The 1,153,433-nt window shown below is 38.1% G+C and overlaps 10 protein-coding genes, 2 long non-coding RNA genes and 2 pseudogenes across 12 annotated transcripts; 10 read left to right on the top strand and 4 right to left on the bottom strand.

The window, feature by feature from the left end:
• Positions 1-100,960: 100,960 nt before the first annotated feature.
• On the top strand, positions 100,961-101,332 carry LOC101285062 (small integral membrane protein 12-like). The gene has a single exon (XM_004285508.3). It carries the CDS (start codon positions 100,978-100,980, stop codon positions 101,254-101,256), a length of 279 nt encoding a protein of 92 aa, XP_004285556.1. The 5' UTR covers positions 100,961-100,977; the 3' UTR covers positions 101,257-101,332.
• A 62,316-nt stretch (positions 101,333-163,648) lies between these two features.
• MAGEB16 (MAGE family member B16) lies at positions 163,649-164,721 on the top strand. Its single transcript, XM_004285512.3, has one exon. The coding sequence runs from the start codon at positions 163,649-163,651 to the stop codon at positions 164,690-164,692; it is 1,044 nt and encodes a 347-aa protein (XP_004285560.1). The 3' UTR covers positions 164,693-164,721.
• Positions 164,722-186,037: 21,316 nt separating this feature from the next.
• LOC101288633 (DNA endonuclease RBBP8-like) lies at positions 186,038-189,038 on the bottom strand. Its single transcript, XM_033416148.2, is given in 1 exon segment — positions 186,038-189,038. A coding segment is annotated over 1 exon segment (2,670 nt). The 5' UTR covers positions 188,787-189,038; the 3' UTR covers positions 186,038-186,116.
• Positions 189,039-191,577: 2,539 nt separating this feature from the next.
• On the top strand, positions 191,578-192,924 carry LOC101285327 (60S ribosomal protein L4-like; annotated as a pseudogene).
• A 38,684-nt stretch (positions 192,925-231,608) lies between these two features.
• LOC125963070 (uncharacterized) lies at positions 231,609-243,662 on the top strand. The gene is made up of 2 exons (XR_007474831.1): positions 231,609-231,668; positions 241,702-243,662. It is a non-coding gene; the product is annotated as an uncharacterized LOC125963070 (long non-coding RNA).
• A 98,766-nt stretch (positions 243,663-342,428) lies between these two features.
• CFAP47 (cilia and flagella associated protein 47) lies at positions 342,429-883,537 on the top strand. The gene is given in 61 exon segments (XM_049704952.1): positions 342,429-342,563; positions 364,867-364,893; positions 364,895-365,019; positions 368,695-368,810; positions 374,309-374,447; positions 376,632-376,860; positions 377,213-377,373; positions 379,381-379,505; positions 382,116-382,351; positions 457,485-457,674; positions 458,415-458,628; positions 461,273-461,425; positions 462,008-462,191; positions 462,292-462,388; positions 467,242-467,458; positions 467,758-467,765; positions 467,768-467,998; positions 479,080-479,210; positions 482,242-482,364; positions 483,638-483,769; positions 487,765-487,842; positions 491,067-491,211; positions 502,832-502,926; positions 516,859-517,000; positions 528,797-528,891; positions 534,529-534,688; positions 552,064-552,259; positions 558,324-558,526; positions 560,400-560,452; positions 593,688-593,774; positions 594,681-594,809; positions 632,161-632,353; positions 636,096-636,283; positions 637,559-637,693; positions 641,174-641,290; positions 649,724-649,882; positions 660,086-660,174; positions 672,139-672,225; positions 680,419-680,489; positions 681,348-681,463; positions 697,718-697,829; positions 698,581-698,807; positions 704,828-705,002; positions 736,371-736,567; positions 737,037-737,180; positions 737,934-737,960; positions 737,962-738,160; positions 744,650-744,712; positions 764,351-764,491; positions 771,199-771,296; positions 787,277-787,452; positions 790,560-790,668; positions 794,639-794,743; positions 798,629-798,785; positions 809,630-809,728; positions 850,029-850,188; positions 852,076-852,170; positions 855,526-855,678; positions 869,076-869,247; positions 882,457-882,625; positions 883,481-883,537. Coding segments are annotated over 61 exon segments (8,346 nt in total).
• Positions 402,811-404,332, top strand: LOC101284560 (melanoma-associated antigen B2-like). The gene is made up of 2 exons (XM_012538957.3): positions 402,811-404,002; positions 404,037-404,332. Exons 1-2 carry the CDS (start codon positions 403,136-403,138, stop codon positions 404,202-404,204), a joined length of 1,035 nt encoding a protein of 344 aa, XP_012394411.2. The 5' UTR covers positions 402,811-403,135; the 3' UTR covers positions 404,205-404,332.
• Positions 420,643-421,680, top strand: LOC125963094 (melanoma-associated antigen B3-like). The gene has a single exon (XM_049704934.1). It carries the CDS (start codon positions 420,649-420,651, stop codon positions 421,678-421,680), a length of 1,032 nt encoding a protein of 343 aa, XP_049560891.1. The 5' UTR covers positions 420,643-420,648.
• LOC125963095 (melanoma-associated antigen B4-like) lies at positions 427,664-429,290 on the top strand (annotated as a pseudogene).
• On the bottom strand, positions 431,247-431,623 carry LOC125963065 (ubiquitin-conjugating enzyme E2 D3-like). Its single transcript, XM_049704807.1, has one exon. It carries the CDS (start codon positions 431,613-431,615, stop codon positions 431,247-431,249), a length of 369 nt encoding a protein of 122 aa, XP_049560764.1. The 5' UTR covers positions 431,616-431,623.
• Positions 440,199-442,691, top strand: LOC101278963 (melanoma-associated antigen B4-like). The gene has a single exon (XM_004286684.3). The coding sequence runs from the start codon at positions 440,802-440,804 to the stop codon at positions 441,846-441,848; it is 1,047 nt and encodes a 348-aa protein (XP_004286732.2). The 5' UTR covers positions 440,199-440,801; the 3' UTR covers positions 441,849-442,691.
• LOC101282889 (melanoma-associated antigen B4-like) lies at positions 602,130-603,195 on the bottom strand. The gene has a single exon (XM_004285843.2). It carries the CDS (start codon positions 603,183-603,185, stop codon positions 602,130-602,132), a length of 1,056 nt encoding a protein of 351 aa, XP_004285891.2. The 5' UTR covers positions 603,186-603,195.
• A 14,527-nt stretch (positions 883,538-898,064) lies between the features above and the next one.
• On the top strand, positions 898,065-917,175 carry LOC117198819 (uncharacterized). The gene is made up of 5 exons (XR_004480061.2): positions 898,065-898,218; positions 898,342-898,458; positions 900,047-900,156; positions 911,976-912,075; positions 917,028-917,175. It is a non-coding gene; the product is annotated as an uncharacterized LOC117198819 (long non-coding RNA).
• Positions 917,176-929,902: 12,727 nt separating this feature from the next.
• On the bottom strand, positions 929,903-931,766 carry LOC101282381 (T-complex protein 1 subunit zeta-like). The gene is given in 2 exon segments (XM_033416685.2): positions 929,903-931,175; positions 931,177-931,766. Coding segments are annotated over 2 exon segments (1,575 nt in total). The 3' UTR covers positions 929,903-930,190.
• Positions 931,767-1,153,433: the final 221,667 nt, after the last annotated feature.

The following is a 1,153,433-nucleotide window of genomic DNA, read 5'->3' on the forward strand; positions in this document are numbered from 1 at the left end:
ATTCAGGGAAGGTCAAGGAGACTGCATGAAGCCTGTTTCCTACAAACAAGAAATGGGACCATGGAAAGGATTGGTACCCAGGAAGGCCCCGCAGGGTCCTGCTCAGTTTCAATAAGGTTTTTGTTTTTACTACTATTCCATTGTGATATTTACTCACTTCCCTTTAGCTTTCCATTTGCTAACTGAGATGGAAGCACTTTACAGGCTACTTGAGAATTCTTGGGACTGAAGATAGGTTAAAATGATCTGGAGTGAAGTGAGTGACATTTAAGACTCAAGTGACCATCTTCATGCCAAGGTTAATTACATTTGGGATGAAGACTGTGAAAGAAGTTGAGGAACTTCTTTGTCAAATAAAGCAGGGGAGGAGCATACTGTGTGGGAGGTTGTACACAAAGGAACTTAAAATTCAAACTAATGGGAGATGTAGGTAGAAGGTAAAGTGCAGCCTTCAAGAATGGGTACAACAGTGAAACATAAAAAAAGAGACAGAGGACATTTATGTTGGGACTCTCTGATCCATTGAGAAATGTGTGTTGAGTATATGGCAGAGGTTTTGATAGTGGACTGTGGATATGGATGGCCTGGATTGGAACCCTAGTTCTATCAAGAGGCATGACTTCAGGTCATTTACTTAACGTGTACCTCAGTTTTCTCGTCTGTTAAATGAACTTAACAACCCATGTAAAGCCATCACATTAGTGCTTGATGTGAAAAGTATCGAGGATTAACCAATATTACTATGGTCATTATTGTTGTTATTGTTTTAACATTTCATTACCAGTGCTATGCATGATCTAATAAATGAGAGATGAATAAGACAGAGTGTCCATTCTCAAGAAGCTCAATCTAGTGCAGTATTTTAAATCATTGATTTAAAAGCAAATGACCAAAAAATTTCTTACATACATATCTAAAATGTAAAAGATAAATGTAAGGTATGTAAAGTATAAGTGAATTGTTGCCATTAAAGTTGTAATAGGGATCCAATCAGGAGATGTTGTTGTAATGTTTATTTTCTAGTTATCTAGTCATTAAGAATAGAGTTTGTAGCTTGGGGTAACCTAGTGCTTCCTAGTATTTTGCTGAGATGTTTTCATAATCCGGGTGTAAGAAGTTTCCTGCCTCTGACTAATTTCACTATGTGTGATTTCCAATCTTTTACAGTCCAACAGAAAAATATGCAAAATATCCAAGAAACTTAAACAAATAAAATCTTAACTACAAAAAAATTAGGAACTGAAAAGTCCGATAGATCTAGTACATAAGTATTAGTGACATAAGAATTACTGATATCAGAACTATATTCAGATACCCATGGGTTCTATAGCGCATCTCTATAATAGGTTCATGAATAATAAGGCTTCTTTATTAACAGTTTTAAAAATTAACATGTTAACGTGCAGGAGGAAAAGTAATTTTCCCTCTACCCTTCTCGGTTATTGGCTGAGACACCCTGTAATAAAAGATTAAAAAGAGAAAAACAGAAGTTTAATAACATGTATACCTCCTGTATACATGGGAGAGCCCTAGGAAAACTGGGTAACTCTGAAATGGCCCCGGCCACCACCTTAAATACCACCTTTAGCTAAAGACAAAGAAGATGGTGGTGGGGGCTGGGGAGTGGGGGGGGGAGCCAGTTTGGGGAGGTAACCAGGAAAAGCACAGTAAACAATGGTAAGAGTCACCCTTTTCTTCCTGGTACAGAGAGGGAGACGCCCTTACAAATGGACATTTCCCTTATAAATGTAAATGTCTCTTACAAAATGGGAACTTGTACTCAGTTTTCAGATCTTATCCTGTATCTGCTAATTTTTTTTTAAAGTAATCAAATTACCTAAAGTAATCCTCATGCCAAAAAGGCATATTTTGGAGTGATATATTTTCTTCCCCTTCATTAATAAGAAAGCTTTGTGTTATTTTAGCAGAAACTTAAAATTCGGTATTCTAAAAAGCAACTGTTTTTAGAAAACTATGACCCATTCTTCTGTATTTCTTAAAGTTGAGGCACAGAAACCAAGTCTGGGATCTTCAGGAAAAAAATGTTTATGATGTTAAAAACAAAATTCAACTGAGTAAATCTGAGGATCTAATTTGCTTTATTCAACAATATGTGAATCAGGAAGCATTACATCTAGCAAGTAGATAGGTGCTCCAAGGAGCTGTACAAAATGAAGATTTTTAAAGGCAGAAAGGGAATGGGGCAAGAAAGTAAAAACAAAAGAAAGGACTATTTCAGGCAAGGTCACCTTCCTTTGGGGGAAGGGTGGGAGTCTGTCATGCAGATTACCTCACTAGTGTTGATTAGGAAATTCCAGACTGATTGGTTTAAAATTTCACTTGTGTAAAGACTAAAACTGCAATTATGTTAGGTATTAAGTTGTGGTTTGCTGACATGGGGCCTAGCACAAGTGACTCCATTTGGGCCCTGTGGTTTCTTTTTTTAAACAATGGACATCAGTGAGCTATGCAGTTTGTTCTTCTTTAATACATTCTGCTATTTTGTTTTTTAAACAAAATCCAAGCAGAACATTAAGGCTATGCCTGGAACTGAGAAAAAACATCATTGATGAATGGCTCTATGCATGGATAATAAAAGTAATAGCCATCATTTATTAAACTTCTGTCACATCAGATTTTAATCACATCTCTTAAATGAACTTGGAAGAAAGCTTTAACCTGAAATGGGGACAATTTAGACTGGTTTTCAGGAGGGAGAAGGGCAGACAGAAGCCTGGGGTCTAGAACTATATTTCCTAGGGGAATAGAAGAAACTACAAGTATACTCTCTTGATAATGAGTGAGATGGGCTGATGGATTGGGAGATTTAGTCCCAGGCTAGATACGGTTGTCCGCCCTTGACACACAATAGCACCTGCTGGTTGTGAAAGCAGTCATCACCACTTGGGGAGAAGTCATTACCTAACAGTGGTAGCACAGTGTTCCATTACTCTCTCCATTATTGAACTGAGGTTCGGCTGCTTACTGCTAGAAAGCCAATACTCAAGAGACAGATGTTGCTTGGAAAAGAATGTTTGCTTTGTTTAGGACGTCGGCAACCAGGGAGAAGGTGGACTCGTGTCCAAAACCCAACTCTGAAGATTCTGCTTGACTGTGGAAGTTTTTAAAAGGGAGAAAGGGGAAGTTAATTGCAGTTAATCATTTGGGGAGGGCGTCAGAATCTTTGTTATCTTACAGTGTGTGCAGACTCTCTTCTGATTGGTTAGTGGTGAGGTAACAGGGCAGTGCTCTAGGGATCTTGTGCTCAGCCTGAAGTTACCTTCCTCCACCTGGGTAGGGGCCTTAGTTGCTGAAGAAGAGCTCAAAGATATTGTTATGTATATTCCTTGAGGAGGAACCAGGATCCTGCTTTAATTACTGCACTATTGTTTCTTGACTGCTCTTCCCTTGTTTCTGCTTTCCCTCCCTTCCTTGATTAGCAACTGTTTGAATCTGCCCTTTGGAACTCAGGGAAGGTCAGGGAGGCTGAATGAAGCCTATTTCCTACAAACAAGTAACAGGGGACATGGAAAGGATTTGTACGTGGGAGGGCCCCACAGGGTCATGCTTGGTTTCATCTCCTCTGTGGTTATGCATGTATGCAAGCTTCTCCAGGCTCCACTGGAATCCTTGGCTCCTGTCAAATGAGGAGAAAGCCTGAGCAGGGGTGGCATTGGCCTTGAGGAAGGCAGAAATATGAACAGACAAAGGACTCTTCAGGAAGCTCACAGGGCCTCAGAGCCATGTCCATCCCCCAAAGGCAGCATGGGAAGGGGAAGAGGATGGCAAATATGAGACACCTCAAAAATCCCCTCCCTTTTAGAGCTAGAGAGAAGAAACAGAAGGGTCCCAGACTCACGAAAATAGATGTGTTATAAATATATATCCAGCCTATAATCTTAAATTCAGGTTTTACACAGATCCCTGTCACACAGACAGCTACCAGCATATTAGTTATTATTATAGTTTTTCCATTATGATGTTCAGACCTAGTTGCTTAATGATAGAATTATCTAGATTTCCTTTGTGAGACAAATCTTTTTAAATACCTGCTTTTAAACTGACTTCCCAATTTACACACATTTGTTCCCTAGTACTGACAGATATGGTTTGTGTAGTCTCAGGGATTCATGAGCAGCATTGACATTGTACTAGCAGAGTGATTTGAATAGAGACAAACATTTGAATTATACAGACTGAGGGAAAAGTAACAAGTCACTGAGCCTGTCCTATCCTAGAGCAACCCTAGCAAAATAATGTTCTGTCTTAGTCGTCCCACATGCAATAATAAATCAGGGTTTTATTTTGAAAGTACGTCAAAAATTAAAGATGTCAGCTATTGCTGATGATGGGAGAGGGTAAAAATCGAAGCAGTTAGTCAAATTTGACTTTTAGAAGAAATACAGAAATGCTGGTTGCATTAGATAAGGCAGTGTCGAAGCAGTAGCTTCAACTTGTTATGTATGATGTGAATGGGCCTCCTGCAGTTATAGTGAGGGAACAAAAAAATAGGGGGTTTTCTGAAATGACTTTGGTGGATGCTCTGGTTTATGCAAAATATGCTCATCCAATTAAAAAAAACAAAGCATTAAAGAAAATTGGAGAGTCATTTTAATTGAAGTTCGGGAAATGTATAACTTTTCAAGAGAAGTACAATTCCAGAGACACTCAGCAGGTATTCCTCTATCATCATTACTTCCACTTCATTACAATCAGCTAAGTTCATCTTTAACCTCACTAGAGTTATAATATGCTATAAGATTGGGTGTGAAAGTGGCAAAATTCGTTTCAATCGATTTACAGAAAATGTATCCTATATTTATAGAATCATTGAGAGTTTTCAGAGATTGATTTTTTTTGTTTGTTTTGCTTACATGTTACCATAATTTATGGGGGAAATGATATGCTGGAGTTATGGTCACAATATTGGAAATGCAAGAACTTAAGACATCCGCATCTAGAATATTAAGGGCATGTATTACCTCTAGTTATTTCATTTACTGCCAAATATACTGAGTCCCTACATTTGTTACATATCCCTAATGGGGGATAGTAACAAATAGAAGTGTAACAAATAGTTCCTATATTCAAGTAGCTTGGACTCTACTTGGGAGAATGAGCCATGTAGACAAATACCTATAAAAAAAGAACCAATTAAAATTTGAAAAGATACCATATATCAACAACTAAATAAATGCTATAGAAAATAAGGATTTTAGGAACTCACAGGGGAAAGGAATCTATGAGGTAGACTGGTCAAAGAAATAGTAGAAACTTATACTTTAAAAGAATCACTCTGGCTATTCCAAGAATAGACTAGGTAGAAAAAGAACAGTGAAGAAACTTTGCAGTAATACAGGCTGAAGATGTTGGTTGTTAGATCAAGATGGCAGTAGTAGTAGTGGTGAAAAGTACTTGGGTTTCTTGTCTATTTTGTAGCTTACGTCGACAAATTTGCTAATGGATCAGATGGGGAGTATCAAAGTTTGCTCAAAGTTTCTTAGAATGCAATAATAAAATTGCCATTTACTGAGATGGGAGGACTTTTTAAAAAAAAATCACTTTGGGGAAAAATTCAAGAATCTGTTTTTGGGCATGTTATTGATAAAGATGAATATTAGCATACAAATAGTGATGTTGAATAGGTAATTGGTTATATGCGCCTGAAGTTCAGGGAAGAGGCCTATACTGCAAGTAGGATTTTTTGTTTCTCCAGAGTACAGATGGTAAAGTCATTAGACTGGTGAAATCACCTAGAGAGGGAATGTGGATAAAACAAAAGTCTGAAATTAAGCTGTGGGGCATTACAAATGTTACAAAATTAGGGAAATAGGAAAGGATAACTGATGGAATCTGAGAAAGAGTGGCAGTAACAGAGGAGGAAATCCAAGAAAGTGTGATGCTTTGAGGGTGATATGAGCACAGTGGTTCAAGAAAGAAGGAGTGGTGAACGGTACCAGATGATGGACACAAGTTAAGTGAGATGAGGAGTAAGAATTGATCTTTTATTGAAGGCGTGGAGAGAGTACAACAGCCCAAGAGGCAGTGGTACTTGGATGCCTCATCTCAGGGGATGTTGAAGTCATGGAGAACCATGCCAGGGATGGTTCAGGGGAGTGACACTGAACTAGGTGCTAAGAGGGAGTTATTACAGTGTCTTTAAAATGACAGTATCAAGAAAGAGTAGAGGTGGGAGACAATGTAGAGTGAAGTTACCTGCCCAACACCAGGCCCAGTGATCTTGGAGTCATGGGGATGGGAGGTTTAATACTCCTCCTCCAAGGCTTTAAATGTTTGTAATACCCAACCAAACACTCTCCCATGAATTTTTAAGTACCCTCTAAGAGGGGTATAATGACCCCTGGTTGAAAACCACGGGACCTAGTTCCAAAGTTCATTTGCTCGCTTTTTGTTGGCGCTGCCTCAGCTCTGTGACCTTTTCAAACTTGTACAGTTCTGTGCACATCTACACCAAGATTATTTTTACATAGCAGCAACAGTCTGTTTTAATTGGGGTTGCCATGGTTTCCGGGAGATTCTCCTTTTTTCACCTGGTGTTTTGCAAGACTTCTGTTTTATTGATTTACGTTTTTAGCCATGGACTCCTTTGTTCAAACAAGTTATGTAGAAGACAAATGAATAAAACAAATGAAATAGTGCTTTTATTTTTAAATACTAATGGTTTGTTTGTGTTTTGGTGGTGGGGTTGGTTGGGGGAGAGAATAGGGTAGCAGTTTTTTAAAATAGCAACCTTAATACAAAAGATTACACTCCGAAAGAAGAATTGCAGACACAGTATGTGATGACAGATACTGATAGAAATTATCCCTTCCTCTATGTGATATTCCTTAAATTATACTGCTCAGCAGGATACCTGTTCTGCCAACATCTGCCAAAGCTAATGCTGGAGAGACCTCTAATGGAACAGGGATGCTAAATAGCTTTCTCGGTGATTTTGGTATTGAAAAGATAGCTGGCAGATCTCCTGTGTTCTTTAGTCTACTACAGATAAGAATGGTCTGAATCTGAAATTCACAGAACACTAAGCTAGAGTAGGGATGTGAATAGGGGTGTTTCTATTGAAATGGAGCTGGAGGGAGGTGACAAAGACAGTCCTTGACCAAACTTTAGACAGGTTCCTCTGTGCCCTCTTCTCAGCTAGGACTTTACCTTGGGCTTCCACATCCATCCTTGCTGAGTCCAATCCTAGAAAGAATCCTGCTAAGTTGGTTTAGAGAGAATCTTCCACCCTTGCTATCTCATCACCTTGGCCTGCCTTCAGTAAGAATCCTGTTAAGTCAATTTAGCAAAATTCCCCATACCCTTGATGTCTCCTCTTAGTAATTCTTCATCCACTGACCCTGTCACCTTGCTCTTTGTCTATAAATTCCCACTTGTATTTGTAATTGAGCTCATTTCTATACCAAATTATCTTTTTCCCTATTGCAATAGTTTCTGAATAAAATTGGTCTTTACCACTTTAACTAGTATCTAGCTCCGGTTCTCTTTAACAATTTCTTGGTGTTGTGACTCGGATCTGGATTGGAACCACCATTGGACCCTCAGACATGACAACCAGACCTCCCAGCATGCACCGAGGCCTTTTGTCTCCAGTCTGCTTGCTTATTTCAGTGTCCGGTGGTGAATCTGATTCCAAATCCCAGTGTTCCAGATAAATATCCATCCAAGCATGGCGAGAACAGATGGATTTTAAGAATCAAATATGCTCTAGACGTTGCATTAGAGTCTCAGGCAAATAAAAGCTAGTCCTAGGCCTCTCTGTCCATAAGCATAAAGATATCATTAGTCAAGAACATGGAATATTCTTAAATTATTAAAAACCACCCCCCCCTTCTCAAACTCTTGCTGACTATATGCTTAACCACTACACTCTAATACTATCCACTTTCTTTCTCCCTGGCAAAGTTTACTAGACACTCATTTGAGCTGCAGTGGCCCCTCTGGGGTTTCTGGGATATCTCCAAATTAATCCACCTGAAAGGAGCCCTAGAGTAAAAGGTACAAAAATCTTGGACACAAAATGGTCTGCTTATTTCTCTTGGTATGAAGAAGCTGAAAAATGGCTAAATAATTCAAGCCTCCCTCAAACTATTGAAATTTCTACAGAAAAAAGTTTTTCTGACCCAGTAAGCTGTCTAGACTCCCTTCCCCTTGGCACCCAAATATTTCCCTCCTAGTTCTCCTCTGAATCCTTCTTTTCCCCAGAATATCCTCCATCATTCACACTCCAGCCCTTCAACTCCCTGTAACCATGAAGTTCACAAGGCCCCCATCTTTTGCACATGAAGCCTAGGGACCTTGGTTTTGCTTTGAATTACATGCCATCACCAAAGGCTTCTCTGACTTCCGAAAGGAAAGGGAAAGATTTACTGAACAATTTAGAATTGTTCTAGGAACATGTTCTCCTGGATTCCCCAATTTATATCAACTTATACACCTGTTGGTTGGACCTGGAGATGCCTCCCTTTGGTTTAAAAAGCCAAAAGGCCCACCTTTAAAGACCTTCAGAGGTCTCAGACTACTTGATTCCCATTGGAAACTGAGGGAAGTAAAAGAAAAATTACTAGGGGACATTCCACAACAAAGAGATAAAACTATGGCTATCACCATTGATTGAAGAGAACATGGAAAGGCATTCAGAGCTAGAAATGACTTCCCAAACAGCCTCTGACCACAAACTTCATAAATGGTGTCAGACCAGAGCTCCATGGCACATTATAGGAAGATATTAACTGGCAAAATGCAAACACATCTGAGGTCCAGACATTAGCCCAGCATTACGAAAACAGTGTTTCTGAAAACAGAGAATAAACACAATGCAACCTTTTGGCCTTGCAATTAAAACAGTCAGAAAAACCTGAAAAATTTAATCTATGGCAAGCTGCAAAATCACAGTTTCTCACTGATCAAGACACTTCCCAAAATTTTAAGGAAAAAAGACACTGAGTCTGGGATTGTCTAGACCTCAAGAGGAGGGGGAAGCTGGAGTCTTTTTCTCATCAGAGCATGATTGACTGTCCTCGGAGGAAGTAAGTGCCCACTGCCCTCAACTATCACTAAACTTGCAAGAGAAAAATAACCCTGCAAGTTGAAGAGCACCCCGCCAAGTTTCTCATTGATATAGGAGCAGCATGTTCCACTTTTAACATCACTTCATTTCCTGCCCCCCTTCCTCAGAGTCCAAAACTTTAACAGTGATGGGTTTGATAATTTACCTCATGATTTCTTCTGTTGCAATCTCTTAGTATTTCTACAGGACCTTTTAAAGCTCAAAACAACTTCCTTCTCAGTTCTACCACCCAAGTAAATCTGTTAGGGAGGGATCATCTTATGAATTATTGTATCAAAATTTATTGTGCCTCTAAAAGACTCCTTCCTACAGGTCCTCAATTCCTCCCCTTCATGTGTATGTCCCCTAAGGGCTTTGTCCAACTTGCCTGAGTTCCTTTGCCCCCTTCAACCTAACTTATTTGAGCGAAGGTTTAAATCAACTGTTAGATAAAATTCCTTCTTATTTATGGGCAACAAATTCCACTAATATTGGACACATACAGAATGCAGAATCCCTCAAAGTGGAAATATATTCTTTCACACTCTTCCCCAGGATTCCTTAATATCATCTAAAACCAGAAGGGCTTGAGAGGCTTTGCCCAATATTCCAGACTTTATTAGACAAAAAACTTTGTCTTCACTTTTGGTCCATGCAATACTTCCATTTTGGCTATTAAGAAAACTAATGGGAAAGGTTATCAGTTAGTTCAAGGTCTAACATCTGTCAATAAAATCGTCAAATTTAGATTTTCCTTGTTGCCTAATGCTAACACCATCCTCTCTGCTATCCCTTACAGCACCCAATATTTCACAGCCGTTGATTATGTTCAGCATTTTTTGTATTCCCTTTCACAAGGAATCCTAACACTTGCTTGCCTTCACTGGGGAAACCAACAATATACCTGGCCTGTTATGCCTGAAGAATTTACTGAGGCCTCTACCTTCTCTTGCATACCCTAAATGTCAATTTGAAAGACTTGAAAAAAAAATCCCAGGAGACTCCACAGTAATCCAGTACATAAATGACTCCCTTATATGTTCTGACAGTTATGACAGGTCCCTTCTGGACACTGAATACCTTCTTAAGACATTAGCAAGAATGGGTCACAAGATGTCTAGAGACAAAATTCAGTTATGCTCTCTGTATGTCTGATATCTTGGCCATGACATCTCAGCCACAGGAAAAACTGTCTCCGCAGACCAAGAATTTACCATCCAACATTTTTTTTTCTCCCTGAAACAAAATGACATCTGAGAGATTTGGGGGGTCTTGTGAGATATTATAAGGTATAGATACCTAATTTCCCTATGATTGCTTCACCTCTCTATGCTGTGACTAAGGAATCATCCCCAGACCCAGTAATCTCGAATCTCCTATCCGAAGATGCTTGTGAGAACCTTATGGGATCTCTGCTTTCACCTCCCACCCTTGGACTTCCCAGTTGCTCTCTGCCTTTTCCCTTGTTTGTTGATGAATGAGAGGGTCATGCCATTGTAGTATTATCCCAGAGGCCAAATGGATACCAGAGACCCATGGGGTATTATAGCTTGGCCTTAGACCCAGTAGCTGAGGCAGCCCTCTTGCCTGTGAGCTGTGGCCACAACTGCCAAAATTGTCCATGCTACCTCTGATTTAGTATTAGGTCATCTGCTTGACGTAAGTGTTCCTCATGGTATATAAACCCAATTTCTTAATGAATATACACAGTACTATTCCACATCTTGACTTACTATTTCTTCGTCTCTGTCATCACCATACATTCCTGTTAGAAGCTTAACCTTGCCACCCTGTTTGCTTTACCCACTGACAGAACCTCCATGATTGCTTCACTAATACCAGATAATTATCTTATTGTAGGCTAGATTTATCAGAAAATGTCCCCCAAGTTGATCTCATTATTTATGTTCGTGGTACTTCCCTCCAGAAGGAATATGGGACCTTCCAGGTTGGGTATGCCCTCAATGATCAACACAAATCTCTTGAATATAAAGCCCTGCTAAATGTTAAATCAGCTTGGATGGCTGAATTAATTGATATCACTCAGACTTGCATAAAAGCAGAGGGAAAGAAGGTTCACATTTATACTGACAGCCGCTATGCCTTTAGGGTAGTTTATGATTTTGGTATGTTATGGAAACAAAGGATTCATGACAACAGCTGGTATCCCAGTCAAAAATAGACCTGAAGTAATAGAACTTTTAGAAGCCTTGTTATTACCTCAGCATATTGCTATGGTTAAAACTGAGGGGCATGGTATAAAAAACTTAGACAAGGCCCAGGAAAACAAATTGTCTGATAAATATGCTAAACTAGCAGCCTCTTCCCATACCACCTAAGATATTCAAGTGGCTTCCGACTTGGGACTATGCCCCTGGAGTCTGTTTCAAGGCCCTGCCTGGTGGAATTATTCACCTTTCCTTGAGGGAAACAAATTCTTTAGAATGACTCCCAAGGAAATAATAGCAGATATCTGCATGACTCATATAACAGCTTCAGCCTCAAAAAGAACTGGATGGGAAAAGTGGGATGTTCAGTCTACTTGGATAGGCTTTGGAAACACCAAGATGGCCACTGGATGGCTCTTAAGTCTGCTGCGCAAGTCGTTGTGTATAGTTTACGTGATATGACTCACCACGGAAAGGACAAAATGCTGGATGTATTAGACAAACAATAGTTTGGGCCATTTAGCTTTTATTTGAACCAAATAGTTGCCACTTGCTTCATATGACAGAAGCATAATCCTGGAAAAACTGTGTGTCCTTTGTGGAGCAAGGAAGGGAAGTAGATCTTCCCCCACCAGACCTTCCTTCATTTGCAAATAGATTACATCAAATTACAAAAAGCACAAGGCTACCCATGTATACTACTCTAATCTGCATGTTTTCTAAATAGAGGCTGTCCCCTGCCACAATACCTCAGCAACATCAGTTGCCAAAGTTTTTGTAGAATGAATCTTCCCCTCTAATATATCTAGTGACAGAAGATCCCATTTCATTGACAGAATTATACAGGAAATTGAAAAGGCAACACACATTAGTCAAAGTCTCCGCTGCTCTTACCATTCTCGGTAATCAGGCACCACAGAAAGAGCCAACCGTACCTCGAGACCAAACTAGCTAAAATATCTGAAGAATGGAACTTACTATGGCCATGAGAGCTTCCTCTTGCTCTTATGACTCTCAGAATTTCACCCCTATCTATGCATAAACTATCTCCTTTCAAAATTATCATGGGAAGGCCCATGAGGATGCCTTATTCATTTTAGCCTGCAGAAGATTCTATCTTGACACAGTCTGTCATCCTTAGATACTCTCAAGGGTTAATAAAATATACTCAATCCTATATCAGCAAATGAAGGCTGCCTTCCCCTTAGAATTTCCTGATTATCCTTTACATGACTTACAAATAGGTGATCTGGTATTCTTGAAATGCCACCACTGGAAAACCCACCTTGAGCCCAGATGGAAGGGATCTTATTCCAGTTTACTCTGCTAAAACTCCTGTCAAATTATCAGTTATTCAACCTTGCATTCATGTTTCACAGTTAAAGAAATACAAGAGCTATTCAGACTGGAGAAGTATTCTAACCAGAGACCTGAAACTGAGGCTATATCAGGAGTTCCAGAAGCAGACAACAGCCAGAAGCAGTCAGTCATCCCAAGAACCTCCGAATAAGTAGACTGATATCATAAGGTAGTCAGCTTCTGCCCAAGGTCAGAGAACAAGACTCACCTGGATTCCCCTTCCGTATCCCCTGCTTCTTTTTCCTTGTCATTTGCCTAGAGACTCTCCTGCTCTTTCTAACTCTTTTATCAAGATGTGTTTCTACCCACAATAACTTTCTACCTTCAACATGACCTTTCCTCACCTTAAACTTTATTTTTCTGCCCCTAAATTTAAGATTTTCTGCTCCTCCCTCTACTCCTTCCCCTTTTCCTACCTCTCAGTAAGACTTTTTCATCCACAGAATCTTTGGCAACCCTGGGCCAAACTTCACTAAAGTGAGCATACTCCATTGTAGCAGGCCTGCATATCCTTAACTCTTTTCTCATTGAAAGGTGGGCCCTATGTTCCTTCTCTTCATTGTAACTAATAGAATGTGGCTGAAGTGATGCTGCCTAACTTCTGTGTCTAGGTCCGACAATGTCCTGTGTCTTCTACCTGGTTCTCTTGGGAAATATACTCTATGGGAAACCAGTCATCATGTAGAAAATGCATCTACCTGAAGGATGAAATACATGTTAGACTATATGTAGGCATTTTTGTTGACAGTCCCAGCTGAGCTGGCAGCCAACGACCAGCATAAACTTCCATTCATGAGAGTTAGCCAGTCAAACCTTAACCTAACTGTGGACATGACCAACAAGGGATTGCAACCCTAATTATGAAAGAACCTCAATAATGAAAATGCACCAAAAATGCACTCCAAGCCTACGCATTGAATGTAGTTAATGAGGAAAATCCCATTTGCTACTGAATATTTTTTAGTCTACCAGTATCAGTATGTATAAGGCTTGCATTATTACATTCTCAGAGCCAAAGTTATACAAAATTAAAGTCTTTATAAAATATTCTGCTGGCACTCTGGATTACTTGGTAATTCTAAGTAATTCACTCAGTATAAAAGGATTATCAGAGTTCAGGGCAGAAGAAACAATTTTCTTTCATATTTTGAATTCCTTTGACATATATGATTTGATATCATAGAATTCCTGATAAATGCATTCTTTCCCTAGGAAAATGTTTATTGAAAATTAATGAAGTAGGTCTATTTCATATTTCTTTTGAGAGTGTTTTTAAAATTAGCACTTGCATAAATACCCCAGAATAAAAGATAAAAGTTGCTTCTAATTTGAAACAAACACCTCACAGTATATTAGGGATATTAATTAAAAATGAACTCAGCCATTAAGTATGAAACAAAATTGTTGCTTTCTTTTTGTTTCTTCCATACAAATATTTTGTCATACTTGCTTCTTTTATTCTTTTAAAATGATACCAAGGGCATAAGGAAGCAGACGTTATTGCATCAGAAACTGAATCTTGTGTCATATATTTTCCAGTGGTACCCATAACTAAGGTACCACAAGGACATTAAAAACATGAAGATATTCAGTGAAAATATAAAATTAAACCAAATGCCAATCTGAAGAAATTAATTTTTAATTGTCTTAGTGTTCTCTTAAAGGCTTAGGGAATGTAGAAAGGTAATCCGAAAGTCAACTTAGAATTGGATTGAGAAGAAATGAATAAATGTAGGAGAATAAAGAAAGCAAAAGTTGAGCTTCTAATTTATTACTCTGAAAAAACTGATCAAGACATGGATTCAAAATTATCATTTATCATAGAAAATAATATGTTCAGCATATCTGTAAAATATTAACATCAGTCTTATTACTACTACAGTAGAGTCTCTCGAAATTAGGATGATACCCCCCTAAATTGAAAGCAAGTCTTACTGGAATCTGAATTAAACTATATATTCAATAGGATGTGATATGCCCCCGTTCTTCCTCATCTTCTTTCTAAACCTAAATATGGGCCTGTGTTCTATGTCTCCAGTTAACTAACTCCAGGCAGAGTTCCCAGTCACATTTAAAGACAAATTAGACTACTGAATTTTTTTCAACTTAAAAATAATCACGATAGCATTCTTGCAGAAAAAAACATTTCATTTCAAATCTTTATTGAGAGTTTTCCTTTGTGTCAACCAGAATTTTGAGACTTGTGTTGATTGTAATCTCTTATCACTGATGATTGAGTTACTTAGTTTTATCTGTCAAAAGCAATCACAAGGAAGCAATAGAGGATGGAACTTGTGTTATTTTAATAGAAATTATTTGGTTGCTCTGTTTTCATCAAATTACATGCAGTATACTATTACAGGATGATTAATTAACAAGGACACAATATAATAGCTCAGTTACTCTGAACTCTGTGGATTATTTTCTACAACCAGGAAAGAATAAAGAAATTTTTACTTGTTAAAGACCCATAAAAGTTATGAAATCAGTTTATTTTATTATATTTTAGGTGGAATACATCTGGTATATGTTTAGTTAATTTTCACCTACACTAGAAACTTGTGATATAGAACATCTAAAATACACTCCTACTAGCAAACTCTCTGAACAAAATCCCAAGTGTTATGTAGGCCAGATGAACATACAGAACTGAATGAAGGAAAATCGATTTCCCACCCAAGAGGCATATTTCTCAGAGTAAACAAGTATAGTACAATCTACTGACTGCCAAATAAGTAGAAATTCATTTTTGCACTCCTGATTGCAAAGGGAATATTTTCAACCTGAACAAACTGGGAAAGTTATGCAGAACATTTCATCAGTTAGTGAAGGAGCAGAGCTCTCATTCATGCCCATAGCTGTGTTTCTTTGGAGCTGATTAACCCATTAAAAAATCCTGTTGTTTATGATAAACAATATACTTTGAAAAGACTTCATATATATAGATGTACTGGCTTTATCCAGTAAATAAGGATAAGGGGTTGCCAGAACATAAAACAAAACAAACATACAACTGCTTTTTAAAAAATACTTGAAGTTTTTCAAAATCTCTGATTAGAAAAAGTCATTAATTATATATGTCAGTAAATTCCCAGAAACCCAAGAAATATACCAAGGCTCTCTTTTTTCCCAAGAGTACTTCAAGGCAGATTTATATTCCAGGCAGATTTATATTTAACAACAATTAGCATCACCAACTTGTTTGTTACTTATTGTGGAAACCAAGGTGCTTGGGGATTTTCATTCTTTCTAGGTATACTTATTAAGCATCTCTTACATGCTTCGCACTGTGTTGGTTGTTGGGGATACAGTGGTTGAACAGGGTGACCATGGTTCCTACCCTCATCAAACCCAGGCGCATGATGATAGCAGACATTGCACAAGTAAGGACAACAACATGGATCATTACGAAAGAGAATGGTGGTGTGGTGGTGTTATAGGAACATACTTCTAGCTCTCCAGTATGCTTCCAGAAAGAAACAACATTTAGGTTGAGACCTGAGAAATGAGTAGAAATCAGTAGGTGCCGGGGACACTGATGTTCTGCCCGGGTCACCTTTCATGAATGAAGGACTTACTCCCCCAGCTGGTGAGAATGTAGCACAAAGCTGTCAGGCCTCTCCAGGAAGTACCCTCATCTGAAGAGAGCTACTTTATCCAAAGACACTCCTCCTTCCTTGGGAGACTACCTGCTAGTGACTAGCCAAGGGAGAAAGAGAAAAACGAGGCCTTCTTACTCCAAACTGGGATAAATGAGAAGAGTTAAGAGCCTGGATGAATCTCTGTTGGGTTTGCATCATAGAGCAATTTCTCCCTCTGGTAAATCCTGCATTTTTTTCTTTCTCCAACGTGTGTTGATTCCCGAGAACACTCTTTTGCACCATCTGGTTCTGACTGGCCTCTCCAGCAACTTGCTGCCTTTGACATTTCCTTAGCTTCGTTCTCTCAGTCACACTGGCCTTCAGTGGTCCCATGTCCATGTCCTGCTCTCTCCCCACCAAAGGACCTTTACCCATGTGGCTTTTTCTGCCTGCAGTCTTCTCCTCTTCCTTCGCCTTCTTACCTCTCTACAACCCTCAAATCTCTTTTCCTGGTAGAGTTTACCTGACCTACACGGAGGAACCAAATTTCCTTATTATACGTATTCAGAGCACCGTTCACTTCTTGTCTTAGTTATCACAGTTAAACTTTCACATTCTTTGTATGATATGTAGTTAATACATTGATTGACTAAATTAATGAATGATAAAATAATTAATGGCTCACACAGGACAATTTTTTAAAATTTTTTCTTCTGCCGAACCTGGGTGAGATGATTTTAACTCTCCTTATTCTGCTTTTGACGTGTTTCTAGATGGCTTAGAACTTTTCAGTGACCTTACAATGCACAATTCAGAATGAATCAATTATTGATATGTCTCTGAGCAGCAGTGTTGAAGCTACATGCTTCAAAATATCCAGATTTTTCTTCCTTATTGTTACGGCCATTTTTTCCAAATACTTGTGATTTCTACATAATTAAGTTCTTCCTTATGGGATAGAACTAACTGCAGAGGGTAGTAACCATTCTGAGTATAAACCCATCAGCAAGACAGTTAATTTAAGCAATATGGATAATAGTTGTTACTGCTCTGTCTTGTTTCCTGCCATTTTTTATTATCAGCACAAGGAAGTTACTTCCCATGGCTTATGACCTGCCAAGTGACCTATAATGTAATTGCTTTTCTCATTTCTTAAGCCAAACAAGTTGAGACCTGTTACCACACAAAAAAAGTTATGCCTTATTATCTATTCATATATATTTGCCTGTTCTAAATATTACCCATTATTTTCGAGAAAAATCTTATGGTTTGAGGTTCTGTTTGTCGCATGTGGTATAAATTGATCCAAAGTATGTTTTTGAAAAAAATTAACATAATTCCTACTATAATCTAAATTAATATTTATATCCTGTTCTTTAATAATGACAAAGGCTAATAACTTTAAATACTTCTCAAATAGATGAATGATTTTTTTAACCTAAGAAATGACATTCTTCCACCGCGGTCTCTTTTTTCTCAGGTAACCACAATGATTCAGACTTGATTATACTTTTTGGGGGAATATTAAGGTTCCACACAGCTGTCAAATGTCTACCAGCAAATTACATCTCACCAGTGAAATTGCCTCATTTTTGTTGCTCTTCTCTAAAAGCACACAGAAAGTTGATCACATGTTCATTTTGCTGTGAAAATTTTCAAGGTGCAGAGAAATCTTACCCACTTACAGCCTTCTCACAGTTCCAAATAGCCATTTTTAATTTACAATTTATAAAATAGTTTTTAAAAAATCAACAAGTACCCAGATATGTACTGAATCTATAAAGCAGAAAGAATTGAAATATATGAAAAAAGTTATAAACTGTGTATAAATATAGGATATATGTATGTTTTCTTCCTTTTGTGATTTTTAAATACCTGATTAGGTTGATCCTCAAGAATGATCTCTTCATTCTAATTTCATAATTTTATTTGTGAACTGACTAATCAATATTTCCCAAATCTTAATATGACTCATTTATTCTACTAGGTGTTAGGTCTTGTGCTCTAGGAACTCATATTCTTGTCAGTGAGAGAAATAAGTATGATAACAGGTAATATTTGCTGTAGCTATAACAAAGACCTTATGGGCACAGAGGACTAGAACAGGAGTATGCGTAATAGTTCTTTATTGAATAAATGAATGAACAATATTGCCAAAATCAGTTGCCTTCTTACCAGGCCTGACAAGTGAACTAATCACAGACTCTGGGGGCCCATATACTCATGTTGTTAAGGACTTCTCAATTAAAACTTATCCAGGCTCATCTGCTCCCAGTTTCATTGTGGTAAATAAATTCCAATAAATAGAACTCTCTGTGGTTATTCAAATAGAACATATTGTTTCATGTATCTTATGTCATATGTACACACTGTTCTCTCATCCTGAAATTCCTTCATCATCCTCCTGTATATGCCTTGCAAACAACTATTTAATCTTCAAACCTGAGCTTTAAATGTCTGTTGACTGAAAGAATATATTGAGAAAGTAGGTGGTGAGTTTGCAGATATGAACAATATATAAACCCAGTGGAGCTCACATTCTATGGAGTTGTGGCAGATTATTTTTGCCAAAGCAGGCTGTAATAATCTTTCAACATGCTCTTGCACAGTATGATTTGGGCACCTCATCCTTTGAGAAGAAGAGTCTAAGACTACATCCCTTGAATCTGGGCAACCTTGTGACTATTTTGACAAATAAAGTATGGTAAAATGATGCTGTGTGATTTCTGAGGCTGAGTAGTAAAAGGAAATTCAATCCTGAGATAGTCATAGAACTCTGATACACTATGTAAGAAGTCTGGCTACCTCAAGGCTTCCATGCTTTGAGGAAGCCTGGGTCACATGGGGAAGCCACAGGTGATGATGTGGTAGATGCTAAAATCCCAGCTGACAGCTAGAATCAGCCACCAGGTATGAGTAAACAAACATCCAGATGACTTCAGCCCCAATCATCAAGTCACTGCCAGCCTTTCAGTCTTCCCAGTTGAAACCCCAGACATGGTGGATGGGAGATGAGTCATCTGCACTCTCTGTTCAAACTCCTGACAGAATAAACATAATAGAACAATTCTTTTTAGGGCACAAAGTTTTTAGCGGTCTGTTATACAACAATAGTGATAACACAAAGAGTAATACATATTATTATTGTTCTTCCTTCTTGTCTGATTTTCACAAAGCTTCGTCTTCTTTGTATTTGTCTTTAGTAACTAGCATAGTACCTCAACTAGATTAACATCTATTGATTACCCACTATAAGTCAATAACTTACAGATATTTTTTAAAACATAAAAAATTGCATAGTTCTTTAAATTAATGGCCATATCATAGTTTTGATTTTGGTTTATTTTCTGATATTAAAGGAGAGTGACATCTTGTGTTTCTTATACATAAATATAGCAAATTTTTCTAATATTAAGATTATATTCTATTTGACTAAGTAGAACTTTTATCTTGGAATTTTGTTGAATAAATCAAAGAATGAATTATTTCTAAATTATTTTTCATGTATTGATTTCAAATGCTAGATGATCTAAGATTACAAAAGATAGTGATTAAATTACAAAGAGAAATTGTATCTGTTGCCTAAGGAATGTTTCTAACTGGCTGAGGATATAAGTCATAGTCATTAAAAGAAAAGAAAGAAGTTTTCATTTCAGTTATAATAAAATAAGTAGATTCAAACCTCTACTCCAACTGAATGCAACTAAAAACCCTGAGTTCATTAAGAAGTTATTGAAATAATCTGAAAAGTAATCATAGCAGGTAAATTGGGGTAGGAAACCCAAACTCAAAGTAGTAGAGTTTGCTATTTGTTTTTTGACTCTATTAGGCTTAGCCCTGGAGCCAAAGACAACCAAAAACCCAGAATTAAGCAGCGCTTCTGAACAGAAATAGCTCCAAGGAATCCTCTCTTTTTCTTGTCCAAGAAATGAGCAAGAGTGCCACTGAGGGTTAGAAAAAGTGGAGAAGATGTGAAGTTTTATTTTAGTTTTTTTACCACTCTTTTCTATCACCCATGCAATCCTAAGGCAGCAAAGGAGGTGGCAATGGTGAGATCATTGGCACAAGATAGGCCTTACAATTCAGAAGGAAGGGAACCTTTTTCTGTGACCAGAGGAAATGTGATGACTATGGGGAAAATCCTCATTGCTTTTCCCTCACTCTCCTCTCCCAGTCCTTGGAAACAGAGGTAGACACAAGACCATAGAAGTGTATGAAAGAGTCCCAGTTTCTAACTAGACAGCCACAGAAGATGGCCACTTCGAGCTGGGAAATGATAGTGAGGAAGGAGTTCAACAAAGCAGTGACACAAAGTTTGGTATAAACTCAAGGACTCACTACAGAAATGCTATCATTTCAGTATGATTATAAACAGTATATCAAAGGCTTTTAGATTGTACTATGGGATAGATGACCAGCCAGGTCCAGACTGTCCACTGGGTGGTATACAGAACTGAAGATCACTGCAGGCACTTTGAAAAATGAACTGACCTAAGACTATCAGTCCATAGAATACAGTTTGGAAGTTGCAGTCTGTACTGAAATAAAACATCCTACTAAAATGGCAACAATAACAACAAACAATTTCTATAGAAATTAAACTAGACCTATAGACTGATAACATAGTATTCAAAATGTCCAGGATAAAAACTAAAATGACTTAACATAAAAGAAACAGGAAAATTTCAAAAACTTTCAAGGGAAAAGACAATTAACAGAAACCAATACTGACATGAAACAAATGTTGAAATTAATAAAGAGTTTAAAGCAACCATTATAACTGTACTATAAGTAAGAGAAGATACTTTTGAAATGAATTTAAAGGCAAGACATCTCAACATGCAAGTAGGTGTAAAGCAAGAGAACAGTAACAAAAATTCACTTGAAATCCTCAAGAGCAGGATGGAAATGACAGAGTAAAGAACCAGTGAACTTGAAGATACATCAATAATAATTGTCCAGTCTGAATAACAAGGAGAAATAAATTGAAAAACAAAAACCAGAGCTTCCAAAACATGCAGGGCAACACAAAGACGTCTAACATTTGTGTCATTGAAGTCCTAGGAGGAAAGGAAAAAGAGTTTGCTTCATAAAACATATTTGAAGAAGTAATGCCTGAAAATTTTACAAATTGGGAGGAATACAAAAACTTACAGGCTCAAAAACTCAACAAATCTTAAGCAGAATTAACCCACAGAAACCTATGCCCAGGACAATTTATAATCAAACGGCTGAAAACTAAATGAAAATAAAAAATCTTAAATGTAGCCATAGAAAACTGATGCATTGCATGTAGGGGAATAACAATTTGAAGGACTGTAAACTTTTCATCAGAAACCATGGAGGTCAAAAGGCAGTGCAGATGTATTTATGAAGTGCTGAGTGAAAATAAATGTTAACTCATAATTCTGTATCCATAAAATATAAATGCCAGGAATTAAGCTCCATTAAAGACATTCTCAGATGAAGGAAACTAAGGGAATGCTATAAGAAATTTTTCAAAAGAGAAGGAAAAAGATACAGGAGAGAAAATTGGAACATTATGAATGAAGGGAAAGTGACAGAAATGGTATATATCTGGGTAAATGTAGTAGACAATTCTTTTCCTTCTGAGTTCTTTAAAACATGTATTATTGTTAAAAGCAGAAGTTACCACTGTGCTTGATGTAGTGTTCAATGTCTGTAGATGTAATTTATATGACAGCTACAATATAAAGGGGAAGAGTGAAGGGATATATATTGTGGTAAGGGATCTATATTTCAGTTGAAGTGGTAAACTATTCTATGGAGATTATGAAAAGTAAAATGCATAAAGTAATCTCTAGAGAAACTAGTAGTGTTTTCTTCAAAAATATATAGTGAAAAGGATTATATATTTTTATATATAATATAAAAGGATATACTAAAATATTCAACTAATCTAAAAGAAGACAAGAAATGGGAAACACAGAAAGAAGAAAAGAAGAAAGAAGAGGAGTAGAAGGAGGAGGGGGAGGGGAAGGGAAGGAGGAGAAGACCACCACTTCCATGACCACCACAACCAGTAGCACCTGAGGGATCAAACAAAATAAATTTTAAAATGCTAGACCTAAGTTCAAATACTGTGATTATATAAGTGTAAAATGTCTAAACAGACCAATTAAAAGACAGAAATTGTTGGAATTAATTCTAAAACATGTTATCTATAAGAAATCCACTTTAAACATAATGCTATATGTAGGATCAGAGTAAAACAACAGGAGAATGTACCATGCAAAAGCTAAAAACTAATTAAATTAAACTTGGTTGGAATAGCTATATTAAAATCAGACAAAGTAGCCAAAGGCATTGCATAACAAAAAAGGGTTAATTCACCAAGGACATAATAATATAAAATGTGTATACATCTAAAAACAGAGCTTCAAAATACATGAAACAAAAATTGATAAAATGAAAAGGAGACTTGGACAAATTCACATTATATTTGGAGAATATATCAACGCCCTCTCAGTAATCAATATAGTAAACAGAAAATCAACAAGGATATATTTGAACTAAAAAAGATTATCAAACACTAACAATGAATCATCCTAAAAGGAAATAAAAAAAAATTCCTTAACAATAGCATCAAAAATAATAAAATACTAACAACGAATTTAGCAAGGAGGTAAAAGACTTGTACATTGAAAACTACAAAGCATCCGTGAAAGAATTTAAAAAGACATCCTAAAATGGAAACATATCCTGTTATCAACAAACTCCAACTAGAAAAAACACAAAGAAATCTACACCTAGACATATCACAATCAAATTGTGAGAAGACAAAACAGAATCTTGAAAGCAGCAAGAAAGAACTGACTCATCAGATACAAGGGTTTTAACATAAGGTGAATAGCTAATGTTTCACCAGAAATAGTAGAGGCCAAAATGCAATGGGATGATGTATTCAAAGTGGTAAAAGAAAAAAAAGATTGTAAACCATGAATTCTATTTCCAGAAAATCTACCCTGCAAAAATGAAGAATTTAAGATATCCCCAGATATACAAAAACTGAGACCCGTCACTAGTAGGCATGTCCTATAAGAAATACTAATGGCCTGGGGGGTGGAGGGGGTTCCATGCAGGCTGAAATGAAAGGACATTGAACAGTACCTTGAATCCACATGGAGAAATAAAGAACACTGGTAAAGATACATACGCAGTCAAATATAAGATGCTGTATAAATGTATTTTGTATTTTAATTTTTTCTCCTATCTCATTTAAAAGACACCACATAAAGCAATTATAAATCTTTGCTAATGGGCACAAAATCTATAAATTTTTATTACAATAACAGCAGAAAGGGGAAATGGAGGTACACAGAAGCAATTTTTTTGTACAGTATTGAAATTAAATTGGTATTAGTCCAAACTACATTGATAAAGGTTAAGATGTTGATAGTAATCCCTAGGGCAACCACTAAGAAAATAGCTCAAAAATACATAGTAGAAGAAACAACAACATTTAAATAGTACACTAGAAAATATCTATTTAACACAAAACAGAACAGTATGGAAGAATGGAGGGTAAAGAAATACTAATCATACAAGAAACAAATAGCAAAATGACACATATAAACTCTAACTTGTCAGTAATTAAATTAAAAGGATTTAAACACACCAATTAAAAGGCAGATAGAATTGATTTTAAGAAGGATGATCCAGTGGAGCGGAATAGAAAGCCCTGAAATAAATACACTCATTTGCAGTCAACTGGTCTTCAACGATGGTGCCAAGAACACACAACTGGGAAAGAAATAGTGTCTTTAGCAAGTGGTGCTGAGAAAACTAGATACCCACAGGTAAAAGAATGAAGTTGGACCCTTTATCTATTACAGCCATTTAATTTCTAGTAATAAAAACGTCCTTTCCCACCCCCAGAATACTTAAGGCTAGATAGTTTCACTAGTGAACTCGTCAGACTCGAAGAAGAAATAACACAGATTCTACAAAATCTCTTCCAGAAAAGAAGAAAAGGAGGGAAAACTTTCCAACTCATTTTATGAGGCCATAATTATCCTGATACTAAAACCAAAGACAGTATAAGAAAAGTAAAATAAATACCAATATCATTCATGAACGTTGACACAAAAATCATCAAAAATATATTACCAGTGAAAATATGTGAATGGCAAATAATCACATCAAATGAAGTTCACCGTCATTAACAATTAGGGAAGATACAAAGTAAAACCACAAGGAATAACCCGTACATACCTATTAGACTGCCTAAAATCACTACCACCATCATCATCTAAATAACTGACAATACCAAGTACTGGGAATGATGTGGAGCAACTGGAATTCCCACACTTAATGGTGAGAATGCAAAATGATAAAGCCACTCTGGATAACAGTTTTTTTATAAAATTAAACGTAAACTTACGCAGAAATAGGGTCAAAACTAGAGTGAAACAAGTGAGACATTCATCTGAAGAACAAAATTTAAGGGCATGTCAAAAAACGCAGTAATTGCAATAAATATTATTTTAATATAATATTTTAAAATATCAAAATTAATTCCAAAATGCATAAAGAACAAAACATCAAAATTTGAACTAGAGAAAGGATCAGTGTTACTGATTATCCCTTAGGCCTCTGGCTCCAGTGTGTCTCAGCATAGCCCTGCCCAGCAGTCTCACACCCAGGTAATTATCCCAGAAAAATGAAAATATGTTTACACATAAACCTGTATACAAATGCTTATAGCAACTCTAGTCATAATTGCCAAAAACTGGAGACAATACAAAAGTCCTTTAAAGAGTGAATGGATAAATAAACCACGGTAAATCCATGTACTGGAATACTACTCACAAATGAAAAGAAGCAAGCCATTAATACATGTGACAATTTAGATGAGTCTTAAAGGCATTATGAGGAGTGAAAGAAGACAGTCTGAAAAGACTACATGCTATATGATTTCATTTATATGATCTTCTAAGCAAAGCAAAACTATAGGGATTGAGAACAGATTAGTGGCTACCAGATATTAAGGATAGGAAGAGTGTTTACAAATGTGCAACAGGAAGGAGTTTTTAGCAGTGATGGGATTTTTCTGTATCTTATTCTGGTGACAGTTACAGGAATATATACCTTTGTGAAACTCAGAACAAAGCAACCAATAATAAATAACTGAGCTATTCAGTAAGTAACTACACACATACATACATACATACATAAAACAAGTTAACACTATATTGGCATTATAAAGTGAAGTGTGAAACTTGAAAAATAGAATTTAAGTACCAATAGATGGAAAGGAGGTAAGAAGGGAATTTTAGGAGCCTAAAGAAATGAAGGCAGCTGAGAGGTAGTGATGCATGAAAGAGGCTCTGGAAATAGTGACCCTTTGCATAGATTGAAGCAGAGGGTCTGTCTTAAACATTGGAGAGGAAACCTGGAAAGTCTGAGTAGCCTGGTACTATAGACAGCATTTATAAGTGGAACACTACTCTGCGTAAGTGACAGGGAAACTTTGAATGATTTTGATAAGGGAAGTGACGTTATAACAACGTACCTGTAAGGGAGATTAGTTTTATGACACTCTGTAAGGTGGATTAGAGGTGAAAGAGAATAATTGCATTAGCTCAAACACGAAGAGAAAAGCATCCAAGCTAAAATATTATTGTGATTGAATTTTTTTTAAAATTAGAGTGACAAATAGTTTCAACATCGGATATAATTTTAAAAATATAATTTCTTGTGACCTGTTTCAACTGTTCTTTGTTAATATTGATATTGCAAAATGTTTCTAACATTTGTTCTGAGGATCACAATGATTATTGGTAAAACCAGTTGAAAATATTTCCCTAAGCCTGAAAAACTCTTTTGAAGGTAGTAAATATATTTGGATTAAAAAAACTAATTTGCAATATTTGTAGCTAATTGAAAGAAAATGGTTTAATGACAATACGGTAACATATTCAAAATGGCTAACTGAGAGCCTTTGCTATCAAAGATGAGAACTCCAGTTTTAATATTGATAGGCGATTGGACATTTCACGGCTCATTATTTTTGACCTAAGTCCATAGAATGCATTCATACCTACCCAGTGTCTTTGTAAAGTTCATTTCTATGGTAGATAGAGACCATCCTGAGATACCACAAAACACAGACAGGCAAGTCATGCCAAAACCATTCTTCTGGCAGTTGTAAAATGAAGAAAATCAATAAATTAGGTACTGCCCTCCCAAACTCATACATCTCCCACCTTGTCTGGCACCAATGAAGGAAGTATTCAATTATGACTTGGGGACATGAACCTCTTATTTCTCCACCCACTAAAGTTTAGCAGTCTGTGTTGAGTGGACACAATTAAACCTTATTAGGGAAAAATCTGCCTTATTCAAACAAAATACCATTTCTCTAGCATGTGGCAAAGAAACTTAAAATAATTAATACCAGTTCCTAGTCAGCATTTCAAATATAACAGGGAGCATTTATAGTCAACCAAAGTGTACTTAAAATATACTGTACATGTGCATGTGAGACGGGCTGAAATGTTGTCACGTAGCGTATGATATTACAAGTGCAATAAGGACAGTTATAGTAAAACAGGAAAATAAGATAGAAAATGGAATTAACGTGTCACCCAATCATCTCCACTTAGTTAAAGCATTTCATAAGATAACACTTTTAAATCTTACTGGAAAAAAGCCCACATATGTTAAAAAATAAAATGCATTGGGTTGCCCGTTGAAAACCAATAGAAAAATTTTCCTAAAGAATCAATATCTAGTTATTTCCTTTTGCCTCCAACTTTCTTTGGTATTTACTTTGAAGACACTATATTTTAACACATATACTAAATGTATAAAGTTTGAGCATAGAAGCTATGCTGCTCTGGCTTAAATTAAGCAGGAAAAGAAGACATAATAGGATTTTCCATCTTAAATTTTGTTTCACAGTTGAGTGTAAATTGCATTAGCAAAAATGAGCCACATACTTTTTCTTGATACATTACCTTCTCTGACTTGTCAGCCTAGAGCCAGTAATAGATTACTTAAAGAAGCCGAGCCTTTCAGTGTCAATGACACCATCCACTTCAAGTTCAGTGACGACCAACATTATGGGAAACTTCCAGATCGTATCATGCACTCTATTATCAGTGTGACTTGAGACACTGAATAAAATAAGAGATGTGTAAAAAATGCTTGTGAGGAAAACAAAGCAAACCATAGCATGTTAAATCAGTATCCACGGTGAAAATGTAAACCTTGAGATTTTGGCATAGCCATTGTGAGTTTTCTTTAAAAAATGCAGGTGGCTATAAACTTGATTTCAGAAGTAATTTTTATGCTACAGTTTAAATTGTTATGTTCCCTTCAGGGTAATCATTTTGTAGGGCATCTTATCTAGGCTCCATTTGTTTACTAAGAGCTGGTAGCTTGTATCTAATGGGTGCCACAAGTATAACCAGCAGAAACTTTTATAAAGAATACAAGGAAAGATTTGGAAAATAAGCCAAGTATTTGGATAATAGGCAGGATATATGAGGGTTTTTTGTTTAAAATGGCTAGTTGTAAAATAGTCATTTTAACTCTTTCATCTCTTCACATAGAAAATGCATATTTTCTGTGAATACTTGCAAAGCCTCGTGACATTACCTAAGGAAGATTTCTATTTTTTAAATTAAATCACAATGACTGATGACCACAGACACATACTAGCATAACACCCTATTGTTAATATCACTTCAATGTGTTAAGGGAACTGAGAGTAGAGCCCACTGTACAGTAGGGCAAGACATTGTTTAGTTAAATTTGGCGGTTATGGAAAAAGGGGAAGAAGAAATGTGTTTGTTGACTGTTACCAGCTATGGAACTGATGGCTTTCTGCAACATCTTTTTAGGGACAACGTTCTTATCCTAAGTTCACATTCCTTTGTGGACTTTCATACACATACTACTGAGACACAGATCCCCAAACATGGACAGTAGTCTGTGATGTCAAAGCCTAAGGGCATGAGGGGAAGCTGCAAACAACATGTTTGGCCTCAGATGCAAACAGTATTTTCCCTACTGATCTGTCTGCCGTGGAAAATTGCCCCAAGAACTCTCATCAGTGTGGCAGGTTGGGTTTTGTGTAAAGTAAGTGCTTCAAGTACTGGCTTAGCCTAGCCAGGTATTTAAGGTTTGCCAATATCTCCCATCACATCTTTTAAGCCACACTTAAAAGAGAATCCCTTTTATAGTGACATTTTGTGATCGTCCTTGTAACTTCTCTGTGTCTTCTGTGGGTGAACTGCTAGTCATGTCAAGGTTGGGAGGAACTAGAATTTGAAATTAGACAAAGATGGATTCTAGTTTTTGACCTACTGTATGCACCCTTAGAAAAGTTACATAATTCCATGCAGTCTCGGTTTACTCATATTTATATCAGAGATTTGTATGCAATTAAGTGGTATATGTAACACACACACAATGTTTGGCATATCATGAATTCTCTAGATATGTTAGCTTTCTTCTCTTTCTCGTATCTTTTCTAGTGACAAAAACAAAACACATCAAATTGTAAGTAAATGTGAAGCTTAATTTCTGAATATGTAAATGAGTACCATCTGTGTATCTGTGAATCAAATTATGAATTTGACCTCAATCCCAGGTTATTGACATTCCTGATATAATTAAAATGGCTTTGGCAAATGGATGCCTTCCTTAGCTACCTTTCACTTTCTTTCTTTTTCTTTCTTTCTTTCTTTCTTTCTTTCTTTCTTTCTTTCTTTTTCTTTCTTTTCTTTCTTTCCTTTCTTTCTTTCTTTCTTCTTTACTTTTAAAAACTGAGGTACATTTTGCATCCGCTGAAATAAGTTTCTTCATGCCCCTTCCCAGTCAATCACTCCATCCACAGGCAGCCTCTCTTCTGATTTCAATTATCATGATTTAGTTTTGCCTGTTTTACAGCCTCATATGAACGGAACCATACTCCTCTATTTTTTTTCACACAGCATGAAATGTTTGAGATTCATCCATGTTGATCCACATAACACTAAGTTATTGCTTTTTATTGGAGAGTGGTATTCAATTGCATAAATATATCAGAATTGTTTATCCATTCCCCTCCATTTTTGCACTTATTTCTTTGTTAGTGTTTCAGTTTGGAAAGTACAGTTGATCATTTGAGCAGGTAAAAAGTTACAGGGATTGTTAAGATAACTAGTATTTCAGAATATATTCCAAGACAGATGATATGTATGGGTCAAATCTGGCACACCACCTGTTTTTATAAATAAAGTTTTATTGGAACACAGCTATGCTTATTCGCTTATGTATTATTTATACCTGCTTCCATGCTACCATGGAAGCATCCACAAAGTCTAAAGTATTTCTATTTCACTCTTTACAGAAAAAGTTTGCTGATCCCTGTTCTAGAATGATTATCAGACTGATTAATGCTATATGCATCTGCACCTAATCAAAATGTTTTCACTGATTTAGTTATAATATTACGTCTTTGATTTTTATTTAAAATCAATATAAAATGACCAAAGGCCATGGAAATAATATTCCTCCATCTTTAATTAAAAAACATAATTTTAGGTCATTGACCATTATTATGTAATGGTATCTTAAAATACTCAATACAATACAATGTATCTTAAAATACTCAAACTAAAAGTTACCTAGAATTTATCAAAGAGATACATTGTTCTGAAGCAATGGTACATTTTCCTTTACCAAACCATGAAAATATGTAATGCATAGTGTTTTCTACCTTGCCATTCAAGAAGAGTTAAATTTAATACTTTATGCTGAGGTTTCATTATAATTATTTATTCTGATTCTTTCAAAATTTTGAGCTATCGCTTTTATATTTACTGGTGTTATTTATGTGTATCTCTTCCAGTGAAGCAAATCAAATACATTTGCAACAAGGAATGACAGAAATCAATTAATATGTAAATATATGCATACAATAGAATTGTTAAAATACATCAAACCGTCACACAACACTCATAGAAAATTATGAATCTCATGCACACAAATTGTCCTAACTTGGTTTCCAAATTCTTACCAAGGAGCTGTAGATCCAAAAAAATTTGAGTATAAATATGGGCATTGACTCTGCCCATATTTACCAATATTATCTCCTCCTCTTCTAGTATTTGCTGGTGTTTTTTCATCTCACTAAATTAACACAATTTTTAAAAGTGTGAACAAATACTAAAAGTTAAGCACAGAAAACTATGAAAATCAAAGATAAAATGGGGATAATATTTCAGGTGTAGAGCAAAGTGATTCAGTTTTTTGTGTTTTTTTTTTTTTACATCTTTATTGGAGTGTAATTGCTTTACAGTGGTGTGTTAGTTTCTGCTTTATAACAGTGAATCAGCTCTACATACATATATCCCCATATCTCCTCCCTCATGCGTCTCCCTCTCACCCTTCCTATCCCGCACAACGTTGTAAATCAGCTGTACCCCAATTACAAAAAAAATATGTTGGGGCTTCCCTGGTGGCGCAGTGGTTGAGAGTCTGCCTGCCAATGCAGGGGACACAGGTTCGTGCCCCGGTCCGGGAAGATCCCACGTGCCGTGGAGCGGCTGGGCCCGTGAGCCATGGCCACTGAGCCTGTGCGTCCGGAGCCTGTGCTCTGCAATGGGAGAGGCCACAACAGTGAGAGGCCCGCGTACCAAAAAAAAAAAAAAAATTTCAAACTTAAAAATAAATTAATTAAATAAAAATAAAATTTTAAAAATGGGGGTAATACTGACATTTATAACTTAAGTTCTTTGTGTGTGTGTGTTTTTCTGAAAGAGTGTGATTCACAGAGTGTTAGAACAGAAAGACATGTTAGAAATTCTGCAGTTAATCCCCTCATTCTATTAGATGAAGAAGACAAAGCCCGGCAGATGTTCCCTGGTGCACCAAAGTCAGTGGGAACACCAGGGGCAGAATTAGAGCCGGTTTGTACTGTAATAGTTTATTATTATACCTTGTTGCCTTACCCTTCCTTCCTTCCTCCCTCCTTCCCTCTCTTCCTTCCTTCTTGAAGTATAGTTGAGTTACAGTGTTTCAGATGTACAGCAAAGTGATTGTTATATATATGTGTAACATTCTTTTTCAGATTCTTTTCCATTACAGGTTATTATAAGATATTGAATATAGCTCCCTATGCTATACAGTAGGTCCTTGTTGGTTACGTATTTTATATATAGTAGCATATATGTGTTACTTCCAAATTCCCAATTTTCCCTCCTCTGTCTTTTCCCCTTTGGTAACTACAAGTTGGTTTTCTATGTCTGTGAGTCTATTTTTGTTTTGTAAATAAGTTCATCTGTATCATTTTTTTTAGATACACATATAAGTGATATCGTATGATATTTGTCTTTTTCTGTCTGACTTACTTCACTTAGTATGATAATCTCTAGGCTCATCCATGTTGCTGCAAATGGCATTATTTCATTCTTTCTTATGGCTGAGTAATAGTCCATTGTGTGTGTGTGTGTGTGTGTGTGTGTGTGTGTGTGTGTGTGTGTGTATATATATATATATATATATACACACACACACACACACCCCACATCTTCTTTATCCATTCATCTGTGGATGGACACTTAGGTTGCTTCTATGTCTTGGCTATTGTAAATAGTGCTGCTATGAACATTGGGGTACATGTATCTTTTCGAATTGGAATTTTCATCTTTTCCAGAAATATGTCCAGGAGTGGGATTGCTGGCTCATATGGTAACTCTATTTTTAGTTTTTTAATGAACCTCCATACTGTTTTCCATAGTGGCTACACCAGCTTACATTCCCACTAATAGTGTAGGAGGGTTCCCTTTTCTCCACACCCTTTCCAGCATTTATTATTGTAGACTTTTTAATGATGGCCATTCTGACTGGTGTGAGGTGATATCTCATTGTGTTTTTGTTTTTTTTTTTAAATATTTACTTATTTATTTATTTTGCTGTGTCGGGTCTTAGTTGTGGCATGCAGGATCTTTAGTTGTGGCATGCAGACTTTTAGTTGCGGCATGTGGGATCTAGTTCCCTGACCAGGGAACGAACCCAGGCCCCCTGCATTGGGAGTGCAGGTCCAGTGGTAGTGGGAATCTCAGCCACTGGACCACCAGGTAAGTCCCCTCATTGTGGTTTTTGATTTGCATTTCTCTAATTATTAGCGATGTTGAGCATCTTTTCATGTGCCTGTTGGCCATCTGTATGTCCTCTTTGGGGTAATGTATGTGTAGGTCCTCTGTCCATTGTTTGACTGGGTTGTTTGTTTTTTGATATTGAGCTGTAGGAGTTGTTTATATATTTTGGAAATTAATCCCTTGTCAGTTGCATCCTTTGCAAATATTTTCTTCCAGTCCATAGGTTGTCTTTTCATTTTGTTTATGGTTTCCTTTGCCATAAAAAGCTTTTAAGTTTAGCCCCATTTATTTTTGCTTTTGTTTTCATATAATTTATGTTCTTCTTGAAACTTGATTTTATTGCTGCTTTCTAAATATTATTCTGGTATCATTTAGTAATTAGGTATATATATTCAAGGCCATTTTAAGTACATTCATGACCACATTAATAGATACTTTATAGTCATAATTGAAAAACACAATAGATACTTTTGATGTTTTAGGGGATAGGAAAGTTCTTGCCCACCAATCCTACCACTTACTTTTCAGAAAGGATAAAATACCACATCACAAAATATATCAGGGCATTATGCTTAGTGAGATAAGTCAGACAGAGAGAGACAAATACTGCATGTTTTCACTTATATGGGGAATCTAAAAAATGAAGCAAATGAACAAATATAACAAAACAGAAACAGATCACAAATAAAGAGAACAAACTAGGGGTTACCAGAGGAGAGAGGGGTAGGGGTAGAGACAAAATAGGTGAATGGGATTAGCAGGTACAAACTACTAGTTATAAAATAGCTGAGTTATAAGAATATAATGTACAACACAGAGAATATAGTTAATATTTTATAATAACTTTGTATAATGTGTAATCTATAAAAATATCGAATTATTTTGTACACCTGAAACTAATTTTATATTGTAAGTGAACTATACTTTAATTAGAGGAAAAAAAAAAGTACAGGTGAGAATGAGTTCCCTCCATTGAACAGGTCAGGAAAGGTCGCATATCCCTGAGCCTGGGGGACAAAGCTATCAGAAATTCTTCTGCTGTTGGAGGAGGAGGGTTCTGAGAAGAAAGGACTTAGACATAAATGATAATTTTGCACCCAAAGAAGTCCAGATGCATCCATGGATCTTTTCATGACACCTAAAGTGATAGAATGGCTCAGTAATGGAGGGCAGCTTGCCATATCCTGTGACACTCTATAGGAAAGGCAAAGGAAATCACACAAGTATCTTCCTTAACAGTCCCATATTCATGTTGTCTGTGGTGATTAAGTGTTCACAGTGTATCATTGGCCATATTAAATTAGGGTTCTTAATTTGAATGTTTTGGTTTGGTTGTTTTCTTTTTATTGAATTCATAAACTGATTATTTTTATAGCCGCATAAAAGCTGTAAGCTAAAGATATGCTTTTTTAATATATTTGTTTGAACAAATTTAGTAATTGGCTAGTAGAAATAATTGAAGCCCACAGAGGGAGACGAAAATAACTTTTTTCTTTTCCTTAAATTGTCTGAACAGTGACCAAGTTTGAGAAGCGTGGCTTTCAAAAAGTGACAAATGCTATTAAGATGGTCCCCTTGAAAACAGAATAATAAAAAATTGTCCTGTTAAAACAAGCTTGAAAATACAAATGAAAACAACACTGAGACATTTTCCCTCACCTATCAGATTGGCAAAAAAATAATCAAAGTTTGACCATTCACCTTTCTGTGACATTATGAAGTACTAGGCACTGTCGTACATTGCTAGTGTCAGTGCAAAGTGGTACATCCCTATGGAAGAAAATCTGTCAATATTTATCAAAACTACCATTTGATCCAGCAATCCTACTTCTAAAAGTCTACCCTACAGATACACCTGCATATGCACCAATTGACAGGCTTTTAGCTAGATCAATAATTCTGAAAGGAGGGGGAGGTGATTTTTGCCTTCCCCCAGGGAATATTTGGTGAAGAGTGGAGACTTTTTTGGCTGCTACAAATAGGGGAGGGGGTGCTATTCGTATCTAGTGGGCAGAGGCCAGGGCTGCTGCTAAACATCGTACAATGCATAAACTAGCCCCCCGAACAAAGAATTATCTGTCCCAAATATCAGTAGTGCCAAAGTTGAGAAATCCTGATATAGATCAATCCTTTTATTTATATGATAAACTATGCTACTTTCTATAATTCATATCTTCTGTTTTGCTTTCAGATTTTAGGGACAGCTTTTACGGTTCTAGTCAGCATTTATGGTTTAGGTTTGTTTTGCTTTGATTCCTCTGTGATAATGGTGAACTTAGATTAAAAATATCTAGTAAGGGACTTCCCTGGTGGTCCAGTGGATAAGACTTCACCTTCCAATGCAGGGGGTGCAGGTTCAATCCCTGCTCAGGGAGCTAAGATCCCACATGCCTCAGGGCCAAAAAAAACAAAACATAAAGCAGAAGAAATATCTAGTAAGTTAAAATATTTTAATAATTACAGCATCTCAAGGGGGAATAAAGTCTACGTGCCGAAACAAAAGCAATTGTAAGCATTTACTTGCTGCCTCTTACTTAGCTTTTTGTATCCCTGCACTGAAAATCTAATTTAGAGCTTTGAAATCAGCAAAGTACAATTAGATTTTCATCAGATACACAGTCTATAGGGTACTATGTTACTATACCAGAGTTTTCTTTCTGTGAATATTTAAACATTTCTGGAGGGTTCCTTGATACAAATGCTGCCTAAACAAAGTGACAGCAGCTTGAGGCAAAGAGGTCATGTACCTTCACTGAAAATTGTGAGCTGTATGATTTGCACATGTGATCACTGTACTTGGAGCCCAAAATCTTTTCAAATGTTTATGAAAAACAGCTAACACATAAAACATCAGAAAAATATAAACTGTTTTATGAAAGTACTGTGCTATGATAACTAACACATAAAGTTTACATCTCTGCTTCTCAAAGAATGTGTATATATTTTATACTTGAAAAAATTTTAAGATCCTTTATCTTTGTTTCTCCAAAAATGGATTGTACAAAATCCTGTTTTTAGGAGATAACTTTCTCACTCTCTATAGAAAAATATTTTGAAATTGAGAAAACCTCCACAAAAAAAATCAACCACTCCCTCATTTTCTTCCTTTCTCTTACTTCTGGATCTTTCCATTTCCCTTCAGCCTAATATTTCTATTGGATATACTAATCTACTTCCAGAGACATAAGTACTTTATATAGTTGATATCTGCATGTATTTCTGTTTAATTATTGAAGCCTTTATGGGCCGTGTCAAAATGAAGCTAAGAAATGAGAAGCTAATTTTAGTTTCAGAAGTATTGAACCTCCTGTGGGGATCTGTCTCTATGGCTGTAATAATTCTGATTATAAGAATATCCACTGGCAAAAGTAGAGATGTGATTGTCAGCTGCGGGCAGAGGGTGAGGCAAGTAATAACCAAGCGAGTATATTTTCATGATACATACATCCCCCTTGTCTATAACTCAAATATATTGGATATAAGCCCCTAAGAAAGAAGGACAGCATCACAATTGACAAAACTTATGATAAACTGACATTTCACATTATGTTTTAAAATTGATCGTTACAGAGTTTCAGTATTTTATTTGAAAAGTCATATTCTTACTTAAGATGTATGCCATTCACTGTATTTCTATTTGGCAGAATCTATATAGTGTGTGGATTGGGTTGATAACAGCTGTCATTGAATTATCATCTGGTTGTTAGATAAAATCAATCTTTTATGATAAACATAGCTGACAACTTTAAGAGAATAAATGTAGGTTTCTAAAATAGTACTTTTAAAATTCAATTACAAGTCAACAGTCCTTAGTACTACTGTTAACAAACCTTTTAATATTGGAGAAAATTTCTGCCCATCTTTAGCAAATCCTTAGAAAGACACTTCATGAAATATGTACTCAGAATAAGTATATATTTAACCTCAGTTGTGTTTGAACAGGGGTATAAATATTTAACAACTTCTTTGTTTTTCTATCTTACAATATAGAATGATTAGCACTGGCTTCTCTCCTCAAAGCACCGCCCATTGTCAGTTGTCTCCCATTCTCTGAAGAGCTTTAGGAACCACTGACTAAGACCTATAGATTCCACCACAGTTAAACTTTCTTATTGTAGCTAAATTCATAAATATGGGATAGATAATTCTGTTTCTACAGCCAATATCTAAACATACTTTTAAAACATATTTCTTATGATTTATATTTTCATTCCTTTATTCATTCAGCAGATAGTAATTGAGGGCTTTCATTGAAATGAGAAGTATCATTCTTGCCCTCATGGAGCTTATGATCACTAGAAAAGAAGTGACAATAAACTGCCAGTAACGCAACTTGTTTTAGAATGATTACTGTGGAAATAAATAAATAAATAAAAAGATGACTGTGATAACTGTTACCATGAACAAGTCAAGGAGGCTATGAGAGCATAGGTCCTGGGATGCTGACTACTAAAGATCCACGATGAGAAGACCAATACACCAAACCTGAAGGGTGAGTCAGTGTTAGCTGGATATAGAGACAGAAAAAATAGCCTTCTAGGCATCAGAGAAGCATGTGGGAATTTTTCATGGTGGAAACCAGCTTGGCCCGTTTGAGCAAGAACTTATGTGGGTGGAGCAGAGGGAATAGAAAGAACTTGTCAAGAGATAAAGTAGGCAGGGACTTCCCTGGTGGCGCAGTGGTTAAGAATTCGCCTGCCAATGCAGTGGACATGGGTTCAAGCCCTGGTCTGAGAAGATCCCACATGCTGCGGAGCAACTAAGCCCGTGTGCCACAACTACTGAGCCTGCACACCACAACTACTGAAGCCCATGCGCCTAGAGCCTATGCTCCACAGCAAAGAGAAGCCACCGCAATGAGAAGCCCGTGCACCGCAACGAAGAGGAGCCCCCACTTGCCGCAACTAGAGAGAAAGCCTGCGCACAGCAACGAAGACTCAATGCAGCCATAAATAAATAAATTTATTTTTTTAAAAAAGAGAGAGATAAAGTAGGCAAAGTTGGCAAGACCATGCAGGGTATGGTAAAGATTTGGGACTTCTAATAATAGTGGGGGCCACAGAATGTTTTAAATATGAAAATAATAGGTTCTTTTAATGGTAAATTGAGTAAAGGAGATTCAAGGAGAGAAGTTAATGAGGTTTCCACAGTAGTTCAGGCCAAGTAGTGGCTTGCACAAGGGTGAGAGGAACACGTTAATTAAGATCAAGTAATGCCCTGCTATGTATGAAGCAGGTGCTACGTGAGCAGTCATGACCGGTAACTAGAATCATCAATCATCATAAACTTATCACTTCAGTACTGAATTCACACCCTTTATACATATATATATATATTTTAATCAAACAGGTTTCAGAGAATTGCAGAGTTATGTATCTATCTATCTAACAAAATAGTGTCATAAAACAATAATGGTAATAATCATTTGGATGTGCCAGCCAACTCACTATACTGCATAAAAGGGGTAAGTCTCCCACCCAGATATTGTCCCTGCATAATTAGTATTCAACCTAATGTGTATATCATAGTGCCAACATATCATGCAGTAGGAGCTATATTGGCCAAGAGTGCCTGTTATTTGGGTGAATCAGGAAGTGTGATTGAGTTTTAATCAATACAGTAAAATATTAGTAATTATAAAAAACAGAGTACTTGATTAAACATGATAAATAATTTTGTTAACTTTTATTTATTTATTTTTAATTTATTTTTGGCTGCTTTGGGTCTTCATTGCTGTGCACAGGCTTTCTCTAGTTCTGGCGAACGGGGGCTACTCTTCGTTGTGGTGCACAGGCTTCTCATTGCTGTGGCTTCTCTTGTTGTGGAGAATGGGCTCTAGGTGTGTGGGCTTCAGTAGTTGTGGCACTTGGGCTCAGTAGTTGTGGTGCACAGGCTTAGTTGCTCCGCAGCATGTGGGATCTTCCCAGACCAGGGATCAAACCCGCGTCCGCTGCATTGGCAGGCGGATTCTTAACCACTGCGCCACCAGGGAAGTCCCTGTGATAAATAATTTAAAATTCTACTGAATTATAAAAAAATTATTTACAAAATCACTAAACATTTTAATCTGTAATAAATATTTTTTATGGCAAACAACAAAAATATCTCAATGATGGAGAAATAAATGTCAAGGTGTAATGGAAATTGTTATCCATGTAATTTCCCTGAATTTCTGTTGTTTTCTATGCTGTAATATAAAGCATATACATTTGTTTAACAGGAGAACTTAATAGGCATATAAGAAAAGAATGGAATCACTGAAGGCACATTTGAAATAAGATAAAGATTACAAGGTATTCAGAGAAAATAGAGGATGGTGGATGAACTACAAGAAGTTATTTTCTTTGAATATATAATTAAGTAATGCCACCTATATACTCTTATTATCTTTACAAAGTTGTGTATCTTTTTCAAGAGGTATTTCATTTACATGTTTTTACTTCACTTTCATAAGGTCATTTGAAAGACCAGACATTTTGATTAACTTAAAATAACTACATTTTCCTCTGCTATGGCTGTAAGAACAGTAAACAACAAAATAAAAATTGAGAGAGAAAAGTTGCTACACAACTAATGCTCTTCTTACATGTTTTCTGCTAAAAAATGATACTAGAAATGAAAGATACGGGGACTTCTGAAACATAAATATTTTATCGGAGCTTTTAGCGATTAGCATCCAATTTCAGACTCTATCCACGACTTAGGCTTCATGTTTTGTACTTTATTTTCATAGAGTATTCTGTTGTGTAATTCTGAGAAAACTTACCAAAATTGGAAGGTGGGCACTCTACTACATCACTGTCACAGATTACCAAACTAGAGCTTAAATGATAATAATGGTAATATGTAACACTTAGGGAACACTCACTGGGAACCAGGACTTTCTAAGGATTCCATATGCATTTGCACCTTGAATATCCAAAAATAATCTTTGTAACAGATTGTATCATCATCTCCCCATTACAGTTGAAGAAACTGAGTTTATAGTGAAGAAATTTTCTTAAGGTCCTACAGAGACCAAATGGAAGAACCCAAGGCGTCTGACTTCAGATGTCACAACCTAGGATACCAGGCCTGTCATATGGCACAACTGCTAAGAAGATGCCATCAGCATCATCATTAAATGTGCAGGATGTAACCTGTAACCTGTGCAATGGAGCATGGTGGCCCTCAGGATCAGAGATCAGAGGAAGAGGTCTGAGATCAGAGGAAGAGGAATAGAAATGGAGAAGGGACAGCCAGGGTGATATTTAATAAAGCTAGTCATGAAAGCCAAGAACAGAAAGAACTTCAGCTGGTCAAACAGTAAATACTGCTGATGGGTTGAGTGAGCTCAGAACACAAATCTGACCCTTGGATTAGAGGCATAATAGACAAAGTTGGCAGTCTTGTCAAGGGCAGTCCTACTAAAATGAGGAGGACGGGAGCCTTAACAAAGTGAATTGATGAGAGGAAACAACGTGAGGGGGAGTGGAGCAAAGGGTCACAGTCTGGAGGCCAATGTGGGGTCATGGGAGGACCAATGACAGGTTTCTCAGGAGCTGTTTGTGATTACAGACCAAACCCGATGTTGGAGATTACATTCAGCTTGCAAACAAAGCACAAGAAGATGACTGGCCTTGAGTGAAATGAGACCAGCATGACTCATAAATCAGCAAATCAGATGCAAAAAGAGACAACAAATTAGTCAAAGAACAATGTCCTCAAGCTACAGAACACCTGGGAAATGAAAGAAGAGTCATGAATCTGACATACAGTTAAACAGTAAAACCACTCCCACAGAGAACATCCCACAGAGAAAAGTAACTGAACTAATCCCCAGGGAGGCACAAAGAACACCTGGACCAAGAGTTACTTAGGAAGAAGAAATACAAGTATAGGGGAAATTTTGCCTGCAGAGAATGATTTGTAATCTTAAAGAAGTGACATGGCGAAACAAAGTCTAAATGTTTACCGAGAATAATATCCTGGCAAGGAAATGCCAACTGATTTAAATAGAACGGACGCATAAGTAAAACATGTTGGAAAGATGTTCATCAAACCTCTTGACAACAGAGTCTGTGTTTTGTTTATTTTAGCATCTGAGACTGAGCATAGTATCTGGCAGCAAAGATGCACACTCAACTGTTGTTGAATGATAACAGTGTTAAAATGATCTATCCTGGTTAGTGCAAGCACATGTGTGTGAGGAGTGGGGATGGAGAGAGAGAAGAGGGGTCCTGGCATTTTCATTAAATGAGGCTTGATAGTTTTACTGGACAGATGGAACAAAGATGATGAAGATAAAGGGAGGCTGATGGAAAAGGAGTGGTGAGGATTCTTATCTCCTGCTTACCACATTTACATATAAGAGCCTGTTCGCTCAGGAGGGGGAAAAGTATAGGAGAAAAAACAATCCCAGCTTCAACCTGCCTCCTCCCTCATGATTCCCCATGGGAGAAAAAGCTACGTATCAGTTCAGTGAATTTGGGTGAAGGAATGAAACATGAGCGGATGATCGGAGCCTTCTATTTCTTTCCCAGTAACTTGAATCCAGGAATCTATCTTTTCTCCTCCTCCTCCTTCATGTGCAAGTTTTTTTGTTTTTTTGTGTTTTTTTCCTGCAAGAAGTCTACAACTGGCCAGTTTGGTGTGAATACTTTCAATTTTGGTGGAAAGTATTAAGAAGCCAGTTGTGTCCAAAGTGCCAAACCACCATCCAATTCATCTTTATAAGTAATTAGCTGACATTTTAATCTTCCTCTACCTTATTTCTACATCTACTTCTCAGTTGGTTTTACGCTCAGGTGAGGTAAGCGTGTCATTAGTTAGTCGTAACACCTAATCACAGTCCAAGCCACAGAGTGAAGTATTTTAATTTCTACCATAAGGCATTTAAGAGACTATAAAAAGTACAAAATTGCATAGACAACATTACCCTTTTGGACACTAATGTGCTGAATAAACTGTAATTAAGTTATACTCAAGGGGGAGTATAGCTGGTTTGCCTCTGCATATACTAAAGAATAAAATCATATTTAGAGTTGTGACCAAACTTGTCCCTTCATACAAAAAATAGGTATTTTAGTATCCACATCTAAGCAAAAATACACAGTATTTGTCTTTCTCTGTCTGACTTATTTCACTTAGCACAGTACCCTCCAGGTCCATCCGTGTTGTTGCAAATGGCAAAATTTCATTCTTTTATGGTTCATGGGTTTATTCCATTGTATATATATATACACCATATCTCCTTTGATCCATTCATCTCTTGATGCACACTGAGATTGCTTCTATATCTTAGCTATAGTAAATAATGCCGCTATGAACATTGGAGCGCATACATCTTTTCTAATTAGTGTTTATGGTGTTTTGGGTTTTTTTTTTAATATATACCCAGGAGTGGAATTGCTGGGTCATATGATGGTTCTATTTTTAGTTTTTTGAGGAACCTCCATAGTGTTTTCCACAGTGGCTGCACCAATTTACATTCCCACCAATAATGTAGGAGAGTTCTCTTTTCTCCACATCCTTGCAGTGTTTGTTATTTGTGTTCTTTTTGGCAATATCTATTATGACAGGTGTGAGGTCATATCTCACTGTGGTTTTGATTTGCATTTCCCTGATGATTAGTGATAATTGAGCGTCTTTGCATGTGCCTGTTGGCCATCTGCATTTCCTCTTTGGAAAAATGTTTATTCAGTTCTTCTACCCATTTTTAAATCAGGTTGTTTGGTTTTTTGATGTTGAGTTGTATGAGCTATTTATATATTTTGGATTTGAACCCCCTATCAGATATATTATCTACCAATATTTTCTCCCATTCTGTAGGTTGTCTTTTCATTTTGTTGATGGTTTCCTTTGCTGTGCAAAAGCTTTTAAGTTTAATTAGGTCCCATTTGTTTATTTTTGCTTTTATTTCCATTACTCTAGGAGACAGATCCAAAAAAATATTGCTGTGATTTATGTCAAAGAGTGTTCTGCCTATGTTTTCCTCTATGAGTTTTATAGTGTCTGGTCGTACATTTAGGTCTTTAATCTACTTTGAGTTTATTTTTGTGTATGGTGTTAAGGAGTGTTCTAATTTCATTGTTTTACATGTAACTGTCCAGTTTTCCCAGCACCACTTGTTGAAGAGACTGTATTTTCTCCATTGTATATTCTTGCCTCCTTTGTTATAGATTAATTGACCATAAGTGTGTGGGTTTATTTCTAGGCTCTATCCTTTTCCATTGATCTATGTCTCTGTTTTTGTGCCAGTACCATACTGTTCTGATTACTGTAGCTTTGTAAAATAGTCTGAAGTCAGGGAGCATGATTTCTCCAGCTCTGTTCTTCCTTCTCAAGATTGTTTTGGCTATTCGGGGTCTTTTGTGTTTCCATACAAATTTTTAAATTATTTTTTCTCGTTCTGTGAAAAATATGATTGATATTTTGATAGGCATTTCCCTGACAACATGAATGGACCTGGAGGGTATTATACTAGGTGGCATAAGGCAGACAGAGAAAGATAAATACCGTATGTTTCCACTTATATGTGGAATCTAAAAAACAAAAAATTTGACAAAATAGAAACAGACTCAAAGATACAGAGAACAAAAGAGTGGTTACCAGAGGGGAGTGCAGTGGGGGGACGGGAAAAATAGGTGAAAGGGATTATTAAGAGGTACAGACTATGAGTTACAAAATAAATAATTTACAATATGTAATGCACAGCACAGGGAATATGGTATTTTATAATAACTTTGTATGGAGCGTAATCCATAAAAATATCAAATTACTCTGTTGTACACCTGAAACTAATGTAACATTGTAGGTCAACTATACTTTAATTGAAAGAAAAAAATAGGGCTTCCCTGGTGGCGCAGTGGTTAAGAATCCACCTGCTAATACAGGGGACACGGGTTCAAGCCCTAGGCCAGGAAGATCCCTCATACTGCGGAGCAGCTAAGCCTGTGCACCACAACTACTGAGCCTGTGCTCTAGAGCCCAGGAGCCGCAGCTACTGAAGCCCGCGTGCCTAGAGCCCGTGCTCCACAACAAGAGAAGCCACCACAATGAGAAGCCCGTGCACCACAACAAAGAGTAGCCCCTGCTCGAGAAAGCCCGTGTGCAGCAACGAAGACCCAATGCAGCCAAAAGTGACTAAATAAATAAATTTATAAAAAAAAAAAAGAAAGAAAAAGTAAACCAGTTGGTGGGGGGTGGGGATCATAAGGAAAGGGTAGAAGGGGGACTTACTAAGAGTGCAGGCAAGTTGATCACACCCTTAGAATAAGGGTAGGGAAAGGAATCACATTATTGCCAAGTGCCTTTAAGGAACCCAGACAAGGCAGAGGTCAGCTGATTTATCAAATATTCAGGTACCATAAAGACAGAGAAAATATTATAAAGTCAGGTGGGGACTGATCAAATCTACTTCCATATGGCAAGACATAATTTAGGAGAACAAAAACATTCACAAATTAAAGTGTCTTTAGCCATAAAATAATGAGCTTGTTGAATTTGGTAGCACCAGGCAGAGAAAGAAGTATTTCAGAGGGAATTATGGGTGAAGATATGCCTGTACTGTTTCCATATAGTTATTTTTAGCATTTAGTATTATTTTTCATTATGAAAAGCAATGAAGCAGTAAAATTAGGACATCAAAACATGTATTTTCAAGAGCTATTTGAGATTATTTTTCTGTTTTGCCTTTCAAATTTTCAAAAATGATATTGGAATTTTCCTTATAGATCCTGTTATCTAGGAGAAAGTACAGTGTTTTTTAGGTAGTAACATAAAAAAAATTTTTTTTAAGTTTTATTGAGATGGCTGGGGAGGGAAAAATTTCCCCATTTCCCCTCTTGAGTTCTTGTGGTTGGACTAATAATAAAATTGACACAAGACAGATTAACAGAAGAAAAAGAAACAAATTTTAACACATGAGCATGGAGGTCGATAAAAATTGGACCAAAGCAGACAGGTTTTATACTTTTTAGACAAAAGAGTTTGTGATGAAGTGACCAGACAAAGAAACTTAGGTTTTGGGTGCTTAATTAGTGAAGAATCTAAACAGAGTTTGGGTTTGGGGTAGTCAATTAAAGAAGTAACAAGGTTTGTATATATAGGCTTCTCAGCCCGAATTCCCCATCTCTGGTGATAAGGATGTTCTTTTACCTGCAGATGCAGGGAGTGCATCTTTCACATGAGAGATTTTGTTTCCTGCTTTCAGGGAGACAGAAGTGTCAGAGTGTCCTTCTTGCATTGGCCGTTTCTTCAGTAACTGTAATTCAAAATAGTAAATATGCCATTGAGGTACATTCGGGGGTGGCCTACCGTGGGCCCCAACAGAATATAATTGACATAGAGTACTGTGTAAGTTTAAGGTGCACAGCATAATGATTTGAGTTAAATATATTTGCAAAATGATTAACACAGTAAGTTTAGTTAACATCTATCATCTTATATAGTTACATTTTTTTTTTCCTTTTGATGAGAACTTTCAGGATCCTACTACTCTCTTAGCAACTTTCAAATATTTTAGGTAGTAACTTTTAATCAATTTAGCAGATTTAATATTTCTTTAGTTTACAACCTGAAAGCGTACAAGGCAGTAGTGAGTTACGATGGTTCCTACATACAAACATTCATTCTACCTTCCTTTACATATAGAACTGTTTTCCTTCATCAGGATAGGTTTACCAATAGAAATAAAGCCTTGAACACTTAACCCCAGTTAAGTTTCTATAATGAAATTTAATCAACCATTAAACTTCACTTAGGTGTAGCAGGATGACACAAAACAATCTTTTCACATCTGAATGAGACTGGTCATTCCTGGGGTACTATAAATGTCGTTTGTCTGCTTATTAAAATTTGTTCCATTTTAATCATGAAATACTTAAATTTGTTTTAGCCTGTATAATTGGCAGTCAAGTGTTATACATTTGAACTAGGAGGCAATCCACTGTAATATCTGCTTCCCTGATTTGCCTATTAATCCGTTTTTGGTGTTAGTTGAAGAAAGGAAGGCTTACAGGGTTCCATTTATTAAATATTGTATTTATAAAATTTCTCTAATTATTTTACTAAAGCCAGTTCTGGATCCAGGTTATAATATTTCCAAGATAGGAGAGATTGGTTTCTATCTGTCCAATTTTAATTTGAAGAAATAATTCCATACATTAAAGAGTAAGTGAGAAAGTTGGCAATAGAATAGTCTGTACTTTCCATCTGCATATAGTCCAATTTTATTTATAAATTTAAGCCCTATGTGATTAATTTGGCCCTATTTACTCAAACAGATTAAAAGAAATAACAACTATTAAAATTTAATTGTACACCCTAACAATACTGTTTCCTTTTGCAAAATGTGTATTAGTATTATCTAGTTGGTAAATAAAAAGAATGTAATTTGTGTGAGTTATCAAACTTTTTGTGAAATTTCTAAGAACCTATGGGTTATAATTGGGTGCATATAATAGGAGATTTTCATTTCATGATTCTTTCTCCACTTTTAAGAAAAAATAATTATCTGTTTCAGTAAAGATGGGAGGAGGATTATTCTGACAACTTTTTTCATTTATTTACCTAACGAAATTTAATAGTTCCTAAACTCTACCATGTGTATTGTCAAGAGTATAGTTTGCAAGAGACAGCACCCACTGAAAGTTCTGTGTCCTGGGAAACATTTTATTCACGAGGAAACTGGGATTACTAGTCACCCTATTCCTATTCCAGTACACTGGAGCTTAGAAAAGATTTCTTATCTCAGTAGGGGTTTTGACATACTGACCAGAAACTGACTGGGACTCTATCCTAAAGAATGGGGACACCAACTTTGATGGTTGGAACGAGGTGGGAGTTTGTGAAGGCAAAAGCTTCCCTCACCATCATGTCACCAGGCACAGAAAAATACTTCATGTATAATAGCTTCTTAATAAGTACTTTTGGATAGATATATAGATTTTATAAATCCATAGTAAATAAAGTATGACAGATTCTGCTAAATGTTTCCACAATATTTATTCCCTTCCTTCCCCTTTTTAAATATAGAGGGTCCCTCTATATTTATATATATGAGGGCATGCCAAGAGACAACATTTCCCAGCCTCAGTTGCAGCTAGGAGCATCCATATGACTGAGTTCAGACCAATGGGATGCAGGTAGAAATGATGTATGCTTCTTCAGGTCATAGTTTAAAGGGAACCAGCTTGCTCTTCACTGCAGATGTGACTGTACAATTGATCATGTGGGTGAGGACAACTTAGTAGGTGGTGGAGCAATAAGAGAAAAGGAACTAGAATCCCTGAAAATCTCAAGGGGCAGAGGCACTACATTCCCTAACCCATGCACAAGTCCAGGCTTTGGTGTGAAAAAGAAATAAGCCTGTCTTATTTGTCACTGGTTTTTGGTCACTTAAAATAGCTGAAGTACATTCCTAACCAACATGTACCGTGACTTATTTGTTTTCTGTTTAAAAAATGTTCCTACCTCTCAAGTATTCATGGAAGCATGGAAGATCATGTGCCTAATTGTTTATGGTGTAACATTATCTGAGTTGGACTGGATTGAGTTGTGGGAGGAGGGAGCTATCCATATTACTTCAGCAACTTCTTGAATTGTTAAAAGTGAAAATTTTAGTAAAGTAATAGAAGTAGCCATTATTATAAAATATTAAAACTACTATCTCTCATAACTCCTTCAGTTATGTCTCATTTATTTTCTTTTATCATTGAAATACTTAGAGACAGTGTTAATAAAACTAAGGTCAAAGTAAAACAAAATAGATACAAGTGAAGCAAAGTAGGGAAGATACTTGTGTTCTTGCAAGGAATTGTATGTTCAATTTTATGGTCAGCTTGCTTTTTACATAATATATAACCATAGATTTTTTCCCCTTGAATTTAATGAAATACTGCTATAGGAATATCCCTTTTGGTGTGGATTAGGCTCATTCCAGTGTAGTTCATCTGGAAATCAATTGAAAAATAAAGTTTGCATCATTGGGATTTGATTTTGCCAGATGATTATATTAACTTTTTGAGAAGTGTTAAGACTAAATGTCAGAGGGATTATGGGGGACCAAGTTCGCTGTCTGAAATTCAAATCAAGATGGTTTTGTCTTTCTGTACTTGTGTGTGGTTTCTGTCATTACTAAATTCACTTTTAGTCAAGTTTGGCCAAAAACCCTGAATCCTAAAGCTGAATTTGTTTAAAACAGACCTTTAACTAATTAGTAGCTTCTATCTGTAGCTTAAAAACAAATGCTGCTTGCTGAGCACTATACAGACCTCAGAAGAAAGATCACTTTAGATACCAGAGGGAGAAAGTGATTGCCTTGCTGGTATCTTAGCACTTTGACTTTTATTTACCTTTTTACTGGTATTATACTAAACACAAACATTATGGTATTAAGCTTGACTTCCTAGCAGGCATCAGGCACATCTAGCAATAATGACTTCCACAAACATAAATCACTCCACTACTCCCAGGGTCAAAACATTTCATTACCAAAATGCTTACCTGAAAAGATGAAGTGCCCCAAATCAATATCTTGATATATATTCAAAAGTACAAAACTTATAAGAGCAATCAATAGCTTGTTCAAAATGCTTTGTCTTCCATGTGGTTGGTAGTATATTTTTTTATTTCAAGTGAAAAATCTCATATTTGGAAAATTAGGTAAAGTATTTCAAATTATTTACAGTCAAAATTAGATACCAACTTTATGAGTAAAAAGCTATAATTTAAATGTAATGTATGCCTTATACTTAATTATAAAAAATGTTTGGGCATTATATCTCATTTGTGTCCATTTTTCTATTTCGTTAAATAAGAGGCATTTTATCCAAGCTTGTACTTCTAAAATTAAGGCTGCGACATATGGCCTCAATCATGTTCCTTAAAATCAAAAGGAAATCACAAAGAGAAAGGAAGAAATTAAAGTAGGCTGGAAGTAGAAATTGCAGTTATTAGATTTTCCTCTTTTCACTGCTGACAGAATCACAGTCTGTGTCTAATAAACCTGTTAATAATTTTAATTGCTGTCATTTGGGGGTGTGACCATGAAGTGAAGACAGCAAATGTAAGAACTGAGCACTCATTAAGCACTACTCAAATGATGTATTATATAAAAAAAGTAAATGGACAGTACTCTGCAACTCAAGCAAACTGTGTTTTTAATGGCTTAAAAGAAGATTCATGATTGTGATTCTCTTACCCTTGACATCTTCATTACAATTATCTGAACTCCTTTAAAAAACACTGCACAATCTGTCAGTTCTGAGATAAAATTGTTCAAAAAAAAATTCACCAGTGTGACTTCTACAGTATTCTCCACCTGATTCCTAGAGAGAAATTTTTCCAGTTACTTTGACTCTTAGTTTATATGATCATACTTGAGATATCAGAAAATAAACTATGTCATGAACTATAAAACTTCCTTGGTATGTGTTATCTGGTCATTTCCTGTGGTATTTATACATAAATACACAAATAACTATTATACAAGTATAATAGTGGGCCAAAAGTTTCGTCCAGTGTTTTCTGTAAGATGGCTCCAGTAGTACTTAGTTGTCTTTAACTTCAGTCAAAACAATTTTGTTAGATTGTGTGTGACAGCTGTCATATCAAAATGCATTTAGAAAAAGACTTATCAAAATTGGTGAATCTTTGTGTAGCCATTTTAATATTGAAGTTGGAAGAAAAAAAGCAACATTTTTGGCATATTACGCTTTATTATTTCAAGAAAGGTGAAAATGCAACGGAAATGCAAAAAAAAGATTTGTGCAGTGTATGGAGAAGGTGCTGTGACTGACTGAACCTGTCAAAAGTGGTCTGCGAAGTTTCGTGCTGGAGATTTCTTGCTGGATGATGCTCCACGGTGAGGTAGATCAGTTGAAGTTGATAGCAATCAAATCAAGACATTAATTGACAACAATCAACATTATACTACACAGGAGATAGCTGACATACTCAAAATATCCAAATCAAGTGCTGAAAATCATTTGCACCAGCTTGGTTATGTCAATCGCTTTGTTGTTTGAGTTCCACGTAAGTTAAGCGAAAAAAACCTTCGTATTTTCGCACGCGATTCTCTACTTAAACGTAATTAAAATGTTCCGTTTTAAAAATTGTGACGGGCGATGAAAAGTGGATACTGTACAACCATGTGGAATGGAAGAGATGGTGGGGCAAGCGAAATGAACCACCATCAACCACACCAAAGGCCCGTCTTCATCCAAAGAAGGTGATGTTGTGTATATGGTGGGATTGGAAGGGAGTCCTCTATTATGAGCTCCTTCCAGAAAACCAGACAATTAAATCCAACAAGCACTGCTCCCAATTAGACCAACTGAAAGCGGCACTTGACAAAAAGCGTCCAGAATTAATCCACAGAAAACGCATAATCTTCCATCAGGATAACGCAAGACCGCATGTTTCTTTGATGCCCAGGCAAAAACTGTTACAGCTTGGCTGTGAAGTTCTGATTCATCTGCCGTATTCATCAGATATTGCACCTTCAGATTTCCATTTATTTTGGTCTTAACAAAATTCTCTTAATGGAAAAAATTTCAATTCTCTGGAAGACTGTTTAGCACCTGGAACAGTTCTTCGCTCAAAAAGATAAAAAGTTTTGGGAAGATAGAATTACGAAGTTGCCTGAAAAATGGCCGAAGGTAGTAGAGCAAAAGGGTGAATGTGTTGTTCAATAAAGTTCTTGGTGAAAATGAAAAATGTATCTTTTATTTTTACTTAAAAACCGAAGGCACTTTTTGGCCCACCCAATATATATATAAATATAAATTTATATATAAATATATGAACACACACACACACATTCTGCCTGCAAAAAAAGGGATAACTGGTAACTGGTAAAGAATATACAGGATTATGGAGATGAATACTAAATAATATATAAAAAAGATGCTACTACAAAAAATATGTATGAAAGATATGGACTAGATTAAAGAAGACCAGATTAATACATAGGAAATCTGGTCCAAAAATACAATTATATGACTAATTCAGCTGGTCACTGTGAACATATGAATTTTGTCATTGTGAAAATAATAACCTCTATTTTTATAATAACTTTGCATTGCTTAGTGTGACACTATAACAAATGTGCTTTATGTTTTTATGCTTTAAATATTTTTCTTATTCAAATAATTCCTTACTCAAACTACTTATTCAAATGCACCTTATTAATGTTTATTTAAACTAATTTTGTAAAATATTTTAACTTTTTATTTTTTGAATTGCTCTTCCACTTATAAAATTAACAGACTATTATGTTTTTAATTGTGAAGAAGCAAATATAGTTGTAATTAATTATCTCAAAAGTAAGCTACATACAAGATTACATTTTCTGTTTTTTGATTTGTCTTGTTTTTTGGCTGTACCTTGCAGCATGCGGGATCTTCCCTGACCAGGGATTGAACCCATACCCCCTGCAGTGGAGGCACGGAGTCTTAACCACTGGACCGCCAGGGAGATCCACAAGATTACAGTTTTAGGGAATGCATATATATATTTCTATGTAGATGGAGGAGAAATTGTCAGTGATCTTGTGAGAAATAAAAACATAATTTATCTGGACAGACAGTAATTACGCAAAGACATGGTATTAATATTTTCCTTGTGCCTTAGCTCTCAAGTATTCTGGAGCCATGTTAGAGTTCAAATAAATACGAATATGGTTCCTCACCAATATGTCAGGTATTATACTTTTATTAAGTCAGATGCACAGAAAATATAAATTCATTCTGTGGGAAAAGGGGAATTATAATACAGATAAGAGATTTTGAATTTATTATACTGTGTTTTGTGGCATAAATAATCATATATCCATCTAAACTGCAGAATTGCTAAGTGTGCTCAAATTTACGCATATTTGCAATATGTAGCACATTTGTAATATAATATCTAAAATTTATATTTATTCTAAAATTTACAGGTTGATATAGAACACTCTAGACCTAGATTAAATATGTGAAATAAACAATAAAGATACAGTTATATGTAATTTGGGAGGATTGGAATGGCTGAGAATATGTATAAGCTTTTCTGATTATAATTAGCTTCACTGGCTTAAAGCATTAAATTGAAAATTAGTGTGATGAAAGTTACAGTTAGTATCATGTCACTGATCTTTTCCTGTAAGTCCTTAAGAAATTAGTGCCCTGACAATGAAAGCATCCACTCAGTCATAATGAATTCATGTTTCATTGTATTTCCACTGTGACAGGCAATAAGTCCTTTTCCAATAATCTCTCCCATTGGGCAGAAGATAAGAATGCACAAAGAGAAAAGGTGGCTCACAAAACAAAACGAAATAAAACCAAAAAGGGACCTTGGACCCCATGTTTGCAGATAACATACGTGATAGATACATAGAAATAAATAAATAAATAAAATATCAACAGATGATCCAATTTGAAAAGGAAAAGTACACAGCTAATCTCCAGTGATCTACTAAGTAAATACTGGGGACTGGACTCTACAGAATGTCTATGATACATATCTGTACAGTTACATCAGTGTGCTTCTTAAGGACATTTGTAGATTAAAAATTAATAATATATCTTTCAGTTCTTTGATAAAATGATTTAATATCTAGTACACAATCTATTTCACAACACTGCCATTAATGCTTGTTTTTGCTACTATAATCCAGCATAGCCTTGATAAAGACCTCACATTTAATTTTATAATCAAGTAATTACCAAGCCAAGTGAGTAAAGGGAACATGTCTACATTACCTATAACTTTCTGGACCTTGTGCTGAAACTTTAATGTAAAATGATGTGCAAGAAATTTATACTTTTGTGTTCTCATTGGCCTTGTTTTAGATGGAAATTTTCTCGTTTCATTTTTAATATGGGAAAAACAGCGTCTTCAGAAGACATAAGCAACATTACTGTTAAAATTCCAGTAGAGCTATAGCTAGGGTCTATTATATCACTTTGATTAGATGACTCAGTATTATAAATTTAAAACTTCTTCTCTGTGGAAACTATACAGTTATCTTCTAGAGAAAAAAGAAAAACATTTTGACCTGTTTCTGAAACATCTTGAAAATAATCTAGTAGTTATGAAATATTTATATATGCTATATGTTTATTTAGCCCAAAAGTAAGAGTACTACAAGTAAAAAAAGTGATATTATTGTCAAAAGTACTGCTAGAAATGTGGATTTTCACTCCATTTGTTAAAATTAAAACTATATAAGCAATGGTTTTGGCTTCCATCCACGCTGGCTTTTAGAGAAGTTGAAAGGAGTGCTGCTTCCGGAAACCCTTACAGTAAAAAAGAGCCAGAACAACTTCAAATTACAAGGCATTTCTTGAGCTACCAGAAAGCTGCCGTCACTGGTTGCAAATACAAGGAAAGACCATGACTGCAGGGAAAGAGAAGAGATGAACATGCACTCACCTGGGGTAGACATAATCAGGTCCCAATAAGAAGAGTTCAGCTACAAGCAAGGACAATTGGTGAAGACCAAGTGTGGCCTGTTGAGACAGTGTGAAACCCCTGAGAGCATTGGAAATTGGCAGGTGCTTGCAGAAACGATTGGAAAGAGCCCTGAGGAATATCCACTGCAGTGCAGGCCCTAGAGGGAAGCAACAGTCATATGGGAGGGGCAAGAAACTCTACCAGTGTTCTTTTCCTGGAGCTGCTATACAGAACAATAGCCTGCCTCTGGGAGGAGAAGGACAACAAGCATCGTTGATCTTAAAGAACTGGTGGACAGTCATGACATGTGGAATAATTGAATAGGTGTAAAAACCCTACTCATGGAGAAGAGGAATGATGACACATTCAACTTACGGCTGCAATTTGGAGACAGGCAGGATAACCAAGAAACCACATCCCTGGCACTCGAGTAAATTGTACATGCCTCTGACCCTTAGTCACAACAGCACCACCCCCATTGCCACGGTAAGACATTTTAAGTAACAAGTGACAGCGGACTACAGCTGGAATAGGACAGGAGAGGAATAAGTGTGCAGAGAAAGTTTCTCTGAGTCACAGAGTGACACAGTATCCCCTAGTCATGGCAGTGTTTCATTAGGATTTCCATCACTTGGTGAATGCCAGCATCAGAAGTCTTATACTTTTCCCAGACATACCTGTTTGAGGTTGTTCTCTGGATACTGATTATTTATTGTCTTAGTAGACACTAATATCCCAATTTAAAAGGAATCTTCTTGTATGTCTCTGACTATGATTTATTGGGAATGATACTGACAGTTGAACTTGTTCATCACTTCAAACCTAAAATCAGCAATGGAACATACTATACTCAAAATAACATATTTTCCCCTTCTGAGAATATAAATCTCATCATTTAAGACATCATGAGATAAATTCATCACCACAAAATCATGAATTTTATATTGTATATGCATAGCATGTAAAAGAAACCAATCAGATCAGTGTTAAAATAATTTCACCTCGATATTCTTATTTAAATGTTTTATCTCTATAACCAGTTCATCACAATTGTAAATTTACCATTTGCACTCATCATCTGAATAACTACCAGTGTTTTGTATAATTTCATAAAGTTGGAGCTAAATAATACCAGAGTATCTGTATTCTTGGAGGTAGTACATTTACATCTGTAAAGCATTAAAAATTAATTTTAATGTGATAAATATTTGCGGAGTACTAATCTAGCAGCAGTAGTAAGTAATCTACTTCCTTTAGAGATTATCAATGTATCAAAAGCACTTTTAGATTCATCTGGATATTTATCCAAAAGAATAGAAATCAGGATCTTGAAGAGATATTAGCATGACTATGTTCATTGCGGCACTATTCACCGTAGCCAAGGTATAGAAACTATCTAAATGTCCATTGATGGATGATCGGATAGAGAAATTGGGCTATATACAACGATGGAATAATATTCAGCCTTAAAAAAGTAGGAAATTATGCCATGTGCACCAACATGGAGGAACGTTGAGGACATTATGCTAAGTAAAATGAGACAGTCACAGAAAGACAAATACTGCATAATTCCACTTATATAAGGTGTCTGAAATAGATTCATAGAACCAAAGTGTGAAATGGTTGCCAGGGGCTGGGAGAAGGGGGAAATAGGGAGTTACTAATCCATGGGCATAAAATTTCACTTAAGCAAGATGAATAAACTCTAGAGATTTTCCATACAATAATGCAACTATAGTCAACAATAATAATGTGTTGTGCACTTAAAAATTGGTTAAGAGGGTAGATCTCATATTAAGTATCCTTACCATAATAAAATAATATTTTTTTAAGAAATTGGTTTTAAACAAAAATTACAGTATGATAAATTGCAGGTGTTCTGTTACCATTTTATCTCAAAAGATATCAATCAGCCCTATTAGAAAAGAGTCAACCCTTATTTCTCTGGGAAATGTCATAAGGGACAGCTGGGGTTTCTGAGATAAGGAACCGTAAAACTCATGAGTCTATCTCGCTTCACAGAAAGAGAAATTTCATCCAAATGCATTAAAGAAAAAACTTTTGTTTCTGGTGTATGTATTTCCACTCTAAAACAGGTCTGGGTCTCCATTTGAAGCCTCAAAATTGCTGTCAGTATCACTGTTCATTTCCTTGACTGATCCAAGATGGAGATCAAAGGTTATTTGTAGGGCTTCCCTGGTGGTGCAGTGGTTGGGAGTCCGCCTGCCGATGCAGGGGACGCGGGTTCGTGCCCCAGTCTGGGAGGATCCCACGTGCCCCGGAGCCTGCGCGTCCAGAGCCTGCGCTCCGCAGTGGGAGAGGCCACAGCAGTGAGAGGCCCGCGTACCGCAAAAAAAAAAAAAAAAAGGTTATTTGTAAAAGAAAGAGGAAAATTCTCACTCTTGTGAAAGCCAGAATGCAGAATGATTGATAGCAGTTTCTTATGTCATACTAGATTAAGGTTTCTTAAACTTTACTATGTATAAAAATCACCTGTGGAGCTTGCTAAAAAGAAAGCCTGATGAGTCCCACCTCCTGAGATTCTGATTCATTCAATCTGGCTGGTGTCCAGGAAGCTGCCATTTTTTAAAAAATTTTCTTTACTTATTTGTTTTTGGCTGTGTTGGGTCTTGTTTTGCTGCGTGCGGGCTTTCTCTAGTTGCAGAGAGCAGGAGCTACTCTTCGTTGTGGTGTGTGGGCTTCTCATTGCGGTGGCTTCTCTCGTGGAGCACGGGCTCTAGGCGTGCAGGTTTCAGTACTTGTGGCACACGGGCTCAGTAGTTGTGGCTTGTGGGCTCTAGAGCGCAGGCTCAGTAGTTGTGGTGCACGGACTTAGTAGCTCTCTGGCATGTGGGATCTTCCTGGACCAGGGCTCTAACCTGTGTCCCCCGCATTGGCAGGCGGATTCTTAACCACTGCGCCACCTGGGAAGTCCCGAAGCTGCCATTTTAAGGTGCAAATTTAATTACAGGCTAAGAGATTCAGAATCAAATGATCATGGGGGCGTACTGTGAAAAACAACATGTTTTTGACAGGTATTTAGAGGTTGCAGAAGTTAGGAGTTTTTTTACTGTCAGTTAACAGTGGGAAATTAAAAAAGAATGACATCTTCCTTCATGATACTAAAGTACTGTTGGCTGTATTCTTCTCGTAGTCTTTCTAATAAGACATACGGTATTCAGAGACATTTCACCAAAGGTGATACCTTTTACTAAACCATTAATAAAGTCAAAAAAAGAAAGAAAAATTTTCTCCAACTTAACATTCTTATAATCCCCCTAAATGTTAACTTTATTCCTTAATAAATGCAAATTTGTCAAGTTCACTATTACTAAATATACCACAGATAGTAATTAATAGTAACTAATTATTAAGTCCTTAATATGTGCTGGTCTCTGTTGTAGGTATTTGACTTATATCATCTCATTTAATTATCAGAAAACTTCGTATGAGTTAAGTGCTATAATTATTCCCATTTTATAAATAGGAAATTGAGATAGTAAGATTAAAACATTTGCATAATGTCACAAATCTTGTAAGATACAGTAATTATATAGTTTTTTCAGAGATATCAATAAAAGAGTATGAGGTTAACTAGCATATCTATATAAGGCTTTTTATCTTCCAATTTGTCTTTATAAGCTCTATATTTTTCATGAATCATTGTTTTGTGAGATACCATACAGTTAATAAAAAGGGAACATTTTTTTCTGAAAAATAAACATGGTATAAAATAATGTTTGTCATTAAATTATACATGCACTAAAATCTTGGTATAGATCTGTAAGACCCATTTGACTCTTAAACCTTTTTTTTCCATTTTAATCAACATTTTACTTATGATTCTTGATCATTCATAGCAAAATAAGAAAGACCTTTTGTTAATAATTTAAAGTGTATAAATTCCCTTGCAGAGTTATGAAAGAATAACGTAGTTGACTTCATATTTCAAAGGTCACAAGTACAAATCTGATGAAGTATATAGTTTGTGAAAAAATCCGCCTCTTCTTTTTTCATTATACTACAATAATCGGTTCTTTTTAAAATATTTTTGGAACACAAAACAGCAAGAGCTGATTCAAGTAAACCATGCATCTCAAAATAATCAAGTTTAGAAAATATCATTTAAACTGACAAGAGCTGTTTTTCACTAAAAACATACTTTGACATTTATTTAATCTAAGGAGACAAAGCATAGATAAGAAGGTTATCCATTCTTTATACCATGTTTGCTTGTAATAGTTTAATTAAAAAGCAGGATATGATGATGTCAAGACAAATAAGCTCATTTAAGTAAAAATCCAGTAACATGTTTGTGCCTATATCTATTTGCCACATCTAAAAGGAGAATCATAGTTTTCCCGTGAATTTACCATAAGACTTCTTTAGTTTTAATTATACTCTTAAAGGGTAAGAGTCAGTCTTCTTGCTAACCTGTGAAACTGTAGTTCAATGTTCATAACTTCTGAGAAATAATAGTCTTAAAATTGAAGATAACTTCGAGATTTTATCAATTTCATTTAATATCTCACTAATAAATATTCCATAACATCTGTGTATTTTCTGTTCTTCTCTTGGCAACATTCTGAACAGGAAAGTGGAGATGGGGATAATTTTGATGTAATATAAATGGAAGAAGTCAGTAGGCATGCATGTGTTCTAACAGTGAATAACAAAAGCAACAGGACAACATGGAGATCCTGAAATGCTATTTGAAAGACATTGAAAATTGTAAATCAAATAGATTGCAAACTAAAAAAGAGTTGAAAGAATTAATCTGAGATATGTTATGTTTTTTTTCAAAGTAAAATATGCTTTTTCAAGGGAAAGCATGTCTTCTTAGCTGTTTTAAAGTCTTTCAGTTCAGAGTATGGCACATAGTATGCCCTGAAAGAAATGGATGAATGAATTCATGAGAGCTCTGCCTATGTGAGATCAACCTGATACTGGCAGAGTTTGGAGAATAAATTGGAATAGTATTTGGAAATTTCAGAATGCTTTTGAGATCTTTCATTATCTCATCTTCATCATTATGAACATCATTTAGATTGTACTCCTAAGAAGACAGATGCATAAAAACTAATTAAGACCTGGTAAAATAGCAAATAAACTTCCTAAATTATAAATATATATTAATGTAATATGGGAATGGAGGATGTAGATCACCACACAGTAATTACACAGGCAAAATTCTCATAATAAGTGATGTTTACATTCTACCTGGCTTGAAAGTCACACTAAAATAAATAAACTCACTGTTGAGCATGGTTATTATCTCCAGAAAACCAGGGTCACAATGAGAATTACAGGAGTGAATGAAGATCCTGAAAAGTGTCTCTTCCTCTAACTTTTACTTTAAATATGAATGTATTTAAGTTGTTTTCACCTTAAGAATCTCAATAAAACTGGAAGGAAAAAAAAAAGAATCCTTGGGTGGAGAAGACAGCAGCCAGAAGTAAGGGAGGCTCACCTACATTTTGGATAATGCACATTAATCTACCTACAGTAATACGGTATGCCTGGCTTTATAATTCCAGGCTTGGGAAGGAGACTTCAGGGAATTGAGGAAGTACTATTGGATAGGAAAGTAGTCTGCATGCTGCATGCAAACAGTGGAAATTGGAATGAAGAAATTAAATGGAAAGAGATGAAATGAACAAATCAAAATGAAGATTGTCAGGTGGGATTTAAAAAAACACAACCTATATACTGTTTACAAGAGATACATCTAACATATATGGATACAGAAAAGTTGAAAGTCAATGTATAGGTTAAAAAATTCTCTGTAAATATGAACCAAAAAGAGTTTGTAAAGTTAAATTTATAGAAGACAAAATAGACTTTAAGGAAAAATGATTACTGGAAATAAATGGGACTATTTTATAGTTATTAAAGATTAAATTGATGAGGAAGATATAATTCTAATTTATTAAAAAATCAATATCTGTAAAAAACTTAACAAAACTATCAGGGTACATAGATACATACATAATGAGGTTGGAATATATTAACAAACCTCTCTCAGTAGGCTTTCCTGGTGGCGCAGTGGATAAGAATCACCTGCCAATGCAGGAGACACGGGTTCAAGTCCTGGTCCAGGAAGATCCCACATGCCGTGGAGCAACTAAGCCTGTGGGCCACAACTACTGACCCTGCACTCTAGAGCCCACAAGTCACAACTACTGAGCCCGCATGCCACAACTAGTGAAGCCCGTGCACCTAGAGCCCATGCTCCACAACAAGAGAAGCCACAGCAATAAGCCCATGCACCACAACAAAGAGTAGCACCCTCTCACCACAACTAGAGAAAAGTCCACGTGCAGCAACGAAGACCCAGTGCAGCTAAAAATAAATTAAATAAATAAATAAGTTTATAAAATTTTTTAAAAAACCTCTCAGTAGCACATACAACCAGCAAGTTAAAAATTACTAAGGGTTGGGACTTCCCTGATGGCATAGTGGTTAAGAATCTGCCTTCCAATGCCGGGGACATGGGTTTGATCCCTGGTCAGGGAACTAGATCCCACATGCATGCCACAACTAAGAGTTCACATGCCACAGCTAAGGAGCCCATGAGCCACAACTAAGGAGCCCACCAGCTGCAACTAAGAAGCACACGTGTCGCAAGTAAAGGAGCCGGTGAGCCGCAACTAAAGGAGCCGGTGAGCTGCAACTGAAAGAGCCGGTGAGCCACAACTGAGGAGCCCACCTGCTGCAACTAAGACCACCGGCACAACCAAAATCAATACTAAAATAAAGATTTTTTTAAAATTACTAAGTGTTTAGAAGATATAAACAATGGTATTAAGAAATATAACCTAATATATCTGTATGGAATACCATACCCAACAATTCCTGAATTCATGCTTTATAAGCACATAGGTAGTATTAACAAAAATTTGTCATATATGTCTCCATATAGCAAGTCTCAAACAATTTCAAGAGATAAAACTCAGAGTAATTTTCTGATTGCAGTGCAATTGCAGTAAGAATCAGTAACAAAATTAGAGGCAAAAATCTCCAAATGGTGATTAGCAGGGGCTAGAGAGAGAGCGAAAAGAGGAATTGTTTTTAGTTGGGTATAGGGTTTCAGATTTGCCAGATGAAAAAGTTCTGAGGATCTGTTTCATAACACTGTGAATATACTTAATGTTAAAGAACTTAAAAATGGTTAAGATGATAACTTTCATATTGTATTTTTTACCACAATAAAAAAATTTGTGGGATAAAACTAAATCATAAATTAAAGACTATTAATTTTATGTGAGAAAAGGAAGGCTGGATATTTTTTTAAAAATCTGTTGCCACAGGACAGGAATAAAGATGCACACAGAGGGAATGGACTTGAGGACACAGGGAGGGGAAAGGGTAAGCTGGGATGAAGTGAGAGAGTGGCATGGACATATATACACTACCAAATGTAAAATAGATAGCTAGTGGGAAGCACCTGCACAGTACAGGGAGATCAGCTCGGTGCTTTGTGTCCACCTAGAGGGGTGGGATAGGGAGGGTAGGAGGGAGATGCAAGAGGGAGGACATATGGGGATATATGTATATGTATAGCTGATTCACTTTGTTATACAGCAGAAACTTAACACACCATTGTAAAACAATTGTGCTCCAATAAAGATGTTTAAAAAAAATCTATTGCCAAATCTAAGGTCTTGAAAATTTACCCCTATATTTTCTTATAAGACATTTGCAGGTTTAGCTAGTTCATTTGGGTCTTTGATCCATTTTGAATTAATGTTTGTACATAGTGTGAGCTAGAGGTCCCACTTTATTCTTTTTCATGTGGATATCCTGTTGTTCCGGTGCCATTTGTTGAAAAGACTATTTTTCCCCCATTGAATGGTCTTGGCAGTATTGTCAAAAATCATTGTATGTATGGATTTATTTCTGGACTCAATTCTATTGTGTTGGTCAATAGGTCTATCCTTATGACAGTATGAAGCTGTTTTTGTTACTGTAGCTTTGTAGTAAGTTTAGAAGTCTGGGAGAGTGAGCCCTCCAAATTTTTTCTTTTTCAAGACAGTTTTGGATATTTAGGATTCCTTATGAATTCCATATGAATTTTAGGATCAAGTTTTCCATTTCTGAAAAAAGATCATTAGGATTTTATGGGAATTGCAAAGAATCTGAAGATAACTGTGAGGAGTATTGCTATCTTAACAATATTAAGTTTTCAGTCCGTGAACCCAGGGTGTCTTTCAGTTTATCTAGGTCTTCTTTAATTTCTTTCCCATTTTTTTGTAGTTTTCAGTGTACAAGTCTTACATCTACTTGGCTAAGTTTATTTCTAAGTACTGTATTTTTTTGGTTGCTGTTATAAATAGAACTGTTTTGTTACCTTCCTTTTCAGATAGTTCATTGACGGTATACAGAAATGCAACTGAGTTTTTATGTGCTACTATTATATCCTGCAACTTCACTGAATTTATTTATTAGCTCTAATGGGTTTTTTTGTGTGTGTGCATTCTTTAGGATTTTCTATATATACGGTCATATCATCTGTGAATAGAAATAGTTTTCCTACTTCCTGTCCAACTTGGATGCCTTTGACTACTTTTTCTTTCCTAATTGCTCTGTCTTGAACTTCCAGTATAATACTGAATAGAAGTGATGAGGTGAAGTTCCTCATCTTGATCTTAGAGGAGAAGCTTTCACCATTAAGTATGATGTTAGCTGTACGCTTTTCATAAATGCACTTTATCATTTTGAGGAAGTTCCCTTCTATTCCCTAGTTTGTGGACTGTTTTTATCAAGAAAGAGTATTGGAGTTAGTCAAATACGCTTTCTGCATCAATCTAGAAAACATCATGGGTTATTTTTTCCCCTTCATTTCACTAATGTAGCTCCAGAGTAAAAGAGATGATCATCTGTGAAGTAAGATAAGTATGATTTAATAATTGAATTTGCCAACATGGGAATCATAGTGACCTTAACAATAGTTGGTTTGATGAAATGTAACAAATCTTGACTGAATGCAGGCTCAACAGGAAATGAGAGGTGAGAAATTAGAGCTCTCAGCTCTTGAGGTCTCTTCAACTCTTTTGAGGAACTTTGCTGTAAATGAGGGGTTAGGAAATGAGGAGGTATCTTGAAGGAGATGCAGTGGGTATGAGTTCTTTTTAAAGATAGGGGAAATTATAGCATTTTATATGCAAATAAGAATGATTTAGAAGGGGGGGAAATTGATGAAGCTAGTGTTAAAGGAGAATCACTGGAGCCAGTAAGGATGGTATCTAGTGGACAGGTCGAGAGAGTGACCTAAACAGAAGTTCTGAAAGTTTCTCCACTATAAAAGGAGAAAGACCATATGGTCACAGGTACATGTGTCTGAGTTACTGAGATTGTGAGCGTTTTTAGATGTTCTCATTTGATTGCCTCTGTATTCTCAGTAAGTTAGAACTATCAACTGTTGAGACTGAGGATGTGGGAAGAGGTTTTAGCTGTATGAGGAGAGAGGAAAAGGTGTGAAATGGTCAGAGGGAGAAAGCTCAGGAAATGTGATATGATTGTAAGGTGTCATTTGACACCTGATATATATTATACAATATATACAAATATACATTATATACTTTATAGAATTCTGTGTATTATGTATATAAAAATCTATATAAAAATTATGTATATACATATAGAGAAATATGTGTATATATAATATATTATGTAATTATTAATGGTTCTATATTTTTTATATATATATATATATATATATATATATATATATATATATATATGTATGTGGAGAGTTTGCTAATGTACCCAGGAATTGAGTGCTTGGTACAAGATGAATGTCTCACCATTTTTGTCCTTTTCCTCCTATCAATTTTCCTTATGATAGAATTTGTGGTAAATATCAGCACATCATTTACATGTGGTAAAAAGATAAATATAACTCAATGATTACTCTGTCTACATCTAACAAGGAGGCAGGGGTCCCAGTACCTGCCCAGTTTCTATAGGAAAGGACATCTATTTTAGCTACCATAATTAAGGAAGAATAAACAGGAACAAAAAGTCATGAGTCGTTGTGCCCATAGGAGGGAAATCTGAGAATATATTTTTAAAAAATAAAATGTATTCACTATTTCCCTTATATGAGATGGCTAAAAAAATGTGAAACTAATCCATTCTGTAAGATTAAATTGACTTGCTCACAGAGCTGGTGATGGTAGAATTTTTAATTTGTGTGAATTCTTAGATACGACACAAAAAGCCAAACCTCTATTATCTAAACCCCAGCTAACCCACACTTATGGGTTAGTGTAAAATCTTGTCGTTCTAAATCACAGTTTTAAGGTGTTTTTAAAATTTTTTGTAGCACATTTGTAGCAATAACTGATGGAGCCACTGGGAGGACATGATCTTACTATTGAGATACCTACAGTATTCCACACACAGTGCTCTTCTGTAGAGGCCTGATGACTAAACGAATGAACAATTAAAAAATTAAAACTTAGCTTCCACATTTAACTAACACCAGTTGTGATTCCAGGAATCACATCTCTAATATAAATAACGCCCTTGAATTGTACCCCAGCTACAATGTTCCTTAATTAAATACTATTCATGTCCATTATATAAGTATCTGAGTTAGAAAATGTTACCCTTTTTTATCTGATAATTTTGTACGTATATTACTGGCTAACTTTATTTTTTGTTTTATTAAACATTTATATTGAGCTTATATATTAGATACTCTTCTAAGTAACCATAAAAATATTGATTTCCTCCTCGTAGAATTGTCTGTGTTAGGTGTTGTTATCATTTTTATTCTAACGATAATTAAACTGAGGCTCATAAGTTTAAGCAGTTTGTCTAAAGTAATCAGATATTAAGTATTGAAGCTGGGTTTGAGTACAGGCAGTCTGGCTTCAGGATCTGGGCTCTTACCCAATAAACAATACTGTTATAAATAAAATATAACAGTAAAAGTGGGTAAATAACTAATAAAATAAAAATGTAAAACATTAGTCTGTGTATCACTCAGAATTATCTTAATTAACACTGTTTCATGTCAGGGAGCATGCACTGAAAAGGAGATTAGTTTCCAAGAAGTTTATTAAGGAGCAGCACCTGTTGGGGAAGAGAATGAAACAGGATTAAGCAGAAGGTGGTCTGTGATGCAGTCACAGGCAAAAAAGTCTTAGCTGACCTCACGTGAGGAAGCTCTGAATGTACAAAGACTCTTCAAAGTAGTCCTAAATTGAGGTGTTGGAATCAAGATTTTATATCCCTGCTTCAACCAGTCCTTGGATACAGTCTGCCGGCGGAAAAAAGTCCTAACCTTGTGCAAGGCTGCTCTCTTCAATCAAGGGCAATTCTCCAAAAGGGCTGACAACTGCAAGTTCTCTCTCAACAGATAGTACTTCCCACTAGCTGGGTTTCCATTTTGAAGAGTTTGCTGGGTGGTACATAATAGCCTCCACTACAACTTCCTCAGGTATAGGAAACACATTTTGGGTAGTGTTGGCCTAAGCCATGATCTTTTAGAACACTATATCACACCAGGTCAAGAGTAATCTGTATTTTGTTAACCACCCTTTTTTACACGGGGGTAGTGAGTTTGAGGGATTTCGAGGCTGACCGAAAAGGATCTGATCAATAGGTGGCAGTAGCATATAAGGAGCTGTATTCAGGCAGCCTTTGGATTCAAGGGGAAGTCCCTTACTGCAGGCCACCTTCCAGAGGCAGCAGTGCAAGGGCTGCCCCCAGAAGGGGAAAAGGACATGGGAACTCCTGGGGGAGATGGGGAATCAGGAGGTTTATGTGTGTAGGTGATACTGATTGCTCAGCAGCAAGGTGGGGAGTCTTTCACTCAGAGAACTCTGAAGGCAGCAGTGACTAGGGTCTTCTAGAGCTACAGAGCTTATCTAGATATAACAGATGTTGGGTGCAGTTTTGTGGAGGTATGCAAAACAGGAAAGCTCTCAATGGCTAACAGTCTGCTTTATTTGTGGTATTTTAAAAATAATCAGATGTATAAAAATTTAAGTTTGGTGCCGATAGGCTTTTGGCTACTGTAAGAAGCAAACAATGTAGAGCTAAGGCGCATAAGCCATCTTTGACTCATTTATATAATACCTGCCATGGCCTTTATCCAGATACTAAAGCCTATATAACAAGACCACCATATGTACGACATTCAACTTAGTGGAATACAATTCCTGTATTTTTAAATTTAATATGAAAATACAACCAATGTAATGACATCAGAATATTTTTTAGAATGCTACAAATGAATATTCCATGTGGCTTAAGTTGTATTCTTTATTATAAAGTGTGTAATATATCCATATGATCTACATTATTGATTTGGTGTTTCATGTACTAGAGCCTTATTGAAGTATTAAAGTATCATAATATTAGTGTGTTTTTATCTTTTATTTTCTCCTCGTATCCCCTGTAGTTGCTCTGTTTTTAGTGCATAGTTATTCATAACTATTATATATACAATTTGATTGTGACTTTAGTATTAAAAAGTGCCATTCTTTCCCATGAATAATGCTTTTGACTCAAATTATACTTTATTTGATATCAGGTATTAAATCTTTGATGATTGCTTATTGTTTCCTTTTGCCTAGTACATCTTAGCATATTCCTTTATTTTGGCCTTTATGAATCACTTTGTTTAATACAGAATAAACTTGTATCTTAGATTGTAAGTCAGATTGGATATTATATTTAATACATGCGTTAAGCCCATAGTGTTTCTGACAGAGTTGAATTTGAACATGTTTTGACTCCTCGTCAAGTGCTCCTTGTAACTCTATCAGTGGCTTCCAGCCCTGGATCCTTAGAACCCTGGATGTCTAGGGGTACTTGAAGGAAGAAATATGGGCATTATTTTAAAAGCTCAAGTAGAAATCAGTTATCCATTTCCCCATAAAAAGGCCATGTGGGTAAATGAAAAGGTGAAGTGTGGCAGCTGGAATTACAGGAACTCAGTGAGGAACATAGCTATTCCCTTACTCTTGAGAGAAACTCTATTGAATGATTTCATATTATAATAAGAATAGGTAAATGAGGATTAACCAGTAAACACAACTTTTTTGAAAGCCAACATCTTTCAGAACACCAGGAAAAATCAAAATAAAGGTCATCTTGGTTGAAAAAGAGTTGTGAACTGTTACACTGAAATATGCAGACCATTTTATACATTTTATTTTTACTGTCATGAAATATATATATAACATGAAATTTGCCATTTTATCCATTTTAATGTACAGTTCAGTGGCATTAATTACATTCACAATGTTGCATATTTATTATCACTATTTTCACCTCAAACATAAATCATGTAACCATTAATCAATAATTCTGATTCCCCCTCCACCCAGCTCCTGGTAACCTCTAATCTACATTCTGATTATATGATATTTTTTTCTTTTCCAGATATTTCATATAAATGAATCATATAATATTTATACCTTTGTGTTTGGCTTCACTTAGCATAATATTTTCAATATTTGTCCATGTTATAGCATGTATCAGAACTTCATTTTTTTATTATTTAGGACTGAATAATATTCCATTGTATGTACATCCCACATTTGTTTATCCTTTCATCTGTGGATGAACATTTAGGGTTTTTCTACCTTTGCCTATTATGAATGATGGTACAATGAACAATGGCACACAGTGTATGAGTGTTTTTGGTGATTTTGTGTATATAACTAAAAGTGGAATTTATGGGTAGTATAATAATACTATGTTTATGTTTTAAGTATTCAAGTCCTTTGCACATTTTTTTAGTTGAGTTGTTTGTCTTTTTGTTGAATTGTAATATTGTTTGTGTATATATATATTATAAAGCTGTATATATATATACACATACAAACATATATGTTCTAGATATTAAAACTTTATCCAATACATGATTTATAAGAATTTTCTCTCATTTTGTGGGTATTTTCACTTCCTTAATAATGTCTTTCGAGGGACAAAAGCTTTTAATGAAGTCCAGTTATCACTTTTTTCATCTTGTGCCTCATGCAGATTTCAAAAATAGTTCAGCAGATTCAATGACAGAACTTTAGTTAGCAATATTGTTGGAATTCTGAAGTTGCACAGGACTGATAATGCTATCTTATGCTTTTAATTGATGTTCAAATCATGACTTTTCCAGTGCCAGATTATTTCTATGGGCCCTAAGGGCCTATGTCTCTGTGAATCAGCATGCTTGGCATGCCATAATTAAGCACAAAATATGACAAATAGCTGTCATTCATTTTTACCAAAATATTTTTCTGCATACTGCTGACTTCATAAATGGGGATACAATTAAAAACCCAGGAAGGCAATTACAGAGAAACATAAAGTGATAAAGTTGTGATGGAAGTATTAACTAGTTTAAAAGTAATATCTTGTACTCTGATTGGCACCCTGTACATTACGTCTGTTAAAATCAGACTGGCAGTTAGAATTTAAGAAAATAGGTTTGACAGCATAGCCAAATGCTCACCGATTACACAGATGACTCAATGTGTAACTTCCTGGCATTTTGATAATTGCTGAGATTAATAAAGCACATCAGTGATTACCATAAATAATATAAGAATGTATTTTGAGCACTTATAGCTAGCTAGATTATCAAAAATTATTATACAGCTATTATAAACAAAGTTCTGTGCTGTCTACCCAGCCTATTTTCGGGGCTGTAAGTAGGCACACCCTTATAACTTGATGTATACACACAAACGCACATGTACACACACACACCCGTACTAAGAACATACTTGAATAACGTAAGATAAAATGAGGTTTATGCACTTAAATGATTACACCTAGTGGTCATCCAAGAGCAAGAAGCTTTGCATGCATTCTGTCATGCTTCAGCACCACAACCAGCTTGGAAGCGAAATCCCCCAAATGAATAGTCCAGAAGATAAATATTTGGTTATGGCTTATTGATGCATCCTTGAATCTCCATCCAGGCACCCCATCCCATTCATGTTTTGTAGTTGGTAGGCATTAAGGCATGTGTGGACCCCTGAAACATAATATTTTCTATACATTGCCTTGCATAATGCTCAACTGAAATTTCTTTCAAGAGCTTGCTATGTTTCTTTTGCTTTAGTTTGTACATGTCCTTGCCTGGCGTCTTCTGTTCCTAAAGTGAATAAGACAGGAAAAATCCAAAAGAAGTTGAGAGCTGCAGTCCACTCGTATTGGTTTATCATGTCATGGGTAGGATATTTCCACAGCAATCAAAAGTTTTGAAATTGTGGTGCTGCTTGGCTCATATATGCATTTACTTATGCTTCATCTGTTACAAAAACTTTTAAAGGTATCACAAAGATATAAAACACAAGAAAAAATGAATTACAAGTGATTTTTTAGGAAGTTGAAACAAGATTAGAGACATCACGTGCAGTCAGGGATGAGATATAGTATGGTCACGTCACTTGCTCTGGAGAAGCCAAAATGGAAAAATGAAGAGTGGCACAATCATGCTCCATGGGATAAAAACCAGCTAATTGCTTCAAAGAGTCAACTACTCTTCCTGACACTAACATCTCAAAGCCATTTCTCCCTAAGTTTTCATTGAAAAGACTGAAAAGCCTTTGATAACATCCTTACCTAAACATCAAGATGAATCCCTTAGAATATTTCTGTATCATCTGAAGTTGTGGGTAGATGACATTACAACACAGTATTCACTGAATGAAATCTTAGTGTGGTTGGGAGAAGACATAGTAGATTTTAGGTACAGGGCTTTTGGCTCAGTTGATGTAATCATTGAGTAGATTTTAGAGCACCTAGAGGAATAGATTGCAAGACTTTCCTCTAATCATTTACTAGTATTACTTTTTCAGTAGAGATTTTAGGTTTTGTGTATACCTAGGTGAGCAGTTAGTGAGATAGTGTGCTGTCTGTTTACTGAGAGACCATGTGCAAAGTGATTCAGAGACCCAGCTTTGCAGTCTTGGGTTTTTATGCCAGCAACATCACTTGATACCTCTGTGATCTTGAGCCAGTTGTTAAGCCTCGCTATGCCTCAGTTTTCTTATCTGTAAAAACAGAGATATTGCCTATTGGAAAGGGTTCGTGCCCTGGGTAGGCTGAGCAGGCTTTGACATCCTGAGAAAGCTCCTAGGAAATGAGTTGTGGTTCTTGGCAGTTGGAAGATGGCCCAGATAACTTCCATGCAGGAAGCCAAAAATGTCCTAGGATGAAAATGAAGGGCTCTGTAGAGTGCCTGTCATAATTCCCATCTTAAATATCAGCTATTGTATATCACCTAAATTACAGCCGTTCAGTTACATGTAAACAATATATACCGTAACTAACAGTTGAGTTAGAGGTTGAGTTCACATCCTCCTGTGGAAATTGAGGCGCATAATAAGGATTTATGCATAAGTGGAAGGCAACCCATCCCACTCAGGAAGTTCTTGTGAATGGGGTCAAAATTCTCCTTAGGACGTAATTGTGAGCCTGCTTTAATGCACAGACCAGTGTGTGACCAAGGTCTCCAATTTCTGCTCCAAAAGCATAGCCAGGAAAATGTTTAACTTGGATATTTTTTTTTAATTGTGGTGAAATTGACATAACATAAAATTAACAATTTTTAAAGTGTACATCTGGTTGGTATTTAGCACATTCACAATGTAGTACAGCCACCATCTCTATCTAACTCCAAAACTGTCACTTCTACAAAAGGAGATCTTGTACCCATTAAGCAGTTACTCCCTAAGGTCCTCTCCTCCAGCTTCTGGCATGCACCAATATGCTTTCTGTACTATGGATTTACCTCTGCTAGACATTTCATATAAATGGAATCATACAATATCTGATCTTTTATATCTGGCTTCCTTCACTTAATGTTTGCAAGGCACGTTTATGTTGTAGCATTTATCAGTACTTCTTTTCCTTCTATGGCTGCAAAGTAATGCCACACTTTGTTTATTTATCCATTGATGGGCATTTGGGCTGTTTCCACCTTTTGACTATTGTGAATAGTGCTATGTGAACACGTGTATCAAGTATTTTTTTGTGTATCCTTTTTTAATTGTTTTGTATTTAAACCTGGAAGTGGAATTCTTGGGTCATATGGCATTCTATGTTTAGGTTTATAAGAGCAGCTAAACTGTTTTCCCAAGTGGCTGCTCCATTTTACATTTCCACCATCTGTTTACAAGGGTTCCAATCTCTCCACATCCTCACCAATACTTGTTATATTCTATTCTTTTTAGATTACATGAAGTGGCATATCATTGTGTTTTTGATTTGCATTTCCCTAATGGCAGTTGACATAAATCATCTTTTCATTTGCTTGTTGGCCATTTGTATATCTTATCACATATATGATTTGCAGATATTTTCTTCTATTCTTTAGGTTGCCTTTTCACCTTCTTGCTAATATCTTGTGATACACAATTTTTAAAAATTTTTGTTAAGGTCCAATTTATCTATTTTTTTCTTTTTTTGCTCATGTTTTAAGGTCTTATCTAATAATCCATCACTAGGATTTCTTCTAATATTTTTTATATTTTTAGCTCTAATACTTAGGTTATTGGTCCATTTTGAGTTATTTTTTTGTATATACAGTACTATAAGGTAGAGTTCCAAATGCATTCTATTGCATGTGGATATCCTTTTCTCTCAGCACCATTTGTTGAAAAGACTACCTCTTCCCCATTGAATGGTAAATTCTCTCTTTCTCTCTCTTTTCCCCTAATGACCTGTGCATCTTTCTCATATACCTACTCATGCTCTTCTTCTGCCTTCAGTTCTTTTCCCCACATTTTCATCTGCCTAACTTTAGTCACCCTGTCTTCAGGTACCATCCTGTCTTCAGGTACCATCCTGTCTTAAGGTACATGACATCTCTCTCCAGATCTTCTCTGCATCTGCTAAGCCTGGAATGATTACTTCCCTTATTGGAATCATGTGGCAGCTGATACACACCTTTATTGCAATATTTGTCACTGTTATTATAGTTAATGTTTGTCTTTCCCACCATATTGTGAGATCTTTTGAAGGCAGGGTTTGTGTATTAGGCACTTGTATAGCAAATGGGAGAGAGCAGTCCTTCAGTACTTCTCTGCTGGATGACTGGACCATGAATAAAGTATTATAAATATCTAGAACTTAGAGTTAACAAAATAGAAATAAAGTGAAAAAGATTACTTGATTTTCAAAGGGCAGTATTTCTGGGACAGGTGATAAAAGTGGAAATAGCCAAGATGTCAGGAGGAAAAAAGATGTTAGAGAAATATGGAATCTAAAAGTTTGATAATGAGTTTGCAACTCCAAAAATTGATTTCTTGGAAAAATAGTGGTGTGTGTGTGTGTGTGTGTGTGTGTAGAAGGGGGGCAGTCAGGCAAGATGCAGGATCTGAAGTACTGTGAGATCACTCACATCCACAAATTTCCCATTTGCTGCTATATCATGAACCTTACTATCAACCTGCCACTAACAGAGATTCTGTGATTTCTGTACCATCTAAAGGCACATTCATATTGTCTGTTGAAAGACAGCAACAGAGAACATAGTCCTCTCTTGAAATAATGTTAAGACATTTACAAGTATTTAAATGAGAAATGATTAATTTAGTTGCTTTTGTAATGAGTACATTTGGCATATATGTTAAACATGTTTATTCTTCCTGGCATCATGTTTCCCTATAGCCCTTTGACAATGCAGGCCACATTATGAGGCTTTGTCACCAAAGAATATGAATACAACACGATATGTAGTTGGTGCCTAAAGAAAAAACAAAAGACAGAAAGTAAGTTATTAGAGGGAGATATCATTACCAAGAAAAGGTAAGGAAGATCCTTTTCATATAGAAGAGAGAAGGTATCGGAGGTTGGTGTCTTTCTTTTCTCTCATTCCTTATAGTGAATTTCAGAGGGGGAAGGCAAATGAGAAGATTAGAAAACCAAGATAACTGTTGCAGAAAAACAGACCTCAGAGGCAATTTTGTGCCACATTGAGTTTGTGAATCTAGGTGAGGAGCACCTCACGGTGAGCACCCTGTGAACACATGGTACCCACATCAGAGTGAAAGTAAAGTGTGAAAAGTAGAATTTCAGGCAGAAGGAAGATGAAATAGAACCAAAGGGTCTCCTGTGGCAGCTGTGTGCAATTGATCCATGAGTTCCTTATTGCCATATTGAGGTCATATTAAAATAGCTGATGGTGTAGGCTAGAGGTGCAGGGAGATCAACAGAGTGCGTCAAAGAGCCCATCTGTTTGAAAGCTACTGGGCCAGTTCATGCCTGTTCAGTGGTTCCGATGGGCGTTATAGTCAACCTCATGGGATTTCTCATGCTGAGATAAAGCCTGCTCAGCCCTTAGAACTTGTCTATGACAAGAGAATAACTCAAACCTTTCACCAGCCTTGGATTTAAAGAGAGAAGACCACCAAGGACCACAAGAATAGTAAGAGGATTCAGCTATGAATCTAGAGCTACCTCTCCCATCACCAGAAAAACACTCCAGCAGTACACTGTTCATTCCTACCCACACCACTATATGAAGAAAAAGGGAGGAGAAACTCTGGGAGTCTGAGCATTTACCCTAGAGATAGTGAGTTTACTGGAAAGAAACTTTTGAACTTGAAAAACGTTGGTATTCTTTTGATTGGCAAGTTTACTCTTTTTTCTAGCTATGAAGTAGAAAGCAGTTTAAACCAATTGTGAGAAATTAAAAAGACAAACTATTTCCCAATTTATTTTAAATGTTAACATACTGATCCAACTGTATTTTCATAAATTTCATATCCATATAATGCTTTATTAAGTATTTGATCTCTTTGTTAAAAGTTTCCCCACAAAACATCTAAAACATTTAAGATAGTAAATCATATTTGGTTACTATCAGATAGTTTAAATTATTTGTGTATATGATGCTAAGTGTGCATTTATAAAGTAACATGTATAAGTGAGATGTCCACCATCAAGAGAATAAGGAAGGAGCTGGCACACTAGGGCCCAGGGGTCAAATCCAGCCCACTGCTGGTTTTTGTAAATAAAGTTTTATTGGAATGTAGCCATGATCATCTGTTTAAATATTGTCTATGTCTGCTTTTGCACTAAAACAGCAGAGTAGTTGCAACAGAGCCCATGTGGGCTGCAAAGCCAAAAATATTTACTATCTGTCCCTTTACAGGTAAAGTTTGTTGAGCCCTGGCATGAGGAATCAGTCATTGCAGATATTTGACATATTTTTATTTTATTGCAATACCAACAGTCTGTCTCTGCAGCTTCTATTTGTTAAGGAGCCTTAACTCACAAATATGTTAAGATATTTTTAGAAGCACACTGAGTATCTGCATAATTATGTGAAGGCTTAGGTATAATTAGATAACAAATGGTTACTTACTTTTTGGGTATTTTATGAAATAAATCCTGTATAACAGAAATCACGTAACTTGAAACCATCACAATGACAAGCTACAAAAAGAAGAAAGTCATGTTTTCTTGTTTCCCCAAGTGTCCTGGTATAATGGAGTTTTTCTGTGCTTCTCTGCTAAGACACATTCTGCAATTGAACACAATAAGCAGTGGAACACTAATATCCACTAATGCCCTAGCCATTGCTTAAATTATCCACTTGGGTGTAGAGAAGAAAATTAAAAAGTAGCCCGGTGAGCATGTGCATTTTTAAAAAATCAAGTAACATTTTTAGCCCATCTTAATTGCAGTCTTCTAAAGGAGAGGCAGTAAAATCTTTAAAGCTTCAATTCCATTGTTTCTAAAAGCTAAAACAAGTAGAGGCAGAGAGAGCAAATCTGGCTTACACATTGAGCAGAGCTCCAGGATGTCAAAACGTGCTGAAAATCAACAGAGCTTTGCATAGACACAGGCTGTGAGGACCATAGACTCAAGCTGGGTTATCAAAACACTTTGATTGTATATCTTCTTCCCTCATTTTTGCTATTCTGACCTTTAGGTGAAGAGAGTGAAACAATCAAGTAAGAATCAAATAAATAATGCCGACTCTTTGGAAATTAAAAATGGAACAACTGAAGACCAAGAAAGAAAATATCAGAATATAGTGTTTCAGACCAAAGAGAGCCCCCAATTCCCACATTTGTTGTTTATTACTGTTCCTTTTACCCTGTTATGCAGTAATGCAGTCTCATTTAGAGACTCTGGTAGCATAATAGGAGTTCATGATATTTGCACTTGTGATATCTTAACCAAATTAATTTCAAGATTCAAAATCTACACAAAACAACTCTAGCCTAAAGATTTTGCAATGCAGACATCTTTACGTGAATCCAAGCCAGAAACAAATGAAGCGAATAGTAATCCATAGCCATTTTCCCTAGTTCAGGCAAGAGGCATGATCAGAAAAAGTTAAAGCTTATCCTATAAGCACTGCCATTTGTTGATTTTAGATTAGTCAGTGATTCAGATGTATGTGTCAGTTCAGATGCATTTAATCAGTGAAATCAAGAGAAGAAATACAATCTGAATGAGTTTTTTTTTATAATGGCTAAAAGTTATTTCAGACTCTTAGATCTAGAAAAATAAACCCTGAAATTTTATTTTAAAAAGCTCCATTAGATGTCTGCACTTACATGATATATACTATATTTTCAAAAGTTCATTCAGTTAACACTTTGCAATGAACTGCTTTTTGTTTGAAAAGAATGCCAACTAAATGAATTAAATAAAAGAAGAAGACCAGAATGATTCAGGGATGAAAAGGGCAGGACAGATTGCAAAGGTTAGAGCAATACATTGAAAAGGTTGAAGGAGTTTGCATACAGCAGCTGAAAGGATAAGTTATTGATTCAAGTCCAGCTTCAGATGAATTGTTGGAGATTCGTTACAACTCATGAGAAGATACTCAGAATGAAATCAAGTACCAGTACTCAACTGGTCCACAAAAGATTTGAGTTGATTATTTACTTGTTTGATTTCTTTTGTGTTTGGTAGAGAATTTCAGCTTCCAGATTAAGATCTCCTAATGCTATTAATATTCAGAACTGATAATCACCCTGCTGATCTATCTATTTGTATAAAAAAGTAATCTCTTCTATATTTTCCCTTCTGTATGAGGATTACTGTTTTATTGTTTTATTTTTTGGACAATCAAGAATATTTCTAAAATATTTGGTTGAGGTCATGTATAAATCAGTTATCCGTTAGTCTCAAAACAATTCTTCTAAAACATAATTTGGAAAAGGCAACATTTCAATTACCCACAAGCTGTGCACTGATTTTAGGACTCCTGTATTATATTTGATTGCACTGCCTCTCAGATGTCAGAGTTATTAGAGTTCTTTGGTGTTCTCCGAGATATAAAGTGCGTTCCTCCATTGACTTTCTTCCCCATTAAGATTTAAAGAAAAAAATGAATAATAATACCTTTAAGTACTGTCTACATTTTTCATTAGCAGTAAGAGAGTTACAATCGCTTGGCAAACTGTAGGTACCTGTGAAAAGTAGTCGTGAAAAGAAACTTAAGTCAGATATCCTGAGTTCAGGTCTTGGCTCAGACTCTTACTTGCTGCCCGATCTTAATTTCTCTGTGTCTCAGTTTCCTGATCCATAAAATGGGGTTGAAAACAATACTTCCAGTATAGGATTATAGTGAGAACGCACTGAGAAAATTCTTAGGCTGGTATGTAGCACCTTTAGAGATGCTCAAAAACTGATTAACTATTGTTGTTTTTAAAAATTATTATTCAAGCATACTGTGCAGAAGAAATGGAGTGAAAGGGCTTCCCTGGTGGCGCAGTGGTTGAGAGTCCGCCTGCCGATGCAGGGGACACGGGTTCGTGCCCCGGTCCGGATAGATCCCACATCTGGGCCCGTGAGCCATGGCCGCTGAGCCTGCGTGTGCGGAGCCTGTGCTCCGCAACGGGAGAGGCCACAACAGTGAGAGGCCCGCGTACCGCAAACAAAACAAAAACAAAAAAGAAAGAAATGGAGTGCAAAATCATACTCTCTACATTTTTATATTTATGTTCATAAAAAGTTGAATAGTAAAACCCAAGCCAGAAAATTAACATAAATGCCAGCAATTTTGCATTTACATTATAATACCTATCTTTTAAATCTGAGTATAGATTCTGGTTGATTCAAGCAATCTAGTGATACAAATATTTATTTATTTTAAAATTTAATTAATTGACTTGGTCTAAGAATACACTGTCATATCTTAGCATAGTGGAAGTTGATTGGAGCCTGATGAATAACCTTCCTGAGTACAGAAAGATGAAACTGAACAGATACCTCCACAGCGAAGTGAAGAGGTATGAGCAACTGTGCAACTATGGAGAGAAGCAAAAGAGAACAAAAATCAATACTTTTGTTTGTGTCAGCATCTTTGTGTACTAGGTATAGGCAAGGTTGACGTTCATGTGATTAATGTCTTGCCTTGCACACATTCTTCATTCTCAGCAGGCCTGCTCAGGATATTGGTAAAGCAGCCCTTGGTAAACAGTGTTCAGTGGTGTTCGAAGCACACTGACCACCCAGAATTACTGGATATATAAAAGGAAGTCAGGATTAATTTTTTAAGCTGATTCAGAGGCCCCGATAGAAATGTACCTTTTATTTTGAAGCCCATAGTGCACCGCTGGTTCTTCATATCCATGGGTTCTATGTCTGTGGATTCAATCAACAGTGGGTTGAAACTATTAAGAAAAAAAATTCCAGAAAGTTCCAAAAAAGCAAAACTTGAGTTTACAGCTATTTACATTGTATTCACAGCTATTTAAATAGCATTTACATTTTATTAGGTATTCTAAGTTATCTAGAGATGATTTAAAGTATACAGAAAGAAAAGCATAGGCTATATGCAAATGCTACAGCATATTATATAAGGGACTTGAGAATCTGCAGATTTGGTATCCTTGGGGGTCCTGGAACCAATCCCCTGTGGATACCAAGGGATGACTGCATCATTCATCCAATGGTACATATCAAAGCACTGGGAACCAAAGGCTTGATGAAGTCAAAAGATTCTAAGCATAGATATGACTTTCATTTTTACTATGCAATGAAGTTTTCCTTATTCTCCTATCACATACACATTCAGGGTGCAAATGTGATCAGCTGGAATAAATTGAGACTGTATGGTGTTAAATTAAGTTACCACTTTAGAAGTTGTGAAAGAAGCCAGCAACTCCATCACAACATAATGAGAGCGAGAGTATCTTCTGTCATCAAAATGCTACAGTGGGGGGCTTCCCTGGTGGCACAGTGGTTGAGAGTCCGCCTGCCGATGCAGGGGACACGGGTTCGTGCCCCAGTCCAGGAAGATCCCACATGCCGCAGAGCGGCTGGGCCCGTGAGCCATGGCCACTGAGCCTGTGCGTCCAGAGCCTGTGCTCCGCAACAGGAGAGGCCACAGCAGTGAGAGGCCCGCGTACCGCAAAAAAAAAAAAATGCTACAGTGGGCATAATATAATATTTAATATGAACATTTACAGAATGAGTGATACATGTTTGAAAAGTAAGCCAATTATTTTTCACTAATGTGTTTTGTCAGATAACGTTTCAAAAAATAAAATTACAATTTAGCAGTATAATTCAATCTTTGTAAAATATAGCACTTGATACTCAAGAAACTTTGATAATTATCATGAAATACAAAGAAAACTAAATTTTTTATTTATAGCAGTGTCATTATGTATATGAGTGGTTTATCTACAGCAAGTATTTTTACCTCATGCTAGCCTCCCTCTGACACCTAAAATACTACAGGGTTATCAGTTAGTATACACTTCAGGAATATAAATTAATTTTCATATCAGTCTTAGCCAAAAAAAGTAAATAAGAAAATAATTGCACTCCATATATTCTTGCAGCTTAGCTAATATGAAAAAGAAAGTTGTGTGTGTAGGTGTCTTTCTCTGTCTCTATCTCTTTTTGTTTTTCTGTCCATATCTATCTATATTTACTTATAGAGAGCCATCTGTTTCATTGCAAAGAAGATAAATCACTACATGAACCTGTATTTTATTCTAGTTCTGCCACTTGTCAACCATGCAGTTTAAGTACTTTACCCTCTATGGCCTCAAGTGCCACCTCTATAACTGTATGTGAGAGGCCTATGGTGTAGATTAACTGAAGTAGTGTATATAACCCATCAGTAGTTCAATCAAAATCCTTTATTTTTGCTAAAAATTCATTGAAATTCACTGAAAATATATCTTCCATGGTTTCAAGGAAAGAAAGGTAAATACCATTGGCAGCAAACTACTGGATTATTGAAATGGGCTATATTTAAGGTTCTAAATGTAGGAAATTTTTAAACCTTTAAAAATATTTTATTAAAAATAAGTGTCAAGAAGTGACATCAATAGATGGTAGAGTAAGAAGACCTGGACCCTCCTTCCTCCCACAAACATACCAATTCAAGGGCAGTTCCCTTTGGAACTTTCTCCCTTCTGGAAAAATCCAGAATTGGATTGAAAGGATCCTACATCCCAAGTGAATGCAAAACCAGTCTTCAAAGCCAGCAGAGAGATTCAGGACACCCCCTCACTGGAGTCCTTTCCCCTGGCATAGTACCATACAATCAGGAAGAGACTCCCTATCTCCCAGATTCACCAGGGGAGGAGGGGGGTTTGTTCACATGTCCAGTACCCCAACTTTTCCCAGAGGGCTCCCTAGAGGACTGGCGTATGTTTTGCCAGTCTTGGAGCTCTGATGAGTGCAGCACAGTCTAGCCACTCAGGGTAGAATATAGATGGTGGCTGGGGCTGGTAGATGTCATAGATCACCCCTTTCTCTGCTTAGAAAAGAAAGAAAAGATGAAAACTCCCATCTCTCAGCTTTTCCCTTGGGAGGGAAAGGGTTGATCTAGATGTCCTGTGTCCCAATTTCTCCAGAGCTGCCCAAAGAATTGTCTGCTGGCTTGCATCTGAACTGGCATCTTGAAACTCTGATACATATGGCAAAATCTAGACACCTGGGGAGAACATAGATGATGGTTTAGACAGGTAGATGCCATAGGTCCCCAACCACTGGATCAGCACAGAGTGAATAGACATGACCACAGCTACCTGCTTCCTCCTGGAGAGGGAAGGAGTTTGGAGGGGGTGGGCAGAATCTCTGGCTGGACTGATTGGTGAAGATCTTGTCCTGTATGAGGCCAGGACGGCTGGGAGAGGTGCCTGTTTTGTGTAATTTGCAGAGATCAATACAGAAAGTCAAGAAAATTGAAGAATCAGGCAAAAATGTTCCAAACAAAGGAACAAGATAAATCTCCAGAAACCAATCCAATGAAAGTTATGATGTACCTGGCAGAGAATTCAAAATAACTGTCATAAAGATGCTCACTGAGGCTGAGAACAATGCATGAACATTGTAAAAATGTCAGCAAATATATAGAAAATATTAAAAGGTACCAAACAGAAATCATGGAGCTGAACACGATAATTGAACTGAAAAATTTACTAGAGGGGTTGAGCAGCAGACTAGATGGATGGACCTACCTTAAATGAAATGCTAAAAGTTCTTCAGGTTGAAAAGGAAAGGGCACTAAACAGTAACATGATAGCATAAATGAGTATAAAGCTCACTGATAAAAGTAAGTATATAGACAGATACATAATACTGTACTAATGTAATTGTAATCAGTAAATGAGTTTTAATTCAAATTTAAAGTTAAAGCACAAAAGTATTAAACATTACTATAATTAAAAAAGTATATTAAAAGATAATATGAATAGTGTAAATGGTGCCAACAATAAGATAAAATATAGATGGGGGAGAAGTTAAATGCAGAATTTGTATACAAGATTGAACTTGAACTTGTTTTTTTCAACTGAAGTAGATTGTTATAACTGTGAAGTATTTTATGTAAGCTCCAAGGTGACCACACACACATACACACACACACACACACACACTCACACTCACTCACTCACTCAGTCTTATACATCTAGTAAATGAGAAAATACCCACATCACCCACATCAAAATGGAGAAAAAAGCCTAAGACACTCACCATAAAACCCTTTCTCAGCATAATGCCATACAATTGACAGAAGACTCCCAACTCCAAGTGCCTCCCCAAGGAGTGAAGAATTTTGGGCACCACATCTAGAGAGGCCCAACTTTTAAAACTCCCATCTTAGGGACAGGACCCCACAGCACTTAGCTCTGAAAGCCCATGGGGCTTGTGTCAATGAGGCCCACAAGGCTGTAGCAAACAAAGAAACAGTTCTTAGAAGGGCTCATGAGGACTTGCTGGGGCTCTAACCTCAAGGCTCGGAGCAGTCTCCCTGAAAGAGGCCTACTTACATGCCTTAAAAGCTACTGCCTGAGGCTTAGACTTCTAATTTAATATGCATCTAGGGACTAAGCGTGATTCTCCCAAGAAACCGAGGAAGACAGCGAACTCCACCTTTGCCTTCTCCCTTGAACCTGCCCCAAGTCTCCAATATCTTTCTGGAAGGAGCTTGCACACATCTGGCAGCCCAGCTTTTGTACCTGCTGCCCAAAGGATGGACCCCTAGATCACCTGGCTCTGATAGCCAATGGGGCTTGCATTCACCGGTCCCATAGGACTATGGTAAACAAAGAGAGTTCTTAATCAGCTATCCTCACAGGGCTTGGGAGAGGGAACAGTCTTTCCCTGAAAGAGACCTATTTGCACACCTTAAACTGAAACTTCACTCCTAAGGCGGGACTCAACCCAGCCAAAACTCAGTTTGGGGCTGGGACTTGAACCCACCCGCACCTCAGATTGGGACTTGAACCCAGGATCCTGACTTAGGAGGGGACACAAACCCACTGTCTTTTTTTTTTTTTTTTTAATATTTATTTATTTATGGCTGCATTGGGTCTTTGTTGCTGCGCCTGGGCTTTCTCTAGTTGTGATGAGTGGGGGCTACTCTTTGTTGCGGTGCTCGGGCTTCTCAGTGTGGTGGCTTCTCTTGTTGTGGAGCACGGGCTCTAGGCGCACGGACTTCAGTAGTTGTGGCACACGGGCTCAGTAGTTGTGGCTCGCGGGCTCTAGAGCACAGGCTCAGTAATTGCGGCACATGGGGTTAGTTGCTCTGCGGCATGTGAAACCCACTATATTTTAATGGAAATTGCTCATCTGGTGTCAGGGCTTACTGAAGCTCAGGTACTTTTTGTCTAATTGCAGAAAGAATTCAGCATGAGGCAAAGTGGCAGGCAAAGAGTGAGTTTATTAGCATAGGACACTAGTGAGAGATTCAAACGGACAGCTCTGTGCTGAAGACTGAGAGGACTTTATTTTTTGTATCTTTTTTTTTAGATTCCGCATATAAGCGATATCATATATATGTCTTTCTCTGACTTACTTTGCTTAGTATGATAATCTCCAGGTTCATCCATGTTATTGCAAATGGCATTATTTCATTCTTTTTTTTTAACTTTTTATTTTATATTGGAGTATAGCTGCCTAACAATGTTATAATGGTTTCAGGTGCACAGCAAGCGACTCAGCCGTACATATACATGTATCCATTCTCCCCTAAATTCCCCTCCCATCCAGGCTGCCACATAACATTGAACAGAGTTCCCTGTGCTATACAGTAGTAGGTCCTTGTTGGTTATCCTTTTTTTTTTTTACATCTTTATTGGAGTCTAATTGCTTTACAATCGTGTGCTAGTTTCTGCTTTATAACAAAGTGAATCAGTTATACATATACATATGTTCCCATCTCTCTTCCCTCTTGCGTCTCCCTCCCTCCCACCCTCCGTATCCCACCCCTCTAGGTGGTCACAAAGCACCGAGCTGATCTCCCTGTGCTATGTGGCTGCTTCCCACTAGCTATCTGTTTTACATTTGGTAGTGTATATATGTCCATGCCACTCTCTCGCTTTGTCACAGCTTACCATTTTAAATATAGCAATGTGTACATGTCAATCCCAAACTCCCTAACTATCCCTTCCCCGCACCCTTCCCCTCTGGTAACCATAAGTTCATTGTCTAAGTCTGTGAGTCTGTTTCTGTTTTGTAAATAAGTTCATTTGTTAATTTGTATCATTTCTTTTTAGTTTCCACATAAAAGGATATCATATTTGTCTTTCATTGTCTGACTTACTTCACTTAGTATGATAATCTCCAGTTTCATCCATGTTGCTGCAAATGGCATTATTTCATTCTTTTTAATGACTAATATTCCATTGTATATATGTATCACATCTTTTTTATCCATTCCTCTGTCAATGGACATTTAGGTTGCTTCCGTATCTTAGTTATTGTAAACAGCACTGCAATGAACATTGGGGTGCATGTATCCTTTCAAACCATGTTTTTCTCTGGATATATGCCCAGTAGTGGGATTGCTGGATCATATGGTAGCTGTATTTTTAGTTTCTTAAGGAACCTCCATACTGTTCTTCATAGTGGCTGTACCAATTTACATTCCCACCAACAGTGTAGGAGGGTTCCCATTTCCCTACACCCTCTCCAACATTTACTGTTTGTAGATTTTTTTGATGATGGCCGTTCTGATGGGCGTGAGGTGATATCTCATTGTAGTTTTGATTTGCATTTCTCTAATAATTAGCAATGTTGAGCATCTTTTCATGTGCTTCTTAGCCATCTGTATGTCTTCTTTGGAGAAATGTCTATTTAGATCTTCTGCCCATTTTTTGATTGCATTGTTTGTTTTTTTGATATTGAGCTGCATGAACTATTTGTAAATTTTGGAGACTAAATCCCTTGTCAGTCGCATTGTTTGCAAATATTTTCTCCCATTCTGTGGGTTGTCTTTTCATTTTGTCTATGGTTTCCTTTGCTGTGCAAAGGCTTTTGAGTTTCATTAGGTCCCATTTGCTTTATTTTTGTTTTTATTTCCATTGCTCTAGGAGGCGGCTTGAAAAAGATATTGCTGCAATTTATATCAAAGTGTTCTTCCTATATTTTCCTCTAAGAGTTTTATAGTGTCTGGTCTTACATTTAGGTCTTTAATCCATTTTGAGTTTATTTTTGTGTATGGTGTTAAAGATTGTTCTAATTTCATTTTTTTTACATGTAGCTGACCAGTTTTCCCAGCACCATTTATCGAAGAGACTGTCTTTCCTCCATTGTGTAGAGAGAGGACTTTATAAACAAAAAAATGGGGAGGGGGAGAAGACCACCTTCTTCCTTGTTCTTGGGTAAATGTCAAGGCTCATATCATTAGTTCCTCCTTTGACCCTATATGGTTTAGCCAGGACTGTCTTGTCGCTATTTAAATCATATGTAAATTAGCAGAAGGGTGGTAACATATACTAAAATATGGTAATTCATCTCAGGATTTGGTATAATGTCCCCTTTCACCTATATTTTTGTCTTGGCTACGTGCAGAAATGCTACTCTTCAAGGACTAAACTCCCTGATTTCATGTAACAAGAATCGGACCCCATATCTGTTGTCTTGTGTTTTAACTGTCAGGGTTTGTGGCTTGAATGTGTCTGGCACTTGGATGCACCTGGTCTTCCTTCAAGGTAGTATAGATTGTTGCTAGGTTACTGGATTCTTTTCTTGAGTGGTCATTAGCTTACAACAGTCTCCCAAACTCCCTTAAAATTCCCTTTCTGTCTTTAATCCCCTAGTGTGATTTCTAAACTGACTATTTAATTATCCTACTCTATCCCTATCAAAACTGCTACCTGAGGGTTTGGCTTCTAATTTAGCATACATCTACTGGCTCACCGTGATACTCCCCAGAGACTAGGGAAGCCTATGCACACCTCCCCTGCCCTCTCTATCTAGCCTGGTCCAAGTCACCAGTTTCTCCCTGAAAGGAGCTTATACATGCCTCTGGTGCCCCAGCTTTTGTGGATATATACCCAGAAGTGGAATTGCTGAATCATTATGCTAAATGAAATAAGCCAGTGACAGAAGGACAAATACTGCCTGACTCCATTTATATGAGTTATCTAAAATAGTCAAATTCATAGATGCAGAGAGTAGAATGGTGGTTGCCAGGGGCTGAGGGAAAGGGAAAATGGGAAGTTGTTGTTCAAAGTGTATACAGTTTCAGTTATACAAGATGAGTAAATTCTAGAAATCTGCTGTAGCACATTGTGCCTATAGTTAACTATAGTGTATTGTACCCTTAAAAATTTGTTAAGAGGGTAGACATTTTTTTATTTTATTTTATTTTATTTTATTATTATTTTTTTTTTGCGGTATGCGGGCCTCTCACCGTTGTGGCCTCTCCCGCTGCAGAGCACACGCTCCAGACGCGCAGGCTCAGCGGCCATGGTTCACGGGCCCAGCCGCTCCGCGGCATGCGGGATCCTCCCGGACCAGGGCACGAACCCGTGTCCCCTGCATCGGCAGGCGGACCCTCAACCAGTGCGCCACCAGGGAAGCTCTAGACATTATTTTAAGTGTTATCACCACAATAGAAAAAAATGAAAGTAAAAAGTCACTTGCTCAGAGAAGACTGTCTCATTGGCTAATAAAGAAAAATCCTTTTATTCACATTTCTTCGAGAAACATTAAATGAATGAAAGCAACATTTTAAGCCATTTTTCCTTTTCATGTTTTTATTGATCCTGAAAGTAGCAACTGGAAGACTAAAGTTCAGTGGAACTATCAGCTAACTCGTAAGTCTGTGGCGTAGGGGAAGGCATGATTTCAGGGTCAATCATGGAGGATGAATCCTAGAAGCGACTTCAGACTTTCCACTGGAACCATGAAATAATCCCCTCTGAGATTAACAGTATAAACTTCAAAGCATCTCAATTCCTGATTGAATTTATGTGATTTGGACTGCTGGCTCACCTCTCTTAGCTGATTGCTCTGTTGCATTATTATTTTTTTTTTATGGCATGAAAAGAAACTATTCTCCAAGGTCACAAGTTACTTCTGGTATTGTGGTTGGTTGTCGTATTTCAGGAGTCAATCTCAGTAAATATCTCAACTCTAAACCTTTATCAGGCTGAAAACAAAACTAGAGGAGATACATGTATATAATCTTCTCATTACATGTAGTTTTCATAATAATTTTGATATAAAAATGAAAAATTGTTAGAATTATATGGTTTAAGGTACACTGTTGGTAAATGCACTGTGACACGGTGCTCACTGTGATGTATTTTTTAACATTTATTTTATGGTGAGGAGATTACTTCATCATTTCTTATTTAAGAAAAATAGTGAACTTGGCATTAACACTTGTTAAACTTAAGGAATTTTAATGTATTGTCTGAACTAACACAGGAAATGTAATTAAATCAAATTTGGTTTCTTGAATTGAATGCATGTATATGCATTTATGTGAATGTTATCAAGTGACATATATTTCGGGAGGGCTCCATTTATAATCAACATGTGTTCAGCTCCAGTGGAGAGAGCCTGTGACACACTAAAATCTTAACTGTGCTGGTATCCCAGCTCCATCACTATTTATTTGTACAAATTTGGACAAGTAAATTAAGATCTGCAAGCCTCAGTTCCATCATCTATAAAATGGGATGATGCATTCATACCTCTTATGAGTGCTGTGGGAATTTTCTGTGTGTGTATGTGTAAAATATATGCCACAATGAAGATAACAGAGTAGACAGTCGATAAGTATTAGGTAAAACTGTATCTTAATGTAGGCTGATAAAGAAAATACAAGATTTGCTCTTTGCTCACAAAGTTCATACAATCACATTGGGGAGATGCAGTTGAAAGCCCCCGCCCCCCAGCCCAATGATATATCTGTGTCAAATTCCTGGAACCTGTGAATGTTACCTTATTTGGAAAAAGGATATTTACAGATGTAATTAATTTAAGGTCTTAAGATAAGGAGATCTTCTTGAATTATCCCTCTAGGCCTTTAATACTGTAAGAGTCCTTATAAGAGAAAGGCAGGGGGATATTTGAGATAGGAGGGAAAACAGAGAGAAAAGAGGTTGAGGCAGTGTGACCATGAGACAGATTGGAGTGCTGGAGATGCAAGCCAAGAAATGCCAGCAGCCAACAGAAGCCAGAAGCAGTAGACTCTCCCTTAGTGCCTTCTGAGGGAGTGTGACCCTGCTGACACCTTGATTTCAGACTGTTGGCCTCCAGAACTGGGAGAAAATAATTTTTTTAATTAAAATTTTTATTTTGAGATAATTGTTGATTTCCATGCAGTTGTAAGAAATAATACAGAAAGATTCTATATACCCTTCATCCAATCTCCCCCAATGGTAACATGTTACAAAACTTTAGTATAATATCACAAACAGGAAACCGACATTGATACAGTCAAAATATAGACCATTTCATCATTCCACATTCCATCACCATGAGGACCCCTCATTGGGAGACAATAAAGTTCAGTTCTTTTGAGTCACCCAGCTTGTGGCAGCTCTAGGAAACTAATATGGGAGATGAGACAAGGCTATATTTCTAGTGGCAATTTATCAGAGTGCCCATTATAATAAGTTATATCCTTGGGTGTTTTTTTTTGCTTCAAATTACGAGCTAGTTTTAGCCTTTAAAACTTGGCAAATTAAGTCATTTATTCGTGCATTTAAGTGGTAATTACATGGTTCTGATAATATGACAGATCAGTGCTAGGGGAATAGATATGAATTATTATTATTCTGAAAGAGCTTATAAACTAACAAAGGGTGTTTTCGTGGAATAAAATTAAATTCAATGTACAAATCATACCTAAGTCACTTGTGGACTTTAAAATAGCAGTAACTAATTTAGAGATTAATTTTGAAACACATATCATAAAGTTGATTTTATTAAAGTAATTGAATTACTCACGTGTATATACACACATACACACATATATATGTGTGTGTGTGTCTTTTCACAAGTAAATTTTTCACAAACAAATTATATGCTGAAAGATCACCTGCTAACATTTTTTATTTAAATTTTTTCTTGTTCTCTAAACGGGCACTGTCTGATTACTGGAGAATTTAAGTGGAAATTAATTTTCATTAAGGGAATTGAATAGTCTCATCCTTCTCATATAATAATTTTCATTTGGTTCTATTTTTCATTCTCAGAAAGTGAAATGGAAAAAAGGGGGGGCATAAATAGAAATTTAGGAATTATTTAATTCAGTATTCCATAAGGCTATTATTAGGCAGAAATCATTTTAATTTTAAGAAAGACCAGTTGTACATAAATAACATTTTAACCTAAGAAATAAAGAAGAGTGGCATTTTGGATATAAATCAGAAGTGGTAATGGATATAATTTAGAACAAAGAGATATTTTGACATTTATCAAATAACATTACAGAGGTGACAAGACAACTTTGATAATAAGGTGGTGACAGAAGAGATATTCACAAAGCACATCTTCAAAATGACCATTACAGCTTGGTCCGTAGGTATTTCAGAAGGCCCAACTCCCAGAAAATGTGCTTGGTTACCTCTGCAAATAAATAAGTGGGCGAATAATACGTTTTAGGAGATTAGAGACAAAATTTAGGGCAGTGAATAACATCTGGTGAGGAAAGATGGAAATCAAGAATATACACAAGTTTACAATTCAACTTGAGCAATTATAATTTATTATAAATAAGTTTTAATTGTAAAAACAATGGAAAAGTGCTTTCTATAATAGTTATAGGTGATATTAGAATCATGGGTTCATAAGATAAATGGGCACTCAAAGAACTACAGTAAAATATTCAATGCTTATAATTGTAAAGAAGCAAAAATAAAACTATAAAAGGCAAAACACTGGGCAATGACTAATTTCCTCGTCAACATAGCATATTTTATAAAACTGGTATAGGATTAGGCCTCCAAGGAGTATTTCAATGGTCAAGCAAATCAACAACTAAAGCAAAGGAATATGCCAGAATAACAAACACCATCAACCATATATTGCCCTAGAAACTTTGCCTAGGGTTTAAGAGAGAAAATGAGAAAATTAAAATGATATATTTGTGCCTAGGCATTTGTTCTGGTTTAATATTCAGATATTTATTAGAGAAGAGCAGTGTCAGTTCAAGAGAATGCTACAGCTTCTTCACGAAAGTGAAAATGCCAATGATTTTCAAAATGTTTTCACCCCAAAAGTATCACAAAATAATTCCTACCCTTACCACATGTGATGTTCTCTGATATTTTCCATTCTCTTTTACTGTAGTCTATTTCTTCAAAAATAATGCTACTTTTGATTCACTCATGAATTGACACCTGCATATTGTAAAATCCTCGTCGAAAGAGGAATAAAATACTGGAATATAGAATTGACTTAGGTCTTATCACTTTTATAAGCCTTGAACACAAAATAAAAGCACTAAAACCTACTCTTTTCTCTGTGAGCTGCAACCTATTTAATAGGAGCATGCCCTCATGGTACAAAGGTGTTACAACATTCTATGGTTGGCTGAATCTTAAGAGTAGGAAATGGGGATAGCAACTATGGGGCACTTATGTCACAGCTGTTCCTTGGCATCCTTGCCACATCCATGGCAAACATCACTAACTGATCACTCTAATCAGTAGGTCTGGTTACCCCTTCAAAGTCCTTCACACAGCAGCCCTTCAGATAGCCAGTGTTGATTATTAGAGCTGCCAGCACAGCAATCTCTTGGGAATCCCTGGAATCTAATTCTCTAGGGTTTCTAAATAAGAAAGAGACTCACTAGAAAGAAAATTTTTCATTATAATTAAAAGTTGGGCTTCCCTGGTGGCGCAGTGGTTGAGAGTCCACCTGCCGATGCAGGGGACACGGGTTTGTGCCCCGGTCCAGGAGGATCCCACATGCCGCAGAGTGGCTGGGCCCGTGAGCCATGGCCGCGGAGCCTGTGCGTCCAGAGCCTGTGCTCCGCAACGGGAGACGCCACAACAGTGAGAGGCCCGCGTACTGCAAAAAAAAAAAAAAAAAAAAAACCAAAACTCTACATTGGGCTTCCCTGGTGGCGCAGTGGTTGAGAGTCCGCCTGCCAAATGCAGGGGACACGAGTTCGTGCCCTGGTCCGAGAAGATCCCACATGCCGCAGAGCAGCTGGGCCCGTGAGCCATGGCCGCTGAGCCTGCGCGTCCGGAGCCTGTGCTCCGCAATGGGAGAGGCCACAACAGTGAGAGGCCCGCATAATGCAAAAAAAAATAAATAAATAACAACAAAAAAGTTTAAGCTTGTAATTACAGTGACGTCAGCATTTGGTAGAATAGGAAGCTCTCTCCCCATGGAAACAACAATTTAACAACAATTTAACAACAATGCTAATCGCCTGTAGGAGAAATCCAGTAACCGGTTAAGAAGTTCCTGCACCTCAGGTGACACATAGACAAGAAGAACCATATTGGGTCCAGTAGGAAAAGTTGTGGCATTTACTCTCTATAGTGCCTCACCACAGGATAGCACTACATGATTGGGAAGAAATTCCCAATTCCCAGCTTCTCACTGGAGAGGGAAAGAGAAGAGTGGAACATACATCCAACATTCAACATTCTTACTTTTTCAGTGCCTGCCTAAGGGACTAGTTTCAGTCTTGCCTGAACCTAAGTGCTGACAGGAACATGCAACAGGTTGGGGGCTTCTGAGGAATAAGATCATTGCACCTTAGACTAGCACCAGAGAGCCTGCAGTACCACAGACACACACTAGCCAAAACAAGTTTGAAAAAGATGATAGTCGGAGCCCTCACACTTCCTGTTTTGAAAACATACTACAGAATAACAGTAATCAAGATGGTGTGCTACTGGCACAGATAGGCCAATGGAACAAAACAGTTCAGAAATAAACCCTTGTGTCATGTGGTTAAATGATCTTCAACAGGGGTGCTATACAATGGGGAAGGACAAATGGTGTTAGGAAAAATGGATATCCACATGCAAAAGAATGAAGATGGACCCTTATCTCAAACCATATACAAAAATTAACTCAAAATTTTACATCATATGCAAAAATTAACTCAAAATGAATTAAAAACCTAAACATAAGGCCCCAAACTGTTAAATTCATAGAAAAAAAGCATAAGGAAGAAGCTTCACAGTATTGGGTTTGGCAAGGATTTCTTGGATATGACATCAAAAGCATAGGCAACCAAAGTAAAAATAGATAAATAAGACTACATTGAACTTAAAAACGAATTAGATCAAAGGAACAATTGATAAAATGAAAAGGCTCCCTGTGGAATGGGAGAACATATTTGCAAATCATAATCTGATAAGGGGTTAATAACCAGAGTATGTAAGGAACTCCTACAACTCAACAGAAATTTAAATAACCCAATTAAAAAATTGACAAATGACTTTAATAGACATTTCTCCAAAGATGATATATAAATGACTAAAGAGCATATACAAAGATGCTCAACATGACTAATCGTATGAGAAAAGCAAATCAAAACTGCAGTGAATATCACCGCATACCCATTAGGATAGCCACTATCAAAGGAAGAGACAATAACAAGTATTGGCAAGGATGTGGAGAAATTGGAACCCATGTGCACTGTTCCTGGGAATGTAAAATGGTGCAGCCATTATGGAAGAAATTAAGGCATTTCCTCAAAAAATTAAAACTAGAATTACCATATGATCCAGCAATCCTACTTCTGGGTACATATCCAAAAGAATTTGAAGGAGGATCTCGAAAAGATGTTTACACACCCATGTTTTCTGCAGCATTATTCACAATGGCCAAGAGGTGAAAGTAACCCAAATGTCCATCAAGGAACAAATGGATAAAGAAAATGTGGTATAAACATACAATGAAATATTATACAGCATTTAAAAAAGATGAAAATAATGTTACATGCTATGACATGAGTGAACCATGAGGACATTATGCTAAGTGAAGTAGTAAGCCAGTCATGAAAGGACATAGACTATATGATTCCACTCATGTGAAGTATCTAAAAGTCAAAATCATAGAAACAGAAAGTACATAGGTGGGTGGGTGCCAAGGGCTGGGAGAAAAGGAGAATTAGTGTTTAATGGGTATAGAGCTTCAGTTTTATAAGATGAAAAATGCTAGAGACCTGTTGCACAACAATGTGAATATACTTAACACTGCTGAACTGTACACTTGAAAATGTTTAAGATGGTTGTTGTGATTTTGTCAAATTAGCACTTATTATTATGTGAAGCATAGGGTACCAGATGGTGACCTGTAGTTCAGTAATAGACCACAAGAGGAATTGAAATAGAGAAATTCACTATTCACAATACCTGGCAACCTCTAGGGCCCACACAGGGAAGTCAAGACAGAGGGCAGACAGAGAGAGGCAGGACCTGGAGCATATGCTTTTTTTTTTTTTTTTTTTTTTGAGCATATGCTTTTATTAACGTCCATGGGTGGAGTGCTCTGAGGTTTCTTGGCTAAGGCTGGACTAGTCAATTCAAACCAAAAGAGCAGGGTTTTGGTAAGACCCATAGGGCTCTTATCTTAGGGATGCATAAGGCACATAGGTTGCCAGAAGGCTGGGGAGACTGTCGATCACAGTGGTTGTTGGGGAAGCCATATCAGAAACATATTTACTTGTGACTCTTCTGGCTGCTACATAGGGCATGTGCTTGTATGAGGGGCTAGTGCCAACTTAAGGCCATTGTAGGCCGCTTGACCAAACAAAATGGATGCTGAAGCAGCAATACCATGGCGTAGCTTAGCTAAACTCTTGACAATGGTAAATATGTAATGCGTTTTCTACAATTAGAAAAAAAAGTTTATTCCTTCTAATTAACCCTAATGAATCTCTATGAGGCTAAAACAAAGTCAAACTTAACTATAATATTATAAAAATAATTTCTAAATTTAATTATGGTTTGAATATTATTTTCTTCCAAGTTTGAATATGTAAACGTATCTAAATCACACTTTTAAACTATGTTATTATACTAATAACTTTTATAATAAATATCCATCTGCCAAAACGTTCTCACATCAAAACTAATTTAGGCAATGTTAGTTTCCTAACCAACAATATTTTTAATTCTAAAAAAAAGACCCTTTAGTTTAATGTATTTATTAGACTCAGTAAGTAAATGAGAATGACATTTTGTTATTCATCATTTTATGAGATGGCCAAAATATATATAAATTCATTCTTGGAACGTCTCCCTTATGTTAACTCATTCCAGAAATGCAGAAGTATCTTGAGCAAACACCATGCAAAATAAAATTTATAAAGAAAATTCCATATGCAAAAACAGTTTATCTTGTTGTCTAAGGTATCCTGCCTCCACCCCATTTAAGAGAAATGGGTCTCACACAGGAAGTACACCAAATACAGTCTTTTGAATTTCTGTGAAAAGTTTAATATGTTTGAATATTTGGCTAGTATCTTGGCTCACTTTGATGAGTGGGCTTTTATTCTTCCATTTGATGAGTGTGCTTTTATTGTTAATTTATGTTTATGACTGTTAGACCAATTTTTTTTAATACAGGTAGAATAATAATGACTGTACGTGGTGACTTCAGAAAGTGTATTTCATCTTCATATGGACTCTTTTAGGTTCAATGATAGAGTATGTTGGGGCTCAGGGTGGGCTGCCCCAAAATATGCTGCAATGACATATTGATTATTTTGAATTAAAGTTACTTAAGAAACGACCAGTGCAGAAGGGGCACGCTGATTCTCCTTTGTCTCCCTGAAAGCAGGAAATAAATCTCCCATGTGAAAGGTGCACTCCCTGCATCCGGAGGTAGAAGGACACCCTTATTGCCAGAGATGGGGAATTCAGGCAGAGAACCCTGTATAAACAAACCTTGCTACTTCTTTAATTGACTACCCCAAGCTCACACTCTGTTTAGATTCTTCACTAATTGAACACCCAAAACCTAAGTTTCTTTGTCCTGTCAATTCCTCATAAATTTTTTGTTTCTTTGTTTGATAAGTATAAAAGCTGTCTACTTTGGCCACTTCTTAGGTCCTATTTCTATGAGACCTCAATGAATTTGAATTAAAATTTGTTTCTTTTTCTCCTGTTAATCTGTCTTGTATCAATTTTATTATCAGTCCAGCTATGAGAACTCAAGGGGGGGCAGAGGGGGAAATTTCCGGCTCCTCATCATGAACATTCCTTTGTAAAGCGTTTTTCTCTTACATGTACTTGAAGAGTAAATTAACCAGCATAATGACTTAACATTCTGTGTGAAAGAATTTCTGCTTGTTCAAAGAAATTGCCTCTATTTCTCATAATCCTTAATTAAAGGACTATACCATGTATATTCAGTCTTGTGGCATAGAAGGGCAGATTTTAAAACAAGGACATTCAAAAGATATTGAATTAGAAAATTGAAAAAAATTCAAGTAATCAGAAAAGATTGGGATACTATTTTAAAATATGAACAGACATGTATCAAACTTTGCAAGCTATAAACCTTTTCAGTAGAAATTTTAATACCTTATACATTTTTAAATAGATGTAAGGTATTTGCAGCAATTAAAATAGTATAATTTTTGTTACTATTTTCTTAAAGACAAGAAACATTTGAGAGGTAGCAGACTCTAGACACATATTGAATTAAATTACCCAGCTACAGTTCCAGGGAACACAGTTAAGGAAATCCTGTGCTAGGATTTTTTTTTTTTTAAGTTGAGTTCATTTTAATAGAAGTGAATGTGACTTCTTGATCATGCAAGTTTTTTGTACCACAGCCAGATTAAAACCCAGGTTCCTATATTCCCAGGCCAGGGATCTTCCTGCTACTCCACATTGTTTAAAAGTTTTAACAAAGAATTCTAAGCTGTTAGAAGAGCAGATTGGAATTCTCATCTGTGGCAAAACTGCTTTTGGTATTTCACATTTATTTTCTGCCATTTTATCACTTTGCTAATTACATGTAATTGCTCTTTCATGCATGATGATAAATATTGTTACATAACCATGGTTATGTGGACATATAAATTATAATTGTGTTATTTTAAATATATTATCATATTTATTCATTTGTTTAGTCAGTAAATATTTATTGAATTCTGCTCTGTGCAAGGTGTTGTGATAGACACTCAGAATAGAGCAAATCAACTGGACAGTAATGACCCTGTGTTAGTGGCACTTACATACTAGCAAGGGAAACATTAAATATAATGATTAGTTTAATTATAATTGGAATTATTTAACTAGAGCAGTGATAAATTACAAAGGAAAAGTGCAGGCTGGTATGAGGGCATTCAACAGGGGATGCTGAATAAGCTGGAGAGTTAGGAACGGCCTCTTGGAGGAACGGACCTCTAAAGGATGAATAGTAGACAAAAAAGTAGTAGGGAGGGCTTCCCTGGTGGCACAGTGGTTGAGAGTCCGCCTGCCAATGCAGGGGACGCGGGTTTGTGCCGCGGTCCGGGAGGATCCCACATGCCGCAGAGTGGCTGGGCCCGTGAGCCATGGCCGCTGAGCCTGCGCGTCCGGAGCCTGTGCTCCGCAGCGGGAGAGGCCACAGCGGTGAGAGGCCCGCGTACTGCAAAAAACAGTAGTAGGGAGCAGGGAAAATTAGAGCAGAGTTAAGAAGAACATTCATTTCTAGGAAAAGCTCCATAAAGGTGCTGTGGCTAGAGTTGGAGACAAGGGGGAATGATCACAAGATTTTATGTTGGTGAGATGGGCAGGGGCTTTTAGGAAATATTAAAGAGTTTGATGTTTATCCCAAGAACAATGCAAAGTCATTGCAGTGTCTTAAGAAGGAGACCCTCATCATTAGATGGATTATTTTGAAGCAATATAATGAATGCTACATGGAAGATGAGTTGGAAGGAGGCAAGACTGATTTGATTGGATGTAGATGGTCAGGACAAGGGTCCAATTCAAAATATTTAATGATTGGTCCATGGGTGCTACCAATCAGAACAGATATCACCAATAAACAATAATCATGGCAGCATAAGTGTGAACCTCCTGGATATAAGACCAGGCTGGTGAACTTCATTGCATAGCTGTATCTCTTGCTGAGATGGGAATAGTGGGAATAATTTTGAGGAAACAGGTAAAGGCTTAGAATAATGACTATTTTAAAAGCAAGTTAAAGAGACAAAGTAAAAGTATAACTGAGTTCTCTATTCATTCTGCTATGAAAATTCCAATCAAGGAGGACACTGAAAGGCTGAATAAACCATATTCCATAATAATCTTGTTTTTAAAAGGAGACGCTTCTTCTGAAAATTTCTGCTTGCTTAATATTCACTTCAACTAATTAAGCCTCTTGAGAGGGGATATTTTTCCTAAAAAAGAACTTAATCATTTTTGCACTAAAAATATTATGTCTATTATTTTTATAAAATTAAACAAAGCTATATGAAGCCATATTAACACTGAGTTTAACAATGACTTTAGAGGTCACTGAAGAAGTCATTTCTAATTAAAAATTACAAGTTTAAAAATTACAGCATAGGATCCAAAGAAAAGTAAAATTTCAAACTACTTTGCTTTAAAAAATTAATATCCCAATATTATATCACTTATAGTTCCATGAAGTTTTCTCTCCCTTTCTAAACATTTGTTTTCCTTAAAAATTCTATTGTATGTTCAGATAAATTCATGTTATCCCTAAAATAGCCAATTTGGTACTCTATAAACATTTGACAAATAAATGAAGCAAATGTGTTTTTTACACTATTTTTTTCTCCCTCTAATAAAAACAACGTAGAACTCAGAGCATAGCAATCACACTCAGAAAGCCTCAGTAACAGTAGTTGCACAGTATATGTGAACCACAGTTTCCTGATTTGAACACAATACCTACCTTTAAGGGATATTAAGCTGTACAGATCTTTACAGAATATTAATTTTTGTTATTATCCCTCCAGATGACTGAAAGGAATTATATTTACTGGTGTTAGCACTAAGCTCTCAAAGAACCATTGTTCCCACTCCAAATTGTTACCCAGAAACTTGTATAGCCCTCAAAAAAGGTAGCTACATGTTCAAGTTGGAACAGTAGAAAAATCACTTTGATTTTTTGCATGTGGACGTTGGTAGAGAAAGTAGAGCCAATAAACTGTGACTCCTCAAAAAATAAACAAACACACACATTCAGGGATTGTTTTACCTTTTTTAAATTGTTGGTAAAGATCATAAATTCTGAGCATGTGCTATCCAATACTATAGCCATATGCTCTGTTAAAATTGAGACAACAGGCCCAAAATGGAGTCACTTATGCTAAGCCCCATATAACCAAACCCAGACAACGTAATTACAATTTCAGCTTTCCCAGAAATGGAATCTTAAACCAGTCAATCAGGAATAGCCTGATCAGCACTAATTAGGTAATCTGCCTCATAGACACCTGCCATCCCCTAAAGGAAAGTAACCTTGCAATAACTGACCTGCTTTTTTTTCCTAGTTCCTAGCTTCCCTATTTTTGCTCCCTTCTGTCTATAAAAGTTTTTCATTTTGTATAGCTCCTCTGAGCTCCTTTCTGCTGTACTAGCTGCTGCCCAATTTGGATTGATTTTTGCTCAAATAAAATTTTTAATATGCCTCAGTTTATCTTTTAATTCTTAGCATTTGAAACATGACAAAATTGAGATGTATCATAAGTCCAAATACACACTGAATTTCAAAGACTTAGTATGAAATAGGAATGTAAACCATCTGCTGAATAATTTTAATGTAATCAACATCATATTGGATTATATTATTAATATATATTAATATAGTGAAATTATAGCAGTGTTATATTGAAATTATAATATTTTGGTTATGTTGGGGTAAAGTGTTTTTTGAAATTAATTTCACTTGTTAATTTTTACTTTTTAATTGTAGCTACTAGAAAATTTAAAATTACATATTAAATTATATTTTTATTGGGTAATACTGTTCTAGAAGGCACAAAGGATAAAAAAAGAGGCCCCTACTTTTCTTCAAGCTGTGCCTTATACACCATCATGCCCAATTGTTGGTTTATACTAATGCTCTTACAATGTTTATATACATACATGAAGCATAATAAATGCATCTACATGAATTATGTTAATACCTAGAGATATTTTTCATGAAAATGTCCTCTTCAAAATTATGTATATTTTAATTCTGATAATAATCCCAAGAGTTTACCATTTTATCTTTAAATATCTCCTTGATTCGAGGTGAGAAGAATATGTGTGCAAACAGAATAAAATGCATATTTTAGTTAATAAATTGTTCGCACAGATATTTTAATTAGGAAACTTTGTCATAGCTTTTCCAATGCTGAAGACTTTGTGTACTTTTCATTCTGACTGTTGGGTAAATACTCTAACAAAGAATGTGATAGTAGAAATGATCTCTCGTAACATAGCTGTCTCTATGTTGCTGTGATGGTAAAGAAGACAGTCTGATCCTGACATCAGAACTCCTTTGACAGATGTATGATCTTACCAATATTAATAAAATGACCTTGGTCAACTCATCTCACCATCTGATACATGTGGATACATTAAGCTTGGTAACTTCTCTACCTTTGAGTTTATATGGCCCGCTCCTATGCAGAAGTAAGGGAGTTTTTCATGCAGGTAGTGACGTTATCTGGGGATCTCAATTTTCATAATAGAATGTCAACCCTACACCTGGCATAAAATTCTTCAATAGAAGCTCCCATCAAGAAGTACAATCTCAAATTCTCTGCTATTCAGCCCCCATCAAAAGTTTGATACAGGAAAGTAAAACTTAGACAACTTTATATAAAGCACTAGTTCTCAACTGCATATATTTTATGAAAAAAGTATAAGAATTATTATCGTTAATTGATAATAGCATACACCAATACTGCTGATAATAATATTTATTTCTAGAGTTGCTAAACATAAAATAATTTTGTTGCCAAGGAAGTTTTTTAAGAAAATCCATAGCCTGTAGTTCTGTTTTACTCAATCTACTACCCAAGGCTATTGCTAATACGCCATGATGTACTATGATAGGGTATGTATGAGAATTGTTTGAGTTAGTAAACATGTGAATAATTTGTACATAAGATCAAACTGTAGTAATGACAAGTATAAAAATAGTTTGTCATGGGGATTCTTGTTTTTTTGTTTGAATTCTAAGGATTTTTGCTTCAGACCAATGCTTTTAATGTCAGTCAGGTGATCCATGAGTATATAATGAGCCAAGAGAGAGGGACTTGGTGAGCTGAACAGAGACAGAGGGAATTATGTCATAGTAAAATTTCTAGTTCTATTAAAATATCAGTTGAACCTACACAGTAACATTTAAAAAAAAATTTTTTACATCTTTATTGGAGTATAATTGGTTTACAATGGTGTGTTAGTTCCTGCTTTATAACAAAGTGAATCAGTTATACATATACATATGTTCCCATATCTCTTGCGTCTCCCTCCCTCCCACCCTCCCTATCCCACCCCTCTAGGTGGTCACAAAGCACCAAGCTGATCTCCCTGTGCTATGCGGCTGCTTCCCACTAGCTATCTGTTTTACGTTTGGTAGTGTATATGTGTCCACGCCACTCTCTCACTTTGTCACAGCTTACCCTTCCCCCTCCCCATGTCCTCAAGTCCATTCTCTAGTAGGTCTGTGTCTTTATTCCTGTCTTACCCCTAGGTTCTTCATGACATTTTTTTTTCTTAAATTCCATATATATGTGTTAGCATACGGTATTTGTCTTTCTCTTTCTGACTTACTTCACTCTGTATGACAGACTCTAGGTCCATCCAGCTCATTACAAATAGCTCAGTTTCGTATCTTTTTATGGCTGAGTAATATTCCATTGTATGTATGTGCCACATCTTCTTTATATGTTTCTGCTTCCATCTGTTTCTTAGAAGTATCTCAGAATTAATACAACAGTACCTAAACCTGTATTTCATTTCCAGTTAGAATTTGATAAAGAGTGAATTGAATGATCTCCAAGATTTCTTTAATGACTATGATTCTAAGATTTTTCTCTAAAGATTTGATTCTCCATTCCCATTGCTACCCAATGCATAAAGTGTCTCCAGAGAATTCTTGCTGATGGCCCTTCCTCTGTATTTCTCCTTCCCCTTCTATTGTCCAATTTTTGACACATAATGTAGTGAGGACTTTACCTTGATGTCATTTTGAGCTTTTCACTTAAAATTACTCCAGGTATTCCTGTTGCCAGAAACTCTTCCCTTAACCAAAGGGTCTCTTATTCTACTTGATTTGGGACCATCCACCTCTTACTGTATTTGGCAGTACTGCAAGCCAACCCCCATATAAACTGTCCCCTCTTTGGCCTCTATATCACTGAGTATGCCACTTAATTTGCCTAGAATGTCATCCCCATTTTGCAGTGTCAAATCATCTTGCCTCACTCATTAAAAACTTTCTCAAGGCCAATGATCCTAATTATACAATGAAACCTCTTTATCCAGCCTTTTCACCAGTCTAAACACTTAAGCACTTAATGGGAACATCTGTAATTGTCTCTATAAATGTTTTCTACATATGCATAATTTTCTTTGGTTCTTGTATCTCTCTCATTAAGCCAAACAACTGACGTCAGGAAACTTATCTTTTATTTCCCTTGAAACTCTTCACTGCATCCAGCAAAGGGTTCAGCATTCAGAAGATGTCTAACAAATATGTTGCCTAAGAAAATCAGCACTAGACCTTGATAAACTATGGCTCTCTGTGCTTCATTTTTTTTTTGCAGTTTACAAAAAAGAATACTGTGAAGGTAATTTACCATTAGAAAAGTGTTTTGAAATCCTTGAACAGAGAGTACTCTTCAGCAATTGCATGAAATACTGCTGCAATTACAATGATTTCTGGATGCCACTCTGCTACAAATCTGCCACCTCAGAACAAAAGAAAATGCCGCTCGAAGAAAACTGGTTAACAAAGTGCTGTGCAAGGCCAAATGCCACCTCCTCCACCCTACATCAAAAGTAGACTTGGCTTTAGTTTCCTGATACTAGAAAGAAATAATTTTAAGAAAATTTTAGCTAAGGAAAAACTCTTTGAAAAAAACAAAAGTATTCTCTACAAAGAACAACTTGGTTCCAGCCTGGAATGCCTATTTTCTTTTTTTCTAGATAATCTGATAGAATTTTAAAATTTCTAACAGATGGACTCTCTACTGTAAATCAGTTTAAATAAGTGGTCACTTAACACTATAAAAGTCTGTAAAATTTTTTGAATGAGTAGCTAGGAAGACATTCTACTAATCTAATGACAAGGAAATAATTAGAAGAGAAGATTTCAAGGGCTTCCGTGGTGGCGCAGTGGTTAAGAATCCACCTGCCAATGCAGGAGACATGGGATTGAGGCCTGGTCTGGGAAGACCCACATGCTGCGGAGCAACTAAGCCCATGCGCCACAACTACTGAGCCTGCGCTCTAGAGCCCATGAGCCACAACTACTGCGCCCACGTGCTGCATCTACTGAAGCCCGCCTGCTCTAGAGCCCATGCTCCGCAACAAGAGAAGCCACTGCAAAGAGAAGCCCGTGCACTGCAATGAAGAGTAGCCCCTGCTCGTGGCAACTAGAGAAAGCCCGCGTGCAGCAACGAAGACCCAACACAGACTAAAATAATAAATAAATAAAAATAAATATTAAAAAAAGATTTCAATATTAAATGCTAACTCAAAATTGAGCAAATGATGCAATCAATTCATTACAATAAAAAAGGCCTCATTCTTGATTTTATAAAGAATACTTAAATAATTAATATGATGGTTTAATAATTAAAAAATGTTGACAGATTCTTGAAAAAACTACTGATTTCCATTATTTAAAACAATTCTAATGCCCTGTAATGCAAAATATTTGGATAATACCTCTGAATTGCTCTTATTATCAAATTGCTTTTTTTTCTTTCTGGAAGGTTCCATATGTTTCACTCTTCCCCAGATTAACTCCTTCTCATCTTTCTGATCTCAACCTGTTGTCACTTTCTCAAATTGGCATTTTTCTTAGCCCCCAAATATAACCATTTTTTTCCTGATATCCTCTTCCATTGTATATTCTTTCAAAACACTTATTGCAATTTATGATTCTGTATTTATTTTGTATTTATTTCCTTATTGAATTTCTCTCCAACTAAACCTTAACTTCCATGAAGGTATCTGTTTCGCTTTTTTTTTTTTTTTTTTTGACGTTCCAGACCATCTAGCACAATGCTCGGCTCTTAGTTTGTGATCAGGAAATACTTGTTGAATGAACTGAAGAATAAAAAAGTGATAATCCCTCACCTTGTTATCTGATATTTCCAAAACACTAATTCATTTTGAGAGAGAAAAATGTAAATTAAAAAGAGCAGTATCATATGATCCCGCAATTCCACCTCTGGGAGTATATCCAAAAGAAACAAAAACACTAACTGGAAAAGATATCTGTATCTCCATGTTCACAGCAGCATTATTTACAATATCCAAGATCGCGGACGCCAGTGGGCGGGGTCTGGGGCGAGGCCCCGAGGGCCGCTGGGACTGGCGGCTTCGGTGCTCCGGAAGTTGGAGCGCAGGCGAACGGTGGGGGCCAGACAGCGGGGTGTGAGCTGCGGCGCAGATGTCATGTGGCCTGTGCTTTGGACTGTGGTGAGTACCTATGCTCCCTATGTCACCTTTCCCGTGGCCTTCGTGGTTGGGGCTCTGGGCTACCACCTGGAATGGTTCATCCGGGGGAAGGATCCCCAGCCTGTGGAGGAGGAGAAGAGCATCTCGGAGCGCCGGGAGGACCGCAAGCTGGATGAGCTGCTAGGCAAGGACCACACCCAGGTCGTGAGCCTTAAGGACAAGCTGGAACTTGCCCCTAAAGCTGTCCTGAACAGAAACCGCCCGGAGAAGAATTAATGGAGGACACAGGGCCCTATGGGTCCTTCTGGGGGCCAAGACTGGTCCTGCCACCATGTCGACCCAGCAACCAGAACCCACATCTGATTTGCTTTATTGCTTCTTCTGGCCCCTCCCGTCCCACACAGCCACACACATACTGGCTGCTCTGCTATGGCCAGGCAGACACACTAGTAGCTGAGGGGCCAGTGAAGAGGAAGGCCCGTGAGGGTTCTGGCCTGAAGGCTGCCTCTGCTGGATGGTGGCCACAGCTGCTCAGGCTTCTGCGCTGCTAGGTGCACCACTGGGAGGAGAGTGATGAAGTGAACATTGGCCGTCAGTCCCTGTGGGGAGGCAGTTTGGCCTCAGGTGGGAGTGGCTGGGATTGGGGTGATGCCTTTAGGAGGGGTACCTACATGCCTGGTTCTAGTTTGCACTGGGAGGAGTTCAGAAATCTACCTGGCTCCCTTAACTAGCTTGCTTTGTCCTTCCTGCTCATTCTCCCTGAAATCCTATCAGCTCAGGAAGGGGATTCCCCTGGGAAGGAAAGCAGTTTTCTGTTCTTGGGAGCCCAGGCTGTTCACCTTGGGGCAGGTGAATTTGCTTGAAAACAATCACCGTCTTTCACCCCCACCCCATTACTGTGTAGTGCAAAACTTGATTAAAGTTGCGTCTGAGAACCATTTTGGTCTAATCCTATCTTCCAGGTGGTGCTGCGGTCTCCTAGGAGTTATGCAAAGCAGTCATCTCCGGGTAGGATAAAATTGGCCTTTAACTAAGGACTTTGGGGCCCTGGAAGCTTTGTTTTACTAGCGTGGCTGCACTGGATCCTGGAGGCGGTGAGTCCTGGAGGCGCAGGTTCCCAAGGGCCTTTTTATCATGATAACATGAGGCTTATATACTTTCGAAGTCTACATTAAGAGTAGACCAGGGAGCTTAACAATTGCTATCAAATTTTCCAACTTCATACACACATGTACACATACTTTTCCCTATAAAAGTAGTATATGTACGTTAAATTTGGTAGGGGTTTAAAAAAGGTTACCCACACTCTGAGGGCTCTAGTACAGATAAAATGTTAACATTTTGGTATCTTTCAGTAATTCTTGGATTAGTTTTTTTAGATATTTATTACTGTACATTTAATTTTATATTCTTCTTTTTACATAGTGTTTCATATCATAATCACTTTCCTATCTTATCACATGGCCTTCATAATCCTAATTGTTTTCATTAGCTGTATAATTGCCCATCAAGTGGGAATATAGCATAGTTTGTTTTTAACAGTTTCCCTATTGCTGGACATTTGGGTTGTTTCTGGTTGTTCACTAGGAGAAATATTGCAGAGTATCTTATATAAGGATTTTCCTGCATTTTTGGACTAAACGGTAGGAACAGTAAATGGCATTTTGGATGAAATGGGACGAACGGTTTTAAGGGCCTCAATGCATAATACTAAATGTCTTTCCTGAAGGGCAGTAGGAGCTTATACTAAATGCTGCCACTAAGGATGTTGTCGGTGAGGTTGGAAGGGGTGAGAGCAGAGAGCAGACCTGTTGCCTCACGAAGTCAACTGACCTTTAACCTGAGTGAGCAAAGGCAAGTAATGAGTATTTGATGAAGAATGAACCTGCCTTAAAAGGGGGAGGCTGTTTGCCCTGCCGCTTACCTCAGGATCTGAGGCCCAGTGGTGTTAACAGGTGGGTGAAGGTAGAATTACTGAACAGGTAGAGATGCCGGCTGTGGAGTGGGAGGAGTGGGGGGACGTGGAAAGTGGTAGCCAGAGAAGGAGGGGCAAGTTGAGTCGGTGGCTTCCCCTCAGTCGCCGAGCCCTGCTGGGAATGTTGAGATGAGCTGCTGTTGCTTCTCAGGGCATATATCCAATGGGGAGTGTGGGGAAGCAGGGTCTGCTGCTGAAGTGAGGATGAGGTTTCTGGTTCTGAAAGGATGTGCTAATAAGCTTAGCTTGGTCACAGGCTCAGGCTGACGCAGGCCTCATGGGCAGACCAGTGCTGCCCCCCTGTGGCAGTCCTGAGGACGACCAAGCCTGGGATCCCTTCACTAGGTGAAACCACCAGTAGCAAACTCTCTTGCCTACAGGGGTCAGTCAGGTGGCTTAAATGAGCGGCCAGGCCAGGTACTAGAAAGCACAGGCCTGCCTAAAGTGGGCAGTGGCTGTGCAGCTTCTTCCAATTTGTGCTGCTTGCCCAGAGATACCAGATTGAACTTCTGATTTTTAAATGTTGACAATTTATTTTTAAAAAAATTCTAAGCATGCTAACATACCCATAGGGTTAATTTGACCCAGTGGCGGCCAATACGCCACCTGTCAAGCTGCCCCTTGCCTTCTTATGAAATCTGAGAGATATGCTTTGTTTTTAAGCAATCTAACAACTGTGGCAAACATTAGATCCCAGGATTGGTTTCCCTCGAAACACTTTCAGGCATCCTGCACATATGTAGTTTAATATCAAGCTAATCAAAACATTACAGGACAGAAAACCTACAGAAATAACACACAAAAAGTTTTCCCACAGACTAAGACATTTTTGGGTTTTCAGATATTTTAGAATAACCCTGCCACCACTGATGTATGTCCTCCCGGTGCCTGATGGAAGAAGCACTATCTTTGGAAGTCCAAGTTGCTCCCTTTTTCTAGTCTCACTTTGTGCCTCTTTTAAATAATTTTATTTCCTCGGGCTTGCCCTCACTGAATTTTTGCCTCCAGCAAGTCTATTAGTATTCTCAGCTGGCTCTTTCTTTCCCAGGGCTGGCTGAGCTCTGCTGCTACTGTGGGGCTATGAGATAGAGCGTGCTTTCTTGCCTCTGCTCAGGTGTCATCAGGCAGCAGGGTTTCTGTGGGTGGGGCAAAGGTGGGCCAGGCTTGCTGGGACCAACAAGGCATGGACTGGTTTTCTTCCACTCTTGCTGATTCGCCTTGGAGGCACGTGACCCTCTTTTGGGTTGGCCCAGCAGTCACGATTCACTGAAACACAGGAGTAAGTAGATGTGCTTGGGGCTTTTACTCACCCCTCCCGGCCCCCGCCCCGGGTCTTTTCCCAGCCTGGTGATAGTAGTGGCTTTAGAGCTGCGTTATCCCGTCTGAGCATGGCCGGGATCACTTCTCTGCCCTCAGTGGCCCAGGGTCTGGTGCTTTTCCACTCTCTCTCTCGAGCCTTTCCTGTGCCTGTTGCTGTGTTAGCTCAAGTCAGCTGGGCAGCTGCCAGGACAATCCTGCCAGGGGGCCCTTTGACTCCTGTCAGCTTCCCAGGGCCCCAGGCTGGTGAGGCCGTCGGCCGAGTGAAACACCATGGGATCAGCGTCCCCAAAGTCGCTTGGGAGCCAGGCAGTGAAAATGAAAAGGCTTGTGCCTTGCCTCACTTTTCCTTTTCCACTCTGGTGTGGGTCTCTAGGCACTTGTAGAGTGGTGAGCTAGGGCGGTATGGTACAGTGAAAATAAAGTGGATTCTCGAGCCTGACAGACTTATGAGTACTGCCTCAACCACTAGCTGAATTACCTTGGGCAAGTCACATAGCCTTTCTGAGCCTCAGGTATCTGTTATCCTCATCTGTAAAACAGGGATAAGAGTACCTATTTTTGCTGGGTTGTTGCAAAGTTAAGGTAACATATGTAAAGTTCTTAGCAGAGTCCATGGCAACAAGTAGGTGCTCAATAAATGTTGGCTGCTGGAGTTTTATTGCAGGAAAAACAGTTCCATGTAGCCTTGTGATCCTAGTGAGCTAGGGATCTGGAGGGGAGAGCAGCCATGGTTGGGAGGGTGATCACAGGGACCCACCCTCACAAGGACCCTCTCAGGCCTGGTGGTTGAGGGCTTCTTAGGAGTATTTTACAGGAAAGGCTGCCTTGTCCAAGAACCAGGCTGGCCATGGGGGTGCAGGCTTCAACCTGTGCTGCTAAGTAGTAGCCGCATCGGTGCCATCTCAGGGTCAGAGACAAGACGGGCGGAGTGAGGTGTGGGGGAACGCCCGAGAGTAGCATGCGTCCGGATGGGTGGAGGTGAGAGCCTTGGACTTGGAGGCAAGAGACGAGTGGCCTGGGACATGCCCCTTCACCTCTTCTGGCCTTGGAAGATTAGGGGTACTGATGTCCTTCCTGCTGTAGTGTAAAAAGAGTGAGAAGCCAGCTTAGAGCTTCAAAAACATGCGAGTGCTGTTCTATCCCAGTAAAATCTCCCTTTTATCGAATCAGGATGGCAGCCAGTCTGAATAATGGAATAGACCTAAATGCTCCTTTATTCTTTTTCTGAGCAGTCTCTTAAAGTATTTGCTAAGTAGAAGTCTTTGGGGAATCAGCTTTAAGAGTAAAGAGGAGTAATTAGTGTGTATCATTTTGCATCCTGTTCCAGTGGTACCTTGATGTACTTAAAAACAGTCTATTCTTTTATAATTAAATTGGTTAACATTAGTTATCTGTTTATCAAATCCCTTTTACACAATGAAGAGATGAACCTTGGCTTTGTTTTTTTTGTTTAAAAATTCCATATGGGTCCTCCAAATCTTTTTGAGATTTTTAAACATCTTTACTGGTGTCCCAGAAAGGGAAGTTCTTCTCTCTAGAAGAGTCCAAAGTCCCTTGTACCCTTATTCCCCTCTCTACTGCTCCTTTTCCTTCACTTCCAACCCCAGGTCCACTGTCCATTTCTGTTTGCTTCTGGGCCTGAACTGCCCAGTGCAGCTAGAGAATTTTGCATAACTGTGTGGCCTGACACTCTCCGTATATGGGTTCAGATGCAACCTTCAAGGTGATTTCTTATTTATTTGTCTTTTTTGGACATGCCGCATGGCATGCAGGATCTTAGTTCCCCGGCCAGGGATCAAACCCGTGCCTCCTGCATTGGGAGTGTGGAGCCTTAACCACTGGACCACCAGGGAAGTCCCTGATTTCTTTTTTCTACCAAGGTTGTCAAGCCCTCAGCCCCATCCCTGCATTCCTCTTAGACCTTGCTACTTGCTCTCCACTTCCACCACTAAAGTGGTGAAGCCAGTTTGGCTAAAAGCCTTTGTGATTGCAAATGTGGTATCCATTCCCAGTCATACTAATGCTTTGCAGTGTCTGGCACTCTTGACTGAATTCTGTCTTGACTTCACCACCACCTCTGTTTCCTTTTCCAGCTGTCTCCTCTGCCACTGGCTCCTCCTGTTCTCCTAACTGTGAGTGCTCTTCCAGTTTCATCCTTGGCTATTTTCTTGCTGCACAGTTTTAGCCTCACCTGTGGCTTCAACCACCTGCTGATCTACCAGATGTCTTATCTGTAGTCGTGAGTTTTCCCCCAAGCTCCGAAACAGCTCCCTATATATCTTTGTCTAGATGTGTATGACAGTTAAAGGTGTTGACCTGGGTTTGAAGCTTAACTCTGTAATCTAGTTGCGTGACCAGAAAAGTCACTTAACTTCTCTAAGCGTCATCTGTACAATGAGGACGATTCTTGTGAAGATGGAGAGTGTTTGTAAAATACCCGGCCTGGTGTTTGGCATGGATTCCGTCTCCTCTCTCCTGTTGCTCAACTTGGTTCTGACTCCCCCTTCCCCCAACCTGTGGTGACCCACTTCTTCTTCATCTGGAATTCATCCTCTGTTCTCCATCTCACTTCCCTGCCCTCTTATTAATCTCTTTCCTAAACTTTTGGTCTCTTCCTGAAAATTCTTCCCGTTTCTGGCAGCATTTTCTCTCTAAAACACATCTTTAATGAGCTCACTCCTTAAAGACCTCCATGGCTTCTCTCACCAAAGCCCCTTGTGTACCATGCAGATTCTTTCATCATCTTGCCCTAGCCTCCCTCCCGTCATCCCCAGGACAGAACCTACTTTGTATTGATACCATTTCCTGAACACGTTGTGCTCGTTCAGATCCTGATGCTTCCGGGTGCACTATGCATCGGGCCTCCTTGGCTGCCTGGTGAACTCCATTACACCACAAGACAGCCTAGGTAGCTAAGCAGAGACTGCCATTCCCTCTGCCTCTCTAACCCTGTGTCTGCTCTCCTACTGCAGCATTTACACAAGGCACTGTGATGGTCATGTGTCTGTTTCCCTAGACTGTGAGTTCCTTGAGGGCAGGGACCAAGCCTTGCACAGAGTCATTTCTAATACATGTTAAATGAATTAAGAGGAAAAAAAATAGCCAAGGTGTGCAAAAACCTGTGTCTATAGATGTGTCTACAGATGCATAAATCCTTCAAGAAATTGATATCGATATATATAATTCAGCCATAAAAAATTGAGAAAATCGTACCATTTGTGACAACATGGATGGATCTTTAAGGTATTGTGCTAAGTGAAATAAGTCAGACAGAGAAAGACAAATATTGTATGATCTCACTAATATGTGGAATCTGAAAAAAACCAAACAAACTCATAGAAAAAAGACCAGACTTGTGGTTACTAGAGGTGGACGGTGGGGGGAAGGGGAATTGGAGAAAGATGATCAAATGATACAAACTTCCAGTTGTAAGATAAATAAGTACTTGGGATGCAATGTACAATATGATGACCATAGCTACCACTGCTATACAATATATAGGAAAGTTGTTGCGAGTAAATCTTGAGTTCTCAACACAAGGGGAATTATTTTCTCTTTTTTCTCTTCTTTTTTCTTTTTTTTTTTTATTGTATCTGTGTGAGAAAATGAACGTTAGCTGCACCTATTGTGGTAATCATTTCACAATGTGTAGATCAAACTATCATTCCTTAAACTTATAGAGAGAGGTGTGCCAATTATTTTTCAATAACACTGGGAAAAAATGTATAATTTGAACTCTGTTTCTGATTTAGGAAGGATTATTCGGGCCCTAAGATAGTCTCCAGTGAATGGTACCAATTAGATGGGCAACCTGTTCCACTTTCCCTTCTCATTCTTTTCAAGCCTGTCATAAATTGCCTCATAAATTGGTTTATAGGGTGACAGTTTTAGCTATGCACTTTTTATATAAACCTTTAGAAGCTGGATTTTATTTATCACAGAAATTTTCCTCTGGGAACAGGTAATGCAGTATTCTTACTGACAATTTCCTACCCTCCTCCTGGGTACTCCTGCAAAAATAGGAAAAATGGATTTCAAGGTTGAGTGAAGCCACTACAGTACTATCTAGGCATTGCATCTCGTGCTTTGCACTTTTGTAATTGGCACTATAGCAGTTGCTATGCAGATTCCAGAGTTAAGTAATCGGTGATATTCTGGGAAGCTTCAATATTATGCAACTCAGTTCTCTCAATCTAGTATATACCAGTTCAGTCCAACCTTTCATGTTTAGCCTATTTTTTTCTCTCCTCTAATACCTGGCTCATCTAACTAGGAAGAAAAAACAAGCAGGGGAAATAAACATATATTTTCTAATTTCCTACCATCTCCTCACTTTTGCTGTTTATTTTGATAACATTTTTATTTAGAAGCCTGTGGGATCAAAACATTTGCAAAAATGGCTAGGATTTACCATATATAAATACACACATTGACATTTAGCATGTAGAAGATAGTTTTTTTAAAAAATCATCAGGATTATAACATATATATATATAGAGAGAGAGAGAGAGAGAGAAGAAGGAGATATTATTCGATATTATGTTACGTTGGGTAATGGGAAGCCCTTTCACTTAATACAGTTGGTAATCATCAACAACGTTTTCTAGATTGCTAACAAAAATTCTATACACCATGAAGATTAGGAAATATAATTTAAGTTTTAAAACATAATTTTAGTTGACAGAGATCCCCATGATTAATATAACAAATGATTGGAAAATAATATAAGAAGTAATGAATGCTATCTTTTCAAAATAAAGGAGTACCAAAACTAGACATTTATAGTACTTAAGACAGTTTCAATTAATGAAACATATAGTTTGATATCTGTAAGGATTTCACTCAGTTGTTTACAAACACATGTTCTAACTTGCTCACTTTTTTTTCTTAAAATTAATCAGTACATTTATAAGACAAAATTCTAGTCTCCCTATATGTACTATAGAGCTGTACTGTCTAATACTGGAGCCCCTAGCCACATATAACAATATACATTTAAATTAATAAAAATAAGTAAAATTTAAAATTCAGTTATTCTGTTGCCTTAGCCACATTTCAGGTGCTCAATAGTGATAAGTAGCTAGGGCAACCATTTTGGTGATACTGTATTTTTGTTGTTGTTTTATATTTTTTATACAATTTTAAAGGTTACTTTCCATTTACAGTTATTACAAAATATTGGCTATATTCCCCATGTTGTATAATACATCCTTGTAGCCCATCTTACACCCAAGAGTTTGTGCCTCCCATTCCCCCACCCTATCTTCCACCTCCCTCCCCTCCCCACTGATAACCACTAGTTTGTTCTCTATATCTGTGAGTCTGCTTGTTTTTTGTTATATTCACTAGTTTGTTGTACTTTTTAGATTCCACATATAAGTGAGATCACGCAGTATTTGTCTTTCTCTGTCTGACTTATTTCACTTAGCATAATGCCCTCCAAGTCCATCCATGGTGCTGCAGATGGCAAAATTTTGTTCTTTTTTTTGCGGTACACGGGCCTCTCACTGCTGTGGCCTCTCCCGTTGCGGAGCACAGGCTCCAGACGCGCAGGCTCAGTGGCCATGGCTCACGGGCCTAGCCGCTCCGCGGTATGTGGGATCTTCCCGGACCGGGGCACGAACCCGTGTCCCCGGCATCGGCAGGCGGACTCTCAACCACTGCACCACCAGAGAAGCCCAAATTTTGTTCTTTTTTATGACTGAGTAATCTTCCATTGTGTATATATACCACTTCTTTATCCATTCATCTGTCAATGTACACTTAGGTTGCTTCCATATCTTGGCAATTGTAAATAATGCTGCTATGAACATCGTGGTGCATGTATCTTTTCAAATCAGTGTTTTTGGTTTTTTTCGGATATATGCCCAGGAGTGGAATTGCTGGGTCATATAATGGTTCTATTTTTAGTTTTTTGAGAAACCTCCATACTGTTTTCCACAGTGGCTGTACCAGTTTATATTCCCACCAACAGTATACAAGGGGTTCCCTTTTCTCCACATCCTCACCAGCATTTGCTATTTGTGTTCTTTTTGATGATAGCCATTCTGACAGGTGTGAGGTGATATCTCATTGTGGTTTTGATTTGCATTTCCCTGATGATTAGTGATGTTGAGTATCTTTTCATGTGCCTGTTGGCCATCTGCATTTCCTCTTTGGAAAAATGTCTATTCAGTTTTTCTACCCATTTTTTAATCAGGTTGTTTGGTTTTTTGATGTTGAGTTGTATGAGCTGTTTATATATTTTGGATATTAATCCCTTATCTGTCATATTATTTTCAAATATTTCCTCCCATTCTGTGGGTTGTCTTTTCGTTTTGACAATGGTTTCTTTCCTGTGCAGAAGCTTTTAAGTCCCATTTGTTTATTTTTGTTTTCATTTCCTTTACTTTAGGAGATGGATCCAAAAAGTTATTGCTGCGATTTATGTCAGAGAGAATTCTGCGTATGTTTTCCTCTAGCAGTTTTATAGTATTTGGTCTTACATTTAGGTCTTTAATCCATTTTGAGTTTAGTTTTGTATATGGTGTTAAAGAATGTTGTAATTTCATTCTTTTACATGTAGCTGTCCAGTTTTCCCAGCACCACTTAACAAAGAGACTGTCTTTTCTCCATTGTATATTTTTGCCTCCTTTGTCAAAGATAAGGTGACCATATGTGTGTGGGCTTATATCTGGGCTCTCTGTCCTGTTCCATTGATCTGTGTGTCTGTTTTTGTGCCAGTACCATACTGTTTTGATGACTGTAGTTTTATAGTATAGTCTGACATCAGGGAGCCTGATTCCTCAAGCTGCGTTCTTCTTTCTCAAGATTGTTTTGGTTATTCAGGGTCTTTTGTGTTTCCATATAAATTTTAAAATTATTTCTTCCAGTTCTTTGAAAAATGCCATTGGTATTTTGATAGGAATTGCATTGAATCTGTTGATTGCCTTAGATAGTATGGTGATTTTAACAGTATTGATTCCTCCAATCCAAGAACACCATATATCTTTCCATCTGTTTGTGTCATCTTTGGTTTCTTTCATTAGCATCTTATACTTTTTGGAGTACAGGTCTTTTGCCTCTGTAGGTGGGTTTATTCCTAGGTATTTTATTCTTTTTGATGTGAAGGTAAATGGGATTGTTTCCTTAATTTCTCCTTACAATACTTTGTTGTTGGTGATAGAAATGCAACAGATTTCTGTATATTAATTTTGTATCCTGCGACTGTACCGAATTCATTAAAGAGCCCTAGTAGTTCGCTGGTAGCATCCTTAGGTGATACAATGTTTTATGTGAACATTTTCATCATCACAGAAACTTCTGTTAGAAAGTGATGCTATAGAGTTGATTTAGTGATAATCTAGGCATATGAACAATACGTTTTAATGCATGTTTATAGCTATTAATAACAATGTAAGATTTTTCTGATGTATTGCTGTTTGGATCAGTACTCAATTCTGATGTGTGTGTGGGGTGCCTTCACACCACCAAACAACTCAATTCTGACACTATTTACCCAGAGATAGCATCAGATTCCACAGGTTAAGTGCTCAGTCCCAGCAGACTGCCCACCCCCCCGCGCATTTGTGTGTGCGCGCGCGCGCGCGCGCACACACACACACACACACACACACACACACTTCTGACACCACTTGCAAATCCAGGTTGTTATCTGTACTTCTGACTGGCTATAAAGCTGAGGTTCCCACAGCCCCCTCCTTGGGTTTGATTAATTTGCTAGAGTGGCTCACAGAACTCAGAGAAACCTTGTACTCACTAAATCACTGATTTATTATGGTTTATTATAAAAAGATATAACTCAGAAACAGCCAGGGTGAAGAGAGGAGTATAGCAAGGTAAGGTAAAGAGCACGAAGCTTCCATGCTCTCTTTGAGTGCCACTCTCCTCAAATCTCCACGTGTTCACTAACTGGAAGCTCTGGGCTCAGTCCTTTTGGGTTTTTGTGGAGGCTTCATTATATAGGCATGAATGATTAAATCATTGGCTATTGGTAATTGATTCAACCTCCTGCCCCGCTCCCCTCCCCAAAAATCAGGGGGTGGGACTGAAAGTTCCACCCCTCTATTTGTGGTTGGTTCCCCTGGCAGCCAGCCTCCATCCATCCTTAGGTGCTTTCCAAAAGTCATTTCGCTAACATAAACCCAGTTGTGGTAGCAAGGGACTTGTTATGAATGATAACACACCTATTTCACTTTTATGGCTCTGAAGGGATTTTAGGAACTGAGGGCAAGAGACCAAATATTATAACAAAAGATATTCCATTGCTATTTTCTCAGGAAATTCCAAGGATTTTGAGAGCTGTGAGGCATGAACTGTGGATGAAGACCAAATATATATGAGAAATAGAATTTGGTCATCTGAATGACCAAATATATATTTCTTATAAGTCACAATATTACAGTTGCAGAGTATAGAATTCACAAATTTCCATTACTTGGGAACATAATTTAATTTTACAGGTAAAGTTTTATACAAGCTCTTAATTGGACATCGGATTTTATTATAAATAATACGAGAGTCTTGACAAAATATATTCACTCTTATAAATACATTGATTCTTTCCTCCAAAGGAAGTTTAAGAAACTAGTTGTGATCCATCAAGAAAAAAGAAAAAAGGTATTATATCCATTTTTAGGTCCTGTGTCTACCTACCAAGGACAACATCTCAGGTAACCAGAACCTTCAAGATACTAGTAAATCTCAAACTTGGAAGTTTGCCAACAGTCCACAGCTTTCAGCTATAAGTAACATAGTGTCAAACATTAATTTGGATGATTTTATACAATTGTAGGCATAAAACCATAGTGATAAATATAGTGGTGGTGTACTTATGAATTAATAATATGGATCTGAAAAACAAAAGCATACTTAAAAGTAGAATAAGTATCTATTCTGGAAACCTGAAAGTAAAACAGTTGAAAAACTTTCTTTGCCCATGAAGAAAGGTAGATGTCCAGTTTCCAAAATGCCTCATGATACATCTTTATCTTGGTGAATTAACTACAGTATTACCTATGCCCCTTGGTTTTACAACATATAAATATTTAGACTCACTATAGAAATATTTAAAATCACAGAGACTAAATTTGCTAGGTCAACTCACAAGACTCTGATGGCAATGAAGGGGAACAGAATTTTTCCACTCCAAAATATGCCACATCCCACATCGGCATGAGATTTGTTAATGCAAGTTCGTGTACCGGATGCACAGTGAGGCCAAACAAACTGAAACGTCGGAGTTTGGAGCAAGGAAAGGTTTATTTCAGGGCCATGCAAGGAGATGGATGGCTCATGCCCTGAAAAGCCTCAGGCTCCCCTAAACGTTTCAGCAAAACATTTTTAAAGGCCAGGAGAAGGAGGGTCGCAGGGTATATGATCAGCTTGTGCACAGTTCTCTGATTGGTTGATGGTGAGGCAGCAGGGTGGCATCACAGGGGTTAACATTACCAGTCCTTAGGCTCCAGGAGGCCTGGGACTATGTACTCATGGTCATCAAGTAGTTAACATCTTCCATTTGGTGGTGGGGTTTTCACATCTGCAAAACAACTCAGGAAATGTGCATCAAATACTATTATCTAGGTACTTCAGAGAGGAGCTAAAGCAGAGGATATGGTGGAAGGCCTGTCCCAGGAAGGCCCCATAGGGTCCTGCTCAGTTACAGATTATTTTGAGCTAAAGACAATGAAAACCCAGCACATTCAGGAAAAATCCTTTACCTCCCCATCCTCAACTGCCAAAATTTGCATTGGAAAGGGGGCCTATACCAGGGAGAGAATTATTAGAAATACCTTTTTACTTAAGAAACTTATCTGCATAACAGGGCAACCTTTGTTTTCCAGACACCTCCTCTGCCTTCCTGTGAATGGCCTTCTTTTCTTTGTATCCCCAGACCCCACTCCTTTTCTTATTAGCTAAGGATGTTATATAAGCTTCAATCACCTGGCTGCCTTTTGGGTCTCTTATTTTTATGGGAATCCCATGTGTATGAAATTACATTTGTTTTTTTCCTGTTAATAACATTTTAATTGTTTGACCTTCCACAGAACCTGGAAAGGTAAAATGAAAAATTTTCCTCCCCAGCAACATATTATGAGGAAAAAGAAACTGTCCAGTGAAACAGAGATTTGCACTGAATGATAAGATTAGCACATCCCCTTTCTTTAGATGGAAGGCAAATTGTCTGAAGGTTGCTTGATTGATACAAGATCAAGTTCAAGAGGAAATAGTGGCTTGATACAGGCATTTGATGGCATCAGTCTCTGATAGATTAATATGCACATCTTTAGTCAGGCCAGTTGGGATTCTGTATCCACTTGCTGGAGGGGGCGGGGGGAGAGGGGCATCACCTTGTGCTTTGATAGACACTGTGATCATCTGATTCTTGTCAGAATTCTTGTCAGAATTCTCTGCCTTTTGAATGGAATAGTCTTTCTCTGTGCAAGCAACTTTGTTATTTTGGTTTTCACCACAAACACATTTTCTTTCTTTTGTAGAACTTTTTCTATCTCTAATTTGTTTTATGTTGCCTTTATGCTACCTCTCAGAACAAATGCGTGGTTGCTTATAAAACTCCTCCACTTCTGCTCTGCATACACATATATCCAAATAACTTCTCCAGTGGAAAGTATAATAAAAGTGTCAATGCTGCCCAAAAGAGGGATGTATTTATAAAATCAGTATCAAACTATAAAATAGACACTTCTGAAAAATTTCCTTGAGATCTGGTATTTCAACTAGGATCAACAGTCTGTGTTTCTTAATTGTAAGATCGGATCTTAACAAACGGCACCGCGAAACAGAGGAAAGCTTCAAGTGAGCTTTATTAGGGAGCGCTCCCGGGCGAGGTTCAGTGGTCCAAGAGAAAGGGGCCAGAGAAGTCACGCCCGGGCGAGGGTTTGGGCAGAATTTATAGGGGAAGAAGGGAAAGGGGTGTGGTGAATCCGGGAGGGCTCAGGTTATTCCTTATTTGGTGGTCTCTTCGGGTATCCTGGCAATATCCGGTGCCGCTTGCATCAGTCTTGGGACCGTTAGTCCCGCCCCTCGAAAGGCGGGAAGGCTGGGCCGGGTGGAAAGTCCCCAGGTCAGTTTCTGGAACTGGGTGGTCCGGAAAGTCACCAGGTCAGTTTCTGGAACTGGGTGGTCCGGAAAGTTTCGGTCTGATGCAACCTGTGAGTCTGATTGCGTTCCCCTGCCTCGGGCCAGTTGGCCTTACGTTAATAAGTCAAATATAAAACTACTGATGTTTATTCCATCAACACCATAATTAATTAACATTTGTGAATATTTTATATGTGCATATATTTTTGAAACACACCCTTCTCTCACCAAGGAGTTTATGTTTGAAGATAAACATGTCATGATTAATGGGAGATGTTTACTGGACAGAGCACTGGATTGGAAGCAAGGGCTTTTGTTTCATTAGATGTAAAATGAGGAAGCTGGGCTTCATTATTCTTGTCACAGCTTCTAACATTATGATGTTATAACCTTAATAAGAAAAAGAGACAATCACAAGACACAGGGTTAGAAAATCAAAGTCAAATCAATAAAATGAGTGTTATTGTACCATCACATAATTCTGTTCCATCTTGAGGATTTTAGTCTTTGTAGTATCTTCTAAGTAAATCCTAATGAGTAAATAAATCAGACTCCCTTGTGAGCTAAGGTGTTCTGCTCAGTGTGTTAATCTTCTTTCAGAACTCTAGGGAATCATTTATTCAGGAAAATAATGTTCTAGGAGGGTAAATGATATTCTAGTGGCCTTAATCTGTACAATCAAATTTAAGTGTGGAGAAATGTCATTGAGGCTTATGAAAACAGTCAGCAAGAACATTTAAGGAGGAAAGCAATTTTTTTTTCTTAAAATAATGTATAGAAAAACTGTTGATAAAAGAATAAAGCTGGATAATTTATTTTAGAAAATCTAAGCCTTTTAATAAGAACTTTTGCAAATAAGAACACTGACATATGAAGGGAAACAGAATACACCACCCCCAAAATATGCCACTTTGGCATGGGGATTATTTTGAGCTGAAAGCAATCAAGACACTGCAGGTTCAGGAAGAGGTTTTTAGCTCTCCTTTAACATCCTAAAAGTATTTAAATAGGTGGCCTGTACCAGAAAGAGAACTATTACCAGAGATTTTTTTTTTTTTTAGAAATACTTACCTGCATGGCATGGCAAACATTTGTATACCAAACATTTACTCCTCTCATCTTCTTGTGAATTGTCTTCCTCTCCTTTGAAGTTCTAAAACCCTACCCCCCTTCTCCATAGCTCAGGATGGTATGTAGGCTTCAATTACCAGACTTCCTGGGGGTCTTATATCTTTGTGGGCTCCCATAGGTACATAGTTAAATTTATTTTTCTCCTGTTAACCTTTCTTATGTCAATTTCATTATTAGACCAGCCAATGAACCTAGAAGGGAGGAAGGGAAAATATTTCCTCCCCAACACATGTTATAAAATCCACAAAAGCATTTTGGGGCAAGGGGAGTTAGTCTGGAAAATAACTCCTTTCAGTTTGACAGTTCTCCTAGCTCAGCTCTAGAAACAACTGCAAAATTCTTCTCTCTCTGACTGGCTCTACCAAATCCTTATACTGGTGGAAATTTTGACTAACCTATGAAGGCCTAATATTCACACATGATTTGAATGGGCAAATGACTATTGAATCTGCTGGCTTTCCCCTCTTTGTCATTCATTTTTCAGATGATACACTCCAAAACCTCGTAGTAGTTCTTATCCATTCTCTTTGTTGTTACAAAAGCCTTTCTTGGTCACAGTGTTTCCTCATCAAAGGGCTGTGACATGGACTTAAAAAGTCTTAAAAGGCACATGAAGGCATCTAGAAGCAACTGGTACCTAAATAACTTAATCACTTCTGTGGAATTAGGACTCACGAGCATCCCTGAAAAGTGTACTTTAAAACCCTCCTCTTCAGCTTTTCCTTACAAAGGACTGCTTATTGTGGAATGTGGGTTGTCATGGTGACTGAATGAGGTAGGATTTAAAGATTTTCAAGGCATTGTTAGTAGCTAAGAGCACTGACTTCTGACTTCAGAGCCAAGTTCCCTGAGTTTGAATCCAGGCTTAGCCATTTACTAGTTGTGTGACACTGATCAAATCACTTAATTTCCCTGTGCCCCAGTTTTCTCATCTGTAAAATGAGGATAACGGTATTACCTCAAAGGGTTATTGTAAGAATTAAATGAGTTACTATTTGTAAAACATTTAGAATAGTGTTTGGCATATAGTTAGTGCTGTATAAATACATATTAAATATTGATAAAAACTAAAAATTGGAAAAAACATACAAATATACAAAATAAATTGGAAAAAATATACCAAACTAAAAATTGGAAAAAATATACAAAGTTATATTCCTTCTCTGAATGTAACTTGAAATGGGGCAGAGCTTGATTTCATGGTCCTGGAGAGCATTGAGAGCAATAAAGCATCCTAAAATTCAGTGTGCCTAATGTCCGTTGTTTTTTTATTGGATATCATAGAACATTAAATGATGATGGCAAGGTGGGGATTGAGGAAATGATTTGGTCTTATTAAAAATTTATACCTTAGATTAGATAATATTTTTACAGAGAACATAAATTTCACTCCTACATTTACAAGTTATCACAAAGCATAAATTAATGGAATCCAAATTAATGAGGTTTAGCTGAAATATTTTAAGCTAGCAAGATCTGACACATTAAATTGAAATTATACATAAAATTAAAGCACACAGAACTCCTTTGGGAAATGATTCATTCTTTTTTGTGTGTTGCCAAGGTTCTATTTAGCACATCAAAGAAGACTTTGCCAATTATTAGACTTTGGGAGAATTACTCAGATTATCTAAAGTCTTTTCTTCATCAGTAAAATGGAGTTGACAACAACTCCAGAGCTTGTCCCTCAATCCCCACCACACCCTACATCTCTCAGAGGGCAATTAGGAGCATAAAACAGTAGAACTATATGCATTAAATTGAGTGTGTATCTTAGTTTGGATCTTCCTAACAGCAGAGCATGCAGCAATTTGAGGGAATAGGATATTTATTTGGCAGGTTATCCATGGAAGGATAAAGGAGAGAGCAGGGAATGTAATGTCAGACTGGAAGACCAATAAGGAGCCGGTTTTCCCCATGAACAAATATGCTGTCTCCCTGTGTACCTTATGAGGAATTATATAGAATTCCCTATGGAATTGGCTTCCTGCATAGGAGTGGAGGCTGGAGCATTTCACTACAGACTCCCATCCTACGCTGGTTGATGTGTTTCCTTGAGAGCACTAAAACCCTGATTGGACTTATCATCAGTCAGGAGGAAACCTTGAGGCAGAAAAGCAGAGAGACAATGGTGCCCTTAAATTGGCATCCTGGGAGTTTGTAAAGTGTAGTCCACTATAGCTTTAGATGAGGTGAGAGGTGAGCGGAGGAGATGTGGTCCAGACAGTAACAGTATCTGCCACAGTGTGTATTACTATGCCCTTGTGAGTAGAATTAAATTTGAGGTATGGCATAGGGGGTAATAAGTCACTCTGGTCCATCAGTGCCTTTTTGTTTGCTGGGTTCTATTGCAACAAAGTGCTTACCCACTCTATTCTTCAGAGCAAGGCCAGGCTTCTCTCATCAGTTCTATGATCCTTTAATTCCTCTAACTTCTCAAGACAGATTCTTCCACCCTAACATGCAGGACACCAAATTTAACAAGTCCACGTCTGCTAGCATCTGCCTTGCCCTGGCCACCATTATTAAAACTGGGATTTGGCATTATGTATTTACCTAGCTTTCCTCTGTTTTCATGATATTTATCATATTCTACTGTAGAAAGATATTTGAATTTCTACTTTTTCTTTCCCAACCTCGATCCATATTAGACTGTGAACTATTAGAAAGCAGTATCAATTAATTTTAAATGCAACCAACTAAATTTTCTACAATCTTCAGAATATTTTAAAAATCTATGTGGTGGTTAATTTTAGCTGTCAACTTAACTGAGCCACAAGGTGCCCAGATAGTAGATTAAACATTATTTCTGTGTGTGTCTGTGAGGGGGTTTCTGGATGGGATTAACATTTAAATCAGTAGGCTAAGCAAAGCAGATTGCCCTCCCCAATGTGGGTGGGACCCATCCAATCAGTTTAAGGCCTGAATAGAATACAAGGCTAAGTAAGGAAGAATTCTCTCCCTCTGCCTGACTGTTTCTGAGCTGTAATATCAGTCTTCTCTTGCCTTGGGACTCAGTCTTGAACTCAGCTTGGAATTTGCACTATCAGCTCTCCTGGGTCTGGACTTCTCTGCTTCCATAATCAAGTTAGCCAATTGCTTTAAAAAAAAAAAATTATACACCCACACACATTCTATAGGTACTGTTCCTCTGGAGAACCCTGACACATGCAGTCTACTTTAATTTCCAATAAGATTGAATAAGTTCCTCACTGACCTATAATCTTTTATGGTCCTGGTTTTATTTTGTGAAAAATACCTATGGGACTCTAAGTAATTCTGCTTTATACCAAAAGGAAATATGTCTATATCTCCTAAATACTCCTTGATTTTATGTTCTTTTTTACCCTCAAAATAGCCCATTCAGGGCTTCTCTGGTGGCGCAATGGTTGAGAGTCTGCCTGCTGATGCATGGGACATGGGTTCGTGCCCCGGTCCGGGAGGATCCCACATGCCACGGAGCGGCTAGGCTCGTGAGCCATGGCCGCTGAGCCTGCGCGTCCAGAGCCTGTGCTCCGCAACGGGAGAGGCCACAACAGTGAGAGGCCCGCGTACAGAAAGGAAAAAAAACAAAAAATAGCCCATTCAAAATGAATGGGGAGTGTTAGAGCTGCTTTTATATATTAGCTAAAATTCCCAGCCAACAACTTCATTTCTTTGAATAAACAAATACCTCTGGGACCTTTAGCAGGAAGATGGAGAATATATTTCTTCTTTTAATATTTTTATAGCACAATATTCTGTTAAAAAAGCATGATAAATATTCAAACAAATACTCTGAAGTTATAAACTCATGATGTAAGTGTAGAAAGAATTAAAATTTGGAAAATTACTAAATAAAATACAGTCATTAGTTGAAATTATTAGTGGACATCTACATAAAAGCAGGGATGCTATTTCGTGTTTCATAAAAAACAAGAGATGTCTGGCTGGTGACTAAATAAATTGAAGGTGAGTTATAGATGACCAGTGTCTTCTTTGTCTAATTTCATATTCATGTTGTATATTTCAAAGTATTACAGGGAAGTGAAACACTTTGGGATCAAAATTGTAAATACTTACCTGGAAATCAAATATTAATTAAAAAAAAATAAATGTCATATTTTAAAAGTATCTTCAAGACATATGGTAATGATTAAGATCACAATGTTAGCTGCATCCAGTCAAGAATTTTTCCTTTGAAAGATTACCAAATATTTCATCATTAAAATATGTTTAAAGGTAGAGCATCTATCTTTTTGTATGCTATATTACCCTCCAACAGATATGCAAAGTTTATAAACACTATAAAGTTTAGATTTATTACTCTTATCTTACCATAAACTCTGATAATTTTAAGCGTATAAACATGAGTGAAAACATGGATTACAAAACCATTCAAATACTATTATCCTGGATGGTGTGGCAAGTGGAGTAATATTCCCCCAAAGATGCCTATGACTTAATCTCCCAAACCTGTGAATATGTTCCTTTATGTGGCATATCTTTCAGATATGATTAAGTAGAGGATTCTGAGATGGGAAGATTATCCTGAATTATCTGACTGGACCCAATGTGATCACAAGTTTCCTTATAAGAGAGAAGCAGAAGAATCAGAGTTAGGGAAGGAGATGTGATGATGGAAGTAGAGATTGAAATGATGCTGCCCATGCCAAGGAATGCAGGCAGCCTCTTGAAACTGGGGGAGGCAAGGGATGGATTCTCCAGAAGGAATGCAGCCCTGCTGACACCTTAATCTTAGTGCTATGAGACCTGTTGTGATTTCTGACCTCCTGAATTGTAAGATAATAAATTTCTGTCGTTTTAAGTAACAAATTTGTGATAATTTGTTACAGCAGCAATAACAAACTACTATAGATAGAGGAATTAAACCTTCCATATTACAGTAGCAGTTTTTAATATTTCTAAAGATATCTTGCTTAGCTTGATTCAGACCCTGTACAGATATGAAATATATAATTGTTAGAATTCTAATTAGCAATCACATGGTTATAAAAAACACTCACTCAAACTACTTAAAATAAATAGGGAATTTATTTTACTCTCTAGTAGGAGGAGAATCTTACAGGGCCCAATATTTGGAAGTGTAGCTGAATTTTACAGAAACTAAAAAATCATCAAGCATATAGTCTTACACTTACTCTTTCACTCTCTGGCTCTTTCTCTTGCTCACACTCCCTTATCATCTTCCCTCTCTCTCATCCACAGTGTGCCATACCTTTGTTTTTATTCTGCAAGCCTACCCCAGCCTCCTTTCTGAACACTGACTTGCCCTGAAGATACTTAGGATTTGCTACCCCATTACTTAGGTTTGTATAGAGCTTTAAACTTCTATACTGCCAAATCTAGTCTTGATTCATTATGGCAGGTCTGATATCTGCAGACACAGCCTAAAATGTTCTTATTCCAAATTCCCCAGAGAGGTATTCCGGTTGTCAAGTGTCCACTCTTGATCCAATCAGCTGTAGCCACAGAGATAGACTCATTTACCCCAAATATGGCTAAGACAGAATCTTTTATAAGAAGGGATGACAGTTGAGCCAATGGTATAAGTTTGACCTACAGATATTTTATAAGCGTATTTACACGGTAAGTATATTTTTATAGGTACAATGTGTATTGTGTTACTCAGCTACAGCTAATTCATTGAACCTTAATTATGTGAATTGATGCTAAGCTATTGTGAATAGCAGCAAGCACTGGCCTGCCAAGAATAGGACAGTAGTACATACCATAAATGTTTTAGTATAGAAGCTAGTCATCAAAACAATGGTGCAACTTTAATTGCTTATCATGTTACAAGTTATTCTAGTTAGATGATCCTCTCACAATGTCTTCTTCACTGGTAACAACATAAAACTATTTTCTAGGACAAAGGTAAAAGAATTATTTGGCAGCCTACAGTAAGCAAACCTTTGCTTCTGCCTGTAAAGTAGGGACATCCCCTGCAGATACAAAGTAATAATAAAATGACTCACTAATTCCATGATGGAAAGAATCTTTGATAATAGTAACACCCAGAACGTATACATCAGTGCCTATCATGGGTCACAACCAAGCAATGGAATCATTTATAAAATCTCTTTTAACATTCTCAACCATTCTTTAAGATAGCTATTTTTTAGTTCACATTTTATAGAGGATAAAACAAAGGCTTGGGAATAAAACAACTTGCTCAAAGCAAAATGAGTAAGAGGTATAACCCAGTTCTGAACAAGATCTGCCTGATTCAAAGCTAATATTCTATCCCGTATATTAAAATACTCAATGTTTGTCACTGTACTGATGAGAACATAATAGATTCTCCTTGTTGGTTATAAAAAATAACATACACAGCTTAAAATGTACAGATTGTCATTCAATGCTATTATAAATGTATTACAAAATGGACTAAAATAAAAAGTAAGATCAAGATCAACATTTTTACAAGATTTACTATGGTATAGTTACGCTACTCTCAAGTCACTTACTTAAATTATAGACTTAAGTACACCATCTCTCTTTGCTTTCAGCCTAGTTCCATCCTTGTCCCAGCAGTGGCAATGAAATGGCTACGAGACGAAAAGCACAGTATGTATCTAGAAAATTGGCAGTTCTGTTTAGGAGCTTAACTATGCAGCGGATGTTATAACAAAGGTAAGTAAGGCTGTTCTCACACTTGTAATCAGGTGCACTCGGGAGAAATTCAGGTTTTGTGGCGCTTGAAACTTGTATGATTTGCACAGCTTCTTTAAGAGAAGAGAATATAAAATTGAAACTAAAAAGGTATTAAAAGGACTATGAAAATGGGAAAAGAAATCACAACGAATTATAAATTTTGAAAGGTGATAAATACTGCAAGTACCACAAAGTTCAGAAAAATAATATAACTTGATCAACTACTTGAGATACCTGTGAAATGCTTTTATATTTGTTATTTCTTATCTGTGTACTTTTTGATTCCCATGGCAATGGTTTTGTGGTATCATTTTCTAAACATATTCCACTTGTGCTGGTTAATTTTATATGTCAACTTGAATGGACTAAGAGATGCCCAGATAGCTGTTTCTGTGAGGGTGTTTCTAGAAGAGATCAGCATTTGAATTGGTAGCCTGAGTGAAAGAGATTGCTTTCACCTTTCTATGTGGGCATCATCCAATCCACTGAGGGCCTGAATAGAACTAAAATTTGGAGGAAGGGTGACTTTGGTCTCTGCTTGAGCTGGAACGCCCATCTTTCCTGCCCTCAGAAATTGGTGCTCCTTGTTCTCTGGCATTCCTGGAACTGAGGCATACACCACTGGCTCCTCTGGTTCTCAGGTCTTCGGGTTTGGACTGGAACTACACCGCCAGCCTTCCTGAGTCTCCATTTTGCAGATGGCAGATTGTGGGACTTCTCAGCCTTCATAACTGCATGAGCCAATCCCTCATAATAAATTTCTTTCTGTATATCTATCTATCTATGTATATCCTATTTGTTCTGTTTCTCTAGAGGATCCTGTCTAATATACCAGTCATTCCACTAGCATGACTAACTTGTCAAATATGTTTTAGTCAGGTATATTTCATGAGTATTGAATGCAATAGTGCTCATCTGTTTGGAGCCCCACTGCACTGTGGTGATGGCTTCCTAAGCTTCCATGTAAAGTTTTAAAGTTTCAAAATTGTTGAAGAATCTTCCAACCTTACTGATTCCAATAGGCTATGTTTAATTTCTCATGTATTAGGAAAGCATTTTTGAAGAGTGCTTTGAATTTGAAAGAGTATCTAAAAAAAGGATGATGTATGAATAAAATAGTTTATAATAAACCCCTATATCTGAGATTCTTAAGTAAATGCTTTACATCAGAAAAGTTTATCAAATCACATTTTCATTTAACTGTAAATAACTGGTCACAACATAAAAAATTCTTTTTTTTTTTCAGATCGTTTTCTTTTACAGGTTATTACAAGATATTGACTATAGTTCCTTGGGCTACACAGTAAATAGTTGATGCTTATCTATTTTATGTACAGTAGTTTGTATCTGTTAATCCCATACTCCTAATTTTTCCTCCCCCCTTCCTCGTTGATAACCATAAGTTTGTTTTCTATGTCTGTGAGTCTGTTTCTGTTTTGTATAGAGATTCATTTGTATTATTTATTAGATTCCACACATAACTGCTTTCATATAATATTTGTCTTTCTCTGACTTCCTTCACTTAGTATAATATAATCTTAAGTCTAGCCATATTGCTGCAAATGATAATATTTCATATTTTTATGGCTGAATAATATTCCATTGTGTGTGTGTGTGTGTGTGTGTGTGTGTGTGTGTATTTTTTTTTTTTCCGTAAACCAATCACCTGTTGATCGGCACTAGGGTTGTTTTCATGTCTTGGCTATTGTAAACAGTGCTGCTATGAACACTGGGGGTGCATGTATCTTTTCAAATTAGAGGTTTTGTTTTTTCTAGGTACATACCCAGGAGTGGGATTGCTGGATCATATGGTATCCCTATTTTTAGTTTTTTAAGGAACCTCCATACTGTTTTACATACTGGCTGCACCAATTTACACTGCTACCAACAGTGTAGAAATGTAACAGAGGGTTTCCTTTTCTCCACACCCTCTCCAGCATTTATTATTTCTAAAGTTTCTGATGATGGCCATTCTGACCAGTGTGAGGTGATACTTCATTGCAGTTTTGATTTGCATTTCTCTAACAATTAGCGATGTTGAGCATCTTTTCATGAGCCTGTTGGCCATCTGTATGCCTTATTTAGAGAAATGTCTATTTAGGTCTTCTGCCCATTTTTTGATTGGGTTGTTTGTTTTTGTGATATTGAGTTGTATGAGCTGATTATATATTTTGGAAATTAACACCTAGTTGGTTGTATCGTTTGCAGATATTTTCTCCCGGTACGTAGGTTGTCTTTTTGTTTTGTTGACAGTTTCCTTTGCTGTGCAAAAGCTTGTAAGTTTAATTAGGTCCCATTTGTTTATTTTTTGCTTCTATTTCCATTGCCTTGGGAGACTGACCTAAGAAAATGTTGCTATGATTTATGTCAGAAAATGTTTGGCCTATTTTCTCTTCTAGGAGTTTTATGGCATATTGTCTTATATTTAAGTTTTTAAACCATTTTGAGTTTATTTTTGTATATGGTATGAGGGAGTGTTCTAACTTCATTTGTTTCTATGAGGCTGTCCAGCTTTCCTAACACCACTTGCTGAAGAGGCCGCCTTTTCTCCATTGTATATTCTTGCCTCCATTGTCGTAGATTGATTGACTGTAGGTGTATGGGTTTATTTCTGGGCTCTCTATTCTGTTCCATTGATCTGTATGTCTGCTTTTGTGCCAATGTCATGCTGTTTTTTTTTTTTTGCTCTTTTTTTGGCAGTACACGGGCCTCTCAGTGTTGTGGCCTCTCCCGTTGCGGAGCACAGGCTCCGGACGTGCAGGCTCAGCGGCCATGGCTCACGGGCCTAGCCGCTCCGCGGCATGTGGGATCTTCCCGGACAGGGGCACGAACCCATGTCCCCTGCATCGGTAGGCGGACTCTCAACCACTGCGCCACCAGGGAAGCCCCATGCTGTTTTTTTGTTTGTTTTTTTAAAATTTTATTTTAACATCTTTATTGGAGTATAATTGCTTTACAATGGTGTGTTAGTTTCTGCTTTATAACAAAGTGAATCAGCTATATGTATACATATATCCCCATATCTCCTCCCTCTTGCATCTCCCTCCCACCCCCCCAACCCCCCCAGGTGGTCACAAAGCACAGAGTTGATCTCCCTGTGCTATGCGGCTGCTTCCCACTAGCTATCTATTTTACATTTGGTAGTGTATATACGTCCATGCCACTCTCTCACTTTGTCCCAGCTTACACTTCCCCCTCCCCGTGTCCTCAAGTCCATTCTCTATGTCTGTGTCTTTATTCCTGTCCTGCCCATAGGTTCTTCAGAACCTTTTTTTTTTTTTTAGATTCCATATATATGTGTTAGCATACAGTATTTGTTTTTCTCTTTCTGACTTACTTCACTCTGTACGTCATGCTGTTTTGATTACTGTAGCTTTGTAGCATCATCTGAAGTCTGAGAGGGTTGTGTCTCCACCTTTGTTCTTTTTCCTCGAGATTGCTTTGGCAATTCTGTGTCTTTTGTGGTTCCATATAAATTTTAGTATTATTTGTTTTAGTTCTGTGAAGAATGTCATGGGTGTTTTGATAGGGATTGTATTAAATTTGTAGATTGCTTTAGGTAGTATGGTCATTTTAACAATATTAATTCTTCTGATCCAAGGACATGGGATATCTTTTCATTTCTTTGAATCATCTTCAGTTTCCTTTATCAATGTTTTATAGTTTTCAGTGTATAGGTCTTTATCTCCTTGGTTAAGTTTATTCCTAGGTATTTTAATTTTTTTTGACATGATTTTAAACAGGATTTTTTTTTACTTGCTCTTTTTAATATTTCATTGTTAGTTTAAGAAATGAAACAGATTTTTGTATATTAATCTTGTATACTGCTACGTTGCTGAATTCATTTATTAGTTCTAATAGTTTTTCTGTGGGATTTTTTGGGTCTTCTATATAGAGTATCATGCCATCTGCAAATATAGTGACAATTTTACCTTTTACCTTCCATTTTGGATACCTTTTATTTCTTTTTCTTGTCTGATTGATGTTGCTAAACCTCCAATACTATGTTGAATAGAAGTGATGAGAGTGGGCATCCTTATCTTGTTCCAGAGTTTAGCAGGAAGGCTTATAGCTTTTCACCATTGAGTATTATGTTGGCTGTGGATTTGTCATAACTGGTTTTATTATGTTGAGCTATGTTCCCTCTATACTCATTTTGATGAGAGTTTTTATCATGAATGGATGTTTTTTTTTTTTAAAGGTGTTGTTTCTTTTTTTTTTTTTTTTAATTTATTTATTTATTTGGGGCTGTGTTGGGTCTTCGTTTCTGTGCGAGGGCTTTCTTTAGTCGCGGTGAGCGGGGGCCACTCTTCATCGCGGTGCACGGGCCTCTCACTGTCGCGGCCTCTCTTGTTGCGGAGCACAGGCTCCAGACGCGCAGGCTCAGTAGTCGTGGCTCACAGGCCTAGTCGCTCCGCGGCATGCGGGATCCTCCCAGACCAGGGCTCGAACCCGTGTCCCCTGCATTGGCAGGCAGATACTCAACCACTGCGCCACCAGGGAAGCCCGGATGTTGACTTTTATCAAATGTTTTTTCTGCATCTGTTGAGATGTTCATGTGGTTTTTGTCTTTTCTTTTATTAATGCGGTATATCACATTGATTAATTTGCGTATGTTGAACCATGCTTGCAACCCTGGTATGAGTCTAACTTGATCACGGTGTATGATTCTTTTTATATATTGTTGGATTTCGTTTGCTAATATTTTGTGGAGGATTTTCACATCTACATTCATCAAAGATATTGGCTTGTAATTTTCTGTTTTAGTAGTGTCTTTGTCTGGTTTTGGTACCAGGGTGATGTTGGCTTTGTAGAATGACTTTGGGCGTGTTCCCTACTCTTCAGTCTTTTGGAGAAGGATAGGTATAAGTTCTTCTTTGTATGTTTGGTAGAATTGCCCAGTGAAGCCATCCAGTCTTGGACTTTTGTTTGCAGGGAGTTTTTTTTTGGGTTTTTTGGGTTTTTTTCAATTACAGATTCTATTTCACTTCTAGTGACCTGTCTGTCTGTTCAAATTATCTGTTTCGTCTTAACTCAATTTTGACAGGCTGTTTTTAGAAACTCGTTCATTTTCTGTAGGTTGTCGGTTTTGTTGGCATATAACTGTTCATAGTATTCTCTTATGATTTTTTGTATTTCTGTGGTATCAGTTATTATTTCTCCTCTTTCATATCTTATTTTGTTTATCTGGGTCCTCTCTCTTTTCTTCTTGGTAAGCCTGACTAGAAGTTTGTAGATTTTGTTTATATTTCAAAAAAACCAGCACTTGGTTTTATTGATCTTTAGTATTGTTTTCTTGATCTCTATTTTATTTATATCCTCTCTGATATGTATTATTTCCTTCCTTCTGCTGATTGGGTTTTATTTGTTCTTCTTTTTCTAATTCTTTTAGGTGGCAGGTTAGGTTGTTTAGATTTTTCTTGTTTTTTTGAGGAAGGCCTGTATCGCTATGAACTTCCCTCTTAGAACTGCTTTTGCTGCATCCCATAGATTTTGTAAGGTTGTGTTTTCAGTGTTGTTTGTCTCAAGATATTTTCTCATTTCCTCTTTGGTTTCTTTGTTGACCCATTGATTTTTTAGTAGCATGGTGTTAGTCTCCATGTGTTCATTTGGTTTTCCGTTTTTCTTTGTGGTTGATTTCTAGTTTCATACCATTGTGGTCAAAAAAGATGCTTGAAATAAGTCACAATTTTTTTTTGGATTGGCTGTGCAGGACACACACACATACACATATACACACACATGCATGCATGCACACACACACAAACAGTTTTATCTACTCAATATAATTGCAAAACATATATTGGCAGTTCAACATTCCGATATAAAGACTTTAAGCAGAATGTCTAGGATTGAGTCATCAGCCACTAGAACCTTCTTCCTAAAGCAACCTGAATTTATATTCAGTAGAGCATCTACAGCCTGCCTTGCACTCCCAAGATGAACTATGTCCCTAACACATGATCAAGAATTACAAATTAATAGTGTGCCAGTTAAATGTGGGTTTCACAGTAAACACTAGAATTGCAGGACTGTCTTTCCCTTCAGCTGGACAGAGTAGATGCAGTTGTCAAATTTATGCTTTTCTCCAAGTTTACAAATCTTCCTTGATCGTGTTCTTGTATTTTATTGCCCTCCCATTACTGCACTACTGAATACATCTTTTAATATTTAGAAACAATTTTATTTTTGAACTGTATTTTTTCTTTCACTTAATATTGACTGGATACCTGCTGCTGTATGCCAGGTGTTGGTCTAGAGGCCAATGCTGGACTAGTAGATAAAGGACAGATCATCTTATGTAAAAACAGAAACTGCAGGATACATCATCACTCACTGATTTATTAACATGAATGAATTTATCTCTAGCTGGTCATCTGAGCTGAAGTTGGGTTACAGTTGGTATACATCTTGATTTGATGGACAAGGGCAGGAGGAAAAGTTCTAGTGCTCACAAGCTCTGGAGGATAACACCATCATGAAGGTGGCTAGAGCTATCATAAGACATCAGAGCCACCTGAGAAAGAAGAGATGGTGAAAGCAAAGAGGAGGGTCCAGAGGACCATGGCAGGATCCAAGCATACCTATTCTAGTCTCTCTGAAGTTCTTCAAAGCCCTGCTTTTGCAAACCATTCTTGTCCTCTACAAAAGCATGAAATGGTTTGTACCAACCGATACTTCAAAGAGTAGTGGCACCTGATTGGTTTTTATGCTCCTACATCTATGTGACAGACCACACTGGTAATAGGGACAATACAGCAAAATACAAATTTGATTTCAGCCAAATCTTGACATTATGCTTCCTGGCTTTCTTATTGAGACAAGCTAGGAGAGGGTGGAATACAAACGGAGTCCAAAATCTACCATATACTTATATCATGTTAGAGAGTTTTCATAAAAGGAATGTATAGCCATCTGGCCATACCTTTTAGGTGTTTGTTTGCCAAACTAAGAAGAGAATAGTGAGGAGAAGAAGACAGAAAAAACAGAAGTTTACATTAGATAATACCTTATCATTTTCTGTGGTCTGTGGTCACTAGCTTTCTTTCAACATTAAAGAGAGACAATATGGCACATAGATGCAGAGCAAAGACTGTGGAGACAAACTGCCATGGTTCAAATCTTTTTTCTCCCACTGATGAGTTACGTGAATGTCAACAACTCACTTAAGCTCTTTTGTGCCTCAGTTTCATCCTCTTTAAAACAGTGGAAATAATCTTACCTATATCAAATGTTTGTGGGGATTAGTAAGGTAGATAAGATACAGATATAGTGTTAGTAGTTATTGTTAATAAAGGAGCCATGTGTTGTTCAAATAGTTATTAGAACACATGAAAAAGTGAAACTGATCATCATAAGCAGATTTCTCATGAGCTTCAAATGATACACAGAGTTTTTTTCAGCGGTACAAGTAAGTGGTAGTTTTACATTTGTACCATTCATCTTCTAAGCCAGTTTCCAAATAGATTTTCTCTAGGGCTTACTTTATTTAAAAATTAAAGAGTAAATTTCAGTTAACCCAGTGTTAGCATGCAAAGGATGTCCCCTACATGATTTTTTTTTCCATGTTGAAAAAGACTGTGTTACCAAATGTGAGGGCCAGAGATGGGGTGGAGATGGGAGTTAGCATGTTAAATAAGAGTGATAAACATTAATTGAGCCCTAGTAGTTGTGTGCATTTCACTTATTCTCATTTACTGCCCATACCCATCCTGAAAGGTTAAATATTATCTGTATTTGACAAATAAGAAACCTGACATTTAGTGAGGTTAATTAGTAACCCAAGGTCACACAACCAGAGAATGATATAATTGGGAACTGAAGTCATGTTTATTTGATGGTGTAAAATAATGAGGAGACCTAGCATTTATTTAGTACCTTCTGCATGTTCTGTGTTAGGGGCTTCATAGCACTATCATCCATTGATGGTATAACAGCTGATTGACGTAGGGAGTATTTATGTTATCATTTATGTTATCAGGTCCCAGAGACAGGAAGTAGTAGTTAGGAGATTCAGAGTCTGTTCTTCACGTAACATGGAATTATAAAAAGTGATCATATTTTGATGATGTCTTTTGATTTTTCAAAAGCTACATCTTTGAGACAATACTATATATTCTTATGATACATAAAACAAACTAAAACTAGATTTTATGTAAAGTGATTCTTTGTTGTTATAATATTGTTGGAAACCTTGAAGTAGCTGTATGTCAATTTAAATGACAGAAATCAAAGGATGGCTTGCTCAAGATATAAAAATTAGTGTGGCTTATATTCAAGAGAGAAATCTCTCATTAAAAAGAAAGTTTACTGATTTATTGATATTTTATAAAATATTTAAAATATATTTTATAAAAGTAAAAATGGAATAAGCCTATTATATATGCTTTATGTTTTTTAAAAAAGCCTTTCTCAGGCCAACTATTTTGGTTATGGAATATTGTCTTAAGAAAAAGAATAAGGCTAAAAATCGATTGGAATATATAACCTTGGCTTTACCTTGAAATGTTTTCAAAGGGATATTTTAAGGCATTGAAAATGAATTATTTGACTTCTGAATAAGTTATTTTTGCAATAACAGTTAAATAGGAAATTGTGAAATACAAGATGTGCAATTTTCCTGTTACAATGTGGTGGATAGAATAAATATTCCTTCCCAAAGTTAAATGAAAATGCAAAATTAAATGGTAATACTTTTGTTGGCATTGCTTTCTAAAAAAGTGCAGGGCAAGTAGTACTTCATATCACACATAATACTAGAAATCAGATTTTGAACTGAATTTGTCATTTTAAAGATGGCAACTGGTAATAACTGTGTTTCTGGAAAGTGTATTATTTCAGAGAGTGGCAGAATGTTGACTATAAAAACTATTTCTATCTTGCTTTAATATAGGCCTAACATAAGAACAACTTTTTTGTGCTCACATTAAACATTTTATTTAGACATTAAACAGAAGTTTTCTGATATCGAGGCTTTACCAAAGCTGAATAAAAGCTTGTTTGCAGTGGTTTGGATGAGGCTTTCTTGTGCTACTGTCATAAAAGATTTCTTTCCAGTGTGCTAATTTCTGAATTGCAAATTTTTAGAAATGTGTCTTAGCTATAATTCACACTTGTAAGAAGTAAATGAATAAAATCACTTTCCAGCAAGTAAAAAAGCACTTATAGCTGCTATTGAGCAGAAATACAGTGTATTTGTTGATGATGTTAAAACATCATTGTTACTTATTTTCTGGAGCTACAAGCTTAATTGACTATTTGTTACTGTCAAAGGTCATGAATAATAGGATTGAACTTCAGACTAGTATATTAAGAATGTTCAGGGTAGAGATTAAATTTACTAATAGGACTAGAAACCACCTTAATTGTAAATTCTCAGTATTTAGTTTTCTAATGAGGAGTAAACAGTTAAAGCACCTTGATGACTGCATTGAACTATGTCCATATAATGTTCTGTAACATCTAAAGATTTGCCCCTGTAAGTAAATGCTATATAAAAATATTCTTGTTGTTCAATGTTTGGAAATTATTTTAGGCCACCAGCCAATATCAACATATTAAATTCTTAGAGTCTGTCCTTTTCCAAAATAATCTACAGGTTCAGTATAATCCCAATCAAACCTAAGCAAGTTATTTTTTGGATATCGACAAACTGATTCTAAAATTTATATGGAGAGGCAAAAATCCAGAATAGCCAACACAATATTGAAGCAGAACAAAGTTGAAAGACTGACACTGTGTAACCTCAAGACTTACTATAAAACTACAGTAATTAAGACAGTATGATATTGGTGAAAGAAAAACAAATAGTTCGATGGAATAGAATACGGAGCCTAGAAATAGACTCATGTAAATATTGTCAACTGATCTCTTATGAAGGAGTAAAGGTAATGCAATGGAGCAAAGACAGTCTTTTCAAAAAATGGTATGGGAACCACTAGACAGTCACACACAAAAAAAAGAATCTAGACACAGACCATACACCCTTCAAAAAAATGAACTCAAAATAGATCACAGACCAAAATGTAAAACACAAAACTGTAAATCTAGAAAATAACATTGACAAAAACCTAAATGACCTTAGGTATGGCAATGACTTTTTAGATAAACACCAAATGTATGATAAACTGGACTTCATTAACATTAAAAACTTCTGCTCTGTGAAAGCAAGTCAAGAGAAAAAGACAAGCCACCGACTGGGAGAAAATATTTGCAAAAGTCACATTAGATGAAGGACTGTTACCAAAAATATAAAAAGAACTCTTAAAACAATACAGTAAGAAAACAACTGAATTGAAAAATGGACCAATGATCATAATAGACACCCCACCGAAACAGAAATACAGGGGGCAAATAAGCATACGAAAAGATACTCCACATCAATTGTCATCTGGGAATGCATATTAAAACAATGAGATATCATTATGCACCTACTAGAATGGCCAAAATTCAGAACACTGACAACACCAAAATACTGGCAAGATTGTGGAGCAACAGGAACTCTCATTGCTGGTGGGAATGCAAAATGGTATGGTCACTTAGGAAGACAATTTGGCAAATTCTTTGTCTTTTTTCCCAGCTTTATTGAGATATAATTGACATATAACATTGTGTCAACGTAAGGTATACAGTGTGATGATTTGATATACGTATATATTGCAAAATTATTGCCACAATAAGGTTAGTTAACACATCCATCACCTCACATAGTTACCATTATTTATTTTCATGGTGAGAACTTTTAAGATTTACTCTCGGGTAATTTTCATGTATACAATACAGTACTATTAATTATAGTCACCATATTATACATTAGACCCTAGAATTTACTTATAACTGCTTACCTTATGTGAAACTATGCTATTACTTTGTCTCTTGTGTTTTGGGATTTTCTTTCACTACTTCTCTGCTCCTTCTCCACGTAGCACTCCCCCAAAGTTTTGTTTTTACCTCTCTGCTCTTCGCTCACTCTGCACATTGTCCTTCAGACGTCTTACCACACTCACTCACAAATCCAAATATCATCTTGTTCCATATAATTCCCAGTCTCCCACCCAGAACTTCAGTTCAAGACTAACAAGTACCTGTTGGACATTTCCTCAGCCATGATAGCAAATAGTGAACATTTAAAATAAAAGACATAATGTGTCCTCCCCAAATATATTTTGACTGACTTCTCTGCTTCTGTTTACATTGAAATAATTTTCATATTGCCTGACTAGAAAACATTATTAATGAGAACTTTGATTCTTTATCCAAATTCCACATTCATCAAGTCTTGGTAATACATCACACTACCTGGTAATTTACCCCTCCTTCTTAAGGGGGGACAGTGACAGTGATAACGCAACCCATACTTCCTTCTCACGCTTTACTCAACCCCCGCCTCAGTTTCAAGCCATCTTGTTCACCACTAACAGGGTTATAAAGCTAAACCACTGCTCGGATCATAGTAGCATGCTATCAGAAAAGTATCAAAGGCTGGAAAATGTCTATGGATTGAAGTCTAAGCTTCTTGTTCTCGAATTTACATTCCTTCACCATCTGGCCTCACTTACATCAAAGAAATGCCCTCAGGGGAAGGATTTCATCAAAGTGGACTGTGCAGAAGAACCACTGGACTGACTTGTCAACACCAAACTCACCACACATGTGGCTCTGGCAGAGGGCAATAGAGCAGGGTGTGCCATGGGTTTCTCACCTAGCAGCCATGGTCCCCCAGAGGTTCCCATGTATAAAATTCAGGGGATGGGGAGGATGAAGAACTGGATGGAAAAAAATGACTTTTATATTTTCATGAATGCCTTACTGAAATGTGTCATTCCCTTCAAGTATGAATATGGGCAACCAACCTAATAGGTAAGAAGTACCTATGACCAGGTCACCAGTAAACATCCCAGGTATTTTTAAACCATGCAACAGTCATATCACACATATTGAGATCATGAAAATTATGAAATCACCCACTATATCTTGTTGCTCAGTGCATTAAGGAGCATATATGCTCCTACATCACAGATGCATTTCATAGTTATTTTGACAGCACTATTTTAAAATTACTGGTTTCCTTTGCTATCTTTTTAAAAAATTTTATTTTATATTGCAGTATAGTTGATTTACAAAGTTGTGTTAGTTTCAGGTGTACAGCAAAGTGAATCAGTTATACATATATATATATTAATTCTTTTTCAGATTCTTTTCCCATATAGGTTATTACAGAGTACTGAGTAGAGTGGGAACTGTTATACAGTAGGTCCTACTGCTATACAGTAGGTCCTTATTGATCATCTACCCTATATATAGTAGTGTGTATATTGTTAATCTCAGCCTCCTAATTTACCCCTCCCCTACCACCTTTCCCCTTTGATAACCATAAGTTTGTTTTTTAAGTCTGTGAGTCTGTTCCTGTTTTGTAAATAAGTTCATTTGTATTATTTTTTTAGATTCAACATACAAGTGATATCATATGATATTTGTCTTTCTCTGACTTACTTCACTTAGTATGATAATCTCTAGATCAATCCATATTGCTGCAAATGGCATTATTTCATTCATTTTTATGACTGAGTAATATTCCATTGTATATATGTACCATATCTTCTTTATCCATTCATCCACTGATGGACATTTAGGTTGTTTCCATGTCTTGGATATTGTAAATAGTGCTACAATGAACACTGGGGTGCATGTATCTTTTTTTTTTAATAAATTTATTTTTATTTATTTATTTTTGGCTGCATTGGGTCTTCGTTGCTGCACACAGCCTTTCTCTAGTTGCAGTGAGTGGGGGCTACTCTTCGTTGTGGTGCACAGGCTTTCTCATTGTGGTGGCTTCTCTCATTGTGGAGCACGGACTCTAGGCGTGCAGGCTTCAGTAGTTGTAGCACGCGGGCTTAGCTGTTCCATGGCATGTGGGATCTCCCCGGACCAGGGCTCGAACCCATGTCCCCTGCATTGGCAGGTGGATTCTTAACCATTGTGCCACCAGGGAAGGCCACATGTATCTTTCTGAAGTATGGTTTTCTGTGGATATATGCCCAGGAGTGGGATTGCCGTATCATATGATAGCTCTATTTTTAGGGTTTTTTAAGATTTTTTTTTTTTGCTATCTTATATATTATTATTTATATACAAACAGTATTCTGAGTATATTTTTTTAGACTTCCAAAGGTGTCTGTGTCAGAAAATAGGTTCAAAACTGCTACACTCTATACGGCATGGTCTAGAAGTAGGTAACTGATAACACACAAGAGTGGTTCTGGAGGTGGTTCTATAAATTTAAACCCATTAAATTTATCTGATTGTTGTTATTAAAATTTTATTTTTAAGGATATATTATGGACCTGATATTCACAAGCTGGAGGGCCTTGAGCAGATTGGAGTGACATCCTCCTAAGAAATTTAGAACCGTCATGCCAGAGATACACCTCAGACATATGGCTTTTATATATATTATTAAAGAGCAGCTAGAAAAAATTATTAGAAAAATGATGTGCAAGTTATACCACATTATACAACCTTTAACTGGTACAAGTTAATTTTCATAATACTGCATTAGGAGTGAGTTGTCTCTATCTTATGAACATGCATGTTTTATAGCTATCTCTAAATTTTATTTATGAATCGTATTATTGCAATCAAAATAAATTTAAGAATTGCTGTTACTAAAATATAAGTTAACCACTTAGGACAAATTATCTTCATCTAAATTTCAGTCTGTGCAAAACAAACTTCTTCCTGAAGAAAAGTAGAAATGTACTTGCATATTTCACTACTTCATCTAAACAACTGGTCACAGCATTGCATTTCTACACTTTGTTACATATCAATCCTGTAATAATGTATGGTAAAATGAGCTTTTCAAATTATAATTTTTATCCAGACCAGAGAGCTATATGTGTGGTTATGCAGGAAAGAATCTTAACTTTCATCATGTCTCAAAGCATGATATCATTAACATTATTTCTATCATGACCTTAAGAAAAATAGACTTCACACATAGTGTATTTGTTTGCTTGCTTTTGCTTCTTTTTCTCATGGAGATAATGTTAGGTTTATAAAATTAGTTTCCATATTCTCATGTCTAGATCAACTTACTTAATTTTTTTTCTGAAATGTGTTGGCAAAAAAGGTAATTTTGATCTCAACATTTAACTGGGTTTTTAATCCCTTTTTCCCTCTTTATATTGTGTCACCTTCCTAGGGTTTCTCAATATCATTATCATATTTACCTCTTTTTTCTTCTTCGTCTCCCTATATCCAATTATCACCGAATGTACCTGTGGTGGATACTCTCAGCCATCAACCAGGAATTATCTCCTCAGCTGGTGGGGTCCTGTGGAAAGATAGCTTTTGGCTGTCAGTCTTCTCTCAGGGTTTCCTTAGCTGAAGAAAACTGCTTCACCCAAAATCATGCTTCCTTCCAAAGCTAACCAGCTTCCAATAACCAAACAACAGAGGGGTATAAAGACCTGACCCCCTTGCCCCAGCTCAGGATAATCCTGAAAGGTCAGCTCAGCTATAGCATTCCCCATGAGGTTGGCTGAGCCCTTTATTGAGGCTGCATCACAGCTCAACATTTACTTTCTCCAGTTCTATGTTACACCCTTTTCCCCCAACACACATACTTGTTGATACCAGTAGCACTTCCTAATAAACATCCTGAGTGCTAAATTCCCATGGAACCCAACCTGTGACAGAACCATTTTACCTTTTTATTTCTCTTGAAATTCTCTTCCTTTTTCTCACTGATCTAGTTCAATCTACCATTAACTTTCATTTTGAATGGTCATTCTTTAATTTTATTCCTTGCCAAGTGGGCTTTAAAATAAATATTGGTCCCACAGACACATGAATTTTGACTGGAGCTCACTGAAGGCATACATTTCAACTTCACCCTTTTCTTAAAACATTTCCCTACTCACCTATATGGCATTACACCCACTGAAGCATATACAGTTGGTTCTCTCTATCCATGGGTTCTACATCTGTGGGCTCTGCATCTGCGGATTCAACTGACCGTAAATCAAAAGTAAATTTTTTAATCCAGAAAGTTCCAAAAAACAAAACTTTTTGCCACAGGCCACAACTATTTATATAGCATTTACATTGTATTTACAACTATTTACATAGCATTTACATTGTATTAGGTATTATAAGTAATCTGAAGGTGATTTAAAGTATATGGGAAGATGTGCGTAGGTTGATGCAAGTACTATGCCATTTTATATAAGGCACTTGAGCATCCAAGGATTTTGATTTCCATGGGGATCCTGGAACCAATCCCTTGCAGATACCGAGGGGCAACTGTACTGTTCTTAGCCCATATATCCTCCATAATGGTTCCCATACACACTCATGTCTTCCTGCATCTCTGCTTGAAGGCATTGTTTGTCATGGGAACATACTTAGTCTGTTTATGTCAGAAACATCTGGGAGATAATATCTCAAGAGTGTTTCTCAAATAATGAGGCATGGATATAGTGAATACATACCCAGCTTCCTCACCCTACGATGTGACAGTTCTACATAGGGATATTCTACATAGTCTCTAACAAGGTCCTCAGTGAGGTACCCCACGTTTCAGTAGCAATCTGTTTGTAATTCTATCCTTTATTGTCTTTCACTCTTCACTGTCTTAATTTCCCACTTCAAAGGGTTTCCTAAGATTACCTTCCAGATAAACAGATCCTTGTTTCAGAGTTTGCTTTCTGGGGAAACCAAATAAGTTACTTATGTTGATAAATGATGACCTAGGACAGGAGTCAACAGGCCTGTGTGCCAAATCTGACCTGCCACCTATTTTTATAAGTATTGGAACACAGCCACTCACATTCATTTAGGTACTCTCTGTGGCTGCTTTCACACTATAACAGCAGAGTTCAGTAGGTGCATTAGAGACCAGATGACCCACAAGCATAAAATATTTACTATCTGGGCCTTTACAGAAAAAAAAAAAAATTGTTACGTGATCTGAATTATTGCCAAAGGGCCCTAAATGATCACCCAGATCTAGCTGCCTTACTTCTCCCAGCCCATTTGTTTTATATATTACCTATAGATTTCTCTTTCAGAAACTATTGACTCATGCCTTTTGCCTCCTCCAAAATCTTCAATGGTTCCCAGTGCAATAAGAAGTAAAACAAAACTTCCCTACAAATTCTGCCTGTATTCCTAACTGTATGTCACTCTGCATTCGCTACCACACACACACTCCAGATGCACCCTTCTAGTCATTATCTATAGAAATTGTCTTCTCTGTAATTGTAATAGAAATTGTCTTATTCTACAATAAGGTTGTTTCATCTGCTAAAATGCTCTCCTCCACCCATATTAGCTCATCATTCAAGGTCCAGATAAAACCCACTATCTCCTAAGAAGCCCTCTCAGACCCCCACTGTTGTGATTAATCTCTTTCCACCATGCTCCACAGCATCATGTTGAAATTTTCAGTCTATCAGAGTGTACTTTGTATTCAGAAGATTTATGGATGTCTGTTTCCACCACCAGATATGAATTCCTGGGAGGCAGGAGCCATATCATATCTATCTTTGTATCCATTGCTAATATTTGAAATAATTAACAAACATAGATTAGAGTTCTTACCAATCTGAAAGGATGCCTGATCAAAGTCCTGAGACTCCCTGATATACTATGTGTTAACTCCTTAGCTGTCACTGAATTATTGGGAGATGCAGGGGGCTCTGGGGGAGGGGACAAAGTAGTTAGAGGGCCAAGGGTTATACTGTAGTAAAAGCCACTGTTACGATATTTTAACAAGCAGAGCATAATGCTTGAATGCCAGCCTTGTTTATAACTGCTATGCTTATCAAGGATTTCCTAATTATAGGCCCTCAGTAAATAACTGTTGTATACTTAAGAACAGAACTGAAAATGAGCACTTTTTTTTAAAGACTGCTCCCCCCCCCACACACACACACACAAGCTGATGCATATCTTTGACCAGCATGAATAGGGAAAATTTCACATATGTGTGAAAAATTTATAGTGTAATTTTCCTTATATTATTTCAGATTAGTTAACAGCTGTTCAAAAACAATTACACTTACGGTGTTTAAAAACTTGTACAAGTCTTCCAATGGTAACATCAATAAAAATGGAATTAGCCCTTCCTTGACTAGCTCTCTTTTTCCAGAGCATAATGGCAACATTAATTCAACTCTGAGGGAAAACTCTGGGCACAGCCATCATAAACATGTTTTGCAAATGTTTTTCAAAATGATGAAGCCTGTAAAACCTCTTATGTAACCACCAGCACTTACCCTAATCCACCCTCACTTTGCGTTGGGCCCTGATTCGCCTTTAGTTCCCTAAATTCCTTGTAAAATCTTTCATACAATTATGTTAAAAGAGCACATATTTGCTTACTGTAAATATATCTTGAAATGTATAGCCTCACAATTGCTGGTAAGGCCAATACAAACAAGGTTATACAAAGGAAAAACATATTAAATCCACTTATTTAATTCCTCTATTTATTTCAATAACTCCTAGCCCAGGAGTTTCTTTCAAGGCTGTCATAAACATTCCTAATTCAATAATGTTCCACAGTTCACGATGCCTCTTATGTTTCTTCTCCTAAGTAGCAGACCTTGCTGCCTTATATACAGTAGGATACTGAAGTTCATTCACTATGTTTTGTCTAAAAATAATCATGCCAATTCTGAGGGACATGTTGTTCGTTACAAAAGAATAGTTAAATTGCACAGCTGTCATTTGATGATCAAGATTAAAATTGAAATACAGGTTAATTTTTTTTATTCTTATAAAATATTCCTTCATTTTATTTTATTTTATTTTTAATTAAAACATTGGATAAAATATTTCTTTGTAATTAAAAAATACATTGTACTATTTACTAAGTGAAAAAATCTTCTGAGGCAGAAAACCAAGTGAAAGAGAGAGCAGTTTCCCTAGTCACTTGATGAATTTTCTTTTTTATACAAAAAAGTTTGTTGCATAGTGAACCCTGAGTTTTGAGTTTTGCTTTTTTAAACTTTTTTTTTATTGAAGTATAGTTGATTTACAATATTGTGTTAGTGTCAGGTGTACAGCACAGCAATTCAGTTTTATATATATATTGTTTTTAATTTTTATTTATTTATTTTGGCCACACCTTGCGGCATGTGGGGTCTTAGTTCCCCAACCAGGGATTGAACCCATGTCACCTGCATTGGAAGCACAGAGTCTTAACAACTGGACTGCCAGGGAATTCCCCTATATTGTTTTTTAGATTATTTTCCATTATAGGTTATTACCAGATATTGTAATAATTGCATCTATATTCATCAAAGATATTGGCCTGTAATTTTCTCTTTTGGTAGTGTCTTTGTCTGATTTTTGTATCAGGGTGATGGTGGCTTCATGGAATGACTTTGGGAGTGTTCCCTACTCTTCAGTCTTTTGAAAGAGTTTGAGAAGGATAGGTATAAGTTCTTCTTTGTATGTTTGGTAGGATTCCACAGTGAAGCCATCTAGTCCTGGACTTTTGTTTGCAGGGAGGTTTTCCCCACACACACACAGATTTTATTTCACTTCTAGTGACCTGTCTGTTCAAATTATCTGTTTCTTCTTGACTAAGTTTTGGCAGGTTGTATGTTCCTAGAAACTCGTTCATTTCCTGTAGGTTGTCCATTTTGTTGGCATATAATTGTTCATAGTATTCTCTTATGATTTTTTGTATTTCTGTGGTATCGGTGGTTCTTTCTCATTTTTTCATTTCTTATTTTGTTTATTTGGGTCCTCTCTTCTTTTTGGTGAGCCTGGCCAGAGGTATGTTGATTTTGTTTATTCTTTCAAAAAAACAGCTCTTAGTTTTATTGATTTTTTTCTATTTTTTAATCTCTATTTTATTTATATCCTCTTTGATCTTTATTATTTCCTTCCTTCTGCTGATTTTAGGTTTAGTTTGTTCTTTTTCTAATTCTTTTAGGTGGTAGGTTAGGTTGCTTACTTGAGATTTTTCTTGTTTTTTGAGGAAGGCCTGTATTGCTATGAACTTCCATCTTAGGACTGCTTATGCTGCATCCCATAGATTTTGTTTTGTTGCGTTTTCATTGTAATTTGTCTTGAGGTGTTTTTTGATTTCCTCTTTGACCAGTTGTTTTTTTTTTTTGGTAGCATGTTGTTTAGTCTCCATGTAATTGTTTTCTTCTTGTTTCTCTTTCTGTGGTCAATTTCTAGTTTAATACTGCTGTGGTCAGAAAAGTTGCCTGAAATAATTTCTATCCTCTTAAATTTGTTGAGGCTTGTTTTGTGTCCTGGTATGTGGTTTTCTTCTTGTTTCTCTTTCTGTGGTCAATTTCTAGTTTAATACTTCTGTGGTCAGAAAAGTTGCCTGAAATAATTTCTATCCTCTTAAATTTGTTGAGGCTTGTTTTGTGTCCTGGTATGTGGTGTCTCCCAGAGAATGCTCCATATGCACTTGAAAAGAATGTGTATTCTGTTTTGGGGGGGATATCGTGTCCTGTAGATGTCAATTAAGTCTACCTGTTCTGTTGTGTCATTTAGGATCTCTGTTGCCTCATTGATTTTCTGTCTTGAAGTTCTGTCCATTGATGTCACTGGGGTCTTAAAGTCTCCTACTATTACTGTATTCCGGTAAATTTCTCCCTTTATGTCTGTTAGTATTTGTTTTATATATTTAGGTGCTCCTATATTGGACGCATATATGTTAATCAGTGTAATATCCTCTGCTTGTATTGATACTTTTATCATTATATAGTGTCCTTCTTTGTCTTTCTTTATGACCTTTATTTTGAAGTCTGTTTTGTCAGATATTAGTATTGCTACCCCTGCTTTCTTGTCATTTCCACTTGCATTAAATATCTTTCTTCATCCTCTAACTTTCAATCTATGTGTGTCTTTCACAGTAAAGTGGATCTTTTGTAGGCAGCCTATTGTAGGTTCTTGTGTTATTATCCAGTCTGCCACTCTGTGTCTTTTGATTGGAGCATTTAGTTCATTGACATTTAAAGTAATTATTGGTAAGTATGTATTTACTGCCATTTTAAATTTTGTTTTCCAGTTGATTTTGTGTTTCTTCTTTGTTCCTTTCTTCTTTTTGTTTTTCCTTTTGTGGTTTTATGGTTTTCTTTTGTACTATTCTTGAATTCCTTTCTTTTTGATTTTTGCCTCTTTGTTGTATGTTTTTGATTTGAGGTTACCCTGGTTTCCAAGTATGTTGACCCATTACTATGTCTACTTGTTTTAGACTGGTAGTCATATAACCTCAAGCACATTCTAAAAGGTCTACATTTTCTTACTCTCCTCCCCTGCATTTTGTGATTTCGATGTCCTATTTTACATCTTCATGTTTATCTTTTTGCTGTTCATTGTAGGTATAATCACTTTCACTGAAATGTTTTTTATTGTTTTCTTAATATATGTGCTGGCTTATTTAAGTGATCTTCAATCCTTTTATATATTTGCCTTTACTATTGTGATTTTCCCTTTCCTATAGATTCTTGCTTCTTTTCCATTTAGAGAAGACCTTTCAATATTCTTTTAGGATAGGTTCAGTATTGCTGTATTCTTTTAGTTTTTGCTTATCTGAGAAATTCTTAGTTTCTCCTTCTATTCTAAATGATAATCTTGCTGGGTAGAATATTCTGGGTTGCAGTTTTTTGTCTTTCAGGAATTTGAATATGTCCTGCCACTCCCTTCCGGCCTGCAGAGTTTCTGTAGAGAAATCAGCTGATAGCTGTAAGGGGTTCCCTCGTAACTGACTCTTTGTTTTTCTCTTGCCATCTTCAGAATCCTCTCTTTAACTTTTGCCGTTTTAATTATGATATGTCTTGGTGTGGGTCTGTTTGGGTTCATATTGTTTGGGACCCTCTGTGCTTCTCATACCTGGATATCTGTTTCCTTTTTAGGTTTGGGAAGTTTTCAGCCATAATTTCTTCAAGTGCGTTTTTGATCCCCTTTTCTCTTTCTACTCCTTCTGGGATCCCTATTATGTGTAGATTGGCACATTTAACATTATTCCGTAGGTGTTGTATATTGCTTTCTTTTTTTTTTTTTTTTTTTTTTAAGTCTTTCTCTCTGCTCTTCTGATTGGGTGATTTTCATTATTCTATCTTCCAGATGAGTTATCCATTCTTCTTCATTATTTAGTTTGCTATTCGTTGCCTTTAGCTAGGATTTATTTCAGCAATTGAGTTGTCTAATTTTGATTGGCTCCTCTTTATAGCTTCTAGTTCCTTGTTCCAGTGATCTGCATTTCCATTGATAATCTTTTCTAATTCTTTAGCATTTTTATTACCTCCGTTTTGAACTCAGCATGTGGTAGACTGGTGAAGTCTATTTGATTGTTTGTTCTTTCAGGGTATTTCTCTTAGTCTTTTAATTGGGAATAGTTACTCTGCTTTTTAATTTAACTTATATTTCTTTGACTCTATGAATTGAGGAAAAACATTTATCTACTGTGGTCTTTTTTTTTTTTTTTGGCCACACCACACGCAGCTTATGGGATCTCAGTTCCCCGACCAGGGATTGAACCCGGGCCACAGCAGTGAAAGTGTTGAATCCTAACCACTAGACCACCAGGGAACTCCCTACTGAGGTCTTGAAGGGCTGTTTTTATGTGGGAGCATCTCTTTGTAGACTGTGTGAGTCTGAAATATTTGGTGTGAGAACTGTTTTTGGTATGGACGCCTCCCATGTCTTTCCTTATCATGTGCTGGCCATTGTCCCCTTGATAGGGGTGTGTTTATTGTTGTGGTTATTAGAACCTGTACTGGATATTCGGTGGAGCCTCCTCTTTGCTCTGTGCTTGTCACAGCCCTGTTGGGAACAGGATCTGCTTCCCAGTTCTTGAAGTAGAAGCCCCAGATCCAGTTCTAAGCTACAGTTGAGTTAAGCAGGACTGGAGCACTCCCACTGAGAAAGGAGCTGCTGCATATTCCTCCGCAGGAGCTGTCTACAGGGACATGTGCCTCTGTGATATCACCTGCCACCTGGTGTGTGCATCCACAAAGTCCACTGTTGCTGTGGGAGTGCTGGTAATTGGCTCAGGTATGTGTACACTCCCAAAGTCTACTGGTGGGAAAACCCACTGAAACCACGCCCCTGAAGCCACCAGGGGAGCTCTAGGAGTCGGCTGGTATTTCAGCCCCACTTCCACACGTGCACTCCCAAAACCCGCTGCTGTCAGAACCATGCCCTGATGTGAGAATGCTGACAGTGAGACTGCTGTGGTGGATCCATGCCCCTCCCTTCACACGTTGATAATTGGACTTCTGTGACAGACCCATGCTGTGTCCTCTTGTACCCTCAGTTTCAGCCCAGACCACACTCCCAGCCCTTCAGTCTGTCTCCATGCAGCCAAACTGAGTCCTCTCCCCAGGTTTGTCCAATGAGGCCTGAGTTTCAGCACCCAGCTGTTTTGAACACGAACAGGCTTCCAGTGAAGCCTGAGTTTCAGCACCCAGGCATGTGTTTTGGTCTGGGAAGTGTGGCAATGTGGCAAGGACTGTCGGTACTGGTCTCTTTGTACACTGCCTGGCCAGAAGCCACCTCTCATACTGTCCTCTTAAGCCTCTGAAGCTCCCTATCTATCCCTGCAGACCTCCCAGCCAGTGAAGGAGGTTCCCAGGGTGAGGGGACCTTTCCTCTTTCACAGCTCCTTCCCAGGGGCACAGGTCCCATCCCAATTCTTTCTTTTTTTCTTTTATCCTACCCAATTACATGGGGATCTTTCTTGCAGCTTTGGTTGTATGAAATCCTCTGCCAGCTTTCAGTAAGTATTCTGTAAGAATTGTTCAACGCGTCGATATATTTTTGATGTATTTGTGGGAAGAGGTGAGATTCATGCCCTTCTACTTCACCATCTTGATCTCCTCCCAAAATATGGGTTAATTTAATTAATTTTATATCCCAGATTATATGCAAAATGGTGAAATATACTACTTCATTGAAATATTTGGAATAGGTTTACTATAATCTATGATGAATTCTTAATGGACTTTGTAAAGCAAAATTCTTAAAAGTGATGGGAAGATTTCAGAAGATGCTAATGACTATTGCTGTGGTGACGTTTGACGTCAAGCACACTAGAAGCTGAGGAATGAGCCAGTGGACTCTTCCATCACAGTATGTTTTGTTGCAGTGGCAGTGAATCATGGAGTCAAGCAGAGCTCCAACTTTATGCCAAGTTTATGCCTTTTAAGAATTTCCTTTCTACTTGCTAATAGTATTTAGATTCAGTCTGCTATCTTTGCACTTCTTTCTTTGCTCTGGTTCTCTACACCTTTTATACCAGGTGTGGACTGTGCCCTCAAACAATCTTTGGTTCTCCCATTCTTACCTAGTTCAGTTCCTCAGTTCTCTGGTATCTTCCTGCTCATCCTGCTCAATACGCCATGTAACTTTGTTCCGAGTCACCCATATCTTCCCACTTAAGCTTGAACTGCTATTTCCTCAAACATTTCCTCAGTCCTCTCCAAAATATAATCTGTTTTCTACCCTTTCAGACTCAAAAGAAGGCAAACAGGATATGCATGGACCTTCATAGATAATTTCAGACCATTATTCTTCCACTGTCATTCATCAAAGACTTTAGAAATTCATAACCTGAGATTATCCCTTTCTTTATCATGTGTTTACTTCTCTACCACTCATTTTTTTAAAAAACACAAAATCCAAGCCCAGAATCAAGGTTTTCCTTGACTTGTCTCTTGCCATCATCCTTGGAAATTCAAGATAATGTAGTAATAAAAATTTCTGACAAGTCGCCTTGATAATTAACATGGATCTCATGGCCAGCTATTCTAAAACTGCCCTTAAATCTCCTACTTATTTGATCTGTTTCATTGATGCCATGGAACTTATCTAGTCTAGGCTGACCTTACCCTCCCATTGATTTTTTCATAATTCCTACAAAATGGTAAGGAAGTCACAAATAGGGGTTAGCCCTAAAATTTGGGGTGCTCTAACTGCCCTTTTTACTCCTGCTTAGCCATATTTTATCAATCTCATATTGCCCTAACATGGCATTTTCCAAAGGGCTCTTCACATCTTTCCCTAAGGCCCTTTAGTTCCCAAGTGCCATCTCTTCTCATCATGTTGAAGAAATGGTTTTGCTACCTATTTTCTGTAGTAATTACATATATGCAAGATTTTGTACGTGAATGTTTACCTGGCCTTAACTCTGGACAGTTGGTTTAAAGAATAAGAAGTTCCCTTCATACACACACACGTTTCCACAGACTAGACCTGATCTCTCTCAGCATGGGTTGCATTAACCCCCAAGCTGGTGGACCTCTGAGAAACTCTGAAAACCTTGAGGAAATATTTATACTCATATTTGTATCCTCAATCCAGTTTATGTCCTTTGAATTATTTAACTTATGTGAAAGTAAAACAAACTTGGTTTAAGTAATCATTTTGAGAGTCTTTATAACTGGATTAGTGTTTGTAGGCTGGCCTGGCATACAAGTCCTACCAAATATACTTTTATTTATTTATTTGTTTGTTTGTTTGCCTCTGCCCCTATTTGTCCATATCTGTCCTCACCACTCTTGTCCATGACTTTGTGACTTCATGGCTAGACTACTGAAAACATCTACCATATCGATTCCATAAACTCAAAATAGTTTCTCTCTAATGTTAGACTGCTATATTAACTTCTGGAAAAATATTTTTATGTTATACTGCCACATAAAAATTTCCTATGACTCCTCACTATTCGTTGAATGATGCAAAAAATCACTGACACAAGCCTACCTTTACAGCCCCAACTCCCCAAGTTTCCCAAAGGCTCAGTGTCCCGGTTAATTGGGAAAACTCCATATTCTGAGAATTTGCTTTGTCGTCCACCTTCCCTGAATTTATAACCACATCCAAGTTTACGTATAAATGTACTACTCATTCTCTAAGTCTCAGTTACGATGGTAGCTTTTTTAGATAGTCTTTCCCTAATAGTCTAACTAAAAGAGATTCATCATCTTATGGATTCTTAACATTTATCACTTCTATGGTACTTGCCTTTTTCTAGGGAGCTTCAACAGAACAGTACTCTAAAGGACTCTTGGCCACTTATTCTGGTGCATAAAAACAATATTTGGACTTTAAAAAATATTCAGGCAAGTGGGGATGAAGAGACAGCACTCATCTGGAATTTGCTGCTAGATGTGTGTTTCTCACATTACAAGTTTGCCTCTGTTAACTTTGACCAGCCTTTGATCTCAGTCCCTAAGGCTCTTTCAAGGTTATATGTTTTATTGCATTACTCACCTAACCAACTTGCTTTCCTCTGAAGCCATCAGTGCTTTAATCCAAAGGAAACATGGACATTTTAAGATCTCTTGAAGCTTGTTGGAGAAGTAGATTTATACAAAGATGTTTTGGTAACACTGATATACCTACTTAAGACAGGCTGTAATATTGGCTGGCCAGAAAAGCTCGGTAGTTTGGCACTTGAACTCTCTATTTAGAAATATAGTAATATAGTTTACTGGAGCATGAGCATCCCTGAGAAGCATTTGTTATATTTCTTTAGTTAGCATAAGATAAAAAAATTGCATTACTATTGGAATATTCGAAGTCAGCTCAACCACTGATGCCTGGGGGAAAAGTAACCTGTGAAACTGAGGCTGAGAGAGGGCAAGTAAATTGTTTCAAATTATATAACTAGTATTTCGCTCCAAGGTCAGTGCTTTGAAATCTTTGTGATAAATCAAATACAGCATAGTATCCTTTCTTATATGCTTAGGTGTTTTCTTTTTACTCTGATGAATTAGTAATAATAACAGCAGCAACAACAATAATAACATTGAATTAGCATTTATCATGGTCCAGACGCTGGCTTAAGTGCATTAAGTATATCATCACATGTTCTTCATTGAACAATCCCTGTCCCCATATGAGAAAACGGACTTGTCCCAGGGATAGTAAGTGCTGGTGCTCAGGTTTGAACCTTTTCCTGCTTCTGTTCTGCTTTACTGTCTGCCAAGCAAAAGGAAACATCCTGCTGTTAGCTTTTATGAAGTTAATATTCTCCTTGTTTGCTCTCTCATTACATTATAAACTTGACGCAAATTTAAAAGGAGAACAGTTACATTACTAATATTTCAACTTTATTAGGTTTCACATATTAGGTTTAACTATCTTCGAAATAAATTGCTTTGTTCTCTCATAAGGTCAAGATTAATGATCTGTTAATTTGAAAATTATTATTTTATCTGCTTTTGTTGAGCAAAATGTTATACGTATTGTGGAATGTTATTTTAAGTATGTCGTTTTTTGCACATAATTACTCTTAATTAAAAAATTTACCTTTAACCAAAATTCATGAGTATATTTTCCTGTATGCAGTTTCATCCAATTAGAGTAGTACAGGAAACACTAAACATGAGCACCATACTCAAATTTTGCTTCAGTGTGTACGTTTCATTTTAAAGAAAAAATTTACGGTGTTATGAAATTCACCATGCGATGACATTGCCCTGTGTTTAAAATTAAGCATATAGTTAAATGTAGTCAGATAAGATAAAGAAAACATGTTTCTCTCGAAGAGGAAGAATAGAAAATGTTATTAAATAGGTACACTAGAAGGGGTGTTTGAAAACTCCAAACAACATTTCCTTCCTCACCAAATATGATCTTTTTTCATAGTCACACTCTTGAGTTTCTTCGTATTCTTCTTCCTAATTGCAGGATGCGCATCACTCAGTTTGCCATCTTCAGTTCTTAGTTCCTTCTTTCCCTAGAGAGAATATGGAGAATTATTGCGTACCTTTATTGCCCCTGGATTAACCTATCATAATTATACAGTTTAGTTTCTTGAAAGTGCTTAAAGTTCAATATGTCTGACTTCTTTTTAATCTCCCATCTGTGCAGCAAAATCTTGGCAATTGCTGTTTTCTCAGACACAATTTCTGATTCCCACCATTTGTCCTCATTGTACATTTTGGCATGTCTAGTGCCAAACACAGACTCTGGCACATATAAGGACTCACCAACATTAATTGAATGAAAGAATAAATAATGAATGAATGAATAGTTGATTTTCAGCATTTTAGCACTGCATTCAGAAATTTCTGCCCCCTGGTCTGATCTTTGTTATACAATTTTCTAATTGGACTGTGGCCCCAAAGGATCCTCCAGCACCTATAAGATAAACCCTTTCTACAATTTCCCAGTGACTTTGGCATTGATCTCCCCCACCCCGCCACTGTCCTACTTTATCTTCACCATAATATCTTAGGAGATTTTACTTTTCCTCCACTCCAGATTCTTGTTTTCCCTCTTATATCTATGCAAACTATACTTTTGAGTATAGCACATAAATAATTTAAAACGCTGGTTTAATCCAACTGAGAGCAGGAGACAAGAACAATTTAATGATCTATTTTTATTAAAGTGTGCTATTATTTATTTTAAGGAGAAACTCTGTCTTCAAGTCTCACTTCTAGACCACTCACAGGATGTCCAGTCTCTGCAGACATGAGTGTATGTATTCTTTCCTCCAAATATATCTTAACTAATACATAATTTATATCCAGTATGTATCCAGAGATACTCAAATGAAGTTCTTCCTCCTTGATAGTTTTTTATATTTTGTATTATCTAATTCCATACTAAGCAAGGAAACTGTCAAAGAATTTATGGCAAGAAGCCAGTAAGCCTCCTCCATTTAAGTAACTGTTATTCACCATCCTGAAGCACTCAGAAACATGCATACTTGTTAAGCCCAGCTAAGCTGCTGAGCTGAAATATGTTAAATCTTGGATGATAGAGAATGAAGCATATAAATTTGGTCATAAAAAGTGCTTTGTTCACTTTCCAGTTTTCTTCAAGTCTAAGTCTACAACAGACTATCTGAATGTCTCAGATTACTGAATAATGATCCCTTTCCTTTAACGAACATGGAATTTGCCAGAGGGAGCAGAGCATGTTGCTAAAAAGGGTAGAAGGTGTAACAGCTGGACAACATAACTATAAAAAGTTATCTTGCTCTACTGAAGACTTTTTTGTTACCCTGCTGTTTATCCATGGAGAGCTTTCCTGTTTCTTTAAGGCCCTGGAGCTGGTTAGGCAGGCTATCCTTTGTTTCATTTATCTATGCTGGTCTTTTCCTTTCAAGCAATGTCACTTTTCTCTGAAGGTTTCCATTTTTCTAATCTTAATGAAATCAGAGCATAGTTATAAAAACCTTCTCAACCCTAAGGTAGGATACAGTATAAAAGCATAATACAAATTTCACTATTGCACTTATCTTTCCATTTGTTGCCAATATACGTAAGTAATCAATACATAACAGCAAATAAGAAAAAAGTGTCCTAAGGCTTAATTCCATGTAAGGAAATTCTCCAGAAAACTAGAAAAACAAGTCAAGCATATCAACCAGACAAGTAGCATGACAATGAAACTAAATGGATATGATTTTAATTCACTACTGTGAGAAGCATTTAACAAATCAAATTTTAAAGATGGCACCTTTGTTTTCAAATGCACTGAAGTCTATGTGTCAAGAAAATAAGTCACTCCTGCAAGAATATTAAGTATGTTAAATCCTTTGTAAGACAAATTGAGGGTTTCTGTGTGTTTATGTTTTATATATGTACTATATTTTATCACAAATTAATTACATTATACACATTAATTATACATTATATAGCACATATTATATATGATGTGCTGCTATATACATATTCCACATTATAATTTTATATTATATACTAAAACACATTGGCAGTGGACCATAGTTGAAATTCATACTGTGTCTAATCAAAACCCCAAGACTCTCAGCTGGCTATGGGGCAAAGAAAGAGTTACTCTCAAAGATTGTCAGAATATTGCTATTTTTATTCCATCCTACTCAAGTATAAATATAATTTTAGGATATAATTTTCTCTTGGCAAAAAAGGACTCCAGGTACATTTTGTCATCTTTGTTCACTGATTACTTTCATTCTCAGAGAAGTACTTGGGTTGTGGCAATCTCATTAGAGCAAATCAGGAGAAAGAATTGTTTGATCAAAATGTGTTGTTTTATTAGTAGAAATCTAGGGGAAAAATGCCTGATTTTTCTTGTGCTTGAACAGATTGAAAAAAACATTCAGAATAGGAAATTTAAATAAAATGAAATGTTTAGAATAGGAAATTTAAACAACTCAACAGGAATTATTAATGTTATCAAAGACAAAGAATCACTAGCTTTTTCATAGTATACAAAAATAGAAATGTACAAGTTCAAGTATAAAGTCTCTGTCAAAAGCTTTATGTTATACACTATTTCCTTTTCCCTGAAAATATTCATTTCCTAATGATATGGAATCTGAAAGTGAAAGCCAACGATCTTCTTAAGTGTACATTTTCCAACTCATGAAATGTTCGTGAGCAAAGACCCAAAGGAATGCACAATGCCAGCCCCCTCCGTTACAAGTCCATAAAGAAATCCATCATAATAGTGGAATTCATGGAAAAGATGGTTCTGTCTTTGACGATGTATTGATAAAACAATATTTCTTTTCTTAAAATCCAAAATAATTTGATTCACATAAAAAACATAAATAGGAAGATTTTCATATGTTATAAATCAGAAGCCACTTCTGGGTTAAGAGGTTCATCAGCCAGTATCCACATCCCCTCAGATGTAAAATAGCAAAGGTAGAAACTATTTTGATCCTTCGAAGCTTGGAAATTTTTCCTGGCCACATTGTGCCACCATACCATCATCTCTTTTAGGGACATGTTTTCTCAAAGTTCTTTCCAATTCTGATCTGTAGCAGATGTCATCCATGCCCTGCCATGTCCTTTCACATTTAAATCTTCCCTGTAGGTCAGTGGCTTCATGAAAAACTGCTCCTTTCTCCTTGAGGGCTTTCTCTGTTCTCAGGAGGGTGCTCAGTCCTCACAGGCCTCAGGCCAGAAGTTGCAGTTAAAGCCCGTAGGAGCAGTCCTCAACCAATGATGGATGGAAATTGGTGGAAAAATAACCCATCTTCCTTGCCCTTTGGTTGGAATAACTCTGAGGTGAATTATTCCAGAGGTCCACAATGGGAATAAGCCCCAGCTGCCCACGGTGGTAACCTGCTCATTAACACCCATTGAATTAGTCTCTTCTCTTCACTCTTAGTACAGAATGTCTACCAGTTCACATGGCGGAATAAACTTTTATTGTATTAAGCTCTTTATATTTCAAATTTTGTCTATTATATCATTTAGCAGTCACTTTTTCTGGCTAAAACACAGCTACTCTTTCTGGTGTTAGGCTTATTTAATATTTTAATTACTAAGGTAACTGTAAATACATTCTTGTTGCAAGAAATTCTAACAATTGTCTCCCTTTACAATTGTAAATTCTAACAATTGTCTCCCTCAAAAATTCTGTTCCTTCCTCAAAGGTAAACACATTTAACATCTGAAATATATTAATTTAAAGCTCATTCTAGTTATTTGGTTTTTCATACATAGATATGCCATAAAAATATGTTGTGCTGTTTTTCACATACATGGGTTCACTGATCCTTTTTATTGTTTCAGTATCCAAACCAATGTATACTTTTATCTCAGACACAGTAGCTTTACCTCTTCACATTCATTCTGAATCTTCTCGTATCTTCTGTGTCTCCAACCCACTTAATTTTTATGTTTATTGGGCATATGAAATATAGTTACGATAACTGTTTCAATGTCCTTGTCTATGCATTTTATCACATGTATCATTTCCAGGTCAGTTTTGATTGCTTAGTTTTTTCCTAATTATTGGTTATATATTCCTGCTTCTTTGCATGCCTGGCGATATGTGATTGGATGCCAGACCTTGTGCAATTGTGATTTTGCCTTGTTTACACTTGTCCAGAACAAATGCACAGGTTTTTTTTTATTTCAATATATCAGTATTCTTAAGCTCTGTTTTGTAGTGAATATTAAGTTACTTAGAAACAAAATAATCTTGTCAGTTCTTGCTTTCCAGCTTTGTTAGTTGGGACTAGAAGAGCATGAACCATGGCTTACCTCACCTCACTTCTGAGTACTCTCCCTGATGCCCCATGAATGATAAGGGTTTATCACTTTGACAGGAAGTACTCCCTGCCCTGTGTGGGCTCCACAGTTCTTTCTCTGTGCAGCTCTCTCCTCTCTGGTACTCTTTCTTAGGAGCTCTAGCTGCATCGTCCTCTCACCACTCTCAGCTTCATCTTACCAACTCAGAGATACCACAGGCTCCACTTGAGCTCCAGGCAGCAAGCTGGGGTAATTACAGGCTCAGATCCATTCTTTCTCATGTCTCAGGGATCACTGTTTTCATGGTCTGAAGTCCAGTATATTGAATAATGTTGTCGTGTATTTTATCTATTTTTTAAAATTGTTTCAGACAAGTGGGAAAATCCAGTCCCAGTTACTCCATCTTCAGCATACTAGAAGTTGTAAAAGTCATAAGTAAGATCTAAATTGTTGCAGCACACAAATGTCATGAAAAAGTAAACCAGCATTCCAAACACATTAAAATTAAAATTGGAATATGAAAGACTGTGGCAAACACACAAACACATATACCTATATAATTTTAGCCTTTTGAGAATTTTATGTAAATGAAATTATAGAGTAGATAAGGTTGACCTTTAAGATTGGCTTTTTTCATTCAGCATTATTTCTGAAGATTGATTCCCATTGTAATATGTATGTTTGTCCCCTTCTTTTTTGTTGTGGTATAATATGAATCACTGTCTTTTATCAATTCCTCATCATAGGTTGTTCGGCTTGCTTCTGCTTTTTGGCTATTACAAAGCTTCTATAAAAATTCAGATGCTGTTTTTTTTGTGTGAGTGTAAGTTTTCATTTCTCCATGAAAATATCCAGAAGGGGCCTTTTCAGACTTAAGTAATAAGTTAGTTTTATCAGAAACATCCAAATGGTTTTCCAAAGAGCCTAGCTCATTTTGCATTCCCAAATCAATGTATGAGAGATCTGATAGCTCCACAACCTCACCAGGACTTGGTATTTTTAGTATTGTCTTTTTTAGCCATTCTAATAGATATGTAGTGGCATCTCATAGCAGTTTAAATTTACATTTTCTTTAAATGTAATGATGTTTAATGTATTCTTATCTCCTTATTTGGCAGCCATAAATCCTCTTTGGTAAGCATGTATTCAAGTTTTATGCCAATTTTCTAACCGAACTCTGTCTATTACTGTTGAGTTTAGAGAGTTCTTTCTATTTAGGGAACAAGCCCTTTTTCAGATATGTGATTTGCAAATATTTCTCACAGCCTTTGTATGGTAATTTCTTTTTCTTATCATTGCTGTTCACAGAGCAAAAAATGTTTTAAATTTGATTAAGTCTAATATAGTGGGATGAATTGGGAGATTGGGATTGACATATATACACTAATAGACAACTAATAACCTGCTGCATAAAAAAATAAAATTCAAAAGTTCAAAAAAAATAAGTCTAATATAGATAGGTTTGATTTTATGGATTAAAGTCAGGTGTGAGAACTTTTCACAATAGATGGACCGGGCATGCTATGCAATTGTGGTGAGTCTGTAATCTACAACAGAAGAGAGAAGACAAGATAGATTAGAGGGAACATTTTAAAGTTCCCCCTTAGTTATTCCAAGTGTGACTTGGTTCAGTGGATTTCTGTTGCTTCACTGCAGGAATCTGAGGTGGTACCTGAAACCACAGCTGCCATCAACCATCAGTAAGGTCATTTCAGTAAAGCATAAAAGTTTGAGTTGCTTGAGGCGGTATGACTCCGGAGTGTACAATAACCACCTAAAGCCTCTTTAATGGGTGAGAACTGGCCATTATTTTTATTTTAATAAAATGTAAAGAATAGACTAGGAATAGAATTGAGGATATCAGAGTAAATCACACACAATAAGGCTAGGTCTTTTTTTATGAAACTCAGATAATGTATGTATACATACACACACAAACTCTTGTTAGACATTGCTTAATAGTTTATATATATTCTCATTATGAAGGATGGTAAAAAAAAAAAAAAAAAAGTCACTACACTAGACAATGCAATGTAAGGTAATGCCCAAAATTTAGGGGCTCACAAAATCCTGACTATCAGATTCTTCCGTATAGTAAGTACATCTTTAAGAACTGAAGGTCCTCAAGAGGCTAATTCTACAGGGTAAATGGAAGGAATAGATCAGCCTGTTTTTTCTCTGACAGCCCATCCTCCATTCTAAGGCTCCTACCCTGTGCTGCAGCTCCTCCATTGTGCTTAGATCCTGATCCATTTTGTGTAAGAGTTGGGCAAAAGTCTCAGAGCAGGCAGGAAGGTAATATTATCAACAGAATAAACTAATTAAGGAGCCGGAATTCCAAATACAGATATAGACCACCATGAGAAAGATCTGAAAGGACCACGTGCTCCAGAACTTGGGTAGCAAGGAGCAGAGATCTGTTCCTGCTTTCAATCTGGAGAGGCTGTGGGCTGCTCCAGAAGCTGTAGGCTTCCTAGATATAGCTGAAGTGACATGTAGAGTTTGGGGGGCGGGGGCGGGTTTCAGACTACCACTGTAGCTGAAGAAGAGTCCCACTCTTCTGGCTCTTATCTTTTCAAGGGTATTCCCCAGACTTACCTGTTTTGGGGACACCTGTGATTCTCCAGGGCCCTCCGAGAGCCCCCATCCACCATCACTACTGCTGTAGCTGTATCATGCACAAGAAGCAATAAAGGAGCTAACAGAGTCAAGAAAAGGAAAATTCTAGCACTTCATAGGCCCTGCCTGACAATAAGTGCTTGTGTGCAGACCCTGTATCTAACAAGGTGACTTTTTTAGTGTCGTTTCTGTTGCTCATTGATAAAATGAAAGCGCCCATCACAAAGACACATATGCTAACGAATGTCAACAACAGGACCACTTCCCTGAAATCAGGATAGCTTCTGAGTAGATGGAACTGGGTTTTATCACTGATTTGAAGAAAGTTGTCTCCATGGAGTGCTTCCATGCCCTTATTAGCAAAATGGACCTCACCTTTGATAGGAAACTGAGTAATGACAAGGACGTGCCCAAGGCCGGCCACTAGATTACTAAGGACAACTGAGTCACTGAGGAGGAAATCTGGGAAGAGATTAATGTAATGAAGGTATGTGTTGAGAGGAATCACTTCTCTACTAAGAGCCCATGAATCTCATCTGATTCATGGATGGAAGAAAATACCTGATGCGCTGGAAGATTCTCAGCAGTGATCTGCATGCTGTTGAATACGTGTGGATTCCAACAGTCCATGCCGAAATCAACACAATGAAAGTCTTGGTATTTTCCACCAGGGCCCATGTTATAGTCCCCACTGCACTCCTTTCCTGATATGAAGAGGCTCTAAGAGATGAGGAGGGGAAATCCCAAGGCAAAATTGCAGCCAGGGTTGGCTCTACTGCCATATAGTCAGTGTATATTACAGGGCAAAGTTCAACAGCTTCTCCTGAGGCAGACTTTTCATTTAGTGTTTAAATACTAAGGTCAATACTCTTAAGTAGCTGAGGTCCAGCATAGGGCTGGAGGGAAAATTTTATGTCATTTTTGTATTCCTGATTTATGTGGTAACTTGGAGTTTTTCCTTCCTTCCTTCCTTTCTTTTCACACTTCCTCCCTTTCTTCCTTTTCTCCTCTCTCTCTCCATCCCTACTTCCCATGTAGCCTTGCTTTCTTCTTTCATTTATTTTTCAAGTGCTGTTCTTTTTATACATGTTTAAATAGCTTTAGAACCTATGTTTATGTATAATTTTGGTTGAATATTTACTGCTTTGTATCAAGATTGAGTAGGACTTTTGTGACTGTAAAACGATGTTTGCAATCCAGAACAGGGTAACCTGGTATTGCAGTCCATGTTTCGTAGGAAATCTGAAAGAACTCAGTAGTAAAATCATTTACCCCAAGAAATTGATGCAAATAAATTAAATGTTGGTCAATTCTTGTCTTTCCTAATGCTTTTTACTGTCATTTTGTAAAACCAAAGGTATCTATTTGTATTTAGTTATAAAGAATATTGGAGAAATTAAATATTAATAATTAGATACCAAGTTCATTCGTTCATTTATCTCCAAAACATTGAACATCTGCTCTTTGGGAGACACTGTACCATTGCTTGAGTTGCTCAGATTTTTGTGTGTAGAAGTTGGAAGAAGTGAGGTAGCACGGTAAACCAGAGGGACAATTTTTAAAAAGGAGTTAGGAGGCATGAGTTCAAGTTAGAATAGTCATCTATAAATGTCCCATTGCATGGCCTTTTGCACATTCAGTAAGCTGCATGTCCTTTGTGAGAGTGAAGTTTAAATTTAGCTTTGGAGTGGGCAAATCAAAGGTGTTGGATTGTTCAACAGATAACAGGTCCCTCAGATGGTATCTCACAGTTGAGAGACTAAAGCCTGGAATGCAAAATGGGTCTCAGCAATTAGTCTTGAATCCTGGATACACTAGGGGGGTAGGAGTTTGGCCCCTGTCTCTATACATTTGAGGACAGTTTGCAAAGTAATTGCATTGGATAATCAGTTATAAACACATATTCCCTTCCATAACAAATGAAGGATGACTTCAAGGAGAAACCTAGAACCCAGAGAGTGGCATTTGGAAATTTATCTGAAGGCCTTAAAATCTAATCAAGGAATTCACAATATATGCCCAACAGGCTTTCACAATGCTATGGGCCAGGGAATGTTTATACCTTCCACTTTTCCTGTTTTGAATAAGAATGTCTATAGTTGCTGTCCTTTCCCTGTCCCACTATTATATATAGGGTGTGTTGGGGCCTGATAATTTGTTTCTTTTATTTCACAGGTCCACAGAGAGAGGAGTATTGTGCCCCATTTGGTATACTTAACTGTATGTTCCCCAAGAGCCTCATCTGCAGAGGAGCCTATTTTAGGTGATGAGATTTAGATTTTAAATTGCTGTTGTAGTAGATTCAGATTTGGGGGAATCTTGGGAGAATATTAATGTATTTTGGATGGGGAAGAGACTTGGTTCATGGAGTTCAGAAATAAATTGTGGTAGACAGAGTCTAAAGTAGTTACCATGATCCTGACCTTTTGGTATTCACGTATCTGTATACTACTCTTGAGTATGGGCAAGGCCTGGGACTTGACTGTAACCAACAGAATATGGAAAACTGATATGTCACACCCATGATTACATTACATTTGATGCCAAAAAAGATGGGACATCATTCATTTGATTACAGATACCATATATGACTGTGTTTTGCTAAAGACTTGCTCTCACTTTCCGGCTGGCATTGAAGAAGAAATCTGCTATGTTGAGAACTTCCTATGGAGAGGGTCACCGGCCTGGAACTACAGGCTACTTTTAACCATTTAAACTGATTTTGCAAGAGTTTTTTTTTTTTTTTTTTTAATTAAGCTGTTAGTTCTTCAGACAAGAGGAAATGAATTCTGCCAACAAACTGAGTGAGCTTGATACTGGATTTTTCTCTAGTCAAGCCTTCAGATTAGAGCAGAGCTCAGTAAATATGTTAATGTCAACTAGGAGAAACCCTGAATCACAGAAGGCAGTTGAGCTATTCTTGGACTCCTGATACACAAAAACCATGAGAGAATTAAATTGTGTGTGTTTTTTTAACTGGTATGTTTGTGGTAATTTGTTACGCAGCAAAACAGAACCAATGCATGAAGGATAGTGTATGATATTCTTCTGGATATAAACTCTTCTTTTTTCTCTTTCTTCATTCCTATATTTCATGTTTCAAACCTAAAGTGGTTATCTCGTGACGAGCAGAAATAGATTCATATAATGTTTGAGTAAGTAAGGATTGTTCCTTGATCTCAAGGGTGAAGGGAGCTGGAATGAAGTGTGTGGAGTAGAGATGGGTGTGTGCCTTGCTCTGGGCTAGTAATTATCATGATTGACGATGATCTAGATGGTGTCCCTCCTCTTCAAGTTCCCCTCAGCTTAGGACTCTGTGGAATTATTTCTTGGAGTCCCCTTTGACATTTCAGCATTGACTGTCAGACTAAACTCTCAAACCAGGAACCGAGAATACCATTTAGATGGTGGAAGTTTCTCATTTAGGCACTTTCAGGACCTAGCCTGTCAGGAGTGGTGATAATTTACTTTATGGATGAAGAGTCCCTCCCTCTGGGTTCACTAAGAGCTGCCTGCCCATTTTGGAATTAGCTCAGGGTTCCTGAGTCCTGCCCTCTCTTAAATCAGACTCTCCTTAACGTCAGCAAGTAGAGAGACCTGTGCCTTTCACATTAAAATACTCCATAGCCCAGTCAGGGGCCTCTATAAGGGGGTCTCTGTGCTAAACCACAGAATCTTCAGGACACTTTCACTTGGAAAATAAAGGAGAGAAGCCCAGTCCCCCAAATTCCTAACTTCCAGAAGGAACACTCATCCTGGTGGAACAACAGGTGGGATTCTATTCCCATCATATCTGGACACCCTGGCGTGGCACTGCATCTAGGTCAGTAGTGACCTCTTGGTTCTCAGTGTGTCTGTAATCAACAGGCTATCCCCTGGTGTCTCTTCTCTGGAACAGTACAGTTCCGAGCATATAATTCTTGGAGGTGCAGAGCAACACAAGTCAGCATGGGGGATGATGTAGTGGGAGGTGAAATGAACATATCATTGGCTCAGATAGCATTCTCCCAATGCAGCATTCTCCCAAGTCCCAGTTGTCACATTTTGAAAGTAAAGGCCCAAGAAGAAAAACTACGTGTGGCACATGAGGAAGGAGAGCTGGCATTTCTTCTTCTGTCCAACTCATGTCATCTCACGTGCTTATGTTACTGACCGATAGATGTTCCCAGACTTTTCATTCTTTCTCCTCCAGATTTATTGATGTGCTCAATGACCAGTGTTGCCGGCTCTTTACTTGATAGAACATGTGAAGATTTTGTATGTTGTTTCTTCTGTTATGTAAGATCTATATGACCAATAATTTATAAGTATTACCAATTACAAAAGAAACAGAAATAAGTAATAATAGTTAAAAATAGTGTATGAAATATAGGTGCAGAGAGTTAAGTATTTTAAGAGAACACTAACAGTATTTTAAAACAATACCTCAGCAAAAAGTGGCAACAAGGAAAGGTTTATGCCTATAGAAAATTTCTGTTAATAATTTAAAGATATGGTAGAATGAGAAAATTACCATGCTAGCCCACAGTGGAGAATGGAGAATGGTCATAATTATCAGAGTGTGAAGATCACAAAAAAGGAAGACACATAGACATTATATATCTCCTAATGGAAGTATAAAGTATCACCTGTGGAGTGCTCTTGCCAAAAAAACAAACACATTGACCAAAAAAATACTGATATGATCAGACTTATAACTATTGATGATGGTTATGATGAGTGTCAGGGAAACAGGGTTCATAGTACTGTTTTGTGTAGTACACTAAATGTCAGAGAATTTCTATGCAAAATTATTTATTATAAATATCATGCCTTTAACTTTGAATACCCAAGAGAAATGAAGAGAAATGCTGTTTTTCAGCAAAACATATACTGCAAGGGAGGCCCATTAATAATAGAAAATTGAAATCAGCAATCACAAACTGAAACAGTAGGCTAAAGCCACACAGATCACATAAGGCTTAGAGGCTACTTGCACCATATAATCAGGGAAAACTAATCAGCATGTTCTGTAAACTTTTCCAAATCACACAAAAATATTTGAAATTACTCCACACATTTTAACAAGCAGGCTCCCCTTGATACAAAAACCAAATAGATGAGGAGACTCAAGAAAAGAATATTTAAGCCACTGTTTTAAACTGGACTAGAAAACAAAGCCACAGAGATAAGAATAGAAAAATAAACCAGAAGTATAAAAATGCAAATAGATAACATTCATCATCTTCATATGATTACTGCATGTTACAGGTGTGGAACAGCGTCATAAAACAGGGCCTTTCAAAATCATTCGTCTCAGTTCCTCCATGTACAAAGTAAACTTTTTAGTGGATAACCTATGAAAGTGGCTAAGTCTGCCTGGTGAAAGCAGGAATAGATGGCTATGACTTTTCTCTGACAGCTCACCCCCCTGTCCTGCCGCCTTCCTGCCTTGTGCTCCAACTTCTCCATTTTCCATTTAGGCTGGAACATGACCCATTCTAAGCGCTGCAAGGATTGCAGTAAGTGAACTCATCAAGGCTTTGCTGGGATCAGGCATTTCCCTGAAAGCCTGAAGTCATGAAAAAGGAGCCAAAAGAGAACCCCATAAATGAGGACCCAGGAGAACAACAACAAAGAATAAAGGGGTGGGGGTGGGGGTCACACGAAGATGGGCTAGCGGCTGCTTTTCACCTTAAAGGCCAGGCAGGTCTGTCTGGTTGAGATACGCCCTCAGTTACTCTTCAGGGTTCTCAGTGGCAAGAGGACCTTGGCATGAGCGTCAAGACCTCAGCTCAACATAGGGAGGCAGCTAGAGCTTGGCAACCGAAGTGAGGGCTGGGAGCCGGACCAGCAGGCACCACCCCTCTGAAACTGAGCGCTACGTGCACAGCGTGACCTCGCTACTGGTGACCCCGGAAAGACCCAAGCAGTCCTCACTGGATGCCACGCCCCCTGACTTCCGCCTCCGGAGCTAACGGCTGCGAGGGCTTCAGTTTGAGGCGCAGACTCCAGTCAGCAGTGGGAGCGGCCCCAGGTGCCGCTCGGTGTCAGGTGAGACTCTAAATGAAGACTGAGGGGGACCGCCGGCCCCAGAAAGGGGGATGCCCACCTGGTCAGAGCCCCACCCCGACCCCGGGAGGCGCGGACAGGTTCAGGCTGACTTACCATACGCTACCTGTTGGGCCGTCTGATTGAGGTGGTGGCCTTTGTGCGTGGGGCTCAGGGTCCCCGACCTACGAGTCTTCAAGCAAAGGCCCGTGAGTGAGATCTGAGGGGACTGTCTCCCACAATAGTAGCGACTCACTGAGCCTCGGCCGGGAGGTCGGCCTTGGGAGGCCCCGGGCAGGAGCGGCCGGAAGTGGTGCTAATGACCGCGGCCACTGGAGGCTGAGGGAGGGGAGGCCTTAGTCTGGGACAGGCGTTGTCATGTCACCAAAGGAAGGCATCTCAGGCCCTGCAGGAATCCTGGTGAGGACCCCGAGTGAAGCCTTAGGAATCCTCAGACCCCAGGACGGAGGGTGTGCACAGCATTCGTCCCTGTTGTCAGCCGTGGATTTCCCGTCATGAGGTTCTCCTCACTTCCATTTTGGGGGTCTCACAGAGATGCGGCCTTGACTGGAGGGGGGCCTCAGGCAATAGATGGCGGCGGGCACCTTACCAACCAGAATCTAATTTGAGAAGCGTATGTGAGGATTGTGGGGCTAACCAACCCATGGCAGAGGGGGCTCCACAGCCCTGAGAGGTCCAGGGAGTGAAGCTGGCAGAGGCCACCCCTCCCTTCCTCCTCTGGGTCTCAGGAAGAGCCGCCACAGTTAAGTTTACTAGCTGAAGCCACTCACATATGCCCTGTTTATCTTAGGTGGTGAATCTCATTGCCCACCCTCCTGTCCACGTACTGCTACCCACAAGAGTCATCATGTCTCAGCGTCAGAAGCGTCCTCAGCACTCATATGATCAATGCCATCAAACCTTCAGAAAGTCCCAGGGCCTGGAGATTGAACAGGTCTCCAAGGCTCTGGAGGAGACCCATCTCTCCTGCCATCCTCTAATGCCTGGCGATTTGAAGGAGGCTCCTGGGGCTGGTATATCCAGCACTCCTGAGGGTCCTCAGTGTTTCTACTCCTCTTCCATTGCTATCAAAGCCACCTCACCCACCAAATCGGATGAGGGGTCCAATAGCCAAGAAAGAGAGTATACTCTGAGCACCTCACAGGCTGTGCTAGGCCCCAAGAATGCGCCTATAGATGCTCTAGATAAGAAGGTATCTATGTTGGTAAATTTCTTGCTATTCAAGTATCAAATGAAAGAGCCAATAACAAAGGCAGATATGTTGAAGATTGTCATCAAAGACTGTGAAGTCCACTTTCCTGAGATCTTCCTGAGAGCCTCTGAGTGCATGGAGATGGTCTTTGGCCTTGATTTGATGGAAGTGGATCACACCAATCACCACTATGGCCTCTTCATCAAATTGGGCCTCACCTATGATGGGATGCTGCACCGTGAAGTGGGCATGCCCAAGACCGGCATCCTGATACTTATCCTGGGTGTGATCTTCATGAAGGGCAACTGTGCTACCGAAGACGAAGTCTGGAAAGTTCTGAATGTGAGCGGGATATATGCCGGGATGAAGCACTTCATCTCTGGGGAGCCCAGGGAGCTCATCACCAAAGAATTTGTGAAGGAAAAATACCTGGAGTACCGGAAGGTGACCAACACTGATCCTGCGCAGTTTAAGTTCCTGTGGGGCCCCAGAGCCCACGCTGAAACCACCAAGATGAAGGTCCTGGAGTTTCTGGCCAAGGTTCATGGGACTGACCCAAGTTCTTTCCCATCTCAGTATGAGGAGGCTCTGCAAGATGAAGAAGAGAGAGCCCGAGCCAGAATTTCAGGCAGGGCTGTCTCTCCTTCTGTAGCCACTGCCAGTTCTAGTGCCAAGGCTAGCAGCTTCTCCCACACCTAGGGGAGTCAGGGATACTTTCTTCATGCATTGTTGGAAGACGCAGTTAGTGCTGGTAGAATTTAGTTCTGAGGTGGGGGCAGAAAGGAAGACAGTGTATTTGCCTGTGTGTTCCTGTTCTGTATGTATAACTTGTAAGTTTATTCTCTTTTTTGATGTATGTATTACTCATATTTTTTAATATGAATTTAACTGTTTCAAAATATAAAGATTTATGAATGATACTGATCATACATTTACTACTCATGATGTTTAAAGCAAGAACTTTGTTGTTTTGTGAAACAAATTGTGAAACTATCCATTTTACCTTCTGGAATAAGAAGATGGCATTGCTATAGGCATTTATTTCCTTGCACACGTGAAAGGTCAGCTTTAAGATAGCTGGGATCAATAGAAAAAATCAAGAATCTCTAAAAGATATTCAAAATTTGCCTTTCGTATTCTTTTTAGTTCTTGTTCTGTAAAATTAAATGATATATGCGTGGATTTGCTTAAGCTCTTTAAAGAATGTATAACATGTTAATGAATTAGACCTCATATTCACTGGATCATTTATTCCACAAACCTTTATTGAACAGCTGCTCTTTGAAAAGAACTGTAGATAGTATTGGGAATGCTAGGATTAATAACTCAGGGCCTGCTCATAGCGTTTTAACATATAGGAGGAAGAATCCTTCATGGACAATAATGAGATCTTCTAATTCCTAAGGGACAAGTAAAATGAAGAAGTGAGTAGGTAGAGGTGGACAGTCCTGTGAGACTGTCAGCGTGGTAATGCAGTTAGGCGTGGCCATTTGGGGCTTTGGGAAACTTCAAGTCTTTCAGTGGGAGTTAATTTTACATGAAACTGGGTGGTGAGCAACATGAGGCTGAGGGCATTATGAGAGGGACCAGACCCTCTAATGGTCTGTCTGAGTTGAAACCCAAATGTCTGGAGTGGTAAACTGCTGTTAGCTGTTACTTTTGGATCACAAGTAAACCAGAGAGAAATTCTCACCTGGAACAGGAATGGAAGGTTACCTGAATCTTATTCCTGTGCAGCTGAACGCATGCACAAAGTTTTTTTGTATATGTCACCTCTAAGGAGTTTCTGAGAAAGATAAATACTTCTTTCGAGATCAGACACCCAGAAGCTACTGGGCTGACAGTTGGCCATCGCCTAGGAGAGCCAGCGCTTACTTCATTCAAAAGAAAATTTAATTAAGCTGTCTTCAGTCTAATTTGGAAAAAAATAAGCTAAAGCTTAATTTTTGGTGGGGATGAAATGAATGAAAAAGTGGGGCAGGGTTGCAAGCAAGGTGTAAGGGAGGAAAAGTAATTTTCCCTCTATCCTTCTTGTTCTTGGCTGAGACCCTCTTGTAATAAAAAGAGTAACAGGGGAAAAACAAATTTAGTTTTCTATGTCTGTATGGGAGCCCCACAAATATATGAGACTCAAAGAAGTACCAGAGCAGGAAGCCTTTTATACCTTTTAGACAAAGAAACAATGAATTGAAAAGAACTGACAAAGGGGTTTAAACCGGGGCAAGTCAAGAGTGAAACAGTAAGAGGGTTTGTTTATATAGCCCTATTGGCCCTAAATTCTCTGTTTCTGGTGGTAAGAATGCCTTCTACCCTCTTGGTGCAGGGAGGGTACCTTTCACATGGGATATTTATCTCCTGCTTTCAGGGGAACAAAGGAGGGTCAGAGTGTCCTCCTTTCACTAACTGTTTCTCAAGTACCTTTAATTCAAAGCAACCTGTATGCCAAAGTGGCATATTTGAGGGTGACATACAGTAGCCCTTCCTTACCCCAGTTTTGCTGTCCAAAGTTTTACTTACTGCAGTCCACCATGGTTTGAAAATATTAAATGGAAAATTCCAGAAATAACAATTCACACATTTAAAATTTTATGCTGTTCTAAGTGCTGTGATTAAGTTTCTTGTGGTCCTGCTCCATCCAGCCTGAGATGTGAATCATCCCTTTGTCCAGCGTATCCCATCTGTTAGTCACTTAGTAGCTTTCTCTTTTATGAGATTGATCAAGGTTTTTCAGCACTTGTGTTCAAGTAACACTTATTTTATTTAATAACAGCCCCAAAGTACAAGAGAAGTGATGCTGGCAATTTGGATAGTCTCTTACTGTGCCTAATTTATAAATGAAACTTGATCATAGGTATGAATGTATAGGAAGAAACGTAGTATATATGGGGTTCAGTTCTATCCACAGTTTCAGTCATCCACTGAGGTCTTGGAACATATCCCACTCTGAGAAGGGGGGACTGCTGTATTATGAACCCCTACAAACAGCAGCTGGGAGGGAGGCAAGGAGTTTGTCCTTGACACGGTATCTAGGACATTTGAATTACATCCAGATGGGGAAGACATTCCAACACCCAAATTCAAGAACATAAACTCTGAGGGTAAATTTTTACAAATTTTTTTTTTTTGCTGAGGAACATTTTTGTCTGATTTGATATACCATAGCACTGTATGTTTTCTGAGAAAGTGTAGATTTAGAGAAACACTCATACACACACATACACAGGTGAGGGGGTAGGATTTGGAATCAACAGTCACAGCAATAACTCTCATTCATTAAAGCCCTGTGATATGCCACACACTGTGCCATGTGTTTTGTATACTTAATACACATTATAGTCCCAGAAGACAGGACTTATCAAACCAAATTCACATAAAAGAAGATCCTCAGGCTCAAAGACCTTGTGATCGTACCTGATTTCACATGACTAGACTGTGACAGAGCTGCCACTAGACCTCTTCTCTGAATTCATCTGGAACTCACTAGGTTCCACTCTTCCCAGCCTGAGTCAGACCTTCTGACCCTTTATCTGTCTTCTCACTACTCCTTAATACCTCTCAGGATACAGAAAGAATGTAGTAGGCAGGAACTTAAAGCAGGTATAAAGAAAGAAGTTTGAAATAAGAAACACAATTTGGGGATTGTCTCTGAGCTTCATTTACCAATGTCTTGAGAGCTGACTCTGCCTAGGGGCTGGCATTTCTATCAGCTTCTGCTCTCTGTGCAACATAGTGCCTTTCCCCTGGGTCTTCTCCAGTGAGCCTTCTTGTTCACACTGGAACCTGACCTGCTGGCTAGCTCTGCAGTCCTCCTCTGAAAGCTGTACCTGCTCCCATTGGAACAAATAGGGCAAAATTCACCTGCCTCCCCCTGACTTGGAGCATTCCAGTTCCCTGGTGGTCCCCTCTCTCACCTGTACCCCTGTGATAGCAACATCCTGTTCCACATAAAAGGTAACCTGATGTTGAAAGTTAGACCTGGCCACCAGTTTTGAGCATCTCTGTCTCAGTCTCAAAACGTTTTCCAAAGTGCTGGTGAATTTAGTCCAATTTGTCATAAAATCTACTAATTTGGGGGATAGAACCCTGAAGTTGGAGAAGGAATTTTGAAAGTACCTTTATATTGCAAAAGAATTTTGATGAGTATATATTTTTTTGCGACTGGCCATTGAACACATACACATATGTAGTTACCTATGTGGTTAATAATCAAAGCTTTCTTGGGACTTCCTTGGTGGTCCAGTGGTTAAGACTTTGCTTTCCAATGCAGAGGGTGCGTATTCGATCCCTGGTCAGGGAGCTAAGAACCCACATGCCTCGCGGCCAAAAAACCAAAACATAAAACAAGCAATATTGTAACAAATTCAATAAAAACTTAAAAAATTGTCCATATCAAAAAAAAAAGTTCTCTTCGTAAGTGAGAAGTGCAAGAGAATTAAAGACCATGGAAATCACCGCAAAGCAAGCATCTACTGAGGATTAACTTCCTTAAAGACCTGCAGTCCTTCCAGGAGGTGAAAAATTGTTTACTGACAGACGTGCTAACTTTGGGTGGCAGAGATAAAAATAATTCAGCATCCTTCTACTGCCTCTTGTCTAACTGCATGATCCGCGAGAAAATTATGGTTTTTCCTTGCGCCTAATGACACTTGTACAGTGTTGAGCTATATTCAGTCATCTTGAAGGTGGCAGAAATTCATAGATTTTGACCAGGCACCAACAGGAAGAAGAAAACTCTCATCCCATTAAGATTTTAAAAGTTAAGTTTTATAGAGCCTGTCATACAGAGTGAAGTAAGTCAGAAAGAGAAAGACAAATACCGTATGCTAACACATATATATGGAATTTAAGAAAAAAAAAATGTCATGAAGAACCTAGGGGTAAGACAGGAATAAAGACACAGACCTACTAGAGAATGGACTTGAGGATATGGGGAGGGGGAAGGGTAAGCTGTGACAAAGCGAGGGAGTGGCATGGACATACATACACTACCAAACGTAAAATAGCTAGTGGGAAGCAGCCGCATAGCACAGGGAGATCAGCTCCGTGCTTTGTGACCACCTAGAGGGGTGGGATAGGGAGGGTGGGATGGAGGGAGATGCAAGAGGGAAGAGATATGGGAACATATGTATATGTATAACTGATTCACTTTGTTATAAAGCAGAAACTAACACACCATTGTAAAGCAATTATACTCCAATAAAGATGTAAAAACAAACAAACAAAAAAGTTAAGGTTTAGGTCAGTGCAGGAAGGTACTACTGAGTGAAGAAGGCAAAATCTTTCTTCTGGTATTCTACAGGATCCTTTTTGAAAATTTGATGTGAGTCTGTGTCTGGAAGCAACTGTCACATAGTAGGACCTCAAAAAAGTTGAAGAATTTCAAGGAAATTGGGCCTCCTCAGAAACTCTAACAGGAAATGAAGAGGGCCGTTGCATAAATTTTACTAGTTGCATTTCTTCTATTGAGCACTTACTTTGTAACACTTAATGGGGGAGACTACAAGTGCTTATCCATATTTTGCCTTCCTCTCCTTCCTGGGCTCCTCAGGAGATTATATTACCAAGTGCACTTGTAGTTATAAAGGATCATGTGCCCTAGCTCTTGCCATTGATCTGTGAGCAGAAGCAGTATTTGTCAATTTCAGGCCAAACATTTGATATCCACTTTACCACTTTCCATGTTTTTCCTTGCATTCATCAGTAAACGTGGAAATCATGGGTTTATGGGTGAACGTACAAGAAGGACATAGCCTGGACCCCTGCATCACCTGTTAGTACAGAACGTCTGCTAGTCTACATGGAGAGAGAAATGTTTATTGTATTAAGTTCATATTTCAGGCTCTGTTATTTATCAGTCACTTTCCTGGCTAAGACACAGCTACTCTTTCTGGCGTTGGGCTTATTCAAATATTTTAATTACTGCAATAACTGCATATGTTGTTATTGCAAGAAATTCTAACAATACTGAGAAATCACAGTTGTCCCTCTTTATAACTCAGAAATTCTGCCCCTTCCTCAAAGGTAAATATAACTAACATCTGGTATATATTATTTTAAACCTGATCCTAGTTTTTATTCCATACATATGTGTACTATAAAAATATGTTGAGTATTTTCACATACATGTCTTCACTAATCTTTTTTATTGTTTCAATATCCAACATAAAAACATATCTGAGACGTTGTTTTCACCTCTTTAGGTTCACTTTGAGTCTTTTTATATCTTCTATGTCTCTAACCAGTTGAAGTCTTTTTGTTTTTTGAACATATGAAGTACAGTTATAATAACTGTTTTGATGTCTTTATTTACTCATTCTGTCAACTGTGTTATTTCCAGGTCAATTATGAGAGATTAATTTTCTCCTAATTTTTGGTTACATACTGCTGCTTCTTTGCATGCCTGGTAATATTTGATAGGATGCCAGAGATTGTGAAATTGTGATTCACCCTGTTCACATTTGTTGAGAACTAATACACATTAAACATTTTTTTTAATCTGAAATATGGTTTACATACAATATTATGTTAGTTTCAGGTGAACTACATAGTGAGTTGACATTTACATATGTTAGGAGGTGATCACCATGAAAAGTCTAGTAACCTTGTGTCCTGATAGAAAATTATTACAATATTGTTGACCATACTCCTTATGCTGTAGATTATATCTCTGAGGCTTACTTATTTTGTATTTGTTTTTTTTGTTTTTTTGTTTTTTTTAACAAGATGTTGGGGGCTTAGAGGGCTTAGAGGGCTTAGAAGACGTTTTTCCAAAGACATACCTATGGCCAAGAAGTATAGGAAAAGGTGCTTAATGTCCCTAATCATCAGGGAAATACAAATAAAAACCACAATGAGATATTACCTTACCCCTGTTAAAATAGCTATTATCATAAAGACAATAGGTAGCAAGTATTGGTGAGGATGTGGAGAAAAGGCAACCCTTGTGCAATGTTCGTAAGAACGTAAATTAGTATAGTCACTAGGGAAAAAAGTATGCAAATTCCTCAAAAATTAAAAATAGGACTACTATATGATTGAGCAATCCCACTTCTCGGTATATACCTGAAGGAAATGAAAACACTTATCTCGAAGAGAAATATCTGTACTCCAATGTTTATTGCAGCATTATTTACAAGAGTCAAAATGTGGGAACTACCTAAGTGTCCATCAGTGCGTGAGTGGATAAAGATGTGGTGTGTATACACACATACATATATACACACACAATGGAATATTATTCAACCTCGAGAAAGAAGGAAATCCTGCCTTTTGCGACAACATGGATGGACCTTGAATACACTATGCTAAGTGAAATAAAGAGTAGAATAGTGGTTGCCAGGAGCTGGGGGTGTGGAGGAAATGGGGAGATGTTGGTCAAAGGGTACAAACTCCCAGCTATAAGATGAATAAGATCTGGGGCTTTAATGCATAGCATGGTCACTATAGTAACTGGTGCTGTGTTATTTACTTGAATGTTGTTAAGAGGGTAGATCTTAAATGTTATCACCACACACACAAGAAAACTGGCAATTATGTGATGGGATGGAGGTGTTAGCCAATTATTTTAGTAATCATTTTGCAATATATACATGTAACTAATCATCACATTGTACACCTTTAACTTACATATGTTATCAATATCTCAATAATCTGAAAAAAATAAAGAATATAAGAGGAGGTGGGATCGGTCAGAAATAGAAGTTGGGATGAGGCATGGGAATGATTGAGCTTTTCAATCAGTGGTATCTCAGTGTCACCCTCATCTCTGTTGTTAGCTGTCTTAAATATAACTGAACCAAGTAGGGACAATCAAGGCTACTGACTTTTTGACTCTTGTGAGTCCTGGAAACAGAAATGCAGACGTATTGTCTGAATTATGGCTTTCACCTGCGGGCTTCCAGAGCAACTTCTATTTGAGGATACTGTTGGTCACAAGGTATAATCCCATACTTCCTAAGACTTCCTGCTGCCTTCAAGTCACCTGTACTGGTTACTCCACTAACGTGGCAGCCCATGCTGAAAGTACAGACCAGAATTCTGTTCTCAACTCTTTGTTGCTCTCACCAGAGGGGCACATGTGGATGTCAAAGGGAAGAAAGTGGAGCTCCAGTCTTGAAGTCCCTTTCACTCCCAGGTAAAGAGTATGTATGGGACAGATGAACTCTCTGATCAAATTGGACTTAACTTCTGGACAAAACATGAAGGAAGCAGAGCTTGTCTGAATGTCATTTCGTAAGTACTGTTTAAATAAAGCAGCTGTTTCAGTTAGTGATGAACATTTGGGGATCAATAAAATTGCTCAAAGCATTAGCACACAAGATTAAAAGATGATACGTACATTTGTTAAAGGAAGTATCGGTGACCCCAGCTCAACTTTTAAAAGAATGCATAATGGCTACCCTTATTAAAGAATTTCATTACAAAGAGAGCTTGACTGTGGTTAAAAATTAGCCAGTTAAATACATAGCAAAGGAGTCACCAATGAATCTTCAATTTTTTTATGTACTATAATAGTTCATAGTACAAGATATAATGGAAAATTTGAACTGGAAATAAAGGACTGTTCTATGTCTTAGTATATACATACACATCTTTGGAGTGGTTTGAAAATATATCCACAATTTCTTTAATACTGCCTTGAATGTGGTGGTATGCTGGGCCAGCTTTAGTGACAAATAGTATGCTAGAACATCCTAACAAATAGTATGCTAGAATTCAGCAGAAGTGAAGCAATGTGATTTCTGGTACTAGGTCAGGAAATTTTACAAAATTTCTGCCTAGTCTTCTATCTTTTTGGCTTACTTGACTTTAGAACCAAATTGCCATCCTGTGAAATAGCCCGGGCTACATGGAGAGGCCACCTGTAAGTATCCAGGCAAACAATCCCTGCTTGAGATAATTTGCTAAGTAGCCATAGGAGACTGATAAAATCTCCAAAGCTCAGTTTGTTCAACACTTGCAATCTCCATTACTTCAATCTTTTTTATCATAGTGAGTAGAAAACCAGACTAACTTAAGCTTTATCTCCATTACTTTTCTTTACCTATTTTGTTGGCAAGCAGCTAATGAAAGTGGTTTTTTAAATAAATCAAAAAATTGCTTCATCCCCAAAGGAGCCTCTCAAACCCAGGAAACAGAATTAAGTGTACTATAGCAAAAACAGGTTAGAAAATCTTTGAGAACCTAAGACTTTGTATTTACCTGTTTACAAAGCTAATTATTATCATTAGTGTTACTTAAGAGATGCCAGAATAAAACTTGATGAAATATTTTGTTTTGGGAAAATTCTGTTTTTACTTGATTAATGTTCCTGGGTCTAGAATGTCAGTAATGAACATATCTTGTTTATAAAGCCAGTATCATATGTACCCTGAAGGTGAAACAGAAAACACCTTCCTGAATAGTGATATGAGATGAAGTTTTAGATTCATCCCATCTTTTACGTGTCCAAAAGTTCAGAAAAGAGACAAGTAGCCATCTAGAGGACAGTAAAAATGGATGTTTCCTGCATTTTGTACTGCTTTACCTCTAGGAAATTGAGGAGTATCTTAAGCAAGGAGCCCTAACCTGTAGTCTAAGAACAAAGTGGATATGTGAAATTCCAACTTTATTTTTACTGACTTTTAATTGCATTATAGCATTCCCAAACCACAGTATTATTAGTTGTACCTGTAACTTGGCCACCGTAGAATCACAAATGTTTATATCACATTTCTGTTGTTTGAAATATTGTTTATATTCATCACTACTTTGAAAGTACGACAGTCATTAGATCCACCATTAGATCTTATGCATTGTGTTAATGAAGAAGTCTACATTTTATATATTTTTTTACTTTTTGATAGTCTATTGGAATATTAGCTTCTTCCATAATTCTTGCCTCTTGTTTTATGTATTTTAAACACCCTATACTGTGAAGAAGCATAGGCTTCATCAAACTACCAAAGAGGCTGATGGCATAAAAAATAATTAAGTAACTCTGATCTGGAGTGAGAGGATCAAGGCAGCTTACCACTTAGTATATACACTTGCCTGTGATTTGTTCTGGTTAACTTAGAGACTTGCCTAATTCAAATTGCTAACTCAGTGCAATAGAATGAAATATTTTAAAATTGTGGCTCTCCAGGATCCAGCTTTTGGTGAGGCTTTAGTGAGGATCAGGGCCCACGAAAATATCTCCATGAGGGCCTTTTTTCAGTTGACTGAGTATTCTGGATCAACCTACTCTGGGATACAAGCCTGAATGATGAAGCCCCTAAGTTCATGTACCATACTGTCTGCCATAAAATGCAGGCCTGCAAGAAATAATTACAATGCAGAATGATAAATACTTTAATATCTTTTCAACCTTCATTCACACTCTCCTATGTTGACCCTGTGGTCCATATGTACACACATATGGCTTGTGCTTCCCTTTGGCTACCCCCAATGCTTCTGTCATCCCCTCTTTCCATGTTCCCTTTTATTGTATGGAACTTATTCCCCTTCTCTAGACTATGACCATCAAGAGCTTATTTGTTTTTTGGAGCCCGATTTGTATATGATAAATAAAAGGAACAGAGTACAGTGTATATGTGAGAAAAAGGCTTAGTACCTCTTAATTCTTCTTAAATGTCCTCTCCTCTTCCATGAAGTTCTCTATCAGATCTAAATAGTGATATTCTTCTCCTGTCAACTCATAGAGCATTTTTTTTTCATATAACGTATGATACCAAATGCATCCTGCCTTGTACAAATGCAAACATTGTGTAATTGTTTTTCTACTTGATGGTGGGCTATTTGAGGACCAGATCTGACTTATTCATCACACTATATGTTTCCAGTACTAAAAAGAGTGCTTGGGGTGCCAACTAGTATGTATCTGTTGAATGAGTACATAACTCAATATTGCTGGTAAGAACAGCAGATCGTATCAGTGTGGGAAATAATTTTCAAAGGATTCATTTCTGAGAATAGCTCATCCATCGATCAATTTTAAATTGTGGCTAAAACCAGTCTTTTATACTGATCCTTGCCAGCCAGTTCTTTGGGGATTAATTAGAATAAGAATTTGCTAACTGTTCTTGCTTATGCTAATGCTTCATATTCTCATAAAGTAAAATGTGTGATGACTATAAAGTTTACCTCTCACACCATTTAATAAAGAACAGGTTACAGATACTTTAAAATTTTTCTTAATAATGGCTTCTATTATATTTGTAACAGCACCTGAAAGATAACTTCAATACCATAAGGCTCATTTGGGAAGAGGAAATTTATTCTTTTGAGACACATTATGTTGCAGTAACAAACAACACCCCAAATCAGTGGATTTGCATAATAGTTGATTTCTTCCTCATACTACATGTCCATTATAGATGGAGAGGGTACAATCGGAGACCTATGCTGAGGGAGACTCAATTTCTGCATGTGCTTCAAAACTCATTACAGCTGGGGAAAGGAATCTGAAAAATTGCCCAGTGGCACTTAAACGTGGAAAATAATGTACAGCACTTCTCACATGTTTTTGGCCAAATAAATTTTATGTTCACACATAACTTGAGCATTGGTGAGGAAATGCAATATTACCATGTGCCTAAAAAGAGAAGAACATGAATATTTTTTAAAAGCACCAGAAGCAATCCAGTCAGTTTGTGGGGAATTTTTTTTTAACCTTTTCTTGTCTCCCAGCGTAACCCTGCTGGTTAAACCTAGAGACCAGACCTGGGGTTATTAATGAGACAATGTCATGTTATTACATTTTAGATTACGTAAGAAAGTTAACTATAGAGGTACTATGCAGGACTTCCATTCTAATTATGATTTTAAATGTACGTTCTTATATTTTATTTGTGCCTGGAATTCTCTTCAAAAATAATAATGAGAGCTTTGAGAAAAACGTGATATTGTAACATTACTGTTATTTTATTAAGAAATATTTAAATATCAGAAGGTCTCATTATGCCTACATGACCAGATACCCCACTAATCATTTTACCTTTCCTCCTCACTGACAAAACTTTGACTTTATTTAGGCATGTGAGCATAGGTTCAGTCATCTGATTAAGATTTAGCCCATGGGCTACAAGCAGAAGGGCTGTGTTGTGTTTCTAGAGAGAAGGCACACTCTTTTCACTGCCCTTCCTATTTTTCTGCTGTCTAAAAGGTGGGTATTATTGTTGGAGTTCTGGAAAGTTTCACTGAGCCTTGAGTAGGTGCATAGGACTTTTCCTGTTACATGACCCAGAGCCTGGAGGTGCCGTAAAAAAATAGTCAGGATCCCAGAAAAAAAAAGAGACTCTTTAGCCAGCCTTTTTAGTGAACTTGTGACTACTCTATTTTAATTCATCATATGGATTTCGGGCTCAGCAATCTATGCCAGTTGCCAAATCAAGGATTTGTATAAATTGACCAACGCCTTTTCCTTGAGAAATCCTCCTGTGGCTTTTGCCTTTGTAAGTCCCACCCTTGCCTTTGATCTGGGGGACAGTCTTCACAAAGGTATATGGAATAAATCCTCAATCCTTTAAACTAATGGCTCTGACTTATTCTCTGGGGGTTATTTTGCAGAATAATGACTCCTCTGTGTTGGATCATGTTCTTTCTGACTTCTGTTAGATCATGACTCCTTCACTCAGTGTTTCAGCAACTTTATGTTTCTTTTGTCTCAGGGAGGGTTGAGAGAAGAACTGAGATATTCAGTATTATCACTGTAAATGGAAGAGACTATATGAGAAAGAATAATCAATAAATCTTGAGACCATAGTAGATGCACTTCTTAACCTGTACTTTAAACTGAGTTTGTAATTATTTTAGATAAATACTTCTAAGGTTTCCTTTCCTGCCAAAATTACATTATAAATGTTTTTATACTCCATTTTGGTTTTGACTTGGCACATATGCCATAAAAAGAAACATACTTCTGCCTGTAACTTTACTGTCTATGGTTTCAATAACTTTGGACTTTGGATCTAGTCAAACACATTCCAGAACATTATGTAAAGAAAAAAAAAAAGTTACAGTCTGTGAGACAGAATTCTTATATTGCATTCCAAATTGTGAAAGTAGACTCAATTTTGCTGTTCATTAAACTGAGTCAATTTTTTTGTTACTTGTGCTCACAGATACCTACAGCGTTGCTTTGAAGTTCACCTCTAGTTTAATAAGTGATATCATAAATTATTCAAAATAAAAAGTAAAGAAAATCTTTTGAGACAATTCAGGCAAAATCTACATGACAAAGCAACTGTTTAATCAAGAAGATGCAAGGGACTAAAAAGTTAGATTTCTAGAAGAACTGTTTACTAGTGTTTGGGAATAATAATATTTGATATCTACAAATAAGTTAACATAAGATGCCTAGAATTGCCTGGTATGATATGGTATGGTATGGTATGGTATGGTATGGTATTATAGGGGCGGAAGGCAGGCTGCCCCACATGTTGCCTCAGTGGCATATTAATCATTTTGAATTAAAGTTACTTAAGAAATGGCCAATGTGAGAGGGACACTTTGACCCTCCTCTTTGTCTCCCTGAAAGCAGGAGATGACTCTATCAGGTGAAAGGTGCTCTCCCTGCATTTGGAGGTAGAAGGACACCCTTATCACCAGAGACAGGGAATTCAGGCCAAGAATCCTGTATAAACAAACCTTGTTACTTCTTTGACTACTCAAAGCCCAAACTCTATTTAGATCCTTCACTAATTAAGCACCCAAAGCCTAAGTTTCTTTGTCCTTTGGGTTTCTTTGTCCTGTAAATTCCTCACTTTATCATTGCTTTGTCTAAAAAGTATAAAAGTTGCCTACTTTGGCCACTTCTTAGGTCCTGTTTCTATGAGACCTCAGTGTGCACAAATGAAAATTTGTTTCTTTTTTCTCCTGTTAATCTGTCTTGTGTTAATTTTATTGTTAGTTAGTCCAGTCACAAGGACTCAAGAGGGGTAGAGGGGGAAATTTCCTCCTCCCCAGCAATGTGGTATAGTATTAAAGGTCAGCTCATCAATTAGTGTTGTACTGATTATTAAAGCTGAGTGAGAAAACAAGGCTTTGAATGCCCAAGTTAAGCATAACATGACCATTGATAAAACAAATACAGTGAGACCAAATGGCATCTTCTTTCACAACTTTTCTCACAGAACAACCAATAAGGAAATCAAACATAATATATATAATTTTTTTTTTTTTTTTTTTTTTGCGGTACGCGGGCCTCACTGCTGTGACCTCTCCCGTTGCGGAGCACAGGCTCCGGACGCGCAGGCTCAGCGGCCATGGCTCACGGGCCCAGCCGCTCCGCGGCACATGGGATCCTCCCGGACCGGGGCACGAACCCACGTCCCCTGCATCGGCAGGCAGACTCTCAACCACTGCACCACCAGGGAAGCCCTATATATAATTTTTATACTTTCTTAAAAATATTGGCTTGAGTACACTTCACTTTCGGAAATTAAAATACATTTATTTCAATCTTAGCAAGATTGGCCCAAGCATTGTAATGATTTCAGATAACTTTCACAACCCATGTTGTCAAAATTGCCCCAATTTTTACCTGCTGAGCCTTCTTTACACCTAAAAGGATCACACAGACAGAGGCAAACAAAAGTGTAATGTAAACTAACAGTATAGCAGTAAAGGTTAATATATAAATCCATTTCATTAATATAAATCTGCATTATTTTCTTTTGCCCTGACATTCCTTAACTGTCATAGCACTACTTTTTATTGCTTTACTGTGAATAGATTTCTGTAGTTTAAAAGATGTTAGAATTAAAAGCAATCTAAGTTTTAAAAACTTCGCTTCTATATCCTGAATTCAGACTCTTTAAAAAAATCTATAAACATTGACCTCACAAATTAGATGGAAGAAATTTAAATATTAATGCTGTCGAGTGCATATTTATTCAATTACCATGCACATGAACCTAGTAACACATAAAGAGATATATTTGAATAAAAATGTGAATAATATAAATTAACCATTTTGAATAAATTAAAACAAATATGCAAATTTATAGTAAATTTATTCAGTGCAAATTATAGTGAATTCCCTCTGATAATTAAGAATTTATAAAATACAAATATTTACAGTGGTTCATGTGGTTAACTAATTGGCCAGGTTTAGTTAATTGTTATAGTAAAGTTAAAAACGTTGAGGATTCCACCAAAATGACACCAAAATAAACGAAACAAGATTAGACGCAAGAGGGAAGAGATATGGGAACATATGTATATGTATAACTGATTCACTTTGTTATAAAGCAGAAACTAACACACCATTGTAAAGCAATTATACTCCAATAAAGATGTTAAAAAAATTTAAAAAAGAATTATTTAGAATTCTGCTTCACAGAAATCCACACAACCACAAAAAAATTCTTCCCTTTTTTTCCACCATTCATGAAAACTAATTATAGTCAGAATAAATTACAGTTTAAGGAGTCTAAGTCTTCTCATTCTACCACTCAAAACTTATGTTAGAAAAAGAGAAAGCACAGATTCCCAGGCCCCTCTTCTGGGAAGTCTGATTCAATTGGTGGAGAACGGGACCTAGAAATTTTTTTAAAAATAGACATCAGGACTTCCCTGGTGGCGCAGTGGTTAAGAATCCACCTGCCAATGCAGGGGACATAGGTTCGAGCCCTGGTCTGGGAAGATCCCACATGCCGCGCAGCAGCTAAGCCCGGGCACCACAACTACTGAGCCTGCACTCCAGAGCCTGTGAACCACAGCTACTGAGCCCACGTGCCACAACTATTGAAGCCCGTGTGCCTAGAGCCCGTGATCCGCAACAAGTAAAGTCACCGCAATGAGAAGCCCGCGCACCGTGACGAAGAGTAGGCCCCGCTCGCAGCAATGAAGACCCTATGCAGCCCAAAATTAATTAATTAATTATTTGTTTAAAAAGCCATATCAGCTTCTTTAAAAAAAAAAAAGAAGTAAAAATAAAAGATATATCGTAAAATAGCCTTATCAGAGAAAGTTAAGAAAAAACGAGCCAGCCTCAAGAGGACGTTCTGGGAAAACCCATAATCTACCTGACCCAGGATTCCAAAAGACAAGCTCCCCCTGTGCTTAGAATGCCAAAGCCACCTCTGTGCCTCAGACAATCACTCCTCGCCTTGTTCACTCCTGCCAGAAGAAAGATCTAAGGGTAAGTGGAGAAAGTTGCTTTTTCCAGCCAAGTTTCTCATAGTCATTTCACTATTCCTCAAGCCAGTATTCAAAGAAAAAGAAAAAAGAAAAGAAAACGGGGAAGGAGAAGCAGTAACATATATATACATGATGTTATGCTATACCAAGACGCTTAAATGTTGAATTACTCATATCACCAGTTTATATTGTATATTCTTTAATAGCTGTACTAGCAAACATTTAGAATAAGTAATATGATGACTTCTGAATGTAGAAAAATTGAATCAAAAACCAAGCCAGTAATAAGATTAAAGATTTTTTCACCCTTCTTAACACACACATGTGCATGCACACCCACACCTGCACAACTGCAATATTTTTGTATATCCTGACACTTGAAAACTAACATCAGATTCTCTCCTTTTGTTTTAACTTGATATTTCTAATGCTTTCCTATTTGACTTGTAAGATGTACCAATAGTGTATACCAGAAAATGTCCAATATATAAAATTAATCATAGTAAAAGGCAAGCTATGAATGATGCAAGACACATGACAGAATTTCAGAGGTACCTATATCACTGTAAAGTTACAGTTAGGCAAATATATAAGGAAGTGATCCTCTCCACAGAGTAATTTAAATTTAAAACCAGGCACTGAATTCTCATTTAAATTTCATAAAATTATGAGGCAAAAAAAGTCTCCAATGCTTCTCTTGATTTAAAAAAAAAACCTACTTGATGACTGCAGTTTCTAAGGCAGTAGTTCTCACATTTCAATGTACATAATAATCACCTGGGCTGCTTGTTTAAAGTTCAGATTCCCAAGGTTTTACCTGACAGGATTCTGATCAGATAAATCTGACATGGGTCCCAGGACCCTGCATTTAAAACAAGCTCTCTAGGTGCTTTTTTTTTTTCTTTTTTAACATCTTTATTGGAGTATAATTGCTTTACAATCGTGTGTTAGTTTCTGCTTTATAACACAGTGAATCAGCTATATGTATAAATATATCTCCATATCTCCTCCCTCTTGCGTCTCCCTCTCACACCCCCATGGCACCCCTCTAGGTGGTCACAAAGCACCGAGTTGATCTCCCTGTGCTATGCGGCTGCTTCCCACTAGCTGTCTGTTTTACATTTGGTAGTGTATATATGTCCATGCCACTCTCTCACTTTGTCCCCGCTTACCCTTCCCCTCCCCGTGTCATCAAGTCCATTTTCTATGTCTGCGTCTCTATTCCTGTCCTGCCCCTAGGTTCATCAGAACCTTTTTTTTTTTTTTAGATTCCATATATATGTGTTAGCATATGGTATTTGTTTTTCTCTTTCTGACTTACTTCACTCTGTATGACAGACTCTAGGTCCATCCACCATCACTACAAATCACTCAATTTCATTTCTTTTTATGGCCGAGTAATATTGCATTGTATATATGTGCCACATCTTCTTTATCCATTCATCTGTGGATGGACACTTAGGTTACTTCCATGTCCTGGCTATTGTAAATAGTGCTGCAATAAACGTTGTGGTCCATGTCTCTTTCTGAATTATGGTTTTCTCAGGGTACATGCCCAATAGTGGGATTGCTGGGTCATATGGTAGTTCTATTTTTAGTTTTTTAAGGAACCTCTATACTGTCCTCCATAGTGGCTGTATCTATTTACATTCCTGCCAACAGTGCAAGAGGGTTTCCTTTTCTCCACACCCTCTCCAGCATTTATTGTTTGTAGATTCTTTGATGATGGCCATTCTGACTGGTGTGAGGTGATACCTCATTGTGGTTTTGATTTGCATTTCTCTAATAATTAGTGATGTTGAGCATCCTTTCATGTGTTTGTTGGCAGTCTGTATATCTTCTTTGGAGAAATGTCTATGTAGGTCTTCAGCCCATTTTTGTATTGGGTTGTTTGTTTTTTTGATATTGAGTTGCATGAGCCGCTTGTAAATTTTGGAGATTAATCCTTTGTCAGTTGCTTCATTTGCAAATATTTTCTCCCATTCTGAGGGTTGTCTTTTCGTGTTGTTTATGGTTTCCTTTGCTGTGCAAAAGCTTTGAAGTTTCATTAGGTCCCATTTGTTTATTTTTGTTTTTATTTCCATTTCTCTAGGAGGTGGGTCAAAAAGGATCTTTCTGTGATGTATGGCATAGAGTGTTCTGCCCGTGTTTTCCTCTAAGAGTTTTATAGTGTCTGGCCTTGCATTTAGGTCTTTAATCCATTTTGAGTTTATTTTTGTGTATGGTGTTAGGGAGTGTTCTAATTTCATTCTTTTACATGTAGCTGTCCAGTTTTCCCAGCACCACTTATTGAAGAGACTGTCTTTTCTTCACTGTATATTCTTGCCTTCTTTGTCAAAGAGTGACCATATGTGCATGGGTTTATCTCTGAGCTTTCTATCCTGTTCCATTGATCTATATTTCTGTTTTTGTGCCAGTACTCTTCAGGTGCTTTTGATGTTACTTGTCCACGGATTCACCCCTGATAAATCCTGCCCTCGACCTGCCCCTCTCTAACTTAATTCTGCATAAAAATCCCCTGGGGATGTTGTTATTGTGCAAGTTCTGATTCAGTAGTTCTTGGGGGAAGTGTCTGAGGATTCTAACATGTTCCCAGGTGAGATCAATGCTTATGGTCCGTGGACCACACTTTGAGAAGCAAGGTTTTAAAACCTAAACCTTTGTTAAACATAAACCAAGACTCTCAGAGATATGAGATATGACAGCTATAATACTTACCAGTAAGTAAATTAACAAAGTACTGGTGGTGGTGGTGGAGGTGATTTGGAGGTTTTTAGCTAGAAAGGGGGTTACTTAGTGATTATGCTAATTAAGGATTGAAAACTAACACTTTAGAGAGGACTTGAATTGTCCATAGGTCTGTATGTATTTTGGGTAAAAAATAAATCCTGCTATTTGTTGGACAGAAAAGCCCCTTCAGTTAGGTCCAGTAAGAGTCATTAAAAGATAATGGTATTTTTTCAGCTTCAGCTGGTTAGAACATTTTTGATGAACCACAGTGTTCAGTTTTATACCACCTAGACAAATGCTGCTACAGGTAGGGATTTTTCCTTTTAACACTACTAGTGGAGAATTTGCCCAGCAAAACAGGGCAGATAGATGATTATGAAGTCATAAAAGTTTGGTTAGCAGATTTATTTTCTCAAGTGCCTTTTTTCCAGCATTATTAATTCTGTTTTCATTTACATTAAGTAATAGATTCAACAGTTGCTATAATTCAGTGTCAGTCCCTGGATTCAAACAACAAACAGACTTAATGCTGAGTATTATGTGTACGGTAGAGAAGGAACTCTCAGCTTACCGTTAATTTCCTTAAGTTGTACCAAGCAGACATGTTTAAAAGACACTTAAGTCTTTTAAACATGTTCAGTTGCCAGAGTATGTGAAATCCATGGTTCTTTTGGAAATCCATGAAATACAGATGCTAAGTTTAACTAATAATTTTATGCAATACCAAGGACTTTAGCAAATGTTAGTAAACATAAGTTTTGTTGTGTAGTGATAGTTTTTCAGCAAAGTGTTCTGCTGACTCTCTTAGCCAATATCAATCCTGGAAAAACTATAAAGAGTAGAAACATGTATTTCAGGAAATTAACCATCACAATAAACCTGGAGAGAGGGAAGGTTGTTTGGGACTGTTTGGGGATGGAGGGTCAGGTGAGAGGCTGCAGGTGGGAAGGAGGAGGCCATGAGAGGAAAGGTTGGAAAATCATATTAAGTTGTGTTCTTTGTCTGTCCCCTGAGTTGTCTAGGCACAAATGCTCCTGGTGAATGTAAGGTTCTTGTCCCATCACAGAAAGAATTCAGAAACGAGACAGGGAGGTCAAGAAAGTAAAGTGAGGATTTATTTAAGCAAGAATACACTCTCAGAAGGAGAGTGGGCAGACAGGTGAGTAGCTGCCCTGGGTTTCTTTGGCAAGCCGGGTATGTGGGGCATATAAATGAAGGGATGGAAAATGTCAAATACCAAGTATTAGATATATGTGTAACTTCCAGGTCTCAACAAAAGTATTGATCTGAGGATCTGATTTCTGAAGCTGAGTGAAATAGAGTTTATAGTATTAACATTTGATATTTTCACTTATAATCTATCTTCTCCCTCAGCATGTAAAACTGTAGGAATTTTGACAAATTCATTAAGAATAGATAAGTTATTTTCTACATTGTGTCCATAAATAATATTCAAGCATTTTATTTTTTCATCTCAAATCTATTGTTTTGTTGTTGTTGTTAATCTCAAGACAGGCACATGTACATTGAATGTGCCGTACTAATTAATCATGATGCCCTAAGTAAAAGTTCATTTCCTGTTTAAATCAATATTTCAGTTTTCATGTTTAACAGATGAAGTAAAATTAGAAGAAAAAAGGCTATTAGTTATAAAATTTTAAATATTGACAGAACGCTGAATCTCAGTTAGCAGAAAGACACGATTTATAAATCTGAAGTAGTCTGCTTTGTACAGATCAAACAACATTTCAAGGAAAATTGATTTGCCATGATTGTTTATTCATTTTTATCTGATGATGCTTATAAGTTTATAGAGCTATAAATACATATAATTTCTTTTCAAAGAGATGAAGAAAATTACATATTTCTCTTAAGAGTGAAGAATGCTAATTTCAGTGAGTTTATACCAAGACAACTTAAGTCCTCAGCAGTTTGGAAGGGGTTTTGACATTCACAGTGATTTCTTTCCATTGTGGTGTTTTGCATTTTATAACTTCCCAAATAACAAATGATTTCTCCCAAATTGACGTTCTTTAAAACTGATTTTGTTAATGAATGAACATGATTTTGAATTTGTAATTAATCAAGCATCTATATCTATATATCCCTAATATGTATGACATAAGAAAGAAGCTGATGTGTGTGTGTATGTGTATGAATACCTCTGTGTGTGAGCATGGCATGCCCGTGCTTATAATGTGGCTACACTGGCGTATTTGTACTGTAATAAAAGCACAGATATAAAATTAAAACTTCAGATTACCCAAATGACTTCCATGGAGGGAAACCTTTGAGGAATTCTGTATTTTTAGACTGATCATTTCTAAAATCTTCAGGTGTCATCTTCAGGTGTCAGCTTTTCTGCCCCAGAACCATGTTAATGACAGGCTAAAATCAGCTATGTCTCTTAGCCACATGTTTCAAAGCAACGTCTTGTTTCAGATAATTTCTTAGAGAGGGTTGAGAAGTATAAGTGTTCATTATTCAGGAGGAAATCAGAAGATCACAACACATATCTCAGTAACAATCAAATGCCCACTTCCGGTTTTGTCATTATCTAATCAGTCTGCTCACATGAGCATTTTGACACTTTCCTCACACATCTGGCCACTACTCAACCCTCCCAGTGTCATCCTCTCTGTTTCCCATTCTTGCACCTGCCTACCTAAAATTCTTTATAAATCTATATGAGAATCCAGTAACATAATGAATTTACTTGTTTTTTACCGTACACATCCATGGTAGAAGATAATATTTAGACAAGATAATGGCTACAAAAGTCAATCATGATAATGTCACAGTAATTTTATTAAGATTTTAAAATCCACCCCTCCTTGAGCTATAAACATTAGAACTCTGCCTGGAACATCATCACTTCTGCCTAAATGCCAGCATTAGCATTATATTTATAATGGATTTGCTCTACAGGACACTCAAGATAAATTGATGAACGCTCCTGTCAAAGAAGAGAAAAGTCTTCTTTTCTGCGTAAACCTCCAACTCTTAATCCAAACAAAAACACAGACAGGCTCAGGGACTGCTTTAACTTAAATCATAAGTCTCCATGACAAAAGGAAATATAAGTTGCTATGTGTATAGTGAAAGACTCCTTCATGAAAAGCACAAATGTAATCCTAAAAAGCTGACTTTAAAATAACACTCAATGCAAGTTCTTTTTTTTTTTTTTTCAAAAAAAATCAATGTTTAATACCAACTTTAACTATAAATAAAAAGAATATTGTCATCTCTCCTGTTCTTGCTGCAACATTTATGTCTTCTGCTCTTTGCCTTTTGGAGAAAATATTGCATTGTAAGGCTGCCGTCTTTTTGGACGAGGACAAGGATCAAGATCTTCTTTAATGTAACCTCTTTCCACACAAGTCTGAGTGGAAGGAAAACCAACTTCCCAGAAATTCTCTGGTGTGTTGGGTGGAATGTAGCGAAATCGGTGTCTTGAGCAGGAAGCCAACTTCTTTTCTCTTTCTTCTGCTGGAAAATCTGCATAATAAATTTCACATTCCTTACACGTGTGTCCAAGCAATTTTCTTCTCTCTTCTTTTTTCCGGACCACCTCAATATGAGGAAAATTTTGTAAGCTAGTCTCTCTTTCATCATCTTTAAAATATGGCTCCACAAATGTTTTCTGTTTGACTTTATCTTGTTTATCACCAGGAGAGTTTGGTTTTTTTGTAACAGTTGACGACTCCTCTTCATCTGCTACTTGGGGGAAGCTATCCACCAAACAGGATTCATATTCTTCATGTGTAGTCCGATCAAACATATCTTCCAAGCTATCATTCAGTTTTCTTTCTCCATTTGGACTTTTTTCTCCCTTCTGCTCTTGGTTCTTCATTTTTAAAAGCATAGTTTCACTAACCAATGTACAGTCCATGTCCACTGTCTCTCCTCCTGCTAATCTTGACTGACTGCCATCCTTTGTATCTACTACAGTAATATCCATTTTATACTGAGAAAGGTCTGCTCCTGGATCTATACTCCACTGGATGTTTTCAAAGGATACATCTTGGTTGTTTTGTAGAGACTTTGTTTTAGCAATTCTACATGGATTTAACTGAAGAACTGATGCAAGTTCACATGCTCCATGGACTGACCTGGTTTTTACTTTTATAGGCTCACAAGAACCAGCACCCTTCATGTCATCAAAAAGATTCTCTGTCTCCAAACTTTCACGTGGACGTAGAGGGATTTTAAAGATAGAATTTTCTTCCTTTATTTGTAACAGTGTTTTATTATCTGGAGATTTATTCAAGGACTGGAGGAGGGACTCCTGTAAGCTGCTGGGCTCTTCTGGGGAATCTCTGGTTAACCCACAGCTCCCACTCAAGGCCTTACGGCTTGAGGAAGAGCCCTTTGGAACAGGCTTCAAAACCTCAGAGAGAGTCACTTGCCTAAATCCGATTTTAGAGTTCTCACTTCCTTGGCTTTTCTCTTGACGCTGAATAGCTGAAAATCGATCAGACAGATCCAAAGGTTTATCCATCACATAGTCTCCATTCATGTAAGAATGACTATCCGGTGGAAAAGGAAAAGCATTTTCTTTATCAAAGGAGGCTTGGGGGCAGCTTACTTCATCTTCACTTTCTTCCTCGATTTTCTTCCTTTTGGTTCGGCCTCCCAGTGATTTCAGGGGTACCACATGTTTATCTTTATCAGTAACAGTATCTTTAATGTGATCAATACTATACTGTTCACTTGTATTTTTATTTATAAGCATCTGCTTATTAGAAGATGACTGGTTAGTGATCTTCTTCACTTCAGCCCCAATATTATGATGTGTGAAGAGGGCACCATCTTCAGATTTTAATCTAGGTTTCTCTGATCTAGAATTAGAAGTGTTGCTGAAAGGCATTGTTTTCAGATGGTTTTTTTTCCCAGTCTCTAAAAGAGAAGGGGACAAACTTGTATTCAAACCTAAACTACTTTTCACATTAGAGGTAGCTCCAAATACAGGAGATGATACCCGAGTAGTCAATTCTTCTTGAGGAGGAGGCTTTGAATTAGAATCTGAAAATCTTAAACTATCTTCACTATTTCTTCTAGATTCCTCAAAAGGTTTTTTGTGCTCTCCTTCCAGACAGTGGTAGAGCTCATCACCAACAGGGCTCATAGGACCTCGAGATTCAGACTCATCTTGAACACTAAGTCCAAGTGTTTCAGCAACAACTGTAGCTAAATTATCAGGAGGATAACTGCTTTTTCCATGTGTATTAGCCACTGGAGCTTGACTCTGATCACAAGTGTCAGCCACTAGAATTTCACGTTCATTATGTTTATGTGGTGGATGAGTTGAAGACTTTGGTATTTTTCTCAATTCCTGTGCACACCCAGAGTGCTCCAGTTTAGTATGTGTTTGTTCTACGTATCGGACGTGGAGGTTCTCCTTCCTTCGTAGTCGGTTAGCGCCAGAAAATGAAAAGGTTGTTATTGGTGAATCTGGAATAACATCTTCCTCAGTTTCAAGATCGGTTGCTTGATGTGGTTGATCATTCTCAATTTTCTGCTGCAGCTGTTCAGAAAGCTTTTTGTTTTCTTCCTGTAGAGTATTCTTTTCATTCATAAGCTCTGTGATAAGTTTAAGATTCTGCTGTCAAATATTTTCAAACTCTTGTTGTTTCTTCCGCATATGTTCTTCAGTTACTGCACAGCGATCACATAATCCTGCTCTTAATCGATCTTCTAAAACTTTAATGGTTTCATGAAGAACTTTCTGTTGCTCTCTAAGCTGCTGGTTTTTGGTGAAGAATTCTTCTAGTCTCTGTGCATCTAAAATTCGTTCCTTTTTCAGTTTGGTTACTTTTACTTGTAAACCTTGTACTTCTTTATCATGACACTCCTTTAGTTTTGTCCAAACATCCTTAAAGTCATTAGATACATCTGCAGAACTAGGGCTTCCACAACTGCTTCCCGGGACGTTCATCTTACTTAATATGCTCACACTTCTACTGCCTAATGTTTTCTGACCTTTTCTGTTACATTATACAGGTCTGAAGTTGTCTTTGGTCAGTTCAAATACGGCTTGCAAGATTGCGTCGAGATTCTCAAAAGCCCCAGCAGGAACGCGAGCACGCTCTGGAGAGGGGAAGAGACGGCCGTTCGCTTTTCTGCTCGTTCCCTCACTAATCTGCCACACCGCCAGCAGCCAAGCCGCCCCCTCGGGGCAGCCCGCGTTTTCCAGCCGCAAGTTCTTTTTTTTAAAAAATATTTATTTATTTATTTATTTGGCTGCACCAGGTCTTAGTTGTGGCATGTGGACTCTCTTAGCTGCAGCACACGGGATCTAGTTCCCTGACCAGGGATCGAACCCAGGCCCCCTGCATTGGGAGCGCAGAGTCTTAACCACTGGACCACAAGGGAAGTCCCTCAGTGCAAGTTCTTTCAACTTCTTTTATAAAACTGGAGACTTATTTCCACAGGAAGAGTAGCAGAGTAAGAATATCAGAGACACAAAAGCCAAGAATTGTGCACATGTAGGTATGTACTCATCTATGTGTCTGTACACACACACAGACACACACACACAGACACACACACACACACATACATCACATCTTTATCCATTCATCTGCAGACAGACACTTAGGTCACTTCCATATTTGCCTGTTGTGAATAATGATGTGATGAACAAGGGAATGCAGACATCTCTTCAAGATAGTGATTCCATTTCTTTACATATGTGCCCAGAAGTTGAATTGCTGGATCATATGTTAGTTCTATTGTTATTTTTTTCTCAGGAATCTTCATACTGTTTTCCATAGTGGCTGCACCAAAGTATATTTCCACCAACAGTACACAAGCGTTCCTTTTTCTCCACACCTTTGCCAACACTTTTATGCCTTGTCTTTTTGATGTTAGCCATTCTAACAGGTGTGAGGTGATACCTGATTGTGTTTTGTATTTCCCTGATAATTAGTGATGTTCAGCACCTTTTCATGTACCTGTTGGCCATGTGTATGTCTTCAGGCCTATTCAGGTCCTCTGCCCATTTTTTAATTGGAGTGTTTGTTCATTTGCTATTGAGTTGTATGAGGTGATTTGTTGTTAAGCTGGGTGGTGGAGAAGATACAGCTATGAGAGAGGTGAGCAGGAGCCACATTCTCAGATAGTATAACTCAGCGTTCAGAGATAAAAACCTGGAGGGAGAATTTCTAGCCGTTACTTTGAGATCATGAAGAAAGGCAAGAATGGAAGGTGTCCTGTGCTTTTGTCCCAGCACAGTTGAACACATTGCAACCTAAATGTTTTATGCACATTATCTCCAAGGAGTGTTTGAGAAATAAGTATGATAGTCCCTTGAGATGATATGTGCAGAACACACTGGGCTGGCACTGTATATGTAGGGCTTGGAGGGCCAGAGTCCACTACATTCATAGAACATTTTAATCAGGTTATCTTGAATGTATGTTGGCAAATCTAATCTGGGGCTAGATTTTTGGTAAGGGTGAAATGAATGAAAACGGTGGTTTGCATGGCATGCAGGGAAGGAGTTAGTCCTTGACACAAATTCTAGGATCATTGAGTTTCATCCAGTTGGGATGACACCTCCACACCTAAATTATATAATAGACTATTTGAGGGGAAATTTTTATTTGATTTTTACTTGCCAAGTAACAATTTTTATCTGATTCGATATTTCATGTCCTACAGCGATTCATGTACTCTGATACATCCTTGACTAATTTTTTAATTAAAAAAATAGGTAAAGGTGGTTCCGTTTGTGGTCAAAATAACCAGAGTAATAATTCCCATTCATAAAGATTTAAGATATACCAAGCACTGTGCCAGGCGTTTTACATACATTACATGCATTCCAACAGACTTTTGACATATTATTAGACCAACTTCAGAGATGAAGAAACTGAGGTTCATAGAGCTTGGGATGTGCCTGAATTAACAGAATAGTTTGTGACTATACTGGGACTAAACCCCCGATCTGAACTGGTGTACAGCCCACACTCTTCCGCTCCTGCCAGCCAGAGGTAAACCTTCTGTCTTTTATCAATAATTCATTTATCTTCCCACTATTCCATAATGTGTCCCAGGTGATAAAAAGAAGGACTCTATCACCAAAGTACTTTATGCAGGCTTAAAATAGGAAGATGAAAATGAGAATAAAGTATAATTTAATGGTATGTATAGTTTTTGTCCCCATCACATGTCATTGGACTAGCCCTTGCTGCTGACATATGAGAAAAAGCAGTTTGCCACTTTCAGCCCAAAGAATATGGGAGTCAGTATGCCACCTCTATGCTTTCTCTTTGATTCAGCAACATCCCGGAGAGTTTGTGTTGTGATGGTGGAACTAGAAGGTGGAACAGCCTGGATCCATGGGTCACCTGATAGTAGTGTGGCCAGGACAATGTACATCAGGTTTCATCTTCACAAAAATAAATATCTTTGTGTTAAGCCATTCAAAATTCAGGTTTTGTGTGTTGTATCATGCAGCAATCATTCTATCTTATTAACATACTCTATCTTATTAGTTACTTTCTTTGTTTGACCTATTTTAATATCTTAATAAGAAAGCTACTGATGCATATATTTTTGTGGCAAAAGAGTTTTAACAATATACATAAATCAAAGTTCTCTGCTTTACAGTATTTCTCCAAAATTCATGCCCTCACTGAGAGGTTACCACAAATTTAAAAGATGTATATAATTTAAAAGATGTGTATAATTTAAAAGATGTGTATAATTTAAAAGATGACTCTAGCTTTTCCTGTGGGAGCCGCCGGGTTGAGAGGAGCGTGGCCTTGTCCTCTCCCCGCCATGGCATGTGCTCGTCCACTGATATCAGTGTACTCTGAAAGGGGGGAGTCATCTGGCAAAAGTGTCACTTTGCCTGCTGTGTTCAAGGCTCCCATTCGACCAGATATTATGAACTTTGTTCACACCAACTTGCGCAAAAACAACAGACAGCCCTATGCTGTCAGTGAATTAGCAGGTCATCAAACCAGTGCTGAGTCTTGGGGTACTGGCAGAGCTGTGGCTTGAATTCCTGGGTTCGAGGTGGCGGCACTCACCATTCTGGCCAGGGTGCTTTTGGAAATATGTGTCGTGGGGGCCGCATGTTTGCACCAACCAAGACCTGGCGACGTTGGCACCGCAGAGTGAATACAACGCAGAAGCGATATGCCATCTGCTCTGTGTTGGCTGCCTCGGCTTTACCAGCGCCGGTCATGTCTAAAGGTCATCGTATAGAGGAAGTTCCTGAACTTCCTTTGGTGGTTGAAGATAAAGTTGAAGGCTACAAGAAGACCGAGGAGGCTGTTTTGCTCCTGAAGAAACTTAAGGCTTGGAATGATATCAAAAAGGTCTACGCCTCTCAGCGAATGAGAGCTGGCAAAGGCAAAATGAGAAACCATCGCCGTATCCAGTGCAGGGGACCCTGCATCATTTATAATGAGGACAATGGTATCATCAAGGCCTTCAGAAACATCCCTGGAATTACTCTGCTTAATGTAAGCAAACTGAACATTTTGAAACTGGCTCCTGGGGGGCATGTGGGACGTTTCTGCATTTGGACTGAAACTGCTTTTCCGCAAGTTAGAGGAGCTGTATGGCACTTGGCGTAAAGCTGCCTCCCTCAAGAGTAACTACAACCTCCCCATGCACAAGATGCTCAATACAGACCTTAGCAGAATCTTGAAAAGCCCAGAGATCCAAAGAGCCCTCCGAGCACCAAGCAAGAAGATTCATCACAGAGTCTTGAAGAAGAATCCACTGAAAAACCTGAGAATCATGTTGAAGCTAAACCCATATGCAAAGACCATGCGCCAGAACACCATTCTTCGCCAGGCCAAGAACCACAAAATCCGGATGGATAGGGCAGCAGCAGCACTAGAAGCCAAATCAGTTGAGAAGGGGATTCCAGGCAAGAAGCCTGTGGTGGGAAAGAAGGGAAAGGAGGCTGTTTGCGTTAAGAAGCTGAAGAAGCCAAAGAAGCCTTTGGTGGGAAAAATGCTGCAGTGACCAAGAAACCAGCAGCTGAAAAGAAGCCTGATAAAAAGAAGCCCACAGAAAAGAAACCCACCACAGAGGAAAAGGCTGCTGCATAAACTTAAATTTGTTTATTCGGTAAAGGTCAAATCATTTTGGACAGCTAATTTTGAATAAAGACCTGATCAAAGAGGCAGTGAGAAACATAAAAAAAAAAAAAAAAGATGACTCTAGGATTTACAATATAGAGATGTAGTATAGAAATACGTTCTATTTTTAATTTAATGGATAAAAGTAACATGTTTTTCTTCTTGCCCTTGCCACTTAATAAAATGAATGTGGATCTTTCCATGATAACACATATAGATAACCTCACTTATCTAACTATACCCAAAGCAAGTATGTGTCATAATGAGTTTAACTGTTCTCCTACTAATTAGAAACTAAGTTGTTTCCCATTTGTTAATATGATTTACAGAACTGAAGTCAACATTTTGGAAATGCATTATAGGGCCCATGTGCATGCTTTCTCAAAGGAAAGATAATACAAAATGTAAATTGGGTTAAAGTGGAGAAGATTGTATATTTTTATAAATATAGCCCAAATTTATTTCCAACATTTTTCTTCTAGTTCTGTCTCACAAATTAATGTATTTTAATACCCTACACATTTACGGACACTTTAATTTACCAATCCTTTAAATTATAGTCAAACTTAAGAGTGAGAAAATATTGTCTCACTAATATTTTGTATTTCCTTGTTTTCTAATTAAGTTTAGCCGAAAATTATATTACAACCTCACTCATATTAAGCTGGATTTATACAGTGATTTCCTGAGTAACAGGATATTTCTTGGAATGCTTTAAAATTCTGTTATGCCAACATGGTATTTCTCCTTCATGTGAGAAGCAAGGATTCGATCAGAATGACCAAGTGTCAAGGAATAGGGCCAGACAGGAAAATCTTAGCTAGTGAGGATCCAAGAGGACAGCATTATCCAGGGTCCATGAGAGTCACATACAAAGCAAGTCCAGGGACCCCAGTGTAGGATAGCTGTCAGGATTCTGAATCCAGAGCTCAGCATTATGTGGAGAAAGCACAGGAAGTAGAGAAGATGGGGAATTTGGGGGCAGGGGGGTGGGGAGGGTCCAGGACAAATTACATGAATAGGTTTGGGAAATATCACCATTGCCAGCTGAGCAGTAGGGACATCTCAGTGTGGTGAGTCTACTGGATGAAAGGAATAGAGACATGAAAGACAGCCACCTTACCTTAGAATACCCCCTACATACTGGGAGTCCAGTGCACCCCTCTTGGTGTTCCAGGGCTTGTGGCTGTCGTGTGTATGTGTGTGTGTGTGTGTAATAATAGCACTTAACGTGAAATCTACTGTCTTAAAACATTTTAAAGTGTACATTATTTTTTGATTATAGGTACAATGTTGTACAGCAGATCCTAGATCTTATCATCTTGCTTAACTGAAACTTTATGTTTGTTGATTGGTAACTCATTTCCCCTTCCCCTCAGCCCCTTGCAACCACCATTCCAGTCTTTAATTATGTGAATTTGACTATTTTAAATAACTCATACAAGTGGAATCATGCAGTATTTCTTTCTGTAACTGGTTTACTTCACTTAGCATAATATCCATGATGCTCATCCCTATTGTTGCATTTGGCAGAATTTTCTTCTTTTTTTAAGGTTGAATAGCATTCTATTGTATGTCTATACCACCTATGTTACTGACCCTTTAGAGTCGGGCCCCAACAAGGGCCCTTCTGCCTAGTGTCCTTCAAGTCAATAGGAGGCGGAGCTCGGTTCAGAAGCAAAGGAAAGCTTTATTCTTTAATCAAAGAGTGGAGAGGTGTGTGCTTGTGCTCTAGAGCACCTGCTCTCCCTGACAGGCCAGGGGCGGGGCTGCTTTATTGGGATCAGCGGGGAGGGGGCGGAGTTCGCACGGGAGGCGCAGACGTGTTGCTCATGCTCCAGATCCCAGCGTGGGCGCGGCGTCTCTGCACACGGCCCGCTGAGCTGAGGTGTCCGGTGCAGCCATCTTGAACTAAGAATGTGGTCTGAAGTGCCAGGTACAAGACCTCTGCACGTAGCACCATATGAGCAGGAGAAAGAAGACGAAGCACAGAGGAAAAGAAACAAAAAAAAAAAGGTTAGACTTTATTGTATTACCCAAATTCTATTTCCCAGGAATTGTTAATAACTTTGCTGGTGACAGTTCCCTCCTCTGCCTTTTGGCCGGCTTCTCATTCTCGAGGGGCGCTGAGGGGCGACGGTCTGTCTTCTGTGACTGTTTTCTGCTGATTTGGGGGGTCGTCATAACCCCAGGGAGAGGAGCAGAGCCTCCCACAGCTGCCTTTAGTTATTTTTGATTTTCCCCAGGCCTTAGCCCTGTTTGCGTTCCTGAGCAACCACCCTTGGACATTTTATAGATTCTAACCTTTTGGAGACAAAAGACGCAAGACAAGTTGATACATGGCCCAAGTGTCAGCAAGAGAACAATGGTTATTAAGGGGCCCAGGAAAAGTAGAAACCGGCGACCCAGGGGAGGCCTTGTTTTACCCGGCTCCACATTTGTTCGGCCGAGTGAGGCTGGCTGCTTTCTGTTTGGCAAGTTGCTGTTTCCGGTAGCCTGTCTGCACTTTCTTCAGTCAGGCCACTTGCACTGAAGTAAAAGCAACATGACGTATTGGCCAGCACACAGACCCTTCCCTGGTCAGCTAAGAGATTTTCAAATCTCTACTGCTCAGCAAGGCATATAGGGTTACTTATCGTTTGCCGTTTTTCAGAAAAGGAGTTTTAGGTTGGAGAAAGGTTCAGAAGAGGAGTCAGAAGGGTCCATTGTCTTAGGTTGTTTACTCTCAAGTGATGTACCCATGGAGTAATCCCCTGCAACAGAGTTGCGAGTCTCCATGGGCTGTTAGTCCAGATTCCCTTGCCGACCAGTTGACATTGGAGGGCAATAGGCAGTAAATGGGCTTGCGGCCAGGCCTTTTTATTCTGACTTTTTCTCCTCTGTGTCTCAGTTTTTAAATAGCCAGTGGGCAACCTTAACGAGGCAAGAGGTAGTGGTATCTGGTTCTGCTGCTTTTCCATTGTCTCTGTGGTCCCAGGTGGGTTCATTATCTGGGACCACTTAATTCCCTGGTCAGAAAATAACACAAACTACATTGTTTGTGTTCTCTTTGTTTGCTTCCTCTCTGGCTTTTAAAAAGACCTTGGCCTTTTCTTCCCCCATTAAGAGTACACTGAGGGGGCTCTACAGGTCAGCGCAGGTGGGGTCATGGGTCTGAAAGATTCCCATAATCAGATTCAGGAACTCCTCTGGATCTTCCATCAACCCCTTACTGTGACTTTTCCAGTGTTTATACAGATCAAAAGTGGTAAATGGGACATATACCTGGATGAGTTCTTCTTCTCCATCGGGGACCTGACTCAAAGAGAGTGCTTTTCTTGGTGGGTTGTTGGACCTTGGCTGGTCATTAGCAGACCCATAGACAGGCCAACTTTACCCATCTCTCAGCTGGTATTGGAGGCAGGCTGTATTACGTAGGAAGATTAAATGTTTTCAGTTAGGGGGTGATACCTGAAAAACTTCCATTTCTGCAGGATACACCCTAATGGGCTACCCTTCAACGTGGCAGATGTTTGGTTCCCCATACCTTAGGTGTTCTGTTTTGGATTTGTTACCGGTTACCGAGGGGGCGGTTGGAGTGATTTGTTGGCACACAAATGCCCCAAGGTTTGACCCAAATAAATTTCTGGTTTGGGAAATTTGGAACCAGCAACCAAACCATTAATGGATTCCTTAAGAGACCCAAATAGGCATGGGATCTGATACAGTTGGGGGTTCCCTTTGAATTCATAATGGCCTGTGCTTGAAATACTCAGTCCTTCCTCAGTCAGAATGTCCCACAGGAGGTTGGACAGGAGTGCCTCCAGGCCAGAACAGTTTAGCCATGTTGGCTCCTGACCACCTTAGTCCCTTAGGGAGTGGCACAGCTGTCTGAGACGGGGCTCTTCTCTTTCCTCCTTTTGGCTGAAGAGGAGGAGTTTTCAGGCTTCTTGCCGGGTGAGAGCTAAAAGCATGAGGGCTTCCCACAGGGTACTCACCAGATCACTGGAGTAGCTGGTATTCTGTGCTGATACCGGGAGGAGAGCCCGTGGAGCCTCAGTCGGTAAAGAATCACCCAAGGTTCGCCTCCCAAGCAGAGTGGGGAGGAGAGGTCGGGCAGTGGGTGTTTCCTATTCTTGCCAGCAGCTCACAGGGCTTCCCAGTAATGGTCTTGTGAGTGGCTCACAGGGCTCCCCAGCCCAGTTCAGAGAAACTAGCACTGACAAGAAGAGGTCAAGTCCCCAGTCGGATACCTACCTTGGGACCCTTTCACATTTGGGCGTCCTCGGTGCCTTTTCCTGAACTCAGATCGAGCGTCCTCATTCTGTTTTGTCAGGTGGTTCTTATTACCTGGGCCTTGTTCTGGTCTCACCTCTCGGCTCACGGGGCTGCCCACTTTTCCTTACCAAACTGAACGTGACTATGGATAATGCTATTGTTGACCCCTGGAGGTTGGGGAGGAGGGCAAAAAGCCCTGGTGTTACTGCTACTGCCTTGTACAGGGGTCAAGAGGTCAGCACTACTGGTGAGACAGCAGGCAAGACTGCCGTGGTTCCCTGTAGTCCACAGATCCTCACTGTCCCCAGGCGTCTTGTACCAAGGGAAGGCCAGCCAGAGGCAGCAGGAAGATACTCATTATTGAGTTTCAGTCTCTGATCCCCAAGGATGCCAGAGTATGATCCCCTCAGGGGGTCACAGTCTGGATTACTTTGGGAGCTACGCTGTGTGCACACCACATCCGGCTATTGGGTTGCTGGGCAGAGTTGTTCTGAATTCGGCCAAAGGCTACCGCCATTTTACCCCATCAGAGTGTAGTCAAAGATCACACAGTCATTCATCCTCACGTGAACCTCCCAAAGCCTCTGCCTTCCTCCCACTGGAGCTGGGATGAGCCCAGAGCCTAGTGGATAGGTGGAGGCAAAAAGGCCATGGTCCATCCCATCTGGATCACCAAAACTTGTTACTGACCCTTTCGAGTCAGGCCCCAATCAGGGTCCTCCTGCCTGACGTCACTTGCTCCAATAGAAGGAGAACAAGTTTGGTTCAGAAACAAAGGAAAGCTTTATTCTTTGATTAAAGAATGGAGAGGTGCACTCTCACTCCAGATTACACACTGTCCCCAAAAGGCCATCAGTAGGGCTGCTTTATAGGGTTCTCATCTGTGGAGGGAGGGGCAGAGTCCTTGAGGGTCAGGTGCAGCTGTTCTCCTCATGGCAGTTCAGACTGAAGCACTGGGTGCAGCATCTCTGCACACGGTATGCCACTGCCATCTTGAATTGACGTGTCCTGCTCAGTACTTTTGCACACAGCATGCCAATTGGGGTATCAGGCATGAAGGTTCTGTACTAGGAGCTCTAATCCGACATGTTAGGAGCAAGGCCTCTGCACATGGCCCTCTACTGGCAAGTGAAACTAGACTAAGCACAAAAGAAGTTAAACTTTATCTTATCACCTAGATTCCATCTTATTTTTCTCAGGGACCCCAGTGGGCATTGCTGGTGACACATATTTATCCATTCATCTACCCATGGATGTTTCAGTTGTTGCTGGGGATTGTCTTATTGCCTGCTGGAGATGGGTATTTCTTCTCATGTGGACAGTGGCCCTCCTCCCCTGATGCTGGGGCTACGTAATAGTTGATATTGGTGAGTGATGACAGGGAAGACAGGCCAGGAGTCCCATGAGTAGTGGAAGTGGGTGTGCAGGTTCAAGTATGTCTTGTTTTTCCACTTGGAAATTAGAAGGGGGGATACATGGGTGCTAATTACCTCAGTAACTCAACAGATGAAAGGCTGGATGTGGAAGACATGTCTTCTCAATCAATCCAGATGGTGTCTTCAGCTCAGACTCCTTTCCATGGTTTCTGAGAGCTTGGCACACTACAGAGTAGGTGTTCTGTGGCTTTGATTGCTGGCCTACATTGGCACCAGTTACTGCCTGGAGTAGGAAGTTGGCTCAAGGTGTAGACTTTGCAGGTTGGATGCAGAACCCATGAAGATGGCACATGTTCTTCTTAAATTGACTGGGGTAACAAGGATGTGTGTAGTGAAATGCAGAAAGCATAGTATATCATCCTGTTGTGCACACTCCCACCTCTGAGATGAAGAGTTTAGGGCCTGGGAATGAGATGTCCATTATGACATTCAGTGTGATAGTTTCACATGGGAATTCTCAAGTTAGATGAGCAGCTGTGTTGCGGGAGAGGGAAATGTCACATCCTGGGACCTGTGGGAGTCCTTAGGACAGACAGCCAAGTGAGGCTTCTTGGCTTCCTGCAGAAAAGAATTCAAGAGCAAGCCAAAGAAAAGTGGAAGCAAGTTTATTTGGTAAAATAGAGGGATACACACTCCATAGGCAGAATGCAGACCTTCTTAGAAGGTGAGAGCAGCCCCAGGGCGTGGGGGTCATCTCAGAAAGTGAGAGCGGCCCTGGGGTATGGGATCATTGGTTTTTATGGGCTGAGTAATTTCATACCCTAATGAGTGTGAGGAATAGTCTTGCTATTTCAGGGAAGGGTGGGGATTTCCCAGGAATTGGGCCACTGCCAACTTTTTGGCCTTTTATGTTTCATTTCAGAACTGTCATGGCATAAGGGGGAGTAATTTTGAACATTACAATGAAGGTATAATGAGCTAAATCTCAATGGCAGGACTCTTCTCAAAGCCACCCTGGTTTCAGTTGGTTCCAGCCAGTTGGTTCTAGGTTTTTATCGCATCCCAACAGCTGCGCCCCTTCTTCATTTACCTAACATTTGTGTCCTGCCCCCTTCCCTCCTATCTCAGCTGTAGCACTTTGAGTTTTTTCAGTGGAGGCAGAGGTAAGGCTCTACATTTTGAATCAGGGAATGTGACCCTTTAGTACTTTGATTGACTGATTGATTGATTCATTCAGCAAACACTGATTATATGCTGAGAGTGAAACATAGACAATGTGATCAGCAGGTGTAGAAAAAGGAACTTAACTACTTTCACAGTTTCACAAGAATGCTGGCAACTTCCGAAAAAAAAGTGTGTTATCAAAATTTCTACCTTCATTTTCTTGGGGATTTGGGCATCTTAGGCTGCTCACTTGTACATATCAATTAAAAAGGGGGCAAGGCTACCCCAGCAGGTTTTTCCTTTCAGTTAATTAACTAATTATTTTTCTCTGGTGTTCATTAAGAGACCAAGTAATTTTAAGCCTCAGACATTTATTTGCAACATTATTTAGGTTGCTAATTTCTATTTTCAGGAAGTTTTGGTAATCATACTAAACCCATAAATCATACTAAACTGAACTACTGCTGTTGGATAGTCCGTAACCACTCCTAAGACCTTAAGGAAGCCACTCTGTCTGATTGTGTCTGTGACACAAAGGTATTGTGCTCACCTCTCTTCAAACTGTTCCATCAGGATTTTTTGGGTTTTTTGTTTGTTTTTTTTTTCGGTACGCGGGCCTCTCCCCACTGTGGCCTCTCCCGTTGCGGAGCACAGGCTCCGGACGCGCAGGCTCAGCGGCCATGGCTCACGGGCTCAGCGGCCATGGCTCACGGACCCAGCCGCTCTGCGGCATGTGGGATCTTCCCAGACCAGGGCACAAACCCGTGTCCCCTGCATTGGCAGGCGGACTCTCAACCACTGCGCCACCAGGGAAGCCCCTGTTCCGTCAGTTTTAATAGCTATTACTTGAGGTTTCTTTTTAATCTGTTTAAGGGGTTTGAAAGTGTTGGTAAGAATGACATTCTGTGATTTAGGCACTACCATCTCATGATATTGGTTCACAGAGGTAAACTGTGCCAAAGAATCTCAGCAACTGAGGTTGCTGTGAGGTAAGGATTAAGACACACATGGACACTAAGTGAGTCATCATCTCTCTGCACTTCGATGAAATGAAGATTTGCTATGACTTAAAAGCATACTTTCAAATTAGCAACTGAAAATGATCTGGGCCTAGCCTGGAAATGCAAATGGTAAAATGTTAGAGGAGACCTAAAGTGCCACGTGGAAGGAATGCACTTGATGATGATGTTTGGTAGCAGTTATTAGAGAATAACACTATTCTCCCTGATAATCCAGTATTTCACACATTCTTATAAACTCCGCTCCTTCTTGTGAAGAAGGAAAGAGTTCTTTCACTTTTTTTTTGTCAATAAGCAGTAAGGTTTACCAATAAAAGTACCTGGGGAAAGGATTGTTAGTAAATAAATAAATAAATAAATAAGGTAGCTGGCCTGCCTCAGCAGAGTAGAAAGCTGCTTGTGATTATGGTTTGAGAAAAACTAAGATATATACCAGGACCCCAAAGTTTCTCATCAGTATTCTGGGATTCCACATTTTTCCAGTAGAGACAATATTAGGCAACAGACATAGGGAAATGATTGCAGAGATGAACAAAATCAAAAACAAAATAAAAGAATTTGATTCTAAAGTTCACTTTTGTAGCCTAAGCATGTAAATTTCAAAATGAAAAATATGTCCCTGCTTGGCCCAGTGTGATGGACCAGCCTATAGGTTTGATCCTAAGAGGTCTGTTTGGGGTGATGGGGAAAGTGTTTATTGGGGAAATGGGGAGAACCAGTAGCAGAAAACTCTGGCTCAAGCCTGGGGCTAATAAAATTCTTTTGAAACTTGTCTTAGTATACATGACTTAAAATAGATAACAATATAAAACTTAGTTCAAAAACGAATCTTTGAAAAGATATATATTGTGAGCATGCAGTAATTTGGTAAATGAAAGAAAAGTTTATCTTAAAGGAAAAATATACTTGATAATTAAGACTATACAGTGAATAACCAGATAAAACTCTTTAAATGAAAGAACATTCATAACTTTCCTTATGATACATTTCAATGAAAGAAGAAAAAAATTACATTTTTCTCCTACATTTAAAAAATATTAAACCCAAGTTTCTCCTAAACACAATTCGCTTGTGAATTATCTTTCGAAGCATAAAATTTCCCTATCTCTGTTTATCCAAAAAGAAGTTCTTTATCCAAAAAGAACTAAGTTGTTTAGATCTTTGATTTTTTTCTTCTTGAAGATAGTGTTTTGCTGCTGAACTAGTGAAAGACAGAAAATTAAACCAACAAATGAGGGGGAAAAAATCTTCTTAATAGAAAAGATGCTGGAGTCAAAATCTGGTAAACTTGAAGCAAGTCCTACTACTACACAGTACCATGACCTTGGATTGGGTGGTATTGAATTGGGTTTCCTAGGCCTCGATTTCCTCATCAGTAACTAGAAAAGGAAAGATGATCATGAGCTTCATGGTGGATTTTAATTTGCTGTGATTTCATGATATCACCAGCTTTCACACTTTACCTGAATTATAACTACCAGTACCCATTGATATACTGTAATCCTAGAGAGGACTCTGTTGATTGCCTTTTTTTTTTTTTTTTTTTGCGGTACGCGGGCCTCTCGCTGTTGTGGCCTCTCCCGTTGTGGAGCACAGGCTCCGGACGCGCAGGCCCAGCGGCCATGGCTCACGGACCCAGCTGCTCCGCAGCATGTGGGATCTTCCCGGACCGGGGCACGAACCGTGTCCCGTGCATCGGCAGGCGGACTCTCAACCACTGCACCACCAGGGAAGCCCCCTGATTGCCTTTTTAACAGCCATTTCTCCTTTCTTCTTCACTAATAATCCCAGTTTTTGTAGGTGTACCATTTCCTTTGTCAAAGCCTGTTTTTTTCCACAGACATGGTAAACAATTCTGAACAGTGAGATGCAAGGGGAACTCTGCTGCATGGCTACTGGGAAAGGTTTGCCTTCTGGAAAAATAGAAGCACAAGGAGAGATGCCGTTTGTCTTTCCCTAGGAATAGCTGAATGAAGGTGTTATGTAAGAACTTTGGTAGATTTTTTTTTGATTTATTAGTGTATATATTTAGAACAAAGCCATCAGGCTGGGAATAGCTGGACAAAAATAAATCCCTTATTTTTATGATAAATTAAATACTCACCTGATTACTTCTACCACCTGATTTAATGTACTACAAAATATTGAATTTTCCTTATTTTTAAACCACTTGTAATCATGAGTTCTGCTATTTTGGATGAAAAATCCTAAGTGACAAAAACAAAAATAGATCTTTAAGGGCAAAGTTAGAGTATCTAAGTATCTACCTTTAACAGTACCCAGTGATCAACATGTGCTGTGTACTAAAATCTGTGTAAATGTTTATTTATTTTTATATCTTTCTTCATGCATTTTGTGTATCCATACCTTCTGAGGTGAATCAGAATATTTTGATGAATTTTTTTGTCTTAAAGTATGAATTAGCAGTGAATAAGTGGAATTTGAAATTAAAAATTCAGTATCATTTACAGGAGCACCCTCAAAATGAAATACTTAGGTATAAATCTAACAAAATAAGTACAAGATTTGTATGAGGAAAGCTACAACTGTGATGAAAGAAATCAAAGGAGAACTAAATAAGAGGAGAGATATTCCATGTTCATGGATAGGAAGACTCAATAATGTCATGATGTCAGTTCTTCCCAGCTTGATCTATAGCCTCAATGCAATCCCAGTAAGAATTCCAGTAAGTTATTTTGCAGATATTGACAAACTGATTCTAAAGTTTATATGGAGAGGCAAAAGATAGCCAGCAAAATATCGAAGGAGAAGAGCAAAGATAGAGGACTGACACTAACTTACTTCGATTACTCTGAAGCTACAATAATCAAGTCAGTGCAATATTGATGAAAGAATAGTCAAATAGATCAAAGGAACAGATTAGAAAGCCCAGAAATAGGCACATGTAATATAGACAGTTGATCTTTAACAAAGAAGCAAAGGCGATACAATGGAGCAGAGATAGTCTTTGCAACAAATGTTTCTGGAAAAACTGGACATCCACCAAAAAAAAAAAAAAAAAAAACTAGACGACCTAGGCCTTATACCTGTCACAAAAATTTATTAAAAATGGGTAAATGTAAAACAAAAAGCTGTAAAACTCTTAGATGATAATATAAGAGGAAAGCAAGATGGTCTTTAGTGTGGTAATAAAATTAAGATACAACAGCAAAGGATTGATACATGAAGGAGATGATAAGCTGGACTTCGTTAAACTTAAAAATTTTTGCTTGGGGGCTTCCCTGGTGGCGCAGTGGTTGAGAGTCCGCCTGCCGATGCAGGGGACACGGGTTCGTGCCCCGGTCTGGGAAGATCCCACATGCTGCGGAGCGGCTGGGCCTGTGAGCCATGGCCGCTGGGCCTGCACATCCGGAGCCTGTGCTACACAATGGGAGAGGCCATAACAGTGAGAGACCTGCGTACCAGGGGGGAAAAAAAAAAATTTTTGCTCGGTAAAAAACATTGTCAAGAGAATTAGAAGATAAGCCAGAGACTGAGAAAAAATATATCCTCAAGACTTATCTGATAAAAGAGTGTTATCCAAAGTATTTAAAGAACTCCTAAAATTCAACAAAATATACTCAATTTTTTTAATTTAAAATGTTGGCTACCCAATAAAATAAACATATCTTGATTCAACATATCTGCAGAAATTTTATTAAAAAGCAAAGGAGTACACCATTGTAAAGCAATTATACTCCAATAAAGATGTTTAAAAAATAAAATAAAAAATAAAAGAATCAAAAAACTAGTAAGACACATAGGTCGCAAACTGACACCTATAGGTGAAAAAAAAAAGCAAAGGAATGAAACACAATGCAGGATATTTGCAATGAGTTTTCTCTTCCTCAAGGGAACAGCTTATTGTATATCATTGCATTAAGGGAAAGTAAAAAAGTAGATGGCTCAAAATACAGTAAGTATACAAAATATTTTAGGTCATTGCAATTGTGTACTGGATGTGAAAGCCCAAATAGAATTATAACTCAGAGGCCCAAATAAAATGAAACATACTATTACTGTAGAGATCTCCACACATTTTAACTTAAAAATATAAATGAGAAAACTGATATTTTAATTTTTTTCTACTGAATTAGGAAATAATTTTAAAATCTATATGTGTACAGCTCTGCTCTGTAAATTCATTCATAGAGTTGTGTTAATGTTAATAAAACACTCACACTTCATTTATATGTTATATGATACCTGGACCTTTCAACAGAATGGCTTCCTTATTATTTACAGTTGAGTAAATACACACACACACATACATACACACACACACATTTTTTGTAACGCAGTCAATTTCTATGGAATCATTTTTCAGTATCTATACTATAGTAATATCCTATTGAAACCAATAGGTGTGGTCTTGGGGTCTCCAAGGAGCCTGGTCCTTTATGTCTCATGGCAGAAAGAATTCAGTGAGAGGCAAAGTGATAGATAAGAAGTGGTTTATTACAATAGGATGCTTGTGAGGCTTACAAACGGGCAGGCAAGCATTGCACTGCCCCGAGTACTTAGTGGGTCACATTTTTATAATCAGAGGAAGAGAGGGGAGGGGAAGAAGACCTTTGTCTTTCTTGAGTAGACATCACATTTCCATCATCAGCTCCTCCTCCAGGGTGGACAGGCGAGTTTTCTTGTCCCTACATGGTCAGGCCAGGACTGTCATGGCACTTTGGAAAACTTATTTCAGGTCTCAGTACAATCAGGGTCTTTCACTTTGAAATGTCACCTTTCCATAAATGACTGTTTTTTGGTGTGTGTACACAGAGCATATCCTGGGGGTCATTAACTTGATGACACCACCGGCAGGTTGTAGGCCTTATTCTCCACTATTGTTTTATTGTTTTGGGGGCATTGTGCAAAGAGCATGTTCTAGGGGGTCAAAGAGCATGTTTTGGGGGTCATTAACTTACTGAGCTCACTGGGCAGGATACAGGTCTCATGCCACCATTGTTTTATTGTTTGGGGGCATGTCTCATGCTTCTGTTAACATGGTTTCGTTGCTAATCAAGTTGGCTTGATTTTGTTGTTAAGCAAGCCAGTCTGGCTTTGATGCTAACCAACTTGTTCTGCTTTATGAGTCAAGCAAGCCCACATTGTTTCAGGATTTTCCCATTACTTTCTTGAGTGATCATTAATCTTATTGTGGTCTCCCAAAGCCCCCTGAAGTTCCCTCTCTATCTACAGTCCCCTAATGGGGTTTCTAAGCTAACTATTTGATTATGAAATATGTTTCAATTCAGACTTCTGCAGTTTATGAGCAAAGTATTATTGTAAAGAAAGAAAGAAACAGGATACTCATAAAATGTTTATAGATTGCATGATATAAAGAATACACCTGTATGTCTGTGTCAAAGTAAATTTCACAGAGTGTTCACACTGTGGGGGAAGAAAAATAATTTTCCCTTCTAGGGTTCTTGGACGAGACACCCCAGTAATAAAAAGATTAAATGGAGAAAAACAGAAGTTTAATAATATGTATACCTGCAGTGTACATGGGATATACACAGGAAAATTGAGTAACTCTCTGAAATGGCCCAAGCCACCACCTTAAATATTACCTCCAGCTTAAAACAAAAGATGTTGGGGGTTGGGCAGGTCAGTTATAAAAGGTTACCAGGAAAACACAGTAAACAAGGGTAAGGTTGTTATGCAGATTTAGGCCCACACCTCCTGCATAGGTAAATAGGTTTGTAAAGATTGAGTCATCTCCCTCTTCCTGTACAGCCAGGGGTGATACCCTTACAAATGGAGATTTCCCTTATAAATATCTCTTACTAAAGGGTAACTTCTCTGTGGTTATCAGAGCCTCTCTCATGTCTGCTTTTTAAAAAAATGATCAAAAAAAAAATCAGCTTAAAATCATCCTCACGTCAGAGAGGCGTATTTTGGGATAAATTCTGCTCTCCGTACGATGATCAGGCAATTGTGCAGATACTGTTTAGGACAGTTCAGCCTTTTGCATATATCTACCAAATGAGAGTCTGGGAAATACAATATTCAGTCTTTTAGTAATAGAAGCAAATTGCTACTTCATTAGCTTTCTTTGTAGTTCATTGAAAAGGTATTTGAAGGTTAACACTCAGGCCATTTATTGATACATTAAATGCAAAATGCAAAAATAAATTAAAAAGCATTGATAGCATAGTTTGAGAAGAACTGTGTGTTTGGTAGAATTCACCTGTGAAGCCATCTATTCCTGGACTTTTGTTTGTCGGGTTTTTTAAATTACTGATTCAATTTCATTACTGATAATTGGTCTGTTCATATTTTCCATTTATTTTTGGTTCAGTCTTAGGAAACTTGCATTTCTAGGAACTGGTCCGTTTCTTCTAGGTTGTCTGTTTCATTGGCATATAACTGTTCATAGTAATCTCTTATGATCTTTCATATTTTTGTGGTGTTGGTTGTAACTTCTCCTTTTACATTTCTGATTTTATTGATTTAGGCCTGATCTCAATTTTTTTTATCTTTTCAAAGAATCAGCTCTTAGTTTCATTAATCTTTCTTTGTTGCAAGTTTTTTTTATTTTTTAAATTTATTCAAGTATAGTTGATTTACAGTGTTGTGTTAATTTATGCTGTATGGCAAAGTGATTCAGTTATATATATATATACATTATTTTTCACTTTCTTTTCCATTATGGTTTATCACAGGATATTGAATATAGTTCCCTGTGCTATATAGTAGGACTTTGTTGTTTATCCATTGTATATATAATAGTTTGCCTCTGCTAATCCCAAACTCCCAATCCTTCCCTCCCCTACCCCTGTTACCCTTGGCAACCACAAGTCTGTTCTGTGTGTCTGTGAGTCTCTGTTTCATAGGTAAGTTAATTTGTGTTGTATTTTAGATTCCATATATAAGTGATATCATATGGTATTTGTCTTTCTCTTTCTGACTTACTTCACTTAGTATGATAATCTCCAGGTCCATCCATGTTGCTGCAAATGGCATTTCATATTTTTTTTATGGCTGAGTACTATTCCATTGTATATATGTACCATATCTTTTTTATCCATTCATCTGTTGATGGACATTTAGGTTGTTTTCATGTCTTGGCTATTGTGAATAGTGCTGCTATTTTTTTGATGTGATTTTAAAAGGGATCGTTTTTTTACATTTCCTTTCCGATATTTCATCGTTAGTGTAAAGAAATGCAACCAATTTCTGTATGTTTATCTTGTATCCTGCCACCTTCCTGAATTCTTTTATCAGTTATAGTAGTTTTTGTGTGGAGTCTTTAGGGTTTTCTATATATAATATTCTGTTATTTGCATATAATTGCAATTTTACCTCTTCCCTTCCAATTTGGATACCTTTTATTGCTTTTTCTTGTCTGATTACTGTGGCTAAGACTTCCAATACTATGTTGAAGAGAAGTGGTGAGAGTGGGCATCCTTGTCTTGTTCCAGATTTTAGCAGGAAGGCTTTTAGCTTTTCACCATTGAGTATTATACTGGCTGTGAGTTTGTCATAAATAACTTTTATTATGTTGAGTCATTGATCTTTTCTCTTTTTTTTAGTCTCTATTTCATTTATTTCTGTTCTGATCTTTATTATTTCTCTCATTCTGCTAACTTTGGGTTTTGTTTGTTCTTTTTCTGATTCTTTTAAGTGTAAGGTTAGGTTGTTTATCTGAAATTTTTCTTGTTTCCTGAGGTAGACTTGTATTGCTGTAAGCTACCCTTTTAGAACTGCTTTTGTTGCATACCGTAGATTTTGGATCATTGTGTTTTCATTTTCATTTGTCTCCAGATATGTTTTGATTTATTTGATTTTTTTCGGTGATTCGTTGCTTCTTTAGTCATGTACTGTTTACCCTCCAAATTTCCAGTTATAAATAAGTACTTTGGATATAATGTACAACATGATAAATATCATTAACACGGCTCTATGTTATATATGAAAGTTAAGAGAGTAAATCCTAAGAGTTCTCATGACACGGAAAAATATTTTTTTCTGTTTCTTTAATTTTGTATCTATATGAGATGATGAATGTTCACTAAGCTTATTGTGATAATCATTTCATGGTGTATGTAAGTCAAATAATTTTGCCACATACCTTAAACTTATACAGTGCTGTATGTCAATTGTAACTCAATAAAACTGGAAGAAAAAATGTGTATGGAGTCTCAGAAAGGATGAGTTACTTGTAACTCTAAAGTTTCATTGTCGATTTCCCTCTTTGTTGAGCAAATTTTCATATATGTAGAGTAAGTATATGGAAGGCTTGGCATAAATAAGAGAAATTTTATGGCTTAAGGAAGGCAGAATTATTTGACTTACGAAAGACAAGGCAAAATTAAGGAAAATAAAAGGAATTTTCAATTACAGAAAGTATCACTACATAGAGATTGGAACAAAAAATGAAACCTTCTGAATATTAAATAAATATCTGAGTGGAGGGAGGGTAACTTAAATAGTGGAAATTACTGCCGAGTTGAGTGGGGGCATCTCAGTAGTTAAAGAGTTTCCAAATTAGCCTAGTTTCTCAATGGGATGAGATGATTTCTTATATGAATGTGAAGGAGACAAGTGGGTGATCTTCATATATCCACACAAATCCCATGAACCCTACTTGCTGTGAGGGAAAACGATAGAATATACTCATTCCATGTTGTGATATTGTGATTTATAAGAAATACATATTTGGTCTTCATTGGAGTTCCAGGCTCACAGCTCCTAAAACCCTTGGAATTTCCTGAATGATAAGAGGAATGGGAACATCTTTTGTTAAAATATTTGGTCCTTTGTCCTCAGTTCCTGAAAATGCTTCAGAGCCATGAAGGTGAAATGGGTATCCTGTTGTTCATAACAAGCCTCTTTCCACCAAAACTGGTTTATGTCAATGAGATGACTTTCAGAAAGCACCCAAGGATGGGGTGGAGGGGGTAGGGCTTGTTGCCAGGGGAATCAACCATGTGATTAGAAGGTTGGAACTTTCAGTCCTACTCCTTGAGGGGAGAAGGGTTGAAGGCTGAATCCATCATCAATGGCCAATAATTTAATCATTCATGCCCATGTAATGAAGCTCCACAAAAACCCAAAGGGAGGGAGTTCAGAGAGCTTCTGCATTGGGGAACCAGAATGCCTCCATGTGCCACCATGCCAGGTCTCACACTCCATGAGGACTGAAGCTCCTTTGTTCAGGACTTTGCCCTATGTATCTCTTCGTCTGGCTGTTGATTCCTATCCTTTAATATCTTTTGTACTAAATCAGTAATCCAGTGAGTAAACAGGTTTCCTGAGTTCTGTGAGCCGCTCTAGCAAATTAATCAAACTCAAGGAGGAGGTCATGGGAACCTCCAGTCCGTAGCTGGTGGGTCAGAAGCACAGGTAACAACTTGGCTTTGCAATTGGCATCTGAGGTGGAGGGCAGTCTTGTGGGACTGAGCCCTTAACCTGTGGGATCTAATGCTGTCTCTGGGTAGATAGTGTCAGAAATTAGTTAAATTTTAAGATACCCAGCTACTATCAGAGAACTGTTGGTATTTCCCCACACATTGGAAACTGGGTGACCAGAACCCTTACATGTGTATTAACTTCACAAATGAGGATTGCTTTACCCCTGAAATTTGAAGATTTAGTTTTCTCTAGAACCCCAAATGTCTTGGATGCTTCCAGAAGCAGTACTGGTTACTTTTTCATCTGAGGTGCCACACCCTTGAGAATTTGTATAACATATCATTTCAAAATCAGTCTACTCAAATAGAAGTTAAAATAGATAACCAACAAGACCTACACAATAGGGAACTCTGCTCAATATTCTGTAATAACCTAAATGGGAAAAGAATTTGAAAAAGAATAGATACATGTATATGTATAACTGAATCACTTTGCTGTACACCTGAAACTAACACAACATTGGTAATCAGCTATACCCCAATATAAAGTAAAAATTTAAAAAAAACACTAGAAGTCTTCAGCTAATATACAAAATTAGTTGAAATTCTATACTTTCTGTGTTTATAATTTTTTCCTGCTAGAAACCTATTAATATTTCTATGTCTAAGATATAATGCATCTCAAAGGAAATGATTTTAACATTCTTATTTCTATTTGGCCTAATATCTATGAACTACATGTTTCTTTTAATGTGTAATCAATATCCATGGCTTTCAATAACAATTGAGAGTTTCACTGTGTAGCCAACATTCATTTTCTGTATACTGAAAACAAAAATGCCTTTTGATTTGAAAAGAGCAATTTACTAGCTTTTTAAGGCCTTTACATATGACAGGAAGGTGATAGTGAATGTTAGCAGTAGGTATAGACTGTGTCCTCAAAATATACCATCCCTGCTTGCTGTCATCATTGTGTGAACTTAAATAATATTGAACCCAGTTGTTAGGATGAAATGTAGGTTTGTAGGTATTAACCAATTTATCCTCTCTCTTCTTCTTGCTCTCTCTGTTACCTGTATCTTACAGTCACTTTTGAAAAAGTATTTTATAGTCCCATGTATTTGTACATACCTCAGAGTTTATTGGTATATATATATATATATATGTGTGTGTGTATATGTGTGTGTGTGTAAATGTATGTGTGTATGTGTGTGTGTGTATATGTGTGTGTATGTGTGTATGTGTGTGTGTATATATGTGTGTGTGAATGTATATATATATTTGCCTCCACTATTCTCATCGCAGAGGAATATTGGAAACTTTACTATAAATCAATGAAGCTAATTTTCAGTTGTGGTTATATGATTATTATTGTTTTGAAGTCACATATAGTATATTAATGATTTTTTTTCAGCCTGAGGAGCTCAAAATTCAAAGATATCATACAGTAACTTAACCATTCTTGTAAGAACCAAATCCTATCCTTTTTGTAAACAGTTTTTCCAAGCACTTTCGCATCACTTCACTGTCATGATGGCCTCCTTAAGAATCCTAATTTAATCTGAAAACAAATATTTTTTGAGTGCTTACTATGTATCAGGCACTCTTTGAGGCTCTAGAATTATAGATAACAATCTCTGTCATCAGGTTGCAGATAGACTAGTGAGGAAGGCAGGTAAGCAAAGAGTTGCACTAGTTGTGTGTAAATTCTAAATGACTGACTACATACAAAGTCTTGTGGGAGCAGAGTGGCACCATGCCTAATCTTACCTTGATCTTATCTGTGTTAGTTATTTATAGCTGTGTAACAAGTTAACACAAATTTAGCATTTTAAAACAATGCACTTTATTATCTCACAGTTTCCTTGGATTAAGAGTCCAAACAAGACTTGGCTGAGTCATCTGCTTAAGATCTCACACATTTTCAATCAAAGCATCAGCCAGACTTACCTAGTATATAGAGGATCATTTATACATGAAAAATAATACAGAATATTAGATATGTAAAATAAACTTTAATTTTACACATACAATGATGTTGTATGGTAATAGTAAATCTTGTTTATCTTCTCCTTTAAAGTAACATATGACTTAACTAAATTCTCCTATATTAAACTTTGTGAAAAAAATAAACTACAATGTGATCAGTGGTTTAATCAGACGCTTCTGAATCCCCTTGTTGTGTTTATTCAAAATATAGCCTTAGAAAAATGCTAATAGCTTAGCTAATGCTCAGTGGCATAGTAATGAAGTCAATTTTATTCTTTCAGTTAGACAATTGGAATATTAATATTTTACTCCCTAACTTTATATCAGTCAAAATATAATTACACTTATTTTGGCATCTAAATGTATTAAAACATGTCTTGATCACATATACTTTGTCTTGGTAGAAAAAATATTAGGAAAAAGCGACAATCATAAAATTATATCGCTGTCAAATAAGAAATACTGCTCTCAATCTAATGAATTATATTGAATTACAAATATTTATGTGGGCAATGTATCTACTAATGTATGTACTCAATTATATTGGTAAGCATATTGAAAAATGCAATAATGCACTTAAATATATAATCAAATCAACATCTAAGTCCACCTAGTTGGCTCTTATTCTAATTAACTGTGCAATAACTTCTTTGCTATTAAGAACCACATGTTGAAACCTGTAAAGTAATTAGGCCTCTTTTTGATATCTTTACATATGTATAACAGAAACATTTCTACTTTACACTGCTCTAAGGAAAGGCCATTTGTTTCATTTTAGCTCTTCTATTTGAACTTTCAAATAATATTGAAATAATTTATTTAAAAGCTCTTTGAAAATAGAAATGGTTCTACAGAACTCCCACTGAAATTCATAGAAATTCTAAAATTAAGGGAAAACCTACAAAAGCCCTGAAAATTCATACTCTCAGATGCTACAAATCGAAACAAATTTCTGCTCATGTGTAGACAGGGGCAGATTGAATAGAGGAACCTGGAGCAGAATCATGACCCAGTCTCTGAGGAAATGCACTTTCTGGGAGGAGGTATTGACAGACCCACACACAGAGCACACAAACACTGCACAGCACAAAGCCATGTACTGACACAACCCTGGGACTCTGTCCTCGCTTTTGGTGCCCTTGGAACATCTGCTCTGTGTAGTCCTGGGTTCCAGAGTTGGAAACCACCCGCATTGCTGGGCTTATCTCTATGGGGAAGGTAGAGGGATCAAGTATGGGCATCAATTATTATCTGTATGCGGGGAAGGCAAGGGATCCTTGAGTTTGGGCTGGGTTAAGAGACGGTTCCAGTTTGAGCCATTTGCTGTGGCCTAACCAGCCCTTTCCCACCAAATCTTGGGCCTATCTTTAAGGTATAACTAGACTCGCCTTTCCCCCTGGTAGATTTCTCTTCCGTGCCTTTTCTGTCTACAAATGGTTGTCAGAAACAATTCCATTATGTTCATTGCTTCCATGAATTTGACTATTTTAGATACTTCGTATAAGTGGAACCATACAATATTTGTCTTTTTGTGACTGGCTTCTTTCACTTAGCATAATGCGCTCAAGGTTTATCCATGTTTGTCTCATATCCAGCATTTCCATGTTGTCTCCGATTCTAGCATTTCCTTCTTTTATAAGGTTGAATTCTTATTTTGAAGGTTTCCTTCTTATTTAAGCAATAATATTCTGTTGTATGAATATACAACATTTTCTTTATCCATTTATCCATCAATGGACATTAAGCTTGTTTTCACATCTTGGCCATTGTGAATAATGCTCCAATAAACATAGGAGTGCAGATATCTCTTTGAGATCTTGATTTCAGTTCTTTTAGATATGTACCCAGAAGTGGGATTGTAGAATCAGTGGTAGTTCTATTTTTAATTTTTAAGGAACCTCCATACTGCTTTCCATAACGGCAGTACCTCAAATACCTTATACTAAATTAAAGAACATTAGTTCCTATTTTCCCACACTGGTGTTAATTTTATGGACCCATGTACTCTTGAAGCAAACCATAGAATATGGGGAAAGACTGTTGCAAATTTTTAAGTTTGCCATTTCAAGTTGAATTCTCAATAAATTTATCATTGTGTTCACTCCTCCCAACAAAATTTAATTAAATAGGGAATGTTAATGAATGAGAAAGAGCATGAACCCTGCGCTTAAGTTTGTCACAATCAAGTGAAGAGGGCAAACTTACACAGTGCTTCCCCATGGAGTAGGTGCCTCCTCCAGGTGGATGAGAACAGCTTGCTGAGCATATATCAAATTTGCAAGAATAAGAAAAATACATCTCTTGTTTCGGTGGATGGAGCCTTGTGCTGGGACAACCTTGCCCTCAACAGGATGTCCCTTGTTAGGCATAATCTTTACTAGTGTACATGGCATCCCAGAACATGGTTACTAATTTCTGTAATACAGTCAACCAGACAGACTGACAATTTCTGGAATAGAAGAATGCATTTCTGTATGATGGTAGAGATGGGGATAGTTGATTAACAGAGGAGTTTGATCAAGGAAGATGAGTAGAAATTTGCCAATAAAATACTGAGATGGCAAGGGGCAGATGTGCTTGGGAGAAGACTGTAAAAAGAGCAGCTAAGCATGAAATTCCATGGACACTTGAGTGGATAATTCTGAGAATGGTTTACAAGAAGTGTCAATAAATTGGTTGCATGGGTAGGACAAAATGGAATTGAGGAGACCAGTAAATTTTAAATTGAATAACAGGTTTTGTTTTACTGAAAGCAGGAACTCAGTGAAAGGTATTGATCACAGGCAAAATCTGCGTTTTAGAAAGGGTCTCTGGATCCCATGTTGAGAGTACATTAAAAGTTTGGAGAAAGAAATCAGAGTCAGGCATACTGGCTAAGAAGCTCAGGCATTCTATTTCTACTGCCCTTTGGTTTTCCTTCTGTGATTCTGGCAAGGGCCACAATTTGATTACTAGCAGTAAAAACAAAGAAGGATGTGAAGAACAATAGTGAAAAAAGCAGTGACAGTATTGCACTTGGAGAAAGAAATAGGAAGAAGGACAGAGGAACAAGGGACAACTGTAAAGATGAATCTGGATATAAAGATTAATATTCCATAAAACCCAGCAATCCTACTCCTGGGCATATACCTAGAGAGAACCATAATTCATAAAGACACATGCACCCCAGTGTTCATTGCAGCACTATTTACAATAGCCAGGACATGGAAGCAACCTAAATACCCATTGACAGACGAATGGATAAAGAAGATGTGGTACATATATACAATGGAATATTACTCAGCCATAAAAAGGAATGAAATTGGGTCATTTGTAGAGACATAGCTGGACCTAGAGACTGTCATACAGAGTGAAGTAAGTCAGAAAGAGAAAAACAAGTATCGTATGTTAACGCATATATATGGAATCAAGAAAAATGGCATAGATGATCTTACATACAAAGCAGAAGTAGAGACCCAGATGCAGGGAACAAATGTATGGATACCAAGGGGGAAAGGGAGGGTGGGATGAATTGGGAGATTGGGATTGACATATATACATTATTGATACTATGTATAAAATAGATAACTAACGAGAACCAACTGTATAGAACAGGGAACTCTACTCAATGCTCTGTGGTAACCTAAATGGGAAGGAAATCCAAAAAGGAGGGGATAGCTGGGACGAAGTGAGAGAGTGGCATAGACTTATATATACTACCAAATGTAAAATAGATAGTTAGTGGGAAGCAGCCGCATAGCACAGGGAGATCAGCTCGGTGCTTTGTGTCCACCTAGAGGGCTGGGATAGGGAGGGTGGGAGGGAGGGAGACGCAAGAGGGAGGGGATATGGGGATATGTGTATACATATAGCTGGTTCACTTTGTTATAAAGCAGAAACTAACACACCATTGTAAAGCAATTATACTCCAATAAAGATGTTAAAAAAAAGGGGGGGATATATGTATACGTATGGCTGATTCACCTTGCTGTACAGTAGAAACTAACACAACATTGTAAAGCAGTTATACTCCAATAAAAATTAATTTTTAAAAAGATTAATCTTAATATCGGTTTGGTTGATATTCACAGTTGAAAGAAAGCAAATTTTAATTTACTTGCAGAGCAAATTGGTGGCATTTTTAAAAATAGAAACTCTTTTTTTTTTTTCCCCCAAGAAATGGCAACAGTGGGGAGGAAAAGTATTAATTTTATCACCACAATGACTTCTGCAGTCTAGACACAGTTTCCTGGTATTTGCTGAGATAATGTCATACAGCACAACACATTTTTATTAGGAAACCCATTTGTATGTTTTTCCATTTAAGTATACATTACCTTCTCAAAATGTCTGTGGAATCATCTCTGACGCATGCAATTAAGTTGGGTTAAGATTGTGTTCAAATTACTGAATTTTTCACTGCAGGCTTACAAATTTTTTTATGAATCTTTCACCTGCACTGAGTTTTCCAACACATTCCCCTGAGTTAATTATTATTAATAATTCAATTACAATTATTCTTTTCAAAATAACAGCAATTATTCTGCCCTGGTCATGTTATATATAATTTTTTAAAGTCAAGTAGTCATCTTGAATGGTTAATGGCCTTTTTCTAGAGTACGCAATTTAAAATTTTATACTTTCAGTTTAGCTCTCATTTGCCTATCTAGCCTTCAGACTCATGTAATTTGCCCACAGGATCTAGGCTCAAGGTAAGAGAATAAGTAGAATTTAAGATCTGTAAGAGAATATGGATATCTGTCTAGGAGAGTATCTTTTTATAAGATTGATGTTATTTGTATCTAGAGGGCATTCACAACATGTCCAAGGTTACCCAGATAATTAGTTACAGAGCTAGGATTAGACCTTTTCTGCCCATTAAATTTTGTGTCCTTCCTTTCTGGGTCATTAATAGTTGGTCTTCTTGCAAAGTTGCATGCAGCTGTGCTATTTGAGGAATGCAGTTACCTAGATACACAGAATGAACAAAATATTTTCTGAGTGTTTCGTAGCTTCTCCCCGGATAATATAATTACAGTAATCAAGTACAATAAAAATATGAAATTAAGAGCAGGAAGGAATTTGTACAGGTGACTCTAAGGACAGCTCACAGTGGCAAGTGTCTGCTATATTTAAGAGAATTTCATTTCTCTGGCCATGATCTCTAGACTTATAAATTAAGGAACTTTTTTCCCAGCATTACTGAGATATAATTGACATGCAACACTGAGTATGTTTAAGGTTTACAGTGTGGTGATGTGATAAATTTATATCTTGCAAAATAATTGTTACAATAAGATTAGTTTACACATCTTTCACCTCACATAGTTACAATGTGTGTGTGTGCGTTGAAAACTTTTAACATTTACTCTTAGCAACTTTCAAATATACAATACAGTATTTAAAAAAAAATTTTATTGAACTATATTTGATTTACAGTATTATGTTAGTTTCAGGTGTACAGCTTCAGATTATTTTCTATTATAAGTTATTGCAAAATATTGAATGTAGTTGTCTGTGCTATACAGTAAATCTTTGTTGTTTATTTTATATATAGTGGTGTATACCTGTTAATCCCAAACTCCTAATTTATGCCTCCCTCTCCTCTTCCCCCTTTGGTAACCATAAGTTTGTTTTCTATGTCTGTGAGTCTGTTTCTGTTTTGTAAATAAATTGATTTGTATTAGTTTTTTAGATTCTGCATGTAAGTGATATCATATTTGTCTTCCTCTGTCTGACTTCACTTAGTATGATAATCTCTAAATCCATCTATGTTGCTGCAAATGGCATTATTTCATTCTTTCTATGGCTGAGTAATATTCCATGGTATACCACACCTTCTTTATCCATTCATCTGTTGATGGATACTTAGGTTGCTGCCATGTCTTGACTGTTGTGAATAGTGCTGTTATGAACATTGGCTGCATGTATCTTTTCAAGTTAGAGTTTTTCTTTTTTCCAGATACATGCCCAGGAGTGGGATTGTTGGCTCATATGGTAGCTCTATTGTTAGTTTTTTAAGGAACCTCCATACTGTTCTCCATAGTAGCTGTACCAATTTACCTTCACACCAACAGTGTAGGAGAGTTTCCTTTTCTCCACACCCTCTCCAGCATTTATTATTTGTAGACTTTTTGATGATGGCCATTCTGACTGGTGTGAGATGATATCTTGTAGTTTTGATTTTCATTCTTCTAATAATTAGCAGTGTTGAGCATCTTTTCATGTGCCTGTTGACCATCTGTATGTCTTCTTTGGAGAAATGTCTGTTTTGGTCTTCTGCCCATTTTTTGATACAATACAGTATTTTAAACTATAGCCACCATACTGTACATTACGTCCCCAGAACTTTTTTTCTAATCAATTAATTATTTTATTTTTGGCTGCATTGGGTCTTTGCTGCTGCTCACGGGCTTTCTCTAGTTGAGGCGAGCGGGGACTACTCTTCATTGCAGTGCACAGGCTTCTCATTGCAGTGGCTTCTCTTGTTGCAGAGCACGGGCTCTAGGTGCATGGGCTTCAGTAGTTGTGGCACACAGGCTCAGTAGTTGTGGCTCGCGGGCTTAGTTGCTCGGCGGCATGTGGAATCTTCCCAGACCAGGGCTCGAACCCGTGTCCCCTGCGTTGGCAGGTGGATTCTTAACCACTGCACCACCAGGGAAGTCCTACATCCCCAGAACTTATTAATCTCATAACTTCCAACTGTCCTTTATTACATTTGCATTCCCTTCTTAGTCTGATCTTATTTCAAGAATAGTAGAGAAAAATAATTACGTCAGACTACAGATTAAAGTTGCCTGAATAACTTCTCTAACATTAGCAAAACAAGAATTATTTTCATTTATTTTAAGTGTTGTTATACAATAAGGAGAACATATTCAAGATGAACAAGTTAGGTAAAATAATTTTTAGAGAAATGTTAATATACCATCTGTGTAAGAAATGGAATTGAATGGAGACTAATTTATTGATATCTTCATAAAAATTGGCTAATCAATGGCTGGGAAGGAGTTTATCATTTGTATTAGATTTTGGAAATAACAGTTTACTCCTTTTATATAGACAGTCATGGTTTGATACTCATTTGCATGAGGTAGACAAACTTCAGGTTTCATTCAGCCACACACAAAAACACTGAAAATTAGGATAATATTTTAATCACTGAGTCTAAATGCTTATGAATAGTATATTTTGGAGAAAAACAACTGAACTTTAAATTAGAATAGGGATGCCATGACAATTCAAATAAAAGTAAAAGAACTATTTCTTGTTTTCTCAAGCCTCTGCTTTGTTGAGCTGATACTTCTCTATTCTAATTACTATTGAAAATTTTCCGTCATTAGCATTGATCAGTCAGCTATATTTGTACTTTAAAAAAATGGTTTTTGCACCCTGCAAAATACATGGCTGCTTAGGAAATATTCTATATTCAAATTATATAAAAATACTATGTATTTCCTGGAGTAGCTGAACTGAAGACAAATTGTGTATCTTAATTAATGAAATTCTAGGAAACTTGATCCTAGGTAAGTAGACCACTAAATAAATTGTAATATCAACAAGTATCAGTTTGGGAAGAAGGTAAGGAAGCTAGGAATATGACCTTACAAACAAATTATTTTCTACATTGTCTTCCTATTTAATTTTCAGTTTCCTGTGTTTTACTTCTTATCTAATATATTTATACTATTTTGGAATATTTAAAAATAGATTGCAGGGCTTCCCTGGTGGCGCAGTGGTTGAAAGTCCGCCTGCCGATGCAGGGGACACGGGTTCGTGCCCTGGTCCGGGAAGATCCCACATGCCGCGGAGCGGCTGGGTCCGTGAGCCATGGCCGCTGGGCCTGCGCGTCCGGAGCCTGTGCTCCGCAATGGGAGAGGCCACAACAGTGAGAAGCCTGCGTACCACACACACACACACACACACACACACAAAAATGGATTGCATACTTAAAGATATCCATGGAATACTCTCTCAGGCATGCAGTTAATAGTGTTTTAAGATTGCCTCAGGGCACTTCAAATGAGTTAAAAGCCCTCCTCAGAGTTGGATTTGATACTCTGTTGGTTCCCTCCTATAATAGTTATTTGTATGCCTGTTACAAGCCCATGTAGTTGCAAGATTCTACACTGTAGGCCCAAACGTAAATTTTCCAGCCTTTATTTTCATTGATCCTTTCTAATCTTGGTCCTTCTAGACCTTGTGTGTCAGAATCTGCATTTCACAAGATCCCCAAGTGATGTGTGTGCTCATGAAAGTTTATGAAGCCCTGCTCTCAAAGAATGGTTCCAGTCTATTTAAATGGATCCCTAAATACCTCATACGTGCCTGGAAAAGGGTTAGGTTTCTAATATGTGTTACTTCATGTAGTCCTTACCACATCCTTACTATCATTCTATTTCTTAAGATTTAAGGATTTTTTAAGTTAATTATTGAAAATATAAAATATATATAATTGTAGAGATAAAATAACAAGAAACCTCTGTTGTATCCTCTACCCAGATTCCATTGCATGGCCACACATTTTTCATGATTATTTTGAAGCAAATCCTAACCATCACATCATTTTATCCTTAAATAGTGCTGTGTTTCTAAAACAGTCTCTCTGTTTTTGACACAGCCATGATGCCATTACTACTAAAAATATTTCTTAAGTTATTCCTTAGTATCCTCAAACATCCAGGCATTGTTCATACCTCCCTAATTGTCTCATAATTGTGTTTGTCTTGTTGCTGATGCTTCTTTTTAAGTAACTGTTTCAATTAGCATCTAAATAAAGTTCATCTATTGTGATTGTATGTTTTGTCTTTGTCTCTGTCTCTCTCTGCAATATGGTGATTTATAAGAAATATACATTTTGTCATTCATGTTTAGCAGAAGAGAGTCTGGGGACCCCTCCTGCCAGGACCTCTGTTCCTGGTAAGGTCTCAAAGAAGAATCTGAGGTCTTACCGGTTGCAAGAGAGTTTATTGAAGATAAGGAGAGAACGGAGAGAACACCTCAAGAGAGAGGTGGGCCAGGCCAAGGAAGGCAATGGCCCTGGAGGCTGGGATGTAGAGTTTTTTGGGGTTTTTTTGCGGTACGCGGGCCTCTCACTGTTGTGGCCTCTCCCGTTGAGGAGCACAGGCTCCGGACGCGCAGGCTCAGCGGCCATGGCTCACGAGCCCAGCCGCTCCGCGGCATGTGGGATCTTCCCGGACCGGAGCACGAACCCGTGTCCCCTGCATCGGCAGGCAGACTCTCAACCGCTGCGCTACCAGGGAAGCCCTGGGATGTAGAGTTTTTAAGGCAAGGTCTTTGATTGACAGTGACAGCTGCAGGTTATATAACAAGAGGCTCTGCTGTGCATGTCCTTCCCATAATTGTCTGTTATAATCAGATGTATGTATTCATAGAATATTTATGAACATTTAATGAGCCTAAAGGCCACCAAAGGTTATCTATGAACATGATAGCGTGAGGTGTGCGCATGTGCCAGAGTGGGGAAGTCCCTCCAGTCGGCCATTGGGAGATTTTTCTGGTCCCCTGACCATGTTGGTGTACTGATGGGGGTGTGTTTGGGGCGGGGTTGGCAAATAGCTTGGCAGGATTTAGGCGGCTACTTGGATGTTCAGCCAACGGGGCCGCCTCTTGTCGCTCATGGCTAACTTCCTGCCTAACGTTCAGATGATCAAAATCTATTTCTCGTATATATTTGGTCTTCATCCACAGTTCCTGGCTCAGAGCTCCCAAAACCCTTGGAATTTCCTGAATGGTAAGACGAATTGGGAACATCTTTTGTTAAAATATTTGGTCTCTTGTCCTCAGTTCCTCAAAATGCTTCAGAGTCATAAGGATGAAATGACTATCTTATTATTCATTATGTAGGGGAGGAAAACTTTTCCTTTTTTCCCTTCTAGGTTCTTTAGCTGGTCTAATAATTAAATTGACATAAGACAGGTTAACAGGAAAAGCCAAGTTTAATTTTGTATGTACAGGAGCTCATAGAAATAGGAGCTCAAAGGAGTGACTAAAGCAGGCAGCTTTTATACCTTTTAATGAAAGAAACAATTTTTTTGTGAAGAATTGACAAAGGCATTTGGACTAGGGGTGGTAAATGGCGAAGAATTAACAAGGTTCGTTTATACAGTCTTCTTGGCTCTAAATTCCCTGCCTGTGTTGATATGGATGTCTTCTACCCTCCTGGTACAGGGGGGGTACCTTTCACATTGGAGATTTATTTCCTGCTTTCAGGGAGACAAAGGAGGGTCAGAGTGCCCTTCTTGCACTGGCTGTTTCTTGAGTAACTTTAATTCAAAATAATCAATATGCCAAAGTGGTGTATTTGGGGATGGCCTGTCCTGAACCCAATCAATAACAAGCCCATTTCACCACAGCCAGGTTTATGTTAATGAGGTTTGGAAAGCACCTAAGGATGGGGGCTGGTTCCCAGGAGAACTAGTCATGAATAGAGGGGTGAAACTTTCAGTCTCACCCCCTGACCTCCTGGGTGGGGAGAGAGGCTGCAGGCTGAATCAGTTGCTAATGGCCATGACTTAATTACTCATGCCTATGTAATGAAGCCTCCATAAAACCCCCAAAGGACAGAGTTTGGAGAGCTTCTGGGTTGGTGAACACATGGAGATGTGGGGACAGGGGAGCACCTAGAGAGAGCATGGAAGCTCCAAGCAATTTCCCTATACTTTGCCCTAGGCATCTCTTTCATCTGGCTGTTCCTGAGTTGTATCTTTTTATAATAAACTGGTAATCTAGTAAGTAAAATGTTTCTCTGGGTTCTGTGAGCCACTCTAAATTAATCAAACCCTAGGAGGCGGTTGTTGGAACCCCCCCATCTATGCTTACCCAGGACAAGTGACAAACTGGGCTTTCCACTGGTGTCTGCAGTATGGTTGTGTTTGGGGGTGGGGACAGTCTTGTAGGATTGAGCCCTTAACCTGTGGAATCTGATGCTATCTCCCAGTAGATAGTGTCAGAATTGAGTTAAATGTTAGAATACCCAGCTGGTGTCCCAAGTATTTGCTTGCTGTTATGGGGGAAAACACCCCCTCCATACATTAGAATTGGGCATGTAGAATCTAAATACTCTCCCTAAATCTCATTTAATTTCTGGGTTACTACAAAGGAAGGCATTTTTTATTCCAATTTACAGAGGACAAAACTGGAACTCAAATTAACTACATTGCCTGAGATTAAGTAGCTTGTAAATGGCAGTGCCAGAATTGAAACCAGGCCTGTCCGCTTCCATTAATTCTTCTCTACATCATGTTACTGCCCTTACATTGTCCCAGTTTTATTTCTTCACTCTCATGTAGCTCATTGACTTCTTGCCTTTTCATTCTTAAAAATTGTTTTGTATCCACACATGTCCATTTAGGAAGTCCACAGGTTATAGTCTAGTTTCCTGGGAAATCAGACACATGCTGAAATGTCACTACCCTCCAACAATAAGTTACAGAATGAGGAAAAAGGGCTGTGTGTGTGTGCGTGTGTGTATATGTTTTGGTTGCTTTCTGGATCATTAATTTTTTTTTTTACATATTTATTAGAGTATAACCGCCTCACAATGGTGCGCTAGCCCCTGCCCCACAACAAAGCGAATCAGCCACACATACACACATGTTCCCACATCCCCTCCCTCTTACGTCTCCCTCCCTCCCACCCTCCCCATCCCACCCCTCCAGGCAGTCACAAAGCACCGAGCTGATCTCCCCGAGCTATGCGACTGCTTCCCATTAGCTATCTACCTTACATTTGGTAGCGTATATATGTCCATGCCTCTCTCTCGCTTTGTCACAGCTTACCCTTCCCCCTCCCCATATCCTCAAGTCCATTCTCTAGTAGGTCTGTATGTTTATTCCTGTCATACCCCTAGGTTTTTCATGACATTTTTTCCCTTAAATTCCATATATATGTGTTAGCATACGGTATTTGTCTTTCTCTTTCTGACTCACTTCACTCTGTATGACAGACTCTAGGTCTATCCACCTCATTACAAACAGCTCAATTTCGTTTCTTTTTATGGCTGAGTAATATTCCATTGTATATATGTGCCACATCGTCTTTATCCATTCATCCGATGATGGACACTTACGTTGTTTCCATCTCCGGGCTATTGTAAATAGAGCTGCAATGAACATTTTGTTACATGACACTTTTTGAATTATGGGTTTCTCAGGGTATATGCCCAGTAGTGGGATTGCTGGGTCATATGGTAGTTCTATTTGTAGTTTTCTAAGGACCTCCATACTGTTCTCCATAGTGGCTGTACCAATTCACATTCCCACCAGCAGTGCAGGAGTGTTCCCGTTTCTCCACACCCTCTCCAGCATTTATTGTTTCTAGATTTTTTGATGATGGCCATTCTGACTGGTGTGAGATGATATCTCATTGTAGTTTTGATTTGCATTTCTCTAATGATTAATTATGTTGAGCATTATTTCATGTGTTTGTTGGCAGGCTGTATATCTTCTTTGGAGAAATGTCTATTTAGGTCTTCTGCCCATTTTTGGATTGGGTTGTTTGTTTTTTTGTAATTGAGCTGTATGAGCTGCTTGTAAATTTTGGAGATTAATCCTTTGTCAGTTGCTTCATTTGCAAATATTTTCTCCCATTCTGAGGGTTGTCTTTTGGTCTTGTTTATGGTTTCCTTTGCTGTGCAAAAGCTTTGAAGTTTCATTAGGTCCCATTTGTTTATTTTTGTTTTTATTTCCATTTCTCTAGGAGGTGGGTCAAAAAAGATCTTGCGTGATTTATGTCATAGAGTGTTCTGCCTATATTTTCCTCTAAGAGTTTTATAGTGTCTGGTCTTAACATTTAGGTCTTGAATCCATGTTGAGCTTATTTTTGTGTATGGTGTTAGGAAGTATACTAATTTCATTTTTTTACAAGTAGCTGTACAGTTTTCCCAGCACCACTTATTGAAGAGGCTCCCTTTTCTCCACTGTATATTCTTGTGTCCTTTATCAAAGATAAGGTGACCATATGTGCATGGGTTTATCTCTGGGCTTTCTATCCTGTTCCATTGATCTGTCTTTCTGTTTCTGTGCCACTACCATAGTGTCTTGATTACTGTAGCTTTGTAGTATAGTCTGAAGTCAGGGAGCCTGATTCCTCCAGCTCCGTTTTTTGTTCTCAAGATTGCTTTGGCTATTCGGTGTCTTTTGTGTTTCCATACAAATTGTGAAATTTTTTGTTCTAGTTCTGTGAAAAATGCCAGTGGTAGTGTGATAGGGATTGCATTGAATCTGTAGATTGCTTTGGATAGTATAGTCATTTTCACAATGTTGATTCTTCCAATCCAAGAACATGGTATATCTCTCCATCTATTTGTATCATCTTTAATTTCTTTCATGAGTGTCTTATAATTTTCTGCATACAGGTCTTTTGTCTCCCTAGGTAGGTTTATTCCTAGATATTTTATTCTTTTTGTTGCAGTGGTAAATGGGAGTGTTTTCTTGATTTCACTTTCAGATTTTTCATCATTAGTGTATAGGAATGCCAGAGATTTCTGTGCATTAATTTTGTATCCTGCTACTTTACCAGATTCATTGATTAGCTCTAGTAGTTTTCTGGTAGCATCTTTAGGATTCTCTATGTATAGTATCATGTCATCTGCAAACAGTGACAGCTTTACTTCTTTCTACATTTGCATTCCTTTTATTTCGTTTTCTTCTCTGATTGCTGTGGCTAAAACTTCCAAAACTACGTTGAATAAGAGTGATGAGAGTGGGTAACCTTGTCTTGTTCCTGATCTTAGTGGAAATGCTTTGTTTTTCACCATTGAGGACGATGTTGGCTGTGGGTTTGTCATATATAGCCTTTATTTTGTTGACGAAAGTTCCCTCTGTGCCTACTTTCTGAAGGGTTTTTATCATAAATGGGTGTTGAATTTTGTCAAAAGCTTTCTCTGCATCTATTGAGATGACCATATGGTTTTTCTCCTTCAGTTTGTTAATATGGTGTATCACATTGATTGATTTGCGTATATTGCAGAATCCTTGCATTCCTGGAATAAACCCCACTTGATCATGGTGTATGATCCTTTTAATGTGCTGTTGGATTCTGTTTGCTAGTATTTTGTTGAGGATTTTTGCATCTATGTTCATCAGTGATATTGGCCTGTAGTTTTCTTTCTTTGTGACATCCTTGTCTGGTTTTGATATCAAGGTGATGGTGGCCTCGTAGAAGGAGTTTGGGAGTGTTCCTCCCTCTGCTATATTTTGGAAGAGTTTGAGAAGGATACATGTTAGCTCTTCTCTAAATGTTTGATAGAATTCACCTGTGAAGCCATCTGGTCCTGGAATTTGTTTGTTGGGAGTTTTTAAATCACATTTCAATTTCAGTACCAACTTACATTTCTTCAAAAATCCCTACTTCCACCAGCCACTCCCCAAAGCCTAAATTTCTTTCAGTTTTCTCTATAGTTAGCATTTACTATCTGAGAGTAGTATATTTATGTGTTTACTGTTTATCTCCAGCAAGGGAATTTGTGAGAAGATATTTGTTTAGTTAATTCTCATATCACTAGTGCCTAGAAAAGTGTGCACTGTGCCAAAGGTAGTCACTAAATCTTTGTTCACTTAAGAAATAAATAGTAATTTAAAAACTCCTACTAGTTTAACATTAGCCTTAATCTACATAGGTTACAACAAAACCCTTGGCATCATAGGCATAGTTTCTTTTGTATTTGTGAGAATGCCAGAATCAGTACAGGGGGAAAACAAGTTTACCAACTATTAATGATGGCTTTTTAAGAATGTCCCAAAGCATCAAGGCCTCAGGTTCTGATGCTCTCTTGATTGATCCATCCATTCTGTGCTTCTAAGAAGCTGATGGCTCTCTTCAGCTTATATGTAAAAGCCTACTTCTACTATAGAATAGTGCATTTGGGAAGGTTTATGTTCAACTTTCAGTGCACTATTACAGTAAAAATGTTCAATGAGTGGCCATTTTAAACTTTAAGCCTATCTTAGAGTGCTTTCTCACTCTCCTTTTAAATTCATTTTCTTCATTCTTATCTCTTTTCAAGAGATTTTATTGAAATGGAAAAGGGTTGATGGAGATAATTTTGTAGAAGGACCAGCTTTCTATGATGAATGTACTTACACTCTGAATTTTCTCACTCTGTCTTTGACTCTCTCCCTGGAACCCCGTACACTTATTGTGTTAATTACTGTGTCATTGCATTGATCAAATTATGTTTTCTGTTGATTTGCTTTTACATTTACCTGTGCTGCCCACCAGGTTGTGAATTCCTAGAAATCTAAAGAGCTTTTCTTACGTATTTTTTTTGTCTCTCTCTCAGTGTTTTGTGCATGATATGTGCTCTGTCATTGTTTAATTGAATTGAACATATGCCTGAAGAAAAAATGGCTCTTTTAACCTACTTGACTCATACTCTTTGGGCTGGATTTGTCTGCAGTGTCGGAACGTTTTTGAACTAGATTATGTCTAAAGAAGCATTATGCATGGGGGCATTATGTGGATGGAAGTAAAAATGGTGGATGGAATGGTGGACAGAAGTTAAAATGTCTAACCTAGATAAGAATTTTGAACAGCTATGGAGGGGTGGGAACTAGTTGCTTTTACATATTTATAAAATTGTCATTAGTAAAAGAGGGGGACCCACTGTGTACTGCTAATAAGAATATGTCTGTTGGGTAGATATTAAGGAGCACAAGTTTCACTTCAAGCAAGAAAGCACTTTCACAGTACCATTCATCAGTAGAATGGTTTCCTCCCAAGTCGATGAATTCCTCAACACTGAAAACATTAGAGCAGGAACATTAAGCACCTCTTGATAAAGCGTGACTCCATTAGTTCTGTGAAATGTGTTGGTGTTATCTTCCAATAATTAAATAAAATTTTGGCTAAAGAAATTAACCAGTTTAAGCTCTTGATGGATCTTTTCTCCAAATATGAAGTCTAAATACATAACGCTCTTTTTTGTTTTGTAAGTAAAAGTTAAGAGAATTCCATTCGGATTTTACTCTGTTTATTTGCAGTCCTTTATCCTCTTTAATATCTCAAAGTTGAGGAAGCCTAAGCTCATTTTATACATGATAGAACTGAGCCTTCTAGGATATTTCAGTATCCCCAAGAAAATCTACATCCCTCAGATTCTGGAAATTCAAGCTGCCTTGTCTCAATACCAAGGAGTTAAACTTCAAAGAAAAGAGGTTATTAGTAACATGCATAATGCAGTACCTAGTACTGTCCCTGGTACTGCAAAGTACTAAGAAAGGAGAGATTATCTTCAGTAACAGGAGTTCGTAATATAATTGAGGAGAGATTCAGCTACCTGAATGCCAATTATTTATTATTATTTTTTTTTGCGGTACGCGGGCCTCTCACTGTTGTGGCCTCTCCCGTTGCGGAGCACAGGCTCAGCGGCCATGGCTCACGGACCCAGCCGCTCCGCAGCATGTGGGATCTTCCCAGACCGGGGCAGGAACCCGTGTCCCCTGCATCGGCAGGCGGACTCTCAACCACTGCGCCACCAGGGAAGCCCTGAATGCCAATTAATGATATTTTACATTATAAATAAGCAACACATTACATCACAATAACCTAAATTATATACTAATTTTGAGTGCTAAATACTGGTATTAAAATTTAAATATTTGTCTTTCTTAGAGAATAGTTATCTGATAAAGACCATGAGTACATTTTAAGAGAAGTGAGTTCTTGATCTGACAGGGAACTTGGTTACAGCAGTTGCGCTGGAGTTCAGGCTTAGGCTGGCTCTAAAGGATAGGAGGGATTTTGATGGCAAGAGTATATCAGAGGAGAATGATGGGTTATTTTTGAGTAATTTATCTTTGATCTGGACTAGAGCTTTTATTTATTGATTACTTACTTATGGTCTCCTGATGCCTCTTTATTCTGTTTTTTGTAATCTAGAAGGAATAAGCCAGATTTAATATAAATGTTGATATATTATTAAATACAAGTGAAAATACATAAACAATGTGGCCAAATATTTTTAACAATTCAAAATTCCTTTATTTTTTCTTACACTTCCTTCCAGACTGCTGCATAATAACAGAAACATAATTTATTCTCTTGGGCTACTCCTAGACTGTACAGTATATATAGTGTTATGGATTCTAAGCTATGTTTTCGCTACATTTGGTCTTGTTAAATTTTCATTTGTTATTCTAGGATGAGTTATGTTAAATATAGTATAGTTTCTAAGTCTGAAAGAGTGAAGGCTACAGATTATAAGTTACAGGGTATTCTGTTCACTTGAACTTCCCAGAGAAGTGAGATCCTAGATTCAAATGCTAAGTGGCCAGGTAGATAACAAAGATGTTAATATTAGGTCTAGTATAAGCAATAGGGGTGATGTAGCCTAGGGCAAATGGCAGATTGGAAAGTAGATGCCCTGACTGAATGTTCAAATTAAAAGAAAAACTAAAAGCTTGGGCCAGCCAAACAATGATGGGGTCATATTTAGCTCACCAGCTGCCAGTTTGGTATCCCTCATCAGCTGGTTTTTGTTTGTTTGGTTTGGTTTTATTTTTGTTTTTAAACTTGAAAAATGTAAAACTGCAGTTGTCCTACCAGACTTTGTCTGACTTCTGCTACAGGCCTCAAATAGACTAGACTCAAGAATTAGGGAATGCATCCAGAAATATCTACTTGACTAGGATAACAGGGATTCCTAGATATAGAGATAAGATTTGTGGAAAGTGTCCTAGTAAATAATTTACTCTAATTGTAGATAACATTGGTGTGAACATGTTGAATGTCTCCAGGTGGCCTTCAGTGCCTCCTTAAAAATGAAGTCATCAATATAAAATAACTAGGGAAAAGGTATAGTTTGGGAAATTACATTATGTCTGTAATGACAGGTGCTTTGGATAAGTGATGAACATTTAAACTGGAGCTGAATAATAAGAATGTCCAGGTGTTCAATTCAACACAGCCTAAAGTCAAGAGCAGCTTTAAACATTGAATGCAAGTTTCCAATTCAGTCACCCAAATCTCTTTACTGTAACAGTATTCTCAGTTATTAATCTGAAATTGTGGATAAATATTTGAGTCATTTATTCATTCAACAAATATTTATCGTGTATTGTGTGCCAGACTGTGTTTTAAGCACTCAGATTACATCAGAGACCAAAACAAAAATCCCTGCCCTGTAGAGCTTAGAGTCTAGCAAAGGGGTTACAGACAATAAACAGTACACATAATAAAAGGTAAATTTTCTTGTATGTGGGAAGTGATAAACACGAGAAGAAAAAAGAAAAGGAGCAGTGTAAGGTAATGGGGAGTGCCAGGGAGTGGGTGTAGTTGGCAGTATGATGTAGAGTGGTAAGGCAGGATCCCTTAAGAGGATGGGAACTGAGGGATGTGAAGAAAAGGAGTAAGTTAGTTAGATATCTGGTGGAAGTGTCTTACAGAAAGAGGGAACAGTTGTTATGAGATCATCAAGGGGGATGTTATAAGGAGGCCAGTGTGGCATAAGTGGAATGAGCAAAGAGAGAGGAAAGTAGGAGAAAAGGTTAGAAAGATAACTGAGCATTGGACCCTGTAGGGACTTTGAGGCTGGCTCTCTTAAGGATTTTTTTACCATGAATGAAATGAGGAGCTATTGCATGGTTCTGAGCTTGAGAAAGAATGAGGCGGCCACCAATTTATATCTATATCATCTATATCTATATCTATATCTGTATAAGTGATTACTTAAAAAAATTAACTGCTTTAACTTAAACTGTTGTCTGCTGATTTATTGAGGGGTAAGTTGTTTAAAAATGATTGCATGATTCAATAATTACAAAAACACAATTTACATTTAAAAAGTAAAAACGAGAATCCTAAACACATGCCAGACCCACAGAAGGTCCAGTAGATCCGGGTAGGGCAGGCAGGTGCCAGGTGTGGAACACTCTCAGGCACAGAATTGATGGCACCCGCACACTCAGTGTCTAGTCATGGTAAGTGCACATGCTATACAGTGTTGCCAAGAATATGTGAACCAGTTGGAGAGCAGAAAAAATCTTAAGAAAATACAAATTTAAGAAAATGACACCCCACTGTCCTCACACTTGCTCAGAGGTCCTGAGGCCACAGATAACAAGCTGTGTCTGCTGGCCACAGTAAATTACCAACTTTTAATGAGATATGGTAAAAAATCTGATTACTAAACATATAATACATGGAGGGATGATATTAATACATGTGCAGAATATCACTGCTGACCAAGGGCTGTGGGGCAACATAGAGGAGTATGTTAGATGATTCCACATGGTCAGTGCTGGGTTACCAATCATGGCATCTTCATTCACGGCCAGGGACCAGGGAGCAGTGTGGGTAGTGAAATGTCCCATCATCTGCTTCATGGCTCCCTTGGGCTCTAGCCACCTTCTAGCCCCAGGAGTCCTCTAAGACCCCTGGGATATTCATTGGCTAAGAATGGGTATTTTTATGACAGAAATCAGAAGCTGTGGGAGTGACTGAGAAGCAGAGAATGCAGCCAGACTTCCCAATAGCAAGGAGTAGTGAAACTTCCTGATTGTGATGAAGGATGGACAAATACACGCAAGGGACCCGGAAGAGTGGGCTAGGAGGTAGGGATGACTATAAAGCCCACTGTTGGTGGGCCTCTACCCATGACTAAAGAATTGTTAGAAAGACTTCTGCAGCTTAATGTGCAATAGCTAAGTGAATAAAAATACCACAGACTAACCTCTATTTTGCTCTGTCTTCAAAATCCTGGTGTTCATGAGAACAGTAAACACTTTCTTATTGTCCTAAGACTTCAGGAAAATAGCTTCAGAAAATAGGAAAAATCATATTGTCTGAGGCATTATCCAGAGAGGCCACATTGTATATAAAAAAGTTTCCTTCAAATGAGACATGGAATCATCCGTAGGCATAGTTGAGCACAAGCCCTAATAGGTATCTCACTTTGTTCTGAATAGGAGGTAGACTGAATGGTGGCCTTTTAAGGGCAAACGTAACAGTGTTGCCTCGTAGCTATGCAGAAGAATGGATCTTGTCTACCACTATTGAGCAGTATGACCTAAAACTGATCATTACAATAATATAATAAATATTTTCTTCCTTTTCATATTTACAAATCAATTCTACATTTCCTTAAACAATAATAAAGGTTCAGCATCAGCCTTGGCACTGACCTGACCATGAGGGGCCATAGATCAAGGAGCTTCAGGTGTCACAGGACAACTGCTGCAGGCCTTCTAGTGGGAGCTGGCTCTTCTAGGGAAGGGTGGACCTCAGTGGGCTGCTGAGGTTGGAGTTGAGTGTTTGTTGGAATATGAATGAAGCTCTTCGTCAAATTCCTGGTCAGGATTAAACATGCTTCTCAGAGGTGTGGACACTCCCATCTCTGAACCATTCAATGAGAACCTTGAAATGTACATCTTTTTTTTTTCTGGACTGAGCCTACTGAGAAAGATTGGCTGGAGCAGGACCTAGCCTTTCCTCCAGTGAGGGAAGCAAAACATTCAGAATGAGAGGCATGAGGACTTGCATTCCATCTCTAGGCCACATGTGAGTCATTTAATGGAAATTGGCTAGGTTGATATAGTTTTGGAGCTCATTTTGGGTCTCTAGGCATTGCTCACCCACATTGTAATCTCTCTTGCTCTGGAACTTTTGCAAGTATCTGACACCCTTAACATCTCCAGAGGACTTGTTGTTAAAGTAGATTAAGCATGGAAGCTCACAGTTGAGGAGGTTTGATGGTACATTAAGAGTTTAGTAGTCTTATCTTTCTCAGACCAGTTATTTGGACCCATTCCATAGTCTTAACATCATCATTAAGGTGTATTGATATCACACTCACTGTATACTGTGACATGGAGAGAGCAGTAACTATAAGTAACTATAGTTTGAGGGCCATATTAGCTCCTGCATGCTTGACCTTTGATGTGAGTCTACGTGCAATCCCATATGGCTAAAGCAAAACAGGTATTCCTCATTATTGAGCTCCACAGAACAAATGTCATCAAAAGATTACAGTGAGAGGAACATAACTGAGGGGCTGCTGGAACTTACCAGGCTTAGACATTGCCCATCTTCATGGATACTCAACAGAGAGAACCCAGAAGAGTAGCCAACACAGAGCTTTTCCTTGAACATTGTCATGCACTGTTCAGTTCCTGGAGCCACAGTTTCATTGAACTGTCTGTGAAAAGGTTTAGTTCTATGGATTTCGTAGCAAAAGATCAGGCATTTCACTGCTACAAGCAGACAGGTTGAAGAACTCTTCCTATGTGTTGAACTTAGGATGTCTAGGCAACCCTTTATTTCTGGAAGCTTGATGTCAAACTCCCTTCCACTGCCTCAAAGGAAGAGTACGGATAAAATGGAGCATGGTCCTGATAAATGGAATATTTATAAATGGAATATTTCCTGCCACATCAATAAACAAAGGATGTCACAGTCACCAATGATTGCAACCCTCCAACGTGAGCTGGTGAGCCCTGAGGAAACTCAGGGCTGAAAAGAATACCTGCCATCTAGCAACTATCAGACTGCAGCCACTCCCTGCAGTGAGCCCTGAGGAAACTCAGGGTGTGAAAATACAGGCCCTAGATAGCTAAGGTGCATATCAGAGAAATGATTTCAGTGAGTCCAGGCCCTTGCATCTTCCCATACATAGAAAAGCGCTAAATTCCTTAACTTGAGATATCTGGTTTTCTTTATTTAACAGTAATCGTTTGACCTTCCCAATTACGTGCTCTTTATTGCAAAACTCCTATATATCCTGGCCCCTCCCTTCGCCTCCTGGGCTGCAGCCCTCATTTTGCCCCAAATAAAACTTAACTCACAGCTCTCACGTTGTGCATTTTTTAAAAGTCAACAGTCCTAGCAACAAAGCTATTCCAATAACAGAAAAGCGTTGTAGTTTTCTTTTTGGGGAGAGAAAGTTCAGTATGGTACACTTTCTTACAAACAGTAGCTTGAATGATCACATCACAAGGTAATCTCTATTATGTACACACTTAGCTTTAAACCGACTGCAATCTTAGATGATTTTCCATAACAGGTGTCAGAATTGCTTTAATAAGAGACAGTATCCTGTCATAGGCTTCTAGTGGAATATGCACAACATGATTTTTCAGTCTGTTTCTATGTAGGATAGATTGGAGTCCTTCTAGAAACCTAGCCAATTTCCTCTTTTCTTTCTCATTTTCTGTTAGAATTAGTAAAGAACTAGTCTTTAAGTTGTACTTAAGAGAGAAGCTGTCACCCTGAATATACAAGGAATATCAGCTTGGATCACGTATAACAGCTAAAGCGAGGATAAAGCTCATCAAAAAATCCTCACCTCTAAGATGCAAGATTGGCTCACAATAACTCCAGGCTGGGTGGGTTTTCCTTCAGGCAAATCATACAAAGAGTAGACAGTTATATACCAATACATAAATCTTTGTCATCCTTTCTCCACACTGGTATGTTTTGCACCTTAAGGTAAACTTTGTAGGGTGTTCCTAGGCCTTTCTGCACATCCACTTTAAGAGGCCCCTGGGACTGCCTAGAGGTTGTACAGACCTTGGGAGCACTGTCTTTGTGGGATACACACCTCCAAGCGATAGCCTTGTTAAATTAGTCCAACCATGAGTGAGGTGCAATGGCTACAGCAAGTAGGACTGGAAAACAACTTGATGCTAAATCAATGACCTTTTGGCTTTGGTTCAACCAGTAAGACGGCCTGTGTGGTGACAGTGGCACAGCAGCTGGCCTTTGCTGCAGCCGAGACATGTCTTCTTGCTGTTCTGGGCTTATGGGCATGAAAATTGATGGGGACACTTCCGGGTTTGGAGTTTGTGTTTCTTACTAGCTCAGCTAGTTCTAAGTTTCAAATCAGTGCAGGAGATGCAGTGTTGAAATAGTTAAAAATAGAATCACAAGAATCTAGAGTTTTGAGTTCTGTATTCTAAATTTATCTCGTTTTATTCAAAATTTCCATATCATCTAATAATTCTCTCCTTGTTGCTTCAGAATCCTTTAGTTTGCTTCCAGAAGAGAGGTTTGTATTTAAAAGTTTCTCAGTTAATTTTGAACAAGTTCCTTGGCCTGGTTGCTTACCTCAAAAGCAGACTGAAAGCCCTGCAGACATGCTCAGCTTCTTACTATGATGGCCTTTCCAAAGTGGATCCAGCATTCATGATGCCAAACTAGACCTTTTCGGTTTCAAACTCTTTGGTCATTTTAGAAACAAGAGCTTCAAAATACTGCTGGACATCTTTCTCATTGCTGATCCAATTCATGGTTTCTGCAATCTAAGCTTCCCAGCAGGCTGCCTACTTGTAGCTGCCAAATCCATAACCTCAACTTCATATTGTGTATTTTGAGCTCTTAGGTTATCCGCAACAGGTCAAAGCCTTTCATTTTCACCAGTAATTTCTTGTTTTCTTCGCACCTCATTACACTTTCTTTTTCAAAAATACATCTTTCACCGTGTCTTCTGCCTCTTCCATTTCATTATGACATTCTTGTTTTTACTTTTGTTATTTCTCTTTTAATTTTTTTTTTTTTTTTCTGCAGGATAAGCTGATGGCTCTCTGAATCACACACCTTGGTTTTTTGCATTTTTTGCTTGTTTGGTTTTTGTGGGTTTTTTGTTTTTTTTGTTTTTTTGGCTTCTAAGACATAGAACATTTCATGTCCAACACATTCCTTTATATAAAACAAGACTTTCTCCTCAAGTTCAGATTTTATTTCAGAAATCTCTTGCTGGTATTCTGAAGTGGAACCTGGAATTTAACCTCCTTGGCTCGTTAGGGGGACCTCAAGCTCACTTTCTGTTTGTTTAGAGAGGTTCTCTCTGCTTTCATGAGGCTTGTGTTCCTGTGAAGCCTCAACAAAAGTATCCTCAAGCTGAGCTTCCAGGTCTTTCCTGAACATCTTGGTTTCAGAGATTTCCTGTTCCATGGAGTTACTTTTCGACATGGCCACTTCCATCTCTTCCTCTTTGTCATTAAGCTTTCAGGAAATCTTCTGCTTCTGTAAGCCATGCATGCTTCTATCTCTGAGAATTCCTGCAGGGTCAGCTTTTATTGCTGATGGGTATCTTTGTGGTTTTTTGGCTTGGGATTTTGGACTGTCTGAAGGTTCAACCAATTGCTTCTAAAATATCTTATTTTTCCTGCCTCATGATGTGGTACTGGTTTTCTAGGCCTTTCAGTCTAGGTGTGGATCTTCATGTTCTTGGCAAAGTGTTACTATATTCTCAAGTTGTTGCTTGAGCCTAGTTGAATCAGCTATTTATCCTTTAAATATATACTTTATTCATTTAATTTTTTAATTTCCTTTTTCTTGGTTTGAATTTCTATGGCATGAAGTGAACAATGTAGAGTCTGTGCATTCTTGTAACTTCTTATTCAGTTCCAGTTTCTCTTGGTCTAGTTTTCATACTCGTCTTTCATCCTTCTATCTTTAATTCTTGACTGCTATAGACCTGGCTGTTTTTTTTGGCACTGAAGTCAGGGCAATAAACAAGAGAGAGGAGCCCCTGCCCTCATGGAGCTTCTGTTCCAGTGGCTATAACAGAGAAAACAACAACAAATAAATAGGTAAATAATATGATATAACAGTCTAAAAAGGAAAATAAGTGAGTTCAAGGAGAAAGAGAGTAAGGGATAGCTCTGTGTGGCAGACAGATAAGGCATCCTGCAGATATATTTAAGCAATTGGCTATTGTGAAATTTAATGAGAATTCCTTTAAAAGTGCTATTAACAGTCCCTGGCTAGTTGTAATAACTGAGTCAATGTTCTAATATTGTCATTAGTAATAGAATTAGGATTTCAGCTTTCCAGAATGATCTCAATGGCTACTATAGAGATATGGGCTTTTTACTATTGAGAGTATTATTGGGTCCACCCTGGATTATAAGAGACGCTGTCATAGGGACAGAGAGTTTGGGCAGGAAGGGAAGAAGGGGCAGAGGCAGGAATGCAATTCATGGGGAGTGAGGAGTGCTTTGGATAACCTCCAAATCATTTACATTGTGTTTCAGAATTTGTTTTTATGTTGGAAAAATGTATCTGATTTGGGAATGCACCAAGATCACATGGTTTAACAGATGCCAGAGTGTTGAAATCCCCGATTTTGCACTGTGGTTTCCACTAAAGACAAGGGAAGGAAACATTATATCCTGAAGGAGCATGTAATGATCAGAATGAAGTCTTTCTGCCTCCTCCTATTTTATAATAAGTTCACTGCCTGACTGGTACTTTGGTTAGACCTTACAAAGGACTCAAGTAATATCTCTGGGTGATTATTTTTAGCAGAATTCTAAAAATTCCAAAGAAAGCATAATATTTTCTGATAATTAACCCCAAACCTAGGGTGTTTTCACAATTTTGAAAAGTCAAGAGTTGATTTCAGCTGTGTGTTTCAGGTACCATGAGGGTAACCTGAATTAGGAGTGCCTCCATGTTAAAATGCAAGCACAAGTCAAGTGTTCATAATTAGCAGAGGGGAGGTAAGAACACGAAGGTTTACAACTCATTATATTCTTCATCCCACAGACTTCTAAGATATATTCATTATATTGAAAACAGCTTATATAATCCCTACATTTTAGTACCCAGGTTTCGAGTGAGTAAATGTAGACCAAAAGAAAAATTTGAGGTGTTTTTTAAGAGAACGAAATAAGTTATTGGAAAATAAAATTTAAAGTAAATGATAGAATTCTGGATTATTTGACTAGATAATATAAAACATATATATGGGATGGTTGTTCAGATAATAACTTTTCCCATTCTAGAGAAATGGTCTCAACTTTGGCTTGGCTGGACATTGGAATCACCTGGGGAATTTTAAAACTACAAATGTCGGGCTTCCCTGGTGGCGCAGTGGTTAAGAGTCCGCCTGCCGATGCAGGGGACATGGGTTCGTGCCCCAGTCTGGGAAGATCCCACATGCCGCGGAGAGGCTGGGCCCATGAGCCATGGCCGCTGAGCCTGCATGTCCGGAGCCTGTGCTCTGCAATGGGAGAGGCCGCAACAGTGAGAGGCCCACGTACTGCAAAAAAACAAACAAACAAACAAAAAAAACTACAAATGTCTTCTTGCTACCCCAAAATGCTGATATTAATGATCTGAAGGGTGACCGAGAGTGCTGAAAGTTTTAACTGCTTCCCAGATTTTTCTAATGGAAAGCCAAAGTTGAGAACCCTTGCTCTAGAACACTGGTTCTCAAACTTTATCATGCATATGACTTACCTGGAGGGCTTGTTAAAACAGCTTCTGAGTCCCACCTCCTGAACTCCTGGTTTAGCAAGTCTTTGGTGGGACCTGTAAATTTGCCTGCTGAGATCGCTAGTTTGAGGAGAGACTTTGAGCTTGTTTGAAAGAGAATTTCAGGTCCTACTCCAGATCTAAGGAATCAACAGCATCTGTATTTTAAAAATATCCCTGGGTGATTCAGGTTCTCAGTAAAGTTAGTGAAGCTTGGGGACCTAGAAAGACTGGATAAGGGAAAATGCCATCAGGAGGGATTAGATTAAACATTTTGGCAGAAAATGACATTAGAAATGATGTTGCTCTGGGACTCTTTAGGCTTGATACATATCTTTATAACATTAGAGTAGATTTTGTTTCTGCTACTCATAATTCTGTCTTTGTATATAAACTAATGAAATACAAAAGCAAGTATTACTTAACTTTACCCTTCAAATAACTCCACGTTGTAAAGCATATAGTCCCCAAATTACAGAGAAAACAGAAACATTATTAGACTATTTACCTCTTATACTTTCAACCAGCTCTTAGATGAGCGAAGCTAGATTTGAAATCACGTTATTATATCTAGTACAACATTTTGCCGCCTCCTAACTTTTTTATCTTAATAAAATTTTATAATAGCTTTAGATGTGCAGAAAAGTTTTAGAAATAGTACAGAGAGTTCCTATACCCCTCACACCTAGTTTCCTCTATTGTTAGCATATTACATTAGTATGGTACATTTGTCATGACTAATAAATGTATATGGATACATTATTGCTAACTAAAGTTTCTACTTTTTCGAGATTTCCTCAGATTTTTCCCTAATGTTATTTTACTCTTTGAGGATCCTCACTGGGATCCCACATTACATTTAGTTATCATGTCTCTTTAGACTCCACTTGGTTATGACAGTTTCTCAGATTTACCTTGTTTTAGATGAGATGACCTTGACAGTTTTGAGGAGTACTTGTCAGCTCTTTTGTACAGTATTCCTCAATTTGGTTTTGTCTAATGCGTTTCTCATGATTAAACTTGAGTTATAGATTTTGGTGTAGAAGACCACTGAGGTAAAATACCATTATCATCCCATCATATCAAGGGAACATGCTATCAGCAGGACTCAGTGTTAACATTGATCACTTACCTGAGATATTATCAGGTTTCTCCACCAGAGTTACTTTTCCTCACTTTCTATACTGTACTCTTTGGAATGAAGTCATTACACTCTGCCTCCAGTTAAGGAGTGGGATTTAAGTGCTACCTCTTTGAGAGCCCTGAGTATTCACATAAATTATTTGAAATTGTTCTGCAAAGGAGATTTGTCTATTTTCTTTAGTTTACTTATTTATTTGACCATTGACTATGATCTTTCTTTATTTATCTGACCATAGTCCATTGACTGTGGACTCTTGGATATTTATTTTATACATTGGATTATAATTTTATACTGCTTTCTGTATTTTCTTGCTCAAATTGTTCCAGCTTTGTCTATTGAGAACTCTTTATTTTTTTGATTCCTTTGTCCCTTTGACACATCCTTATCTTCATGTTTGTTTCTGAGAATTTCTATAATTTCTATCACTGCAATATGGTCCACAGTCACTGTGTACATTTCTTGTCCCAAGCCTAGAGTTGGCCATTTCTCCAAGGAGTCCTGGTTCCTTTTGTTTGAGAATGTTTTTATTTTTTGGAGAATGGGTGCCAGGTGTGCTTATTGCAACTGGTGTGTCAATGCTTCTAGGCCCTCTCAGCTGACGGAGCAAGGAAATATATGTGTGTATACGAACCCCTACACATATACATCCCTATAAATACTTGTGTATGTATCCATCCATATCTGTATTAAGCTAAAACATGAGTTCTTTCTGGTATCTTCAATTCTAATCCAGTACCACGAGTCATTCTAACCTTTCCCCATTGCTTTTCTGTAACCTCCCAGTCCAACAATGAGAGACCTGTATCCATCATTTTCCATCTGTTTATTTAATTGTTAAATTTGGTTTACATGTATAGTACTTTCAGTGTTGGTAACCTGCACCACTATGAGAACCAACTTTATCAACCAGATTTTTTACTGCTTTTACATGACCAGTTTACTAAGAAACTTGTATAAAATTATTTTTGAGTTGTGAAAATCCATTACTTATATAGTAAGGCTTCAGTGTTTTAGTGGATTATGTTCCAAATGAGGGACCAATTAGAGATGCACAGTAAGAATCATATAGGCAATGTTTGGTAGATGACAGTGAACTAAACTCAGGGACGGTTTTCAGCTGACACAAAATGATATATATTTGCCAGTGGATAAAATCTTGACATACTTCTTTGTTAGTCGGTAACTAGCCTCTGTCCTTAGTGCCCACACCTTATGCCTGGGCTGTCTACCCACTCCCTCTGGACTTCATACCTACTCAAGACCTAGTAACCAAAGGCTTAATACCTGGCATAGTCAGGATTCTTCGGGGTCCTATGCTATTTATCTATTTTTCTATAGTTCCCTTTTACATTGGAGGATTTATTAGCATTAGAAGCTAACTATTCTGAATATGACCCTTTTCCATATGATACATGATCATGTTTCCAAAGACATAGTAGTTATATTTCTAATGCCATCAGGAGCAGTGGCCCTGCACATTCGCAGTTGGCTGGTGTGCAGTAGCTTCAGTGTCATTAACAGCAAAGCTGTCACTAAAATGTCTCCTCTATGAATTTCTTGCCACACCACTCTTGGGTTGTGCCTAATTTAATTACCCACTCTAAACTAATGTCATTAGTGCTTTCCCTATTCATGGGTGAGATATATTTTAGCAGAATTCTTGGACTTTTTCTTAAAAAAATATATGACACAATCTTGTTCATTTTGGAGTTGCTGGTGTTAAGGTACTGGATTATATAAATTTTTTCTGACTTTAAAACACATGTAAATGGAACTTTGCACATATATTTTAATATGTTAATAGGGAGTTTAAATGATAAAAAATTATAATTTAGACTTCATTTGTTGATATGATAATTAAGTATTCTGTTCTGGTTTTAAAGTTAAAGCAGTGCTTAAAAGTCTTTATCATAAAAGTGTAGAATATTATGTTTATGAGAAGTATATTTTAAAATATGTAAATCTGACGTTAAAACTGAGAATGTAAAGCTCTTAATTATATTTACTGTTTTCTTATATGGCAGACATTTTGTCATCCTTGTTATAGAATCATAAAACTTCTGGATGCATAATAAACCTTCTTATGCTTGTCTCATTAATATGATAAGGCATTGCCACTCAAATGGAAATTATGCTATTAAAAAAAATGTCAGTGCATACCATGGTATTTCTGCAGGGTGCATATGGGTATATTGGGTTGGATTCTAGTATTTATTAAAGTATTTTAAGCATTCCTCTTCTAGATACTTTACTGTTTTTGAAAGAGGAGGAGCCTGCATCACATAGAGCAGACCAGCAGAAAATGAATCAGACCCAGATTTAAACCACTTGGAATGCACTCAGGTGGGCAACAGCATAGTAACTGTAATGTAGGTAAAGTAGTATCTAGTTCCTGGGGAGGAGGTCAAGATGGCAGAGTATAAGGAGGTGGAGCTCATCTCCCCCCACAAACACATCAAAAATACATCTACATGTGGAACAATTCTCACAGAATACCAACTGAAAGCTGGCAGAAGATCTCTTATACAACCAAAGCTACAAGAAAGATGCCCACATAACTGGGTAGGACAAAAGGAAAAAGAAGAAAAAAAAGATATCAGGATGGGACCTGTGCCCCTGGAGGGAGCTCCAAAAGAGGAAAGGTTCCATCACCCTGGGACCCCCTTTGCTGGCTAGGAGGTCTGCTGGAACAGATAGGGAAATGGAGTGGCCTGGGCTTTGCTCGAGAGGAATGTGCAGGTGCTAGCTTGCTGGCAGGTGGGATAGAGAGGGATCAGCACTGATGGCTGCCACATCGTTGTCACTCTTCCCAGGCCAAGACATGAGCCTGCTGGTGCACACAGCAGCTGGGTGCTGAACCTCAGGCTTCAAAGGACAGATCTGTGGAGAGGACTCGGTTTGGCTGCATGGAGACAACCTGAACGGCCTAGTGTGTGGTCTGGGCCACCATTGCTGGTGCACACCAGATAGAGTGCGGGTCTGCCACAGAAGTGCCATTCTCAGCATGCTCCCAATGAGGTGCAGCTGTGGCAGTGGTGGGCTTTGGGTGCCCATATACACTGGAAGTGGAACTGACAGCTAAGCCAATTATCAGGGCTCCCACAGTGTGGGCAGGTCCAGGGGCGGTGCCAGCAGCAGCAGACCTTGTGGACACACACACTGGGTGGTGGATGATATCACAGAATCACATGTCCCCAGTGGACAGCTCCTGGGAAGGAATACACAGTGGCTCCTTTCCCAACAGGAGCACTGTGGTCCTGCCTACCTCACACCACAGCTTAGAAGTAGATCTGGGGGCTTCTACTTCAAAAACTGGGGAGCAGACCCTGCCCCCAATAAGACTCTGACAGCCACAGACCAAAGAGGATGCCCTGCCCAACATCCAGTGCAGATACCACAAAAGCCAAACACACCCCCTATCAAGGGGACAATGGCCAGCACACTCTGAGGAAAGACATGGCAGGCATCCATACCAAAAACAACCCTCTCACCAAAAATATTGGACTCACACAGTCTACACAGGGATGCTCCCACATAAAAACAGCCCTTCAAGACCATAGTAGGTAATTGTTTCTCCTCAATTCATAGAGTCAGAGAAAGTTCAATAAAATGAAAAAGCAGAGGAACTACTCCCAATTAAAAGAACAAGAGAAGTACCCTGAAAGAACAAACAATGAAACAGACCTCTCCAGTATACCATACTCTGAGTTCAAAAAGGAGGTAATAAAAATGCTAAAGGGATTAAGAAAAACTCTTGATAGCAATGCAGATCAGGGAATTCCCTGGCGGTCCAGTGGTTGGGACTTGTATTCAGCGCTCTCACTGCCGGGGCCCATGTTAAATCCTTGGTCGGGGAACTAAGATCCCACAAGCCATGCAGCATGGCAAAAAAAAAAAAAAAAAAAAAAGAAAGAAAAATGCAGATCACTGGAACAAGGAACTAGAAACCATAAAGAGGAACCAATCAAAATTAGTCAAGTCAATTGCAGAGATTAAAAACCAAGCTAAAGGCAATCAATAGGAAATTAAATAATGAAGAAGAATGAATAACTCGTCTGGAAGATAGAATAATGGAAATCACCCAATCAGAACAGACAGAAAGACAGATTTTTTAAAAATGAAAGCAACATATGAGATCTATGGGATAGTATTAAGCGTGCCAACCTATGCATAATAGGGATCCCAGAAGAACAAAAAAGAGAAAGGGGGATTGAAAATGTACTTGAAGAAATTATGTCAGAAACCTTCCTAAACCTAAGGAAGGAAACAGATATCCAGGTACAGAAAGCACAGAGGGTCCCAAACAAAATGAACTCAAACACACCCACACCAAGACATATCAAAATTAAAATGGCAAAAGTTAAAGAGAGGATTCTGAAGATGGCAAGAGAAGAGTCAGTTACAAGGGAACCCCCATAAGGCTATCAGCTGGTTTCTCTACAGAAATTTTGTAGGCCAGAAAGGAGTGGCATGATATATTCAAAGTCCTGAAAGAGAAGAAACTGCCACGTAGGATACTCTACCAAGAAATATGATCATTAAGAGTAGTAAGAGAGAATACGAATTTCTCAGATAAGCAAAAACTAAAAGGATGCAGAAATACTAAACCTGTCCTAAAAGAAATATTGAAAGGTCTTCTCTAAATAGTAAGGAAGCAGAAATCTATAGGAAAGGGAAAGACACAATAGTAAAGGCAAATATATTAAAAAATGAAGATCACTTTAATAAGCCAGTGTGTGGATTTAAAAACAAAATAAAAAAATTTTTGTAAAAGGAATTATAACTACAATGAACAGCAAAAGGATAAACATAACGATGTGAAATAGGACAGCAAAATCACAAAATGTCAGGGGGGAGTGTAAAAAATGTAGATATTTTAGAATGTGTTGGAACTTATATGATTACCAGTTTAAAGCAAGTAGATATAGTTATGGGTTAACATACTTGAAAATCAGGGTAATCACAAATCAAAAACATAAAATAGATTCACAAAAACCAAAAAGAAAGGAATGCAAGCATAATATTGATAGAAAAGAAAACCATCAAACCACAAAAGAAAAAACAAAAGAAGAAAGGAACAAACTACAAAATCACCTGGAAAACAAGATTTAAAGTGGCAGTAGATACATACTTATCAATAATTACTTTAAATGTCAATGGACTAAATGTTCTGATAAAAAGAGAGTGGCAGATTGGATAAAAAATAAGAACCTACAATATGCTGTCTACAAGAGACCCACTGTAGGGCAGAAGTGACACACAGATCGAAAGTGAGTGGATAGAAAAAGATATTTCATGCAAATGGAAATGACAAGAAAGCAGGGGCAGCAATACTCATATCAGACAAAATAGACTTTAAAACAAAGTCCACAAAGGAAGAGATCCATAAAGAAAGACAAAGAAGGATAGTATATAATGATAAAGGGATCAATACAAGAAGATAATATTATACTTGTTAACATATATGCACCCAATATAGGAGCAACTAAATACATAAAGCAAATGCTAACAGACACAAAGAGAGAAATTGGCAGGAAGAAAATAGTAGTAGGAGACTTTAACACGCCACTGACATCAATGGACAGATTTTGCAGACAGATCAATAAAGCAACAGAGATCCTAAATGACACAATACACAGTTGATCTTAATTGATATCTACAGGACACTATATTCCAAAAACCCCAGAATACACCTTCTTTTCAAACATGCATGGAATATTCTTTAGGATAGACCACATAGTAGGACATAAAACAAGCCTTAACAAATTTAAGAGCATAGAAATTATTTCAAGCATCTTTTCTGACCACAATGGTATGAAACTAGAAATCAACCACAGAAAGAAAAACGAGAAAAAGATTATGGGAGACTAAACAACATGCTACTATAAAATAAATGGGTCAATGAGGAAATCAGAAAATATCTGGAGACAAATGACATTGAAAACACAACCTCACAAAATCTATGGAACACAGCAAAACCAGTTCTAAGAGGGAAGTCCATAGCAATACAGGCCTTCTTCAAAAAACAAGAAAAAATTCAAATAAATAACCTAACCTGCCACCTAAAATAATTAGAAAAATAAGAACAAACAAAACCCAAATTCAGCAGAAGGAAGGAAATAACAAAGATCAGAGAAGAAATAAATAAGAGATAAAAACAATAGAAAAATCAATAAATCCAAGAGTTGGTTTTTTTAAGGGATAAATAAAATTGACAGACCTCTACCCAAGCTCACCAAGAAGGAAAGAGGAACCAAATAAACAAAATAAGAAATTAAAAAGGAGAAATAATAACTGATACCACAGAAATCCAATAACTGGACAAAATGAACAACCTAGAAGAAATGCACAAGTTTCTAGAAACATAAAGTCTGCCAAAACTGAGTCAAGAAGAAACAAATAATTTGAACAGACTGATCACTAGAAGTGAAATAGAATCTGTAATTTAAAAAACTCCCTACAAACAAAAGTCCAGGAGTCTATGGCTGCACTGGGGAATTCTACCAAACATACAAAGAAAAACTTATACCTGTCCTTCTCAAACTATTTCAAAAGATTGAAAAGGAGGGAACATTCCCATAATCATTCTATAAAGCCACCATCGCCCTAATACCAAACCAGATAAAGACATTACAAAAAAAGGAAATTACAGGCCAATATCTTTGATAAATATAGATGCAGAAATCCTCAACAAAATATTAGCAAACCAAATCCAATAACACATAAAAAGGATCATAAAGCATGATCAAGTTGGCTTCATCCCAGAGTCACAAGGATGGTTCAACATATGCAGATCAATTAATGTGATACACCACATCAACAAAAGAAAAGACAGAAACCACATGATCATCTCACTAGATGCAGACAAACTATTTGATAAAAATCAACATCAATTCATGATAAAAACTTACCAAAGTGGGTATATAAGGAGTATATCTCAACAGAATATAAGCCATTTATGACAAACTCACAGCTAATATAATACTCAAAGTTGAAAAGCTGAAAGTCTTCTGACCAAATTCTGGAACAGACAAGGATGCTCACTTTCAACACTTCTATTCAACATAGTATTACATGTCCTAGCCACAGAAGTCAGACAAGAAAAAGAAATAAAAGACATCCAAATTGGAAGGGAAGAGGTAAAATTGTCATTACATGCAGATGACAGGGTACTTTATATAGAAAACCCTAAAGACTCCACACAAAAACTATTAGAACTAATAAATGAATTCAGCAACATAGCAGAATACAAGATTAATATACAGAAATCTGTAGCATTTCTTTACACTAACAGTGAAATATCAAAAAGAGAAAGTAAAATAATCCATTTAAGAGAAACTAAAATAATCCATTTAAGATTGACCAAAAAAACAACTTAGGATAGGAATAAACCTAACCAAGGAGGTGAAAGACTTATACACTGAGAACTATAAAACATTGATAAAGGAAATTGATTCAAAGAAATGGAAAGATATCCCATGCTCTTGGATTGGAAGAATTAATATTGTTACAATGGCCATAATACCAAAAGCAATCTACAGATTTAATGTGATTTTATCAAATTACCCATGACATTTTTCATAGAACTAGAACAAATAATCCTAAAATTCATATGGAACCATAAAAGACCCAGAATTGCCAAAACAATCCTGAGGAAAAAGAACTAAGCTGGAGGCATAACCTCCCAACACTTCAGAGGATACTACACAGTAATCAAAACAATGTGGTATTCGCACAAAAACAGACATATAGATCAATGGAACAGAATGGAGAGCCCAGAAATAAACCTACACGCCTATAGTCAGTTTATCTTCAACAGAGGTGGCAAGAATATACAATGGAGAAAAAGTCTCTTCAGCAAGTGATATTGGGAAAGCTGGACAGCCTCATGTAAATCAATGAAGTTAGAACACTCCCTCACATCATATACAGAAATAAACTTAAAATGGTTTAAAAACTTAAGTATAAGACACACTATGCCATAAAACTCCTAGAAGAGAACATAGGTAAAACATTCTAGGACATAAATCACAGCATTATTTTCTTAGGTCAGTCTCCCAAGGCAAAGAAATAAAAGCAAAAATAAACAAATGGGACCTAATCAAACTTACAAGCTTTTGCACAGCAAAGGAAACCATCAACCAAATGAAAAAACAACCTACGGACTGGGAGAAAATATTTGTAAACGATGTGACCAGCAAAGGGTTTATTTCCAAAATATACAAACAGCTCATACAGCTCAATAACAAAAAACAACCCAATCAAAAATGGGCAGAAGACCTAAAAAGACATTTCTCCAAAGAAGGCATACAAATGGCCAACAGGCACATGAAAAGATGCTCAACATTGCTAATTATTAGAGAAATGCAAATCAAAACTATAGTGAGGTGTCACTTCACACGGGTCAGAATGGCTATCATCAAAAAGTCTACAAATAATAAATGCTGGGGGAAAAAAAAATAAAAAATAAAAAAATAAATGCTGGGGAAAGTGTGGAGAAAAGGGAACCCTCCTACACTGTTGGTGGGAATGTAAATTGGTACAGCCATTATGGAAACCAGTATGAATGTTCCTTAAAAAGCTAAAAGTAGAGTTACCATATGATCCAGCAATCCCACTCCTGGGCATATATCCAGAAAAGATGAAAACTCTAATTCAAAAAGATATATGCACCCCAATGTTCATAGCAGCACTGTTTACAATAGCCAAGATATGGAAGCAACCTAAGTATCTATCAACAGATGAATGGGTAAAGAAAATGTGGCATATACGTGTGTGTCTGTGTGTCTGTGTGTCTGTGTCTGTGTCTGTGTTTGTAGTGGAATATTACTCAGCCATAAAAAAGAATGAAATATTGCCATTTGCAGCAATATGGATGAACCTAGAGGTTATCATAAAGAGAGAAATAATTCAGACAGAGGAAGACAAATATGATATCACTTACATGTGGAATCTAAAAAATAAATACAAATTAATTTGTTAACAAATCATAAACAGACTCACAGACATAGGAAACAATCTTATGGTTACCAAAGGGGAATGGGGAGGGGGATATATAAATTAGGAGTTCGGGATCAACAGATACATACTACTATATCTAAAATAGATAAGCAAAAGGATTTACTGTATAGCACAGGGAACTATATTCAATATCTTGTAATAACCTATAATGGAAAAGAATCTGAAAAAAATGTATATATGTATAACTGAATCACTTTGTTGTACACCGAAAACTAACACAGTATTGGAAATCAACTATATTTCAATGCTTAAAATATTAGAAGACGAAAAGTAAACAAAGCCGTACCTGGTTCTTATGTGCCATTCTACGATATGTGGATTAAAAATACATTTTTAAAATATGTAAAGTGAGCTAAGTACATCTAAGGAACACTACCCCATAGCTATAAGCAACTTTTGAGTTATTCAGAGCTGGCTTAAGGATTAAGAAGAGCAATACTCTGGGATGTTTTCGTCTTTTGGAAACTCCATTCATTCATAGTGCAAACCCAGAATGTATTGAATATTTATATTTGCTTTTAAACATATCCTGGCTTCTAGGTTTGTTCATTCTGCATTTCAAATTCCTCCAGATGTGTTACTTGGTTTTGTTGATCCATTATTAGTAAAAAAAAAAGAGTCAGCTTTGTTCGGATACATCAGGTAGGGCCTATTGGGGTCTTCCTCCATTGACCACTGAGATTAGCTATCAACCTAATGTCTGTGTGTTTTGTCTATGGCTTTTGATTATAATCTTGGTTTAGGAATAATGTAGGGATATATTTATGCTAAAATCCCAATTCTAAACTCCCAGAAATAATTTCACATTGGCAAAGAAATTTCCAATCACTTACAAATTTATACTTAGTGGAAACCATACTAATTTTAATTTTCTACTACAGAGGAGTATGAATTAAGGACATCTTGGTTTACTGTCCATCTGTTGAATTTTTTTTTTGCTTATTTTTAAAAGTTTTTTTCCTTGAAACAACATAGAGAAAATGACTCAAAACATTTTAACAAATCATATTGTCAAATAAACCCTCCCGTAGCCACAACTCTTGTCAGGAAATAGAACATTACTGGCACCCCATATCTCTACTGTATATTGCTTCCCCATCAAACATGCTTTAAATTCTATAGTCATTGATTATCTATAATTATTTTTTCTATAATTTGGGGCATTTCACATTAGAGAGGTAATGTATTAGTCAGAATTTGATGGATACGTGTCATATATTTGTCCAAGCTCACAGAATGTATAACACCAAGTAAATAAGATAAACTATGGATTTTGAGTGATTATGGTGTATCATCATAGGTCTATCAATTATAATAAATGTATCCTTTGGTAAGAGATTTTGATAATAGGGGAGGGTATACATGTTTGGAGGCAGGGGATATATGGGAAACCTCTGTATCATCCTCTTAATTTTGCTGTGAAGCTAAAACTGCTCTAAAAAAAAGTCAATAAAAACAGAGTTCATTGGCATTTTGTGCAGAAATAGAAAAAAAAAATCCTAAAATTTATATGAAATCTCAAAGGATCCCAAATAGCCAAAAGAATCTTGAGAAAGAACAAAGCTGGAGGCCTCCTACTTCCTGATTCCAAAACATATTGTACAAAGCTACAGTAATCAAACCAGTATAATACTGGCATATAGATAGATAAATAGACCAAAGGAACAGAAAAGACAGCTCAGAAAGCAACCCTTATATCAAGCGAGCTTTGAAAATGCTGCCATTGACTAAACAATTGGGAAAGGATAGTCTTTTCAACAAATGGTGTTGGGAAAACTGGGTAAACATGCAAAAAAAATGAAGGGCTTTTATCTTACACTGTATAAAAAAATGAACTCTAAATCAACTGAAGACCGTAAGAATTGAATGTAAGATTTGAAACTATAAAACTCCTTGAAGAAAAATAGGAGAAAACCTTCATGACATTGGAGTGTGCAATGGTTTCTGAGATATTACTCCAAAAAGTACAGACAACAAAAGCAAAAATAGACAAATGGGACTACATCAAAATTCATAATTTTTGCACAGCAAATGAAGTAATCAACAGAGTGAAAAGTCAGCCTAAAAAATGGGAGAAAGTATTCACAGACCATCTACCAGATAAGGTGTTAATATCCAGAATATATTTTCAAAACTTCTGCAAATCAACAACAGAAAACCAAATAATCTGATTTAAAAATTGCCAAAAAATTTTAATAGATGTTTCTCCAAAAAGGATAAACGGCCAAAAAAATATGAAAAAAATGTTGAACATTACTAATCACTAGGGAAATGCAAATCAAAACCACAATGAGATATCACCTTACACCCATCAGTATTGCCACTGGTTTAAAAAAAGAAGTTTCATTGAGGACGTGGAGAAATTGGAATTGTGCACTGTTGGAGGGATTGTAAAATGGTGTAGCCACTATGGAAAAGAGTATGGAGTTTCCTCAAAAAATAAAACTACCATATGATCCCACTTCTCGGTATATATCCAAAAGGATTAAAAACAGAATTCTGAAGGGATATTTGTTCACCCATATTCATGCAGCATTATCCATAACAGATAAGATGTGGAAGCAACCCAAAAGTGCATTGATGGATGAATGTATAAAGAAAATGTGGTATATAAATACAATAGAATGTTACTCAGCCTGAAAAAAAATAATTCCTGGCATATGCTACATGATGGACGAAACTTGCAAACATTATACTAAGTAAAAAAACTCAATCACAGAAAGACAAATAATGCATGATTGCACTTCTTTAAGATATCTAAAATAAACTCATTGAAACAAAGTAGAATGCTGATTGCTAGGGTATGGGGGAAAGGGAAACAGTCGTTCAATGGGTATAGAGTTTGGGTCATGCAAGATGAAAAAGTTCTAGAGATCTGTTGTACAATACTGTGCACAGAGTTAACAGTACTGTACTGTATGCTTGAAAATTGTTGAGGGTAAATCAGTGTTATGTGTTTTCTTTCACAATTAAAAAAAAGTTGATTAGTGTGGAAGACATGAGCTGCACCTCCCAGTGCCTCTTCAAGGTAGGACATGTTGTCCAACTATGTGGAGTGTTGTCAGCTGACTGCCTCTATTTTTCACCTCCTACAAAGTCTGTCTCAGCCACCTAGCCTGAAGTTACGTCCTACTCATGCAGCCTCCTGTGAGGCTGAAGGTTACACTTTGGGGGGTCCTTGCTGATGACTACAAACAATCTTTTCTGGTATTTCAAATTTTTCTTAAATGAGGGTGTCACGCTCTCTTCATCTGTCTGTCCATCCTTCCATGCATCCTTCCATCCATCCATCCATCCATCCATCCATCCATCCATCCATCCATCCATATATCTAATTCCATATTGCATTCAAAATTTCCAAGTAACTTTTATGTGCTGTGTGCTGGTCTCTTCCTTCAAGGAATTTCTAACCAGATGGAAATGATAAGATTTTGAAGAACAAAGTGACTATGAAGGGAGAAAATGCAGAAGTCAGAGCAGTAAATAAACTCTACCAGATTGATGCTGTGAAGAGGTACAGGATCTACAGGAGTGGGAGTTAGAATGAATAAAAATGGGATGGATGGAAAAAAAGAGTCTTTTTAAAATTTATTTATTTATTTTTGGCTGTGTTGGGTCTTCGTTTCTGTGCGAGGGCTCTCTCTAGTTGCGGTGAGCGGGGGCCACTCTTCGTTGCCATGCGCGGGCCTCTCACTGTCGCGGCCTCTCATTGTGGAGCACAAGCTCCAGACGCGCAGGCTCAGTAGCTGTGGCGCACGGGCCCAGCCGCTCCGTGCCATGTGGGATCTTCCCAGAGCAGGGCTCGAACCCGTGTCCCCTGCACTGGCAGGCAGACTCTCAACCACTGTGCCACCAGGGAAGCCCAAGAGTCATTTTTGATAGAATAAATAATAGGATTGATGACAATGTAGGACATCTAAAATCCTTTGAAAGAACTAAAAAAGCATCATATATGCATGTGAGTAGGGCCCTATGCATTCATAGACCAATCTGTAGCTGGCTTTAAACCTCTGAAAAATTTAGTATTTAAAAAAAAGACCTTCAAGTCTTGATAACGCAAGTCACGTTCTGTTTCTAATCAGTACATGGTTTCAAAAATGGTAGGACTTTTTTCTTGTTTGTTGTGATTAATGAGTATTTCTTATATTTTTTTTGTTAATAACATACCATATATCTTACTAAATTCCTAAATAAAACCGTTGTAGTGAGTAGTAAAACTTCAAACCTTATCTTTCAATTGTTTGAAATGGGTGTACAAATTGATTTTTTGTTGTTGTTTTGCGGTACGCGGGCCTCTCACTGTTGTGGCCTCTCCCGTTGCGCAGCACAGGCTCCGAACGCGCAGGCCCATGGCTTACGGGCCCAGCCACTCCGCGGCATGTGGGATCTTCCTGGACCAGGGCACGAACCCGTGTCCCCTGCATCGGCAGGCGGACTCTCAACCACTGCGCCACCAGGGAAGCTCTGATTTGGTTTTATATTCTTTTTGATGCCTCTCTTTCTCCCACCTGTACTCTCTGTTATTCTCTTGATAACTGTTAACTTCAGTGTTTAAGTGATTATTTTCCAATTTCTCAGTTCAGCAGTAAATCTTAGCTCCATGATTTTAATAACCTATTCCCTGTAGCCATGAAAGTCAGTCTCCAACTGGATTTTGTAACCATTGATCACTTGGGTGTTTGTAAACTTTCACATCTGACCTTTTTCAGTGCCTTGCTAGACTTAGTGCTTTCTTATAATTATCAGAAAGGTCTACCAAAAAAAAGCATCAATTGCCGGAAGTTAAATTCATTTCACCCCTGTTGAGATGCAAAATGTAGTTAAGAATTCTAATTTTGGGCTTGAAGGTACAGTGATCTTCCATGCACTTTAAATGATCCTTATCTCAGTCTTACATAAACTAATGGGATCCTCCTGTGCTCTATCCTAGCCTTCATTCCAACTGAAGAGCAGTGGTTTCATACTTTTCAAGTACTGCAGACTCTTTTAACCTCAAACCATTTACCAGATCCTCTACATGAGAAAACATATGACCAAAAGTTACTTTAAATTCAGCATCTCTTTAAAGTAAAAATTTCATTTTATTAACTATTAGAGCATACATTGACATCTGTAAGATTATGTTTAAAAACATGTGTTAGGGGAACTTCCCTGGGGTGCAGTGGTTAAAAATCCGCCTGCCAAGGCAAGGGACACGGGTTTGAGCCCTGGTCGGGGAAGATCCCACATGCTGCGAAGCAACTAAGCCCGTGCACCACAACTACTGAGCTTGTGCTCTAGAGCCTGCGAGCCACAACTACTGAGCCCATGTGCCACAGCTACTGAAGCCCACATGCCTAGAGCCTGTGCTCCACAACAAGAGAAGCCACTGCAATGAGAAGCCTGTGCACTGCAACGAAGTGTAGCCTCCACTCGCCGCGACTAGAGAAAAGTCCGTGTGCAGCAACGAAGACCCAACACAGCCAAAAATAAATAAATAAATTTATTTAAAAAAAAAAGTTTTAAGCAAATTGTTTGTCAGACTGTTTGATGTTCATAAGGCAATACAGAACCAAAACCGTTTGCTGTGTTTCCACTGCCCCTCAGGTATCCACAGCCCAGGGATCAGGAACTGTTTTCAAAGATGATGGAAACCTGCTGATAATTTTACCATTGCAAGTCTATAATTGATATTGAGCAGAGATATTTTGGATACATGTCACTGACCTCTTATTGGAAAGCAACAAAACAATGCAATACAAACATAGTTTGTCTATTTTCCTATCATTGGCCTTACATCCAATGGGAATAGTCTGGAAAAGATCATTTATCTTTTAAAAATTAAGTGAGATAAGGCTGCCTTATGCTATACTTGGCACATCGTAGTTCCCAGTTAATTTTATTTTTTAATCTCCCTTCTAAGCCACTTCTATATGGTCAGGAGTCCCTGGGTAATCCCACCATCTGCAATTGTAGTCCCTCTGAAACTGATGCCAGACCATCTTCTGGCTTCTCAAGCTGCCCAAGCTGCTGGAGTCATTTGTTACAGCCTAACTGATCTCATTCCCTTGCTTAGGCATCAACATTTAACCTTCAAGCTACAAATTTATAATCAATACATCTTTAGCATTGCTCTAATCAATGAGAACACACACATGGTGGGATTTCAGAGACATTTGACTGAATGGTTGGGAAATGTATTTTAATAGGGGTTTCTATCAGGGGGAGCTCTATTATGACACAGAAGTCAGTGATGACTTGCTTTAATAACTTGTAAAGCCTGCTCTGACCTTAGCCTGTGCTACTGTTTGTTCCTAAAAGCTTCTTCAACAGAATAGCTTGATTCCAGGTATTTCAGGTGTAACTATGACTTCTTTTTGTTATGTTCATTAAAAAAAAAATCCAAAAATCTTGTAAGAGATAAAAGGGGAATATTCTATAAATATTACCTAGCCTGTGTTTTAGCTAGATCATGCCTGCCTTAAAATAAAATGCATTATACATATGAAGGGATAGTTTAATGAAAATGAGCTTACTGTGTTCATATGAGTTTATGTCAGCACAGAGGGAGCCTTAGTTTTAGGTTACCAGCAGGATACTGATATTGATTCACATAATATATTTACTGGCTTTTGCCTGTGCTCAGAATTCTTTGGGATTAACCATTAAAGATGTAAGGATGCAAACAGAAGAAAAGCTATTGGATCATACAGTTTACAAATAATTTTCAGACTCAGCTTTATTAGGTGTCATAAGGCTGATCATGTTACCAGAGCAGTCTACCATAGATCACATTTCTACTCTTTGGGCATGAAGGCAGTACTATTTAGTACTGTCTTAAAGTATTCTATATAGCTTTCCAAATACTTAAAGTTTAGATTTTGCCTTTGTATCTCTCTGTAATGATAGTTATTTACAGACAAAGAAAAAATTTGTAAATTTAGAGTGTACACGTACACCTACATAAAATACATACACATACATATGGGGTTTCACCCAAACATAAATATGTTTAGGGATTGGCAATTTCTCCTTTTTGTCACATTTCATTCCTAGAAACTACATTTTGAACTTTGTTAACAATAGATTATAGTATTTTTCTCCAGGAACACTTTCTTGAAAAGAAAATATATATTGGTAGATATTAATCAAAGGTAATGTTTTAAAATACTTAAAATAGGCTCTAAGATATCCAGGTTTCTCAAATGTTTTATAGAAATTGCAGTTTCTGCTTATTTTACCAGATTATTGGGTATCCAGCAACTGAGATGATTCATGTGAAAATAACATATAAATTTAAGTTATTGCTAAATGGATATATATTTCTATACTTGATGAATATCTACAGATCTCTTATGTGATCTAAAAAAATAATTTTCTGCCCTTATTTTGCTGTGATACAAATCAATGGAAGACTTTCACTTATGCAACATACTTCAGTGGATTTAGGAAGTTTTAGATTAAACCAAAAATCTATATTGAGGCACTAAATTAGTTAATGTATATTAGCTAGAATTAGTAATTTTCACAAATAACAGTGACTTTATGGCCTGCAGATAACATATATTCTGAGTTATTGCAGTACCTAGAAGAGTAGCTATAGCTCTACTCTGTTTTTTCCTCCCACTAAAGAAGGGATATTGAAAGATAAATAAGTGAGAGTCACATTATCATCAGGAATATTTGAGCCTGCTTTGATTCTTGAAAATAAATGAAAGAAATTAAAACTCTGGGACTTAATTCCTCATTAACAAAATGAATTGTGATAGAGACATTCTAATGTTTTACATCATGGATGAATTCTATCATTATAAATATACATTACTGCACCCAAATTAAAATTTACTTGTCTCATCAATTGACCTAACTTAAATATACTATCTATAGTAAGCGTTACATATTTAAATAAACATTAATTAACACTTTTGTGTGAAAGTAATTTTGCATGTGCATATTTGCTGCTAGTTATTAAACTGAGAAATATCTTAAATGTGAGTAGTACAGTCTGCTTTAGAAAGCTTCCTGAACAAAATTTGTTTTCTGTAATAACTTTCTCTGAAGCAAAGACAGTCATTCAAAATCATTCCATTAATTTTACATTTTTACTTAAATAGTAGATGGATAGTAATGAGCATTTGTTTTGGATGGTGATGTTGGTGGTAGTAAATTTCATAATATAAAGCATTTTCAAAGGGTTGACCCAGAATTTTTTCTTTTCCTTCTCCTATTTATGAGTGTATTTAGCCCTATAGAAAAACTTGTGGTGTATCAATGAAGCAGTGTTAGCAGTGAACTCTCCATTAACCATTCATTGCCACTGCTGGTTTTGTCACCCTTAATTTTTGGTTGAGTTGCCTTGTGGAGAAAGTTTAGACACACAATCATATTAAGACTAGAGGTTTGTTCCTAGAAACCACATCCTGGAGCCTTGCCCCTTCCTCTTGCTCTGACCCTATTTCTATGAATTAAAGCCACGTTCAGTTGAACTTCTTTTTGAACCCAAGATCTGTCTGTCATTAATTCGTATAGGAACAGAACTGTAGTTAAGAGCAGAAAGATATAAAGAATATCACAATGTTATGATACATATTTTCAGTAGGCCATCACAGTACTTTATATGCTATTGGAAAGCAATAAAATACTGCAGTTACTAAGCCCTTTATCACAAATATTTACTATAAAGCTTCAAAATTTCAACCCTAATCCTAACATAATTTGGAAAGACAAGGATAAGGGTCATTATCTTCACTAATGATGGGGAAAGACAGATATAAAATTTGAGTGTTATTGTTACCCAGTTAATGACTGAATGATAAATGGTGAGACTTTACATACCTTCTCTAATGTGTTACATATACTCATCATGTCATTAAACTTCAAAATCATGGTGCTTAAAATCATCATTTGCATTGTATCGGTTATTCTCTACTGTAAATTAAAATTTTTTGAGTGATTGATGTTTGTTTTTACCTTTAAATGATGTTTTTGTTTGTTTACTTTCCCCTCATAGGAAAGATAGTGACTTCTTTCCTACAATCTGGCAATGAGGAGAAATGGAAAATAGAATTAAGACAGTATTGTGTGCCGGGGCCTGGGGAGAGGGATGTGGTATTTATGTGTGCATCAAGTCTGTGTGTGTGTGCAGTATATTGGGGAGACAAATGTATTAGATGAATCAAATTAAATTGCCATTTACACAGTTGGCAATTTCATATGGTTCAACCCAATATTTAAACATTCATTTGATGCAAACAGCCTTAGCACTGATGTAATAAGTACCACTGCAGCTTCAGGGATAGTTCATAATTGTAGTATCCAGAAGTATCATTTTTTAATAAGAGGAAATAGAAGCCGAAAATAATATCATGAGGGTATTAAAATACAAGTGAATGAGAGTTGCACTATTATCAGGAAACTTTTGAGTCTGCTTCAATTCAATAAAAATAAATACATACTTCAAAAACTCATACTTTATTACTGACTAAAAAAATGAATTGTGGTACCATCAAGATTTTGAGATGTGTTTGAATATTGCAACAATCAAAAACTATTAATACTTACCTAGGATTAAACTGATAAACTGATTGAAAGTAAATATTAGTATCTCTATATATCAGTTTTGGTTAAAAATTACACAGACATTAGAACAATATATTAAATAACTGAAATCTTTACAAATAAAATTGAAGTAAATACATTTTCACTTTCATAGTAGTATTTTTAAGTGATTTACTAATTTATATAGCTCTTAAATTTCATTCAGAAACTGTGCTAATAAAGTATTCTAATCTGAAACAGATCTGAATGATCATTCTTTAATTACTTTATTTGTATAAAAGAAACAACAAAACACTCTAAGGCATGGGAATTATAAAGGCAGTGTCTCATAACCCTGATTTTCTGTGTTTAATAGGAGATTGAAAGCATCCATGCTATGAAAATGTAGTCATTAGAAGTGTATATTTTTAGAATCATGATATTAGAACTATCATCCCAACTGTAAATCAATGACATCTATTGAGTACTGATTTATACTGTGATTTTTGTCATAGAATCTTTAGCAGAAGTAGCCACGTGATTTTGTTGGATAACTAACTTAAATCCTATAAAATAGGAACTGACAAAAGATTAATACAATGTTTTTAGAAATGAAGTTATATAAAAAGGATGCATATTAAAATTATTAACATAAGAATAATTGATTTGTAGTGAATAAGATGAATTATCTTCATAATTCTTAGTTTCATGTGGTTCTGAAAGACTGCTATTCTTAATCCCTTGGAGGAGTGTAAAGGAGGTGATTTCCTATAGTTCTCCACCAGAGGACTATGTGCATGGCCTGAAGTATGTAGAAAAAGGCAATAATTTCTGACTGTGTTGCTTGAAAGCAGATATACTGGTTCTGTAAATTTGTATTTATAGGACATAGAGCCAGTTTACACACTCACTTCCTCATACTGCTATAAAAAGCACCTGTTTTCTTTTCTGTCTTCTGATGCTGCTGTCCTGCACTGCACTTTTCAGTTTGGGGATCTGGCTCAGTAGTGTTTAGCCCTGAGAACCACTGACCTAGCTGCTTGGAGGAGCCCTTCCAAAGGGTTTTATACAACCCAAACACAGAGTGTATACTTTATATGCAGACTATTAAGGAAAAGGCTGATAAGGAAATGAATGTTCACACAGTCTCAAAGTTTCACGTAGAGGTTAGTTATTAACTACTGAGGGAGAAAGCTAGCTTTAACATGAAGACATCTGGTGGACACCACCATAACCAGATGACCAAACTTAGCATCCCAAATAACTTGGCACTCTGACCTGCTGTGCTTCTGGGACACACTGAGAACTATACCACAGTACATATACAGTTTTCTTGCAGAAAAGTTTAAACTCCTCTAGTCACGAAGGGACAACCAGAGATTTCAGATAACTGGCCTCAACTCTTAAAAAAATGTCAGTGCCATGAAGGACCCAAACAAGGTTGGGGGACTGTCCTGGATTAAAGGAGCCTAAATTCAGTGGGTAATCCTGACATTATTGGGACTCTTGAACATGGACTGTAATTTAGATAATGTTGTTATGTAATTGTTAAATGTGTTGGTTGTAATGATGGAATTACTGTTATATAGGAGACTTTTTTTTCTTAGAAGATGCATGCTGAATATTTAGGGGTGTATGTGCCTGTGTGTGTGTGCACGTGTGCACATGCGCACATGAAAATACCTTAAGAAAATAAATCACAAATGAAAGAAGACGAGAGAGTAAGGGAGAAAGTAGATATGGCAAAATGTCAACTGGTGAACTAATGGAGGAATATGTGTTTCCTGTTCTAGTCTTCAACTCTTATGTAAATTTGGAATATTTTAAAGTACAGAGTTGAGGTGGGAAGAAGAAATCATTAATAAGTATTGGATGGGTCTGAACATGAAAAGCATAAAAACTAAATAGTGCATTCTGGATATGTCTTCCTATGTATTATGGTATTTATCATTTCATTTATTACACTGAACTATCAAGAGTTTGTACGTGAGAATCATATGTGAATCAGCATTAGACAGAAATTGGCCAGAATATCTTCTCATAGTCACATTTTATAGCATTTCTTAGTACTTCGAGAACTAGAGTACCTTTTGTTCTTCGAACTTTCTATCTTTGTAAGAATTTATCATGTGCTCCATAGAAGTATTTGGTCAAGTCAGTTTTGTAAGTATTGGTTATTCTTTCCTCTGGGGAGCATTTATATCAAATGTGTTTTCTTCCTGGGAACCAGGAGAATATTTATAGCTTCCAAAAAATGCTACTGTTTAAACTACTTTTTACTATGAACATATACAGTTGCATATTTTTAGAACAGCTAGAAATTATTAAAATGCATGTTAGTTAATGATAAAGTTGAGAAAATAAGTTAGTGCAAAAAGGTTATAAGTGTTGACATTCATCATTGTCTATATGGTTTTATTCAAACCTCCTAAATTTAAGCATCTGTGCAGCCACAGGTCTGGAAACTAACCATTTTCATGCAGTGACTAAGAACATAGCTTTGTTTCAGGCAGGTTGAACTTGAACCTAGCCCCACAATTTTCTACTTGTGGGACTTTAAACAATTAATGACTTTTCAGGGCCTTGTTATCATAAAGTCTGAGGAAGATATTACCATCTGCTCTCTGAGACTGTTAAGAGGATTTATAGAAATGAGATAGTGCACATTATGTATTCAAAACAGTATCTGACACAAATAGTACAAGCACATTACCACCACTTTTATCTACATCCACGCCAGATCATCCCTCTTGTTGTCATCAGGAATGTCCATCCTGATTTATGCCGAGTAGAAACAATCTAAATCATTTATGCCAGAAGTGTGTTATTTAAATCCCAGAATGGAGTTGAAAACCATGGTGTCATGTACCTTTTAATTTTACTGTCACTCTAATATTAAGTATTTTTGGAACAAATTCCTTACCACTAATTGTTCCTTTCTGTACAGATTGGCATAGGAAATCCATAAATGTTACCATTGTTTCCTGATGAGGTACCATAAATTATCCTATATTCCAGGAAATACTTTTACTAAAATAAAATATTTCACTTAACTTTAAGTTTTTTAAATTTAACAATATTTATTGTAATTTATAATGATATATTATTATGGCATAATATGTAAAATAAATATAAATTTATTTTTATTTAATATAAATTAAATTATAATTCATTTAAAATTAAAATATAATATTAAAACATACAGTATTAGTATTACCATCTGCATGTCCCTTTTCTTTTTTAACATATTTTTAATAATGATACCAATGTATAAAGTGCCCATGTAGCCATGCAGTATAACTTGTTAAATTTCTGTATCATGTGCTTCATGGAAGAATGTGGTCAAGTCAATTATGCATGTGTTGGTTATGAAACTGAGCAGGACCCTGTGGAGCTCCTGGGCACGGAAGCCTTTCCGTGTCCCTCATTTCCAGCCAGCCTCCATGACCTTCCCTGAATTCCAAAAGGCAGATTCGAACAATTGCTAATCAGGGAAGGGAGGGATGCAGAGACAGGGAGGAGACCACCTGAGGCCAGATTAAAGGCATGCAGGTTCTGCACACACCCTGATCCTTACCAGCAGCCCCGCCCTTGAACCATTACTATTAAACTCCTCACCAAATCCCTCCAGGTTGGGACACACAGTTTTTCAGGGCACAAGCCCTCTGTGTCACCCTTTGCCTGGCAAAGCAATAAAACTATTCTTTTTTACTTCACCCAAAACTCTGTCTCCAAGATTCAATTTGGCACCAGTGCACAGAGGCTGAGTTTTTGGCATCAGTTATTCTTACTCTGAGGAGCATCTGAAATCAAATGCTATCTTAATTAATAAACCGATTTTGTGAAATTTTATTCTCACAATAAAATTTTCAACTTTTTTCCTTTAGTCCTTTACCATTTTGCATCCATTCAATAGTGCTTCTTCCATTCATTCATTTGATAATTGTCATGGGTAGCTGCTTGTGAATTGTTGCTAAGTGTTGGAGGATTCATGGGTATGTGGTTTGTTAAGGAAATGATCCCAGGGGAAAAAAGAAGTAATGGAGTAGGGGAAACAGAACAGAGAATCAGTCACCCTAAATAAAAGTGACATTTCAGTCAAAGCTCAAGCCTCACCCTCATACTTGTGGTTCTCAAGAACTGAAATTGCACCACTGAGTTTTTAGACTATTTGAGGCAATGGAGCTGGACTTTTAAACTCCCATACTACATGGGCATTGGCTTGGACTTGCTACAGGGCACATAAACTTTCAGGCACTTCAGGCTTTGAACAGCTACAGTAGCCCAAGGGAAGTTCTCTGAAGAAGGTTAGAGGTACCCACTTAGGACTGTCGACAAAAAATTAATCAGTCAATCTAAGAAAGAAATGAAAATTTTATTCAAGCCATATTAGGATTATAACCCAAGAACAGCCTCTCAGAAAGCTCTGAGAACTGTTCCACCATTTAAAAGTCAAAGCACATTTATATAAGTTTTTGAGACAGAGGGCTGTACATTAAATGACTTACTGTTGACAGTTTACACAATCTAGGGAGTGGTGGGTCATGCGTCATCATGGCCCCTTTCAAGATTCAGAAGGAATGTTGTTTGTTTATGGTTGAGCAGGTATTCCTGCCGATGGGGGAGGTTTGGTCGATGCAGATACACAGTGCACAGTAGAGGGGAAAGAGGAGGCCAAAGAGCAGAGAAAATTTTTTATGTTTAAATTTTATTTCTTCTTCTGCCATAAAATATTAATTTTATTTTATAGGGCTAAACTTGTGGAAGCTGGAGGATAGGAGCATATCACAGGTGATCTGGGCTGAATATTGATAGCATTTACTAGAGTACTCTTTTTTTTTCCTGAAATTGGTAAAACAAAATTTTTTGATTCTATGATAGCAATGATGATGATGCCATGAATAAAATATTTTATTTGATCTAGATAATTATGGTTAAAAACATGCTCAGGTAGTAGAATGTTTAATCATTATGTTTAGCATAAATATACAGTAAGCAAAAGTAATTCCTGATGTCAAGGAACTTTAAGCTTTATTTGTAAAGAGGACAACACATGAAATGATTACATATATTTGTTAGTTTCCTATTGCTACCATACCAAATAAGCATAAACTCAATGGCTTAAAACAATGCCCACTTACTATCTCACAGTTCTATATGTCAAAAGTCCAATAGAGCATGGCTGTGTTCTCTGCTCAGGTCCCACAAGCTGAAATCAAGGGATTAGCTAAAACTACAATGGTTATCTGAGGCTTGGGTAGGTCCTTTGCTAAACACAGTGGCTGTTGCTAGAATTTGTTTTCTTGTGTTTGTAGGACTGAGGCCCCATTTTCTTGCTGGCTCTCAGGTAGAGGTGGCTCTCATCTCTTAAAGGTCTCATACTCGTAAGTCATCCCACAACATGGTACTTTATTTCTTCTTCCTTTAAGCCAGCAGGAACACATCTCTCTCTGACTTCTGCACATGCAGAGAAAGTCTTCTGTTTAGCTTCTCACCTGATTGAATTGGGCCCACCCAGATAATCTCCATATCTTAAGATAAACTGACTTGAGACTTTAATTACTTCTGTAAAATCTTCACCAGGAGGACATAAATTAGTGTTTGACTGAACAACCAGTGGACTGGAATCTTGGGGGACCATCTTTAGAATTCTCCCTGTCACAGTATACAAATGCAAATTAACACAACAAGGAAGTTTGATGTATGTGCTTAGGATGCAGAGAATAGAATGAATGGTTTGGCTAAAGGGTTTTAAAAAAAATTGAGTTTGTGGATTTTGCACAAAATTTTGAAGAATTTTAAATGTTAAAGATAAATGGATAGGGACTTCCCTGGTGGCGCAGTGGATAAGAATCCGCTTGCCAATGCAGGGGACACAGGTTCGATCCCTGGTCCGGGAAGATCCCACATACCACGGGGAAACTAAGACCGTGCACCACAACTACTGAGCCTGCGCTCTAGAGCCTGCATGCCACAACTACTGAGCCCACACACCTAGAGCCCATGCTCCGCAACAAGAGAAGCCCCCTCTTGACTAGAGAAAGCCCGTGCACAGCAACGAAGGCCCAACGCAGCCAAAAATAAATAAAATTAAATCTTAAAAACAATATAAAATAGAGTACATCCTTTAAAAAAAAAAAAGATAAATGGATAATGCACTTTGTAAGGAAGAAATAGCATATGTAGGACCATGAAAGAAATAACAATTTAGTTATTTGAAGCAGATGTATAGGTTGAATATCCCTGAGAACTTATATTTGAGCTAAGATTTTTTTTTTTGGTTCTGTGATGGGTGACTTTACGTAATGGTAGGAAGTTGGTGAGATTAATTTAGTTTTAAAATTGATAAAATAAGTTTACATCACTTTTCCTTCTGCAGTATGTGTACTGACTTCCTCTTTTCTTTCCCACATATGCCAATCATATGTGCATGTGCACGCAAATGTGGATAGTTGCATACATCTGTACACACCTACACATTCACTAACTAACACAAAAGAAGTTTCTTAGTCCATTGATTACACATCTATCACAAGGCATCCAGTTGGAAAGTCGTTCAGTGAAATATTTCAATAAATAGATCGTTTATCTGCTCAGTTACAAAATTTGTCAACCAATGGATGGCATAATCCACAACTGAAAAAAGATTGTTCTTATGTAAGGAAAAAGAGGAATGATAGGAATCAAAGGAAAGTTCTAGAGGAGCAACGTAAACAGAATTTGAAATTTTTCATCATGGCAGCAACAACATTGTAAATGTTGAAAGTTGAATTGAAAGTTGAATGATGTTTCTGAAGGGTATCAGAATATGCCACCACAAAATATGCCTCTTTGGTATAAGGATTATTTTGAGCTGATTGTTTTGAGAAATTGCAGACACAGGAGAAGCTCTGAAAACAGAGTAGAATTTACTCTTTTGTAAGGGGAATCTACATTTATAAAGGAAATATGCATTAAAAGGGGGGAATTACTGGAAAGAGTTATTATCAGAGATAAATTTTTCACCTGAGAGACTTACCTGCAGGGCAGGGCAACCTTTGTTTACCACACATTTTCTCCTTTCACGTTTCCATGAATTGCCTCTCCCCAACCCCCAACAAGGTATTTCTTTTGTCTTTAGCTGAAGATGGAATTTAAGGTGGTGACTTGGGCAATTTGAGGTAGTTACTCTGTTTTCCTGGGTATCTCCTATGTATGCAGGAGGTATACATGTTAATAAACTGTTTTTCTCTTGTTAATCCATCTTTATTACAGGGAATCTTAGCCAAGAATTCAGAAGGGTAGGGGGAAAATTATTCAGCAAATACTTCATTCAGCAAAGAATTTTTTTATCATCCAATGAGTATGAGGACTGGAATAAAATCTGGTTTAAAATTAAGGACAAGATAATGGCAGGGGAAGCAACCATCAGTTAATTGGAGGAGGGCAATGAAATTACTAAAATGTCAGTGAATTGTTTCAATCTGGCTAATGTATCTTATGTCTTAATGTAAATTAGTTTATAGACCAATTACTGTAAAATTCAGTGGACTGATTGGAAGATACTGGAGGACAATGGTGAATCAATAATTGTTTTCGAGTCCAGGTCCCTGTGCCAGACACACAGTGAGGTCAAATAGACCTAAATGTTGATGCCAAAAGCTCAGCTTCTCTGTACACCGGTGCCAAATCAAATCTCAGAGACAGAGTTCTGAGTGAAGTAAAAAGGATAGCTTTATTACTTTGCCAAGCAAAGGGGGACACAGTGGGCTCGTGCCTCGAAAAACTATGTGTCCCAACTTGGAGAGGATAGTCAGTTTTGTAGTAATGGTTCAAAGAGGGGCGTACTTAGTTCATGGACATTCTTCTGATGGGTTGGTGGTGAGGTAAGTAGGAATCAGCATCATCAACCTTCTGGTTCCAACTGGTCTGGTGTCTATCTGCTTCTGGGCAGCACGTTAATTTCTCACCCCTGGAGGGGGTTTCATTATCTGCAAAACAGCTCAAAGATATTGTTGTGTGTATCCTTTGATGGGGAACCAGAATCTTGCCCCAAGGCTGCACTATTGTTTCTCTTGACTGTTTGTTTCTCCCTTGTCTTGCATCCCCCTCCCTTCCCTAATTAACATCTGTTTGAACCTGCCTGTTGGAACTCAGGGAAGGTCATGGAGACTGCATGAAGCCTATTTCCTGCAAAGGAATGGGGAATACAGAAAGGCTTTGTGCCCAGGAGCCCCACAGGGCCCTGCTCAGTATCAATGTCTGAGTTTGGAGCAGGAAAAGGTTTATTGCATGGGCCAAGTAAGGAGAATGGGCAGATTGTTCTCAAAAGACCCAAATTCCCTGATGGTTTTCAGGGAAGAGTTTTTAAAGTCAACATTTAGAGTTGTTACCAAATGCAAGTTTGTGTGCCTGATGCACAGTGAAGCCAAACAAACCAAAACCTCAGAATTTGGAGCAGAGAAAGGTTCATTGCAGGGCCATGCAAGGAGAACGGGTGGCTCATGCCCCCCCGCCCCAAGCCCCAAACACCCCCAAGGGTTTCAGCAAAGCTTTTTTTTTTTTTTTTTTTTTTGCGGTATGCGGGCCTCTCACTGTCGTGGCCTCTCCCGTTGCGGAGCACAGGCTCCGGACGCGCAGGCTCAGCGGCCGTGGCTCACGGGCCTAGCCGTTCGGTGGCATGTGGGATCTTCCCGGACCGGAGCACAAACCCATGTCCCCTGCATTGGCAGGTGGACTCTCAACCACTGCGCCACCAGGGAAGCCCTCAGCAAAGCATTTTTAAAGGCAAGATGAGAGAGGGGCATCCCAGGGTATGTGATCAGTTCATGCACAATTCTCTGATTGGTTGATGGTGAGGTAACAGGGCTGTGTCACAAGGGTTAACATTATCAATCCTTAGGTATCAGGTCTGGGGGCTATGTGCTCATGATCATCAAGTAGTTAATTTCTTCCATTTGATGGTGATTTTTAGCATCTGAAAAACTCAGGAAATATGCAGAAGATACTATCATCTGGGTACTTCAGAGAGGAGCTTACAGCAGAAGATATGGGGAGAGGTCTGTCCAGGGAAGGCCTTATAGGGTCCTGCTCAGTTACAGGGTGACTGCTGCAGGGTGTTATGACTTTCTTCTGATTGGTTGATGGTGAGGTAACAGGGTGGGTTCCAGGAATCTCAGTCTTCTGGTTCTGGGGTCTCAGCATGTAGTTAACATTCTCCACCTGGGTGGGGGCCTTAGTTCCTGCAGAACTCAAAGATATACATCAGATTGTTATGTATATCCTTTGAGAAGGAACTAAGATTGTTTTTATCACTGAACTATTGTTTCTCGATTGCTTTTCCTTTGTTTCTGCATTCCCTCACTTCCCTAATTAGTAACTGCTTGAATCTGCTGTTTGGAACTCAGGGAAAGTCTAGGAGACTAAAGTCTGTTTCTACAAACAACAAATGGGGGACACAGAAAGGCTTTTGTACCCAGAAGAGCCTCACAGGGTCCTACTGTTAGAAGTCAATAAAGCCATAGAATAGACTTAGAATTGGGTTGTTAAAAGAGGAGGCCCTAGAAAAGAAATGACTGATTTTATCTGTTGTGATAAGTCTCTGTTTCCGTGATCCATCATATTAATTACATTTTTCTAACCAAATCATTTTATTTCATGAAGTATAAAGTTCTCATACATTATAGCTTCCTTAAGAAATCTGAAGTAAAGATAAAGCAAGGGCAAATAAATTTAGTTGGCTGAAAACAAAAAAAATAGATGTCAAACATAAAAAAGCAAATAGACACTGTGTGATGCAATTGCATCCAGAGGTTATGACAGCAAAGGTCAGGAATAACACGTTTTGAATATCCGGGCTAATTCTGTAAGTAATGTTGACAAGCACTCAATATCCTGAAGATTATTAAAATACCAAGATTGAGTTTAAATGAGTAGCTTTCAATGATTAGACTGTCCCCATATCCATCCCAATGATCATTAAGAAAGAAAAATGTTTTTATAAAGTACCTGAGTTGACTGGTCATGTTTATTAGCTGATGGATGACTTGGAATATTTAAATCATCAGGGTCTTTGGAAACTGGAAGTATGCAAAAAAAATCAATTAGGTTAACCAAAAGATGCAGATAATTTATGATTTATTTTGTAATTATAAATACAAAATATAATCCATTCCTTGTATAATTTAAAAGTTCATATAGATGTTTTCCACTTGGATGGCATTTATCATATATCTCTACATGGCTAATGTTTGTTATGTCCATGGCTTCCCTTTATTACGAGCCCCCATTGCATGTCCCCAGCTCATGGCTTCATTCTCAGCTCTGAATAACTTTCCCTCTACATCCATGACACATTTGGTGGGATTCAGTCTGTTAGGTTCACGTAAGCGATCTATTCTCAGAAAACAGCTCTGCAAAGAATATGAGTAAGTTTTGTTTCCATAAATTACTTGTCAGGGACCACGGACCTTTAGGACTTCCTACAGATAGTCAAATCAACAGTTTGTTAATTAATGCCAAGGCTTTTGTGATATATTCGCGTGTGTGTCTGTAAATGTGTGTATTTATATTGTAGTTATATGTCTACTGTATGGCAAGTAGGCTAATAAGAGTGCCAGTCGGAACCTCTACTCCAGCACTTAGTAACTTAAGAGCTATGTGATACCAGGCAATTTTTTAAATGTTTCTGTGCTTCAGTTTTCTTTTAAACATGTGGATGCAAATATGCTTATAATGAGGGTTAAATATGCAAATGTACATAAAGTGCATATTCTTAATGTTCAGTATGCAGTAAATGTTAAATAATAGATATTAATGTGTATATATAGCATGTTGTCATGTGTATATATGCATATACGTATGTGTAATAAACACAAATGTACATATAAAAGGACCAGAAAGAAATTAACCAACGTTAGTACTACTGTGTTTATCTGATGGGAGTTTTCATTCTTTTTTATACTTTGCTGCAAATTTCAAATTTTCAACAGTGTGCATTTATCACATTTATAATCAGAGAAAAATGATCAATATTTATTCACTTGGAAAAGAATGGTCTGACACATCAGAGAGCTGGTGTGGTTATCAAGAATAATTTCTTCATAATGAGATCTTTTAAATACTGGAATAGACTACTAGGTTTATGGAGTTTTGCTTTTTGGAAACCTTAACACTCTTCTCCTTTTTAATCCTAATTGAAGGAGGAAGAGTACATCTCAGGTTTTCAAAGCCTTGACAGCATGACAAATAGTTCTGTGGTTACAAACAAGTTAACTTCTATTACAAAAGGTATGTTTTGGGACTTCCCTGGCGGTCCAGTGGTTAAGACTCCCCTCTTCTACTGCAGGGGGCATGGGTTTGATCCCTGGTCGGGGAACCAAGATCCAGCATGCCACATGGTGTGGCCAAAAAAAAAAAAGTTATGTTTTATCAATCAACACATAAGGAAGCAGAACTACTAAAGTACCTGGGAAATTGATGTTCTTTTTTCTTTTTTCCAAGGAGTTTTCTTCAGAATTGATTGATAATAAGGAAGCAGGTGAACATTTTTTTCCCCTCATATTTAACTCAGAATGGATATACTTCCAACCATGAATATTCAGATATGATCATATATATACCCTTTAGCAGGGAGCATTTACTGAAGAAAACCACCACGGTTTAAAGACACAAACCAAGAAGATCATTTCAATTGGATCCTGGGTATTTCAAATATAATTTAAATAAGCTTGACCCAATCCAATAATTTCTGCATTTGATCTACTATAAATAATAAAGATTACAGTTTAGAAATAAATAGAGCCTAATATATAAAGACCAAAGAGACAACTAGGAAAAGTACTTTTTTTTCCCCATTCTGTCTTTTTGAACTGGTAAAAATAATTGAATGCAAAAAATTCTAAAAGTTACAACTGGTTAAAGATCATAAGTGCTTATGAAATTTGTCAACTCTTCTGGTACTGACACTGCTTGTATTATTTAAGAAGAGTATTTGTCATGTTTAACATCCATTGGTACATCATTTGGGATTTATTGATCCTGGAAGGAATATGTATTTTGCTCATATTTATGTAAATATGACTATTCTCTGGGATTCTTATGCATACTTTATTTTTTAATTTATTTGATTTTTATTAGTTTAATTGTATACATTTTGCATTTTTATGAATTTGCTCTTTTGTTGCAACGTATGAAATATTTAAGACACAAATACATATACAGAATAATTTAATAAGCACCTGTGTAACCAACACTAAAATTAAGAAAACATTGCCAATATTATTTAAGCACCCACTGTACCTCTCCCCAATAATACCCTATCCCCTGGCCACCTTGTCAAAGGAAAGTATTTTCTTGGATTTTGTGTTAAATATTCCCATTGTATTTTTATACTTTTACTATATGTGAGAATGTCCATAAAATTATACATAGTATTTGAACGTTTCTATACTCTATTTTTCTGGGGTTTGACTTCTCCATTGATATTATGTTACAGCCATCATCCATGTTGACTACGGGTGCTGCAATTAATTAATTTTCTTTGTATTTAATATCCCATTATATAATTGTAGCACATTCTCCATATAAAGGATACTTACTTTGTTTCCAAGTTTTTTAGTGTCACAAAGAGTGCTGCTAGGAACATTCTGATACATTCTCTATGTGCACATATGCCATAATTGGTATACATATCCCAAAGTGAATTTAATATGTCATAGGAATTTGCATATTCAAATGAACATGTTATTGGCAAATGTTTGTATCAGTTTACTCACCATCAACAATATTCTTTACCAATACCTATTATTATCAGACTTGCCATTGGGGTTTCTTCTTTGGTAACTGACTGTTCATGTCTTTAGCCTATTTTTTGCTATGGGATTGTTTGTCTTTTTCTGAATTGATTTTTAGATCTTTGTATACTTTGGCCATCAAGCCATTTTTAGTTATATTCATTAAAAATAGTTTTTCTTGGACTATGACTTATCTTTTCACATTATTCATAGCTTTTTTAAAAAATTCATTAAAAAATAGACTCAAGAGATGTTGCAAAAACAGTACAGAATATTACAATCACTAAGCTTAATCCATCTCTCAGCTTCTCTCAGTAGTATACAGTCACCCAGTTTCCCTAGTAGTGACATCTTATGTAACTACAGTACATTTATCCAAACCAGGAAATTGATATTAGTATAATGAAATTAACTACACTAGAAATGATACACACAGTTTGCCAGTTTTTGCTTGCAACTCTTGTTTTGGGGATGTGTTTTTGTATAATTCTACAATGTATGTCTAGGTTCGTATGTATATCTATATATGTGTTAATTCATATTAACTCCCACCACATTCGAAATACAGAGCTGATCCACTGGTACAAAGAAGCTCCCTCATATTATCACTTTATAGTCACACACTCCTTCCTACTTTACTAACTCATGGCAACAACTGATCTGTTACCCATCTCTGTATTTTGTCATCTCAAGCATGTTATATAAATAGAATCATACTGAATGTAACCATTTATTTTGAAATAATTACATATTATTGCAAAAGAAATTGCAAAGATTGTAGAGTTCTCAGGTAAATTTTACCCAGTTTCCCCCAATGGTGTTATCTTACATAACTATAGTACTTCAGTATAATGTATTGGTTTAGACCTATGTCCTTTTATCACGCATGTACATTTATGTGACTATCACAGCAGTCAAAATTCAGTATGGTTACCTAGTGTTACCCCTTAATAGTGGTCCCAACCCCCTTCACCCAACCATGCCTAATACATAGCAGCAACTAATTTGTTCTCCATTGCTATCATTTTATCATTTGGGGAATGCTATGAAAATGGATCATATAGTATGTGACCTTTTGAGACTGATTTTTTTCTTTCACTCAGCAAGTATGGCCTTTAGATCCATCCAAATTGTTGCATGTATCAATAGGGTTTTTTTCCCCTTTTCATTCCATTGCACAAATGTCCCAGTTTTTTTAAACGTTTACCTACTACAGGACATTTTGGTTGTTTCGCGTTTTCAGCTATTACAAACAAAGCTGCTATGAACAATTGTGTGCAGGTTTCTTTGTGGACATAAGATTTCATTTTCTAGGATAAATATCCAGTTGTGCAATTTCTAGTTCATTTGGTGAGTGTATGTTTAGTTTGTTTTTTTTTTTTAACTTTCCAACTGTTTTTTAGAGTCACTGTGCCGTTTTACATTGTGTTGACAGAAATAATCAATAAACCAATATACAGTAGGAATAGAAAAGAGTTTTATTTGAGCCAAACTGAGGGCTATAGCCCAGGAGACATGATTCAAGAAGCACTTAAATTGTGTTCCACCGGACTACAAATGGGGGAGGCTTATAAAGGCAAAAACTCACAAAATTACATAAGTTGTTTGTCATGAATTATAATTGGAGCTGGCAAGAAGTAACGGTGCTTGTTAAGCAAGGATTGGGGTCTGAAATGGTTGCATAGTTACACGGGGAGGCCCTGAGACCACAAAGTTGCAGCTGGAAGCTGCCAGCAGATATAGTTTTGAGAATGGCTGGTGGTGTCCTTGAGTCTGATACAGTCCAGAAAATTCAAGTTCTCAGTGATGCAGGAACGTGTCTGAAACCACATCCACAGTGGCCACTCAGCTCCATTTTGGATACCCGAACCACAGTTGCTCCATTTTGATTTTTAAATGCATTCTTTTCTTTAGTGGTTAAAAAGGATGTACATTGTATGTTTGATAGGCCACAAAGCAGGCTGTTCTAATTATCATAAGTTTAAGTTAAATCATGTATAAACCTGAACAACTTCATACCTCAACATGTGAAAATTTCTTCCATCTATTTCCACCAGCAATGTATGAATGATCCAGTTTTTCTGCATCATTGCCAACATTTGATGCTTTACTTTTTTTTTTTAAGCTGTTCTGATAAGTATGTAGTGATATCTCATCGTCATCCTTAATTCACATTTCCCTGAAATCTAGTGAAGTTGAACTTCTTTTAATGTGCTTATTTGCTATCTCTATGTCCTTTTCAGTGAAATCTTTCTTCATGTCTCTATAAGAAAAAACTCAGTTTTCCACCTCCTTGTGTGAGGAAAAACCCTGTTTGTTCCTACTGTGTGTTTCTTTCCTATGTGTCTCCTTTACTACTCACATAGAACACTCATACTTCTGACATTTCTAGTCACCAAATGTTTGGAAGTTTTTTCCCCCTCAAAAAGCAATTCTCTGTGATGACACCAGCTAGGTATCCTACAGTTTAACTAGGACACTGTCTACCTGGAGAGAGCATCAGATCCCACAGGTTAAGGGCTCAGTCCCACAAGAGTACCCATCCCCGCAACTCCAGATGCCAGTTGCAAGCCCAGGCTATCACTTGTGCTTCTGACTAACCGGCTATAGATCAGAGGTTCCAAAGACCCCTTCCTTGGATTTGATTAATTTGCTAGAATGACTCACAGAACTCAAGCAACCACTTACTTACACTTACTGGTGTATTAAAGGATTTGATAAAAGATCCAGATGAACAGCCAGATGAAAAAATATCAGTACATAGGGCAAGGCCTGGGAGGGTCCTGAGCATAGGCACTTCTGTCCCCATGGAGTTGGGGTGCATCACCCTCCCAGTGCAGATGTGTTCTCCAGCCTGGAAGCTCCCCAAACCCTGTACTACTAGAATTTTATGAAGTCTTCCTCATGTAAGCAGGATCAATTATTAACTCCATTTACAGTCCCTCTCCCCTCTCTGGAGGATGAGGGAGGGGGCTGAAACTTCTAAGCTTCTAATCATGGCTTGGTCTTTCTGGTGACCAGCCTCCATCCAGGAGCCCCCCAGACTCACCTCAGTAGCACAAACGATGCTTCTAGTGCTCTTATTACTTAGGAATTCACAAGAGTTTTAGGAGTCCTGGGTCAGGGATGGAGTCAAAGACAAATATTAGAACAGGAGATGTTCCTGGTGTTCTTACCACTTAGGAAATTATAAGGATTTTAGGAACTCTGTGCCAGGAACTGGGGGCAGAGACCAATATATACATATATATATATATATATATATATAAATAATTTATTCATTTATTACTTCATAATGTCTTTTGTCCATTTTCTAATTGTTTCCTTTTTTTAATTTTTCAGATGGCTTTAGATATTCTACATATGAATGCTTTGTACATATTTGGTTTGGCAAATATTTTCTTTGGCTTGTATTTTCATACTCTTGAAAAGATTTTTCATGAATAATTTCTTTTTATTTTGATGAAGTCTAATTTATCAATCTTTTCTTTTATGGATGGTGTTCTTGGTATAATGTCTGAAATCTTCAGTAGATCCCCAAAGCTTGCTCCTACATTTTCTTCTAAAAGTTTTATAGCTTTACATTTTATATTTAACTCTTCTGTAACATTGAATTTATTTTTGTATAAGATCTGAGATTTAGGTCAAAATGCATTTTTTCCCAGTGGATGTTCAATTGCTCCAGCACCAGTTTTTGTAAAGTCTTTCCTTCCTCCATTTAATTGCTTTTGCAACTTTGTTGAAAATAATTTCCATACTTATATGGGGGTATTTCTGTGGTCTCTTTTCTGATCTATTCGTCTGTATGTCCACCCAACCATCAATATCACAGTCTCGATTACTACAGCTAATCAATGTCTTGAAATCTGATAAAGAGATTCCTCCCATTTTTACTCTTCTTTTTAAAACATTGTTTTAGCCATTCTAGTTCCTTTGCTTTCCATATAAATTTTTAGATGAGATTAACTAGACATGGAAAAAAATCTTGCTGAAATTTTTATAGGTATTATGTTAAACCTGTTTTATCAATTTGACAAAAATTGAGATTATTACTATATTGAGTCTTTTAATCCATGAACATATTATATGTCTCCATTTATTTAGATATTCTTTTATATCATTCATTAGTGTTTTGTACTTTTCTGCATACAATGCCTGTACATATTTTTTTAGATTTATACTTAGGTATTTCAGAGTTGTGTTGTTTTTTGAGTGTCAGTGATATTGCATTTATAGTTTCCATGTGTTCATTACTACTATATAGAAATACAACTGATTTTTGCATATTGATCTTAAAGTCTGCAACCTTGCTGTGTTCACTTACTAGATCTAGGAGTTGTTTTGTAGATTTCTTGGGTTTTTAAATATACACAGTCATGACTTCTTCAAAGAGGGAGAGTATTATTTATTCATATATGATTCTTAAGACTTTTATTTCTTTTATTACCTTATTGTGCTGGCTAGACATTCCAGTACTATGTTAAATAGCAGTGGTGAGAGTGAACATTCTTGCCTTGTTCCTGATCTTATGGAAAAGTCAGTCAGTCTTTCACCATTAAGTATAATGTCAAATTCAGGTATTTTTAGATGTTCATTATCAAGTTGAGGGAATTCGCCTCTGTTATATCCTAAGAGTTATTTTGTTATACATAGGTGTTGAATTTGTCAGTAATAATAATTATCATCATCATTATTTTCTGTCTGTATGACATTCTGCTATTCATTTAGGACTTTGGTAACTTCTGTCTTCTCTCTTTTTTTCTCTGTCAGTCTTACTAGAGGTGTGTCAATTTTATTGGTCCTTCCAAAAAAAAAAAAAGCCCCCACAAAAAAAACACAAGCTTTTAGTTTCATTGATTGTCTCCATTTTTTTTGTTTTTTTGTTTACAGTTTCATTAAGTTCTGCTCTTTATCATTTTCTTTCTTCTCTTGCTTTTGGTTTAGTTTGCTCTTCTTTATCTAGGTTCTTATGGTGTGAGTTTAAATTACTAAACTGAGACTTTTCTGCTTATTTAATTTACTATGTTAGTGCTATAAAGTTCAGTCTCAGCACTGCTTTAGCTGTGCCCCACAAATTTTGAAATATTGTATTTTCATTTTAATTCAGTTCAGCATATTTTTACATTTCTTTTGAGACTTCTCTGACCCACGGATGATTTAAAAGTGTTTTTTAGTTTCCAAAGATTTAGAGTTTTCCTGTTGTCCTTTTGTTATTGATTTCAATATTGGCTCCATGATCATTAGAGAGTGCACTCTATATGATTGTAATTATTTTCAATTTGTTACGGTTTGTTTCATTAACTAGGATATGGTCTGTCTTGGTGTATGTTGCATGATGTCCTGAAAAGAATATGCATTCTCCTTTTTTTGTGTAGAATGTTCTATAAATGTTTATTAGATTCTATTGGTTGTTGGTTCTTCTATATCCTTGCTGATTTTGTACCTGGTTGTCTTATCATTTGTTGAGAGAGAAGAGTGTTCAACACTCCTGGTATGTCTTTGTTAAATTAACATATGTTAAAAGGAACACAAGTTAAGGATGCTGAATGGTGAGCGGTGGTCCAACAACAGACCACAGGAGAAATTGAAATAGAGAAGTTCGTTACTCACAGGTCCTGGGGGAAGTACATCCAAGCCTTCAGGGGCCACATGGGGGAGATCAAGGCAGAGTGCAGACAGAGGCAGAACCTGGGACACATGCCTTTATTAGGGTCTGTGGGTGGAGTGCTTTGGGATTCCCAGGCTAAGGCCGGATTGGTCAATTCAAAACAAAGGAGTAGAGTTTTGGTAAGTTACATGGGATCTCATCTAAGGGACATATAAGGGGGTGGCCCTGGGAGGTAGAGGAGACTGTTGATCACAAGGTCTATTGCAGAAGTCATATCAGGAACTTAATTTGCTTGTGACTCTGTGGGATGCTATCTAGAGCATGCACGTGCATGAGGGGCTAGTGTCAGTTTAAGGTCTCTGCAGGCTGCTTGGCCAAACAAAATGGATGCCAAGGCAATAATACCATGGAATAGCTTAGCTAATCTTTAATAACTCTAAACATAATTATAGATTTATCTGTTTTTCTTTTCAGTTGTATCCGGTTTTGTTTCACATATTTTTCAGCTCTATAGTTTAGTGAATCTACAATGAACACTGCAGTATCTTTTTGGTAGATTGACCCTAAAACTTGCAGAAAGTAATGTAGTCCTGTCAACACATTGATTTTTGCCTCACAATACTTATGTCAGACTTTGGAACTACAGAACCATAAAATAATAATTTGTGTTGTTTTCAACTGCTAAATCAGTGGTATTTGATAAAGCAGGAAAGGAAAACTAATATGCTAGTATAAGCAATTAGTGCTATAAATTCTTCTAATCACTGCCTTGCATCCCATAGATTTTGATATATTGCATTTTAATTTTCATTGATTCATTTGAACATATTTTTAAAATTTACCTTGAGAAGTCCTCTTTGACCCATATATTCTTTAGGGTTATGTTAGTTAATTTTCGATAATTTGAAGAGTTCCCTGTTGAGTTTCTGTTATTGATTTCTAGTTTCAGTCCATTACATTCAGAGTCCAATCGTACTCTGTGTGATTTCATTCTTTTACCTTTGTTAAGGTTTTTTTATTACACAGGGTCTAGCTTGTGAATATTCTATGTGTGCTTGAAAACAATGTGTGTTCTGTTGTGTTGGGTCGTGTTCTATAAACACTAATTGTATCCTGTTAGATTATGATGCTGTTCAGTTCTATATCCTTTATACCATATTTATATCCTCTAAACCCTTGATGAGTTCTTTTCTACTGTTACTGTTGATCCCTTAGGGAAAGGTGTTTAAATCCCTGACTCTAAGTGTGGATTTGTCTACAAGTCCGTCCGTTCAGTTCCCTCAGATTTTTTTTTTTTTTTTGTGGTACGCGGGCCTCTCACTGTCGCGGCCTCTCCTGTTGCGGAGCACAGGCTCTGGGCGCGCAGGCCCAGCGGCCATGGCTCACGGGCCCAGCCGCTCCGCGGCATGTGGGATCTTCCCGGACCAGGGCACGAACCCGCCTCCCCTGCATCAGCAGGCGGACTCTCAACCACTGCGCCACCAGGGAAGCGCCCTCAGTTTTTGTTGTAGTTTTTTAAGCTCTTCTTTGAGGGCCTACATATTAGGATTGTTGTGCCTTTATAATTTCTGTGGTCAGCCCTTGAAGACCCTGGGCCAGACTGTCAGGCTAAGCGTCCTATTCACTTCTTTATATCAGGTCTAAGGGGATGATGGTGTAGCCATTGGTCACCAAATGGAGTAGTCCCAGGAGCCAAGGTGAGGATGCTTCTTCAATAATTAGGAACCAAGTATCCCAGGACAAGGACAGAGAGGGAACAACAGAATAGTCAGTACTAGGTATCCCATGGTAGGGCTGGTGGCTGACACACCCCTCACTTTCTTTTCCTGGGGCCCCATGGAAGTTAACTGCTTTGGTTTGAAGTGTCAACTTCACAGCAGCAGAGAGGAGGGGACACCAGCCTAGTTAATATGATGATCTTGAATGTGAACTAAGAGTGACTCACTCTAGAACAGAGGGGCCCTGAATGCCAGCCCCTGCTCTCACCCCAGTGTACCTCAGGCAGGGCTGGAAGGCCTCATCCTAAGGCTCCGTGTAACTTCCTCCCTAGGTGTATTAGCTTCTAGGACTGCCAAGACAAGTACCACACATTTGGTGGCTAAAATAACCAGAAATTTATGCAAGAGTGAGTAGATATGGGGATATATGTATATGTATGGCTGATTCACTTTGTTATAAAGTAGAAACTAACAGCAACAACAAAAAAACAAAGGCCCCTTACTCACATTAGCAGTGGTCTCTTTATTAAATAGAACGTATGTTTTGACTTTTGCCACAGTTAAAACAAATCACCACATGTTATGAATTTTGAAACATAGACTAGGTTTTTAGTGTTTTTTTTCTTATTTATTTGTTTCTTAACATGGTTCCCAGCAACCATCTGTAGTTAGGAAAGGAAATTTATCCAAAATGGATTTGACTGCCTGGTACCTTGTGCTCTTGGGCAAGTCCACGGAAGGCTCAGGACTAAGATATTTCAATTGGTTCTCAGTTCAGCTGCCAGCTGGAACACTGGTTCTATCACAGTCTCCAGCTCATTCATCTCCCATGACTTTTCAATGCTGATATTTTAACAGTTGGTTTTCTTTATTTAGAAGTAAACAGTTTGCTTAAAATAACTGTAGGTCTATGAGTTATTCTTTGACATTCCAAACTGTCTTTTCTTTTTTTTAGATCTACTTCTCAACCCTTCTCTTCAAGAGACATCCTCTCAACTTTCTTATCCATACTGATCATCTCCAATCTTTAGATTTCTTCAGTGTTTATCATTTCTACCACTTGCTTTAGAGACTTAACAAATAAACAGCCCTGAGCGACCACTTATCTGTTTCCTGTGTACAGTTAAGTCCCTGATTGAATTGCAAACAGTGGAGACCATATATTATTATTTTTTTAATCTATCTCTACAATTTGAAGTGTTATTCAAAATAAATCTAAGATCAGGATTTTTGATGCAGCTGTTTTTGTTTTTAATAGTCACCTTCCTCAGCCTGTACTCTTCTTTTTTGACACATTATCTCTTGTGTCCTATGAGACTACTCTTCCCTTCCCTTCCTCCTTCTACCACTCTGTCTTTTCTTTCTTGCTCCTTCATGGAATTATCCTCTCCAGCTTTTCCATTCTCACTCTATATTCATCCTAGAATCTTTCCTTGGTGTTTATCAAATGACTCCCAAACTGATCCCAATAACTTCAACCTCAGTCCCACCTTTCAAACTGTTGCTGCATGGCTGTAGCTCCAATTCAGCATAGTCCAAATGGAGCTCATCATCTTCAGCCCCAAGTCAGTTCCTTCCTTTCACTCCTTCCAGTGACTTACTCCAGATAGCTCAAGCAGATCTTTGACTCTCCTTCATATTCTGCCTCCCAACAGTGGTGATGTTCCATAGATCTGGACTTAACAACCAGGTCCATGTTTGTTTTCTCTTTCCTGTCTCTAGTTCCACCATGAGCCCTCTATCAATATGCTCACTTATGTAATAGTTGTTGAGCTGATTGCTACAAGCCCCATCCAAATGCTCCTTCTTACTGCCAGTGGAGTAGTTAACCTATAATATGACTCTGATCCTGTACCTTCCTAATGAGTTAGTGAAAAAAATCTCTTTAGCAGTCTCCATAATGTAGTCTTAATTGATCTTTAAAATCTCTCTCACTACTTCCCATATTTGTGAAATGATTGAATCAATCTGTATTCTAAGCTGCCAGTTAAATGTGATGCAACTTCATTTACCACCTGCTCTTTGCTTATACTTATTTTTCTACCTCAAGTGATTTCCATGTAATCCCCACATGTCAAGATGCCATTGAGGCTCCTTCCAGATATTTCCACATCCAGGCATCTCTCCTTTAATCCTATAGTTCCTTGTTTCTACACTTTCAGCAGTCATTGTGTTTTCTGTATATTTCCCAGGTAAATACTTTATCCTGGGTTTTTATTTTTCTGATAGGGGTGTTTGGGGACAGAGACAAACTTACTCATTTTTCTAGACTCTGGAGGACCTTGCATATAGTTCCTCACATATGGAAGATTTTATTATATTGAAATTGAAGATACTAGAAGTATACTAGGAGAACGGATGATGAATACCCTGTACTTCAAAAGGAAAATGAAAGGCTTTTTGTCAGAAGGAAGAGTTAGAGGCAAAAATTAGAAGGCATAGGGCCATAAAGTGTGTCACTTGGCCTGCCAAACCAAAAGCTCATCTAAAGCAATTATACCATTGCATGTTTAAGGCAAGTGAGAGATGGTGAGAGAATCATGTAGCAAAAGTAGGTTTGTTAAATGTAGATCGTGCTTTGTTCTTTAGAATGCACTTGTGATCAAGAGTTCCTGAGTTTTCAATCATTAAAATCTGTCCTTCTAAGCAATCATATCTTGGCACACAGTTTTTTTTGTTTGTTTGTTTTGTTTTGTTTTTGCCGTACATGGACCACTCACTGTTGTGGCCTCTCCTGTTGTGGAGCATAGGCTCCGGATGCGCAGGCTCAGCAGCCATGGCTCACGGGCCCAGCTGCTCCGCGGCATGTGGGATCTTCCCGGACCGGGGCACGAACCCGTGTCCCCTGCATCGGCAGGCGGACTCTCAACCACTGCACCACCAGGGAAGCCCTGGCACACAGTTTTAATCCTGGCTGTTTCTAAGCAAAAATATATTCTAGTCCTAAAAAAAAAAATCACAATGATTTATTCCTTCTCTTCACCAGTCAGAGTTAGCCTGTTCATAAATTCTTTTCTAAAAATTAATTTTCTACAGTGAGAGACTGAGATGAAAGATTTTGAAAGCCCCTGATGTTTTGAGGTTATTAGAAATTGAATATGCACCCACTTTTCTTCTCCAGTACTATGTGGTCTCAGTTCATTTAATAAGAGTACCACTGTACACCTTATTTTAAAAAAACATCAAAACCCTTTCTCCTACAATTATTGTAAAAGAAAAGATAATAATTTCCTGTTCTGCCATGAAATCTGGAACATGACCACAGGTTAAGGGAGATTATCAGCAGTGAAACCAGTGGTAACATTAGTGACTGACTGAAGATAAGGAAGGGGTGCTGAGAGAGAGAGAGGGAGAGAGAGAGAGAATGGGGGAGGGGTAGAGAGCATATGAGAGAGAGAAAGAAAGAATGAGAATGAATGAGAATACTGTCACATCTGGGGGGGAAATGGTTCTCAGGGTTTAATGTACATTAGTAACACAATGGTAAATTTGTTAAAAAGGAGATTACCAGGTGATAAACCCAGAATGTCTAATTTAGACCGTCCTGGGTAAAGCCTCAGAATTGCATTTTAACAAGCATTCGCAAGTGATTCTGTGCCTGAAGTCTGTGGTGCATATTTTGAGTTAAAATTATTTTAGGTTCTGGCCTTGCACTAATTCCCACATCAGCACCTCCTAAGTCCTAGAGGCATAGTTCAATAACAGAAACCATTCCATTTACATGAAGATATATCATAGGTTTAATTTTTTAACCTGGACACTGAATATTCTGATGAATTTATTAAAAATCTCTCCATTTGTGTGCTCTAAATCACCTTCAGTAATTTTGCTCTAAAATGAGCAAGAGGTACAGCTAGTGTTGGCCACAGACCTGATTTGGGGCTTTTTACTTTATGTCATTGGAACTATATTTGGTTTTTGGCCATGGAAAAATGTTTAGAAAGAACCAATTTTAATATCATTCCATAACATTTTAAAATGTCCACTGAACAAGAATTCTGAGCTACCTAATCATTTTATTTTGTAATGCAGTCCATGGTACCTCCACTGGCATCTAGCCAACACACCCAGGCTCTTTAATCAGTACATAGTTAAATATATTTTAATGGCATGTCTATTGAAACTGTTATTATAAAATATAACTGCAACAGTTCTGGCTGTGAACAAATTTTACCTAATATATACTACATGGCCTATGTCAAAATAAAGTATTTGACAAGGGAGAGGAAAAAAGAGAGAAGAAAGAGAGAGATTGACTGAGATTTGTTCTGACTTTAAAGAAAAGATCAGAGTTATTTGATCTTGATCTCCAGATGGGAAACTACAGATTTATCTCTTATTACATGTACTTATTTTTCTGCAAAATCTGTGATGAATGAATTTTTGTGAGGACAGTCACATTTTAAGTTCACAAGAATGCTATCAATGGCTTCAGTAAAGATAATAATTATCCTAATTTTATATCTGTTAACCCCTTTATATATAAATCCACGTTTTAACTGTCAACTTTTTTTTTTTACAGCTAAATTTGTTTGTAATATTATTCTTTATTTCCTGCCATTTGTAGATATTCTCAACAAAGATAAACCATAATTTCACCATGGCAATGCCACCTTCCAAATTTGCCTGTCTGCCCATAACACGTCAAATTTTACTCCATTACTTTCTCGTCAAAGATACTGTGCTGGTGCAATACCTTGCCAAATAATATTGACTTGTTTAATGTTTGTTATCCTCATAGTATTTTTTTAAAGGAGGGACACCCAGGAGATGTAAAATTGTTCTTTGAAATTTTTGATAATTTATTTTAACTGAGCTAAAACTTACCTACAATTCACTATTTTAACAATTTTAAGGTACACAATTCAGTGGCTTTTAATACATTCAAAATGTTGTGTAACCATCATCACCATCCAATTCAAGAATATTTTCATCACCCCAGAAAGACAACCCATACTCATTAAACAGTCACTCACTATTCCTCCCCTCCCCTCAGCTACTTGTGACCACTAATCTGTATTCTACATCTGTGAATATGCCCCTTATGGACACTTCATATAAACAGAATCATAAGTTATGTGTCCTTTGGTCTTCTGGATTCTTTCACTTAGCACAGTATTTCTAAGACTGATTCATGTTGTAGCATGTATCAGTACTTCATTCCTTGTTATGGTTGGATAATATTCCACTGTGGGAATATACCACATTTTGTTTATTCATTTATCAGTTGAGTTGTTTCTACTTTTTGGTTATTATTCATAATGCTGCTATGAACATTTTTGTTTGAGCTCCTGTTTTGGGGTATATACCTAGAAGTAGAGTTTCTGAGTCATATGGTAATTCTCTGGTTAACCTTTTGAGGGAATTCCAAAATTTGCAGAGCACTTCACCATTTTACATTCCCACCAGCAGCAATGCATTAGTGTTCCAATTTCTCTACATCCTCACCAGCACCTGTTATTTTCATTTTATGTTTTTAATTATTGTAGCCACCCTAATGGGTGTGGAATAGGATCTCATTGTGGTTTTGATTACTTGCTTTTCCTCAATGGCAAATATTGTTGAGCATCTTTTTATGTGTTTTTGGGCAATTTGTGTATCTTCTTTGGAGAAATGTTTATTTAAGTCCTTTGCCCATGTTTAATTAGCATTTTTCTCTTTTTTTTGAAATTTTTATTGGAGTATAGTTGATTTACAATGTTGTGTTAGTTTCTGCTGTACAGCAAAGTGAATTAGTTATACATATACACATATCCACTCCTTTTTAGATTCTTTTCCCATATAGGTCATTACAGAGTATTGAGAAAAGTTCTCTGTGCTATACAGTAGGTCCTTATTAGTTATCTCTTTTATATATAGTAGTGTGCATGTGTCAGTTCCAGTCTCCCAATTTATCCTTCCCCCCACCCCCTGCTTTCTCCCTGGTAACCATAAGTTTGTTTTCTACATCTGTGACTCTATTTGTTTGTCTTTTTTTAAAAATAAAATTTAATTGGCATTTTTGTCATTTTGAAAATTGAGGTATAACTAATATACAAAAAACTGCACATATTTAATGTATACAATTTTATGAGTTTGGATGTATGCATACACCTGTGAAACTATCACCACAATCAAGGTAATAGACATATATATCACCTCCAAAAGTTTCCTTCTGTCCCTTCGAATTTTTTTATCATAAGAATAGTTAACATGAAATCTACCCTCTTAACAAATTTTTAAGTGCACAGTACAGTACTGTTAACTACTGCACTATGCCATAGAGTAGATTTCGAGAAAAATTTATCTTGCATAACTGAAATTTCATACAAATTGAAAAAACAACTCCCCATTTCCCCCTCATCCCCCTGTTCCTGGTAATCATGGTTCTAATCTCTGCTTTTATGAATCTCTGCTTTTATGAATTTTATGTACCTCATATAAGTGGAACCAAGCAATATTTGTCTTTCTGTGACTGGCTTTTGTTGTTGAATTGGAAGAATATTTAATATATTCTGGATACTAGATCATTATCAAATATATGATTTGCAAATATTTTCTCACATTCCATGGGTTGTTTTTTCACTCTCTTGATAGTAGTATCCCTTAATGTACAAAAATGTATGATTTTGATTAAATCAGCAGATCCATTTTTACCTAGTTTTCTTTAGTCACTTGTGCTTTTAGTGTCATATCTAAGAATCCATTGTCACATCCATTGTCTTGAATATTAACTCCTATTTTTTCTAAGAGTTTTATAGTTTTAGCTATTACCTTTATCTATCTTGAGTTAATTTTTGTATACGGTATGAGGTAAGGGTCCAACTTCATTCTTTTCCATGTGAATATTGGTTGTCTCAACAACATTTCATTAAAAAGACTATTCTTTCCCCATTAAATTGTCTTGTCACTCTTGTGGAAAATCAGTCAACCATAGATGTATGGCTTTATTTGTGGGCTCCCAATTCTTTTGATCTATATGTTTACCTTATGCCAGTACCACACTGTTTTGATTATTGTAGCTTTGTAGTAAGTTTTAAAATTGAGAAGTATATGTCATCTAACAACATTCTTCTTTTAAAGATTATTTTAGTTATTTGGAGTCCCTGGTAATTCCACATAAATTTTAAGATCAGCTTGTCCATTTCTGACAAAAAGGCAGTGGGATTTTTGGTACAGATTGCATAGAAGCTACAGATCAGTTTTGGAGTGTATTACCATTTTAACAATATTAATCGATGAATGTGGAATGTCTTTCTTTTCATTTAGTTCTTTCATTTATTTCAACAGTGTTTGGTAGTTTTCAGTGTACCAGTCATGCACATTCATTGTAAATGTATTCCTAAGTATTCCGTGGTGTTATTGCAAATGAAATAGTTTTCTTCATTTCATTTCAGATTGTTAACTACTGTAGAAATAAAACTTATTTTTGTATGTTGATCTTATGTACTGCAACTATGCTGAATTTATCTATTATCTCTGACAGTTTCTTAGTAAACTTTAGGATTTCCTCTATATGATATCATGTCACTTGTATATAGAAATTTTTTTACTTTCCAATTTGCTAATGACTTTCTTTTGATTACTTCATTTACCTGCCTAAAACTTCCAGTGCAATGTTGAATAGAAATAACAAAATGGACATCCTTATTTTGATCCTGATACTAGGGAGGGAACTTTCCATCTTTCTCAATTTAATATGTTGTTAGCTGTGGGTTTTTCAGAGATGCCTTTTACTGATTAAGGATGTTACCTTCTATTCTATTATTTTATTGAGTATTTTCTTATCAATAAAGGGTGTTGCACTTTGTCAAATGTTTCTTCTGCAGCAATTGAAATGATCTTTTTTCTTTCATTTTATTAATACGGTGTATTAAATTTATTTTCATATGTTAACTCACCCTTGTATTCCAGGGATAAATCCTGCTTGGTCATGGTGTATAATCCTTTCAGTATGCTGCTGGATTCAGTTTGCCAGTATTATGTTGAGGATTTTTGCATCATATTCTTAGGGGACATTGGTTTGTAGTTTTTTGTTTGTTTTTAATGATGTCTTTGTCTAGCTTTTGTACCAGGGTAGTACTGGTCTCATAAAATGAGTTAGAAGTAATCACTCCACTATTTTTAGGGAGAATTTGAGAAGGATTGATGTTAGTTCTTCTTTAAATGTTTGACTAGAAAAGCCATCTATCTGGTCCTGGGTTTTTCTTTGTTTGAAATTATTTGAATGCTGAGTTAATCTCTTTGCTTATTATAGGTTTGTTTATGTTCAGTTAATTCAGATCTGTTTTGTGAACAGGCAACTGATGGGGTTCAGGGCAGGCTGCCCTAGAATGTGCCACTTTGGCATGTGGATTATTTTGAGCTGAAGGCAATCAAGGCCCAACAGACTTAAGAGGAGCTTTTTACCTCTCCCTTAACTGCCTAAGGAGACTTTAGAAAAGGAGCTTATACCAGAAACAGAGCTATTACCAGATGAAACTTTTTACTTTAGAAAGATTTAACCTCATGACAGGGCAAACATTTGCTGTTCCCATCTTCCTGTGGATTGCTTTCCTCCCTTTGAAGTTCCAGATCCTTGCCTGCCCTCTTCTCCTTAGCTCAGGGTGGCATATAAACCTCAAGTGCCTGACAGGGAACTTTATATTTTGGGTGCTCCCGTACATACGAAATTTAATTTGTTTTTCTCCTTTTAATGTGTTTTATGTCAATTCAACTATCAGGCCAGCCAAAGAGCCTAGAAGGAAAGAAGGGGAAAAGTTTTCCTCCCCTACACAAAGAAAAAAGATGATAATTTGAATCTTTGCATTGTCAAAAAAATCTCTACTTTTACTTAGACTATTTAAGTAGCTGGCTTGATTTTACAGTATTATCTTGAATAGTCTCATTCTGGCCAGAGGAAATGATTAATTGCCAGTTTGCGACCTTTCTTTTAGACTTGGGAATGCCTGAGGGCTTGGCATTTAGTTGGAATCTCTTTACACCTTTAACTCCAGGAACTTATAGGAGTATGCCAGATCTAAGTTGAGAACCCAGTTGAGGATTGTGTACTGGGCCCAGCAACCATACTTCATTTTCAAGATTGTTTATTGAGGAATGGATAATTACTCATTACCCCAAGGGTGTTGCTTGACTATGTAAAAATAAAAACTGAAAGGATGTCAGACTTGAAGGCATTCCTGAGTTGAAATGATCCATGCCCCCATCTCGTGTGATCATTTGTGACTTGAGAATGGAGTGAATAAGACCCTGAAAGCTATGCCTTGAGTGAAGCACACTCCACTTTTCAATTGTTGTGCATTCTGTGTGGTTACCAAATTGTATAACCATAGGTCACTTAATATGCATTCAACAACCACAGAGATTGTCAATTTTGGTAATTAAAACAAGATTCAATATAATTTTAAATATTAGGGAAAAGCATTATTATAAAAATAGTGATCATAATAATAATGGCTTCATATCAGTGGGAGGAATGATATTGTTGGAGTCTCAAAACAGAACATATTTATTTACCTAGGTGGTGGATACATTGAGCTTGTAGATCACTCTACATATTCAATGTTTATGTTTCCATACTCTATTTCTACTAAGCATGAGAAAATACTCTCTCACAATTATGGGTTAACAGAATTGGTGGTTCTGGAAGATAGTTCTGGATATTCAAATGAAACATGAAGTGAAGAATTCTGTGGAGGTTTCTCATGGAAATCTACTATCCAGATTCCATCAGATGCTAAGCTGTGATGACAAGCTCAATAGCAGAAGGTAAAATAGAGCAGGATAGATAAAATAGGGATAGAGTGGCAAAGATAAGAATAATTTTCAGTGTTATTCAAAGTTACTTCAGATTCTGTTACCAGAACTTTATTAACCTGTACAAAACCCTTATATAATTTTTTTTATGTGCCTCAGTCCTCTCAGAATTGCCATAATCCTGTATTTACAGTTGACCCTTGAACAACACAAGTTTGAACTGATGTGTCCATTTATATGCAGATTTTTTTCAATGAATACATACTGCAATACTGCAGGATCCACAGTTGATTAAATCTGCAGATGTGGGGCCATAGATATAAAGGGCTGACTGTAAAGTAACATGCAGATTTTCCATTGTGCAGAGGGTCAGTGTTGCTCAAAGGTCTATTGTACCTGGTTTTACCTGATGGTATCTTTGTGCAAAGAAAGATTCATGTGTTCCTCTAGTCAGGCACAGCTTTAAATATGTTTATTGACTTAGCAAGTAGCATGTAGGCTAGATATCAACATTTATAACCTCAGTTGTGAATGAATGACATACCGATAAATAACAGTTATGTCCATTAAATATTTGGAATTTGTAACCTATATCTTCAAAGAGCAAATGAAAATATGTAACTCAGTATTCTCAATTTCACCATTTCATTAACACCAAATAGAGAAAACTAACTGCCAACATTTTCCTGTGGATAAGGTTTCAATTGCAAACTCCCTTATTCACATAAACACTCTCTTCCTTTCTAGCCTCATGGTTCATGCTCTATCGTACTTATCCCGAAGTCTCTTCTCTGTATCGTGCGTTCATTTTTAACTTCGTGACAGAAATGACTGGAGACATTTAAGAAAATGCTTTCACCAATTTCATCTTCTTCAGAATTATATTTTGGAATTGATATTGCAATATGAGGCCCATGTGTTATTTTTATTTTATTTTGCTTCATTTCATTTTTGCTACATTTTTATAAACCTCAGTATGCCTCTGTAGTTTTGTTACCGAGACCAAGCTCGCTCTGCTTGCCTCTCGACAGGCTAATGAATCGAAGACAAGGTGTTGTTGATGCAGAGAATACGACTTTATTCGGAAAGCCAGCAGACAGAGAAGATGGCAGACTAGTGTCTCTGAGAAACCATCTTATCAGGGTCTGGATGCTAGTTTCTTTAATAGCACAGAGATGGGGAGGAGATAAGGAAGTAAAGTAAAAAGGCCATAAGTTTTGCAAATATCCCCTGGAATGGCCAGCCTCCGTGAGGGGATGTGTTAGTTTCTTCTTTCTTGCAGCCATCCACAGGTGGGCGAGGTCAGATTGTCTCCCTGTGAGCTGAACAGCAGAGGGGCAGGGTTCCCTGAGGCAGGCCATTATGTATGATTAGAATAACCAAAGCAATGTAAAGCAAAGGTTAAAGTCAAAGAAACAGATCCAACGTGGAGTCCGATTTTGCTCTTCCCTGTTTGAGTTTTTGTCTCATCTCCCTATGTTCAGCAACAAAATGCATCAAATTAATTCTATAAAGCATAATTTAATACTGGTTCTGAGGAAATTTCATTGATTTACCGGAAGGATCCCTATTCTTTGTTTGAAAATATCTAACTTTACGATGGAATTGTGCCACTATTTGACAAAACTTTATAACAGACAATACGTGGAAGAAATTAGTCTACAATCTAATTAAACCTGCCTTTCAGATATTTATTGCTATATTCCCTATCACATTTTTCTTTTCTAGCTCCCTCTGTAAAATCATCATAGGCACAGATGCTCTTCTTTAATCACATGCAGATTTATCCTTTGTATTCATGTGGTAGCTCTATTTACATTCTGAATTCATGTGTTTCTGTTATCCTTTTTTCATCTCACTTGCGCTTCATGAAAAATTTTTCAGTTATCAATGTGCTTTTTGATGAATTCTGGAATATAATGCAAGACAATGGCTGTAATTGAACAAGCAAATTGAACAAGCAAAAATAACCAAATGACAAAATCAAATTGGGTGAGACAAGCTGTATCCTGTTATCTAAACTATTAGTCAAGGAGAACTGCAAAGACAGCCCTGGAAGGCATGCATGATCACTAGGAAAGAGACGGTTAGAACTTAAAAGGATTTGTGTCAGAATCACAACATTCCATGTCTTTTTCTTAGAATCACTTATTGAAGTGTGATATGCAAAAACTTGGACATTTGATGTATACAACTTGATCCATGCAATCGTCATTACAGTCTATGCCATAAACATATCCAACACCTCTAAAAGTTTTCTCCTGCCCTCTTTATTTGTAATTATTTTTGTGTGTGATAAGAAAACGTAAGTTCTACCCTCTAGCAAATTTTTAAGTGTACAATACAATATTGTTAACTACAGGCACTATGCTGTACACAGAATAAGTTCCATAGGACTTACTCATCTTGTGTAGCAAACTTTGTACTCTTTGATTAATACCTCCCCATTTTTCCCTCTCCCAGGCCCTGGCAACCACCATTCTACTCTCTGCTTCCATGAGTTTGACTATTTTAGATTCCTCATATAAGTTCCTCATGTAGTATTTTTTTGTCCTTCTGTATCTGGCTTATTTTGCTTAGTATGAGGTCTTCAAGATTCATCCATGTTGTCACAAATGTCAGGATATCCTTTTTTATGACTGAATAATATTCATGTGTGTGTGTGTGTGTGTATATATATCACATCTTCTTTACCCATTTGTCTGTTGATGGACACTTAGGTTGTTTCTGTGTCTTGGCTATTGTAAATAATGCTGCAATGAACCTGGGGTACAGATATCTTTTCAAATTAGTGATTTCATTTCCTTTGGATAAATACCCGTAAATGAGATTGCTGATCATATGGTAGTTCAATTTTTAGATTTTTGAGGAACCAACATACTATTTTCCATAGTGGCTGTACCACTTCACATTCCCACCAACAGTGCCTAAGAGTTCCTTTTTCTCCATATCCTCACCAACACTTATTATCTCTTGTCTTTTTGATAATACCCATTCTAACAGGTGTGAGGTGACCTCTCATGGTTCTAATTGAGCATTTTATACGATTTACTTTTTTTCCTTTCTTAGCATATCAACTGTACTTCTTTTATTTTTTAACTTTTTTAGTGTTTGCCTTGAGTTTGCAATACACATTTATAATTAATCCAAGTCCACTTTCAAATAACACTATACCACTTTACAGGTAGTGCAGGTACATTATAATAATAAAATGTTTCTAATTTTTCCCTCTCATCCCCTGTATTAGGTAAATATATATATATATATATATATAAATAAATATATATATATATATATAAAGTGATTTTTTTAAAAAAGACTCTAAGTCACAACTGTTGGGTAATGAATTCTGAATGCCCAATGAATGATTTCCTCCAAAATGAAAGTGCATTATTAAAAGCTACTTAAAATATGTTAAAATTTCAATAAATCAAACAGAAAATTGAAGTTAGAATTAATTCCTGGGGAAAAAATTCCCAGATTAAGGTATTTTTATTATCAAGTATTTAAATTTTCAAGGTATTTGCTGGTTAAATTTCCCACTGTATAGAAACTTGAAATATTAGTTCATTAAATCCGTGGAGCTGGGTTTGTCTTATTATTCAAAAATGGAAAAGAATAATATATAAGAAACATATAGAACTAGCTCAGTTTAGCTTGCTCTTGAATATAGATGCAGAAATTCTAAATATAGCCATTCTATTTATAGTGATCAAGACTCACATCTAATGTGTCAGCAGATTACCTTGGTGGTTAAAATTATGGTAGAGAACCTCTGACAACCCACCACACCTGCCATCTTGTAACTATCAATGGGACCCAAATTCCTATTTAAATTAACAATAAATATACATGGCTTGATGTAACCAATACAATGTAATTATTTTTGACATGCTAAGTAATAAAACAACACAATTAATTAATTGAGGTAAATATATTGTCAAAAAGAAGATAATATCAAAAAAAGGACTGCTCCCTGTTCATTAATACTATTATGTGTCTACTTGACTATATGCTAGATTTAAGGTGGATATTTTATTTCTATAGAAATGTGCAGCTTCTAAATTTTGCATGTTTAAAGGGACTCTTCTTAGTTCTAGTTCAACTTTCTCATTTTACAAGTGAGGAAACTGAAACTCAATTTTTCATTGCTTGCCTAAGTCACAAGATGTTTAGAAAAAATGAAAAGTATGTGGATATTAAACAATTTATATTTGCAAATTTTTGGTCTTCTTAACTCCCTCATAATTTATAGTTTAGCACAGAACAAATATAGAATAGAATAATAAAAAGAAAAGAAAACAATATATGTTTAAGATGATTCCAAAGGATACACTATATTTTATTATATGACACAAAGCAAGAGATTCGGAGAAAGGTGTAATAGTCACCTTCTTATTGGCTCTGGAATAGAAAGGGAGTGGAGTCTTTGGGGCCACCTTAAGTGACAAAATCAAGACTGAGCTGCATCTACAAGATTCTGAAAGAAATTATATGCCTTTTTTTGTCTTTTTTCTCCACCTCTTCCATAGATCTGTCACCTTCTTTCTTTGATGATTTATTTTCCTCCAAATTCAAATTTTCATTTAATATATCAACAACTAAGTACTCATAAGTATTGGTCAAATAAGGTTCCTTGAATATTATAAAATATTCTGTTATTACTACTTGTATGTGACAAATAGATCCCATTATACTTATTCTATGTTCTTTAAGAAGAAATTCTAAGTCAGTTAGCTGTATCTTAAAAGGAATATATCTCTTTTCAAAGATCTAACAGAAATGTCCAGAAAACAGGTTAATTTTAACAAACAAAACCATTTAATTTTTCTTATCATAATAGTATGTAGAAACATCCCCTCCAAAATATTCTTTTACATTCAAGTACTTTCAAAACATCTTGCAACTTCCTAGCATTCTTAATTAGCCTGAATAAGACTTTAGCTGCAGACATGACAGAGGCAAAAGCAGCTTCAGATTCAAAATAAGTTTATATCCAAATAAAATAGTTGAAACAGAACATTTTCTGAGTTAACAATATTTTCTAGACCAAAGTATGATTTAATCACAATGTACATGCACACACACACGTATGTCCATCTCTTCACAAGACAAGCAGTCTCCTATGTAGCTAACTCATAGTAGCTATAAACATAAGCTTCTCAACCTCTCTAGGATGTAGTTTCTTAGTCTGTAAAGTGGGATCAATAAGGTCATCTAATTCAGAGCTGTTGGGAGGGCTAAGTGGACCAATAAATGTAAGGCACATAGCAGAGCACCTCATACCAGGAAAACACTAAATATATATTAGTGATTATTATTACATGTATTTCTAAAGTTATTTTAAAATATTTAAGAATCATCATGTCCATCTTTAGAAGTATTTCTCCAAATGGATGCATTATTTTTAACCCCTAGACTTCTTTCCCAATAATCAAAGAAAAAGATTTTATCCATATAAGAATATTATTTATTGTAGTACAATTCCTCATTTGTTTTTGTGGAAGCATCTTATGAAAAATGTAACAGTAAAAAAGCAATAATAATAACAGTTTTAGCAGCAATAATAATAAAATTATAGTAATAACACCTTCCAACTTTTTACAGTCTATGAGTTCTCACAAAAGCCTTCAAATAAATAAAACAAACATTATAAATATCCTGTTACCCTACCTACCAATGTGCACATTTTGTTTTAATAACAGATGATAAATTTGAGGCTCTAAGGGATACAGATAAAATTATACAGCAGATTGGTGAGGTGAGCACACAAAATAGAATTTCCATCCAGATTCTGTAACTCTTCATCTATTGCTCTTATCACTGTTACCTGAAATCTTCCTTCTAGTATATTAGAATACAACATTAGGATTAGTCAGAAAATCCTTTTTATTTTGACAATGTTTGTAAAGTTGTGATAGGAATAGATATATAGATATAAAAGTCCCCTCCTGCCAGCAGGATTATTCAATAAATTACTTTAAAATCAATGTCCTATCATTCAGAACACACTATTCCACATAAAATCCACTCCCTTATGAAACTGCATTGCTAAAATATTCCTTCCTGGTAGTCCATAATTCAGACTATCCATTCTATAGCATTGATTGAATACATTTTATATGCTGGGCATGGTGCTAAGCACTATGGATACAAGGGAGAAAAGGGGAGATACGGTTCCTGCTGTCACTGAACTTACAGATTTCATTATTTAGAATGGATATGGATAATAGGACGGTTAAGTCACAATGTGGTTAAGGGCCATGACAGGAGAATTGCAGAGCTGTGAGGGTGCACCAGGGAAACATAAGACCCCTACATGCAGAGGTATGGTTCTCTTGTATATGTATAGGTTGTGGTAGGGGAAAATGCCCCAGTTATAAGAAAGACCATCAGCAAAAATATAGATGCTTGAAGAACTCAGTGAAGTATAATGTGGCTTCGACATAGAGGAAGGTAACCAGAAGTGAGAATGAAGTCATTGGCTGGGGCCATGCCATTAGGACCTTGTAGACTTCATCCTATTAGCAGTGAGCTTCTGTGGACAGATTTTAGGCGTGGTAATGACAAGACTGGATTTCAATTTAGAAAGGGCACTGTGTCCAGAGTGTGAAGGATGGTGTGGGAAATGTGGGGAACATTGTAGATGGCAGTAGAACAGTTTGGAGACCTTTACAGTGATCCTGGCCTGCCTAAATGTGGGGAGTTGCAGTGGAGAGGGAGAGAAGTGAATGCATTTGATAGATATTTAGGAGACAAAAGGGATGGGAATTGTGGACTGGAAGTGGAGTGGGAGAGAGAAGACATTGCTTAGGATGGCACTCAGCTTTCTGGATTGGATACCAGGAGGGATAGTAGGTATAAACGCAGGGTTGGGGTGTTTGGAAGAAGATGGTTTCAGAAAGGGGAATTCGTTTTGTGCCATGTTGTTGAAATGCCGGTGGGAATCCAAGGAAAGATATCCAGAAGGCAGTTGACTATAGATTCCTGAATCTCTGGATTGGGATCTAGGTTGGAGATATAGCCCAGGAATTATAACTGAGATCATGGAAGGGAGAAGAGAAAAGGAGCTAGGAGAGAATTCACATTGACATAAAGAATTTAAAAGGGCAGGTAGAGAAAGTGGATCCCATGAGGGATGCTCAGAGGAATAGTCAGAGAGATGAGAGAAACCCCAAGGCAGTATGATACGTGGAAGCCCAGAGAGATTTTGAAGAAAGAATAGTCACAGTATCAAATGCTGCTCAGAAGTCAAGTTATAATGGAGGGATGTGTTATCCTTACCTCTAACATTTCCTTCCAGTTAAAGGGGAGCTAAAGTATGTACTCTAACGGCCTCGTTCCTCTGCTAGCTTCCTCTTTCTTCCTGGGAAATACAGTGATTTATTTGATTGGTAAATTTGGAAAGAGTAAATTGGGCATGTATGGTTTGAATCAGCCCCCTTTCCTGTCTGGGAATGAGCCTGTCCACCGAGAGAAAAAAGTCACTTCTGTCCTTCCTGCTGCTATATCTGGACACTCTCCCAAAGAAGCCTAGATGGAAGCAGAAGTTGAAAGTTAAGAGTAAGCAATGATTTGAAACGAGGGCTTTGGGTAAAGGGATTCATTCCATTAGGGGAAGGAATGGCCTAGGGCAACAGACAGTTCAGCTCCCTGCTTTGTGACAAAAGCCAAAGGACAGATCATAGGTTTCAATTTGTATTTGGTAGTTGAAAATTCAGAGTATTCCTGCCTAGTGGTCTTTATTTGTTCTAAAATTTAGAGAAAAGGGCATCCCCTAAGCTTGAGGAAGAAGGATGAAAGAAATTTCGTAAGAGTGGTAAAGAGTTGAAGAAAGTATGGACAATCAGAGAAAACTGGATAAGAATACAGACACCTTCCAATCAACACTGAACATTCAGGCCTTGACAATCTACATTCTCAGCAGCTGGGAGAAGGTCTAAATTTTCAAAGATCCATGGGTGGAGTTTTACCAGACAAATGTGAGTAAAAACTGTGAAGAAAGGGGACTCATGTACTGTAAAGAGAGACAGTAAAGTGATAGGCAATGGAATCTAACTTGGCAAGAAATGGTGTTAGAAGCGAGGGATTCATAGGTAAGAGAACTGGAAAAATGGGAATTGCCCAATGAGAGTGAGAGGACAAGGGTTTGGAGTCATAAGTATGAAGGTATAAAGTATGAATGTAGTCTGTCATACAGAGTGAAGTAAGTCAGAAAGAGAAAAACAAATACCGTATGCTAACACATATATATGGAATCTAAAAAAAAAAAAAAAGGTTATGAAGAACCTAGGGCCGGGACAGGAATAAAGATGCAGATGTAGAGAATGGACTTGAGGACACGGGGAGGAGGAAGGGTAAGCTGGGATGAAGTGAGAGAGTGGCATGGACATATATACACTACCAAACGTAAAATAGCTAGCTAGTGGGAAGCAGCTGCATAGCACAGGGAGATCAGCTCAGTGCTTTGTGACCACCTAGAGGGGTGGGATAGGGAGGGTGGGAGGGAGGGAGACGCAAGAGGGAAGAGCTATGGGGGATATATGTATATGTATAACTGACTTGCTTTGTTATAAAGCAGAAACTAACACACCATTGTAAAGCAATTACACTCCAATAAAGATGTTAAAAAAATAAAGTATGAATGTATGATGTCAGAAATAGAGCAGTTCTGGGGAGAGGTGTGATCTACGATACAGCCATGGAATTGGTGGTGAAGTAGAACATTGACAGTTAATAAATTGAGGAACTGTGTTTAGAGTCCTAAAAGTTGCTATCATCTGGAGTGTGGCAGGAATCAGCATAAAGACACAGAGCAAATGTACAGCTAGTCATTCAATGAATGGAGTGAAGAGACTGAGTTGGTTGAATCCAGGAATGAGATTTGTAGAGGGCAATAGAGTCAGAGGGCTTGAGACAAAATGCAACAGGAGAATTTAGATAACATTAGAGGTGAGTTTGTGTGGAAGTAGCAGTGGAGTTTAAAGGGGAAGCTGATCCCACTTCGTGACGTAAGATATCTGAAGTTTGGGAAACAAAATGCTCACCTCATGAAAAGATGGCGTGTGACTTTGTAGAGGAGCTGGGGGAGGGGCGTGGAAGGAGCTTTCCATAAAAATTGAGGACCGAGTTGGTTCGCACACACATGTATATTTTAAAATTCAATAGCTTTGTGTGCCCATAGGCACTGTATATGTAGATAACTATATACAGATAGGCAGAGATAATCCAAAATACTAAAATATTAACAGTGGGTATCTTAGAAAGGTGGTGTTACGGTGAACTTTTCCTCTATACTTTTCTATAACTTCCAGATTGTTTACAATGAATATATACTACTTTTACAACCAGAAAAGTAATGCCAGGGTTTTTTTTTCTCAGTTTGTATTTATGAATTTCCATAGCAATATCGTCAACAAGATCGGTTACTTTAAATTTGTTCTAACTAAATCAAAAGTACTTGATTTGGATGTGGTTTACAAGAGGGTGTATGATAAATGCCATCCAAATAGTACAAATCTATATATGCTTGTAAATTACTCAGGGAATATATTACATTTAATATTTATAATTACAAAATAAATCATTTGCATTTTTTGGTTAACCTATTCTTTCTCTTTGCATACTTCTGGTCTCCAAAGCCCTTAATGACTTAAGTATGCTAAGCCATCCTTCAGACATAAACATGACCAGTACACTTCAGGTGCTTTATAAAAATATTTTTCATTTTTTATGATCACTAGGATGAAGATGGGGATGCTCTCTAATTAATGAAAACCATTCATTTAAACTCAATATAGATGTTGTAATTGTGTCTGTAGAGTATCGAGTGCTAATGAACATAGCTTATTACAAAATTAACCCAGAAATTGAAAACCTGTTATTCCTGACCTTTGCTATTATAGCATCTGGATCCTAGCATTTTGCTATTATATCACCAAATTTCCTATTCTCTTTTTCACGTATGACATCTATTTTTTTTTCTTTTTCTGTCAACTGAATTAAATCACCCTGGCTTTACCTTTCCATTAAAGATTTGTTCTTAAGAAAGAAAAAAAATGCATGAGAATTTAAATTTATACTTTATGGTAATAATATGTCTTGGTTAGAAAAATAAAATTAAACAGATGGTTCACAGAAATAGAACTTACCACAGCAGATCAAAGTAGTCAATTATTTTGTAGGGCCTCCCCTTCCTTTAACAACCAAATTCTTAATTCCAACAGTTCATCTTGTATCCCTGATTCAATATTGTCTTCAAATCCCCTCCAATTACTACTAGTCCATTGAATTTTGCAAGAATTGTTTTATTAACTAGTTTACATTAAGACATAGGCTTACACATTAGCCAGATTTCACACCATCATAATTATTTGAAAGAAGCAGTTCACACTGAGCTTTTAGTGATTTCATTGCTCTCCTTTATTTCCCTGCCATTTGCTTGTCCTCAATTTGGAGACAGGTTCTATTCCATTCCTCACACTCCTTTGGATGATAGCTAGTAAGTTCCTCTTTGTTGAATAAAGAATCATTCAGCTTCCAAATATTTTAAGAGATATTGATACTGTCATGATGAAAAATGTCAAATTCTGTTCACACTGTCCCTCTAGAGCATGCCTTTGATACCTCTCTTTCCTCTTTCTCCTTATGTGAGCAACGTCTGTTTTGCCAGTACTGGAGTATATCGGGTACTAGTTGATGGATTTTGTAACTGCACACAGAAATAATGTATTTATTAAAATGGTTCACTGAGTGATTCTGCAACTGGATGTCTTACTGTAGTTGTATAATTGGTGGGCTAAGAAACTTCCTTTGTGTTCCAGTTAGTGTAGGTGTATGTGTGTGCATGTGCATGCACGTGTACGCATCTATCCACATATATGTGTACATACACACACAACTGGTGTATGTCTGTGAGAAAGAGAGGAGAGAGATTAGTACACATAATACAGAAGGAAAGTGATTTAAGCTTATTCTATCTAATAATTTAAAAACTAAATTAATCTAATTTCCTAGCACTATATTAAGCCCACCTATCACAGAACCAAGAAAAATATCTTAGCTCAAATATAAATAGTTCTCAAGGATATTAAAACTATACATGTATTCCATATAACTGAATTGTTATTTCCCCCTTGGTCTGGCAAATATTTCTTCCTTGTAGAATACATTATTCATTTATTTTTAACATTTAAAACTCTTCAAAAATCTTTGCAAAATCCGCATACTTAAAGTTTTCCTTTTAAACCATTTATCCAAACCAATCATTCTATTCACTGCAGCCTAAGCACATACATCAGATTTCGTTGTTGAGTGCTAATTTGCATTTGCATACTGTAATAGGCAGAATTCTAAAGATGGTCCCCTAAGATTCTAGTCCCCTGGCTATTCAATCAGTGATGTATATCCTGCTGGAAAGAGATTTTATAGATATAATTAAAGTCCCAAATCAGTTTAGCTTAAAATATGGAGATTATCTGGGTGGGCCTGACTCAATCAGGTGAGAGGCTAAACAGCAGAGTTTCTCTGGATGTACAGAAGTCCGAGAGAGATGTGCTCCTGCTGACCTAAAGAAAGAAGGAATAAAATGCCATGTTGTAAGATGGCTTGTGAGTAGGAGGCCTTTAATAGCTGACAGCCACCCCAGCTTGACAGTCAACAAGAAAATGGGGCCTCAGTTCTACCAACACAAAGAAAATATTCTGGCAACACCCAGTGTTTGGAAAAAGATCCAAGCCTCAGATGAGCATTGTAGCCTGGTTGATAACTTGACTTCAGCCTGTGGAACCTGAGCAGAGAATGCAGCCATGCCACACTGGACTTCTGACCTACAGAACTGTGAGATGATAAGTGGGCATTGCTTTAAGCCATTAAATTTGTGCTAATTTGAAAAAAAAATTGTGCTAATTTGGTATGGAAGCAAAAGAAAAATAATACATATGTGTAATTATTTTGTGTGTTCTCCTATTTAAAAATGAAACTTGAAATTCTTCGATAGCAGGAATTATTGCTTAAACAAGTTGTGTGTTTATGCTAAATACTGATAGATCAAAAATTCTAGTAACTGACCAACTGTTTAACCAATAATTACCTCGATTATATACAGTTTCTTATTCACAGACATCATCATCATTGATATCATAGACTCAAAAGTATTATTTTGGTTTTAACAGTGATTCCAGAAGAAGGGGGAGAAAACAAGAAGGACAATTTTAGTAAATGCTTTGGATACTCTGCTCTTATACGCTTATCCCCTGGCATCCAGTTTACTTGTGCTGTCCTTTTATTGGGGAGGAAGAATTTTCCTCTACCATTCAAAGGTTCTTTTGGCAGGTCTAATAATCAAACCAACATGAGACAGATAAACAGAAGAAAAACAAATTTAATTTTATATGTACAGGAATCCCACATGCATGAAAGGGTCATAGACAGAAGGGTAAAATGAGATATATGTGTCATCCCAAGCTAAGGAATGGGACAGGGGCCTGGGGCTTCAGTGGTTCCACTGTGCAGGTACTGAGTAACTCTCCAAAATGGCCCGCATCATCAACTTAAATACATTTGTCCCCCAGTACCTGCAGGAGTTTGTTTTCAGGACCCCCTTGGAAACCAAAATCTTTGAATGCTCAAGTCCCTTATATAAAATAGCATAGTATTTGCCTATAACATATGCACATCCTCCTGTATACTTTAAATCATCTCTAGATTATATATAAATAGTTACCAGAACAAGGCAAATTCAAGTTTTACTTTTTGGAATTTTCTGGAATTTTTTTTTAAAAATATTTTTGATCCATGGTTAATTGAATTCACAGATGCAGAACCTACACATACGGAGGGTCACCTGTACCATTTCCAGCTGAAGACTGGGGGAAGTGAGGAGGCCAATTATGGAGGTTATCAGGAAAAGCACAGTAAACAAGGGTATGTTTGTTCTGCAGATTTAAATCATTGCCTTCTCCATTGATAAGAGTATTTAGAGATTTAGAGTCATCCTCCTCTCCCGGGTACAGAGAAGGAAACACCCTTACAACTGGGGATTTCCTTTGCAAATGTCTCTCACAAAAGGTCAACTTCTACTCTTGTTTTCAGAGCTTCTCCTGTGCCCGCTGTATATTAAAAATAATCAGCCTAAAATAATTCTTATGCCAAAGAGGCATATTTTGGGGTGAGAAATTCTGCTCCCCTTTAGTGGGTTACCTATAACTTTCTTCAGGGAACTATCATTGCACTGCTGAGGTTGCTCAAAACCAGAAGTAGCTGGTAGTTGATGTCTCCTGGGGCAGGACCAGAACCAAAGGCTATGTGGGGTGGGAGTTTGAAAGCCCAGCTCCCTTGCCTCTAACAGAAAAGAAAAAAAAAAAAAAAAAAGCCACTGGTGTCGTTTCAGCTCCAGAGAACACAATGGAATCAGGCTAGGGCTGATACAATGCCTTAAATCCCACATTTCTTTGGAATATCTGATTTGCTCTTCTGCTTCCATCCCCACTTACTTGTTTTTCCTGGAATCATTTCCTTAATAAATCACATATCATTGAATCCTCATGTAAAGATCAGCTTGAGGACAATCCTGTCTAAGAAAAATACAAAATGAGCAAACAAAAGAAGCATTGGAAATTCTATCATTTATAAAAAGTTAAAGGATTAATGAAAATAATGGTAAAAATAAGAATTTATTCTGAGTATCAAATGGGGAGTAATATACTAATATGTTGTTTTGGTTTTTGTAGAAAACTACTTTCTTGAAGATGATTGCATTTGATTTCAGATGCCCCCTCAGAGTAGAAAATGATTGACATATACAAAATTGACTTGGCCCTATTCTTCCATGTAGCACATGATACAGAAATTGAACAAGTTATACGGCATGGCTATATGGCCACTTTATACATTGGTGTCATTAGTATTGATAATATATTAAAACATAAAAGTGACCTGTAGTTGGTAATACTAATATTCTATATTTAAATAAAAATATTTCCTGGAAAATATATGATACCTCATTCAGGAAACAGTGATAATATGAATGGATTCCCTTTGCCTTTCCAAACAGATAGGAACACTAGCAGTATGGTCTTTACTGTAAAAATACTCAATTTAGAGTGACAGTGAAATAAGAGGATACTCTGACACTGTGGGTTTCAATACCATTCTGGAATTTAAGTATCAACTTTCAACCATTAATGATTTAGAATGGTTCCACTGTGCATAAATCAAGTTGGACATTTTGGGTGACAAGAGGGTTGATGATTTGACAAGATGTTAATGAAAGTGATGGAAATGTGCTTGTATGATTCATGCCAGGTACCGTGCTGAGCACTGAACATATATTACTTCATTTCCATAAATCCTCTCAACAATCTTAGAAATTATGTATTATTATCTTTCTCAGCCTTTAGTTATGATACCAAGGTCCTGAAAAAGTCAGTCACACAATAGAAAGGAAGGAAGGGAGGAAGGGAGGAAAGAAAAAGTCACACAATTAGAAAATAAAGGAGCCAGGTTCAGTATCAGCCTGTTTGAAAGAGTTTATATTCTTAACTACTGCATGGGAATGGTAAGCTACCAGATCTGTCTTGTGCATCTGCTCAAATTTAGGAAGTCTGTACAAAGCCGTATAGAAGATGAATTTAAGCACTTAAAACTTTTCACTAACTTATCAATTTGTCATTAAACAAAATACATTTTAATAATTTATCCCTGTTCTAATAATGTACAATCTTATTTGTTCATATTAGAAAGTAGTTTAAATTAAAGTTTCATTTTTGGAAGCTATAAGTATTGTTCTAGGTGCTCAGGAAGAAACATATTTGATTTCAGATGCTCCCCATAGTAAACAGTAAGTGGCAAATACAAAACCGACTTGGCCAAATATTTATATGGAGCACATGATAAATTCTTACAGAGGTGGAAAGTTTGAAGTTTTATACAGAAAAAGAGGTACACCATAACCATACGGAACATTGTTAAATAAATACAGAGGAAATCATGGCCAATTCCCATGTCACACTGCTTCAGATACAATTCTCATGAGCCAGTTACTGATATTTTAGCATAAAATTCAAAGAACAAATACTGTAAAAAATAGACATATATCAAGCGCACTATTTATTTTTTATCCTTTACCATTTAAGCATACGCAACACTTGTTATTAATATTCCCCCATCCCAGCTATGTAGTTTAAAATACTCCAAACTTAAAGAAAAATTGAAAGAATAGTATAATAAACACACATATATCCTTCACTAGTACACCAATTAACATTTTGCCACATCTGTTCTCTCTCCTCTCTCTCTTTTATTTGCAGTTTTCTTAATGTATATGCATGTGTGCACATGCACGCACACAGATTCACACCCAAATATTCAGCATGTATCTACTAAGAATGAGAACATTTTCCTATATAATAATAATCCCATCATCACAACCAAGAAATTTAACAATGATATGACAACACTGTCTAATTTATAGTCCATATTCAAGAGACCCAATTATGTCAGGGTCCAAATTAGAATCACCCTATAAATTTAGTCTCCTTTTTTTTTAGCTATGTATAATATGCTTTCTTTTTTCTTTCAATTTTATTGAGATATTATTGACATACATCACTGAACAAGTTTAAAGTGTATAGCATAATGATTTGACTTACATACATTATGAAATGATTGCCACAGTAAGTTTAGTGGTTATCTATAATCTCTTACAGACACAAAATAAAAGAAAGAAAATTATTTTTTCTTGTGTTGAGAACTCAGGATTTACTCTATTAACAAATTTCATATGCAATATATAGCAGTGTTAATTATATTAATCATGTTGCATATTACATCCCTAGTACTTTTTTCTCCTATAACTGGAAGTTTGTATCTTTTGACTACCTTCATCACCATACAAAGATATTACATTTTTTAAATTTATTTTAAACTTTTTAAACTTTTTATACAATTTTTTTTTTTTTTTTTGGCAGTACACGGGCCTCTCACTGTTGTGGCCTCTCCCGTTGCGAAGCACAGGCTCCGGACGCGCAGGCTCAGCGGCCATGGCTCACGGGCCCAGCCGCTCCGTGGCATGTGGGGTCTTCCCGGACCGGGGTACGAACCCGTGTCCCCTGTATCGGCAGGCAGACTCCCAACCACTGCGCCACCAGGGAAGCGCTTTTATACAATTTTTAAAGATTACTTTAAAGTTATTACAAAATATAGCCCTCCAAGTCCATCCATGTTGCTGCCAATGGCAAAATTTCATTCTTTTTTATGGATGTAGTATTTCATTGTATATATATACCATATCTTTTTTTTTATTGGAGTATAATTGCTTTACAATGTTGTGTTAGTTTCTGCTGTACAGCAAAGTGAATCAGCTATATGCATACATATATCCCCTCCCTCGTGGACTTCCCTCCCACCCACACCCCCCCATCTCAACAATCTAGGTCATCACAAAACACCGAGATGAGCTCTCTGTGCCATACAGCAGGTTCCCATTAGCTATCTCTTTTACACATGGTAGTGTATATATTTCAATCTTAATCTCCCAATTTGTCCCACCCTCCCCTTCCCTGCCCCGCCCCCCATGGCCACATGACCATTCTTTACATCTGCATCTCTATTCCTGCCCTGGAAATAGGTTCATCTGTACCATTTTCTACATTCCACATATATGTGTTAATATATGATATTTGTTTTTCTCTTTCTGACTTACTTCACTCTGCATGAAAAACTCTAGGTTGATCCATGTCTCTACAAATGACCCAATTTCATTCCTTTTTATGGCTGAGTAATATTCCATTGTATATATGTGCCACATCTTCTTTATCCATTCGTCTGTCTGCATTTATGTTGCTTCCATGTCCTGGCTATTGTAAATAGTGCTGCAGTGAACATTGTGGTACATGACTCTTTTTGAATTATGGTTTATGCTCAGAAGTGGGATTGCTGGGTCATATGGTAGTTCTATTTTTAGTTTTTTAAGGAACCTCCATACTGTTCTCCACAGTGGCTGTATCAATTTACATTGCCACCAACAGTGTAGGAGGGTTTGCTTTTCTCCACACCCTCTCCAACATTTATTGTTTGTAGATATTTTGATGATGGCCATTCTGACTGGTATGAAGTGATACCTCATTGTGGTTTTGATTTGCATTTCTCTAATAATTAGTGATGTTGAGCATCTTTTCATGTGCCTCTTGGCCATCTGTATGTCTTCTTTGGAGAAATATCTATTTAGATCTTCCACCCATTTTTTGATTGGGCTGTTTCTTTTTTTGATATTGAGCTGCATGAGCTATTTGTATATTTTGGAGATTAATCCTCTGTCGGTTGCTTCACTAGCAAATATTTTCTCCCTTTCTGACAGTTGCCTTTTCATCTTGTTTCTGACTTTAGGAGGTGGGTCAAAAAAGATCTTGCTGTGATTTATGTCATAGAGTGTTCTGCCTGTGTTTTCCTCTAAGAGTTTGATAGTGTCTGGCCTTACATTTAGGTCTTTAATCCATTTTGAGTTTATTTCTGTGTATGGTGTTAGGGAGTGTTCTAATTTGATTCTTTCACATGTAGCTGTCCAGTTTTCCCAGCACCACTTATTGAACAGGCTGTCTCTTTTCCATTTTATATTCTTGCCTCCTTTGTCATTGATTAGGTGACCATAGGTGCATGGGTTTATCTCTGGGCTTTTATCCTGTACCATTGATCTATATTTCTGTTTTGGTACCAGTACCATACTGTCTTGATTACTGTAGCTTTGTAGTATAGTCTGAAGTCAGGGAGCCTGATTCCTCCAGCTCCGTTTTTCTTTCTCAAGATTGCTTTGGCTATTTGGGGTCTTTTGTGTTTCTATACAAATTGTAAAATTTTTTGTTCTAATTCTGTAGAGAATGCCATTGGTAATTTGATAGGGGTTGCATTGAATCTGTAGATTGCTTTGGGTAGTATAGTCATTTTCACATTATTGATTCTTCCAATCCAAGAACATGGTATATTTCCCCATCTCTTCGTATCATCTTTGATTTCTTTCATAAGTGTTTTATAGTTTTCTGAGTACAGGTCTTTGGCCTTCTTAGGTAGGTTTATTCCTAGGTATTTTATTCTTTTTTGTGTGTCTGTGATGGTAGGTGAGATTGTTTCCTAAATTTCTCTTTCTGATCTTTTGTTGTTAATATATAGGAATGCAAGAGATTTCTGTGCATTAATTTTGTATCCTGCAACTTTACCACATTCATTGATTAGCTCTAGTAGTTTTCTGGTGGCATCTTTAGCATTTTCAATGGATAGTATCATGTCATCTGCAAACAGTGACAGTTTCCTTCTTCTTATCCTATTTGGATTCCTTTTATTTCTCTTTCTTCTCTGATTGCCATGGCTAGGACTTCCAAAACTATGTTGAATAAGACTGGTGAGAGTGGACATCCTTGTCTTGTTCCTGGTCTTAGAGGAAATGCTTTCAGGTTCACCATTGAGAATGATGTTTGCTGTGGGTTTGTCGTATATGGCCTTTATTTATGTTGAGGTATGTTCCTTCTATGCCCACTTTCTGGAGAGTTTTTATCATAAATGGGTGTTGAATTTTGTTGAAAGCTTTTTCTGCATCTATTGAGATGATCATATGGTTTTTCTCCTTCAATTTGTTAATATGGTTTATCACATTGATTGATTTGCGTATATTGCAGAATCCTTGCATTCCTGGAATAAACCCCACTTGATCATGGTGTATGATCCTTTTAATGTGCTGTTGGATTCTGTTTGCTAGTATTTTGTTGAGGATTTTTGCATCTATGTTCATCAGTGATATTGGCCTGTAGTTTTCTTTCTTTGTGACATCCTTGTCTGGTTTTGGTATCAAGGTGATGGTGGCCTCGTAGAAGGAGTTTGGGAGTGTTCCTCCCTCTGCTATATTTTGGAAGAGTTTGAGAAGGATAGGTGTTAGCTCTTCTCTAAATGTTTGATAGAATTCGCCTGTGCAGCCATCTGGTCCTGGGCTTTTGTTTGTTGGAAGATATTATATTACAGTTTCAATTTCATTACTTGTGATTGGTCTGTTTACATTTTCTAATTCTTTCTAGTTATGTGTCTGTTTCTTCCAGGTTGTCCATTTTATGGGCATATAGTTGCTTGAAGTAGTCTCTTATGTTCCTTTGTATTTCTGTGGTGTCAATCATAATTGCTCCTTTTTCATTTCTAATTTTATTGATTAGAGTCCTCTCCCTTTTTTTCTTGGTGAGTCTGGATAAAGGTTTATCAATTTTCTTTATCTTCTCAAAGAACCAACTTTGGGTTTATTAACCTTTGCTATTGTTTTCTTTGTTTCTCTTTCATTTGTTTCTGCTCTGATCTTTATGATTTCTTTCCTTCTACTAACTTCGGGTTTTCTTTGTTCTTCTTTCTCTAATTGCTTTAAGTGTAAGGTTAGATTGTTTATTTGAGATGTTTCTTGTTTCTTGAGATGAAACTGAATTGCTATAAACTTCCCTCTTAGAACTGTTTTTCTGTGTCCATAGGTTTTGGGTCATTGTGTTTTCATTGTCATTTGTTTCTATGTATTTTTTGTATCCTCTTTGATTTCTTCAGTGACATCTTGGTTATTTAGCAGAGCACTGTTTAGCCTCTAAGAGTTTGTGTTTTTTACATTTTTTTTCCTGTAATTAATTTCTAATCTCATAGAGTTGTGGTCGGAAAAGATGCTAATACAATTCCAATTTTCTTAAATTTTCCAAGGCTTGATTTGTGACCCGAGGTGTGATCTATTCTGTAGAATGTTCCGTGTGCACTTGAGAAGAAAGTGTATTCTTCTGCTTTTGGGTCGAATGTCCGAAAATATCAATTAAATCTATCTGGTCTGTTGTGTCACTTAAAGCTTGTGTTTCCTTATTAAATTTCTGTCTGGATGATCTGTCCATTGGTGAAAGTGGGGTGTTAAAGTCCCCTACTATGATTGTGTTACTGTCGATTTCCCCTGGTATGGCTGTTAGCATTTGCCTTATGTACTGAGGTGCTCCTATGTCGGGTGCATAAATATTTACAATTGTTGTATCTTCTTCTTGGATTGATCCCTTGATCATTATGTAGTGTCCTTCTTTGTCTCTTGTAACAGTCTTTATTTTAAAGTCTATTTTATCTTATATTTTATCTGCTACTCCACCTTTCTTTTGATTTCCATTTCCATGGAGTATCTTTGTCCATCCCCTCACTTTCAGTCTGTGTGTGTCCCTAGGTCTGAAGTGGGTCTCCTGTAGACAGCATATGTACGGGTCTTGTTTTGAATCCATTCAGCCAGTCTGTGTCTTTTGGTTGGAGCATTTAATCCCTTTACATTCAAGGTTATTATCGATATGTATTTTCCTATTACCATATTCTTAATTGTTTTGGGTTTGTTTTTGTAGGTCTTTTTCTTCTCTTGTGTTTCCCACCTAGAGAAGTTCCTTTACCATTTGTTGTAAAGCTGGTATGGTGGTGCTGAATTGTCTTAGCTTTTGCTTGTCTGTAAAGTTTTTCATTTCTCCGTCTAATCTGTATGAGATCCTTGCTGGGTAGAGTAATATTGGTTGTAGGTTTTTTCCTTTCATCACTTTAAATATATCCTGCCACTCCCTTCTGTTCTCCAGAGTTTCTGCTGAAAAATCAGCTGACAACCTTATAGGGAATCCCTTGTATGTTCTTTGTTGCTTTTCCCTTGCTGCTTTTAGTATTTTTTCTTTGAATTTAATTTATGTTAGTTTGCCTACTATGTGTCTAGGTGTGTTTCTCCTAGGGTTTATCCTGTATGGAACTCTCTGCACTTCCTGGAGTTGGGTGGCTATTTCCTTTCCCATTTAGGCTCATTTTCGACTATAATGTCTTCAAATATTTTCTCAGACCCTTTCTCTTTCTCTTCTTCTCTGGGACTCCTATAATTCGAATGTTGTTGTGTTTAATGTTGTCCCAGAGGTCTCTGAGACTGTTCTCAATTCTTTTCATTCTTTTTTCTTTATTCTTCTCCTCAGCAGTTATTTCCACCATTCTTCCTTCCAGCTCACTTATTCGTTCTTCTGCCTCAGTTATTCTGCTATTCGTTCCTTCTCATGTGTTTTTCATTTCAGTTATAGTGTTGTTTATCAGTTTTTTTGCCTTTAATTATTCTAGGTCTTAAACATTTCTCATATTTTCTCAGTGCATGCTTCCATTCTGTTTCTGAGATTTTGAATCATTTTTACTGTCATTTCTCTGAATTCTTTTTCAGGTAGGTTTCCTATTTCCTCTTCATTTATTTGGTCGTGTAAGATTTTGCCTTGCTCCTTCATCTGTAACATATTTTTTTTGTCATCTCGTTTTTGTTTTGTTTTTTTTTTTGCGGTACGTGGGCCTCTCACTGCTGTGGCCTCTCCCGTTGTGGAACACAGGCTCTGGATGCGCAGACTCAGCGGCCATGGTTCACGGGCCCAGCCGCTCCGTGGCATGTAGGATCTTCCCGGACTGGGGCACGAACCCGTGTCCCCTGCATCGGCAGGCGGACTCTCAAGCACTGCGCCACCAGGGAAGCCCTCATCTCGTTTTTTTTGATGGGTGGGGCTGTGTTCCTGTCTTACTGGTTGTTTGGCCTGAGCCTTCCAGCACTGGAATTTGTAGGCAGTTGTGTAAAGCCAGGTCTTGGTGCTGAGATAAGGACCTCCAGGAGACCTCACTCTGATTAATATTCCCTGGGGTCTGAGGTACTCTGTTAGTCCAGTGGTTTGGGCTCAGCACTCCCGCCACAGGAGCTCAGGCCCAACTCCCAGCCTGTGAACCAATATCCTGCAAGTCGCACGGCATGGCAAAAAAAAAAAAAAAAAGAGCAGAACAATAACAAAGAATGAAAAATAAAGTACAAATAGAAAAATAAAAATATATTAGAAAAAATAAAAATATAAGTGAAACAACAGCAGCAAGGTAAAACAGAGTCACGATAGCAAGAAAAAAAAGGCCAGAAAGGCCTTGGCTGTGAGGGGGTGGGGCTTAGGCGGGGGCGTGGCTTAGGCGGGGGTGGCATTTACATAGGTGTGGGGCCTATGTCAGGACCCACAGAGCTGGAAAAGACCCTCAGGGGTGGGGCTTAGACCCAGTGTGGCCAGAGGGGGCTTCAGACTGCGGATGTTTAGGCCCGGGACCCCAGCAGGCTCACTGGGGCCCAAGTGGGCATTCCCGTCCCGTCACTGCTGATTCCCTTCACCCTGAGTGGGCCCTTCCTGAGTGTGGCCCCTCCTCTCCCCAGGATGCTCCTCAGGGTCAGAGATCTGGTCTTGCCTCTACTTTTCCTCCCGCCCCCTCCATCCCTCCCACTCCCGCAGTACCCTTGCAGCTGGAGGGGCCCTTGGAGGGTGGAGAATCAGGCCTGGGACCTCAGCTGGCTCCTCAGGGCCTGAGTGGGCAGGGGAAACACTGGCTATGTTCCCTTCCGATCCTCTGATCCCCCAAGGGTCTCTCCCTGTCCCTGTTGATCCCTTCACTCTAAGTGGGTCCCTCTGAGCATGGGAACCCCTCCCCTCCCCTAGCCACCCCTCAGGGGCGCCACTCCCATCCTGCCTCCACATCTCCTCCCCCTTCACTCCCTCCACATCCTACCTGGTCGCCCAGGGGTTCCTCCTCTCCCCTTAAGTGTTTGATGTCCCCACCAGCCCCTAGTAGCTGCCCTAGTTGTGAGGAGATGCGAACTCCATGTCATCCTACTCTGCCATCTTGACTCCGTCCCCTATACCACATCTTTATCCATTCATCTGTTGATGGACACTTAGGTTGCTTCTATATCTTGGCAGTTGTAAATAATGTTGTTGTGAACAGTGGGGTGGATGTATCTTTTCGAATTAGTGTTTTTGTTTTTTTCGGATATATACTCAGGAGTGGGATTGCTGGGTCATATGGTAGGTCTATTTTTAGTTTTTTGAGAACCCCCCACACTGTTTTCCAGAGTGGCTGCACCCATTTACTGACTATATTCCCCACTGTACGTTTCATCTTGGGACTCATTTATTTTATAATTGGAAGTTTGTACCTCTTAATTTGCCTCACCTATTTCACTCACACCCCCCCCTTGTTTATTCTCCGTACCTATGACTCTATTTCTGTTTTGTAATGTTTGTTCATTTGTTTTATTTTTTCAATTCCACATATAAGTGAAATCATACGGTATTTGTCTTTCTCTGTCTGACTTATTTCACTTAGCGTAATACCCTCTAGGTCCATCCATGTTGTCAAAAATGGTAGGATTTCATTCTCTTTTATGGATGAGCAATGTTCCATTGTATATATGTACCACATCTTTATCCATTCACCTATCAATGGGCACTTAGGTTGCTTCCATATCTTTGAATTTAGTTTCCTTTAATCCAGTACAGTCAATTGTTTGATCTTTCATGGCATTGACATTCTTGAAGAGATGAAGCCAGTGCTCTGATTTTCCTCTCATGACTGGATGAGTTTAAACTTTCATGGCAAGAAAATTCCCTATGGGCTGTGGTAAAATTCACATAGCATCTCATCAGGAAGTACTGCAGGTCAGAGTGCCACATTATTAGTGATGCTGAGTTTTGTCATGAGGGGAGCAGAATTTGCCACCCCAAAATATTCCTCTTTGGAATAAGGATTATTTTAGGCTGATTATTTTTAATAAACAGTAAACACAGGAGAAGCTCTGAAAACAGACTAGAAGTTTCCCTTTTGTAAGAGACTTTTATAATGTATTTATAAAGGAAATCTCTATTTTGTAAGGGTGTCTCCTTCACTGTACCAGAAAGAGAAGGGTGGCTCTAAATCGCTAGAATCTCTTATCTGTGGAGAAGGCTGGGACTTAAATCTGTATAACAACCTTACCCTTGTTTAATGTGCTTTTCCCAGCAACTTCCCATAACTGGCATCCACCCCACCCCACCCCAGCATCTTCTTTTGTCTTTAGCTGGAGATGGTATTTAAAGTGGTGGCTCAGACCATTTCAGGGAGTTACTGTTTTCCTGGGTCTCTCCCATGTATACAGGAGGTATACATGTTATTAAGCTTCTGTTTTTCTCCTCTATGAAAGGATTTCTATCTAAAATGGAACCACAGGATTTGATATGGAGAATGTCATGCATGCATCCTCAGAAGAATAGAGTTTAAGAGCTGAGAGACTGATTTCCCATTAACACCTGATTTACAGAAGACTAAGCCTTATCTCTTGACCAGTGAACATCCACCAAAAATCTCTCCCCATCCTGAAGCCAATGAACTTACTGCTTACACTTTGGCTGGACTTGCCCTTCTTTTTGCTCCTTGCCCATAAATACAGCTGACCCCAAACCCTCAACAGACTTGCCTGTTACTTGCTACAGCACGCTTTTCCCAAATTGCGATTCCTCTGCTCTTCCCAGATAAACTTGATTTCAGGTCATTTGAGCTTCCCTCAGTTTACCTCTTTGCTTAGGTTGACACCTGTTAACTTGTCCTTTATTACAAGGGTGTCTCAGCCAAGAACCTAGAAAGGTAGAGGAAAAATTATCTTTCCTCCCCCACAGTTATCTGGTTAGGGTATAAGATAACAGATACCTTCATATTAAAGCTATCTTTTCTCTTGGTAATTAATAACTAACATGTGGATGAGACTTTGAGACTGTGTGAACATCCACTTCCTTATCAACTTTTGCCTCAGTGGTCCTGCATATAAAGTATATACTCTGTGTCTGGGTGGTTTAAAGCCTTCTGGAAGGGTTCCTCCAAGCAGCTAGGTCAGTGGTTCTCCAGGCTGAAAACTACCCAGTCAGACTCCAAAACTGAAAAGTGCAGGACAGCAGCATCAGAAGATGGGAAAGAAAACAGATGCTTTTTGGGAATTCCCTGGTGGTTCAGTGGTTAGGAATCTGTGCTTCCATTGCAGGGGGCCTGGGTTTGATCCCTGGTCAGGGAGCTAAGATCCCACAAGCCCCACAGTGCAGCCAACAAAAATAATAAATTAATTAAAAAAAAAAAAGAAACCAGATGCGTTTTATAGCAGTGTGAGGAAGTGAGTGTGTAAATTTATTTTATGCATTATAAATTTACAGAATCAGGCTTCCCTGGTGGCGCAGTGGTTGAGAATCTGCCTACCAATGCAGGGGACATGGGTTCGAGCCCTGGTCTGGGAAGATCCCACATGCTGCAGAGCAACTAGGCTCGTGAGCCACAGCTACTAAGCCTGCGTGTCAGGAGCTTGTGCTCCACAACAAAAGAGGCCACGACAGTGAGAGGTCTGCGCACCGCAATGAAGAGTGGCCCCTGCTCGCCACAATTAGAGAAAGCCCTCGCCAGAAACGAAGACCCAGTGCAGACTAAATAAATAAATAAATAGCGTTCCCTTAAAAAAAAAAAAAAAAATTACAGAATCCGTACATCTTTTAAGTAAAACAGCCAGAAATTATTATTACTCTTTTTATGAACTTCAGGCCCTGCATGTAGACCCTGCAATTTCTCTACTTTCCTCCAACAGGTTGTCTAAGAATACTAATATTTTAGAACCATATAAAGCTGAGAATTATAGTGATAATTGATCTATATCTATGCAAATCAATTATTCTTATGTTAACACGTTTACTATGATACATCCTTTCTGTATAACTTCACTTCCAAATATATTGTGTTAATCTTTTGCTGGTTAATAGTTTATAGGATCAGAGTTAGTTCATCCAACCAAATCATTTGGCTAAGTTCTGCTAAGAATTCATTGACAAGAATCTGTTGATTTCCAGTATAAATCAGTACACAATAAATGCCATTGACTCACAGTTGGGATGATAGTTCTAATATCACAGTTCTAAAAATGTACTTTTATAATTCTTACTTTTTCACAGCATGGATGCTCTCCATCTCCTGTGAAACTCAGAAAGTAGAATTAATGAACACTGCTTTTAGAACTCTCATGCCTTAAAGTAGTTATTTTTTTTACATAAATAATGCAAGAAGAAATTAAAATATGAAAATACAAATATATTTCAAATAGCATCAGTAACACATGGTTTCTGAATGAAATTTAAGAGCTATATAAATCAGTAGGTCATTGTATACTGCTATTATGAAAATCTGATTTCTTTGCTTCATTTTTATCTATAGAATTTACTATTTTAACATATTGTTCTAATGTCTATGAAAATCTTTACCAAAAACTGTACATTTTTAAAGTTTATTTCCTTTTTAATTGAAGTACAGATGATTTACAATATTATATTAGTTTCAAGTTTCAAATATTAGATTCAGTATTTTTATAGATTATATTCCATTTAAAGTTATTATAAAATATTAGCTATACTCCCTGTGCTGTACAATATATCCTTGTAGTTCCTCTTAATCCCCTACCACTATCTTGTCCCTCCTGCCTTCCCTTTCCCCACTGGTAACCAGTAGTTTGTTTTCTATATCTGTTTTGTTATATTCATTCATTTTTTGATTTTTTAGATTCCACATAAAAGTGATATACTTTTATCATAAAAGTGATGTCTTCCTCTGTCTGATTTATTTCACTAAGCATAATACCCTCCAGGTCCATCAAAGTTGTTGCAAATGGCAAAATTTCATTCTTTTTTATGCTGAGTAATATTCCATTTGTGTGTGTGTGTGTATATACCGTTTCTTCTTTATCCATTAATCTGTTGATAGACATTTAGGTTGCTTCTATATTTGGCCTTTTGTAAATAATAATGCTATGAACTTTGGGATACATGTATCTTTTCAAATGAGTGTTTTCATTTTCTTCAGGTATATAACCACGAGTGGAATGGCTGGATCATATGGGAACTCGATTTTTAGTTTTTTGATGAAGTTCCACACTGATTTCCATAGTGGCTGTGCCAATTTACATTCCCAGTGTACTAGAGTTCCTTTTTCTCCACATCCTCCCCAGCATTTGTTATTTGTGGTGTTTTTGGTGATAGCCATTCTGGCAGGTGTGAGGTGATATTTCATTTGGTTTTGATTTGCATTTCTTTGATGATTAGTGAAGTGAAGCATCTTTTCATGTGTCTGTTGTATATCTTCTTTGGAAAAATGCCCATTCATATTTTCTGCCCATTTTTTAATTGGGTTTTTTGTATCTTTGATATTGAGTTGTATGAGCTGTTTATATATTTTGGATATTAACTACATATTGGTCTTAGCAGTTGCAAATATTTTCTCCCATTCAGGAGGTTGTCTTTTCATTTTGTCAGTGGTTTCCTTTGCTGTGCAAAAGCTTTTAAGTTTAATTAGGTCCCATGTGTTTATTTTTCTTTTTGTTTCCATTACTCTAGGAGACAGATCCAAAAAATATTGCTACAGTTTATGTCCAAGAGTTTTCTGTTTTTGTTTCCTTCCAGGAGTTTTGGGGTTTCCAGTCTTACATTTAGGCCTTTAATCCATTTTGAGTTTATTTTTGTATGTAGTGTGAGAGAATGTTCTAATTTCATTCTTTTACATGTAGTTGTCCAGTTTTCCCAGCACCACTTATTGAGGAGACTGTCTTTTCTACATTGTATATTCTTGCCTCCTTTGTTGTAGATTAATTGACCATAAGTGCATGGGTTTATTTCTGGGCTCTCTATCCTGTTCCATTGATCTATGTGTCTGTTTTTGTGCCAGTACAATACTGTTTTGATTACTATAGCTTTGTAGTATAGTCTGAAGTCTGGGAGGGTGATAACTCCAGCTTTGTTTTTATTTCTCAAGAACACTTTGACAATTCTGGATCTTTTGTGGTTCCATATAAATTTTAGGATTATTTGCTCTAGTTCTGTGGAAAATGTCATGGGTATTTTGATAGGAATTGCAATAAATCTGTAGACTGCTTTGGGTAGTATCGTCGTTTAGCAATATTAATTCTTCCAATCCAAGAGCATGGGATATCTTTCCATTTCTTTGTATCATCTTCAGTTTCCTTTATCACTGTTTTATATTTTTCAGTGTATAGGTCTTTTACCTCCTTGGTTAAGTTTATTTCTAGGCATTTTTTTGGGGGGTGTTGTGTGTTTTTAAACGAGATTTTTTTACTTCCTCTTCCTAATATTTCATTATTAGTATCAAGAAATGCAACAGATTTCTATATATTAATCTTATATCATACTTTCTTATTGAATTCACTTATTAGTTCTAATAGTTTTTGTGTGGAGTCTGTAGGGTTATCTATAATAGAGTATCATGTCATCTGCAAATAATGAAAGTTTTACCTCTTCCCTTCCAATTTGGATACCTTTTATTTCTTTTTCTTGTTTGATTTCTGTGGCTAAGACTTTCAATACTATGTTGAATAGAAGCAGTGAGAGTGGGCATCCTTGTCTTGTTCCTGAGTTTAGTAGGAAGGCTTTCAGCTTTTCACCGTTGAGTATTATGTTGGCTGTGGGTTTGTGTAAATGGCCTTTATTATGTTAGGATACGATCCCTCTGTACCCATTTTGGTGAGAGTTTTTATCATGAATGGATGTTGAATTTTGTCAAATGCTTTTTTTTCTGCATCTATTGAGATGATCATGTGGTTTTTGTCTTTTTTTTTTTTTAATGTGTTGTATCACATTGATTGATTTGCATATGTTGAACCATCCTTGTGACCCTGGAATGAATCCAACTCATTCAAGGTGTCTGATCCTTTTTATGTATTGTTGGATTCAGTTTGCTAATATTTCTTTGAGGACTTTTGCATCTATATTCACTGGAGATATTGGCCTGTAATTTTCTTTTTGTGTGGTGTCTTTGTCTGGTTTTGATAATTGTGACCTCATAGAGTTAATTTGGGAGTATCCCTGGCTCTTCAATTTTTTGGAATAGTTTTAGAAGGATAGGTGTTAGCTTTTGTTTATGTGTTAGGTAAAATTCTCCTATGCAGCCAAGAGGTCCTTGATTTTTGTTTGCTGGGAGTTTTTAAATTACAAATTCAATTTTACTACTAGTGATCAGTCTGTTTATATGGTGTATTTCTTCCTGACCCAGTCTTGGAAGATTGTACTTCTAGAAATTTATCCATTTCTTCTAGGTTATCCAATGTCTTGGCAAATAACTCTTCATAGTACTCTCATGATTTTTTGTATCTCTGTGATATCGGTTGTAATTTTTCCTCTTTCATTTCTTATTTTGCTTATTTGGGTTCTCTCTCTTTTTCTTCTTGATGAGCCTGAGTAAAGGTTTATCAATTTAGTTTCTCTTAAAAGAAAAAAAAAATCTCTTGTTTTCATTAATGTTTTCTATTTTTTTGGTCCCTGTTTATTCATTTCCTCCCTGATCTTATTATTGCCTTCCTTCTGCTGACTTTGGGGTTTCTTTGTTCTAATTTTTCTAATTCCTTTAGATGGAAGGTTAGGTAGAGATTTTTCTTGTTTCTTGAGCCTGTATTCCTATAAACTTTGCTCTTAGACCTGCTTTTCCTGCATCACATAGATTTTGGAAAGTTATGTTTTTATTTTCATTTGTGTCAAGGCATTTTCTGATTTACTCTTTCATTTTTTCATTGACCCATTGTTTTTTTTGGTAGCATGTTGTTTAGTCTCCACGTGTTTGTGTTTTTTTCCCACTTTTCTTCCTGCAATTGATTTCTAGTTTCATACTGCTGTGGTCAGAAAAGATGCTTGATATAATTTCTATCCTCTTGAATTTGTTGAGACTTGTTTTGTGGCCTAGCATGTCATCTATCCTGGAGAATATTCCATGTTCACTTGAAAAGAATGTGTATTCTGCTGTTTTTGGATGGAATGTTCTGTAGATCTATTAAATCCAACTAGTCTAATGTGTCATTTAAGACCACTTTTTCCTTATTGATTTTCTGTCTCGATGATCTGTCCATTGATATAAGTGGGGTATTAACGTCCCCTCTTACTATTTTATTGTTATCAGTTTCTCCGTTATGTCTGTTAATATTTGTTTTATATATTTAGGTGCTCCTATATTTGGTGCATATATGATAATGTATGTTACATCCTCTTTATCATCATGTACTGCCCTTCTTTGTCTTTTATTGTAGACTTTGTTTTAAAGTTTATTTGGTCTCATATGAGTATTGCTACCCCAGCTTTCTTGTTTTTACCATTTGCATGAAATACATTTTTCCATTCACTCACTCTCAGTCTGTGTGGTATGTCTTTAGCTTTGAACTGAGCTTCTTGTAAGCAACATATAGATGGGTCTTTTTTTTTTTTTTTTTTAATCCAATCAGCCACCCTCTGTCTTTGAATTGGAACATTTAGTTCATTGATGTTTAAAGTGATTATTGATTGGTATGTAGTTATTTTCATTTTGTTACTTGTTTTCTGGTTGTGTTAGTCCTTCTTCTGTTCTTCTTTTAGTTTCTTCCCTTGTGGTTTGATGATTTCCTTTAGTGGTATGCTTGTGTTCCTTTCCCTCTTATTATATATCTATTTTAGGTTTTTGATTTGTGGTTACCATGGGGTTCATATATGTTGACCTATTACTATATCTACTTGTTTTCAACTGGTAGTCATTTAAGTTCAAACACATTCTAAAACATCTACATTTTTTACTCCTCTCCCACACATTTTGTGTTTTGATGTCATATTTTATATCTTCATCTTTATCCATTAACTGTTTGTTGTAGTTTTAGTTGATTTAACAATTCCCTCTCCCTACAACAGCACCTGTGCCCCTGAGGGGAGCAGGGCTGGAGCAAGACAGACTCAGTGTGGGCCAGGTCACACCAGTTAGCGCTTAAGACAGCTCCCAATTCAACACCTCTGTACACACAAGGGTAATGGCTGCTCTCACTCTGTTCAGATGCCATATCAGGTCATAGCCAGCTCTGTCCCCTACAACTGTGCACTCTCTTCAGCAACAGCAGCCTTTACCATGTTAGGGAGCTGCAGTGGAGCAAGAAGGCCTGGAGTGGGCACTCAGCATGGGCCAGGTCGCGTGCTGGGGCGATCCTGGTACATCATTCAGAGTTCCATACCACTCCCAACTGTTACCTCTGTGAACTCCAGTAATGGCTGCCCTCATCCCATTTGGATGCTGTGCTGGGTTCAAGCCAGCACTGTGCCCCACAGCTACGAACTCTCCTCAGCAGCATCAGTCTTTGCCTTCGTGTGTAGCTGCACTAGAGCTAGATGGGCTGTAGCAGGCACTTAGCATGGGCTGGGGCATGCACTGGAGCAGTTGCAGGAAACCCACCAGAGTCCCAGACAATTTTGTTTGTTTGTTTGTTTTTGTTTATTGATAGAGAGCCACTCACTTCTGTTTAACTACAAAGTTTACCTCTTTCAAGGAGTCTCTACACAGTCCATTAGACATGTTTCTGTTATAAATTTTTCCATTATACTGATTTAAAATCTTCAAACTTTGATGTCCAGACTAGAGACAGAGACTCATAGTGGCATAGGACAGAACAATCCATACATTAGTGGACTTTCATTCAACTTTTCTTTCATTATTCTTTTAATGCCCTTTAGTGAAAAGAGCTAACATTTGAGTGTGGACAAACTTGAGTTTGACTCCCCAGCAATGATACATAAAAGCTATATGTTCTATAGGCATATAGATATATATGCCTATATATATCTATATGTAGGCATATAGGCATATAGACATATATGCATATAGGCATATATGTAGGCATATAGGCATATAGGCACACAGGCTTCAGTAGTTGTGGCACACGGGCTCAGTAGTTGTGGCTCATGGGCTCTAGAGCGCAGGCTCAGTAGTTGTGGCACATGGGCTTAGTTGCTCCGCGGCATGTGAGATCTTCCGGGACCAGGGATTGAACCTGTGTCCTCTGCATTCTTAACCACTGCACCACCAGGGAAGTCCCAGAAATGGAATCTTAAACCAGGCAATCATGAATCACTTGATCAGTACTAGTTAGGTAATCTGCCTAATGGACCCCTGCTATCCCCTAAATGAAAATAACCTTGCAATAATCAATTTGCTTTTTGCCTAGTATAACTTCCTTGTTCCTGCTCCCTTCTACCTATAAAAGTCTTTCATTCTGTACAACTCCTTGGAGCTCCTTTTTATCTGCTGGATTAGATGCTGCTCAATTCATGAATCATTGAATGAAGCCAATTAGAGCATAGAGAAAACACCACAGCGGCTCATGTATAGACAGCCTTCATGCCCATTGCTGTGTGGGCCACTCAGAATGTTCACTGGAACACTGGATGACATCACCAGAGGCATTCAGACTGGGTTTATACTTTGCTCCAAACCTTAATCTTTGTTTTTCTTTTGTTTCCATAGAAATATCTCTTATTAAATACCTCACTGCTAGCACCATATAGGCCTGACTTTGGGAGCCCACCTGTAATACTGCCTTCTGAAATGAGACACAACTGTTTAACTGAACTGACCTATTTTCTCAAGACTAAGAGAATGGTTTAATGAAAATATGGAGTGATTTACCAACTCAGCTTCTGTATTGTGAAACTTCTTGGGAGTTTCAGAGGTGGAAATGAGGGGGAACAGAATATGCCACCCTTAAACATGCCTCTTTGGCTTGAGGATTTTGGGGGGCTGATTATTTTTAAGAAATAGCAGACACTGGAGAAGCTCTGAGAACATAGTAAAAGTTACCCTTTTGTGAGAGACATTTACATTTATAGGGGAAATCTCCATTTGTAAGGGTGTCTCCCTCTCTGTGCCAGGAAGAGGAAGATGATTAAATCTCTAGAAATCCTTATCAGTGGAAAAGACAGGGACTTAAATCTGCATAACAACCATGTTTACTGTGCTTTGCCTGGAAACCTCCTATAACTGGACTCCCCTTCTCCCTCCATCTTCCTTAGTCTTTAGCTGGAGATGCTATTTATGGTGGTGGCTTAGGCCATCTCAGGGAGTTACTCAGTTTTACTGGATCTCTGCCATGTATATGGTATGTATACATGTTATTAAATTTCTGTTTTCTCCTGCTAATCTGTCTTTTTATTACAGGCAGGTCTCAGACAAGAACCTAGAAGGATAGAGGGAAAATTATTTTTTCTCTCCTATGTATAAAACATTACAGAAATCTCATAAAGTCTCTCTATTCATCACTTCACTCATTGCCAGAGGAATACTAGCTCTCTAATCTCAAATCTCCCATCCTTTCTTCATGATTAGTGAAGATAAGAGACTTTGTCTTTGCAAATTATTTTAGGGATGGAATTTTGAAGTTTTATATTGAATTTCTATGATAAATGGCAGTTACAATATCATATGAAGTCCTGTGATGTACTGCCCACAATATGCCAAGTTCCATAAGATTGTTTGGGTATGTTTATCTTTCTGATCTTAACTAAGTTTATTCTCCTACATATACTGTTAGAAAACAGATCTTGTGTTCAAAAAATAGTTCTACTGAAAATGGTTTTAATTCATAAAAACAGAGAAAAGAAAGGAACAGGGTTTCATGGTGCAGCTTCTAGAAACACGTCTCTCTGGTCTTAATATGATTGCCTGTATAAACCTTTTTCCTCAAGGCTGCTAAATCAAAAATTACATGTTGGCAGAATTGCCCGTGGCTGTGAAGGATTAATGAAAGAGTTTACTGCTAACACTGCTTTGGATTAATAATTTACACCTCTATTTATAGAATTGAAAACAGTGAAAAATTGGAAAATAGAAAAAATGCTGGGTCAGCCCTTTGAAATTGCTATTCACTGTGAAACCCACTGCTACCAAAAAAACCATCTAAAAAGCAAGTTGCTTTTTACTATCCATATAGTTTTAAGTAAAGACTTACAATCAATGGAATGATTCTGAATGGCTGTACTTACTTAAGGGAGTGTAATTACATTAGACAAACTTCTTTTAGCAAGCTTTCCAAAGGTTCTTTTATAGCTATACCTATCCAAATTTCTTACTTTAACAACTGGTGACAATATTATTTGCATCTAACTTTATTTACATAAAAGAGCTCATGTTTCTTTAAATATTTAATGTAGCTAGTATATTTTTGTTGGTTAGGTCAATCTATGGGACAAATGAATTTTAATGCTGGTGATGTACTTTTTATATTTATAACTGTACAGCTCATCCACGATGTTGTAACATGCAAGAGTGTACCTATCATGTGTAAGGACATCAAAACTTGTTTTTTAGTCAGTGATAATCTTTCAGCGTTTCAGTACGTTTATTTCTTTTTAATGCATTAAAGACGCTCATAAGATTCCCTGTCATAATGTAACTGTTACTCATTTGTGTTTCAGTATCCTTGCATGAGGGAGATAAGAGTAGAGTTACAGCTACTCTTTTAGGCATTACAATAACCCAGACTATATGTTATGTGGAGCCCAAAAGATCACTGTTGTTTATGAACATGAACATTTCTTGACTAAGTGTTAATGTACTAAGTTAGTGGCCTAAAATTGTTTTTAAGTTTGATCTAAGTGTGCCTAAGTCCCTGCAAGTGAACATCTTCCAATGACTTTATTTAAGTCCCTGAAAGTGAAAATCTTCCAATGACTTCATTACAGCAGAAAAAGATCTTAGAACATGTCTTTAAACCATCTACAAGTTCCATAAATATTCACCATGTATAGTAATATATGTCCACTTATCAAAACTATAAATTATTTTCACACAAATCATCTCTTGTGTTGGATACCCAATAACCTGATAAGAAAAGACTACAATTTATGTAAAACATTTGAGAAATTGTAAAATCTCTGTTAGGGCCTACTTTCACTATTTTTAAAAAATATATATATTATTATTATTTTTGGCTGCGTTGGGTCTTCGTTGCTCTGTGTGGGCTTTCTCTAGTTGCAGCGAGCGGGGGCTACTTTTCATTGCGGTGCGCGAGCTTCTCATTGCGGTGGCTTCTCTTGTTGCGGAGCACCGGCTCTAGGTGTGCAGGCTTCAGTAGTTGCAGCATGTGGGCTCAGTAGTTGTGGCTCGCGGGCTCTAGAGCACAGGCTCAGTAGCTGTGGCACACAGGCTTTTAGTTGCTTCGTGGCATGTGGGATCTTCCCGGACCAGGGATCGAACCTATGTCCCCTGCATTGACAGGCAGATTCTTAACCACTGTACCACCAGGGAAGTCCCTACTTTCACTGTTTTAAATTATTACCTTTGATTAACATCTATCAGTGCATATTTTCTTTCCAAGAGAGTATACCTATGGGAAAAATTCGTAATCTATTGTTAACAGTTTAAAATAGTTTCCAGGAATGAATTGTGGCAAAACTGAAAAATTACCATTTCTTAAACATACTTAAGTTTGGGCCAAATCCTGTACATTGTGTGTATGTACTTGTATGTATACTCTAAATTTATAAACTTTTTGGCTTAATGTAATGGATATTTATAAATAAATATGATTACAAAAATATGCAAGGGCAAAACATATTCAGAAAGACATACAGATTACTGCAAAACAGTAAATATCATTGCCTTAGCTCTCAAAGAGTAGAACTTCTATATATGGTAGATTGCTCTCGTAATGCAATCAAACTTATAACATCCAATAAAGTTGAGTCGAAAAGTTATTTGTAAACCATATGAACCATTAGCCATTCTACTGTTTACATCTTTAATGGTTAATTCCAAAGAATTCTGAGCAGAGGCAGCAGCCTTTAAATATATTATGTGAATCAACATCCTCACCCTGCTGATAACAAAAAGCTGAAACTTCCACTGTGATGGCATGAACACATAAACACAGCAAGCTCATTTTCATTGAGCTATCTTTAGAAATATATAATGTACTTTAATTTTAGAAGACAGCCATGAACTAGCTAAAACATAGACTAGGTACTTTTCATAGTTTATTTTCATCTTACCTCTTAGGTTTCAGGATGTCTTCAGTAAGCACAGAAGAAGGGATAGTTATGTTTTGAAATACCTGAAATCAGTTTATTCTAATGCAGAGATTTTTAGAAACAGGTAGTAACACAGACTAATGTCAGAGCTGGACTTAAAGGAGACCAGCAACAAGGTGTTAAGATGGAGTTCCCTCTGATGGAATCCCTTGTTAAAATGTATTTCCTTAATCATCTGGGCAAATATCTGAAATATCACCATAAAATGTGTGTTCTCATTAGTTAGAGCAATGCTAAAGATGAATTTTTAGTTGACTGTAAATTACTAGCTTGAAGGTTAAAATGTGAATGCCTAAGCAAGGGAACAACTGGGCCATGATGAAATGAGCACAGGGACTTGGGAAACCAGAAGACTGTCTGGCATCACTTTCATAAGAAGTATGATTGCAAAGGATGAGGGCAACTGGGGACCCCTCATAACAGAGGAGTGGCTCACAAGGAAAGGGAAAAGGTAAATTAAGCACGAACTATGATGTACCAAGACATTGGCATAAGACACAAGCATAAGACATTGTTAGCTTATTTATCAATAATATTTCAAGTTACATGATCTCTTTCAGAATACTCCCATTGTATGTAAGTCCAATGTTAGGAAACTAGACAAATTCGTTTGTATTGCATTGTTTTGTACATTCCTAATAAGGTGTCAATGAAATCCATCCAAAATGTCTCTACTCAATAACAGACTTGTAATGGTAAAATTACCAACAGGTTTCCATCATCTATGAATATGGAGCCCTAACTCTAGGCTGCAGACAAATGAGGGGCAATAGAAATATAACCAGTTGAAGATCTGTATGTCCTTAGTTAGGCACAACAAATAGTCAAAAAAATAATTTATCAAATACATGTTTTTAAACATGTTACAAAATGTCAGTGCCTGCTCTAATAGTTAATAAAATGAAAATTTTAAGTGCTGATGAATTTAGAGTAACTTTTGGCCTATGTTTCTTCAAACAACGGAGTAAAATGGAAGCATTCTAATGTAGAGGGTCCAGTAAATGATTTGAGGCTAAAAGTGCTTATAGAACTTGAAAAACATGGAACCACTGCTCTTCAGTGTGAATCTAGTCTAAAATAAAGCACTATAGGATTCCACTAATTTATGGAAATCTGAGATAAAGATCATTTAGAATAGAATGAAGGTAAGTGTCATCACAAGGATTAATGTGGAATTCTGAACTACCTTTTGTATTTTAGTAGGGGAGAGATGAATTCAACTTCTTTCCATTGAGGTTTCTTTCTGACATATCTAGTAGTAACAGGAAAGCAGTACTATGTCTAGCAAGTTATTGGGAAAAGTCAGATTCCGATATCTACAAACAATTATGTGCTGGCTACAAAATGCAGTTGGAGACTGATACCCACAGTTACAGGGGATATGTTTTTTAACATCAGGGAGCTAACTTTTGCTGAACTTGGATACTGGAGAATAAAACCCTTAAAATATAATAAACTCTTGAGGTTAACTACCACCACTGTAGTTCTGTCCCTCTTTCCAGCATCAGTCTGGTTTATTTGCTATCAATCTTGCTTATTTATTTACAGATATCTCTACTACTGCCCTTTGTCCTTTCTTAGTCAACTTGCACATAAATATCTCTTCCATCTGGCTGAAAGCTCCTTAAAGTGAAAGACCAGCACAAGATAAAGATATTTGCAAAATGTATCAAAGGTGGATGGATGGATGGTTGGAGTTTGACATCGTCATTCAAGATAAATTTGAACTAGTAGAAAAGACTGCTTTGTAACCATCAGTAGGGAACCCCAAAAGTATAACATCTAATCCCTAATTGTCACAAATTGAGTTTACTGCAAGCAGAGAGAGTTTGAGGTGTAAGAAATTTATTAGGGATCAATTTCTGTGTAAGGAGTAGAGAGGAAGCAGATTGGGGCAGATTAAGAAATAAAACAGGGGCTTCCCTGGTGGCGCAGTGGTTGAGAGTCCGCCTGCTGATGCAGGGGACACAGGTTCATGCCCCAGTCCGGGAAGATCCCACATGCCGCGGAGCAGCTGGGCCCGTGAGCCATGGCTGCTGAGCCTGCACGTCCGGAGCCTGTGCTCCGCAATGGGAGAGGCCACAACAGTGAGAGGCCCGCATACCGCCAAAAAAAAAAAACAACAAAGAAATAAAACAACTACACAGACCCCATGAGGCCTTGGCCAACATGACAGGGAGCTCTGGATTGCCCTTCAAAGTATTTGGCACCAGTCTGAACTGTCTGAACTTCTAAACCCTGACAATCAGGCAGAGGATGCAGGCTTGCATGGTGGGGTGTAACCTAGGGCCAGGTGGCTGAGACACCCACTGTTGACAAATGGAGGCAGTCATCTGATCACACCCCACATGGCAGCATGTCCTACCTTGAAGGAGCTCTAGAAGGTACAACTCCATGTCTTCCATACTAATAAACCCATTTTTATCTTGATTTCCAAATCAGAAAAATCTAACCCATGAGATGATCATCTACTATATTATTTTTCCTCCCCCACGTAAGTCAGCCCCACTGTATATGTCACATATCACTCAGCTATTACAGTAAGTATTATTTGGATACTTAATAACTGAAGTGGTCCAGTATAGTATTTCAAACTGATGGTTTTATTAAGTGGGAAAAAACTTATGCAAATAGAGAATACTTTTATTCTGAAAGTAAGGGCATGAATAAGTCCTCCGAGGTTCTTTATTTTTTTTATTTTTTTGTTTTTTTGTTTTTTTGAGGTTCTTTAAATTGACATTCATCTTTGAGTAAAATCCAAGGATTTAAATAATGAATTTTAAGTAGTCTGCTGAAATTCTGAAACTCTTTTATTAAAGCATTTTTTGTATTGATTTCTATTCAGTTGGAATGCTGAAACTGTTCAGGCTATAGGTGAAGGTGAAACAAAATTAAACACTGTTATTAAATAAAATTAAAGGTTTTAAAATAAGATAGTTCAATATCCTTAATAAAAGTAATTAAATAAAAAGTAAAATACATTGCTTTATATTGAATAGATACTTATAAATAGAGCCAAATATTTCTTTCAGTTGTATCATATTCTATTTTTAACCTGAGAGAAGTAAAGAAAAAATTGATTTCCTATAACACTCTTTTTTTTAAAAATCAAAGTGTAGTTGATTTACAATATTGTGTTAGTTTCAGGTGTACAACAAAGTGCTTCAGTTATACATGCATATATTATTTTTTCAGATTTTTTTCCATTATAGGTTATTGCAAAATATTGAATATAGTTTCCTGTGCTATACAGTAGGTCCTTGTTGGTTATCTATTTTATATAGAGTGGTGTGTATATATGTTAATCCCAACCTCCCAATTTATCCCCCCTCTTTCACCCTTTGGTAACCATAAGTTTGTTTTCTATGTCTGTGAGTCTGTTTCTGTTTTGTAAATAAACGCATTTGTGTTATTTTTTAGATTCCACATATAAGTGATATCATATATTTGTCTTTCTCTGTCTTATTTCACCCAGTATGATAATCTGTAGGTCCATCCATGTTGCGGCAAATGGTAGCACTTCATTTTCTTTATGGCCGAGTGATGTTCTATTGTGTGTGTGTGTGTGTGTGTGTGTACGTACACACACACACACACACACACACACATATATATGTCACATCTTCTTTATCCATTCATCTGTTGATTGACACTTAGGTTGCTTCCATGTCTTGGCTTTTGTAAGTAGTGCTGCTATGACAATTGGGGTGCATATATCTTTTTGAATTATAGTTTTTGTATTTTCTGAATATATGCCCAGGAGTGGGAGTGCTGGATCATATGGTAGCTCTATTTTTAGTTTTTGGAGGAACCTCCATATTCCTTTCCATAGTAGCTGCTCCAATTTACATTCCCATTAACAGTGCAGGAGGATTCCCTTTTATATATACCCACTCCAGCATTTATTACTTGTAGACTTTTTGATGATGGCCATTCTGACTGGTGTGAGGTGATACCTCATTGTAGTTTTCATTTGCATTTCTCTAATAATTAGCAATGTTGAGCATATTTTAATGTGCCTGTTGGCCATCTATATCTCTTCTCTGGAGAAATGTCTATTTAGCTCTTCTGCCTATTTTTTTGATTGGGTTGTTTTGTTTTTTGATATTGAGTTGTATGAGCTGTTTGTGTATTTTGGAAATTAACCCCTTGTTGGTTACATTATTTGCAAATATTTTCTCCCAGTCCATAGGTTGTCTTTTTGTTTTGTTTGTGGTTTCCTTTGCCTTGCAAATGCTTATAAGTTTGACTAGGTCATGTTTGTTTATTTTTGCTTTTATTTCTTTTGCCTTGGGAGACCGATCTAAGAAAATATTTCTGTGATATAAGTCCGAGAATGTTTTGCCTATATTCTCTTCTAGGAGTTTTATGATGTTATGTCTTATATTTAAGTCTTTAAACCATTTTGAGTTTATTTTTGGATATGGTGTGAGGGAGTATTCCCTATAACACTCTTAATAAACATAAAACTTTAGGGGGGGAAATAATTTTTCCTTTACCCTTCTAGGTTCTTGGCTGAGACCCCCCTGTAATAAAAGACAGATTAATAGGAGAAAAACAAACAGAATTTTAATAACACGTATACCTCCTGTGTACATGGGAAATACCCAGAAAAACTGAGTAACTCCCTGAATGGCCCAAGTCACCACCTTAAATACCATCTCTGGCTAAAGACAAAGGAAAATGAGGGGGAGACAGGGAGACCAGTTATGGAAAGTTACCAAATAATACACAGTAAATTAGGGTAAGGTTGTTATGCAGATCTAAGTTGGTACTTCTTCCATTGATAAGACTTTCTAGAGATTTAGAGTTATCCTCTTCCTGGTATAGAGAGGGAGACACCCTTACAAATGGAAATTTCCCTCGTTAATATAAATGTCCCTTACAAAAGGGTGACTTCTACTTTGTTTTCAGAGCTCCTCCTGTATATGTTATTTCTCAAAATAATCAGCTCAAAATAATCCTATGCCAAAGAGGCATATTTTGGGGTGGCATAGTCTATCATCCTTCAGATTTTAGAAGACCAATAATGGAAATATGACAGGTTCAAAGAGCATATGCAGGAGGTGGTATTCCAAATATCACTTCAAAAGTAAGCCTAACTATGAAGAATAACAAATAAGCTGTTATACCACTCCTTTATGTATAAAAAAATAGTCTGAAAATGGCATTTAATATGCTTATTCTGGTATGGGCTATAAACTTTTAAAGGATTGAGGAAGGTGCTTTAAATAAAAGATACATACCAGTATGGACTTCATCAAAAAAGAGGAAAAAAACTCTCCTAGATGCTTTTTCCCAGCTACTTCCTCCTGCTCTTTTGCTCTGGTTTGCTTAAAGTAGCTAGTTGTCAATGCTGTCACTGTCTGAGGATTATTACATGGGAAATTCTGTATCTTTATGTAGCAGGATTTCTCAGCTTGAGACTTTTCTAAGCTATATGCACCCTAGGTGTTTGGCTTGTGAAACATTGGGGCTATTTACAAGAGAACTAAGAAGCTCTGAGAACAAGCTTTCCAAGGGGTGTGAAAGTCTAGCCACACAAATGTGATTCAAGAACAATAGCTCAGAAATGGAAGAGGTTGGAGATTTGGATACAGCTCAAGGTGGGTCATATAGGGGTTCATAAGAAGCCTCCCCAAAATGTGTCACTTTTACATGAGGATTATTTTGAGCTAAAGGCAATTGAGACCTTGTGGGTTCAAGAGAAACTACTGCCCTTCCCTTAGCTACCTAGAATTTAAATTGGAAATATTTTCCAGAAAAGAGTTATTACCAGAGATAAATTTTATCTAAGTGCCCCAGCTATATGGCAGGGCAAATATCTAATTACCAAACATATGCTCTTATTCTTATCATCCTGTGAGTGACACTGCTGTCCTTGGAAACTCCAGTCCCCTATCCCTTTCCTTAGCTAAGGTTGCTCTGTATACCTCATTTTAGCTTTGTGTCTCTGAACCTCTTGTATATGTAGGATTCCCATACTACAAAATTAACGTTGATTTTCTCTTACTACTCTGTCTCATGTCAACTTAATTCTTAGACCAGCCAGAAGAACCCAGGAGGGTAGAGGAAAGTTTTTTCCTTCCCCACAGTCACATATATATCCCTGTCCCAGCATTCTGGCCCCCATGGGAATCCAATGAAGGGGCAAGAAAGAAGGAGTGAAAAATAAAACCTACCACAGTTAAACTCCTGAAAGGCCTGAGAGTATAAGGCAGCCCTGCTTGGTGGCCAGTCTAACAGTCTAGTCAAAGTGGAGATAAAGTATATCTGGCCCCCTTAAGGATAATATTAATGGCAAAGGTTGCATCTACATATCAAAGGTTGTGTCTACAAGGCAAAGGAAATGGAACATTTCCATTTAAGGGGACATCAAGGCCTTGATCATGGCATGGGACAGGAGGTTCACATCACAGCCAGATTAGGAGAGGAGATAATGGCAAAACAGAAGCGTAATCACTCATCAATACATGCCAGAGGGAAATGGCAGATGATATATGATAGCTCAAAGAACAAGGGTAAGACTCCACCACGTGTAAGTGGAAGGAATTTTTAAGTCAATTAGAGACGCACAGTTCTCAGTCACAAGGGGAAGGGAGAAAATACACAAGCTCTTTTCTGTGCTATTTATGACACTATTTTTACTCCCAGGCTCTTGTGACCTGGGAGTGAAAAGGCAAAGTTATATTCATAATATTATTGGAGTCATGGTTTGAACACAAGTGGGATGTCATGTAAAGGGACTGGGGAGGGATAAAATTAAGGGAACTGGAAAACTGAATTTTAATTTTAAAAAGTAAAATGGTGCTGTTGAAGGTTGTTAAGTAAAGAATTGGTCTAGTCTAAGAGCTTTGGTTCTATTTCCCAAAACAAACAATTGGAAAAATATTGATTCATCTGAGGTGTGCAAATGCACAGAAATATTTCTGGTTTCTATGCTTTTTACAAGGGAATGACTGCTCCAATTTGTAACATGAAAGATGATGCATTTTTCAAAATCCTAAAGTGAGTTATAATTACATGTTAAATAAAAAATTAATGTTCAGGTTGTTCATCTGTGGCAATAGTACAGAGTTTAGTGAGAAAGGGCAACACCCAGGTCACTCCATCCTGAATCTAGGATGTATCCTTGCCTTGCCATCACCATGGTAACCAAGGTAGTTTATTATGACTGCTTCCGCCAGTGCCCCTGCCATCCTGTTCTCTGCCCTATTTCTCCAACACTTCAACTACCAGACTACTTTTCTGAAAGCATACCATGAATCTTTCAGTCTCTTGCTCAAGAACTTGAAATGGCTCCTAAGTGCTTACTAATCAATTATGGCAAATAAATGGCTTGATAATTCCTAATCAAATGTATTTACCATTTCCTAGCCCCTTATATTCATTTCCACCAAGTCCATTGCAAAGTTGCTTCCACCTATTCCACTTTTAGGACTGTTTAAAAACTTGCCCAACCTTTTTCCTCCACCTTCTAAATCTTGTCCAAACCTCCCTTTTTTCAGTGGATCATCTCTGATAAGCTGGGCTCTTTATACTGTAGGGGAGCAAAATTTGCTACCTCAAAATGTGTCTCTTTGGCCTGCAGATTATTTTGAGGTGAAAAAAATCAAGGCCCAAAAGAAGCAGGAAGAAACTTTGACCATCCCCCTAACTGCCTAAAAGAATTTCCCAGAATAGAGCTATCACCAGAGAAATATGCAAAGTACATGGGCTAGGTATGGTGGAGAAAACTCAGCAGGGCCTAGACATGAGAGTCCACCCTGTGTCTCATTGTCTCTGCATGGTCCAGCAAACATTTGTTTACCAAACATTTGCTTTTCCATTGCCATGTGAATTGCCTTTCTCCCCTTTGAATCCCCAAACCACTAACCCCAACATCCTCTTAGGTGAAGATGGTATTAAAGGTGAGGATTTCAGCCATTTTGGTGAATTAGTTCTCCTGGGTCTCTCGCATGTATATAAGTTATTAAACCTGTTTGATTTTCTCCTGTTAGTCTGTCTCATGTCAACTTAATTCTTAGACCAGCCAGAAGAACTTAGAAGGGTAGAGGGAAATTTCTTCCTCCCTGACACTTCCCTGTACTTCCTCTGTGGTTATGAGGAAATACCACACACAATAACAAGTAAGTAGTCTGAGCGTTTCAAGTTTACTTGGTTACCTCCGTACCAATTTCTTTAAAAACAATTGGAGGACAAGGACAAAGACTATTGTAAGGCCAACTGGCCTGAGGCAGGGGAACACAATCAGATTCTCAGGTTTCATCAGACCGAAATTCTCCGGACCACCCAGTTCCAGGAACTGACCTGGGGACTTTGCACCCGGCCCAGCCTTCCCGCCTTTCGAGGGGCGGGACTAACGGTCCCCTAGGATACCCGAAAAGACCACCAAATAAGGAATACCCTGCGCCCTCCCAGATTCACCACACCCCTTTCCCTTCTTCCCCTATAAAATCTTGCCCAACCCTCGCCCGGGCGCGACTTCTCTGGCCCCTTTCTCTCGGACCAGTGAACCTCGCCCGGGAGCGCTCCCTAATAAAGCTCACTTGAAGCTTTCCTCTGTTTCGCGGTGCCGTTTGTTAAGATCCGACCTTACAACTATATCTTACACGTTTGTCACAATCTATATGAAACCCAACACAATGCAAGATCCACTGTATTGAAGGGGAGCAGAATATGTCACCACCAAATATGCCTTTTGACCATAAGGATAATCTTGAGCTGTTTATTTTTGAGAAATAGCAGACACAGGAAACGCTGGAAACTGAGTAGAAGTTGCCATTCTGAAGGAGACATTCACATTTAGCAGGGAAATCTCCATTTGTAAGGAAGAGGAGGATGACTAAATCTCTGGAAAAGCTTTACCAATGGAGAAGGCAAGGGATTTAAATCTACATAACAACCATACCTTTGTTTACTGTGGTTTTCCTGGTCACTTCCCATAAGTGGCCTTCCCTTTTCCCAACATCTACCCTTGCCAATTAGCTAGAGAAGATACTTAAGGTTGAGTTTCTCCCATGTATACAGCAGATATACATGTTATTCAACTTGTTTGTTTTTCTTCTGTTAATCCGTCTTTTATTACAAGGGGGTCTCAGCCAAGAACCTAGAAGGGTAGAGGGATAATTATTTTTTCCTCCAGTATAAGGTACACATAGGAAATAATCATTTTTCTGGGCTTTCATTCCTTAAAGACCTGGCACTTGACTTTTTAGCTTCTTCCCTTTTAGTGGTGTTATGTCTCCAAGTTATAGCTTCCTCATAATTAAAATGGGCATAAGACCTATTCTCATCTGATGATATAATGTGACACTGTATGCCTGACAAAAAATGAGTGGTCAATAAATGTGCTCTTAGTAGCCTATAAAGACACAATTGAAACATTGTTTTTAAAAGCCTGGTCCAGTTGCAGGTGAAAAGAGACTTTTACCACAATCTCAACAGGTAATACATACCTACTGCTTTGCTCAAAGATGCTCTGGGGACAGAATCTGACAGATGTGAGAAGAATGGAGGTGGTTATATGGATATATGTAATCTGATATCAGTAAACCCTCTCCACTGAAAAATTATGATTCTCACAAGCAACTCCAGCCTGCCCTCCACATTGGGGGAAATATTTAGAAGGCATTTATTTGCCACAGTCCTGGTCAAAGTTGTCAAGAACTGGAACACAGGAGATAACATTAGGAGTAGACATAATGAATGGAACCAAGAAAGTCAACAAAGGAAGAAAGGACAGGACTTGCTGTTCCAGAAGTACTGCTTAGCACAGCTAAGAGATTAGCACTAAGCTAAGGGAAATATATCTTCTCTTGATTAGAAAATTGGAGAAGTTTCCCAGAGTATTACGACATTCAAGTCTTGGACTATATTCTAGAAATAAAGGACAGTGTTTACAGCAGTCACATAATAGTAATAAAATTATATTTCATTGCTGAGCTATCACTCTGTTCCAGATCTGTGCAATGTCTCTGAATCCTCACAACACCTCTAAGATGCAGTCACTACTATTACTCCCTATTACAAATGAAGAAACAAAGCCTGGTTTACAGAGGTTTAGTAATTTTCCTGAAGTCACATAGCTGGTAAATATTAGAGGCAGGACTTGATTCTGGGTCAGTCCTCCTCCAAAGCCTGCGCGTTAAACTGCAGTTATTACACTTGCCAAGTTGTATCAGGTGATTGGCTCAAATGGAAATTGTGATGCCCCACTGCTCATGGTTTCTTCATTTTTCTCATCTTTATCTATATGTGACTTTAAAGGCTTTACGTTTATGCAAGTTTTTCAAGCAGCAATAACAATAACAAACATTTATTGAGACTTACTGTGTGCCAGAGATGATAATGTTACTGAACCAAACTTGGGTCCACTCAACCGCACAAAGTAAAACCAATCTACTGATGTAAGGTCGGATCTTAACAAACGGCACCGCGAAACAGAGGAAAGCTTCAAGTGAGCTATATTAGGGAGCGCTCCCGGGTGAGGTTCACTGGTCCGAGAGACAGGGGCCAGAAAAGTCACGCCCAGTCCTGGGCGTGGGAGATTTTTATTGGGGTGTAAGGGAAGGGTGGTTTGCGGGTGGGGGGGTTTGCTATACAGGGTAATTCCTTATTTGGTGAGAATACAGCAGGGCCAGGTGTTGGTTGGTCTGTTGTGGGGCGTAAGCCCATTTCCCCTTCCCGTCAGCCCCATTGTTTTCTGGGCAGGAAGTTAGAGTCTCTTGTTGATTCCCAGAACAGGTGAGGTCGTTATGTCCCAATGCCTCTCCTTCCTCATACTGGTTGATGTTTTCTCTTACCCTCCCGGGCCTCCTTTCACCCGGGTCGACGGACCTTACAACTGACACCAGGTTGTGGTGAAGGAAAGTGCAGCATTTATTGTAAGGTACCATATAAGGAGTCCAGGAGACCTAGTGCTCAAAAAGCCCGAACTCCCTTATGTGTTTCAGCAAAGCATATCTAAAGGCAAGGTGAGAGACGGGTGGGGGGGGAGCAGGGTATGTGACCAGCTTGTGCACAATTTTCTGATTGGTTGATGGTGAGGTAACAGGGTGGTGTCACAGAGGTTAACATTATCAATCCTTAGGCTCAGTAGGCCTGGGGGCTACGTGCTCACGGTCATGAAGTAGTTAACATCTTCCATTAACATCTGTTAAACAACTTAGGAAATATGCATCAGATATTATCATCTAGATACTTCAGAGAGGAGCTAAGCAGAGGATATGGGGGAGACATCTATCCTGGGAAGGCCTCATAGAGTTCTGCTCTGTTACAATTATAGGTACTTTTTCAGTGTTCTTTTTTTTTTTTTTGCGGTATGCGGGCTTCTCACTGCTGTGGCTTCTCCCGTTGCGAAGCACAGGCTCTGGACGCGCAGGCTCAGCGGCCATGGCTCATGGGCCCAGACGCTCCGTGGCATGTGGGATCTTCCCGGACCGGGACACGAACCCGTGTCCCCTGCATCGGCAGGCGGACTCTCAACCACTGCGCCACCAGGGAAGCCCCTTCAGTGTTCTTTTGTTTAATCTTCACAGTCAACCTTCAATGTAGGCATCACCATGCATCATTGTTAACACCATCATTCACACTCAACAAATGAAGAAACTGATGCACAAAGAGATGTGTCATTGATAAGGACTCATTGTCAGATAGTGTTAGCACCAGTATTCAAACCCTGTCAGACTGATCACTAAACCTGTACTCTAACACACAAGACAAAAAATTATCTTGCCAGGATTTTGTCTTTTTTTTTTAATTCAATTTTGCCTTGTTAGTTTCAGTCCGTTATTCCAGTCCATCAAGAAGATTTGAATCTTGATTCTCTCATCCATCTATTTTATTAGGTAGCCTGCCAAGCTCTCCAGCATCTGCAAATTTGAGATTTAAGTTGCACTTTTTTTCCTTAGCTTTCTTGAGGTATAATTGACAATTAAAATTTATATATATTTAAGGTACACAGCATGATAATTTAAAATATATATACTGTATTGTGAAGTAACTACCACAATCAGGTTATTTAACACATCATCACCTTACATAGTTAACATTTGCGTCTGTGTGCGCACTTAGTAAGAATACCTAAGATTTACTCTCTTGGGACTTCCCTGGTGGCACAGTGGTTAAGAATCTGCCTGCCAGTGCAGGTGACATGGGTTCGATCCTTGGTCTGGGAAGAACCCACATGCCACGGAGCAACTTAGCTCGTGCAGCACAACTACTGAGCCTGTGCTCTAGAGCCCACGAGCCACAACTACTGAGCCTGCGTGCCACAACTACTGAAGCCCTTGCACCTAGAGCCTGTGCTCCGCAACAAGAGAAGCCACTGCGATGAAAAGCCTGCATGCAGCAGTGAAGACCCAACGCAGCCAAAAATAAAAAATAAATAAAGAAATAAATAAATAAATTTATATATATATAAAAAGATTTATTCTCAACAGATTTCAGGTATACAATACAATATTGTTAGCTATAGTCATCGTAGATCCCCAGAACTTATTCATTTTATTACTGAAAGTTTGTACCCTTTGCCCAACATCTCCCCATTTCCCCCACCCCCCAGTCGCTGACTACCACCATTCTAGTCTCCGGTTCTATGAGTTTGACTTCTTTAGATTTTACATATAAGTGAAATCATGCAATATTTGTCCTTCTGTGTCTGGCTTATTTCACTTACCATAATGTCCTCCAGATTCATCCATATCGTCACAATGGCAGTATTTCCTTCTTTTTTATGGCTGAATAATATTCCATTATATATCATATTTCTTTTTTAATAAACTCATTGATAGACACTTAGCTTGAATTGCATTTACTCTGCCTAGCAATAGAATTGAATTATGAACATTAATAAAGCCAAAATAAAATTCTCTCTCTCTCTCTCTCCTTCTCTCTCTCTACACATACACACAGACCCCATACTTAGACACTCATACACATGCACACAACAAACTAAACAAATCACTGGACACTTTAAGGTATAAGTGACTAAGATCTTGGATAATTTATCATTTACAATAATCACAAATTAATTTTATTCTATGTTTATATCTGACAAAATTCTGTATTAGAATCTAACAAACTGAGTTGCTAATGGGTTCCAAAATTATTCAGGTATAAAGCTACCATGACATCTCATTTCCTAAGGCTGAGAACGTATATTTTATATTTGACTTTTCGGACTTAAAGTATCTTCATTGCATCTCTCTATATATTAGGTTATTTGTAATATCTCTGTGATTTGGGCATTTGTTAGAGTATCTTAAAATAGATGATAGTGTTTAGTTTTGAACATATAATGATGTTCAAGTGACAATTGCTATGGCCTGAATACATGAACAAGCAATATGCTTTTATTTTTAAAATTTTTATTTGGAAATAATTATAGACACACAAGAAATCACAAGAATAATACAGAGGTCTGTGTACCCTTCCTCCCTCCAGATTCCCACAATGACTATATCTCACATGATTATAATTCAATATCAAAACCACAAAACTGACATTGGTACCATGCAATTAAGGACACTACAGGTTTATTCAGATTTCACCTATTTTTACATACATAGATTTGTGGTATGTGTGTGTATGTATGTATGCATTTTTTCAAACGTATAGATTCATATAACTACGATAACAATCAAGATTCAGAAAATCCCATCATGACAAAGAAATTCCCTTTTACTACCCCATTGTAGTCATATTCTTGCCTACATCCCTAACCCCTGGCAACCATTAATCAGTTCTTCATCTGTAAAATTTTGTCATTTCAAGAATGTTATATAACTGTAATCACACAGTATTTAACTTTTTGTCTGTACCTGTTGGCTTTTCTGGGCTGTGAACTTCTCTAGCACCCTGTCTGGGGAACACAGGAGGCAAAATGAAAATGAAAACCCAGGGAGCTCCCTGACATGCTGTTCTTCAAGCCCCAAGGACCCTAGCAAATTTGCCTCAGTCTCCCCAACATTTTGGAAGGTCTTTTTATGTTTGTTTAATGTATTATATATAGGGGTTTTAGCTGTAGGAAGAACAGAGAGAAATAAGTCCATTTTACCTTTTCCAGAATTGGAAGTCCAAACTTGCTTTTAGAAACAAAATTATATTTTCCCTTTGATAACAGCTCACACACACACAGATGCACGTAAGGAGAGCTGTTAACAGTGGTTTTGTTAGAGTGGCAAGATTATTCTTCTCTTTTACCAACGTTTTACCATGGCATTTACATTACTTCAAAGGAGACAAAATTAAATTTCTTTTTTTAAAAAACACTTTATTGAAGTATAATTGATGTATAGAAAACTGCATATATTTTAGTGTATATAGTTTGATGAGTTTGGACATATTTATAATGTGCTTCCAAAGTGTGTTTTATGGTTTTTATTCATCTAAATACTCTTTAGCTAGACTCAGCTTTGCTTACTTTCCTACCACCGGTGCCAACTTCTCTATTTAGCAGCTCACAGCTGATTTTTTTTTTGAGAACATTGATATATTTAAAGAAGTAAAATACTCCATCTTTTCTGGTGTGTCAGTCAAGGTCCAACCAGAGAGGCAGGACCAATAGGAATTAATGTTAAGAGATTTATTGCAAGGAATTGGCTTACACAGTTGTGGGAGTTGGCTTGGCAAATTCGAAATCAAAAGGGCTGACCATTAGGAAAGGCAGACTGAAACTCTGGAACATGACCTGAAGCTGCTGTATGCGGGCAGAATTTGTTCTTCTTGAAGGAAGGCCGAGCTCTGCTTTTAAGGCCTTTCAGCTGATTAAATCAGGCCCATCCCAGTTATCTTTGCTAATCTACATTATTTAAAAATCATCTGTTTATGGACTTAAATCACATCTACAAACTACCTTTATAACAACATCTAGATTAATGTTTAGATAAATGGGGACATTAGCCTAGCCAAGTTGACACATCCAAAAGACAACACAATGAATAATCTAATACAAAATTTGCTGCTAATAAATATTTTATTTCAAATATTTCAAAGCCAAGTATCAAAATTGTATCAGAGAATAGATCATGTTGAAAATGTTAGTTGAAAATGAAGAATGTTATTTAATCATTGTGTGTGTACAAGATGGGGCAGAAATTGAATTCTGGGATAACATATCTTATGGTTTTGAGATTTTTTAAAAACAGGAAAATGATATTGTGAAAAATGCCTACAAAATTTTCTTTGTTATCAATAATATTGTCTTAGCTATCTTTTTATCAAAATTAGTGTCTTATGTAATCTATGAAATTCAGTATTTTTAAAAAATTAATTTTAAACAATTACATTTAGGAAATATTTTAAATAATAACATGATTTTCAGTTAAAAATATAAGATGCAAAATTTTATACATATGTTATGAACTCAGTGCTAATAGTAATGTTAACTATTGCTAAAACCCCGTAATCAACACTTTATATTAGGCCTCCTAATATGTGCCAAGTACTCTAATAAGTGTTTTATATAAAATATATCTAATCCTCATAATAGCCCTATTAGGTATTATCATCTCCCTATTGAAGAGGAGAAAATTGAAACTCCAAGAGTTTCAGTAGCTTGATGGGATTAAATCTAATCCTTTCCATGTTATATGTTCTGGTGCCGATTATCAATTTATTACCTCTCAGTTCCAGATGCACCATTTTAGACTGCTCTGGGAAAATGAATGTGGGTAATTTTTCTTTTGCCGGCTGACACAGAATCTTTCTCAACAGAGGGCGCTAGAGATACACTGCAGGAGGAACCGTTTTGCTTCCGGGTTCCAGTGTGCTGGGTCCTCTGGCTCCTGTAACTACAGCACAGGCTGTTTCTCCAGCGCCCAGCTCTTGCAGTATGTGGTGGGCAGCAGAAGGCAGCAGTAAGTAGTTCCCCGCACCCTCCCTCAAGCAGTTGTGTAGCAGAGTGTCTGAAGAGCCACTAAGCCATGAACTACTTTTCTCCTCACCCTAGAGGGAAGATTTCCAGCAAGTGTTTCTGCCAGTGTCCTACAACAGCAGATTCTCTGCCATTTAGTGACCCATGCCTGCACTCTCTCCAAGAAGGTCTGGATCTCAGCCCTGGGGGAGAGGCAACTTCCTGGTGTGCTCTATCTTAGCCTTAGCATAGTGGCTGATTTTTTTTAGCATAGTGGCTGAAATTTATATATAAATTGTTATATTTTTTAGTTATCTTTCCTCTTTACTAGCTAATCCATCATCACACCAATCCTGTTATAGTTAATGATTCTTTATATTAATCTTTCCCTGTTCAAATTACTGTCTTGTTTCCTTCTCTTGGTTGAATCCAGACTGATACATACTTGGCACTTGGTAGTGATCCCAGGAGATAGATCCTCAAAGATAGGATTTTGGTTTGGTCATGCCTTTGGGCTTGGGCACAGTGCTGAGTTCTTTGTCAGTGGGAAACAGGATGCTAGTAAAACAGCATGCAGTGGCTTCACAATTAATCCAGCTTTCGCTTGTTGTTGATTGTGATGAAATGCCAAATGAAACTTGTGCTTTAGGGGCTCGAGTGGCTGCTGCACTTGATTATTATGGGAGTAATGACTACTGAAGGGACTATGATATGGGATAGATTCTTTTGAGTTCGCTTGTGTGCTCACAAAGAGAAAATGATGAGAGTTTCCTTGTCATTCCTAAAAGAAGCTTTTACTTCTGTGGTCACAGGGCTGATGCTGCTTAAAATCAAAAGCAAAATTTCATTGTGTGGGTTACTGAATCACACTGACAGTCAGAGGCTTACTAATTTCTCATGTGAAAGTCTGGGCACTGATTGACAAAGAATGGGATCCTGAAACTTGGAGTGAAAACAATAGGCTGGATCCATATGAAACTGACCATCTTGAACCCCAGCCTTGGGCTTTCTAAAGCATCCATCACAAAACCTGTGGGCAAGAGCCAACAAGCCAGGCTTGGAGGTGCATGTGATGAAAGGGACCATAGGCTACAGACTTTACCTGTAATGCTCTTTCAACATTTTCAGAGGTGGAAGGTATCACCTTATAGGATCAGTTCCAGAAACTTGTCAGTGGATAAGAAAACTCTGAGAGAGAGCATCTCTCGTGAAGAGAAAGGAGACCTGTCCTCTGTAGGATAAGTGGAGGAAGAACCCTGAGGAGGGCAGAGAAATAAGATGAAATAGGAGAAAGGGGTCTTGTGGAAGACAAGGTAGGAGGGTGTTTACAAATCATAGAAGGGGTCAATGGTATCAAATACCGCAGTAAATTCCATTAGCGAAAAGACTGAAAAGTATCCCCTGGATTTACCCTTGGTGACTTTTGCAAGAGTAGTTTAAGGAGAGTGGAGTAGAGGGTGGAATGAGAGATGAGGAGATAGGGATCCAGACTATAGAAAATTAACCCAGCTGTGATAAATACTCCCTTTGAGTTTGCCACATGTTTCTTCAACTGGCACAGTAATTCTGAAACACTATAAGCATTTCCTTTCAGGAAGGAACAAGGTCAGGATGCCTAACATTAACACAAGGATTCAACATAATTCTAGATATTCTAACCATAAAGACGAAGCAGGAGAGAAGAAGGGGAAGAAGAGGCAGAATAAGGAGGAGGAGGAGAAGAAACATTAGTTAGTTACCATTTTATGAGACTGATAAACTGTTTACTTAGAAAACCTTGAAGAATAACTGAAAATATGCCAGAACTAATCAGAGAAGTTCAGTAGGAGAATCAGATGCACGATGAAATGGAAATAAATAAATTAAGCTATCTTTTGGACTAGGAATAACTAATTTAAAAGAATAATGGAAAAATATTCTCTCAACACTTATGCATATAAAGATAAACTTAAATGGAAAAACATGCTTTCTTGAATGGGAAAACTCAGTATTTTAAATATATCAATTTTCCCAAACTTATACATACATAAGGTCATCCCAATTCAATATCATAAAGAGCCTTTTTTCTTGAAACAGGAAAAAAATATTCTATTGTTTATCTCTTTCATCTAGACAAGTAAATGGGTGAGAAGAGTCAAGAAATCTGTGTAATGGATGTCTTTGAGGTAAGAATTTTTGTACCAAGTAGCGAAGAAGAGTCTAAAATTGCTGTAATTCAAAACGAAAAATTGAAATGCCAGGATTTCAGTGGACTGATAGATCAAAAGATATAATTAATTCAGATTCTATAAACAGACCTAAGTACATAAGAGAATTTAGTGTATCATAAAGGAGTCATTTTAAATTACTGTAGACACTGAATGTTATTCTATAAATAGTGTGGGAATATCAGAGAAAATTTAAGGAACAAATATTGCTAGATCCCCACCCCACAGCCTCCATAAGAATAGATTTCAATATTTCTATTATAAATGTGTATGTGTATGAGTTTCCTCTAAGTTCTAAGAAATTAGTCATAAGAAAAACGTATAGAGAATTATGAAAACAAACGTCAATAAAAAGCTACTGATCGTGGTTCTAGTATAACACTAAATAGATGGAGACAGCCTAAATGTCCAAAGAGTGAATTGGTAAAATATATTAGGGTATATCTATAAAACTGAATAATATAGAGCCATCAAAATGATTATTTGGATATGTATATATACACATTTTTATAAAAATGTATATATTGAAGTATGTTTAGAAAAAATTCAAATGCTGATAGTGATTACAATTCAGAATGCTGATAGTGATATAATGCCTGTGATATTTGTGCAATTTCTCCCTTATATTTTTTGACATAACTTTTCATTTATATGAAGTAACAAATTTATTTTATAAATGACAGTAATACATTATATAGAAACCATTTTTGTCCATTAACAAAAGCTGCATTTCAGATTATCTGTAAAGAAAATATTTGTATTAGTTAGATATTGCTGCATAACAAATTATCCCAAAATAATCAATTACTATCTATCATAGTTACTATGGATCAGAAATTCGGGAGTGGCCTAGATGGTCACTTCTGCATTTGGGTCTCCTGTGTTGTCTCAGTCAGGACTCAGATTGCAGAGCTTCAGTCATGTGAAGGCTTGACCTGGACTGAAAGACCAGATTCCAAGGTGACTGACTCACATGGCTGGGAAGAGGGTGCCGGCTACTGGAAAGAGACCTTAGTTCCTTTCCTCATGGAATTTTCCACAGGGCTGCTTATGTGTCCTCCGTATATACCTGCCAGCTTCTCCCACAGTGAGCAATCCAAGAGCACAAGGAAGAAGCTGCAACACCTTTTATGACTTAGCTTGGAAGTCACAGTGTTGTATCCAAAGTACCCGCTGGGTCACAGGTTTGCCCTAGTCAATACTGGAGGGGACTACATAAAGGCATAAATGTTGGGAGGTGAGGATTATTGGGAGCCATCTTGGAAGCTGACTAACATAATTATATAAAGAAAAATAAAAATTAAAGAAATTTCTAAAAATCGTAAGATATAGAATATTTATGTTATACCAGCATAGCAAACTGATGAACCTTATGCATCAACTGAAATTATTAAAAGTGATAATTATAGAGAAAATATTTTTAAATTAATATTAGATAAATAAACATACATATAAATAAATATTAATATATAGGCTATTACCTACTATTTCAAGTGATCAGCAGACAAAGATTGAGGTAAAATGAAGAAATTCAAATGATTATATTTGAGGGTGGGATTATGGGTAGATAAAAATTTTTCTTTTCTACTTTTTTTTTTAATGTTGCATTACTATTTTTTTGTAAGTCATGTATTTAAAACAAAGAAAATGAGTAAGTATTATACTAGAGTTTGTCATTAAATATTAATTCTGTTACTCTATAGTTGAAGTAATGGATTAGTAATTCAAAAATATATTAAAAATACTTTAAAATACAGAATACTAAAAATCAATGGCATCTAATTTATAAGAAAATCTTACAAACATCAAAGAGCAAACATAACCCAGAGATACATATGAAAAAACCAATATTGAGTATGCTTCTACAAAATGTAAGGATTCATCTCTAATAGCTCTTTAAAATATGAGTTGGTCTCAATCCCCAAATTCTGACTGGAAATTCCCTCCCACACTCCAAGCTCCTTAGAGAAGAATTAATAATTGAGGAATTAGGCAGTCAGAGTAACAAAAGCCTATTAGTCTGCCTTGACACTGGGGGAAAGATGAAGGTGAATATTCTTTCTCTTTCTCTGTGTGAGGACTAGAGAGGAATTCTATCCCCAAATCTCAACTTTGGAAAGTTAATACCATTTACCAGACCCACTATTCTGGTGACTGACTTAATTTTCTTATGCATGTGCTCGTTTTATTTAAACCTAACACATTTAGGTTATGTTAAAATTAAGTTAAAAAAACCAACTCTGTAAGTCTTTCTTCATGGTTCCTTGGTCAGAGTCTAAAAGTAGGAGGAGGAAAATGAGAAAGAATGACACATATTTCAAGAGTGGGAAAAGGAAGAATAATAATACAGCTGACACACCTAAGCTTTCAAGATCATAATAAGCTTTGATGGGTTCAGAGATACATATAACTAGTGTTGTGCTATACTCATAAATTCTATGCTAACATCCTGAAAATTTTTTTAATAAAATGAAGAGCTAAATAATATAAAGGGAATACTTTCAGCTCCAGTCAAATGTATTGCCTACTGGGCAAAACAGTTGAGTTTTCATTTTTGTTTTTATTTAACATGAACTGGTCAATTCCTTCTCTTGTTATAGAAATTTTTGGAAATAGTTTGTTCTCATAATAGTTATAGAAACATAAAATATCAGTGCACTTATTACTAGTTATATAGTTCTTAAAATATGGCTATTCCAATGGAGGAACTACATTTTTTATTTCATGTAATTGTACTTAATCTAAGCTTTCATTTAAATTGTCACACATGGCCAGTGGCTACCATGTAAGGACCCACAACTCTATACACTGACCCAGGAGACATGCGAGTGACCCACAAGGAAAGGAGGGGCTTGAGTAACTTAGAGTAAACAAACCAGTCCAGCCACAATACCAAATACAACTGCAGTTGTCCACCAGTCCTTTTGATTGTACCCAAACCTGATGTAGCGTAGGAAATGAAAGGTTACAACGAGAAATAAATCAAGTCCTTTATTGCTGATGTGTCATTTTCCTGCTACACAGGTCAACCAAGAGAGCACCCACTGGCTATTTACACTTCCACAAGAAAACAACAGACAACTTATAGCTAGCTATAAATATAATGAAGGACATCTGAAACGACTAGAAACCAGATAATCAATTTGCCTCACTGGCACAAATTTAGTGAGCAAATTCTCACAGGGTGTGCTGTCTCTGCAGGATTTTTTATGTTCTTCTCACTGTCTGGCTGAATTACACTCTTATACATGAAGTAAATCTCCCTCTAGATGCACAACAAAAAATGGAATGATTTAGAATTTTGAGTAAAAGTGTGACACTTGCCATACAAAGTATTATAAACAAACGCATTGAGTTTCTTTATTTTGTTTTTACATCTCATGTACACTTTATCCAGATATCCCAATGGTAACATTTTGGGGTGGGGTAGGGAATTCCATAAAACTTTTACTTATTTGCATTTATTTAAAATTCTATTTTGTTTAAATTTTCTTTAAAATTTAAATTTTGTGTTAAGAGATTTGTAGAGTCACATGCAATTGTAAGAAATAATACAGAGATGTCTGTGTAATATTTTCCTAGTTTTCCTCAATGGTAACATTTTGCAACACTATAATATCATGACCAGCATGTTGACATTGATATAAGGCATTGATATTATTCAGATTGCCAGTTTTACCCATATTCATTTGTGTGTGTATGTGTGTGTATGTGTGTGTATGTGTGTGTAAGTGTATTCAGTTCTGTATAATTCTATCACCTGTGTAGGTTCATGTATCTACCGCTACAGTCAAGATATTGAACAGTTCCAACACCACAAGGATCCCTCCTCTTGCCCTTTTAGAACCACACCCAGCTCTCTTCTGCCATATCCCATACCTAACCACTGATATGCCCTGTATTTCTGTTATCACTTTAAACATGTTATGTAAAGGTTACATATACTATGTAACCTTTTGGAATGGATTTATTTCACTTACCATAATCCTCTGAAGATTTTTCCCAAGTTGTTGTGTGTATCAATAGTTTGTTTCTTTTCACTGTTGAGTAGTATTCCACAGTATGGATATATCAGAGTTTATTTGCCTGTTGAAGGCATCTGGACTGTTTCTAACTGTTATGAATAATGCTAGTATGAACATTCAGTTATTGTGTGAGCCTAAGTTTGCATTTCTCTAGGATGAATGCCTATGAATGCAATTTGTTGGTCATATGGTAGTTACATGTTTAGTTTAATAAGAAAATGCCAAACTGTTCTCCAGAGTGGCTGTACTCTTTTATATTCCCACCAGAAATTTATGAATGATTCAGTTGCTCTATTCTCACCAGCATTTTGTGTTGTCATTTTTTATTTTAGAAGGTGATGATTTAGTAATCTCATCAACCAGCTCACCAGCACATACATATGCCATTTTCCTGATATAGTTATATTGTAATTTCGTTTGGATCAATATTCTTCTTTTATATTATTATATCTCAATAAAAAATAATCACTTTTAAGTAATATTTTCATTTTCATACTAAGCTTTTCATTTTTCCAAGTAATTAATGTTATTTTTATGTTTTTAGTTTGCTTCTATGTGTTTTTCACTAATATATTCCTCCCAAACCTCCCCTAGTTGTTTAAATAATTTCTCAACACATTAAAACTCATCAAGCATTCTATTCATTCACTCTTCTTGGAGACATCTGTTCTGTTGCCCTCTGACCTTCAATCTTCACTGGATGCTTGCTAGGTTTGTTGCATATCTGTCATCTCCCTGAGGTTTTCTATCACCACTCTCTTAAGTTGGACACCTTATTTCCTGAATACTATTTTTGTTTTCCTTGGCCTCGTTTGAGTAGAACATAATCTCTTAGTTGGTTTCCTGGGAAAAGGGCCTGTGAGGTAAAGTTAACGCCTTGATTGACAGAAAATATTATCAGTTTACCCACACATTTAATCAGTAGTTTAATTTCGTATATAATTATCTCTTAAATCTTGAAGCTGTTGCTGCAGCATTTTCTAGTATTCAATATTCTGCTGAAGAAGACCAAAGCCATTTTGATTTCTTGTTCTTTGCATGTATACTTTCCCCCCTACCACCCACTTCGGAAACTCTTGGGATTTTCTCTTTACTTCTTTTCTTTGAAATTTCCACAGTTTTACCTAGTCATAGTTGTGTTTGGATCCATGGTGTTGAGAAATAATGAGACCTTTCAATCAGGAAAATCATATCCCTAAATTCCATAAAATTGTCTTGAATATGCCTTTGATTATGGCCTTTTTTGTTTTGTTTTTCCCTTCTTGGAACACCTACTATGTGGCCATTGGACATATGGATGTCTTCTAATCTTATTGTGTTTTTCTGCCCTTTTTTTCCATCCCTTAGGCTTTTGAAAGTATCTTCTAGGTTAAAGATTAGCAAACTGCGGTCCATGGGTTAGCCACCCATTTTTCTAAGTAAAGTTTTATGGGAACCCAGCCACATCCATTCTTTTATAACTGCAGAGTTGAGCTGCAACAGAGACAATATGCCTTGCAGGCCTAAAATATGTAATATCTGGTCATTTAATACAAAGTTTATTGACATCTCTTCTAAGAGATTTTTTTTTTCAATTTTGTCTTCCAGATTTTCTATCGAATTTCTCATATCTATGTTCATATTTTCAACTTCCATTAATTCTATTTATAGCATCCTATTCTTAAGTCATGGCTATAATATTCTCTATTATCTTTCTGAAGATATAAATAATTTCTTCTCTGTTCTTAAGATTTTATCATCCAGTATGGTCTCTCTTTCCTTTAAGTTGTTTATGCCTTATGTCTTTGATCTCTGTAATGTTAACACTTTTCAAATGATTATAGGAGAGTCTTGACTACTTGCTTATATTTAAGAGTGAGGCACTAAAATGCTGAAATTTCTGTACACATAGATGAATTTTGTAAATTGTGAGCTTTCCAGAATGGCAGTCTAGTAAGAGTGTTTTCTTAGGGAAATGCTGTACTCAAAGGCAATGCCCAATGGCAGTATTTCCCCTTTGAGTAGTCAGATACCTTCCAGCTTTTATAAGCTTGCTGCCATGATATCCAAATGAGGTAAGAGGACTGAGAGCTTTTAACACTCTTTTTAGTACAGTACTCTGCCCTCAGCAATGCCTGGTGCCCCTCAGTTGGGAAGTCTCTGTTTTATACTCCTCTGGAAATAAATATTCAATCTTATGCCTGAATACGGGTCAGGGTCAGGAGATCTAAATCTTGTAAATCCCTAGATTTAGACAAATCAATAGATCATACTTTGTTGGCCTGTTTTATTTTACCAAATTTTTTGTTAAATATTTTTTCTCCCATATTAACATTTTTCAAAGTATTTTATCCAGGTTTTAAGCTTATAGTATGTTAAACCTGAATGATGCTACCACTACCCTCCTAAACCAGGACACAGTCAATTCCAAGTATCAGAAAATTCAATGCAAGCAAAATTAAACAAAGGGCACTACTGACCAGCTATAATATAGCCCTATTTTTTTATTTGATTCAGTAGATCAAAGATTACAATAAATATGTGTAACTTATTTCAGCCCCAGCTTCATGATGTCAGTTGCGTCTTTAGAATGCCTTTCTTCTTGGTGACAAAATGTCTAGAGCAGCTCCAGTCATCACATCCACCCACCACAAAATCCAAAAGGGAAGAGCAATGATCCCTTCTGGTAATTCTTTCAAATAGCATAGACATTGTATTCCAAGAGGCCCTCAGCAAACCACTAGTTGAAACTTAATGACCCAAATAGAGTGCTGAACCAATCTTATCAACTAGGAGAATATCACAGATTAATTGACTTTCCTTGGGATATCTGAATCAGTCACTTTGGCAAGAAAGCAGAATAATCCTGATTGGCTTTCACCAATCACTGTCTGCTCTTAGAGCCTTGGATAGGTTCAATCACTTCCAAACCATGTGATTTTTATACCGTGGCACAGTGGGGTAGAGGGAAATGTATTTTTGGGAGTAATGACAATATTCACTTTACTCCCCATCTTTCTCCAGATCAACAATTATAGGTGAACATTTTAATACCTCTTGGCCAATAATTGATAGACCATGTAGGCAGAAAATTGGTAAGGATATAGAAGCCCTGAGGAGTGCTATCAGCCAACTTGTGCTAATTGACATTTATAGAACAATCTACCCAACAGCAGATTGCTAATTTTTCTTCATGTACACGTGAAATATTTACCAAGATAGGCCATATTATGGGTCATAAAAAAGTTTTATTCAATTTAAAGGATTCCATTCACACGAAGTATGTCCTCTGACCACCATAAAATTGTTAGAAATCAAAAACAAAAAGTCTTGAAAATCTCCAAATATTTGAAAACTAAGTAATATACATAATCCATGTATCAAAGAAGAAATCAAAAGAGAAATTAGGAAGTATTTTGACGTTTATGAAAATGAAAAAAAAATGTATTATACTTGTGTGATGCAGCTAAAGCCCTATTTAGTGGGAAACTTATTAAATTCCTATATTAGAAAAGAAAAAAAATGTCTCAAATCAATGTCTTCAGCTTCCACTTTAAGAAACTAGAAAAAGAAAAGCTAATGAATCATAAAGTAAGCAGAAGAAAGGAAATAATATCAGAACAGAAATCAATGAAATTTAAAACAGAAAAATATTAGAGAAAACCAGTGAAACTAAAAGCTGGTTATTTGAGATGCTTAACAAAAATGATAAATTTGTATCCAGGCCGATCAGAAAAATAGAAAAGACACAAATTTCCAATGTCAAGAATGAGAAAGGTGGCATCACTACAAACTCTACAGATATTAAAATGATAAGGAGTTATTATAAACAACTTTATGCTAATAAACTCAATAACTTATATGATTCTATAAGTTCCTGAAAGACAGAAACTACCAAAGCTCACACAAGAAAAATATAACCCGAATAACCCTATATCTAGGGTTATTTGTAGTTATGGAATTTGTAGTTAAAAAGCTTCCCACAATGAAAATCCCAGGTTAACATCAGTTCCCTGGTGAATTCTCAAACATTTAAAGAAGAAATAAAACCAATATCAATAATACCAATAATGCAAGAACTCTTTCCACAAATTGAAGAGGAGGGAATTCTTCTCAACTCATTCTATGAGGTCAGCATTAATCTGTTACCGAAAACTAGAGAAAGATACCATAAGAAAGAAAATTATAGGCCTATATCTCTTATGAACTTACTTATTCATTCTTTAGCTTTCAGGAAAACATTAATCACCTCTTTAGGGCAGCCTTTGTGATTTCTTTGACTAGTTAAATCTCCTTAATTTATCGTCTTGTAGCAACACATACCTCTTCTTCATTAGACTTATATCAAATGTATTTATTTTATGATAATATATAATTAGAATCTTTCTCCCACACTAGACTGTAAAGTTTTATTAGGGTGAGAATGTTCCTAGCCTGCTTCTGAACATTTTTTTCACAACTGTTTAGCAGAGTATCAGGCACATAGAAAGTGTTCAGTAACATTAAATATATATTTTTGAATTAATGAATGACAAGTTGTTGATGACATGCAATTGCCATCTATTATGCATAGTGGTGATCTAGGGATGTGTGTAGAATGGGATGAAGGTAGTGAATGAGCTAGGGACATAACTGGTTGGTTACCATTTTATTAATTGGGTAATTAAATTCAATATATTGAGTGCCTGGGATTTCTTTGGTGGTATTGATTGCATATGTTTTCTGATATAAGTAACAGAAATCCATACTAACAGGGTCTTAAACAAGTGTGGGTTTTCTCAAGGAACATGAACTCTGGAGTAGGCCATGCTGGCATTGATTCATCTGCTGAACTATCCCATCAAAGATTCATGCAATTTCTATCTTTCTGCTCTCCCATACTTAGTGTATTCATCTTTTTTCGTTATGCTTGTTGACTCATGGCTGAAAGATGGCTATTGCATCTTCAGCCACTGTACCCCATCTTAAGGCAGGAAGGATGAGGAAGAGTGACGCCAGTCAAATTTGACCCTTTCATAAGCAAAACTTTCCCAGAGGCCTCTATATTTCTTCCAGATTTACTCTTTTTTTTTTTTTTTTTTTTTTTACCGCCGCCCTGGTTGGGTCATGGTAAGCGCAGACAAATATTTTATTCAAAAGTGGTTAGAGAAGGGAAGATAAATTCTTAACCTGGATTTGTGTGTATAAAATAAATGGCTTAAGTTACTCATGTTAATAAGTATAAAACATAATAAGTAATAATAACATATTACTACAATATGTTATCTTAACAAGCATCAAGTAAGCCTATTGTATATCATAAATAGTGGTCAAAAATTACATGTATTACATTTTATGACCTCTGTCCAACACAATAAGACATGACATGCATAACATGTAATTCAAGGCAGGAAAATGTAGAAAAAGGTCAGTAAGATTTGAGCACTATTTCTGACCATAGTTTGGTGGGCTTGAGCTTTAATATATTAAAACCTTAAAATATCTAAGTAGGAACAAAGGCTGTTATAATCATGTTAAGTGATCAAGGGTAGTATTTTTTATATATATATATATATATATATATATATTTTTTTTTTTTTTTTGCGGTACGCGGGCCTCTCACTGCTGTGGCCTCTCCCGTGGCGGAGCACAGGCTCCGGACGTGCAGGCTTAGCGGCCGTGGCTCACGGGCCCAGCCGCTCTGCGGCATGTGAGATCTTCCCGGACCGGGGCACGAACCCGTGTCCCCTGCATCGGCAGGCAGACTCTCAACCACTGCCCCACCAGGGAAGCCCTATAATATATATTTTAATGCATAAGAATATGTATTAAGACTATGTATTGATATATGTATTGAGAATATACTTAAAAACATATTATGAATGCATATTATAGTGTATATATTTATAATGTTTAAGAATATATTGATCTCTCCAACTGGTCTTATTCATCGGATAAGTGGCTAGCTACCTACATAGCATGATTTATGAGATTTTAATAGGATGCTCCTTCTCTACTCTGACATAGTGGTTGTCCTATGGTAGGCAGCATAATGTAGTGATTATGGAGAACAAAGTCTAGAGCCATACCATCCAGCTACAAATCCTGGCTTTGCTACTTAATAGCAGTGTGACCTGGAGCAATGTATTTAACCTCTTTGTGCCTCAGTTTCCTCTTCTGTAATAGAGGGATAATAACAGTACTTCTATGGGGTTTTATAGAAGAGTAAAATAATTATTTTTTCATAAAGTACTTAAATAAATATCTGATGCACAGTAGGTACCATATAAATATTTGTTAAAAGAAATAAAATTTAAAATTTCATTAAATAATTGGTGGCAATATTAAGGTATACAGTCAGTTATTGGGACCTCCTGGTTGAGTGCTTATCCCATTACCCACCTACAAATTGGGGTCAAATTCCAATTGAAAAAGTTGGCTTTCATAGGGTGCTAGCCTTAGAAAGAGACAGTATTTATTTCTCATTTATGTAGATTGCATTTGGACTATATTAGTGACTTGCCAAGAACACTAATTTCCTCAACTGATTGCGTTCATCTGCAACATCTCATTAAATAAGAATTAAAAGAATGTAGTGAACTCTCTTCCATGTCCTCCCAATACAACGGACATTTAAGTGGAATAACTCTTTCAGTCCACTGAAATCAAACTTATTAAAATGTTGTGGATAATCACCTTACTTATTCCCTAGATGTGAATTTAGGGTCTGAGAGGACCCCGGTTCTATAGGCCTTTAAGTTTATGTCTGTGGCTGAAAAATTCCATAAGGGGACAGAGGAGGTGAAGGGAGGGCGATCTGGGAATCTCAGGAGAATCATTAGCCAAAGACATATGACATGACATATATACTCTTTTTAAAGGATAATGAAACCAATGAAAATTTATATCAAAATTATCTTAGTGCATGTGCATGCATTCACACACACACCCCAAAAAGAACCCAGTTCCCAGAACATAGCCACTTGTTGAATGTGGAGTAAGAACCTAAGCTAAGACAATTTCCTGTAAAAGTATCTCTTCTCCAGCTTTTTTTCAGAATTGACAAGTATACTGCCTCCTATGCTCCCAAACAATGTCTTAGTTTCTTTTCCTAAGGTCTTGCTTCCATTCTTCTTGTCAAGGTTGAGTATAACTCCAAGAGAGAACAGCTGGTGTGTGCTGTACCTACTCTGAAGACCTGAAGGAGGAACATTGCCATAGGTGATATTTGGAATATTTAACTGTGGTACAGAAAGGTTACCAATCAATCAGAATGGATGCCAGTTGGAATGAACCCCCTATGGGTAGGTGAAGACTGAAGTTTAGTTCCAGATAAATTAATTCCCAGCAGCACAAAGGAGATCCAGGCTGTGTTTTTAACTAGACTCTACTGAAACCTTATTGTTAGTGGAGATTGCTTTCCTGTTTTCTTAAAGAAGCCACTTTTAGGGCCCCAAGAACTGGTCTTGTTCTTAAGCTTCAGCCTCATTCCCTCAGGTCTTCACACAGGGTGCTGGCTCCGCTCTCACACATGGGATTCTCCAGGAAGCCTCACCCATGTGGGCGGCCAGGTGTATCTGTTCTTTGGCCCTACAGAAAGATGTAAATTCTTCCCTCTCTGCTGTCAGAACTCACCTCCTCCTCTATACTAGGATTATAAATGTTTAAGTACATCTCACTCTTCAATGGGATGTGGCTTGGCCCATTCATGGGTTGACCAGGTCAGTCACAATGATCAACAACGCATTTCCAAAAATCTGGCTTATTCAGCTTTAAATGAAACCATGTGTGGAACATCAACAGTTCAGAACATGATGTCCTGTGGCAAATGAAGTGAAATAACTTGTCAGAAGATTCCCTTCATCATGAGGAGAGAGAACATGAAGTCTGATAATATCAAATTGCTATTAATGTGTCTAAACTCTTCCTTTCAATTTCTGTACTTATCATGGACCAGGAACAAAATGTTCATGGACTGAACATTTGTTCAGTATGGTCCTTCCATGGACCATACTTTGAAATGCACTACTCAAATATCTTTATCTCTAATCAAATAGTTGGATAAGAGCACACACACACACATACAAGTTTCCCAATAATGAACAATTTTTCAGGTAAAGGACCGATTATAGGGGAAAAATTCCATTTTAGGAGGGGCAGATCCACCTAATTCCCATCACTAAATAAAGAAATTAACATCTCAGTTTGAAGAAGGATTATTTCACTGGTTCAGAAATTCCCTGCAAAGAGGCTTTCCAATCTATTTTCATATTGTGGCACACATAGAAAGTACTATCTGTAAGTCACTTTGAGATGTGATACCCTGAATAAAAACATTCTTGTCAGTGGGTAATTTGACTCCCTCTCCTCTCCCCTCTTCTCTTTCTCTTTGTGTGTGTACGTATGGACATGCAACACATACACACACACATATGTTTCTGTGGAACACTGGAGATAGAGTGAGAACTAAATTTTAAAGCTTCTGAACCCAGAAATATTTCTCTTTCTCTTTTTCCAGCAGCTTTTCTCTTATCAGAAATTTTAAAATTATTTTACTTAACATGTATCATAGGATCCCTTCACATTACATCAAGAAAGTCTTGGTATCATAATTTCTTTTTTTATTTTATTAATATAAAAGAAATGTCTGTCATTTGTGAAAACTGCATGTAAATCTGGTAGCAAGAGAGATTATTGAAGGTTAAGCTAAAAAAGCAAGAGTAATAAGGAGGAGAAGGGGGAGTGGGAGGGTTGGGGAGATGAGAAAGGAGAGACAAAATAAGAAAACTTTCAAAAGCTCCTTCATGGGGGTGGGAGGACAGAGGAGAGAGTTTCTGCTATATGCTTACAGGGTTGAAAAAGGTAGTTTATACAACATTGACTTATATGATGGATACACTACAAGTTATATTTTCTCCAACTATTTAACAGGAACAGAACTTACTTTTCTCACCCTCACCTCCCCATGCCTGCCCCAAAGTTGTAATTGCTGGAATTCCTGGCAGACTTTAGTCTCAAAAGTGTCCTTTTATTTATACATATTTTTAATATTTATTTATTTGGCTGGGCTGGGTCTTAGTTGCGGCCTGCGGGATCTTTGTTGTGGCATGTGGGATCCTTTAGTTGTGGCATGTGAACTCTTTTCTTTCTTTTTTTTTTTTTTAACATCTTTATTGGGGTATAATTGCTTTACAATGGTGTGTTAGTTTCTGCTTTATAACAAAGTGAATCAGTCATACATAAACATATGTTCCCATATCTCTTCCCTCTTGCGTCTCCCTCCTTCCCACCCTCCCTATCCCACCCCTCCAGGCTGTCACAAAGCACCAAGCCAATATCACTGTGCCATGCGGCTGCTTCCCACTAGCTATCTACCTTACTACGTTTGTTAGTGTGTATATGTCCATGACTCTCTCTCGTCCTGTCACAGCTCACCCTTCCCCCTCCCCATAACCTCAAGTCCGTTCTCTAGGAGGTCTGTGTCTTTATTCCTGCCTTACCCCTAGGTTCTTCATGACATTTTTTTTCCTTAAATTCCATATATATGTGTTAGCATACGGTATTTGTCTTTTTCTTTCTGACTTACTTCACTCTGTATGACAGACTCTAGGTCTATCCACCTCATTACAAATAGCTCAATTTTGTTTCTTTTTATGGCTGAGTAATATTCCATTGTATATATGCGCCACATCTTCTTTATCCATTCATCAGATGATGGGCACTGAGGTTGTTTCCATCTCCAGGCTATTGTAAATAGAGCTGCAATGAACATTTTGGTACATGACTCTTTTTGAATTTTGGTTTTCTCAGGGTATATGCCCAGTAGTGGGATTGCTGGGTCATATGGTAGTTCTATTTGTAGGTTTTTAAGGAACCTCCATACTGTTCTCCATAGTGGCCGAACCAATTCACATTCGCACCAGCAGTGCAAGAGGGTTCCCTTTTCTCCACACCCTCTCCAGCATTTATTGTTTCTAGATTTTTTGATGATGGCCATTCTGACTGGTGTGAGGTGATATCTCATTGTAGTTTTGATTTGCATTTCTCTAATGATTAATGATGTTGAGCATTCTTTCATGTGTTTGTTGGCAGTCTGTATATCTTCTTTGGAGAAATGTCTATTTAGGTCTTCTGCCCATTTTTGGATTGGGTTGTTTGTTTTTTTGTTATTGAGCTGCATGAGGTGCTTATTAATTTTGGAGATTAATCCTTTGTCAGTTGCTTCATTTGCAAATATTTTCTCCCATTCTGAGGGTTGTCTTTTGGTCTTGTTTATGGTTTCCTTTGCTGTGCAAAAGCTTTGAAGTTTCATTAGGTCCCGTTTGTTTATTTTTGTTTTTATTTCCATTACTCTAGGAGGTGGGTCAGAAAGGACCTTGCTGTGATTTATGTCATAGAGTGTTCTGCCTATGTTTTCCTCAAAGAGTTTGATAGTTTCTGGCCTTACATTTAGGTCTTTAATCCATTTTGAGCTTATTTTTGTGTATGGTGTTAGGGAGTGATCTAATCTCATACTTTTACATGTACCTGTCCAGTTTTCCCAGCACCACTTATTGAAGAGGCTGTCCTTTCTCCACTGTACATTCCAGCCACCTTTATCAAAGATAAGGTGTCCATATGTGCGTGGGTTTATCTCTGGGCTTTCTATCCTGTTCCATTGATCTATCTTTCTGTTTTTGTGCCAGTACCATACCGTCTTGATTACTGTAGCTTTGTAGTATAGTCTGAAGTCAGGGAGCCTGATTCCTCCGGTTCCTTTTTTCGTTCTGAAGATTGCTTTGGCTATTCGGGGTCTTTTGTGTTTCCATACAAATTGTGAAGTTTTTTGTTCCAGTTCTGTGAAAAATGCCAGTGGTAGTTTGATAGGGATTGCATTGAATCTATAGATTGCTTTGGGTAGTAGAGTCATTTTCACAATGTTGATTCTTCCAATCCAAGAACATGGTATATCTCTCCATCTATTTGTATCATCTTTAATTTCTTTCATCAGTGTCTTATAATTTTCTGCATACAGGTCTTTTGTCTCCTTAGGTAGGTTTATTCCTAGATATTTTATTCTTTTTTTTGCAGTGGTAAATGGGAGTGTTTTCTTGATTTCACTTTCAGATTTTTCATCATTAGTATATAGGAATGCCAGAGATTTCTGTGCATTAATTTTGTATCCTGCCACTTTACCAAATTCATTGATTAGCTCTAGTAGTTTTCTGGTAGCATCTTTAGGATTCTCTATGTATAGGATCATGTCATCTGCAAACAGTGACAGTTTTAATTCTTCTTTTCCGATTTGGATTCCTTTTATTTCCTTTTCTTCTCTGATTGCTGTGGCTAAAACTTCCAAAACTATGTTGAATAAGAGTGGTGAGAATGGGCAACCTTGTCTTGTTCCTGATCTTAGTGGAAATGCTTTCAGTTTTTCACCATTGAGGATGATGTTTGCTGTGGGCTTGTCATATATGGCCTTTATTATGTTGAGGAAAGTTCCCTCTATGCCTACTTTCTGGAGGGTTTTTATCATAAATGGGTGTTGAATTTTGTCAAAAGCCTTCTCTGCATCTATTGAGATGATCATATGGTTTTTCTTCTTCAATTTGTTAATATGGTTTATCACATTGATAGATTTGTGTATATTGAAGAATCCTTGCATTCCTGGAATAAAACCCACTTGATCATGGTGTATGATCCTTTTAATGTGCTGTTGGATTCTGTTTGCTAGTATTTTGTTGAGGATTTTTGCATCTAGGTTCATCAGTGATATTGGCCTGTAGTTTTCTTTCTTTGTGACATCCTTGTCTGGTTTTGGTATCAAGGTGATGGTGGCCTCGTAGAAGGAGTTTGGGAGTGTTCCTCCCTCTGCTATATTTTGGAAGAGTTTGAGAAGGATAGGTGTTAGCTCTTCTCTAAATGTTTGCTAGAATTCGCCTGTGAAGCCATCTGGTCCTGGGCTTTTGTTTGTTGGAAGATTTTTAATCACAGTTTCAATTTCAGTGCTTGTGATTGGTTTGTTCATATTTTCTATTTCTTCCTGATTCAGTCTTGGCAGGTTGTGCATTTCTAAGAATTTGTCCATTTCTTCCAGATTGTCCATTTTATTGTCATAGAGTTGCTTGTAGTAATCTCTCATGATCTTTTTTATTTCTGCAGTGTCAGTTGTTACCTCTCCTTTTTCATTTCTAATTCTATTGATTTGAGTCTTCTCCCTTTTTTTCTTGATGAGTCTGGCTAGTGGTTTATCTATTTTGTTTATCTTCTCAAAGAACCAGCTTTTAGTTTTATTGATCTTTGCTATTGTTTCCTTCATTTCTTTTTCATTTATTTCTGATCTGATTTTTATGATTTCTTTCCTTCTGCTAGCTTTGGGGTTTTTTTGTTCTTCTTTCTCTAATTGCTTGAGGTGCAAGGTTAGGTTGTTTATTCGAGATATTTCTTGCTTCTTAAGGTGGGCTTGTATTGCTATAAACTTCCCCCTTAGAACTGCTTTTGTTGCATCCCATAGGTTTTGGGTCATTGTGTCTCCATTGTCATTTGTTTCTAGGTATTTTTTTATTTCCTCTTTGATTTCTTCAGTGGTCACTTCATTATTAAGTAGTGTATTGTTTAGCCTCCATGTGTTTGTATTTTTTACAGATCTTTTCCTGTAATTGATATCTAGTCTCATGGCGTTGTGGTCAGAAAAGATACTTGATACAATTTCAATTTTCTTAAATTTACCAAGGCTTGATTTGTGACCCAAGATATGATCTATCCTAGAGAATGTTCCATGAGCACTTGAGAAAAATGTGTATTCTGTTGTATTTGGATGGAGTGTCCTATAAATATCAATTAAGTCCATCTTGTTTAATGTATCATTTAAAGCTTGTGTTTCCTTATTTATTTTCATTTTGGATGATCTGTCCATGGGTGAAAGTGGGGTGTTTAAGTCTCCTACTATGAATGTGTTACTGTCAATTTCCCCTTTTATGGCTGTTAGTATTTGCCTTATGTATTGAGGTGCTCCTATGTTGGGTGCATAAATATTTACAATTGTTATATCTTCTTCTTGGATAGATCCCTTGATCATTATGTAGTGTCCTTCTTTGTCTCTTTTAATAGTCCTTATTTTAAAGTCTATTTTTTCTGATATGAGAATTGCTACTCCAGCTTTCTTTTGGTTTCCATTTGCATGGAATATCTTTTTCCATCCCCTAACTTTCAGTCTGTATGTGTCTCTAGGTCTGAAGTGGGTCTCTTGTAGACAGCATATATAAGGGTCTTGTTTTTGTATCCATTCAGCTAATCTGTGTCTTTTAGTGGGAGCATTTAGTCCATTTACATTTAAGGTAATTATCGATATGTATGTTCCTATTCCCATTTTCTAAATTGTTTTGGGTTCGTTATTATAGGTCTTTTCCTTGTCTTGTGTTTCTTGCCTAGAGAAGATCCTTTAGCATTTGTTGTAAAGCTGGTTTGGTGGTGCTGAACTCTCTCAGCTTTTGCTTGTCTGTAAAGGTTTTAATTTCTCCATCAAATGAATGATATCCTTGCTGGGTAGAGTAATCTTGGTTGCAGATTTTTCTCCTTCATCACTTTAAATATGTCCTGCCAGTACCTTCTGCTTACAGCATTTCTGCTGAAAGATCAGCTGTTAACCTTATGGGGATTCCCTTGTGTGTTATTTGTTGTTTTTCCCTTGCTGCTTTTAATATGTTTTCTTTGTATTTAATTTTTGAAAGTTTGATTAATATGTGTCTTGGCATATTTCTCCTTGGATTTATCCTGTATGGGACTCTCTGTGCTTCCTGGACTTGATTAACTATTTCCTTTCCCATATTAGGGAAGTTTTCAACTATAATCTCTTCAAATATTTTCTCAGTCCCTTTCTTTTTCTCTTCTTCTTCTGGAACCCCTATAATTCGAATGTTGGTGCGTTTAATGTTGTCCCAGAGGTCTCTGAGACTGTCCTCAGTTCTTTTCATTCTTTTTTCTTTATTCTGCTCTGCAGTAGTTATTTCCACTATTTTTTCTTCCAGCTCACTTATTCGTTTTTCTGCCTCAGTTATTCTGCTATTGATCCCATCTAGAGTACTTTTAATTTCATTTATTGTGTTGTTCATCGTTGCTTGTTTCATCTTTATTTCTTCTAGGTCCTTGTTGACTGTTTCTTGCATTTTGTCCATTCTGTTTCCAAGATTTCGGATCATCCTTACTATCATTATTCTGAATTCTTTTTCAGGTAGACTGGCTATTTCCTCTTCATCTGTTAGGTCTGGTGCATTTTTATCTTGCTCCTTTATCTGCTGTGTGTTTTTCTGTCTTCTCATTTTGCTTATCTTACTGTGTTTGGGGTCTCCTTTTTGCAGACTGCAAGTTCGTAGTTCCCGCTGTTTTTGATGTCTGTCTCCAGTGGCTAAGGTTGGTTCAGTAGGTTGTGTAGGCTTCCTGGTGGAGGGGACTAGTGCCTGTGTTGTGGTGGATGAGGCTGGATCTTGTCTCTCTAGTGGGCAGGTCCACGTCTGGTGGTGTGTTTTGGGGTGTCTGTGGCCTTATTATGATTTTAGGCAGCCTCTCTGCTAATGGGTGTGGTTGTGTTCCTGTTTTGCTAGTTGTTTGGCATAGGTTGTCCAGCACTGTGGCTTGCTGGTCATTGCGTGAAGCTGGTTGCTGGTGTTAAGATGGAGGTCTCTGGGAGATTTTCGCCGTTTGATATTATGTGGAGCTGGGAGGTCTCTTGTTGACCAGTGTCCTGAAGTTGGCTCTCCTACCTCAGAGGCAGAGCCCTGACTCCTGGTGGAGCACCAAGAGCCTTTCATCCACACGGCTCAGAATAAAAGGGAGAAAAAGTAGAGGGAATTAGTAGAAGTATAAGGAAAGAAAGAAGGAAAGGAGGGAAGGAAGGAAGGAAGGAAGAAAGAAAGAAAGAAGCAAAGAAGCAAAGAAGGAAAGAAAGGGAGGGAGGAAGGAAGGAGGGAAAGAAGGAAAAAAGACAGAAAGAAAGAAGATACAGTAAAAATAAAATAAAGTATAATAAAGTTATTGAATTAAAAAATTCTTATTTAGAAAAAAAAGGGACGGATAGACCCTTAGGACAAATGTTGGAAGCAAAGCTATACAGACAAAATCTTACACAGAAGCATACACATACACCCTCACTAAAAGAGGTAAAGGGGGAAAAATCATAAATCTTGCTGTCAGAGACCACCTCCTCAATTTGGGACGATTCGTTGTCTAAAGGAGGGAAGGAAGGAAGGAAAGAAAGAAAGAACGAACGAAGGTAAAGTATAATAACGTTATTAAAATTAAAATTGATTATTAAGAAAAAAAATTTTTAAAAAAAACATGGACGGATAGAACCCTAGGACAAATGGTGGAAGCAGGACTATACAGACAAGATCTCACACAGAAGCGTACACATATACATTCACAAAAAGAGGAAAAGGGAAAAAAAATCATCTTGCTTCTAAAGTCCACTTCCTTAATTTGGAATGATTGGTTGTCTATTCAGGTATTCCACAGATGCAGGGTATATCAAGTTGATTGTGGAGCTTTAATCCGCTGCTTCTGAGGCTGCTGGGAGAGATTTCCCTTTCTCTTCTTTGTTCTCACAGCTCACAGGGGCTCAGCTTTGGATTTGGCCCCGCCTCTGCGTGTAGGTCGCTGGAGGGCGTCTGTTTTTTGCTCAGACAGGATGGGGTTAAAGGAGCCGCTGATTCGGGGGCTCTGGCTCACTCAGGCTGGCGGGGAGGGAGGGGCACGGAGTGCGGGGCGGGCCTGCGGCGGCAAAGGCCAGCGTGACTTTGCACCAGCCTGAGGCCCGCTGTGAGTTCTCCCGGGGAAGTTGTCCCTGGATCCCGGGAACCTGGCAGTGGCGGGCTGCACAGGCTCCGCGGAAGAGGGGTGTGGAGAGTGACCTGTGCTCGCACACAGGCCCTTTGGTGGCGGCAGCAGCACCCTTAGCGTCTCCCGCCCGTCTTTGTGGTCCGCGCTTTTAGCCGCGGCTCGCGCCCGTCTCTGGGGTTCGCGCTTTTAGACGCGGCTCGCGCCCGTCTCTGGAGTTCCTTTAAGCAGCGTTCTTAAACCCCTCTCCTCACGCACCAGGAAACAAAGAGGGAAGAAAAAGTCTCTTGCCTCTTCGGCAGGTGCAGACTTTTCCCTGGACTCCCTCTCGGCTCGCCGTGGTGCACTAACCCCTTCAGGCTGTGTTCAAGGCGCCAACCCCAGTCCTCTCCCTGCGCTCCGTCCGAAACCGAAACCCGAGCCTCAGAGCCTCAGCTCGCAGCCCCGCCCGCCCCGGCGGGTGAGCAGACAAGCCTCTCGGGCTGGTGAGTGCCGGTCGGCACCGATCCTCTGTGCAGGAATCTCCCCGCTTTGCCCTCCGCACCCGTTGCTGTGTACTCCTCCGCGGCTTCGAAGCTCCCCCCTCCGCCTCCCGCAGTCTCCGCCCGCGAAGGGGCTTCCTAGTGTGTGGAAACTTTTCCTCCTTCACAGCTCCCTCCCACTGGTGCAGGTGCCGTTCCTATTCTTTTGTCTCTGTTTTTTCTTTCTTTTTTTTTTTTTTTTTTTGCCCTACCCAGGTACGTGGGGAGTTTCTTGCCTTTTGGGACGTCTGAGGTCTTCTGCCAGCCTTCAGTAGGTGTTCTGTAGCAGTTGTTCCACGTGTAGATGTATTTCTGGTGTATCTGTGGGGAGGAAGGTGATCTCCGCGTCTTACTCTTCCGCCATCTTCAAGGTCCCCCCTGAATCATTCTTTATTGATTTTTGTGTGTACATGTTTTAACAATAGTGATGTGTTTATTTTGTAATAAAAGTGTACATCACAGGGACTATTAACTACTCTTTAAATCAAGAAGTACCTGATTACTCCAAACACTGTAAAATTCGGGGAAAAGTTTATTATTTCATTAACTCACTACATATTTATTGAACAATTGAATGTGTATCTGAAAATATTTTCTTTTAAAACTCAGGCTGGAAGCAAATCCCAGATGTGGGCAAACACTAGTTTATGGATGTCCAGGAGGCACTTGTATGGGTGGTTTTTATGCAGTCAGAAGAAAAATAATATAATTAGTTTTACTGTGGTTTTTATTTAGACCACAGGTCTTGACATTGGCAAGAGAATGGCCAGACAGGTTTACTAGTTAGAGGCCAAGGCCATGAGTTCAGTATCTGTTGCAAGATCATGATATGCACTCCTGGTCCTTCACAGGCATAAAGGGAATTAGGGAAGGGATAGATTAGCAAAAAGTATATTAACTGTCTTGGAGGAAGAAAGAAAAAATAAAAACAGGGTGCTACGTAAAGGGCATTGTCATCATCACTATTGTAATTATTTAGGAAATGATTCTCTTAACACACAGCAGTGCTTGTTTTCCACCCCGTTTTCCAAGATCCTGCCTTGCCTATGTATTGAGTACCCACTATGTGCCATATGCAGTGCTAATGCCACCTACTGTGGGTTGCTGTTAGAAAATTAAGACACAGTCTTTATCTTCAGTGTTTTGCTGACTTGTGTGGTCTTTGGTTCTGTCAGGCCTGTCTTACTTGTAATCGTCCTCTTACCCCCATGGCTCAGACTTCCTTTTCTTTTGACCCATGTTTTCATTCCTTCCTCCTGCAAGAATCACCGCCTTCCAAATCCCACCCATCTTTTAGGGTCAAAGTGAGTTCTCATTTTCTGAAACAAGTCTTCTCTTATATTATCTCCAAATTATTTCTCCCCTACTGGATACTAATTGCATTTACAGACATTCATTATAGCTTGGACTTGAATCCAGATGGCTCCTGGTAACTGTTACTTTCACCTCAATGGTCAGTTCATAAGCTCCTAAGAGAAGGGGTGGTGCCTTACACACCTTTGCAGACCACTCAGAGTGCTGAGAAACTTGTGGTTTGGGCACATGCTGCTGAAGTACTAGTTGCCCTTCTTATTTAAAGGAAGACGGTCAAACCTGTTATGTGGACTTCCAGCACCCAAAGACCTATGTGGGGAATAATCTAGCCCTTGTTTTCTTACTGTTTGGTGATGGATGGGGGTTGAGAGTTGGGCTGTGGTAGTTATGAGATGTCAGAATCATTGTTTGCTGGAAGTATGATGCTTTCAGACCAGTGGTATCAACACATCACTCCAGTTCTCTGTAGCTCTCATTGCTGGAAAGCCCTGCTTAGACTCAGTCTGACATTAAAAGCCCTGAATAATTAATTTCAACTTGACCTCCATTGTTACTCATGGAAGCTCTTTGCCCAGCAAGGCTAGCTTATTAGCTGCCTGCTGAGAGATTATTTTGCTTATTCTTTTCTCTGCATGTGCCTGAGATATTCCCGCCTCCATAGGGAGCACCTTTCTTGCTTCTTCTCTACCTTTTACATCCATCCTCTAAGCCTGGGTTGAGTGTACTCCTTCTTAGCCCACAGTAATCATATTCTCTCATGGATTTTCATGATACTTATGTCTGCATCACTCATATGACACTTGATTAGTCCCTGGCTTACATTATTTAATTTTCAAGGGGTATATAGTCTGCTTCTTTAAAGAGATTATATACTCAGGAGATTCTTTCTAGTTGTGGGGAAAGAGCTTAGTTTTAGAGTCAGACAGATGTGTGTTTTGAGTCCTCATTGACACAGTGACCTTAGGTATTAATTGCACCTACAGGTCCCAGTTTCTCATCTCTACACTGGGAGCCTTAATATCAGCCTTACAGGGCTGTAGAAGTGTATTAAGTGAGCTAATAGACATCGAATGCTTTACCTACCAGACGTACTCAACACAAAGCAGTTCTTCTCTTCCCCCTTCAGATTTTTCCTGGAGTCTAGCAAATGTTTTTCGAGAACAAAAGTTCTTTTTCCTCATTGGTCTATTCCTTTTTATATTTCCTCCAAGTTATGAAGTCCAAGTCCTTATGCAGTAAGTATATAAAATGATGTATGTATTTATGATTGTATGTATGTGTGCATGTTTATATTGTGTATGTATTTAGACTGAGTAACATTTTCATTAGATTGCTCTTCCCTTTTTTTCTGTATTCTAGTACCTCATACTTCTAAAGGAGCCCACAAGCATTTACATATTTCTTGACTGACTGCATTTTCAGTTTCAGTTTGTGTACCATTAAAAGCATATCTGAAGCATCTAGAATCTGATCGGTATAGATATGGTCATTAAGTCTTTGCCTTTAGGGCAGGAATATTGCTTATGTCTTGATATATCTCTTGAAATAATGTATACTCCTAACTACAGTTGCTCATACTATTTTCTTATTAGGACTTAAGATGTATAATTTGATTTTGTTTTCCTCCCACTGAAGTTCAAACTGATTTTGACCAATCTGGATTAAAGCACTTGCTTCTGGCCTTCAGACGACAGCTATGGTAGAATATCATCCTGATAAGAATGAAGACACTTTTGACCAACTTCTTATTTCAATAGGAAATAAAACAATAGAGATCCGTCTAATTGGGTATGTATTCTTCATATTTCATGCTAATATTTTGAGCACTCTTCAAATATTAAGGGTCATAGTAATATTTTGTATTTTCTATGACTAATAGGGCTTTTTGTATCTACAGTTTCCTTACAACTGAACTTAAAGAACAAATTTTTAGCAAATTGTAGTGTTCAAAGCAAATGGAAGACTAGTTTTCCATTCTTTTTTTATTAAAATCATTAAAAAATGTCCAACAATTGCATGTTTTCTTTTTTTCCCCGTGAACTCGCACCCTATTTTATTTCCACCATATTTTCTGTACCTTTTGATAGCAAGATTTATTAAAGAATGCTATTTTTGCTGTCTCTACAATCTTACTTTCCATTCTCACTCCAGCAAACTCCAGAGGGGCTGTTTTCCCCAGCTTTCCAGTGAAGTAGCTCTTGCATATTGCCAGTCTGTTGGTACCTCCTTTGCCTTTATCTTACTCCATTTCTCAGAAGCATTAGACACAATTAACCATTACTGCCTTTGTGGGCCACTTTATTCTCTTGATTTTCTTGCTACTACACCTCTTCAATGATTGTTCCTTCTCATCCTATGTTATTTTTTTTTAATTGAAATACAATTGACATATAACATTGTGTAAGTTGAAGGTGTACATGTTGATGTGACACATTTATATATTGCAATATATTACTACCATAGGGTTGGCTAACACCAGTATCACATTACATAGTCATCATTTCTTTCCTGTGGTGGGAACAATTAAGATCTAGTCTGTTAGCAACTTTGAAGTTTATAATACATTTTTGTTGCCTATGATCACTATGCTGTATGTTAGCTCTCTGGGACTTATTTATCTACTAGTTCCCAGTTTGTACCCTTAAACAGTATCTCTCCAATTCTCCTACCCTCCAGCCTCTGGTAACCACCCTTCTACTTTCTGTTTTTATGATGGATGTATTCCTAAATGAATTATTGTGAACCCATATTCACATTTTAATTTAATTTTAAATTATTGTCATATTTACTTCACAGAATTTTAAATAATGCAGATGTTTGGCTTCAAAAAATCAAAATGATGTTTTTTTGAGATTGGCTGAAAAATATGGACTGATATAATGAATATAATACAGAACTAGGTAACTGGTTTGCAGATTAACTTTAATACAAATAATTTTTTTAATACAAATAATTTATTTGACCAGGACATTGTGCTTTTCATTTTATATTGAAATAAGTATAGTTCTGTTCATTATAAAATTACCCGTTAGAGCTGCTGTTAAAATTTTTGTGTTTTTTTTCACATACATACATGCATGATCCTTCTTTTCCCCAGCAAAATATGATTCCATAGGTGTTATTCTTTTGTCTCTGTTTATCCGGCACCAGCAGAATTAATATTAGAATATTAATATTTAATATTAATATTGGTATTAGATATAAGTCTTTTTATAATTTCCCTTGCATTTTTTTATTTTCATAAACTAAATTTAGATGTGCAATTATTTGGGTTCTCAGTGTTGTTGAGAAGTTCTGCTTTCTCACAACATCCCATTCTGCATAGGAGTCAAACAGCTGACACATGTTAGGAAAGGAATAAGCTACTCCTTTGCATCATTGGAAGGTATTTATTTAGCTATCAGAGCATCCCCGAGTTTGGAGACCACTGGTACTTGGCATGAGTGTGTTGGTCATTCCCCTCTCCAGAATTTCCTTCAACTCTGATCCTTAGTCAGGGTTCAACTGGTAACTCATCTTGCAGAAGGCATTTGGAGTCAAGAGGCACTTCTTCTGATAGGTGGCTAGATACTTTATTGTCCTCAGAGGTCAACTGTCTTGACGTGTTGTGGTGCATATGGGGCCAGAAAATGTTTTTTATACAAGGAGAAGAGAAACCAGTAGGAAAGCCAGAGAAACTGTTATATATTGCCATTTTACCACACCCTTACTGCTAAGGTTAAACCATATATATGTGTATGCATGTATGTACATGTATATGTGTGTGTATGTGTGAAGATTCTTAAGAAATTCTTCTTAAGATACTTTTCCACATCTAGCTAGAGAAAAAGTTTGAAAAAACGTTCAACTTCACATCTTATATTGTTTGTGTAACTGGTTCCTCTTTTAGATCCTGTAAACTATTAATGCAATTATGTATACACATATAAATATATTGTAAGGAGATGTACAAGGTCATTGATCTTTTCCTGTCACAAAATTACAATCTCTATGAGAAGAACATGGGTATTTCTTAGACTATGCAGCATAAGTAGGACATTCCTGGCTGATCTCTGGAATGTCTGTACCTATCCAGTAATACACAAACACATATAAACACAGATCCCAGAAAGAAGGCCCAGACCACCAATGTGTAGGCAGTATTTGTAAATGTTTTGTTCGGGTATTTTTATTTATGAATTTTAGTGTGTTTGTATGTATATATGATTGTATGTATGTATGCATTTATGCTTTGGAGGTTGTATCCTAAGTGGAGTAAATTACTTAATTCATGTGTCTGGCACATAATCTTAGGACTCAATAAAGATTAGTTATTACTATATTTATTACTGATGCTGTTGTTATCGTTGTTAGGTTTCTAAGGTAATGTACTTGAAGTCTAACAAAATGGATTCAAGTTTAAGTTCCCCAACGTTATATCCAGATAATTCCTTAGATAAATCATTTAAGCTTTTTAAGTCTTTGGCTTTTCATCTGTAACCTAGGAGCCGTAATATTTACCTACCTTTCAGGAAATTTGTTAATATCAAACAGGATAATATACTTAATGGTGCTTTATAAACTATAAATTATCCAGATATAATATATATGTATATATATATATATCATTATGAGATGTGTATTTAGGATTAGAATGGATTTTTTAAATGCTTATGAAAACATATGCTACAGATACGCTACAGTGAGTCCTTTAAATTGGCGACACACATGGAAAATCAATTGTATCCTTTTGTTCTTAGGCCTTGTTTTAGTCCCCAAGTGATATTTTATAGTATCATAGCTCCTTTTATTTCATCAGATTTGGACCATCCAAACTAGTTTACTTTGTTCAGATAACTTGCACCCTTTTGGGGTCGGGGGGGGTGGGCAAAAGAATGTATTATAGGCTTAGTAGGAGATTCCAAAACAGAGTTCCAAATATATTTTGAGCTACAAAAATATTGAGATGTGTGGGTAACCTCTCAAGGTGAGTACTTGGGAAGGCATACCATGTACTTATGCATAAAGTCTGATTTCTTTATTTAAAATGTGTCTCATTATCTTTTTTTCGTGTCTTTATTTTACAGTTTGTTTTACTGACAGATGTGCCACCAGCAGACCTATAAGGAAACTGAAATATCTTTTTAGGAGTTAAGGTAAAAATATCTATATATGTCCCCCTGTGGATTTGACTATGAGGTTATAGTTGTTAAAATTCATCATATGGGGCTTCCCTGGTGGGGCAGTGGTTGAGAGTCCGCCTGCCGATGCAGGGGACACGGGTTCGTGCCCCGGTCTGGGAAGATCCCACATGCCGCGGAGCGGCTGGGCCCGTGAGCCATGGCCGCTGAGCCTGCGCGTCCGGAGCCTGTGCCCCGCAATGGGAGAGGCCACAACAGTGAGAGGCCCGCATACCGTAAAAAAAAAAAGAAAAAAAAAAGAAAAAAAAAATTCATCATATCATCCTCTTTTCTCCTCTTCTAGGTTGATTCTATCCTGTCAACTGGAAATTGAGTCAGAAGTTAATTTTGGGACATTGGTTGCCAATAGTAAAGTATATTGTAAAGAGATTAATATCATTAACCATGGCAGAGTACCAGGTAAATACTTTCTGTCATATAAATTAACTTAGACTTTTGGAAGAAAATTGGTACTGTTTGAAATATATACCTTCTGCAATTAATGGATTCTCTGATTCACCCTACCCCTCCAGAAGAATTATGTTATTTGAAAAGGCTCAAAACTGAAGGTCCTTAAGTAGGATGACTGTAAAAGACTGATAGGTAATATCAGGAAAGATGAAGCTACATCCTTATGATTCTTATTAATACAACCTGACTCTCAGATGACTGATGATCTCCCTGAGGATAGAAGGCAAGGTGGTGTCGTGGACGTGACATAGTCCTTAGAGCTTTCCAGAGATAGAATCAGGACACAGTGCCTTACTAGCTGTGTGATCTGGGGCAAGTATCTTTAAGGACATTGAACTTCAGATTCCTCATTTATAAACTGGCTAATAAAATATACTGTGGTTAATTATGTATGTACTTAAGGTTGTAATATGGTACTTGACTTATCACAAGCACTCAGTAAAGATTTGTTCTTTTTCTCGATCATATTCAACTTTGAATTCACATGATGATCCCTAGAAGGCTCTTACTAACATTTTGTTGAAAGGAAAAGTGCTTCTCTCTTCTCCATACTGGATTATTTCTAGACATTCTTAATGTGACCTAAGAGTTTCCATAAAGGGATAAGTGTGCCTGTGTCTGTGTGTGTGCACATGCATGTGTGTATGCACACTCTTCATTGATGATATACTGTAGGCATAAAATCACTTACCCTTTCATTCACTTGATTGGATGGTCAGCATCTGGGATGATAAGACTCACATTTTCCCCAAGCTGAGAAGAGGACTAGCTCCAGACAGGGAGGGCATTTCTCTCTGAGACTGCTTGTTGGATACATAAAACAGGTCTTAAATCCAAACCCGTTTTACAGTAAGTGAGGACGTTCTTCGGGGTTGCTTGAATGAGCAGTGGGAATTATTAAGACAAAGGCAGTCTGTCACTTTACTGATTTCTTCTGGGATATGAACAAATAAAACTGATAGTTGTTCCTCACTGAATGTTATTCATTTCACTTTCCATGCTTTGGTTTTTAAATGGCTGAATTTCTGATGCCTGTCAGACTGTGGAATATTAGGCTCATTTGTGGGCTGACTCCAGTGTTAAGGATGAACTCTCTTATGGTGATTGACTATAGGCTGTATGGTCCTTTAGATTGTCTGGTTATAGAGCAGTGATATGTAATTGAGAGAATTTTATTTGTATTCTTTTACTTTCCAAAATCTCTCTTAACTGTTGTCCATTCCAAAACCTTTAAAGTTTTGATCATATCCTCTCTTTATTCTAAAATCTCACCAAATTGTACAGTTTTATTACTTATAAAAACTCTCTATAAGTAAAAAATACATAATTTTAATTGAATATTTAATATTATTTTACTTAATAAAAGTATATGTGTGGACCTGAGTCCCTACATTTTAGGAAAAGTAATCCACATTGACTTTTAGTATTGTATTAATATTTTGTGTGTGCATAGTATTTGTAGTTAATACTATATTGGTAAATTATAATTGAGTATTATGAAATGTTAATTACTCTTACCTTACTAACTGAAACAAATTGTTATCAGTGAAACACATTTTCTTAGTGCTGACTTTGTCCCTCATTTTTGGAGTTGAATGATATTATTTTTTCCACCCTTACCAAAATTGATAGTATGTTTTATATTCACAGTAGCAAGTGCCCGTAAAGTGTCATAAAGTCCTCATTACCCACAAGCACAATATATAAATATTCATGAGAATTATAATGCATTTTCATGAAGAAAAACACTTAGGCAGAAAATAGATTCAGCAACCAAAGATGATTTTAATAAAATTTTCAAAAAGGATTTTATGTGACAAATATTTTATAGTTTTAGAGTCAAAGATCAAGAGTTTACAAACATGTGTGTACTTAAGAAGACATTAAAAAGCCACATTCAGCAGATTCATGATTTGTATAGCTTTGTTTTCTCTCTCTGGTAGTGTCACTGAGGTTATTATCTTCAGTTTTATAGAAGCCAAAGTTTATGTAACAACTTCATGATGTTTTATTTTAATAGTCTATTATGGAGTAACCATCCCTAGATTTAGCTGAAAGTTGTTGAATACATTTTGTTGTCTTGCCCCTTATAAGAATGTTTCCTAAATTTACGAAGTAGTGCTTGTCTTTTCATCTTGAAAAGACATGGTTTAATCTTTAAGATGTTTCTAATATTAGTGTTTTGTGAGCTGGGGAACTCCATGTTCTCTTTTATGCCTTTATTGTTTCTCAGTTTTTATCATTGAAGATTGAAAAAACATTATTTTAGCATGCCTTGAATTGCACACATTTCCCTCTTCCCCTCTTGAATCTTTGGGTACTTTTTCTACTACTGTGTTATGATGTAGAATAGTCTTTAAAGTCTCTAGTGTGATCTTTACATACCATTTCTGGGTTTGAACAGCTACCTTAGGACTCCTTTAGGTTTTGGGGGGTGATTTTGCCCCAAATATATGACCTTTCTCTTGCTCTTAATGTCTGCTGTCCTCCTTCCCCTGATCATCAGCATCATCTCTCTACATCAGTCTAGAAAAGCCTGGCATCATCTGTAAACCAGAAAATTTGCTAAATTGGACCAGACCCAGGAGTGGTCCTCAGAATCCTGTCTAACTACCCAGAGAAGCACCCACTACTTATTGTCAATGCATTTTTTTGTTTTGTTTTCGTGGAAACTGATGTCATGAAATCTCAACATACTTTTCATGCATAACACAATGTTAGGCATATACCAGGCATTCAGTAAGCCTTCATTTAACTGATTTGACCTGGAGCGAGGTGTTCCAGGTCCCAAATCTTGGTTACAATATTAACTGGCTGGGAGGCCCCAGACAAGGAATTTACACTTCCCGAACATTTATTGCCTCCCTTATACATTAAAGATAAACATAGCGCCTTCCTCCTATAATTGTGGTGATGATTAATAAAATGCTTAGCACACTCTCTGACATATATTAAGTGTTCAGTAAATATTCATTATTGATGTTAGAATTATTCTTCTTCTCCCTCCTCCTTAATTCTCTTTTGTGGACTGCTGTCCCTTTTTTCAGTACATTAGAAGTGAGTGTTGCTTAGGATTTGTCATAGACCCTCATGTTTCCTCAGTCACCCTGCTCTCCCTAGGCAATCACTTCCATTCCTGTTACTTCCCTGAAGTCTGTACAAGACTTTGCATTTCCTTCAGGTTTTTCAGAGTTAACACGTCTAAAACTAAACTCCTCAATGTCTCTCCCAAACTTCTCCTTTTCTGTTTTTCATTGAATGTCACCACCATGTATATGGCCAAGTCAGAAATTTGGCAAATCCTTGACACCTCCCTCCTTTTTACCCTCTACCCCCTTACTCAGTCAACTATTAAATCCTGTCTGTTCACTTCCTTATAGTGGGAGTAATCCTACTTTTCTCTGTCTCACTGTCACTTTTTTACAACAGTCCATAATCTTCTCTTCCCTTATAATTACATCAACCTAAATTATTTGTCTGGAGTCACCTCTTATCTCCTTCTAGTTCATTCTCCACACATCAGCCAGTTTCACATCTGAAAAGAAATGAAAATTTGATGACAAAAAATTCTTCAATGACACCCTTCTCCTAGGATGATGTTCTTGCTCCTGTTGTGAGCAATTAAAAAAACAGTCAAATATTTCATTATTACTAATGATATTAAAGTTACATAAGACACAGTAATGTTTGTGAGCTCACTGTTTTAATATATTTAAAAGATTGAACAATGTTCTTTTGTTAGGGGTTGTTCCTGAATAAGCTTTTGAACCATTCACTTAAAACTCTTTTGTCAAACTACAGAAAACTCTTTTGTCAAACTACAGAAAAGTGGTTACAGTATAGAAACTATTTCACTGACTCAGACTTAACTGAACTCATATAGTTTTCTTTTCCTGGAGAATTGAGTCAATAATATTGATTCATAATAGATATAATTTTACAGAGTTTTGTTTTATATTATGACAGAAAAAAATAAGCCTTAAATATTATGTCATTAGCAAGTCTCTAAAAATGATTGGATTAACAAATTTTGTTACTGTTTGCCTTTTTCATCTGGTCATCTCTGAACCTAAAGTTTTATTATCTTTTATATTTTCAGTACTTTTATTACGCTAATATTACATTCTCCTAAGTTAACTGAATAATTTTGGAAAATGTCATCAAATGTGATTTAAAACTGGTAAATTAGGAATTTTCAAAGTTGTTTATGTTGGCAGCATGCTCATTTGTGTTAATATTGTATAATGATATCAAAGAAACTCATAACTAGTTACCTCCCATTTATTGGACATTTTGAACACTGCTTGGTGCTAGGCACCATGTGGGGTGCCAGGACCACAACGATGAAAAAGAGATAGTACCTGATCTCACCTGCATGCTCTAAGATAGGCACCAAACATTACCATAAATTATGGACCATTTCTGCTTTCAGAACAAGAAATTTTTGTGGCCTCCTCATATGCTATTTGAGTCTAGAAACCCATTTCTTTCACCCTTTCCGTATGTGAACTGCATTAATTCGTTTATAGAGTAGTGGTAGTGGCTAGAAGTGTGAGCCCTGTGGTCGGAAACATCCAAGTGAAAATCCCAGCTCTATTAGTTAGTTACTAGCTGTAGTAGTCAACTATTGCTATGTAACAAACGACTCCATAATTCTATATCTTAAAAAAATAATTATTTTTTTAGTTTCTCATTTTTATGCAGATTAGCTGGAATTTGACTAATCTAAGCTGCATGACTCTGCTTCAAGCTGAGGCAGCTGGGGCTGATCTGTTACTCACTGCAGGTCTCTGAGTCAGCTGGGTGGCTCTGCTTCTCATTTGCCAATGCTGAGGCACAGGCCAACGGGACAGCAGTTTCTTAAAAGAAACACTTTCCATGGTAGAAGAGCAAGAGAACATCTGGGGATGAAGCTGAGATGTTGTCACTTCTAGTCCCATGCTATTTGCCAACGTAAATCACGTGATCAGGCCCCGTCAAGGGGTAGGAAAACATACTTAGTCCACGGGAGGGTAACAGTGGGGATGCAGAGAAGGTTAAAGAATTGGAGTTGATGATCTAATCTATCATAACAGTTGTGTATTTTTGGACAAGTTACTCAACCTTTCTAAGTGTCTGTTTCCTTATTTATAAAATAGAGGTAATGATTGAGCCAGAATCATAGATTTCATTATGAGGACTAAATAGAATAACATATGCACAGCTCTTAGCGTAAGTGTCTGAACACAGTAAGCAGACAGAAAATTTTAGCTATTGATGAGGGTTGAGTCCTAACACGAGGCTTACATTTATTGGATGACCCTAGAGACAGGACTTACAATCAAAGCTGTGATTCTTGGTCCACAATAGACCATAAACTCTGTAATGTGTCTCTGTCCTCTACTAAGAGTGTGAACATTAACATTATAAGGATCCAAATGTAAACCATCTGCTCTTGTTCTCCTTAGGTATGTTTAAAACAGAATACCAGGGCCAGTTACCCATTGTCACTTTTCCAACCAGTGGTATTGTGCAACCCAAGTCGTCAATGGTTATTAAAGTGGATTTCTGTGCAGACTGGCCCATAATTGTAAATGAAGTGGCAAAGTGAGTATATACTATGGTTCTTAATTCTAGTGTAGTGCTTAATACTTTCCTGTTTCACTTTTCATATATGCCTGTTGTATTTGAATGTATGTTAGCTTCTTCTTTCAGTCAGCATTCATTTATTGAGTATCTACTATTTGCCAAGCACTAGGGACTGAAAAATGGGAAGAACCAGAGAATGGCATATGGGTACACCTAACAGGAGCTCCTAGTTTGGATTTTGTTGGAGTCAGGGAGTGGATCAAGAAAGAGCTGCACTAAGGAGGTGATAGTTGAACCAAACACCTGTGGTTGAGTAGAAATTAGCCAGACAAAGAGCAGTGGTGTGATTTGGGCTGAGTGTGTGTGTGTATGTATGTGTGTCTGTGTGCAGGGGAGGTGGGTATTGGTGATGAGAGTGGGTTAAATGAGTGATTTCAGGCAGTGCAAGTAGAAGACTTGAATTCCTACAGGTTAATAGACAGTGTTACACATCAAGAGATCTGAGGCAAAGAGATGGAGGTGAGGAGTGATGAGAGATGAGACCAGAAAAACAGAATGGTGCAGGGTCCAGTTAAGGACCTCATGGGACAGCATTTTTTAATGCTATATGTCTCAGTTCATTAGCAGAATGTGCAATCACTATAATGGGTCACCACCAGTATTAAAACAATGAAATAGAAAACATCAGAATGCATCTCACATGGTAAGGGCAAGTGGCGTTTTGTAAAATTTGTTTCGTGTGTGTGTGTGTGTGTGTGTGTGTGTGTGTGTGTGTGTGTGTGTGTCCTGCATTGTAATGTAAAATGCATTTCTAACTGAAGGTCACAATTAAAAAAATGTTTGAGAAACAGTTGTGAGCCCTGATAGGAGCTTAGGTTCTATTGTAAAGGCTGTGGAATCTCAGGAAGGTTTTAAGATGGGAGTGTCTTGATTAGTTTGCTTTTTAGAAAGGTCATGTTGATAGCAGTGTACAAAATCGAGGAGTACAGATGTGGAGTGGATAGCCTGACTAGAAATTCTAATAGTAAAGCAGAAGAGAAATAATGAAGGCCTCATTTAAGGTACAAATTGGGAGTATGGAGGGAGAGAAGTGTGCAGATTGGAGATATGTTATGGAGGTAGATTTGACTACATTTAGTGACTGGTTATAGAAAGGGAAGGTAAGAGGAGGTTCAGGTCTGTGAGAGAAGATCTTGAGTTCTGTTTTGGAATGCTGGAATTGATTTGCTTTGCAGAATCCTGTGGAGCCTATTATATTTACTTATCTTGAGTCCCAGAAAAAAATTTGGTCTAGGTATATTGGTTTGAGAGTTGTCAGTTCATAAGTTGTAGATGAAGCATGAAATGTTGAAAATAACTTTGAGGAGGGTAGAGTATAAAAAAAGTAGGAGAGAAACAGCATTATTCATGGAATTTACAAAATATCCAAGTCTTAGAAGAATGAGAAGGCAGAGTCTAAATAAGTTAGAAGGAAAGCCATGAAAGTATGGTGTCAAGAAAGCTAAGGGAGGGGAGATGTGGAAAGAGATGGTATCAACTGTGCCCAATGTGACAGAGATACACAGAGATACAAAGTTAATGACTTTGGTGATGGCTGTGAATTGGTCAGTGATCTGTGGTATCTGACAGGGTGAGATTCAAAAGGATTGCATTTATGCCAGAGAGGGATAAATGCGGGATGGAGAGAAGTTGCAACAGTGAATTCAAATTAGTCTGGAAAGTGAAGTTTTATGAGGGAGGATATTCATTTCAGCAAAGAAGTGGAGTTTTGCTGAGATACTTTACTTTGTAGGGAATTAGGTTATTAGGATGGGGATGAAGTTGGCTGTTGGACTTGGGGGAATGGGATGAGTTAGAAAAGAATCTCAGAATTCTAGAACTACAGGTGACCATGTAAATCATTGGTGATATGGAAATATCAGTAAGTGATTTTTGGGGTCAATTCATGCAGTTGTTTTCCATCTTTGTTGTTTCCCAGAGACAATGAATTAGGTTGCACATATGCTATTCTACTTTGCAGATTCAGACAGACAGAAGGACATGACAGTCTCTGGCACATACGTGAAAGGAACTGCTCTTAGTCCTTTGAATTTTAATTATTATGTGATTTTATAAAATTTCTGTTTATATAAACATTTAGGAGAAAAATAAAATATATAGAATTCTAATTAAAATATGTATGTATAATTCATTATCTTGTAGAGTGAGTTTGCGAGATCGTCCAGACATATTCTTGAATGTCAAAGCTCATGTTGTTGAGCAGATTATTGAATTGTTAAACATGAGTAATGATAAAAAGTTGGAAGGCATAAGCTTTGGTCCTGTTTTCTTTGGAATGTCAAAGATTGAACATGCACTTCTATACAATAATAGCCCAGAACCTATAAATTGGGTAGCCATAATGCAAGATGATTCTGTTGGAGAAGAATTGGTAAGTAAGTAGTGCAACTTACTAATAACCAACAAGCTGTTTAATTTTTCTAAATATGTTTTAACATGAAGATAGATATGATTTCATTTCATGTGTCTCCAAGGGTGACCTAAAAAAGTTCAGTAAATTCAGCTGACATTGATAGTAATCTATATCTGTTCTTATTCATTTTTCAATAGTTCTTTTAATTTTATGAGGTGCCTTGATCAAATTTATGTATGTTACTGTTAAAACATACATATTCTCTATATCTAGACTCTGGAATTTCAATAATTATTTTATGACTTAATCTTAAAATATTTTATTTTGTGTTTTGCCTGAATATTCTTTTATTTCTGATTTTATATTACAGGGTACAAATATTCAACAAAGAACAGATGTTGCTTTAAATAATCTAACCTACTTAAGGAAAATAAAGAACATAGATATTACCACATTTATCTCCTATGTTCCTAATGAAGGGAGGTTACAGCCTTATCAAAAGATTGTAATTACATTTTGTTTCAGCCCAAAGTAAGCACAAATTAATACCAATATGATGTTACTTATTAATGGAAAGTATATTAACCATACATTCATCAGATTGATTTTAATAGTAAAACTTGGTGGGCTTCCCTGGTGGTGCAGTGGTTGAGAATCTGCCCGCCAATACAGGGGACACGGGTTAGAGCCCTGGTCCAGGAAGATCCCACATGCCACGTAGCAGCGAGGCCGCCACAGCTGCTGAGCCTGCGAGCCACAACTACTGAGCCCGTGTGCCACAACTGCTGAAGCCTGCGTGCCTAGAGCCCGTGCTGTGCAACAGGAGAGGCCACCGCAATGCGAAGCCCACGCACCACAATGAAGAGTAGCACCTGCTCGCTGCAACCAGAGAAAGCCCGTGCACAGCAACGAAGACCCAACACAGCCAAAAATAGATAAATAAAATAAATAAATTTAATAAAAAAAAAAAAAACTTGGCAGAAGGCACAAATTGGGTTTTTCTTATTATGGTTCTAAATATTTCTAACATGGTTAATATTATTTCCAATATTTAAAAATGTTTCTAAATACTTCATTTTAAATTAAAAATCTCTCCAGACCTTGTGGAAATGAGGTGATGGAAGTTTTGGGTTGCTTTGGATTTTGGCTGCAAACCAATCTGTTCAACCAAGACCTTGTTGTCCCTGCAGAAATAGTCAGGTGATGGCCAGGGGCATGCAGTATGTTCTAGATGCCTCCAGAGAGGATGCAGTGCTCCTGCCAGGGCCAAATGCTTACTGAGTATCAGGAATATTAAGCCTATAGCAGCTGCTGGGATCAATCACACTTGCTTGCTGAAACTCATACAGACGTTTAGGACTTTTGCCAATGTATATTTTTCCCTGTACTTGGTTTGATTATTTAGTTTGAAAATATATTTGGCAATGCTGTTTTAAATATATAGTAGCAATTTCAGCTACACTTGAGAGGTTGCAGTGTGTGACAATAACCGATCCAATTGTCAGTATGCTTACCCTTGTTTGTAAGAAGGCAATGTTTAATGTACTTTTCTCTGTGGCAGCAGGGTCACTTGGTGATACCAACTGTCCGATGAAGACTGAGTTGTGGTTTAATTTAAGGAGGGTAGTAAATCAAGTAATTGTTCTATTTGTACAACCTATAATTGCCTTGTTAATCATCTCTTCATGCAGGAAACTTCTTTGGTGAATCTGTAAGAGTCTGTTTAAGACACAATCTTTGAAATTCTAAATATTCTTTTCATGGCAACATGTTCATTTTATTTGAGAGTCTAGCATGAACACACAGGAATAAATATGATTTGTAGTCTTAGTTAAAGATGTTCTCACTATGCTATTTTGTTTCCTATGTAATATTTCACATCAGCCTTTTGTGTGTATGTTTGAGTATCCGCTGCTAAAAAGCTGAGCTCTAGGTAAGGCAAGTAAAGATTGCTAGTGCACAAGCCTGTGATGTAACCCATCTCTGTCTTTGGTCCTACTTCCCTTCTTCTCATCTTTCCTTTGCTTTTCTCCTCTGCCAAGGTTTGGCTGTTACCAAATCTTATTCTCCAAATTACTTGTTCTCCTCTAACAAGAATGTGGCTAGCAATATGTGCCTAGTCCATGGGAGGAGACAGGTACATACGAGAGGTTTGCAGTTTCACCCTGGTGTAAGAAGGACTATTGTAGAGAATTGAACAGAGACCTTAGCTAGCAATGAAGTTTGCCTGGAAAGAAAATCCTTTACATAGAAAGTGGCATTGGAGGCAAGACCTTGACAACTTAGTATATTTAAATTCCTCTTATCTTACAAATAACATCATGAAGTCATTTTTTGGATCTTCACATAATATGAGTATGGTCTTCTTTTTGGCAAGTCTCAATGTCTTGTGCAGTAATTTTGGAAAATGGATCACAGTCACCTTTTTATTCCTGAATTTCGTCTGTTTGCATAGATTTAAGTATTGGGTTGAAATTCCCTTTTGAGAGATAATAAAGTTATCATCTTTGCTTTAGAAATAACTGTGATTTTTTACAGGCTAATCATTAATGGTCAAAAGGATGATCCTTCACACAGGCAAGACTATGCTCTCTTTTTGAGATTTGAGTCTGTAGGAAGTAAAGATGGATTTTTGAGAGATGATAACAATAAAACCATCAAAAGTAAGTACGAAATGAACATTATCATCAAATGTATAGCTGTTTAAATTGTTTAAAAGTTTGGACAGCAATATTTGTAGAGGCAGTTTAATAAAAATGTATAATTCTGGACTACAATAAAAATGCAAACATTTGAGAGACCTTAACATGTCTTCTGTGGCACATTGAGAAAAGTCAGCCTCAGCATCATTTACATGATAATTTTCCAAGTTAGAATTTAGATGACTTTATTGTTTTATTTTATTATTTTTTTAAAAAATTATTTATTTATTTAGTTAGTTAGTCTTGGCTGCATTGGGTCTTGGTTGCTGCGTGCGGGCTTTCTCTAGTTGCAGCGAGCGGGGGCTACTCTTCGTTGCTGTGCGTGGGCTTCTCATTGCGGTGGCTTCTCTTGTTGTGGAGCATGGGCTCTAGGTGCAGGGGCTTCAGTAGCTGTGGCACATGGGCTCAATAGTTGTGGCTCGCAGGCTCTAGAGTGCAGGCTCAGTAGTTGTGACGCATGGGCTTAGTTGCTCTGCGACTTATGGGATCTTCCTGGACCAGGGCTCGAACCTGTGTCCCCTGCATTGGCAGGCAGATTCTTAACCACTGCGCCACCAGGGAAGTCCCAACTTTATTATTTTAAAATAACATTAGATAAACATGATGATGTAGAGTTAAGGGAATAAAAAAAGAAAACACACAAAAAAAACCCTGCCTTCTTTTCTTTGTAAGCCTAGGTTATCTCTTAGAGATTAATATGGGAACAAATGACCTATTTCATCTTTACCAAACCTTTTGCTCTGTTAGAAACTATATAAAGAGACAGTCACTTTATTTACTAGTCACCCTATTTACTAGAGCTCTAGTAAATAGAGCGTAATATCCTGCTATAGGATATTGATAAGTGCATGTGCTTTGCAGGCCACACGTAAAGATGCAAGACACTTTTTACATTTTTGGGTAACGTTGGATGCGTTGCAGTGAGAAAAATGGAATTGGACTTCAGTTTAGCAAGAAAGATCAAAGAGAAAAATAATAGGCAGATGACAGATGAAATCCAGAAAGATGAGCCATGGCAAGTCAAGAGTCTAGAAGATTTACATGTTGGTACAAGTGATGTCATTGAGCAGAGTTGAACTGTGTTCCTAGGGCAGAAATTGATTGCTCTGTTACTATTTATGCCGCGGTTCGTGATATGGAGCTCTGTCTGCTGATCATAGACAGAACATTTATTCTAGGCTTGCAAGTTAATCTAGTTTTCAATGGCTAGAGATACAGATGCTAGGTTTTCCTTAGAGTCTAGGATTGGCTAGTAAGACCAAGAGTGAAGAAATATAAACTCTGTTTATGGGATTATAGTTACATTGCTTTCTCTGCAAAACAGTTCTTTCACTTAATTAGAGCTCACAATTCATAGGTACTAGCTTCTTTCTAGTATCTCCTAAACTTCATATTTATGTTATTGCTCAGCTTATATTCCATCATCCATTATTTTAATCACCTTTTCCCTAGTATATGTAAATCTCTTGGCTCAACTCCCATTTTGGCTGAGTGGAAAACCTCTAATCTGATTAAATTCAACTCTTAGCCTACTCTAGCGCTGCACCTGGGAAGCTAATTGCGCTGGCGACAAACACAAAACCAGGCTGTGAGGTTTCACTTTATAACCACTAATCCCAACTGAGTCCTGGTGTTTGCCATTCCTGCTGTGTTCCTGCATGCATTCACTTTCTTTCGATTTGAGATTAGTGTCACACAGCTTCTCTTCTCCCCTCAAAACTCCAGTCCTTCCTCCTTCATCTTCACTCTAAGGTTACAAATATATTAAGTGACCTATTAAGACATTTCCACTTGGATGTCTACTAGACATCTCAAACTTAACATGTCCAAAAAAAGAACTATTGGTTTCCCTGTAACCTATCCCTCCTGAAGTCTTTCCTGTCTCAAGAAATGAAAATTCCATCACTTCAGTTGCTTATGCCAAAAACCTTAGCATTATCATTTATCGTGTTCAATCTCCTATTCTACATGCAATCCGTCAGCAAATTTTGTTAACTGTACCCTCAAAAGTGTATGTTAAGTCTGATCATTTCTCACCATTCTTCTACTGCTCCTCCCGCAGCCATACTTCGTTCCTGGGGGTTTTTTTTTGAGCATGCCAAGCCATTCCTAACTTAGAGTCTCTGTACTTGCTGTTTTCTCTGTTTAGAATACACTTTTTTTCTGGATTTTTCACATGATTTTCTTCCGGAGTCCCTTATATCTTTGCTCACACGTCTCCCTATCGGAGAGGTCTTTTGGGACTTCCCCATATAAATGAGCAGCCCCAAAACATTGTACGCTGTCTTACTCTACCTTATCTATTTATTTTATTGTCAGTGTCACCTCACTAGAATGTAAAACCCATGAGAGGAAGGACATTGTCTATTTTATTCACTGTTGTACCCCCAAGGCCTAGAAAAATCCCTGGCACAAAGAAGGCCCTGGCACTCAATAACTTTGCTGAAGGAAAGATTGAATGAGCTACCCATGTCTCATCAAGTCTTTCAGATGACACTATTTGGACTGAGCAAATATATTCTGGAGTCCCAAAACACTTTTAATGTTAAAAAGCTATTATTGCTTTTACAGGTGATCGATTTCAGAAAGTGGAATTAGCCCTGACAGGCTCAGGACTTCCTGTCTTATTACAGTTTGATCCGGGAAGGGTCCTTAATTTTGCACCTTGTTTCATGGGTGGACGTTCAGAGATTCAGTGTATTATGCAAAATCGATCCAAATCACGTCCTGTGATGTACCGCTTTAAAAAAACTGCACATTTTAAAGTTGATCCTCAAAAGGGCAAGATTGATGAAGGATGTATGCAGGTAAGATAATCATTCTGTGCTTTCACATGCTTTAAATATTTTAAGGTTGGCTAAAAAGCCATGCAGAGGATTAAAAGCTACGTTTGTTGTACCAGTGTTTATAAATTTTATCTCTTTTGTGACCTAGTTATGAATACTTTTGTATTGGTACCTATACAATACCCATAATTATTTGTTAAGTGCCTTTCATATGCCAGGAAAAGCACTTGACACTGTAGGGAATGTAAAGTACAAAACATAGTTACTGCTTCTAAGAATTTTTTTTTTTTTCTGAGAGAATATTTATTTACCTATGTGCCCAGGAGTTTGGCCCCTAAACTTAAATATCCAGCATGGAGCTTTGGCCCTCCCACACGAGGGTGGATGCAGGAATGGGTCCTGGAGCCCTTGTCTAGGGCAGTAGAACCCAGGAACCAGAGATGGGATGCACCTGAGCCAGCGGCTGCTGATAGCAGCAAAAGGTGAAAAGGTGGTGGGAACCAGGAACTCATCCCAACCGGAGAGCTGCCGAAGGTTGGTCAAGCTTGGGTGCACACATGTGGGAGAATTGGAAGTCCAGTGCCATGTGCAAAGGCTGGAACCCAGGTGTCCGCCCCAGTGCCAGCTAACTCAAGACAGGAGAGAGGGGGTGGTGGCAGTTTTGCCATCAAGAGGCCCAGGTCTTAACACTCCTGTGAGGTGAGGTGGTAGGGGGGAAAGCGGGCACTATAGTCTGAGTACTTGCTTACTTGCTGAGGGATGCATCCCCCAAGGCCAGCTCTTCAGAGGCTGGTGTGGAAGGCGCCCTGCAACCACTGGTCATGGGCATAGTGCGTCTGGGGCACAGTGAAGGGTGGCGGGTTGAGGGGCAGGCTGGTATCAGGAGGCTCGTCGTCATTAGGGCCAGTGTCGGGTGGGTAGGAGCTGAGTGTAGGGAGGGCCAGTCTTGTCACAGGTGCTTTCAATAGTTCAGGATTGACTCGTACAGCGCCCCCAGCTGGCACAGCAGGGACGCGTCCGCCCACCGCCGCCTAGGGCAGCGCGGCAGGCGGGGTCAAGGTGGGCGGCGTACAGGGGCTGGTCCCGGACGCCGGAGGCTTGGGCCCGCTGGTTGCGGCTGCGGCTGCGGCTGCGTGGGCTGTGGATGCGCCCCAGCTGCGGCCACGAGCCCCGCGCGGTGAGCAAACCTATGAGGCCGCGCGGTAGCGGCGGGAGCCTGGCCCGGACGCAGCTCGCGCCGACCGGCGCCTCGGCCAGGAGCAGCCCGTCATGGCCCGGCGGATGAACTTCTATGCCGCCTCCTTCCCTCCAGTGCTCCGCCAGGTAAGAATTTTTTAATGCATTAAGGAAGCGTAAGACATACAAACAGGTAGGGTTCAAGAATGCAAGGTATCTTAAAACAAATCTGTAACAAGGTGATATAGAAACTCCAGCCAGGTAGAAAGGTCTTCCATTATAGTAACATATGAGCCAGACCTTGAAGGTTCAGTAGAATTTTCTAATTGGAAACAGATGATACTTAATTGACCGAGGCCTTGTACTGCTGGTGCAGAGCAGAAAAGTTGACTGACGAAGCACACCTGTGAGCACCAGGACAGCTTGTGGATGTCAGAGTCTGCTTTGCTCTTTCTCACTACTCAGACAGCTCTTTCCCAGATCCTCTAAACCAGGGGTTGGCGGACTATGGTCCACAGGCGGCCTGCCGCCTGTTTCTTTTTTTGTTGTTGTTGTTTGTTTGTTTGTTTTAAGTAAACTGCTATTGGAACGTAGCCCCTCTTATTTGTTGCCTATTGTCTATAGATGCTTTAATGCTACAAGGGCAGAGTTGAATAGTTGTGAGAGTTGTATGGTTTCATAAAGCCTAAAATATTTACTGTCTGGTAATTAACAGAAAAAGTTTGCTGAGCCTTGCTCTAAACAGTAGCAAACATGAGTGCCTTCAGTTTCACCTCAGGTTCTTATGTTATCATCTTTCCTCCAATGCATAGTGATATGGTTCATAAAATTATTGATGGAAGCTTTCTCCCAGTTGCAGTTAAGAACTGTTGTATACATGTTTAAATGCATGCAGTTCATATGTATAACTCTTCCTGCTTCATTAGAATGACACTCGTCCCACAGTTTTAATAGAGCTAATTAGTCTTCACAGAATAACAAGTGTTAACCACTTTATGCAAAACGCTTTCTTTTTAATGGTTTCTTAGACTTTAGTCTAAGTCTCTTAGTCCTACCAGCATAATTCATTTTCTCCAGTAACCTGCATATCTTTCAAAACATAGCTGATTTTCTCTGATCAGAGAAACTGACAAGGATCACAGGAATCTGGTCAATTTCTCTTAGCAGTCAGCTCCAAGTGTTAAAGACTTTAAAAGACACGATTACCAATTTCCTACAGAAGCTCTTCACACCACGATAAGAGAGTGGAGGTGGAAGTTGAGAAAGAAAGTGGTGAGAGGAGCAAAATGAGTGAAAGACTGAAAATAGCAGTGCTACAGAAAAGATGGGAAATAATAGCACAAAGGAAACAAAGGCTAAGGTGAATTTATAATGTGGAAGGATATGTCCTACATCCTTTGTGTTGCTTTACTTTTGCTAGCTAAAATGTTTCAGAACCTGTTGTGGCATCCAACCTCAATTTGATTAGCATTATCTTAAGAAAGGGCTAAGTACCCAGGAAACGAGAAAATTTACAGCATGAAATATATAGTGGAAAATGATAGCAATAGGATGTTTTTTAATATATGGTAGGCATAAAATTAGTAACAGTAGATTAGGGATGGGCTGTTCCTAGTGGTTATGTTGAGAAAATGTGTAGGATGGCCAACAATTTAAGTGGACATGATATGAAAAGGTTAATTCAGTTTGAGTGTAGAGGGGGAGTCTGAGTGTTTAGAGAAGATACATGGGTGACAGCTGATAAATATGTGGCTGAGCAGATAATGAATCACTGTTGAGAAAGGAACATTTAAAGAGGGTATAATAAAGGGTCTTTCCTTTCATTATTAAATGAAAATTGTTCTATTCACAAAGGTTTTTAATTTCTGTAATGCAAGACAGACCTGAAGTATATTTGCCACTTAAATTTAGGTCAGCATATAATCTTCTGGGCATAAAAAGAAATATATACTTTTGTGCATCTCTGAAACCAATTTGGGAATTTCACATTGAGAGGGGCTCCTGGGAACACCATATGCTATATAAAATTTTCAAACTCAAAAAAGAACCCCATAAGGGACTTCCCTGGTGGTCCAGTGGTTAAGAGTCTGTGCTTCCACTGCAGGGGACATGGGTTCAATCCCTGGTCGGGGAACTAAAATATCCTGCATGCTGTGTGGCTTGGCCCAAAAAACCCCAAAATACCAAAAAACCAAAAAAAAAAAAAACCCCATAGCTGATAGTTAATTTCTTAACATAATTTTTAGCCCTCTACATTTCTGGATTTCTTGAGCACTTGTAAGTTCCAAATTACTAAAAAGTGAATGTAGGGAATGTGGGGGACACTGGAGAACTATGACTTCCACAGGCTGGTCAAATAGCCTTTGAGTATTTGGAAGTGTGGTAAGATTATTCTTTTCTTTTAATACCAGCTTTATTGGAGCATAATTCACACACCATAAAATTTACACATTTAAAGTATACAATTCAGTGGTAATTAGTATATTCACAGAATTGTGTGGCTATCAGCACGAATTCCACAACATTCTCATCACTCCAAAAAGAAACACAATGTCCATTAGTGGTCACTCCGCTTGCTCCCCATTTCTTAGCCCCTGGTAACCACTAATCTATTTTCTATCCCTCTAAATTCCCCTGTTCTTGACATGGCATATAAATACAATCATATAATATGTGGACTTTGGTTTCTTTGATTTAGCATAATATCTTCAATATTCGTTAATGTTGAAATAGGTATCATTACCTCATTCCTTTTTATGGCCAAATTATATTCCATGGTATGGATATACTACCTTTTGTTTATCCATTCATCAGTTGATGGCCATTTGCATTTGTTCCACCTTTTGGCTGTTGTGAAGAATGCTGCTATAAACATTCATATAGAAGTTTTTGTATGGGTAAGTTTCCTTATGTATGTATGTATGTAGTTTTTACTATAGAAGAAGTTACGTAATAAAACAAAAGGAAACGTTAGAACTTCTAATACAGATCAAGGTGCTCTGAAGGGATGTGGCAGTAAATATATAGATTATAATTGCCCCACACTTCCCCAGTCTTATCCTCAACATTTTTTTTTTTTTGTCCTCAGCTTTATTGAGGTATAATTGACAAATAGGAATTGTATATATTTAAGGTGTACAACTGTTTGGATATATGTGTACATTGTGTAATCATCACCACAATCAAGCTAACTAACATATTCATCACCTCACATTGTTACAGTTTGTTTTTAACCTCTTACCAAATTGCAGGTATACAATATAGTATTGTTAACTATAGTCATCATGCTCTACATTAGATCTGCAAAATTTACTCATCTATTTTTTTTTTTCTTTTTTTTTTTTTCCGGTACGCGGGCCTCTCACTGTTGTGGCCTCTCCCGTTGCGGAGCACAGGCTCCGGACACACAGGCCCAGCGGCCCTGGCTCACCGGCCCAGCCGCTCTGCGGCATGTGGGATCTTCCCGGACCGGGGAATGAACCCGTGTCCCCTGTATCAGCAGGCGGACTCTCAACCACTGCGCCACCAGGGAAGGCCTACTCATCTTGAGTAACTGAAACTTTGTACTCTTTTGACCAACATCTCCCAATTTCCACCCCCTCCCTGCGCCGGCAGCCACCATTCTACTCTCTCCTTCCATGAGTTTGACTATTTTAGATTCCATGTATATGCCACATATAAAATTCATGTACTATTTGTCTTTCTGTGTCTGGCTTGTTTCACTGAGCATAATATCCTCCAGGTTCATCCATGTTGTCACAAATGGCAGGATTTCCTTCTTTTTTAAGGCAGAATATTCCATTGTGTGTGTACTATATTATTTGTATTCATTAATTGGTGAACATTGAGATTGTTTTTGACTCTTGGCTATGGCAAATAATGCTGCAATGAACATGAGAATGCAGATAACATCTTGGAGATACTGATTTCATTTCCTGTGGTTATATACTCAAAAGGGGGATTGCTGGATCATAAGGTAGTTCTATTTCTAATCTTTTGAGGAGCCTTCATACTATTTTCCCTAATTGCTGTATCAGTTTACATTCCCAATAACAGAAAATAAGAGGTTCCCTTTTCTCCATAATCTCACCAACCTTTGTTATCTTACTTTTTCGATAAATGACCATTTCAACAGGTGTGAAGTAATAGCTCATTGAGGTTTTGATTTGCATTTCCCTGATGCTTAGTAATCTTGAGCACCTTTTCATATACTGTTTGTCATTCTTATGTCTTCTTCAGAGAAATGTCTATTCAGGTCCTCTGCCCATTTTTTTTTTAGTGGATTTTTTTTTTAACATCTTTATTGGAGTATAATTGCTTTACAATGGTGTGTTAGTTTCTGCTTTATAACAAAGTGAATCAGTTATACATATACATATGTTCCCATATCTCTTCCCTCTTGCGTCTCCCTCCCTCCCACCCTCCCTGTCCCACCCCTCTAGGGGGTCACAAACCACCAAGCTGATCTCCCTGTGCTATGCGGCTGCTTCCCACTAGCTATCGATTTTATATTTGGTTTTACTATATTTACGTTTGGTAGTGTATATATGTCCATGCCACGTTCTCACTTTGTCCCAGATTACCCTTCCCCATCCCTGTGTCCTCAAGTCCATTCTGTAGTAGGTCTGCATCTTTATTCCCATCCTGACCCTAGGTTCTTCATAACCATTTTATTTTATTTTATTTTTCTTACATTCCATATATATGTGTTAGCATACGGTATTTGTTTTGCTCTTTCTGACTTACTTCACTCTGTATGACAGTCTCTAGGTCCATCCACCTCACTACAGATAACTCAATTTCGTTTCTTTTCATGGCTCAGTAATATTCTATTGTATATATGTGCCACATCTTCTTTATCCATTCATGTGTCGATAGACACTTAGGTTGCTTCCATGTCCTTGCTATAGTAAACAGAGCTGCAATGAACACTGTGGTCCATGGCTCTTTTTGAATTATGGTTTTCTTCAGTGATCACTTCGTTATTAGGTAGTGTATTGTTTAGCCTCCATGTGTTTGTATGTTTTACAGATCTTTTCCTGTAATTGATATCTAGTCTCATAGCGTTGTGGTCGGAAAAGATACTTTATACATTTTCAGTTTTCTTAAATTTACCAAGGCTTGATTCGTGACCCAAGATACGATCTATCCTGGAGAATGTTCCATGAGCACCTGAGAAAAATGTGTATTCTGTTGTATTTGGATGGAATGTCCTATAAATATCAATTAAGTCCATCTTGTCTAATGTATCATTTAAAGCTTGTGTTTCCTTATTTATTTTCATTTTGGATGATCTGTCCATTGGTGAAAGTGGGGTGTTAACGTCCCTTACTATGAACGTATTACTGTCGATTTCCCCTTTTATGGCTGTTAGTATTTGCCTTATGTATTGAGGTGCTCCTATGTTGGGTGCCTAAATATTTTACAATTGTTATATATTCTTCTTGGATCGATCCCTTGTTCATTATGTAGTGTCCTTCTTTGTCTCTTCTAATAGTCTTTATTTTAAACTATTTTGTCTGATATGAGAATTGCTACTCCAGCTTTCTTTTGGTTTCCATTTGCATGGAATATCTTTTTCCATCCCCTTACTTTCAGTCTATGTATCTCTAGGTCTGAAGTGGGTCTCTTGTAGACAGCATATATATGGGTCTTGTTTTTGTATCCATTCAGCCAATCTGTGTCTTTTGGTGGGAGCATTTAGTCCATTTACATTTAAGGTAATTATCGATATGTATGTTCCTATTCCCATTTTCTTAATTGTTTTGTGTTCGTTATTGTAGGTCTTTTCCTTCTCTTGTGTTTCTTGCCTGGAGAAGTTCCTTTAGCATTTGTTGTAAAGCTGGTTTGGTGGTGCTGAACTCTCTCAGCTTTTGCTTGTCTGTAAAGGTTTTGATTTCTCCATCAAATCTGAATGAGATCCTTGCTGGGTAGAGTAATCTTGGTTGCAGGTTTTTCTCCTTCATCACTTTCAGTATGTCCTGCCAGTCCCTTCTGGCTTGCAGAGTTTCTGCTGAAAGATCAGCTGTTAACCTTCTGGGGATTCCCTTGTGTGTTATTCGTTGTTTTTCCCTTGCTTTTAATATGCTTTCTTTGTATTTAATGTTTGACAGTTTGATTAATATGTATCTTGGTGTATTTCTCCTTGGATTTATCCTGTATGGGACTCTCTGTGCTTCCTGGACTTGATTAACTATTTCCTTTCCCATATTAGGGAAGTTTTCAACTATAATCTCTTCAAATATTTTCTCAGTCCCTTTCTTTTTCTCTTCTTCTTCTGGGCCCCATATAATTTGAATGCTGGTGCATTTAATGTTGTCCCAGAGGTCTCTGAGACCGTCCTCAGTTCTTTTCTTTCTTTTTTCTTTATTCTGCTCTGCAGTAGTTATTTCCACTATTTTATCTTCCAGGTCACTTATCCGTTCTTCTGCCTCGGTTATTCTGCTATTGATCCCATCTAGAGTCTTTTTCATTTCATTTATTGTGTTGTTCATCATTGTTTGTTTCATCTTTAGTTCTTCTAGGTCCTTGTTAACTGTTTCTTGCATTTTGTCCATTCTGTTTCCAAGATTTTGGATCATCTTTACTATCATTATTCTGAATTCTTTTTCATGTAGACTGCCTATTTCCTCTTCATTTGTTAGGTCTCGTGCGTTTTTATCTTGCTTCTTTATCTGCTATGTGTTTTTCTGTCTTCTCATTTTGCTTAACTTACTGTGTTTGGGGTCTCCTTTTTGCAGGCTGCAGGTTCGTAGTTCCCGTTGTTTTTGATGTCTGTCCCCAGTGGCTAAGGTTGGTTCAGTGGGTTATGTAGGCTTCCTAGTGTAGGGGACTAGTGCCTGTGTTCTGGTGGATGAGGCTGGATCTTGTCTCTCTAGTGGGCAGGTCCACGTCTGGTGGTATGTTTTGGGGTGTCTGTGGACTTATTATGATTTTAGGCAGCCGCTCTGCTAATGGGTGTGGTTGTGTTCCTGTTTTGCTAGTTGTTTGGCATAGGTTGTCCAGCACTGTAGCTTGCTGGTCATTGAGTGAAGCTGGGTGCTGGTGTTGAGATGGAGATCTCTGGGAGATTTTCGCCTTTTGATATTATGTGGAGCCTGGAGGTCTCTTGTTGACCAGTGTCCTGAAGTTGGCTCTCCCACCTCAGAGGCACAGCACTGACTCCTGGCTGCAGCACCAAGAGCCTTTCATTCACACGGCTCAGAATAAAAGGGAGAAAAAGTAGAGAGAGAATTAGTAGAAGTAGGAAGAAAGAAAGAAAGAAAGGAAGGAAGGAAGGAAGGAAGAAAGAAGGTAAAGTATAATAAAGTTATTAAAATTAATTATTAAGAAAAAAATTTTAAAACAAATGGACAGATAGAACCCTAGGACAGATGGTGGAAGCAAAGCTATACAGACAAAATCTCACACAGAAGCATACACATACACACTCACCAAAAGAGGAAAAGGGGAAAAAATCATAAATATTGCTCTCGAAGTCCACCTCCTCAATTTGGGATGATTCGTTGTCTATTCATGTATTCCACAGATGTAGGGTACATCAAGTTGATTGTGGAGATTTAATCCGCTGCTTCTGAGGCTGCTGGGAGAGATTTCCCTTTCTCTTCTTTGTTCTCACAGTTCACAGGGGCTCAGGTTTGGATTTGGCCCCGCCTCTGCGTGTAGGTCGCCGGAGGGCGTCTGTTTTTTGCTCAGACAGGATGGGGTTAAAGGAGCCGCTGATTCGGGGTCTCTGGCGCACTCAGGCCGGGGGGCGGGAGGGGCACGGAGTGCGGGGCGAGCCTGTGGCGGCAGAGGCTGGCGTGACGTTGCACCAGCCTGAGGCCCGCCGTGCGTTCTCTAGGGGAAGTTGTCCCTGGATCCCGGGACCCTGGCAGTGGCGGGTTGCACAGGCTCCCCGGAAGAGGGGTGTGGATAGTGACCTGTGCTCACACACAGGCCCCTTGGTGGCGGCAGCAGAAGCCTTAGCGTCTCCCGCCCGTCTCTGGGGTCTGTGCTTTTAGCTGCGGCTCGTGCCCGTCTCTGGGGTCCGCGCTTTTAGCCGCGGCTTGCGCCCGCCTCTGGGGGTCCACGCTTTTACCGCAGCTCGCGTCCGTTTCGGTTCCGCGCTTTTAGCCGCGGCTCCCACCTGTCTCTGGGGTCCGCGCTTTTAGCCGCGGCTCGCGCCGTCTCTGGGGTCCGCGTTTGTAGCCACGGCTCGCGCCCATCTCTGGAGTTCTTTTAAGCAGCACTCTTAAACTCCTCTCCTCGCGCATCAGGAAACAAAGAGGGAAGATAAAGCCTCTTGCCTCTTCGGCAGCTGCAGACCTTTTCCTGGACTCCCTCCCGGCTAGTCATGGTGCACTAACCTCTTCAGGCTGTGTTCGCACAGCCAACCCCAGTCCTCTCCCTGCGCTCCGACCAAAGCCTGAGCCTCAGCTCGCAAGCCGGCCCCCTCCGGCGGGTGAGCAGACAAGCCTCTCGGGCTGGTGAGTGCCGGTCGGCACCGATCCTCTGTGCGGGAATCTCCCCGCTTTGCCCTCCGCACCCCTGTTGCTGTGCTCTCCTCCGCGGCTCCGAAGCTCCCCCGTCCGCCTCCCGCAGTCTCCGCCCGCGAAGGGGCTTCCTAGTGTGTGGAATCCTTTCCTCCTTCACAGCTCCCTCCCACTGGTGCAGGTCCCGTCTCCATTCTTTTGTCTCTGTTTTTTCTTTTTTTCTTTTGCCCTACCCAGGTACGTGGGGAGTTTCTTGCCTTTGGGGACGTCTGAGGTCTTCTGCCAGCATTCAGTAGGTGTTCTGTAGGAGTTGCTCCACGTATAGATGTATTTCTGGTGTATCTGTGGGAAGGAAGGTGATCTCTGCGTCTTACTCTTCCGCCATCTTCCCCTCCGCCTGATAAAGAGAAATTTTATATCAGAGGATAAGTTCCTGATAGTTCATGTGTTTCAACATAGTTCTGGAGCATGTTTATCTCACACCATCTAGAAAGGCGATATGTAGTACGGAAGAGCATGAGATTCCTGAACCAGACACCTGGTCTTTCACTCCCAGCGCTACCATTTACTAGTTGTGTAATCTTGGGTAAAATCCGTAACCTCTTTGTGCCTCTTTTCTTATCTGTAAAATTGTGATGATAATAATACCTAATTATAAGATTATTTTGAGAATTAAGTGTAGGGCATTCAGCACGGTGCCCACGAATTCATAATCCTTATATATGTGTTAACTATTATTTTATTATCAAAGCATTTTGCTGAGTTTTCATTGAAGGATTAATTGACATTTAATACAGGAAGAATATGGGCCCTATAGATAACCTTAACACTTAAAAACTACAATGTAGAAATCCTAACCTTCTGAGAGGGAATCTGTCACATCTGTAGTCCCTAAAGCACTATCAGATGATTTCCATTAATATTAATTAGGTCAATAAAAAGTATTAATGTTTAAATACAAGCCATGGTTATCAGAAAATATTATTAGCCTTAATACTTCACTCCCCATTTGTATAGGATAAATGAGGTAATTCAAAAGAGAGAGATTTTATTTTTTATCATTAGTAAATAGCTAAGCAGTGAAGAACTGAGGAACTCAGCTTTGACCACATCTTGGACTAAGTGAGATTTAAGGATTGTTTGGTATCCAAGGATACGTCTTTTTTTTTTTTTTTTTTTTTTTTTTTTTGCGGTACGCGGGCCTCTCACCGCTGCGGCCTCTCCCGTTGCGGAGCACAGGCTCCAGACGCGCAGGCTCAGTGGCCATGGCTCACGGGCCCAGCCGCTCCGCGGCATGTGGGATCCCCCCAGACCGGGGCATGAACCCGTGTCCCCTGCATCGGCAGGCGGACTCCCAACCACTGCGCCACCAGGGAAGCCCCAAGGATACCTCTTAATGTAATTTCTATAAATCTGAGAAGAAAAGAGATTGTGATGATCTCATTAGAGAGTAATATGTGGAAGAAGGACCGGAATACATTGGAAATGCTGCCTAATGAAAGCGTCGTTTTCATGTATATTTTATAGTTTTTAAGTGATTTTTTTAGCTTAATGTTTTCTAGCTGGAACATTTTATGTCATAATTACTAGTCTCATCAGAGATTTCATTTTTATTTATACAGATATGTGGAATCTATGATTAGATGTGTGCATTTAGGCCAGTTGGACCTCCTTTATTTTACATCAATGTACTTTTGGAATTTGGAATTCTCCTTTTTCAAGTATAATGCATATATATCTGGCACAGCTTCCTGCTTGACTCTATTGTTGTGCCTTATGTAAAATGACATTCAGTTTGCTTCTCATTGATTAGAATCAATAACATAAGTCATAATTATGTCCTGGAATAATATGCATTTCTAGTCTGGCTGCACTGTAGGTGATGGGATATGGCCTGGGAAGCTAATCATCCTTTATCATTTCTTTCCACTTGGGAGAGGACACCCAGAACGCTAAACAATCAACTTCGTAACTGAATATATAGGATAAAGTTGTTTATAAATTGGGGTCTCTTGTACTAAGGGGAAATATTAAGACCACTCTTTTTGCAAAACATAAATGGAGAACTAAGGCAAAGATAATTCAATCAGAATTTATGTCATCACCTCAAGATTTCAAGCCAAACCACAAGACTAGGACACTGTAATGTGTATATGTGTTGTGATGTCAATGTCCAATTCAAGTTAACTCTACATTTTATTGATCTGATGAGCACATTTGTTTGCTAAAGCCAAAAGACAATGCAGGTTCCCTGTCAGACTGTTATGATTGAGAGACCCCCTAAATTGTTTGGACTTATTGGCTTAATTATTCCACATTTGGGAATCCATGGAAGGGTCTCTGTTCTGGAACACTGATGCATGTGAGACTGTTGTGACTGTTCTCTTCTTTGCAAAATATTCTACTGCCTTGGCTTCTGTATTAGTCAACATAAGCTAGGTTATGTTAGAGTGTCAAATTAATCCTGAAATCTCAGTGTTTTACCATAACAAAGGTTTATTTCTCAACCACACTACATGTTCAATGGGTATGGGGGAGGGAGGGGCATTTGGGGGTTTTCTCTGGGGCTTACCTATTCACTGAGGCAGGGGAGAGTGGACAGAGAGTCTCTAAAGGGCTCTTCTCTGATTCAGCCAAACCCATCACTTCTTCTCCCATTTCATTGGCTGAAACCAGTCATAAATCCTCGGTTAGCCTCAAGGGGTCTGAAAAATGGAGCTCTCCATGTGCCTGAGAAGAAGGAATATAGAATTGGGTTTGGCGAGCACAGCCCTGTCTGCTACAGTTTTTAAGACACTGCCCTGTCCTGGTTCTTCTATCTCTCAACCTGTTTTTTCTCTGTCTCCTCAATGGACTTCTTTTCCGTCACCCCTTGGGGAACTGGTGCTCCCCAAGTTACCATATCCAGTCCACTATTTTTTTCTCCCCACATCTATCCCCAGGTAACTTCATCCACTCCTCCAGTTCTAACTGCAGACTATCTGCTGCTAACTTCCAGATCTATTATCCCAAGCCCTGACCTACCCACAAAGCTTTAAACATAAATCCAATAATGACTGATTCAAGGATGTCTCAAACTCAATGTGAAAAAATATAAACACATGATTTTTTTTCCAAACCTCATTCGTCCTCTTCCTGTATTCTTTGTCCCAGTTAGTGGCAGCATCGTATTTCCAAGTCTAGATTCCTCCCTATTATTCCCACCTCTTAATTTTGTACACCATCTTAGCTAGGCTGTGCTGCACAGTTGTTTAGTCAGTTATCAGTCTAGATGTCCACTGTGAAGGTATTTTTTAGATGCGATTAATAGTTACATCTGTAGGCTCTGAGTAAAGCAGATTGCCACCCATAGTGTGACTGGGCCTCGTGCAATCAGTTGAAGGCCTCAAGAACAAGGACTGAGGTTTCCTGAAGGAATTCAGCCTCAAGAGTGCAACACAGGGACTTCCCTGGTGGTCCAGTGGCTAAGACTCCGTGCTCCCAATTCCGGGGGCCCCGGTTCGATCCCTGGTCTGGGAACTAGATCCCACATGCATGCTGCAACTAAGAGTTCCCATGCCGCGACTAAAGATCCCGCATGCCACAACGAGGACCCGGTGCAGCCAAAATAAATATATAAATATTTAAAAAAAAAAAAAAAAAAGACTGCAACACAGAAACCCTGCCTGAGTTTCCAGTATGCCTGCCCTGCTATACAGACCTTGGACTCAAGACTGTAACATCTGAGTTTCTAACCTACTGGCTTGCTCTATGAATTTCAGCGCCCCGACTTCCCCCAGCTAGGGCCTCGGGGAGGTGAGGGCTTGGTTCGGAGGCTGGAGGACTCGGGACCATAGAGGGAGGGGTTCCCAGGCTCTGATAGACGGCACCAGCAGGACGCAGGGACCGCTGACCCCTGACCCCTGACCAGTGGGAGTCCCCGCAGAGTCCCGCCCCTGCCGTCAGCCCTCGGAGACCCCACGCCGCGCCGGATGCGGCTCCCCCGGATTTCCGCTTCGGAAGTGAGGAGCCCGACCGGGAGCCGCGGCGTTTGTTCGTCCGAGCGTGGGTTTTCGGGACTTGTCCGGAGCCACGGTGAGGACCTGAATGTAGCCTGAAGGGACCTTCCCTCCCCCCTCCCCGCATAACAAAGGTGACCCACCTGCATCCCACCCCTGCGATCTTGTTCTTCGAGGCCCCAGCCGAGCTATCGGGCTGAATTCGGCCTAGGATGTCTCAGGCAGAAGGCCTTGGTCTGTGAGAGTAGCGCTGATTCTACAAATGGAGAAGATCTAAGTCCTAGATGAGGGCCCTGAGTGCTAGTGAGCAGACCTCGACCCCCAAAGCGGGCCACAGTGAGCAGCGCCCCTGCTCTCAGCTCTAGGAGGCCCTAGCAAGGTAGACAGATGTTGAGTGACCTAAATTCCCCTCTAGTGACAAAGGGAAATGAGGGCTACCTCATGACTCCCAAACTCAGGAGAGGAGGCTCCGGGCGGAGCTGGCAGGCTGTGGTGCCCCCTCATCTCCTCTGGAGATGGTCTCAGGGAGATGAGAGCCTTGGTCTAATGGAATAAGCCCAATTCCGCAAAGGGACCTAGTCCTCAACAGCATTCATGGTTGTGACACCGAGTGAGGATGGGGGCCCCTCCCACAAGAAACGGGGCAGCATAAAGCACCAGCCCTGTTTTCAGGCTTGGGAGAATTGGGTATTTTTTTTTTTTTTTTTAAGGTTTTCAAAATAACATTTATTTCTTAAAAGTTAACATGTGCATAATAGGAAACCAAAGAACACAAGAAGCAAAAAACAGTCATTCATCATCACAAGCAATTTACCATTTGATGTGTCCTTCTAGGTCTCGTTTGTGTATTTAAACACAACTAAGCATTCATTTTTATGTAATTAAGATCATACAGTTATGTATCATACTTTTTCACACATCATGAATATTTACCATTTCAAAGTCCCAAAGCTATGAGTATTTTGATAACCAAAAATACACTACACCAACTCAATCTGGAAGGAAAAAAATGTAATCCTTTCTTGGCGACAAAAACTTCAGAGAAGACAAAAATGGCAACAGGCCTCTAGATAAAGATATTGGCAGAGTTATGATTAAAATACTACATTCCCTTAACGTTCAATTAAAAATGAGACATAAAGCAACAGAGTACCCAAAGTATAATGCTTTTAAGAGGATTCATTATCTGATCTATTAAAGTATTAGCAAGGAGGTATATTTCTACTGAATTACTTAACAATGTATTCCTATAGTACAGCTAAGAGATGCACACACATCAATGGTTATCATCAAAATATAAAAAGGAATACATCCACATACTTCCCTCCCTTTTATAGTTCCTTCTGCCCCTCTGCTGCCAACCTAATGAACAAGTCCTGGTGTACATTTCTCAGATGGTTTAACAATTCCATGTCCAAGATGCTACTTTTTTACCAATTATAACAAAGATATTTACAAATTGGTTAATTCACTAGCTCTACTTTTTATCATACATTGTCACCTCAGGACTCCTAAAAAGCCTAGATGTTGCAAAATAATGAATGAACCTTGTCCATAGTAAGCATTGGTACTTTACAAAAATGCACATTTAGACCTATGGTTATAACCTAAAACTGTCTTCTAGGTATGGAGATATTAGCTAAGAGCCCTTCCCTTCACCCTTCCTCCAGCATATCAGCAACTAAGTACAGGACTATATCTAGCTCCAAGAGGTGGATTAACATAGACGCTCCCAGAAGACACAGCCCTTCCTAAAAACCAACAAAAGGGCATTTATTAAGGGGTTATTTTACTACCTCTACTTTTAATATACTTTGGGCATTAGGACTTGCTTATTCTTTAATACACAGCAATATTAACTAAAACACACAAATAGAACAATGGTTAGACAATCTGAACTTGTCTAAAGACTCATGGGCACAGATCCCTTCTGTGTACTTCCTTCCCTGTCTGCTCCCCGCCTCCCCACCACCCAGTGAATAGTCAGCTTACGCTCCAAGACTCAAGTTTAACAATTTCCACTCCCCCAATACAACCATTCCTATGAATTAACAGAAAAAAAATACTTTAAAAGGTGTTACTTTTAACTATTTTCAACATATGTTGTGTACTTTTACACATCTAGAAAGATTAGATGTTTCAAATACAGATTTAAGTTTGTCCACTATGTATACACGTAGTAGCACTGAAGAAACTGCACACAAAGGCTATAGTCACAAAGTGTTTCCTAAACAGGAACACTCTGGCCTAGAAGCTTCCCCTTCTCATCTCTATCAACCTGGTGGACAAGAATAAGCATCTGTAATGCTTAGAGGGGATTTTAACAATTTTACTTCCTCCAGTTGTTTTCAGAAGTCTTTCCTATGAATTTTAACACAAAGTGTACACAATGTATTTATCGGCTATTTTTGTCATACACTGGCAACCTCTTTAACATCTAGGAAGACTAGATGTTGTAAATTTGGACCCTCTGTCCTTTATGTACACTATGTACACAGCCAAGTAAAACAAAATGCAGAGACACACCAGACAATGGTTAGTCTTGGTATAAAGCCCTTTACACTTTCTTCTTTCTCCCTGAACCAGCACAAATAAAATAATGTGTACTGCTCAGAGAGGTGGTTTGATCATTTTGATCACTCCATTTCTAAAAGACAGTATTTCATATGAATTTTAACAAAAGGATATATCTACAAAATATGTTACTTCACTACCTCTACTTTTAACATACTTTGTGCACTTCTAAACATCTAGAAAGACTAGATGTTTCAAATAAGGACTAAAGTTTGTCCACTATATACACAGTAGTGTTGAATAAACTGCACACATGTAACAATGGTTAGATCTGAAAGTGTCTTCTACATAGGGACATTCTAATCTAGAACACTTCATTTCTCCCAGTACCTCCTTTCTGCCATCCATCCAACATTGGGCAAGTACAGGCACAGTGTCAGGCACAGGTGTCACTTAGATGTGATTTACAATTTCACTTCCAAAGGCCCTTTTCAGAAGACGGCTTTTCAATGAATTTTAACACAAAGTGTACAAAATGTGTTAGTTTACTAACTCTACTTTTGTCATACATTGGCAACCTCTTTAATATCTAGAGACTAGATATTATAAAATGGGGACCCATTGGTCCAGTATATACAAAATATATACAGTAAAGTTAAACAAAATGCATGTAACATATAGAGAAATGGATAAGTTGAAATGTTCTAGTACCTGCTAGCAAAACATCTTTTGCAATCTTCCCTCCCACCTCCCTAAACCCAATGAACAAGCACAGAGTATACTGTTCAGAGAGGAGGTTTAACAATTCCATTTCCAAAGACAGTATTTCCCCAGTTTTTAAAAGCTATTTACAAGAAGCATTATTCTACTAAAACTACTTTTAAATACATCAAGCACTTCTAAACATCTAGAAAGAATAGATATTTCATATAAGAACTTACTTGTCCACTGTGTACACAGCACTGTTAAATAAAATTGCACACATGTAACAATGGTTATAATCTGAGGTATCTTCTAAATATGACCATTTTGGCCTGAACCATTTCCTCCCTCACTTCCTTCTCTCCACCACCAATCCAGTGGACAAGTACATGCATATGTAATGCTTAGAGGTGGTTGAACAAATTCATATCCAAAAGTCATTTACAGAGGACAAGCTTTCCTATGAATTTCAATAAAGTATACAAAATGTGCTAATTTTACTACTTTGTCATACACTGGCAACCCCTTTAACGTCTAGAGACTAGATGTTGCAAAACTAGGACTCAATTTGTCCATTATATACACTATATACACAGCAAAACAAATTGAACATACAAAAAATGGTTTTGTCTGAAAATGTCCAGGTATGAACACACTAGCATATTACCTTTTGCAATTCTTTCCATCCCTCCTCCAAACCACTGAACAAGTATAGACAATAGTATACTGCTCAGAGAGGTGGTTTAACATTTAACATTCCCAAAGACAGTACTTCCTGTGAATTTTAGCAAAAAGTTATTTACAAAGTGATATTTTACTACATCTACATTTAACATACGTTGGACACTTCTAAACATCTAGATGGACTAGATGTTTCAAATAAGGACTTAATTTGTCCACTATATACAGAGCAGTACTGAATGAACTGCACACATGTAACAGTTATAATCTGAAACTGTCTTCAAAATACCAGCATTCTAGCCATTCTAGGACCAACCCCCTTCTCTCTCTCTCCCCTCCACCAACCCAGAGGGCTATCACGCTCAAATTTTCAGAAACAATCTTTCCTAGAAATTTTAACACAAAATGTACAAAATGTATTATTTACTAACTCTATTTTTGTCATACACTGGCAACCTCTTTAACATCTAGAAAGACTAGATGTTGTAAATTAGGACTCATTTGTCCATTATATACACTATATACACAGCAAAGTGAAACAAAATGCGGGAACATAAAAAAGACAATGGTTAATCTTGCCTCACTATAAACACACTGGCACAGAGCTCTTTGCACTTCCTTCTCCTCCCCGCGACCTTGAACCAGTGCACAAACACAGTGCATACTGCGTACTGTTCAAAAAGGTGGTTTGGCCACCCCTCCCCCCCCAAACAACATTTCATACGAATTTTAACAAAAAGATCTTTACAAAATGTCTTTTTACTACCTCTATCTACTTTGAACAAATATCAGGCACTTTAGAAGATCTAGAAAGACTAGATATATCAAAAAAGTACTTATTGTCAACTACACATACAATAGTAAGGAGTAAAATGCACACACAAAACAATGGTTCTAATATGCAAATGTCTTCTGTGACCAGTCTGGCACAGAACCTTCTTTTCTTCCTCCTCAACGTCTTCCATTCCATGTCCTCTAACCCACTGAACAAACGTGGACCTCTGTGGCTCCTGACGTCGCCTCTAGAGGTGGTCAAACAACTCCATTTCGAAAAGTCATTTCCAGAAGGCATTTCTTTTCTACGGTTTTTTTTAAAGAAACAAATGGGCATTTACAAGACATGTGACTTTAACTCTATCATACGTCGGCAACCTCTTCACATCTAGAAGGCCTATATGTAGCGAAAAGTTTTCTTTCGAAAGGCTGGGGGGAAAGTTGAGAGCAGCTTTTTCATATTATATACACAGGCCTTCTATAAACGGCCAGTAAATCTTCCCAAAGGGTGGCGGGCACTTCCTATTGGCCGCATGTGGTACGTTATTCTACCATTTCTATCTTCCGACATCGAGGTCTTGGTAGAACGACGACCAACCGCCCGATGACCCGCTAACGTTCCACCCGTCGTCGACCGGGGCTCCGCTCACCTTCCGGGCCCGTTAAGGCCTTTGTCCGTCGTTGTCCGGACGAGGTGAGGTCTCGTCCAATGGGGCAGAGAGGTCACCTCAGGTCCCGGATCTGCGCGGGCTCCAAGGCCTAAGGGTGGCTGAGCTGGCGTCCACGTAGAGGCCCCTTCCCGGGCCCTCGAGGCTCTAACGGCCCTCCGCAGCGTTCCAGTGGCCGCCATTCTTCTCGCCCTGCCACGCCCGACGCCCAAAGGCGCCACGTCCTCGGTGGCCTGCCGGAGGCTTCGCCTAACCCCTGCAGCGTGGGGTCAAGAGACCCGGCGGTGGGCGGGATCTGGGCTCCGAGGGGCCGCCGCCATTAGGTCTCGGAGGTGGGGGTGGGGGAGCAGTTCGTTGCTGCTTCCAGGCTCGGGCCCTGCCAGTGGGCGGCTGCGGCGAGGGCTCTGGGGCTCGGTAAGACACAGCCTGAGCTTGTCCCGGGGGCCCCCCAGTTCACCTGCCGACCAGAGGCCGGAGGGCCTGGAGGGCCCCAGGCTAGAAGGCCGCGATCCGCTTCTCACCGCGCTCTCTGCCGGAACTCGAATTGGGTATTTTGACATGAGTTGCATTCACTTATTCCCAGGACATCTCAGGGAGGTGAGAGACCAGGTCAAAGGGGGCAGCCTCGGGTTGGCAAGGGAGGATTTCAGGTTATGCCAGGTGTCATGGTGAGAACCTTGAGGACTGTGGGGATGTCCCACATGAAAGCATTCAGGCCACAAAGAATCCTCACTATTAGCATCCCTGGGAGACCTCAAGCATAGATGTCAGGCAGAAATGCCCATCAGTTCCCACTACAGGCTAACAGGGAAATAAGGGTCTTGGTCTGAGGAGAGTGGTCCCATGTCAGCAGAGGGAGAAATCTTAGACCCTATCAGGAGGCACATTTAGACCTTGAATTGGGATCTTGTGTGGGACCACAAGGACTTCAGCCTGCCTGCAACAGCTTTCATTCTTGGGAGACCACGTTTAGTTAGATACGGTCATCTTCGCTTCCTCCTATTGGGACACAGGGTGGTTTGGCTCTTACTATCATATAGGCATCAATTCAGGCAAAAGTTGAGCTTCTCTACCAGGAGCCCAATTGAGAAACCTGAGTTAGGACTCAAAGTGTCCAGCCCAACCCTTGGATTTCAGCCCAAGAAATCTCTGGGAAGGACTGTCAGGTAGAGCGTCTGCTTCACTTCTTTATATTACGTCTAAGAGAGGTGAGGTCCTTAGTCTGAAGGTGCATCCACCAGTCAGCAAATGGAGAGTAGTGGTTCCAAGCCTTTTAAGGAGCCAAGGTGAGGACCTCGAATGATGATCGCAATGAACTCAGGATAGAAAGGACCCTACTGAGCTCGCAGCTCTGGTGTCCCCTGGCAGGGAGGTGGACTGAGGCACCCCTTCACTTCCTTCTCCTGGATCGCAGGGAGGTTTGAGGTGTCAGCTTAAGAGTAGCAGTGGGGAGGGTGCCCAGGCTCTGCAGAGACCTGACATGATAATATTGAAGATGAACCGAGAGGACCCCACTGCCAGCACCTGTTGTCACCTGAGTAAATCCAAGGCAGGGCTGATAGGATGTAGAGTAAAACTCTAAGGCCTCTGTGTTTCCTCTATGGGATTCTGGGAGGACAGGCTGACCGGGAAAACAGGAACCTTGTGGGTTCCCAGAGCAGTGCCCTCAAGGAAACTTGCAGAGGCAGCCTTTGATAAAGCCAAGGTGGAATCTCCCTACTTTAAGGTGCTCACGTCATCTCATTCTCCAGCCTCCAGGTGTCCAAATCACCTGTCATTGGCCCACACTCCTGTCTGCTGTCCCTGACCACAGCCACCATGCCTCGTGGTCAGAAGAGTAAGCTCCGTGCTCGTGAGGAACGCCGCCGTAACAGAGGTGAGACCCAAGGTCTTAATGCTCAGGCCACCACAGCAGGGGTAGAAGAGACCACTTCCTCACCCGTTTCTGTTTCTCAGGGTACTCTCCCGAGCTCCGCTGCTGCTGGCACTTGCCAGGAGCCTCAGGGAGCCCCAGCCACTAGCTCTCGTGATGCAGGGGTTTCGTGCCCAGGATATGATGTACGTGCCAAGGGCCAAGTTGAGGAAAGTAAAAATTCCTCCCAGGCCTCAACCTCCAGGGATCCTGGAAAGGATCTTGTAACCAGGAAGGCAGGGATGTTGGTGCAGTTCATGCTGTGTAAATATAAGAGAAAGGAGCCCATTAAAAAGGGAGAAAAGCTGAAGATTGTCAACAAAAGGTATAGGGAGCACTTCCCCGAGATCCCCAGGAGAGCCTCCGAGTGCATGGAGCTGGTCTTTGGCCTAGAATTGAAGGAAGTCAAGCCCAACAGTCATTCCTATGCCCTTGTCGGCAAGCTAGATCTCACCGATGATGGGCGTCGGAGCAGTGGCGGGCGGTTTCGGAAGAATGGGCCCCTGATGCCTCTCCTCGGTGTGATCTTCTTGCATGGCGACCGCGCCTCTGAGGAGGAGATCTGGGAATCCCTGAATGTTTTGGGTGTTTTTGATGGAAGGAGGCACTTCATCTTGGTGGAGCCCAGGAAGCTTATCACAGAAGATTTGGTGCAGGAAAGGTGCCTGGAGTACCGCCAGGTGCCCAGCAGCGATCCGCCATGCTCTGAGTTCCTGTGGGGCCTGAGAGCCCGCGCTGAAACCAGCAAGATGAAAGTGCTGGAGGTTCTGGATGCGGAACCAGAACCGTATCTCCATGGATCTGGAGATCCACGATACGGTCCCCACTGCCTTCCCACCCCACAATGAAGAGGCTTTGAGAGATGAGGGAGAGAGAGCCCGAGCCAGGGCTGCAGCCAGGGCTGGCACTACTGCCACTGCCGTGCGCGTTCCAGGGCCACATCCAGCCTCTCCTCACACCCCTAGTGAGGTCTGAAGCCCACCCATTCTTCACTTTGTGGTTGGAAAAGCCTGTTAACCAGTGTTCCTGATATGCTTAAATAACTTGTTGACTTTTTTCCTGCATTTTTAATTGGTGTTCCTTTCAACAGAAAGTTTATTTAGATTCAGAATATAAGTATATGAATGACATGGATCACACACTTACTGCTGCTTGTCAGATTTAGGAGTAAGAATTCTGTTTTTAGAAATACAAATTGGAAATCCTTAAATCACTTTTGTGGTCCAGAACAAGAATAACATCACTTTAGGATAAGAATATCCTCGGAAACATGAAAGAACACAACGCTAAAATAGGATCAGAAGATAGCTAGGTAGCTAGATGGAGAGATAAGATAGATAAGACAGATAGAGAGCTAAAGTCAAAGTTGATCAATTCTTGGTTTGCCTTACTCCATTTAGTCTTTCTTTTGTAAATTTAAAGGATATATACTGGATTTGCTTATGGTTTTCAAGAATGTTTGAGAATACAAATTATAGCAAATGATTTGTTCATGACTCTTATTTTACACAAACATTAACTGAGCATCTGCTCTTAAGAAGTCTCTGTGCTCATACTGGGGATGTTTAATCAAAAAAGTCCTAGCCTCTGCCCATGCAATTACAGTTTCTCAGAGAAGCTATTATTGTATGGAAAAGGGTGAGATACTCTCTACTTCAAGAAGAGCAAGTAAAAAAGCAGGGTAAAGAGAGGGTGGAGAGAACATATTCCTTAGTTTTCATTGTTAAAAGCAGAATTTTGGCTGATTGGGAGGATTTTTTCCGGCTAGAATGCTGCATATTCTCTGACATATCTTAGATGTAAAAAAAAAAAAAAAAATCCCAGCTGGATTGATGGTAACGTCTGAGGTCAAGATAATCATAGTAATAACCGCCATTCCCTAGCGTCTCAATACAAGACAGGCACAGTGACAGCTGCTTTCCATACATTACATATATTCCACCAGTCCTACAAGACAGGTCTTATCAAACTCACTTCACAGTGAAGATCCTGAGGCTCATAGAGTTAGAGTTTGGTCATGTGCCAAAATTCATAAGGCTAGTAAATGACAGGGGTGGGACTAGACTCCTGGTCTAAATTACTGTAGAGCTCGTACTGGTCTACTCCTCCTACCCTGAGACATCCTGTGTCTTTTATTTCAGTTGTTTTCTCAGTACTTCAAACTTTGTCTTAGGTGATAAAAAGAATGGCCTTGTGCTCAAACTACTGGATTGGAATACGTAGCCAGAGCAGTAAGAATACCAAAATATTTGAGAGGTATAAATAAATAAATAAATGAAAGAGACAATATTCGGTGACAGTATAAGCATCTACATTTGCGATGTTAGATAACCTCAAAAGACTAGGGGCTCTCAAAATCATCCTCACAGTCTCTTCCCTGTAGAAAGTAAATCTATCAGAACAGAAGTGACGTGGGAATCTTCATCTGGCTGATGAGATAGAATAGATCAGTGTACTTTTTTTCCCTGACAGGCTACCACCACCTGTTCTGGGACTCCTGCCTTGTGCTACAGCTTCCCCATCTCACATTACTCCTGGGCCAGGGACCCATTCTCTGTAAGGTTTGCAGAGCGAAAACTGCTCAAGAGTTTGCAGAGATGTGGAATTTCCTAAGCAGGCTTTAATCCAAGAGATAGAAAGCAAGATGAGGGCCCCGTGTAGGAGGACTGAGGAGACCAAAGCCCAGAATATTGGGGGGTGGTCATTGGGACACCAGTCCTGTCTGCTATCAGACACAGAGGGTCTCAGGCAGACCTGTTAGGCTAACCGTACCCTCACTTATTCTTCAGGCTTCTTGGGGCCATAAGAAATTTGTCTAAGGGCAGAGTTCTCAGGTTGGTAGAGGAGAGAGTGTGAGTCTCTCACAGAAATGACAGTGATAAACCTGAATAAAGACCCAGCCAGAACAGTAGGATCCCATAAAGTCCCATCCCCTTTGGCAGCCCCTTGAGGTCCAGAACAGTCCTGGCTGCTTGTGACTAACACTTTCAACTCAGGTCGTGGGAAGGTGGGGACTCTGGGGATCAGCAGAGCCCTCAGCCTTAGATCAGCAGAGAATGGAGCCCCAGGAAGTGTGCAGAGTCATAGTGAAGACCCTGTCTGTGGACATGGGGACCACTCAGTCCACCACTGTCAGGGCTACACTTAGCCCCTCCTCTGCTGTTAGCCCTGGGAGGCATAGGCAAGAGCTGGCAGGGTCAAGTGCCCCTTGACTTCTGCCTGGAGGGTGTCAGGGAGGGGAGGACCTTGGTTTATAGGCTGGCTGTTCAGCAGAGAGTGGAATCCCAGGCGTGACAGTGTCAAAGTAAAAGTCCTGTATGAGGAGTGCGGCAATCAACTACCCCGTTACACATACATCCTTAGAAAGTCCCGCGTCTGTAATTGGCCTGGGGAGGCAATAGACAGGGCTTTCAGACTAAGTTTATCCCTTATTGCCTGAAGGAAGATGGTTTCAGGGACTTAAAAGTCCTTGGACTGATGGAGGAGGCCTCATTCAGCAGAGGAAGGGTACCCAGTTCCTAACAGGAGTCAACATGATGACAGTGACTGACAATGAAAGGATCTCTCCCAGAAAGAAGGGGACCACATAGAGCACTGTCCCTGTTGTCAGACCTGAGGCTATGTCACTTAGGCATGGTGACATGATGCGTCATACTCACTTCCTCCCAGAGCTCTCATGGAGGTAAGGAACCTCATTAAAAACCAGTGTGCTCAGTGGCTCTCCTTAGGATCTCAGGGAATTGTTCCCTGTACATTTTGTTGACAACCTTCAGCATGTCTACCTCCATAATGGGCTCTTTTATATTTCTGCAGTAGGAATTGCCTGCCAATGCAGGGGACACGGGGTCGTGCCCCTGTCCGGGAAGATCCCACATGCCGCGGAGCGGCTGGGCCCGTGAGCCATGGCCGCTGAGCCTGCGCGTCCCGAGCCTGTGCTCCGCGACGGGAGAGGCCACAACAGTGAGAGGCCCGCGTACCCGGAAAAAAAAAAACAAAAAAACTCATATTTTGTTTTATTTGGGGTTGTAGTCAGAGCATAGTGCATAGTATACAGTAGGTACCTTATATTTAATCAATAAAGGCCGAAAGAAAGACTATAAATAAGGGAAAGATCGTCAATTTGTGGTTTGCCTAAATCCTTCTCATGTTTCTTCTTGTAAAAGTAGAAGTCATACACCTGGATTTGCTTAGAATATTCAGGAATGTAGGATAAATTAAATTTTAATGGATTAGGCCACATGCTTACTCCTTTTTAATTTCCCAATCATTAATTGAGAATGAGCTCTTAGGAAGGCATCATACTAGTACTGTGGATGCTTCCCCCCGCCACCCCCCAGAAAAAGCCCCCAAACAACAACCACCACAAAAACAAGATCTAGCCCCTGCCCATTGAATTTTAGAGTCTAGGAGCTGCTATTATATAAAAAGATGGTGGGATGCGCTCTACGACCTAAAGAACAAGTAAAAAGTAGGGTTAAAGAGGGCAGGCAGTTGGAGCTGAAAGCACGCAAGTGTAAATGGCCTGAGGCAAGGCAGTTTGGAGCCTTAGGAAAATGCAAAGCCTTCAGTGAGAAGTAATTTCAAGTGAGGTTGCCTGGTGGGCTAGATGAGACTGTGGGAGTGGTGAGCCCGGCCAGAGCCTCAGATGGAGGGCCTCAGAGAATCCAGAATCCACTGGGCTGGCAGTCTTTACCCTGGGTTGGGGGAGCCAGAGACCTCGCCATTAAAAGCGTACTCAATTATTCTATCTTGTGTGTAATTTGGCAAATTCTAGGCAAGTTCTAGATTTTTGTTGGTAGTTAAATAAGTGGAAATAATGGTTATTTAGAAGAAAGCGTAGCTGGTAGGGAAGATACTGGTCAATGACAAAAATTCTAAGGACTTTGAGTTGTTTCCAACTAGGAAAGATTCTCCCACAAGCGCATTATGTATTATATCCTCTGGTGTGGCTATTACATGATTGTCCTTGTTAGGCAGCATTTTAGTTAATTGCAATTTCTTTGTCTTGCTGTTTGGTTAATATGCTCAAGCTCACGGGGCTAGTGAAACAGCAGGTAAAACAATTGATCAGCTTAAACTGGTTTTGCCTCCTTAAATAGGTTGCTGATTAATCAAACCTTGTGTTATTTTACAGAGACAGAACTGCACATCTCCAGGAAGCAACCCATGACCCCAGGATGACCCTGGAACCAAGATCTTCAGTCTGCAGAACTCAGAGAATAGAAATGTTGCCTGGAGAGCCCGTGACAATCCTTCAATTAAGGAAAATCTGGCCTCCAGCAGCATGAGTAGCTTATATGGACTAATTCAAGACTAGCCAATTAGCTTCCAAGTTTGAAATTACCCTGACCCCTTAAATTTCACCCAGACCGCTGGATTGAGGTGAGATTTGAGAGCCTTGTCTCCTGTGTTAGTCGGCCTTGCAGTAAAGCTCTTTTCTCAAAAACTGTTGCCATAGTGTTGGCTTCTGTGCACACAGGGCACTGAGCCCTTGTTCAGTAAGTTTTGGCAACCCAGGTGAGATTTAGGTCTTGTGACTGCCTGCCTGAGGCACTGTAGCCCCTGGCAGAGCGTGGGCCCTCAGCACCAACCTTGCGTAGCCACCTAGACTGAATTTGTCTAGAAGGTCGGCTCTTGGGTTCCTGCTTCCCCGCCATGGCACTCCAGGCTCCTCGGGCTACTTCCACTTTTGAGAAAAGAAACAGCTCCTGGATCAGACGTCTTTTGGGTGAGTAACCTTGTTAAAATGTGCCTGTACCTAAATTGTCTAATAATCTCATCGGAATTGTGGGTTAGAGTCCTGCCTGGGGGAGTTTTTTTTTTGCTCGGGATAGAGTCCAGGTTAGAGTCCTAAGGCTAGGATCATGGGCTAGAGTTCCACCCTAAGAGAGACAGTACAAAAGGTTACAGCTGCTGAGGTACTCAAAGGATTGGGTTAAAGTCCCAGGCCTTTGGATTTGTTTGCCTATGTTTGTTTAGGTCTGACTGTTATATCTGTTAGGATTGGCTAATGGGAGTTGGCTATTGGATGACTGTGGCAAAACTTTATTAAACCTGATTGATATTAATGAGGGTCCTCTGACTCAGGAGATAAAAGACCTTGCTCCTGGACTGGAAACCTTGCTTTACAGGGTGATGGGGTTTTTCACCCATGCCTAAGATGATTGCCCAGAGGTGGTGTTACACGTGTATATTCCTTTTTTGTTTTTTTGTTGCTTTATTGGAGAATAGTTGATTTACAATGTTGTGTTAGTTTCAGGTGTACAGCAAAGTGAGTCAGTTATACATATACATATATTCGTTCATTTTCAGATTCTTTTCTCATACAGATTATCACAGAATATTGAGCAGAGTCCCCTGTGCTATACAGTAGGTCCTCGTTGGTTATCTGTCTTATATATAGTAGTGTGTATGTTAATCCCAAGCTCCTGATTTATCCATTCCCCCCCGCCCCACGTTTCCCCTTTGGTAACCATAAGTTTGTTTTCGATATCTGTAAGTCTGTTTCTGTTTTGTAAGTAAGTTCATTTGTGTCATTTTTAAAAATTAGATTCCACATATGAGTGATATATGATATTTGTCTTTCTGTCTGACTTATTTCACTTAGTGTGATAATCTCTAGGTTCGTCCACGTTGCTGCAGATGGCATTCTTTCTTTCTTTTTTTATGACTGAGTAATATTCCCTTTTATATATGTACCACATAGTTTTTATCCATTCCTCTGTCGATGGACATTTAGGTTGCTTCCATGTCTTGGCTATTGCAAATAGTGCTGCAGTGAACATTGGGGTGTGTGTACCTTTGCAAATTATGGTTTTCTTTGGATATGTGCACAGGAGTGGGATTGCTGGATCACATGGTATTTTTTATTTTATTTTATTGGAGTATAGTTGATTTACAATGTGTTAGTTTTAGGTGTACAGCAAAGTGATTCAGTCACACATATACGTATATTCGTTCATTTTCAGATTCTTTTCTCATACAGATTATCACAGAATATTGAGCAGAGTCCCCTGTGCTATACAGTAGGTCCTCGTTGGTTATCTGTCTTATATATAGTAGTGGGCGTGTTAATCCCAAGCTCCTGATTTATCCATTCCCCCCCGCCCCACGTTTCCCCTTTGGTAACCATAAGTTTGTTTTCGATATCTGTAAGTCTTTTTCTGTTTTGTAAATAAGTTCATTTGTGTCATTTTGTTTTTCAACACATTTTTTTAACATCTTTATTGGAGTATAATTGCTTTACAATGGTGTATTAGTTTCTGCTTTATAACAAAGTGAACCAGCTATACATATACATATAGCCCCATATCTCTTCCCTCTTGCATGTCCCCTACATTGGCAGGCAGATTCTTAACCACTGCACCACCAGGGAAGTCCCGGAATAAAGTGTTTATCTCAGAAGGCAGTGTGATAGTATTGGCTTCTATGCATGTCAGGCAGTGAGCCCTTGCTGGGTAACACTAGTAAATGACAGGCCTGGGACTAGACTCCTGGTCTGAATTCCTCTAGATCTCACACTGTTATACTCCTCTTGGCCTAAAGCAGAGCTTGTATTCCTTGACACTCAAATGTATCTTGGGATAAAGATAAGGACTGTGTGGCTAAAGAACGGGATTGGAATCTATCCAAAGCATTGAAGAATACCTCAGTAAATGCCAGTTAGGAATAAGAAGGAGGAACAGGAATAAGGAGAAGAAACAGATGCTGCTCAGTGGCAATAGGATCATCTCTATATGCAGTGTCACATAACCTCAATCAGGGGAAGCACAAAACCATCCTGGACAGCTCCTTTCCTTTAGAAGTATGCGTATATCTCAGACACTGTGGGTTGGATTCTAGGTCACCGCAATAATGCGAATATTGCAATAAAGTAAATCGCACGAAATTTTGGGTTTCCCAGTGCTTATAAAAGTTGTTAATCCTATTGTACACTTACTAGACAGTGTCTAAAAGAAATGTACACATCTTAATTTAAAAATACAAAACAGTGGGCTTCCCTGGTGGCGCAGTGGTTGAGAGTCCGCCTGCCAATGCAGGGGACACGGGTTTGTGCCCCGGTCCGGGAAGATCCCACATGCCACGGAGCGGCTGGGCCCGTGAGCCATGGCCGCTGAGCCTGCGTGTCCGGAGCCTGTGCTCTGCAATGGGAGAGGCCACAACAGTGAGAGTCCCGCGTACCGCAAAAAACAAACAAAAAAACAAAAAACAAAAACAGTTACAAGAATAACAAAGATAACTGAGCAGAGAACCATAAGAAAATAATGAAAAAGTTTAAAATATTTCAAGAATTAACAAAATGTGGCACAGGGACCCCACGTGAACACATGGTGTTGGGAAAACGGCACCCATTCACATGTTCAATGCACGGTAACCACAAACTTACAATTCATAATAAAACAGAATATCTGTGAAGCATGATTAAGTGAAATACGGTAAAAAGAGGTATGCCTATAAATCAATTAAAACAAGTCACAGAAGAGGCTAATTCTGGCTATTGAAAAGGACAGATTAGCATTATTTTTCTCTGGGAGCCCACCCCTGTCCTGGGCCCCCTGCCTTATGTTGCATTTTCCCCATCTCACGTCAAGTCTGGGACATGAAACTACAAGGTTTGCATTAGGTACACTGCTCAAGAGTTTGCAGGGATGTGGCATTCCCCAGGAACCTTTTAATCCAAGAGATAGACAAAAGGAACACCCCTTCCCCGAAATGAGTGAGGACTGGAGAGACAACCACGCCAAAATATAGGTCATTCAGAGGCCTGCCCAAACGTGCTCTCAGACCTAGAATGCCCAGGCAGGGCATCCTCTCTTATAAGTCTCATAGTTTTCAGTGAGGTCAAAGTCTTGGTCTAAGAACAGCCTCAGTTCAGTAGAGGGAGAAGCTCAGGTTGGAGGGTCAGGGAGGATCCGGTCCCGGGACTGGCCAGGAGTATGGTGGGGTCCCTGAGTGAGGAAAGAGGTATCACTAGACCCACAAATGAGGGGGCTTTACAGACCCCTGCCCCCATTCTTAACCACGAGAGGCCCCAGGCAGAGCCATAGGGATGAGAAGCCTCCTCATTTCTGTCTGTCTGGTCTCGGCGAGGGAAGGGCTTTGTCTATCAGGATCAGGTCCCAGTTCTGCAAGGGAAGGGGTCTTGGCCATAACCAGACAAACCAGGGTCAAGGTAAGGACCTCAGTGCTAATGAGAGCGTCTCTCTCCCAAGGAGGGAGGCTCACAGGGTGGCGCCCTTCTTGTCAGGCAGAGATGGTCAGAGCAACGCCCTGCCTTCCCCACTAGGGACTCGGGGAGGTGAGGGCTTTGTTTGGAGGCTGAAGGACTCGGGACCACAGAGGGAGGGGTCACGGGCTCTAATAGATGGCCCGGAGAGACCCGCGAGGGAGGATCATGGGACGGCTGACCTCTGAACCCCGGGATCCCATAAAGCCCTGCGCGTCCCGTCAGCCGTTGGAACCCCGCACGAGGCAGCCGCAGCCGGTAGTGGCTCCCACACTTCCGCTCCGGGGGCGGAGCCGGACGGTTGTTCACGGCGTTTGTTCGGCCAAGGGCGGATTCCCAGGACTGCTCTGCAGTCAAGGTGAGGACCTGAATGCGGACCCAAGGGATCCTTCCCCCCTCCCATAACAAAGGTTACCCCCACAAATCCCGCCTCTGTGATCGAAAGTGGAAGGTTCCTGAAAAACTGGTAGGCTGAGTTCTGCCTGGAAATTCTCAAGGGAGAAAGCCTTAATCTAAGAGAGAATTTCCTGATTCTGTAAATCAAGGAAACCTAGGCCCTAACTGAAGTCAAGGCGGGAGGTGGGGTGGGGGGCGGCAGGAGGGGCGGGGCCTGAGCGCTAATGAGGGAGTAGAGATGGCAACAAAGCTGCACCCATGCACTCAGTTCCCGGAGCCTCCAGGCCGGGGTGGTCATATATAGCAGGCCCAGACTTCCCCCCACCCCCAGGAGCTCAAGGAGGTGAAACTTGTGGGCACAGTTCAGTAAAGGGAGGAGTCCCAGGCTCTGACAGATTCCAAGATGGGCACCCTGTATGTAGGACCTAGGGACCACCGGCTCCAGAACACTGGAGTACCACAGACCCCCGCCCCTGCTGTCAGCTGTCAGAGACCCTGAGTAGTTGTGGCCGGATGTGAGTCATCCGGACTTCGGCTTCAGAGGTTCCAGGAAGTGAGAACTTTCATCTGAGGGCCATGCCTCCGGCGGCCAAGAGAAAATTTCCAGTACTGGTCTGGAGTCAAGGTGAAGACTTTGAGTGGGGAGTGAGAGGTGCCACTCGGCCCATAACAAACTGCACTAAGTCTCGCTGCTGCTGTAGGCCCTGGGAAGCCCCAACAGAGCCATCAAACTGAGTTCTGCCTGAGATGTCTCGGGGCTGGGAGGGCCTAGGTCTAGGGAGTAGCTCCATCTTGCAGATGGAGGATACCTAGGTCCTAACTGAGGTGAAGATGAGGGCCCTAAATACTGATGAGGGGGCCTCTCCCCATTTAGGGGTGGCATCACAAAGCAGCACCCCTACACTTGTGGGAGGCTCCAGCCAGGGGTAGTCATATATGTAGGACCCTGACTTCCCCCTCTAGGGACTCAGGGAATTGAGGGCTTTGCTCTGAGGCTGGACTACCCAGGTTATTGGTGGGAGGAGTCCTAAGTCCTACACAGAGTTCGGGTCAGAGACCTGAGTGAGGACTAAGGTGAACACCGACTCTAAAATGTAGGGTCTCATAAATTCTGCCCGTGTTCTGAGTAGAAACCAAGAGTATCTGTCAAGCTGAAGCACTCTTCTCATTTGTCTGGAGAGTTCAGAGATGTGAGGGTGTTGGACTAATTGAATAGCCTCAATTCTGCAGAGGGAAGAAACCCAGGGCTTTATAGGAGTCAGGGTGAGGACACTGAAAGAACAGTGATGATACCACTCACCCACAAACAGAGGAGACAACATGGAGTGCCCCCCTCCTTGCTTGCAGTGCTGGGTAGCCCAGGTATGGAAGTCAGGTGTGTGTGAGCCCTCCTTTATTTCTTTTTTTTTTTTTAATATCTTTATTGGGGTATAATTACTTTACAATGGTGTGTTAGTTTCTGCTTTATAACAAAGTGAATCAGTTATACATATACATATGTTCCCATATCTCTACCCTCTTGCGTCCCCCTCCCTCCCAACCTCCCTATCCCACCCCTCCAGGCGGTCACAAAGCACTGAGCGGATATCCCTGTGCTATGGGGCTGCTTCCCACTAGCTATCTACCTTACGTTTGGTAGTGTATATATGTCCATGCCTCTCTCTCGCTTTGTCACAGCTCACCCTTCCCCCTCCCCATATCCTCAAGTCCGTGCTCCAGTAGGTCTGTGTCTTTATTCCTGTCTTACCCCTAGGTTCTTCATGACATTTTTTTTCTTAAATTCCATATACATGTGTTAGCATACGGTATTTGTCTTTCTCTTTCTGACTTACTTCACTCCGTATGACAGACTCTAGGTCTATCCACCTCATTACAAATAGCTCAATTGCATTTCTTTTTATGGCTCAGTAATATTCGATTGTATATATGTGCCACATCTTCTTTATCCATTCATCCGATGATGGGCACTTAGGTTGTTTCCATCTCCAGGCTATTGTAAATAGAGCTGCAATGAACATTTTGGTACATGACTCTTTTTGAATTATGGTTTTCTCAGGGTATATGCCCAGTAGTGGGATTGCTGGGTCATATGGTAGTTCTATTTGTAGTTTTTTAAGGAACCTCCATACTATTCTCCATAGTGGCCGTACCAATTCACATTCCCACCAGCAGTGCAGGAGTGTTCCCGTTTCTCCACACCCTCTCCAGCATTTATTGTTTCTAGATTTTTTGATGATGGCCATTCTGACTGGTGTGAGATGATATCTCATTGTAGTTTTGATTTGCATTTCTCTAATGATTAATGATGTTGAGCATTCTTTCATGTGTTTGTTGGCAGTCTGTATATCTTCTTTGGAGAAATGTCTATTTAGGTCTTCTGCCCATTTTTGGATTGGGTTGTTTGTTTTTTTGTTATTGAGCTGCATGAGCTGCTTGTAAATTTTGGAAATTAAGCCTTTGTCAGTTGCTTCATTTGCAAATACTTTCTCCCATTCTGAGGCTTGTCTTCTGGTCTTGTTTATGGTTTCCTTTGCTGCGCGAAAGCTTTGAAGTTTCATTAGGTCCCGTTTGTTTATTTTTGTTTTTATTTCCATTTCTCTAGGAGGCAGGTCAAAAAGGATCTTGCTGTGATTTATGTCATAGAGTGTCCTGCCTGTGTTTTCCTCTAAGAGTTTGATAGTTTCTGGCCTTACATTTAGGTCTTTAATCCATTTTGAGCTTATTTTTGTGTATGGTGTTAGGGAGTGATCTAATCTCATACTTTATATGTACCTGTCCAGTTTTCCCAGCACCGTTTATTGAAGAGGCTGTCCTTTCTCCACTGTACATTGCTGCCTCCTTTATCAAAGATAAGGTGACCATCTGTGCGTGGGTTTATCTCTGGGCTTTCTATCCTGTTCCATTGATGTATCTTTCTGTTTTTGTGCCAGTACCATACTGTCTTGATTACTGTAGCTTTGTAGTATAGTCTGAAGTCAGGGAGCCTGATTCCTCTAGCTCCGTTTTTCGTTCTCAAGATTGCTTTGGCTGTTTGGGGTCTTTTGTGTTTCCATACAAATTGTGAAATTTTTTGTTCTAGTTCTGTGAAAAATGCCAGTGGTAGTTGGGTAGGGATTGCATTGAATCTGTAGATTGGTTTGGGTAGTAGAGTCATTTTCACAATGTTGATTCTTCCAATCCAAGAACATGGTATATCTCTCCATCTATTTGTATCATCTTTAATTTCTTTCATCAGTGTCTTATAATTTTCTGAATACAGGTCTTGTGTCTCCTTAGGTAGGTTTATTCCTAGATATTTTATTCTTTTTGTTGCAATGGTAAATGGGAGTGTTTTCTTGATTTCACTTTCAGATTTTTCATCATTAGTGTATAGGAATGCCAGAGATTTCTGTGCATTAATTTTGTATCCTGCAACTTTACCAAATTCATTGATTAGCTCTAGTAGTTTTCTGGTAGCATCTTTAGGATTCTCTATAGGATCATGTCATCTGCAAACAGTGACAGCTTTACTTCTTCTTTTCCAATTTGGATTCCTTTTATTTCCTTTTCTTCTCTGTAGCTAAAACTTCCAAAATTATATTGAATAAGAGTGGTGAGAGTGGGCAACCTTGTCTTTTTCCTGATCTTAGTGGAAATGGTTTCAGTTTTTCACCATTGAGGATGATGTTGGCTGTGGGTTTGTCATATATGGCCTTTATTATGTTGAGGAAAGTTCCCTCTATGCCTACTTTCTGCAGGGTTTTTATCATAAATGGGTGTTGAATTATGTCAAAAGCTTTCTCTGCATTTATTGAGATGATCATATGGGTTTTCTCCTTCAATTTGTTAATATCGTTTATCACATTGATTGATTTGCATATATTGCAGAATCCTTGCATTCCTTGAATAAACCCCCCTTGATCATGGTGTGTGATCCTTTTAATGTGCTGTTGGATTCTGTTTGCTAGTATTTTGTTGAGGATCTTTGCATCTAGGTTCATCAGTGATATTGGCCTGTAGTTTTCTTTCTTTGTGACATCCTTGTCTGGTTTTGGTATCAAGGTGATGGTGGCCTCGTAGAATGATTTTGGGACTGTTCCTCCCTCTGCTATATTTTGAAAGAGTTTGAGAAGGATAGGTGTTAGCTCTTCTCTAAATGTTTGCTAGAATTCGCCTGTGAAGCCATCTGGTCCTGGGCTTTTGTTTGTTGGAAGATTTTTAATCATAGTTTCAATTTCACTGCTTGTGATTCGTCTGTTCATATTTTCTATTTCTTCCTGATTCAGTCTTGGCAGGTTGTGCATTTCTAAAAATTTGTCCATTTCTTCCAGGTTGTCCATTTTATTGGCATAGAGTTGCTTGTAGTAATCGCTCATGACCTTCTGTATTTCTGCAGTGTCAGTTGTTACTTCTCCTTTTTCATTTCTAATTCTGTTGATTTGAGTCTTCTCCCTTTTTTTCTTGATGAGTCCGGCTAATGGTTTAACAATTTTGTTTATCTTCTCAAAGAACCAGCTTTTAGTTTTATTGATCTTTGCTATTGTTTCCTTCATTTCTTTTTCATTTATTTCTGATCTGATTTTTATGATTTCTTTCCTTCTGATAACTTTGCGGTTTCTTTTTCTTCTTTTTGTAATTGCTTTAGATGCAAGGTTAGGTTGTTTATTTGAGTTGTTTCCTGTTTTTTAAGGTGGGCTTGTATTGCTACAAACTTCCCTCTTAGAACTGCTTTTGCTGCATCCCATAGGTTTTGGGTCGTCGTGTCTCCATTGTCATTTGTTTCTAGGTATTTTTTTATTTCCTCTTTGATTTCTTCAGTGATCACTTTGTTATTAAGTAGTGTATTGTTTAGCCTCCATGTGTTTGTATTTTTTACAGATCTTTTCCTGTAATTGATATCTAGTCTCATGGTGTTGTGGTCGGAAAAGATACTTGATACAATTTCAATTTTCTTAAATTTACCAAGGCTTGATTTGTGACCCAAGATATGATCTATCCTGGAGAATGTTCCATGAGCACTTGAGAAAAATGTGTATTCTGTTGTTTTTGGATGGAGTGTCCTATTAATATCAATTAAGTCCATCTTGTTTAATGTATCATTTAAAGCTTGTGTTTCCTTATTTATTTTCATTTTGGATGATCTGTCCATGGGTGAAAGTGGGGTGTTAAAGTCCCCTACTATGAATATGTTACTGTCAATTTCCTCTTTTAAGGCTGTTAGTATTTGCCTTATGTATTGAGGTGCTCTTATGTTGGGTGCATAAATATTTACAATTGTTACATCTTCTTCTTAGATCGATCCCTTGATCATTATGTAGTGTCCTTCTTTGTCTCTTCTAATAGTCTTTATTTTAAAGTCTATTTTGTCTGATATGAGAGTTGCTACTCCAGCTTTCTTTTGGTTTCCATTTGCATGGAATATCTTTTTGCATCCCCTTACTTTCAGTCTGTATGTGTCTCTAGTTCTGAAGTGGGTCTCTTGTAGACAGCATATATATGGGTCTTGTTTTTGTATCCATTTAGCCAATCTGTGTCTTTTGGTGGGAGCACGTAGTCCATTTACATTTAAGGTAATTATCGATATGTATGTTTTTATTCCCATTTTCTAAATTGTTTTGGGCTCGTTATTGTAGGTCTTTTCCTTCTCTGCTGTTTCTTGCCTAGAGAAGTTTCTTTAGCATTTCTTGTAAAGCTGGTTTGGTGGTGCTGAACTCTCTCAGCTTTTGCTTGTCTGTAAAGGTTTTAATTTCTCCATCTAATCTGAATGAGATCCTTGCTGGGTAGAGTAATCTTGGTTGCAGGTTTTTCTCCTTCATCACTTTCAGTATGTCCTGCCACTCCCTTCTGGCTTGCAGAGTTTCTGCTGAGAGATCAGCTGTTAACCTTATAGGGATTACCTTGTGTATTATTTGTTGTTTTTCCCTTGCTGCTTTTAATATGCTTTCTTTGTATTTAATTTTTGACAGTTTGATTAATATGTGTCTTGGCGTATTTCTCCTTGGATTTATCCTGTATGGGACTCTCTGTGCTTCCTGGACTTGATTAACTATTTCCTTTCCCATATTAGGGAAGTTTTCAACTATAATCTCTTCAAATATTTTCTCAGTCCCTTTCTTTTTCTCTTCTTCTTCTGGAACCCCTATAATTCGAATGTTGGTGCATTTAATGTTGTCTGAGAGGTCTCTGAGACTGTCCTCAGTTCTTTTCTTTCTTTTTTCTTTATTCTGCTCTTCAGTAGTTATTTCCACTATTTTATCTTCCAGGTCACTTATCCGTCCTTCTGCCTCAGTTATTCTGCTATTGATCCCATCTAGAGTCTTTTTCATTTCATTTATTGTGTTGTTCATCATTGTTTGTTTCATCTTTAGTTCTTCTAGGTCCTTGTTAAATGTTTCTTGCATTTTGTCCATTCTATTTCCAAGATTTTGGATCATCTTTACTATCATTATTGTGAATTCTTTTTCAGGTAGACTGCCTATTTCCTCTTCAGTTGTTCGATCTGGTGCATTTTTATCTTGCTCCTTCATCTGCCGTGTGTTTTTCTGTCTTCTCATTTTGCTTATCTTGCTGTGTTTGGGGTCTCCTTTTTGCAGGCTGCAGGTTCGTAGTTCCTGTTGTTTTTGGTGTCTGTCCCCAGTGGCTAAGGTTGGTTCAGTGCGTTGTTTAGGCTTCCTGGTGGAGGGGACTAGTGCCTCTGTTATGGTGGATGAGGCTGGAACTTGTCTTTCTGGTGGGCAGGTCCACGTCTGGTGGTGTGTTTTGGGGTGTCTTTGGCCTTATTATGATTTTAGGCAGCCTCTCTGCCAGTGGGTGGGCTTGTGTACCTTTTTTGCTAGTTGTTTGGCATAGGGTGTCCAGCACTGTAGCTTGCTGGTCGTTGAGTGAAGCTGGGTGGTGGTGTTGAGATGGAGATCTCTGGGAGATTTTCCCCGTTTGATATTATGTGGAACCTGGAGGTCTCTTGTTGACCAGTGTCCTGAAGTTGGCTCTCCCACCTCAGAGGCACAGCACTGACTCCTGGCCGCAGCACCAAGAACCTTTCATCCGCACGGCTCCTCAGTTTGGGATGATTCGTTGTCTATTCAGGTGTTCCACAGATGCGGGGTACATCAAGTTGATTGTGGAGATTTAATCCGCTGCTCCTGAGGCTGCTGGGAGAGATTTCCCTTTCTCTTCTTTGTTTGCATAGCTCCCGGGTTTCCCCTCCTTTATTTCTGATGGTATCAGATTGGTGAGAGCCAAGGCAAGGACCCTGAATGAGGACTGAGGACCCCAAGGAGCCCAGGACAGAGTCCCATAGAGCTGTCAGCTGTGGGTGCCCCCTGGTAGGGGTGCTAGGCTGAGGTGCCCCTTCACTTCTTCTTAAGGTATCCCAGGAAGATGAGGATCTGGGTCTGAGGTATAAATTTAGAGCAGCACAGAGGAGGGGGCCCAGGCCCTGCCCAAAGTTGATATGATGGTCCTGCATATGAACTGAGGGGACCCCAATGCTCCAGAGTAGAGGGGGCTCCACAAGGACTAGATAATTGCCCACTGCTGCTCTCAGCCCCAGTAAGCACCAGGCAGGGCTGGCAGGCTGCAGCCTGAGGCTCACTTTAATTATTTCCACAGGGTTCTTAGAGGACAGGGTGATCAGAACAGGAGTCCTGTGTGTTCGTAGAGCAGGGCCCACATGGAAACCTGAAGAGCGGCCCTCTTAAAGGCAGGGTGGTACCTCCCTGCTGTAGGCACTCACTCCCTCTCATCCTCTCGCATCTCTGCCAGATCACCCCGCTGTCCTACCTGCGCTCCTGCCTTTTGTCCCTGACCACAGTCACCATGCCTCGGGGGCGGAAGAGTAAGCTCCGCACCCGTGAGAGACGCTGCCAGGCCCGAAGTGGGACCCAGGGTCTGACGGGTGCTCAGGCCACTGCAGCTGAGGAGGAAGCCGCCTCGTCTTCATGTCCTTCTCTTGGGGTTACTACTCGGAGAAAGCCGGGTGCTAAGTCACGTAGCACTCGCAAGAGTCCTCAGAGGGCCCTAGCCACCACCACTAATCCTGCAGGTGTTTCTCCCGCAAGATCAAACAAAGGAGCCAAAGGCCAAATGAAGAAAAAGCATAGTTCCTCTCAGGCCCCCGTCTCCGCCGTGCGGTCTCGAAAAGGCCCTCTAAGGAGGACAGCGAGTGTGTTGGTGCAGTTCCTGGTGCACATGTATAAAATGAAAAAGCCTGTTAGGAAAGCACATATGCTGAAGTTTATCGCTAAGAAGTACCAAAATCGATTCCCTGAGATCCTCAGAAGAGCTTCCTTCAGCATGGAGATGCTATTTGGTGTTGACTTAAAGGAGGTCGACCGTACCAAGCATACTTATACCTTTGTCAGCAAAATGGCTCTCCCCAACGATGGGACCATGAGCCGTGGCAGCGGGTTACCCAAGACCGGTCTCCTGATGTACATTCTGGCTGTGATCCTCATGAAGGGCAACTGCGCCACAGAGGAGAATATCTGGGAATTCCTGAATAAGATGAGAGTCTATGCTGGGAAGAGGCACTTCATATTTGGGGAGCCCAAGAAGCTCATCACCCAAGATTGGGTGAAGCTGAAGTATTTGGAATACCGGCAAGTGGCCAACAGTGATCCAGCGCGCTACGAGTTCCTGTGGGGCCCGAGAGCCCATGCCGAAACCAGCAAGATGAAAGTCCTGGAGTTCCTGGCCAAGGTCAATCACACCGTCCCCAGTGCCTTCCAGTCTTGGTATGAAGAGGCTTTGAAAGATGAGGAAGAGAGAGCCCAAGCCAGTGGATGTTCCAGTGTTCTGTCCAGCTCCTCCAACACAGAATCTGAGGCAAATTCTGCACTTTGTGGCTGAAGAGAGCATTCAATATTTCAAGTAGTGTAGGGCTGGGTGTGACAGAGGGAACACTGTATAATACCTTTGTGTTCCTGTTCTGTATGGGGAATTTGGAAATACGTCTTTGTTTTTTGCTGTTTTTCAAACGTTACTCCTAAATGAAATTTTATTTAGCGTTAGAATGTAAGTTTATGAATTACATCAGTCATACTTACTGTTGTTTATCAGGTTTAAGAATAAGAGTTTTGCTGTTTTGTAAAACATATTGGGAAAACTTCCATCTTATTTAGTAATTTGGTGGAAGATAACATGGCATTGCAATATGCAATTCCTTGAAAATGTGAAAAAGTTAAGTATAGTATAGTATACTGTATGTAGTATAGTATAGGAAAAGTAAGATGGTCAATATTTGGTTTACTAATTCCTTTTACTCTGTTTTATAAAAGTAGAAATAACAGTATGTGCTTGGCTCATTCAAAAATGTAGAATTAAATCATAATAAATTAGACCTCATGCTCACAGGCTCGTTTATTCCCCAAACATTAATTGAGCATCTGCTCTTAGAAGGCTCCTTGCTAGTACTGTGAGAGCTGAGAAGAAGGAGACCTAGCCACTGACCATAAAATTATAGAGCCGAGAAGCAGCTATCATATAAAGAAAATGGTGATGTATACTCTAAGACCAAAAGGTCAAATGAAAAGACAGGATAAGAAAGGAGAAGGGGTGGTTTCACATGATAGCAGTCGAATGTAAATTCCCTGATGCAAGGCAGTGGTGGGCCTTGGGAAAAATGTAAGTCCTTCAGTGGGAGGTAATTATAAGTTAGGTGCGTGGTGGGCTAGATGAGACTGATAATTTTGAGCAGGGTCCAGATCCTCAGATGGTGGGCCGTACAGTTGAAAGACAAAGCCTGGAATGGGAAACTGCCCTTAGCAGTTACAGGCACACTTCATTTTGTTGTGCTTTGCTTTATTGTATTTCACAGATAGTGCTTTTTCTTTTCTTTTTTTAACAAATTGAAGGTTTGTGTCAACCTTGCTTCCAGCAAGTCTTTCAGTGCCATTTTTCCAACAACGTATTCTCACTTCATGTCTCTGTGTCACATTTTGGTAATTCTCACAATATTTCACACCTTCCACCAGCAAAAAGATGGACTCGCTGAAGGTTCAGATGATGGTTAGCATTTTTTAGCAAAAATGTATTTTTTAATTAAGGTATGTACATTGTTCCTTGACATAATACTATTGCACGCTTAATAGACTGCAGTATAGTGTAAACATAAATTTTGTAAGAGCACTGGGAAACCAAAAAATCCTTGTGACTCACTTTATTGTGCTATTCACTTTATTTTGGGGGTCTGGAACGAAACCTGCAATATCTTCAAGGTCTCCTTTTACTTTGGGGTTGTGGGTAAATCAGAGAGAAATCACCTGAGGCAGGAATAGAACGTGTCCTGTGCTCTTGTCCCAGTGCAGGTGAACACTATGCAAATTAGATGTTTTATTCACGCTGTCATGTCTCCAGGGAGTTTCTGAGAAATAAGGGTGGTACTCCCCTGAGGGGGGATGCCCAGAAGCCACTGGACTGGCACTCTTTGCCCTAGTTGGGGGAGCCAGAGCCCATTCCACTAAAAAAAATCATTCAAATTAAGTTATCTTGATTGTAATTTGGCAAACTCTAGGCAAGGAATAGATATTCGTGGGTGGTTAAATGAATGAAAGTGGGAGTGGTTTATAAAGAAGGGCAACTGAGAGGGAGGTAAGTTTTAGGTCCGTGAAACATTTTAGAGCTTCGTGTTGCATCTACTGAGGAAGTCTACCTCATGTTGACCTTGAATGACATACTCTAACAGGGAAATACTAGTTTTCCTTGCTAAGCAGGATTTTGCCTGATAGGGGTTTCTTTGCCCTAGAGCCCTGCTTATTCTCTGGCATCTCCTGGATTGAAAGTTAAATCTCAGTGTAGTGGGTTGAAACTCCAGGGGACAAATTAATCATAGTAAGAACTGGCATCCTTGAAAGTCTCAGTACCGGCCAGGCAATGGGCCAGGCACTTCACAGGCATTATATAAATTCTATCAGTCCCCAAGGCAGAGCTTCTCAAACCCATTTCACAGATGAAAAGACCAAGGCTCACAGAGTTTGGTAATGTGTTCAATTTCACACAGCTGTTAAGTGACAGTGTTGGAACTAGACTCCTGGCCTAACTAAGTCTGACGCCCACACTTTTCCATTCCTCCCAGCCCGAGGCCAACTTTGTGTTCCTTAATTCACCTTACTTCTCACTCACTACAAAATATATCTCAGGTGATAAAAAGGAGGACTCTGTGCCCAAAACACTGGATGGGAATACATAAGCATAGCAATAAGCGTCTCAAAATAGTTGAAAAGGGTGAAGAAAGCAGAGGAAGATATTTAGTGACAGTATGATCATCTACATATCCAAAGTCAGATAACCTCAAAAGATCAGGGGCTCAGAAAATCATGCTGGACAGCCCTTCGCATTTGGAAGTTAAATCTATTCAAAGAGAAGTTACATAAAAGGCTAAGTCTTGCTGGTAAAGAGAAGGGAAAAACCAATGTATTTTTTTTCTTTGACAGCACATCCATCCTGCCTTGCGTTACAACTTCCCTACTTCACATCACTCCTGGGACGGAGACCCAGTCTCTGAAGGGTTTGCAATAGGGAAACCGGTCAAGAGTTTTCAGGGATGGGCCCTTTCCCAGGAAGCCTTTAATCAAGAAACAGGAGCCACGATGAAGGGCCCCTTACGGGTGGCCTGGGGAGAGCAACATGCCAGGCAAAGTTGTCAGCCTGAGCATGCCCTCACTTACTCTTCAGAGTTCTCAGGGACTTGTGAGTCCTACCTAGGAGGATGAGCTCAGGTCAGTAGAGGGAGGAGTCCCAGTCTCTGCCACATGTGGTGGTGAGGACCCTGAATGAGGAATGAAGGAAGCACACCCGCCACCCCCGAACAGTGTGTCCCATGGACTCCTGACCCTGCCGTCAGCCCTCAGAGTCCCCAGACAGCCTTGGCAAGATGTGGCTGAACCTGATTTCCACGTAAGAGGTTGAGAAAGTGAAGACTTTGGCCTGAGGTTGGCCAACTCAGGTCAGTAGAGAGAGGATTTCCAAGGTGCGCCAGGAGGAAGGTGAGCACCCTGAAGAGTTCAGGGCCCACCAAACCCATATCAGCGGAGACCTCACAGAATCCTCCCTGTTGCCGTGACAGATCCTGGTGTAAATGTCAGGAAGAGACGGCCTCATATCCTTCTCGGGGATCACAGAAAAGTGCGGAACTTGGTTTGAGGGGGAGGTCCCAGGGCAGCAGAGGGGGGAATCTTAGGCCTTCACGTGAGTCAGATTTAGGGTACTGAGTTAGAACCCTGAGTGGGATCACCATCATACGGTCTCAACCTGCCTGATACAGTTGTCACTCATGGCATGGCAGGTGTGGCCAAGTAAGGCCACCCTCACCTCCTCCTATTGGATCTCAGGGAAATAAGAGCCTTTCTCTGAAGAAATGTCCTCAGGTCGAGAAAGAGGGGAGCCTCAGGCCCTGCCAGGAGTCAAATCAAGGAAACTGAGTGAGGACTGAGAGGCCCACCCACTCTTGCATAGAGGGGAAAACTGGCCCTGCGCCTGCACTCAAGACTTAAATCCCCAGGGAAGGGTGTGAGGCTGAGCAACAACCACCACCCCCCATCAGTTTTTTTTTAGTTCACTTTATTTTTTTTTAAAGCAGTTTTAGGTTCACAGCAAAATGGAGCAGAAAGTACAAGGAGTTCCCATGTACCCTCTTCCCCGACACAGCTCACACCTCCCCGACTATCAACATCCCCCATCAGAGTGGGCCGTTTACTACATCTATGAAGCTACATTGACACATCATTAGCACACAAAGTCCAGAGTTACATTAGGCTTCATTCTTGGTGGTGTACACTTTGTGGGTTCTGACGAACGTATGATGACTTGTATGTACCATTATAGTGTCATACAGAGTAATTTCACTACCTTAAAAATTCTCTGTGCTCTATTCATCCCTCCCTGCCCCCAACCCCTGGCAACCACTGGTCTTTTTGCTTTTTCTATAGTTTTGCCTTTTTCCAGGATGTCATGTAGTTGGAATCACGCAGCATGTAGCCTTTTAAGATTAGTTTCTTTCACTTAGTAATACACATCTAAGGTTCCTCCATGTCTTTTCATGGTTTGATATTTATTTCTAGCACTGAACAGTATTCCATTATTTATCCATTTACCTGCTGAAGGACACCTTTGTTGCTTTTAAGTTTTGGCAATTATGAGTAAAGCTGCTATAAACATCGGTGTGCAGGTTTTTGTGTGGATGTAAGTTTCCAACTCATTTTGGTAAATACCAAGGAGCATGATTACTAGATTGTATGGTAAGAGTATGTTTAGTTGTTTTTTTTTTAAAAAAAACAATTTATTGAGGTAGGATGGGCATACAAAAACCGTACGTATTTAATGTATACAAATTGATGAGTTCGGAGATAAGTATCCACTTGTGAAACTATCAGTCACCGCAGTTTATGCCATAAACATATCTATGACCTCCAAATGTTTCCTCCCACCCTTTTTATTTTGTGTGTGTGATAAGAACACTTACCATAAGATTTAACCTGTTAGAAAGTGTACAATATAGTATTCTTACCTGTGAACTCTATGCTGTATAGTAGATCCCTAGGATTTACCTTGCATAACTGAAACTTTGTAACTTTTGATTAAAACCTTCTCATTTTCCCCATCTCCATAGCCCCTGGCAACCACCACTCTACTCTCTGCTTCTCTGACTTTGACTATTTTAGATTCCTCATATAAATGACATCATGTAGTATTTGTCCTTCTGTGTCTGGCTTATTTCACTGGAACATAATGTTCTCTAGATTTGTTCACGCTGTCATAGCTGGAGAAGTTTTAGCTTCTTTTTAAAGCTGAATGATATTCCATTGTATGTATACTTTACACTTTATCCATTCATCCATCGGTGGACATTTAGGTTGCTTCCATAGCTTGGCTATTAGGAATAATGCTGCAATGAACATGGGAATGCAGATATCTCTTCAAGGTCCTGATTCCAATTCCTTTGGATAGTAGTGGGATTGCCGATAATATCATATGTTATTTTTGATTTTTTGGTTTTTTTTTTTTGACGTACGCGGGCCTCTCACTGCTGCGGCCTCTCCCGCTGCGGAGCACAGGCTCCGGACGCGCAGGCTCAGCGGCTATGGCTCACGGGCCCAGCCGCTCCGCGGCACATGGGATCCTCCCGGACCCGGGCACGAAGCCACGTCCCCCGCATCGGCAGGCGGACTCTCAACCACTGCACCACCAGGGAAGCCCTATTTTTGATTTTTTGAGGAGCCTCCATACTGTTTCCCATAGTGGCTGGACCAATTTACATTCCCACCAACAGTATAGAATATGTTTAGTTTACTGAGAAGCTTGCAAACTGGCTTCCAAAGTGGCTATACCATTTGCATCACCACCAACAATGAAAGCGTTCTTGTTGAATCCCATCCTCACCAGCATTTGGTGCTGTCAGTCCTCTGGATTTTGGCACGTAGTGGTTTCTGGTTGTAATTTTAATTTGCAGTTCCCTAATGGTACATGATGGTGAGCATCTTTTCATATGCTTGTTTGCCATCTGTATATCTTCCTTAGTGAGTTATCTGTTCATATCTTTTGTCCATTTTTTTAATCGGGTTGTTAGTTTCCTTCTTATTGAATTTTAAGAGTTCTTTGTATATTTTGGATAAAAGCCTTCATCAGATCTGTCTTTTGCAAATATTTCCTCTGAGACTGTAGCTCATCTTCTTGTTCTCTTGATGGTGTATTTTTGCAGATTAGAAGTTTAAGGGAATGAAATCTAGCTTATCAATTATTTCTTTCATGGATCCCCATCCCATTTTTTATGAGTTCTGGAAGGAGGTGAGATCCTTGGTCTGAAGGTCCAGCCCCCAGTCAGCAAAAGGAAGAGTCCATGACCCTGTGCGGTATCCAAGTGAGGACTCCAAATGATGACTTAGGATCTAACAAGCTCAGGACAGAGAGGTACCCACAGAGCTTTAACTACTGGGTTCCCCCTGATAAGAGTGGTGGGCTGAGGTGCCCCTCTCACTTCCTTCTTGTGGATCCTGGAGAGCTTTGGGGTGTCAATTTTAGAGTAACAGAGAGGGGAGTTTCCAGGCCTTGCCAAGAGCTGTCATGATAATCCTGAAGCTAAACATAGAAGACCCCCTACACTGAAAAACACAAGTGGCCCCACTATCAACCATGCTGTCACCCTAGTCAGTAAAACACAGGGCAGGCAGGCTGCAGCCTAAGGCTCACCGTTTCTCCACTGGGTTCTCAGGGACAGGTTGACCAGGAGAACAAGAGCCCTGCAGAGTCCTAGGGCAGTGCCCTCAAGGAAACCTGCAGAGATGGACTTGGTTAAAGCTTACGTGGAATCTCCCTGCTGAAGGTCCTCACATCATCTCATTCCCCCTCCTCCTCCCTCCTCCAAGTGCGGGCATCACCCACACTCCTGCCTGCTGTTCCTGATCACACTCATCATTCCCTAGGGTCACAAGAGTAAACTCAGTGCTCATGAGAAATGCCAGCATGCCCGGGGTGAGACCCAGGATCTCCAGGGTGCTCAAACCACTGAGCAGGGAAGAGTCCCCCTTCTCTTCCTCTCCTGTTTTGGGGATGTTTCCTTGGACTCCCTGATGGCTGGCATTCCTAGGAGCCTCAGAGATCCACATCCACCATCGTTACTTCTCAGCTATTTCATGCACAATGTCTGAAAAAGATGTCAAGAGCCAAGACGAGAAAGTGCACGTCGCTCTAAAGCCTCAACCTCCACTGAGAGCTTACGGAAGGACCTTCTAACCATGAAGGCAGGGATGTTGATGCAATTCCTACTGCAGAAATATAAAAGAACCCATCATGAAGGTAGACATGCTGAAGGTTGTCAACAAAATGTACAGGAAACAATTCCCTGAGATCCTAAGGAGAGCCACTGAGCACATGGAACTGGTCTGCGGCCTTGACTTGAAGGAAGTCAAGCCGAGTGGTGATTCCTATGCCCTTGTCAGCAAGCTAGATCTCACCGATGATGGGCGTCGGAGCAGTGGCGGGCGGTTTCGGAAGAATGGGCCCCTGATGCCTGTCCTCGGTGTGATCTTCTTGCATGGCGACCGCGCCTCTGAGGAGGAGATCTGGGAATTCCTGAATGTTTTGGGTGTTTTTGATGGAAAGAGGCACTTCATCTTGGTGGAGCCCAGGAAGCTTATCACAGAAGATTTGGTGCAGAAAAATACCTGGTGTATCATCAGATGCGTGACAGCGATCAAGAGCCCAAGCTGAAACCAGCAAAATGAAAGTCCTGGAGTTTTTGGCCAAGGTCGATGATAGGGTCCCCACTGCCTTCCCATCCTGGTATGAAGAGGCTTTGAGAGATGAGGGAGAGAGAGCCCGAGCCAGGGCTGCAGCCAGGGCTGGCACTACTGCCACGGCCAGTGCACATTCCAGGGCCACATCCAGTCGCTCCTGTCACCCCTAGTGAGGTAGAGGCTGATTCGTCACTTTGTGGTTGGAAAAGCCTGTTAACCAGTGTTCCTGATATGCATAAATTCCTGTTGGCTTATTTTTTTGGTAATTTTCAAGTGATTTTCTTTTCAAAAGAAAGTTTATTTAGATTCAGAACATAAGCTTATGAATGACATGGGCACACACTTATTGCTCTTTATCAGATTTAGAAGTAAGAATTTTGTTTTTTGAAATACAAATTGAAAATTTTTAAATCATCTATGTGATCCAGAACAAGACTGCATGGAATTGGAATAGGGATATCCTTGGTAATGTGAAAGAACTCCCCAGTAAAATAGGATAAGAAGATAGAGAAAACAAATTAAAATTGTTCACCTATGGGTTTGGCGTACTCCATTCAGTCTTTCTTTTCCAAAATTTAAAAGATATACACCTTTTAAAGTTAGGAAAAGATATATACCTTTTGCATTTAGGATGTGCTTAAATTATTCAAGAAAATATGATTTTATGGGACTGTAAATTGATGCAGCCACTATGGAAAACAGTATAGAGGTTCATGAAAAAATTGAAACTAGAACTACCGTGTGATCCAGCAATTCCACTCCTGGAAATTTATCTGAAGGAAAAGAAAACAACAACTTTTTTGAAAAGATATCTGCACAACCCCCCCATATTCATTTATTTACCATAACCAAGACATGAAAACAACGTAAGTGTTCATTAATGGATAAAGAAAATGTGATACACACACACTCACACACACAGTCATACTCTCACTCTCCTTCGGATATTATTCAGCCATTTAAAAAGAAAGGAAATCCTGCCATTTGCAATAACACAGAGGGACAGACAAAGACAAATACTATATGATCTCACTTATATGTGGAAATTAAAAAAAAAAAAAACACCCAGAGAACAGATTGGTGGTTGCCACAGGTGTGGGGTGGAGGATGGATGAAATGGGTGTAAATGGCCAAACGGTACAAACCATTTACAAAATAAAGAAGTCCTGGGGATGTAATGTACAGCATGGTGACTATAGTTAATAATACTGTATTGTATATTTGAAAGTTGTTAAGAGAGTAGATCTTTTTTAATTGAGGTATAGTTGATGTACAATATTTTATAAGTTTCATGTATACAACAGAGTGATTCACAATTTTTAAAGATTATATTCCATTTACAGTTATTATAAAATATTGGCTATATACCCTTTGTTGTACAATATATCCTTGTAGCTTATTTATTATTTTTTTATTTTAATTTTATTTTTTTGCGGTACGCCAGCCTCTCACTGTTGTGGCCTCTCCCGTTGTGGAGCACAGGCTCCGGACGTGCAGGCTCAGTGGCCATGGCTCACGGGCCCAGCCGCTCCGCGGCATGTGGGATCTTCCCGGACCGGGGCACGAACCCGTGTCCCCTGCATCGGCAGGCGGACTCTGAACCACTGCGCCACCAGGGAAGCCCGCTTATTTATTTTATACATAGTATTTTGTATCTCTTAATCCCCTATCCTTCCCCTGCCCCTCCCCCTTCCCTCTTCCCACTGGTAACCACTAGTTTGTTCTCTATATCTGTGAGTCTGTCATATTTCCCTAGTTTGCTTTATTTTTGAAATCCTTCATATAAGTGGTATTATACAGTCTTTTTCTTCCTCTATCTCACTTATTTCACTTAGCATAATACCCTCCAACTCCATCCATGTTGTTGCAGAATGGCAAAAGTTCATTCTTTTTTTATGGCTGACTAGTATTCCATTGTGTGTGTGTGTGTGTGTGTGTGTGTGTGTGTGTGTAAAGAAGATGTGGTATATACATCTTGGCAATTGTCAGTAATGTTGCTATGAACATTGGGGTGCGTGCATCTTTTCGAATTAGTGTTTTTTTCCTTTTTTAACAGTAATTTAAAGTTTATTCTGGCTATAATGCAGGTTATTCTGACTTTGAGGCAGCATACCTGGCATACTTCTGAGTCCGTTCCTGAGAAATTCTTTTGTACTTCTCTCTCTCTGTTTTATAGATTCATGCAGTCTATGGCACTGGGGGGGGGTCATCTGGGTTTGGATCATATAACAGTGAACAAATGGATGAAAGAACGTTAGAAACAATTAAAGGAGGAGACCACTGTGATCTTAGAATATTGAGACAAATGCTGCCATTAGTGTTAATGTCTGAATGGTAAATTCTTGTTGCAAATGCAACCTTAGGTAGTTTGAAGGGGTAGTCTGTAGGAAAATGAATTGTCAAAAGGAATACACCACCTTGATATGGGTTTTCATTAGCTTCCATAATTGTGGCTTGCCAATGAAACATATTATCCCCAGCTGGACCTGCAGAGCAGCGTGCTGGAGGGTCACGGGCCAAATCACTAAGTTCCTTATTAATCCCTTTCAGCACCATAGTCTGTGCTTTTCCTCTGGCCCCTCACAGTCTTGGTGTGTGCTCAAAGATCCGGTCAAAACTCTTGATTATCTGGGCGGCTGGGAAGGACTGTCTGTTCATCCTATCCTGGCTCTGCCAGACACAGGCACCTTCTTTCTAAACAGAGAGGTTGGACTGGGAGGGTGGGATCAGAGGCATGTAGACGAAGCTGGGGGGAAGGGTAGATGAGCGGTGGAAACCCTCAGGCTCAGAGAACCATCGAGAACCTGAAGGAGACCATCCAACTTAGTGAGGGGGTGGGGTTGTTGTTTTTTGTTTGTTCGTTTGTTTCGTTTGGATACATACCCAGGAGTGGAATTGCTGGGTCATATGGTAGCTCTATTTTTAGTTTCTGGAGGAACCTCCATACTGTTTTCCACAGTGGCTACACCTATTTACATTCCCACCAACAGTGTACAGATCTCCACATGCTTGCCAGCATTTGTTATTTCTGTTCTTTTTGATGATGGCCATTCTGATAGGTGTGAGGTAATAATACCTCATGGTAGTTTTAATTTGCATTTATCTGATGATTAATGATGTTGACCATCTTTTCGTTTGCCTGTTGGCCACCTGTATGTCTTCTTTGGAAAAATGTCTATTTAGGTCTTCTGCCCATTTTTTCGATTGGGTTATTTGGGGTTTTTTTTAACTGTTGAGTTATATGAGCTGTTTATATATTTTGGATGTTAACCCCTTATTGAGCATATCATTTTCAAATATTTTCTCCCATTCCACAGGTTGTCTTTTCATTTTGTCAGTGGTTTCCTTTGCTGTGCAAAAGCTTTTAACTTTAATTATATTCCATTTGTTTATTTCTGCTTTTATTTCCTTTGCTTTAGGAGACAGATCCAAAAAAATATTGCTATGATTTATGTCAAAGAGTGTTCCACCCATGTTATCTTCTAGGAGCATTATGGTTTCCACTCGTATATTTAGGTCTTCAATTGGTTTTGAGTATATTTTTGTATGTAATGTTAGAGAATGTTCTAATCTCATTCTTTGACGTGTAGCTGGACAGCTACACGTCAAAGAATGAGATTAGAACATAAACAGAATTTGGCGATACAACAAAAGGAAATATGCATTTACATTTGAGCCAGTAACTCCAATTTTTCAGAAATTAACCCCGAAGACACATCCACAACAATGTGAAAATACTGCAATGTCCGTGAATATATTAATTGATAAAAACATGGTATATTCACAGAGTGGAGTACTATACTATGTAGCTATAAAAAAGAATGAGCATGATCTTTGTAAACTAATATGGGGTGCTTCCAGGATAGTTATGGATATAGATATATAAAAGAATGTGTGAGTTTGGGGCTAATGTCAATGATACCAAGCCCAGTGCCTTCCCATCCTGGTATGAAGAGGCTTTGAGAGATGAGGAAGAGAGAGCCTGAGCCAGAGCTGCAGCCAGGGCTCATACTGCTACGCTGGCCAGTGGGTGTTCCAGGGCATGTCCCAAAGCTCCTCCGGTCCCTAGTGAAGGCTGAGCGGATACTTCACATTGTATTTAAAGAAAGCAGTCAGTCTTCCAACTAGTGGAGGGCCAAGGTGTGGCTCATGGGAACACAACATATATTTGTGTTCCTAGACAATATGCACAAATCGGAGATTTTTCTTTTTTCTATTTTTAAATGTTGTTCCTTTCAATTAAAGATGTGTTTAGCTTCAGAGTCTAAGTTTATTAATGATATGACTCACACATTTAGTGCAGCTTATCAGGTTGAAAAATAAGAATTTTGGTATTATGTAACACAAACTGGAAATCCTTGAATCATTTCTTGTCATTCAGAACATTGGAATATGGATTTTTTGTGAAAAAGGAAATTATTCCACAGTAAAGTCTGTGTGATCATGAGATACAGAAAAAAAAATCTGAAGAGGTATTCACTTCTTGTTTGTTTTATTCCTTGTAGTCTTTCTTTGTAAAATTGAAGTATATATACCTGGATTTGCTTATTTAAGAATGTGGGAGAAGTGAAATCACAGTATTTTGCCTTCTTGCACATGTGCTCTTTTTTTTTATTTTTATTTTTTAAATTTATTAATTTTTAGCTGCGTTGGGTCTTGGTTGCTGCAAGGGCTTTCTTTAGTTGCGGCGAGTGGGTCTACTCTTCATTGCGGTGCGTGGGCTTCTCACTGCGGTGGCTTCTCTTGTTGCAGAGCACGGGCTCTAGGCACGTGGGCTTCAGTAGTTGTGGCACGTGGGCTTCAGCAGTTGTGGCTCGCGGGCTCTAGAGCGCAGGCTCAGTAGCTGTGGCACATGGGCTTAGTTGCTCCGCGGTATGTGGGATCTTCCCGGACCAGGGCTCGAACCCGTGTCCCCTGCATTGGCAGGCGGATTCTTAACCACTGTGCCACCAGGGAAGCCCTGATCTTTAATTGTTCAAATATCAATTTAGCGTCTGCTCTTCAGAAGGCTTTTGGATGGTACTGGGGATGCTAAGAAACATAGACCCAACCCCTGCCTGTAGAATTCTAGAGTCTAAGAGCAGCATTCATAGAAAGCAGCTGGTGAATGAAGATCTAAAGGCCCAATAAAAATAAGGGGTAAGAAGTGGGGGTTGAGGGGTTCCTCATGAGGAGTCTAGTGTAAATGTCCTGATGCAAGGCACTTTGAGACTTTAGGACAATATAAAAGTCCTGCAGTGGGAGATAAATTTAAGTTAGGCCGTATGGTAAGCCAGCCAGTGAGGCTGTGGAAACACTGAACAGGGGCCAGACCCTCAGATGGTGGGTCTCAGAGTTGAGAGACTTAAGCCTGGAATGGAAAACTGCCCTTAACAGTTACTTTGAAATCATGAGTAAACCAGAGAGAAATCTCCACCCAGGGCAGGGATGGAACGTGCCCCGTGCTCCTGTCCCAGTGCAGGTGAACACAGTGCACAACCTAGGTGTTTTATGCACATCATCTCCAAGGAGTATCTTTGAAATAAAGGTGACAGTAGTCTGAAACTGGAAACTCAGAAGCCAGTGGGCTGATACTCTTTGCTGGGGGACAAGGAGTCAGAGCCCATTCTATTAAAAGGGCATTCGCATTCAGTTTTTTTTTTTTTTTTTTGGTTGTAATTCCGCAAAGTCTACGAGAGGTGTAGATTTTTGGTGACGGTAAAATTAATGACGATAGGGGTTGTTTAGTTTAGATGAAAGGGCAGCTTGGAAGGAAGAAAGAGTTAGTCTTGGAAGCAAATTCTAGAATATTTGAATTTCATTCAGTTGGAAGGAAAATATAATTTTCATATTTGATTTATTGGGGAAATTAAAGATTCTTTGTAAACAGCATTTTGGACTGATTTGGTGTTCCATGTCCTAGAATGCCACATATTCTCTGATATCTCCTGGATTTAAAAATTCCTTCAGGGTGGGTGGTATCGTCTGCAGCCAAAATAATCATAATCATGGTAAAAACAGACATTGTGTAAAGTCTCAATGTGGTCCAGGCGCTGTGCCAGGTGTTTTACATACATTACCTGCATGCCACTAGCCCTGCAAAATAGGGCTTAACAAAGCCACTTCACCTGAGGCTCACAGAGCTTGGTGATGGACCTGAGTTCACACAGCTAATAGGTCACATGGCTGGGACTGGACCTCTGGTCTGAATTTGTCCAGAGCTCGCGCCATTCCACTCCTCCCAGCCTGAGGCTGATCATGAGTCAGTTAATTCACTGTCTTCTACCACTTCAAAATGTATCTTGAGTGATGAAAAGAAGGACTCTGTGACCAAAACACTGGATTGGAATACATACCCACAGCAGTACAGATACGGAAATAAACAAGAGATATGAATAAAGGAGAGAAAGAGATAATGCTCGGTAACAATATGATCATCTGCATGTGCAAAATCAGATACCCTCAAATGATCAGGGGCTTACAAGATTATCTGGCTCTATCCTTCTATGTAGAAAGTAAATATTTTAGAACTACCCTAAGTCTGGCTGGTGAAGAGAAGGAATATATCAGCTTTTTTTCTCTGACAGCGTAACATCTGTCCTGAGTTCCTTAATTTGTGCTGTATTTTCCTAATCTTACATCACTTTCGGGACAGAGACCCATTTTCTCCCAAGATTTGCAATAGGGTAACCGGTCAAATGTTTGTAGGAATATGCATTTCCCAGGAAGCCTTTAATCAAGAGACAGAAGCTGATATAAGAACCCCCATGAATGAGGACCGAGGAGACGATCACCCCTGAATATAGGAGTTATCCAAAGACTAAGGAGAGTGACCTCAGTTCCGTAGAAGGAGGAGTGCCAGGCTTTGTTAGATGTAGTGAGCATGTTGAGTGAGGAATCACGGAAGGACCCAGCCAGAACAGTGAGGTCCTATAGAGTTGCATCCCTGCTGCCTGTTCGTGGAGGCCCCAATGGACTATGGTCATATGAGGATCACCCTGACTTTCAACTTGGAATTCTTAGGAGAGTAGGATCTTGATGTAAGACAAGCAGCTTCAGGAAAGCAGAGAGTGGAGTTACAGGATTGATCATGTGTCAAGGTGAGGATCTGAATGTGGACTAAGGGTAGCACGCACAGCATAAAAGGAGGCCCCGGAAAAATCTCTGATGCTGTCATCCCCGGGAAGCTCTGGCCATAGATGTCAGGTTGATTTCAGCCTGGAAAGTCTCAGTGAGGTGAGGGTCTCTGTCTAATGGGGTTGGCCTCAGTTTTGCAGAGAGAGAGATAGAGACCTGAGCCCTAACAAGAATTCATGTGACGATGCTGAGTGTTATGAGGGGACCCCCAAAAGCAGAGGGGGCCAAATAGACTTCTGTACAGTTCTTAGCCCTGGGAGACCCAGAAGAGCTACTGCTGAGTCATCCCCTCATTCCACCCGAGTGATCTCAGGGAGGGAAGGGCCTCATCTAGCAGGATCAGACTCCAGTTCTGCAGAGGGGGACGTCTTGGCCATAACCAGAGTCAAGGTGAGGACCCTCAGTGCTAATGAGGGGGTCTCTCCCCCAAGGAGGGAGGCTCACAGGGTGGCGCCCGTCTTGTCAGGCAGAGATGGTCGGAGCAGCGCCCTGACGTCCCTCCACTAGGGCCTCGGGGAGGTGAGGGCTTGGTTCGGAGGCTGGAGGACCCGGGACCATAGAGGGAGGGGTCCCGGGCTCTGATAGACGGCACCGGCAGGAGGCAGGGGCCGCTGAACCCCGAACAGTGGGCGTTCCCACAGAGTCCCGCCCCTACCGTCAGCCCTCGGATACCCCACGCAGCGCCGGATGCGGCTCCCCCGGATTTCCGCTTCGGAAGCGAGGAGCCCGACCGGGAGCTGCGGCGTTTGTTTGTCCGAGTGTGGGTTTTCAGGACTCGTCCGGAGCCACGGTGAGAACCTGAATGTAGCCTGCAGGGACCTTCCCGCCCCCCTCTCCCCATAACAAAGGTGACCCCCCGCCTCCCGCCCCTGCCTGCCATCAGCAGCATGAGACCCTGATCTGACCTATATGCCAGAGGAGTTGCCGTCTGGAGGGCCTCAGAGAGTGGAGGGCCTTTGTCTAGAGGGGGCGGCTTCTTAGGCAAAGGGTGTAGTCTTGTCCCCAGCAGGTGAAAAGTGGGACCTTCAGAGCTGACGAGGGTCCCTCCTTCCGAAAGGCGTGACTGCACGGGGCCCCCTCCCGCCTTCACTCGTGCGATGCTCTAGAGTAATTCAGGCTGAGAGAACCCCTCATTTCTGCCTGGGGTGGGAAGTGGGGTTGGGGGCTAGGGAACGTTCGGGTAGAGAAAGGCCTTTATGGAAAGGGGGCAGGACTTCCCTGGCGGTCCAGTGGTTAAGACTCCTCGCTTCCACTGCAGGGGGCGCACCTTCGATCCCTGGTAGGGGAACTAAGATCCCACGTGCCACATGGTGCGGCCAAAAAGAAAGGGCGGGGGCGTGGACCAAGGGGGTGTTCTGTACGCTAAGTGAAATAAGTCAGACAGAGAAAAACAAATACTGTATGATTTCACTTACACGTGGAAGCTGAAACACAAAACAAATGAACAAACAACAGAACAGAAACAGTTATGGATACAGAGAGCAAAAGTGGTTGGGGGAGGAGAGAAATTAGGTGAGGACAGTTAAGAGATACAAACTACCAGTTACGAAGTAAATGCGTAAAGGGTATGAAATGTAAAACAAGAGGTAGTTGGATGGATGGATGGATGGATGGATGGATGGGTGGATGGATAGATAAGGCAACCCCATTAAGCTTAGGGAGGAGACTTGGCCCTAAAAGAAGCAGAGGTAGGACCATCAGTGTTAGTAAGCAGACCTCTCGTGAAAACAGGGAACTGCACAAATCAGCAGCCCTGCTCTCAGACCTGGGAGTCCCCAGATAAGGTAGCCGGGATGTGGAGCCCCCGACTTCTCTTCTAGCTACTCAAGGAGGTGAGAGCTGCGGTCTGAGGCATGTAGATTCGGGTCAGTGGAGGGAGGAATCCCAAACCCTACCCGGACTGGACGCCAGAGTCCTGAATGAGGACTGAGGGAGCCACCAACTCCAGAACAGTGGGGTCGGAGAGTCCCACCCTTGCTGTTACCAGGTGTAGCCGAGCCCCAGATCAGCTTTGGCAGAATGAGGCTCACTCTGACTGTAAGCTCAGGTCCCAGGAAGATGAGGACCTTTTCTGACGGTCATGGGCTCACGTCAGCAGAGGGCAAAGTCCCAGGCAGGGTGCAGAGTCAAGGTGAAGATCCTGAGTGAGGAAATGGAGACTGCTCCATACACAGTGGAGAGAGCTGCATCTCATGCCGCCCCTGCCGTTAGCCCCGGGAGGCCCAGGGCAGAGCTGGCAGGCTCAGGTGCCCCCTAACTTCTGCCTGTGGGGTCTGAGGGAGATGAGGGCCTTGCTTTAAGGGCTGGCTTCCCGGTTCAGCAGAAGAAGGGGAGTCCCAGGCCATGATCGATGTCAAGGCACAAAGTCTATGTGAGGAATGAGACAACCGACTCCCCCAGAACAGAGGAGACCCCACAAAGTGCCACCTCTGCCTTCACCCTGGGAAGCCAGGTTTAGAGCTCTCAGGCTGAATTGCCCTCTCAGTTCCTCCAAGGGTGGTCTCAGGGACGTCAGGGTTTGGGTCTAATGGGAGAGGCCTCATTCAACATAGGGAAGAAGCCTGGTTCCTAACGAGAGTCAAGGTGGTAACACCGAGTGGACGTGAGGGAGCCCCACCCAGAAAGAAGTGAACCACATAGAATCTCATCCCTACTCTCAGACCTGGGAGGGAGACTCAGGCATGGTGACCTGATGAATATCACTCATGTTTTCCCGGACCATGGCAGGGAGGTGAGGAACCTCCTTGATGGGAGTATGGGCTCAGGTGAGCAGCCAGAGGATTTCCAGGTAATGCCAGGAACCAAGGAGAGGACCCTGAGAATTGAGGGGACCACCTACACCACAATAGTGAGGGCCACAGAATCTCTTCCTGCCTGTCAGCATTGCAAGTCCACACACAGTTGTAGCTAGAGAGACAAGAAAATTTTCTTTCTAGCGGGTCTTGGGGAGTTGGGGGCCTTAGTATGAGGGGATAGACGTCAAGCCAAGACACAGAGGATGTCCAAGTCCTGCTGTGCGTCAGGGTGAGGACACTGAGGGATGATGTAGATGCACACCCACCCAAAGCAGTGGGGGCCCACAAACTCCCACCCCCCTCAGCCCTGGGAAACCCCAGGTAGAGGTAGCCTGATGTGTCACCCCTCACTTCGGGCCCCAGGGACCCAGGCAGATGTGGGCCTTGATCTGAGGCCAGAAGACTCAGGTGGGCTGAGGGAGGAGCGTAGATGCCGTCTGAGTGAGGGCGAAAGAGGCCAACGATGCCGCAACAGTGGGGTCCCGCGGAGTCCAGCCCCTGCTACCAACCCAGGGAGGGCATGGACGGGGGTGACTGGCAGTGGCTCACCCTTTCTTTCATCTTGGGGATCTCAGGAAGGTGAGAATCTTAATGTAATGCGAGCGAACTCAGATCAGCGGAGGGAGGATTTCCGGGATTTGCCAGGACTCACGGAGACGATGCTGAGGACTGTGGGGGGAAGTCCACCCCGTGCCAGCGGGGACCGCGCAGAGTCCCTCTCCATTGTCGTTCCTAGAGGCGCCCCCGGGCACAGATGTGAGGCAGAAGTGCCCATCAGTTCCCCACTCGGAACTCACAGGGAAGTCAGCATCTTGGTGTGATGGGTCAGCAGAGGGAGGAACCGTAGACCCTCCCCTGAGTGAGAAATGGGGACCGTGAGGGAGGACCACACGTTATAGGGCCTCAGCCTGCCTGCTGCAGCTTTCAGCCTCTGGAGACTAGGGGCGCTGTGGCCAGGTAAGGCCATCGTCACTTCCACTGTTCGGTCTCAGGGAGCTGTGGGCCGTACTGTGAGGAAATGTCCTCAAGTCAAGAGAGAAAGGAGCCCCCAGATCCTCCGAGGAGACCCAGTGGGGACTGTGAATGACGACTGAAGGTAGCACACCCCCCTTCCACCGAATCAAAGGCATAATAAAGAGTCCTGCCCAGGCCTCTGCTCAGCCCTTGAAGGCCCAGAGCATGGTTGTCAGGCGGAGGCTCCTCATTTCTTTGTATCATTTCTAAGGGAGACGAGATCCTTCGTCTGAAGGTGCCACACCAGGGGCAGCAGGAGGGGTCCCAGACCCTTGGTATCGACAAGATGAGGACGCTGAATGGTTGAGGACCAACGAGTTCAGGACAGAGCAGGCCCCACACAACTGTCAGCGCTGTGCACCCCGACAGTGTCCATGACTCAGTTCCTTCTCGTGGGCCCCAGGGAGCTTTGAGGTGTCACCTTTAGAGCAGCACAGGAAAGAGGTCCCGGCCCTACCAAGAGTCGATGTGACAATCCTGTTTGTGAACGAAAGGGACCCTTGGAACCCAGAGAGGGCCTACCCTACCAGGATCTGTGGTCACCGCCGTCAGCCACAGGCAGGGCTGGCAGGCTGTAGCCTGAGGCTCACTCACTCTCGCTTCTTACCCTGGGTTCTCAGGGGACAGGCTGACCAAGAACAAGAGCCTAGTGGTTCCTAGAGCAGTGCCCTCAAGGAAACGTGCAGAGCGGCCTTCTTCAAGTCAGGGTGGGACCTCCCTGCTGAAGGTGCTCACACCCTCTCACCTTCCCTCCTCCAGGTTCCAGCATCACCTGCTCTCCTGCCCACTCCCCCGCTTGCTGTCCCTGCCCATAGTCATGCCTCGGGGGCAGAAGAGTAAGCTCCGTGCCCGCGAGAAGCGCCACCAGGCCCGGAGGGAGACCCAGAATCTCGGGGGTGCTCAGGCCACTGCAGCACAGAGAGAAGAGTCGCCCTCGTGCCCCTCTTCTCCTTCTCGGGGTACTCCCCCGAGCTCCCCTGCTGCTGGCCCTCGCCAGGAGCCTCAGGGAGCCCCAGCCACTAGCTCTCGTGCTGCAGGGGTTTCAGGCCCAGGATCTGATGTGCGTGCCAAGGTCCGGGTTGAGGCAAGGAGAAATTCCTCCCAGCCTTCAGCCTCCGGTGAGAGCTTTCAGAGAGATCCTCTGATCAAGAAGGTGGGAATGTTGATAGAATTCCTGCTGGAGAAGTATACAGTGGAAGAGCCCATTATAAAGGCAGACTTGCTGAAGCTTGTGAACAAAAGGTACAAGAGGAAGTTCCCTGAGATCCTCAGGAGAGCTGCTGAGTGTGTTCAGCTGGTCTTTGGTCTTGAGTTGAAGGAAGTCAAGCCGGGTGGTGATTCCTATGCCCTTGTCAGCAAGCTACATGTCAGCGATGATGGGCGTCAGAGCAGTGGCGGGCGGTTTCGGAAGAATGGGCTTCTGATGCTTGTCCTCGGTGTGATCTTCTTGCATGGCGACCGCGCCTCTGAGGAGGAGATCTGGGAATTCCTGAATGGTTTGGGTGTTTATGTTGGAAGGTGTCACATAATCTTTGGGGAGCCCAGGAAGCTTATCACAGAAGATCTGGTGCAGGAAAAGTACCTGGTGTATCGTCAGGTGTGCGACAGCGATCTCCCGTGCTATGAGCTCCTGTGGGGCCGGAGAGCCCACGCTGAAACCAGCAAGATGAAAGTCCTGGAGTTTATGGCCAAGGTGACTGGTACCGTCCCCAGTGCCTTACCAGATCTCTATGAGGAGGCTCTGAAAGATGAGGAAGAGAGAGCCCGAGCCCGAGCCCGAGCCAGAGCTGCAGCCAGGGCTGGTACTCGAGTCAAGGCCAGTGCGCCTTCCAAGGTCATGTCTAGCAGTTCCTCCCACCCTTAGTGAGGTCTGAGGCAGCTTCTTCACTTTGTGTTTGACCAACGCTGCCAACCTTTTCAGTAGTGAGAGGCTAAGCTGGGGCTGGAAAGCTCATAATGTATATCTTCTTTGTGTTCCTGTTTTACACTAGTATCTTTCAAATGTTTCTTTCACTAGAATGTTTCTTTAGATTCAGAATCCAAGTTTATAAATGACATGGATCACATATTTGTTGTTGTTTATCAGGTTTAAGCGTAAGAGTTTAGGTACCGTGTAGTACGATGTGAAAACTCCTTGCATGTTTCTGGGGTTCTGGACTGAGATAATATGGCTTTGGAATAGGAATTTTCTTGGAAATGTGAAAGAATGCTGTGGTTTTAAAATGAAAAGCAAAGTAAAGTTTAGTCAAATTTTGGTTTGTCTTATTCACCTTTGTCTTTCTCTTTGGAAAATTCAAAGATATACACCTAGATGTCCTTAGCTTATTCAAGAATGCCGACAAAATTAGATAGTAATAAGTTACATTCCTCACTCAGTGCCTCATTGATTCCCATCTGTAATTGAGCATCTGCTCTTTGGAAGGTTCTGTGCTGGTAGTGATGATGCTAAGATAAAAAAGACCCTGCACCTGCATGTAGATGTTGAGAGTATAAGAGCAGCTATTATATAAGGAAGGTGGTGTGATGGAAAAACCCAGTGAGGATGGTGGGGAGAGAGTCCAGATGAGAGCAGTGAAGTATAAATTCTCTTAGCCAGAACACTTTGAGGTTTGGTTATTTTGCAAATCCCTCCTTGGGAGGTAATTTTAAGTTGGCTGCATGGTGGGCTAGATGAGGCTGTGATAATGGTGAGCAGGGGTCCAGTGCTTTTGCCCCAGTGCAGGTGAACACGGTGCACAAACAAACCAGGTGTTTTATGCATATTGTCTCCTTTGTGGTGGGATGCTGAGAAGCCCCTGTGCTGGCACTTTGTGCCCTGGGCTGGAGGAGCCCCAGCCCGCTCCATTAATTAGTTATCGGGTTTTTTTAATTGGAGTATAATTGCTTTACAATGTTGTGTTAGTTTCTGCTGTGCAACAAAGTGAATCATCTACATGTATACATATATCCTCTCCCTGCTGGACTTCCCCCCACCCATCTAGGTGGTTACAGAGCACCAAGCTGAGCTCCCTGTGCTGTACAGCAGGTTCCCACTAGCTGTCTATTTGACACATGGTAGTGTACATAGGTCAATCCTAATCTCCCAATTCATGCCACCCCCCCTTCCCCCGTGTCCACATGTCCGTTCTCTATGTCTGCGTCTCTGTTCCTGCCCTGCAAAGAGGTTCAACTGTACCAGTTATCTAGATTCCACATATATGCGTTAATATATGAGATTTGTTTGTCTTGAGTGTAATCTGGCAGAACTCCTAAATGGGCCCAGATTTTGGTGGTGATGAAACACATGAAAATCGGGGGGGTTTTGGGGAAGCAGGGGAATTATTGGTCCTTGACACAAATTCTATAAGGTTTGATTTGCATCCTGGTGAAACCCCTGCCTGCACAAATGAAACAACATTCTCTGATAGGGAAAATGTACTCAGGGTTACTTGCTAAGGAGCACTTTGGTTAATTCAGCTTTCTTTGTCCTAGAGGCCCGCATAGTCTCTGACATCTCCTGGATAAAATGAAAAATTCCTAGAGATGAGGGTATCTCTAGGACAGAGAAGACCAGTCTCTTCTGGTATGAAAACAAGCATCATAATAACTGCCATGCATGAAAGACCCAGACATCGCCAGCCACTGTGCCAGGTGCTTTACATATATCACATATGTTCCGACAGTTCTATAAGATGAGGCTTATCAAACCCACTTGGCAGACAAAGAACTTGCAGTATTCTCCGGACTGGTAAAGTGACAGAACCGGGAGTACGGCCCGGTCTGAATTCCTCCAGAGCCCATACTGTTCCACTCCTCCCAGCCTGAGGCAGCCCTTCTGTCTCTTAATCCATTTCTCCTCTCACTGCTCCGTGACGTCTCTCAGGCAATAAGAAAGAGGAACTTGTAGCCAAAATATTAAAAGCAGGCCTAAAGAAGGAAGGTAAACATGAGAATCAGACACCATTTGGGGATTGTCTGTGGGCTTCGTTTACCTAGGATCCTCCTGCCCCTCGCCCCAGGCTTCCCTGAGAGCTGATTGCCCCAGTCCCGGCACGGGGGTCCAGTCCCAGCACTTTGTGGCATCACAGCGCCCTGCCCCTGGGTCTTCCCCAGTGTGCCCTTGTGTCCAGACTGGAAGCTGACCTGCTGGCCAGCTCTTCTCTGCATCTTCCTCTGGAGGCTGCACTCAGCTCCCGGAGGAACGGACAGCCCATATGCCCTGCCCTCCCCTGACTCGGAGCATCCCGACTCCCCGCAGATCCCGTTCGTCACCGTGGACCCCTGGGACAGCAGCTGCTCTTTCCATGTATCTGTTCACTTCAGACAGTGACGTTTACACACCTCCTCATCTCCACTGGGTGCCTCCACCACATTCTCAGTGTTTGCAAGCCTGCTGGTGACGAGACTCTGATTTGGTATGGACTCTACAGGGCCTTGACTTATAACCCCAAGGCTAGGGAGGCCTTGTTTGAAACAACGTGATATTTGCAGTAGGATTTTAATGAAGTGTCTTCTTTGAATCTGGCCACTGAATCCATACACTGATGAGTGAACTTAATTAAGGGGTCCCAAACCAAAGCCTTCTTCCTAAGTGGTAAAGGAGGAGGGACCAAGGAAGTCACTGTGTAAACAAACATCTGCTGAGGCTGAATTCCTAAAAACCCATCTTGGAGTCCTTCTTGGAGGTGGAAAATGGTTCTTTGTCAGACATGCTAGCTTTGAATAAGAAGGAAAAGTAATTCACCATCCTCCCAGTAATCCTTGTCTGTATCGGTCCCAGGGGAGATGCTGTTTGTTCAATATGCTTAATGGCACCTGTTCGGGTGTTCAGGTATGTTCAGTCAGGTGGTGGGTGGCTATGATTTTGACCATGCAACCAAAAGTTAGGAGAAAATTCCCAGCCTACTGAGATTACACAGGTTATTGCAACTGGCAATGCGGAAAGGTACTGGTGAAAGCCCTCTCTGCTGAGATGTACAGGGTACTTTTGGAAATTAGATGGAATCCTGTATTTGAAAACATGTCTTACATAGTATGCACAAGAAAAACTTGGTGAATTTCAAGGTAAATTTGGCCTTCTCAGAAACTCCTCCAACTAACTAAGAGGGTTGTTGTCATAAGCAATTGCAGTAGTTGCTCTTTATTGAGCACACACTATACACCAGTTTATGGGAGACTGCAAACCTCATCCACATCCTGTCTTGCTCTCCTTGGGTTCCTGGGGAGACTATATTCCCAGTCCACTTGTAATTAGGAAGGGTCACCTCCAGACCAAGGCACGAGGGAGTCAGTACGGCACCTCTGTGCTTTCTCTTCCATTCAGCAGCAAACAGAGAGAGCCCGTGTTGAGGTGTGGAGCCACGTGACGTACATAGCCGGGATCTCGGAGTCATCTGTGAGAGGTGAGCCTCTGCCAACCTTCATCAGGTTTTATGTGCACAAGAAACAGACTTCTGTTGTGTTAAGTCATTCAGATATCGGGTTTTCTCTGTTGCATCAGTTAGCAGTTACTTAATCCGAGTGATACACAACTACTATTTCTACTCTTAGGCTCATTTAAATGTTTTAATGACAGAGCTAATCATAGCATATATATTCTTCTTATAAAAACTTCTTACACACATAAATCACAAACTCCTCCCTTACAACATTGCTCGAAAATTCAGCCCCCTTTTCAAAAGTAACCACAATTAACTGTCTAAAGCTGATTTGAGGCTTCTTTGTACATAGATGTGCTACAAAAATATGTTGAATTTTTAACACACAGGGGCCACAGTGTACATATTGTTCTGTGACTTGCTCTTGTAACTTAATGGAAGTGAATGCAAGATCTTTCTGTGACAGCACGTATAAGACCCACCTCACTTTTTAAAACTGTCATCACCATTAGAAAAGGTCCCAGCCAGCCCTCTGGTGCTAAGCTACAGCGTGAAGTAGAGCCCCTCAGCCAACCTGTAGATCTGTGAGAACAAACAGTTGTTGTGTTAGGATGCTACGTTTTGTGGCTCTTCATTGGGCAGTGGAAGTTTACTAATAAGTACATTAAGGGCTAGCAGTTCATATTTTAATTTTTTATGTTCTTTGTCTTCCACAGGGAGCACATACTATTCCTAAAAATATTTTTAAGGTTAAGAAAAATAAACTTCAAAAGGCATGGGAAATTCTAATTACAGATGTTAGGGAAGCCTTTAAAATGGGAAAAATAAGCAAATAATTTACAAAAGAAGAGTGAAGTGACGCATGATTATTTCTCCTACAGAATGAAAACAAAAAGATTACTTATAGACTATTCTCTCTCCAGATGGTGGATTGATAAAGAGAATTTTTTTTTAAAACATCTTTATTGGGGTATAATTGCTTTACAATGGTGTGCTAGTTTCTGCTCTATAACAAAGTGAATTAGTTACACATATACATATGTTCCCATATCTCTTCCCTCTTGCGTCTTGCTCCCTCCCACCCTCCCTATCCCACCCCTCCAGGGGGTCACAAAGCACCGAGCTGATGTCCCTGTGCTATGGGGCTGCTTCCCACTAGCTATCTACCTTACGTTTGTTAGTGTATATATGTCCATGTCTCTCTCTCGCTTTGTCACAGCTCACCCTTCCCCCTCCCCATATCCTCAAGTCCGTTCTCTAGTAGGTCTGTGTCTTTATTCCTGTCTTACCGCTAGGTTCTTCATGACATTTTTTTTTTCTTAAATTCCATATATATGTGTTAGCATACGGTATTTGTCTTTCTCTTTCTGACTTACTTCACTCCGTATGACAGACTCTGGGTCTATCCACCTCATTACAAATAGCTCAATTTCGTTTCTTTTTATGGCTGAGTAATATTCCATTGTATATATGTGCCACATCTTCTTTATCCATTCATCCGATGATGGACACTTAGGTTGTTTCCATCTCCGGGCTATTGTAAATAGAGCTGCGATGAACATTTTGGTACATGACTCTTTTTGAATTATGGTTTGCTCAGGGTATATGCCCAGTAGTGGGATTGCTGGGTCATATGGTAGTTCTATTTGTAGTTTTTTAAGGAACCTCCATACTGTTCTCCATAGTGGCTGAACCAATTCACATTCCCACCGGCACTGCAAGAGGGTTCCCTTTTTTCCCCACCCTCTCCAGCATTTATTGTTTCTAGATTTTTTGATGATGGCCATTCTGACTGGTGTGAGATGATATCTCATTGTAGTTTTGATTTGCATTTCTCTAATGATTAATGATGTTGAGCATTCTTTCATGTGTTTGTTGGCAGTCTGTATATCTTCTTTGGAGAAATGTCTATTTAGGTCTTCTGCCCATTTTTGGATTGGGTTGTTTGTTTTTTTGTTATTGAGCTGCATGAGGTGCTTATTAATTTTGGAGATTAATCCTTTGTCAGTTGCTTCATTTGCAAATATTTTCTCCCATTCTGAGGGTTGTCTTTTGGTCTTATTTATGGTTTCCTTTGCTATGCAAAAGCTTTGAAGTTTCATTAGGTCCCATTTGTTTATTTTTCTTTTTATTTCCATTTCTCTAGGAGGTGGGTCAAAAACGATCTTGCTGTGATTTATGTCATAGAGTGTCCTGCCTGTGTTTTCCTCTAAGAGTTTGATAGTTTCTGACCTTACATTTAGGTCTTTAATCCATTTTGAGCTTATTTTTGTGTATGATGTTAGGGAGTGATCTAATCTCATACTTTTACATGTACCTGTCCAGTTTTCCCAGTACCACTTATTGAAGAGGCTGTTCTTTCTCCACTGTACATTCCTGCCTCCTTTATCAAAGATAAGGTGACCATATGTGTGTGGGTTTATCTCTGGGCTTTCTATCCTGTTCCATTGATCTATCTTTCTGTTTTTGTGCCAGTACCATACTGTCTTGATTACTGTAGCTTTGTAGTATAGTCTGAAGTCAGGGAGCCTGATTCCTCCAGCTCCATTTTTCTTTCTCAAGATTGCTTTGGCTATTCGGGGTCTTTTGTGTTTCCATACAAATTGCGAAATTTTTTGTTCTAGTTCTGTGAAAAATGCCAGTGGTAGTTTCATAGGGATTGCGTTGAATCTGTAGATTGCTTTGGGTAGTAGAGTCATTTTCACAATGTTGATTCTTCCAATCCAAGAACATGGTATGTCTCTCCATCTATTTGTATCATCTTTAATTTCTCTCATCAGTATCTTATGATTTTCTGCATACAGGTCTTGTGTCTCCTTAGGTAGGTTTATTCCTAGATATTTTATTCTTTTTGTTGCAGTGGTTAATGGGAGTGTTTTCTTGATTTCACTTTCAGATTTTTCATCATTAGTGTATAGGAATGCCAGAGATTTCTGTGCATTAATTTTGTATCCTGCAACTTTACCAAATTCATTGATTAGCTCTAGCAGTTTTCTGGTAGCATCTTTAGGATTCTCTATTTATAGTATCATGTCATCTGCAAACAGTGACAGTTTTTCTTCTTTTCCGATTTGGATTTCTTTTATTTCCTTTTCTTCTCTGATTGCTGTGGCTTAAACTTCCAAAACTATGTTGAATAAGAGTGGTGAGAGTGGGCAACCTTGTCTTGTTCCTGATCTTAGTGGAAATGCTTTCAGTTTTTCAGTATTGAGGATGATGTTGGCTGTGGGCTTGTCATATATGGCCTTTAATAGGTTGAGGAAAGTTCCCTCTATGCCTACTTTCTGCAGGGTTTTTATCATAAATGGGTGTTGAATTATGTCAAAAGCTTTCTCTGCATTTATTGAGATGATCATATGGTTTTTCTTCTTCAATTTGTTAATATGGTTTATCACATTGATAGATTTGTGTATATTGAAGAATCCTTGCATTCCTGGAATAAACCCCGCTTGATCATGGTGTATGAGCCTTTTAATGTGCTGTTGGATTCTGTTCGCTAGTATTTTGTTGAGGATTTTTGCATCTATGTTCATCAGTGATATTGGCCTGTAGTTTTCTTTCTTTGTGACATCCTTGTCTGGTTTTGGTATCAAGGTGATGGTGGCCTCATAGAAGGAATTTGGGAGTGTTCCTCCCTCTGCTATATTTTGAAAGAGTTTGAGAAGGATAGGTGTTAGCTCTTCTCTAAATGTTTGATAGAATTTGCCTGTGAAGTCATCTGGTCCTGGGCTTTTGTTTGTTAGAAGATTTTTAATCACAGTTTCAATTTTGGTGCTTGTGATTGGTCTGTTCATATTTTCTATTTCTTCCTCCTGGTTCAGTCTCACAAGGTTGTGCATTTCTACGAATTTGTCCATTTCTTCCAGGTTGTCCATTTTATTGGCATAGAGTTGCTTGTAGTAATCTCTCATGATCTTTTGTATTTCTGCAGTGTCAGTTGTTACTTCTCCTTTTTCATTTCTAATTCTGTTGATTTGAGTCTTCTCCCTTTTTTTCTTGATGGGTCTGGCTAATGGGTTATCTATTTTGTTTATCTTCTCAAAGAACCAGCTTTTAGTTTTATTGATCTTTGCTATTGTTTCCTTCATTTCTTTTTCATTTATTTCTGATCTGATTTTTATGGTTTGTTTCCTTCTGCTAACTTTGGGTTTTTTTGGTTCTTATTTCTCTAATTGCTTGAGGTGCAAGGTTAGTTTGTTTATTCGAGATGTTTCCTGCTTCTTAAGGTAGGCTTATATTGCGATTAACTTCCCTCTTAGAACTGCTTTGGCTGCATCCTATTGGTTTTGGGTCATCGTGTCTCCATTGTCATTTGTTTCTAGGTATTTATTTTATTTCCTCTTTGATTTCTTCAGTGATCACTTTGTTATTAAGTAGTGTATTGTTTAGCCTCCATGTGTTTGTATTTTTTACAGATCTTTTCCTGTAATTGATATCTAGTCTCATGGTGTTGTGGTCGGAAAAGATACTTGATATAATTTCAATTTTCTTAAATTTACCAAGGCTTGGTTTGTGACCCAAGATATGATCTATCCTGGAGAATGTTCCATGAGCACTTGAGAAAAATGTGTATTCTGTTGTTTTTGGATGGAGTGTCCTATAAATATCAATTAAGTCCATCTTGTTTAATGTATCATTTAAAGCTTGTGTTTCCTTATTTATTTTCATTTTGGATGATCTGTCCATTGGTGAAAGTGGGGTGTTAAAGTCCCCTACTATGAATATGTTACTTTCGATATCCCCTTTTATGGCTGTTAGTATTTGCCTTATGTATTGAGGTGCTCCTTTGTTGGGTGCATAAATATTTACAATTGTTATATCTTCTTCTTGGATCGATCCCTTGATCATTATGTAGTGTCCTTCTTTGTCTCTTCTAATAGTCTTTATTTTAAAGTCTATTTTGTCTGATATGAGAATTGCTTCTCCAGCTTTCTTTTGGTTTCCATTTGCATGGAATATCTTTTTCCATCCCCTTACTTTCAGTCTGTATGTGTCTCTAGGTCTGAAGTGGGTCTCTTGTAGACAGCATATATAAGGGTCTTGTTTTTGTATCCATTCAGCCAATCTGTGTCTTTTGGTGGGAGCATTTAGTCCATTTACATTTAAGGTAATTATCGATATGTATGTTCCTATTCCCATTTTCTTAATTGTTTTGGGTTTGTTATTGTAGGTCTTTTCCTTGTCTTGTGTTTCTTGCCTAGAGAAGTTCCTTTAGCATTTGAGGTAAAGCTGGTTTGGTGGTGCTGAACTCTCTCAGCTTTTGCTCGTCTGTAAAGGTTTTAATTTCTCCATCAAATCTGAATGAGATCCTTGCTGGGTAGAGTAATCTTGGTTGCAGGTTCTTCTCCTTCATCACTTTCAGTATGTCCTGCCACTCCCTTCTGGCTTGCAGAGTTTCTGCTGAGAGATCAGCTGTTAACCTTATGGGGATTCCCTTGTGTGTTATTTGTTGTTTTTCCCTTGCTGCTTTTAATATGCTTTCTTTGTATTTAATTTTTGACAGTTTGATTAATATGTGTCTTGGCGTATTTCTCCTTGGATTTATCCTGTATGGGACTCTCTGTGCTTCCTGGACTTGATTAACTATTTCCTTTCCCATATTAGGGAAGTTTTCAACTATAATCTCTTCAAATATTTTCTCCGTCCCATTCTTTTTCTCTTCTTCTTCTGGAACCCCTATAATTCGAATGTTGGTGCGTTTAATGTTGTCTGAGAGGTCTCTGAGACTGTCCTTAGTTCTTTTCATTCTTTTTTCTTTTTTCTGCTCTGTAGTAGTTATTTCCACTATTTTATCTTCCAGGTCACTTATCCGTCCTTCTGCCTCAGTTATTCTGCTATTGATCCCATCTAGAGTCTTTTTCATTTCATTTATTGTGTTGTTCATCATTGTTTGTTTCATCTTTAGTTCTTCTAGGTCCTTGTTAAATGTTTCTTGCATTTTGTCTATTCTGTTTCCAAGATTTTGGATCATCTTTACTATCATTATTCTGAATTCTTTTTCAGGTAGACTGCCTATTTCCTCTTCATTTGTTAGGTCTGGTGGGTTTTTATCTTCCTCCTTCATCTGCCGTGTGTTTTTCTGTCTTCTCATTTTGCTTATCTTACTGTGTTTGGGGTCTCCTTTTTGCAGGCTGCAGGTTCATAGTTCCCGTTGTTTTTGATGTCTGTCCCCAGTGGCTAAGATTGGTTCAGTGGGTTGTGTAGGCTTCCTAGTGGAGGGGACTAGTGCCTGTGTTGTGGTGGATGAGGCTGGATCTTGTCTCTCTAGTGGGCAGGTCCACGTCTGGTGGTGTGTTTTGGGGTGTCTGTGGACTTATTATGATTTTAGGCAGCCTCTCTGCTAATGGGTGGGGTTGTGTTCCTGTCTTGCTAGTTGTTTGGCATAGGATGTCCAGCACTGTAGCTTGCTGGTCGTTGAGTGAAGCTGGGTGGTGGTGTTGAGATGGAGATCTCTGGGAGATTTTTGCCGTTTGATATTATGTGGAGCCTGGAGGTCTCTTGTGGACCAGTGTCCTGAAGTTGGCTCTCCCACCTCAGAGGCACAGCACTGACTCCTGGCTGCAGCACCAAGAGCCTTTCATCCACACGGCTCAGAATAAAAGGGAGAAAAAGAAGAGAGAGAATTAGTAGAAGTAAGAAGAAAGAAAGAAAGAAAGAAAGAAAGGAGGGATGGAGGGAGGGAGGGAGGAAAGGAAGGAAGGAAGAAAGAAGAAAAGGAAAGAAGGAAAGAATGGAGGGAGGGAAGGAGAGAGCAAGGAAGGAAGGAAGGAGGGAAGGAAGGAAAAAAGAAAGAAGATACAGTAGAATAAAATAAAGTAAAATATAATAAAGTTATTAAATTAAAAAATAATTATTTAGAAAAAGAAAGGGACGGACAGAAGCCTAGGACAAATGGTGAAAGCAAAGATATACAGGCAAAATCTCACACAAAAGCATACACATACACACCAAAAGAGGAAAAGAGGAAAAAATAATAAATTTTGCTCTCAAAGTCCACCTCCTCAATTTGGGATGATTCGTTGTCTATTCATGTATTCCACAGATGCAGGGTACATCAAGTTGATTGTGGAGCTTTAATCCGCTGCTTCTGAGGCTGCTGGGAGAGATTTCCCTTTCTCTTCTTTGTTCCCACAGCTCCCAGGTGCTCAGCTTTGGATTTGGCCCCGCCTCTGTGTGTAGGTCGCCGGAGGGCATCTGTTCTTCCCTCAGACAGGATGGGGTTTAAGGAGCAGCTGCTTAGGGGGCTCTGGCTCACTCAGGCCGGGGGGAGGGAGGGGTACGGAGTGCTGGGCGAGCCTGTGGCGGCAGAGGCCGGCATGACGTTGCACCAGCCTAAGGCGCGCCGTGCGTTCTCCCGGGGAAGTTGTCCCTGGATTATGGGACCCTGGCAGTGGTGGGCTGCACAGGCTCCCGGGAGGGGAGGTGTGGAGAGTGAGTTGTGCTTGCAGACAGGCTTCTTGGTGGCAGCAGCAGCAGCCTTAGCGTCTCATGCCCATCTCTGGGGTCCGCGCTGTTAGCCTGTCTCTGGAGCTCCTTTAAGCAGTGCTCTTAATCCCCTCTCCTCGCGCACCAGGAAACAAAGAGGCAAGAAAAAGTCTCTTGCCTCTTCAGCAGCTCCAGACTTTTTCCCGTACTCCCTCCGGGCTAGCCGTGGTGCACTAGCCCCCTTCAGGCTGTGTTCACGCAGCCAACCCCAGTCCTCTCCCAGGGATCCGACCTCCGAAGCTCGAGCCTCAGCTCCCAGCCCCTGCCCACCCTGGTGCGTAAGGCTCTCGGCCTGGTGAGTGGTCGGTACCGATCCTCTGTGCGGGAATCTCTCCGCTTTGCCCTCCGCACCGCTCTTGCTGTGCTCTCCTCCGCGGCTCCGAAGCTTCCCCCTCCGCTCCCCGCAGTCTCCGCTCGCGAAGGGGCTTCCTAGTGTGTGGAATCCTTTCCTCCTTCACAGCTCCCTCCCACTGGTGCAGGTCCCGTCCCTATTCTTTTGTCTCTGTTTATTGCTTTTTTCTTTTGCCCTACCCAGGTACGTGGGGAGTTTCTTGCCTTTTGGGAGGTCTGAGGTCTTCTGCCAGCATTCAGTAGGTGTTCTGTAGGAGCTGTTCCACATGTAGATGTATTTCTGATGTATTTGTGGGGCAGAGGGTGATCTCCACCTCTTACTCTTCCGCCATCTTGAAGATCTGTCCAGTAGTAGATTTTTATAGAAAGACTTTAAGCCATCAATGTCCAGAGGCCTATCTCATGCTGAGGTTGGCCATCCTTAATGCAGTAGGAGACGGCTTATCAAACTGTGGTCTTGTACCAGGACTCACCACTACCGAGGCACACTGTAGGTGCAGTGGCGACGCGGAGCTGCTCACTCCCTACCCGCCACCTAGTTTCTGCTGCACCTGCCCATTTTTTTAACCAGGTTATTAGTTTATTTTGATTTGTATGAGTTCCTTATATATTTTGCATATTAACCCTATATCAGTTAGATGGTTCACAAGTATTTTTCCCATTCTGTAGGCTGTCTCTTCACTATGTTGACTGTTTCTTTTGCTCAACAGAAGGTTTTTAGTTTGATGCAATCTTGTCTATTTTTTACTTTTGTTGTATGTGCTTTTGAAGTCTAATCCAAAAAATTCTTCCCAAGACCGAATATGTGATGTTACATGGCAAAGGAGTTTTACATAGTTGTACATAGTGTGGATAATCCTTTGTATGTGTTGCTGAATTCAATTTGATAATGTTTGGTAGAGTTTTGCATATATATTCATAAAGGACATTAGTCTGTAGTTTTATTTTCTTGAATGTCTTTACTTTTTACATTAGCCTAAAACTGGTATGGAAGGATTTGGAAAGTGTTCCCTTTAATTTTTGGAGTAGTTTTTGTAGAATTGGTGCTAATTCTTTAAATGTTCAGTAAAATTCATCAAAGCCATCTGGTTCTGGACTTCTCTTTGTCAGAAGTTTAAAAATTCCTACTTTAATCTCTTGTTATCCTAGGCTATTCAGATTTTCTGTTTCTTCTAGAACCATTTTCAGAAGTTTGTGTCTTTCTGAGGGTTTGTCCATGTCATATAGGTTATCTAATTGGTTGGCATATGATTGTTCATTGTATTCTTTCATACTCCTTTTTATTGATGTAGAGTTGGTAAAGATGTCCTCTCTTTTATTCCTGATTTTAAGAAATTGAGTTTTTGTTGTTGTTGTTGTTGGCTAGGTTTGTCTAGCTCAAGTTTTTTTTCAATATCATTAATCATTTCAAAGACATACTTTCAGGTTTGTTGATTTTCTCTGTTGTTTTCTATTCTCTATTTCATGTATTACATGACAAAGGCCTTTGTCTTTTTTAATATAGGTGCTTACTGCTATAAATTTACTTCTAATCAGTGCTTTTGCTGCATTCCATAAGTTTTGGTATGTTGAGTTTTAGTTTTTCTTCATCTCAAAGTATTTTCTAATTTCCTTTGAGACTTCTTCTTTGACCCATTAGTTGCTTAGGAGTGTATTGTTTAATTTCCACATACTTGTGAGTTTCCTACATTCCCTTGTCTTTATTTGTTCTTTTAAACAATTTCTGTACTTTATTGATATGCTCCATTTTGTGAGATGTTGTTCTCATGTTTCCTTTAAGTCTTTAGACATGTTTTTCTTCAGTCCTTTGAACATATTTATAGTACTGTACTTACTGTCTTTGTTTAATAGGTCCAACAGTTGTTTTTCCTCAGGGACAGTTTCTGTTTATTGCCTCTCTCTTGTGTGTTGGCCGTAACTTCCTAGTTCTTTGAGTGTCCAGTAAGTTTTTGTTGAAAACTGGGCATTTTAAATAATATAATTTGAGAACTCTGGAAATCAGATCTCCCATAGGATTTTTGCTCTTTGTTGTTGTTGTTTTATTTGTTTAGTGTCTTTCTAGACTAATTCTGAAAAGGTTGTTTTCTTTGCTGTGTGCAGACTATCAAGTGTTTCTCAATTAATTTAGTGGTCAGCTATTGATTGGGCAGAGACTCCCTTAAATTCCTTGATTCCATATGTCTCACAGCCTTTGCTGAGTACCTCTGTATAAATGTGTTGAGTGGGCCATGACTTCAGTGTTCTACCAGGTAGTTTACAACTCTTTCTGGCTTCAGGTCCTCCTTGTCCCGAGTCCCAAAGTCAGCCAGAGGTGACAGATTAGATCTTTCTCAAATCTTTCCTGGGGATATACACTCTCTTGCACGTGTGTGTGGCAATCTAGATTGCCAGGAATATGTCAGAGCTTTTCTAATACCCTCTGAACATTTTTGGCTTTGTTTGTTTATTCTCTTATTTCTTATTAGCCTTAAATGCTAATGCTATCTCAGGTTGCTGTGATGTTCAACAGTTGCAGCTGATTCTTTTTCAAGGGGAGGGTGGCAAAACCCTAGGGAGAGAGTTGTTCACACAGAGTGAGCTCTGAATCAGGTCAGTTAAAGCCATGCTCTCAAACTAGGCTTTTCAGCTAGCTTTCAGACAGAACACATATGAGCACTTCTCTGGGGATGGGGTTTTCGGAGAGTTTTAAACCCATTCTCCCTCGATGGCTGCTAGGCTAATCATTTTCACAGTTACCATAGTTGCAAGGCTGTTGTTTTTCAAGGAGAGCACGAATTTGGAATAAGAGGATGTGATTACAGTAGGTAAAAATGCCACAAAGCCTGTTCTTTGTTTAGAATTCAGCCATTTAAAAAAAATAAATACTCTTTGGACTTTTGCAGTATTTTAGGTAATTTTCAAATATCCGGGAAGTTGATTTTGACAATTTTCCTAGTGTTCTCTTTCTGTTTGTGGATGAGTAACTATTTGGAGGTCTTTAATCTGCCGTTCTGGAAGTGCTTCAGTACCATTAATCTTAATTTTTTCTTAGATAATTTTCCAGTAATGTGTATCTTGAAGGTTTGTCAATTCTGTATATGATATTTCTAAAGACTTTCATATCACCATGATAAATAAGCTTTCCTTAAAGTTTTATAAGCAATATTTTTTGATTTGCTTTTTATTTTGTCCTAACAGTACAATAGTTTTTCTTAATCCATTTGGGCTGCTGTAAGAAAATACCATAGACTGCACAATTTATAAACAACAGAAATTTATTTCTAACAGTTCTGGAGGCTGGACGTCCCAGATTGGGGTGCCAGCATGGTCAGGTGTGGGCCCTCTTCCTGGTCACAGACTTCTTGTGGTATCCTCCCATGGTGGAAGGGGCTAGGGAGATCTGTGGACCCTCTTTAACAAGGGCTCGGATCTCCTAATTCTATCCTATAGGGCAATGGTCCCCAACCTTTTTGGCACCAGGGACCGGTTTCGTGGAAGATAATTTTTCCACGGATCAGGGTGGGGAGGATGGTTTCGGGATGATTCAAGTGCATTACACTCATTGTGCACTTTATTTCTATTATTATTATGTTGTAATATATAATGAAATAATTATACAACTCATCATAATGCAGAATCAGTGGGAGCCCTGAGCTTGTTTTTACTTGCCACTCACTGATAGGGTTTTGATATGAGTCTGCAAGCAATTAATTTATTATGGTCTCTGTGCAGTGAAACCTCTCTGCTAATGATAATCTGTATCTGCAGCCGCTCCCCAGTGCTAGCATCACTGCCTCAGCTCCACCTCAGATCATCAGGCATTAGATTCTCATAAGAAGCCTGCAACTTAGATCCTTCGCATGCGCAGTTTACTGTAGAATTCGGGCTCCTATGAGAATCTAATGCCGCTGCTGATCTGACAGGAGGTGGAGTTCAGGCGGTAATGCGAGTGATGAGGAACAGCTGTAAATACAGATGAAGCTTCGCTTGCTTGCCCGCCGCTCACTTCCTGCTGTGCGGCCCGGTTCCTAACAGGCTATGGACCGGACTGGGACTGGTACTGGTCTGTGGCCCAGGGGTTGGGGACCCCTGCCATAGGGCATTAACATACGAGTTTTTAACATGAGTTTCAGGGACTTCCCTGGCAGTCCAGTGGTTGAGACTCCACAGTTCCACTTCAGGGGGTGCGGGTTCAATCCCTTGTTGAGGAGCTAAGATCCCGTGTGCCGTGCGGTGTGGCAAAAAAAAAGGCAAAAAACAAAATATGAGTTTTAGGTGTTCACAAACATTCAGCCTATAGCAATTGGTCACTTTTCTTCTTTTTTCAGAATGTGGCATGTTTATTCATTCCACATCAAGTTGGAGTCTTTAAAGTGAAGCAATTTATAGAGATTATTGGCTCAGTGACAGATGAAAATTTGCAGTCTTCGTCCCTGAAGCCTTTCCATCAGATACGTTTATATTTCAGTAGTGTCTGCAAACCTTCCACCAAGAAAGTTGTGATGAAAATTAATCCTGGTATGCTATTGGGGGTGCTTACCATTTATTTATCTATTTTTGGTTAATACAAGATTATCTTAACATACTAATGCTTAGCTGTATATATCAAATGTGGTCTAATCTAATGGTTCTCAACTTCTACGTGCATCTAGGCCTGTTAAAACATATCACTGTCCTATGTCCCAGCGTTGATTATTAAGTAGGTCTTTGTTGGAGCCCAAAGATTTGTATTTCTAACATGTTTCCAGTAGATGCTGATGCTGCCATTTTGAGGATCTAACTTTGACTAGCACTGGTTTAGTGATCTATAAAATTTATTAAATATTTTAATGGTTTTTATATTTTATTCTTTTACTTCTTTGTTTGAGTCTATATTGTAAACTGGTTTTGACCATTCCGTGGATTTTCTGGTTGCTGCTGTTTCAACTAATTCTCAGTTATCTCTTATACATTGATTGACCCATATGAAATTGCTGATATTCAACTCTCTTTAACGTATAAAAATTTCAGTTTCATGTGTGCCAACCCAGTCCTTCAAGTTACCATGTTTTAGTTTTTTTGCATGCATTTTTATTACTTATGCATGCATTATTTTGCTAAATTGTTTTATGTAGATCCATTTATTAAATGAATTATTCATATTTTCTGAATTTGCTTAGGGATTTAGCTTTAAGTTGGAACCAGTGGTCTAGTGTAGTAATTAATTCATGGAAATTTAAAAAAAACATATTTACACTTAATATTCAATTCTCTAAAAGGTATATCCCCTTTGATCAGTAATCCTGTGGGACAGTTTGTGGTGAAAGACTTGGCAAAATACAAGGACCATGTACTTGTCGCAATGCTTCAATCAACCACGAACCACATTCACAATCATAACACAAGTAAGGAGTTAATAAAGGATGCTCTGATAGCCTTTCCCAATGACCGAGCTGCAAGTATCTGGTCTGGAGAAGAGCATAAACATTTCAGGTAATGTACTATATTAAATACCTGAAATTTTGTAAGATACAATAACCAGCATGACATGCAGAGATCTTATCAGATCCTGCTGTAACAAATTAGTGATGGTAATAATAATAATAGCAAAATTTAATTTTCTCTCTTTTTTTTTTTTCTTTTACATCAGAGGAGTGGTTGCTGAATGCTATCATCTAACCTCTCATCTCTATTGCGTACTTGCCAGGACTTGTGAATGGTTTACCAGATGATTCTTAAAATATGCTGTTAACAAGTAGAGAAGAAGAATAGAAATAATCACTTTTGGAAATGTATACAGTCCTCAGAGTAGTCATGTTCATTAATTATGGCTGAGAGCCTGAATTTATCTAAGATTAAAAATTTTAAACTGTGATAAACAAGTTGTTCTCGTCTTCATTGTCATTATCTTCATCCCTATGCTATCATCTTTGTTCAGTCCCCTCAAAGTCACATTTTCAATAACCTTTACCAAAGTGAACTAAAACCTCCCCAATTATAAGGACTATGAGTGATAGTAAGCCTCAATTTAAAAATTACCCCATTTTCAAAGAAATTACTACCATGTCAATGCTTAGTGAGAATAAACCCAGTCAACCTGACATCTTTATTTGGGCCATTAGCTCAGGAATGGTTTTTATACATTTGAGGATGAACTGGGTTTCTTTTCTGCCTGCTTGTTTAACTGTCTAAACTTGACCATGTCCCTGGGCTTTCTCTACTTGTCTCTTTACCTTTGGTGAGTCTTCAAGTTCACTTACTTTTATAGTCATTTTCTTAAAATACCATTTGATTTTTTAGTCTATAATTGTTTTATTATCCACAATTGGAAAATTCTGGGTTTTTATATAGTCTATTTTATGATTTTATTTTACAGATTCCATCAACAGCAGTCTTTATCTCTCTTTTTTTACTTGACAAGTACCATAAAACACACACGCATAAAAATTATGCAGACTCCATTTTAAATAATTATACAGTATAAAAAAGAAAACTCATCCCACCCTGCAGAGGTAGCTGCTGGAAATAATTTTTAAATGTATCATTTTCAATTATTTCTTATGCTTATACAAATATATCTATATAGAGATATAATGTGTTAATTTAACATTAACATTTTGTTCCTGTCTAAGTATTAATCAGATGATCTCAAAATGCCAGGAGTTTTTTGAAGAAGGCTAACGTAAGCATCCCATGGCCATAATTATTTTTCTCAATTTACTCTTTTCCATGCTAATAGAAATACAAAATTTAGTCCAGTTATTTTCTGGCTAGCAAATAGTAATGAACATTTAAGTAATGAAATTATATAGTGTATTAAGTTGTTGTAATTATAATTGCTGTTTTATTTTTTAATGCTTTTTACCTTTTCAATTTTTGAGAAGAAAATAAGGTAAGAATTTTTGTCTAGTTTTATTTAATGCAGTATATGTCTTGTGTTCAGAATAGTGTGTTATATTAAGCATTCAGTAAAAATTTTTTTAATAAATAAGTGAGGAAAAATGCTTTATTTACATAGTAATTTTTGTTGTCTGTACTTTGCACATTTAAAAAAAATCACCTACTCAAAGTTGCAGAGGTATTTCTTAAAGTTTATTCTTTAAGGAGCTGATAAGCATTTAGATATGTTAGTAAGCAGCTCTGTGTCACTTTAGGCACCTCCTGTACTACTTCTTTTTAAGTCCCTCCTTTTCTCCTTGTTACAGAGAGAGGGACTTCAGATATAGGAATTATTTCTAGGTTCTAAAGGTGGTTAAGGATCCCAGAGCCTGAAGGGAGATTTAAATATATCAACAACTATCTGAGTAACAAAGCATTTGTTTCTCTCTTATTGCCTCACTCTCTTAAAGTCTTTAACTCAGTTCAAGCTGTATTACTGTTACCACTGAGGAATTATCAAAAACAGGAAGAAATATTAGATATTAGATTAAATTTCATTTGACTGTATATGACTACTAGGTTTATACTTAGGAGTTAATTATTAAGGGTGAGAATCTCAATGATTAATAAAATTTGCTGAAGACTGAGGTAGCCTAAGGCCAAAAGATGTGAATAATTGTACTTTTTGTTTTTATGGAAAATATGTGGTAGGTGAAAGGAAGTGCATGCACCAGTTGAGTGAATGTGAGATGTAGAGTAGTTTGCAGTTCTTCTTTGGATTTTTTTTATCTGTATAGATTTATTGCTGATGGTTATTTCATAAGCTCTGAGATATTAAGAAAGCATGATTTAACAAAAGGATTTATTATTCTATATATTCTTTCATGATTTTGATCACAGTGATCTAAAAGTAATTAACTATTAGTTCCATCTGTAATCTGTAATTAACTATTAGTTCCATCTGTAATCTAGAACTGCCCAAATTGCCTACTTGACTAATACTCCCCAAGAGTGGGTTTAGGGTAGGTCCTACTTCTTCCCAGTGACCTTAGGGATTTCCTGTGATTAGGTTAAGAAGAAAATTAGATGTCATTCTATTTCTACATGTAATAATGTCTTGGTATATAAAAGGACTAGAATCTGTCCTGTTCACCGTTCTGTGCCCAACTCCTGGCATAGGAGGCACTCAGTAAATACTGATTGAATAAATGCATATATATATACACCTAAATATTAACATGTGTTGCTCATATTGTAGGACTATTTTCACAAAGATTCCAAGATATAACTATGTGGATCCTGATTTTGCATATACTAAATTTGAAAAAATAGAAAAGAAAGCACATGAAAAGCATTATGCAGGATACATTAAATATTTAAGAAATGTGCGCCTGCAGAAAGAAGAACAGAGGTAAAGTTCACTTCCTCAAACAGTATGAAACAGAGCATGGTGCCTGTAGAGCCAGAATTTTTTTCTCTACTCTTTAGGTTCTTTTTAGTGATTTAAATGACTTTTCATGTATGAAAATAGCAAAACATTGAACTACTTTAACTGCATTTATTTCCTTCTTTACTTCTGATTTGGGAATGTCTTGGGTGGGCTTCCCCAGAAGCAGATTCTGAGACAGGAATTCCAGCACATGTGATTTTTGGAGAATGTTCTTTTGGGAGAAACCTGCACAATATGAGGAAAGCAGGAGAGGGCAGAAGAGAGAACTCAGAAATAATGTGTTTCAAATAAAGTTTACTCTCAGCCTGATACCTAGGGTCTTTTGAGCATAAATTATACCATGAGCATAAATTAAACACCTTGAGGAGGTGTTTGAGAATGGGGTCCCTTAACAGATGGCAATTTTATGCAGATTAGTGCTTCCGTCTGCTTCAGTGGATCTGAGTGGGTCAGTAACAGCATGTACTATGGGGAATATTTGGATTTACTGATGTATTTTCTAAAAGACCTAGCCTCAGTTAATTACTATTATGATTTCACTAGGAAACACATGTACTCATATAATGATACAGACATAGGATTACAGCCAGCATCGGGTCTAAAGTCACCCACATTCTCAGAAGCGGAAATAGAAGAGTTATCTTCAGCACAGCATTGGATCCAGTGTAACCAATTGCTAAGTACCAGAAATATAGCATCCACGGAGACAAAGTCTTTGAGAAGAAAGGCATGTGCAATATTTTACATTTTATTATACCATGAGAATTCTTAAAATACCTTTTGCTAATATTGAACAATTAATTTTGGAATAATGTGATTTCTCACAGGTTCTCAAAGGACTTAAATCAGACCCATCCTCACCCCATGAAAAACATGATTGCAGCTTAATCTTGACACCAAAGCAAATTCATCAAGTAATTGTTGGTAAGAATCTATAAAAACCTAATGAACAATTTTTTAACAGATTTATTGAAGTATAATTTATATTACATAAAATTCACCAGGTCAAAGCATGAAAATCAATGAATTTCAGTGAATTTACAGGTTTATGCAACTGTCATCACAATTCAGTTTTACAGTGCTGCCATCACCCTCATGTCTATATACAAGTTACTCCCAATTCCCAGCCCTAGCCCCAGGCAACCATTAATTAGCTTTCTATCTGTATAGATTTGCCTATTCTGAACATTTCATGTAAAAGAAATCATAATATGTGGTTTCCCTTATATTGTTTCTTTAGCTTAGCATAATGTTGGTAAGGTTCATCCTTGTGGTAGTAGGTATAAATATTTTGTTCCTTTTTGTATCTAAATAGTATCTCATTTTATTAGGAATACCACATTTTGTTTATCCATTTACCAGTTGATGGACATTGAGCTATTTCCAGTTTGAGGCTATTGTGAATATTGCTGCTATAAACACTCACATATAATTCTTCGAGTGAACATATGTTTTTATTTCTTTTGGTTAGATTCCTAGGAGTAGAATTGCTGAGTCATATGGTAAGTTTGTGTCTAACTTTTAAAGAAATTGCCAAAAATTTTCCACAGTGACTGCACCAAGTTACAATCCCTCCAACAGTGTATGAGGGTTACAGTTTCTCCACATTTTCACCAGCAATTATTATTTTCTGTCTTTTTGATTACAGCCATCCTAGCGGGTGCAAAATGTTCTCTCATTGTGATTTTTATTTGCATTTCCTTTTTGACTAAGGTGTTGAATATATTTTCATGCATTTACTTAGAGGTACAACTATTTAAATTGTATATCTTGGAGAAATGTCTTTGCCCAATTTTTAATTTGAATATTTACCTTCTTATTACAGAGTTGTAGGAATTGTTTATGTATTCTGAGTACAAGTTTTTTTTATCAGATATATGATTTCCAAATATTTTCCCTAAGTCTGTGGCTTTTTTTTTCTTTTCATATTCTTAATAATGTTGTTTAAAGCACAGAATTTTTTAATTTAAATGAAATCGAATTTACTAAATTTTTTACTTTTATAGATCATGCTTTTGATATCATGCCCAACAATCTTTAGCTAGCTCAAGGTCACAAATATTTTCTCCTATTTTCTTTTAAACAGTTTATATTTTTAGGTCTTATGTTTAGGACTACAGTTCCTTTTTTTTTTTTTTTTTGTGGTACGCGGACCTCTCACTGTTGTGGCCTCTCCTGTTGCAGAGCTCTGGACGTGTAGGCTCAGCGGCCATGGCTCACGGGCCCAGCCGCTTCGCGGCATGTGGGATCCTCCCGGACCGGGGCACGAACCCGTGTCCCCTGCATTGGCAGGTGGACTCTCAACCACTGAGCCACCAGGGAAGCCCCTACAATTCCTTTTTATGTTTTAAAAATTTTTGTTTATGGTATGAGTTGAGTCTAAATTCATATTATAACATATGGATATTCAATGGTCCTAGCACCATTTGTTGAAAATACTATCATTTCTCATTGAATTGCCTTGACACCTTTGTCGAAAATCAAATGACCAAATGTGTCAGGGTTTGTTTCTGGATTCTTAATTCTGTTCCATTGATATGTATTTCTATCCCAATGACAATTCTATACTGTCGATAAGTAGCTTTATGGTAAGTTTTGAAATCAGTAAGTGCAAGTCCTCCAAATTTGCTCTTCTTTTTCAGGATTGCTTTGGTTATTCTAGGTATAAATAGGATCTTATTAGACCCACTTTGTCTGTCTTGTTCTTGTATCTCTGTCTTAATATTTCTGGCTCACCTCTGTATTGCTTGCCTCAACCAGTACTGAAACCTCATAATTCATGGGACATTGAGGCAGAGTACTCAGGAAGTTCTTGCCTCAGTAGTGGAGAATAATTATTACTATTTAGAGCACGGCTCTGGACCCGGGTAACATTCATAAAAGAAAGATCTGGAAGGACCAGTCTGTTTTGAGGTAACTTCCTTCCAGAGCAGAGCTCAAGAATATTATAGGAATATGAAAAAATATCCAGTACCTAATGAGGTAAAATTTACTATATTGACATCCAAACAAAGATTACAATACATAAGAAGCAGGAAAATACAACCCATAATAAAGAGAATTATTAATCAGTTAAATCTGATTAATACTGATACATAGGTTAGAATTATCAGACAACGACACTAAAACAGTTATTGTACCTGTATTCCATTTATTCAAAAGGTTATGCAGAGCAATTATACTCCAATAAAGATGTAGAAAAAAAAAAAGTTATGCAGAGACATAGAAGATATGCAAAAACGATCCATATAATCTACAGATTCACCACAGTTCCAACCAAAATCCCATCAGGATCTTTTGTAGAAATTGACAGGCTCATTTTAAAATTCATGTGGAAATGCAATGTAATTAGAATAGTCAAAACAGTTTTGAAAAAGGAAAAACATGTTGGAGATAAAACACTGCTTGATTTCAAGATTTATTATAAAGCTATAGTAAACCAAACCGTATGTTATTGGCATAAATATAGAACAATGAAACATAAGTAAGGTTCAGAAATAGACCTATATATATTGGACAAATGAATTTTGACAAAGGTAAAAGGCAGTGAGGTTCAAAAAGGTGCAGAAAGCGTAGTCTTTTCAATAAGTAATGCTACAGACCTACTAGAGAATGGACTTGAGGATATGGGGAGGGGGAAGGGCAAGCTGTGACAGAGTGAGAGAGTGGCATGGACATATATACACTACTAAATGTAAAATAGATAGCTAGTGGGAAGCAGCCGCGTAGCACAGGGAGATCAGGTAGGTGGTTTGTGACCACCTAGGGGGTGGGATAGGAAGGGTGGGAGGGAGGGAGATGCAAGAGGGAAGAGATATGGGAACATATATATATGTATAACTGATTCACTTTGTTATAAAGCAGAAACTAACACACCATTGTAATGCAATTATACTCCAATAAAGACGTTAAAAACAAAAACAAAAACAAAAAGCAAAAAAAAGAATGTGACCATGTACAAAAATTAACTCAATATGGATCAAAGATCTAAACTTAAGAGCTAAAACTATAAAACTCTTGGAAGAAAACAGGTGAAATTTTTCATGGCATTGGGTTTGGCAATGATTTCTTGGATATGATACCAAAAGCATAGGCAACAAAGGAAAAAATAAACCAGATTTCATCAAAATGAAAAACTTTTTTGTGCATCAAAGCACACAATCAATAGAGTGAAAAGACAACCTTCGTAATATGAAAAAATATTTGCAAATAGTATATTTGATAAGTGATTAATATCCAGGATGTATAAAGAACTCCTACAACTCAACAACAAGAAACACAATTAAAAATGCACAAAACTTGAATAGACATTTCTCCCAAGAAGACATAAAAATGCTCTGTAAGCACATGAAAAGATGCTCAATATCATTAGTCATTAGTGAAATGCAAATCAAAACCACAATGAGATACCACGTCACCTGTGTTAGTATGGCTGTGATTAAAAAAAAAAAAAAAAAAAAGTAGTGCTAGTTACATCATGTGCCAAAACTAAATCAAAATAGATCATAAGCCATGTGCTTCCTTCCTTATAGAAGATATAATGACAAATAAGCACATGGAAAGATGCACAACATTGTTCATTGTAAGGGAAACACAAAATAACACCACAATGAGATACTGCTATAAATCTATTAGAATGGCTGAAAAACTTACCATTTCAATTATTGCTGAAGATGTGAGGAAACTGGGACTCTTGTACACTGCTAGTGGGAATATGAAGTTATACAACCACTTTAAAGCAGTTTGGCAGTTTCTTAAACATTTAAACACACATGTACCATATTACCCATCCATTATACTCCTAGATATTTATCCAAAAGAAATGAGGGCATATTTTCAAACAAATACTTGTTCGCAAATGTTTTAGCATCCTTAATTTTAACAGGCCATACCTGGGAAGAATCGAAGTGTTAACAGGTGATACATAAACATTCACCTATAATAGACTACTACTTAGTAATATAAAGGAATGGACTGTTGACACACGAAACATCTTAAATGGATCTCTAGAGAGTTTGCTGAGTGAAAGAAATCAGAGAAAAACCATACCTGCTATATTATTCCACTCATATTAAAGTCTAGAAAATGCAAACTGATTTATAATGACATAAAGCAGATGAGTGTTTGTCTGGAAAGGGGGAATACAGAGGATTGTGGTAGGGAGAAACTATAAAGGGGCCAAGTATATTTTTTGGAGTGATGGATGTTCACTCTCTTCATTGTGGTGATCGTTTCAGGTATTTCACCTGTATTTAGGTGTATACATATGTCAATGCTTATGAAATTCTGTACTTTAAACATGTACAGTTTGCTGTATACCAGTTAAAATTAAATTAAGCTGTTAAAAAAGCAGGATAAGACATAATTAAGATTGTTATGATATAAAAACTTCTGGCATTTAAAGGGGAAAACTTAAAAGTTAAACAGTGAGTCATGGGAAGTTACCAATTTCTGTAAGTTCTGGATAAGTGAACATAAATGCATTTATGGGAGTGGAGAGGGTGTAGGAGTATGCAAATTCATGTACTGAGTTATAATTAGTGCTAATAATTTTGTCATGAAATTTTCCATATAATCACAATATGTATTGAATTTTGGCCAATCACCTCAAATTATGGACATTTAGATAAAAAGCTCTGTTAATAATTTCTGATATATAGTAACTATTTTAAGTACTATTTTTAACGAATTAATCGATCAGCATATAGTATGAAAACTTAAATAAGTCAATGAACACGTTTGTCAACATTAAGCTTAGTAACTCTTCATTTTTTCAGGGCTCTCTGTCCTTAACTTTGGTGATGTTTGTGTGAACTCAACAAATACTCGTCTATTACATGTTATTAATATGCTACCTATTCATATTTTGATCCAGTTAGATGTCAATTTGCAAGAACTTCGGAAGACCAACCAATTTTCATATGTGATTCCACCTACAGCTAGTACTTCTGTTTCAATGATATTTGAATCTCCCACCATTGGAAAATTTTGGAAGTAAGATTTATTTTCAAATTTCTGTTTGCTAGAATCAAAATGTCGTTTTGTATATTTACCCCAATTATTGTAGTATATATTATGTTTGGTCCCCAAACATAGAAACTATATGTGCAGCAATATGTAGATTTGTAGATTCATATTTCAATGGTAGTCTGATTACCTTTCATAATTATTTTGATATTGTTTACTAAGAATTGTTGATGTCAATCAATAATATATACATTTTACATGTAACTGAATTCTACCATTCAGTTAAGAGGTGTTAGTTAAATTTGGATGCCTTTGCTGTGTTACAGGTCTTTCACCTGTCAGTGAACAATATGCCTGGTGGGCACATCCTAGTGATGGCAGTTGTCTTGCCAGTAAAACTTGAGCTATCTGCTAATGAGCTAGTACTGAGACCACAAGACTTCTTGGTGAAAACATGTTTTAGGGGGATGGTTAGGTTGTATAATCATCAGAATTATTTTGTCAAATTTGAATGGCAACTGATAAATACAGGAAAAGGGATGGCATTTTCCATTTGTCCAGCTAAAGGTAATAGTTTATTCTGTTGTTTGATTTAGACATTCATTTATTCATGTATTCAGGCATTAATCATATCTGGAGTGTGTACTGTATAATGGTGATAAGAATGTAGAAGTAAATCACAAATGGTCTTGGGACAATGGGACATTCCTTCCCTCCTTCCTTCCCTATGTCCTTCCCTTCCTCTCCCCCTCCCTCCCTCTTTATCTCTAACTTAGAGATAGTCTTCATTTGAGATCTAAGTAGACTATACTTCAGGTCACAGAGGAGTCCTGGTTCATTGAATTCTTGCCTTAGGTGCTTTTCCTGTGAATATCAGTCATTTCCAAATCGTGACTTCTATATAACTCTACCAGTGTTGGTACCAGGGAGTGTTATAAACAAGCTCGAGTATTAATTTAAGTTCACTTAATTTTAGTGCAGATATAGGTGGAGATGTTGACAAACTTAACAAGTGGAAGTGGAGGACTGTCCCTTTATTATGGCTGGAGATCATTGATATAACCATATTTAATCGTTTTATTAATCTGGATAGATTTAGCACAATCCCAGATTATAATTTATTAAGCATTTGAGGTATACTTCTATCAATATTTAGCAGATTCATTTGACCAAGCTCTTTTTTGTTGTTGTTGTTATTAATACTGAAAATACTGGGTCCCGCCCCAAACTAGAAAGAAGTGGAGTAAATGATCAGAGAAGAAAAAGAAAATATTTCTGCAGATTTCAGAGATTCTAGATAAACCTTCTCCAGTTTTTTTGAACAGGAGGTATCAGTTGTAGTTACATTATCTGCATTCCAGCTATAGGTTCTGATCAAGCACGTGATATGACACTAAGGGTGTCAGAAAAGCACAGTGCACAGGTACTTTTCCTTGTATTTCTGCATCCTAGCCAGTGTTGAGTGGCTGGGCTTCCCCCTTGTGGCTGCCATGGAAATGCTGTGAAAATGCTTCATTTGTCAAAAGTGGAATTACAATGTTATAAACTTCTCATGGTTTTTAGTACTCTATTTTTACAGGGAGATTTTAGGATTTACTTTTCTTTGGGTTGCTCATAACACCTCTTACATTTTTTTAAATCAAAGCAAAAAACACAAAGACATTTAATTCCGAATATAGTGTTAATATGAATACCATTAGCCTTTAAGTACATTTTTTTTTTTTTTTTTGCGGTATGCGGGCCTCTCACTGTTGTGGCCTTTCCCGCTGCGGAGCACAGGCTCCGGATGCGCAGGCTCAGCGGCCGTGGCTCACGGGCCCAGCTGCTCCGCGGCACGTGGGATCCCCCTGAACCGGGGCATGAACCCATGACCCCTGCATTGGCAGGCGGACTCTCAACCACTGCGCCACCAGGGAAGCCCATCCTTTAAGTACTTTTAATTTTTTTTAGAACACAAATGATACAATACTTGAATCTATTTGATATAGCATCGAGGAAAGTATGCATAATTTATATTATATACCTAGATTTCTCTAATGTCATTTTCCTTCTGCTGCTCAGAATATTCATATAATAATTACTCACTTTTGTTTTTGCCTCTTTGTATAAATCTTTTTCTTTTAACATCTTTGTTGGAGTATAATTGCTTTACAATGGTGTGTTAGTTTCTGCTTTATAACAAAGTGAATCAGCTATACATATACATATATCCCCACATCTCCTCCCTGTTGCGTCTCCCTCCCACCCTCCCTATCCCACCCCTCTAGGTGGTCACAAAGTATGGAGCTGATCTCCCTGTGCTATGTGGCTGCTTCCCACTAGCTATCTATTTTACATTTGGTAGTGTATATATATGTCAATGCTACTCTCTCACTTCGTCCCAGCTTACCCTTCCCCCTCCCCAAGCCCTCAAGTCCATTCTCTACGTCTGCGTCTTTATTTCTGTCCTCCCCTTAGGTTCTTCAGAACCATTTTTATTTTATTTTTCTTAGATTCCTTATACATGTGTTAGCTTATGGTATTTGTTTTTCTCTTTGTGACTCACTTCACTCTGTATGACAAACGCTAGGTCCATCCACCTCACTACAAATAACTCAATTTCATTTCTTTTTAATGCTGAGTAATATTCCATTAAATATATGTACCACATCTTCTTTATCCATTCATCTGTCAGTGGACACTTAGGTGGCTTCCATGTCCTGGCTATTGTAAATAGAGCTGCAATGAACATTGTGGTCCCTGACTCTCTGAATTGTGGTTTTCTCAGGGTATATTCCCAGTAGTGGAATTGCTGGGTCGTATGGTAGTTCTAGTTTTAGTTTTTTAAGGAACCTCCATACTTTTCTCCATAGTGGCTGTATCAATTTACATTCCCACCAACAGTGCAAGAGGGTTCCCTTTTCTCCACACCCTCTCCAGCATTTATTGTTTGTAGATTCTTTGATGATGGCCATTCTGACCGGTGCGAGGTGATACCTCATTGTAGTTTTGATTTGCATTTCTCTAATGACTAGTGATGTTGAGCATCCTTTTATGTGTCTGCTGGCAATCTGTATATCTTCTTTGGAGCAATGTCTGTTTAGGTCTTCTGCCCATTTTTGGATTGGGTTATTTGTTTTTTTGATATTGAGCTGCATGAGCTGCTTATAAATGTTGGAGATGAATCCTTTGTCTATTGATTCATTTGCAAATATTTTCTCCCATTCTGAGGGTTGTCTTTTTGTCTTGTTTCTGGTTTCCTTTGCTGTGCAAAAGCTTTTAATTTTCATTAGGTCCCATTTGTTTATTTGTATTTTTATTTCCATTTCTCTAGGAGGTGGGTCAAAAAGGATCTTGCTGTGATGTATGTCATAGAGTGTCCTGCCTATGTTTTCCTCTAAGAGTTTGATGGTGTCTGGCCTTAAATTTAGGTCTTTAATCCATTTTGAGTTTATTTTTGTGTATGGCATTAGGGCATGTTCTAATTTCATTCTATTACATGTAGCTGTCCAGTTTTCCTGGCACCACTTATTGAAGAGGCTGTCTTTTCTCCACTGTCCCTTCCTGCCTCCTTTATCAAAAATAAGGTGACCATATGTGCATGGGTTTATCTCTGAGCTTTCTATCCTGTTCCATTGATCTATCTTTCTGTTTTTGTGTCAGTACCATACTGTCTTGATTACTGTAGCTTTGTAGTATAGTCTGAAGTCAGGGAGCCTGATTCCTCCAGCTCCGTTTTTCTTTCTCAAGATTGCTTTGGCTCTTTGGGGTCTTTTGTGTTTCCAAACAAATTGTGAAATATTTTGATCTAGTTCTATGGAAAATGCCATATGTAGTTTGATAGAGATTGCATTGAATCTGTAGATTGCTTTGGGTAGTATAGTCATTTTCACACAGTTGATTCTTCCAATCCAAGAACATGGTGTATCTTTCCACCTTTTTTTTATCATCTTTAATTTCTTAGATCAGTGTCTTATAATTTTCTGCATACAGGTCTTTTGTCTCCTTAGGTAGGTTTATTCCTAGATATTTTATTCTTTTTGTTGCAATGGTAAATGGGAGTGTTTCCCTAATTTCCCTTTCAGATTTTTCATCACTAGTGTATAGGAATGCAAGAGATTTCTGTGCATTAATTTTGTATCCTGCTACTTTACCAAATTCATTGATTAGCTCTAGTTGTTTTCTGGTAGCATCTTTAGGATTCTCTATGTATAGGATCATGTCATCTGCAAACAGTGACAGCTTTACTTCTTCTTTTCCAATTTGGATTCCTTTTATTTCCTTTTCTTCTTTGATTGCTGTGGCTAAAACTTCCAAAACTATGTTGAATACTAGTGGTGAGAGTGGGAAGCCTTGTCTTGTTCCTGATCTTAGAGGAAATGGTTTCAGTTTTTCACCATTGAGGACGATGTTGGCTGTGGGTTTGTCATATATGCCCTTTATAATGTTGAGGAAAGTTCCCTGTATGCCTACTTTCTTCAGGGTTTTTATCATAAATGGGTGTTAATTTTGTCAAATCTTTCTCTGCATCTATTGAGATGATGATATGCTTTTTCTCCTTCAGTTTGTTAATATGGTGTATCACATTGATTGATTTGTGTATATTGAAGAATCCTTGCATTCCTGGGATAAAGCCCACTTGTTCATGGTGTATGATCCTTTTAATGTGCTGTTGAATTCTGTTTGCTCGTATTTTGTGGAGGATTTTTGCATCTATGTTCATCAGTGATATTGGCCTGTAGTTTTCTTTCTTTGTGACATGTTTTTCTGGTATTGGTATCAGGGTGATGGTGGCCTTGTAGAATGAGTTTGGGAGTGTTCCTCCCTCTGGTATATTTTGGAAGAGTTTGAGAAGGATGGGTATTAGGTCTTCTCTAAATGTTTGATAGAATTTGCCTGTGAAGCCATCTGCTCCTGGGCTTTTGTTTGCTAGAAGATTTTTAATCACAGTCTCAGTTTCAGTTCTTGTGATTGGTCTGTTTATATTTTCTCTTTCTTCCTGGTTCAGTCTTGGAAGATTGTGTTCTTCTAAGAATGTGTCCATTTCTTCCAGGTTGTCCATTTTATTGGCATATAGTTGCTTGTAGTAATCTCTCATGACCGTTTGTATTTCTGCATTGTCAGTTGTTATTTCTTTTTATTTTCTAGTTCTATTGATTTGAGTCTTTTCCCTTTTTTTCTGATGAGTGTGGCTAATGGTTTATCAATTTTGTTCATCTTCTCAAAGAACCAGCTTTTAGTTTTATTGATCTTCGCTATTGTTTCCTTCATTTCTCTCTGATCTGATCTTTATGATTTCTTTCCTTCTGCTAACTTTGGGGCTTTATTGTTCTTCTTTCTCTAATTGCTTTAGCTGTAAGGTTAGGTTGTTTATTTGAGATGTTTCTTGTTTCTTGAGGTAGAATTGTATTGCTATTAACTTCTCTCTTAGAACTGCTTTTGCTGCATCCCATAGGTTTTGGGTTGTTGTGTTTTCATTGTCATTTGTTTCTAGGTATTTTTTGATTTCCTCTTTGATTTCTTCAGTGATCTCTTGGTTATTTAGTAGTGTATTGTTTAGCTTCCATGTGTTTGTTACAGATTTTTTCCTGTAATTGATACTTAGTCTCATAGCGTTGTGGTCGGAAAAGATACTTGATATGATTTCAATTTTCTTAAATTTACCAAGGCTTGATTTGTGACCCAATATATGATCTATCCTGGAGAATATTCCATGAGCATTTGAGAAGAAATTGTATTCTGTTGTTTTTGAATGGAATGTCCTATTAATATCAATTAAGTCCATCTTGTTTAATGTATCATTTAAAGCTTGTGTTTCCTTATTTATTTTCATTTTGGATGATCTGTCCTTTGGTGAAAGTGGGGTGTTAAAGTCCCCTGCTATGATTGTGTTACTGTCAGTTTCCCCTTTTGTGGCTGTTAGCATTTGCCTTGTGTATTGAGGTGCTCCTATGTTGGGTGTATAAATATTTACAATTGTTATATAATCTTCTTGGATTTATCCCTTGATCATTATGTAGTGTCCTTCTTTGTCTCTTGTAATAGTCTTTATTTTAAAGTCCATTTTGTCTAATATGAGAATTGCTACTCCAGCTTTCTTTTGATTTCCATTTGCATGGAGTATCTTTTTCCATCCCCTCACTTTCAGTCTGTATGTGTCCCTAGGTCTGAAGTGGGTCTTTTTTGGACAGCGTATATACGGGTCTTGTTTTTATATGCATTCTTCCAGTCTGTGTCTTTTAGTTGGAGCATTTAATACGTTTACATTTAAGGTATTTATCAATATGTCTGTTCCTATTACCATTTTCTTAATTATTTTGTGTTTGTTATTGTAGGTCTTTTCCTTTCTTGTGTTTCCTGCCTAGAGAAGTTCCTTTAGCATTTGTTGTAAAGCTGGTTTGGTGGTGCTGAATTCTCTTAGCTTTTGTTTGCCTGTAAGGGTTTTAATTTCTCCATCAAATCTGAATGAGATCCTTGCTGGGTAGAGTAATCTTGGTTGTAGGTTTTTCTCCTTCATCACTTTAAATATGTCCTGCCACTCCCTTCTGGCTTGCAGAGTTTCTGCTGAGAGATCAGCTGTTAACCTTCTGGGGATTCCCTTGTGTGTTATTTGTTGTTTTTCCCTTGCTGCTTTTAATATGTTTTCTTTGTATTTAATTTTTGACAGTTTGATTAATATATGTCTTGGTGTATTTCTCCTTGGATTTACCCTGTATGGGATTCTCTGTGCTTCTGGACTTGATTAACTATTTCTTTTCCCATATTAGGGAAGTTTTCAACTATAATCTCTTCAAATATTTTCTCAGTCCCTTTCTTTTTCTCTTCTTTTTTGGGAACCCCTATAATTCGAATGTTGGTGCGTTTAATGTTGTCCCAGAGGTCTGTGAGACGGTCCTCAGTTCTTTTCATTCTTTTTTCTTTATTCTGCTCTGCAGTAGTTATTTCCACTATTTTATCTTCCAGGTCACTTACCTGTTCTGTCTCAGTTATTCTGCTCTTGATTCCTTCTAGAGAATTTTAAATTTTGTTTATTATGTTGTTCATCATTGTTATTTGCTCTTTAGTTCTTGTAGATCCTTGTTAAACGTTTCTTGTATTTTCTCCATTCTATTTCCAATATTGTGGATCATCTTTACTATCATTACTGTAAATTCTTTTTCAGGTAGACTGCCTATTTTCTCTTCATTTGTTTAGTCTGTTGAGTTTTTACCTTGCTCCTTCATCTGCTGTGTGTTTCTCTGTCTCCTCATTTTGCTTAACTTACTGTGTTTGGCGTCTCCTTTTCACGGGCTGCAGGTTCTTCGTTCCCATTGTTTTTGGTGTTTGCCCCCAGTGGCTAAGGTTGAGTCAGTAGGTTGTGTAGGCTTACTGCTGGAGGGGACTGGTGCCTACGTTCTGGTGGATGAGGCTGGATCTTGTCTTTGTGGTGGGTAGGACCACATCTGGTGGTGTGTTTTGGGGTGTCTCTGACCTTATTATGATTTTAAGCAGTTTCTCTGGTATTGGGTGTGGTTTTGTTCCTGTCTTGCTAGTTGTTTGCCATAGGGTGTCCAGCACTGTAGCTTGCTGTTTGTTGAGTGGAGCTGGGTCTTAGCCTTGAGATGGAGATCTCTGGGAGAGCTTTAGCCATTTGATATTTTGTGGAGCTGGGAGGTCTTTGATGAACCAGTGTCCTGAACTTGGCTCTCCCTCCTCAGAGGCACAGGCCTGACACCCGGCCGGAACACTAAGACCCTGTCAGCCACACAGCTCAGAAGAAAAGGGAGGAGAAAGAAAGAAAGAAAGAAAGAAAGAAGGAATAAAATAAAATAAAGTTATTAAAATAAAAGAAAATATTTTAAAAAATTAAAAAGTCAGGGCTTCCCTGGTGGCGCAGTGGTTGAGAGTCCACCTGCTGATGCAGGGGATACGGGTTCATGCCCCGGTCCAGGAAGATCCCACATGCCGCGGAGTGGCTAGGCCCATGAGCCATGGCCGCTGAGCCTGCGTGTCTGGAGCCTGTTGCTCTGCAACAGGAGAGGCCACAACAGTGAGAGGCCCGCATACCGCAAAAAAAAAAAAAAAAGAAAATTAAAAAGTCATTAAAGGAAGAAGAAAGAGGAGAGCAACCAAACCAATAAAAAAATCCACCAATGATAACAAGCTCTAAAAACTATAGTAAGGAAAAAAACAACAAAACACAGACAGACAGCCCCCTAGGACAAATGGTGAAAGCAAAGCTATACGGACAAAATTGCACAACTAAGCATACGTATACATACTCCCAAAAAGAGAAAACGGAAAAAAATATATATAACTTTTGGGAGGTCTGCGGTCTTTTTCCAGCATTCAGTAGGTGTTCTGTAGGAGTTGTTCCACATGTAGATGTGTTTCTGATGTATTTGTGGGGAGGAAGGTGATCTCCACGTCTTATTCCTCCACCATCTTGAAGGTCTCCTGTATAAATCTTTTTATTGAGTTATTTTTCTTACATCCCTTTTGTATATCGTGTTGGAAAAGAAGAAGTTTTCTTCTACCCTTAGGTTCTTCTAGTTGGTATAAGAATTAAACTGACATGGGACAGATTAACAGGAGAAAATCACACAAAAGTTTAATAACATGTATCCGTGAGACAGACCCAGGAAAACCCCATAACTTGCCAGAGTGGCCAAATCCTCACCTTAAATGTCGTCTTCAGCTAAAGACAAAAGAGGATGTTGGGGGTAGTGGATTGGGGCTTCAAAGGTGAGAAAGGGAATTCACATGCAGATGGAAAAGCAAATGTTTGGTAAACAGATGTTTCCTGGATCATGGTACACAGAGTAGACTTGATCTCTAGGCCCAGCTGAGTCTCCCCTATCATAGCCAGCCCATATTCTTTGCATGTATCTCTGGTGATAGCTCTATTCTGGGAACTAGCCCTTTATCTAAATTCTTTTAGGCAGTTAAGGAAGAGGTAACAAGAAAAAACTTCCTGAGTCTTCTTCTATTTCTTAAAAATAATCAGCTTAGGGCTTCCCTGGTGGCGCAATTGTTGAGAGTCTGCCTGCCGATGCAGGGGACACGGGTTCGTGCCCCGGTCTGGGAAGATCCCATATGCCGCGGAGCGGCTGGGCCCGTGAGCCATGGCCGTTGAGCCTGCGCGTCTGGAGCCTGTTGCTCCGCAGCGGGAGAGGCTACAACAGTGAGAGGCCTGCGTACCGCAATAAAAAAAAATAATAATAATAATCAGCTTAAATTAATCCTCATGCCAAAGAGACACATTTTGGGGTGGCAAAGTTTTGTGCCCCTAGAATTGGTTTTACATCCTACATAATGCATTTAATCATATCCCTCTCTATTTTTTTGTAAACTAAAGTGAAGAGTTATAATTTAAATTTTATGTTGTGATTGTCCTTTTTTCCTGAGGCATGATACATTTTGGATTTGTATTTGGATAGTGGATATTATAAGGGGAGAATGGAAGAGTGGATTGATGTTTTCTAAGGTAGAATTGGTTTCTCATATGACTTTTTCATTAGATATTGTTTATGTTTCTGCTTGTTTTCTTATGTGTTCATCCTTGTTGTCTTTAACCATACTGAACTCTTGAGTCCACTCAGTCCTCAGCCTTGTCTTCAGTCAGTTCACTCTCATTGTCTTTCTCAATTCTGTCACTCCTTGGCCGTTTGTAGTACCTTCCCTGCCAATCCCAGCCATGCTCAATTCAGCCATCCAACTTATTTCTCCTGTCCCATGATATACATAATATTCCTGGAGAAAAATATATAGCCATGCTGGTTGAAGGGAAATTATTGACCTCAAGCTAACCCTCTCAACATGGATCTATAATCCTTGTGCAGCTCTCAACTCTTCTCTGAAAGCTTAGGTGTCTTTATAAATAGCATTGACTCTTCTTTGTCAGAGTTACTTCCCATCACAGTCTTCTCTACACATCACTCACTTCTAGTGCCATCACTTGACTTCTACATTTCCCGCAGACTTTGTCCTCCTGCAGAGTTCCTGCTCATTCTTCAGTCACAACTCAAATGCCATCTCCTTATGATGAAGTTTCCTCCACTTTCTTGGGCTAATTTAGAACTCCCCACCCAACCTCTTTTCCACTCCCATTGTGTATTTGTTACATCACCTACAGTTATTTGTTTATGTCCATCTCCTGTTGTGGTAGATGTTACTAAGCCCAGATTATCTGATATCCATTCCCCTTCCTTATGGGACCCTCATTTTGTTTGGGGAAGCAGTGTTCTTATTTACGTATCTCTTTTCCCCAGCCTTTCTTGCCAATGAGATATGGACAGAAATTTCTTTTAGCTTCATCCCCCTTCTATATGCCAGGTACTGTTTGAAGTACTTCTGCTTATATTAGCTTATTTATTCCCTTTATCAATTCTCTAAGAAACAGTTGTTATCCCCACTTTATGTATGAGGAATCTGTGTTACATAGGTTTAGTAAATCGTCCAAAGTCTCAGCTAGTAAGTGTCAGAGCTGAAATTTGAACCAGGGAGTCTGACCGGAGAATTTGTGCTCTTTTTAACGACTGTGCTTTGATACCTTTCCACACAGAGGAAGGCCACGTGATAAGGAATGGCAGTGTGGGAAGCTAGGAGCATTGATCCTTCAAGGCATTGTCAACCTGTTAAGGCAGCCCTGGAATACCTGCCCATGGACTTCTGATTGCATAAGATAAATAAACTCGTATCTACCTAACCCACTGTAACAGGACTTATTGTTACTTATAGACAAATATAATTCCGATGGATCCCAACTAGACTGTTAGCTCTTCCACGAGTAGTTTCTCCTCTTTTTATAATTATTGTGCCAACTATAGTATTGGCATTCAAGAGTATTAATAATAATATCTGACACTGGGTGCTTTCTGGGCATTACACACTATGTTAATCCCTTTATGTGTGTTGTTATCTCGCTACGTGGCCACTGCAAAACTAGGAGGTAGGCACTATACCTTTTTCAAGGTTGAGAAAACTACTGTTGCATGTGAGTCAGCCTGACTCAAGGCAAAGTTTGTTGTGATGGTCACGCATGTCTTTGTTCAGTATCCTGTGCCTTTGAATCTCAGATGATCCCCTCTTCCTGAGGGAAGAGCTTCTAAGTCATTCTTTCCATCAAGTATTATTTTCTTAGACCAAAGGAGATGATGAATTTAAACAGGTAAAGCAGCTCACAGTAAATGTGCCTTATACCCTCCTGGGTTCTAAATACATTTGAATTATAGAAATGTGCTAATTGCTAATAGCTACATCAGAAGTTATATCTCTAGGGATTTGAACATTAAAACAAACAAAAAAAAGCCTCTGGTAATGATAATTCCTTCCTCCAGAAACTGAATGAGTGTCCGGTGTGTTTCAGAGTGTTGAGAAATGTGGAGGGGACATTTGATCAGGGATCGCAGATGATTTTCTACTGTCTAGATGTAAAGTTATCTCTAATCCTAGAGTGTTGCTTCATTGATAAATTTAAATTTTTTTTGCTAAATATTAGCATACTTTTTGTCAGATATTTTGATCTGCCTATTAAAGTTGGAGCATAAGGTATTCCCTGTATTTTGTTTAATTTAAATAATTTGTTATAAAATGTCATTACATGTTTATGCCATCTCTTATTTTGGATATTAAAAAATAAATATAGTTAAAATGTGGTAAATATCTTGTTCTCTCTAAATTCTCTGTAGGCACTGTTGAGCCATACTCCCTATTGGAATGTGAAGTGACATGGCAGCTGGGATTTGATTCTCCGGAAAGGGGAGAATTTATTCTTCACATCAATGAAGGAAACACGCTGACACTGAAATGTCTTGCACATGTAATGATTTCCCTTGAATATTATTTTTATTTTGAGGGCTATAAATTGGTTGAGTATGCATATGCGTATATAGTTGCGTATATATACTATGTTAGTAAAAACTGATTTTACATGTAATACTTAGTTAGCTAAAGTGTCTTAACATCTTCTTGGAGCCACTTCTCTACCATAAATGAAGACTTTGCTAAAAAATGTGTTGTATTATCTAGAATTAACTCAGAAATCCAAAACTTTTGTGCCAACAATACTAGATTGTTATTAGAGACTATAATACCATGGGAGCCACTTGAAATTAAATTATTTCTTTAATAAGTGCCAAAGAAAACTAGAGAAAATTATATTATTGCATTTTTCGTATTTAGTTGTAATTAATAATTCAGTATGAAATGGATCATGTGATTTATATAGCAAGGAAATATAGAAAATTCTTCCATATTCCATATGGAATATACTTATAATAAAAATGTAAGTAAAGTGAAGGCTGCAATATGTAATTTTAACTTTCTTTCTGTGGTAGAACCCAGAAGACCTTAACTTCATGGCTCTTAATTACCAAGGATATGCTTTACATGTGTACCAAATTCCCTTCCCAACATTCTTAGTAATTTAACACAACCCAATGCTGTTTTACTAAATCCCATCTCTGTCTCCAGGCCATGATCATGTTCTTACATATTTTAGCTATAAAGAAGCTTATAGCCTTAAGATATAAGAGATCCATCCACTTTTATGATGGCAAGTGGCAGTCAGAAATCAATAGGGTCTTTCCTTTGCCCCAGGCTTGAAATAAGCTGCTGCTTTCACTATGTTTAAATCACTTATTAATTCTTTTTACAACTTTGTATTGAAGTATAGTATACTACAGAAAGGTGCACATATTATAAAGTATGTATCACTCAATTATTTTTTATAAACTAGTAACACCCTTGTAACTCACACCCAGATCAACCTGATCAAGAAACAGAACATGACTAGCATCACAAAAGAACCCCCCTAGTCCACACTTCAGTCACTATGTGTCCCTCCCAGGATCATCACAATCGTTACTTCTAAGAGCATAGATTAATTTTGGCTTTAAACTGTATATAAATGTCATCACACCATATGTTCTCTTCTATGCCTGTCTTCTTTTGTTCATAATTAGGTTTGTGGGATGCATCTATGCTGATACATGTGGTGACAGATTATTCATTCTCACTCCTGAATAGCATTCCATTTGGTTAGACTATACAATCAGTTTTCCATCACACAGCTGATGAGGGTTTGGATTGTTTCAGATTTTTGGCTAATGTAATAGTGCTTCTATTAACATTCTCTGTCTTTTGGTGAACATATGTATACAGTTCTTTAACTGTTATTTACATAACTGTGTTTGACAAGTTTACTAATATAAATTTGCTCATATACTCACCCCATGTGTATTTTTTCTAACAAATAAAAGATGAGCAATTTAGTAATGTAGACTTAGCATTAATAATAAGTATCATTTTTTTTAAAAAGAATTATTGGAGTATAGTTGATTTACAATGTTGTATTAGTTTTAGGTGTACAGCAAAGTGAATCAGTTATATGTATACATGTATCCAGTCTTTTTTTTTTAAGATTCTTTTTCCATATAGGCCATTACAGAGTATTGAGTAGAGTTCCCTGCACTATGCAGCAGGTTCTTATTAGTTATCTGTTTTATGTATAGTAGTGTGTATATGTCAGTCCCAGTCTCCCAATTTATCCCTCCCCCCCTTATCCCCTGATAACCATAAGGTATCATTTATTAATTATTGTGTCTCAGGTACGATGCAAAATGACGTTCTTGTATTATCTCATTTAATCCTTACAGCAACTCTATAAGGAATGTATTAATAACTCAATTGATGGGTGAGAAAATGGAGCATTAGAATGGTTAATTATCTAGTACAAGTTCACACGTGCAGTAAATGCCCTATTGGAATTTATATCCAAAGTGATCTGCCTCCACAGCCTTTGCCATTACCCTCTCATAAAATTTGATTTCCACTTTCCCTACACTAGGGTTGGTTAAGAATTAAACTCTGAGATGTCAGTGTACTGAACTAGATTATTTTTGGCCAATTTTTCAAGCCCTTGAGTTTAAGTGAACTTACTTAAGAGTAAGTGAAGTGTTACTCTTAAGAAAGGAAAGAAGGAGGAATGTGAAACAATTAAATAAAATGTTCATTTAAGTTTTTTCATTAATTATGAAGGACTTACTTGACCATTTCATCTTTTGTTAGCTTTGTTTGAAAGTTTATTTTTCCAGTTATCCGAATCATGTTCTTCAACTAATTATACGAATTTATTAAAATATCCTAAGACTATAAGAAATAATATGTATTATTTATAGTAGGGTCTATTGTAAAGAGCACTGAATGAGGAATTAGAAATCTTGGGTTCTAGTTCACCTTGGTTACTATTTGCTTTCCTGTAAAATGGGAGAGGTGGATAATATCAACGTTTCCAAAAAGTGTTTTATGTTGCTGTAGTTCTATGAAGTGGTTTGTGTAGAACAGGGCGAGGGAGTCCTGTGCCTAAGTAATTCTGTGAATCACAGTGTACTACCTCCCCATTCTCAGATAAGCAAAGTGTACATTATCAGCATATTAAGCCCTATGAGAAGACTTCTAGTAGAAACATGCCTGGATAATCTCTCTTGGCATGTTATTTCCCATACTTACATGACCCTTGAACTTTTTCCTTTTGTGTAGCACATGGTAACACCTTGTATGTAGTGGGGCAGATGGTCTCTAGTATCCCCTTCAGTGACTAATCTACATCATTCTCAGTCATGGATTTACTTCGTCCTTAGAGTTATCTTACTCTCTCTGCCTTCCTCAGTTTAGGAGTACATTGTAAATATTCCACTCTTTTCCTTTCTCTTAAGAACACCATAAAATCTGATAACGCTTCGTATTTTAGAAATTTCTATGAAGCTGAAAAAGTTTGAGTTATCTCGTGGGGGATTAAAAAAATGTTTACTGTTATTTCAATTTCATGTTCCCTTTCTTCCTCTTATTAGCTTGGTCACACCAAGGTCGTTCTTTTAGAGCCAAGGATACTCTTCAGTGATAGCCCTCAAGGTTTAACAACTTGGAGAAAAGCCATTCTTCACAATGTAGGACCAAACCATGCTTATTTCAAGGTAATGTAGAATCTGGAAATCTTACTTGGATCAGATCACATTATAATTTGAACTATTTATTGCCATGAGTTCTATGCCATGAATACTTTAGTCTTTATAGATTGACTAATGCTAATATTTAGGTATTTCATATCAGATTTATCTGAATACATTTCATCTACTTTATCCTTTTAGTTTCCCATAAAATTTGTCTCTATCTCTCCCTTCCTTCCTTAATCTCTCCCTTCCTTCTCCTCTTACCCCTCTTTTGCTTTCTTTCTGTTATTTTGTTTTATTGGGAAAAAAAGATGATTTCAAAAAAACTAACATTTAAAAAAATATGCAGTGTTTATGTTACATTCAGTATTTAATTACATGCTTTTCCTTTTTTTCCTCGTTTTCACTCTGTCATCAAGACTGTTATGGTAGCAACTGGGACCTAGATCAAGACCATTCTAAAGATATTCTATTTATAGTTGTTACTCCTGATTTAAATTGTGGGGCGGGTGGTGTTTAAATTGGTAATAGATGTTTTTTTTTTTTAACTGAGAAACATTAACATCTCCTAATAGTGACAGTAGAGGTTAGCATTTGAGATCTTTCTTTCAAGCTTGTATTTACATGTCTTCTGCCCAGACAAGCAAAGGAGGATACCCTTTTCTACTCTGTTGCTTCAGAATTAGTTCTGAAGTCTGTTTGTTCCCTCATCCCCTAAAATATGTTAACCAATTTCCCTTCAAATTATTCTGACTTAAGGCATGATAGATAAGCCTAAATTGGCCTCTGACAAACCACACCTTAACTCTTTTGGTAAGTTACTTTTTTGAAGGTCAAAATGATATCTTAGACATTAGGCTATAAAGGAAATAATAAAGAAGAGTAGGTTACTTTATCATCTTGCCTCCCCACTAACTTTGCTTTCAGTTTTTTAGGATCAGGGAAAAGACAGGCTATCAAAATAGTATCTAGAATTTTGGCATCTCTCCAACAGATACATCTCATCCTTTCCTTGTAAGTTTTGCAAAGGCTTGAAAACACTTCAGATAATAACCTTCATCGTCCTGTTTGAATTGGAAGATGCCATTGCTAAAAGTTCTGTTTGCTGGGTTAGGGGTGCAAATCCTTGTTGAAGTTCAAATTGTTTCTCTGGTGTTTGAAAATCTATTTCAAAACCATCTCATGCTGTGTGCCTGTAGGTCCTCTCTCTATGTACTGGTCTAGAAGTTTTCCTATGAAAGCTTTGGAACAATAACTTTAAAGGATAAGTGACATTTCTGCAAATTTTTGATTATAGGTTTGTGACCAGAGTCTTTTGTCTGTGATTGATGTTGTTCCATCACAAGGAATCATTCCATTGGGGGGGCTAACTGTTCTCAATACCTCCTGTACTCCTACTGTAGCAGGAAAATTTGATACAGGAGCAAAGGTATGTTTATGCATATGTGTGTTTGCTCCTTATATATGTGTCTGTGGATTTGTTTGGTTATGATATTTATAATAGGTATAATTCTATAAAATGTTATATACATGTTTATTCTTAGAAAGCTTATTTTAATGATTTCTTCTAATGGGGATGGGTTTTAATATTATGACACTAAAGAGTAATTTAAAAAATTTCTGTTATTTTTCTATTCTAAATTTCTAATTGAGTTAGCTCTACAGAGGTGCAGTTTTTAGAAATCTAAAAAATAAACAACCTTACTTATACATCGGTTGTAAAAATGGTTAGCAGAACTTGGCAAGAGGATTTGTAGAAAATATTTTTGGTGAAAGTTGCTAATGGAAGTTTCTACTAAGTTGAAATGGATACATTTCATTGATATGAGGCATTTTTCACATGAACTTGGAATATTTGGCATCTCTAACTTGTGACAAGCCCTCACTAGTCACAGAGCAAAGGATTGTTTTTTCCATGGTGTTAATTAGATACCTAAGGAAAAAATAATCAGTTTTGGAATGCTAATTTTAAATAGCTTTAATGACTATAGGAATCATAGGAAAATTGTATATGACGTTAATATCTGTATTTTATAGCACACATAAAATGTTTTACTATTTTATGTTCTGGGAATTATGTAAATGAAAAGGTATTACCTTGATTTTAGGGACTTCTCTAAGTGTTCATTAAACAGAATAAATAAAACATGTAAGACCAGTCTGTAGTGAATTTTACTTATTATAAACTCATGGAATGGAATGCTCTTAATCTTCAATTTGATGATCAACTCTGTGCATTTACTCACATTAAAAAAGTAATATGTGCACTATCATCAGATCAAAATGAACGGCTTAAGAGATATCCTCCATTTTATCCTTCAATTTCCCATAATCATTAGTTCTTAAATAATATTTAGCTTAATATAATAAACACCAATTTGCCTGGCCCCCAAGTAAACAACCTAATAATTATATCTTACTTTTATAAAGAAGTATAGGGGGCTTCCCTGGTGGCGCATTGGTTACGAATCCGCCTGTCAATGCAGGGGACATGGGTTCGAGCCCTGGTCTGGGAAGATCCCACAAGCCACGGAGCAACTAAGCCCGTGCGCCACAACTACGGAGCCTGCGCTCTAGATCCCACGCGCCACAACTACTGAAGCCCGAGAGCCTAGAGCCCCTGCCCCACAACAGGAGAGGCCACCGCGATGAGAAGCCCGTGCACCACAAGGAAGAGTAGCCCCCACTCGCCACAGCTAGAGAAGGCCCGTGCACAGCAACGAAGACCCAGCACAGCCAAAAATAATTAAATAAATAAATTACAAAAACAAAAGTATATATTGAAAGATGTTTATAAAGTGTATATTGTGGTATACGGTCTGATATTTAGGCAGAATTTTTGTATATTATTTTGGAAAAAATAAAAAACATAGCCACTAAAATATAGGTTTTACTGAGATTAGTTTCCACTGTATTTTAGAGAACCATGCTGTTTTTACAAAGCTTACCTTTTTAGCAGTATATTATAATGAGATTCCTTTATTCATCCATTCCATGCGTACTTACTGGGCACATATTATGTATTAGGCTCTGTTGCGTTGCTAGGAATGCAAAATTGAACAAGATAACTAGGGTCCTTGGTCTCTAAGAATGTACAATATGATGGGGGATGCAAACAACTCAAAAGATAGTGTAATAAGTACTATGATGGAGAAATACAGTAGGCTGGGGGCGTACACGGGAGAGGTTTGCAACCCATGCTTAAATGGTCAGGGGCAGTTTCCTAGGGGAAGATAAATCTGAAAGACACCAGAGTTAAGAATCAGCCAGAGGAAAGGGGTAGTAGTGGGGTGAGGGAGGAGAGGAGGAAAGAGTATTCAAGGAAGACAAAATTGAATGTGTTCAGGCATATGGGAGGAGAGGGAGAGCTACAAGGCAGATATGAAAAACTTAGTTTAACATGACTTGGTTATAGATTGAATGGATGATAGTGGGGAAAGATGTATTTAGAGGCCTGTATAAATTTTAGTCATACAGGTCCTTAGCAACAACTTAGGAAGTCAAAATTTCATCTTAAGAGCTTGGAGTTTTTAAGCATGGAGAGTTTCACACTCAGATTTGCATTTTTCAGACATCACTTTGGTTATAGAGCAGTGTTAAACTGCGACCAGTGCAGAGTTATTAGTCTGCTGATGATGTCCAGGCAGGAGAAGATTGTGTTCTCAGGAGGTAGGATTCTAGACAAATTCTAGTCAAATTTAGGAGATGAATATTTAGGGTTTGATGATTGAAAGGGGTCACATATAAATAAAACAGGTAAGTCAAGTGTGAGACAGGTGGTAACAACATTTGAAGAAAGATTAGAGGATGAGTAGCATATTTTAGAGGGAAATCATGAGTTTGAGGCACCTTTTGCATCCCTATGTAGAGATGTCTAGTAAAGAGGCCATTGCTTATACATGTTGGTCTGAAGGCTAAGGATTAATCTTAGAGATGATAGAGGTTATTTCTGTTACCCCTGTGAAAATCAAGATGAGTATAAGTGGATCGAATATATTGATGAGAAGTTGGAATGATAAACTTTGTTGAATAACGGAGAAAATGGAGACAGGTTAATTGGGGCTGATCAGGGAAACATCACACATGTGACATCGTGGAACTCTATTCTCTGAAAATGGGTGAGAAAGCAGGGATGAGAGAGGGTTGTGAGAAAGAGAGGGACAGATGAATGTATGGTTTCTGAGGCCATGGATTTGTGACGGGTGATATTGTCCAGGGTACAGATTAAGTCTCAGGAGATGAAAAGGTCAAGTGAGCAATTGGTGAGGGTAGTAAATGGGTTATGGCAGCCTGGAATCTTCAGTTACCCACGAAAGGAGAAGTGAGTAAAAGGCAGCCATGGGGGTGTTGAGACTTACATATGGCGTTCATCAGTGAAGCAATATATTGATTTGTAATTACCTCTGAAGCATTAAGTTATGCTTCTTATGATTTTAGTCAAGTATTTTAGGTACTATGTATTCTGTAAATAAAATATAGAAATCATATAGTAGTATGAATTAAGCAATTCGGTTAATAAGATTGTCTAGATGGCACTCACTTTCCTTAATAATTCTGAAAAAATGGTATTTTGTGGTTTCTTTACCTATAAACAATGCCACTGATTCTATCAAAAGAGTGAAATACACTCATATCTCTTTTTTTAATATACATTTAGATTTAAATCTCGAAGTTGACTGCTAACCTGTTCTTGTACAGGTAGGGCTTTCAGGGAATGATATTTTTGTGCTTCTGAGATTTTGATTAGACAATTATATGTTCATGTAATCTATAGTTCTTATTTTGTAGGAGTTACATGACTAAATTCTTATTTCACTGTCTTAAATTTCTTGGAAGAAATTGAGTGCTCAGGCAGTTCTTGGTTCAAGTTTAGCCACTGCTGCTTTCAAGTTTTGTGACCTTAAGCCCCAGTTTTCCTCACTTGGAAATTAGGGTATTAACAGAATACTGAAGATTAAAAAGGAGATAATGTATTTAACAGTATACTTGGGCCATATACTCAGCAATTTTTAGCTGCTCTCATTAGAATTATGGTTGTTTTGGATATTAGTATCTTTCTGTGTTTGCACTCAGTTTCTTGCTTGTTTTAATTTTGAATATTCCTTTGGAATTAGGTAAATACAAAAGGCTCACACAGAGTTTGAAGCAATAATGTCAAGGCAAATGGGTAGAACTCTTCAGTCAAATTCACGAGGTCCCATTTGTGATGGAAGTTTTTAAGAGTTGAAAATTCACTCCTTTAGGAATATCAATTCTACATCACAAGAAATGGGATGATAACTCCCAGAATAAATCTTGTGACATTTATAATAAGTTATGATTATTTAAATTATAAAATGTTATATAAATGCCAGGTAATACTTCAGCAGTATATGAGTCTATTTTAGTGTGGTTTCTACAGAGTTTTATGTTTTTCCTAAATAGATTGCTATTCACCGTGCAAAAGACATAGATCTTAGGACTGGTGGATCTATTGAGATTGCTGATGTTGAAATCAATCCTGTGAGTATGTTACCTATTTGTATAATCAATTTATGAGTGTGGTGATTTTTATTTATGTGTCCCTAGTCAGCCCATTTAGGTTAAAAATTTTTTATTATGTAGTAATTTGTCACATAGAAATTAATATATGTAATATAAATATAAGTGATGAAGCAGAGTATTAAGCCAATTAATGAAAGTTTAAGAATTCACCACTGAACTTAAGTAGCAGAACAGTACCAGTACCGTTAAATTATCTGAAGGCTTCATCATGATCCTACCCCTCTTAAGAGATAACTACTTTCCTGAATTTTGTCATTGTTCTCCCTTCACTTTTTCTAATTAGGTTACCACATATGTATGAATTCCTTATGGTTCATTATTTAGTTTGTTCATTTCTGAGCTTTATAACAAAGATATATTATCTTTGGTGGGTTACTTTTAATTGAATATCATGTTTTTAAACTTCATCTAGGTTATGTGTAGCTGTATGTTATTCATTTTCCCTGCTGCTTAATAGTCCATTATGTAGACATACTGTAATTTGTAGACTCATTCCATTGTCCATCCATTTAGTGTCTGTTTTTTTGGTATTACAAATACTATAGCTATGAACATTTATGTACATATCTTCTAAGGTACTTATGAAATAGTTTCTTTAGGAATGGAGTTGCTGAGATGCAGATAATGTACATATTTGACTTCACAAGATAATTTCCATATTTTCTTCTCATGTTTCCATTGATCCACATTCTGTTGCTCCATAAGTTGTATTATAAGACACAATGTTTGCCAGTCTTTTGAGTGTAAAATACCCCACTGTGGTATTGATTTACATTTTCTGAACTATAATCAAATTTATTTTTTGAATTATTGTTCTGTACCCTAATGAAATTTTGTTCTACAGTTGATAGAGTGCACATACATGCTATTTTTTTTTTTTTTTCTGTCCAAGCTTTCAGAGTTAGATCTGGTCTTACCTACCTAAAGAAACTTTCCCTGATCCTTCAAAGCAAGCCCATATTCCCCTCTCTTGTGACATTTACTAGATGTCACAAACATCTTAAACTCTGGGAACATCTCCATTGTAGCAATTGTCATATTATTTTCAGGTTATCTGCCCTTTTGTTTTTCTATCCCCAGTACCTAGTACCATTCTGGTGCTGAACTAAATTGAGTAGAAATTGATGAGGCTGCTGGTTGCCTCAGGTAGGGCCTTACCACTAGTCTGCACTTTAACGGCATCACCACAATTCTAGGCTTTAAGTTACAATTTTCTAACCTTTCTTTTATTCAGTGTTGAAGGCATGGTAAGTCCAGATAGACTGATGGATACTAAGCTAGCTTGTCCAAGACAGTGGTGATTCCTGTAGTATCCAGAGTGTTTTTTTTCAGTTGATATGGTGTCCCTCCTTGAACAATGTTAGACAAAGATGGAGACTTTAAATACTGCATTTCCTAGTCCTAAAGATATTTGTGGCAGGCTTTGCATGTTATGGCATAACTGAGTAATTTATAGGACTTTAATATATATTTATCAATATTTCTTAATTATGTTGGATTTTTAAACATTGATGCCCAGTTACCTTTTAAAAACAATATTCTAGTATTACCAGATATTGTTAGCAATATATCTAATAACTGTGTGGCATTGACTGTGTGTCTTAATAACAATTAGGAAATTTTATCCAAATTAACCTATGGGAAAGACCAGAAATGGGATAAGAGGAGTGATTTTTTGCATACGAAGCATCAAACTTTCACTACCTGTTTTGGATTTCACAAATTTCACCTGTAGAACTGGGTTGATATTTTAAGTGAAGCAAATAGTGGACAGTTGACCTTAATGCCATGTTTTTCTCAGCATTAGGATACTGTTGCCTCTTTCTCTTTTAATGGTGTATGTGATTCTTTTACTAAGGAACTGTAGAGTATATATAGTTACTCTACCAGAAGAGGAATCCTGCAGAGTTTTGTGGGGTACACATGCCTGGCATATAAGCTAAAGTTAAGATACATTCAGTAAACATTCCTTATGTATTTAAGCTAGATGTCAGATAGGTGCTAGAGATGTAAAAATGAATGAGACTTAAGGTCCACTAGAAGAGACATAAAAAGACAAATAAACGGACATTATGATGTCATAATGTGAATAAACATAAGCAACAGAAGTAGTCCCGATCATATTGTAATTAACTGTGGCTTATCCAACTGGTATTTGAAGGATGCATAGTATTTTATCAGGCAATTACAAGTTAGAGAAGGGCCTTCTGACAGAAGAGACACCTTGATAAAGACACAGAAGGGAGAAGCGCCAGGTACTGGTTGGAAATGACAAGTCATACAGCTTGCTGAAATATGAAGTCATAGGGGTGAGAGTGGAGCTAGGTAAGGCTGGAACATGAGGCAGGGGAAGGTCATGGTGAACTTTATGAGCCCTGCTAACAAACTTGACATTGTCCTGTAGATCTCCTGTAGAGGAGAATCATCAAATTTTAAGACAGGAAATGATGTGGTCAGATTTTTAATTAGTTTAATTGTGACTTAGATGTGGAGGGGAGAATTGGAGAAAGTCAAATCTAGCAATGAAATGAAAAGTGATGAGTTACTGGGCTTCCCTGGTGGTGCAGTGGTTGAGAGGCCACCTGCCGGTGCAGGGGACGCGGGTTTGTACCCCGGTCCGGGAAGATCCCACATGCCGCAGAGCGGCTGGGCCCGTGAGCCATGGCCGCTGAGCCTGCGTGTCCGGAGCCTGTGCTCCACAACGGGAGAGGCCACAACAGTGAGAGGCCTGCGTACAGGAAAAAAAAAAAAAAAAAAAGTGATGAGTTACTAACTTTATACAATTACAATAAAGTTAAGAGGTGAAGAAGTCAGAATTAATGGGATTTGGTAACTGATTACATGTAAGAGGGAGGGGGAAGAAGGAAAATTTAACTAATTTGTATAGAATACTGCTGTAATAATGTCCTTGATAAACATGAGTGTATTTTTTTATTGAGGTATAATTGACATATAACATGTTAGTTTCAGGTGTACAATATAATGATTCAATATTTGTATATATTGTGAAATGGTCACCATGGTAAGTCTAATTATCATTGGTCACCAAACATACTTACCAATTTTTTTCTCATAATGAGGACTTTTAAGATCTACTGTTTTGCAATGTAATTTTTCGTTTACATTATTTTCATAAATTGTTACTCTACCTTCTAATTATGATTTCTTTTTTTATGTTTTAGGATGTATTTAACTTCAGTGGCACCTATGTTGGCGTTACCCAGATTATTCCATTTTTAGTAAAAAGCAAAGGTATAACACGTGCCAGAGTAGAGTTTAATCTGCAAGACTTTGAAGGTTTTTCTATGGATTTTAAAGACAAATCAGGTATATATTTTATACCATTATGATATTATTGTAAAAGTAAAACAGTTTTAAGTTTGCTCTAAGGAATAATGTTAAGCAAATACTGTAAGTCAAGGGCAATTATTCTTAAGTATTTTTGACTTATGACTCAATGCATATTTTTCTTTTTTTTTTTTAAAGTGCACTTCCTTTCACATCAAGCATATAAGCGACTAAGAACTCATGGAAACAGCTGCCCGCTTCCCTTTCTGCACGGCTACTAGGGGCCTAACCTGAAGGCAAGTTTTCACGTTGAGATTCTCTTTAGCTCTATAGCTTGTCAGGCGGACCACAACCGCGGCCGCGGAAGCACCTGGTTTAGACAGAACAGACTCATAATTTTCCCCGAAGCATTCTTACAGGGTTGACAGGCCTGTCAAGAGCAGGGAATGTCAGGTAGCTTCAAGGCAGCATGAATGCAGCCTTCAAAATGGGAAAGCAAGGCTAGTTCCAGCAGGCCCCTGTTTCCATGGGCACACTCAGCATACACCCCTGTGGTTTCTTTTTTTTTTTTTTTTTTTTTTGTTTAAACATCTTTATTGGAGTATAATTGCTTTACAATGGTATGTTAGTTTCAGCTTCACAACAAAATGAATCAGTTATATATATACATATGTTCCCATATCTCTTCCCGCTTGCGTCTCCCTCCCTCCCACCCTCCCTATCCCACCCCTCCAGGCGGTCACAAAGCACCGAGCTGATCTAACTGTGCTATGCGGCTGCTTCCCACTAGCTATCTACCTTACGTTTGGTAGTGTATATATGTCCATGCCTCTTTATCGCTTTGTCACCGTTTACCCTTCCCCCTCCCCATAGCCTCAAGTCCATTCTCTAGTAAGTCTGTGTCTTTATTCCTGTTTCACCCCTAGGTTTTTCATGACATTTTTTTTTCTTAAATTCCATATATATGTGTTAGCATACGGTATTTGTCTCTCTCTTTCTGACTTACTTCACTCTGTATGATAGACTCTAGGTCTATCCACCTCATTACAAATAGCTCAATTTCATCTCTTTTTATGGCTGAGTAATATTCCATTGTATATATGTGCCACATCTTCTTTATCCATTCATCCGATGATGGACACTTAGGTTGTTTCCATCTCTGGGCTATTGTAAATAGAGCTGCAATGAACATTTTGGTACATGACTCTTTTTGAATTATGGGTTTCTCAGGGTATATGCCCAGTAGTGGGATTGCTGGGTCATATGGTAGTTCTATTTGTAGCTTTTTAAGGAACCTCCATACTGTTCTCCACAGTGGCTGTATCAATTTACATTCCCACCAACAGTGTAACAGGGTTCCCTTTTTTCCCCACCCTCTCCAGCATTTATTGTTTCTAGATTTTTTGATGATGGCCATTCTGACTGGTGTGAGATGATATCTCATTGTACTTTTGATTTGCATTTCTCTAATGATTAGTGATGTTGAGCATTCTTTCATGTGTTTGTTGGCACTCTGTATATCTTCTTCGGAGAAATGTCTATTTAGGTCTTTTGCCCATTTTTGGATTGGGTTGTTCTTTTGTTATTAAGCTGCATGAGCTGCTTATAAATTTTGGAGATTAATCCTTTGTCAGTTGCTTCATTTGCAAATATTTTCTCCCATTCTGAGGGTTGTCTTTTGGTCTTCTTTATGGTTTCCTTTGCTGCGCAAAAGCTTTTAAGTTTCATTAGGTCCCATTTGTTTACTTCTGTTTTTATTTCCATTTCTCTAGGAGGTGGGTCAAAAAGGACCTTGCTGTGATTTATGTCATAGAGTGTTCTGCCTATGTTTTCCTCTAAGAGTTTGATAGTTTCTGGCCTTACATTTAGGTCTTTAATCCATTTTGAGCTTATTTTTGTGTATGGTGTTAGGGAGTGATCTAATCTCATACTTTTACATGTAGCTGTCCAGTTTTCCCAGCACCACTTATTGAATAGGCTGTCCTTTCTCCACTGTACATTTCTGCCTCCTTTGTCAAAGATAAGGTGACCATATGTGCGTGGGTTTATCTCTGGGCTTTCTATCCTGTTCCATTGATCTATATTTCTGTTTTTGTGCCAGTACCATACTGTCTTGATTACTGTAGCTTTGTAGTAGAGTCTGAAGTCAGGAAGCCTGATTCCTCCAGCTCCATTTTTCGTTCTCAAGATTGCTTTGGCTATTCGGGGTCTTTTGTGTTTCCATACAAATTGTGAAATTTTTTGTTCTAGTTCTGTGAAAAATGCCAGTGGTAGTTTCATAGGGATTGCATTGAATCTGTAGATTGCTTTGGGTAGTAGAGTCATTTTCACAATGTTGATTCTTCCAATCCAAGAACATGGTATATCTCTCCATCTATTTGTATCATCTTTAATTTCTTTCATCAGTGTCTTATAATTTTCTGCATACAGGTCTTTTGTCTCCTTAGGTAGGTTTATTCCTAGGTATTTTATTCTTTTTGTTGCAATGGTAAATGGGAGTGTTTTCTTGATTTCACTTTCAGATTTTTCATCCTTAGTGTATAGGAATGCCAGAGATTTCTGTGCATTAATTTTGTATCCTGCTACTTTACCAAATTCATTGATTAGCTCTAGTAGTTTTCTGGTAGCATCTTTAGGATTCTCTATGTATAGTATCATGTCATCTGCAAACAGTGACAGCTTTACTTCTTCTTTTCCGATTTGGATTCCTTTTATTTCCTTTTCTTCTCTGATTGCTGTGGCTAAAACTTCCAAAACTATGTTGAATAAGAGTGGTGAGAGTGGGCAACCTTGTCTTGTTCCTGATTTTAGTGGAAATGGTTTCAGTTTTTCACCATTGAGGACGATGTTGGCTGTGGGTTTGTCATATATGGCCTTTATTATGTTGAGGAAAGTTCCCTCTATGCCTACTTTCTGCAGGGTTTTTATCATAAATGGGTGTTGAATTTTGTCAAAAGCTTTCTCTGCATCTATTGAGATGATCATATGGTTTTTCTCCTTCAATTTGTTAATATGGTGTATCACGTTGATTGATTTGCGAATATTGAAGAATCCTTGCATTCCTGGAATAAACCCCACTTGATCATGGTGTATGATCCGTTTAATGTGCTGTTGGATTCTGTTTGCTAGTATTTTGTTGAGGATCTTTGCATCTATGTTCATCAGTGATATTGGCCTGTAGTTTTCTTTCTTTGTGACATCCTTGTCTGGTTTTGGTATCAGGGTGATGGTGGCCTCGTAGAATGAGTTTGGGAGTGTTCCTCCCTCTGCTATATTTTGGAAGAGTCTGAGAAGGATAGGTGATAGCTCTTCTCTAAATGTTTGATAGAATTCGCCTGTGAAGCCATCTGGTCCTGGGCTTTTGCTTGTTGGAAGATTTTTAATCACAGTTTCAATTTCAGTGCTTGTGATTGGTCTGTTCATATTTTCTATTTCTTCCTGATTCAGTCTTGGCAGGTTGTGCCTTTCTAAGAATTTGTCCATTTCTTCCAGGTTGTCCATTTTATTGGCATAGAGTTGCTTGTAGTAATCTCTCATGATCTTTTGTATTTCTGCAGTGTCAGTTGTTACTTCTCCTTTTTCATTTCTAATTCTATTGATTTGAGTCTTCTCCCTTTTTTTCTTGATGAGTCTGGCTAATGGTTTATCAATTTTGTTTATCCTTTCAAAGAACCAGCTTTTAGTTTTATTGATCTTTGCTATTGTTTCCTTCATTTCTTTTTCATTTATTTCTGATCTGATTTTTATGATTTCTTTCCTCCTGCTAACTTTGGGGTTTTTTTGTTCTTCTTTCTCTAATTGCTTTAGGTGCAAGGTTAGGTTGTTTATTCGAGATGTTTCCTGTTTCTTAAGGTAAGATTGTATTGCTATAAACTTCCCTCTTAGAACTGCTTTTGCTGCATCCCATAGATTTTGAGTCGTCGTGTCTCCATTGTCATTTGTTTCTAGGTATTTTTTATTTCCTCTTTGATTTCTTCAGTGATCACTTCGTTATTAAGTAGTGTATTGTTTAGCCTCCATGTGTTTGTATTTTTTACAGATCTTCTCCTGTAATTGATATCGAGTCTCATAGCGTTGTGGTCGGAAAAGATACTTGATACAATTTCGATTTTCTTAAATTTACCAAGGCTTGATTTGTGACCCAAGATATGATCTATCCTGGAGAATGTTCCATGAGCAGTTGAGAAAAATGTGTATTCTGGTTTTTTTGGATGGAATGTCCTATAAATATCAATTAACTCCATCTCGTTTAATGTATCATTTAAAGCTTGTGTTTCCTTATTTATTTTCATTTTGGATGATCTGTCCATTGGTGAAAGTGGGGTGTTAAAGTCCCCTACTATGAATGTGTTACTGTCGATTTCCCCTTTTATGGTTGTCAGTATTTGCCTTATGTATTGAGGTGCACCTATGTTGGGTGCATAAATATTTACAATTGTTATATCTTCCTCTTGGATCGATCCCTTGATCATTATGTAGTGTCCTTCTTTGTCTCTTCTAATAGTCTTTGTTTTAAAGTCTATTTTGTCTGATATGAGAATTGCTACTCCAGCTTTCTTTTGGTTTCCATTTGCATGAAATACCTTTTTCCATCCCCTTACTTTCAGTCTGTATGTGTCTCTAGGTCTGAAGTGGGTCTCTTGTAGACAGCAAATATATGGGTCTTGTTTTTGTATCCATTCAGCCAATCTGTGTCTTTTGGTGGGAGCATTTAGTCCAGTTACATTTAAGGTAATTATCGATATGTGTGTTCCCATTCCCATTTTCTTAATTGTTTTGGGTTTGTTATTGTAGGCCTTTTCCTTCTTTTGTGTTTCTTGCCTAGAGAAGTTCCTTTAGCAGTTGTTGTAGAGCTGGTTTGGTGGTGCTGAACTCTCTCAGCTTTTGCTTGTCTGTAAAGGTTTTAATTTCTCCATGAAATCTGAATGAGATCCTTTCTGGGTAGAGTAATCTTGGTTGCAGGTTTTTCTCCTTCAACACTTTCAATATGTCCTGCCACTCCCTTCTGGCTTGCAGAGTTTCTGCTGAAAGATCAGCTGTTAACCTTATGGGGATTCCCTTGTGTGTTATTTGTTGTTTTTCCCTTGCTGCTTTTAATATGTTTTCTTTGTATTTAATTTTTGACAGTTTGATTAATATGTGTCTTGGCGTGTTTCTCCTTGGATTTATCCTGTATGGGACTCTCTGTGCTTCCTGGACTTGATTAACTATTTCCTTTCCCATATTAGGGAAGTTTTCAACTATAATCTCTTCAAATATTTTCTCAGTCCCTTTCTTTTTCTCTTCTTCTTCTGGAACCCCTATAATTCGAATGTTGGTGCGTTTAATGTTGTCCCAGAGGTCTCTGAGACTGTCCTCAGTTCTTTTCATTCTTTTTCCTTTATTCTGCTCTGCAGTAGTTATTTCCACTATTTTATCTTCCAGGTCACTTATCCGTTCTTCTGCCTCACTTATTCTGCTATTGATCCCATCTAGAGTACTTTTAATTTCATTTATTGTGTTGTTCATTGTTGCTTGTTTCATCTTTAGTTCTTCTAGGGCCTTGTTAACTGATTCTTGCATTTTGTCCATTCTATTGTCCATTTTATCTCCAAGATTTCGGATCAACCTTAGTATCATTATTCTGAATTCTTTTTCAGGTAGACTGCCTATTTCCTCTTCATTTGTTAGGTCTGGTGGGTTTTTATCTTGCTCCTTCATCTGCTGTGTGTTTTTCTGTCTTTTCATTTTGCTTATCTTACTGTGTTTGGGGTCTCCTTTTTTGCAGGCTGAAGGTTCGTAGTTCCTGTTGTTTTTTTGTGTCTGTCCCCAGTGGCTAAGTTTGGTTCAGTGGGTTGTGTAGGCTTCCTGGTGGAGGGTACTAGTGCCTGTGTTCTGGTGGATGAGGCTGGATCTTGTCTTTCTGGTGGGCAGGTCCACGTCTGGTGGTGTGTTTTGGGGTGTCTGTAGACTTATGATTTTGGGCAGCCTCTCTGCTAATGGGTGGGGTTGTGTTCCTGTCTTGCTAGTTGTTTGGCATAGGATGTCCAGCACTGTAGCTTGCTGGTCATTGAGTGAAGCTGGGTGCTGGCGTTGAGATGGAGATCTCTGGGAGATTTTTGCTGTTTGATATTATGTGCAGCTGGGAGGCCTCTTGTGGACCAGTGTCCTGAAGTTGGCTCTCCCACCTCAGAGGCACAGCACTGACTCCTGGCTGCAGCACCAAGAGCCTTTCATCCACAGGGCTCCTTAATTTGGGATGATTCGTTGTCTATTCAGGTATTCCACAGATGCAGGGTATATCAAGTTGATTGTGGAGCTTTAATCCGCTGCTTCTGAGGCTGCTGGGAGAGATTTCCCTTTCTCTTCTTTGTTCTCACAGTTCCCAGGGGCTCAGCTTTGGATTTGGCCCCGCCTGTGCGTGTAGGTTGCCGGAGGGCGTCTGTTCTTTGCTCAGACAGGACGGGGTTAAAGGAGCCGCTGATTCGGAGGCTCTGGCTCAGTCAGGCCGGGGGGGGGGGGGTAGGGAGGGTCGCGGAGTGTGGGGCGGGCCTGCGGCGGCAGAGGGCAGCGTGACGTTGCAGCCTGAGGCGTGACGTTGCAGCCTGAGGCGCGCCGTGCGTTCTCCCGGGGGAGTTGTCCCTGGATCCCGGGACCCTGGCAGTGGCGGGCTGCACAGGCTCCCCGGAAGGGCGTGTGGCTAGTGACCTGTGTTCGCACACAGGCCTTCTGGTGGCGGCAGCAGTGGCCTTAGCGTCTCATGTCTGTCTCTGGGCTCCGCACTTTTAGCCACGGCTCGCGCCCGTCCCTGGAGCTCTCTGAAGCAGTGTTCTTAATCCCCTCTCCTCGTGCACCAGGAAATAAAGGGACTTAAAAGTCTCTTGCCTCTTCGGCAGGTCCAGACTTTTCCCCGGACTCTCTTGCGGCTAGCCGCGGTGCACTAACGCCCTGCAGGCTGTGTTCACGCCGCCAACCTCAGTCCTCTCCCGGCGCTCCGACAAAAGCCGGAGCCTCAGCTCCCAGTCCCGCCCACCCCGGCGGGCGAGCAGACAAGCCTCTCGACTGGTGAGTTCCGGTCGGCCCGATCCTCTGCGCTGAAATCTGTCCGCTTTGCCCTCCGCACCCCTGTTGCTGTGCTCTCCTCCGCGGCTCCCAAGCTCCCCCACTCCGCCTCCCGCAGTCTCCGCCCGCGAAGGGGCTTCCTAGTGTGTGGACACTTTTCCTCCTTCACAGCTCTCTCCCGCTGGTGCAGGACCCGTCCCTATACTTTTGTCTCTGTTTAGTTTTTTCTTTTGCCCTAAACCAGGTACGTGGGGGGTTCCTTGCCTTTTGGGAGGTCTGAGGTCTTCTGCCAGCGTTCAGTAGGTGCTCCGTAGGAGTTTTCCACGTGTAGATGTATTTCTGGTGTATCTGTGGGGAGGAAGGTGATCTCCGCGTCTTACTCTTCCGCCATCTTCCCGGAAGTCCCCCATATTTTTCTTATATCCTATAAACCATAATGGTTCTATTTCTAGAAATACATGTATATATATCAGAAGACTTTGATAATGCATGACATATAACTGTGCTTATTAATTGATATAATATAGTAGGTTAAGTATATTATACATAAGTATATACTATAAATGAAAATAAAATTATTAATTGCTAGTTTTAATTGCTTAAGAATTTCAGGTGAATGTTTTGGAGAGTTCTCTCTCTGTGTTTACCTATATATTAGGTATCTTTATGTTAAATTAAGTTTGAAAAAAATGCACTTTTATAAAGTATTTCATTTGTTTACTCCAGGTGTTGGCAAACTAAAGTCTGTGGGCCAAATCTGGCCTGACACCTGTTTTTTTATAAAGAAGGTTTTATTAGAACGCAGTCACACTCATTTGTTTGTATATTGTTTCTGGATGCTTTCATGAATGGCAAGGTTGAATAGTTGTGACAGAAACCTTATGGCTTGCAAAGCCTAAAATATTTACTATATAAACCCTTACAGAAAAATGTTTGCCAACCGTTGGTTTAGTCATTTCTTCTTCAGTACATATTTGTTGAATACCAATTATAGGCCAGATACTAGACTTTGAATGTATAAAGATAATAAGACATCTTACTTGTTCTCTAAAAGTTAACAGTAAGTTTATCAGTTAGGGTCTTAGTAGTAAACAAATGACTCAAAGCATTTAACTGAAGATGATTTAGTGAAGGAATTATGTATGGACCTGGGAGCCAGGTTAAAAAAAACTGACAAGGGATGGAAGCTGCTTCTACCTCTAGGCCGGAAGGAGCAAGAGGAGGCAAGATATTATTGAAGCCCTGTGAGTGGTGAAACTCTGAAAGAGGGGCCATCTAATAAAAGCTATAACTGTAAAAAAAAAAAAAAAAAAAAAAAAAATGCTGTTCTTGCCAGAATTGCAGCCAAGGCAGGGAAGACATGAGGGCATAAATACCTCCTACTCTCTGATATCTTGCTGACATTTCCCTGTGGTTGAACCAAATCAGAGACAGAAGAGCAAGGGACCTAGATAAATCAGTCTGTAGAGGTCAGGACAGAGGAGAGCAGAGAAAGATGGCTATTGGATCTAAATGACAAATGGAGACCACCTATATAACAGTAGGAGAGAGAGACAAAGAATTGGGTTAGGGGCTTCCCTGGTGGTGCAGTGGTTGAGAGTCCGCCTGCCGATGCAGGGGACACAGGTTCGTGCCCCGGTCCGGGAAGATCCCACATGCCGCGGAGTGGCTGGGCCCGTGAGCCATGGCCGCTGAGCCTGCGCGTCTGGAGCCTGTGCTCCGCAACGGGAGAGGCCACAACAGTGAGAGGCCCGCGTACCGCAAAAAAAAAAAAAAAAAAAAAAAAAGAATTGGGTTATTACCATATAGCATGTGGATGCTACAAGACAGGTCAGTACCTGGTGCTAAGGAAGCATATGCTAAGGGAAACTAGCTGAGAATCACCAACAGGAAAGATTTCTTGGAGAAGTTGATGCCTAATCTGAATTTAGAAGAAATAAGGAGAGAAACAGAGAAGGTGATATGAAAGAATGCAAGTAAAGGCCTAGAAATGAGTCAGTGTGGCAAGTAGTTTGGACTATCTAGAGTATAGAGGGGCAAGTGAGACCCAGGTAACTAATAGTTTTTTCTGGACATTTATCCTAGAGGTTAGGCAGCACAATTAAAGGATTGATATCCAGGCAATGGTATGAGTAGGCTTGCACTTCAGTAATTTTCCTTTTGGAGCAAAGTTGAAAATGGGCTGGGGGAAAAGGTGGGTATGGGAGGGGCAAAAACAGAGACGGGGGATCAGTTAGGTATGGTGGCCATACAGGTGAGAAGTGATGAGAGCCTGAGCTCAGACATTGATACCAGGGACGGGAAGGAGGAGAGTACAGAGGTGCTGAGAAATTAGCAATGCCTCGATGTGGTTACCAAGCGGACATCAGTATTAAGGAGGAGGAGGAAGTCTTGGATCGCTCCCAGTTTTTGACTCTAAGACGTATGTGATGGGAGGGACTATTCATAGTTGATATAATGTGAGGGAAGGAATAGATCTAGGCAAGCATGCTGTTTGAGGGGACTGTGGAATAGCCCAGGAATCATAACAGTAGGCAGTTGGAAATCCATATGAGATTTATATTCTGTTTTGGAAAATCTGGATGTTGAAACTTTAGTTGCATTAACACTTTACTCTGACTGCCTCATATGCATTCATGCACCTTGTTAATGAATCACAGGCTCTTCCTGGTTATTCTGCAGAGCTACTCGGCAAGATGCATTTCTTTCCACAATTCTGCCTTAGCCCTAGCTCAAGCTTCCCTTCTAGGTCACTGGATCATCTTTTAAAATGCTTTCCTTGCCTCCAAGCCTTTATCCTCATACCTATACCAGAGAGTGATCTCCTTCAAGCAAAGATCTTATCCCATCTGCCCTCTGCTTGAAAAGCTTTGTTGGTTTCCTGTTACCAGTAGCAGTGGTTCTCAACAGCAGGCTGCTGACACAGTCTAGGATGTATATAAGTTGATCTTAACAATTATTAACAATTTGCAATAAAGTTTATACTTAAAATGTCCTGAAAATGTATTTTATTATTATGAGTATGTTAAAACATAAATGTCCTTCTGTGACAAATTAGACTTGGTTTTTCACATTATCGTTTCAGGACAAGAATGACTTAAGGGGGAGGAAATACTGAGATCTGTTTAGCTATGATGCCACCTTTTCTTTCCAGTCACCTCTCCCATTGTAGGCTCCATCAGCTGTCTCTACTGCAACCAGATTGTGTTACACATTTCCTCTGGCACTGGGCTTCCCTCCTCCTAGGCTAGTTCCTCCTCTTCTGTCCCTGCTGCCTGAGATTCTACCCTCTTTTATAAATTAGCATCAACCTCCTGCATTCCTATGAATCATTAGCCCCATTCGTACCCCTGTCCAATCGGTTGAAATTATTTTTTTTGCCTTTGCTCCTTTAGGACATTAGGTGAGTTTTATTATAGCACTAACCAAATTGTACCTTGTATCAAAAAGAGCTTTGTACTTGTTTGTCTCCCTTACTACGCTGTGAGCTCCATGAGGTCAAGGACTATGGTTCCAATTTTTGTTTTCTGCTAGAGTTGTCTGACATAGTTCTCTGCACATTATAGGTGCTCAAGAAATATTTATTGATGCTGTCTTGGATTATTGCATTTCACAATCTATATGTTTATATATACTTCAAATATACTTAAGAATATCTATTTTTATTATATTTTATGTATTCGAGATATATAGCCATTCTAGGTGGATATTCTTTGCTGTATAATATATGTATTTTTTCCCACACCACAAACATGTTTGTGTTAATAAACACTTAATGGATCCTTTTTCTTCATTTGTTTAATGGTTTTTATATCATACATCAAGTTGAGAGAAATTGAGTAGGGTGAAGGAGAATGAAATGAGTTATTTAAGTTTATTTTGAGACAGGGTAATTGAAATTATTATCATTCCTTGGATTAATCAGAAAACTTTAGGGAGAAAAAAGGATTTTTAGAATTGTTTAGATGAGGGCAGAGGTTCTATTGTAGCTAACATTTGATCTTTCAGGAACTTATTTTAGAAGTTTACTTAAGTGGTTATAATTTTTGACCCTGAAGTTTGTGTTACTATTTGACAGTTGTTTCTGTATCTCCACCCAATGCCTTTGTATCTGGAGTGATACCATTTTGTTGAAAGGTTTTCTTGTGCGAAATTGTGTTTATCTTCTTTGTGAACTCCGTAAGGCATCAGAGGAGGTCTGGATTCTCCCTGTTCCATCTTCACTGGAGAGGGAGTCTCAATTTTCTCAGACCTAAGATTCAGTCAGTTATTTGATCTTGACCTTTATACCTTTTTATATTCATCTGAATATGACTGTGATATCATTCTTGAACTTTGGAGATTTTAAAAAATAGGTTTATCCTCTCTGTTTTGCTGATTGAATATATATTTGTTCCATTTTTGGATACCAGTTTTGCTGATTAGCATCTTGGCATTAAGAGTGATTCCTTAACCTAGCAACCTTATGCAGCCCCGCACAGATGTTTTAGCGACTGTTTTTTGATTGTTGTGAACATTTTGATGAGGTTTCTCAAAGTTTCATTTCCACATTTAACAATAGCATCATAGATATGTATCTGGCTTAAAAAAAAAAAGTGTCCTTTTTCTGCTCTTATAGGGGAATTCACAGACACTGCATTTCCTGACATATATTCCTTGGAGTTAGAGAGAGAGACATCTCTGGAGTGTGGCCTAGCATTTTCTCCCAAAGAAGTAAGTTAAGCTTTCTATTACTCACATTACTGGAGAGTTGTGGAGTTAAGATAATCCTAACTAAGAAGCTATTGAAGATCACCTAAGTTCTTTTTGTAGTGGGTCTTTTTCTACTTGTGAGCATGTCTGGGTATACCCTTTAATTCAGTAAAATGATCGTGGAGTTGTCTGGCTTCATGCTTGCAGTGTATCTCAAGAGGTGCAGAGGGCACACACAAGGAGCCTTCGTGGTCTTGTGGTCCCAGTTATGCTCTCTAGAAAATTCAAGATATGACATGTTGTGAAGGAGAGGAAAGTTGAGGCTAACCCCAAAATCACTTATATTTGAGCCAGCATGTGCTTTCTACTTATATTTGAGTGGGGTATGCTTGATGTTCTTAGAATCATCACCTGAAATCACCAAAGACATGCTGTGAAGATTTAAGAGGGGTTGCTGTAACACTGGTTCTTGGGTAGTGTCCCTCGATGTTTGGTGATTTAAAAACAAAAACAACAAGCAAAGAAAATCAAAGAAAAAAACCTTTCCTAGAATGTGCCCAGGAGGAAGGGATACCACTGGCAAAATTTCAGGGGCAATCTCTGATATGCTTTTGCTTTGAAGGCAATAGAAGTGCCAAAGAGAGAGCGTCTTGCTACCTATGATATGGAAAGGCATGTCGCTGCATCCTCCCAAACAAGAATCAAACTGCTATATGGCAATTAGAGTATGAAACTCTTATGTCAAAACATTTTTTATATTCCAGCATAACTAGCATGATGCCTTGTACCCAGTAGGTGTAGGATAGAATCAACTAAAGGAAAGGAATTAAAACACAACAAGAAGGTGTATTGAATGCTAACAAAGTACATCTTTAATAATCCATTTTTTAGTAATGTTACTAAACTACAGAGTTTACTGAGATTAAAATCTTATTTTAGGAACAATGATAGCTGTTATTTAGCTTTCAGGAGGAAAAAGTCAAGAAAATTTAAGGACACATTCAGATTTAAGAAAATGCTAAAGATTAATTTTGCCTTCTTAGGTGCAGTACATTAGCTGGCATGTATTTTGTGGGTTTTGTGCACATATGGTTCACATGGAATGATAATGTCTACAGAGTTCACTCTTTTGTCTGTTCTAGTTTTTGACAATCATAGTGGATGAGATATCAAAGGTTACTCTTCTGATATTAAACAAAATGAAAAATTTTAATTTTATCTACAACATTAAGTTGTATTATACAACATTAAGATGTATACCATACTATATTTGATTTCTACAGGTTTAGTGTGTAATAATTAAGATGTATACCATACTATATTTGATTTCTACAGGTTTACTGTGTAATAATTATTCATCTACATTCATGAACCAGTGACATTTAGATAGATACTCTTTAGCAGGGTTATCCAGAAGAGAGAGAACATCTTTGCTTTTTTTGAAAGTCATTTTAGGAATAGTTTCCTTTGGCCTAATTTGGGCTACCAGATAATATCAAAATACACATTATTTACATTTTCCTTTTATCTTTTCAGCAAAGGATTTTGAAGTGCATGAAATATTGTCAAGGTATTACAATTATTTGTTGAATAATACAATCTGTGACTTGTCTTTCTAATTCAGACAAAAGCATAATTAACAAGTTATTTGAAGAGATTCAGAGGATGTTTATCTTTTTAATTTTTATAGTATTTTAATAGCTTTCAAAGCCTACTCAACTCCCACGTATCCTAACGATTTGCAGGTTTTCTCAGCATCATCTTATATTTCAATCTTGCATATCAGTGATATTCTCCTCCTGATTATTAAAGTCTCTTGTCAAAATTAAATGGGAAGTTTAGAAAAGCAGAAAGAAAGAATACAAAATAAATCCTAATACATAACAATGACCTCTGTTTATATTTTGGGGTATCTTTGTTTTTTCTCCTTCTATCTCTATACTTATATTTCTATGTCTATAATTATAATGAAATAATACTTTATGAACATTTTTAACCTGCATTTTTTTTGCTGAGTGTATTAATTTAAATGTTATCAATTGCTTTTTGTGTCATTAAGTATTCTAAATGCAATTTAATTTTTTAGGGATAATATTTTATGGCTATACTATGTTATAGTTATTAAACTAATCCTTCTTACTGTACACTTAAGATTTTTCCATTTTTTGACTCTATAAATGATTCTGTAAGAAACATCCTTGTAAATAACTGTTTGTTTTCACATTATAGGCGTTCATTATATCATCCTAGAAGTAGAATAATTGGGTCAGACTCTGTGCACATATTTTAGGCTATTGATATGCGTTGTCAAATTGCTCTTCAAAAAGGTTATACCAGTAGTATTAGCCACTAGTAACAATGTAAAATGTTGCTTACTGTCGTCTTTCTTTGTACAACTAGGTTGCATCCATTATATATGTATGTGTATGTAATATTCTGCCAACCTCAGAGGTGAAAGGTGAATTTTAAATTGCACTTAAAATTCTTTGACTCTTCTTGCATAACAAGCCACCATACAACAGTAATGATTTATTTGCTAACAATTTGGCCTGGTTGGTACTATTAAAATTCTTTTAATTCTCTGGTAGGATAACTATATTCTTTTCCTTTTAAAATACCATTGGCCATTTTTCTTTTAAATTTTATTTATTTATTTATTTATTTATTTTTGGCTATGTTGGGTCTTCATTTCTGCGCGTGGGCTTTCTCTAGTTGTGGTGAGTGGGGGCCACTCTTCATCGTGGTGCACGGGCCTCTCACTGTCGCAGCCTCTCTTGCTGCGGAGCACAAGCTCCAGACACGCAGGCTCAGTAGTTGTGGCTCACGGGTCCAGTTGCTCTGCGACACATGGGATCCTCCCAGACCAGGGCTCGAACCCGTGTCCCCTGCGTTGGCAGGCAGATTCTCAACCACTGCACCACCAGGGAAGCCCCTTGGCCATTTTTCTTGATGAACTTTAGAATCTTTTTCTTGAGTTTATAGCTAAAACTTCTATGGTAATTTTGGTTTGTGTTGCATTAAATTAATAAAAAATTTAGAGAGAAGTGGTTTCTGTATAAAATTGAGCTTCATATTCAGAAAAAAGATATGCCGTTTATGTTATTAAAGCATTTTATACTGCTCAGCAAAAGTTTGAAATATTTTGAAATAATTTTTCTATGCTGTTTTGTGCAGTGTAAATGATTGGGTTTTATTATTTTTATGCTCTCATCAATATTTTGAAAATAAATTATGTTAATGAGGTGTAAAACTGTTTATCTTACTTTAAGCATCAGTTACTTTTAATTATCCTTCAATTTATTTTAGATTTTTTTTAGGAATACTGTAATAGATTGCAGGGCTTCCCTGGTGGTGCAGTGGTTGAGAGTCTGCCTGCCGATGCAGGGGACATGGGTTCGTGCCCCCGTCCGGGAAGATCCCACATGCTGCAGAGCGGCTAGGCCCGTGAGCCATGGCCGCTGAGCCTGCGCGTCTGGAGCCTGTGCTCCGCAAAGGGAGAGACCACAACAGTGAGAGGCCCGCGTACCGCAAAAAAACAAAAACAAAACAAAACAATAGATTGCAAATATTATTGTCTCTTCTATTTTAATAATGATAATTTTTACCACTTTTTTCTTATCATACTACCTTGTTTAGAATTTCTAGAACAAGATCAGTTATTTTTCTTGGCTTATCTTATTCCTAATTTCCTATGAAGCAATATGCTTTAAGGCCATGTTGGGAAATATCTTTCACATACTAATTTAACACACGTTTTAACCCAGGATAGATGTCGTTTCTTAATCTAGTCAGATATCTGTATGTCATCAATCATATTATTATTCAAAGGAAGAAAACAGTATGATATATAGTTCAACATTATATTTGTAGCATTAATATATTTTTTGGCACATATCAGACAATAAGTATTCGACGAGTGAATTAAAGTGCAGTGAATAAACTGGCATGTTCATTTCTGAGGACTTGTTCTGTTGTTTCTTTTGGATATTTAGAATTGGAATTGGTGAGGAAAGGTTATGTGCTTTTTAATTATTGGTACATATATCCACATTATCACCACCAAACTTGTATCAGTTTATATTTCCATCAATCATCATCATTCAACAAATGTTTATTGGGCACCTACTAGGTATCCTGCATTATTCTTTTTTTTTTTTCTTTTTTTTGTTTTTTGCGGTACGCGGGCCTCTCACTGCTGTGGCCTCTCCCTTTGCGGAGCACAGGCTCCAGATGCGCAGGCCCAGTGGCCACGGCTCATGGGCCCAGCCGCTCCGCAGCATGTGGGATCTTCCCAGACTGGGGCACGAACCCATGTCCCCTGCATCGGCAGGCGGACTCTCAACCACTGCGCCACGAGGGGAGCCCCCTCCTGCATTATTCTTGACTTTAGGATTATAGTAGAAAGCTTACATCCTAATGTGGCACCGAGCTGTATTTTCTTCACATTGTCTTCACACTGGGTATTATCATCTGCTAATATAAAAGACACATGTGACAAAAGTCCCATGTATCTCTTTTTCATTTGTCACTTGTGCTTTTTGGTATCATATCTAGGAAGCTATTACCTAACTCAAGTCATGAAATTTCTATATTTGTTTCTAAGAGTTTTGTTTAGAGTATTAGCTTTTACATTTAGGTCTGTAATCCATTTTGAATTATTTTTTGTGTATGTGTGATATGAGTCCAGTTTCATTCTTTTGCATGTGATGTCCATTTGTCCCAGGACCATTTATTGAAAATATTATTTTACCACATTAAATTGCCTTCACACTCCTGTCTAAAATCAATTAAACATAAATATAAAAGTTTATTGCTGGACATTCAGTTATGTTCCATTGATCTATATGTCTGTCCTTATTCCAATAACACAAGGTCTTGATTATAATAACTTTGTAGTTTTTATAATTGGAAAATGTGAGTCCACCAATTTTGTTCTCCAGTAGTATTTTTGACTACTTTGTGTCCCATGCATTTCCATATGAATTTTAGGCTGACCTTGTCAATTACTGCAAAAAGTCTGGGTGGGATTTTGATAAGGATTATGAAGAATCTTTAGATCAATTTGGGGAGTAGTGCCATGTTAACAATATTAAGTCTTCTAATCCATGAACATAGGATGTTTTTCCATTTATTTAAATCTTTCTTAATTTTTTCAACAATGTTTTGTAGTTGTCAATGTACAAATTTCCTCTTTCCTTATTAAATTTATTTCTAAATAATTATTTTTGATGCTCTTGTAAATGGAATTGTTCTCTTAATTTTATTTTCAGATTATTCATTTCAAGTGTGTAGAAAAACAATTGATTTTAAACATTGATCTAGTTTTTCTGCAACCACGTTTAACTTATACATTAGTTCTTATGGTTTGTTAGTCGATTCCTTAGAATTTCCTATGTACAAGAACATGCCATCTGCAAATAGAGCATTTTATTTCTTCCTTTCCAATTTGGTTGCCTTTTACTTGTTTCACTGCCTGATTTCTAGAATCTTCAGTACAATGTTGAATAGAAGTAGCAAGAGCAAAGATCTTTGTCTTGTTCCTCATCTTAGGAGGAAAGCATATGTCTTTCGCTTTTAAATATGATGTTAGCAGTGTTATTTTAAAAAATGTTTTGTTGATTCCCTTTATCAGGTTGAGAAAGTTCCCTTCTATTCCTAGTTTGAGTATTTTGATCATGAAAGAAGGTTGCATTTTGTCAAAAATTTTTTTGCATGCAGTTTGATGATCACATGATTTTGCCCATTATTCTATTAATGTGGTACATTATATTGATTGATTTTTGTATGTTAAATCAACCTTACATTCCTGGGATAAGTCTCCCTTGATCATGGAGTATAATCCTTTTTATACGTTTCTAGATTTAGTTTCCTAGTGTTTTCTTGAGGAGTTTTGCATCCCTGTTCATAAGGAATATTGGTCTATAGTTTTCTTCAACTGTCTTTGTCTGGTTTTAGTATCAGGGTAATACTGACTTCTTAGAGTGAGTTGAGAAGTGTTTTCTCCTCTTCTGTTTTTGAAAGAATTGTGTTAATTCTTCTTTAAATTAGTGATCTATTTCATCATTGAAGTCATCTGATCTCAGGCTTTGCTTTGTCATATGTTTTCTAAATTACTAATTCAATCTACTAGATCTATTCAAATTTTATATTTAAAATTATAATAACAATCCTTTAGTTGATAATTATATAGTACTTAGAGTTTGTAAAGTGCCCTAATATCCAATGTCACTTAATTTCCATATGAATCCAATAAGACAGGCATTGAGACCTTAGATTTTTCTCCTTTTTCCAATTGTAGAAGCCAGTGCACAGTGAGGCCAGGGGACTTGTCAAGGCTAGCTGCTGGTGATCTGCAGAGCTTAGACCATAAATGTTATGTCCTCAGCCTCCTGGCTTGTCATGATGCCATCTTAGGAATCCAAACATGATGAAGAATAGTATATATTTCTTTAGCCTATAGACACAAAATTTTCATATCCTTTCTTTGAGGCTTATTACTTTCCTTCTAGTCATTAGCATTCAGAATCTTCAGTTTCATAAGGTTGCCATCATCAAAATGTCAATGACCATTTTTATATAGTCCCTTTTTTTCTGTTCCACTTTGCATATCCATAGGGGGGAAATTTGCAGTCACAGTTTGTTTCTTCTGGGATTAAGTTTGGTTGGGGGATAATTACCATATGCTTAAGCCTTTAATTACATATACAAGGGTATTTGTAGAAACTAATAAAATATAACCCATAATAAAATGGAAAGAAAGAAAAGAAATTGACAGAAATTGTCAGGATTTTGTAGAATATTGGGAAATACTATATTGAATTAAAAAGATACACATCTGAACAAGACAACTCAAAAAACCAAATCTATATCATTGAAAGTGGCATGATTTTATTACTTGATACAGTATATCTGTCATCCCAGTCCTTAAACATGAATAGCATTTCTGTGTCAGGTCAAATCATGGGTAGCCTTTTCTGTTTTCAAGTTTTGCATATATTTCTCATAGTAAAAATTTATAGCATCTGCAACAAAAGGAGAGTTCTTCTTCTTTCTCATTTCTCAATTCTTTCTTTGTCAGTATTGCCTCTTAGATTTTATATAGATTTCACATGAGTTTCTTCTGTCTAATGTCCTGCTTTGGATGGAGCCCAATGAATGTTGGTTTAATTTCCTATTACTCATTCTGATATGACCTGATGTTCCTTTAGTATTTATATTTTCTCTCTTGGGAACTTTCTGTTTTGCTAGAATTAGTACTCTGACTTCCCTTGAGTAAACTAAGGCCAATAGTTCTTCCCTACTCTCCCACCCCCCAGCTTCATCTATATTTTAATAGTTTTCTCTATACTTCTTCCAGGTGAGTTTCCATGTTTCTTTCTTTCTTTCTTTTTTAATGAGACCTATAATTATGAGACTAGTATTTTCTTTCTTTTTCCTAATAATTTTATTTATTTATTTATTTATTTATTTAGGCAGGCAGTACCAGGTGTTGTGGCCCTCAGGATCTTCGTTGCGGCATGCAACCTTCTTAGTTGCGGCATGCAACCTTCTTAGTTGTGGCATGCGGACTCTTAGTTGCGCCATTCAGGCTTCTTAATTGTGGCATGCATGCGGGATCTAGTTCCCTGACTAGGGATCGAACCCAGGCCCCCTGTATTGGGAGTGCGGAGTCTACCCACTGGACCGACACGGAAGTCCCTCCATGTTTCTTTTTTTTATTGAGATATAATTGACATATAACATGCATTAGTTTTAGGTGTACAGCATAATGATTAGATATATATATATAGTGAAATGATTACCACAGTAAGTTTAGTTAACATTCATCACCACATATAGTTACAGTATTTTTCCTTGTGATGAGAACATTTAAGATGTGCTTTCTTAGCAGCTTTCAAGTATACAATACAGTATCATTAACTAGAGTCACCCTGCTGTATATTACATCACCAGGGCTTATTTATCTTGTAACTGGAAGTTTGTACCTTTTGACCACCTTCTCCCCACTTCATGGGTAAAGGTGATCAAATTTTCTATTTCTTCCTGAGAAATTTAGTCTACGTTATCTAATTTAGTGGCATACAGTTATTCATGGTGTTCTCTTACTATTTTTATTTCAGTAAGGTAGGTAGTAAAGTTGCCTATTTCATTTCTGATTTTATTAAATTATCTCACCTTTCATCCTAGACTATCTAAAGGTTTGTCCATTTTGTTGGTATTTTTAAGATTCAGCTTTTGGTTGATTTTCTATACTGTTTTTGATTTTGTTCATTTTCACTTTATCTTTTATTATTTACTTCCTTCTGCTTTCTTTGAGTTTAGTTTACTTTTCTTTTTTCTTGTTTTTTAAGGTAGAAGGTATTGATTTGAGATTTTTCTTAATTTTTTTTTTTTTTTTTTTGCGGTACACGGGCCTGTCACTGTTGTGGCCTCTCCCGTTGCGGAGCACAGGCTCCGGACGTGCAGGATCAGCAGCCATGGCCCACGGGCCCAGCCGCTCCGCAGCATGTGGGATCCTCCCGGACCGGGACACGAACGTGTGTCCCCTGCATCGGCAGGCAGACTCTCAACCACTGTGCCACCAGGGAAGCCCTCTTAATTTTTTGTATAGGTTTTACAGCTATAGATTTCCCTCTAAGCAGTGCTTTACCCATATCCCAAAAGTTTTGGTATTTTGTGTTTTCCATTCATCAAAGTTTGCAATTTCTCATGTAATTTCTTCTTTGACCTATTGGTTATTTAGGATGTTACTTAATTTCCACATATTTGTGAATTTACCGTATTTCCTTCTGTTATTTATTTTTAATATAATTACATTGTAATTAGAGAATATTCTTTGTATTATTTAAATACGTTTAAATTTATTGAAGCTTGTTTTATGACACTCTATGTAGGTTATTTAGCTGTGTTGAGGTAAATCCAAAAGAAATAACTAGGAGAGTCGAAAATGATTGCATCTGGATTTCTGTGTGTTTGTGTGTGTGTGTGTGTGTGTGTGTGTGTGTGTGTGTGTGTGAGTATACATCGGTGGAGGGAAGGGAATGCTGATTTTCAAAATAAGCTTTGTAGGATTATTTTTATTTCCTCAAGTATGTACTCTTATAATTTTGATAAAAACAAAACCTCAAAATTAAAAGAAAATAATCCTTTTGTGACAGATTATTTTGAAGCATTGAAGTCTATCATTCTCTTATCCAGTGCCTGCATCTGCATCTTTCATGTGTACAGAGGTATGCAGACAGACACACACACATACACACATTCTTCAATAGGAAAATAAATGAGTTTCAGCAGTAATTTAATCTATAGGTTTTTAATTTTGCTGAGATCAAGTTATATCTTGTCTTAATAAGTCGATATTGTGATTTTATGTTTTCATACAGTGGAACTGTGTTTTTAATTTCATCCTTTATCCACAAAAGCATTTAGCTTAAGGGTCACTAAAAATTAGAAAAAATACATAATCCAATTTAAATGTTACATGACTTTTGGGGAGGATGCATATGCAATTTGATAATTTTTCAGTCCAGTTTACTATTTAACACTTTCAACAGTTAAAAGCTTAGAAATCTATTTCTTAATGTTTGGACTGTGGCTCTTCTAGTGTTCTAAAATTGATTATAAAATTAAAATAAATTATATATATTTATAGTTTTCTGGAGTGCTGCATATTGCTTAAGATTTTGAATTGTTCAACATTTACTAGGTAGTTTAAAGGGAGATTTACCTAGTGTATAGAAGTGTAATTCAATCCGACAATAAGAAGAACATAAAGAACCCTGCAGAGACAGCACACCCTGTGAGATTTTGCTCACTAAATTTGTGCCAGTGAGGCATTTCAGGTGTCCTCCACTATATTTATAGCTACTTGTAAGTTACCTATCTTTGTGTGTGTGTAGATGTAAATTGTCAGTGGGTGCTCTCTTGTTTGACCTATGCAGCAGGAAAATGTGAAATCAGCAATAAAGGACTTGATTTATTTCTAGTTGTAACCCTTCCTTTCCTACGTTGCACCAGGTTTGGGTACAATCAAAACTGCTTGTGGACAATTACAATTGTATTTGGCATCCTTGACTAGACTTGTTTGTTTACACTAAGTCACTCAACCCTCTCCTTTCCTTGTGGGCCACTCACATGTCTTCTGTGTCAGTGTATAGCATTACTTGAGTTTAAAATGAGTTCATATTATATATAAAAAAAGGAAAGAATACAATAGTAACCTAAAAAATAATATAAATACTATTAAAATATGTGTGAAAGTATTGATTTCTATTAATATAACAAGTAAAAAATGAAAAAAACAAACCAGAAGAGGAAAAATAGAAATGAGACAAAATATAACTGGTTGTTGATGACTAACAATGAGAAATTCCAGGAGAAATAAGATCAAACAAAGTTTTGTTTTGTTTTGAGAAAGATATAAAAGTGTAGTATTTGGACATGAACTATATCTTTTTTCAATTTACTCCTTGACACCTGTGTGCTGGTATCGCCGCAGAAATAGATTATCATGGGAATGAGTTGCTTGCTCTGATTTGTCAAGATAAATGAAACATCCATGAAAATAAAACATGTTACAGTATTTTTATGCTTCTATAATTCTGTTATGGGAACAGATTATTTGCAAAAGATTCTATGACGGGAGATGGAATTGGCAGTGACATGGCCATTGTCTTAGTCTGTTCAGGCTGCTATAACAATATACCACAGGCTGGGTGGTTTATAAGTAACAGAAATTTATTTCTCACAGTTCTGGATCCTGGATGTCTAGGATCATGGCACCAGAATTGGTGGGGTTAGGGCCGCTTCTGAGTCGCGGACTTCTTGATGTGTCCTCACAGGATGGAAGGGGCCAGGAATCTCTCTGGAGTCTCTTTTACAAGGCACTAATTATAGTTATAAGACTCTAATCCCAGTCATGAGGACTCCATCCTCATGGCTTAAGCACTTCCCAAAGCCCCACCTCCTAATTGTATCATGTTTGGGGGTTAGGATTTCAACATATGAATTTTGGGGGGATATTTTCAGACCATAGCAGCCAACTAATACTGAAACAAAAAGCCCAAGAGTTTGCCTAGTAGGGTAATATGCATGGCAAGCTGTAACTATATGCTTTTTATTATTTAGCTCTTCATTTTATTTAACACATATTTTTTATTTCTGTAGAATCTTGAGATCATCACATGGTAGATATCTGGGGAATTCCTGGAAACCTCTGATTGATTTGTCCTTCATTTATTTTTTAAAAAATAATTTATTGAGTGTCAATTTCTATAACATAAAATTAACCATTTGGAAGTAAACAATTTAGTGCCTTCACAATATGGTATAACCACCCCATCTATCTCATTTCAAAACATTTCCGTCACTCCAAAGTAAAACCCTTTACCCATTAAGCAGTTTCTCCCCAGCCCTCTTCCCACCAGCCACTGGCAGCCACCAATCTGCATTCAGTCTCTATGGATTTATCTATTCTGGATATTTCATAGAAAATCACCTCTCCTAAATTTTTCTTGTCCTTATTTGTAGTCACCTTCTCCCCCACCTTCAGTTCAGGGCAAACACTGATCTCATTTTGTTTGTATAATTTTGCCTTTTCACTTGTATATGATATGAATGAAATCATAAAATAGGTTGCCTTATCAATCTGGCTTCTGTCACTTAGAATACTACATTTGAAATTCATCCGTATTATTCTGTGTAACAGTAGTTCATTCCATTTTATTGTAGAAAGCTGTTGGATGCATTTACCAAAGTTTGTTATCCGTTCACTATTGGGAGGGAATTTGGCTTGTTTTCAGGTTTTCACGATTATGAATAAGGCCACTAAAAACATTTGCATGCAGGTTTGTGTATGAATAAGTTTTCACTGCTCTTTGGTAAACACCTAGGGTTGGGAGTTCTGGGCCTTATGTTAAGTATGTATTTAATTTTCTAAGAAACGAGAAAACTTTTCCAAAATGACTATAAAATTTTGCATTCCTATCAGCAATTCATAAATGTATTAGGTGCTTACATCTTTATCAGCACTTGGTAATATCATTTTTATTTAAGCATTTTGATAGGTATGAAGTGTTATCTTCTGTGATTTCAAATTGCATTTCCCTAATATCTGATGATGTTAAACACCTAATTATGTGGTAATATGTCATATGTACATTTTCTTTTCTGAATTGTCTTTTCAATACATAGTTTTTCATTGGGTACTTTGTTTTTTATTAATCTTTGTATGTTCTTTATATATTTTGGATGTAAGATGGATTTTTTTGTGAGAAATATGTTTTTGGCTTGTAATTTTATTTTTTAACATTATCATTAACAGAACAGATATTTAAAGTTTGAGAGAGGCTTCCCTGGTGGTGCAGTGGTTAAGAATCCACCTGCCAATGCAGGGGACACGGGTTTGAGCCCTGGTCCGGGAAGATCCCATGTGCCAGTGGATAAACTAATCCCGTGTGCCACAACTACTGAGCCTGCGCTTTAGAGCCTGCAACCCGCAACTACTGAGCCCACACGCTGCAGGTTCTGAAGCCCATGCACTTAGACCCCGTCCTCCACAAGAGAAGCCACTGCAATGAGAAGTCCGTGCACCGCCGCGAAGAGTAGCCCCCGCTCGCCACAACTAGAGAAAGCCCGTGCAAAGCAGCGAAGACCTAACACTGCCAAAAATAAATAAATAAGTAAATAAATTTAAAATTTGATAAAGTACAATTTATTTTTTTTATAGATGATTATTTTTGTATTGCACTTAAGAAAGATTTTTCTCCTACATTTTCTTCTACAAGGTTTATAGTTTTAGGTTTTATATTTAGGTCTTTGGTCCATTTTGAATTAATAGCAATTATTTTTAATATTTTTATTTTTTATTTTTAAGAATTATTTTTGGACTAATGAAAAATAAGCCAAGTCTTATTTTGAAAAAAAAAAAATGTTCTTTCAATGTCATATGATAATTTTCTTTTTGAAACTGTCTTTTTTTTTAAACTGCTGTTTTGCTAAATCCATAGTATCTCGTCAGATCTCCAGGACTTACTCATCTTGCATAACTGAAACTTTGCACCCTTTGACCAACATCTCCGCATATCTCCCTTCCCCCCAGTCCCTGGCAACCACCGTTCTACTCTCTGCTTCTATGAGTTTGACTGTTTTAGATTCTACATGTAAGTTAGACCATACATTATTTGTGTTTCTGTGTCTGGTTTATTTCATTTAGTATAACGTCCCACAGGTCCATCCACGTTGTTGCAAATGGCAGGATTTCCTTCTATTTTTAAAACTGAAAAATATTTCGTTGTATGTGTATACCACATTTATTTTTTTATCCATTCATGAATATGTAGGTTGTTTCCATATCTTGACTATTGTGAATAATGCTGCAGTGAACATAGGAGTGCAGGTATCTCTTTGAGATCCTGATTTCAGTTCCTTTAAGTGAACATCCAGAAGTGAGATTGCTGGGTCATATGTTACTTCTGGTAACAATATTGTACTTTATACTTGAAATTTGCTAACTCTGTCTCTCTCACACACACAACAAGGTAACTATGTGAGGTGATGGATATGTTAATTAGCTTGATTGTGTTATTTCATTATGTATATGTAAATCAAATCATCAAGTTGTAAACTTTAAATATGTACAATAAAAAATAGTATTGGTTGAAATAGGTGAAGGGAATAAAGAGATACAAACCTCCAGTTATAAAATAAATAAGCCACAGGGGTGTAATATACAGCATAAGGAGAAAATGGTCAATAACGTTGTTATAGCTTTGTATGGGGACAGTTGATTACTAGACTTATCATGGTGATCATCTCATAATATATGCAAATGTCAAATCACTGTGTAGCACAACTGAAACTAACATAACGTATGCCAACTGTATTTGAATTTTTAAAAATCACAATTTTTATAGCAAAAATAGTCACATTTATAATGTATTTTTTGTCTGTCAGGTGGCAACTTACGACTTTAGCATTCAAGTTCGAATTAATTTCTTCGCAGCTTCAGAACTTTACACTCAGTGGTGTTTGTCAGACTCTCCTATGATTCCAAAAACAGCACCACTTATTCGACCATGTTACGTTCAAGCTACTGGTATGTAATATGAAACTGATGTGCATAAACCAAATATTTATGCTTAAGGAGCTAGAAGTTTAAAAAATTAAAGTTAACTTAAAAATTAAGTTTAAAAAATTAGAGCATGATACTTATTTTTTAAAAATAGAAATGTTAGTAAATTTACGATACGATTCTTGTGTGTTTGCGAGTCTGTGAGATTGAATTTTAATAAATAGCCTGGATATAATCTCACATGATTTACCTTTGCTTAAAAAAATAGGATAGGGTTTCCCTGGTGGCGCAGTGGTTGGAAGTCTGCCTGCCGATGCAGGGGACACGGGTTCCTGCCCCAGTCTGGGAGGATCCCACGTGCCGTGGAGCGGCTGGGTCTGTGAGCCATGGCTGCTGAGCCTGCGTGTCCGGAGCCTGTGCTGCGCAGTGGGAGAGGCCACAACAGTGAGAGGCCCGCGTGCCGCAAAAAAAAAAAAAAATAGGATATAGGGACTTGCCTGGTGGTCCAGTGGTTTAAGACTCTGTGCTCCCAATACAGGGGGCCCAGGTTTGATCCCTGGTCAGGGAACTAGATCCCGCATGCCTCAGCTAAGACCCCGTGCAGCCAAATAAATAAATATTTTTTGAAAAACAAGATATAATAAAAAACAAAGGTCAGGTTAGTACTTTGTTTATTGTGTGGGCAATTTAAATGATTAAATCAAAATAGAAATTATTAAAATAAAATACATTGGTTATAAAATGATGAAAATTTTATTTAAGGAAATGTTTTTCACCCCAAAGGGATGGGTTACTAAAGAACTAAGTACAAGTAAAGAAGGATAAGTATATTAAAATTTTGAATTATTTATTGAATATTTATTCATTTTCTCCAAGAGTTCAAGTATAAAACTGATGCCCTCTGTAAACCATACTTTTGACTGGCTTTGACTTTGCATAGTATTATATGTGCTTAAGTATTTTTCTTGAAAAGTTAAGTCTAGTTTATATTATACTATGTTTTTATGGTTCTGACATTAATTGTCTTTAATAATAAAATAGTGATCAGTTAATAATTGTACTTGGCACCTAGTAAGAGAAGCCTCATTAAAGTAGCATATATAGTATAGAGATTTATTTCACTCCCATTTAAAATACAGAATTAGAATTTTCACTACTGGTGGAGAGGCTCCATGAAGTTAAAAATTTCTCCCTTGTTTTAAGATATCTTTTTAGGGAAAGAAAATAATTATTGTGTAATTTTTCTGAATTAGGTAAGTTATTTTAATGAGAGAGAAAATAAAATTCACAGATTTTTAAAAAATTAATGTATCATCATTAAGGAAAATTGGAAAGTGTAGAAACACAGAAAACATCATCTGGAATGTGAATATTTAGAGCATACTCTTACTAATATTTTGGTGTCTTACTCTTATTCTCTATTTTGCTTTTATTAGCTTATTTATAACATACTTGGGATCTTACTGCCTATGTTAAGTTGAAATCTGATTACTCAATAGAAACTTTTACTTGGATGCTGTAGACTCTTATTAATTATATAAATTAACACTGACAACTATTGTAGAGTATTTCATCCAGTAAGACACTCTTATAGATTACTTAAACATAATCACAAGCATAGGTTGTTTCCTTCTTTTATTTTCTTGTTAATGTAAATACTGTAGTAGTGAACATTTTTGTGTATAATACTTTTTCCCTATTTAGATTTTTTTGAAGGTGAGAGTCTCTGAATTGCCTGCATTTCTTCTAAAGTATGTATCAGTACATATTTGCAAAAGGGCTTTTGTAAAGAGGTGTGTCAGTGTCATTTCACCCCTCCTCCAGTGTCACCTCTAACCAGCATTGAATGAAAGAAATTGGATCTCTTTCTTTGTGATTAAAAGTTCTTCACTTCAATTTTCATTTTTTTGATTGCTCATGAGAATTAACATTTTGTATCTTTGCTGTTAATTATATATATGTTATATAAATTATCTGTTCATGAACCTTGCCTTTATCACTGAGGTTTTGTATTTATCCAATAGATGTCAGTGACCTCTTTATTGATAATATTTTTTTTTCATGTTTACTGTCAATGTTTTTTAAGATTTGTTGTTTGCCTTTAGTTTTATTCATTTTTCAATAGATCTTTTAAATAATTTTATGGTTAAATCTATCATTTCCTCTGTGATTTCCAACATTGCTTTAAAGATTAGATCGTCTTCCCCATCTACAGGATTGGTAAATATGTAATTCTGGTGTTTTCCCCTATTTTTTTTTTTTTTTTTTTTTTTGTGCGGTACGCGGGCCTCTCACAGGCTCCGGACGAGCAGGCTCAGCGGCCATGGCTCACGGGCCCAGCCGCTCCACGGCATTTGGGATCTTCCCAGACCGGGGCACGAACCCGTGTCCCCTGCATCGGCAGGTGGACCCTCAACCACTGAGCCACCAGGGAAGCCCTCCCCTATTTTTAATGGTTTAAAATTTATTCAGTAATTTTTATACTTACTTAATTTATAAAAATATTATTGTATTTACACCAACAGTTGAAACGTCAAAGCAGACTTAATTATATCATATAACTTATCAACACCAAAGTTTGCTAATGACTCAAATGATACAAGTAAAATGAGACAAAGATGTAATATTTCTTCCTGTAGAACTTGGCATCTTCCAACTTGTCCTTTGATCCCACTGTAGGATGCCTTTGGTTTTGAATTAACAGATGACTTTTGAATGATATTTGTAGAAACCTTGTTCTCAAAGGATGCCGTTTTTGTTTGGAGCTCTGCATTGTTTTTTAATCTTCATAGTTATACAGATAATGCCTATGTGATAAATACCCATTCTCCTACGAGCAATGCCCCATAAATCCCAGATATTTTTAATTGGCTATTTGGACAGATAATGCATGTCAAGTTTCTTCTTTGAATAAGGCCACTGGTCAATACCATTTTTATGTTTACAAGGAGGTATGATCAAATCCGTTACTCTCTCAGCCATCACCTCGGTAGGATGATGATACCTAAGTAGGAGCTCACAAGCCTGCTGTGATCTCTTTACTCCCAAATTACATGCGTTCATTTTTGAATTAAAATGTGCTAATCCAGAATTGCAATCCATTATCTGTCTCCTCCTTGAGGCTTATCCTGCACCCTAGAGGCAGTGATTTTCCTCGTTAATTATCTAATGAAAACACTTATTTGATGATAGGCAACTTGACTCACTGGAAACTCTAACTCCTCTTATCCATTTTCCTAATATAATTATACCTTTAATTTCAATTAAACTTTTTATCAGATTTAATTATTATGATGATGGATTGTACATTGTTTAGCCAAGTAATGTATCATGCATAGTTATTTTATTTCCTTTATTTCAACTTTTTTTTTTTTTTCTGGAGTTAATAATTGCTTAATTGTCCTTAGGTATTTTACTAAATCCTCCCATGCTATAAAGCTCTATAATATGCTTGTCAGGACAGTATTCCACATAGTCTAGTCTGTCAGATAATATGTCTTCTTGTTCTCTTCAAGCAGCCCTCCTGGAGCACATCAACTTCCTGTTCCAACATGGACTAGATGCTTTCTTCCCCTGTGGCAGAGTTGGAGACTTCCCTTCATTCTACTTGTAGGGATTCCTTTTGACTCTTTTTTACCTTGAATATCCCGTTTCTTCAAATTCCCACCTTCCTATTTCTTGGTTTACTTCATTGTACTGATAGATTACATCTTCCAGGAGCTTCCAAAGAAAGGGTGCAAGGGAGTTACCTTTTTAGAAAATCCATGTCTGAAAGTATCTTTGTTTTTCCTCCCACACTTGAATGATAGTTGAGTGTGGAATTCTAGATTCAAAATAATTTTGCCTCAAAAATTTGAAGGTGCTATCGTTATCTTCTAACTCCCATTGTTGCATTTAGAAGTCTAATGCCATTCTTCTTTCCCATCCATCATATATTACCCTCTGTTTTCCCTTTAGAAGGTTTTAGAAACTTTTTTATCCCTGTACTCCATTATTTCCCATTGATGACTTTGGTGTGAAGCTTTTATCTTTACCACTGTCCTAAGTTCTTGTGGAGCTTTTCACTCTAGAAGCTTATGTCCTTCAGTTCTATAAAGTTTTCCTAAATTGCTTCCTTGAAAAACTCCTTCCCATTATTTTCTTATTTCTTTCTCTGACTCATATTGGTTAGATTTTGTACCTCTTTGATTATATTATATATTTTAATTATCTTACATATTCTCCCTTATTATCCTTTTTCTCCTCTTTTCATTTTATTTCCCAGGATATCTTTTTCTGACTTGACTATTTTATGTCTTAAAAAGTTATCTTGGTGATTTCAAACTGACAAGATTTTTGAACTTTTTTCTATTTCTTTACTTATAGACTTTTTTTTTAAATGAAAGCAACACTTTTTTTTTTTTTTTTTTTTTGTGGTACGTGGGCCTCTCACTGTTGTGGCCTCTCCCGTTGCGGAGCACAGGCCCCGGACGCGCAGGCTTAGGGGCCATGGCTCACAGGCCTAGCCGCTCCGCGGCATGTGGGATCTTCCCGACCGGGGCACGAACCCGTGTCCCCTGCATCGGCAGGCGGACTCTCAACCACTGCGCCACCAGGGAAGCCCGAAAGCAACACTTTTTATCTGTATGTTATAAATTATTTGAACTTCTGTTGACTACATTGTCTCAATTTTTGCTGAATCATTTTTCCTTTATTTCTGTCTCCCTCATGTTGAGGAGTTCCTTAAATGTCTGTTGATTCTTTCCTATTACGTTTCTTAGTGAGTCTCACAATGCTGACTTCAGCATCAACTATTACATCATTTCCTGACAATCTGGATGCCAATGAATGTTTTAATTTAGGGGGGGAACCAAAATATTAGTATGTGAGACTTTAATCTTGAGAAACAGTTTCTCCAGAAACTGTTTCTCTAATAACGTGTTGGGTAGAATGTAGCTTTATATAAATGAAATAGAGATATCTAAATGGTGTCATAATATGGTAAAACAGTGCTTTGTTTTTAAAGATATAACCAATCTATTATTTCAGTGATTATCCCCAGTTGCCAGTTTGCAAATAGGCAGAACATCTTAGATGTGCTATTTCTTGTAGTGTGCCATAATATTGTCTTTTCCTAGGATTTCTCATGACAAGAGTTGGAGGTGACACAATGATGAACACTATCTACACATTTCTCCTATTCCACATGTCCTAACTTCCTGCCAAAGCATCTATTAATTCCACTGGTATAATAAAAGCACTTGTAAGATACATGACTTTTTGCATCAGAAATTGGTTTCTTTCCAGGGACTTACACTCCCATAAACTTGTAAGATTCTTGAGTTTTCATTAAGGATTACAAACGTCTCCAAGGTAAGTTTCAAAAAGTATAGATTTTCAATTCTGGTTTCTGGTTCACTGTGTAAGAGGCTTGAAAGTTACTGCTCCATCCTTACAACAAGTACAAAAGCTAAACAAACTGAAAAATCAACAAATCTTTTTAGATCTATAAGAGAAGTGAGGTCACAGGGCAGATTCATGCTCCTGAAAATGGAAAGAGTCATGGGCAAATACAGAGAATCACAACTTGCTGGAATGGAAGTTACTTCAGGAATCAATGCCTGAGGAAGGAAACCTGTATTGTAATTGATGAATTGCTGGAGGTTCAGCATGGACAAGTCTGAGAGAAAATCTCCATGGAGCCCCAGTCATTAGGGGCTCTGATAGTTTTGTGAATTTTACCTCCAGGAGCTTGACTTGATTCTCTCAGTGAATATAGGAGAAAGATCCCCTCATGTTTCTGGCAGGGGTGAGGAAAAGGAATAATTTGGAAATATGCCAGAACATTCTGTTCTGCTTAACAGGGTCTGCCCTCAGGAGAAACTATTTGACCAGGTCCTGCTAGGGTTTTATCAGACCCTCACTGATCTCAGGGAAGGGAAATATCCAACTCCAGCGTCCTGTAACCTTCTATGTGGGAGAAGAGAAATACCCAACTCAGCCCACTCTAGCCATTTAGTCCCAGATTGGTGGTGGTGGGGCACAGATTGAGAAGCACATGTAAAGTTCATGTGCTAAAGTCTAGAGACACAGGCTCACCTAAAGACTGAGATCTAATCATAGCATTATAGAATGTTTCCCCTCTCCCCACAACTTACTACCACATTACTAAAGGTCTGTTTTCAGCAGTTCCTTTTACCCAGTACATCATGTCTAAGGATCAAGAAAAAAGTACAAGACATACTAAAAGGTGAAAAACACAGTTTGAAGAGACAGAACTAGCATTGAAAACCAGATGCTGATATGGCAGAGGTGTTGGAATGATCACATTGGGAATATAAAGAAACTATGATTAATATGCTTAGGACTCTAATGGATAAAGTAAGCAGCATGCAAGAACAGTTGGGCAATATAAGCAGAGATGAAAATTCTAAGAAAGATCCAGAAGAAGTGTTATAGATCAGAAAACACTGGAACAGAAATGAAGAGTCATTGATAGGAGTATTAGTAGATGGGACATGGCTGAGGAAAGAATCTATGAGCTTGAGGATATCTCAATAGATATCTCCAAAGAAAAGCAAGGATAGAAAAGACTGAGGGAAAAAAACAAAAAAAAACAGACTATCTACATACTGTGGGACAACTACAAAGTATGTAATATATGTATACTGGAAAGACCAGAGGGAGAAGAAAAAGAAAGTAACAAGAAATATTTGAAACATAATGACTGGAATTTCGTCCAAATTAAAGTCAGACACCAAACCATGGATCCAGTAAGCTCAGAGAATACCACACAGGATGAATGGCAAAAACTACCCCTAGGCATATCACTTTCAAACTGCAGAAAAATCAAAGATTAAAAAATCCTGAGAATGCATGCACCCCGATGTTCATTGCGGCACTATTTACAGTAGCCGGGACATGGAAACAACCTAAATATCCATTGACAGAGGAATATATAAAGAAGATGTGATACATATATACAATGGAATATTACTCAGCCATAAAAAGGAATGAATTAATGCCATTTGCAGCAACATGGATGGATCTAAAGATTGTCGTACAAAGTGAAGTAAGTAAGAAAGAGAAGGACAAATACCATATAATATTTATGTGGAATCTAGAAAAATGGTACACATGAACTTGTTTGCAAGGCAGAAATAGAGTCACAGATGTAGAAAACAGACTTATAGTTATCAAGGGTGGAAGGGTGTTGGGATGAATTGGGAGATTGGGATTGACATATATACACTACTATATATAAAATAGATAACTAATGAGAACCTACCGTATAGCACAGGGAATTCTACTCAGTGCTCTGTGGTGACCTAGATGGAAAGGGAATATAAAAGAGTGGACATATGTATATGTATAACTGATTCACTTAGCTGTACAGCAGAAACTAACACAACATTGTAAAGCAACTATACTCTAATAAAAATTAATTTTAAAAAATCCTGAAGTAATTCAGAGGAAAAAACACCATACTATATTGAGGAGCAAAGATAAGAATTATATGTGACTTCTTCTCACAAACTATGCAAGCAAGAAAAGAATGGAGGGAAATATATAAAGTGTTGAGAGACAAAAAAACACCAATCTAGAATCCTGTACCTTGAGAAATTATCCTTCAAAAGTGAAGGAGAAATAAAGACTTTTTCAGAAAAACAAAAATTGAGGGGATTTGTTGCCAATAGACCTGCCTTGAAAGAAATAGTAAAAGAAGTTCTTTAGCGAGAAGAAAAATGTTATAGGTGAGAAACTTAGGTCTATATAAAGAAAAGAGCACTGGAGACAAAATAAATAAAGGTAAAATAAGATTTTTTATTTTTCATATTCTTGATCTGACGTTTAAGTTTATTCAACATAATAACACAACGGTATTTATTTATATATATGTTTATGTATACTTATATGTAAGTGAAATTAATGACAATAATGAAACAATGACAGTAATCAAACAATTATGCTATAAGTACGTTAAGGAAGGTAGGGAGGAATTAGGATTATTTTGTTATTAGAAAGGTCCTTGCAGATAAAGACAAATACTCTGTTTTCACTTGTATGTGGAATATAAAAAATAAATGAATATATTGGGTTGGCCAAAGAGTTCATTTGGGTTTTCCCATAACATCTTATGGGAAAACCCAAATGAACTCTTTGGCCAACCCAATATATAACAAAACAGGAACAGACTTACATATATAGAGAACAAACTAGTGGTTACCAGTGGGAAGGGGAAAGAGGTATAGGGGTATCTCATGTATGCAAGGCTGGTTCACATTCAAAACTCAATTAACCAGTTTTCTTATCAGTAAAAAAAGGACAATTGGTAGCTTCCTTGCATACTTGGCAAAGCGGAAAGCACTGTGCAAAGTAAAAGCACTAGAGGAATTGAAGGTATATTTTAAATAAGCAAACTATAACTTAAACCAGTGAAATATATATTATAGATACAACCCCCAAATATCAGTTTTCTCTGTTAAGAACATTCCTTAGGAATTTATCGTAAGAAAACAAAGGAATATATAAAGATGTTCATTAGAGCATTACCAATGATGGTGCAATACTGGGAGTAACCTAAATGTCCAGCAATAGGGGATTGGGTAATTAGATTATACTATGAGTTTATTAAGGAATGCTATACTTCTAAGAAAAATCATGATATCTTGTTTAAAAAAAGTGCAGATTACAAAATGTGGTTATATGGCCCCACTTTTGGGTTATGGAAATATATATGTGTATATGAAAAATTGTATGTAGACAAAACATAAACAGTAATGATTTCTGAGTGGGTAGAGTATAGATAATTTGGGGTGATTTTTTGTGTTCTTACAGTTTTCTTTATGAAGAACATACAACTTTTTTTATTAGAAAGAAAAAAAATTAAGCCATCACATTAACAGGCTAAAGAAGAAAATATCACATGATCATATCAGTAGATGCAGAAAAACATTTTACAAAATCCATTACCCATATATACATTTAAAAAATTCAGTAAATGAGTGATGGAGGGGAACTTTCTCAACTTGACAGAAAATATCTATGAAAACCCCCCACAGCTAACTTCATTCTTAATGGTGAGAAACTTGAAGCTTTCTCACTAAGAACAGAAACCAGGCTAGGATATCCCCTCTCACCACTATTTCTCAACATTGTACTGGAAGACTTAGCTAACGCAATAAGACACAAAAAGGAATTGAAAGGTATACAGATTAGGAAGGAAGAACTAAAACTGCCTTTGTCTGTGGGTGACATGATTGTCTATAGAAAACCTGAGTAAATTAAAACAAAACTAGAACTAATAAGCTATTATAGTAAGGTTGCAGGATACAGGCTAATATACAAAAGTCAGTTGCTTTCCTGTATACAAGTAATGTAAAATGGAATTTAAAATTAAATACAAAATACCATTTATATTAGCACCCAACAAAAATGAAATACTTAGGTATAAATTGAACAAAATACTTAATAAGAGCTATATGAGGAGCACTACAAAGCTCTGATGAAGGATATCAAAGAAGAATTAAATAAATGGAGCAATATTCCATGTTAATGCATGGAAAGATTCAGTATTGTCAAGTTGGCAGTTCTTCCCAACTTTATCTAGAGATTCAATGCATTCCCAGTCAAAATCCCAGCAAGTTATTTTGTGGATATTGACAGACATATTGATTCAAAGTTTATATGAAAAGGGAAAAGACCCACAGTGGCCAACATGCTATTGAGCGAACAGAACAAAGTTAGAGGACAGACACTACCCAACTTCAAGAGTTACTACAAAGGTACAATAATCAGGAGAGTTTAGTATTGACAAAACTAGACAAATAGATCAATGGAACAGAAAAAAGAGCCCAGAAACAGGCCTGCATAAGTATAGTCAACTCATCTTTGACAAAGGAGTAGAGGCAGTACAATTTGGAATAGCCTTTTTAAAGAATGGTACTGAATAATTGGACATCCACAAGCAAAAACAATGAATCTAGACACAGACTTTATACCCTTCATAAAAATTAACTCAAAATGGATTGAAGACCGTAATGTAAAATGCAAAACTATAAAACTCATGGAAAATAACATAGGAAAACATCTCTAAAATGACCTTGGGTTTGGCAGTTACATTTTAGGTACAACAACAAAGGCAAGATATATGAAAGAATAAGCTGGACCTAATTAATATTAAAAAATTATGCTCTGCAAAAGACAGTATTAAGATACCAAATGACAAGCTGCTGAATGGGAGAAAATATTTGCAAAAGACATATACAGAGAATTCAAAATGCAACAATAAGAAAAACCAATTAAAACATGGGTCAGAGATCTGAACATACACTTTACTAAAGGAGATATACTGATGGCAGATAAGCACATGAAAAAATGCTCCACATCATATGTTATCAAGAAAATGCAAATTAAAACAACAGTAAGATACCACTATACACCTATTAGCATGGCCAGAATCCAGAACACTGACAATGCTAAATGCTGATGAGGATGTGAACAACAGGAGCTGATGTGAATGCAATTGCTAGTGAGATTGCATTGCTGATGGGATTGAAAGATAATATTGCTTCTTTGGAAGACAGTTGGGCATTTGGTGGTTTTTTCCAACACTAAACATACTCTTATAATACGATCCAGCAGATCACTCTCCTTGGTATTTACCTAAAAGAGTTGAAAACTCATATTCACACAAAAACCTGCATGTAAATTTTATGGCAGCTTTGTTCATAATTGCCAAAATTTGGAAGCAACCAAGATGTCCTTCCAAATCTTGTTTATCCAAGTAGGTGAATGGATAAACTGTGGTACATCCAGACAGTGGAATATTATTTAGCACTAAAAAGAAATGAGCTATCACATCATGAAAAGACATGGAAGAACCTTAAATGTACATTACTAAGTGAAAGAATCTAATCTCACAAGCCTACGTACTGTGTCATTCCAACTATAACATTTTGGAAGATGTAAAACTATGGAGGCAATAAAAAAGATCAGTAGCTTCCAAGGGTTGTGGGGAGAGAGAGACAAATAGACCACAGAGGATTTTGAGGGCAGTGAATCTCCTCTGTATGAAACTATAGTGGTGGATAGATGTCACTATACATTTGTTCAAACCTAGAGAATGTACACTATGAATGATCACTAATGTAAACAGTGGGCATTAGCTTATAATGATGTGTCATTGCAGGTTCCTGTGTAACGAATGTACCGCCGTGGTAGAGGATGTTGATAATGGAAGAGGCTGTGTGTGTGGCAGTGGTGAGGGGGTTATATGGGAAATCTCTGCTCAGTTCTGTGAATCTAAAATTGCTCTAAAAATCTATTAAAAATATAGGGGTTTCCAGCAGATAATATCTTCTCTAATGTATTTTTACATATGATTCCATTCCTAACCTTCCATGAATAGCCATTTTCTCCATAGAGCTTTTCTGTTTCATGTATAGAATGTTTTTTGATATGCCATCTATATATTTTCCCTATATTCCAATAATTTTTCCTTCTATATTTCTTTTCACTTCTGTACTTCTGCATTGGTGAAATTTTACTGTGGACATCATTTTAACTTTGTCTATTTTTTTCCTGAGATTAATATTTAGTATATTTTATACTCTTATTGACTCAAGGGTACATTTTATATTTCACTTGTAATTAACTACCATTACAAAATGGGAACTTACAGATGTGATAAACCAAGATATTCCTGAAATGTTTTTAAACATTATTTTATTTTCTGGCTGGAAATACAAAAATAGGTAGAAAATTTAAATGTAAAGTAAAAATTATCTGTGAGCTTATGTCTATTAGTATTTTAACAGTGTATTTGCTTTCCTCTCACAGTGTTGCAAGCACCAGTGACATTTTCCAGCACTGATTTTATATTTGAAATCCCATTACATACTATGGATCCTAATAAAAGTGTCACAAAAACTCAGGTGTGTATAGAGAATTGTTGCAATTTACTTTTTTTTTCTGATTATGGTTTTCAGTTTATTAAGGTGATTATTCTGAAGGATGTGTTTTAAGAATACTTTCATTGTCGAGAACTTGCATATATATATATGTATATATAGACCGTATTTCTCAGAAGTAATAAAGTATACAAATGTATAAAGCCACTTATTTTATATATGTATATTTTAATAGGACTATTCAAAATATATTAAATTGAATGGTTATCCCTCTTTCTTTATACAAATGGAAGCTGTGATTAAAATTAACGTGAAATATCTTCCATACAGGTGAGGAAATGGGAGAGGCAATAATAAAAATTGAAAAAGTCCAGATATATAATACAGTCACTTCTATGATAATCTACTCTTTATTTCTTATCTTTCTGCCTCTCTTCTAATTATGAATCCATCTGGAAAGAAAAAAAAGAGAGACTTGCATAATAAAGAAGCTCAGGCATACATTGTAGAAATTTGTATTGGTAGTGCCCCTTTTTTTGTCTTTTATATCAGTTTTCCTGCATTCGTAAATACAGTCCCTTATATTGTAAGAGATACTTTGCTGATGTATAGTGTAATTAGAATAATGATCCTGAGCATGGGAAATTGTCTGAGATTATGTAGGTGGTCCCAGTCTAATCACATGAAGAGTTAAGAACAGAGAACTTTTCCTGACAGTGGTCAGAAGGATATGTGATGATAGAAGAGGGGTCAGAGAGATGTGATGTTGCTGGATTTGAAGATAGTGCAAGGAGGCCACCAGCTAAAGAATTTGTCTGAACTCTAGGAACTGAGACTGGCGAGGAAACAGATTCTTCTCTAGAACCTCCGGAAAGTATCACAGTTCTTTCTAACACCTTGGTTTTAGTCCAGTGATATCTGCATTGACCTTCTAATCTACAAGACTGTAATGAGATAAATTTGTTTTGTTTTAAACCACTAACTTTGTGGTAATTTGTTATGGCAGCAATAAAAATCCTAAAGTAAGCTATATCAGTATCACATTTAGAATAGGCTATAACTGTTAGAGAAAATTGAAATAAGAATTGGTTAAAATTGGTTGCTTCTGGGAAGCAGGACTGTTGATGAGGAGGAGCTGAGTGGGCCAACTTTTTTTTTTTTTTTGGGGGGGTGGTACGCGGGCTTCTCACTGTTGTGGCCTCTCCCGCTGCGGAGCACAGGCTCCGGACGCGCAGGCTCAGCAGCCATGGCTCACGGGCCCAGCCACTCCACGGCATGTGGGATCTTCCCGGACCGGGGCACGAACCCGTGTCCCCTGCATCAGCAGGCGGACTCTCAACCACTGCGCCACCAGGGAAGCCCAGGCCAACTTTTTTGTAAGTGTATTTTAACTATTGGTGTAAGCTATGCACATGTATCATTTTGATGAAATTATAAAGAAAAATAACCATACTACACATGCTAAACTAATTAAACGATGTCTCTCCATAGATGACTGGAACAGTTCAATTCTTAGGATATAGAAAGTGGATAGTATGTTAGAGATCTTATACCATTTCCTCAATTTCAGAATGAGAAATATGAGGCATTCATATAACTGGTATGATACCATGCTCACCTTCTGTATTAAAAGATGTTTTCTTTATTAGGTGCAAATGAACTTCGTTATAAAGTACACAAATATTAGAGCTAAATAGGTGTCTCAGTACTTAGAGACATCTGGGAGTAAAATTGCCTCATTTTTTTATCTTGAATATTTTAAATCAATCATGCTTTAGAAAGAAAGTGTGTTATTTTGTTGTGGTGACAATTGCATGGATCATTCTACACACTTCCAATTTGGAAGAATAAAGTTTAAAAAAACCTGGTTGAAGCTTTTATTTTCATAGCGAGTTGCACTGGAAAGATGAGTTTGCACACAAGTCATGTACATAGCTCCCAGATTTATAGGAACATCATCACAAAGAGAGTGCAGGGACTTTCTGCATACACTTTACACAACTTTCCCCAATGTTAACACCTTATACAACCAGAGAACAATTTTTTAACACTAAGAAGTTAACATTAGTAAAATATTATTAACTAAACAACAGACTATTCACATTTCACCAGGTATTTACTAAGGTCCTTTTACTGTACTAGGGTCCAATCCAGGATACCATATTGCATTTAGTCTCCTCTAATGTATGACAGGTTCTCAATCTTACTAATTTTTTATGACCATGTTAATTTAAAAAAATACTGGTCTGGCTTTTTTTTTTTTCTAGAATGTTCTTTAATTTCAGTTTGTCTTATATTTTCCACCTTGACTAGGCTCAGTTCTTATTTTCCATGGACTTTGGGGAAGAATGTCACAGAGGTGAAATGTGCTTTTTGTCATATCATGTGAAGGGAGGACATGGTATCAGTATACATGCCAGGTTTCTCCACTGTAAAGTTGGAGAAACTATTTTTCCCTTTCCACACTCTATGCTTTGGAAGTGAGTCATCTATTTCAGCCCAGACTCAAGGGGTAGGGGACAAGCTCCATCTTCTGGAGGGGATATTTACATATATTATTTGGAATTTTTCTGTAAGAAAGGTTATTTCCTCTCTCCATTTATTTATTTATTTAGTTAGTTACTTAATATATCGCTGTGACCTCACATATATTTATTCCATACTTTTAGTTTTAATTCAATGTTACATTTTTTATTTTGTTGCTAAAACTGTTCCAGCTTTGGCCATAAGGACCTCTTTTAGATTGGCCCTTTGATATACTCCCTTCTTTATGATTTTAAAGCATTCTCTTACTTCCTTTGCTACAAAATGGTCCAGGGTCACTTTTTTAACATCTTTATTAGAGTATAATTGCTTTACAATGGTGTGTTAGTTTCTACTGTATCACAAAGTGAATCAGCTATACGTATACATATATCCCCATATCCCCTCCGTCTTGCGTCTCCCTCCCACCCTCCCTATCCCACCCCTCTAGGTTGTCACAAAGCACCGAGTTGATCTCCCTGTGCTATGCGGCTGCCTCCCACTAGCTATCTATTTTACATTTGATAGTGTATATAAGTCCATGCCACTCTCTCACTTTGGCCCAGCTTACACTTCGCCCTCCCCGTGTCAAGTTCATTCTCTATGTCTGCATCTTTATTCCTGTCCTGCCCCTAGGTTCTAAAAAACGTTTTTTTTTTCCCTTAGATTCCATATATATGTGTTAGCAGACAGTATTTGTTTTTCTCTTTCTCACTTACTTCACTCTGTGACAGACTCTGGGTCCATCCACCTCACTACAAATTACTCAGTTTCATTTCTTTTTATGGCTGAGTAATATTCCATTGTATATATGTGCCACATCTTCTTTATCCATTCATCTGTTAATGGACACTTAGATTGCTTCCATGTCCTGGCTATTGTAAATGGAGCTGCAGTGAACATTGTGGTACATGACTCTTTGAATTATGGTTTTCTCGCGCACCAGGAAACAAAGAGGGAAGAAGAAGTCTCTTGCCTCTTTGGCAGCTCCAGACTTTTTCTCGGACTCCCTCCCGGCTAGCCGTGGCGCACTAGCCCCCTTCAGGCAGTGTTCACGCAGCCAACCCCAGTCCTCTCCCTGGGATCTGACCTCCGAAGCCTGAGCCTCAGCTCCCAGTCCCCACCCATCCCGGCGAGTGAGCAGACAAGCCTCTCGGGCTGGTGAGGGCTGGTCGGCACCAATCCTCTGTGTGGGAATCTCTCTGCTTTGCCCTCTGCACCTCTGTTGCTGCACTCTCCTCCGTGGCTCTGAAGCATCCCCCCTCTGCCACCCGCAGTCTCCGCCCGTGAAGGGGCTTTCTAGCGTGTGGAAACTTTTCCTCCTTCACAGCTCCCTCCCACTGGTACAGGTCCCATCCCTATTGTTTTGTCTCTGTTTTCTCTTTTTTCTTTTGCCCTACCCAGGTACGTGGGGAGTTTCTTGCCTTTTGGGAAGTATGAGGTCTTCTGCGCACGTTTAGTATGTGTTCTGTAGGAGTTGTTCCGCATGTAAATGTATTTTTGATGTATTTGTGGAGAAGATGGTGATCTCTCCGTCTTATTCCTCTGCCATCTTGAAGGTCTCCCTCCCAGGGTCACTTTTATTTTAGTTGTTCCAGCTCTTGAGTCAACATTTTCTCGAAGAAACCTCATTATCTTTTACAGGAGAATGGTATTTAGAAACCAAGATCTGTACACTAGGTGTGCTTGCTGCTACCGTGGTGTCACGTGTTCTAGGCCCTTTTGGCCTAGAAAGGAAGTATTTGTATGTGTACTAATCCATGAGTACACATATATTGGTAATTATCTATCTGTCTATCTGCCTGTCTATCATCTATTTATATGTCTTTTCCTGTTTGTTTATCTAAACATGAATTCAAACTGATAACTCTGACTGTAATCCAGCACCACAAGGTTCATTTCAGTCTTTCTCCCTTATCATTTTTAACTCTGACAGTGAGAAATCTGACTCTCTTGTTTATAATATATTTACTTATTTTTTAACTCTGGTGGACTTAGTAAAGAAGTTTCAGGATTTTTAACCTGTACCCTTTTAGAATTCTTAACATATTTTCCAACTAGGGTACAGTGTTTACAAAGAGTATCTTTTTGTCTTTAGCTTTATAGTTTCCAGTCAAAACACAGTTTTCCAGAATTAGTTAGGACACTCCTTACCACCCACACTACCTTTGGTGAGGTTATTTCCTACATTTGTGATATAACTTGTCACAGTCTACAGTCCATGCTGGGATCCCCAGCATCTTGGTTGATTGTTTTTAATTTACATACCTTTAAGTTCACTCTTTGCAGTATACAGTTGTATGAGTTTTTAAAAATGTATAGAATAATTTATTTACTACTTCAGTGCCATACAGAACAGTTTCATTACACTAAAAATTCTCTGTATAACCCCTTAGCAATCACCTACTTCTCTTTCCACTGACACTTGGCAGCAATTGATTTTTTTTTCCACCCACAAAATTGTGCATTTCCAGAATGACAGGTAATTTAATTATACAGTATGTAGAAATTTGGGTCTGGCATCTTTCACTTAACAAAATATATTTAATCTTCACTTATGTTTTTGCATGAATTAATATTTTACTTATTTTGTCACTGAATTTTATCCCATTGTATGGATGTACCACAGTTTGTTTATACATTCATTTGTTGATGGAAATCTTGTTTGTTTCTACTTCCATTGTTTGGTGATTATGAACAAAGCTATTATAAACATTCACATACAGATTTTTGTGTGAACATAAATTTTCAATTTACTTAAGAAAATACCTAAGAGTAGGATTACTGGGTCACTTGGTAGACATATGTTTAACATTATAAGAAGCTGTCAAACTGTCTTCCAAAGTGACTGTACCAATTTGCATTCTCACCATCATGAATGAAGGTTCTTGTTACTCTGTGTCCTTGCTAACTAGCATAGCTCCTTTGAGTACTTTTCATAGTTGTTGACAGGCTGTGAACATATTTGCATACCCCTTTGTTTGCCTAACATCACTTTTAAAACATTTTATCTATGATTACCACATTTAATTGCTTGACTTTGTGCCTAGGACTATCAAGTTGCTACAGCAATACAAACTAAATTTTATATTGCATATTATAATCTTTATAAATCTCTTATTTTTTATGTGTGAACAGGATCTTGTTTTACATAATACTTCAAAAAAAGATTTAGAGTGGAATTTGGATACTAGTAATACTGGTAAACTTTTCGAAGATGGCATATTCAAATTTAGCATACTCGGTGGGACTCTGCGACCAATTGAAGAGTGTAATGTTTCTATAAATTTCTGTCCAGGTAGGTACTTTTTTCTGTATTTGTTGTTGTTTCTGTATCAGTTTATCCTTCACATAGTTTATTTTATCAAGTATATAAAAGTTTAGATTATTTGTTGTATGTTCTTAAAACAGTTTTAAGAAATTTCTTACTAAAATTTTGTGGTAGCTGTTATTATAAATGACACCCAATGATCCTTACCTCCTGGTATTCATGCTGTTATGTAGTCCCCTCCCACATCAAGTAGAGCTAATATATGACCCATGGGATATTATGGATGTGATGGTGTGTGACTTCTAAGGCTAGATCAGAAAAGGCACTGCAACATATCTGACTTTTCCTCTTGGATTGCTTGCTTTTTAATAATTGGTATGGCAAATTTTCTTTCACTAAACATATATTTCAAAACTTTTTGGCAATTCTTATACATTTACTTTTCTAAATGAACTGTAGGTTATTTTTTCCAGTTTCTAGAAAATGGCATATAATTGAGTTTTTTCCCTGCAAAGAATAACATGCTTTTACAGTAATTAAGGTGTCATTTTATATGCATCATTATGTAAAGAACAAGAATATCTTTTCCCCACTAAATTATCTTGGTACCTTGTTGAAATTCAGTTGACCGTAAACAGAGTTGTTTATTTCTCTTAACCTGGTCTTAGAGAATGGCCTGTGAAGTATTCCCTCCATTTCTGTTTTTGTGAAGATTGATATTAATTCTTCATGAAATGTTTGGTACATTTCACCAATGAAGTTGTTTGGGTTTTGGCTGTTCTAAGTGGGAAGTCTTTCGATTCCTTCTTCAATCCCTTTCTATAAGTCTATTCAGATTTTATATTTCTTCTTGGGTCAGTTTAAGTAATTTGTGTCTTTCTAGAAATTTGCACATTTCTTCTAGGTTATCTAATTTGTTTGTATACAGCTGTACATTGTGTTTTCTTATAATCCTTCTATTAAATTTCTGTAAAGTTAGTATTTATTTTACCTTTTTTATATTCATGACTTTGGTAATTTGAATCTTCTCTCTTTTTTTTTCCTTGGTCATTCTTGCTAACGGTTTTAAAAATTTGATAATGTTTTCAAAGACCAACTTTTGATTTCCTTAATTTTTTCCTATACTTTAATTTCTGTTCTAATATTTATTATTTTCTCTATTCTACTTTGTTTGGCTATAATTTTTTTTTCCCCTTGTCTCTTATGGTGCAAGGTGTTAGGTATTGATTTAAAATATCTTTTAGATGGAGGCATTTATAGCTATAAATTTCACTCTGAGCACTGCTTTAGGTGCATCCCATAAATTTTGATATGTTTTGTTTTCCTTTTAATCTACAATTATATTTAAAAATTTACTTTGCCATTTCTTTTTTTTTTGTTTTCTTCACTCTGACGTTTGCTGGTCAACAGTGTGTCCTCAATGGTATTATTCTGAGAACCCACAACTACTGAGCAAGGGGCTTGGGAGCAAGGGAGAAAACATCGTACAGTGTATTCAGTTCTGTTCTCTCCATCTGGAGCTAGCCTACAGGTTGATTATATTTTAATACTTTTTACATAATATTAGAATGGCACACATTGTCATCATTTTGATGGGAAGATTCACTAATCTGGCAGCTATCATGTTTACTCCTTGTATTTTTCCCTTTTAGTTCTATTCTTTTCAGCTACAAAGATGAAGTGTTTAATACTAAATGTGGGGGAAACATAATCATTTTTGATCTATTTCTTCCTCCCGCCCATTGCTTTCCTTTCAAAAATATTTTTGTATTTTCTTTTGCTTCTATTTTCATGACAATATATTGTATCTAAGCTCTTCCTGCTGTCTTACATTGTTTGTCCTTAAATCATCTGAGATTTGCTCCCAAGAGCAAATTTATTTATTTTATGGCATTTGCTTCCAATAGCAATTTGTTACATTTATCCATTCCATTGTTAAGCAGTTCTTATTAATAAGAGATTCTTTTTTTTTTTTTTTTTTTGCGGTACGCAGGCCTCTCACTGTTGTGGCCTCTCCCATTGTGGAGCACAGGCTCTGGACGCGCAAGCTCAGCGGCCATGGCTCATGGGCCGAGCCGCTCCGCAGCATGTGGGATCTTCCTGGACCGGGGCACGAACCCGCGTCCCCTGCATCGGAAGGCAGACTCTCAACCACTGCACCACCAGGGAAGACCAGTGAGAGATTCTTAAACTTAATGTTTTGAAGGATGTAGGGATCCTCTCACAATTCAGACTATCTTAAATGTAAAAGTTAATTTATTTGACTCATCTAATGCAAAAACCTAGGAATAGATTTCCTGTCTTTAGGCATGGCTGGAACCAGGTGCTCTAAAGATTACCTGGTTTCTTTCTTATTTTTCAAATCTGCTAAATCATTATCAGAGTCATGTGGTCATTTAAAATAGGCTTCCATTCTCTCATGTGTAGATCTGTTGAAGAAGAGATTGCTTCATTCTCACCAGTTTTAACAAAGGTATTGGGCCTGGTTACATTGGTCCAGTGGGTGATATGCCAAGCAATAGGTATCATTTGAATTGCTGGACCTCACTCAAATATCCACTACAAAAGCTTCATCCTTCAGATTGTTGTGACTTTTCTCATTGAAGATGTAGGCTTTCCAGCAGTTATCCAATAATTCTAGATAGGCTTTCTTTAAGTCCACAAGTAGATGGAAGCTGCATCAGCAAAGGCTTGATTATACTATAATATACAATACACATAGTATATTATATACTATAATATACTGTACTATAATATTTGAGGAATAACATGTGCACATTATAATCTGCTTTTGCCTTATGCTCTTATATTTTTGCATTTAATATATCATAAATGTCTTTATAATATTAATGATAATTGTAAGCTATTTTTTAATTGGTAAAAATGGCTGACTACCTTGTTTCATCATGATGTATTCTATGGGAGTCCGAACACTCTCTGGATTCAGACTTTTGAGAGTCAAATTTCAGAGTCAAACAAATCTGTTTGAGAGTCAAACAAATTTCTGTTTGTTAAGCTCCCTAAATACCTGTCATCAGAAAAATGGACACAAAATTATTGGAATTAAATCACTAATTGAGATGGTGACTGAAAAGGATCAACGTGGTGTGTATAATTTTCTGGCTTAGATTTTATGCCATGCTTCCCAATGACCATTCATCTACTTTGCGTACATGAATTTTTCATAGTTTCCACTTTATAACCAGTATAGATATCTAAGGTACAAATCTGAATCAGATCAAAAAGTTTATAATTCTAGAAAAATGTTCATGGTTGAGTAATGTATACTTATGCTGTTCTTTGTGATCATCTGTCTTTGCAGTGTATTCTGTTTTGATTTTTATTGGATTTTTTAACACCTTTATTGGAGTATAATTCCTTTACAATGGTGTGTTAGTTTCTGCTTTATAACAAAGTGAATCAGTTATGCATACACATATGTTCCCATATCTCTTCCCTGTTGCATCTCCCTCCCTCCCACCCTCCCTATCCCACCCCTCTAGGCGGTCACAAAGAACCGAGCTGATCTCCCTGTGCTCTGTGGCTGCTTCCCACTAGCTATCTGTTTTACATTTGGTAGTGTATATATGTCCATGCCACTCTCTCACTTTGTCACAGCTTACCCTTCCCCCACCCCATATCCTAAAGTCCATTCTCTAGTAGGTCGGTGTCTTTATTCCCGTTTTGCCCCAGGTTCTTCATGAACTTTTTTTTTTTCTTAGATTCCATATATATATGTTAGCGTACGGTATTTGTTTTTCTCTTTCTGACTTACTTCACTCTGTATGACAGACTCTAGGTCCATCCACCTCTCTACAAATAACTCAATTTAGTTTCTTTTTCTGGCTGAGTAATATTCCCTTGTATGTATGTGTCACATCTTCTTTATCCATTCATCTATCAATAGATACTTAGGTAGATTCCATGTCCTGTTTATTGTAAATAGAGCTGTAATGAACACTGTGGTACATGACTCTTTTTGAATTATGGTTTTCTCAGGGTATATGCCCAGTAGTGGGATTGCTGGGTCGTATGGTACTTCTATTTGTAGTTTTTTGAGGAACCTCCATACTGTTCTCCATAGTGGCTGTATCAATTTACATTCCCACCAACAGTGCAAGAGGGTTCCCTTTTCTCCACACCCTCTCCAGCATTTATTGTTTCTAGATTTTTTGATAATGGCCATTCTGACTGGTGTGAGATGATATCTCATTGTAGTTTTGATTTGCATTTCTCTAATGATTAGTGATGTTGAGCATTCTTTAATGTGTTTGTTGGCAATCTGTATATCTTCTTTGGAGAAATGTCTGTTTAGCTCTTCTGCCCATTTTTGGATTGGGTTGTTTGTTTTTTGATATTGACCAGCTGATTGTAAGTTTTGGAGATTAACCCTTTCTCAGTTGCTTCATTTGCAAATATGTTCTCCCATTCTGAGGGTTGTCTTTTGGTCTTGTTTATGTTTTCCTTTGCTGTGCAAAAGCTTTGAAGTTTCATTAGGTCCCATTTGTTTATTTTTGTTTTTATTTCCATTTCTCTAGGAGGCAGGTCAAAAAGGATCTTGTTGTGATTTATGCCATAGAGTGTTCTGCCTATGTTTTCCTCTAAGAGTTTGATAGTGTCTTACCTTACATTTAGATCTTCGATCCATTTTGAGTTTATTTTTGTGTATGGTGTTAGGGAGTGTTCTAATTTCATTCTTTTACATTTGCTGTCCAGTTTTCCCAGCAAGTTATTGAAGAGGCTGTCTTTTCTCCACTGTATATTCTTGCCTCCTTCATAAAAGATAAGGTGACCATATGTGCATGGGTTTATCTCTGGGCTTTCTAACCTGTTCCATTGATCTGTATTTATGTTTTTGTGCCAGTACCATACTGTCTTGATTACTGTAGCTTTGTAGTATACTCTGAAGTCCAGGAGCCTGATTCCTGAAGCTCCCTTTTTCGTTCTGAAGATTGCCGTGGCTATTCGGGGACTTTTGTGTTTCCATACAAATTGTGAATTTTTTTGTTCTAGTTCTGTGAAAAATGCCAGTGGTAGTTTGATAGGGGTTGCATTGAATCTGTAGATTGCTTTGGATAGTAGAGTCATTTTCACAATGTTGATTCTTCCAATCCAAAAACATGGTGTATCTCTCCATCTATTTGTATCATCTTTAATTTCTTTCATCAGTGTCTTATAATTTTCTGCATACAGGTCTTTTGTCTTCTTACGTAGGTTTATTCCTAGATATTTTATTCTTTTTGTTGCAGTGGTAAATGGGAGTGTTTTCTTGATTTCACTTTCAGATTTTTCATCATTAGTGTATAGGAATGCCAGAGAATTCTGTGCATTAATTTTGTATCCTGCTACTTTTCCAAATTCATTGATTAGCTGTAGTAGTTTTCTGGTAGCATCTTTAGGATTCTCTATGTATAGTATCATGTCATCTTCAAACAGTGACAGCTTTACTTCTTCTTTTCCAGTTTGGATTCCTTTTATTTCTTTTTCTTCTCTGATCGCTGTGGTGAAAACTTCCAAGACTGTGTTGAATAACAGTGGTGAAAGTGGGCAACCTTGTCTTGTTCCTGATCTTAGTGGAAATGGTTTCAGTTTTTCACCATTGAGGACGATGTTGGTTGTGCGTTTGTCATATATGGCCTTTATTATGTTGAGGAGAGTTCCCTCTGTGCCTACTTTCTGCTGGGTTCTTTTCATAAATGGGTGTTGAATTTTGTCAAAAGCTTTCTGTGCATCGATTGAGATGATCATTGGGTTTTTCTCGTTCAGTTTGTTAATATGGTGTGTCACACTGATTGATTTGCATATATTGCAGAATCCTTGCATTCCTGGAATAAACCCCACTTGATCATGGTGTATGATCCTTTTAATGTGCTGTTGGATTCTGTTTGCTAGTATTTTGTTGAGGATTTCTGCATCTATGTTCATCAGTGATATTGGCCTGCAGTTTTCTTTCTTTGTGACATCTTTGCTTTTGGTAGCAGGGTGATGGTGGCCTCGTAGAATGAGTTTGGGAGTATTCCTCCCTCTGCTATATTTTGGAAGAGTTTGAGAAGGATAGGTGTTAGCTCTTCTCTAAATGTTTGATAGAATTCTCCTGTGAAGCCATCTGGTCCTGGGCTTTTGTTTGTTGGAAGATTTTTAATCAGTTTCAGTTTCAGTGCTTGTGATTGGTCTGTTCATATTTTCTATGTCTTCCTGGTTCATTCTCCCCACGTTGTGCATTTTGAAGAATTTGTCCATTTTTCCAGGTTGTCCATTTTATTGGCATAGAGTGGTTTGTAGTAATCTCTCATGATCCTTTTAATTTCTGCAGTGTTGGTTGTTACTTTTTCATTTCTAATTCTATTGATTTGAGTCTTCTCCCTTTTTTTCTTGATGAGTCTGGCTAATGGTTTATCAATTTTGTTTATCTTCTCAAAGAACCACCTTTTAGTTTTATTGATCTTTGCTATCGTTTCCTTCATTTCTTTTTCATTTATTTCTGATCTGATCTTTATGATTTCTTTCCTTCTGCTTACTTTGGGGTTTTTCTTTTTCTTCTTTCTCTAATGGCTTTAGGTGCAAGGTTAGGTTGTTCATTTGAGATGTTTCCTGTTTCTTAATGTAGGATTGTATTGCTATAAACTTCCCTCTTAGAATTGCTTTTGCTGCATCCCATAGGTTTTGGGTCATCATGTCTCCATTGTCACTTGTTTCTAGGTATTTTTTAATTTCCTCTTTGATTTCTTCAGTGATCACTTCGCTATTAAGTAGTGTATTGTTTAGCCTCCATGTGTTTTTATTTTTTACAGATCTCTTCCTATAATTGATATCTACTCTCATAGCGTTGTGGTTGGAGAAGATACTTGATTTGATATCAGTTTTCTTAAATTTACCAAGGCTTGATTTGTGACCCAAGATATGATCTATCCTGGAGAATCTTCCATGAGCACTTGAGAAGAATGTGTATTCTGTTGTTTTTGGATGGAATGTCCTATAAATATCAATTAAGTCCATCTTGTTTAATGTATCATTTAAAGCTTGTGTTTCCTTATTTATTTTCATTTTGGACGATCTGTCCATTGGTGAAAGTAGAGTGTTAAAGTCCACTACTATGATTGTGTTACTGTCGCTTTCCCCTTTTATGGCTGTTAGTGTTTGCCTTATGTACTGAGGTGCTCCTATGTTGGGTGCATAAATATTTACAATTGTTATATCTTCTTTTTCGATTGATCCCTTGATCATTATGTAGTGTCCATGTCTCTTGTAATAGTCTTTCTTTTAAAGTCTATTTTGTCTGATATGAGAATTGCTACTGCAGCTTTCTTTTGATTTCCATTTGCATGGAATATCTTTTTCCTTCTGGTCACTTTTAGTCAGTTTGTGTCCCTGGGTCTGAAGTGGGTGTCTTGTAGACAGCATATATATGGGTCTTCTTTTTGTATCCATTCAGCAAGCTTGTGTCTTTTGGTGGGATCATTTAATCCATTTACATTTAAAGTAATTATTGATATGTATGTTCCTATTCCCATTTTCTTAATTGTTTTGGGTTTGTTATTGTAAGTCTTTTCCTTCTCTTGTGTTCCCTGCCTAGAGAAGTTCCTTGAGCATTTGTTTTGTAAAGCTGGTTTGGTGGTGCTGAACTCTCTCAGCTTTTGCTTGTCTGTAAAGGTTTTAATTTCTCCATCAAATCTGAATGAGATCCTTGCTGGGTAGAGTAATCTTGGTTGTAGGTTTTTCTCCTTCATCACTTTAAATATGTCCTGCCAGTCCCGTCTGGCTTGCAGAGTTTTTGCTGAAAGATTAGCTGTTAACCTTATGGGGATTCCCTTGTGTGTTATTTGTTGTTTTTCCCTTGCTGCTTTTAATATGTTTTCTTTGTATTTAATTTTTGATAGTTTGATTACTATGTGTCTTGGCATGTTTCTCCTTGGATTTATCCTATATGGGATTCTCTGTGCTTCCTGGACTTGATTAACTACTTCCTTTCCCATATTAGGGATGTTTTCAACTATAATCTCTTCAAATATTTTCTCAGTCTCTTTCTTTTTCTCTTCTTCTTCTGGGACCCCTTTAATTTGAATGTTGGTGTGTTTAGTGTTGTCCCAGAGGTCTCTCAGACTGTCCTCAGTTCTTTTCATTCTTTTTTGTTTATTCTGCTCTGCAATAGTTATTTTCACTATTTTATCTTCCAGGTCACTTATCCGTTCTTCTGCCTCAGTTATTCTGCTATTTATCCCTTCTAGAGAACGTTTAATTTCATTTTTTGTGTTATTCATCATTGTTTGTTTGCTCTTTAGTTCTTCTAGGTCCTTGTTAAATGTTTTTGTATTTTCTCTATTTCCAAGATTTTGGATCATCTTTGCTATCATTATTCTGAATTCTTTTTCAGGTAGACTGCCTATTTCCTCTTCATTTATTAGGTCTGGTGGGTTTTTACCTTGCTCCTTCATCTGCTGTGTGTTTTTCTGTCTCTCATTTTGCTTTACTTACTGTGTTTGGTGTCTCCTTTTCACAGGCTGCAGGTTCATAGTTCCCGTTGTTTTTGGTGTCTGTCCCCAGTGGCTAAGGTTGGGTCACTGGGTTGTGTAGGTTTCCTGGTGAAGGGGATTAGTGCCTGTGTTCTGGTGGATGAGGCTGGGTCTTGTCTTTCTGGTGGGCAGGTCCACTTCTGGTGGTGTGTTTTAGGGTGTCTGTGGCCTTATTATTATTTTAGGCAGCCTCTGTGCTAATGGATGGGGCTGTGTTCCTGTGTTGCTAGTTGTTTGGCATAGGGTGTCCAGCACTGTAGCTTGCTGGTCGTTGCGTGTAGCTGGGTCTTGACATTAAGTTGGAGATCTCTGGGAGATTTTTGCCATTTGATATTACATGGAGCTGGGAGGTCTCTTGTGGACCAGTGTCCTGAAGTTGGCTCTCCCATCTCAGAGGCACAGCACTGACTCCTGGCTGGAGCACCAAGAGCCTTTCATCCACACAGCTCTGAATAAAAGGGAGAAAAAATAGAAAGAATGAAAGAAAGAGGATAAAATAAAATAAAATAAAGTAAAATAAAATAAAGTTTTTAAAATAAAAAATAATTATTAAGAAAACAATTTTTTAAAGTAAAAAAGAAACAAAAATGGATGGACAAAACTCTAGGACAAATGTTGAAAGCAAAGCTATACAGACAAAATCACACAGAAGAATACAGATACACACTCACAAAAAGAGAAAAAGGGGAAAAAATAATATACCTTTGCTCCCAAATTGCACCTTCTCAATTTGGAATGATTCGTTGTCTATTCACGTAATCCACAGATGCAGGGTACATCAAGTTGACTGTGGAGTTTTAATCTGCTGCTCCTGAGGCTGCTGGGAGAGATTTCCCTTTCTCTTCTTTGTTTGCACAGCACCGGGGGTTCAGCTTTGGATTTGGACCCGTCTCTGCCTGTAGGTTGCCTGAGGGCATCTGTTCTTCACTCAGACAGGATAGGGTTAAAGGAGCAGCTGATTCGGGGGCTTTGGCTCACTCAGGCCTGCGGGAGGTAGGGCTACAGATGTGGGGCGAACCTGCAGTGGCAGAGGGCAGCATGATGTTGCACCAGCCTGAGGCGCGCAGTGCGTTCTCCTGGGGAAGTTGTCCCTGGATCACGGGACCCTGGCAGTGGCAGGGTGCACAGGCTCCCGGGACGGGAGGTGTGGAGAGTGACCTGTGTTTGCTCACAGGCTTCTTGGTGGCTCCAGCAGCAGTCTTAGCGTCTCTTGCCTGTCTCTGGGGTCCACGCTGATAGCCGCAGCTCGTGCCTGTCTCTGGAGCTCCTTTAAGCAGTGGTCTTAATCCCCTTCCTCGCGCACCAGGAAAGAAAGAGGGAAGAAAAAGTCTCTTGCCTCTTCATCAGCTCCAGACATTTTCCCCGACTCCCTCCTGGCTAGCTGTGGTGCACTAGCCCCTTCAGGCTGTGTTCACGCAGCCAATCCCAGTACTTTCCCTGCGATCTGACCGAAGCCCGAGCCTCACCTCCCAGCTCCCGCCCGCCCCGGTGCGTGAGCAGACAAGCCTCTCAGGCTGGTGAGTGCCAGTCGTCACCGATCTCTGCGGGAATCTCCTCGCTTTGCCCTCCGCAACCCTGTTGCTGCGCTCTCCTCCGCGGTTCCGAAGCTTCCCCCCTCCGCCACCCACAGTGTCCACCCACGAAGGGGCTTCCTAGTGTGTAGAAACCTTTCCTCCTTCCCAGCTCCCTCCCACTGGTGCAGGTCCCGTCCGTATTCTTTTGTCTCTGTTTTTTCTTTTTTCTTTTGACCTACCGAGGTACGTGGGGGCATTTCTTGCCTTTTGGGAGGTCTGAGGTCTTCTGCCAGCATTCAGTAGGTGTTCTATAGGAGCAGTTCCACAGGTAGATGTATTTTTGAGGTATCTGTGGGGAGGAATTTGATCTCCGTGTTTTACTCTTCCGCCATCTTGAAGCTCCTCCTGCCATTTCTTAATAATTAGTTTTTGGGGAGTGTGTTGTTTAATTTTCATGTATTTGAGAATTTCCCAAATTTCACTTTATTATTGATTTCTATTTTTGTTCCATTGTTGTTGTAGAACATACTTTGTATGGTTTCAGTCATTTTTAATATATTGAGGCTTACCTTACACTCTAAAGTATGGTCTACCCAGGAGAATGTTCCACATGCACTTGAGAAGTGTATGTATTTTGCTCTCGTTGGGTGGAATGTTCCATAGATGTGTGTTAGGTCCAGTTCATTTATAATGTTGTTTAAGTCTTTTATTTCTTTAGTGATCTTCTACCTACTTGACTTACCCACAATTGGGAGTGGAGTATTGAAGCTTTATAGGGTTATTATTTAGTTATTTATTTGTCCTTTCAGTTCTACCAGGTTTTCATCATGTACTTTGTGGCTCTGTTAAGTGCATATATGCTTAAAATTGTTATATCTTCTTAATGGTTTGTCCTCTTATCAGTACATATAATGTCCTTCTTTATCTATAGTAGCAATTTTTTTCTTAATATTTATTTTTTCTAAATTTATCATAGCCACCACAGCTCTCTTTTAGTTTTTATTTGCATTTATATCCTTTCTCCATCCTTTTATTTTCAACTGAGTTGTGTTTTTGAATCTAAACGTGTCTCCTGTAGATGACATGAATTTGGATTATTTTTTAAAGTTTATTTTACTTATCTCAGCCTTTTCATCACTGTACTGAATTATTTTATATTTACTGATTAATTACTAATGAAGTTAAGGAAAGATTTACATCTGTCTTTTTGCTTAACATTTAACTTCCCTTTTTGTTTCTTTCCTAATAAAATTCTGAGGTATTTTCTTAGTGACTTCCCTGGAAAATACTAGTAACATCTTACTTTTTAAAATGTAATTGAGAGTAATACCAAGTTCATTTCAACAGTATGCAAAAACTTTGCTCCAATATAGCATCCCCTTTCTTTGTACTATTATTGTCATGCAAATTACATCTTTGCACAATATAATCCCATCAACACAGTTTTATACTACTTTCTTATACTTTTTTTCTGTGTAGTTTTAAGGTTTTTTTTCCTTTTACTGAAGTTTAGTTGTACGATATTGTATAAGTTACAGGCATATAATATAATGATTCACAATTTTTAAAGGTATACACCATTTATAGTTATTATAAAATATTGGCTATATTCCCCATACTGTACAGTATATCCTTGTAGCTTATTTTATACCTAATAGTTTGTACTTTTTAATCCCCTACTCCTATATTGCCCCTCCCCCCTCCCCCCGATAAACACTAGTTTGTCTCTATATCTGTGAGTCTGCTTCTTTTTTGTTATATTCACTAATTCGTTGCATTTTTTTTTCAGATTCCACATATGAATGATATCATACAGTATTTGTCTTTCTCCATCTGACTTATTTAAATTAGCGTAATGCCCTTGAAGTGCATCCGTGTTGCTGCAGCCACTGTGGAAAACAGTATGGAGGTTTCTCAAAAAACTAAAAACAGAACTGCCATATGACCCAGCAGTTCTACTCCTGGGTATACATGCGAAAAAAATAAAAACACTAATTTGAAAAGATACATGCACCCAAATGTTTGTAGCAGCATTATTTACAATTGCCAAGATATGGAAGCACCCTAAATGTTCATCAACAGATGAATGGATAAAGATGTGGTATATATATATATACAGTGGAATACTACTCAGCCATAAAAAGAAAAGAAATTTTGCCATTTGCAGCACCATGGATGGACTTGGAGGGCATTATGCTAAGTGAAATAAGTATGCATTTAAAAAAAATCAGATAGTCAAGGAAAATGAAAATAAAACTACTTTTATATTATCATTTATAGTTACTCATATATTTACCTTTACCTCTTTATTTCTTTCTGTGATCCAGTTTACTGTCTAGTTTCCTTTTATTTCAGTTTCAAGGGCTCCCTTTAGTATTTCTTCTAGAAAAGGTCTGCTGGTGATGAAGTCTATCATTTTTTGTTTATTTGGGAATGTCCTAATTTATTCCTCATTTCTGAAGGATAATTTTGTTGGATATAGAATTCTTGGTTGACAGTCTATTTCTTTCAGTACTTTAAATATGTCTTCATACTGCATTCTGGCCTTCAAGGTTTTTGGTAAGTCAGCTGTTCACATTATTGAAGATCCCATATATATAATGAGTCACTTTTCTTTTTCTGCTTTGAAGACTCTCTTTCCTTTGGTTTTTGGCCATTTGACAAATATGTCTGAGAGTAGATCTCTTTGAATTTATCTTACATGGAGTTCATTGAAATCCTTACATGTTTCATTTAATGGTTTTCATCAAATTTTGTATGGTTTTGGCCATTATTTCTTCAAATGGTCTTTCTGCTCTCTCTTTCTCTATCTCTGGGCTTCTCGTTTTGTGTATATTGGTTTACTTGATATTGTCCTGTAGATCTTTGAGGCTCTGTTTAGTTTTCTTCATTCTGTTTTCTTCTGTTCCTCATACTGGAGGAACTCAACTGACATTTTTTTCATGTTGGCTGATTCTTTAGTCAGTTTAGATCTACTGGTGAAACTGTGTTGAATGAATTTTTCATTTCATTTACTGTACATCGACTCTGCAATTTATGTATAATATATATTTATATATAAATATGTGTGTGTATGTGTAATGTTTGAACTTTCTCAGGGACAGGTTCTACTGACAATTTTTTTTCCTTTGTATAGATCATTCACTGTTGGTGTTTTGTGTGTGTCAAATTTTATTTTTGAAAATGGGGCATTATAAGTAATGTAATATGGCTACCATGGAAATGAGAACTTCACTTCCACTCAGTAGTTGTTGCAGTTTTTGGTTTGTTGTTATTATTGTTACTGTTTGTTTGTTTAATGACATTACAGAACTAATTCTGTAAGATTTGTATTCTTTTTCTTAAGTGTCCACTGAACTCTCAATTTAGAGCTCATCTAATGATTAAACAGTGATTTCCTTAAATGCTTTAAATCAATAAGTTGCCCATACTTTGCCGAGGGATTCTGTGCATGTGTTGGGGCATGTCACTGATGGATGAATGGACAAAGAAGATATGGTATATCCTTACAATGGAATATTATTCATCGTTAAAAAAGGGGACTTCCCTGTCTGTCCAGTGGTTAAGACTCTGCACTTCCACTGCAGAGGTTGCGCGTTGGATCCCTGTTGGGGGAACTACGATCCCACATGCTGCAGGGCAAAGCCAAAAAAAAAAAAAAAAAACGAAGGAAATCCTGTAATATGTGACATGTTTGAATCTTGAGAACACTATGCTAAGTGAAATAAGCCAGTCACAGAAAGACAAATACTGCGTGATTCTACTTATGTGAGATACTAAATTAGTCAAACTAGGAGAAACAAGGAATAGAATGGTGCTTTTCAGGGGCTAGGGAAGGGGGAAATGGAGAGTTGCTAATCAGTGGGTATAAAGTTTCAGTTATGCAAGACGAATAAGTTCTAGTGATCTGCTGTACAACATTGTGTCTACATATAAAAATACTGTAATATACCTTTAAAATGTGTTAAAATGGTAGATCTCATATTAAGTGTTCTTACCACAATAATTTTTTTTAAATGTGGGGATAAGAGGTATCTCTCTGCATCTGTACATTTCAAATAACTAAAAAATTCCTCTAGTCTTTTTTTTTTAATCAGAAAACTGTTAGGACAAGTTAGTCTCCTTTTGGACAAGTTACAATGGTAGCATTTTGATTTTTGACTGAAAGTCTGTTTTTCTGTCCACCCCTGGCCCCGACCGAATCCCTTTGTCCTAAATCTGATCCACTGTCTAACTTTTTTACACACACACCCCCACTTATGTGCAAACCATGATTCCAATAATCTTATTAACATAACTTCTCACCCCCCAGGTCACAGGGCTTTGGAAGGACAGCGTAATAAGCAGCACAGAAAGCAACTTGTTTACTTTTCCCAGCCTCTTGAGAGATGTGGGTCTCTAATTAACTTAAGATTTCTTTTAATCACACCTAGTGAGATCTTGTCCTTGTTCTTTGTGCTATCCTGTAACATCTGCCGTTTTATTCTAGCAGGCATTGGTGATTGATTACACTTTTGATCTGCCATTTTCTCTTCTTGTAATCTGACTGTGGTATAAGCCTTTTATTTCAAACCATGGTCAGGGCTTTTATGTCTCCTATTTCCTTTGCCTTGTAGATGGAACCTTTGCCATCAATATCACTTAAAGTAGGGCAAATATATTTTATCTCCACTTTGGGTAGAACCTGTTATATTGCTAACCAAGCAGGGCTCCTTTATACTGTCAGGGCTTTCAAGAGTTTGAGTGAGGTGGGTTTTAGTTTTCACTCCCCCTTTATTGCTCTTCCTTGGACTGCCACAGGGATAGAGGCAGGGCTGTGATAGTATCTGTTATCCGCACTGGTATGTAGGCAAATCATCAATCCCTTCTGAATCTTAGCCACTGTTCTTGAATCTAATTTGTGTGGCTAGACTCTCACTCCCCTTGGATAAGATTGTTCTTAGTTCTCATGTAAATAACCTCAATGTTTCCTGAGCCTGACACCCAGGATGTGCATATCTTAGAAGATTCTCAACATGAGAATCCATGAAGAAGATTCTCCACATGAGAATCCGTGCTACATTAAAACATAGAATTGTTCAGATAATGAGCTTTAGGAAGTGAAGGTATGGCAACTACCTTTTTTAAGCAGACAGGAGCAAAGGAACAGCAGGAAGGTGCTTGTAAAAACATCTATGCACGTTTTTTTTTTTTCTCTCTCTTTGAGGAAGTCTATACTACTATTTGTCTCTAATTGAAAGCATCTGCTTAAGTACCTTTATAGTTTATATACTATAACTAAAGCATACCAAATGTCATTTCCAGACTATTTTTCTATTTAAAAGGGTATTATAGTAACTTACCTGTTTTTCTTCCTAATTATTCTTACTTATGAAGCAATGTTAAGATTACAGGCTCTTGTATATGCTATTGGGGCCTATCCAGATTCCCATTACTGGGCTTTTCCATCCCTCTCTCAGTTGTGGGTGTTGGTTCCTGGCAGGTTATGTTTGTCCCTTTCTCCAGGGGATTGCCCTTGGCTGGAGGAAGATACCTCATGAAGAGATACCAAGGAGATTAAGTCTAACCACCACTACTACCTCAGGTGACCCAACCCACTCCCTCCCACCCCCTCCCCCTGCTCTGTCTGATATCCCAGAGCTCCCTGTGGAATCAGGTTGAATCTGGATTCTAAAACTACAGCTTCTCATAGCTTCTTGCCCTGCCCTGTTCTGCTTCCCTCCTTTACCCACGGGTTCCTCCTGAGAGCACTCCCTCAGTAAATCACTTGCATTGGGATCTCTCGGACACTACTGTGTTTTACACATGTGGCAATCTAATAAAATACCCGCGGCTAGCTATGTTAACAACAGAAAAGGCAGGATAAGAACCTATTACCGCTTTTAAGCTTTTTAGAGAGTTCATTGAGCTGTGTGTTCGCTTTCTCCATAATATTCTGTTAGCACAGTATTGCATTAAGTCTATGTCCAGCACATCTCTTAGCCTGGCCTTGTATATGCACTTTAGATTTATGTGTGAGAGACAGTACATAGGATATCGTGATTAGTAGATTTTTTAAATGTTTCATCTTTTATTACCTCTGTTTAGAACTCTGAAAAGATGATAGAAAACATCAAATATTCCCTGCATTCTGAAGTTTACTTTATAAAAATTATTAGGTTTCATTATATATTTCTTTGTATTTCTTCTTAGTTTCTAATGTGTCTGGTCCTAAAAGAAATAGTATAAAAGGTAGTCCAGCTAAAGCCACCACCTGTATTTCTATACAGAGCTTCTCCTTTATGTCCTTATCAACATTTATATCCAGATGAAATGGACTGAATCATCTAGAAGGAAATAAGAAACATTTCCATTTGCCTTTTCCTGCAGTATGGGGCTGAACCCAAGCAGTCAAACCTATAGGCTCCTTCCTTAGGATCTCATCCTAACTCTTAAAAAAAAATTAAACATGCCTATAACACCTTTATATAACTTACATCTCAGATGAGAGAGAAGGCATACCTGAGCTTAAAAACATGTGTTACTGAATCCCCAGTAGTCTTAGTTTACACAAGGAACCCCTTCTCCATTATCCCAGAAACCTTTAACACTTCTAAAACCCAGGAATAATCTCAAAGCAATCCATTCAAAACTCAGAGTTCAGTAAGTTTTTGATTTCTAAACTATAACTTTGAATTCATACTCATGAGATCACATTTTTCTGCCTGTGAGACTTACGTTTGGGGATTTGGGTCTTAAAAGGCATTGGCAGCTGGCTCTGATGGCACCTGTTGTCCGAGACCAGCCTGCTGCTTCTGTGCTGAGCCTTTTTCTCCTACACAAACTGCCTTTCCTCCTGTGAGTTGCCATGTGGCAATTTCCTATCTTTTCCTACCAGGTGAAATTGGCCAGTCGACCCTGACAGCCTTACATAAATCTAAAAATCTGCAAGAAAGCACATTCCTTTCCTCTCAGCATATCCATTTCTCAGTATTCCCTGAGATCTTTATGGCAGTTATCTGACCTCATCTTCATGCTGCATATACTAAAGGGATGGGCAGCTCCTTTTAAGGCATGGAAAACAATTAGAAAAAGAAGTCCTGTTGTACTGTTTCCCCAAGGTATATGTATTTTCCCATAATAATGAAAATCTACTGTAAGGAGACGTACTCTATTTCTAGACAGAGTGCACTTTAAAAGATTTTTATTTCAATGACACCTCATTACAAGTCTTAAGTTCCTTGGCAGGATAAATCCAGTTTCTGGGTAATCTATTCTGCTCTACTGAGCTGTAACTTCATAGTACATCTTAATATTTAGTAAGGTTTAAATTATGTAAATGTTTTTTGGTGTGTGTGAACTAATCTAAAATACTTAAAAAATGTTTTTCTTTCATTAGAACAGCCTAGAAAATACACAGCTGATATTCCTATACATTTAAATGATAATCCAGTTTGCTATCGAATGTTATGTCTGGTTGGAGAGGTAAAATTACCCAAGTTATTGTTTGACCCTCCTTTCATATTTTTTAATCCTGTTCCTTTGGATGTAACAACTGTGATGGATGTCAACATTTTACCTCAAAACTATTTCAGGTAGATGCCTAATGTGAATTGACCACATTTTCTTTAGGTGCTTTTTTCTTTCTGTCTGTGTTATATGAGTCATGAACAATGTCTGACTTGTTTCTATAGTTGGAGTGAACTACTAAAATATTTAACTGTACATTTAAATTAAAAATGCCCCCCAAAAGCCCATTTAGTTGTCTCACCGTTAGTCGTTTAATTTTCTGGTAAAAATTTTTGGTATATCTCTTTATGTGGTATGAGAAGCAAGCTTAAAAACTCAGTGTATTAGTTTTCTTTTGCTGTGTGACAAATTACCACAGACTGAGTGTCTTAAAACATGAATTTGTCCTCCCAGTTTTCTTTGGGGGCGTAGGTGGTGGGTGGGTCAGGAGTCCAGGTTAGTTTAGTGTCCACTGCTCACGGTCTCAGTAGGCAGAGCTCAAGGTGTGGGCTATAGCATCAGTCTCCTCTGAGGCTCAGTCCTCCTCCATGCTCTCTGGTTGTTGGCAGAACTAATCCTTGTAGTTGTAGCACTCAGACGTCGTTTTTTTGCTGGCTGTTGGCTCGGACAACTCTCAGCTCTTAGAGGCCACCCTCAAGTCCTAGACATGTGGTCCCCTCCTCACAACATGGCATTTAACTCATTCAAAGCCAGAAGTACACCAGCTCTCTGACTTTTCTCTCTCACCTGATTAAATTGGATCTGCCCCTGATTATCTCCCTTTGCTTACTCAAATTCCATTGACTAGGGACCTTCATTACCTATGGAAAGTTCCTTTACTATTGCCATGTAGCATGACTTAATCACCAAAGTGATATCTCATCATATTTACAGATCCTGCCACCCAAGGAGTGGGAACTGTGCAGTTTGTACACTAAGGAACAGGACCCTTGGTGGCCACAGAATTCTGCCTATCATGTGCACATACCATAGAGAATGCAATCTGTTTTCATTTTTTTAAAAATTTATGAAGAGCTCAAATTCCCAGGACTGTATTGGCCTAGATATATTATGAACCCTCACATTACAAAACAAATAGAGCTTGTGTTTGTGTGTGTGTGTATATATATGTATGTATGTATTAAAATATATATAATATAAAACTGCTGGGCTGCTGAGAAGTGTGGGAGGTCTCTAAAGGGTATCAGATCAAGCCAAACCAGAAGAATACATTCTTATAAGCTGAAACTAGAGTAGGAGTGGTGAACTGTAATAAAATGCCAAATGCAAGCTTGTTCTTAAATTGGGACAACTTCAAGATAGGAAAACTTAATCTCTGATTCCTGGATTAATCTGGAAGAGGCTAAAATGGTTCCACGTGAGTAAGTCCTTCTATCTTTCAGCAGAAGCAAGCAAATCTTCTCTAGATCAGTGGTTCTTAAACTTTGGTGTATGTTGGAATCTGAATTTCTGTATAGGAAATTAAAAGAATGTATATGTAGATATTTAAAACTATGAAGATCATTTATCAAGATAGACAAATATAAGTCCAATATTTAAAATTCAATAGCATTTCAGCTTACAACATTTAGAACGTGCAACCGTAAAACTACTCTTCATAAAAACATTAACAATTAAAGATAATAGGAAGAATTGTATGGAACCGTATGGAGAAAATTATAAAATTTAAGTCAAAGAACTCATAAATAAATGAAGATTTACACATATTCATGAATTGGGATATTTAATATTGTAAAAAGGACAGTTTTCTACAAATCAATTTAGATATTTCATGCAACTGAAATAAAAATTCAAATAAATTTTTTCATAGAGATTGACACGTAAAATTCTAAATTTTATATGAAAAAATCAAGGGTCAAGAGTAGCCAAGCCACCCCTGAAGAAAAAGAATAAGGTGAGAAGGGCTTGGCTTCCCAAATATCAAGACTAATAAATCAATGTGATAGTGGTGCAGTGATAGAGAAAATGTGCAAAGGAGTAGAATAGACTTGAAAAAGGCCCACACATGGATGGATACTGAATATATGACAAAGGTAGTATAGATCTATGGAGCAAAGAGATTACTCTTCAATAAATGGTGCTGGAATAATCGATTGTATGGAATATTTCAAACTGGATTCCTGTCTTAATACATGAAAATTCATTACACATGGATTGAAGGCTTAAATGTGAAAGGTCAAATGTAAAAAATAACTTAGAGGACTTCCTTGGTGGCACAGTGGTTAAGAATCCACCTGCCAGTGCAGGGGACACGGGTTCGAGCGCTGGTCCAGGAAGATCCCACATGCCATGGAGCAACTAGGCCTGTGCACCACAACTACTGAGCCTGTGCTCTAGAGCCCATCAGCCACAACTACCGAGCCTGCATGCCACAACTACTGAAGCCCGTGCGCCTAGAGCCTATGCTCTGCAACAAGAAGCCACCGCAATGAGAAGCCTACACACCACAATGAAGAGTAGCCCCCACTCACCACAACTAGAGAAAGCCTGCATGCAGCAACAAAGACCCAATGCAGCCAAAAATAAATAAATAAATTTAAAAAAAAAGATAGGCAATTTGAATATAGGCAAAAAAAAAATTAAAACAATTTTAATGTCTGTGGGTAGAGAAAGATTTCTTAAGCCTTAAAATCATGCTAACAATAAAATAAATAACTGATACAAATTAATCAGAAAAATATCAAGTAACTCAACAGAAATGTTGACAAAAAGTTTCAATCACTTTCACAGATAAAACGGAAAATAAACACATGAAAACATATAATTGACCTCTTTGTAAACTTGGAAGTAAAAATTAGTGACTGCAATAAGATAGTATTTTGCTTGTCCTAGGTAGGCAAACATTAATAAATCAGGTTACTAGTTACAGTGTCAGTGAGTAGGACCACACTGGATAATACTATGTAAAGTGTAACATCGGCATATTTCATAGCCCAACATTTACACTTCACAGCATATACAAGAAAAACTCATCAGGGAAATGCAAATCAAAACCACAATGAGATATCACCTCACACCTATCAGAATGGCAGTTGTCAAAAAGACAACAAATAACAAATGTTGACGAGGATGTGGAGAAAAAGGAACCTTAGTTCACTGTTGGTGGGAGTGTATATTGGTGCAGCCACTATGGCAAACAGCATGGCAGTTCCTCAAAAGATTAAAACTAGAGCTATCATATGATCCAGCAATTCCAGTCCTGAGTATATATACAAAGAAAATAAAAACACTAATTCAAAAAGATTAATGCACCCCAGTATTCATAGCAGCATTATTTACAATAGCCAGTGTATGGAAGCAATTTAAGTGTCCATCAACAAATGAATGGATAAAGAAGATGTGTATATATTCTACATATTCAATGGAATATTATCCAGTCATAAAAAATAATGAAATTTTGCCATTTGCAACAACATGGATGGACCTGGAAGGTATTATGCTTAGTGAAGTAAGTCAGATAGAAAAAGACAAATACTGTTATGTTTTCATTTATATGTGGAATCTAAAAAATAAAACGAATGAATATAACAAAAGGGAAACAGATTCATAGATACAGAGAACAAACTAGTGGTTACCAGAGGGGAGAGAGGTAGGGGGAGGGTCGAGATAGGGGAAGGGGATTAAGAGGTACAAACTACTATGTATAAAATAAATAAGCTACAAAGATATATTATACAACACAGGGAAGATAACCAATATTTTATAACTGTTTTTTGAATTTCTTTTTTTCATACAGCAAGTTCTTATTAGTTATCTATTTTATACATATTAGTGTATATATGTCAATCCCAATCTCCCAGTTCATCCCACCAACACCACCCCCGCCCCGCTTTCCCCCTTTGGTGTCCATACGTTTGTTCTCTACATCTGTGTCTCTAGTTCTGCCTTGTGAACCAGTTCATCTGTACCATGTTTCTAGATTCCACATATATGCGTTAATATACAATATTTGTTTTTCTCTTGTGACTTACTTCACTCTGTATGACAGCCTCTAGGTCCATCCATGTCTCTACAAATGACCCAATTTCGTTCCTTTTTATGGCTGAGTAATATTCCATTGTATATATGTACCACATCCTCCTTTTCCATTTGTCTGTCAGTGGACATTTAGGTTGCTTCCATGACCTGGCTATTGTAAATAGCCAATATTTTATAATAACTAATATTGAATCACTGTGCTGTACATCTGAAACTAATATAACATTATAAATCAACTATACTTAAATAAAATAAAGTGCACGTGTTCTACAAGGTATGTTTGAAATTAGTCATAGTTGCATTATTCAGAATAGCAAAATCTGGGAACTGCACAAATGTCCAGTGACAGGTAAAGGGATAAATAATTTGTGATATATGTGTACGTGAATATTTCTATACCTGTGAAGTGGAGGAACTTCAACTAATGAGACAATGTATTATGAATCTTAGAAAACAAAATATTGAGATTAATAAAAAGTTAAGGAAGACTACATATATTGATATCCTTTATATAAAATGACAAAAAGGAAAGTGAAACAAATTTTTATTTAGAAATATATGCCTATATATACAAAGAAATAGATGTAAAGAGTGGCTGGTTTACATCTTAAAATTATATAAATTGTGAGGATTTGTATACCGATGTGAATTGCCTATTAGCATTATTTTCATAAACTACCAGATCTTGGACCCACCTCAGAGCTTCTCTAGCTCAATACCTTATTTTACAGTTAAGCATTCTGAGATCCAGAGAAAATGGGTTCCATGTGTGATGTAATGGTTGGAAATAAATGAAAATTGTCCAAGTTGAGGAGCATAGAACGGCCTTTAGTTTCTAACATTTCGCCTGCAAGATATGATGAGTGCTTACTTATACCTCGGGGACTTGCTTTAAATGCCATTTTGTGAGAGAGTGTAGTTCCTCAACCTTAACTTTACAACTTTGGGATTCACAGTTTTTCCAAGTCCCTATCTTGTAAGTAGACTAAACTTTGTTGCTTAAATAGGAAATAGACATGACTTGAATTACATTGTACTAGAAAGTACTTTTTTTTGGTGAAGAAACGTCTCATATATGAATTAATCTTTTAATCTTTCAGCTTTTAAATTAATGTATAATGGTATCAATTTTAAAAATACCTCAAGTTAAAAGCTGAGTCTTACAAAACATGGTATAATGAAATGAGCATGTAAAAGGGACTGTAGAGATGATGTAACCTATTCTTATTATATATACAATAAAATCAATAGCATTAATGACTTATCTGATGACAGTTAATTAGCAACAGAATTGGATTCAAACCTGATTTATAAACTGCTTTTTCATGTTTTATCCAGTGAACCATATGAGTTTAACTAATTCAAGTTGAGAGCTTTATTTTTTCTAGTTAATTAGCTGAATAATCTTCATTCTAATTAAAGTACTAGGGAAATATGATTCCCATTTGATAGCACTTCTTATTTGCTGTAGGAACGTACATATATAATAAAACAAAGTAATATAGTGAAATATTTATTGACAACTAAAATTTACCAAGTATTAATTAGAATTGAGGTGAATACTACATACTATGCTACTAAAAATCACAAACATTTTAGATTGGCTAAATAAATTATAGTATATAATGAAATATGCAAACATTTAGTAGAATTTTTTTGATAGTAATGATTGAAAAAATATTCATGATATATGTGTACAAGTGCTTAATTGTACCCAAATTAAAGAAAAATATGTGTATATGCATTTGTTAATATTTAGTCTACATGCATTAAAGCTTTAGCTGTTCAAGCAGTAATTTCTAGTAAATTTTTGTCAGGACATATTTAAGGACAATGCTTTTAGCATGGCTGTGGTTAAAAACACATTGCACTTAATCAGGCATTTTAACCCTGTTATTTTAATCCTGACAGGTCAAAAGGAACTTTTGATCACCTCATGTAGTTCTTGGTTAAATCAACATATTATCAATTTTACTTATATTGTGACCAGAAAACGAGAGATGATACAAAAATATCTTTAGTAGTTGGGCATATTATTGTAAATATTTATTGTTTTAATTTTTCTAATGATTCAAAAAACAGAGGAAACCACATTTAAATCCAATTACTTGTGCATGTTTTGAGCTAATTTTTTCTTTTAATTTTAAACAGGGATTCAATTTTCAGTGTCCAGATTTCCCCAACAAGGCTTCTTGATGGTGACGTGATTCAACCTCTTTCTGTGAATTTTCCAAAAGGCAGAGTCGTTATGTGCTCTCCCAGTGGAATTAATGCTGCGCTCACCTGTCATCTCAGCTTCAAATCATCTAAACCTGTGTCATTTTTCACCAGTGTTCTTTTCTGCCATAGCAGGGGTAAGTGGTAAGGCATTTAAATGTAGATTCTTTTGTATCTGACAGTGAAGAATAATAGATTTATATTCTATACTATTATAAAATGTTTAAAAGAGGGACATCTAAAATAATGACTTTGGACATAAAGGTTTTTTAAGAAAGTTCCAAATGCAGTGTTGCTTTCACGAGAAACAGGGTGATAGTGGCTGCCAGCCTATACTCTGGGACTAGGCTGCCTGGATTTGAATCCTGGCTCTGTTAACTTTGGTGAAGTTATGTCATCTTCTGAGCCTCTCAGTTCCCTCATCTGTAAAATGGGGGTCATAGCAGAACCTATCTCATCTGTAATAATGAGAAATTCATTGAGTTAATTTTTATTGAGTAATTGTACAAGAACTGGCACAAAGGAAATGCTAAGTCAGTATTAAATGAAAATGAGAAACATCAGCACAATGAGTTTCCAAACAATATGATTTTGTTACACGTTCCTTTGACAGACTCAAGGAAATTAAAGGACACCTTGGTTAAACCATGTTTCTGGATTTCTTACCTTTTAGGACCAGAAATTTCACTTTTACATTATACCCTGAGATGATTTGACTCTCCAAAGGGCAAGATGTGAATGTATAGAGCAATAAAGTTTGTTAAAAATGTTTATAGTGTAGAGTGAATTGTATACTAAAGATGAATATGCACTCTATGTGATAATTTATTAACTTTTAGTGAGGTCATTACTATATAGCATATTTATAGTCTAAGGATTGATTTATGCATTAGGAATTAGAAGAGTGAGAGAGACAGATGGTACTGGAATGTTGCATCCAAGGCAAAGCGTGGCTGTATCCGGGACACGGTTCATGGAGTTCTGAGCTCCAGCTTCCATGTCCCTTTCTCACATATGTTGATGGATAAAATTATCTAAATTATACCTCTCAGACTCCTATTTTTCTCTTTTGATGCTCACAGTCCATCTTTTGTTGACATTAAAAAAAAAACCCTTTTTTTTAATGGCGTTGCTTTAGGCTCCTCTCAAGAACTGAACTCCATGCCTCCATCCTGGGAGGTATTCTGTCCTTTTGTATGTTACTGACATTGTTCATAGAAGTTTAACTTTACTTCCCTCTAGTCCACAAATTCAATGCCAAAAGCACTAAGTAAGGTGTACCTTTGAGCTCACCAATAAAAATCATGAATAACTTATCCATGAGTGTCTTCAAGCTAATGAAGGCTCAGACCACGTTCACAAGGTGAGGAAGGAAGTAGCTTCAGTAAATGTTGTGTGAACTAGATGGCTTCTTGGACAGTGGTACAGTTGCCTCTAAGAGAGGCATAAACAGGTTTCATTGTTACAGTGTTGACGTCTGGTCAGCAAACAGGATGTAAGGAGACCTGACAACAGTCTCCAGAAAGGGGAGGGTCATATATTTGATGATTTTCTTGTCTTTTTGTTGTTGTGTGTTTCCTTTCAGCCTTGAGACTCATTTGCTCTTCAGTAGATTTCCCCACCCTTCTTCCCTTACCCTAAACTCCAATTCAACATTTAGCAGGTTTGGGATAAGGTAGAGCTTTTGGAACTAATTTAGAACCTTTGGAAATCATAAATGGGCTACAAAAGACTTTTCCATGTACAAGGACACATTCCCTGGAACCTTAATAGTGACAAATCCTTTTACTGATGCCTTGTTAACTCCTTATCTGGTTTCCCATAGTGCATATGATCAGCTCTTCCTTCTCAACTCTCCGAAACTGTCTTTGCCTTTCTCTCACTACACGTTTTTGATCCCATTGAGATAAATGAGGTGTTCCAGCAAGAACGTCCTCAAAAGCCTCCCTTTCACCTCAGCCTATTTGAAATAAATTTGATTCTTTTGATTCTTTTATTGCTTTTTATCAGTTAGTTTATATTTATTTGTGAGTAATCCTTGTGAGCTCTGCCCAAGGTACTGGGTAAGCAAGGATTAAATAGAAAGTGGCTTTTCCTTGATGGAGGTCAATATAGTAGGGAAGGTAGACTTTAAAAAAGTGTTTGGTACCAATAGAGGTAAAGAGAAAATGCAACACAAAAGGAGCAACTAATAATGTCCTGGGGTGGGGGTGGGACTGGGGACGGCTGCATGGGTTTCTGAGTAAAATCTCAAAGGACAAATTACACTTGCTGATGTTTGTCCTAAATTAAAGACTTTATTTGCATCTGGTGTGTCTGTGTTGAGGTGCATGGTGCAATGAAAAAATGAAACACTCATTTCTTCATGTTTTGGGTTTTTTTTACTTAGGTAAGACCATTTCATACCGTGGCTCACCTTGGCAGTGAACATGCTTGGCTTTTTTATTTTGTTTTCTTCTTTTGACTTTGTCACATTTGGTTTGGCTCGCCTGGCTGTAGAACTATTAATTATAGCCTGCTAACGTGGCTGCTGGTATCCTCCACACTCATGTGTCTTCAGCTTGGTGGTTGCACATCCTGCTTTTCTTTTCCCTAAATTTCCAAAAAATCTGGGGTTTGAGGTTGTATATATCTATGGGAGGGATGGTGATGTGGGCAGAGTATTACAAGTTGTAAAAAAAAAAAAAAAATGCACTGCATATGGAGGCTGAAACAGGCTTATATTTGGGGAATATTTTGGGGTTTTTTTGGTTTGATGGATACTGGCCAGGCAAAGCTGAGAGATGAAGGTGAAAGAATAGCAGGAGCAGATTGTGAGAGTCTTGCACACTCTCTTTATTATCCATGAGTAAGACATAGGACGAGAACGGGGAGAGGCTGATTTTATGGAAATCAAAGCTTGGATAAATACAGGAATCATGAGGTCAACAGCTATCAATTAACACAGGTCAAATTCTAGGTCATAGGCTGGATATCATGGAATCCACAGGACAGCCCTGAGATGTGGATGTTTTTAGATCTTCATCTCTGTTTTACAGAAGAGATATAAGGCCCATAGTGTGAGATAACTTGCCCAAGTTTACTCACATATTAAGTGGGAGAGCCAGGAATTTGAACCAAATTTCTGTTTCCAAAGATTATGCACTTAATCACCTTGTTTTAACACCACTTAGATTGTATAGAATCATATAGAAATTTTATTATAGGTACAGTCTTTTGAGAATAACACTGTCATATGTCAGGTATAGACTTTACAAAGAATAAGAAAAGGAAACTCTACATTTTCGTCTTTTCCTATTTCTTTGCATCTCTCATCTTTCTCTCTCTCACACACACACACCCCTATCTTATAAGTACCCTTATATAATAAATTTATTTTAAAGTAAATAACATTTTAGTTTCTATATTGCCTTTCAGTACCAAGAAATTTAGTTTATAATTAAGTGCATTTTGAGTTGCAGGTCTTAAATAGGCTATATGTTCTAGAATTAGGGAAGTGATCAAGAAATATCCCCTGAATAGAATACATTAATAAATATTCCATGTTTGATACATAGTAATGATAGTAATTAAAGTTACTCAATAAAAACTGAGATGTTATTCATTTATTTTTATTGATATATTAATTTATTGATGAGGCAAAAACCCATAAATTGTCTCCATAGTTATAGGATGAAGTGAATGTTTATAGTTTCAATGAAGAAGCCTGTTTTACAACTGCCATCAGTAAACTCTACAGAAGATATTTAGTTAAAAATAAATGTAGGGCTTCCCTGGTGGCACAGTGCTTGAGAGTCCGCCTGCCGATGCAGGGGACACGGGTTCGTGCCCCGGTCCGGGAAGAGCCCACGTGCCGCGGAGCAGCTGGGCCCGTGAGCCATGGCCGCTGAGCCTGCGCGTCCGGAGCCTGTGCTTCGCTACGGGAGAGGCCACAACAGTGAGAGGCCCGCGTAACCCAAAAAATAAATAAATAAATAAGTAAATAAATAAATGTATTATATATGGGTACTTGTAAGATATCATATAACTATTTTAGATATTTTAAATTAATAGTGTTTACAAAAGGCTTCAAATCAACTTATGAAATTGAAACCCAATACCAAAACCAATGCTAAACTGCTCTTTTGAAATTGTACATTTCACATCAATAAAGTTTCAAAATGAAAAACATATTCCTTGTAAAAATTAAAATATTTTCTTTTCCTACAAAAAATGCATGTACTTATTACTGAAACAAATTTATATCTTATTTTAGAAGTTTATGGTTTTATGTGGGATTTTTATGTCCATTTATAGTTGCTTAAATGATATGAAGAATGGTTTTTGTGATTTTCAAAAGAAACAAAGTCTTTGTTTCCAGAACCAGAATGGATATTCCTAGCCACTGTGTTTCTAAGATAAATTATTCAGAGTTTTCTTTAGTTTAACATCACCTAGATATTGGGTAGCACCAGTAAAGTAATGTCATTGTTTATGCTGAATTATCTGATTAGCTATGATATTCTAAATACAGAAGACACTGGTTTGTTGTAATTTCTGTCTTCCAAAATTAATAACTAGCCTTTCCATCTATTTCCTAAGTTATAAAAAGTATTATTTTATGGTAAAAAAAAAAAAAAAAAAGAATGGTTTTTGAGGGAGTCAAGGAACCCAGTAGTAAAATACAATTCCTTCCTTGCTGCTTTTCGAATTAACCTCTATTTTAGATTAACTGATTATCTTCCTTATGTGCTCATCACTTCAATTTTTTCTTCTTGACTTTCCTTATTTTTACTTTTGGCATATGAAGTAATACTGTAGGGGTGTGTGTGTGTGTGTGTGTGTGTGTGCTAATGAGAGAGACAGAGGGAGAGGGAGAGAAGCAATATATATATATATATATATATATATATATATATATATATATATATATATATAAAATCTCCATTAGTTATCTGAGTAAAATGGCTAGAATATGTTTTCTTATTTTTGGGTTTTGGTTTTTTTTTTGAGTATCTAGAATATATTTTCTTTTTTTTTTTTTTCTGAACTTAACATTTTAGTTTCTTTATTGCCTTTATGTGCCAAGGTATTTAGTTCATAATTATATGAAGTACATTCAGAGCTACAAGTCTTAAATAGGCTATATTCTCTAGAATTAGGGAATTAATCAATAAATGTTCCCTGAATAGAATAACAGGAAGTCCCTTACATAGATAAGACTTGTGGAAACCATACTGAAAAATAATCTGCCTTGAATAGGAGGCGTTTGTTAAATGTTGATGAGTGAACTTACAAAATGAATGCAGGTGACTGCTCAGCCTCTTTATTTATTTATTTATTTATACAGCAGGTTCTTATTAGTTATCTATTTTATACATATTTTACGTATTAGTGTATATACGTCAATCCCAATCTCCCAATTCATCCCACCCCCACCACTTTCCTCCCTCGGTGTCCATACGTTTGTTTTCTACATCTCTGTCTCTCTTTCTGCCTTGCAAACCGGTTCATCTGTACCATGTTTCTAGATTCCACATATATGCGTTAATATACGATATTTGTTTTCCTCTTTGTGACTTACTTCACTCTGTATGATAGTCTCTAGATCCATCCACGTCTCTACAAATGACCCAATTTTGTTCCTTTTTATGGCTGAGTAATATTCCATTTAATATATGTGTACCACATCTTCCTTATCCATTTGTCTTTCAGTGGGCATTTAGGTTGCTTCCATGACCTGGCTATTGTAAATAGTGCTGCACTGATCATTGGGGTGCATGTGTCTCTTTGAATTATGGTTTTCTCTTGGTATATGCCTGGTAGTGTGATTGCTGGGTTGTATGGTAGTTTTATTTTTAGTTTTTTTTTTTTTTTTTTTTGTGGTACGCGGGCCTCTCACTGTTGTGGCCTCTCCCGTTGCGGAGCACAGGCTCCGGACGCGCAGGCCCAGCGGCCACGGCTCACGGGCCCGGCCGCTCCGCGGCACGTGGGACCTTCCCGGACCGGGGCACGACCCCGTGTCCCCTGCATCGGCAGGCGGACTCTCAACCACTGCGCCACCAGGGAAGCCCTATTTTTAGTTTTTTAAAGAACCTCCATACTGTTCTCCATAGTGGCTTTACCAATTCACATTCCCACCAACAGTGCAAGAGGGTTCCCTTTTCTCCACACCCTCTTCACCATTTGTTGTTTGTAGATTTTCTAATGATGCCCATTCTAACCAGTGTGAGGTGATATCGCACTGTAATTTTGATTTGCATTTCTCTAATGATTAATGATGTCGATCAGCGTTTCATGTGCCTCTTGGCCATGTATATGTTTTCTTTGGAGAAATGTCTATTTAGGTCTTCTGCCCATTTTTGGATTGGGTTGTTTGTTTTTTTTATATTAAGCTGCATGAGCTGTTTATATATTTTGGAAATTAATCCTTTATCCTTTGATTCATTTGCAAATATTTTCTCCCATTCTGAGGGTTGTCTTTTCCTGTTGTTTACAGTTTCCTTTGCTGTGCAAAAGTTTTTAAGTTTCATTAGGTCCCATTTGTTTATTTTTGTTTTTATTTCCATTACTCTAGGAGTTGGGTCAAAAAGTATCTTGCTGTGATTTATGTCATAGAGTGTTCTGCCTGTTTTCCTCTAAGAGTTTGATGGTGTCTGGTCTTAAATTTACGTCTTTAATCCATTTTGAGTTTATTTTTGTGTATGGTGTTAGGGAGTGTTCTAATTTCATTCTTTTACATGTAGCTGTCCAGTTTTCCCAGCACCACTTATTGAAGAAGCTGTCTTTTCTCCACTGTATATTCTTGCCTCCTTTATCAAAGATAAGGTGACCATATGTGCGTGGGTTTATCTCTGGGCTTTCTGTCCTGTTCCATTGATGTATCTTTCTGTTTTTGTGCCAGTACCATACTGTCTTGATTACTGTAGCTTTGTAGTATAGTCAAGTCAGGGAGCCTGATTCCTCCAGCTCCGTTTTTCTTTCTCAAGATTGCTTTGGCTATTCGGGGTCTTTTGTGTTTCCATACAAATTGGGAAATTTTTTGTTCTAGTTCTGTAAAAATGCCATTGGTAATTTGATAGGGATTGCATTGAATCTGTAGATTGCTTTGGATAGTATAGTCACTTTCACATTATTGATTTTTCCAATCCAAGAACATGGTATATCTCTCCATCTTTTTGTGTCATCTGTGATTTCTTTCATCAGTGTCTTATAGTTTTCTGAGTACAGGTCTTTTAGCTCCTTAGGTAGGTTTATTCCTAGGTATTTTATTCTTTTTGTTGGCAGTGGTGAGTGGGATTGTTTCCTTAACTTCTCTTTCTGATCTTTTGTTGTTAGTGTATAGGAATACAAGAGATTTCTGTGCATTATTTTTGTGTCCTGAAACTTTTCTAAGTTCATTGATTAGCTGTAGTAGTTTTCTAGTGGCATCTATAGGTTCATCTATTTTTAGTGTTATGTCATCTGCAAACAGTGACAGTTTTAGTTCTTCTTTTCCTATTTGTATTCCTTTTATTTCTTTTCCTTCTTTGATTGCCGTGGCTAGGACTTCCAAAACTATGTTGAAAAAGAGCGACAAAAGTGGACATCTTGGCCTTGTTCCTTATCTTAGAGGAAATGCTTTCAGTTTTTCACCATTGAGAGTGATGTTTGCTGTGAGTTTGTCGTATATGGCCTTTATTATGTTGAGGTAGGTTCCCTCTATGCCCACTTTCTGGAGAGTTTTTATCATAAATGTTGAGTTTTGTCAAAATCTTTTTCTGCATCTATTGCGCTGATCATATGGTTTTTATTCTTCCATTTGTTAATATGGTGTATCACATTGATTAGCGTATACTGAAGAATCCTTGCATCCCTAGGATAAATCCCATTTAATCATGGTGTATGATCCTTTTGCTGTGTTGTTGGATTCTGTTTACTAGTATTTTGTTGAGAGCTTTTGCATCTATATTCATCCGTGATATTGGTCTGTAATTTTCTTTTTTGGTAGTACCTTTGTCTGGTTTTGGTATCAGCGTTTTGGTGGCCTCGTACAATGAGTTTGGGAGTGTTCCTCCCTCTGCAATTTTTTGGAAGAGTTTGAGAAGGATGGGTGTTAGCTCTTCTCTAAATGTTTGATAGAATTCACCTGTGAAGCTATTGGGTCCTGGACTTTTGTTTGTTGGAAGATTTTTAATCACAGTTTCAATTTCATTACTTGTGAGTGGTCTGTTCATATTTTCTATTTCTTCCTGGTTCAGTCTTGGAAGGTTATACCTTTCTAAGAATTTGTCCATTTCTTCCAGGTTGTCCATTTTATTGGCAAAGAGTTGCTTGTAGTAGTCCCTTATCATGCTTTGTATTTCTGTGGTGTCCTTTGTAACTTCTCCTTTTTCATTTCTAATTTTATTGATTTGAGTCCTCTCCCTCTTTTTCTAGATGTGTCTGGCTAAAGGTTTGTCAATTTTGTTTATCTTCTCAAAGAAACAGCTTTCAGTTTTATTGCTCTTCGCTGTTGTTTTCTTTGTTTCTACTTCATTTATTTCTGCTCTGATCTTTATGATTTCTTTCCTTCTACTAACTTTGGGTTTTGTTTGTTCTTTCTCTACTCCTTTAGGTGTAAGATTAGATTTTTTTTTGAGATTTTTCTTGTTTCTTGAGGTAGGATTGTATTGCTATAAACTTCCCTCTTAGAACTGCTTTTGTGCATCCCATAGGTTTTGGATCGTCGTGTTTTCATTGTCATTTGTCTCTAGATATTTTTTGTTTTCCTCTTTGATTTCTTCAGTGACCTCTTGGTTATTTAGTAACGTATTGTTTAACCTCCATGTGTTTGTGTTTTTTATGTTTTTTCCCTGTAACTTATTTCTAATCTCATAGTATTATGGTCGGAAAAGATGCTTGATATGGTTTCAATTTTCTTAAATTTACCGAGCCTTGATTTGTGACCCAATATGTGATCTATCCTGGAGAATGTTCCATGTGCACTTGAGAAGAAAGTGTAATCTGCTGTTTTGGGATGGAATGTCCTATAAATATCAATTAAATCTATCTGGTCTATTGTGTCATTTAAAGCTTGTGTTTCCTTATTAATTTTCTGTCTGGATGATCTCTCCATTGGTGAGAGGTGTTAAAGTCCCTCACTACTATTGTGTTACTGTCTCTTTTCTCTTTTATAGCTGTTAGCATTTGCCTTATGTATTGAGATGCTCCTATGTTGGATACTTATATATTTTTAATTGTTATATCTTCTTCTAGGATTGATCCCTTGATCACTATGTAGTGTCCTTCCTTGTCTCTTGTGACATTCTTTATTTTAAAGTCTATTTTATCTGATATGAGTATTGCTACTCTAGCTTTCTTTTGATTTCCATTTGCATGGAATATCTTTTTCCATCCCCTCACTTTCAGTCTGTATGTGTCCCTAGGTCTGAAGTGGGTCTCTTGTAGACAGCATATATATGGATCTTGTTTTTGTATCCATTCAGTGAGCCTGTAACTTTTGGTTGGAGCATTTAATGCATTCACATTTAAAGTAATTATCGATATGTATGTGCCTATTTCCATTTTCTTAATTGTTTGGGTTTGATTTTGTAGGTCCTTTTCTTCTCTTGTGTTTCCCACTTAAAGAAGTTCCTTTAGCATTTGTTGTAGAGCTGGTTTGGTGGTACTGAATTCTCTTAGTTTTTGCTTGTCTGTAAAGCTTTTCGTTTTTATTTTAAAGATTTAATTTTTTAAATTTTTGGCTGCGTTGGGTTTTCATTGCTTTGTTTGGGCTTTCTCTAGTTCAGGCGAGCGGGGGCTATTTTTCATTGCGATGCATGGGCTTCTTATTGCGGTGGCTTCTCTTTTTGCAGAGTACGGGCTCTAGACACACGGGCTTCATTAGTTGCAGCGTGCCGGCTCAGTAGTTGTGACTTGTGGGCTCTAGAGTGCAGGCTCAGTAGTTGTGGTGCATGGGCTTAGTTGCTCTGTGCCATGTGGGATCTTCCCAGACTTGGGATCGAACCCCTGTCCCCTGCATTGGCAGGCAGACTCTTATCCACTGCACCACCAGGGAAGTCCTGTAAAGCTTTTGATATCTCCTTTGAATCTGAATGAGGTGCTTGCCGGGTAGAGTAATCTTGGTTGTAGTTTCTTCCCTTTCATCACTTTAAATATATCATGCCACTCTCTTCTGGCTTGTAGAGTTTCTGCTGAGAAATCAGCTGTTAACCTTATGGGAGTTCCCTTGTATGTTGTTTGTCATTTTTCCCTTCTTGCTTTTAGTAATTTTTCTTTGTCTTTAGTTTTTGTCAATTTGATTACTATGTGTCTCAGTGTGTTTCTCTTTGGGTTTATCCTGCCTGGGACTCTCTGCCCTTCCTGGACTTCGGTGGCTATTTCCTTTCCCATGTTAGAGAAGTTTTCGACTATAATCTCTTCAAATATTTTCTTGGGTCTTTTCTCCTTCTGCAACCCCTACAGTGCGAATGTTGGTGCATTTAATGTTGTCCGAGAGGTCTTGTAGGCTGTTTTCATTCCTTTTCATTCTTTATTCTGTTCTGCAGCAGTGAATTCCACCATTCTGTCTTCCAGGTCACTTATCTGTTCTTCTGCCTTAGTTATTCTGCTATTGATTCCTTCTAGTGTATTTTTCATTTCAGTTATTGTATCATTTATGTCTGTCTGTTTGTTCTTTAATTCTTCTAGGTCTTTTTAAAATATTTCTTGCATCTTCTCTATCTTTGCCTCCATTCTTTTTCTGAGGTCCTGGATCATCTTCACTATCATTATTGTGAATTCTTTTTCTGGAAGTTTGCCTATCTCCACTTCATTTAGTTGTTTTTCTGCGGTTTTATCTTGTTCCTTCCTCTGGTACACAGTCCTCTGCCTTTTCATTTTGTCTGTCTTCCTGTGAATTTTGTTTGTGTTCCATAGGCTTCAGGATTGTAGTTCTTCTTGCTTCTGCTGTCTGCCCTCTGGTGGATGAAGCTGTCTCAGAGGCTTGTGCAAGCTTCCTGATGGGGGGTACTGGTGGTGGGTAGGGCTGGGTATTGCTCTGGTGGGCAGAGCTCAGTAAAACTTCAATTCGCTTGTCTGGTGATGGGTGGGCCCATGTCAGCCTCTCAATAGTGATACCATTGGCTAAGAATGCTGGGGGCACTCACCTGGCCCCTTACTACTTATGGCAGCCCCCACAGACATTTCCCCTTTCAGAGTCAATATTGTGGCTGGACCTGCTTTTGTGGTTCCTATTATGATTACAAGATATATCTCAGCAACAGCCATCAGGGAACTTTGAAAAATCAAGGTCTATTACTCATAGGTACTGGAGGGTACCTTGCATGCCTAGGGCCATGCAATGGGCAGGGGCAGGGTGGAGGTGGGGAGCAAGTTCACACAGGCCTGGGTTCTGCCTTTATTGGGATCTAGGGTGGGATGCCTAGGCTTTTGTACGTTCACTCTTTATTGGTGAATTTAAAACATAAGTGTGGGAATTAAAGCTCAGGAGGGGGGCTTCCCTGGTGGCGTAGTGGTTGAGAGTCCGCCCGCCGATGCAGGGGACATGGGTTTGTGCCCTGGTCCGGGAAGATCCCACATGCCACGGAGGAGCTGGGCCCGTGAGCCATGGCTGCTGAGCCTGCGTGTCTGGAGCCTGTGCTCCGTGATGGGAGAGGCCACAACAGTCAGAGGCCCACGTACCGCAAAAAAATAAAATAAAATAAAGCTCAGGAGGGGAAAAACTAGCTGACAATCAGTCTGGTTGGTTATCTAGGTCTACCAGAGTTTTCTAAGAAGGGGAATTTCTTGGGTGGGGCAGCCTGGCTCTTCATGTATTGTGTAGATGAAGTGTGTTTATTCTAAATGGATGTTTTTGAAGTGGATGCTTCAACAATCAAAAGTTTAATGTGAGGCACTTAGACTGTAATCAGGAAAGCTCCTCGTCAAGCCCTTAAACTACATGTTAATATACACCTCCGTTTTAGAGTATAGGGTTCATTGATATTCAAAGATGGATGTTTTGATTATCACCCCCATTTTCATATGAAATGTGATTGTCTTTCCAAAAAGCATAGTTAACTTACTTCTAAGAAATCAGGAGCAGGGGTCCTGCACATTTGCTGTTGGCTGGTGTTCAGAAGCTTCAGTGTCCTTAGCTCTAAAGCTGCCACAGAAGTGTCTACTCTATAAATTTCTTGGCACACAAACTCCTGGGTAGTGCCTGATTTAGTTGCTCACTTGAAACCAATACAAATTTGTTCTTTTCTTAATCATGAGCAAGATATGGTTTAGCAGAATTCATGGCCTTTCCTTAAAAATAACCAGTCACAGTCTTTTGTTTTGCCTTACTGATTTTAAGGTACTGGGTTATATGTATCTTCTGACATTTAAAGAAGTGCAGTAAGGATTTTGCATATACAGATAAATTAATGCATTAATAAGAGTTTAAATGATAAATTATAGTTTCTCCCTTATTCACTGGTATATGTTAGCCATTCCATTCTGACTTTAGAGATGAAGCACATAGTCTTAATTCCAAATGTAGTGAACATTTTGCTGGTGGGGACATAATGTGCAGACCTGTTGTTTAAAACTGAGAACATACAGCTCTTAATTATATCAACTCTTTTTCTATATACAGTAGAATTTTATCAACTTGTTATGGAGTAAAAAACATTTTGATGCATAATAAAACTAGTTATACTTACCTCATTAAAGTAATAGGGCATTGACAATAACTTAAATTGAAATTACCTATTTTTGAAAGCATTCAGTATAATAAAAAGGAAATGAGGACTAATGAAAGCTGATTCTCATTATTATTTACTTAGTGCATAATTTGGTATTTGTGTAGGGTGTACTTGGCAACTTTGGGTCTGTTTCCAGTATTTTAAAAGTATTATTATCATGCCTCTTCCAGAGACTTTACTATTATTTTTGAAAGGGTAGGAACCTGCATCACATGAAGGAAACCAGCAGAGAATGAATCAGACCTAGAGGCATGTGGAGCATTAATGCATTCAGGTTGGCAAGGCCACCTTAGTAACTATAGTGTGAATTAATATCTGCTCTTAATGTGCTTCTCTGGGATATTTAGATATTTAAAATAAGGATGTAGACATATATTTAAAATGATATTTAAATATTTAAAATACTTGTGGAGGGCTTCCCTGGTGGCGCAGTGGTTGAGAGTCCGCCTGCCGGTGCAGGGGACACGGGTTCGTGCCCCGATCCGGGAGGATCCCGCATGCCGCGGAGTGGCTGGGCCCGTGAGCCATGGCCGCTGGGCCTGCGCGTCTGGAGCCTGTGCTCCGCAGTGGGAGAGGCCACAACAGTGAGAGGCCTGCATACTGCAAAAAAAAAAAAAAAAACATATGGAAAGTGAGTCAAGAACCTCTAAGGGACACTACCAGATAGCTAGAAGCAACTTTTGAGTTATTCAGTGCTCCCTTTGTGGATTAAGAGGAGCAGTATTTAGGATGTGTTTGTCTTCTGGAGACTCCATTCTTAGCACAGACCTGCTGCCCATGGACAATGAACCACCTAGAGTTTTTAGCATTGTGGCTGCTGAAAGGCAGGTAATTGGAAATCTCAAGAGGATTTCAGTAATGATCTAATAGATGTAACTGAAGGTAGTGTTGAAATATTTCCCTAAACATTATTTGTCGTGTTTTGGGTGTCTTGCTTATGCATGACAGCATGTATTTATCCACCTTTCTTAGTGGTGTGTGTGTAGATATAATAGGCAGTAAGGGGGGGAGTAAACTTCATAAGGAGCCATGCTTTGTCCTGATATAATCATCTGTTCTTTATTGCTTGACCTAGTTTTATGGAAGGCTATGTGTAATGGCACCTTCATTCTCTGAAGAACGTTATTTTCATGGTAAATCTGTTAAACCAAATCGCAGGATTGTAGCACAGTCTCAATTATAAAGTAGAATGTTTCCTTATATTTAACTAACACATAGGTTAGCAGTGTATTATAATAAACTGTAAACAGAAAAATATTCATAATTATGATTTGTTTGTCATGCACTTGTGGCAAAATGGCAGTGTTTAAAATTTGTATGGAGATTGCAAAAGCCCCAAATTTCCAAGATAATATTTACCATCTCATCTCAGATTATTAAAATCATACTGCTTTTAACACCAGGTTGCAGACTAAAAAAGTTAACCGTAGAGGATGTGATTTCTCTCTTTTCCTCCTTTTTCTTCTCCACTCCCCCCCTCCCCTCGCCATTCTCTTTGGAGTCAGTGATGGTTGGAGAGCCTTTGCCCTGCTGAGAGATTTTTCATTTTGGAGGAAGTTCCAGTGTCTTGCCCTTTGTCTCCCCCTTAGTGATTGTGAGCACTTGCCTGATTGCTGGTCTTCCCAGAGCTTCTGCAAGTTGGATGCAATTGACAGAGTCCTCTCCATCTCTCCTTCCTCATACCCTATCTGTCTACCCAGTTCCTCAACTATTTATAAATGTGAATTGATTAATCAGGAAACTAACGGGATTATAATATTTGATTGCAACATTTACTTTGTGCATAGAATATCAGGCATTTAAATAACAAAAAGGAACGCATGCTCATTATAACAATTCACAATGCAAAAGTTTAAAAATACCATTAATAGTTAACTTCTCCACCTTTCAGTTTTACACAGTCACACCATGCATTAAAAATGTGGTATCTTTTCATATGTTACCTTAGTTATACAAATGTATGCAACACTATGTATGTGTGTATGTATGCAGAAATATATATATATGAATTATTTTTAAGATAATGTAATATTATACATATTAATTGTGGGTTTTTTCCCCTGCATATGTCGCACAACATAATAGAGTGGGAAGGCAGTCTGGGGCTTGGGGGCCAGCTCCATCATTTTTTAAAAATTTATATATTTTATTTTTGACTGCGTTGGGTCTTCGTTGCTGAGCGTGGGCTTTCTCTAGTTGCGGTGAGCAGGGGCTACTCTTTGTTGCGGTGCACAGGCTTCTCATTGTGGTGGCTTCTCTTGTTGCGGAGCATGGGCTCTAGGCACACAGGCTTCAGTAGTTGTGGCACGTGGGCTCAGTAACTGTGGCGCACAGGCTTAGTTGCTCCGCGCATCTCCATCATTTTTGACACACGGCTTCTGAGCTGGCTTCCTGCTGTTGTCATTCCTAGGCTAATGGAATAGAATGCAGAGAATGTAGGACAAAAATTTTTAAGGAGATGAACCAGAACAAGCACTCATTACGTTTGCTAATCTGTCACTGACCCAAGCTAGTCCCATGGGCACGGGTAGGTGCACGTGTGGGTACATGTGTGGCTATGTGTTCTGCTGACACTTGGGAAGGGGATTCTATTTCTGTAAAGAAGAGCATGGCCTCTGGGTGATAGCAGACTCTACTGCAAGTAGTAACAGCTCTTTCTCCTTTTCAGTACTTTGAATACTTCATTAAATTTTAATTTTTTAATGTTTTATAAACCCTTCTCGGTTTTCTAATTGCATTTCATACAGTCAGGCCCTTTAGGCAATTGCATATTTAACCTTCTTCACCAGAAGTTCCACAAGACCCACAAGCCTCTGACACTGGTGCCCAGTCTGTACCGTCAGGCTTGGTAGTTGTTTTACCAGGGTCTGTGTGGAAGAGGGTGGCATGAATGCATGTCGGCCCCAACTTTCCTGAATTTTCCTTTTGCTGCTCAGATATGTTCCTCCTTTTGTGTTTGTATTAAATCCTTGGATTTGTTTTTAAACATATCCTAACTTCTGGGTTTGTCCATTCTGCATTTCAAATTCCTCCAAACAAATATACTGGTATAATTGTATACTGATCTATTATTAATAAAAAGAGGTTTGTTCAGATACTTCATGGTATGGCGCTTGGGGTTTTTCTCTACTGACAGCTAAAGATTGCTTCTGGCAGTCTTTGCTGATTATAATCTTAGTTTGGGGATAGTGTGGGGAGACATTTGTGCTAACATTCCCAATTCGTAACTGCCAGCATTGATTCCACATTTGCAAGGAAACTTCCAATCTCTTCTAAATTTGTACTCAGAGGAAGTGATAATTCCACGGTGATAACTTTCAACTCCCCCAGCAATATCAATTTGAGGACATTTGGTTTACAAGTTGCTTTTTGGATTGTTTGGCTTGTTCTGAAGCTTTTTTTTTTTTCTTGAAACAATACAGATCAAACTATGTAAAACTAATTTGCATGTTTTAACAAAGTAAAAGTAAACCTTCTTATGTTTACCACTCTGGTCAGGAAATAGAACATCAGTGATGCCTCAGAGATCTCTTGCGTATGTATCCTTCCAGGTCATGACCTGGTTTAAATTCTGTAGTCTTTAGTTTTCTATAACTATTGCCTTCTGTAATTTTGGGCATTTCATGTTAGATAGGTTGATCTTCAAACTCATGCTTTTTATGGATACAGAGGGTGTTATTAGAAAGAAAAATTCATTTACTTCCCTCAAGTTAAAAAGAAAGGCAGAATATGATACAACTAATTGAAATATTTTTTCTGTTTACAAATTTCTATTCAACTTAAAGCTAATGATATTACTTCCACTCCTCATTTAATTACTTTTATTAAATGTATTGAACTGTTTCAGAATTTCTGCAGACTGCTTAAAATTCATAATGTAAATGCTTGGATTTTATTTAAAGATGAATGTCGTTATAGTGAATCTTAGAGGATGTTGTCATGCCCTTACTTTCGAAGGAAAAGTATTGTCTACTTGCATTCAGTTAGTTCCCACTTGATAAAACCATAAATTTAAATACCATACTGTATCACCTTGGTGGTCATTAGGTATTCAAATAATAGTTATTGCAGAAGGTGAGTGATATGTGATATATACAGAGAGTTCATACTAATAAATAAATGCTGGGCATGAGGAAAATTGACTAAGAAGTGCATTCCACATTTATAGCCAATAGAATTCCAATAAGAGCCTCAAGATTCTGTGCTTTCCAAAGGGCTTCATGGATTTAGGGGACATGAAGTCCTTGACTGGTCACTCAGTCTCTCCTTACTTAAACAGGGCTGCTTAAATGAGGTATTGACCTATGTGTATCTCCTCTGTCATAAAATACACCAAGAGTTTTAGGTTAGCAGTTTGTAGAGCTTGCTATACCAGGTGATCATCTCACCTGTTAGAGTTTTCTGATTCAGAAATCAAGATCAAAGTGTGTTGGGAATTCCCTGGCGGTCCAGTGGTTAGGACTCTGAGCTTCCAATGCCGGGGGCCCAGGTTCCATCCCTGGCTAGGGAACTAAGATCCTGCAAGCTGTGCGGCCAAAAGAAAAAAAAAAAAAGATCAAAATGGGAAGACATGGGACTGCACCTCCTAGTGCCCCTTCAAAGCAGGATTTGCTGCTCAACTATGTGAAGTGAGGTCAGCCGACTGCCTCCATTTGTCACCTCCTACAGGATCTGTCTTATCTACTTGGTACCACTTGGCCTGAGGTTACACCCCACCAGGCAAGCCGGCATCCACTAACTGATAGAGGCAGGTTTAGAGAGCCAGGCATTTCAGCCTAAAGCTAGAAACTCTGAAGGGCAATCCAGAGCTCCCTGCCCAGTTGGCCAAGGCCTCATCAGGCCTGCAAAGCTGTTCTACATCATCCTGTTCTCCACACCCTGCAGCCCTGCCCCTTCTTCCTACTCTCTTCTCCAGCCTGCTTCCATCCCCTTCCTTATACAGATGTTGAGCCTAATAAACATCTTAAACCCCAGACTGTTTTCTTCCAGTAAACCCAATCTATGGTAATTAGAGATTGGGTATTATGCTTCTGGGGTCCTGATGATGGCTATGAAGTGGTCTTTTCTTTTAGTTCAGGTGGATCTTGATTGCAGATGTCAGTCACTCCATCCATCCTCCATCCATCCATCCATCTGCCCATGTATGCAGTCAAAACTTCCAAGTATTTTTTATGTGCTCTGTGCTGGTCTTTGCCTTTAAGGAGCTTTAGCTAGATGAAAGAGATAAGATATTTATGTGTTAGGTGACTATGAAAACACAAAGGCCAGAAGTAGAGAGATCAATAGATAAGCTCTCCCAGATTGATGCTGTGAAGAGGTACAGAACTATAGTGGTTGTAGTTACAATGAAAAGAAAGCGATGAATGGAAAAGAGTGATTTTGATTGAATGAATATAGGGACATGGTGACTGATGGCACTGTTGGACTTCAACAAACCTTTGAAATGAAAGAGAATTAAAAAGTAGCATATATGAATGTAAATTAGGTGCTACACCTTCACAAATCAATCTTTGTAGCTGGCTGTACTTGTTTTGTGTAATTGAATTTTTAAAAACTTTTATTTGTAAATGAAATGTCCTTTATCCTACTAATCTCCCACATATAGCCCTTGTAGTCATTAGTAAAACTCCAAACCTTATCAGTCAATTTATTGAAATGGCCATGCAAGTTTATTATGTTTTATACTCTCTTTGATGCTTTTCTTTCCTCCCACTCTTGTACTTTATTGTTCTCTTGACAACTGTTTACCTCAATGTTATGATATTTTAAGGGTTTTGTTTTCTAATTTTTAAATCCAGCAGCAGATATTTGCCCTGTGATCTTAATAACATATTCCCTGTGACTGTGTGAGTTAGTCTCCAGCTGCGTTTTGTAGCCGTCACATGGGTGTTTGTAGATACTGGAATTTGATCTTTTCCAGCGTCTTTCTGGACATAGTATTTACCTATCACTACTAGATAAGTCTATGTAAAGAAGCATCAATGACAAGAAGCTGGATTCATTTCTTCCATGCTAAGATGAAAAAGGTGGTTCAAGGTTCTACTTTCGGGTTTGACATGACAGCTGTATTTCATGCGCTCTAAATGATCTTTATCTATCTTGCATGAACTAATGGGATGCTACTGTGGTCTATTTTAGACTATATTCAAGTTGAAGAGCAATGGTTTCATACTTTTCAAGGACTGCACATTTAAACCATTTACTGGACCATCTACATGAGAGTACTTATATTTTACTCCATTTATTGAGAAAACATATTACCAAAAGTTACTCTAAATTCAGAAACATTTTAAAGTAAAGTTTCTTTTTATTAACTATTAGAGCACATACTGAAATCTGTTAGTTGAATTTTTAAAACAGATGTGAGAGTCTGCAGCCTAAAAATCGGGAACCATTTCCATAGATTATGGAAACCTATTAATAGTTTCAGTGTTCGAAGTCTGTTAACGATATCGAAGAGATACCTTTGGATGAATTTTATTTACATTTTTGGAAGGGAATAAAACAGTGAAATTCAAATAAAATTTTTCTGTTTTCCTATTACTGGACTTACATCCAATGGGAGTATTGTGATAGAGATCATCTAACTTTGGAATATTAAATGAGAGAAGAGTGTTTTATGCTGTACTTACTACATTGTAGTTCCTGGTTAGTTTACTTTTCCCCTTCCTGTGGACCACTTTTCTATTGCCAGGAGTCCTCAGCTGATACCACCCTCTGCAACCATATTCCCTTTGAAAGCAATGCCAGGCTATTTCCTGGTTTCCCAAACCCTTGTGATCATTTCGTCATATCCTAGTTTATCACTAATAAGTGTTCCCTTGCCTAGGTGTTAATATTTAACTTCAAAGCTATTAATTTATAATCAACAAATATTCTTCTGGATTGCATTCCTCTAACCAATGAGAATACATATTTCATGGTGGGAACTTAGACCTTTGGCCAGATGGTTGGGAAAATGATTTTTCACAAGGAATTCTATTAGAGGAAGTTCCATCATGACACAGAGATGGCCTCCAATTCTGACCAATTCCAGAGGTTTCAAATCAGAAATATCCCTTCTTTCCTTATAGTTTCATTTAAAAATACATACATACATATATATATATATATATTTTATATATATATATATACTATATATATTTATATATATATTTTATATTTATCTCTTAAAGATATCATGGAACTTCATTGTTTCATTTCTAGAGTGATTTGGGATGACAAACATAAGAGTCTCTTATCTTCACTATTGCTTGGGACAGAATTAGAGATGTGTAATTAGACTATTAATTATTCACCAGCTAATGACTGGAGAGATGAATGATGAGACTTTCCACACATTATTTTATGAATTAATTTGGTCACCATGCCATTCAGTATCAAAATTGTGATTTGTAAAAATATAATTTGGATCTTATTGGTTATTCTCTGATGTAGACATAAACATTCTTATTTGACTTACTTTTCTCTTTCTAATTTAGCGTTTCTTTTTTGTTGGTTTTACCTTTGTTAGTTTGTAGTGGCTTCCTTCCTAGAATCCAGTAGTGTGGAGAATAATCAAATAGGACTAAGGCAATAATGGCTGTTTGAGTATGGAGAAAGGTATATAGTGTGTGATGTGTGTGTATGTGTGTGTGCATATGTGTATACATGTGCACATGCACTATGTGTGTATACATTAGATTAAGGGAGACAGATATATTAGGCCAATTTTATGAAGTTGCCAGTATCATTGATGAAAACTCACGAATAGTAGCAATTTCATTTCAGTCAATGGTATGTTTAAAGATATTTTTATGTTGCCTACAGATTTAGTAAAGATCAAATGATGCCAGTGACACTATAGGAGTATCTTGTTCTTAAACTTGTAGCATTCAGAGGCATTGTTTCTGTGGTAATAGAAAATAAAGATAACTTCAAAACAGCATCATGAGGATATTGAAATGAAATTAAATTAGAGTTCCTTTATGATCCTGAAACTTGAATCAGTTTTGATTCATTCCAAAAAAATAAATCAGTCAGAACTCTGGAACTTTATGACTGTACTGCCATATATTTATTCTCTTATCTTCTCTTAAATGATTCTTAAAAACACTTGCACAAAACAATATAAAATTGTATAGTTAGGCTAACAGCATATAGAGATATTTTGTAAATAACATTACAAAGCAGGGCAATAGAAATGAAGCTATATCGGAATAAGGAAATGACACTGTATAGTAAATTGAATCCACAGAAAGAAAAGATGAGAACGAGAAATGGTAATGAAATGTAATATAAAAACCTATATAAATAGATTTTTCCTTTCTTCTCTTAACATCTTTAGAAGACATAAGGTTATATAAAATAACAATTATAACACTAGATTGTTGGGTTTGTGACACATAAAGATGTAATTCTATGTGACAGTAAAGAAAAGGAATAGAACTATATTGGAGCAACATTTCATAACATAGTAGAATTGAGTTAGTATAAATCTAGAGTAGATGCTAAGTTGAGATGCATATTATAATCCTGAGAGCAAGCAATAAGAAAATAACGTAAAAATGCAGTTAAAAATCATTGAGGAATCAACATGGTATACTAGAAAGAATCCACTTAATATAGAAGAAGACAATAAAGAAGAAACAAAAGAAAAAATATGAAGCATACAAAAGACAAAGTAGCAGATATAAATCCAAAAATATCAGTAATAACCCTACATGTGAATGGACTAAACAAGCTAATCAAAAGACAGAAATTGTCAGGCTTGATTTAAAAAAAAAACAAAAAACGATTGGGGGGCAGGGAAGAAGGCAGAAGAGTAAGATGCAGAGATCACCTTCCTCCCCACAGATACACCAGAAATACATCTACACGTGGAACAACTCCTACAGAACATCTACTACTGAATGTTGGCAGAAGACCTCAGACCTCCCAAAAGGCAAGAAAGTCCCCACGTACCTGGGTAGGGCAAAAGAAAAAAGAATAAACAGAGACAAAAGAATAGGAATGGGACCTGCACCAGTGGGAGGGAGCTGTGAAGGAGGAAAGGTTTCCAAACACTAGGAAGCCCCTTCCCAGGAAGAGACTGCGGGGGGGCTGATGGGGGAAGCTTCAGCTATGGAGGAGAGCACAACAACAGGAGTGCGGAGGGCAAAGTGGAGACTTTAAAATAAAGACTATTACAAGAGACAGAGAAGGATACTACATAATGATCAAGGGATCAATCCAAGAAGGAGATATAAAAAATTGTAAATATTTATGCACCCAGCATAGGAGAACTTCAATACATAAGGCAAATGCAAACAGCCATAAAAAGGGAAATCGACAGTAACACAATCATAGTAGGGGGCTTTAACACCCCACTTTCACCAATGGACAGATCAAAATGAAAATAAATAAGGAAACACAAGCTTTAAGTGATACATTAAACAAGATGGACTTAATTGATATTTATAGGAGATTCCATCCCAAAATAATAGTATACATTTTCTTCTCAAGTAGTCATGGAACATTCTCCAGATAGATCATATCTTGGGTCACAAATCAAGCCTTGGTAAATTTAAAGAAATTGAAATTGTATCAAGTATCTTTTCCGACCACAACACTATGAGACTAGATATCAGTTACATGAAAACAACTGTAAAAAACACAAACACATGGAGGTTAGGCAGTATGCTACTAAATGACTAAGAGATCACTGAAGAAATCAAAGAGGAAATCAAAAAATACCTAGAAAGAAATGACAATGGAGACACGATGACCCAAAACCTATGGGATGCAGCAAAAGCAGTTCTAAGAGGGAAGTTTATAGCAATAAAATCCTACCTTAAGATCAACAAACATCTCAAATAAACAACCTAACCTTACAGCTAAAGCAATTAGAGAAAGAGGAACAAAAAACACCCATAGTTAGCAGAAGGAAAGATATCATAAAGATCAGATCAGAAATAAATGAAAAAGAAATGAAGGAAATGATAGCAAAGATCAGTAAAACTAAAAGCTGGTTCTTTGAGAAGATAAACAAAATTGATAAACCATTAGCCAGACTCATCAAGAAAAAAAGGGAGAAGACTCAAATCAATAGAAATGAAAACAGAGAAGGAATAACTGACACTGCAGAAATACAAAGGATCATGAGAGATTACTACAAGCAACTGTATGCCAGTAAAATGGACAACCAGGAAGAAATGAACAAAGTCTTAAAAAAGCACAATGTTCTGAGACAGAAGCACAAAGAAATAGAAAATAAAAACAGACCAATCACAAGCAGTGAAATTGAAACTGTGATTAAAAATCTTCCAACAAACAAAAGCCCAGGACCAGATGGCTTCACAGGCAAATTCTATCAAACATTTAGAGAAGAGCTAACACCTATCCTTCTCAAAGACTTCCAAAATATAGCAGAGGGAGGAACATTCCCAAACTCATTCTATGAGGCCACCATCACCCTGATACCAAAACCAAAGATGTCACACACACACATACACAAAAAAAAACTACAGACCAATATCACTGATGAACATAGATGCAAAAATCCTCAACAAAATACTAGCAAACAGAATCCAACATCACATTAAAAGGATTGTACACCATAATCAAGTGGGGTTTGTCCCGGGAATGCAAGGATTTTTCAATATATGAAAATCAAGGTGATACACCATATTAACAAACTGAAGGATAAAAACCATGTGATAATCTCAATAGATGCAGAAAAAGCTTTCAACAAAATTCAACACCCATTTATGATAAAAACTCTCCAAGAAGTAGACATAGAGGGGACTTACCTCAACATAATAAAGGCCATATGTGACAAACCCACAGCCAACATTGTTCTCAGTGGTGAAAAACTGAAACCATTTCCTCTAAAATCGGGAGCAAGACAAGGATGCTCACTCTCACCATTATTATTCAGCATAGTTTTGGAAGTTTTAGCCACAGCGATCAGAGAAGAAAATAAAATAAAGGAATCCAAATCAGAAAAGAAGTAAAGCTGTCACTGTTTGCAGATCACATGATACTATACATAGAATATCCTAAGGATGCTACCAGAAAACTACCAGAGCTAATCAATGAATTTTGTAAAGTAACAGGATACAAAATTAATGCACAGAAATCTCTTTCATTCCTATGCACTAATGATGAAAATTGGAAAGAGCAATTAAGGGAACACTCCCATTTACCATTACAACCAAAAGAATAATATACCTAGGAATAACCTACCTAAGGGGACAAAAGACCTGTATGCAGAAAACTATAAGACACTGATGAAAGAAATTAAAGATGATACAAACAGATGGAGAGCTGTACCATGTTCTTGGATTGGAAGAATCAATATTGTGAAAATGACTATACTACCCAAAGCAATCTACAGATTCAATGCAATCCCTGTCAAACTGCAAATGGCATTTTTCACAGAGCTAGAACAAAAAATTTCACGATTTGTATGGAAACAAAAAAGACTCCAAATACCCAAAGCAGTCTTGAGAAAGAAAAACGGAGCTGGAAGAATCAGGCTCCCTGACTTCAGACTATACTACAAAGCTACAGTAATCAAGACAGTATGGTACTGGCACAAAAACAGAACTATAGATCAGTGGAACAGGATAGAAAGCCCAAAGATAAACCCACGCACGTATGGTCACCTTATCTTTGATAAAGGACACAAGAATATACAGTGGAGAAAAGGGAGCCTCTTCAATAAATGGTGCTGGGAAAACTGGACAGCTACTTGTAAAAAAATATTAGAATACTTCCTAACACCATACACAAAAATAAGCTCAACATGGATTCAAGACCTAAATGTAAGGCCAGACACTATAAAACTCTTAGAGGAAAATACAGGCAGAACACTCTATGACATAAATCACAGCAAGATCCTTTTTGTCCCACCTCCTAGAGAAATGGAAATAAAAACAAAAATAAACAAATGGGACCTATTGAAACTTCAAAGCTTTTTCACAGCAAAGGAAACCATAAACAAGACCAAAAGACAACCCTCAGAATGGGAGAAAATATTTGCAAATGAAGCAACTGACAAAGGATTAATCTCCAAAATTTATAAGAAGCTCATACAGCTCAATAATAAAAAAACAAACAACTCAATCCAAAAATGGACAGAAGACCTAAATAGACATTTCTCCAAAGAAGGTTTACAGATTGCCAACAAACACATGAAAGAATGCTCAACATCATTAATCATTAGAGAAATGCAAATCAAAACTACAATGAGATATCACCTCACACCGGTCAGAATGGCCATCATCAAAAAATCTAGAAACAATAAATGCTGGAGAGGGTGTGGAGAAGAGGGAACCCTCTTGCACTGCTGGTGGGAATGTGAATTGGTTCAGCCACTATGGAGAACAGTATGGAGGTTCCTTAAAAAACTAAAAATAGAACTACCATATGATCTCGCAATCCCACTACTGGACATGTACCCCGAGAGAACCATAATTCAAAAAGAGTCATGTACCACAATATTCATTGCAGCACTATTTACAATAGCCAGGACATGGAAACAACCTAAGTGTCCATCATCAGATGAATGGATAAAGAAGATGTGGCACATATATACAATGGAATAATACTCAGCCATAAAAAGAAACGAAATTGAGTTATTTGTCATGAGGTGGATGGACCTAGAGTCTGTCATATAGAGTGAAGTAAGTCAGAAAGAGAAAAACAAATACTGTATGCTAACACAAAGATATGGAATCTAAAAAAATAAGTAAATAAATAAATGGTTCTGATGAACCTAGGGGCAGGACAGGAATAAATACGCAGATGTAGAGAATGGACTTGAGAAAATGGTGAGGGGGAATGGTAAGCTGGGATGAAGTGAGAGAGTAGCATGGACATATATACACTACCAAATGTGAAATAGATGGCTAGTGGGGAGCAGCTGCATAGCACAGGGAGATCAGCTTGGTGCTTTGTGACCACCTAGAGGGGTGGGATAAGGAGGGTGGGAGGGAGACAGAAGAGGGAGTAGATATGGGGATATATGTATACGTATAGCTGATTCACTTTGTTATACAGCAGAAACTAACACACCATTGTAAAGCAATTATACTCCAATAAAGATGTTAAAAAATATTTTTTAAATAAAAGTTTTGTTCATATAAGAAAAAAGTGTCAGTGGAGTGTTGGTAAATTTATACCACTTCCTCTGCCTACATCTGCCTTGTCCACTGGAACTCTCCACATCCATAGGCAGCCTTATTACTCCATTATCCATGCTCCTGTACCACTAAAGTAGCATTTGTTACTTGTAGTTATTTATGTAATGTGGTTAATATATTTTGAATTATCATATTTTTATGTTTCTTTTCATGTGGAATTTACTCCATGGTTGGCCAGAGATGTTCAGCTTCTTTAGCAGGAATGGGGATGAAGGGTAAGAAGAGGGCACTTATAGCAGGAATGCAAAGCAAAGTTTCAGTGTTCATTTTTATTTTTTAATTTCCAGATCAGAATTTTTCTGTCCGTAGCAATACTGTGGTCTTAAAAATTAGACATGGTACTGAACAAAATATTTTTTCTTTGTGTCTTAGGCTCTCACTGTCATGTCAATAGCCAAAACTGGCTTAAGTTTCTTGTGGTTGGAAGTGATGTAGGAGTTTCAAAGTCACTGAGGATGACTGAGTTAAGACCCAGGCAATCTGTTGTGGAGCCTGACTAAATGAGAGGGACTCCATTGAATAGGTAGAAGAGTCGGAGATGGTTGGCTCTGCAGCCACAACATTAATGAAAAATATATGATGACTGGGAAGTGGCTGAGTCACTTATGAGACCCTCTTGGTCCTGGGTGGGACTAAGGGGAGAGACTCAGGATCCCTATCTCAGGCCTCAGTAGCAGATGGCAACATGTCAGTAGGCTCCAGGTAGAGAGGGGGCATTGCCAAAGAGACTGAGTATCCAGAAAAGTAGTGACAGATGCATGTACAGACACAAGAGCCCGTCTCTCCTCCCTCATGAAAGCCCACTGCAGGGCTGATCCATGTTCTGAGAGACCTTACACATTTTGGAGATCCCTTCTTTATAAAATAATATCAAATTCTAAATACAAAAATTACATGCATAGCTTTAGAAGAGGCTCATGAAAGTGAGGAAACCTGAAGTTGAAGCTTTATTTAGTAGAAAATATACCTACCTCTTCCCAGCTACCATCTTGTTGGGGGGATGGGAAGGTCTGAAATTTTGACTATTTACCCCAAAGAACAGAGTTACTGTAAAGAGACTGTTCAGGTTAGAAGAGACTAAGATATGTGAAGATCCAAGTCTACATTTCCTCCTGTTCCTCTACAACCAGTCTGAGTGGGAGAATGAGGAAGATTCTGTTAAGGAAAACAGCACAGCTGTGTATAACTATGTAAATTATTTTCAACACCACTGACTTATTCATGAATCTGTGTATCCCACTAATTTTTAAGCATTCTGAGGACAGGAAGCACATCTCATTCATCTGGCATCTCTAACACCCAGGGTCATTGATAACATGGAATGTGGCCAATGTTCATTAAACTTTTATTTATTAACATTGTCACTCACAGAGCTTTAGTTTTTGAGCTTATGTGGTGAAAGAAATAAAACTTTGAAATTGGATATCAGGACAGTCATAAAACAGAAAAATTTTGTGAAATATAAAAATTAGGGGTAAAAGAAGAAAAGGTAAAGGATTTGCATTCTAGGAGAGATTCTAGTGAGAGAGGGTCAAGTTGGAGAAAGGTGGGGTATGTACTATGAATGTCATACATTGAACATTATGTATGATATTAAACTATAAAGTCTAAAAAATAACTTTAAGGCATTTATTCCATAATACCTATATTAGTTTGCTAGAACAACCATAACAAAATACCACAGACTGGCAGCCTTAAACAACAGAAATTTATTTTCTCACAGTTTTGGAGGCTGGAAGTGCAAGATCAAGGTGTCTGCAGATTGGTTCTCTTCTGAGGCCTCTGGCTTGGCTTGCAGATGGCCGCCTTCTCTCTGTGTCCTTACATGGTCTTTCTTATGTGTGCACACCCCCCTAGTGTCTCTCTGTGTGTCTAAACTCCATCTTCTTATAAGGACACCAGTCAGATTGGATTAGGGCCCACTCTAAGAGCTTCATTTTACCTTAATCACCTCTTTAAAGGCCTTAACTCCAAATACAATTACATTCTGGAATACTGAGGGTTAGGTTTTTAACATATGACTTTTGGAGGCACATATTTCAGACCATAACAATGCCATGTGTCTTCTGTTATTAAAAATATATATATAAATTGGGTGTTGTATTTTACAATAAATTTTATATTGCTGTATTCAAAGTAATATGCTTAATGTTTCCTGTCTTTTGTGCCTGTTATAGAATGAATTGTGTCTCCCTAGAATTCACTTGTTGAAGCCCTAAACCCCATTATGACTGTATTTGGAGATAGAACCTTTAGGATGTAATTATGGTTAAAGATGTCATAAGGGTGGGACCCTAAGCTGTCTTCTTAGGAAGAGAGGTCTCACCAGAAACTGAATTGGCTGGCACCTTGCTTTGCTTGTTCTTGGACTTCTTGCCTCCAAAACTGTGAGAAAATAAATTTCTATTGTTTAAGTTACCCAGCCTATGGTATTCTGTTATGACAGCCTGAGCAGACTAATACAGTACCTAACATCCTTTGATATAATTTCATTTGTTTATAACCAGTAATCATTTTTATGATGTGATTTTCATTGAAAAATAAACTTTTTTGATTTGTATTTTCCATAATATAAAACTCAAAATAGAAGCAGAATCTAAACATCATGTACCCTTCATTGAAACTGTAAAGTAGGATATCACTTAAAATAAGACTACTATAACTGTTACTTTCTAATTCTATTGATTTTTTTTTTAACTTCGGTTAACATTTTACTGTATTTCCTTCAAGTCAATTTTATGCATATTTATTTCTTAGTTGAGATTCCCTTCTAAACATATTTTAATCCTGCTTTATTAACTTAACATAAACATTTCCCTGTTTTGTTAAAAACTCTTTACAAACATCACTTTTAATTACAAAGAGATACCATTTTTTATGGAACCATTCCCATTCTGTTGGACTCATTGATTTTTAAACAAATTGTTCATACACCAAAATAAATATACTTAGAAAAACTAACTCTCTTCCCTTTATAAGTATTGGGTGGGCCAAAAAGTTCATTCAGTTAATGAATACATTGTTCAATAAAGTTCTTGGTGAAAATGAAAAATGTCTATTTTTACTTAAAACGGAACAAACTTTTTGGCCAGCCCAATAAATTTAATTCCATTTGTGATTTCACTTCTTTTATCTTTAAAAACTTTATATCTTTCTTACTTTTGCATGACCATTATAGTATCTTATTTAATGGAGTTTCATCTAAGAATGGAAATATTTCAAAGCAACAGCATAAGAAGTGATTCTGGAACAGTGCAGTGAAGTGGATTAAAGAGCATGACCTTTGAATCAGACAGATGCAGACTTAAATTCTAGCTCTTTTGTACTTTTGTGACTTTGTACAAAGTACTTAACCTGTTTAAGCTCCAATTTCAATATCTGTAAAATTGACAATAATAATTCTTAAACTTCTTTGGTTGATAAAAAGTATTAGAAATAATAAAATGTGTATTACATGATGCATAGTAGATTATTTAAATAAATTATGATCTATGGCTTTCATATGCCAAAATGTTTTCTTAAATTATTCCAGTGGGATAACCATTAGTGACATACCAAAAACTGACTCTTGTGATATTATTTCAGGAAATAGAATATTTTAAAAATCTGTTCTATTAGAAATAAATGTTTTGTTGTTATAAGAATGCCAGAAAACCAGTATTTGTCAAGTGTGTCTTTTATTTTTAAAAAAATTTATTGAAGGGGGTGGGATGAATGGGGAGATTGGGATTGACTTATATACTCTTGATACTATGTATAAAATAGATAACTAATGAGAACCTACAGCACAGGGAACTCTACCCAGTGCTCTGTGATGACCTAAATGAGAAGGAAATCCAAAAAGAGGGGATATATGTATACGTATAGCTGATTCACTTTGCTGTACTGTGTAAACTAACACAATATTGTAAAGCAACTATACTCCAGTACAAATTAAAAATAATAAATAAACTGGAAATGAACCCAAAGATCATCTATTCAATCCCACTTACTTTTCACATAAGGAAAAGACTACTTTTCTTCAGAAAATAAGATCTTAATAGAAGTAAACAGCATTTACATACATATTTAACAAGTTTCTAAGCGATTACTCTAGACAGAATTCAATTTGGTGTTTTTTTAACATTACTTTCTCATATGAAAGTTATTATTTCCTAAAAAAATTTTTTTACTGAAGTATAGTTGATTTACAATGTTGTGTTAATCTTTGTTGTACAGCAAAGTGACTCAGTTGTATACATATATGTGTATATACTTTTTCATATTCTTTTCCATTATGGCTTATCACAGGATATTGAATATAGTTCCCTATGCTATACAGTAGGACCTTGTTGTTTATCCATCCTGTATATAATAGTTTACATCTACCAATCCCAAACTCCCAATCCTTCCCTCCCCCACCCCCATCCCTCTTGGCAACCACAAGTCTGTTCTCTATGTCTGTGAGTCTGTTTCTGTTTTGTAGATATGTTCATTTGTGTTGTATTTTATTTTATTTATTTTTTAATAAATTTATTTATTTATTTTTCGCTGCCTTGGGTGTTCGTTGCTGCTTGTGGGCTTTCTCTAGCTGTGGCGAGTGGGGGCTACTCTTTGTTTCAGTGCATGGGCTTCTCATTGTGGTGGGGTCTAGGCACACAAGCTTCAATAATTGTGGCTTGCGGGCTCTAGAGCTCAGGCTCAGTAGTTGTGGCACACGGGTTTAGTTGTTCCGTGGCATGTGGGATCTTCCTGGACCAGGGCTTGAACCCATGTCCCTTGCATTGGTAGGCAGATTCTTAACCACTGTGCCACCAGGGAAGCCCTGTGTCGTATTTTAGATTCCACATATAAGTGATATATCGTATTCGTCTTTCTCTTTCTGACTTACTTCACTTAGCATGATAATATCTAGTTCCATCCATGCTGCTGCAAATGGCATTATTTCATTCATTTTAATGGCTGAGTAATAGTCCATTGTATATATATCCCACATCTTGTTTATCCATTCATCTTTCAATGGACATTTAGGTTGTTTCCATGTCTCAGCTATTGTAAGTAGTGCTGCAATGGACATTGGGGTGCATGTATCTTTTCAAATTATAGTTTTGTCTGAGTATATGCCCAGGAGTGGGATTGCTGGATCATATGGCAACTTTATTTTTACTTTTTTGAGGAACCTCCGTACTGGAGGTTTTCATAGTGGCTGCACCAATTTTCATTCCCACCAACAGTGTAGTAGGGTTCCCTTTTCTCCACACCCTCTCCAGCATTTGTTATTTGTACACTTTTTAATGATAGCCATTCTGACTGGTGTGAGGTGGTATCTCATTGTAGTTTTGACTTGCATTTTTCTAATAATTAGTGATGATGAGCATCTTTTCATGTGCCTGTTATCCATCTGTATGTCTTCTTTGGAGAATTGTCTATTTAGGTCTTTGGCCCATTTTTTGATCGGGTTGTTTGCTTTTTTGTTATTCAATTGTGTGAATTGTTTGTGTATTTTGGAAATTAAGCCCTTGTGGGTCACATCATTTGCAAATATTTTCTCCCAGTCTGTAGGTTGTTGTGTTTTCATTAGATAAAATGGGAATTTTATTTAAATTTTTATGAGTTTAAAATAGAAAGCACATGACTTTTAATGTTACCACTTCCTACACTTGGTCCTTGATGATTCATGCAATAAATTAAATGCTCTAATTCAGTAAGGCAAAAATTCTAATGCTCTTCTTGTTTTAGAAAGTTCGTTGTGCTTTTAAAATCTAATGGTGTATTAACTGTGAACAAAAGAAGGAAGTTTCGTTACTTAAATCCTTATTGTTTGTGCATTATAAAAATCAGTTTTCTGATAGCATCATTAAACTCTATGGTACTTGTGATCATCATGTTATTCTTGGAGCATTATTATTGTCACAGCTCCCAGTAGTGTTAACATTAACATGGGTGGTTTCTGTTTTGACATTTTATGGTATGAGAATGCAGGTATGGAAGAATGATTTTGGAATTAAAGCCAAGCTATTCAAATTTATTGCTCTTTTATCAGCAAATACATGTCTATCAGGATATGTTAGCTGTGATAAAATTCTTCAACATTTAGAAAGTAGCAGTATGGTTAATAGAATTGGGTTGTTAATCCAAGATATGTTTGTATGTTTCATTATGGAAATAAATGTATTAAAGTTCAAAATAATCATAAATGTTATTAGCTTTCCCATTTAAATTTGATGTCAGTGAGTGAGGAGTTCTGTACAAGTGAAATTATATGTTTTACACAGTAAATGAGAAAGTATAATTTTGTAGATTAAGTTTAAAATTTAATAACTCATTTCAATTAATTTTCTTCTACTCTGTAAACTCAGAAGGTTCAAATAGAAAACCTAGCATAAATGTAATCAAATGTAAAATGTAATCAAATCAATTATAAGAGTCAACTCTGTAAAACTACTAACCACACATAAAATCTATTGACAAAACATAATTGTAAATATTGTCTTATCGTTTGATGAAGGTAGGCCTTGAGATATATTCAAAATGAAAAGAATGGAACAAGTCTCATGTAGAGGAGGAAAACTAATTATTCCTTTACCCTTCTAAGTTCTTGGCTGAACCTCAAGAATAAAAGATTAACAGGAGGAAAAAAAACATACTCAATTACCTATGTAAGTAGTATGGTAGCCTCAGAAAGATATGACTCAGAAGGCAGCCAGAGGACTGAGGTGTATGTGCAGTCCTGACCTAAGGTGTATAGGGGTCTAAGGCTTCAAAGGGTGGCAGGGGGGTGGAATTTACTGGAAGGTGAGAGGAGGCAATGTTTGGTAAAGAAAGATTGCCCTGCCAGATAAGTCTCCTGTGTGGAAAAGTTATCTGTAGTAATAGCTCCCTTCCTGGTGCAGGCCCCCTTTCTAATGTAAATTTGCTTTAGAAATGTAGATTTCCCTTACAAATCGATAACTTCTACTCTGTTTTCAAAGCTTCTCCTGTCTCTGCAGTTTCTCCAAATAATTGGTATGCGAAAGAGGCATATTTTAGGGTGGCTTATTCTGCTACCCCTCACTTCATAACAGCCTCTGTAAAGTGCTGTTAAAGAACAAAATTCAGCTGAGTAAATTTTAAAGCTCTTCCTGGCTTTCAGCAATTCATCAGTCAGTCAGCATTCAATCTAGCAGATAGAAAGGAGCTCTGAAGGCAAGAGATTTTTATAGGCAGAAGGGGGCAAGAACAGGAAGTTAAACTGAGGCAGTGAGAGGGAACAGGATATGTCACCCCCAAATGTCCCACTTTGGCGTGGGGATTGTTTTGAGCTAATGGCAACTGAGAACCAGCAGACTCATGAAAAGCATTTTACCTCTCCCTTAACTGCTTAAAAGAATTTAGATAGGGGGCCTGTACCAGGAAGAGAGCTATTACCAGCAACAACTTTTTACATCAGAAAGACTTATTTTCATGGCTTGGCAAATATTTGTTTACCAAACACTTGTACTTCCCATCTTCCCATGAATTTCCTTCCTCCTCTTTGAAGCCCCAGATCCCTACCCACTTCTCCGAAGCTCAGCATAGTATGTAAACCTCAACTGCCTGACTACCTTTGAATCTTCATGTCTTTGTGGGGCTCCCATAGGTATGTAATTAAGTTTGTTTTTTTCCCCTGTTAATCTGTCTTATGTCAATTTGATTATTCGACCAGCCAACGAATTTAGAAGGGAAGAAAGGAAAAGTTTTCTGCCCCTACAGCAAAAAAAGCAGATTGGTTATTCCAAGCTTACTTTAGGGAATGGCAGGTGTCTGTCAGGCAGATAACGTAAGTAGTGCTGATCAGGCGATTTCTGATTGACTGGTTTAAGATTCCATTTCTGGGAGAGCCAAAACTATAAGAAGTCTTGATTTGGTGAAGTGGGGCTTAGTATAAGCAGCTCCATTTTGGGCCTGTTGTCTTCACCAATGCAAAAATGCATTCTTTGGCCTCAATGTGTTACTGAGGGCCTGCTCTCTGCTGAGCACTATGGAATACTCAAATGAATACCGTGTAGTCTCCCTCAAGAAACTCTCAGTTTAGTGGTTCCCTGATAGTTTTCCTTAGGCTCTCAGTTGCATTTGGTAGAAGCAACTATTTCCTCCTGACGTCCTGTCTTAGCTTTGCATGCAAGGAAGTATTCCAGTTTCTTCATAAGGCTCTGAGCTGTTTGTTTTACCTCTAGGATTTCAAGTTAATGGACATCATCTCATTGAATTCTTACATAGGCTTTAGTGCGGCTACTTCTGCTAAGGAGTGGTGTACCATTAAAATTAGATTTTATTTAAACCTATAGTGATTCCAGTGTAATGAAGATACACAGGAATAATGCAAATGCAGGTGGGAAATGCATCAAAATCAAAGAGAAGGAATGATGTTTGTTTTCCAAACAAAGGAGCTTTATGTATGCAACACGATTTCTTCCACTAGCTTTGACTGGCCCAGGGCCACAGCAAACTTAACAACTCTGGAACCTTGCTGTCTCCTTCCACTCCCACAAACATGGCCTTCCTCTTATTCATCTGTACTATCTTTAAGGTTTGAGCTTTCAGAATCATCTTTCTGCTTTTACTTTTTCCCACTTTTCACTAGTTACAGGACCGCAAACTGCTGAGGGTGTTTATAGAGTTAAGTACTAGATCTGGCATTTTCTGTTAAAAGCTTATGGTAAATTCTCTGTTAAATGCTTACGGTAAGTGGCCTTCCCTGCTCACTAAATGAGTTAGACCTAAACACCCAAATCCCCACTGAAAAACACTCTTGCCAAATTTGTATTAGATGGCTATAGAGTGGTTCTGGTGGTAGTGGACATGCATATGAAGACTTCAGGTAAAAACATTTCAAGAAATATGACAGTGAAAAAATATATTTTAAAATATAAATTATATACATGTATATGCTATTACATGTATATAATAATATAAATAGATATTTGCTGCTTCAGATACTATAAATTTATATAATCAAAGATATTCTCTGGAAAAATAGGTGATGGATTATGTTACATTGGAGTTTTCTATATTCAGGCATATGTGGTGATAGGCATTCAATGAACATAGGGTGATTAATGATCTATCTAATAGATGTTCTATTGTGTTCATACTTTTTGCAGGTATTTTTCAGTTTTATAATATTATAACAACAATAAAATGGTCTTGACAATAGGGTCCAAGTCATATAACTGTCTGTGTCCCATTAACATGTAAAGGTAGATGTGTATGGCTATAGGCACTTAGTAAGTTCTTTCTCACTATTAATCCTCCAAAGCAAACATCATATGCGCATTTCATTGTTAAGGAAAGTTTTAAATTAATTATATAAATTTTAAATTTGAAAATTAAAATTCAATACATATATAAACTATATGACATTGAAATAATTTCATCGAAGTTCAAATGCAAGTAATAGATTGATCGTATTATGCTATAATAATGTTTTTTTCTTTTTTTAGTTTAGTGCTCAAGGAGCATGTATTTCTCATGTACTGCCAGAATTTCTGCTTGAACCAGAAGATTGTAAGAAGTGGATTGAAATTACAGTAAGCGAATTTAATTTCTTGGAAAAATCTGCACTGTTATTGAATTTACTGGTTTTTGGTCTTTGTTAGATTTTATTTTAGAATCTTTGATTTTTTATTTATGAAATATCCTAAGGATTATGCCTCTCTGGACAGTATATATTTGTATTTGTCTAAAAATCTCTGTGGAGTTCCCATACAGAAATGATTCCGTGGCTTTCTTAAATATACAGGTAATTGCTTCTTTTAAGGGATTTAGAAATAAAGAATGGTCTGTGCTAATTTAAATTTTTTCTTAAAATACATCCTTAGACTGTATATCTTTCAAAGAAAATACTGGTTTATTTTCCCTGCCACTTGCCACTTCCTTTCTTTAGGTTTAGAGGAGAATAGGGAGAAATTAAACAAGATATTCATTTTTTTTCAAATTATACAATTCATTTTATGAAAACCTATTGAGAAGAGGAATTATCTTGAGAAGCCTGTAGGCTTTGAGGCAACGCTCCTTTAGTTGTGGCACTGTTACTATAGTCACCACATGACATTAGTAGAAGAGCCAAGGGCCTGTTCTTTGGCACTCTGCTGAGTTCCTGTGGCTTCATCCAAAGGGTGTGGCTCCTTTGGGGGTTCAGAATTCAGAATAATTTTGCATCTCATTCTACCACTTCTGCCACAGAGTGAGCTAGTAGCTACATTGTTTGAATAAATCTACAACATGAAATAGGGGCTGTGAGTTCCAGAAAGTTACCTGTGTTGATAGTTTCTATTACTGGCACATGGGGAATTAGAGATCTGGATGAGTGGGAAAAAAAGACATGTAAAGGTTTTATTAAAAGAAAAAAATTGTATGCTAACTAAGTAGTTAAAACTTTGTACTTACATTTGCCTTGCATTGTAATTAATGTTGTGATATTTTATTTCTTATAGTCTTCCACTAATACCTTGCCCAAGTTTTCCAATATACCTAAGGAAAAGCATTCTATTGTTACAGATATTACAAAGTTTGAAACCTGGAGTAAACGGGCATGGACAGATGTATTCCTTCAGACATACAAGGTAACTTTTCCACTCTTGTTCACTGCTAGGGGTTTTTTTTGGTTGATTTATATGAATAGTGTAGTAGTTAAGGTATAGGTAGTGCTGCTGTAAAAGATTAAAAAATACAGTGGCCCAAATAAGATAGAAATATTATTTCTATCTATTGTGGAGAAGTGGTTTAGAAATAGTGGGTGTCTCTTCCATCCTCAGTACTGGACTTTCATTTCTGGATCAGTTTCTCAGAACAGGGAAGAGCAGGTTAAAGAGTAGAAGACAGGTAAATACCTTTTAAGGATGTCATCTGAAAAATGCATCATTTCCATTTCACATCCCATTGGGCAAAATTTAGTCATATGACTGCACCTAGCTTCAAGGGAAGTTGAGAAATGTAGTCTCTAAAATTGGTAGGTACAGACATATTCTGGTACATAAAAGGAAGGATTAAATAATAGATGTTGGGGGACTTCCCTGGCGACCCAGTGGTTAAGACTCTGTGCTTCCAATGCAAGGGGTGCAGGTTCGATCCCTGGTCGGGGAACTAAGATCCCATATGGTGTGGCACAGCCAAAAAATAAAGAAAGAAAGAAATTAAAGAAAGAAAGAATAGCTATTGGTGAAAATTATGGTCTCTACCTCTAATGCTTAGTAGACTCTTGCTATAAAGTTATTCTGGAGAGATATTTACTAGGAATCATACAACTGTAGGCGAGACCAGGTGTTGATGAGATTCTCCAGTTTGCTTCATGTTAAGTTACATATTTGGGTAGATTATCATAGCATAAATTGCACCTTCACACCCTACATCTTTATTGCTTAAACAAGTCCTGATTTCAGTCTTTGGAATCATTCCCTAGGTTTCCAAATATGGCACTGTGGATCTTGCCCACTAAGACCAATAGAGGCTTTTCCTCTGTCCTCATAGATTACAACCACAGATAGGGTGAGCTGTAGGGTAGGGAGTTAAAAGAAGGAAGAAGTCAAATAGAAGCAGCAATTAGTCACTCAAAGGAAAGGATAAAATAGAAATCTAAATAGTGAGTAATATATTTAAGACTTCTGTCACAAAATGCTTTTTAAATGTGATCTTGTTTATTCTTCACAACCAGTAATATCCTCAGTTTAGAAATGTGGGTACAAAGGTTCACATGCATACATACTTTCTTCCAAGATCACCTGATTTTGGCCATATAAAACCATCTGATGTAGGTAAAGCTTATTTCTTCCTTGTTGTTCTCTGCTGGGGCCCAGGAGCCCAGGTCCCTCTTGTTGCCCTCTGACACTCTAAATCCTCCACTGAGCCAGCCACCCAAGCCTACCCTCTGGGGAGTTCCTTCTGCGGCTTGATTCCCAGTTACTCCCCCTCTCTACCTTTTCTTTTCCCAGTAACCTGCCCTGTCTTTCTTGCTGGATGTCAAGAGCAGAAATCCTGTATGTTTTTTAGTAATTCCCAGAAGAATGTATGGGGGTATTTGTGACTCTCACCCAAACTTAGATTTGGGAAAAGACAATTTTCTTCTTTTCTTTCTTAACTCCAGGCTGCCTCCTATATAATTTTGTCTACTGATAAAGAGGAGCAACTCCAAAACAGAAGAGCCGCACATGTCCTAGTTTATGGACAAGCTAGTACTAATCTTGGTTTGTGGGCTTCATTCACTCACCCATTCACTTATTCACTCCCTCATGCCTTCATGTATATTTCTCATTCATTTAACCCATCTTCCCCAACTTATAAGTCTATGAATTTAGATACCAAGTATCACTTGTAAACTCAGAACTTAATAGTGTGTCAGCTACATAGTAGATGGCTCAACAAATATTGGTTGAATGAATTTATTCAACAACTATTATGGTCCAGCTACTATAATAGGTTCTGGGGGTATAAAAGTAAACTTGATATAGTCTGTCTCTTCAAGGATTTTGTGTCCTGTAGTATGTAAGTAACTAAATATATATAATTACAGAGAAGGATGACAAATGTTATAACAGGGTAAGCCCAAAGAACTAAGGATGAGCGGACATAGAGAGGAACCTAACTTTCCTGTGTCTTGGAGAAGGTTTCTAGGAAAAAGGTGGATTTAAACTGAGCCCTGAGCAATGAAGAGGGTTTGGCAGGCAAGGTGGGGCATAGGTTAGAGAGAAAGATAGTACAATTTGTGTGACGGAGGTGATAGGTGAGTTTTATTGGGGGGGGTGGGGCAATAACATTTTTTCCAGATAAAGGGAATTCAATGTGGAAGTGCCTGTGGTTTGATAGAGCATTGTACGTTCTGAGGAATAAAAACAGTATGGCTGTGGGTAAGAGGGGTGGACAATAAGCCCAGTCAGAAATTAGACCATGGTTGACTTCATAAGCCAAACCAAGGCATCTGGACTTTATGGATTTTAGCACAAGGTCAGTACAGAAGTCCTGAAGGATTTTAAACACAAGGTTGATATGATCAGTTTTGCATTCTAGAGAAATCACTCTGGTATGGTGTGGAAACTGTTCGTGGATTTTTTTTTCAATTGAAGTATAGTTGATTTACAATGTTATGTTAGTTTCAGGTGTACAGCAAAGTGATTCAGTTTTATATATATATATTTTTTTCTTTCTTTTTCAGATTCTTTTCCCTTATAGGTTATTACAAAATATTGAGTATAGCTCCCTGTGCTATATAATAGGTGCTTGTTGGTTATCTGTATTACATATAGTAGTGTGTATATCTTAATCCCATTCTCCTAATTTATCCCCCCTTTTCCTCCCTTTTCCCCCTTGGTAACCACAAGTTTGTTTTCTGTGTCTGTGGGTCTATTTCTGTTTTGTATATAAGTTCATTTATATCATTCTTTTTATTTTTTTAGATTCCACATATAAGCAATATTATGTAGTATTTGTCCTTTTTTTTTAACATCTTTATTAGAGTATAATTGCTTTACAATGGTGTGTTAGTTTCTGCTTTATAACAAAGGGAATCAGTTATACATATACACATGTTCCCATATCTTTTCCCTCTTGCGTCTCCCTCCCTCCCACCATCCCTATCCCACCCCTCTAGGTGGCCACAAAGCACTGAGCTAATCTCCCTGTGCTATGCGGCTGCTTCCCACTAGCTATCTATTTTACGTTTGGTAGTGTATATATGTCCATGCCACTCTCTCACTTTGTCACAGCTTACCCTTCCCCCTCCCCATATCTTGAAGTCCATTCTCTACTAGGTCTGTGTCTTTATTCCTGTCTCACCCCTAGGACCTTCATGACCTTTTTTTTTCTTTCTTAGATTCCATATATATGTGTTAGCATACGGTATTTGTTTTTCTCTTTCTGATTTACTTCACTCTGTATGACAGACTCTAGGTGCATCCACCTCACTACAAATAACTCAATTTTGTTTCTTTTTATGGCTGAGTAATATTCCATTATATATATGTGCCACATCTTCTTTATCCATTCATCTGTTGATGGACACTTAGGTTGCTTCCATGTCCTGGCTATTGTAAATAGAGCTGCAATGAACATTTTGGTACATGACCCTTTTTTTTTTTTTTACATCTTTATTGGAGTATGATTGCCTTACAATGGTGTGTTAGTTTCTGCTTTATAACAAAGTGAATCAGTTATACATATACATATGTTCCCATATCTCTTCCCTCTTGCGTCAACTTCCCTTCCACCCTCCCTATCCCACCCCTCCAGGCGGTCACAAAGCACTGAGCTGATCTCCCTGTGCTATGCGGCTGCTTCCCACTAGCTATCTACCTTACGTTTGGTAGTGTATATATGTCCATGCCTCTCTCTCGCTTTGTCACAGCTTACCTTTCTCCCACCCCATATCCTCAAGTCCATTCTCTAGTAGCTCTGTGTCTTTATTCCTGTCTTACCCCTAGGTTCTTCATGACATTTATTTTTCTTAAATTCCTTATATATGTGTTAGCATACGGTATTTGTCTTTCTCTTTCTGACTTACTTCACTCTGTATGACAGACTCTAGGTCCATCCACCTAATTACAAATGGCTCAATTTCGTTTCTTTTTATGGCTGAGTAATATTCCATTGTATATATGTGCCCTGTCCTGAGCCTTCAAGTGCTGAAAGCAGGGGCAAGGCTAGACTCTTTGTCGTCCCCACAGCTCAGCGGGTGGGGCATGTTCCCCTTAGTCGTCACTCAGTGTTCTCAGTTTGACTCCTGGGAAGGCCTGTGGCTCCTGTCTCTTTACCTGAGGACATGTGCTCATAGAAAGGCCCACCGCTCTCTGAGAGCCAACAGAAGAAAGTGAGGGTAGCCTAATGTCCCACGTCTACCTGTGGTCTCTGAAGGCAGGACGCTGGGGCCGGCAGATCCAGGCCTTATTATGCTTGGCCGCGCTGGTCCTCACTCAGGCCCTTCCTCGGTTTGACTCCTGGGAAGACCTATAATTTCTCCCTCTCTTCACCTATTACTGTCCCCACTTCTCTGTCACCCTGGGAGGAGTTAAGGGTTGCCTCTGCTCGGCCTGACATGTCTCCAGGCGTCTCCCAGGACTGACAGCAGGGGAGAGATGATGTGCTGCCCCCATTGTTATGGTTTTCATGCTCCACTCCAGCCTTAGGTCCTCACCCCAACTCCTAGCACAACCTGGAAATTTCCCCTGTGCTGAGTCAGCCAGCCTCGGAGCAAAGTCCTCACCACCCTGAGTCCCCAGAAGTAGAAGTCAGAGTAGGCCACGTGTAGCCACAGCTATTTCTGAGGGGCTTCTGAGGACTAACACAGAGGGCAAGATTCCCCGGGCTCCGCTCTTCTGGGGTTTGTGACCTCAATAGTCCTCACTCTGTCAGGATCTGGGACTCTCCCCTCTACTGACCTGAGTCCTCCAGAGCCGGAGGCAAGTGGGTGACACATCGAACTACCCCTGCCTGGGGCTTCCCTGGGCCGAAAGGGTGGTGGGGCTATGTGTTTGTTCCTGTCTCTTTTCGGTTGGGCGTTCCCCTTGGTCCTCACTCGGAGTCCTTACGCTGGCTCTTCCCGTGACCTAGAGAGGCCTGTGCTCTCATACTACAGCCTTTACTTCCCTGAGACCACCTAGGAGGATGTGAGGGTTGCCTCACGTGGGCATGACTGCCTGTGGTCACTCCTGGCCGACAGTAAGGGAGGGATTCTGTGGCGTCCCCGCTTTTATGACTTGGGTGGTTCCCTCAGTCCTCATGGTCCTCTGCTCGACTCTTGGCATGACCTGGAATTCCTCCCTGTGCTCCCCTGAGGCTGGCCCCTGGGACCAAGTGCCTCATCTACCTGAGACGCTCTAAAAGGAAAGGCGTGGGGCGCACCATGCCAACATTCCTGGATTTGCCAAGGGGAGGTATCCAGTGGCAGGGCTCTGCTCTAGGTGGAGTCCCTTTATCCTCATTTAGAGTCACTAGATTTCCAGTCTCTACTGAGTGAGGCTGTTCCCCATAGACCAAGGCCCTCGCCTCCCCGAGACAACCCCCAGTGGAAAGAGGGGGCAGGTCAGCCAGAAAGCTTTGTCCTGGGCCTCCTGGGGCTGACCTCAGGGGCGGGACTCTGCATTCTCCTCTGTTCTGGAGTGAGTGGTCCTCTTGCTCCTCATTCAGGGTCCTCATCGTGATGCCTGACCAGACCCAGGACTCCACCCTCCACTCCCCTGAAGCTGTGCTCCTCAGCACAAAGGCATTACCTTCTTGGGAATTCTGAATTGGAAGTCAGGATGAACCAGATCTGTCCAAAGCTGTTGGGGTCTTCTGAGGAGCAGGACTTTACAAGGCCCCACTCTTCTGGAGTCAGTGGCCCCTCAGTCCTAACTCAGGTTTCTTACCTTGACTTCAGGTAGCATATGGGACTCCACCCTCCCTACTGTCTGTCTGCCAGCCTCAGGCCAAGGCTTTCACCTTCCTGAGACACCAGAAGGAGAGATAAGAGACCTATTCCCTGGCTACCCCTGCCGGGGGCCTCTGTGTGGTCCCCTTTGTTATGGGGAATCCACTCATCAGCACCCAGTGTCCTCACTCTGAAGCAAATTAAGGCCTGTTAGGATCTCCTACTTGGGCAGAATTGGAGATGCTGCCACAAGACCAAGGAACTCACCTCCCTGAGAACCTCTCCACCCTTGCCCCGGAGGAAAAGAAGGGGTACCTTCAGACAGACAGCTCTGCGCATGGCCACACAAGGGAGAAAGGGTAGACTTTGTGGGGCCCCCTTCTGTTCTAAGGTCCTCACCTTGAGTAACGATCGGAGGCTGGGACTTCTCCCTCCACTGACCTGAGGACACAGCTCTTAAACCAAGGCTTTTATGTCCCTGAGAAACTTGAAGAGTAAATGAGGAGATGCTGATCTTTTCAGGGTATCTGACATTGCATATGTAGAAGACCCCATTGTCACCGGAAAACTTTTTTTTATTCATACCATTCACTTATTCAGCGTTACTATTACAGTATTCCAGAACAGTGCTTTGGGAACAGGGCCCCTTTTATCCCATGAGATACATTTTGGAGTGGTGAAAAGAAAAATGAATTAAAAGACGTAAGGTCTGGCTTAGGCTGGGAGGAGTGGAAGAGTGTAGGCTCTAGACTATTCCAGACCAGGGGACTAGACCCAGCAAGGTCACTTAAATCAGCCTTGTGAACTTGAGAAATCTGCAAGTTATTCACCTATAAAGGGAGTCTGCTAAATCCTATCCTGCGTGAATTTTGGAATGTTATGTACTACATGTAAAGCAGTGGCATACTCATTAAGCAATATTGGGTTTTTGATGAATGGCAGTTTTGATATGATTATTATGAACCCCCAAAATACCACCCTCCCATCAGAGTTTATTTTTAATCCAGTAGGTAGCAGAGAATATGCAGTACACTAGGGCAAAACAAACAAATACTCACAAATGAGCTAAATCAGTCAAAGTATCTTTTATTTCTACCAAAAGAAAGTTTAAACGAAGTAAGGCAAACCACGAGTTAAATGGCTTTTACTCTCTGTTTTCTCCATTTTTTGTTTCTAAATATTTTCTGTGGTCGCCTTTCACATTTCCATGAAAATCTCTATTGCAGTGCCATGTTTTCTACTTCTGGATCATACAGAAAATATAGATGGTTCGTGAATTTCTTTTACATATACCAAAACTGTAACTTTAGAATTCTTTAGACAGCAATAGATATGCAAGCAATGTCATTCACGAATTCCTATTCTTAAGAAAACACACTATCTATTACAAGAAAAAAACATTTGAAAAAACCTAAATCAATCAATCAATAATATATAGAAGTTACTAGTTTAAAACAGGAAGGTAAATAAGATCTATACTTTGTTCCCTCCACCCCTACTACTCTGCACTTCCAAAACAAAGAGAGCAAACTGCCGGCGGCCTCCCTCCCTACATGTGGGAGGAGCTGCGGGCTTTGGCCCTGGAAGGGGCTCTGCCCTCAGCAACAGCTGCAGCCCTGGTTGCGGCTCTCACTGCTGCTCTCTCTTCCTCATCTTTCAGAGCCTCCTCATAGAGATCTGGGAAGGCACTGGGGACGGTACCAGTGGACTTGGCCATAAACTCCAGCACTTTCATCTTGCTGGTTTCAGCGTGGGCTCTCGGGCCCCACAGGAACTCATAGCGCGGAGGATCGCTGTTGGGCACCTGGCGGTACGTCAGGTACTTCTGCTGCACGAAATCTTTGCTGATGAGCCTCCTGGGCTCCCCGAAGATCCAGTGCCTCCTCCCAGCATACAAGCCCAACTCACTGAGGAATTCCCAGATTTCCTCCTCAGTGGCACGGTTGCCCTTCTTGAAGATCGTGCTCAGGAGAACCATCAGGAGACCGGACGTGGGAGGCCCCGACTCATCACTCGGACTTCCCTCGCTGGGGAGGGCCATCTTGCTGATGAGGGCGTAGGAGTGATTGCTGGGGTCGACATCCTTCAGCTCGAGGCCAAAGACCACCTCCATGATCTGAGAGGCTCTGCTGAGGATCTCAGGGAAGTGCTTCTGGTACTTCCTGTTGACAGCCTTCAGCAGTGCTGCCTGCGGGATGGGCTCCTTCGTGTGGTACTTCTCCAGCAGGAAGTGCACCAACATTCTGACCTTCCTGATCAGAGGATCTCTGCAACTGCTGTGAATGGACGGTGCTGCCTGGGAGGTACCTGCACTTTTCTCATCTTGGCTCTGGGCACCCTCTTCAGATCCTGGGCATGAAACCCCTTCATCACGAGAGGTAGTGGCTGGGGCTCCCTGAGGCTCCTGGTGAGTGCCAGCAGCAGGGGAGCTCGGGGAAGTATCCCGAGAAACAGAAGCGGGGGAAGACGGCGACTCTTGTATCTCTTCTGCCGCCGCCGCCGCCGCCTCCTCAGTGGCCTGGGCACCCTTGAGACTCTGAGTCTCCCCCCGGGCCTGGTGGCGTTTCTTGCGGCCATGGCGCTTGTTCCTCCGGCCCCGAGGCATGATGACACAGGTCAGGGCCAGCAGGCGGGAGTGTGCGCAGGAAGGCAGGCAACGAGGGCACCTGGGGGAGGGACAAGGAGATGCTGTGAGCACCTTCAGCAGGGACATTCCTCCCTGGCTTTAACCAAGGCCGCCTCTGCAGGGTCCGTGAGGGCACTGCTCGAGGACCCACAGGGCTCCTGTTCTCCTGCTCAGCCTGTCCCTTGAGACCCCTGTGGAGGACGGTAGAGTGAGCCTTGGGGCACAGCCAGCCAGCCCTGCCTGGGCGGTACGGGGGTGACAGTGGGGGCTGGCAGGGGAGGTAGGTCTCCACGGTTCCCATTCACAGTCAGGATGACAGTTGTTGGCAAGACACCCCCACCCCCACCCCCTCCCCTCTGCTGCTCTGAAGTTGACACCACCATCTTCCATGACACCCAGGAGGAGGAAAGGAGGGAGCGTTCAGCCCACCACCGAAGGGTCCTGGGACCCTCCCTTCTGCCTGGTGGCTGCCCCTTCAGAACAACGCTCTAACCTCCCTTGGACCTGGCAGAGGAAATTACGGGCAGTCTCAGCCTGAACCTGGCAGAGGAAAGTACGGGCAGTCTCAGCCTGACAGTCCTTTCTTGGGAGTCTAAGGGTTGACAGGAGGGGACGGGCCACATTCTCTCTTGTCCCTTCTCTTCGGGGTGGGTGACTCCCTTAGTCCTCACTCGGGGTCCTCCCTGGACGGCCGGTGCAGCCTGGAGCTCCTCTCTTGCCCCGAGGGCCATCTGCTCGCACCAGTGCCGGCACCTCCTTGAGTCTCATTCGGAGGCAGTGAGGGTGACCACGCGGCCGCATGTGGCAGAGTTTTACCAGGCCTGCAGCGTGCGGCAGACAGGTCGAGGCCCTGTGGCTGGCGGCCCCACTGGCCCTCAGGGACTTGGGCTGACTCTTGGGAGTGCTTAGGGACGCGCCTTCTGCTGGCCTGCACCTTCCCTCTCAGACAGCAGCCCTCCCTCCTCCGTGTGTGGCCAGAAGGAAGCGGCTGACAACAGGGGAGGGGTTCTGAGGTGCCCTTGCGACGGGGAGGATGGTCCACGCCCTGACTCCTCCCGTGCCCTGGAAATCCTCCCTCTGCTGACCTGCGGCCAGCCCCTCAGGACAAGGCCCCCTCCTCCCTGGGTCTCCCGCGTCTGTCCGTCCGTCCGCGTTCGCACTGAGGGAGCCCCTCAGTCTTTAGACCTGCCCGGAGGCTCCCAGGCCGACGTCAGGGGCGGGGTCCGCGTGGCCGCCATTCTGGGGTGTGGAGCCCCTCGGTCCCCACGAGGGTCCCGTCCTTCATTCCACAGGGCCTGGGGCGCTCCCTCTACTGAGCTGAGCCAGGGTCCAGCAGCCTCAGAGCGAGGCCTTCCTTGCCCGAGACCCCGCCGGGGAAGCGGATGGACTTCGGGCCTAACAGCCAGGCCCGAGCCTCTGGGGCCGAGAGCAGGGGCGGGGTGGGCGGGGCCTGTGTGGCCACCTCTTTTCGGAGGGAATGGGGATTGGGGGTGTCGGGGGCGTGTCCCCGCACTTCTAACTGGGGTCACCTCACACCTTGACACCTGACGAGATGTGGCACTCCTCCCGCGGCTCACCCTCGCCGGACCTCAGCTCTCAAAAATGGCCTCGCCCCCACAGCGCGGCTTGGAGGACGTGACTTCCGGTCATTAGCATCTGGGCTCCAGGAGGACGGCAGGGGCGGGGCGGAGGGGGTGGGCGGTGGGGGGTGCTTCCGGGGGAGCTTCCCGCAGATCTGGCACGAGGGCCTTTCATTGAGTCTTGGTAGGTCCTGGGACTTTTCCCTCTGCTGAGCTGAGTCAGCAGGCGTCACAGCTTGGCTCTCATTTATGTCGGCACCCCCAGCCAGAAGTATCTGGGGCCCTGAGCCTCACAGCCATGCCTGGGTCCCCCGAGACTGACAGTGAGGGCTCTTTGGGGCCCCCTCTTCTATGGCGGATGCTGCTCTCAATCCTCTCTCAGTGTCTTCTCTTGACTCCCTGTAGGTGCTGGGCTACCTGCCGTCTGCTGACCTGAGGCCAAGGCCTCACATCAAAGACATCAACTCCCTGAGACTGCTGGTGTGAAGTGCAGGCACATCTCATCTGGACACTTCTGCCTGGAGCCTCCCAGAGATGGCTGCTGCAGGTAAGATGAGCTGAGGGGAAAGGAGGCGAGACTCTCTTCTGTGGTTTGGAGCCCGTCAGGTCTCACTCAAGGTCCTCACATCGACTGCTGGCAGGGCCTGCAATTCCTTCCTTCTCTGGTATGAATCCATCCCTGTCCCCAGCCATGCCCCACAGAATCCCAGAGGAGTTAGTGAAGGGGTGCCTTAGCCTGACAGTTCCCACTGTGGTCTCTCTTTGTTGACATCAGGGACATTGCCCAAAAGTTCAGAAATGAATTTCTGTCCTTTTGTACAACTACTGTGTTACTTGCTTTTCTCTTTTAGTCTGTGTGTGATAGTCTATTAAGATGATCATTTAAAAAGGCCAGTTGTCATGCACTAAGAAAGTTTCAGGTGGTTATTTCACAGCCTGTGGACCATACTGCCACATCCAGCGCAATCTTTGGTGTCCCATGCTCCTGGCATGCGGGCTCTGAAATGCTGCCTCAGATTCCTTCAGTGAAGCAGTAGAGATTCATGGTCCCAGAGCACAGTGGAAGAATCAAGGGCTCAACGTTATAGGCTTTTCTCTAATCAATCCTGTCATCTGCCTCTCTTGCAGGCTACAGACCTGTCTCCAATTCAGGGCATCCCCCTACCTGCCCACACTCAGGTTCCAGTTCAGTGGAGACTTATTGTCCCTCAGGGATTATTTAGTTTTGTGTTTTTGCTTTTGTTAATGTTTTTTCTTTGTTCCTTCTGTAATATTTCCATGGTTGACTTTGGGTACAGGAAACAGTAGCCCATGTTTGATTGTCATCAGCTGGTATGGATAAGGTACTAAATCTGTAAATGAATTAAGGATAATCGATATTCTTACAATATCTGTGCCTCACGAATACACATAACATACTATTCTGGTTGAGACTTCTTTTTCCTAAGTCAATCAGGAAATTCTTATTCTGGCCTCCATGTAGATTATATACATATTTGTATGGCTTCTTTCTAGATATGTTTTTACATCGTTGCTTTTGTCTATGGTGTATTTTCTTGTCTCTTTTTGATTTTTTTTTTAACATCTTTATTGGAGTATAATTGCTTTACAACGGTGTGTTAGTTTCTGCTTTATAACAAAGTGAATCAGTTATACATATACATATATCCCCATATCTCCTCCCTCTTGCATCTCCCTCCCTCCCACCCTCCCTATCCTACCACTGTAGGTGGTCACAAAGCAATGAGCTGATCTCCCTGTGCTATGCAGCTGCTTCCCACTAGCTATCTGTTTTACGTTTGGTAGTGTATATATGTCCATGCCACTCTCTCACTTTGTCCCAGCTTACCCTTGCCCCACCCCGTATCCTCAAGTCCATTCTCTAGTAGGTCTGCATTTTTATTCCCGTGTTGCCCCTAGGTTCTTTGTGACCATGTTTTTTTTTTTTTTCCTTAGATTCCATGTATATGTGTTAGCATATGGTATTTGCTTTTCTCTTTCTGACTTACTTCACTCTGTATGACAGTCTGTAGGTCCATCCACCTCGCTACAAATATCTCAGTTTCGTTCCTTTTTATGGCTGAGTAATATTCCATTGTATATATGTGCCACATCTTCTTTATCCATTCATCTGTTGATGGACACTTAGGTTGCTTTCATGTCCTGGCTATTGTAAATAGAGCTGCAATGAACATTTTGGTACATGACTCTTTTTGAATTATGGTTTTCTCAGGGTATATGCCCAGTACTGGGATTGCTGGGTCGTATGGTAGTTCTAGTTTTAGTTTTTTCATGAACGTCCATACTGTTCTCCATAGTGGCTGTATCAGTTTACATTCCCACCAACGGTGCAAGAGGGTTCCCTTTTCTCCACACCCTCTCCAGCATTTACTGTTTGTAGATTTTTTGATGATGGCCATTCTGCCCAGTGTGAGATGATATCTCATTGTAGTTTTGATTTGCATTTCTCTAATGATTAATGATATTGAGCATTCTTTCAAGTGTCTGTTGGCAATCTGTATGTCTTCTTTGGAGAAATGTCTATTTAGGTCTTCTGCCTATGTTTGGATTGGGTTGTTTATTTTTTTCATATTGAGCTGCATGAGTTGCTTGTATGTTTTGGAGATTAATCCTTTGTCAGTTGCTTCATTTGCAAATATTTTCTCCCATTCTGAGGGTTGTCTTTTCGTCTTGTTTATGGTTTCCTTTGCTGTGCAAAAGCTTTTAAGGTTCATTAGGTCCCATTTGTTTATTTTTGTTTTTATTTCCATTTCTCTAGGAGGTGGGTGAAAAAGGACCTTGCTGTGATTTATGTCATAGAGTGTTCTGCCTACGTTTTTCTCTAAGAGGTTGATGGTGTCTGGCCTTACATTTAGGTCTTCAATGCATTTTGAGTTTATTTTTGTGTATGGTGTTAGGGAGCGTTCTAATTTCATTCTTTTAATGTAGCTGTCCAGTTTTCCCAGCACCACTTATTGAAGAGGCTGTCTTTTCTCCACTGTATAGTCTTGCCTCCTTTATGAAAGATAAGGTGACCATATGTGCGTGGGTTTATCTCTGGACTTTCTATCCTGTTCCATTGATGTATATTTGTGTTTCTGTGCCAGTACCATACTGTCTTGATCCCTGTAGCTTTGTCGTGTAGTCTAAAGTCAGGGAGCCTGATTCTTCCAGCTCCATTTTTCTTTCTCAAGATTGCTTTGGCTATTCATGGTCTTTTGTGTTTCCATATATACTGTGAAATTTTTTGTTCTAGTTCCGTGAAAAATGCCAGTGGTAGTTTGATAGGGATTGCATTGAATCTGTAGATTGCTTTGGGTAGTAGAGTCATTTTCACAATGTTGATTCTTCCGATCCAAGAACATGGTATATCTCTCCATCTAGTTGTATCATCTTTAATTTCTTTCATCAGTGTCTTATACTTTTTTGCATACAGGTCTTTTGTCTCCTTAGGTAGGTTTATTCCTAGATATTTTATTCTTTTTGTTGCAGTGGTGAATGGGAGTGTTTTCTTAGCTTCACTTTCAGATTTTTCATCATTAGTGTATAGGAATGCAAGAGATTTGTGTGCATTAATTTTGTATCCTGCTACTTTACCAGATTCATTGAGTAGCTCTAGTAGTTTTCTGGTAGCATCTTTAGGATTCTCTATGTATAGTATCATGTCATCTGCAAACAGTGACAGCTTTACTTCTTCTTTTCCAATTTGGATTCCTTTTATTTCTTTTTCTTCTCTGATTGCTGTGGCTAAAACTTCCAAAACTATGTTGAATAATAGTTGTGCGAGTGGGCAACCTTGTCTTGTTTCCGATCTTAGTGGAAATGGTTTCAGTTTTTCACCCTTGAGGATGATGGTGGCTGTGGGTTTGTCATATATGGCCTTTAATAGGTTGAGGAAAATTCCCTCTATGCCTGCTTTCTGCAGGGTTTTTATCATAAATGGGTGTTCAATTTTGTTGAAAGCTTTCTCTGCGTCTATTGAGATGATCATCTGGGTTTTCTCCTTCCATTTGTTAATATGGTGTATCACGTTGATTGATTTGCGTATATTGAAGAATCCTTGCATTCCTGGGATAAACCCCTCTTGATCATAGTGTATGAGCCTTTTAATGTGCTGTTGGACTCTGTTTGCTAGTATTTTGTTGAGGAGTTTTGCGGCTATGTTCTTCAGTGATATTGGCCTGCAGTTTTCTTTCTTTGTGACGTCTTTGTCTGGTTTTGGTATCAGAGTGATGGTGACCTCATAGAATGAGCTTGGGAGTGTTCCTCCCTCTGCTATATTTTGGAAGAGTTTGAGAAGGATGGGTGTTAGCTCTTCTCTAAATGTTTGATAGAATTCGCCTGTGAAGCCATCTGTTCCTGGGCTTTTGTTTGTTGGAAGATTTTTAATCACAGTTTCAATTTCGGTGCTTGTGATTGGTCTGTTCATATTTTTTATTTCTTCCTGGTTCAGTCTCACAAGTTTGTGCATTTCGAAGAATTTGTCCATTTCTTCCAGGTTGTTCATTTTATTGGCATAGAGTTGCTTGTAGTTATCTCTAATGATCCTTTGTATTTCTGCCGTGTCAGTTGTTACTTTCCCTTTTCCATTTCTAATTCTATTGATTTGAGGCTTCTCCCTTTTCTTGTTGATAAGTCTGGCTAATGGTTTATCAATTTTGTTTATCTTCTCAAAGAACCAGCTTTTAGTTTTGTTGATCTTTGCTATATTTTCCTTCATTTCTTTTTCATTGATTTCTGATCTGATCTTTATGATATCTTTCCTTCTGCTAACTTTGGGCTTTTTTTGTTTTCTTTCTCTAATTGCTTTAGGTGTAAGGTTAGGTTGTTTATTTGAGATTTCTCTTGTTTCTTGAGGTAGGATTGTATTGCTGCAAACTTCCCTCTTAGAACTGCTTTTGCTGCATCCCATAGGGTTTGGGTCATCGTGTTTCATTGTCATTTGTGTCTAGGTATTTTTTGATTTCCTCTTTGATTTCTTCAGTGATCTCTTGGTTACTAAGTAGTGTGTTGTTTAGCCTCCATGTGTTTGTATTTCTTACAGATTTTTTCCTGTAATTGATATCTAATCTCATAGTGTTGTGGTCGGAAAAGATACGTGATACGATTTCAGTTTTCTTAAATTTACCAAGGCTTGATTTGTGACCCAAGATATGAACTATCCTGGAGAATGTTCCATGAGCACTTGAGAGGAATGTGTATTCTGTTGTTTTTGGATGGAACGTCCTATAAATATCAATTAAGTCCACCTTGTTTAATGTATCATTTAAAGCTTGTGTTTCCTTATTTATTTTCATTTTGGATGCTCTGTCCATTGGTGACAGTGGGGTGTGAAAGTCCCCTACTATGATTGCGTTGCTGTCGCTTTCCCCTTTTATGGCTGTTAGTATTTGCCTTATGTATTGAGGTGCTCCTATGTTGGGTGCATAAATAGTTACAATTGTTATATCTTCTTCTTGGATTGATCCCTTGATCATTGTGTAGTGTCCTTCCTTGTCTCTTGTAATAGTCTATGTTTTAAAGTCTATTGTGTCTGAAATGAGAACTGCTACTCCAGCTTTCTTTTGATTTCCATTTGCATGGAATATCTTTTTCCATCCCCTCCCTTTCAGTCTGTATGTGTCCCTGGGTCCGAGGTGGGTCTCTTGTAGACAGCATATATACGGGTCTTGTTTCTGTATCCATTCAGCCGATCTATATCTTTTGGTTGGAGCATTTAGTCCCCTTACATTTAAGGTAATTATCGATATGTATGTTCCTGTTCCCATTTTCTTAATTGTTTTGGGTTTATTATTGTAGGTCTTTTCCTTCTCTTGTGTTTCCTGCCTAGGGAAGTTCCTTTAGCATTTGTTGTAAAGCTGGTTTGGTGGTGCTGAATTCTCTTAGCTTTTGGTTGTCTGTAAAGGTTTTAATTTCTCCATCAAAACTGAATGAGACCCTTGTTGGGTAGAGTAATCTTGGTTGTAGGTTTTTCTCCTTCATCATTTTAAATATGTCCTGCCACTGCCTTCTGGCTTGCTGAGATTCTGCTGAGAGATCGGCTGTTAACCTTATGGGGATTCCCTTATGTGTTTGTTGTTTTTCCCTTGCTGCTTTTAATATGCTTTCTTTGTATTTAATTTTTGATAGTTTGATTAATACGTGTCTTGGTGTGTACCTCCTTGGATTTATCCTGTATGGGACTCTCTGTGCTTCCTGGACTTGATTAACTATTTCCTTTCCCATAATAGGGAAGTTTTCAACCATAATCTCTTCAAATATTTTCTCAATCCCTTTCTTTTTCTCATCTTCTTCTGGGACCCCTATAATTTGAATGTTGCTGCGTTTTTTGTTGTTGTTTCTTGTTTTGTATTTGTAAATTTATTTATTTTATTTATTTATTTTTGGCCGCATTGGGTCTTTGTTGCTGAGTGCAGGCTTTCTCTAGTTGCGGCGAGCGGGGGCTGCTTTTCATTGCAGTGTGTGTGCTTCTCATTGCGGTAGCTTCTCTTGTTGTGGATAGTGGGCTCTAGGCGTGTGGGCTTCCGTAGTTGTGGCGCACAGGCTCAGTAGTTGTGGCGCGCAAGCTCTAGAGCGCACGCTCAGTAGTTGTGGCACTCGGGCTTAGTTACTCTGCGGTATGTGGGATCTTCCTGGACCAGGGCTTGAACCGGTGTCCCCTGTGTTGGCAGGTGGATTCTTAACCACTGCGTCACTAGGGAATTCCGAATGTTGGTGCGTTTAATGTTGTCCCAGAGGTCTCTGAGACTGTCCTCAATTCTTTTCATTCTTTTTTCTTCACTCAGCTCTGCAGTAGTTATTTCCACTACTTTATCTTCCAGGTCACTTATCCATTCTCCTGCCCCAGTTATTCTGCTATTGATCCCTTCTAGAGAATTTTCAATTTCATTTATTGTGCTGTTCATCACTGTTTGTTTTTCTTTAGTTCTTCCAGGTCCTTGTCAAACGTTTCTTGTATTTTCTCCATTCTGTTTCCAAGATTTTGGATCATCTTTACTATCATTATTCTGAATTCTTTTTCAGGTAGACTGCTTATTTCCTCTTCACTTGTTAGGTCTGGTGGGTTTTTATCTTGCTCCTTCATCTGCTGTGTGTTTTTCTGTCTTCTCATTTTGCTTAATTTACTGTGTTTGGGGTCTCCTTTTCGCAGGCTGCAGGTTCGTAGTTCCCGTTGTTTTTGGTGTCTGTCCCCAGTGGCTAAGATTGGTTCAGTGGGTTGTGTAGGCTTCCTGGTGGAGGGGACTAGTGCCTGTGTTCTGGTGGATGAGGCTGGATCTTGTCTTTCTGGTGGGCAGGTTCACATCTGGTGGTGTGTTTTGGGGTGTCTGTGGACTTATTATGATTTTCGGCAGCCTCTGTGCTAATGGATGGGGTTGTGTTCCTGTCTTGCTAGCTGTTTGGCATGGTGTGTCCAGCACAGTAGCTTGCTGGTCGTTGAGTGGAGCTGGGTCTTGGCGTTGAGATGGAGATCTCTGGGAGATTTTCGCCGTTTGATATACCGTGGAGCTGGAAGCTCTCTTGTGGACCAGTGTCCTGAACTTGGGTCTGTCACCTCAGTGTCACAGCCCTGACGCCTGGCTGGAGCACCAAGAACCTGTCCTCCTCACAGCTCAGAATAAAAGGGAGGAAAAAAACAAGGAAAGAAAAAAGAAGGTAACGTAAAGTAAATTCAAATAAAAGAAAGTTATTAAAATAAGAAATGCTTATTAAAAATAATTTTTTAAGTAATAAAAAGAAAAAAAATGGAGAGAACCCTGGGACAAACGGTAAAAGCAAAGCTCTACAGACAAAATCATACACAGAAGCATACACATACACACTCACAAAAAAGAGAGAAAGGGAAAAATAAATATATATATCGTTGCTCTCAAAGTCCACCTCCTCAATTTGGGATGATTTGTTGTCTATTCAGGTGTTCCACAGATGCAGGGTACGTCAAGTTGATTGTGGAGATTTAATCTGCTGCTCATGAGGCTTCTGGGAGAGATTTCCTTTTGTCTTCTTTGTTCACACAGCTCCCGGTGTTCAGCTTTGGATTTGGACCCGCTTTTGCATGTAGGTCGCCTCGAGCCATCTGTTCCTCGCTCAGACAGGACGGGGTTAAAGGAGCAGCTGACTCGGGTGCTCTGGCTCACTCAAGCCGGTGGGAGGGAGGGGTACGGATTTCGGGGCGAGCCTGCGGCGGAAGCAGCTGGCGTGATGTTGCACCAGCCTGAGGCACGCCGTGCGTTCTCCCGGGGAAGTTGTCCCTGGATCACGGGACCCTGGCAGTGGCAGGCTGCACAGGCTCCCGGGAGGGGAGGTGTGGAGAGTGACCTGTGCTTGCACACAGGCTCTTTGGTGGCTGCAGCAGTGGCCTTAGTGTCTCGTGCCCATCTCTGGGGTCTGTGTTGATAGCAGCAGCTCGCCCCCGTCTCTGAAGCTCCTTTAAGCAGCGCTCTGAATCCCCTCTCCTCGCGCACCAGGAAACAAAGAGGCAAGAAAATGTCTCTTGTCTCTTTGGCATCTCCAGACTTTTTCCCAGACTCCGTCCCGGCTAGCTGTGGCACACTAGCCCCCCTTCAGGCTGTGTTTACCCAGCCAACCCCAGTCCTCTCCCTGGGATCCGACCTCCGAAGCCCGAGCCTCAGCTCCCAGCCCCCACCTGCCCCGGCAGTTGAGCAGGCAAGCCTCTCGGGCTGGTGAGTGCTGGTTAGCGCCGATCCTCTGTGCGGAAATCTCTGAGCTTTGCCCCCTCCACACCCCTGTTGCTGGGCTGTCCTCCGTGGTTCTGAAGCTTCCCCCTCCGCCACCCAAGGTGTCTGCCCGCGAAGGGGCTTCCTAGTGTGTGGAAAGGTTTCCTCCTTCACAGCTCCCTCCCACTGCTGCAGGTCCCATCCCTATTCTTTGGTCTCTGTTTTTTCTTCCTTCTTTTGCCCTCCTCAGGTACATGGGGATTTTCTTTCCTTTTGGGAGGTCTGAGGTCTTCTGCCAGCGTTCAGTAAATGTTCTGTAGGAGTTGTTCCACGTGTAGTTGTATTTCTGATGTATTTGTGGGTGGAAGGTGATCTCTGTGTCTTACTCTTTCGCCATCTTGAAGCTCCTGGTGTATTTTCTATTAACATGATCTAAGGAATTGTTGATTTTGTTTCCGGCCAGTCTCTTGATTTCGCTGTGGTGATCTTTTTTCCACCAGGTTTCTGAAGTTCCTTATATGTTTAACTATTTTCTGTGCCTATTCCCTTAGCGTTTTAATTAGAGGATCAAATTATTAGCATTGCTATCTTTTGCTTTTCGTTATTCATGACTCTTATTTATTTGGTATTGTTGTATATAGCTCTGTACTGGCTATGTGTTCTTGTCTAGATTTTTTTCTAGTTTTTAAATTAATAGACTTTTTAAAAGAACAGATTCAGACTACAGAAAGTTAAGCAGATAATGCAAAGAGTTCCCATACAGCCACTCTCTTCTTCCAGTTAGATTCTCCTTTTTTTTTTTTTTTTTTGCGGTATGCGGGCCTCTCACTGTTGTGGCCTCTCCCATTGCAGAGCACAGGCTCCGGACGTGCAGGCCCAGCAGCCATGGCTCACTGGCCCAGCCGCTCCGCGGCATGTGGAATCTTCCTGGACCGGGGCACGAACCCGTGTCCCCTGCACCGGCAGGTGGACTCTCAACCACTGCGCCACCAGGGAAGCCCGATTCTCCTATTATTAACATCTTGTGTTGGTACAATGGATGCAAGTTCATTCAATGGATGCAAGTTCATTTGTTATAATTGATCAACTAATAGTGATACATTATTATTGACTATTGTCCACTGTTTATTACACATTTCACTTTTTGTGCTTTATAGTTCTATAGTGGTTGACAAAGGCATGACGTCATCTACTCCCCAACAGAGCATCATGCAGAAGAGTTTCACTGCCCTAAAACTCTCCCGTGCTCCACCTGTCCATCCCTCAAAACCTCACTTTGAGCCCCTAACAACTCTGAACTTTTTACTCCCCCTAGAGTTGTGCCTTTTCCAGAATATAATATTGACGGAATCCTACAGTATGTAGGCTTTTCATTTATTTATTTATTTTTTAACATCTTTATTGGAGTATAATTGCTTTACAGGGTTTGTTAGTTTCTGCTTTATAACAAAGTGAATCAGTTATACATATACATATATCCCCATATCTCCTCCCTCTTGCGTCTCCCTCCCTCCCACCCTCCCTATCCCACCCCTCTAGGTGGTCACAAAGCACCGAGCTGATCTCCCTGTGCTATGCGGCTGCTTCCCACTAGCTCTCTGTTTTACATTTGGTAGTGTATATATGTCCATGCCACTCTCTCAGTTTGTCACAGCTTACCCTTCCCCCTCCCCATATCCTCAAGTCCATGCTCTAGTAGGTCTGTCTTTATTCCCATCTTACCCCTAGGTAAGGGTGTTTTGTGTTTCCATTCAAATTGTGAAATTTTTTGTTCTAGTTCTAGTTCTCACTTGAGAAAAATGTGTATTCTGTTGTTTTTCGATGGAATGGCCTATAAATATCAATTAAGTCCATCTTGTTTAATGTATCATTTAAAGCTTGTGTTTCCTTATTTATTTTGATTTTGGATGATCTGTCCATTGGTGAACGTGGGGTGTTAACGTCCCCTACTATGATTGTGTTACTGTCAATTTCCCCTTTTATGGCTGTTAGTGTTTGCCTTATGTATTGAGGTGCTCCTATGTTGGGTGCATAAATAGTTACAATTGTTAAATCTTCTTCTTGGATTGATCCCTTGATCATTATGTAGTGTCCTTCTTTGTCTCTTGTAATAGTCTTTATTTTAAAGTCTATTTTGTTTGATATGAGAATTGCTACTCCAACTTTCTTCTGATTTACATTTGCATGGAATATCTTTTTCCATCCCCTCCCTTTCAGTCTGTGTGTGTCCCTAGGTCTGAAGTGGGTCTCTTGTAGAGAGCATACATACGGGTCTTGTTTTTGTATCCATTCAGCCACTCTGTGTCTTTTGCTGGGAGAATTTAGTCTATTTACATTTAAGGTAATTATCGATATGTATGTTCCTATTCCCATTTTTTTAATTGTTTTGGGTTCGTTATTGTAGGTCTTTTCCTTCTTTTGTGTTTCTTGCCTAGTGAAGTTCCTTTAGCATTTGTTGTAAAGCTGGTTTGGTGGTGCTGAACTCTCTCAGCTTTTGCTTGTCTGTAAAGGTTTTAAGTTCTCCATCAAATCTGAATGAGATCCTTGCTGGGTAGAGTCATCTCGGTTGTAGGTTTTTCTCCTTCATCACTTTAAGTATGTTTTGCCAGTCCCTTCTGGCTTGCAGAGTTTCTGCTGAAAGATCAGCTGTTAACCTTATGGGGATTCCCTTGTGTGTTATTTGTTGGTTTTCCCTTGCTGCTTGTAGTATATTTTCTTTGTATTTAATTTTTGACAGTTTGATTAATATGTGTCTTGGCGTGTATCTCCTTAGATTTATCCTGTATGGGACTCTCTCTGCTTCCTGGACTTGATTAACTATTTCCTTTTCCATATTAGGGAAGTTGTCAACTACAATCTCTTCAAATATTTTCTCAGTCTCTTTCTTTTTCTCTTCTTCTTCTGGAACCCCTATAATTCGAATGTTGCTGCATTTAATGTTGTCCCAGAGGTCTGTGAGACGGTCCTCAGTTCTTTTCATTCTTTTTTCTTTATTCTGTTCTGCAGTAATTATTTCCACTATTTTATCTTCCAGGTCACTTATCCGTTCTTCTGCCTCAGTTATTCTGCTATTGATCCCTTCTAGAGTATTTTTAATTTCATTTATTGTGTTGTTCATTGTTTCTTGTTTGCTGTTTAGTTCTTCTAGGTCCTTGTTAAATGTTTCTTGCATTTTCTCTATTGTATTTCGAAGATTTGGGATCATCTTCACTATCATTATTTTGAATTCTTTTTCAGGTAGACTGCCTATTTCCTCTTCTTTTGTTAGGTCTGATGGGTGTTTACCTTGCTCCTTCATCTGCTGTGTTTTTTTCTGTCTTCTCACTTTGCTTATCTTACTGTGTTTGGGGTCTCCTTTTCGCAGGCTGCAGGTTCGTAATTCCCATTGTTTTTGGTGTCTGTCCCCAGTGGCGAAGGTTGGTTCAGTGGGTTGTGTAGGTTTCCTGGTGGAGGGGACTAGTGCCTGTGTTCTGGTGGATGAGGCTAGATCCTGTCTTTCTTGTGGGCAGGTCCACGTCTGGTGGTGTGTTTTGAGGTGTCTTTGGAGTTATTATGATTTTAGGCAGCCTCTGTGTTAATGGGTGGGGTCGTGTTCCTGTCTTGCTAATTGTTTGGCATAGGGTGTCCAGCGCTGTAGCTTGCTGGTCGTTGAGTCGAGCTTGGTCTTGGCGTTAAGATGGAGATCTCTGGGAGATTTTCGCCGTTTGATATACCGTGGAGCTGGGAGGTCTCTTGTGGACCAGTGTCCTGAAGTTGGCTCTCCCACGTCAGTGGCACAGCCCTGATGCCTGGCTGGAGCACCAAGAGCCTTTCATCCACGTGGCTCAGAATAAAAGGGAGAAAAATAGAAAGAAAGGAAGAAAGGAAGGAAGGAAGGAAGGAAGGAAGGGAAAGAAAGAAAAGAGAGAGAGGGAGGGAGAGAGAGTGAGAGAGAGAGAGAGAAGGATAGAAGGAAAGAAAGAGGATAAAGTAAAATAGATAAAATAAAATAAAGTTATTAAACAAAAAATAAAATATAATTTTTAAGAAAAAAATTTTTTTTAAGTTAAAAAAAAAAAACAAAAAATACCCAGACGTTCAGAACCCTAGGACAAATGGTGAAAGCAAAGCTATACAGACAAAATCTCACACAGAAGCATACACATACACACAAAAAGAGGAAAAGGGGAAAAAATAATCTATCTTGCTCCCAAAGTCCACCTCCTCAATATGGGATGATTCTTTGTCTGTTCAGGTATTCTACAGATGCAGGGTACCTCAGGTTCATTGTGGAGCTTTAATCTGCTGCTCCTGAGGCTGCTGGGAGAGATTTCCCTTTCTGTTCTTTGTTTGCACACCTCCAAGGGGTTGTTTTGTATTTGGCCCCGCCTTTGTGTGTAGGTCGCCTGAGGGCGTCTGTTCTTCGCTCAGACTGGACTGAGTTAAAGGATCAGCTGATTCGGGGGCTGTGGCTCACTCAGGCGGAGAGGATGGAGGCCACGGAGTGCGGGGCGAGCCTACGGCAGCAGAGGCCAGCGGGACGTTGCACCAGCCTGAGGCGCGCCGTGCGTTCTCCTGGGGAAGTTGTCCCTGGATCATGGGACCTTGGCAGGGGCGGACTGCACAGGCTCTCGGGAGGGGAGGTGTGGAGAGTGAGCTGTGCTTGCACACAGGCTTTTTGGTGGCTGCAGCAGCAGGCTTAGCATGTCATGCCCGTCTCTGGGGTCCTCGCTAATAGCCGCGGCTCGCGCCCGTCTCACGGCCATCTCTGGAGCTCCTTGTAGAGGCGCTCTTAATCCCCTCTCCTCGCGCACCAGGAAACAAAGAGGGAAGAAGAAGTCTCTTGCCTCTTCAGCAGCTCCAAACTTCTCCCGGACTCCCTCCCTGCTAGCCGTGGTGCACTAACCCCTTCAGGCTGTGTTCAGTCCACCAACCCCAGTCCTCTCCCTGGGATCTGACGGAAGCCCGAGCCTCAGCTCCCAAGCCCCCACCTGCCCCTGCAGGAGAGCAGACAATCCTCTCGGGCTGGTGAGTGCTGGTCGGCACCGATCCTCTGTGCGGGCATCACTCCGCTTTGCCCTCTGCATCTGCGTTGCTGCACTCTTCGTCTGTGGCTACAATGCTTCCCCCCCCGCCCCCCCACAGTCTCCGCCCGTGAAGGGACTTCTAGTGTGTGGAAACGTTTCCTCCTTCACGGCTCCCTCCCACTGGTGCAGGTCCCGTCCCTATTCTTTTGTCTCTGTTTTTTTCTTTTTTCCTTTGCCCTACCCAGGTACGTGGGAGTTTGTTGCCTTTTGGGAGGTCTGAGGTCTTTTGCCATTGTTCAGTAGGTGTTCTATAGGAGCAGTTCCACGTGTAGATGTATTTCTGATGTATCTTTTGGGAGGAAGGTGATCTCCGCGTCTTTCTGTTCCACCATCTTCTCCAGCCTCCGTAGTATTTGTCTTTTTGTCTGACTTACTTCACTTAGCGTAATAATGTCTAGGTCCATCCATGCTGCTGCAAATGGCATTATTTCATTCTTTTTTATGGCTGAGTAGTATTCTACTGTATATATGTACCATATTTTATCCATTCATGTGTTGATGGACATATGCGTTGTTTCCATGTCTTGGCTATTGTGAATAGTGCTGGTGCTGGAAATGCTTGTGGTAGTAGGAAAGATGAGAAAGGGGCAGCTTTCATAAATATTAGGAGTAGAACTCAGTAGGAGTTGGTGAATGACTACATCTTATGGGGGTGAAGGAGACAGAGAAGTCAAAGATCACAGTGGGTTCCTTGCTCTGGTGACTTAGTGGAATTTGATCCCAGTCACTGAAATACAAGACAAGGGATGATAACAGGATTTTGTTTGGGGAAGACAAAGGGACACAGCAAGAGGGCATGATAAATTAATTTTGGTCCTACTGTATCATGGTGCTGTGTATGATTACCAGGTGGGTTGATCCTTTAGTCAGGAATTTGATCTGAATGGTAGCATGTGGTTGAGATTCTTTACTGATTCAATGAGAAAGTCATAGGCATGGATGATTGCCCGATAGATCACCTATAGAGCTGTGTTTCTCCATATATTGTGTCTAAAGCATGGGTAGCTCTAGGCATTCTTCTAAATCAGTAATGGATTGACAATTTCACTTTAAAAAAAAGCAAGCCGTGTTGTTGAGATGAGTTTTACAAGTTAGAAATAGAAAATTGTGATTTTTCACACAAATCCCTTTAGGTTCTAATTGTCTCTTTCCTAGAGGTCATTCGTGCACTTCAGGAATGCCTTTGTCAGTTCTTCTTTGCTAATAGTTTTGATAACAGGATATAGCTTGTCTTAACCAATTTGATTTTGTGTCATTTATGTTACTTTTGCTTGTTAAATTTACGTTTAATTGTTGCTATTTTCTTGCATTATATTCCCAATTTACAAAAATGTATTGATGGCTAAAAAAATGGCTGATTGAAGCATATGGGAGGTGAAAACAGTAAGAGAAACACTTAAACTCAGAATGCTGTTCTAAATGTAAATTATAAGTAGGGCTCTCATGTGGATATAAAGGATGAATATGTATGTGCTGAAAGAAGTGAATGTGATAATTTTATACAAGAATCTGGAAGAGAAATAGATGATCAGAAATAAATATCTCAATAATTTTAATTAAACTGTTTATTCATTTGTTCCCAGTGTATTTTCTGTCAGAAAGGTTTTTTTTTTTAATAGTGGTACAGTTCTGTCAAATATATTGATATTTTTAAACAAAGAGCAACAATTTTTCTGGTTAATTAAACACATTTTCCCCATACCAGTTTAAATTCTCCCTATAATAAAATTAGAATATTTGTTGCTAAAGGAGGTAAGATATGAATTCTACTGAATATTTTAAATGAGCTTCAATAAAATATGATTGGCAGGAAAGCATAATTGGTGAAATTCTTTTATTAAATGGATTTGTAGGATGTCCCATAATGTCCCTGGAATGCAGTGTGGAAACATGATTATTCTCACATGAGATAGCAAGTATTGCACAGTTTATTTGGATTTAACCATGTATAGGGAACATATGAATAACTCTTTGCACATCTGTCATAATTATATAGTTGCCTCTGGGTATCGGAAGGGGATTGGTTCTAGGACCCCCCACAGAAACCAAATGCTAGGATACTCAAGTCTTTTATACACAATGGCATAGTATTTGCATATTACCCAGGCACATGCTCCCATATGCTTTAAATCTCCCATCTCTAGGTTATTTGTCATACCTAATACAATATAAATGCTCTGTAAATAGTTTTAAATGCAGTTTAAATGTTATGTAAATAGTTGCCAGTGTGGGGCAAATTCAGTTTTGCTTTTTGGAATTCTGAATGTTTTCTATCTGTTGTTGGTTGAATCCAGGGATGTGGAACCCACAATGGGGAACCAGTGTATATGGAGGGTTGACTGTATATGAAAGAAGTATATGATGACATTTTCTTCTCTTTATCAGAGAAAGCCCATGCATTATGAAGAGTGATTCTTTGTTACTTAAAGATTAATTTGTAAGGTACTTGGAGAAAATCCACCAGTGGTATATATATTAATAGAGAATGAGCCATTGGTCACAACAGAAAAGGTGTCGCAAATGTACCCTTATTCATAGGGAAATGTGGGATTAAAAATATGCTTCTGTTCTGAATTCAGTGTAAAAAGACATAGAAAAAAATTGTAAACACTATCAAAGTAAGGCTACTGAATTACATACGTTTATTGTGATCTCTGAATTCAACATCCTTCTTTCCAATGTTGAGATGTACTAGTTGTGTAGGGATGATCACTGTCATGCATTTTTCCAATAGGAGTGAGATTAAAAATAATATTTTCATAGCACTGATGTTTTCTGTATATACCATTTCCATTATTTTAAGTGACTGGCTGAAATGATGCATCAAATGATGCTTTCCATGTCTTGGATACACTGCATATATACCTATAAGATTTGAATATCATGGTTTTTAATGTGGTACAAATCACTAAGCATTAAGAGTTTGACCATTTCCAAAGATTTATTGGAGAAAAAAAATATCCAGTTGTTGAAAGGACAGAAACTGAATATGATTGTGTAGTTTCTGTACAGCTGAATTGAATGGGTGCTGAAATCCAGTCTACATGCTGCTTTCTAAGACTGGGGACCCTGATCTATGCTGTGTCTCACCAAAGTGAGGGGCGGGAACTCTTAATTTAAATGCAGGTACTATCAGGACATCATGCTCTCAGAGGGACTGCCATTTTCTGATCTGCACAAAAACACTATATAGTTTATTCAGGTCCTGGAAATGAAGGCTGAAGAAACTCTTCTCCAAGATGAATGCTATTGAGGAGTATTATACTATTTGCTTTAATGTTATTTTCCAAGTTTAGTTTTTTTTACCATCTGCTTTTGAGTGTGATATGCTTATCAACCACCTTAGCATTTGATTAGTATTTGAAAGTAGATTTTAAAGAAAAATATCTCTATTATTTCTAGTTTCATATTGGGCCTGACTGTCCATAACAATCAAAATGGGCACCCATTCTGTTAACTTATGATTATGAGTTATGATTTTCTCATTTAGTGGAAACAGAGTAAGAAAAGAAACTTACTGAATATATAAAGTGATACAGAGCTGAATATATTCATCATCTTGATAAATATATATAATTTGATAGAGATTTAACAATATCATTCATCTCACTGATGAAGCTATAGTTTTTCTTATTAGTACCACTAACAAGTATTTTAAATATTGTGTCGAATCCTATTTTTTGAATATGCAAATTGGTGGTCTGTGTGGTTTCTTAATGCAAATTTAGTGGTTTATAGAGGATAAAATTGGAATAAACACAGCTATAAAGTGAAAAGAAAAGACAGCGTAGGTTAGAAACCCAGTGTCAAAGAAACCCATTATTTAAATAGAAAAGGAAGAGAATCCTGCAAACGCGCCTGAAATAGGCAAAAGGATGGCAGTAACACTTTATGATATCATGAAAAAGTACGAAAGAGAGCCTTTGGGGGAGGATGTGGTTAACAGTATCAGATGAAATTGAGAGGTTGCTTAAGATAATGATTAAAAAACTCTTTTGTTATTGGACAGCAAAGATGCCAAAAGACTTTCAGGGCGTGGTGGTAGTGATGAGTTAGGGAAGGTCATTAGGTGTGCCTTGGTTTGATGAACAAAAGGAATAAATGAAAGTGGAGACAGTGAGGGTAGAAATCTCTTTCAAGAATTGTAACTGGTAGAGGGAACAGAAGAATCAAGGAGAATCCAATTTGGGGAGAACTCTCTAAAAGCTGAGTATAGTGAGCATGTTTTGATATGGCTGAAAAGGAATTGGTCGGAGGGAGAAGTTAAAGATCCAAAAGCTAAAAAAGACAGCTGATGTAGGACAGTAAAAAAGAAGATGAGAAAGGCTGGTGTCTAGTACAAGAGAAGGGAGCGCTCATCCATTGTGGCTGTAGAGAAGGAAGAAAAGTGAGCACAAATGCAAGAACTTTTAGACACGTGGTAGGACACTGACGTGTTTTCATTAAGATGTCATCCTTTTGCTCTTTGACATAGAGGTGAGGGATTTTCTGAGAAAAACTAGCATGTAGGCTGAGAGGGGAGGAGGTTTGATAAAGATGATTAAGGAGTCAGGAGCCACCATGGATAATGTGAGTGAGAAGACAAGGGAAACGGGGATTTTTCTGGGCCTGCAGACTTCATCTTTCACTCAGGAACAGGTGCCTCTCAGGTTTCCTGGAACCCCTGGCAGTGATCCCCTGGATGATGCTGTGCACTGCTGTAGAGCTGAGATCAGATTGATGCCATGTCTTCTACCACCAGAAAGCTTCCCTGTAGCCTCAGTCTCTTCTTGGAGCTTTTTCTCCACCTCCTGTTTTAACTGAAACTTGCATCTTCTCCTCAAAGTCTCTTCTTTTGTTGTCCTCTTTAATAGGGGCTGTTGATGAACAAACTTGAATGCTTTTTAAAAATAATGTTCTCTCTTCCTTTCTTTTTTTTTTTTTTTTTTTTTTTTGCGGTACACCGGCCTCTCACTGTTGTGGCCTCTCCTGTTGCGGAGCACAGGCTCCAGATGCACAGGCCCAGCGGCCATGGCTCACGGGCCCAGCCGCTCCGCGGCATGTGGGATCTTCCCGGACTGGGGCACGAACCCGTGTCCCCTGCATCGGCAGGCGGACTCTCAACCACTGCGCCACCAGGGAAGCCCTCTCTTCCTTTCTTTTTTTAAAAAAGTTATTTTCTTTTTTGTAATTCTTACCTTATGGAATTAAATTATATTTTCTTTACAACACATTTGTGATCTTGATAATATTTAGACTTAAATGACTAATAAGTTTTGTTATGGTGATAAACATTTATGGTGTATTCAAACATTGTTTATTATGTCATTCCACTTAAACAATCTGATCAGTGGAAATGTAAACTTCTAAAAGTTAAATCTGATCTGATTCTTGGCTGACTCCTACTGAAAATGTGCCCCAAAATATATTTTTGAATTAAGATTTACTACAATAATTTGTACACAGGTTAGAACATTCAGTGACATTGTAACAGATTAGTTAAATTAAAATTTGAGCTCATGTCATGATCTACATCTTTTTTTTTTAACGAAGCAGTAGTTCACATTTCTTCATTTCTATTCTATTTATTCATTATGAGACCAATCTTTATTTTAAAAATATTGTTTTCTTTAAACGTGGTCTAAAAATATAAGAACCATTTCCTGGTGGAATAACAGCTTGAATTTTAGACCAGGAAGAAACACTGACAAATGCAGGTGTGATAGGCCATATTCCTTGAAAACTTTGGAAAAGGAGTTAAATTTGGTAGCATTTTTTTTTCATTCTACTTTTTATACTTTACCTTTTTTAAAGATTTTACAGTTCAACCATTTAGGATTAATTATCTTTCTAAATATGCTTTAACTAGAGATTGCATTATTGTATTTGTCATGTTTCTATTTCTAAGTACAGTAACTGGCTTTGTATTATGTACTCAGTGTGTAATAATTGAATAAAGGAGTAGACATAGACCTTCTTTCCTCTTAAATAGAATATGGTTTGAAATGGTTGAAATATTTGTATCACCTCAGTATCCAGTATAGTGGTCCACAGGACTGTATACAAGCCTATTTCTCCTCTAAATGGTGCTGAGATGCTTGGATTATTATTATCTTTTTTGGGAGGTGTTCTGAGTTGGGTCTTCATTGCTGTGTGCGTGCTTTCTCTAGTTGTGGTGAGTAGGGGCTACTCTTTGTCACGGTGCGCAGGCTTCTCATTGTGGTAGCTTCTTGTTGCAGAGCACAGGCTCTAGGTGCATGGGCTTCAGTAGTAGTGGCACTCAGGGTCAGTAGTTGTGGCTCGCGGGCTCTAGAACGCAGGCTTAGTAGTTGTGGCACACGGGCTTAGTTACTCCGCGGCATGTGGGATCTTCCCGGACAAGGGCTCAAACCTGTGTCCCCTGCATTGGCGGGCAGATTCTTAACCATTGTGCCACCAGGGAAGCCCTTGGATTATTTTTTAGCTTTTAATAGTTTGTTTCTTTATTCACATGTCATATGACTATATCCTCTCGCTTTTTATTATCAATGAATCTGCTTACACTAGTTCCTTTTCCTAGTACTTGTAACTTTTTTGTGGCCTAAGAAACCAGATATCCAAGGTTATTACTTTTTTTTCTATAAAATAAAAGCAAAAAGGCACTGCCTTAAAGTACACAAACAGGTTTTTTAAAATTAAGTGGAAAAAAATTAACTTACAGACTTTGAGACTTCACAGATTGTAGCTCAGAATATTTACATATGTATTATGTGCTTGCTGGCTTGCCTGCATGAGGTTTTCAGAGGTAGCTGAGATTTGGATAGTGAGTTATTTACTGCATATGCTCTGATTTTCATCTTTATTGCAGCACAGTAAAAACCCATAGTAGATATGATTTTTTAAAATCTACTTTACAGCCATACTTAAGGATGCTCAAGTTCTTTAAATCCTTCAAGAAAATTTCCCTCTGTTTATCACAAAGATTATGGGAAGACTCAGCTCATTGCTAACTGATCGCTAATGCCTAACTTATCCCAGTCCATAGGCAAAAATATATTGGAAATGTTATCTTTTGCATAGTCAGTCATATAGGGCCTAGTCTGCTTCACCAGCAGCATGGCCTTGGGTTTGGTTTGACAATCAAAAGTGGAAAATACACTGAACTTCACATAGCAACATGTTAACTTAGCTTTAAGGAAGTGTACAAGATAAGTAAAAAGAGAATGCACAGTAACAGCAAAGTAGAGGGCTTATCACTCATATCGTCACTTCTAGTGTCCCACTCAGTCCACACTCAAATCAGAAATGTACACAAAGATGGAGCCCTAGTGGCCATGGACCATTTCAATTCAGGGAAGCCTTCAGTCTGAGGTCCTTTCCATTTTCTACATGCAGCACACTCAGGGTGATGAGTTTAGGGATGGAAAAAATTTCCCTTCTTCCCTTCTAGGTTCTTTAGCTGGTCCAATAATTACATTGACATAAGACAAACAGGAGAAACAAGTTATATACATACAGAAGCCCCATAAAAATATGAGACAGTCAGACAGTTGAGGCTTATATGCCATCCTGAACTAAGAATAAGGGGGTAGGGGTCTGAGGCTTCAAAAGGGGGGAAGACAATTCACAGGAAGATGGGAAGAGCAAATGTTGGGTAAACAAATGTTTGCCCTGCCATGGAGATAAGTCTTTCTGATGAAAAAAGTTATCTCTGGTGATAGCCCTCTTCCTGGTATAGGCTCCTTATTGAAATTCTTTTAGGCAGTTAAGGGAGAGGTAAAAAGTTTTTCCTGAGTTTGCTGGGTCTCAGTTGCTTTCAGTCAAATCAATCCACATGCAAAGTTGGCACATCTTGGGGTGGCTGTATTCTGTTCCCTGTCATGACTAATCATTCATTAACTAATAAAAAGTCTTGAAAATGATGTCTGGGTGTTTGGTCCAGTACACAATCCTCAATTGGATTCTCAGTTAACTCGGATCTGGCATACTCCTATAAGTTCCTGCAGTTAATGGAGTAAAGAGACTCCAACCAAGTGTTAAACCATCAGGCATCCCTAAATCTAACATAATCATCATAAACTGGCAATTGATTCTTTCCTTCTGATCAACATAAGCCAATTCGAGATGGTTCTTCAGAACAAATCAAACTATCTGAATAATCCAAGAAAATGCAGAGATTTTTTTATGGACAATGAAAAGATGAAAATTGTCATCTCTTTTCTCTGTCAATTGGCAAAATAGATTAAAATAACACATAATTTTAAAAATCTGTCATTGAAAAACATTAAGTCACATGTTATAGTGAAAGTCATGTGGAACTAGAAGTGCATGTGACAGTGGTTGGATAGCACTCAATGTATGTAATGAAAGAATGTTACCGAGTCCAAGCTCACTCTGCTCACCGCACGATAGGCCAATAAATTGGAGATGAGGTGTTGAGGCAAGGAATACAACTTTATTTGGAAAGCCGGCAGACTGAGAAGATGGAAGACTGATGTCTCAAAATTACCATCTTATGGGGGTCTGGATGCCAGTTTCTTTGATAGAATCAGAGAGGGAAGTAAAGTAAAAAGGCAGAATAGAGAGGGAGAGGGGGGAGGAAGTAAAGTAAAAAGGACCATCAGTCTTGGAAAACATCTCCTGGAATGGCCAGCCTCTGGGAGGGGATGTGCTAATTTCTTCAGCCATTCACAGGTGGGTAGGATTCCCTGAGACAGGCCATTATGTATGATTATAATAACAAAAGCAATGAAAAGCAAAGGCTAGAGTCAAAGAAACAGATTCAACACGGAGTCAAAATTGGCTCGTCCATGTTACAATACTGTGATATTGTGATTTGTAATAAGAAATATAGATTTGGCCTTCATTGCCATTTCTGGCACAGAGCTCCTAAAACCCTGGGAATTTCTTAAGTGCGGAGAGTGGTGAAGGTGTTTTTTGTTATGTTAATGAGGTGACTTTTGGAAAGACTCTAGATCACCTAAGGGTGGGGGCTGGTCACCAGAGGAACTATCCATGTGATTAGAGGGTTGGAACTTTCATCCCACATCCTGACCTCCTAGGAGCAGAGAGGAGCTGGAGGTTAAATCATTTGCCAATGGCCAATGATTTTTTTTTTCTTTTTAAATTTTATTTTATTTTTTATATAGCAGGTTCTTATTAGTTATCTGTTTTATACATATTAGTGTATATATGTCAGTCACAATCTCCTAGTTCATACGTTTGTTTTCTACATCTGTATCTCTAGTTCTGCCTTGCAAACCGGTTCATCTGTACCATTTTTTCTAGATTCCACATATATGCATTAACATACGATATTTGTTTTTCTCTTTCTGACTTACTTCATTCTGTATGACAGTCTCTAGGTCCATCCACGTCTCTACAAATGACCGAATTTTGTTCTTTTTTATGGCTGAGTAATATTCCATTGTGTATATGTACCACATCTTCCTTATCCATTTGTCTGTTGATGGGCATTTAGGTTGCTTCCATGACCTGGCTATTGTAAATAGTGCTGCAGTGAACACTGGGGGGCATGTATCTTTTTGAATTATGGTTTTCTCAGGGTATATGCCCAGTAGTGTGATTTCTGGGTCATATGGTAGTTCTATTTTTAGTTTTTTAAGGAACCCCCCTACTGTTTTCCATAGTGGCTGTATCAATTTACATTCCTACCAACAGTGCAAGAGGGTTCTCTTTTCTCCACAGCCTCTCCAGCATTTGTTGTTTGTAGATTTTTTGATGATGGCAATTCTGACTGGTGTGAGGTGACACCTCATTATAGTTTTGATTTGCATTTCTCTAATAACTAGTGATGTTGATCAGCTTTTCATGTGCCTCTTGTCCATCTGTATATCTTCTTTGGAGAAATGTCTATTTAGGTCTTCTGCCCATTTTTGGATTGGGTTGTTTGTTTTTTTAATATTGAGCTGCATGAGCTGTTTATATATTTTGGAGATTAAGCCTTTGTCCATTGATTCGTTTCAATGGCCAGTGATTTAATCAATCATGACTATGTAATGAAGCCTCCATAAACACCCCAAACAAACAGGTTTCGGAGAGCTTCCGGATTGGTGAACACGTGGAGATATGGGGAGAGTGGAGAGCCCAGAGGGGTGTAGAAGTTCCTCACTCTTTCCCACATACCTTGCCCTAAGCATCTCTTACATCTGGCTGTTCCTGCATCATATCCTTTTATAATAAACTCATGATTTAGTAAGTAAAATGTTTCTCTGAGTTCTGTGAGGCTCTCTAGCAAATTAATTGAACTCAAGGAGCGGGTCGTGGGAACCTCTGATTTATAGCTAGTTTGTCAGCAAACCTGGACTTTCAGCTGGCATATAAATTGAGTTACCAAGAAGGGTGTCATTGGAACCTCCAACGGGTAGCTGGAAGGTCAGAAACATAGGTAATAGTCTGGGCTTGCAGTTGATATTTGAATTGAGGGAGGGGTAGTCTTGCAGGGCTGAGTACTTAACCTGTAGAATCTGATGCTATCTTCTGGTAGATAGTGTCAGTTTTACGTTAAATTGTAGGATGCCCTGCTGGTGTCTGAGAATTGCTCATTTCTGTGGGGAAGCTCTGCCCCCTCCACATGCTGAAATTGGGTGTTGACCCAAAAGATGTACTATTAGCAGTTTTGTCACTGTTGTTTTGAGTCTTTCAAATACTTTATGTGGATTGAATGTTAAGCAAAAAATAGTAACACTTCTTACACATAGTGTATTTGGGTTTGCTTGTGATGGGGTCTTATATTTTGTATGTTTTATTCTTCATTTCATTTGTCTAGGAATTTATTTTTAGAGTATTTGACAAAATTAGCATTTTGTGGCACAGTAAAAACTAACGGGTCTTTCACTGCTGATAGTTTGAGAAGCACTGCTGTAGAATTAAGTACTCAGGTTGGTGGCTCTTCTTGTGGTAAAGGTCACAGGCATCCTCTGTGTGGGTCCATCATTGAATCCATATTTGTAGTCAGGGGTCACTTGTAGATCTTGTCTTATTTGCAGAGTGGAGGTAAGTGATGACAGTTGAATCCTGAGCCAGTTCAGGTTATTAGCCTCAAACATTTATCTCAACTCTTCTCAGGTGTTTCATCATTTGGTAATCCCTGAGAAGGGGAAAAGGTTCTTTTCAAAGGCTTTTAATTGCATTGTTACAGAATATGTCATTTGAAGCCTAGGAACCCTAAGTCGCATAACTACCAGAAAGAAGGAGCAAAGAAGTTTTGTTACACTTCTGTCAAAAATGCTTAAATGATGCAAATCACATTTTTGAATGACTATTCTTACTAGACATATGCCAGATAATTGTTCGGAATTCAGACATGGATTTTTTGATGGAATTTTAAAATAGTTCTCATCGTGGCAGAGTTAAGAATAGTTCTGGCACTCTTGTAAATATTTTAATACTTTTTAAACTGTAGCCATTTAAGACACTACATCGTGTAGATATGTTATATGTAAAGAAATGAGCACTTTTTTCTAAGGTTAGAATTAATGTATACCTGACTAGGAAAGTACCAATACTTGTCTTAGACTGCACTCTCCTAGAAGCAGACTCGGAGACAAGGTTTGAGTCCAAGTAGTTTATTTCAGAGGTGATCCTGAGAAGCATGGGCATTAGAGTAGGGAGTTGAATCAGAGAATGTGAGGAAGGCTGATAACAGATGTGGTTTCACACAGCTTCCACTGTGGGCAACTGAGGCTCAGTTCCACAGGGGATCTGTAGGAGCACTGAATCTCAGATGAATGAGAATGATGAATCTCAGAGTCAACCCAACTGAGTGATGAGGAAGCTGGAGTATTTATCTACCAGTTCCCTGACTATTCTTGGTAGGGGGCTGCTTCAAGGGTCATTAATCTTCTGGCACTCCTGGCTGAGTGTGCTCCCATGTGCCAGAGAAAAAGCCCTCCAGCAGAGATTTGTAGGTCTTTACCTACAAAGTAAGTAGGTGAGTAGCTTTCCGAATAAGAGGTGAATGCTGGAGAGATATGGTCAGGCTACCGACAGTGTCACTAAAGCATATGGCTCAGATTGTGGTCTTCACACCCATGCCTGTCTATCACAGGTTTGGGATGAACCAAGGAGCTGAGTTTGTACAGTAATGTAAACCAAATGCTCTGACTCCTTCATTGAGAAAGTCTTGCCTGTATATATGTAGGTTCTGGGTGGGATGAACAGCTTGTGATCTACTACCTCACTAGTAGAGCAGCACTTTTGAGTAGCTCATTGCTATATTACACTGCTGATCAGACACTGGTTTCTTTACTTAATCTTAATATTGCTTAATCATTTTTAAACTCAGATGTGTAGCTTCATGATCAAACATGTGGTCTATATGTAGTGAATGGTGCTATGATGTAAAGACACCAAATTTTATGATATAGGATACAAACATGCCAAATTACAAAATTGTATACATTTTTGTTGTCTTAAAAACAGACCTCTTAAATAAATATCATTATCACAATCAGTTATGACTTGATAACTTATTCTTTGATTTTCTAAATTTTACTTTTATAAGTTACATAAGCTGGCAAAGAAATGAGAAAGGAATTTCACATCCTTGTGTTTTTAATGAAATGGCACTTGAAAAAAACTGTCCTCAAATCAGTTAATTTTTTAATTAGGTAATGCAATATTATGATTTATAATAAATATATTTGGTCTGACCAAATATATATATTTCTCATATATATTTTGTCCAAAATATGTGTATTTCTCATATATATTTGGTCTTCATCCACAGTTCCTGGCTTATAGCTCCCCAAACCCTTGGGATTTCCTGAATGATAAGAGCAATGGGAGCATCTTTTGTTATAATATTTGGTGTTTTTTCCTCAGTTCCTGAAATCCCTTCAGAGCCATAAAGTTGAAATGGATATCTTGTTATTCATAAGAAGCCCCTTTCCACCAAAACTAGGTTTACGTTAATGAGGTGACTTTTGGAGAGCACCTAAGGATGGGAGCTAGTTGCCAGGGGAACCAACCAAGAGTAGAGCATTGAGAACTTTCACTCCCATGTCCTGATTTCCAGGGAGGGAATAGGAGCTGGAGGTTGAATCAGTCCCCAATGTCTAATTATTTAATTAATCATGGCTGTGTAATGAAGCCCCCCATAAAACCCCAAAGGAGGGGGGTTCAGAAACCATCCAACCAGAATGCTTCCACAAGCCACCATGCTGGTTCCCAAACTCCACGAGGAGAGAAGCTCCTTTGTTCAGGACCTCACCCTATGTATCTCTTCATCTGGCTATTAATTCCTATCTTTTAATTTCCTTTGTAACAAACCAGTAATCTAATGAGTAAAAGGGTTTCCTGAGTTCTGTGAGCTGTTCTAACAAATTAATTGAACCCAAGGAAGGGGTCGTTGGAACCTCCAACACATAGCCCATTGGTCAGAAGCACAGGTAGCAACCTGGGCTTGTGATTGACATCTGAAGTAGAGGACAGTTTTGTGGGACAGAGCTCTTAACCTATGGACTCTGATACAACTTCTGTGTAGATACTATCAGAATTGAGTTGAATGTAGGACATCTAGCTGGTGCCAGAGAATTGCTTGGTGGTGTGTATTTACTCTTTGCTTGGTAGTATTTACTCTTTAAATACTAGTTTTTATTTTGCCATTCAGGTCTAGTAAAATTTCTTCCTCTCTCTCTTACCCAAATTTTAGGTTCTGGTACTATACCGAGTTATACCACATAGCATCAATAATCTGCGCCCTGTACATGGACAAAATTCACCAAAAGTCAATCCTTGTTTTGCATCCAGCAACATATATTCTAATCCTGAAAGGATTCTGCTTAGTTTGATGAACACAAATTATGAGAACAGCTGACATGTTATTTGGAAAAACTGTCCCAAAGGTGAGAAATTTTTTCTTTAAATAAATTATCACAAATTGTAGTCTGACAATATAGAAGGAACCACAGAACCAAACACAGAATCCATAGATTCTAGACCTGACTACAGCATTTAATAGGATGTCCTATAACATTTTCAAGATCAGTTTCCTTACATGTGTCAGGGAGGGGGAAATTTCCCCCTCTACCTGTCTTGAATTCTTGTGACTGGACTAATAATAAAATTAACACAAGACAGATTAACAGGAGAAAAAGAAACACATTTTGATTCATGCATATGGAGGTCCCATAAAAATTGGACCTAAGAAGTGGCCAAAGCAGGCAGCTTTTATACTTTTTAAACAGAGAAATTGGTGATGAATTGGCAGGACAAAGAAACTTGGGCTTTGGGTGCTTAATTAGTGAAGAATCTAAGCAGAATTTGGGCTTGGGGTAGTCAATTAAATAAGTAATGTTTTGTTTATACAGGTATCTCTGCCCGAATTCCCTGTCTCTTGTGATAAGTATGTCCTTCTGCCTTCAAATGCAGGGAGTGCACCTTTCATGTGATAGATTCATCTCCTACTTTCAGGGACACAAAGAGGAGGGTCAAAGTGTCCCTGTTGCATTGGCTGTTTCTTAAGTAACTTGAATTCAAAATAATCAATATGCCATTGAGGCACATTTTGGGGCAGCCTACCCTCGGCCCCAACACATGTAAAATGGAAATAATAAAAGATGCTTCTTCAATTTATTTTGAAGAATAAATGGTAAAAATTATGTAGAGATGCTCTACAAATGAAAGATCGCCTTAACACTGCTGGCATTTTCAGCTCTATAAAGTATTAAATTTAGGTGACACTGCTGAAACCTTGTACATAATTAGTTGAGACCAAGTGAAAATTGACTAGAAAACACCTTACATGTCATTGTGACAGTCATATTGGTAATCACTAAGTGTGAATTTTGAGGGGGTAGGTCATATTAAGTCCATATACCAAGACCAAGACAAACAGGTGATCATAGATAGACCTGCTCCAGTGTTCAGGTGGTCACTCCCTGGTTCTGTCCTTGAGGAATGAGGCTTTATAAATTTCTACCCCAAGAGGCTTACATTCTTTGAAATAGTTCCAATTGGCTAGTATAGCTGTGCATTTTTTTCTTCATCATAAGCATTGCTTGTATTGAGAAGAGGACATGTGCACATTGTTTGTTTCTTTGGCTTCCATTCAGCTACCCTCTTCAAAGTACATACAAACCTGTCATGTTCAGAGTGGGTTATGTTTTATTTTTTATACAGAACCCTCAGAGTTTAATCTAAACTTTAGAAGTAAGGGGAAGATTAAAAGTATGATTTAAAATGAGACTTTGAATTACAGTTGCTCCTAACTTAAAGGCATTAGTTTAGCAAACATAGTGACATCAAGATTGAAAGAGATATATTGATATATTGGTATTAGAGAACAGTAAACATGGAATATTTTATCACCTTTTAATTGACATGCTGATAATATCAAGCAATTTGCCTTGAAACTGCAATTTAATAAGATTCAAATCTTATAAACATGTATTTGGCCTATTCAAAAATGTAAAACAAGGGCTTCCCTGGTGGTGCAGTGGTTGAGAGTCTGCCTGCCGATGCAGGGGACACAGGTTCGTGCTCCGGTCCGGGAAGATCCCACATGCCGCAGAGCGGCTGGGCCCATGAGCTATGGCCGCTGAGCCTGCACGTCTGGAGCCTGTGCTCTGCGACGGAAATGGCCACAACAGTGAGAGGCCTGCGTACCGCAAAAAAAAAAAAAATGTAAAACAAGGTGTTAATAAGCACTTTGATTACTGAGGAGTAACACTTTAACCAGTGTTATACAATATGTATATATATTAGAAATGAATATGTCCTTTTGTTGTAAAATTATTATGGTTCTATTTTTTACCAACAAAATGACGTACACAAGTTGTTTTCACAGAGTTTGCTGCATTTTTTAGAATAATGCATTATGGGCCCTGGCCTATTTTCTGCTTTTTAAAACACTGTGTCTCATGCCTTTGCAAAGCCCTTGCACTTTCTATTCCCTCTGCTTGGAGCTTCATTTTCTTGGATATCTTCACGATTCTTTTTCCCACTTCACTCAAGACCCTGCTCAAATATCACATTATCTGAGAAGCTTTCCCAGTACCCTCTCTAAATTAGTACATCCTTCAGTCCTTCTCTTTCTTGCTTATTTTTCTCAATAGTGTTGATCCCCGGTCATATTTATACCCTGCCTCCTCCTGTAGAATGTGAGCTTCTTAACAGGAACAGTCTATTCTGTTTTGTTGTTCGCTGCTGTAGTCTCAGAAAAGTGCCTGGAAGATAACAGATATCAAATATTGAGTAAATAAATAAATGAATGAAAAATGAGTGAATAAAGGGACACACTCAGGTTTTATATATTTCTCTACCCTATTTCAGACAATTGAGTGTACATTAGCTTACTAGTTTCTACCTGCTAGTACCAATGTAGGGATCAGGTCGAATGGTTGAATTAGAAAGAGGCAGTTTCCGTGTTCAGTATGTACCTGAGTACAGGTCTGCATGGTTAATAACTGTGGTGGTCCATGAGGAGAAGCTCTCTGAAGGGCTTTACTTAGGTTAACTTGGACTGAGCAAAAGTCATACTCAGTGCCCTGGATTTTTACTTCTCAACATTGACACTTACTCCACTCATCCCTCTCCATTGGTAAAGTCTCACCATGGTTACAGCTTGGTGCAGTGGTGTTGTACAGGGTAGATGGATAGAGCTGCACTTCACACCTTTTGATTAAGAAACTCTGAGGATGGGGCCTAGCGATCTGTGTTTTAGTAAACCCTCCATGTGATTCTGATGCACTCTAATGTATGAAGCAATTAGCCCATAGTATCACAAAAAGCAATTCGTGCTTTTAAATTGTTCACAGAATGGTACTTATTTACCAGTTATATTTGAAAAAGAAGTCCCTTTTTTTTTTTTTTTTGTGGTACGCGGGCATCTCTGTGTTGTGGCCTCTCCCGTTGCGGAGCAACAGGCTCCGGACGCGCAGGCTCAGCGGCCATGGCTCACGGGCGCAGCCACTCCGCGGCATGTGGGATCTTCCCGGACCGGGGCACGAACACGTGTCCCCTGCATCGGCAGGTGGACTCTCAACCACTGCGCCACCAGGGAAGCCCTTTTATACAATTTTTAAAGATTACTTTAAAGTTCTTTAGGTTATTTTCATTGAAATTTATCATAAAGGTAAGACTGTGCTTTTCTAAAGGTTTTTCACTCTAATACCCTGATTATCAAAAGTATTTTTCAATTAAGATAAACATTTTTTTTCATTTCCAAAATACTGCCTCTTCATCCTATTACACATTTTTCAAAGGTGAGTTTTTGGAATAATTTTGTATTGCTGCCTATATATTTTATGCTGTAGTCACTATAACTGTTCAGAAGACTTTTACTGGCCTCAGGCTTGGGAACCAGAGTATCCTGCCACTAGTTCTACCCTTTCCCCAATGAACACATTTCCCATCACTATAGATAGCTCTCTTTGGATCACACCCAGAGGCTGGCCCATATTCTTCATTTCGTGGGAATTAAACTCTGTATTCCATTTTTCAGTTTGTCCTTATGTTGAATAATTTTCCTATATATGTTGACTAACATTGTCCTTAGTGAAGAAATGTGAGATGACAGAATACTGATGAGAAACTTTGAGGTCCTGATATATTTCTCAGTTTTCCTCACATCATACTCACTAACAGTTTTCTACCCTGCCGAGGCTCCCCCTTTTCCCCCTAATAATCTCCTCCCCAGGCACCTTTATTGGTTAGCCTTACTGCTTATTGACAGAACAAGAAAGAATAAACCTTTGTGTTCTTTCAAAGAAGGAAAAGAATGTTTTCAGGAATGTGGACTAGCAGATGATCAAAGGGGCTGTCATTATTCTGTGGTAACTGCTGCCAGATTTCAGAATCAAGTGCTTTAGTTTCACATAACACTTTAGATATACTTAGCTCTGGCACTATTTGTGTTTGCAAGCCAGGCCTGGATCATTTTCAGTTGCTATGTGAATGTGTGCCATTAAGTCATAGTAGATCTTCATTTTTTGGAAATGTTAGGAGCTCCCTGTTGACTAACAATGACAGAGCTGCTTGTTGATCAGTGGTGTTTATATGTCTTTGAGTCTTTGCCTCAGACCAATCCCAATACTTCATTGCTGTGAATAATTCTTCCCCACTACTTCCACCTTTCTCTAGGAGATCATAAGCACTACATAAACTGAGAGAAAGAATCCTTCCTCCTTCTGCTCCTGACTCTACATTTTGGGTTTAATGCACATTCTGGCTATGTTGATTGTCCCTGCTGTTATTCCTCCCTAATTCTGGATTTTCTCTCAAATCTCTTCCAACAATCAGTACTAATTTATCTTGTTTATCAGTATAATTACATTTTCTGCCTTACTGTGATTTGTTCTAGACAAAGTACTTCCCCAGCCACCTCCCACTGCCCCTACCTGATCTGCCCGAATTGTTGCTCTTGTGTTATTCCTTGTTCTGAAATCAAGTCCCTCACCCTGGCGTCCACACCCTCCTCTATGTGGCCGTGGCAATCCTTAGTCTTTTCTTCCACAACTGGCCCCTTCTTATCTTATTATGCGTGATTTGGATTGTACTTTTTCTTTCCCGAATGAACACTATACTTCCTATATCCTTGTCCTAGAGTTCTTTACCTTTCTGATAGAATATACCTTTTTCTCACTTCAAACACCAACTTATTTAAAATCCAAGCATTCTTCAAGGCCATCCCATCTGCTACCTCCTCCTTTGGGCTTTTGCTTGAAAATCTCTTGCCATCTTTTACCTTAGTAGTTTGTCTACTATTACCTTTTACCATATTATATACTTTAAGTCAGGGATGGTATCTTAATCACATTAGTCAGTATTTCTAGTGCACAGTATTTTTTCTGACTTCTGACTAGCTTTTATCACATCTTTGAGGCTGTGAGGTCATTGTTATATTTAGAATACATCTAATTTATCTTTTAACACATAGGTGAAGCTGTTCTGATTCACAGCAATATTTTGTTTGCTCATAGCAACATTTCAGTGTCAATAACATTTTAAGATGTTTTAAGTAATTCAACAATTGATGTACTGTGCTTTAGCTCTTTTTATATATTTTATCTGTATTTCCTGTAATTTATAATTCTCTTCTTTGAAACTAGGCTACTGATATCTGTGATCCCAATCCAATCCTGATGCTCATGTTTTGTGTCTGCATGTATGAAAGACTTCCTGCATATCTCCCCAAGAAGGTGGTGCCCTTTCATTGTACTCTTCATGACACTGTGTTGAGAGAGGTAAGGATATCTTTGGGGCCAAAATATACGTGGAGTTAAACGTTTAAGTGGGTTTTAGATATTTCTTTCTCAACCCAAAATTAACAAAAGTATCAGTATGATAAAATAAGCCTTAAATGTTTTTTCCTTCTAAACTAAAGGTATAGCAGAGTGAAAGGGAGAATTTTTCCTTAATAGTAATCACTACCTACAATGAAATGATGCCTCATTCATTTGAGGAATAGGGTGGGGAGATGGAAAATGAAAGTTAAGTACTTTGAAGGGCAAATCATTCAGGAAACTTGAGATCCATTTCATGTACAAGAAGACTGACACAGTAAGTAGAAACTTGTGATCGGAGTATGCCTGGCTTTCCTTTAGGGAACTTTACACATCCAGATGAATTTTGTTCAAATGAGGATATGGAAAGGGAAGTAATTATGAAAGCACTCCTGACCAGGGCCACTGTTAATCCCCACTAAGGGCTTTTATATATGCTAGAGCTGCTAAATATGTAACAGTGAATTTTTTTAATATGCAGGAAAAATTAAAAATGAAATTTTCAGTCCTGTGACCCTGACAAAACTATATAAATATGTCCATGTTTTACAAGTGTTTTCTTTGATTGAGAAATATCTTGTCAGGGATCATCAACAGCACTTTAGTTTTCAAACAATATGTTTCATATGAATACTTGTGAAATATGTTGAGCATACAGTTTTATTTCTTATATTTGTTTAAGACTGTTCCTTCTACTAGTTTTCATAAAATCTTCAACCAGATTTATAGTTCTCTCCTTCTTTCTCAGGAAAGTCTGGGCTGTTAGAATCTTACTATGTACAGAAGTTAATTTACCTCTTTGGTCAGATCATTTTTATTCCTTGTCCTTAGGCTGTTTTATGTATTCCTCCTCATGTTAAGCTGGGGGGGTGGTAATTTGATACTTTTGATGCAAAACACGTCCATATTTGGTCTTCAAAAGATACATCCTGGTGTTTTGTAGATGTAACCTTTTTGAGAAAATAACTGTGCAGGCTCTGTGACTGTATGAGTGATGGTTAATAAGGATTCAGTTAAAAGTCAGGAAAAACTCAGGTCCTTGTCTCAAAGTGTAAAGGGCTCAATTTAGGGAAAGGAAAGCCACTCCTCCTGATTTTCTGTTAGCAAACATTGAGATATGATCCTTTTTTAAAAATTTTATTCCTTTCCCTTTTTTTGTTGGAAAAAGAGATACAAAACTCTTCAGAGAACTTTTTCAACAGTATTTTGTACGGTAATTCACTACGTGCAATGATAATTAAGGGCCTTGGGTACTAACTGGCCTAGAGCTGTAATTACAATGAAGAGGACTTTTGACTTCAGAATCAAATTTCTGAAGAGTTAGAAATGCTTTGCTTAAGCCTGCAGAAGATAGGAGAGGTCTGAATTAGATTTAAGCAGTGATTTATTTCACTTAAGTATTATTACTAGTTTTCTAATTCTGTACACGTTTTAATTTCTTTATGCCGTTTGATTATTATTTTGAAAAAGTTAATAACACAAGCTAATTTTTAAACATAAATTTTATTTGTGATGTTAAAAATCAGATTAAAGCATATTAAAATAGAAACATGGTTTCTTTTGACACTTTTTACTAAGAATAATGTTCACACTTTAAGATTATAGATGCGATTCTACATAGAACTTTTATTTTTCACAAATATAATAAACATCTTTTGAAGGAAACAATAAAAATTAAATAGAAATGCAAAATAAAATATTAATTACAACATACTTTGATTTTAAATTTCATTCAAGAAAATCACTGATTTGGAAATTGCTGAGAATCTATGGCATAGTTTGCCCATATGCATCAACACCATAAATGGCAGTGCCTAAGTAGTAGAAAGTCATTCTTAACAACCCTTTCAACCTTCCAGTATAAAGAAAAATCTCAAGAAACGGCTACTATAATTGAAAAAGTATTTTTGTAGCTATGTGTCACAAATAGAATACTGGGACCATTAAACAGTATAATGATCAGTGAAAAAATGTAGAGTGCAGTGATTTTCTGAGATACTTTTAAAAGCAATAGAACTATCTTTTTTTTTTTTTACTTTTTGAAACAAAATTTACACAGGAGCACAATAGTTAAAGAATGGCTGTCATTGCAAAAGGAGAATTGAGGTTCCAAAACTTGCTTTCTTTCCTTGAACAGCTTTCCCTTCTCCCCATCTACCACTCACATGACCCCTACATGAAATCCTGGAATTGGGTGGAATAATCTGACCACAGATGGGCCCTATGCCTTTGCATCATTTATTTATTTTTTTATTTTTATATAAATTTATTTGTGTGTGTGTGTGTGTGTGTGTGTGTGTGTGACATAATGAGAATGAGTAGCTTTCTTCAGATCTCAGGGCTGGTTATGGAAGTTCCAAGACTATAAACCAGTAACAGTTCATAGTACATCTACTATTATTTTCAACATTTCCTTCCAGAAAATGGAAATTAGCTCTCTGTGACTTAAAATCACTAGATCTGTTAATTAATACTTTAAATGCACACATACGTACATTAAAAATAAGACACTAGAGGAGTCTTGCCTCGATAGTTACTGAGATCTGTAAACAGGTAAGCAACATGAGAGCCCCAAATTTGAGGGTAAACAAAGGGTAGAAACCCTTCAGCAACAACTTACTTGTCTTGGTGGTTACCAAAGTTCTTATTGAAATATAAAAGTAGTTAATTTATCTTTCAACAGATATCTACCATATTCTATCTATGACTATAGTTCCTGGACTGCCTAAGTGCTGTCACCTTTTCCTTACTCTAATTTGGCCAACCATTCACTTCCCTCAGGTCTTCTGTGTCCTCTGGGTCAGTACTTTCCATGATAACTCTGTGTCGTTCTAATGTGTATTTTTTTTTAATTCCCATTATATTCTGCATAAACACTTATAAACTCACATTTTTCATGAAATGCTCTCTAAAAATGAAGTAACTCATTCTCAAATATTCTCCATATCTTGGCATCAGGAAGGAAGGGACAGCCAACCCTTAGCTCTACTACCACTTCTAGATAAGGCCACCATCGTTTTCAGCCTGGACCTCTGATACTAAACCTACACTCCTTATAATGCTTTCTACACTGAGCAGCCAGAGTAACCTTTTTGTAAATTGGATTATGTAAGCTCTCTGTTCCAAATTCTTTAAAGATTTCCCTTTGCAGTACAGTTAAAATCCAAGTTGCTAACTTTGGATTTCATATCTTCAAAGATCAGGTGTTCTTACATCTGTAATTTCCTTGACTGGTAGCTCTTTCTCCCTGCCCACTTCTGGAAAAAAAACAATAATACACACACACACTATCTTTGAACACAAATTCTGCTTCCTTCCAGTTACTATACTAGGAGTAAGTATTTTCATGATTAAAATATATAACTCTTTGATAAAAATAAGAAATGTTAAGTTATATATTTTTAAAATTCATGATCTCATTTATACTCTTCTTCAACATAGATCCTACTGAAAAATTCAAGCTTGAAAAACTTAGTGTATAATGCTACAATTATCGGAAGAGATGCCACTGACTTCTTCCTCTCCCAAGGGAAGGTTGTGACAGTTTCTCCAAAGTAAGTGTTTTTTTTCTTTTAATTTTGCTTCACTGAACATATCAACCCTAGAGATTTAATGTGTGTTATAATTACAAAAGAGCGAGCTGGATTTGTTTTTTTTTTTAAATAAATTTATTTATTTTATTTATTTATTTTTGGCTGAGTTGGGTCTTCATTGCTGCTCGAGAGCTTTCTCTAGTTGCAGAGAGCAGTGGCTACTCTTTTTGTTGCGGTGCACAGGCTTCTTATTGCGGTGGCTTCTCTTGTTGTGGATCATGGGCTCTAGGCACATGGGCTTCAGTAGTTGTGGCTCCCAGGCTCAGTAGTTGTGGCTCGCAGGCTCTAGAGTGCAGGCTCAGTAGTTGTGGCGCACGGGCTTAGTTGTTCCGCGGCATGTGGAATCTTCCCAGACCAGGGCTCGAACTGGTGTCCCCTGCATTGGCAGGTGGATTCTTAACCACTGTACCACCAGGGAAGTCCCTGGATTTGTTTTTAACAGATATATATGTGTAATGAAAAGATTGCCACTGCTGATATAGATAAGTTTTTCATATGTTACTGAGATTTCTCACCAATTTTGTTAAAACAGTTCTAACAATATAAAGCATTTACTTTTTATGTATGCATTTAATTTTAGTTTATTTTGCATGCATATGGTCCGTAGAGAATAGCCTCTAAGTTCTTTATGTACTACAGTCCCAGTCCAGGAAACTGGAACCAGTGTGTGCTAAATATATATATATAATATTTAGTTGTTTCTGATTATAAATGCACTTCGTGCTCATTGTAAAAATTTAGAAACTATGAAAGATTGAAGAAAAATAAAAGTAAAGACTAAAAATCTTACCTCAAAGATACCCCCAATGTTTCCATTTTTCTCTGTCGCTTCATAATCATTGTATATTTATGTATGGATGTATACATACATGTACACTCCCAAATTGTGATGATATTCTATATAGTCTCATTTTTATTTGATTCTGTTCACATGATACTTGTTTAATGTTTCAATTACTAGCCCATTCTCAAAAATAAGGAACAAATGAAAGCCTCAGAGAATAGTCTTGAGAAATTAAATACGAACATAATATATAATTCTTCCTAGATCAACAAATCCTACTTCATATATTAATGTGTTAATGATGGCAAATACTCTTATTACATATTACAACGATGATATGAGAATAGCTGTGTCAGTACCACAGGAGTTGACAGATTTGATAACCAGTAATGGTCTTTAACCAGTCTTAAATTTTAGTCATTGTCTTTGTATTCAATTACTTTTTCCTTGTACAAAGCAACAGACTATAACTGCTAATTATCTTTTAGGTTTTTGAACTATACCTTAAACTGAATTACTTTTCACATGTAGTCTTTATTACTTCTAATATATCAAACACAGAAATAATTGGAAATGGGAGACAACTTTAATTGTATTTAAAATACGAAGAAACCCAGTTACAGTAGTACATTTGACTTGTGTCATTAGCCTCTGTTCATTTTCTTCAGTTGCTGCTCCATGCTAAAGGAGTATATAATTTATAAAATCTGAATATTCATGGTTGAGACTATATCCAGATTGAATTAAATATGAGAAAAACAATTCTCCACTCACCTCCATCTATATTATAAATCAAATCCCAGAATAAAACTCTTTGTAAAAACAGCGCATTTGTTTTCCAAGTTATATTTCTTATACGTCTGTTATAAAACACAACTTTGGTAATACAAATTCATTTGGACATTGTCACAGTACCATTTGTCTTCCCTCAGGACTTTGATAAATGATCTCTTCTCTGCCCTTCAAATAGGATGATACAAGTGAAAAGAATTAAGTCCCCCCCGACCCTTTGTTCACTCATAAACCTGATAGCCTCTTCCAGTATTTCAAAGTTCTCATGATGTGGAAATTCTTCCTAACAACCACACTAAACCTCTGATGTCGTAGCTTAAGACCATTTTTCTTGTTAGTTAAATTAACAATTAAATTTATAGTTTCTATTATAAATGTAAAACCTGTATACCTGCATTGTTGAAAATTTGCACTTAACAGAAAAGTATAAAGAGGAAAACAAAAATTGTCTAGAATTCCATCAGATAAACACATTTAATTTATTCATTTCTTTCCAGTCTTTTTATATGAACAAGTATGTGTTTATTATAGCATATGTATAATTAGATGTTTACAAAGTATATGTATTATATATATAAATATTAAAACAATATATGTTAAACATTTGTTATGTATGAAATCTATATAGCATACACTTTTATGTACCTTTTCATATTTAATCATTCTTGCAACCATACTAGTGTCCTCGTTTTACAAAACAAGACATTGGGCACAGAGACATTAAATCATTTGCCCAATTTTCCCTGCTATTAAATGGTGAAATAAAGATTCAAAACCAGCCAATGTAAATCCAGAGTTAGTACTCTTATTAAACTAACACCTGCCATACTGTGTGTCTGTGTTTGTGTATATCATATTCATACAGAGCCCTTGGCATTCAGTGAAATGTGACTTTGACTATTTGTAAGAAATCCTGAAGATCCATGACATATAATTATATCATTTTTGCTTCTCCAGGAGCTGGTTTGTGAGAACATTTCACTTGGGTGAACGTAATTCCCATTAATTTCTCAGCGGTGCTTTTTTCTTTTTATTCACCATTGTACCTTTAATGGTCTGCATCAATATAGAAAATATTTATGAATATTAGCTTCTTGAGGTTTTTAACACATGCCAAGTGAACGTTAACTGACCATATATCCATGTACACTTATACATGTAATCATGAATATATGTATTCATATTTTGACCATATTGTACATGTATTCTTGTTTTCAACTTCTTTATCTTTTTTAATCAAAATTTAATTTGAATCTGCTTTAACAACTCAGATACAGAAGAGTTTAACATGCAAAGGAAATCCTTCTCCCCTCATATTCCCATCTGCAGAGATCCAATTCTATTTTTTTTTTTTTTTTTTTTGCGGTACGCGGACCTCTCACTGTTGTGGCCTCTCCCGTTGCGGAGCACAGGCCCCGGACGCGCAGGCTCAGCGGCCATGGCTCACGGGACCAGCCACTCCTTGGCATGTGGGATCTTCCCGGACCGGGGCACGAACCCGTGTCCCCTGCATCAGCAGGCGGACTCTCAAACACTGCGCCACCAGGGAAGCCCAAAGATCCACTTCTTGAGTGCCTACTTTTAACTCTTTCAACTATGTCTAATTTTAGTTCTTCCAGTGGTTGCCTCCATAAATATAAATAATCTATATATCTTTGCCAGTATTTTTATTATGTCAACTTCAGAAATAATGTCTTGACATATAGCTATAATATTTGATGGTCTTGCTTACTTATTCCTCTAGATGGATCACCCTCCCACCAAACATCACTAGTTTTATCCTCTGTTCATTACTGTTCCAAGAGTAAAAATGTGTTTTGTAAATATTTCTTATGCAATCAGTGTACAAAGCATCTTTTGATGCTTTTTTTAAGCTGAGAAAATAAATTCTAAAGAAGTGAGTAAATTTAATCCTTCCTTCAAGTATACCACATTCTAGAGCACCTTACCTTTCATTCTTATTTGGACTGAGTGCTTTCCAGACCTACTGAAGAGCTTAGTATTGGGCACTCTATATTTCTCTTTGGATAGAAACTAATATCCTTCTCTTTCTTAGTGTACTCACTTATTTACTAAAAAACTTCCTTTATGAAACCTTCTAATAAAAAGTATGGGAGAGGTAAATTCCTAAAATTTTTATTTTTAGGCATGTCTTTTGACTACCTTTACACTTGATTTATTTTTTGCTTCGTATATTTTTCCAAGATGAAAAGGTTTTTCCTCATAACTCTTGAGATAATTGTTCCACTTGCCTCATGGTATTCAGTATTGGTGATGAGAAAGTCTACTATAATTCTGTTTTCCCACACCTCTGGACATTTTTAGGATCTTCCATTGTGTTGTGATATTGTTCCAGAATGCATCAAGGAGGGACTTTTTTTTTTTTTTTTTTTTTGCGGTACGCGGGCCTCTCACTGCTGTGGTCTCTCCCGTTGCGGAGCACAGGCTTCGGACACGCAGGCTCAGCGGCCATGGCCCACAGGCCCAGCTGCTCTGCGGCATGTAGGATCTTCCCAGACTGGGGCACGAACCCGCATCCCCTGCATCAGCAGGCGGACTCTCAACCACTGCGCCACCAGGGAAGCCCAAGGAGGGACTTTTTAAATTCACTATCTGGGTGCACAGTGAGTCCTTTAATTATGAACTTGTTTTCCATAAGCTCTGAAAAATTCTCTTAAATAATTTCTTTCATCATTCTCTCCCCTCCATTTTCATTGTTCTCATTTTCCAACCGTTAGTTGTTGGATACTACCTGTTAATTGGATCCTCTGTATATCCTATCTTATCACTCATATTTTTCAGCTCATTGCTTTTTTCTCTCTTTATCAACAAGCCTTCTTTTCCAACTGTTTCCTTTAGGAGATACATAGATAGATAGATAGATAGATAAATAGATAGGTGATCTCCTATATATATTTGTAAGAATACTTTCTTTTGCATTGAGTATCTCTATTTCATAGCATCCTGTTCTTAAACTGGAGTTATAATATCTTAATAAGCATCTCTGATTTTTATATTCTGACTTTTACATTCTCATCTGTGACCTGTATTATTTTTATTTTCTTTGAGATCAGTCAGTATGTTTGTTTATCTTGGTCTCAGTGATATAAAAATATCTTTTTAGACTAAATAATTTAGAAGACTTTGGTTTTTACACATAGGGTTCAGAAAATATTTTATTTTCTTTAAAAAATCTATAGGTTTATCATTATCAGATATTATATAATTATCTATGTGCACCATATCCTGTCTTAGATTCTGTCTGAATCATGATTAATAATGGCTCTTTCTGCCAGTTGTGGATTTAAATTCCCTGAGGTATCATTTATATAGAAAAGATTAAACAGCTATACCAGCATATAAAAAAACATTTCTGCATCTAACTTGATGACTAAATTTAGCTCTAATCATAGAGTGACTGTCATAGAAGTGAAAGTATACTTTTAGAAAACCATTCTGTTTCTTTTTTTCTCATTATTCTCATTGAGCCATCTGGGCACTGACATTGATGTGTCATATATTTATTTTCCATCCCATCCAAAAGCCATGTTGAAGTAGTCTATGAGGTACATATAATATCAAGGAGACTTTTTTTGAATGGGGGGGAGGCAGTTGGAACAAAAAGAAAATAAAAGATAAGAAAATTAAGATAAAGTCCATAATTATGATATGCATCTGGAGACGTAAGATACTTACCTGAAAAGGACAACCCACTTGATTCTGAAATTTCTAACACGCTCAGGAAGGAATACTGGTCATTTCCATGCTTAAATATGACTACAAAATGTATAAAAGGAATATCTATACTCAGGAGAAGCTCAAATCTTGATGGTCCTAAAACCAGCTGTTGGCTTCATAAAAAGGATACTCTATTTTAAAATGTTTCATAAAACTTAAGTATAGTTCCATAAATTTATTTACTAAGTGCATGTTATTTAGCTTATGGTCATTCTTTTTTTTTTTTTTTTTTTGTGGTACGCGGGCCTCTCACTGTTGTGGCCTCTCCTGTTGTGGAGCACAGGCTCCAGACGCGCAGGCTCAACGGCCATGGCTCACGGGCCCAGCCACTCTGTGGCATGTGGGATCTTCCCGGACCGGGGCACGAACCTGTGTCCCCTGCATCGGCAGGTGGACTCTCAACCACTGCGCCACCAGGGAAGCCCACTTATGGTCATTCTTGAACTCCATTTTTCATCACCTTCCATGGAGAGCCCATCCATTACCTCATCCTATTGATTTTACCCAATGTATCTTAAATTTGACATCTTTCCTCTTATCTGTCTCTTCTATGCTAATTTAATGTACTATCATCTTTAAACTGGGCTACTACAATAGATTCTTAAAAGGTTTCTCTGCAATCCATTCTTTATATTAGAATGGCAGTAATTTTTTTGATGTAAATTTGGTCATGTTACTCTTCTGCTTAAAATATTCCAATAGCTTTTCATCACCATTAGGATATAGACTGAATATCTCAACATGGCCCATGTGGCCTTTCATGGCTGGCTCTTAGCTACATCTTGCATCACTAACACCCTTGCTCTCTAAGCTTCAGCACCACTGGCCTTTGGTAATTTCTTCAAGCACGTCATAATTTCTCATTTTAGAGGCCTTGTCTTGGATGCCTTCTTTCATCCCCTACAAATTCTACCTAACCCATTCTCGTCCTCCATATCCTACCTAACATATCACTTCCTCTGATCCTTCAGACTACATCACACTCTCCATTATGTGCCCTTCTATCACTTCATAGCACATACATAATTTGTAATTTTCACATTTATTTTATGATGACATAATTAACGTCTGCCATATCCTATAAAATGAAAGATCCAGGAGATCAGGAATAGTGTATTTTTTTTCCAATTACTGTATCTCCCAAACCTAAAACAATGTCTGGAACATTATAAATTATAAATATTAATTGAGTGAATGGCTTTATCTAGTAATGAATTTTAGAATATCTAGAAAAATCCTAAGTCACTCACAGGTATCCTAACACAGAGTTTGAGCCTATACACCCAAAAAAAGATCTCAAGGTCAAATATTCTTTGTTTTCAATTAAATTTAAGCCCTTGAGCTTTTCATAATAGCCAAGAAAGTGTCCTTTAGCAGACGTTGAGATTAGTGATATTATATCTGAATAAAATCCTCCCCATTCCTGCTGGTTGTGAGTTGTAATTTTCCCTAAGAAACAATTTTGAGAATATTTCAATTGATTTTGAAAGTCCTCCATTCATTTTACTCTGTGCTGCTCCCTAAACTCACCCATTTAACAGAGATTCCTCAAAGGTTCTGGGAAAGTTAAGCCAAAGTATAATGCCGAGAGAATCTATTCCCATCTCCATTCCCAACTGTGTCTATCCTAAGGGAAGGTGACAGGTGATAGTTTGTACAAAGAATAACTGTGATATGATGTATAATGCTAACTGTGCTAAAAGCCAGTGAAAAAGCAATGGTAAAAGGTCCCCACGGTTTACCACCCACAGCTGTGGCAGCAAGGCAAGGCAGAAAGACTCAGCCATTAAAGAAACATTGAGCCCATTTTTTATTCAGAGACCTCATTACTTCTATAAACAGTGAAAGCAAGAGTTAACAAAGGGGCCAGATCTCCATGTCCCTTATGCAGAGTGACACCAAAACAACAGGGACCAGATGACTGCATCATGCATGGTAGGACACCTGTTGCTGACAGTCAGTTTCATGCTGCAACTAAGCAGTTTCTAGCCTGTAACTCTACCCTGTAGGAGGATAGGCAGCAAGCCTCAGACCTCATCAGAATGTAGGAGGCAGTGAGAAACTGTCTGGTGACAGCCTCTCAGGGAGGATAGGGAGGCAAGTGAAAAATGTTCTTGTAGCAGTGCTTCCTGAAGTTCCATGCTCTTATGTTATGGGAGGATCACAGAGCTTTCTGCCAAGACTTATATCCACTGCAGTTAAGCCTTGCATGTGTTTGGCCTGTGTTGTTATGCAGGGCTGCCAGGGTGCCATGGTTGACTCATTCCCCTAGAAACTGGGAAGTAAAATTTCCGAATCCATCGATTCTTTAAACAATTCACTATGGTTTAGACTAGAAAGTTGAAGATTAAATGAGATGGACATGTTTTCCTTATTCTTTCTTTTAATTAAGTCTATCTTTCAAATAAAAGTCATGCTACTTATATACCGTTATTTTGATTTGAGGTTCGAATTTTATTTTCAACCACAGTTTTAAGTATTTTTTTAATTCTTTGTCTTTCTCATTTTTTCCTCCCTGCAATCAAAAGTCATTGATAGGGCTTCCCTGGTGGCGCAGTGGTTGAGAGTCTGCCTGCTGATGCAGGGGACACAGGTTCGTGCCCTGGTCCGGGAAGATCCCACATGCCGTGGAGCGGCTGGGCCCGTGAGCCATGGCCGCTGAGCCTGCGCGTCCCAAGCCTGTGCTCCGCAACGGGAGAGGCCACAACAGTGAGAGGCCTGCATACAAAAAAAAAAAAAAAGTCATTGATATAACTAAGAATGTGCCTAAACAGTAGCACAGAATGTCCTATGAAATTCACAACAAAAATACATATATGATTTCCTGTGGCTAGCTCTTAGAAAATCCAGTATTCAGTAGATTATACATACATTTGAAAGTTAACTTTAGGTTTACATACTGGATCAAGATGTTTTGACTGACAGCAATAACTAGATTGTAGGCTTTCTAAGATCTGCAACAATCTTTAACTTTATTGTAGAAGTGAGTATTTTGCAGGGTGTGGTTACTAGGCACATACACTGAATAGATGCTTGTTGTCTTTTTTCACTACAATATTTTCGTTTTCATCTTTTGTTAAACAGAAACCAAATTACTGTTTGGTTTGAACTCTGAAATTTACCAGTCGCTTCCTCCATCCTGCTGAAGCTTCACTGCTATTAATTTCAAAACCTAAGAGCGGAGCAGGAGGTACTATGCTGACTTTTGCTCTCAAGGGTGAAGTCCTCAATTTTAAAGCCATCGTAAGTAAATGTTACCTATTTTATATGTTTCTGCTTTTCTCAGGCCATGGAGTGTCCCAAGCACAGCTGTTCTAAGTTTCATCTCCTGGCAGCTCTTGTTCTTTGAGATCATGTGTGTATACAGACACAGATGTGTACTTAACTTACATTTGCACAGTTTTTGGCTTCTGTATTTCTGATATTTTTACTTTGATACTCTTTCTTTGGAAATAAGTCTCAATTTTATAATAGAAGTTAAAGGGACTTGTGTTTTTATAAATGTTTTATACAATTTTAAAGGTTACTTTCCATTTATAGTTATTATAAAATATTGGCTATATTTGCTGTGTTGCACAACACATCCTTGAGCCTATCTTACACCCAATAGTTTGTACCTTCCACTCCCCCCCACCTCTAGTAACCATTAGTTTGTTCTCTGTAACTGCGAGTCTGTTTCTTTTTGTGTTATCTTCACTAGTTTGTTGTATTTTTTAGATTCCACCTATAAGTCATATCATACAGTATTTGTCTTTCTCTGTCTGACTTATTTCTCTAAACATAAACATAATGCCCTCCAAGTCCATCCATGTGGCTTCAGATGGCAAAATTTCATTCTTTTTTATGGCTGAGTAGTATTCCACTGCGCACGCGCGTGCGTGTGTGTGTGTGTATATATATATATATATATATATGCTGGACGCTTAGGTTGCTTCCATATCTTGGCAATTGTAAATAATGCTGCTCTGAACATTGGGGTGCATGTATCTTTTCAAATTAGTGTCTTCATTTTCTTCATATATGTACCCAGGAGTGGAACTGCTGCATTACATGGTAGTTCTATTTTTAGTTTTTTGAGAAACCTCCATACTGTTTTCCACAGTGGCTGCACCAACTTACATTCCCACCAACAGTGTACAAGGGTTCCCCTTTTTTACATCCTCACCAACATTTGTTATTTGTGTTCTTTTTGATGATGGCCATTCTGACAGGTGTGAGGTGGTATCTCATTATGGTTTTGATTTGCATTTTCCCTGATGATTAGCAAGGTGGAGCTTGTTTTCATGTGTCTATTGACCATCTGCATTTTGAAAGCACTTGTACTGAGTGCTATTTTAAGTTCAGCTTTTTAGGATTGTATCTGTGCTTTTTATCAAGGAGCCATTCACTATACACGTAGCAATTTACATGCCCTTCTTCTATGGAGACTTGTGATTTAAGTTAAAGCAGTCCCCGGACCTATGTCTCTTTTTGTTTGAATTAAGGTTCGGTGGTTTACACAGCATAGAAAATGTTTCTCTTATAGGTGCATTCATCAATTTATCTTGAGTGTCCTATGGAGCAAATCCATTAGAAAGATTACTAAGACTGGCATTTAGTGAGATTTGATGATGTTCCAGGCAGAGTTCTAAGTGTTAATATCTCAAAGGTTGGGGCAGAAGGATTTTTAAACCTCTGTAAAATGGTTGTGATATTGCTTTGATTGACTTTGTGTAGCCATTAGTTTGTCTAAATATTATTTTCTACCATGGATGTATGGTAAAGAAGTAAATTTATGTTGCCAGATTTCCATATGGATTACAAAGAATCGTAGGTGTGCAGTGGCTTGAGTGGGAAGAAAAGAGAATGACTCTAGTAAAGGCCACTTGTGTGAGGAGAGCATTAAGATGCTCACCTGGACAGAATGGCTTATTCGATAAGGGCACCCAGGAGAGGGAGCAGGCATTTGATTGTCACTGAGATGTGTATTGTGATCTTCTGATTTCCTCCTGAATAATGAACTCTTACACTTCACAAGCCTCTCACACAAATTCTCTGAAACAAAACAACTCTTTGCCACATGTGTCTAAGAGACCCATGGATGGTGTTAGCGTGTCATTATCATGGCTCTGGGGCAGAAAAGCTGACACTTGGAGCTTGTGTGATCTCTGTTTACTTCTCCATCTGGCTACTCATGGTCTTACACACCAGGAAATAGTTTGGAAAACAATGGAGAAATAAGGTGAGAATATGATTAGTCTAAAAATTTGGAATTCCTAGAATCTTTTCTTTCATGGAAGTCTTTTGGGTAATTTGAGTTTCAGTTTTATATATTTGTACTTTTATTATAGTTAAAATATGTCAGTGCAGCCACCATGTTATAAACCCAGGCATGCCACAGTCACACACATTCCAACACAGATATTCTTGCACTCACACACCAGTGTGCACATGCACACACACACATACACACCTGCCCCTTCCTTATGTCATATGTATTAGGTATATATAAGATTGATTAATTTTCAAACGGAAAATCATACTCAGTCATTAACAAAATGAATTTTAAGGAAATCAATTTGGGAGACACTATTGTGAAAGATCATTCATTGGTTAGCATAGTACTATGGATCAGTGATGAGGAATAATCTATTTTTATTCTTTCCCACCCAGATTTTAACAGTATAATGTTTAAATATATTAATATTGGATCACCGGGGAAGATGACAGAAGAGTAAGATGCAGAGATCACCTTCCTCCCCACAGATACACCAGAAATACATCCACACGTGTAACAACTCCTACAGAACACCTACTGAACGCTGGCAGAAGACCTCAGACCTCTCAAAAGGCAAGGAACTCCCCACGTACCTGGGTAGGGCAAAAGAAAAAAGAATAAACAGAGACAAAAGAATAGGGACAGGACCTGCACCAGTGGGAGGGAGCCGTGAAGGAGGAAAGGTTTCCACACACTAGGAAGCCCCTTCGCGGGCGGAGAGTGCGGGTGGCGGAGGGGGGAAGCTTCAGAGCTGCGGAGGAGAGCACAGCAACGGGTGCGGAGGGCAAAGCGGGGAGATTCCCGCACAGAGGATCAGTGCCGACTGGCACTCACCAGCCCGAGAGGCTTGTCTGCTCACCCGCCGGAGCGGGCTGGGCTGCGAGCTGAGGCTCGGGCTTCGGAGCTTAGATCCCAGGGAGAGGACTGGGGTTGGCTGCGTGAACACAGCCTGAAGGGGGCTTGTGCGCCACGGCTAGCCAGGAGGGAGTCCGGGAAAATGTCTGGAGCTGCCGAAGAGGCAAGAGACTTTCTCTTCCCTCTTTGTTTCCTGATGCACGAGGAGAGGGGATTAAGGGCGCTGCTTAAAGGAGCTCCAGAGACGGGCATGAGCCATTGCTAAAAGCATGGACCCCAGAGACAGGCATGAGACGCTAAGGCTGCTGCTACAGCCACCAAGAAGCCTGTGTGCAAGCACAGGTTACTCTCCACACCTTGCCTCCCGGGAGCCTGTGCAGCCCGCCACTGCCCGCGTCCCGGGATCCAGGGACAACTTCCCCAGGAGAATGCATGGCGCGCCTCAGGCTGGTGCAATGTCCTGTTGGCCTCTGCCACCGCAGGCTCACCCCGCACTCCGTACCCCTCCTTCCCCCGGGCCTGAGTGAACCACAGCCCTGTAAGCAGCTGCTCCTTTAACCCCGTCCTGTCTGAGCGAAGAACAGACACCATCCGGCCACCTACACGCAGAGGCGGGGCCAAATCCAAAGTTGAGCCCCAGGAGCTGTGAGAACAAAGAAGAGAAAGGGAAATCTCTCCCAGCAGCCTCAGAAACAGCAGATTAAAGCTCCACAATCAACTTGATGTACCCTGCATCTGTAAAATACATAAATAGACAACGAATTATCCCAAATTGAGGAGGTGGACTTTGAGAGCAAGATTTATGATTTTTTTCCCCTTTTCCTCTTTTTGTGAGTGTGTATGTGTATGCTTCTGTGTGAGATTTTGTCTGTATAGCTTTGCTTTCACCATTTGATCTAGGGATCTATCTGTCTGGTTTTTTTTTTCTTTATAAAAATTTTTTTCTTAATAATAATTTTTTATTTTAATAATTTTATTTTAGCTTATTTTATTTTATTTTTTCTTTCTTTCTTTCTTTCTTTCTTTCTTTCTTTCTTTCTTTCTTTCTTTCTTTCTTTCTTTCTTTCCTCCCTCCCTCCCTCCCTCCTTCCTTCCTTCCTTCCTAACTTCCTTCCTTCCTTCCCTCCTTCCTTCCTTCCTTCCTAACTTCCTTCCTTCCTTCCTTCCTTCCTTTCTTTCTTTCTTTCTTTTTCTTTTCTTTCTTTCTTTTTCTTTTCTTTCTTTCTTTCTTTCTTTCTTTCTTTCTTTCTTTCTCTCTTTCTTTCTCTCTTTCTTTCTCTCCTTCTTTCTCTCTTTCTTTTTCTCTTTCTTTCTCTCTTTCTTTCTTCTTTTTCTCCCTTTTATTCTGAGCCATGTGGATGAAAGGCTCTTGGTGCTGCAACCAGGACTCAGCGCTCTGCCTCTGAGGTGGGAAAGCCAACTTCAGGACACTGGTCCACAAGAGACCTACCAGTTCCACATAATATCAAATGGCGAAAATCTCCCAGAGATCTCCATCTCAACACCAGCACCCAGCTTCACTCAGCAACCAGCAAGCTACAGTGCTGGACAACCTATGCCAAACAACTAGCAAGACAGGAACACAACCCCACCCATTAGCAGAGAGGCTGCCTGAAATCAAGTAAGGCCACAGACACCCCAAAACACACCACCAGACATGGACCTGCCCACCAGAAAGACAAGATCCAGCCTCATCCACCGGAACACAGGCACTAGTCTCTTCCACCAGGAAGCCTACACAACCCACTGAACCAACTTTAGCCACTGGGGACAGACACCAAAAACAACAGGATCTACAAACCTGCAGCCTACAAAAAGGAGACCCCAAACAGGGTAAATTAAGCAAAATGAGAAAACAGAAAAACACACAACATATGGAGCAAGATAAAAACCCACCAGACCTAACAAATGAAGAGGAAATAGGGAGTCTACCTGAAAAAGAATTCAGAATAATGATAGTAAAGATGATCCAAAATCTTCGAAATAGAATACAGAAAATGCAAGAAACATGTAACAAGGACCTAGAAGAACTAAAGATGAAACAAGCAACGATGAACAACACAATAAATGAAATTAAAAATACTCTAGATGGGATCAATAGCAGAATAAGTGAGGCAGAAGAACGGATAAGTGACCTGGAAGATAAAATGGTGAAAATAACTACTGTAGAGCAGAATAAAGAAAAAAGAATGAAAAGAACTGAGGACAGTCTCAGAGACCTTTGGGACAACATTAAACACACCAACATTCAAATTATAGGGGTTCCAGAAGAAGAAGACAAAAAGAAAGGGACTAAGAAAATATTTGAAGAGATTATAGTTGAGAACTTCCCTAATATGGGAAAGGAAATAGTTAATCAACTCCAGGAAGCAGACAGAGTCCCATACAGGATAAATCCAAGGATAAACACGCCAAGACACATGTTAATCAAACTTTCAAATATTAAATACAAAGAAAACATATTAAAAGCAGCAAGGGAAAAACAACAAATAACACACAAGGGAATCCCCATAAGGTTAACAGCTGATCTTTCAGCAGAAAGTCTGCAAGCCAGAAGGGACTGGCAGGACATATTTAAAGTGATGAAGGAGAAAACCTACAAACAAGATTACTCTACCCAGCAAGGATCTCATTCAGATTTGATGGAGAAATTAAAACCTTTACAGACAAGCAAAAGCTGAGAGAGTTCAGCACCACCAAACCAGCTTTACAACAAATGCTAAAGGAACTTCTCTAGGCAAGAAACACAAGAGAAGGAAAAGACCTACAATAACAAACCCAAAACAATTAAGAAAATAAGAATAGGAACATACATATCGATAATTACCTTAAATGTAAATGGATTAAATGCTCCCACCAAAAGTCACAGATTGGCTGAATGGATACAAAAACGAGACCTATATATATGCTGTCTACCAGAGCCCCACTTCAGACCTAGAGACACACACAGACTGAAAGTAAGGGGATGGAAAAATATTCCATGCAAATGGAAACCAAAAGAAAGCTGGAGTAGCAATTCTCATATCAGACAAAATAGACTTTAAAATAAAGACTATTACAAGAGACAAAGAAGGACATTACATAATGATCAAGGGATCTATCCAAGAAGAAGATATAACAATTGTAAATATTTATGCACCCAACATAGGAGCACCTCAATACATAAGGCAAATACTAACAGCCATAAAAGGGGAAATCGACAGTAACACATTCATAGTAGGGGACTTTCACACCCCACTTACACCAATGGACAGATCATCCAAAATGAAAATAAATAAGGAAACACTTGCTTTAAGTGACACATTAAACAAGGTGGACTTAATTGATATTTATAGGACATTCCATCCAAAAACAATAGAATACACATTTTTCTCAAGTGCTCATGGAACATTCTCCAGGATAGATCATATCTTGGGTCACAAATCAAGCCTTGGTTAATTTAAGAAAATTGAAATTGTATCAAGTATCTTTTCCGAGCACAACGCTATGAGACTAGATATCAATTACAGGAAAAGATCTGTAAAAAATACAAACACATGGAGGCTAAACAATACACTACTTAATAACGAAGTGATCACTGAAGAAATCAAAGAGGAAATCAAAAAATACTTAGAAACAAATGACAGTGGAGACACGACGACCCAAAACCTATGGGATGGAGCAAAAGCAGTTCTAAGAGGGAAGTTTATAGCAATACAATCCTACCTTAAGAAACAGGAAACATCTCGAATAAACAACCCAACCTTGCACCTAAAGCAATTAGAGAAAGAAGAACAAAAAAGCTCCAAAGTTAGCAGAAGGAAAGAAATCATAAAGATCAGATCAGAAATAAATGAAAAAGAAATGAAGCAAACAATAGTAAAGATCAATAAAACAAAGCTAGTTCTTTGAGAAGACAAAAAATATTGATAAACCATTACCCAGACTCATCAGGAGATAAAGGGAGAAGACTCAAATCAATAGAATTAGAAATGAAAAAGGAGAAGTAACAAATGACACTGCAGAAATACAGAGGATCATGAGAGATTACTACAAGCAATACTATGCCAATAAAATGGACAACCTTGAAAAATGGACAAATTCTTAGAAATGCACAATCTGCCAAGACTGAATCAGGAAGAAATAGAAAATATGAAGAGACCAATCACAAGCACTGAAATTGAAACTGTGATTAAAAATCTTCCAACAAACCAAAGCCCAGGAACAGATGGCTTAACAGGCGAATTCTATCAAACATTTAGAGAACAGCTAACACCTGTCTTTCTCAAACTCTTCCCAAATATAGCAGAGGGAGGAACACTCCCAAACTCATTCTGCGAGGCCACCATCACCTTGATACCAAAACCAGACAAAGATGTCACAAAGAAAGAAAACTACAGGCCAATATCACTGATGAACCTAGATGCAAAAATCCTCAACAAAATACTAGCAAACAGAATCCAGCAGCACATTAAAAGGATCATACACCATGATCAAGTGGGGTTTATTCCAAGAATGCAAGGATTCTTCAATATACGCAAATCAATCAACGTGATACACCATATTAACAAATTGAAGGAGAAAAACCATATGATCATCTCAATAGATGCAGAGAAAGCTTTTGACAAAATTCAACACCCATTTATGATAAAAACCCTGCAGAAAGTAGGCATAGAGGGAACTTTCCTCAGCATAATAAAGGCCATATATGACAAACTCACAGCCAACATCGTACTCAGTGGTGAAAAACTGAAAGCATTTCCACTAAGATCAGGAAAAAGACAAGGTTGCCCACTCTCACCACTCTTATTCAACATAGTTTTGCAAGTTTTAGCCACAGCAATCAGAGAAGAAAAGGAAATAAAAGGAATCCAAATCAGAAAAGAAGAAGTAAAGCTGTCCCTGTTGGCACATGACATGATACTATACATAGATAATCCCAAATATGCTACCAGAAAACTACTAGAGTTAATCAATGAATTTGGTAAAGTAGCAGGATACAAAATTAATGCACAGAAATCTCTGGCATTCCTATACACTAATGTTGAAAAATCTGAAAGTGAAATCAAGAAAACACTCCCATTTACCACTGCAACAAAAAGAATAAAATATCTAGGAATAAACCTACCCAAGGACACAAAAGACCTGTAGGCAGAAAGTTATAAGACACTGATGAAAGAAATTAAAGATGATACCAACAGATGTTGAGATACACCATGTTCTTGGATTGGAAGAATCAACATTGTGTAAACGATTATACTACCCAAAACAATCTACAGATTCAATGCAATCCCTATCAAACTAGCACTGGCATTTTTCACAGAACTAGAACAAAAAGTTTCGCAGTATGTATGGAAACACAAAAGACCCTGAATATCCAAAGCAATCTTGAGAACGACAAACGGAGCTGGAGGAATCAGGCTCCCTGACTTCAGACTATACTAGAAAGCTATAGTAATCAAGAAAGTATGGTACTGGTACAAAAAGAGAAAGATAGATCAATGGAACAGGGTAGAAAGCCTAGAGATAAACCCATGCACATATGGTAACCTTATCTTTGGTAAAGGAGGCAAGAATGTACAGTGGAGAAAGGACAGCCTCTTCAATAAGTAGTGCTGGGAAAACTGGACAGGTACATGTAAAAGTATGAGATCAGATCACTTCCTAACACCATACACAAAAATAAGCTCAAAATGGATTAAAGACCTAAATATAAGGCCAGAAACCATCAAACTCTTAGAGGAAAACATAGGCAGAACACTCTATGACCTAAATCACAGCAAGATCCTTTTTGACCCACCTCCTAGAGAAATGGAAATAAAAACAAATAAACAAATAAACAAATGGGACCTAATGAAACTTCAAGGCTTTTGCACAGCAAAGGAAACCATAAACAAGACCAAAACACAACCCTCAGAATGGGAGAAAATATTTGCAAATGAAGCAACTGACAAAGGATTAATTTCCAAAATTTACAAGCAGCTCATGCAGCTCAATAACAAAAAAAACAAACAACCCAATCCAAAAATGGGCAGAACACCTAAATAGGCATTTCTCCAAAGAAGATATACAGACTGCCAACAAACACATGAAAGAATGCTCAACATCATTAATCATTAGAGAAATGCAAATCAAAACTACAGTGAAATATCATCTCACACCAGGCAGAATGGCCATTATCAAAATATGTAGAAACTATAAATGCTGGAGAGGGTGTGGAGGAAAGGGAACACTCTTGCACTGCTGGTGGGAATGTGAATTGGTACAACCACTATGGTGAACAGTATGGAGGTTCCTTAAGAAACTACAAATAGAACTACCATACGACCCAGCAATCCCACTACTGGGCATATACCCTGAGAAAACCATAATTCAAAAAGAGTCATGTACCCAAATGTTCATTGCAGCTCTATTTTCAGTAGCCTGTAGATGGAAACAACCTAAGTGTCTATCATTGTGTGAATGGGTAAAGAAGAGTGTCACATATATACAATGGAATATTACTCAGCCATAAAAAGAAACGAAATTGATCTATTTGTAATGAGGTGGATGGACCTAGAATCTGTGATACAGAGTGAAGTAAGTCAGGAAGAGAAAGACAAATACCGTATGCTAACACATATATATGGAATTCAAGAAAAAAAATGTCATCAAGAACCTAGGGGTAGGACAGGAATAAAGACACAGACCTAGTAGAGAATGGACTTGAGGATATGGGGAGGGGGAAGTGTAAGCAGTGACAAAGCGAGAGAGTGTCATGGACATATATATACTACCAAACGTAAAATAGATAGCTAGTGGGAAGCAGCCGCATAGCACAGGGAGATTAGCTTGGTGCTTTGTGATGACCTAGAGGGGTGGGATAGGGAGGGTGGGAGGGAGGGAGCTGCAAGAGGGAACAGATATGGGAACATATGTATATGTATAACTGATTTACTTTGTTATAAAGCAGAAACTAACACACCATTGTAAAGCAATTATACTCCAATAAAGATGTAAAAAAAAATTGATATCACTATGTTATTTAAATGGACAGTTTTTTAGGTACTTTAAGTTTGTTTTTTATTTTTTATTTATTTTTTTTTGTGATACGCGGGCCTCTCACTATTGTGGCCTCTCCCTTTGCGGAGCACAGGCTCCGTATGCACAGGCTCAGCAGCCATGGCTCACGGGCGTAGCCGCTCTGCGGCATGTGGGATCTTCCCGGACCAGGGCACGAACCCGTGTCCCCTGCATCGGCACGCGGACTCTCACCCACTGCGCCACCAGGGAAGCCCCAGTTTGTTTTTTATAATTGAGGTTATTATTTTTTGTTATTATCATATTGTATGTTTTATATATTTTTTTTACCTTAGGCAAGTATAAAATGCTAATCTCCGTGTTATAAATGGAAAGAAATCATTGTGAATGTTAAAAATCCCTTCCACGCTGCTGGGAACTTCAGGTAAGTTATTGTTTTGACATAAATTCATTGCAATTAGCCATATAGAATCTTAAGAGAAGTATGTATTTTTCTTCAACATGAACTGTTTTGAGGAGAAATTTTATATATTTACATTGCTATAAATTTATAAGCATCAGCAGGTAAAATAGAACAAATAATGAAGGTAAATCAGTTTTCCTTGAAATGCTATTTGATCTCTACAAAGCTAAGGCTGATCATATCAAATTTATGAATTTTGTCTCTAAGCTTTCTGTTTATTGAGATTTACAGTTCTTTCATTTTTTAAAACTTATAATTAATATACTTTTTAACTTCTAATTTTATCCTATCTGTTAATTTCCAAAAGTGAAATGTTGATTCAAGCGGAAAATTTATTTTTACCTGAAGCATCATGATTAATTCAAACTGCACATTAAACGTGCATTTGTGCATCTTGAGATTTAGCAACAACAATAACAACAGCATATATTTGAAATTAAAAGACAATAAATTGCTTAAGTATTATTTAAGGTCACAAGTAGAAAAATGTCTTTCTATAAATTTACATATAAATTTACCTTACGTATCGCTTAAATTATGAACTGTGTTTCCACCAGCTTTAAAAATCAGATCCTTACAGCAGTACTTGTGTCGAGACTAGAAGTTGTATGTATGCTTATTATTTTAGTAGTTGATAATTTCCAGTTTTTAAATCACTATATGTCTAGGCTTTTGGTAATTTCTTATTAACAATATCATTTATTTTTTACAAAACAAAAATTCTTTTTTTAAAACGGCTGGTGAATTTATGGTTCCCATGTTCAGTGAGGGAGAATTTTATTTACCCTAATTTTATTAAAGTGTTATATCAGAATGTAAGGAATAAAAAATACCAGAATATGTGGCATTAATCCAGTATTAAAATATGCCCTTAAGTAAACCAAATGACTGCAGTTCTTCAGAGGAAATCAGGATCAAACATGTTTAGACTTATTCTAGTGGTAGTACTGAAAGTAAATCTCAAAGTTCCTGGAATTGGTAGAATATTATAATTGTATGTTTCTCAAAAAATTATAATATTTTATTGTTATTTTATGGTTTATCTCAGATTGAATTAAAATTGTTACTTCTTGTGAGGAATGCATGGTTTGGTAAAGGACAAGATTGTTAATTGGGGACTTTTGACTCCTTCCTCTCTTATTTGAATGTGGCCTTCAAACTTAGGGAATGGGAATATGAACTGAAAAATTTAAGGCCAATCATAAAATTTGTAAAATTAATATTTTACTGTAAACATATATTACTTTTAAAGGTAAAATATAATAAATGAGAATGAATAAGAAAGGAAATTTAAAGCCACATAATTCATATAGAGACTATTTTAATGTTATAAACAATATAACAATAAGTGACCTAGTTTTTCATATTACACTTACAAAAAATGATCAGGATTTGCTTATTATTAATAATCTCATATTAAATGTACTTTAAAGTAAAATTTTAAATTTCATATATTGTCCAAAAATTTATATGCAGCACAATGATCAGATTTGATTCTACTTTGTCAAAATTTAATATTCTTTTTAACAAATAAGGTGACCCAGTCTAGATTTAAAAAAAAAAAAAATTATTGAGCTGTGATTGATATACAATATTATATATTCTGGTATACAGTACAGTGATTCACAATTTTTAAAGGTAATGCTCCATTTATAGTTATTATAAAATATTGGTTCTATTCTCTTTGCTGTATAATATATCCTTGTAGCTTATTTATTTTATACATGGTAGTTTGCACTTCTTAATCTCCTATCCAGTCTAGATTTAACAGAAACAGGATTAGCTCCCACACCTCTGTGTACCAGATCAGTAGTTCTCAAATTCCTCTTTAGCAGGATGCAACTATTTCATGCTGTATAATTCTTTTTTTACGTGTTGTAAGGTTTGGTTTAGTAGTATTTTGTTGAAATTTTTGCATTTATAAAAAAAGGATTTACTAGTGTAATTTTCTTTTCTTGTGATGTCTTTATCTGCTTTTTATATCATCAATACTACCCTCAGAGAAAGATTTGGGAAATGGGCCTTTCCATTCTATTTTTGGGGAGAGTTTGTGAAGGACTGGTATTTATTCTTCCAATGTTTGGTAGAATTGAAGCCATCTGGGTCTGAGCTTTGCTTTGTGGAAACTTTATTACTAATTTCATCTCTTGTTATGGCATACTCAGATTTTGCATTTCTTCTTGAATCAGTTTGGTAGTTTGTGCCATTGTAGGAATTTATACATTTCCTCTAAATTATCTAAGTTGTTGGCATGGAAGTTTTCACAGTATTCCCTTATAATCCTTTTTTTCCCCCCTGCAAAGGCAGTAGTGATGGCCCTTCTTCCATCCCTTACTTTGATTTTTCTCTCCTTCATTCTTGGTCAATCTAGGTAAAGATTTGTTAATTTTATTGATCTTTTGAAAGACCCTTCTTCTAGTTTCCTTGATATTTTCTATTGTTTATCTTTTTTTTTTTTTTTTTTTTTGCTGTACGCGGGCCTCTCACTGTTGTGGCCTCTCCCGTTGCGGAGCACAGGCTCCGGAGCGCAGGCTCAGCGGCCATGGCTCACGGGCCCAGCCGCTCGGCGGCATGTGGGATCTTCCCGGACCGGGGCACGAACCCGTGTCCCCTGCATCGGCAGGCGGACTCTCAACCACTGCGCCACCAGGGAAGCCCTGTTTATCTTTTTTTTAAAAAACATCTTATTTTGAGGTATATTTGGTATGCAAAAAAACCCTATACATTTAAAGTATACAATTTGATGAGCTTGGACATATGGATGTACCATGATACTATCACGACAATGAAGGCAATAAACATATCCATCACTTCCAAAAGTTTCCTTGTGTTCCTTTTCTCTTTTTTTTTTTTCCTTTTTTGTGGTGAGAATTCTTAACATGAGAATTGCCCTCTTAACAAATGTTTTAGTGCACAATACCATATTGTTATTTATAGGCACTATGTTGCATAGAACATCTATAGTACTTATCCATCTTGCATAACTGAAACTTTATACAACAACTCCCATTTCATCCTCTTCCCAGCCTCCAGCAACCACCAGTCTACTCTCTGCTTTATGAGTTTGACTATTTTAGATACCTCATGTAAATAGTAACTTAATTCCACTGAGATTCACAAAGTGTTACTCTTATATAGCTCTATTCCCTTCCCCCTATTTTGTGTTTCTTTTGGTCATATGTATTATATCAATAATGTTACAATAATCAGTAATATTATATAATATTTATGTATATTTCTTTTTATTTATTTTGTATATTTTTTATGATTTTAAGAAAACTGAGAGAAAAAAGGACAGTATATCAATTTACTAGGGCTGCCAGCACAAAATACCGTAAGACTGGGTGGCTTAAACAACAGAAATTTATTTCTCACAGTTCTTGAGGCTAGAAGTCCAAGATCAAGGTGCTGGCAGATTAGGTTTCTTCTGAGGCCTCTCTCTTTGGCTCACAGATGGCCCCCTTCTTTCTGTGTCTTCACATGGTCTTTTCTCTCTGTGTGTGCATGCCTCGTGTCTCTTTGTATGTCCACGTTTCCTCTTACAAGAACACCAATCAGGATGAATTAGGGCCCACCCTAATGGCCTCATTTTAACTTAATCACCGTTAAAGGCCCTATGTCCAACTATAGTCACATTGTGAGGTACTAGGGGTTAAGGCTTCAACATACGAAGTTTGCGGGGCGTGCACAGTTCAGTTCATAACAGAAAGTACATATTTATAACCTTCATTATATTAGCCTTCTTATTTATCATTTTTGTTTTCTTTAATTGTTCTTATAGATTCATGTTACCTTCTGGGATGATTTCCATAGCCCAGTCCAAGTTTGCTCTCACCTACCTCACTCCTTCCTTCCTTCCTTCCCTCCTTTCCTCCCTCCTTTCTTTCCTTCCTCTCTTTCACAGAAAAACAAATGTATTATTTAATAAACTATTATAAGGTAAACACTCTTGTATTTGAGTCAGGAAATAGGACTTTGTCAACCGTCCCCAAATCTCTTCTTTCTTTCTTGAATAAACTGCTATCTTGACTTTCATGGTAATCAAGGAAGTGACACACACAAGTGTGAATTTCTGGGCACTGGAGTTTACTCTTGCTGATTAAAAAAAAATCATGTGCCTTTTAAATGATTTACAAGTTCCTCCTCCATTTCTTTCTTTTCCTTACAATCATCAGTTGAAGAACATGAGCTGATTGAGCTGCGGTTTCCCATGTCTGGATTTTGCTGATTTCATGTTTATGGTATAGGTTCACGTGTTCTTTTCTCAGTTGTATATTTTTTAAATTCACAGCTGGATACAGAGGAATGGATACAGAGGAACTCAGGTTCAGTTGCTTTGGCAAGATTAAAGGAAATGACATATTCTTTCTTTAGGAAGCATATAATATCTTGTCTCTTTTTGGAATGTTAGTAGCCATTGATACTCAGTGGGTACCTCCATTATTCGTGGGTGGTTACAAAATGGTGATATTCCATTTCTATCATTTATGAAATGTATTAGTTGGAATATTTTTACAAAGAGAACATCTTCTCATCTCTTTGGTTATCCAGTGGTACAGTTCATATAAGAAAAGTAAAATAAATGTTTAATTGTTTCCCTTTATTTTTCTTCTTTTTAACCTTTTGACCCCCTTCACCCATTTATCCCACGCACCCCATCCCCCAAGTCTGGCATCCACCAGTCTGTTCTCCATATCTATGAGCCCGTTTATTTCAAGATTCTACATATGAGAGAGATTATATTGTATTGTCATCTTCTGTCTGACTTATTTTATTTAATGACCTTGAGATCCATCATGGTTTTGCAAATGGCAATATTTCATTGTTTGTTATGGCTGAGTAATATTTCATTGTATATATACACCACAATTTCTTTATCCATTCATCTGTGAATGGACACTTAGGTTGTTTCCGTATCTTAACAACTGTAAATAATGCTGCAGTGAACATGGAGGTGCATGTATCTTTTAGAGTTAGTGTTTTTGTTTTCTTTAGATAAATACCTAGAAGTGGAATTGCTGGATCATATGCTAGTTCTGTTTTTAATTGTTTGAGGACCCTCCAAACTATTTTCCATAGTGGCTGCACCCATTTACATTCCCACCAACAGTGCAGAAAGGTTTCTTTTTCTCCACAACCTCACCAACACTTATTACTTCTTGTCTTTTTGATAATAGCCATTTTAACAGGTATAAGATATATCTCATTATGGTTTTGGTTTGCATTTCCCTCATGATTAATGATGTTAAGGATTTTTTCATGTGCCAGTTGGCCATCTGTATGCCTTCTTTAGAAAAATGTGTATTCAGATCTTCTGCCCATTTTTTAATCAGATTGTTTGGATTTTTGTGATTTAGATATTGGGTTTTTTATATTTTGGATATTAGCCCCTTATCAGATATTTGATTTGCAAATATTTTCTCCAATTCATTAGGTTGCCTTTATATTTTGTTGATGATTTCCTTTACTGTGCAGAAGCTTTATTTCAGTTTGATGTAGTCCCATTTGTTTATTTTTGCTTTTGTTGCTTTTCCTTTTGGTGTCAGATTCAAAATATCACTAAGACCTATATCAAGGAGTTTACATAAGCCTGTGTTTTCTTCTAGGAGTTTTATGCTTTTAAGTCTTATGTTCAAGTCTGTAATCTATTTTGAGTTAATTTTTGTGTATGATGTAAAATAGTGATCTAGTTTCATTCTTTTGCATGTGGCTGACCAGTTTTCCCAGAACCACTTACTGAAGAGACTGTCAGTACCACATTGTATATTCTTGGCTCCTTTGTTGTAAATAATTGACCGTATAAGTGTGAATTTATTTCTGGGCTCTCTATTCTTTTCCATTGATCTATGTATCTGTCTTTATGCAAATACCATACTGTTTTAATTACTCTACCTTCGTATTGTTTGAAATTGGGGAGTGTGACACAGCTATGTTCACCCATCTCATTTTTCAAATGGTTTTTATTTTCCTTTCTCTTTCTCCTCTCTTTCTGTTAATTTCATTAAACATGTGTTGGTCCATTTAAGTGTATACCATATATATGTGACTGTTTATTTTTCTTTTTCTCTCTGTTTTCAGACTGCATAATCTCTATCAATCTTGAAGTTTGTTAATTCTTTTTTTCCTGCCAATTCAAATCTCTTGAGCCCCTCTAGTGATTTTTTTATATCTGTTTTTGTTGTTTCCAAATCCACAATTTCCATTTGGTTCTTTATTAATTTCATTCTGTTTTGATATTCTGTATTTGATGTTACATTGTCATCATGCCTTCCTTTACTTCTGTAGTCATAGTTTCCTTCGTTTTTGAAGATATTTACAATGGCTATTTTGAATTAGTGTTCTGTTAAATATGGTAGTTGATCACTCCAACAGGCAGTTTTTCTTGCATGCCTCTTTTATTGTTTCTTTGTTTGTTTCATAATTGTTATGTTGGAAACTGGACGTTTTTGAAAATATATTGAGTTCTGGTCCCACTTCCCACAGGATTGTTAATGTTGTTTGGTTGTTTGTTTACTGAGTAGCTGGCTTATTTTAGTGATGTCTACTCCCCATTCTCCCGTCCCCCCCCAAAAAAAAAAAAACACATACATAGTGTGAACCTTCTAATGTTGCTTCTAGGGGATACAGCCTTGGGTATGCTCACAGTCACTCTGAGTTAACAGTGGTTTTGGCAGGGCTTTCTTTGACTCTCTGTGTCTCTGTCCACACCTAGCTATTAAATTTCCCTAATTCCAATTCTATGGAAGGCATAAATTGCTCTTCAGGCCAATTCAATCAAATCCAGGTCCTTTGAAATAATAATTCGTTAGGTCAGTGTTTGAGATTTATTCTGTCCCCAGGAGCGCTCCTCCCAGTGGTCTCTTGCCCCAGGTTTCTCCAACAAACTAGCAGGGATCCTCCCAATTGCCTTTCACTACAACTGCACTATTTTTTATTTTTTATTTTTTTGGCTGTGTTGTGTCTTCATTGCTGTACGCAGGCTTTCTCTAGTTGCAACGAGCAGGGGCTACTCTTCGTTGTGGTGCGTGGGCTTCTCATTGCAGTGTCTTCTCTTGTTGTGGAGCATGGGTTCTAGAGTGCAGGCTCAGTAGTTGTGGCGCATGGGCTTAGTTGCTCCGCAGCATGTGGGATCTTCCTGGACCAGGGCTCGAACCCGTGTCGCCTGTATTGGCAGGTGGATTCTTAACCACTGCGCCACCAGGGAAGCTCCACCTGCACTATTTTTAAGGGCACCCTTGATCTTCACGTTTTTGAAAATGGAATCAGTTCCTTTGTGAAGAGATTAAGAACTATATGCGTTAAGGTCAGCTTCTCCCTCTAGGCAAAATCTCTGAGCCACAGCTCTCTTGGTGGAACTGGGGACACTGGTACACTTTTCTTGGAGAATCAGTCCCACATTAGGAGCTGAGTGCTAGGTGGGATGGGGGACAGTAGCTTCAGGTCTTCCTGGCTTGCTTCTTCCAGCATAGATCCACCACTTTATAAGGTAGGGCAATGGCAATTTCACATCCATGTAGAGCCTGTGGTCCATGATTTGGTGCTGGGCAGAAGAAGGGAGCCCCTTGGCTCCTCTCAGCTGCATTTGCCCGGAACTTAGCCTTAGCAACGTGTACTTGGGGCAGGATGAGAAATGTTGATGTCACACATCTCTCAGAAATATAGTTCTTTATCTGGGAGCTAGGGGAGGAATGAGCCCTATATTCTTAGCTGTACTTGTCTGGAGTAGAGTTTATGTCTTAATTGGGTGAGGAAGGAGGAGGAAGGGAGTGGTCTTGGTTCAAGTGCCACAGACTGCATCTTTTCTTACTGAATTTAGTAAATATTACTGAAGAGGTGTGTGTTTTTTGGGGTTTTTTTTTTTTTTTTTTTTTTTTTTTTGTTTTGCTATATGCCCTCAAGATCATTTCCAGAGAGTTTATATAGTTGATTTTTATATTTTAACTCATTTCCCTGGTAAGTAGTCCATGGAGCTCTCATGCTGTCATGCTGGAACATTGTTTGCTTTAAGTTCTATTTTGTCTGTTATTAGTATAGTCACTCCAGTTCTCTTTTTTTTTTTTTTTACTGTTTGCATGGTATTTTTTGTTTGTTTGTTTGTTTAATTCTTTTGTTCCCATTCTGTTTGTGTCTTTGAACCAATGTTTGTCTTTTTTCTAAGCTATTTTTTCCATTTTGTCAATCTCTGCCTTTTGATTAGAGTGTTAATCCCTTTACAATTAATGTAATCTCTGATACAGTAGGGTTTTTGTCTGCCATTTTGATACTTGTTTCCTATAAGTCCTGTGTCTTTGTTCATCTGTTTCTTTATTACTGCTTGATTTTGTTTTAAATATTTACTTTTAGTGTGCCTTTTAAAATTTTTGTTTCTTTTACTGTATGTTTTCTTTGTTATACCCATTACATCTTTATAAGTTATAAGCCCTTAAAACAGTTTTACATTTATTGTCTCACACTATTTTATTTTAAATCAGAAAGGAGAACAAAAAGGATTGCAAATAAAGTACATTTATAGCCTATTTGTTTTATGTATTTACCTATGTAGTTACCTTTACCTATGCTTTTTATTTCATCATGTGGTTTAGAATTAACTTCTAGTGTTCTTTTCCTTTAGCCTGAGGAAATTCTGCTAGTATTTCTTGTAGGGTAGGTCTGTTAGCAATGAATTCTTTCATTTTTTTGTTTGTTAATTTCTTAATTTTTCCCTAATTTTTGAAGGATAGTTTTGCTGTATATAGTATTCCTTATTGATAGTCTTCCTTCAGCATACTGTATATACATCATCCAATTGCATTGCATTCTGTTCTTTAGGGTTTAAATGGGAATTCTATTGTTAATCTTACTGAGGAGCAACATAGGTATTGAGTCAATTTTGTTCTGCTTCTTACTGTGTCTGGGCCTTTCAATGACTTGACTCTTATTGTCTAGCTATGGATCATCTTGGGTTTATCTTGCATAGAATTTTTTGTACTTCTTAGATGTGTAAATTAATATTTTTCATCAAATTTGGGAAGTTTTCATCATTTATTTCTTCACATTTTCTGTCTGCCTGTTTTTCTCTTTTCAGGATTCTGATTGGGCTTATGTTTGTCTGTTTGAAGGTTTCCCACAGTTCTCTGAGGCTCTGTTAATTTTTCTTCATTCTTTTGTCTTTCCATTCTTTAGAATTAATCATTTTACTTGACCTATCTTCAAGTGTACTGGTCCTTTTGCCACCTCAAACCTGCAGCTGAGTCCTTCTCGTGCTTTTTTATTTCAGGTATTGTACTTTCTAAGTCCAGAATTTATAATTAGTTCTTTTGTATAATATCTCTTTATTGATATTCTTTATTACTTGTCTCCATAAGTGGAGTTGAAGGTCTTTGACATATTTTGGGTCTCTACTAAGCTATGGCGGCTCTGCCTATGGGCATCTTGTCCCCAGATCTTCCTTTTATGCTTTGTCAGGCTCTTATTTGATCCAGTTGCTGTTGCAGCCTCAGGCATAATTGCTACTGATTGTTTTCAACTAACATCTTGGGGATAGGTGTTTTTCTTTGAGTCAGTTTGATTAAAGACAACACCTTGAATATTGAGCTCTTCGGAGGGTACTGTGAGATGGGTTACACAGGAACAATGATCAGGGATGGATGGGACTTTTTTGAAGAGCTCCAGTCTCAGTCTGTTCCCTCCTGTGGCTGCAAGCCTGAGCATTTTTTACAACTACCTTGGTTGCAAGGCTGTTGGTTTTCAAGGCTACTATAGAGCTATGGAAAGGTGGAGGGAGAGTTACAACATAAAAGTTACAAGGCCACAAACTACTGTTCTTGCCAAGGTTTGGCAGCTTTTCTTGAATAAACACTGCTTAGATTGCTGCAAGCCTTTCTTTAGTGAACTAGAATTCTGAAAAAGTTAATTTGGACAAATTTTTCCAGTGTTTTTGTTGCTTTTATACGGTAGTGAATATATAGTCGTTCTAAACCATTCCCTGCTTTTCTTTTTCTGGTGGCCTGGTTTTATTATTTAAAATATTGGGGTTGTTTTTGTTTTAGATTATACTCATGCTTCTCAAAATGTCATCCTTGAGTCAGTAAAATCAACATCACCTGGGGGCTTATTAGAAAAACAGACTCTCAGGGCCACTCCAATCCAATTGAGTTAGAATCTGCGTTTAACAACATCTCCAGAGTATTTGTTTGTACATTAATGTTGGAGCAGTGCTGGTCTAAGTCAAGATTACTCAGAGTTTAATCCATAGACAGGCTATTTTAAAAACACCTGGAGATCTTGTTTTAAATGGAACCCATGCCAGACTAAGTCAGAATTCATGCAAATAGAAGCTTGGGAATCTGCATTTTGAACAAGCACTCCGGATAATAATAATGCACATTGAAGTATGAGAACCACTGATTTAGAAACTGCAGTAATGAAACAGTATCTTTTTCCATTTTAATGACAGTTTATATTTCATTTTACAATTAATATGTCTATTTTGAGGAAAGCATGTTCATTGTAATTAAGCAGGAACTTTTCAAGCAAGCATACAGAATGCTATTTTATCTCAAAATGGTACATGTATAGTATATGAAAAATCTAATATTATAGTGGTTTAGTTTTTTATTTGTGTGTCAAGTAATATTATCCGTGTGATTGTTTTTTAGCCAGAACAAATTATTACCAAAATAAATTGCCCAGTGATTCACCATGGATTTATAGAAATAAAAGGAAACATTATGTTTTGTGCCTCATAATTTTATGATATTTAAATGAGAATTTAGTGTATGACTTTATGTTTAAATTGCTCTCTGGAGAGGAATTATTCCTACATTTGCGTAACTGTAACTTTACAGTGATATAAGCAAATCTGCTAGTTTGATACATAGCTTGCATTGTTCATAGTTTACATTTTACTACAGTTAATTTTGTCTGTTTAAAACTTTTTATTATTTAATATTTATAAAATTCCTTACAACCCTTATATGAAGGCACCAGAAATATCAAGTTAAAACAAAAGGACAAAAACTGATGTCAACATTCAAATGTTAGGATATATAAATGTGTTGCAGCTTAGTTTGTATATGTGTGTTTGTGAATGTGTGTGTGTTTTAAGACTAAAATATTTGATTAATTTTATTACTGATGTGTTTTTCATTGTAAAGCTAGTATTGTAAGATATTAATAACTGTTATATAATAAAAAAAGGTTTCCTTTAACAAATCAAGTTTGGATAAATCTGTTCTTAACAATATTATACAGATTCTGTTCAACTCTGCAGGAGGGATTAGGCATTCCTGACATGACTCTTCATGATATCTTTCACCTGTCGTTAGAGTATCATTTCTCTACATTGTGGGGGGCTGAGAGGATAATATATTCATGTTTGTACTTTCCAGTACCTAGTCCCACACCTAACACACAATGGAGTCTCCAAAACTGTTTCTTGAAGGAATGAGCATTATTATATAGGAAGGACGGAATTTCTGTGTGATTCCAGATGATGGCATGGTTATTAATGCACTGATTTAACTAGGTACCCAAATCTCATGTCCACTCCTGAAAGAAACGTTTCTCTTTTCTGGAAATAGGATTAGAAATTATTAAATGTGTATAACTCTGACAGTGTATTAAGACCAGTGTGTAATTTCCTCTTTCTTTCTGGAATATAATTTGGGTGGTCATTTTTGCTCTAAATTTCCTTGTTATGAGAATTCAGTGTTGACTTTCCGTATAAAAATAGCATTTTTTACCTATTTCCATTCCAGATCTTTTCTTTCTAGCATACGTTTTGAGTTGCAGAATGAGAGCACATGGACTTTTTGAATTGTAATTTATTCTGATTCTAATTATAGTTTATGAATGATGGAAAATAATTTAAAAGAAGAATGTTTTGTGGTCATCTGAAATTTGTTACAGTAGAATTCAAAATAATCCTTTTTTCATTTATTTTAGTGTCATTTTTGTGGAATCCTCAACATTTATCTCTTTGCCATCCCAATTAACTGAAGTTGGAGAATTTGTTGACCACATGAATGATGGGTAAATGTTTATATATTTTATGCTCATAATTATCTGAGGCAAATTTCTGAGAAATTAGCATTCAAGTAAACTTGTTATATAATTACATAGTAGTTTTCATTTATTTGAAATATTTAATTTATATTATATTATATATATAATTTATATTATTCACACTTATTCTCTTTATATATTTCTAGGTTTATGTGCATGAAAATTGAATACATATGCACTTTATTAAATGCAGTGGATTCTCATTATTCATGGTAGTTATTTTCTATAAAGTTGCCATAAACACTCAGTTAGTGAATATTGCACCATTACTCCAAGGAGAAGTATATTTAACCACATAGATTATAATTGTAAATCCTAAAAACAACCTATCCTGGTAGATTCCACTTTTTTTACTTTACACAGAGAAAATGAAGTTCAGAAGTGTTAAATGACTTGCCTGAGGCAGTCCCACTAACAGGTATAAGAGAAAGGTTTTAAAGCCTGACCTCAGAGCTAGAGCGGCTTTGTGCTTCTTTTTTTTTTTTTTTTAATTTATTTATTATTTATTTGTTTTATTTTTGGCTGCGTTGGGTCTTCATTGCTGCGCGCGGGCTTTTTCTTTATTTGCGGTGAGCGGGGGCTACTCTTCGTTGCGGTGCGCGGGCTTTCTTATTTCAGTGGCTTCTCTTGCTGCAGAGCACAGGCTCTAGCGCATGGGCTTCAGTAGTCATGGCTCTCAGGCTCTAGAGTGCAGTCTCAGTAGTTGTAGCGCACGGGCTTAATTGCTCTGCGGCATGTGGGATCTTCCTGGACCAGGGATTGAACCCGTGTCCCCTGCATTGTCACGTGGATTCTTAACCACTGAGCTGCCAGGGAAGTCCCTCGGCTTGCACTTCTGTACTTGTGTACTACCCCCTACTGTCTCCATCCTCTGCTTATCTATGCTGGAAAACTGAAATAGAAAAGCCCAGTGTCACCTTATTTGACCTCAGCTGGGAACTTGTGTGACCAGCTACTGGAACTTTCCACCGTTCTGCACATGCCTGCGAACAATTCTGAAAGTGCCATGAGTATTGATTTGTGGGTTACAAATCAATTTTAGTGAGGAGGTGAATTTGCAAAAATGGAATTGGTGGATAATGAGGATTGACTGTATTTAAGCTTATTTGACCCATGTTATGAAGTCTGTATTTAGTTTAGAAAGGAACTTTGACTTCTCAATAGAAAAGTAGAATTTTTTAAAGTTAGATTGCCTCATATGTCTCATCTGTTTTAAACTACAAAATAGCTATTTAAAGTGAAGTAGAAAAAAACAATGTTATAAAGGTTGAAGAAAGTCAGGCAGAAACAAAATAATGCAGGTTTCTATTATAGAAGTACATTTGACCGTTACTACTGTGTTGTTAGTTTATTTTATACCATTGTCTCTGTGTAATGCTTGACAGCATCAGTGTCATCCTTTTAGCTGCAAAAATATTGCAAGAGGCAAGGATTTGGCAGTGTTGATACATTGAGCTATAAAGCAACATTATAGATATCATAGGAATGCAGTATTGTAGGCATTTATGTTAATTTCTTTGTAGTGTGAAATGCTAGTATTGGCAAAAAAACTTCGGTAAACAGTTCTCCTGGATTTTTTTTTCAGTCCCTTGCTTCTTGATCAAGAAGTTGCTTTGTGGTCGCAGATTTTGCCTGAATGGCTTTGAAACAATTTCTTCACATTAATTGCAAATAATTTATAGTATCACGTAATTAAACTAGAGTCAAATCTCAAAGAAATGCTGTAGGTATCTGTGAGCAGAAGTAACTCAAAGTGGATCTGTTTAATGAAGAGCAAGAATAATGAGTCTACCTGCATAATTTGGAACACAATATGGAAATTCTGTATCCAGATTTTAATATGATTTTTCTTCATGCAATGTTCTGAAATGGTTTTAGTTAGACCCAAAGTTCCAGAATTATTGAAGCCATAGAATCTCAAACTACAGGTAAACATATCTTTTTAAGTTATGCCTTTCAAATCAAAAACAAAATAGAGTCAACAAGTATGAAAGCATTTGTAATTTAATTTAGGAAAGGAAGGAAACTTTGGAAATACTCATGCAAAATAATTCCCAATTCAGCGTGAAGTATCGCTTAAGAAGTGTGTCTATCACAGTCTCAAACTTTATTGATCATTATTTCTCATATAGTCTCTTCCATATGTATTTATAATACTGTACTGTCTTAGTTCTTCTCTCAAGTCTTCCTGTGAGGAAAGAAACATAAAGATGCAGTGACATTGAGTGTTGGGTCAGGGAGAACATAGAGTAGTCAGGCTTCGGCAGATTAGCTCTCAAAGAAAAATTCAGAGCCGTTAATTTAAAGGATCGCAGATTTACTCCTGTGCACCTCTTTAAAGACTGTCTCCCAGATCAAAGGCAAGGGTGAGACAAAGACGAAAGCCACACAGTTCCTCAAGGAAAAGGGCTGGTCCTTGGTATGTCATTTCAGCATTGACATGGATTGAATACTGAGCCCCAAATCCATATGTTGAGTTGTGATAGAATAGTCTCAAGTTCACCAAAAACCTTGCTTTTCTGACAATTCTGAACAGATTTATTAGAAGCATTACTGTGGCTCCTTCTTCTATGGTCCTGACTGCTTTCTGTGTAACACCTCCAGGCTCCGGTTCATGTAACAGGCAAGCCTTTATTCATTTTCTCAAGGATCAGCTGAAGTATCCAGAACTCCAGCAATCAAGTCCACTTTATAGGCAGCAGAAAGGATAAGAGTGTGCCCTTTTTCTGTTAGGGAAGCTTCCCAGAAATACCACATAGCACTTCTGCTTGTAGCCATTGATCCAATCTTAATCAGATGACCAACCCTAGCTGGAAGGAAGACTGAGAAACTGCCCTTCTCCACATACACATCAAAAGAAAATGAGGGTCTTGTCAGGGAGGAGGGAAGGACCAGGGGTTATTGGGATAGGCAACCAACAAGTTCCACCGTGAGGGGAGCACAAAAGAGTGTTTTTCTTCCAAATAGCACAACGTTATCTAATATTTCATCAATCTGACTTCATCAGCATAATGACGCCTTTTGATCTTTAAATATAATCTTAATAAAACAATACTTAATAATGTGACACATCCTGTTTTTATTAAAGCTCTCCTTAATGTTTGTCTTGAACAGATTTCCAGACACAAAATTTAAGAACATGCATTTCAATCATGACCAGAATGGAAGTCTGGTGCAGTACCTCTATGATTAACTTTCATATGTAATATACCATATAATAAATATTACATTATCTCAGTAAAGCCCTGGTCTGGTCTCTAGGTTTAATCATCAAGGTAACATAAGAGAACAAGAAAATGTTTTTAAAAATCTCCATAAGCTAACTGGATTATTTTTAGAGCTTTGTTACAAATATCCTTGTTTTCCTCTTTTAGGCACATGGTAATATTGCACTTCCCCACTAATGTTGAAGTTATCCATGAACACATAACTCAATCGGCCAATGGCATGTGAGAACTGCTGACTGTTTTTTCCAGGTGGTAGCTTTAAGACCCAGTGAGCAATTTTTCTTGTCCCCTCTCCCTGCCACAGTTATTAGAGAGGCACATTTAGAAATGGAGGCCTCCTTCACCAAAGATCACTACATGTGTGAGCAAGAAATAAACTATTGTGTTAATCCACTGAGATGTGGAGTTGTTACTGTAGCATGACCTAGTGTATACTAACTGATACTCCTCTTCAGAGTCACTTCTGTTAATATCTCCCCACATGATAAATAACCTCTTCTCAAATGAGCCGTAAAGTGCTGAAATTATCTTTTAGATGGCATAAAAAAGGATCTCCTATTTAAAAATGTAAAATGTCTCTGTAAACTGGTCTTCTTAAGCAACAGATACATATAAAACAACACAGTTGAAACCACATGGATGAGGAAACTTTATGTTCATCACATATTTTACTTTATGTGAACATGATCCCTGAGCATAAGCAAGAGCAGTTAAGAAGTTTTTATTCTAATTAAATCCCAAGGATTATCGGAAAGGATCAGGACAGGAGACTGATTTTAGCCACACTTTAAAATTGAGTGATGGATCAGCAGTGCTCAGAAATGGGCAATTTGTAAATAATTTCCTACAGTGATATGACTTGCAATTTTTTTCCAGCAATTTTGAATTACTTGTCACTCAATAAATTTTTACTAAGTGGCACCTTAAGTACTGTTCTTAGTACTGGAGAAATATTGGGATAAATAAGTCACAGATCTGGCCCTAAAGTTGCCAACCATCAAGCAGAGAAGAAGAAAAAATCTACACAAATGTAAGCAATTGTACAGGGCAGAATGCATTCAGTAGTATGTGTTATACCAAAAAAAAAAAAAATATATATATATATATATATATATATATATATATGTATATGCTCTGTGAGCTGATTGGCAAGGAATATCACTATGTAGATATTATTGAGATCTTCGTGAAAGATAAAACATTGAAGAAGAAAAATGAGGTCCTAGTAACCTTTTTCCATGTGTACACCATGTTCTCCTCTATCATATACAAATTGGGATCTGAAATATGAGTATGATCTTGACGGCCAGAATCTAAAGCAGGGGCAGAACTTTCCTACAAATATCCTACAAATATAGAAATATCATAGGAAGAGGGAATCGCAGAAGCATTGGGGGAAGTGGGGGACAGACAGGCAAGGGGAAGTACAAGGCATACGCTTATAAATATGGACTATAGGGTCAGCATAGGAAAGTGTGATTCAAGTTGAAGAGGTATTGAAGTGTTTATCATTCTGCTTTGTACTTATTTCTTGTAGAGCTACTTTGCATGACAGACTGGATACTCTGTGAACTGAGGGGTTTCATCATTCGTCATTGTTCCCAGTATAGCTTGGCCCAGAATAGCCACCCAAATGATGAAAGAAGGCCCTGGTAGAGAGATGTTTCTGAGTCTTGTTTTAAAAAAAAAAAAAAAGCTGGGTTCTGGAGAGCCATGATTTTAAAATATTTCATTCTGCTACACTGAATAATTAGTAACAGTTAGAATTAGGCAAGTCTGTAAGGAAAGCAGAGTGAATCAAAAACCAGATGTATATACTAAGAGTAACAATCTGCCATGATCCTCTTGCTCTCGATTAGGGTTTCATATGAGGTTTTAATGTTGTCAAGCTCTTTGGTAGTCTTATGAAACCTATTCTACTTCACAGAATAGTGTTTTATAAATACATAAAATAAGATGCAAGGATTACAGAGTGTCTTAATCTACTTGGGATGCCATAACAAGATACCATAGACTGAGTGGCTTAAACAACAGAAATTTATTTCTCACAGTTTTGGAGACTGAAAAGTCCAAGGTGCCAGGAAGTTAGGTTTCATTCTGAGGCCTCTTCTTTTGACTTATGGGTGGTGGCCATCTCACTGTGTGCTCACATGACCTCTTCTTTGTGCACACATGGAGAGAGAGGTTGAGCTCACTGGTGTCTCTTTCTGTAAGGATGATAATTCTGTCTTATTAGCACCCCACCCTTATGATGTTATTTAACCTTGATTACCTTCCAATATGCCCTCTCTCCAAATGCAGTCATTTTGGGAGTTAAGGCTTCAACATATGAATTTAAGGGTGACACAGTTCAGTCCATAGCATAGAAGAAAGTAATAGTCTAGTAGATTATCAAAATATTTAAAAATTGTAATATGTTAAAATATATACTTCTTCATTAACACAATACATAGTAAGATCTACTGGTAGAGATTAACTACCATACTCTAAAAGTAGCAATGAAATAAATGACAGCTCAAGATATGTGCAAGAACTGAAATGTGATGTATACATATTTGTGATTGTTTGGTGATCAATTCATAGTATAGTTAACCACTACTACTGTGGTTTGGTTTAAATTGCTATTAAGAGTTAGTGGACATAAAGATGAATTTTTACCCATTTAAATTCACAGATTCACTCTGTCCTTGTACCACAGGTTAGCACCCCTTGCTTTAGAGACTTCTCAACTGTTCAGGAGCCAAAGTGGTACAAAAGGCAGCAAACATTCCATTTTAACAGCCCTCCAGATGGCCATGGGGCCCTATTTTGACAAACTCATGGAAACATGGAGGATGTAATGAATCTAAAAATTGATCCTCTTATATTCCTTCCTGTGATGCATAAAAACTAGACTTGAACAAGATCATTTGCTGTTTGGTTTGGATGCAGCCCTGAATGCTAACCCAGAAGTATGAAAGCTTATAATAAAGATCTTCCTTCCCTGTTGGAGAAGCTTGAGAAGGAAGCCATTCTTAGAGCTGATTTATTCATGCCCTGACTAGAACCAGTTCAATATCGTTTTGATTATTTTAGCTTGAAAAGAGCTGTATTACCACTATTGCAGAGGAAAAAGTAATGCCATCCCTTCCCACCTCATAAGTAAGTTCTACTCCCTGACTTTGGCCTATTACTAAATTAGCAGAAAATATTCCATTGCTTGATCTACAGTGTTTTGTATAATTTTAGACTCTTTTGATGCTATTCTTCCTTAAGACCAAGGCTTTGAAATGCTCCCTCTGCCTTAGCTTCAACAATAATCAATGAGCATTTGGGAGAGTGATAGCATGGATTGAGGTATGGGGATTAACAAAAAGGTAAGTGAATTGTTTTCTTTTCTGTCTTTGGAACATGCAAGATACTGGTTTTGTAATCAAATTGGGTTTGTCATCAAATTTCTAGGGTCAAGAACATTGATCAGGTAAATTAGAATTTTCCTGAGCCAGATTATTTTATTAAATTATTTTCTGATGTCTCTGAATTAATCATGACAATCATTAGCTTTATGAGCAAGTCAATCAAATTCTTAGATCTGTAAATTATTTTTATTTGTCTTTACCATAAATAGTACAGGTAACTCAATTTTTCTGGGTTTGAGACGTTCCTTTGAGGATAAGGCAACTCTGATTTATTCAAAAAGGTACTTTCATTAGCTGTTCTCCATCAAAATAGGTAAAGAAAAGAAAAAGGAGACGAAGCCCAAATTGCTCTGCTTTTCTATTCACTATGAAAAAACAAAAATGACTGAAGGGCTAGTGATTGCAAGTATTGAACAAAATGAGGTTTGGAGATTATCTGAGCATTTTAATCAGGCATTCTACCCAGAGTTCCATTATCAAAGAGATGGCATCAGAGCGGTACATTGATAAATAAGCATTCTTTGTTGTTCTTTCCACTCTTTGTATTGTCTCTCTTATAAATGCTAAAATATCCATCTACTATGTCTATCATAGCCTTTAGGGATCTATCAAATGCTCAAATGACATAAAAGTATTAAATGTTCTTTTTAAAAAAGGGAATTACTGAAACCGATAGTCAGAATGCCTGTGAGTAGAAGTAAAGCACAGAATAATGACAAGAGGTGGTAAATAACCTTATTAAGAATGTGGTGTAAAGAAAAGACAGTGTTTGGAGAAAAGGAATGGATATGGTTGGAAGAACATTACTTAGAAATAGTATATTTTTACAGTATCAAACTCAAACAAATCAGCTGGCAAGGTGAGAAAATACAGGATGTTTATATTCTCAGGAAAAAATCAGGCAAACAATGTCTTAGAGCCTAGGTCCTAATTGACAGCAAAATAATCATGAATACCAAGAGGAGCAATTTGGAGAAAGTTGATGGGTTCTGGAAGACATGGAACCTTCCAAGGGAGGCCCTTGCTTCAGACTGTGATTGGCTAATTTTCAGAAGTGCAACGAGAGATTAAACAGCTGCCCAAGTCTCCTTCTACCTTTATGAGAAAGAAACAAATGTGGGAACAGTTAGCTTAGAGAAGAGAATTTTTCAAGAAATCAGGTTCTAGAACCATTTTTGGAGAGACTGCCTATGTAGTCCTAAGTTGAGACACCCTCCTTTGGAGTCTGAGGATTTGGGTTTTTATTATTATTATCAACTGTTTACTTCTCTACAGTATTTGCAAGTAAAAAGGAATCGTTTTTACCGAATTTTTTAAAAAGCGATGGTGAAGATATAAATGATTTTTCTTATTTTTAAAATTTCTAACACGATATAAATGTAAAAATGATCTTGGAAATACATCTGTGGTCTTTGCATATCATATTGTAGGTAGCCATAATTTTTAAGGATGTGTAAAAGATTGAATTAAGATAGAATATTGTTTTTGAGTCTTGTTTGTGCTGTTGATGTTGTCTTCCTGTTCCCTTATGACAGCGGTGCTGTGAGTAGCAGTGAACATGATGTTGCTGAGGGCTGTTCCCAGGCCCCAGATGCCTTAAAAACCTGTGAGTGCTGCAAATAAAAGCTTTTATCTTTTTGCATATCTTATTTTTATATAGAGAGCATAATATGAAATGAAATAGTCAGTAAATGCGACTGTAGACAGAACGGTAAGCCCTGGGGATTGCTAGCCACATGGGAGCCCGAGGTGTTGGTCCTCAGTCTTTTCTGCACCATGACCCTTTGGAAAACTCTGTCCACATCCTGCCTTTCACTGCTGAGTCTTAGTTTCCTTGCCTGTACAATGAGTGTATTTCAATAAGGGACCTTTATGGTTCCTTTGGCTTATTCTGAACTGTTTAAACCTATTTAGGTGACAGGTCTCATCATGTTTAAAATGTTAAGCAGAAGACAGATTTACTTTGTTTTATGAAATAACTATAGATTTAGAAAATGTGGATAGAATGATGGATAGGAAAATGGATATGGGGATGTTCTGGTGATCTCTGGCTACAGAACAAACCACCTCAAATGTAGTGGTATTAAATAACAAAAATGCCTTATATTATTATCTCTCACACTTCGGGGGTGACTGGCTTCAGCTAGGTGACTCTTGCTCCGGGTCTCTCAGGCAGTTGCTGTCAGATCAAGGGTGGGGCTGTTGTCTTGGACGCTTACATGCAGCCTGTCTATGTGGCCTTGGCTTCTTCACAGGATGGCAACTTGGTTCTAAAAGCAAGTGAACCAGGAAGGAGAGATGATTAGGAAGAATTTGAATTACATTTTCTGATCTAGTGTCAGAAGTCATACTGCTTGATTTTGCTGCATTCTAGCATACTCTCCGTTAGGGTCAGGTCACTAAGACTGGCCCACCGTATCTCCACATTCAAGACAGTATTGAGGGGGCTTCCCTGGTGGCGCAGTGGTTGGGAGTCCGCCTGCTCACCTGGGAGCGAAAGGGACTTCAAGCCTGGAGGTCTTCTTTCTCCCCTTTGGCATGCACACCCGCTACTGTGTCATCATCCTCAGCGACAAAAAGGTGAGAATGGAACTGTGGTGTGTGCTTTCATCAAGGGCTGGCACTTTAATGGAATAACCAATGCAGGCAACTTGAAGGCAGCTGAAGACTATAGGAATGTAGATAACAATGTCAGCCCTCTAGTTGCTAAACAAAGATCTTATCCTCAAGAATAAGCAAAGAGTTACACTAGTTGTAAATTTTATTGGGTTGGCCAAAAAGTTCCTTCGGTTTTAAAGTAAAAATAAAAGGCACATTTTTCATTTTCACCAAGAACTTTATTGAACAACGTATTCACCGTTTTGTTCCACTACCTTCTGCCGTTTTTCAGGCAACTTCATAGTTCCATCTTCCCAAAACTTTTTTTTTTTTTTTTTTTGCTGTACGCGGGCCTCTCACCGTCGCGGAGCACAGGCTCGGGACGCGCAGGCTCAGCGGCCATGACTCACGGGCCCAGCCGCTCCGCGGCATGTGGGATCCTCCCAGACCAGGGCACGAACCCGTGTCCCCTGCATTGGCAGACGGACTCTCAACCACTGCACCACCAGGGAAGCCCATCTTCCCAAAACTTTTTATCTTTTTGAGCAAAGAACTATTCCAGGTGCCTTTTACAGTCTTACAGGGAACTGAAATTTTTTCCATTAAGAGAATTTTGTAAAGACCAAAATAAATGTAAATCCGAAGGTGCAATGTCTGGTGAATACGGCAGATGAATCAGAACTTCCCAGCCATGCTATAACAGTTTTTGCCTGGTCATCCAAGAAACATGTAGTCTTGTGTTATCCTGATGGAAGATTGTGCGTTTTCTGTTGACTAATTCTGGATGCTTTTCATTGAGTGCCGCTTTCACTTGGTCTGACTGGGAGCAGTACTTGTTGGAATTGTTTGGTTTTCCGGAAGGAGCTCATAATAGAGGACTCCCTTCCAATCCTGCTATGTACACAACATCACCTTCTTTGGATGAAGGCGGGCCTTTGGTGTGGTTGGTGGTGGTTCATTTTGCTTGCCCCACGATCTCTTCCGTTCCACACTGTTGTACAGTATCCACTTTTCATCGCCCATCACAATTTGTTTTAAAAATGGAACTTTTTTGTTACGTTTAAGTAGAGAATCACATGCAGAAATATGGTCAAGAAGGTTTTTTTTGCTTAACTTACATGGAACCCAAACATCAAAGCAATTAACATAACCAAGCTGGTGCAAATGATTTTCAACAATTGATTTGGATATTTTGAGTATGTCGGCTATCTCCCGTGTGGTATAACGTTGATTGTTCTCAATTAATGTCTTGATTTGATCACTATCAACTTCAACTGCTCTACCCAACCTTGGAGCATCGTCCAGCCAGAAATCTCGAGCACGAAACTTCACAAACCACTTTTGACACGTTCGATCAGTCACAGCACCTTCTCCATACACTGCACAAATCATTTTTTTTGCATTACAGTTGCGTTTTTACCTTTCTTGAAATAATAAATTGTAATATGCCAAAAATGTTGCTTTTTTCTTCCATCTTCAATATCAAATTGGCTACACAAAAATTCACCAATTTTGATAAGTTTTTTTTTAAATGCACTCTGATATGACAGCTGTCACAATACAATCTAACAAAATTGTTTCTAATGAAGTTAAAGACAACTAAGCACTTACTAGAGCCATCTTATGGAAAAAAACAAATGAACCCTTTGGCCAGCCCAATATAATGGTTGGATAAGGAAGTCCCATGGGAGCAGAGTGGAGGCAAGCCTGACCTGCTGGGCCCTATCTGTATCAGTTGTCTATGGCTGTGTAACAAGTTACCAAACATGGGACTTAAAACAATCCGTGTTTATTATATCACATTTTCCACGGATCAGAGATCCAGACATGACCTAGATAGGTCCTCTGTTTTAGGTCTATCAAGTCTTCAATCAAGGGATTGGCCAGTGCTGGGTTCTCCTCAGAGGCTCAATTGAGGAAGGAGCTGCTTCTAAGCTCTCTCAGCTTGTTGACAGAATTAATTTCCTGGCTCTGGGATCCATACACCTTGCTTCTCTAAAGCCGGGAAGGAGAGAGCCAGGGAGAGGAGAGGAGGCAGGGGAGGAAGGAGAGAGAGACAGAGTGAGAGAGAGAGAAAGAAAGAAGACAGGCTTAGAGGAAACGTTTTACGGCATTGTTCCCTTCGAGAAAGACACTGCCATGTGTTGATTTGAGGAAGGAATTTATAACCCCCAGGAGATAGTCCCAAATGTATAAGTTATGTGTCAATTATGTACTATATTGAATGCATGTTCAATGAAATAATGGTAACTGGAAAGAGGTATTATATTGACCTGTTTTCTATAGGATTATTTACACCTGAAAAATAGTATAGCTTCTTAAACATGTAAAAAATAGTTTAATTTTACACTGAAAATTACCATTTAGGAAGAAAAAATGCTATTTTATAGTAATGCTGAATCTTGTTCTTCATTTCTTTTAAAAAAGTTTAGGATTTAACTGAATTCATCTATATCAAAATTTGTGAAAAATAATAGCTATAGGTTGACCAATAGTTAAATAAAATGTTTCCCAATCCCTTTTTTATATCATTTTATTATATAGCCCTAGAAAAATGCTAGGGTTAATTCTCAATAGCATGGTAAGGAGTTTGATTTTATTCTTCGAATTTTTTTTTTTTTTTTTTTGCCCACACCTCACGGCTTGCGGGATCTTAGTTCCCCAACCAGGGATTGAACCCAGGCCCTCAGCAGTGAAAGCACCAAGTCCTAACCACTGGACCTCCAGTGAACTCCCATTATTCTTTTAATTAGACTATTCGAGTATTAATCTTTACTTCCATAAATTTTATCTAAATTAATCAAAATATAATTACACTTAACTTGGCATCTCAGTTTATTAAAACAGTCTTTTGATTACATATATTTTGTTCTTATCAGAAAAAATATTAAGAAAAACAATGATCATGAAATTATATTGCCATCAATTGAGAAATAATGCCCTTAATCTAAAGTATTGCATTGAATTACAATTACTTAAGTGGGGAAACACATCTATTAATTTACACATTCAATTTTATTGCTAATTATATTGAAAAATGTAATTACACGCTTAAATAGATAATCAAACATCCAAGTCCACCTAGTTAGCTCCTTTTCTTATTGAATGTGTGATAACTGCCTTGCCATTAAGAACCACCTGTTGAAAACTGTAAAGTAATTAGGCCCCAATTTGATAGCTGTCCAAGTGTAAAACAGAAACGTTTCTACTAAAACTGCTATCAAGGGTCAGCCATTTGTTTCATTTTGGTTGTTCCTTTTGAACTTTCAAATAAAACAAAATGACGTATGTAATAGCTGTTTGAAAGTAGAAACAGTTTTACAAAACTTCCATCAGTGTTCATAGAAATTCCTCAATTAGGGGAAAATCTACAGAAGCCCTAAAAATTCATGCTCTTAAATGTAGAAATCCAAAGAGATTTCTGCTCATGTGTAGACAGGGACAGATTGAATGGAGGAAGCTGGAGCAAAATCATGACCCAGTCCCTGAGGAAATGCACTTTCCGGGAGGAGGGGTTGACAGACACCCACAAAGAGCACACAAACACTGCACAGCACAAAGCCATGTACTGACACAACCCTGGGACTCTGTCTTCACAGTGGTGCCCGTGTGAACATCTGCTCTGTGTAGTCCTACGTTCCAAAGTCGGAAACCACCCAGCATTGCTGGGATCATCCTTATGAGAGAGGCAGGGGGATCAGGCAGGGATCCTTGATGTGGGGCCTGGGTTAAGAGTGGACTCCATCTGTAGCTACTTGCTGTGGCCTGACCAGCCCTTTTCCATCAACACATGAGCCTTTTTATTGAACCACACCAGACTCCTTCTCCCCCCCAGTAGATTTATCTTCTAGTCCTACATTGTCCTTTTTCTGTCTACAGAATTTGGTCAAAACAAATAGAAACCAAAGTCCATATCTTGCTGACTTGAGTAAATGGGAGTCAGCATCCCTGAGCAACTTATGCAATGCAGATTGGTCCTGTTCCACACCAAGAGAGCTCCAGCCTTGCCAGGTCAAATCAAGAGTTGAGAGGGCGAGGGTGCCCACTGCCTGGTAGAAGACCCCACAAGGTCTTCTTGTTGATTTATGGTTTACAACAATTTAGTCTAAGGCCGTGCCATACCAGTTGTTAAATATATTGTATGGGGCTTTCCTGGTGGTGCAGTGGTTGAGAGTCCGCCTGCCGATGTGGGGGACATGGGTTCGTGCCGCGGTCCGGGAAGATCCCACATGACGCGGAGCGGCTGGGCCCGTGAGCCATGGCCGCTGAGCCTGCGCGTCCGGAGCCTGTGCTCCACAAAGGGAGAGGCCACAACAGTGAAAGGCCCGCGTACCGCAAAAAAATAAATAAATAAAAATGTGTATATATATATATATATATATATATATATAGTATGTCACTCTGTCCATCTCCCTTAGATTTGCGTAAATAAGTGGAACCCCTCGCGTGACTTTTTGCACTGTCACTCGTCTCACTCTCCCTCAGTCTCTCTGTCTCTGCTGATGCAGAGATTAAGCTGGCAGTCTCTGTTACGTATATTTGTAACTATTCTGCAATCAGTGTGCAACTTTTTCAATCATAATTTAAGGTGCAGACTTAAATAATACTGATTTTTGCGTAATTTTACAGACTGTCAAGGTAAAAACCTTAAATTATATTATGCTAAAATCTTTGTATAATTTAACATTTAGGCAAACTAACTTCAGTTTTATGAAAGTTATTTTTATAGCTGGAGGGACCGAATATTATTTGCGGGCGGTTTCTTTTATTTTCCATGATTTTTAACAGCAAGCCACATTTCATTTGCCCTTTGATTTTTCTTTCGATTTGTTACAACTGCATTTTTTTTTTTTTCTGTTGGTAACTACACTCCTTCCCACAGGCCATACCCCTGATTTGTTCCCTGGGAAACAGAGAGATGAAATCCCGTCTGGCTCATAAACACTTTGAAACATTTATTAACCACAGGATGCCTGCTGGCAATATGGTGGCAGGTTAGGTGAACTTTGAAGTTTTCACCAATGTGGTGAATGTTCTCAAATATATGCATGGCTTGAGCCCCTCCACACTGCAAGGCCTTCTCCTGCTTCACCTACGTTCCTTACCCCTGTTACTGTGAAACCATCAGCATACAATAAGCACTGCAGCCTTTTTCAAGCAAACTATGAGAAGAAAATCTGAAAATGAGAATTTTGTATCCAATGGTAGTTATTTATTTTGTAGGATCTCCTCTGGGCTCCTTATCAATGATACAACCAATTAGTCTGTAAAGATTCCACATATCTCTGGGGTACCAGTATATTAGCTCCAGCGGACTGCACTTCAAATGACATCTAAAATATGAGGAAACAGTAATTCCTGTTTTCCCAAATCCATGTTAACTTTATGGACCCTCTCATCCTTTTGTTTTTATTGAGATATAATTGACAGATAACATTCTATAATTTTGAGGTGTACACCATGTTGGTTTGATACATTTCTGTATGGCAATATGATTACCACAGTCACGTTAGCTAATGCCTTTATCACATCACACAATTATTGTTTCTTTTTCGTGTTGAGAACAACTAAGATCTAGTGTCTTAGCAACTTTGAAGTTTATAAAATACTAATTTTGACTATAATTACTGTGCTATGCATTAGATCTCTCGAACTTATTTATCTGATAGTTGCAGGTTTGGAACCCTCTCGTTCTTGAAGGGAACTGTAGAATATGGAGTATGGCTTATTGTAAGTTAAAATTTGACACCCTTATTGTAAGTTAAAATATGACACCCTCAAGCTATTTTCTCAGTAATTTCGTTTTATCATTCAGTTCACTCTGCCCAACACAGTTTAATTCACCAACTCTATAAAGCCAATTTTCTAGGTATGGAGAGAGTGAACACACAGAAAAGGCAAGAACACAACTCAAGGGACTTACATTCCAGTGGAGAAAACAAACTTGCACAAGGCTGGCCCAGCTCACACAGAAACTTTGTGTTAATTTGAAGTAGGTGCTCCCTCCAGGTTTACAAAAAATGCTTGCTGAACATATGGCACATTCATGAGAATTAGAAAAATGCATTCCTTCCTTCGATGGATGCAGCCTTATGCTGGGACGACCTTGCCCTCAACAAGATGCCCCTGCAAGATATACTCTTTTCTTGTGTGCGTGGTGTCCTGGAACATGTCCACTCATTTCTATAATATAGATTGTGACCATTTCTAGAATAGGGGGAAGAATGCATAGCAGAGGCAGGGATAATTGATTAATTGAGGTGTTTGGTTAAGAAGGGTGAGTAGAAATTTGCCAATAAACAGAGTTTGGGGAGAGAAGTGTGCTCAGGAGAAGATTCTAAGAACATTAGGTAAAAGAACTAAGCGTGAAATTTCATGAATACTTGAATTGCCAATTCTGAGCATGGAATGTTGGAAATGACAGAAAATGGATTGGATGGGTAAGTCAGACTGATAATGAGGAGGGCAGTGAATTTTAAGTTGAATAACTTATTTTATTAATATTATTATTATTATTGAAAGCGGGAACCCAATAGAAGGTTTTGAGCATAGGCGTGATCTGATTTCGTTTTGTTTTAGAAAGCATCTCTGGAGCCAAAACAGAGAGTAAATTAAGAGTTGGAGACAGAAACTGGAGACCGAGAGACTGGCTAGGAGACTCCTGCAGTCTATTACACTACTCCACACACCTCCATTTTCTACTGCCCTCTGCTTTTCACTTACCAGCAGTCAAATAGAGAAAAGGATGTGAGAAGCAATGGGGGAAGAAGAGGTGATGATGTCGGATTTGGGGGAAAGAAGAAGGGGACAAGAGAGAACTGTGAAGAATATTGTTATAAAGATCAATCTTAATGGCAGTTTCAGTGATGTTCACGCTTGAAGGGAAAGCAAATTTTCATTTATCAATACTTGCAGAGCAAATTGGTGGCAAAAAAATTTGAATAGAAACTTCTGAAAAATATGGTGATAAAGGCAAAGAGAGATTGTTAATCTCATTGCCACAGTAGCTTCTAGAGTCTAGGCCCAGCTTCCTGTTTATTTGAGAGATGTTTTCCTACAATATACCATGTGTTTTTATCAATCAGTTCATATTTTATGCCATTTAAATATATGTTGCCTCCTCAAAATGTCTGTGGAATAATCTCTCGGGCATGAATTTAACAGTGTGTTAAAACTGTGTTTAAAAAGTTGAAATTTTTAGTGCAAGCATATAAATCTTTTCATATGCCTTCTTCTCACCCTCACTGAATCTTCAACCTCCATCATTCTATGAAAAGTAGTATTTTTCTTTTAACATCTTTATTGGAGTATAATTGCTTTACAATGGTGTGTTAGTTTCTGCTTTACAACAAAATGAATCAGTTATATATATACATATGTTCCCATATCTCTTCCCTCTTGCATCTCCCTCCCTCCCAACCTCCCTATCCCACCCCTCCAGGCGATCACAAAGCACCGAGCTGATCTCCCTGTGCTATGGGGCTGCTTCCCACTAGCTATCTACCTTACGTTTGGTAGTGTATATATGTCCATGCCTCTCTCTTGCTTTGTCACAGCTTACCCTTCCCCCTCCCCATATCCTCAAGTCCATTCTCTAGTAGGTCTGTGTCTTTATTCCTGTCTTACACCTAGGTTCTTCATGACATTTTTTTTCTTAAATTCCATATATATGTGTTAGCATACAGTATTTGTCTCTCTCTTTCTGACTTACTTCACTCTGTATGACAGACTCTAGGTCTATCCACCTCATTACAAATAGCTCAATTTCGTTTCTTTTTGTGGCTGAGTAATATTCCATTGTATATATGTGCCACATCTTCTTTATCCATTCATCTGATGATGGACACTGAGGTTGTTTCCATCTCCGGGCTACTGCAAATAGAGCTGCAATGAACATTTTGGTACATGACTCTTTTTGAATTATGGTTTTCTCAGGGTATATGCCCAGTAGTGGGATGGTGAGTCATATGGTAGTTCTATTTGTAGTTTTTTAAGGAACCTCCATACTGTTCTCCACGGTGGCTGTATCACCAACAGTGCAAGAGTGTTCCCTTTTTTCCACACCCTCTCCAGCATTTATTGTTTCTAGATTTTTTGATGATGGCCATTCTGACTGGTGTGAGATGATATCTCATTGTAGTTTTGATTTGCATTTCTCTAATGATTAGTGATGTTGAGCATTCTTTCATGTGTTTGTTGGCCGTCTGTATATCTTCTTTGGAGAAATGTCTGTTTAGGTCTTTTGCCCATTTTTGGATTGGGTTGTTTGTTTTTTTGTTATTAAGCTGCATGAGGTGCTTATTAATTTTGGAGATGAATCCTTTGTCAGTTGCTTCATTTGCAAATATTTTCTCCCATTCTGAGGGTTGTCTTTTGGTCTTATTTATGGTTTCCTTTGCTGTGCAAAAGCCTTGAAGTTTCATTAGGTCCCATTTGTTTATTTTTGTTTTTATTTCCATTTCTCTAGGAGGTGGGTCAAAAAGGATCTTGCTGTGATTTAGGTCATAGAGTGTCCTGCCTATGTTTTCCTCTAAGAGTTTGATAGTTTCTGGCCTTACATTTAGGTCTTTAATCCATTTTGAGCTTATTTTTGTGTTTGGTGTTAGGGAGTGATCTAATCTCATACTTTCACATGTACCTGTCCAGTTTTCCCAGCACTGCTTATTGATGAGGCTGTCCTTTCTCCACTGTACGTTCCTGCCTCCTTTATCAAAGATAAGGTGACCATATGTGCGTGGGTTTATCTCTGGACTTTCTATCCTGTTCCATTGATCTATCTTTCCGTTTTTGTGCCAGTACCATACTGTCTTGATTACTGTAGCCTTGTAGTATAGTCTGAAGTCAGGGAGCCTGATTCCTCCAGCTCCATTTTTCGTTCTCAAGATTGTTTTGGCTATTCGGGGTCTTTTGTGTTTCCATACAAATTGGGAAATTTTTTGTTCTAGTTCTGTGAAAAATGCCAGTGGTAGTTTGATAGCAATTGCATTGAATCTGTAGATTGCTTTGGATAGTGGAGTCATTTTCACAATGTTGATTCTTCCAATCCAAGAATATGTTATATCTCTCCATCTAGTTGTATCATCTTTAATTTCTTTCATCAGTGTCTTATAATTTTCTGCATACAGGTCTTTTGTGTCCCTAGGTAGGTTTATTCCTAGATATTTTATTCTTTTTGTTGCAGTGGTAAATGGGAGTGTTTTCTTGATTTCACTTTCAGATTTTTCATCATTAGTATATAGGAATGCCAGAGATTTCTGTGCATTAATTTTGTATCCTGCTACTTTACCAAATTCATTGATTAGCTGTAGCAGTTTTCTGGTAGCATCTTTAGGATTCTCTATGTATAGTATCATGTCATCTGCCAACAGGGACAGCTTTACTTCTTCTTTTCCAATTCGGATTCGTTTTATTTCCTTTTCTTCTCTGATTGCTGTGGCTAAAACTTGCAAAACTATGTTGAATAAGAGTGGTGAGAGTGGGCAACCTTGTCTTGTTCCTGATCTTAGTGGAAATGCTTTCAGTTTTTCACCATTGAGGACGATGTTGGTTGTGGGTTTGTCATATATGGCCTTTATTATGTTGAGGAAAGTTCCCTCTATGCCTACTTTCTGCAGGGTTTTTATCATAAATGGGTGTTGAATTTTGTCAAAAGCTTTCTCTGCATCTATTGAGATGATCATATGGTTTTTCTCCTTCAGTTTGTTAATACGGTGTATCACGTTGATTGATTTGCGTTTTTTTTTTTTTGCTGTACGCCGGGCCTCTCACTGTTGTGGCCTCTCCCGTTGCAGAGCACAGGCTCCGGATGTGCAGGCTCAGCGGCCATGGCTCACGGGCCCAGCCGCTCCGCAGCATGTGGGATCTTCCCGGACCGGGGCACGAACCCGTGTCCCCTGCATCAACAGGCGGACTCTCAACCACTGTGCCACCAGGGAAGCCCTGATTTGCATATATTGAAGAATCCTTGCATGCCTGGAATAAAGCCCACTTGATCATGGTGTATGATCCGTTTAATGTGCTGTTGGATTCTGTTTGCTAGTATTTTGTTGAGGATTTTTGCATCTATGTTCGTCAGTGATATTGGCCTGTAGTTTTCTTTCTTTGTGACATCCTTGTCTGGTTTTGGTATCAGGGTGATGGTGGCCTCGTAGAATGAGTTTGGGAGTGTTCCTCCCTCCGCTATATGTTGGAAGAGTTTGAGAAGGATAGCTGTTAGCTCTTCTCTAAATGTATGATACAATTCACCTGTGAAGCCATCTGGTCCTGGGCTTTGGTTTGTTGGAAGATTTTTAATCACAGTTTCAATTTCAGTGCTTGTGATTGGTCTGTTCATATTTTCTATTTCTTCCTGATTAAGTCTTGGCAGGTTGTGCATTTCTAAGAATGTGTCCATTTCTTCCAGGTTGTCCATCTTATTGGCATAGAGTTGCTTGTAGTAATCTCTCATGATCTCTTGTATTTCTGCAGTGTCGGGTGTTACTTCTCCTTTTTCATTTCTAATTCTATTGATTTGAGTCTTCTCCCTTTTTCTCCTGATGAGTCTGGCTAATGGTTTATCAATTTTGTTTATCTTCTCAAGGAACCAACTTTTAATTTTATTGATCTTTGCTATTGTTTCCTTCATTTCTTTTTCATTTATTTCTGATCTGATTTTTATGATTTCTTTCCTTCTGCTGGCTTTGGGGTTTTTTTGTTCTTCTTTCTCTAATTGCTTTAGGTGCAAGGTTAGGTTGTTTATTCGAGATGTTTCCTGTTTCTTAAGGTAGGATTGTATTGCTATAAACTTCCCTCTTAGAACTGCTTTTGCTGCATCCCATAGATTTTGGGTCGTTGTGTCTCCATTGTCATTTATTTCTAGGTACTTTTTAATTTCCTCTTTGATTTCTTCAGTGATCACTTCGTTATTAAGTAGTGTATTGTTTAGCCTCCCTGTGTTTGTGTTTTTTACAGATCTTTTCCTGTAATTGATATCTAGTCTCATAGCATTGTAGTCGGAAAAGATACTTGATACAATTTCGATTTTTTAAATTTACCAAGGCTTGATTTGTGACCCAAGATATGATCTATCCTGGAGAATGTTCCATGAGCACTGGAGAAAAATGTGTATTCTGTTGTTTTGGGATGGAATGTCCTATAAATATCAATTAAGTCTGTCTTGGTTTATGTATCACTTAAAGCTTGTATTTCCTTATTTATTTTCATTTTGGATGATCTGTCCATTGGTGTAAGTGGGGTGTTAAAGTTGCATGAACTTTATTGTTTGAGGACTGCATTTAACTAGATACACAGGAAGAACAAAATATCTTTTGTGAGGCTTTCTTACAGTTGATAATGGGCATTGGCATCTTTCTGGAAAATATAAATTCAAGTAAACCTGCCGACTGTAAAATATGAAATTAAGAGCAGAAAGGAAATTTAATAGGTGACTCTTAGAATAGCTCACATTGACAAGTACCTATTATGCATCAGATAATAGGTACTGATGCATACTGTCAGTATCCTTGTCTCTGCCTCTAGACTTGAAATGAAAAGTGCATCTCCACTTTAAAAGAGTTCTTTATTGCATTTGTATTCTTTCCTGGTCTGATTTTATTTCAAGAAAAGTGGAGGGAAATAATTAAGTGATACTACAAATGACTTCCCTAAATAATTTGCTGGAACAGGCATTATATTCAATTAAATTGTTTCTTTTTAATAAAAAAGAACTTTGAAAGTGAACAAGTTAGGCATACTGTTTTGAGAAATGATAACATATTGTCTGTTTAAGATGTAGAGCTGAATTGAATGGAGTCTAGTAACTGACATTTCAAGTGGCTAATCAATGGCTAGGAAGCTGTTTATAATTTACATTTTAGAAAAATATTCTTGAAAATAACAGTTTACTCCTTTTGTATTAAATCCTGTGAATTGGTATTCATTTTTATGGAGTAGACAAGCTATATAGATCTGGTTTCATTCAGGTACACATTAAAAAAAATGCAATTATGGGCTTCCCTGGTGGCACAGTGGTTGAGAATCTGCCTGCCAATGCAGGGGACACGGGTTCGTGCCCCGGTCCGGGAAGATCCCACATGCTGCGGAATGACTGGGCCGGTGAGCCATGGCCGCTGAGCCTGCGCGTCCGGAGCCTGTGCTGTGCAACGGGAGATGCCACAACAGTGTTAGGCCCGCATACTGCAAAAAAAAAAAAAAAAAAGCAATTATTGTAATTCTATACTCACCAAGTCTAATTTCTTACGAAGACTATGTCGACACAAATCATCAATTAACAATCTATAATAGGAAAGGAAAAGAGTTTTATTTGAGCTAAACTGGGGACTGTAGCCTGGGACACAGATTCAAGAGGCACTTGAATTGTGTTCTCCCATACTACAAAATGTGGGAGGCTAATACAGGCAAAAATCAAGAAGTTACATAAGTTGATTGTCAAGAATTAGTATTGGAGCTGGCAAGAAGTAAGGATCTTGTTAAGCAAGGATTGGTTTGGACTCTGAAGTGTTTTCACAGTTACAAGAGGAGACCTTGAGATCATAAGGTTGCATCTGGCAGCTGCTAGCAGGTATTGTTTCGAGAATGGCTAGCGGTGTCCTTAAGTTTGAAACAGTTCAGAAAGGTCAGTTTCTCAGTGATGCAGGAATGTGTCTGAAACTACATCTGCAATAGCCACCCGCATCCATTTTGAATGCCTGAACCACAATTACTCCAATGATTTTTATTCTTTTCTTCAGTCGTTAAGGCAGATGTAAAATTCGTGTTTCACAGGCCATAAGACAGGCTATTCCAGTTAGCATAAAGTTTGAGCCAAATCATATATAAGCCAGAATGATTTCCCCATACCTCAACATGTGAAAATGTCTTCTGTCAACTACACTTTGGGTAAAACAACTGATTTTTAGATAAAAATAAACATGAGAAAAAAATTAAAAGTAAAATATTAACATATTGTTTTCTCCAGTCTCTGGTGAACTGATACATTTGCACTCCAATTATCATTGAGAAAAAATTTTTTTGGCCGCACTGTGCAGCTTGCGGGATCTGAAAATTTTATAACGTTAGTATCGATCATTCAGTTGTATGTAGTAAAACACACACATACACAGTAAACACATTTCAGATTGCTAGCTTGCATTTATGTTTGAAAAGTACATGGCTGCTTAGTAAAAATTACTCTATGAAAATTATATATAACGTACTATTTATTACTAGGAGTGCACAGATTTAAATGCTAAGCAATTTAAAACATTCAAAGTTTTCCATATTCCATTTTTCAGCAGGAACTAAAGATAATTGTGGATTGTAATTAATAAAATTGTATTGAACATTATCGTGAAAGTAGAAGACGAAATTAATTTTATTATAAACAAATCTCATTTGGGGAGGGATAATGAAGCTGTAAATAAATCATCCTCACAATCAGAAATTGTTCATTCTTATATTGTTTCGAGATTTTTACTTCACTTGTTATCAAAGATATTTATAACATTTTGGTATATTTTTATTATGTGATCAGTTTACTTTTATATCATTTATGTGTGTATTGCTTGTTCAAAGATATCTTTGGAATAGTCTCTCAAACATACAGTTGAGATTATTTTAAGACTGTGCAACAGTTCAAACTAGTTACAATCCCAGCTTCGAAGTTAGGTTTCCTTTTGCTTGCCTGGTTAGTTGCATGCCTGTCACAAGCCCATTCTGGTACAAGATTATCCATTGTGTGGCTTAAACCTAAATTTGTCAGTCCATGTTTTCACTCATCCTCTCAAGTCTTGGCTCCACCCTAGATCTTTTTTTTGTTTTTTTCTTAATTTAAGTTTTATTTTAAACCCTCAGGTGATTGACATGCACGTGAAATTTGGGAAGCCTGCTCTCACTCCATTTAAATGGATCTCATAAGTGCCTGGTACGTGCCAGGCAAAGGGTTAGAGATTATTCTAAAGTTGTGTTTGAACAAGCAACGTATGTGTAAATGATATAAAAGTAAACTAATCACATGATAAAAATATACCAAAAAATTGTAATATCTTAGATAACAAGTGAAATGGCAACAGTTGTTGCATGACCTCCTGTAGTCCTCACCACATCTTTACTATCATTCTACTTCTTAAAATATCAGCATTAAAAAAAAGGCTTTCAGACAGAGAAAGATAAATACTGTATGATATCACTTGTATATGGAATCTAAAAAATACAACAAATGAATGAATATAACAAAAAGAAACAGACTTACAGATACGAAGAGCAAACTAGTGGTTACCAGTGGGAAGAGAGAAGGGGAAGGGGCAATATAGGGGTAGGCAATTAAGAGGCACAAACTACTATGTATAAAATAAATAAGCTACAAGGATATATTATACTACACAAGGACTAGAGCCAATATTTTATAATAATTATAAATGGAGTATAACCTTTAAAAATTGTGAATCACTGTGTTGTACACCTGAAACTTATATTAATATTATAAAGCAAATATACCTCAATTTAAAAAAAGAAAAAGAAACAAAGAAAAGACTGTATTATGGAACATATAAAATACACAGAATTGTAGAAATAAAACTGTAGTATATCACCCCCTGTATCCTTTGCTCAGTTTCAACAGTGCATTGCCAAGCAAGTTTCATGAAGCAAATCCCAGTCATCACATCATTTTTGTCCACAAATAATTCAGGAAGTGTCTCTACAACAAAAAGACTCTGGGTTTGTTTTTTGTTTTGTTTTGTTTTTTTGACATAACCATGATACCATTACTACTAAAAATATCGTATTTTTTTAAATAGCATCAAAAATCAAGGCATTCTCCGTATTTCCCTGATTGTCTCATTATTGTTTTTATGTTTGTTTGTTTGTTTTTATCATTTCATTTTAAGTTTCTTTGTTTGAAATACAGGGGAGGAAAAATAACCTTCCCTCTACTCCTCTGAGTTCTTCTTGACTAAGACCCCTGTAATAAAAGACAGATTAACAAGAGAAAAACAGAAGTGTATTAACATGTATACCTCATATATACATGGGAGATACCCAAGGAAAAAGGAGTTAATTCCTTGAGGTGGCTTAGAATTCAGGCTTAAATACCATCTTAATAAGGAAAGGGGAGGGAGGGATGTCAGCCACTTAGAGGAGAGTAAATGATTTTTAGGAAAAATGAATAGGCCCTTAGAAGAGTAGATGAAAGATATGATAGTTTGTGACAACGCTTGGTTGTGGTGTCAACTTCTAGTCTCTTCGTGTGACAAGCATCAATAGTCCCTAGTTGATGAAACTCTCAGGGAGGGGATTTACAACAATCGAGTTCCTTTTGGAGTATCTGTCTTAGGCAGATAAGGGAAGTTCATAGAAAGCTCTCCCTGTTTTTCAGGTGCCTACAGCTCAAAAGAATCAATATACCAAAGCAGCATATTTTGTTGTGGCACATCCTGAACTCCTACAGTCATGTTTTGGGATAGCATAGTCTGCTGCACTGAAGAATCAAGATCTAGATGATATTTATCCATTGTGATTGTATGATGTGTCTTTTGAGACTTTCTCCCTCTCATTTTTCATTTACTCTCTGGGTTCCTAACATAAAAGTGTTGTTCATCCCATTTTATAGAGGAAGAAACTGGAACTCAGAGATTCAGTAAACTTGCCTGAGGCTTATTAGTAGGTAGTAAGTGCCAGTGCCAGAATTAAAACCAGGCTTGTCCACCTCTGTTGGTCTTTCCCTATATCATGTTGTTGCCCTTGCATTGTTCCCACTTTTAGTTTCATGCTGTTTAGTCTTTTGTACTTCTTGCCTAATCACTTATTCTAAAAGATCTTCAGACCCTCACATGCACATTTTGAAACCCCCCACTTTAAAATATAGACTCTTAGGGACTCAGACACCCTGCAAAAATGATGTCACTCCCTTCCAACAATAAATCACAAAATGAAGGAAAATTTTTTCTCATTTGCTTGAATTCATTTGTTTTAAGCTAACAGTCTTCCAAGGATATTTGTACCTATAACGATCAACTGCTGTCAGTGCCGCCCTGAAACCTTCTCAATCCATCTCTGTTCTAGTTGCGTGCAAAGTTTCCCTCATACTATGGTAGGGCTGTATTTCATCCTTACCTTTCTCCACCCATTTAGGGCCTGTGTTGCTTAGTAATGCACAATACATGTTTTTATAGTACAAAGATTTTTCTCATAGGTGAAAGATTTATCCTAATCTTTTTCTGAACTTTTAAAATTTAATATTACTGTGTGGTTGTGTTTTAGATTGGAGAATTAATATATGCTTTGGAAGGAAGAGGTATGATCCCCTTGCCTTCCAGATTCTTTCCAATGGATTCTTCAACTCCGCTTGACCATAGCAGTTCTCCAGAAGAAGGTAGAGTATCTGTGCATTTTATTTCATTTCTAATGTTGAAGGATGGTACCATTCCTCATATAGTCACCTAAGCACCCTCACAGCACATTTTGCCAATATATGATTAAATTTCTGAAGGCTCCCTTTTAACTTTATTATGTCAGCATACATGGAATAGAGTACCATTTTAACAATTAAGAAAATGTCGATGGTGATTCTTTTTTAAATCTTTATTTCTTTTAGTCTTCAGGTAAATATTATAATTTGGCATTCAAAATATTTACTCAGCAAAATTTTCCATTTTCCAAGTAACTTGGAAATAACTACAATGTCAAATTCTATATACTATAATATAACCTGTACTTCTACCCAATGTCCTAGTTTAAAGTGTAAGGTTATTACTGAAAGAAAATGGCAATTCTTGCCCGTCCTTGAGAGGTGTCTTTCTTTACATTTCTTTCTGTTCCTCCTACCTTCTAACCACTGGTAGGAGCACAATGGCCACTGAATTTTTTAGCAAGTTGATGATGTTTCTACGAAAGAACCACTTGACTAGAACTCTTTGTAGAGAAAAATATTTTTAATTCCTGAAGACTTACTCTTGAATTACTGAATTAGGACTACTAGAGATGTGTTGCCTATTTCTTTCTACTCTGGTTAATAAAGGCCATAACTGCAGTGTTATATTTCAGACTTCCCAAGTCCATCCTGGATAACAACGTTAAGGGTGTAACTGATCATTGCAATCATGAATAATTTTTGCTTCCCCTAGTGCTTAATAAGGAAGATCCAGTTCTGTATTTGAAATGTAAGCTCCGTCAAATCCTGGATGTGGACCTTAAATTGCCACTGACTAATGAAGCCAAGGAGAAGGCCTTGGCTTTTGCAGCACAGCAGCAGATGTCGAAGATAGAGTATGAGAGAAGGTTGATCACGGGCACTCTGGAGAGCAGTAGCATCCGCTTGGCCATCACCCTCCTGGGGCTGACCAAGATCAAGGTGGGAATGGAGGACAGAGGATGTGCTGAAATTAGTCTCTCTTTAAAAATGTACAGAGATCATAACAATGTTTTTACATATAAAAATGATGAAAGCTGCTTTTCCTCAGAAGGACAGCTCAGTAGCTTTTTTCTTTTTTACCTCATTGAATAATAAATCTGAAACAAATTGTTCTGCTAGGTAATTTTAGGCATTACAGTATGGTTGATATTTCACAGTAGTTCTCAATTCTGCCTCTACATTGGGATGCCCTGGAGAACTGATCCCAGTGCTCAGGCCCCACCAGAACAATTCAGTATCAGTCTCTGGAAGGGGGTGAGTGGGGACATATTCTACAAGTTGTCCAGGATATTCTGTTGTTCATCCAGAGAGGATCATTTCTGGGGTCAGATTACCAGGCTGAGAATCCAGACTCTAACACTGTCCAGCTGTGTGACTGTGAGCTGGTAACTTAAAACTCCTCCAGCCTTGATTTTTACATTTGTAATAAGGAGATAATGGTCATTAATGGAAACTAAGTGAGATAATTATATAAAATGCTTAGCGTAGTACCTAGTATATAATTAGTGCTCTCTAGATGTATGGCATTGTTGTTGTTGTTGTTACTGTTACTGCAGACTCTACTGTATTACAGCTTGAACTCTATCTTATAATTGAAATAAGGTACAGTCGAGTCGCCACAGAGCCACGAAAGCGATTCTTCTAAAATGGTAACCTGAACACTTTGCTCCTTTGCTCCCCTGGCTTTTCTAGCTTGCGTCAGAATGAAAACCAACATCTTTACGGTGGTCTTCATGACCCTCCTGGTCAGGCCCATCCCCTTTCCTGACCTCAGCATCTCCACTGGAGCCCATTCACTCCTGTCCCTCCCTGGGTACAGGCCTTCTTGCTGTTCTTCCAGCGCCCGAAGAAGGCCTGCTCCCTGCGGCCTGTGCACATCTGTCCTTTGTTGCTTTTCTCTGGGCGTGAGAGGCTGCGTCCCTCAGTTACTTCAGGTCTGCTGGAATGCTACTGCTAAGCTTCTGCTTTACCAGCTTGCATTTTTAAAAGAATCCCTTACTTCCGCCAGCCACTTTCCAAACCCTAAACTTCTTTCAGTTTTCTTTGTCAGTAGCATTTACCATCTGAGAGTAGTATATTTATGTGTTTACTCTTTATCTCCAGCAAGGGAATTTGTGAGAAGATATTTGTTTAGTTAACTCTCATATCACCAGTGCCTAGAAAAGTGTGCACTGTACCAAAGGTAGTCACTAAATCTTTGTTCACTGAAGGAATAAATAGTAATTTTTAGAATCCTGCTCGTTTAATGTTAGTCTTGATTTACATAGGTTACAACAAAACCCTTGGCATTGTAGGGGTGATTTATTTTTTTATTTGTCAGAATGCTAGAATGAATATAGTCTAAGCACCAATTTCTAACAATTTGTGCTGTTATTTTATGGATGACCTGGATTTTTAAGTTCTGATAAGGTCAAAAATATCAAGGCCCAAGGCTCTGATATCCTCCAGACTGACCTGTACACACTGTGCATCTAAGAAGCCAATGGCTCTCTCTTCAGCTCATACCAAAATGCTTACTTCTGCTATAGAGCAGTGCATTTGGGAAGGTTTGTGTTCAACTTTCAGTGCACTATTACAATAAAAATGTTCAATAGGTGGCTTTTTTCAAAATTCATGCCTATTATAGTGCTCTCTCTCTCTTTCTCTCTCTCTTTTCTTTTAAATTGTCTTCATTCGTACCTCTTGTCGAAAATTTTATGTAAATGAAAAAATGCTTGAGGGAGATGGATTTTGTCTGTGGATCCCTTTTCTATTATTTATGCATGTATATAGTTTCTATCTTTCTCCCTCTTCTTTAACTTTCTCCCTGGAACCCAGCACACTTTTTGTTTCTTATTGCATTTATCAAATTATGTTTTGTATATGATTTTTTTTTATTTACCTATTTTCCCCATCAGATTGTGAATTCCTAGAAATCTAAAAACTTTTGTCATGTGTTTTCTTGTCTATCCCTCAGTGTCTTGTGCATGAGAAGTGCTGTCATTGTTTAATTGGATTGAACATGTACCTGACAAACAAATGGCACTTTAAACCTGTAGTCTTCGTTGTATAGGCTGATGTCAATCCAGGTTGCCTCATAGCCTGATTTTTCACAAAGTCATCTTGCTGTTTACTTATCCTTATTTCCCTCCCACCTTTGCAGGATGGGTATATGTATGTCTCCACTTCTCCAAAATTGTTGGTGGAAATAGTAATAATTATTATTATTTATGATTAAATCTTGACTTCTTTAAAATTTAAATGTTTTAAGCAGTCTGTAAATTTAAAATGAGAAGTTTTTTTCACTTGAAGATTACAGTTTTCTTTGAAGTCTACAAATATCATGAATTTTTTTTTATTTTGGCAAAAACTCTCTAAATGCAAAAAATAACTACAGAAGTGTTGAATATGCCAGTCTAAGAAAATCAGCTACACCAAATCAGAACGTATAGGCACATCTTATTCTGTTGATATACATGTAGTCATAGAGTTTTCTTTTCAAGTGCAATTATCACTGCACTGTTGAAATATAATAATGCTAATACAGCAGAACAGTAAACAGAATTGATTTTTAAAGTTCTCTCTCCTTGTATAGTATTTGACACCTTTTTTTCCCCAAATACTTTTATGTACATTTTTCAAATTATTTCCATGACCCCATGGAGAAGTGGAGAGAAGATAGGATTACACTTGTAGTACAAAACAAGTGGAATGACTGAGGCATAAAAAGACCTAAGTTGCCCTCACTGACAGGGCAGAGATTACAGCCTAGATCAGGGTAGAGACATTATTGTATTTTAAAGCTGGAAAATAAATAATGCTGAACACTCAGAGACACATAGTACAACCTCTTACTTTTACAGACCTATTAACCAAGACCCCAAAATAGTAAGATAGTAGCCCAAGGTGACACCACTGATTTGTGACAGATTAGAAATGGGCCTAGGTTTTTACCTCCCAGAGTCCATTACTCTTTTCCTTGCCCTGCATAGCCTCCAGATCATATGTTCATTTCTTAGTTTACTGCCATGAAATTGTATAATGGAATAAATGAAAGTCTAGAATTCTCTGTTATAGCATAAAATAACCATATAACAAATAAAATCTAAAATTATCCTTGAAATAAATCTGTTTAGAGCAAAATCTAATTGAATAAATGTAATTACTTTTCCACCAAAGAAAAGTGACATGTCTAATTTTTTATTATACAGCCATGTGCAATTTGAATTGTTGAAATATTTGTAAGGTAATAGCATTATGATGTATCTACTTTATATACTCTGAGAGACAGGATCTTTTGTCAGGAGCATGAATATCTGGCACTTTACACTTAGCGCTCATGTATTGAATTCATATTCCCCTGGCCATTAATAAACTAACTCTAGTGATACACTCATTGGTAGTAGGAAGATTCAGAGCTTGCAAGGGAGTTTCCTTATGTTTTCTATTAACTTCCTCAATTTTATGTTTTAAAAGCCATGCTTTGTACTCTGGGATAAATGGTGAGGAAACTCATTGAAATTTTGAAATTTGACATTTTTAAAAAGGAAATCTAAAAGATACCCTTGGTGAGGATTCAGTAGAGTAGAGAAAAGGTTTTTGTATTTGTATAATTTAAGTGCACTTCAAATCGTGAAATAAGTACCTGTCGATACTGTCAAAGATAAACAAAGCCAGACACTAGTTAAAACAAGCATAGACTTTATTCAGTAACTGTTGCATCAGGGAGGAGGATCCAGTATGAGCTGAACTCAGGAGAGAGAATAAGCTGGGGCCTGAGAAGTGTCAGCGAAGTGAAGTTTACAAGAAGCAGGAGGGAGTTGGTCACAGCAATCTGGACTTGTTAATTGATGCTTATAAAGAGAAACAAACTTCTGGAATCTTTGTGACAGGAGGGAGGTAGTGATGCAAGTTAGAACTAAGTACCTACCTGGCTGGGAGCATTATCTCCTTGAATTTTTGCATTTCAAAGGGAGGGCTCTGAGGTCCTTGAGAAGAAGACAGTTGTGGGTGGTAGATTTACATCTCAAAAGGAGAGAGAAGGGAGTTATAATTGCAAGCTTTCTAAAGTAACTGCTCTAGGAGGGGTTCAGGAGCCTATCTGCCTATCACCAGATTTTGACTGGAACAAACAGTAAATTATCCTTGCAGCATTGAACTTTCCCAGATAGGGACCTTAAGGGGGACTGGAGTCGTCCTAGGGATATGGCCTTGAGCTGTTAGAAACGTTGTTAGTGCTTGTTCAAGTCTCTTAGTGTGTGTGTGAGGGAAAAGGGTGGACAAAATCATTTGTGCTGAGAATCTGCATTTTTTATAGGCTAAAGTTGAGGCCTGGTTGAGAAGATGGCTTGGAGGAGCCTGACTAGAGTTTGATCAAGAAGAGAGTGTGTATCCGTACATATATATATTTTTTTAAATAAATTTATTTATTTATTTATTTTTGACTGCCTTGGGTCTTCGTTGCACTGCGTGGGCTTCTCATTGCGGTGGCTTCCCTTGTTGCGGAGCACAGGCTCTAGGCGCGCGGGCTTCAGTACTTGTAGCTCGTGGGCTCTAGAGCGCAGGCTCAGTAGTTGTAGCCCATGGGCTTAGTTGCTCCGCAGCATGTGGGATCTTCCCCGACCAGGGCTCGAACCCGTGTCCCCTGCATTGGCAGGCGGATTTTTAACCACTGCGCCGCCAGGGAAGCCCCATACATATTATTTTGAATGACTTGCAGATATAGAAGGCAGATGATCCACTTTGGGATAAAGAACTAGTTGCTTATATGAATAGATAATTTTTTCATGATAACTAGAAAAATAAACCAAGCCAAAACAGTGGTAAATGAATTAATTTACCTTTCTGCATTTACATGATTTTAATTGCCGAAATAAAGTAGGTGGAAAATGTGGCTTTGTGAGGGAAAAAAAAAAACTTGTGGATTTTATAGATAATGAACTAGTGAATGGGATAATTGCCAAAGGAACTAAAACTTATTTTTGCTGAGTAATGATATCATGGTTACAATCATGTTGATGACAAGGACAACAATGGTGATGATAATGACAGCCAACATTTATTGAATTCTTAAAATATGCTCCAAGGACCTGGCATTTGTTTATACTTTAAATATACCAGGGATAGGCAATGTGTACTATTATTGCCCGTGTTTCCCAAATGAAGACTTTGTGGCTTTGGTTAATAACCTGGCCAGGCTTGTTTAAAATTGGGGTATAAATTCAGGCAGTCTGGCTTCAAGAAGACTTGGTCTAACCCTTAGGCTCTACTACGTGTTTAGCAGTAGAAGGTCCAGATAAAACTAAACGATTGCCTACTTCTATGCTCTGCATTGCTTAGTTCATACTTAGGGAGCTGGGTTTATCTTCAGGGTCCCATTTTAGGAATGACAGTGTTGAACTAGATTGTGTCTAGAGAAGCATATGCATGGGGGTAAGTTGTAAACCACATCATATAAGTAAAGATTGAATGGACTAAAAATATCAGACCTATTTGAAAGGGATGTTTGGAGGTTTGTGGAGGGATAGGACCTAGTTTTATAGATGCATATTTTTTTCCCCAAAATTGTCATTAGCAAAAGAGAGGGGACTAACTGTACTGCTGATAAGAACTAGAGCTGATGGGAAGATGTTAAGGAACACCAGGTTCAACTCACAGAGGGAAGTGCTTTCTCAGTACTGTTCACTAGTGGAATGACTTCTTCCTGAGACAATGAATTCCTCATCACTGAAAGGATTAGAGCAGGTGACATTGAGCATCTCTCAATAAAGGATGACTCTTTTGAGTCTATGACCATGTTAGTGTTGTCCTCTACCAAGTAAACAATAGTATGTCTAAAGAAATGAACAAATTCATTGTTGAGGGATTTTTTTCACCCAAATATGGAGTCTAAGTACATAATGCTGTCTTTTTTGTTTGTTTATTTTGGAGGCAACGGGTAAGAGGATTACATTCCAATTTTAGTTTCTATTTATTTGCAGATTTGTATGCTCTTTAATATCTCAAAGTTGAAGAAGCCAAAGTCCATTTTATACAAAACAGAGCTGAGCCTTCCAGAACATTTTGATATCCCCAAGACAATCTGCATTCCTTGGATTCCGGAAACTCAAGCTAAATTGATTCAATATCAAGGAACTAAATCTGCAGAAAAAACAGGTAACCAATAATGTGTACACTGCAATATCTAGCACTGTCTCAGGTACCTGCAATACTAAAATACAAAGAAGAGATTATGTTAACTAATAGGATGTTCGTAATATAATTGAAGAGATAGTCCAGCTACATAAATACCAATTGTTGAATGGTACTTTACATTATAAATAACCAATGTACTACATCATAGTAATTTAAATTACGTACTGAATTTGGGTGCCAAATACTGGTACTGAAATTTACTGAAATTTGCCAACCTGTCTTTGGTAAAGAGTGGTTATCTGATTAAGACAATAAGTGCTCTTTGAAGAAGGTGAGCTCTTGCTTTCACAGGGAACTTGGTTACAAAGTTGCGCTGGAGTTGAGACTTAGGCTGGCCCTAAAGGATAGGAGGGATATTGATGGCAAGAACATATCAGAGGAGAAAAAAGCCATTTATGAGCAATTTATCTTTCATCTGGACAAGGGCCTTTTTTAGTTGAGTACCTACTTTTGGTCTCCTTTATTCTGTGTATTTGTGTTACTTACTGCTATACAGCAACGTGATTGTGTGTATGTGTATGTTTTTTTAATATTCTTTTATATTCTTTTCCATTATGGTTTTTCATAGGATATTGAATATAGTTCTCTGTGCTATACAGTAGGACCATGTTGTTTATCCATTCTATATATAAAAGCTTACGTCTGCTGACCCCAACCTCCCATTCCATTTCTCCTCCATCCGCCTCCCTGTTGGCAACCACCAGTCTGTTCTCTATGTCTGTGATTCTGTTTCTGTTTCATAGATAGGTTCATTTGTGTCATATTTTAGATTCCGCAAATAAGTGATATCGTATGGTATTTGTCTTTCTCTTTCTGACTTACTTCACTTCGTATGATAATCTCTAATTGCATCCATGTTGCTGCAAATGGCATTATTTCATTCTTTTTTATGGCTGAGCAGTATTCCATTGTATATATGTTGCACATCTTTATCCATTCATCTGTCAATGGACATTTAGGTTGTTTCCATGTCTTGGCTATTGTGAATAATGCTGCTATGAACATTGGGTGCATGTATCTTTTTGAATTATACTTTTGTCTGGATATATGCCCAGGAGTGGGATCACTGGATCATATGGTAATTCTATTTTTAGTTTTCTGAGGAACCTCCATAATGTTTTCCACAGTGGCTGCACCAACTTACATTCCCACCAACAGTGTAAGAGTGTTCCCTTTGGTCCACATCCTCTCCAGCATTTGTTATTTGTAGACTTTTTAATGATGAGCATTCTGACTGGTATGAGGTGGTACCTCATTGTAGTTTTCTTTTGCATTTCTCTAATAATTAGCGATGTTGAGCATCTTTTCATGTGCCTGTGGGCCATCTGTATGTCTTCTTTGGAGAAATGTCTATTCAGGTCTTCTGCCCATTTTTGGGTAGGGTTGTTTGTTTTTTTGTTGTTGAGTTGTGTGTGCTATTTGTATATTTTGGATATTAAGCCCTTGTCAGTCACATCATTTGCAGATATTTTCTCCCATTCTGTAGATTGTCTTTTCATTTTGCTTATGGTTTCCTTTGATGTGCAAAAGCTTGTAAGTTTGATTAGGTCCCATTTGTTTATTTTTGTTTTTATTTCTATTGCCTTGGGAGACTGACCTAAGAAAACATTGGTATGATTTATGTCACAGAATGTTTTGCCTATGTTCTCTTCTAGGAGTTTTATGGTGTCATGTCTTATATTTAGGTCTTTAAACAATTTTGAGTATTTTCATGTATGGTGAGAAGGTGTGTTCTAACTTCATTGATTTACATGTGGCTCTCCAACTTTCCCAACAGCACTTGCTGAAAAGACTGTCTTTTCTCCATTGTATATTTTTGCCTACTTTGTCGAAGATTAATTGACTGTAGGTGTGTGGGTTTATTTCTGGGTTCTCTATTCTGTTCCATTGGTCTGTATGTCTGTTTTTGTGCCAATACCATGCTGTTTTGATTACTGTAGCTTTGTAGTATTGTCTGAAGTCCAGGAGGGTTATGCCTCCTGCTTTGTTCTTTTTCTTCATGATTGCTTTGGTGATCCTGGGTCACTTATGGTTCCATATGAGTTTTAGGATTATTTGTTCTATTTCTGTGAAAAATGTCATGGGTAATTTGATAGGGATCGCATAAAATCTGTAGATTGCTTTGGACAGTATGTCCATTTTTACAATATTAATTCTTCCAATCCAAGAGCATGGGATACCTTTCCATTTTTTTGAGTTGTCTTCAATTTCCTTTATTAATGTTTTACAGTTCTCAGCATATAAGTCTTTCACCTCCTTGGTCAGGTTTATTCCTAAGTATTTTATTTTGGGGGGTGCAATTTTAAAAGGTATTGTTTTTTTTACATTCCCTTTCTGATATTTCATTGTTGGTTTACACCAACAATGCAACCAATTTCTGTATGTTAATCTTGTATCCTGCTGCCTTGCTGAATTTGTTTATCAGTTCTAGTAGTTTTTTTGTGTGGGATCTTCAGGGTTTTCTATATATAGTATCATATCATCTGTATATAATGACAGTTTTACCTTTTCCCTTCCAATTTGGATACCTTTCATTTTTTTTTCTTTTCTGATTGCTGTGGCTTCCAATACTGTGTGAATAGAAGAGGTGAGAGTGGGCATCCTTTCTTGTTCCAGATTTTAGCAAGAAGGCTTTCAGCTTTTCACCATTGTGTATTATATTGGCTGTGGGTTTGTCATAAATAGCTTTTATTATATTGAGATATGTTCCCTCTATACTTTGGTAAGAGTTTTTATCATGAATGGATGTTGAATTTTGTCAAATGCTTTTTCCACACCTGTTGAGAGGATCATGTGGTTTTTGTCTTTTTCTTTCGTTAATGTGATGTATTACATTGATTGATTTGCATAATGTTGAACCATCCTTGTGAACTTGGGATGAATCCCATTTGGTCATGGTGTATGATCTTTTTTATGTCTTGTTGGATTTGGTTTGCTAACATTTTGTTGAGAATTTTCACATCTATATTCACCAAAGGTATTGGCCTGTAATTTTCTTTTTTGGTGGTGTCTTTGACTGGTTTTGGTATCAGGGTGATGGTGGTTTCATAGAATGTCTTTGGGAGTGTTTCCTCCTCTTCAGTTTTTCGGAAGAGTTTGAGAAGGATTGGTATAAGTTATTTGTGTGTTTGATATAATTTGCCTGTGAAGCCATCTGGTCCTAGACTTTTGTTTGTAGGGAGTTTTTAAATTATAGATTCTATTTCACTTTTAGTGATCAGTCTGTTCAAATGATCTATTTGTTCTTGATTCAACTTTGGTAGGCTAAAGTATTCAAAAGTAATTTACATTTTTCGTTCACTTTTTTCCTAGTTGGTGGATAATAGTAGGAATATAATTTCTTTACTAGGGCTTTTTATTTGTTATCTTCCTATGGCTTTGTGTTAACTATAAAGTTTTTCTAAATCTGAAAAGGTGATTGCAAATAATAAGGTACAGGGTAATCTGTTCACTTTGCCTTCCTAGGAGATCTGAGAACCCAGATTCAAATGCCAAATGGCCAAGCAGGTAACAAGGATTTATGAATTGGGTCTGGTCTATGGCAGTAGGGATGATGGGGCCTATGACAAACTGAAGAGTAAATGCCCTGTCTAGACATTCAAATTCCAAAAATAAAAATAAAAATAAAATCCTGAGCTAGACAAACAAGTGTGAGGTCATGTTTGACTGACCAGCTGTCAGTTTGAGACCTTTCAGGTTAAGTTGTTGTCTTTTTTTTTAATCTTTATTACCTCCAGCTTTTCTGTGTGCTATTAAATTTTTAAATGAAGAATTTATTTTCATAACATTTTAATCCCTTTTGAGATAACTGAATAAAGCTGTGTGCACTATAAACTGGCTAGGATTGTCCGTTCAGGCCATTCATTTATTCAGCTGTTCATTCAGCAACACTGTTCTGCATTGATTCTTTTGGGCAAAATGATGAAAATTGCTGTATTCATCCCTTTGAAGGATTAATAGATAAGTAGCTCTTGTAATACAATGGGATAAGTATTGATAGAGAGGCACCTATATAGAGTATGTTTACAAATAAAACTAACATTAATACAGTTGATTATAGAGGGTAATTCAAATTTAAAAGAATTTTCATTTTGAGAAAACAAATAACTAAGGATACATAGCGTAGGCTTGCCATGAAACTCACAGTATAGTCTTACAAATGAAGACTGTGGCATATTAAGATGCTGTTTAATTATAAATAAGTATGAAGTGATTTATATTTGAAAGTCTTTCACTCAGATATTTTAATAAGACTAATATGTGTCTTTCATATCAACTGTTAACTATCCATTTTGGTGAGAAAATTATTGTGAAAATTAAGAAAAAATAGAACTGCAAACAATTTTAAAGGAGTATCATAAAACTTTTACAACGTAATTAGCCAATCATGGTTCATGTCTAACTTAATTGTCTGTGCAGTTGAGTTTATAGAGGAACTTTTGAGCCCAAGTTTCTGTTTTCATTTCCTTCAGCATACATTTAAATAAAGTAAGTTTACATAAACAGAATATTCTAACTCAGGATAGTAGCAGGTCATATAAAATACATACCCTTAGCAGTGTACATTCTATTGCGAAGCAGTGGACTTGATTAATGAAAAGGAAAAAAATGTAAGCATTTTTACTTTAATAAATAACCTATTAGAATTTGAAGCAAAGAATATTAGATTTAAGGGTTTAAAAAACTTATTTTTATGGTATAAACTAATTTGAAGAGAACAAACCAGCAAATTCCTAGCAATAAGTATAGTAATGTAAAAGCAATTTTTTTTTATGGGTGGCTTAGAGAAAGAAAGAAATGACAAGTGTTTATGTGGAGGAGTAGAGGTAGCGCAGTCTTCCTGCTAATTTCAGGAAAGGGGTGGAAGTAGAGTCATATAATCTCTTGAAGTTCTAAACTCATTAAAAAGAACTAGTTTTGATATATTAAAAAATGGCTGTCTTTGGCCCCCTCATATTAATGTTGCCTATCAGTCTATACCTTTTTGAAATTCGTAAATAAAATTCCACAATTCTGCTTACATAGCTATTACCAAAATTATTAAAAATAATCTACTTAAATCTGTATTTATTTCAGCCCCATCATTTAGAAAAATATTTTTTTCCACTCTACCATTTAATTATAATGCTTTCATCAGAAGGAAATGAAGCTGTAAAGAAAGTGCATGTGCACATAGTAGGTGCATCCATCTCTGTAGATGTGACAGATATACATATATGACAACGGTTTCCCATAGAAAGGAGACATCGCTTGTCCCGCTTCACGGATCTCAGAGATCCTATGAGTCCTTCATGATAGTGGACTGGGGTGGGTCTAACGTTTGTTGAACACCGACAATACACAAAGCACTGCAAGGGTTGGTTTGTGTACATTTTCTTTTTTTTTCTCCAATTTATTTATTTATTTAAATTTATTTATTTATTTATATTTGGCTGCATTGGGTCTTCGTTGCTGTGCATGGGCTTTCTCTAGTTGTGGCAAGCGGTGGGGGCTACTCTTCGTTTGTGGTGTGTGGGCTTCTCACTGCAGTGGCTTCTCTTGTTGCAGAGCATGGACTCTGGGTGTGCAGGCTTCAGTAGTTGTGGCACGTGGGCTCAGTACTTGTGGCTCGCAGGCTCTAGAGCATAGGCTCAGTAGTTGTGGCGCATGGGCTTAGTTGCTCTGCAGCACATGGGATCTTCCTGGACCAGGGCTCGAACCCGTGTCCCCTGCAGTGGCAGGCGGATTCCTAACCACTGCGCCACCAGGGAAGTCCTGTGTACATTTATTCATTTAATTCTCCTGATAGATATTTCTGTCTCAGACCCTATTTAGGCATTAACTTCTATTTGATAATTTGTGTACTCTTGCATTTCTCACAGCAATCTTTCCAAAGTGTTATTAGTCTTTTCAAACATCCTCTTCACTCCAGTCTTTTCCCCATCTCCAGCCTCCACTGGACAATGACTGCATCTGTTCTCTCATGGAGGAATAGGGGTTTCATGAACATATACTCTTCCTTATCCCCCTTATTGCTTTCACCCCATTCTCTGAATAATAGGAATCTACTCTATCAGCCTTCCAACATGTATCTTTTATCTTATCTCAGAACCTGTTTTGGGGCTCTTCTCCATCATTTATCATAGCTTTGTCTTCTCTGAGAATAGTTCCTTCACTTTTGGCTCCCAAGTGTTGTCAAACTTCAAAAGCTAAAGAAACTCCTACCTTTCCCTTGGCAAACATATTTCTCAGTAGAGGAATCTGCATTTGCAGTTTCTATTCATGCATAACTTTCTCAACTTCTCAAATCTGGCTTGTGCTGCCACTGTAGCAAAACAGCTAGTTGCTTTCAGTGGACCATTCTCCGTCTACATCTTACTGGACCTCTATAGCATTTAACCTGGATGATTAAGCATCTACTCTTAGAATTCTAGGCATTTGATATCAAGGCTTTATCCTTGTTTCCTGCATTTCTTCTCCATCCCCTTGACAAGATTTCTTCTTAGTCTCTTTGTGAGTTCTTCCATTTATCCCATCAATATGGGAGTCTTCAAGGTTCTTCTTGCCCTAATGGGGCTATTATTACTTTTTACCCATCCCCTGAGGGATTTTGTACACTCCCATAGTTACAACTACCATTTACATCACCAGTATTTATTTCTATTCCTAACCTTTTCCTTCTGTTTCCAACTTATATATTCAGAGGCAGACTAGTCATGCCTACCTAGATATATATGCAAATAGATATACAAGTAGATAGATAGATAGATAGACAGATAGAAAGATATAGAGATGTATCCCTCTAACTCAAAATGAATGCATTATTATTCTCCATTTATTTGTTTCTCACTACATAATCTTTATAATTTCAGATGGTGGGACTTGACCTGTCTCTTATATTAGAAATCTGGGTACGCTACTTGAAGCTTTTTTCTTCTGAGCCCATACCTGAAATTCATCTTGTAGTCCTAAATTTTCTGTAGTTTATTTCCTTTTCTTTTTCTCTACTCCCACTGTTATGATTCAGGTGTTCATCATCACTTCACAAAATGAGAAAATAATCACTTCTCTCTCTTCTCTCTTTGGTGCAAATTTAAGGAGATAACATGTCAAGAATTTAAATGCCTTATGGTATACCTAATAAATGTTGGCTATTAATAATATTCTAATCCCATCACCCTTTTTACACTTCACCCCTAGGCACAAGAATGATTAAATCTGACTGTGAAATATTACTGAAACATTTAGTGATTTTAGGTACAGACTTACTCTGATTCTAAAGGAACATAAACTTTATGAGTCTTCACTTTTTCAACCCCCCTTTCTAGACCCTATACCTACTTTTATATTTGTAATTTTACATTCTTTCTCTTGAAGAAGGCCCCCTAAATTGTGAAAGCCTCAGGCTGCAGAAAATCTGGACTTTTCCCTGGTTGTAGATATTGACTTAAAATCTCATCTACTTGTGGTTCTGGGGGTGTTGAAATTTATGAACAGGAAGAGTTCCATGGACCTTAAATAGATATAGGTAAGCAAGAAAACTCCAGTGGATCCAGGAGCACTTATCTGAGTCAGCTCCCCAATGTCAAAGGTCCTGTGTGTTCTGTGCCACCCATGAAAACTCTGTTCAAGGGCACTCAGACAAAATGCTCTGGGCTGATTTTGCTGATCACCTTAAACAGAGCTCAAACCCTCATTACTAAAGATTATCACTTCAGTTTCTAGCACTTTGTGCTATTGACCCAGTTTCTTCTTCTCTCCCAAGGGATACATGGCAGACATATTGGAAATGCATATTGTAGGAACAGTGTTTTCCTTCTTTCCTTCCCCCCATCTAATTCCAGTTTTCCTAATTTTCTAATATTTACTAATAATTAGCAGTCAAATAGGTGACAAATATCTACTAAATCCTTCCATGACAATGATCATGTAAAGTGATCATAAACATGTAGTAAACATTTGCTAGTAATAACTAACACTATAGGTAGTTCTACCCATTTTACAAAGATTAAATGCATTATTGTAATGCCTAAATTATCCTTCAGTATGAAAAAGACTGTAAAATTGTTGCAATAGAATGAACCTAAATTCCTGCTTAAAATTTATTAAGTATTCTTTGAAAAATAAACCCTACATCTGCATTATATCGAATAACCGCAGATGTATTTCAAATAGAATAAAAAATAAATTTCATTTAACAGAGTATCATTTAAAATGTTAGTTTTAGTGATTAAACTTAATTGAAACAATCTACTATATTGTCAGCATTGCCAGTGGTCACCTAATTTCAAAAGTGTGCTTTAATTAATTTTCATCAACATATCTTGAGTTAAACTTGTATTATTATTATATTACATTTGGTTTTGGCAAAAACTGTTTTCAAATTTGCAAAGGCTTTTTGAAATAAAATTACTTTAATTCACTTAGAAATATAATTCAAATCCTCTGCATTTTCCAAAGAGGATCACCACAATCGTAAGCCATCAAGTTCGATTACAGTGTATAAAAGAATGGGAATAGATTTTGGAAGGAAATTTGTAATCCATATACTACATCGAAATCTCTCAAGAAAGGCAAGGGACACACAGCTCTGTTATTGGTCTTTAAATTTATATTTAATTATGAATATAATAGGTTCTGTTATAGTCTAGCTTCTGAGAATACTTGCAAGTATAGTCATATAAGTTAATACCTGTCACTTGAATTTACATCAAGTGAAAACTAAGAGGATATTCACCTATATTCATTCTCAAAACTTTATTCTCCTATTTATTTAGGTATTCCATTTCTAGCAGCTTTATTGAGATACCATTCACGTACTGTGCAATTTACCAACTTAAAGTATATAATTCAGTGGTTTTTAGTATATTCATAGATACATGTTACCATTGCCACATTCAATTTTAGAACATTTATGTGACCTCAAAAAGAAACACAGTAGGGCTTCCCTGGTGGCGCAGTGGTTGAGAGTCCACCTGCCGATGCAGGGGACACGGGTTCGTGCCCCGGTCCGGGAAGATCCCACATGCCGCGGAGCGGCTGGGCCCGTGAGCCATGGCCGCTGAGCCTGCGCGTCCGGAGCCTGTGCTCTGCAACGGGAGAGGCCACAACAGTGAGAGGCCCGTGTACCACAAAAAAAAAAAAAAAAAAAGAAACACAGTAACCTTTAGCTATCAACCTCTTATCCCACTAGCCCTAAGCAATCGTTAATTTACTTTATCTATATATAGATTTGGTATTCTGGAGATTTCATATAAACGGCATCATATAATATGAGGTATTTTTGTGACTGGCTTCCTTCACTTAGCATAATGTTTCTATAGTTCATCCATGTTTTATCATGTATCAGAACTTCATTCCTTTTAATGGCCAAACAATATTTCGTTGTATGACTATACCATATTTTGTTTATCCATTCGTCATTTGATGGGCATTTGGGTTGTTTCTGCCTTTTAGCTACCATGAATAATGTTGCCATAAACATTAGTGTACACGTTTTTGTGTGCAAATGTTTTCATTTCTCTTGGGTGTAATACATATACATATACATATACACACACACATACACACAGGCACACATCCATAGCTGGGAGTGGAATTGTTGAATCATATGGTAACTCTATCTTTAAACATCTGAGGAACTGCCAGACTGTTTTCCAAAGTGGCAGTTCCATTTTTACATTACACCAGCAGTGTATGAGGGTTCAAATATCTCCACATCAACAGTAACACTTGCTATCGTCTGACTTTTTTATTGTTGCAGTCCTTGTGGGTGGAAATGATATCTCATGTGATTTTGATTTGCATTTCCTTGGTGTCTAATGATGTTGACCATCTTTCCATGTGCTTATTAGCCACTTATATATTTTATTTGTATAAATGTCTAGTGAGATCCTTTGCCTATCTTTGAGTTGCCGTTTTATTATTGAGTTGTAAATGTTCCATGTATTCTAGATACAATACCTTATCAGATGTATGATTTTCAAATATTTTATCCCATTCTTTTGGTTGTCTTTTCATTCTCTTGATAGTATTCACTGAAGCACAAGGTTTTTAATTTTGATGAAGTCCAGTTTATCTTGTTTAGTTGTTCCTATTGTTCTTGCTTTTCATGTCATATCTAAGAATCCACTGCCAAATTTGAGGTCATGAAGATTTAGTCCTCTGTTGCTTCTGAGAATTTTACAGCTTTAGTTCCTGATTTAGTTCTTTGATCTACTTTTGTTAATATTTGTATATTGTTTGATGTAATGTCTAACTTCATTCTTTTCATGTGGCTATCCAGTGGGCTTGTCACCATTTGTTGAAAACACTGTTCTTTTGGCGTTAAATGATCTTGGCACCCTTGTTGAAAATCAGTTGGCTATAGATACATTGTTTATTCCTGAATTCTGTTTTATCCCATAGATCTGTAGGTCTATCTTTATGCCAGTACCACACTTTTCTTAATACTATTGCTTTGTAGTAAATTTTGAAATCAGCAACTGAGTCCTGCTGCATTGTTCTTTTTGAACCATATTGTTTTGGCTGTTGTGGGATCCTCACATTTCCATATGGATTTTAGAATCAGCTTGTCAGTTTCTACAAACAAGCTGCTGGTATTCTGATAGGTATTGCATTGAATTTGTAGATCAATTTGGGAAGGATTGTCATCTTAATATTGTCTTCTGATGCATGACCATGCAATATCTTTCCATTTCTTTAGGTACTCCTTAGTTTTTTTGTAGTTTTAAGAGTGGAAATTTTGTATTCCTTTTGTTAAATATCATCCGAAGTATTTAATTCCTTTTCATAACATTGTAAATGGAATTGTTTTCTTAATTTCATTTTTGGATTATTCATTGCAGATGTATAGAAATACAGTTGATTTTTATATATTGAAATTATATCATGTGACCTCGTTGACCTGATTTTTTATTCTAATATGTTTTACTGGATTCCTGAGGATTTTCTATATACAAGATAATGTCATATGCATATAGAGATGGTCTTACATCTCCCCTTCTAAAATGAATTCTTTTAATTTCCTTGCCTAATTGATCTGGTTAATATGCCCAGTATGTTAAATGTAGGTGATAAGAGGGGACATCCTTGTCTTCTTTCTGAGCTTAAGAAGAAAGAATCCAGTCTTTAAATTCTCATGATAGCTGTAGGTTTTTCATAGAGGCCCTTTATGAGACAGAGGAACTTTCCAGCTATTCCTAGTTTGTGTCATTTAAGTTATCTAATTTTTGGCATACAATTATTTATAGCATTGTCTTACATTCCATTTTTTTTCTGTAAAACAGAATTAATGCCCCCACTTTTATTTCTGATTCTAATAATTTGAATATTTTCTTTTTTGATCCATTTAGCTAAAGGTTTGTCAATTTTGTTTATCTTTACAAAGAACTATCTTATAGTTTCAGTGATTTTTCTCCACTGTTTTATCTTCTCTATTTCATTAATTTCTCCTTTAATCTTTATTATTTTTTTCATTCTACTTTTTTAAAGCTTAGGTTGTTCTTCCTTTTCCAGTATCTTAAGGTAGAGGGTTAGGCTTAGATTTTAGATCATTCTTCTTTTTGTAATAGTCATTTACAGCTGTAAATTTCCCTTAAGCACTGCTTTAGCTGAATCCGATAAGTTTTTGTATGTTCTATCTCCATTTTCATTAATTTTAAAATATTTTCTAATTTCCCCGGTTTCTTCTTGACTCATTGATTAAGAGTGTATTAAGAATAATAATAGAGGGACTTCCCTGGTGGTGCAGCTGTTAAAAATCCGCCTGCCAATACAGGGGACACGGGTTCAAGCCCTGGTCCAGGAAGATCCCACATGCCGCGGAGCAACTAAGCCTGTGTGCCGCAACTACTGAGCCTGCACTCTAGAGCCCATGAGCCACAACTACTGAGCCCACGAGCCACAACTACTGAAGCCTGTGTGCCTAGAGCCCGTGCTCCGCAACAAGAGAATCCACTGCAATGAGAAGCCCGTGCACTGCAACAAAGAGTAGCCCCCGCTTGCTGCAGCTAGATAAAGCCCGTGCGCAGCAACGAAGACCCAACTCAGCCATAAATAAATAAATTTATTAAAAAAGAAAAAGAGTAATAATAGATATTTTGAAAGGCAGGTTGAAATATTATGAGCCATGCAATATATAAGTTAGATAAATGTAAAGCTTCTCTGTTCAAAACTAGAGAAGATGCTCCAGAGCTCTGTTTGCTTGTCCTTCCCTGCCTCCTATTGTATCCCCAGTAGTGGTTCATGAAGCAGATTCTCATAAGGCTGGGGTTCTGGTGAATACAGGTTTTAAGCCACTGATTTGCTCCAGCCTCCACATTTATAGATGAGGAAATTAAAACACAGAGAGGTTCAACAGTTTAACTAGAATCAGGTAGTTAGTGACAGAATTGTTACCAAGTCCAAGCTCATGCTGCTGTCCCCTCAACAGGCCAGTAAATCAAGAGACAAGTTGTTGGGGAAAGGAATAGCAACTTTATTCAGAAAGCCAGCACACTGAGAAGATGGTGGACTAGTGTTCCAAAGAACCATCTTGCCTGAGTTAGAATTCAGGCTTCTTTTATACTGAAAGAGGAGGGAGTAACGTCGAACATTTCCTGGTTCTGGTCAGCCTAAGGAGGGGATGCATTAATTTCTTCCTTCCTGCAGTTATTCACAGGTGGGCCTGGTCAGGATGTTTCCTGTGAGCCAAACAAAGGTATTTTAACTTAACACTCATTACATGAGATGCAGGGTTCCCAGAGATGGGCCATTATGTGTAATTTAAGCTTATAGGTATAATACCTTTAGTGATTAACTTGTAATAGAATACCAAGTTTCTTCCCTATTACAAATTCACTCTTTTTGTTGTTGTTTTTTTTTTTTTTTTGCGGTATGTGGGCCTCTCACTGTTGTGGCCTCTCCCGTTGCGGAGCACAGGCTCCAGATGCGCAGGCTCAGTGGCCATGGCTCACGGGCCCAGCCGCCCCGCGGCATGTGGAATCTTCCTGGACCAGGGCACGAACCTGTGTCGCCTGCATCGGCAGGCAGACTCTCAACCACTGCACCACCAGGGAAGCCCACAAATTCACTCTTGAACATAAGTCTTCACCTTCTTTGAACAAAGATGCTAAATGATGTGATACTTTATTCAACAAATATTTATTGAGAGCCTGCTGTGTGTAAGCAGTGTTCAGGCACCAGAGATATAGCAGTGAACACAATAGAGAGGGTTCTTGTCTTCTAGAAATTTGATACAAAAAGTTGTCCCTAGTGTTTGCCATCCTTGGGACATATGTTTTGAATGGCACTTTCAGTATTGGTTCCTGCTCTTCTGTGACTCATTCTTTCATTCCATCTTTTTGACTGAGGGTATTACTTTTTTGGATAATTAGCCAGTTAGATATACTGAAAGTGGTTGTAGCATAGAGAAATATGATGAGCCACATGAGAACTTAACCCAAATTTTTACTTCAGTAACGTTGTTTTTTTTTTTTTAACATCTTTATTGGAGTATAATTGCTTTACAATGGTAGTAATATTGTTTTAATAAAAAGGGTATTGCCTCTGGTTTTCCATTTTAAATGGTCTACCAATTATTAGTGGCTAGGTTGACCTATTATATGTGTATAATTATCAGCTCTGTTCATAACTCTCAGCCGTTTATATTTTAAATCAGTTGTTTTTACCACATAGTATCTGATTGAAAATAACTGCATGGTCTTCTTCCCCTATTTGATCAACTTTTCATGTAATGCTTGAAGGTTCTGGTGCAATAGTCACTCTTTATTTTTCAGAAAACAACATGAAGGTGCAATTTTTTGTGAAGTCCATTTTATATTTTCATGCATGGTGATTCAAAAGCGATTTTAATTAAGGTGTATTAAATTTCATGCACAAGACTTTAGTATAGTGACATTTAGCAATCAGAAAAGTAGTTAGGTAAGTTAACTGTATTAACATAGTTTGGAAAATCTTCTGATTTTGCTTGTCACTGCTATATCATTTTATTTTTTGGTGAACAGAGTGTAAAACTTTTTTTCATTTTTTAAAAATAAAAGTCAGTAGAAAAATAGTGGCTGAACCAGAGTTTTGTTTTTAAGTTTGTGGGTGATTGTATATTCAGTTGAATGCACAGGATACTAGCTAGTGGCACATTCCATTATAATATACACATGGGTATCATAAAGCGCAAAGAAGGTATATGAAGTCAGTTTCTTTTAAGCATTGTGTCTATGATAATTTACCATTCCTATGTTTAGTAAGTTTCTGGATTTTACCACTAAACATAGAATCATAGAGACTTTTTATTTGTCTTTTATGCTTCAAACATTTTGAACTTTGTCTTTCGTGTTTTAATAAGTATCATGACAGATACTGTCATGATAGTTCTTGTGGAAGGAAATCATAATGCTGTCTTTCCTCAGAGAGGTGCCTCTTGACCACCTCTGGGATGTGAAGGGCTTCCCCAGGTGCACCTAACCATTAGACTTCATGTTGAAGCGTATTTGGATCTAACATTAGGAAAAGGGGGGTCTGGTGATGCAGTGGAAGAGGGGGTGATGTTAGTTTCAGCAGTTGGTAGGTGAGTAGTTACTTAAAAGGTAAAACCATGAGCACCTTATCTACACATTTCAAAGTCTGACCATTGATACTTATATTTTAGTGATTACTCTGCTTTCTGTCATGCTTTTTATTCTAATCTGAGTCAATGACATGCATTACCTTTGGAGAATATGTTCAAGGGCAGTGACAATCCTCTGTTCCCATTCCCTAATCATGCTTCAGGTTGCAGGGGTCAGTCCCATTGATCACAGTATTGTCCTCAATTCACAAGGGTGTTTAATGTCACTGCTCACCCATTCCTTGGCTGAGACAGAAAATTGGTCATGTGCTTTTGTAATCTGGCCGCAATGGTGGATAAATGATTGAGCTGCTGAGAATGATCACTCCCATCTCTTTCCATTTCAGGGTTACTCTTTTCCATTTCATTTCTTTGCCTCACCTGTGGGGACACTGAGTTTCTCCCTTCTGTATGAACTCCCTTTTACAAACATCATGTTGTTCTTTTCATTTTATTTCTAGCCATCAACCTTGGTGTTTCTCAGAAAAAATGGTTTTAGACTTAGAGTTAATATTGTGATTTTTGAGATGAATGTTATACGATAGTATATAAATCTTTACCAAAATATGTGAGTTATAATTATGCGATTCCAACAAATCTTAAGATAATAGGAAAGAAAGAACTGGAAATGCTTACTGAAAAAGTTAGGAAAGAATTTCTGTGGAGGATTGACAACGTGGATTGACTTGGCATACTACGTGTTATCTCACTTATAAAATTAATTTAATCAATAATCTGTACCTATATTCATATCTAAGCTGTGTTCCATTTCGCTTAATTATTTGTCCTAAAAATTTCTCATTTAATTGTAGTATTTGTACCTCTTCCATTCTTCATGTTTCGTTACTTTAAAAAACTTATTTTTGTTAGAAGTTTCATTTTATTTTATTGAAATTAAAAAGAGTTTCATTCATTCATTTGGATTTGTTTTCAAGTGATTCAAATGATGAAGAAATCTAAGTTCTTATCCTCAGGAAGCTTATAGACTAGTGTAAATGACAGCAGTGGGCACATAATAACCATAATATGCAATTCAAAGTGATAAATGCTTCTCTGTTACCCAAAACTGGGTTCACCTCTTGGTGGGTGTTGAGTCAAAAGACACAGCCAAGCCAAAGATCGGGAGAAGGAAGGATTTATTACTTTCAGCAAGTAAGGAAAACACCAGGGATCTTTCCCAAAGAAGTGTCTCCCTGAACATCAACATTGGGGAAGTTTTAAGCTAAGGGTACATGCGTATTCATGAAGGGGCTTGAGCAGAGGAGAATTCAGCATAAAATCTGGGCAAAGATTGACAAAGTCCAAGCTTTAGTTGACTGAAGTCAGAAAAGGTCAACATCTGTCTTAAAGGACACTAGTCCACACTTCGCCAGCCAGAGGGGCCAGCTGGATTTCCGGGCTCTTGCAGTGATCTCCATGCACCCATAGAGGGGGCCAACCTGGCAGGCTTCAGTGATGCTGTCAATAAACACTCCTTTGGCAGCCCACCCATGCCAAAGAGAAATGCCTTTTCAACAGTTTTTATTCTTATTCAATTAAGCTCTTCCTGACTTGAAAAATTCCTCTTCTGCCAATGAAATGTCCTCTTCCTTCCCACGTGGTGTGGTCACTTGCTGTGAAAACTGGTCACGTCAGAAAAGGTAACTCTGGCTGTCCACGGACCCCCCCGCCCCCTTCCTCCCTCGGGGAGACAACCATGGTGATTTCAGTGTGTTTTGTTTTTAATTTTCACAAAGCTTTTATCTGTGATTCTTTCCTTTCAAATACAGTGTTGTGATCATTTTGAAAAAAAAAGAGAAAAGGTCAACATCATTATTCCATCCTCTACCTGGGAACTCAAAGATACGTATCATATAGTTATGTTGTTATGTATATCCCTTGAGGAGGAACTAGAACTGTGATCACTGAACTATTGTTTCCTGACTGCTTTTCCTTTGTTCCTGCATTCCCTCACTTCCCTTAAGAAAATTAATTACGGAGACCTGTTCAAGGGTAAGCATTGTGGCCAGGCTTACATCACAAAATGGCTTAGGCCAAAAATGGCTTCTCTTATGTCAAGAAAGCCATGCCTGCTTCTTTTTCTCTGGAGACCCTCTACCCCATCTGCTTACATCTCTTCTTAGCTTTCTGGTCACTGGAGTGTTTATTCACCTGGTTACAGAAATGGTTTCAGGGCTTGAGTTGACCACATTTGATTCAGGGAGAGGCAAACCTGGGACTTTTTCTGGAATTTTGGGAAAGGAATGGCGCTTTTTTTGGCCAGTTTTTGGTAGGATAAGTTGGGAGAGTCTACAAGAATGAGGTCAGCACAGAGGAAAGCAAAGTCAAAAGGCTGAGAAAGAAAGATGATATCTCATGAGCTCAGGTGTGTCCCTGGATGCTCTCATTGTTAAAGTGGCCATTCCGTCTGTACATGCCAGTTACTGAGTCAGTAAATTACCTCTGTGGCTCCTGCTAGTTTTGGGTGGGTTTCTGACACTTATAAATGAAAGTGATTTGAGAAATGCAGAATCCAAAGCCTGTGCTCTTTCCACATTGCCAGTAGTTGCCAACCCTGGTTGTACATCAGTGGCTCCTGGGTAGCTTTTAAAAAATACAGATTTCAGGCCCAAATCTACACTTACTGAATCATTCCTAGGTTGGAAAAGGTATAGGAATTTGTATTTTAAAAGTTTCCCTCCAGATCACTGTCATTGTTAATCCGCATGTTAGAATTGGGAAACCACTGCTCCACAGCATAATGCTACCACTTTACAAGTGGAGAAAGTCAGACTCAAAAAGTTTAAGTCCTTCAAGAGGCCATGTAAGATGGTCACATCAGGTCTCCTGAGTAAGCACTTAAGTCTACTAAGTCTTTGTCTATTGCTGTTTCCATTGTGCTATGCTATATAAAATAGTCACATTGCTCTTTCTTCTGAGGTTAGTAATTGTCTTAGTTTGAGTCCCCTAGAAAATGAAGTCTGAGGCAAGAATTAAATACTGATGCTTTACTTGTATGGTGCTATCCGGGAGTAAGAAATTTTCTTTTACTCTTCCAGGTTCTTCTGGCTGGTCTGAGCATTAAATTAACATGAGACAGATTAACAGGAGAAAATCAAAGTTTGATAACATGTAGACATGGGAGAAACCCAGGAAAACCGAGTAACCCACCAAAATGGCCAAAGCCCTCCCCTTAAATACCATCCTCGGCTAAAGACAAAAGAGGGTATTGAGGGTGGGGAGAGTCAGTTGCGTGAGGTGACCTGGAAAAACACAGTAAGCAAGGGTGACTATGATGCAGACTTAAGTCATTGCCTTTTCCATTGATAAAAGAGTTTCTAGAGATTTGGTCATCCTTCTCTTCCAGATACAGAGAGGGAGGCACCCTTTCAAACGTGAGATTTCCCTTACAATGTAAATGTTTCTTACAAAAGGGCAATTCCTACTTGGTTTTCAGAGCCCTTAGCAGGTCTGCTGTGTCTCAGAAAATAACCAACTTAAAACAATTAATATGCTAAAGAGACATATTTTAAGGTGGTAAAATTCTGCTCCCCTACTGTGCAGACTCAGGGTAGTGCGTGTGAGAAAAAAGAGAAACAAGGAAGGGAAGAACGGGAAGCAAAGCAATGAATGCCGCATGGCTAATACCTTAGTGTCCACTACTTGCCTCTAGGATGAGATGGTCACTCAGCAAGTGTCACTTTTGAAAAGCTATGTGAAAAGAAAGTGCCCCTGAGCAGTCAGTGTGAGAGAGGAAGGAAAGGAATATCTCCTGTCTCCTGCTCTTGTTTGCCAGATTTTACACCATGGGTGTTAAGGGTCCTAGGCTTCAAGGTGGCATTCCCTGGCCCCATGGAATGCCAGGTTCTATGCCCTATCATGGCAAGAGGAGCCCAAAATTCCGAGACTGGGACTGATCTACCTGTGTGTAGAGCAGCAGCCAAGGGGTTGACTTCATTAGTTCTAGAGGAAGTTACAGGTCATCCTCAGGCAGAGGAACACGGAGGTGGGACAAGTGGTTGAAGTTGCTGGAGGTGGTGGAACCAAGAGAATCTCAGGAAGCACATAAAATGTACCCATTATACCAATGTTATCTTACTATTAATATTTTAGAGAATTCTACTAGATAAACTGTCTGCAGCTTTCAAGAAAGACACTGTCCAATTTCCTTCCCTTTCCCCTACCATCTCTGCTGACATGGTTCAATCACAGACCCTGAGCCAAATCTCTTCTCAGACCCAGCACCTAGGGGCTCATCTATGCTGACCCTCCCACCCCCACCCAGTCTCCAGTGTCATCCACATTGTCTCATGAGTACTAGTTCTGTTACTGAGCTGAACTTGAGTCCGTTCACCTGCACAGTAAAGCCACAGCAGGTTGTGGTGAAGGAAATGCAGCATTTATTGCAGGTGCCAAGCAAGGAGTCCAGGCAACTCATGCTCAAAAGACCCAAACTCCCTGATGGGTTTCAGGGAAGGGGTCTTAAAGGCAAGGTGAGGGAGAGAGTCACATGGTACACGATCAGCTTGTGCACAATTCTCTGATTGGTTGATGGTGAGGTAACCAGGGCAGTGTCACAGGGATTAACATCATCAATCCTCAGGCTCCAGCTGGTCTGGGGACTATGTGCTCATAGTCATCATGCAGTTAACTTCTTCCATCTGGTGGAGGTTTTAGTATCTGCAAAACAACTCAGGAATGTGCATCAGACTGTAATCTTTGTCCTTTAGGGAGGAACTAAAGATTTTGTGACCGTTATATGACCGATTTATCATTTAAATTGTTACCGGTTCTCCTGGCCTAACTGCTGGGTTTTTTTGTTGTTACTGTATGTCCACATACTTTCAGTCATTAATTCTTGAGCCAGCCTTTTGTGACTCAGGGCAGGCCTGGGAAACTAAAGCTTTTCTACAAACAAGAGGCAGGTGGAGGACATGGTGGGGAGGGGGGTGTCCTGGGAAGTCCCCATAGGGTCCCTCTCGGTTCCATTCTGACATTAAATCTGGCAGCCCTGGCTCCACATTCATAGGCTGTCATCCTTGTGATGCGTCTCTCTCTTTCTGGTGTGTTCCACTACCCAGGCATAGGTTTCTACTTTATTTCTTAAAATCCAGGTGTGTTGTTTCCAGACTCCTTCCCTGGGTACTGGTACACTTTTCCTGCCATCCACCCTTGTTCTGACAGCCCAAAGCCCCTCAGACAAGAATCTTGCCCCTGAACTTGGGATCCTGGGTCTTTCTTGACTGCAGACTGGCCTCTGACATCAGCCTGACCTAGCTCCCCTTTTCTCTGGACCACTTACGTGATTATAATTTCGCTTCCTACTTTTGAAAATCCGAGTCATAACTATTGTTTGACTAAAATGACTTTCTTATCTGGCTACCTTCCTATACCTGTCCTCCCATAGTCAGAGTTTACAGCTTGTTGAGTTGCCTATACGTGTCCTGTCCTAACGCTTGGGTTTTTGCCAGCTCCAGCTTCTTTCTTTTTACTCTGCACCATGCAGTAATGAGATATGGTTGTGTCCTATGTTATCAACGAAAATATACTTTAAGTCAAATAATTTGCATAACCAAGTTAAAATAATTATAATATCCATGAGTGTGTATTCTTTATCCTTATAGTTTTAATATAAGATATTTTCAGTTTGATAAATGTCTTACTTTGGCTTTTATTGTTTTATAGCTGTGGACATAAAGCCTGCAAGTAAAAAAAAATGTGAACTTTAAGCAGTGTCTTATTCTTCCTATTAGGTGTTCAATAGTGAATATATGCTGTGCAATAGTACGTTTAGGGAGACATTTAATCAAAAATTGTATAACCTTTTCCCCTGGTCTAAGTCCTAGAGAATGTGCTTTTTATTGGCTTCCTAACAGTTCATTCAGACTAATTTACACACTTAGTAAATCAATCTATTTAAAACTCAACTCTGTTCAAAGCATTTTATATTTAATACAAGACAATTAGAGAAAGTTTATGGTATTCAGAATTAAAAATGCAAAACACAAAGTTAATTTGCTGTCTGCAATCTCTTGCTTCCATCCCCATGGAGGGGTTAATTAGAAAGGGAAATCTTAAATTTATTTATTTATTTTGGGCTGTGTTGAGTCTTCGTTTCTGTGCGAGGGCTTTCTCTAGTTGCGGCGAGCGGGGGCCACTCTTCATCACGGTGCGCGGGCCTCTCACTGTCGCAGCCTCTCCCCTTGCGGAGCACAGGCTCCAGACGCACAGGCTCAGTAGTTGTGGCTCACGGGCTTAGTTGCTCCACGGCATGTGGGATCTTCCCAGACCAGGGCTCGAACCCATGTCCCCTGCATTGGCAGGCAGATTCCCAACCACTGCGCCACCAGGGAAGCCCATAAAGTGAAATCTTATTTTAGTTCTTTTCTGTTGGAAATTTTGTCTTCTGAGAAAAGTTATATGAAAAAGACAACTTCCTAGTTTAAATACCGGCAAGCTACAATTCCATGATAGGCTCTCTCCTAATTTTCCGTTAAATGATCCCTGAAGACATACAGAAATTCAGAAATTCAATATCACTGTAAAGTAAAGATAACAGCTATTCATTTGCATAAATCCTATGAGGAATTCCCAGTAGTCACTGAAAGGATGTGGCCTGATTGAAAAACACATTTAATAACCTCCATAGGCTCATGCTCAATTAAAACATAATTTAGGTATAAAAAGAAAACAGTTTAGTCCCATGATCTGCCTTTTCCTCAGAAATTTATTTTCTGCAACATACCAGAAAACTAGGAAGCTGCCTCCTAATTGCATACCTCCTGGTACATAGTAGGTGTTTTAAAATATTTTTCTAATGAATGAATATAGGTGAAATACTCTCCAAGGTGATCCTCTATTAACACTTCTTTGTTTGCACCTCTTTTAAGAAAACAAACCCCCTGAACTTAAAATGACTGTAACTGTATGAGGAAAATGTGGAAGAACATCATTCTATCATAAGGATGTATAGAATCTAGCATGTAGATCTGGTGTTGGTGACAGAGATTGGAAGAGTCCAAGTGATTTTTGGTACATGTTGTTGGTGGGATTAGAGTTTATCCAGTAACAGGAAGTTCATGAAATTTTCTAAGATGTAAATTTTCCCTTAGGTGATTTGAAACCTGCCAGTGGATATAAGAAATATCCCCCCTACATCTAACAGACATATGCTTGTTTGATACAGGAAATTGACCCAAGGGTATGCATTGAGCTACTTCCACATTTAGATCTAAGAGATCGCTGCAGAATGAAAGGCGAGTGAGACCCTGTACAAGTGACCACTTAGGAAAGATAACCCTCTCCTATTTATAGAAGCAAATGAAAAAGAAAAGACAGAATGGTTTTTTAAATGCTAGAAGTTAACAGAGTGACACCTAAATTCATACTTAGTTTATCGTGAAACAGTTGAATGGCAAAAACAAGATAAATTCTGAAAAGCAACAAGAGAAAAAGACATACTAGTTTCAAAGGAACAAAAATTATACTGAAGGCAGAATTACCAATAGGAAAAAGAGAATCCAGAAGACAATGGTATTGTAGTACTGAAGCAAATTAACTGTCAGCCTAGAATTTTAAATCCCAATAAACTATCACTCAAGAGTAAGATTGAAATAAAATTATTTTCAATTCAACAGTGAAATTGGGACAATTTAAAACTCACAAATAGTTGCTAAAAGAACAAAGGAGGATCTACTTATGGATGAAGGAAATTGAATTCAGAAGAAAAACTTGGAATCAAAGAGCTGTAATTAATAAAATAATCACAAAATGAGATATTAAACATAAATATGTCATTAGTCATGATAAATATAAAAGTTGATATTTTCACAATGGAAGATGAAATACAGCTTTATGCCGTTTACAAAATTACCTGGTAAAATATCCAAAAACTTATGCCAGGTATTAGCTAATCAAAAAATAGCTGGCATAAATATAGAAGAAGTAGACTTTAGAGAATCCCCTGGTGGTCCAGTGGCTAGGACTCAGCACTTTCACTGCCGGGCCCGGGTTCGATCCCTGGTCAGGGAATTAAGATCCCACAAGCCATGCAGTGCTGCCAACAAAAAAAGAATAAGTAGACTTTAAGGCAAATAAATGTGTTAATTTAAAAAGGAATACTTGAATGTAGAGAGAAATTTTGAACTTATTTCCACCTAATCACAGAATCTCAAAATGTACAAAGCAAAAATTGGCAAATATGGAAGAAAAATGAACAAATCCACAGAGTGGGAGATTTTATTACACATCTCTCAATAATTGATACATCAAGCCAACAGAACATTAGTAAGGCCCTACTAGTCTTGACCAACACAATTAATAAGATTAGGTATTCCTGTACCTATTAAACCTAGCTTGACTGTGCTGGAAATAATTGGCAGTTCTTGCCATTTGCTTATTATAGCACTTTGATATCCCTCTCTGGTTTTTTTCCTGTGCTTTAGAGCACCTGGGGGATGTATAGGTATTGCCTTTCAGCAAAATTTGACAGGGAACTGCATACCAGTCTTTTCTGCTTGCAGATACTTAGAAACTTCATGGGGCAACAAGTCTGATGCTCTCAACCATTTGGAGTTGGTTAGGAAAGGTCACGTGCCATTCTCTTAGCATCCCCCAAACATTCTTTTTCCTTCCTCAATTCCAACTTCCCTTTTTCCTTTATTTTTGTCCTCCTTCCATCTTCCTTTCTTCTTCTTTCTTTCTTTCTTTTTTTTTTTTTTTTTTTGCGATACGCAGGCCTCTCACTGTTGTGGCCTCTTCCGTTGCGGAGCACAGGCTCCGGACGGGCAGGCTCAGCGGCCATGGCTCACGGGCCCAGCCGCTCCGTGGCATGTGGGACCTTCCCGGACCGGGGCACGAACCTGTGTCCCCTGCATCGGCAGGAGGACTCTCAACCACTGCACCACCAGGGAAGCCCCCTTCTTTTTTTTCCTTTTCCCCTTTCCCTCTCTCTTCCTATCTCTTTCTTTTCACCCTTAAATATTATTTTAGATCTTCCTGGTGATAGAAAAGCAAAAGTAATTCAGCCAGCCTCTTTTGAAGTGATAAGACCCATTTTAACCAATATTTCAAAAATTGAATTTGTCAGTAATTAGTATGGGTTTCTATCATTTTAAATTATTGTTATTTTATTGAATAGTATACTAAATTTGACAATTTAAGCAGTGAACCATTTCAGAAAATGGTTTTACCTGAGTGGATGATGCTAATGAAAACATTTTACAAAATAAATCAAGCACACTCTTAAATTGCAATTGCTGAACTTTTTTCTTTTTTATATGAAGTCTTTTGGCACACTTCATGATTTTGATATTAAACGAGTAAACTCAGTAATGAGAACTTGTTAGCACACAATGAATCTATCACTTACTTTGCCAGAGTATTTGTGAGGTAGATGCTCATGTGCCGAAAAGAACATAATAAAGTAACTAAAATGGGTAAAATTCCAACTGGCAAGTGATTTGGTCCTTTACTTGTGTAATGGGAAAAAAATCTATGCTAAATCTTTCCAGTAGTAGATGGAAGTGGGATTAGCAAATAGGCTAAAACGTGATTTGAAAATATAATTACTCATACATTAATTTATAACAAATATCTGTTTATTATAAGTTCATTTTATAAATGAATCCATATCATAAATTTATTCGTTCTCCCGATACCTCATTTTCTGAGTTAAGGATTTCTGACTATTGTTTGCTAGTAATATCCTTATATAATTAACTATAGAAGATAATGACCAATTTACTGTATTACTTAGTCTCTTCCACTTTTCTGATGTACTTTCATATAATCATGGAATGTTAAAGCAGAAAGAAACCTAAGAGATCAGTTAATCAAATTATATTCTTTAGAGCTGTAACATTCTTCTGAAGTGCTTTGGTTTGTCTATAGGGAGGCTGTGGAAGTGAATCGGAGCTTCTAGTGTCTTACTTCAACCAGATTGACTCTAGCTTAATTTGTTTTATATACTGAGATTCTGTCTTAGGTATTGTTCAGATACGTTCCCCACCCCGCCCCGCCCCACCAAGCCAAAAAATAAAATGTTTGAAAGCTACTGATCAAATCTCACTCCTTAATTTAAACAGATTAAGAACTTGAATTCTGAAAAAGACCTCTAAGTTGTTTGCCCAAGATCACACGATGTAGAAGAGGAACGAAAACTAGAAAACAGAGCTTTTAACTGTTAGTTGACTGCATCTTTCACCTCACCAGTTTAATGCATGTATCTTGCTTTGGAGTTAAGATATGGTAGATTGTTTCAGTAAAAGCCCAGGTGGATCCTATCTGCCTGTACACATGTTATATGTGGTCTCAGCTCCCTGGTCTTGGCCATGTGACTTGCTTTGGCCAATGGATTGTTAAGGAATTCGAAAGAAGCAGATATATGATAACCATTTGTGCACAAGGCTCTCATTCTTTTGCTACTGGTCATTCTTCTGTACTGTATGAAAAATGTTGGGCTCATCTCATAGAAGGTTAGAGAGCTCATGGACAGAATTCCCAGTTGAGGTCCTAATGCATGAGTGAGCCCAGCCAATACCACATGAAGCAGGTAAGCTTTCCCAAATGAGGTTAGGCCACAGAATCATGAACAAATAAACGGTGTGTGTGTGTGTTTTTTTTAACCACTAAGTTTTGGAGAGTTTGTTATGCTGTTTTAGCTGACCAAAACAGCAGTATTGATTTATTGTCCCAACCATGACCTATTCTAGGATCTGAAATTGCACATTTTTTTTAACAGCAAAATTTTGCAATTTGTTGGAAAAGACTGAATATAGGAAATTTAGGGCATCCTGACAACGTCAATACATGCTTCAAGAAAAAATCATGAAATACAAGGGCATGTTCTATATAGAGAGAATGCCTGGAAACCCTGTGACCCATGGACACCCCTCAATCCACGCTCTTTCTCTTACTGAATTTTTTTTTATATTGAAGTATAGTTGATTTACAATGTTGTGTTAGTTTCAGGTGTACAGCAAAGTGATTCGTTTTATATATATATTTTATATATTCTTTTTTTTTTTACATCTTTATTGGAGTATAATTGCTTTACAATGGTGTGTTAGTTTCTGCTTTATAACAAAGTGAATCAGTTATACATATACATATGTTCCCATATCTGTTCCCTCTTGTGCCTCCCTCCCTCCCACCCTCCCTATCCCACCCCTCCAGGCGGTCACAAAGCACCGAGCTGATCTCCCTGTGCTATGCGGCTACTTCCCACTAGCTATCTACCTTACGTTTGGTAGTGTATATATGTCCATGCCACTCTCTCGCTTTGTCACAGCTTACCCTTCCCCCTCCCCATATCCTCAAGTCCATTCTCTAGTAGGTCTGTGTCTTTATTCCTGTCTTACCCCTAGGTTCTTCATGACATTTTTTTTTTCTTAAATTCCATATATATGTGTTAGCATACAGTATTTGCCTTTCTCTTTGTGACTTACTTCACTCTGTATGATAGACTCTAGGGCTATCCACCTCATTACAAATAGCTCAATTTCGTTTCTTTTTATGGCTGAGTAATATTCCATTGTATATATGTGCCACATCTTCTTTATCCATTCATCCGATGATGGACACTTAGGTTGTTTCATCTCCTGGCTATTGTAAATAGAGCTGCAATGAACATTTTGGTACATGACTCTTTTTGAATTATGGTTTTCTCAGGGTATATGCCCAGTAGTGGGATTGCTGGGTCATATGGTAGTTCTATTTTTAGTTTTTTAAGGAACCCCCCATACTGTTCTCCATAGTGGCTGTACCAACTCACATTCCCACCAGCAGTGCAAGAGTGTTCCCTTTTCTCCACACCCTCTCCAGCATTAATTGTTTCTAGATTTTTTGATGATGGCCATTCTGACTGGTGTGAGATGATATCTCATTGTAGTTTTGATTTGCATTTCTCTAATGATTAATGATGTTGAGCATTCTTTCATGTTTTTGTTGGCAGTCTGTATATCTTCTTTGGAGAAATGTCTATTTAGGTCTTCCGCCCATTTTTGGAGTGGGTTGTTTTTTTGTTATTGAGCTGCATGAGCTGCTTATAAATTTTGGAGATTAATCCTTTGACAGTTGCTTCATTTGCAAATATTTTCTCCTATTCTGAGGGTTGTCTTTTGATCTTGTTTATGGTTTCCTTTTCTGTGCAAAAGCTTTGAAGTTTCATTAGGTCCCATTTGTTTATTTTTGTTTTTATTTCCATTTCTCTAGGAGGTGGGTCAAAAAGGATCTTGCTGCGATTTATGTCATGGAGTGTTCTGCCTATGTTTTCCTCTAAGAGTTTGATAGTTTCTGGCCTTACATTTAGGTCTTTAATCCATTTTGAGCTTATTTTTGTGTATGGTGTTAGGGAGTGATCTAATCTCATACTTTTACATGTACCTGTCCATTTTTCCCAGCACCACTTATTGAAGAGGCTGTCCTTTCTCCACTCTACATTCCTGCCTCCTTTATCAAAAATAAGGTGACCATATATGCGTGGGTTTATCTCTGGGCTTTCTATCCTGTTCCATTGAAAAGATTACAAGATACTGAATATAATTCCCTGTGCTATACAGTAGGACCTTGTTGCTTATTTATTTTATGTATAGTAGTTTTATGTATAGTAGTTTGTATCTGCTAATCCCAAACTCCTAATTTATCCCTCCCCCACATTTCCCTTTTGGTAACCAGAAGTTTGTTTTCTATGTCTGTGAGTCTGTTTATGTTTTGTAAATAAGTTCACTTGTATCATTTTTTTTAGATTCCACATATAAGTGATATCATATGATATTTGTCTTTCTCTGACTTACTTCACTAAGTATGATAATCTCTAGGTCCATCCATGTTGCTGCAAATGGCATTATTTCATTCTTTTTTATGGCTGAGTAGTATTCCATTGTATACATATACTACATCTTCTTTATCCATTCATCTGTCGATGGACAGTTAGGTTGCTTCCATGTCTTGGCTATTGTAAGTAGTGCTGCTATGAACATTGGGGTGCATGTATCAAATTACAGTTTTCTCCAGATATATACCCAGGAGTGGGATTGTTAGATCATATGTGCTGGATGCCCATTTTTATGGGTTATTTTAAAAACGGTAGGTCACACTGACTTCTTCCAGTAGCTAAAGTTATATAAAATTAAGTATTTTTTCATTAGAGAGATTCTCTGTTTATGTTCCTTTATTTTCTTTAGTAACTATAATCTGGTAAATTTACATATCTTTGGTTATCTTTAATTACAGAACCCTAGCAACTCCCATAGTTACTGGGATCACCTGTAAAGAAAAGGCCCCAGGTGAGCTACATCTAGTAGAGTAAGGATGGAAGGGACAGGTCCAGATTGTCCCTGACATTTGTAATGCCCAGGTCAAAAGTACAAAGGGAAGCCCATATACCATATATCTAAATTTTAAAAGTGGTAAATCAAACTAACAAATTTTTAAATAGAATATAATCTATTTATTCCACCTTGAGAAATAAAGCTTTATACCAACCTAGAAGACCAAAGTTGAATTTAGAATTCTTGGCCTCCTCAGAGTTTTGCACTAGAACATGAAAACACAGGATAGCTGGGCCCTGGGCATGTGCCCACCCCATTCTCTTTTTTCCTTCACATCTAGCATGTATTGTAGAGGGATTGTGTACAAATTTGTAGGAACCTCAGCCCACATAATTAATCTTGGTTGACATCTTCCCGTTAATAGCCACCTCTTAGTTAGAGGTGGCTATTCTAACTTAGAATTCTTCAATTCTAAGAGTATTCCAACAGGGGGACTGACATAGGGAAGAGTTCTGTGCAGGCACTGGAAATGGGATCACAGCACTTTGGATTGTGAATTGTGACATCCCATGAACTTGGAAGAAGGATGGGGCTGGGCTCTCAACATAGGCCTGTCCCAGTGGGCCCATGTCCTCCTTGCATATGCAGAGAGACAATGACAGGAGATTCAGAGTAAGGTTCTAGAAAGCATGAGGCCCAGGACAGCAAGCTCTCTTTCCTTGGTCTAAGGGTATGTGTTAGGTTGGGGATCCCCAACAGCAGACCCTGAGACCAGGTCTTGAGAGCAAGTAGTTTGAGAAGTGATCTCAGGAACCGTAGGTAGAAGTGTGAGAGAGTGAGAGACAGTAAAGAGAGGAAGCCAATTCAGGGAGTGTTAATGAGCAGTTGCCACTGGGAGCAATTTGGGCTCAGTTGCACTGGGGAATCTCTGTGAGTTGGTGTAGAATTCACCTCAGAGTTATTCCAACCCAAGGATAAAGAAGCTGGGTTATTTTTCCACCAGTTTGATACATTATTTGTTGAGGACTGCAACTGCAGGCATTAACTGTCACTTCTGGCCTGATCCATGTGAGGGTTAAGCACCTTCCTATGACTAGAGGAAGCCCTCAAGGAGAAAGGAGCTGTTTTCCATAAAGCCACTGTCCCACAGGGAGGATTAAATGCTAAGGGGACATGGCAGGGCATGGATGACATCTGCTACAGAGCAGAATTGGAAAAGACTTTGAGAAAACATGTCCTTAAAGGAGAATGATGTTAAGGTGGCACAGTGTGGCCAGGAAAATTTCCAAGTTTCTAAATATGAAAAGTCTCTACCTCTGCTATTTTACATCTAAGGTGATGCGGATACTGTGTGATGAATACCTTAATCCACAAGTAGCTTCATGTTGGTAATATATGATAATATTCCTACTCTTTTTGCCTAGCATGAATTAATTAAATTATTTCAGATGTTTAAGTAAAACAAATATTGTTTTATCAATATATCTTCAACAAAACCATCATTTCCATGAATTCCACTATTATGATGAATTTCTTTTTGGACTTGTAAGGGAGAGGGGCTTGCATGGCTTATTTCTTAGGGTCTTTGCTCAGGAACATTTCATGAGTTGGAAAATGTACACTGAAGAATGTCCTTGGCTTTCACTTTCAGACTTAGTATCAATAGGAAGTGCATATTTTTAGGGAAAAGGAAATAGTGTATAACATAAAGCTTTTGATAGAAGCTTTATACTTGAGCTTGTGCATTTCAATTATTGTTTACCATGAAATAGAGTTATTCTTTATTGATGATGAAAATAATAATTACTGTTGTAAAGCAATTATACTCCAATAAAGATGTTAAAAAAATTACTGTTAAGTTGATTAAATTTCGTATTCTAAGAAGTTTAATTTTATTTAAATTACCTAATCTAAGTATTTTCATTTCAATCTGTTCATGCAAGAGAGAAATGTGGTTTCTTCCTTTCTGATAATAAAGCAACAAATTTTAATCAAATAATTATCTCACCTGTTTTGTTCCAATGGTGTTGCCACAATTCAAATACTTTTCTCAGAATGAAAGTGAATGAATCAGTGAACAACAGATGATAAAATGTGCCTGGAGTCCTTTTTGACAAGAAAAAAAAAATTATTCTAAAATTAGATTTGTACTTGAAAAGGACGAAATAAAAATTACAACATTCTGACAGCCTTTGTTTCCTCCTTAGACCAGCTGAGAATCTTGGACTTTGGTTAGATGTAATATAGATTTCAAGTGTGATCCACTGTCAGTGTTTTTTAACATATAACTACGACATTATACATAATATATGACATATACAACACATAATACATTCTATATAATATATGATGAATATATTTTTAAAATGTGTAACACAGAACATATAACACATACATACACATCTTCAATATGTTTTAAAAATGATTTAAAACAGTTAATGTTCTTGCAAGAATGACTGGTCTTCTTGGCATATAGACTTCAGTATGTTTGAAAACAAGTTTGCCATTTTTAACATTTGAGGTGTTAAATGTGAGTGAATTAAAATTATAGCCAATTAATGTCATAATACTTGTCTTATCCATTGGTTGATAAGCTTGATTTGTCTTCTTGGTTTTGGAGAATTTCCTAGAACAGAGTTAGGCTTCTAAACATTTTTTAGCACTTGTTTCTCATCTATAACTTAAATACTTTGGCTTTAGCAGTGAAATTTTATTATAGTATTATACTGCATCCTATTTTAGGGTTGAGAGATTTTTATAACTATTTTCTCATTTCCTGGAGAGTAAGAAAATGGTGACCTTCAGAGAAAAAGTAGTATTGCTTGGAAGGAAAGGACCAGCATAGACAGCCTGCCCACCATAAGAAATGATATTAGCTATTAACTTAAGGTATATGGTATAACAAGGTGATATGAGAAGTATTCATTGGACATGCCTCTTTTGGCTTCCCTTGGTTATTAACTATGAAAAATTATTTCTATCTGCTGGTCAAGTTGCAACTTATTTTGATTGCTATGGGACAGAGCATTTCTATGTCATAGAAATGTGGCAGATAATATTGCTTGCCAAATATTCCATATATCTCTCAGTTCTCAGCCCCTGTCAGCTGAGAAAGAACCCTGTGGTTGGGTCTGACCAATTAACTGTGATGTGTGTTAACTTTGGGCTGAGCACTAAAAAGCCCTTGAGCAAACTTTCAGTTACTCTTCCCTGACCTGTAAACGAAGAAGGAGTGGTGTGCCTCGGTCCCTCAGTGGCTTTATGGAGCAAACCTTCCTCTGACCTATGCAGGATATATTTTGTCATTAATAAAAAATAAACTTGCTTGTAATGCCCAGGAGACTGAGGGGTAATGTGTTACCTTGCTATAACCTAGTCTCTTCTGGATTATATAATACAATTAAATCCAAAAAAAAAATATTGCTGTACCTGAAAATGAATCTTAGGATTTATACCATCAAAAATGATTAAACCATTTTTTAATTGTTTTGATAGTTACAGATGGATCTGTTCCAGTTCCTTTACGATTTGTTCCTCTCAGTCCTGGACGCTACCCTTGTAAAATCTTGTTGACATCAAGGTATGATGTGCATGTCTATTGCATTGAAGGTGTGGTAAATGAAGAATGTCCAGAGGCCAGATTTGATTTTGAAACACCAGCATTTGAAGCCCTTACCCAGAATATTCCAATAGTAAGCACAGACTTTTTTTTCGTACTTTTCTTCATTCCCACTGCCACTGTCTCAATTAAAGTCCTTCATACCTTTCATCTGAACTCTTACCAATTCCTAATTGCATTATGTGTGGCCATTTGTTTCTCCATATTGATGTCACAGTTTTATTCCTGAATATAAATGTTATCATATTACTCACCTGATTAATCACTCCTGCTGGATCTCTTTGCTTAAAAAATTAATTCTAACTTCCTTAACCTATCATCAAACCAAGCAGAGTCATGGTCTCTCAGATCACTCTGCTCCACATTCAGTTGTGATCTTAACACTTGATTAAGATGTGCTCATAGGCACTAAGAACAGTGATTGGCTGTAGCTTGGCTATTAGTGGGTGATAATAGCATCAAGGAAGGTAATATAATTGTAAGGAATTTTGAATTTTTTACACTGATATTTTTCTTTTTCTGTCTTTATTTTCATGCTTTAGAATAATAAAACAAAGAATGAATGGAAATGCCAAGTTACTATAGAAGGAGAATGGTTTTATGGACCTCCTGTTTTACATGTTGGACCAAGTGAGACTGTGAATTATCCTCTCACATTCAAACCTATTTTGGAATGTGAGATTATGGTATGAACTCATTGATTTTTTTTCCCTAGCTTTAATATGTCGATAAACCAATGTGTGATGTTAACATATATAATTTGTGATAAATTTTCTTGCAGAAAAGTTATATTTTCTGGGGGGTGTGGGGTGGTGGTGTGATGAATTGGGAGATTGGTTGGGATTGACATATATACACTAATATGTATGAAATGGGTAACTAATAAAAACCTGCTGTCTAAAAAAAATAAAATTAAACTAAAAAAAATTTTTTTAAAAAGTTATATTTTCCATGAATTTGATCATTAGTGTTCACTCTGCTTGAAACTTTAATAAATGTTGTAACTTGAGGGATAAATATTCTGAAAGTCACAATGTCATAGGCTGTCAATATTTATGTCTAGATTATTTTTACATAATATGTTTAACAAAGTAAAATCATTGCTTTTTTTGTATTCAGTAAGGAAGTTTGTACTTCAGAAAATATTTTCTTAAGTCATATTTCTTTGACAAGGATGTAAACAGGCATATAATTGCTGTGTATGAGAATGCCTATTAAACTGTCACTTAGAGAAAGTGAAAAGAAATGAAGAGCTTTTCACAGGAAATTCATCTTTATTTGTTCAGTAGAAGTATTTATGTATAAACTGGGAAAGCTAATGACTAGCACCTCCTTGAAAGCTCATTTCATCGATCAGATTCAAGATTACTAAAATAGAAGAGATGGTTGGCATCCAACTGTCGCTCCTATAGAGCTGAAATTTGGCTGATTTGTCACAGGGCAAACTTACTCTACAAAATGAAGTAGGATGGTATGGAGCATATCTATGACATAAAAGTGATTGGAAAAAGACCGCTGGCCTTGGAACACATCACCGTAGACTGTCAAGTGGGGGAGATAACAAATAAACCCATAATGATGCCCAATTATACAACAAGCATCCTAACATTTAAGGTAAGATTTTGGTTTGTTTTTTTTTTTTGGTATGAAAGTGTTTTCAGAAGGAGTATATTGAATTATATGATATTTTAAAACATTTAATTTTACTTAACTAGGTGAAGCAGTGTGACATAAGGAGATGGTTAGAATTCTCCTATTAGTCCAGCAGCTTTTAAAATGCCATTTTGATTATAAAGTTGAATTAGCACCAAACAAGTTTTATATCTAAATATTAGTATATAATCATAAAACACATTAAAATTTACTTATTTGAGTCATGTGTATTTTCACTTGAAGAAATTGTACATGACAATGACAGATATTTTTTAAAAAACTTTTAAACAGCTTTTAAAATTGTAATGTGATATCTGCAGGCATGAAATTTCAAAAGTGTATCCTATCATTTACCAGTGTGAATAATAGTGGGAATGTGAAGAAATGCATAATTAGTTACATCTTTATTTTTTATGAGGTTTTGTACTTGGCCCTCCTCACTTGATTTGTTTAAGCAAATCTGAAAATAAATTTTTCTACTCCCCACTCCCATATTTATCTACAAATTATGTGCCCAATAGAATCCTCAAAGAAGCTTCAAATATCTGTCCATCATAGATGCCTGAATCTAGTTTTAGAGGGTACATCAGAAGTTTAGAAATTCTCTGGGTTTGTCCTCTGCTTTTTTTGGTAATCTTGAAAAATATGTGCATTGATTTTCTTCTTCTTTCCTTACTGGATTGCAAATAGAGTGAATATTATGAATGAAAATCTCATCTTCTCACTCCCCTGCTAAAACTCTTCACTGTCATCTCTTGCCTTCAGGATTGAGTCCAGGCTCCCTGAAGTGGCTTTCACGTGTTTCAAAAGCCTATCTGCTCAGCTTTCTCTCTTAGCACTCCTGGCTCCAGCCACACTTAGGCCATTGTATATAGTATTTCCTTTTACTACTGCCTGGAAATCTCTATCCAATTCCCTGTCTTCCACTTCTCTGGAGTATGTCTAACTCCTTTTCATTCTTTATGACAAAGCTTAGATGCCACTTTTCCAAGACTTCTTCTACATCCCCATAAACCTGGATTAGATGCCTTTCATGTGCTTCCACAGCATTTTTTTTTTTACTTTTCCCACCATCATGTACATTACATCCTATTGCTATTACCTGTTCTCCACCAGATTATTCTTCTCCACCAGATTATGAACTGTGAGAAAAGGGGCATGCCCCTCATATCCATACTTTTGTACTTAGCATAAATCATAGTATCAAGCACATAATAGTTTTTCAAGGAAGATTTGTTTAATGAACGGATACAAACATAATAGATGGCTTTTCAAATGGAAGGAAGAAAGGAAGGAAGGAAGGAGGGAAAGAAGGAAGGAAAGAAAAGAAAAGAAAAGAGCATGATTACTTGCACTTGCTATAACTAAGGAAAAAAATCATTTTTCCATCACTCCCTTTCCCCTTCCAGAATTTTCTGGTGAGCAAGAAATCCTGTCTTATGAGTTTGATGAAAACAGGTTAAAGAAAAAATTGCTTAATTTCTTAACATTGGTTATTTCATTTTGTTGTTTTGGCAGAGGTGATGTCTGTAGCTTTTTAAAACTTTTATTCTTCAGAATGAATGCATTTTTAAAAAAATGTAGGCCTTTAAAAATAATAATTATGCTATATTAACTATATTTTTCTAATTAAATGTAGAAGTGGAATTCTATTCATAGCAGAATTGTACTTACAGGAAATAATCAAAGTCTATATTTATATGGTTTCGATACACAAATAAAACTGAAGAATCTAGTTAATTTTACCTTTAGAGTGTAAGTTTTCAGTGAGGCCCTTTCTGTAATTAAAGATACTACATATTAAATTAATTAAATGTCATTTCATTAAGATATTAATAATACTGTTCATGTATTCCAGTTCTTCTATATTTCTATATTTAAAGAGCACCAACAATTATAAAAGAACAGAAACATGTTTAAGACCGAAGAAACATTTGTCCCTAGAGATATTATGAATAAAGTATCACCTTTCTTAATTTGAAAATCACCATTATTTTTAATCAGCATATACTAATGAGCATTACCAATTTGCCCTTTCTTTTCATTCATAATATTTAGTTTATTGCTGGTATTTCAATGGGAATTCTATTGAGAAACAACTAAGGTGCTGCTAAGGAGAAAGGCTAGACTGAGAAACTTTGCTTTATAGTGTCAGGATTCATCTTGCACTCCCTTTGAGACTACTGAAATGCTTCTGATTCTCCATCTTCATTCTTCAATGTGTAAAATGAAGTTGGCCTCTGGGCACTTAAGGCTGATTCTCATTCTTTTCACCCCTCTCTCTCTTTCTCTCTCTTTCAATACCTTCCTCATTGTTGGATTATTTTTCTTAATCTATAAATATTCTCAAAGATTTTCCATTATAAGATAAAACGTCTCTAACAATAGCCTTTCAACTATTACCCTCTATATTTTCCATGATTGCTAAACTTCTTGAAAAAGCAATATTTACATGATCACTTCTTATTTCATGGTGGTCCATTTGTATCTCCTCTACTCTGTTGAAACTTCTGCCACAAAGATCACCCATAACTTTTGGTCAAGAAAAATTTGTTCTTTTCCCAAGTTATCTGCCTCAAAACTCCTATAATGTTTGGCACTGTCTGTCTGCCTTCTTAACACTATTCACCCTTTATTTTACATCATTCTATAGTCCTCATTTCCATGCTATTTCTGGATTGTTACTTATCTGGTCCTTTTATTCCTCTAGCCTTCTCATTTCTTTTCAAGTTTCCACCTTCTAAAGCATTCTTATGTCTGTACAACATCCCACTTGGCAGTTTCTTGGCTTCAAACTATCAACTGGTTACAAATGCCAAATTCATACTTTTACTCAAGATGTATTAGCTTCAGCCCCTCATTTTTGACTGCTTGCTGTACACCTGCACTTTGACAGTCTGCTGACAACTCAGACTCACTATATTCTTTTCATGTCTTTTCCTTGTTCTGTTTTTCATTGCTGTTAGTATTGATTTTTATGATACTTTGTATTTTTTTAAAAAGCCTTTTAACATATATTTAATCTCATTGCTACAAGAATAGTTTGCAATAGAAGGTTGAGACTTCCCTAACAAGAAAGAGAATATAAAAAAATCAGAGAATATAATTGAGATACAGGTAAAATGCTATGGCATTTTATCAAAGTGACCAAGGAGTAGGAAATAGTTATGCAATAAAGAAAACAGGAGACCTGGGACTTCCAAAATGGTGGAGCAAGGGGTTTCATAAATCTGTTCCTCCTTAAAAGCAATAAAAACACTGACAAAACTTGTCAAAACTTTTAAATCTTGAAATTAAACAAAGATTTCAAACAATCTGAGGAGTATTTACTCAAGAAAAACTCTGAATCCTGGTAAGAGCAGGGTAATTTGTGACATTTTGACTTGACCCATTTCTATGCGCCTCTCCTCAGCTCTGCAATCTTGCAATCACAGTAGCTATGAAAACTGTAACCTTGCAAAGAAAGGAAGAGGCAGACTGAGTATGGCTCTCCTCACAATTCCCATCCCCAGTACATTGTCACAACTTGACCTTTCTCGTAGCTCTCTAGCAACACCCCACCCCACGAGCAAGGAAGCCCCTTCACGGGCGGAGACTGCGGGTGGCAGAGGGGGGAAGCTTCGGAGCCGCGGAGGAGAGCACAGCAACAGGGGTGCGGAGGGCAAAGCGGAGAGATTCCCGCACAGAGGATCGGTGCCGACCAGCACTCACCAGCCTGAGAGGCTTGTCTGCTCACCCGCTGGGGCAGCCGGGGCTGCGAGCTGAGGCTCTGGCTTCGGTCAGAGCGCAGGGAGAGGACGGGTTGGCGGCGTGAACACAGACTGCAGGGGGTTAGTGCACCACGGCTAGCCGGGAGGGAGTCCGGGGAAAAGTCTGGACCTGCCGAAGAGGCAAGAGACTTTTTCTTCCCTCTTTGTTTCCTGGTACGCAAGGAGAGGGGATTAAGAGTGCTGCTTAAAGGAGCTCCAGAGACGGCGCGAGCCGCGGCTAAAAGCGCTGGACCCCAGAGACGGGCATGAGACGTTAAGGCTGCTGCTGCCGCCGCTAAGAAGCCTGTGTGCAAGCACAGGTCACTATCCACACCCCCCTTCCAGGGAGCCTGTGCAGCCCGCCACTGCCAGGGTCCCGGGATGCATGGACAACTTCCCCAGGAGAACGCACGGCACGCCTCAGGCAGGTGCAACGTCATGCCGCCCCGCACCCCATACCCCTCCCTCCCCCCGGCCTGAGTGAACCACAGCCCCGTAAGTAGCTGCTCCTTTAACGCAGTCCTGTCTGAGCGAAGAACAGACGCCCTCCGGCCACCTACATGCAGAGGCGGGGCCAAATCCAAAGCTGAGCCCGGGGAGCTGTGAGAACAAAGAAGAGAAAGGGAAATCTCTCCCAGCAGCCTCAGAAGCAGCGGATTAAAGCTCCACAATCAGCTTGCTGTACCCTGCATCTGTGGAATACCTGAATAGACAACGAATCATCCCAAATTGAAGACGTGGACTTTGAGAGCAATATTTATGATTTTTTTCCCTTTTCCTCTTTTTGTAAGTGTGTTTGTGTATGCTTCTGTGTAAGATTTTGTCTGTATAGCTTTGCTTTCACCATCTGTCCTAGGGTTCTATCTGTCCGTTTTTGTTTTTTTAATAATTATTCTTTTATTTTAGTAACTTTATTTTATTTTATCTTACTTTATTTGATCTTCTTTCTTTCTTTCCTTCCTTCCTCCCTCCCTCCCTCCCTCCTTTTTTTCTTTCTTTCTTTCTTTCTACTTTTTCTCCCTTTTATTCTGAGCCCTGTGGATGAAAGGCTCTTGGTGCTGCAGCCAGGAGTCAGTGCTGTGCCTCTGAGGTGGGAGAGCCAACTTCAGGACACTGGTCCACAAGAGACCTCCCAGCTCCACATAATATCAAACGGGGAAAATCTCCCAGAGATCTCCATCTCAACACCAGCACCCAGCTTCACTCAGCAACCAGCAAGCTACAGTGCTGGACACCCTGTGCCAAACAACTAGCAAGACAGGAACACAACCCCACCCATTAGCAGAGAGGCTGCCTAAAATCATAATAAGTCCACAGACACCCCAAAACACACCACCAGATGTGGACCTGCCCACCAGAAAGACAAGATCCAGCCTCATCCACCAGAACACAGGCACTAGTCCCCTCCACCAGGAAGCCTACACAACCCACTGAACCAACTTTAGCCACTGGGGACAGACACCAAAAACAACAGGAACTACGAACCTGCAGCCTGCAAAAAGGAGACCCCAAACACAGTAAGATAAGCAAAATGAGAAGACAGAAAAACACACAGCAGATGAAGGAGCAAGATAAAAACCCACCAGACCTAACAAATGAAGAGGAAATAGGCAGTCTACCTGAAAAAGAATTTAGAATAATGATGGTAAAGATGATCCAAAATCTTGGAAACAGAATGGAGAAAATACAAGAAACGTTTGACAAGGACCTGGAAGAACTAAAGAGCAAACAAACAGTGATGAACAACACAATATATGAAATTAAAAATACTCTAGATGGGATCAATAGCAGAATAACTGAGGCAGAAGAATGGATAAGTGACCTGGAAGGTAAAATAGTGGAATTAACTACTGCAGAGCAGAATAAAGAAAAAAGAACGAAAAGAACTGAGGACAGTCTCAGAGACCTCTGGGACAACATTAAACGCACCAACACTCGAATTATAGGGGTCCCAGAAGAAGAAGAGAAAAAGAAAGGGACTGAGAAAATATTTGAAGAGATTATAGTTGAAAACTTCCCTAATATGGGAAAGGAAATAGTTAATCAAGTCCAGGAAGCACAGAGAGTCCCATACAGGATAAATCCAAGGAGAAATATGCCAAGACACACATTAATCAAACTTTCAAAAATTAAATACAAAGAAAACATATTAAAAGCAGCAAGGGAAAAACAACAAATAACACACAAGGGAATCCCCATAAGATTAACAGCTGATCTTTAAGCAGAAACTCTGCAAGCCAGAAGGGACTGGCAGGACATATTTAAAGTGATAAAGGAGAAAAACGTGCAACCAAGATTACTCTACCCAGCAAGGATCTCATTCAGATTTGATGGAGAAATTAAAACCTTTACAGACAAGCAAATGCTGAGAGAGTTCAGCACCACCAAACCAGCTTTACAACAAATACTAAAGGAACTTCTCTAGGCAAGAAACACAAGAGAAGGAAAAGACCTACAATACCGAACCCGAAACAATTAAGAAAATGGGAATAGGAACATACATATCGATAATTACCTTACATGTAAATGGACTAAATGCTCCCACCAAAAGACACAGGTTGGCTGAATGGGTACAAAACAAGACCCATTTATATGCTGTCTACAAGAGACCCCCTTCAGTCCTAGAGACACATACAAACTGAAAGTAAGGGGATGGAAAAAGATATTCCATGCAAATGGAAACCAAAAGAAAGCTGGAGGGCTTCCCTGGTGGTGCAATGGTTGAGAGTCCGCCTGCCTACACATCACCATAGACCCTGATAATGCAATACTCTATATTCTACACGTATGTCCTTGGAAACGTGGTGTGTTCAAAGGTAACAAAATTGGTAATGAGATATTATTAACTACCATACTGGGAAAGATGCGTGATGAGAATAAATTAAAAAGTAACTTAAAAAAAAAAAAGTAACTTAAATTTCCCCTGTCTAATAGATAACCCAGAGGGAAATTTAGTTTTCTATTTCACTCATTACCTTTCTGAATAATCAGAGCTTTGGGGCATACATTTTATGTCTATAGTGCTATACTCTCTTGTCCATTTTTTAATATTTATTTGTGGGGCAAATTCCTGGAAGTAGAAATATTTAGTTAAGCCATTTACATTTAAAATTGTGGTAAACACTTTCAAATAGTTATATCAATTTATGAGCCAGACAGTGTCCTGTGAGAATATCTCTTTATAGGACTAGGTATTATAAAAACATGTACATATACTTAATTGAACATGAAAAATAGGTTAAAGGCTTTGGTATATGTGAAGTTTTCTTTGTTTCTCTCTAGTAAAACATTCATTTATGCAAATTGCCTGATGGTCCCTGAAAAGAATTGCTTGCTTGGGAATGGGAGTGAGGGGTATTCCTACAAAGCTTTTGATGAGAGAGGAGGTGAGAGGTGTAGAAGACTAACAGGGAAGAACTGAGGGACTGTAATTCATCAAAGGAATAATTGTTCTATTCGGGAGAGAATTCAGTGTCCCATGGTGGTTAGATCCTGCTGAGGAAATTATTAAAATGTTGGTAAATGGATACAATTTAAAAATGTAGAAAGCATACAGCCAGTAGCAATCTTGTACTGCCTGGAAGTACTAGCCCCTCATCCTTGCTTGCCTCAACAAAGAATGTTTTAGGAAAAGGTCAGTACCTAGCATAGGAGGTGTAGAGAGCTGCTCCAAATAAGAAAGTACATAGAGAGTAGGCTGAATGCCAGTGCTGTTAACAAGCAGAAGGGAAATTTCAGAATGGCAACCACAGTGATCCAGTTACCACCACTGTAATAGAATACGCTATGGGTGAAGAGCCAACCCGCCCATCCCCACTCTCTACTTCTAGTTGGCTTGACCTCAAATGTCACCATAGTCATAGCTGTTAGCATCTTGTGAAATCTTCCTGTCACTTTTCAGACATTTGGCTTTACAAAGCCCATTAACATTTCTCCATGTGATAGGTAGATTTTGAACTAGAGTGAGCTTATTCCAGGCATTTCAATAAAGTAGCATATTTTTTGCCATTTTTAATGTAATTCACAGGATAGAAATGTAAATTTCAGTTTTCATTTTAATCATCAAATGACAATCCTAATGTTCCTTAGTTCTGGAATTTTAACTAGTCTTCTGTAAAGGGTAGCAAGTGATTCAAAATTGCCATTATTATTTTTTATATAAGTAATAAATCTGAGTTTCCTGTTCTATAAAAGGCAGTGAGGTCTGCTGTGTGTGAGAAGGAACGTAAGAGGAACTTCAAACGGTAGAACATTGTTGAATTAGGAGTGTTTATGACTCCTTTAAGGAAAACAGAGCTGCTGATCCATGAATCAGACTCTTAAAGTTATAGAAAGGGAGCTAAGAAGAATTAAATAATCAGATTTAATATATCTTACCTTTGTATAGTCATTTTTGTTGATTTTGGCAGCATTTCTGAGACCATAAAACTTCAAAACGTATTTTCACTGATCAGATAAGCACTCTTAGCATGCTGATTTGAAGGGCTTTAGAAGAAATTTGGGGAACTTAAAGGCAACTCAGGTTACATCGTTAGGTGAGGATGAATTGGTAAATATTGCTGGCTACACAAGAGCTTTTGCAGGCTTCATAATTTTGAAAAATATTTGCAAGACATGTTCATGATTGTTCTTCCCAGGGCGGTCCCTTAAATTTGAATTAATGTTGCCGTTATGATTTGGACAAGCTGAGCCTGTAAAGAAGGCAAAGTCCATTTTTATTGATATTACTGTTGGAAGGCTGCTACAATATTTTAAGCAGTGTAAATGTAATTGCTTCTGAACAGTTGTTAATCTGTTGTAATATAAAGAAAACTAGACTAAAATTTTCATACATATATGAGAACGTTCCTATTTGTGCTGGTTATGTATATCGTATATCATCCATCTTAAAAAGAAAAAAACTTTGTGCACATTTTCAGTTCTGTCCTCAATTATATAAACAATTATTTACAAAAGGCCTATAATTTGGAAAGTCTTGATAAATACAGTAGTTATAAACAAAGCTGATCTTTAACCAATTACGCTCTGTTAAAATATTTTCACAGATGCTTTTCCTCATATGTTGGCAAATACTCAATTCTTTGAGCTCCACTTAGGTGTAACTTTTGATCTCTAGCCACCACAGCCCCTCCCTTTGGCCCCCCCGGACTTCCCAACAATTCAGCAACAAATAAAGTGTTAACACATGCCTCAGGACTTGGATCCTGTGTCCTTCCTGACTGGTCAGAGCTGGAATATAGGTTTGATAATTATTTCAAATATTACCACAGGATACAAAGATAGATGTCATATGGTTCCTGCTTCCTAGGAATTCATATCTGGTGATAGAAATAGATATCCATAAGTCATCTCAATACAAGGTACACACTGATGTACCACGAGTTTAAACATGGCACTGCAGAGCATGATATTGGGAAACGTTAACCCTAACAGTGGGAGTCCAAGAGGGCATCTTAGGGGATAATGGGTTTATCTGGACCTCAAAGGATGAACTGGGATTTATCAGCCGATACGGTGGGGAGCACATTCTAGCAGAGGAAACAACCTTATTGAAAACACAGAGACGTTACTTTCTGTAAATAATGAATAGAGGGGTGTGTCTGGAGTGTGTGTTTGTGGTAGCCAATGCAGAGTGACATACAGTTAGAAAAACAGGCAGACTTTGCTGGACAGAGTTGTGTTTTACTTCTTACTGCAGTTGGAGCCATTGAAGATGTCTGAGGGGCATGAGTCAACTGAGTTTTAGGAAGAAAAGTCTGGAGGTAACATATAAAATGGATAGGAGGTACAAGAGAGGGTGGATAGATCTGAGAGATCATTTAGGGGCCTTTAGCAATATTCTGGTTGATTAGTTCTCAGTATTAGTTTGTGCCTCTTCTCCCAAAAGCAGACCCTGAGAAAAGAGTTTAATTGCAAGTAGTTTTCTTGAGAGGTGATCACAGGAAGCACGCTGACCAAATGGGGAAGTAAGATGCTGAAGGGAAAAAGTCAGAAAATGAGCTAGATATGAGATTACTGCTGAGACCTGGGGAACCTCACTGGGAGCTTTCTGAGAGAATTGTCAGGCTGAAGGGTAAAGAAATTGGGGTAAACATCCTCTACCTCCTTTCCCTCAATGATTAAAGTTTGTTCTTAGGGCAGATTCCCATGGCAGTGAATTCCCACTGGAAAAGTCATAGCAAACCACTGGTGTGAATGCGAACTGTCTGCAGAGGGGATTTTCAAGGGGCACTGAGTCATATGTGGCATATACTAAAGTAGGTGTCATGGCATATTAATTGGTAGGTAGAAATTTTGAGAAATGGATGGAACTGGAATTATCACAGGAGCCTGCAGTGAACTGCAATCATGTTTCAGGCATACCTATGTGGAGGTTTAAATTTGAATGCCTCTTTGGCCATGGAACAAAAAGTTAAGGTTGACCACTTAAATGAACATTTAGGGCAGACCAAACTAGGCCAGTGATAGTGGGTTAAAAAAAAACAGAAATGAAGTTTCAAGAAAAGTAACAATGGAAAATGATGCTGTAGCAGCTTGGGTTTCCAGGGAATCAGACTCTGAGATGGGAGATTAGTTTATAGGACATTTATTAGGGAATGTGTTGTGATCAACACTTGTGAAAGGAAAAGGTAAGAAAACATACTGACCAGAGGGCAAAGTTGAGTTTCCGGACAGGTGGAGTGAAGGCTTTTAGTCAACTCACTGGGCCCTCTGAAGCTGGGATGGTCCTCTGGACTTGTCCCAAGTTAGGAGAAGGGGACTGGGCCTTTATGCTGCTGTGCTGATCCATCATTGAAAGTGGACTACATGTGGAAGGAGGTTTGACCTTGGGTGAGGCTTTTTTGTTTTTTCTCTCAAGGCGCCATGCCTAAAGAGGGCTTGACCAAATAGTCATTTTCCAGCATTATTCCTAGTAGCAACAGAAATAAGTCCTTCATTCCTGAAAAGGAAAATGGTTGATGTAGTATAATGTCTATCACAGCTGCATTTGATGAAGATTGAATAAGGAGAGAGAAGGGAGAAAGGCGAGTCAAGTGTACTTCTGATAGTAAGCAACTCTAAGGAAGGTGATACCATTAACTGTGAGAGAGAGATCAGCAGGATAGATTTACTAGTTAAGGAGGGAAAGCCCAGTTCTATCTTGATTTGAAGATTATCTTTTTTTGTGTCAATAAATTTCAGAAAAATGGAAAAATATTGAATCAGTCAACCTAGATATGAAAGCATAGAACCTTAAAGGGAAAGAGACACACAAAATCAAGCCAACAAAAACACCGTGTGTAAAGGCAGAAATGTGTTAATGACTAAATGCATTAAAATGTAATGGCCAGGGGGCTTCCCTGGTGGCGCAGTGGTTGAGAGTCTGCCTACCGATGCAGGGGACATGGGTTCGTGCCCCGGTCCGGGAGGATCCCACATGCTGCGGAGCGGCTGGGCCCGTGAGCCATGGCCCCTGAGCCTGCGCGTCCAGAGCCTGTGCTCCACAGCGGGAGAGGCCACAACAGTGAGAGGCCCAAAAAAAAAAAAAAAATGTAATGGCCTGATTCTCTCCTTAACAACCAGAAAATGACCTCTCTGGTCATTAGAATGCAAAAAGCTAATATTACTGTCCATTATTACAGGATTAGTATGTAACAAAATATAGAAATGTAGTAATGGCCTGTGGCTTATTTGTAGTAGTGAAATATGCAACTAAATTTCCATTCGTCTCAGGTAGAAACTTGATTTTTTGTACAAGGCCAATATTTAGTGAAGATGATTAGGCATTAACGGTTAGCATATACTTTAGTAACAATAATCCTTAAATTTATTTTGATTGCAATAACATGATTCACAAATATGATTTAGAGATGTCTATAAACAAGCATGTTCACAACATAGAGCAACTCACTCCTAATATAGCACTAAGAAAATGAACTTGTAAGAATTAAGGTTATACAATTGGATATAACCTACATATCAGTTTTTCTAATAGTTTGCTCCATTTGCTCTTCAGTAATCTACATGGAACACATATGTCTCTGGCATAACTGTTCTGAGTTTCTTATGAGGAAATCACAGTAATCAGCTCAGTGCCCTCCAGCTTGTGAATATCAGGGTGATAATATAACTTTAAAAAGCAGATTTTAATAAAAACAAACAGGTGACTGTCTAAACTTGTGGGGATACCACTAGGGCCCCCTTTCTGTGAAGAGAAATGAAGAGTTATGAAGCTAAATAATTAATTTGGGGTTTGGTAGTCCAAAAATATAATGTGAAATCGGGACCCCAAACCATGCAAGCCTGGGCTCTTTGACAGGTTTGTTTTCTGATTCCCAATTATGACCCCGAAAGGCAAGACTCCAGGATACCACAGAGTAGTTCATACTCCAGAACAGATATCTCCAGTGATGGCTCAGTGCAGTGGATTCTGCTTTCTTAGCTTGTATGTGTGTTTAACTTAAACTTGTCGGTTGAGAGAGGATTCTCTGAACATCTCTTCCAACATATTATGGAAATGGCGATCCCTAGATATCTTTAAACAGCTTTTATCTTACTGTTAACCAATGCAGTTGATTTATCTAACCTAAGCATAAGACTTCATAATTATCCCTTATGATCCCCCAGTTGTGAGGAACATACTTTCATCTCCAGGGAGGAAGTCTTTAGAAATCCTTCCAATTTTTAATGACATTTATTTGTGATCCAAAAAAAAGTTAGCAGGGGGGGACTTCCCTGTTGGCGCAGTGGTTGAGAGTCCGCCTGCCGATGCAGGGGACACGGGTTCGTGCCCCGGTCCGGGAAGATCCCACATGCTGCTGAGCGGCTGGGCCCGTGAGCCATGGCCGCTGAGCCTGCGCGTCCGGAGCCTATTGCTGCGCAACGGGAGAGGCCACAACAGTGAGACGCCCACGTACCGCAAAAAAAAAAAAAAAAAAAGGGGGGGGTGGGGTGGGAAACTTGGGTAGTTGAATATCTTATCTTTGTCTGCAGAGTCGTGGAAGTCCACGAGGACTATTTATTGAACTATGAGTCATTTAAATTTATGAACTAAAATCAGCCTGAAATAATTTAATATGTTGATCATGGCATGGTAGCCTAAAATGATCTCTAAACATTAAACAAGAGTATTTTTACACCTAAAACTAATATAATGTTATATGTCAATTTTATCTCAATTAAGAATAAATATTTAAAATTTTAAAGGATAGTTTCATAAATCATTCACTTACAGTGTCAAGTATTTAATTGTTCAGGATACTACATGGACACAGGTTAATACTGCGCTTTAACTGTTTATTCTACAGTAGAAAACTAAATGCTGAGAATCCACGTTTTAAAATGGTTTCCAGTCATGTTAGTAAATTTAGTCTCTACCCTGAACATTCATGATAAAGTAGTCTTAAATTCTCTCTTATATCCGTGCCCCTTGACAAGCTGATAGCTCTAGAAAGTTGGTAACAATGGTGATTTTGATGTAGCCCACAGTTACCTTGTATTTTTTCAGCAGCAGCCGAAAGTGCTTTTTCACTTGCTGAAAAGTGATTGCATTCATTCACTTCAACACAACTGTAAATTAGAGCTAAGATTTATTTCTGAAAATTTGCATTTCAGAAGTCCTTATGCTAGAATGAGATCTATTATGACATTGGCACAAGAAAGCCTACTCTAAATGATTGCAAACAAGCTTTTAGTCAGCTTTGCTAAAGCTTTTTTAAAATTTCTTTTTGATGAACTTCTGCTTAATGTCAAAATGGAATGTTTAATGTGAGCATAACAAAGTTCTTATGTTAGGCCTATGTTTAAACAAGATAGGAATAGTTTTTATAGCTGATGTCCTGCTACTCTCCACTATCTAGATAGATATGTATTACCAGTTGCCATCTTTGAAATAGAAATTCAGTTCAAAATTTGATTTCTAATATTGTATGTGATGAGAAGCCTGCTTGTCATGTGTATTTTCAGAATGTGATGCTGAGCAAAAGTAGTGCTATTTAAATTTGCATTTTTTCATTTAAAGTTTGGGCAGTATGTTCATGCTAACCAGCACATCACAATGGCAAAATTGAACATCTTTTCCTTTGCTCTTATCTTACTGCTATTGTGTTGCAAAGGAACACGTTCTGAAGTCACTTGTGACTTCAACCTCCAATTATATCATTCTCTGGTTGGGCGACCTTGGTAGTATACTTAACATCACTGATTATCAGGTTTCTTACGTGTAAAATATAGATAGTACTTAACCTTTCCTTAACCTTAACCCAGGGTAGTTATGGGCATAAAATGGGAATATATGAAAAGTACTCATCTGGTAGGTGCTCAACTAATGTTTATCACTCTTATTTAATATGCTAGCTCCCATTTTTTGAAATTCCCTAACATGATATGGATATATGCAAGGATTTAGGGCTTCTTTTGTCTCCACTCTCTCCTAGTTTGTCTCAATGAAAATGCCAGAGAAAGTGCTATCAAAAGCTTGGCTAAAACTGAATTTGGATCTTGCTGACCTGTTCCCACCAGTGTTGTAGACTGTGCACAGTTATAGGAGCATAAAAAACAATTAGATGCCACTGGTCTTTCAAAACAAATGTTGGCTGCTTTAAATGCCATAAAGCATTTTCATGCTCTTTTAGGTGAAAAATATGGTTTACAAAAACAAAAAACAAAAAACAGGGCCTTGAGGCACTGCAGAGAGAATGAATTGGGTTTGTTTGTATCCTCTCATCGTCTTCTGGGAGTTCCTCTTTGCTTTCACCATCTCTGCTTTCCCAGACAGCCTCTGCTCTGATGTTTCGTAAAAGCTCTAGCCGCCTGCATGGTATTACCCTGGGGGGCTTGTGAACACTAGATTTGTTTTTCCTGCCCCTGACCCCAAAATCAAAATCAGTATTAACTCTAGTCTCAAGGTCTACTCAGATGATTGGCTAGAGGTAAATTCATGCACGTTAATAGATCAATGAGTGACAACAAATCCTGCATTTTCTGCCTTTACATGGGATGATCTGTCCTTTGAGTGCCAGACTAGCATTGGCCTGCAGACCAACACCTGGCATATAACAGCAGGTATCCGGTCAGTGTCAAATGGAAGAAGCAATACATTTCAAAAATAAAATTATTTCTAAAATATTTTTAAAATTGCTTAGTAGTGCAATAATAGGAGTGCAGTAAAATATGAGAACAAGGAAGATTTAAAAACTTGAAGAAAAACATAAATTTGAAAACTGCATATATTCTGTCAAACTGAAGGAAGACACTCTTGCAATTCCAGTGTTTGCCGTGGGGTCATGTGTCAGAGATATAGTTCTCCCTGGGAGTGCAAGGTAGGCCGTAGATGCTCTATTGAATATGAATTTAAGTTGCTTTCAGAAGAAGGCTCTAGTGGCTTCCCAATCCACCCATGATATTCTGGTTAAAAGCTTCATATTTGAATTTTGAATGAGTGATATATATATATATGTATATGTATGTATACACACACACACATATATATCATTGTTATTAAGAAAATAAAACTTTCTCCCTCATTTCGCCACCTCTCTCTCTTATCCCCCCTCCTGTGTTTGTGTATGTTGTGTGTGTGTGTGTGTGTGTGTGTGTATGTATATGTATGTATCCTGCTTTACTAGTCAAAAGAATTTGTGTATTTTGTAAGGAGTTATTTATAGTAAAATGAAAATATGATTTGGCAAGTCATTGGCTTTTTGTTAAATTTATTTATCATTTATTTAATTTTTGGCTGCATTGGGTCTTCATTGCTGCGTGGGGGCTTTCTCTAGTTGTGGCGAGCGGGGGCTAGTCTTTGTTGCGGTGCTCGGGCTTCTCATTGCGGTGGCTTCTCTTGTTGCAGAGCGTGGGCTCCAGGCGCGTGGGCTTCAGTAGTTGTGGCTCACGGACTCTAGAGCGCAGGCTCAGTAGTTGTGGTGCACAGGCTTAGTTGCTCCACGGCATGTGGGATCTTCCTGGACCAGGGCTCGAACCCGTGTCCCCTGCATTGGCAGGTGGATTCTTAACCACTGCGCCACCAGGGAAGCCCCCAAGTCATTGGCTTTTCTCAAGTAAAACTTTTACTGAAGAATCTCAGAGAGAGGGCTTTATTGTAAATAATTTATTCATACACTTTTTAAAAAAAATTTTAAATTCAAAGCATCCTTCAAAGAGGCTTTCTAATATGTGAGGAATTAAACATAACCTCTTGGAATTAGAAGGGTTAGAAAAACATTCAGAAATTCTGAAACTTTAAAACTATTTTTTATCTTTTAAATATTTTTTTCTTTTTTTATTGAAGTATAGTTGATTTACAATGTTGTGTTAATTTCTGCTGTACAGCAAAGTGATTCAGTTATACATATATATACATTCTTTTTTTTAATATTCTTTTCCATTTTGGTTTAACACAGGATATTGATTTTAGTTCCCTGTGCTTGCATCTGCTAACCCCAGACTCCCATTCCATTCCCCCCCACTCCCCACCCCGGCAACCACAAGTCTGTACTCTATGTCTGTGAGTGTGTTTCTTTTTCAGAGATAGGTTCATTTGTGTCATATTTCAGATTCCACATATAACTGATATGAAATGGTATTTGTCTTTCTCTTTCTGACTTCACTTAGTATGATCATCTCTAGCTCCATCCATGTTGCTGCAAATGGCATTATTTCATTCTTTTTTATGGCTGAATAGTATTCCATTGTATATATGTACCACATCTTCTTTATCCATTCGTCTGTTGGTGGGCATTTAGGTTGTTTCCATGTCTTGGTTATCGTGAATAATGCTGCTGTGAACATAAGGGTGCATGTATCTTTTTGAATTATACTTTTGTCCAGATACATGCCCAGGAGTGGGATTGCTGGATTGTATAGCAACTCTATTTTTAGTTTTTTGAGGAACATCCATACTGTTTTCCATAGTGGCTGCACCAATTTACATTCTCATCAACAGTGTAGGAAGGTTCCCTTTTCTACACACCCTCTCCAGCATTTCTTATTTGTAGACTTTTTATTGATAGCCATTCTAACCGGTGTGAGATGGTACCTCATTATAGTTTTGATTTGCATTTCTCTAATAATTATCGATGTTGAGCATTTTTTCATGTGCCTCTTGGCCATCTGTATTTAAATATTTTTTCTTAACGTGGATCTACTTCAAAAAGTTTTGTGAATACTGGTGAATGTTTCCCTCTTAACATTCTGCAGTTTTATAAAATGTGACTCCTGTTTTTATTGTGTGGATGGGGTCTAAGGATGCTTTTTAATGCTAAAATCCATTTTTATCTCATGCAGAAATTAATCATAGAAATAAGTTGAAAATAAAATGAAAAAAAACTGAGGGCTTTACATGGAGGCTTAAGAAGCCACCTTCACAGTGCAGTGAATCCAGACAAATGAGCAAACAATTATATTTGATATCAACAAAACATGCATGGCTTTATGGAACAAGAGGGGATATAGATAGAGATTTTAGATAGATAGATGGATAGATAAAAGTCTTCTGGCTATTTAATATGATGGCTTCATTAATTATCCTGTATTAATTATCTTGCACATGACATTGCCTTGTGCTGGAAAGATACTCATTGGTGGCTGTGAACTTCTCTTAAACACATCCTACTTATACAGTACTTCCAATTTGGGGTGACAGTTCTCAACTTCTGTCAATATTCTGCTCAGAAGTGGTGGGTGTAATATCTGAAATACACTGTATTTTTTTTAACACCTTTATTGCAGTATAATTGATATACAATAAGTTGTACATATTCAAAGTACAATTTGAGAAGTTTTAACATGTGTATACCCATGAATCCATTGACACAATTCAAATAATATATTTTACCCCCTGAAGTTTACTTGTGTCCATTTTTAATCTTTTTGCCTCTGCTCCCCTCCTGCCCAATGCCACCATTGCCCTGGACAACCGTTTATCTATTTTCTGTCACTTTATATGCAGCTTATAGCATTATATATATATATATATATATATATATATATATATATACACACACACACACACACACAGAGATATATATACACACGTACACTATATATATAACTATATACATATATATACTATATATACACACAATTTGTAATATTTTATATATTATACTAAATATATAAATATTTATAAATAATATATTTATATAAAATTATATATAAATATGAATATTTATAAATATATAATATAATTATATATATAATATATTGTGTATATGTGTGTTGTGTATTGTGTATATTGTATATATGTGTATATATACACACTATATATATTGTGTATATATATATTATATAATAACACATTGTACACCCTTTTTTTGGTTGTTTTCTTTTGTGCATCATAGTATTTTTGAGATCCATCCACACAGTGTATCTATCAATAGTTTATTCCTTTTATTGCTGAGTAATACTCCATGGAATGGATATACCACACTTTGTTCATCTATTTACCTATTGATGGACATTTGGGTTTTGGCATTTTTTGGTAATTACAAATAAAGCTGATATGAGCATTCATGTATACGTCTTTCTATAGGCATATACTTTCATTCCTCTTGGGTAAATCACTTATATGTTGGATGGCTGGGTAACATGGTTATTGAATTTATAACGTTTAAAGAAACTGCTAGACCGTTTCTCAAAGAGATTGTTCCTTTTTCCATTCCCACCAGCAGTGTATGAAAGTTCCACTTTCTCTACATCATTGACCATACTTAGTAGGGTTAGTCCTTTCAATTTTTTCCATTTTAATTTGTTGTAGTGCTATTATAGTGTGGTTTTAATCTGTATTTCCATAATGAATAATAAATAACGTTGAACATCTTGTGCTTGTTTGTCATCCATATGCCTTCTTAATTTAATTTTTTTTTCACGTCTTTTGCCCAGCCCCCGCATTGAGTCGTCTGTTTTCTTACTGTTGAAATTTTAGAAGTTTTTAAAAATATATTCTGGATATATTCCCTTTATCAGATATGTGCTTTATAAGTTTTTCTCCCATATGTAGTTTTCCTCTTAATTTGATTAACAGTGTCTATTAAATAGCAGAAGTTTTTATTTTTTCCAGCTTCATTGAGGTATAATTGACAAAAATTGTATATATTTAAGATGCACAATGTGATGATTTGATATATGTATACATTATGAAATAATTATAGAAGTTTTTAATTTTAATGAAATGCAGTTTATCAGTTTTTTCTTCTACGGATCAGGAAGAAGCATGCAGTTTTGATTGCAATCTAGACTATCATTGCTTGCCCCAGAAATGAAAGCATAGGTTCTTGTTAAAATTAAAATGTAATCAACCATTCTCTACAACAGAAATCTGAATCCTATAGATTTTAATAATCCTTTATAATCCTTTCCTGTTGTCTTTAGTGTCTTGATATACTCATGCCAAAATGTATTATAGAAAGAACAAACAGTATAATTCCACACACACAGAAAAATGGAGCCTTTAGGACTACCATTGGGTGCTAAACTGCTGTACATTTTATCGTTAAAAATTAAGCATTTAGAAAGAGTGGGAGACAAGAGCTCTATTTATGGCAATTGTGGCCACAGCACTGGGTTTCTTTATCTCTGTTTTTTATCAGTACATAATTTTGTTTTTCCACCTTGCCTTTTGGTCCCCTAATGAAGGGGAAATAAAACAATATATGGTCTTATATAGGGCTTTTGGGTTGTTTTACAAGTGATTGTCCAATTTCTATTTGCTATGGGATAATAAAAATGCAAAAATGTTTAAATGGGTGTGTTGGAGGAAGAAAAATATGCGGGGTATATAAATGAACTGAAATGAGAAAGAATGGAGAAAGTGTACTTTTAATTCTTGAGAATATTTCATAGTATTTGAAATATTGATTAGGTTTCCTTATTATTCAGTGCACACGTATTAACACATATAAGGTTATCCAAATAATGGTTTTATTTAACTGAATTGTTTCCTTAGTTTTCTAATTGTTCATTGCTAGTGTACAGAAATTTACCCTTCATTCATTCATTCATTCATTCGTGAAATGAGTCTCATTTGATTTTGGTATGTAATGCTTTTGATATGCTGCTGAATCCAATTTTCTAGTATTTTATTGAAAAATTTTGCATCAGTGTTCACCAGGGATATTGGATTTTAGTTTTCTTACACTGTCTTTGTCTGGCTTTTGTATCATGGCAATGCTGGCTTCCTAGAATGAGTTAGGAAGTTTTCCCTCCTCTTCAATAATTTGCAAGTGTTTGAGAAAAAATCTTATAAATTCTTCTTTAAATATTTGGTAGAATTAAACAGTGAAGCCATCTCGTGCTGGGCTTTTCTTTGTAGGGAGGGTTTTGATTACTGATTTAATCATCTTACTAATTTTATGTCTATTGAAGTTTTCTATTATTCGTGAGTCAGTTTTAGTATAGTGTGTGTTTAGGAAATTGTCCATTTCGTCTAAGTTATCCAATTTTTGGCACATAATTGTTTCTAATATTCTCTTTACATATATATACTGCTTTTTATTTTGGTAAAAACAATAATAATGTCTTACTTTAATTTGAGTCTCCTCTCCTTTTTTCCTAGTCACTCTAGCTAATGGTCTACCACTTATGTTGATCTTTTTAAAGATCCAACTTTTGGGTTTTTTGGTTTTCTCTATTGTTTTTCTATTCTCTATATCATTTACCTCCATGCTAATCTTTATTATTTCTTTCCTTCTGCTAGTTTTGGGTTTAATTTGCTCTTCTATGAACTCTACTAGTTCGTATAGTGTACATTTAGGTTGTTGATTTGAGGTTGTTCTTTTCTTTTAACAAATTCATTCATTGCTATAAATTGCCCTCTTAGCACTGCTCTTACTGCATCCCTTAAATTTTGTATACTGTGTTTTCATTTTCAGTTGTCTCAAGATATTTTCTAATTTTCATTGTGATTTCTTCTTTGAAATATTGGTTGTTTAAGAGTATGTTGTTTAATTTCCAAATTCATAAATTTCATTCTTCTGTTATTGATTTATAATTTCTTTCCATTGTAATGAGAAAAAAATGCTTTGTACAATTTCAGTATTTTAAAATTTATTAAGATTTGCTTTGTGGCCTCACATGCGATCTCTCCTAGACATTGTTCTCTGGTCATTTGAGAAGAACGTGTACTCTGCTGTTGTTTTGTGGAATGTTCTTTGTAAGTCAGTTAGGTCTAGTCATGTTACAGTATTGTTCACCTCCTCTATTTCCATATTTGTCTTCTGTCTGGTTGTTCTGTCCATTAATGAAAGTGGGGTATTGAGGTCTCCAGCTATTATTGTAGGATTGTCTATTTCTCCTTCCAGTTTTGTCGTTTTTTGCTTCATATATTTTGGGCCTCTGTTTTTAGGTGTGTATAGGTGTATAATTTTTATATATTCTTGCTGAATTGAATCTTTTTTTTGATTTGATAATTGTTTATATTGTAAAATCACCATGATAAGTCTAGTTAACATTCATCACTACACATAATTACATTTTTTTTCTTGTAATGAGAACTTTTAAGATCTATTCTCTTAGGAACTTTCAAGTATGCAATACAGTGTTATTAACTGTAATCATCATACTGTACATTACATCCCCATGACCTATTTTTTAACTGGAAGTTTGTACCTTTTGACCCCCTTCACCCATTTCACTTATCCCACCCCCACCCCCTGCCTCTGGCAACCACCAGTCTGTTCTCTGTATCTATATATAAGCTCAGGTTTGTTTGTTTGTTTTTTGATTTTTTAGTTAATTGAATCTTTTATTAATATATAGTATCCTTATTTGTCTCTTGTAAACTTTTTGGATATCTAATAAATGAATGGTATCCAAAATATATTTTAAAGTACGAAAGATCAACAACAGTAAAATAACTCAACTTTAAAAATTGGCAAAAGATCTGGAGAGATACCTCACCAAAAAAAATATTCTGATAGCAAATAAGCATACAAAAAGATGTTCAACATCATATATCTTTAGGGAACTGCAAATTAAAACAACAATGAGATAACACTACATACGTATTAAGATGGCTAAATTCAGAAGCCCTGACAATACCAAATGCTGACAAAGATGTAGAAAAATTGGAACTCTCATTCATTAATGGTGAGAATACAAAATGGTACAATGGTACAGGTGCTTTAGAAGACATTTTGGCAGTATGTTACAAAGCTAAACATATTCATAACATGATCCAGAAATCACAAGCCCATTTGGTATTTACCCATATGAGTTGAAAATTTATGTCCACACAGAAATCTACACATGAATGTTTATAACAGTTTTATTCATGATTGCCAAAATGTGGAGGCAACCATGATGTCCTACAGTAGGTGAATGGATAAATAGTGGTATATCCATACAATTGGATATTTTTCAGTGATAAAAATAAATGACAAAAAGACAGGAGGAAGCTTAAATGCATGTTGCTTAGTGAAAGAAGCCAATCCAAAAAGGCCATCTATACAACATTCTGAAAAAGATCAGTGGTTGCCAGTCCTTTGGGGAGGTTGGGAGGGAGGGATGAATGAGTGGGGTACAGGGGATTTTGGGGGATATGAAACTATTCTCCATGATACCGTAATGGTAGATAGATGAAGTTTTACATTTGTCAAAGCCATAGGATGCATAACACAAAGAGTGAACCAGAATGTAAGCTATGGACTTAAGTTAATAATGATGTATTGTTATTGACTCATCACTTATAAGTAATGTACCACTTAATGCAGGATGCTTATAATAGGGGAAACTAAAGGAGGTATATGGGAACTCTCTGTACTTTACACTCATTTTTTTGTAAACCTAAAACTGTTTGAAAAATAAAATATATTAATTCAACAAAGAGTATGGACTTTAAATCACAATGCTCATGTTCAAATTCCAGCTGTATTATTACAAGCTGATTGACCTTGAGCAAGCTACTGAACTTTCTTGTGTCACAGTTGCGTTTCTTTAGAATGAGGATAATAATAGGACTAATTTCATAGGTATGTTTTGGAAAAATTTGTCAATTTTTGTAAATCCCTAGAACAATGCCTGACATACAGTAAGTCGTACATAAGCATGAACTACAGTCATTTAATCCTCAAAACTACTAGCACCATTTTAAAAATGAGATAAGTAACATGTTCAAGGCTAAGTTAGCCGTAGGAGAACAAGAATTTGAATCCTCATTCTGTCAGAAGCCTGTGTTCTTTCCACTAGATACCCTGTCTTTCCACAATGTGTTTGTGAGCATATACCAAGCTCCTATGTAAACTAAGAAAGCCATGTTTATAGTAGGACCTGAAATTTAACCTATAACTTAAGTGACTGTCATATTTCAAAATAAAGGAATTGAAAATGATAAGATAGTAGTGACATCAGCAAGATGGCAGAGTAGAAGATCCACCAATTGTATCCCTCTTCAGCACAGTCATTTGGAAGCCATCCAAGGACAAAAGTGCCATTGTGGGAGCTTTGCGATCCAGGTAGGAGTCCATGAAACCTTGGTGGAGTCCAAAACCGAGGAGGGCCATTTTGAAAAGGCAGGCTCATGCTCAGATGACGGACTTGCCAACTGTGGTGCTGGCTACAACCAGGAAACAGCCCCGTGGACTGTTACAGTCCCATTTGACTTTGGTCCTGCCATCAGCACTATCTGCCAAGGAACCTGTCAGGAGTCATGCCTGCCCATGCCCTGTATAACAGGCCCACAGAATTCAGTCCCATGTGTGGACCCTGAAGTGGCCCATGACCCAGCTTCAGCCCCTCCTAGCCATGATTTCTACCCATTTGGGGACCAGGTGGAAGACACACCTGTCTGCACCCCTGTGACAGGCCCTCCAACTTTGTTCCAACTGCAGATCCTGAAATGACCCTGTAATGTAGCTCCAGCTACTCTCAGCCATGGTCTGGGAACACTCCTACCGTGAGACAAGCTTGTCCATGCCCCAGAGGTAGGCCCACTGACTATGTTCTGTCTGTACATCTGGAAGCATTCCTATAATCCGGCTCCAGCCCCTCACAGCTGCAGTCTGGGAGCAGTTCTGCCTGCCCAGGGACCTAGTGTCTTAACCACTGATATCTGTTAAAGTGATCCTATTTAGAATAGGGTCTTTGCAGATATAATCAAATTAAGATGAGGTCATGCTGAATTAGGGTGGGCCCTGAACCAATATGACTGTTGTCCTTATAAGAAGAGGAAAATAGACATGGATAGATATGGGAGAAAACACCATGCAAAGGTGAAGGAAGAGACTGGAGTGATACGTCTACAAGCCAAGGAATGCCAAGGATTGCTGGCAAACAGCAGAAACTAGGAGAGGGGCATGGAACAGATCTCCCTCAGAATTTCCAGAAGGAACCAACTCTGCTGGCACCTGGATTTCAAACATCTAGCCTCCAGAACTGTGAGAAAAGAAATTTCTGTCCAAATGCCAACTCATATTTGTATATATCTTTTAAACACACACACACACAGTCCCCCACACACACAATGGGCCATATGAGACATAAAACTCTGTAAGTGGCTGCTTTCACTCAAATTATCATGGATGTATTTTCAGTGCGGTTTTCATAGGTTTTTCTTTTGACTAGATGAACAATAATCCAAATAAATGTTTATCTGAATTCATGTAACTAGTCATGCATAGGTGGAAATCAAGTTCCTCTTTTTTTTTTATTTTGTAATTACTGATAATATTGCAACAGCATCTTTGTAAATAACTCTGCTAGTTTACCTATGGGGTAAGATTTAAGATATAAGGTATTTATAGCATAAAAAAACAGAACTGACATGTCAAAGGAGATGTGCAACAACTTGGTGGATGTTGAAAAATTACCCCCCAAAATATGTAGTACCAATTTTTACTCTTACCAGCAGTATCTGAGATGGGGGTTGTTACTGAGCACTCTCATCAAAAATTAATGTTATCAAAAGTGTTAAAAGTTATCAATTTGAAAGAGCAATACATTTTTTTCTTTTAATTCCTGGGCTCTTTTGGGGGGGATAAGATTTTTGAATCTATATTCCTATGTGTTATCTCTATTAAATTTTGGTATGTGTTATTTTAGCTTTAAACATTGAACTGTGGGACTTCTCTGGCAGTCCAGTGGTTAAGACCTTGCCTTCCAATGCAGGGGGTGAGGGTTCAATTCCTGGTCGGGAAGCTAAAATCCCACATGCCTCGTGGCCAAAAAACCGAAACATAAAACAGAAGCAATATTGTAACAAATTCAATAAAGACTTTAAAAACGGTCCACATCAAAAAAATCTTTAAAAACGAAAAAAAACTGAACTGTAACTTTATCTCCTATTTGTCTTTATCTTTAATTATCTCTAAAAATTTAAATATCATGACAATATTTTATTCTTTGACAATTTGAAAGTCATTGATTAAACCTGCTTAGATCAGTGCCAAGATATCACTTTGAGTTTTTTTTAATGTATTTATTTTATGCCTTGAATCATTTTTGTGATTTATGTTGGGTATTTCATCCTGATGTTAGTACTAAGCCTAACATGGTATTACGCAGTGTGTGCGTGTGTGTGTGTGTGTGTGTGTGTGTGTACACAAAAACATATAAAAATACATAGATTTACACATACACATTCGATAGAGAGAAGGCTTTTTGGAAGTTGGGTGTTATTACAGCATGTTTCAGAGGGAGAATTGAAGATGCAGAAGGGAGTGGGGAATGTTACAGTAGACAGATCCTTGGGTAGACTAGAGTAGATGGGATCTAGTGCACAGGTCCAAGGGCTGGTCCCAGGTAAAAGTGTATCAATCATTCTTACAAGAGGAAAGCCAGAGGATGAGGTCACCATTGTGGAAGGATTGTTCAGTGTGGTGGTGGGACTGTGAAGGAATTCTTTCTTGGAAGGGTCCAGTTTCTTAGTGAAATAGAAACAAGATAATCAGCTAGGAATGAGGAGGGAGAAGGAAGTATTGGAAATTGAAGGGGAAAGAAGATTTGAACCATCCTCTAAACATGGATAGTAAGACTGTGAATATAGCAAGCTGTTATTGAGATATCAGGGCCAATTTCTGAATTATTTCCATATGTATGTTAGCTTCAATTTAAGAGTTAATACCAATCTTTTATAAGTCAATTTTAGTATAACAAAAATTCCAGATAAAGAGTGCCAATTTTTGACACTAACAGTTTTTTGTAACAAAATTTAGCATTTTACATATTAAATGTTTAAAGGAAAGTTCATGCTTAGAATATTGTATTAAACAAAGTATTTTAATGAAGTAATAAAAGAGTGTTAAAAATGACTTAAGAAGAAAATATGTAAGAATACTCACCCAAGACCAGTACGTTTTCTGAAAGCTGTTACAGTTCTATTATTTGCTGTATTTTCTTAATTACTATGAGAAAGCAGTTTAAAAATTACCATTTTAATGGACATTTAAAAATATTTCCTTGAACTTTCCATTAAGTTGTTCTGTTTAATTGTTAGTTTAGAAAACGAAACACTGGTTAATCTGACATCTTGCACCTATGTGTTGTAGGTACAATTTCGTTTTCCGTTAAAAGCAGTAAAAATGGTGATTCTCAGGAAGACTCAAATGAAGATAAAGATAGAGATCTAATACCCTCCTTTGAGAAGTCATTATCGGAACCATCTGACAAGTTTGATGAGGAAAAACCAGGTAAATTTATTATTATGGAGAGTTTCATGATCAATTTTTATAAACCCTCATCATTTACTTATAAATCAATAGATACTTTACTTTCATAATACGTATACAAATGTGTATTTCATATATCATCTGTAAGAATTGTATTATTTCAGGATTAACTTGATGTAGTTTACTTTCTGGATTTGTACTGCTATTAAAATTAGTAGATTATAATACTTCAGCTTGAAGGCTGCCTAGTCTTTCATAAGTGAAAAACTTTACAAATATTTCTGTTACTAAACAAAAAATTTCAGTCAATTTCTAATAAAATGTTAATAAGTATATTATTTTAGCAATGTAATGTGTTCTCCTTTTCTAAATATAGGAGATGATAGCAGTCTCTCTCATATGCAAAAGAAAGCAAATACTATTATTTCCCTTTCCCTTATTATAAAGTTTTATTTGAATGTTGTTAAACATCATATCGTTTCAGTAGAAATTCAAAGGAAAATGAGAGTATGGAGAGTTGGAATAGATAGGGCAGATTTCTTAGAGAGTGGGTAAATGAGTTCTCTTACGGGTGAGTAGCAGGGATGGAAGAGGGCAATAGAGAAGAGTGGGTCAACAGGGGCAAAGTTCTAGAAACAGAGGTGTACCAAAGAAGAAATCTTTATTGCATGAATTTCTGTTTAATCAGGATTCTTCAGAGAAACAGATACCACTATAATATAATATAATATAATATAATATAACATAATGTAATACAACACAATATAATGCAATACAATACAATATAGTACAATATAATACAATAACCTATATCTGTAGAGAGACATTTTAAGGAATTGGCTAACATAACTATGGAGACTGGCAAGTCCAAAATCTGTAGGGCAAGCGAGCAGGGTAGACAATTAGGTAAGAGTTGCTGTTGCAGTCATGGGTCCAGATTCCCCAGGGCAGACTGGGCAGGCTACAAGCTCAAGCAGGGTTTCCATGTTTTAGGCTTGGCTAAGAATTGCTTCTCCTTCAGGTCACTTCAGTCTTTGCTCTTAGGGCCTCCAACTGACTGGAGTTGGCCCATTCACATTAAGCAGAATATTCTGCTTTACTCAAAGTCTACCAATTAAAGTATTCACATATTTTTTAAAAAAAAATACCTTCCCAGCAACATTTAGATTGGTGTGTAATCAAACAACTGGACCCCATAGTCCAGCCAAGTTGACACATAAAATGTACCATCACAGAATACGTGAATTAAGAGTGATATTTAGGCACTATTCAAAATAGTTTGGGAAGGGAAGAGCAGTTGGGGCAAAAGCTAGGCCACTGCAACAGCTAACTGGGTTTGAAGTGAAGAGGAGAATGTCTTTTAGGGTGGTGATGGGGAGAGAGAAATACCATGAAAGGTGGAAAACATTTCAGAGACTAGCATTAGATGACTCTCTTGAGAGAGAAGACAGGAAGTGAGAATTGATTCCAAAAAATAACAAGTTTTCTTTGTATCTTGTTTGTATCTTGGGGATCTTATCTAAGGGGCACACAAGGGGAAGGCACGAGAGGCAGGGGAGAGTGCTTCTCAAAGACTACTGATTAAAGTGTTCTTTGCAGGGGAGGTTGGGGGAGTCATGTTAGGAATTATATCTACTTGTGACTGTGTGGGCTGTTAAAATTTTTTAAAATTAAGTTTCAATTATTCAACATAATAAATCATATAAGAAACATTCTTATATTAAAATGTTTGTGCATATCATCGATTATTTTATTCCAACAAATTTCTTAGAATGAAATCATTGGCTCAAAGGGGATAAGCAATTCTTAAACATTTTAAACATGTTAAAGCGCTCTTCAAATTTCCATTATAATGTATAATATTATCTCTTTCAACCTGACCCTCATTAAAGCTGGGTGTTACCATTATTTTTCATATTTCCCTATTTGGAAGATTAGAAAATTCTTATTTAGTTGTTTTCATTTCTTTCTCTCCCAGCGTTACTAAAGTACAACTGAGTATTAAAAATTGTACAGGGCTTCCCTGGTGGCGCAGTGGTTGAGAGCCCGCCTGCCGATGCAGGGGACGCGGGTTCGTGCCCCGGTCCGGGAAGATCCCACATGCGGTGGAGCGTCTGGGTCCGTGAGCCATGGCCGCTGAGCCTGCGCGTCCGGAGCCTGTGCTCCGCAGTGGCAGAGGCCACAGCGGTGAGAGGCCCGCGTAGCGCAAAAAAAAAAAAAGAAAAAAAAAAGAAAAAAAGGAAAAAATAAATAAATAAAATAAAATAAAATAAATAAAAAAAAAATTGTACATATTTCAGGTGGACAGCTTGATTAGATATACGTATACATTGTGAAATAATCACCACAATCAACCTAATTAACATATTTATCATCTCACATAGTTACCACTTTTTCATGGAAGAAGGTAAAGACACTTAACGATCTACCTTCTAACTGAATATTGTTAAAATGTCCCTGCTATCCAAAGTGATCTATATTCAATGTAATGACCTATCACAATCCCAATGGCATATTTAAAAATATTTAATTTTTAGAGCAGTTTTAGGTCCACAGCAAAACTGAGAGGAAGGTTCAGAGTTTTCCCATATACATCCTGTCCTAACACATGGATTGTCTCCCCCATCGTTAATATCCCCCAGCAAAGTGGTACATGTGTCACAATTAATAAGCCTGTATAGACACACACACACACACACACACACACACACACACACACACACACAAGATCTACCTTCTAAGCAAATTTCAAGTATACACTACCACCCTATTAACTATAATTACCTTGCTGTACATTAGATCTACAGAACTTACTCATTTTGCATAACTGAAATTTCCCTAATTGAAAAGAAATGTACTACTGAGCAATCAGTAAGAAAAAGACCAAAGTATTACAGGGAATGGAAAGGTTAATTCTGTTTGAGTAGGAATATGGGAAGGCCTGTCCGAAGAACTGCGGATACCTGTAGATACATTTTTCCTAGCTCTTAATCTATCTTGCAACCTGTCATCACACAGCTTAGATTTTTTTAAATAAAATGATCAGTGATATGCACAAATATTTTAATATAAGAATTTTTTAGATGATTTATTATGTTGAATAATTGAAACTTAATTTTTAAATTTGATTAATTTTTTTTTTTCTTGGCTGCGTTGGGTCTTTGTTGCTGCACGCAGGCTTTCTCTAGTTGCGGCGAGGCGGGGCTACTCTTGGTTGCGGTGCACGGGCTTCTCATTGTGGTGGCTTCTCTTGTTGCGGAACACGGGCTCTAGGCACACAGGCTTCAGTAGCTGTGGCACATGGGCTCAGTAGTTGTGGCTCGCGGGCTCTAGAGCACAGGCTCAGTAGTTGTGGCGCACGGGCTTAGTTGCTCCGCGGCATGTAGGATCTTCCCAGGCCAGAGCTCGACCTGTGTCCCCTGCATTGGCAGGCGGATTCTAAACCACTGCAACACCAGGGAAGTCTCGATTTAAAATGTTTTTGAATAGGTATTACCTGCCCATAATTTTTTTCCATTTTTATTGAAAAATAATTGTCATACATCACTGTATAAGTTTAAGGTGTATGGCTTGATGGTTTGATTTACACATATTGTGAAATGCTTACCATAATGGGTTCCGCTAACATCCATCTTCTCATATAGATACAATAAGAAGAAAAGAAAGAAAAAAGAAAAAACAATTTTCTACTTATGAAGAGAACTCTTAGAATTTACTCTCTTAACTTTCCTATGTATCATACAGCAGTGTTAACTATAGTCATCATGCTGTACATTACATCCCTAGTACTTATTTATCTTATAACTGCAAGTTTATACCTTTAGACCGCCTTCCTTCATTTCCCCCTACACCTACCCTCTGCCTCTGGTAACCACACGTCTGATCTCTTTTTCTATGAGTTTGGGTTTTTTGTTATTGTTTTGTTTGTTTATTTTAGACTACACATATAAATGAGATCATACAGTATTTTTTCTTCTCTATCTGACTTATTTCACTTAGCATAATGCCTTCATAGTCCATCCACGTTGTCACACATGGTAGGATTTCCTTGTTTTTTAATGGCTGAATAAGATTCCATTGAATATACTATAACGTCTTTATCCATTCATTCGTTGATGACACTTAGGTTGTTCCCATGTTTTGGCTATTGTAAATAATGCTGCTTTGAACAGGAAGATACAGATATCTTTTCCAGTTAGTGTTTTCATTTCCTTTGGATATATTCCCAGAAGTGAGATTGCTGGATCGTATGGTAGTTCTATTTTTAATTTTATGAGGATCCTCCAGACTGTTTTGTGTAGTGGCCATATGAATTTACAGTCCCACCAACAGTGCACAAGGGTTCCCTTTTCTCCACATCCAAGCCAGCGTTTGTTATCTCTTGTCTCTTTGATCATGGCCATTCTAACAAGTGTGATATCTCATTGTGGTTTTAACTTGCATTTCCCTAATGACTAGTAATGAACTTAAATTTAATAGTGAATATTCTCTGAATGATAGAAATGTGTATATACAAATGCACACATATATATGGATCTATTAATTATATATGTGTATATCCCAGTGTATTTATATATGTATATGTCTATATATCTATGTCTTTATTGATATATTACTCTTGAAATTTTATACAAAAAAATAAGTACTCTTGGTCATGAGATGGTGAATAATTTTTAGTTTTTAAAGTTTTTCAGTAATTTCTTAAATTGCTATAGTGAATACTCCTAATTTTAGAATTAGAAAAAAAGTTTTAATATGTTTAAAGCTTGTAGTTAAGCAAAGTTTAATAATTATTATTTTTGTTGTTCATCTCATTAATAAATTATCACTAATCCCACTCTCACCAATAAATTCATATTCGTTGTATGTTTTTAGCTCTGTAGGAATTAAATTAGCTTCATCACAGTACTACCTTATGTGATAGACACAGCAATTACAAATAGGAGGTGTTCTTGTCCCCGTGATTGTTAATTTTATGTGTCACCTTGGGTGGGTCATGGTGCCCAGATATTAGGTTAAACATTATTTTGGATGTTTTTGTAAAGGTGATTTTGTATGAGAATTACATTTAAATCTTTAGACGTTCAAAGAAGTTTGCCCTCCATAATGTGCGTGGGTCTTACCTAACCAGTTGAAGGTCTTAATAGAACAAAGACTGACCTCTGCAGAGCAAAAAGGAATTCTACCCGTAGACTGCCTTTGGACTTGAACTCCAACTCTTCCCTGGGTCTCCAACCTGCTGGACTAACCTGCAGATTTTGGACTTACTGAGCCAATTATTTGAGCCATGCAATACAATTCAATATATTCAATGTAATTCAACAATTCAACATAATACAATGCAATGCATTGCAATGCAGTGCAAAACAAAACACTTTTTCAGAAGAGAGAGTCTGAGAACTGCACTGGTCTGGGCCCCTTATTTCATAGATAAGGAAATTAAGGCCCAGAGAGGCTTAGTGATTTACCTAAGTAAGTTAATCAAACATTGCAGTTCTTGGAATCTTTAAAACTTGACAATACTGATATGATATGCAAACAGTTAACTGAAACTGAAGGTCATCTTAAACTGTAATCTAGCTCAACATTGGAGAATAAAGAATATCAAAGTGAGAAGCTGAGCAGATGAGAACAAATAGAAAACATGTGGGTTTGATGCCACACAGGGCTTTTATGGTTGACCAGGGTTCTGGTTTCAGGATTTAAGGGTGTGATTTTGGACATCACCGGCAGCAGAAAGGCCTGTTTTTTTTTTAAAAAAAAAAGAGTTGGAAAACCCAGATGTAAACATTACTTTCTCACCGCCTAGTCCTGTTAAAAAACAAAATTCAGCTGAGTAAATATGAAGATCTAATTGGCCTGATTCATCAATTCATTAATCAGGCGGCATCCCATCTAGCAAATAGAAAGCTACTCCCAGGTTTTATAGAAACGCTGGTGGAGGGGGTGGGGTATGGACAAGGAGGTTATTAGCAGGACAAAAGAAAGGATTGTTTCAGGCAAGTTTACCTCACTAGAGCTGACCAGGAAATTGCAAAAAGTCCATTCCTGGGAGAGGTTGAAACTGCAGTTAAGTCTTGGTTTACTGTCCCAGAGGCAAGTGGCTCCACCTTGGGCCTGTTCTTTCTTTCTTCTTCTTTTTCTTTTCCCCCTCCCCACCTTCTCCTTTTTTTCCTCCTCCTTCTTTTTTTTTTTTTAACAGTCCATACCCCATTTCAGCTTTTTTTGGGCTAAATTGCTAGGATCCTCTTTCACACTCCCAAAAAACCGGAAATTTCATAAACTATTTCTGATTTTTTCCTTAGGCTAAATTTTTATGGTACTAGAAATGTAGCCTTGTATATTGTAATACCATAGTTAGGTATTTCTACGTATAATATGTGAATACTTTGGGAATTAAGGGGGAAAGATTAGTTATTTCTTTTGAAATATTAATCCTTAAAAGTAAAACACTCTTATTTTTGTGGGGAACTTAGTGAGTTATGGGGCAGGCATGAGGCAGGGAGCTTTCACAGCCCATTCTCATGGCCATGCAGGCTGGGGCTTCTCTTATTGCTCACAAACTGTGATGAAATCAGCTTTTCACCTTCCTCACAGCTCTCTTGACAAATGAGTCCATCAGAAAGAGTTTGAAAATGATATCTAATTCATGTTTCTCAAATTTTTATGTTAAATATGGTTTTCTGAAACCTAAATTAAGATGTGCTATGTTTTTTTTCTTTTTTCAGATGATGCTGTTAGCAGTTTACAAATCTGGTATTATCTTGAAATCCATAGTGCTCCTGGACCACCCTTAAACACTATTGAAGTGAAATGTATTGCTCTGGTAAGAACCCCATTAATTGTTCATAGACTCCTTTTCGCAAACAGTTGGGGCATTTATCGTAAACCTAAATTGCTATTCCTAAAAAAATATCTATATTAAATGAGCATTTTGGGATAAATTATTCAAATTACAGCAATTTTATTTTAAATCCAGTAAAATGTACCTTAAATGCTTATAGAAAACATCTTTTAGTTCAGTGGTATCATAGTGGCTGCCCCGATAAGCATTTTACCTGCATGTCTCAAGAATTACTAGAGCAAAATTAGCCTTAGCCTACATGCTTTCCTCACACATCTGATAAAAGCAGGACTGTGCTCTCTGGACTCTTTCAGTATTGATTCTTCCTGGTTTCTATAGCAGGCCTTTCACTCTGAAATATATTTCGAGCAACTGGCATAGATTTGGGGTTTTAAATAATACTGACAAAGAATAGGATTGTCTTATGTGAATTATTAAAGTATTACTAAATCCATGTCCAGAATTATTTGATAAAGTCAAATATTGAGTCTTCATTTAAATAAAATATGAGGACAATATTAATTGTTGTTAATTGCATTTTAATTTGATTTAACTTTCAATTATTGTTAGTACTCATTTATTTAAATCAAATATTTAAACTTATGATAAATAATGGTTATTTTCATTTTTAAATATGCAGATGAATTTCTTCATAGAATGATTATTTAGAATCTTCAACTTTTGCTCCAACAGAAAATAAATTATTTCTGTCTGTAAATCAATTATTTGCTCACCTAATCTCTGGGTAAATCTCCATTGAGGCATAGAAAATGGATGGTTAAACTACTGAAATGCACTCAAGTGCCACTTGCAAAAGCTTTCTCTTCTACCTAGAAAATTATTTAATGGGATGATGATAGGATCATTTCACTCAGTGAAAATGTCCTATTTCCGTGACCCTGTTATCACTGCAGAATAAAATCTTTATTAAAGATTATTTTTAAATGACATAACTTTAATTATGAGACCACTTACATCTTTAGCTATAGGCAAAAGAGGATGTTAGGGTTAGTGTTTTGGAACTTCTCAGAGGAGGAAAGACATTTACATGAAGATAGAAAAGCAAATGTTTAGTAAATAAGTATTTGCTGGGCCATGCAGAGACAATGGGGCACAGAGAGAAATTTTAACAAACAGACTTTGCTAGGTTCCTCCTGTCTACACACCTAGTTCACGCTAGTCTATGGTGATAGCTCCCTTCCTGGAATACGTCCTCTCTCTACATTCTTTTAGGCAGTTAGGGGGAAGGTCAGAGTTCCTTCCTGAGTCTTTTGGGCTTTGATTGGTTTCAGTTTGAAATAATCCACATGCCAAAGAGACATTTTGAGGCGGCAAATTTTGCTTGAGTACAATATTTATCTCTTTATCAGGACACAGGTGAAAAAAAATTTTTAAACGGGTCCAGGAGAAATTGGGACCATGAGGTGGCACCTCAAAAAGGGAGACATTGGCTGCCTTACTAATAAGGAGCAAGACTTAGCACCACTAGATTGCTCTCTTTGCGAATACAGGCAGATGTGCTGTACTAATTAAATGTTCACTTTCAACAGAAGTTGGTGGAGAAGGGGAGTCATTTTCAAGTAACTTTGCCCAAATAGGCTACCAATGACAGTGATGTTGCCAAATTACTAAGTTTTCCCACCTTTCTTATAGTAATTACCTAAGGTAAAAACTTGTTAGCTCTATAACTTTCAGACATGAAGATTTAGTCGTTGGAGATGGTATGGGTTGTTTTAAATAATCCCATCAAATAAACCTTTGTGCACTTCTTGAAGAACATGCTTTCTGAATACTTTCAGAAGTACACTAAAATGGCTATCCACACCAATATATAGTTTCCTAATATTTTTGACTGCATTTGCTGTGTTTGCTAAACTTTTGAGAAATACTATACTTAATCCTTAGATCATCAGATGTGGCAATGAAGGTTTCAAGACACTAAGTCTTCTCTGATTTTCCATCTGTATCTCAGCTTTGGTTACATTCAACTCAATTTCCACACCTTCCCTAGAGATGAATGAATGGTTAGAATCTCTTTAAATAGGGTTTTTGTAAGAAATATTTACATCCTCGAGGTACATAAATTTGCTTACTTCTTACAGCAGGTTCCAAAAATCAGGTTATATTTATAATAAACAATTGGCTGATAGTAGTCCGTTCTCTTTTATGTAAAGTATTTAGGATGTCTTTTTGAATCTTTTTTCTTCCAGTTTTATTGAGATATAATTGACATACAGCACTGTATAAGATTAAGGTATACTGGATAATGGTTTGACTTACATACATTATGAAAGTTTAGTGAACATCCATCATCTCAGATAGATGCAAAATAAAAGAAAAAGAAGATTTGTATAACTGAAAATAAAGCAAACAAACATACAGAGTATGTGTGAAAGTGGAATCCTGTATGAGCTTTTAATTCTTTGCTTATTAATGACCTTGATCATTGTTCTTTCTGTACGATTGTTGGGCATTTATATTTCTAGTTGTGTGAATTTGCCTTTAAATTTTAGGTTTCGCTTTTATAAGTAATCAAACAAATTGCTCTTTTCCTACGTGATTTTTTCCCTGGCTTTTCCTGTTAAACATGGAGACCCTTGCCAATCTGGAGATTTAATAAATATTCATATTCCTTAAAAAAAAAAAGTAAAAGAAGAAAATTTTTTTCATTGTGATGAGAACTCTTAGGATTTACTTTCTTAACAACTTTTCTATAAAACATACAGTAGTGTTAATTATCTTTGTCAGGTAGTACATTACATCCCTAGTGCTTATTTACCTTATACCTGGAATTTTGTACCTTTGGACCACTTACATCCTTTTGCCCCTCCCGCCACCCTCTGACTCCTGTAAACACAAATCTGATCTCTTTTTCTATGAGTTTGTTTGTTTGGTTTACAACATAGGGATTCAATATTTTTATACATTACAAAATGAGCACTACTGTCTTGGAAATTTTAATGGGTAATAGCTGCTATTCCATTTTCTTTGAACACAAAAATCTCCTGTGTATCATATAGTTTGGGTGTGGTAGAATGATGAGCGTAATCTACTGTCTTCCCATTGACAGTCAGTAATTTCAATATATAGCAATGAGCTGAAAACAAATCTTAAGTTTGTAAATAAAACCTTATAGGCTTTAAATTTTAGGTCAGTCATAGCCTTCATAATATTTGTTCTCTTGTCAGTGAAAATTGCATGACCATTTCTTTACGTATTTTTTCATTCTGTAATCAACCTTCAATTAAATTCATTATATTGTTAATGGTGAGGCCCAGAAACCTCTCCACAAGTTAGTAAGAGAGAAGCAGAGTTAAAAACACTATTAATCCACTTGGTATCAAATATAACAACATGTATTAGTTGCCAACCATTTCCAATAAGTTTTTAGTTTAAAATTTTAGCCTCCATGAAATGAAAACTGTATTTTGAGGTTTTCATTTTATGTATTTTCTTCTTTCCTTCAGGTTTTTATAATCTTAATTTTTTCTGTGTTAAAAATAATATATCATGAGTATTTGTACATGTTATTGAAATTTTTAATCCTCATGAAATGTTGAAGTAGCAAAAAATAGCATTCTGCTCTGAATTTATCTTGACAAGTTGTGAAAAATTCTTAAATAGGATTTTTAAAAAATCTCATGACCTATTTATATTAAATCATATATATATATATATATATATATATATATATATATATATATATATATAGCTGTGCCATAGATAGATAGAAACATAGATACTGTCTCTCCATATATAGGTAGATACATATATGCAGGTAGATATGAATATATCCTTATATCTAAATCTTTTTTTAACATCTTTATTGGAGTATAATTGCTGTACAATGGTGTGTTAGATACTGCTGTATAACAAAGTGAATCAGCTATACATATACATATATCACCATATCCCCTCCCTCTTGCATCTCCTTCCCACCCTCCCTATCCCACCCCTCTAGGTGATCACAAAGCACCAAGCTGATCTCCCTGTGCTATGCAGCTGCTTCCCACTAGCTATCTATTTTACATTTGGTAGTATACATAAGTGCATGCCACTCTCTCACTTTGTCACAGGTTACTCTTCCCCCTCCCCGAGTCCTCAAGTCCATTCTCTATGTCTGCATCTTTATTCCTGTCCTGCTCCTAGGTTCTTCAGAACCATTTTTCTTTAGATCCCATATATATATGTTAGCATACGGTATTTGTTTTTCTCTTTCTGACTTCACTCTGTACGACAGACTCTAGGTCCATCCACCTCACTACAAATAACTCAATTTTGTTTCTTTTTATGGCTGAGTAATATTCCATTGTATATATGTGCCACATCTTCTTTGTCCATTCATCTGTCAATGGACACTTAGGTTGCTTCCATGTCGTGGCTATTGTACATAGAGCTGCAATGAACATTGTGGTACATGGCTCTTTTTGAGTTATGGTTTTCTCAGGGTATATGCCCAGTAGTAGGATTGCTGGGTCGTATGATAGTTCTAATTTGTAGTTTTTTAAGGAACCTCCATACTGTTCTCCATAGTGGCTGTATCAATTTACATTCCCACCAACAGTGCAAGAGGGTTCCCTTTTCTCCACACCCTCTCCAGCATTTATTATTTCTAGATTTTTGGTGATGACCATTCTGACCAGTGTGAGGTGATACCTCATTGTAGTTTTGACTTGCATTTCTCTAATGATCAGTGATGTTGAGAATCCTTTCATGTGTTTGTTGGCAATCTTTATATTTTCTTTGGAGAAATGTCTGTTTAGGTCTTTGCCCATTTTTGGATTGGGTTGTTTGTTTTTTTGATATTGAGCTGCATGGGGTGCTTGTAAATTTTGGAGATTAATCCTTTGTCACTTGCTTCATTTGCAAATATTCTCTCCCATTCTGAGGGCTGTCTTTTTGTCTTCTTTATGTTTTCCTTTGCTGTGCAAAAGCATTGAAGTTTCACTAGGTCCCATTTGTTTATTTTTGTTTTTATTTCCATTCTCTAGGAGGTGGGTCAAAAGGGATCTTGCTGTGATGTATGTCATAGAGTGTTCTGCCTATGTTTTCCTTTAAGAGTTTGATAGTTTCTGGCCTTACATTTAGGTCTTTAATCCATTTTGAGTTTATTTTCGTGCATGGTGTTAGGGAGTGTTCTAATTTCATTCTTTTACATGTAGCTGTCCAGTTTTCCCAGAACGACTTATTGAAGAGGCTGTCTTTTCTCCATTTTATAGTCTTGCCTCCTTTATCAAAAATAAGGTGACCATATGTGCATGGGTTTATCTCTGGGCTTTTGATCCTGTTCCATTGTTCTATATTTCTGTTTTTGTGTCAGTACCATACTTCTTGATTACTGTAGCTTTGTAGTGTAGTCTGAAGTCAGGGAGTGTGATTCCTCCAGCTCCGTTTTTCTTTCTCAAGATTGCTTTGGCTATTGGGGGTCTTTTGTGTTTCCATACAAATTGTGAATTTTTTTGTTCTAGTTCTGGGAAAAATGCCAATGGTTTTTTGATAGGGATTGCATTGAATCTGTAGATTGCTTTGGGTAGTAGAGTCATTTTCACAATGTTGATTCTTCCAATCCAAGAACATGGTATATCTCTCCATCTGTTTGTATCATCTTTAATTTCTTTCATCAGTGTCTTATAGTTTCCTGCATACACATCTTTTGTCTCCTTAGGTAGATTTATTCCTAGGTATTTTATTCTTTTTGTTGCAATGCTAAATGGAAGTGTTTCTCTAATTTCTCTTTCAGATTTTTCATCACTAGTATATAGGGGTACAAGAGATTTCTGTGCATTAATTTTGTATCCTGCTACTTTACCAAATTCATTGATTAGCTCTAGTAGTTTTCTGGTAGCATCTTTAGGATTCTCTATGTATAGTATCATGCCATCTGCAAACAGTGACAGCTTTACTTCTTCTTTTCCAATTTGGATTCCTTTTATTTCTTTTTCTTCTCTGATTGCTGTGGCTAAAACTTCCAAAACTATGTTGAATAATAGTGGTGAGAGTGGGCAACCTTGTCTTGTTCCTGATCTTAGAGGAAATGGTTTCAGTTTTTCACCATTGAGAACAATGTTGGCTGTGGGTTTGTCATATATGACCTTTATTATGTTGAAGTAAGTTTTCTCTATGCCTGCTTTCTGGAGGATTTTTATCATAAGTGGGTGTTGAATTTTGTCAAAAGCTTCTTCTGCATCTGTTGAGATGATCATATGATTTTTATCCTTCAGTTTGTTAATATGGTGTATCACATTGATTGATTTGCATATATTGAAGGATCCTTGCATTCCTGGGAGAAACCCCACTTGATCATGGTGTATGATCCTTTTAATGTGCTGTTGGACTCTGTTTGCTAGTATTTTGTTGAGGAGTTTTGCATCTATGTTCATCAGTGATATTTGCCTGTAGTTTTCTTTTTTTGTGACATTTTGTCTGGTTTTGGTATCAGGGTGATGATGGCCTCGTAGTATGAGTTTGGGAGTGATGAACACCATTTATTGCGAAGAATATTTTCCCCCACTGAGGGCTCCCTTATCAAATAATTGACCATATATTCATGGGTTTATTTGTGGGCTCTCAATTCTGTTCCTTTGGTCTGTGTGTCTGTGGGTAAGTTGGTTCAGTGGCTTGTATAGGCTTCCTGGTGCAAGTGACTGGTGCCTGTGTTCTAGTGGGTGGGAGTGGATCTTGTCTTTCTGGTGGACAGGGCACTTCCAGTGGTGTTTTTTGGGGTGTCTGTGAACTTATTATAATTTTAGGCAGCCTCTCTGCTAATGGGTGGGTTTGTGTTCCTGTCTTGCTAGTTGTTTGGCAATGAGCGTCCAGCACTTGAGCTTGCTGGCTGTTGGCTGGAGCTGGGTCTTAGTGTTGAGATGGAGATCTCTGGGAGAGCTCTCGCCGATTGATATTATGTGGGGCTGGGAGGTCTCTGGTGGTTAGTGTCCTGGACTCAGCTCTCCCACCTCAGAGGCTCAGGCTTGACACCTGGCTGGAGCACCAAGACCCTGTCAGCCACATGGCACAGAAGAAAAGGAAAAAAAAAAATCAAAAAAAAATTTAATAATAAAATTTTAAAAATAATAATGAAATTAAAAAATAACAAAGTAAAAAAAAAAGAGAGCAACTAAACCAATAAAGAAATCCACCAGTGATAACAAGCACTAAAAACTAAACTAAGATAAAGATAAAAATCAGAAACAAATCAGTCACAGGCAACAAACCCCAAGTCTACAGTTGCCCCCAAGTCCACCACCTCAATTTTGGGAACATTCGTTGTCTATTCAGAACATTCGTTGTCTATTCAGGTATTCCTCAGGGTTCATCAAGTTGATTGTGGAGATTTAATCTTCTGCTCCTGAGGCTGCTGGGAGAGATTTCCCTTTCTGTTCTTTGTTCGCACAGCTCCTGGGATTCAGCTTTGGATTTGGCCCTGCCTTTGCGTGTAGGTCGCCTGAGGGCATCTGCTCCCCACCCAGACAGGAGGCAGTTAAAGCAGCAGCTGATTAGGGCTCTGTTACTCAGAGGCTGGGGAGAGGGAGGGCTACGGTAGTCATAATTGGAGTGCGGGGCAAGCCTGCAGCGTCAGAGGGCAGCATAATGTTGCCACAGCCTGAGGAGCACTGTGTGTTCTCCCAGGAAAGTTGTCCCTGGATCACAGGACCCTGGCAGTGGCGGGCTGCACAGGCTCCTGGGAAGGGTGTGGGTTGTGACCTGTGCTTGCAAACTGGATTCTTGGTGGCAGCGGTAGCAGCCTTAGTGGTTCATGCCAGTCTCTGGGGTCTGAGCTGATAGCCGCAGCTTGTGCCCATCTCTGGAGCTTGTTTAGGTGGTGCTCTGCCTTCTGTGGGCACACGAGGAAGGAATCCCGTCTCCTCACACACCCGGAAACAATGGTCTCTTGCCTCTTCGGCAGCTCCAGACTTTTTTCCGGACTCCCTCCCGGCTAGCTGTGGTGCACTAACCCCTTCAGGCTTTGTTCACGCCGCCAACCCCAGTCCTCTCCCTGGGATCCGACCGAAGCCAGAGCCTCAGCTCCCAGCCCCTGCCCGCCCCGGTGGGTGAGCAGACAAGCCTCTTGGGCTGGTGAGTGCTGGTCAGCACCGATCCTCTGTGCGGGAATCTCTCCGCTTTGCCCTCCGCACCGCTCTTGCTGTGCTCTCCTCCGCGGCTCCGAAGCTTCCCCCCTCCGCCCCCCGCAGTCTCCGCCTGCGAAGGGGCTTCCTAGTGTGTGGAAAGCTTTTCTCCTTCACAGCTCCCTCCCAGTGGTGCAGGTCCCATCCCTTTTCTTTTGTCTCTGTTTTTTCTTTGCCCTACCCAGTACGTGGGGAGTTTCTTGCCTTTTGGGAAGTCTGAGGTCTTCTGCCTGCATTCAGTAGGTGTTCTGTAGGAGTTGTTTCACATGTAGATATATTTCTGGTGTATTTGTGGGGAGGAAGGTTATCTCCATGTCCTACTCCTCTGCCGTCTTGAAGGTCCCCTCTATATCTATATCTTGAGACAGAGAGAGCCTATATTAAACAGACTAAGCAGGAGGGTACTTCCTAGGTATTTGTCCCTGTAATTAGACATGTTTCTATTTGTCACTGCTTTTCATAGTTTTTCCCCCTTCAAGGTTGTGGGAAATGTCTGAATACACGTGAACAAACCTATAGACTCTTCAGGAGTTTCTGGCTTTTTCACAACTCCTCAGTGCCTATCAGTGCATCCTCACCCGACATCACTCCCAGTCTGGAATTATCTCCCACTTTGATTGCACCTCTGCAATCTGTATGACTCAGATTGGATGGCAAAGGACTGGAGTTGGTGAGGGAGGATGTGAGGCATGACTTCCATAGACACAGTGACATGTAGATGGCAGTAGCAGAGGAATGACAATGGTGCTTGTAGTTTACAGCTGTCTACCTGATTCCTCTGAGTCCTGAACTGCTTGCACTGACTTTTCAATTTAGAAAAATTACTAGGACAGACTATAGTTATCACTTCTTCTGAATTACATGGTACACTTCAAAATCCCCTTTGGTACAATTTATTTATTGACTTGATAATGTTTTCAAGTTGAATAAAATTAAAATTCCTCAATAATATGCCTTATTTAAATTAGTATTATTGTGGTTTTGGACCTCAGAAATAATCCTTTTATAATGAACTCATGATTATCTTCTAGGAGAAGATATGGTGAAAAATACTTCCTGCTAGTGCATATTGAATTGTCATTGACTCAATTAGGCTTTTATGGGCAAAAATAATAATAATCTTCATTTTCTATGACCCATTAAGAATAGGAATTGATGAAGTTTTCGGTAGAAATACTCAGTGAATTAAATTATTCCTGTTCAGAGAAGGTGTGAACCAGCAACCAAATGATAAAGTTAACCCAGTGTCTTTCTCCCATCTGAGGCAGCTGTTCTTTCCCAATAACTTTCATGAAAGAGGTCAGCCTGAGTTAACTTGATATTTTTAAACTCCTCCTGAGTCAGATTTTATGAGTGTTTTTGCTGTATTATTTAGTTCAGTGTTGTGATTATCCAGAATATTAGACATATTAACAACTAGATTTATATACAAACATTAAAGCCTCTTAAAAATTGCATATTTTCTTATTTAATGAATATTTACTGTCTCTCGTATCCCTGGCACTATTCTAGATGCTGAGGAAAGTGATGAACAATACAAACAAGGCTCCTGTTTGCATGGAGCTAATATTTTAGTTGCGTTAGAGAGGAAACAAAAATAAAATTGAAATGGGATACTCTATGTGAAGTTTTTCTATTGTCTTAGATTTTCAAGTAAAATACAAACCTGAGAACTATAGATAATTCTTTCTCCATGCTGTGAAAGGTTTTGCTATGCCACTTAATTAGGACTCACTAAATGTATAAGTTAGGGCATCTCTAGCTGATATAACAAACTCCAGAATTTCAGTGGTTTAACACAATCAACATTTTTAATAATTGTAACAGTGTGGTTCATTTGTTCCTGGTTAGTGGCTGGCGCCCTCCATGTTGAGATCCCAGGATTCAGACTCCTCCCATATGGTGAATCCATCATCCTTTAGGGCCTCAAAGGTTCTTGCACATGGGTGGAGAAAGAGAAAAGAGAGGAGAGAATTCCTGCTAGTCACACAGAAGTGGCACACATCACTTCAACTCACATACTATTGGAGTGAACTAGTCACACAGCTATGCCTGGGTGCAGGAGGGTCTGGGAAATGTAACCTCTGATTGGATAGCTGCTACCCAATGATATCTTTATATTGTGAAGGAGAGCACAGAATTTTGCTGGAGAAATGATATTTCTGCTGTGTCTAGGGAGATGAGAAATCTTTAGCCTATCATCCGCTTTCTAGCCTGTGTATGCCACGGCCAGAACACAAAGAGAGTGGCGGTGTTTTCTTTAAGGAGTGGAAACTGACAGTTTAATGCCCATTAGATTTTGGTGCGTTCCTGCCCACAGATTGGACCGTATGTAAAGGGAAAATGGCTAGAGTGAAAGCAGCTACACTTCCACTGACACATGATAAGACCTTCTGGATCAAAATGGATTTTACTCTGTGGAAGGAGACTGGGCTTGGACTGTTTTAAAAGAATCTGCCTCAAGGTACATTCTACTAGAGTGAGAAGAACCCAGAAGAGTCTACATGGGGGTAATGCTAGAAAGAGTAAGAAAGAGGGACCTAGCAAGTCAGCTGGAGAAGATCACCCAGCATCAATTAAATAAATGGCCTTTGTTCTTTTACCTCTCATCCCATCTACATCCTGTAACCTGAAGGATCCATATTAGCACAGTGATTGCAGGAGGGGAGGAAGTCAGAGCAGGGAATTGAAAAGAACAGATCATGTCTACCTTCTTCACAGGCAGTCTGAAAAATCAGTAGATAGTCCTGGAAGTGGGGACGGTGTGCCAGGGAGAGAAATCAGGAAAAGTATTTGTTGGATGTGAGATGAAAGTGTTGATTGATTTTGTATTTCTTTATATATCTGACAGTGAGACTGCTCTAGCATTGCGAACCATCCTAAGATAACAACAGGGGTGGGGAAAGGGAGATCCTGCCTGGTTTGGAGAGCAGCAGTGGAGGAGAGAAACCATTTTCAGATTACACTCCACTAAGTTTAGTTCACCAGGTGAACCCATTACCATGACCATAAATGGACAAGATGAATTTAGACAGTGATAATTCTACAAACGAAAATAGTCCAAGGTTTCATTGAGGATGACACAAAGACTGAAGCAGTACAACCAGGTAGAGAGACTAACCAATGTATAAGCCCTTGGGACAAAATCAGCTTGGTGGGAAGGGGCCTGCCAGGAAGGAGCCCAGGCACTCCAGGAACAGAAAAGAGGCTTGTGAGGCTGGAGCTTGGACAGAAATGGTAAAGGTATGATTTGCGATCAGAGGTGTCTATAGGACACCATCTTGTAGGACCTCAAAAGGCAAGATGAGAGTTTTTATTCCTTGTGCAATTAGAAGCCACTAGGAGGTGTGAAGAAGGGAATGACCTGATCTAATTTATGTTTTTAAATCTCTCAAAATGTTTCTTCTGTTTTAAGAAAATAATAAACATATAATATGTATTTAGATGCTGAAAATATTTTATATTTGTTTTAAGATGAACACAGATAGTCAAATTCCCTTTGAAAAGGTTTATAACTTAACAAAATTCAGTTCAGTTGTTTGTACATATTTTAAAATAGTATTCCAGACTTCTCTGAGTATTTGAACTTTTTCGATAGTCTAAATTTCAGCATCTTATGAATGTTCTCATGCTTTAAAATCTTTACCTATATTCCACAGGATTAAATATACCCAATTTGGTCTCTCTACAAAGGATTGTGAGAAATGGAAGCAGTTTCTTTAAACAGTCATTATGTTAGCTAAAATATTCCTTAAGTACAATCAAGAGAAAAATACTAGACAACTTATGGAGGAATACTCTCTATCATTGAACCTAAAAGAGGCCATGTGAAGATGAAAGACAACTTTTGAAGTCACCATATACAGTCATTACTATTTTTCAAAAAAAAATAATCAGTCAAAACTGATTTATATTTAATTCTAAACATAAACTGAAAAAAATCCACTCATCAAAGTGGAGTAAAATGCCATTGGCAAGATATACAGTAGCCCATTATTTCAAGCTTTTTAAATATATCAAGTGTTCACAGAAATTTAACTGACTTTGTACTTCCTATTGAATAACTTATTTATCAAAAAATGGAATGGGGGTAGTAGGATACCTTAGGCAGCAAGACTATTAACCATTTTTGCAGAGTAATTTTTTACACATTTTGTTTTGTATGTTATTTACTCAAAATAGTTATGTATTTCTGGATTACGTAGATAACTCAAAGGAGGTGTTCCAAGAATAAATTTACAAATTTTGATCATTTGGTAAAATGGTGAATGACAAAAATTTCCTTTCTTTAACTTACTGAATGCATCAGATATTTAAAGAAATATCTAATTTTTATGGCCTTAAGAAATCTAGTTGGAAAATTAATCTTGTCTAAATTAATTTTGACATTATTTTGGCAGATGGATATTTAATAAAAATTATTTATATAATACCATATATGAAAGGTATCATTTAGGGATTTTTATCTGTTTAAACTTTGAAGAAAATAATATTCAAACCATAATGAAAGTTAGAAATTATTTTTTATAATATTGTAGTTAAATTTGACATATATTTTACCATGGTAGGAGTACAGAACAATTAATTGGAAACTTCAGTCATTTTAGTATAATGAAATATTCATTTCTATTGAGTCTGTTGCTATTTTCAAGACTCCAGAGAATTTGGTTGCAGGGATTCTCCAGTGACTGCAGTGGTACTTAGTGCTTGTAAGCAATTGATGATTGCTCTCTGGAAGGCTGCTCTGTGAAGAATTTTGAGGGGGCATCCAGTCCTACTGGATAAGAGTGAAATGATCAGGTAGTGTTACTTGCAATGGATATGTCAAGGAGGAGCTGTGACAGAGGTGCCCCTTAGCTGCCATCCACATTTCCCAAGAGATTTGGCCAACTGTGTAGAATGTCATCACACATTTGTAACACAAAGCATGCTTCTGTTATATGGCTTGTAGTTCACAGAGGAAACAGTAGCTTTAAAGTGGTTTTGTTTTATTTTGTATTCATAGTTTACATGTGATAAGACATAAAGCAATTCCATATTCCAGTACTTTTTTCCTTTTTAGACCAGAGTTTTTCAATGTACAGGTCTCAGAATGTGACTGGGTCAAAATGAGCATTATTTTTTAAAGAGATGACTAGAATAGAGTAGAGTAGAATAGAATAGATCATAGAAATCACATGTGGTAAGAGTAGGGACTGTTTTGTGAAACTTCCTTTTCAGTAGTATGTGTATATGAGCTGATGGTGATATAAAAATGAATTACTGTGATAATCAGTGGTTTAGATCTTAGCATTTTTACTACTTTGAAGAAGCTATAGTACTTCCTTGGTGGCGCAATGGTTAAGAATCTGCCTGCCAATGCAGGGGACACGGGTTCAAGCCCTGCTCCGGGAAGATCCCACATGCCACAGAGCAGCAAAGCCCATGCATCACAACTACTGAGCCTGTGCTCTACAGCCCGCGAGCCACAACACTGAGCCCACGTGCCACAACTACTGAAGCCTGTGTGCCTAGAGCCCGTGTTCCGCAACAAGAGAAGCCACCACAATGAGAAACCCGTGCACCACAACAAAGAGTAGCCCCTGCTCACCACAACTAGAGAAAGCCCGTGCGCAGCAATGAAGACCCAATGCAGCCAAAAATTAAAAAAAAAAAAAGGAAGCTATAGCAGTGTCTTAAACTGACACTTCCTCTGAAGAAATTTGAGTAATAGACCAGGACACATATCTAGTCTGAGATGTCTCATTTCAATTTTCTGTCCAAAGACCTGGGCAAAGTTTCTAGGCTAATATATGGTGGTTGGTATTTGTTATCATGGCATATTCCTTTGGGTTAGTTGTTGATTTGCTTGACCCTCAGAAACTTCCTAGGAGTCTGTGTTCTGTAACAGTCTTATAAAATATGTCAGGTTGCCTAAGAAATAGTAAATTTTGTGATGTAATGCCACTGTTGAGTTTTTCGCATGTTATATCTTATTTTTCCTTCTTTATAATTATGAGCGTGGATATTTTACTGTAGGAATTTAATGGCCATTTATTTTAGGAATCCATGATTCTAATATCTCCTGAAACTATTGTAGATGGCCATTTTCAATTGCATTCATAATTAAATCTGATTTGTAGTAAATTATATCTTCTCTCATCTAGTAATTATAAACTTGTCTATATCCTTGATTTCCATCTTTCCTTGCCAGATGATGTTCACCACACTAAATGCTTTTTCCATCCCCCTAAAATATAATACTTATCCACTCATTTATTTATACAGAGGTAATCAAGCAAATGCTTGTTCATGGACAAAGCTGTAATGTCTGTCTTGAAGATACGTTGTGTGAATAACTCTCTCCCCATCACCACCTGTCCCCACCAGCTCCTTTAATGTGATTTGATAAGTTTCAAAATAGCTCCATGTCCCAAAGTACATCCATTACCAAACTTTAAATTATGACTAAAATGTCCAACATTCTCCATTTAATTAGGTTAAGCCATTATAGACAATTAGTCTTTGTTAAGATTGAGATATGTCCTGTCTATTTAATCACTTTTGACACATTTCCTTCAACTAATGGCTTTTACTGTAGTGGAGATCATGGCTGTAATGGGGTAAGATATAAGTCACTACACAGAGAACAGACTTGTGGTTGCCAAGGGGAGGAGGGATGGGAGAGGGATGGATTGGGAGTTTGGGATTAGCAAATGCAAAATATTATATACAGGATGGATGAACAACAAGGTCCTACTGTATAGCACAGGAAACTATATTCAATATCCTGTGATAAACCATAATGGAAAAGAATATGAAAAATAATATATGTATAACTGAATTACTTTACAGCAGAAATTAACACAACATTGTAAATCAACTATACTTCAAGAAAATTTTTAGAAAAAAGATATAAGTGGGCTTCCCTGGTGGCGCAGTGGTTGAGAGTCCGCCTGCCGATGCAAGGGACACGGGTTCGTGCCCTGGTCTGGGAAGATCCCACATGCCGCGGAGCGGCTGGGCCCGTGAGCCATGGCCACTGAGCCTGCGCATCCGGAGCCTGTGCTCCACAACGGGAGAGGCCACAACAGTGAGAGGCCCGTGTAGCACACACAAAAAAGGCCCATGTACCACAAAAAAAAATAAATAAATAAAAGATGTAAGTCATTAGCCAGAATGGATCAGAATGAGAATCAGGAAATGTCTTGGAACATGAAGTGTGCCTTCCATGGCTGAGTGGATGTAGCCCAGGAGGCAGGACAGGAGAAACCTTACAGAAGGGAGGAGTCTAAACAGGAAGGTAGTCATATCATCAGCATAATTTGACCTCTTAGTTCAGATTGTCTCTAGAATTTGCTACTAATGTACAGAGCTACTTAAAGTGTATCCTCGGAATCAGCAGAAGCAGCCACAGCTTTTTAGAAAGATAAATTTTCGGGCCCCATCCCAGATGTACTGAATCAGAATCTTTGAGGAAGAGGGCCAGTAACCCATATTTTAGCGACCTCTACGTATGATAAGTCTGAGTACCACAGCAAGAAGAAACATTGACAGACAGACCTCATAATAATAATGGTACTGAAGACAAATATATTTTAAATGTAATTTTGCAGTTTCCTTAGCATTTAGCTAGGTGGATCTCTTGGACCGTTTGTTGTTGAAAAAAATATTGTCACCATTTAGCAAGGATAAACGAAGAAAATATGTAAGAGATTAAAAGAGAGTGAGGTACATTCAGTAGTGGGTCAAGGAGAAACATAAACTTTTATACATTTGGCCATTGTTTTATGGCTTCCGTAGGACAATGACTCTATGCTGATGCTAAGAGCTAATTTTATATTTCTTATGTCATTCTAGGAGAGTGTTTGTATTGAAATACGTCTCTTTAATCCAGAAGAGAAAATTATTCACTTAAATGTGCAGTTATCGAGTGCTGCCGTTAGTGGACTCAAGGAACTTGTACTATTTCCACTAGATTCTCTCAACTGTGTTGTACGGTATTCTCCAGCGACTACAGGCTATAGAGAACAAAGGTATGGTTTGAGTGTGGCATTATACTTATTGCTGATCCTTTGAAATTAACCTTTAAAATTATTTCTTTGCATGGTATAATCATTGAGATTACACTCGCTCATAGTTTTAGCTTTGTTTAATACCATTCATTGGTAAAATATACTAATTTAGAATTACCATTGTTTTCTTTAATGCAAAGATATTTTTTATTAGAATATCAAGTTAAATAATTCCTAAATTGCCCCTATATACTCTCTTTCACTTCACTTTTTGTTAACCATATTTTTCTGGGTTGCACCAAATGAAAATGATTCTGTAAGGACTAGGGGTTAAACTTTCAATTTTCATGATAAAAATTCATTTATATCTTATATTCTCAATTAAATGCAAATCAGATACACACATATATTAACAGTGCAATGACGAGTGTTCTTATGGCATAATTATGAAAAACTTTGCACTGTGTATTCTCACACACACACACAAACACATGGCCTCTATGCTCACGATTAACTCAGTTTATAGTAAAATAGTCAACTTTCTTTGTTTTAACAGTAATATCCAATTGTTATAGTTTTAAAGACTGTACTTAGTATTGGTGTGTACGATGCATTCCATTACGCCATGAAAATGTCTTTTGCTAGTTTATATGCTCTTTCAGAGTTAGAATAATTCTTATTTTAATGAATGATGAATAAATAAATATATTTGTAAAATTTTAAAGGATAAACATTTTTATAATGTGAAGCATGAAAATTAAGACCATAATGTATATACAAGACCCTATTTTGCTAGATTACCATTAGAAACGTGGGCTTGTCTCCTCTCTGCATTGTGACTATAGAGGCTTTGTGAACACAGACTGAATCTTGGATTTTCTTTGTCAGCATACATTAAAAGACACAGAAATACATTGTGACCTTGGAAAGTAAGTTCTATTTAATAGATAAAATTATTTCATGGAAGAAAAAAATGTTTATCTAAAAGAATATTGTTATAATGCATTTAGTATTTTAAAATAAGACATAAATATGTTTTTAGTAATTGATTTATTTCTCCAGGGAGGTTTGATATTTAAATGACCGTGTGGAAAACTTGTGTGAGAAGAAAAACAAGTCAGGACTTAGTAAGGAGAGGCTTTTATTCAAAATGATTATTGCAAGGGAGGAAAAGGGACTATTGAAATAGTTGGTGGGGTACTATTGCAATTCGGAGAACATTCCCCTCTCAGAAATCTGCAAGCTACTCAATATCAAACCGGGCAAGCTTTTTCTTTTATAGGCTAAAGAAGGAGCAAGCAGAAATAAGCAGAATCTTTGGAGGGAAAGCTGGACAAGGAAGGGAAAATGACCGGTGGGGACTGATAGGAAAAAGGGTTTTGCTGTGGTCAGTTGATTCCCAAGAGAAGCCCAGAAGGGAGGCACATTCTACTTTTTTGGTGCTTGCTCAGGCTTGGGGACAAGTAGAATTCAGGGGCCTATGGGAAAGATAGAAAGCTGACTAAAGTTTGGTCAAGGCAAAGCAGAGGGTAAGTATTGGGCAATTGAGAATACTTGGTCATTTGGTTAATACCATATGCCCTTGAAATATGACCTTTATATTTAGGTGATTGAGTTCCTAGTACATTTCTGGGGTCAAGTTTGGCGCTGATGCATAGGGATAATCAAGTCACATTTCCTGCTTTTAAAGTGTACGTGTACCAGTGGGCAAATCAGTGCCTTCTCATTAATGTCTCTCCCTCAGCACACCAAAAGAGTGTTCAAGTCTCCCAGTGCCAGATGTTGAGCCAAAACATCACTGCAAGTGATTTATTAAGGAGGTGTGATCCCAGTAGGAAAAATTAGTAAGAGAACAAGGGAAGCAGAATAAGCAAAGGGAAGAAGCTAAGCAAGGATGTGATTGCAGGTACAGTCCCAGACTTTATCTGTTGCTGTGGAGAGCTTTGGAGCATAAATCACATCTCAGAGTTTGTCTTGTCTCGATGCCAAGATTCTGGGCTTTTGAACTCCCATACTAGGCAGTATAAGCTTCCTCTGGATGAGCTGTAAACTCCCAGCCACTTCTGCTCTAGGGCTGAGGACTTCAGGATCCCAAGGCAATCATCTGAAAGTCTCAGGTGGAAGATGAACAGCAAGCATGCGGGAGTTGGAGGATGGAGGCAGGAAACTAGGTGGAGCACCGACAGTGTCTGCTACAAGTTATTTACAAATTTATTTCTAGATTTAAGTTTTTCTTGTTTTAAATATATACCAATATGTGAAAACTATATATATATATAAAACTATAAACTATATATATATATACACAATTGTTAATAAATATAAGTCAGTGTTGTGAAAATATTTGGCTCAACCAATTTTACAGTCATGTTTTTTTTCATTTTACCTAAAAGTGCTAGCCTTTTTTTCTTTCAAGTTCTTGTTGTTCTTTACGTTTTTCTAAAACAACTACTTTTTATCTAAGTCATACTGTGTATAATTTAAAGTTGCATAATATTGAAAGATGTTTGATAGTTACTGTATTTCTAACTAGTCTTGTGGGTCTTTTTCCTCTTCTGAAGTTTTCATGGTCTTTAATTGTACCTAATGTCCTCAAAATTCTTAAGGATATACATTGGTGTGGCTCTATTTTCGTACATTTTTCTGTGTAGTTGGGGTCTCTTTCAATATGGAAACACTGAGATATTGTTTCACACTTGTTAGAATGGCTAGAAGTTTGAAATCAGGGTTTCAGCTGGACCATGCTCCCTCTGAAACCCAAGAGGGAGAGTCCTTCCTTGGCTCTTCTGGCTTCTGGTGCTTGCCAGCAATCTTTGGTGTTCCTTGAGTTGTAGATGTATCATTCCAATCTCTACCTCCTTTCTCGTATGGCCTTCTCATGTGTCTTCACATCATCTTCTCATAAGGACACCAGTCATGTTGGATTAAGGGCCACCCTACTCCAGTGTGACCATAACTTAACTAATTACGTCTGCAATGACCCTGTTTCCAAATAAGGTCACATTCTGAGGCACTGGGTGTTAGAACTTTACTATATCTTTTGGGGGGATGCAGTTCAACCCATAATAGTCAACAAGTTTGTGAAATTTATCATTGAACAACTTTACTACCTTTGTTCTTCCTTCCAGGTTTGTCACTCAGATAATTCCTTTAGATAATCCTACACACGAAACCTTAGAATTGGAAGCAACAAACAGTAATCCTGATAATTTTGTCCTGGAGATTAACAGATCACAGGTAAGTATATTCAGAAAGCCGAGTAATCTACCACTAGTAGAACATTTTCCAATTCTGATTTTGGGACACCATGGAGTATTAGCAATTGAATTATTAATAAGGCTTCAAATGCTAAAATTTTAAAATATATGCATTGCCAATTTTAATTTATCAAGAAAATCAGTATCATGTTCATGTAAATTTTTGAAATTATATATGCTAGATTCATGCTCATTTTCACTGAACCCTAAATAAATTGGTTGTGCTTTATTCCTGACCGCTTTGGTAACCAGTTTTTGCAATAGTTTCCCAATAATATGATTTTTTTTCTGATTTTAATTGGAGTGGTCTTTTTTTTTTTTTTTTAAAGAGACAATTGTTTAGAGCAGTTTAGGTTCACAGCAAAATTAAGCCGAACGTACAGAGATTTCCTATATACATCCTGCCTCAGTCTCCCTCCCACCCTCCCTATCCCACCCCTCTAGGTGGTCACAAAGCACCGAGCTGATCTCCCTGCGCTATGCGGCTGCTTCCCACTAGCTATCTGTTTTACATTTGGTAGTGTATATGGGGCACAGAGAATTTGCTTTTCTAAAAAGTTCTCTTGTTGCTGCTGCTGCTGCAGCTGGAGAAAGAGCACATTTTAAGAACACTGATTTAAGATATGTACAGTTTGGAGAGTATCTCAAAGGAACATAAATTCAGGGAATATTCATAGGCAATTGGCTATGTGGCTCTGAAATTCAGGGTAGAATATTAAGCTAGAAATGAAGACTTGGGGGATCATTTGCACCAAAATGATAACTGAAATTTGGGGAGTATATGGGGGGAGATCTGTGTATATAGAAAAGTAGAAAACCCCAAGCCTCACTGACCCTTAAGTGTAGAGGAGTGAGAAGAGTCCACAAAGGAGACCCACCCTCCCTCTTGCGTCTCCCCAGCTATCAACGTCCCCACCAAAGTGGTGCATTTTAGGAATATGATTTGACTCAATGGTTATTCTATGTGTCCAGGTCCCAGGACGCCAGTTCTTTTTAGCTTTTCCTTAGTTCCTACCCATCACCCCCTCCCCACAGACAGTGCTGACAGCTCTGCCTCTCTCTCTTTTTCTCTACCTCATTTTCTCATTCCTTCATTCCTGGGAGAGACTAGAGCCAGTCAATGGGCCTCAATCACTTTATCTTCCCCCAAGTAGCAAAACAAGATCTGAAGGTTCAGCATCCCTGTCTCTATTTCCAAAGCATACGATACCAAATATGTATAGTGAATGCCAAAACCCTGCTTTCAAGTAAACTTCGAAATGATAATTGCAATAGATTATTTTCTTCAGAGGACCTCACAGTAAATCATGGTATTTAGAAAAAAGCTTTTACTATTTGCTGTTTGATGATTGTTTAACGAATCTACAATGTGATTTCTTTATTTATATTTTAATACCTGTCTCTTGTCACTTACTGGTTGCCAACTAATATGATATAAAATTAGTTCTTAACTGCCATGATGTGTCAAATCAGATATCGCTAAGTATTACATTGCTAAAATTGGTGTATATAGTGCAATCTTAGAAAAATTATTTTAAAATATACATGTATGTTTGTATTACTTAACACCATATTTTCCATAAATTAAACAGAATATGATGTTCAGGCTATAGTTTACATTTAACAGAAATTACTCATTAGTGGTGTTTTCATATCCTTCGTATCACTACTTTTACAGAGAATGTAAACTGTGGTCCAAGGGAAAACAAATGCATTGTATTACAGACGCCATCTTAACGTTGCATAATGAAAAAGATGGTCTCGGCTTTAACATTTCCAACCATGGTTTTCTAGTCCATTCATTCTTTTGTACACTTATCAAATATTATTGACCACAGAATATGCAATTAATATTTGGAAACAACTCAAAAATAAATTTACAGGTGAGAAAAATACTATTGTATGTTATAGAACAAATAGGAACATACATTAATGGTAATGGTAATAAATGGAAAGTATATTATATATATATATGTATATACTTTATATAGATATGTATATATAACTTTATTCCTGGTTTTGTTGTGTAATATTCATGTTTACATAGGTAAGGATTTTTAAATATTGATGATTACCTGTAAATGCTTCAATAAGTAAGCATAGATTGATTATCAAGGCAAATAATGATATTAAAAATTTACTGTCCTCCATCTATATATTATGAGAAATTTCAAAAAGATAACAGAAGTGGAAAGAATAATACAATGCACAAACTTATACCTTCTATCTTGGTTCTTATAGTAACAATTTGTTACATTTTTTCCTCTCTTTTCTCTCTTACACTTCTTACTATTCAATTTAAAGGTAAATTATAGATGCTATTTTAACAGTAAATACTTTAGATTATATTTCTTAAGAGCATATTAGTCTCCTCCATCATCTAATATCCTGTCCAAATTTCAGTTTACCTAACTGTCGCAAGAATATCTTTCCCTCTTGAACTAGGATCTAGTGTAAGCTCAAACATGGGAATTGGTACTGCTGATGACACTTGCTTGTAATAAAATGTTTTTAAGTTTCAAAAGCTGATATGTTTAACATATTATTTATATATCCCATTACACTAAACCAGTAGGTTTGCTACAGTTAAATTCCATCCAACCGTGTTTATCTTTTTTTCCTTGAAACCAGGGGAGATGCATTTTTCAGTAAATTTTAGGTGGAAATAAAGGAATTGAGTTATTGCTTGGTTGTATACACTACCTCAGTTTTCACCACATGCCTCTGACATATATTTATAGAAAAGGAATTTGAGGCCAGAGAGGCTAAAATATTTAAACCACATGATTAGTCAGTGGTAGAACTAGAGTTAAAAATCTAAGTTAATATAGTATTATACATTTTTCCGATGAAATGGTTGATTTCTTTTATATATGTATGGGGAGAGGGAGAGAAATATTTTTGTCACATTTGCTAAATTGAAAGAACATATGAACTGCAACTTTTCTGTTTTTTGTCTTTGCTAAAGTTAATTCTGATATTAATTTGAACTCCTTAAATATGCATTAACTGATAATGTCAAAACTGATAATGAAGTATCAGAGGGACACGCAGCCTGAGATAAAAAATATTTGCTGTAGATAAACCACATGTATAATAAGGAGGTAACTCTGTTCTAAAATTAAGTTTGTATTTTTTTTATGGTCGTTTTCAGAGTTTATTGAAGAGCAAGTGCTGTATTCTACAAAGATTGAATGAGTTTGCCAAATTGCAAGTGTCCTTTTTCAAAAGTTATCTGGCAAAATACATTAGTGAAAAAATAATTGACTTACTTCTCAAATGTGCCACTCATTCTGTCATTCTATAAGGGTTGATGATAAATATTACGTTATTCACAGTGTAGCTTTTTGATTACTTAAGATCTTCAAGCCTTCATTATATTATGATGGAGTTTCTAGCTTCTTTCACAATCTCTAAAGACGTAACTCAGATTAATACATTTCAGACTCAAGTTATTCTAGCAGGTCACACCTTGAGGGTCTATGTAATAGGACAAAGAAAAAACTTCATTGTACAATAAAGAAGCATGTCTTACATCTGCACTTAGACTCAGTTCATTTCTTTTGACCTCGCCAACACTGCAAGTTAGGTTCCCAGTGGTTTGACATGTATTTTGGGATGGATAATAAGCTATGGGTTCTTTAAATAAAATGTACATTTCTATTATTGGGGATTCCAACTCAGATTAAAAAATTCATCCTGATTTCCTTTTTTTGGTCGATGTGGTCATTGTCTGGGGGAAGAACATTGTGTGAGCACTAATAAACACTGTTTACTATGGGCTGTTTCACCAATATTCCCCAAGCAGGCATACTGAGAATGGTTAATGTGTATAAGGCAACACGTTAATCACATGAACATCAACCTGGTATACACCTAGCACACAAAGATGCTGACTCAAACAAAAGTATTGATTTTTGTTTCTCTTCCTTGTTTCTTAATTTACACAGCTGATCACACCACCTCACTCCACCAAAGACATATCTGTTCACTTTCGTCCTTCTGCTCTTGGAGGAGCTGGTCATCAGACTTCTGTCACCTTCCACTGTGCTCAGGTACAATAGAGAATTCTTGGACCAAGACAAGTTAATTAAATTTTAAAGTCAATACACAAGTAAATCTAATTTGTCCACTTGACATCTTTGCAAGCAAAACACATTTATTGTAAATTATTATTTAAATGAACTTTTGAAAATACAGTATGCATTATGTATGTGCAGGCATTTAAGAAGGCATTTTTAAATCCTTAGATCACTTGACTGAAAGAGAATATACACCCAGATTTAAAATGTAAGGACTTTAATGTAAATGCTAAATTGCTAGCATTTATGTTAATTTTCTGACTTGGATTTTCTTACTCAAATTTTCATGAACTTAAATATAAAACTGTATAAAATGTAATCTTGCAAGTGCTGTGTTATTTTTTTCACTCTGTTTTCATCTGAATAATAAGAATTTAAAAACATATTTTTTAAGTATCTCTAGACTCGCTACATGCCATTCTAAGAATTATTTTAATTCATTGTCCAGAGTCCTATGGAAGAAGTATGGCCAACCCCATTATATGGATCAGGAATATGAGACACAGAAATTAAGACCAGGCAGCTAGTAGGAGGTCGAACTCAGACCTGAACCCAGGACATCTGGCTTCAACCCGTCTTCATGACTGTTCTTACAGCTACTGACAGAATGCCTAGGCATAACTCTCTTACTGCCAATGAAAATTTTTCATAAATTTTACAGTTATTATTATTTTTTACTTCTTCAGGTGTTGATGCGGGAGTAAAGTAAATCGAGGTATATACTTTATATCCTATGGGACACCAAGGAGCTTACAAAATCCTGCCATCTGGGAGGGAGTGAAATCAAATATAATACAGGGGTTCCTATGTCAGTGCAAGGCCTGTATGTAACTGAAGTACCCTCTTTTTCCCCCAAAATGTGTAATTTAGAAAAAAGTTTTTGAGGCTAATAAATTTTTTACATGATTACTGACTTATACATGACCTGAAGCAATACTATGGAAGTATGCTTGACTTTCAAAGATATTAAAGAAAACAGACAAACCAGTAATCCTTCTCATAAAGAAGGGCAGGTATAGTAGAGAGATTTTCTTTCACAAAAATAATTTTAACACAGCTGATCTTTTAAATCATTGCTTCATAGCAGGGTCAGGCCTTTCATCTTAATTCTTGGAGATAACTTAGTTGCTTGCATTTCTGGTGGAAATTACATCTACTCAAGGTGGTCTGGCACATCAGCAGGATAGTGATCAGTTCTCCATCTTAATAGATTTAGAAAATCCTAGCCTAGAGGCTGAACTCAAAATTCTTTATCAAATACAAAAGAACTCAAACAAGTAAGTAATCCACTCAAACCTTTTTGTCAATCACTTTAACACTGGGGCTTGATTTCAGTCACTCTAAGCCTCTCCTTCCAAGTTGTAGCAAATCTCCAAGCCTTTATCTCTGGTTAGACTTAAGTCAGTAATTCATTCTTTTAGCTACTGAGTCCAGACCGCTTCAACCTTTTCAATGTGTTGCCCTAACCTTTGTGGTTTTTCTTGCCTTTTCTTTTTATTTTCTTGCCTTTAATTTTTTTTTCCTTTCTATCCCTGAATAATTCAGGTCTTCCTCTTCTTTTAATTCATCTAGTTGACATTCTTTGCAGGCAAAACTGGTTTATCCCAAAGTATTAATTGAATGAACTTTTGAAAATGCAGTATATATTATGTATGTGTAAGCATCTAAAGAAGATATTTTTAAGAAGAAAATTTTAGGGCTTACTTTTCTAAGTCTGAAAGTTTGCAATTAGGTTAACCACTAGGGAAAAACTCACACAGATTTCTGTCCCTCTCTTGATTTCACTGATAAATATATCTGAACTAACACACACAACTGAGTAGCTGATTAATCAAAAATCTAGTGTGGTGGTGCTTGTAGGATAAGTTTTAACTATTTCTGAATATGACTCTTTGCTGAACTTAAGGAAATGGCTAAGGTTTATTATTTGTTTCATTTGTTTCCAGTTTGTATCCATGTGAAGAACTCTGCATTGTAAAAAATCTAACTTTAGGCTAAAGTTGTTTGTATAGATTTTGAATCCTGAGATTAATTTGGTTAGGGCATCACAACTGCAAATATCATAAACTCATAATATGCTACCAGAATCTCTCAATGAGATTGTTACTGCATAACAGGATAAGAGGAACAATAGTAAGCAGTAAATGTGATAAACAGGCCTTCTCTGATATCAAACATTATGTTCTGAGATTTTCTCTTGGTTTTCAGTCGTTTCATTTTTATTTTCAAATAGTTGCCATTATTTATTTCATTTATACTTGATGTGGGACTCACTGCATCTAAAGGTCAGAACAGTGAAAATAAAGGAAAAAGAGATAAAATCAGAGTGATTTTATTACCCAGCATGTGTCTATGGTCCTTGCAGCCTGTGTCTATGGCAAACTCTCTTGATTCTTAGCAAGCTCTAATGCCCTTGAGCTCTACTCAGTGTGCAAGCCAGATCTACTGTCTTTTACCTCCACTTGTTTCTTCTTTCAGAAACATTGAGATTGGATCTTTAATTGTTTTACTCTGTCTCCTTTCAAAGAAGTTTGAGATGAAGATGGACTAAAAATGTTACCTTTTTTTTAATGCATATGTTCCCTGGGGTACTTTTTAATTTCCCTCTGTGAACCCAGGTGGATAATGTAAGCAATGCCAGGGTAATTGTTGGATACTAGTGTCCAGGAATGGTAGGAAATGGTTTAACTTAGAACCTCCAGTATTCCAGGCCACTTGGCAAAACACGAAAACATGACCTTCTTGTTTTTGTAGTTTGGCTTATTTCCAGTGGTTTAAATTAACCTAATTTCTGTCATCCATGCTTTATTTTATAAAATAGCCAAAAAGTAAGTAATTTACATAAAACAGTTGTTACTATAATTGAACCCTGACATTTGATTCCAGGCAGTCAATTACGTGTGATCAAGTTCAGACATCATAAGTGAAAATATAGTGAATTTATGCTTGTAGACTCTCTAACTAAAAGTAATACAGTCATTTGAAGACATATGCAGATAAAACTTGCCTTTTCATCCTCACTTACTGAGATAGAATTTTATAAATTTCCTGTCACCACCCATCCTACTTTGGAAACAAAGCAAGTTTCCCTCTTTTTATTGGAACTTAAGCTTAGAAACATCTATGTAGTTTGAGAGGTGATAAACCAGGACATTGTTCGCTGGTTTTTGGTTAATGACCTCGTCATTCATCGGTAACATTAGCAAAGTGTTCAGTGTAGAACAGAGTCTCAAGGGACTTTTATTCCAAATGAATACAAACGGAACATTTTCAAACAGAGCTTTGCAGGCTTTTGAAACACAGATAAGAACAATGGCCACATTCAATCTTCTTCATATAATTTTTGAGCCATTTTTTCATATCATGTGATAAAACATACACTGTACTAGATGATGGGCGTAAATAATATGGCAATAAGTTGTATACACTTCTTTTTAATGGGACTGCAATCTGTGTCTCACCTTCTTTGCCTTCCTGTGATAAATATTTTGGAAACTTCATAGAGCATTTAGTACCCAGTTTGTTAGACAAATTGATTTTTTTAAAAATCTTGAGCAGAAATGCATGGCTTTCATTAAATTTTCTCTTTTATGTTATTATCAGTAACCTTGTATGTATTGAAATATGTTTAATATTTGAACATTGGCCTTTTGCCTTTTTTTCAGTGTAAAAACACATTGATTTTTCAATAAAATCAAAAGGGATTTGGAAAAGGAAGGAAAGATAAAAACAGTGCATGTTAAATATTAACAAAAAACTTATCTGCCAAAATTTTTATGTGTACTATATTTATTAAGTGGTACAAATAAAAAGTATGTAATTAGTACATATATGTTATGGATGTTTATCTTTATATAGTTTAAAGAATGGATATTCTACATCTCTGGAATAGGACTATTCCCCCAGCCTCTAGAAATAGAAAGAATGACCACATACCTTCATCTTCAATCATCTGTTCTTATACCTTTCCAAAATCCCACCGAAGAAGATGTTTTAATCGATATCATACTAATAGGTAAGTTGTTTTTCTTTTACTTTACATATGTTATTTTGTAATTTTTTTTAAATTTATTTATTTTTGGCTGCGTTGGGTCTTCATTGCGGTGTGCGGGCTTCTCATTGCAGTGGCTTCTCTTATTGTGGAGCACAGTGTGCGGGCTTCGGTAGTTGTGGTGCACGGGCTTAGCTGCTCCACGGCATGTGGGATCTGCCCGGGCCAGGGCTTGAACCCGTGTCCCCTGCATTGGCAGGTGGATTCCTAACCACTGTGCCACCAGGGAAGCCCATTTTGTAATTATTAATCACACTTATTCTATTATAGAGTCCAAGCATTTTAGAGGTAGTGGACACTTCAGGGATCTGTTAGTTCAACAACATCATTTTATTAAAGAGAAAGCATACATGTAAGAGATGAAGTATCATGGCCAAAATCACAACTCTAAACTCCAGGATCAGAAATTAGGAATCTGTATACCAAGTCAAATTCTTCTAATTTTATCTGGAAAGCTGAATATGTAAGTCAGTAAATTTGTACAATTCTTATGATATCACTCAAATATGCCAATGTTTATTCCTCAAAGTTTATAAAAATTCCAGTGTTCTAATTTTGTTTCCTTTGCCCCTTTTCTATATAAATAGCGTATTTAGATTAAATTTTGGCTCCAACCAAGCTTGTTCCTTTTTTTGTGTCATATTGAAGATGCATGTTTTTAAATTCAGTTGTGTGAAATGTTTGATCACTTTGTATTAAATGACCAAATAATGTGGGTCTGAAATAAAAATCAACTCATTATAAGTTTTCTGAAACACATTTTAAATGTAATGTTGAACATTAATAATTTTAACTTTTCAACTATTTTTACTACTTTTACTAAAATTACAACTACTGCTACAACTACAGTGATCCATTTTATAAAGTTCAATTTCAGGGCTAAAAGGAACACATATGTTAAGGTTTTTTATATAAGTAACCAATTTATTCTCCTGAATGGTTATCCTATTGCACTTCATGCTGCCATCAGGAGTATATTACAGACATAACTACTTATTTTCTTGAACCTTGTAAGCCCTGAGTATCATCATTCTCCTTAATTTCCAGCAGTCTCATTGTGGGAAAATTGTATCTTATCATCATTGCAAATTTTCTATTTTTTATTAATGCTGAAGCTGAACACTATCATTTACCTGTTAGAGTTCTCATCTTTCCTGATCATCTCTTCATGCTTGTGGTATGAAATAAGAAAAATTAAGAACATAATGTCATCTCATGTAAAATTCCCTTATGAATACTCTGGCTATGATGAGAAGGAGAGACATGCTGTTTAGTAAAACTTGACTGCAGGCTCAAGGAAGTCAGTATTTTAATGTGGAAGAGACTTGAGCATATATATAAGCAGAAGGAAGAAGCCAGGGTTGAGAAAGAGTTAAAGCTATAAAGGACATAGGGTTTAACCAATGGGCCAAGGCTCTGGGAGGACTGGTATCAGGGTTGAGTTAGAAGGAAGAGCTATGAACAGCAGGGGCATTTCTACTTTTGAACAGGTGGAGGTAAGCTAAAACAAATGTGAATGTAGATAAATTGTAGGTAGTAGAGGGGCTTTGGAATTAAGAGCAGTTGGATTTATATTTTCATCTGCTGAGAAAAGGAGATATAGTAAGAGATTTGAAGAGTGGCACAGTGGGTTGAAATAACTGCTGGAGGGAAAGGAAGATGGAACTGACAAAATTCAAATAGAAAAGGTATTGTATTTGGCTGGAATTGGAAAACACAAATTTAGGTAGGCGCCAAGAAAATATGTGTTTGTAAACTTTGTACCAGTTGTAGGGCTTAGAATTCCTGGTGTGGGAACACACAAGGCTGATTAATGGAACTTTCCAGGGAATGGAATTTTCAAGGCAGCTGCATAGCTATAAGAGTGTTATAAAAGCATATTGGGTCAATATTTTAACATTAAAATAAACTGAAATAATTTGTGGCTTCTTAATTTTCTTTAATTGGTCAAAAATTTTTTCTACTATGTAACAGGAAAAAAGAGTAAGCTTGATAATTAAAAATGTATTAGTCTCTTGTAGTTTAAAACAGTCTTTTTTAAGTAAACTCACTCTCTCGGGTGAATGTTTAGACTTTCAGGTTCTCCCCCTTCTTCCTTCAACCCATGGAGTCTGGGGAATAAGAAAGACACTGACCTCTGATATCTTTCTCTCTTCCACTTTCTCCATTAGTTTATGAAAAGATTCCTCCTTTCCTTTTCTTGGTGATGGAGTCTCTCTGTCACTCTGTCATAACCTCCTCCTTCTTTCTTTTGTGGACTTATTTTTTTTTCTAGCCACCATGTACACGTCTTCTTGTAATCATATTTCTTGGCAACCTGGCCTCATAATTTGACCTGAATTGTTGAAGGGCCACAAGGAAATATGACTGACAAGAAGAATAAAAATATTTAACACATATGCCAAATATACTCATTAGAGAAAGTACTACATTAATACCTTCTCATTTAAATATTTGTAAATGTCTTAAAATTATTTCATGATAGGACGATGGAATACCTTGCTGTCTTTCAAAAGAACATGTAAATGTTCCTGCAGATGCTACATAATTCACAGAATCCCCTTAGGGAGGTTGATAGGAAGACTCAATATAGCCCCAAGAGAGTAGTTGATGCGTGTGAGAGATCCCACAGTATTTCAGATCCTGCATTCCTCATCTCTCTTTCAGATAGATAGACAGACAGACTTTATAGATATTAAGATATATAGATGAAGATATCTTTCAAAAGTCACTGTTTTTCCCAGAAGGCAACATTTTTAGAATTGTAAACTCATCATCAAAACTTTTATATTGCCCAATTCTCTAACGTCTTTTCTTCTGCTATCTTGGCTGTTTTCATTTTAATCACTTCTCTCAGATATATTGCCCTTTGATATTCAAATAATCTATTTATTATCTTTAATTAAATTCTATTTAATCTTTTAATTCTACTGTGTGTCATCTATACATTCTTTCAGTTGACCATTATGCAAGGAAAGGTATCAAAAATATTATATTTGAGGGATCTATTCATATCTGAATCTATGCCAACTTAAAAAAGTAATGAGATAGGGAGGCTAGAGAGGAGATGGCCTAAACACCTGGAGAATACTAGAGATGTGTCCAAAGCACACCATTAATGAGTCCCATGAGGACCAGAATGCTACAGAAAAGCTTTCAAATAGCGTAGAAAACTAGGATTTGTTATGCATCCACTATGTACCACACTTAAGCTCTATAAATGTGACTATACCCAATCTTTACAAAAAGACTCTTGGAGTTTTTTCAATGTGGAACCTGAGGCTTAGAAATTTCCTAAAGCCATGCAGTGGGTAAGTGATGGAACAGGTTCTTGAACTCATCTTCTCCAGGACCACCTCACTGTCTTTCTAAGTTGTCTGCTTACAGATGGTGCTTTAAAAGCACCATACTGGATTAGCAGATGCAAACTATTATATATAGAATGGATAAACAACAAGGTCCTACCGTATAGCACAGGGAAGTATATTCAATATCCTGTGATAAGCCATAATGGAAAAGAATATGAAAAGAATGTATATATACGTATAACTGAATCACTGTGCTGTACAGCAGAAATTAACACAACATTGTAAATCAACTATAGTTCAATAAAATAAATTAAAAAAATAAATAAATAAAAGCCCCATACTGATAAGCCTCTAAAGAAAGGCACTTGCCCTTCTTTTTGCTTCCTCCCCCCGGATCTCAGGGAAAGAGGCCTCCCTGCATCCTATCAAAGGACCTCAAGAAATGCCCCTGACTACCACTCATTTCACATTTTTTCAGCTCTTCAGGACTCTCCTTTCTCTTTTTAACATTGCCATCAGACCCTAGCTCACATATGTTTGGATTTCCCATCTTGGCTGCCTTATTCGGCCAGGACATTTTCCCTTCCTCAGCGACTGGTATCCATGGACTCAATTCCCACAATCCTCTCTCGTCAGTAATTATGCCCTCCACCCCAGCCCCCTACTGTTAAGTTTCCTTCCTACTTAGCTGGAAGTAAAAGTGGAAACAGGGAAGGTAGCTGTGAATGGGAAGCAAGCATCTGAGTTGAAACATTAGAAATTAGGGCCCAGTGTATACATTAAGAATTTAAGGACCCATCTCTATTATATGTATGTGTGTGCCCTTGTTCATATAACCATATTCCACACCTGCTACTTTATATGCTTGCTAATGGCAGGGGTTATATTAACTCATAGATTTGCTTCTAACTAAATGAGTATTTCAGTGTTGGCATGTATATTGATAAAGCAGGAGTTGAATATTCAGTCACTGTTTATTGAGCATCTGTTTTGTGCTGAAAACTGTCATATGCACATTTCAAAGCTACCTCATGTGTGGGATATACATACACACAAAAATTTATACACATTGTATTTTGATTTTGTGTGGTATTCTACTTGTGAAATATCACTATAGGTTATATACCTAAAAGTTGCATAAATGAATGAAGCAGTAATAGATGTATGCAGAGTAGTTGTTTTGATTATTTCTGTTAAAGTAGCTGTAGTCTTGAGATTATTTGATCTTTTACTTAATACAAATTTAAATGCAATATTAGTGATTTGATTCAAATGTTTAAGTATAAGTGGATTCTTTTCCAGACATTAGTAGTTTTATTGAAGAGCAAAACAGAATAACAGCAGGGATAAAGGTGTGCATACCAGTTAACATATTAGTTTTACAAATATCAACTTCCATTCTGAGGGTTGATAAAATATAAACAAGGTACTCTGTTGAATTGTTGTTGACTCAGGTTGATTATGACCATGGTGTTCACTAGTAATATAGTAATAAAGCAAACAATATAACACAGTTACGATAAGTTAATCACACTTACGGGATGTGGAGAGGCAATACCCAGTGCATTTGATTTCACATGTTTGAATTAGTTTATGAAAATCTTGCCCTTGGAGGCCTCTGAATCTTATCTGAAGTACCTCCAGAGTTGAATAAATATTTATGTTAAATATGTAGTGATCATTGTACATTGCCAGTCAAGGTGTGCATAGCTTAATACATAAGAGAGATAAATAGGTGTAAGAAAAAGTCCCACGCTCTCAAAATCACTCCCAAATTCAGATAGTCTATTTAAATATTTGAATTAATAAACATCACTGGGAGATTTGAGATTGGTGGGCAGGAAAGTTGGAGTATCAAATATATAACAGTCTATTTATACCTTAGTTTCATTGGATTATTTGTCTTAGTTTGCTCATAACAAATAGCTAACACTCATACTATGGAAAAGTAGATGTGAAATTATTGTTATAGCCACTTTTCAGACAAGTAATCTGAGATTCAACTTGCTTATAATTACTTTAATTATTTTTAGATACTGTTTGGGAGCCTTAATATTTGGAATTCCTTTTTTCTCACTTAGTAGCTTTCAAAATTCAGTAAGCAGTAATTGGAAACTTATCAAAATTTAGATTCTCAGGTTCACAGTTATTCTGATTCATTATGTCTGGGGTAAGACCCTACCATCACAAGTTATTCCAGTGTAGGTTGTCAGAAGACAGTACTTTCAGAAATATTGCTCTTTACACAATGGTCTTGAAATATATTTTAATATCATACACCTCAATTAGTAAATGTTTTTCAGCATTCACTTCAATGTATGCATATTTACTTGTGAAATATTTACATATAGCATCATCACCTCATATATTCAATGTCAGTAAAGCTTATCTCCTTTCCATAGAGAATTAACTATAATTTATAATGTTTCCCCCATGACCCAGTAGTTCAACTCGCACAAATCTCATTTTAAAGATAACAAAATGTGCTTCCATTTAATTAAAGCTGTAGGAATTTTTTTTTTGCATTTAGTCTTTAGTCCCCTCCCCACAAAACAAAACTTTTTATTTTGAAAAATGTCACACCTACAGAAGAGCATAGTACAATGAATAGTCCTATATTTTTCATACAGATTCATCTATTTCATCAATTGTTAACTTTTGGGGAACTTGCTTTATATCCTATCTCTATCTGTAGACATATAATTTCGTCTCTAAAGTATGTATGGCCTTAGAAAAAGGACTTTCTCCAACATAATTGCAATGCCATTATCATACACTAAGATTTAACCTAGATACATTAATATTTTTAAAATATTAAATATCCACAGTAAAACTTCTCCAATTGTCCCAAAAATGTTCCTTATAACTTTTAAAAATGTTATCTTTTTTCCAGTCTGGGATTCAATCAAGGATTATTCGTTACATTTGGTTTCCAATCTCTTACATCTCATTTAATCTAAAAATTCCCTTCTACCTTGTTTTGTCTTTTATGATATTGGTATTTTGGAGAGTCCAGGCCAGTTGTCTTGTAGAATATTGCATGTTATGGATTTCTTTTTTTTTTTTCTGTACAAAAATTTCTTTGTCTTTGTTTCATATTGCATATCTTGGAAGTCATATATTAAGACATAAAAAACTACCTAAATATATTTACAGCTCCATAATGTTACACTGCATTGATGTACTTTGATTTACCTTATCTTTGTTTCTTCATTATTCAGTTCAGATTAAACATTTTGGTAAGAATATCACATATCGTGTACTTCTCATTGCAACACATCCGGAGACACAAAGTCCCATTAGTGGGGATACTAAGTTAATCACTTGGTTAAGGTTGTGTCTGCCAGATCTTTATATTGTAAAGATTATCTTTTCCCTTTATAACTAATAGATAATTTGAGACAATGTGAATAACCTCTTCCCTTACAACCCTTCATTTGATGGTTTTAGTATCCTTTCAGATATGCTACCAGTATTAATTATTATGTCCATTATCCTTGCTATTTTTTATTAGCTGAGATTTTTAAATTAAAGAAAATAGCTTTTTCTCTGCTTCTCTCCTCCCCCCAACTCTTTTTATTTTTAAGTACGAGTACAGATACATGGATTTTTTTTAATCTTTTATATTTCAGCATTTATTGTTTTCAAATCCCCATCACATTATCATATTTAATCACTGAACATTTAATTTATAAAAATGTGAGGGGATCTAAATTCAGAAGACACAAGCTGTGTGACCTTGGGTAAGGAACTTTTATTTTTTTGGCTTTTGTATCTCCTAACACTGGGGGAGGTACCAGGTAATCTCTGAGCTTGCTTCTAGCTGGTGATTCTATGATTCTTTGACCACTGCATGTGTACTGTTTGATGGCCCACTCTTTATTCAGGGGAGGCTCCTTGATTTCTATCATTGTCATTATATTTCTGAGTAATGTCCCTGAGTTTGGAAAAACAAAAACAAAGCCAGATGTTAACAGAAATGACTTTGACACCTACCTCTTCCTTCTCTGGATTTCTCTGTATCCAGATCTCTAGGAGGAACTTGTGGCTCTTAACGAGCAATTAAAAATACTAGAGCTAATATTTGTACAAATCCATAGCTATTATATCAATAGAAAATAATAATCTCTTACTCCTTTTCCTTTTTCTTCTTGCATTGAAGACTATTGAAATTGTTTGCTGCATTTTTGAATTATAGCAAATTTTTATGGTTTTTGAAAAGACATTCATTCAAAGAGTAGTGCCAGAGGGACTTCCCTGGTGATTCAGTGGTTAAGACTCTGTGCTTCCACTGCAGGGGGCATGGGTTCTATCCCTGGTGGGGGAAGTTCCACATGACCTACTATGCAGCCAAAAAGGAAAAAAAAAGAAAAAAGAAAAGAGTAGTGCCAGAGCAGACTGGGACCAGACCTTTTTCTTTTTTATTTCTTTCTGTTACTGATTCCCTTATGGTCGAAAGAACACAATCTGTATGATTTAGAGTACTTTAAATTTGTTGAGGTTTGTTTTATGACCCAGTATATGGTCTCTCTTGGTGAATGTCCCATAGGACTTGAAACAAATAAGTATTCTGCTGTTGTTTTATGGAGTGTTTTACATATTGTCATTCAAATTCTCAGTTAATTTTGTTATTTGGGTCTTCTGTATCCTTGCTGATTTTCTGACTAGTAGTTTTACCTATCACTTGGTGAGAGGGGGATATTAAATCACACAACTATAATGGTGTATTTATTTCTTCTTTCCCCTCTATTGAATTTTGCTTCATGTACGTTGAGGCTTTGTTATTTGTTATAGACACATTAGTATTATATGTCTTCCTGGTGTATCCGTATTTTATAATTATGTATTGCCCCTCTTTGTCTCTAGTAATTTTCTTTTCTCTGAAGTTTGCTTTATATGATAGTAATGTAACCTTTTTTTTTTTTTTTTTTTTTTTTTTTGCGGTACGCGGGCCTCTCACCGCTGCGGCCCCTCCCGCTGCGGAGCACAGGTGCCAGACGCGCGGGCCCAGCGGCCACGGCCCACTGGCGCAGCCGCTCCGCAGCATGTGGGATCTTCCCGGACCGGGGCATGAACCCGTGTCCCCTGCATTGGCAGGCGGACTCTCAACCACTGCGCCACCAGGGAAGCCCCATTTTTGTTTTTTAAAATTAACATTTTCATGGTACATCTTTTATCATCCTTTTTCTTTCAAACTACCTATGTCATTAAATTTGGAGAAGTCTATTTTAGACAGAACATTGTCGGACTGTGTTATATATAAATATTTCAACTCTACCCTGGCTAGCTACCCTTTCCCTCAGCCTGCTACCCCAGCAAGAGAATTGGAGTGCCACCTCTTTCTACCAAGCAAGAGATAGAAGATCAGCTCCCCTCCCCTTTATTTTTCTGCCCCTCTTAGTTGATCTGGGTTGGAGACTTGTTCAGTGCCTTGTCCAGTATATATGAGAGGCAGTATGGAAACCTGGAAACCCACCACAATGTCGTTCCTCAAGTCCCAAGGTCCCTAAGTAGACTGCCTTCTTCTTTCATATTTCAGAGTCTCCCTATCCTTGTCTGTTGTATATTATGTCTGGCAATTTTTAGTTGTAAGAGGGGGAGCCTAGGAGGAATGGGGCTACTTCATTTTTGTGGATTTTTATTATTATTCTTTTGGACACTCCCAAATTTGGCCAGTGGGACGCTTTACAAGACAATTCCTAAGTCCTTTTTATTGTCTTCATTAGTTTTTGAATATTTTGTTACTTTCTGGCAGTATAAGATGTTCTAGTTTCACCTAGCACTCAACTTGCTGTAAAAACTAGAATTCGGCATTTTTCAATGGTTTACTATACAGAGACAAGGTATTTAGTGTCCAAGATATGGGCACTAGATGTGCTCATTGCTGCTAGGATGTTCCTTTCAGGGGACAGAACAAAGAAGTATAATTATTAAAATAATTATTAAAAACAATTATCTCATACTGATACCTCCTATTCCGATCCTACACCATAGGGTTCTTCCTCAATTCACCTCACTTTCTCTTCTCCCATGTGAAAAACCTCACTCCCAACACATCAATTCAGTACCCATTTGCTCTATCATACCTATATACCCCTTATATTTTCTAAATTACTATATTCTTAACTACCAAGAAAAAGAGAGAGAGAGAGAGAGAGAGAAAAGGAAAAAGGAACTGAAAACTACTAAATCTAAAGCTATCTTTGCAGTTAATTTTTCTTCCTGGAATACATTGTACTACAATAGAACAGTCAGAGAACTATGGCCAAAATATTCTTTAATTAATTCTTTATTCTGTATAGTTTTGTGGTCAATTTATATAAAGATTGATTTTTTACTTTTTAATTTGAATTCAGTTTTAGCTTTGCTTTTTCACACTTTCTAAATTTATTTTTGAATTTGTAAAACATGTATTGTTCAAAACTCAAAGCTATGTAAAATGTTCTACTTAAAGAAATCTCATTCCCATAACTCAACCATCCACCACTTTCTCAAACAATCATATAGATGACCATCATCATTTGATTCTGATTTATCCATACTGTGTGTAGTTTTGCAAAAATGAGTATATATGAATAAATGCGTATGTACACACATGGTTCTGCTTCATCCTCTATCTTACACAAAGGTGGGATACTGTATAATTTCTTTTGCACCTTGCTAACTTCACCTAATAATATGTCTGGAATCCTAGTAAAATAGTTAATGGACATCTTTCTCATAGATTTTTATGACTTTTTAGTACCTCAGTTTTTTTCCTGCACTATTGTTTATACACAACTAGTCTCCAGTGCATAGATCTTTTCATTATTGCTAATAATTTGCTATACAAATATTGCTATGCAAATAATGCCTTTGTATATTTAAGGTATATTTCTACAAGTTGTATTGATGGGAAAAATGGTAAATATATATACAATTTTACTGTATGTTACAATAATTCCCTTCTTAGAAGTTGTAACACTCCCATTCCTTTCCAAGGCATCAGCTGATATCTAGTTCAATATATTTAAAATTAAAAATTTCTGTGCTGACAGAGCTTTTTACTTTTTATACATGGTAGCACTAAAAGCAAGTACATGTTATGTAACCCATAAACACGTTTTGAAAAATTGATTTTTGCATATATTAGTTTAAATTATTAACATTGCAAAAGGTATATTTGCGCATGTGTAAATATTAACTACTACAATCCATTTTTATGTGGTAGGGTCATACAGGCTCTCAGTAATATCTTTTATTTGAATAGTTTAAATTAAAATTCCAAGACTTTATTAGTTGATTTTATAATATTTTTTGAGTATTATAGAGAAAATCATTAATAGTGTTGAATATGTTCTTCAAAAATGCCATTTAAATCTCATCTTAAAATGTACTTTGAAAATGATCATCTCAGAAATTTCCCATTAGAAGGAAGTTTGGATTCTATTTCAATCTCCAGTGATGTTTTTCCTCTTGAATGTGACATTAAAGTGCAATATCTCTTTATATTTTGGTTAGGTCAGGGGAAGCACAAGTGTCTCGTCCTGGCTCCATACTGGGACAGCTTCCTCGTAGAGACTTCTGCCTTCAAGCTTAGTGGTCTGAGTCACACAAAAGGTACAGGATTTCTGCCTTATATTCTGTCATTCTATATGCTATCGCATTTCAGAGATGATGAAATATGTCTTGTTGTCTTAATAAATATTTAATGAAAATTAAATGTATAAGTTAAAAATTTTGACACAAATTTTAGTAAGTTGATAAAAAAACATGGATAGTGTAACCTTTACATATAGTCATTATATCTTCACTTTTTTTTTCATTCCTTTTCACATGAATACAACTTGCAGAAAATCTTATCTCTGAGATGGTGAATTGTTTAATGTCATACCACTTAATACATAACTGTGTGAGTCAAAGAATATTTTGGAAAATTAAAAATGCCTAGTGTGAGGCTTCCCTGGTGGCGCAGTGGTTGAGAGTCCACCTGCCGATGCAGTGGACATGGGTTCGTGCCCCGGTCCGGGAAGATCCCACATGCCGCGGAGCGGCTGGGCCCGTGAGCCATGGCCGCTGAGCCTGCGCGTCCGGAGCCGGTGCTCCGCAGCGGGAGAGGCCACAACAGTGAGAGGCCCGCGTACCGCAAAAAACAAAAAAACTAGTGTGCTAAAGCTGCTCACACTTATGAAAATAATTCCATCTTTGCAAAGCTGACAATTCCCTGAAAATGTATTATAGGGTGTACATGTATTAGTAATCCCAACTGCATATTGATGAATAGGAAAAAAAATCTAAGGCATAAGAAATAATGAATTTGCTTAAAAATCTAAGGCTCACAAAATATGAATTTGCTTAAAATACTTTCCATTACAAAAAACTAATTATTGTACATATGATAAAATACAAATTATCTTAAAATAATAATAATTGTATATTATATATATAAATATATATATTATATATAACATATAATTATATATTATAATTATTATAATTATATGTTATATATTATAATTATAATAATTATTACAAAAATAATAACTAAAATCAGTAACTACTACTAACATTCCAATATAAGTGAGTTCATGACTTTCTTTTATATTTACTATAGTCATTTTTATTAGCATCCTGAATCTCATTAATTTATTTCATTTGATACTCACAACAACTCCATTGTATAGGTGTTATTATTATTATTATTGAATCAAGGAGATTGCAATTCAGAAAAATTAACTTACACAAAATCAAAACAGTTGCTTACTGGCAAAGCCGAACTACCATATGTCTGATTTCAACATCTCTGTTTTCTCTTTCTTTGCAATGTATTAAAAGGAGTATGAACTGCAGTTCACAAAAGAGGAAGTACCGATGGCCAAAGAATGACAGAAAATATGTTCAAAGTCACTAATATTCAAATAGATCTTGATTTAAATGATAGCCAGCTAAGTTTTCTTTATCCATTTTAAAAAAATTTTTCTATTTCAATTAAACTGTGATGAAATTGGAACAAACACTGATTAGTGGAGTATAAATCACTACATAATTTCTGAAAAGCACTTAGTGTAATGTATATAAAGAACCATAGACATTACCACCTTTTTGACCCAGTAATTCCAATTCCAGTGAGATCTTTTCAAGAAATAATCAAAAGATGGATTATTTATCCACAAAGATGTTTGATATTGAATTATTTATAACAGCAAAAATTGGAAATCACCTCAGTGCCAAATAACAACTTTGTTGTATTTGTAGTAACTATTTATATGTCTGCTTATATTTTAATTTTACTTATCCATTAAATATATGAGACATTTTCTTTTTTTTCATTTTTTCCATTGATTCTGCACTTTAAAAGCCTTTCTGCATGTGAATCAATTGAAACTACACCTCTATTTTCTTTTTTTCTTCTCCTTTGTTTATAATGGGGAAAGAATTATAGGTAGGTAGGTATCTTTTTCACTGGCTCCTTTAATTCATCCAGATTTTGCTTTTTTGCTCTGTAATTACAATCTAATTTGATTCCCCATTAATTAGCAAGATTTCAGTCTTTTAATTGAATAATAATTATTATTCTCTTGTTATTTATTTTTGCAATGTGACATCCTATATTCAATCATCTATACTCTGTTACATAGATCTGTATTTCCGGTCTTGTTCCAGTGCCATACGGTTTAAATTCTACAGGTTTATGTTTTCTTATTTTATTTCTATTTTCTCATTATCATTTAAATCATTTCCTTCCTTTTATCATCTATTTATCTTTCTGGAAAAAAAAAATTAGAACAACTTTTTAACAAGTTCTGAAAAGTCCCAGTAAACATTTGATTGAAATTACATTAAACCTATAGACAAATTTGGGAAGAACTACATCTTTACAATATTTAATCTTCTTATCCATGACCACTTATTTCCTCAATATTTTTTTTTCTCATTTTTAATATTTTTTTACATCTTTATTGGAGTATAATTGCTTTACAATGGTGTGTTAGTTTCTGCTTTATAACAAAGTGAATCAGTAATACATATACATATATTCCCATATCTCTTCCCTCTTGCGTCTCCCTCCCTCCCACCCTCCCTATCCCACCCCTCCAGGCGGTCACAAAGCACCGAGCGGATATCCCTGTGCTATGCGGCTGCTTCCCACTACCTACCTACCTTACGTTTGGTAGTGTATATATGTCCATGCCTCTCTCTCACTTTGTCACAGCTTCCCCTTCCCCCTCCCCATATCCTCAAGTCCATTCTCTAGTAGGTCTGTGTCTTTATTCCTGTCTTACCCCTAGGTTCTTCATGACATGATTTTTCTTAAATTCCATATATATGTGTTAGCATACGGTATTTGTCTTTCTCTTTCTGACTTACTTCACTCTGTATGACAGATCCTAGGTCTATCCACCTCATTACAAATAGCTCAATTTTGTTTCTTTTTATGGCTGAGTAATATTCCATTGTATGTATGTGCCACATCTTCTTTATCCATTCATCCGATGATGGACTCTTAGGTTGTTTCCATCTCTGGGCTATTGTAAAAAGAGCTGCAACGAACATTTTGGTACATGACTCTTTTTGAATTATGTTTTCTCAGGGTATATGCCCAGTAGTGGGATTGCTGGGCCATATGGTAGTTCTATTTGTAGTTTTTTAAGGAACCTCCTTACTGTTCTCCACAGTGGTTGTATCAATTTACATTCCCACCAGCAGTGCACGAGGGTTCCCTTTTCTCTACACCCTCTCCAGCATTTATTGTTTCTAGATTTTTTGATGATGGCCATTCTAACTGGTGTGAGATGATATCTCATTGTAGTTTTGACTTGCATTTCTCTAATGATTAATGATGTTGAGCATTCTTTCATGTGTTTGTTGGCCATCTGTATATCTTCTTTGGAGAAATGTCTGTTTAGGTCTTCTGCCCATTTTTGGATTGCGTTGTTTGTTTTTTTGTTATTGAGCTGCATGAGCTGCTTGTCAATTTTGGAGATTAATCCTTTGTCACTTGCTTCATTTGCAAAAATTTTCTCCCATTCTGAGGGTTGTCTTTTGGTCTTGTTTATGGTTTCCTTTTCTGTGCAAAAGCTTTGAAGTTTCATTAGGTCCCATTTGTTTATTTTTGTTTTTATTTGCTTTGCTCTAGGAGGTGGGTCAAAAAGGATCTTGCTGTGATTTATGTCATAGAGTGTTCTGCCTGTGTTTTCCTCTAAGATTTTGATAGTTTCTGGCCTTACATTTAGGTCTTTAATCCATTTTGAGCTTATTTTTGTGTATGGTGTTAGGGAGTGATCTAATCTCATACTTTTACATGTACCTGTCCAGTTTACCCAGCACCACTTATTGAAGAGGCTGTCCTTTCTCCACTGTACATTCCTGCCTCCTTTATCAAAGATAAGGTGACCATATGCGTGTGGGTTTATCTATGGGCTTTCTATCGTGTTCCATTGATCTATCTTTCTGTTTTTGTGCCAGTACCATACTCTCTTGATTACCGTAGCTTTGTAGTATAGTCTGAAGTCAGGGAACCTGATTCCTCCAGCTCCGTATTTCGTTCTCAAGATTGCTTTGGCTATTCAGGGTCTTTTATGTTTCCATACAAATTGTGAAAGTTTCTGTTCTACTTCTGTGAAAAATGCCAGTGGTAGTTTGATAGGGATAGCACTGAATCTGTAGATTGCTTTGGGTAGTAGAGTCATTTTCACAATGTTGATTCTTCCAATCCAAGAACATGGTATATCTCTCCATCTATTTGTATCATCTTAAATTTCTTTCATCAGTGTCTTATAATTTTCTGCATACAGGTCTTTTATCTCCTTAGGTAGGTTTATTCCTAGATATTTTATTCTTTTTGTTGCAGTGGTAAATGGGAGTGTTTTCTTGATTTCACTTTCAGATTTTTCATCATTAGTGTATAGGAATGCCAGAGACTTCTGTGCATTAATTTTGTATCCTGCTACTGTACCAAATTCATTGATTAGCTCTAGTAGTTTTCTGGTAGCATCTTTAGGATTCTCTATGTATAGTATCATGCCATCTGCAAACAGTGACAGCTTTACTTCTTCTTTTCCAATTTGGATTCCTTTTATTTCGTTTTCTTCTCTGATTGCTGTGGCTAAAACTTCCAAAACTATGTTGAATAAGAGTGGTGAGAGTGGGCAACCTTGTTTTGTTCCTGATCTTAGTGGAAATGTTTTCAGTTTTTCAGCATTGAGGATGATGTTGGCTGTGGGTTTGTCATATATGGCCTTTATTATGCGGAGGAAAGTTCCCTCTGTGCCTACTTTCTGCAGGGTTTTTATCATAAATGGGTGTTGAATTTTGTCGAAAGCTTTCTCTGCATCTACTGAGATGATCATATGGTTGTTCGCCTTCAATTTGTTAATATGGTGTATCACGTTGATTGATTTGCGTATATTGAAGAATCCTTGCATTCCTGGAATAAACCCCACTTGATCATGGTGTATGATCCGTATAATGTGCTGTTGGATTCTGTTTGCTAGTATTTTGTTGAGGATTTTTGCATCTATGTTCATCAGTGATATTGGCCTGTAGTTTTCTTTCTTTGTGACATCCTTGTCTGGTTTTGGTATCAGGGTGATGGTGGCCTCGTAGAATGAGTTTGGGAGTGTTCCTCCCTCTGCTAGATTTTGGAAGAGTTTGAGAAGGATAGATGTTAGCTCTTCTCTAAATGTTTGATGGAATTCGCCTGTGAAGCCCTCTGGTCCTGGGCTTTTGTTTGTTGGTAGATTTTAATCACACTTTCAATTTCAGTGCTTGTGATTGGTCTGTTCATATTTTCTATTTCTTCCTGATTCAGTCTTGTCAGGTTGTGCATTTCTAAGAATTTGTCCATTTCTTCCAGGTTGTCACCTTATTGGCATAGAGTTGCTTGTAGTAATCTCTCATGATCTTTTTTATTTCTGCAGTGTCAGTTGTTACTTCTCCTTTTTCATTTCTAATTCTATTGATTTGAGTCTTCTCCCTTTTTTTCTTGATGAGTCTGGCTAATTGTTTATCAATTTTGTTTATCTTCTCAAAGAACCAGCATTTAGTTTTATTGATCTTTGCTATCGTTTCCTTCATTTCCTTTTCATTTATTTCTGATCTGATTTTTATGATTACTTTCCTTCTGCTAACTTTGGGGATTTTTTGTTCTTCTTTCTCTAATTGCTTTAGGTGCAAGGTTAGGTTGTTTATTCAAGATGTTTCCTGTTTCTTAAGGTAGGATTGTATTGCTATAAACTTCCCTCTTAGAACTGCTTTTGCTGCATCCCATAGATTTTGGGTCGTCGTGTCTACATTGTCATTTGTTTCTAGGTATTTTTTGATTTCTTCAGTGATCACTTCGTTATTAAGTAGTGTATTGTTTAGCCTCCCCGTGTTTGTATTTTTTACAGATCTTTTCCTATAATTTATATTTAGTCTCGTAGCGTTGTGGTCGGAAAAGATACTTGATACGATTTCAATTTTCTTAAATTTACCAAGGCTTGATTTGTGACCCAAGATATGATCTATCCTGGAGAATGTTCCATGAGCACTTGAGAGAAATGTGTATTCTGTTGCTTTTGGATGGAATGTCCTATAAATATCAATGAAGTCCATCTTGTTTAATGTGTCATTTAAAGCTTGTGTTTTCTTATTTATTTTCATTTTGGATGATCTGTCCATTGGTGAAAATGGGGTGTTAAAGTCCCCTACTATGAATGTGTTACTGTTGATTTCCCCTTTTATGGCTGTTAGTATTTGCCTTATGTATTGAGGTGCTCCTATGTTGGGTGCATAAATATTTACAATTGTTATATCTTCTTGGATCAATCCCTTGATCATTATGTAGTGTCCTTCTTTGTCTCTTCTAATATAGTCTTTATTTTAAAGTCTATTTTGTCTGATATGAGAATTGCTACTCCAGCTTTCTTTTGGTTTCCATTTGCATGAAATATCTTTTTCCATCCCCTCCCTTTCAGTCTGTATGTGTCTCTAGGTCTGAAGTGGGTCTCTTGTAGACAGCAAATATATGGGTCTTGTTTTTGTATCCATTCAGCCAATCTGTGTCTTTTGGTGGGAGCATTTAGTCCATTTATATTTAAGGTAATTATCAATATGTATGTTCCTATTCCCATTTTCTTAATTGTTTTGGGTTCGTTATTGTAGGTCTTTTCCTTCTCTTGTGTTTCTTGCCTAGAGAAGTTCCTTTAGTATTTGTTGTAAAGCTGGTTTGGTGGTGCTGAACTCTCTCAGCTTTTGCTTGTCTGTAAAGGTTTTAATTTCTCCATCAAATCTGAATGAGATCCTTGCTGGGTAGGGTAATCTTGGTTGCAGGTTTTTCTCCTTCATCACTTTAAATATGTCCTGCCAGTCCCTTCTGGCTTGCAGACTTTCTGCTGAAAGATCAGCTGTTAACCTTATGGGGATTCCCTTGTGTGTTATTTGTTGTTGTTCCCTTGCTGCTTTTAATATGTTTTCTTTGTATTTAATTTTGGACAGTTTGCTTGATATATGTCTTGGCGTATTTCTCCTTGGATATATCCTGTATGGGACTCTCTGTGCTTCCTGGACTTGATTAACTATTTCCTTTCCCATATTAGGGAAGTTTTCAACTATAATCTCTTCAAATATTTTCTCAGTCCCTTTCTTTTTCTCTTTTTCTCTGGAAGTCCTATAATTGGAATGTTGGTGTGTTTGATGTTGTCCCAGAGGTCTCTGAGACTGTCCTCAGTTCTTTTCATTCTGTTTTCTTTATTCTTCTCTACAGTAGTTATTTCCACCATTTTATCTTCCAGGTCACTTATCCATTCTTCTACCTCAGTTATTCTGCTATTGATCCCATCTAGAGTGTTTTTCATTTCATTTATTGTGTTGTTCATCGTTGTTTGTTTCATCTTTAGTTCTTCTAGGTCCTTGTTAAATGTTTCTTGCATTTTGTCCATTCTGTTTCCAAGATTTGGGATCATCTTTACTCTCATTATTCTGAATTCTTTTTCAGGTAGACTGCCTATTTCCTCTTCATTTGTTAGGTCTGGTGGGTTTTTATCTTGCTCCTTCATCAGCTGTGTGTTTTTCTGTCTTCTCATTTTGCTTATCTTACTGTGTTTGGGGTCTCCTTTTTGCAGGCTGCAGGTTCGTAGTTCCCGTTGTTTTGGTGTCTGTCCCCAGTGGCTAAGGTTGTTTCAGTGGGTTGTGTAGGCTTCCTGGTGGAGGGGACTAGTGCCTGTGTTCCTGTGGATGAGGCTGGATCTTGTCTTTCTGGTGGGCAGGTCCACGTCTGGTGGTGTGTTTTGGGGTGTCTGTGGACTTATTATGGTTTTAGGCAGCCTCTCTGCTAATGGGTGGGGCTGTGTTCCTGTCTTGCTAGTTGTTTGCCATAGGATGTCCAGCACTGTAGCTTGCTGGTCATTGAGTGAATCAGGGTGCTGTTGTTGAGATGGAGATCTCCGGGAGATTTTTGCCGTTTGATATTATGTGGAGCCTGGAGGTCTCTTGTGGACCAGTGTCCTGAAGTTGGCTCTCCCACCTCAGAGGCACAGCACTGACTCCTGGCTGCAGCACCAAGAGCCTTTCATCCACACGGCTCAGAATAAAAGGGAGAAAAAGTAGAAAGAAAGAATTAGTAGAAGGAAAAAGAGAGAAAGAAAGGAAGGAAGGAAGGAAGGAAAGAAAGAAAGAAAGAAGGAGGAGGGAGGGAGGTAGGAAGGAAGGAGGCAAGGAAGGAAAAAAAGAAAGGAGATAAAGTAAAATAAAATAAAGTAAGATAAAATATAATAAAGGTATTAAAATAAATATATAATTATTAAGACAAAAAAAGGAAAAAAAATTCAAACAACAAAAATAAAACGGACGGATAGAACCCTAGGACAAATGGTGGAAGCAAAGCTATACAGACAAAATCTCACACAGAAGCATCCACATACACACTCAGAAAAAGTGGAAAAGGAGAAAAAATCATAAATCTTGCTCTCAAAGTCCACCTCCTTAATTTGGGATGATGGGTTGTCTATTCATGTATTCCACAGATGCAGGGTATGTCAGGTTGAATGTGGAGCTTTAATCCGCTGCTTCTGAGGCTGCTGGGAGAGATTTCCCCTTCTCTTCTTTGTTCTCACAGCTCACAGGGGCTCAGCTTTGGATTTGGCCCCGCCTCTGCGTGTAGGTCGCTGGAGGGCGTCTGTTCTTCGCTCAGACAGGACGGGGTTAAAGGAGCCGCTGAATCGGGGGCTCTGGCTCACTCAGAATGGGGGGAGGGAGAAGTACGGCGTGCAGGGCAGGCCTGCGGCGGCAGGGGCCGGCGTGACGTTGAACCAGCCTGAGGGGCGCCATGCGTTCTCCTGGAGGAGTTGACCCTGTATCCCGGGACCCTGGCAGTGGCAGGCTGCACAGGCTCACCGGAAGTGGGGTGTGGATAGTGACCTGTGCTCGCACACAGACTTCTTGGTGGCGGCAGCAGCAGCCTTAGCGTCTCATGTCCGTCTCTGGGGTCCGCGCTTTTAGCCGCAGCTCGCGCCCGTCTCTGGAGCTCTTTTAAGCAGCGCTCTTAATCCCCTCTCCTCGCGCACCAGGAAACAAGGAGGTAGAAAAAGTCTCTTGCCTCTTTGGCAGGTCCAGACTTTTTCCCGGACTCCCTCCCGGCTAGCCGTGGCGCACTAACCCCTTGCAGGCTGTGTTCATGCCACTAACCCCAGTCCTCTCCCTGCGTTCCGACCGAAGCCTGAGCCTCAGCTCCCAGCCCCTGCCTGCCCCAGCAGGTGAGCAGACAAGCCTCTCGGGCTGATGAGTGCTGGTCGGCACCCCTGTTGCTGCGCTCTCCCCTGCGGCACCGAAGCTTTCCCCCTCTGCCACCCGCAGTCTCCGCCCGCGAAGGGACTTCCTAGTGTGTGGAAACCTTTCTTCCTTCATGGCTCCCTCCCAGTGGTGCAGGTCCCGTCCCTATTCTTTTGTCTCTGTTTATTGTTTTTTCTTTTGCCCTACCCAGGTGCATGGGGGGTTTCTTGCGTTTTGGGAGGTCTGAGGTCTTCTGCCAGCGTTCAGTAGGTGTTCTGTAGGAGTTGTTCCACATGTAGATGTATTTTTGACCTATTTGTGGGGAGGATGGTGACCTCCACGTGTTACTCTTCCTCCATCTTCCCGGAAGCCCTTCCTCAATATTTTTGAGCACAGTATTTATAAATATTAATAAAGTTCGTTTTTCCATGAAAAAAACATAAAGTTTCCAGTGGCAGTTCTTTTATTTAAATAATACAAATAATGGGTAAAGGTGGTCAAAAGGTAAATAAATTAATAAAATGGCAGGGAATCATCGACTGTAAACATAGAGTATAGGAATTATGGAAATTATTGTTTCTTTTACCAAAGTCAACTATCTTATTGTATTAGTTAATAAAATTTTCTTTTTTGTTTACTAATTTTGGACTACTTATATATTGAAATGACTGCTTATTTTTTGTTTGTTTCTTTTTAAATTCCTGGTTCTTTATTCTGCTGCAAGTAATTTTTAAGATATTTTCAAATTAAAAACTAACTAAATAATCCAGTTAGCAATTATATATAATGTAATTTCTGTGCAACACAGAGACCAACATTGTGTTCTATTTTAAAATCTTCAGATTTGAAAAATTATAAATGTACTTTCTCTTTTTAAAATTTTGCTTTGAATATTTTAAGGCAATGCTGTTTGGTACATAGATATTTATTTATTTTTAAATATTTATTTATTTATTTGGCTGCGCCGGGTCTTAGTTCAGCATGTGGGATCTTCATTGCCGTGTGCGGGGTCTTCATCGTGGCGTGCCGGATCTTTAGTTACGGCATGCGGAATCTTTAGTTGCAGCATGCAGAGTCTTTAGTTGCAGCATGTGGGATCATTAGTTGCAGCATGCAGGATCTTTAGTTGAGGCATGTGAACTCTTAGTTGTGGCATGTGGGATCTAGTTCCCTGACTAGGGATCGAACCCAGGCCCCCTGCATTGGGAGAGTAGAGTCTTAGCCACTGGACCATCAGGGAAGTCCCTAAGCGTACTTTCTTAATTATAGTTTATATTGTTCTTGCTGTCTTCAAATGTTTTTCAAATTTAATGCCGTCTTTGCTAGATTTTTCAACTAGCAATGGACCACCCTGACTGTGCAGTGGGTTGACAGTTCCAAATATAGTCTCTGCTGCTCATATAATAAAATCTCCAAAGGGGTTTGTTTATTTTCAAGAAATTTGTTATTTGCTCTGGTATTCTTATATGGTATTATATTAGTGTTATGGATATCCCTGATGATTTGGGGAGCATAAACAGTAAGGGTACAACAGAAATGGGATCTCTGTTTCTTACACTGCTATTGGCATTTTTAGAGACTTTGGGATTCATTGACCATATTGTAAAAATTGCTTCTAGGGAAAATCTCATATACCATATAAAGCATTTGTATCCTTAAAACTAAGTCTTTCTACATCTACATGATCTCAGATGAATTGATTGAGTGGAGAGGTTCTAAACTTGTATCGTCCAGTTTGCCAAGTAATGTGACAGTGCGTTCAGTTCAATTCAGTTAAGTGCTAGGCATTAAAGGGAAACCAAGTGATAGCTGGTAAGACTAGTATATATTCCTCAAATGTGAATGCTTCTGCTTCAGTCCATGGTAAGCTAGTCTATGCATCATCCCAGTCACAGCCTGACTTTACCAACATTTTGTTCTATATATGACAAAAGGACATGGATAAAAATAATTTCTGCAAATACTCCTCATATTAACTTCTTTCTGAAATTTTAAGTTCCTTTGCATTGCTGAAATCCCTTAATAAAATTGGATGGGTGGGTGGGTGGGTTGATGGAACGATAGATGGATAGATGGGTGGATGGATAGATACATACATAAATACATACATACATACATACATACCAAGACAAGAACTCTAGCCATTGACACTTTTTTTTTACATTGGAAAAAGATGTTCACGTCCATTTCATTCCTCCAAGGAAACATTTTTGTTTTCCTAGAATTTTTCTTCCTTAGAATGAGTTCTGGGCTATACTTCATTTTGTTTTTAGTAGTTTCACTGTTCTTTTCATTATCTTTCTTTCAAAACTGGTGACAGAAACTAGACAGGAGTTAAAAAAAAAAAATTTAAAAAAAGGGTCTTCCTGTCAGCAAAGAATCTTAACCTGCCAGGTTTTCAGTTTGAAGCTCATTCTTGTGTACACATCTAATTAGGTCGAGGAACCAAAAATGAGACAAGAGTATAGGTGAATTGTGATCTCAGAAGCCATCCTTCTGCAACGGTGATACATGTATAAGAGTTGCAGTGTTCCTTTTCTCTTTTACTAGGAAGTAATCAAATGTCACTGAAGCAAAATCAAGATTAAACTCTTGAGAAAACAGTCTTAGCTGAAACATTTTCCTGGGTCCTCTGACTGTGATAGTTTTAAAAAAATGGGGGCAGTGGATTAGCATTATTATATATCATAGTGTAGCGCTAGGGAGTAAGGTACTAGTTTACAAATCTATATATGTATAAAATTAGACGTAGGACTTTAGTAAAGGAGTCAAGCTGCAGGGATAGGGCATTAGACTTGCAGTGTGAGAATCTGTGTTCTGGTTTTGACTGTGATGTGGAAAAGCTGTGTTAGCTTGAGCTGGTTTCTGTACTTTCTAGACCCTGTTTTGGACATCAGAAAGAATGAAAATCAGTTTTACCTAATAGGATATTTTTTGAAGAACAAACACAGTTGTGCATGTGAAGAAATGTCTAAACACTAAAGGTATATACAAGTATTGTTTATTAGTATTACTTGTATAGATGAAAATAGGTAAACCCAAAGATGGATTCCTGATTTTCTTCAGTTTTAGATGAAACAAGACCTAGTACACTGCCAGTACATGCCAGGAAATATATTTCTGAAAAATGAGCAAAGAAATAAATAGCAGTTATTTTTCTTCTGAAATCCATTTGTTTTTTAGGTGAAACAGTTATGAGACAAATGATTTTAATTTTCATCAACTACTCGTTGATGAAACAGTCTTGTTACCTTGGTGAATACCTTTTCTAGAAAAGGATATCTTGACAGTAGATATCTATTTCTGTATTTATATCTATATTTTAAGAGTATCCAACTTTGTAGATATCTATAACTATATTTAAAAAATAATGCAACCTTGTTCTTCCTTTCGATATCCCTAATCCTTTACGTATTCTATTCATTCAACATTTTAATTTTAAAAAATCAGTAAATTCATATACCACTTTCACAAATTTTGGCATTCCCTTGTATTACCTATATAATAATTTACCTAATTGTATTTTAGTAGAAAGCAGTGTCACTTGTCATGAGCAGTAGCAATGTACTCTGTTCCAGGAACTATTTTAAGCACTTTACAAATATTAATTCATTTAGTCTTCACAACAACCCTATGAGATAGATTCTATTAATAACCCTATGTTAGAGATGAGTATACTGAGACGTGCAGGAGTTATATCCAAGATCACACCCACAGTATGTGCTGGAGCTTGTGTTTGAATGTAGGGCTTGGGCTCTTACTCAACTACAAAATACTGTTATAAATAGAAGACAGCTTTAAAACGTCAATCAGTAAATAATAAAATAAAAATTTTAAATATCTGTCCAGCTTTCACTCAGAAGTATCTTAAATGTCACTGTTGCCAAAAAGGTTTTCCTGGGAAGCAGTCTCTGACAAGGAGGTTAGCATGCAGGAATTGTATTAGGGAGAAGTGTATGAGGACCCACAGCACTGGGGGAAGAAGAGGATGAAGCAAAGCTTAACAGAGGGAGGTGGGGACAAAGGTGTCATTTCACACCCTGGCAAGCACCGAAACTAGGATAGTTCTTCAGAGTTTCCCCAATTTGGGATGAGGAAGCCAGAATTTTATATCTCATTTCCTCACTCACAACCCTCCCACCCCCCATCCCATCAATCCATCATGAAATGTAGTCTAATCCTGGAAAGGAGTTTAACCTTGGTCAGGTGACTGTCTTCAGCTGAAGGCAATTCTCCCAGAAAGCTGGTATCTAGGTACTGTATACTGGCAATAATCTTGATAGCTTGGGACATAAAGTCATGAAGATATATTCCTCTTTTTACTTGAAGCATTATTCACTTTTCCTGATACTTATATCAATAATTTAAAATATGATAAGATATCAGAGTCAAGGTTCATTTTATTCATTATGTATACCTAATTGTCCTAGCACCATTTAAAGAAAAAGCCATCCTTTCCGTCCTTAAATTGCAGTGACGCTTTTCTCCTAAATCCACTGGCAGAATGTGTATGAGTCTCTTTCTGTACTCTATTCATTTCTAGTTGTCTATTCATATATTTTTGCAGCAATACCGTATGTCTTTACTATAGCTATATGGCAAGTCTTAACACGTAGTAACGTAAATCCTTCAAATTTTTCCTCTTCTTCAAGATTTTCTTAGTTATTCTAGATCCTTTGCACTTTCATAATAATTTCAAAATCAGCTAGTTAATTTCCAAACACACACAGGAACACAGATACACACACATACCCCCGTGAGGACTTTGAATTGTATTGAAAGTATACTTTGATTTGGGGGCAACTGGCATCTTAGAAATACTGAGTTATTGAGTCTTTCAATCCAAGAACATGGTGTTTCTCTCCACCTAATTTACCCAAATGGCTATCTATTTCTTCAAGATTTATTTAAAAGCCCATCTTATCCCTACTGATTTGACATGCCAACATTATGATAGACTACACTGCCGTATGTACTTGGGTCCTTTCTGGGTTATCTCTACTATTCTACTGATCTGTCTTTTAGAGCCAAAACTACACTGTTTTAATTAGAGAGTCTTTATAATGTGCTTTAATACGTGGTGAAGATGGCTCTTGCATATTGCTTTTCCATTCTAAGATTTTATTAGCTGTTCTTCCCTATTTATTTATCTGTAGGAACCTTACAATAAACTTGACTACCTCCAGAGAAAACCTGATAGAATATTTACTGGAATTATTTTAAATTTATAATTTAAATTATAACTCTATACATATAAGAAGAAATGACATTTCTGTGATAGTGCATCTTTGTATCAATGTCATTTTATGTATTTTCACTAGTTCAGCAGATTTGTGCCTTCAAAAACATTTAAATTTTATTTTTTAAATGTTTTTTGCATGTGTTCTAATGGACAAATCATGCTTAAAACCACTTTAGATCACCTTTTAAAAAAAGTGACAGTATTAGCAATATATCTCATTCTTTTTGTGATATTAGAGCAACAGAAAATATACAATTTGTTTTCACATAATATAAGCTACCTTTATGATCATTTATACTCAATATTTTATTACTGATTTTAAGTGTAACAGCTCACTATTATATTTTCTCTTATTGCTTCCCAGATAACAAAAAAGGCTTTGCTTAAAATAACATTTTACTCGAGAGTAGAAAACCTTTAGTCATTTTAATGAGAAAGGGTAATATAATTAAAAGTACTCATACAATGACTATCATATCGCTTTAGTACTCTTGATATTCCATGATGCAATAGTAAAAGGATTATCACACTATTCAAAACATTTTATACCGTGAAATAATTTCTGTAAGGGATAATTAAATTTTATCTTCAATTTAAAAGAAAATATTTAGAGCCTTAATTTAGATTGTTGTCCACAGAGTAATTGCAATGTTAGGGAATCCTACTTCTGGTTAGATAAAGATTCCTGGCAGAAAAGCACATAGGGAAGATACATTTAACTGTGTTGCTCTATTTATATTTTTCTTTAAAACATCAGGCCTTTGTTTTTCCACATAATTTTCTATATCTAATTGAAACTAATCAGATATAATTTTAGTTAGTGTCATTTTTATGTGACTTTTAAAAATGTCAGTGTTCTATTTTAGCTATATTTAAATATAGATATGTAGGTAGACAGATAGATAAATGTTAGGTAACATCCCCTTCTTTGAAAATTAATGCCTCTGTTGTCAACATGAAGCCATTCAGTTGGCTAATTAAGAAGTCCATTGGGTTCCAGGAAGCAGAACTTTCAGATCTAACATTAATGTTTACATTTGACTTTTTGTAAATTGTATTTTCATAACTTTTGCCAATTTTTAATGATACTGCGTTGTTTTACATCTGCCATTAATTTGTAAAACTTTTCCATATCATTAACTTAAAAACTTTTTAATTGAAGCACAGTTGATTTACAATATTGTGTTAGTTACAGTTGTACCAGCAAAGTGATTCAGTTATAATATATATTTTTCCATTATAGGTTATCATAAGATACTGAATATAGTTTCTTGTGCTATATAGTAAATTCTTGTTGCTTATCTATTTTATGTATAATAGTTTGTATCCATTAATCGCATACTCCTAATTTATCCCTCCCCTCCTCCCTTTCTTCTTTGGTAACCATAATTTTTTTTTTTCTATGTTTGTGAGTCTGTTTCTGTTTTCTATATAGATTCATTTGTATTATGTTTTAGATTCCACATATAAGTGACACCATATATTTGTTTTTCTCTGTCTGACTTACTTCACTAAGTATAATATTCTCTACATCCATCTATGTTGCTTCAAATGGCAATATTTCTTTCTTTTTTATGGATGAGTAATATTCTAGTGTGTGTGTGTGTGTGTGTGTGTGTGTGTAAACCACATCTTTTTTTCCTCTTTTTAAAATAAAATTATTTATTTATTTATTTATTTATTTATTTATTGGCTGTTTTGGGTCTTCGTTTCTGTGCAAGGGCTTTCTCCAGTTGCGGCGAGCAACTCTTCATCACGGTGCACGGGCCTCTCACTGTTGCGGCCTCTCCTGTTGCAGAGCACAGGCTCCAGATGCGCAGGCTCAGTAGTTGTGGCTCACGGGCTCAGTTGCTCCGCGGCATGTGGGATCTTCCCAGACCAGGGCTCGAACCCATGTCCCCTGCATTGGCAGGCAGATTCTTAACCACTGTGCCACCAGGGAAGCCCCCTAAACCACATCTTCTTAAGCCAGTCATCTGTTGATGGATACTTGGGTTGTTTCCATGTCTTGGTTATTGTAAATAGTGTTGCTATGAACATTGGGGTGCATGTATCTTTTAGAATTAGAGTTTGTATCTTTTCCAGATGCATGCCCAGCAGTGGGATTGCTAGCTCATATGGAACCTCTATTTTTATTTTTTTAAGGAACCTCTATACTGTTTCTATAGAGGCTATACCAATTTACATTGCCACCAACAGTGTAGGAGGGTTCCCTTTTCTCCACATCCTCTCCAGCATTTATTATTTGTAGGCTTTTTGTTGATGGCCATTCTGACTGGTGTGAGGTGATACCTCATTGTGGTTCTGATTTGCATTTCTTAATAATTAGCTATGTTGAGCATCTTTTCATGTGCCTGTTGGCCATCTGTATGTCTTCTTTGGAGAAATGTCTGTTTAGGTCTTCTGCCCAATTTTTGGTTGGGTTGTTTATTTTTTCAACATTGAGTTGTATGAACTGTTTGTATATTTTAGGGATTAATGCCATGTCAGTCACATCATTTGGAAATATTTTCTCCCATTTCATAGGTTGTCATTTTATTTTGTTGATTGGTTCCTTTGCAATGCAAATGCTTTTAAGTTTGATTAAGCCCCATTAGTTTATTTTTACTTTTATTTCTTTAGCCTTGGGAGACTGATCTAAGAAAATATTGCTATGATTTATGTCAGAGAATGTTTTGCCTATGTTCTCTTCTAGGAGTTTTATGGTGTCATGTCTTATATTTAGGTCTTTAAACCATTTTGAGTTTATTTTTGTATATGATGTAAGGGGGTGTTCTAATTTCATTGATTTACATGTAGCTTTCCAGTTTTCCCAACACCAGTTGTTGAATAGACTGTCTTTCCTCTATTCTATGTCCTTGCCTCCTTTGTCATAGATTAATTGATCATAGTTGTGTGGATTGGGATTATTTCTGGGCTCTCTGTTCTATTGATATTACATTGATCTATGTGTCTGTTTTTGTGCCAATACTATGTTGTTTTAATTACTGTAGCTTTGTAGTATAGTCTGAAGTCTGAACGGTTATGCCTTCAACTTTGTTCTTTTTCCTCAGGATTGCCTTGGCAATTCTGGGTCTTTTGTTGTTCCATATAAACTTTAGGATTATCTGTTCTACTAGTTCTATTAAAAATGTCATGGGGGGCTTCCCTGGTGGCGCAGTGGTTGAGAGTCCGTCTGCCGATGCAGGGGACGTGGGTTCGTGCCCTGGTTCGGGAGGATCCCGCGTGCCGCGGAGCAGCTGGGCCTGTGAGCCGTGGCTGCTGAGCCTGCGCGTCCGGAGCCTGTGCTCCACAACGGGAGAGGCCACAGCAGTGAGAGGCCCGCGTACAGCAAAAAAAAAAAAAAAAAAGTCATGGGTATTTTGATAGGGATCACATTAAATCTATAGATTGCTTTGGGTAATATGGCCATTTTAACAGTATAAAAAAATATGAATTTTGTCAAATGCTTTTTCTTCATCTATTGAGATGAGCATGTAGTTTTTGTCTTTTCTTTTGCTGATATGGTGTATCACATTGATTGATTTGCGTATGTCAAACCATCCTTGCAACCCCTAATGAATCCCGCTTGATCATGGTGTATGATCCATTTGATGTATTGTTGGATTCATTTTGCTAATATTTTGTTGAGGATTTTTACATCTATAGTCATCAAAAATATTGGTGTATAATTTTTTTTTTTTGTGGTTTCTTTGGTTTTGGTATCAGGGTGATGGTGGCTTCATAGAATGAATTTGAGAGTGTTCCCTCCTATTCAATTTAAAAAAACATTTTTGATATGTCACTGAGAGATATTTCTTTCAATCTATTATTTGTTTATTATGTTTGATTGTAGCATTTTTCCCATAAGTTTTTTTGCAATTTTATGATTAAATAGTCCTGTCTTTTATATTCCCTGGGTCACCTGTCTTGGTTAGAAAGATTTTCTCCTTCAAGCGTTGTGAAAATAGACTAGTAAATTTTTTTGCAAGACTTGTAGAGTTTAAAAAATATATTTAAATATATAATTCATCTGGAATTTATCTTTGTATTATATTTGGTGTGCAAAATTTCCCATTTGTTTTTTTCCTTTAGCTAGATATCAAGTTGTGATAGTATCATTTGTGAAATAAACCAGCCCTTTCCCACTGAATGGAAACACCATTAATATATAAGTTATATATTATATATTAATTATTAAAATTTATATAACTAAATAATAATTTATAAGTTAATTTATTTGAAGATGTATTATGATGATTATAATATAGTGATGCATATTTGAGTATATTAACTTTAATATATTCAGTATTTTAGTATATTAATTAATTGATGCATATGTTAATAAGATAATATATTCATAAATACATACTTCCAGATCTCTTTATGGTCATTCTATATGTTGCTTCATTAATTAATTTGGTTATAACTAGCCAGTACCTTTTTTAAAATTGTGATTTTTGTGGCATTGTATTTATATCTAATACGGCTAGTCCCTTTCTCTATTCTCAATATGACACAATAGAAACCAGCAATATAAATTATTAATTTTGATGTTGCATAAAATATAGCCCATCATCAGCGTAGGATATTTGGGAAGTAAGAACACAATTCTATCACTGACTATATTAATCCATCTTAAAACAGTAATTCTTACAGTTTTATATGTGCTTTTGGTAAGTCATTTAATTTTTCTTGTTATATTACCAGTCTATAATATTTAAATGCTGACACTTACCATTCACCTTAAATGCTTATTTTCACATAATGGCTTCACAAAATTCTCAAGAGAGGATTTCATAGTTACAACTCAGTTATATTATTGCCAGTGAATGAAAGCCAAAATCCTTCTCCAGAATAAAAATGTACAATTTTTCTTCTTTTTATGTTGTTATATTTTTATATAAAGTATTATGCATAATCCTCAAAATGAGAAAGTATATCTTTAAGCAATATGAGTTATACTAGTGATGATTTATGACAATATTCTAATTCAGCATTAATCTAGATAATAAATGTGAAGCCAAAACTCTGTCTCAAAGCATTTTATACATGTAGAAGGATATACAAATTTATAGGATAATAATTTTGCTTTTATTGTTGTTGCTACTGCTTTCATTATTAATATGGAAGTTATTCTAATTTTGGAATTTTTGCTATAATCACTAGAAGTTACATCCTCAAAGGATTTGTATTTTAGAATTTAATAGTTTTAATGACAACAACCATGTTTTCTCAGTTATTATTCATGGATATTTAGTGAAGTATAAAACACCAGTATCTTAGAAGAATATATAAATAATTTCTTACCAGTTAAAATCCATTTCATCCAGAAATAAAAGCTGCTACATTTAAAACAGTTTTTACTAATATGACTTCAGAAAATAAGTATCTCCAGAAGAGAAACAGACCAAAATGGATTAAAAATTAGTACATATTTAGGTATCACTGTATAAACAAAATTCCATTATCATAAATACCATTTAAGAGAAATATGTTTCAGAGAAAGTTTCTTTGTAATAAAATATTTTAATGACCCAGTAAAAGGTTCATATAAATAGTGTTTTGCTGATATGGTTACTGTGAACTCTACTCTGCCACCAATTAGACAAGAGACGTCTTCTAGACCTTTTAAGTTTTCTCATTTTAAAAATCTGTCACTTGGCATTTGCATGTCTGCTCAGCAATGTTTAAATGTTTAGCATTGGAAAAAAGCACTGTTCACACTCATAGCAACAATGAAAAGACGGGAAAATGGAAAAGTTATAATTTAAAAAAAAAAAATCAGAGTTAAAGTCGCAATCGGTTGGCTCAAAATCTGAACAAGGACTGGGTACCTGCAGAGAGATACTAGAGGCAAAGTAGTTTTATCTGTGGATAAAGCTACAGTGGCACACTTGTAAGAAGAGTTCAGCTAAGAAGTTTGGAGAACTGGGATACTGAATGTGCACTGATAAAGGAGTAGAAAGATCCCAAGGGCTTAAGATAGAGGGACAGTGTTACCCTCTTAGAAGCTTAACCCCCTAAAAACTCACTGGCACTCCAGACAAGGCTGGAGAAACTTTTGAATAATTATCCTTTGTGGACCTAAAAACTACACTAATTTGTACTGGCTAAACAGGCATAGAGGTCAGATGAACAGAAGAGAAAACTCAGATTTAGATTCAAACAAATATAGTCAAATGGATGTTTTAGGGTCTTGAAGAAGTACTAAATACATAATTGGTACAAACAAGGTCCACTGACGGATGAACAAATTAGAAGGTGAACATTCAAAGAAAAAGGGAATGTTTGCACCATCTCAAAGTAGTTCCACAAAGTATTTATTAAAAACAAAGGGGAAATACTAAGTCTACATTGGAGAACCTGGCAGATATCACCTTAACCAAATAATAAAGATTAATATGACCAGTAATAAAATATATCAACACCGTGTATCCCCTGACTATTGGACACTGAGAAGGGAAAATAATCTCTCTGGTATTTTCCTCCAAATATATATCCTCAATCTTATCATGAGAAAACATCAGAGAAACTCAAACTGAGGGGTATTCTATGAAACAACTTACCAGTACTCTTCAAAAGTGTCAGGGTCATAAAAGACAAGGAAAGGCTGACTCACAAATTGAAGGAGACTCAGGGGACATGGGATCTAAATGTTATGTAGAATCTAGGACTGGATCCTGTGATATAAAATAACATTAGTGAAATAATTGATGTTATCTGAATTAAGTATGTAGGTTAGTTAATCATATTGTACCAATGTTACTGTCTTAGTTTTTATAGTTGTGCATTTCTGAGTAAAATTTTTTTAAAGTCTGTTGGATAATATAATCTCTGGAATTATTCCAAACACCAAAGAGTTTTGAATTTTATTATTAAAAATCTATGGCATGTTTTATAATTTCTGTAAGATTATGTGAGTCTTTTATGTTAAGTAAATTTAGGATGATATTGTGATGATAAATTGAGTTTGGTTGTTACCATACAAAAAGTAGAACAAGGAGAATTCTAAGGCTAGACAGCTATTTTAATTCCTAAAAAAGTTATTGACATATCATTAAAATCATGTAGAATATTTACAATAAAAACAAACATGAAGAGTAATAACAGCATGGGTAGATTAAGAGCAAGTTCTAACACATTAACCTAATTTTATTTTACTAAACTCTTACATCTTAGAAATATGTAATAATTATGTTCTTCATTTTCCACAAGGCATTGGACAAATTCCATTATAAGATCTTTGTGATGACAAGTACATGCATTTTTGTATATTGAACACTTATAGCCAAAACTTCTGTGAAGGGTCAGAACCTTCTGTCTGTCATTATAGTCACTTCCTTCTTTATGCTTTCAACTCTTTTGTCTATCTTCCTCCTTCTGTTCACTAGGCAGAACCACAGCCATGGTGAATTAGTCAGTAATTGCTGCATTAAAACTGCATAACAAACAACCCCATGATGTCAATGTCTTATAACCTGAAACATTTATTTTTCTTGCTCATGGATCTGCTGATCAGCTGGGCAGCTCTTCTTTAGATTGTGCCTCAGGTTCAGGACTGCTCGATAGGTTTACTCGTTCTGGAACATACCTAGAATATGTTCTTATTGTGGCTGGAAGAGGCACAAGAGGGCAAGTGGAAATACAAAATACTTCTTAAGATCTCATTTGCATATTTCACCTACACCCACACTCCATTGTTCAAATTAATGTATGTTTAATATCAGTGGAAGTGGGAGATATATTTTCCCTACCTTAACATGGGAAACATAAAAGTATGGCCATGATTATATAATTATAATAAAGAGGAGTAAAATTATAATTATATAATTATAATAAAGAGTTATCAGGAAAAATGATCTAGTCTGCTACATCAGACACTAACTCTCTGCCCTTTCTACATTTGCACACATATAGCTGATTATCGCTGAAGGACAAAGAAAAAGAAAAAAACAAAACAAAAAAAACTCTGACTTTACTCCCATTACTAGGGCCAAATGGTTTGTGCTCCTGTCACAAGCCAGCCCCTCCACTTGATCCCCAGATCCCACCTCTCCTAATTTATACAACAACCTTACCTCTCAATTATCTTTCATCTCACCTATATCTACGGTGTTTCCATTGACTGGAGATTCTCACAGTACTTACCAGCATGTTATAATATTAATATATTTTAAATGAACACCTTGATCTTTTGGCCTCTGCAGCTACCAATCCATTTTTGTCTTCTTATTTGAAGTAAAATTCCTAGAAAGAGTTGTTTATACTCATTGTCTCTACTTCTTTGTTTAAATTGAGATATAATTGACATATAAAATTATATTAGTTGCAGGTGTACAACAATGATTCGATATTTGTATACACTGCAAAATAATTACCACAATAAGTCTAGTTAACATCTGTCACCACACAATAGTTACAAATAAACTTTTTTCTTGTGATGAGAACTTTTAAGATCTACTTTCTTAGCAACTTTCAAATATACTGTAAAGTACTATTAACTATAGTCACCATGATGTACATTACATCCCTAGGACTTATTTATTATATAACTAGAAGTTTGTACCTTTTGACCCCCTTCACCCATTTTGCCCCCCCACCCCCCTCTGGCAGCCACCAGTCTGTTCTCTGTATCTATGAGCTTGTTTTTGTTTTTGTTTTAGACTTCACATATAAGTGAGATAATATTGTATTATCTTTCTCTAACTTATTTCACCTAGTGTAATGCCCTTGAGATCCATCCATGTTGTCGCAAATGGCAAGATTTCATTCCTTTTTATGGCTAAATACTATTCCATTGTATATACCACATTTTCTTTATCCATTCATCAGTGGGCACTTAGGACATTGTGTTGGGTTCCCTTTTGTCCACATTTTCACCAACACTTGTTATCTCATATCATTTTGATGATAGCCATTCTAACAGGCATGTGGCTATATCTCACTGCGGTTTTGATTTGCATTAGTGATGTTCAACATCTTTCCATGTACTTATTAGCCATCTGTATGTCTTCTTTGGAAAAATATCCATTCAGATATTCTGCCCATTTGTGATCAGATTTTTTTGGGGTTTATGGGATTTTTTTGTTTTTTGTTTTTGCCATTGAGTGTATGGATTCTTTATATATTTTGGATATTAATCCCTTATCAGATATATGATTTGCAAATATTTTCTCCCATTCAGTAGGTTGCCATTCATTTTATTGATGGTTTCCTTTGCTGTACAGAATGTCTTGACTTCTTTTTCTCCAATTCTCAAACTCACTTCAGTGAAGATTTAGTCTTGACAGTTTGACTGAAATTGCCTTTGTCTAGGAAATCACGACTTTTATGTTTCCTTATCTGTAGGTCAGTGCTATGTCCTTATCTTACTTTATCTCTCAGTAGCCTTTGGTGTAGTTGTCTTTTTTTCTCCTTAAAATGTTATATTCACTTGGCTTTAGTTTTCCTCCGATGTCATTGTTCAGTTCCTCTAAATCTTCTTTTCTGTCTCTTAACTGCTATCAGAATTCTAGATGTTGGCTTGATTTAGGGCTTATCCCAGTCTCTTCCCCAGTTATAATATCTTCCTGGACATTTTTTTTTCAGCCTTGTGTATACCATCTATACATGGCCTCTTAATTTATATCTCCAACTCTAAACTTCCTCCTGAGTTTCAGCTGCATGTTTTCATCTTCACATGGATATCTTACAGGTATCTCTTACTAAATATTATGCTTGATATACCTGTCTCCTCACCCATGCTAGTTTATTCCCCGAATAATTCTTCATCTTAGTCAATGGCACCATTATTTATCCAGTTTATCTTTCCAAAAACCTAGGAGTCATACTTGATTTCTTTTATTTTCTCATTGCAAATTTCCAGCCCATGAGTAAATACTGATAGCAAAGCCATAAAAATATATCTCATTCTGATCACTTTTTAGCACCTCCACCCTAGACTATACCACCCGAACTACTGCAACTGCTTCCTGTATTTCAGTCGTATACACCATACTCTAATCTCCACACAGAAGACAGAGCGATTTCTTGTAAAACAAAAATTGGGTCGTATCACTATGTTGTTTAAAACCTTCCCATGTTTTCCAGTTTAACATTAGGAGGTGAGGTCAGAAAGGCCCCCCATGATCTGGTCCCTGCTTTTCTTTCTGACCTTACCTTCTCTGCTCTTTCCCACCCTTCACTGAGCTACTGACTGTATCAACATTCTGAGCCAATTCCTATTTAAGCTTTTACATTGCTCACACTTCTGGTTGCAACACTCTTACGCAACTTCTTGTTTAACTTTCTCCAAATCCTTGAAGCCTCCACTAAACATCACTTCTTTAGAGAAGTTTGCTCTGAAAGCACACTCCACTAATTCTCCCTAAATAATTAACTTGAAATCTATTATGCAGTTATCTATTTATTCTCTTCTTTTTCTCCACTAGAAGTTAAGTTCCATGATGCGAGAGATATTTTCTGTCTCATTTCCTACAGTATCCGCAGCAACTAGAACAGTTCCTTGCTGAATCCATTTAAGTACTAATATTTATTAAGAACTACCATATGCTAAGATCCCGTTCTAAGTTCTGTAGATACACAGGGAGCCAAATATACAAAAATCTCTGCCTTCCTGGGATTTACATGCTCATGGAAAGAGACAGACAATGATCAAATAGGATGGGGGGGAGAAAATAGGCAGGGGAAGGGGTTAAAGACAGTCATAGTGTTGGAGGTGCAGTTTTGAATAGGGTGGCTAGAAAAGTCCTTACTGAAGGGAAAAAGTGAATGCATGAATTAACCTGCACTGATGGCTATAATAAATTGCTGACAGAGTCTTGTTGGAGTCCATGTCATCTATGTCTTACGTAAAACCATAGACTATTAAGCAACTTTATGTATTACAAAAAACAGGAAGAGAAAGTCAGTATGCTAGAATACCAAATGTATAATTAATCTCAATATTCTACAATGTTTGACTGTGGTCTTCAAGACATAGTATTTTGGAGATCAGAATGTCTCACGTGTGGGTTCAAAGCACCAGTAGCATAAATTGAATATGTGGTGTGTGGCTTGGGAGCACATTGTTGGGTTTGGCTTACTTCTTTCTTTTTTTTTCAATTAATTAATTTATTAATTTATTTATTTTTGGCTGTGTTGGATCTTCGTTGCTGCGTGCGGGCTTTCTCTGGTTGTGGTGAGCGGGGGCTCCTGTTTGTTGCGGTGTGCGGGCTTCTCATTGTGGTGGCTTCTCTTGTTACTGAGCACAGGCTCTAGGTGCACGGGCTTCAGTAGTTGTGGCACGCGGGCTAAGTAGTTGTGGCTTGTGGGCTTAGTTGCTCCACGGCATGTGGGATCTTCCCGGACCAGGGCTCGAACCCGTGTCCCCTGCATTGGCAGACAGATTCTTAACCACTGCACCACCAGAGAAGTCCCTTCATTCTTGATAACATACTTTGTAGTAAGATTATCTACAAATGTAAAGTAAATTTCAATCATGATAGTAAAATTGCTTTTCTCAGGTATGAGAATATAGGTAATTGCTATGAACTAATTAGATCATACCTAGATAATTTGAGTCTATTAAACATGCTATCTTTTAAGATATTAGAAAATAGATTGCTTCTTTGCATGGATATTGCTTGATGAAGGATCCTTTGTCATATCTTAGGAAATGGCTAGTAAATACCTGATAAATAGCTAGACAATTCTACTTGTAGCCAAAACCTCCAACTAGACCTCTTGATTGAATTTACACTGGTGCTGCAGAAACCAGACATAATTATACCTGTTAGGAAAGAGTGAAATTGGAAATCTGGAAAATCTTGCATTAAGGATAAAGCAACAGACAACATGTTATAATCTAGGTATAAGTGGTGATGTCCTAATGGGCAGGTAGTCCATGGAGTTAGAAATTCAAGGACAGTATTTAGAGATCCAGGAAATCATTCATCATAGGTGAAATATAACACGTAGCTGAGCTTACCGGTTTTGGAACGCCTAGTAAAGGACCCAGCAGAGACAAGATAGTCAGGATGTTAAGTCCTTGAAAATCTGAATAACTAGCAAAATACTGGCAAACATATAGAACTGGGTCTAGTGCTTGAGGGGTTAAATTATAATGAGCTTCGAAAAATAGTTTCTCCAAGTGTGGAAGACAAGAGTTTAATTTTCTGTATCCCTGCTGAGGGCAGAACTTCAACCAGAGACTGGTTAGTTCTAAGCAGTGGAACTAGGGGCTCAAACAAGGAAAAACCCTCTAATTTTGTTTCATGAAGGAACTGAGTACCATAAGAAATAGGAACTCCTCATCAGATGATGGGTCCAAATGGTTGCTGAGGGGCTGTCTTGCATAGACTTCTTACAATATGTTGCTACACTCGTTGGGAGGTTATAAATGAGGACCATTAAGTTAGAACTCAAAGATTCTATCATTTTATGTTGGTAACATTAATAAAAACTGATCTATATAGGATCAGGATAATTGTTTTGGAACAATTATGCTAATTTTGATGTTAAGTTTAAAATATTTTCTTTAAAAAATGGAACCCTTTTTTCTTTAGGTGCTAGATAAGGCATAAAAAAGAAAAATTTAGAATAAAAGTGCTCAGAAGTAAAATGAAAAGTCAATTATATACTTTTCTACTAGTTCTGGAATACAACAGGATGTTAGTTAGAGAGTGAAATTTTGTTTTGTAAATGGAATATACTCTTTCACATTTTATTGGTCTAATGATGTTTTTTTTATGTTTGGATCAAGTATCAAGTGCCTGTCTTGGGGAAAACATAAAACATGCTTAACATTGGGCATTTATCCACATGTGTGAGATAGAGAAGAAATCAGGGTAAGACTATTGAAGATCACTGGCACAGAATCCACGGGTATGGAAAAACATACAATGCATTAGCTTCTATGCAAGAGCCTCAAGAGATGGAAGCTGTAAATACAGTGTGGAGAGAGAGTAACGGCGGTGACAGCTTTAGCACATTTGGGTCACTTATGAGAAACAATGCAGTTTTGTAGACTTCACATTTTTGTTTTAATTCTTAGACTCTGACAAGTGAGAACATGTTTTAAGCCATACCTTATGACCTGTTTGGTGCATTCTAAAAAACAAAATTCCTGCTTTATGCTACATAAATATGATATTTCTCATTATGTTTATTTTGTATGAAAAAATATAATATCAGACTCCAATTCCAGAGTAGGTATTACATTGTCAGTGAAGTTAATTAAAATCTTCTATCACTTCAAACCTTTATTTAATTTAAAGCAAAAAATTCCAGAAATTACCAAGTGTGTTGGAGAAGAAGAGCTTAAAATGAAAATCAATATGCATCTGTCAGATGTAATCAGAGCTCTGATATGTCAAAAATCCAATTACACCTGAACTGAAATTGTTATTTTTTCTTCTTCTTTTAGCTGACACCCCTATTTATATTTAAGCCTAAAAGGAAAATCAGATGGATATAAGTTGTCATGGTCTCCATGTGTAGGACATGAGTACACAGTCGAAACTCTACTGTCACCAGCTCTGTGGACAAGTCAAAATTTAATCTTACGAAAGGATTAGATTTCTGTTTTTTCAGTTAACTCATAAAAGAAATATGGTGAATGCATTTTAGGAAAATATCCATTCTAGGATTTCCCCAATTTGACTAGGCACAACCATTCATTACCTTTTGCCACTTGTATTCTTCCTGAATTCTTGTAGCTCTAATTGATTTCTTTTCCTGTAGCAAGTGGGCATGTTCTGAAATCCCTATCCCCTCGATAACAGCAGAAGATGCCAACTTTGAGTGTTATTTATCTTATTATCAAATATAAATGGTACCGTAATCTTTATCAAAACTTCTTATCAGGAAGAAACTAATAGGAGGAAAATGCAGACGCTGAGACATTTGTCTTGCAGACAAGCACTCAATTCATGAGTATGTTAGCAAATTCAGCATTTGGCATTAGTTTGTTATTTATGAGACTTGAGTTGTAAGAATGCTAAGCTTACATATAGCAAAGTATATGCCTATGTTTAGGTAGTTAGAGAATGTTGAATAATTGATGGATTATTTTCAAGCCATTAGAAAATCCTTATATGTAATGTATATTTGCTAAGTTATCCGTTCTTTTCCATCTCTAAAGTCTCATCCCCATAGTGCGAGTGTGAGATCTTACCACCACCATCTATCTTTCTTTCATCAGGAAGTATATAAGTATGTATTTATCCTTCTTTGTATCTGTTACCATATGAGCACCTGTTCTTCCAGGTCATCCCTCATTCTCAACATTCATATCCCCTGTGGCAGTGTACATCCACTTTCTTTTTTTTACCACAACTTTCACTCCTTTCTAAATCCTAAAACTTTACCACACCATCTTCTAGAATTTGTGATGTATCGTAAGGAAAATACCCTCTATCCTAAACCTGCTTAGCCTTCCCATGAAAACCACAGTAAAAGCTCTTGGCCATTCCCTCACCCCATGACTAATTTTGATGATTCCCCATGTGTCCCTGCATGGCATGCTATGCCTCCCGTTCCTAGGGATATGTGAGTATAAAACTTCTTTCTTCATGACAGTCATTTCTGTGTCTGTATGTCTCACCATACCTGATTAAAACAAATCCTGAGTGCATTTTAAAACATAAGGTACATATTGATACATTTCATTCAAATTAAACATTGATACCTATGGAAAGCAGTAAGTTGCGTATGTATATTGAATTACCATTTTAAACAACTAAGAAAATTGTATGAAGTGATAGACTCAAAAACACTGTAAATCAGTTACAATCCTAAAATATGTTCAAGTAACCCATGGCAACATCACTACAGATAACCTAAGACATTAGAAAAATAAGGCAGTATTATGAACAACTATAAACACATAAATTCAACAACTTAGGAGAAATTGATCCATTTCTCGTAAATTCCAAACTACCAAAATCCACCAAAGATGAAATAGATCATATGAGTAGTCATCTATTAAAGAAATTAAATTAATAATTGGGAAACTTCCAAGGCGAAATCTTTAGGCCCAAATGGCCTCACTGGCAAATTCTACCAAACATGTAAAAAAGAATTAACACCAATCTTTCTCAAATTATTCCAAGATGGAGAAGGCGAGAAAACACCTTCCAACTTATTCTATGAGGACAGCATTACCCTGATACAAAAACTAGAAACACATCACAATTAAAGAAAGCTACAGACTAATACTGTTCCTGAAATTAGACACAAAAATCTTCAACAAATATTAATAAAATGAACCCATCAAAATATATAACAAAAAAATATACCCATGAGCAGATGGCATTTATTCCAAATGTAAAGGCTGGTTGAGCATTTGAAATTTCATTAATGTAATCTACTCTCTTAAAAAGAATAAAGGAAAAAAATCACAGGTCATTCAGTATAGAAAATATAGTGTCACCTTCAGTTATGAAACATTGAATACTTTCTCTCTAAAATAGGGAGCAACACAAGGATGTCACTCTCAGCATTTATCATACTGTTGGAAGTCCCAGCCAGTGCAATAAGGCAAGTAAAGAAAATGAAAGGCAAATAGAATGAAAGAAAGAAATGAACTGTCCTTATCTTCATATCACATGATTATCTACCAGAAAATCACAAGGAATCTTAAAAAAAAAAAAAAAAAGCTTGTAGAAGTATTAAGTGAATTCAGCAAGGTCATGGTAAATAAGAACGACACACAAAGAATCAATCGTATTTATATATATTACCAACGAAAATATGGAAACTGAAAGTTAAAATCTAATATTGTTTGTAATCTCTCCAAATAAATAAATTACTTAGAAGTAAATCTAACAGAGCATGTTCAGGACTTGTATGCTGAAAATGACAAAATCAAATGACATTTAAATAAATAGAGAGATCCACTCTATTCATGAATTGGAAGACTCAATACAGTAAAGATGTCAGTTCTATCCCACTTGATTTATAGGTTTAATGCAATTCCAGCCAGGATGCTCAGACTTTATGCAAAAATTGACACAATGCTAAGCAAATAGTTCTTGCTTTTAACCAATAAAAAATTCCATAAGAGGAAAAATTAATAAATTGGACATCAAACTAAAATATTTTTCTCCGTAAAAGCCCATGAGAAGACGATAAAGTGGAAAGCTATAAACTGGGAGAAAATGTTTGCAAACCACATATGTGACAAAGGGTTAGTATCTAGAATATATAAAACATACTGAAAACTCACTAATAATACAATTTTTGGAAAATGGGCAAAGAATATGAATAGGCATTTCACCTATACTGATAATATACTGATCGTTAATAAGCACATGAAGAGATGTTCAACATCATTAATCTTTAGAGAAATGCAAAATAAAAACACAAGGAGTTTTCACTACAAACCTATCAGAATGGCTAAAATAAAAAATAGTGACATCAAGTATTAGGAAAGATGTAGAGAAACTGGATCACTCATACATTGCTGGTGGGAATGTAAAAGGGTATAGCCATTCTGGAAAACTGGTTGTTTCTTATCAAAGTAAACATGCAATTACCCTACCATCCAACAATTACACTCATGGGAATTTATCCCAGAAAAGTAAAAATTTATGTCATACAAAAATATGTGCATGAATGTTCATAGCAGATTTATTTGTAATAGCCAAAATCTGAAAACAACCTAGATGCCCTTCAAAGTGTGAATGGTTAAACAAACGGTGTCATATCTATACCGCTGTGTAGTATTCAGCAATAGAAACGAACAAAGCATTGATAAGTACAACAACTTGATTGAATATCCAGGGTATTATTCTGAGTGAAAAAGCCAGTCCCTCAGATTTATATACTGTATGATTCCATTCATAGAGTATTCTTGATGTGACAAAATTATAGAAATGGAGAATAGTAGTATTCAGGGTTAGAGTAGTGGGGGAGGCAGGGATGTCTGTAAAAGGTCAACCAGAGGGATACTTGTGGTGATGAAACTTCTATATCTTCACTATTTCAATGTAAACATTTTGGATTTTGTATTGCATTATAGCTTTACGAGATGTTACCATGGGAGATAACTGAGTAAAGCATACTTTCATTTCTTACAACTGCATGTTTATAATTATCTCAAATGTTTTTATAATGGATAAGGATTATATCATATTATAATAAGAGAGAATAATCAGAAGGATAATGATATACACTATGTTTGGTATCTATAATATCTACTTTTTAAAAGATAAAATATACATAATTTATGTGATTGTTAATAATTAGAGCTAAATAAGCATTTAGAAAAGAGACGTATTTTTTTTCCTTATGAGAGATAATTGCTATGTCTCATGTTGATTTTATTTTATTTTTTATTTTATTTTTTTCTTATATTTATTCAAGAAACATTTATGGAGACTGTTATACACCAATTACCAAGGATATGCAGGAGAATAAAATGAAGCAGTAATTTGTAAACTTTAAAGGAATATACACATTATGTAGTTCTACTCAAAAGTCTTAATTAATACATCACTGACTAATGTATAGTTTAGTCCTGATATTTAACTTTAGCGTTGTAAAATAAACTTAATATATGATACATTGAACAGATTGAATGTGACCGAATTTGCAAAGGAAAATCAGGTATATAATTAACAGTCTCCACCCAACCCTTGCACACATGCTCCCAAGACTCATGTTGATTTTAGTTAACATATATCATGCAGTTTGGCAATGAATAATAAAAATATTTTATGCAGAAAAAAATGTTTTTTCAATTTAAACGTTGCTACTTGTGAATTGGAAAATGTCTTCAAGAATTCAGTGTTTAGTGGCATTTAATGTGTGCTGCTGCCTGACGTAAAGCATACCCAGGTCTCCAGATAATTGTGATGAATGTTGATTAAATTATGTTGACAGCTGAGCATAATTTCATGTTTTTTATAAAATTTCCCTTCCTATTATGTCAGATGACCAATTTTCCACACAAATGAGCTCAGGTTCCAATCAGACAGATTTGTAATTATGATTTTTAGCATAAAGCAAGCAGATTTCTAAGCTAGTCAGTGAAGCTGCTGATTTTATTGTAAAACACAAAGCTATAGCTTTTGTTATGCAAAGATGCCTGGATGCCTGCCCTTCAGAAAAATCTCTATAACCTGAAATTTAGACCTACTTCTACCACTAGAATATTTCTATGAAGAGAATGAAAATCGAACTAATTAAAATATTTTATATGGTCTGGGCTTGTAAAATGGAACCCAAGGCTTACAGTACCATTTCTCTTTTCTGTCATTTTATACAATTTTCTTAGCTTCAGAAATACAGATAAGTATTCTAACAGAGAGAGGACTAATGTCTTCTTAGGATTTAGAGAATTTGGGGCTTTTACAATAGGTAAAGTGGTTGATGGATGTAGAGATGGATAGATAGAAAGGAGATAGAGAAATAAAACTGTGAGTGAATGATGAACTTTTGATGACACATTCTTTTCCTTTAGTAAAATTTCCTGCAATGAATTGAAACCTGATGACTACTACTGACATTCAGCATTTCCTCCCCTTCTCTCATCTGATATTCTTTCTTCCTATTTCATTAAGAATATAAAGTCAAATCAGAATCTAATTGTCTGGTTCTTCCATTAGCTCGATCAGCCTGATTTTATTTTCATCCATGTGCCTTGCCTCTCCTCCCATTACATTGGAAAAGCTCTTTGTGTTCTTATGGCCAGCCCTCTACCTGTTCACTGAATCCCACGCCTACTCAACTATGTGGAGCTCTCCAGCTCTTTCCTCTGTCTTCTGTGTAATAATTCTTGTGGGATTATGCCTATCAACATAGCAAGCATGCAATAATACCTCTTAATGTTAAAAGACATGCATCTCTTTACCCCTTATCCCTGCCAGGTACTATCCCATTTCTCTGATCCCTCTTTATGGCAAAACAACTTGAAAGGTTGTCTATACTTATGGCCCTCATTTCTTATACATTATCTTTTTTTTCTTTTTTTTTTTTTTATTGAGGTACAGTTGATTTACAATGTTGTGTTAGTTTCAGGTGTACAGCAAAGTGATTCAGATATATAGATATAGATATGGATAGATAGATTCTTTTTCAGATTATTTTCCCTTATAAGTTATTGCAAAAGCTAATCTTACTTTATTCCCCATCAGTCTACAGATGATTCTGCTTTTTTTTTTTTTTTTTTTTTTTTTGTGGTACACGGACCTCTCACTGTTGTGGCCTCTCCCGTTGCGGAGCACAGGCTCCGGACGTGCAGGCTCAGCTGCCATGGCTCACGGGCCCAGCCGCTCCGCGGCATGTGGGACCTTCCCGGACCAGGGCACGAACCCATGTCCCCTGCATCAGCAGGCGGACTCTCAACCACTGTGCCACCAGGGAAGCCCGATTCTGCTCTTTTGAAGTTCATCAGTAACATAACACTGCCAGTTCTAATCATCTATGTGCATCCTCATCTTGCTCATGAGCTCTGCTTGATACAGTTGATCTCTCACCATTTTGGAAACAATTGGCCTCCAGGATTCAATTCTCCCTTGATTCTCCTTCTATCTCTCTAGTAAGGCCTCCTCAGTCTTTTTTGCATTTTCTCCCCTGTTCCTATCCCCTGAATTCCCAGAGGCCCAAGGTGCTGTCTTCTCTTTTCATTTCTGTCCATACTTGTTCCTGATGAGCTCTCATTCAGTCACAAGTGAATTCAAACAACTTTTAAATTGATAGTCCCAGCCTCAATTTCCCCTTAAATTCAGACACATATAGCCACCTGCTATCTTAGTATTCCCCCCATGGATGTCTACAAGGCTTCTCAGACTTCCTTAGGTGCTTTGCTCAAATGACACCTATCAGAGAGGCCTTCCTGGACCACCCTATATTAACATCCACATCACTCTCTAACTCTTTATTGTTTTACTTAACAACACCATACATATAATACATTTTATTTATTGTTTGACTTCTCACCCCCAACACATTCTGGAATGCATGATCCAGAAAAGCAAGGAATTTATTTTCTTCACTATTTTATCCCTTATTACAATGCATGGCACAGAGTATTTTCTGAATGAATAAGTGAAAGAATAAAACAGTGTACAATCGATGTATACTGTACAAAATGGAATTATCTGGATGGATCTGAAATAGTACCTTTGCCATAGCAAAATCTTGATATGTATATTATATTCATATATATGTATATATATATATATATATGTATATATGCTTCCTTTTTCATATGAGGAAAATCTCACTTAGAAATTTAAATAACTTTCCCAGTTTCCCAGAACTAATGAATATCAGAGCATAGATTTAAATTTGTAAATCTCAAATGCTTGACATTATATCATAGAGTATTCCTGCAGGTGAAGAGAGAGATTTTACATACACACACACACAACTTAGCAGTGCAGAGAACAAGGAAGATATGGTAATTGATCAATAAGGGATATTATTTTAATTGAAATTAAAATTACTTTCCAAGAAAATATTCAATTTCCTGACATTAATTTTTAAAACCTTAGTTATCTTTTCTATTTATAAGGAAAAATGTTACCATAGAATATTAAGACTGGAAGGCACATTAAGATATTCTAAATATTAATGTAAAGCTCAAAACCCTTCTCTTGGTCATCACTGTGAGTGGTTATTAGCATGTGCTTGAAGGCCTTCAATAACAGAAAACTCTGTCCTTTACTGTGTCTCTGGTCAGGAGGCTCTGATAGTGGACTTTTCACTCATTTTTGACCCAGCAGTGGAATGTTTACATTGGAATCAGTATTTCCTTTAAGTTTTATTTGTTTATTTTTTGCTAATGTATTCTTAGATTTTTAAAAAAGCAAACATAAAACTTTAACTTACAGGTGCTTAGTTCATGATGTAAAACTTACCTTAGCAATCATATTTGTGTTGAATAATCCCAAATATCTACTTTAAAAGCATTATATGTCTCAAACTGAACATTTTTTTCTAAGAAGCATGGATTTGTATCTATTCCCCAATGACCTATACGAGTAAATGTGACCTTCTACTTAGTGCTCACTTTTTGTACACTAGTCCTTTTAATGGTGTCTTCTTTGGACAAGTTCTTTATTAAATCTCAGACATTAGCTCGCTCTATAAAAGATGGAGGAGTAAAGCAGCAGCAGTCTCTAATCCTTCATGAAGAAAATTCCATCCCTGAAATGCCCTTCTTGTTCTTCAATAGATGCTTCCATTCAATACATGCACCTCAGTCAGCAAGATACAGGTTGGATGGGAATACTGCTTCATCCCTAGCTTTTCCATGATCATAGCAGCCAAATGGCAGTCAGAGTCAAATTTCTCTATCTGTCCTGTTTTGAGAGCCTGGAATTAGAAAGTCTCTAAGCAAGTTCAGTGGCATCCCATGCCTCAGCCTCTGAGATAACATAGAAGGAAAGATAATTTCATGTATCAGTTTGCTAGGGCTGCAATAATAAAATACCAGTCTGGGTGGATTAAACAAAATAAATTTATTTTTTCACAGTTCTGGGGGCTGGAAGTTCAAAATCAAGGGATCAAGATATTTGATTTCTTCTAAGGTGTCTCTATTGGGCTTGTAGCTGGCTGCCTTCTCACTGTGCCCTCACATGGTCTTTCCTTTGTATGTGGGCATCCTTGGTGTCTGTCTTGGTGTCACAATTTCCTTTTTTTATAAGGACACCAGTCAGACTGGATTAGAGCCTACCTTAACAGTCTTATTTTAACTTAACCACCTCTTTAAAGGTCCCCAACTTCAAATACAGTCACTTTTGAGACACTGGCAATTAGAACTTCAACATATGAGTTGGGGAGGGGGGCATAATTCAGCCTATAATATCTCTAAAGAACCAATGAAAGGACTCTTCTCCAAACTACCACATTAACAATTCTGTTCTATTTTTTAGTGATAATTTAAAGATTATTAAATCAGTTATTGAAAATATAAAGTATTCAAGTAGAAAGTGCACACATTTCATGTGTGAAAGTGGTTGATGAAAAGTCACATTCTTGATGACTTGATGTTTTAGAAATAAAAGCTTGCTTTCTTATTTAAGATAAACCACTATAGCAGCAACATGGATGGATCTAAAGATTCTCGTACTAAGTGAAGTAAGTCAGACAGAGAAGGACAGATATTATATGATATCACTTATATGTGGAATCTAAAAAAAATAGTACAAATGAACTTATTTACAAAACAGAAAGACACTCACAGACATAGAAAACAAACTTATGGTTACCAAGGGGAAGATGGAGGAGGGATAAATTGGGAGTAGGGGATTAACAGATGCACACTACCATATATTAAACAGATAAATAACAAGGTCCTACTGTATAACACAGGGAACTATAATCAATATGTTGTAATAAACTAATGGGATAGAATCAAAGAAAAGAATATAGATATATACACATATATACGTATAACTGAATCACTTTGGTATACACCTGAAACACAATATTGTAAATCAACTGTACTTCAGTTAAAACAAATAAATAGACATTTGACAAAAGTATAAATAAATTAATTAAAGAAACCACTATAACAAAAATAATAGCATCACTTAGGGAGCTAGAATGTTTAAGTATCTCTTTGATTTCCTGACATGGGCTATTTCTAATTCCATGCTAAATATTAGAAATTATGCTGTGGGGAGCAGTAGTGTAATACCACTAAAGTGATTAAAAATTAATCTCTCCAAATGAAATATTTTCATTACTAAAATGAGTATTATGCTCACTTTATGCTCTTGAGAAGATTTTCTTCTAAGAAGGCAAGTAACCTCATTCCATTAAAGTATTGTACAATTTCTATATTTCAAATTGGAGATCAGTGCATAAATATTTCTATTACATTTGATCAAAAGAGCAGTCAAAATAGCAGTATTAGAATACACTGAATAAAATTTGAATAATAAGTGCAGCTAGGCCATAGCAGATTTCAAAAGCAAAATAACAATAATAATAATACATTGAATGCCACTCTTTTTAATATTTCTCAGATGCTAAACATGACGTATTATCAGGTCTCAAAATTATATAAATAATGTATACTTCTCTCATAAACTATATAAGTACCTAAAATCAATTATGTAAAATAAAATGTGCATATTTCCCCCTAGATACTTATTAGCATTTTGAATCCCCGAATGGTAACTGTAATAGAAAAAAGTAAATACATCTGTAGTTACTTTGTGTAGTTACTATATGGAAATGGAGTAAAACAGAAAAAGATAAGCTTAGAAAATGTTTTGAGTTTAGAATATGTTTTACTAGATTGTTTAACCTAATAGATTTAGTAATCATCACACTAGCTACATTTCCCAGTCAGAAGATAGAAACAACTGATGTGGTTTCTCCCAGCTTCCTGCTAAACACATATGAAGATGCTGAAATGAGCCTCCAGCAACACTGAACACTAACACTGGCTGAAAACCTATTCCAAGAACCTAGAAGCACCTAATATAATGCTCAAGTGAGAAAAATAAAGGCCATATCCTTGCTCTTGAATAGATCGTGAATGGACAAAAATGTCAGTGATCCCTAAAGCGTAAATGTGGGGCAATCCCATTAAAAGAACTGTTTGCCAGGCCATCCCCTTCTTGGAGCTAACTGTTCATTCCAAATTTAGAAAAATTCTTTTAAAAAAATGAGCTGGGGGAGGAGACAGTTCTAGTAGAAAATAAAGCATCTATAATTAAAACAGTGTGGTACTTACACATGAAGAGGAATCTAGGGACTCCAGAAAAAGACCAAAATATATAAGGAAATGCCGTGTAGGTGGCATTTCAAATCATTGAACTTTTAAATAAGTGGTTTTTGGATAATTAGTCTCATATAGAAAATCAACAACATTGGATACATTCTTCATTCCTTACATATGGATAAATTACAAGTGGATTGAGTATTTAACTATAAGGATGAAAATATATAGCTATTAGAAGAAAACATAGGTTAGATTCTTTATAAGATAGAAGTGTGGACGACTTTCCTGTCTCTACTCAAAGTGTTGCAAAGGACGATGGGAAAACCACAGAAAATATAAAATATTTGTGAGACATGAAATGAATTTGATAAATTCTCAAAGTTCTTTTCATTGCTAAGTTTCAGTGATTTCTTGGAAGTTTATTAACATTGCAGTGACTTACTATTTAAGCATGTAATAGTAGCTAAAGAAATGTATGGTGAATTCAATAGGGAACTATAGTTCTATTTGTAGACTGGTAAAAAGTTACAGCCACAAATAGCCTGCTAGATTTTTAATTAAATGAGCTTATTGGTTATAGCATTATCTTTCATTTCAAATATTATAAGAAAGCATGATGTTAGCAATGAAGTACCCTTTTGTATCTTTGTCTTGACTCCTTACACCATCTAAATGTCTGGGTTTATTTTTAGTTATAATATAATCTATTTTTAGTGGTAATATACTTTTGTAAGGGTAAATGATCATTTCTAAACTTTTCCTTGGAGATGCAATGTATGGTTTATTTGACTCAGCTCTGCTTTTTTTTTTTATCATATTCCAGCTCTTTATCCTATTTTATTCTGGCTCTTGCTGTTTTTACTTATTTGAATGCAGTGATTCGTTGAAAATACAGAACTCATAAAGGCAAAATTGAAGATAGAAATTTTTCAGATATCTTAGTAAACAACATGATCTTTCATTGGGACGTTGGGCAAGTTGTTTAACCAAATTGTCTCAGTATCTCCATCTCTAAAATGAGAAACATAATAACACTTGTTTATGGTGATTTTCTGAGAATGAAATGAGATAATTGTGTGAAAAATACTTAGCACAGAGCCTGGCATAGAATCAGTAGTGAATAAATATTAACTCGTAATCATATTAATTACTAGTTATTGTTAAGTATGACAGTACACCTTAGAAAATTTTCATTTCCTGAAGGAATAAACTTTAAAATTTGAAAATTTATAAGAATTTTGAGTTGGGATATTTTGCAGAGGGGCCATTTTCTATTTTCTTTCTTGATGTTCTTAATAGTTTAGTACAGTATTCTCATCTGAGACAAAATGACTTTGAATATCATCAATCTTATAACAAAGAATTTTTAAAATATAGTCAGTAATCCCATTTTCTTGTAAAGAGTGTTACTCTTCAAAATAAAGGAAGACACCGATCACTTGGAAATCTTCACTGTTACAAATGGCTAGAAGCTCACTACTCGTCCAGTAGATAGAGGGTTTTTTTCTAAGTATGGTCTCATGATCACCTGCTTCTGGATCTCATGAGCTGCTACTTAAGTACGCAGCTTTGAGGTCCCAGCCCAGACTGAACAAATCAGAATCTCTGTAGTTGGGCCTTAGCAAGCTCCATGTCTAACAAGTTTTTCGCAGGTGGTACTTATTCAAAGCAAAGGTTGAAAAATTCGAATTCACTAGAACACAAGAAATTGCTGTCTGTTTTTCTGTCTTCTGATTTTTACAACTTGAAGTGGATGCCCCTTTCTTTCACAAATAAGCTTTGGCTTCCTTCGTGAATCAGTTAAAGAAATGAACAGTTTACTGGTAGCAATTCTGGGGCTCCAAGCAGAAACATGGAGCTGTTATGGTCTAGAACAAAAATATGCAAAGAAATGAAAGGGTCAGAAATTGCTGTACTTTGCCTTATGCAAAATGTGGTAAGACTTGAAAAGATCCATGGGTTTTATGGGTTTTTTTTAATCACTCTGGGAAACTCAAGCCATCACTATCAACATTTCTTCAATTCTTCCAGCCTCTTCAGGAGAACCTCCTTGGCTCAGGATAAAATGTGTTTTTTAAAGAATTTTGGTGACATTTGAGGAAAATTAGTGAAGCCAGTGAAGTGCACTTATAATTTAGCATAATGTATTTTTTGTTCAGGAGTGATTTTAAAAAATTTAGGTCATCAGTAAGGAGAGGTTACTTTCTGTGGTTAAAATTATATTCTAAAAACGTTTACCACATTAAAACTTATTTTTGTGTGTGTGTTTTTCTTTTTTACAGGAATTGCATTGCCTCCTAAAGGGACTGTAGATATCCAGGTGTTATTTGTGCCCCAGGTTATGAAATTACAAAAAACAATGGTCATTGTTCAAATGAAGAAGGCAAGTGGAGAAAGGTGGCCTGTTGACAATTTTAAAGAATTGCACACAGAGGTGAAAAGGTAACATTTACATAGCACATTGAAGGAACATGATTTCATTTTGACTGGCATTGATATGATCGGTTTCTTTTATATGTTATGCAATGTGAAGTTCATGAAGTGTTCAAATTTACATGGTCAGAGGGGGAAAATATATTTGATATATGGGTTTGTATATATCGTTGCTGATTTGAAGTTCAGAGTGAGGAACAAGTCAATCTAAGTATCGTATCAGTGAATCATAGTCAGATACATGCAGAGGGACTCCTTTTTGAGTCTGTGTCTAGAGAACAACCTGGAACAGCTTGTCTGGGCAAAGCATAGGACTTCTGATGCTCGTGTTCACCAAGTGATGGCACTGTGCCAGGTATATGACGTCCTGATGAGATACTGCCATGACTAGGGTGTGCTGTCGTTGCCAGAATGCAGGTTACTTGTCCCCTCTTTGCTTCGCTGAAATTTAAGCAGATTCCAGTGATGATGCAAAATTTAAATGTTTTCTCTGCTTTTATAATTTTAATTAAATACTTGTCTAGAAACCTTATTAATTAAAAAGAAATTCTTACTTTGTCCTATATGTGCATATTTCTTCTTCACATTCAGAAAATTCTTTCCTGTGGGCTCAGAGTCCCTTCTCCCATGCTTTTTACCACTCCTGCAATCAAGACTGCCGACGTGATCTGGGTAAAATGAAAATGAGGAGGCCCTTGTTCAAAAAGTATTAAGAATTTCAAGACATTAAACAAACATGAGCAATTCCAAGTGTGGAGTTCTTGCATACGTCACATGCCCATGAAGCTGGTCCTGCCTGTCGTGTCTTATGTTCCATTTTTCATAAGAAAAGCCTGTTTTCAACAACGACCAGAATCATTTTCTAGTATTGCTTTTCTCCTGATGGTGTATGATGGACGTAGAATAATTTTACAAATGCCCTTTTTCTTTTAACTGGTAGCCTCCAAAAGTAAATTACTGATAACTTTCTGAAGTCCTGTACTTAATGGTATTTTTTGTGTTTTGTGCTTTGCCCATCCAGTTTAGAACATAATATGGAAACTGTATTACTTCTGATTAATCAGTTTAGTCACATCAGTAAATACCAATACAGTCATCCCTCAGAATCCATGGGGTATCGATTCCAGGACCCCTGCAGATACCAATATCCATGGTTGCTCAAGTCCATTATATAAAATGGCATAGTATTTGCATATAACCTATGCACATCCTCCCATATACTTTAAATCACCTCTACATTACTTATAATTCCTAATATAATGTAAATGCTATGTAAATACAAGTTTTGCTTTTTGGAACTTTCTGGAATTTCTTTTTTTTTTTTTTTTTTTTGCGGTACACGGGCCTCTCACTGTTGTGGCCTCTCCCGTTGCGGAGCACAGGCTCCGGACGCGCCGGCTCAGCGGCCATGACTCACGGGCCCAGCCACTCCGCGGCATGTGGGATCTTCCCGGACTGGGGGCACGAACCCGCGTCCCCTGCATCGGCAGGCGGACTCTGAACCACTGCGCCACCAGGGAAGCCCTTTTTTTTTTTTTAATATTTTAATTTCACAGTTGGTTGAATCTGTGGATTCGGAACCCACAGATATGGAGGGCCAACTGCTGTACTAACCTTTGAATGTAGAGAAAAAAGTTCTTCAGTTTTAACTTGCATCTTACAATGGTTGTATTACATTTTTCTTTGTGACAGTTTACCAGGGTTTGGTTTGAAATGGTTATAAAATCAACATTTGCAGAAAATGTTTTGTATTTCATACTTAGTTTTTCTCTGCCAAAGTTTAAATTCACAAGCTTTGCTAAAACACCATTAGGTTACTAAAAAATATGTCATTTCATGCTAATATTGAAAGTGTTTATGCTTTTGTTCACTCTTAATAATTTAATTTCTAATTAGAGCTTTGGGGATAGACAGTGAAGAAATCCCAGGAATATGCTGGATATACCCTATTCTTGGATTCCCACAGGCACCACATCCTAAATTCCCCCAAGGTAGGTATATCTTAGAGTCAGAGAACACCAGGATTTTAGGTATCTTAGAGGCCTTCTAATCCCATCTCTTCTTTGTACAAGTAAGAAAATCCAGGTCCAGAGAAAGTAGGTTGTAAAGTGACCTAGCCCTATTGGTGGAAATGCTAGGACTGAATCTTGTCTCTTAACAATAAGTCCAATGATCTTTCCACAAAACCATACCATTTCCTGTTGTCTTCCTTGTTGGTAAAACCTACAAATCAACTAAGATTGAAATAACATTAAATTCAGACCCCTTTATTTCATATTCTTTGATATGCTCAGAGCCCTGTGCTAGATCTGTAAGATTCCTGGGTACTGGGGTTCTTGGATCACATTTAATCACCATATTCCAGCTTCTGTGTAACTCATGGGGGCAATGATTCCTCTATTAGTTGTCCCAGATACAAAACTTTTATGGTGTTCTCCAAAAACCAGTCAGAATGTACTACAGATTTTAGGGAGGTGGGCTTGGCCACCACACATGCAACATAAAATCCCTACTCTTAAAATGCCTTTTTTTCCCTCAATGACCCTTTTTTTTCTCCACATACTCCAGGCTTCTCTCAAGTTTCTGTATGTTCTCTTTCCCCAACACTCTTCTCACTTCTTCTGCATACTTTTATTTTCCTGTTTTGTTCCCAGGGTCAGCGTAAGAATCACAACTCCTCTTAGATAACCATAAGGTGAAATTTAGTATCCCAGCCTCTTACCAGGCTCTAGGCATAGTTTTTCATAACTAAGAATCACTGAATTGCACAGCAAAGGGATATCTATTTTTGATCTCCACCTTGAGCAACACAGATAAGCTAAAAGAAGTCTTGAAATTTTGAATTTTTCTTCTCCCTCCAATACCAATCTTTGCTAGTGAAAAAGAGCTAGTCTTTACTGATACTAATTATGTCACCACACTTAGAAGAGAAAATAGTCAGTTTTGCTTGTGAATAACAGCATTTCCCCAGAGACACTGGTTATAAAGGAAGGCCAAGATTATATATTTCCTTGTGTAGTTTAATTTTAACTGGAGTGAAAATCCACATAACTAACAGTACCTTTGACAATAAATGTCATTTGTTTTACTTGAAATATTTTTACTCTTGAGTTAAAAAATTATCAACAACAAAAAATTATCAACACATAAATATTTCATATATACTAAATTATCTTCAGAATGCTTCAAAAACATGTCAAAATGTTTTTTTTTTATTTCCTTCAAAACATAGTTGCTTTTATACTTTCCAAAGAGCTGAACAGTTTAAAATTTATGATAGTCTTCTGATCAAAGTGATGTAATACAGCCTAGACATTACTCTGTTGGGATTCTAACAGCAGTGTTGCTCATGTCTACCCCAGACACTGCTTGTTTTTTTCCCAGATTAAAGACTTAAAGCAGATTTTTTAAAGTCTAAAATAAAACCTATGAGAAAATACAAATTTCTTGCACAGTTTTCTTCAAAGGTTAAATATGCTCCAGAAACATAGAAATTTTCTATCAAGTCACTTCTTTTCATAATTATTAGATTTTTAAAGTAAATGTGAGTTCTGTAAATAGCCTGTGTTACATTAGCACAACCAAGTAGTAACATCTGTGTTCTGAACAGACTGTGTACTAGTTATTAAATCATTTTACCAAAAGTCTAAAACCTATTCTAGTAATTCTTTTTCTCTACAAATGCCCTTGAGAAACAGATGGGTATGATTTTATACGTAAATATTATTTACTTTCAGTACAGTCCATTCTTCATTCTTAAGAGCACATCAGAAATAACCCATTGCTTTCCCTGCTCAACTGTGTCACCATCAATGTTTGTTGTTTCTTTTTTTTTCTATGTATCTATAACCCAGGTTATTCTCAAGCCCAGGGTACTTTTGTTGCTCTGTGAACCACTTTTTCTCCTGTCCTTTGGGGGTAGATAATTAGAAAAGGACTGTACTCCCTATCACAGTGTAAAGACAATGGAATGTGAGTGAATCCATTGTGGTTTAGTAATCCTGGCATTGCTAGGGCAGTAATTTCCTAAGGACTTACAGGACAAGGCCAATGACATGATACTAATTGTAACTTTGATCACACTAATTTCCAATTTAATGCTTTAGGACTGAAGCTAATTATAACCAGAAAAGCTTGTACATTTTCCTCAGCCATTTCAACCCACTTAATTTACATCTAACTTTGTACCCTTGTTGTACATTTCACATATTCTAAGTCCAAAATGTTCAGTATTAACCTGTAAATTTAAGAATTAAAATAAATTTATTTTAAACATTTCTTTACTATAAATGTGGTCTATACTGTGAAAACACATAAATCTGAGGACATTATCCAATCTTGCTGTTCAGATGAACATATTCTCAATATTATTGATGCCACGAAAGCATAGTGTAATCCACTTCAAAGCTTTTTTAGTATTATGACTCCCTTTTTATCTCATATTCAATTTATGTCCTATGTGCATCTGAACTGATAAAAATATAACAGTTAATATATTTTGGAGAAATAATATTCTTAAATATGGACTCTAGCATACATGGCCCCATAATATTATACAGCTAATGCCAATATATTAATATTCCTTTATATAATTAGTAGTTGATATAGACATAATATTTTGGTTGCTCACAAGATCATTAACAACTTCTGCACTTTATATAAGAAAATGTTGGAATTATATATATATAGAAATATGTAAAGTTATATATTTAATGTTTTAGTGCTGTATGCTAAATTAATATGTAATAACATTTTAATATTAACTTTAAATAATTCGTTACAATTTTTAATTACTAAATAGTGTATTTTGTAAATTTAAAAGCAATTCACAAATGGAAATCAAAATATTTTACTTAATTTAAGTGAATTTTAAGGTGCATGTAAATAAACTAATATTTTTGGTTTAGGAGATACTTTAATAAAATATATTTTATAAGTGTTATTATAAAATAAACTTATTTTTTTAATTATTTGAAGGTATTTGCTGTAGTATTTTTATATAAGTAAAGTTTGGTATTTACCACAATGAGTATACAGCTAGCTGAAAAATCCAGTCCCTGAATCACATTTCTACATCCTAATGTAATCTTCTATACTTTGGTGTGTATCTTCTAGATTTATCTCTTGTCATGCTATTTTTACATATTATTTAATATTCATGTTGCTTCCAAAATGTCAATGTATGTTGATACTGGATGAGTGTATGTGTGTTAATACCAGATGCAATGACGTGTCAAAGTATGCCAAAGGAACTTTTATTTTTCATAACATAATTCATTTTTTCTATCTCAAGAACAATCATATAACCCAATAGTCAAATTAACTGAAAGTATTTCTCTTCTGTAGTTGTCATAAAATGTCAGTCCAGGAAGTGGGTAGAAGAGGAGGTGGAAGTCACATTGGATGGAGATTTTTGGGGACAAAATCCTATCTTAGATCTGACAGACTTTGTAGTGATTCCAAAAAGAAAATCATATGATTCTTATGAAGATATCAAAGGTAAGAGAACCACAGTCATGGGTATAAAAAATTATAATAAATAAAAACTCAATTTTCCTTAAATTTCAGGTTGCTGATTACTCAGTTGCATGAAAATCCATTCCCATTTATTTTTCACATACAATATCATTAAAATAGTGTCCAATGAGTGTTCGCTTATGTTTGTTCTCTTCACATAGTAGTTTTCTCCAAAGCGACAATAATTATGGTTATCAGTGGATTTATAAAAATAGGTTGTGATTTTGTCATCAGTGAGGAAAGAAAAAGTTACAGTAACTAATTTTCATTTTCCTTCAACTTTAATTTCTTCCTTTACTCTCTTTTTCTGATTTAAGGAATAAGATTGAAGCCATGGCTTCAGCTTTAAACTTGGAAGCAGAACCTTGAATAAAATGTTTCTTATTTAAAGAAATAGAAAAATTGACATAAATTAGATAAAATTTATGTCAATAAAAATTGACATAAATCAATAAATTGACATATATTTTGTACAACTACCCCTCTGACATTTAGAACCTTAAATAAGACTTTTCAAAAAGTTAATATTATGGTCTGGCAAAATCAAATCTCAATGATGCAAACTTTATTTTTCAGCTATTTCCCAGATGAACTAAAGTAGAATGCTCCTATTCACACTGAAAGGGAAATTTCCATAGCAGTGTTTTATTAGAATCAAGGAGAGAAATCTATGTTTATGTATTATTTAAAAAGCAAATTAACCACAAAATTAAGTATGAAATTCCTTACAGAAACAAAATATCTTCTCTAGTTTTCTCATTTATATGTATAGTTTTTTACTTTAATCTCACTACTATCATCTCTGTGTCTAATCTAATTATTTCAGTGATAAGAGAATGTAAATGAGGTATAACTGAAGAGAGAGAGAGTATACAAGAGTATAGAGAGGATATACAAGAGATAGTAAAATAGTTTTTAATATTTTATAATAGCAGCTATTTCTACTAAGTTATAAATGCTCATTTTAAATGGTTCAAGAAATTCCTGAAGTAATATGGAAAGCAGCCCCTCAACTCAATTCAGCCCCACTCAGATGGTGTTAGGATATAATAAACTTGATATATACCCTCTCATACTTCCGGCCATACTTGAGTGATGGAAACATGTTAGGAATTTAACCAGTTATTTTAACTAAGACCAATTAACAGTGACAAACAAGACAGGCGTATCTCTCTTTCACATGTAAGCCTGGACTTGTGCATGGTTTAGGCAGTACAGTGCCTCTGCCCCTCAAGATTATCAGGGATTCAGGTTCCTTTTCTCTTGTTGCTCCACCATCCACTAAGTTGTCCTCCTCTGCATGATCAGTTCTACAGTCATGTCCACAGTGAAGAGCAAGCTGGTTCCCTTTAAAGCCATGACCTGAAGACGCATATGTGATTTCTACTTCTATCCCACTGGTGAGACCTCAGTCATATGGGCACACCTAGCTGCACTTGAGGCTGGGAAATGCCTCTTGACAGACCCAGATAAAACTGGGGGACATTCTATTATGAAAAAAGAGGAAAAGAGAGAAAGTAAATATTGGGGAGACAATTAGCAGTCTCTGCCATATTTTATTTGCTGTGAACTGTTAAAATCTATCATCAGTCCATCCGAAAGTACTTAATGAGGACCTATTATACATCAAGTGTTTTCTGGGCATGGAAATTCACACATACCCCTATCCCTCTCCTACCATCAGACTGGTCTCCCCACTCTGTAGGATAGAGTTCCAGTCAGTTTCTGGTCAACATCTCAAATCGCCTACTGAGATGAGGATCCAGGTTTAACTGGCTGGCTCTGCACAGCCGCTGTTGCTGTGAACCGAGCACCACCCTCCATTCTCCAGTTCTCTCAGCCACCTATCTGATATAAAGTATTGTCACTCTGTCTGTGCCTTCTACCATACCCCAAACCCAGATTAGAACCTTTCTGATATCCATGCCAGTTTATTTATTAAGCGCTTAGTCTTCCAAGAACAGTGCTAAGTGTTTTATGTTTTGTATTTATTGTATTATTATAGAACTTATCATCAAAGAAACCCTATGAAGCACATAGTATCCCTGTATTTTTATTTTACAAGTGAGGAAATCTAAGTAAAAGAAGTTTAGTGACTTATCCAGGGTCCTACAATGCAGCAGTGGAAGGGATAATGCATGAATCCAGGCCTGACTATTTTTTTTTTTTTTTTTTTTTTTTTTTTTTGTGGTATGCGGGCCTCTCACTGTTGTGGCCTCTCCTGTTGCGGAGCACAGGCTCCGACGCGCAGGCTCAGCGGCCAAGGCTCACGGGCCCAGCCGCTCCGCGGCATGTGGGATCTTCCCGGACCGGGGCATGAACCCGTGTCCCCTGCATCGGCAGGCGGACTCTCAACCACTGCGCCACCAGGGAAGCCCCTGACTATTTTTTAAAACCGTTTTAAAAAATACTTTAGATTTAAAACCTAAAGATGAAATAGTAGGTTCTGAGCTGTTCATATTGGCATCAGGCCTAACCTAATTGCTTTATCTTCTAAAGCCCTGTAGAAATCAAAACCTTTTACAAGGGAAAAGCTTTCTAAGAGGTTCCCTAGCATAAGGTATAATGCCCGGTACAAAGTGGCCAATCAATAAACAGAGTTGTTTCAGTTTTCCCTTTATTATCACACTCTCTTCTATTTTACTTTGTACCCTGTTTTATCCTGTTGCTCTTTTTTTCAGTAGTAGTGTTTACACATTGCTTGCTGAATAAAAAATGACTTTGCGACATATAAAAGTACCAATACCCATCAATTTTTCACCTATAAAAATATCTATTCCGTATGAAATGATATTTGATCACTTTTACCTACTAAAATGTTTTTGTTTTGTTTTGTTTTTTTGCGGTAAGTGGGCCTCTCACTGCTGTGGCCTCTCCCGTTGTGGAGCACAGGCTCCGGACGCGCAGGCTCAGTGGCCATGGCTCACGAGCCTAGCCGCTCCGCGGCATGTGGGATCTTCCCGGACCGGGGCACGAACCCGTGTCCCCTGCAACGGCAGGCGGACTCTCAACCACTGCGCCACCAGGGAAGCCCTACTAAAATGTTTTTGACGTGATTCAATCTATATAAAATAATCTTGAATTACATTCACCATTTGTTCCCTACTGTCATTCTAGCCTGTTTATCTTTATTTGCTGAAGCTGTAATATGTAGAGCTAGGGAATATTTATTTCTCTGCTTTTCTATGCAGGCCTGCTTTCTCCTCTCTTTGCAGGTCTCCTTTCTCTGCCTGCTCATTGACTTATACACATGGCTCCATCACACTTAATCAACACTTCCATTTGCTTCATGAAACCCTTGGTGTCTTCCAAAAAAGATTATTCAAACTGGGGTTCTATTATTTGCAAATAAACATTCTGAGAGTAAATGTAGAAGAGGAACTAGAAATAATAAATATTTCTTAAATGAATTACAAAAATGTCAGAATAATCTCCCCTACACACTTTCACTATAAAATTTGCAAGGCAATATTTGAAAAGCTGGAGATGGAATTATGAAATGAGTGTCTATGTTATATGTATCCAATGTATTTCAAAAGGTCTTTGGAATTCCAAAAATATTAGTTCACCCTAACTGTTCTTTTTATTTACTGGCTAGTTATAGATAGTATGAAGTATGTGAGAGTTGGAGATAGTAATGCAGTTACTAGGTTGCACAATGAGATATTTAATTCTTAATTATATTAACTTATTTTTTCCCTTTGGTTGAATTTTAGTTTTGTCATTGCAAAATGCCAGTGTAATCACAAACTGCTTAAATTTATAAAAAGTGAAATAAATTTATATGAGGAGAGGGAAATTTTCCATTTCAGTGCCTTTTCAGTTATTCTCTATTTCAAAGAACTATCCATTAATAATGGAATCAGACTGATACAAAGCATTTCCATTTATCTCAAAAAAGTTATTATAAATTGGATATAGATTTTACCTTAGTGAATCATGTAGTGACATTAGACAAATGTAGGAAATGTAATCTTTAATTAAATGAAATTCTGTTGGCTTTCTTTGCTTCAACTGATAGACAATACTCAAAGAAAATTCTGATTGTTTATACATACCAGGGATAAGAATATTAGTGTAGATTAACCTCAGAATTCAGATGTGTAATACAACTTCCAATTTCCAGTGATAAATAAATGTAAGTGCTTTCTTATTAAAATAGAAAATAAATTTAGTAAGCAGCCAACCTATAATAATTGTACCCCAGTGAATGTCCAGTTTCTTTCTGAAGTGAAACCATTGTTTTGTGTGTCATCCTACTATGCTTCAGTGAATTTTTTTAAGGGGGGGTTCTTTATTCTTTTTTTAAAATAAATAAATTTATTTATTTATTTATGTCTGCATTGGGTCTTTGTTGCTGTACGCGGGCTTTCTCTAGTTGTGGCGAGCGGAGGCAACTCTTTGTTGTGGTGCACAGGCTTCTCACTGCGGTGGTTTCTCTTGTTGCAGAGCACGAGCTCTAGGTGCGTGGGCTTCAGTAGTTGTGGTTTGCTGGCTCAGTAGTCGTGGCTCACGGGCTCTAGAGCACAGGCTTAGTAGTTGGGACGCACAGGCTTAGGTGTTCTGCGGCATGTGGGATCTTCCCGGACCAGGACTCGAACCCATGTCTCCTTCATTGGAAGGTGGATTCTTAACCACTGCACTACCAGGGAAGTCTGCTTCAGTGAATATTAATAGTTTAGTGTTCAAGCCTTGATTTTTATTTGAAATCTATCCTGTTGAAGGGAAAATGTTGATGCTTCTATGACATGAAGTGGAAAGGAAGGTAAAGAAATGCTTGTATCCAGGACTCATCTTACTATGTTCTTGCTACTTTAAATTGCTTAAATTGTACTCTTGTCAGGTTGCAAGCTAAAGAAATTATAATTCTGATAATAGAAATTGATTAAATCTTATTACCTGAAAAAAATCCGCTTCCTCCTAGATAAGCAGGGTCTATAAGGAAGCTGCCAACATCATTTTGAGAGGTTTGAAAGGCATGTTAGGAAAACAGTCTCTCTCAAATAGCTCTTGAAAATACACCTTTTGATATGGTTCATATTTTACTGCTTCATTACTTTTCATGATGAAAAGTAATGCTTACTATTGAAAATTACTATTTGGAAGGCTTGCAGGCTTATCTCTTCCCATCATTCTCTCTAAAATAGCTTTTTCTCTGCTCAGTACCACCGAACGCGAGAAGCTATCTATTTTTTGGCAAAAGACATTTTAATTGGTGAACGTTTATTTCTGTTCTGAAGCATGTCTTGCTATACAGAAGTACGTTTGTTCAGTCCCCTCTCAACTTTAATGTTTTTCTCTGTCTTAGTGTCTTTTCTCTGAATATTTAATAAATCAGTTGACCTCTCTCTTTTCTGAGTTCCTTAAAAGCATCTGGTAATAACTGGATTCCTTTCACTGCTGTTATTCCAAAGATGTAACCAACTTACATGCACTCTGTAATTCTCCCTGCTCGCCCTTTCCTTCTCACCTATTTCTTTATGGAGGGACAAGTCTGGTCACAAGTCTGAATACTATTTTAGACTTTATGCAAAGGCAAACCAGCTGTTTTCACCTACGCGTGTCATTTAATTATAGTTTACTCAACACATTATATAGAATTCAAAAGAATCATGTTGTTTAAGCCATTTTGTACTTCCTGTAGTCTCTTAAATCCCTTATGGTGGAAATTAGAGCACTTCACTCTGTGGCTTGAACTTTGATGGGGCTTTTTTAGGTGTGATCATTAATTACACCCTGTATTCCCTCATCCGAATTTATAAGCATCTGAGAAATAGATGTAGAAATAAAGCAGATGGAGATCAAAAGGTACCTTTATATAAAGGTGAACTGGAAAATGACTTTGGATTTGTTTGGGCTTATTAATACCTTCCACCAAAATCAAGTGCATTAACCCCAACCTAGCCAGTTGTAGACTCCCTATAGGAATAAACAACCAACACATGAAGAAGAAAGAGAAAGTGTACATCCTGGATTCAGGACATCGGGAAAGAAAAAAAAGGGTCTGCTCATCTGCTCATGCTTCATTTCTTCACCCAAATTCACGGATCAGATATGTTGCTTTTCCTTGGATGGCAGATCATGATGGAGGAGGCAGATTGATGCTGAGATTTTTTTTCCTCCCATAACTTTCCCTTCTAGTGAGTGAATAAGCCTCTCTGTGTAAACATGATCAGTAGGAAATAAGGATCCCCACCACTGCCTTCCCATTATTTCCCTTTATCTTCATCATCTTCTTTCCCTGAGAGTCCAATAAAACTATCAAACCTCATTAAATGAAAATACCAGGACCTCTCTGTTCTCTTTCCACCCTGACTCCTCACACACACCATTGAGTTAATGAAGATTGATCGCTTTCATATCTTTTTTATTCAGCAACAATCTAGGGAGCATCTTTGCTCCCAGGTATTATGCTGAGTCCCAGAGATGCCAAAATTTAACAAGACACAAACTGTTGTGAAGGAATTCAAAAAACATCTATCCAATATGTTGGATTTATGCACCTGTACTATTTAAATCAATTGGTGTTGCCCTACTGGGATATTATAATACTTGTATTTTTAGACTGTATTTTGAAATGTCACTTCTATAAGACTACAAATTATACCGTGTGGACAGAATTTCCCCTATAGTTGTGTTTATTCTTCCTAAGTAACTCCTAGTCCGTGCCTTCTTTGTGCCTCTCTGGAGATTAGTTCGGTGACGCTCTCTCTATGGGACTCTTTCTGTGAGAGTAGTTTTGCCATTGAACTGCATAACAGATTCATGCCTCTTCCTGTTATTTCCCAGTGTTCAGTAGCTTGAGGCTCTTTTTCTTTGATTAATCTATTGTCTTTTTTTGTGCCTGATTTGCTGATTTATGTGTCACACTGGTCGCCATTTCACCCCCCAGGCCAGTCATCTTGTTGCATGTTGTTTACGTGTTGAGTGTAAACACCATGTTGGGTTTGGTCTGTGATCACAAACAGCTCCTGAGAAGCTCGTCATTGGTCCTCCCATGACCCCATATTGGCCTCTAGACTTGATCCTTTCCTCTGCTTCTCTTCATTTTGCTTTCTCTACTCCACTCACTCCATTAAGCCTTCTGTCGTAACTACTCTAATGAGAGTACCCCTGACAAGATTGTCAACCTTATCCAATATGCCTAATCCAGTGGTCAGATTTGTGTTCTGAGCTTACGCGTCGGCAGCATTTACCAGTTGACCCAGTTAAAGAAATTTCTGTTCTTGGCTGTCATGACTAGCTTTATTTATCTCTCCCTTCTCCATCTCTGTTGTTGGCTCCTCTTCCTCTGATCAGGATCTAAATGTTTGAGTGACCCAGGCCTCTGCCCTGAGGGCCATCACACCCGCTTGCGCAGGTGGTGGCCTGCACATTTCCAGATGCAGCTGCTGATGGCGTCTTCTCAGCAGTTGTGCCACTTGACAGGCCTGGTATCCTAGGTTGTGACACCTGAACACAGACAGCTTGGGTTCTTCCATTTAGTCTCTGTAGGGCCTTGACAAAATTACTTTAGTCGTCTATAAACTTTGTTTCTTCAATTGTAGTATGGAGATAGTAATGGTATCTATTTCATAGGATATTTTTTTAAGATTAAGTGCAAATACATAGAATCCTTAAAAGTGCCTGATTCTCAGTAAGTGTCTCAGAAGTGTTAGATATTACCATTATTATCATTTAAAGCTCTGTTTGGGCATTCTCTGACAGTGATGTAACTAGAGGGCCTGTCTTCAGTCACTGACAAATGACATGTTGAGATGGAAACATGATTCTTTCAATGTCATTCAGTGGGTTTTGTCATTAATACACAAAAGAATATTCTATCAAAAAAGAAAGTACGAAAATGTGGTACCTAAATCTTAGAGTCTGAAATTGGGTGCTCATTGCTAAAAGGTTAGATAAAATATTTATGTTACAAGAAGTTCCTTTATCTTTTATTTCTGGTTTCTTGTTTAAAATGAAACATGTAAGAAGAGCATCAGCTATGTGGCCACTTTCTTCCTTTAATTTTCATTTTGTAGTGCTTGCAGTTGTATTAAAGGACCATGCAGTTATTTTAAGTTAATCAAAATGTTTGGTCTATTAAATGACCTTATGAAAGTGCAGTAAAGCATGTAAATGAAATACCCCTTCAAAAAGGTACACAATTTTGTAAAAAAATAATAAGAATGTGCAGACGGCACATTCTTCATTATCTGTTCAAAGAAAATAGCTTTAGGTAGTTTATCCAGTATCCTCTCTTTTCTTTGAATACCTTGTTGTCGTCATCCTATTTCAGATTTGTCTTCAGTACTCCATTCATTCCTTGTATGATTACTATGTTCTTTCAAACAAATGTAGATGCCTGTTATTAATGAAGAGACAACTATAGAAATTTAGGGAAGGAGCATGAATAATATTGTTCTTTATACTTTGATATTCATTTCTCTATAATTGAGACATTTTGGTTCGGTTTACTATGAAACGTATTTCTTACAGATTAAAATATATATGGTATAAAATACATAATTTCAAAGTACATTTTGCAAATAAATTGGTTAAAATTCAGTACTTTTTGATTATTTATCATATTTAATCAAGCATTCTCTTTTTAAAAATTACTAATATTCTTCCACATTGAATAAAATGCAGTCATTGCCCTGAGAAAATTCACCCAAGTAATAGGCACCCTTGGCCAACATAGTGCCCATTGCATGATTTATGGGCATGATGATACAAGCATTAGATTGAATGATAATTATGCAGGCATAATATCTGGATGGAGACATACCCCTCTTATTCAATATAATGACCTTGCTGTCATACCCAAATGATTATTACCATCATTATTTTATGAGACAGTAAATGATCAATAGATAGAAAGATATAGATATCTCATATTCTACAATTCTCTGAAACCTGTTTGATTAAATATTTTGTATGTATCAATATGTTAAGGGTATGAATACAGTACTGAAGTGATAAGCTCATGATTCTAGTTACCAGTCAGGACTGCTCATGTAGCTGCCACTTCACACATCACAGGGCATTGCTTGAGCTTATTCTACATCTTCCTCTCACCCTTGTGAAAGTCACCACATGGCCTGAACTACTGCAGAAACTTCATTACCTTCTCTCCTAATCCCCTTTTGCTCAATTTACCATTCAACGATCACATCACTTCCATACTTAAAACATTCAGTAGGCTCTTGTTATTCTTAGAAGTCCCAAATCGTCACTGTACTCTGCATGGTCTTGCCTATTTTGCCCATTTCATCTCTTGACAAGTTCTTCCTACTCCCTTTTGCTCCACCTGCTTAAGTTCTTTCTCAAATGAGCCAAGGTGGTTTCCACCATGGAAAAATTCCCCATGCTGCTCTGATGCCTAGGAGGCATTTACTTTCTCTCTACATCCAGGAAACCCTTATCGCCTTTCAACTTTGGTGTACTGGTCACCTCCTCAGGACCTTAGAAGTCAAGTTCCCAGGACCTTTGCTCTCATAGTCTCTTCTGCTTCTCCATAGTAGCCGTTATCACAGTAGTCATTTAAAAACTAGTGATATAATTGGTAGTTTATTGGCAGTTTTTCCCTCCCAATCATAAAGCTCCATGAGGACAAGAACCTTATTTGTCATTTCAAGGAAAGCTTTCAATTATTATTCATTGAATGAATAAAGAAATGAAAATATAAATGATAAGAAAAACGTTTTTAAAGTCTGTTTAGATGTTGGCTGTGGAAACAAAATTATCTGCCTCATATTCATGAATTTAGCCGTAGCTAGGAAGTTTTACTGGGGCAAATTCTACAGGTCTTAGTGAGCAGTTTATGAAAATCTTCAGAGAATGGGAGACCATTGAAAATGGGAAGTGCTTTTAGACAAGCCTGTGATAACCATTATATATTGTAAAATACAAAAAAAAAAAAAAAGTTTAGTAAATATTTCAGTACCTGTTAAAACACAATTGAAATTAAATATATATTTATCCTATTAATTTCATGAGTTCAAGTCTTTTTTTTTTAACATCTTTATTGGAGTATAATTGCTTTACAATTGTGTGTTAGTTTCTGCTTTACAACAAAGTGAATCAGTTATACATATACATATGTTCCCATATCTCTTCCCTCTTGCGTCTCTCTCCCTCCCACCCTCCCTATCCCACCCCTCTAGGTGGTCACAAAGCACCGAGCTGATCTCCCTGTGCTATGCGGCTGCTTCCCACTAGCTGTCTGCCTTATGTTTGGTAGTGTATACATGTCCATGCCTCTCTCTCGCTTTGTCACAGCTTTCCCTTCCCCCTCCCCATATTCTCAAGTCCATTCTCTAGTAGGTCTGTGTCTTTATTCCCGTCTTACCCCTAGGTTCTTCGTGACATTTTTTTTTTCTTAGATTCCATATATACGTGTTAGCATACGGTATTTGTCTTTCTCTTTCTGACTTACTTCACTCTGTATGACAGACTCTAGGTCCATCCACCTCACCACAAATAACTCAATTTAGTTTCTTTTTATGGCTGAGTAATATTCCATTGCATATATGTGCCACATCTTCTTTATCCATTCATCCGATGATGGACACTTAGGTTGCTTCCATCTCCTGGCTATTGTAAATAGAGCTGCAATGAACCTTTTGGTACATGACTCTTTTTGAATTATGGTTTTCTCAGGGTATATGCCCAGTAGTGGGATTGCTGGGTCGTATGGTAGTTCTATTTTTAGTTTTTTAAGGAACCTCCATATTGTTCTCCATAGTGGCTGTACCAATTCACATTCCCACCAGCAGTGCAAGAGTGTTCCCTTTTCTCCACACCCTGTCCAGCATTTATTGTTTCTAGATTTTTTGACAGCAAGATCCTTTTTGACCCACCTCCTAGAGAAATGGAAATAAAAACAAAAATAAACAAATGGGACCTAATGAAACTTCAGAGCTTTTGCACAGCAAAGGAAACCATAAACAAGACCAAAAGACAACCCTCAGAATGGGAGAAAATATTTGCAAATGAAGCAACTGACAAAGGATTAATCTCCAAGATTTACAAGCAGCTCATGCAGCTCAATAACAAAAAAACAAACAACCCAACCCAAAAATGGGCAGAAGACCTAAATAGACATTTCTCCAAAGAAGATATACAGATTGCCAAGAAACACATGAAAGAATGCTCAACATCATTAATTATTAGAGAAATGCAAATCAAAACTACAATGAGATATCGTCTCACACCAGTCAGAATGGCCATCATCAAGTGTCTTTTTAAGGGACTGCTAAGGACAGAATTTTCCTCCTGTATTTGTTACAGTAGTCCCAAGAACTGTTGACCTGTAACTTTGAAATTACAAACTGTATTAAGAGCAGCTACATTTATTTAGATATTTTTTTAGAAATGTGCAATTACTCTCTTAAAGTTATGAGCTATGTTTGTCATGAGTGATTAATTTTATACAACAATCAGATGATAATTAATTTACACTGGCCTCACTGATTTAGCTCTTATCAACCATGTCCACATAAAAGTACTATACAGATTCTCTTCCACTTAGCAAAAGGCATGTTTTTAACTTGATAATATGACTTTTCAAGTAAAATGCAGAGACTCTATTATGATAGCTTTAAGACACGATACAGAATGTCAGTTTACGATTTTGTACAACCCAATTCTGTCCCTCTCCCTTAGGTGCTAGTATCAACATATTCAAGTTACAGATAAGGGGGATATGTGTAGTTTGAAAAAATTATGTGTAGTTTGAAAAAAATTCCTAGTTGCCTCACCCCCTGTCCCTTGCAGATAATCATCTCTGTTTTTTGTACCAGTGGGTTTTCTTATGATTGGAATTATGACATCCATAGAGACGATTCCCCACAAGGGGTTCAATGCTTCTGAAACTAAATTTAGCTTCTCGTTTCCTATCTTGATTCTAACACAGCCATTCCCATAAAGGCTTCAATAATTAAGCAGAAACAGATGCAAATCTCAACTACATACAGTATTTACTTTGAAAAATATGTCATTTGAATGCAGTGGAAATTTCATCTCCCACTAAACACTCTAAAATTCTTAAATACTGCTTCTCTGTATGGAATGCTGCTTCCTATACATTTCCATATCCTGTCCCCAAAACAAATAGACACATTAAAGTAGACATGTTGATTTTGCTACAACAAAGAATGGTTATTGATAGGAACAACAGTTGCCGATTTTGTCAACAGGATGAGAACTAGCAATTCAGGAGGTCAGAGATTTATTTTTACACGTGGAAAAAAAAAAAGATCTTGTAAGGGTGTGGGTCAGTCAGTTATTTTACATTAATAAGGTTTGCTGAGTAATCATTAAATGTGACTCAGGCTTGTTACAGCCAAGCTATTTTTCAGAGTTCTGTGGCAGAAATTATAATCAGTTACTTCTGAAAGGTGGTCTGGTTTCTGTTGGGATTGCTTAGAGGTGGCTGTCAGTTCTGTGAATCCAAGGATCGCGTTTACCTTTACACACTAGAGACAGACTTTAGAAATTAGCTCAGCTGTGGACCAGGTCAAGTCATGGTTCTCTGGAGCTCTCTTCCATGATCTATGTGCAACAAACTTCTTGATTTGCAAGTTGGGCTCCTTAGATGGACATGGAGCATAAATATAATAAATGCTTGTGCTTCTCTTCTACATGCCAGTCTTGAATTTAAGATATTTTTCACATGTACCTAACAAAACCCTGCTATAATTAACTTTCCTCTGGTAACCTACTGGGTAAGAAAATACAGTTAACCATATTGTCTATAATAACCCAAGACTAATGAAGAACTCTCTCTTGTATTAAACTTTACCAGGGAATTCCCTGGTGGTCCAGTAGTTAGGACTCCACATTTTCACTGCTGAGGGCACAGGTTCAATCCCTGGTCCGGGAATTAAGATCCCGCAAGCCGTGCAATGTGGCCAAAAAATAAAATATACCAGTGTTTGAAAATCCTGCCCTAATAGACTGGGATGCAGTTTTAATATTGTTTGAACTTAATTCAAATCGTTCTTTATAAATTACAAGTCTATAGGCTTTTAATATATTTTTTATAGAGAGCATGTCATTATTTTTATTTTATAGTAAATATTGATTTTTAGTTTCCACTTGGCTATTTCTTGTTTCATAAGTCTGAATTTTAAGGATTTAAGATAGTGGAATTTAAGGATGATGGGTGCATGTATTTTTTTTTTATGTTCATTCATTTATTTACCTTTTAAAAAAAGCATACTGAGTACTATTATATATCTGGTAATGCAATAGGTATTATGAACACAAAGCTAAATAACATATACCATCTTCCTCCCTCTAAATACTTGTGCATGATTAATGCTGACATAATTGATTTTCAACCTATACATATTTAATCGAATTAAAATGCATTTTAATCTTAATTTTCTTAGATATACCTGTAAAACGTGAATTTGAATATGAAATTCAATTTGAATCTGAAGCTGTGAAGGCTAATTTGGAATCCTGCGTGGCTTTATATTACATTAAAAAATCTTATAATATCAAGGCTGAAAGGGTAACATTGGTCTTCAGTCTGATATTTGCACCAAAGAAACCACTGAGGTAAACCTGCTTTCACCCCTATTTTCTTTCTTTTTTTTCTTTTTTTTTTTGCAGTACGCGGGCCTCCCACTGTTGCATCCTCTCCCGTTGCGGAGCACAGGCTCCAGATGCGCAGGCTCAGCGGCCATGGCTCACGGGCCCAGCCGCTCCGCGGCATGTGGGATCTTCCCGGACCGGGGCACAAACCCGTGTCCCCTGCATTGGCAGGCGGACTCTCAACCACTGTGCCACCAGGGAAGCCTGTACATGACTCTTTTTGAATTATGGTTTTCTCAGGGTATATGCCCAGTAGCGGGATTGCTGGGTCGTATGGTAGTTCTATTTTTAGTTTTTTAAGGAACCTCCATACTGTTCTCCATAGTGGTTGTATCAATTTACATTCTGATCAACAGTGAAAGAGGGTTCCTTTTTCTCCACACCCTCTCCAGCATTTATTGTTTGTAGATGTTTTGATGATGGCCATTCTGACTGGTGTGAGGTGATACCTCATTATAGTTTTGATTTGCATTTCTCTAATGACTAGTGATGTTGAGCATCCTTTCATGTGTTTGCTGGCAATCTGTATATCTTCTTTGGAGAAATGTCTATTGAGGTTTTCTGCACATTTTTGGATTCAGTTGTCTCTGTTTTTGATATTGAGCTGCATGAGCTGCTTGTAAATTTTGGAGATTAATCCTTTGTCAGTTGCTTAATTGGCAAATCATTTCTCCCATTCTGAGGGTTGTCTTTTCGTCTTGTTTATGGTTTCCTTTGCTGTGCAAAAGCTTTTAAGTTTCATTAGGTCGAATTTGTTTATTTGTATTTCCATTTCTCTAGGAAGTGGGTCAAAAAGGATCTTGCAGTGATGTATGTCATAGAGTGTTCTGCCTATGTTTTCCTCTAAGAGTTTGATAGTGTCTGGCCTTACATTTAGGACTTTACTCCATTTTGAGTTTATTTTTGTGTATGGTGTTAGGGAGTGTTCTAATTTCATTCTTTTACATGTAGCTGTCCAGCTTTTCCTAGCACCACTTATCGAAGAGGCTGTCTTTTCTCCATTGTATATTCTTGCCTCCTTTATCAAAAATAAGGTGACCATATGTGCGTGGGTTTATCTCTGGGCTTCCTATCCTGTTCCATTGATCTATATCTCTGTTTTGGTGCCACTACAATATTGTCTTGATTACTGTAGATTTGTAGTATAGTCTGAAGACAGGGAGCCTGATTCCTTCCACTCCATTTTTCTTTCTCAAGATTTCTTTGGCTATTCGGAGTCTTTTGTGTTTCCATACAAATTGGGAAATTTTTTTGTTCTAGTTCTGTGAAAAATGCCATTGGTCGTTTGATAGGGATTGCATTGAATCTGTAGTATAGTCATTTCCACAATGTTGATTCTTCCAATCCAACAACATGGTATATCTCTCCATCTGTTTGCACCGTCTTTAATTTCTTTCATCAGTGTCTTATAATTTTCTGCATACAGGTCTTTTGTCTCCTTAGGTAGGTATGTTCCTAGGTATTTCATTCTTTTTGCTGCAATGGTAAATGGGAGTGTTTCCTTAACTTCTCTTTCAGATTTTTCATCATTAGTGTATAGGAAAGCAAGAGATTTCTGTGCATTAATTTTGTATCCTGCTACTGTACCAAATTCATTGATTAGCTCTAGTAGTTTTCTGGTAGCATCTTTAGGATTCTCTATGTATAGTATCATGTCATCTACAAACAGTGACAGCTTTACTTCTTCTTTTCTGATTTGGATTCCTTTTATTTCTTTTTCTTCTCTGATTGCTGTGGCTAAAACTTCCAAAACTATGTTGAATAATAGTGGTGAGAGCAGACAACCTTGTCTTTTTCCTGATCTTAGAGGAAATGATTTGAGTTTTTCACCATTGAGAACGATGTTGGCTGTGGGTTTGTCATATATGGCCTTTATTATATTGAGGTAAGTTCTCTCTATGCCTACTTTCTGGAAGGTTTTTATCATAAATGGGTGTTGAATTTTGTCGGAAACTTTTTCTGCATCTATTGAGATAACCATATGGCTTTATCCTTCAATTTGTTAATATGGTGTATCACGTTGATTGATTTGCATATATTGAAGGATCCTTGTATTCCTGGGATAAACCTCACTTGATCATGGTGTATGATCCTTTTAATGTGCTGTTGGATTCTGTTTGCTAGTATTTTGTTGAGGATTTTTGCATCTATGTTCATCAGTGATACTGGCCTGTAGTTTTCTTTCTTTGTGACATCTTTGTCTGGTTTTGGTATCAGGGTGATGGTGGCCTTGTAGAATGAGTTTGGGCGTGTTCCTCCCTCTGCTATATTTTGGAAGAGTTTGGAAAGGATAGATGTTAGCTCTTCTCTAAATGTTTGACAGAATTCACCTGTGGAGCCATCTGTTCCTGGGCTTTTGTTTGTTGGAAAATTTTTAATCACAGTCTCAATTTCAGTGCTTGCGATTGGTCTGTTTATGTTTTCTGTTTCTTTCTGGTTCAGTCTTGGAAGGTTGTGCTTTTCTAAGAATGTGTCCATTTCTTCCAGGTTGTCCATTTTATTGGCATATAGTTGCTTGTCGTAATCTCTCATGATCCTTTTTATCTCTGCAGTGTCAGTTGTTACTTCTCCCTTTTCATTTCTAATTCTATTGATTTGAGTCTTCTCCCTTTTTTTACTGATGAGTCTGGCTAATGGTTTATCAATTGTGTGTATCTTCTCAAAGAACCAGCTTTTAGTTCTATTGATCTTTACTATTGTTTCCTTCATTCCTTTTTCATTTATTTCTGATCTGATCTTTATGATTTCTTTCCTTCTACTAACTTTGGGGTTTTTTTGTTCTTCCTTCTCTGATTGCTTTAGGTGTAAAGTTCGATTGTTTATTTGAGATGTTTCTTGTTTCCTGAGGTAGGATTGTATTGCTATAAACTTCCCTCTTAGAAGTGCTTTGGCTGCATCCCATAGGGTTGGGTCATTGTGTTTTCATTGTCATTTGCTTCTAGGTATTTTTTGATTTTCTCTTTGATTTCTTCAGTGATCTCTTGATAACTTAGTAATGTATTGTTTAGCCTCCACAATATCTAGTCTCATAGCACTGTGGTCCAAAAAGATACTTAGTATGATTTCAATTTTCTTAAATTTACTAAGGATTGATTTGTGGCCCAAGATATGATCTATCCTGGAGAATGTTCCATGAGCACTTGAGAAGAAAGTGTATTCTGTTGTTTTTGCATGGAATGTCCTGTAAATATGAATTAAGTCCATCTTGTTTAATGTGTCATTTAAAGCTTGTGTCTCCTTATTTATTTTCATTTTGGATGATCTGTCCATTGGTGAAAGTGGGGTGTTAAAGTCCCCTACTATGGTTGTGTTTCTGTCGATTTCCCCTTTTATGGCTGTTATCATTTGCCTTATGTATTGAGGTACTCCTATGTTGGGTGCATAAATATTTACAATTGTTATATCTTCTTCTTGGATTGATCCCTTGATCATTATGTAGTGTCCTTCTTTGTCTCTTCTAATAGTGTTTATTTTAAAGTCAATTTTGTCTGATATGAGAATTGCTACCCCAGCTATCTTTTCATATCCACTTGCAAGGAATGTCTTTTTCCATTCCCTCATTTTCAGTCTGTATGTGTCCCTAGGTCTAAAGTGGTTCTCTTGTAGACAGCATATATACGGGTCTTGTTTTTGTATCCACTCAGCCAGTCTGTGTCTTTTGGTTGGAGCATTTAATCCATTTACATTTAAGGTAGTTATCGATATGTATGTTACTATTATTACTATAATATAGTAATAATATACTATAGTAATATATTACTATATTACTATGTTACCATTTTCTTAATATTTTTGCATTTGTTACTGTAGGTCTTTTCCTTCTCTTGTGTATCCTGCTTAGGGAAGTTCCTTAACATTTGTTGTAAAGCTGGTTTGGTGGTACTGAATTCTTTTAGCTTTTGCTTGTCTGTAAAGGTTTTAATTTTTCCATCGAATCTGAATGAGATCCACGCTGGGTAGAGTAACCTTGGATGTAGGTTTTTTCCTTTCATCACTTTAAATATGTTTGCCACTCCCTTCTGTTTTGCAGAATTACTGCTGAAAGATCAGCTGTTAACCTTATGAGGATTCCCTTGTATGTTATTTGTTGCTTTTCCCTTGATGCTTTTAATATTTTTTCTTTGTGTTTAATTTTTGATAGTTTGATTAATATGTGTCTTGGAATGTTTCTCCTTGGATTTATCCTGTATGGGACTCTCTGTGCTTCCTGGACTTAATTGACTATTTCCTTTCCCATATTAGGGAAGTTTTCAACTATAATCTCTTCAAATATTTTCTCAGTCCCTTTCTTTTTCTCTTGTTTTGGGACCCATATAATTGGAATGTTGGTGCGTTTAATGTTGTCCCAGAGGTCTGTGAGACTATCCTCAATTATTTTCATTATTTTTTCTTTTTTCTGCTCTCCAGTAGTTATTACCACTCTTTTGTCTTCCAGGTCACTTATCCATTCTTCTGCCTCAGTTATTCTGCCATTAATTCCTTGTAGAGAGTTTTTAATTTCATTTATTGTGTTGTTCATCATTGTTTGTTTGCTGTTTAGTTCTTCTAGGTCCTTGTTAAACGTTTCTTGTATTTTCTCTATTCTATTTCCAAGATTTTGGATCATCTTTACTATCATTACTCTGAATTCTTTTTCAGGTAGACTGCCTATTTCCTCTTCATTTGTTAGGTCTGGTGGGTTTTTGCCTTGCTACTTTATCTGCTGTATGTTTCTCTGTCTTCTCATTTTGATTAACTTACTGTGTGTGGGGTCTCCTTTTCACCACCAGCTTGTTCATAGTCCCCATTGTTTTTGGTGTCTGCTCCCAGTGGGTAAGGGTGGTTCAGTGGGTTGTGTAGGCTTCCTGGTGGAGGGGACTGGTGCCTGTATTCTGGTGGATGAGGCTGGATCTTGTCTTTCTGGTGGGCAGGACCGCATCTGGTGGTGTGTTTTGGGGTGTCTGTGACCGTATTATGATTTTAGGCAGCCTCTCTGTTAATGGATGGGCTTGTGTTCCTGTCTTGCTAGTTGTTTGGCATAGGGTGTCCAGCACTGTAGCTTGCTGGTCGTTGAGGGAAACTGGGTCTAGCGTTGAGATGGAGATCTCTGGGAGAGCGTTCACCGTTTGATATCACATGGAGCTAGGACATCTCTGGTGGACCAATGTCCTGAACTTGGGTCTCCTACCTCAGAGGCACAGGCCTGACACCCGGCCGGAGCACTAACACTCTGCCAGCCACATGGCTCAGAAGAAAAGGGAGAAAAAGAGACAGAAAGAAATAAAGAAAAAGGTAAAGTTATTAAAATATTTTTTTAATTATTAAAAATTTAAAAATTACAAAGTAATAAAAAAAAAGGAAAAGAAAGAAAGAAGAGATCAACCAAACCAAAAAACAAATCCACCAATGATAACAAGTGCTGAAAACTATACTAAAAAAAAAACAAACAATAAACAACAGACAGAACCATTGGACAAATGGTAAAAGCAAAGCAATGCAAACAAAATGACACAGAAGCCTACGCATACACACTCACAAAAAGAGAAAAAAGAGAAAATAAACCTATATATCTATATATATATATATAAAAAAGGAAGAGAACAACCGAATCAATAAACAAATCTACCAATGATAATAAACTGTAAGTACTAAACTAAGATAAGCATAAGACTAGACAGAAATTAGATGCAGAAAGCAAACACCAAGTCTACAGTTGCTCCCAAAGTCCACCACCTCAATTTTGGGATGATTCATTGTTTATTCAGGTATTCCACAGATGCAGGGTACATGAAGTTGATTGTGGAGATTTAATCCGCTGCTCCTGAGGCTGCTGGTAGAAATTTCCCTTTCTCGTTCGCACAGCTCCTGGGGTTCAGCTTTGAATTTGGCCCCTCTTCTGCATGGAGATTGCCTGAGGGCGTCTGTTCCCTCCCCAGACAGGACAGGGTTAAAGTAGCAGCTGATTTGTTTTTCTCATCTGGCTTATTTCACTTAGCATAATGCCCTCCAGGTTCATCCATGTTGTCCCTAATGTCCCAAGACTTCCTTCTTTTTTATGGCTAAATAATATTCCATTCTGTGTATATAGCAGATTTCTTTATCCATTCAACTGTAGACAGACACTTAGATTATTTCCATATCTTAGCTTTTGTGACTAATGCTACAATAACATGGAAATGCAGATATATCTTTGAGATACTGATTTCATTTCCTTTAGATATACAATCCAGAAGTAGGATTGTTGGATCATATGGTAATTCAACTTTAGCTTTTTGAGGAAACTTTGTACAGTTTTCCACAATGGCTGTTCCAATTTTAAATCCCACCAACAGTGTTCAGTAGTTTTCTTTTTTTCCACATTCATACCAGCACTTATTTTTTGACTCTTTGAACAGGTGTGAGGTGATGGCCCACTGTGGTTTCAATTTGCATTTCCCTGATGATCAGTGATGTTGAGCACCTTTTCATATACTTGTTGGCCATTTGTCTGTCTTCTTTAGAAAAATATCTATTGAGGTCCTGTGCCCATTTTTTAATAGGGTTATTTGTGGGTTTTCTTGCTATTGAGTTGTATGAGTTCCTTATGTATTTTAGATATTACCCCCCTATCAGATATATGGTATGCAAATATTTTCTCCCAGTCCAGAGGTTGCCTTTTCATTGGGTGATTTTTTTTCCTTTGCTGTGCAGAAAAATTTTAGTGTGATATAGTCCTACTTCTTTATTTTTGCTTTTGTTGGCAGTGCTTTTGATGTTATATCCAAAAATTCATTTCTAAGACTAAGGTGAAGGATCTTTTCCCTTGTTTTCCTCTGAAATTTTTACTTTTGATTTATACAGGGTTTAGGTCTTATGTTTATATCTTTAATCCATTTTGAGTTGATTTTTGTTAGTGGTATATGATAGGGGTCCAATTTTATTTTTTTGTATATGGTTATACCACTTTCCTAGCACCATTTATTAAAGAGACTATCCTTTCCCCATTGTGTATTTTCAGCAACTTTGTCGAAGATTAGTTGACTGTATATGTGTGCATTTATCCCCAGGCTCTCTGTTCTGTTCCATTGGTCTATATGTCTGTCTTTATTCCTGTATCATTCCATATTGATTACTGCAGATCTGGAATAAATTTTGAAGTTACTAAGTATGAGGCCTCTAGCTTTGTTTTTATTTCTCAAGATTGTTTTGGCCATTCAGAATCCTTTAAGATTGCATATGCATTTTACAATTTTTTTTATTATTTCTTCAAAAAATGCCATTGGGATTTTGGTGGGGATTGCATTGAATCTGTAGATTGCTTTGGATAGTATGGACGTTTTAATGATATTGATTCTTCCTGTCCATGAATATGGAGATATCTTTCCATTTATTTATGTCTTCTCTAATTCCTTTCATCCTTGTCTGTTAGTTTTCAATGTACAGATCTTAAAATTCTTGGTTAAATCTATGTCTAAGTACAGTTGACCCTTGAACAATATGGGAGTTAGGGGTACTGACCTTCCAGCAGTCAACAGTCAGCCTTCCCTATATGTGACTCCACACCAACAGATTTGAACCAATTACAGATCGTATAGTACTGTAGTATATGTATTTTTAAAAATTCATGTATAAGTGGACCTATGCAGTTCAAACTTGTGTTGTTCAGGGGTCAACTGTATTCTTTTTCATGCTATTTTAAATAGGATTTTTTTTTCATTTCTTTTTTCAAATAGTTCATTGTTAGTATATAGTAATGCAACTGATTTTTGTATGTTGATTTTGTATCCTGCAACTTTACTGAATTCATTTATTAGTTATAACAGTTTTTCCTGGAATCATTCTACAAATAAAATCATGTCATCTGCTAACAGAGATAATGATCTCAGAGGAAAAGCTTTTGTTTTTTCAACATTGAGGATGATATTAGCTGTGGACTTTGTATATGGGCCTCTATTATGTTGAACTAATTTTCTTCTATTCCTAGATTGTTGAGGGTTTTTTTTTATCATAAAAGGGTGTTGAATTTTGTCAAATTTTTTTCTGCATGTCCTGAGATGATCATGTGTTTTTTATCCTTCATTCTGTTAAAGTGGTTTATCATATTAATTGATTTTCTTATGTGGAACCTTCCTTGCATCCTATGGTTAAATCCTGTTTGGACATGGTGTATGATCCTATTAATGTGCCATTGAATTCAATTTGATAGCATTTGTTGAGGATTTTTTGCATCTATATTCATCAAGGATATTGGCTGGTAGTTTTCTTTTTTTGTGGTGTCTTTCTGGCTTTGGCATCAGGATAAATTATACTTGGAAGTATTTGGAAGTATTCCCTCCTTTTCAATATTTTGGAAGAGTTTAAGATGGATTAATGTTAATTCTTCTTTAAATATTTGGTAGAATTCACCATCTGTTCCTGGGCTTTTCTTTGTTGGGAGGATTTTGATTACTGATTCAATGTGCTTAATATTTATAGATCTGTTCAGATTTTCTGTTTATTCATGATTCTGTCTCGGTAGATTACATTTTGGGGGGAATTTATTCATTTCTTCTAGGTTATACAATTTTTTGATATATAATTGTTCACAACAGTCTCTTATGATCATTTTTATTTCTGGGGCATCAATTGTAATGTGTCCTTTTTCATTTATGATTTTATATATTTGTCTTCTCTTTTTTTCTTAATTAGGTAATTTTGTTGATTTTGTTCTTTTCAAAAAACAAACTCTTAGTTTCACTCTTAGTTGATTTTTTTCTATTGTCTCTTTGATTTATTTCTGCTCTACTCTTTATTATTTCCTTCTTTCTGCTAACTTTGGGTTGAGTTTTTCTTCTTTTTCTAGTTTCTTGAGGTATAGAGTTAGGTTGTTTATTTGAGTTCTTTCTTTCTTTCTTTTTTTTTTTTTTAATGTAGGCATTTATCACTATAAACTTCCCTCTTAGTACTACTTTTGCTGCATTCCACAAGCAATGTTGTGTTTTCATTTTCGTTTGTCTCAAGATATTTTCTAACATCTTTTTGACTTCTTCTTTGGTTCATTGGTAGTTCAAGATTTCATTGTTTTTTTTAAAATTAAAATTTGATTTTTTAATTTCCACATATTTGTGTATTTCCAATTTTCCTTCTGCTATTGATATCTAGTTTCATTCCACTGTGGTGGAAAAAGACAACTGGTAGGATTTCAGTCTTCTTAAATTTGTTTAGACTTGATTTGTGACCTAACATACAGTCTGTCCTTGAGAATGTTCCATGTGCCCCTGAGAGGAATGTAAATGCTGTTGCTGTTGAGTGGAATACTCTGCGTATATTTGTTAGAACCATTTGTCTATAGCATTGTTCCTGTCTTCTTTTTTCTTATTGATCTTCTTTCTCGGTTTTCTATCCATTATTGGAAATGGGATTTTGAAATCTCCTATTATTATTCTATTGCTTTCTATTTCTCCTTTCATTTCTGTTAATCTTTGGTACATATATTTAGATACGCTATTGTGGGGCATATGTATAGCTATAATATGTATAATCGTTATATCATTCTGTCAAGTTGATCTGATATAAGGTCCTTCTTTGTCTTCTCTGACAGTTTTTTATTAAGTCTGCTTTGCCTAATATAAGTAAGGCCATCCATGTTCTTTTGTTTACCATTTGCCATCTTGCTTCCCTTTAAAACTTTCAGCTTATGTGTATTTTTAAACCCAAAGTTAGTCTCTTATAGACAGCATATACTTGGATCTTGTTTTTTATCCTATCAGCTACTGTCTCTTTTGAGTGGGGAGTTTGATTTATATTTAAAGTAATTATTGATAGGGAAGGACTTAGCATTGTCATTTTGTTGTTTTCTGTATGTCTTATAGCTCTTTTGTCCATCTTTTCTTCTCTTGCTGTCTTCCTTTATGTTGTATTGATTTTTTTTCTAGTGACATGCTTTGATTCCTTTCTCATTTTCTTTTGGGTATCTTCTGTAGGTGTTTTCTTTGTGGCTACCATAGGGCTTACATAAAACACCTCATAAGTTTAACAATCCATTTTAAGCTGATAACTTGACTTCAGTTGCATACAAAAATCTGTACACTTTGTTAGTGATGTACAAATTACATATTTTATATTGTGTATCCATTAATATATTTTATAGTTATTTTTATACTTTTGTTTTTTAACTTTTATGCCACAATTAAAAGTGATTTATGTACCACTGTTACACTATTGAGTTTTGTATATTTTTCTATATATTTACCTTTACCAGTGAGCTTTATACTTTCGAATGCTTTTGTGTGGCTGTTTGGCATCTTTTCATTTCAACTTGAAGGACTCCCTTTAGCATGCCTTGTAAGGCAGGTCTAATGGTGATTAGCTCCCTCAGCTTTTCTTTGTCAGGGAAAGTATCTACTTCATTTTTGAAGGATGTTTTTTCTGCTTATAGTGTTTCTGTTTAGCAGTTTGTTTTTTATCACTTTAAATATATCATCCCTCTCATTTCAGGCTTACAAGGTTTCTGCTGAGAAATCTGCTGAGAGTCTTACAAGGATTCCCTTGTATGTGATAAGTTATTTTTCTCTTGCTATTTCCAAATTCTCTTTCTGGCTTTGTTGACATTTTGATTATGCATCTCATTGTGGAGTTATTTGGTTTCATCCTGTTTAGAGCCTTTTGAACTTAATGAATCTGATGTCCATTTCCTTCCCCAGATTTGGGAAGTTTTTGGCCATTATTTCTTTAAATAAGCTTTCTGCCTCTATTTTTCTCTTTTCCTTTTGAGACTCATAATGTGTATATTGGTCCTCTTGATATTGTTGTGTAAGTCCCTTAGATTTTCTTCACTCTATTTTATTTATTTTTCTTTTTGCTCCTCTGACTGGATAATTTCACATGACTTTTCTTCAAATTCTCTGATTACTTTTGCTTGATCAAATCTGTTGACCCTCTAGTGAATTTTTCATTTCAGTGAATTTTTCAGCTACATTCCTCAGCTCCAAAATTTGTTTGGTCTTTTTTTATATTTTCTATCTCTTTGTTGAAATTCTCACTTTGTTCATGCATTGTTTTCCTGACATTGTTGAACATCTTCATGACAGTTATTTTGAATAATTTGTCAAGTAATTCCTGTACCTCCATTTCTTTATGGTGTGTTTCTGGAGACTTATTTTGTTTCTTTAACAGGGTAATTTTTTTCTGTTTCTTCATTTTCTTTTTAACTTTGTGTTGGTATCTACACATTTGAAAAAATAGCTACCTCTCCCATTCTTTACAGACTGGCTTTATACAGGGAAAGATCTTCACCAAGCAGTGCAACTAGAGACTCTGGGGGCCTCTCAGATCTTTTCTGTGAATATGTCTTTCTGATCTTGTGTGTGAAGATCACTAATTAGAGGGGCTTGCCAGCTTCTATTTTCTCAGGAGTTTGTAATCTCTTGCTCCCTCTGGTGTCTGTCTTCTGTAGTGTGAGTACTCTGAAATAGCACACTGCCCAGATCTTTTTTTCAGCAGCCTCTAGGCATCTAGAGTTTGTCATGTTCTCTCAGTTCCATAAGACAAGCAAGACAGAAATCAGAACCTTAAGCAGCCCACTGAAAAGCCAGAAATTTGGATGCATGTTCCTCTCTTCTTTTTCTGCACTTATGGAGAGCCTTCTGAGCTATATCAGTTTCTGTCCGCCATACCATGAGACCTCTGTAGAACCAGTACCCTGCCCAGCTCTTTTTTGTTCTCAGAAACTACCGTGCTTCTGGAGTGTGTCAGGTCTCATCAATACTTCAAGATAGGCAAGACGGAAGCCAGTCCCCCAGCAGCCCCACACCTCCAATATCCAGATGTTGGACGTCTGGTCCACTCTTCTCTTTTCTTCACCTGGGAGAAGTGAGACCTGAGAATTCCCTCCTAATCCTGTGGTACTGTGCTCAGGAGGGAGAGCTTGTGGTGACTGCATCCACAGATTTTCCTAATAGCTTCAGAGCAGCTGATTTTGCACTCACCTGGAGGGCAGAAGCCTCTTAACTGGTTTCAGAATTTCTCACAATGGAAATTGGCCTGCATATTTTTGAATCAGTGTCTCCATGGAACTGATCTGGGGCTTCCTATTCTGCCATCTTCCTGACATCACCCCTCTGGATATTCTGTTTTATACATCTCTTATTTATCGGATCATGCATCATTGCCTAGCACTGGTAATAAAATGTTTTAAAACGATAACAATCATAATGACTATATTAATATTAATTAGTCCTTGTCAGGTACTTTCCATGTGCCAAGAAAGATAATAATCTTTATGGGTATTATTAATTTAACAGAATGAAAACTGAGGTTCAAAAAGACTAAGCAAGTTGCCTGAAGTCATGCTCCCAGGTAGAGCTAAGATTCCAGTCTAAGCCATCTGTATCCATAGTCCACTTTCTCAGACCACCTACTATGATACTCAATACACATTTACTGAAAGGATCAGTGAGTCCCAACCTGAATCTCCCATCTGCTCTTCTATGTTTCACTGTTGGATCTTTTCTAGGAAACTGTTCTTTACCTTCTGCCTGTATCTCCCCTGTCAGTTTGGATTTTAAAATCCTCACAACCTCCCATGTACTGTGCCTCTCTCCTGCTTTCTTCTACCAAGAAGTTCCTCAAATTCTTTCACAGTCTTCATCTCAAATGTAATCTACCTTGACTTCAAGATGGTCACTTGAATCTTAAATGTCACTCAGTTCACTTCAGATCATAGCAGCTCATCTTCAGGCCCAAGAATCTTTAATGAACCTGTAAAGTACTTATGTCTTACTTAGCAGGTGGAAAACTGAAGGAGAGTGAGCAAATGTCACATTGGAATAATAGTAAAAACAAAGGCTTTATGATAGCTGCTGTGGTCAGGCATTTTAGATATTAATTTATTTAAAAATAATTGAATTTTCATTTGTTATTCAGTTATTATAGGGACAGCATTTTATTCTTTGTACACTATAAATATAAAATGTGATTGAAAATATCTTTAAGATTCCATTTTTGTCACCCTGCAAAGAATGACACTTTTCGGTAATTTAAAAAATGCCTCCTCACTATTATTCTGTAAGCATTCCATAAAGTAACAAGTATCAGACTCACAGCTGCATAACAGCATTAATGTTTAACTGTAGTCCTATGCAACAGGATATAAACCAAGCCCTACCCATCAAGTTCTCATAAAGAGAACAGGGTAATGATACAATTTTAAAGGTTGATATTATATTTTTGTTCCAGAAATCCCGAGCCATTCACAGCATACTTCCTACCTGGCAGTGATCCTGAGTTTTTTGTAAAACCTCAGGTTGGAGAACTTCTTCCTTTTGACACTGAAGGAACTCTAATCGTTGTGGGTTTTAAACCCAAAATGTACAGCAGGAAATACAAAGCAACGTTAGCAATACAGGTGAGTTCTACAAAGGCAGTAGTCAAGAATGTTTGATGTCACAAAAGTCATTAAATGACTTTGGGAGGAAAGGTTTCACCCAATGATCACAGATAAAGAATAGCAACATTATCTTGTAAAAGTCAACATATTTCAACTGCTCTGTATTGTTTTAACTTCCTTTTGGTCAATAAAGAAATTTTAAATGTGAAGTATAGCCAAAAATATTGTTATCACCAGTGAAAATAGGAAATTATTTCTCTTCCATATTAAGGAATTGTGGAAGAGATAAATAATGACTGTAAAGTGATTTGTATAGTCACATATTATTTTCTGTAATAACCTATTCAAAGACTTTAGGTGATTTGTGATAGAGATTTTGAAACCTTTGATTAAGGGATAAGATGTTGTCAAAATGTTAAAGTCTAAAATGAAGAAAATTAAATAGAAGATAAATTTTATCTTGAATTGAAAAAAAAAAACGATGTGAAATGGGCCATTAATGTAAAATAATGTTAAAGTGATCATTTTATTAAAAGTTAAGGTAAATACAATTCTGAAAATTTATCCAGTAAGCAACACTTCTCCATAAAATTTCCCACATATATGCCACTAGGAACATTTTGGCTAAAGATAACTTTCAAGTTATTTCTGAAAAGATGCCTATTGCCACTGTCTGTTTTCAGTAGCACAGGCACAAGGGACTTGTAGTCTTGTTTTGAGACACAACTACTGATCCCAAAGTGTCTACTAGACTTCTGAATCAGACATTAATTAAGCAGCACCATTGGCAGAAAAATGTGTTGTTACTGTTTTAATGAATAGAGAAAAATGTTGGATATTGCTTGAGAAAATTATTTTTATTTTTCATCTTAGAGTCCTTACAACCCAGGTAATAAAAATATAAAGCCTCTGGAGACTTGCTGCACATAACCCACTCCTGTGTTAGTATTTGATTTTAAATGATCATGTTGATGTATTTCCTTCTTTTTTTTTTTTTTTTTACATCTTTATTGGAGTATAATTGCTTTACAATGGTGTCTCAGTTTCTGCTTTATAACAAAGTGAATCAGTCACATATATACATATGTTCCCATATCTCTTCCCTCTTGCGTCTCCCTCCCTCCCACCCTCCCTATCCCACCCCTCTAGGTGGTCACAAAGCACCGAGCTGATCTCCCTGTGCTATGCGGCTGCTTCCCACTAGCTATCTATTTTACGTTTGGTAGTGTATATATGTCCATGCCACTCTCTCACTTTGTCACAGCTTACCCTTCCCCCTCCCCATATCCTGAAGTCCATTCTCTAGTAGGTCTGTGTCTTTATTCCTGTCTTACCCCTAGGTTCTTCAAGACATGTTTTTTTTTCTTAAATTCCATATATATGTGTTAGCATACGGTATTTGTCTTTCTCTTTCTGACTTACTTCACTCTGTATGAAAGACTCTAGGTCCATCCACCTCACTACGAATAACTCAGTTTCGTTCCTTTAAGAAAAAGAAATCTTAACCTCTACTTTACACCATAACCAAAAATTAACTCCAGATAAATTGTGGACCTCAATGTGGAAAATAAAACAAACAATACAATCAAAAAATAGGCAGAAGATCTAAATAGACATTTTCCCAAAGAAGGCATACAGATGGCCAACGACACATAGAGAGATGCCCAATATCAGTAATTATTAGAGAAATGTAAATCAAAACCACAGTGAGATATCACCTCAAACCACTCAGAATGGCCATCATCAAATGTCTGCAAATATTAAGTGCTGGAGGCATTGTGAAGGAAAGGAAACCCTCATACACTGTTGGTGGAAATGTAAATGTAAATTGGTGCAGCCACTATGGAGAACAATAGGGAGATTCCTTAAAAAACTAAAAAAAGAGTTTCCATATAAGTCAGTAATCCCACTCCTGCGCATATATCTGGAAAAGATGAAAACTCTAATTTGAAAAGATACATGCACCCCAATGTTCATAGTAGCACTAGTTACAATAGCCAAGACAAGGAAACAAGCCAAGTGCCCATCTACAGATGATTGGCTTAAGAGTATGTGGTATACATATATAATGTGTATGTGTGTGTGTGTGTGTGTGTGTGTGTATATATATATATATATATATATATATATATATATATAATGAAATATTACTCAGCCATAAAAAAGAATGAAATATTGCCATTTGCAGCAACATGGATGTTCCTAGAGAATATTTTACTTTGTGAAGTAAGTCAGAGAAAGACATACCACATGGTATAACTTATATGTGAAATCTAAAAAATAGTACAAATGCATCTACATACAAAGCAGAAGTGGACAGATACAAACTACTATACATAAAACATAAGCAACAAGGATTTATTGTAGAGCACAGGAAATTATATTCAATATCTTATAATAACCTATAATGGAATATATTCAGAAAACAATCACTGAATCACTATGCTGTATACCTGAAACTATCACTATAGTGATAGTTTTGTATCATAGATAGTATTGTAAATCAACTATACTTCAATTTAAAAAAATCAAAGGGCACCACATCAATTCAGAGACTAGAGCAGTTACATGAGGAGTAGGGGGAGTAACCAGATAAAGAGCTAACAGTGTCCACAAACTTCTTTCTTATCTCTAGAGAACACAGAACATGCTGTTGATTTTTGTAGCTTCATATTTAAAAAGAAGTCTGAAAAAGTATTAAAAGATTTTACTTGGAGTTTCTTACTTGAGGATCTCAATTTGCTCATTAGTATGTGAATTTTCTGAAGAACGGAATCTAAGAGTTTTCTGAGATTCTGAAAGTTCCATATGGAGCTGACACTGTACATTTTAAAAAATACATATGCTGATTTGGAATTTGTGAATGTTGGCCAAGTATCTATCAATTCACTTATGTGTTTATGCCCTTACTTAATAAACACATGCTGAGTACTACTCCAAGCTAGGTTCTGTACTGAGCCTTGAGATAAAAAAACAAATGAGCACTGGTCAGACCTTCCTGCAAGTGCTCCCTGACTGGTGGGGAAGACAGGTGTAAATAGGTAGTTTCCAGACCACATGGAAAATGCTGTGATTGAGACCTTGGTGTAGAAAGACAGAGGTGGGGACCTGGCTGGGGAGTAAGAAAAGGCTTCACAGAAGACATTACATTTGACCAGGATATTAATGGAGTTGTTGTCTTCTGGGTATAGAAGGAGAGTGTGGCCTCTCAGACTGGGAGGAGGGACATGTGCCAAAGCCTAAAAATGTGACAGTACATAGCATGTCCAGGAGTAAGCAGTGGTTGGAGCTCAGGATTAATGGGCTGGGGATTAACAGAAAATGTGGGAACAAATGTTGGTGGGAACACATTCTCAGCTAAGGGACTACATAGAGTAAAGGGGTAGGAAGATGGGTAAATAAAGGACATTTATATTGAAATGGCCAGTTAGCAGGTGAATATATGCATATGGAACTCAGAACATGGGTTTGATTCTGATAATTTTGTGACTTATTGGTATGAGTCAAAAGGAAAGCATGATAATGTTTATAGTAAGCTTATAAAAGCAGTGGTTCTCAAATCCTAGTATGCATTAGAATTGTCTTAGTTGATTGCTAAAAATGCAGTTACAAGGTTCACTCTCCTCCATTCTGATTCATTATTTGGGGCTAAATGCAAGAATCTACATTTTAACGTGTGTTTAGGTGCTTCTAATGTTCACACGTTAAGACAAAATATACAGTAAGAGAAGAGGGCCATGGTTATGACTCTGAAAAACAAACATTTAAAAAGTAGCAAGCAGAGAGAAGAGGCAGTGGTGTAAACTAAGAAGAAGTTGGTTAAAGAGAGGAATATCTAGATCCTGATCCTGATGTTGGGTACAGCAGTCCCGGGTCTTGTCCCCACTGAGCCAAACAACCACATAGCAAGGATAGTTCCTGGAGAACAGACTGGGCAACATGGGGTATTTACCCTGGGAAGGAAAGAGTTAAGCTGGGATTGTGAGGAGCCTCCTTGTAAACAAAACACATGGTTCAAACATACAATCAGGAAGAAAAAAGAATTGTCATTCACTTAAGATTTTTCTTGTAACCTAAATCAATATTGTAAGGGTTTGTTTGTGACAACTTCTTTTAGTCTTATTTCTAGAGATGTCTTCATTTTGCCCTTACTCTCAATTTACACTTTCTCTAGGCATAGATTTCTGGGTTCATAACTATTTTTCCCCTCAGCACTTTGCAGTTATTACCCTATCTTCTATGACTTTTCTTGTTGATGAGAAATCTGTTCTATGTCAAGTTTGCCTGAAAGGTAAACTGACTTTCCTTTTTAGCTTTTAAGGTTTTTTTCTTTCATTCTTGATTTCCTGAAAATTTCTCTATTATGTATCTAGCAATGGGTCTATTATGTTATTTTATTATTGTTGTTATTATTATTGTTATTATTCTGCTTGGTACTCAAACTGTGCTATCATTTTGAATACTTATATCTCTCTTCCATGTCAGAAAATTCTAAACTAATATCTTATCAAATATTCCTTCTCTTCCTTGCCTGCATTTTCTGTATTCTGGAAAGAGATCCCAAGAGCTTAGGGCCTGAAGCTTAAGTGTAAAGGATCTCAATCGATCTTGTGGGAATATTAACAGCTTGTACATATATTTTACCTTTTTTATCTCTTTGCTGTGTGGTAGATGAAGTGTTCAGTGCTATCTTCCAAGTCAGTAATAGTCTTTTCAGGGGTGTTCTGTTTAGAGTTTATCCTGTCTATTGATTTTATTGTTTATTTTGATGATGTTTTTTATTTCTTATATTTCGATTAGTTTTTTTATATTCACCTTTTAAATATATGTAGCTTCTCGTTTGATGTTTTCTTGTTCATTCCTTAATAAGATTTTATCTTTGAGTATCATAGCAGTGTTTACTATAAAGCATTTGTCAAAATATTCCATAAAGTTAATATCATGAGGAGATAATTCCTGTTGTGATGTTTATCTTATTGATTGTCTTTCTTAGCATTAGGTTTCTTCATGCATTTTAGAATGGTGGATCACAGGCTTATCTAAGGGGAATATGTATTTTTTTGCTTTGCATTGTTTTCTTTTTCTTTCACTTTCCGGGCTCTTTCCTCTCTGACAAGGAGTTATGAGGCTCCTTCCAGGAATGTCCTGGTGCCCTCAGTTGACAAGTAGCTCTCATAATGAAGGCTTGGGCCTCCTCCCTGGTAGGGATATGAAAGATATACAGGACTGATTAGTGAACCTCAGGCAGCTCGAGCTTCCATTGCCTGCAGCTCTGAGCAGCAGTTACCAGTATTTTTTCACCCTACTTTTAGAAATCATAGCCCCTGGATTTAAGCAGTGAAGCCAACTCCTTTTCTCCATTTCACATGGATGATCTCTAGTCCTTCTTATCCCAAAGAGGTAAATTTGCATCTCCCACTGCCTGCTTTGGAATATAGACCATCAGCTCCATTAAGCACTCCAGCTTTCTATATTGTCTTTTGTGTACGAAAATGCTTATTTTGTCTAAGTCTCTTTGATTCTGTATTTTTACATTGCTAAGTTTTTAGAGCCAAAGGGTATACATCAAAGAAGCAACAGAGTGCCTTTTTCCTAGTGTCTCTGGGTTAATTTTTAACTACAAATTTTATTAGAATGTTGGAAATATAATTAATAAAGGAAATCCAATCACTTTCAAGTAGAAATAGCTATGGAGTTTCTAGAGGTTTGATTATAATCAGTTACTAAAGTTTTTTTTTTTTTTTTTTTTCTCTGTTTCAGGAAGTACTTAGCTTTGAAAGACTTATGTAAAACTTTGCAATTCAGTCAACTAGTGAGGGATATTGGAACTGGTTCTTTCTCATCAGCTATCACTGAAAAGAACCTTGGTGTCTACAGTTTAGGATTAGATAAGTAATTTCTATGCTTTTTTTCTGTCAGAGTTACTGTAGTCTCAGTGAATACATATCAGATTGTTGGATCTTTATATGTTTACTTATTAATTAACATGTTCCTGAGTAAAACTCTGAAGTTCTCTCTGTTTTTAAGCCTTAAAATATGGTGTCTTATACAGTTTTCAAATGAAGGCCTTATCTTTTTAAAATTATATCTACAAGGAAAGGATTCTTTCCTCTTACAAGAAGCACTTTACTGAAGTGAAACATTAGCCAATGGTTTCATTTGTAAGGCAGTATCTTTATATTGACTGGTTAACAATTAATTACTCAAGTGAAAACTAAGAATATATTAGTGGATTGTTAATTCACTCCTCTGGATCTCAGCTGAGAAGTTTCCCTAATACATCTCAGGTTACTGACCACAGGAATCCCATGTCTCCAGGCAGCCAGCAGGGCCCTGCTCCCTTTGTGTTCCCATCTGCTAAGATTTCAAGGGGATGAGTCTTACTTAGCTTGTCTGTTACTGATCTTGCACCATGATCTGGCTGAGGACGTTACCCCCTCTTCTCCAATGCTTCTTTTTCCCTTCTCTGCGTAGATTAGATCTTCCTCCAGTGTTCAAGCTGTATTCACACTCTGCACCCTGACTCAGCCAGGTACACGTTAGACCTGAAGCTTTCTCACGGCTCCTGCTTCTCTCTCTTACCTTTGCCAATGACTGTCCTTTCCTGTTTCTCTCCATCATGCCAGCCCTGAAGATAGGCATTTGGCAATTTATGTCCTATGCTCCTATCTTACGTTGCATCCCAAAGAGGGAAATCTTTATATGGTATGTGATAGGAGGTAGTTTATTTGGGCGTTGATCACAGAAAGCACCATTAGGGGAAGAAGATAGTGAGATGATATGTGGAAGGGGAGGAACCCAAAAGAGGGTGAGTTATTAACAGGTTTGTTCTGTGTCCAAATGGATATCACTTCTCCTCAGGATCTCTGAAGTCCAAGGTAGATCATGCCTCAGAGTAATCCCCCTTCTTTCTCAGAGCCAAGTGGGGTCCATATTCATCCTCCAGTACTCATTTGTCATTGCTAAGGGCTGCTCCATAGGAACATTTACTTTCTAAGGGCATTAATTCACAAGTATCTGAAAGAAAGCCCTTCAGCAGAAATTTGCAATGGATCAGGGTTGTTTATGTACTGGCCAGTGAGTGTTGAATGAGTATGGGAGAGGTGCTAACAGGAACTGATGAATCACTCCCATCCTCTAATACTTATGTAGGAACTGTTGACATCTGTATCACAGAGGTGAGGGCATCCCCACTACATGCATAGGCTGTCCAGGCAGTGGTATTTGTGAGGCACCAGCAAAGTGTTCATCCAAAGTTATCTGCTTCACTCATGCCTATGGTTCTCTTTTACCAATAGCTTCATTTCTTTCAAAAGACAAATGTCACTGGATTCTAGATGAGTCCTCAGTATCCATATTCATCCTCCCACATGACCACACAAATCAATTGGAAAAAGAGCATGGAACTCACCTGGGAAAAGCCATCAGATTCTTTCTCTAGGAATTTGGCGTTGAGACGGGAGAAGCTCTTTCGGTCTCAGTTATTCAGTTAGGAAAATTTGGGAGCCAAGGTATGACAGTGTATGCAGCAGACAAACATCAATAAGGCTGAACTCCAGATAGAGAAATAAGGTAAATATATAGAGAGAAACAAACTGGAGCTTCTATGCTGTGTCTTGCTTACTAATACCATTCAAGTGGCTTGATCATACCGCTGGGGAAGTCTGTCTATATTGATTATCCCTGGGTTACACCTGAATCCTGACATTTCTCCTTTACACTTAAACTTCAGGCACTAATTCTTTACTCTGAATGTGTTTGCCAGATGGATTTCCTTCTGGACCTATTTAAAGAGAAAGCACAAGAACACTGATATATGGAATAAGGAATGTAGAAGGTTGATGGCCTCCACATTATACCAAGGTCAGACCAAGTTGCAGTGGGGGAGATGAGGTATATAACCAGATATAGAGATAAATAAATACTATGTGGTACCTTATTTATGTATCTGAGTCAAGTACTTTTGTTCATTTTAACATTTTTGTGTTATGTGTGGTAAAATACACAAAATTTACCATTTTAACCATTAAGTTTACAGTTCAGTGGTATTAAGTACATTCACATTGTTCAGCTATTAACACTATCTATCCCAGAACACTTTTCACCTTTCCAAACTGAAACTACGTACCCATTAAACAATAACTCCCTATTCTCCCCTCGCTACAGCCCCTGGCAACTACCATTATACTTTCTGCCTCTATGAATTTGACTACTCCAGACACCTCAGATAAGTGGAAGCATACAGTATCTGTCCTTTTATGACTAGCTTATTTCACTTAGCCTAATGTCCTCAAGGTTCATCCCTGTTGTAGCATATGACAGAATTTCCTTCTTTTTAGAGCTGAATAATATTCCATTGTGTGTCTATATATATATACCACAACTCGTTTATCCCTTCATCCATCGATGGACACTTGGGTTGCTTCCACCTTTTGACTATTGTGAATAATGCTGCTATGAAAAAGGGTGTACATGGTCAGAATGACCATCATTAAAAAATCTACAAATAACAAATGCTAAGGAGGGCATAGAGAAAAGGGCACCCTCCTATGCTGTTGGTGGGAATGTAAATTGATACAGCCACTATGGAGAACAGTATGGAGGTTCCTTAAAAAACTAAAAATAGAACTACCATACGACCCAGAAATCCCACTACTGGGCATATACCCTGAGAAAACCATAATTCAAAAAGAGTCATGTACCACAATGTTCACTGCAGCTCTATTTACAATAGCCAGGACATGGAAGCACCCTAAGTGTCCATCAACAGATGAATGGATAAAGACGATGTGGTACATATATACAATGGAATATTACCTAGCCATAAAAAAGACTGAAATAATGCCATTTGCAGCAACATGGATGGACCTAGAGATTGTCACACTAAGTGAAGTAAGTCAGAAAGAGAAAGACAAATACCATATGATGTCACTTATATGTGGAATCTGAAATATGGCACAAATGAACATTTATGAAACACAAACAGACTCACAGACATAGAAAACAAACATGGTTGCCAAAGGGGAAAGGGGGCAGAGGAGGGATAAATTAGGAGTTTGGGATTAGCAGATACAAACTACTGTATATAAAATAGATTAACAACAGGGTCCTACTGTATAGCACAGGGAACTATATTCAATATCCTGTAATCAGCCATAATGGAAAAGAATATGAAAAGAACATGTTATATATGTACTGAATAATTGTGCTGTTCACCCGTAAATCAACTATACTTCAATTAAAAAGAAAAAAGAAAATGGGTGTACAAATATGTGTATGATTCCTTGCTTTCAGTTAATGGGTATATACCTGAAAGTGGAATTGCTGTAACATATGGTGATCCTATTATTAATTTTTTGAGGAACTGCCATACTATTTTCCATGCACCATTTTACAATTGCAACAGCAATTCACAAAGGTTCTACTTTCTGCACATCCTTGCCAATTGTGTAGATAAATGTATGTGTGTAGACACTTTTGTATTATTCCCTTATTAACCTTCTGATGCCTACAGGGGCTGTAATGATACAACACGTTTCTTACCTAATAGAAAAATGCCAATCTTCTCCCTATTTTTAAGCATTTTATTTTTTTAATTTGTCTTTGTTCATTCCATTTTTTGTTTCTCTGTTTATGATCCTGTCTTGCTGTGGTTTACATGTAGATTTTTTAAGTCCCACTTTGATTCATCTAAAGTGTTTTTTAAGAGTAACTCTGCATAAAATTTTCATGATAGCTTACTTATTGTATTATATATTCATAACTTCTCAGTCTACTAATGTCATTCTATCAGTTTGAGTGAAGTGCAGCATTCTTACCTCCCTTTATGCTCCCTTGCTTATTATATAATTTAAAAAATATTTCCTCTACAGGTATTTAGAACCACATCAGAGAATGTTATAATTTTTTCTTCCAACATCAATCATAATTTAGAAAACTCAAGAGAAGAAGGAAAGTCTCTGGCATTTACCCATATGTTTGCTCACTGCATTCTTTCTTCCTTTCTTATATTCCAATATTCCTGCTTTTATAATTTTCTTTCTGTTAGAGAAATTCTCTCACCTTTAGAGTCCATCTCTAGGTGACAAATTCCACTAACTTTCCTTTGTCTAAGAATATCTGGGCTTCCTTTCTGAACAATATTACCACTGTATATAGGATTCTAGGTGGACAGTTCTTTACTTTCAGCACTGGAAAAAAAAAAAAAAAGTGTCACCTCCATGGTTTCTAATAATGAATTCATTGTATTCTAATTGTTTTCCCCTGTTGGTAAGGTGTCATTTTTCTGAGCTGCTTTCAAGATTTTTACTCTGTTTTCATTTTTCAGAAGTGTGACTCTATTGTGTGTTGTTATTTCTTTGGATTTATCCTATTTGGAATTGTATCAGCTTTTAAAAACTGTAGGTATATGTCTTCTGCCAAATTTTGGAAGTTTTCCTCCATTATTTCTCCAAGTACGTTTTCAGCCTTATCCTTTTTCCTCTCTCTTTCTGGGATTCTGATGACATGAATATTAGATTTTTGTTATAATCTCACAGATCCCCGAGGCTCTCTTCATTTTTTAGATTCTTCTCTGTTATTCAGATTAGAATTAGAATTGTTCTATCTTTCAGTTCACTAACCCTTTTTTCTGCCCCCCTCCATTGTGCTGCTGGTGTCCTCCTCATGAGCGAGAGAGAGGTGGTGAAAGTCTTGTCTCTCCACCACACCAGTTGGGAGGGGCAGGAGCATCTTGTTGCTGCAGGGTGTGGGTAGATATTCAGGCTTTCCACGCAGCGGTCTACCCTGACAGAGACCTCCCCTGAAGGCAGAGCCTTCCCTGACAGAGACCTCCCCTGAAGGCAGAGCCTTATTACCACCTAGCAGGGCTGACTATGAAAGCCCTGGCCCCTACTCAACCTTCTTTGACACCACTCCAGTGGGGAATTATGGCGCTTCCTTACAGCCTAGCAAATGTGAGTCTGAAAGTCTAGGCCCCCATTTGGCCTTTATTGGTGAGGGTGAGTGTGAGGCAATAGTTTTTTCTGTAGTATTTGGCTGGAGTAGAGAAGCTATTGTTTAAGTTTTCTCTCTGCTAGGCTGACCTTTTCTGAGTCCTTTCTCTAAAGAGAGCAGACTTTCCTTGGAAACTCACAGCCATGTTGTTCCTTGAGTTCCAAGGTTGTCCTTAGTCCATCTGCCTTCTCTCCATCTTTTAGAGTAATATACATATTTATACATACATACATATATATACTTACATATGTGTGTGTGTGTGTGTGTGTGTGTGTGTGTGTGTGTGTGTGTGTTTTAGTTGTACTTATTGGGAGGAAAATGGACAAATATGTTTACTCCATTTTCCCAGAAGAGGAGATCTAGCTTCATATTCATTTAATTAACTCAGAGAAAAAAATAACATGAATGCTTTCAGTTTATTCCAGCATCCTTGCCATCCACTTATTTCAAAAGTCAAAAGGGGTTCAGGGCCCTTTACCTCTCTACTCTATGAGACACCAACTTTCAGCATGACTCATAGACCCCTTTGGGATTTTTCTACTATCTGCTTCCATCTTGTTAATGCCAAAAGAGATTCTAAAGTATAGGGGCTTGAGGTTAGGCCCAACGCAGTCAAAGTGAAGAGCACTCTGCATTAATAAGCCTCTGAACGCTAACCTCTCCAAGTTTCCCCAGCACTTGAGGCCAGGCGTCTCTTCATGTCTGGTAGTACCCCTGTCCTACAACACAGGCTTGGGAAACTCCAAATAGCATCTCCCATCCCTTCAAGCAATAGCTCCAACCATTTGTTCCTGAAATCATTGCTATGAACTTGGTGAAAATATGTTAACATTACTGTTCTTTTTTAAAAAAAAAAATCATTTATCTTTCCTTCCTGATCATAAATTTACAAAAATAAAACAAATGCTTTGATTAAATGAAGCAAAGAATCAAGCATAATGTTCATAATTCTATAAGAAAAATGACCTAGTTTTGCCTCAGTATTTATTTGCCTTTTAGAGATTCAATAATTGCATTTTTTTCTGAAGTGACTTCTTGTGCTGAAATAAATGACCGAAGAGTGTCTTATTGCTGACACAGATCACAGTTTGTTGCTAATGGAATGTTAACTGCTTTTTAAGTAACTCTGAATAAATCTGCTGATCCATAAAAGATTCATCTAAAAGGAATCCAATTCATTTTCTGGCTTTACCACTTCCACTGATGTGAAAAATCTTCCTCTGTATTCCACTTTAGTTCAGCCATTGTAATGCTGAGAGCGGCACCTGGCTTGTAAAAGGATATTTTAATTGGGAGAGGTGACACATTTAATAATATGTCAAGGTTACCATTTAAAAAAGTCACTCCCCAAAAGAAAAATGATATTTAAGCTTGTCCTCTGGTGTAAAAAATCATCTCCAGAGTGTGAAGATTTGCTCCATTTCCAAGATCAGAAAGGCAGTACTGAAAAAGAATCCTGAGATTTCCAAAGACAGACAAAACTTGTGACTTCAGCTGCATCCCTGAGAATTAATTCCCTGTGTAATTTTGTATCTGGGACAACCATGACAGAGGATTTTGCAAAACTTTAGCAAAACCAAAACTCAACACCTCAGCAGATGTCTTTGTGGCCTGAATTTCCTGTGTCTAGAGCACCTTCCTGCCTTGTGTGTCTTTGTAGAATAGTCCAGCTTGGGTAGAAAATAGTCCCATCCAGAGTATGGTTTAGAAATAGGGGCTGTATCTTTCTTCCAGGTCTGCATGTTATTTATCATTCTTTGAAACAACAATGTGTCTGAAAATAAGGCATATATTTAAAAATTATGAAATAAGGTATTTATTAGACATTTATTTTTGTAAATCTCAAAAAAAGATAAATTTTTTTTAAGCAAAGCTCTTCTTTTAGACTTATACTGCAGTCCTCCAAGAATAGATACACCTTTGCAGTTACTTAAACAATAGCTTACAAGGAGTTGTATAAGTTGTGCTGGCTACATAGATGTATACAAGCTTTAAATTGTTTTCAAGTTGTTACTTCTGTGTGTAAGAAAGAAAATAATGGGGCTTCCCTGGTGGAGCAGTGCCTAAGAATCCACCTACCAATGCAGGGGACACAGGTTCAAGCCCTGGTCCAGGAAGATCCCACATGCCTCGGAGCAACTAAGCCTGTGCACCACAACTACTGAGCCTGTGCTCTAGAGCCTGTGGGCCACAACTACTGAGCCCACGTGCCACAACTACTGAAGCCCACACGCCTACAGCCTGTGCTCTGTAACAAGAGAAGCCACTGCAATGAGAAGCCCGCGCACCACAACGAAGAGTAGCCCCCTCTCGCTGCAACTAGAGAAAAGCCCTCGTGCACTAATGAAGACCCAATGCAGCCAAATATAAATAAATAAATAATTTTTTTTTAAAAAAGGAAGAAAGTAATGAGTTATATGACTGAGTGACATTTCACAATGAAAAGAAATGATACTAAATCTACATTTCAGCATCACTTGCTCTAGGTCACTATGATTTTAAATGCTGTCATTATGGAAGAATTGTGGCTCTTTTGAACCTCATATAAATGGAATCACATAGTTTGTCCTCTTTTCTGTTTGGATTTCTTTCACATAATATTTTGTCTGTGAGATTCATCCATGCTTTTGCATCTATCAGTAGTTTATTATTTTCATTGTGAGTTATATCCCGTTATATGAATCACATTATATATATCACATTATTACATTGTATGAATGTATCATATGTATTTTTCCTTTCACTTGTGGTTGGACATTTGTGTTGTTCCCAGGTTTTGGTCTTTATGTACAAAACTGCCAAGAACATTCCTGTCCGACATTTGGTGCACATGTATAGACATTTCTGTCGTGTATTCAGCTAAATAAGCTTCCCAGACTCAATTCCAATGTGTGTATTTGGATGCTATCCCACACCAACAAGCAATTCTTGTACTCTAGCAAGGTGTCCAAGAATTCAACTCAATTCTGACACTACCTACCCAGAAATAGAATGAGATTCCACAGGTAAAGGGCTCAGTCCCACAAGACCACCCTCCACTTCAGACACCAGCACAAGCCCAAGTTTGTTACCTGTACTTCTGGCAGACAATCTAAAAACTGGAGGACTCAACAACCCTCTCCAACTCAGACTGCCAGTCCAGGTTGTCACCTGCACTTCTGACCAACCGGCTCTGAATCAGAGGTTCCCATGACCCCCTCCTTGGGCTCAATTAATTTGCTAGAACAGCTCACAGAACTCAGAGAAACATTTTACTTACTGGATTACTGGTTTATTATAAAATAATAATCTAAAAAACTAAACTTATAAAAACAGAGAGTAGAATTGTAGTTACCAGGGTCTGGGGGGTAGGGGAGGAAATTGAGGAGATGTTGGTTAAGGGCACAAACTTGCAACTAGTAGATACATAAGTCTTGGGGATCAAATGCACAACATAGTGACTATAGTCAACAATACTGTATTATAAACTTCAAAGTTGCTAAGAGACTAGATCTTAATTGTTCTCAACTAAAAAATAAATGATAATTACGTGACATGATAAAGGTGTTCGATAACACAACTGTAGTAATCATATTGCGATATATAAACATACCTCAAACTTACACAATGTTATATGTAAATTATATCTCAATAAAAATGTATCATAAATTAAATATTTTCATTTTTCTTCATAGATCTTAGATAAAAATAGATGTCATTTCACAAATTCCCTAAAACCATTCTTTACTATTACAATGTAATAAACTTGAAGAAAAGAAACCGGAATCGCATTTTTAAAAAGTCACAGGTCAGTGTTAAGAAAGTATTGTAACTGCCAAGCTTTATCTCAGACAGAGCTTTTTCTACCTTTTCTGTTTGTTCTGTTCTAATCACAAAATGTACAGAGCACCATGTCCATCACAAATAGAGACGCATGTAACAACACTGACTAAATCAATTATGTCTCAAAGGTAATAACTATTAGAACATTGCAAAGGTTAGCAGTTTAGGATAAGATTTCATTAACCATGATCAGTGGCATTTTATTTGACATACATAGATGTTTTAAAATTTTGTGTGAGCATTGAGTCATAAATGCAGATGTATAACTCATAATGTATATGCATATGAATATGTAGTGCAGAGAATTATTTCAAGACCATGCTACTATAAATGAGCATTCATCTAAACAGTTCTTAATAATTCATTGAGCCTCACAAGTCATCTGAGACACACAGATGACAAAAACTATGCATATTTCTGAAAACAAGAGGCAAGAGTCTGTAGGTGAGAAAAATTTGGTACCCCAAAATATATCTCTTTGGCACATTAATTATTTTAAGCTGGTTGTTTTTTAAGAAGCAACAGATAAGGAAAAAACTCAGAAAACCAAATAGGAGTTACTTTTTTGTAAGAAACGTGAACATTTATAAGGGAAACCTCCATTAGTAAGTTATGTCTGCCTTACTGTACCAGGAAGAAGAGGATGACTCTAATCTCTAGAATTTCTTATCAGTGGAGAAGATGATGACTTAAATCTGCATAAAGATTGTTTACTGTTCTTTTCCTGGTAACCTCTCCTGACTCTCGCCTCCCTCAACATCATCTTTTGTCTTTAGCTGAAGATGATATTTAAGGTGAGGGCTTCAGCCATTTTGGTGAGTTACTTATTTCTTCTGGGTCTCTCCCGTTTAGACATGTTATTAAACTTTTGTTTGATTTTCCCACATTAATCTGTCTCATGTCAATTTAATTATTAGAATAGCCAGAAGAACCTCGAAGGGCAGAGGAAAATGTCTTTCTCCTCGACAAGTCCCAGGGAGACTCAGGTCCTAAAGGAAGGAAGAACTCCAACTCTGGCATGAAGAATGAGTCAGGTGATGGTGTCTAAATCCTAATAGCAATTAACCACACTGGGGGTTTGATTGAAAATGCAGCCAGTACCATTCCACCAGGAGGTCTGAATCTTCCTGGGCCACTAACCATATTAACACTTGACCACAAGTGCTTAGGTTGTATCACCATTACCGGCTACACATATGAAAGTAAGTGCAGCTGAAATGTGCTTTTGTCTTAAAATCAGGTAAGTTTGACTTTAACTGAAACAATTGAATATAGTGTCTGTCATGATAAGTTCTGGAGTTGGACTTAAGTATGAGTCCTGGGTGAGTTGCTTAATGACCATCTGAGCCTCCATTTCCCTCACTGTAACATGGAAGCTGGGAAACCACTGTCTCCGACTTAGAGTTGTGGAGACAGTGTACATTAAGTAACACTGCAAACTAAACATTAGCAGAGTAATAATACAAAACAATTTTTGTTAGCATCTTGGAAATTATGAAAATGCCTGTCTCCCAGGAGAAAGTGCAGAAAAAAATAAAGTGGCATGATAAGAAGTCCTTTAGATGGCCCATTGTTGGATGGTTGTCCATACTCAATAGATTTGTGACGGTTCCTTATACATATCTGTCCACTTTTGTGTATTTACAAAATTCTCCAAAATAAAAAGTTTTTAAAAGTCCTTTAAAAGTAAAGTACTACATAACGTAAGAGGAAACCACTGTACTGCTGTGGTTCTCAGAGTGGTCCCTGGGACCAGCAGCATCAACAGCTATCTGGAATCTTGTTTCCAATGCATATTCTTGGGTCCCACCTCAGGTAAATTGCATCAGACACTCTGAGGGTGGGAGCCGGCTGTCTGTGTTTTAACATGCCCTTCAGGTGATTCTGATATACCACTAAAATGTGAAAATCATTAATATAATGAAAATAGGATTAGCCTGTGTTGGAGGTTGTCCCTAATGGAGGCTAGACTTGGGCAATCAGAGGCTCCTTACACCCCACCCCCACTCCGAGGAACTACTTCAAGGATGCAGCCTCAGATCATAATGTTATTGAAACCATCTGGGCATATACATGACTGAACCTCATGAAAGCCTCTATATAAACTTTTCTTTTTTTAACATCTTTATTGGAGTATAATTGCTTTACAATGTTCTGTGAGTTTCTGCTGTATAACAAAGTGAATCAGCTGTACATATCCATATATCCCCATATCCCCCCCCTCTTGCATCTCCCTCCCATCCTCCCTATCCCACCCCTCTAGGTGGTCACAAAGCACCGAGCTGATCTCCCTGTGCTATGTGGCTGCTTCCCACTAGCTATCTATTTTACGTTTGGTAGTGTATATATGTCCTTTCTCTTCTTTGTTCACACAGCTCCTGGGCTTCAGCTTTGGATTTGGCCCCACCTCTGCGTGTAGGTTACCCTCTGACATCTGTTCTTTGCCCAGACAGGAGGGGGTTAAGGGAGCGGCTGATTAGGGGGCTCTGGCTCACTCATGTCAGGGGGAGGGAGGGGTACAGTAGTTATAATTGGAATGCGGGACAAGCCTGTGGCAGCAGAGGCCAGTGTGACTGCAACAGCCTGAGGCACGCCGTGTGTTCTCTTTCTCTCACCGGACAGATTCCTGGAGTCTTCCTCTCAAACGTTCAGAAGTGCTCTATTTAAACCCTTAAGATTCTGGCAGGCGGGTGAGGAGATCATCTTGCGGCCGCCGGAGAGAAACTTCACATGTAAGTTCCCTTGCTTTTTGTTTTTAAACCTGCCACCTACCAATCTGGAGTGGTCTTCTTCTTTCTCTGGTTTTTCCTTGCTCTCCCTGTACTGGGGCCAGTTTCACATTTTACTCAGGGAACGCCCAAGGTTTGAAACCAACAGTCCGGGAGTTAAGAGGTCGGAATTTGAGTCTAGGATCAACTGGTTTTATAACCGTGGACAAGCCACTTACCTTGAGCATCAGTTTCCTTACCTCTTAATGAAATCTGAGTTTTATGGCCTCCTGAACCCTTCCTAGTTTGGCCTTTGAAGATGAGTCTGGTATACACAGCTTAAGTGAGAAAATGTGGTTTCTGATCTCTGAACTTGGAAAATTATGAGCCTTGGTTAACTATGCAAACTGCTAATAATTAAACAATTGTCTTTAATTAATGGATTCTCTGTGTATAGCTGGGAGAGTTCATTTTCATCTCCAAATACAGTTTGAAAGTGTAAATATTGTTTCACAAATAGAAAGTATTTCATGTTTTTCATTACAATAGTCATTGGTGTTTAGATGTTATTAAGTATAGATGACGGGGTAATTTACTTGTGGGGTAATTTACTTGTGTTTTTATAGCTTTGCGTTCTATTTGCAGAGGAGGGTTTTAGACTTTCAAAACACATTTAAGAAACTGTGACAAAGCGGGAGAGAGGCATGTGTAAGGTCGGATCTTAACAAACGGCACCGCGAAACAGAGGAAAGCTTCAAGTGAGCTTTATTAGGGAGCGCTCCCGGGCGAGGTTCACTGGTCCGAGAGAAAGGGGCCAGAGAAGTCGCACCCGGGGCGAGGGTTGGGCAAGATTTTATAGGGGAAGAAGGGAAAGGGGTGTGGTGAATCTGGGAAGGCGCAGGGTATTCCTTATTTGGTGGTCTTTTCGGGTATCCTGGGGGACCATTAGTCCCGCCCCTCGAAAGGCTGGAAGGCTGGGCTGGGTTCAAAGTCCCCAGGTCAGTTCCTGGAACTGGGTGGTCCGGAAAGTCACCAGGTCAGTTTCTGGAACTGGGTGGTCCGGAGAGTTTCGGTCTGATGCAACCTGTGAATCTGATTGTGTTCCCCTGCCTCGGGCCAGTTGGCCTTACAGCATGGATATATATACACTACCAAAGGTAAGGTAGATAGCTAGTGGGAAGCAGCAGCATAGCACAGGGAGATCAGCTCGGTGCTTTGTGACCACCTGGAGGGGTGGTATAGGGAGGGTGGGAGGGAGGGAGACGCAAGAGGGAAGAGATATGGGAACATATGTATATGTATAACTGATTCACTTTGTTATACAGCAGAAACTAACACACCATTGTAAAGCAATTATACTCCAATAAAGATGTAGAAAAAAAAAGAAAGAAACTAACAGTATGCTCTTAATTATAACTATAGATAAGAGTTTGTTGTGAATCTACAAAGTGTTGTTAAAGGACTTTTTAGCACAAAACGTCAGGTATTTGCCCAATTCAATCACCCTCCTTTGGTTCACAAAAAAGATGTTAAAATTTACAAGAGTCATGACACTTTGGCCACTCCGAGTTATCTTTAAGGAGGGCAGAGATTACATAAACTGGGGGGGGGGGGGGGGTCAAGGGTTAAGAAGAATTTCTGTGAAGCGCCACAATTAATTGCCAGGATACTTTTGAGGCTAAGCATTTAAAAACAGCAAAGTAATGAGGAAAAATAAAAAAAGCATACTGGACTTGAAAGTATGTTGCTGAGTGCCACATTGGGAAGCAGGAGAAGCCAGAAGCTCATTTTCTCAGATGTGATTCAGCTGAAAGGAAGAAGGCCCGATCTTCCTTTGTTATCACATCCTGCAGCTCCATGGATGATAGTAACATTTCTGGAGTCCTTGAGCCACCAGGGCACCTCTTAGTGTTACTGCTCACCCCTTTCAGTCAATATTAAACAAAAATTTAATGGGAGAACAGAGAATACAGTATCCAGGCCTGAGAAAAAGATCAAACATCCTCCTTAAAAATCCACGGGAAGCACCTTGCATCCCATAGTGGTCTATTATTTACAGATTTAAAGTGTCTTGTAGATAAAGGAGATACTTAACTTAAAAAAACCAAAAAATCAGTATTTAATCCCTGCAGATACTGACAGCAATAGGCTGGAATTAAGCTGCACAACGGGCAGATGTAAGGCTTGCAATGCTGCCACTAGGGAGATTTATAACAAAGGCACAGATGAGTATTGATGTGCCGTAAAGCAAGTTCAATCCTCGTGGATGCACGGACTAGCAAAGAAGAAACAAGTCTAGGTGTTTGAACTGGTCAGGGTCTCTAGTTGGGTATTATTTAGAGAGTAAATTAAAAGAGAAGAACAGTGAAGTGGGGACTGAATCCGATGCTTACTTTATTCCCATTCATGCTGAGCATATAATGATATGAACAGGAGGGTCACAAAAGAAACAGCTAATCCTGACACATAGCTGACACATGCCTATTTCATTTGATCCTTACAAATTGGAAAGGGTTTACGTAATGTAGTCATCCTGTACTTCTGCCTGGTGACCCTTAGCAGGAGACTTCTGGTTCCAGCCAAGTTGGAGAAGCCCCCTTTCTTCTAGGTCTTCAGTCTTAAAATGAAAAGTCCTAAACCTGACACAGTAGAAAACCATAGGAAGACTTTGAAAGGCAGAAAGCTGGTGAGATGACTAGGAACGTTGGGACTTGAGGAACAACATGGCAGTGATTTCCCTGGTGTATTAATCTATCCGGGCTGCCCTAACAAAGGACCAGACTGGGTGGCTTAAACAACAAATTTATTTTCTCAGAATTTTGGAGGCTAGCAGTGCAAGATCAAGGTGCCAGCAAGGCTGTTTCTTTTTATTACTAATTTTACTGTGGTTAGAACACTTAACATCTAACGTAAGCACTTAAGAACGCAACAAATTCTTAAGTGCAAAATACAGTATCATAATCCATAGGCACAATATTGTTCAGCAGATCTCTACAAATTATCCATCTTGCATAACTGAAATTTTATGACTGTTGATTATCAACACTCCATTTACCCTCCACTCACCCCTGAAAACCACAATTCTATGGTTTACTTCTATGGGTTTGGCTGTTTTCCATATCTCATATAAGTGGAATTGTGCAGTATTTGCCCTTCTGTGACTGGCTCATTTCACTTAGCAAAATTGCCCTCCCGGTTCATTCATGTTGTCATGTATTGCAGAATTTCCTTCTTTGTAAAGGCTGAATGATAGTCTGTTGTATGTGTATGCCACATTTTCTTTATTCATTAATCTATCTATGGACATTTAGGTTGTTTTCACATTTTGGCTATTATAAATAAGCTAGAATAAACATGGGAGTGCTAATACGTCTTCAAGACCCTGATTTCAATTTATTATGGATAAATACCCAGAAGTGGGATGGCTGGATAATATGATTTTTCTAATTTGAACTTTTTGAGGAACCTCAAAAAGTTGTTTGAGGTTTTTGAAAACAAAAAATAGTTTTCAAAAGTCACTGCACCATTTTGTATTCCCATCATCAGTGTAAAAGGGTTCCAGTTGATTCACAACCTCATCAACATTTGTTGTATTTTGTTCTTTTGATAATAGCCATCCTAAGAGGTGTGGGGTGATGTTGCATTGTGGTTTTGATTTGCATTTCCCTGATTAGCAAGGTCAAGGATCTTTTCATATATGTTTTGGGCACTTGTATGTTTCTTTGGCGAAATGTCTATTCAGGTTCTTAGCCCATTTTAAAATCACATTAATGGGTGTATTTGCTACTGAGTTACAGGAGTCCTTTATGTTTTTTTGGAAATTAAGCCTTTATCAGATACATGGTTTACAAATTTTTTTCCTATTCCTTAAGTTGGCTTTTCATTCTGTTGATTGCTTCGTTTGTTATACAAAAGCTTTTCAGTTTGATGTAGTCTGTCTTGTCTATTTCTGCTTTTGCTGCCTGTGCTTTTACTGTTACAGCTATGAAATCATTAGATCTATGTCAGGAATCTTTTCCCCTATGTTTTCCTCTAAGTGTTCTATAGTTTCACATATTACATTTAAATCTTTAATCTATTTTGAGTTGACTTTTGCATATGGTGTTAAGTGAAGGTTTCAATTTTATTCATTTGCATGTAGATAACCAATTTTACCATCACTATTGGTTGAAGAGACTAGTCTTTCCCTGCTGTGTATTTTTGGCATACTTGTCAAAGATCAGTTGAGCATATGTGCATGGATTTATTTCTGGGCTCTCTATTCTGTTCCATTGATTTATATGTCTTTATGCCAGTAGCATATTGGTGTGATTACTAGAGCATTATAACATATAGAAATCAGGAATGTAATGCCTCCAGCTTGAGTCATAGTTTTCAAGATTTGTTTTGGCTATTTGAGGTCTTTGTGGTTCCATATGAGTTTTAGAATATTTTTTCTACTTCTGGGGAAAAAGTGCCATTGCGATATTGATAGGAATTGCATTGAATCTATAAATCACATTGGGTAGTACGGATATTTTAACAAGAGTAAGTCTTTAAATCCATGAACACAGGATATCTTCGTTTGTGTCATTTTTAATTTCTTTCATCAGTGTTTTTTAGTTTTCAGTGTACAAGTCCTTCACTTCCTTAATTTTATTACTAAGTATTTTATTTTGATACTGTTATAAATTAGATTGTTTTCCTAATTGCCTTTTCAGATAGTTTATTAGTGTATTGAAACACAATTGCCTTTGGTGTGTTGATTTTGTATTCCAAAACTTTTCTGAATTTATTTTTCAGTTCTAACAATCTTTTCTACAATCTTTGGGGTTTCTTTATTATATCATCTGCAAACAGGGACAATTTTACTTCTTTGTTTGTAATTTGGATGCCATTTATTTCCCCTCCTTGCCTAATTTCTCTGGCTAGGACTTGAAGCACTGTATTGAACAGAAATAAATGGAGGGGGTATCCTTGCCTTGTTTCAGATCTTAGAGGAAAAGCTTTCTGTTTTTCATCATTGAGTATGATGTTAGCTGTGGGCTTTTCACTGAAGGCCTTTGTTATGTTGGGGTAATATCCTTCTATACCTAATTTGTTGATATTTTTATCATAAAAAATGTTGAACTTTATTATATGCTTTTTCTGCATCTACTGATGATCATGTGAATTTTATCCTTCATTCTGTTAATGTGGTGTATCACATTTACTGATTTTGATATGTTGAATCATATTTTCATGCCAGGGATAAATCCCCCTTGGTTATGGTGTATGATCCTTTTAATATGCTGTATTTTGCTAGTATTTTGTTTGCTAGTATTTTGTTGATAAATTTTGCATCAATATTCATCAGGGATATTGGCCTATAATTATTTTCTTATGGTTTATTTGTCTGGTTTTGGTATTGGGGTGATTCTGGCTTCATAAAATGAGTTTGGAAGTGTTCCCTCTTCAATTTTGGGAAATTTTGAGAAGGATTGGCATTAATTCTTTTTCCAGCTTTATTGAAGTATAATTGACAAAAATCATATAAATTATATATATTTAAGGTGTACAACAGAATAATTTGCTGTACATGTACATTGTGAAATTGTTACCACAATCAAGCTAATTAATACACCCATAGACTCACATAGTTACCTTTTTTTTTTTTGGTTTAGTGAGAACACTTAACATCTACTTTCTTAGCAAATTTCAAGTGTACAATACAGTTTAATTAACTGTAGTCATTAATGCCTATGTAAATGTTAGGCAAGTTTTGCTAGGGAAGCTCTCTGGTCCTGGGCTTTTTTTGTTGAGGTTTTTAATTACTGATTCAACCTCCATGCTAGTTACAGGTGTATTCAGATTTTCTATTTCTTCATGACTCAGTCTTGGCAGTTTGTATATTTCTGTAACTTATGCATTTCTTCTGTGTTGTCCAGTTGGTTGCTGTATAATCATTCATAATAGTCTCATGATCCTCTTTATTTCTGTGGCTTCAGTTGTAATCTCTTCTTTCATTTCTAATTTCATTAACTTGAGTCTTCTTTCTTAATCTAGCTAAAAAAAATTTTTTTTCAGGAAATGATGCCACACATCACCTGGTCCATCCCTTCATGTTTTACAGTGAAAATATGTCAGGGGAGGTGACTTATTGGATGCCAAACAGTGCAGGGCATAAACTTACATATCTTTACCTGGTGCTGGCTCTATTACACCAAAAATTATATTCTTAAACAGCTCAAATATCATCAGCAGAGGCTAACAGGCAGAGCTCTCTCTTCCTATATTGTTTACCCCAGAATCTTTGCATAGGAGTTGATCTGTGGCAGTGCAAAAGGGGATGGAATCCTTCATGTATTTTATGTCAGTTAAATATGACCATGTGTTAGAAGTCCTTAGTCTTGAGATTGGCACATAATATTGTTCTTCTCTTTTGTGTATGTTCAGATTTTTTTTTTTTAATTTTTATTGGAGTATAGTTGATTTACAATGTTGTGTTAGTTTCAGGTGTATAGCAAAGTGAATCAGTTATACATGTATCCACTCTTTTTTAGATTCTTTTCCCATATAGGCCATTACAGAGTATTGAGTAGAGTTCCCTGTGCTATACAGCAGGTTCTTATTAGTTGTTTATTTTATATATAGTAGTGTGTATATGTCAGTCCCAGTCTCCCAGTTTATCCCCCCCTTAAAAATTTGAGTTCACTAAATTATATGCCATTAAATCCAGGTTCAGTTTACTGCAGCCTTTGTAAACAGAGGAACTATGATCTTCCTATCAACAGCCAATGCCTAACAGACAGAGTATCATGATGAAGAATAGATTGTCCAGATGGCTCCACTTATGTTGTTTCTGGTGACTTCTTATTGTTGTACTTTTGATTCATACTTAGAAATACCAACCACATCTATTTTTCCAAGAATACAGCAGTTCTTTTCAGGTAGCCAATATTTTTTTCAGCCTTAATACAGTCAAGCTACTGTTATTTGACTTAGACTGATGTGCAAAAGGTTCCAGAAGGATGAAAACTAATAGGCATACAAAGGGCTTGAAACATGTAGGGGAATTCACATATTTCAAATCAATCAGAACTTTGCAGCTGTCAGATCTTGGCAAATTCTTCAGCTTTGCTGAATTTTCAGTCCTCTTTTTAAAAATTCCAGTTGTAAAATGCACCACATCTAAGTGCTATAAATTTTAAATTAAGATAAATGAAAAGTATATAACATTGTCTCAAAAATATGCATTTAATATTCACTCAGGAAATTTGTTTTAAATTGCAATTCCATGTTCTTACCCTGTTATAGGTTGAAAGTTTGTATCCGCACAAATTCACAAAGATGGGGTCTTTGAGAGGTAATTAGGTTTAGATTACATCATGAGGGTGTGATCCTCATCACGGAATTAGTGCCCTTACAAGAAAAGGACGAGAGATACTCATAGTTATTCTACATGCCAAGGAAAGGCCATGTGAGCACATAGTGCGAGAAGGCAGTTGTCTAAAAGCTAGGAAGTGGGTTCTCACCAAACACCAACTCGGCCAAGACCTTGATCCCCTGGACTTGGCAGCTTCCAGAACTATGAAAAATAATCTTCTGTTGTTTAAGCCAACCAGACTTCAGTATGTTGTTATAGCTGACTAAAACACTTCCACCCTCGGTATGTCTGGAACATGGCCCAGAAATCAGCATTTAACAAGATCCCTGGGAAACTTTAGTCTTATAACAATTAGGACATGTCACTCAATGTAGATAAACATAAATAACAATGATATTTTTTTAATTATAGAAAAAGCAAATAAGCAGATATTATTTCAGTAGCTTGAAAAAACATAAGAACAGTTGCACAGGACTAAATTAGTGTGACTACCGCTGGACTTGCTCATGTACCTTTTCTTCATAATCGATAGGAGCTTCACAAAAAAGCCCAAAATGTATAAATTGTGCTTTTCTAGAAATAGACTCTGTGCTAAGATTCTCTTAAAGAATCCAAATTATTTAGGATGAGCCATGTAAAATCACCTATATTTGAATGATTTTCACTTGGCAAATGGCAATATTTTTTCTTTAATTTTTTTTAACATCTTTATTGGAGTATAACTGCTTTACAATGGTGTGTTAGTTTCTGCTTTATAACAAAGTGAATCAGCTATACATATACATATATCCCCATATCTCCTCCCTCTTGCATCTCCCTCCCACCCTCCCTATCCCACCCCTCTAGGTGGTCACAAAGCACCCAGCTGATCTCCCTGTGCTATGCGGCTGCTTCCCACTAGCTATCTATTTTACATCTGGTAGTGTATATATGTCCATGCCACGCTCTCACTTTGTCCCAGCTTACCCTTCCCCCTCCCTGTGTCCTCAAGTGCATTCTCTACGTCTGCGTCTTATTTCTTGTCCTGCCTCTAGGTTCTTCAGAACCTTTTTTTTTTTTTAGATCCATATATATGTGTTAGCATACAGTATTTATTTTTTTCCCCTTCATCACTTTATGTCCTGCCACTCCCTTCTGGCTTGCAGAATTTCTGCTGAAATATCAGCTGTTAACCTTATGGGGATTCCCTTTTATGTTATGTGTTGTTTTTCCCTTGCTGCTTTTAATATTTTTTCTTGGTATTTAATTTTTGATAGTTTGATTAATATGTATCTTGGCATGTTTCTCCTTGTATTTATCCTGTATGGGACTCTCTGCACTTCCTGGACCTGATTGAATATTTCCTTTCCCATATTAGGGAAGTTTTTAACTATAATCTCTTCAAATATTTTCTCAGTCCCTTTCTTTTTCTCTTCTTCTTCTGGAACCCCTATAATTCGAACATTGGTGAGTTTAATGTTGCCCCAGAAGTCTCTGAGACTCTCCTCAATTCTTTTCATTCTTTTTTCTTTATTCTGCTCTGCAGCAGTTATTTCCACTATTTTATCCATTTTCTGCCTCAGTTATTCTGCTGTTGATTCTTCTAGAGAATTTTTAATTCCATTTATTGTGTTGTTCATCATTCTTTGTTTCCTCTTTAGTTCTTCTAGGTCCTTGTTAAACGTTTCTTGTATTTTCTCCATTCTATTTCCAAGATTTTGGATCATCTTTACTATCATTACTCTGAATTCTTTCTCAGGTAGACTTCCTATTTTCTCTTCATTTATTAGGTCTGGTGGGTTTTTACCTTGCTCCTGCATCTGCTGTGTGTTTCTCTGTCTTCTCATTTTGTTTAACTTACTGTGTTTGGGGTCTTCTTTTCACAGGCTGCAGGTTCATCGTTCCTGTTGTTTTTGGTGTCTGCCCCCAGTGGCTAAGGTTGCTTCAGTGGGTTGTGTAGGCTTCCTGGTGGAGGGGACTAGTGTCTGTGTTCTGGTGGATGAGGCTTGATCTTGTCTTTCTGGTGGGCAGGATTGCGTACGGTGGTGTGTTTTGTGGTGGCTGTGACCTTTTTATGATTTTAGGCATCCTCTCTGCTAATGGGTGGGTTGTGTTCCTATCTTGCCAGTTTTTTGGCATAGGGTGTCTAGCACTGTAGCTTGCTGGTTGTTGAGTGGAGCTGTGTCTTAGTGTTGAGATGGAGATCTCTGGGAGAGCTTTCACCATTTAATATTACGTGGAGCTGGGAGGTCTCTTGTGGACCAGTGTCCTGAACTCGGCTGTCCCACCTCAGAGGCACTGGCCTGACACCCAGTCAGAGCACCACGACCCTGTCAGCCACATGGCTCAGAAGAAAAGGGAGAAAAAAAGAAAGAAAGGAAAAAGATAAATAAAAGAAGTACGGTTTTTTAAATTAAAAAAAATTAAAAATTATTAAAAATTAAAATGTAATAAAAAAGGAAAAAAAGAAAAGAGCAACCAAACCAAAAAACAAATCCATCAGTGATAACAAGAGCTAAAAACTATACTAAAAAAAAAAAAAAACCAAAAAAACGGACAGACAGACTCTAGGACAAATGGTAAAAGCAAAGCTATACAGACAATATCACACAAAAAAGCATACACATACAAAAAGAGAAAAAGGAAAAAATATATATATATCTATATATTAAGAAAAAAAGGAAGAGAGCAACCAAATCAATAAACAAATCTACCAATGACAATAAACTCTAAATACTAAACTAAGATAAACATAAAACCAGAAACCTGTCAGTCACATACAGCCAACCCCAAGTCTACAGTTGCTCCCAAAGTCCCCCACTTCAATTTGGGATGATTTGTTGTAGATTCAGGTACTCCACAGATGCAGGGTCTATCGAGTTGATTGTGGAGATTTAATCAGCTGCTCCTGAGGCTGCTGGGAGAGATTTCCCTTTCTCTTCTTTGTTCGCACAGCTCCCGGGGTTCAGCTTCGGATTTGGCCCCGCCTCTGCGTGTAGGTTGCCGGAACAGGACAGGGTTAAAGGAGCCGCTGATTCGGGGGCTCTGGCTCACTCAGGCCGAGGGGAGGGAGGGGCACGGAGGGCGGGGCGAGCCTGCGGCGGCAGAGGCCAGCGTGACGTTGCAGCAGCCTGAGGCGCGCCGTGCGTTCTCCCGCGGAAGTTGTTCCTTCCGCGGTAGAACGGAAGTTGTCCCGTGGCGGGCTGCACAGGCTCCCGGAAGGGGAGGTGTGGAGAGTGAGCAGTGATCACACACAGGCTTCTTGGTGGCGGCAGCAGCAGCCTTAGCGTTTCATGCCCGTCTCTGGGGTCCACGCTGTTAGCCGCGCTTGTGCCTGTCTCTGGAGCTCGTTTAGGCTGCGCTCTTAATCCCCTCTCCTCGCGCACAAGGAAACAAAGAGGGAAGAAAAAGTCTCTTGCCTCTGAGGCAGGTCCGGACTTTTCCCGGACTCCCTCCCGGCTAGCCCTTGCGAATTAGCCCCTGCGCATTAGCCGCTGCAGGCTGTGTTCACGCCTCCAACCCCAGTCCTCTCCCGGCGCTCCGACCGAAGCCCGAGCCTCAGCTCCCAGCCCCCGCGCACCACGGCAGGTGAGCAGACAAGCCTCTCGGGCTGCTGAGTGCTGGTCGGCACCCATCCTCTGTGCAGGAATCTCTCCGCTTTACTCTCCGCACTGCTGTGGCTGCCCTCTTCTCTGCGGCTCCGAAGCTTCCCCCCTCAGCCACCCGCAGTCTCCGCCCGCGAACGGGCTTCCTAGTGTGTGGAAAGCTTTCCTCCTTCACGGCTCCCTCCCACTGGTGCAGGCCCCGTCCCTATTCTTTTGTCTCTGTTTATTCTTTTTTCTTTTACCCTACCCAGGTACTTGGGGACTTTCTTGCCTTTTGGGAGGTCTGAGGTCTTCTGCCAGCGTTCAGTGGGTGTTCTGTAGGAGCTGATCCACATGTAGGTGCATTTCTGATGTGTTTGTATGGAAGAAGGTGATCTCCATTTCTTACTCCTCCGCCATCTTGAAGGTCTCCCCAGGAATTTCTTATGGTTGAATTGAATAGCTTTTCATCTGTTTTCGAAGCTTTTAAAGTATTTCCAACTCTACTAGTCTCCAAGATTCTTCAGAATACTGACTTTTAAAAAGTATCAAAATGGACTATGCTAGAAATGTGAGATCCCAAGTTGGAAAACAATGAATTAAAATAATTTCTAGGCCTGTGTGTGTTGGGGGTATGAATCATTTAATAACATAGGGTGCTTTTCAAATAAATTTTCCAAATGCCACTTGGACAGTCTTTTATTGCTTTAAATCATGTGGTGCTCAAACATTACTTAAACAGGTGCATTTTTATAGTTAGAAAAGGAGTAAGAATCAATTGTAAATAACTCTAAATGGCAGTTTTCAACCTAGGCAATGGTTAGTCAGCCATGGATTCCCTTCTACGTCTGTAAAATATGACATAGTTCTCATCTGTTTTTCTCACATGCAACTGGATTCCTTAAGATAGTTTCTTCCCTTCTTTTCCTACACAGGTACAGGAAAACAATCTACTCTTCTATGAGTGCCACATCTCAGCCATTTTACTTTGAATGTCTGTGGAAATAAACAGGAACTGATTCTATGTGGACTCAGGTAAGCACAGCTTCCTCCTGGGAGCTAACTGTCTCTCTACCCCATCTTGTTCAACCAGATAGCACTTTCCTTGCTGACAGAATTTTGTGAATCCCCATCCCTGGTGCCAGCTACTGATGTAAGATCAGACTCCCTTCAGGTAGAGACATCAGTGCCCTTGATGTGCCCCCTCCCTTCCAGATTCTCTCACACACATTTGCTCAGCTGTCAGCCAGCAGTAGGGCTTGTGTCCATAGTTACCATCCACTGCCTGGGTAGTTCAAAATGCCCAGCTTTCTCCTCTCCCCAACTAGCTCAGCAGACCTCCTATAGAGCTTACCTAGGAATCTTTTATTTCTGGTTATAAGCATGAGAAAAGATTTGACTTACTGGGGGAAAAGAATGAGAAGCATAAAATGGTAGAATCAGTGAGAACTTGACAATTCATGAATATTCACTAATGCAAAGTGGGGGTAAGGATCTAACACAGACCCCTCTTCTGCTATATAGTGTTCACTTTACCTGTGTGTTGTGAATTTTTCATGACATTATGAGGTTGCTATGTTCATACTGGTTTTACAGGTGAAGAATCTGGGGCTTAGAATGCTAAGTACCAAATGGAGGTGAGGAAACAATTTTGAGGTCATTGATTTGTTTATTATCTGGATGGTGATAATGGCCTTATGGATATACACATGTGCCCAGACTTATCAAACTATATGTTTTAAACACCTGCAGTTTATTTTATGTCAACTACACCTCACTGAAGCTGGAAAAAACAAACAGAATGCTACATAACCTGTCTAGGGCAACATAAACAGAACAGTACTTCTACCGTCTCACCTCTGAAACCTAGGTCCTTACTCAGCAAGCCTTGCAGCAGAACACTGGGGGAGGACGTCACAGCCTAGCTGGGAGGAAAGGAGATGGAGTGAAGAGGAAGATGCACACGCATTTTGGTTTTCCTTAGAATATTAGCACTTCCTCCTGACCTGCAAACCAACTTCAGGAGAAATTGAAGCCCAAACTTTGGTATTCTAAGTTGCCCAGGTGGATCTGTTGTGTCATTTGTTTCTGGGGTAGAGATGCTGGCAGCCTTGGCCTGTTCACCCCCAATAAGATCGCTTCTTCTCAAAGAGAAAAATCTGTGCCACAGCCACAGATCACAGCTCTAGTATGGAGGCAGCTGTGAGTCCAAGGAGGTTGGGATGACTGTCGGCCTTGGAGGAAAGAGAAATAGTGCAAACTCGAAACCGCTAAGTGGTGATCTCTGTTGGGGCTTTGGTTGTGAATGTCCCATCACAGTTGCAACCCCCTAGCACTCATGGTGTGTAGTAGACGCTCAATAATTAATTTGAAATAAATGATCCAAATGAATCACCAGTTCTAAAAAATTAAATCCAAGTGGCTCTGTTTCCATTAGATTTATATGGAAATGTCACAACACTATAGATATGGTACAATATTTATTTCGGGAAAAGTAGAGATGAATATCTAAAATTAAAGTGTGAAAATGATCTAAAGATTTCTATTACCTGTGCTTCCCCTCTGAGCTAAAATCATAATCAACTTTCCTCTGCCACTGCTTTTTGCAGTAAACCTCTGGTTTTTATTAGGGGCAGACTGATCTGCATTAGCAGACAAAAAAATATCACATTAGCGTTTAGCTTACTCTGCTTGTTTTCCCACAAGACTCAGCTCATCATAACTTCTCTAAAGAAACATTTCCATTTTTGAAAATATTCATAATTAGTTATATTTCCCTATTTATTGCGGGATCATGGAAGTCATAGTCTAGCTGCATTACACATTATAGGACACAAATCAAGTAAAGCATGAGGTATGTGTGCCAAAATAATTTCAAAAATTGTAAGAAAATTTTATTTTCTACTATCCCACTTTAAAACTGTTAGTTTAAATTAAAAGAGGGATCATTTTATTCCTTAATGGTGGAGACTTACAGAAATTGAAAATCCATTGAAAACCTGGCAGTTGGCCCAAGTTTTTTCCTTGTCATTTCCGCAGGTCACACATGTTTGTGGGATAGATAATATGAATTCACTGCTTTGGGAGGTCTGAGGCTGTTAACTTAGCAGACTAGTTCAATTAGCATAAAGAACACTGAGGCACGGAACTGTTATGTTGCATCAAGCAGCAAAGTAATTTATTCCTTGAAACACCTGAAAATGAACAAATGCATTTCTGAGGCATGAGAACATGTATTCTACGTTGTAGGCTAAGATTCATTTAGCCTGACCAACGAAGTTTCAAAATCATACTGGGAAGTATGCCTGATTAGATGGCTTGGGTGTAAAGCTTACGATATTAGAAGGGAATAGAGGATACTAGGCAGGAGGTAGCCAAAATGGGACAGAAATCAGGGATTTCATAGTAAAGAACCACCTACTATGAAATTTTTGAGACCCTTTTCTCTCCTGTCCATGCTGGGGAGATTTTGCCCTTCCATGAGTTCTTTTGTTTAAAAATGTACTTTTGATTCTTAATAATAATTGCATTGTAAAAATCCATCAAATTACCTTCAAAATTCCTTTGAAGAAAGGCTTAAACTCTGTTTTCTTTGTGTGTTGTCTCTGTTGAATAACAATATTAGCCTTTTTTTTTCCTTTGCCATTTTCCTGCAGTCAGATTCTTTCCAATTTAATCCTTTCATCCGTAATTAGTAGTGTATAACAACAGCTTGATATTCTCTCTCTCTTTTGCCTAAACAAAATGGTGTGATTGGCAATACGCATTTAGTAATCCATTTAGGAAAATGTGGAATGTGGAAGAATTTGGTTTTTTGTCCTGCCTGGCTTCCCTGTACTAATCCTCCTACCCCTTACCAAAGGGGGAAAATTAAGGCAAAGATAATTCACTTTTGATACCGAAGGGGCCAGAAGGTGTGCTGTGGAATGTAGTTTTAGCCTTAAGTGGACCGTATTTGTATGGACGAAGCCCATCAAAACGAGAAGGAAGGAGGGGAGGGAAAGGTGATGAGGAGAACCCATTTCTCCAGCGTTGAAACTGGACGCTGGTGCTGAGTGTGTTTATCAAGGCGCCTGGGGTGTGGAAATCACCAAGAGGCCGACGGAGCATGTGCAGTGGGAAGCCGATTTGCAGTGCAGGTGATGCCGATCAGAGAATAAGCTAGAAAAGAGGCAATTACAGCTGAGGATGACAAGCTGACGAGCACAACTGAGAACGTTCAAATGCACAGACAGCAGCCAATGCAGCGTCTCCACAGGCCGTGGTCAGAGACACGGGTTCCTCCCAGCACGAGTCTCTCCAGGCACGTCTTGAAGCCTCATGTTAGATCCAAACAAGTTGCCACAGCTCCACCTTTCCCTCTGGAATTACTGCCACTGCATTAAAATACAGTCGCACTTGATAAAGGCCGAGATGAAGCCGGCACTGCAGCCCCTTTGCTGGACAGCTGACTTTCTCTCTCACACGCCCATTTCGGTTGGCAGGTCCAGCAAGTGATTGAATTAAAGAGACCTGCCTGCGAAATTCACGAGGGAGCCTCCCGGGCTCTGCCCCTTCACCTCTCAACATCCGAGCAAATCATGCCTGTCTAGACCGGCAAGCACCACAGAAAACTGCTTCAGAGGCTGTGTCTGCCGGGTGTGAAGGGATAATGAGGAGACCTCCGGTTTGGGTGAAATGAACCCTGTTACAGCATCAGACTAAGTGAAAGGAGGAATCTGTATCCTGCTTCAGGGAGAATTTTCACAATTACATCACATCACCTGCTCCAGCGTCCTTATTTCACCCTGTGTCCCCAGGATGAGGGCTCCTCTGCAAACCAGAGTCCTCTGTTGTGCTCCCACCTGGTGATTTTCACATTTGAATATTAGCACTTTTAATAATGTGTTTGGTTAGCACACAGCTTAGGAATTCATAGCATCGTTAACATTTAACAGTCTAACATGGGTCTTTTAAAGATTCCAAATCTTTTTACTTGGCTTTTGCTTCCTAGGGAAAAAAATTGTCTGTTAAAATAAGAATCACACCAAATATGAAGATATTATAAGATATATGTGAACTATAATACATGCATGCATATCTTATAAGCTACACAAGATGCATACATGTAAGGTGTATATTACAAAATATGTAAATATATATTAAGTATATATACATGATATAGAGTAAGTATATAGTAGATATATGCGGTAGCTTTAGTATATGTGTGTAATATATGAAAATATTAAAGAAATATATAAGATATATGCGTATATTATATATGTGATACATTTAGTATATATACATCTCTGCATATACAATAACATATATATGACAGCCCCACTATGTGAAAAGCCCTTGTTGGGTGTCCTAGATAAAATTATAATACATGATAAAACTTTCCTTTTTCTTGGAGGAGTTTACATTTATCTGGGTGTGTACATAAATACTTAAATTGAGAATTATGTGGCAGGGCAGTATGAATGATAACAATAATTATTGATTAGAATAGTACCCATTTTTCTTTATAAGTCACCTTTGCTTATTCATATATATGTTGAAATATTGCCAACAAACTACCCTCTTCTTAAGGTTAATATTTTACAAGTTATTTCTCATTTAACAAGAATAAAAAATCAAAATAAAGGCATCTTTTGTCCCTTGCAAATTGGTGTAAAAACCTCTTCAGTGAGCCCCATCAGTCTAGTAAACACAGGCTATCTGCTCCTTTATAGTGGTCCTAACTACTATCACAAGTTCCAATCTTTATTTTTAAATGTCAGAAAGACCCTAAAAAGAGAGGGTCTTACATCCTTGTGGGATGATTTAGTGTGCAGATTCCCATAAAGTCCTACAAGAAGGTAGTGAGAATAAGGAGAGAGAGGAAACATTCCTCAATGTAGTTGTTATATCCTAGGAAAATACAGGAAGCAAAATGGGCCCCCAGGCTAAGAAGGAAGGGACCATCAGTGAGGGACCAAGTCATCAAGAGTGTTCTTATTACTCAGGTGGCTGTGAGATGGCGCGTCCAACTCAGCAGTCAGGGGTGACTTGCACATTAATCAGGACCCTGATTTGTGGTGCACTGAAGCAAGGAAGCATACATGGAGCCCCAAGAGAGATTCCTATAACCCTCGTGTGTCTCATCCTCACAAATGGCAGGTAAGACTTCCCAAATGAAAAGAAGATCCTGTTGCAGAAGGGATGAAATAAGTGAAAATTAAAGAGAGCGGTACGTCTAAATATATGAATAGTGTAAAACATGTAGCTGGTTTAGGAAGGACATTTTTTTTGCTTGTTTTAAATGATGTTATTATAAGAGCCATCAAACTTATAAAACCAGGGCCTCCACAGTTTTTTTCCAGGAGAAAACATTTTCACTTCAGTCAAGGGGAAAAAAATGACCAATAAGCTGGGAATGGGTACAATGGCTGTGCATAACCTGGAAGGGCATCTAGGAAAAGGAGGGCAGAATTGACCCTGTCCTGAGTCAGCTCGCTCTGAGAAAGACCAAGAACCAGCAGGTGGGATGCAAGGGTGGCTGTGGTCACGTCTCCTAGAGGAACTCAATCTGCCTTAAAGAGTGAGCAAGTGGTCATAAGTAACCATTAGAAAGGTATATTGTAGAGGGAGTTAAAATTACAGAAAAAAGAACAAGTCTTATTCTTGTATTATTTTAGGTGATCCATTTATTATATGATATTTAATGGAGATTAGTGGGAATATTGATCATGTTGACACCAAAAAAACATACGGATTTTACCCATAATATGTATTTTTCCAGCCAGTAAAATATATGAAACCTTTAATTTTTATGTTGTACTGTCTAGGCATTATTCATAATAGTACATCAATAGCAAGTTATCCTTCCAATATTCTCCTTGGTTAAAGAATCTCCTTGGTTAAAGAAAACTTGATGGGTACAGACTTAATAGACCACAAATTTAGGCCTTATGTGACAAGAGGTAACTTTTCTTTCTTTTCCACAAATTAATTTCTATCACAACATACTCTATACCAGTCCCTGGTTCTCTCTGATACAATAACAACATTATTATTATTATTATTATTAGGATCCTACCACTTCCAGATAAGCCTAGTTACTTTGGTGATTTTTCTCAGTCATTTCAGCTTTAACTAAGAAAAATTCTGTACTTGGACTCTTTTTTTTCTTTGGGATTGATGTTAAATCGTACTGGCTTACACAAACGCCACTGTCACCAGTGGGAAGTCAGCGTTTTTCTCCATCTTGCTCTATGTCAGTCTCCTGCTGGCATCTAAAGTGATATAACTCATGCAGTCTGGCCTTTGGGTTTGTCTCCGCTCACCCTGCCATCAGCAGAAATTCACAAAAACGGCTGAATCCCAAAGCCAGTGCAAAATGCACCCTCTGTAGCAGCATTCCCTTGAACTAGTTTCAAGACATTTACAAGTCTGCCGGCAATTTCTCTCTAAACTAATATTCTCTTGGGGTATCACTTCAGCTTTTGGATGTTCTGTTATTTGTTTGAAACCATAGGACCCTTAGGAGGGTAAATGGAAGGCTGTTGCCCCTTATGCCTGGAACATGCCACCCCACCATTTCTAATCTTGTGCTGGATCTCCATGATTCTTCAGGAGACCTTCTACAAGACTTCCCATCTCCCTCAGATTTGCCAAGGAGGCTATTACACATTGAATTGTGTTGCCCCATAATTCATATGTTGAAGTCCTAACCCTCAGTGTTCTTATTCGGAAATAGAGTCTTTGCAGATATAATTAGTTAAGGTGAAGTCATTAAGATGGGCTGTAATCCAATATGACTGGCATCCTTATAAAAAGGGAATTTTGGAGACAGACATACATACAGGGAGAATGCCATGTGAAGATGAAGGCGGAGATCAGGGTGATACTTCTTAGAAGCTAGAATTGCCAGATTGCCCACAAACCAGCAGAAGCTAGGGGAGAGGCTTGGAATAGATTGTCCCTCACAGCTCTCAGAAGGAACCAACACTGCTGATACCTCGATCTCGGACTTCTAGCCTGCAGAACTATGAGACAATACATTTCTGTTGTTTAAGCCACTCAGTTTATGGTACTTAGTTACAGCAGCCTTAGCAAACTAATACAGAGGCCTATACTCTCTTTCTACCTTTGTATCTCCAAATTAAAAAGATTTGTTCCAGTTTCCCACTCATCAAACTCAAAAATGGGGTGAAGGTGGGTCTCCTACAATGCATTTTACAAGTTGTCTTCCTTTCCAGAGTCTCCTGGAGATCAGAGCATTTGTTCAACAAATATTGAGTGCTTCCTAGTGCCAGGCACTATTTTAGGCAATGTTACCAAATATCGTGGTGAATAAGGCAGCCAGTGTTCATGCTTTGGGGCTCACAGAATATTGGAAAATTACAGTAAATGAGTGAACAAATAGTAGAAACTACAGTAGAGAAAAGGGAACAGAGTGAAAGGGATGGGAGTTATTTTTATCCGTGGTAAAGACAAATTCTTTCTAAACTGTCATTTGAGAATCTGAGTGAAGCAAGAAACAAGCTATGCTGTCATCTAGGTGATGAGCGGAGGAGATAACCCATAACCAGGTCTGGTGCCCATTTATTGTGTCTCAGGGTGGGAGTTTGTGATGAAGTGGCAGAAGAGAAGTACTGAAAGTACAGTTGGGTAAATGTTTGGATGAATAAGCATACCCAGGAACTGTGTTTATTCACTTGTTTGTAACATATCAGAGTGTTTGTACTTATCAGAGAGTAACACAAGACTTCAAACATAAATTCTCCAAATTAAAAGGGGGAAAAAAAGGTGTCACAGACAGTTGGTGTCAGTCAGTGTCAATATAGTATAAAGTATTGGATTTCATCAGAGTGTAGAGAAGATGGCAGACATTAACCAGTAGGAGTACAAGTGGAAGAAATGAGCAAAAATCCACAGAGGTAAAAGGAAGTAAATCAGCTATGATATGGATGAGATGGTGGCATGCCTAATATATTTTATACGTGGAAAAGATCATTTTTAAGACCGCGTTTATCTACATAGAAAAATATTGTCAGTAATCATCATAAAACAAAAAATATCAATATATAATAGAAAAACAGAGAATGGAATATTTATTATTGGAATTTTTTATATCAAATCATATCCGGAAACATGAAAATCAGTTCAATTAGGGAACTGATTTTTTGTTAATTGTTTTAAAGCTAAAGAACAAACAACTTTAGAAGACTAAATCTCAATAATAAAGATTTAAGTTCATAAAAAATAGTTCACGTGCAAGTCAAAATGTTTACTTAAGGGCTTCCCTGGTGGCGCAGTGGTTGAGAGTCCGCCTGCCGATGTAGGGGACACAGGTTCGTGCCCTGGTCCGGGAAGATCCCACATGCCGCGGAGCGGCTGGGCCCGTGAGCCATGGCTGCTGAGCCTGCGCGTCCGGAGCCTGTGCTCCGCAGTGGAAGAGGCCACAACAGTGAGATGCCCGCGTACTGGGAAAAAAAAAAAAAATTAACAGAAGAAAATCATCATACTTGGCAGTTCACACTATTTTTCACTGTTTAAAATGTTAAATACATGTGAAAATTACAACTGGTAGCTTAAAATGACAGAATTGAAGTAACTCAAGTTATATTTCTTTGCTTGGTTGCTCACTGTGCCTGCAGAGTTCAATTTTAATCTCCTGTTGATGTGCAAGAAAAGGCAAGAGCACGGGGATGAGTGACGTGAGCTCTGAATAAAGCAAGCTCACAGAGCTCAGAACATTAGGGACTCTCTCAAACAACCTGTGTAGTTGAGTCCCTGTTTTTTGAGGGATGACTGTGTAATGGGGATTTTCCCAATTAACTCTCGATGTTTATAAGAGGATAAGAAAGAAACGTGTTTTAATTTAAAGCTTTCATCTCTAGTATTAAATTTCAACAATGACCACAGAACTTAAACAACCAATAGAAGATCTCTTCAGATAGGAATATTTTATCCCAGATATTTAGAATTGCCCATCCTACATAATGGACAGCTTACGTAAAAGACTTTTAGTTGGTTTTGTTATTGTTTCTGTTAAAATCTCCAGACGATGTATCTTCTTAATGCTGGCACTTGGAGCAGACAGACTGCTCCCAGGGCCAGGGATAAACTGCAGTGTTCAGTTTTATCAGTTATTCCCTGACCATGGGAGCTATTATACTTCCACATCCATTACCCTCAAGACTAAAAATGGTTTGCATTTGGAGTGTTTGCATTTGGGGGAGCTATGCCTCCATCTTTGAAAACGGTATAAAAACCAGTTGGCACTATATATATATATATAGTGTCATATATATATATATATATATATATATATATATATGTTTTTTTTGGTTTTTTTCTTCATCCTGTATAAAAATAATACAGTCAGCTTGGCTTAAATAGTTTCTTGTCTGAAAATCTCTGAGTGGAAATATGAGGATGTAATAGCCCGTTCTTTCTCTCAGCTAGTGTTTTTGCTGCTGGATATTTCACAGACTCCTCTATGCCTCAGCAGCTTTATAGTGAATGTCCTGTATTAGACTCTTCACTACTTTCCTATCTTTCTCCAGTGTAGACAGTTAAGAGGGAGGATGGAGTGACAGCCTTGTTGGAAGGTGACCCCTCCACAGCCCCCTTGTGCCTCCCTATCTCACCTCCTCTCCAGGTTTTTCTTTGTTCTCACAAACAGAATTGATATCATTAATTGGACTAGTGTTAACCAGACACTAAATAGAATTTCCTTTTCTTGTGCAGATATCTTTGATTAGGCCAGTATTATTAGATAGAATGTCCCTAGACTTTTTGGATCCTTGCCCAGGAGGCTTGGTTGATAGAGGTCAGTGTTGCTGTTTTAGTGGTGACATCCTCTTTTTAACTTTTAAAAATCATACACTATTTATGGAGGCTGATGAAATGTTTGCATCACAGAATTGTTGAATAATATTATATGTAAATGATACTTCATGCTGCCATTTTGGAAAATGACTATATTTGTTAGAAAAAGACATAGAGATGTTACAAAGGAGATTCATTTGGAAATTCAATGAACTTTAGTAACATTAAATATAAAGAAAGGTATTATAGACTAGTGAAATTGAAGACTGAGGCCTACTACTCACAGAAAGACTGTTAAATAAAATGTAATGGTGAGGTATGTAATATAGGAGTAAATAAAATGAATAACAAAGGAAATAACCAGGTCAGTTAAATCAGTAAAGAAATTTTCAGCTGAGGAAAATTTCCCAGAAAAGTTTTTTTTTTAAACCCCAGCAGACAATATTCTTCATTTTCTCACTAGATGAGTTTTAGATTCAGAACAATATACAAGCTAGTCATTTCTGATATCAAGAGATGGGGTTCAAAAGGAACTTGCCAAGAGCTTTACTGACACATGTTTTTTTTCCAGCAGAGCATATCAAGGAAAAACAGCAGGGGTCATGCAACTTCTTTTTTAGCATTTTTTTTAAATCAACTTTATTGAGACACAATGGCATATAACAGTGTGTAAGTTTAAGATGTACAGTATGATGCTCTGGTAAATATATATATTGTGAAATGATTACCACAATAAGGTTGTTTAATACCTCCATCATCTCACATAATTACCACTTTTTGTGTTGAGAATGTTTAAGATTTATTCTCTCAGCAGTTTCAAGTATATGATGTAGTATTGTTAACTATAGTAACCCTGTTGTACATTAGATCTCCAGAACTTATTCATCTTATAACTGCAAATTTGTACCTTTGACCAAAGTATTCCCATTTCCTACACCCCTCAGCCCCCTGGCAACTAGTATTTTACTCTGTTTCTATGAGTTCAGCTATTTTAGATCCCTACATATAAGTGAGATTATAAAGTATTTGTCTTTTTTGTTCTGACTTATTTCAGTTAGCATAATGCTCTCTCAAGGCCCATTCAGGTTGTTGCAAATGGCAGGGTTTCCTTCATTTTTGTGGCTGAATAATATTCCATTATATTATATAATTATAATAATATATATAATACAATAATTATATATATATAATTTTCTTTATCCATTTATTCATCCATCAATGGACATTTAGGTTATTTTCCTATCTTGCCTATTGTGAATAATGATGCACTGAACATGGAAGTGCAGCTATCTCTTCTAATAGTGCTTTCATTTTTTAGGATATATGCCCAGAAATGAGATTGTTGGATCATATGGTAGCTCTATTTTTAGCTTTTTGAGGAATCTCCATACTGTTTTCTGTAGTGGCTGCACCAATTTACATTCCCACCAACAGTGTGGGAGGCTTCCTTTCTCTCTACATCCTCGCCAACACTTGTTATCACTTGTCTTTTTTATAAAAGCCAATTTAACATGTGTGAGGTGATATGTCATTATGGTTTTGATTCGCATTTTCCTGATGATTAGTGATGTTGAGCATCTTTTCATGTACCTATTGGCTGTCTGTATGTCTTTGGAAAAATGTCTATTTAGGTCCTCTGCCCATTTTTTTTTTTTTTTTTTTTTTTTTGCGGTACGCGGGCCTTTCACTGCTGTGACCTCTCCCGTTGCGGATCACAGGCTCCGGACGAGCAGGCTCACTGGCCATGGCTCACGGGCCCAGCTGCCCCACGGCACGTGGGATCCTCCCGGACCGGGGCACAAACCCGTGTCCCCTGCATCGGCAGGCAGACTCCCAACCACTGCGCCACCAGGGAAGCCCTCTCTGCCCATTTTTTAGTTGGATTGTTTTTTGTTGTTTTGCTCCTGAGTTATATGAGTTCCTTATGTATTTTGGATATTAATCCTTTATCCAATATATGGTTTGCATATATTTTCTTCCATTCTGTAGGTTGCCTTTTTATTCTGTTGATTGTTTCTTTTGCTATGCAGAAGCTTTCTGGTTTGATGCAGTTCCACTTTTTTGTTTTTGCTTTTGTGGCTTGTGCTTTTGGCACCACATCCAAAAAGTCATTGTCAAGACCAGTGTCAATGACGTTTTTCCCTTTGTCTTCTAGTAGTTTTATAGTTTCAGGTTTTACATTCAAGTCTTTATTCCATTTCAAGTAAATTCTTGTGAATGGTTTAAGATAGGGGTCCAATTTCGTTCTTCTGGCATGTGAATATCCAGTTTTCCCAGCACCATTTATTGAAGAGACTATGCTTTCTCCACTGAATATATTTGGTTCCCTTGTCAAATATTAGTTGGCCATATATGAATGGATTTATTTCTGGGCTCACAATTCTGTTCCATGTGTCTGTGTGTCCACTTTTGCCAGTAATACTGTTTTGGTTACTATAGTTTAGTAATATATTTTGAAATCAGAAAGTATGATGTCTTCAGCTTTGTTCTTTCTCAAGATTGCCTTGAATATTTGGGGATTTTATGGTCTCATACAAATTTTAGAATTGTTCTTCTGTTTCTGTGAAAAATGTCTCTGGAATTTTGGTACGGATTGCATTAAATCTATTGATGGCCTTGAGTATTATGGGCATTTGAACAATATTAATTCTTCTGATCCACAAACAGGGGATATTGTGCCATTTATTTGTGTCTCTATATTTCTTTCTTAAACATTTTATAATTTTCAGTGTATGAATTTTTTGCATCCTTGGTTAAATTTATGTCTAAATATTTTGTTTTTGATGCTGTTGTAATTGAGATTGTTTTCTTTATTTCTCTTTCAGGTATTTCATTGTTGATGTATAGAAATGCAACTAATTTTTTAAATTGATTTTATATCCTACAACGTAATTTGTTTATTAATTCTAACAATTTTTTGATGGAGTCTTTAGGATTTTCTATATGTAAGATCAGATTATCTGCAAACAGAGGTAATTTCATTTAGCATTTCTTGTAAGGCAGGTGTAGTGGTGATAAACACCCTCAGCTTTTGTCTATTTGGTAGCGTCTTTGTCTCTCCTTCATTTCTGAAGGGCAGCCTTGCCTGGTAAAATATTCTGGTTACTTTTTTCTTTCAGCACTTTGGCTATGTCATTCTGTTCTCTCCTGGCCTGCAAAGTTTCTGCTGAGAAATATGCAGATAGCCTTATAGGAGTTCCCTTGTGTGTAATTTTTTTTCTCTTGCTACTTTTAAAATCCTCTCTTTGTCTTTGATTTTAGACAGTTTTTTTTTGTTTGTTTGTTTTTAATAAAGTGCCTTGGAGAAGATTATCTTTTGTTGAAATTTTGGGGCAACCTATGAATTTCATAAACTTGGATGTTCAGATCTCTCCCCAGACTTGGGAAGTTCTCAGCCATTAATTCTTTAAATAACCTTTCTACTCCTTTTTCCCTTTCTCCTCCTTCTGGGACGCCAATAATGTATAGATTATTTCTCAATGATATCGTTGATTGCTTCTCTTAATAATTTCCTATAGCTCATGTAGGCTTTCTGAACTCTTTTTCATTTTCCTTTGTTCTCTTCTGACTGGATAGTTTTAAATGATTTGTATTCTACTTCACATATTTTTTTCTTCTGCTTAATCCACTCTGACATTGATGTTCCCTATTGCATTTTTCATTTCTTCATTGTAATATTTAGCTCCCAAGTTTGTTTCATTCTTTTTTATTATTTCTATCTTTATATTAACCTTTTGTTCATTTTGTTCACGTATTGCTTTCCTGATTTCATTGTATTGTCTTTCTGTTTTCTTGTAGCTCACTGAGTTTTGTGAAAACAACTCTTTTGCTTTATTTTTTCATACAAGCATAATTGATATTTAACATTATATTTCAGGTATACAATGTAATGGTTCAGTATTTTAAAACAAGTATTTTAAATTCTTTATCAGGCAAATTGCATATCTCCATTTCTTGGATCAGTTACTGGAAAATGTGTTCCTTTGGTAGTATCATGCTTTCTCAATTTTTTTCATGTTCCTTGAAGTCTTACATTACTGACTTTGCATTTGAAGAAGCAGTCACCTCCTGCAGTCTCTACTGACTGATTTCAGGAGAAAAATACCTTCCTTCAACCCTATTAGGGATTCTGCAGCTTTCTCAGATCTGTTCTATGGGTATGCCTGCTCCACACTTCTTATCCCCTCTTGTGGGGAGACTCTTAAACTTGTATACCTTCTATCAATTCCACAAAGCCAGTCCAGGTGCTGGTATCCTCCCATTTGCTCATTTTCCAAGCATGTTATTGTTATATTACTCACTGCATCATGATATATTTGGATTTATTTATTTATTTATGGCTGCATTGGGTCTTCGTTGCTGCGTGCGGTCTTTCTCTAGTTGTGGCGAGCAGGAGCTACTCTTCTTTGTGGTGTAAGGGCTTCTCATTGCGTTGGCTTCTCTTGTTGCGGAGCATGGGCTCTAGATGCACGGGCTTCAGTAGTTGTAGCATGTGGGCTCAGTAGTTGTGGCTCGTGGGCTCTAGAGTGCAGGCTCAGTAGATGTGGCGTATGGGCTTAGTTGCTCCGCAGCATGTGGGATCTTCCTGGACCAGGGATTGAACCCACGTCGCCTGCATTGGTAAGTGGATTCTTAACCACCACACCACCAGGGAAGTCCATGATATATTTGGATAGGAAGGCTTCTTCTTCCCCAGCCAGATGTGAATTCATTTAAATCAGGCCTGTGTCGTCATTTTTTGCATTCTAATTCATGGACAATTCCTGACACACTGTAGCAGCTGCTTTATAAATATTGGTGGGATAAATAAAATAAAAATTCAGAATTAGAAGCAACCTCAAAACAACAGTTGTGTCATCATTTCGAGTTTTTTCAGAAACCTCTCTATGGTGTACATTCATTACTGACAGTGCAAATTGATGTTAATTCTCTGTAATTCGATTTTGCAATATGTATCAAGAGCTTTGAAATATTATTCTTTGAACCCTAAGTTCTACTTTAAAAAGTAGTCTTCAGAAAGAAATTATAGATGCCAAAATAAACAAAAGTTTTTTCAATTGTGACAGTTACCCAGCCCAAAATAATTTAAATGAAAAGTGGAAATGTGGCTGTTCCTAAAGCTAGAAAAACTACAAAGGAAATTCACAAAATTGAAGGAGGAGTTGCAATCCCCAGGGCCCAGGCTCAGGCACCAAGGACCAGTATATGCCAGGACATTCCTGCACTTCATCTATCATTTCTCTCTGCTCGTTTTACTTGACTTCACTCTTCAGATAGGTTTCCTCTCAAAGAAGAAAATATAAACCCCAGCAGCTGCAGGTTTCCACCCTGTCTGCTTTAGCAACTCCAGAGATAAAAGAGCATTTCTTCCTCTATTTTCATAGCATCTCTCTATCAAACCAGAAAATGTCTTGGATTGACCTGCACTTAGGTCATGAAAACACCCCGTGACTAATTTTTGTTTCCAAGATAGTGTGATAGAGAGTGTTGGTGAGCCAAGACAAGGATGCTAGATGATTTAAAAGAGAAATGCATGAAGTGTGTATCTCCTGTGAGTTAGAGGATTATATTCCAGCACATGCACCACATTACAATATTAAAAAATGTTTAAAACAGGTTCTTCAGTATAGCAATGTGGTTAAATAAATTATGTATTACCTGAATACAGTAAAACATTATACAACCATTAAAATTCCTTTTACAGAATGTCTAAGGATATGAAAAGGTGTTCATGATAATATAACAAAAAGATAAAAATTGTTTCTAGGAAACACACCAAAATAATGGAAGTTATCTTTAGAATATAGAACTATAGGTTATTTTATTTTCTTCTTTACAATTCTGGATTTTCTGAATTTTCTACATGGATCATTAATTTTACAATAAAAATATTTTTAAAATACCTGATATATATCAGGAAGTAAGATATACTGGCTGATCTTAGGGCTGTCAGATGAGTTTGTAGGCCTGGTAGAGAAGCTGTATGGAAGCACCATAGTGTTGGTTTCACCATCATCCTTAATTCTGGGTCCAAAGTAGTGATTGAAACTTGGGTTTATAGGCGTGATATGTTTGTGTCTCTTATTAGAACCTATTATAGGAGTATGTGGGTGTTGCCAGAGTCTATTCTGGAATTGACCTTTGAGCTAAGTCATCTAAGAATTAATATCCTGTTTGTAACATGTTCAAAAACAAAGCCAAATTATCTGTGTCTGTTGACAGTGCATGCTGAGGAAAATTTTTATATTCATATACATTGCATATCTACTGATAGTGCAACCCTGGGTCTCACTGCCAAATGGAAACATTATGAAGCAATGAACCTGTATTTTATTTTATTTTATTCCAGCTTTTTTGAGGTATAATTGACAAATTAAAGTTGTATAATTTAAGGTATACAGCGTTGCAACTTGATATATTTATATGTATATATATGTGTGTGTGTGTGTGTATATATATATATATATGTATGAAATGATTACCACAATGAAGCTAATTAACACATATATCACCTCACATAGTTACCATTTTTTGTGTGTGGTGAGAATACTTAAAATCTACTCTTTTAGCAAATTTCAAATATACAATATAGTGTTATTAACTATAGTCACCATACTGTAGGTTAGATCCCCAGAACTTATTTACCTCACAACTGAAAGTTTATACACTTTGACTGATATCTCTCCATTTCTGTCACCCTCTAGCCCCTGGTAACCCACTGTTCTACTCTCTCCTTCTGTGAGTTTGACTTTTTTTTAAGATTACATAAATAAGTGAGATTATATAGTGTTTGCTTTGTCATGTGCACCAGGAATACACAATGGGAAGTTTATACCTGGAAGTTTATACCTTTTGACCACCTTCATCCATTTCCACCTTCACCCATTTCACCCAGTTATAAAATAAATAAATCATGGAGAAGTAATGTGCAGAATGGTGACTGTAGTTAATGATACTATATTGCATACTTGAAAGTTGATAAGAGAGTAAATCTTTAAAGTTCTCATTTCAAGAAAAAAATGTTGTAGCTATGTATAATGACAGATGCTAACTAGATTTATTGCGGTGGGTGATTTCACAATATATACAAATAACGAATCATTCTGGTGTGCAGCTGAAATGAATATAATGTTTTATGTCAGTTATATCTCAATTTTAAAAAAGGATACACAACGGGGAAAGGATAGTCTCTTCAGTAAATGTTGTTTGGGAAATGGTATACAGAAATGCAAAAGAATGAAATTATACCCTTATCATACACCATACACAAAATTCAACTCAAAATGGATTAAAGACTTAAATTTAAGACTTGAAACCATAAAATTCCTAGAAGAAAATGTACAGGAAAAGCTCCTTGACATTGGTCTTAGCAATGAATTTTTGGATATGACACCAAAAGCACAGACAACAAGAGCAAAAATAAACAAGTGAGACTACATTAAACTCAAAAGCTTCTGCACAGCAAAAGGAACAATCAACAAAATGAAAAAGCAACCTACAGAATATATTTGCAAATCATATACCTAATAAGCAATAAATGTTTTAAATGTCAAGCCCTCATTTATGGAAGTCTTATATTTTCCATTGGGAGAAATGATATAAAATCCCATGGTCTAACAACATAAGGTGAAAAGTATGAAAGCAGGTCAAAGAAATCAAGTTACTCTTCTGACAAACTCAAGAGAGAACTAAAGGTGTTCTTAATCCACTGTAAAATATGGTTGTAAGTTTGACAACCACAAGAAATTCAAATTGCTCAATATTGATATCTCTATGAATTATACTGACTTTAGAGGAGGAAGATGTTAAGTTTCTCAAGTATCTAGTTGAAAAATTTTTGAAAGTGTGAAAGCCTTAGTCATAAACATGTCTTATTTCACTAGAAGCATGGCAGAAATCCCAGCTATAAATTAGCAAAAGGATGTCATAAAGATGAGAGAGCATTTAGTGGGAAGGAGTGCCTGTGTGTTTATGCTGAAACTAAAGGAGGTTTTTTTTTTGGTGGTAGTGGTGTTTTTCAAGGAATATTTAATAACAAGGTAGGTAGCTTATCTAACATGTATTTTTATATCACTGAAGCTAAAGCAAAACATCCTGTTTATTGGCAAGTATGGCCTGTATGTGTACACTACAGTGCAATTTTTAAAATACTGTAATTATAATTTCAGAACCTCAGAATCTGAATAGGTGCCAGTGTTCTCTCCTTTTTTTATATGGGAAAAAAAAATCCTTTGAAAATCATTTGAAGCTTGGACAAAAATTCCATAACTATATTCTTAGGATCGCTCTGTAGAGTCTGTGATTCAGATGATACAAGGGAAGCTTCAATTCAACTTTTCAGAGAAGACATTCAAGCTCTCATGATCTCATCAACCAGGAGAATGTTGGTGGCAATCACAGTGTAGGAATGAAGAAGCTGTTTCTTTATACAATAGTTATCCCTTATGCCTACTTCTGCTGCTACCATTGGCTCACCTGTATTCAAGTCTACACCCACAAGTTGACCTGATTCTGAGTGTTCTGCTTGAACTTTAACTAGTGTTTCCTGAAGGTCAAAAACAGAGTTCTGAGCAAGAACCTTGGGAATCATGAGCAATGCATCAGCAAATGCTTGAACTCCAAGTTGGGCCCTGCCCTTTACACTGGGCTTGTATTTAATCAGGGCTTCTGCCATTGCCACTTCCACTGCACCAGCACCTGGAACTACACAGCCATCATCAATAGCATTTTTAACAGCTCTCAAACCATCTCTTATTGCATCTTTGATTTGAGTAAGTGTGTGCTTATTTGGTCCTTTGATCAATAATGTGACCGAGCGAGGATTGTTATATTTCTCAATAAAGGTGAACTTCTCTTCTCCCAATGTATATTCATAGACAAGTCCTGCATGTCCCAAACAATGAGGATTTAGGTTATCAAGAGAATTTAGGGCTACTCCACCACAAATAAGAGTCAGCCTTTCCATATTTCTCGTTTTAGCTCTGTGCAGAGCTACTATGCCTTCTTTTGAAAGAGCATCTAAGGAAAAGGGATCAATTCCCTTTTGATTAATAACAACAAATCCTTTATCTGAATCACCACAGACTTTCGTTTGCATGTCTATCATTTTTTTAAATCTGTCTTCAATGAATTTTCTTTCAGCTTTCACTAGTTTCTCTCTCTCCTCTGCCCTCTTGTAAAAAAAAAAGCCAGAATTCACTTCTGTTTTTCCATATTCTAATGACACATTGCATGTGAGGATGTACGCATCTTCTACTCTCTTTTTCATATCAGGATGCCATGCCCCATGGTCCAAAATAAGACCTCTGATTAAGCTTCCATCAGTTTCAGATTTGTTTTATCTCCATGATCTCAACCATGAAGAGGTCAATAGGTTCATCTTGTTTCTTAATGGCTAAAATGGAGTCCACTACAGCCTCTGTTAAGACATCAGCAAGTTCAGCATGAACTTTAGTACGTAGAGATGTTCTGGCCACATCTATAAGTGTTTCCCTGTCCATCTCTTTGCTTAGTTTGACTTGTTCCAAAAACTGAAGTGCCTTTTCCTCTGCAGCTTCAAATCCTTCTGTAATTATTCTGGGTTGAAGACCTTCAGAAATGTAGAGATCCCCCTGCTTCAGGAGCTCTCCAATGATTAGGACATTGGAAGTAATACCATCACCAGTTATGTCATCCTGGGCTGTTGCTACTTTGGCTATTAAGGAGGCTGTTGCATGTTGAATTTGCATTTCATGAAGCAGCACATTTCCATCTTTAGTGAGCTTGATGTCTCCAGCACCAGAAACAAGCATCTTCATGGTGCCCTTAGGCCCCAAGTTGGTCCTCAGCACGTATTGCATCCCCCAGGCCACACTGATGTTGACAGCCAACGCCGTGTGGGCTCAGGCCACCTCAGCCTTGGGGTTCAGGGTCTTCCTGGCCGCCATAGCTGACCCAGCAGAAGAAAGTGAGGGAACCCGGTGTCTGGAAAGCCCAGAGCCAGTTCAGCATGGCTGGGAGGCGCTATCCAGGTCTTCTGGAGAGGGAGTTTTCTTTTTTATTGTTTGAATATTTAAATAGTGTTAACAGCTTGTGAAATTTCTTTTTACTTAGGTCACTGATAATAATAAGAAAATCTTCCAAATACAGACAAATGAGAACTATTTCTTCTTTTTTTATTATATATTTGTTTATTTTGGCTGCACTGGGTCTTAGTTGCGGCATGTGAGATCTTAGTCGCGGCATGCGAGATCTTTAGTTGAGGCATGCATGTGGGATCTAGTTCCCTGACTAGGGATCGAACCTGGACCCCCTGCACTGGGAGCACAGAGTCTTACCCACTGGACCACCAGGGAAGTCCCTGAGAACTATTTCTTAGACATTTTCGTTTCACCTCTATTATGTAAAAATTGAAGCCATATGAGGATTCAAGCTGAATCATTTACTACCTCAACTCAGTGGACAGTCGCCACTCCTTCACTACAGTTTGGGCTTTAAAGATCTAGTATAAGATAAAATGAAATACATCTCAACAACTCTGTAGGGAAAATAGGTCAGTCTTATTGTTCAATTCTTTTGGTTTGAGATCCCTTACAGAACTCATATCCCCTTTAAATACAGCTGCCACCAGTCGATAAGATTTTTTTTAATTCATTTTTTCCTGGTCCTGAGTTACTGAACTTTGGCCACAAATTGCATTGTATTTAGGGCCTCTCCATCTCACCTCTAAACTTGGAGCATGTGTCTAGAAGAGAACAGAAAACAAGCAAAAATCAAAATAAAATAAAAACCCAAACTAAAGAATCACCCTTCATCTTTCTTTACATTCTTGGCTTGTGTGAGTCCTTCCTTACTTTTATGGCTCATGACCTGTCCCATCTCCAAACATTTGATATCTGTTGCCACTTTTTAATCATATTTACCTCATACATCTCATCAATAGGTTGACTAGTTTGTTTTCAAATCTCAGTAATCACTGTCCTTCATTGCATGGTGACTTGAGAACTAGTTCATATATTTTGGCCAGTTTTTCTTTTTAAGTTTGTTTTATGTGAAAACGTAAATCTAATCCTTTAATATATCTTGACTGGAGGCATAAGTATGGTGCCGTTTTTTAAAATATGATCTTTTATGCCTCTAATCTCACTGAAAGTCAGGCTGGTCAGTTCTTTTTAATGTTCTCTGGGGAATCATCCCTCCTTTCTGAAGCCCTCAATTAAGTCTGAGTTCAAACCACCTACAGGAAAATGGCTCTTCCACCATTTACATCTCCCTTTGCAAACCTGCCTTAAACAATATGGCCCCGATCAACAATCCTAGTGACCTTGAAGAGACAGCAGTGTGTGGTGGCTTGAAGTGAGATCTTAGTTCCTGCCCAGGAAATGAACCTGGGTAGCCTGGGTGAAAACCAGGAATCCTAGCCACCAGTCCACCAGGGGCTACAGGCTAGAAGCAAAGTTGGCTTTTGCTGGCTTTGCCCCTGTTGAAAAATGAATTTCTCAGGGAGGCAAAAACTGTAAAAACACATATAAAGTTTATAATTAGAGACACTGCACAAGTGGGAGAGCACACAGAGAAACAGTTTGTTTGGTTAAGACAGAAGCAAGGCAGAGATGCACACCCAGAGAGAAAGGGTGTGGGCGTCCTCCCTAACGAGGAGGAGCGCACCAGAGAGGTGACTCAAATCACTCATATAGGGCAGTTCTTCCTGGTCTTTGTTTACCTTTGGCTAATTATCTCACTTCTTTTTCCACACCTGACCTGTCTTAGATCCCTTCCCGACATGCGTGCACATCCTTTTGTCAAGAGGGATTTCAGCACAGAGGACTATGGGGAGGTTGACACACCTATTATGGGGTGGTGCCCCCTCCCTTTTTGACCCCCGAGGAGCCTTTCTGCGGATGTGTAGTCGGGGAGGTCTCCTTGACCTCAAGAATAAGAAATACATGGTCTCTTTATTTTTTGTCCAAGCAGGACTCAGCCCCTCCTTGCTCCCGCCATTATCTTTATCTTGGAGTATCTGTCCATAGGGGACAGATTCCAGCTGCTCAGCCTGGGGCCCATCTATCTCCTTCTTCACTAGCACTTATGAGTTCCAACAGTCACAATAGAAGCAGTGACCATGGAGGATATGCTTTGCAACAAAGAGGTTTCTCTCTGATTTTTGGTTGGGTCTGTTGATGCAAAACAAGATGGAAAGTGGAGGAAATCCTTTGACTAATTAAGCCAAGAAAGTACCATAGCCTCCATTTGTTGGATGTTTCAGATAAATAGTCTTTGAGCTTGATATGTGTGGAACAGCTCAAATGCTCCATTTTGTAGCTCACTTGTGGGAACAGATCAAGCCCTCAAGTTCCCCTGATGTGTGTGTTTCTTACTGAAAGTAGTGTCTTTACTTATTTTTATTTTTTTCTTCAGATTTAAATAACATAAGCTTAAGAATGTGGAATGGGGTGGGGAAGAGCCAAATATGTAATTTTATGAGTAAAAGCACTTGAAATTAAATCATCCCGGGGAATTAATTTGCATAGGAAACTGACATCTACAACTTGATTTGAGAAATATATGCCAGTTTCTGGTTGACTGTGTATTTCTTAAGCATATACTACAGAAGAAATTGTTTGTAGTATTTGTATTTCTCATGTCTAGGGCATTGGGTATCGTGTTTCAGATGATCAGTGAATGCTAAATGAAAGAAATAAGTGGATCATTGTGGTCCTCCTCTCATTTTTGTGGCCTTCAAAAGACTAAAGGGATTTTTGAGCAGTTCATATATCAGTGATCCATGAATTCATTAGTTTATTCTCACAGGAAAATATTAGAACAACCCAGTGAATATTTGGTAGATTGAGCTTCTGCTTTTTTCATGTGCTCTCTCTTCCAAAAAACTTTTTAATAAGAAAATTACTCAGGTAGAGACAGTGTATTCTAAGGCTGTAAGCTAATGTTGGTTCCTAAGCATCCTTCAAATCAACTTCAAGTATGTCCTGGTAGATCAGGGGAGACTATGTAGATGCAGATATTGGCGATTCTGATCTCCACAGAACAGGAGTGAGCTCACTGCAGAGTTTGGCCCATTCCTAACTCCACCAGGGAAAGTGAAGGGCTTCTGCTGCTCAGACTGGGAAACTGCCCTCTCTTCTCAGTGGAAGAACAGATCATACGGTTAGCTCATTTTATATGTGGTGATGTGACAAGGCGTAAAGCACTAGAACTACAGGGTTTTATTTTCAGGATTACTGAGCAAGTCCCTTTAATAATGGAGGAGAGAAATATGTCTCTTTGCAACTTGACAGGTAAAGATTTATTTTCTCATCTTTAACTGTGTCCAGTGTGCTTATGGATGGAGAGACTGAGCTCACAGGTGACAGCCTTGAACATGGCATATCACAGAGGCCAGCATCAGGCCCTGCTGTAACTACACTGGCTGGCCAGCCAGGGCTTGCAAGGCAAAGCCAAGGGCTCCCCTTGGGAGCCATTCAGGTTTCATGTTGGAGTATTTAGAGAGGGGAAAGCCAGAGGTACAGAGACATTTTAAAGACCATTTAAGATTGTAAACATACAGGAGGAGAATACCATGTGCTGAGAATTATAAGAAGTTTGGTCCTCTCAAATTTTCCACAGCCTTCATGAGAGGGCCGTAAGAAGGGAGGGCAGGAAAGGGACACTGCTCACTAGGCTTTGGCATGAACGCTGAGTCCGAAAGCCCACGGCTATTCTCTGAAGAGGACTCTAGTAAATCATCCACTTGGGCTCATATCTCTGTTCCATTTCTTTGATCTAGCAAAAGAGAACAAATGGTGGCCCTCAAAAGATGAAAACTAAGATGTTGTGACTCCAGTTTAAATTATGGAAGCACTTCAGTATTGTCTTTTAAGCTCTAGTCTTCCTTAGCCTTGTAGAGAGTATAAAAACCAAGAGGCAGTACTGTTAACTTATCAAGAAAAATCAGTATCCTTGGTGTGGTTTGTAAATGAGGCACATATTGTCTGTGAGGTGAGGGTGTGAGAAAAGGAAAATTTTAAAAGTAATAATAGAGGCATAGGGAAAATGACAGTTTTATTAAGTGGCCTGAGAGATATCTCAGAGTTGTAGCATTTTTTGTAAACAGGTAGTCTGTATGTGTTGTCAAAATGCAAAGGAGACTCACATATCACTCCATGCCCAGATCTGGAGGATGATATAAAAGCAAAAGGAAATAATTGAGTATAAACTTTGGACCTCAAATTAATAAATATTTTAAAGAATAGTAGAGATCTCCTTCCTTGGGACCATGGAACCTGCTGACTTGATCAATGCAAATCACAGACGGTTGCTAAGCAATGCCTGTCCTGATGCCAGTCAGGTGATTCTATTATTCTTTGTAGAGTTTCTCTCTGCTTTCTGAGACTATGTATGGCATTTTGTTCTCCAAGAATGCAATAATACTCCTTTTTTAAAAACCATTTAATACTATGAAATCTCAAACATATATATTTTTCTTGAGAATGAAATATGTCTATTCCTGTCAAAACCAGATCATAAGGTTTTCAGAAAAGAAGATAAAATAGAGAAATGTCAGTATTGGAGATGGCTTTCCATAAGCCGATTAGGGAAATGGGGATTAACACTGATGCTAATGCAATTTGTGTGCGAACTCCTTTTAACATATGTCCCTGGCATCCTCCAAAGTCTCATGGTCTCCAGGGGACAAACCCCATTACTCAGTGCATTTCAGAGTGCCGAGGACAGAAATCTACATGAATATATGGAAAATTATTTCTGAAATTGTACTTTCATATTGAGGATCACCTCATTCTTCCCATAACACCATGCTCATATTTTTTTTATAACATATGTCAGATTCTTTATTCACTGGTCTATCTCCGACTGAATGTCAGCTCCCTGAGTTTGGTGGTTTTATCCTTGTGCTTCCTATATTGGTGGAGCCCAGCATCATGTTTCATACACAGTCTGGGGTATATAAGTGTTTTGCTGGGAACCAAATTCACACAGATGCAATTATACTAGCATAAATTTAGTGCAAGCTTAGTTTTATCTCAGCTCTGCCATGTATGTTTTCTTTGGACATAAAACGTTCTTCCTAAAAATACTTTAACTTTGAATTTTAATTTTGTGAATAAATTATACATTTTATATCTGACTTTGTGGATTCAAATAGCCTAATCTATACATAGAAACATTTGCACTTCTAGTTTTAGCACAAACACATAAAGAGCAAGTCGTCATACCGATCCTTACAATCAGAAGAAGCTGGACAGAGTGGAAATTAATGACTTTTCTTGGACCCACCAAAGAACTAAGGTCACAGGGCAACTTGCTACCCCTAAATCTGAAGAGACAAGCACATGTAGAGAAAGAGAGCCAAGATCTGTTTACCTGGAGAAGAAGTTAATAAAAAAGAAGACACAAATTAGCAATATAAGAAAAGGAAGAGAGGTCATTACTACTGATCCAAGAATACAGGCATACCTTGGAGATATTGCAGGTTTGGTTCCAGACCATTGCAATAAAGCAGATATCACAAAATGAGTTGCACAAAATTTTTTTCTAAAATTCCTACTGCATATAAAAGTTATGTTTACACTGTACTGTAGTCCATTAAATGTGCAATAGCATTATGTCTTTTAAAAAGTATATAACTTGGGGACTTCCCTGGTCGTGCAGTGGTCAAGAATACACCTGCCATTGTAGGGGACACGGGTTCGAGTCCTGGTCCAGGAAGATCCCACATGCCACGGAGCAACTAAGCCCGTGTGCCACAACTATTGAGCCTGCGCTCTAGAGCCCACGAGCCACAACTACTGAGCCCGCGTGTCTAGAGCCCGTGCTCCACAACAAAAGAAGCCACCACAATGAGAAGCCCGCACACCGCAACAAAGAGTAGCCCCCGCTCGCCGCAACTAGAGAAAGCCCACGCGCAGCAACAAAGACCCAATGCAGCCCCCCCAAAAAAGTACATGACTTAAGGTAAAAATACTTTATTGTTGAAAATTGCTAACTATCATCTAACAATGCAGGGGTGCCACAAACCTTCAGTTTATAAAAAATGCAATATCTGCAAAGTGCAGTAAAGTGAAGCACAATAAAATGAGGTATGCCTGTATTAAAAGGATAATAAAAGACCACTACAAAAAACACTGTGCCCATAAGTTTGATAACTTGGATGAAGTGGACCAATTCCTTGAAATACACCAACTACCACTGTTTTCAAAAGCTGCCTTTTGAAACACTAATTCTATGGGCAAATGCATTGTGAGTAAAACAGCTGATTTAGAAATGGGATTTGGGGACATAATATATTTACATATTGGAGTCAGTCTCTAGTTGGATTTTTAGTTGAATATTGGGGTTGACATTGAGAGCAGTATAAACATGCAGCAATTCAAAAATAATTATAATAATAATGATAAGAAGAAGAGGAGGAGGAGGAGGAAGAAGAGGAAGAGGAAGAAGAAAGTTATCTTGAAAAGATTCAGCGCAAGAGGGGCTTAGAAACTGCCCCTCTACCTCAGTCTTCAACTTCTTCCATCTCTCTCTGGATTTGTGCCTATTTAAAAGCAATCACATGCTTGGTTCAGGTTTTTTTCCATTTCATGCCCACATTCATGGGAGAATATAGATGTTTTCCTGTACCTTGTTTGCAGTGGGATTATCTTCTACTCCCTGAAAACATTTGAACACTGTACTGAGCCAGGTGACCTATAAGGTCCCAGATTCAGACTTGCTAGTCTATCTTAAATTCTTTCAGTGTCGTAAGATCCCTCAAACCTCCAGGTCTTTGGTCATGCTGTTCTACCTGCTGGAATTTCTTTTCCTCCTCTTCTGCCTGTATGCCAACTTTTCTGGTTAATCCTTGCTTGTCCCTCAAGAATCAGCTCACTTGATGCTAACGGGTCCCCATAAGTATCTTCACAGTTCTCAGGCTGACTCAGGAGACGCTCCATTTTCATCTCATCATACAGCACAGCAATGACTGATGTTCTTCTCCATGTCCTCTTCTCTATGCTGAGCATCTCGAAAGTCAGGGCTGCTCGGTGCCTGGCCTTTAATATGTATGAAATGAGTGCATGAGCCGGTGATGCTCAGGAATGAGAGGCTATGGGTGAAGGTTTAGGAAAACCATCAGAGTCCTCTTGGAATGAAGGAACAGAAAGTCCACAAGAAGGAAAAAGTCAACAGAGAATTAATAAATTTGCTTGGGATAGTGCACTAAATTTCTACACCCTTTTCAGAAAAAAAATGGCTTGATGACACAAGTGAAAGCATAAGTTGCCAGAATTGATGGGCCCAGATCCAGTTTTATTCCCCAGGAATAGAGTATTACATTTCTTTATAAGAAAAGCAACAGGAAGCCTTATCTGCTGGTCATACTTATTGGTAGGTATTTGCAGGGCTGTTCTTATGACTTATTATTCATCAACTGCTTCTTATGAGCAAGAATTCCCACCCTAACGAGGTACCAGCAGCCTGGTAGTTGATATCTGATAATAGCTTCACATCTACTAGACTGAGAAGGAAGTGGGCTTTCTCTGCTTCCCCGTAAGGACTCGTGGACATTTGCTGCCATTGGGGGCTGCTGTACTTGGTGTACAGTCATCAGTAAACCAGGCACTGAAGTCTTGAGTTTTATCTCCTCACTGCCCTCACGAGTGATTCATCTTTTCACAACTGTCTGTAGCAAATCAAGAGTAAAGTAACAGAACATCACTGGTAAAACCACTTGGGATTACCAGGGAGAAAACAAGGATTCATTGGCTGCAAGAGATTATACTTAGAGAGGGGAGAAGTGAAAGCTGTGAAGCATTTGCAGATTCAGCCTATATGGCATGTTTCCTCAGCACAAGCTCCTTGAGGATGTTTCTATGATGCAGAAATCAATCTGTGGCATCCAAGTTGGCCCATTATGACCTGGTTCAAACACCCATCATACGGAGCTTCACCTTTTTGTGTGCCCTATCGTCATGCAAATACTTCAGCACACTGTGCTACTCAGCATTTCAGATTATCCCCCTTTGGTCAAACAAACCAGAATGCTATTTCTGGGATTCTTTTCTTCCCACCATCCAGATTTCTCCCTCATTCTGCTACATCCTCCAGTGAATTTCTTTTTTTTTTATTGCTTTAGAGTTCATGGATAATATTTCTTTTGGAAAGATACCAGTAAATCTTCACATTTTACTTTAGCACCAAACTGACATTATACAAGAGAGAGATCTGCAATCCATCATATGAAGGAAAATTTAAATGAATGCCATATAAAACATTCTATAAAATGAGATAAAATCTTCCCACGTGCTAGGGCAGGACATGGTTTTCTTCTTCGTGTGGAGAAATAAGTTAACAGAATTGACCCAAATAGATGCCTAGACATAAAACATCACAAGCAAAATGCAGGATACCAGCAGTAATTTTAAACCAAGAACTTACAGATGATTATGCTTATGTCCGGATGGAAAAGTAGTTATATACTCCAAACAAGGCTGCCTTAAACTTTCTTTTTGAAAGAGAATAACAGATGGGTGAAAAATAATTTTGAGAAATGCCTCAGGGGATAATATATGAATCCATCCATACCTTTTTGTCTTGCTCAACTAACCTAGGCCTGGGGGAGGGGATTCTCTTCCAAATCTATTTTTGATCTAACAAAATACTTATTAACATTCAAAACAGACACACAGCTCAGTCATTTGTGCTCTCACTGCAACAGAGGATCCTGACAGAGGCTGCCAATTACAGGCGTGCATCTTCCTAGACACAGTGATGGATACAGACTTTGTGCCAGAGAGTCAGAGCACTTCTCTGGGATTTGGGCTCTGCTCAGCCCCTCTCTGATGGTGAAGCTGTGAGGACAAGAGCTGTGAGAGCCAGGCTGAAGAACTTGTGGAAGACGCTGGCTTACAGAAAATAAAGGAGCCCACCGCAGAGAAACAGAGCCTGGCAGAGAGAGCACCACTGTTCCTACTGTCTCAGAGGCCTGGCCGCACCACTGCCCACCTTCCCTTGGTTACTGCAGCAGATCGAGTCCCTTTGTGCCTCAATTTGTTCACGCTGAGTTTCTAGGACAGTCCCTGACTAGGATCTTTAACATAAAACTATGGACTGTATTTTTTGTTTTGTCTTGTTTTAATCTTCTGCTCCTAATACAGTGTTTGGCATGGAATACAAACTCAAAAATAAAACATAAAAAAAATAAAATAAACTGAAAAGTGGCCTCAAATACTGACCCCCTGCCTCTTCTTTCTTTAATGAATTGTAAAGTGATGCGCTAAATACACTGATAATCCCAGCAAAACAATAACTTGGAAATGGAATGGGAAATGGAAATGGGAAATTCCACTTTACAAAGGAAGGTCAGACTTACGTTCTTTACTTTTTTAGCAAGTTTTCACACGAGATAAGGGAAATCTACAAGATGGGCTTCAAAGAGACAGGGGAGGCAATTGGCAAAAAGGTAAACCATCCAGATAGGAAACTAATGTTAGGATGAGGACACTCAGTTCATGTTTTGTTCTGTTTTCATCTGGTTTTTGTTTTGTGTGATATACGTTTGCCGTTACTAACGCTGGAGGTACATTTTACTATACCTTCCCTAGTTTTAGAATTGGTGTAAACTGAAGGGGACCAGAATGTGCCACCCCAAAATATGTCTCTTTGGCATAAGGATTATTTTGAGCTGCTTAATATTAAGAAATAGACACAAGAGAGGCTCTGAAAACCAAGTAGAAGTTACCCTTTTGTAAGGTAAATTTAAATTTATAAAGGAAATCTCCATTTGTAAGAGTTTCTCCCTTTCTGTACCAGTAAGAGGAGAATGACTAAAACTCTAGAAACTCTTATTGATAGAGAAGGCAATGACTTAAATCTGCAGAACAAACATACCCTGTTTACTGTGCTTTGCCTGATAACCTCCCATAACTGTCTCACCCCACCCCCAATATGTTTTGTCTTAGCTGAAAGTGGTATTTAAGGTGGTGGCTTGGGCCATTTCAGGGAGTTACTCAGTTTTCTTGGGTCTTTCCCATGTATACAGCAGGTATATGTGTTTTTAAACTTCTGTTTGTTTTTCTCCTATTAATCTGTCTTTTATTACAGCCAAGCAACTAGAAAGGAAGAGAGAAAATTATTTTTCCTCCCCCAAAATAGATTACTCAGAGAGTTAATTATAGCTACAGGTTGGTGTAGCATGGAGAAACAATTGTGGTTTAGACCACATCTGTTGATTGAATCTTCAGAGTTGTGTACTTTTCTTATAAGCGTCTCTTAAAGAAATTTGAACTGTTATTCTCAAACATTTGGCACTGAATGAAAAATTCAAAAGACAAAGGAAATGGAAGTAGTGGTAAGTTCAAGGAGAAGAGACAGAGAAATTGTGACAAAATGCTGGCATAGGAATAGAAGGGAATAGATAAAGTATAAATTTTTAGAGTTTACCCTAGCATGAAATCTTCTGCTTTTATTGTGTTAAAAAAAAGCAAACAAACACATAACAAAATTTAAAATCTTAACCATTTTTAAGTGTACAGTACAGTAGTGTTAACCATAAGCACATTGCTATGCAACAGATCTTTAGAAAATTTTCATCTTATAAAACTGAAACTTTATACCCATTGAAAGTGTTAAGAAATGAAATTCAACTGAGTAAATTTTAAAGATCCTATTGGCTGTATTCAATGATTCATGCATCAGGCAGCACCCAATCCAGCAGATAGACAGGAGCTCTCAGGAACTGTACAAAATGAAAGACCTTTATAGGCAGAAGCGAGTGGGAACAAGGAAGTTATACTAGGCCAAAAAAAAAAAAAAAAAAAAAAGTGGGTTGATTATTGCAAGGTCTCTTTCCTTTAGGCGGCGTCTGGGGTCTCTCAGGCAGATTATCTAACTAATGCTGATTAGGTGATTCCTGATTGACTGGTTTAAGATTCCTTTTGTGGGAGAGCCAAAACTATAATTCAGTTAAGTCTCAGTTTGGTGACGTGGGACTTAGCATGAACAACTCCATTTTGGGTGTGTTGTCTTGATTTTAATGAAAGACAACTCCCCTTTTCCCCATGCCTTTAGCTGCTGGCAACTACTGTTCTATTTTCTGTTTCTAAGAATTTAACTAATTTGGATATCACATGTAAGTAGAATCAAGCAGTAATTGTCCTCTTGGCTTATTATGTAACTTAGCATAATATCCACAAGGCTCATCCATATTGTGGCATATGATGGGATTTTCACCTTTTTTAAGGGAGAATAATATTTCATTGCATGTATATGCCACATTTTCTCTATCCATTTATCTGTGATAGATATCAACCTCTTGGCTCTTGAGAATAATGCTGCAATGAATATAGGTGTGCAGATTATCTCTTTGAAATCCTGTTTTCAGTTCTTTTGGATCTATACCTAGAAGTGGGATTCCTAGGTTATATGATAATTCTGTTTCTAATTTATTGAGGAGCCTCCATACTGTTTTTCACATCAGCTGCCCCGTTTCACATTCCCACCAACAGTGTACAAGGGTTCTGATTTCTCTGCATCCTCACCAACACGTCATTTTCTGTTTTTTTTTTCTTTTTTAACAGAAGCTCATTAAGCTTCCAAAAGACAGTTATTTTGAATTCTTTGTCAATTAATTCATAGATGTCTGTTTCTTTGGGGTTAGTTTCTGGAGATTTTTTTTTTTAATTAATTGAGCCATGTTTCCCTAACATATTTCCCTAACATATTAACAAGCCCTAAAACCAACATATGCCTTGTTGGGTTTTGCTGGGATTTGGGTATTTGAAAAAAAAAAAAAAAATCCACCTCTTCCAGTCTTTATAAACTGGCTTTGTACAGAAGACCTTCACCAGTCAACCTGGCTAGAGATTCTAGGGGCCTCTCAAACATTTTCTGACGATGTGTCTTCTCTGTGCTTGTGCATATAATTTCCCAACTGTACAGATTTTCCAGTTTGCTTTTCAGGATCTTGTAATGTCTTGCTCCCTCCAGTGTCTATTATGGTTCTCTAGGTGCTTTGTTACTACAACAAGCCACCAAGCTTTACTTTGTTCTCAGCAGCCCCCAGGGTTCAAAAGTAAGCTGGTTCCCCATCAGCACTCCAACTGAGGGGAGACAGAAGCCAGTCCCTCAGGCAGCCCCCTGAATGGCTGGAATACTGGGTATACGTTCCACTTTTCTCTTACCCTTCAAAGGACAACCACTGAGTTGAGTGTTTTCTTCCAGTCACCCCAAGCTGTGCTGGCTTTGGGGAAGGACTATCATGGGTGAAATGTAACAATTTTTCTTACCCATTTCAATGTGACTGTTCTTGGCTTTCCCCTTTCCTGGGGTACTGAGTCATCTTCAGTGGTTTCTGGAGTTCTCATAAAGGCTTTCTGGGCCATATATTGTTGGTAAGTCAGTGTCTCTGTGGGGAGCAAGGTCTGAGGGTTTCTATTCTGCCATCTCACTGACATCAGTCCTAAATCTTCATTCGTATTTTATGATAAGGATCAAGTCACTGGGAGAAGAGAAATGTGTTTTATATACTGAATAATTATTATAATTGTTGACTTTTCTTTAATGCTTACTATGAGGGTGACACATGGTATACAGATGGTCCCAACTTAACAATGGTTCAACTTACGATTTTTCGACTCTATGTTGGTGCAAAAGCCATAAGCATTCAGTAGAAACTGTACTTTGAATTTTGAATATTGATCTTTTCCCAGACTAGAGATATGCCCTACAATACTTTCTTGTGATGCTGGGCCGTGACAGCGAGCCACAGCTCCCAGTCAGCCACACCATCATGAAGGTAAATAACCAATGCACTTATAATCATTCTGTACCCATACATCTATTCTGTTTTATACTTCCAGTACATTATTCAATAAATTACATGAGTTATGAACACTTTCTTATAAAATAGGCTTTCTGTTAGATGATTTTGCCTAACTGTAGGCTAATGTAAGTGTTCTGAGCATGTTTAAGGTAGGCTAGGCTAAACTATGATGTTTGGTAGATGAGGTGTATGCAATGCATTTTCAGCTTATGATATTTTCAACTTACGATGGATTTATAGGGGCATAACCCCATCAGGAGTCAAGGAAGATCTGTGTGATAAAATTCTCACAACTGTATCAATAAAGATTCCAAATACCACTTCCGTCTCCCAATTTACCCAATCAGAAAACTAAAAGAGGGTGGCCTAAGGGTGCTTTTCTAGTCAATAGTAGGAATGGGGTTTGCACCAAGGCAATCTAAATCCATAGCCTATGGGTTTAACAAGTTGCTTCAAAGTCTTTAGTATTTGAAGCTGTAGGATTATATAAGAGCCAAAAACAAACAAACAAAAAAGCAAAACAAAAACCAGGAAGTTATTTAGTTTTGTGAGTTAACATGAATTTTATTGTTTAACATCATAGGAAACCAAGAAAGTCACAGGTAATAAAGCATTAAATAACATAGCTACACATACAAAACATTTTCAGAAATTCTTAGACTTTGAGGGAAGAAGAATGTTTAACCTAAAGTTGATTTAAATCTGATAAGTATACCATTCAAAGAGAGATTGATTTCCACTAGTTTCTGCATGGGATCATAATTCTGTCTTTGAAGTAATCCCAGATGCCCATTAGAAAAGCCTTGACTAAAACATATTAACAAGCCCTAAATTTGTTTAGTCAACGGAAACCTCCATACATGCTCAGGGGGTAGTTTTCCAAACCCAGTCAGATGTAGGGATTTATGGCATATTAGCTCCCTCCAGGATAACTTTATGTTCAACCCCCCAAAACCCAGCAAAACCCTACAGGCTGGTTCCATCACCCCCTCACTAACATCTCATTCAACTTTCCCATGGTACACAGTGATTTGTGAAATTTTATCTCTTCCAGTGCTCAAGATTCAACTTTGCCATGTTTTCTTTATTTCAAGTAATAAGAACAATTACTTTTTTTTTTGGTTTTAAAGTGACAGGATGAGTTTTATTCTTTTATATTTTTAATTTTTTTATATTTGTACTATTTTTTACGGTAGGTCCTTGTTGGTTATCTATTTTATACATTTTTAACATTTATTGACTGATTGATTGATTTTGACTGTGTTGGGTCGTTGTTGCTGCGCGCAGGCTTTTTCTCTAGTTGTGGTGGGTGGGGGCTACTCTTTATTGCAGTGTGCGGGCTTCTCGTTGCAGTGGCTCTTCTTGTTGCGGAGCACGGGCTCTAGGCGCATGGGCTTCAGTAGTTGTGGTACACGGGCTCGGTAGTTGTGGCTCGCTGGCTCTAGAGTATAGGCTCAGTAGTTGTGGCTCACAGGCTTAGTTGCTCCACGGCATGAGGGATCTTCCCAGACCAGAGCTTGAACCCATGTCCCCTGCACTGGCAGGCAGATTCCTAACTACTGAGCCACCAGGGAAGTCCAGTTATCTATTTTAAATATAGCAGTGTGTACATATCAATCCCAAACTCCCAATCTATCCCTCCCTCTTACCCTTCCCCTAGGTGGAACAATAAGAACAATTTCTAAGGCAGATTATGTCAACAAATTTTCTTCAACTACCTACTTTTTCTATATTACTCATTTTGCTTTCTCTTTTTTTTGTGTTTTTGCAGTTTTTACACTTCGTATAAGATGAGAGAGAAAGCTGAAGGGTATTGGCCAGATATTTTCTTTGTAAAATACTTGTTCTAAAGTTCCAGTACTTAGAAAAATGTTAACCTCATTTATCATATTTTTAAAAATCCAATAAAAACTAAGATAAATCTGGGACACACACACACACACACACACACACACACACACACACACACACACACACACACACACACACACACACACACACACACACACACACACACACACACACACACACACACACACACACACACACACACACCAGTATATTATGTTTCTTATTTATAATTCACGGCTTTCTTGATTATCACTCATCAAGGATACCTGATTCACAAGCTAGCAGCCTCCAAATTACCCTCCCTGCCTACGGCTTCTTCCCTTCCAATCGTTTAAATTAAATTGCATCAAGTAATAATCATTGCTAAGAGTAAAAGAATAAAAAATTAAAACAGTCTCCCTAAAGCACAATTTCTAATAAGCAAAGCATAGATGAGAAAGTAAATATAAATGGAAGGTACAAATGCAAGAGAAAAAAAACCAACACTAGAGCAAAATCTCAGTAGAACCTCAGATGCGATTATTCACTATTGCTGAGCAGAGTCGGGGCTCATTAGTTCTGGGGAAAAGTAAGAATATGCATGAGGGAAAATAAAGTTGATTGATTCCTCATAGTGCTTCCTACTCCCTCGGCAAATATTACCATTTCACTGCACTTAAAAAATAAAATGAATAATGCTTTTTACTGGCCTTTGGAAAACTTCCTCTATGCATTGAATGTCATTTAATTTGGCTCATAATCCTCCGTGAAATAGTGTAAGAGTGTATATTACTAGTTTTAATATTAGTGGGTAGGACTATGGCTAAGTAACTTTTTTCCAGGTTACTGAGAGGCTTAGAGTATTCAGGTCTTCTGCCTCCTGAAATATTCACTTGGCAATACAAAAATAAAATTATAATTATGGATATGTCTACACGATACCAAAATAACAGATGGATTTAGCTAGAAAAACAACATGCACATTTATCGAATTGTATACTCAAACAAATATGAACTGACAGATTTTTCATATTTTCATTTTAATTTGGGTGTTGTGAGCATACAGCTGAAGTGTGACAAAGCCCATGATAGTAATTGAAATTCAGAGCAGTCAATTTTAGAAAACACTTACTGTGTTGATCATCTACACGTATTGTGCTTTTTGACACATACTTATTAACAAAATTTGTTTCCTATCACTCATGTCTGTCCTCTTAATGGCCATCACAACCAAGTATTTCCTATGCCTGAAATACAGCAGAGTGTGAAGTGCCACTAATTTCCTTTGATGTCATAATTTCAGAGCCATGTAGAGAGAGTAATTAGGAGCTTCATTCAGTGTTATGGTGACAGCTTGGCTCTCTTCGACTGTACATAAATCTAAACTAGGGAGAGTGTGTGTGATGTGGAGACAAGAGACCTGGCTTGGGTGACCAAAGGAATTATCTTTGTCCCAGCTCTATCATCACCTTCATGGAGGAAGTTGGAAATGTCAGCTAGCCCTTTTTAGCCTCAGTTCCCTCAATTTCAGGAGAGAAGGAGGGAGGGAGGAAGGAAGGAAGGGAGGGAGGGAGGAAGGAAGGAAGGAAGGAAATGAATGGGGGGGAGAGAAAGAAATGGAAGGGAAGGGAAGGGAATAAATGGCAGAGGGACAGAGGAAAGAAACAATAAGGGAACAAAGGGACACAATTTCTGAAATATGAGTGTTATTACATGTGCCCGTAGAATTCATATCTCATCTCCAGCCGCCCACTACCCCTCCACTTGAATAGAGACATTTTCACTATGTTCATTCACTTAAAAAACGCCTACCATTTGTAAACATTATGCTTTGTGCTGGGAATACCACAATAAATACCACATCCTGCCTCCATTCAGAGTTTTCAGAGTGCAGTGAGGGTAATATACATTAATTTATATAACAAGACAATTATATCGCTGTCACTTCTGTGAATAAAACCCGTCACAAAAAGGATGACATTTTTTTCCATTAGAAAGTACTTTCTGTTTTGTTTCCTTTCCATGCTCTTCAGGTATCACATCTTTTATGTTTTCTGACTTCTCTGCTATCTTTAGGCTTCTCTGGATCTGGAGCAGACAGCAAAGCAAATCAGTAGCCCAAAATAAGATTGGCCAAAATAGGATTTCCTTACTGTCTTGCCAGGATCACCTTTAATTTTGCAGTTTCATCTTCCAGTTCTTTTTCTGTCTTATTTCTCTTACTCTTCCCCCCCACCCTGCCCCCAGCCCATTCTCTCAGGTTTTCCTCCCACTGGATGTCAATCTATTGGTAAGGAGGCTGCCCTAATAGTTATCCCAACAGGGGCATTTCTCCTAATGGTTCTCACCTGCCTTGTCTGGCAGCACAGGCTGCAGAGCTCATCACACAGATTTTTGGACTCTTTATCTCCGTATTCCCAGGGATTCATGCAAGGAGCCAAGGAAGAATGGTTTGGGCCAGTACCTAGGCTCATCCTGCTGCTGGACCTGGTGTGATACATCTGTCCTCTGTTTTACCTGCAAAGTAATTAAACTACAAACAAATTCTCTAGGTCACCAGAGCTGTTAAGGTCCAAATACGCCGCCATCTGTGTTTCCTGAAAATTACTGAGTGGCAGATTGTGCTTGGCAGGTATTTTCTGTTCTCCAAACAGGCATTTATCAATCAGCAAATTCAGTGCTTTCAAACTCACCACTTAGTAAACATCACAGCTCATTTTATAGATTTGGAAGTGTTGGTATTTCTCTGAGCAGGCTCAGAAATAGTTCGGGAAATGCTTTTACATGCCATCCTGCCAAATCCCCCAACAGAATTCTCACTTCCTACTCACTGCCAGACAATGTTCCAAAGCCAAGACCAGGAAACAGACTGTTTGCAGCCTCCAAAGGAAGCAAGGTTCAACTATTAGAGACAGATGATAGAATAAATAAACCCTACAACCTAAACCGATTTGTTCACGCACAGCTATTAACTTGTTTTTGGTAGATACACAACAAGAGCAGGCACAGTTCTGATGTGGATAACGGCTGAAGAAGCCCCAAAGCCTCACTTCCAGGTCATACTAAAAGCCAGCTTTGAATCAAACTCCAGCATATACCCATTTATTTAATTACCCATTATCAAGTGTCCATAAAGCAGTTTAGGCAACTTGGGAGTGGCACCTGATAAGTGCGTTTTTAACAAGCATCTTAGATGATCCTGAAACACACAACAGTGTTAAAACCACTGCCTCAAGCTGTGCCTACATCAGAGCTAATGGCTACCTTAGTCCTCCCTTTTTTGGTCTTTTTTTTTCTTTTTTTAATTGAAGTATAGTTAATTTACAATGTGTTAATTTCGAGTGTACAACAAAGTGATTCATATATATATATATATATATATATACACACGTATTCTTTTTCAGATTCTTTTCCATTATAGGCTATTACAAGATATTGAATATAGTTCCCTGTGTTATACAGTAGTTCCTCGTTGTTTACCTATTTTATATATGGCAGTGTGTATATGTTCATCCCAAACTCCTAATTTATCTCCCCCACATACCCTTTGGTAGCCATAAGTTTGTTTTCTATGTCCTTCAGTCTCTTCCTGTTTTGGAAATAAGTTCATTTGTATCATTTTTTAAGATTCCACATATAAATGGTATCATGTGATATTTGTCTTTGTCTGGCTTGCTTCACTTAGTATAATAATCTCTAGGTCCATCCATGTTGCTGCAAATGACATTTCATTCTTTTTTATGGCTGAGTAATAGTCCATTGTATATATGTTCCACATCTTCTTTAACCATTCATCTGTCAATGGACATTTAGGTTGGTTCCATGTCTTGGCACTTGGTAAATAGTGCTGCTATGAACATTGAAGTACATATATCTTTTCGAGTTAGAGTTTTCTCTGGATATATGCCCAGGAGTGGGATGGCAGGATCAAATGGCAACTCTATTTTTAGTTACCTAAGGAACCTCCATACTGTTCTCCATAGTGGCTGCACCACTTTACACTCCCACCAACAGTGTAGGAGGGTTCCCTTTCTCCACACCCTCTCCAGCATTTATTATTTGTAGACTTTTTAATGATGGCCATTCTGACTGGTGTGAGGTGTTATCTCATTGTAGTTTTGATTTGCATTTCTCCAGTAATTAGCAATATTGAGCATCTTTTGATGTGCCTGTTGGCCATCTGTATGTCTTCTTTGGAGAAATGTCTATTTAGGTCTTCTGCCCATTTTTTGATTGGGTTGTTTGTTTGTTTTTTTTTTGATATTCAGCTGTTTGTATATTTTAGAAATCAATCCCTTGTCAGTAGCATCGTTTACAAATATTTTCTCCCAGTCTGTAGGTTGTCTTTTCGTTTTGTTGATGATTTCCTTTGCTGTGCAAAAGCTTTTAAGTTCCATTTGTTCATTTTTGTTTTTATTTCCGTTATGCTAAGAGATGAATCCAAAAAAATATTGCTGCGACTTATGTCAAAGAGTGTTCTGCGTATGTTTTCCTTTAGGAGTTTTATAGTATCTGGTTTTGCATTTACGCCTTTAATCCATTTTAAGTTTATTTTTGTATATGGTATTAGAGAATGTTCTAATTTCGTTCTTTTACATGTAGCTTTAGGAGCTAGAAGAGACTGGGAAAAAGCTACTGGAAAGCCGTCAAGGGAAGGTAATATTTGAAGCCGATTGGCTGTGTATTACACATGCTCTTCAGCTTTGTTTATTTTACAAAGCATAGAAATTATCTGTGGAAGTTGATTTTAAGTAGAGAGGCATGGAAACTAACCCACGCCTGGTGAAACTGCATGCATGCTGTGTCAGAGTCGCATGTATTTTGCAAAAGATCTGTTGTTGATTCTAGTGCACAGCCGTGTTTGTGAATCACTGATATGGAGCTAGCTGTGTTGACCTAAAGCAAGTAGACTGCCAGGTCTTTCTCCAGCGAATATGGGTTTATTCAGGGTCAGCAGAGAATTGCAATTCTGGGCCTGCACCCATGGTGAGCCTTGTGCAAGTGCTTGCCCAGCAAGGGAAGGAAACTGCTTTTATAGAGGGGGGGAAAAAGAACTTGGGAGGCCCATAATAAACAAGAGTCCATGGCTTTTCATTGGCTGAGTCCTCGCCATGAAAGAACAGGAATCTTTCTTCTTTCTACCTGCTGGACTCTGCAATCATCGTAGGGCATGAGAGGTCCCCTTTTGGTCTTCCGACTATTTAATTGAGGTTTCTGTTTATTAATTTTGTACAGCTAGAAGCCACTTTCTGTTTCTCCAATCCAAGTTTAGAGCTTCCAGCAACAGAAAAACACTGCACATTTCTGTTGCCAGAGTTGCTATTAATTAGCATTGCAATCTCAGACACGTCACTTAATATATCAGAGCTTCGGTTTTCTTACAAGAAGTCACTTTAAATACAAGCTAATACAGATATTCTGATAAAATGTTATCCATTTTATCCCAGTCATTCAGAGGCACAAGTCTTTGTTACAGGTATAGCAGGAGGCAATATTTTGATAATAACCAAGGTTTCCTCTTTCCTGTTATTTTTAACAATCTTGGGCACACCACCCAGCTGGGTTGCCGGTATTCCATGAGTCAGGAAAGGGCTAACTCAGCTGGGAATTAAAGAAGTTAAGTGAGTTTCTGAGTAGATTTTATAAACTCATAGAACACACAAGTTGTGAAAAACCTGACATTGTGGAATGCCAAGAAACGCAGCCTTTAAGGAAGCAGACCTAGACTTTATGCCATATGTATTTAACTCAAAAGATTGTATGAGGATGTAAGAACAGTTTCCTGCCTATGGGCAGGTAAAGAACCCATGTATTTGGCAGAGGTAATTGAGGGAGTTAAATTGTGGATTAAATATTCCAGGGTTATGTAACAGGGTTTAGTGTGTGTGAGAAATCTAGACAGAGTTAGTGGGACCCAAACATAAAGAGGGGTTAGTGAAAGGCCCCTGGAGGAGTCCCAAAGACACTTTGGCATCTGAAATCTATAGAGTAGCAAGTTGTAAGTGCATGTCCCTCAATGTAGTAGGTCAGAGAGCATCTAAAATGGCATCTTCCCTTCAGAGGGATATAAAAATGAATAAGAGTGGCCTGGAGACTTAGAAGCCTCAAAATGACAGGAAAATGAAGGCACACATCGGCTTATAATGAATTGGGCGTGGCAGAGCAGAAAGAATATGGGCATTTGAGCCACAGAGGTAGTTGATAGATGTCAATCATTAAAATTGATTAAGCTTATACATCTCAGCCAAAGCCAGCATGGGTTCTTAATTCTAATGTTAAGTTATACATTATCTATCTACCCATCCATCCATCCATCCACCCACCCACCCATCCATTCATCCATCCCAAATGCCAGCTTATTTATGAATCCCCCTGGAATATAGATCAGGACAAATAGAAGGAAAGGGGAAAAAGGAAATTCTACCTTAAGAGAGACTGAGTTTCAAACCAGAACTTACTGAATGTACCTTGAATTTGAAAGATGAAATTTTCTACCACTGAGTTGAAATGAAAGCTCAAGTTCAAAATTTTGTGTAGTTACGGAGGCAAAAATATAGGGACATGTTTGCTCTCTTGTGGTTGGTGACTGTATCCAATAAATATTTCTCTACCCTAGGACAGCATTGCTTTCCTCATTAGAGACAAATTATTTACTTATTATCTAATGTCTCTACCCTTTGATGAATATGGTAATTAGGTCTCTGTCCATAATTTAGTATCCTAAAATAGTGACTATCTGTATAAATAGTGACAAAACAGGGCTTCCCTGGTGGCACAGTGGTTTAGAGTCCGCCTGCTGATGCTGCCGATGCAGTGGACGTGGGTTCGTGCCCCGGTCCGGGAGGATCCCACATGCCGCAGAGCGGCTGGGCCTGTGAGCCATGGCCGCTGAGCCCGCGCGTCCAGAGCCTGTGCTCCGCAACGGGAGAGGCCACAACAGTGAGAGGCCCGCGTACCGCAAAAAAAAAAAAAAAAAAATAGTGATGAAACAGCTCATGGTTGCCTGGGTAACAGATTACATCCCCAGCACCCACTGCAATCTGACTTAGGCCTATTTGGGTTTTGCCCAATGCTTAGTTTATTTTTGACAGACAATGCTGCCCAAAAGTTGGGTGTGGGTAAGGGTAATTGCTTCCTCTTAGTTTTTCTGTCAGGATATCTTAAGTCTTAGAACAAATGCTGCCATAAATACAAACATAGAGTAATCAAACATTGATTATCAAGCAGACATAAAATGGTTCATACAGCCTATTCTGTGGGTTCCATGAACTCCAGAATTCTGTCCCTCTAGGTACTTCAGCTACCTCCTTGCATGAAAGGGTCCTAGACAGATCCAAAACCATTGCAGAGGCTGGAATCTGCAAACACTATAATAATTATCACTATATATCCTCTCAGACTCATGGTTCTCAAACTTGGGTACACATGGGGATCACCTAGGAAACTTAAAAAACCCCTAATGCCTGGACTGCTCCCCCAGGGATTCTGATTTAATTGTTCTGAGGTGTGGCTTGAGCCTTTGCAGCTTTTTAAAGCATTCCAAGTACGTCTAATGTGCAGCCAAGTTTAAGAACTGCATTCCTAAACAAATAGCAGGAGAAATGATCTTGGGCTGCATTCCAAAGGGTAAAGTCTATCAACCTCATTAGATTCTTAAAAACTCTTTGTGCAGGGATGGGCAGTAACTTCCGCCCTAGTTTCAGCCAGTCCATAAACCTTAATTACTTTTTATTTCACCTATGCGAGTCCATTTACAAAACAACATCATTCTAGACAACATGCCCATTTCGCCAATAAAATTTCATTTCTGGCATTTAATATGTTAATTTGCAAAGCGTAGTTTGTTGACTGAAAAACAAGGAACAAAGGCACTCTCAGTAGCTGCCTCTTGTGTATGGACTTCCTACTTGAGTGCCAGTCGACCGCACTTAGACTGTACATCGATATCTGGACCCGAGTTAGTATTTGAACTAACTTTTAAAATAATACATGTAAAATATATGTGTGTGTGTGTGCATCTGTGTGTGTAGAATATTCTAAAGTAAAATTAGTATATAACATTATGTAGTTTTCAGGTGTACAACATTATAATTCGACATCTGTGCACTCTATAATGTGATCTTCACCAAAGGTCTAATTACCATCCATCATCATGCAATTGACCCCCTTCACCCATTTTGCCCACTCCTCAGCTCCCTCCCCCACTAGTAACCACCACTCTGTTCTCTGTAACTATGAATTTGTTTTATTTATTCATTTCTTTTGTATTTTTTTACATTAAACATATGATGGAATCATATGGTATTTGTCTTTCTCCATCTGACTTATTTCATTTAACACAGTACCCTCAAGGTCCATCCATGTTGTCACAAATGGCAAGATTTCATTCTTTTTTATGGTTGAGTAGTATTCCATTCTCTCTATATACCACATCTTCTTCATCCGTTCATACCTTGACGGACATTTAGGTTGTTTCCATAACTTGGCTATTGTAAATAAAGCTGCAATGAACATGGGGGTTCATATATCTTTTTGAATTAGTGTTTTCTCATTCTTCATATAAATACCCAGAAGTGCAATAGCTGGATCATGTGGTAGTTCTAGTCTTAATTTTTTGAAGAATCTCCAGACTGTTTTCCACAATGGCGGTACCAATTTACATTCCCACCAACAGTGTACAGGGGTTCCTTTTTCCACATGCTGTCCAACACTTGTTATTTCTTGTCTTTATGATTACCAGTCTAACAGGTGTGAGGTGATTTCTCACTGTGGTTTTGATTTGCATCTCCCTAGTAGTGATGTTGAACATCTTTTCATATGTCTGTTGGCCATTTGTTGTCTTTTTTGGAAAAATGTCTATTCAGATCCTCTGCCCATTTTTTAATCAGGTTATTTGTCTTTTTGTTGTTGAGCTGTATGAATTCTTTATATATTTTGGATATTAACTGCTTATAGTCCGACTTGTTTGCTTTTGTTTCCTTTGCCTTTGGAGTCAGATCCATAAAAACATTGCTAAGACCAATGTCAAGGAGTTCCCTGCCTATGTTTTCATCTATAAATTTTATGGTTTCAAATCTTACATTCAAGTTATTCTTTTGTGTATGGTGTAGGATAGTGGTCTAGTTTCATTCTTTTGAATGTAGCTGTCCAGTTTTTCTAACAGTATTTATTGAAAAGACTGTCCTTTCTCCATTATATGTTCTTGGCTCCTTTGTCATAAATTAATTGTCCATGTATGTGCAGGTTTATTTCTGGGCTCTATTCTGTTCCACTGATCTTTGTGTCTGTTTTTATGCCAATACTGTACTTTTTAATTACTATCACTTTGCATCAAAGTTTGAAATTAGCGAGTGTGATACCTCTAGCTTTGTTCTTTCTCAAGATTGCTTTGGCTATTCAGGATCTTTTGTGATTCCATACAAATTTTAGATTTATTTGTTCTAGTTCTGTGAAAAATGCCATTGGAATTTTGGTAGGGATTGTGCTGAATCCGAGGTTGCTCTGGGTAGTATGGACATTTTAATGATATTAATTCTTTCAATCCATGAGCACCAAATATCTTTGCATTTTTTTGTGTCTTCTTCAGTTTCTTGTGTGTAAAATTTTAAATAAATTGTAGACAGTATAACACCCCTGCCCACTGTCATCATATAGGTCGCCTGGATCCTGGGTGCCATTTACAACTCCTTCTACTGGGAGGGAATGTTCTCAACTTCTTCCATTGGAAGTCAATATTTGTTTCTCCCAGAAGACTGCATTTCTAAGCACTTGCTTCATCTTCCTCTCACCTCAACAAAGAATTTTTAATCCCGGTAATAGTAGTGTTCAGTCTTAAATTGCCTTGAGAAAACAGCATAGAGTGTTGTCTTTGTTTAGAAAGTTCAGTTACAATAGCTGATTTCAAAACACAAATCTCTGGCCATGCTCTCTTGTCTAGAGGAGAGTTGTGGTCTGTCTCTTGGCATTAACTGTCTGGCTTCAAAGAAACATAGGTAAGAACAGCTCTCAAGCTGTCTCAGTAATATTTTGACCCTACTCCTGAAGTCACTTGGGCCTCAGTGACCTCCTAATCCTGCCTCACCTTCCGTATTACTGGTCATGTTATCTTAATAGTTATAGCTTATTACATAAACTTTTGTTTTGCTTTTTTTTTTTTTTTTTTTTAAGGGAATACAGAGAGTAGGGTGCTGTGGTATAATGAGAGCTTCAGTTGTTGTGGAAATGCTCTACCATTTCTGTGATATTGTGATTTATAATAAGAAATGTATGTGTGGTCTTTGTCTCCTGTCTGGCGCAGAGCTCCTAAAACCCTTGGAATTTCCTAAGTGATGATAGCGATAAAGGTGTCTTTTGTTATACTAATGAGGTGACCTTTGAACTGCACCTAATGATGGGGGGCTGGTTGCCAGGGGAACCAATCATGTGATTACAGCACTGTAACTTTTAGTCTCATCACCCTGACCTCTGGCGTGGGAAAAGGGACTAGAGGTTGAATCAATCACCAATGGCTAAGGATTTAATTAATCATGCCTGTGTAATAAAGCCTTCATAAACACCCAAAAAGATGGGGTTCAGAGAGCTTCTGGGTTAATAAACCCATGGAGGTGCTGGAAAGTGGTACTTCTGGAGAGGGCATGGAAGCTTCACATCCTTTCCCCATACCTTGTCCTGTGCATCTCTTCCATCTGGCTGTCCTGAGTTACATCCTTTTATAATAAACTGGTGATACAATAAATGTTTCTCTGAGTTCTTTGAGCTGCTCTAGTAAATTAGTTGAGCCCAAGGAGGGGGTCCTTGGAACCTCCAGTCTATAGCCGGCCAGTCAGAAGCACAGGTGATAACCTAGACTTGCCACTGGGATTATTACCCAAAAACTGGTTCACCTCTTGGTGGGTGTCAAGCCAGAAGGCACAACCAAGTCAAAGACCAGGAAAAGGAAGGATTTATTACTTGCAGCCAGTAAAGAGAGCACTGTGGATCTTTCCCAAAGCAGTGTCTCCCTGAACAGCAAAATTGGGGAAGTTTTAAGCTAAGGGTACATGCATATTCATGAAGGGGCTTGAGCAGAGGACAATTCAGCATAGAATTGGGGCAGAGGTTGACAGGGCCCAAGCTTTAGGTGATTGAAGTTCCGAGGATCAGTAAAGGTCAACATCATCATTCCTCAGATTCTGGCCAATGTGGGGTCTCAACGTGTAGTTACCATCCTCCACCTGGGTGGGGACCTTTGTTCCTGCATAACTCAAAGATATGTTTCAGATTGTTATGTATATCCCTTGAGGAGGAGCTAGGACTCTGTTTTATCACTGAACTATTGTTTCTTGACTGCTTTTACTTCGTTCCCACATTCCTTTGTTCCCTTAAGATCATAAATTACTGAGATCTGTTCAAGGGCACGCATTGTGGCCAGGCTTAGATCACAAAATGACTTAGACCAAAAATGGCCTCTCTTATGTCAAGAAAGCCATGCTGCTTCTCTTTCTCTAGGGACCCGGTACCCTATCTGCTTACAGCATTTGCAGGAGGGGGGCAGTTTTGTAGGATTGACCCCTTAACCTGTGCGGTATGACACTATCCCCACTTAGATAGTGTCAGAATTGAGTTCAATTGTAGGACACCCAGCTGGTGTTGGAGAATTGATTATTGGTGTGGGAACACCTGTCCCCACACACATACACCCACATGTTGGAATTGGTGACCAGACGTTTAACTCCCAACCCAGGGACTGACTGGGCTTTTTAGCTCAGGTGTGGACTCCTACTTCTTCCTGGAAAACCGACGTTGTCAGGTAACACACTTATACCCTGAGCTGAAACGTCTTTTCCTTTCTGAGAAGAAGTTTAGTACTTGCAGGAGCAACTCAGAGTTCACATAGAGGCCTTCATGATATTTTCCCATAGCCATCCATAGTGTTTTTCCTTATGCTGACATTCCTGTGTCAACCCTGGAGATGTGATGGATTATGCAATACTCTTACACTCAGGCTCATTACAACCCATTGTTTGCAAATCATTAAATACTTCTGAGAGTCTCATTTCTCTCACAAGGTGGGAGTTTGGCCTCAAGCTAATCACACCCCTTCCCATCTGTTAGTGTTAGTCCTTGAGGCAGATGTATTGTTATAGTGCATAAAAATTCTTTGGAAACTCAGACCAGGCCTCATTTAGGGTACTACAAATACTAAAATCATATGTTACATTTTAGTGCACCTCATTTTCCATTTCCCAATTTGTGAAGGAAAGAAAACAAACCTGAACATTTATGGTAAACTCAACCACTTCTAGATTTCTATCAGTATTATTTAGAGAGGAAATTCTGGATTTTAACCTTCATCATCTTTTTTTCCTCTGGGATACTTATACTGTGGATGATGGTAAAGGAGAGCAGAATTTGCCACCCCCACACATGTCTCTTTGGCATAAGGATTATTTTAGGCTGGTTATTTTCAAGAAATAGCAGACATAGGAAAAGTTGTGAAACCTAAGTTACCCTTTTGTAAGAGACATTGACATTTACAAGGGAACTCTCCATTTGTAAGGGTGTCTCCCTCTCTGTACCAGGAAGAGAAGGATGACTAAATCTCTGAAACTCTCATCAATGGAGAAGACAATGACTTAAATCTGCATAACAATCTTACCCATGTTTACTGTGCTTCCCCCCCACCCCCCAAAACCTCCCATAACTGACTCCCCACTCCTCCCCCACAACATCTTCTTTTGTCTTTAGCTGGAGATGGGATTTAAGATGCTGGCTTGGGCCTTTTCAGGGAGGTACCCGGTTTTCCTGGGCATCTCCCATGTATAAAGGAAGTATACGTGTCATTAAACTTCTATTTGTTTTTTTTCCTGTCAATCTGTCTTTTATTATAGGGGAGTCTCACCAAGAACCTAGAAGGGTAGAAGGAAAATTATTTTTTCTCCCTACAGTGGAATACTTTATACTGTCATATTAGGCTTTGTATTTTGTCCCTGTCACTTCCTGCACACTATGGCCTCTGCTGAGATGCCGCTGAATTTGTCATCAGTCCCATGAAGACATGTTGATGTCTGCTCTCTGATACCAGATCTACAAAGGGCATACGTCATCTTCCTCATCTAAAACACTGAGTCCCTTCACATCCACCGAGTCTTCCTCAGACTCTCTCCATACGCCTTTCAGGTTCACCAGAAATCTTCTCTGGTTCAAAACCTGCAACATTCTCAGATAGCCATCATAGACTGAAAAAAACTTGGGAATGCAAGCAACTTGGGACAGTCTCAGGATTTTTCCTCAATGACACTTGACCTATGGCCGTTTCTACTGTGAGGCTGTAGATGTTAGCATGTTGCACTCTTGGAGTTCTAAGTAGGAAGTGGGGAATAAATCATGTCTGTGAGCCTATTTCATCTCAAATTGGGAGCTCTGGCTCCACCTAGTGGTATCGTCTTCTGGACCTACATCAGTGACTCTCTTCTTTCCCAGTTCTATCTTCTCTTCCAAAGAGTTATATTCCTAGGGTAGGAAAGACCCGCTCTTTCATCAATATGCGTTCTTCCATACCTGTTGTTCTGTGCTTTGAGACTTACCTCTCAGTGTTCAAAGCGGAGATTTTGGAAGCCAGGGGAAAAGTTTCCTTTTTGAAATGCTAGGGTAAGCACAAACCCAAAATAAGGAAAAAATTAATTTTCCATGGTAGAAAAAAGGAAAGAAACTTTCCCATCCCTTTTCTTAGAATATTTCCTGTATAAAACATATGTATATACTTTTTTCTGCTTTTCAAAATGTAAATATATAAGGCTTTTAAAAGGCTAAATAATCCTCTTGCCAATTTTACAACCCAGAGATATTTTTCTTAAAGGCCTGAAGACATCTCTTTGAAATGTGTAAGCATTAAGAAAGATACCACCCCATCTTCTAGTCTCCCTGAGAGGTTGACCTAGGCATCTGACACCAGGTTGTAACTACTTGCCTGTTATATACGTATGAGGAGTTGTATTATTTCTTTGGATAAAAGCAATTAGCTGGCACAGATGGCCACCTCAGTTACCAAGTAAACTTAAGATAAATTATGTGTAACAAATGGCACTGTCATGTCCTCTTAAGGATTAGTTATCATTTATCTTAAGGACATATATGTAATGGTCGTATCTGTTTGGCTATGTAAAATGGTAAGATTTCTGTCTTTCTAATCACTTGAGCTGATGTCTGTGATGCACATCACAGTCTTATTTATTGCTTATTTAATAATAAAACTGTTTTCTTTCTCTTGTACTTTTGTAGAGAGTTTTTCTGGATTGGCAGGAAATTTTATTTCTAATTATTTCCTCAATACAGAGAGCTCACCTCTTATACTCAAAAGCCTTGGATATCAAGAATATTTTGTCTTGAGTTTTTTAAATTCCATGGATAAACAGGTATTTTTGTTTGTTTGTTCCATGCTAGAATGCTGTATCTGTTGAATTTTAGTTTCTGGTAATGGTAGGCTAAACTATTTAGATGAATTCTCCCACTAGAAACAACTGAAAACTTTGGATAAAAATTTTAAAACATCACTTTAAAAACATCAAAGAGCAAGTAAGACTATAGAAGAACTTCCAGGCCAAAGTTATACTTTAAAATGAGAACCCTGGGAGTTTAGCAGAACACAGAACACTCAATTCCCCTCCCCCTCCCTCATACCCAAAGACTTTGAGCTTCCTTCATTCGGGGTTAGATTCTCTGGCTTGAGTAGGGATGAGGGATCATAGGCAGAAATTTTTTTTCCTTCTTCCCTTCTCATTTTGTTGGCTGGTCTAATAATTTAATTGACATAAGACAGATAAACAGGAGAAAAACAAACTTAACTGTGTAGACACAGGAGCCCCACAAAGACATGAAGACTCAAAGATAGTCAGGTCATTGAGGCCTTTATGCCATCCTGAGCTAAGGAGAAGGGGGTAGGGGTCTGGGGCTTCAAAGGGGAGGAAGATGATTCACAGAAAGGTGGGAAGAGCAAATGTTTGGTAAACAAATGTTTGCCCTGCCCTTCAGTAAGTCCTTCTCATGTAAAAATTACCTCTGGTAATAGCTCTCTTCTTGGTACAGGTCCCCCGTCTAAATTCTTTTAGGCAGTTAAGGGAGAGGTAAAAAGCTTTTCATGGGTCTGCTGGGTCTCCATTGTCTTTAGCTCCATACAGTCACCATGCCAAAGTGGCGCATTTTGGGATGACGTATTCTGTTCCCCCTTTAAGGGAAAGAAGGATGGAAGGACAGAAGTAAGGGCCCAGGGCCTGCCCAAGCAGGAAAGTCCAGGATCCCAAAGGGTTACAACCTTAGTGTTAAAGTAAACCAGAGTTAATTTCATCCCCAGCGGGTGCAGAAAAGTCATCTTGGTGCTGAGCAGAGTGGGAAAAAAAGGGAAAGCAAAAAAAATCCAGGACACATTGTCATGAGTCAGCCCTACTGTAAATTAGCTAGGGCAAAAAAAAATAAAAATTTACAGGAGATAAAGAGAAATAAACAGAGTCAGTTCATAAAGATGAAAGACTCATTAAGAAGATAAAACAAATTAGATATATAGACAGATAGATCTAAAAGATGCAAAATTCCAATGAGAAATGGGTAAACTCAGCAATCACTGTGGGACTTTTTTTGGGGGTAGGATGTATTTTATTGGATTTTTAAAATTTTTATTGGAGTATAGTTGATTTACAATGCTGTGTTAGTTTCTGGTGTACAGCAAAGTGAATCAGTTATACATATACATATATCTACTCTTTTTTAGACTCTTTTCCCATATAGGTCACTGCAGTGTATTGAGTACAGTTCCCTGTGCTATACAGTAGGTCCTTATTAGTTATCTATTTTATATGTAGTAGTGTGTATGTGTCAATCCCAATCTCCCGATTTATCCCTCCCCAACATTTGCACCCTGGTAAACATAAGTCTGTTTTCTATATCTGTGACTCTATTTCTGTTTTGTAAATAAGTTCACTTGTACCATTTTTTAAGATACTACATATAAGAGATACCATGTGATATTAGTCTTTTTCTGTCTGGCTTACTTCACTTAGTATGATAATCTTTAGGTCCATCCGGGTAGCTGCAAATGGCATTTTTTCATTCTTTCCTATGGCTGAGTAATATTCCATTGTGTATATGTACCACATCTTCTTTATCCATTCCTGTTGATGGTGGGACATTTTAACATATGCCTCTTTTGGTAATTGTCACACAAAAAATCAATTAGGATATAGAAGATTTGAACTCCATTAACAAACATAGCTTAACGGTTATGTGCGTGTGTGTGCATGCACCAACAACATGATACATGTTATTTTCACTCACACATAGAATATTTATAAATATTGACCACAAAGTGGACAAACTTAATTTTTATAGTAGCAAACAAAGGAAGTGATTACCATGAAAGTCAGGGAAGGCTTTACTCTGGTAGGGGAAGTTGGGAGGGTGGGGGAGGGATTGTGATCAATAGGCAAATGGGATGGTTATGCAGGTATTCACTTCCAATATTCCATGAAACTATGCTTTAATGTTTTATGGATTTTCTATATGTTTGCTACATTTCACAATAAAGTTAATTTAAAAATAAGGGCAATATTTTTACCATCTTCCCAGATAATACAGTAAACTTATATACTTGAATTAATCTCATCCTAACATGTAATGCTGCCCTGCATTTAACTCTATTTATAAGCCTATTAGACATTAATAATAATTTAACACAATCAATGTGAATACACTTGTATTTACTATTTTTTGTTCTTCCTCCTTACCTCTTGAATCTTCCGCCTGGAATCTTTTCCTCTCTCTTAGAGTATACCTATAGCCTAGCCTGAAAGTTCTGGTAAAGTTCCAGTTTCGACTAGATGTTTACATTTTAATCATTTCTTTTTTTTTTTTTTAATTTATTTATTTTTGGCTGTGCTGGGTCTTCGTTTCTGTGTGAGGGCTTTCTCTGGTTGCGGAGAGTGGGGGCCACTCTTCATCGCAGTGTGCGGGCCTCTTACTGTCGCGGCCTCTTTTTTTGTGGAGCACAAGCTCCAGACGCGCAGGCTCTGTAGTTGTGGCACACAGGCTCTGTAGTTGTGGCTGACAGGCCCAGCTGCTCCGTGGCATGTGGGATCTTCCCAGACCAGGGCTCGAACCCGTGTCCCCTGCATTAGCAGGCAGATTCTCAACCACTGCGCCACCAGGGAAGCCCTTAATCATTTCTTAAACTTTGCATTTATGTTTTTTTGTACAATTCTATATGCAAAAATTAATAAAATTAAATATTTTTAAAAGAATAACTTTAAATTTTATGTCTAATGTTCTTTAGATATACTAGTTTTACTCTGGTTCCATTGTTGGTTGAGTATAACATACGTATTTTCCTTTCTGATATGTACTTTGCCTCACAGTGAAAATAGTTTGTTAACAAATTATGATGTTTTCCTTAGACACCACAGTATACAAAGAGATACACAGAGTTGATCTAGAAAATGTGCTGTATTTTTGAGGGTCATGGATTTGGAATCAAAGTTTTAGGTTCAGGTCTAGATGCTGCCATTTTAGTAGGTCTCTCACTTTATAAAAGTTCCTTTTTCAATTTGAATTTCAAATAATTCATCTATAATGGAGACAATAATACAATTTGGCCTATTTCACGGAACTGGTGAGAAATACTAATGAAACAAAATATGTGAATAGTCTTCATGAAGTGCGTAAGTAACACATGAGATCTTTTGTGTATACTGAAGATGAGGATATGTATAGGTACATAGTAAAGCGTTATGGTAGAATAGAAATAGTAGGATGTTTTGAGTCAGATATAATTAATTGGAAGATTTAAGTTTCTGCTTCATTGCCCGCTAGATCTAGAATCTCCTGCAATTAACTTTTCTGAATCTCAGTTTCCTCATCTATAAAATGGAAATTATAATGCCTCACTGATGCCTCATTTACTGTGAAGACTGAATAGGACACTGTGTGTGTTGTGCCTGGAGCACAGTAAGTGCACTGTCAATGTTAAGTCTTTACAATGCAAATTGAGTAGAAAGAATGATGAGAATCGAATGTGATTATAGTGTCGATAGAAAATGGTCTATTCAGATAATATTCTCCCCAGGAAGTGAGAAGGACCTGATAAAACTAAATTTCAAAATAATACAACTATAAACTCCAGGAGCCATTGGGATTTTAAAAAAACAGTCCTTAGGTACACCTCTGACCTTTGCTGAAATTTGCTTAATCAGCTTGTTTCAAGATTCATTTCCTTTTCTCTCCTCTGACTCCTGCTGCTTTGACAGGAAATATTTTTGCCCAGAAAGTCAGCCTAGAGAAGATTTACACTTGAGCTCTCAAGGGAAGGAATGATGCGGAGGGGGAGTGTTTGCAGGCAGCCCCTACCTCCAGGGGTGAGATTGCCCTGATAGTCACAGATCTGAGTGCAGAACCCAACCTGGAACTAAGAGATCCAGAGCCAGCTTCTACCTCACAGCCTCTGGAGCACCCTCCTTCGACTCTGCTCTCATTCCACCTCTCATTCCCATAAGGGGAATATTGTCTATGAAAACAAACACACAAAACCTGCAAATTTCCTTCATTGCTTCTGTCTTCTATTAGTTTTCCAACCACTCCCCACCTACCCTTCATGCCCAGCTCCCCATCCAAAAAGCAAACCAATAAACCATCAAATTAAAAAAAAAAAATCCATACTAAGGTAATTTCTTTATCTGGAATAAAGTTGAATAAAGAAAGGGATAGTGCAAGAGGGAATACACTTGCAATAGGGAGAATGCTCTCATCATGGGCTCTGCAAGCCTCTCAAGGGTTAGGCACAAAGGGTTTTTCTTTTATGGGGAGGAATAAACATGGCTAGAAATAATTAGGTGTGGGGAAGTTGGATGAAAGGGAAATCGGGCATTAGATCAGAGAATATTTTACCCTGAGGCCATTGTAAACACAGGAGGGATTATATGTTAGCTCAGGCTGAGGATGGGTCAGAGTTCAGGGACCTGGGGAAGTAGAGAAGCTTAATCAAAGTCTGGTTAACAAGCATTTTATTCTAATTGATCAGTAGGAAAAATCAGTTTAGCTCATCTTTTATGAGACAAAGAATGGGAATTTGGAGGGTCTGAGTCTGGCCTTGTCTTACAGAAACAAAGCGAGCATTGTGAGTCTTTTCCATGTCATTTGGGGAAGGGTATTTCTCTGCAGTAAGCCATCTCCTTGAACACAAATGGATGGGAGAGATTTCTTTAACCATCCGTATTTTCCAGGAGCACAAGTTTCAGATAAAATTCAACGTTGTTTAAAACAAAACAAAAAACAGAGTGTAGAAATTTCTTCACCAATTGAGATTCTCTTTACCTTTCTGTTCCCAAGGCTAACCAGTTACTAAACTGATAGCTTCTGTCTTGATGCCATTACCTAGGATGATCCTTACACTCAGAGGGATGAGCAGCACCTGGTCCATGATTCAAACTGCAGAATTTTATGTTTACTTTTATTCACTGTGGGATGTGATCGAGACACAATATAACAAAAGCTGGTGTTTGGTTGTTTGACAAGCAAGTGCTCAGGGCACCTTGGAGAAGATCTTGTTCAGAGATGCAGACAGACTAGCAGACATTGGGACTCGGAGAACTCTCAGCAGGTGCCAGACACCAGCCATAATCTTGGGTTTCTGGTCAGGACACCAGTACTTAGTAAGTGAAATAGCGAGAGTATATACGGCCCCAAGTTCTAAAGGATGGGGGGGCTTGATATTTGTAGGCGATTACTATAGAAAGGTAGGGACAAGAATTAGGACAAAACCCCAGGTTCCAGCAGGACAGTTAACTCAATTATGAGTCCTGGTGACTCTGCTCTCATTATTCCATCAGGTTTAGAGCAGTTGTCAAATGGTAGAAGGGAGAACAAGTAATGAAAGTATAACTAGCCACAGTCAGCATTGGCTTTGTACATACCATTCATTGTAGAAGAAAGAATCTCGGTGTTTTGTTTTGAGATGAGTGTGTTAGAGTCACAGATATCTTTTTTTGCAGACAGGCCCAAAAGGAGAAATTTAACCTTAGAACGCTTTCTCATGGACAAGTAAATTTATGCCACATATATAGGAGATGTGTTACCACATTTACCAAGGACACACATAGATACTGAGTTAAACATCAGAGGGCTAGTCTGTACTTTACAATTTTGTTGAGTAAATCCAATTTCCTGTCATACATACGCTAACAGATGACAGTTTCTATAGAAAACAGGTACGAGAACCCCCTTGTAATTATAGTCTTGAGGTTAAAGATTATATTACACTAGGGATAAAAATAAAACTCTGTAAAAGAAAACAGAATGTTACAAGAGAGTTTCTTCCATTTGCAACAAACTTGGTCAAAAATCAATTTTACAATGATGGGATAAAGAATATATATAGATTAAGCTAAATCAGTACGTGGCTAATGCTTTTATACCTTATGCCTTAATGATAATTGTTTTGCACATATTTCCCAGCCTTCTCTATTATCTTTTCAATAAAGATTAACAAAGGGCCCTGTATGGTACATTCCCCAATGCACTTGTATCAGAATCAATTATTTCCTCTAACATTTTCTTATTAAATACTATTGAAATATTTAGTTTATGGTTTTGTTCTAACCAAAGTGAATCACAATATTTGGTGCTTAAACATTTCCAATTCCACACTATATATGCACTAGACAATTTTCTTAAGTATTTTTCAAGTATTATTTTATTTGACCTTCCTTTAAACTTCATGAACTAGGGATTCTTGTTTCCATTTTACAGATAAGGAAACTGAGGATTAGAGGAGTTGCTCAGCTAGCATGTGCCAGAGCAGGGATTGGAACCCAGATCCTCTGCTTTCAAAGCTCCCTCAAAGACGTAGGGGAGGGTGGCTCAAGATAGCATGATGGTAGAGTCTGAGGCCCAATTTGTAAAAGTGCTTTTGTTGTACAGTGCTCCACATGGAGTAGGGTCTCAGTAGATCCTTTGAATTATGTAGTAATGCTGCCTGTGCACAGTGGTACCTGGAGAATGACTGGTTTTATAAGCAAAATTGTTCCTGGTGCTTTTGTTAGCTGGCTTACAAACTGTTGGGAACTCATGGCACCAGATCATTGAGTAGCCTGCTTCTCTTTTGCAGAAATATATCTAGGCTGATTTTCACAGCAAAAATCCCAGAGAGAGAGAAAAAACAAACCAAAAAACCTTCTCCCACATAGTGACTCATTAGGATTAAATGAATCCTTGGCAACCGAGACAATTCATAAGCATCTTTTAATGATACTGCTTTTTCGAAGACAGTAATGAGTTTTTAAAAATTTTAGAATGGATATGTTGCTGACAAATTATATCCCATTTTCCATTGAATTTTTCTATAATATAAAAGAATATTTGTGCCAAGATATAATAATATCCCCCTTAAGAATGAAACTCACTTTCATTTATTTAAAGGGAAAGATGATAATTTGGGGATGACATTTGAATAATACTCTAATTTACTATATGTCGGTTTCAGAAATTAATAGCTTAAAGTCTGTGCAGAACACAGTAGTTCTATCCACTCAAAGAACAGAGGCACTAAGTGATCTTTGAGTGTCCCTCAACATCTCTAATTTTATGATTATATTTAAAGAAAAGGTAGGCATATAGGAGTATCCATAATAGAGCAAGGGAAGGAACAAGTGCTGGGAATCCAGAAACTGATATTCTAATTCTAGGATTTTTACAATAACTGAGGAATCAGGAGCAAGCCATGACCTCATCTGACCTAAGTCTCCTTTATTCAATATGAGGAGACAGAAGTAAATCATTTTAAAGATGACTACAGGCTATAAAATTCTGTAACTTTAATGCATTTGAATCTCATTGCATAAAGATGATTTGGGATCAAGTTATAGTTTTCAAGTTTCAGATCAACAATGTAAAGAAAATACAGAAATAAATCAGTTTTCTTTATAATTTACATACCTACACATCTGTGAATAGAATTCTGGGCTATATTTATAGATACATATAGTTTAGACAACCAAAAAGATATAAAAATGGATTTATACAACAAACGAACTCAAGTACATGCAACCTGGGAATTATATTTACATGAAGGTGCCTATAGTCTAGGGAAAATACAAAGTCTAATATGACTACAAAGAATATCTCTTCCTTGCTCCTAAAAGAAAACTCCATAAATGGTTAAGAGTTTTCATCAATATTATTGGATGTGCAAAGAAATATTTGAATGCCTCCAAATAGTGCCCTGCACAAGCCATTGAATATTCTGACTGAGAGCAAACAGTTTCAGATTTTTGAGAAATCTCCCAAATTAGAGCACATACGTTTATGGATGCCTGTTTTCAGGATGTTTCCCCAACGTCTTGTTATCACGGTGCACTAACATTTCCAGACTCTTCCTTGATCACCTTGAGGGCAGTCTAGGTCACGCTGGCATTGACAGCCCCGTGTGAACCACATTATGAGATGGTCAACAGCACTTTCTTGTCCTTTCAGGCTAAGTCTGGCATTATTTGAATGTGGTCTCAATATGAACTCACTTAACTCCAGCAGGGACCAAGTAGGATTAGACTCTGGCTATAGAAATTCACATCAAAAAATATTTCCTAAATCAACTAATCTGTTGTTATTGACTGAATTAACGGCATTTTTCCCTAACTCCCTTCTGTATGCCTCCCCATCTTGTCTATCTGGCAAATTTCTATTTACTCTTCCATGCAAGATCAAATGTCACCCCTTAGAGGAAGTCTTCCAAATTCCCCCAGGTTCGATCAATTGCCTCCTTTCTTATCATCCCATAGCATATTACACATAGCTTCATTAGAGCACTCACATGCTGCATAACACTGTATATGCTTCTCACTGCTCAGAATTTGATTGAGGATTGGCCCATCAAGACACATTCCTGGAGGGTGTCAAGGTATGAGGGCTTGATAAAACACCACTAAAATAAATTGGAATTGGATTGGTGGTTAATTCACACTTACCAAAAACTACTTGCGTAAATCATGGTATATAAACTAGACTAGCCTGTACTTCAGAGTAGAGATTGAAGAAGAAAGGAGAAAAGGAAAAAATGAAGGACGGAAGGAGGAAGGGAAGGAAAAAAGAGAAAAGGAAGGAGGAGAGGAAACCATTGTCAGTTTTTAATTATTATATTTGGTGTCACTCATATGTGATTTCATGGTATAGCCACATGCCATCTCACCAACCCTGATACAGTAAACTTGTTGCAGTAGTGAACAGATTATTTTCACTAAAGATAAAATTATATTACGTGAATATAGTTGCAAATTGTCAATCCAAGATGCTTAAAACTTTTTCGTCCTGATTTTCTATTTGGCAGTATATTTCTAAATTTACCATAGATCTTCTGATGTCCAGTTCTCCGTTTTTCTTTCTATCCTTCAGCTTTATTTCTTGTTTGATTTTTTTAACTAAACACTCTAAAATCATATTACAAGATTTTAGATAAGGTAGTAAACTAAGTCACTCATTCACAGAAAAAAAGGGACTTCATTTGGCATGACTTGATTTCAGAATTTCATATGTCAAAGTTTTTTAAATGAGCATTCCTTTGCAGAGAAGTTCAATATTCCATACATTCAGTGGCGCATGGGATGGGTATGGGATAAATGTTATTATAACAGGTCAGAAAAACAGGAAAGAAAAGTATAATTTTATGAAGTATATATTTAGGACAAGTAAAACCTTTTTATGAAGTTCTACATATTAATTTTATAAAAAAGATAGAGATATTTCAAAGTAACCCTGTCATCACCCTTCCCACATGAAGTTAGTCCTTTCTGTGTCATTGTCACATGGAGCATTTTGCCATTCCACTTAGTAGCCTAAGTGGAGTCTTCTCCTTGCAATGACTTCTGGGTTAACCTTCACATTTTCTGGTTTCATGTTATATCCCAAACACATTGAGACAAGGGTCATGCAGCATTTTTATCAGTGTTTCCTGTATGATATGTGTATTTTTCTGGCAGAGCTGATCATGAGGATTTGGGAGGCAATCTGATAACTCCTCTGATTAATGATGTCGACCCAGGTTTCATTCATTTACTATATGACATCCTTCTTTGATGCAAATTTTGACCTGTACAACGAATTACTCTGCCTTCCTTTCCTGAGGTGGGCTGCACCCTTTCTGCAAACAAACTCCCAGATGTTGGCTTTATTGCCCACTATTGCTGATGTTAGTGCTGACATTGGTGATGTCTGTGAGATTTAATTTCCACAATGGGCAGCAATGCCAATATCCAGTGGAAAGGAAGTGGTACCTGTTAGAGAACAAAAGGGATTGTTCTCACCCAGAAAGCAGATGCTGAATTTAACCTCTTCCAGGAGAGTATGCAGTGTTGTGCATTATCAGTTTGTGAAGAGGTAGTAACCTGTTTCATCACATCAGATTTCAGGATTTTCACTAATTTATATTTTTTAAATCTCTTTTGTTAGATAGGTAATAGCTTACACACTGCTTGTAATTTAAAAAAAAATAGTTTTATAATCAAGGTTTATCTTCTAACCTGTTTCCAGTCACACTACTCTAACATTACCCTCAGTCATCAAAGGTAGCAAATGCCATAAGTTTCTTCTAGAGTTATACCAGGGAATGGATCAATGGATAGATCGATGGATAGATAGATAAATAAAGATATCACACAAAGTATTTTACAGATGTATATCTTTACATACTCATATATATTATATCCATGTATTACCCATCCATTTTCTGTGTATTTCCTTTTCCATCTAAAACAAGTTGGAAATTATTTCCTTCACGTACACCATGACTTTGTTCATTCTGTTCAGTAATATTTTCTTCTATGGATACAGAGTCATTTACAGAGCCAGTCCCTTATCTGTGAACATTTGTTTCCAGATTGCTATTACAAACTATGCTGTAGGAATAATCTTCTACATGTAACATTTCCCATGAATGTATGCAAGTGTATCTTCAGAATAAATTCCTATATGTGGAATTGGTGATTGCAAGGATATGTGCATTTGCAATTTTGAGAGTTTTGTCAAATATGCATTTCCTCCAGTAATTATGAAAGTGCCTTAACCCTACTATATACTCACAAAAATATTCACTGATTTATTCTTAACCAATGTAGTCCATTTTACTTCCATTTCAGTAGTGTACAGAGTTTGGATTGGTTCTTGGTGCAAGCAGGAATGCAAACTTCTGTGTCCCTCTGTCCCTCTCTTGGGGGTATTATTTTTTAATTAATTAGAATAAGATGTTTTGTTTAACTTTAAAAAAAAATAAAGGAAGACAGAAACTGTTCTGGTAGATGCTGTTCCTCTCCAAATCAATTTTCTGAATCAAAGATCTTTTCAGTTTTTCTATTAACGTAGCTGAAATGTTTTTTGTAGAATCCAAAACATTTACTTGATGAAATGTTACTACCTTTTATTTTTATTAAATCAATCCTTTATTTCCTGTGATTACTTTCATTCCTCAAATATATGCAATAAATATTTTTTTTCGTTGAGTTGACTTTTATTTATTTTCTAACATCTTTATTGGAGTATAATTGTTTTACAGTGGTGTGTTAGTTTCTCCTTAAGAACAAAGTGAATCAGCTATACATAGAAATATATCCCCATGTCTCCTCCCTCCTGCATCTCCCTCCCACCCTCCCTCTCCCACCCCTCTAGGTGGTCACAAAGCACTGAGCTGATCTCCCTGTGCTCTGTGGCTGTTTCCCTCTAGCCATCTATTATACATTTGGTAGTTTATATAAGTCCATGCCACTCTCTCACTTCGTCCCAGCTTACACTTCCCCCTCTCTGTGTCCTCAAGTCCATTCTCTATGTCGGCGTCTTTATTCATGTCCCACCGCTAGGTTCTTCAGAACCAATTTTTTTTTTTTTTAGATTCCATACATATGTGTTAGCATACAGTATTCGTTTTTCTCTTTCTGACTTACTTCACTCTGTATGACAGATTCTAGGTCCATTCACCTCACTAAAAATTACTCAATTTTGCTTCTTTTTATGGCTGAGTAATATTCCATTGTATATATGTGCCACATCTTCTTTATCCATTCATCCGTCGATGGACACTTAGGTTGCTTCCATGTCCTGGCTATTGTAAATAGTGCTGCAATGAACATTGTGGTACATGACTCTTTCTGAATTATGGTTTTCTCAGGGTATACGTCTAGTAGTGGATTGTTGGGTCATATGGTAGTTCTCTTTTTGTTTTTTTAAGAAACCTCCATACTGTTCTCCATAGTGGCTGTATCAATTTACATTCCCACCAACAGTGCAAGAGGGTTCCCTTTTCTCAACACCCACTCCAGCATTTATTGTTTGTAGATTTTTTGATGATAGCCATTCTTACTGGTGTGAGGTGATACCTCATTGTAGTTTTGATTTGCATTTCTCTAATGATTAGTGATGTTGAGCATCCTTTCATGTATTTGTTGGCAATCTGTATATCTTCTTTGGAGAAGTGTCTATTTAGGTCTTTTGCGCATTTTTGTATTTGGTGGTTTGTTTTTTTTGATATTGAGCTGCATGAGATGCTTGTAAATTTTGCAGATTAATCCTTTGTCACTTGCTTCATTTGCAAATATTTTCTCCCATTCTGAGGGTTCTCTTTTCATCTTATTTATGGTTTCCTTTGCTGTGCAAAAGCTTTTAAGTTTCATTAGGTCCCATTTGTTTATTTTTGTTTTTATTTCCATTTTTCTAGAAAGTGGGTCAAAAAGGATCTTGCTGTGATATATGTCATAGAGTGTTCTGCCTATGTTTTCCTCTAAGAGTTTTATAGTGTCTGGCCTTCATTTAGGTCTCTAATCTATTTTGGGTATATTTTTGTGTATGGTGTTAGGGAATGTTCTAATTTCATTCTTTGACTGTAGCTGTCCAGTTTTCCCAGAACGACTGATTGAAGAGGCTGTCTTTTCTCCGTTTTATAGTCTTACCTCCTTTATCAAAAATAAGTTGACCATATGTGCATGGGTTTACTTCTGGGCTTTCAATCCTGTTCCATTGATCTATATTTCTGTTTTTGTGCCAGTACCATACTGTCTTGATTACTGTAGCTTTGTAGTATAGTCTCAAGTCAGGGAGCCTGATTCCTCCAGCTCTGTTTTTCTATCTAAAGATTGCTTTGGCTATTGGGGGTCTTTTGTGTTTCCATACAAATTGTGAATTTTTTTGTTCCAGTTCTGTGAAAAATGCCATTGGTAGTTTGATAGGGATTGCATTGAATCTCTAGATTCCTTTGGGTACTATAGTCATTTTCACAATGTTGATTCTTCCAATCCAAGAACATGGTATATCTCTCCATCTGTTTGTATCATCTTTAATTTCTTTCATCAGTGTCTTACATTCTTATGCATACAGGTCTTTTGTCTCCTTAGGTAGGTTTATTCCTAGGTATTTTATTCTTTTTGTTGCAGTGGTGAGTGGGAGTGTTCCCTTAATTTCTCTTTCAATTTTTTCATAATTAGTGTATAGGAATGTAAGAGATTTCTGTGCATTAACTTTGTATCCTGCTACTTTACCAAATTCATTGATTAGCTCTAGTAGTTTTCTGGTAGCATCTTTAGGATTCTCTATGTATAGTATCATGTCATCTGCAAACAGTGACAGCTTTACTTCTTTCCCCATTTGGATTCCTTTTCTTTCTCTTCTCTGATTGCCGTGGCTAAAACTTCCAAAACTATGTTAAATAATATTGTTGAGAGTTGGCAGCTTTGTATTGTTCCTGATCTTAATGGAAATGGTTTCAGTTTTTCACCACTGAGAGCAGTGTTGGCTGTGTTTCTGTCATATGTGGCCTTTACTATGTTGAGGTAAGTTCCCTCTATGCCTACTTTCAGGAGGGTTTTTATCATAAGTGGGTGTTGAATTTTGTCGAAAGCTTTTTTTGCCTCTATTGAGATGATCGTATGGTTTTTCTCCTTCAATTTGTTAATATGGTGAATCACATTGATTGATTTGCATATATTGAAGAAGCCTTGCATTCCTGGGCTAAACCCCACTTGATCATGGTGTATGATCCTTTTAATGTGCTGTTGGATTCTGTTTGCTAGTATTTTGTTGAGGATTTTTGCATCTGTCGGGTTTGTTCACCAGTGATATTGGCCTGTAGTTTTCTTTCTTTGTGACATCTTTGTCTGGGTTTGGTATCAGGGTGATGGTGGTCTCATAGAATGAGTTTGGGAGTGTTCCTCCCTCTGCTATATTTGGAAGAGTTTGAGAAGGATAGGTATTATCTCTTCTCTAAATGTTTGATAGAATTCACCTGTGAAGCCATCTGGTCCTGGGCTTTTGTTTGTTGGAAGATTTTTAATCACAGTCTCAATTACAGTGCTTGTGATTTGTCTGTTTATACTTTCTATTTCTTCCTGGTTCAGTCTCAGAAGATTGTGTATTTCTAAGAATTTTCCAATCTTCTAGGTTTTCCATTTTATTGGCATATAGTTGCTTGTAGTAATCTCTCATGATCCTTTGTATTTCTGCGCGGTCAGTTGTTGCTTCTCCTTTTTCATTTCTAATTCTATTGATTTGAGTCTTCTCCCTTCTTGATGAGTCTGGCTAATGGTTTATCAATTATGTTTATCTTCTCAAAGAACCAGCTTTTAGTTTTATTGATCTTTGCTATCGTTTCCTTCATTTCTTTTCATTTATTTCTGATCTGATCTTTATGATTTCTTTCCTTCTGCTAACTTTGTGGTTTTTTGTTCTTCTTTCTCTAATTGCTTTAGGTGTAAGGTTAGATTGTTTGTTTGAGATGTTTCTTGTTTCTTGAGGTCGGATTGTATTGCTATAAACTTCCCTCTTAGAACTGCTTTAGCTGCATCCCATAGATTTTCTTTTCATTGTCATTTGCTTCTAGGTATTTTTTGATTTCCTCTTTCATTTCTTCAGTCATCTCTTAGTTATTTAGTAGTGTATTGTTTAGCCTCGATGTGTTTGTATTTTTTACAGATTTTTTCCTGTAATTGATATCTAGTCTCATAGCATTGTTGTCGGAAAAGATACTTTATACGATTTCAATTTTCTTAAATTTACCAAGGCTTGATTTGTGGCCCAAGGTATGATCTATCCTGGAGAATGTTCCATGAGCACTTGAGAAGAAAGTGTATTCTGTTGTTTTTGCATGGAATGTCTTATAAGTATCAATTAAGTCCATCTTCTTTAATGTGTCATTTAAAGCTTGTGTTTCCTTATTTATTTTCATTTTGGATGATCTGTCCATTGGTGAAAGTCGGGTGTTGAAGTCCCCTAATATGACTGTGTTACTGTTGATTTCCCCTTTTATGGCTGTTAGCAGTTGCCTTTTGTATTGAGGTACTCCTATGTTGGGTGCATAAATATTTACAATTGTTATATCTTCTTCCTGAATTGATCCCTTGATCATTATGTAGTGTCCTTCTTTGTCTCTTGTAATAGTCTTTATTTTAAAGTCAATTTTGTCTGATATGATAATTGCTATTCCAGCTTTCTTTTGATTTCCATTTGCATGGAATATCTTTTTCCATCCCCTCACTTTCAGGCTGTATGTGTCACTAGGTCTGAAGTGGGTCTCTTGTAGACAGCATATATATGGGTCTTGTTTTTGTATCCATTCAGCCAGTCTATGTCTTTTGGTGGGATCATTAAACCATTTACATTTAAGGTAGTTATCGATATTTATGTTCCTATTACCATTTTTTGAATTGATTTGGGTTTGTTACTGTACGTGTTTTCCTTCTCTTGTTTTTCCTGCCTAGAGAAACTCCTTTAGCATTTGTTGTAAAGCTGGTTTGGTGGTGCTGAATTCTCTTAGTTTTTGCTTGTCTATAAAGGTTTTAATTTCTCCATTGAGACTGAATGAGATCCTTGCTGGGTAGAGTAGTCATGGTTGTAGTTTTTTCCCATTCATCACTTTAATTATGTCCTGCCAGTCCCTTCTGGCTCGCAGAGTTTCTGCTGAAAGATCAGCTGTTAACCTTATGGGGATTCCCTTGTATGTTATTTGTTGCTTTTCCCTTGATGCTTTTAATATTTTTTCTTTGTTTTTAATTTTTGATAGTTTGATTAATATGTGTCTTGGAGTGTTTCTCCTTGGATTTATCGTGTATGGGACTCTCTGTGCTTCCTGGACTTGATTATTTCCTTTCCCATATTAGGGAAGTCTTCAACTATAATCTCTTCAAATATTTTCTCAGTCCCTTTCTTTTTCTCTTCTTCTTCTGGGACCCTATGATTCATATGTTGGTGCGTTTAATGTTGTCCCAGAGGTCTCTGAGACCATCCTCAATTCTTTTCATTCTGTTTTCTTTATTCTGCTCTGCAGTAGTTATTTCCACTATTTTATCTTCCAGGTCACTTATCCATTCTTCTGCCACAGTTTTTCTGCTATTGATTGCTTCTAGAGAATTTTTAATTTCATTTATTGTGTTGTTCATCATTGTTTGTTTGCTCTTTATTAGTTCTTTTAGGTCCTTGTTAAACGTTTCTTGTATTTTCTCCATTCTGTTTCCAAGGTTTTGGATCATGTTTACTATCATTACTCTGAATTCTCTTTCAGGTAGACTGCCTATTTCCTCTTCATTTATTTGCTCTGGTGGGTTTTTACCTTACTTCTTCACCTGCTGTGTGTTTCTCTGTCTTCTCATTTTTGATTAACTTACTGTATTTAGGGTCTCCTTTTCACAGGCTGCAGGTTTGTAGTTTCCATTGTTTTTGGTTTCTGCCCCCAGTGGCTAAGTTTTGTTCAGTGGGTTGTGTAGGCTTCCTGGTGGATGGGACTCGTGCCTTGTGTTCTGGTGGATGAGGCTGTATGTTGTCTTTCTCCTGGGCAAGACCGTGTCCAGTGGTGTGTTTTGGGGTGTCTGTGACCTTATTATGATTTTAAGCAGCCTCTCTGCTGATGGGTGGGGTTGTGTTCCTGTCTTGCTAGTTGTTTGGCATAGGGTGTCCAGCACTGTAGCTTGCTGGTCGTTGAGTGGAGCTGGGTCTTAGCATTGAGATGGAGATCTCTGAGAGAGCTTTAGCTGTTTGACATTATGTGGAGCTGGGAGGTCTCTGGTGGACCATTGTCCTGAACTCGGGTCTCCCACCTCAGAGGCACAGGCCTGAAACCTGGTCATAGCACCAAGACCCTGTCAGCTACAGTAGCTGCAACTCCAGGGATTAGTTTTTTTATTCAAAATTATAGTGCTAACATTCATCCTTATTGCATACAGCTGCTGTTCAATCATTTCTACATTACTTTTTATCCATTTTCCTGTTGAGAGTTTTTTTCATGTTTTTACAACTATATAAGAGCTTCGATGGACATTCCTGTTCATATCTCATGATGGTTGTGGTAGCGGTGTATGTGTGCAAAGTTTCTTTGGGATATATGATTAGCAGGGAAATTGATAAGCCGTAGAGATTATGAATGTTCATCTTTGCAAGATATTGCTACGTGATTTCCATAGTGGTTGTAGTAATCAATACTTCTTCCAGCAATGTCCAAAAATCACAGCAATCCAGATCTTCCCCAACACTTGGAATTATCCGATTTCTCACTTTCACCAATAAAATGGGTATGAAATGGCACCTCATTCTTGCATTGATTTGTGATTCCTTGCTCACACTCATAGCTGACCACTTTTGCACAGTTTTCCCCCGTATGTGTTTCTTCCTCTGTGAAATACCTGTTCATGTCTTTAGATCTTCTATTGGGTTACTTATCCTTTTCTTCATAGAAGAAAAATTTAGGTTGGAAAGTCAAAGACAGTTCAAAGAAAGAGGACAGTTGTTAAGGTCAAATAAAAATCTCAATTTCAGAGAGTAAATAGCTTCTTCATCTTCAGTAGCTGATAGTCAAGTGATGCTATGTTGGACTGTGATTTAAGGACTGATTCCAAACTAATTTAGAGTGAGATTTTTTTCCAGAGAATTTATTCCTTCCTTTTAGTTCCCTTTAAAAAATGAAATCCAACTGAGTAAATTTTAAAGATCTAATTGGCTTTTTTTCAATGATCATGAATCAGGAGCATCCCATCTAGCAAGTATCAATAGAAGGGAGATTCAGAGGACTACAAAAACGGAGAATGTTTTAAAGGCAAGACAAGGAGGTCAGAAACAAATTATTTCAGACTAGGTCATCTCCCTTTGGGGACAAAAGGGTCTTATTCCTGGGGAAGGTTGCTACTGCAGTTAGGTTACGTATTAAGTCTTAGTTTTAGCACATGACTCCTTTCGAACAGTTCCCCACTTCTGATCAGACTCCCACATTAACTGAGAGATGTGATCAAAAGTTAAGGCGTTAGCACCAGTCTCAGCTACTGCTCTGTAGTTCTCAGAGCTTTTGTTGATACTCTGTGTGGTATTCACAGGTCATGTTTTTGCTTAATCCTTGTCATATTCACAGGTCACCACTTCAGGTTCATAATCTTTAAGCTGGTCATTCTCTTTGTTCCTCTTCTGGCCTTCTAGTCTTAGGGAGAGCATTTGCTTGGTGGTTACTGACTGCAAACACACATTTGAAGCTTTTGAAAGAACACAATGCACCAGGGAGATTTCTATGATTGTAATAAGCAGGATAATTCCCAATGTTTGCAATGCATTTTGGAGCCATGGACCCCAAGACCCAAACCAATCAAAATCAAAGAAAAGACCCTAATGAAGGAGTCACCTTTTTAAGCCAAGTGGCTTGTTCAGTGACCTTATATAATTGAGATTTAACTTCCCCAGAAGTGTTAATCCAGGTGCAGCAGTGGTGTCGGCCATAGCACAGACGACTCCTTGCTCAGCTAAAAGATAATGAAGGTCTGTCCTATTATCAAGAACAACTTTGGCCAGAGAGTCTAAGGATCTTTGTTGGTCAACTGTTCTCTTAGCAACGGAAACTGCAATAGCTTCAAGAGTTAAGGAGACATTCCTCATTTGCATTTCCTCTTAAGCAGGAAAGTAGGGATCTGTCAAAGGGAACTAATTTTGAATTATGAATGCCATCTTGTATTAAGGGTCTGTAGCCCACACAGGCAGTTTTATTTTGGTTACTTTTGCCTTGTGTCCCTTCCTTTGAATACAGCCTGGCTGCAAAGTTTGGGGTGTTAACCAGAGGCAGGAAAACAAACCAGGCAGTCTCTACCATCATAGATAAGAGATTTGTTGACAAATGCAGCAGTCTGAAAGGCCACCCCTCTTAACAGTGGCTTGGGAGATACAGATGATGGTGGTATCTTTCTAGGCCAATGTCAAAGTAGAGGAAAGAAAGAGAAAGTTTCATGTTTCATAAAAGTATGAAGTCTTGATCTGGCATCTTAGGAGGAAGCAGTCTCCTTTAATGTTAGCTACTTCTCTTCCTAGTCAGTTTCATTGGAGCTTTTTAGCATTTGTATGCCACCAGATGTCAAGTGGAGTCTTCTTTAGCTATGAAATGTGTACCTAAGGCTTGACTACTGAACTTTGGCTGCCATCTGGGTAGTGAGGAGGACCTCGTATAGTCCCTTCCAAGAAGACTCGAGGGCAGTCTTTGTTCTTACCAGTTCAGTTTCATGATCTTAAAGTTATCAGAAACCTTCACTTGTCAAAAAGTCCTTTTCTTGAATTTTTCTGAAGATGAAATACTTCTGTGGGAACACCTTTGCAGAGCATCAGAATAAAACAGTAACTCTCTGTAAATTACAGAAGACTTAAAAATGCCTATTACTAAAGATATGGTGGAATTGTTAAGGAAATCTGGGTATTTCTGTGACACACAACATTTTAAGATAATAACTGGAATTATGACTGATAACATTATACCAGGAAATAGATTTCCAGGAATTTCACACATTTACTGAAATACTTATAACATATACCTATATAAGCACAACATTAAAAGGCTTTGTATTACTTCTTATTTGACAATGCTTCGCATGTAATTTACCATATCAAATAAGCCTAAGTAGTTTAACACCTTCCCTTTTTATAAGGAGAGAGAGAGCAAATCTTTTAAAATGTTCCAGGGAGGCTCTGGAAAACTTCAAAGTTAGTTGGAGGTCAAAAAAGACTTCATTTAGAATTTTATTTTGGTAAGTTTTTCAAAATTATCAACAAGGTTTTAAAACACCTAGTCAAATAGGATCATAGGTCACTGTAAAACAGTGCTTAGTTATTCATTTAACCAAAGTGACAATAGAAGATGTTAAAGGCAAATACAGAAAGGTAAATAGTTAAAAAACCAAAAACAAAACTTTTTTAACAGAGAAGATTCAGTTTTCTGAAAAAAAAAAAATATTTTAACAAAATACAGAATCTTGTTTTCTAGGCAAATTATTTTAAAAGCTAAAGAAAGTCTTTCACAATTTCGTATCAAGAGGAGACCAGTAGTCCAATAAAACTTTGTCTTTTTAACAAGCAGAAAACCAAATTTCAATTTTGCACCACCTGACTTTTGAATTAAAACTCATTTATTTAATTAAATTTATTCTAATCTTATTCACACATAAAATTCCTTTTCCTAATTAGTTCTAGTAGTTTTAATTACATATTAGAATTTTTAACCCTTAGAAACCTTTAATTTCTAATAAAAACTAAGAAGAAACCAACTATGTTTTGCATCAACATTCTGTGGATTGGCGGATTTATAAATACTTTTATAATTTCTAGAAACATGCTTCTTAGCGAGGCACAAATGTGTTTGCTAATGGACCCAAATACCTTTAATTAGTCTGTAAAAGGAAGCAAAAAGTAGATAAACCTATGTTCCGTGCTTAATGTTTCAGTATTTTATCTTATTTGGAAATGATCTAGATATTCAGTGACTATCCATCATTTAATTTAATTTAGCAAAACTTTAAGATTCAGGTTTCCAGAAAGATTTTAGGAAACTATTTTAAAATTTCACCTAGAAACTTTTATCTCACATCCATTTAATTTACTTATTTTCAACAATTATGTTTAGACCATTAACAAAAACTTCATGAGACATTAAACAAAGTCAGTCATCATCCTAGGTTATTTTTCAGTCCCACAAATTTTATAAGAGGTAACATGAACTTGTTTGACTAATAAACCCAGGTGAAATAAAAAGTTTTATGTCTGCATTATATTCAGTGTTGATAACTCTAAAGACATACCTATTTTAATTAAACCAACAAACTTAAATTAGCTTTTATTTACTGAAGATTATCCCAGATTACATGAACTTGAAAAGCATTTGGGTTAGTTTGAATAATAAATCTATAAAAGCGGTTGTTTGTTTAAACCAATTAAATAGAGCTGTTTTACAAATTAATTTTACCAGTACCATCCAGAGGTAGAAAAATATCATACGTTTACAACACACACACACACACAAAAAGACATATATATATATATATATATATATATATATATATATATATATATATATACATGGACACATATGAACTTATAGACAGACGTCAACAGAGACCTTATAGTTTTCATTTAAAAATTTTCCTTGAACTAGGACTAGATTTTTGGGCAAGGGTGCTTCTGTAGCAGTTAGTATTTTTAAAGTTCTTCTCCCTGCTACACTTTTCTTTTTCCTGCAGTCCTCTAGAGCAGCGGTCCCCAACCTTTGTGGTACCAGGGACTGGCTTCATGGAAGACAGTTTTTCCATGGACGCGGGGGCGGGGTGAGGAGGTGGGGTGATTGGGGGGATGGTTCAGGCAATAATGAGAGCCATGGGGAGCGATGGGGAGTGGCCAATGAACCTTCGCTCGATCACCTGAAACTCACCTCCTGCTGTGGCGGCCCAGTTCCTTACAGGCCACAGACTGGTACAGGTCCGTGGCCGGGGGGTTGGGACCCCTGCTCTAGAGCTGTATTTTTAGTTTTGCAAAGATTTGTGAGGTAAGGGCAATTGCTTTCAATTCCTCAAAGAATTGGTCTGTAACCTGGAGGTTAAAGGACTGACACATCCATCCACCTATGTTGAAATGCTTCCCTCTGGTTACATTTAGCTTAGAGGCGTTGGCATAAACATTTTCTTTTTCTATCAGACGCTGAATATCAGCTTCAAATTTGACCAAATTTCTGGTTATAAAGTTATTAAATCCTTTAAAATATCTTGTCAGGTTTCAACCTGGATAAGCAGTGAATATTTCTGCCAGTGTTCAAAAAACCTCTTGGACTTAAGCAGTGTCCCTAAAGTGGGTGCAAAAGGTATTATCTTCACAAGATCTAGAGTCACTCGTAAAGAAAACCCAAAGAAGGAACCACAACCTGCATGTCCCAGGCGGGCAGAGAGCCAGTCCAGGTACGTAGGATGTAAAGCAAGAAGGCAGTAGCTATCCTTGGGAGAGAAAGGATCAATAAGCAATGGTTCTGGATTTGGAAAGGAGGGGACACTGTGAAATTTTGTTTCCTTCTCTGAACTAGGCACTACAGACAGATTAGGGAGAGCTGACTCTGGTAAGAATTCTCACCTTTCTCTGGTTTCTGACAGTTTCCCAGGATTCCCTCTGCAGAGTCAGGGTTTTCATTAATTATAATTTAACCTTCTCTTGGCTATGAAAGAGAATAACTTAGCAATTTAACAGAAAATTCCTCAGTGTCCCATCAACTCTAGGAAGGGCCCATACAGGGGCCCTCTTTCAGAGGTAGATACAGGAGGTATCTGTAAGGCCAATAACTTGCCATGTTATCGAATGGGGGTCCCTCTGCTCACCGCTTACAGAATCTATACTACTCACAAATGGTAGAAAGGAAAGGTGCCTTTAATCAGAATGCCGGCAATCTGGGGAGATGGTGGACTCAGCGTCCCCCAAAAACCACCTCTGAAGATTCTGCTTGGCCATGAAACTTTTAAAAGGAAGCAGGGAGGTAATCTCAGTTAATCATTCAGATCAGGGATCAGAGTCGTCACCTTCCCACACTGTGTGCAGACTTGTCGACCCCTCAATGATTTTCCTTTAGATGCTACCTTGTTCACACAGTTTGGTCACACAGTTAGTTCAGGAGATTACTGAAGGGGAGCAAGGGAAGAGATCTGGTCATCTGTTAATTACCTATTCTTCATTTCTACTTCTTTGATCTACGGAAAGTACTGACAAGTTAGGCAAGGTATTGTGTGATTAAAAGATTTGAAAGGTGTGCTTGGGCTGGAGATGAGTAGAGAATGGGGGTGCCTGGTTTAAAAGTTAAAATATAGGTTCACTAAAGTGACAAGAAAAGGGGCTTCCTGCAGAGGGTGATTTCCTGTAAAGAGCTGCTTACAAATCCCCACCTGTCAGGCAACATTCCATTTCTATTGGATGAGGGGTGAAGGTCTATCCTCTGTAACTTCTTCACGCTGATATAGGGCGCCGTATTCTCAGAGTGGAAGATATTAACATGGGTCTGTAGCATCTCTTTGCTGACAATTTTAGTTGTCCACTTACATATATGGGCAGATCAAGCTACAATTATTTTGATGTCCACAAAGATATAGATTATTATGAGCAATAAGGTTAATCCCATTCTCTTGAAGCCAGTTCTTGGAATCGTGCCAGTCATAGATGCAGTACTGCTCAAATTGGAGCAGCTTATGTCATGGCTGTAGTCTGATCATCATGCAGTTAGCATTTTTTCCTATGGTGGCAATTATAATATCTGTAAAACAACTAAGGTATGAGCATCAGACACTGAGTCTGTGACTCTATTGTCCTAAGCATTAACTGCTCGGTTTGTACTTGGGGTGCGGGGGCGTGCTGCAGTGTTCTGTTCAATTCCAGGAAGACTTTTGTTTATACTCTTGTAGTCTCTTCAGGATGGAAAGATGATTAAAACAGAGGATGGCTAGTATGAGTACTCAAATAAAGGAGGAGAGGGGGACTAGTAGGGGTTGGGTCTATCTCAAAGTCTTTTGTTTTAGGTACCTTTATCTTTTTAATTTTTTTTTTTTTTTTTTTTTTGCTGTACGCGGGCCTCTCACTGTTGTGGCCTCTGCCGTTGTGGAGCACAGGCTCCGGCCGCACGGGCTCAGCGGCCATGGCTCACAGGCCCAGCCGCTCCACGGCTTGTGGGATCTTCCCAGACCAGGGCACGAACCCGCGTCCCCTGCATCGGCAGGCGGACTCTCAACCACTGCGCCACCAGAGAAGCCCTTTTTAATTTTTTACTAGTGTTTTGCAATGAAACTTTCAGTGAAGCTATTTTGGAATTTTGAAGCCTTCTGCAGTCTCCTGCAGGCTAATTAAAATAGATATCTCATCCTGTTTGTTTAATTTTGGAACCTTATTTCCAAGTACACTTGTGAAATGAACTTGTCAAATTGGAACATTCCCCATAATGGCCATTGTAATTCTAGGTTGTTTTCAGTAATACTTTGCTATTTTTGTAGATATTTATGGCTTCTGGGACCATAGTTCTTAGACATAAAATAAGCAGGTGTTCTAGAAGTTAGTGCACTTGACTCTTTAGAAATTAAAGATCCCACCTCGTTTAGGTAGCCTTTATTGACACAAAACAAGACAAACAAGTATGTGCACCTTAACACACCAGCAGTAACCAAGGAAATGTTACTACAGACTGGACAGACTGGACAGTAGAAGGCTATGCACAGTACCAGCAATTCCAGCAGGCTCCAGTAAATAGGGACTGCAGACTGGAAGTGGGGAAAGGGATTCCAAACAACTGGGGAATTACAGACTGAATGAAGGCCAGGGGAATTGGGTTCCAAGTGGAACCTTGTGTCGGCTCAAGCTGACCGACCAAGCCCTGGACTGGAAAGCCAATTTAGATTGGGAGCTTGATGCAAAGAGAGCAGAGCTCAGAACCAAGAGAAACTTGCCAACAGCCCTTGGAAACAGTGAGAAAAATAGGGAACTCAAAAAGGGTTCTCAGGTACCACGCCTGTGTTTCTCGTTGTTCCTGAATACCACCAGAAGTTCACTTTGCATCCTGATACTGCCATCAAAAATGTTAAAAAAAAAAAAAAAAAATTAACTGAGTAAATTTAAAAGATCTAATTGGCTATATCGAACAATTCATGAATTGTGCAGCATCCCCACTAGCCAGTAGAAGTTGAGCTCCAAAGGGCTACAGAAAGGGAGAGGTTTTTAAAGGCAAGTCATAAACAAAAACTGATTTCTGATTCGGTTATCTTCCTTTGGGGATAAAAGGGTCTTAATTAGCTGGGTTACCTCATTGGTGCTGACTGGAAGATTCCTGACTGACCACTTAGGATTACGTTCCTGGGGAAGTTTGTAACTGCAATTAATTAGGTTAAGTATTAAGTCTTAGTTTTAGCACAAGTGACTCCTTTGGGACCTGTCATTTCTTTTTTAACAGTTCCTGTCTGGGTTCAAATCTAAAACCTTTAGCTGAAGTTAAGAGGACAAAAGTGGCTAGAAGATTATTTTCCCAGTGAGGTGGAGAGAAAGAGCCATGACTGGGCAAAATTGAGAGGCAGGCTACATGCTAGATGTTCCCCATTCATCTCCATTTCTGGGTTTCTTGCCCCTTTAGTAAGCACCCTCGGGAAACTTAATAAGGGACTATTGACATGATGTGAACAAAATTAACAAAAATGTGAAGGTGAGTTGTGTCAGTGAAAACTTAATCAGTCGAGCTAAGAAAAAAGGGGAAATCTTTTTTCTAGCCAAACGGAGGTTTATAACCATAGAACAGCATCTCAGAAAGCTCCAAGAACTGTTCCACTTGTCAGAACTCCGGGCACAGTTATATGTTTGTTTGTTTGTTTTTGAGACAGAGGGCTGTACATTAAATGACAGTTTATACAATCCAGATCTAAGCCTCATTGTGGCCCCTTCCAAGATCAAGAAGGAATGTTATCTCTTAAGGAGTTGTCTTGTTGATGCTAGGAGAATGTTGCTCTTTATGGTTGAGCAGGTATTTCTGCCCCTGGATGAGGTTTGGTGGATGCATAATGCAGAACACAATGCACAATGTGGGGGAGAGAGGAGGCTGTCAACTGAAAAAAAAAAAAAAAAAACACAATGTGAGAATTGTCAGTTAAGTTTTATTGGGGGCAAAATGAGATCTCCTTTAGTATAATTTCCCAAATTAAGTAGGTATTTGTAAGTATGAGTTTTGTATGTACATAAACCTGGCTGGGGTGTTAGTCAGAGGCTGGTTTTCTGACTCCCCTTTTTTCTGTGTTTGAGAGGCTCTATTTCCTATTTTAAAGTTGAACTTGGGGATAAAATTTACTAATGAAGTTGTGTAGTGCGCCAGTGTGCTGCTTGTGAGCTTAACTCCTCTAGGTGTCACCCTAGAGTGGTTTCAGCCCTCTTACGTGTCTCAGTTTTTCCCTTCGGTGGTCTAAGACCACTGCAGGTGTTTGGATCACTGAATGGCCAGTTCTTATAGTGACCCCTGTATTAGCAAGTCTTTTAATTAATGAGTGGGTTTCCCTATGGGACCACTGCACGGTATGAGGACTCTGCTTCCACCACTCCCGTAAATGTCTCAGTCGCCTGAGAAAGTCGTAACCAGCCGGGAGGAGTCTTGTCCCTTTTCTTCAGAGCAAGGCTCTCATGTAATATCTTCACTTTCATCCCAACAAATTCTATTAAGGCAGCCAAGTTGAGGAAAAGTGTCAGATCAGCCTCTTACCTAACCACTCAGCCCAGACCACTCAGTCTCCTACAACTGAGTATCTTTCAACCACCCCCCCATCAGTATCTTTCAACTGGGTCCGTATTCCTTGGTATCTTTCAACCAAGCACCCCCCCAGTATGTTTCACCTGGGTGGGTATTCCCTGGTATCTTTCAACTGGGGGAGGGGGACAGGTACCTGTTATACAGGAACAAATAAAACTCAGGATAATCAACTAATGTGGGAGATCCAAGAACCAGGAGAGACTTACCCAAATTCGTCTGGACTCTCTGAGGAGGCAGATGGGCACAGGCTCTGGTTCCTCGTACAGTTCAGGTAAAGCAGAGAAGTCCACTCTGGGTCCCGTATCTGTGGTCGCCATAACTGTTGACTGAAAAAAATGTACAACATGAGAGTTGTGAGTTAAGTTTTATTTGGGGCAAAAAGAGGACTATACCCTGGGAGACAGCATTTCAGATAGCTCTGAGAAACTGCTCCAAAGAGGTAGGGAAGGAAGGTTAGTATATATGTGATTTTGGTGAAGGGGGGGAGTACATGCAACCAAGCACATATTTTTTGCAGAAGGTTGCTGCTAGTCACGAGGAGCAGCTGTCACCATGAAGGATTTTAGTGCTTTCCTAGGTACAAGGAGATACAAGAATTGGGCTCATCAGATCTTCTCCGGAAAATATCTAACTATCTGAAGACTGTTCTGCCAGTTTTTCCCAGAGCACGGAGTGCCTCATCTCTGCCCTCCACCCTGAACTCCTTTCAGGGGGTGTTGAAGGTCAGCAGCTACAGTGGCTCACAACTTAATCCTTATAGAGGTAGATGGCAAGTGCCAAGTTGTAGTCCAAAGGGCAGAGAAAATTTTTTATGTTTAAGTTTTTCTTGTCTTGCCATAAAATGTGAATTTTATTTCACAGTTGTATGTGAAATATCTTTATAGGGATCTGTTTGAATGCTTTGACTCCACAATTATCATAGAATGCAACATAGAAATATCATAATCTCTGGTTTGTTTTGCTAGATTTATATGCATCCCGCTTCAGAATTTTACTGTATAATTTTTGTGGGGGAAGAGAAATAATTTTCCCTTTACTCTTCTAGGTTCTTGTCTGAGACTCCCCCTCCCCCCCCCCAGTAAAGCATTAACAGGAGAAGGACACACAGAAGTTTAATAACATGTATACCTCCTGTATACATGGGAGATACCCCAGAAAACTGAGTAACTCTCCAAAATGGCCTAAGCCACCTTCACTAACATCTCCAGCTAAAGACAAAATATGCTGGGGGTAGGGGGAGAAGGCCAGTTATGGGAGGTTAGTAGCAAAGGCACAGTAAACAAGGATAAGGTTGTTTTGCAGATTTAAGTTGTTGCCTTCTCCACTGATAAGCATTTCTAGAGATTTATAATCATCCTTCTCGGTACAGAGAGGGAGACACACTTACAAATGGAGAGTGCCCTTATAAATGTAAATGTCTCTCATAAAAGGATAACTTCTATTCAGTTTTCCAGAGCTTTTCCTATGCCCGCTGTTACTTAAAAACAATCAGCGTAAAATCATCCTTATGACAAAGGGACATATTTGGGGTAACAAATTCTGTCCCCCTTTGTTTTCAATTTCCATTATAAGTTGCAGAGAGATTGTAGATGGAAATATGTGCTCAATGAATAAGTAAATCTAATTTCTAAAATTTTACTGTGAACAAAAATAGTGTTGCTCTTTGTAAAAAGAAAATAAAGATAACTCACATGTTTATGGAAGTGTGTGGTTGAGGCCCAGTAGAAGTCTGAAACAGTGTGTGGTATGTATTTGAAGAAAGTGAACAAACATCCAGCAGAAGGAAAAGGATGGATGTAGAACATAGAACTGTATCTTATGTCACTATTTCATCTATTTGAATTCTACAAATTTAATAATATTCAGTGGATAAAAAAGAGGATAGAAAAGGAATTGGAATTTCAGAAAGAAATAAAATACCTTCTAACAAAATATGATAAAACATATTTATTAAGCAAAAAAGGCCACAAGAATTTATATGATTTCCTTTTCTACTTAATTAGAAAAGGGTATACTGATATTTGCTTTAGATTGTAGAACGAAAATAAAGTTGATATTATGGTAGGGAAAATACTTGAATTTTCATCAGCTAATGGACTATTTCTAAGAGCAAGAGAGAGCAAGCCAAAGTGTTTTGTTTGGGGCAGCAAATTGCTGACTGAGAAAAAAGACACAAACACATAAAATGTGAGATCAGTGAGTTTCAGTTTTATTCAGGGACCATACTGAGGTCTATAGCCTGGAAGACAGCCTCTCAGTAGCTCTGAGGAACTGCTCTGAAGAGGTGGGGGAGGAGCCAGGATATATATGAATTGGTTTTGGCTGGGAAATACATATAGTGAAGCATAAAATGATTCCTGCTAATCACAAAGAACCGGTATCTCAGGTTAATGATTTTACTGCTTTTCTCTGTAAGGCAAGATGCAAGAATCTGGTTCATTGAAATTCTTCCTTAGATGTGCATCTTCACTCTCTCACGCCCATATCCAAAGCACAGAATGCTTCATCCTTTTTTTTTCCATTCTGAATTCGCCTCAAGGTACATTGTCAGAGGGCCAGGCAATTGCAGTGGGTTTCGACTTAACGCTTTGTTTAAGGGGATGATGAGTGACACTTTGTTCTTTCTGTTTAAAAAATTATACTCAGACACTGAGATTGTCTTTGCCAGCATTTTATTTAACATAGGTTCACTGCAGGAATTGTAATAACTTCACAATCCAGTAGCATACAGGATAATGTCTCTTAATAAGCCAATAAAGAAATAAGATACTCCAAATCAATGATAGATTAATCACAATATTGTTCCAGGCAAGGGGAAGATGAAAGGAATAAAGTCCAAATTTAGTTGAGGTGGACCTTTCTAGTTGGTTCTTGGTAGAGTGGGTTTAGCCAACCACAAGCTGATGTCCAGCTGCCGGTGCTAAGGTGAACATTCCTTGTGGCTAGAGCATGTTGCTAGGGAAGGAAGGTGCCAGTGTTGGGCAAGATGATCTCCATGTGGATGCTGCAAGGTTTTCACCACTGCTGGTAAAGGGCTGCCTTGCCACAGCAGGACCTAATGCCCCAAGTTCTTTGGAGAGCTGTTTAGATCAGCAAAGAGTTGCCTTGCCCAGACCAAGCACTCTGAGAGTCATCACAAACACTGGGTATTTATAGTCTCAATGTCCCCTCACCAGAATTGCTACTTCATATGTTCTTATTGATAAACCCCCAGCAGTGTCCATCAAAAGCTGAGCTACTGAGTGGTTATTGGCAACTACAGATGTCAGTGAAGACATCCTGACACAACAATTTTACATATATATCAAAACAACTTATAAAAACAACTTCATTCTTAGATCAAAACAACTTCACTCTTAAAAACAACTTCATTTTTGTTACAAACAAGTGCATTTGGAATCATATCGGGGGGACCTTCAAGACGGCGGAGGAGTAAGACGTGGAGATCACCATCCTCCCCACAAATACATCAAAAATACATCTACATGTGGAACAACTCCTACAGAACACATACTGAATGTGAGCAGGAGACCCCAGACTTCCCAAAAGGCAAGAAACTCCCCACGTACCTGGGTAGGGCAAAAGAAAAAAGAAAAAACAGAGACAAAAGAATAGGGACAGGACCTGCACCAGTGGGAGGGAGCTGTGAAGGAGGAAAGGTTTCCACACACTAGGAAGCCCCTTCACTGGTGGGGATGGGGGGTAGGCGGGGGGGGGGGGGGAAGCTTCGGAGCCACGGAGGAGAGTGCAGCAACAGGGGTGCGGAGGGCAAAGTGAAGAGATTCCTACACAGGATCGGTGCCGACCAGCACTCACCAGCCCTGAGAGGCTTGTCTGCTCACCTGCCGGGGGCGGGCGGGGGCTGGGAGCTGAGGCTCGGGCTTCGGAGGTCAGATCCCAGGGATAGGACTCGGGTTGGCTGCGTAAACACAGCCTGAAGGGGGCTAGTGCACCACAGCTAGCCGGGAGGGAGTCCAGGAAAAGTCTGGAACTGCCTAAGAGGCAAGATACCATTGTTCCGGGGTGCATGAGGAGAGGGGATTCCTTCCCTGTCTGCCCACAGAAGGCACAATGGTGTGTTAGTTTCTGCTTTATAACAAAGTGAATCAGCTATACATATACATATGTTCCCATATCTCTTCCCTCTTGCGTCTGCCTCCCTCCCACCCTCCCTATCCCACCCCTCTAGGTGGTCACAAAGCACCGAGCTGATCTCCCTGTGCTATGCGGCTGCTTCCCACTAGCTACCTATTGTACATTTGGTGGTGTATATATGTCCATGCCACGCTCTCACTTCGTCCCAGCTTACCCTTCCCCCTCCCCGTGTCCTCAAGTCCATTCTCGACATCTGCGTCTTTATTCCTGTCCTGCCCCTAGGTTCTTCAGAACCACTTTTTTTTTGTTTTTTTAGATTCCATATATATGTTTTAGCATATGGTATTTGTTTTTCTTTCTGACTGACTTCACTCTGTATGACAGACTCTAGGTACATCCACCTCACTACAAATAACTCAATTTTGTTTCTTTTTATGGCTGAGTAATATTCCATTGTATATATGTGCCACATCTTCTTTATCCATTCATATGTCAGTGGACACTTAGGTTGCTTCCATGTCCTGGCTATTGTAAATAAAGCTGCAATGAACATTGTGGTACATGACTCCTTTTGAATTATGGTTTTCTCTGGGTATATGCCCAGTAGTGGGATTGTTGGGTCATATAGTAGTTCTATTTTTAGTTTTTTAAGGAACCTCCATACTGTTCTCCATAGTGGCTGTATCAATTTACATTCCCACCAACAGTGCAAGTGGGTTCCCTTTTCTCCACACCCTCTCCAGCATTTATTGTTTGTAGATTTTTTGATGATGGCCATTCTGACCGGTGTGAGGTGATATCTCATTGTAGTTTTGATTTGTATTTCTCTAATGGTTAGTGATGTTGGGCATCCTTTCATGTGTTTGTTGGCAATCTGTATATCTTGTTTGGAGGAATGTCTATTTAGGTCTTCTGCCCATTTTTGGATTGGGTTGTTTGTTTTTTTGATATTGAGCTGCATGAGCTGCTTGTAAATTTTGGAGATTAATCCTTTGTCAGTTGCTTCATTTGCAAATATTTTCTCCCGTTCTGAGGGTTGTCTTTTGGTCTTGTTTATGGTTTCGTTTGCTGTGCAAAAGCTTTTAAGTTTCATTAGGTCCCATTTATTTATTTTTGTTTTTATTTCCATTTCTCTAGGATGTGGGTCAAAAAACAGCTTGCTGTGATTTATGTCATAGAGTGTTCTGCCTATATTTTCCTCTATCAGTTTCATACTATTTGGCCTTACATTTAGGTCCTTAATCCATTTTGAGTTTATTTCTGGTGTATGGTGTAAGGAAGTGTTCATTCTTTTACATGTAGCTGTCCAGTTTTCCCAGCATCACTCTTTGAAGAGGCTGTCTTTTATCCATTGTATATTCTTGCCTCCTTTATCAAAGATAAGGTGACCATATGTGTGTGGGTTTATCTCTGGGCTTTCTGTGCTGTTGCATTGATCTGTATTTGTGTTTTTGGGCTAGTACCATAGTGTCTTGATTACTGCAGCTTTGTAGTATAGTCTGAAGTCAAGGAGCGTGATTCCTCCTGCTCCATTTTTCTTTCTCAAGATTGCTTTGGCTATTTGTGGTCTTTTGTATTTCCATACAAATTGTGAAACTTTTTGTTCTAGTCTGTGAAGAATGCCATTTGTAGTTTGATAGGGATTGCATTGAATCTGTAGATTGCTTTGGGTAGTATAGTCATTTTTACAATGTTGATTCTTCCAATCGAAGACCATGGTATATCTCTTCATCTGTTTATATCATCTTTAATTTTTTTCATCATTGTCTTACAGTTGTCTGCATACAGGTCTTTTGTCTCCTTAGGTAGGTATTTTCCTAGGTATTCTATTCTGTTTTTGCAATGGTAAATCGGTGTGTTTCCTTAATTTCTCTTTCAGATTTTTCATCATTAGAGTATAGGAATGCAAGAGATTTCTGTGCACTCATTTTGTATCCTGCAACTTTACCAAATTCATTGATTAGCTCTAGTAGTTTTCTGGTAGCATCTTTAGGATTCTCTATGTATAGTATCATGTCATCTGCAAACAGTGACAGCTTTACTTCTTGTTTTCCAATTTGGATTCCTTTTATTTCTTTTTCTTCTCTGATTGCTGTGGCTAAAAATTACAAAACTATCTTGAGTAATATTGGTGAGAGTGGGCAACCTTGTCTTGTTCCTGATCTTAGAGGAAATGGTTTCAGTTTTTCACCATTGAGAACGATGTTGGCTGTGGGTTTGTCATATATGGCCTTTATTATGTTGAGGTAAATTCCCTCTGTGCCTACTTTCTGGGGGGTTTTATCATAAATCAGTGTTGAATTTTGTCGAAAGCTTTTTTCTGCATCTGTTGAGATGATCCTGTGGTTTTTATCTTTCCATTTGTTAATATGTTGTATCACATTGATTGATTTATGTATATTGAAGAATCCTTGCATTCCTGGGATAAAGCCTACTTGATCATGGTGTATGATCCTTTTAATGTGTTGTTGGCTTCTGTTTGCTAGTATTTTGTTGAGGATTTTTGCATCTGTGTTCATCAGTGCTATTGGCCTGTAGTTTTCTTTCTTTGTTTTGTCTTTGTCTGGTTTTGGTATCAGGGCGATGGTGGCCTCATAGAATGAGTTTGGGAGTGTTCCTCCCTCTGCTATATTTTGGAAGAGTTTGAGAAGGATAGGTGTTATCTCTTCTCTAAATGTTTGATAGAATTCACCTGTGAAGCCATCTGTTCCTGGGCTTTTGTTTGTTAGAAGATTTTTCATCACAGTTTCAATTTCAGTGCTTGTGATTGTTCTGTTTATATTTTCTATTTCTTCCTGCTTCAGTCTCAGAAGTCTGTGCTTTTCTAAGAATGTGTCCATTTCTTCCAGGTTGTCCATTTTATTGGCATATAGTTGCTTGTAGTAATCTCTCATGATCCTTTATGTTTCTGCAGTGTCAGGTGTTACTTCTCCTTTTTCATTTCTGATTATATTGATTTGAGTCTTCTCCCTTTTTTCTTGGTAAGTCTGGCTAATGGTTCATCAATTTTGTTTATCTATTCAAAGAACCAGCTTTTAGTGTTATTGATCTTTGCTATTGTTTCCTTCCTTTATTTTTCATTGATTACTGATCTGATCTTTATGATTTCTTTCCTTCTGCTAACTTTGGGGGTTTTTTGTTCTTCTTTCTCTAATTGCTTTAGGTGTAAGGTTAGGTTGTTTATTTCAGATGTTTTTTGTTTCTTGAGGTAGGATTGTATTGCTATAAACTTCCCTCTTAGAAGTGCTTTTGCTGCATCCCATAGGTTTTGGGTCATCGTGTTTTCATTGTCATTTGTTTCTAGGTATTTTTTGATATCCTCTTTGATTTCTTCAGTGATCTCTTGGTTATTTAGTAGTGTATTGTTTAGCTTCCATGTGTTTTTATTTTTTTTACAGATTTTTTTTCCTGTAATTGATATCTAGGCTCATAGTGTCGTGGTCAGAAAAGATACTTGATATGATTTCAATTTTCTTAAATTTACCAAGGCTTGATTTGTGACCCTAGATATGATCTTTCCTGGAGAATGTTCCATGAGCACTTGAGGAGAAAGTGTATTCTGTTGCTTTGGGATGGAATATCCTATAAATATCAATTAAGTCCATCTTGTTTAATGTATCATTTAAAGCTTGTGTTTCCTTATTTATTTTCATTTTGGATGATCTATCCATTGGTGAAAGTGGGGTGTTAAAGTCCCCTACTATGACTGTGTCACTATCAATTTCCCCTTTTATGGCTGTTAGCATATGCCTTATGTATTAAGGTGCCCCTGTGTTGGGTGCATAAATATTTACAATTCTTATATCTTCTTTTTGGGTTGATCCCTTGATCATTATGTAGTGTCTTCTTTGTCTCTTATAATAGTATTTATTTTAAAGTCTATTGTGTCTGATATGAGAATTGCTACTCCAACTTTCTTTTGATTTCCATTTGCGTGGAATATCTTTTTCCATCCCCTCACTTTCAGTCTGTGTGTGTCCCTAGGTCTGAAGTGGCTCTCTTTTAGACAGCGTATATATGGGTCTTGTTTTTGTATCCATTCACAAGCTTGTTGACTTCTTGTGATCTTTCTTTATATGCTATCTTGTTCAGACAGTCTGCTCACAGGATTACTGAGGCCAAATCTGGGGAAGAAGTCTAGTCATCCATTATTAATCACTTATTCATCATTCCTACTTGTTCAGTCTAAGGGTCAGCAGGTTAGACAAGGCATCGTATGATCAAAAGATTTGAGAGGTATGCTTGGGCTGGAGGTTAGTGAAGCATGGAGGCACCTGGTGTGAAGGCTAAGTTAAAATATAGCTTGGTGGAGTCTATTATCTGTTAGCTTTTAGGGGCTGCTAACAAATCCCCACTGTCAGACATTCTATTTCTGTGGGATCAGGGGCAAAGGTCGATCTTCTGTAGCTGCTTCAGGCTGAGAAAGGGCATTGAGGTCTTTGAGTGGAGGATGTTGACATGGGTGTGTAGCATCTCCTTGCTGATAACATCAGTTGCCCACTTACATATAGGGGCAGAGCAAATCAGAATTTTTTTAATGCCCACAAAGATACCGATTATTATGAGCAATAGTGTTAATCCTCTTATCTTGAGGCCAGTTCTTGGAATTGTGCTAGCCATAGATTTAGTACTGCTCAAGATGGAGCAGCTTATGTCATGGCTACAGTCTGGTCATCGTGCGGTTAGCTTTTTCCCTCTGGTGGCAGTTATAATGTCTATAAAACAACTCAGGAATGTGCATCAGACACTGTTGCCTAGGTCCTTTAAGGAGGAACTAGAGATTCTGTGACTCTATTGTCCTAATAATTAACTGCTTGAACCTGCTGTTTTGTGCCTCAGGGGAGCTGAAAGACTTCAGCTTTTCTACAAATAAGAGGCAGGGGACTCGGAGGGGCCTTTGTCCTTGGGGTGACCCCTCAGGATTCTGCTCAGTTTGAAAAACAACATAATTTGGAATTAGGAGGAGAATCCATTTCTTGTTTCACAATTTAATGCCTCTGGTGCATTAGTTTCCTATCTAAACTGTTTCAGTGTTTCAAGTCCTTTTTCACACACACACTCATCAGGAACCAAGGAACTAGGAAAACAAGGACATGTCTGTATGATTGAAACCAGCTACTTAAAGTGATGTAATAATTCCTGTGTGTGTATGACCATGGGCACATTAAATTCAGGCACAGATAGAGCTATGAAAGCAGACAGTGCTAATAGGAGTTGGCATTAGATTATAAGAAATAATCATCCCAAAAACCTTACGGCTAGTTTTGTGGACTGACAAATCAAAGACAATGTATAGACATTGTGTACCTTTCTTTCATAAAAAATTCTGATGAAAAAATTCTAATGAAATGCTGGCAGGAAGAACAGCACATCTAGGCAAACTAAAGACTGTCTGAATAGCCAGAACACGTGGAGATGTGGTGGGAGTGGCGCACCTGGAAAGAGCAAGGAAGCTTCGTGCCCCATCCCACTTACTCTTCTCTATGCATCTCTTCCATCTGGCTGTTCCTGAGTTATATCCTTGTGTAATAAACCAGCAACCTAGTAAGTAATATGTTTCTCTGAGTTCTGTGAGCCATTCTAGCAAATTAATTGGACCTAAGGAGGGGGTCACTGGAACCTCAGATCTATAGCCAGTCAGTCAGAAGCACAGGTGGGCTTGCAACTGACATCCGAAGTAGGGAGGGTGGCAGTCTTGTAGTACTGACCCCTTAACCCGTGGAATCTGATGCTATTTCAAGGTTGGTAGTGTCAGAATTGAGTTGAGTTGTAGGACACCCAGCTGGTGTCTGGAGAACTGCTTATTGGTGTGAGGAAACGCTCCACATCCCCTCCCCTCCACCACACTGGCATCAGTGACCAGAATAGTTTTACCTGTTTAAATGCATGCTTTGACTTCCTGTTTGTACGTATAGTCTTCAGAATGACACTGACCTATTTAGCAGAGATGAATGTTCTTCCTAATCTATTAATCTTACTTATTATCTGTTTTATATGTGAAGGTGGAATATGTATCACAGTTACCAAAGAGAGACCAGAGCTAAGCATTCATTCAAGTTATGAACTCTGAATTTATGTGAATTCTTTGAAGCCTGCATAACTCACTTGAAATTATTCATGTTTGCAAATAAGCCTTCACCTTTGTTTGTGCATATTACCAATGTATTGGATAAAACAGAAATGAAGAAAACTGGGTAGAACTATGTTGTCAGGTTTTGTTTTTTTTTAACATCTTTATTGGAGTATAATTGCTTTACAATGGTGTGTTAGTTTCTGCTGTATAACAAAGTGAAGAATCAGCTATACATATACATATATCCCCATATCTCCTCCATCTTGCGTCTCCCTCCCACCCTCCCTATCAGTTTTTTGTCAGATGAGAGCATATTCAGGAATACATGACTGAAATAAAGCAGATTTACTGTGTGGTTCTGAGCAATTCCTTTGTCTGTTAATTGCCCCCACCTACCAGCATAAAACAAACTATTAAATTAAATTTGGTGAATGGGACTGGGTTTTACCAATGTTTTCTTGCCAAGCCTACATCTTGATACGTTGTGCACTTGGACGTATTGCTGACTTTTTGCATGAAAAATGTAGGGAAGTCTCTACTCAAGGGCACAGAGTCCTTTAGGATATGGATTAATGAACTCCTCAGAGTCTGTGTAAGAAATTCTGCTTTAAGGCTACTCAAAATTTATTGAAATGTCAACGTATTTTCCAAAAGGCTTAATCATGAGATAAATGCAAATTAAATTCTAATTCTAAATGCAGTGACAAACAAAGAACCTATTTAGAAAACTCTTTTGTGATAAACAGGTCTGGGGGTGTTTTTTTTGTTTTGCTTGTTTCTTTTTTTTTTTGTTTTAACGTATGGTAACTTTAATAGCTGAACGATTTTCAACTGGGATAGAGATTGGTTTACTTTGCTTAACTGAAATCATTGCTGATGATTGACATTGGCTATATTTTCTGTGCTAATAGACCAGTGATGGGGCTCAGGGAAGGCCACCCCCAGATGTGCCACTCTGGCATGTGAATTATTTTGAGCTGAAAATAAGCAAGGCCCAAAAGACTCAAGAAGAGCCTTGTACTTCCTTCTCACTGCCTAAAAGAATTTAAGATAAGAGGCCTGTCCCTGGAAGGCGCTATCCCCATAGGTAACTATAATAAAGTTGGTAGACAGAGAGAAGCATAGCAAAGCCCGTTTGATAAGTGTCCTCTCTGTGTCCCATTGTCTTTGGATGCCCAGCAAACATTTGTTTACCAAACATTCACTCTTTTTATCTTCCTGTGAATTAGCTTGCTTCCTTTTGAGATCTCAGACCTCTACCTCCTTCTCTTAGTCCAGAATAATATATATACCTCATCTGGCCTTGCTGTCTTTGGAATTCTTCATGCTTATGTGGATTCTCTGTGTGCATTTAATAAATCTGATTTTCTCCTGTTAATCTGCCTTATATCGTTTTAATTGCCAGCCAAAAGAACTAAGTGGGGAAAGTTTGCAATTCATATCTGTTCTGTATTATTCCTTTTCCAAATATTCATCTCTGATACTCTTTCAGTTAAAGGGGAGGGAAGATGGATTGCCATTTATTCTCACAAATATTTACATGTATATGTAAACATTTTGTTAATGTTTGAGGCATTGGTGACTTGCCGAAGATCACATAGTCTCTCCATGTAAGAGCTTGAATTCTCTCATGGGACTGACTACCTTAGAGGTTCTGTCCCCACCTGTCAAACTTTCCTACCTTATCTGAGCTGCGTCTTCTCTCACTATGCTCAGTCATGGTTTCTGCTCACAAAAACCATGAGAGGTTTTCATAAACGGTATCTTCAACACACATTGCTTTTGTGTTTCCTTCTTCTGAACTTGCTAGATGTATTGGTCTTTTACCCTATATCTTTTCCCCAAATTTATCTCACGTGTATAATATCAAACCTCAGTTTGCCCCACTGATAAAGAGGAAAGGAGGTGGTTATTGACTTTTTTAAGTATCAAAAATTTCAAAATAAATGTATTTGCTTCAAACAGCACACTTTTAATACTAAAATGTTATTACAATGGCGCCATAACCAGCTTGACATCAACAGCCCCCCAGATTAAAAGGCACAATCTCTTTCAAGTAGAGCTCTGATCTCCATTTGTCAGCCCACCTGCTCTACTCTGTACTTGTCTGTTGAGTGGGGGGAGCAGAGGAGACATCAGGGAGAATCAAGAGGTGTTCCAGGGTGATCTGCAAAGGAACTGATGCTTGGTGCTTCATTCACTGAAGGGTAAACAATTGACTGCAGGGTCAGAGGAGGATTGCAAGATGTGGTCTAAATTAGAGCCAAATACCTTCTAACCCCTCAGAATACTATCAACCAGGCTAGTATTGAGTAAATATATATTGATCACCTACTGGGGAGAGGCCCTAGGTGGGTACTGGGTTGATAAGATTAGTCTCCACCCATGAAGATCTAATGAAGACTCTTATGATGAAATCTTGATCCTTCATACCCAAGGCTCACATAGCTGCAATTTAAATAGATACCCAGCAGAGAGAGAAAACACAGAGGTCAAAGGGGCAAATTCATGTTAGGAAAAAACGTCACTAAAATGGGGGAAAAATAAGAGGGCCTAATACATCACTCCTGGATAGTTTTCCCTGAGCATGGAATGTTTCAAAATGTCCCTGATTTGCTCTTTTATCCTGAAGTGCTGTATTTCCTAAACTTTACTGTTAACCCAAGAATCACCTGTGGGCCCATCCCACACCCACTAGATCCGAACCTGTGTGAAATGAGTCTGGGAAACTCCAGTATTAACATGTGCCTCTGGGTGATTTTATCAGGAAGTTTAGGAAACATCGCTGCAGCTGGTGGTGCCTGAAACTCCACCATGTGAGCTTATCTCTTTGGTTTGCACAGCAGATCTCAAACTTTAGCTTGAACAAAAGAACTGAATCTCCTGCACTATTTGAATGTAATCCCTTTAGTTTGACAGATCCTCTGAAAGGTTAGGGGACATTCATGCCAAGAATGTTCAAATTACTGCGCCCCACCCTCTAGAGTTTAATTGAGTGGGCCTGCTGTGGAGCCCATTAATCTTTGGACAAGCATGTTAAGAGATTCTGATGGAGATTTTCTGGGAAAAATCTTTGAGAAATTTTGACTTAATTAGAATTTATTCCTCCTGAGAATAAACACATTTCATTCTTCCATATAAAATAAAGATTTGGGGATTGGATTTAAATCCAGATTATAAACCCAGTAGAAAGTAAACTCTTGTGAGGACAGGGATTTTTTTTTTTTTTCCTGTTTTGTTCAGTGATACATGCCCAGCACCTGGTAGAGTGCCTTTTCATTCTGATAGCTAACTTGGGCAACCACTTACTTTAGAACAATTGTAGTCATCCCTCAGTATCTGCGGGAATTGGTTCCAGGACCCCTGAAGAGACCAAAATCCACAGATGCTCAAGTCCCTTATATAAACTGGTGTAGTACAGTTGGCCCTCTATCCCACGGTTTCTGAATCCATGGATACAGAGGGCCAACTGTATACCATTTGTAGGGCACTTGATAATTTACCCAGCATCTTCGCATGTGTTTTATGTTTTGAACCCCACAATGAAGTTGAGTGCCTCGATTTATTTTCTGCTTGTTACAATACAGAAGAGAGGCTCAGAGATTTAAAAGAAAATTTTCACGACAGTACTGCCGGTGAGTAGCTGAGCAGACACCAAATACAGATCTTAACCCAACCTAATACTCTTGTCCCAATAGCAGCTTGAGACTATTACAATGAAGGGGGTATAAAATCCCAAATTTTGGCTAGAAAGTTTGGATAGAAAATGCTGGAGTATTGCTTACACTGGCGTTTGTATGCCTAGACAAATGAGGCAATGAGCCAGGTTAATTTAAAGCAGTGGTTCTCAAGGCATGGTCCCTGGATCAGCAGCATCAGTCTCAACTAGAAATGCAAATCTCAAGCCCATCCCAGACCTACTGGATCAGAAACTCTAGGGGTCGGACCCAGGAATCTGTGCTGTAAACCGGGTGATTCTGTTGCATGCTATTGTTTGAGAAATTCTGACTTGAAGGACACAATCTCACAAAGTCCCTCCTATCTCTCCCCTTATCCCAAAATGTGGCTATTAGTTTGAAAGCCTTTTCTGATATATAATAAGCACTTTCTTGTCATTTAGTACATCAGGAAGGTTTTTTTCTCAAACAGTTAGTGAGAAATAGTCACAAATTCAACAAGAGTATGGATAGGTGAAGAGGATGACGAGAAAAATTGTGGGTTCCGAGCATAAATTCTTCTAGGAGGGTGTTGGGAGACTCAGATCTCTAAACCTCAGAGTTGAGAAGAGATAACAATGAAAGCAAATACAGGAAGGACTGAATTCTAAATTTACACTTCCCAGTTGTGTTCAAGATGAATTCTATAACAGTCAGTTGCTTTTCCTGAAATGCTATTGTCTTTTTAAATTGATAATTCTAGCCCATTGTTTCAACCAATCCATTGATCCAATCTACTAAATTCAAAAACAAAAGCAAAAACAGTGAGTGACTCTCACAACAGAAATAATTTTTCTTAAGGAACTGAATCCCCGTTTAACTCTGGATGGGACTTGGCTAAGATGAAGTAAGAAGTGCTTGTCTGCTGAATCTACTGAATGTGTCCAGGACAGCTCCTAAGAGGTCTACAGATATAGCACTCAGCAAGATTCTGTGGCTTTGGGGGAGCTAATATTGGAGCACAGAGAAATAACCAAGAGTTGATATGTCCCATAAAGCCCAACTTGCACACAGTGAGCCCTCTTTATGGATGTTTTCCAGTCCTCAGCTTGTTTCATGAGTATTTGCCATACAATTTAATGGCAACACCCAAAAGCTTTATGAGATAGAAATCACCTGGATCATCTTTTCTGTACATTTTTTAAAAATTAAAATTAGAGAAGTGCCATGTTTCTACATAGCAGTGAAAACCCTTCTGCTATTTACTTTGGTCCCTATTTAGGCCAGGGTTTGAGTCTAGCTGGCAGGGTACTTTTTACTACTTAAAAAGTACCCTTAATTCTGAATCTTAGAAGAAAGTCACCACTTGCTAGACTTTTGGTGTCTCTAAAGCTGAATGGGAATCATTTACATAAATTATGTCTGATAATATAGACTTTTTCATCTTATACGTCTAAGAGAAAACTAAAACCTTTGTGCTCTATTTCTACCCTAAGCAGATACACTGCAATGCAGTTCTGACACTAGCTACCTGGAGTTAGCATTAGACTCCACAGGTTTAAGGGTTCAGTCCTCCATAAGATTGTTCTTAATTCAAACACCAGCAAACAATTCTCAGGGACCACCCCATTTCTGAGCAGCGAACTATAAATCTGAGGATTCACGTGACCTGGTCAGGTTCGATAATTCACTAGAACAGCTCACAGAGCTTGCTGAAAGCTCTATTTTAATGGTCATAGTTTTATTATAAAGAGTATATATGGGAAATGGTTTGATAGGGTCTAGAATGCAGAATTTCCATACCCTCTCCCTATGGAGTAAGGGCTCTTCACCCCCCGACCCTGCACATCAGTGTATTCACTAGCCAAGAAGTTCCACTTAGCTTTCAACTGCAGAGTTTTTATTGAGGTTTCGTTACTGAGGCCTGATGGATTAAATCATTAGCTACATGATTGAACTCAATCTGTAGCCCACTACCTTCCCTGGAGGTTGGACTGGCCCAGAGTTCCAACAGTCTACTCACATGGTGGTTGGTCTTTCTGGTGACCAGCCCCCATCCTAAAGCTACCTAGGGGCCCACCGTGAGTCACCTCATGAGGATCACAAAGACAGTCCTATCACTCAGGAAATTTCAAGGGTTTTTTTTTTTTTTTTTCCAAGTTCTGTGCCAGGAACGGCAGGGATGGGGTGGTAGACAATGAATACCAGATATATTCTTTATTATACCACACGTTGCTTTAATAAACTTATTAATTTTTCAAAGCTGTAGACAAAAATTAGAAAGAATACTTCTGCTCTAGTCAAATACCCTTAATTTCAATAGCAGGCTTCATTTCTTTCTAGCACAGTAGATCTTAACTCATGACATTATCATTTGGCAAAACTTTTCATGTCACCTATTGATGGCAAATGAAAAGATAAAAATTATCAGCGGGCTCTCTCTCTTTCCCCTTCTCTGTGCTCTCCATATCTTATTGTTTGTTTTTTAGATCTTCTGATTATTTCATAGGAATGTAGACTCATGGATCATTTTTCCTTCTTTTCCTGATTTGAGATTTAGCTAACACATTTTGAGAAGAGAAATAATCATATTAAATCAGCAGAATAATGGAAAGTGATTTTTAAATCAAACATAAATTGGTTTTAGACTTAAGTGATAATGATTCCCCATTCAAGTCTACATACTTCATTTATTCAGCAACTTGCTATGATATCCAGGCACTGAGAATAAAATAGTGATAGAGACAGACAAGGGCCTTTGTTTCATGAAGTTTATATTCTAGTGGAAAGAGACAGAAAAGAAACAAGTAAGCAAAGGAATGGGCAAGCTAATTCCAGAGAATGATGCATGCATGCATACAAAAAAAAAAAATAGGATAATGTGAAAAACACTGTCTACTTGGGGATGGGACAGGATAATCTAAATTGAGCAGGCAAGAAAAGTCTTATTGAAACAGTGGTCTTTGAGTAGAAATTTTAAAGGATTGATGGAATGAGCCATGGAGAAATCATGGGACGAACTGTCCCTTTAAAAGGGAATAGAAAGTACGAATATTCTCAGGTGAAAGATGAACAAAGAGAGGCACTAGTTAAAGCAGTGAAGACAAATTTTATTCAGTAATAACTATTGCAATAGGAGAGAGAACACAGTGTCACCTGAATTTAACTCCACAAAAACAAAAGGCAGGAGACTTTAAAGGCTGGGGTGTGCTAAAGAAAAGGCACTGAGGGCATTAAGGGGGAATTTGGTCCGTACGACGAGGCCATCTGGGTTTACTAATTGGGGCTCATCCAGAGGAGAAACAAACTTCTCATACCTTTATGAAAAGAGCCAATGGTACAGATTGGAGCAAGGTACCCACTAAAGTTAGGACCTTACCCTCCCATGGAGGCTGAGACCAGGATTAAAATTCATCTCCTTGAATGTGTGTATTTCAAAGAAATGGCTCTCAAGTCATTGAGGAGACAGTTCTAGGTGTTGGAAGATTTATATCTCAAAGGAGCAGAGAAAGGATTTATAATTGCAAGCTTTCTAAAGTAATTGCTCTAAGGGGGGGTGGGGGGGAGGGTTATGAGCCTATCTGCCTATTACCAGGTTTTAGCTGAAACAAACAGCAAATTCTCCTGACAGTCTTGAGCTTTCTCAGGCAGGCATTTTAAGGGAGACTGGAGTCATCCTAGGGACATGGCCTTAAGCGCTTAGAAGCCATGCTAGAGTTTGGGTAATTCTCTTAGTGCAGGGGTTTAAATTGAGTTATGTACCAAGAGGGTTTTTGTTTTATGTTTTTTGCAATTCTCGGTAATAATAAGAGTGAATCTCAAAAACATTATGTTGAGCTGTATATTTCATATTATGGCATTTTACTGTGTATGTGGTTTGACCCAATTTCTAGAAATGGCTAGTTATAAGAAAGATGTCAAGATAATGGGCAGATCTATGGCATTTGGAAATTGTTCCATCTCTTTAGAACTGTAATCCTTGTCCAGAAATTCTCTTTCTTGTCAATCAAATTCTTGAATTTAGGCTGCCACCTTCTCATTTTTCTGCTCCTGATTTCTTTTTTGAAGTCCCCAGGAACTTGATTTCTTCATTTATATGGGAATGTATTTGCACTGCAGGCAGCATTATTCACATAGATTAGGAAGGGAGGCACTCCCACTGGAGATCTGCAATAACAGCTGGCACCTTCTTGCATAACCAAGCCTGGAGCTGACGCAGATTTGACTCAAGTCACATGTACAACTAAGCAAGTATACGACTTGTAGCTAGTACTCTTTTTGCTTACAATATAATGTAGTCTAAAATTTCCATATGTGTTTGGGTTAAGATAAACAGATTCCTACAGTATCTTGTAATATAAAGTCAAGAGATTTATAATGAGGACAATTTTATTCTATTTTTCAAGTAAATAAAAATTCAAAAAAGTAAACGCAGGCATTTTACATGATCTTATTTCTGCTTTTAATTTTGAAATACTCAGTGTATGAAAATGATTTAACTTATATATGTTTCATGCTTTTAACAGTTTGGCCAACTCTTTCCAGGCTTAACTTTTATTTTTACTACAACCTTTCCATTATAATCTATGCTTATTTGAGCTTTAGAACTCTAAGCTTTCCTCCTCCAACATCTCTCTCATTAGTGTTCAGACAGGTTACCATAGCCTGGACCTGGGTCAAAGTGAACTGAATATTGACATTAATCATGTGAGCTTTCTGAGGACTAAATCTAAAAGTTGTATGACACCTGGATCAATATGGAATATCTAGAAGTGGGAATTTTCAGGTTCTCACAAATTAGCAAGTAATTCAGATGCACTTCTTTTTTGAAATATATGAAAATATATGAAATATTGTCCTCTGTAGCATGCACTACATTCAGAGCTTTTCTTATATCTGCCCTTGTTCACATTTGTTTCTCAGGCAACCAAACGTATTTGGATGCAAATAATCACCTTTAGTTTCCTGCTATTTTCTTCTGAGTTTCATGAGTTGGGAGGTAAAGTCCTTGAATAAAGCAGAAGAGGGAGTAGATGAAAGAAGGGAGAGGACTATGATTGGTTCATGGTTTGGTTCTCTTGTGGTGGGGAAAAGAGTCATGTTCTGCTGGCCACTGTAGCCTGGAAGCCTGGAATTAGGTTCATACCATCTTTGGGAACATCTACCTTGTTCTAGTTCAGAGAATGTGCTTCTCAATTCATCCTGCTTGGTGGTATTGTTAGTGAAAATTGAAATGGAAGAATATTGCAGGCAGAGCAGGGGTGTAGAATGCCTCCAGCATGAGATGCATGGATGAGGTTTCAGCTAGTGTAGGGGAAATTGTGCCAGAAGGTGCATGAGTTAAAAGTGTAGCCAGGCTGTGGTAAGACCGGGTAGAATACGCAGCATTAGAGGTTGCAGCCAGCCTCTGTCAGAAACCAGCAAGATCTGGGACAAGTGAATATTCAGACTAGATGAGAGCTTGGCCAAAGGTGCCTGGGTGGGGGTGGGGGGGATATTCATCCTATGGCAGGACAAGTAGGTGGTTTATGGGTAGAGTGAGCATCCAGCCAAGTGGTAGACCAGAATGTAGCTCATGGAAGAGGGGAGCAGCTAGCCTGGTGGAGAACCTGGTGTCGAACCTGGTGTCAGGTGCAGTCAGGGAGTTTATATCTAGTGTAAGGAAAGCCACAGGAAGTGCATGAGTGAATCATGTAGCTAGCCTAGGGAAAACCTGGAGCTAGCCTATGGAGTTGAATAGATGGAGAAAGATTGCAGGCTAGACGAGTATTCTGATGCAGGTGCGTCAGAGGGTGCAGGCAGAATAGGTAGGACGTGGCCAGTGGTGCATGAGTTCTGTATGGAGGTGATGTGTGAAGGATCTGGAAGGAGGTGATATGTAAAGGCAGCCTGGGGGGTGAGTAGGTAGAAAGTGCACGGATGTAAAGAACTTTATGTCTAGGGAGGGACTAGGTTAGCCTTCATGCTTGGTGCGGGGTGTGGGGGGAGCCATCCAAAGGGGATTTCTGGCAGTAAGTATGTAGGTGGAGAGTATCCAGTCTAGGAGAGGCTTTGGGAGTTCGTTAAGGTGGTTACAGACAGCTTAAAGGAGCACATGGTAAGATGTGCATGGGTGGAGAAGGCCTGAATCTTGGGATAAGAATCTGGAGGAGACCCATTATTGTACAGGGCAGCCAGCCTAAGGCAGCACATTGCAGTAGTTGCTTGTGTGCATGGTACAGCTAGCCTAGGGGAGGATCAATAAGAAGTAAATGGTGGAGAGATCATGCACCATATGGAAGGGTATAGGTATAGAATGAAGCCAGCTTATAGGGTGCCAGCAAGAGATGCATGAACGAGGTTCCAGCCAGCACAGGGAAAGTTATGGCAGGAAGTGCATGGTGAAAGGTGTAGCCAGGCTATTGGAGGATCAGGTAGGAAGTGTGTAGCTGGAGTTAAAAATACACCAGGATGTGCATGGGAAGAGGAAGCATCCAGACTAAGTATGGTCTCAGCAAGAGATGCAAGGGAGGAGGGAACATATAGCCTGTGGTAGGACCAAGTGGGCAGATCATGGGTGGAGGGAGCATACAGCCAAAGAGAAGACCAGAAGTTCATGAGTGGAGGGTGAAGCCAGCCTGGGATAGGACATGTCAGGGTACACAGATGTGTACACCGCAACCACCCAAGGGGAGGTATTGAAGGATGATCCATGGGTGGAGAGTGCAGCCATCCAAGGGACCAACATATATGGAAGCACATGGGAAGAGGGAAGACCCAGCAGAAAGGAGGAAATTACAAAAAACACGTGGGTGGAGAAAACATCCAGCTTATAGTAGGATCAAGTGGGCTATTCATTGGTTGAGGGGGAATCTAGCCAAGGGGAAGAAATGGAAATAGTTACAAGATAGGAAAGTGAAGCCAGCTTAGGAGGAAGGCCTGCAGGCAGTGCATGGGTAAAATAGGCAGTGAGCCTATGAGAACCAGCAGGAAGTGCTGTGGGGCCCATCATCAGCAGGTGCACATCTGGAGAATTCAGGAAGCCTAGGGAAGACTAGGCAGGAGGTGCATGGGTGGAGGGAGCATGCAGTCAAAAAGCGTGAAATGGCAGGAAGCAGAAGGCTTGAGGGAGTATTCCAGTCTCCTTAGAGAACCAACAGCATGAGAATCAGTGGAGGGAGGAGAAGGTTCATGGGCAGAAGTGTAGTATTCAGCCTAAGGTAGGATTGGTAGGAAGTTCACGTGTGTAGGAAGCAGCCATTCCACGCAAGGATCCAGCGGGTACTACGTGCATGAAAGATGCAGCCAAATTATTGGAGGAATCAAAAAGATCTGTAAACATGGAGGGTGCAGCTAGAGGAACGGGCTGAAAGTGCATGGCTGGAGGAATCTTTAGGAGGTATATAGATACAGGGCACAGCAAGAATAAGACAGGATTCGGCAGAAGGTGAAAGGGAGCAGGGTACACTCAACCTAGGGAGAGGAATTGTCAAGTGGTGCATGCACTAGGGAGCATGCAGCCAGCCAAGGGGAGGAATAGGCAGGCAGTGCATAGATGGAAGGAACATGTAGCCCAGGAAAGGACATGGCAGGAAGTGCATGGCTGGAGAGAGCATCTACCCTAGGGGAGGTCTTGGCGGGAGTTGCAAGGGTGGGGTGAGTGTGGGGCATATCTGGCTGTAAGGTCGCGGGTAGTGGGAGCAGCCAGTGTAAGGAGGACCCAGCAGGAAATGCATGAGTCAAGGTATCAGCCAGGTTTGGCGAGGACGGTGCAGGACGTAAATAGGTGAAGGGAGCATCTAACCTAGGGGGTGATATTAAAGGAAGTGTATGAGTGGAGGGTGCAGACAGCCTCAAGGAGGAGTCAGCAATATGTGCATGGGTCCAGGGAGCATCCATCCTAGGGTTGGACACAGTCAGAGGTACTTGGGTACAGCCAACCTAGGAAGGACCTGGCAGAAAGTGCATGGATGGAACGCAGGCATGTAAAAGAGGACCTAGCAGGAACTACATGTTATAAAGCGTTCAACCAGCCTGGAGAAAAAACAGGCAGGAAGAGCTTGGGCAGAAGCAGCAGACAGCAGAAGGGAGGACATTGTAAGAAATGCATGAGTGAAGAAAGCATCCAGTCTAGAATGAGACTCGCTCACCCTAGGTGAGGACTCAGCAGGAGGCTCATGGGTGAGGGGTATCATCAGATTGGTGGAGGACACAGCAGAAGGTATAGGGTTTTAGTGACTTCCTAACCTGGGGAGGAATAGGAAGAGATGCATGAATGGACAAAGGTGAACCCATCCTAAGGCAGAGTCCGGCAGGAGGTGTATGGGTGGAGGGACTGCCTAGCTGAGAGGAGGATATGGCCGGGTGTGTATGGTTGAGGATGCACAGCACGTGTTGTGTGGCGCAGGGTGGAGCCAGCCTAGGCTCAGGCCATCAGGAAGTACATAGTGGGAGAGAAGAATGAAGCCTAGGCAAGGACTAAGCAGGAGATCCATGAAAAGAGGACTCATTTAGGTTAAGGGAAGACTTGATAGAAAGTGTATCAGTGGGTGGTTATGCTAGCCCAAGGGAGGACGTGGCAAGTGCTTCATAGTTGGAGAGTGCAGTCAGCCTAGGAGAGGAAATGGCAGGAGCTGCATGGGTAAAGGAAGCATCCATTCAAGGAGGACTCAGCAGGAGTTGCGTAAGGATTGGAATTTCCCCCTAGAGGATAAACTGACAGATAAACTGACAATCTATGCAGCCAAAGAGGTTGCATCTAGCCTGAGGGAGAAGTAAAGGAGGGGCATCAGTGCAGAAAGCAGCCATTGTAAGGGAGGACCCAGCAGAAAGTGCATGAGTGTTGGTTTCAGCTAGCCTAGAGGAAGATTCAGAAGGAGATGCAAAGGTGGAGGTTTCAGCCAGTCTAGAGGAGGAATAGGCTGGAAGTGCATGAATGGAGGCAGTATTCTGTTTAGGGGAAGACTGACCAGGAGGTACATGGATGGAGGGTGTAGTCAACCTTGGGCCATACTTGTTAGGTGATGCGTGGGTGGAGGTTACAGCCAGCCCAGGGTAGGACTCAGCAGGAGAAGTATGGGAGAATGAGCATTCACTTAGGAGACAGCTGGAGGTGTGTGGCTGGAAGGTGCAGCTAGGGGAGGGCTCGGTTCTAAGTTCATCATGGTGGGACAGCCAGTCTAAGGAGGATCCAGCAGGTACCCCACGAGTTAAGAGAGCAACTAGGTGTGAAGAGGCTAAGTGCAGAGGATGGGGATGCTTCAGCCTAGAGCAGGACATTGAAGGAAGTGGAAGGTGGAGTGTGCATCTGTCCTAGGTGAAGATATGGCAAGAAGTGCAGGTGTGGAAGGTGCAGCCAGCCTAAGGGAGGGCACGGCAAGAGGTGCATGAGAGTACAGTCCATCAGCCTAGGGAGGAATCTACCAGGAGGGCCAAGAGTGGAAGGAGTATCCCACCTAAGGCAGAATTGAGCAGGAGGTACATGGATAGAGGGGAAGCCGGCCTTGAGGAGTCACCAGTAGGCACCCAGGTAAACACAAATGGTTGTATCAAGGCTATCTTTTGATAAAAGGGACAATACAGTATTTGATAAACTCAGTATTTAAATAAACACAAATCCTTAACACTTACAGTATTGTAGGGTATTTGTTTATCTTAAGAGGTAAGTGAGCCTGTAAATTAGAAACAGAATGTGTAATGTCATTTTGGTGCGATATAGAATCTCTTTTTGAACATATTACCATAAAAGATGAAGAGCGAACTTTTTAACAACGTCTTATTAAGAGCAGAACAATACTACAAGGACTTTACTATTTTCAGAGAGGACATTAAATTTTAGGTTTGTATCACTGTAGTATTTCATTCTAAAGGAACCACAAACTCTCTTTTATAATTTTATGAATGAACCCATCAAACCTGAGCCAGATTTGGCAAACTTTTAACACAGATTTGTGTTCCTTTTCATATTGTCTTGAACTTTCTGCAAGCTGCAAAACCTTATTACTGTGGAAATAAAAGGTGGCTTGAATGATGGTTCAATTTGGTTAAAAATGAATTTATATCTTCATAATGTTAAATAGTAACGAAAAGTAATGCTGCTTTATTTGATCAGTAAACCTGTGTAAGTTAAGGAAAAACATTCCCAAGTACAAAAAAAGTGTGTTTGTGTTATACTTGACACTGGTAAATGAGAGAGAACATATTCCTTTACATTAAACACTAAAGATGAAACTAATCCTTTTCACCAAATATTTAAATTATATGAATTTAAATTCTTAAAATGAATCTGAGTTGTTTTATGGAAGAATCTTTTTATACTCCATTTTTATAATGGAGTATATTTAAAGGGTCAGAAATTCAGTTTCCTTATTTTCAGGAAATTTTAGGAATACTCAATTTATGTAAGCAATTGTTTATCTAGATATGCCAGTCAGAACAGAGGCGCCTTTAATTTCCGATAATTTATAATCTACTATATTAATACTGTGTAGGAAAACTTTACGTACACAATCAGAGGTGAAGGCATTTCTGAATTACAGGCACATAGACATACAAGCACGGAGAAGTAGAGCTTATAGCTTCAATTCTACAATTTCAGGAACAGGTCAAGTATAAACACAGAAACAGTGAACCTCCCTGGTACAGATATCAAATAGCTCTTCTCCTCCCAGAGGGTATGAAATTCTTCATTGATGTGAGCTCAAAAATAGACAAAAAGACTGATGAACCAGATTCTGTGTTGTCTCTCACCCCATGGGAACTAGATCTGTACAAACCAGCAATCTAGAGAGATCTTCAAATGGCAAATCATAAATACAAATTCTCACCACATGACCAAGCAATTGCACTTTTAGGTTATATGTACAAGAAAATTGAAGCCATATGTTAACACAAAAACTTGTACATAAATGTTTATAGCGGCATTATTTTTAATAGCCCAAAAGTAGAAAAAACCAAAATGTCTATGAACTGATGAAGAGATAAAGAAAATGTGATATATACATAAAATGGACTGTTTTTCAGCCTTAAAAATGAATTGAAGTACTGATACATGCTATAATGTGGATGAACCTTGAAAACATGCTAAGTGAAAGAAAGCAGATACAAGATGCCCCTTATTGTATGAGTCCATTTATGTAAAATATCTAGAATAGGTAAACCCATGGAGACAGAAAGTAGATTGTCGGAGGCTGGTGGGGAGAGAGGAATAAGGCCTTACAGCTTAAAGGGTATGGAGTTTCTTTTGGGGGTGCTGAAACTATTCTGGAATTTGAACTGATACTCTCACAACATTGTGAATATATTTTTTAAAAAACGCTGAATTATACACTTACAATGGCTGAAATGGTGAATTTTGTTTATGTGGACTTTACCTTAATAAAAAAAGAAAAAGAAAACTGAAAACCCAATTACCAACCATGGCTGTCAATAGCAGGAAATAGCTTATTGGCTGTAAATGAGCCAAAAACACAACAGAAACATTAAATCAGAAGAGAAGAAAACAAAAAATTATAAAAAGAGTCAACGATGTGTTACTGATGCATTGAATTCACATTGGAGAGCCAGGAAAAGACATGCCTGGGCCTTAAATGTTCATGTGGGTTACTTCTCTGTCATTGTAGTTACCTGGCTCTGATAGGTGAAATAATTGGACATATGGGTGTGTCTTCCAGAACACTTAAAGGTAATTATCAAGCAAGTATAAAATCATACCACTTACCCAGATAGGAACACATATTAAAACATTTTATTTATCACGTAAGGAACTTGGCAGATATTATAACTAGTTGACAAGAGAAACCAAAGAACAGAAACAGGAATATTGACCAGGAATAGTAAGATGAATATGTAAACAGGGGCAAAATTGGTTTGATTATCGTATGAAGGGGACAATTGAGCCTCCACTGGAGGTTGTGGGTATCTATCAGTGACCTACAACTTACAAAAGGATGTAAAAGGGCTCAAAGATAGTGTGAGGCTAGAATCAAATAACAGGGAGTTGTGTCCTATAGACAAGGAGCAGTTTTCCATTGAAACACATTTTTAGGTAGAATGCTGAAGTCTAGTACTGATACAAAGTTAAGAGTTCCCTGAAAAAGAGAGTCCTTTCAGCAGAGAGACCAGATTCCTATCACAGACATTTCTAGGCCAGTCCTGATCAGGGCCCAGTGGACACCGATGACTCACAAAGTCTGAGCTGTCACAAAGGTAGCACCCTGACCAATAAAAGGCTGGAGTGCAGGGATACGGCAGGCAGAAAGACACACTGGCCTCTCGAGAGACCCAGGCCAGCAGGACAATCAAGGTGGACTGATCAGGGCAGAACCCAGCCAACATCATGTCACAGAAAAGAAGCTTCTGGTTCTATCATTGTCAAAAGAAACGCTACCTCTTCCACTCCAGAAGAGCCGAGCTGCAGTTCCCTGTGAGCCGCATGAAGCTCCTCCTGCAAGAGGCTTGCTACGCCCAGTGCCTGAGCTCATCCACTGCTGTGTTCCAGACCAGCAACCTCGAGTATGTGACGGTCAACACCGTGGAGCAGGGAGGCCCTCAACAACCACAATATGCGCATCACCCCGAGCACGTGCAGAGGGCACTGGACAACAACAAGCGCCTCAGCTGCCTCTTCGAGCCCAGCACCTTCTGTCCACTGCTGAGCTGCCCCTGCCCAAGGAGAAGTAGTGATGCCCTGGCCCCAGAGCCCGGCCGGACCTCATCAGCAGCCTCTTCTCGCCCCCAAACTGCCCACGGATGAGGGAGGCCTTCTGCCCTCAGCACTGCTATTAAAGTGTTTCAACGCATGGCTGTGCTTCTGACTCCTGTCGTTTTTGTCATTTGTAGGTGAGGTGTCTGTGGGACATCCAGGAGGGGCCGTCTCATGGGGGGGGGTTGGAGGGGTGGAGGGTGTGGTCAGGGTGGGATGCTGCTCCCCTGATTTCGGGGAGCGTATTCCCATGGTGATGGTGTGGGGTCCTGAGGTGAGTAGCTGGCCGAGGTTGTGGGGATAGAGGACTTAGTCCCTCACTGGCTGTGAGAGAGTCCAGGCCTGGGAGGCTGGGAGGTTGGGAGGTTGGCGGGGGCTCCCCAGCATGTCGAATTCCCAGAATCATGGTGGTAATGGGGGAGGGGCTGAAAACCATGATGGGAGAACCGAAGGCTTTAATCATGATGGGGAACATCTAAAAGTGGGAGGTGATGGCAATCAGGTGGGTGGACAGGGTGGCACAGCAGTTGGCAGTGAACCTAATGGGACACGGCCTTTACGTGGAGATTGAGTAGTGATGGGGAGACCAAAAAGACCTACACATAAAAGGAATTATGGCCATGTTGATTTCATATTGATTTACACCCTGCCTCATTTCAAAAAAGGACTTGAGGCTGGGCTTATTAGATAGTGCTGTGATACTCTCTGTGGAATATATCCTTCTGTCCTCTCTTGTGGACACTGGTAAATTAAATAGTAATATTATATAAACGTACCATCTGGACTAAAACATGCAATTCAAGCAGTTCTTGTGATTACTAAATATTATCAGACTTATGCTTAAATGTGTCCCCTTGTAAATGCAATTATAAATCTCATTCTCAGATGAAACACCTAACCTATGATCATTTATTTGATAGAGGAACAGAGTTACCAGCAGCTGAATACATGTTTTAAGCTGTGTAAGTATATAAATTCTGTCTCGTCTTCCCTTTAGGTCTCTAATCCATTTTGAGTATATTTTTGTGTATGGTGTTAGGGAGTGTTCTAATTTCATCCTTTTGCATGTAGCTGTCCAGTTTTCCCAGCACTACTTATTGAAGAGACTGTCATTTCTCCATTGTATATCCTTGCCTCCTTTGTCATAGATTAGTTGACCGTAGGTGCATGGGTTTATCTCTGGACTTTGTATCCTGTTCCATTGATCTATATTTCTATTTTTGTGCCAGTACCATACTGTCCTGATTACTGTAGCGTTGTAGTATAGTCTGACGTCCAGGAGCATGATTCCTCCGGCTCCGTTTGTTTCCCTCAAAATTGCCTTGGCTATTTGGGGTCTTCTGTGTCTCCATACAAATTGTGAAATTTTTTGTTCTAGTTCTGTGAAAAATGCCAGTGGTAGTTTGATAGGGATTGCATTGAATCTGTAGATTGCTTTGGGTAGTAGAATCATTTTCACAATGCTGATTCTTCCAATCCAAGAACATGGTGTATCTCTCCATCTGTTGCTATCATCTTCAATTTCTTTCAACAGTGTCTCATAATTTTCTGCATGCAGGTCTTTTGTCTCCTTAGGTAGGTTTATTCCTAGATATTTTATTCTTTTTGTTGCAATGGTAAATGGGAGTGTTTTCTTGATTTCACATTGTTCATCATTAGTATATAGGAATGCAAGAGATTTCTGTGCATTAATTTTTTATCCTGCTACTGTACCAAATTCATTGATTAGCTCTAGTAGTTTTCTGGTAGCATCTTTAGGATTCTCTATGTATAGTATCATGTCATCTGCAAACAGTGACAGCTTTACTTCTTCTTTTCAGATTTGGATTCCTTTTATTTCTTTTTCTTCTCTGATTGCTGTGACTAAAACTTCCAAAACTATGTTGAATACTAGTGGTGAGAGTGGGAAGCCTTGTCTTGTTCCTGATCTTAGAGGAAATGATTTCAGTTTTTCACCATTGAGGACAATGTTGGCTGTGGGTTTGTCATATATGCCCTTTATAATGTTGAGGAAAGTTCCCTGTATGCCTACTTTCTTCAGAGTTTTTATCATAAATGGGTGTTGAATTTTGTCAAAAGCTTTCTCTGCATCTATTGAGATGATCATACGCTTTTTCTCCTTCAGTTTGTTAATATGGTGTATCACGTTGATTTGTGTATATTGAAGAATCCTTGCATTCCTGGGATAAAGCCCACATGTTCATGGCGTATGATCCTTTTTTTTTTTTTTTTTTTTTTTTTTTGGTATGATCCTTTTAATGTGCTGTTGAATTCTGTTTGCTAGTATTCTGTTGAGGATTTTTGCATCTATGTTCATCAGTGATATTGGCCTGTAGTTTTCTTCCTTTGTGACATCTTTTTCTGGTTTTAGTATCAGGGTGTTGGTGGGCTCGTAGAATGAGTTTGGGAGTGTTTCCTCCCTCTGCTATATTTTGGAAGAGTTTGAGAAGGAAGGGTGTTATCTCTTCTCTAGATGTTTGATAGAATTTGCCTGTGAAGCCATCTGGTCCTGGGCTTTTGTTTGTTGGAAGATTTTTAATCACAGTCTCAATTTCAGTGCTTGTGATTGGTCTGTTCATATTTTCGCTTTCTTCCTGGTTCAGTCTTGGAAGGTTGTGCATTTCTAAGAATTTGTCCATTTCTTCCAGGTTGTTCATTTTATTGGCATAGAGTTGCTTGTAGTAATCTCTCATGATCTTTTGTATTTCTGCAGTGTCAGCTGTTACTTCTCCTTTTTCATTTCTAATTCTATTGATTTGAGTCTTCTCCCTTGTTTTCTTGATGAGTCTGGCTAATGGTCTATCAATTTTGTTTATCTTCTCAAAGAACCAGCTTTTAGTTTTGTTGATCTTTGCTATATTTTCCTTCATTTCTTTTTCATTGATTTCTGATCTGCTCTTTATGATTTCTTTGTGATCTTTATGATTTCTAAATTTTTGATAGTTTGATTAATATGTGTCTTGGCATGTTTCTCCTTGGATTTATCCTGTATGGGACTCCCTGTGCTTCCTGGACTTGATTAACTATTTCCTTTCTCATATTAGGGATGTTTTCAACTATAGTCTCTTCAAATATTTTCTCAGTCCCTTTCTTTTACTCTTCTTCTTCTGGAACCCCTATAATTCGAATGTTGGTGCATTTAATGTTCTCCCAGAGGTCACTGAGACTGTCCTCAATTCTTTTCATTCTTTTTTCTTTATTCTGTTTTGCAGTAGTTATTTCCACTATTTTATCTTCCAGGTCACTTATCCGTTCTTCTGCCTCAGTTATTCTACTATTGATCCCTTCTAGAGAATTTTTGATTTCATTTATTGTGTTTTTCATCATTGTTTGTTCTTTAGTTCTTCTAGGTCCTTTTTAAATGTTTCTTGTATTTTCTCCATTCTATTTCCAAGATTTTGGATCATCTTTACTATCATTATTCTGAATTCTTTCTCAGGTAGACTGCCTACTTCCTCTTCATTTGTTAGGTCTGGTGGGTTTTTACCTAGCTCCTTCCTCTGCTGTGTGTTTCTCTGTCTTCTCACTTTTCTTAGATTACTGTGTTTATGGTCTCCTTTTCACAGGCTGCAGGTTCATAGTTCCCGTTGTTTTTTGGTGTGTGCCCTCAGTGGCTAAGGTTGGTTCAGTGGGTTGTGTAGGCTTCCTGGTGGAGGGGACTAGTGCCTGTGTTCTGGTGGATGGGGCTGGATCTTGTCTTTCTGGTGGGCAGGTCCACGTCTGGTGGTGTGTTTTGGGGTGTCTGTGGCCCTATTATGATTTTAGGCAGCCTCTCTGCTAATGGGTGGGGTTGTGTTCCTGTCCTGCTAGTTGTTTGGCGAAGGGTGTCCACCACTGGAGCTTGCTTGTCGTTTAGTGGAGCTGGGTCTTGGCGTTGAGATGGAGATCTCTGGGAGATTTTCGCCGTTTTATATTACATGGAGCTGGGAGGTCTCTTGTGGACCAATGTCCTCAACTTGCCTCTGCCACTTGAGGGGCACAGCCCTGATGCCTGGCTGGAGAACCAAGAGCCTGTCATCCACACAGCTCAGAATAAAAGGGAGAAAAAGAAAGAAAGAATGAAAGAAGATAAAATAAAATAAATATAATAAAGTTATTAAAATAAAAAATAATTATTAAAAAAACTTTTTAAGTTATAAAAAAAAACAGAGAAAAGGAACCAAAAAACAAATCCACCGGTGATAAAAAGCGCTAAAAAAAAAAAAAAAGACAGCACCCTAGGACAAATGGTAAAAGGAAAGCTATACAGACAAAATTACACACAGAAGCATACACATACACACTCAGAAAAAGAACAAAAGGGAAAATTTTATATATATATATATATATATATATATATATATATATATATAGTTGCTCCCAAAGTCTACCTCCTCAATTTGGGATGATTCGTTGTCTCTTCAGGTATTCCTCAGATGCAGGGCTCATCGAGTTGATTGTGGAGATTTAATCCGCTGCTCCTGAGGCTGCTGGGAGAGATTTCCCTTTCTCTTCTTTGTTAGCACAGCTCCCGGGGTTCAGCTTTGGATTTGGCCCCGCCTCTGTGTGTAGGTCGCCTGAGGGCGTCTGTTGTTCGCCCAGACAGGACGGGGCTAAAGGAGCCGCTGATTCGGGGGCTCCGGCTCACTCAGGCCGGGTGGAGGGAGGGGTACAGATGTGGGGTGAGCCTGCGGCGGCACAGGCCACCGTGACGTTGCACCAGACTGAGGCGCGCCATGCGTTCTCCTGGGGAAGTTGTCCCTGGGTCCCGGGACCCTGGCAGTGGTGGGCTGCACAGGCTCCCGGGAGGGGAGGTGTGGAGAGTGACCTGTGCTTGCACACAGGCTTCTTGGTGGTGGCAGCAGCGGCCTTAGCCTCTCATGTCCGTCTCTGGGGCCCGCGCTGTTAGCCCCGGCTCGCACCCATGTCTGGAGCTCCTTTAAGCAGCGCTCTTAATCCCCTCTCTTAGCGCACCAGGAAACAAAGAGGCAAGAAAAAGTCTCTTGCCTCTTCGGCAGCTCCAGACTTTTTCCCGGACTCCCTCCCGGCTAGCTGTGGCTCACTAGCCCCCTTCAGGCTGTGTTCACGCAGCCAACCCCAGTCCTCTCCCTGGGATGTGACCTCTGAAGCCCGAACCTCAGCTCCCAGCCCCCGCCCGCCCCAGCAGGTGAGCAGACAAGCCTCTCGGGCTGGTGAGTGCTGGTCGGCACCGATCCTCTGTGCGGGAATCTCTCCGCTTTGCCCTCCACACCCCTGTTGCTGCGGTGTCCTCCGTGGCTCCGAATCTTCCCCGCTCCGCCACCCGCAGTCTCCACCCGCGAAGGGGCTTCCTAGTGTGTGGAAAGCTTTCCTCCTTCACGGCTCCCTCCCACTGGTGCAGGTCCCATCCCTATTCTTTGGTCTCTGTTTTTTCTTTCTTCTTTTGCCCTACCCAGGTACGTGGGTAGTTTCTTGCCTTTTGGGAGGTCTGAGGTGTTCTGCCAGCGTTCAATGGGTGTTCTGTAGGAGTTGTTCCACATGTAGATGTATTTCTGATGTATCTGTGGGGAGGAAGGTGATCTCCACGTCCTACTCCTCCTTCACCTTGAAGCTTCTCTGTTTGCTAGTATTTTGTTGAGGATTTTTGCTTCTATATTCATCAGTGATATTGGTCTGTAATTTTCTTTTTTAGTAGTATCTTTGTCTGTTTTTGGTATCAGGGTGATGGTGACCTCATAGAATGAGTTTGGGAGTGTTCCTTCCTCTGCAATTTTTTGGAAGAGTTTGGGAAGGATGGGTGTTAGCGCTTCTCTAAATGTTTGATAGAATTCACCTGTGAAGCCATCTGTCCTGGACTTTTGTTTGTTGGAAGATTTTTAATCACAGTTTCAATTTCAATACTTGTGATTTGTCTGTTCATATTTTCTGTTTCTTCCTCGTTCAGTCTTAGAAGGTTATACCTTTCTGTGAATTTGTCCATTTCTTCCAGGTTGTTCATTTTACTGGCATAGAGTTGCTTTAAACTCTTAGAGGAAAACATAGGAAGAACACTTTCTGACATAAATCATGGCAAGATCTTTTTTGATCCACCTCCTAGAGTAATGGAAATAAAAACAGAAATAAACAAATGGGACTGAATGAAACTTAAAAGTTTTTGCAAAGGAAAGGAAACTACAAACAAGACAAAAAGACAACCCTCAGAATGGGAGAAAATATTTGCAAATGAATCAACGGATAAAGGATTAATCTCCAAAATATATAAACAGTTCATGCAGCTCAATATTAAAAAAGCAAACAACCCAGTCCAAAAATGGGCAGAAGACCTAAGTAGACATTTCTCCAAAGAAGACATACAGATGGCTAAGAAGCACATGAAAAGCTGCTCAACATCACTAATTATTAGCAAAATGCGTATCAAAAGTACAATGAGGTATCACCTCACACCAGTTAGAATGGGCGTCATCAGAAAATGTACAAACAACAAATGCTGGAGAGGGTGTGGAGAAAAGGGAACCCTCTTGCACTGCTGATGGGAATGTGAATTGGTACAGCCACTATGGAGAACGGTATGGAGGTTCCTTAAAAAACTAAAAGTAGAATTACCATATGACCCAGCAATCCCACTACTGAGCATATACCCAGAGAAAACCATAATTCAAAAAGACATGTGCACCCCAGTGTTCATTGCAGCACTGTTTCCAATAGCCAGGTCATGGAAGTAACCTAAATGCCCATTGACAGACAAATGGATAAAGAAGATGTGGTTCATATATACAATGGAATATTACTCAACCATAGAAAGGAACGAAATTGGGTCATTTGTAGAGACATGGATGGATCTAGAGACTGTCATACAGAGTGAAGTAAGTCAGAAAGAAAAGAAAATATCATCATATATTAACGCATATATGTGGAATCTAGAAAAATGGTACAGATGAGCCAGTTTGCAGGGCAGAAATAGAGGCACAGATGTAGAGAACAAATGTATGGACACCAAGGGCGGAAAGTGGCCGGTAGGGAGGTGGTGGGATGAATTGGGAGACTGGGATTGACATATATACAGTAATATGTATAAAATGGATAACTAATAAGAACCTGCTGTATAAAAAAATAAAATTCTAAAATTCAATAAATAAATAAATTCTGTCCCAAGTGATGGACTCGAAAGCACACATAGTTCTTATAAACACTCTTATGTGCTAAGTTTAAAAAAAATTGTCATGTCAAGTGATGTATACTAATTCCTCTCCTATCTGTGTCAACATCTGGCATTTTCTCCTGTTCATCATATGCTGAAGGGCCACCGTCTGCTGCCTCTTGGCCTGTCATAAAGGACTGATCAGAAGCTGCACAGCTGGCTTGAACTGTGGCATCAGTGGACCTGGGTTCACCATCCCAGTTCCCCACTTTCTGGCTACATGATCTTGGACATTCATCTATTTCCTGTGGGCAGCAGCTTCCTCACCTGTAAAACGGGGATAATCAGCGTTCCTCCATCTTGGGATTTTCCCAAGGACGAAGTCACCGTGTGCCTGTAAACCGCGGCTTAACACAGAGCCTGGCACAGGGCACGCCCTTAACAGATGGCTGCCTGTGTCTCCCTCCCCGTGTACCAGATGCTCAGACAGGTTTCCCCAAGGTGCCGCCAGGCCTGGTTCTCCCGTGACTGCTGGATGCTTGGGCCTCTGGCTGTGAAAACCCCGGCCTGCCAAAGCTCGAAGCTCGTGGGGGGACGAGAGTGAGAGTGCCTCCCGTGCAGGGGGAAAGCCAGGGCTGCATCCGGGAACCAGACAGCCCTCGCCCTGTCTGCTCCCCTCTGCCCGGTGACTCACCGTCTCTGCTTCCTTGTACCATCTAATAAAGCTTGGAGCTGACTGAGCCTTTGCCAACTTCACAGCATTATCTAGAGTAACAGTGTCAGGTGTGCTTAGAGCTCAGTGGAGTAGGTGCTTGTTTAATCCAAGAAACTTTTCTTGACACCTGGTGCTCATTCAGCCAAATTTTTTTTTTTTTTTTTTTTTTTGCCTCTCACTGTTGTGGCCTTTCCCATTGCGGAGCACAGGCTCCGGACGCGCAGGCCCAGCGGCCATGGCTCAGGGGCCCAGCCACTCCGCGGCATGTGGGATCTTCCCGGACCGGGGCACGAACCCGTGTCCCCTGCATCGGCAGGCGGACTCTCAACCACTGCGCCACCAGGGAAGCCCCAGCCAAATATTTACAGAAGCCTCATTGCCAAGATGTCCACCGCACAAATTTGTGATTCGTTAGAAGAGCCGTGAAGGCCTCCTGGCCTCCGCCAAGCCCCCCTCTTGCTCTTCTGCTCACGTGAGTGGCCAGCAGGCCTCTCCCCAGCGACTGCAGGTGGAGAGTCACCTTCAGCTGGTCACATCATGGCACCAACAGTGCCACCCCCTCCCTGAAGTGGAGCCTCTTGGTGTCCAGGGCATGGTTCCTCATCTTCCAGTGACCTTCAGCCAACAGGGAGATGCCTCCAGGGTGGGTGGTGCCAGGGAATCAATCATGATACTCAAATCCTGCCATGTTGGTTAAATAGCGTCTGATTAGGAAAAGCTGTTTACTTTGGCTTCTGGCCGTGGCTTGTTTTAGCACAAAGCATAGTCTCCTGGATGCCTGACCAGAAGTCACACCAGAGGAATTCATTAAGGGCCAGAGAAGTCATAGTAGGTGGGTAAGCCACATCAGATTAGCAGGTGTGTGTGCTCGGGGGTCCCTTTACAGTCCATGCCGTAGTCAGCAGTAGTGGTCCCTGGGACACCTGCAGGGAGCCAGGCTTCCTGAGCTCTTTTACACTCTCTGTTTGATGTCCGAGTTTGGAGGTTGAGCTTTACTGACCTCGTGTTGGCAAACCTTCTGCAGAGTCACCTGGACATGGGAGAATCAGGCAGAGCTATACCACCATCCCTTTAAGAATCGTGCTTCAGCTGTGCCTGTGGCTTTAACAGGAGACATGGGGCCCCCGGCCAGCACGTCATCAGTCTAACTGCGCCCCCTGCCAAATCCCCTCCTACACGGGACCGGGAATCGTCCACGCAGGGGAGGAGGGCAGGCAGAGGGTGAGAACCACTGCCCCTGGGAAAGCATGAGGCAACCAGGTTTAGGCTTTTTGTACATTTTGAAGAGGTGGGAAGGGGGATGGTGAAGAGGGATTTATTCTAATGCGAGCCCTGCAGAGAGAACACCAGTAACGACCAGTGCCCTGTTGGGAGTGGGAAAACTAAAACCGGAGTGAGTAGGGACAGAGGGTGGGGAGGGTGTGGCTGCCAAACGAGGTCTGTGATCAAAAGCAGTGTCAGGGCAGGCCAGGATCAGACACCAGACACAGGTCAACACACGGGAAAACATCACGTGTGGGACGACGTGAGCCCCCGAGTCGAGCCTGGAAAGATCTTGGGAGAGTAACGTCGGTTTGCTGTTGGCATGAACACGAGGCCTGGGACCTAGGCTGGCCTCCCACTGAAGACAACCTCTGAGAAGAGAGGTGTTTTGAAGGCCCAGGCTCCCCTGGTCCCCGAGTCTGACAGTTCCTACAGTCATGTGGCTATGACTCTTTATTTTTTTTTTATTGGAATATAGTTGATGTACAATGTTGTGTTAGTTTCAGGGGTACTGCAGAGTGAATCAGTTATACATATACATATATCCACTTTTTTTTAGATTTTTTCCTATATAGGTCATTACAGAGTATTGAGTCTAGTTCCCTGTGCTATTCAGTAGTTCCTTATTAGTTATCTTTTTTTTTAAATTGGAGTATAATTGCTTTACAATGGTGTGTTAGTTTCTGCTTTATAACAAAGTGAATCAGTTATACATATGTTCCCATATCTCCCCCATCTTGTGTCTCCCTCCCTCCCACCCTCCCTATCCCACCCCTCTAGGTGGTCACAAAGCACCGAGGTGATCTCCCTGTGGTATGTGGCTGCTTCCCACTAGCTATCTATTTTACAGTTATCCTTTTTAATTAATTTTTTTGAGGGGTATAGTTGATTTACAGTGTTGTATTAGTTTCAGATGTAGAGCAAGGCGAGTCAGTTATACATATCCACATATCCACTCTTTTTTAGATTCTATTCCCATATAGGTCATTACAGAGTATTGAATAGAGTTCCCTGTGCTATACAGTAGGTTCTTAGCTATCTACTTTATATATAGTAGTGTATATATGTCAATACCATCTCCCCGTTTCTCTGCCGCCTTTCTCTGCTGCTAACCATAGGATTGTTTTATACATCTATGACTCTATTTCTGTTTTGTAATTTCTGTTTTGTAAGTAAGTTCATTTGTACCATTTGGTTTTAGATTCCACATAGAAGCAATATCATATATTTGTCTTTCTCTGACTTCACTCAGTATGACAATCTCTAGGTCCATCCATGTTGCTACAAATGGCATTATGTCATTCTTTTTTATGGCTGAGTAACATTCCATTGTATATGTGTACCACATCTTTTTCCACTCCTCTGTCGATGGACATTTAGGCTACTTCCATGTCTTGGCTATTGTAAATAACACTGCAGTGAACACTGAGGTGCATGTTTCTTTTTGAATTATGGATTTTTCTGGAAATATGCCCAGGAGTGGGATTGCTGGATCATATGGTAGTTCTGTATTCAGTTTTCTGTTCTCCATAATGCTTGTACCAATTTACATTCCCACCAACAGTGTAGGAAGTTTCCCTTTTCTCCACACCTTCTCTAGCATCTATCACTTGTAGAATTTTTGATGATGGCCATTCTGACCAGTTTCAAAGTGGCAGCTTGCATATCTAATTTGGACCACAGATGGGTTTGCTAGTCCTACACAAATGTTTTTAAAGAAAATTAGTTATCTGTTAACATTTAAAAATCAATAACTTTTTATGTGAATAAAGGTCTTGGCAGAGGAGATGTAGTAAGCCTAGTTGAGAATCTAGCAGGAGGCGCATGGGTGCTTGAAGCAGGCAGCCTAGGTGAGGACTCATCAGGAAGTTCCTGAGTGGAGGCTGCAGCCACTCTAGGGGAGCTATCGGAGAATGGTGCGTGTGTGGAAGGTGCAGCCATTCTGTAGGCTGATGGATTAGAAGGTAAATGGGAAGAGGGAGAAACCAGCCTAGAGGAAGATTTGGCAGGAGTTTCATGAGTGACGTAAATATCCATCCTGTGGTAGGACCTAGAAAGCTATGCATGAGTGGAGGGAGCATCTAGCCTCCAGGAGGACTTCTAGGCTATGAGTGAGTAGAGGGAAAGCAGCCTGGTGAAGTATGCAACAATAAGTGTAGTAGCGGGCGATGTAGCCAACCTAGGAGATGACCCTCCAAGACGTTCTTGAGTGAAGGGTGTAGATACCCTTGGCTAAGGCCTGAGACGAAGGAGTACTGTAATGGGGAAGACTTGGTAGGACCTAAGCAGTGGATGGAACACCAGCCCAAGGGAAAGACACAGAAGGGAGATGCATGGAAAGGTGGAGCATCTAGTCTGTGGGAGGAGTGGATGGGAGGTGCATGGGTGAAATAGCCATTCTAGGGGAGGATCATGTAAGACTGTGTAAGCGAAGGATTCAGCCAGCCTCGGGGAGCAGTCAGCAAGAGGTATAAGGGTGGAGAGTACAGAGAAGCTGGCGGGGGGTTCCTGATAGGAAATGTGTGGCTGGTAGGAGCATGCAGCCCAGGGGCTTACTCAGCAGGAGGTTCATGGGTAGCAGACTGTGATAACTTACTTAATAACTATTTTTGGTATTCTCTAATTGATGACTTGACATCTTGGAATCATTGGGCTCTGCCAGTGGCCCAAGGTTGTTACATCTCCACCATCCCAGCATTTTCATGAACATGAAGGAATCTTATTACAAACCTTCAACAACAAGTTTCAGCCTGTTTTGCTTCTGGCCCAGTAGCCCAGTAGAGCTACTTCTGACTACTGTAGTGATAAAAGCCCCAGTTCCTCTTTCTCTCTCTCTGCTTCTCCCTGCACATGACCTCATGTGGCCCTGTGTGGCATGTTGGGCCTCCTGTCCACTGGGCAACGCTTTGTAATCAACTGTTCTTTGAAAGGCAGCTGTCTTCATGTCCATACTTTACCAAATGCGATTAAAACAAATCTTGAGTGTACTTTAAAATGGTTGGTGCAGAGAGCAGGGTAGTGGTGACAGGGGTGACCTGGCCTCTGGGTTTACTAACTGAATTCATTAGACAGCAAATACTATGTGGGAAGGCACTGGTGGCTGGGGCCAGCTTGTGCTTCAGTGGCCATTGCGTTGTGTTATGTTTGTCTGGTTTTGCTGTGGTTCTCCAGTCTATGTTGTAGCAGAGCCCAAAAAACTGAGTCCTCCCCGAGCAGCTGTCTAGCTCAGAGTGCTGTGGTCTGGGCAGAGTGGTCTCCAGTTGGTTCCTTAAGTCTTTTAAAGAAGTTTTTATTTATTTATTTTTTTATTGAAGTATAGTTGATTTACAATGTTGTGTTAATTTCCGCTGTACAGCAAAGTGATTCAGTTATATACATATAAACATTCTTTTTTTATATATTCTTTTCCATAATGGTTTATCCCAGGATATTATTGAATATAGTTCCCTGTGCTGTACAGTAGGACCTTGTTGTTTATCCATTCTATATATAATAGTTTGCATCTGCTAACCCCAAACTCCCAATCCATCCGTCCCCCTCCCCCTTGGCAACCACAAATCTGTTCTCTATGTCTGTGAGTCAGTTTCTGTTTCATAGATAAGTTCATTTGTGTTATATTTTAGATTCACATGTAAGTGATATCATGTGGTATTTGTCTTCCTCTTTCTGACTTACATCACTTAGTATGGTAATCTCTAGTTGTGTCCATGTTGCTGCAAATGGCATTATTTCATTCTTTTTTATGGCTGAGTAGTATTCCATTATATATATGTACCACATCTTCTTTATCCATTCCTCTGTCAGTGGACACGTAGGTTGTTTCCATGTTTTGGCAATTGTGAATAGTGCTGTTATATGAACATAGGGGGTGCATGTATCTTTTTGAATTATAGTTTTGTACAAATATGTGTACAGGAGTGGGATTGCTGGATCATATGGCTACTCTATTTTTAGTGTTTTGAGGAAGCTCTATTCTGTTTTCTATAGTGGCTGCACCAACTTACATTCCCACCAACAGTGTAGGAGGGTTCCCTTAAGTCTTTATGATGCAGCTAATCTGGGCACGGTCCCTAGGAGAGTCTAGGGCAGTTAGCTATCGTACTATGTGGAAGTCCTCCCAAAGGAATAAGAAGTGGTTACCGCTCTCCTGGTACAAGTGAATCTGATCCGCCAAACCTTCACTAGTGCAGAAGGCCGTAGAGGCTACTCAGCTAAAACCAACTCCCTTCCTCATACGTGTAAGGCCCACGGGCCTATCTCTGTGGGTAGCAGGGAACTGCCTAACTAGATATCCTTACACTGAAAGGACCTGGTGACCAGCGATGTGGTCCGCTCTTTCCCCTGAGACCATGGCTCCCTGTAAACATTGCCGTGTCGCTCCCAAACTCCTCTGCTGTTGTCTGCTTTGCTGTTATTGTACTTTGTCCCCGGATCCTGTGGATTCTAAGAGTTTGTATCCTTAGAGACCTTTGGCACAATAGTGAATGAGAAAAACCAGAAGCGTATGGAACATCTTGTCCTGGCACCTCCAGAAACTCCTGCTGATGTGCTCGATTTGATTACTACTTGTGAAATACCACGAGAACACTCTGGAGTGCTGTCAGTGCCGCAGCGTATCAGCACTCTGAGAACTGGTTTTAGAAACAAAGCATAGGAACAGATCAGGCAGTGCCACAATTGCCCTCTTGCAGGCGGACCACAACACTGTGGAGGTCAACTGGGATGCCTTAGAACGGGAGGCCGACACCAAACCACTGCTGCAGGTATTTCTGGTAAACGCCCAACTGGTAAAAACTGTTGGGAGTGAGCAAGAAATTGAGATGGAGAGTTGAAGTTTCGTAAGACTAGAAATACAAACCATCTTAAGGGACTTCGTACAGAGCGTTCAGGAAAAGGGCACATCATGGTTTGTAAGGGTCTTTACTATAGGCTGCATACTCGGGCTCATGGTCTAAGAAATGAGGCAGTCAGTGGGAATAGCCTGAGACCCCTAAATACATATTGTACTCAGGGATCCTCTGTCCACTCTGGCTAGACTCGCACCTGTACTCAGCACACCTGTCAAACAGATGAAAGTGCCACTGATCAGCCAGATCAGAAGAGCCCCTAGAAAATCGCTGTGTGGAGCAAGCCCCTTCTATTATTACAGTGGGTTTTTATGGCCTGGGAATGGGCTTACCCTAGCATAGCCACCATCACTGCTAAGGCCAGTGATAAATGGCAAATAGTACAGGAGGCCAAAACATTATTACACAAAATTGGCATGGTTGGGCCAGTGTATTATTTTGTAGAAAACCCTGACCCTGCAGATCATAAAGCCATTTCAAACCCAGAGTCTGCCCTCCTTGACCCACAGTCCATGGAACTTTTCCAAGGCCCCTCCCCTCCCACCAAATTATAAACCTACCTTTGTTTCTCTTATGGCTCAGCCCACACAGTCCAGGAGACCCTAGAGGGAATAGCTATCCCAGTTGACTTGAGAACAACTCACACAACAATTAACAGGTTTTAGTTTATCAGAGCCAGCGCTGGCTTGACCCTCTAGGTCTTTTCTCCCTCTGGGCGGCGACCTCTACTTCCTGACTGTCTCCCTCAGGGACCCCCAGATAAATCTCTCCTTGGGGATCAGTGGGTAATGGTAGTTCACCAAGACCTCATAGCTGGGCAGCCATTTCAAAAACTCAAACTCTGGAAAGGAGGCATTTCTCTTCTTCTTTTAAAATTTATTTTATTGAAGTATAGTTGATTTCCAGTATTCTATTACTCTCTGCTGTACAGCAAAGTGATTCAGTTATACATATGTGTACATTCTTTTTCATATTCTTTTCCATTATGGTTTTTTAGTTGAAGTATAGTTGATTTACAATGTTGTGTCAATTTCTGCTGTACAGCAAAGTGATTCAGTTATACACATATAGACATTCTTTTTTTCATATTCTTTTCCATTGTGGTTTATCACAGGATATTGAATATAGTTCCCTGTGCTACACAGTAGGACCTTGTTGTTTATCCATTCTATATGTAATAGTTTGCATCTGCTAATCCCAAACTCCCACTTCATCCCTCTCCCACACCTCTTCCCCCCTTGGCAACCACAAGTCTGTTCTCTGTTTGTCTGGTTTTCTTTCATAGACAGGTTCATTTGTGTTATATTTCAGATTCCACATATAAGTGTTATCATATGGTATTTGTCTCTCTTTCTGACTTACTTCACTTAGTGTGACAATCTCTAGGTCCATCCATGTTGCTGCAAATGGCATTCTTTCTTTCTTTTTTATGGCTGAGTAATATTCCATTGTATATATGTACCACATCTGCTTTATCCATTCATCTGTTGATGGACATTTATGTTGCTTCCATGTCTTGGCTATTGTGAATAGTACTGCTGTGAACATAGGGCTGCATGTGTCTTTTCGAATTATAGTTTTGTCTGGTTATATGCCCAGGAGTGGGATGGCTGGGTCATATGGCAACTCTATTTTTAGTTTCTTGAGGAACCTCCCTACTGTTTTCCACAGTGGCTATGCCAATGTACATGCCCACCAACAGTGTAGGTGGGTTCCCTTTTCTAAGAAAGGAGGTATCTCTTAATTTAGGACCTTTTCCTAATCCACAGTCAGCTTCTGCGGAGACACCTCGAGGCTCTCAGCTATCATCCCGACAAACCTGCCTGTTGGCAACTTGGAGACAGGGGTATCCCTCATGAAAAAAATTGGGGCTAATCCATCTATGAAATCCAACAATTAAAAAACCTGCTAGATATCTTTGGAACTCATACAGGAGGGAGTTCCCTTTGTTGGTTAGGGGAAGTCCCACGCAGCCAGAGGGAGGCAGTGTCAGCTCCTAGTTCTAGGGGCCCTAATGCCCCATGCCCTGCCCTGCCCTTCGACAGTAGCAGTCACCTAATCACCTCCCCTAGGATGACGGCAGCTCCCTGGAGCTTGTCCCACTGCCTGGGGATAATCACACATAAACTACTCTTATGGTCCATTGGATCCCACAAAGTAACCAATCTTTCCTGGCCCTTTTAGATACTGGGGCACAGGTCACAGTTATTCTGTGTAACTCCTCCCTTTTCAAAAACTGTGGTAACTCAGTTAAAATCCAGGGTGTATTATGTCGCCCCATTCAGGGCATATAGGTCCTGCTCAATGTTATGATCAGATCTATCAAATTAACTAAATTCCCAGTGCTAGTTGCCCCTGTCTCTGGTCCATCTAGTCATAGGCATGGACACCATTTTGGGAAATCTCTTAAAGTGGAACAAGCCAAAATTGGTAGCACTTGCTGTGGGACTTGCTTGGTGGGAACCTGTGGACTTTCCACCTCCCATTAAGATTGTCAGTACGTCTCAGGATAAGTTACAACAAGGTCCGGCTGGACAGAGGCCCATTACTTCAGATCTTTTTAAAGCTGACATCGTGGTTCCTACCATCTGTCCTATTAATAGCCCTGTCTGGCCATAGCTAAAGGCAGACAAATTAGGGTGTAGATTACACCTAACTCTAGATGATCTCCATCTCAGTGCAGTCGTTCTGTCCATCAAGGCAGCCCCCCCCTTTTTTTTTTTTTTTTTTTTACCATTATTGAGGTTATTAATGACATGCAGAGTGCACCTGGTCATTTCTTTATAGGGCAGAGAGGAAGCCCAGTGTATCATTGGAGTGGAGGAACTGGGTGGGCAATGTGAAGGGGGCAAAGAAGAACCCTTCACCATCAGTGTGGTGGAGTTATGACACTGTGCACAGGGCCAGGAGGACGACTGGCCGTCCATCAATACATTGGTTTATCCTGGCAGTGAATATGAATGAGGATACCTGCACTATGGGTGCAGTGGAGTAAGAAAGAAGGGAATACATATGAACATTACAAAGAGGAGGAGTCATGTGCTATCAGTGCCCTGGGGCATCTTGGTAGAAGATGTGATTGGGAAAAAATGGATCTTGCACAATCAGTGCACTGGTGTAATTAGAGTATGTGAACAGAGCAAAGAACGGAGCTCTGTCCAATGTGCACAGTGTTGTAAGGGAGAGGGGATGTGAACAAGGCAAAGAGGAGGAGCCCTGTCCCAGGAGTACAATTCCAGAAATGGACAAACGATGTGGGTGGGGGAAGAGAAGGCCCATCCTTTCAGTCCAGGGGAGTAACTAGGAAGGCTACTTGACCAGGCTAACAAGGAGGACCCATGCACCATCAGTGCATTAATGGCAGATTGTGAACAAGGCAAAGAGAAATTGAACAGTCGATATGAGCAAGGCAGTGAAGACGAGCCCCCCCCCTACATCACTGTAGTGATGTACTTGGCCAGGGGATACAAAAAGGGGAAAGGAAAAGGGGCTTCCATCATCAGTTCATTAGAGCAGCTGGACAGAGGATATGAATGTGGCAAGTAGTAGAACTACTGTCCCATAAATGCAGTGGGTCTCCAGACAAGACATGTAAGTGAGTGGGGTAAACCAGATGCAGTGATGTAACCGGACAGGTGATGTGAAACTGCAAAGAGGTGCTTCCCTGAACCTTTAGAGAACTAGTGCAGCTGGGCAGGAGGAGAAGTGACCAGGACAGTCAGTAGGATCCATGCACCATCAGTGCAGTGGAGTAACTGGCCAAGGGATGTGGACAGGCAAAGAGGAAGAACCCTACTCTATCAGAGCAGTGGGGTGATCGGGAATAGAGGAGGATCCCCAGTCAGTCAGTGCAGTGGTGCAGCTTGAGGAGCTTTCTGAAAGGGGCAGAGATGAGAAGCCCCAAACATTGTGGATACGGCAAGGGGGATACCTACACCATCAGTTCCCGGATGGAAGAGGTGTACAGGAAGTGAGACACATGCTCATACCATCAATGTGGTGGTGACTCTGAACAGGGAACAGGATCATGGTAAAGAAAAGGAACCCAGCATCATCAGTGTGGTGGTATAAATGACAAGGGATGTGAAGGGCACAAGGAGAATTAACCTCCCTCTCTCATCAATACAAAATACAGTGCAGGGCATGCTAACGGGGTCACGAGGAAGAGCTCTGGATCACCGCATTAGTGCAGTGTTGTAAATGGACAGGGTATGTGATTGGGGCAAAGTGAATAGGGCCTGTAGCACCAGAGAGTGTTGCAAGTGTGCAGGCGCTGTGAACTCGGCAAAGAGAAGGACCCAGCACCATGTCTCACTAGAGCAGAGGGGGAACAGGGCCCAGGGCACAGAGATGTGATCAAGGCATAGAGGAAGAGCCCTGAGCAGTAACCAGTGGTGTGACTTGGCCAAGAATATTAACGGGGCAGCAGAGCAACCCCCCCCACCATCAGTGTAGAAGGATAGTTGGACCAGGGATATGATCAGGGGATGTGATGCATTCTGGCAGCATCACTGTACTGATGTCACTGAGCAGGGTATTCAGATGGGGTAAAGAGATGTAGCCCTGCCTCAACCATATGCTGGTGTCACTGGCATAACTGACCAGGGTATTCTGTGCAAAGAAGAGTAGCCCAGCACCATAACTATAATAGCTTCAGTGGCCAGAGGATGTGAACAGGACAAAGAGGATGAGGTACCACCCGTGAGTACCATGATGTCCGTGGGCACAGATGTGAACAAGGCAAATAGAAAGAGCCCCACACGCTCGGCGCACTGGGACAACTGGACTAGAAAAGCGAATGGGGAAAGAGGGTGATCCCTGGTCTGTCCGTGCACAGATGGGACTGACATGGGAGGTGAGAAGGGCAAAGAGGGGGAGTTCCTCCCTTCCTCCATGGGGACGTGAACAGACGAAACAGGAGAATCCTCACACCCTTCGTGCCGAGGCGGAAGGTGACAGGCTCCGTGAACAGGGCAAACCATGTAATGTGGCGGGGTTATGTGAACGGGGCCACGAGGAGGAACCCCGCAGCACCAGCACGGTGGTTACGCTGCACAGGATGCGAGGGGGCGGAACCCGTGTGTGCGCAGCAGCCTGCAGCGTGGTCCCTGGGCGGGTGATGTGAACCGGGTAGAGGAAGGCATGGTCGGTGCAGCGGGGGAAGTGCACGGCGGGTGCTGAGCAGCAAAGGGCCGTCCTTGCGGCGGCGTCACCTTGGAGCGCACAGACGGGGCGTGTGGAAGCGCAAGTAGGAGAGTCGCCGCACTCCGTAACTGGTCGGGCTGTGAACAGGTTAGAGGAGAATCTGACGCAAAGGGAAAGGAGAGTTGCCAGGAGGGTCAGCAGCTCGTCCTCAGTGCGCCTGTGTGAGTGAACAGGGAGTGCGAGCAGAGCGAAGCGGAAGAGCCTCCCCCAGTCACTGTGCTTGGCCAGAGGGGAGACCGGGCCGAGGATGAGCACAGCCAGACTCACAGCAGTGATGGGTCCAGACCCGGTGCGACCAGGTCCCAGAGGATGAGGGCGACCCCTCAGGGCCATGGTGGACCTGTCCCGGGAGGTAGAAGCTGCGCAACCACTGAAGGTGTGAACGAGGCGAATAGGAGCAGCGCGGACCCCCGGGGCCATGTGTAACTTGGGAGGGGGTGTGACAGCACAAAGAGGAGGAGCCCTGAAGCATGGCTGTTGGGGTCTAACAGGGGACACTTCTGAGGCAAATAGGAGCCCCTCAACATTAGTACAACGGGGAGACTGGGCTGGATATGGAAACAGGCAGCCAGCAGGAGACCCGCCCCATGCACTCGTTGGAGTCCCTGGGAGGCGCCTACCTACCCGCTCTGACTGGCCCGGGTCCTGCCCCTGGACCCCTCGGGGGGAGCCGGGATGACACTGATGCAGGTAGTGCAGTCCCCTCCCGAGTCAGTATGGACTGTAGCGCTGCTCTGCAGGGCCCCCTGGGGAACTGCACGTATGCCTTCGAGATGGTGTGATGTGATTTGCAGTCACAGTGTCATAAAGCATTTCATCCGCAATGGACGATCTGCTTCCCAGCGTGTGATGGGACCTGACAGACACCACTGAGGGAGTTCCTGGAAAACCAGTTCTCCTGCCATCCTGCTCAGAGCCTGTCATGTATCTTGTAATATATATCATTGAACACTCTGAAAGCAGAGACCTGAAATCTCCAAACATCGTAATTGTCCAAGATACAGACCCTGATATAAATATGCACAGTGGTTACACTCTAGAACATTAGGTAACTAATGTGGGAACCAAGTCGATGACCCAAATCCAGCCCAGGCCATAGTGACAAAACATCGTCCTGGACTATCTGGCAGCCCTGACAAACTGAGTTTCAGCAGAAAAGAGAATGGATCACACAGCAACCCCTGCTACGGTCGGCACCTTATTGACATTTCTGCAGCTGTGGCCAGGAAATCAATGGGCTGTGAACACTGAATTATCCTCTTACACCTGGAGGCGATCCCTGCAGGCTGAGCTGCAGGACATTAGCAGAATGACATGCAGAAAGGTTCACCATTCCTGGCTGCTTCTCCTTCTGCTCTGGGAATGGAGGGGCTGCCTTGAGTTCAAGGTTGTGGACCTGACATTGGGAAGAAGCACGGTGTTCACCCTGGAGCCCTCTCTTTGGCCAACTGTCTCTCTCACCACACGGCTGTGCTACATTAAATGTGCCAAAGTTAAAATAATTTGAAAAAAGACAAGCCAAATCAATTGTGGCAACTGGAAACTCTAAACTTTTAAACATATTTACCTGGGGGGTGGTGCTCAAGGAGGAAAGGAGAATAAGTTTGGGGGATGGAGTGGGTTAACCTTAAGGACTGTCAACCTTTATAACTGTAACAGCATGTGTGTAATCACAGAGTCAGATCCATTGAATAATGCACAGCCTCAGGGCTATCTTTGGCCCTGCTGAATCCCTGTGGGTGCTATTCTTATGCTCTAGATTGCAAGCTTCATTATTCCTTTCATTACTTATTAAAACTGCACATACCACCCAAATGGAGATTGCTAAATGCAGGTGTGAGGGTGCATGGGAGGGAGGATATTCCAGCTTTCTTATGTCCTGTTTCATTCCTTTGAAAAGCATCATGTCTTTGTGTTGTTGTGTATAACCTGTTAATTAATATATCATTTTTGAGAGTTGCAAGGTAGTTTGCTCTATCATCCAGCCATCAACAGTAAAAGAAAACTGCCTTAGGGTCCAATTTCCTACCACTCTCTCCTGGATTAAATGACATAAAGGATTGATTATATTGTAATGTATGTCTATGAAGGGAGTTCCTTTTATTCATATTAAAATGAACTAAATCTTTTAGAACCTAAATGAAGAGCTGTCTGGTTTCTTCTTTCTACTGTAATGTGACTAGAAGAGTATTTCTTGAAAGTTCGAATTTAACACAGAATTGATTTCATTTTTTTATCCCAATGATCAGAGCATCAGTGTATGCTTCCTGACCAATTTGTCAATGGCTGCCATGGGGGAAATTTTAGGTGACTCCAGTGAATCTTCCAAACGCATGGGAGTTGAACTAGGATACAGCCAAGTGGTGAAGCATCTGGGAAATGGTTAACACAGGTGACCATTCTGAGAGAAAAGACAAAAACATTGCTATGAGCATTAAACATAGGGGTAATTGGTTTTTTGAAACCCTACCTTTTCACTGTACTTAAATATCCAACTTAATGTGTCATTTTTAGAAGAAGAAAATTTTTCATAAAACTCACTTTGGATCCATGGAATTGAGAAAGAAGGGCAGTAGTTAAGACTGATAAGAAATTATCAGTATACAGTAGTTACTAGTGATAAGAAATTATCCAAGGTGTGTAGATTTGCCAGGAGAAATGTGGGAATCTTCCAGTAGTAATTGAATAATCCTTCTGGAGACAGAGAAGGGAGTGTTTTGGATAACATTCGATTCCATTGTGCTTCTCAAGCAGTTAAGTTGCGCTAAGGATTCCTTCTGTGGCTCCTGTCTACCATTGGCATCTCTCCAAAATTTGTTTGTAGCTCAGAGAGGGAAATGTGGGCCACAACTTGGGAAAAGTGATCCAAGAAAAGTGATCCAGCTTTTATCCTTTTGATTATTGTGGTTATTGTTATGACATGTATAATATCAAGGGAGTCAAATTTTAAATTGATTTCCTTGATACATTGTACGTATTTTGCCTTGATTAAGAAATCCTTCCCTAACTTAAAGTCTGAAATACATGTCCAGTGCTGTACTTCTTTAGATTTTTTTTTAAAAATTCATGTTTTAATCTACCTGTAACTGCTTTATGGGTAAGGTGTAATGATTCTAATTTAATTTTATTACTTCATTTGGGTAATTAATTTCATACAGATAAATAAGTAACCCATGTTCCACTGATTATTCTATCTCTGTCACATGTACAGATCCTGTTTATTTCTGTGTATCTTTCTGTACTCTGTATTCTTTGTTGTCTGATTTTCTGTCCTTTTGCCAAAACGTTACTTTCTTAACCACAATGAATTTTTGTGATATGTTGTAATAATTGAAAGCACGATTCTCTGTCATTGTTCTTTTTTCCCTAAAGTTGTCTTCATTATTATTAGTCTCTTGCTTTTTCAAATAACTTTAAAATGCTATTCATTAAGTTTCATGGAAAAAAGAAACCAATGGGATTTTTTACTGGAACTGTCTTAAAATTACAGATTAATTGAGGGATAGCTGATATCACATATCACAATATGGTGTCTTTTCTAGAATGTGATATATAATTCAAGTTATTAAACTCTTCTTAGAACCTTAAAAATATTTGGTAATTTTATCCATTCAATTTTTATGCACTATTTGTTAAAGTTAATTTATACTTTGTATATTTTTCTGTTGTTAGGAGTTGAATCTTTCCTTCAGCCTTATCAGTAATAAAACAATTACTTTGATTTTTTTTCTCCATTAGTTTCCTTTGCCTGTCACTAGATTAGTTTCTAACTTGGATGAAAGGAATAAGTGTGCCATTCATCAGCAACGTAATACCCCAACATCTTGGCCACGTTGGCTGGAAATCTTGAACTGATATTTTGGGGAAGAAAAGATCCATGCTTCTGACACAACCTAGGCAGGGGGCATCAGGTTTCAAGGCTTTCATAAGTCATGTGATTTTTCACCTTGGTGGTTTTTTTTTTTTTTTTAATTTTCTTGGCGTATAGTTGATTTGCAATGTTTGTTAGTTTCTGCTGTACTGCAAAGTGAATCAGTTATACATATATGTACATATATCCACTCTTTTTTTTTTAGATCTTTGTGGGTTTTTAAGTGGCTCAGGTGGGACAAGCCTCAGTAAGCATAGACAACAGAGCTTCATGTTGACCTCACCCTGGCCCACATCAGCTTAGCTTTTAGCCAAGCAGTCTGTGCTAACACAAGGATTAAATGACCGAAGAAGAAAACCATTTAGTCTTAGTTAATGCCTATATCAAAACAAGCTGAGCTTTCTAAGTATTTGGACTTTCCAAGTATTTGTGCATAGGGCAAAAGGAATAAAAGAGAGATTGAGAGTGAGAACTTCTGTTATTTTCCCAGCCATACATGCTGAAAATTTTAAACTTCCAATAGCAGAATGAATCATGAGGGATACAGACCAACAGTGTGTGTGTTTCGTGCCAGGCATAGGTAAGTTATGTTGGTTCAGAAGCCCAATGTTTTGGGGCCCTCTTAATGTAGTACTGGACTTTATTCAGGGCTCATTGTTTATTGCAGTAGAATGAAATGAATTTTGGAAAATGTTATAAAGCAAGATCATGACTTAGGTTTGTCTAATTGGACCCTCTCGGTATATTGAATCTTTAGTGAATCATCAAGGATGTGGACTGTTCATTACAATTTTTCATGTAATGTACTGTTCCTGGTTCTATTCTATTCTATCCTATTCTGTTCTTTTCTATTCGATTCTATTCCATTCCGTTCTATTCCATTTCATTCCATTCCATTTTAAAATTCTGGTCAGGACTCACAAATTGACTTCCTATCTCGTTATAAGCCCTTACCTGAAGTGTGAAAAATACTGGACTAGACTACTAGCGATAACAGGATTTCTGATGCAGGTTTTCCAACTGATTCCTCAGGAGTTACCTAGATTTTTGTTTCTTTTCCAGTACTGGTGCTGTCAATTCTGTGAGCTCTACATAGGATTCCACTAAATTACCTTTCAATCTCAGCCTAACTCAGTTTCTGCTTATGACTCAGAACTCAAGATGGTTCATAACTTTAAATAGAATAATGCTTATGACAATGGAAATGCAGTTGGCACTTGGATGACTATTTCTCCTAAAACAAATGTGTAATAAGGACATAAGTTTAAATTTGCTGGCATGCAACTTTGAGAGAGGGGCAAGTGATGGGGTGTGGCAGTCTGATTCAAGCTGTGAAATTCAAGAAGTGAAAGACACATTTGTTAATTTATGAAGTTATTACTACAATGATAATAAAGCAAAATTCTTATGAAAAAAATCTTTAGAGAATCAATTACAGAGAAAAATCATTTAAATAACAGGCTTATTGTTCTGCCTTAAATATGAATATCTATAAACCTTTATCTAATGTTTCTTAAATGCCTACTGTATCATCAATTATATGTATACATTATATACCTAACATCATATATATGTATATATATATACACATATATTGATTGCTTAATGATAGTAATTACATGATGGCTTTGATTCATTTAGTATCACTTAGTAACCACACATACCCACAAATATTATAAGAAATCCTAACAACAAACTGGATATTCTCCTCTACATTCATACTCGATGCAGCAGTGCATCAGAGATGTTATAATCTCATAGCTCGTAAGTGTCAGACCCAGGGTTTGCTTTGAGGTCTATTTAATTCTAAAGCCCGAAGACTTTCTATCAATTCACGGTGTTTCTTTAGCAATAGGAATAGGAAATTGAAGATCAAAAGAAAAAGTTGACTATTGTCAACTACTTCCAAAATTCCCTTTGCATTTAAATATTCTTTTTCACAATAAGTAATACAAAACTGTATGTCAACTCTCTCCATCTATGCTTCTCTAACTTCAACTCCCTCTCCTTCAAAGGAAAATTTGCATTGCCTGTCTAGTTCAGAATCCCGTCTAGCTCCAATTTTATTCATAGGCAGATTTACATTAAGAACTAAATCTCTGAGAGTTTCTGACAAGTCCACTGCTGTTTCTTTGTAGAAGGAGCTGTTTCGTAATAAGTAAAAATGCGATGCTTAATAAATGTAGCAGAAACTCTGTTAATATAGCCTCTAGTGAATATGTAATAAGAAATGAATGTGAAAGAAAAACGGATCTGAGATGGACTGTGATAAGCAGATTTACCATTAAACTAATGAAGCTAAATCTTCAGGGCCCTTAACTTTAGCAGGCTGCTTCCGAGGCTCTGACTGCTTATGATAATGTTATATGCTTTTTCCTAAAGAGTCCCCCATGCCAGATTATATTAGCTTCATGTTCCAGAACATCTAGATTCTCTCCTAGGAAATTTGGACAAGATATGGGTATCCCTGGCTCAAATATAAGATCAAGATAAAAAAAGGAAAAAGAATAGAAAGGGAATTAATATAGAAAAATAAGAAGAGCAATAAAGGGCAAAATGACAGGGTTGTTAAGAAAAGGAAGGTTTGCAGGTCATTGAGAAATTTCTTGGTACTATTAAGTGAAGCCCAAGGAACATGGGATTAGAGATATTTGTCTTCTCTTTTCACCTGGGAATATTCTCTGCCAATAAAGCTCCCACATCAATCCCCAACACAACAGGCTTCAAATATACTTAGTTCCGGTTTGTAATTAGAAAGATTGTGCAAAACCCTTAAGCAGTAAATAGAAGTACATGAAGCTGTAAGAATTTACCTTACCAACAAGAAAGATCATTTCTCAACTGCAAATTTTCATAAGATCCTAGACTCTTAGGTATTTAAAGAATCACCTTTCAAAGCAGGAGAAAGAAAGACTGGATTAGAGAGGCGAGGGGTTCATAAATTAGGAATAGATTCATCCGAATAGAAAAGAAAACTAAAAGAATCTCCTTATGTTTAAGAGATATAAAGGGTTTGGAAGAGTGGGGAGAATTTATGAGGATATCAAAGGGAAGATTTATTTCACTCAAAACTGCAGAAAGTGCTTAGAACATGTGCATATAAATGGAGCAATGAGAGGGACCTTGAAGTATCTCCCTGAAAGGGAGACTGTTTTCTATGTGGGGAAGAAGTGAAAGAGACATATGATGACCAGGAGTGTAGATTAGTAGAAACTGACTAGATACTCACCAAAACTATACCCTCTTCTTAGGCACGCTGCTAAAACTGTATTCCCCAGACTCCTGGAATCTATTTGGAATCATATAACAAGTTTTTGCAAATGAAAAGCAGGTGGCAGTAGTATGCTATTTCTGGATCGAGGCATTTAAAAGTGGGTGTGATTCATGTTCACTCTGCACACTTGCTGCCAAATGGATGGTGTAATGGCAGTCTTGACACCATTTGTTTAGGATGTAGCTACACAGACTTCCATCACCTTTGCAGAAGAACCACATGACCAGACTTTGTATGAATGAGAATTAAACCATTATTGAGTTAAACCCCTCAGATTTGTTTGTGACAAGAATGAATGTTAACTATCCAGACTGGGCCACTACAAATATTGTGCCCATAATACATGAATGCACTGTGTTCTTCCTTGACTGGTTCTTTCTCCCATTTTCACACATTTCTCTTCTGTCAACTTACATATTGTAAGTTCCTTCAGAATAGGAGCTATGTACCATATTTCCTCTCTGGCCCTAGGAAGTTGTATGGAACATGGAAGTATCTAGCAATATTTGCTCAATGAATGAGTGAACACATATTTTCCACTTTTTTTTTTTTGCTAATCTTTTTATTTTCCTTTTATTAATCCATGAAAACAACAGATTTATTGATAGTGACAGAGTCTGGGAGTTAACTCTAGCTTTTGTCACAGATGACTTCTAAATGGTAAAGTACTGTAAGGCATCAGAATGCAGTAATTTGAAAATGTGGAACTAACAGGGAAGACCACAGGCTTAAGTGACCATTTTCCTGACAATTTCTTACTTAATGCGTAAGTTGCATTTCATTGGAGACCCTTAACAAGACAACTGAGCCCTCAATACCTCATGAGTGGCAAAAGGTAAAGGTAGTTAGGACATTTAGAACCCAGCACCAATATAGTTGATTTATAATGTGTTAGTTTCAGGTGTACAGCAAAGTGATTCAGTTACACACACACACACACATACACATACACACACACACACACACACACATATTCTTTTCTTTTCTAGATTCTTTTCCATTATAGGTTATCACAAGATATTGAGTATAGTTCCCTGTTCTATAGAGTAGGTCCTTGTTGGTTATCTATTTTATTTATAGTAGTATATACCCCATAATCCTAATTTATCTCCCCCTTTTCCCCTTTGGTAACCGTAAGTTTGTTTTCTATGTCTGTGAGCCTACTTCTGTTTTGTAAATAAGTTCATTTGTATCATTTTTTTAGATTCCAAATATAAGCAATATCATATGATATCTTCTCTGTCTGACTTCACTTAGTATGATAATCTCTAGGGCCATGCATGTTGCTGCAAATGGCATTATTTCCTTCTTTTTTATGGCTGAGTAATATTCCATTGTCTCTATATACCACAGCTTCTTTATCCATTCATCTGTTGATGGACACTTAGGTTGCTTCCATGTTTTGTCTCTTGTAAATAGTGCTGCTACAAACATTGGGGTGCATGCATCTTTTTGAATTAGAGTTTTCCCCAGATATATGCCCAGGATTGAGATTGCTGGATCATATGGTAACTCTATTTTTAGTTTTTTGGGGGGAACCTCCATACTGTTTTCCATAGTGGCTGCACCAGTTTACATTCCCACCAACAGTGTAGGAGGGTTCCCTTTTCTCCACACCCTCTCCAGCATTTATTATTTGTAGACTTTTTAATGATGGCCATTCTGACAGGTGTGAGGTGATACCTCATTGTAGTTTTGATTTGCATTTCTCTAATAATTAGCTATGTTGAGTATCTTTTCATGTGCCTTTTGACCATCTGTATGGCTTCTTTGGAGAAATGTCTATTTAGATCTTCTGCCCGTTTTTTGATTGGGTTGTGTGTTTTTTTAATATGTATATTAAACTGTATGAGCTGTTTGTATATTTTGGAAATTAAGCCCTGTTGGCAAATATTTTCTCCCATTTCATAGGTTGTCTTTCAAACTCATTTTCATTAAACAAAAAGCTATATTTTTCCTCTTGTCATCTTTCTCTAATCTGCACTAAATATCTGGCGTTAAATGGAATGACTAATGTGGAGCTCCTGAAAATGACCACAGTTGATGTTTGGGCTCATTTCAATAACAACAGAGCATACTGAGGATTTTTTTTCTTTTATAAAAGGAAGAACAACAACAATATTCACACTAAGTTTAGGATCATCTACATTTAGTTCTCTCCAGTATAAGTGATTCCTCTATTTAAATGCCATTAGGGAATTCCCTGGCAGTCCATGGTTAGGACTCCGTGCTTTCACTGCCAAGGGCTGGATTCAGTCCCTGGTAGGGGAACTAAGATTCTGCAAGCCATGCAGCATGGCCCAAAACAAAACAAAACAAAACAAACAAACAAACAAAAAACCCATTAAATATCATGATCCATCATTTTTTTTTTTTCACACTAGCAGGAAAACTTTAGCTTCTCCTTAAAGTTGAAACAAAGAAAAAATAGCATATATATATATATATATATTTGTGGACACACACACATTTTAGTATATATTTAAGCAGTAGGCTCTATAGACAACACAGAGGTTGGGGGTAACTGGCACACTGTGTAGCCAGCTAATCAGTGTATTGGAAATTAATTAGTGTTCACCCTCCAAGCTAGGAGGTAAGGTGGAAAAAACAGGAAGCTGTTATGCTTAGCCATTCCTGTATAGTTTGGGCAAAACATTCCTGTAACTCTCAGATGAGAAAGAAAAAGAATCAGGAAAGAAAAGCATATAAAGAAAGGAATACGGAGGCAATCCAGTGCAATAACCAGTGTTTCTTGCTCATTCATTCCGGTCCAATGACTGTTGCTTTCATGCTTGTTCAGCCCTTCTCTCCCTGATGAAGGCTGCTTGTCTGATATTGGTGATGACCATGTAGTAATTCTGACTAATAGTCTCTAGAGCTGTTTCCTTCAGGTTAGGGGTGACAAGAAACAGCAGGGAGATTTATCAAGACTGGAGTAGAGGGAATAAGAAAGATGGATTGGAGCACAAAAGACAGAAAGGGGGAGAGCAGTATGAAAAAGGATGCTCACAATGTTTAAGACTGATGGATGTTACAGATCACTGGATTCTAGCCCTTTGTCTCCATTTGGGGAAACTGAGACACAAAAGTAATAAAGGGATTGCTGAAGGCCACAAGAATTTTTGTAGATTTGATATGTATTTCATTACTTTAAGTTACCAGTAAAACTGTGGCAGAGAACTGTGGTGGTGATCCCATGGTAGTTTCCACATAGCCAGTGATTCTACCACTAAGGAAGAGTTTCACTCTTCAAAATATTCTTTTCCTGTGTTCACTCAAATGTTCTTACTTTCTCTTTCCAACTCTCAATGATCTATTCTGAGTAATTCTGCTTAATAGAACCATCATTCTAAAGGGCTACTTTTGCTTAAGGCATCAGAATGCTACAAAACTGCCTCATTCCTTAACATTATTTTACTTTTCTATACTTGAGAAAGAGCCATTTGAAACAAATATATATATATAGATAGATAGATTGATAGATAGATATAGATATAGATACATAACTGTGGTGACTTGGGGTTGCTTTTGGCTCTCAAAATCACATTGAAAATGTTGTTCTTCAAATACTGCTGGAAAACCAGATCTGTGTGAATTAGTATCAGGGTACCACCTCTGGTATCTGTACTACCACAATCATTTCTCTACACTGAGTGACACAAAACTGGACAGGGTTGAAAACTGGGACTCCCAGGCCAACCCCATGGTGCATGGCTTCCTTCTCTATATCTGCCTACTTTGATGGGCACAGTTAAACCTGTTTGTATCCCCTCTATCGAGATCCAGTTGTTCCAGTATCTGGCGTCTGAACACTTTAATCCTTCCTAATGTGGACAATCCAACGATTTCTCTATGCCCACTGGCTATGGAATTCTAGTCAAACTCCTCAGTGCTGTTCAGACTCTAGTTCTAACGGAGATTTTGATTCTGACACTTGCATTCATTGCCCTTGATATTGGCCTTTGTTGTCTTTTACCTCTTTTGGGTGACAAAATTTTGGGAAGAGGTTACTCTACTTTCTTTTACCAAGATCCTTTATCACTAATACCTTAAAACTTCTTAAACTATACTGATGGTATAATTTTTCATTTCAACATATGGCCCCACTATTCTCTAATTGGAAAATAGAAAGCTCCCCTAGTTGCACTGTGATTCCCGATACTAAGTTCTCGAGAGGTTTGTTAAACCATTGGGTTTAATTGAAATAGTTGGTTCCTGGTCTAATAATCATGAATTATTTAAAGTGTTCTAAGACCATATATTCACTAGCTGTAAAGGAAAAACAGAGAGGTATACCTGCAATACCAGAATGAAATATGAGTTTAAATCAAATAGTGCTAAAATAGTCACTAACTTTTCTAATTTCATTCTTTATTTCACTGAGTAATTATTTTAAGAGAATCAACTATTGAAAGTTACTACATTACTAAATCTTAGATTTTTTCCTCTGACAAATGGATCATCTAAAGTGTAAATTTGGTATACTGTATACAGAATAACACCTACACTATACATTTACCTTGGTTATAAGTAAAACAAAGAAGAAAGGCAAGATTTATTCTTAATATGTTTAGTTTCTTTGAGGATAAGTAAAGAATGTATTATTTGAAAACTTTTTGCATTCATAAACCTTTTTTGCATGCAAAAACCTTTTTTACATTTTGATGAATAATTAATTGCTTGAGAGTTTTTGGAAAGTGTAATCTTTTAGGTGATCTTCAAACATGAAGCCAAAACTTTTAATAGTCTATTACGACTTCCAGTATCTCAGTCTCACAGCATTTGAAGAGAAAATTGCAGTGCTCATGACTCAATTTTATAAAATATTCATGAAATTTTGATGATACTGTGAAGAATTACATTTTTGTTGCTTAAAACTGAATTGTGGTTCCTCTTAAAGACAGCTAAACTTTGTAAAATAAAGGGTCATTTCAGAAGTCCACTTGTAAAAATCATCAAAAATAATACAATTGACTATGGGAAGCATTGGGCCCAGGAGTGACAGACCCACACAAAAAAGCACTCTAATATCTCTACAGTAGTGAAAACCTATAACTGACAGAAGCTTATTTTTTTACTTTGGACCACTGTATTTACCCATTTTTCTAGCCCAATGTTTATCAAAATTGTGACTTTGATAATTATGTATTCATTCTACTATCCATTAATTTTAAAATTATTGAAACCTACAATAGGCCATTTCCCACAATAGCCAATATGAATATCAAAATGAATATGTCCTGGTTCATGTTTATGAGGAGTTCATAGTTTAAGGGAAGAGGCAGTTATGTGAAAAGATGAATTTATAATATATGATAAGTGCTATTGGAAGGTTTCTGTAGCAGATACTATGGCTGCCTGTCCAACAGATATCTCTCTTTATCCCTTTCTTGTGATTAAACTCTGACTCTGAGCAGGTGTTGGGTAGAGATGCCTTGATCTCAGGTAAGAGTCAAATCTAGGATCCAGCGATGGCACATGTATTATCTTCTAATTTCAGCTAAAACTAATTAGCATTATTTTAGTGGCTTAAAACAACTCAAAGTTATTATCTTACAGTTCCTGGGGTCAGGGGTCTGACAGAGGTGTCATCAAGATATGGATTTCAATTCCTTTGAATATATACCCAGAAGTGGAATTGCTGGATCATATGGTAGTTCTATGTTTAAATTATTTGAGGAACCGCCATGCCATTTTCCATAATGGCTGTACCAATTTACATTCTCACCAACAAGGGATCTCCTTTGTCTGTATCTTCATCAACACTTGTTATCTTTTGTCTTTTTGATAATAGTCATTCTAAGAGATGTGAGGTAATATATCATTGTGGTTTTGGTTTACATTTCCCTGATAATTTGTTAAGTTGAGCACCTTTTCATATGCCTGTTGGCCATTAGTATGTCATTAATAGAGAAATGTCTTTTCAGGTCCTTTGTAGTTTTTAAAATCAGGTTATTTATTTTCTTGCTATTGAGTTTCATGAATTCCTTACATACTTTGGATATTAATCTTTTATCAGATGTAGGATTTACAAATATTTTCTCTAATTCCATAGGTTGCCTTTCCATTCTGTGGAATTTTTCCTTTGCTGTGCAGAAGATTTTTAGTTTGATGCAATCCCATTTGTCTCTTTTTTGGTTTTGTTGCCCATGCTTTTGGTGTCATATCCAAAAAAAATCGTATCCCAGGCCAATGTCAAGAACTTTTTCCCATCTTTTCCTCTAATAGTTTTACTGATTCAGGTCTACATTTAAGTCTTCTATCCATTTTGAGTTCATTGTTGTATATGGTATGAGAAAATGGTCCGAATTCTTTCTTTTGCATGTGGATATCCAGTTTTCCCCCATAACATTTTGTGTTCTTCACTCCTGTTGAAGATCGATTGAACATAGATGTATGGACTGATTGATTTTATTCTTTGTTCCATTGGTCTATGTGTCTGTTTTTATGCCAGTGCCATACTGTTTTGACTGCTAGGCTTTGCAATATAGTTTGAAATCAGGAAGTGTGATGTCTCCAACTTTTTGTTCTTTCTCAGGAGCACTGGCTATTCAGTGTCTTTTGTGGTTCCATATGAATTTTAGGATTGTTTTTTCTATTTTTATGAAAAATGCCTTTGGAATTTTTATATGGATTACATTGAATTTAATAGATAGCTTTAGGTAGTATGGACATTTTAACAATATTAACTATTCCAATCCATGAGCATGAGATGTTTTTCCATTTAGTTGTTTCTTCTTCAATTTCTTTCTTCACTGTCTTATGGTTTTTAGTGTATAGATCTTTCACCTCCTTGGTTAAATTTTTTCACAAGTATTTTACTGTTTTTGATGTTATTGTGAATGGTATTGTTTTCTTTATTTCTTTTTTTGGATATTTTGCTGTTAGTGTATAGAAAAACAAGTGACTTTTGTTTGATGATTTTGTGACATGCAATTTTACTGAATTAGTTTATTAGTTCTAGCAGTTTTTTGTTGAGTCTTTAGGGTTTTCTGCATATATGGTCATGCCATCTTTATACAGAGATACTTTTACTTCTTCCTTTCCAATTTGGGTGCCTTACATTCCTTCCTTGTCTAATTGTTCTGGCTAGGACTTCCAGTACTGTGCTGAATAGACATGGTAAGAGTGTCCATTCTTGCCTTGTCAAGATCATAGGGGGAATCTTTCAGTTTTTCCCCACTGATTATGATGTTAGATGTGGGTTTTTCATGACCTTTATTCTTTTGAGGTAAGTTCCTTCTATACCTACTTTGTTGAGAGTTTTAATCATGAATGGATGTTGATTTTTGTCAAATGTTTCTTATGAATCTATTGAGATGATCATGTGTTTTGTTTTTTTTTTTTCATTTTGTTAATGTGGTGTATCACATTGATTGATTTGTGGATGTTCAACCTTCCTTGCATCCCAGGGATAAACCCCACTAAGTCATGGTATATGATCCTTCTAATGTGTTGTTGAATTCAGTTTGCTAGTATTTTATTGGGGATTTTTGCATCTATGTTTATCATAGATATTGGTCTATAGTTTTCTTTCCTTGCAGTGTCTTTGTCTCATTTTGGTTTTGGGGTGGTGCTGACTTCATCAAATGAGTTTATTAGTATTCACTCTTCTTCTGTTTCTTTAAAGAGTTTAATAAGGATTAGTATTAATTCTTCTTTGAATGTTTGATAGAATTCACCCATGAAGCTATTTGGTCCTTTGCTTTTCTTTATTGTAGGGTTTTTGATTATTGATTCAGTCTTCTTATTTGTTATTGGTCAATTCAGGTTTTACATTTCTTCTTTATTCAGTTTTTGTAGGTTGTATATCTCTAGGAATTTATGCATTTCTTCTAGGTTATCCAATTTGTTGGCATATAATTGTTCATAATAATCCTTTATGATTCTTTTTATTTCTGAGACATCTGTGGTAACATCTCCTCTTTCATGTTTTTATTTTATTTATTCGAATCTTCTTAATTATTCTACCTAAAGGTTTTCCAATTTTACTTTTCAAAAAAAGTCAACTCAGTTTTGTTGATTTTTTTCTATTTTTATTCTCTATTTGTTTTATTTTTGCTCTCTCCATTTGATTTATTATGATTCTTTCTTTCTTCTAACTTTGGGTTTAGTTTGTTCTTTTTTTCCAGTTCCTTGAGGTGTAAAGTTATTTGAGATCTTTCTTCTTTATTAATGTAGGCATTTATTGTTATGAACTTCCTTCTTAGTACTGCTTTTGCTGCATTCCATAAGTTTTGGTATGTTGTGTTTTCACTTTTTAATTTCTCTCTTGATTTCTTCTCTGACCCATTGGTTGTTCAAAAGTGAGTTGTTTAGTTTCCACATATTTGTGAATTTTTTCCATTTTATTATTGTTGTTTTCTAATTTCATTCCATTTTGGCCAGAAAATATCCTTGGAATGATTTTAATCTTCTTGAATTTGTAAAGACTTCATTTGTGATCTAACATGTGATCTATCCTGGAGAATGTCCAGTGTGCACTTGAGAAGAATGTGTATTCTTCTCCTGTTGGGTGGAAAATTCTGTATGTTTGTCACATTCGTTTGGTCTATAATTTGTTCAAGTCAGCTGGTTCTTTATTGATTTTCAGTCTTGATGTTCCATCCATTATTGTAAGTGGGCTATAGAAGTCCCCCACTATTATTGTATTGCTGTTAATTGCATGCCTGTTGTGTTAGTGTGAGTGTAGCAGCAGCAGCACCAGGAAAAGGAGTGGAGGATTGGCATCTCCAGCCAGAGGAGGACACCGTGGCGTGGACTCCAGGCAATCTCCATCAGCTGGGGTCAGCATCGTCAAAGACTGAGAGGGGGTCTTGAATGATAAAAACTCTAAGTGTCCACAGCATTGCTGAGTTCCTAGGTGGGAAAGGGTGCTAGCGCCCTCCTGGTCTCTTTATTCTCCATGAGGGGAGGTCGTGGTCAGTGTGATGCTTCTTGGCCCCAAGCTGGGCTGGGCTGTGAGATAGGATGACATAGGTAAAATGATTCCTATGCTTTCCTATGTGGACATCCTCAGTTTTTGTGCTCCCTGGGTTGCTGCAGCTTCTTCATTGTACTCCAGAACTCTCCCAGAGTTATTTCATTGGTGGGTAATTGTTAACTTTTTAAAAAAATATTTATTTATTTATTTGGCTGCACCGGGTCTTAGTTGCTGCACGTGGGATCTCTGTTGCAGCATGCGGGATCTTTTTAGTTGCGGCATGTGAGATCTTTTAGTTGTGGGATGTGGGATCTTTAGTTGTGACATGCAGGATCTTTTTAGTTGCAGCATGCGGGATCTTTTTATTTGCGGCATTCAAACTCTTAGTTGCGGCATGTGGGATCTAGTTCCCTGACCAGAGATCTCACCTGGGCCCCCTACATTGGGAGCACAGAGTCTTAGCCACTGGACCACCAGGGAAATCCCAGTAATTGTTAAATTTTTTTCTGAGGGGGGACAAGGGCTGGGAGCTCCTACTCTGCCATCTTGCTGACATCACCCAACATGCTGTTTTGTTTGTTTTAATATTTATTTATTTATTTATCTATTTATTTTGGTGCACCAGGTCTTAGTTGCGGCACACGGGGTCTTTATTGCCACATGCGGGATCTTCATTGCGGCATGTGAGATCTTTAGTTGCAGCATGCAGGCTCTTAGTTGCGGCACGCAGGATCTAGTTCCCTGACCAGGGATCGAACCCGGGCCCCCTGCATTGGGAGCGCAGAGTCTCAACCGCTGGACCACCAGGGAAGTCCCCAACATGCTGTTTTTAAATGCAGCATCGTTTTTAGCTGAAGACATTCAGATTCTTATTTGGACTATTGCCTTGGCCTCCTAATGTCTTTCCTCCTTGGGTCATTCCAGCTCTCCTACTGATGTCAGATTTATCTTTCCAAATGGAAAAACTGATCATGCCTTAGCCTGCAGTGATTTCCCAAATGAATGAAGTTCAGACTCCTTAGCCTTACTTACAAGGCTTATTCCTTGGGCCTCATCACTTGCAACTCCCCAATTTTCATTCTGAGAGTTGAGTCTCTGCCAAGTCCCCTGCACTGTTTGCAGGTTATATGTGCTTTTCCCTCTTCCTGGAGTTTGCTTTTCCCTTTCTTTCCTGTGTATTCCTTCACATTTCAAAAATCAACTCAAATATAATTTTTCTCAACAAAGATATTGATGAGTACATCAGGAAAGCGTTGGGATGGCCTTTGCTGTGGTCCCTTAGCATCCTCATACACACAGCCATTGCAGTCCCAATTGAGTGTATTTATTTGTGTTTCTTCTTCTCTATATTGGAAATGTCCTGAGAACACATATTGTATCCTCACACCTGGGTCAATTTTTGGAAAATACCAGGTATTCATTGAATAATTCTGACAAAAGTAATTGAATCAGTCCACCTGTGTATCTTCCAAGAACTTCTGCTTTGGACCCAGAAACACAAACTTGGGAAATACATTATGTATTTTAATCTAAATTTCTTCTGCACTCATGAAGATCGTTTACACTTTGGAGATGTAGTCCAATTGTAACATCTTTATTCCTCTACAATGGAAACAGTAAATGTTTCCACAAAGAGTTCCTTTTACAACTTTGTCCCCATTTTCCTTTTAATGTTGAGAATGGATTTAGTTTCGAAGAAAAATGAGTTCAAACTCATTTGGTTAAATCATGGTTCCCCAAGCTGAATAGATACATGATGTATTTAGAATCTGAGTCAGTAGGTCTGAGATAGTAGGTCTGAGAAGAATCTGAGAAGTAGGTCTGAAATAAAGCCTATAATCCTTAAAACTAAGCAATGTAAGAGTTTGGGATTTTTATGAATTCTAGAGATATGGGGCACTGATTAAATTCTAACTCCACCAGTGTTTTAGATGCTAAACCAAGTTTTATATGGTAAGTGTTCAAGAGAGTTGTCAATAAGAAATATACTATTCCACCTCCTTCCTCACCTTTACTTTCTTTATTTCCTAACACTGAGGTAAAGAAATGAAAAATAAGGGATAAAGAGCAAAGAGTAGTGGGAAATTGCTTTGACAGAGTAAGCACCTGGGATGATTCAGTGCTTCATCTCAAGTTATGCAGATTTCAGAAGTGCATAAATTTGGGAAATAAAGATTTTACAGAAGTGCTAAGGTTCTTGAGGAGTAGAACTGAACTCTTATTTAATATTCCAGTAATAAGTAGCATGTGTAACCCCATCAGAATTTGGGAATATAAGACTAAAACCAGTTACAACACTAAATACTATAATAGCATGAAGACCTCACTGATGGGCTTGTGAGAGCTCTTTAAAGGACTGCTGTGCCTCCCCACCGCCTCACTGCAGAGTGAAAATCAATAGAAAATGGCCCTTCAGCATGCACTTTAGTGAATATTAAATATCAAATACTCCCAATGCTGGCAGTGAGTGAGCCGCATTGATTTTTTCTCCTGACTCCACTGGCATCCTGCTAATGACGCCTGCCTCTGTGGACTTTTACTGCACGTGCTAATATGCACCACAGGAAAGATGCATCATATCAGAACACCTAGCTCTGAGAGCTGTTTGTGGACAAAGGACATGTGCTCTTAGAACCGTAGCCCCTATTAAAACATCTGACTTAGGAAAGAATCACACCTGCCACAAATTCATATCTTATCAAAGTGAGTTTGCATCTTTGGAGGTCTGTGTTATGTCACATCTATTCAGATCTATGTCCATTATAGAAACACAAACTACTGGAATAGATGATTATGAACGGATAGTCCTCAACAAGGCTTTTCTAGTTGCAAACTGTTGTATAAAGCAGTGATTCTCAAACTTGGCTGCACATTGGAATCACCTGCAGAGTTTATAAAACTCTGGTGAGGGAATTCCCTGGCGGTCTAGCGGTTAGGACTCTGTGCTCACACTGCTAAGGGCCCGGGTTCAATTCCCTGGTTGGGGAACTAAGATCCCACATCCCACTAGCTGCGAAGTGCAGCCAAAAACAAACAAACAAACAAAAGCAACAAAAAAACAAAATTCTGATGACTGGACCCAACATCCAGGGATTCTAATTTAATGGTTTGGGTCATGGCCTTAGCATCTGGATTTTTAACTATTTTCCAAGTGATTCTAATGGGCAGTCAAGGTCGAACACTACTGATGTAAAGAGTATGCACTCTAGTTCAAGTCTAGAGAAGGCATTCTTCCATCGCGTTAGTCACTTTTCTGGAAACTTAAAATGAGCGTAGACTATTACAGAAAATGTTGGTGACAGATGGTCACCTCTTTAGACTATTTATTGGTATAAAACTGGAATTGATTGTCAGCTTGAACAATGAGTAGGCTCGTCATTTAAAATAAATGGTTTGGGATAGCAAGAAGTGCTTGGTCTACTTCCTGGAATTCACCATCTGGGTGCTCAGTCAACTACAGAGGGAGATGGCCTAGAAGGGTAGAGAGACCCTTCCTACCTATTTCCAGTACCGTCTGGCCTGCTTTTCCTAGAATCAAAATATATGCTGACTCTAATGAGGCCATAAGAGGGTCACAAATGAATCAGATGATTGTTCCAAAACCAAATAGATTGGGATGGGGTGTGGGTGGGAAAGGAATACAGTAGTCTAGCACCACTGCTGTACTGCACACAGAGACACGCCATGCTGCCTGGGTCATTGTGAGCTGTGGGCGAAGGATGGAAGTAGAGGGATAGGGTCATCCAGGGACACTCCATAGGCCTCCTCAAGCAGAGACATAATACTTCTTGATGCTCCTCAGTTTCTCATTCCAACTCCTTTCCCTCATCTTCTCTCATTCAGCATTTGGCTTTTTGTGCTTTTACTTGCCCCAAAGCTAAAAGTACTACCTCCAATGAGTAGAGTCAGCCATGGAGCATGTTAACATTTGAGAATATTCCTGATCCACCTTTATTTAATTAAATCACTAATAAATTGCTTTTTGCCATCGTGTATGTTTATAGCAGGTAAAAAGTGAAGAAGGCACTGTATGAAACCAAGCTATTCAAAACCATCCACATGAATAGTCTTTCCACAAATGGAGTCTTTGTGGAGAAAATCCACTGATTTTTGACGAAAGCAGTAGTCATTTTCTTAGCTGTGTTACATGTAGTGTATACTATAACCCCATGTATGGATAAAGAAATGGATGTTAGAATGTTACTGATAAGTTACTGATTAGTTCTAAGAAAAACCAGAAAAGAATGAAGCATATACCAGGTTACCTGTATTTACATGGTACTGACCAAGAAGCCTGAATTTATGATTCCGTCTTAAAGGAAAGATAAGTTTGACTGAAATGCCCCCATCTCAAAATATAATAACTCAGAGAACAGGTAGTTCTGTACACATTTCTGTTGCTATGATCCTTCCCTTATATCAGTTATTTGCAACACATAGCCAGATATAACCATTTCTGAAAAGGTACCTGAATTTACCTTGCCTGAGATTAAGGAAATTGTCAATAGAAAATTCATCTGATGTGTGATTTCTGTAACTCTTATCAACATAAACCATGACTCCCACACTCACACATGTACAGGATTTAGGCTGAAATATAACAGCAAATTAATAAGGATGCCCTGACATAGATTGTTGGCCATTAACATTTGCTGATTTATCATTTCATGTTCTACCATATGAATCAGTTCCAATAAACGGCACTGGGTCTCAAAGCTGGCCTCAATCATATATGTTCTTAGCTTTAGTTGAGGAGTTATGTAATTACAAAAAGTGAATTTTATTGGGTTAGCCAAAAGGTTCATTCCGTTTTTTTCCATAAGATGGCTCTAGTAGCACTTAGTTGTCTTTAACTTCATTCAAAACAATTTTGTTAGATTGTATGTGACAGCTGTCATATCAGTGTGCGTTTAAGAAAGACATATCAAATTGGTGAATTTTTGTGTAGCCATTTTAATGTTGAAGATGGAAGAAAACAAGCAACGTTTTTGGCATATTATGCCTTATTATTTCAAGAAAGGTAAAAATGCAACTGAAACGCAAAAAAAAGATTTGTGCAGTGTATGGAGAAGGTGCTGTGACTGATCGAATGTGTCAAAAGTGGTTTGCGAAAGTTTTGTGCTGGAGGTTTCTCACTGGACGATGCTCCACGGTCGGGTGGACCAGTTGAAGTGGATAGCCATCAAATCGAGACAAAAATTAAGAACAATAAGCATTACACCATGCAGGAGATAGCTGACATACTCAAAATATCCAAATCAAATGCTAAAAATCATTTGCACCTGCTTGGTTTTGTGAATCGCTTTGATGTTTGGGTTCCACGTACGTGAAAAAAACCTTCTTGACCCCATATTTACTCATGGGATTCTCTACTGAAACATAATGAAAACGTTCCGTTTTTAAAACCAATTGTGGCGGGTGATGAAAAGTGGATACTGTACAATAGTGGGGAACAGAAGAGATCGTGGGGCAAGCGAAGTGAACTGCCACCAACCCCACCAAAGGCCGGTCTTCATCCAAAGAAAGTGATGCTGTGTGTATGGTGGGTTTGGAAGGGAGTCCTCTATGATGAGCTCCTTCCAGAAAACCAAACGATTAAATCCAGCAAGTACTGCTCCCAATTAGACTAACTGAAAGCAGCACTTGACGAAAAGTGTCCAGAATTAGTCAATAGAAAACGCATAATCTTCCTTCAGGATAACACAAGAACACATGTTTGTTTGATGACCAGGCAAAAACTGTTATAGCTTGGATGGGAGGTTCTGATTCATCCGCCATATTCACCAGACATTGCACCTTCCATTTATTTCGGTCTTTACAAGATTCTCTTAATGGAAAAAATTTCAGTTCCCCGGAAGACTGTAAAAGGCATCTGGAACAGTTCTTTGCTCAAAAAGGTAAAAAGTTTTGGGAAGATGGAATTATGAAGTTGCCTGAAAAATGGCAGAAGGTAGTGGAACAAAAGGGTGAATACGTTGTTCAATAAAGTTCTTGGTGAAAATGAAAAATGTGTCTTTTGTTTTTGCTTAAAAACCTAAGGCACTTTTTGGCCAACCCAATATGAAAATAAATCTGAATTTCTTCCCTAACCTAAACGATAAGAATTAAATCTTCTTTAGGAATTATGAAGCTAGATAAGGTTGTTCCTGATACTTTAATCTTTAAATGTTAGGAGGGGGTAACCTTTAGTAAGCATATGCAGAAAGGAGTATTTGGGACCTGGCTAGGGTGAAATTACCTAGCAGTGTTATGAATGTGTCAAACACTAATGGAAAGATGAAAGTAAACATGGAGAAAAGTTGATGTGACACCCAGGAAGTTTAGGAGCATATATAGCAGGAGAAACAGTAATAAAAAGAAATGATGATATAATGAAAAATAATGAGTTGTTTAGGCAAAAGAAATAAAAAATATGGAGTTAGGAGTGAGGTAGGAACAGATAAGAAAATAGTTTGTTCACTTAATCTTTGAACTACTGCTCTGTGTCAAGCTCTGTATTAAGTATTCAGCAAAGCTAAAGAACAAGAAAGTTATGGTCTCTGTCCACAAATCCTTGAGTGAGTCTTTTATTTGGACTCCTGCTTAGAGTATCTCTTAAAATCCAACCTGGTCAATGCATTAGAATCACAAAACCTGACTCTTTCAAGAGACAAAGTGCCTATGGGTCACCGTGCAAGAATTTTTCTAAAGGTGAATTGGCAAAAGTAGTCCCATTGGTGACATCCCTTCTAGAGGTATTACACTTCTTTTTTGTTGTGCTTGTTGCTGTTGATTTTATATACCCCTTGAGAACTCACCAGGCGAGAAAGTAGAGGAAACACATTTTCTTTACTATACTACAGCATCCAAGGGGAATTCCCCTGATACAATCCTGAGACAACCTTGCAAAAGGAATCTTCTTAGTTGGAAAAAAATATTACATTAGATAAGAAAAAGGGATACTACATATATTCAAGGTTACAGTGTTCATATCTTTCTAGAAGGTTTGGTCCTCATGAGGTCCCATTATTGCTAATTTGAATAATTTTAGGAGCTGAAAGCCTAGTATGAGATATATGATAACAATAAAATACTGCATTTTTAAGTCTTATTCTTTCATCCATTCCTTTAATTTTTTTTTTCTTCTTCCAAGGAAATCAGAACAGTACTCTGCTTGAAAATAAACTCCCATGGTGAAGTGAAGCTCTTGGAAAAACCCAATAAATCTAGAGAATCAGTGGTGTTATCTGGGCAGTTAGCCAGTCCCTCTTACGGTATTTAAACTTACATTGCATGCAGAGATAACCCCAGATGGTCCAATTTCCCATCTGGCTTAAGCCACTCAAATTCTTTCCAAAGGCAAACACTTGGTATCCTCAAGCTTGACGTGCCAAAAGACAAAATGTGAGATGAGAGTAGGAAAAAAAAGAATGAAAAGTTCCTTTAAGGGCATATTTCTTAAGGCACCAAAAAAAATTGAGAGTTTGCATTGTGATTACATTGCTAGTATTCATTTGGTTTACCAATGAATATTGACCGATAATCATTCTATTCACTGTGTGCTCCTCCATTTAATTAGTGAATATCCATTGCTCTCTTACCAAAATTTCATTCAGCTGCACACACTGAGATCACTCATACTGTAGGCTCAAGCCACATCTAACTTTTGATCTTTTTTTTTTTTGGCTGCATCTGGTCTTAGTTGCGGTACTTGGGATCTTTGTTGTGGCATACGGATCTTTCGTTGCAGCGTGTGGGCTTCTCTCTAGTTGTGGTGCACAGGCTCCAGGGTGCGTAGGCTCTGTAGTTTGCGGTACACGGGCTCTCTAGTGGAGGCACATGGGCTTAGTTGCCCCGCGGCCTGTGGGATCTTAGTTCCCCAACCAGGGATCGAACTAGCGTGCCCTGCATTGTAAGGTGGATTCTTTACCACTGGGCCACCAGGGAAGTCCCTAACTTCTGATCTTAATTAGATCTTGACCAAGGCTGGTAACATATTAGCTTCATACCCAGATCTGGCAGTCATACTCCTCAAAGCCTTGCATCTGATGTGCCAAGGGTTTGCCAAGCTTCCAGCTTCCTACTCTTTTTTTTTTTTTTTTTTTGCGGTACACGGGCCTCTTACTGTTGTGGCCTCTCCCATTGCGGAGCACAGGCTCCGGACACACAGGCTCAGCGGCCATGGCTCATGGGCCCAGCTGCCCCACGGCATGTGGGATCTTCCCAGACAGGGGCACGAACCCGTGTCCCCTGCATCGGCAGGCGGACTCTCAACCACTGTGCCACCAGGGAAGCCCCAGCTCCCTACTTTTGAGTTTTGTAGACAAGAGGTGGCTTCTTTCTGGTTTTCTATTTTGCATGCTAGTTTCCCTTTCTTCAGTTAAGCCCTGATGGACCTTAATTCTTTTTTTTTTTATGAAGAACTTTGATTTTAATAAGCAATGATATTTTATAGATAAATCTGTAAATCAGAAAAATCAGAAATCTTTTCCATAAATACATCGTCAAGAAAAATCTGTCTGGATGGCTTCCTGTTTTTTCTTTAATTGAAGTATAGTTGATTTACAATATTGTGTTAGTTTCAGATGTACAGAAAAATGATTCGGTTATGCATATACATGTATATATCTATTGTGTTGTTTTCAATTCTTTTCCATTATAGTTTATTATAAAATATTGAATATAGTTCCCTGGGATGTACAGAAAATCCTTGTTGTTTATCTGTTTGGTAGGTGGTAGTGTGCATCTTTTAGTCCTTTACTCCCAATTTATCCCTCCCCACCTTCCCCTTTGGTAACCATGTTTGTTTTCTGTGTCTGTGAATCTGTTTCTATTTTGTAAATAAGTTCATTTGTACTGTTTTTTAGATGATGGACCTTAATTCTAATCCCTCACAGATAGCTGTTCAGCGCGGCTCCTCTTTACAACCCGCCCACCTCAGTCATTAGTGAAGAGCTGCTGAGACACAGGAAGGGATGCTTAGGCCATTCTGGACTCCTGAGGTCTCCTGCAATGTCTCATGGAGTGACAGCCTATAGACACCCTCCAGCAGCCTTTTGATGGGCAGATCTGAAAAAGCACCTCACAAAAGACCCAGACAAGAGGACAATCCCTTTCCATCCCCACTCTCAGTCTGTGAAGCACACAGGGGCAGTATATAGGACTAAAGTTTTTTACACTGTACATAATTTGCTTCAGTTCCTCATTACTGAGTTTTCCCCTTCTCCTTTTCCCTGCTTCTGCTTAACTTCTTCAAGATATATTCTTGATTTTTTTTTTGTACCTCCAAACTTCTATTCTCCTCATTCCTCAGTTTTGGCTTAGTTTTCCCTTCTGGTACAGAGCTTCAATAATTAGAACTAATAGTAGTGCCACACCGTTTGGCATGCAGCAAGCCCTACCTTCTCCTATTCCTACCATCAGAGGTCATTTCCTTCACAGGAAGCTCTGGTTAGCAGACTGTGGGCAGAGACAATTCTACTCGTTGGAGAAATTGAAGCTTGATTAGGACAAGCTTGATAGAAAAATTATAAAATATTAATGGTTGGACTAAACTACTGTTAATCCTTGTAAAGGATTCTAGATTCTATAATTCTAAGTACAGAATTGTATTCTTAAAATAAATGGATGAAGATGTTTTCTGGGGATAATGTGGGAATTGTACCCATAAATTTGGGGTGATCATTCAAAAGTGAGGACACATATAACACTGAATTTTGGGTGAAAATGTTGAAGATTAGTCAGAAATTTGTATATAACCCTGGGGTGCTCCTGAATTGTTGTGAGCAAGTACAGTATATCTGAAATGGAAAATGATTTAAAATTTAGGGCTTGCTATGCTTTGGTTTAGAGAAAGTCAGAGTCAAGACTTAGACAAGGGGCTTGGCATGAGATCTATCATTGCCAGAAAGAAAGATGACTAGATATAGCAATTGGCTATTCATTGGATGGAAAGAAATTAAAATGTAAAGATCATCTCAGGGCTTGAGAATTTAGGATATCTGGTTGTGGATGATTCCTTGAAGATTGTGGGGAGTATATAGATAGGAGATTCTGAATATGCTCCTTTCGAAAAATTTCTCTCTAAATACATTTAATGTGTTCTCTCTTTGTGGCAGTTGTTACTGATTATCTTAAAATCTGCATGCCACTAATGATAGTACAATTTACATAGTTTATATTTTCTATTCGCTTATAAACACTGTAGGATTAATGGAAGTGTCAGATTCCCAGAAGGAGAGAAAGCCTCCCTCAAAAGACTAAACTGACTACAATCAGATATTGCCTCATACCTTAGGATGGCTACTATTAACATTAAAAAAATATGTAAATAACAAATAACAGGTTTTGGTGAAGATGTAGTTAAATGGCAACCCTTGTGCACAGTTGGTGGGAATGTAATGATACAGCAGGTATGGAAAACAGCTCAAAAAATTAAGATTGCCCTATGATCCAGCAATTACATTTCTGGATATACATTCGAAAAAATTGAAAGCAGGCTCTCAGAGATTTACATACCCATGTTAATAGCAGCACTATTTACAATAGCCAAGAGGTAGAGTGTCCATCCATGGATATATGAATAAACAAAATGTTCACCCAGTAGCAAAGAAAGATTACCCCCACTCACCCTCTTAACTGGGTTTTGAAACAGCTGTGAGCTACAAGCCTCAAGTTGTATTTTGATGCATGCATAAGTCAAATGTCCAACACACACACACACACACACACACACACACACACACACACGCGCGCGCGCGCAATTAAGGCAGTTTAGAGTGGTTAAGCTCTGGCTGTATCTCTAACTTTGGGACCTTAGCCATGTCACCTAATTGTTTAAAGTGTCCATATCCCCACTTGCAAAATGGAGATAATGATATATCTACACATGGAATTGGGTGAAAGGTAAATTAGTTAATACATTTAATACTTAAAACTGATCTGGCACAAAGAAAGCACTTAGCCATTATTATCATCATCATCATCATCATCATCAGTAGTAGTATTTGGGTAATTAAAAGATTAAAATACGGGGACTTCCCTGGTGGCGCAGTGGTTAAGAATCTGCCTGCCAGTGCAGGGGACACGGGTTCAATTCCTAGTCCAGGAAGATCCCACATGCCGCAGAGCAGCTAAGCCCGTGTGCCACAACTATGAGCCTGCGCTCTAGAGCCCGCGAGCCTAGAGCCCATGCTCTGCAACAAAGAGAAGCCACCGCAATGAGAAGCCCGTGCACCACAATGAAGAGTAGTCCCCGCTCGCTGCAACTAGAGAAAGCCCGCACGCAGAAACGAAGACCCAATGTAGCCAAAAATAAGTAAATAATTTTATATATTAAAAAAAGATTAAAATACATAAAATATTAATAGTAACTCTGAGTAATGAAGTGATGAGGTTTTAGGTATGTCTTTTAATTCTGTTTTTATGCTTGTAGCTTATCTAAATTCCATAATAATGTTGTCTGTATAATCATAAAAAAATCAGTGTGTTACTTTTTAAGGTACTAATAATTCTGAGGAGTAACTCATTAAATGATGAGGCCCTCTTAGACCCAAAGAGTTGGATAGATCATAGAGTTGGATCTATGATAACACCTAAAAGAGTCTGGATGATCATTTTAAAAGTATTTAATATTTGAATGGTTTCCACATTGTGGAATGTGTAGAACAGCACAAAGAAAATGTTAAAAATCACAAAATCCAAAGACAGACACCATTACGTTTTTGTTGTAATATAATTCCTAGGAGGCTCCTGTGAACCATATGCATCTGGGTTGTGTGGTGGTGACTAGACAGAGGCAGTGCTATCATCTCAGAACTTTCCCAGCCCCATCTCCCCAGAAATATCTCATCCAAGACCATCAGCAACACTATGATAGATTCTTCAGACCAAAGAGGAAAATTCTTTCATGCTGCCCCTTTCTCAGACTTATTTTTTTCAAATCACCTTTTCCTAATTCCACTTTCCCTCCCTCCCTCCCTACCTCTCTGTCTTCCCCACCTTGATCTCTCTCTCACACTCTCTCTCTCTCTAGTTTCTTACCTTTTTCTCCCTTCAATTTAAAGGAATAAGAACCTATTATTAAGCAATTAAACATTCTCTTCCAGGCATTAAGTTAAATTTGAAATATGTTATTACAACACAGTATCTACAGGTGTGTGTGTGTGTGTGTGTGACTTCATTTCAGAGAACTTTAGGGAAACTACTGCTTATTGGTTGGGAAAACTGTCAGAAGAATTGAGGAGATTGGTGCTGCTCAAGTACAGATTTCATAGGTCAGGTCCTTTGAAAAATCTATCCTCTGTTACAGTGAAATAAATCCTACCCTAGAAGTGTTGGGCTACAGAACCTCAGGATATTGGAAGAGGGAACTAAATTGAGGCAGATCAGGCCAGAGAAGGGGTGGGGCACTGCTATAACTCTCGAGAGCGTCCTGCTTACTCTGAAGCCAGACTGATAGTTTCTCTTTACCAACAATAGACTGTGTGTAATAAGAATTCACATTTATGAAGAGGAAGAAGGGAAAATGCATTAGCACTCTGCTGTTTCAAAAGGCCGAAAAGGCATTTGATCAGATGATTGATTCTCATCTGTCATGAAAAGCTTTCTTATAAAGAAAAAAAGAATCTCACTGTTTCCAATAGTAAAATGGCTGATTCTCATTTCCTGCCTAATGAATTATTTACATACTCCACCGAAGGCCATTTACACTCAATCTACACTTAGGCAGTGCTCCAGACTATGGTGTGCTCATTTATGGGAGACTCTCGCTCTGAATTCAATATATCCTCTTCATTTACTCTGAAAGCGGTGGTGTGCTCCACCTCAGAGAGGAATGAAGATCCAGTTAAGATACATCTGCCCTTCTGTGATCACAGAGCAACGGGTGGAGTGAATTTTTGCAAGGATGCCATTATTCAATCAATGAAAATAGACAAAAAGGATAACTCAGGACCAAGAAAAAAGAGCCGTAGTAACTCGAAGGCAAGGCTGAGCCTCTTATCCCGTGTATCTTCGTATCTTCGAGTCCTGTAGCCATTTCCTCACTCTCGCCCCACATTCCTCCTCCCTGACCGGCTCCTCCGGGCACTAGAGCTCCCTGACCTAGTGAACTTCAGGAGAAATCGGTGGAGACGGTGGCCTTGAAACTGAGGATGCTGCTTTAATATCTTGGGAAATCTTCCAAGTGATTTGGTTATTATTTTTAGGCTTCCTTCTTTCCGAAGGCTTTACTGACAACATCTAGCTCATTCATATATAGAGTAGCAGGTTTTCCCCTCACAGAAAAGCGCTGTTTTCTCTCTCCGTGGTAGGTAGGAGGAAAGATGTGTCTTGAAAGCCCTGCTGGTTCCTCCAGTCCTCTGCCCTCAGTACAGAGATGGACTGGGGGCCTTACAGTCACAGTAGAGGTAGCAGGCTGGTCCCCAGCCAGAGGTCCCAGTGCAGCAAGGGTAAATACCAGTGAAATGGAGATCAGCTGCCTCTCAAATGCTCAAAATGCCTTGAGTTTCTCATTTCATGTTGCTGGCAGAGTTAACTTCTCCATTAACACGTCAGCTGTGAAAATGTATTTTTAGCTTCTCGAGCAACTGCTTGTGGACAGCTTTCCTCATTTTAGAGTGACATATCACTTCCAGTTATCAATTTGACATAGGCATTGAAATAAAATGTATCTCTGCGTGGAGTAAAGATGTGATGGTGAAACTAAAAGAGAATTAATGGCAGCAACATGGATACTTTGTTGGATTAACACATTGCAATAATGAGTTATATAGTTCATTATAATTTTCTGAAAACCAGGACTTCCATAGAGGTAAAGCTGGGCAAACTTTAATGTGTCTAGGAATGCTAGCTAACTCTTTAGGATTTTATTTTAAAATTCAATATTTCATTGTAAAACCCATCTTTATTAATCCAGTCAGTAGTTTCATATCAGTCAGTAGTTTCTGTATGATAATAATCCAAGTTTTGAGATTGTGTCTACAAAGTTTTGCAGTTTTGCATTTTATTATCAGTAGTAAGTTGAATAATTTTCAAAAATCTTCTTAGACTTCCTGGAATTTATGAGATAACTTTATAATGAAATATTTTTAAAATATTTATTGAGATATATATTTGTATAGGAAGATGTATATATGCATAGTTTAAAGAATAATTAAAAGGTAGAAAAGAGTGTGAACCTCATATGTGTAAGAAAAGAGACCACCAACACATCAGATACCCTATGTGAGTTCATTGCTTACTGTATCCCTTCTCTTTCCACTAGAGTTACCTTCTGAGTCTTGAATTTCCTCCTTGCTTTTCCTTTTAGTTTTATGACATATGTACGAAATCATAAAGAATATACTGTTTAATGTAGCCTGAACGTTATATAAACAAAACAGAACTGGATGTGCCCTTTTGTGTCTTACTTCTTTTTTTCAAAATTGAATTGAATAATTTTTAATTGCATATGTGTATATATACACAGAGATACAAGAAAAATATTGCTTGGAAGATATGTATAAAAATTGTCTTTTGGTTATCTGAAATAATGAACATGTACATTATATAGCTCTTTCTTTAATTATATTTCCCTGATTATTTGCTTCTCTTTAACAATTCCTTGTTTTGCAAAATTTGCTTATAAAATTCCTGACAGCTACAGTCTATTTACATTGTAGCATAGCTTCTACACTGGTCGCTGCCAACTTATTTCATTCTTTCATTCATTGAAGAATCATTAATGAGAACATAAATTCAGTGTTAGCATTATCAGCCAGTATACTTGTCGACTGAAAAAAAGAGCACAACCTAAAGGTTGAGAGTTATGTTTTATTTGGTGGACAAAAGTGAGGACTTAAGCCCAGAACACAGCATCTCAGATAACTCTGAGAGACTGCTCTGAAGAGGCGACTAGGGGAGCCAAGATATATAGGAGTGTTTGCAACAAAGACCCGTAGTGGGAACATTAAAAGCTTACTGTTAATGAAAGAAAACCAGACATCTCAAATTAAATAATTTAGCGCTTTTCTGTGTATGAGAAGATACAAGAGTCTGGGCTCATTGAAATCATTCCTTTGATATGCGCCTCAGCTATCTGGGGACAGAATCCTGTGTTTTCTCATCCTGAGTTCCCTCAGGGCTCACTGTCGAGGGCAGCTATAGTGGCTGATGGCTGCAACAGCCTTTGTTTACTGACATGGCAGGCAGCTTTTTTAGTTCACACACTGAACATGTACTGACATAAAGTTAACAATTTTGAGAATTTTTCTCCAAATTTGATATAAGCATAATAGAACTTGTTTTTCCTTTCTTTCGGATTGTGTTGTACCTGTTGATCCACAAATTTTTTTGCTGTTGTCCACTGACAGAACAGAACATTGTTATCATTTTTTAATCCCCTTTTTCTTTAGCACTACGTATGATTTCACTTGTTCCCATGCTGGAAGTGTATATAGTAATATCCGAGTGAAAGAAGCAGATTCTTCAAGCAATGAAATCCATTTCAAAAGATACTCATGGCAAGTGCCATAATAATTATCCACTTCAAGTCAGAATTTCTTTCCCCTTCGTAAGTAATGTTGTCCCTTTTATGAAAAGCCTCGACACTTAAAGAGATGAACTTTTTCATCAATTATTTAACATATTCAACAAGTTCCTTTAAGCAATGGAGTACTTCAGTAACCCTGTTTTTCTTTCACTTTGTAAAATCCATTTGCAAATGAGATAGTGAAAACTCTGAGCAAGAAATAAGTAGGGGGCTTCCCTGGTGGCACAGTGGTTGAGAGTCCGCCTGCCGATGCAGGGGACACGGGTTCGTGCCCGGGTCCGGGAAGATCCCACATGCCGCGGAGTGGCTGGGCCCGTGAGCCATGGCCGCTGAGCCTGCGCCTTCGGAGCCTGTGCTCCGCAACGGGAGAGGCCACAACAGTGAGAGGCCCACGTACCGCAAAAAATAAAAACAAAAACAAGAAATAAGTAGGCTTCCCTCAACAGATAATTTAATAAGTTAGAAAGAATTTGTTTTTTTTTTCCTTCACAATTAAAGTATGATTCAGTGTTTAAAAAAAAAAACAAAAAAACTGAAGAGCCTTCAATTGTACTTGTTAAAGAGAGCCAATGGATTTTTGAATGAGAAAGAATTGAAAAATACTGGATGCTAATAAAATCACTAAAATCATTTAGTCATTATGTTCACGTTTTTTTGTTTGTTTGTTTTTTCTTTGTCATACCTCACTGCTTGTGGGATCTTAATTCCCCAACCAGGTGACCAGGGATCGAACCCATGCCCTTGGCAGTGAAAGTGCAGAGTCCTAACCACTGGACCGCCAGGGAATTCCCATGTTCAAATTGTATAAATGCTGAAATAAGAGAAAAATTTTATGACTGTTATTTCAATGTCAGTAGAAAGGATATCAGATACTGTTTGAGTAGAATTATGCGGAATATGAGAAGTACAGCCAACACTTTCAGTAGAATCATTCATGTTCTGCTTTAACTTTGAATAAATTTTTTTGCACCTGTATACAAGTATTGACATATACAATCTCCACCAAAACTCGTATAATCCCTACAAAAACCAGTACATTTTTTTTCATTCACTCCAAACTCAAGTAGAGTCTCTGTAAAAATCATCTGTTTCTGAAATTTCATCTGGAAGGGATTTTACTCACAATAGCCTTTTTCATAAGAAAAAGGAAAAAAACACAAGCCAAGGAAGAAAACGTTTCCTGCATTGTCATCACATGCATCTGTGGCCATGCTGTAAAAAGGTTTAGATATCTTAGCATGGATGATTTAGATTTACCATTTTGATCTTTGATAATCTTTGTAATAGTAAATGGAGCTATTACATTTTTTTATGATTTCACCCTGGCATTTTGAAATTTGCTTTCAGTTTTGGAATCAGAAAATAATTCTGGTAGTAGTATATTCAAACAGTCATTTGAGCTGAAAGACTGATATCTTTCATATATAGTGTAGAAGACTGTTACAACTTCCACTGTGACTATTTTATCTTCTTCATGTGAATTTCTCTTAATTAAAGAGTTGTTTTTTTGTTTTTTTATTTGTTTTACTGTCTTTGGTACTGGCTGAGGAAATCATACATCTCTCATGCTGCGCTGTAGTATTTGCTGGTCTATAACCGACTTTCCACCATTTTCTATACTGAATGGACGATTGTATGCTGCACAAATATCTTTGAAAGGAATTGTTTCTCATTGAATAAAAGTGTACTGTTGATAAAATTTGTTACAATATTTACACTTTTGTCTGGGCATTTCAAGGTTCAAATATACACAGATAAAACTAGATGAATGCAACCATTGCAAAAATTGAAAAGACTGAATTTGAAAACTTCAAGGCCATGTTAGTGTGTCTGTCACTCACAAGTAAACAAGGGTTGATTGGTTGAAAGGGCTGTGAACTTAGGAAGTATAAATAAATTGAACTCGGTATTTTTTTTTTAAGATTTATTTATTATTTTATTTATTTATTTTTGGCTGCATCGGGTCTTAGTTGTGGCATGCGGGATCTTCATTGAGGCATATGGGAGCTTTCTTTGCGGCGTGCAGGCTTCTCTCTAGTTGTGGCGTGTGGGTTTTCTCTTCTCTAGTTGTGGCACGCAGGCTCCAGAGTGCGCACAGTGGGCTCTGCAGTTGTGGCGCGGCACACAGGCTCTCTAGTTGAGGCGCACGAGCTCAGTAGTTGTGGAGCATGGGCTTAGTTGCCCCGCGGCATGTGGGATCTTAGTTCCCTGACCAGGGATCGAACCTGCGTCTCCTGCATTGGAAGGCGGATTCTTTACCACTGGACCACCAGGGAAGTCCCGAACTCGGTATTTGATGCAAAACGTTGAACTTCCTGCTTGCCTAAAGGGAGAAGTGTCCCTGCAAGGTTCAGTCTTCCAGAACAATCCAGAGCCGATGCTATATAAGATTTTGGTTAGTTTGGGGATTCAAGGATTGGTGATCATTCAGAAGCGGAAGCGTTTAGGGACTGACAGACTTTCAGGGGTGATCTTGTGGCCACTAGAGTAAGGCTGCTGTGGACTTGCTGACTAGAAGTGTGATTGGCTGAATTTTCAGAAGCCTGGCCCTGTCATTGATTTGCTGTCTTTCAGAAGCCTATTACTGGAGAAAGGCAGTCATTTATGGGCTGATTCTAGTTAATGGTGGTTACCTGTTCATAACTTGGGACGGTGGCCAGAAACACAGGCTTTTTCTTTTGTGAATATTTCCTTTAATTCTAAATCCCCCCCGCCCTTTTGATCTTCCCTCAGCCAAACCTGCAGAAGGGACCAGATGTTTATTTGTGGAGGTATGCTTCTCAGCTAGTGTTGCCTTAAGTGATTTAATCGCCAATTACTGTGGTTGAAAAATAGCTCTAACTGCTAAATTTTTGTAACTTATTGAAAAAGCTGAATACAGGACATTTAGGGTGTCCTGACAAAGCCAATATAGAATGCAGGACAAAATCACATCGAGGATGTGTCCTGTGTGTTCAGGACGGCTGCCAACCCTAGATGAAGTCCATGCCTGAGGCAGGGTCTTCTAGAACCAAGCTTTCCCAGCAGTGTTCAGGCAGCAGCCAAGAGTTCTGTGGGTGTCAGGGCCCACTGTCCCCAGGGGAAGAAAGGGCTGTGGGCTTGCAGTCCCCACTTTACCCAGACTGCTCGGCCTTCCTTATGTTCATAGTTTGGATTTTTGGAGAAAGCTTCAGCCGGAATAAGCAGTCTCATGTCTAAAATGTTCATGTCCACTGTCTGGCGGTTAGATACAGCGTGCATCATGGAGTCTCAGCCTTCAGAGACCTGTGCTCAAAGTTGCTTTCAACACCCTGCTCTGTATGTGGAGAGAAACTTGGGTTAATGGAGAGCTGCTAGCTGACTAAAACAAACAGAGTAATGATAGCAGATAAGTGTCTGGGTACTGGTGCGGAGTGTAAGGTCAACCTTGGACAAAGGCTGTCAAGAGTAGAGTCCTAAAGGGCACCCAAGGTAGAACAGGTGAAATTGAACAATCAGGGTAGTTAACTTTATGTATAAGCCACAAATACACAGGCATATGCAAAGGCACAGTTATATGCTTAGAAAAGAAAGCTTAAGGAAACATAGGAAAAGTTTCTCTGATTGGTGGCTTTCTGGGTGAGTACTTTCCCCTTTGAAGTTCTTCCTGGATTTCTTAAGCTTTTAATTTTAATAAGCTGTGTAATTTGGGTTTCCAACTGTGTTTATAGGAGAGGGTATGACATACTATAGCATGTGGGCTACTATATATACAACACTTGATTTTACCTAAATTTGTGGCCTTAAACGATCTCTACTAATGCAGCTAAGCCTAATCTACAGCCTGGGCCCCTCTTCTGATAACCAGACCCATGTTTTCTACTGCACACTGGACATCTCCACCTACACAGCCCACAGAACCTTAAGTGGCTCACATTGACCTCAACCATCACCCCCTTCCTCATGTCTACTTCTAACTCAAATCGCCACCAACTCTCCCTCCTTCTCTATCCCCAGTTTCCTCTAGTCTCTATTCTAAATGTCACTTAAGAGGAATAACTTCAATTTAGTCAGACAAAATTCTCATTATGGACACCCACACACATACACTATTTCAACAGTCACTGACTACCTCAAACTCTCCAAGTTGTTTCCTCCTCACCATCCTCACACAGACAGCTCGAATTAAGTGCCTTGTTATTTCATTTTGCTTTGTTTATTAAGTGTTTTTCCTCAGTGCATCAGTCAGGGTTTAACCAGAGAAGTAGAAATAATACAGAGAGGGGACTTCCCTGAAGGTCCAGTGGTTAGGACCCCACGCTTTCACTGCAGGGGGCATGGGTTCGATCCCTGGTCAGGGAACTAGGATCCTGTATGCTGCGTGGTGTGGCCAAATAAATAAATAATACAGAGAGATGGCATATACCCTTTACCTAGTTCCCCTGAAGAGCAGCATCTTGCAAACCCACAGTAACACAACCAGGATATTGACATGGATACAGTCAAGGGACAGAACTTTTTCATCACCACAAAGATCCCTCATGTTGTTCCTTTTACAGCCACAACCACCCCCCTCCCACCCACATTCTCTTCTCAATGCCTGGCCACCACTAATATGTTTTCCATCTTTATAAAGTTATCATCTTAAAAATTTAAATAAATGGAATCATACTCAGCATAATTCTCTGGATATTCATTTGGGTTTTTGCACGTATCAGTAGTTCATTCCTATTTATCGCTTAGTAGTGTTCTGTAGAAGGGATATACCATAGTTGGTTTAACCTTTCATCCATTGAAGGACATCTGCGTTTTTTCTAGTTTTTGGTTATTATGAATAAAGCTCCTATAAATAATTATGCATGATTTTTGTGTGAAAGGACATTTCCATTTCCCAGGAATAAGTGCTCAAGAGTGTAATTGCTAGGTTGTGTGGTAGTTGTATATTTAGTTTTATAATAAACTGCCAAATTCTTTCTGAAAGCAGCTGTACCATTTACATCCCCATTAGCAACATATGAGTGATCCAGTTTCTCTGCATCCTCACCAGCATTTGGTCACTCTATTTTATTTTAGTTACTCTGGTAGGTGTGTAGTGATAGCTCATCGTGGTTTTAATTTGCATTTTTCTGATGGCTAATGATTTTGAACACCTTTTCATGTACTTATTTGACATCTGCATTTCCTCTTCAGTGAAATGTCTGTTCATGCCTTTGGCCCATTTTCTAGTTGGATTGTTTTTCTCTTGTTGAGTTTTATTAGTTCTTTTTCAGATAACATGGTTTGCAAATATTTTCTTATAGTATGTAGATGGTGTTTTCATCTTCTTAAAAGGGTCTTTTACAGAGCACAAGATTTTAATTTTGGTGTGAGCCAATTTATGAATTTTTCCTTTTATGGATCATGCTTTATGGGTCAAGTCTAAACACTCTTGTCCTAACCCTGTATCCTGAAATCTTCCTTCCTTTTTTTCTAAATGTTGTATCATTTTAAGTTTCAAATTTAAGTCCATGATTTATTTTGAGTTAATTTTTGTATATAATGTTAGGCTTAAGTCAAGGTCAGGTTTTTTTTTTTGCCTATGAATGTCCAAATGCTCCAGCACCATTTGTTGAAAAGGCTATATTTCCTATACTGAATTGCTTTTGCAGATGACAAAAATAAGTTGGGCATACTTACTTAGGTGAGTCTATTTCTTGGTTCTCTATTCTGTTGATCTATTTGTCTATCCCTCTGCCAATACCACACAACCTTGGTTACTGTGGCTATATAATGTCTTAAAGTCTGATAAACAGATTCCTCCCATGTTATTCTTTTCCAAAATTGTTTTAGCTACTCTAGTTCCTTTACATTTCCTTATAACTTTTACAATAAACTTGGTTGGATTTTTATAGGAATTACAGTAAATATATCAGTTGGGGAAGAATTGACATCTTTACTATGTTGAGTCTTCCAATTCATGAACATGGCATGTCTCTCCATTTATTTAGATTTTCCTTGATTTCTTTCAGAATTTCAGCCTCAATAGTTTTAACCATTCAAGTCCTGTACATGTTTTGTTAAAGGTACATCTAAGTATCTAATATTTAAGTGATTGTAAATGGCATTAAATTTGTAATATTTGTGTCCACTTGTTCATTGCTAGTGTATAGAAATGCAGTTGTTTTATATATGTTTACCTTGTGTCCTGTGCCCTTGCTGAACACACTTCTTAGCCCAAGGGGGCATTTTACTTTTTTTTGTAGATTCCCTGGGATTTTGTATATAGACAATCATGTCATCTGCAAACAGGTATGGTTTTATTTCTTCTTTCTGATCTGTATGCCTTTTATTGCCCTTTCTTTCCTTATTTCACTGGCTAGGATTTCCAGCACTATGTTGATCAAGAATGGTGAGAGCAGACATCCCTGTCTTGTTCTCAGTGTTAGGGGGAAAGCAGTCTTTCACTATTAAGTATAATGTTAGCTATAGATTTTTTTGTAGATGGTCTCTATCAACTTGAAGAAGTTACACCCTATTCCTGTTTTTCTGACAGTTGTTATCATGATGGGTGTTGAATTTTTTCAAATGCTTTTCCTGCATCAGTTGATATGATCATGTGATTTGTCTTCTTTAGCCTGTTAATATGGTGGATTACATTGACTGATTTCAAATGTTTAATTAGTTATGTATCCCCGCAACCCTGCTTTTATGGTCTTTCAACTGATGAATCAGGCCCACTCAGATTATCCAGGATAATTTCTCTTACTTAAAGTCAACTAATTAGGGGTTTAATTACATCTGTAAAGTTCTGTATAGGTAAGGGTTATCCCGAAAAGCAGAACCACTAGGAGATATAGATAGATAGATATATAGATAGATAGATAGATAGATAGATGATAGATAGATGAAAGAAAGAAAGGAAGGAAGGAAGGAAGGAAGGCCGGCCAGAGGAAGAGAGAGAGGAAGAGAGGAAGAGGGGCTCTTGTGATTATGGAAGCTGGCAAGTTTAAAATATTCAGGGTGGGCCACCAGCCTGGATACTAAGGGAAAAGCTGATGTTTCCTTTCTAGCTCAAAGGCCGTCTGTTGGCAGAATTCCTTCTTGCTCGGGGGAGGTCATTTTTTTGTTCTATTCAGGCCTTCAACTGGATGAGGCCCCCATACATTATGGATGACAGTATGCTTTGCTCAAAGCCCATTGATTTAAATTTTACTCTCACCCAAACATACACTCACAGAAACATGCAGAATAATGTTTGACCATTTCTGGACACCATGGGCAAGCCAAGCTGACACATAAAATTAAAACCACAGTATTAACCATCATCAGTACCTTCACAGCAACACCTACATTAATTGTTTGATTGAATATATAGGAACTGTAGCCTAGCCATGTTAATTTTCTGTTCAATCTATTTATTGATTGAACAGGGATAAACAGGGATATATAAATTAAAATAACTATGACAAATGACAAAATAAAATGTCTGTGAGAATGTAAGGTATTCACATATAATAATTGGTGCAGATATGAATTGGTATGGTATTTTTAGAATGAAATTTTAGCAATATTTATAAAACTTGAAAATAATTACATTTTCTACTTTAATACAGTTTCCACTCTGCTATGTCTTTAAGAAAACATGCACATTTTCCAAAGAATTCATGTTCAAACATGTTTATTTCAGTTCTATTTATCATAGCATAAAGTGGGAAACAATTATGTGTCTATCAGTGGAAGAATTGTTATGTTGTGGCACACATACATGGCAATTCCAGGTAGCAGTTACAGAAGTGAAGTAGATATATATGTCCTGCTATGGAAGAATACTTCATTTTATTAGCTGATCATTTAATTTATTAATTAACAAAGGCAAGTGGGAGAAGACTATATACATCACTACCCATGTCTGTTAAAAAAATCACAATATATGCTTATTAAATACTTATACATGAAAAAAGCCTAGAATCAGCTTTAACACACCAGATTGTTCATTGTGGTTAACTCTGAAAAAGGGCTGAATTTTCGAGGAACGTTTGTAAAGAGTGGAATTGTGATTTATCTGTCTTGTTAGATTTTTTTATCTTTTGGAAGAAGGCTTTTTGTACTGTTACCTTTGTAATGGAAATATTTAAATACGTCTGACACCAGAAAGAGTAGCTGTGTATCCATAAGATAAAGTTTCTCCTAATCTGAAATTTGAATGGCTTAAAACAACAAACATTTATTCATTCTGCACATAAAGTGGATGTGGTTGGCAGGGGCTTTCTGCTCTCAGTTGAAGTGGAGTTCCAGGCTGCTTCCATCTTTTATAGTTCCACCATCTCAAGATAGTCTCTCCATGTTTGCTGCCAAATAGACAAAAAACCATGCAAGTGTCAAACTGGTTGTCAACTGTCTTAGCCTGGAACTGAAAAATATTACTTTCACTTCTATTTCAGTGGCAAGGGCTAAGTCACACGATCTTTTCTAGCTATGAGTGCACTTGGCAATGTAGTCTTTCCAGGAATCTAGGAGGTAGAGGAAGCCAAGATATGGATGAACATTTGCAGTCTCTCCCACAAACTGTTAAAATAATATGTGCTCAATACAGAGCAATTTTTATATAATTTGTATGGTAACAACCCTCTTTGTTTCTTGGAGAAGTTTCTGAGAAGTGCAAATTCATCTTGCAATTAACCAGCTTTTTCAAAAGCCTAAAATGTGATAGGTGCTTTCCAATACAGGATGATATTTCATTTTCAAAAGGAACCTGAAAAATATCTGCAGGAAAGGCTCACCCTTCTTCACTCAGTAGCACCTCTCTACACTACCCTTTGCAATAGCCTCTGTAATCTCAGTAGGCTGAGAATTTTCTCCTTCCTTTTGGTGCGTGGTCAATATCTTAACATGGGAGTCCCTGCTACACACCAACTGACTGAATACGATGGAACACCTGTACAGGTGCCATTAGACACCCTGAAAACCAGCATTTTCTTCTGGGGAAAGTACACAGATAAGAGGCACTGGAAGGATGGTGAATTCTTTTTCTTTCTTTTTAAATCAAAGCTAGTGTGACTGCCAAGGAACCATTTTCTACCTTCTAGAAGTATTCCAGAATTTTTAGGAATTCAGCTTCTCTAGATGTTTGCTTGTACAGTGATTTCCATGGTGTTTCCTTATTAACTATTTGTAAAAGAGGCTTTGATTTTGACCACATAGGTATTCTCACTTATAGCTACATGTGTTCAGTTTCAAATAAGACACTCAATTAAAATCCTAATGCAGATATCAAGGTGAATTCAAAAACCCCTTTCTAACTTCAGAGTTATATCGTCGAAACCAGTAGGTTCTGTGCCAAATCATGCTCTACTAACCAGCCTATTTGAAAACTGCCTTGAGTGTGATGAAGATGCTGATGGAGGATGACCACGTGTCTAAAAGTCACTGTCCAATGTGAACTCTACATAGTTAGGGCTATTGCTATCAGAGGGATCCCACGATGAGGGTCAGTCAAGAGATGACTGCAAGGAGTTGGAACATTCCATCAGGGGGAGGGCAGGTGATTCTGGGCTGTCTGTTCCACTGGGAGCAGGGCTCAGCCTCCAGAGGAATTAAGAGACAAAAGGTCTATGGCTGGGAGGAGTGGGAATAATGTGGGCAGCAGACAATCTCTGATCAGGGGTCCAGTCTTACATTTAGCTGTCTAATCAGTTTTGAGTTTATTTTTGTGTATGGTGTTAGGAAGTGTTCTAATGTCATTATTTTACATGTAGCTGTCCAGTTTTCCCAGCACCACTTATTGAAGAGGTGTCTTTTCTCCATTGTATATTCTTGCCTCCTTTATCAAAGATAAGGTGACCATATATGCGTGGGTTTATGTCTGGGCTTTCTATCCTGTTCCACTGATCTCTATTTCTGTTTTTGTGCCAGCACCATACTGTCTTGATTCCTGTAGCTTTGTAGTATTGCCTCATGAATTTTGATACTTTGTTGTTAGGTATATATATGTTAAGGATTTCTGTGTCTTCTTGATGAATTGACTCCTTTATCATTTGATAATGCCTCATTTTATCCCTGAGAATTTCTCATGTTCTGAAGTTTGCCTTATCTGACATTGATATAGTACTCCAGCTTTTTTTTTTTTTTTTTTTGCGGTACACAGCCCTCTCACTGTTGTGGCCTCTCCCACTGCGGAGCACAGGCTCCGGACGTGCAGGCTCAGCGGCCATGGCTCACAGGCCCAGCCGCTCCGCGGCATGTGGGATCTTCCCGGACCAGGGCACAAACCCGTGTCCCCTGCATCGGCAGGCGGACTCTCAAGCACTGCGCCACCAGGGAAGCCCTCCAGCTTTCTTTTGATTAATGTTAGCATGGTATCTTTATCTCTTTATATTTAACCTCCTTGAGTCTTTATATTTAAATTGAATTTCCTTTAGACAATATATAGTCGGTCTAGTTTTTCTATCCACTCTGACAATCTGTCTTTTGCTTGGGATGTTCAGACCATTCACATATAAAGTGATTATTTATATAGTTGGATTAATATCTACCACCAGTGTTACCGATTTCTATTTGTTTTTTTTTTCCTTTTTTTGTTTGTTTTTATTTTTTGGCTGCGTCGCACAGCATGTGGGATCTTAGTTTCCCCCGACCAGGAATCTAACCCGCACCCCCTGCATTGGAAGTGTGGAGTCTTAACCACTGGACCACCAGGGAAGTCCCTGATTTCTATTTATTAAATTTCCTCTTTGTTTCTTTTTTCCTCATCATTATCTGCCTTCTCTGGTGTTAACTGAGCATTTTATTTTATTCTATTTTATATCCTCTCTCAGCATATTATTTATATTTATTTAAAAATTTTTCAGTGCTTGCTCTAGCATTTAAAATACACATATTTTTAATTAGTCCAAGTTTACCTTCACATAACACTATAAGGTTATAACAGAATATTCTCAGTTCCTGCCTGCTTTCCTTTGGAACCTTGCATTTATTTGTTTCAGTTACCTATATGATATAGTCACCCCATACATTGTTATTATTAATGCTTTAAAGAAAGTTATATTTTAGGTCAATCAATTAAGAAAAAGAAAATATTTTATCTTCACTTATTCTGAGATGCTTGTTTTGCTCAATGAAAATCAAATCTTCTGAGATATATACATCTGATATATAAATATATAAGTATATATACATATATATATTTTTTCCTATACCTAAAGATTTGATTCTTTTAACATTACTGGCAGGGCAGGTCTACTGGCAATGATTTCCCTCATTTTTTTCTTTTCTGAGAAAGTCTTTATTTCTCCTTCACTTTTGAAGGATAAATTCATCCCTTTTCATCACTTTAAATATTTCATACCCCTCTATTCTTGCTTACATGTTTTCTGACAAGGAGTCCACTGTAATTCTTCTTATCCTTATTCCTCTATAAATAAGGTACTTTCTTTTCCTGACTTCTTTCAAAATTTTTCATTGTCTTTGTTTATGTGCAGATTGAATATGTCTAGGTGTAGCCTTTTTGTCCTATATTTATCTTGCTTAGTGTTCTCGGAGATTCCCAGATCTGTGATTTGTTACCTGTCCTTCATTTTGAAAAGTTCTTAGTAATTATTACTTCAAATATTTCTTCTGCTCCATTTTCTCTTTTTTCTCCTTCTGGTATTCTAACTACATGTATGTTGCATTCTTTTATATTGTCCCACAGTTCTTGGTTACTCTGTTCTGACTTTTTTTTAATATTTATTTTCTTTGCATTTCACTTTGGGAAGTTTTCACTGACTTATCCTCACATTTTTGCTCAGATATGTGGAATCTACTATGAGCCAGTCAAGGGCATTTCCCATTTCTGTTTCTGTTTTGACTTCTGGAATTTCTTTTTGATTCTTAGCGTTTCTGTCTCTCTGCTTACATTACACATTTGGTCTTGTATGTTATTTGCTTTTCCCATTAAAGACCTTAACATATTACTCATAGATATATTAAATTCATTGTCTGTTAATTCCAATACCTGTACTATATATGAGTATGGTTCTGAGGTTTGTCTCTTCAGACTGTGTTTTTTTTTTTTTCTTGCATTTTAATATGCTTTGTCATTTTTTTGTTGAAAGATAAATGTTTGGGTAATAAAATTGAGGTAAATAGTCTTTTAGTGTGAAGAGTTGTGTTAATCTGGCTAAGAGGTGGGCTGTTTTAAATGTTCATCATAACTATGTGTACTAGAAGCATCAGATTCCTCTAATATCCTTAATTTGGTTCCCCATCTTGGCTTTGGGGCTTCTCTGTACACTGCTCCTCAGAGTGAGTGTATCTTACAGCTTTTTCAGTTGTTACCCATTGTTACTATATTGGAGCCTCGCTGATTTGGTGGTAGGGTATGGAGGACAGGAAGCATGCCATAACCTTCTGATTAACTGTCAGTCTTTTAGAAGGCCTGTGATTCAGTGCTGTGGCCTTCACAATGGTTTCTGTCCCTCCTCCAGTGATATATCATTTTTGCCTCTTTCCTACTACTTAGACTGCAACATTCCCAATTCATTTTCTTAAAGTTCCCTCCCTCCCCCCAACAGCTGAGGCCAGGAAGACTGTAGGGGATGGATTGAGGAGGAATTCCCTCTTCCAGCCAGGATAAGATTTCAGAATTATGCTCTAGAGAAGTATTTTATCCTGGAAAGTAGGACTTTGTTATGGAGAAGGTTATGGGAGTGTTTACTGATGGTTAGTCTCCCCTCCCTCTGCCAAAGCCAGGAGGGATATTTCTTGACTCTCTACCCTGAGAACTTAGTGTGGTTCCTTGAGGGAAAACCATGATTATGTAAGCAGATCTTGGCTGCTGTACCTGTCTTTCCAGAATTCAGGGTGGCATTTTTAAAAGGTAAAACTAGAACTCACACTCAGGCAGCCTTAAAGTCAGAGACTCTGTTTCACCAGCCAAAATAAAAAAAGAAGATAGAAAAAAGATTTGAAATTATACAGCAGAACTTAAGGTTCTCTTTGTGGAGCCCAATCTACTTTAAAGACAGGAAAGATGAAATACAGAAAGTCCTGTTTCCCCAAATTAGTATCACCTGTATCCTTCAGTCAGGTGAGTCAAATACGTTATTCTCCATAACTGTCTCAAGATTTCCCACTGACCTATTTACTCCCCAACGTAGACCCAACTGTTGATCAGATTAATATCACAGGGATTTACGTGGTGAAAATACAGGAATGCCCTACTTGGATGCTTTAGGCATAAAAGAAGAATTAACCTCATCTGAATGAATTGTTGGTGGATTGAGGCTCTTATAGTAAAGAAAAAGGGCTTTTATAATAGCTTTTGTTTCCTTTCAAAAAGATACCGGGATTACCAGATATGCACAATCTGTAGTGCTCTGCCTAGGTATTCTACTTGCATTGACTTTTCCCACCTTTAATGTTTTATACAACCTTCTTCCTGCTCTGCTTGTGAATTTTAACAACAGAAAATCCCAGATTTGTTCCAGGATGCTTTAAACACCTTCCAATACAAGTTGTACATGGCTTTTTCTCCCTAATGGGAAAAAGGAAATTTTAAGACCCCAGACTTTGCTCCTTCTTGGTCCAACTTTGAGGTTTGGCTGTGAATAGCCTCAAGGGATCTTATAAAAGCCCTAAAACCCCCAAATTCTATGTTTAATATTGCTCTTGCCCTTTGGCAGATTTTACTTTTCATTTATGTTTGATTTCATTTGTGTAACAGTTCTGCTTTAATGAAGGCTGGCTGACTAACCTGTAGTTAAAAGTGAACTGGGACCCACAGCATGCCTATCAGAATGGTGAAAATCCAAGTCACAAATGCAGCCGGATCCAGGAAGTCTTTGTTCCTGTGGGCCAAAGACTCTCCTCCCTACCCAGAGACCCAGGGGTCTGTGGGGGTGGGAGTGTGGCAGGAGAGGAACAGGATAAAGGGGACCCAGTCAGGGCAAGCAACTTGGTCCCGGAAACCTCTTTATCTGCGTGAGACTCTTCTTACACAGAGACACCAAGGTGGCAGGCATCAGCACAACAAGCAGCCCGCTCTGGGAGTCTCAGTCTCCTTGGCAGTGAGACTTTCCTACCTCAGGGCTGGGCAAGTCACCTATCCACAGCATGCTCCACGCTCCTTCCACCATCTTCTGCCTCAAGGGCTTGTGGGTAGTATTTTTTTTAAGTGAAGTATAGTTGATTTACAATGTGATATTAGTTTCAGGTGTACATCATGATTTGACACTTTTATGATACTCCATTTAAAGTTATTATAAAATATTGGTCATATTCCCTGTGCTGTACATTACATTCTTGTATCTTATTTATTTTATATGTAGTAGTTTGGCCCTCTTAATGCCCTTCCTCTATCTTGCCTCTCCCCATACCCCTTTCTCCACTGGTAACCACTAGTTTATTCTCTGTATCTATGAGTTTGTTTCTGTTTTGTTATATTAATTAATTTTATTTTATTATATTCCATATATAAATGATAACCTACAGTATTTGTCTTTGTCTGACTTACTTCACTAAGCATCATACCCTCCAGGTCCATCCATGTTCTTGCAAATGGCAAAATTTCATTCTTTTTTATGGCTGAGTATTCCATTGTATTCTATTTGTATATATATACACCACATCTTCTTTATCCATTCATCTGTTGATGGACACTCAGGTTGCTTCCATATCTTGGCTATTGTAAATAATGCTGCAATGAACACTGGGGTGCATGTATCTTTTCAAATTAGAGTTTTCGTCTTTTCCAAATATATCCCCAGGAATAGAATTACTAGATCATATAGTAGTTCTATTTTTAGTTTCTTGAGGAACCTCTGTACTGTTTTCTATAGTGGCTGCACCAATTAACATTCCCACCAACAGTGCACAGGTGTTCTCTTTTCTCCTCATCCTCGCCAACACTTGTCTTTTTGATAATAGACATTCTGACAGGTGTGAGGAGAGCTCATTGTGGTTTTGATTTGCATTTCCCTGATGATTAGTGACGTTGAGCATCTTTTCATGTGCCTGTTGGCCATCTGTGTGTCTTCCTTGGAAAAATGTCTATTCTGATCTTCTGCCATTTTTTAGTCAGGTTGGTTGTTCTTTAGATATTGAGTTGTGTGAGAGGTATTATTTGCTTTTAAATGCTTTCAACAAATGCTCACCTGGGAGGCTGCTCCAGCCCTAACAGTTCTAAGGTTGGTGAAGCAAAGACAAATCTCTGAGCTGATTCCTCAGGGAACCACAAAACAGGCCAAAATGCACAACCACAACTCTGAGAACTATGTCTATATTTCTCCCTCTGACACCAGCAAGCTGAACCAGGAATACAGACTGCCATCCACATAGCCACTGCCTAGCTGGGGAATGGGGATGGTAGGCAGGTAACCAAAATCACCACAGAGATCTCTTACCAAAATTAGAAATCAGCACTCTCTCGTTGTTCTAAGTTTTTAAAATTAAATTCCAGAGTTCAAAAACAAATTGATACTGATAGTTTTGCCAACTTAATCATTGCTTGTGGAGGGATAGATTTTTTGATTTCTCTACTCTGCCATCTTCCTGTGACTTCACTCTGATGACATATCAAGTGTTGAACAATAGTTATCAATCACTGGCACGATTGCTTGGGATTTAAATTTTGTTATCAACTTTTCTGAATTGTCTAAATTTTCTCCATCAGGGTTTGTCAACCTTGACACTCTTGACGTTATGGATCAGATAGATAATTCCATGTAGGATGTTGTCCTGTGCATTGAGGGAGTTTAGCAGCATCTCTGTTCTCTACACACTAGATGCCTGTAGCACCTCCACCCTCACCAGTTGGGACAACCAAAAATATCTCCAGGAATTGCCAAATGTCTCCTCAGGGACAAAATGTAACTGGTTGAGAACCACTGCTCCTTAGGGAATGAGATCCTAATATATGTAAAAAGCTAGGTAGGTATAAAGATAGGTAGGTTGAGAGATTGATGATAGTGTGGTTGGTCGAATAACGATCCACCAAAAGATATTCACGTCCTAATCAATGGAACCTGTTAATGTTACCTTATATGGCTAAAAAGGACTTTGTAGATGTGATTAAGTTACAGATCTTGAGGTAACGAGATTATTCTATATTATCCAGGTAAGCCCTAAATGCAACCACATGTTCTTATAAGAGAGAGGCAGAGACAGATCTGATACAAATACACAGAGAAGGATTATGTGAAGACAGAGGTGGAGATTGGGGTGATAATGGCAATGAGCTAAGGAAGGCTAGCAGCCACTAGAAGCTGGAAGAGGCAAGGAACAGATTGTCCCCTAGAGCCTCCAAAGGGACTACAGGCCTGCCCATACCTTGATTTTGTCCCAGTGATACTGAATTTGTATGTCTGGCCTCTAGGGTTTTGAGAGAATACATTTCTGTTATATTAAGCCACCAAACTTGTGGTAATTTTTTTACAGAAACCAAAGGAAATTAAGATAGATAGATGGATGGATAGATAGGTAAGTAGGTAGACAGATACATAGATAGATAAATAGATATAAATATTGATCGGTATATACAGTTATCATGTTTTTTACATGTATAATATAGCTTTTTCCCTATGTCATTAAAACTTCTTAGAAACAACCATGTGGAAGCTGCGTAAGTTTATTTTATGGACATCCAGGGTCCTCTTGGAAAATGAGATAATTTCAGACTTTTAAAAATAATTGACACGGGCTTCCCTGGTGGCGCAGTGGTTGAGAGTCCGCCTGCCGATGCAGGGGACGCGGGTTTGTGCCCCGGTCCGGGAAGATCCCACATGCCGTGGAGCGGCTGGGCCCGTGAGCCATGGCCGCTGAGCCTGCGCGTCCGGAGCCTGTGCTCCGCAACGGGAGGGGCCACAACAGTGAGAGGCCCGCGTACCGCAAAAAAAAAAAAAAAAAAAATTGACACTGTAATAATCACCTTTGAGCATACAACTTTGTGGGTATACATCAGTATTCCTTCAGAATTAATGTCTAGAAGAAGAATTATAGTGTCAAATGGATTTCATATTTATGACTTTAAATATATAGTGTCAAATTTCCATCTGTCAATGTTATGAATTTAAAACACCATCTAGTAGTACATGAGAGAGTCTGCTTTCTTACAACAGCTTAAAACCTAATTAAACACTTAAAACTCATATTTTTTCAAAATGTAAATAGCTGTATTTTTTCCTGAATATAAGGGTAATGTATATTCATTGAAAACATTCAGAAAATAAAGTACAAAGAGGAAAAAAATATTCCTTCCAGAATTTTCTTTTTCTTTAAGCATATATATATACTGTTTAAACAGGAGCAGTTGGGGAAGAGAAAGAAGACAGCATTAAAGATACACCAGAAGAGTTAAAGAGGAGAGGGTCTTGTATCGAAGAAAGTTTGAGATCTTAGAGGTTAGCCAAATCAATTAGTGAAAGAAAAAAATACATATATTGCCCTCATCTAAAGAAATATATATATGGAGAAATTATGTTTATATATATTGTATATAAAAGTATATATTTAATGCAATTATATATATTCATAAAGGAGAAATATATATAAAATTTCTCTTTATATACAAAAATATAGAAATATATATTTTTATTTAAAAAATAAAATTATCTTTATATATGTGAAGATAATTTTATAATTTTTATATAAATATTTATATATAGAAATATGTATGGAGAAATATACATATAAGGAGAAATATATATTTTCTCTATATATATATTTCTCCTTACATATATATATATAGGAATATATATATAATCTTTAAATGAGAGCAAGGACAAATGGAGGTATCTTAGTAAGTCAAGGATCATAACTAAGGCCCAGACAGATTCCAGAAAGGAGTAAAGGGATAGATATCAGAGAGTAACCTGAAATGATACCCTAGAGGACTACTGGATCCATGAAACTGGTGAAAGTTGCCCTCTAGAGTTAATGGAATGTTATGAGATAAGTTGGGGGTGTTTATTCCTCTAAACGACTAGCACAACCACACGGACTGTAGTGGTCAACATGGTCAGAACAGAATCACCAATTTCCATTCTTCCCGATCTACTCCTCTACTGAGCAAGTTTTCCCTGTTTCAGTTAAGTGGTACCATCATCCACCCAGATTCTCTGGCCAAAGTCTAGGCATCATCACTGATTGTTCTTCCCTCATGACCTCACAGCCATTCAAATTTTACCAGCTGAGGGCCCAGATATAGTGGAATAGAGACAAGCTCTGTCTGAATACTAGATGTACAGAATCTATAATTGTCGTTTCACAACACCAAATTATGGAGCAGTAACTGATTTAAACACATTCTTTTAATTTATTCTTCATTTTAATGCATCCTCTGATTCATCAGTATTTCATTTTCCATCTTCTGTTTCATTTTTATTCAATTTCTATTCCATCCTTCAAAACGTTGTATTTTATATTTCAATCCAAATCCCATTCCATTTTTTCTATTTCATCTATTTAAAAGTCTACAGTGTATATTTCATAGTCCATTTATTTCATGCATCGCGGTGGCTTCTCTTGTTGCAGAGCACGGGCTCTAGGTACGTGGGCTTAGTCGCTCCACGGCATGTGGCATCTTCCCCGACCAGGGCTCGAACCCGTGTCCCCTGCATTGGCAGGCAGATTCTTAACCACTGCACCACCAGGGAAGCCCTCGTTCTTTTTCTTTAAAATTGTATTTTATTCTATATTCCATTTCATTCCTTTTCTCATATGACATTATATTTTTTATTCTGCATGCCATTAGATATTTATTTCCATTCTCCTTTCCATTCCATTTTCCCATTATATTCCATTCAATTTCCATCCTATTCAATTTTCCTTTCCATACCCTGTTCAGGTCCATATTCTATTCCTCATTTCATTCCAGCTTCCTCTGCAACCAGTCTCCATTTCATCCCCTTCTATACTACATTTCAAATCCACTTTACATTCCATATTATTTAACACTCCAAATACCATTCCATTCTGTTTTGTGTTTCCAGTTGTTCATGAATTCCATTAAACATCCCATTCCATTTTGCCAAAATCGTTATAAAAATGACTTCCAGGAGATCAGCTTGCCAGTATTTTTATCAAAGAATTACATATGTGCCTGGTACATATGTGTTGGTACAATTACATATGTACCAACAATTTCCACTTCTGGGAATTTATGCATAACAATGGCAAACTTATGAGCAAATTTTAGCAGGAAGGGTGTGTCTCAGTGATGTGTTAGAGAGTGAAAAGTTGAAAACAACACAAATGTTGGCAATGTAAGAATATTTAGAAATCTAGGTTTCTTCTGTAAATGGAGTATTTTCTAGTTACAAAATGGCCTTGTGTAAATTTATTAATTGACATGGAAAGTGGGTTTTCTAGGTCTAAATCACAAGTTACAAAATAATTTGTATGGATAAATAATTCTACTTTTATAAAACAAGAGAAAAACTACGAAATAAATGAATGGCTGTTCTGCCAACATATAATCAAACATTTGCAGTAGTTACCTATGGGTGTGTGGAAATTTAGGTTCAAGTTTTCTTATATTTGCTTTTCTTTTTGGGGTACTAAATATGCAACCCTTTTGTGATAATGACTAAAAATAAATGTCCAAATGTTAAACTTGAAGTCTGTGCATCACAACATATTTATATTAACAGAAACTAGACATCGGTGGCCAAGAATGAAGACTAGGTCAGATACATAGCATACACTCATCACTAGATTACTATGTAACCTATACAAATGTTGATGTGTATTTAAGGGCAGTACCACTCTTAATTCCAGGCAACCCTTGCCTTTGCCTGAAGGAGCCAGGTGGGCCGAAGCAGCCTTCCGGGAAATTGTCTAAAACTCCCTCTGGTGCCTGGGAACCACGAGGCAGCAGGGCTGAACATTTCAAGAACAGCGTGGGGCCCCATCCCATTTCTCCCCTTTCAGAAAGCCACGCTCCAACTCTTAAACCCACACCAATTCGGCGTGGGGTGATCCAGATGCCAGGAGGAGTCCCAGGACTGTTCCGTCTGGGGTCATCCATGGACCCAGTGTTCTGACCAGTTCCATGAGCACGACCTAGCTAGGGGTTTATCTCTTTCTGACCAGTGTGGTATTTCTTTCAAGTCATTTCGTCGGTTTGAGCCACCAGCGTGATGCTGACACGCTGATTTGGGGGTCACTCAAAATGTTTATCTAGAGACCCCACCCTCCTACACACAGTCACACACTTTTAGGGGCTATGTTTAAATACTGAGGAAATTAATATTACTGACCAGTCCAGGGCAGACCCCAAAGCGGTGGTGCACGCTCTCCTGTTTGCTGCCAGAAGGATCTGGGTTGGACTCTGGGAAGATGAGTGTCAGGTGATATCCAGCTCGCCAATCAGAAGCGAAGATTCCACCAGGGCCCGCCCATCTTCCTCGTTCTACTAACCCTGGCTCTACCTGAGCGAGCGTTTGCAGCAGAGTACCTCTGTTTCTGAGAACCTGGCATTATGGCCGCCCGGTCAGACGAGGAGGAGGAGAGAAGCAGCAGCAGTCTGATTTCATGCAGGGTGAGGTGGCCAGTGTGTCTAAGTACGAGGTCGTTTCTGCCGCTACTGATACCCTTAGGACTGGCAAGGTTCTGATCTACAAGGCTGCACGGGTTGTCGCTCAGACCTCAGAGGTACGTGGGCCCAGAAAGACCAGAATCAAGAACCTGCACGCTGGAGTGAGGCCGCCACGGGACGACCCACACGGGGCACTGGCTCCCTCATGGACGAGCTCGGACCGTGGTTTAGGGTAAACACGGGCCCAAAAGCAGCTCCACCAGGAAGAGCCTGCCGGGATACGGAATCCTCCAACGTGCTTTCCGTTTCCTAGAGCTTCCAGGACTCAGAGGTCTGAGCTTTTGCTGCCGTTTACTCCAAAGTCTGAGCCCAGCAGCAGACTCCTTTCTCAAGGCTTCTGTCTGGAGTCCAGCATCCCGGCCAGACCCTGGTCTTCCCAGCCGCAACCCCACACCAGGCCCGACCCTCCTGAGCCGCCACACAGGTAAGAACGGTGCTTCGCTGCTGCCCTTTTCCACTCCGGGCCGGCTGGCCTGAGTCCTGCTTCCCCCCTAGATTTACCTGAGGAAGGCTGCTCTTCCCCTGTGCCCTGGTGATAATGCCATCTGCATTAGTGCCTCCTCTTCTGCTCTCGTGGCACATTCTCCTTTCATTTTGCTGGGCAGTGTGTTGAGAGCATCTCCTCCTTCAGGTCTCTTGCTTTGAGCCCCTCTCCTCCCTCATGGGGGTTTCTGTGCTCAGCTGTCCGTCGTACTGTGATGATGATTCGTTTTGCCTGAGCTTCGACTCCAAGCCTAGTCCTCCGAGAGTTAGGCCCGTCTTGCTGCCTGAACTTGATGCCCCGAGCCCTGCCTCTCCAGGAGAGCAGGCACACCCCTACCCTCCACCTACTGTGCTGTGACCCTCTGTAAGCAACCTCCTAGAAGCAAACGTGGAACAGACAGACAGCCACTGCAGTGATTGAGCTGCCTGTTCGTGTTCACCTGTGAGGTTTCCAAGAGTTCTAACCAAGATTCAGAGCAATTTAAAAGCCTCTCCTCCCCATGGCTCCAGCAGTCAGCACTTAATCTGCTGTTAACCCTCGATTAACGGCCCCCTGCTCCCTGAAAATGGCCTGCCTCTGCTCCTGAGCTGAAATTTCCCTTTTCCAATTTGCCTTTTATAGAACGAAATTTTCTTTAATGGTATCTCATTCTGGCTTTTCCATAATTACAAGTAAAAGTAAACACTTCTTTTGTTCTTGTCTTTGGGCATTTATGTTTCTGTAAAATGCCTATTTATACTCATTATTTGAAAAAAACGTGCATTATGAATAACCCTTTTTCTGGTTCACGTGGAGCAAATATTTCCACTGTTTGGTCTTGTTCTTTAACCTTATAAGTACTCTCTTTAAAATTTTTTTAATTTTGTTTTTGGCTGCGTTGGGTCTTCGTTGCTGCGCGCCGGCTTTCTCTAGTTGCACAAGGGGGGGCTGCTTGTAGTTGCGGTGCGCGGGCTTCTCATTGCCGTGGCTTCTCTTGTTGCGGAGCACGGGCTCTAGGCGCGCAGGCTTCTGTAGTTGTGGCGCACAGGCTAAGTAGTTTTGGATCGTGGGCCCTAGAGTGCAGGTTCAGTAGTTGTGGTGCACGGGCTTAGTTGCTCCGCGGCATGTGGGATCTTCCCAGACCAGGGCTGGAACCCGTGTGCCCTGCATTGGCAGGCAGATTCTTAACCACTGTGCCACCAGGGAAGTCCCAATACCCTCCTTTAATAACTAAAAGTTTAAAAATTATTATGCAGCTGAATTTTACTATCTTTTTTTTTTTTATACAGATGTTGGGGGTAGGAGTTTATTTATTTATTTATTTTTGCTGTGTTGGGTCTTTGTTTCTGTGCGAGGGCTTTCTCTAGTTGTGACAAGCAGGGGCCACTCTTCATCGCGGTGCACGGGCCTCTCACTATCACGGCCTCTCCTGTTGCGGAGCACAGGCTCCAGACGCTCAGGCTCAGTAGTTGTGGCTCACGGGCCTAGTTGCTCTGCGGCATGTGGGATCCTCCCAGACCAGGGCTTGAACCCGTGCCCCTGCATTAGCAGGCAGATTCTCAACCACTGCGCCACCAGGGAAGCCCCCTTGACTATCTTTTATAGTTCGTGCTTTTTATATTTTAACTAAGAAATCTTTTACTAGTCCCAATGTATATAAGATAGTCTTATTTTTTTCTATATGCTTTAAGTCCTACTTGTCACAGAATAATCTACCTGAAATTTGTTTCCGTGTACAATTTAGTGGAGAGATTCCCATTTTTTCCCTTTTTTCCATATGGATAACCTATTGTCCAGTAGCATTTAAAACTTTCCTTCTTTTCGGGGGCTTCCGTGCACCACAACTACTGAGCCCGCGTGCCTGGAGCCCATGCTCCACAAGAGAAGCCACTGCAATGAGAAGCCCGCGCACCGCAACTACAAGCAGCGAAGAGTAGCCTCCGCGCGCCGCGACTAGAGAAAGCCCACGCGCAGCAATGAAGACCCATCCCAGACAAAAATAAATAAATAAAATAAATAAATCTATAGTAAATAAATCAATAACAATTTCTTCCTTTTCCCATGATCTAGCACCATAGCCCTGAAGTGGAATAGGTTTTAATTTATGCATGGTTCTATGTTTAGACTCTTTTCTGTACAGCTGGGTCATTTGTCTCTATTTGCACTTATACCACACTGTTATAAAAAGCCTCTGTGTTGTAGGGCAAATATCCCACATCATTCTTTTTCAGGAATATTTTCATACTATTCATATTTCATGACCCTTTCCTTTTTCATATACATACTAATATGTCAAATTGCATGAAATATCCCATTGGGGTTTTATTTGAAATTGCTTTGAATTTATAGGTTATTTTGAAGAGTCTATATTATTGTAATAATGAATCTTCTTGTCCATGAAAATAGTGTATATTACCATTTATCTTGCGATTTGTGTGTGTGTGTGTGTGTTTCATTGACATTTTTATATTTTTCCCACTAGTTTTACTCTGATGTTTCCAGGCATGGTTTTCTTTGTATCTATCTTGCTTGCTTGAGTTCTGTAGGGGTTCTTAATCCTGCAGCTTGATATCTTCAGTCAGTTTTGAAAAATTATAGGCAATTATTTCTTCATAGAATGATTTTTTTTAATAAATAAAGCTTGAAGTGTTGGTTTCATTTTTTAATGTAATTTTTTATTGTGGTCTCTAAAATTGTTAATTTTATGTCATATTTGGAGGTTTAAAAGAAAGTAGCATGCTAGTTGACTCTTTAGAAGGGACAAAGGGTCATCATTTATGGCCTTTATTTGAAATGGAGTTATGACCATAAAATTCCCGTTTGGACAGTTCATACCCTCTTAGCATAGGTAATTTACAACTTGGATAAGAGAACTAGAGTTTAACCCAAGGTGTCTAGAGAATGGGAGGGGTGATGGAGGTACCCAGTGTCAGGAAGAGGCAGTGCATGATCAAGTGTATGAGAGAGGAGGATAACCCAGATAGGAATAGGGAGGGCTGGGAGGAAGATTCAGAATCAAGGAGGAGGAAACAGCAGACAGAGGTCAGAAGCCTGGGGGGAAGGTCTTGGTTTTTAGAGGAGGAAACAGGGGCTTCTGAAGCCTACAAGATGGGGAGAAAGGGGGCTGGGCAACTATTCAAGGTTAATGACTGACATGCTAAAATGGTCAAATATTAAGTGAAAAAATATTTTTTCCGTCGTACCGTGATGATGATTCGTTTTGCCTGAGCTTCAATATTAATGGATATTAAGATTAATGGATGTTAATGGATAATCTCGTTTAAAAAAATAGTTGTGACTGAGTTTGTGAGCAGATATGTGAGCATGATTGTGTATGTGTGTGTAGACACTTGTATAGAATTGGATGGGCATATAACATGCTGTGAACAGGATATATATTCAGTTGTTTTTTCGCCTTGATCATAGCATCATTTCTGTGATGTGACTAAGCTGATTTTCAAAAATTTAAGCTGTGGAAACATGGTAGGAAACCACATTGAAGTGAGTGGAGTGGGAAAAAAAAAAAAAACAGTAAAATGAACTCCCTTTCCCTCATTTCCATATTTCTCCTCTCTCTCTCTCTCTCTCTCTCTCTTTTTTTTTTTTTTTTTTGTGGCCAGGTTTACATATACTCTGAGTAGTATTTTTTTTAAATTGAAGTATAGTTGATTTACAATGTTATGTTAGTTTCTACTGTACAGCAGTGATTCAGTTATACATAGATATATATTCTTTTTCATATTCTTCTCCATCATGGCTTATTACAAGATATTGAGTATAGTTTCCTGTGCTATACAGTTGGTCCTCGTTGTTTATCTCTTTTATATATAGTTGTTTGTATCTGCCAATCCCAAACTCGTAATGTATCCCCTGCCCTCTTTCCCCTTTGGTAACCATAAGTTTGTTTTTGAAGTCTGTGAGTCTGTTTCTGTTTCCTAAATAAGTTCATTAGTGTCATATTTTAGATTCCACATATAAGTGATATCGTATGCTATTTGTCTTTCGCTTTCTTAGTTACTTCACTTAGTACAATAATCTCTAGGTTCTCCTCTCTTTTCTTTTACTTTTCTGGTATATGGCCAGTACTGGCATTTGACCTGGTCAAGAAGGGTCATAGTGCTGAGCCCTGTATTAGGCTCTCCTTACTGCTCTTCATGCCAGAGCTAAAAGTCCACAGGGACAAGGTGATGAGGCTCCTGACACCCTGTTACTTTTGTAGAAAATATATCAGGTACCCTAATTCCCTAAGGATACTTCCAGGGCCAGCAAGGTCCTATTCTCAAAGTCATTCTGAAGGAAAGAAGAGCTGGGCCTATGATATGCTCAATCTTGGGCACAAAAGGTGGCTATGTGGTCACTGTTTGTGGGAGCAAGGGGTAGACAAAGCTTGGAGGTGTGGGTTGAGGTGCTCTTAGTGTTAGGTGTGAAGCACTGCATGGTGTAGGACATAATGGCCATGAGAAGAAGGGATCCTGGACGTGGGCTGGTGGCCTCCATTTTACTTTTGCCATAGGCACTGCAGAAGTTAGTGGTGGGTGTGTATGTGTCGTTAGCTCTGTAGCCCAGCTCCAGAGAGTTAGAAACACCCAGGGATGTATATCTAGGAAGCTACACTTTATTCCTGGAGGTAGCCCTGACCACAGAACACCCCCTCATATACGAGAGGCCGAGGAAAGCAGTACTTGAGGCCTTAGGTCTGGTTCCTTCCTTCAGTGAGCCAGCATTACAGGCGGAATCAAAGATCCAACCATCCTACTTCATCCTATGGTTTTAATAGGTCTCCTGGGCATTTGATATGCCTGAGTGTGGACACGAATCCAGTGTCCTTAACTCAGGTCCTCCACACCAAAATCTACATAGCTCCACCTGGCCACAAGCTCTTCTTCCTTCCTTTGACCTTGAGACCTACCTATTCTCTCTCCTTAAGAAAGGACCAAATACCATCACATAGCAGACCTTCACACTGCAGAATCCAATGGAAACATGTTAGACATCATCTTACTTGACCTTTTGGCAGCATTTAATACAGTTGATCACTCCTTTTCCTTGATACATGTTCTTTCTTGGTCTTTAAAGATTTCCCTCTTGGTGTTCACCTTGTATTCTCCTGGAACTTCCTCATTTTCCATACTTCTGTGTGTGAGAATTTCCAAGGCTTTAGGTTTTGGTCATTTTTTTCTACATGCATTCATTTCCTAGGGGGTCCTATCTAGACTCCTGTTTTTAAATATCACTTTAAGTTGATGAATTTCAAATATGTATGTTCATTTTTACTCATTCCCTTGTGCTTCCATTCATACAGCTGTGTAATCGGTTTTTCCACTTGAGGTCTAACAGGCATCTCAGATGTCAGTAATAATAGAGTGCTGTCCATGGGCAATGTAATACTGGCCACACGATGTAATTAACAGTTTTCTAGTAGTCAAAATTCTTTGTAAAAAGAAGCGTGAAATTAACTTCAATAATATGTTTTTAACTCTATCCCAAATATTATATTTTCCATGTGGAAGCAATATAAAGATTATTAATGAGCTATTTTTCATTCTTTTGTACTGAATCATTGAAATCTGGTACATATTTTACTCTTACGTCATATCTCAAGTCTGACTAGCCTCATTTCAAGTGCTCAGTGGCCACATGAGTGGACAACACAATTTTGCACCTTCTCCTTTCCTTCATCTCTCTTGTCCATTTCCTCCTGAATTGTTTCCAGCCCCAGAGCTTCTGCTAATCGTGGAGTCTTGCCCTAGAAGGAAACACTGAGGTATCAGTTTTGAAAGTTCACGGTGGTCTTCTGCTCTAGTACCTTTGGTCCTTCTTGAGGTGTACTCCTTGCACTTGCCTGCTATGGAAAAGCCAAAACCCTCCCAACTGCAGCTGTTCTTTCCAGTGAGTACCTAGTGACTAGTTTGCTATTCTCTATTATAAACTTAGTCAGATGCTGTGCCATTGCTTCTTTTTTTTTTTTTTTAACTCACATACACTGATACCATACAGGTGATGTGTCTCTTGATGGTTTGTCCTCATCCACTTGAATTTTAGGATTTGGGGGGAATGTTTTTGCATTCCCAATGCTGTGAAATCATCAGCTCTGTTTAATAACAGAGCATATTCATCACTGCAAAATGAAACCCATACCAATTAAGAAGTTAATCCTCATTCCTTCCTCCTTCAGGCCCTGGCAACCACTAACCTGATTTCTGTCTCTATGGATTTGCTTATTCTGGATATTTCATGTAAATGGAATCATACCTTTTGTGTCTAGCTCCTTTCACTTAGCACGTTTTCAGGTTCATCCAAGTTGTTGCATGAATCGGTACTCCATTCCTTTTTAATGGCTGAATAACATTCCACTGAGTATCTGTACCACATTTTGTTTATCCATTCATCAGTGGACAGGTGTTTGGGTTGTTTGGACATTTGGACCTTTTGGCTATTGTGAATAGTGCTGCTATGAACAGACATGTACGAGTTTTTATTTGAACACCTGTTTTCAGTTCTTTTGGGTATATATCCAGGAGTAAAAATGCTAGGTCATACGGTAATTCTATCTTTAACTGCTTCAGGAACCACCAAACTGTTTCCAGAACAGCTGCACCATTTTACATTATCCCAAGAAATGTTATTAGATTTCTATATTCTCTATATCCATTTTAAACTTCATTATTTTTCTTTTCTTTATCTTATAGCCATCCCAGTGGGTGTGAAATGGTGTCTTACTGGGTTTTGATTTGCATTTCCCTAATGACTAAGGACTTTGTAATGAATAGGTTGAAAGTGCGAGAAGACTTGGAGGGAACTTGTCAGGGTATGCTTCAATGCACAGTGAAACCAGCTTAAGTGGGTGCATGGGTGAAGCTAGCTTCCAGCCTAGTCGAGTCAATGGAGGGAGGTGTGTGTTTGTGGGTTGTGGCCTGCCTTGGGGAAGATCCAACAGGAAGTGTAGAGGGAGCATCCAGCTTAAGGGTGGTCTTGGCAGAAAATGTTTGTGTGGAGAGAGAAGCCAGCCTGGTGGGTGGGGATATGGAAGGTGGTGTATAGCTGCATGGTACAGTCATCCTAGGACCTGGCTGAAATGCAGAGATAGAGGGTATACAACCTAGGGGAGGATATGACAGGAAGTGTATATGTGTTGAATGCAGCCAGCCCAGAGGAGGTCCTGCAGGAAATGCATGGGTGGAGGCTACAGCTAGTCTAGTTGCGTTAATGGCAGCAAGTGGATTGGTCGAAGGAGCATCCAGTCTTGCGAAGGACTCAGCAGACCTTGGATGGGGGAATTGTGCAGAAAGCCTATAGGAGGATCCTGTAGGAAGTGAATGGATGGAGGGAACATCCAGCCCAGGGGAGGACATGGCAGAAGGTACATGGCTAGAGAAAGCAGCCTGCCTAGTGGAGGACTAGCCAGGAGATGGCATGAGTGGAGTGAGCATCCAGTCTTGGGAAGGACATGGCTGGGGAAGACCCAGCATGAGTTGCATGGGTACAGAATGTAGTCAGCCTTTGGGAGGACCTGTCAGAAACTGCAGGGGTGGATGTTGCAGCCCACTTTGGGATACATGGCAGGAAGAATATGGGTGGAGAGTGTAGCCAGCCCAGGAAAGAACATGACAGAAGGTGTGTAGGTAGATGGAGTATTCAGCCTAGGTGAGAAGCTTGCAGGAAGTGCATGGGTGGAAGATGCAGCCAACCTAGGGGTCAGGGCTAATCATTTGGTTCATGAATGTAGGGTGAAGTCATCCTAAGTTAGGACTCCAGAGGGAGAAATATTTATCCCATGGGAAATCATGGCATGATGTCCATTAGTGCTAAGGAACATCCACTCTAGAAGGACATGGCTAAAGATGTATGGGTGCATGTTGTATCCAGCTCACATGTGGAAATGGCAGGGAGTGCATAAATGCAGAATGTAGCCAGCCTAGAGGAGGATCCTGCTGCATGTTCATTAGGGGATGGTGCATCCTGCCTAGGGGAGGATCCAGTAGGAGGTACATCTGTGGAAGGAACATTCCTTCAAAGGAGGATGCAGCAGGCTGTTCATGTGTGTGGGAAGCATCCGGCCTACACATGGTCTTGGCAAGAGGTAAATGGGTGGATGGTCCAGCCAGCCTAGCAGACAGCCTGGCAGAAAGTACACAGGTGGAGGATACAGACAGATTAGAGGAAGACCTGATGGGAAGTACATGTGTAGAGCGTGAATCTTGACTAGGGCAGGACTTGGTGGGTGGTGGATGGATGGAGTGTGCAGTGATCTTGGAGGAGGACATAGTTGATGTCTGTGGGTGCAGTCTTCCTCTTAGGGGAAGACTCAGCATGAGGGCCTTCCAACCTAGGGGAAGACTTGGAGGACATGCATAAATGGAGGAAGCAGTCATCCTGGGGAAGGATCAGGTAGGAAGTGGATGGGTGGTCAGAGCATCCAGCCTATGTGAGGATTCAGTTGGTGGTGCATGAGTCAGAAACATCTCATGGAAGGAGTAGAGAAGCAAAACTTTTATATTCAGAGACAGTAGGTATGGAACGAGGAAGCAGGGTGCTAAATACTGCTAGGAGAGTTCTAGAAAGCCAGTGAACTACATCAAGCATTGCATTAACAGGACAGTCGAGGCAGAGAATGTTGTCTTTCTTAGGCACGTGAGGCTGGGGTCTGGACCCAATATGGAGAAAAAAGGTTATAGTGTAGGAAGTTCATGTAAAGAGTTTAGGGTCAAGCTGTCTTATTCAAGCCAGCCTAAGGTTATGTGGGGTACATTTGATCAAAGAGATTGTTCTTGGACAACTCAAAGATAAGTAGCGGATGGCTGAGTGAAACAGTCCTCAGGTCCAGAGTGCACATGGTGTTTTTCTTCCTGGAGGACCATTCATACCCTTTGTTGGGTGTGTTGCCTGACTGATAGTTGTTGGATGGTTCTTTGATGAGGCATTTTATCAAGTGAATGCATTTAAAAATAAAGAGAAGGAGAAAGATTAGTAGATGGATAAGAGGTTAAAACCAAGACTTTACATTAGGAGGCAATCTTTCAATGGATTCCAGGCCATGGATTCAAAAGTATCTCAGGTCAGTGGTATGAGGGCAGCTGTGGTGGTGCAGTGATTTCCCAGTTTGTGATCTGAATATGCTAAGCGATGGTACAGATGTCAGAGATTCTGGGGAACAGTTACTTGCAACCACTGTGTAAGTACCCTCTGGAGAAGCCAGATCATTTCCAATGCCAGATGATTGTGAAGGACTGCACGTTGGGGCTCTTGCAGTCCTCTGGTGATGATGCTGGTGGTTTTGGTGAGATGTCCAGAGTTGTGGTTACTTCCTAGAGTAAAGCATGGAAAATGTGGGAATTTCAGTGAACTTCCTAAGTGGCCCACACAGTGGTACTCCCAGGGATTATTGGTGGTCCACACATGATCAAGGCTGTAGTTAGGCTTTCCAAGTTTAGTACCACCGTTTTGTTTCATTCTGGGGTATTTCCTCAGAACCTGATAAAAAGGTCACATTTGGGGTCCACAACCTTGCTATCTTTTTTTAAATAATAGTCATCCTAAAAGGTGTGAAGTGATATCTCATTGTAATTTTGATTTGCATTTTCCTGATAATTCATGATATTGACCATCTATTCATGAACATGTTAGCCATTTATACGACTTCTTTGGAGAAATGTCTTTTCAAGTCCTTTGCCCGTTTTTAATCAGATTATTTGAGTTTTTTTGCTATTGCGTTGTAAGAATTCCTTATAAATTTTGGAAATTAACTCCTTATCAGATACATGGTTTGCAGATGTTTTCTGTAGCTTGCCTTTTTACTCCGTTGATTGTTTACTTTGCTGTGCATGAGATTTTTAGTTTGATTTTGTCCCACTTGTCTACTTTTGCTTTGTTTCCTGTGTTTTTGGTATCATATCCAAGAAATCTTTGCCTAGGTTAATGTCAAGAGGCTTTCCCCTAAATTTTCTTCTAGGAGTATCATGTTTTACATATAAGTCTGTAATCCATTTTGAGTTGACTTTTGTTTATGATGTAAAGTAAGAGTCAAATTTCATTCTTCTGTATGTGGATATCCAGTTTTCCTAGCAACATTTGTTGAAGAGACTATTTTTTCCTCATTGTGTGTTCTTTGACACACTTGTCAAAGATGAGTTGACCATATATGCATGGATTTATTTCTGGTCTGTCTTTTGTGTTTTCAGTGGTCTCTATATCTGTCTTTATGCCAGGACCATGCTGTTTTAAATACTATGTTTGTAATATATTTTAAATTAGGGAGTCCACCTACGTTCGTTCCACCTTTGTTCGTTCTTCAGATCACTTTGGCTATTCTGGGTCTTTGTAGTTCCATGTGAATTTTAGGAGTATTTTTTCTATTTCTGTAAAAAATGCCAGTGGGATTTTGTTGGGAGTAGTGTTGATTCTATAGGTCACTTTGACTAGTATGGACATTTTAACAATATTAAGCCTTCCCATCCATGAAACAAGATGTCTTTCCACTTTTGTGTGTCTCGTTTAATTTTCTTTGTTAATGTTTTTTAGTTTTCAGTTTATAAGTCTTTCACCTCTTTGGTCAGTTTATTCCTAAGTATTTTTCTTTTTGATGCTATTGTAAGTGGGATTGTTTTCTTAATTTCCTTCTTAGATTGTTAGTGTCTAAAACACAGTGATTTTTGTATGTTGATTTTGTATGCTGCAACTTTACTGAACCTGTTTATTAGTTCCAGCAGTTGTGTGTGTGTGTGTGTGTGTATTTAGGGTATTGTGCATATAGGAGCATGTTGTCTGAAAAAAGAGAATTTTACTTCTTTCTTTCTGATTTGAATGCCTGCTATTTCTTTTATTTGTCTAACTGCTTTTGCTGAGATGTCCAGTACTTTGTTGAATAGAAGTAGCAAGAGTGGACATTTTTGTCTTGTTCCTGATCTTAGAGGGAAAGCTTTCAGCTTCTCACTGTTTAGCATGATGTTAGCTGTGGGCTTATCATATATGGCCTTTATTATGTTGAGGTACATTCCATCTATACCTAGTTTGCTGAGAATTTTTATCATGAAAGGGTGTTGAATTTTGTCAAATTATTTTTCTGCATGTATTGATATGATTTTGTGATTTTTATCCTATATTTTGTTAATGTGATGTACACATCACATTTATTGATTGGCATATATTGAAACATCCTTGCATCCCAGGGATGAATCTCACTTGATCATGGAGTATGATCCTTTTGATGTGCTGTTAAATCCAGTTTACTAGTATTTTGTTGAGGTATTTTTCATCAGTGTTCATTAGGGATATTGGCCTGTAATTTTCTTTTCCTGTAGTGTGTTTTTCTGTCTTTGGTATCAGAATAATGCTGGCCTCATAAAATGAGTTTGGAGGTGTTTTCCCTATTTGATTTTTTATAATTGTTTGATTAGTATTGGTGTTCTTTTTAAATATTTGGCCGAATTTACTAATGAAGCCATATGATTTGGGGATTTTCTTTCTTGGACGGTTTTTTGATTACTAATTCAACCTCCTTATTCATTATAGATCTGTTCAGATTTTCTGTTTATTCATGACTCAGTCTTAGAGGGTTGTATTTTTCTAGGGACTTACCCATTTTTCCTAATGTATCCAATTTGTAAGTATATAGCTGTTTGTAGTAGTCTCTTATGATCTTTTGTATGTCTGTGGCAATGGTTATAATGTCTCCTCTTTTATTTCTTATTTATTTGAGTCTCTTCTTTTTTGCTGGTTAGTTGAGCTGAAGTTGTATCAGTTTTGTTTATCTTTTCTAATAACCACCTCTTGGTTTTTGTTGAGTTTTTGTATTGTTTTTCTTATCTCCATTCATTTATTTCTATCTAATTTTTTTTTTTTTTTTGCGGTACGCGTGCCTCTCACTGTTGTGGCCTCTCCCGTTGTGGAGCACAGGCTCCGGATGCGCAGTCTCAGCGGCCATGGCTCACGGGCCCAGCCGCTTCGCTGCATGTGGGATCTTCCCGGACCGGGGCACGAACCCGTGTCCCCTGCATCGGCAGGCGGACTCTCAACCACTGCGCCACCAGGGAAGCCCTCTATCTAATTTTTATTATTTTCTTCTTTCTGCTAACTTTGAGTTTAGTTTGTTCTTCTCTTTGTAGCTTCTTGAGGTGTAAAGTTAAATTGTTTACTTGAGATAGTTCTTCTTTTTAAATCTACATGTTTATTGGTATAAAATTTCCTCTTAGTGTTGCTTTTGCTGAATGATGGTATGTGACCAGACTCACAAACTGGCATATACCAAGTTGTAATTAAGAAGACCTGGGCTAAGCAGGTAAATCACCAAGGTGGAGGAAGCCAACTAGTCTTAAGAATGGGTAGATATTAATAACGAAATAATTAAGATTGGATTCTACACAAGGTAAATAAAAAACATGGGAACAGAAGTTAACACAGTAAAAACAGTGCATCATTGAAGAATGGTGAGTATTTGAGTCTGGCTGGATTTTAGCGTTCTTTCACCAGAGTAGCAGCTTGAAATTCTCTTTTGCAATTCATAAAATTTGATGAATATGGGCACCTAAAAGAATATGGGTGCATTTTGAGAGTAACTGATTGTTGTTTTAACAAACAAGAGGTACTCTCATTGAGGTATTTCAGGAAGGTCAATCTAGGTATATAAAAAATGAGTTGAAGAAAAATTGGCAAAGTAGGGGCTCACAGAATCAGTCCTTCCACTGAAGCAATCATTAAGGTCCAAAAAATTGAGAGTATCAAATTTGTTGGAGCTCTTGAATGTAATATAAAAAGATACAGCTACCAGGTAAGTGCTTAATGAAGAAACAGGCTGCTAAATATTAACCAAAAAAAAGTGTCATGGTGATTTTACTTACTAGCCAATCATCTCCCATTCCCCTGGGCATCAGCAGTCCATAGGGATGGCAGCCCATGATCCTGGTGTGGCTTTCTGGTGTCAATGCAGACCTTATTCTCAAAAAACTGTAGTTGTATGTTTTTCCTGTCTGGTGGTTCACTGAGGGACCAGAACAGAAGCAGACCTTTGTTTTGCTAAACTTCAGCTCCAGGGGCTTTCTGTGTGGCAGCATCTACTGAAATCATTTAAAGATATACACTATTCATAGTAACCTAGAGCGCAGGATAAAAGGGCACATAGCAGATAGACCCAAAAGTCTGGGAAGGAGGAGTCAGGAGGAAGATACTTGGGGGAATAAGGCCTTGGTTGGACTACTGTATATACTGAAGAAGCTGTAGTGTTAAGCTCATGCCCAGGGCAAGACACATGCTCAGTGAAAATGTAAGAGGAACGCAGATTTTGTACCTTGGGCTGATTTGTGGATGGCACAGGCAGGAGGTTCAGGCTGAAACCTGAAACCTGAGTTGTAGGCATCCTGGCTTAAAGTTGAAGGAGTACCCCAACTCAGAGCCAATATGCAAAGACCAGGAGACGTTTTTGGTTTTTTGCTCCTGGAACTTAAGGATATCTCTGTTAGGTCACTGGCTGACCACTCATAACAGGACAGAGACTTCAGTTACCACACATAACAAAAAATTCAGTCTTTGAAAAAATGGTTTGGAGCAGTCACTAAACAAATGGACAGCTCCAACCCACAACAATCAATAGCAGCAGACGCTGGAGAAGAGTGAGGATCTGCATTCCAGAGCTACTGTATAAAATATTTGAAATACCCAGTTTTCAATGAAAAAAATTACACAGTGTACAAAGGGAAAATATGGCATATGCACAGGAGAAAGGAAATTGCCAAAAACTGTCCCTGATGAAGCCCAGATATGGGACAAACTAGATAAAGACTTTATTTTATTTTTATTTTATATGGAGTAGAGTTGATTAACAATGTTGTATTAGTTTCACGTGTACAGCAAAGTGATTCAGTTATACATATATCTATTCTTTTTCAAATTATTTTCCCGTTTAGGTTGTTACAGAGTATTGAACAGAGTTCCCTGTGTTATACAGTAAGTCCTTGTTGGTTATCTGTTTTAAAAATAGCAGTGTGTAGATGTCAATCCCAAACTCCCAATCTAGACAAAGACTTTAAATCAGCTGTCTTAAATATACTCAAGGAGCTAAAGGAAACCATGGACAAGAGTTAAATGAAATCAGGAAACCAGTGTATGAACAGAGAATATCAATAAGAGGTAGAAATTATAAAAAGGAAACAAACAGAAACTCTGAAGCTGAAAATACAATACCCAAAATGAAAAATTCACTGGAGGGTTTCAATAGCAGATCCAAGAAAGCAGAAGAAAAAATTGGCAATTGATAGGACAATTGAAATTATCCAGTCTGAGGAACAGAAAGAAAAAGAATTAAGAAAAATGAACAGAGCCTAAGGGACCTGTGGAGTATCAACAGGTATACCAGAATACATATTATGGGAGTACAAGAAGGAGAAGAGAGAAGGAAAATGGCAGAAAGAGTACTTGAAGAAATCATAGCCGATAACTTTCCAAATTTGATGAAAGCTATGACTCTACCCATCCAAGAAGCTCAACAAACTCCAAATAGGATAAATTGAAAGATATACACTGGGACACATTGTAATGAAACCATCCATTAATAGGTGAGCAAATAAATTATGGTACACACACACACACACACACACACACACACACACATACACACACACACACACATACACACATACACACATACACATATCGCACCGCGCGGCTTACAGGATCTTAGTTCCCAGACAGGGATTGAACCCGTGCCCCCTGCAGTGGAAGCACAGAGTCTTAACCACTGGACCACCAGGGAAGCCCTGAGATATATATATATATATTTTTTTAAGCCATACCAAGGAGTGAAGCACTGATACATGGATACATGTGTGAATCTCCAAAATATTATGCTAAGTGAAAGAAGCCAGAAAGAAAAGATCACATATTATATGGTTCCATATATATGAAATATTCAGAATAGGTAAATCCGTTGAAACAGAAAGCAAACTGGTGGTTTCCAGGGTCTAGGAGGAAGGGGGAATGGAAAGAACTGTTTAGTGGTTCCTCGTTTTCTTTTAGGGTGATGAAAATGTTTTGGAACTAAACAGAGGTGGTGGATGCACAGCACTGTGAACACACTAAATGACATTGAGTTGTTCAATTTAAAATGGCTAATTTTGTTATGTGAACGTCACATTAAAATTATTTGGAATTAGACCTTGGAGGCTAATAAGAAAAATATTGGACTAGCTTCTGCATGAAATAAGGCTTGGGTTTGGATATTGATCTTTTCCATAGAAAGACAGTACCACTGTGAGAGATTATGAGAAGGAAAAAGCATTAGGATTTAAAGAACTCGTCGGGAGGCAACAGAATTTCAGACTATAGTGACTTAAAGATCAAAGTAATTATAACAGAAAAAAAATGAAATTCCAGGGAAGAACTTAGTTGCTTTTATATTATTATTTTGGTATTTATAACATTATATTGGCCTTCAGCCTGGGTAATTCTTGCAGTGTCCATGAGACAACAAAGTGTCAGTTACACTTTGATAATTTTTTTGTAAATTTTTTGATTAAAAAAATCTTTAACATAACATGAATACTTATTAATTCCTGACAGTAAAAACACAGGTTTTCTATGTTTCTCTGTAATTTTCTGATTTCTTTTTCATTTTTCAAAAGAAAATAAATAAAGGCAAGGAGAGTAAATGAGTCTGGTAAGAAACGAGAGCACAAGGAAGAATAGGTTAGCTAATTTCTAGTTGGGGGGAAAGATGAGAATATATGTGTATCAGGGGAAATTGGTATATAGTATGTATTAATTCTGGCTGCCATAACAAAATAACACAAACTAGGTGGCTTTAACAGCAGAAATTTATTTTCTCAAGTTTTAGAGGCTGGAAGTTCAAGATCAGTATACCATCATGGTTGGGTTCTGCTGAGATCTTTCTTCCCAATTTTCAGAAGCCTGCCTTGTCGCTGTGGTGGAGAGAGGGCTCTCGGGTTTCTCCTCCCCCTCTTATAAGGACACAAATCCCATTAGATTAGGGCCATACCTTTATGACTTCATTTTAACTTTAATTACTTCCACAAAAGGCCCTATCTCCAGATAGTAACATTGGAGGTTAGGCTTCAACATAAGAATTTTGGCAGGACAAAAATATTCAGCCCATAATAAGTATATGAAAATAAAAGAAGAAAAAGAAGATGGTGGACAGAGAGGAAACGACTGATTAGACAGCGTCACATGAGCAATTAGATGACATAGATTAGAAGCTCCAGTAGATCTGACAGGATTGTGGGAATTCTTCTTTATAGAGAGGAAGAAGAAGAACTAGAATACAAAGAGGCATTTACAGGCAATGAGGAAGGGAGGTAATTACAAAGAGGATTTTCTTATTACATGGTCTTATTCTTTCAGTAGTTTGTAAATGTATTCATTTATCAAGAGTAAGAGATACTGTGATTAAATTATACCCTGAGGAGTGCATGAAGAGTTTGAAATGGCTTCTATGGTCACTGTAATAGAAATTCAACAAGAAGTGTATTTTTTAATTGTCAAGGAGCAGTGAAGGGGCACTTGGAGTTAGGAAACATTAATTTGTAGTGGATTTTCAAAGCAAATGATCATAATTTTCTTCACATCAACTTGACAGCAAAAGGTTGGTAAGTGGCAAGGCCAACCGGTGGTTCAGAGCATAAAAGCTTCATTGTTGGAAAGAAAATAAGAGCTCTGAGAGATGATAGCTCGTAGTTGGTCTAGTTCTTTCTAGCTAAGCCATGGTGTTCCTCTGCTGAAGATAAAATCACAGGATATCATCATCAGATAAGGATTCTCCATGACTGTGATTGAACAGGACAAGAACAAACCTATTCCATAATCATGCAAGCACAAAAATAAACAAACATCTCCCTCTTTCAGCTAATATAAGTAATTGCCGCTTCTTCCCCAATAACAACCTTAGCCGCACTCCTTTCCTCCTTGCCACCTAGAAAGTAATTACAGTGACCCAATCCTCAAGTTATTCCTGCTTTCTGACAACATGCACTCCAGAACAGACAGACACTTTCTTGGAGCCTCCCTACAATCAATTACCATAAACCCAAATCCTAGCATAATCCCCCAGCTCCTTATTGGAGTGTCCCACTGTTGCCGTGATTCAGTCTCCCTGGTTGCAACAATAAACTTAACTTTGTTGACTGTAAGTGTCCCTGGTGGTCTCTCTCTGGAGGGCATCAACTTAGGGCATAAAATTTGGGCTTTCATCTTTAACACAGCTACTCATGGGGTCCAAGCTAGGAAGGCACAATGAGACTAGAAAGGAGCTGATGGACTGATAGACGTGTCGGCCAGAGAGGAAGCACTCAGCAGTGGGGGAGAACTGGTTTAGTGTGTGAGAGACTGGACAGGGAACAAAAGGAGGGGACAGTCTTCACCCTGAGGATGACATCCTGTACTGAACACTTGCATTTACAGCCCCAAGCACAGCTTCTCACGCTCAGTAGACTGTACTCTGATTAAAAACTAATTTTTTATTTTAAAGGTGGAGCTTAGAGCCTCTTATCTTTTCCTGTATCTCAAGATGAGTAGACATTTGCACATCAACTCAGACTCACAAAGTATGTCAGAAGCACAGGGATCCTATAATGTTCTCTCTCTTTCTCACTGACTTGATAGGGAAGAAAGTAGGAGGAACCCTACTCCCCTAAGGGCAGCTTAGGGGAACACTTGCTCTACTCTTCTGGCAGAGTAAAGTAGCTCAGAATAAAACGTAATTTATTTTATCATTCAAAGAGCCCCCTTCCCCACCAGCTTGTCAGTGGAGAAAAAATATCGCTATGTATTCAATCTGATATAAAATTAGTGTGATCCAAAAATATTGAGGAACATCATTCAGAAGTGTAGATTATCAGACTTTGAAATATTTCATATTTCAGAGAGCCTTCCCTTCCCCTTGCTCCCCTCTCTCAGGTGGTGCCAGGATAGATGGACAGAAGGGTTTTAAGGATCTCCCTGACATGAGAAAGATCCAGAGGCCTCAGATATGATGCCCTCTATTTCTCTGGTCTCTGGGACAAGGTTCCTTGTAAACATGAGCGTGGTTAACCTTGCTAACAGTGTGGGAGAAATTTCTTATTGGTTCAATTAATGATCTGGTCTCTTTTAACTTGGTCAGAATAAGTGAACCTCAGCTTGGTCTCCATCAGTGGCAGGTTACTGATTGCAACTGATGCCCCTTCACACCTGCTGGCTTGACAGCTACAGTGCCCCCCCACCCTTATCAAGCCACTCAGATTTCAGTCTGTGCCATATGGGAATTGGGGTTGGCTCATTAAAAGCAAACTTCAGGGCTTCCCTCTGTCAGGGTCTTGTTCAAGGTTGTTGGGAGAGGGACAGCCCAACAACTGACTTCCTAGATCCCTCAATGGAGAATAAAAGCAGTATCCTCCTTCTCAGTCATTAATGTTATCCTTATTTATCAAAAGTACCGCCTTCCTGGAAAGGGAGCCCTCCTACACTGTTAGTGGGAATATAAATGGGTACAGCCACTATGGAAAACAGTATACAAATTCCTTAAAAAGCTAAAAATAGAGTTACCATATGATCCAGCAGTCCCACTCCTGGGCATATATCTGGAAAAGACGAAAGCTCTAATTCGAAAAAATACATGCACCTCAATGTTCATAGCAGTACTATTCACAGTAGCTAAGATATAGAAGCAGCCTAAGTGTCCATCAACAGATGAGTGGATAAAGAAGACATGGTATATATACACAACGGAATACTACTCAGCCATAAAAAAGAATGAAATATTGCCATTTGCAGCAACATGGATGCACTTGTCATACTAAGTGAAGTCAGAAAGAGAAAGACAAATATCATATGATATCACTTATATGTGGAATCTTAAAAAGTAATACAGATCAACTTATTTACAAAACAGGAACAGACTCGCAGACAGAAAACAAACTTAGGGTTAGCAAAGGGAAAAGGGGAGGGGGAGGGATAAATTAGGAGAAAGGGATTAACAGATACATGCTACTATATTTAGAATAAACAACAAGGACCTACTGTATAACACAGAGAACTATATTCAGTATCTTGTAATAACCTGTAATGGAAAAGAATCTGAAGCTATACACCTGAAACTAACACAATATTGTAAATCAGCTATAGTTAAATTTTTTAAAAAGTACCTCCTTCCTGTAATCTGCAGCTATAAACTGGGTAATTGGTGACTGCTTCCTTCTTTTCCTCTCTCCTTTTCTTCCTCTTTACATCATTTCTTAGCCAGAAAAGGGCAGTATTTCTCTAAACTCCCCCTATGCTCTATTTTCCTTGTACCATTGAGAAGTCAACTTAAGAGCCTAAAATCATTCATGAGTGGGATAAGGAATAACTGTAAACTGGCTTTGTACGGCTGATGCTTCATAGCCTAAGATTTGGAAAATAGTCTCTAAAGATAATACGAGTCTTGCAAGGCTGCCACCTAGTGTCATAATCCAATTTAGAAAATGAACGAATATTACCTAAGTCTTGTGTAACCAGTTAACACTCACCCCTCAGACAGATGGATGCCTAGGAAAAATTAAGTTAATCATAGTTTGCAGAGGAAGCCATCAAGAGACTAACTTGTTAGTTGAGGGAGAAGTGATTGGTAAAGAAATTGTGATAGTGGTGTCAATTTGTGATAGTAAAACACAACCAGGAAGAGCACTAGGGTTTCTGACACTGTGTATGTTAACATGTTCTATTGGAGCTGAGTGTTTGGGGTGGAGGTGGCGGTCCTTTGATTTTTTTTTCATTGCTAAAAGAACATTTGACTGCTAACTCTGAGAGAGACAGCATTGTACAAAGGCTTTCCATTCCTGGAGACTTGAGTTATCTTTTAGGGTCAAAGAACAAAACAGATGGTGATAATATACGTTTCATATGTATATTTTTGGGTTTATTCAAAATTCCTCGCCTATGGTCATCCTAATGAATAATTCTGTTTTCACAATCAGTGGTCTGATTCACTTGCTCTATAATTCTCTGTGTAACTATTCTAGAACTATGAGGGAAATACCAGGTATAAGATGTGAGCATTTCCCTAATCAGAGCAGAGAACTGGAAATTTTAATAAGCCTATTTAAAATGCTCTAGGGTCTTTAATGAAAATGCTAACATAACACAAAAGTATACTATTAAACATAAATTTACACACTAAATTTCCCTTAATGTTTTACAAATGTTACCAGAAACTGGTTTATATTCCATATTATTAAAATCTCATTTTTCCCACTTCATAAATTACTTCAAAGGCAATTTTCACCTGCAAATGACTATAAAGTGCTAGTATTTTTTTAATCCTCTTTAACTATATTTCAGAGTTTAACACAGTGGGAGATTCCGCCTCTGTTAGAAATTACATATAGCTGTGCTAGGCAGATGAATTTGAGTTGTGCTTCAAATTGAACATGTTAATTTTTCGAGTTTTATTGAGATCTAATTGACGAAAGTGTATACATTTAAGGTACACAACTTGATGTTTTGATGTACATATATAGTGAAATAACTACCACAATCAAGCTAATTAGCATATCTGTTACCTCACATAGTTACTGTTTTCTTGTGTTGTGTTTTGTAATAAGAACATTTAGACAATTTCAAGTAGACAATACCATACTGTTAACTTTAGTCACATTGCTGTAAATTAGATCTTCATAACTTGGTCATCTTGCATAACTGAAAATTTGTACCCTTTGACCATCACCTCTCCATTTCTCCCTCCAGCCCCTGGCAACCACCATTTTATTCTGTTTCTGTGAGTTTGACTATTTATATTTTACGTACAAATGAGATCATGCAGTATTTGTCTTTCTGTGTCTGGTTTATTAACTTAGCATAATGTCCTCTAGATTCACCCCTTTTCATTTAGGTTTCTTCTATGTCTTGGTTTTGTGAATAATGCTGCAATGAAAATTGGAGTGCAGATATCTCTTTGAGATACCGATTTCATTTCCTTTAAATGTATACCCAGAAGTGGGATTGCTGGTTGAGAAGGTGGTTTTATCTTTAATTTTTTGAGGAACCTCCATACTGTATTCTGTAATGGTTGTACCAATTTACATTCCCACCAACTGTGTAAAAGGATTCCCTTTTCTCCACATCCTGGCCAACATTTGTTATCTTTTGTCTTTTTGATAATAGTCCTTCTACCAGGTGTTAGGTGATATCTCATTGTGGTTTTGATTTGCCCTTCCCTGATGATTAGTAAAATTGAGCACCTTTTCATATACCTGTTGGTCATTTGCATGTCTTCTTTTGAGAAATATCTATTCAGGTGCTTTACCCATTTTTTAATAGAGTTATTTACTTATTTATTTATTGTTATTGAGTTGTTTGAGTTACTTTTATATTTTGGTTCTTAACCCCTTATCCAATATATGACCTGCTAATATTTTCTCCCATTCTGGAGGTTACCTTTTCACTCAATTGTTTCCTTGGCTGTGCAGAAGCTTTTTAATTAGTTCAATGCAATTTGACTTGTCTATTTTTTGTGTGTATTGCCTGTGCTTTTGGTGTTTTATCCAAAAAATCACTGCCCAGGCCACCAATGTCAAGAAGCTTTTCCTCTATGTTTTCTTCTAGTAGTATTACGGTTTCACGTCTTATGTTTAACTCTTTAATCCATTTTAAATTGATTTTTGTATATGGTGTGAATTAAGGGTCTACTTTCATTCTTCTGCATGTGAATATCTTGTTTTCTCAACACAATTTATTGAAGACACTATCTTTTCCCCATTTTGTGTTCATGGTACCCTTGTTGAAGATCAGTTGACCATAGATGCATGGATTTATTTCTGGACTCTTTATTGTCTATTAGTCTGTGTATCTGTCTTTATGCCAGTATCATATAGCTTTGTAAAATATTTTGAAATCAGGGAGTGTGATGTCTCCAGCTTTGTTCTTCTTGCTCAAGACTGTCTCAGCTCTTTGTGATCTTTGGTGATTCAATATGAATTTTAGGATTGTCTTTTCTATTTCTGTTAAGAATGCCATTGGGATTTTGATAGCGATTGTGTTGAATCTTAGATCACTTTGGGTAGTATGGACATTTAAACATTATTAATTCTTCAGTCTTTGAACATGAGATGTCTTTCCACTTATTTGTGTTTTTAATTTTCTTTATTAATGTTGATTAAAGCAAATTAAATCCCATAAAGCAAATTTAATCAGGTAGGATGTCAGCCTGATTTAAAACTTGTACTTTACTGGTTAAAAAATAACCAGTAAACTGGTTGCAAATAAGGTTAACAAATAGGAGGATAATAACCTTTATTGTATTTCTCATTACTTTTCTAACTGTAGAAATATTTACGGTCTTGCATTTATTAATGACAAATTTGTATTGTTGAAAGTTTTCAAGGTTTCAAATTTCAAAGAGCAGAGAGTACTATCCCAAACAGTAATTTCTTGGAAGCCTGGTCATAAAGGGACAGTAGTTAGAAAGGTCAATCTGTTGACTCTCCAGTGATCTCACATGACTACAGTGACCCTCAAACCTTTTGATCCTTGGAACCATACTATGAATAAATTGATCTTTGATCGGAACCTCTTCAACCAGACAGATTGACAATTAAATCAAATTTGAAATCAACTTAGTTCACTTAGCATAACTGTACATGGTCTTCAGTGAGTCTTCTTGCCTTTGTGCATCATTCAAGAATAGCACCTCATGGACTAAAAGCAATAGAATAATGATAAACTTCCAGAAATCTGAATTGATTCCAGAAACTAATGTGTCCAGAGAGTCTTTTAGCCCTACCAAAGCCCTACCATCAGCAACACAGAGTGATAGCTCTTACTAATCTGGGCACAGCCCATTGTCCCCTGAAGCTCAAGAAAGTTAAGACAGAATGCAGCAATGTTGTCTTAGGACAAAGCACAATGACAACAGATAGGGAGTTGTAGGTAATTATGCTGTATGCTGTGTAGTGATGAAGTTATGAAGGACATAAACTTTGAAGAAGCCTAGTATGGAATGGAGGAACCCTTAGAAAGAGAAAGGTAGTCATCCCAAATTGATACTAGTAAGTCTCAATATCACAGAGGCAAGATGAGTGTCTGGTTTTAAAGCATACCTGAAAATTATTTGACACTCTTCCCACCAAGAAGTGAAGTCTAATTTCCCACCTCGCCTCCTTTTAAATATGGACTGGCCTTAGGTAACAGTGGCTACTAAAGAGAACACAGCTAGAGTGATGGTGTATAACTTCTGAGGCTAGTTTAGAAAAGGCAGCAGGGCTTCTGACCGGCTCTGTTAGGACACTTGCCTTTGGAACAAAGCTGATACGGTGGATGGAAGCCCAGTCCACATAGAGAGGCCATGTGTAGGTGTTTCTGTTGTTAGCCCCTGCTGAGGTCCCAACCAACAGCCAACATCAATCACCAGGCATGCGAGTAAGGAAGGCTCAGAGGTGGTTCCAGCTCTAGGCATTGTTCGAGTGCAACATGATGAGAGACTCCAAGTGAAATCCACCAAGCTGAGCTTAGTCAACCCCTAGAACTGTAAAGAAATGTTAATTAGAAATTGTTCTTATTTTACACCACTTAATATGGATCAGATTGTTAATCAGGAAGAGATAGTGGAAACATTGGGACATATATAGGGGTAGTAGCCCTTAGAGATGATTTGTGAAAATATTCCTGCTGAAGTTAGCATGTTTCCCTATCATCATGTATGGATTAGGACAAATCTCAAGTCTCTAACAGAGACACTGAAATGTAATTCATGTAAAAGAATGTGAAATTGACAATAATGCCCACCTGCTTTGTGTATTGTTTCTGTAATATGAAGGGAAGTGATTTGTTGAAATTTAAGAAATTAGTTAAAAAGTAAAAATTGTTCTATTTTGCAAGAGTGTAACTTGACCATTTGCCATGAATATTCTAGGCCCTTTGACAGGTATAGATAGGGTGTATCCATGTATAATACTATTTAACAGAACTAAACACTTAATCACGTTTTGTGTATTAATTTGAATATTTATACAACATGTTGTTCCAAAAAGAATTTGAGGAAGCTTAAAAAGAATATCGAAGATTGGAAATTGTATGATAAATTTTTTAAAGTTGTGCCATGAGAAAACAAAATGCAGAGTGAGGGCAAAGCACACTGACAAATTAGGCTAAAATGCGTTCAATTATGGCTTACATTTTGTGGGCCACAAGTTTCCAACATTCAATATAGAAGTAAATTTAGACAATTGCATAATTCAAAATACCAGATTAAACAACATAGTTATCCAAGAGCACTTACTCCTTGAACTACAAAAATACGACTTTTTTTTTCTTGAGGAGAGTGTCAAAAAATGAGACATTATGCACTATAATGAACATCTTTTCACTTAGAGGCATACGTCGTCTTATTGCACTTTATTGTGCTTTCAGATACTATGTTTTTTACAAATTGAAAATTTGTGGCAACCCTGTGTTATCAGATGATGGTTCCATTTTTTAGCAATAAAGTATTTTTCAATTAAGGTATGTATTTTTTTTTAAGGTATGTATTTTTAGATGTAATGCTATTGCAAACTTAATAGAGTACTGTATAATGTAAATATAACTTATATGCACTGGGAAACCAACAAATTCTGTGACTAGCTTTATTGCAATTTTAGCTTTATTGCAGTAGTTTGGAACTGAACCCACAGTGTCTCCAAGGTGTGCCTGTATTATGTTGACAAATTCCAGAATATTTGTTTTCTTTTGTTTTCTGTCTTTTTTGTTTTTCTTTCTTATTTAAATTACATAAGTGATACCATTTTATTGAAGAAAAGGGGAACTCATATAAATTAAAAGGTAAAAAAAAATACCTCTTTGTGTTGCCACCAGCTTCACCACTTGATTTGAAATATCCCTTTTATCAAACAGGAAATTCTACATAAGCTACTTACTTTTGTTGAAATGACCAAAAATTTTCCAAATTTGGTGAAAACGATAAACTCATAGATCCAAGAAACTCAACAAAATTGAAGCAAAAGAAACATAAAGTACAGGTGTACCTCATTTTATTGCACTTCGTAGATATTATGGTTTTTACAAATTAAAGGTTTGTGGTAACGCTGTGTCAAGCAAGTCTATTGGCAACATTTTTCCAACAGCATTTGCGCACTTCATGTCTCTCTGTCACATTTTGGTAATTCTTGCAATTTTTTTCCCCCCATCATCAGTATTTATTGAGCATTTACAGTGTACTAGGCACAGTAGAACATACAGAAAGCCTTGTCCCTGCTCTCGAGGAGCTTACATTCTAAAAGAAAAAAAAATACACCTCTTTTAAAATGGTATTTTTGTTTGGTGTTTTCTTCAAGGTACTGAGGAAATAGCTTGTAGGGTGAGTTTTGGGTATAACTTAGCCCCATCATTGTTCAAAGAGAGGAAGAGGAAGGATTTTAAAGGCAAAGACAATGACAGACCATTCAGTATAGGTAGGGTTTACAGGGAGATAAACATAATCTCATCAACTAAGGAGAGATTTGCTGCAGTGTATAGGATGAGGGAAATAGTTTGTGGGATGCAAGCAAAGGAAGCAGGGTATCCTTAGGCATTGAGTGGAGCCAGAAAGATCATGCGGCCTTTTCCCCAAGTACATGGCCACCAAGTAGGAATGGTTGGTGACAAGACACAAGGCTTAAAAAAGGTCCTGTGCACCTGACAAATAGAAAGAATAAAGGATCAAAATTGAAGGCAGGCTATAAGAGTATCAAGAAATTCTTAAAAACAAAAGTGATTTGGAAGCACGAAACTTACAGTTAATGCTAGCCAATGTCACAATGGCCAAGAACATTGCGGCTTCCTAAGTTAGAAAATGCCATATACCAAAATTTTAAATGGAACACATTACTTTTTTTTTCATTCAATCCCCCTGTCTCTGAAAAAAAAAAAAATTTTTTTTTCAGGGGGAGGGGGTCGTATGGGACATGGTTGGGAACAGTAGTAGTTATCTTAGTAGTATTTTGTTGTCATGATAAACTTTGTATTCAAACTTAGTAAAAGCTATTAGCTTCTTGGAATTTTTAAAACTTTTTCATTATTATTATATTTGTCATGGTGATCTGTGATCATTGACCTTTGATGTTACTGTTGTAAAAAGATTATGACTTGCTGAAGGCTCAGATGATGGTTAGCATTTCTTAGCAATAAGGCATGTACATTTTAATAGACATAATACTATTTCATACTTAATACACTGCAGTATAATGTAAATGTAATTTTTATATGCCCTGGGAAACCAAAAAATTTGTGTGACTCACTTTATTGTTATAGTTGCTTTATTGCAGTGGTCTGAAACCAAACCCACAATATCTTCAGGGTATCCTTTTGCTACACCAATATACATCATAATCAAATTGCTCAACACCAGTGATAAAGAGAAAGACTTATAAGCAGCCACGGAAAAAAGACGTGTTACGTAAATTTATAAATTTAGGGATGACAACACATATCATGTTGGGAACATAAAAGTGAGAAGAAAGCACTGAGGAAGAAAGACTGTAAACCTAAAATTCTGTTGCCAGCAAAAACATCTTTCAAAAACAAAGACAAAATACTTTTTCAGATATACAAAAGCTGAAATAATCGGTCACTAACAAACCTGTACTTTTCGAAATACATGTATAATATGGTTCCTTTATCTGGTTATGTCTGTCAGACTTTTGGGTTTGTTGGTTGAATTAGAAACAAACTTGAGGATGTTGATTTAAGTTTCATCAACATAGAGATGACTGATATCATAGTTGGCAAGGAGACTGTAAAATAAGAAATGAGGCACAGGGCCAGAAGCATGGAAAGCAAAGATGAAAGGTGGGCATTAACTTTGATGAGTGCCTAATGTACGAAACACCATGCGAGTTGTTTATCATATCGTATCTCGTTTTTCCCTTACATTAGGCCTATAAGGTAGATATAATTATCCCTGTTTTATTGATGAGAAAAGTGAAAACTCTGAAAGTTTATAAGTAAGTTTCCTAAGAACATGCTGCTTAAAAATAGCAGGAACAGGGTTGGAATCCAAGATACACATCTCTAACATTAACTACCATATACACACATATAACACACTACACCGTGCTGCTTAAATAGCACGTTACCTGGAAAATTATACTTGGTCCTTTTATCCAGTCACCCCTCTACCCCTAAATGCAATAATCCTGTGCATTTCCTTTGTAGCTCGTCACAACTGTAATTGAATAATTATTGCTGCAATTATTTACCACCTCTGCTAGATTTTAACTTCCATGAGCATCTGGGCTATGAAATAACAGTGTCTTTTCACAGTACCTGATGCAGCACTTTGCAAACAGCAGGTGCTCCACACATTATTTTTGAATAAATCCTTCATCTCTACTGTTGCAAAGAGGCTGAAAAGGAACTAGTACCAGGGCTGACAGAAGGCTTTGGATTTACCCACTAGTAACTCCTTAAAATCACCTGATCTCACATGAACTGGCTTTCTCATTGCAAAGCAGTTACCTAGAAGAACAACTGTAGTTAATAGTCTGTACTAGCACTGTCCAATAGAAATATAATATGAACCTCATATGTAGTTTAAAATTTTCTGGTACTTCGTTTAAAAAAGGCAGAAAATAATGAAATAATGCCTTTTGCAACAACATAGATGGACCTAGAGATTATCATACTAAGTGAAGTAAGTCGGACAGAGAAAGACAAATATCACATGACGTTGATATGACAATTTTATTTTTTCTTTTCCATTTTTTTCCTGTAGGAAAAATCAGGAAAGAAGGCTTTCCATGGTAGAAAGCATGACATTGTTGACATATGTTGAACAATTAGAAGTTATGTCGAATCTAGGAAAATAACGTTTGAAACATGAATAGTGGTGGGGTTGGAGTCGGAGAGGTTCATGCAAAAAAAAAAAAAAAAGAAAGAAATGGTGAAAAGGTATGCTAAGCTAAGGCTCCTGTACCATTTTGCTCATATTAGAGATAAAATGTAAGTAGCCAGGTTTTTGTGTAGAAATCCTCTACATTATTGCTATTGGATATGCTTTAGAAGTAGATGTAATTCATGAGGTGAATTAGCATTGCAAATCCTGAATTTTTCATCCGTCTCTGCCTCAATTCTGCACAGAATCCAGTCTACTAAAATCTTTGGTTTCCCAGAAATGAAATATTAAAAAAGTAGAAAACTCTGTTGCTAAAATCAACTATGTAATAATCACAGTTTTATCAGAAATATAACAATAAGAACACTGCATTTTGAGTAATCACATCCACATTAAGAGGAAAAATGAGCAAGGCTCTGCATTTATGAGCCAAACACATTTCCTGAGGGGCATATATATTGACTAATACTAGGATTTAAAAATGAAACCAATTTGGCATCTTTTTATTTTGTGCAAGTGGAAAATGAACAGAGGAGGGAAATAGGAATAAACGGAAGTTACTGAAAGATCGGTGGCTGCTTGACATTTGATATTTCCAAGAAATCCATAATATTGGTGAAAGTCTCATGCCCGCCCTCATCCTCTCAGTTCTGTGTGTTTGTATGAGATGATGCCACAGTCTGGCAAGACCACATCTCTCCTAGACTTGCTGCTGTTTTATTGTGGCTCTTTGGAAATACGTTCCCGTTCGCTGCCATGATCTCAAGATGAGTGGGGGATGTTGATTTTTCAGTGTGTGTTCTTCCAAACTGGCCGTTTCTTTGGCAGTCTCTCTCAGTGAAGGCAGTAAGAATGAGTCATGTTATCCAAACAGAGAGAAATAAAAGTCACAGCTGGGCGTTATCTCGGCAGCCGGTGTCTCGTTGCGAGCATTCCCATATTGTCTGTCTGGCTGTTCCCTCAACTGCCTGAATGCGAGAAACTTCTGTCACCAGATATCACTGCGAATTGGAATGAGGGGACTTCCTGATCTCAGAGATCCTTAGAGATGAGTCTCCGCGCGGCCCTAGAAGGCTCCTTTCCTGGACTTAACCTCACTCACAGCTGGATTGGTGACACGTCTGCCTTTATTCTCTTCCCCTAGGAAATACTGTCGTTCTCCTGCCTCATGACTGTGGAAACACAGGTGCGTGGGGTGTTTATTGGCTCCCATCAGCCAGACAGCAGCACGGGCAGCATTGTAGCACGCAGGTGGTTATGCTGTTGTTCGGAAAACAGTTTAGTAATGGAACATCTTGGGCCTGACTTAGGAGTTGAGCTTGGCGAGTGCAGTGGAAATTGTGTGAAAATCTGGGAGTAGGCAGGACAGAAAGAAGGGCAATCACATCTTGCTAGGGTGGCAAGCCCACGCAGATAACTGCTACTTTCTATTTCCGTAATGTCACCCACCCTCACCGTGGCATATCTTGCTCTACAACTTGTGCTCCTATTCAAGATGTGTGATGCTCTTGGTCCTCTCGAGCAAGAGAACGTGTTTGCCATTTAGTCAGGCTCACATTACTCATAAGATGGGGTTGATCGAGGGAAAGAAAAAATCATGATTTTAACACTGCCACTTTCCTCTGTGCAACTGTCTCACCACATTTCGTGCATTTGATTAAAATAAAGTAGAGATATGTATTTGGGCAAAAGACAATCTCCCTGTGCCTCTCTCAAAATAATAAAGAGTTTTCTCTTTTTATCAATTGTAACTGATATTCATTTATTTATTTAGGCTACACTGGGTTTTAGTTGCAGCATGCAGGATCCTTAGTTGCGGCATGTGGGATCTTTAGTTGCGGCATGCGGACTCTTAGTTGCAGCGTGCATGCGTAATCTAGTTCTCTGACTAGGGATCGAACCCGGGCCCCCTGCATTGGGAGCACAGAGTCTTCCCCACTGGACCACCAGGGAAGTCCCTGAACGGTTTTCTTTTGTTAAAAGATGATTCTCTGTAGAAGTCTCTGTCCACAGAGAGTTGTGGATTATGGGGATTTAGAAGACAGGCGTTTCCAAAGTAGTAGAGACTGAAGGCTAGTTCGAACTGTCTCCACTTCCCCACAGAGTTTCTAGACTCCAAACCTGGTCCACAGCCTGGTTTATGCCCCAGTGCCCATAATGAGAAGGCAGACATGAAGAACTTCTTTCTGATTCATTTGGACTCGAAGGAAAAAGAGACCGTGCAGCCTGTATTATCTTAAGTTTATTATGTCCTCTCTGGCCTCCCAGCCCTACAGCCCTCCCATCAAGGGGCAAGACAACTACACCCCAGCCATCCTGTCCCCCACACTTACAGTGGTTTCCAGTCCCTTAGGAGACCAAGCCCAGACTCCCCAGGCTCTTTGAACTCTCCAAACCCTAACAACGTTCATTTACTCGACTCTCTCTCCTCTTCAGTCCCACATCTTTTATTCATTGCTATTTTTTTAAAAAAATATTTAGGCTGCGCCAGGTCTTAGTTGCGGCATGCGGGATCTTCGTTGAGGCACGTGGGCTTCTGGTTGCGGCATGCATGTGGGATCTAGTTCCCTGACCAGGGATCAGACCCGGGCCCCCTGCACTGGGAGCACGGAGTCTTACCCACTGGACCACCAGGGAAGTCCCTATTCATTGCTACTTGTCTCCACACTTTTTTCATTACATATGACTCACCTGGAACCACCATTTTCAGGCAGTTATATGTCAGTCCCTGCCTCTTCTCTTAGCCAGATCTCCTACAAACTTCAAGGTGCAGCTCAAGGTTAAGCTTTTATTTCCTTAGATGGTTTAATGACTCTTTGGCTATTCTAACTCCCATGAAACATTCTCTCAGTGAACTCTGTACCACACTGTGTAGTACTTTATTATTGAATCACCTAATCTTTTATTATCGCCTGAACATTTCATAGACGCACCTGCACACATACAGTCTTATCCCATAAATGTGATATTGTACACTTAATTATTATTTCAATAAATATCACTCTCCTGCCATGGGTCAAATACTGCACTAAGAACTGTGGATGAAATAAAATGTAAAATTTATGATCCCTACTTTCAAAGAGATCAGAAACTTATCAGTAAATATTAGGCACATGGAAAATAACTAACAAGAGGAAGAGGGTGCTGTGATAATTACAAGGAGAAGCATATAGACATAGGTCTTAGAAACTCAAAGCCAAATAACAGTAAATATGTCCCTAAAACTAATAAAATGAAAATGCAGAGAATTCCAGACTTCAGCCAACTAGACAAATATTCTTAGCAAAAATAGTTTTGACAGATTCTTTAAAAATGACAAAAACATTGACCCTTAGAGTTCATATGGATGAGATTTTTAAACTGTTTTTCAGTTCCAAGCTTTGAACTTTTGGAAATACATCCATATGTGTTGGCCCCTCTAATCATCACATTGTACTCCTTAAGCTGAAGTTTTGTGAAGACTGGTAATGACTAGAAATTCTCCATTGCCGGAAATACCCTGAGATGAAAAACACCCTGGCTTGAAATTGGACAAAATCGAATTTAGATGTATTAACCACATTGTCCATATAAAAATAATAATAGCAAGAAGCATCTGTTAAGCACTGATTATGGGTAAGCACTGTGTTATGTAGGGCGGTGTAGGTCAGTTTTGTGGCCTGAAGTAAATGCCACATTCAGAAAGTGGTAATTGAGGTTGAGTGAAAGGCAGAGTTAAGGGGAACTGATAGGGTTTGGTGAAGGTGCCATTGCTGTAATAGTGGATCACAAGTAGCAGCTAGGTGTGAAGAAGCAGGGGGAGTCAGCCACTGGAACGCCAAGAGAACTGATAGTTGGAGGTGAGAGCCACGCCGTTAGAAACTCAAGTCCTTGGGAAAAGAAAGCAGACCGTACAAAATCCTGACCCAAGAGACAGGAGCCTGAAAGAATGTGTATACTGATCTCCTGTTGGTGTCTCACTTTGCCTAAACCCAACCAGAAGCCAGAACTCAAAGGGACCCAATTGATATAATGCATTGAGGTCATCCTCCCAGGGCACAGACACGGTGGTGTGATTAGTAGGTGTTCTAAAGGAACTTGCTATCCTCCTTCCTTTTAGGAAAGTTTAATGCTAATAACAGGGGAGGTGAAAAGATTCTTTGGGTTAGAAAGCTCGATGACCTTTCTTTGAGATTTATTTGGATATGGCTAATCGTGAGGGAGTGAAAAGCCACTTTCAATTTAAACAGCAATAACTTGAGATAAATATTACTCAGGTGTAGCCCATTCTGTTGCAGATGCTACAGCATTTTGGAAAACAACTTGGAAACCTGAGTAAACGTGTCCTCAAACAATAAAGCTCCAGACAAAGCCCAGAGAGCAAGAAAGAAGATAATAGATGTTGCTTTAAAATAATTTATCTTTGGGCTTCCCTGGTGGCGCAGTGGTTGAGAGTCTGCCTGCCGATGCAGGGGACACGGGTTCGGGCCCCGGTCTGGGAAGATCCCACATGCCGCGGAGCGGCTGGGCCCGTGAGCCATGGCCGCTGATCCTGCGCGTCCGGAGCCTGTGCTCCACAACGGGAGAGGCCACAACAGTGAGAGGCCCGCGTACCGCAAAAAAAAAAAAAAAAAAAAAAAAAAAAAATTATCTTTCTTTGGTATGAAAATAAGGTAATGAAGGGAAGAGTATTTTATAATAGTGATTGACTACAACTGTGTGAAAGGGCATCTCTCATGGGAAGGGAGGCAGAAGAAACAAGTATTTTAGCTGAACACGTTGCCTGGACAACATCCTTGTTATGTTAGTAAAGAAGAGCGAAAAATAGATCCCAGGTGGGCAGCTAGCAGATAATGCCCATCTTTCCATTGTACATGTGAAGAATAAGTCTCAGCCATTTTAAGCTACTTTCCCAAGTCATAGATAATAAGTGGAAGAGAGAATATTTTAACACAGGGCTGACTGGTTGAAAACATTTGCTTTTTCCTTCAAATCAGACTAGGAGAGCAAAAATCCACCCCTTCATTCGCCTAATGAATCACTTCTTGAAAGCTGAAGAATAGGTTCCTTACCTAAAATCACATAAGTAGTGGAAAAGCCATATTAGCAAATGATCGTCGAGATTTTTACCTGTGATTTTTTTTTTTTTTTTTTTTTACTTAAAAATCACTGCTTTTGGGCTTCCCTGGTGGCGCAGTGGTTGAGAGTCCGCCTGCCGATGCAGGGGACATGGGTTCGCGCCCCAGTCCGGGAGGATCCCACATGCCACGGAGCAGCTGGGCCCGTGAACCATGGCCGTTGCGCCTGCGCGTCTGGAGCCTGTGCTCCGCAACGGGAGAGGCCACAACAGTGAGAGGCCCGCGTACCGCAAAAAAAAAAAAAAAAAAAAAAAAAATCACTGCTTCAAATTTGTATTTTTCAGAAACCACATTGGTGAATGCCTACAATTAATTCCTTTAATATATTAGTAACAGCCAGATGTTCTATTGTAGAATCCTGTGATTCTCCTGAGGCTATGTATACCTTATTTAAATAATGGTTGCAAATTGATGATATTCTAATTCTGTTTTTCTTTTTTCATTTATTTATTAGCTAGGATGTTTCTATAAAAAGTACCTGAAGTTACAGTTAATTCTAGAATGGCAAGATAAATACTTAATTCTTTCCTTTTATTTATTTTCTAAGTAATGAATTCATTCCTTTGCATCCCTCAAAGTTGACCAGTGAGTGTGATGGGGTGTGTGAGTGTGTGTGTGTCTGTGTGTGTGAGAGAGAGAGAGAGAGAGAGAAAGAGAGGGAGAGGGAGGGAGAGGTACAAATGGCTTTAAAGATATTTTAAAACGTATTTGTTTTTCATTCTTTGCACTTATTATCCATGCCCTAAATGTCCCCTTTTGGGCAGGGTATAATTCTTCTCTAGTTGGTGTGACATGATTCAAATATTATTTAATAATCTCCTAGTATGAACAGATGTTCTAGGCTCACATTCCACATTTTCATCCTCAGGTATATAATCAGCCGTTTCTACAGGGAGACTTCCTTTAATTTTTTAAATTTCTTTTTTTACTTACGTTTCCATAAACTTTGCTCTTCATTTATTTCTTCTCTATCCTTTACTGTGCTTTCTGTAGTGGTTATTCTTGTGTTCCTTGTAATTTCATCGTCATTTAAAATATTTTTTTTTAATTTGTTTCCTGAATTCTGTTGATTCACATTTCATATCCTATTTTCAGGCCATCACTTCCTGTTTTTTTGGCCAGCTTTTCTTTGAGTTCTTACGTTTGTATTCCATGATATTCCCACATAACTATAATTGCTTTTTCAAGCATTTGTTTTTGTTTTCTATTTTATTTTTTTCCTTTTTAAAATTTTTTTGTGGAAATGTAAAATTATAATTTTTATCTGCTTCATCAAAACCATTTTCAGGTGAGTTTTCCTATTATCTATAGGAATTAATGTTCCTCTCATTCATGCTTTATTCTGTAGTACCTTTCTGTGTGGGCAGAACTTCCACCTTTCCTATTGTTTTCATTTAAATGAGATGGATTTTCCTGGACTTCTAGTAGGGAGCTGGTGTGAGGAATACAGGGATGTGCCATGATATCATTCCCAGCTTCACAGTTCACACCTCCCTCCTCTGTCACTACAGTGAGTGCCTTACAATATGGTCAACTTTGTAGCCAGCCCTGCTCTGACTCTCTGAGCCCAGGCTGATAAGAGCGAACTTCTGCCAGCCCTAGATTTCCTAGTTCCCTCCATGGCCCTTTCTTCCACCATCACACACCCTTAGACGCTGTTTCTTGCTGGCATGTCCTGCTGTCTGCCACCTCTGGGCTCCCGAACTCTTTCTGGACCTTGTCTCTCTCTTCCTTCCCCAGGGCCCTTGAGGTTCTCAGTCTCAGTTATACTCCCTATATTTCCCACTCAGATACAATGCCCTCATTTGGGAAGCAACTATTGGTTGGAGACGGCTGAGATCCCAGAGCTCTTTGAAGCTCTTTGCCCACCCTGTCCACCCCCTCAGTCCTCTCACAGCCACCTGCTTCCTGTGTGTCTTCACCTTCAATGTAATCTATATGCAACTGAGTCTGTGAGTTTTCTCTATCTCCTAGATTCACTGAAAATATAAAGTTTTATGGTTTTCATTTCTCCTTTTTTCTACACATGATTTCCAGGAGGAACAAAATAGTCCCAAATCAGTTACTTGGTTATAAAACTCTTGATTGTAAACTATTTGGTTATGAAGTTTGATTTCCAAACTTCTCTAAATAGTTAGAAAAGTATCATTTGCTAAGGATTGCTAAGGACCAGGCTCAGTGCCATTTACGGTAGATCTGATGACTCATTTTGTTACCAAACACAAGTTCGTGTGCCCAACACACAGTGAGACCAAACAAACATCAGAGTTTGGAGCAGAGAAGGGTTTATTGCAGGTCCAAGCAGCGAGGATGGGTGGCTCGTGTTCAAAAAATTTCCACACTTCGAATATGTCATCTTGCTGCTTTTTCACCTCTTATTTCTTTTTTCTCTAGCTTTGTCGAGGTTTTAATTGACAAATAAAAATTGTATATACGTAAGGTATATAATATGATGTTTAGATATATGTATATATTGTGAAATGATTACAAAAATGACATTAATTAACATATCCATAACCTCACATAGTTATAGTTTTTTTGTGGTGAGAATACTCTCAACAAATTTCAAGTATACAGCATACTATTAACTATAGTTACCATGCTGTATATTAGAGATCCAGAACTTATCCTGCATAAATGAAACTTTGTACCCTTTGACCAAAATCTCCCCATTTCCCCCACCCCCATCATCCTCTGACTACCATCATTTCACTCTCTGCTTTTATGAGTTTGACTTTTTTATATTCCACATATAGGTGAGATCATGGAGTATTTGTCTTCTATGTCTGGCTTATTTCACTTAGCATAACATATTCTGGTTTCATCTACGTTGTTGTAAATGGTGGATTTCCTTCTTCTTTGTGGTATGTATCACATTTTCTTTATCCATAGTCTGTCAGTGTACACTTAGATTGTTGTCTTGGCTATTGTGAATGATGCTGCAGTGTACATAGGAATGCTTATATGTCTTCAGGATACTGACTTCATTTCCTTTCGGATAGGTACCCAGAAGTGGGATTTCTGGATCACAGTTAGTTCTGTTTTTAATTTTTTGAGGAACGTCCATACTCTTTTCCATAATGGCTGTACCAATTTACATTCCCATCAACAATGCACAAGGGTTCCCTTTTCTCCACATCCTCACCAATATTGATATCTTTTGTCTTTTTAATGTGAGGTTTGTGAGGTGATATCTCATTGTGGTTTTGATTTGCATTTCCCTAATGATTAGTGATGTTGAGCAGTTTTTCATATCCAGGCATACCTTGTTTTATTGCACTTCACTTTATTGTGCTTCACAGATGCTGTGTTTTTTTACAAATTGAAGGTTTATCGCAACCCTGAATCGACCAAGTGTATCAGTGCCATTTTTCCAACAGTGTTTGATCGTTTTGTGTCTCTGTGTCCCATTTTGTTAATTTTTTGCAATATTTTAAACTTTTTCATTATTGTATTTGTTATGGTGATCTGTGATCAGTGGTCTTTGATGTTACTGTTGTAAAAAGTGATGACTTGCTGAAGGCTCAGATGATGGTTAGCATTTTTTTTAGCAATAGTATTTCTTAATTAAGATATGTATGTTTTTAAGACACAATGCTTTACACACACAATAAACTAAAGTTTAGGGTAAACATAACTTTTACATGCACTGAAAAACCAAAAAAATTGCTTTATTGCCTCAGTCTGGAACTGAACCCACATTATTTCTGAGATATGCCTGTACTTGTTGGCCCTTTTTATGTGTTATTTTGAGAAAGGTCTATTAAGATCATTTGCCCATTTTTTTACTCAGGTTATTTTATTTTTCTTGCTTTTGCATTGTATGAGTTCCTTATATATTTTCGATATTAACCCCTTATCTGACATGGTCTGCTAATATTTTCTCCCATTCTGTAGGTTGCCTTTTCACTCTGTTGATTGTTTCCCTGCTGTGCAGAATCTTTTTAGCTTGATGTAGTCCCACTTATTTTACTTTTGTTTTTCTTGCTTGTGCATTTGGTGTCATATCCAGAAAATCGTTGCCCAGATAAATGTCAAGAAGTTTTTTCTGTCTGTTTTCTTATAGTGTACTGTAGTTTCAGGTCTTACTTTTAATTCTTTAATTCATGTTGAGTTGATTTTTGTACTTGGTATGAGATAAGCATTCAAATTCATTCTAATGCATATGACATAGAAACATACAGTTTCCCAACATAATTTATTGAAGAAACTATCCTTTTCTCATTCTTTGTTCTTGGCTCTTTTGACAAAGATCAGCTGACAGTACATGCGTGGATCTGTTTTTAGGCTCTCTGTTCTATTACAGTGGTCTGTATGTGTGTCTTTATGCCAGTATCATACTGTAGCTTTGTAATATATTGAATATTTTGAAATCTGGAAGTGTGATGCCTCCAGCTTTGTTTTTCTTGCTCAAAATAGCTTTCAGGGGTCTTTTGTGGTTCCATATGTATATTAGGATTGTTTTTTCTGTTTCTGTAAAAAAATGCCATTAGGATTCTGATTGGGATAGCATTGAATCTGTAGATCACTTTGGGTGGTATGGACATTTTAACAATATTAAGTGTTCTAATCCACGAACACAGGATGTCGTCCCATTTATCTGTGTCTTTAATTTCCTTCATCAAAGTTTTATAATTTTCAGTATGCAAATCTTTTACATTTTTGGTTAAGTTTATTCCTGTGTCTTTTATTCTTTTTGTTGCTCTTGTGAATGGGATTGTTTTCCTATTTCCTTGTTAGGTAGTTCATTGTTACTTTACAGAAGCATGATTGATTTTTGTTTCCTGTACCTTTACTGAATTCATTAGTTCTAAAACATTCTTGATTGATTCTTTAGGGTTTTCTTCATATATGATCATGTCATCAGCAAACAGAGATCATTTTACTTCTTTCTTTCCAATTTGGATGCCTTTTATTTCTTCTTGCCTAATTACTCTTGCTAGGACTTCTAGCATGTTCTAGCACTATGTTGAATAGAAGTGGTCAGAGTGGACATCTTTGTCTTGTACTAGGTCTTAGAGGGAAGGCTTTGAGTTTTCCCTCATTGATTATGATACTAGCTGTGTGCTTTTCATATAGGGACTTCATTGTGTTCAGGTAAGCTCCTTCTATACCTATTTTGTTAAGTGTTTTAATCATAAATGCACGTTGAACTTTGTCAAATGCTTTTTCTGTGTCTAGGGAAAGGATCGCATATTTTTTCTCTTTCATTTTAATGTGGGGTATCAGTTTAATGGGGGAGGTAGTATGGACTCCAGGCTGTACCATCAACTTGTATCAGCGTCAGTGAAGACTGCAGGGGTCTGCAGTGGCAGAAACTGCAAGTGTCTGCAGTGGTGACAAGGGTCGCTAGAGTCCTCTTGCTCTCTTTTACCCATGTGAAGCATGGTTGCAGCTAAGGGAATTCCTCTTGATGCTTGAGTCCTGCCAGAATGGAGGATTAGATGATGCAGGAAAAATGTTTTCCTATGCCTTTCTATGTGGTGATCCTGAGTTTTTTTGTGTTCTATGGGGTTTTTGCAGCCTTCTTCTTTCACTCTGGAACTCTCTCAGAGCTAGTTTTATCAGTTGTTTAGCCATTGTTTTTATTGTTTTTGTGCGGGGAGATGAGCATTGGGTCCTCTTATTCTGCCATCTTGCTAAAATCACTGACCTCTATTACTTCTGATAAGATGTCATCTGTTAATCTTATGGGGTTCCCTTAAATGTGATGAGTGATTTCTTTTTTCCTCTTGCTACATTCAAAATGCTCTCTTTGGCTTTCAACATTTTTGAATATAATGTGTCTGGGTGGGGATCTCTTTGCATTATAGCGCTTGGAGTTCGTTGAGCTTCTTGGATTTGTAAATTAGTGTTTCATTCCCAGCTATTATGTTTCAAATATTTTCCTGTCATTTTATCTCCTTTCCTTCAAGGGCTCCCGTTATATGTATATTTGTGTGATTAACGGTTTCCTATTTCTCTGGCTGTGTTTATTTTTCTTCATTCTTTTTTTCTCTGTTCTTTAGATTGCATAATCTCTATCAATCTATATTTTTAGTTCATTGATTCTTTCTTCTGCCAGCTCGAACTACTGTTACACCCTCTACTGAATTTTTAATATCAATTATTATATGTTTCAACTTCAGATTTTCCATTTGTTCTTTTTAATAACTTCTATATCTTTAGTTATATTCTTTTTTGAATGAAACACCATCATCATACCTTCCTTTAATTCTTTACGTATGGGTTCCTTTAGTTTTTGAACATACTTATATAGCTGCTTTGAAGTTTTTAATCTAATAAATCCACCATCATGGACCCTTTATAGACAGTTTCTATTGCCAGCTTTTTTCCCTATGTGTGAGTCACACTTTCCTGTTTCTTTTTATGTGTCATAATTTTCTTTTGAAAACTGGACATTTTAGATAATTTATTATAGCAACTCTAGATACTGACCTCTCTCCAGAGGTAACCATGGTTGTTTTTTTTTCTCGTTTGTTTGTTTAGTAACTTGGCTCAGCTATTTCTGCAAAGTCTACTTCCCCCTCAGCGTATAGGCTCTGAGTTATTTTTCCCTTTGTTTTTATGTTTTAGTCTGGCTACCTAGAGTTACCTTTTGCTGTCATAAAGCACTTATTGGTCAAAGGCTGTGTTTTAAGAACCCTTAGCCAGTTAGATTTTTAATCTTTACCATGGGATATTTGTATGGTTCAGAGGCTGCTGTGTGAGTTCGGGGAATTTACATTTTTTTTGTGCCACATTCAGCTGGGCACTAGTGGCTTGAAGTTTTCATCTCTGATAACTCTAGATAGAGTGCAGCCTTAGGCATGTACACAGTGTGCCATACTACCAGCGATGATTGTGATATTTTTAAGCCTTTCTTAGGAGTCACACCTGGGTTCAAGGAGCTCATTGGATATTCAGTGTTTTGTCAGAGGTTTTGTTTAAGCCTCTTGTGCCAGTAAGACTTCTGCCCTGTATTAATGGGTCTATGTGTGGCTCTGCCTCATGTCCTGCTCTGATTGCTTCTGAGTGGATGCAACATAATGCATATGCACAGCCTTCTCAAGCTCTAGGACTGACTTTGATCCTAGGAGGGCTTTTCATTGTGCTGTCATTCCCTGGTTCTTGCTAATAAACTTCTGGCCATTCTGCCAATTTGTTTATATCTTAACTACATCTCTAGTCCACTAAGGTCTCCATTGTTCTCAGCAACATTCTCTGGCATGTGTTCCCTACTCACTGATCCAAATAATGTCCATCCATCCTCTCAGGAAGAGCCGAGGGGGTTTTGTCCCATCAATCTTTCCTTTACTCCTGGATGAACCCCTTTGCCACTGCACTGGAGCTGATGGTGAGGACCCGCTTTTCCAGTGCAACAGCCTCATTCTAAGAACGGGCCCTGGGGGACTGAAACATTAGGCCTGGTCTTCTCAGTTTGTCCCTCCAGGCATGAAACCTCCACTCTATCACTGATCTGGGGCCAGGATTCCTGGCCCGTAGCACCTGAGATAGAGCTTTCACCTTGTGAGTGGAGACTGGATATGAGAAGGAAGCCCATTCCTCTCTTCTGCCCACTCAGAATAGAGGTTCTGCACTTTGGGAGTGAGAGGAGTGAGGAAAACCAGCAGTCTGACCCTCCTGGGATGAAAATATAGCCACAGACTGGGGGGTGGGGTGAGAGGGATCTGCTATGTTCTTTGTTTTACAGGCCTGGTAGAACGTCTGTAACACAGAACTGGGAATGGGTGGGTAATGGACCAGGTTGCAGGTTAGACACCACAGACTCTCACCATTCTTACCATGATTCCATAGATTTTCTTTAATAAATGTTTCTCCTATGCTGTATGATTTTAGGAAAATTTAGAGACTTCTTTAATAAAAAGATTTTTTTGTTTTGTAATTTTTGCTGGATAAATAGTTTTGCTAGGCAGGGGGGTTGCCATGCTCTTTACTCCATCATTCCAGAAATTTCAACTCTAGTAACTACTTCATATTCTTTGTACTCAGAGTTTCTAGCCCACTATCTTCCTGTTTCATCTTCAGTGTCTTCCCCTTTGTTGATGCTAAAAGAATGAATGAATGAAGTTCTCAGGAGATTGGCTGGCAAGCTCCTCAGAATGGTGGTACTATGTCCTGCACACCTACTTTTCCTCTTCCTGCTCTGAGTCTGTGTTGAGAAGAGGGACTTATGTCTTTATTGTTCCCTGAATCAGTAGGAGCACTTTTTCTTTCCATTACATAGAAGACAGGCATTATGCAATTTCCCTTTTTTATGGAACATTGTATTTCTAGTATCTGAGGACTTTAAAAATCGCCCATAAAGAAGATGTGGCACATATATCCAATGGAATATTACTTAGCCATAAAAAGAAACGAAATTGAGTTATTTGTAGTGAGGTGGATGGACCTAGAGTCTGTCATACAGAGTGAAGTAAGTAAGAAAGAGAAAGACAAATACCGTATGCTAACACATATATATGGAATCTAAGAAAAAAAATGTCACGAAGAACCTAGGGGTAAGATGGGAATAAAGACACAGACCTACTAGAGAATGGACTTGAGGATATGGGGAGGGGGAAGGGTAAGCTGTGACAAAGCGAGAGAGAGGCATGGACATATATACACTACCAAACGTAAAGTAGATAGCTAGTGGGAAGCAGCCGCATAGCACAGGGAGATCAGCTCAGTGCTTTGTGACCACCTAGAGGGGTGGGATAGGGAGGGTGGGAGGGAGGGAGACACAAGAGGGAAGAGATATGGGAACATATGTATATGTATAACTGATTCACTTTGTTATAAAACAGAAACTAACACACCATTGTAAAGCAATTATACTCCAATAAAGATGTTAAAAAAAAAATCGCCCATAAATTTTATTCAAGAATCCTTAGGCAAATTGGGCCTTGATGATCTACCATACTATCCCAGAGTTAGTAATGTAGATAGGAAGTATATTGTGTCACTGGACCGTACTTCTAGTAAGCTAAAATATTTTAAAATTTATTTTATTGATGTACAGTTGATTTACAATGTTGTGTTAATTTCGACTGTATAGAGAAGTGATTCAGTTATACATATATACACTTTCTTTTTCATATTATTTTTCCATTATGCTTTATCACAGGGTATTAAATATAGTTCCCTGTGCTATACAGGACGACCTTGTTGTTTATTCTATATATAATAGCTTGCATCTACTAATCCCAGACTCCCAATGCATCCCTCCCCCATGTCCCTTCCCCCTTGACGACTACAAGCCTGTTCTCTATGTTTGTGAGTCTGTTTCTGTTTCGTAGATAAGTTCATTTGTGTCATATTTTAGATTCCACATGTAAGTGATATCATATGGTATTTGTCTTTCTCTTTCTGACATACTTCACTTAGTACGATCATCTCTGGGTCCATCCATGTTGCTGCAAATGGCATTATTTCATTCTTTTTTACGGCTGAGTAGTGTTCCACTGTATATATGTACCACATCTTCTTTATCCATTCATCTGTCAGTGGATATTTAGGTTGTTTCCATGTCTTAGCTATTGTAAATAGTGCTGCAATGAACATAGATGTGCATGTATCGTTTTGAATTATTGTTTTGTCCAGATATATGCCCAAGAGTAGGATTGCAGGATCATATGGCAACTCTATTTTTAGTTTTTTGAGGAACCTCCATACTGTTTTCCATAGTGGCTGCACCAATTTATATTCCCACCAACAGTATAGGAGGGTCCCCTTTCTCCATATCCTTCCAGCATTTATTATTTGTAGTCTTTTTGATGATGGCCATTCTGACCGGTGTGAGGTGATACCTCATTGTAGTTTTGATTTGCATTTCTCTAATAATTAGTGATGTTGAGCATCTTTTCATGTGCCTATTGGCCATCTGTATGTCTTCTTTGGAGAAATGTCTGTTTAGGTCTTCTGCTCATTTTTTGATTGGGTTGTTTGTTTTTTGTTATTGAGTTTTTAAAATGTTTTTTACTTTCTGGTAAAACAAAAGCATTTAAATCAAATTATTTTTTCCATAAGAGTTCTAAGATTCTTTAGAAGAATGTAACTGCTGTTCCTGAAATCTTCTTTACACTGACTAAAAAAATGAAATCAAAGAATACTGTCAAATCAAAGAATTCCTTATGTCATTATTCTGTATAACTTACCTTGGGGTACACCTAGGATGAATTCAGAGATGTGGTTTCTGATCATTACAGTGGGATTCTTCCTTCCTGTGAATCGGACACTGCTTCTTTTAATACAGCCCAAGATGGAGGCAGATAGGATGTGGTGTTAAACATTGCCAGATGTTTCGTGGCTTATATTCTGAGAGTCATCACTGCAGTGAACACATTTCTAAATGGAAATGTATTTATAAATAGCTGAGATGCAGTTCCAGTAATTCACAGTTCCTATGTGCCTTTAGAGTTCTCTATTTTCACCCCAAATCTTTGCCAATCATGGCAAGTGACTGCCTGGTTTATGTTTTGTGTCTGAGAAAATACTTTTGCTTTCTCTCATATTAAACAGTGATCATTTCTTACCTTATAACCTCTAAAACTTTTCTCTTTCCATTTCCCCTTATACATAGGATCTCAGTTGAATTCTATTTTTAGGTGAGCTAATGTGTTTCTTTTTATATGTGTTATCTTTTTAGTGCTCTAAAGGATTCTGAACAGGCTCTTAGGACATATGCCCTTGGAAAAAATAGAATTAATCATTCTTTAAAACAACAATTCTCTTAGCTCTGACCAACGTGACAACATATGTAGAAAACTTAATGATTTCACAAGGTTGTAAATAACACAAAGGTAGATACCGGGAAACTTAGTTAGGGAAGGGGGCATTTTTTCCTGGAAATGTATTCAACCTGTAGTTAACTAGCAGTGTCACAGGCCTTGAAATATCGTTGCCAGGGAGTCTACATCTAAACTCACTAGAGGAAATGATGGGAGTAGGGGAGAAGTGGGATGGCAGAGCAGAGTGCTTATTTCTACAGAGTGTTTGTTTATTTGTTACCAGAGGATACGTAACTCCATCATTTAGTTATTTCTCCCTTTGTTGACCTGGAAAATACTATTTTTGATACCAGCGTCAAAGAGCAATGTCAAAGAGAACAGCTGTTTATGTGCTCATAGTATTTTTGCCTCAGAAGCATGTTTGGTCTTTATTTTTTATGCCTGGGATGCAAATAATATGTATATGATCTTTAGGACTACTAAATTATTAAGCATATGAAAAGGATTCAGAAGACGTGTTTTTAATTCTTGTCTGCTACCAACATGCTGTGGAAGAGTTCCAATGTCTGAATACCTTAATGCCTTTAAATACAGTGTGGGAACCATCAAAGTCTGTTTTGTTTTGACAGCCAAGTTTTCTGATTACAGCTGAAATGTGAGCTAAATACACATATGTGAATATATGAGAATTACAGTATATGATGAGGATTAATAATGTAATGTAAGCAGTTAAAAATGAAAAAATTATATTTTCAAGCAGAATAAAACACAAATGTAAATATCATCTTTTTCATTTAAACTGAATTGTAACTAAAATCATCCTTTTTATCATTAGTAAAATGGGGCTACAATGTTATCATCCCCATCTATAGACATTGTTACTTAAGGAGTTTTGCATAATCTACCACCACATTGTTATTTAAGGATATATATATATATATATGTATATGTATATGTTTAAGGATATATATATGTATATATTTAAGGATATATATATATGTGGATATATGTAATTATATGTTGTATAAATATAATAAGTATATAAATAATATATAAATAATTCAAAGTGTTTTTAAAATATTTGACTGGAAAAACTCTCAAAATCTAAAATTCAGTACTTTGTTAATGTATAAGAATTCAAAATTTGTTTTTGTCAAAATAATCATAACACATTGACATTGTCTGTGTTTGTGTGTGTGTGTGTGTGTGTAACTAAATAATTGTTTCACAATTTGTTGTCTTCACAAACAATGGTATACTTTGGAATTTGTTCAATTTGGCATTATTTGAAAGGTAATAAATATTTAGAGATGTAACACTTTCTACAATACTAATATTTTTATAGAGAGTTAAGTATAATCTTTTCCAACAAGAACTACAAGAAATTGTATAATTTCAGTAAGCCAACTTAAATTATACATTTTATCTCACTTAACTACAGATATAACATTTCAAAGTGATGTGTGAAAATAAATTACTAAAAATACTGATGGATGGTACACTTTATTTTATCTAACTACTTTCCATTACTTTTGCTCTAAATCAGGATAGTGATTGTTAGGACAGCCAAAAGAATTCAGAGCGTAAACATTATATGATTCTAATAATATCCTAAAATAGCCTAGGTAACTTGTTTGGATAATAATATATTTGAATCTTTATTAAATTGTATTCAGTACCAAATATGAGACTCATTTTCCTTCAAGGTCAATTAAGTATATAGTTACAAGTTATTCCCACATGTCTTTGTCCCATGGTTGTCAGTTCACATTCTCCAGGGTCATTATTTTTCCATAGATCTTTAGAAAATCATATGAAATTATTTATGCCATCTGTATTCTAAATAGCTTTATAATATTAAAAGTTCCATTTTGCAGTTTCTTATGCCCAGTGATGAAGTGGTACATGTTCTTCATCTTAATAAAGACCAGAAAATGTTTTCATTCTCGAAAGTGCCTGATTTTGCAGGTTGTGGCAGAAGGAAGGAGTGAAGGGGAGAGCAGGTCATGAAAAAGAAATGGAAGTGCAGTCAGCACCAGGAAATATCATCACAGGGTGATATTTAGGAAGAACTAAATAAATTTACACTCTTTCTGCCCTTTGACTATCACTTATTCAGTCAAATAGCCATTGTCCATGACTCAGCAGAAATGAAGAGAGGGGGACATACAAATAATCAAATTTTGGCTTTTCAATTTCAAACATCTAAGATCAGAAGAATAAGGTATAATTTGTATTCAGAGATTTATTAATGAGAAATTATGATAAGTAGAAAAAAAATTCCTTGGTTTGGGAAGAAGGGTGATAGTGGAAGTGTGAAAAGTAAGAAAAGTCTGTGAGGGCTTAGAATTTAGGATGAAAAGGAGTGACTTTAGCAAGATGGTCAAATATCACTCCCTCAACAGCAATAATTTGCCATGCATTCATGAACAAAAGTGCCTTTGTGGGAGATTTGGGATCCAGGTAAGAGGCTGTGAAAACCCAGTGCAGTCCAAGAATGAGGAGAGCCATTTTGAGAAGACAGGCCCACACCCAGGCAGCTGACGTGCTGACCATGTTCTTAGCTATAGACCTGTAAACAGCTCCAGGAAGTAGAAGGAAAGCTGGAAATTTCACGGATACGTGGAAATTAACAACACAGTCCTGAGAAATGAATGAGTCAAAAAATAACTCAAAAGAAAAATTTTTTTTTAAATTCTGAAACAAATGAAAATCAAAACACAACTACCAAAATGTGTAGGATGTAGCAAAGGCAGTTTTAAGGGGGAATTTGATAGCAATAAATGCCTACTTGAAGAACAAAGAAAAATCTCAAACAACCTAACTTTATACTTCAAGGAACTAGAATAGAAAGAGAACTTTAAAACTAAGCCCAAAGTCAGCAGAAGGAGGGAAATAACAAAGATCAGAGCAGAAATAAATGAAATAGAGACCAGCAAAACAATAGAAAAGATCAACAAAACTAAGAGCTGAATAAATTATCAGCAAAACACAATCAACAGTTTTTTATAAAAATGACATGAAAACGAAGGGCTAATCTCAAAATTGCAAGAATAGTACCATATTAGATAATTTATTAAAGTAATTCACTAAAATAACAAATGAGAGAAATATTTCATTAACACTCATTGTCATACCATTGAATAAAATGTAGTAACAATTAAAGATAAATATTTTTGGCAAAGTTAACTTTCATAAGTGTATCTACCAGACACCTATAACAAATATATACAATTTAAGATGCAAAGTTCTCGAATACTTTACCTTAAAGGCAGGAATAAAAATATCATCTCTTATAAAAAAAAATTGTGCTAAAATTCCTCCCCATTACAATAAAACAAGAGAAAAAATAGAGCGTGGATGTAAAAGTTAAAGAAGAGGAAATAAATATTACAGATTTCCCCCCACTATATGAAAGTAGAGCGTTCCTATGAAACCTTTCGTAAACCAAAATGACATAACGTGAAGAAGCAATTACCTTAGGATGCTTCTTGCTGACAGATGCACAAAATAAATTGAGATAAATCAGAGATGTTCACAGACACATTTCAAAGCCAGGGCGGCTTGATGCTGAGAAGCTGAGTGTAGTTCCCAGGGAAGGAGCTTGGAGGGGCCACTCTCTGCTTGGGGTGCGTGCTGCCTCTTTAACAGCTGGCTGTAAAACAAATGCTGAACACCATTTTCACTGTTCACCTTTTTTTGTAAAAACAGAAATCCTTTTCAGATTTCTTTTCGTTAGCAAAAACAGGTAATAACGTAGGCCTTTCGTAAAAGTGAAGTGGCATAAAAACGAACTTTCAAAAAGTCGGGAATCTGTATTTGCAGATAATATCATTTATGAAACAATTCAGGATAACTGACAAAACTATTAGAGCTAAAGGGAATATTCAACAGTGGAGCATAAACTTATACTGACAGCTATCCTTAGGATTATGCTATTTTACTACCATTGTGCTTAGTACACCACATGTAAGGATGGAGACAGAAGCCTGTTGAATTGGTTTATAGGATTGGTTTGTCAGTTGCATGTGGTTAAACAACAGAAGTTTAATGATATTAAGGGAACTTGTTTGAAAATAGTTTAGATAATCATTGAGATCTGAATTTTATTTTTAGACTTAACATTTAAACCTCAATTGTCTATATAACTGTCAACTACATTTCCAACTTTATGCTGTGTAGATGTAGTTTACATGTGATTTTCACTAAGAAAGTGAAATTTAAAGCACAGACATCCTTCCTTGATTTGTTTTTAATATACCCCTCCCAAAAAGTCAGTTGAAAATCTCTTAGAAAGAGCAAAGTTAGTTTCCTTAGTGGAACAAAATATTTTGACTAATCAAAATAATGTGTTCAGATATTTTATTCAGATGAATATAGTTTAGTTAAAGAACGATAAGGAGAAATGAAATTATGTTCAATGCAAAACAAAGCTAGCATTGGGACTTCCCTGGGTGGTCCAGTTGTTAAGACTCTGAGCTTCCACCACAGGGGGCACAGGTTCAATCCCTGGTTGGGGAACTAAGATCCCACAAGCCGAGTGGCATGGCCAAAAAACAAACAAACAAAGCTAGCATCATTAGAGATGCTACTTCAAGAACTGTGGTGTCGACTGAAAAAAAATGCACAATGTGAGAGTTGCGAGTTAAGTTTTATTCGGGGCAAAATGAGGACTGCAGCCCGGAGACAGCATTTCACGTAGCTCTGAAAAACTGCTCCAAAGAGGTAGTGGCGGGGGGGGTCAATAAATATGATTTTGGTGAAGGGGGAATACATGCAATCAAGCACATGGTGATGAGAAGCAGACGTCACCATGAAGGAATTTAGTACTTTTCTAGATATGAGGAGATGCAAGAATTGGGCTCATAAAATCAGCTCCTGAAAATATCTAACTATCTGAAGACCTGTTCTGCCAGTTTTGCTCAAAGCACTGAGTGCCTCATTCCTGATCTCCACCCTGAATTCCTTTCAGGGGGTGTTGAGGGTCAGCAGCTGCAGTGGCACCTGATTTAATCATTGTAGAGGTAGATGGCAAGTGCCCATGGCAAGTGCCAATTTGTAGCTGATAATGGGTAACCTTTATTTCTCTGTTGGTACATAGTTATGACAATAAGTAGACATTGTTTTGAGTTGGTAACAGCATTCTATCAGTTCCAGAATGTATCATGTAGTTTCTTTTTTTTTTTAACATCTTTATTGGAGTATAATTGCTTTACATTGGTGTGTTAGTTTCTGCCTTATAACAAAGTGAATCAGTTATACATATACATATGTTCCCATATCTCTTCCCTCTTGCATCTCCCTCCCTCCCACCCTCCCTATCCCACCCCTCCAGGCTGTCACAAAGCACCGAGCCAATATCCCTGTGCCATGCGGCTGCTTCCCACAGCTATCTACCTTACTACGTTTGTTAGTGTGTATATGTCCATGACTCTCTCTCGCCCTGTCACAGCTCACCCTTCCCCCTCCCCATCATGTAGTTTCTTGATTTAATGTACACATGAATAAAAAGAGATCAAAGCAAAACTCACTTTTCATATGGAAATGAAAAGGAATGAAGAAGCAGAGATAACTACATATGCTTTGCTTAACCCTGCTGCAATGAATTGTATCTCACTGAAAATATTATTAGATTTTAAATCTGTTGATATGATGAGCTATTCTTTCTCTTGGAGATGCACCGGTTATGCGCACACATAATGCAATTCATTTCACATATACAGAACCACTTAAAGTTGAATAAAAACAAACAGCCTTCTAATCGCATGACATTTAGAAAACAGCATGTGGAAAAGAAATTACAGTATGGATTTGGCAGTAAAATAAAATGACATAATTGGATTCCCTCATTTATTCTTTTCCAGCTTGAGGCAGATCTAAATTAAGAAGGTGGTAAAGAAGGTAAAATGAGCAAGTCATAAATAAAGCCAGCTATTTCAAAAACATTTGAATTTTAAATGTGCCAGTGATTTATTTATTTATATATTATGCCAGCACTTTTAACTTGTAAATTTTGAAAATTTGCCTTTGTGACAAGTTACCGACAATGAACTTAATCTCTTTCAATTTAGGAAAATCAAGTCTACTCAAAGTGGCCTGTACTTCTAACTTTGCATTTTGAAAGCTAGCAAGCTCTTATAAAAAAAAAAAAAATGCAATCCTGCCTCTACCTTAATCAGTTTAGAAGCCTCCAGTGCAACAGTGCTAATAATAATATTTTGAAAGCAATTTTAACCCACAAAGTCAAGCAGTGACCTGTAGGATTGATTCTACTTCACTGAGGGTGCGTTAATATATCATTTCTTTGGATTTCAGAAATGATAGCTTCATTTCACCGAAAATACAAAAGCAGCGAAGTCAACTTTAGTTTTGCATTACTAAATTATTTCATGTCTACATGTTTTACAAAATAGAATTTAGAAGTAGATACTTGGGAACTACCTTAATGTGTCAGGTTAATTTTCTGTAGCTCCTAACCATATAGCTTCTATTGGCCAAATGCATTATTTTAATCTATCATTATTCAAAAATGTTCCTTTTGGTAGGATATATAGGTAAGTCCCAGTTTGAAAGCTGACAGTAAAGTAAATATGTAGCATTCTGGGAATAGAAACAGAGATTGATCGTGTATTTCTTGCTGTACAGGGAAAATAAATAATTTCTATGTTTAGCAGTATTAACTTCGAAAGATTAAAAAAAAACCCACATTGTCAGCTGTTGGTACCATCTAGTGCTGAACGCCTGGCAGAGGATGGGTGAAACGCTGTCGCAAGTACAGAGGAAACAGAGTACAGAGCCACCTAGTGATTATTTTAACACTTCAAAATAGTCATCTCCAGTAGGAGTGGTGAATTGCGTTTAGATGTTCCACAAATCTAAAATATTTCCAGTTTTTAGATAGCATCAAATTTTATTTCATCCTATGGATCCTGATCTTCTAAAACAAAGGTCAGTAAGCTAGGGCCTATGGGCCAAATTCAGCCTGCCACCTATTTTTGTACAGTGGCATATGAGTTAACAGTGGTTTTTACGTGTTTGCATAGTTGAAAAAAAATAAAAGGAAGAATAATATTTTGTGACATGTGAAAATTGTATCAAATTCTAATTTCAGTGTCCATAAATAGAGTTTCATGGGAACACAACCCATGCCTGTTTGTTTACACATTGTCTGTGGTTGCTTTAAAGCCACAACAAAAGAGCTGAGTAATTGTAACTATGTGTAGCACACAAAGCCTAAAATATTTACTATGTGGCTCTTTATTGCTGATCCCCTGCTCTAAAATATGTTGGATTTTGAAAAACAACCCCAAAAAGAAAGAACACATGGATGTATTCTATTTAGTATGTGCAATATATATATTCATATGTGTATATCTATACGCCTATTTCTAGTTTCTGAAATACATCTATATGTTTTAGTATTTATTCAGTTCCAATTAAACATCACTTCCCATAAATACAGGGTACTATTCTTTTGCACAGCTTCACCCTCAAGGAATCTAGGATACAGGCTTCAAGTTTGAGCTCCATTATTTTTCCCTTTATCCTTTTCTTCATGGATGGTTCAAGCCTTGTCCTGAGGGCACCAGGCCTGCAAGACATTCCTGCTGCCCAGAGCCCTGCATCCTGCACTGCACTGCTCTCACACCATCTGGGTGATTTCTTTACAAAGGCCCTGCAGGGGCGAGGAGTTGTAAATCACTGCTTGGCATTTCCAAAGGGTTAACAAAAGGGATGGATATTCTGTTAGCATTGCTTGAGGAGAACTGGCTAGCTCCCATCTTTCCTGTCTGGAGATTTTGATAGCATGATGTCTCTATGAAATGGAAACAGGCCCAAAAGGAAGATAAAGATGCAATGGTAAAGGTTAGAAAATGCAAAAAAAAAAAAAATTACTTTGAGAAATATGCAGGCATTATGGCTGCCTTTGACATGTGAAAAGGGAAGAATGGAAAATTGCAGGAGGGAGATGAATTAATGTATTGTTTCCTGCTCTGGACATCAGGCTGTTACGCTTACAGCAAAATGATTTTGAAACACACTTGAGATTTGTCTGATATTTATCTTCTCAGACTTCCCTGATTTCTAGAATTCATTTGTAATTTGGTTTGTAAAAGACTGAGACATAATAAAATACATTTTAAGATGCATTGCTTTTGCAGATAATCATTTAAATTTTTATTCTTCCCTCTGTTTTACTACCTTAGTATCACTAATATCTGTGATTTGTGAAGATAATACAAAAAACAGTTTTTATATAAATGGAATACTTTATAGAAACTTCATAAGGGCCTCTACTCTAACCTCTCTGGCCCAGTAGAAGATATTCCTCATCAATATTCCTGTCAGTACTATCGACTGAAGAAAAATGCACAATGTGAGAGCTGTGAGTTAAGTTTTATTTGGGGCCTAATGAGGACTATCGCTCAGGAGACAGCTTCTCATATAGCTCTGAGGAACTGCTCTGAAGAGGTAGGGCGGGAAGTCAGTATATATAAGGTTTTAGTGAAGGGGGAGTATGTGCAATCAAGCACACATTTTGGCAGAAGGTTGATGCTGGTCATGAGAAGGTTGCAGCTAGTCACAAGGAGCAGATGTCTCCGTTGATGATTTTAGTGCTTTTCTAGATATGAGATGATGCAAGAAATTGGGCTCATAAAATCTTCTCCTGAAAATATCTAACTTTCTGAAGGCCTGTTCTGCCAGTTTTTTTCAGAGCACAGAGTGCCTCATTCCTGATCTCTGCCCTGAACTCCTTTCAGGGGGTGTTGAAGGTCAGCAGCTACAGTGGCTAGTGACTTTATCCTTGTAGAACCAGATGGTGAGTGACAGTTTTTAGTTGCCAGTACCATTGCAGGAAGGGGAACCCCTTCCAGGTCCCGAGAGTGGGCTCTTGTCTAACACTTGGAAATGAATTGTCTAAGGAGACACACGTACTGACAAATCAAAACACTTTATTGAGAAGGGGCGCCTGGGCAGAGAACAGCAAGGTAAGGGAACCCAGGAGAACTGCTCTGCCACATGGCTCACAGTCTCAGGTTTTATGGTGGTGATGTTAGCTTTCTGGGTTGTCTCTGGACAACCTGGTCTCTGGTCTTGCTTGACCCATATCTGGTCTGACTCAGGGTCCTTCCTGGTGGCGTGCGCATCTCTCAGCCAAGATGGATGCCAGTGTGAGGGTTTCTGGGAGGTTAGGGCAGGACATACTGTCTCCTCCCTCCTCCTTTTGGCCCCTCCTGAATTCTTCTGGGTCAGTTACGGGCTGGTGTCTCCTCCCTCCTTCTGGCCCCTCCAAACTTCTCCTGGTTAGTTTTCGGCGTTCTTTATCATGACCTCCTGTTTTGAGACAACTGAGGCAAATGGTTATTATCGTGCCTGGCCAAGGCGGGCGGTTTTGGTCAACGGTCTTGGGAAACAAATGATTGAGGTCCTGTTAGGGAGTGGTGTTACTTTGGTGCTGGTCCAAGGACCCAGAATTACTTCAGTCCCACCTAGCCCATATTCCCAAGGAAGGTACATAAGAGGTACAGAAATAAAGAGATCCTGTCAACTGAAAATAAATGCACAACCTAAAAGTTGAGAATTATGTTTTATTTGGGGCATTACTGAGGACTAGAGCCCAGAAAGACAGCCTCTGAGATAGCTTTACCTTGTAGAGGTAGATGGCAAGTGTCAGTCTCCAGTCGGCAGGGCCCCTTCATGGTCATAAGTTTGACCATGGTTTGGGGGGTCATTTCATGACCATTTCGTCCAATGGTGCTAGGAATGCTCATTCCCAGTTCTGGCGAAGATTTTGTTGACAGGCCACTCAATGTGCTGTTACTGAGCTAGGCCTTGTTAACAGTAGCCAAAAGTCTGGATCACCTGCCTTACTAGTCTCTTATGGTCCAGGAAAATATTCCCTCTTGCTGCTGCTTCTCATATCTAGAGTTACACTATTACAATCATTGATCTCATATGGAACGATATATCATCATTTTATTAGAGGCTCAGTCACACGTTTGGTAATGTAAGAAACAACAATTTTGTAAAACAGGCAATGTAGAAAATAATATAGCTAGCAGTATTACTAAGGTCATAAGTAAGAATTTAAGTCAAGAACTTCTATTAGGTGCAGCCTAATATATCCCTGGTCATCTGACTTAGTCTGTTCTGCACCAATCCTTATCTTTCAGGGAAATGATATATTGGAATTGTCCACAAGGAGCCCAGCCCAGTTTCCTAGCGCTGGTTATCCTTAGTGTAGTCTGATTGTTTCTTTAAATTTTAATGACCATAGCCTGGTGTTAATCTCCTGGTTGTAGATCATGGAGCATCTGATCTTTATCCAAAGATTGATTATGAAGTTAGGCTTCAGAAACAAACTTAGAGTGTCCTTCTGACAATGTAATTAAATTTTGTAACAGTATAACGTAACAACAAGGAACTATGAGTCTTAGTAAACACAGACCTTAATTAAGAAAACTAGAATTTAATATTCAGTGAAATATATATTTTTTCTAAAATTACCCCCATTTTCACCAAGAACAGCCAAGACTAATTTATTTTTAAAATAAGTTTGAGGGGATCTTCAAGATGGCGGAGGAGTAAGACGCGGAGATCACCTTCCTCCCCACAGATACATCAGAAATACATCTACACATGGAACAACTCCTACAGAACACCTACTGAACGCTGGCAGAAGACCTCAGACCTCCCAAAAGGCAAGAAACTCCCCACGTACCTGGGTAGGGCAAAAGAAAAAAGAATAAACAGAGACAAAAGAACAGGGACGGGACCTGCACCAATGGAAGGGAGCCGTGAAGGAGGAAAGGTTTCCACATACTATATGAAGCCCCTTCGCGGGCGGAGACTGCGGGGGGCGGAGGGGGGAAGCTTCGGAGCCGCGGAGGAGAGCACAGCAACAGAGGTGCGGAGGGCAAAGCGGGGAGATTCCCACACAGAGGATCGGTGCCGACCGGCACTCACCAGCCCGAGAGGCTTGTCTGCTCACCCGCAGGGACGCGCGGGGACTGGGAGCTGAGGCTCGGGCTTCTGTCGGATTGCAGGGAGGACTGGGGTTGGCAGCGTGAACACAGCCTGAAGGGGTTAGTGCGCCACAGCTAGCCGGGAGGGAGTCCGGGAAAACGTCTGGACCTGCCGAAGAGGCAAGAGACCATTGTTTCTGGCTGCGCGAGGAGAGGAGATTCAGAGCGCCAGAGACGGGTGCAAGCCGTGGCTATCAGCGCGGATCGCAGAGACGGGCATGAGACGCTAAGAATGCTGCTGCCGCCACCAAGAAGCCTGTGTGCGAGCACAGCTCACTATCCACACCTCCCCTCCCGGGAGTCTCCTCACCAACGCTTCTTATCTGTCTTTTTAAAATTGTAGTCATAGGTGTGAGGCAGTACACCATTGCGGTTTTGATTTACATTTCCCTAATGATTAATGATGCCAAGCAACTTTGCCTGTGTTTATTGGCCATTTGTATATATTCTTTGAACAAATATATATTCATGCCTTTTGCCCATTTTTTCAATTGGACTGTTTATCTTTTTGTCACTGAGTGTTGGGAGATCTTTATGTATCCTAGATTCTAGGCCCTTATCAGATATATAACTTGCAAATATTTTCACTCATTCTGTGGGCTGTCTTTTGACTTTTTTTAGCCTTTTGATGAATAAAATATTTAATTTTGATTAAGTTCAATTTGACTGTTTTTTTCTTTGTTCATTTGTGCTTTTGGTATCATATTTAAGGAACTGTTGTCTAATCTAAGACTGCAAAGATTTCTACCTATATTTCTTTCTAAGAGCTTTATACTTGCAGCTAAATGTACCTAATGTATACATTTAGGTCTTTGACCCATTTTGCAATAATGTTTGTATGCCATGTGAGATAGGAGTCCAGATTTATTATTTTGCATGTGGATATCCAGTTGTACCAGAACCATTTGTTTAAAAGACTATTCTTTCCTTAATGAATGGTCTTGACACTTTTGTCAAAAACCAATTAACCATAGATGTAGGATTTTTTTTCTAGATTCCCACTTCTGTTCCATTAATCTATATGTCTATCCTTATGCCAGTACCACACTGTTTTGATTACAGTCATTTTGTAGTAAGCTTTGGAACTGAAAGTACCAGTCCTCCAGCTTTGTTTTTCTTCTTCACGATTGTTTTGGCTATTCTATGCTCATAGCATTTCCATATGAATTTTCAGATCAGGTTGTCCATTTCTGCAAAAAACACAGTTGGCATTATGATAGTGATTGTATTAAATCTGTAGGTCAATTTGGGGAGTACTGCCATCATAAGAAAATTAAATTTTCCAGTACATGAACACAGGATGCCTTTCCATTTATTTAGGTCTTCTTTAATTTCTTGCAACAATGCTTTGTAAATTTCAGTGTACAATTCCTGCAATTCCTTGGTTAAATTTATTACCACATATTTTATTTTACTTGATTCCTTTAAAAATGGAATTCTTAATTTCATTTTTGGGTTGTTCATTGCAAGTATATAGAAATACAGCTGATATTTGTATATTGATCTTGAATCCTACAACTATGCTGAACTTATTTATTAGCTGTAATAGTTTTTGTGGATTATGTCATCTGTGAATACATAAAGTTTTACTTCTTCCTTTCAAATCTGGATGCATTTTATTTCTTATTCTTTCCTAATCACCTTGAATAGAGCTTCTAGTACAGTGTTAAATTGAAGTGGCAACAGAAGACATCTTTTTCTTGTTCCTGATTTTAGGGGGACTTTCATAAGTGTGATGTGAGCTGTGGATTTTTCAAATACAGTTTGTCAGGTTGAGGAAGTTCCCTTCTATTCCTTGTTTGTGGAGTGTTTTTATCATTAAACAGTGGTGGATTTTCTTAAATGCTTTTCTGCATTCATTGAGATAATCATGTGGGGATTTTTCCTTCCTTCTATTAATACAATGTATAATATTGATTGATTTTCATAGATAGAACTGCTCTTGCACTTCTGGGATAAATCGCATTTGAACAAGGTGTATAATTCTTTTAATATGTTGCTGGATTCAGTTTGCTAGTATTTTGTTGAGTGTTTTTACATCTGTAGACATAAGCGATATTTTTCTGTAGTTTTCTTTTCTTGTGACATCTTTATCTGTTTGGTATCAAGTAATACTGGCCTTATAGAATAAGTTAGGAAGTGTTCCCTTCTCTTCTGTTTTTTGGAAGAGTTTGAGAACAGTTGGTTTTAAATCTTAAATATCTAGTAGAATTCACCAGTAAAGCTGTATGGTACTGGGTTTTTCTTATCATTGTAAACCTTATAATCTTCAAGTTAAATCTCTTCACTTGTTATGGGTCTGTTCAGATTTTCTATTTCTTCGTAAGTCAGGCTAGTAGTTTGTATTTATAGGAATTTGTCCTTTCCATTCAGGTTATATAATTTGTTGGCATATAATAGCTCATAATATTCTTTTATAATACTTTTTATTCCTGTAAGGTCAGGAGTAATATCCTGCTTTAATTCCTGATATTAGAAATACAAGTTTTCTCTCTTTTTTTAATTTGTCTACCTAAGGTTTGTCCTTTTTCTTTTGATATGTTCAAAAGAACAAACTTTTGGCTTTGTTGATTTTCTCTATTATTTTCTATTCCCTATTTCATTTATCTCCACCATAATTTTTGTCACCCCTCCTTATGCTTCCTTTGGGTTTAGTTTGGTCCTTCTTCTTTTTCTAGTTTCTTAAGGTGGCAAGTTACATTATTGTTTTGAGATGTTTATTCTTTTTTTAATGTAGGCATCTATAGCTATACATTTCACTCTGAGCCTTACTTTCAGTGTAGCCCCGAAGTTTTGGTATGGTGGGTTTCATTTTTAATATCAAAGTATTTTCTAATCTGTTATATCTCTTGCCTCAGGTGGCCAGGGCTAGTATATTTGTATATTAAATGATTTTAATCATTGCCTACTAGGAGGCCAGTCTAGCTGTGAGAACATTCCATGGAGGGCAAAACAAAAGCAAGCCCTTAAACTGATCCTTCAGAGAGCCATCATTCAGGACAAAACTTGAATTCTTTGAGAATAAGTTTGTGTGGCCCCCTCCAGCATCTGCAAGCAACACCTAGAACCACTAGTGATCTGGGGTGGCTGCAGTTTGTGGCAGCTTGAAATGGGATCTCAACTCCCTGACTGGGAATCAAACCCGGGCTGTAGTGGTAAGAGTGCCAAATCCTAACCACTAGACCACCAGGTTCTAGTGGCTAGAAGCAGGGCCCTGGCTCTTGTCTTCTTTGGAGAAAGAATTTCAGCAAAGAGATGGAAATTTGTAAAGAAGAGAGAACGTTTATTAGGAGCAAAGTACATGCGGAAAGATACATGGGCGAGCTCAGAGGGAGTCACACGCTTTTGGGGTAGTTTAAATCATTTATATGGGGGTAGTTCTTCCAGGTTGCCTCTGGCCAATCATCTTGCTTTGTCTGGCTCTGTGTCCATATTTGGTCTGACTCAGGGCCCTCCTGGATGTGCATGAGCATCTTTTAGCCAAGATGGATTCCAGCGTGTGGGTCTCTAGGAGATTGGCAGAACATATTGTGAACTAGCACCCTCTCCTTTTTCTGACCCCTGAGGAACCTTTCCATACCTGTAGTTTGGGAGGTCTCCTTGATCTCAAGAATGAGAAATATGTAGACTCCTTATCTTTTTACCCAGGCAGGGCTCAGCTCCTCTCTGCTTCTGCCATTATCTTTATCTTGAAGTGTCTGTCCTCAGGGGACAAATTCCAGCTGCTCAACAGTGGGGCCCATCTATCTCTTGCCTCAGGAGTACTGCACAGCTGAAAGGGGCCACGAGGAATTTTCTTCCTCTTATACAGTGTTTGTTCAAACTTATCTAGCCTATATCTGCCCTTGTTAGTTATAAAGATGTTGCCTTCTCCTGTATTTTAATTCTGTAAAATTGTACTGTGGCTTCAATGATCACCCGTTCCCCAGTAGTTTTGACATGGCTGCCACATAATAAGTGCTCAATGAATACTTGTTAATTAAGTCTTTTATATTTAAGGTAGAGGAACGAAGACCCTGAAAAACTGATTTGACTTACAGTGGCTCATACAGTACTCAGCAGGGAAACCTAGCTGAAACCTCGGAGTTTCCCATAAAAATCTCGTGTTGTTTATTAACTACTTCGGATTTGAATCCTTCCTTGCTACTTTGACTTGCCCTTGAGGACACAGACCATGTATTGAAGTGCCAGAATATTGTGTTAGTTTCTTTCTGTGCCCAACTCCAACCCCAGTACTCAAAAATACTCCCAAAAGAGGTCTTTAAGTATATGGGCTACTTTTTTTCTAAATATTTTGTTGTTAAAAGTATTTCAGGGAAAAAAATGCTTTATGGTCAGTCCCAACTGCTGTACAGCAAATTGGTCACCTATGATTTCTCAGGTTCCTACAAATCTCAGGGCTATGTAGAGAGTACAGGGTAACAGTTTCTGTCTACTATTTGTCACTTCATCCAAAAGAACATCTGTGCCTTTTTTTTTTTTTTTTTTTTTTTTTCCCCCGGTACACGGGCCTCTCACTGCTGTGGCCTCTCCTGTCGCACAGCACAGGTTCCGGACGCGCAGGCCCAGCGGCCATGGCTCACGGGCCCAGCCGCTCCGCGGCATGTGGGATCCTCCCAGACCAGGGCACAAACCCACGTCCCCTGCATCGGCAGGCGGACGCTTAACCCCTGCGCCACCAGGGAAGCCCCATCTGTGCCTTTAATTGTCCTTTTAAATAGCTTTCAGCTCTTGGCAGTTCAGTAAGATAAAACCTTTGTAGTTAAAGTCACCATGTGACTTTAATATACCACCCTGACGGAAAAAAGTGCAAAGGTAAAAGCACATGAACCTAATGAACAAAGTCAACCACACAGATCTGATAGATTGGAGAGAATTAAGAGGAAAATTACCCATTTCCTTTACTGTGAATAACGCCTTCCAGAATATGATCATTATAAAATGCTCATTCTTACTCAATGCCCTCACGTCTTGCCCTAATCCCCTATAGGAGCAAGTCTCTTTGACAGTGGGCTGTAGTTCAGTCACCAGTAGGCAAGGAGAATAAAACTGATAAACGTGAGTCTCTCGGCCCTTAGCCAGGGAAACCCAGCAAGAAACCTGAGCTCCCCAATCAGGGATTTAAGCCCCATTGTGCTTCAGTGTGTCCCCAGCAGATGAAAAGCACAGATGAAAGAGAGAACCAAGACAAAACCATGAAGGGCCCCCCAAATTCAACAAGAGGCTTAGTACACGATAATCACATCGATCTGTTCAGGTCAAACACTAATACTTCTCTGCCCTTGGAAGTCTAAGAAGAAGGTCCAGCCAACAACTGTAGGCACTTGTTTAAAAAGGAAGGTCTTAATGCAGGGGGTGGGGAGACAGTATGGAAAGAAAAGACAAACATTCCTATGGCCAGTACTCCGTGTTTTGTTTTGTAGGACGTAAAATTTACTTTATGCTTCTGAGAATTGTTTTTCAGCCATAAAGCTTTCAAAAGTCTGGCGTATCTAATTCAAAGCCTTTAAAATTTATGTTATAAAATTTATTACAGTGCCCTATAAATCAGCACTTGGTAGTAACAAATTATCAGAATGAGCTGTATATTAAAAAGATAAATCAGAATTAAATAGTAAAAAGAGAAGGTGTTTCAAATCAGACAGCCAAAGCACTAACTAATGGGAATATTTGTAAACGTGACTGATTTATAGCAGGGCTCTTAGAGTGCATAAATCCTGCACAAGTTTTTGCATCTAACTGCAGGGACTTTCCGTTGTTTATAAAGCAAGAAGTTAATGAAGAGTCAGGGATCTGTAAATCCAGACACTAAATTAGAAGTTTGTAGCTTTTGATTTACAGTAAGTTACCTCAAGAATTACACATATAAATAAGCAGAAAAAGAAATTACATTTAAAATCAGGTGAAGGTTAACATTTAGAAATCAAAGTTGTAAATAGCACAGGGAGATCAGCTTGGTGCTTTGTGACCACCTGGAGGGTGGGGATAGGGAGGGTGGGAAGGAGGGATATGCAGGAGGGAGGAGATATGGGAACATATGTATATGTATAAGTGATTCACTTTGTTATACAGCAGAAACTAACACACCATTGTAAAGCAATTATACTCCAATAAAGATGTAAAAAAAAAAAAGATTACCGATACCAGCTCAACGAATTCTATAACTCTGCATTTCATAATTTTACTTATATAATATACATTTTAAAATTGAACTGTGTCCTGTAGTCTCATAAGTATTCATTACCTTAAAAATAATGCCTTCTGATGGATTGGACAGTGAAGTTGTGTTGATCAACCCATTTATAATCTAAATAATGGAGGAAAACTTTGCAGTTTTGTCCTTTTCTATAAAAAGCCGACATGCATATCTTCCCCAGATACACACACGCCCAGGTTGCATCTTAGGAAATTCCAGAAAGCCCGGGTTTCATCTGACATTTAGATACCTAATTTATCATAGCACATCCTGAAAATTAAGTGCATTGCCATTTAATTGATGTGAGGTCACTGGGACCTGTAAAATGGAAAGGATCTTTTCAATGATTGACCAGGTCAATCTGGTCTTCATAGAACATTTCTTCATTTACAATTTTCAAAGAAACAGGATTCTAAGGTGCTCCAGATGATTGGTTTAAAACTTCACCAAGGCTTGTTAAAAGAACAAAGTGAAGGGATCCAAGGATGAAGAAAACAAATTCCTAGGGCCAACTCCAGTGTAGGAGATGAGAATCTTATTCCATGAGTACAGAAGGGTCTCATCATGTTCATGGGTGCCAGGAGTTCAGCTAAGAAGTTCCTGGGTTCCTCAGATCCTGGGGCCCAGCGGCGGTCATTACAAAGGAGACCTGCCTGGGTATTATACTGTGAGGAGGCACACATCCTCAGTACCGTGACCCCCAGGAGCACTGGGGAGTGCACGGCATATGTGCATAAGTGGTTCACTTCCCTTGCTAGGTCAGGGAGTCCAGGCCTCCTTATGTGCAGACCTGTGCTTTTCTGTAGCCTCAGGATTATCTCAAAGACTAGTTTTTCTAGGAAGTGCTTGGGTCATCAGAATGAGGCACTGAAGGAAGTCCTCTGGCATAAAAGGAAAGAGAAACTGGCTTTATTGGGGCTACAGTATTGCTCATTGTCAAGAACGCATCCAGCGAGGAGACATCCCAACAAGAAATGAGCTTCGGGTCTCTTGGCCCTGGCTCCCTGGGGTCCACCTCCATGCCGGTCTTCCTGAGAGAGACAGGCTGGCAACTGAGCATAGATACAGGAGGAAAGAACTGGACTCTTGCAGCACACTTGTTATGATTATATTTGTTCTCCCTCCAAAATAGACTTTTATGGTATTAATTAGTACAGACAACTTTTTAAGACATTCTTTTTCTGGCAAAGGACAGAGAAATTCTCAAGCAATATATAGCAGAATGCTGTGCTAACTCAAGGTAATTTTTAAGTCCAGCCTCTCTCCCTCTTTTCTCCTGGGAAATGTGTTTTTCCACAAGCTACTCTTGGTTCTCTTCGGACCATTCCATTTCTATTTTCTTTTCTCAAACAACTGGTATTCTCTATTTGCTCATGGGTTTTCTTCCCTCTTAAATTTAACATGACCTTTACAAAATTCACTCTCTTCTGTGGTCAGTGTCATGCAGTGATTAAGAGAAGAGGCTCTGGGAGACTTCCCTGGTGGTGCAGTGGTTAGGAATCCACCTGCCAGACGTAGAGAATGGACTTGAGGACACAGGGAGGGGGAAGGGTAAGCTGGGACGAAGTGAGAGAGTGGCATGGACTTATAAATACTACCAAATGTAGAATAGATAGCTAGTGGGAAGCAGCCGCATAGCACAGGGAGATCAGCTCGGTGCTTTGTGACCACCTAGAGGGGTGGGATAGGGAGGGTGGGAGGGAGACGCAAGAGGGAAGAGATATGGGGATATATGTGTATGTATAGCTGATTCACTTTGTTATAAAGCAGAAACTAACACACCATTGTAAAGCAATTATACTCCAATAAAGATGTTAAAAAAAAAAAAAAAGAATCCACCTGCCAATGCAGGGGACATGGGTTCGATCCCTGGTCTGGGAAGATCCCACATGCCACAGAGCAACTAAGCCCGTGCGCCACAACTACTGAGCCTGTGCTCTAGAGCCCACAAGCCATGACTACTGAAGCTTGCGCACCTAGAGCCCGTGCTCCACAGCAAGAGAGCCACAGCAATGAAAAGCCCGCGCACCACAACAAAGAGTAGCCCCCGCTCACCGCAACTAGAGAAAGCCCACACGCAGCAACGAAGACCCAATGCAGCCAAAAAATAAATAAATAAAATAAATTTAAAAAAATTGAAAAGGGAAGAGGCTCTGGAATCACATGGACCTCAGCTTCAGTCATGACCCCACGAATTATTGCACAATCAAGTAATTTACCTTCCCTGGGCCTGCAAATTAAGACTAGTGCCTGGGTCATAGAGCTATTACAGGGATTTAAAAGATAGCCCATGAAATGTGCTAGATAGTCTCAGTCACATAGTAGGGACTCGGTATATGTTAGCTTTTTACATTCTCACTTCATCCCTTCAGTTTCTGCCTCCAGTTCTGATTGATAAATTATTTTCTGACTCTCTGTGTTCAAATTCTTGAGAAAGAAAATCAGGTTGGCATAACTGTCCTATCAAAGCACACAGCTACAGGGCTGTCCATGGATTAATGAGTCTCCAGTCAGATGCCCTCTCCTGACAGCCTCACCATGGCCTGGACATGAGTTTAGGTTATAAAACCTGCCTATCAAAGAAGCAAAGGCTATGAGGGAAGCAGTTTCCTGAAGGAGAGGCGGGGCTGATTGGTATTGATCAGCATCCTGGAAAGAAAGTATTTATAAATGCAGGTTTTCACAATATTGTACCAATGTTTCTTTATATCAGAAATAATCATGGTAGGGCTTCCCTGGTGGCGCAGTGGTTGAGGGTCTACCTGCCGACGCAGGGGATGCGGGTTCGTGCCCCGGTCCGGGAGGATCCCACGTGCTGCGGAGCGGCTGGGCCCGTGAGCCATGTCTGCTGAGCCTGCATGTCTGGAGCCTGTGCTCCGCAACAGGAGAGGCCCGCGTACCGCCAAAAAAAAAAAAAAAAAAAAAGAATCATGGTAAATGCTTGTTATTGGTTTTGATGAGTTTGGCTGGTAGTATACATCTGCGTTTTACTTAAGCCTATTTACTTTGAGAATTTCTGTTGTAGTTTAAGATCATCAATACAATGATAATAATTCAAAGCCAATTCTAGAAATACAAAGTAAAATTTTTTCTATGAAACTGTCTTCATAGCAATCAGCGTCTGACATGGCAGTGGGCAGAATTAACGTGAACTGTGTCTGCCATTGCCTGTGTGGTGAACATCTTCCTGAAAGTAAAGGGACTTCACGTAGCAGGCAGGCATGCCAAAAAACATCCACATAAACCTCCTAGAAAGGGGCATGAGAGCTCAAACTCTAATGAAACCATCTGTGCAGAGAGGTCTGTGGAGCTGATGAGTATGTTATTTACAGGCCAATTCTGTGAGCTGTGCTGGCTGAGTAATTAGGACAATTGCTACTCTGGCCTTTAGCCCCTGCTCTGACTCAGCTTACACAATTTATCTACCCAAACAGACCAGTTCTCCACTCTTCTGACCAAGCACCGTGCTGTCTATTCTAGGGCATAACTTTATTGCCAAATTATTGTCTACTTTGGTACAATGATTTATTTCTTCTTAGTTCGTTTTAAAACTATGAGGAGATAACTTTTGTAACTCAGTTGTTAAAGACAGCAAGACAAGGGTGAATTCATTCATTCACCCATTCATTTAACAAATGTTTTCCAAGGACCTACTTATGGTAGACCTTGTTTCAAGTGCTTGAGATACATCAATGAACAAAACCAAAAACAAAATCCTACCATAATAGAGCTTACCTTCTATGCAGGTAGAAAATAAACAAGATATGGTCTTCCTGGCAGTCCAGTGGTTAAGACTCTGTGCTTCCACTGCAGGGGGCATGAGTTCAATCCCTGGTCGGGGAACTGAGATCCTGCGTGCCTTGTGGCCAAAAATAAAATAAAGTAAATAAAATAAACAAGATAAATAAGTAAAATATAGGGTATGCTGGAGAGTGATAGAGATTGGATTTTTTTTTTTTTTTTTAAAGAGCAGCAAAGAAAGAAATACTTTCTTTCCTTTTAAGGTGGAGAGGTAGATATAACATTAGTAAGACTGGGAAAACACTGCATGCAGAAGGAAAATCTCTCACATGGACAAATTCTTCTACAGGTAACGACTCCCCAGTAGCCTATAGCCACAGGTGGAACAGAAGTTGAGGACCTCAAACCAGCCAAATCCACCAGAGAGGGAATGAATTCTACTGAAGATCAGAGGATATGTTAGGTAAGGTCATAAGGCAAATGAAAGCAAGAAATAGATCTAGAAACCTGGTAATCAGAAGAGGAGGAAATATCAGGCATGTACTGAAGAAAAGGCCAGACATAAGAGAGGACAAACTGAAGACAGTCTCTTAATAGGAGCTCAGAGGTAGGTAGGGGTAATCGGGAACCAGATCCCCAAACAGGATCTCAGTAATAGGGGACAGAACTCAGCCAAAGAACTTGAGAAGCAGATGTGGAACAACTTAGCCAAGCTAACCTTAACTCTAAATCAACATTCACCCTCAACTAGGAGCTTTGAAAAATGTCTTGGGCTAGAAGTCACTTCATTCTGTCTCGGCCTGCAGGTAAAAGGAAGGGAGGGTGGCTATGATAGTAATTTCAGGGATACTTTTGAAAGTTCTTCACAACCGGTATTACAGTGTAGTGTCCAAGCAGAATGGAGACAGGTCCTAATGCTGAAGAGGGTCCTGGAAGGCAGTTCCAGGTGTGCCACCTTAGTTGCTGAATGGATCATATGGTAGTGAGGGGGGATGTCTAGGGCAATGACAAAGAGGATGTCTGGGAGCTCAGTGAAGTGGCTGATAATCAGCTAGTACTCAAACACCTCAATATATTGATATAATTTGCCCACCTCTCAGGTATTAGCTCCTAAATCCAAGATCCTTGAGGAAGAGCTTTGATGACAAAAAGTAGCTTTGTCCATTCATAGCATTTTGGTCCATGTGAAGAGTGCAGTGTAGTCATTACAACACAGAGTTCTGGCCAAGCCATTTGCAGGCTGTGTCTCTGGCACTTTGCTTATTCTCTCCAGGCTCTGGATCTGCAGTCATGAAATGGGATGATGACACCTACCTCGCAAGGGTGTTGTGAACATCAAAGGGATGGGAAAATGCGCAGAGTAGTGACTAGCACATAGAAACTGTGCAGTAATCACTGGAATAACCTTGCACTAGAAGGGACCTAGATGAGGTCTCGGCCAGTTCCCTGGTATATATGAGAAACCTGACATCCTGGGATGTTGTCATTTCCTTGTGGTCACCCAGTAGTTTAATCACAAGCTCAGAAGAGGAACACAGGTTTCCTGCCTCCCAGTTGCATGCTTTTCATTCTACGTTACACTGTAACTCTTTTACCCTTTTACAAATAATGTACTGGAGCTTTGCCCCTGTGCTGCACCAATAAGATATGCATTCATGTTACTGGGTTGGCCAGAGTTCGTCTGGGTATTCTGTAAGAGGTTATGGAAAACCCAAACGAACTTTTTGGCCAACCCAATAGTAACTTTTTGCTGTAGAACGTGTAGTAAGGAAGAGGGAAAAGTAAACATAAAATGAGATTTTATGCATAAAGCATAAAACCTATAGAGGTATGCTTAATGAAGGGCCTTGGAGTGTGGTGATGGGGATTCCAATGAAAATAGCACACATTTATATATAGGCTACGAACTCATTCTTTCCAGAACGATTAGTCAGCATGATGCCATCTATTTATTGTCCTCACAGATACTTCCCAGTTATTCTCTAAGTTGACTCTCCAGAAACTCAGGTAGGGGAATATATTCTGACAGAACACAGACGATCTTGCCCGGGGAACCACTGCCACTAAGTCTCCCGTGAATCTGCATTTCTCTCTCTGTCTGGCAGCTTCAAGACAATGTTTAGAAGCAGCGACGTTAAGTAAATAGCCACAGCATGGAGAGTTCTTTCACCAGATTAGCATGACCCCTGACAGCTGGGGACAGCAAACTCACATTTAAAGAACACTGCCAAATGTGTCACCCTACTCCCTGCTTTCCCTTTAATTACCCCACGCCAGTAAATGGGTTTGTGTGTGGAGACAGCAAAGGAGACAAGCATGAGGTCTGGATCTTAGCCGCCCCCCTTCCCTGTCTCCTCCCCCATCTTCAGATCTAGAAAAGAGCAGCTCCACTGATGGAACTTGAGATGTGCTTCCATGGTTCACTGGTGTCTGGGTTTGTGTGTGTATGTGATTTTTCCATAGACACAGCCCTTAACAGTTACTAAGGCAGCAGAACATGTGCTACCTTCCAAGAAGCAGAAGACTCAGTCACAATCTGTCAGAAAACAACTGTTTGCCAAGGAACTCTCCCAGAAGCACTAACCTTAGTTTAACATGTTATTGATTTTCTAAACTGTTAAGTATGGTTTATAATGGCAATAACCTAGATGATACTATACATTAAATCAGTTATTACCTAGTTTATTAAAGCATTAATGTTGCCAACCTACATGATCCTACACATTAAATCAGTTATTTCCTAGTTTATTAAAGCATTAATGTTGCCATAGGCAGTTAGCTGAAAAACCGATGATGTGTGTGAAACTTAAAATAAGAGATTTCTAAATGAACATTAGTTAAGTATTTTTAAATGGCTTATGGGAGCTCTTCAGTACATCGCAGACTCTTCTTGTCCTTCTCTTTTCTTCCTAAAATAAATGAGCCTGTACTGTGTAAGTATGAAGCTCCTCTGGGTTTAGTGAGATAATCCACAATTAGCCACTGGAATACATTTGCATAGTTAACTAAATGTCAACTACTGATTGAAAGGTGTGTGTGCGTGTGCACATGCGTGCAGGTGGAGAACTTGGGAATAAGGTAGAGAAAAGAGTTCTGAACTATGTAAAAACACTAAGTGTTTCCCCATTGTTAATGCAAGGAAGGATTCATGTCTTTTCTTTTACAGGGAGTGTGTTAGTCTGCTAGGACTGCTGTAGTAAAATACCACAAACTGCGTGGCTTAGACATAAATTTATTTTCTCACAGTTCTAGAGGCTGAAAGTCCAAGATCAAGGTGCCATCAGGGTTTGTTTCTGGTGAGGCCTCTCTTCCTGGCTTATAGATATCTGCCTTCTCACTGGGTCTTCACGTGGTTTTTCCTGTGTGTGTGTGCAGAGAGAGAGAGCAAGCTCTGGTGTCTCTTCCTCTTCTCATAAGTAATCCAGTCCTATTGGATTAGGACCCCACCCTCGTGACCTTATTTTTCCTTACTTATCTCCTTAAAAGCCCTATCTCCAAATATAGTCATATTGGGGATTAATGCTTCAACATACAAATTTGGTGCAGACACAATTCAGTCCATAGAAGAAAAGTAGCATGACATATGGAAAGACTTGGACCTGGTTTTG

This window comes from Orcinus orca, chromosome X, assembly GCF_937001465.1.
Source record: "Orcinus orca chromosome X, mOrcOrc1.1, whole genome shotgun sequence".
Lineage (NCBI taxonomy): Eukaryota > Metazoa > Chordata > Mammalia > Artiodactyla > Delphinidae > Orcinus > Orcinus orca.

Bases quoted from the DNA above. Each gene is read 5' to 3' on its own strand.
- LOC101282889 (XM_004285843.2), bottom strand. From the start codon at position 603,185: ATGCCTCGGGGCCGGAGGAACAAGCGCCATGGCCGCAAGAAACGCCAC.
- LOC101284560 (XM_012538957.3), top strand. From the start codon at position 403,136: ATGCCTCGTGGTCAGAAGAGTAAGCTCCGTGCTCGTGAGGAACGCCGC. The intron at 404,003-404,036 runs GCGGAACCAGAA...ATGGATCTGGAG, and splicing joins AAGTGCTGGAGGTTCTGGAT to ATCCACGATACGGTCCCCAC.
- LOC125963094 (XM_049704934.1), top strand. From the start codon at position 420,649: ATGCCTCGGGGGCGGAAGAGTAAGCTCCGCACCCGTGAGAGACGCTGC.
- MAGEB16 (XM_004285512.3), top strand. From the start codon at position 163,649: ATGTCTCAGCGTCAGAAGCGTCCTCAGCACTCATATGATCAATGCCAT.
- LOC125963065 (XM_049704807.1), bottom strand. From the start codon at position 431,615: ATGGTGCTGAAAGGGATTAATAAGGAACTTAGTGATTTGGCCCGTGAC.
- LOC101285062 (XM_004285508.3), top strand. From the start codon at position 100,978: ATGTGGCCTGTGCTTTGGACTGTGGTGAGTACCTATGCTCCCTATGTC.
- LOC101278963 (XM_004286684.3), top strand. From the start codon at position 440,802: ATGCCTCGGGGGCAGAAGAGTAAGCTCCGTGCCCGCGAGAAGCGCCAC.